The sequence below is a fragment of the Muntiacus reevesi genome, chromosome 11, assembly GCF_963930625.1.
Source record: "Muntiacus reevesi chromosome 11, mMunRee1.1, whole genome shotgun sequence".
NCBI classification, from domain to species: domain Eukaryota; kingdom Metazoa; phylum Chordata; class Mammalia; order Artiodactyla; family Cervidae; genus Muntiacus; species Muntiacus reevesi.
In genome coordinates, this window is record NC_089259.1 from 37,134,940 (window position 1) to 38,145,485 (window position 1,010,546).

The 1,010,546-nt window shown below is 35.9% G+C and overlaps 2 protein-coding genes and 2 non-coding genes across 4 annotated transcripts in view; 2 read left to right on the top strand and 2 right to left on the bottom strand.

Moving 5' to 3' along the window:
- Positions 1 to 46, top strand: part of LOC136144225 (uncharacterized) — a 3,628-nt gene extending 3,582 nt beyond the window's left edge. The window contains exon 2 of the mRNA XM_065901938.1: positions 1 to 46. This exon is cut by the window's left edge and continues 177 nt beyond it. The gene's annotated coding sequence lies outside the window, so the exon portion shown is untranslated.
- Positions 47 to 129,844: 129,798 nt separating this feature from the next.
- Positions 129,845 to 812,621, bottom strand: LOC136144132 (protocadherin-9-like). The gene is made up of 4 exons (XM_065901801.1): positions 812,613 to 812,621; positions 811,716 to 811,817; positions 517,783 to 517,984; positions 129,845 to 130,262 (listed from the first exon to the last, which is right to left on the bottom strand). Exons 1-4 carry the CDS (start codon positions 812,619 to 812,621, stop codon positions 129,889 to 129,891), a joined length of 687 nt encoding a protein of 228 aa, XP_065757873.1. The 3' UTR covers positions 129,845 to 129,888.
- On the top strand, positions 647,564 to 647,696 carry LOC136144548 (small nucleolar RNA SNORA42/SNORA80 family). Its single transcript, XR_010658576.1, has one exon. It is a non-coding gene; the product is annotated as a small nucleolar RNA SNORA42/SNORA80 family (small nucleolar RNA).
- A 10,007-nt stretch (positions 812,622 to 822,628) lies between the features above and the next one.
- TRNAW-CCA (transfer RNA tryptophan (anticodon CCA)) lies at positions 822,629 to 822,700 on the bottom strand. Its single transcript has one exon. It is a non-coding gene; the product is annotated as a tRNA-Trp (tRNA).
- Between the last annotated feature and the right edge of the window lie 187,846 nt (positions 822,701 to 1,010,546).

Sequence of the window (1,010,546 nt, forward strand, 5' to 3'; positions counted from 1 at the left end):
CAGGAGCGACCAGTCATAACCCCCATCAACCTGCTAAGATCACCTGGAAACTCAGCGACGGGCAAACTCATGAGCTGCTCAATGAGACATCAGGAATCCACTCTCCGAACACCTGGTGGCCGGACCTGAACTTCGACCTCTCAAGCCTCTTCGCAAAGCAGGACGGTCTCTATGATAAGTATTATAAGGATGGGATAAAAAACCATAGGTTGGGGTTCTGGGCTTGCCCGGGCTATGTAAGAAATAACTGGAAAACCTGTGGTGGCATAGAAAGCTATTATTGCAGGAGCTGGAGTTGTGTGACCTCTTGTGATGGACCCCAGAGGTGGGATGTCGGAAACAGAGATCTAGTTAGCTTCACCTTCAAGGACCGTAGACACCATGGCCCTCAGGTACGAGTACAATTTAACCAGGAACGGGCGAAAAAAGAAAACCACTGGACCTCAGGACTGACTTGGGGTTTTCAGCTTCATGTAAATTGGCCCGGCCCCTACCCAGGCGAGCTTTTGATCATTAAACAGGTTATTGAGCCAGTGCAGGTACATAGTTTAGGTCCCAATCTGATCAAAACGTTACAGGGGCACAAGGCGACCCCCAAGCCAACTACCTTCAGACCAAGCTCGCCGGGAACATTTAACATCTCCTCTACTCCGAGCCTTAGAGGCAAATTGACAGAGACCCCTGGCCCTCTGGCTGTTACCATTAGCTCAACAATTCAGGACCCCCTATGGGCCTTAGTGAATGCAGCCTTTACGGTCTTAAACCATACCAACCCTAACGCGACCCAGTCCTGTTGGCTTTGTTATAATCTTCACCCACCCTTTTATGAGGCTATAGGCCTCAATGTCTCTTACCACTTGTCTTCAGGCCAGAACCCGCCCCAATGCCGATGGGAAGAACGCAAGGTTGGCCTCACAATGAATGAAGTTTGGGGACAGGGACTCTGTTTGGGCACAGTGCCACGTGATAAAACTCCCCTCTGTGCCCGGACTATCAGTAACCTACGCTTACATGGCAAAAATTGGATTGTGCCAGAGGCTGGGGGTTGGTGGATTTGTTCACATACTGGGCTAACCCCATGTTTAAATGTGAAGGTTTTTAACCAGAATCAAGAATTCTGTGTCCTGGTTGCTGTAATGCCAAAAATCTTATACCACTCTGAAGAGGTTATGTACTCACATTGGGACCAGGAATTGCTAAGACAAAAGAGAGAGCCAATCAGTGCGATTACCATGGCAGCCTTGTTCAGTCTTGGGCTGGCAGGAGCAGGGACAGGAATAGCTTCACTGTCTCTGCAAGGCCAAGGGTTTTCCTCCCTACGAGCCGCCATAGATGAAGATATAGCTCGCATAGAAAAATCAATCAGCCACTTAGAGAAGTCTCTGACTTCATTGTCTGAAGTGGTCTTGCAGAATAGGAGAGGATTAGACTTAATTTTTCTCCAACAGGGTGGGGTCTGCGCGGCTCTGGGAGAAGAATGTTGTTTCTATGCAGACCATACAGGAGTGGTAAGAGAATCTATGGCAAAAGTGAGAGAAGGGCTGGCGCAACGTAAGAGGGAACGAGAGGCCCAACAGGGATGGTTTGAGTCTTGGTTTCAACGCTCCCCCTGGCTGACCACCTTAGTTTCCACCCTCCTGGGGCCACTTATAGTGCTATTATTAACACTTACATTTGGCCCTTGTATTTTAAACCGGCTAATGTCATTTATTAAAGAACGTCTCAATACAATTCAGATTATGGTATTAAGGCAGCAATATCAGATGGTAGCCCAGGATGAAGAGAAAGATTCCTCTATAGGAACAAGAAGACAGGGGGGAATGTGAGGCTGCCAGGGTTAATTCCATGACAGGCAGCCTGGACCTAAGTTTTAGCTTTCCCCGAAATGGTAAGATTCCCCACCCCCATCAGGTAACCTGAAGCCAGCCAATCAATATGCGCCCAGTAAGAGACAAAGGGGAAAGCTGAAAAGCCCGCGAAAGCCCAGGTTTGAGAAAGCCCGCGAAAGCCCAGGTTTGAAAAAGCCCGCGAAAGTCTGTACCAATAGAATTGCTTTGTAAACATGTAACCAATCCGCTTAAGCCAGCTACTAATTGATTATGCATGTCTTATAAATTTCTGTAACAGCTTGGGCTCAGGGCTTTTCTGACCCTGCACCACTGTGATGGCGGAGGCAGAAGGCCCTGGCTCGAGTCAGTAATAAACTTCCCTTTTTTTGCGAGTTGCATTGCCTTGGAAGCCTTCTCTCTTCCCGCTCGGGGATTCGGACATCGGGCATAACAACCTCTTTCCCCTTTATTTTAAATAAGTGGACAGATTTTTTGTTGCTTTTTGTTCACTTTTGTCCATCTTGTAACAAAGCTAACATATTCTTTTTTTCTAAATGATATACAGTTTAATGGTCTCGACTCCATCATTAGATCACACACTTAAATTAGCTTTGGCTTCCCCATACTTTTAAAATTTGTACTAAGAATCTTCATCTAGATGCATGATATAAATCAATTATTTCCTAAAATCCTGCCTTCTGCTGTGTATTAACTTCATTTAAAAAGTTTAGTGTCACTGGAAAAGCATACTTTTATTTCAGAATACACACTACATATTCAAAAATTATCACAAGGCAGTTTTATATTTTTTGAATTTAAAGCCTCATAAGAATAGTTAGTGTGGATGGTGATTGTAGGCCACGAAATTAGAAGACAATTGCTTCTTGGAAGGAATGCTATGACAAACCTAGAGAGTGTATTAAAAATAAAAGACATCACTTTACTGACAAAGATCTGTATAGTCAAGGCTATGGTCTTTCCAATAGTCATGTGCAGATGTTAGTTGGGCCACAGAGAAGGCAGAGTGCTGAAGAATTGATGCTTTTCAACTGTGGTGCTGGAGAAGACTTGGATCAAACCAGTCAATCCTAAACAAAATCCACCCTGAAAACTCACTGGAAGAACTGATGCTGAAACTCAAATGCTTTGGCCACATGATGTGAAGAGTTGACTCATTGGAAAATAACCTAATGTTGGTAAAGGCTGAGGACAAAGGAGGAGAAGAGGGCAACACAAGATGAGATGATTGGATGGCATCAGCAATTCCATGGACATCAACTTAGGCAAACTCCCAGAGATGGTAAGGGATAGGGAATCCTGGTATGCTTCCTTCCACGGAGTCACATATGGCACAACTTGGTGACTGAACAGCAACAATAGCAAAATCATTTTGTATTTTTATACTTAGGATTTTGCTTTTATTTTGAATATCTATTCTGCCAGGGCAAAGTTCCCATTGAATCCCATGCACTGATCATCTTAGCGGATTTGCTTATGAAACAAATTCAGACTATGCAGTGAAATATACAGTGAATATGGTGAGGTTGTGGAGATAGTGGAATATACAGTGGAGAATAAACAGTGGAGATAGCTGCAATAGTGGAGAATATAGAGTGGAGATAGTGGAATACACAATGGAGATACTGGGGAGAAAGAAAGGCAGAGAAACCAGAGATCAAATTGCCAACATCTGTTGGATCATAGAAAAAGCAAGAAAGTTCCAGAAAAACATTTACGTCTGCTTTATTGATTATACCAAAGCCTTTGACTGTGTCAATCACAACAAACTATGGAAAATTCTTCAAAAGATGGGAATACCAGATCACCTAATCTGCCTCCTGAGAAATCTGCATGCAGGTCAAGAAACAAGTTAGAACTGAACGTGGAACAACAGACTGGTTCCAAATTGGGAAAGGAGTATCTCAAGACTGTACATTGTCACTCCGCTTATTTAACTTATATGCAAATTATATCATTTGAAATGCTTGGCTGGATGAAGCACAAGGTAGAATCAAGATTATGCTGGGAGAAATATCAATGACCTCAGATATGCAGATGACACCACCCTTAAGGCAGAAAATGAAGAGGAACTAAAGAGCCTTTGGTGAAAGAGGACAGTGAAAAAGATGGCTTAAAACTCAACATTCAAAAAACTAAGATCATGGTATCTGCTCCCTTCACTCCATGCCAAATAAATGGGGAAACAATGAAAACAGTGATAGACGTTATTTTCCCAGGCTCCAATATCACCACAGATGGTGACTGTCACCTTGAAATTAAAAGACATTTTCTCCTTGGAAGAAAAGCTATGACCAGCCTAGACAACATATTCAAAAGCAGAGCCAACAAAGGTCTGTCTAGACAAAACTATGATTTTACCAGTAGTCATGTATGGATGTGAGAGTTGGACCATAAAGAAAGTTGAGCACCAAAGAATTGATGCTTTTGAACTGTGGTGTTGGAGAAGACTCTTGAGAGTCCCTTGTACTGCAAGGAGATCAAACCAATCAGTCCTAAAGGAAATCAGTCCTGAATATTCATTGGAAGGACTGATGCTGAAGCTGAAGCTCCAATACTTTGGCCACCTGATGCAAAGAACTGATTTATTGGAAAAGATCCTGATGCTGGGAAAGGTTGAAGGCTGGAGGAGAAGTGGAAGACAGAGGATGAGATGGTTGGATGGCATCACCAACTTGAGGGACATGAGCTTGAGTTAGCTCCAGAAGTTGGTGATGCAAAGGGAAGCCTGGCATGCTGCAGTCCATGGGAACACAAAGAGTCAGACACAACTGAGTGACTGTACTGAAGTGAGGTTAGTTTTACTCTGGATTTATCATGTCATTTTTTTTTGGCAATTGCAAATTTTTTCATTGCCAAATCTACAAACATGTTAATTTGGCTAAGTTTTTGAATGTAAATAAATTGTTAATGCATATCTATATTTATTAAAATTATTTTCCATATCTAAATTTCTTTTTCCTATTGTTTTGTTAATGATGAGACAATCTTTTGAGAAGCATACTGAAGAAATAGTTTTCCAAAACTGGTATATTCCAAATAAATGGTCACCTATTAAATATGTTCTTGTGAAAAATCAAAATGGCCTCCTTTAGAGTTGATGGGAGTAAAGGAGAGTTCACTAAAGTTTTGTGTTCCAGGAAAGAAAAACAGGTATTTTAAAAATTGCATACATCAGAATGACCTGGGATGTTATTAGTACATCAAAATTTTAAAAAGATAAATTGGTAGATTTATTTAAAATGTTCTAAGGTAAACTATAAAATGTACTAAAATCTTTAACCTTTAAATAAACACTAGTAGTTATGAAGGAAAATATTCATACTCGTAATTATATACTCATTATTTTTGTTCTCAAAATCCTTCAAGCTTTCCTGCCATCAGGAATTTCTCACTGGCCAACATTTGTACTATTGACCCCTCTGCTTGCTTTCATATTGGTTTCCTTCTTCCTCCTCTGATAGTTTCTCTCCATCATCTCCATCCTCCTCACCATCCAGCCATACTGTCTAATAGCTCTCCACACGTACATTCAAAGACATTGCTGTCAATATATTACTTCCTCAACAGATCAGCTCATCTAACTCTCCTTTTGGCTCCTGCCAGTTACAAAACATGTCAAATGGCTGTAACTTTAAAGCCAAACTCTCTATGTAAGGTTTTCCATATAGTAAGAAAATGTCTGTGTCCAGATTTTGCTTAGGAAAAAAAAAAAATTACCTGGTTCCAGTAATAGTAAAAATTATTTGGTCATGAGTCAGAATTTTAAAAGTATTCCAGATCAATGATGAATTTAAATCATTGGTCTGGAAGAAGTTTCTCAAGTATTAAAAAGTGTAATTTACCTTGATATTTGGTACTGTACTAGTCAGGGTTTTTGATTGCAAACAATAAGAACCCACCTTTAGCTAATTTAAGAGGAAAGTGGATTAATTAAATTGATATCAAAAAGGTCATACAGTCTGTGAGTGGCTGAAAAACTATGGTGATACATAAACTTACTGCAGAAAAAGTTCTGTGTATATTTTTTCTATGCCTCTATAATGCTAGGAGGGATTGGGGGCAGGAGGAGAAGGGGATGACAGAGGATGAGATGGCTGGATAGCATCACCGACTTGATGGACTTGAGTTTGAGTAAACTCCGGGAGTTGGTGATGGACAGGGAGACCTGGCATGCTGCAATTCATGGGGTCGCAAAGAGTTGGACACGACTGAGTGACTGAACTGACTGCCTGAACTGAAGGAATGCCTGCTGAACTGTTAATAAACCTCATTGGAAGGTGTGTCTCTAGCAAAACTCCTTGGAGGTTAAAGACCTCATCCCAGCACCCTGCTCCTCCTACAGAAGCCACCTGCTGGGACTTTAGCAAAATACACCAAGAAGACTCTCAGTAAAATGCCAGTGAGACTTGCTGGCTGGTGATTATTACTGTGTTTTCCATAAAATGATAGCTCGGAAACTGCTCCTTCAGGTGCTGGAAATATGCCGGAGGGTGAGAGTCACTAGAGGCTTCCCAGGTGTCTCAGTGGTTAAAGAATCTACCTGCCAATGTGGCAGACACAGGAGACATGGGTTCAATCCCTGGGTCAGGAAGATCCCCTGGACTAGGAAATGGCAACTCACTTCAGTACATTTGACTGGGAAATCCCATGAACAGAAGAGCCTGGTGGGCTATTCCATGGAGTCACAAAGAGTCAAACATAACTGAATGTCTAAGAATGCACACAGAAGAGCCACTGAACCTTATTCATAACACAGGAAGAATTTTGATGTTTGACTCTAGCTGTGTGTCTAGTGGCATCCACAGAGAAGATAAAGCAACCTTGTGGTGTCTTCAAAGAGTTAGATTATCACAGTGTTTACAAACACAGGGCAGCTATTCACCTTTGACCCAAGTAGAAAACCTTCTTCCATCTGCAAGGGAAGCTCAGATTTACTTGTGAGCTTGATGTAGACATTGCATCTGTGTTCAAACCAATGTTTTCAGTTCTAAGATTGGTTCCCATTGTGAACTCAAGTGATGTTATTTACCACTTTGCACAATTGGTGTGTTTGATTCTCAAGCAATATCAGCTCTATGGCTAAAATAAATGAGATTTTATGAAGGCTTTCATAAAAGTTCTTTGATTTTCAGACCATGAGTTGAACCGAGGGTTAAAGGACATGAGCTTGTCATTTATTTTTTTTAAATGCTCCAGTACACTTGGCAGCCTCCTCTCATAGCACAATTCTTATATGTACCATGATTGTTTAACGGTCCAATGCAGCAGCCATTTAGGCTCCTAAGGCATGTGCTTCAGTTGGCACTTCATCAGAATCAACTATAGGTGGTAGCTTGATTAATAGTGATACAACTCCTTGCCTTGAATTATTAGCATCCTGTGTCCCAGTGGTCAGGATATCAGCACTGTACATGCCCATGAATAGAACCAAACCAATCCCTGATTCTCATCTTTAAAGGTTACCTCCAGGGCCACTTCCAGTACTAATTCTGCATTATTCAGGACCCAGTTAAGAAGTAGAATCATTTCAGTAACTGGCACAGGGTAAATGCAATATAAATAATGATAACTAACTAAAGATGATTGCTAAATAAAAAATAACTTTAAAAATATACAGGGATAACAAAGGCAAAGAGCAGGTACTACATCAAAGATCAAGGGAGGGTATGCAAGGAGGAAAGAAAGAACTGGAAGAACTATCCTCTGCCACTCCAACCCAGGATAAAATTCTTGGACTTTGTTTGTGAAAATGTGGTCCCACTGGATAACAAAGTTTGCAAAGGTATAGCAGATAAGAGCTGCTCAGCAGATGGCTGCCAACCAGGATGCCAGTTATCCCAACTGACAAGCAGAAAACTCCCACTGGACATAGGGTTACCAGATAACATAGAGAATGCTGAGTAAAATCTAAATATCAGATAGATAATAAGTAAAAGGTTAGTATAAGTATATCTCAATTATTGTAAAAATAGTGTTGAACTGAAATTCCAATTTTACTAGATGTCTTGTGTTTTATTTGCTAAATATAGCAATCCTACTCTGCAGTGATGTGAAACTAGCTGGAAAGCATGCACCACTGGGTCCCCCACATACTATTAGCAGGAAAGCTGACTGTTGGGATAAGGGTGAATCTTGCTGAAGGTGCATCCCCAACAGGTGTTTGTCAAGTCACTGACCAACAGAGTAAAAAAGAAAAAAAACTACCAGAACCAAGAAGAAAACCTCCTTTACTTTTCACTCCAGATTCCTTTTAATGTCATCTGGGGATAAACATTGTATCAGATATCAAAGAAACAATGCCTTGGGGTGGAGCAATACCAGTTGCACAAGACAAGGCAATAAAGAGTGGATTTAGAGCTGGAAAAAAAAAGTCACTAATCATCATGTAAAGTATTAACTGTGATATCTTTACAAATACGATTTGGTATCTCATTTGAACAAAATTATACAAACAACTATATTTAAAACTGCTTAAATCATCAGTTCTATATTTGTGTATTGATTTTGAATCATTAGCATTTGTTTTCTACTCAAGGTTTTAAACACATTATAATGTGATACCTTTATAATATCTGTCTGAAAATTTATTTCAGTGAAACTTTTAGTTGGTGGCTACCGTCATTAATGATAAGGAACAAATCAAAGACCTATATAATGAATCATTTATTCCTAACTTCATAATTCATTGCTGTAGTTATACATAAAAGTGGTCAAATTTAGAAGTTGATAGGCTGGATAAATGAACTAAACATAGTGTTTCTCTGAATATATGAGTGCTTTTTTTTTTCCCTTATACTAACGACATTTTGCAATGATGAAGTTTTACTAAACTGCTATTAGATGCATTTTTCTGGTGTAGAAAAATAGCAACTGCTAATTTTGGTTGGATAGAAAGGCCTGCAATTATATTCTCTTCTACCAGAAAAGCTAGTGAAGATTTCCATATTGTAGAGTGATTTATAATAACTTAGTTTTGGGGAATCTATGTTTCTAACCTATTGTATAGTTCTACTATTTAAGGACATAATTAAGACATTTTTCATCCACATCAGGTAAAATGTGAAGTATCTGAGGATTTTATTTCATTAAACTTTGAAATGAACTTATGAAATAAGTGAATTTGAATTTCATTTTTCAATGGTTAGGTAAAAAATTCAAGTCCTAAATATCCTTTCGCATAAATGTTCAAAAGAGGTTATTTAAAAGCCATTGCCAAGTATATCAGAATGGAAATACTGACAGATTAAATATAAAGAAGAAGCTATAAACTAAATTGGTGAGAAAAAATAGAGACTGCAGTTGTTTGAAAAGGTTATGGATTGGGGTTCGGTGTTGCAGTCTCAGTGACAAAAAATTTTTACTTTTCTCAACCATACAATAGGTAAGGCGTGGTCATTATATGGTGGGTAACTGAAAATCAGAACAATTAGAGGATCACTTCATCACTTAATTCAACATTTAAAGGACTGAAAAGTGAAAGTGAAGTCGCTCTGTTGTGTCCGACTCTGCAATCCTGTGGATTGTAGCCTACCAGGCTCCTCCGTCCATGGGATTTTCCAGGCAAGAGTACTGGAGTGGGTTGCCATTTCCTTCTCTGGGGATCGAACCTGGGTCTCCTGCATTGCAGACAGATGATTTACCATCTGAGCCACCGGGAAAGCCCTATCATTTAAAAGTTGACTTAGAAAAAAACCTGATCTTTGGCAGCTAGAAAATGAGGGAGATTATCTCTTTTTCTTGGCATTAACATGTAAATTAAAAGTTTTCCCTGAGAACTAATAAATAGGTGTATCCTTATGTGAGTGACTATTTCATCTCTTGCATAATCTACAAACGGCAAAGCCAACAAATTAATATAAAAGTGATGTCCAGTGGGGTCAAAAGTGACAGAATCATGAAAAAAGTATTATGGATAAACAGCATTTAAGTCAGAGTATAGAGAATTTCCACAAAGTCTCACTGAATGTGAACACACAAACCAAAATAACTATAATATTTGTACGATCTTTTAAGAGCAAGAATTTTCAGGCAAAGTAGGTTTGTATGCAGTGAAACAATTATATACAGACTTTAAAATAATGAATATTAAATATGAAAAAAACAGAATTAATAAATAGGACCAAAAATCAACAAAATTGAACTTCTGTCAGTGCTATATATACACCAAAATTCCCCACTAACCCTTAATGGATTGATCAAGTAGCAAAGAGCCTATTAAACATGACTAAATAGAGAATTAATTAAGTAGAAGATATAACTATAGAAAATTATAGAAAATAAAAACATATCCAAAGAGATAGAAAACACGAAAGACACAATATATATATACCTAATATAAGTTCAAAAAGGAGAGACCAAAAAAGTAAGAAAGTAAAATTTTGAGTCCATTAATTTGGGAATAAGCATATTTTCAAGCCTACACAAAACATTTATAAGTGTTAAGAAATAATAATATACTTACTAAATGTAACAAAAATGACTCTCAATGAATGACAAAGAACCAGTATAATTCAGAGCATGTCCCCAAATCACATTACAAATATTATATTTACATATTGAAAGGTAGCTTTAAAAAGTGTCACATGCATTGAAAATTTTAAATGGATATATAAATAGCTTATATGTAAAACTCTGTCTTAATAGATAAACATTAGAACCAATGTGTAGCCAAAATTACATACCAGAATTTGTTTGATAAAGCTATTTAGAGGAGACTTCTCCCCCCGCATAAGCTTACATTAGGGGAAAGATGACTATGAGTTATAGAGGATAGAGTACAACATGAGAAGACAGAAAATGAACTGAAGAATTATCTTAAGATAATAATTGATGAAGATAAAACCACAAGAGAAAGCAAAAACATACAATTTTGTACCAATAAAACTAAAGTCTTACTTTTAACAAGACTTAAAACATGCATAAACAAATAAACAAAAAGGATAAAATTCACAAATATCAATGTGAGATTTTGGAATTTAAAAATGCACATATTCTTATATTTTAATATCTGAAATCAAGATATATTACAATTAATAATATTTCAAAGTTTAATTGATGTTTATTTTTTATTTAAAAATATGCAAATTTGTGGTTCATCTTTAAGTTACTAAATAAAGTGTCATTTTAACAAAGTACAGTGAGAAATTTTATGTCAGTAAGTTTGAAAACTAAGACAAAATTGATTTATAAAAACAAATCAACACAATTAACATAAAAATAGAGAAATTAGAGAGAGATAAAAATTCCTTAGCCTGGGTTTCCTTAGAACCAGACATAAGTCTTGTATGTGATACTTATGTGAAAATGTGGTTCCATGGAGCAGAACAGGACAGGTGCAATGAAATTGAAAAAGAGGTACAGCCAACTTAAGAGTTAATCAGCTCTAGGTAAATACTGCTGGATCTGAGAGCATGCATCACAGAGCTCTTCACCCAGGGGAAGGGAGGGGGAGTACATACCCATCTGTTCTCATTGGTCAACTGTAGCCAAGAGTCATTAATTTCTTTGTCCTTTCCATTTGTGCATGAATGATTGAAGACAGATTCTGAAGATGGCAGAAAATGAAAGGTACCTGGAGTGATCTGAGGTGCTGGGTTACCCAATTATCTCTGCACAAAGAAAGTAAACATCACATATAGTGCTCACTGTAGCACTGATAAGGTTGATGTTGTGTTTCAAAATAATCAAAGTATATGTTGGAGACTAATTACTTGTTAGTTGTTTTATTTCCTATTATATTCTCCTATTCTGTGGGGTTGTCTTTTCACCTTGCTTATAATTTCCTTTGTTGTACAAAAGCTTTTAAGTTTAATTAGGTCCTATTTGTTTACTTTTGTTTTTATTTCCATTACTCTAGAAGATGTGTCATAGAGGAACTTGCTGTGATTTATTTCAGAGTGTCCTGTCTGTTTTTCTCTAAGAATTTTATAGTTTTGTGTCTTACATGTAGATCTTTAATCCATTTTGAGTTTATTTTTGTGTACACTGTTAGAAAGTATTCTAATTTCATTCTTTTACAAGTAGTTTACCAGTGTTCCCAGCACATTTATTGAAGAGACTGTCTTTTTTCCATTGTATATATTTGCCTCCTTTATCAAAGTTAAAGCATCTGTAGGGGCATGGATTTATCTTTGGGCTTTCTATTTTCTTCAGTTTCTGTTTTTGTGCCAGTACCATACTGTCTTGATGACTGTAACTTTGTAGTGTAGACTGAAGTCAAGAAGGTTGATTCCTCCAGTTCCATCCTTCTTTCTCAAGATTGCTTCAGCTTTTCAGGGTCTTTTCTTTTTCCATACAAATTGTGAAATGATTTGTTTTAGTCCTGAAAAAAAAAACTGTTGGTAGTTTGATAGGGATTGTATTGAATCTATAGATTGCTTTGAGTAATGTAGTCATTTTCACTATATTGATTCTTCCAATCCAAGAACATGGTGTATCTTGCCAACTGTCTGTGTCATCTTTAATTTCTTTAATCAGTGTTTTATAGTTTCTTGCATATAGGATTTTGTCTATTTAGGTGAAAAGTATTTTATTCCTTTTTTTTTATTTTGCAATGGTGAATGGGATAGTTTCCTTGATTTCCCTTTCTGATTTTTCATTATTTAGTGGATAGGATTGCAAGGGATTTCTGTGTATTAATTTTATATCCTGCAACATTATTAAATTCATTGATTAGTTCCAGTAGTGTCCTGACAGCATCTTTAGAGTTTTCTGTGTAGAGAATCATGTCATTTGCAAAGAGTGAGAATTTTACTTCTTATTTTCAACCTGGATTCCTTTTATTTTGTTATCTACCTTGATTGCTGTGGCTAGGATTTTGAAAACTATGTTCAATAATAAAGATGAGAATGGGCATTCTTGTCTTATTCCTGATTGTAGAAGAAATGGTTTCAGATTTTCACCACTGAAGATAATATTTGCTGTATGTGTGTTATATATGGCCTTTATTATGTTTTAGTATGTTACTTCTATGCTTACTTTCTGGACAAGCAGCTCATGCTGCTCAAAAACAGAAAAGCAAACAACCCAATCAAAAAGTGGGCAGAAGACCTAAACAGATATTTCTCCAAATAAGGCATACAGATAGATAATAAACACATAAAAAGATGCTCAACATCTCTCATTATTAGAGAAATGCAGATCAAAAGCACAACAAGGTATCATCTCACATGGTCAGAACAGCCAGTATCAAAAAGTTTAAAAATAAAAAATGCTAAAGAGGCTGTGGAGGAAAGGAAACCCCCTAGCACTATTGGTGGAAATGAAAACTGATGCAACCACTATGGCAAACAGTATGGAGATTCCTTTAAAAGCTAGGAATAAAACTACCATGTGGCCCAGCAATTCAACCTCTGGGCATAATACCTTGAGGAAACCAGAACTGAAAAAGACACATGTACTTCAACATTCACTGCAGCACTATTTACAATAACTAGGACACGGAATCAATTTAAATGTTCATTGGCATGAGTGGATAAGGAAGTTGTGGCACACATACACAATGGAATATTACTCAACTAAAAAAAGGAAAGCATTTGAATCAATTCTACTGAGGTTAATGAGCCTAGAGCTTATTATACAAGTGAAGTAAATCAGAAAGAAAAAAAAAAATAATGTACATTATTGCTTGCATATGGAACATAGAGAGATGGCACTGACAATCCTATGGGCATAGCAGCAAAGGAAATGTAGACACAAAAGACAGACTTTTGGACATAGTGGGAGGAGAAGAGGGTGAGAGGATTTGAGAGAATAGCATTGAAACATATGCATTACCACATATAAAATAGCTAGCGGGAGTTTGCTGTATTCTCCAGTGAACCCAAAGTCATGCTCTGTGACAACTGGGAGGGATGGTGTGGGCAAGGAGGTGGCAGGGGTTTTAAGAGGGAGGGGACATCTGTATACCTATGGCAAATTCATGTTCAGCTCAGTTCACTTCAGTTGCTCAGTTTTGTCCGACTCTTTGTGACTGCATGAATCGCAGCATGCCAGGCCTCCCTGTCCATCACAAACTCCCAGAGTTTACTCAAACTCATGTCCATTGGGTCAGAGATGCCATCCAGCCATCTCATCCTCTGTCATCCCCTTCTCCGCCTGCCCCCAGTCCCCTCCCAGCATCAGGCTCTTTTCCAATGAGTCAACTCTTCACATGTGGTGGCCAAAGTATTGGAGTTTCAGCTTCAGCATCAGTCCTTCCAATGAACATCCAGGGCTGATCTCCTTTAGGATGAACTGGTTGGATCTCCTTACAGTCCAAGGGACTCTCAAGAGTCTTCTGAACAAGAGTTCAAAAGCATCAATTTTTTGGCGTTCAGCTTTCTTCACAATTCAACTCTCACATCCATACATGACCACTGTAAAAACCATAGACAGACCTTTGTTGGCAAAGTAATGTCTCTGCTTTTTAATATGCTATCTAGGTTGGTCATAACTTTCCTTCCAAGGAGTAAATGGCTTTAATTTCATGGCTGCAATCACCATCTTCAGTGATTTTGGAGCCCCCCAAAATAAAATCTGACACTGTTTCCACTGTTTCCCCATCTATTTGCCATGAAGTGATGGGACCAGATGCCATGATCTTAGTTTTCTGAATGTTGAGCTTTAAGCCTACTTTTAATCTCTCCTCTTTCATTTTCATCAAGAGGCTTTTTAGTTCCTCTTCACTTTTTGCCATAAGGGTGGTGTCATCTGCATATTTGAGTTTATTGATATTTCTCCTGGCAATCTTGATTCCAGCTTGTGCTTCTTCCAGCCCAGCGTTTCTCATGATGTACTCTGCATATAAGTTAAATAGGCAGGGTGACAATATCAAAAGCATCAATTTTTGGGTGCTCAGCACAGTCCAACTCTCACATCCACACATGACCACTGGAAAAACCATAGCCTTGAAAAGATGTATCTTTTTGTTGGCAAAGTAATGTCTCAGTTAATGTATGGCACCATCACAATATTGTAATTATCCTCCAATTAAAATAAGCAAGTATTTGTCTATAAAAGAAAATAACCAAAGTAAGCAGTTATAAATCTACCAAACAAAACAAGCCCAGATAAAGTGTGACAAATATTCCCAATTTCATGTAATTTATTCCAAAATACAGAAAACTCATATCATGAATCCAAAGCATTGTGATAACAAAAACTGACAAGAATACAAGAAGAAACAATTACATGCAATCTCAAAATATAGATGCAAAATCCTAATTACAATGCTAACAAGTTCAATCCATCAGTTTTATATTCATAAAACAAAGCACCTTCAATAATAATTTTGATTTATTCCAGGAATATATGTATAATTAACATTAAAAACAAGAACCATGTGATTTGTTACTTTTTCAAAGAGATACACGGGGGAGGGGGGGCCGGAGGGAACCGCCCTTTCTGCCTCTGGACATTATCATATGAGGCTGTGACATTTGGAATCGCTGCAAGTATCTCTGACCGTGAGCAGAAAGCCAAGAAGATCCCAGAAAGGCTGGATCCCCCACGACTCCATTCAGTTGCAGCAGTTACTACCCTACCTTTACAATGTTTATGATTAGAGATAAAATGTGTGCTTATTCAAGGTGAAAAAATAGCCCTCAGAATGGGAAAAAATAATAGCAAACGAAGCAACAAAGGATTAATCTCAAAAATATACAACAACTCCTGTAGCTCAATTCCAGAAAAATAAATGACCCAATGAAAAAATAGACCAAAGAACTAAACAGACATTTCTCCAAAGAAGACATACAGATGGCTAACAAACACATGAAAAGATGGTCAACGTCACTCATTATCAGAGAAATGCAAATCAAAATCACAATGAGGTACCATTACACGCCAGTCAGGATGGCTGCTTTCCAAAAGTCTACAAGCAATAAATGCTGGACAGGGTGTGGAGAAAAGGGAACCCTCTTACACTGTTGGTGGGAATGCAAACTAGTACAGCCACTATGGAGAACACTGTGGAGATTCCTTAAAAAACTGGAAATAGAACTGCCATATGACCCAGCAATCCCACTCCTGGGCATACACACCAAGGAAACCAGGTCTGAAAGAGACACGTGCACTCCAGTGTTCGTCACAGCACTGTTTATAATAGCAAGGACATAGAAGCAAACTAGATTCCCATAAGCAGATGAATGGATAAGGAAGTTGTGGTACATAAACACTATGGAATATTACTCAGCCATTAAAAAGAATTCATTTGAATCAGTTCTAATGAGATGGATGAAACTGGAGCCCATTATACAGAGTGAAGTAAGCCAGAAAGATAAAGACCAATACAGTATACTAATGCATGTATATGGAATTTAGAAAGATGGTAATGATAATCCTATATGCAAAACAGTAAAAGAGACACAGATGAACAGAACAGACATTTAGACTCTGTAGGAGAAGGCGAGGGTGGGATGATTTGAGAGAACAGCATCGAAACATGTATATTACCTAGGGTGAAACAGATCACCAGCCCAGGTTGGATCCATGAGAAAAGTCCTCGGGGCTGGTGCACTGGGAAGACCCAGAGGGATGGGGTGGGGAGGGAGGTGGGAGGGGAGATCGGGATGGGGAATACATGTAAATCAATGGCTGATTCATGTCAGTGTATGGCAAAAACCACTAAAATATTGTAAAGTAATTAGCCTCCAACTAATAAAAATAAATGGAAAAAAAATTTTTTTAAAGTGTGCTTATTGACTAGATCAAAGTAAAACAAAAAACAATCCCCCAAATTTATGTGCATTATTGTTGCTGTTGTTCAGTCATCCAGTGGTGTTCAAATCTTTGTGACCCTATGGATGCAACACGTTAGGCCTCCCTGCCCCTCACCTTCTTCCAATGTTTGCCCAAGTTCACCTCCACTGTTTCAGTGATGCTATGCAACAATTTCACCATCTGATGCCCTCTTCTCCTTCTGCCCTCAGTCTTTCCTGGCATCAGGGATTTACCCAAAGAATCAGTTCTTTGCATCAGATGACCAAAATACTGGAGTTTCAACTTCAGCATCAGTCCTTTCAATGAGTATTCAGTGTAGATTTCTCTTAAGATTGACTGACTTGATCTCCTTGCTGTCCAAGAGACTCTCAAGAGTCTTCTCCAGCACCACAATTAGAAGGCATTAATTTTTTATTGCTCCACCTTCTTTACAGTCCAGCTCTCACAACCGTACATGACCACTAGGAAGACCATAGCTTTGTCTATATGGATCTTTGTTGTCAGAGTAATGTCTCTGCTTGTCAACACACTATCTAGGTTTATCAAAGTTTTCCTGCCAAGAAGCAAACATCTTCTGATTTCATGGCTACAGTCACTGTCCACAGTGATTTTAGAGCTGAAGAAGAGGAAATCTGTCACTACTTCCACATTTTCCCATCTAATTGCAGTGAAGTAATGGTCCAGATTGGGCCAGATCGGAGAAGGCAATGGTACCCCACTCCAGTGCCCTTGCCTGGAAAATCCCAAGGACGGAGGAGGCTGGTGGGCTGCAGTCCATGGGGTCGCCAAGAGTCGGACACGACTGAGCGACTTCACTTTCACTTTTCACTTTCATGCATTGGAGAAGGAAATGGCAACCCACTCCAGTGTTCTTGCCTGGAGAATCCCAGGGACGGGGGACCCTGGTAGGCTGCCGTCTATGGGGATCGCACAGAGTTGGACACAACTGAAGCGACTTAGCAGCAGCAGCAGCAAAAGCAATGGGTCAGATGCCATGATCTTAGCTTTTTTTTTTTTTTTTTTTTTTTAATATTTAATTTTAAGCCTGCTCTTTCACTTCTTCAACCTCAAGAGGTTCTTTAGTTCCTCTTGGCTTTCTGCTATTAGAATAGTATTATTACTATATGTTCATTTTATTAACAAGTTAAGACATTTTTAAAGTATGATCATTGCAATTGAAGCAGTTTTCAAACAATGACACTTCTATATCTGAAATAAGAAGAAAAACTGACTTCGCTGATTACTGTAGTAAGGAATATCTAAGCTAATCAGTCACAGTCTCCCAGAACAGAGTAGAATGCTAAACATACAGAGAGTGTCTAGGAATCAGAGGAATTCTAGTGTTAGTCTTCTTCAGAGATGAGCATGGTGGATGTCATCATTTGATTACTCTTATTGATTGATTGACTCTTACGAGTGATTTTATTTGAGTAAATCTTCCCCTGATTGTCTGACTTGCAGTAGAAAATGATAGAGAGATTGGTAGGTCTGTAAATGTATGCTCACTTAGGCACATTGTGATAGAACAAAGAGTTAAATCCAATTCTGGTGTCTACAAAACAACATATATTTTCTTAAATTTGTGAAAATATTAAACCATGTAATAGCGTTTGTGACAAAAAGATTGCTAAATCTTAATAGCATGGAATTTTCTTAACTGGCTAAGTGGTAACTACAAAAGAAACACCTATCAAAAGAAGTGCATATAGTGATGAAATAAGAGGCACATTCCCTTAAGGAGCAAAACAAAGATGTCCATTATCCCCACTAATTTTCAGCCTTTTACTGGTGGTGCTAGCCTGCACAAAATGACAAGAAAATGAAACTATGATAATATGACAGGATGAAAATGGCATGAAAATAAACAAATGTATATATGTATATGTATATAAACACACACACATATTTGGGGCTGGGGCTTCCCACGTGATACTAGTGGTAAAGAACCTGCCTGTCAATTCAGGAGACATAAAAGATGCGGGTTTGATTCCTGGGTTGGGAAGATCCCCTGGAGAAGGGCATAACAAACCACTCCAGTATTCTTGCCTGGAGAATCCCAGGGACAGTGAAAACTGCTGGCTACTGGGTTGTAAAGTCCGTTGGGTTACAAAGAGTAGGACTTAGCATGCACATGCATGCTTGCGTGCGCACACACACACACACACACACACACACACACACACACACACACACATTTTTAAAATCCAAAATTCTACAAAGATTGTAAGAGTAAGTTTACTGTACAGAAGCCAATTAAATTGTAGACATAAGCAAAAACAGTAGAAAATAGTTTAAAAATATTTTTATAAGGGTAATAAAAATATCTAGAATATATTTTAGAATTCCACTTAGGAATCTAGAGAATTCTGTGATGTTATGCCATTTCCCCAAATTTGGGAGTAAGGAAGAAGCCCAGAGCAGGAGTTAGACATCCCACATTCCATTCTCCCCCACCCTCACTTCAGCTGTTACCAATAGAGGGTAAGAGACAGTTGTGAAACTTGGAGTATAAGATTGCTCTGATCCTATTTATGAAAAAGTCACGCTAGAGTCCCCAAGCCCAGGAACGCACATGCTCCTAGAAAAATCTCTGTATGCACGGACACTATAGATTTGTACCTTAAAATCATCAAGATTCATCAAGAACAGAATATTTGATATCTTAAGATTCTGTTACTTACTATAAGAATTGCAAGAGTCCCAGACAATTACCACAAATTAACTGTTCTTAATTTCTTTCCATCTCCTACCTATCTCCTATTTCTGCAACCTTGTGTGCATTTTTTTTTTTTTGGAATTTATTATAAAATGTTAAGATTCTCATATATCCTCAACCTTTTCTCTAGTCCTTACTTTCAGCTTCTCAGTCTAACAGAAACCTAGAATTTCTCTTTCTCCTTGCGGTTCTTATATGTGCACTTTTCAAATGGAAAGTTTAAAACATCTCCACTAGTATGCTATTTACGGCTTTGGAAATATTTCTGCAGGTGTTTCTGGAGGTCTACAATAGATATACCTTTCCCATTATGGGTTAGTGCTTGCTTTGTGTATTGCCAAATGACAAGGACAGAATTACTTTAAACACAATTTACTATGAGATAGTTTCCTAGACCACATTAGTGATGTAAATTTGGGGTTGTACATTGTTGACAGAGATGACTAAGATTTTCTGACAATCATCTTAAAATTGGTAATAGGTGGTCTGATCAGTATCATCTTGTTTTGAGTACAGTTAAACTTCAGTTCCAATGGTGGTATGCTCCCATTGTTTTTTGCTGTTGTTGTTGTTTATTTACTTTATTGAAGTATAGTTGCTTTACAATATTTCTGCTAATTTCTGCCATACAACAAAGTGATTCAGTTTTGCATATGCATGTATTTGTTTTCATATTCTTTTTCATTGAGGTTTATCACAGAATATTGAATATAATTCCCTGTGCTCTAAAGTAGGACCTTGTTGTTTATCCATCCTATATATTATACTTTATATCTGCTAATCCCATACTCCTAATCCTTCCCTCCTTCACTCCCCCATCCCACCACTGGCAACCACCAGTCTGTTCTCTATCATGAGGGGTCTGTTTCTGTATCTTAGATTAGGTATTTGTGTCATATTTTAGATTCCACATGTAAGTGGTCTCAGGTGGTATTTCTCTTTCTCTTTCTGTCCAGTCATATTTTTAAATCTTTGTATTTTAAGTTACATAATCACAAACAGAGTTTACAAGCCTGGATCAATTGGTGTTTACTTCTGTTTAGGTTCTATCTCTTTCCTGACTCATCTTTCAATGTCTTGAACAATAAGTAAATATTTAATTTGAATGCTTACATTTCAAAAAGAAAAACTATTAAAGAGTGGGACAGTTCTTTCCATATCCATATCAAACATCAGGTGTTGGTTGATGCATTGATTCAGATGACTTTCTGTTCCCATTGTTTTGAGACCAATTCTCAGAGTTGTGGAAGATTATGTCATGACTAGAGTCTGGCTATCATAGAGTTAACTCTTTCCACATGGTAGGAGTTTCAGAATCTATAAAACAGTTCAGAGGGTATGGTTCAGAATATTATCTATGGCCACTGATATATAAACCTAAAGGACCAAATTTTATTTAATGAGTAAACTATTGTTATTTGATTTTGTTTGTCTATTTTCCTTTGCTTCTGCATGTTATCACTTTTATGATTTAATTTTTTCTTTGACCAAAATTTTTCTGCAGACAAAAATCAGACTGAGGACCTGGAAGGTGGAAGTGTCTGTCCTGGGAAGGCCTCATAGAATCCTGCTCCATTTCAAAACTAGGGTTAGAGTCCTCTCTATTGTCAATGAAATTGTTGAAAGAGAGAAGAAAAAATGAGTTCTCTAAATTCCCTCCCTCTCTCTTTCTTCTTCTCCATCTATATAAATATATTTTTATAAATTCAGATAAATGTATTTATCCATAAAAAAGCTGTACACATATTTCTTGTATAACGTGTGAATGAGCATGCATATATTATATAATTGGTTATATAAGTGCATACATGAATCAGTTATATATTGCTATATAACAAAACACAGCAAAATCTAGTGTATTAAAATTATAAGCAACTACTATTGAAACTATGTTTATAAATCAGCCAGACAACTTGACTGATGTAGTGCAGGCTTGGCTGATTTTGTCTGGTATTGCTTCTGCCATCAGCTAGGAGTTCACTGGGAGGCTCACTGATCTGATGATTAACTGACAGTCCTCAGGTGTGCCTGGCGTGATTCATATGTTTTTAATCATTCAGGAGGTTAGAATGGACCTGACCACATGCTACTGTCAGGGTTGCAAAACAAAGAAGGAATCTGCAAAGCCACTCAATGCCTAGACTTGGACCTAGCACAAGATCACTCTCTACACACTTATTTATTTATTTATTGTAAAAAGCAAAGATGAAGTTTGTCCCAAATGGGGACATGGGGATATAGATTCCCTTTTGTTGAGAGGAGCAGCAAAGTGACACTGCAAAGTGTATGGACATAAGAAAGATTAACAAATTGATGTCATTTTGTAATCAATCTACCTCAGTGTGAATTATATATACAATGTTCATAATTATATGTATTTATGAAGTTTTGAATAAGCTCTTTTAACTCTTTCAGTTTTTAAATATAGGTATAATTGATACAAAATATTATATTAGTTTCTGGCATACAATATAATGATCTAACATTTGCATATTGTGAAATGATCAGTAAAATGTCTAGTTAACATCCACTATATTCCTTATTTAAAAATATTTTTCTTGTGATAAGAACTTTTAAGACTCTCTTAATAACTTCAAATATCTAATGCAGTATTATGAACATAGTCACCATGCTATACATTGTACACCTACAACATATTTTATAACTGAACGTCTGTATCGTTTTACCTCCACTGACTTCACCCATCATATACCCACCTCTGGTTACCACCAATCTGTTCTCTGTATCTATGAACTTCGATTTGTTTTTTTTTGGGGGGGGGGGTGTGGGAGTGGAGGGAGTGTTGTTTTTTTAGATTTTACATATAAGTGAGATAATTTGGCATTTGCCTCTCTCTGTCTGACTAATTGACTTATTTCACTTAGCATAATGCCCTTGAGGTCCATTCAGGTTTTCTCAAATTGGCAAGATTTTCTTCCTTTTATGGTTGTATAATATTTCACTATATACGTGTACACCACATTTTATTCATTCATTCATCTATGGATAACTGAGGAGATTCTTTTACTGAACTGCATGTAAGTCTGTGCACAAAGACCCACAATAACTACTACTCCATGAATGATGATGGTGTTACTGAAGTGTGAGAAATATAATGAAAAAATTCACTTGTCTAGATATCCCTAGATAGGCCAATTATTATTCTAGAATACAGAATTTGGAATCTATTTCTTTTCTATATTTCTATGCCAGTGATGACCACTGTCTCATATTTTAATGATTCATTCTTCTATTCATTCATTTCACAAGGAGTTTCTTGGTGCTTACTATGTCCCAAGAACAGCATTGTATGCAAGCAACAAAGAAAACTAAGTGTGATGGTTAAGAAAAAAAAAAAAAAAAAAAAGACTTCAAAGAAAAAGAGGAAATATAATCAATAAAAATGGACATATTTTTGATATACATTTAGCAATGTGTTTGTTTTTAAAATCAAATTTACTTATTTGCCCAATATTTTATCATACTGTCTATGGATAGGTATAGATTCATATAGACAGATAGATAGATAGATTTATAGACATGAAACATTTTACTACTGTAGTCATCAAAGCATATTTAATGTTAGTAAAATTAGCTAATATCTTCAGTTTAGTTCAGTTCAGTCATTCAGTCATGTCTGACTCTTTGCAACCCCAGGAACTGCAGCACACCAGGCCTCCCTGTCCATCACCAACTCCTGCAGTTCACCCAACCCCGTGTCCATCGAGTTGGTGATGCCATCCAACCATCTCAACCTCTGTCGTCCCCTTCTTCTCCTGCCCTCAATCTTTCCCAGCATCAGGGTCTCTCTCTCTCTCTCTCTATATATATATATATATATATATATATGTATATATATATATATATATATCCAGAATCAAAGTCTAGAAGATAAATACACAAATAAAGAACAATTATGAGATTAAAAAACGCTTGCTCCTTGGAAGAAAAGCAGTGACAAACCTAGACAAGCAGAGAAATTACTGACAAAGCTCTGTCAAAGCTATAGTTTTTCCATGTGTATGGATTGACTATACATATAGTCTATGCTATATATATGACTATATATATATATACATGACTATACATATAGTCATGTATGGATGTGAGAGTTGGACCATAAAGAAAGCTGAGGTCTGAAGTATTGATCCTTTTGAATTGTGATGTTGGAGAAGACTCTTGAGAGTCCTTTGGATTGCAAGGAGATCAAACCAGTCAATCCTAAAGGAAATCAGTCCTGAATATTCATTGGAAAGACTGATGCTGCAGCTAAAGCTTCAATACTTTCACTGCCTGTTACAAAGAACTGACTAATTGGAAAAGATCCTGATGCTGAAAAAGACTGAGGATAGGAGGAGAAGAAGACAACAGAAGATGAGATGGTTTATGGCATCACTGACTCCATGGACATGAGTTTGAACAAGATCCAGGAGTTGGTGATGGACAGAGAAGCCTGTCATGCTGCAGTCCATTGGGTCACAAAGAGTCGGACAAGACTGAGCGACTGAACTGAACTGAACTGAACTGAAATAACAGCATAGCTTCTTCTATGAACTGAAAGCAAGGCTGAGGAAGAAAAAGCTGCTCCAACAGATTCCAAAGACCCTGTGCTGGCTTTCATGCTGACACAGTCCAAACATCTGTGCCAGGTTGACTTTTTGTCCTTAAAGAGGTACCTATTGATACTGATATGATGTTTTTTCAAGAAAAAGAGGAGATATAAATAGCAGTGTGCTTTGGAGGCTGGGAGGAAGTGGGTGGTTGATAGACTGACATTGGTGTTGCCAGGTAAGTTCTGGGATTAAGTCTAGCTCACATGTACTTTTCCCATGCCTCTTCTTTTTCCTGTTTTTCCTTCTTCTCTGTTTCGGGTATTCTGAATATACCCAGGAATGCCATTCTCCTATACCTTCCAGGTATACATACATACTTGATAAACATACATACATGATGCATACATGATAAACATGAAAAACATAATAAACATGACAAACATGATAAACATGATACATACATGATAAACAGTAATTTTACCATAAAAAGGTTCTGCATACATTTTCAGCTACTGGGTTACTTTTCATTTCTTTTTCTCTTCAGTTCAGTAGTTCAGTCATGTCCGACTCTTTGCAACATCATGAACTGCAGCACGTCAAGTCTCCCTATCCATCACCAACTCCCAGAGTCCACACAAACCCATACCATTGAGTCGGCGATGCCATCCACTCATCTTATCCTCTGTCGTTTCCTTCTCCTCCTGCCCTCGATCTTTCTTACCATCAGTGTTTCTTCAAATGACCCAGCCCTTCACATCAGGTGGCCAAAGTGTTGGAGTTTCAGCTTGAACATCAGTCCTTTCAATAAACAACCAGGACTGAACTCCTTTAGGATGAACTGGCTGGATCTCCTTGCAGTCCAATGGACTCTCAAGAGTCTTCTCCAACACCACAGTTCAAAAGCATCAATTTTTCGTGCCCAGCTTTCTTCACAGTCCAACTCTCACATCCACATATGACCACTGGAAAAACCATAATCTTGACTAGATGAACCTTTCTTGGCAAAGTAATGTCTCTGCTTTTTCATAAGCTGTCTAGGTTGGTCATAAGTTTCCTTCCAAGGAGTAAGCATCTTGTAATTTCATGGCTGCAATCACCATCTGCAGAGATTTAGGAGCCCAAGAAAATAAAGTCAGTCAATGTTTCCACCGTTTCCCCATCAATTTGCCATGAAGTGATGACATTGGACGCCATGATGTTAGTTTTCTGAATGTTGAGCTTTAAGCCAACTTTTTCACTGTCCTCTTTCACTTTCATCAAGAGACTCTTTAGTTCTTCTTCACTTTTTGCCATGAGTGCTGTCATCTGCATGTCTGAGGTTATTGATATTGCTCCCAGAAGTCTTGATTCCAGCTTGTGCTTCCACCAGTCCAACATTTCTCATGATGTACTCTGCATATAAGTTAAATAAGCAGGGTGACAATATACAGCCTTGATGTACTCCTTTTCCTGTTTGGAGCCAGTCTGTTGTTCCATGTCTAGTTCTAACTGTTGCCTCCTGACCTGCATACAGGTTTCTCAAGAGGCAGGTCAGGTGGTCTGGTATTCCCATCTCTTTAAGAATTTTCCACAGCTTATTGCGATCTGCATAGTCAAAGGCTTTGGCATAGTCAATAAAGCAGAAATAGATGTTTTTCTGGAACTCTGTTGGTTTTTCAATGATCCAGTGAATGTTGGCAATTTGATCTCTGGTTCCTCTGCCTTTTCTAAAACCAGCTTGAACATCTGGAAGTTCACAGTTCACGTATTGCTCAAGCCTTGCTTGGAGAATTTTGAGGTTAATTTACTAGCGTGTGAGATGAGTGCAGTTGTGCAGTAGTTTGAGCATTCTTTCACATTGTCTTTCTTTGGGATTAGAATGAAAACCGACCTTTTCCAGTCCTGTGGCCACTGCTGAGTTTTCCAAATTTGCTGGTATGTTGAGTGTAGCACTTTCACAGCATCATCTTTCAAGATTTGAAATAGCTCAACTGGAATTCCATCACCTCCACTAGCTTTGTTCGTAGTGATGCTTTCTAATGCCCACTTGACTTCACATTCCAGGATGTCTGGCTCTAGGTGAGTGTGAGTGTTCACACCATCATGATTATCTGGGTCGTGAAGATCTTTTTTGAACAGTTCTTCTGTGTATTCTTGCCACCTCTTCTTAATATCTTCTGCTTCTGTTAGGTTCATCCCATTTCTGTCCTTTATTGTGCCCATATTTGTGTGAAATGTTCCCTTGGTATCTCTAATTTTCCTGAAGAGATCTCTGGTCTTTTCCATTCTCTTGTTTTCCTCTATTTCTTTGCATTGGTCACTGAGGAAGGCTTTCTTATCTCTCCTTGCTATTCTTTGTAACTCTGCATTCAAATTGGTATCTCTCTCCTTTTCTCCTTTGCTTTTCGCTTCTCTTCTTTTCACAGCTATTTGTAAGGCCTCCTCAGACATCCATTTTGCTTTTTTTGCATTTCTTTTTCTTGGGAATTGTCTTTATTCCTGTCTCCTGTACAATGTCACAAACCTCCATCCATAGTTCATCGGGCACTCTGTCTATCAGATCTAGTCCTTTAAATCTATTTATTTTTAGACAAAATATATTTTAAAAGTGTTTGCATATTTGCATAACTTTTGTATACTTTGCCTCCCTAACTAGATATGTCTACCATATCTCATCCTTTAAATCATTTCTTTTTAGACAAAATATATTTGAAGGGTGTTTGTATATCTGCATAACTTTTGGATACTTTGCCTCCCTAACTAGATTCCAATACCTAGACATAGGACAGAAAAATAAACAAAGCACTGCAAAAGCAAATATCTCAAAGGAAGTTTCAAAGATATTTAACATTTTAATGTAAATTATATACTGTGTTTGTGTATACCTTTATAGGGTATACATCCCCAGTATGTGGAGAACTCATACAAACTTTTGTTTTTTCATAAAGATATGCCTATTTACAATATAAAATGACTATATAGTTTTGTAAGTTTTTATTTTGTTGCTCTCAGGAATTGCATAGGGTGAGGGAGCAAAGCACTTATCCAGAACTTATTATGTGCCACACATTTTGTTTTCCACTTTAGAAGTGCTATTTCAGTTAATAATAATAGTAATCCTATTGTAGTAAACCTAGAAATTGTCCCTAAGAGAGAATGTGAAACTTCCTGATCACAAAGGTAAAAAGAAGCAAGGCCAAGATTTAAACCCAGGGTTTTTTTGTTTGTTTGTTTGTTTCTTTTGTTTTTTTAATAACTCTAACATCTGGATGTTTTTCATTTTATTATGATTCTTCCAAACATTTTTTTTTCTTTTTTTTAACTAAAACATTTATTGTAGAGTGATGTATTGACACCATCATACTCTAAGGAGAGATTTGTAAGTCATTTTATTTCTGAAACAAGTAGTTCTTTTCTTGAGAAGTCACAAGATGCTTATGTTGAAGGGGAGGGATAAAAGTCAGACTTCAAATTATTCATATTTTTCTATGTCAAGGAATAAAGGGGGAAACTAATTCTATCACAACAACTCTGTCAAATTAATTCTTGTATATATTAAATCACTCAAAATGAATAAATCTCCTTCACTGTTGATTATTTTATAAAATATATAAAAGTCCTAAATGTGAAACAATTATGAGAAGTTTGGGCATCATATTAAAGTCAAAAGGTTTACAACTCTAAAATCATTTTATTCAAATATGGATTTTATATGGCTCAGACATTATTATTCTATCTTCTAAAAAAGTAAGAAAATTTCTGTAACGAGACGAGAAAGTATGGTTGCCAAAAAATGATACTAATTTTAAAAGCAACAATAAGGAAAGAACACAATAAAAGGATTTGACCAAAAAACAAAGAAAAATTTAAGTTGTATTAATATTAGTATTAGTATTAGTATTGTATTAGTATTCCTAGTATAGCATTGATTTACTCTCTCTCTCTCAAGGTCAGCTCATTAGCTATTCCAGACTTTTACTGGACTACTGCATTCCTCCATCTCCCCCATTCCCTTTTATGTCCAGCTGTTAATCTTCCTTTGCCTAAACCTTCATGGAATAAGTAGAGACAGTTTGGTAGAGAACTCACTCAATTTTCTGTATCACTACTTACTTCCTTGTGTACACACAAACATACACACACACACATCCTCACATCTTTAATCCTCACATCCTTTAATCGGAAAAAGAAGTATCTTTCCATATGGACCACTAAGAAAGCTAAAACATCCCTATCTTTAATATCTTTAATCCCAAAGTCAATCCCCCTATTTCTGCTGTGACTCTTTTTAATCATAATTAAAGATATGCTCTAGGAGAACCTCTCAAAAAAAATTTAAAGCCTCCCAAAATCCACAGTCACACACACACACACACACAAAAAGACAACTAAATGAATTAAAACCATTGTCCTTGATTTGAGTCATTATCTTCCTTTCACCTTAGTCCTGGGAATAAGCTAGCAAGAAATCTGTTCACATTTCTCCTTTTTTAGTGCTCCTTTTTCACTGCCCTCTTCTTCCTTCATCTGTCATTCTATAAATCTGTCCTAGGAATGTATTATCAGCTCTACCAGATGTTGAGAAGGCACAGACAACTAGTTCCGTGGTGTCAAGAATTTGGCTCACCTATAATGTAATAGAAAGAGAGCAAAAAATGTAAGCAAGTGGGTGTCATCTGGGAAAGATGAGAAAGCAGTATTCCATGTCAGTGGTTCAAAAAATAAAAAGGAAAATGGACCTTGAAAAGTCAGAAGATATTTACTTCTTGAAAAGGATGAACACATACAGCAGAAGAGAAGTTCAAGCAGGATAAGAGGTAAAGATAAAATTAATGATTTTTGAGTGGATTGGGGATATTTAGAGATCTTCGAACAGCTATAAATGGCAACATAATGGAATATAAGCATTAGAGATGGGAAGAAGTATACGAGATAAAGCTAAAGAGGTGAACAGATTAGAACTTAAAGGATTTTCTTTACCATGTGAGTTTAGAATATATCAAAAGGAAACAAGGAAAGAAGAGTAAAAATCTTTTTTTCAGTAAATTTTGCTGTGTAACAAGCCAACTCAACACTTAGTGAGTATAAAACAATAAATGCTTAACATTTCTCAGATTTTCTGTGTCAGTTATACAGTTCTGATCTGCTCTAATTCAACTGATCAATGGGGCCAAGTAGCAGTTCAGCTGAGGTTGCATGGCCTGTGATCGCCTAACTCATATTTTTGATAGTAGGCTTGATATCAGCTACAGTAATAGAATGACTTGACTATGTGTCTCTTGCCATAGCTATCCATAGCTGGATAGCCCAAGCTTTTTCCATGATAGAAATCTCAGAGTAGCAAAAGAAGGCAAACCCCAAAGAAAAAAAAGCATGTTTAAGTGTCTGGTTATGTTACAGTGACATCATCTCACTAGTCAAACAAATTCACATAGCTAAAATCAGAATATATATGGGAAGTAATCACCCAAGAACATGTATAAAAAACTAGTGGCATAATTATGACCATTTATTAAAAACAAACTAGCAGAGCAAGGAACCAGACTTCTATAGCACAGAATGCCATGTGCTATTTAGGAATATTTTATTACTATTTGATTGACCAGAATCACAATATATACTAGCCCTTGTCTTCTGAAGGCATATTATCTGCCCTTAACAGTTGTGGAGTAGAGGTCAGAATGCAAATGAATATGTCTAAATATTTAAAAGTTATAAATTAAGCTGCTGCTGCTGCTTCAGTCATAGCTGACTCTGTGAGACCCTGTGGATTGCAGCCTGACAGTCTCCTCTGTCCATGGAATTTTCCAGGCAAGAATTTTCCTCGGCAAAATCGATATGGAGAAGAGAAATTTTCATGACCTGTAAATGAACTTAGAATCATCTGGGCAGGGCATATGGAGTGCAGGCAGGACACACTCTAGAAGTTAGGGCATGACCCCTGACCCATGCAGACTTCCTGCCCCTTGAATAAGAGTAGCTGCAAACAATAGGACTATGACAGGTAGCCTCTTGTTTTGTATGCTGGTGGTTGTTCTAGGTGAGAGATACAAATAATTTTAAATTCTATTTTTGCCATCATGAAAACTGAACTCAAAGCCAACAACATTGACTGGGGCTCATTGATGAATTTCTCTGTGAAAAGCTGTTTGAGGACATGTACATGACATAGACAGGACATGACCATTCACTTCGGCCTCCTTTCCTTTACACCTATTAAACCACCATGGTCTTGCTTTTGTAGCAGCTCAGCTATTAATCTAGCATCAGTGAATTTTTCATTGCCTAAATCAAGAGATATTTCTCAGAACTTACCTCACCAGCAATAACAGTGTTTCTGGTGGCCTGCTAATAAATTAGATTTGCCTGTTTTTTGTAAGAGTAGACACATGATGCAAACTGGCCAGTTGACCTATTTTATTCTCTTGGGAGAGTGATGTGACCCAAGCAGAGCCAATCAGGGCCCTTTTCCAGAATTTATATGGATGCTGGGGGAGAGAAAGTCATATTCTTCCTCTCCTACTCTGGAATAAAAGATGAACTTGGAACTGTCTGGAAGATTAAAAAAGAATTGAGAGAGAGGGGGGAAGCAGAGAAATAAACAGAGAAAGTAATTCCTAATAATGTCTTAAAACCCTGGAGACAGCCATGACTGTCAGCCATCACCTAGACATTCCAAGAATAGGAAAGGATAAACTCACTTATCCAGATATTAATTTATTTAAATGGTTTGAGTTAGGTTTATGTCATTCAAAGCAAAAATTTTCTGTCATGTGGTGGTATATGGCATTGTTGAATATCCCCTCTGTTTTTAATTCTTCTTTTTATAATTTTCCAAGAAATGTCTCTCTAGTTGTCCCTACCACATTTTTAATACTAAATTTATCTGATTTTTTTCTCTATCTGTTCCTTGAATGTGGATATATCTCAGCACTTATTGTTTTCATTCTATAGACTATCTCTGGATAAAATACCAACATCCATTTTCTATTCCCCTTTTGTATCATTAATGGTCAAGCCATGTCTTTAAATATAGAAAGCAGATAAGAATTCACAGTATATTTTCGTGCTTTAGTTTAGGAATGTCTTTCACTACCCATTCCTCAACTTCCCTTCCTTTATCCATATACTACTATACATGACTTAACAGTTTGAGCCTGGCTTCATACCTTAACTCTTTGTTTTTAGTCTCTCTTTTTGTTCTTTCACTACAACCATTCTTATTAATCCTAATGGAGATAATCTGATTTTCAAAAACATTCCTCAGATCATTTTTTAGTATTGCCAGGTGATACATAAAAACCTTACTTCTAGGAGAACAAGATCGATCACCTAGGTCAGTGGTTCTCAACATTTAGCATGCATCCAAGTCTCTTGGAGACCTTGCTAACACACAGAATACTCGTCCCCACTCCCAGAGTTTTTGACTCAGTAGGTCTGGGGTGGGACCTGAAAATATGAATTTCTGGAAAGTTCACAAGAAATACTGACCCTGGTGGTGTGGGCCATAGGAATAATTCTGATCTAGACCATATTGTTTGCTATTCTCACTATTGCAAACCATTGTATTATGCATTCTTCTTGAGTGTGGGAGGAGCCAATGACTTATGTCTAATCAATAGAACACCCCCACAACAATATTATGAGTCATATAATTTAGCTGACAGGAAACAGACAAATTCTCCTGTGGCCTTGAGGAAACAAGCAGCTATATTATGATTGTGGACTCCTTGTACAGAAGCATATAAGGGTGACCTCCAAGAACTCAAGGCAGCCGAGCAGACAAACAGTCATTCATCCACAAGGAAACAAGTTCTGTCAACAACCTAAATGAATTTGTAAGGGGATTTTTTTCTCCAACTGAGTATCCATGTGAAAACAGTGCAGCTGTCTCTTCCTTGTAGCTTGTGAATCCTTAAGGAGGGGACCTAAATAAGCCGTGTCTGGACCCCTGACCCACAGAAACTGAGATTACAAATGTTTGTGGTCTGAAGCTGCTATGTTTGTGATAATTTGACTACAGAACCCTCTAAAAAATATTATTCTTGATATCGACCTCTCCAAAGCTTACGAGATACAATTTAAACACCTTAGCAGGGCTTTATAAGGCTTCTTGTGAAAGATGTCCTACTTCCTTCTGTCCTGGCAATACTCAAAATCTTGCACCTCCTGCTTAGTACTAAGAGATTAAAATTCCCTCCTTTAACCTGGAAGCATGCTGTAATAGATATACATCAGAACTTCAGATAATTTTTTTCACTTTATCTCATTTTATACTCTCTTCTATTCTCTTCAAAATTTACTTTTGATGTTGTCATCTTCCATAAGCCTTCTGTGACACCACTGAACTCCTGAGCCTAATTATAGTCCTTGCCTCTAAACACCATGTGTTTACCTTTAATTTTCCAGTTATAATATTGTCTTTTAAGTTAGCTTGCTTTTTCATCTCCTCCAGTACATCTCAGCAACTTGAAAGCAAGAGGTCCCTTTAGTTTGTCTGTATCCCATAAGCCTAGTGAGTTGTACCCATTCAGTTGTTCAAACAAGAGCAATGATTTGTAAGAAAATCACATGCATTTTTAAGATGATAATTATTTATTAAGATGCCATTAATGCAAATGCTAGAATTCTTGATAAAGGAAAAAATATATAACATGGAATAAATAATATCTGAAATCATGATGTGAAATAAAGCTTAATAGGAGGTCTTTGTCTAGTCATGGCAGACAGGCCAAGCACTGAGTTATGTTTATATTTTCCAGGCTCTCCATGATGCCATTTTATAATATGCTGTTTCACACTGAGCTATTGCCACACATTTAAGTTCTATATAGTTCTACATGGATAGTCTCTTTGAATGAATCAACTGTTGTTATCACTTTTGATGGAAGATATTTAATTATTAAGTAAATAGATAATTATATAGTTTATAATAATACAATTTCAAGTGTGCTACACAGTGAACACATCATAGGGTTTTCAAAAGCCAGTGGTCTATTACACTTTCTATCTCTTTATAAAGAAATTTCGTTCCTTCATAGCTTTCAGATTTATAGTGAGAGCCTTCCTATGAGGAAAGCTTTTCATTCTAGCTCTATTGCTCTTCTCTTTAAGAAGCATATTCTCCTTATGGTTATCATTCAATGTAGAAATCATATTGAAATCTTTCTCTTTTTCTTTCTGTTTTGCTAGACCACGTTGCTGTGTTAGTGGTTCAATCATATCTGACTCTATAAGACTGAATAGACTCTAGAGCCTGCCAGGCTCCTCTGTTCATGTGATTTTCCAGGCAAGAATACCGGGGTGGGTTGCCATTTCCTTCTCTATGGGAATCTTCCCAACCCAGGGATTGAACTTGGGTCTCCCGCATTGTGGGCAGTTTCTTTACCATTTGAACCACCAGGAAGCTGGCCATACTAGACCATAATGAAAGGTCACATTCCTGTAGTAGTCTTAGTAAATATTATTTGTAATACATAAACAGTTGCACAGGAATTATAATAAACAGGTACAGTTCCATAAAGTGATATAAATAAATATATTATTCTCAACAAGTCAAATCTATATTTTTTAGGTAAGAAAACAGTAAAAATCCATACTTTCTGTGTGGATAGAATCTACTGGCCTTCCAAACTTAATAACTCAGAAAGTGACTATATTTGAGATAGGGATTTAAATCATTAAAGTAGATCTTAGTCTAATCTGACTAGTGTCCTTGTTAGAAGAGGAGACTAGGACAGACAGAGAGGCACCAATGAGGCATGTATACACAGTACAGGCCTTGTGGGGGCACCCTCAAAAGGTGACCTTCTGTAGGCCAACAGAGAGCTCTCAGGAGAAACCAAATTGTCTAGCACGCTGATCTTGAACATTTAGACTGCTGAACTGTAAAAACATAAATTTCTGTTGTTCAAGCTACCCACTCTGCATTATTTTGCTATGGCAGCCCTTGCTGGCTAACACATTCCAAACTAATGCATACCAAGGAGACAATGACAACAATCTTAAAACAGAAAAAAAAAAAAAAAAAAAAGAACAACAATAAAACCCCAGCACGTTTTTCACCTTTTAAAAAATGAAAGAAAAAAATAACTGTTGATGCTATATTTTTTCAGGAAAAGTTTTATAAATAGTGCATAAGTTAGACCTATCCTTAATAGTGTTAATGCTGTTTCCTCTCCCTCCACCCTCTACCCTCTCTCATTTTACCTTAACACAAATCTACTCTGTCCTCTGTCTTACAGAATCATCACCCTGAGTATATTACATAAAAATTAGGGAAAATGATAACTGTATTTAATATATCTCTAAAGTATTTAGCAATAACATATGACAGTGAGGGAAGGATATCCATTTTAAAGTCTATGCCAGAATACTGAAGCAAAAATACTGTATAAGGTGCAAAGGTTTGCAAATTTCTTTATTAAATATCATTATAAAGACACCTTGATATTTGGTCCTTATGGTTAAATGATGAGCTCCAAGTTAAGAAATGTTGAAGTATTTTATGTCTCATACACATGTATGTACTTCAACAGCTAAAAGCTTTCTTTATCTTCCAACCTGTGTTATAACTGGCACTACTTAATCAATGGAAAATGAAAAACACATACTTCTAGGTATTGCTACTGAATGTATTTTCCAAGCTTGATGGTTTAATTTGTAAATGTGTAATTATTATTCAGATAAGCAAAAAATATATTGTAGTCTATTAATACACTGCAAACCTAAAGCCCTTTGTTAAACTCTTTATTTCATTATGAATGAAAAAAATCATTGGTTTTTTTTTTTAATTCTTGATATGAAGGAACAGTATTTTATGATCCTTAAAATGTAACAAGACACCTGTTGTATACAAAATTTAATTCCACTAGTCATGTATCATTTTTTAAGGTCCTTAGGCTACTATGGTAGCAGATATTGTATCTTGAAGTAATTGAGCAATATACCAGCTGACAAGCTAACTGAAAATTGAAAGACAATTTTCAATACTATGCTCCAACTAAATGCCAATTTAGAAATGATATTTAACTTCTGGATTCTGTTTTCACTTCTAAAATTACATTCCAAAGTTTAATAGTAGAATGGAATTTTCTGTAAGTTTCACATTCTCAGGTTGAGACTTAGGTAAAATTTGTTCCAAAAGAATGGACACTGTTACTTAAAATGCAAAAATCATTTTTAAATCCATACACAGACATTACAATTTTGAGGTAAGAAAAATTTTGGAACACTGAACTTACCAGTCATCAGGGTAAATAGGAACAGATGAGATGAAAAGAAAAAAAGAACACAACTTCTACTGCTAAGGAAGGATGACCTGTACTTAACTATACAGAACCCTAAGTGATTCATTTAACATGTATGGAAATCTATCTATCTCTCACTTGCTATGCTCCCTGCTAGAGAATGCTGAGACTCAGGCATTAACATCAAAGATTTCATAAGCAATTGGGGAAGGAATAGAGGAAACTATGGCTCCCCAATGAAGTAACATATAGGCAAAGGGTGCAATTGAAGGTATTAGGAAAAATCTATTCCCATGAAAGTACATAGTTGAGAGGGGTAAGTCTTGATTTCTTGCAAGAGGTGACATGTAATAAGCTTTAAAAATGAGTAGAAAGCTAACTAGGCAAAGAATCATGTATAAAGACACGGAAGCTTACATACCATGGTCTGATAATCAGAATGCCCAACGTGGAGAGATAAATAGTCAACAGGAGAAATCATTCAGGTGTTTATTTGTGAAACCTACAGGAAATCACCAAATGGTAGGTAATTTATGGTCAGGTATTATTGCTCAGTTTGCAACCATGCAACCAGGATGCAACTTCCTATAATAAGGAAGTTCTACATTCAAATAGTGATTGAAACAGTCCTTTCTGTTTGGGGATACTTATAAAATGGTAATAATAAAGTCTACGTAGTAGCTTCATTGTGATAAAAAATCAAATCAGGAAGAGAACAAGGTGGCAGAGGGGTAACTCGATGTGAAATACATCTTTCTCCATGGATACATCAGATACACACCTTTAGACACAGAAGAGCTTCCAGAACACCCTCTGAGAGTGGGCAGCAGTACCTGATCACTGGAAAAGAATATATAGAACCACACAAAACTTGGTAGGACATAGGAAGCAGAGAGAAAAAGAGGAGAGTTAGTAAAACTGGACCTGCCCTTGGTGGGTGGGGGAAATGGAGCAGGGGTCTGATCCCTACCATCAGGGCAATTCTTTGGGACAGAGGAGAAACATTTGAAGCTGAGAGTGAAGCAGCTGATGTGTGACAATCTAAATGGAATGAAAATCACACAGACAATCCTTGCTGCAGCCATATGTACTCTGGACATGGACACAGGTCCCCTAGAAGGCATGGCAGCTAGGAGCTGGAGCATAGCGATTGTGGAGCAATCCCAGGGTGAAGTCTGCTGTTGACTATGGAGACATGGCCCAAGGAGACCTGAGGGAGAAGACTGTAGTAGGAAATGCCTGTGGAGGAAAACCAGGCAGCCATGGAGGCAAGGCAATACTGAAGAGTCATATGTAAGGGCAGAGCCATCAATGTAGCCTCTCTCCTCACACTGTCAGCACTGGCAACTGAACAATAGAGGCTGGTCCTTTAAAGTACCTGATGTGCCAAACAACAGAGAAGAATCCCAGCCAGGGGAGCCCCTTAAGTGCCTGAATGGGTGGAACAACAGAGAAAGACAAGTCAAAGAGACCTTCTGATCACCAGCTGACAGAGGTTAGAAAAACTCTGATTGGGCCACAGCTCCTGTGGCTGAGGCTGTCAGTGTCCCTACACACTTGGCACCTCCAGGGTTCCTGGGACCCAACTAGCTGCCCCACGTTCATGCTCAATCCTCACTGGGGCAGAGCTGCCACAGGCCAGAAAAAGCCCTAATAACACCATATCTCCTGTGACAGTAGTGCCAGCACTCTTGTGTAGCCAGCATTGCCAGGGTCCCCATGATCCAAGCTACTGCACCACCTTCATGCATGATCCCTGCTGGGACAGAGCTACCAGATGCTACAAAAAGTCCTGCATCCATACATGTGGGGTCACTTTGATTGATCATGTCTGACTCTTTGCAACCCTGTGGACTGTGGCCTGCCAGGTTTCTCTGTCCATGAGATTCTCCAGGAAAGAATACAGGATTGGGTTGCCATGACCTTCTAGAGTACCATATTTCCTGCTTCCCTAGCTGCCAGCTCTCCTGAGTACCTGGTGATGCCAGGGCCCCTGTGAGCCAAGCAGCTGCACCACCTCCACATCTGGTCCTCACTGGGGCAGACCTGCGTCTTCCACAGCAGCCTCAGGAACAAAACCTATGGATGACTCACATGCAGAGATAGAGATAAAACTATAATTGAAACCCATAGGCAGTGTGGCTAAGGAAGAGGACCCAAAACCTTCCCACCAGCTGAACAAGCTGCATATTAAATCCACACTATCAACTAGGCAGACTCTGCCTATTGAATATATAAAAGGAGAGTTCCCATAAAAGAAAATGAGCTAGTTCTGACAGCTGTGGACACTGGAGGCAAGAATACACAGGAGCAGGACCAGATAAGAGTTTGAGCTGTCCCCACAGCAGGTCCAAAGACCAGCACAGTGTTGGAGGGCATCCTAGAAAAGCAAGGTGGACTGTGACACCCTGGAGGGAAAGGACACTGACAGCAGAGAGTCAAGAAAAACATTTATTATTTTTACATTTTGACATGTTCTGAAGTTGCTTATGGATTTTTCTTTCTTTCTTTTTTTCCTTTCCCTCCCCCCACCTCTGTTGTTGTAGTTGCTGGTTTTATTAATATTACTAAATCTATTTAAGCTTTTGAGAATTTTTTAAAATCACACACTCTATTTCTTTCATGTCCTTTTGTGGTTCTGTGGGGTTTTCCTATTTTTTTTTTCTTTTAATTTCAATTTTAGTATTTTTTATTTTAATTAATTTTCTACATTCATTCTTTTGTGTGCTTTTCCTAGTGCTCTTTTTGCATTGCAGTTAATCTTTAATATACATAAATCTTTTTTATCTACCTCTATTTCATATTGCATTTTTATTCTTCCCCTCTTTCTTTCCTTTTGTCAATTTCTTTTCACTGTGTTTTTTGGTTTGCTTTCTTTTCATTGCTTTACTCCCCAGTTGGTACCTTGCTTTAGTTTTGCTTCCCAGGTTGTATTTTAGTTAGCTTTGTTTTTAACTGGTGGATATCATTTTTTGTTTCCTTTGTTTGTTGGGTCAACCTATTGTACTTTATTGTTGTTGATCTGTTTTGGTTTTGCTTATGGATATATATATATATAAATATATATATATATATATATATATATATATATATTCCTTTATTTTAGTTATTATTTGACTGCTTTTGTAATAGCCGTTTGCCTGGGGTATGGTTTTTGCTTCTTATTTTTGGTATTTATTTCAATCCCATTTAATGCCATTACAAGCCACCTGTGGACCCTCCATTTCTGAGCCAGAGATCAATTCCTGAGCCTTTGGAGTGGGAGTGTTGACTCCAAGACCCCAGACCACCAGAGAACTCCTAACCCCAGGGAGTATTAATTAGTGAGCACTCCCACAAGGGCAACCACTTGTATACAAAACCAGACATCACCCAACTACCAGCAACATCTGTGCAGGATACCTCATCCAAACAACAAAAATAAAAACCCAGTCATCAACAGACAGGATTAACACCTCACAACACTGCCCAGCAGAGGAAAAAAGAGAAAAAGAAGAAAAACTCAATTCCTTCCACCAGAACACAAGCACAAGTCACACACTTCATGAAGATTACACATATCACTAGACAAACCTTATGAGGGCTGAAACCAAAAGGAAGAAAGAATTCAACCTTGAAGCCCGGGAAAGGAAAGATCAAACACAATAGATAAAATTTAAAAAGCAACTTAAAAAATTTTAAAAAAAAATTTTAAAAAGCAAATGCAGAGAAATACTGTGCACATGAAGGAACAACCTTGAAACATATAAGTTCCAACTAAATGAAGAGGAAATAGGCAAATTATCTGAAAAAAGCATTCAGAATAATGATAGTAAGTATGATCTGAAACTGAAAAAAGAATGTAGAAAGTGAAAGAATCAGATAACAAAGACCTTGAAGAAAGAAAGAATAAACAAATAGAGACAAAAAACACAATTACTGAAATTAAAAATACTCTAGAAAGAATCAATAGCAGAATACCTGAAACCGAACAGATAAGTGATCTTAAAGATAAAATGGTGGAAAGAAATGCTGAAGAATAGGATAAAGTAAAAAGAATGAAAATCACTGAGGATAGTTTCAGAGACCTCCAGGACAACATTAAATGCGCCAAAATTCAGATTATAGGAGTTCCAGAAGAAGAAGAGAAAAAGAAAGGCACTGAGAAAATTTTTGAAGAGATTATAGTTGCAAATTTCCCCAATATGGGAAAAGAACTAGCCAATCAAGTCCAAGAAGCACAAAGAGTACCATACAGGATAAAACCAAAGAGAAACATGCCAATACACATACTAATCAAAGTAACAAAAACTAAACAAAAAGGAAGAAATTAAAAGCAGCAAAGGCAAAGCAACATACAAGGGGAAACCCATATGCTTAACAGCTCATCTCTCAGCAGAAACTCTGCAGGCCAGAAGGAAAGACAGGATATATTTAAAGTACAGAAAGGGAAAAATCTACATCCAAAATTAGTCTATCCTGCAAGGATCTCATTCAAAATTGATGGAGAAATCAAGAGCTTTACATACAAGCAAAAGTTAAGAGAATTTAGTGTCACCAAACCAATTTTACATCAAATGTTAAAAGGACTTATATAGTTAGGAAATACAAGAGAAAAAAAAGGCCTACAAAAACAAACCCCAAGCAGTTAAGAAAATGACAATAGGCATATATATATTATATTATATTACTTTAAATGTAAATGGATTAAATGTTCCAACCAAAAATCACAGACTGGCTGAATGGATACAAAAACAAGATCCATATATATATATCCTGTGTACAAGAAACCCACTTCAGACTTAAAGACACATCTAAAAACTAGGCAAAAACAACACACAAAAAAAGGAAACTTACAGGCTGATAACACTGATGAACATAGATGTGAAAATCCTCAACAAAATTCTAGCAAACAAAATTCAACAACACATTAAAAAACTCATACCCTAAGATCAAGTTGGGTTTACCCTAGGAATGCAAGGATTCTTCAACATACACAAATTGGTCAATGTGATACACCATATTAACAAATTGAAAGATAAAATCCATATGATAATTTCAATAGACAGAGAAAAAAGCCTTTGACAAAATTCAGCACCCATTTATGATTCCAACTCTTCAAAAGATGGGCATAGAAAGAACCTATCTCAATATAGTAAAGGCTATATATGATATGCCCTCAGCAAACATTATCCTTAATGGTGAAAAACTGAAAGGATTACCTCTGAAATCAAGAACAAGACAAGGATGCCCACTCTCACCACTACTATTCAACACAGTATTGGAAGTGCTAGCTGTGGCAATCAGAGAAGAAAAAGAAATAAAAGGAATCCAGATCAGAAAAGAAGATGTGAAATTCTCTTATTTGCAGATGGCATACTACTATAAACAGAAAACCCTGTACTATCAAACAATTAATAGGTCTAATCAGTGAATTCAGCAAAATTGCAGGATACAAAATCAATACACAAAAATCACTTGCATTTCTAATTTCTATATACTAACAATGAAAAATCAGAAAGAGAAATTAACGAATCAATCCCATTCACTGCCAGGAAGCATTTAACAGGAGGCTTCCTGTGTGGTGTTTTGGATCTGTCAGGAATCCTTTGGTCCTTATTAATTCCTGAATACTCAGGAATTAAGAGGAGAAGCACGCCTTTCTTGGGGCTGAGGTATCCAGGCATTTCCTTTGTTAGTTTCTCATTATGGTGATAAGTACTCTCTTCTCTCTTTAATAGGGATCATCTTGTGTTTTGTAAGTTTGAATTTTAATCTTTATCTTTGCTGAGAATAATTACCTTGTAAGACAGTATATATGTCTACACCATGTTGACTAAAACACCTTTGCTCCATCAGAGCTTTGGTTCCTGTGTGTGTCTTTCTTTCTTTCTTTCTCTTCCTCTCTTTATCTCTCTATTTCTGGCTGATTCCCTGGAATGTAAAAGCCGGCTGTGTAACCCAGGGAATATTACCCTCTTTCCTTCTTTCACTTTCTCACTGTTGACTCTGGACCACCAGGTTCCGGTCCATTAAAGGACTAACCATTCACCATTTCAACAAAAAGAATAAAATATCTAGAAATAAACTTACCTAAGGAGACAAAAGAATTGGCTACAGAAAGTTATAAGACACTGATGAAAGAAATCAAAGATGACATAAACAGATGGAGAGATATTACATGTTACTGGGTAGGAAGAATTAATATTGTGAAAATGACTATATCACCAAATGCAATCTACAGATTCAATCTGATTCCTATCAAATTACCAATGGCGTTTTTCACAGAACTAGAACAAAAAAATTCCACGATTCATATGGGAACACAAAAGACCCCAAATAACCAAAGCAATCTTAAGAACAAAGAATGGAACTGGGAGAAATCAACCTTCCTGACTTCAGTCTACACTACAAAGCTACAGTCATCAGGACAATAAGGTACTGGCATAAAAACAGAAATATAGGCCAATGGAACGAGATAGAAAGCACAGAATAAATTCACACACCTCTAGTTACCTTATTTTTGACAAAGGAGGCAAGAATATATTATGGGGCCAATACAACCACTTCAGTGAGTGTCGGGAAACTTGAAGAGTTTCTTGTAAAAGAATGAAATAAGAACACTTTCTAACACCATTCACAAAGATAAACTTAAAATGGATTAAAGACCTAAATGTAAGGTCAGAAACTATAAAACTCTTAGAGGAAACATAAGCAGAGCACTTGACTTAAAGCAAAGCAAGATCTTCTATGATCCACCTAATAGAGTAAAGGAAATAAAAGCAAAAATAAGCAAGTGGGACCTAATTAAACATAAAACCTTTTACAAAGCAAAGGAAGCCATAAAAGGGGATAGAAAAGACAACCTTCAGGATAAGAGAAAATAATAGCAAATGACAATGACAAAGGATTAATTTCCAAAATATGCAAGCAGCTCATACAAATCAATACCAGAAAGACAAGCAACTCAATCAAAAAGCAGGTAGAAATCCTAAACAAACATTTCTACAAAGACATATAGATGGTTAACAAACACATAAAAAGAAACTCAATATCACTCATTGTTCAGTTCAGTTCAGTCACTCAGTCGTGTCCGACTGCTTGCGATCCCATGGACTGTAGCACACCAGGCTTCCCTGTCCATCAACAACACCCAGAGCCTACTCAACCTTGAGCCCTTCACATCGGTGATGCCATCCAACCATCTCATCCTCTGTCATCCCCTGTTCCTCCTGCCTTCAATCTTTTCCATCATCAGGTTCTTTTCCAATGAGTCTGTTTTTTTGCATCAGGTGGCCAAAGCATTGGAGTTTCAGGTTCAACAGTTCTTCCAATGAACAGTCACGACTGGTTTCCTGTAGGATTGACTGGTTGGATCTCCTTGCTGTCCAAGGGATGCTCAAGAGTTTTCTCCAACACCACAGTTCAAAAGCATCATTTTTTGGCACTTAGATTTCTTATTAGTCCAACTCTCACATCCATATATGACTACTGGAAAAATCATAGCTTTGACTAGATGGACCTATGTTGGCAAATTAATGTCTCTGTTTTTTAATATGCTGTCTGGTTTGGTCATAACTTTTCTTCCAAGAAGCAAGCGTCTTTTAATTTTATGGCTGCAGTCACCACCTGCAGTGATTTTGGAGTGAAGTCCAAGAAAGTAAAGTCTGTCACAATTTCCATTGTTTCCCCACCTATTTGCCATGAAGTGATGGGGCCAGATGCGTTGATCTTAGTTTCCTGAATGTTGAGTTTTAAGCCAACTTTTTCACTCTCTTCTTTCATTTTCATTAAGAGACTCTTTAGTTCTTCTTCACTTTCTGCCATAAGGGTGGTGTCATCTGTGTATATAAGGTTATTGATACTTCTCCCAGCAATCTTGATTCCATCTGTGCTTCATCCAGTCCAGAATTTCACGTGATATATCTGAATATAAGCAGGGTGACAATATACAGCCTTAACATACTCCTTTTCCAATTTGGAACCAGTCTGTTGTTCCATGTCCAGTTCTAACTGTTGCTTCTTGGCCTCCATACAGATTTCTTAGGAAGCAGGTCAGGTGGTCTGGTATTCCCATCTCTTGAAGAGTTTTCCTCTGTTTTGATCTACTCAGTCAAAGTCTTTGGTGTAGTCAATAAAGCAAAAGTAGTTACTTTTCTGGAAGGCTCTTGTTTTTGATGATACAGCCACACAAGAATAGTCTCTACAGACGGGCATCACCAGATGGTCAATATTGAAATCCTATTGGCTATATTTTTTTTGCAGTCAAAGATGGAGAAGCTCTATACAGTCAGTAAAAACAATACAAGGAGCAGACTATGGTTCAGATCATGAACTCCTTACTGCCAAATTCAGACTTAAATTGATGAAAGTAGGGAAAACCACTAGACCATTCAAGTATGACCTAAATCAAATCCCTTATGTTTATGCAGTGGGATTGACAAAAGATTCAAGAGATTAGATCTGACAGACAGAGTACCTGAAGAACAACATATGGAGGCCGTGGTCAAGACCATCTCCAAGAGAAAGAAAGGTAAAAAAAGGCAAAATCATTGTTTGACAAGGCCTTACAAATAGCTGAGAAAATAAGCGAAGCTAAAGGCAAAGAAGAAGGAAATATATATATATTAATTATTAATATTATATTATTATATATATTATATAATGTATTAATATAATTATATATATTAATATAAATTATATATATATATCTCCATTTGAATTAAGAGTTCCAAAGAATACCAACATCCTTCAATAAAAAATAATTTTAAAAAAGCCTTCCACAGTGATCAATGCAAAGAAATAGAGGAAGACAATAGAGTGGGAAAGACTAGAGATCTCTTCAAGAAAATTAGAGATATCAAAGGAATATTTCATGCAAAGATGAGCACAATAGAGGACAGAAATGGTATGGGCCTAACAGAAGCAGAAGATATTAAGGAGAGATGGCAAGAATACACAGAAGAACTACACAAAAAAGGTCTTTGTGACCCAGATAATCAGGATGGTATGATCACTTACCTAGAATCAGACATCCTGGCATGCAATTTCAAGTTGGCCTTAGGAAGCATCACTATGAACACTATGAAAGCTAGAGGAGGTGATGGAATTCCAGTTGAGCTATTTCCAAGCCTTAAAGTTGATGCTGTGAAAGTGCTGCACTCAATATGCCAACAAATTTGGAAAGCTCAGCGGTGGCCAAAGACTGAAAAAAGTCAGTTTTCATTCCAATCCCAAAGAAAGGCAATGACAAATAATGTTCACTCATTACTAGAGAAACAAAAATCAAAACTACAATGAAGTATCACCTCACAGCAGTCAGAAAGGTCATCAAAAAGTCTACAAGCAATAAATGGTGAAGAGGGTATTGAGAAAAGGGAATCCTCTTGCACTGCTGGTGGGAATGTAAACTTATACAGCCACTATGTAAGACAGTATGGTGATCCTTAAGAAAACTAGGAATAAAATCACCATATTACCCATCAATCCCACTCCTAGGCATATACTCTGAGGAAAGCACATGTACCCCAATGTTGGAAAAGACACATGTATCCCAATGTTCATTGCAGCACTATTTACAATAACTGGAACATGGAAGCACCCTAGATATACATCAACAAATGAGTGGGTAAAGAAGCTGTGGTACATATATACAAAGGAACATTATTCAGCCATTAAAAAGAATGCATTTGAGTCAGTTCTAATGAGGTGAATGAACCTAGATCCTATTATATAGAGTAAAGTAAGTCAGAAAGAAAAAAATAAGCATCATATATTATTGCACATATATGGAATATAGAAAGATGGTACTGATAAAATTATACGCAGAGAAGCAATGGAGACATAGGCATAGAGAACAGACTTATTGACATGGGGTTAGGCAGAAAGCAGAGGGTGAGATATATAGAGAGGGTAGCAAGGAAACTTAAATTGTCATATGTAAAATAGATAGCCAATGGGAATTTGCTGTATGACTCAAGGAAACCAAACAGGGGCTCTGTAACAACCTAGAGGGGTGGTGGGAAAGGGAGGGAGATGGGAGGGAGTTTCAAGAGAGAGGGAGCATATGTATACCTAGGGCTGATTCCTGTTGATATATGATGAAAATCAACAAAATTCTGCAAAGCACTTATCCTTTAATTAAAAAAAAAATAAAATTTGTAAAAATTATTAAATAAAAATTATTTAAAAAATCAAATCCAGTTACACAGATATAGTGGGCAGAATTTTGTATTCTCATGAAGTTCATTTTTGAAGACCTAACCCTCTGTGTGGCTCAATTTAGAAATGGGGCTTTAAAGAAGCTAATTAAGTTTAAATGCCATCTTAAGAGGACAGCCCTCATCTGATAGGTTTAGTGTTTTAGGAGAAGAGACACCTTAGAGTTATTTCCTTTATCCAAGTGCACACCAAAAAAAGGTCACATGAGAACACAGAGAAGCCAGTTGTCTCCAAGGCAGGAAAAGAGCCATTACCAGAAACTGACTAGGCCAAAACCTTGATATCGGACTGAGAAATCTAAAAAAACAAAACAAAACAAAAAAAACTGTTGCTTAAGTCACATACTTGATGGCATTTTGCTATAGTAGCCCAAAGACATTAATATCATAGGTAAAAGACAAGTCACTGGGGCTGGTACATGGCAAGAACTCAGTAAATGGAATCAATACCTAGGATAACATAATTCAATTTTCTCTGTAGAAAGAAAATGCTAAAATGAAGATGGAGAATTATTCAGAAAGGGAAAAAGCAAGAGGTGACAAGAAAACTTAGTGACTGCCGATGTTGCCCAGATGAGAATTAAAGCTATGGATAGAAGGGTGAGGGTCAGGGGTGAGAGTGAGAGAGAGAGAGAGAGAGAGAGAGATTTGAGAACTATTAAGAAGCAGAGGCTTTCAAATCTGATGACCAGTTACATGTAAGAAATGAGAAAGTAAAGTAAAAGATAGTTTCTAGGTGTGTGTGCGTACTTAGTCTATCAGTTGTGTCTGACTCTTTGCAACCTCATGGACTGTAGCCCACCATGCTTCTCTGTCCATGGAATTTCCCAGGCAAGAATATTGGAGTGGGTAGCCATTTCGTTCTCCAGGGAATCTTCCTGACCCGGGGATCAAACCCAGGTCTCCTGCATCGCAAGTAGATTCTTTATGACCTGAGACATGAGGGAAACCCAGGTGTGTACAAGTGCTATTAATTCAGGGAATATTGAAGGAAGCAATTATGGAAGAAAAGTTTGAGCTTTGGGATAAATTATTGATCTTAGAACTAAATGACATTTTCTCCAGTATCCAGAAAAAAAAATGGTTAGAGGTCCCATCTCATATAAAAAATTATAAAAGTAAAAAGCCTTCCCCAAATTTGTTGTGGCTTCCAGTGGGGTTAACTTTCACATTTATGTTTTTCTCCAAACTTTACCTTCAAATATATACATGTATGTTTGTGTGGGTTTTAAAAACATTTAATATGAAGAAGGCCCTCTTAAATTTTAAGTGCACAATATATTGTTAACTATAGGCAAAAGCCACGTAAAAGCTGTGTAAGTATACTGACATGACCTTTTTTGGAAAATCATGCAGCATTGTTTTCATCATATTCTATTCTCTAAACAAGTTACCAAGCCCATTTCATTGTCAAAGGAAATGAAATTAGACTCCTTCTTGAGAGGTGTGATAGGCTACACACCTTCCCCTCCTCCGAAAGTGTTCATTTCCTAATCTCAGAAACATATGTATAGTTTACCTTATATGACAAAAGAGACTTTGTAGATATTATTAAGCATCTGTAAAATGAAAGATTATCCTCGATTATCCAGGTGTGATCAGCATAATCAGAAAAGTTCTTATAAGACCAAACAGAAGGGTAAGAATCAGAGAAGCAGTTATGATGACCAAAAAAAAAAAAAAAAAACAAAAGCAGAGATCACAATGAGGCAGAACCACAAGTGAAGCCAAGGTAGGCTCTGGCAACTAAAAAGGCAATTCAGAAAACTGAAATCCTTCTTGGAAGGTCAATCTACTTTGGATTCATGACCTGTAGAACTATAAGATCATCCGCAAGAAAATGAAATGCAAAGAGGCAAAGTGGTTGTTTGAGAAGACCTTACAAAGAGCTGTGAAAAGAAAAGAAGTGAAAAGCAACAGAGGAAAGGAAAGATTGCCCATTTGAATACAGAGTTCCAAAGAATAGCAAGAAAGCCTTCATCAGCAGTCAATGCAAAGAAATAGAGGAAGACAATAGAGTGGGAAAGACTAGAGATCTCTTCAAGAAAATTAGAGATACCAAGGGAACATTTCATGCAAAAGATGAGCACAGTAAAGGACAGAAATATTATGGACCTAACAGAAGCAGATGATATTAAGGAGAGATGGCAAGAATACACAGAAGAACTATACAAAAAATATCTTCATGACCCAGATAACCATGATGGTTTGATCACTCACCTAGAGCCAGACATTTTGGAATGTGAAGTCAAGTGGACCTTAGAAAGCATCACTTCAAACAAAGCTAGTGGAGGTGATGGAATTCCAGCTGAGCTATTTCAAATCCTGAAAGATGATGTTGTGAAAATGCTGCACTCAATATGCCAACAAATTTGGAAAACTCATCAGTGGTCAAAGACTGGAAAAGGTCAGTTTCCATTTCAATCCCAAAGAAAGGCAATGCTAAAAAATGCTCAGACTACCACACAATTGCACTCATATCACAGGCTAGCAAGGTAATGCTGAAAATTCTCCAAGCCAGGCTTTAACAGTACATGAACCATGAACTTCCAGATGTTCAAGCTGGATTTAGAAAAGGCAGAGGAACCAGAAATAAATTGCTGACATCTGTTGAATCACCAAAAAAGCAAGAGAGTTTCAGAAAAACATCTACTTCTGTTTTATTGACTATGCCAAAGCCCTTAACTATGTGGATCAAAACAAACTGTGGAAAATTCTTAAAGAGATGGGAATACCAGACCACCTGCCCTGCATCTTGAGAAATCTGTATGCAGATCAGGAAGCAACAGTTAGAATTGGATATGGAGCAACAGACTGGTTCCAAGTCAAGAAAGTAGTACATCAAGTCTGTATATTGTCACCCTGCTTATATAACTTATATGCAGAGCACATCATGTGAAATTCTGGACTGGATAAAGCACAAGCTGGAATCAAGATTGCTGGGAGAAATGTCAATAAACTCAGATAAGCAGATGACACCACCCTTATGGTAGAAAGCAAAGGAAAACTAAAGAGTCTCTTGATGAAAGTGAAAGAGGAGAGTGAAAAAGTTGGTTTAAAATTCAACACTCAAGAAACTAAGATCTTGACATCCAGTCCCATGGCAAATAGATGGGGAAACAATGGAAATTGTGACAGACTTTATTTGTGGGGGGGAGCTCCAAAATCACTGCAGGTGGTGACTGCAGTCATGAAATTAAAAGGTGCTTGCTCCTCAGAAGAAAAGTTATGACCAGCCTAGACAGCGTGTTAAAAAGCAGAGACATTACTTTGCAACAAAGGTCCATCTAGTAAAAGCTGTGGATTTTCCAGTAGTCATGTATGGATGTAAGAGTTGTAAAGAAAGCTGAGCACCTAAGACTTGATGCTTTTGAACTGTGGTGTTGGAGAAAATTCTTGGGTGTCCCTTGTACAGCAAGGAGATCCAATCAGTCCATCTTAAAGGAAATCAATCCTGATTATTTATTGGAAGTACTGATGCTGAAGTTGAAACTCCAATACTTTGGCCACCTGATGAAGAACTGACTCACCTGTAAAAACCCTGATGCTGGGAAATATTGAAGGCAGGAGGAGAAAGGGACAACAGAGGATGAGATGGTTGGATGATGCGGGGAGCGGCTTGAAAGAGCTGACTCTGGGAGCTGCCTTGATTGATTATCAAGGGTCTGTTCAAGGACATAGCTCTCTGTCCCGCCACCCCTCTCCTGGAACCCAAAGTTAATCAGAACACTAGTAAGCCTTGAATGCACACATGATGCAGATAGATAAGCCTTTCACGACCACCCTTAAGATAAACGGGATGCCCTTCTTAACCCTTGACGTTATCAGAGAGTTCTGGTGATTGTTATCTCAAAGTGATGTTTTATGGAAAAATATTTTCTCTTCTTAAGATTCTCTTCTTGGTTTAGTATAAATGTAACCCTGAGAAATAAAGAATGATCGCTGACTGCAGCGATCCTCTTGACCCCATCTGTTCTGTGTCTTTATTTCTTAGCCTAAAGGAACACGCCGTGTTGCTCGCTGAAATCTCCCGGCTGGTCCGGCAAGTGGCGCCCAACGGACATGAGTTTGATTAAGCTCCAGGAGTTGTTGAGGGACAGGGAAGCCTCATATGCTGCAGTCTATGGGATCATAAAGAATCGACCATGGCTGAGCAACTGAACTGACTGACTGAGATCTATAAGACAATAAATTTGTGTGGTTTTAAGCCATTAACTTTGTGGTAATTTGTCATGTGGCAATAATCAGAAACTAATAAAAGAATACCAAAGAATTTGTGAGCATGTTAAAATTATCATAGCATCTTTGATTTGCTGAGAGACTCTAATGAGTTCATTAAATCCCTGTATATATACCTTCCATGAGCTAGCATTGAGTTAGATACTAAGGATATTATGATTTTGTTTCCCTAGTTTGCTCACAGATAGTATTTATGGAAAGACTTTGTAGAACTCTAAATGGCAGTATAACTGTAACATATTATGAGTCACTTGTGAAGTTTAGTATGCAAACCAACCATTCTTGAATTTACTATATCATATATCAGAATCAATATTTGAGCAGATGGGAATTATGCATACTTCTTGAGTATATTAGAAACAAATACAGGCAATAATTTAAAAATTAAATGTCAGTTGTATTTGTAATAGATATTTACCATGTCTCAAAGTAAGAAAACCTGTTAGAACTGGAAGGTTGTTGCTGAACGATAAGATGCAGGATTCTTGACCTCCGGAGGAAATGAATTCAATCCGGGGCCAGAGGCGAGGCTGGATCGCTCAGAGCTTTTGTGTAATAAAGTTTTATTAAAGTATAAAGGAGATAGAGAAAGCTTCTGACATAGGCATCAGAAGGGGGCAAAAGAGTACCCCCTTTGCTAGTGTTAGCAATGGAGTTATATACTCTTCAATGAATCCAAAGAATGTCTGGAGGTTGTAAAGACCTCACCAGACCTACTCCCATAATTTACATTTTAAGATAACAGAGTTGGTCAGAAGGTTTAATCCAAAGATTGTCCTCAGGCAGGATACATCCTTGTAAAGACCAGACCTACTCCCATAATTTATGTTTTAAAATAACAGAATTAGCTAGAGGGTTTAATCCAAAGACTGTCCTCAGACAGGAAACATTATTGTTATATAGTCACTCACAATCTGTTAATGAAAAGAAAGGAATGTCGTAAAATTTAGAATGGTACCAGATAATTCATCCCTGTCCATAAAACGATTGACTTGAATCTTGTAGAAGGGCAGATTACCAACAAATACTTTCATTTACATAGATTAGGGGAACAATACCTGAGTAAGTAGGTTGGGCCATTTGGCGGAACCAACTTGAAGATAAGAGTCTGGGGTACATTAACATAGCTTAACACAACATTTCCATAAGAAAAAGAAATGTATCGGTTAACTCAAGGTTTGAGAGTACTTAGCTTCAGGTGAAACCAGGTGTCATGACAACACAGCATTTTAAGAGAAATTTCCTTTTAAATTTGTATAGAGAAGAAAAAATATTGCTGGTTTGTTTCCTTCTGCCGCTTAAGAGAGATAAAAATGTCTGGCACTTGCAGCCTCTTTCCTCCGTTTGTTTGAAGACCCCTGACCTTCCTGCCTGTTACCCCCTCAGAACAAGTACACTGTGATCAATCTCAGAGCAAAAGCTCTGTTAATGAGCCTCCAATATGCAAGGGATATCCCCTAAAAGTGAAAGGTTGGGTTAGTTCATTATCTCACTGAACTTTTAACTCAGGCCACTAGCAAGATAGCCAACTGTGACTTAGACACATATTCAGTAGAAACTAGATAGAGTTTGCTAATTTAGTTTGTACAGCTCACTAAACTGATTCCATTGAGTGACAACTTTTGGTCACTATAGATAGAAATATGAATACAAACTTGACACCAAGAATAAAAAAAGAACTTTTTGACCTACAATGCTCGCCAAGAAGAGCAATGAGAAATACAAAATTACTTGAACTGAAGTACCTATTTTTGCTGTTATTTAGGTCTAAGAAATGCAAACAAAAATCTAATGTATGATAACTACAGCTTTAGAGAACCACAGCTACCTTAATTCTTGAAGAAAGTTGACCATTCAAAGGATAACTAACTTAATGATTAAAAGTTAAAAAAATAAAAATAAAAAAAGAAGCATCAAGTTATCAAGAAAACTTAAAGAAGTGATATTCAGAACCCTGCCTTTGAGTGTCTGGGGGAGACTCTTTCCACAGGCACAGCTGCTGGCAGCTGGCCAGCATCTCAGGCAGGCAGCTGGTAGGGGAGGGGTGAGCTCTGCCAGCTGGCACTAAAAAACTAAAATTAAGGAAAAATAAACAACCTGAGGCTCACATGCATAATAATCAAGCCTTGATTCCTGGTGTCTGCCCTTCTTCTTCGGTTTTCAGGGAAGCCTCGCACTGAGGCAGCTCCTCCCTCTCCATCCCAGAGTCCCCATGCTACTCTTCTCTGTTTGGGTTTCCTTGTTTGGAGGTTTCTGTGCTCATTCACTCAAGCCACATTTCTTGAAATATAGGGTGTGCCAAACAATGCGCTAAGGGCTGAGGATGAATATATAAGTTATACTGGTTATGATCTGATTTTAAAAGATTTATAAATCACTGCAGAAAATGGGAGAACCATAGAATTTACAAAAAAAAAAGACAGCTCCAATGAGATGATGAAAGCAATAGTAATATAGGAATAGAAGACTCACTAAGACTTTCTTAGCTGAAAAACCCAAATAATCTCTTCAAGAGGAAAGAAACTGAAGAAATGAATAAAGATAGAAAATGGAAATGAAAATTCAGCTTGTGAATGTAACATTATGGTATATCCCGACCTGCCTATAACAAAGAGACCAAAAATTATAGAAGCTTTAAAATATCCTTTCTCCCTCTTTTAGTGCTTCATAAGGATGGCAGCATTGCCATTCTCAATGTGTGTATGTGTGCTAAGTCACTTCAGTCGTGTCCAACTCTGTGCAACCCTATATACTGTAGCCCACCAAGCTCCTCTGTCCATGGGATTCTCAAGGCAAGAATACTGGAGTGGGTTGCTGTGCCCTTCTCCAGGAAATTCTCCCAACCCAGGGAAAGAAACTGCATCTCTTATGTCTTCGGCATTGGCAGGCGGGTTCTTTACCACTATCACCACATGGGATGCCCCACCATTCTCAATACACAAATTCAATTTCTAGATCTGAAGAAGATACTCCAATGTCTGTTATCAGGTCTATATCTCAAGGAGAGGGAAGAAAGGGCAAAATCCCTTTTTAAGAGGACAACGTAGAGGTGGTTCACATAACCTCCATTCACAGCAAACTCCAAGTGAGGCTGAGAAGTGTAGTAATTGCTGGCTAACCTTGTGCTCACCTAAAACTCAGGAGTTCTTTTATAAATGGAAAGAGAGAATTAACATTGGTAGAAAACTTGCCCCAGTCAAAATAAAGAGCAAATTCATATGAGCATAGTTCTAATTGCTAATACATAATTAGTTTTGTGACTTTGTCCTTAAATTATTTCATCGAAGATTTACATTCACTGGGCTATCACCAGGACTAGAATATAAATCATTTAATAAGCAAATATATAATACTTTAAAGATAAGTTAGGAACAAGACATTGTGGGAAGTACCAATGTGATAAAATATGCTTAGGTGTATGACAATAAAAGTGAAATTTTAAAATAGCATCATGAGAAATGGAAAGAGACACGCACACATTATTAAAGCCAATAGTGGAGTAGGTTGGTCATCAGACTTCTTGACAGATGCAGGATCCTCTTTGTAAAAGAGCCTCAATAGTCATAAAACTTTTCTTCTCTCAAGTCAAGAAATCTCCACTGAAAATAAGTTTGCTCAACCTGAATTTTATCCCATCTCTCTATCTAGCCATCAGATCCCGATCTATGTGAGCTTCAAGGTAATACATTACCGCTCTGCTGCTGCGCTGCTGAGTCACTTCAGTCCTGTCCGACTCTGTGCGACCCCATAGACGGCAGTCCACCAGGCTCCCCCGTCCCTGGGTTTCTCCAGGCAAGGACACTGGAGTGGGTTGCCATTTCCTTCTCCAAGGCTTGAAAGTGAAAAGTGAAGGTGAAGTCATTCAGTCTTGTCCGACTCTTAGCGACCCCATGGACTGCAGCCTACCAGGCTCCTCTGTCCATGGGATTTTCTAGGCAAGAGAGTACTGGAGTGAGGTTGCCATTTCCTTCTCCAGAACTGCTCTGCTAGTCACTGTATATTCTATGCAGTCACATTCCATGCATAATGAAGATGCCAGTGAATTACAAAGGTTATATCAACTCAAACAGGAATACAAATGCTGTCTCAGGGCAATTGATGGTACATATTTTTAAAAAGTAAGAAAAATAGATTTTTAGGTCAATTCATACGTCTTTAGGGAAAATTATGCCACTTAAAGCCATTTTGAAAAGAGAAAAACTTTCATCCTAATCGTTTTAAAGATTCCTTCCTCTTCCATACATTTATTTTTCATACACATATACATATAGCAAATGGTGGTATTGATAATTAAAAAAAATATCCTAGAACTTTTTTAGGTACAGATATTTTCTTTTAAAATATTTCTTTATTTATTACTGATTGCCTATTGTGTGCAAGGCACTTTGCTAGACACTGGGATACAAACTTGGGTAAGTCATTTATTTTAATTAGGATAATTTTGCTGTAAGGATAAAACATCCATCAGAAATAGATCTAATTAAGAAAGTGTGTTGTTAAAGGTAATAAGGAGAAGTCCATATAAATTTAAGGACTCAGTGTTGACAAGGCTGGATCTTACCTTGAGGAAGGCTGCCAGACTCAAGAAAGCCCTAGAAGCCTAAGCAACATTTGTGGACTTTCAGTGTCCTGCCTGTAACTGTGACTCAGCTATATAACAGAAATCTGTACTTGATTTTGTTTATTTGTAATTGCTTTTTTTTGTTTCTTTTCCATTTGTCAAATCCTTTCTAATATTCTTAGTTCAAATTGCCACAAAGAGGAATCTGATTTATACAAAATTTTTGTCAGGCCATCTACAATTCTCACATACCTGCCCTTACTTTTGTATTCTCCCATTTGTGATCAACAGAGAGAGACCAAGACTGATGGGGCCACAAAATAGAGAATCTCTCTTTTGAGACAGAAAGGCATGGGGAAATCAAAAAGGCAAGGGTTATGAATTCATGAAATAAGTTTGTAAGCTGTAATAAATTGCAAACTGACAAAATATATAGTAAACATAGCTATTATCATTTATATAGTATTTTATAAAATGTGTTGCTTTTGTTGTTCAACCACTAAGTCATATCTGACTATTTGCAATCCCACGGAAAGGAGCACACCAGACTTTTCTGTCCTCCACTATTTCCCACAAGAATTTGTGCAAATTCTTGTCCATTGACTCTGTCATACTATCTAACCATCTTCCTCTCTGTTTTTCCTTTCTCTTCCTGCTTCATTCTTTCCCAGCATCAGGGCCTTTTCCAATATGCCAGCTGTCTGCATCAGATGGTCAAACTACTGGAGCCTTCTTTATGGTCCAAATCTTACATCTGTACTTAACTACTGGAAAAACTGGTGCTTTGACTATATGGACCTTTGTCAGCAAAATTATGTCTCTGCTTTTTAATACAATGTCCAGGTTTGTCATAGCTATTCTTCCAAGAAGCAAGAATATTTTAATTTTGTGGCTACAGTCAACATCCACAGTGATTTTGGAGCCCAAGAAAATAAAATCTGTCACTGCTTTCATTTTATCCCTATTTGCCATAAAGTGATGGGACCAGTTGACATGATCTTCTTTTGTTTTTGTTTTGTTTTGTTTTTATCTTGAGTTTCAAGACAACTTTTTGACTCTCCTCTTTCTTCTTCATTAAAAGGTTCTTTAGTTCTTCTTCCATTTCTACCATCAGAGTGGTATCATCTGCATATCCGAGATTGTTGATATTTCTCCTGGCAATCTTGATTAAGGCTGTGGTTCAGCCAACCCAGCATTTCACATGATGTACTCTGTATATAAGTTAAATTAACAGGGTGACAATACACAGCCTGATCATACTCTTTTCTCAAGGAACCACTCAGTTGTTCCATTTCTGGTTCTAATTTATTCTTCTTAACCCACATACAGGTTTCTCAAGAGAGAGGTAAGGTGGTCTGGTACTCGTATTTTCCACAGTTTTCTGTGACCCACACAAAGATTTTAGCTTAGTCAATGAAACAGAGTAGACTTTTTTTTTTTTTTTTTTTCTGGCATTCACTTGCTTTCTCCGTGAACCAATGAACATTGGCCATTTGATCTCTGGCTCTTCTGGCTTTTCTAGACTCAGCTTATACATCTGAAAGTTCTCAATTCACATACTGCTAAACTTCTGAAGCTAGCTCAAAGGAACATAACCTTGCTAGTAGGTGAAATGAGTGCAACTGTATCAGCTTCAACATTCTTTCACATTGCTCTTCTCTGGGATTGGAATAAGAACTGACCATTTCTAGTCCTCTGGCAGCTGTTCAGTTTTCCAAATTTGTTGACATATTGAATGCAGCACTTTAATGGCATCATATTTTAGGATTTGAAATAGCTCAGCTGGAATTACACCACCTCCAATAGTTTCGTAGTGATGCTTCCTAAGGCCCAATTGATTCACATTCCAAGGATGTCTAGCTCTAGGTGAGTGTCCGCACTGTCTGATAATTTGGTCATTCATCGTGATTGCATTTTTGTGCTTATCCAAGTAACACTACCTTTCTTATCTGAGTCATTAAGAACTTTTTTGTATAGGTCTTCTGTATATTCTTGCTACATCTTCTTAATCTCTTCTACTTCAGTTAGGTCCTTAGTGTCCCTGTCCTTTTTGGTGCCCATCCATGCATAAAATGTTCTCTTGGTATCTCTAAGTTTTCTGAAGAAATCTCGTCTTTGTCATTCTGTTGTTTTACTGTATTTCTTTTCAATGTTCATTTAAGAAAGTCTTCTTTTCTCTCCATGATATATTCCAAAACTTTGCTTTCAGTTGTGTGTATCTTTTCTTTTCTCCCTTGACTTTTGCTTTCTTCTTTCCTCAGCAGTTTGTAAAGCTTCCTCAGACCAGCGTTTTCCTGGTGTTCATTTTTTCTTTTCCTTGGGATGGCTTTGGTCTTTGCCTCCTGTACAATGTTGTGAACCTCTGTCCGTAGCTCTTCAGGCACTCTGTTTATGAGATCTAATCCATTGAATCTATTCATCACTTCCACTGTATAATCAAATCAAAGTTTGATTTCAGTCAAACTTGAATGACCTTTTTGTACTGTTCATGGAGTTCTCAAGGCAAGAATACTGAAGTGATTTGCCATTCCCTTCTCCAGTGGACAACGTTTTGTCAGAACTCTCCACCATGGCCCATCCATCTAGAGTGGCCCTACATGGCATGACTCATAGTTTCATTGAGCTAGACAATGCTGTGGTCCCTGTGACCAGTTTGGCTAGTTTTCTGTGACTGTGGTTATCATTTTTCTGCCCTTTGATGAATAAGTATAAAAGGCTTCCTGATGGGTTAGACTGACTGTTGGGGAAACTGGGACTTGTTCTGATGGGCGGAGCCATGCTCAGCAAATCTTTAATTTAATTTTCTGAACAACGTTGCATCAGAACCTGGAATGTTGGGTCTATGAATCCAGGTAAATTGGAAGTGGTCAAACAGGAAATGGCAAGAGTGAACATTGACATTTTAGGAATCAGTGAACTAAAATGGACTGGAATGGGTAAATTTAATTCAGATGACCACTATATCTGCTATTGTGGGCAAGAATCCCTTAGAAGAAATGGAGTAGCCCTCATGGTCAGCAAAAGATTCTGAAATGCAGTACTTGGGGGCAATCTCAAAAATGACTGAACAATTTCTGTTCATTTCCAAGGCAAATCAGTCAATATCACAGTCATCCAAGTCAATGCCCCAACCAGTAATGCTGAAGAAGCTGAAGTTGAATGTTTCTATGAAGACCTTCAAGACATTCTAGAACTAATACAAAAAAAAAAAAAAAAAATGTGCTTTTCATCATAGGGGAATGGAATGCAAAAGCAGGAAGTCAAGAGATACCTGGAGGAACAGGCAAATTTGTCCTTGGAGTACAAAATGAAGCAGGGCAAAGGCTAATAGAGTTTTGCCAAGAGAATGCACTGGTAATAGCAAGCACCCTCTTCCAACAACACAAGAGACAACTCTACATGTGGACATCATCAGATGGTCAACACTGAAATCAGATTGATTATATTCTTTGCCTCCATTCTTTGAAAGATGGAGAAGCTCTATACAGTCAGCAAAAACATGACCAGGAGCTAACTGTGGCTCAGATCATGAACTCCTTATTGCCAAATTTAGATTTAAATTGAAGAAATCAGGGAAATCCACTAGACCATCAGGTATGAAATGACCTAAATCAAATCCCTTATTATACAGTGGAAGTGGCAAAGAGATTCAAGGGATTAGATCTGTTAGACAGAGTGCCTGAAGAACTATGGAGAGAGGTTAGTGGCATTGTACAGGAGGTAGTCATCAAGACCATCCCCCCCAAAAAAGAAATGCACAAAGCAAACTGGTTGTCTGAGGAGACCTTAAAAATAGCTGAGAAAATAAGAGAAGGGAAAGGCAAAGGAGAAAAAGAAAGATATACCCATCTTAAGGCAGAGTTCCAAAGAACAGCAAGGAGAGATAAGAAAACCTTCCATGGTGCTCAATGCAAATAAATAAATAAATAAAGGAAAGCAATAGAATGGGAAAGACTAGAGATCTCTTCAAGAAAATTAAAGATATCAAGGGGTCATTTCATGCTAAGATGGGCACAATAAAGGACAGAAATGGTATAAATCTAACAAAAGCAGAAGATATCATGAAAAGGTGGCAAGAATACATAGAAGAACTATACAGAAAAGATCTTCATGACCCAGACAACTGTGAGGGTGTGGTCACTTCCCTAGAACCAGACATCATGGAGTTTGAAGTCAAATGGGCCTTAGAAATCATCACTATGAACAAAGCTATTGGAGGTGATGGAATTCCAGTGAGGTATTTCAAGTCCTAAAAGATGATGCTGTTAAAGTGATTCACTTTCAGTAGAAATGCATCATCTAGGAATGCAACTAACTTTTTCATTTAGGCAAACTTGCTTACTGTGTGTGTATTTGTTTGAGAAAATTACCAGGACTTATCCATAAATATAGAAAATCATGTCACTAATAGCCAAGCTAATCACAGACTTTAAATCACCAGATAAAAGAACCCATTTAGGTCTACTTTTTGTAGCAATTCCATTCTGGTGTCTCTATATACAGATGTGAGAATCTCATGTATTTCATCTTGAATTCTAGTAAATGCATATCTAAGTATTTACTATTTAAAAATGTATGTTATTTTTATTACAGATTACTCTTATTTCATATATCCTTTATATTAAAGTTATAACAACTTTGAAATGATGTTTTAAACTGTTAAAAGCTTGGATATCTCTCTTGTTTACTTAACAATGACAAGGCCAGACACAGACCCTCTAATTCCCGTTCTTAACCTCATAAATCAATAACTTGCCCACTGTCCCTGTTAATCAATCAGAACAAATACTTGTTAAGCCCCTCTGCTTCCCCAGGAGGAACTCTGAATTAGCTTCAGGCAGAACCAGCAAACAGCCCATCCTTGGTAGATTCAGGTCTTATTGCAAAATGTTTTCTGGTCTACTAGTCTGTAATGCTGGGGTTTCCCAGGTGGCACTAGTGATAAAGAACCAGCCTTCAATATAGGAGACACAAGAGATGCAGGTTTTCTCTCTGTGTTTGGAAGATCCCCTGGATGAGAGCATGGCAACTCATTCCAGTATTTTTGCTTGGAGAATCCCATGGACAGAGGAGCGTGGTGGACCACAGCCCATGGGGTTGCAAATAGTTGGACATGACTGAAGCAACTTAGCTTGTATGCATGCATCCTATAATGCCAGCCTTTCAATCTTCACCACACAGAGTCCTTGGTAGCCTTAATTATGTTAGTCCCTCAGTCATGTCTGACTCTTTGTGATGCCAGGGACTATAACCCACTAGGCTCCTCTGTCCACAGAATTCTCCAGGGTATACCAGAGTGGGTTTGCCATTTCCTTCTCCAGGGAATCTTCTTGACTCAGGAACTGAACCCGAGTATCCCGCATAGCAGGAAGATTCTTTACCTTCTGAGCCACTATGGTGGACTTGGTTATTCCTCTCTAAACTGGTAAAACACTCTATGCTATAACCTTTCAGATATTTACAGATTTATATTCAGAGACCTCTCTATATTGCAATGCCCTTCCCCACTTAGAAAATCCTTTCTAATGAAGTCTCTCCTTACTAACCCTATATTTGTTTTTTACTTGACATATTGTTCTCTTGGCAAAGTAAGTAAACAAATACAAATTTATTTAAGATCAGCAAAATGCCAGAGAATGTGTTTAAAAGTTTGCTGGAGTTCTTTTCAGAAACTCATACATTGAATTCCTTAGCATTCTTAGACTGCTCTGTCAGTCAAAAGATCGTTGTTTATTTCCTTTGTTTTTTCTTAAATGGCTCACTCTTCTGTGTGTGCAGAGATGGCTAATCCCTGAACAATCAGAGAGGAGGTCTCCCTGGCTGCACCGCCAAGGGTCTGCTCTGTCTTGGTGAGGTCACACCAAAGCCCAGCGAAGGTGGAAGAAAGGATGAATGTCAACAGTAGTGAATGTTAACCAGACTGTGGAAACTGCGGGAAAGATTAAGGCAAGTTTAGATGACCTGTGTGTGCATTTAAGTCATAATGGCCCTTGGCTGCTCATAGTGGCCTTCTTCTTCACAGAGCACTTAGCCAGGCAGCAACTTAACACTGCGGCTGACTTTCCCTCCTCAGTATGGCAGCAGTTTAGGACTGGATTTGGTAAAGAGATAAAAGGTCAACAATTGTTACTACCTAAGAAGTTTTACATGTTTTAATTGACTTGAAGGTGCATCCTTTTTACTAGACCACAAAATACAAAAGTAAGAAGCAGTCATTGTGACTGATACGGAATATCAAAAAAAAAAAAAAAAGCCAAAATTTGATTAGTGTTCTAATAACCAAAAAATGATCCTACATTTAAATCAACCTAGTTTCACATCTAATGCATTATTCAGTCAAGATGAAGAACTGAGGCTGCATGTCTCTTTTTCTAAATATGCAAGATGTTGCTGCTGTCCTACATTCTTCCAATTCCTGAAACACCCGCTGAGGGACAATGGCTGTGTCGCCAGGAGGGGGAGTGAAAGGTTCCCACAGCGGTGCTGCTGCAGCTGTCAGAGGTCAGCAACCATGACCTCTGTACGGGAAGAAAGATAAATGAAAGACAAACTTCATCTTTTAATTAATGAAATGGTAATGCATTTGAAAGTAGAAGGTGACATTTTCTAATTTTAATTTTCAAAAATAAATATTGGTATTCTATATCAGCATAATGACTAATTGAGTCTTCTGGCTTTTGGGGAGAAATACATGTTTCTTCATGAGTACAAAGTCATATGCATTAAAAATTGATATTTATTTGCCTTAAGAAATAAATTCTGTCCTTATTTATATATCTATGAAAACTTCATTCCAGAAATCATAAATTGTAAATGCTTTAATCATAAATTTATTGTTTAATAAAGACAAAAGCTAATGATACTTTTAGCATAATTTAATTTTTACATACTAGCATTCCATTTAAATATTATACATATTTCTTATTCCAGTTTTGTGAAATGATAAAAAGACTATTTTAAAGGGACATGATATTTTATCATTCAAGCATGCTTTTCATGTCAGCATTTCTTTTCATTGTGTCTCTTCTTTATCAAGTTATAAAAATGACTTCCAACTATTTAATTGATATTGTGTTTCTTTTTATCTTTTTTTTACCAGTAACCAGAACTCAGTTGGTACTTCATATATTTTTGTTTGTTTGTTTTTATTTCTAAAAGAGAGAAAAGAGAAATGATAGGGGATGAGAAAGAACACACATGTTCTTTGTGAACAGCCTAAAACTAGGAGATTATTGAGGCCACAGATCCCGCCCCCCATGCCCATCTGTGAACACGGTGAATACCCCCCATTTCTCCTGTGAACATGGTGTCTATCATGAGGCATTAAAGCAGGGAGAAAAGATAACCACAACAATTTTTATTTTTTCCTGACATAGAAGGAGGATATGGTCTGGGACACAGGCCTGAAACAGGCAGAGGTGTCATTAACTAGTGCACAATGGTGACTTGAGTGTGTTTATAGCACCTTTGCCCCAGGGTAATTCCATAGAGAAGAAACAAGTTGCCTTTTAAACGAAATAGAATCAAGCTCCTCTTTAGTAAAAGAGGCTAGCATGTCTCTTGGGGATGCCACTGATTTCAGATCCTATGTACTTTAAATGATCCATTGCAAGACAACATAATGAATAATCATCTTACTTTTTCACTCTTTAAATTTTCTTTTATTATTAAATTGCCCTAGATTCTCAAGCTTCAGTTGTCATATATTTGTTAGGGGTTACCAAAATCATTGGCTATTTTGTCACCCTTATTATTTTCCCTTCATTTCACACTTTTATCTGTTCCATTCTTTACAAATGTGCGTGTGTGTGCATATACACATGTGCAAGCTCAGGTAGATTTCCTTACCAGATGTTTTTAGCAGTGACCCCTAGAAGAATACCTGATCTATTAGTGTGCCATCTTCATATTTCTGAGCAATGTTAATGTAGCTCTAATAAATGTTCCCTAGAATCTCTAGTATAAGAAGTATCACATTTTAAAAACTTTTTGACCCAAATCCTCTACTCACCAATGAAGTCCAACCTTAAATATTTTTCTTGATGCTTTTTTCTTCCCAGAAAGCTGTAGCTGCCACAGGAAACTGAATTCCAACATCTCTTAGCCAATAGCTGTCATTGTTGCTAACGTCCCTTAACCAGGAAAACAGGAACTTTTATGCTTCTCAAGATTAACTTTCTTAGGGTTCAGATTAACAGTGGTATTCCCCATTTACTCCCATCCAAGCACCTCAACACCTAATATACTGATGATGAGTCTGCTGTCCCTCTGCCACTTTGGGAAACTGGCATTCTTTGTTCCTCATCTTGAGGAATCTTATCTCTCCTACACACAAACTTGGGGGTTTCCCTCATAGCTCAGTTAGTAAAGAATCTTTCTGCAATGCAGGAGACCCCAGTTCGATTCCTGGGCTGGGACGATCCACTGGAGAAGGGAAAGGCTATGCACACCAGTATTCTGGCATGGAGAATTCCTTGGGGTTGCAAAGAATCAGACACGACTGAGAGACTTTCACCTCACTTCACTTCACTTCACACACAAACTACCAACCTTTAGCATTTCCTGTTCTAGAGAAAATTTCCAGCTCATCTCCTCAATGGGCTTGGGGTAAAAGCTGCAAAATGATGACCTTAAATCAATCTGCAGAAATGTTTGGTGTGACTTAGACATATTTTGAAAATTGGGTAATTTCTTATCAAAATCTAGATTTCAGGTTGGTAATGAAACACAAAGAAGTTGTTCCAAATTTCTGATAGCAAGTGAATCCACAATTTTAAAATACTATATTTGATTGCAAAAAATCTAAATATAGTAATAGGATAATTTTCACATTGAAGAGTTTATATATTACTCAACAATATATATTTTTCCTTATATGTAAAGGACATTTGATAATGTTACGTCCTTTATGAACACTGCATGATCTGTTTTCATAAGGCAAAGCATCTAAATTTCTTGGGAACAATCCTATACCATTCCGTGTTCAGGTGGTTCTGATGTAATTAAAATATATCTCCTGACTGCAGAGATGGAAAAATGACCAAGATGTGTTAGACAGAGCTAAGGGATATATTAAGGGATCAAAATGTTAAGGGATCTTGGGTGAGGATGATGAAAAAGTAATAAGATTCTTTTTTTTTTTAATTATGGTGCCAGTGAGACTGTTGTAGGAAGGGGGAGGCCGCTTCCCCTAACAAGACTATCCTAGCCCTCTGGAGGTAGCAATGAACAGAGAGTCTGATAAAAATGAAACAAACAAAGAGCAAAGCAGAACCCAGGACAGAGGAAGAATGAGCCCTAACCTACTTTTTGAGGCCCTGTGTTTAGACATATCTGAATCCAGTCTATCTCTTGACATTTTAGATTCGTAAGCCAACACATTCTCTCTCCTGTTTTAGTCACTTTAAGTTAAATTTTCATCACCTGGAATCAACAGTCCTAGCAAGGGAGTCTCTTACATCCACATTCTCCCATCTGTGAACTTTATTGTTCTTCCTTTCTTTCTTCTAAAATATATCTATAATCTTTCACATATACTCCATCACAATTCTACCCTTTTTTAACTTATTGGAGTTAATGTCTTATATGACAAACACTGTTTGTAGCTGTGTGGCAGTATGGACATAGAACCAACATGAGACTCCCATCCTGATACACAAGAAAAAAACAACTTTCTTGCTTTCAAAACCACTGAAGTTAAGACTACCATCAGTAACTTACCAACATGTTTTTGTAATTCAAATTTTGTTGGTGGTCATCTTATGATTCACACAGGTCAAAATTCATGTTACACACTACAAAATTGGATGATAAGTATTTACAATGATTTAAAATAGATACTGCATTTAAAGATTTTGAATCTCTATTCAATGCTTGCAGTAGAGGACTATTTTCTTTTTAACAATCTAAACGTGTTCCAATGGAATACCAGAGAGAAGACAAAATATGGTAACTTAACTTTTATTCCAATCTATTGCAAAGTCCTTCATTTAAAATGGCAGTGAGAGTGTTAATTTGTGAAGTTAGCTGTTTTTCATGAATTAATAGATATTTCACAACAAACAGATTGAAAAGAAAATTTAGAGGACAATAAGATCACATATTAAAGCAAAATCATCCTTCTTTTTCCTGTAATTCAAATTTCCACTCTTGTGGCATTTGACCAGTTTTCATAAAATCTACCCCAGGACTAAAATTATTAGTGAATGGTTGGAAACTGAGGTGAGCAAGCATTTAGCAATTGTTCAGTGGTCTGTAAAATGAATTTCTGATCTCAGTCCAGTCATAAAACCTATCATCACAACTGATGCAAGTCAATGCCTTTTCTATCAGTCTCATCAGGGAAGCCTGGGACTGCCTGAACACAGACACAGAAATGTCTTCTATAGAGCCAAAATCTGTAAGTCAAAATTAAGGATCACTGGTAAGGGAGTTACTGTCTCTGCTTGAATCATTCTGTAGCTAAGTGCAAGGCTTTAAAAGATGAGTCTACTTCCTTTAGGAAGATTTACATTCTGTCTGAAGATAAAGTGGAATAGATACCATGAATATCCTGAATCCAGTAGAGAAGTAATTGAAGATAAGGAAATGCTTTGTCCCTAAAGACAGGAAGGTAGCAGATCACTTAAGGTCCATGTCAGTGCAACAGACATTCTGACTTAGATGTGGAGGGAGATGCAAAGAGTGTCCTTTATATCCAAATAGATCAATGGAATTCAGAGTGCTTTACAGGGACAAAAACTGTACAATATCGAAATTAAATTGTACTTATGCCTCTCTGAAATTACCATATTTTTCTGGAAAAATTCTAGCTGTCCATAGATCTTCTTCAGAAGCCTTACAATAACCTTTTTTTTTAATCAGTCAGTGTCACTTTTTAAAACAATTCTAAACTTCTGGCTTCTTTCATAAATTTGTACTTTTGTTGTTGTTGTTGGGTTAAGTTTAAGTAAGGTATTGCAGAACCAATCAAAAATATTTTAAATAAGCTCAACCACAATCCATTGGCAAATTCAACAGTCCAGCCAGAACTGGTCTTTGCTCCCCTTTTGTATTCCCCGAGAAACTATTGTGGTCTTCTTATATTCTGAATGCACATCTCTTAAGTAGATAGAGATATTAGGCTGCATATAGTGTTTTTAATGGTCTGATCCTAGATAATGTTAAGGTGACATTTTGAAGTCAAAATTCACCTATCTAATTTTCCAGGCTAAAAACAAGTCCTATATAATAGCAAGATCTCAACAACCTAAAAGATTATCAAGTCACCAAATGAAAACAAAGATCAAATCTTCCTGAGTACAGACACCTCCAAATTGAAGGTGAAATTCTCAAATTTGAAACCTTTTTGCTCTCTTTTCTCTTCATAAATCCTCTATGAGTTTTAGGGACTACAGTTTCAAAGTAAAGAAGAGTGATAACATGGGAGAAAATATAATTCTTAATGAAGTTGTAATCTGCATAAACTTTAATGAAGATTTATGTTTGTACTTTATGTATGGTGTAATATATTGATTGTCTTCATGATGCCAGCAGATATCATAAACATGTAAATGTGTCCTTTAGCTTTAGCATGTAAATTTGGCTGGTCTCTTTTCTCTCTAATTTTCATTTGTAGCATTCTGTATAGAATGAGGGTGGAAAGAAGGCCTTGAAATATTAACTGTTTCAGGCAGAAAATATCAAGCTCCTAAACTGTATATGCCACATGATTCTGAATTATTTGATGTTAACTGGGCTCAAGCTAGGAAACACTTTCCCAGAATCCCATACTCAATCAGATTCAAAGTTAGAACTGGCTAAAAGACAAATTGTGAGAGATTTGGAAGATGAAGAAAAGCAAATGCCATCCTCTTAGAAGGTCTTCACAGTCATACATGGTGACAGACCGATGAAGATGTGCCAAAGGGTCCCATCGGGTCCTGCTGTCTTCTGTTTGTCTTGCCAAGTGTTGATCCTGATGATCAAAGTAGCCCCAAGTTTACCAGAAGGCACTAGGCTGTGGGCCCACTTGGGAGTAAGCTATACAGAGGAAACAGCTTCTCCAGAGCCTACAGGTCCCATAATTCTCTTTAAGCATGTTCCTCCTACGGTCTAGCTGTCAGATAGGTTTGGGTTTTCAGAGTCTTCTGCGAGTGCTACTCATCCAGGCACATCAGATTTTATTGATTTTCACTTCTTGGGGGTATTGACTCATTGAAGAATTATAAAATAGATAAAGAGAGTTAGTCTCGTAATTACCAAATTAATTCTCTATGAAGTATTCCATTAAGTAGTTTTAATATTCCATGAATTAGTTTTACTGGTTACATGTAATTAATTGCCATACAGTCCCTGAGTGAGGCCTACACATTTTCTCCAATTTCGACTGCCACCGTCAGAATAGAGTTTATTTTCCAAGTTAGAGAAACAAAAACATTCAGTGAGTAAGGAAGGGACAGAAAAGAATAAATTATGTTGTTTATGCAGCTTCAACATATACTAGACTTGGTGTGAGGAGTGTTATGCTCCCAGACCAACCTCCTGAGAGACGGCCCTAATTATGAGATGTATTTTGGCTCTGTCAGCACCTCAATTCAATGTTTATTGGGTTTCCTTTTTGTTCTCATTTCAGGAATCTCTTAATTGGGCCAAGGTATGTACAAACATTGAGGATCTAACATTCTAACTACATTTTTTTCCTTCCTTTTAATCTGTAGAAGATACAATCACTCATTTTGTAGTTGTTATGTCATACTTTTGCACTTTTTCTGGGCAAGAAAACAAACTCAACAATCAAAACTCATAAAACAAAACAAAAATCATTGTACTTCAGTCATAACCTGTAGGCCAAGAATTCAGGTCCACTTAGCTGGATGATTTTTTTGTTCTAAATGGCACCAGATGTAGTTACTCTTTGGTATTCCATTGGCAGTTGAGCTGGCTTGGAGGATCCAAGATGGTTTCACTCACATTTCTGGAGCCTTGGCATAAGTGGTGGCCCTAAAAGAGATCCCTCACTGAATTCTCAGGGTCTCTCAGGTGGTCTATGCAGCAGGACAGTCAAACTTCTAACATGGAAGCTTAGATCTTCAAGTCTGAGTACTCCAAGAAGTAGAAAGAGGCATACTATAACTTTTGCCATAGTCTTACTGTCAGAGTATTCAGAGAGCTTGCAAAGATTCCAGACTCAGGGATACAGACCCAAAATTTCAATGGATGGAGCATTAAGATTTTTCGGTTATCTTTAATTCACCAAATAACCAAAAATGGATAGGCACAAGATGTTAAAATCTTAATGTGTTAGAATTGAAAGAGCCTTTGATGCTTATTCAATCCTCTTAGTTTTCTTTTCTTTTAATTTCATTAAAAAAATTTTTTTTCCAATGTTGTGTTGGTTTCTGCTATACGACAATGCAAATCAGCCATAGTTATACATATATCTCCTCCCTATTGAGTCTTCCTCCCCTCCCACCACCTCATCCTTCTAGATCATCACAGAGCACCAGACTGGTTTCCTTGTGTTATACAATAACTTCTCACCAGCTATCCATTAAAAAAAAAAAAAAAAGGTACAACTAAGTCCCAGTACCAGTGGTAACAAGAGAATTGCTCAAAATGAAATTTGACCAGATTCATAGCAGAGACTAGAACTCTGAGCTCCTGACAAAGTCTAGTATCCTTTGAACAGAAGCACATTGATAGTAATTATTAGTTTGTGATAATTTTAATATAACTGTTGTTCAAACCTCACAAAGTACAGTCTAGCACAGTTATGAGTATTAATTGGTTATTGCAATAAAACAAGCCTCTGAATATCAGTTTATGATTTGGAAGCAGATTGAAGATTCACTTGGCTTGTCTCCAGGCTCCAGCATAATCACACTTAGTCTTAATCTCACTGTTACTCAGTTTCCTCATCTTCAATAATAAGAAAACTACCATTTAAGTTTTTTGTAAGGATACCATGAGATGATGTATGAAGTATCAGGCATAAATCAGTATTAAGAAACTCTCAGGTATTTTCTTAAGTCTGAGATTGGAAGATAATATGGTTCTTTTACTAAGACATTTATTTTCTTATTCTTATCTTGGTCAGATCATCAGATGAGAGTGAGGTAAAGGAGAGATGCAGGAATATTGAGCAAAGACAAGAAGCTATAAAACTTGTTTTCTCAGAAGGTGAAAAAATATGTAGAATTTCAAAGTCATTGAATGACCCTTTGAAGACTGTGGTAATGAATTTAAAGTGAAACCAGGCAGCCTACAGCAGTCCTCTCTACCTGTGTTCACTTGTTTAAATATAGATGCTGGGGAGACACAAAGTTGAATCAAGCAGAATTGGGGTTTTACAAGGTGTGTATGATACAAGGAGAGGATTAAAATATGTTAAAGTTTTTGCAGGAAAATGATAATAATGCTGGACTTTGGAAACTGAGAAAACACTTTTTTTATTATTTTTCTAATATAATACAGTCATAAAAAAAATTATACTGGTTGCAGAGTTGTAAAAATCTTGGGTAATGCCAAGGTCCAGTCCTGTCAAGGAAAGAAAGATTAAAAAGTGTGAATATGAAAGTTATTAAAGTTGAGGTTAAATATGCTGCTGCTGAGTCATGTGGATGACAGCATTCTAAACATCAGTGAAGACAGGGGTTCAGTTTTGAAGCCTTAGAAGAGGAAGAAAAAGTGATAGACAGTGAAGAAGAATATTAGTCAGAAGAAGGAATGACTGACTAACCTGATGTCATAATCTTCAAAAGATGAGGGCCAGAGTGAAAGAAGAGTTTTATAAAAACTATACCTCAAAGCAAAAAGTAAATGAGCATATTCTCAAGATTCTGACATAAAACAACTAGGGTAGAATTAGCAAGAACATCTAGAGAAGGCTGCAGAGAAGTTGCACCTTTGTTTCAGAATTAGGAAGTATCACTGCCGCTTAAGTCATAGATGATAGAGGAAGCATTCTATCGTCATCATCACCATCATCATTATGGTTGTGCTATTATTACCATAGTCATTATTAGTCTGACCAGAGCCCAGTTGGAAAGATTGAAAGTTAAGGAACAAGCCAGGTAGTTCAGAAGATAAGGGCAAAGAAATGGAATGATAAAAATGAAAAAAAGCTAAGTTGTTTCCTGTGGGTGTTTCCTTACTGTTTAGTGACTGAGAAAAATAGGACTGAGAAGCATGATGGTCTCATTACTTCCAAAGAATGATTCCTACTAGTGCTGATTTGAGTGCATTGTATTTTAGAACAGTGTTTCTCAAAGTATGACGTGATTATGCATCATCTGGTAATCCTATTTAAATATAGGTTCTGACTGATGCCAGAGTTTCTGCTTTTCTAACAAGCTCACAGAAGCTTCTCTCTTTTCATTGCCATCAACCCAATCAATACTGCCTCACATTACAGGCAACAAAAACCAGTGAAAAATCTAAATGAAGAACAATCATTCTTAATTCACTAGGGAACAGAGAAAAAAAATCATAAGTATGAGATTTAAGTGACTTGCAAAAATTTATTTGCAATTTGTTGGCTTAATATTTGTTACATCTATTTACTCTTAATAGCCCCATACCTGGAATACTTTCTAGAAAGTGTGTTAGCAAGAACTTGGTTAAATGAATCAAGCATCTTAGCTCCTTTAAGAAATTCTCAACTTTGGGGTGTAGAGAGAGAAAGTGATGTGAGGAAGGTTAAAGATTACAAGAAAAGCTATATTCCATGAAGTTAGTTAACAAGTAACTTGGCAAAGATTGAGCTAACATAGGCACTACACAATGAAGAAATGGTTTCCTTGTGAGTTGTGGTAATGTGACAGAACCAGAGAAGAGCGCTAATCCTTCCTCTCATTAAAAAGGCCAATCTGAGCATCTTGATATATTTCTAGACATTGATATATTTTTGGACACTCATTCCATTAACGAACGGAAGAAACCAAGTTTAGAAATATAATTCAAAATCTTCTTCAGTTGTTGGGTAAAATGTCTATGAAACTCAAAGAAAAGTTTTATATTGAGAAGTCAATTTCTACTGAATTATTAACCATAAATTAGGTAAAAATCTAAATGTTCTGATTCAAGAGGACTGAAGCAGCAAATCAGGCTTTGTGAGGATTCATGATGATTAACAGTCACAGATGCAACATGTATCCTGACTTGGAATGACTTTAAAAATATCCAAGAAAAGTTAGAAGAAGAAATGTGACATCTAATTGCTCAAGTTTTCTTGGAACTTTCTCATGTAAGCAATCACATCATAAATTTATTTCTTTTGGTCCCCACCTAAGTCTAATCTAAAATATCTCTGCTTAAGTCTCCAATATAAATGAATACACTTAGTTACTATGATTGTATAGTGGCCTCTTAGGGCTTGTAAGGATCCTAGAGCACTATAAGACTTTAGCTCAATGGGATGAAAAAAGAATTTGGTGTGAAGATTGGTGTAATGTTCGGTGGCACTGAAGCAAGCATGTGATCCCAGATGAATGGTAGGCATAAGAATCTATGGCTAGATGGTCTGGGGTTAGGTCCTGAGTCTCATTCTTTCACTGACTGTGTAGATAGCAAGTAATGCAGTAAAGTCTCTGTCCCAACACAGCTCCTGAACTTCTGAGTGCCTCCTAGGTTAGTTGACAGTGACATTTTTCGGGAAAAAGGTATCAATGGAAACTTATTCAGGGATTGGCTGTAGGCATCTAAACCTAGACACTTAGATCCAAATATGTGCAAGAACATATCCTAGGGCCTAGGAACAAAACTGAATAAAATAGTCACTGACCTCCAGGGCTTACATTTATTGTGCTCACATAAAACTAGAGGAAAAATTCCAGTTGTGTTTCTGTATAGTATAAACAGATAAATTAAGAAACAATCCACTGTAAAATTATATTAAAAATAATATAACACATAAGAATAAAGTTAACCAAGGAGATGAAAGAACTATAGACTAAAAACTTAAGATGATGAAAGCTATTTAAAAGGACACAAATAAATTTAAAGATATTTTATGGTCATGGATTGCAAGAATTAATTTTAAGGACACAAATAAATTTAAAGATATTTTATGGTCATGGATTGCAAGAATTAATATTGTGAAACTATCCTCAAAGAAATCTAAGGATTCAATGTGATCCTTTTCAAAATCCCAAAGGTATTTTTAATGGGAATGGAAAAAAAAAAATCTCAAAACATGTATGGAACAACAAAAAACCACAAATAGCCAAAGTAATGTTGAGAAAGAAGAGCAACGCTGCAGGCATTACACTTTCTGTGTATATTACAAAGTATATTACAAAGCAACCATAATCTAAATATTATGATATCAACATAAAGACAGACACATAGATCAATGGAAAATAATAGGGAACCCTGAAATAAACCCATATATCACTCTGCGAACAAAGGGACATATAGTAAAGGTCATGGTTTTCCTGGTGATCATGTTTGGTTGTGAGAGATGGACTGTAAAGAAGGCTGAGCACCAAAGAACTGGTACCTTCAAATTGCGGTGCTAAAGACTCCTGGGAGTCCCTTGGAGAGTAAGGAGACCAAACTAGTCAGTCATAATTGCAATCAATCCTGAAAACTCATTGGAAGAACTGAAGCTAAAGCTGAAACTCCAGAATTTTGGTCACCTGATGCAAACTGGACATGGAACAACAGACTGGTTCCAAATAGGAAAAGGAGTACGTCAAGGCTGTATATCATCACCCTGCTTATTTAACTTATATGCAGAGTACATCATGAGAAACTTTGAACTGGAGGAAGCACAAGCTGGAATCAAGATTGCCAGGAGAAATATCAATAACCTCAGATATGCAGATGACACCACCCTTATGGCAGAAAGTGAAGAGGAACTAAAGAGCCTCTTGATGAAAGTGAAAGAGGAGAGTGAAAAAGTTGGCTTAAAGCTCAACCTTCAGAAAACTAAGATCATGGCATCTGGTCCCATCACCTCATGGCAAATAGATGGGGAAACACTGGAAATAGTGGCTGACTTTATCTTTTTGGGCTCCAAAACCACTGCAGATGGTGACTGCAGCCATGAAATTAAAAGACTCTTACTCCTTGGAAGGAAACTTATGACCAACCTAGACAGCATATTAAAAAACAGAGACATTACTTTGCAAAAAAAGATCCGTCTAGTCAAGGCTATGGTTTTTCCAGTGGTCATGTATGGATGTGAGAGTTGGACAGTGAAGAAAGCTGACTGCAGAAGAATTGATGCTTTTGAACTGTTTTGTTGGAGAAGACTCTTGAGAGTCCCTTGGACTGCAAGGAGATCCAACCAGTCCACCCTAAAGAAGATCAGTCCTAGGTGTTCATTGGAAGGACTGATGTTGAAGCTGGAACTCCAACACTTTGGCTACCTGATGCGAAGAGCTGACTCATTTGAAAAGACCTTGATGCTGGAAACATTGAGGGCAGGAGGAGAAGGAGACGACAGAGGATGAAATGGTTGGATGGCATCACCGACTCAATGGACATGGGTTTGGGTGGACTCCGGGAATTGGTGATGGACAGGGAGGTCTGGCGTGCTGTGGTTCATGGGGTCACAAAGAGTCTCACACTACTGAGCGACTGAACTGAACTGGCCTGAACTGATGCAAACAACTGACTCATTGGAAAAGGCTGATGCTGGGAAAGGTTTAGGGCACAAGGAGAAGAGAGCGTCAGAGGATGAGACAGTTGGATGGTCACTGATGCAATGAACAGAAACTTGGGCAAACTTCGGGAGATGGTGAAGGGCAGGGAGGCCTGATTTGCCACAGTCCACAGGGTCACAAAGAGTAGGACATGACTGGGTGACTGAACAACAACAACAACAACAACAATGATATAATTATACAATTAATTTACAACTCAGGAGTCAAAAATATACAGTGAAGATAGAACAGGCTTTTCAATATTGGGAAAACTGATAGTCACATGCAAAAGAATGAAATTGTATTACAATTTAATTCCATACACAAAAATCAACTCAAAAATGGATTAAAGAATTGAACATAAGACTGGAAATCATAAAACTCCTAGAAGAAAACATGGAGATAAGTCTCCTTGACATTGATCTTGGTAAGAATTTTTTTTGAGGTTTTTTTTGATCTGACATGAAAAGCATAAGAAACAAAAGCAAAAAACAGACAAATGAAACTACAGCAAGCTAAAAAGTTTATGCAAACCAAAGAAAAAATCAAAAAAAAACTGAAAAGGCAAACTATGGAATAAAAGAAAATATTTGCAAATCATATATCTGATAAGGGGCTAATATTTAAAATTTGTAAGTAACTTTATAACTCAATAGAGGAAATAATCCAAATAAATATAAGGAAAGAACAATAGACTTTTTTTTCTTTTCTCACAGGAGACATGCAAATGTCTGAAGGTATAGTTGAAAAACTACTCAGTATCATTAATCATCAGAAAAAAGGCAAATCAAAGACACAATATCACCTCACACCTGCTAGAATAGCTATTGTCAAAGAAGACAAAAGTAAACCATTGATAAGGATATGGAGAAAAGGAAACCCTGATATACTGTTGGTGGAAATGAAAATTGATTCAGCTTTTATAGAAAACAGAATGGAGGATTTGCAAAATAATTAAAATAAGACTACCACATGATCACTTCTTGTTATATATCCAAAGGAATGAAAATCGCTATCTCGAAGAGATATCTACACTCCCATGTTCACTGCAGCATTATTCATAATAGCTAAGATGGAAACAAGCTAAGGTGTCAACAGTTGAATGCATAAAGAAAATGTGATTCACATTTGTGCAAAATAGAATAGTATTCCACCTTAAAAAAATAAAAGAAGAAGGAAGTTCAGACATTTGTGACAACATGGATGACTAGAAGGATATTATGCTAAGTGAAATAAGCCAGACAGAGAAAGACATATGATGTATGATCTCACATACTTGTGGAACCTAAAAAAGTTAAACTCACAGAAACAAAGAATAGAATGGAGGTTATCATAGGCTCGGGGAGTAGGGTGGGGAAATGGGAAGATATTGGTCAAAGTTATTAGTTCAGTTTGGTTCAGTCATTCAGTCGTGTCCGAGACTTTGTGACCCCATGAATCACAGCACGCCAGGCCTCCCTGTCCATCACCAACTCCTGGAGTTTACTCAAACTCAAGTTCATTGAGTCGGTGATGCCATCCAGCCATCTCATCCTCTGTCGTCTCCTTCTCCTCCTGCCCTCATCCCTCCCAGCATCAGGATCTTTTCCAGTGAGTCAGCTCTTCGCATCAGGTGGCCAAAGTATTGGAGTTTCAGCTTCAGCGTCAGTCCTTCCAATGAACACCCAGGGCTGATCTCCTTTAGAATGGATGGATGGATCTCCTTGCAGTCCAAGGAACTCTCAAGAGTCTTCTCCAACACCACAGTTCAAAAGCATCAATTCTTTGGTGCTCAGCTTTCTTCACAGTCCAACTCTCACATCCATACGTGACCATTGGAAAACCATAGCCTTGACTAGACAGACCTTTGTTGGCAAAGTAATGTCTCTGCTTTTTAATATGCTATCAGGTTGGTCATAACTTTCCTTCCAAGGAGTAAGCGTCTTTTAATTTCATGGCAGCAATCACCGTCTGCAGTGATTTTGGAGCCCAAAAAAATAAAGTCTGAGACTGCTTCCACTGTTTCCCCATCTATTTCCCATGAAGTGATGGGACCAGATGTCATGACCTTAGTTTTCTGAAGGTTGAGCTTTAAGTCAACTTTTTCACTCTCCTCTTTCACTTTCATCAAGAGGCTTTTTAGTTCCTCTTCACTTTCTGCCATAGGGGCGGTGTCATCTGCATATCTGAGATTATTGATATTTCTCCTAGCAATCTTGATTCCAGCTTGTGCTTCCTCCAACCCAGCATTTTTCATGATGTACTCTGCATATAAGTTAAATAATCAGGTTGACAATATATAGCCTTGACGTACTCCTTTTCCTATTTGGAACAAGGCTGTTATTCCATGTCCAGTTCTAACTGTTGCTTCCTGACCTGCATATAAGTTTCTCAAGAGGCAGGTCAGGTGGTCTGGTAATCCCATCTCTTTCAGAATTTTCCACAGTTTATTGTGATCCACACAGTCAAAGGCTTTGGCATTGTCAATAAAGCAGAAATAGATGTTTTTCTGGAGCTCTCATGCTTTCTTGATGATGCAGCAGATGTTGGCAATTTGATCTCTGGTTCTTCTGCCTTTTCTAAAACCAGCTTGAACATCTGGAAGTTCACAGTTCATGTATTGCTGAAGACTTGCTTGGAGAATTTTGAGCATTACTTTACTAGTGTGAGAGATGAGTGCAATTGTGTGGTAGTTTGAACATTCTTTGGAATTGCCTTTCTTTGGGATTCAAATGAAAACTAACCTTTTCCAGTCCTGTGGCCACTGCTGAGTTTTCCAAATTTGCTGGCATATGGAGTGCAGCATTTTCACAGCATCAACTTTCAGGATTTGAAATAGCTCAACTGGAATTCCATCACCTCCACTAGCTTTGTGATGCTTTCTAAGGCCCACTTGTCTTCACATTCCAGGATGTCTGGCTATAGGTCAGTGATCTCACCATCATGATGATCTGGGTTGTGAATATCTTTTTGTACAGTTCTTATTTGGGTTCTTGCCACCTCTTCTTAATATCTTCTGCTTCTGTTAGGTCCATACCATTTCTGTCCTATATTGAGCCCATCTTTGCATGAAATGTTCCCTTGGTATCTCTAGTTTTCTTGAAGAGATCTCTAGTCTTTCCCATTCTGTTGTTTTCCTCTATTTCTTTGCATTGATTGCTGAGGAAGGCTTTCTTATCTCTCCTTGCTATTCTTTGGAACTCTGCTTTCAAATGAGAATATCTTTCATTTTCCTCTTTGCTTTTCAGTTCTCTTCTTTTCACAGCTATCTGTAAGGCCTCCTTAGGCAAACATTTTGCCTTTTTGCATCTCTTTTCCATGGGGATGGTCTTGATCCCTGTACAGTGTCATAAACTTCTGTCCATAGTTTATCAGGCACCCTGATGAACTCAGATCTAGTCCCTTAAATCTATTTCTCACTTTCACTGTATAGTCATAAGGGATTTGATGTAGGTCATAACTGAATGGTCTAGTCGTTTTCCCTACTTTCTTCAATTTAAGTCTGAATTTGGCAATAAGGAGTTCATGATCTGAGCCACAGTCAGCTCCCTGTCTTGTTTTTGCTGACTCTATAGAGCTTCTCCATCTTTGGCTGCAAAGAATATTATCAATCTGGTTTCAGTGTTGACCATCTGGTGATGTCCATGTGTAGAGTCTTCTCTTGTGTTGTTGGAAGAGGGTGTTTGCTATGACCAGTGCATTCTCTTGGCAAAACTCTATTAACCTTTGCCCTGCTTTATTCCCTACTCCAAGGCCAAATTTGCCTGTTACTCCAGGTGTTTCTTGACTTCCTACTTTTGCATTCCAGTCCCCTGTAGTGTAAAGGACATCTTTTTTGAGTGTTAGTTCTAAAAGGTCTTGTAGGTTTTCATAGAACCATTCAACTTTAGCTTCTTCAGCATTACTGGTTGGGACATAGTCTTGGATTACCATGATATTGAATGGTTTGAAGAGTATAGACTGAGTCAAAATAAAGTTTCTTATGCTCATAATCTTAATACAAAAGGGAAAAGGAAAAGCAAGAAGAAACTAAAATTCTACCATTTCTCTCATTATATTGTTTCTATTGTTCTGTAAAAAAAAATTCCATAACTTTCGTGGTTTAAAACTGCATTTTTTTTTAAACTTTCACTTCTATAGACTTTTGACATGGATCTTGCTGAGCTAAAATCCCAGTATTGGCAAGGCTGTGTTCCAATTTGGAGGCTGCAGGGAAGAATTCTTTTGTCTCCTTGCTTTTCCATGCTCAACTTTTAGAGACTAAGCATGTTTATTGGCTCAGCCCCCTTCCTTCATCTTTGGAGCCAAAAATGTTTCTTCTTTCTGATCATTCTTCCGTAGACACTTCTACCTCTGAGTGACTGTCACTGGGAAGATGTCTCCACTTTTTAAGGGTCCAGGGCATTTAATTGGACCACCTATATCCGTTCAGTTCAGTCGCTCAGTCGTGTCCGACGCTTTGCGACCCCATGAATTGCAGCACGCCAGGCCTCCCGGTCCATCACCAATTCGCGGAGTCCACCCAAACCCATGTCCATTGAGTCGGTGATGCCATCCAGTCATCTCATCCTCTGTCGTCTTGTTTTCTTCCTGCCCCCAATCCCTTTCAGCATCAGGGTCTTTTCCAATGAGTCAACTCTTCGCATGCGGTGGCCAAAGTATTGGAGTTTCAGTTTCAGCATCAGTCCTTCCATTGAACACCCAGGACTGATCTTTAGGATGGACTGGATAGATCTCCTTGCAGTCCAAGGGACTCTCAACAGTCTTCTCCAATACCTCAGTCCAAAAGCATCAATTCTTCGGTGCTCAGCCTTTAGGGTAATTCCCCTTCTCAAACTCCTTAGTATTATCTCATCTACGGGATCCAGGAATTAGCATGTGGCCATCTTTATGAGGCCATTATTCTACTTGCCGCACTCATTTTATACTTTTCATCTTCTTTTTAAAACTTGATCAGAACCTTGAAACCTCTTCTTAATCACTTCAATCCCTCATTTTTAATGAATAGTTGCAAGCCTCAGCTAAACTGCTGAGGCTTATTCAATTATTATAGCAGGGTTTCATTACAGCCATGTTATAAATATCTCAGACAGTATTTATATATCCATCTATAAAAGCCTGTATTAAACAGCAGGCTTATTTTATCATTTCTCTTTAGGGTGAATCTTAGTTTTACCAGAGTCCTAATGGGTTTCCTCAAACATTCTGTGGATGCTTAACCTCTATTTAAGACAAAAGGAAAAAAAAAAAAAAAAATATATATATATATATATATATTGCTCTAATCTAAAGGAGAATCTGTGACTATAAACAAAATATTGTATCACTGTATATTTCCTTTCTTTATTCTTCTATATCTGAAGAAGCAATAGTTCATTCATAGGAGGTGCCTGGCAGGTGACTAAGGCTTTTGTGAAGGATTGTAGAAGTGAAATCAGTAGCCCCAGAAAACTCAAAGTCATTTGGGTAAGTGAGATATAAAAGAGAGCTTGATATGGACAATGAAAAATTATGTTAATAAATTGATAAACTGTATTTATGTATAATAAACAACATATAATTTGGATGTGGTGTTATTAAGAAATAAATAAAGGGAACACATTAGGTGAAGTGGGGAAGAATGGCATTTCTGTAGATGTTATTTGATCTAAGACCTGAATGAGTAGAAAAACGAACCAGCAAGACACTGCATGCAGAGGGGACATGCAAAAGATCAGGGGACACCTAAAAGATCAGGAACTACATTGGGGTATAATAAAAACTTGTTTAGCTAGAAAAGAGTGAGCAAAGACTGAAATTGGAGAGGGGGTGAAGTGTGAGGTAAGAATAGAAAGGTAGGCATGATTCAAGACATTTAGAACATTATGGTTAGAGAGGATATGCAATCTATTGTTTAAACTGGGACAGTTTTTAGAGTGGAAAGGACATAATCAACACGGCATAAAAAGAGCATGGAGAATAGAAGGCTGGAGCAGTTTAGGACAATCCACATCAATGAAGACTCTCCCAGGTAATTTGAAACACACGGGTTCTTTACTCACCCTAGACCAAGTAAGGGGTTTTAATTTTGTTCTATTGCAATGGGATCTGATGGCTGCTATAAGAAGATGATATGGCTATAATGTGAAGAGTAGATTATGGAAGAGCAAGAAAGGGTGCACGGTAAACAGTGGGGAGATCATTGTAGCAAGCAGGGTAACATTACAGTAGTAGAGATGCTAAAAATGGTTAGATACAAATTGCAATTTGAAGATAGTGATGTCCAGGCTTGAGAGTGTATGTGAGGAAAGAAACAGTGGCTTTTTTCTTAAACAAGTGGGTAAACAATAGTGCCATTATTTGAAATACAGATGACTGCATGCTTCATGCATGCAGATAGAACTCTTATGGGGATTTATATTTTAGAAGGATTTGTATGAAGGAAACACTTAATGTCTTGAGATTGAGTGGCCTTGAATGTAGTGTAGAGGATGATAAGAATGATCTTGTTTAATACCCACAATACTTTTTCTATACGAGTATGAGTACCTCCAGTTTTACAGATGAGGGGCCTGAGGTTTAGAGTAGCTTATTAATTTTCCTGAGGCCTCAGGTTTAATGGACTCTAAGGCCTTCCTATTTTGATTGCATGGAAATGACTCACCAGTGTAATATACATTCCTAAACATCAGTTGAGCCCCTATTCTGTAAGAGGGCCTTCAATTACACCTGACTGTGGGACATGGATCATAATCCCCATTGTACAAATAGGGATGCAGAGGCTCTGAGAGACCACTGTTACATGTCAAACCTAAATCATTGAAAATGTTTGGAATAGGGTTTGAACTCAGGTTCTCCAAGATAGGTCTTCCTGCTTTCGCAGCAAGTCTTCCAGGAGAGTGTGTAGCCATAGTCCTGCTGGGAAGGGAGTGCTGAATAGAAGTTTGGGGACGTGTTTGGTTTTTAACTTCAGCATAATTGCAGTTGCATCAAATAACAAATTATAGTCCTCAAATTTGAAAGCATAAAATTTACACTACAAATCTTGCTTTCAGGGCCTAATTATATATGATGTCAGTTCATAATAACCTAACCTTTCGATTCACCTATTTCCTATTTGACTTCTCATTGTTTAAAATATGATCCCTGTATACCAATCACCTCTTCTTGAGGAAAAAAAATATGTCAAGGTTAATTTCTCTTTTGCTTTGACCTTTGAACTGAATAGAATTTATCTTATTATATCTCAAGCTTGTGGTATCCAGGAACAGTCACTGGCCCATCCCAAATATTCATTTCAACAAATGATAATTTTTGAAAGAATGTAAGTAAGTCTTTTATGGGTCACTTTGTCCCTGTACTATTTTCCTTCTATTTTTCCAGAGTTTTCACTAACCTCATATATTTTTACATCATCTTCAATCTTGTCCATTCATGTCTTCTTATTCTACAAACCAAACTCAGATTTTATTCCACGCTGAAGATATCTCAAACTAAAAAAGTTCCAAAATCACCATGATTGTATTATTGATATACACAGCAGTTTCTTTATCTTTCTGGACTCACAAAGAAGTGGGTATTTCTTATACAGTCTTTAGAAGCAAAATCATAGAAATTTCTAAAGAGCCAAACAAGTTGTCATTATTTTACTACTCTGGGAAAAGAGAGTAGTAAAAATAACATACATTTGTTATTAATACTTATCCATAACAAAGCAAATGATTTGTAATAATCTGCATAATGCCTTCCAGGGATATGATAACTCCCTAGCAGTTCCCTCTCTTTAGCATTATTCTAGAGTAGGTGAAATAGCTTCCCGTTTCTTGCCTTTAGCAGGCATTAATTGAGGAGAGTTTTTATCAGAATGTATAATAGAAATAATTTATATTATTGATCAGTTATTACATGCCAACTATTTTTATAATTAGCATATTATATTATTGAATTGGGCTTCTCAGGTGTCCCAATGGTCAAGAATCTTCCTGCCAATGCAAATGATGCAGGTTTGATACCTGGGTTGGGAAGATATACTGGAATAGGAAATGGCAATCTGATCCAGTATTTTTGCCTGGAAAATTTCATGGACAGAGGATCCTGGCAGGCTACAGTCCATGCGGCTGCAAAGAGTCAGACAGGACTGAGCCACTGTGCACAGTGAATTACACTTATTTAATAATTGTTGTTCAGTTGCTAAGTCTCATCCAACTCTTTGTGACCCCATGGACTGAGTAGGCCAGGTTTCCCTGACCACCCAAGCGTGGTCAAACTAATGTCCATTGAGTCGGTGGTGCCATCCAACCATCTCATCCTCTGACTTCCCCTTCTCCTGCCCTCAATCTTGCCCAGCATCAGAATCTTTTCCAGTGAGTCGTCTCTTTGCATCAAGTGGCCAAAGTACAGGAATTTCAGCTTCAGTATCAGTCTTTCCAATGAGTATTCAGTGTTGATTTCCTTTAGGATTGACTGCTTTGATTTCCTTTCTGTCCAAAGTACTCTCAAGCATCTTCTCCAATACCACAGTCAAAAGCATCAATTCTTAGATGCTCTGCCTTCTTTATAGTCCAACATTATTGTATTATTGAATTGGACTTCTCAGGTGTACCACAGCTAAAGTATCTTCCTGCCAGTGGAAATGATGCAGGTTTGATCCCTGGGTTGGGAAGATACCCTGGAATAAGAAATGGCAACTGCTCCAGTATTTTTGCCTGGAGAATTCCATGGACAGAGGAGCCTGGCAAGCTACAGTCCATGGTGTTGCAAAGAGTCGGGCAGGATTGAGTCACTGAGCACAGTGAATTACACTTATTTAATTGTTGTTCTCTCTCACATCCATACATGACTACTGGAAAAATCATATCCTGTCAGCACTTTGTCAGCAAAGTGATGTCTTTGCTTTTTAGTACACTGTCTAGGTTTGTCATAGCATTCCTGCCAAGAAAAAATAGTCTTCTAATTTCCTGGCTGTTGTCACCATCCACAGTAATTTTAGAGCCCAAGAAGAGGAAATCTCTCACTGCTTCCACATTTTCCCCTTCTATTTGCCATGAAGTTATAGAACAAGTTGTCATTATCTTAGTTGATTTTTTTTAATATTAAGTGTTAAGTTAACTTTTTCATTCTCTTCTTTCACTCTCATTAAGAGGTTTTTAAATTCCTCTTTGCTTTCTACCATTAAAGTGATATCATATGTATATCTGAGTTGGTTGATATTTCTCTCAACAATCTTAATTCTGGCTTGTAACTTATCCAGGCTGGCATTTCCCATGATGTTATCTGCATACAAATTAAATTAAAAAGGTGACAATAAACAGACATGGAGTACTCCTCTCCCAATTTTGAACCAGTAAGTTGTTCCATATAAGCTTCTAACTATTGTTTCTTTACCCACATACAGGTTTCTCAGGAGATCTGGTAATCCCATCTTTTTAAGATTCCACCATTTGTTTTGATCCACACACAATCAAAGGTTTTAGCATAGTCAATGAAACAAAGGTAGAGTTTTCTGGAATTCTCTTGCTTTCTCTATGATACAGCAAATGTTGGCAATTTGATCTCTGGCTCCTCTGCTTTTACTGAATCAAGTTTGTGCATCAGGAAGTTCTCAGTTCATGTACTATTGAAGCCTAGCTTGAAGAATTTTGAGCATTACCTCACTAGCATATGAAATAAGCACAACTGTATTAAAGTTGGAACATTTTTTGGCATTGCTTTTCTTTGGGATTGGTATGAAAACTGACCTTTTCCAATATTGTAGCCAAACTGGTATACTGAGTGCAGCACTTTAACAGCATAATCTTTTAAGATTTGAAATAGCTCATCTGGAATTCCATCACCTCCACTCTCTTTGTCCATAGTAATGCTTCTCAGGGGCTACTTGACTTCACACTCCAGGATGTCTGGCTCTAGGTGAGTGACCACACCATCATGACTAATCTGGGTCATTAAAGTTTTTTTGTTTTGTTTTGTTTTATTTTACTATTCCGTGTACTCTGTGTATTCCTGCTTCATCTTCTTAATCTCTTCTGCCTCTGTTAGGTCCTTGTAATTTCTGTTGTTTATTGTTCCCATTTTTGCATGAAAAGTTCCCTTTTATCTCCTTTTCTTGAAGAGATCTCTAGTCTTTCCCATTCTATTATTTTCCTTTATATCTTTGCGTTGATCACATGAGAAAGTTTTATTATAATCATAGTCTTCAATGGGTATTATAATAGCCCCATTTTATAGGTGGAGAATCTGAGGTACCTATATCTAAGCAAGTCTCCAAAAGTTCCTGAGTAGTTAAAAATGGTAAGAACTAATCCAGTAGCAAAGTAATTAATTACTACTTATGTTTATGTAAATGTGCAGTGGTTAGATCACAAAAAGCCTTGGGATTTTTAAGTTTCTGGTGAAATCTATGGGGGGTGGGCATTGGATAGGGTCCTGTTATTACTTATCTCATAGGACATAGCTATAGATTGTATGTTTCTGTTCCCCAGAAATTCATAAGATGATAATTAACCCCTAACATTATGATATTTAGAGATCAGATCTTTGGCAGTTGATTCGGCCTTGAGGGCAGACCTCTTGAATGTGACTAGTGCCCTTAAAAAAGAGATCCCAGAGCGATCCCTTGCTTCTTCCATCATATGAGGACACTGAGAAATGGTTGTCTGTGAACAAAAAACCAGATCTCATGAGACATCTTATTTTCTGGCTCCTTGATCTTGAACTTCCCATCCTCCAGGACTGTGAAAAACAAATATTAGTTGTTTAAGCAACCTAATCTATGGTACTTTTGTTGTAGCAGCTCAAATGACCTTAGATAGGTACTTTGAGACTCAAATAAAGTGACTTATTTGAAAGTGCATATTAAATAACATAGCATGAATTTTATTGTAATTAGTAGAATTTTAAATAATAGACCCTTTCATAAAAGTCATCCTTATTTTTTGAAATTAAATTATCAAGTTTAGTGTTTTTATTGTACCCAACTTTTCATATAAATTGATTTGAACATTTTGAATAACAAATCACTTGAAGGCATGTATTGTACTTTAAAATAGAATTAGCAATTTCCTATTTCCCCATGAATATCTATCAATTTAGAAAATGTCAAAGATTGAAATAGTTATTAAAACAGAAATAGAAAAATCAAAGCAATAGATAAAAGAAATAAAAAAGTATCTGTAAAAAGAATGTAGTAACTGTTATTATAATACCAAATTTGGTTCTGAACTTTATGACACTGCAGAGATACACTTATGCAATGGAGGAAAGTACGTCAATCATTAAGGGATTAAAAACAGTTTCAAGACACTGAATTGCAAAATAAATTTGTGATATGGAACTTGTTTCATGAATATTTTGTCACTATCTATCATTTTTACTTTAAAAGGTGTCATGTGCAGAGACTCAGTGTTCATAAGCCAGCTGTATGGACCATTATGAGGAATATGCCAGGTAAAAAGACCAAAAGCAAACTTCCTGTGATCTACCTTGATACAGGCTAAAGTTATACTACATAGTATATTGGGAGTAATGTATCCACTAACTACACTACTCACCTCTTACTTCTCTAGTACAGCAGACTTAAAAGCATAATTATGTCCATTTTATAGAAATGAGAGATTTACAGATATTAAGTAGTATGTCCAAATAAGGAAAGAATTGTATCCAGACAAGCCTATCTTCTTATAAAATTTTATTTCCTTCTGAAAATACAGAAGAATTGGTGTATTTGAACCAAGTTTTGGAGCATTTGTATAACTAACTCCACTAGATGGAAAGAGAGGAAACAAGATATTCAGATAAAGAACAGTATTTGCAAAGCCCCCAGAAATGACAGACTGGCCCCTACTCAAGGACCTGCAAACTGTTTGGAGTGAATGAAGTATGATTATATTGGCATTCTGGAATCAAATAATTTAGGAAGTCAGCCATTTTAAAAAATCTAGATTTTATTATGAAAGTCATGAGAAAACACTGACAGATTATGTGGGGAGTGGGAGATAAAAGGCATTAAAATGACTTTTTTTAATGCCAGTAGGATTAATGACCCAGCCAGTTATCATATTCTTTAAATATTTTGTCATCAGAATTCAGAAGTTCAAGTGCAAAAGTAGAGACATTAACTTGTGGAACTGGATAAGTTATTTATAGGCTTGAACAAAGATTACAAAGAATTTTAAGATAACAGCAACAGAACAGATAGAGATGTGAGTCAAGTACATGAGAAGAAAGAAAGAGAAGACAGGACTGGATAATACATTGAAATGTGGTTTAATAAGATTGGTAGCTCTGGATAAGTTGAGAATTGGCATGAGTGAGGTTGAGGAACACCAAACTTAAGAAACATCAAATCTAAAACTCAAACTGTTTCAAAATTGGGAAAGGAGTAAGTCAAAGCTACATATTGTCACACAGCTTATTTAACTTGTATGCAGAGTACATCATGTGAAATGTACTCAAGCTGGAATCAAAAATGCTAGGAGACATATCAATAACCTCAGATATGCAGATGACACCATCCTAATGGCAGAAAGTGAAGAGGAACTTAAGAGTCTCTTGATGAAGGTGAAAGAGGAGAGTGAATAAGCTGGCTTAAAACTCAGCATTCAGAAAACTATGATCATGACGTGCAGTAACATCACTTCATTGCAAATAGATGGGGAAACAATAGAAACTGACAGATTTTATTTTCTTGGGCTCCAAAATAACTGGGGATGGCGACTGCAGCCTCGAAATTAAAAGTGCTTTCTCCTTGGAAGAAAAGCTGTGACCAACCTAGACAGCATACTAAAAACCAGAGATATCACTTTACCAACACAGTCCTTGCAGCAAAAGCTATAGTCATGTACAGATACGAGAATTAACCATAAAGAAGATTGGCCATCAAAGTACTGATACTTTCAAATTGTGATGCTGGAAAAGACTCTTGAAAGTCCATTGGGCAGCAAGGAGATCAATCCAGTCAATCCTGAAAGATCAAGCCTGAATTTTAATTAGAAAGACTGATGCTAAAGTTGAAGCTTCAGTAAGTACTTTGGTCACTTGATGTGACTCATTGGAAAAGACCCTGATGCTGGGATAGATTGAAGGCCCGAGGTGAAGTGAATGACAGAGGATGAGATGATTGGATGGCATCACCGATTCAGTGGTCATGAGTTTTAGCAAATTCTGGGAGATTGTGATGTACAGGGAAGCCTAGAGTTCTACTGTCCATGGGATCACAAAGAGTAAGATATGTTTGAGCAACTGAGCAGCAGCTATTGCATCCCAGTAGGGCAAAGGCGAATAGAGTTTTGCCAAGAGAATGCACTGGTCATAGCAAACACCCTCTTCCAACAACACAAGAGAAGACTCTAAACATGGACATCACCAGATGGTCAACACCAAAATCAGATTGATTATATTCTTTGCAGCCAAAGATGGAAAGCTCTATACAGTCAGCAAAAACAAGACAGGGAGTTGACTGTGGCTCAGATCATGAACTCCTTATTGCCACATTGAGATTAAATAAAAGAAAGTAGGGAAAACCACTAGACCATTCCAGTATGACCTAAATCAAATTCGTTGTGATTGTACAGTGAAAGTGAGAAATAGATTTAAGGGACTAGATCTGATAGACAGAGTGCCTGATGAACTATCTCCATCTCCTGGATGGAGATTTGTGACATGTACGGGAGACAGGAATCAAGACCATCCCCATGGAAAAGAAATGCAAAAAAAGCAAAATGGCTGTCTGAGGAGGCCTTACAAATAGCTGTGAAAAGAAGAGAACTGAAAAGCAAGGGAGAAAATGAAAGATATTCCCATTTGAAAGCAGAGTTCCAAAGAATAGCAAGGAGTGATAAGAAAGCCTTCCTCAGCAATCAATGCAAAGAAATAGAGGAAAACAACAGAATGGGAAAGACTAGAGATCTCTTCAAGAAAACTAGAGATACCAAGGGAACATGTCATACAAAGATGGGTTTGATAAAGGACAGAAATGGTATGAACCTAACAGAAGCAGAAGATATTAAGAAGAGGTGGCAAGAATCCAAAGAAGAACTGTACAAAAAGATCTTCACAACCTAGATCATCATGATGGTGTGATCACTCATCTAGAGCCAACATCCTGGAATGTGAAGACAAGTGGGCCTTAGAAAGCAACACTATGAACAAAGCTAGTGGAGGTGATGGAATTCCAGTTCAACTATTTCAAATCCTGAAAGATGATGCTGTGAAAATGCTGCACTCCATATGCCAGCAAATTTGGAAAACTCAGCAGTGGCCACAGGACTGGAAAAGGTCAGTTTTCATCTGAATCCCAAAGAAAGGCAATTCCAAAGAATGCTCAAACTACTGCACAATTGCACTTATCTCTCACACTAGTAAAGTAATGCTCAAAATTCTCCAAGCCAGGCTTCAGCAATGCTTGAACCATGAACTTCCAGATGTTCAAGCTGGTTTTAGAAAAGACAGAAGAATCAGAGATCAAATTGCTGACATCCGCTGCATCATTGAAAAAGAAAGAGAGTTCCAGAAAAATATCTATTTCTGCTTTATTGACTATGCCAAAGCCTTTACTGTGTGGATCACAATAAACTGTGGAAAATTCTGAAAGAGATGGGAATACCAGACCACCTGACCTGCCTCTTGAGAAACCTATATGCAGGTCAGGAAGCAACAGTTAGAACTGGACATGGAATAACAGATTGGTTCCAAGTAGGAAAAGGAGTACGTCAAGGCTGTATATTGTCACCCTGCTTATTTAACTTCTATGCAGAGTACATCATGAGAAATGTTGAACTGGAGGAAGCACAAACTGGAATCAAGATTGCCGGGAGAAATATCAATAACTTCAGATACACAGATCACACCACCCTTATGGCAGAAAGTGAAGAGGAACTAAAATGCCTCTTGATGAAAGTGAAAGAGGAGAGTGAAAAAGTTGGCTTAAAGCTCAACATTCAGAAAACTAAGATCATGGCATCTGGTCCCATCACTTCATGGGAAATAGATGGAGAAACGGTGGAAACAGTGTCAGACTTTATTTTGGGGGGCTCCAAAATCACTGCAGACGGTGATTGCAGCCATGAAATTAAAAGACGCTTACTCCTTGGAAGGAAAGTTATGACCAACCTAGATAGCATATTAAAAAGCAGAGACATTACTTTGCTAACAAGGTTCTGTCTAGTCAAAGCTATCGTTTTTCCAGTTTTCATGTATGGATGTGAGAGTTGGACTGCGAAGAAAGCTGAGTGCAGAAGAATTGATGCTTTTGAACTGTGGTGTTGGAGAAGACTCTTGAGAGTCCCTTGGACTGCAAGGTGATCCAACCAGTCCATCCTAAAGGAGATCAGTCCTAGGTGTTCATTGGAAGGACTGATGCTGAAACTGAAACTCCAGTACTTTGGCCACCTCATGTGAATAGTTGACTCATTGGGAAAGACCCTGATGCTGGGAGGGATTGAGGGCAGGAGGAGAAGGGGACATCAGAGAATGAAATGGTTGGATGGCATCATCGATTCGATGGACATGAGTTTGAGTAACCTCCGGGAGTTGGTGATGGACAGGGAGGTCTGGCCTGCTGCGATTCATGGGGTCATGAATAATCAGACACAACTGAGTGACTGAAGTGAACTGAATTTCATGGATTTATTTCCAGGTGATAACAAGTTCAAGATTGTATCCATGGAAATGGGGTGTTAATCAATATTATGGTTACCAATGATAACAACAGAAATTGACAAAGTAGACTATGAAAATGTTATTAAGTCCTTTCATGAGTTACAAAGAGAAATCCGACTTTGAATGTGATGAATGCCCAGAACAGAAAAGCAGGGCAAAATTTTCCTAGGGAACCAAAAAGGAGAAAGCAATAACCATACAAAATTTTAATTGAATATGATAAAAGAGAAGATTTGTTACCTTCACAGTCCTTACTTCAAACAAGGTAACATTAACTCTAGTATTAGTGGTATGCATGCTGAAGCATTTAGGGAAAAGTATATATTAAAACACACCAGTCATAAAATGATGGTGAATAGATGGATAAGGTGTGGTTAAGTCAATATAGTAAAATAGTAGTAGCATTAAGGTGATGGTGCTATAGATGTTCACTAAAAATTATTTCATGTTTTCTTCATGCTTGAAAACTTTAGTATAAAATGTTAGGTCATAAGATGAAGTGTGGTGAGGATATCTGTTTTATTGTTGGCTCCACTGTGCACTTAAGATATTGCTTATGTTAGTACATTAGGTTTTAAATTTCCACAGTATTGGAAGAAGTTACAGTTGTTTTGCCAAAACTCTGGATCTTTTCTTTGGTTCAGTTCTTAGCTTCTTTGACTTCAAGCAGTATAGCCTCAGTGTAGACTGCATCGGGTATAACAGCTATAGTGGCACCTTGAGGAGAAGACCTGGCCTTTGACAATGGCTATGATTGCAGATGTAATCATAGCAAACCAGAGTCTGAGAAAATTGACAGGATCCAAGAGGTTAAGGTAAAGAGCACTTTTACTATATGTCTCTGAAGACTCTCATACCTCTTTGGAGGAATCTGACTATAACTAGAACCCCAAGGTTAAGGAAGGAGTCACAGAAATACAGAATGATGATTATAATAATATGTCTTTTTACAAGGCATGTATGCATGTACTCTCAGGATTATGAGATTATACTGACAAGAATACTTATGTGGGTTGCCATTTCCTCCTCCAGGAGATCTTCCCTACCCAGGGATTGAACCCACATCTCCTGTGGCTCCTGCATAGGGAGGCAGATTCTTTACCACAAGCCACCTGGGAAGCCCTAACATGGTATGACTTATGAATAACTTATAGCTTATAATTATCTAAAGTAGCTATGGAATTGGAAATATGTTCACAGTTCTGTTCCTCAAGAGTTTACAGACTGCAACAATATAATATTATCCACCATCAGACTTGAGACTGGTGTAGTTGTTGCTGTTCAGTTGTAAGTTATGTCCAAGTGTGATCCCCTGAACTATAGAACACTAGGCTTCCCTGTCTTCTATCATCTCTTAGAGTTTGCTCAAACTCATGTCCATTGAATCAGTGATGCCATCTAATCATCTCATCCTCTCCTGTCCCCTTCTCCTCCTGCCTTCAGTCTTTCCCAAATCATGGTCTTTTCCAGTGAGTCGGCTCTTCACATCAGGTGGATAAAATATTGAAATTTTAGCTTCAGCAACAGTTCTTCCAATGAATATTCAGAGTTGATTTCCTTTGGGAGTGACTCGTTTGGTTTCCTTGCAGTAAAAGGGACTCTCAAGAGTCTTCTCCAGCACCATAATTGAAAAGCATCTACTCTTCAACATTCAGCATTCTTTATGGCCCAACTCTCACATCTGTACATAACTACTAGAAAAACCACAGCTTTGACTATACAGACATTTGTCAGCAAAGTGATGTCTTTGCTTTTTAATACTCTGTATAGGTTTGTCATACCTTTTCTTCCGAGGAGCAAGCGTCTTTTAATTTCATAAGATGAGACTGGATTAAGCTAAAAGCTAAGGTTAAAGTTGAATAATATGTGAATAGTATGTGGTATGATGGAGAAAGAAGGGAAATTTGAATACAGGGAACTGGATATCAAAAGTCACAGTGCACAGAACTGGAAAAGAGATCAAATGGTCGAGCCTGAATAAGCAGACCAATTTCCCGAGCAGAATAAGAATAGAAATGGCATTTGTCTCTGAGGTTTGATTAAAATCGCCATTTCTTTCTAGACTCTGAACTTCATAAATTGATCATGATGTGTGTTCTCCATCTCCATGTTCATAACACTGATAAAGTATTTTAAGCCAGAGGCAGATTCCCCATGTAGAAAACAAAATCCTTAAGCTGCAGGGTTCCTGTCCTTTTCTTAGGTGATTCCCAAGTCTCTATGAATGCAATAGAGGTAAACATATCTGCCCATTTTTAGATGTGCTCCTTTTCCTGTGATTAGCCATACTGGCTCTGCACCTTTTATAAAGATAAATAAATCAATGTTGCCTTTAGCCTGAAAGATACAGGATAGCCTATTCTCAGGACTCTGAACTTTAAGAGCCATCCACTCATATTGAGATAAAAAGTTATAGAACAGACAATAACATTTGCCTTGTTGAATGCTCACAGGGAAAACGTGACCTGACCTTCGTAAACAGCTGCAAGAATGAAAGATTCCCACACCAAGAATTTTGAAATAATTAGCTAATGCCCTGCCTCCATCTTGTATTCAAAAATATGATGTTGAAACCCTTTGAGGTGTTCAGGGTTTTGGGATGCAAGCAGTCGATCTCCTTGCATGGCTCAGCAATAAACCTTTCTCTGCTCCATACTCTTATATTTTGGTTTGTTTGGCTTCACTCTACATCAGGTACCAGAACTTTCATTCCATAACATGAGGCCCTAGGCAAAGTTTTTTTTTTTTTTTTTAAATAACTTCCTATGTTTTTGTTAAATGTTTGTCACTTTGCAAAATGTTTCATTCTATAGTTTTTATTGAAGATATCCTCCAAAATTATGTAAGCTTCAGTTCAGTTCATTCTGTCAGTTGTATCTGACACTTTGTGACCCCATTGACTGCAGGACATTAGGCTTCCCGGTCCATCACCAACTCCTGGGACTTACTCAAACTCAGATCCACTGAGTTGGTGATGCCATCCAACCATCTCATCTTCTGTTGTCCCCTTCTCCTCCTGCTTGCAATCTTTCCCAGCATCAGTGTCTTTTCAAATGAGTCACTTCTTTGCATCAGGTGGCCAAAGTATTGGAGTTTCAGCTTCAGCATCAGACCTTCCAACGAATATCCAGGACTGACTTCCTTTAAGATGGACTGGTTGCATCTTCTTACTTTCCAAGGGACTCTCAAAAGTCTTCTCTAACACCACAGTTCAAAAGCATCAATTCTCCGGCACTCAGCTTTCTTTATAGTTCAACCCTCAAATCCACACATCGCTACTGGAGAAACCATAGCTTTGAATAGATGGACCTCTGTTGGCAAAGTAATGTCTCTGCTTTTTAATATGCTCTCTAGGTTGGTCATAACTTTTCTTCCAAGGATCTAGCATCTTAATTTCATGGCTGCAGTCACCATCTGCAGTGATTTTGGAGCCCCCCAAAAATAAAATCTGTCACTGTTTGCATTGCTTCCCCATCTATTTGCCATGAAGTGATGGGACCAGATGCCATGATCTTAGTTTCCTGAATGGTGAATTTTAAGCCAACTTTTTCACTCTTGTCTTTCACTTTCATCAAGAAGCTCTTAGATTTCTACAAATCTGACTTCATCATCACCTAAGAAATAATTTAGTTAATATTTATGGCATTAATGAATACATAAAAAGGCATTTAATGATAGAACTTATAAGAAGGATCTTTATAGCTATCTTTAAAACTTAGAGAATGTCTAGAAAGTGTTCAGCATCTTGCATATATTGCAAAGATGCATAAAATATTTTCCTGAAGATAAAATAAAAGCACAAATGAAAATATATATTAATGTTTGGGAAAATTTGTGACAGGAGAGAAAAATACACAAGAAAATAAAAATGGATGTTTTAGAAGTACCCCCAATGTTTATAGCAGCATTATTTACAATAGGCAAGATATGGAAGCAACCTAAGTTTCCATCAACAAATGAATAGATAAAGTATATGTAGTACACACACACACACACACACACACACACACACACACACACACACACACTAGAATACTACTTAGCCATCAAAAGGATGAGATTTTTCTATTTGAAAAGATTGCATCTGAGGGTTTAGCTCTAAGTGAAAGAAGTCAAAGAGAGAAAGACAAGTAGTGTAGGGTATCAGTAATATGTAGTAGCTAAAAATTAACAAAAGCAGATGAATATAACCAAACAGAAACTAGTGGTTATAGTGGGGAGAAGGAAGATGGGAGGGGCAAGCAAAATGTAGGGTATTAAGAGGTATAAACTACTATGAATAAATTAAATAAACTACAAGGATGTAATGTATAGCACAAGAAATATAGCAACATTTTGTAATAACTTTAAATGGAACTTAATCTATAGAAATATTGAATCAGTATGCTATACACCTGAAACTAACATAATATTATAAATCAACTATACCTCAATAAAAATATAAAATAAAGACTATTTTAAGCACCTCATTTCAAAGTATACATATAAAAGCCTGTGTGTGCATTCTTAGTTGCTCAGTTGGGTCCGACTCTTTGCAACCCCATGGACTGTAGCCCACCAGTCTTCTCTGTTCGTGGCATTCTTCAGGCAAGAATACTAGAGTGGGTTGTCATTCCCTTCTCTAGGGGATCTTTCCAATCCAGGGATTGAACCCAGGGCTCCTGTATTGCAGGAAGATACTTTACCATCAGGACCACCAAGGAAGCTCAAAAGTTTGTGTTTTAAATAAATTGAATAAATGAGACTGCAAATATTGAGTTTTTTTCAGCCAAAGATGTGATGAGGCATACATATTTTATTTTCTCTAAATAGCTATCAAGAACAGCCTTAAGCAACTTGTTCTGATTCCAAAACAGCTTATAGAAGAAAGTGGATAGCTACTGATGAAATACTAATACAAGGAATTTCAAAAATACTCTATAAAAAAGAGAATACCATAATTTAATAAGCTAATAAAGTAATCTTGACACCTTTGGAGAAGCTTTTGGACAGACTAGTAGGTATTCTGTAAATGTCTACATAAAACCAAATAAAGAAATTGAGAGATACCATGTTTGATAATTTTCACTAAACAGTCATTTTAATTTTTTTAAAGAAAGAAAAGGACAAGATAGAGTTGTACTCAATCCTATTTGTAGTGTTCCTGTTAAGAGAGCTATGTTTGCCTCTCCTTTAATTTATGTTCTTTTCCCTCTTTAATGAGATCCGCTTTGCAGCCCATAAAATAATTGTTATGGTAAACCGACTTTTTAAAATTAGCTACACACCAGTTGGTCCAGAAACCTATTCCTCTAGATCATTCATGCACAAAATACCTTTGTGTGAAACCCTTTCCAAATGTGTAATGGCTGGACTTCATCCAGAAGTTTGCCTGCAGAGTCTCTCTGTGGAAGCAGCCTTACAATTTCCTTTTCTTGCAAATGTTTGCATGAGATTCTCTGTCACACGAGCATGCTCAGGCTGCTTGTGGAGGACAAGGAATATATATTTATCAGGAGCTCTATTTCCAAAGAACTTGTTTTCTCTAACCTGCAGAGATATTACCTGACCCAAAGTCTGGCAAGAAGGATGAGGAAGTTGTTCAAAGATTCTCACGGAAGCTGGAGGAAGATTTATAAGGAAAGATATAGCCTGTCCTTAGCACAATTAGCTCATTGTTTCATACATTTGCAAATGGTTTATCTTGTTTTAACTCTCACACCATGATTGTGATTCTGCCATAGGGTCCCCTGGTGGAATAAGGCTGACTGTTGGCCCCGTTCTTTATTCAAAGGTGGGAAAGACAGATATCTGTAAGATATAGATACCAAGTGGCACTCAGATAACTTTCAAGTAATGTGGCGATGAAGGGTTGTGATGGAGAAATAGGCTCACTCTCTCCTCACCAGTACTCCTAAATCAAAGATTCTAATATCACTAATTATCAGAGAAATCCAAATCAAAAGTACATTGAAGTGTCACCAGAATGGTCATCAACAATAAGTGCTAGAGAGGGTGTGGAGAAAAAGGAAGCCTCCTTCTACAATGTTGGTGGGAATGTAAATTGGTAGAATGACTATGAAGAACAGTATGGAGGTTCCTCAAAAACTAAATATAGACATGCCATATAACTGAGAAATCCCACTCCTAGGCATATTCAAAGAGAACCATAATTCGAAAGATGCATGCACTTCAAAGTTTACTGGAATACTATTTGCAATAGCTAGGACATGGAAGCAACCTAAATGTACATTGACAGAGGAATGGATAAAGAAAATTAGGTATATATATATATATATATATATATATATATATATATATATATAAAATGAAATATAGCTCAGCCATAAAAAGGGAAAAAATAGTGCCATTTGCAAAGACATGGATGGACCTAGAGTTTTTCATACAGAGTGAAGTAAGTCAGAAACAGAAAAATAAATATTGTATAATATTGCTTATATATGTAAATTTAAAAAATGGTACAATTGAACTGATTCTCAAAGCAGAAATAGAGTCACAGATGTAATGAACAAATTTATGGTTACCAAGGGAGGGAAGAGATGGTGGTATCAGTTGGGAGATTAGGATTGACATAGACACACTGTTTGTGTGTTAGTCTCTCAGTTGTGTCTGACTCTATGTGACCCCATGAATTGTAGCTTGCCAGGCTTCTCTGTTCATGGAGTTCTCCAGGCAAGAATACTGGAGTGTGTTGCCATTCCCTTGTCCAGGGGATCTTCCTGATGAAAGGATCGAACTCAGGTCTCCCACATTGTGGGATTATTCTTTACTGTCTGAGCCGCCCCGGAAGCCCGACATATATATATTGATACACTACCGTATATGAAGTAGATAACCAATAAGACCCTACTGTATAGCACAGGGACCTGTACTCAGTCCTCTGTGGTGACCTAAATGGGAAGTAAATCTTAAAAAGTGATATATATGTATGCATATAAATGATTTACTTTGCTGCATGGCAGAAATTAACACAGCATCGTAAAGCAACCATACTCCAATAAATTTTTTTTAAGATGTTAATGGGGTTGAGTGGGTCCTAATTAGTTAATGATTAATATAAATGTTTTCAAGTATTCCAATTTGTGTTCATGGAAGAAGCCTGAAGATCTGTAAAAGAAATAAGCCTTTGCTTTAGAACAATTTATATCAGTACATTTTGTAACACAAAATATTAACTACAAAAGGGAACCTTAGCATTACTTAGCAAATATTATGAAAGTGAAAGTCACTCAGTTGTGTCTGACTCTGGGATGTCATGGACTATACAGTCCATGGAATTCTCAAGGCCATAATACTGGAGTGGGTAGCCTTTTCCTTCTCTAGGGGATCTTCCCAACATAGGGATTGAACCCAGGTCTCTCACATTTGTAGGCAGATTCTTTATCAGCTGAGCCACAAGGGAAGCCCAAAAGCATAAATGTATACATTTACTTGTATCTACTAGGCAAGATGCATATTAAAAGTATATTGGAAGTATACTGGAAGGACTGATGCTGAAGCTGAAACTCCAATACTTTAACCACCTGATGCAAAGAAATACTCTTTTCCACCTGATGCTGGGAAAGATTGAAGGTGGGAAGAGAAGGGGATGACAGAGGATGAGATGGTTGGATGGCATCACTAACTCTGTGGACATGAGTTTGAGTATGCTCCGGGGGTTGGTGATGGACAGTAAAGCCTAGTGTGCTGCAGTCAATGGGGTCACAAAGAGTCGGACATGATTGAGCGACTGAACTGAGCAGTTATTACCTTATTCTATTGAATCTTTTATTTATTTTCTTTTCTTGAAAGCATGCTAGTTTGCCGTGCAAAAGAAGATTATGAATTCCTCTAACTACACTGACAAATACATTATCTTTAAGTCTATTTTACATTTGGCCTTTGAATTAAGGACATGAATATTTGTTTACTTCATTTTACAAATGTATTAAGAAGCTTCTAAATGACAGTTTTGCTCTGGTTCTAGAAATCTAGTAGTGAACAAACTTGGCATTCAATGGAAGTTATCAGCACGCACGCTTCTTATTTTAAATAAACTTTGTATGTTAACGAACTATGTGCTTAGTCTTTCAGATATGTTTGACATTTTGCGACCCCATGGACTGAAGCCCACCAGGCTCCTCTGATCATGGAGATTCTCCAGGCAAGAATGTTGGAGTGGGTTGCCATACCCTCTTCCATGCCCTAACCCAGGGATCAAACCCAGGTCTCCTGTCCTGTAAGAAGATTCTTTACCATCTGAGCCATGAGGGAAGCCCCTAGAGCTGTATCAATTTGGCAGTTCTTTAGTTTGTATCAATCAAATATTTGAAATTGAGGCTTATCCGCTATCAGTAAAATTGTGTTAGCATGCGTCAACTCAAGGAAAGATGATATGTTATAACTTGTTTTCATTGGGAGATGAAGAGTCAAGTTTTCCAGCTTAGACTTTCCTCTAAAGGAACATTTTAAATTTAATCCAAAGGAAAATTAAACTTTGTTTTCCAGAAGTTTACTTTATGCCTAATTGCAAAGGAGTAAAATGGATAGTGGACAATCCATAAAGAAGAACTGCAAATGAGAGGAGACATGAGGGAAGGTCAGATGGAACATAAGTTGGATCAATACTTGACCTGTAGATTTTTCAAGTGTAGGCAAGCATACAGACAAGGAGAAAATGGCCACAGGAAATAGCAAGTCTTATAACTCAACCAGGCTCTGTCCACTGTCAGAGAACAAGGAACAGAATTTCAATCTACAGACATCCATTAAAATATTGTCATTTGGGGGAGAATAGGGCAGATGGCAAATCCTGAACTCTGGGAGTAAAATGTAGGGCAATAGAGAGAGAGAGAGAGAGAGAGAAAGAGACAGAGAAAGAGGTAAAAGATAGATAGATAAACATATAGTTGAACTAAGCAGATTACAGGTCACAATAGCATCCTGGAAAGTGAGTGAGTGTGTGTGTGTGAGAGAGAGAGAGAGAGAGACAGAGAGAGACAGAGAGAGAGAGAGAGAGAGACAGAGAGAGAGAGAGAGAGTGTGTGTGTGTGTGTGTGTGTGTGTGTGTATTGTGGGAAGGGGCCCAAAGGCAGGACTAAGGTATTCGACGATTCAGGCAAGCAACTACATTCAATATCAGGCTGTATTTTTGCAGGTTAACAAATATGCAGACTTGTAACTATTCACAAATTTTTGTGGCATCTAGACTCCAGACAGCCTCAGTTAATTTAAGATTACAACTGATCTCTAATGATGAAATGATTTATTAAGACATGAGAAGAAAGTAGCAAGGGATAACAAATGGTTTAATCTGAGTCTTTACTAAATACAAGTCGTGCCTTTATAGACAAAACTATATTTATACATGTTACAACATGTACATTTTCAGGAAAAAAAAATATTCTGTGACTATAAAAAGAATTTTTGCCTTCAGAAAATACAGACTAACACACCTTATAACTACCTGGAAATAGTCTTGTTATCAGCAAAGAATATCTAAATCAGTTCATTGTTTTAAGTTTTCAACATGTATGTAATTTAAATATATAGGAAAAAATGTTTGAAAAAGGACATAATACAACTAGGATACATTAAAGTCAAATGATGTCAAAATTTGTATTTTTAACTGTACAGAAATTTTGTTTTATAAAATAGATCACCAGAGAATATAATCATTGAATGACCTGAAATTGTAGTTATGACTTTCTCATAGCTACAAAGACAGATAACAATGGCAGAGGTCAGGCATGAAAAGAAATAGGAAGGTCAACTTTTTCAAAGCCCCAAGAACTTTAGTGAGTCAGGAAGCTCCAATACTGGCAATTCAAGTATTTTGTATTAAACAAAATGAATTGTAGTAAATACTATAGCAAAAGAATAGCAGATACAGTGCATCTTCTGTAATATAGATGACATTTTCATTTCAGTTGTGCGTTTGTATGTGGGTCCCCAATCACAGGATATTTCTTACTGTGGTTTGTAGTGGAAAAAAAGTTGGATATTAACTAGTGTAAAAATGGAAATGGAGAATGGCCCTATCCTTTTGTATAGCTTCTCCTTCAGGCTATATCTTATGATACTTTTCTATAGTCAGATGTTTTGTGAATGTTACTTTTTATCTGATTTCACCTGCATAAAACATTGGGAAATAAATATGAGAAGCAATACATTTTAAAAAATGTGCACCTCTCTAGAGATGATTCTACCAAATAAAACACCCTTTCAAGATTTTACACTTTCTAAAGCTCAAACTTACAGACATTGTGAAAAAAGTTAAAACCTAATGAAAAATCTTGATATTATCAACCAACAGTAATGTTATTGGTTTTCAGTTAATCATGGTTTTCAGTTAAGCCTTAAAATGCCTGACACATATAAACACTCCATCATTACACTTTTAAAACAGCTTTAAAAGAAGAACTGAAATGAGTCAGACTTTTTTTTTTCCTTTATCTGCTTCCGGCAATGAAGGAATTGGCTGTGTCTCGATGCGACATTTGAAATTTCCCTCATTTAAATTGTCCCAACTTCAAAGCACTTGAAATACAAATCCATCTTCCTTTCGCAGACTCAATGTCAAAAAGTTATCAAGGGAACAAAGCCCACCTTCAGCTTAATAAAATGATGCTTTTTTGCAAAAGACATTTCCATTATCTATAGCTAAACTAAACTCTATAAACAATCACCACAATGCTGAATTAAATTATCCTGTGTGTAAAAAAAATGTCAGAAAGTAAGGAATACTAAAAACTCTAAAGAAACATAAAATCAGAAGGCTCAACTCATAGTTAACAATGCAGCCCACAGAACTGTCGAATGGAACCACAAAAGCTGTCAAAAGGACAGAAGAGAGATTGACAATTTCAGCTTCTGTTCTTGTTTTCACAAATCAAAGTATTATTACACGTACTTCATTCATTTGGGGCCTTGCTTTCCCTTTTAGAAAAAATAACTTTGAAAGCTTGCATAATATCTACTTGCAATCTGGGTAAAGGGATCTACTCCATAAAAATTAGTATTTTTAATTCTGGATCGAATATTATCATTAGTTTACATTTAGGAAATCATTTTATTTTCTTAAGATAGGTTGCTGAATTCATAACTGAAAGACTGCATAATGTTGGCCAAATTATCTCAGACTCAGTTTTCTCATAAATAAAAAGGAATGATTGTCCTATTTCACAAGCATGCTGTGAATATTCAATAAATCAGTAGATGTAAACCACTTAATATAGTGTCTGGCTAGGAAATGTTTAATAGTGATTTTTTATTTCCATTATTATTATTAGTTTCACATCCTCACTTCCTAGTGAAATTATGAGACTTAATGAGCTAACACATTTGAACATTGTCTCATTAGGTAAGATGTGTTATGAAAACACTGGAATCCATGAAAACATGGACCACACTTTGCTAAATTTATAAACACTTTTATTGGAAGACTGTAGTATTGGTGATAGCAATAATATTTATTTATAATTCTAGAAGTTAAGCTTACTCATATATATTCTATTACATAAGAACTTTGAGGGAAAATGTGAAAATAAAAGTGTTTCTTCTATATTTTATTCCTCTTCACTTCTTTTGAACTTACTCTAAGATCATAAATACAACTAAAGAAAGGTTTTCCTTTCTGCAGAATTTTTTTTTTTCCCCTGACAGAATAGACAAAAATTCAATTCTCAGTATATGGCCATTTGCCATACTAGGAAGAGGAAGCTGGGACACCCTTCCAGTGCCAACCAAACTCCAACCAGACACACGTGTCCCTTGTAATGGCTTTGTCTTATTCTGATCTACCTATTCACTTACTGACAGAAACTATAGGGTCCTAGGGGAGAGCAGGTCATGAAATGTGTAGTAGGCATTGTAATCACCGAAGGGCAAGGGAACAAAAGAGAGAAAAGTTGTAGAGTGAAAAGAATGTAATCTCACAGCTTTGAATCTGGGTAAAATCCTTGTCTGCTGCTGCTAAGTCGCTTCAGTCGTGTCTGACTCTGTGTGACCCCATAGACGGCAGCCCACCAGGCGTCCCTGTCCCTGGGATTCTCCAGGCAAGAACACTAGAGTGGGTTGTCATTTCCTCCTCCAAAATCCTTGTCTAGGACATTTAAAAGAATCCTGTAAAGTATCTTCCAAAACTAATGTTTTGCATTTAAGTGAGATAACTATAGACCTGAATCCTAACCCTATTATTGTGTCCCTGTGATTGTGTAACGTGTACAATAGTTTCACTATGATTTTTTTAAATTAGCACTTCTGAAAGGCAATTACGGATGGTGAGCCATAACTCAGTAACAAACCAGAAAAGATCTGAAATAGAGCTTATATTATTCAGAGGCCACAGGGGCCACACAGGGAGGTCAAGGCAGAGTGAAAACAGAGAGAGAGACAGGACCTGGAGATATGCCTTTCTTAGTGTCCATGGGTGGAGTGTTTTGGGGTTCCCAGGCTAAGGACAAATGGGTCAGTTCACAACCAAAAGGGCAGAGTTTTGATAAGCTCCACAGGGTCATATCTAAGGAACATACAAAGGGAAGTTCCTGGGAATGTCCAGCAGGAGAGTCTATTGAGGACAAGAACTGTTGGGGAATTTCATAACAGGAATGTACATTTGCTTGTAATACTGTGAGCTCTTCCAGGCCATACCCTTGATGAGGGGGCTAGTGTTGAAATAGGGCAGAGCAAATATGAATTCATATTAGATTGTTACCATGACCTCTTACTTTAATCTTTGTATTCTTTGCTTTTTAATACAAGTTAAGAATGTTACATACAGCCTGAAATATACATGAGAACTCATTTTCAAGGCTCTAACCTCTAAAGGTATATTGCTCTTCCATTCCTATAGAGATAAAAATCTGAGATGGTTAGAGAGCATCACTGGCTCAGTGGACATGAATCGGAGCAACCTCTGGGAGATAGTGAACAATTAGGGAGCCTGGCATGCTGCAGTCCATCAGCGCTGCAGTAAATCAGTCAGACATGATTTAGCAACTGAAAAAACAAGAGATAAAAAGTTTCAGTACAGGGAAGAATATATGTCTTGTTGGAAGTTTATAGGAACAACATGACCTGACCTACACCAAGAAGTCTGCAACAGCCAACCACATGCCCTCCCCTTTTAGTATAAAAGAAGCCTGAATTCTCAGGTAAAATGATTTTTTTGGGAAACTAGTCCATCATCTCCTCAGACTGCATGCTTTCTGAATAAAGCTGTTGTTTCTATGTTCCTTGTGCCAACAACTCATCTCTTTTCTTATTAGCCTGCTGTGCAGCACAAGTGATGCAAACTTTGACTCCATAACAGTTGAAGACCAAACAAAATGGATGCCAAGGCAGTGATACCACGGAATAACAGCTAAACTCTTGACATTTTTAAATGTGTATTTTCCAAATTAATGATAGAAGTACCAGGAGATTTATCATCTTCACTCTAGAGGCATGTAAATATCAATGGAGATTCAAAATGACTAAGTTGTGAATGGTGGAGAGTAAGTTAGAGTTTGAATGTATTTCTTTGAAATTCAAAGCTTGTGCTTTTCTAGTATGTCACACTTTTCTAGTATGTCACACACTTAATATATGCTCATTCAATGAACAGAAAACGTGTTATATTTCCCCAGTGACAATCAGTACAGTTGAGCATGTGAAATTTCTGTTTAGTAATTAGGAGAGCTAGACGAATTCTATGAATTTAACAAATATTGACTGACAATGTGGCAGGCACTATATACAGTAAAAAAGATAAAGGTGTCCAATGTTACTAAGTTGATGGTCGAGAGGAAGATACATAATTTAAAGAAGTATAAAAGATGTTCAGTTATTATTGTTCTATTTTTTTTGTAAGCTACTGAGATTTAAGTGTTACTACTGTGCTGGATGCTTTCATATATTATTTCATCGAATCCCTATATGTAACTTAAATGTTCTATTCCCTTATTTTACAGATGAGGAAACATATATAATTAGTACATGCCTGTGGGCTGGAGGAAGCACAAGCTGGAATCAAGATTGCCGGGAGAAATATCAATAACTTCAGATATGCAGATGACACCACCCTTATGGCAGAAAGTGAAGAAGAACTAAAGAGCCTCTTGATAAAAGTGAAAGAGGAGAGTGAAAAAGTTGACTTAAAGCTCAACCTTCAGAAAAATAAGATCATGGCATGTGATCCCATCACTTCATGGCAAATAGATGGGGAAACAGTGGAAACAGTGGCTGACTTTATTTTTCTGGGCTCCAAAATCACTGCAGGTGGTGATTGCAGCCATGAAATTAAAAGACGCTTACTCCTTGGATGGAAAGCTATGACCACCCTTGACAGCATATTAAAAAGCAGAGACATTACTTCACCAACAAAGGTCCATCTAGTCAAGGCTATGGTTTTTCCAGTGATCTTGTATGAATGTGAGAGTTGGACTATAAAGAAAGCTGATACTACAGGGCTCAGGGCTGGTGCACTAGGATGACCCAGAGGTATGGGATGGGGAGAGAGGTGGAAGGGGTTTCAGGATGGGGAACACATGTAAATCCATGGTTGATTCATGTCAATGTATGGCAAAAATCACTACAATATTGTAAAGTAATTAGCCTCCAACTAATAAAAATAAATTGAAAAAAAAAAAAGAATGGAAATATAAAAATAAACAAATAAAAATTTAAGCAAGGGAAAAAAAAAAAAGAAAGAAAGAAAGCTGAGTGCAGAAGAACTGATGCTTTTGAACTGTGGTGTTGGAGAAGACTCTTGAGTCCCTTGGACGGCAAGGAGATCCAACCAGTCCATCCTAAAGGAGATCAGTCCTGGGTGTTCATTGGAAGGATTGATGTTGAAGCTGAAACTCCAATACTTTGGCCATCTGAAGCAAAGAGCTGACTCATTGGAAAAGACCCTGATGCTGGGAAAGATTGAGGGCAGGAGGAGAAGGGAATGACAGAGGATGAGATGGTTGGATGGCATCACCGACTCAATGAATGTGGGTTTGGGTGGACTCTGTGAGTTGGTGATGGACAGGGGGGCCTGGCGTGCTGTGGTTCATGGGGTCGCAAAGAATCGGACACGATTGAGTGACTGAACTGAACTGAACTGAACTGAACTGTGCCAGTTTGTATTCTTTCCAGGAGTGGGTAAAAATGGCCTATTTCATCATACCCCCTACAATACTATGCAGTTCTCTTAAATAATTGCTAATGTAATGTATTAAAATCCTGAAACTCATTATTTTCAACTTGTGCTTTTACTTTTAATGAAATGGAAATTTGTTGGTATATCAGCAAATATTTTTTAGGCAGCTATTATTAATCAAATACTTTATATGACACAGAAGATAAATAGATAAAGTGATTGAGTTCAAAGATTAGAAAGATTAAAAGAAAAAATGAGTTTGTAAACATATAAATGAAAAGAAATAGACATTGTTTCATGGTTTAGTATCATGCTTTTTATCACAAGGTCACAGTCGATGAATCTCAACAAGAAGGTTGAAGGACAATCAGGATCATTGTTTTATTGTTGCTGTTATTGTTTACATAAGGATTTTAGCTTAATAAAATTAACTATCCTTTTCCTCTGTATATGAGTTTCTACTCAGCTTTTTTCCCTACCATCCTCCAATGGCTTGAAATTTAATATAGGTCCCAATTTAAAATCTAAGAGTGGCTTTCACAGTGTTGTTCCTGACTATATATAGATTTAACAGCTACATCACATCTGAACAAAGAACTGATCCTAAGGACATAGAGTGATTAATGTCTATAATTTATCTGAACAAAAAAGTTGCTACATTGAATATAAAGTTTACATAATGCACTTTCAGAATATATCTACTGTGTTTGCCACAAGGTAGGTCAACAATCTTGTATTTGTAATGTTTCTTAAAGGCTATTAGTTACTCCTGAAAAATCAAATTGGAACTAATACCACATTTCTGGCGGCTTGGCTTTCATTCCATTTTCTTTCAGGCAAATCATACTGGCTTCCTACTCCCTCACTGGACAGCTAGTGTCCTAAGCTAAGATTATCACAGTATGAAAGTCAAATGCAATTAGAGGCATGTAATATTCATTGAACCCATATGGCATATATATTTTTCATACATCTCCCTCTTTGGTTTGAAAAGTTTCATATTTTACTCTATCCCATTGGTCTTGCTTGCCTTGTTTTTAAACTGTACAAACTATCAGAGTTGAAGCTACATTTATTTGTAGATGATGTTAAGGTACATGTAAGCTACATCTATGAAGCTGTTTGTCTATGATAGTTCTTTTTGATGTTCATCAAAGGCATAAGTGACAGTGGTTTAAACCATAGGACACTGATTGTTCACTTACTGGGAAATCTTAAGGTTGGTGGGTACTGGGCTAGTACATAAACAATATGCTCAGAGCTCACTGCATCCAACCAAGGTACTTATTATTATTATTATTATTAAAGAAAAAACAAAACAAAACAAGCTGTCCTTGAGGTTCCCCTAAAGACTTAACTTCCTGAGTCATTGGTTAGAATTTTGTAACATACCTACTTGTATACAAGACTAGCCTCACCTTCAGTAAAATTAAAGAAAATCGGCCTATTCATGAACTTCTCCAGGAGATCTTCCTGACCCAGGGATAGAACCTGGGTTTCCCGCATTGCAGACAGATTCTTTACCATCTGAACCACCAGGGAAGCCCATGAACAAAATCAGGCCATGACAATAAGGAAAAAGTTGGGAAATAATTTTTGTATAAAAATCCAAGAGTATCCCAGAAAAATTATTTTAAAACCACAGTGATCAATTACATCTAATCAGTTCTCAAATCACTAAAAAAAAACAGAAGAAAGCACAGATTCATTGTGACTGAATTGGTCCAGGGCCAAATATTATGAAATTTAAATAAGCCTATCACAAATATTATGCATTAGGCATGTCTTAAAATCAATATTGATCATATTTTATATGTACTCCAATTTAATTCAATTGCTATTATAGAATTATGGTTTGTATCTTTTGTAAGCAAAGAGTTTAAGTTTATTGATCTAGTTCAGCTTCAGTAATAAAAATGGTCATATGTGCAGTCAAATTAACAAAAATATTATAAGAATATATTTCTGCAAAAAAAAAAGAGAAGTTCTTACATCAAGAATTGTTAAGAAGATACTCAGTTTGTTTGAATTTGTGAAAATAAAAGTTAAGTTTTTTGAGAGATAGAAAATCTACCTTTAGAAAACTGAACATATGAAAACTATAAAGCATATCATGTACAGAAAATAACAGGAAAGTTGGTCTGGATCTTGAAAATTTATAATTATGTGCTATTTTAAATGTATTCTTATGGATATAAGTACCAAAGTAATTTAAAACAAAAAATTAAAAATAGACTTTAAAAAATTTTACTTTGTTTCTTTTTAAGTAAAAATATTCAAAATGCTAATATTTTAAATTAATGTCAAAGCATATTTTACTTATGCAGGCTTCATTTCTTTTTTAATTTTATTTTTATTGAAATATAGTTGATTTGTAATATTGTGCCAATCTCTGTTGCACAGCAAATTGACTCAGTTATACACATATTTGAATTATTTTTTTAAATATATGCTTTTTCCATCATGACTTATTACAGGCAATTGGCATAGTTACCTGTGCTATACAGTAGGATCTTGCTATTTACCCATTCTAAACATAATAGTTTGCCTCTGCAAACGACAAACTCCTAGTCTATCCCTCTCCCTCCCCAACCCTTGGTAAGCACAGGTCTGAGCTCTTTGTCTGTGAGTATAATTCTATTTCATAGATAGATTCATTTGTGCCATATTTTAGATTCCACCTACAATTGCTATCATATAGTGTTTGTCTTTCTCTTTCTGGCTTCACTTAATATGAGAATTTCTAGTTGCATCCATGTTCCTGCAAATCACATTATCTTGTCCATTTTTATAATGGAATGTTATTCCATTGTAAATATGTACCACATCTTCTCTATCCATTCATCTGTCGATGGAATTTTGATTGTTTGCATGTCTTGGCTATTGTGAATAGTACTGCTAGGAACATAGGGGTGTATGCATCTTTTTTAATTATAGTTTTTTTCAAGTATTTGACCAAGAATGGGATTTTTGGTTCTTATGGTAATTCTATTTTTACTTTTCTAAGGAACCTCCATGCTCTTTTTCATAGTTTATATACCAACTTACATTCCCACCAACAGTGTAGGAGGGTTTCCTTTTCTCTATAGTCTCTCCAGCATTTGCTATTTCTATAAGCTTTAATGATGGCTTTTCTGACCAGGGTGAGGTCTTTGATTTGCATATCTCTAATAATTAGTGATACTGAACATCTTTTTATGTGCCTACTGGCCATCTGTATGTCTTCTTTACAGAAATACCTATTAATATCTTCTGCCAATTTTTTTATTGAGTTGACTTTATTTTGTTGTTGATCTATATGACTTGTTTGTATATTTTGGAGACTAAGGCTTTGTCAGTCCAATCATTTGCAAATACTGTCTCACATTCTGTAGATTGTCTTTTCTTTTTTGTTTTTTTTGTGGTTTCCTTTGCTGTGCAGAAGCTTGTAAGCTTAATTAGGTCCCATTAGTTTATTTTTGCTTTTATTTCTATTGCTTTAGGAGGCTGATCTAAGAAAACTTTGGTATCTGATCTGATCTAAGAAAACTTTATGTCAGAGAATATTCTGCCTAGGCTCTCTTCTGGTTGTATGGTACCACATCTTATATTTAAGTCTTTAAGCCATTTTGAGTTTATTTTTGTGCATGGTGTGAGGGTGTGATCTAATTTAGCTTATTTTCATGAAGTTTGCTAAAGAAACTTTTTTCCCATTCTATATTCTTGCTTCCTTTGTCAAGATTAATTGATTATAGGCATGTGGGTTTACTTTTGGACTCTATATTCTGTTCCATTGATCTGTTTGTCTGTTTTTGTACCAATATCATGCTGTTTAGATTACTGTAGCTTTGTAGTTCTGTCTGAAGTCTGGGAAAGTTATACCTCCTGCTATTTTTTTTACCCTCAGGTTGTCTTTGGCAATTCTGAGTCTTTGATGAATCCACAAAAATTTTTGGATTATTTGTTCTAGTTCTGTGAAAAATGTTATGGATAATTTGATAGGGACTGTATTAAATGTGGAGTTCCCTTTGTATAGTATTACCATTTTAATTGTATTCATTTTCTTTTTCCAAGAGCATGGGATTTCTATTTCTTTGAATTCTTTTTAATTTCCTTTATTAATGTTTTATAGTTCTCAGCAAATTAGTCTTTCACCTCCTTAGTCAGACTTATTCAAGGTACTTTTTGGTGCAATTTTAAAAGGTTTTTTTTTTTGACATCCCCTTTCTGTTATGTCATTGTTAGTGTAAAGAAATGTAATTGACTTCTGAATTGTAATCTTTTATCTTCATACTTTGCTGAATTCATTTATTAACCAGTAGCTTTTGTGTGGATTCCTTCAGGTTTCCTATATATAGTATCATGTCATCTGCATATAGTGACAATTTCACCTCTCTCCTTACATTTTGAATATATTTTTTTCTTTTCCTGAACTACTTTCTGGGACTAGGACTTCAACACTAAGTTGAACAGAAATAGTAAGAGTGAACATGTCTGTCTCATTCCAGATTTTATCAGGAAAGCTTTCAACTTTTCACCACTGGCTGTGGGTTTGTCATAAATGGTTTTTATTATGTTGAGATATGTTCCCTCTATACTCACTTTAGTAAGAATTTTTATCATGAGGGATATTGAATTTTGTCAAATGCTTTATCTGCATCTGTTGAGATAATTATGTGCATTTTTATTTTTCTTTTGTTTGTGTGATGTATTATATTGATTGATTTGCATATGTTGCACCATCCTTGAAGACTTCATTTCTTAATTTTAACTTAATAAATATGACATATGAAATCTGAGATAACTCTTAAAATGCAGAATTATTCTCAGATACTTACATAGTTAATATGGTTAAGGAGGTAGCGGTACTCTAATAACTGTATATTATTGAACATTTCATTTTAAATATAATAATGTTGATTTAATTATCTTCTATTATTTATGTTTTGTATTTGTTAGGTGGTCAGTAATTACAGATGATCTTTTCAATGTTTTATATGCAATTACACATGACACATAAGATTATATTTTAAAAGAACGGCTGGAGTATAGGTTTCTAAAAATATTAACAGTAATTAACATTTAAATAGTTATCACAGAGATAAGATATATTAATCTTCCCAAAAATAATAAGTTGCACAAACCAAAGTTAACAACTATTTTTGGTTGGTATACCAAAATAAGTTTTCTAATAAAAAAGTGGAAAATATACTTGAACAAAGGTGTGATTAATCAATTCTATTGTTTGTGATTAATCAATTATATTGTTGGGGAAAGGCTTTTTGCCTCAGTTTGTGTAAAGCAAGCATTAAGAACAATGTTCTAATAAATATTTCTCTAAGAGAAAAGACAAGTCTGTTGTGTGAGTGGTAACGATGTCAAATCATGCTCCCAAGAAAAGTGTTTCAGAATTTTTTAGCATCAGAGCTAATGCTTACAGTTTGCTTTCTTTACTATCATTCCACGTATTTCCCTCCAATAGCTACAACTTAACATCACTCCTCTGCCCGCCTCATCTTTATGTCTCATCATGATCCAGGGAGAGCCTGGAGAGTGACATTTCCCTTTGTCCTCATTAGTGCCCCTTAACCCATCTGTCACAGCTCAAAATCCTTAAGTCCTTGCTGCTTTGAATTGTCAAGAAAAATCAGGGTTTGCTACAGATAGTGCTCTCAATCGAGAAAGTTCCATCAGTGGCAACTCACCATCATTTTATATTTTCCTACAAAGTTCAGGTTAAAAAAAGTAGGGAGGGAAGACCTCTGTCAAGATGGTAGAGAGTCATAAGAAAGAGATTGGACCTATTCTGTCTGTTCAAAAACAGTTTTAAAAGAGCTGCTGGTTTGCAATTAAGGCTGTGTTTTGATCTATGTTGTGTCAATAAGCTTTGAAAGTAGGAGACTGTGAAAGAGACAGCCATGTGGTATCCAAGCACTGAATATTAGAGAAAGAGACAGACAAGGTAAAGAGGCTTTTGAAACACCTTTCCTTGATTCAGGTTTCTAACATTTAATATCCAAGCAAACTTTTGGACTGCAAACTTTTAAAAAGTGCATGAGTGCTTGTTTATGTTAATTGATTTACTCTATACTATGCACATAAATCCAGGGCTTACACTCCCCAAGTTATTTATACAAAGCAGATTCTCTTCCTCTAATACCAACATAACATAGCCCAAGTCCCCAGTCCTATTTGATTACAGAAAATGTGTCTTTCATAGATTGACTTTCCTTACTATTTCTGAGAATTCCCAAGGAATACTTCTCTAATATAGCAGATTGATCCTGGTTGCTTCTTGCCATGTCTTCATGCAGTTTCCTTCCAGAGTTCTCTTTGTCTTGCTTTACTGTACCAAATATTACCATTTCTCCAACAAAGAAGTGATTTCATACCTTTTCTTTACAGCACAGCTTGTAGAATGTAATATAAATTTGTTGAAGTTTGATATAATACCAAGAACTATAATGCAAGAAGGTACACCTTAAGAAATGGACAACAGATAATATGGTCTTAGAATCTAGCAGTCTTTTCATTTCTAGTACTATCTATTTTTTGGGAAACATTTTGCCTATGGTCAACTTCTATCTTCATTCTTGGAGGCAAATGCAAATTCCCACTGTCTCTCTTTGTGAGTGTGGTGGAGGAGGAGGTGACAGGAGGCAACTGTGAAGAGAGTGGATAAATACTAGCTATTTCCTTCAGCTATAACTGAGCCTTAATGACTTCTTAATACCTCCATGTGATTTTTCTTCACTGAAACTTCACCACTGGTTCAAGATTGCCTCAAATCTGCATGAGTCTCTGTTGCTCTAACATCAACCTGACCAGAGTAAATGGAGAGGATTTCCCAACACAATTCCAATGTCCAATCTGAAATTCTGAAACTATTTATACATCCCATATCTGCTGTTTTGTCAATTTCAATAATTTTAAAATCCAGATTCATTCCACTTTGAGCAATATGAGGAACTCTTGGTAAATTTAAAAGAGCAGTTTATTTCTACTGCCTAAGCATTACTGCTTCTATATATTGGAGCATTGAGTAAGTGCAAATTACTCTCTCTTCGGGAATATTTTAGTATTTCAAATAAAATGCACCTTTTAAGATTGACTGATAACTCATAATTCAGTATTTAATGCATAAAACTTTGAACAACTGTGTTTGAGTATAGTTTTTTCATCTTCACAGCTCAACCGTTTTATTTTATAGTGCCGTTTAACTATTGCAGCATAATTCTTGAGGAGTTCATATTTGAATTTGAAAATTTGAAATGTTTTAGAATTATTTATACTCTACTACAAAGTTGAACAGGAAGAAATTTTTAAAAAAAGAACTTTGACTAGAAGATTTTTAACTTCAGGTAGGAATAAACTAGTCCAATGTTTGCTTTATTGTCATGTTAAAAAGAAATTCCAATAAATAATTATACTTATAAGAAACAGACTTAACTTTGTAATTTCATTTTCTGCTTTGGGTTATAGGTCTTTATTTTCTACCCATACATTATCCTATACACCCCCCCCATACACATATTTATCATGTTACAAAGTGTTATGGAACTCTAGTTGGAAGAAATGATACTTAAAGATCATTTAATCAAACTCATATCTGATGTATATATTTTTTAAATTCTAGTGAATTGTTGTCATAGCTTGCTACTTCTAGGAAGAATACTTTTATTATATATTTCACATTATACAGTATTTAAATACTTACATAAGTTCTGTATGAGATGCTTATTACACAGGGGTACTGAATCAATCTCTACCTTCAAGTAGTTCTCAGTTAGTGAGAGGGGACAACAAATAAACTGACAATTAGAATTTAAGGTGATAATGCTTAGATAAGGAAGACACCAGAAAAAGTGCAGGAGTGCAACTGGGCAAGGGAAAAGGCAATTGGTTTCTTTATAGCACTTCCTACTAAATGAGTGATCACCTTTGTTTTTAGCTTCTTGTGATAGCTACACCCTGGCAAAGGATTGAAGTCTAAATCAACTCCTATCAGGGAAAAAAAATCTGGTTTATTTTCCCCTGGATAGAAAAGAAGAAAACAAGGAGTAAAAAAAAAAAAAAAAGAAAAAGAAAAAGAAAACAGAAATACAGAGTATATCACAGAAGATGAAAGCCGAACAGTCCTCCTAAATTGGTTTAATACTACGGTTAATACCTCAACGATACCTCTATAATAAGCACTTGGATTGTCTTCCAAGTCCTCTGAAAGGTACCAGTGTGCACCTGCAAGGACTCAAAGCACTTTACTTTTGTAGAGGATCCTACAATTAGACTGTAGTCATGAATTCATTCCGTAACATTTATTGAACTCTTACTACATCACTGAGCCTTTGCTCAGTGAACACAACGTTGAATAACAGACACATAATATTTGTTCTTAAGGAATTTAGAGTTTATTAATGGATGTTTGCATGAGTGTTCAACAGCTCAGTCCTGTCCAGCTCTTTGGGGCCCCACAGACTGTAGCCCAGACTTCCCAAGTGTTTCATTGGTAAAGAACCGCCTGCCATTGCAGGACACACAGGAGATGTGGGTTCAATCCCTGGGCTGGGAAGATCCCCTGGAGAAGAAATTGGCAACCAAATCCAGTATTCTTGTCTGGTAAAATCCCATGGGCAGAGGAGCCTGTTGGACTACAACCCATGGGGTCGCAAAGAGTTGGACACGACTGAGCATTGAGCATGTATGCATGCACTGATTGTAGCCTGCTAGGCTCCTCTGTCCACGGGATTTTCCAGGCAAGAGTACACTGGGGTGAGCTGCCATGCCGTCCTCCATTGGATCTTCTCAACCCAGGGATCCAACCCATATCTCTTATGTCTCATGCATTGGTAGGCAGGTTCTTTCCCTCTATTCCCACTTGGGAAACTCTGCCCCCCCACCCCCAAGATGGATGTGCTGTGTTTAGTGGCTCAGTCGTGTCCGACTCTTTGCAATCCCATGGACTGTAGCCGGCCAAGCTCCTCTGTCCATGGGGATTCTCCAGGGAAGAATACCGGAATGGGTTGCCATGTACTCCTCCAGGGGATCTTCCCAATCCAGGGATCGAACCCAGGTCTCCTGCACCACAGATGGATTATTAACCTTCTGAGCCACAGGGGAAGTCCTGGCTCATACTTGTAAAGATGGATACTACTAAGTCACTTCAGTCATGTCCGACTCTGTGCGACCCCATAGACAGCAGCCCACCAGGCTCTGCCATCCCTGGGATTCTCCAGGCAAGAACACTGGAGTGAGTTACCATTTCCTTCTCCAAAGCATGAAAGTGAAAAGTGAAAGTGAAGTTACTCAGTCGTGTCCAACTCCTTCGAGACCCCATGGACTGCAGCCTACCAGGCTCCTCTGTACATGGGATTTTCCAGGCAAGAGTACTGGAGTGGGGTGCCATTTCTTTCTCCAGCAAAGATGGATATTTGCAAGTAAATAGATGCATTTTCATGAAAATATAGTGTGCTTTTGAAGGAGGAAACAGAACAGGCTCTATCTTGAAAGCAAGACTCCATCTTGGGCCAGACTGTGAACTTTGATCTATATGCCCAATATCTGGAAAACCAGACCCTCAGAAGGAAGAGCACAAGGGTTCTCCATTGCCCAGAAGAATATCCTAATTATCTGTGTAACCGAATAGAATCATAAATTCTATTATGCTTATTGGGGTATGACCACAGGCCTATTGATAATTGTCCACTTTTAACTACCTAGGCTTAAGGCATATGGATCATGTGTTGACTTTGATTGTATCTTTCTTTTTCCTTTGTTCAGACTAGTTTCAGGGAATTTGGGGAGGCAGGTTTGTGCACGTACACTTAGGGTATATTAGGTTTTCACAAAAACTGGTCGGGGTCCTTGGCTAAGAGGAGACTCTGCCTTGGGCCTGCCAGTGTAATAAACGGCACTCCACTATCTGCATTGTCCTTCTGAGTGAGTTTGTTTCCCAGAACCTGTGGCTACAACACTACAACAGGGCGATCATCCAGTTACTTAGAAGCAATTAGAAATGTTTACTAAAGAAGTCGTATTTTAAGTTCCAACCTCAAGAGTTACAAGGCGTCTTAGCTATTATAAGAGAGAGAACAGAAAGAATGTATTAGCAGAGCAAAGAACACGCACAAAGGGTCCAAAGCAAAAAAAAAAAAAAAAGAAAAGAAAAGAAAGAAAGAAAACAGCACAGTGTTTTCAAGGAACTTAAAGGAGTTCAATTTAGCTGGATCATCAAGCAATCTATGTTTTGACATAGCTTGAGAATAGGATGGTCAAGTGGTCAGAAGACAGAGCATTCCGGAGTTTGCAGTCTATTTTAGGACATACGGACTTTTAGACTGACAGTAGTAGAGAAATATTGGACAGTTTTAACTCAGAATGATAGAATGAAATTTCATTTTGGACATAATACACTGGCTACTTGTGGAGAATAGATTTTCAGACTTCAAGTCAAAGAGCAGATAAGTTTATGTTAGAGCTTATGAACACCTCCATGGCACCTGTATCAGCTTCAATTAAAGCACTGACCCAGATTTGCTCGGCACCAATTAACTCCTCAGTGCCCTCAATGGCTTAGTGGTTTAGTGGCTATTGTGGCTTTTATTGGTTTAGTGGAACAGGCTGCCACAGTCCCTCTCAATTGCTAGAGGATCACTGTCCTGGCCTCCTTCCACCCATCCCCTGTGAGGGTTTTCCTGACACCCATAGCAGCTCTGGTGCCCAGGCACACATGAATTCTGGTTTTTTCTTTATTACTAAATGCAGACGTACCCTGCAAACTCGAGCTCTGACTTCTGAACTATGAGAATTGAGTTTGAGAAATTTCTGGGATATTCCATTGGCCAGTTGTTTATGTCGATATGGTATGTAGGAGAAAAAGCTGAACTATATCTGTAGATTTAGGACACTGGGATGAATGAGGTCACCTAGAATATGCAGGGTGAGAGAAGACAGAAACTTTGGGAAAACTAACGCTCAAATTTGGAGAAAGGAAGGAGTAATGCATAGAATGTTAAGAAAACATGCCCTGAGGATACAGGGAAAAAGTCAACAGAGATCTTTGTTTCAAAAAATAAAAGAGTAGAGTCCTCTAAAAAGATGTGAAATGCTGTTAAGAGACTGATGAAGTAAAGCCTGAGAGAAAATTGGGGCAGGAGAGATTTGGAGTGGTTAAAGGTGGAAAAGAGACTGAGGTGTTCATGTATTGGTACACTTTCAAGAAGATCATGAAGTGAATAAAACAGATGAGGCAGTAGAAAAAGTAAATGCAAGAAAGTTGTTCTATTCATTGTTCTTTTGTTTTAAATTAGACACCCTTGACCATTATAAAATGTTATGAAAAAGCATAAGCTTGTGACCAAGTTAAAAAAAAAAAAAGACTGAATTTTCAGAAAACAGAAGAGAGAATCTGAGTTGTTAGCAAATATGATACCCTGTTGTCCACTGACTTGTTTTTATTATTGTTATTGTTATTATTATTATTTGTTTAGAAGCCCATAATGAATTCTAGAGAGAAATTTCCCATGGTATTATAGAATTCAGACCTCCCTTGAGAATTTAGAAGATTTGGCAAATATTGAGTCCATTAATCTGATGGAAATGGCTATTATGGCCAAATAGCTACCACTATCTCTTTCAAAGAAAGAAAGTACAATTTCCAGCTCTTATTTCTCCATACTAAACTAGCTTCTGTAAGTGTTTGAATTTGTGCAAGTTGAACTATGTAATGACAGTCAAATAATTATAGAATATGCCTGAAATAGTTGAAAGATACAGATTCAGAAAAGGCAAAGAATTTTAACAGAAGAGAAGGAAGAAAAGTGAGGAGACATAGTTAAGTTTCTACCTGTTTTGGTAGTTGAGAGAATTCTTGACTAACAGCATCTCTGCTCTCTGTAAGGGGCAAACTTTTCTCAAGAGTAGAGGGAAGTTCATTGAATATAACAGCTAGTATAGTATAGTACAAGAAGGTCTAATGAGGATTGTGCTTTTGATAATCTGTGTAATTAATATATTTTAAATGTATTAAAGTATACTTTGTGATTAGAAAATATTTTGAATGAATTTCTACTATTACTACTACTAACAATAATAAATGCATTTATGAAGCATTTATTGTATTTCAGGTACCACTCTAAGCTCTAAAAATGAACTACCCCATTCAATATTCACAATAAGCCTGTGAAGTGAATATTATTATCTCAATTTTACTTCATTAAAAGATGATTGTGTCAATTACTTATGCCAGGTTTATTCTGTAAAATTAAATTTCTCAATTTGATGAGATGCAGTATCATTATTTCCCTTAAATTTTTCACCCTAAATAGAATTTATGTCAAATATCCTTATTCTTATTTCATTATTAATTTTAATAAATATTGAAATATTATAAGTAACCTCACTGCCAGTAATATTGCTGAAGGCAAGTATTTAATTTTCTACTGTTTAAGTTTAACTTAATTCATGAGCCCCTAACTGAAGCAATCTCTTCTCTAGTGATATTTCATCTCCACTAGATAGTTGAAAGTCATCCCACTAGGAAATGGTCATTTGTGCTAGGTGAACTTCTTTGCTTAGAATTCTGGCATTATATAAGTAATACCAAATTAATACAAAGAATGCCATATGAGCTATTAGTAATAAATACTAGAAATAAAATATGACTGTCTATATAACTATATATATTTATATCTATATTTCTATCTATCTAATACTTATCTATAAGTGTCAAAAAATGCAAAGACTTTCAGGTTAACATTTTTAAAGGAAGTGTGCATACATGTATTCTTTCTCAAGAAGTTTAATACAGTTAGTTTTCTCATACTGATTACTGAGTATGCATAAAGAGACAGGTATTTCCTATGCACCTGATGTTCAATGAGGTATATCATCAATTGTGTCGTGACAAAAAATTAAAGATCAAAATATAGAAGAGAAAGGAAAAGTTACCTAAGCAAGTGACTTAATGGAGCAATGGGTTGTTGAGTGATATTATTAAAATATTATTAATTGAATATTTATATTTAATATTTTATATCACTTGTTATCACACTGTATTATAAAAAGAGTATAGTATAAGATTGTGAACTGTAGAAATTATGTTTAAAACCTATTCTTAGCCTTTCCCAGAGGAAAGAGAAGACTAATGGAGTACTACTGCATGGCGTGACCTTGGCATCATAAGTAAATTATTTTCATATCTGTAATTTGGGATTCTTGTTTGGCAAATAAAGAAGTACTTATCCATTTGGGCAATAAACCAAAATGTATATTTAAGAGCAGTTGATTGAAATTAGTGATGCAGAAAGAGAGGGTATTTATGCTTTGGAGCTTAACATATAGCTTTCTCCATGGTGCTTGGGGAGTCCATTCTCTTCCCTGTTTCAGCATGTAGCTCCCTTTGATGTCAATGGGAGCTGCATTTCCATGACGAGAAGAAAATAGACTTGCTAAAGTTAATTGTCAGACAGATTTTAGTCTCATTTTAATGCCCTATTTATTGGCAATAGAAGCATAATGTGAGGCTCACTTTGTTCCTTACCTGATTTTCCAAGTGGGGAACAGAAGGCAAGTGCTATGTGTATAAAGGTGTGAGCTGTGAATAGATACATCTGGGGCATATGAAAAGCATTCAGCACTTTTATTCAGCAGAAGGGACTTTAACCTGACTTCCCAAGAACATTGTTTCGGCTCTAGTCCCTCTAAACTTGTGTTCCATTTTAGACTGAATTATTCTATCCCAAGTCTGAAGAACATAATTGTTACACGTTTAATAGATGAAATATTTAAGCCAGCATAATTATATTATCCAGTGGGTAAACCAAACTCTAAATGGAAGGGAGAAATTCATTTCAGAACAATTTAAAAAATCAATTTATTGCTGTTGTTTAAAAAAAGAAAATGGCAATTTATCATCCAGTCCCAGAACCAAAAAGTGTCTGCATGTTTCATAAGGAGGTAGTATTGCCTGGTGTGTGACAGCACAGACTGTATGGTCAGACAGGGGACAGGTACTGTTGCTTGGTCACTAGCTGACCTAGTGTAGACTTATCTGAACTCCCTCTACTTCAGTTTCCTCTTCTGTAAAAATGTAATACAAAGTTAAAAAATGTTTTAAAAACAAAATACATGAGAAAGTTAAATAAAAATTAAAAGAATGTAAATCCTTATGCAATTATAATTGCTAATGAATAAATAAGACAATTTTATTGAACAATAGCTATATGCAGCAGGAAAACAAAGGACAGCATGTATCCCCCATATTTGAATTTTATTCTGATGATTGTGTAGACTAGATAGATTTCCCTAGGAAATTATATTCAGTGTCATGATGTGTGCAGTGACCCCAAAAGAGACTGACCCAGACTGGTCTGTGAGTGTCCAGGAGTCTCCAGTGGAGGCATGGGTTGGCGGTGACTTGTTGCAGGGTCAGGGGCACTGAATGGGGACGTGCATGCATTGGACATTTTGAAGGAGGTCACCATTATTTTCATTACCTTCAACATTGTTTGCTCTCAAGTCAAACAACTGGGAGGGAACGCAGCCCCACCCATCAAAAGAAAATTGGATTAAAGATATACTGAACATGGCCCCTTACTCTTCGGAAGAAAAGCTATGACCAACTTAGGCAGCATATTAAAAAGCAGAGACAGTACTTTGCCAACAAATGTCCATCCAGTCAAAGCTATGGTTTTTCTAGTAGTAATGTATGGATGTGAGAGCTGGACTATAAAGAAAGCTGAGCACCAAAAAATTGATGCTTTTGAACTGTGGTGTTGGAGAGGATTCTTGCAGTCCCTTGGACCGCAAGGAGATCCAACCAGTCAATCCTAAAGAAAATCAGTCCTGAATATTCATTGGAAAGACTGATGCTGAAGCTGAAACTCCAGTATCTTGGCCATCTGATGCAAAATACTGACTGCTTGGAAAAGACCCTGATGCTGGGAAAGGCTGAAGACAGAAGGAGAAGGGGACAACAGAGTATGAGACGGTTGGATGGCATCACCAACTAGATGGGCATGAGTTTGAGCAAGCTGGGAGTTGGTGATGGGCATGACCAACTTCCGCTTGGCATGCTGCAGTTCATGGGGTTGCAAAGAGTCAGACACAACTGTGCAACTGAACTGAACTGACTATCACGATGTATATACCAGGGCTCGCTGATCATTACTCTAAAGATCGCTGGGTTCCGGGTAAAGTTTACCTTATTTTCAGTGCTGCTGGGACAATCTCAACCAAAAGTAAGTAAGACCCAATTTTTAAAAATTACTATACATCAACTGGCATATCATGGGGCTTAACGAAATGTCATCTCACCCTTATATATTGAGCAGGAAAGGTTTTAACAATCTTTTGTAACCTTTGCCATATCCAGAGTCGGTGGTTATTTAGAACCTGAACTGAATTTTATGAGGCATGTGTCAGACAAGGGGAAAATGAGAGCATGTTATTGAGGATGGATATGTTTTATTTTATAAGAATCATGGTCTTCTTGGGCTTCACTGGTGGCTCAGGTGGTAGAGAAAGAGCCTTCAGTGTGAGAAACCTGGGTTCCATCACTGGATTGGAAAGATTCCCTGGAGAAGGGAATGGCTATTCACTCCAATATTCTGGCCTGGAGAGTTCCATGGACAGAGGAGCCTGGCAGTTCATGGCACTGCAGAGTCAGACACAACTGAGCAACTTCATTCATTAAAATCTCACTCAAGACATTTCTATCATTACATTGATAATCTGAGGCAGGACTAAGTCTAGGGAAAAAAAAAAAAAAAACACAAAAGAACCTTTTGGCTATGGCAACCTAGGAAATAATACTCTTCTTTTGAAATGCTAGACTTTCCTAAGGGAAGTGGTGATGGGGAACTCAATCATGTGAATGTTCTGGGGAACCGGCAGAGATGACATTATTTTAATGTTTTCCAAAGGGTAGGAAAAGATTGCTTTAAATGTATAAACATTTTAAAATATTATTAAAAGTGAAGGATAAAAGTATATTTTCCATCAAATTTCATATAGTTTATATGGCTATATTCATGATTTACACAAACTATGATTTACAGTGTTAAATATTGAAGAAATAAGCCTGCTCAAAAATATTTCTAATGGTCCATTGGGTGTCAGACTTGGAGAAAATAAAAAGATAGAATGTGATCCACAAAAATTTAAATATATATTTTACTCGTGTTAATGATAAACAGTTCTTTTTTGCTTATCTTGCTTTCACTTCCAATAATCTTAGAGATAAACAAATATATGTCCCATTCCTGGAAAGTATGCAGAATTAGTGAAATTAATTTTTATAAACACAGACACACACAATCCCTTTGTCTCAATTTTTTGTTATTTTTTGTAATTTTATTTTGCTGTGATGTATGAATTTTGGAGAAGGGAAAAAAAAAGTTCAAACCTTGTTTCTGGTAGGAATGAGAAATGCTTTTAAAATGATAACTACTACCACCTTAGTCTTATCAGTATGTCTGATGGCCATAAAAAAGCACATTTTTGGTAGAGTGGACAGTGCTGGGGTAGGCCATGTACAGAGAATGCAGCAGAGCACAAGTGAGGTTTGCTGGGAATTGCAAGTTATGAGGTGCCAAAGAGGAAATAATACCCATAAAGGCAGTGACCACATACCACAGTGAATGGAGTGTAAAGACTTCAAGGAGGACAGAAAGGAAAATGGTTTCCATGAAAAATGAAAAAGATTTGTTAAAGTGAAAATTATTTGCTTCATAAGAATTTTCTTCCAAATTCCTAGAAACATAATTTTGTACTTGAAACATATTGCTAAAAATTTCAGTGTTCACCTGGGGGAAATAGACAAATTCTAATACACAGATAGAAGGGAATAGGAGAGTAAAAAATGTGGAAAGCAGAGTGTTTCAAGTTTCCACAAAATGTATTCCATTTTGCTACAGTTTCCTAACCACATAATCTAAATGGATCCTAGTTAATATTCACTGAGGACCTTGTTATCAATGTGAAAATGGACTGTTGACCAGGAAGATCTTCTCCTTAATACATGTATAGAAGCTGTAGAAATGAAAGAGGCTGAGAGATGAGGTAATAGCTCATTCCTCCATTTACTTATCAAATATATGTGGAGCTTCTGCTTGCTTCCAGACTCCATCCTAAGAGCTGTGGATACATCAGTGAACAAAAGAGTCAAAAAAATTTGCCTTTATGGAGCTTATCTTCTAGACGGGTTGACAGACACTGAATGATAAACATTGGTAAATAAGTAAATTATAGCTATGTTAGAAGGTGGTCAGTGCCATAGGGGAAAAGATAGAGCAGGTTGTAAATGGTATTAGGAGTGCTAAGGCAGTAATTTCAATTTTAGAATGGGATGGTCAGATATGTTAAGTGACAAAAAAGACTTAAACTGTGAAATCATGAAAGGGTTTTTTATGACCACACTGGAGTGAAATTTTCTAGTAATAATAGAAAGAAATCTGGAAAATTCACAAATATGTGAAAATTAAATGAGACACTCTCAAACAACCAATGAGTCAAAGAAGAAATCACCAGAGAAACAAGAAAACAGTTAGGGATGAGTGAAAATGAAACTCCAACATACCAAAACTGATATAATGAAGGGACAACTGTACTCAGAGCAAAACTTATAGCTGTAAACACTTATACTAAAAAAGAAGGAAGATCTGAGGACTGGCTAGTGAGGTAGGAGAAAATCAAAGGGTTGTGATTTCCAGGGAGCCAAGAAAATAAATGTTTTCAGGAGGAAGGAGTGTTCAATTGTGCGTCTATGATTTAAAATGTCAGTGCCCCACCACCAAACCCAAATTTTCAGTTATACTGACACTGTAGATGTCTTGGGGAGTGTGAATTTAATGGCATATGAATGTAAAGTTACCTTAAATATTTTCATGATTTTTTCCTTCTGTAGAAAAAAAGCACCCCACATTTAAAATAATATGGACTCCAACTGCTATGTGACCAGTCAAAAGAAAATAGATGTAATGTCATTAAATATAAAACCAAAATTTGACTGAGTCACCTATAATTTTACTTAGAAACACCTAACCCTGCAGGAAGTCTTGACTGTGTTAAAGATCCAAGGTAAGTATTATTTTTATTGAATATCATTATTCAGGATTATGCCAATGATCCCAAACTAATTATGAATTTGAAAGTAAAAAGAAAGTTCTCAATAGAATGACCAATAATATAATATGCAGCATAGTGACCATAGCTAATAATAATATAATAATGATAATGATATTACATATTTAAAATTTGATAAGAGAGTAAATCCTAAACGTTCTCATCAGAAGGAAAAAAACTGTAACTATGGGTGGTGATGGTTGTTAACTATTTTTATGGTGGTGATCAATTTTCAGAATATACCAATGTTGAATCATTGTATCATATACCTGAAATAATACAGTGTTACATGTCAATTACATTTCAATAAAATAAAATATAATTTTAAAAGTTCTTGAAAAAGAACTGTAAAGATCCAGAAAACACATGATTAAATATAAATAGTACTGTAATATTATTTGAAAAGTCACTGTCATTGAGAATATTTGCAAATATGTGGACTTTATAATACCTGGCATTGAATGAGGCCAATAATAACTTTGTTGAATGTATTTCAATAAGAACACAACCATAGAACTTTAAAAAGAAAATTTGAGGAAAAAGATTAAAGACAGTTTAAAAAGAACTTTTTAGTATAAAGCTTCAAGAGCAATGTGATAGGTTAAGATAACAAAAATGTGGGCAGAACTCATTTCATTGCATGGTGCACTGTTTAAAAGTTCTAAGAAATAAGATTCATTTTTTAAGTAGAAAATATAGACCTTATTTAATATTTGAAATAGATAATAATGGCATCATGGTTATGGACAATTGATATGTTTTAAATACTCATTAATATAAAATGAAAACTGAGTGAACTAAATGTGAATGAAATAACATTATGATAGTCATGCTTTAAATAGTGTATATTTTATAAAAGTATTTTATTACTATGAGATTAATACTAATTTTTTTTCAACAGTGAAAAGCCTGGTTGATGTTTATTAAAATTTAACTGGTAGATGTGATACAGGAAAATAATATATAGAGAAATTATGTGATCAGTTCAGTTCAATTCAGTCGGTCAGTCAAGTCCGACTCTTGGTGATACCATGGACTGCAGCACACCTGGCTTCCCTGTCTCTCGACAACTCCCAGATCTTACTCACACTCATGTTATTTGAGTCAGTGATACCATCCAACCATCTCATCCTCTGTTATCCCCTTCTTCTCTCACCTTCAATCTTTCCCAGCATTAGGGTTTTTTCAAACAAGTCAGTTTTTTGCATCAGGTGGCCAAAGTATTGGAGTTTCAGCTTCAGCAAAAGTCCTTCCAATGAACATTTAAGACTGATTTACTTTAGGATGGACTGGTTGGATCTCTTGCTGTCCAAGGTGCTCTCAAGAGTCTTCTCCAACAACACAGTTCAAAAGCATAAATTATTTGGCACTCAGCTTTCTTTACAGTCCAACTCTCACATCCATACATGACTACTGAAAAGACCATAGTTTTGACTAGACAAATCTTTGTTGGCAAAGTAATTTCTGTTTTCTAATATGCTGTCTAGGTTTGTCATAACTTTTCTTCCAAGGAACAAGTGTTTTTTAATTTCATGGCTGAAGTCACCACCTGCAGTGATTTTGGAGCCTAAGAAAATAAAGTCTGTCACTGTTTCCATTGTTTCCCCATCTATTTGCCATGAAGATATGGGACCAGATGCCATGATGTTAGTTTTCTGAATGTTGAGTTGTAAGCCAGTATTCTCACTCTCCTCTTTCACTTTCATCAAGAAGCTTTTTAGTTTTTCTTCTCTTTCTGCCATAAGTGTGGTGTCACTGGCATATCTGAAGTTATTGAAATTTCACCTGGCAATCTTGATTCCAGCTAGTACTTCATCCAGTCTGACATTTCTCACGATATACTCCGCATATAAATTAAACAAGGAGGGTGACCGTATACAGCCTTGATGTACTCCCTTCCTGATTTGGAACCAGTCTTTTGTTCCAGGTTCAATTCTAACTGTTGCTTCTTGACCTGCATACAGATTTCTTAGGAGGCAGGTTAGTTAGTCTGGTATTGCCAGCTCATGACGAAATGTCCAGAGTTTGTTGTGATCCACACAGTCAAACGCTTTGGCATAGTCAAGCAGAAATAGATGCTTTTCTGGAATTTGCTTGCTTTTTTCAATGATCCAACGGATGTTGGCCATTTGATATCTGGTTCCTCCACCTTTTCCAAATCCAACTTGAACATCTGAAAGTTCATGGTTCATGTACTGTTGAAGCCTGGCTTGGAGAATTTTGGGCATTATTTTGTTAGCTTGTGAGATGAGTGCAATTGTGTGGTAGTTTGAGCATTCTTTGGCATTGCCTTTCTTTGGGATTGGAATGAAAACTGACCTTTTCCAGTCCTGTGGCCACTGCTGAGTTGCTGACATATTGAGTGCAGCACCCTCACAACATCATCTTTTAGGATTTGAAATAGCTCAACTGGAATTCCATCACCTCCACTAGCTTTATTTGAAGTGTTGCTTCCTAAGGGCCACTTGACTTTGCATTCCAGGATGTTTGGTTCTAGGTGAGTGATCACATCATCGTGGTTATCTGGGTCATGAAGATCTTTTTTGTATATCTTCTGTGTTTTCTTGCCACCTCTTCTTAATATCTTCTGCTTCTGTTAGGTCCATACCTATTCTGTCCTTTATCGAGCCCATTTTTGCATGAAATGTTCCCTTGGTATCTCTAATTTTCTTGAAGAGATCTCTAGTCTTTCCCATTCTGTTGTTTTCCTCTATTTCTTTGCATTGATCACTGAGGAAGGTTTGTTTTGTTTTTTGTTTGTTTGTTTGTTTGCTTGTTTTTTTAAATCTCTCCTTGCTATTCTTTGGAACTCCACATTCAGATGAGTATATCTTTCCTTTTCTCATTAGCCTTTTGCTTCTCTTCTTTTTGTAGCTATTTGTAAGGCCTCCTCAGATAACCATTTTGCATTTCTTTTTCCCCAAGGGTGGTATTGGTCACTGCCTCCTGTACAATGTCATGGACCTCCATCCATCATTTATTAGGCACTCTGTCTATCAGATCCAATCCCTTGAATCTATTGTCACTTCCACTGTATAATCGTAAAGGATTTGATTTAGATCATTCCTGAGTGGCCTAGTGGTTTTTCCTATTTTCTTCAATTTTAGTCTGAATTTGGCAATAAGAAGTTCATTATCTCCCAGTCTTGTTTTTGCTGACTGTATAGAACTTTTGCTGACTGTATAGAACTTTTCCATCTTTGGCTGCAAAGAATATAATCAATCCGATTTTGGTATTGATGATCTTGTGATGTCCATGTGTAGTGTCTTCTCTTGTATTGTTGGAAGAGGGTGTTTGCTATGACCAGCATGTTCTCTTTGCAAAACTCTGTTAGCCTTTGCCCTGCTTCATTCTATACTCCAAGGCCAAATTTGCCTGTAACTCCAGGTATCTCTAGACTTCCTACTTTTTCATTCCAGCCACCTATAATGAAAAGGACATCTTTTTTTTGGGTGTTAGTTCTAGAAGGTCTTGTAGGTCTTCATTGACCCTTCACCTTCAGCTTCTTCAGCATTACTGGTCGGGGCATAAACTTGGATTACTGTGGTATTGAATGATTTGCCTTGGAAATGAACAGGGATCATTTTGTTGTTTTTGAGATTTCAACCAAGTATTGCATTTCAGACTCTTTTGTTGACTATGAGGGCTACTCCATTTCTTCTAAGGGATTTTTGCCCACAGTAGTAGATATAAAGGTCATTTGAGTTGAATTCACCCATTCCAGTCTATTTTAGTTCACTGATTCTTAAAATGTCAGTGTTCACCCTTGCCATCTCCTGTTTGACTACTTCCAGTTTGCCTTGATTCATGGACCTAACATTCCAGGTTCCTATGCAATATTGCTCTTTGAAGCATCGGACTTTACTTCCATCACCAGTCACATCCACCACTGGTACTTTTGCTTTGGCTCCATCCCTTCATTCTTTCTGGAGTTATTTCTCCACTGATCTCTAGTAGCATATTGGGCACCTACCAACCTGGGGAGTTCAACTTTCAGTGTCTTATCTTTGTGCCTTTTCATACTGTTCATGGGTTTCCTGAAGGAAAAAATACTGAATTGGTTTGCTGTTCCCTTCTCCAGTGGACCACGTTTTGTCAGAACTCTTCACCATGACCCATCTCTCTTGGGTGGCCCTACAGGGCATGGCTCATGGTTTCATTGAGTTAGACAAGGCTGTGATCCATGTGATCAGGTTGTTTAGTTTTCTGATTGTGGTGTTCAACCTGTCTGTCCTCTAACAGAGAAGTATAAGAGGCTTATGGAAGATTCCTTTTTGGAGAAACCAACTGAGGGGGAAACTGGTTCTTGCCCTGATGGGTGGGGCCATGCTTAGTAAGTCTTTCTTTTTTTTTTTTTTTTAATTTATTTTTTTTTTTTTCAGTGGATTTTGTCATACATTGATATGAATCAGCCATAGAGTTACACGAATTCCCCATCCCGGTCTCCCATCCCACCTCCCTCTCCACCCGATTCCTCTGGATCTTCCCAGCCCAACAGGCTCGAGCACTTGACTCATGCCTCCCACCTGGGCTGGTGATCTGTTTCACCACAGATAATATACATGCTGTTCTTTTGAAACATCCCACCCTCCCCTTCTCCCACAGAAGAAGAGACGCAGAAGTACAGAACAGACTTTTAGTAAGTCTTTCAACCGATTTTCTTTTGAAGGGCAAGGCTCTGTTCCCTCCCTGTTATTTGACCTGAGGCCAAACTATGGTTGAGGTAATGATGATAATTGTGACATCCTTCTAAAGGATCACTATGGAGTCACTCTGCCTTTAAGAACACTGGGAGAATTTGAAAGCAATGTCTTTCAAAACAACCAATGAAGGAGCTTCCTTTAGGGAGAGAAATTCACCTCTATTTAAACAAAGCAGAACAATGAAGCATTTTTAGAATCCCAACACCACTCCTCCTTTTCACAGTTTGGTTTGCCCTCTTTCAAATTAACACCCTGGCATCCACATTAGAATTGAAACTGACAAGGCATCCTTTTCATCCCTGACTGCCAAAACTCCTTACTAATAATAATTAGCCATTCCTGGCTTGTATCCAAGAGAGTTTAATAAATACTAGAATGGCTTCTGGGCCTCAGCTTCATTTCTTACCTCAGCTAAGGAATGATGGGTGGAGGGGAGGGAACACTGCTCTATGGAATAAGATTTGCTGAATAGCATCAGGGCAGCAAAATGACTTTTCAGCTGTCTATTATGAATAATCATTATTCAAATATATATTTTCTGTTAGTGTATGTGTAAAAATGTTCATTCAAACAGATCATATTTAGCTTAATAAAGTTTATTTCTATATCTGTCTTAGAAAATGTGTAGTATATACCATTGGAACTTTTGATAAAAACTTTTTATACATTTCATATGGTGTGCTCTATGAGGAAATGTAACTGGCTTTGATTTCCAGGTAAACATGATTTATAATATTCCACATCTATACAATAAAATAATGTGGGTGATATTTAAGATTAGTCATTATGAATGTATCATTTAGTTAATGAGTAAATACTTCCATTTGGTTTGCAATGTTACCTATCTTAAATATTTACAGAGCATACTGAATGCCTTGATAAGAGCAGGTGTTGCCATGATTATTAGAAGAAATATTGTGGTATGGGGAGTTTCTTTCCAAACATCTGGTTTGGAAGACGGCATTTCTATTCCAGTCTTTTTGGGAAGGAAAATATCAAAGAATAGTTATTTTGGTTTTTCTTGCATTTTACTCTGCAAGGCAGAAGGGAATGACATCTGATTGATAAAAATGGAAGGGGCTATGCAAAGACTTTTTTTTTTTTTTTTTCTGTTTTTTTCAAGAGTAACCTATCTCCAGGAATCATTCATTCTCTGTGTCCTAGGGCCAGGTCTGCTCCATGAAGGAAAGAAGACTGGCACCCCAGAGTACTGGATAAATCTGGAGTATTCAGAGAAGAGGAGTTAGGTTCTCCATACATCCACTGGCCCAAAGAAATATCTTTACCTCTATGTCGCTACCTCCTGAGTCTTATTTTAAAACTCTTCAAAAGATGTAGGGGAAGAGTCAGACCTGTGTATTTGCTCTAAAACTCTGATCTAGCTGCTCTGTGGTGAGTATAAACACATGGCATATGTGTGAGTGTGTCTTATTATCCTTGGCAGTTTCTGGGTCCATTTTGCTAATCTGAAAGAAATATAGATGAAGCTTTGACCCTTGTTTCAAGGTCTTAATTCCTGAATAGTCCACTGCCAGAAATGAAATATTTGGGAGTTTGTTTCATGAAATCTTATTAAAGATACTAAGAGACAAGATGATCACCTCACTAACTAGTGTTACCTGCCCAGTTTCTGACTTGAGATTTCACTTTGATGAAACTTGTATGAAACTTGATTAGAAAATGAACTAACTTTTCTTATGAATTTCATAAGAAAATGATTTAATAGATCATTAGGAGAATTTAACTCTAACTTGGACCATATTTTCAGAACATAAGCATTAAACCCCTAACTAATTTTATAATTAAAAATTTAGTTTTATTAACATATATTTATCTAACAATTAGAGTAGAAATCATCATTTTGGATTTTGAACAAGAATTGACACACTACAGTCAGGAATTCAGAACATTTATTGCAAGAGCTGAATAATTGTAAATAACGTAGAACTGGCAAAGCAGTAACAAGGATAATTGTTTAGATATTTATTCTGTCAAAGTCATCAAACACCCCTCACAAACCGACAAATATGTACTGCAATAAGCAATGCACCCCTACCCATTATTTTCCATTATACTGTGGAAAAAATGTGAATTGCTATTTACAAAGTAATTTTATTTTTGGTAAGAACAAATTATCTATCAGATTAGCAAACCATTTTTTTATTTTTATTTTATTTTATTTTTTTTAACTTTTAAGTTGATGTTGAACCGTGGCATTAAGATAACTTTCACTTCTTTCAGTAAAAACATTTTGTTGCATGCTATTTATTTGTTTAAATCATCTGTCATGCCTTAACAAAAACCTCCTAAGAATGTTCGAATTTGGATTTGTTTGCACGTGCAACTGAGATCTTATTAACATTAGTTGTCACTCTGTTGGTTTGACCTAAGTGACAAGATGCTGGTACCTGCCAGGCATTGACCAACTATGATAACAAACAGTTAAACAGCAATAATTAGAGATTTATCCCTTAATTTCCCCCAACTAGCCTACCTGGAGAATGTTCTGTTACATCATGAAGGCACAACACATTAAATATTTTGTGGCTATGGTCTAACACTTGTGTTACAACAACATTATTATATATGAGGATCAACACAAACTGTCATTTCAACAAAGTTGTAGACACACATTTGCCCAATTGAAACTATTTTGAATATTAATTTTTCTTTAATATATGCTAATTTAATATATTAATTATGCATGAGTGACAAGCACAGGATATTACTTCACTTTCTGAAAGATAACACTTTCCCATTAGTATCTCACTTAATGCTACTAAATAAGTGATTTTGCTTTTGCCTACTTTGCAAATAAGGATGTCAAGAAAATAGGTTCTGAATTTTCAAGCTTTTGCAGAAGTCCTTTTATATATGAAGTTTTCATTTTTTATCTTTATTTTTTAGAATTCCAGCAACATAAGTTATCATAAAAGAAGCAAGATTCCAGAACCTTTTCTTTAAACACAAGTATTTGAGATCTTTTGAACAATGTGTGTCAAGACAGACTACTAACGCAGAAACACCTCACTAAAAGAAACGACAAAAATAACAACAAAGAGGCAAATAAAAAAAGGAAAGAAGCAACCATAAAACACAGAATTATGCTACAACATTTTTAGGTGAACGATATAAGTACACAAAAGTTGTTAATAATAACTTGCTTCTATTTACAAATACTTTAACACTGATTGACTTACAAGTGTCCACTAATGTTGTTAACAGCACAATAGGTTTAATGCTTAGCTTTTTAAGTTTTGTTTGAAGTATAATGTCAAGTATAGCAGTCTCAGCACAGATCAGTGACAAAAAGAACACAATTTTCTAACTGGATATGTCTGTCAGTCACTCTAATCCATGGAACTTCCTTACTCTCCAAATGCATATTCTATTATTCATAGCAGCAGTCCAGGGTCAAAATAAAATGCAATTTAAAAAAAGATATTTGCACAATGGAGATACTTCTGGAAAGTTTAATCAATCCTAGTAAATAAGATCATATGGCTAGTAGAACTATCTTCTCTCTTATGTGATAAAGCAGTGTATCCTCCATGGTGCCAACACAAAATTATGGGTATCCCTGCTCTAAGGGGCATCGTTGTAGAGATCTATTGAATACATAAAGCTCTGACACACACGGTATTAGCATGTCTATTTAGATTAAAGTCCTTAGGTCCCATATGGCCTTTTTCTTTAGAGCTGGTGCTCCTTAGGACTCTCAATAGCACCTCCTGCTTGCTTATAAGACTTCAGATTTGCCAAAGGAATGTCTGTCATGTGGCTGCCATTGTTGAAATGGCCTTCAGTGGAGACATACTGCTTACGGTCATTGAACTGGTTCCTGTTGCTCTCTTCTTTCCAGGCTCTGGTCAAGGTGTGCCCATTCACAAGCTTGTCCTTCTTGATCCATTCTTTTTGGGGTGCAAAGGTTGAGAGAGGAGATTTAGGGTGTTGATATGGGCCCAAGCCAGGAGGCATCCAGCAATTATCAGAGTGACCCAAAACCAAGCACTCTTGAGTGCACATCTCTGTAGCTTCAGCTAATCCTCGGGGGCCCAGAGGCCCATCTGCAGAGGACAAGAGACAGAAAAAATAAGGAAAGAGGGTGGTTAGAGTTTTCATTTTAAATTATATCCTTAGAGAAAAACTGCACTGGTGATCTCTTTTTCTCATGAAAATCGTATTGTTAAGCAATTCATAGATATGATTCCCCATCCTTTTTTTTTTCCCACTTTTTAAATTTTGCAAAAAAAATACTTGCTGAGATAGGTAACTGTTGGTGGCAAATACCTGACTTTCATACACAGACAGCATCAGAATGGACACTGGATGTGAAAAGGGGGGGAAAAAAAAAGTGCTTAAAATGTACCCTTACTGAATTTAAAAGTGCTGGTTTCTGCCATACAACAATGCAAATTAGCCATAATTATACACAGACCCCCTCTCTCCCCTTTGCCCTCTCCCATCCCATCCCTCCAGGCCAACACAGAGTGCAGACTGCAATTCCTGTGCTGCACAGTAGCTTCTCACCAGCTATCCATCTCACATCTGATAGTGTATACATGTTGATGCTACTTTCTCCATCTGTCCCACTCTCTCCCTCCACCACTGTGTCTACTAGTCCATTCTCTAGATTTGCATTTCCATTCCTTCCCTGAAAATAGATTCATCAATACCTTTTTCTAGATCCTTCCCTGAAAATAGGTTCATCAATAACTTTTTCTAGATTCCATATATATGCATTAATACACTATATTTGTTTTTCTCTTTCTGACTTACTTCACTCTGTATAACAGGCTATAGGATCATCTACCTCATTAACCCTGAAATTCATTCTTTTTTATGGCTGAGTAATATCCTATCCTTTTAAGAATTACATAGAAGGAATAAAATTCCTTGTTTTGGAGGTAAGGATTACTCTTTCCCTTAAGCCATTTTATATCTAGAGATATAGACAGATCAAAAAATAAGTAGATATATAGATATGGGTAAACAAATGTATCCATGACATATCATTTCAGATCAACTTTTTCTATGACATATGTATTATTACTGATTTATGTCCTAATTTTCAACAAAAACTCACATTAATTCATGAGAAATAATGAAATTTACAAATTTTATGTACAATGCCATAAGATGTTAATTAAAAACTCCAAGAATACAAAAAGTGTTACTTGAAATATAATATTAAATATAAATACTGTGAATGGTTATACAAAATGATCTTCCATGTAAACATATCTTAATATGAAATTAATTAAAATAACTTTGCAGCATTTTTTTTATTTAAGTAATAATTTTAAAGAATATTTTAAGTAACGTATGCTACTAAAGACACACCTGGTTGGCTTCAAGCATTGTGAAATCCAAATAAATAAAGATCCCATGTGGTTCCTCCCAAGCTTAACCTATTTTCTTGATTTATAAATGTATTAAATAACCCAAATTTCACTAGAGTGAAAGTCTAGTTAGATTGCAAATTGGAACACACAGAGTGTAATATTCAAAGAGAAAAAAGTCATCATAGATATTTCTCTCTCTCTCTCTTTCTTTTTGTCTCTTTTTACCAGAAGGCACTCTGAAACATTTTAACCATGATTTTGAAAGTAAACTATTCTCTGATCATACAAAGAGAAAATCAGTTTTGTACTGAAAAACAGTAAGTGTTAAATGATTAAGGGTCAAATGGTCAAGGGTTAACTTGGGCTTTTTGTTGTCCTGTTTTCTTTCCCTTGATTAAACAGTCAAGTGATAAGTGATAGCTTGAAAATTAGGAATTGATTTTACAAATGAGGTTAAGTATCAGATAGGCAAGAATGCTTGAACAATAAAACATTTTCAAAAGCTGAGAGTAATCAGAATAGAAATGTAGAAGAAAACATGCCTGCAAGTTTGCCTACTCAACAACTAAAAGAGCCAACAATTGGAATGCAGGTCTCTGCTAAAATCCAAGTTAGCATTACTAATATCTTTAAATGCCCAATAATTGTGGAGTATTTATATTAATATCTATTTGTCTTAATAATATTCTTTATTAAGAATATTAATAATATTCTTAATATAAAAAAAAATACTTGCTGAGATAGGTAACTGTTGGTGGCAAATACCTGACTTTCATACACAGACAGCATCAGAATGGACACTGGATGTGAAAAGGGGAAAAAAAAAAAGTGCTTAAAATGTACCCTTACTGAAATTTTAGTCTGTTTTGAAATGTGAAGTCTGCTCTTTAGCATAACAGTAAACTTCTTTCCCATGTGATTCATAGTCCCATCCTATCAAAAGCAAATAGTTTTATTTTTTAAAACATAAGTTCATTACTTAAAACTATTTCTCTCACAAACTTTAAATGATCACTTAATCACTGGGATATTTAATTTAACCTTCTCTGTGAACCTTTCTCTGTCCTCTCAATTTTGCCCACACTTTAAAATTTCAAACTAATTTCTCCCTTATAGGTTCACTTTGGTGTATTCAGTGACTCTGTATCCACAAAACTAACACATTTTGATTTTGTTCAAACTAATCCGTGCCCTTTCCATCAGAATCATAGGCCCAGAAAATGCTGTAGGCTGGCTTGTTTTCATTTAATTACTGACTCTATCAAGGGGCAGTTTGCTTCCCATGTACCACAGCAAGCTTCCCTAACTGTTAATTCATATCTTGTATGCACTGGGAAGATTTCCACAGATCAGTTCAGTTCAGTTCAGTTCAGTCGCTCAGTCGTGTCCAACTCTTTGCAACCCCATGAATCACAGGACATCAGGCTGCCCTGTCCATTACCAACTCCAGGAGTTTACTCAAACTCATGTCCATCGAATCGGTGATGCCATCCAGTCATCTCATCCTCTGTCGTCCCCTTCTCCTCCTGCCCCCAATCCCTCCCAGCATCAGGGTCTTTTCCAATGAGTCAACTCTTCGCATGAGGTGGCCAAAGTATTGGAGTTTCAGCTTCAGCATCAGTCCCTCAAACGAACACCCAGGACTGATCTCCTTTAGGATGGACTGGTTGGATCTCCTTGCAGTCCAAGGGACTCTCAAGAGTCTTCTCCAACACCACAGTTCAAAAGCATCAATTCTTTGGTACTCAGCTTTCTTCACAGTCCAACTCTCACATCCATACATGACCACTGGAAAAACCATAGCCTTGACTAGATGGACCTTTGTTGGCAAAGTAATGTCTCTGCTTTTTAATATGCTGTAAGTGTCTGTTAATTTCATGGCTGCAATCACCATCTGCAGTGATTTTGGAGGCCCCCCCAAAAAAAAAGTCTAACACTGCTTCCACTGTTTCCCCATCTATTTTCCATGAAGTGATGAGACCGGATGCCATGATCTTAGTTTTCTGAATGTTGAGCTTTAAGCCAACATTTTTACTCTCCTCTTTCACTTTCATCAAGAGGCTTTTTAGTTCCTCCTCACTTTCTGCCATAAGGGTGGTGTCATCTGCATATTTGAGATTATTCATATTTCTCCTGGCAATCTAGGTTCCAGCTTGTGCTTCTTCCAGCCCAGTGTTTCTCAAGATGTACTCTGCATATAAGTTAAATAAGCGGGGTGACAATATACAGCCTTGATGTGCTCCTCTCCCTATTTGGAACCAGTCTGTTGTTCCATGTCCAGTTCTAACTGTTGCTTCCTGACCTGCATACAGGTTTCTCAAGAGGCAAGTCAGGTGGTCTGGTATGCCCATCTATTTCAGAATTTTCCACAGTTTATTGTGATCCACACAGTCAAAGGCTTTGGCATAGTCAATAAAGCAGAAATAGATGTTTTTCTGGAATTCGCTTGCTTTTTCGATGATCCAGCAGATGTTGGCAATTTGATCTCTGGTTCTTCTGCCTTTTCTAAAACCAGCTTGAACATCTGGAAGTTCACAGTTCATATATTGTTGAAGCCTGGCTTGGAGAATTTTGAGCATTACCTTTCTAGCATGTGAGATGAGTGCAATTGTGCAGTAGTTTGAGCATTCTTTGGAATTGCTTTTCTTTGGGATTGCCTTTCTAATGCATAACAAATTCCCTAATTGAACCCACTCAACTTTTACATTATGGCATTTTTGTCTTTTGTCTTTAGGGTCTGTACACTCATGAATATACATTTTTATTTTTGTTTTCTCTCAACTAGATTTAAAACCCATTGATTAAAAAAAAAGTAATGATCTGTTTTCTGATTCCTCCTGGTGCTAAACAATAGCAATGATTTATGTACAATGTTAATTGTTAATTAAATTTTTATGAGGTTGAAAATGTTCTGAGAAATTACTAAAGATATCCTCCACTTAAAAGGCAGAATTTAATAATCAGAATATGCTGATTTCACAAATATCATACCAAAAGCTTCCTCAATAACAGATCTCTTTGCCTTAGCAATACTTGTGATAGTTAATGAGTGGATTATTTAACTTCTCTGTTAAATATGTTCACTCCTTTTTAGACCAATAGAGATAATCAATATATAATATATCTTTAGGTCTATCAATCAATTCTTAACTTTTACGATTCCAGAATCACTAGCACATTTTTCTTTTCTTGTTAATAGCTCCAAAGTCGGGGGAGGGGGGAATTATTAGCTACCTTAGAAATATCAATAGCATCAGGATTTTATAGAATACATAAAAAGAGAGAGTATGCAAGATTATTTTTTATATAGTCTTATCCAATATACATTACTATCTTATTAAATTAAAGGTATTACCCAAGAAGTGAGAACACTGTGTGTGTGTGTTGTGTGGACCTGAAACCTTCAGCACTGAGTGACACATTTTAACAAAACAGTGTGCATTATTTTTCAGAACTGATAACACATTTATTCCATAAATATTTACTGAGCATGTACTATATGCTGACACTGTGACAGGCACTGGGAAAATAGAGCAGTTAACAAAGCACATGTCAACACTGTCCGCATGGAACTGTGTGTCTACCCTGGGAAACAAATAATTGCCTTAAAAGCAGCAAACCAAGAGACGAAAAAAGGGTGGGTAGAATTTAAGGAGGCTTCTGTCTTCACAAGGCAACAGGAGTACTGTGTTCCAAGCTATATAATTTCTACATTTTTCTGAAAGTTCTCACAGATAACTGATAATTTTAAGGCATTTACAGTTAACATTTGTGTGTACTATATAAAATCTTTAACTTACAAAAATATTGTTCCATTAAATAGTGTTAATTGCTCTTTGAAAAATGTATGTGTGATTCATTCTTGTAAATAAATTTGAAAGGTTCTGATAAAATCTGTAAATAAATTTACAGAAGTTCTGTAGATTCTTAGGTCAGTCTTTTAGGTATCTGATTGCTTTACAAAATTGAAAGATTCATCAAAAAGTGGGACACAACACAATGATGGCAATTGCATGACAGCCAGGTTTTGTTACCTATAGCCCTAAAAAAGGCCACTAGGCAGGGCCCCACGGAAGGTTGTACCAAGAACAGCATAAAAATAAACTAGAATTGTAGTGGACAGTTTATGTATCACCAACCAGGGTGGGAGGAGCTAGGTTCCGAGCGCCATCTGTGGATTGACTGATTTGAATAATTTTTCAGATTCTAGAGCACAGAGGCTGTCTCAAGTTATCTGACAACCTGACCTAGCAGTTAGGGTGTGTGCTTCATGACCTACAAGTGTGAGAGCTCTAGAAGGGAAGTGGTGGGATATGAATTTGGAAAGTGACCAGCCAGGATCACAGAAATGGGTCCAACCGCCATCTATCTATATAGAGATCTACCTATCTATCTACATACCCTCATTACAACAATTTGCTCATATAATTGAGCTCCATTGTTGGAAAATTTACTTTGCTTATTTTCTGGCAAGTTTCTATTTTAGGACCTGATGTTAAACAAGGAAAATTTTACTCTTTTTATTTTGACCTATGTATAATTTCCAGTGATTGCCCTGGAACACACACACACAATATGGGTTTTATTTTGAGAAGTAGCAATGTGTTCAAGTTCTCTTCCATTAAGTCTGTGTCATGAATTGGTAGAAAAAATAAAAACATTTTTATAATGAATTATTAAAGAGAACACAGTCATTCTACTGATTTCCTAAATATCCTGGTCCTTTAAAAGTTTATAATCTGAAGCATCTTAAACATTAAATCATTTCCAGTTAATTTTTCTCATTTTTAGAACCACTTACTGAATTGTTTTACATTTTTAAAAAGGAGAAAGACATTCTTCATAAAGCATCAATATTTAATGTTGTTATTTTCAAAATGTAATTGAAAATAATTCATGATTCTCCATCAAATATATAGCATTAAAATATGAGGGTTTCTTTGCTAATACTGCAAAACCTATATGCACCAAAATATTATCCTTTATCATTGACATATAATTATTTTTAATGTCATCACTCTAAAAAGTTGTCTTAATTGATGAATAATTGTATTTATTTTTTGTAATTCCCTCAACAAGTGTTTATTGAATATCTAACATGTATCAGAAATGTGCTGGATTCTTAATAAACTTTGAATTTGTGTGTGTGCATGCGTGCGTGTGCATGTATGTGTGCACTACGCTTCCCTACTTCTCCAAATTTTTCATAAATTTTGATGTCCTATTTCTGTCATGTTATACAATATCTACTTAGAATCCAGATCAGGATTTAAAACTGCTTATAAATACTTTCTATAATTTCAGCCTTATACTAATTACTTCCGTTTTATTTTTAAAAAATATTTTTAAAACCCTATCATGATTTTTTTTTTTATCATGATTTTTTTAACACTGAAATATTTATTGATTTGGAGAAAAAAAAATCTAAATTACTTTTCTCCTCTCACAATCTGCAATCTATGAGTTTGGTTATCTTTCTTGGTTTCTGAATGTCTAAAGACACAAATGTTGATAAAACTGTCCAAGCCATCTGTCACTGCATTTAAATGCTGAAAGTGAAAACGAAAGCACATGAAAAGCTACTTGAAAGTCGTCTCAATTAATGTTTATATCAGGTCTCAATGTATTTCCCTCTCCATCTTCACCCAATTCACCTTCCTGCTCAAAACCAAAACAAACAAACAAACAAACAAAAAAACCAACAACCTTTTCTATGATTTAGGCATCAACAGCTGTCATAGAGCTGCTTGAATTGCTGACTTTTAATGTGCAGGTTCAAAATGTGAAACTATCCAATTTAATGGATCTCCAGCTATACTTCAATGGCAGCATACTTGAATGAGCTTTGATCTCATTTTGTTATACCCAGAAGCAGAACTGTTACTTCATTGATTAACTCACTGCTGTAATTAACAAGTGCCTTCTGGCCTGGTGTCCACCTGCTTTTAGACCTGATGATTTGAAACCCTTTATTTCCAAAGATCGAAACTGATAAACTGACATGTAAAAAAATCATGAGAACTTTCACATTTCTCATTAGATTTCAAACTATCTGACAGTTTGGACTTTTACATGAATAAATTTTCCTTAGAATTTTTCCTATTGGGTAAAATAAGACTAAACAGACTGTCAAAATTGAGTTGTAAAATAGATGTCATTTTTATATCATTTTGGTTCAAATTTATCACATCTCACTAAATTTTTGTCTCATTCAAATTTTATTACAGAAAAATACCTCTTTCATGCAAAACATATCTGATTGTCATGTTATAATGGTCTTTTTGTGGTTATGCAAAGCAACTGTTAAGTTCCAGTTTTACTGTATTTTCCTCAGAAAAAGTACCTTAAAAGGTAGCACGAATGTAGTATGCAAAGAGTTGTGCATCACTAAACATCTTAAAGTAGAAGATGCATCCACTGACTTCAACTTGCTGAAGCAGTTTACCTGATCTCTAGGCCCAGTGCTAAAATTCCTTGTTTTAACAAAATTTTTGGTTTTCAGTAGGTTTTTATCCTATTTCTTTGTTTTGTACTAGCTATTGATTTACTGAGAAAAATCTTAATTATACTTGCTCCTTTCCTTACTCAACTCCCTATAAAAAGTTTCAGGGAAACAAAAATTCTCACCTACTACACTTGTAGGTAATTTTAGTATCTCTAAGAGACCAATATAAAAAAACTTAGCATTTTTACTATATCATTTTCACCCTCAGTTTATTTCTGTTGCTGCTGCTGCTGCTAAGTCGCTTCAGTCGTGTCCGACTCTGTGCAACCCCATAGACGGCAGCCCACCAGGCTCCCCCGTCCCTGGGATTCTCCAGGCAAGAATGCTCGAGTGGGTTGCCATTTCCTTCTCCAATACATGAAAGTGAAAGGTGACAGTGAAGTCGCTCAGTCGTGTCCGACTCCTAGCAACCCCATGGACTGCAGCCTACCAGGCTCCTCCATCCATGGGATATTCCTGGCAAGAGTACTGTAGTGGGTTGCCATTGCCTTTTCCTCAGTTTATTTCTAATTCTTTTAAATTTTTGTGAGATAAAATGCAGCAGTGATAACAGTTTCTTATCATGGATTACCCTGACTAGAAAGCTAAGTCACTTGATGGGGCCTCCTATTATATCCACACACTATTGATGAGTTTCAGATAAGAATCAAATTGATTAATTTACTTCCAGTCTAAAAATGGTCAAAGTTAATTTTGAATATGAGAGTTGACATGAAAACTAAGGAAACTGTTCAGCATTGCTCACATTCCCTTTTGTTATATGGTCTCTATTTTAGATCACATCATCCTATATCCAATTGATAATTTAAAATCAATGTTACATGGCAATAGATATGAATTATTACTCTGCTCAGAGAAACAATCAATGGGTACAAATTTCAATCCCATCTAAACTCAGATTTGCATATAAAATAGTATAGAATAGTTATATGGACAGTCTAAATCCAAAAATAAATCTGGCAAACTTGACTATGCCTATGGGAAAAGTATTTTTCATTCATTCACTGAATAATTTTTATTTGATCACATTAGGTTCAAGAGATTCTTGCATAGAATATCTAAATTCAGAGCTAGTTCATAAATCTCAGGTCAGGTGATCATCACAACTCAGGCCAACAGAAATAGATTTGAGCCCCAGTAAAGCAATGAATGGATAGGGAAGACAAACGTGCTGCAGTCCATGGGGTCGCAAAGAGTTAGACAAGAGTGACTTAACTGAACTGAAATCAATGAATTAGTATAAACTTTGTGAAATTAATTTTAGATTCACTATTTCCTAGTTACTCATCTAAAAACTGAGAGCCAAGGATTAAATTTTGATGCATGACATCTACCAGCCTTTTATGCCTTTATTAAATATCACTGTGGTTTGTCATAGATAATCACATTTTCAGTGTTATTTTCATTTTACTAATGAAAAGTCCAAGATAGAGCAAAGAAATTATAAATCAACTGTTTCTGTAGTGTATTACTTACATCATATTAAGTCCTGGAATGTGAAAGTATGATTGGAACAAGCATTTATATTTATTAACCTAAGTAAAAGCTATAATCTAACTTTTAATTTATAGCTCAAATTTAAACTCAAAATTGTGACAGCATCTACAGTCACCTTGAGAAACAAATACAGAAATCTCATACCAGCAGGATGTGACAAAACCTTTGGTTAACAAGTAAACAAGGATTAAATGTTTTACACGTTCTGTTCCTCATACAGATTTTTTTCCCTTGGTCACAGATGAAAAGTCAACATTTGCGGATGGAGTCAGTCCAAATGCAATAACACATGGCCAGCCTGAGCAGCAGATTCTCTGCCAGAGAGGATATTGCTATTTGGACAGACTTTATAGCTCACAAAGAATGGAGAGAGCCTCCTTATAAATCTTTAGCTTTCTACAGCATGGCTTGAATATCAGGTCCCTTTTTTTTTTCTCATCCACTAAACCTAATGGCTGGAAAGAAAATATCTTAGATAATTTTATTGATTCACCATTCACATTAGATGTTGCAATCAATGAAATGACAACAGTCTAAGGTTACTGATTATTTAAATTAACTCAAATTTTTACCCTATTGCATGGTATGCAATAGCTTATTTACATTATTGCAAACTGTATCTTCTTTCTCCTATAGTTCACTATTTTTTTCTCATATTTTATGTCTTTCATTTTACAAAGTTATTCATATACTGATAATTCCTGAATTACTGTTCATTTCTTACAATCTGTATAACTTCTCAAAAAACCACAGTAAATCTTATTTGATATGCTACATGTTTTTAGAAGCAAATCTCAGGTATGAATAAATGAAATAATTCATTACAGATGAATTTCAGGCTGAGATTAAAGTTTTAAAAAGAAGCAATTTATATAATCTTACCACCTCTTAAAAAACTCTCAGGTACTTGTCTGGATCCAGACCAGTATTACATAATACTGTGAAGTAATTTATCTTCACATACTTCCCACCCTTTCATATTTCAGGTGTATTTAATTAGAATAGAAAAACTGGTGAAGTTTGTTTTTATTTCCCCAGTTCTCTGATAATTTTCACCTGGGACCCTTAAATACAGCCCTGTTTCCTCCTGAGTCTCTGGGTAGACATTCTACCTCTCCTGGTCTCCAAAGGGTGTAGAGACTTGTCCTTGGTTATTTTAAGCAATGGGAAATTTGTGAAAAACACTTTGGTAAATTGTTAAACATTTAAAACCTTCACAAATTTTAAATTTTAAAAACCATCTGAAAGATTTTCTTTTTTAAAAAATAGAATAAGCTATCCCATGTGATCTGTAGGGATATGTGTGTGTGTGTTTACACATTGGCTTTACCATAACTTTGAATTAATAGACTGTAGATCAGTACTTCTCAAATGTTAATGTGCATATGAACCACCTGGAGAAAATGTTAAAATGCAGAATCAGATTCAGTAAATCTGGGATCCTGAGTTCTTTCATTTCTAAAGATCTCTCAAATGCTGTTGCTTCATTTCAAGGCCCTCTTTTGGAGATGTAAGCATATTGAGTACTTACCTATCTCCATGGGATACTTTCCCAGTGTTCTACACGATTTAAAGTTCTCAAATATGTGCTTGAATCAGAGTTAGTTGGAGGGCTTATCATATAAATTGCATGATCACAACCAGTAATTTTCATTTTATAAATTTAAGGCAGAGCTTTGAACTTTCTGTTCTAACAAATTCTCTGGAGCTGTTAAACTTTTTCTGATTTCTTCAGGCCATCACTAGCCTCTGTGTTTCAGTTCCATTTGATGACACCGCAGCTTTTTCCAGATCCTGCTCAGTGTTCTTTATCTGCACTTCTAAGTGAAATCACATCATTATACAGTCTTATAAATCATATATATATATATATATATATTAGCGATTCCCCAACTTACATTTTCAGCCCTATTATTCTCCTGTGGCATTATCAACATATCTGACTCATGGCTCCTCAGCATCATTTATATTTCTAAGTGGCATTTCCAATTAATATAATTCTTTCTTTTTTTCCCCCCAAACATACTACTGTTCCTGAAATTACCATTCTTGTGTATGGCACACCAATCACCTGCTTGATCCATTCAGAAACAAAAAAAAAAGAGTCAGCATGTATATTATCTATGGTGAAACGGACCACCAGCCCAGGTGGGATACATGAGTCAGGTGCTCAGGCCTGGTGCACTGGGAGGACCCTAAGGAGTCGGGTGGGGAGGGAGGTGGGAGGGGGGATCGGGATGGGGAATACGTGTAACTATATGGCTGATTCATGTCAATGTATGTCAAAACCCACTGAAATGTTGTAAAGTGATTGGCCTCCAACTAATAAAATAATTAAAAAAAAAAAAAAAAAAAAAAAAAGAGTCAGACTTGGCACCTGATAGACAGAAATCTAAGTTTCTCCAACCTAATTCCTGGGACTAGAAACATACACATATGTATCACACAAATGGTAATGTTAAATTATATGGTTGCTACATACTGAAGGTTTCTGTCTGGCAAATTCATATGTTGAAACCAACGTGATGGTATTTAGAGGAGGGATCTTCGGGAAAGGATCAGGTTTAGATGAAATCATGAGGGTGAAGTCCTTGTGATCAGATTCAGTTCAGTTCAGTTCAATCGCTCAGTCATGTCCAACTCTTTGTGACCCCATGAATTTCAGCACGCCAGGCCTCCCTGTCCATCAACAACTCCCGGAGTTTACTCAGGTCCATTGATCGGTGATGCCATCCAGCCATCTCATCCTCTGTTGTCCCCTTCTCCTCCTGCCCCCAATCCCTCCTAGCACCAGGGACTTTTCCAATGAGTCAACTCTTCGCATGAGGTGGCCAAAGTATTGGAGTTTCAGCTTCGGCAACAGCCCTTCCAATGAACACCCAGGACTGATCTCCTTTAGGATGGACTGGTTGGATCTCCTTGCAGTCCAAGGGACTCTCAAGAGTCTTCTCCAACACCACAGTTCAAAAGCATCAATTCTTTGGTGTTCAGCTTTCTTCACAGTCCAACTCTCACATCCATGTATGACTACTGGAAAAACCATAGCCTTGACTAGATGGACCTTTGTTGGCAAAGTAATGTCTCTGCTTTTTAATATGCTATCTAGGTTGGTCATAACTTTCCTTCCAAGGAGTAAGTGTCCTTTAATTTCATGGCTGCAATCACCATCTGCAGTGATTTTGGAGCCCCCCAAAAAAGTCTGACACTGGGGAAACAGTGGAAACAGTGATCAGATTAGTGCCCTTCTAAAAAGAGACCAGAGAACTAGATCATTTTCTCTCTCTCTCTCTCTCTGTCTCTGACATGTACAGCAAGAAAGGTGCTGTTTGCCAACTAGGAAGGGGGAACTCCTCAGACACCTATTTTGCCTGTACCTTAATCTTAGTCCTCCCAGCCTTCTAAATTATGATAAATAAATGTTCCTTGTTAAAGCCAGTCTATGATATTCTGTTTAAGCAGCTGTTAAAGACAATGGCAAAAAGCGATTTGCAGATATAATAGGACCCTCATCAACAAATAAAGTTGATTTTTAGTTAAGAAACTAAACTATATTTTGGCCTAAAATAATCACCTGAACTCTTGAAAATCAGGGAGATTTCTTTAGCTATTAGGACCCTCATCAACAAATAAAGTTGATTTTTAGTTAAGAAACTAAACTATATTTTGGCCTAAAATAATCACCTGAACTCTTGAAAATCAGGGAGATTTCTTTAGCTATTAACAGAAAGAAACTCAGATTCAAGGCACAAGAAAGACTCATTATGTCACTGGTGTGTTTGAAGATGGAAAGGACCATGAGAAAAGGATTGGAGAGCAGCTTTTAATTGCTGAGAGAAACCCCAGCTGGGCAGTCATCAGAACAACAGGGATCTCAGTCCTACAACCATAGGAACAGGATTCTGCCAACGGTTTGTGTGAGTTAGAAAATTGGATTCTTTCTCAGAGCCTCAAGAGAATAGTCCAGTACAGTTGATACCTTGATTTTGGCCTTATAAGTCCCTCTCTATGGCAAGTCCACTTGGACTCCTGAGATAATAAATGGCTGGAAACTGAGACAATAAATTTTCGTTGCTATAACTAAGTGGTGGGGATTTGCAAATAATAAATAGACTACTAATGTAATGTCTGTCTCTCACTGAAGATACACACAGTCAATCAGCAAGTTCTTCAGGCTACCTCCCTCCCTAAAAACTGACCATCCCAAGTCACTATTATTTCTTAGCTAGATTCCTTTATTTCACTCTGTGACATTCTATGCTCTGATCCTTAATTAGAGCCATGCATATATAGTTATTAGTAAATAGGTAGTATATTCTTATCAGTTTTCTATTGCTGCTACAACAAATTACCACAAACTTTGTGACTTAAAGGAACATTATCTTATAGTTTTGGAGGTCAAAATTCTGAAAATACATTTCACTGGGTTGAAGTCAAGGTGTTAACCAGGCTGCTTCATCCTGAAACTCTGAGGGAAAAATCCATCTCCTTCTTTCTTCAGCTTCTAGATGTTGTCTATATTTATTGGTTTCTGGGTCCTTCTCCATATTCAAAGCACATACTCCAATATCCATTTCTGTTATTATATTATCTTCTCTAAGTCCTCCTGTGCCCCTCTTTTAAGGACCATTATGATTACACCCTGCTTATGTGGCTAATCCAGGATAATCACATCTCAAAATCCTTAATTTAATCACATATTCAAAGTCTCTTTTGTGATGTAAGATAGCACAGTTGCATGTTTGGGGATGAGGATGTGGATATATTTGGATATATTTGGGGGTATTTCAGCCTAACACAGTATTTAATGCAGAACACTTTGGCTTCTAAGGACATCAGAATAAAAGCCAAACTCCTTTCCGTGGCTCAGAGTCCCATACTATCTGGCTGTTGCCCATCTCTCCGATTCATACCAGCATTTCCTCTGCCACTTTCTCTCCTCAACTCCACCTTACTTCCTCTGCTCAGCGATACTAACTCTCTTGCTGTGCCTGAAATACATCAAGACTAATGAGATCTCAGGGCCTTCAGATTTGCTATTATTTGTGTCTGGACTTTCTCACTGGCCTCACTTTATTTAGATGTTTAATCAAATTTGATTTTTCATAGATGCATTTTCTGATCACCTTATAAAAAATAATATCCTTTACTCATCCAGTCTCTACTCCTTAACCCAACTGCATTTTTTCTGAAAAACACTACTTATTACCTGTCACCATGTATTTATTTGTTCACAGTCTAGCTCTAACACTAGAATGGAAACCCCACAAAGCCAGGTAACTTGCTTTTAGATAACTCTGTCCTCAGCACTTTTACAATGGCCTGGCATACTGTAGATAATTACTAGACAGATTTTGAAAGAAAAGAATACATAAAATTTCTTCTGAACCTCAAATCAGTGAACTAATATAAAAGTATATGTAAAACAGTTTGTGACAAGTCATTTAAATCAGAAAAATAGCTAATAATCAAATAGATTTACTTTTACATAGAAACATTGCTAAGAGTACACAGCATAAAATTTCACCAAGATAATATTTGGAATGTCTAAATGGTATTAATATGTGCAAAATTGCTGCACTTCTGTGGCACCTTACTTTGAGTCAATGCAAGTGGAATGCCCCAAAGTGAAGCATAATTAGATTGCTACCTATATCCCACTGAATTGCTTACTCATGTCATAAAATTCATAATTCCTCTCACTGAGCTCTTTAGATGTTTTCTGAAGTCTAGATTCATAGGATACGTAACAGGGCAATTCTCCAAAGCCTGAAGATACCAAAGTAACTTATTAGCAATTATTCAATAGCAGAGTTCCAATGAGATGCAGATAAATATGCAGGATTTCGCCCTTTGTTACAGATATGTTTAGGTAAATGGGAGGGTATTTAGAAAAAAATTAAGTTGATTAGGGATTGTATTAAAATTCTAAAAGTAGCTTAGACTCAATAAATATATGGCTTACAACTATTGAGGGATGAAATTACTTTTCACAAATTTTAGGGGAAAGTGTGATTTTAAAGAGGCTAATGTGCCACATTAGATTACATGTAGAATAGCATGGTGAAATCCATTGCTTAAATTTAGTTGTACATAAAGAAAAGCTATTCTAAAATGAGAAGCATAATGTTATATTTTGAAAGAATTTCCTAAGGGGACTGTTGAAAATGCCATTGCTTCATTATTGAAAATGGTTTGTATAATGGAGTATTGTGGAGAGAAATCTTGCCCTCTTGGGATAATGCATAGGATTACTCATTTCAAACTAAATACATGTTTATCTCTGAATGCACATTGAAGTCCAGAGAAATTACTTCATTAATATAGGTCTTTGAAAGATAGATGTCTCTCTTAAAATAATGAATATAATGTGAATTTTATAACATCTATATAAATTTGTCTGAGATCTCCTGCAGTGTTTTGTTATGCCTATTGCCAATCAGAGATTATAATTTTCTGAGGACAGAAGACAAGCTACAGTTCTTTAGTATTTCACTATTTTACTGGTAGTTGACCATATGTCCCAACTATTCAATACATATAATGTTGCCATACTTATCATCAAAAATATAATTTTGTGATAATTTTATGAGATATGAATCATTTATCATTTTTCTGAAATAGAACAATTTTGTTGCACTATCAATGCCCATTCACATTTAATCAACAATATTCAAAATTTTCTGAAGATTTAGTTGATGTTTGCATGCCAAATTTTAGGAAAACTAGTACTGCTCTCAAAATAAAGCTTTTTCGTGAATGTAAGAAAACAATATAAGGGAGAGGCACTGTCACTAATTTTGTATCTGAGAGACACAGAATAGAATTTTGTATCTGGGAGAAAAATTCATGACAAGAAAATTTGACCTTGTTTTCTGAGAGCTTTTTTTTTTTTTTCCCCCACTCTGGGTTATTTCAATAACTTCTTTGGAGGAGTTATGGATAATCATGTGTGCTTCTTATCTAGATCTGCTATCCCTTTGCAATTAAATATGTATTTTTATTATCTTCCAATCTGTCTCATCAAAATGAGCTGTCTCTTGGGCATAATTGGTGGTTGGCTATTCTGATAAGCTCATTAATCTTACAATGTTATTGACCAAAATGCTAATTGTTATCCTTTGGAAGTATAAAGAATATCTTCACTTCAGTAAGAGCCTTACAGAGCTGCTTCAATCCATACATATGAATGTTTGAAACATGATGGGAGAAGAATGTGATTTTGAGATAGAGGTGGCTTTGAGACATCCATCAAATCACAATGTGAAAGTGTGTTTCCCCATAAGCTGGCATAGCTTGGGTATCTTTCAGTGTCACCAAAGGGATGGCATTCAAAAAGGTTAATTGAAAAATGTTTTGTGAAGGGATTCTGTTTAGTATGGCCTCAGAAAGTAAACTATAAAAAAGTAGTGAGAGAAGCCAAGACCTGAAAATGTAGAAAAATATTACCACTCCCAGACCTAAAGTGATAAGGAAAGGGGCAGGGGCAATATGCCTAGAATTTAAAAATAACTATGGAAAATTTATTCAGGATATCACAAAGTGAATAAGCAAGATAACTTGTAAAATAAGAGCAAATGTTGGAAACTTTTTTTATTTTTGCAAATCACCAGATATAAATCTAGTAAATATCCTTTGAGTTAACCTTCAAAGTGGAATTCAAACTTTAAAGACCTAAGTGATCAAAACACAATTCTGAAATCTTTTATGGTCATCTACCTCTAAGTGAGAAAAGCATGATAAATTTGGAAACTACAGTTTCTACTAACTATTTTAATATGTAAGCCAATTATTAGGATAATGTCAGAATATAATTTAAAAATTCGGAGCAGTCTCGTGAGTTGATGGAAAGATCTAGTAAGAATGAATGGAATATTTCATTGTCTTTTTAATATTTCAGCAAAAATTCCTGAAATGTTACTCTTTATATACTCACCAAGAGCCACATTCTATATATATATATATGCATATATAGATCATTACAAAATAGCTAACCTAGTATAACTTCATTGGAAAGAAAAATTATTAGTAAATTTATAGATCACATGTCTGTGTCTTTTTTACTTTATGCAGTAAAGTACGGTTAAAATACATGATTCCAGTTTAGAATTCTTGAGGTGGGCTCTGTGCCTCAGTCTACCACATCACTAAAATCACAAGACAGCTGACCCTGGCCAAATATTATCAATACTGCTTGGAATGTCAGTTTGTTTCTCTCTAATAGAAATGAACTGCACAGTGAACCTTTACTTTTTAATCTAGATGACAGTCAAAGGTTTTGAGATCTGTGAACCTTTGGCAAGATTTATAATGTTAAGTTGTCATCTAAAACAATTGGTATGGCTTTGGTTCAAAATTAGTCAGTAAGAGTATTTTTTATCTGGCTGAAGTACCCCCAGAATGTTCTCACTGTCAGCATAGAATATAAATAGAACTCTAACAAACAGCATATTTCACAACCATATTATTGCTAATAAATTACTTGTAACTACTACTTGGGGAATGCCTATGTTTATGTATCCATCTATCTATCCATAAGCATGCTATCTTAGTTACACTTACCAAGTTGACAGTCCATTATTTTAGTTAATATAACTGCATTATACAGGTCTTAACTATATTCTCCAAGCCTCTTTTTACTGAAAGATGATATAGACTAAAAATATATTATTGGATTAAACATAATTTAAGATCACAGAGATTTGAGCATCCTCAATTTAAGCAGTGCTACTGAACCAAATGTTTTCCTCTTTCAGAGCATTATTCATTAAATCAAAGACATTGCTAGAGTCTTCCCAGGAGATCCAGTGGTTAAGACACTCTGCTTCCAGTGTAGGGCATTGCAGGTTTTATCCCTGGTGGGGAAACTAAGATCACACATACCTCACCAAAGGAGGGGGTTACAAAAAAATTGCTTCCTCATAATTACTCTTACAGCTCTTAAAATGTATTGTCTTGGCAGTTGAATATGCTATATACACTTTATGCAAAGCTTAAAACATATACCTTGCATTGCTACATGATCATGCCTGATTGGCTCCTGAAGGAAGCTATAAATACATACTGATGATTACAAACTGCTCTTCAAATACTGTGACATCAAGTTGAAGAAAGTCACAACTATAAACTAGGAGACATGTGAGGATCTTCCTCAGCTGCAGGGTCTTAATTTTCAATTAGATTTTTCTGCTTGTGATAAAGTAAAGATTCAGTGATTTAAAAGAAAAAAAAAAAAAACCTGTGTGTTTCAGAGGGTGAAAGAATGATATTCTAATTAATTTTAGAAAGATAACTAGAAATGGCAAATAAGAAATATATTTTTCTTGCATAAAAAACTAGTTATGAAATTGGTATCCAGGTTCATGATCATGGGTGAAGGTCAACATAACACTGTCAATGTGTTTATATTCATATAAATTATTGTTGGTTAATGGTCATCACTGCTATTTTAAAAGGGGCTAATGCTGTTTGAATGTACCTGGCTGGCTGCCAATCCCAGAGCCCTTTGAATCTCTAGGATGGTCAGGTCAACACTATTAGTAAAACTCAAGGTTGTTTTCATTTGTTTGTTTAATTTAAATGGTTACTATAGATACACAGTTTGTGTCTATAAACATATAGAGCATTTACTTTTTGTTAACCTGTTCTCTCTAATTGCTGCATGACAAAAGAAGCAATTTCTATGTGTGTTTTACAAACTCTTCTAAGACTTGAAATTGCTAGCTTTTTCTGTGTTTTTTTTGTTTTTGTTTTTCTTTTAGGCTGCTTAATGCTTCTTCACTGTAGCTCACTGTGGTTCACTTTTCTTCCTTATTACTCTTTCTTTGTTTATTTACTAGCTCACAGTGTCTTTTGCACCTAGCTACAGCACCAGCAGACTAAAAATGTGCTTAGGCTTATGATGTTACTGCCTCATCAACTATTATTAAGTCTAAATAATAAAGGAAACTGATAAAATGACCCAAATTACATTAACAAGGTCATATACTGTATTTTTGGGGAACATGGATGGTGTGACTATTATCATTATTTGGAAGTGATATTAAATTGGTGTCACATTATCTTTGCTATTTTCCTGAAACATATGCTGGATTTTTCTTTTTTCTTTCTTTCTTTCCATGAAGATACATTGCAGAGCCATAGTATTCAAGTACCTAACAAAATGTGCCAAACGCATGGAGAGAAGCCAAGCCATTCCATTCTCTCTGGTTATCTCAATGACATATATAAATTAGCCTTTGATCATTTTGGCTGGGAAGATCAATGCTGATTGTGAAAATGGCCACAACTCAGTGTCTCTATACAGAAACTGTCCGAGTGTTTAAACACATGAATCAAAACTCTGACACAGTCAGATTCAACTTGAGTAGCAGCACTTAGTGAGGTTAGAGATTGAAAGACAAGCTGGATTTGAGGTAAGCTGGCAATTTATTTCTGTTTATGATTTACCACCTTAAGCCAACACATTTTTTTTTTTTTTAAGCCATCTGCTTCCTTCATATCATTAGAGAACAAGGTACAGGCCATATTTCCCATGCTTATTCAACAGCAAATTTGGTGGTGACTGCATGGATGCTGTCCTTACAAATTCAATTTGTTTCAGCTAGGAAAGTGTGCTGTATGAGCGTTGGAAAGGATGTACTTTAGTAACCAATAACATGAAGTTTTCTGAAGTAGATCCAGTGATTTCACAATTATTACTTACTGGACATTTTAATTTCATTTGCATATGCACATATGTTCATTCTTAATTTAGCTAGCTGTATGAAAAAACCCTATGTATTTACAGTCCAAATTAATTACATAATTTATGAGTTGTTAAAACTCCCTGGCTCTTTTTCTTTATTAAAAAAACATTCTTTCCAATATACTTAACAGGAAAACTACTCCAATGTGATTTATATTATGAGTTTCCATTTTGAAAAGCAAACATATAGTTTTAACAGAACTATTAGGTAAGATCAAGATGAAAAGAATTACTGCATTTCCAAACATTAACATATTCAATGTTCTTTCTTGACAAGAATAGCAGTGCAGATGTTAATTATGATATATAGAATGATTCATCGAGACACCTAAAACCTTGATCTTCATGCCCTCCGATTCTCTGTTGGGTATGATGAATAATTTGTACAGGAAAATTAGGAAGTGGTTTTCTAACTGTCATTTTAAATGAAGTCTTCACAACCTTCCATTCAATATCTTCCCAAACCATTTGACTTTATTTCAAAAATTAATATTAGGAAAGTAACTATTATAAAAAATTATTTGAAAGGGAGTGATCAGTGCAAAGAAATAGAGGAAAGCAATAGAATGGGAAAGACTAGAGATCTCTTCAAGAAAATTTGAGATACCAAGGGAACATTTCATGCAAAGATGGTCACAGTAAAGGACAAAAATTGTATGGACCTAACAGAAGTGGAAGAGACTAAGAACAGGTGGAAAGAATACACAGAACTATACAAAAAATATCTTCATGACCCAAATAACCATGATGGTGTGATCACTCATCTAGAGCCAGACATCCTAAGATGCAAAGTTAACTGAGCCATAGGAAACATCACTACGAGCAAAGCTAGTAGAGCTGATGGAGTTCCAGTTGAGCCATTTCAAATCTGAAAAGATGATGATGGGAAAGTGCTGCACTCAATATACTAGCAAATTTGTACAACTCAGCAATGGCCACAGAATTGGAAAGGGTCCGTTTTCATTCCAAACCCAAAGAAGGGCAATGCCAAAGAATGTTCAAACTACAGAACAATTGCACTCCTCTCACATGCTAGCAAAGTGATGCTCAACATTCTCCAAGACAGACTTCAATAGTTTGTGAAGCATCAAGCTGGCTTTAGAAAAGGTAGAGAAACCAGAGATCAAATGCCCAACATCCTCTGGATCATCAAAAAAGCAAGAGACTTCCAGAAAAACATCTATTTCTGCTTTACTGACTATGCCAAAGCCTTCGACTGTGTGGATCACAACAAACCATGAAAAATTCTTCAAGAGATGGGACTACCAGACCACCTGACCTGGCTCTTGAGAAACCTGTATGCAGGTCAAGAAGCAATAGTTAGAACTGGACATGGAACAACAGACTGGTCCCAAGTCAGGAAAGGAGTATGTCAAGACTGTATATTGTCACCCTGTTTATTTAACTTATATGCAGAGTACATCATGTAAAATGCTAGGCTGGATGAAACACAAACTGGATTCAAGATTGCCAGGAGAAATATCAATAACCTCAGATATGTCAGTGACACCACCCTTATGGCAGAAAGTGAAGAGGAACTAAAGAGCCTCTTGATGAAAGTGAAAGAGGAGAATGAAAAAGTTGGCTTAAAACTCAACATTCAGAAAAATAAGATCATGGCATCCAGGCCCATCACTTCATGGCAAATAGATGAGGAAATAGTGACAGATTTTGTTTCGGGGGGCTCCAAAATCACTGCAGATGGGGACTGTAGCCATGAAATTAAAAGATGCTTGCTTCTTGGAAGAAAAGCCATGACCAACCTAGACAGCAAATTAAAAAGCAGAGACAGTACTTTGCCAACAAAGATCTGTCTAGTCAAAGCTATGGTTTTTCCAGTAGTCATGTATAGATGTGAGCGTTCTATCATAAAGAAAGCTGAACATCGAAGAAATGATGCTTTTGAACTGTGGTGTTGGAGAAGACTCTTGAGATCCCCTTGTACTGCAAGGAGATCAAACAAGTCCATCCTAAAGGAAATCAGTCCTAAGTGTTCATTGGAAGGACTGATGGTGAAGGTTAAATTCCAATTCTTTGGCCATCTGATGCAAAGAACTGACTCATTGGAAAAGACCCTGATGCTGGGAAAGATTGAAGGCAGGAGGAGAAGGAGATGGCAGAGGATGAGATTTTTGAATGGCATCACTGACTCGATGGACATGAGTTTGAGCAAGCTCCAGGAATTGGTGATGGACAGGGAAGCCTGGCGTGCTGCAGTCCATGGGGTTTCAAAGTGTCAGGCATGACTGAGCGACTGAACTGAACTGAACTGTACTTTAATGAGCTACTTATTCTTGCATTTGGTGGATTAATTTATTAAGAAACAATTCCTCAACAATGAGTCATTTAGAGGCATTAGCAGAAAACTGAACTGAGTATATGTGTAGAGAAATATTCCAAATCACAATGATATGCAAATGATAAAATTTTAAAAAGCCACTGAATCATTGTGGTTGGTTTTGTTTTAAGGAATTGAAGAGTTTTGTTTCTTGACTTTTCTCATAATTGGAATTATTGATTCTAAAGCACAGATTTTAAAAGTAATGTAAATAAAATATGATTTTTATTTTAAGTGTTTTTATTTGCTCTGTTTGGCTCTAGAACTTATATTTTTGGAAACCATTGTGGCATAGCATCTTAAGTAGATTTTAAAGTGAGTGTTTAAGGCAAAATTCAGATATAACCAGAGCTACTCTTGACATTCACTCAGCATGTCAAGTTGCTCAATTATAAGATACACGAGGGAATGGCAGACAGGCAATCATGTCACCGACAGGAATTTACTCTGGGGTTTCTTCTCACTCTGCCAGGAGGAATGGCTAGCAGAATCACCAGGACTGTTTCAACCCTCTTTCTCTCCTCTCTGTTTCACTATCTTTGTCTAGCTAATGTGTGAAGCTGTATCATTTGCAAGCACATACATATATATGATGGGACTTTGCTCTTTAAAAGAGTGATTACTTTTTGGGTGCAGCTCTGCCCTAGCTCCTACTGCCTTTCTTTTTATTTTTCCTAAAGAAGGACTTGAAAGGAGGAAGAAAGGAGATACCTGAGTAGTTCAATTCACTTCAGTCACTCAGTCATGTCTGACACTTTGCGACCACATGAACCACAGAACGCCAGGCCTCCCTATCCATCACCAACTCCCAGAGTATACCCAAACTCAAGTCCATTGAGTCAGTGATGCCATCCAACCATCTCATCCTCTGTCGTCCCCTTCTCCTCCTGCCCTCAATCTTTCCCAGCATTAGGGTCTTTTCAAAGGAGTCAGCTCTTCGCATCAGGTGGCCAAAGTATTGGAGTTTCAGCTTCAACAATTTGAGCGGAGTACTGTATGTTAGAGATGGGACCTATGACAGACCACATGAAACGTGCGGGGCAGTCCTTTCCTTTGGCCATCTGAGAGAACAGCGCTCGGGCCGACATGTACTGTCTCCTTCCACTGTCCTGTCATGTTCTCCTTTTCACAGGATGGTAAAAGGTGAATATACAAGTGAGTGTTGTTAAGACTAGCTGTTTCAGAAATGTCTGAGAGAGACAGTAGAGAGCACTTCCCTCATTCCCATGATTTTCAGTGTATAAGATGGGCTCAGAGAGGCAAACTGACTTGCCAGTACTCACTCAGCTCCCTTGTATTGGGGCAAGGTTTAGTGTTTCCAATTCCAAAATTGTGTTGCATGCTGCTGTTTCTCTCTTGTTGACAGAGGACATTAATTAATGATGGTAACAATTAGTTAACGATGGTAATTAAAGCAAACATGACCAGAGTGAAATCAAACTTTTGTACCTATTAGCATATTCTAAAGTGCAGATAAAGTCACTGGAAATTCTGTGTAATGAAAACATTGGGAAAAGTAGAGTAATAGACTGGACAAGGATGGCAGGGAAAGAACTAATTGCAAGGTGAAATGTTCTAGAAAGTTTACTTCCTAATCAAATAGAACAAAGTAACTTTATAAGCACAGACATATGATGTCTGTAAAATGAAATTTATTCAGAATACTGAGATTAAAGTCACCAAGTGACTGGAAATGGCAGGTTTAGCGCTGTAGAGTTCTCCCTGTCATCAGTGTTTCTGGGTTGGATATCATAACCTGGGAAATTTCTTTATAGTGAAAATAAGTAAATTTTAACACACATACAAATTTAGAGCTTCTGTTATCGCTCACTCTCATTCTAGGAAATAAGATACCAATATCTCCACTTTGACTAAGTTACCAATTTATGCCTTTAGCATAGTTCACAAAATATCATCTATCTGTATGATATAAACAATATTTTTCACTAGAAATTTACTATATTGCTCACATTTTGGACAACAAGACAGGTAAGTTTGCAACAAGACAGATAAGTTTGGACAAGACAAGTTGTAAGTTTGCAACAAGTTGTAAGTTTGCAACAAGACAAGTAAGTTTGGACAACAAGACAGGTAAGTTTGTAGTGCAAACTTCATTTGTATTTTTATAATATGGTCCCTAGCTACTTTCAGTTTTGTATAAGAAATATGTGTCATTCTATTCCAAGGTTGAATTTTGTGGACTTTGCTGAGAACCATTATTCAGAAAGATAGGCTATAAATACTAGGAATATAAACCTGATTTTCAGGTTCCTGACAGATTGCTTCCCTCCTCCATGGGTTAAGGTTTAAATGCACTTATGACATCTACAGGGCTCATGAGAATTCTTTTTAGCCAATGAGATGGGAAAACAGTTTCCAGAAGCCAAAAATGTTAAGGACAGAGATAACATTTGTGTTGAGTTGAACTATGTCAGTTTATTCCACAATCAGAGCTGACAAAGTTAAATTTCTGATTTTTCTTTTATTGAATAAGTCACCATTTAGAGAAACATCAGCATATCTTCTATTTTCTTACTCCAATTTTCTTAGAAAAATGGCACTTAAGAGTGATCACTGTGTAGAAATACTGTATGTATTTTCTGTAGGGTCCACTATTCTTGTTACATATACTTAATTCAAAAATACATCAGTGGGAGGTCACTCTTACTTTACTCAGAGCTGTTAAAATTAATGCTTTTGGTTACTATTAATTAATACAAGTATTTTCAAAAGATACTGAGAGAAAAGTCACAGAATTAGATTAACTATGTGATCTTATGTCCATGGAGTTGGAATGAATTAGAAAGAAATAGTTCTAAACCAGAGGTTTGTTCTAACTGTAATGAAGTAAAACTGACAGATTATTCCTACCTCTTATTCAGAAATGTGACAGGAACTGTGGCTTATTTGTGTCCTTGCAATATGTCTCAGATACCTTATTCCTCTCATTACTCTATCAAATCTCCATTCAGTTTCTGGTTGTTTCACATTCAGGAAACTCTAACAGCCTTGTTTCTATCAGCCTCAATCTTCGTACATTTTTGGGCTACTCTGCTCTAAATACCATGACAACAAAATTATATTCCTCCAGCATTACTTTGATTACATCTTCATAGGGTTTAAATCAGGGTATGGATGTTTACAAGTTAAACACATAATTATCCATTCTTTTCCACTTCCATGTATGTAACCCCATGGGTGTTCTCTTTGCTTTCTATTCTCTGGTCTCTCATCTTTCCCAATTATAAATCTTTTGAGACTAACACCCATGTCCTCTACATTATGCTATAAATACTGATTGATACCAGGGCAGTTCCATGCACTTTAATTCATAATGACTATACTATGCTCCTGTGGGTGAAATTAATGACATTGGTATCATGAAATTTTATTCAATTTTTATACTTTATAGATACAAATTAATATATTGAATTTAAATAAAAATAAGCTATTAAAATTATGAAACAAATGTTTCCCTTCCCACAGCCAACCTAAGCACATTGCCTTAGTTTAAAACATCACTTGGACAACTACAGTACCTCTAGACTGGACTTTCTGTTTTCACGAAGATTCTTTTCTTCATTGTTTAGTTACCTTTCAAATGATAAAGATACCATTGCATACAAAGCTAGAGAAATGAGCTTAAATACCACCTTAGTGAAGTCTGAAACAGTCACACCAAGTCACCATTTTAAGAATGGAATGTCTGCTTATTTGCTTTGAATGCTAAGAAAAAACCACCACGACAATCCTGAAATCAGATTGAGAGGCTACACTTCTGATAACAGGGGTGCTCTTGGTGTTTGGGCTGACTAAAATCCCTCACGCTGTACAAGAAAGCCTTGGCATTTTATTTTATAGCTGGCAGAATGGAAAATAACAAATAATAAATGTGCTTCTATTTACTTTAGTTTGGGGAAGATTGTCTCTGAGTAGGATTAGGTGTGACCACATGCTACAGGACTTTGAGAAGCAAAGGGAATTAATTTGCCTTGAAATGTGTCCTTCACAGTTTTCCCTTTTTCCTAAATGTAACTTGTCAGTCACTCCTTTGAAAATACTGACCTAGAAATAACCAAAACAATGAAGCACATAAATATGTGAAACATAGTTTAACAAGAGGCAACTTAGTGTGGAGAAAGAGCTCTAAACTCACTTCTGAGCATCAAGGTTCAAATACCTTTGTCATCAAGGATAGTAGACATTGGGGTCTTATCTAACATCTCTGTACAGTAAATTCATCTATAAAATTATAGATAACAATACCTGATTCATTATTATTTTATTGTGAGCATCAAAATCAATTAGATATATTGACTAAGTGACAACTCTGCCAAATGACTATAAAAATGAAGTGAAAGATATATAGCTAATGTATCCAAATTCTTGTATTTTGTTTTCCTAAGCTGTGAAACTTATAATAAACTTACTTTTGTTTATTCCTGTGTCTTTCATCTCTCTAAGACTATTTGTATTTTTCTGCAATCCTCAGAACTGATTTGGCATCATCTAACAAGTAACTAAAAACTTATTAATTAGATGTCGGATGATGCCAAATTAAAGATCAATGTTGAAAATGTAAATAAAATATCACTGTCCCTTCAAAGAGCCCATTAGATATAAAAAATGCATGTAGGATACTTTATAATTAGTTGTTACATGAAATTCATCAATTTGTGTTTAACCTCCTTAGGTTTACTCTCATCAAAGCCAAACATATTTTATTTTTCCAAAACATTTTTAAGCATTGAGCAAAATGCTTTACCAAACTACTAACATTTATTATTTTATCCTATGGTTTTGTAATTACAGAAATGAAACAAAGGATATTTTTTAGAAGTAAGTACTATCAGCTCAGTTCTCTGTGACTCAGTGGGTTAATGCCATTTAAACCCACAAGCACCTTGACAGGATCAGAATAAAAATACTTTGAAAGTAAGAAATACCTTAGAAGTATGACACTACCATTTGTAGTAAGCAAAACAATTGCAAATATAAAACAATAATGCTTCATTTTCAATTACTTTATTTTGTTTTCATATAAAAAACAGAACTTTGACAATATGGGGTTATAATCAAACTTCCATGGGTCTCAGAACCCTCCTGGGCTGCCCTCCATTCCCATTGAGCATCCAGATAACCTGTGTGAGAGTGAACATGTCTGCATGTCTTCAGAGCAGCAGAGTGGTTTATTTTCTTTCCAATTGATCCACGTTAACTGAGAATGGGTTTTCCGCTTGGATTGAGGACAGTCACCGAGTGTGACGAGTCTGACTGACAGCAGCCGCACGAGTAAGCACTTCAGTGTTTCAATATGATTTCCACAGTCAAGATGTGCTTTTTCTCCCTTAGACAAAGATATTGAATTGAGCTTCAAAGGAATAGCAAAGCATATTTTCTTGGAGACTGGCCTTAAAAGTTGAATGTTCTTTTTAGAAACAGAACATAAAGAAGCTATTCTTAAACTTCACTTTGAAAGATGGTTTAATATTTTAATTTGTCAGCTTTTAGTTAATCACTCAAAGACGTCATTTTCTAGTAACACTTCCTTTACCTATCATCTTTTGTCATTTTCAAGAAAATAAGTTTAAACATAGTTCTTTTTTAGAGAGAATTCTATAGTTTTTCTTTATGTTCACTCTTAGGATTAGGAACCTGTAAAGTGATAATTGAAGGAGAGAAAAGATAGTAACTCACATCATACAGTATATATTATTTAACCATGATAGGTTTTCTACCAACTAAATCTTTGTAATTTCAGGGCTTTTGTATTTTCAACTTAGTGTCAAAGCTCTCAGAGTTCCCTATATGACTATGTAACAGTTAGATTCTGAATGCTTAGCAATTATTCTGACTCCTCCTGCAATGTGGAAAAGCTATGTTAAACAGCTTGGAAAAAGAGAAAAAAAGTTATCATCTACTGCTTTTGGGAGTGTGAAGATTCAATTCACATATATAATTTCAAGTGATTATCCCACTTCTGCTCATCACCTTCATCTCCCAGCTCTGTGACCCAAAGGAAGCTATGCTCAATGTTTTTCCAATGCCTTTTTCCTTGAGAGAGTGTAATACACTAAGGAGAAAGTCTCCAGCTGGGGAAGGACACCATGATTCATGATGCTCTCCAATGTCTTTCCCTGTGGCTAACACATGGAATGAGTTTTCAATAAAATGTCCAGGATTGCTTTTTATCCTTCCTCAACCAGATGAAACATTGCTCTTTGTTGCTTGTTTCTTAAGAGGCAGTGTGTGCCTGCTTGTGCACATGTGTGTTGTGTAGGTTGTGTGTGAACATCTGTGTACATAGGAAGACAGAATGGAGAGTATAAAAACAAAGATCTTTCTGAAATGATAGACACAATACCTTAAACATGAATTTTCTTTTCTCAGCTGAGCCACGACCTACTGAAGCAAAACAGTTATTTCTTATTATATGAAATTACTGATTTCTAGGAGAAAAAATACATAACAACAACTGCATTGAAAAACATCTGGTAGCGGTTCTGAATATAAACGTTTTATTAAACACTTAAACTGCATATTTTCAGTGCTAATTAAATGAACTTAACCCAATTAGAGGATTAAAAACACTTTGTAAGTGCTCCATGGCAGGACTGCCTGAGAATCATTACAGTCCCTCACTTCTTCCCCTTACATGCCACTTGCACATGGCATGAATCATGGAAGTCTGTTTAGTGCTTACTTTAATAGTTGCTTCCTGTTTTTCTTTGCTCTTTAAAATCCTCTTGTCCAATGGCTTAGCATTTGTGGCTTATTTGGGATGCTTGCTAATTCACCACGTAATTGCTCAGAGAGACCATTTTCAGAACTGAAAAATAGGATCAGGGAGATCTTCTGCTTCCTGCTGATACAGGGACATATTTAGAAACAGTTGTCTACACAAGTGTCTGCCTCAGCATGTCCTGCAGCAAAATTACGCACCAGAAGCACTTGCCCGTGCTGCATATTTACCATGTTTCAGACACTCGTCCTTTCTGCCAGCACCTACTGTGCTTTCACTATGGCCCACTGGACAGATTTGTTGCCTGTGCTCAGCTTGTTTTTCCACCCTACTCCCTGCTAAGGCAATAGGAGGGAAATGTGATAAGTACAACTGTACCTTAAAGGGAAAAATCAAAGACAAAATTAATTCCAGAAAGTATTCATTAGGACTCTTCTGTTGTAGCTGAGGTAGAGTATAAACCTTAAAAATTTTCAAGCCTTATTTCTCACTTGAGAAAAAGTCCTCCACATATTCATACAATTCTGTATGAAACAAATGCCTGCAGTATGTTATGCATTCAAGAACAAATGGCCTCTATTTATCACATCCAGCCTTAGCATAAGATAGCTTCTGAACTGATTACTGTATTTTAAGCAAAGAGGATACTACTTAGGGAAAAAAAAAAAAGTTAGGCTCACACCTGAATGTTTGGTAATTTGCTGGGAATAAATATGTTATGGGATATTTTACGATAATATCTCACAAAGTACATTTCTCTCTTTTAAAACAAGAAAAATGTAGTTAGAAGGACCCTGACTAGAAATTGGTTGAATTAAGTCCAAGAAAATTATGGACACAAACTTCAAAGGATTCTCAGAACAGAAAGTTGTGTGTGTGCATGTGTCCGTGTGTGTGTTTTCTGGAACATACTCAGTTACTTAAAACAAACATTAATGCTGCATGTAAAATATAGGGTAAATAAGTCTTCATGATTTACAGACTTGGGAGGCTTTGCAAATTAGAGACATCTGATTGTCACTGGAAAAATGTTTAGCCTAAGCAAATCCATTCATTCATTAAAAGGATGAAGTTTGGCCAACACACATTAAAATAGTTTTATGGGAGCCCTGTGGTCTCAAACTACATAAGTGCCAGAAGAAAGATACATGGTTACAATAATTCTCTTTATTTGGTTTAATGTTTACTGGAATTTATCATTAAGCATCTCTACGTGAACGAACAATCATATAAGTGATCCAAAATTCTCTGAAGATGTGATTTTTAAAAATTACTTTAGGTTATTACTTTACTTTAAGTAGCACAAAATGGTATACAAATTTTTATAATTACTGAAAACAATAAAAACAACCCCGGTGACCAAGTCAAATGAGTTGGCAGGAGGTTTATGATTAAGCAGAACTTTAGTGACCCCTTAGCTGTTTCAGGCACTGCTAGGTATAGGGACACAGCTAGAAGCAAGACAGTGTTCCCCCAGGAGGAATGTAGTTTAGTGGCAACAAATGAGTAGGTATGCCAGACTTTCTCTATGTGAGAACTTAGCAGGCGAGTTCCTTGGCAAGAAAGCTAAAGGACCTCACCTGAAAAACAATGTATTTATTTAATTTCCATGTTTTGTTTGGGGAGAGGGCTTTTGTATGCTTTAGGGGAAATGGAGAGAAGATGCAGAAAGGAGGATTTTGTATTGCCTCTCTGGCAGTGCAGTGAAATAACCAAATACTTAAAATAATTACAAATGGTGATAAATGCTATAAAGCTAAGGGAGAGTGTGCAGTGTTCAGGGAGAGAGAATAATAGAGAATCAAAGTTACCAGTAGGTATTTTCTAAAAAGCAAAGAGAAGGCTGCTTTGCTATAAAGCTAAGGGAGAGTGTGCAGTGTTCAGGGAGAGAGAATAATAGAGAATCAAAGTTACCAGTAGGTATTTTCTAAAAAGCAAAGAGAAGGCTGCTTTCAGTGGTCCCACTAAGAAGAGAATTCAAAGGACTCTCCACACCTCCTTGGTTCACCCAAAAGAAAAGTGCCTTCCAAATTGCTGAGGCATTCATGAGTGCTGTTACTCTCCACTTTGAAGTCATACCGCTGTGCCCATTCAGGGTAGACAGAGGGAACCAGAAACAAAAGAAAGATGCAATGTGAGAGGCAGAGCACTCCATGTTCAAGAGACCCTTAATCAATTCTTGACAAGCCACAGCAGCCTGGCCATGACTGTCTCCATTTTGTCAAAAATTAATATTGTCAAGCCCTGTTATTAATATAATCTTCAGAGTTCTATCATCATTCTTGAATTGATAGAATTCACTAGATGTGTACTGATTTAGTATTTTATGTTAATTTATTCACTCAGCAAATACTGATGGTGCAGAACTCAGTGCTGGGTTCTGGGGAATCAAAGGCCTCAGGGGAGCTCACAGTCTCACAGGTGAGGCATACAAGTTGACAGGTAAGGTGACAGATGCTATGACAGAGGCATATTCGTGTACTCTAGGAGCACTGAGGTCTGGCCTCTCTCAGAGGGGGTGGTCAGCTCAAGCTTCCCAGGGGAATTGGCTCCTGGGATCAGTTCTATGGGAAGAGCATTTTGGGGAAGAGGAGACAGAGAGCAAGGGGACAGGACAGCATGTATTAGAAAATCACAACTCTCAGTAACGTGTTTTATATATATATATATATATATATATATGACACATATATATATATGACACACACATATATATATATGACACATATATATATACGACACATATATATATATGTAACACATATATATATGACACATATATATGTCATATATATATATCACTGTATGTGAAAATATATGTACTTATTAACTCTGCTCTTTTACAGAACTAAACAGGGATGTATTTGTCACCCTTCATGGGGATGACAGGCTCATTTCAATGCAGTTCCAGTTTTACTCTTCTAGCATTTATGGCATTATTTGCTCTCTTACATTGATGCTGACAGATGCTTGGTTTATATTTAACCTAAAGGTGGCATTTACAACCACAAAGACTCTTAATTATGATAGAGTTGAAAGCATACAGGATTCTCACTACAAGAAAGACTTTCTTACTAGCACATATTTCCATTTAAAATACCAAATACAAGGCAAACTAACGAAGACAAGCAAAATAAGCATATAGTGTGTATATATTTTCAGGAGTCACAATAGTGTTAATCGTCTCAAAATATTTGTCAAAGGATAAGGTGGAAATTTTATTTTTAACCCTGCCCCAGACATTAACTGCAGGAACCATCAGAAACCTGAAATGTTCTTTTTACACTAATATAGCACTGGGGTAAAAATGATGGACTAGACACCCCCCATGAAGGCTGGACCAGCAGGGGTGCCAGGCTCTTCACATCACAGCCATGAGCAGCATGTCCCCTTGCACTGCTCTTTCTCCTCTGTCTTGAAGTAAACAGTGGGATCCCTGAGGGCCAGATACTTCTGTTGAAGGAGAAAAATTACTCTGGATGGAAAATTTTAAATGGAATGACCCAAGAACAAAGATTGTTATTTTGTTTCTGTCTCTTCTGTAGTTATAAAAACTGTGGCTTTTAAAATGAAAAGAAAAAAACTTAATAAAAGATATTTCCTTCAGAAATAGATTGCTATTTTGTTGTATCTTTGCCTCTAATGCTTAGAGTATGTATTTTAAATATAATTATCATTTAATAGCAAAGTGATTTAAATTCAATTCTGAAAAAGTGGATAAACACTACAATAGTTAATTTTATATATGAATTTGGCTGGATTGTGATACCCAGATATTTGGACAAATACCAGCCTAGATGTAACTGTGAAGATATTTTTAACCAGAGATTTATGTGTAAATTAGTAGATTTTGAGTAAAGCAGATAATCACCATAATGTGGGTTGGCCTCATGCAATCAATTGAAGGCCTTAAGATCTAAATGGTAGATTCCCACCAAGGAAGAAGGAATTCTGCTTCCAGAATGCACCATCATCTCTAGACACCTGGGTGTCTAGCTTGTCATCCTACCCTGAAGATTTTGGAATTAGCTTCCACAGACACATGAACTAATTCCTTAAAATAAATCTGTCTCTGTCTCTCAATCTTTCTCAATATGTATATAATTTAGTTTCTCTAGGGAACCCTGACTAGTGCAAACCCTCATAGCAAGTAAGCCTGCTTTATTAAAAAACAGATGATACTATTCAAACAACTTGTCTTCATGACTTACTTTTGATGTTCACATGGTTGAATCATTATGATAGGGGCACAGTTGCCTATTCTTATAACACATTTTTTTTATTCATGTTTTTTAAAGAACATATAGAGGCACAGCCCTTCGTACTTGAACCAGTAATTATACACTCAAGGGTGTCCCAATTACCTTAGCAACACTCCCAAATAACATTTTAAAGCTTCATAGCACATTTAAAATAATTTCATGAAATGGAGGTTCTCACACACACATACAGACACAATAAACTTCTAAGATATAGATATTTTTACACCTATACAGTAGGTGATCTGTGAGGCTGAGTCTTGCCCAAATCCTTCCAATAGAAGTGGCTTTTAAATCCTTGGCTTTTGCACCACATCACAGTCACCTAAGTCAAAAGCTTGTCCTACAGAAATCCTAAATATTTTGCTTCAGGCTGCTCTTACATGGCAACCCAGCAGGACATAAAAAAGGAAACATAAGGTGGACACCTCACTGCTAACTTCAAAGTACTAAATTTTTGGATCTTAATTCCTCTCTCCTTATTTGACATTTGAGAATTTTCTCATCTCTTACTTATCTCCTCTTAACACAGAGCCTGCTCTGACTCTTTGTAAATGCTTGATCCATTTAATATTTATGCATTTTCTAACTTGTTAGATAATAATGTTAACAACAAAAATAACTGACACCAGCATAAAACAAATTAAATGATAAAAAAAAAAAAAAACTAACATTCTTTGTGAGTACTTGTGTGCCAGGCACCAGGCCAAATATCTGATATGCATTATCTTCTAAAATTCTTAATAACCTTGTGAGACAAATCTTTTGATTATTTTAGCAAGGAAGAAACAGAAAGTCGGGGACATTAATTTGCACAAAATAGCTGAGCTATTAAGGGGCCATTTCAGGATTTAAATCCAGGGTTGTCTGATTTCAAAACATATTTTTGGCCACAGAGGTAGGCAAGATGAAATATTCCCTTACTGTGAAATGTGGTTTGCCCCTGCAACCTTTCTTCTTAGCAGTTTTAATGATCTTTAATAATAAACAAGAGGAACTTGACTCTTCTCTTTGTAACTCAGTAAAATATTAGCAAGAAGTACAAGGGACTTCTGCAGAATTTGAAAACATGGCTTTTGGGTGTCTATGCTGCTGCTGTCAAGTAAGGTTTACTGCATATGAATGGTTCAGCAACGACCTGGCTGTTGGCAGAAACCTGCCAACACTGGAAAATCCTATAAGAATAGATTGCCAAGCTATATCCCCAACATGCCCTTGGCAGTTCTTTCTAAAGTTAGGCAATCATGTGTGGAAATGAGCATGAACGGGAGCATAATACAACATCTTGGAATGTGATTTGGCATGCGATTATTTTGAGGTGAAGAAAATCAGAGGTCAAGCAAACTCTTAAAGAGCCTTTTATCTACTCCCTATCTGCCTGAAAGTATTTGTACAGGGGGCCTGTACCAGTAAGAGAGCTATTACTAGAGATAACTATTTACAGGAGGAAGAATTACGTTCATGGTAATATGAACACTCACTTACCAAACATTTGCTGTTCTTAACTTTTTGTGAATCATCTTCCTCCACTTTGAAATCTCAGACCCATTCCTTCTCCTTAGGTCAGGATGACTACCTGGAAGTCTCAGATTTTCATATAATTCTCATCTGTACGAAATTTGGTTTTCTCCTGTTAATGTGTCTTTAGTTCAGTTCAGTTCAGTCGCTCAGTCGTGTCCGACTCTTTGCGACTCCATGAATCGCAACACGCCAGGCCTCCCTGTCCATCACCAACTCCCGAAGTTTACTCAAACTCATGTCCATCGAGTCGGTGATGCCATCCAGCCATCTCATCCTCTGTTGTCCCCTTCTCCTCCTGCCCCCAATCCCTCCCAACATCAGGGTCTTTTCCAAAGAGTCAACTCTTTGCTTGAGGTGGCCAAAGTATTGGAGTTTCAGCTTCAGCATCTTCCTTCCAATGATCACCCAGGACGGATCTCCTTTAGGATGGACTGGTTGGATCTCCTTGCAGTCCAAGGGCCTCTCAAGAGTCTTATCTAACACCACAGTTCAAAAGCATCAATTCTTCAGCACTCAGCTTTCTTCACAGTCCAACTCTCACATCCATACATGACCACTGGAAAAACCATAGGCTTGACTAGACGGCCTTTGTTGGCAAAGTAATGTCTCTGCTTTTTAATATACTATCTAGGTTGGTCATAACTTTCCTCCCAAAAAGGGTCTTTAATTTCACAGCTGCAATCACCATCTGCAGTGATTTTGGAGCCCAAGAAAATAAAGTCTGAGACTGTTTCCACTGTCTCCTCATCGATTTGCCATGAAGTGATGGGAACAGATGCCATGATCTTAGTTTTCTGAATGTTGATCTTTAAGCCAACTTTTTCACTCTCTTTCACTTTTATCAAGAGGATTTTTAGTTCCTCCTCACTTTCTGCCATGCAGGTGGTGTCATTTGCATATCTGAGGTTATTGATATTTCTCCTGGCAATCTTGATTCCAGCTTGTGCTTCTTCCAGCCCAGCATTTCTTATGATGTACTCTGCATATAAGTCAAATAAGCAGGGTGACAATATACAGCCTTGATGTGCTCCTCTCCCTATTTGGAACCAGTCTGTTGTTCCATGTCCAGTTCTAACTGTTGCTTCCTGACCTGCATACAGATTTCTCAAGAGGCAGGTGAAGTGGTCTGGTATGCCCATCTATTTCAGAATTTTCCACAATTTATTGTGATCCACATAGTCAAAGGCTTTGGCATAGTACATAAAGGAGAAATTGATGTTTTTTTCTGGAACTCTCTTGATTTTTTGATCATCCAGCGGATGTTGGCAATTTGATCTCTGGTTCCTCTGCCTTTTATAAAACCAGCTTGAACATCCAGAAATTCACGGTTCTTGTATTGCTGGAGCGTGACTTGGAGAATTTTGAGCATTACTTTACTAGAGTGTGAGATGAGTGCAATTGTGCAGTAGTTTGAGTATTCCTTGGCATTGCCTTTCTTTGGGGTTGGAATGAAAACTGATCTTTTCCAGTCTTGTGGCCACTGCTGAGTTTTCCAAATTTGGTGACATATTGCGTGCAGCACTTTCACAGCATCATCTTTCAGAATTTGAAATAGCTCAACTGGAATTCCATCACCTCCACTAGCTTTGTGCATAGTGATGCTTTCTAAGGCCCACTTGACTTCACATTCCAGGATGTCTGGCTCTAGGTGAGTGATCACACCATCGTGATTATCTGGGTCGTGAAGATCTTTTTTGGACATTTCTTCTGTATATTCTTTCTATCTCTTCTTAATATCTTCTGCTTCTGTTAGGTTTGTACCATTTCTGTTCTTTATTGAATCCATCTTTGCATGAAATGCTCCCTTGGTATCTCTAATTTTCTTGAAAAGATCTCTAGGGTTTTCCATTCTATTGTTTTCCTCTATTTCTTTGCATTGATCACTGAGGAAGGCTTTCTTATCTCTCCTTCCTATTCTTTGGAACTCTGCATTCAAATGGGAATATCTTTTCTTTTCTCCATTGTTTTTCACTTCTCTTCTTTTCATAGCTATTTGTAAGGCCTCCTCAAACAGCCAGTTTGCTTTTTTGCATTTTTTTTCCATGGGGATGGTCTTGATCCCTGTCTCCTGTACAATGTTATGAACCTCTGTCCGTAGTTCATCAGGCAGTCTGTCTGTCAGATCTAGTCCCTTAAATCTATTTCTCACTTCCACTGTATAATCATAAGGGATTTGATTTAGGTCATACCTGAATGGTCTAGGGATTTTGCCTAGTTTCTTCAATTTAAGTCTGAATTTGGCAATAAGGAATTCATGATCTGAGCCACAGTCAGCTCCTGGTCTTGTTTTTGCTGACTATATAGAGCTTCTCCATTTTTGACTGCAAAGAATATAGTCAGTCTGATTTTGGTGTTGACCATCTGATGATGTCCATGTGTAGAATCTTCTCCTTGTATCTTTTGTCAATTTAATTATTAGTCCAGCCAAAGAACTTAGAGGGGAAGAGGGAAAAGTTTTGCATGAATATAGGCACATGCTAGAAAGTGAACTTTTCCAATGCAAGCAGATCTGAATGGTCTGAGTGTAAGTAGGAATCCACTCCCTACTCAAAGGAGTGAAAGTACTAATTAAGGTCATACTAGCATCATCAATTTAAAGTGTCATTCAAAACAATTCTCTCTCTCTCTCTCTCTCTCTCTCTATATATATATATATATATATATATATATATATATATATATATATATATAAGCAATTAATTTATTCTCTATTTCAGTACCCAACCAAGGGATTCAAATTAACTTATTTTATTACAAAATACACAGTAATATACCAGTTGAGGACACATGTTTTGATTGCTGACACTGGGCTAGGATTTGGTGTCTAGTATAAAATTAAAATCTAATAATGTACCTTCACAGCCTTGAGAAATTTCACAGAAATTGCACCTGGAAAAACAGCATATATTAAAAAACTCTGTTTTTCTTAAGATTAATCTTCCTGTTACAAACCCCAGGGCCAGACCCAAAAGGGAGTATGACTGGGATCATGAAAGCATGGACCTTGGAACACCAGGTGGGTGTTAGGTATGAACACTGCCTAACCACTTGCTGATTGTTCCCAAGACTAGCCCAAAAGGTAACAGCATAGGAGAGTTGGACTATGTCAGTGTCATGTTTTGGGAAAGATAAGACAAAAAAAGATTGTAGTCTGCAATTAGGAATAAAAGCTGGACTTATAGTGGACTTGGCACCTCAATCCAATAGAATCTGCAGGACTCCCACTGGCCTACAAAGTCAAATTCCCTGGGGATTCTCAGTCCCTTTGCTGTATCCCCAGGTTGGGGATTCTGTTGTAGGTCCTACAACTTTCTTAACAGTGGGAGAATTTCTTTGGTATACTTGTTCTGCAGTTTGTGGGTTGTCTGTTTGGCCGCTCTATGATGGGGCTAAAGGCAACCTTCTCCAACAAGGCTTATGCCAAATGCTGGGCTGTTGACCTAATGGTCCAGTAGTGAGCAACAAGAATAAAGACAGAATACAAAATCTGGTGTAATGGGTTAGGGGACCCAAAGCCTTGTCTAGCTCAATGAATCTATGAGCCATGCCATGTTGGGCCACCCAAGATGGATGGGTCATGGTGGAGAGTTCTGACAAAATGTGTTACAATGGAGAAGGAGATGGCAAACCACTTCAGTATTCTTGTCTTGAGAACCCCATAAGCAGTATAAAAAGGCAAAAAGGTATGACACTGAAAGATGAACTCTTCAGGTCAGTAGGTGCCCAATATGTCACTGGAGAAGAGTGGAGAAATAACTTAAGAAAGAATGAAGAGACAGAGCCAAAGTAAAAACAATGACTAGTTGTGGATGTGACTGGTGATAGAAATAAAGTCCAATGTTATAAATAACAACATTGCATAGGAAACAGGAATGTTAGACCCATGAATCAAGGTAAAATGGAGTTAGTCAAACAGGAGATGGCAAGAGTAAAACACGATATTTTAGGAATCAGTGAATTAAAATGGACTGGAATGGGTGAATTTAATTCAGATGACCATTATATCTACTACTGTAGGCAAGAATCTCTTAGAAGAAATAGAATAGCCCTCATAGTCAACAAAAGAGTTCAAAATGCAGTGATTGAGTATAATCTCAAAAACGACAGAATGATCTCTATTCACTTCCAAGGCAAATGACTCAATATCACAGTAATCGAAGTTTATGTCCCAACCACTAATGCCAAAAGAGCTGAAGTTGAATGGTTCTATGATGACCTACAAGATCTTCTAGAACTAACACCAAAAAAAAAAAAAAAAAAAAAAAAAAAGATGTCTTTTTCATCATAGGGGAATGGAATGCAAAAGTAGGAAGTCAAGAGATACCTGGAGTAACAGGCAAATTTGGCCTTGGAGTACGAAATGATGCAGGGAAAAGACTAACAGAATTTTGCCAAGAGAACAAACTGATAATAGCAAATGACAGCTTTCAACAACACAAGATGTGACTCTACACATTGAGATCACCATATGGTCAATGCTGAAATCAGATTGATTGTATTCTTTGCAGCCAGAGATAGAGAAGCTCTATATAGTCAGCAAATACAAGACCAGGAGCTGACTATGGCTCAGATCATGAACTTCTCATTGCAAAATTCAGACTTAAGTTGAAGAAAGAAGGGAAAACAACTAGACCATTCACTTATGACCTAAATCAAACCCCTTAGATTTTACAGTGGAAGTGGCAAACAGATTCAAGGGATTAGATCTGATAGACAGAGTGTCTGAAGAAATATGGACAAAAGTTCATGACATTGTACAGGAGGTGGTGATCAAGACCATTCCCAAGGAAAAGAAATGCAAAAAGGCAAAATGGTTGCCTTAGGACCCTTACAAATCACTGAGAAAAGAAGAGAAAGGAAAGGCAAAGGAGAAAGGGAAAGATACACCCAAAAGAATGCAGAGTTCCAAAGAATAGCAAGGAGAGATAGGAAAGCCTTCCTCAGTGATCAATGAAAAGAAATAGAGGAAAACAATAGATGGGAAAGCCTAGAGAGCTCTTCAAGAAAAGTTGAGATACCAAGGGAACATTTCATGCAAAGATTGCCACAATAAAGGACAGAAACAGTACAAACCTAACAGAAGCAGAAGATACTAAGAACAGGTAGTAAGAATACACAGAACTGTACAAAAAAGGTCTTCAAGACACAGACAAATATGATGGTGTGATCACTCACCTAGAGACAGCCATCCTAAGAGTCTGAAGTCAAGTGGGCCTTAGAAAGCATCACTATGAACAAAGCTAGTGGAGGGGATGGAATTCCAGATGGGTTATTTCAAGTCCTAAATGATGATGCTGTTCAAGTGCTGAACTCAATATGTCAGCAAATTTGGAAAACTCTGCAATGGCCACAAGACTGTCAGTTTTCATTACAATCCCAAAGAAAGGAAATGCCAAAGAATGTTCAAACTACCGCACAATTGCAATCATCTCACATGCTATCAAAGTAATGCTCAAAATTCTCCAACTGAGGCTTCAACAGTGAGTGAACCAATAAATTCCTGATGTTCCATCTGGATTTAGAAAAGGCAGAGGAACCAGAGATCAAATTGCCAACATCCCTTGGATCATAGAAAAACAAGAGAGTTCCAAAGAAACATTTACTTCTGTTTCATTGACTACACCAAAGCCTTTGAATGTGTGGACCAAAAAAACTGCAAAATTCTTCAAGAGATGGAAATACCAGACCGCCTTTCCTGCTTCATGAGAAATCTGTAGGCAGGTCAAGAAGCAACAGTTAGAAATGGACATGGAACAACGCACTGGTTCCAACTTGGAAAAGGAGTACATCAAGACTCTTGAGAGTCCCTTGGACTGCAAAGGGATCAATCCAGTCATTCCTAAAGGAAATCAGTCCTGAGTATTCATTGGAAGGACTGATGCTGAAACTGAAGTTACAATACTTTGGTCACCTGATGGGAAGAACTGATTCACTTGAAATGACCCTCATGCTGGAAAGATGGAAGGCAGGGGAAGGCGAAAACAGGATGAAATGTCTGGATGGCATCTCAAAATCGATGGATATGAGTTTGAGCAAGCTCCAGGAGTTGGTAACTGACAGGAAGGCCTGGCATGCTGCAGTCCATGGAGTCGCAAAGAGTCAGAATCAACTGAGAGACTGAACTGAACTGAATTGAATTGATCACTGAATTAAAATATATAATATAAATTAACAAATATAAAATATAGTAATATAAAATAGTCTATAGTTGTTTTTGAAAAATCCCAAATAAACTTTTATGAGAACTAAATGAAGAAAAAGTTTTAATATTCTTGTACTTTCTGAAAGAAGAGAGTAAATGATTTGTTATTTGGGCACAACTTGGATGAAGTTAAAAGTTCAAATGGATAATTTTCTTAGTTGTAAATGACAAAATGTATGTGGGTAATTTGTAATTCTTAAATATCATCTTTTTTATCTTAATGGAATATGTCAGTATAGATTCTATTTTTAAACTGTTTTGTGAACATCAGCACATAATATTGTCTCTTTTTTCTCATAAGAATCATTTTCTTTCTAATTGTAAATCCTGCAGATCTCTTAGCCACTAAATATAGGCAGTTTGGAGTAAATTGCTATTATTATTAATTATATGGAAACTATCTCAAATTAAAAAAACAAAATAAAATGGGCAGAAATAACAAGTGATAAAATTCACTTTTGCAGCTATAGAAGATACTGTGTAACAAATAGACATTTTTCTTCTTTTTTACCTTTGAAAATATTATTTTCCCTAAAATAACACTTGAAGATATTTGAATGTACGTCAACATTAAATACCAAATAGAGTTGAAGAACCCTGTAGATGAAATCATCATATAAATGTAATAACAATGATATAACATTTGATGTCTTTTCCAATAGTTATCTTAAAGACATTTGACAAAAAAAAAAAAAATATTGACAATGCCATGAGGTCTAATTAAGTTAATAATGATTATGGCTTTATTTTCAGCTTGTATATATTTTAAAACTTAAGATTGTTCTGAAAAATATTTCCTGATATTTGATTAGGTTTATCGAGAGAGATCTAAACACTCAAAAAACGTTAACTATTCTTGGAAAAACTAGGGAATTCCTTTAGAGGGCACAGTATGTTTGTCCAAGCGTTTTCAATCCTAGAAGGCCCTTGGTAACTGAGATATGAGGCCATCAAATCTGGCTTTGGAATGGTCACATCCCTCTTAAAACCAGTAGGCTTCACAGGTGAATTCTACCAAAAATTTAGAGAAGAGCCAACACCTATCTTACTCAAACTCTTCCAGAAAATTCCAAAGGAAGGTATACTCCCAAACTCATTCTATGAGGCCACCTTCACCCTAATACCAAAATCAAACAGGGATGCCACAAACAAAGAAAATTACAGGTCAATATCACTGATGAACATACATGCAAAAATCCTCAACAAAATTATAGCAAACAAAATCCAACAACATATTTAAAAGATTGTACATCATAACCAAGTGGGCTTTATTGCAGGGATGCAAGGATTCTTCAATATTCACAAATCAATCAATGTGATACAGCAGACAAACAAACTATATGATTATCTCAATAGATGCAGAGAAAATCTTTGACAAAATTCAACACTCATTTATGATTAAAAAAAAAAAAAAAAACTCTCCAGAAATCAGGCATAGAAGGAACATACCTCAAGATAATAAAAGCCATATATGATAAACCCATAGCAAACATTATCCTCAATGGCAAAAAATTGAAAGCATTTCCCCTGAAGCCAGCAACAAGGCAAGGATGCCCACTCTCACCACTACTATTCAACATAGTTTTGGAAGTTTTAGCCACAGTGGTCAGAGAAGAAAAATAAATAAAAAGGAATCCAGATTGGAAAAGGAGAAGTAAAACTCTCACTGTTTGCAGATGACATGATCTTCTACATAGAAAACCCTGAAGACACCACCAGAAAATTACTAGAGCTAATCAATGAATATAGTAAAGTTGTAGGATATAAAATTGATACTCCAAAATCTCTTACATTCCTATACACTAACAATGAGGACACAGAAAGAGAAATTAAGGAAACAATCCAGTTCACCATTGCAATGAAAAGAATAAAATACTTAGGAATAAATCTACCTAAAGAAGCAAAAGATCTATATATAGAAAACTATAAAACATAGATGAAAGAAATCAAATACAGAACAAATAGATAGAGAAATATACCATGTTCATGGATCAGAAAAATCAATATAGTGAAAATGAATATACTACACAAAGCAAGCTATAGATTCAATGCAATGTTTATCAAGCTACCAACGGTATTTTTCAGAGAACTAGAACAAATAATCTCACATAAACTAGAACAAATATCTCAAATAATTTGTATGGAAAAAAAAAAAAAAAAAAACCCTCGGATAACCAAAACAATCTTGAGAAAGAAGAATGGAACTGGAGGAATCAACCTGCCTGACTTCAGACTATACTACAAAGCTACAGTCATCAAGACAGTATGGCACTGGCACAAAGACAGAAATATAGATCAATGGAACAAATAGAAAGCCTAGAGATAAATCTATGCACTTATGGACACCTTATCTTTGACAAAGGAGGCAAAAATATACAATGGAGTTAAGACAGTCTCTTTAACAAGTGGTGCTGGGGAAACTGGTCAACCACTTGTAAAAGAAGGAAATTACAACACTTTCTAACACCATACACACAAAAAAAGCTCAAAATGGACTAAAGATCTAAACATAAGACCAGAAACTATAAAACTCCTGGAGGAAAACATAGGCAGAACACTCTCTTACATAGATCGCAGCAAGATCCTCTATGACACACCTCCTAGAGTAATGGAAATAAAAGCAAAAATAAACAAATGGGACCTAATTAAACTTAAAAGATTTGCACAATGAAGGAAGCTATAAGCAAGGTGAAAAGACAGCCTTCAGAGTGGGAGAAAACAATAGCAAATGAAGCAACTGACAAAGAATTAATCTCAAAATTTTACAAACATCTCATGCAGCTCAGTACCAGAAAAGTAAACAACCCAATCAAAAAATGGGCCAAAGAACTAAACAGACATTTCTCCAAAGAAGACATGTGGTTGGCTAAAAAACACATGATAAAATGCTCAACATCACTCATTATCAGAGAAATGCAAATCAATACCTCAATGAGGTACCATCTCACGCTAGTCAGAATGGCTACTATCAAAAGATCTACAAACAATAAGTGTCGGAGAGGGTGCAGAGAAAAGGGAATCCTCTTGCACTGTTTGTGGGAATGCAAACTAGTACAGCCACTATGGAGAACAGAGTGGAGATTCCTTAAAAAACCTGAAAATAGATCTGCCATATGATCCAGCAATCCCGCTGCTGGGCATACATACTGAGGATACCAGAATTGAAAAAGAAATGTGCCCCAAAGTTCATTGCAACAGTGTTTACAATAGCCAGGACATGGAAGCACCTAGATGTCCACTGGCAGATAAGTGGATAAGAAAGCTGTGGTACATATACACAATAGGATATTTCTCAGCTATTAAAAAGAACACATTTGAATCAGTTCTAATGAGGTGGATGAAACTGGAGCTGATTATACAGAGAGAAAGAAATATATTATACAGTTAGAAAGAAAAACACCAGTATATTAATGCAGCTATATGGAATTTAGAAAGATGGTAATGATGACCCTATATGCGAGATAGCAACAGAGACACATTTAAAAAACAGACTTTAGACTCTGTGTGAGAAGGCGATCGTGGAATCATTTGAGAGAACAGCATTGAAACATGTATATTACCAAATATGAAATAGATTAGCAGTCCAAGTTTTATGCATGAAGCAGCGCACTCAAAGCTGGTGCACTGAGACAACCCAGAGGGATGGGGTAGGGAGGGAGGTGGGGGGGTGTTCGGGATGGGGAACACATGTACACCCATGGCTGATTCATGTCAACGTATGGCAAAAACCACCACAATATTGTAAAGTAATTAGCCTCCAATTAAAATAAATTAATTAATTTAAATAAGGAAACCAAACAAAACAAAACTTTGATTCATTTTAAAGCATAAGCTACTGGATTTCAATTCCATGGCTCATCTTTTCAAACTGACTTCACTGGATATAAATTCACCTCGGGGTACATGTGGAAAAAAGCAAACAAATCAAAATGCAGACTCATTGACCTTTAATGTCTGTTTTGTGTGCTTAGTTGCTCAGTCATGTCCGATTCTTTGTGACCTCATGGACTGTAGCCTGCCAGGCTCCTCCGTCCATGGGGATTCTTCAGGGAAGAATCCTGGAATGGTTTCCATACCCTCCTCTAGGGTATCTTCCCAACTCAGGGACTGAACCCAGGTCTCCCACATTGCAGGCAGATTCTTTATCATCTGAGCCACCAGGAAAGCCCTAATGTCTGTTAATGACTAATTTCTGAAGCTAAGCCAAGGATTGCACAGTCACTTAAAGACATTTTAAATTTTTACAAGACTCTTTTGATGTTAAACCTTTCTTGTCTTTGTTTAACTGGAGGATCTTTACAATGTAATGTTGGTTTCTACTGTACAACAACATGAATCAGCTGTAAATATGCATATATCCCCTCCCTCTTGAGCCTTCCTCCAACTCCACCACCATCCCACTCCTCTAGGTCATCAGAGCCCTGAACTGAGCTCCCTGTGCTATACAGTTACTTCTAAGGTAAAGAGAGCCCTTAACTATATGGCCTGACATATAACATAACATAACATACTATATCCTAACAATATATTTAATGTATAATATAATAGTAGACAGTACATTATATCAATATAACAGTGTTCAAGGGCAGTGGATCTCCAATTTATTTGAGAAACATGTAAAGTTAAAAGTAACTTAATTAAATAAATCTCTAGAATGAACTTGAGAGGGAAATCTGTGTTTTTGGTTTTAGAAAATCAATATAGCATTAAGAATATGGCAAAAGAGTTGAATAATGTATCTAATGAGGGTGGGTAAAGGGAATGTTCATAAGTAGTGAGCAATTTTCTCTTCTGCATTGGATTCTGATGGACTTGACTCCAGGCAAACTGTATATTCTATGTGTGAGACTTACGACTTTGGGTAAATTAATTAGGGAGCCAAAAATTGTTTTTAAGTTTGTAAAGTTTGAGATAGTAATGCCTAGTACTGAAAATCATTGTGAAGTTTGTTAAAACACATAAATAAACTCAAGTAGCAAAGTACACAGAACAGAGTAGGTGCCCAATAATATATTTCACTCTTTCTTTTTCCTTCCTTTTTCACTTCCCTGAAATCTATCTTCCTCTAACACTCTATTGAAGGACAAAAATTTAACAATCCTTACTGAATTATATATATATGTGACCACATCTTCAGCATACTGAAAACATTATTTAGCATGAACATTACATAGTGTCACTGATTATTATTGTTTTAACATTTTCTGATAATAATCAAAATGAGAGATTTTACTAATTTTGATATGGCATGAAATGGAGGTACATGCCTCAGTGTTATATACTGGTCATAAAAGGGTCAGGAAATCTTTCCCCAAACTCTTATTCAGAATATTTTGTAAAGATAATTAATGGTGTTCTTAAACAGGAGCACACCTTTTAAAGGACATTATACTTGCTGCAGGTGAGTGCTTTTTCTTCTCAGCATAATTCGCTGTGAAGGATGTGGGGGGTTTCTCTGTGTAGAAATTCTATCTGCCCTCTAGCTAAGTTTGCTTCAGTGGAAATGAGATCCTGACCACTGGGCTGATGGATGTACACATAACTGACTTGCTCAATTCTAATTTAATTCTGGAGATCTATCTCCTTCATGACTTTAATTTTTCTGACATGAAAACATTCTATCTTTTTAGGCTTCCATTGCTTCTGCAGAACAGAAGTATTCTCTTGGTGGAGGGAGGAGAAGCAGTAATGAAGCAGCAATAAACAATTCCGCAAAACCAATTTTCACTTGGCAGAAAAACACGAGAACTCCAAATAGCCATAACTTGCAACAGTGGCAGATCCTTGGCAGAGTATGATTTGAAATTATTAATGAAAACTTTCACCACAAACATGAACATCTTTTAGTTTCAGGAGACTTGAGCTTCTCACATAGGCAATAGTCTTAAAGTGTTATTAGACCAGAAGAGAGAAATAGCTTCCACTCTTAGCATAGCTACAGTATAGCTTTTTTTTTTTTTTTTTTTTACAGTATAGCTTTTATCACCAATGAATTGAAACAGATCAATAAGATATTCCTTTTAATTTTCTACAGTATATAGTAATGAGAACAAAAAGAAGCACAAGAATAATCCTAAAAGAACTCGTTCTGCAACTGTTTATTCCAAGTCAGACATGACTTGAGTCCTCCGACTTTATAGTTCCATTAATAATTAGTTGTGTGTTTTTAATAAGAGAAATATTTCCTAGCCTCTTATGTCACATATATTCTGTTGAAAATTTTTGAGATAATATATCTAGAGTACTAGAGATTCAGATAAGGATGTTGAGCAAATACACCATATTATACAGATTTTTTGCTGTCAAGTGTGTATATTGCTTTATGTTCTAACATTAGGGAGCAAACAAAATACACGCATTAGTTTTCCTCTAATTTTCACCTTTTGAACATTCAATGGTGGTTGACTGAAATAGCAGAATAGAATAAAAAAGTTCTATTATACACCTTGAAGGCACTTTTCAGAAAAGTGAATATTATAGCAATCTGTGGCTTCTTCTACTTCACTTCTTTGGTTTTCTTCAACCCTCTATCATATCAAAAATGCTCTTTATTCATTTTTTTTTTTATTTCTCTCAGCACATAATTTCATTCTCTTTGAAGTTTTCCTCACCACCTCTTAAAAATCTATTGCTCCTTAGGCTCAGTAACCTATTGACATAAACTTCCTCTTTCAAAGTCCCTAGGAAAGGCTACCTGAGGGAAAAGATAAAGAGACACTATTTTAAACTAAAGCTTATCCATTGCTTTCCTCAATTATTAGAAATTATTACAACGAGAAACCAGAATTTCTATTTAGAAATTGCTGCTGCTGCTGCTGCTAAGTCGCTTCAGTCGTGTCCGACTCTGTGAGACCCCATAGACGGCAATGCACCAGGCTCCCCCGTCCCTGGGATTCTCCAGGCAAGAACACTGGAGTGGGTTGCCATTTCCTTCTCCAATGCATGAAAGTGAAAACTGAAAGTGAAGTCGCTCAGTCGTGTCTGACTCCTAGCGACCCCACGGACTGCAGCCTACTAGGCTCCTCCATCCATGGGATTTTCCGGGCAAGAGTACTGGAGTAGGATGCCATTGCCTTCTCCATTTAGAAATTAGTTCAGGGTAATTAAAAATATCCAGTCGTTCAAGCAAATAAATAATGTGATGATACTATATTATTTTTGAATATTTCAAATTAAACTCCTTTTACATGAAACCAAAATTCATTTGGCAAGAATCAGCTAACATTTTAAATGTCCTGAGGATCTTTCTATTTTACTCTCAGCTAGTTTGATCCCAGCAATCTTCTCAGCTAGAAGAAATTTAGAATTGGAAAATATGAAAGATACTGTACTTTTTCTTGAGGTACTAGTTTTCATGGTCACACTTTGCTATTATGTGGCTTGTTTTACCTATCCCAAAACAATGAGCTTAAAAATCAACCTAAATGATATGAGGCAAGGCTAGATTTAGAGCCTGAATGTCAAATCAAACAGTTCCTTCCACATTTTAGCTGCTCCTGTAGAATGGTAACTTCACAATGACAGCTAAACGTCCCCTTAAAACTGTTGTTCAATAAGGATCTGCCAAATATATACCTTTTCATACATGCTGGATTTTGAAAAGGGCTTATTTCTTTAATCTAAACATTTTTCTAAACCATTTACATAGTTAGTTCATTTCATTCTTACATGCACTCTAGTCCCAGGTACAGCTATATCCCCCATTATACAAAGAGGTTAGCTGACATACTCAAGGTCACTTGCTTGTTGATTTGCACAGGTAAATCAACATCGAATCTTCCAAAATCTGAATTACTAGGAAATGTTTTATACTATGTATAGTATATTATGTATAGTGTAGTCTGTATTAATACAAATGTCCCAATATTGAATACTTTTATTTCAAGAGAAATTATTTGTTTAACATAGAGGCCTTTATCTTCATTACCATTCCCTTACATAAAGTGAAAGTGACGTCACTCAGTCGTGTCTGACTCTTTGTGATCCCATGGACTGTAGCCTACCAGGCTCCTCTGTCCATGGGATTTTCCAGGTGAGAGTACTGGAGTGGGCTGCCATTGCCTTCTCCAGGGGATCTTCCCGACCCAGGGATCGAAGACGGGTCTCCTGCGTTGCAGACAGATGCTTTACCGTCTGAGCCACCAGGGAAGCCCCTTACATAAGGGAATCCCTTACATAAAAGCAGATACCAAATCTATATTCTCACAGTAAAACGTATTTTGAAATGATGAAGAATTTGAGTGCATGTTCCAAACAAAATTGTCCTTTATTCATAGGTGACAATGACTTGCTTAAAAAGAAGATAATTAAAGTTTAAACAATGCTCTTATGTTTGGCCCTGTGAAGTGTGAGCAGAAACTGTAGCTGGAGTATCATAACCTAAGAGGTTGTTAGAAATACTGACTCTCAGCCCCACTTCTGAGCTCCTGAATCTTCATCTGCATTTCAGCAAACCTTTGCTGACTCCTATGTACACTGGAGCTTGAGGAGCACTGATCTAATTAATGATTCTGTTGATATTTGGCTGCACAAGTGACCCAGAGAGAAAACAAACATCTTACATCTCTGTGTGTTCTGAGGTGCGGATGGACGCTTGCTCTGAGCTGGTTTGCAGGGAATGACTCCTGTACTAACAGCACAGTACTTTGGTGCAGCCACAGCCATAAATCTCCAGAATGAGGGCATGGTCAGGGCAGCACAGAGGCAGAATTCAGGAGAGCTTGTGGCCCCACCGCGCCCCAGGGAAACATTAATATGCACAGCTGAAGTGTGTGTTTACATACGCTCTGCTCCCAACTGCCTAGGCTGCAAGTGTCTGCTTTGCTTAAATGGAAGTCTCAGTAAAACAAAAAGTGAGAGAGGGGACTCTTATTTCTTCTGCTCTGGGTTGAGTGGGGAGAGCAGGCTCATAGCTAATGTCTTCATTTGTTCAAAGGGAGAAATTAACATCATTTAAAAAAGGCAAGGCATTTTACTAAAACTGTTAACTCTATATCACTGACACTGAAATTAATCTGAACACAAAGATTTTATAAGTGTCCAGAATGTGAAGCCCTCTCTTATCCAAGTTGACTCAATATAACCTATGGATATGTTTGGATTTTAAAAGAAACATCAATTCTGCTTCAAAATTTTAAGCAAAAAACTATTAATATTATATTTTAAGCATACTAAAATTAATAAAATTTATCATTTTATCATAAATTAATAAAGCATGACAATTCCCAAAAGGTTTCTATTGAAGTAGTTAAATACATTTTTAAAACTATGACGATGGAGAAATATAATAATCAAAATAGTTAATATTTATAAAACAATTAATATAAACTGAATGTGACATGTATTAACTCACTGCATAGCAGAATGAAAGTGAAAGTGAAGTCGCTCAGTCGTGTCCGACCCTTTGTGACCCGGTGGACTGTAGCCCACCCGGCTCCTCCGTCCACGGGATTCTCCAGGCAGGAATACTGGAGTGTGTTGCCGTTTCCTTCTCCAGGGTATCTTCCCGACCCAAGGATCAAACCCAGGTCTCCTGTGTTGCAGGCAGACGCAGGCAGAGGCTTTAACCTCTGAGCCACCAGGGAAGCTCGCATAGCAGAATAGATACCATTATTATTCTCCCCTTACAGAAGAAGAAACTAATGCACAGAGATATTAAGTAACTTGTCTGAGGAAACACAGCTAGTAAGTGAGTCAGGATTTAAGCCCTTGTAGTCCACCTCCAGAGCCCATTTAATCTAATATTACACTCTGCTACCCTCTGACTTGTCTATTTTTGATGATCAAGAATCACTTTTCATTCTCACTCCCCAAATAAACAAGCAATGTTTATTAAATGTTTATTTAATAACATAAATAAAAATAATGACTAAACTGCAGATATTCCCGTGAAGGGTAAACTTCAGGAAGAATACCAAAGGACAGGTATATTGATTTTCTAGAAATAACATAATAAATTACCCCAAACTAATGGCTTAACAAAATCTACTTATTATAGTTTTGTAATCAGAAGTCTGGGTACAGAGTGACTTCTGTGGGTCTTTTGCTTAGGGTCTCATAGTCAGAACTGATATGTTAGTATTCCTTTCTGGAGGTTCTGGGGATGAGTGAGCAAGCACACTCAGCTGTTGGCCTACTTCAGTTTCTTGTGACTGTTAAGTGGAGACTCCCTTCCTTGCTGCCTGTCAGCTGGGAGCTCTCTTCAACTGTGTTAAGGTCTCCCAGATTCCTGGGTTCCTCACCCCATGGCCCAGTCAGTATTCAAAGCAGCAGCAATGTATGAGTCCTTCTCCCACTTTAAATCTCCCTGATTTCTACCCTCTATCTTTTGGCTCCAGGCAGAGAAAATTTCCTGCTTTTAAGAGTTTAATGCGAAAAGGTTGGGTCCATTTCCTAGGTAATCCAGGAAAATCTCTACACTTTAAGATACATAACCAAAATCTGCATTTATCTTCATTGCCATATATAATGTGAAAGTGACCTTACATAAAGTGAAAATGATGTCACTCAGTCATGTCTGACTCTTTGTGACCCCATGGACTGTAGCTTATCAGGCTCCTTTGTCCATGGGATTTTCCAGGTGAGAGTACTGGAGTGGGTTGCCATTGCCTTCTCTAGGGGATCTTCCCAACCCAGGATCGAAGACGGGTCTCCTGCGTTGCAGACAGATGCTTTACCGTCTGAGCCACCAGGGAAGCCCCTTACATAAGGGAATCCCTTACATAAAAGCAGATACCAAATCTATATTCTCACAGTAAAACGTATTTTGAAATGATGAAGAATTTGAGTGCATGTTCTAAACAAAATTGTCCTTTATTCATAGGTGACAATGACTTGCTTAAAAAGAATATAATTGACATAAGTAAAATATCATATTCATAAGTCTCGGGGGTTAGGTCAGGATGTCTTGGAGGAGTGGGCATTCTTCCTCTAATACTAGGTCTGAATGGGATGAAGGATAGTAGGGAGCTCAGACAGCCTAATGGGGAGAAGTAAAGCTAAGCTTGGCAATCACTTAATATTGTCTAATGCAATACTCACCTTTTACACATAACCTGTTTTAGGCAAATCTTTGTTTGCAATGAAGGAGGAAACAGACAGAACAGGCTCCATCTTGAAAGCAGGACTCCATCCTGGGCTGGACTGTGGACTTTGAGCTATATGCCCAGTATCTATGGTAACACCATACCAACTGGAAAAACAGGCCCCCAGGATGGAAGAGCCCCAGGGCTCATACCTAGACAATCCTTTGCCTAAAAGAATACCCTAATTATCTGTGTAACTGAATAGAATCATAAATTCTATTATGCGTATTGGGGTATGACCACAGGCCTATTGATAATTGTCCACTGTTAACTACCTAGCCTTAAGGCATACAAAACACAGGTTTAAGGCATAGAGATCATGGATTAACTTTGATTGTATTTTTCTTTTCCTTTGTTCAGACTAGTTTCAGAGAATTTGGGGAAGTGGGTTTGAGCATGTATACTTAGGATATGTTAGGTTTTCACAAAAACTGGTCAGGGTCCCTGGCTAAGAGGAGACTCTGCCTTGGGCCTGCCGGTATAATAAACTGCACTCTACTATCTGCATTTCTGAGTGAGTTTGTTTCCCAGAAAGTGTGGCTACAACAGCTTTATGCAAGAAAATGCCTTAACTAACTTATCAAATACTCATCAAAGAGGGAATTAAAAAAAAAAATCATTTGCCCATTCAATTTAACTAAAAAAAAAAATCTGCTGAAAGTGTAAGTATCCTCATTAGCTTTTGTCCAAAAAAAAAACCTTATAAACTGGATGAGAAAATAAAATATTTTAACTCTTAACCTGATAGGGGTTCAGAAGTATACCATCAAGTAGAGCCAAATCCAAGTTTTGCTAGTATAAATCAGTGAAGAAATTTGAATCTTATCAAAGGAAAATGTACCGACTGTGCTACTCACTGGAGTCTCAAAGTACATGGAGTAATGTGTTTCACTTTGAGTAGAAAAGTAGCATGCATTATAGGAGCAAAATAAAATTTGAAATTCTGCCCTTAAATTCTGTGATGGCTTTATGTTTATAATGTTTTTATTCTTTGGGATATTATGCACCGTCATTACTAATTCTCTAAATACAACAGGTCTGATGCTGCAGTTTTTTGTTTTTCTTTTTTAACTGTCCCATCTGTAAATAACATGCATCTTAATTCCAAACACACATACACATTTCTGGAACAGGAGACTAACACAGGACCACAGACACATGAATGGGATGCTTTGTCTAACTAACACAAAAATGCAAATGAATTGCAGAGAAAGAAAACTGGAATTCAAAGGCTTTCTTGATTGCCTTCTTTAAAATGCCAAGAACTTAAGCTGGCCTTTCTTGTCTTCCACTACATGCATGTGACACTTCAGGAGGTCTTTCTCATTGTACTATAATTCAAGGATTGTTCCAGCTCTGTGCTCCATGCCTTTTTCCAAAGGGCAGCCTGAGATGTATAATTCGGGTAATGAACAGCTGCATAATTTAAGGGTCGAGCTAGTAGGGCACAGTTCCTTATTTGTGTTGCTTTAGCAATTGCCAAGATGTTTCAGGCCTATTTAGGAATATAGTTTTTGACTGCTTTATTTCTCTCCGATGATATATGCTGGGATTTGGTTGTGTTCCAAAAAGTGAATTTTATCAGCAAAAGTACCAGAGCAAGCTTTTCTCTCATTTTACTCCAAAGGGCAACAGCACTGAGCTATAATGAGGTAATTTTTTTTCCAGCCATGCACACTCTGTGTTCTATCATGCAGGGCTGTTTAAACCTGGTCTTGTCCCTTTCCAAAGCCAGATAGACTCAATCACTGAACTATCAAAGGCATTTGCACACTACATCCCTCTCATACAAGGCCAATCTCCTGAAAGCTGAAAAGGGCCTGGCCGTGAGGCCCTTCAGAATGAAGACTGCATGCTGATTAATCAGTTACTTTTTTTATTCCATCTTGGCAAGTATTCCCTGTTTGTAAATAAAAGATTTACCCTGAATTTCCTGTACCCTCGCAGGCAGAAGGCTGATTTGGACCTCAGTCACAGTGCAGGAAGGCTGCCTGCTATCCAATCCACAGACATGTACTATAGCCACTGTCATCAATACTCCTTCAGGTGGCTTGAAGCATATCCTGGGGATGAGCTAATCTGAAAACGATTGTCATTTCATATCATAAAGCAGACCAGGGAGACTCTTTTTTTTTTTTCCTTCCTTCTCTTACTGCAACACTCCCTGTTTGGCGAAAAGATCCTAGTGAGCATTTGCAAAGGCACTGACGTGTAGACCCCACAACAATACGCTTGTAATGGAGAAAGCATCAATAAAACACAATATATTTTTGCAAAAAAAAAAATAAGCTAGTATGCTCTTTCACTCATCAGATGGTAAATAGCTAATGGAAAAGGAATGTGACAGACCACAAGGACTAGAAATTGTCTGCAAACTGGCAGGCTCAGTGATTCGCAGATGACCCAAATAATTTTCAGACAGTTTGACACATCTCTATTTGTCACACTTATACGGGCGAGCCAAATGGCATCCAATTAATATAAAGTATTTTCCTTTTCTTGAAGTAGGAAGAAAATAGCAAGCATTTCTTGACTGCTCTCAAACACTGGCAAGCAGAAAGAATAATAAGCTTCTTATCATCACCCACCTTAGGTTATCTCCCATGAGGAGCACACAACCATTGAGAGGCTAGAGAATTTTGTGCAGACAGAAACGTGTTGACCTTATGCACTGATGTATGAGTTTCAAGAACTTAGACCACATGGTTATTGAAGTAATCTTTTTTTGGCAAAACTCTGGCATTTCCCTCAGTTTTCAAAGCAATGTGAAGAGGCTGATTTTGTGAGAGGTGACACCTTCTGAACCAATACTAGAGGCTGACACTCCTATACTATATAGACCCACTCCCCACAATACAGCAACTATAGTAATGCCTCATGACATGTTCCTGGGGTTGGTGGGGAAGCTTGAGTTTCTGGAAGGGTACTTATGGAAAGGCAGGAATGTCAGTTTTCTTTCCAAAATCCTTTCCTCCATGAGACAGAATACCTGAGCTATGCAGTCCTGAAAGCACTGGCTAGAGGCTTTTGGTTCCAGGTCTAGCTCTGCCTCTACCTGACTGTGCCAAGGATACTGCACTAACACGGCTCCACACACCCTTAAAATGAGGAGTTAACCCAGAGGGATAAAAATGGCTCCTCCCAGTCATAGGAATCTATGAATCACAAGCACCGGAGAAATGTTTGTATTAATTCTAGATGAATGCACAGGAGTCAGAAAGGTTCACAGCAAAAGCAAACGAAGATAGTGAAAAAAGAGATGCTAATTCCCCTCAAATGAAGTCATTTCATTGTATTAAATTTAGGATTATGGGGCATATTAACTCTTTCAAGCCTTGAGAGGTTTTGCATTGAAAGAACATATCTTTATGACTAACAATGTACTAGGTATACTATGTATTACAATTATGTTACAGCAGACTATATAAATTTTATACAGTGATATAAAATGTATCTGCACAGGACATTTAAGAATGCTTCCAAATAAAAATATATTAAAGCTCGCATTGAATTGCAGACCAAGTGCATTTTAATGTATTCATGTTTCTGAATATATGTAATACACGAATAGAATGCAATAGTATTTTGCATTTACATTGTGAATTTTAATAGTTTTAGTGAGTCACTCTATTTAAGATGTAAAAATATCTCTAACAGGTACAACTCCCTTATCAGCTAGTATACCTAAAATGTATAAATGTCTCAGGCCTTAGGCGGTAGTTGAGACAGCAAATTAGAAACCAAAACAAATGTCAAAACAGGCAAAAATAATTGTACCACTCAGAATTATATCACTCTCCAAATAAATACTCAACTTCCAAAATTATCTACAAGTAAAATTCACTTTGTTTTCTTTCTTGTGCCTGTGGACTGTATTCTTCATCCTAGCTGAGACCTGTAGTACCTCAGGCACTTTCTATTCCCTAATTTATTAACTCCTCTCCTGCCCTCACACCCAGCCTCTGCCCCCTGGGCAGCCACTCCAGGTGCTCCTGCAAAGACTTTACGGAGCCTGGCTCTGCTGACCCTCAGCTTTGCCCTTCTTGCTAATCTTCACCCTGAAAAAGCCTCACTGTCTGCTTTTTTTTTTTTTTTTTTTTGCTCTTTTCCTGAGCTGCCAGCTATTGCTGGAACAACTCCGAAACCAGGGTTGACAGGCTCTTCTACAAATCTGTGCTGTTCAACCTCCACCCGACCTCACTGGTGTTCAGCAATCCTTTCATCATTGCCTATGACTCACAGGAGTATTCAACATGGCTGCTTTTCCTCAGGCCTCAGTTTGGGCCAACACCTCAGTCTTGGCAAATGACACCATCTGTTACTTAAACGGGACTGCTGAAGCCCTTGTTTTCTTTAGCTCTTCTCCTTTGTACTCACTCCTTTTCTTCCTTAATCTCACAGAGAAAGAACCTATCCTCTGCTTCACTCTCATCTTTCACCTGTTTTCATTCACCTTTTTTTCTGTCAAATTGCTCTCATCGTGCTGGCTTTTTTATGCACCACTGGATCTTGATCAGTAAATAAACTCTCCCTCCCCATCACAAAGACATGCTTCTGTTCAATTTCCCTGTCTGCAGGTGCCTTCCACTGAACAAATGTACCATAACGGGCCCCTTGTTAAAACACAAGAAACAAAACCCAACAACAAAAACAACACTTTCCTCTAACCTTATTGCTGTATCTCTCCGGGGCTTGTATGGTTGCAATTTATGTTTCTTTTTGCTACCCAGCTCTACTAATGATTAATAGCCTAATGCTTAATAGATTCTACTTCCATATCACCCTTTAAATCCTTGCAATCAGCGCCCTCCCTCTAACTGAAATTATTTTTTCAAGGTCATATTTGACTTCAATGTCAACCAATTACGTTTTACTTCTTGACAGCCCTGTTCTTTTCCTTCTCTCCAGCACTCAGACTTGTAAGCTTACTCTTTATTTGTGCATTAAAAGTTTCAGCCTGAGATTTAAACTTTGTGTACATGTATGATTCATATATAAATGGGATGCCAAAAGTGGTGGTTGCCCAACATATCTGCACATAAGACCTATTTGATAAACAGATTCCCAAGTTCAGACCGTCCTCCTACATCGGAAACTCAGTGGTGCAGCAATTCTGAAGTACTGACAGTTTGTCAAGCATGGATCCACAGACCTACTGGAATGGAGTTTTGCCCCATGATGAGGAAAACACCCCATGAGAAGGTAACTGGCAGAGAATGTTTGCTGGAGGAAGCATGCTGTCGCATACTAGGCTATCAATAAATATTTGCATAAAAATGAATTTATGAAAGCCTGCCTTGATTCCTGGAAGGAAGGAATATTTTAAAGCATAATCCCATGTTTTTCATTTATTTTATCTTCTGCTCAGTTACCATATCTCAGAGATGATAAGTTATTGCTGTTAGATATTTGAGTCCTAAACCAAAAATACTTGTGATCAATGCAGAGCAGGAAAGAGCAGGTTTGCTCCTTCTTTGCATCAGAGTGTGACATTGCACTTTGGAGGAGGCAGAAAATGTGTCATGACTTTGGCAAATCCAGAGCCATTTGCGCAGTGGCAGTGCCTGCAGCGCTGGCAGGGCTCCTAGCATCCAACGTGCTAGGGGCACCGTGTGCCAGCATCTCCCTCACTAGCTGAGGGTACCAGCGGTTTTGGAGCAATAGGAGAGAGCATTGCCTATAGTAGTCCCCAGCAACGGTCATGCCACCTCTACCTGAAGTAGTAAATAGTGGATGGACATTTTGTCAGCTGGATAAACAGAGGTGGGCTAAAGAAGACAAGTGTCAGACATCAGTTGTAAGCTAACAGAATGGAGGCCGTGGAGGCTGCATGTCTTCTAAGGTTGGAAGGGTTAGTACTGGGAACACACAATCCTTGCTAGTGACCTTTTCAGCCACTGATTTCTATAGTCAAAATAAATTCTTGTCTTCAAAAATATGAATATTAAATAGCCTTGGTTCTGTTCGTATTGTTTGCCATGCACCTCTATCTTTGTAAGTATTTTCTATCCTACCCTTAAATGTTAGGCATTCCTGGAGATACTTCCATCGGTTACTTCATACTCTAGGGCTTCCCAGGTGGCTCAGAGGTAAGAGGTTGCCTGCCAGTGCAGGAGATGCAGAAGACTCAGGTTTGGTCTCTGGATCAGGAAGATCCCCTGGTGAAGGAAATGGCAACCCACTCCAATATTCTTGTCTGGAAAATCCCAAGAACAGAGGAGCCTGGAGGGTTACAATCCATGGGGTCGCAAAGAGTCAGGCACAACTGAGCTACTGAGCACACACACACATTACATAGTTTCAAAGTTCCAGCATAATCTCTATTCATATGATAGTCAACCTATAACTCCCAGTCCTGATCTATCTCTGATCTCCAGATTCACATTTCAAGTCAAATATATCTGACTTTGTGTATCACTCATACCATGAATTCAACTTTTCCAAAATAAGTTCATAAGCTTCTGCCCCAAACTTCTTCTTTTTGACTCCCAATATATATTAAAAGTAATATTATTGTTCTATCCATGGAGGCTTGACACCTTTAAGTAATTTCATCCATTTACTCACAGATTTTGACACAGTTGATCATTTCCTCTTTCTTGAAATACTGTATTTTCTCCATTTGGCTCTGAGAAAACACTCTCTTGAAGTTCTCAGACATCACTGCCCACTTCCTTTCCAATTTCTTTGTTACAGCTGCGAAGCATTGGAGCATCAGAAGGCACAGTCCTTAGTCCTCAGACCTCTTCTCTCCCCTACATTGATTGAAGACGGAACCTCCTCTAGTCTCAAGTTTTTTCTTATCTCACTCTTAGTCAAGGAAAAATCAACTCTCTTGGTGTCTCAACACAAAAATCTCCTAGTTATTTCATATCACTATCTTTTACTTCCCCCCACTTTCACTGCACAATCATATACTGCAGATATTCATAAGAAATCCAAAATCTGACATGTCTCACCACTCCTAGCACCCTTGTCAAAACTGCCATGTACTTCCTCCCTAGATTATTGCAGGAACCTTCTAACTGATCTCCCTGCCTCTTGTTTTCCTCTGTCTATTTTTCAAACAGAATCAAAGTGAACCTTTCAATATTTATGTCAGATTATGCCATTTTTTTCCCTTCACAACTCTCCTATAGCTTTCATCTCACTTTAATCACTGTATCATTGAGAATGTCAATGTTACTTGATAGCCTCAGAAATAGATAATATTATAGGCCAAAATGTTGTTTGCCTTCTTATCAAACTTCATGGCTAATGTTTTCTCATTTACATTATTCCAAAGAACACAAGACCAACTGTAATACCCAAGTAGATATACAGTATGACCCACAGGAAAAACATCATACTATTAATAATAATAGAAATTAATAATAACTGTATAAGTAGTAAACATTTATGAAGTACTTATTCTAGACCAGATGCAACATGAAACACTTCACCTGTATTCTCTCATCTAACTCTCTCCCATATAGTCATTAAAGTCATCCTTAATTGGCAGGATAGCCAAGTTTTCACAGATAAGCCCAACCCAGCCAGGACTATCTGGGGTAAATTCATCTAAGGAGTACTAGAAGATAATGGGACTATGTCAGGATAATGAAAAAGTAATTTGACCCACTTTAGATCTTCATGCCAGGAATCTCCTACCACGAATACCAGAAGCTACCAGTCATGAGGCTAATTCTTTCCTTTTTAATAAATTAGCCCTTCATTATGTATCTAGAGTAAGGAATGGGTGAAAGGAGAATGATAGTTCAGTTCAGTTCATTTCAGTCACTCAGTTGTGTCCGACTCTTTGCAACCCCATGGACTGGATTAATAGTTATCTTAAGAACAACACAATATTTTCTTTTATTGGATCAATACTTAGGAAATAATGGAAAATGGGAACAGTATTCTAAAAAGAATTCAAATATTTTCCAGTACCTATTAGGTACCAAGCACCAAGCTAATAGACTTTATATGATTTCACTTAATCTTTGCGATAATCTTGCAAGCATTGTTATCCAGATGTTCAGTGCAGTTAACTTCAGTTGCTCAGTTAAGTCTGACTCTTTGCAATCCCATGGACTGCAGCACGCCAGGCTTCCCTGTTCATCTTCAACACCTGGAGCTTGCTCAAATTTAGATCCATCGAGTCAGTGATGCCATCCAACCATTTCATCCTTTGTCGTCCTCTTCTCCTACTGCCTTCAACCTTTCCCAGCTTCAGCGACTTTTCCAATGAGTCAGACCTTTGCATCAAATGGCCAAAGAATTGGAATTTCAGCTTCAGCATCAGTCCTTCCAATGAGCATTCAGGACTGATTTCCTTCAGGGTTACTGGTTTGATCACCTTGCAGTCCAAGGGACTCTCAAGAGTCTTCTACAACAAAACAGTTCAAAAGCATCAGTTCTTTGGCACTCAGCTTTTTCACAGTCCTACTCTCACATCCATACATAACTACTGGAAAAACCATAGCTTTGACTAGATGGACCTTTGTTGGCAAAGTAATGTCTCTGCTTTTTAATATGCTGTTTAGGTTGGTCATAACTTTCCTTCCAAGGAGTAAGCGTCTTTTAATTTCATGGCTCCAGTCACCACATGCAGTGATTTGGGGGCTCAAGAAAGTAAAGTCTGTCACTGTTTCCATTGTTTCCCCATTTATTTGTCATGAAGTGATGGGACCAGGTGTTATGAGCCCAGTTTTCTGAATGCTGAGTTTTAAACCAACTTTTTCACTCTCCTCTTTCAATTTTATCAAGAGGATCTTTAGTTCTTCACTTTCTGCTGTGAGGCTGGTGTCATCTGCGTATCTGAGGTTAATGATATTTCTTCCGGCAGTCTTCATCCAGCTTGTATTTCATCCAGCCTCACATTTTGCATGATGTACTCTGCATATAAGTCAAATAAGTAGTGTGACAATATACAACCTTGACATACTCCTTTCCTGATTTGTAACCAGTCTGTTGTTCCATGTCCAGTTCTAACTGTTGCTTCTTGACTTGCATATAGATTTCTCCAGAGGCAGGTGAGGTGATCTGCTGTTCCATCTCTTGAAAAATTTTCCTCAGTTTGTTGTAATCCACACAGTCAAAGACTTTGGCATAGTCAATAAAGCAGAAGTAGATGTTTTTCTTAAATCTCTTGATTTTTTAATGATCCAACAGATGTTGGCAATTTGATCTCTGGTTCTTCCACCTTTTCTAAATCTGGCTTGAACATTTGTAAGTTCATGGCTCACAAACTGTTGGAGCCTGACGGAGAATTTTGAGCATTACTTTGCTAGCATGTGAGATGAATGTAATTGTGTGGTAGTTTGCACATTCTTTGGCATTTTCTTTCTTTGGGACTGAACGAAAACTGACCTTTTCTAGTACTGTGGCCACTGCTGAGTTTTCCAAATTTGCTGGCATATTGAGTGCAGCACTTTCACAGCATCATCTTTTAGTATTTAAAAATGCTCAACTAGAATTCCATCAACTCCACTAGCTTTGTTTTGTTTGATGCTTCAGAAGGCCCACTTGACTTCACATTCCAGGATGTCTGGGTCTAGGTGGGTGATCACCTCATCATGGTTATCTGGGTCATGAAGATCTTTTTTATATAGTTCTGTGTTTTCTTGCCACCTCTTCTTGATATCTTCTGCTTCTGTTAGGTCCATACTGTTACACATGAAAAAACTGCATTTTAAGGAGATTAATTCACATGCCCAGGCTCATAAAGCACAAATTCAACTGAATCAATATTACAAGCTATATATTCTCAAAGTTGGTCCACTGTAATTCCTCACTATAACAAATTGGAAAACAAAGTGGTTTCACCTTATGCATTCCTTCTTTCATTTTCTAAAGAACCTCTTAACTTGAATTTTCTGGTAGTCATTTATGGATGTGAGAGTTGGACTATAAAGAAAGCTGAGCGCCAAAGTATTGATGCTTTTGAACTGTGGTGTTGGAGAAGACTCTTGAGAGTCCCTTGGACTGCAAGGAGATCCAGCCAGTCCAACCTAAAGGAGATCAGTCCTGGGTGTTCGTTGGAAATACTGATGTTGAAGCTGAAACTCCAATATTTTGGCCATCTGATGTGAAGAACTGACTCATTGGAAAAGACCCTGATGCTGGGAAGGATTGAAGGCAGGAGGAGAAAGGGACGACAGAGGATGAAATGGTTGGATGGCATCGACAACGTGATAGACAGGAGTTTGAGTAGGCTCTGGGAGTTGTTGATGGACAGGGAGGCCTGGCGTACTGCAGTCCATGGGATTGCAAAGAGTTGGACACAACTGAGTGACTGAACTGAACTGAACTTGCATCACAAATTAATAGATGTTCCAACCAAGGGTACCTCATTTGTCCTTTTGTAAATTATCTTATCCAGAATTTACTTGACATTCTCCATGCTTGTTTTTGTCAGTATTATTTTTTATACCTTATATAACAATATTAGTCTGCTCAAGCTGACATAAAAAATTTTACTGGTTGGCTTACATAACAGAAATTTATTTCTCAGTCATGGAGGCTGAGAAGTCCAAGGTCAAGATGCCAACAAGTAGGTGTCATTCTGAGGCCTCTTCTTGTGTCTTGTAGGCAGTTGCCATTTTCCTGTGTGCTCACAAGGCCTCATTTACGTCTCTTAGGAAGAGAGCAAACTCTCTTGTGTCTCTTCATATAAGGGCACTAATCCTAGCAATCAGTACCCCATGATTATACTTTCAAACCTTAATTACTTATTTAGAGTTTTCATCCTCAAGTACAGCCGTACAGTGGATGAGGGCTTCACATGTGTATTCTGGAGGGACATCAATATTCAATCCATGACAACCCATCTTGTAAGTGTTCCTAGGAGGTTACAACTTCAAGATAAAACTGCTAGTTGACACTGATTAGCATAAACATCTGGCAACTTATAGATGGATCACAATACTATAGAACACTTAAATGGTTTCTTCCATTTTGATCCATCCATTAAATGATAACCATGACCTAATGCATAGTCACGATCAATACAAATGTACCTAGTTGCTGCAAAATAACCTCTCTAACCAGGGAGGGTAATCCTGCATTCTATAGATTTGGAGAGCCAATCAATTAAATGCTGGGAAGGTCAAATACTATTGATTCAAGATTCAATGAATTCCCTTCCTTTACCTTTCACTCTTTTGATTTTTCTTGTGATCTAAGTATGTTTTCCTTAAATGTGTTTTTACAACAGTTATACTTACAAACTGGTACGAAGTGAGTGGTCCTCAAAAAATGTGATTCATTAGCACTAAAATCAATAGGGTTATAAAAACTTGAAGACATGAAAAGATTGAAAAATAAAAATATTGATACCTCAACTTCAAAAGCATGTTTACAAGATAGAATTTAAGAGAAGCTCACTGCTAGCAGGAGCTAGGTAGATCATGCATTTATTTAGAGAAACAATTTTATACAGTGTATCTGTGAATGCTGAAAAAAATACATAAGGATACAGTTAGTGATATGTTTAGGTATTACTCTTCATTCAACACTGATTTTTGACACAATTTCTGATTATTTCTTGAAAGTGCTCTCAGTGCTCACAAGGCAAATTTTAAAATGTATGTCTATGCGTGTGTTATTTTATTTTACTATTTATCCTGAACCAGTTTTGGTTTTACTGACACTTTCCTTTTATCTATACAACTGATAACTTTTCTAGATTTTTGTCTCATAGTCTAAAATCAATTAATATAATGCTTCTTAAACCTCTGTAAAAGCATTAAAAAAATGTCTTTGGTTGTACATGTATACCCATGACTGATTCATGTCAATGTATGGCAAAAGCCTCTACAATATTGTAAAGTAATCAGTCTACAATTAAAATAAATTAATTTAAAAATGTCTTTGGTATATAGAATTGTATTTCAGGGCTCTGTTTGCATTTGAGCCTCAGATATAAGTACATTCCTCTATCTGGGAAAGAACTATTTGCTGCTGCATTTTTATCTAACTGTCTCCAGGAACTAGAAAACAGAGAATTGTAAATATCACATGCTTGGGAAAACTCCATCTGGCACAAATCAGTCACTAGGTGGCTGAATATTGTGAATGGAAATAACTGGCAAGAAGGGAAATCCTCTTGGTAAAAGACAGAGGCACATAAGCACTCGAGGGTAACATGAAAAAAAAACACAATTTGCTTCTGAGAAGATTTGATAATATTTTAGTGGAAACAATACTCCTTTCTCCCCTTTTTACTCTTCCTCTTTATTCATAACCATATATATTTTGAGATTGGTTTGAGGAGGTTTTCTTTTCTTTTTGGTGGTTGGGGGGAGATGGTTCAATTTTTCCAAAGTTAAGTCAGAAACCATAAGATTAAATATTGGGTTCCCTCTGATTCTCCAGGAGTTCTATTCTGTAGTTGGAAGTCTCTTTCACATATTTTTAAAAAGAGAGGCATTCTTTAATTGTTTCAAAAAGGCAGAAATAAAATATGCAGGTACATATTCGAAACCACAGCAACTGACTAAAAATACTAATTATCTTTAATTAGTACTAATACTCACTAATTTTGTCATCTCTAGCTTTTAAGATGAAGATAAGTTGTTTTCTGTTTCCTTGGTGTATTTTGTTCTTCATGAGATAAAGTTATATGTCTATAAGATATTGAGAGTGGTATTTTTAAAATGTAATTTCCTCTATCAGCTTCAAAACTCTTTCTTAGAAAAAAGATAAACTCATCTTTTTTAATGTAATTAAGTAAATCATAGTAGAAATGGGAAAAAAAAGTGTAAAATGAAAAAGAGTTACAATGGCTGAAAAATATGGATTTAAGGAAATCATGCTTACAAAACACAATCAAAAGTTGAAAGGCTTTCATTTCAACAAAGACGATATTGCTGTATAATAAAAACACCTCGTCATCTTTCTATCACCATTAGAGATGACTGCTCCTGTTTCTACATTTTGATGCATTTAAGAGTTTACCTAGAATTTTCAAGTAATCTTGCCTCATTCAATTTTTTTTTTTTTTTTTTCCTGAGCATACCAGACAGAGTTTATTACCACTTTTCTGATCAGAGGTGAATTCATTACATGTCTCGATTCATGCAGGTCAAATCTTAGTATGTATATAAATTGCTATAATGTGTATTCTGATACAGTAAGTCCGTGGTGGGGCTTGAGAGTCTGTATTTAACAAGCTCTCATTGTATCGGTGCTATGGGTCCATTGACCACACTGGAGTGACTAGGCTAGAGCCTAAACTGCAGGTTTGATATTTTCACAGTTCAGTCCATACACACTGGTCATTGATTGACTGCACACAGCACCTAACAATGCAAGCCAAGTGAGTACTGCTTTGTCATCCAGCTGTCTGATGAAGAAACACATTCAGTCAATCCTTATTCACGGATTCTGTATTTGCAAATTTGCCTATTGTACCCCCAGGATTACACAAAATTTCTTTGTAACTACAGACATCAATAACCACACTTTTTCAGTCTGTCATGGACATGTTCACATACAGAGCAGAAGAAAATCCCAGTTGTCTGATATTCACAGAGTAACTTTCTGCCTTCTTGTTTCAGCTCTTATATTGTAAACAAGTATTCTTTACGAGGTCTATTTACTGACATGTTTTGGGGAACGTTTTTATGCTTTTTTTTTTTTTTTGGTGATTTCATTGTTTATAATGACCTTAAGCATAGGGCTGAAGAGTTCTTAAAAGCAAGAGCTGTGATGTGCATTATGGAGAAAGGGCATGTGTTAGGTAAGCTTTGCTCAGGCAAAAGTTATGGTGCTGTTGGCCATGAGTTTGGTGTTAATGAATCAATATATATTAAGTAAGGTGTCTTTAAACAGAAACACACATACAACAAGATTATGCATTGATTGCTTGATGAAAATATTGTGACCAGATGCTCATAGGAACCTAACCCTGTATTCCCCAAGGACCAATGATTCAGTGTTGGCTAATTCAGTGTCCCTAGAGACATCATAGAACAAAAGTGCTACAAATAACAAGAACTGACTATGCTTTCTAAACTATCCTCAGGAGAAAACTTCAGTGGAAATATAGATTCCAAACTGATGTCCCCTCTAACTAAGAATATTCGTTTTTGCATATTCCAAGTCAGTTGATCTTCAAATCAGATATTTTAAAACTATTTTAAGCAGTAAAATTAGTTTATCAAGTGAAAAAAATCATATAGAAACCAACAAATATTACAGTCAATGTGAAATTGTATTAGAATCAGAGAATCTCACACTCTACAAATTAAAATATTTACTAATAAAAACCAGTTAGTCAAAACAAAAGTTAAAGTATTAGAGGGCTGTAATATATTAAGGATTTGAAAATACAGTATGTTTGAACAGTTATTTTAAAAATCATAGTCTTAAAACCATACTAAACATTTCAAATTGAAATGCTAATTAAGGTTTTGCAGAATCCCTGAAGTATCTTTACATCAGTCTTGCATTTTAAAGATGAGCTTAAAAACCACTCTTTCTCTTCAGGTATTTGACAAGGTCATCAGTTTCTATAGTCTACTTCCTCTTCCAATTCCTGTCTTTGAGAAACCCAAATCTGTCGTTTTCAAAGTTTCTACATGTCCCTCATGCAGGTTCGTATCTCTTGCTCTATGATTAATCATGGCCTGTATTTGTCTTTCTAAACAATATATTTTTCTTTTCTTTTTTTTTTTTTGGTCAGGTTTTTTGCTACTCTCCAGCACACCTGGGAAATGAGTTGTTTAAAAGTCAACATTCTATCGAAGATACTAATGTAACTTCTTCACTAAAGGCAAATGAGACAAAATGCAAAAGCAAAGACATGTCAGAACAATAATGGCAATTGTATCAGGTTCAGTTGGATTAATTCAAGACTGTTTTTTAAGAGCAAAGGGACACCCTAGAGGGATAGTCAGCCAAATCAGTTACCCACTGAACAAATAAATGCTAACAACTACTAAGTGAGATAAAGCTTCCTATAAGAATTAAGTAGCTTATCTGATCCTCACAACATTCCTATGATGACAAGACTATAATATGAAGAGACATGCATAGTGCTAGAATAGTTTGATCAAGGCCACTGAGTCAGTACAAGGTAGATCTGGAAAGCAAGCCTGGCATGTATTCAAAGGCCTACTTTCCACTTCTCTGCCCCAGTGTGCAGGGGGGAAAAAAAAATTAGAAAGATTAGTTAGGTCTATTCCCTGCCACGACAGAACTTGGAGATTCTCAGAAGAGAAAAAAAAGGAGCACAAAGTATAGTGAGACAAAACATGATCAAGATTTCAGATAAATTAAGAAAGATAAATTCAGTAGACTCATTCAAATTGTTATAAAGAAGACTGCATAAGCATGGGCTTTGGGAAATGAATGAGATTCCAACAGGTAAAGAAAGAGACTGATTTTATTTTCTTGGGCTCCAAAATCACTTTGAACAGTGACTGCAGGCATATAATTAAAAGTGGAGAACAGAGGAACCTTGAAAGAAAAGCTATGACAAACTTAGACAGCATATTAAAAAGCAGAGACATCACTTTGCCCATGTAGCCAAACTATGGTTTTTCCAGTAGTCATGTATAGAGGTGAGAGTTGGACCATAAAGAAGGCTGAGCACTGGAGAATTGATGCTTTTGAACTGTGGTGTTGGAGAAGACTCTTGAGAGTCCTTTGAACTGCAAGGATAACAAACCAGTCCATCCTAAAGGAAATCAGCCTGAATATTCATTGGAAGGACTGTTGCTGAAGCTGAAGCTCCAATATTTTGGCCGCCTGATGGGAAGAACCGACTCATTGGAAAAGACTCCAATGATGGGAAAGCAAAAGGAGAAGGGGGCGGCAGAGGATGAAATGATTGGATGGCATCATTGACTCAATGGACATGAATCTGAGTAAACTCCAGGAGATAGTGGAAAAGAGAGGAGCCTGATGTGCTGCAATCCATGAACTTGTTAACAGTCACACAAGGCTTAGCAACTGAACAACAACAACAAAGAGAAATGTAAATATAGTTGTTCTATTAAGAGGAGTGGAAAAAAACTGCAATGTATTAATCCTCTCCTGTGGCTCAGCGGTAAAGAATTGGCCTGTAAAGCAGGAGCCATAGGTTTGATCACTCGGTTGGGAAGATCCTATAGAGCAGGGCATGGCAACCCACTCCAGTATTTTTGCTTCGAGAATCCCATGGAGAGAGGAGCCTGGCAGGCTACAGTCCGTAGGATGTCAAAGAGTCGGACAGGACTGAAGTGACTTAGCATGCATGCAGAATACAAAAAGGTAGATGGTTTGAAACAGGACACTGGTGAAATCAGATTTTCTCTCTCTCTCTCTCTCTCTTTTGTTTTTCTTAAGTAAATTTGACTTGTAACATCAGGTAAGTTTAAGATATACAGCCTGTTACTTTGATATATTTATATGTTGTAATATAATTGACCATGTAGCAATATTTATCACATTACATACATATAGTCCAACATTACTCTTTATATTCAGTATACTGTTCAGTGGATTCCTGTGGCTCATTTGCTACTCTATACAAGTTTCTATCCTTAAAAACTTCACTCTAGTCTTTCATGATGCCCATCCACTGGTAATCACCATTTTATTCTCTGTTTTACACTTTGTTTTTTGTTTTTGTTTTTTTAATAATCTCAGGTTTTCTGAAGCAAGGGGTTTCTTCAAGGCAATTTTAGAGAAATAATCCTGGAAAGGCTCATTGTTAGGAAAACTGAAGATTTCTAGGTGAAGACAGAGCATACATTGTCTACTGGGAAAGAGATTAACCATAGATGCCAAAATGAATGAAACAATGCATCAGTTGAGTAAACTGCCAACTTTCAAATCCTTTATAGCCATCCTCAGACTCTTCCTGGAAGAAGGTAAATTATAAACATAGATACATATTTGACAGCACATATTAAAATTCCCAGCTCCTAAATTATAAACAAAAATTCAGCCCCATGGAATAACTTTCTCTCAGATGTCTAGTCCTCACACTAGAAGACCACAAAGAAACTAAGAATAGGAATTATCCTGTGATCAGAGTTTATTAGATCACTGGGGTATACTTTCATTAAAACTCATTTGCATGCTCTCACAATAATTTCTCTACAAAGGAGAAAAATGAAATTTAGGTAACTATAAATCACTTTTGCATTCCACTTACACCTTTGAATATTAGCACAGATGCTCTTCAAATGTAATTTATATCATATACTTTTATGTTATTTCCTAATATCTTTCAATAAGTCTATCAATCAATGCAGAAAGCTCACAAGATTTTAAATTTTATTTTCATAACAAATGGAAAAAAATTTTGTTTGTATTACTAACATAAAATATTCATCAGTGATATACTCTGAGCAATGTAACATAAGTTGCAATTCTAATTAAAATCTGATATGATATAAGCAATATAATTAAATTGCTTACCAAAACTGAGTTTAGGTTGATGATTATACTTTGATGATGATATTTGATATAATTTTGCCATTCCCTAGTACAACATGTGGTAAATTATTAATAATTTTAATTTAAACACAACTACTAATTAGAGGAAAATATCAGTGTTATCAAATGTTAATAGCGTGGTCCTTTTTATATCAGCAGGAAACCTTTGGTAGAATTTTAATTATTTTCTGCAATTTTATTACACCTTTTTAGAAATAAAGTATTTAAAGCATTAGAAAGAATAATTTACCAGATTTTCTACAGCTAATGTTATATAGAAATAAGAATATATATAATACATATATACATACATATGCTTTACCTGTCTATATGTATACAATATTTCACAGCTTGCGTGTTAGAAAAAGATCTTTCATAAATTAAATAAAAATGATTTAAAAAGGAGTTCACTATTCTATACTGAACAACTAGAAAATCTCATTTAAAAATATTAAAATACATGGAAAACTTTTTTTTTTCATGATGCACATTGATGTTTATGAAAGTTGATTTGGATTGAGTTTATTTTTTATAAACTATTACAAAATTGTTGGCAACTGCATTTCAATATTGGTTTAAAACTTGATTGTGCAAGAAAATAAGAGAGCAAATATCTCTTCTACACAAAATAGGGCTTTCCAGACGGCTTGGTGGTAAAGAATCTGCCTGCAATTCAGGAAATGCAGGAGACATAGGTTAGATTCCTGGGTTGGGAAGATCCCCTAGAGGAGGAAATGGCAACCCACTCCAGCATTCTTGCCAGAAAAAAAGCTGATGAGCAGAGGAGACTGGCAGGCTACAGTCCAAAGGGTCACAAATAGACATGACTGAGCAACTGTGCACGCACACTAGAGAAAATAAGTGCATTGGTATAATACAGGAGACTTCCATCTTCAATCTAACCATTAGCCCATTGGTATGTTTGTTTGCCTGTGCTATTTTTCATGTGAGGACAAATGACCTCTGCCAAGGAGATTCGTAAGTAAAAGTCCCTAAAATGTTCACATAAAAATATCACATTCATTTTCAGGGCTTCTTTTTGGCTGCTCTCAAGCATAATCAAACCTGAGGGATATCATAGGAGTAAGAAAAAAATGGTTAAAGGCACACAGTTGGCTTTGAGTGATATAATTTTGCAGTTTCACCATAAAATTAACTACATTTTAGATGCCTGAAGTTTTAATTCAGTAACTAAAAGTGCAAGAAAAACTTTGCATTCCTTATTATGTCAGTTTTCCTCTGAAAGGCATCTAAGCATCCTGAAGGTTTCTTAGTTTGAAGGAATGTCAGCATTTCACAAAAGCTATTGATATTCTTCATTAGCTATAACATAGTTAAAATGTAGCACCTGCAATAAATCAAAGTATTGGAAGATTGCATTAAACTTATGACAGTTACAGAGTTTGGTGTGTGTTGGTTGTTTTTTCCTCCCAGGATTCTAGGGTCATCACTCATAATAGTGAAAAGTATAGCATAAAGGGGAAAAAATTCAGAATGTTCCTAAAAATAAAATAGAAAGCCCTCAGGAGCCCTTTCAGAACAACAATAAAAAGTATTGCTAGCTGTAAAATTTGTAAGCAGGTTCCATCCTGTCGGCACAGAAACAATGAAGATGAATTACATTCCAGCAGAAACACTGGAGCCTGTCTCGTAACAGTGGCAAATCTACTACAGGGAGGACAAAGCATAACTATTTCTTCTGTGTCTTAAGTTGAAGGTGTCAGAACAGGAAGGTATGAATTAAATGGAAACAAAGGACCATGTTTAGAAATTATCTCTTTAACCATTCAGTTCACTCATTTGGCCACTGTTTGGGCTACTCAGTTTTTAGAATCTCTGCATTATTTCTAAGCTCATAAAGACCAATGCATAATCACAGGTGCAAAAGGTCTAAGGATGTCCACTTTTATACACAATAAAAGAATATGAGTTAGGGTGATGGTAGTTATTTATATCTCTTTCAAATATCTGTAGATGTGTTAGAGAAAAAGTTTGAGGTTTGTTTGGCTAGCTTGAAGCAAAGGTGTTTTTGTCTCTGGTAAAAGTACATTTGATCTGCTTGGGGGATGTTGGCAGCTGGTAGGAAATGTAAGAGAGGACCCCATAGAGCCCTGCAGAGCAGATCTGCTACACAGCAACACATCTGCGCGGAAGTAAGAGGCCTGTTTTGCATATGTCCTTGTTTGATGTCCTGGATATTTGTGTCATAGCTGAAAAGACATGCTGCTAAAATGAGAAATATATGGATAGGGGTTGTTTTGAAAAAGCTGATGCCCCACCTTGGTGGCAGGTTGTAAGTTTAATAACAAACTTTCCACATCCTAAACCAAGGTCAGCATATGCAAAATGAAACTCACACCACAGCAGAAATAGGGAGAGTGTTTATTAAACCTTAACTGTGATTCTCAAAGGATGTTTAGGTGTGCAATATGCCTACCGTTTACTGGAACAGCTTGACTTTTAATTTCATTTAAAACTCAGAGGTTTTCTTCCTTAAGTGTTTATGAATGTTAATTAAAAGAGACATCAGATAGTCATCAGATATTTAGAGTTTTTATTTGACAGTATCTGGAAGTTGCTTCCCTTTTATGCTGGTATTCAAATTTTCTACCTATAAGTGATGAATGTGGCTTGAGTTAATTGTACATTAAAAATTGAAATTAATATTAGGTTCTCTGAGAATCACTGAAAATTGCCATAGTACATGTTCCAGGGTTTCAATGATTGATTGCATTAAAGCAGTGGTGGAATTCAAGGTGAATTGAAATAAATGTTAAGTGAAGGTACTTTTAACCTTATCAATACCTTTATAAAACACCATTTTTTTGAGCTGGAGGGACAACTAATGGTAACCAAATCTCAAGCAATTAACCAGCAGTATATATAGTATTTGTTTGAGTACCTAATAATCTCTCAAATCTTTGTTTTTCCCATTTGAGCTAATTTTTGATGGAACACCGTTGAGAACAATAGGTCACTTAGAGCAAATGAAGTAGGTGTTTCTTCAAGTGCTCTCCCATAACCTTGCATTGGGTGGCTGATGAGGTAATCTGCACAATAACATGGCCCTAGTGTGTTTCTATTAAGTCAATGGGGCATTGACTATATAGAAAATGACCACTGGCATCTAAGCAGACTGGGTACACAGGCCCACAAAGACTTTACTCATCCAACAAGAAGGATTCTGCTCTAATCACATAATTATACCCCTTTCCTCTTTCACTCAGCTCAAATTTTGTCTGTTGTCAGTAAAATAAGTATCATTCCAAGTATAAGTCTAATCTAATGGGTTAAAATGCACTGCTGTAATAATTTGTGTAAGTAAGCTCTGTGGATTACATGTGTGTAAATAATTATTAATTCAAATTGATGAACACTTATGCAAATGTATGTAAAACAATATAGAAGAGTTAGTATTCATATGAAACTAGCAATAGGTGAAAATGTGATATAATTAGGTAGTAGTAAATACATTAGTCTTTCCTGTCACTAGTTTTTCTTGTTGAAATAGCATTCTAGGATGTCACTCATTTAACATCTCCAGTGTCAGGAAAATCATAGTAAAAATGAGATTTCAAAACTGAGTTTCTGCAATAATTTTAAATCAAGAAAGGAGCAAAACACAAATATCTATTGCATAAATTCAATTTATTTTATCTATTGATCACCAGGGTATACATTTCAAGGTAAAACAAGGTTTGACCTATAAATTGCTTAAAGTATTGAATTTTTTAAAAGGTATTTGCTCTAGGAGAAATTTATTAAAATGTATGTAGGTTTATGTGCCATGGTAAACTCTACCTCCATAAGTGTTTAAGCAACTATCCAAAATTACATACTTAGCTGCCTAATGCAATAATATTTCTAGGCTTACGTTAAAATTAACATCTTTAAATCTAGAGGAAAAAAAAAACTCAATCTTTCAATTTCAGATTTTTTTAATTGTTAACTTTTTTATTAAATTAGGTAGAGTTTTATATTAAATCCAAGCTCAAGATTTTATATTTATCTTTTTCCTATGATATATTTTTGGGACTTGCTGTAGAAAACTAAATGTCATTAGGATGCACTTTAAAATAAAAAAGGTACTTTAAATGTGATCTGCATTTCTTCTGCTATATTTCAATAAAATTAATGAATAACATTTTCAAATGAATAGTTACTTGTGTGTTTTAACAATAACTTAAAATATCTTTATGAGAAGTATAAACTCAGTCTAACAACTTAAAGCAAGTTATTTCCCAATGATCTGTAAACATAATGGAAATCTATCTTTTAGTCAAGATTGTTGTTTCATAGAATATTCCTGTGTAAGAGAAATATGTCAACAACATCTATGTTAAGCATTAGTCACATTTTGGGCTCTCCCATCAGGGAGCTATCCTCAAAGTCATTACAACATGATGATACCAACAATACACGGACCTGACTGGGATTGTGGTAGTGAAAGTCGTAGAGGAGAATGCTTGATGGTGAAAGCCTCTATTCATTGTGAGAGGTCTCTATTCATGGATGTGTCCTTCTGGACATTTTCTTTTTGCAAAATAAAATGATTAGCATCTTACAGTCTCCCAGAACTGAAAGATATGTATATGCATGTTTCGCTCCCTCTCCTTCTCTCTCAGAGGAGGCGATGGCAACCCACTCCAGTACTCTTGCCTGGAAAATCCCATGGACGGAGGAGCCTGGTGGGCTGCAGTCCATGGGGTCGAGAAGAGTGGGACACGACTGAGCGACTTAACTTTCATGCGTTGGAGAAGGAAATGGCAACCCACTCCAGGGCTCTTGCCTGGAGAATCCCAGAGAGGGTGGAGCCTGGTGGGCTGCCGTCTATGGGGTCGCACAGAGTCGGACATGACTGCATCGACAGCTGCAGCAGCAGCAGCAGCAGTCCTCTCTCTCATTCTTTCTCTGTATGGTTTTGGTCATAAATGTGGCTCAGGGGTGTGCATATATGTATGTTGTGTGTTTGTAATTTTGGAAACTGATCAAGACTAATCAAGGCACAAAATGTAATAAAAAAGACAATCTAATTCCAGTTCTTATGCTAACTATAAGCAATATCCTACACAAGTCTCATATCTTAGTTTGCATTTCTCTTCATACATAGCAAGAGAGAATTAAGCAAAAACCTCTATTTTCTTGTGGCTATCATTGTGACTAAATGACTCAAAACATTTTAGATTTATTTTACCTATTATTTTATCAGAACTTTTGATTTTTCTCATTGGTAATATCAATAATACATTTTCCTGTATCTTTTAAGTGTTGTGGCAAAAAAAAAAAAAGAAAAAGAAAGGCTCAAGGTTTAGACTGACCACCAGAATACCAGCTTAAACATTAGCCAGAAATCAGTTGTGAACAATACATACCACACTTAATAGGCAGAAAAGACAAGATCATTAATTTTAATAAAGGAAATTAAAAAAGGAAGTTTGGTATTAAAATAATACTTTTGGGAGTTCACCCCTAAATGTACACCCTTAGAATTTAAGAGGAAATTATGAAGATTATTTCAAGTCCTCCTTGCTTATTTTATAGATTCAAAATAAATTCCATTGTAAATTCTAAAACCAGAGTTCAATTTTACTGAATTTCATAGGAGAAATATACTTAAATATGAGCAACTATATTGGTATGTGTGAACATATTCTTTTCATGCATAATACATTCTTTTGCCCATGTCAGTGTGTACATATCTCTATGAATACACATTGAGGCTTAGCAAAATGATGTTTAGCCTACTACTTTTGCAGTTTCTAAAGAAATAGTTTGCTGTCTCATTTCTCTTTTTCTTTTGTGAGTATATTATTTAAGTACACATGCATAAAGTGATAAACCACCTTGATCTGCTTGTCTACGCATATACAGATACCTTCAGCCGTGGAACTGCAGGTCCTGAATCTTCCATTGTGTTTGATTCTTTGAGCAATCTAAATCCTCAGCAAGACCTCTATCACCAGAGCTTTAATACTGATAGCAATTGGTAAACATTTAAGATATTTATACTGAAAAAAAGATGGTTTAATTCCAACAGCTGTCTGAAGCATGATCTTACCTAACAGTTTTTTTTTTTTTTTTTTTAGTCTTCTTTGCAGAACTAATATAGCTAGGATAAATGGGAAAATGATTAGGAATATCGCCTTTCTATCTACTGCATTAAATTGCCTAATTTTCTTACAGCTAGAAATTCATTACCAGTGTGCATAGAAAATGGAATGAGATAGAGAGTGAAACCCCACTGCAGATTGAAGAAAAAAATCTTCTCTATATAAGACAGAAAACCTTTGAGAAAGGAAATAGCTAGATACTGCTGCATCCTTCATATATGTAAGTCAGAGATTGATTTTCTTGCATTCTGCAAAGTAGATGCAAAAATTATGCAGAAAACAGGAGAGAACATAATTGTACAACTACCTAGGTGAATTGATGATTCAAGTTGAACAGAGAGACTCTGATGCTAACAGATTCAAAACCAGGGCAAGGCTCAAGAGGTTATTTCTCACAAACTCTTCAGTCACTTTAATTCTATAGCCCTGCATTTCAATAAGGAGAGATGCATTCTCAGGTATGATTTTTATCATGTCTTTCCCTTTTGAAGCACTGGCCCTTCCTTTGTCATAAAAGGAGGTAATACAAATGAACTTAATCTCTTTCATTTTATGCTATATATAATTGAACTAAAAATATATCTGTTTCCTACATGCGTTCAATACCTTCCTTTGCTCTATTTTCTGGCTCATTTCATTGCCAGAGTGAAGCCCTGCAGCAGGCACTGAACAGAACGACAAGGTTCCCTCTTGGAGAAATGTCATCTAAAGACTCTTGTAGTCCAAGTGATGTGCCACCTCTGGAGAGCAGTCGTCTGACAGTTGTTTATGAGTCATCTCAGTGTATTTGAAACACTTGGTTCTCTCCCTTAGACACTTGTCAACATGGGCAGATGATGTTTTAACTGGCACATTGTCACCAGTTCCATCAAATCAGGAGGAACTGAGGAGTTGTGAGAGTTGTGACTTCCAACTCAAGGAAGTATTAGGGTACTAGAAACAGAAACATATTGATTCAAAGCTGGTGCCTTAAAAAAAAATTCCTTTGAATGTGTGACTATTGTGTTATTTGATACTATGATTTTCTTTACTTTGCCTTTCTTGCACACTTGTAGAGATGATTGAGAGACATGGTCTTATTAAATTAAAAAATAGGAAAAAGCAATCAAATGGCATTTTGTAAGTTACTTGAATGGCAGATACAAACTACTGAGATTTCATCTCAAATACCCACTGATTTTTTTCTTTGGATTTTTTTCTTTTTCCTTTGGTAACAAAGTTTGTTTTTCTTTGAGTAATCAGTATCTAGTGCATTCTTGGGAGAAGGCAATGGCACCCCACTCCAGTACTCTTGCCTGGAAAATCCCATGGACGGAGGAGCCTGGTGGGCTGCGGTCCATGGGTCGCTAAGAGTCCGACACGACTGAAAGACTTCACTTTCACTTTTCACTTTCCTGCGCTGGAGAAGGAAATGGCAACCCACTTCTGTGTTCTTGCCTGGAGAATCCCAGGGAAGGGGGAACTTGGTGGGCTTCCGTCCATGGGGTCGCACAGAGTCGGACACGACTGAAGTGACTTAGCAGCAGCAGTGCATTCTTGATATATAACAAGGGTTCAATAAACCTTTATTGAATAATTAATGATTTAACTAATTATTGTGAAGCAAATTAATATGATATATAGAATTCATACAACATATAGGAGTAATATGAAGTTAGCATAAACTATTTTTGCAAATTTTAAAATTATCAATTTGTGATTTATTGTAAAAGTTACCAAATGACTCAAAATGTAGATATAGTGGAAATTTCTATCAAGTCATAATAATGTGAGTGTGTCAGTAGCTCAGTCGTGTCCGACTCTGTAACCACGTGGACTGCAGCCAGTCTCCTCTGTCCATGGAATTCTCCAGGCAAGAATACTGGAGTGGGGGAAAAAAAAGAATACTGGAGTGGGTTGCCATTTCCTTCTCCAGGGAATCGTCCTGGGGATCGAACCCAGGTCTCCCACATTGCAGGCAGATTCTTTACCATCTGAGCCACCAGGGAAACCCCATATTAATGTGAGGATTCACCAAATCAAAATGAGAGGGTAAAATAATAGTAAAGAAAATCTATTATGTCTTCTTTGGGCTTCAGATTGAACCTTTCAATTTCACATGTTAAGACTAAAAAAATCTTTTTTTTATATAAAATGCTATTTTCGTTGTCATAAAGTTGATCTTTGAAGCATTAAAAGTAGATTTCCAGATTATACTATTTCTTTAATTCTATTTGTCACCTAATGCCAGCAAGTTATTTCCATAAGTAAACACATAATCTAAATTTATTTACTAAAGTAAATTTTTCTTAAGAATCTTTGGTATTTTTCTCTTCAATTACAATATATTTCAATTTACCCTGACTCTGACTCCTTCTTTCTATCAAATGATAGCAAAATTAATTTTTCTCTCTTTTAAAACCTCCTAAAACCTTCATTGTGTTTAAAATTAGTCAGAAGCAATGAGATTTCTATTATTGTCTTGATAATTTTTAAAAGTATATTTGTGTGAGTATATCACTTACTTAATTATACTATGTGTCCCTGGAGGGAAGTAGAATCATATTTTTAACAAATTCTCATAAAATCCCATAGGTTTTAGATTAAGTGTGTGTGAAGATCCTAGACACATAGTATCTAAAAATATTAGCTGATGAATATTTAAAAAAATCTCAATAAATAATTGATTTCCTTATAATACAAAATACCTGGACAGCATAGGATGTTTACGTTGCTTCCATGTCCTGGCAATTGTAAATACTACTGCAATGAGCATTGGGGTATTTGTGTCTTTTTGAATCATGATTTTCTCAGGGTATATGCCCAGTAGTGGGATTACTGGGTCATATATTAGTTCTAAATGTCCATCAACCATTGAATGGATAAAAATATGGTACATATATGGGTTTCCCAGGTGGCACTAGTGGTCAAAAGCCTGCCTGTCAATGCAGGGGACTTAAGAGACACAGGTTCGATCCTTGGGTTGGGAAGATCACCTGGAAGAGGTCATGACAACCCACTCCAGTATTTCTGCCAGGAGAATCCAATGGACAGAGGAGCCTGGTGGGCTTTGGTCCATAGGGTTGCAAAGAGTCAAATACAACTGAAGTGAATGAGCACACATGCATGCATGCAGTACACATATACAATGGAATATTAGCCATAAAAAGGAACAATACTGAGTCATTTGTAGAAACATAGATGGACTTTGAGTCTGTCATAGAGAGTGAAATAAATCAAAAAGAGAAAAACAGATATCATATATTAATGTGCACATGTGGAAAATAGAAAAATGGTATAAATGAACCTATTTGCAGGACAGAAATAGAGACACATAGAGACAGTTGGCATTCCTCTTGATTTGAAGCCAGGAAATCAGCTCTCACCTCGAGATGATTTGGGGTACACGGAGCACTTTCTGGTTGCTGCAGTGACCTCAGGATCCCTCTAGACTTGAGACAGTGTTCCTGAGGTTTCTCTGGAGTGCCATCAAGGAAATCAAGGCTCCTTTCAGGTTTGATGGGGAGCACGGAATTGCTCTGCACGCAGTGCAGGGGAATCGGGCCTCATCTCGTGGCGAGGGGGGAGTCTCATGGTTTTTCTCGAGTTGCGGCGGGAACCTGGGGTATATTCTCGAGTTAAGACGGGGATGGCCCTTCCAAACACGGGTGTGTTCAGTGACGTCAGGACTCCTGTCTAGTTGCGAGGGACCCCTCGGGAGTCTCCTCGAGGCTTGAAAGGGCCATAGGAACACCTCTCGAGGTGAGGCGGCAGACCCAGGGTCCCTTTCCTGTTGCCATTGGGATTTTGGGATTCCTGTCCATTTTCCAGAGGAGTCAGGCATCGTCTCCTTTGGAATCATTGAACTCCGTGGACTTGTGGACACAGTGGGGGAAGGAGAAGGTGGAACAAATTGAGAGAGTAGCATTGACATATATACACTACCATGTGTAAAACAGCCTGCTAGTGAAAAGCAGCTATATAACACAGGGAACTCAGCTTGGTGCTCTGTGATGACCTGGAGGAATAGGATTGGGAGCAGTGTGCTCTTACCAAAACACCCACAAACAATGAATGCTGGAGAGGGTGTGGAGAGAAGGAAACCCTTCTACACTGTTGGTGGGAGTGTAAATTGGTAAAGCCACTATGGAAAACATTGTGGTGGTTCCTTAAGAAACTAAAATAGAGCTAACATATGACCCTGAAATCCCACTCCTGGGTATATACATGGAGAAAAACACGATATGAAAGGGAACATGCACTCCAACATTCACTGCAGGACTGTTTACAATAGTCAAGACATGGAAGCAACCTAAATGTCCATCCACAGAGGAATGGATAAAGGAGATGTAGTACATATATACAACGGAGTATTATTCACCCATCAAAAAGAATGAAATAATGCCATATGCAGCAACATGGATGGACCTAACAATTGCATACTGAATGAAGTAGGTCAGACAGAGAAGGAGAAATACTGTATGACATCCCTTATATGTGGAATCTAAAAAGAAGTGTGGTAAACAATTTGCCTGCAGTGCAGGAGACACAGGTTCTATCCCTGGGTCAGGAAGATCCCCTGGAGAAGGAAGTGGCAACCCTCTAAAGTATTCTTGCCTGGGAAATCCCATGGAAAGAGGAGCCTGGTGGGTTATAATCCATGGGGTTACATAAGAGTCAGTCATGACTTAGTGACTAAACAACAACAACAAAAAGAAATGATACAAACGAATTTACTCACAAAACAGAAAGAGACTCACAGACTCACAGAACAAACTTATGTTTGCTGGGGGCTAGAGGTAAGATCCGGAGAAGGCAATGGAACCCCACTCCAGTACTCTTGCCTAGAAAATCCCATGGATGGAGGAGCCTGGTGGGCTATAATCCATGGGGTCGCTGAGAGTCAGACACGACTGAGCGACTTTACTTTCATGTTTCACTTTCATGCAATGGAGAAGGAAATGGCAGCCCACTCCAGTGTTCTTGCCTGGAGAATCCCAGGGACGACGGAGCCTGGTGGGCTGCCGTCTATGGGGTCGCACAGAGTCAGACACAACTGAAGCGACTCAGCAGCAGTAGCAGCAGCAGAGGTAAGATCAGAGGAAGGGATAGTTAGGGAGTTTGGGATGGACATGTACACATTGCTTTATTTAAAATGGGTAACCAAAAGAAGAAGAAGAAGACAAACACTAACTATTTAAAATAAACACATTTAATAACATTTCTTTGTCAACTAAAAGACAGATTATAAATATTGCTTTGGAACTGCCATTAAAGACTGAATCTTAACACTTAGCTGTCACTTTCCAAGGAACCACTTTTTAAAAAGCATTCCTGACAGGAATTTAATTGGAATATAAAATCAAGAATGAAAAATTCTGGGTTAAGTGGGGCAGATGAAAGGAAGAGGTTTCACACAACATTGCAGAAAGAAAGAATATGGAGACCAGGAATTGCTCACTACATAACCTTGAATGTGTGAAGGAAGTTGACCTTCAATAGCCTGAGAAAGGGAAACAAAGGATCTTTCATAAAGAACTTTTATACACTGCTCAGGCAATTGGACTTTATTATGATGATAAGCAGAAGCCATTGAAATATTTTTGAAGAAATGCAATAAAATTTGTTTTAGGATGATAACTCCAGAGCAATGTAGTGTCTTTAAAGAATGGAAGATATCTTCAGGATAGAATGCAAGAAGTGAAATCTATTTTTGCCCAATTTCCACACAAACTTTATCTGTTCTATTAAAACTCCATATCTCTTAAAGTGTAATCAAGATGTCAAGATGCAAACATATTTTTGAAAAACAAATAAAGCATTTGAATTAAGAAATTTAAATGATAAATTATTTGAGGTGAAAATAGAGTAAGTATACAAAATTTAATTTAAAAAGGGAAGAGCAATGGACTCTTTATTGCAAAATCAATGATTAAACTTAACATTTCTAGAATTACTTGAACATTTTCCTGATGTCTTTGTGAACACTACTAAATACATTAAAATTTTAATACAAAAATTAATTTGATAGTATAAAAATTTGTCTTCCTTTCACTAATAGATGTATCCAGAATTATTTTCCAGTATTATCAAAATATGTATCCATATGATTGAATATATTATCAAAGCTAAATTTTAAGATAACCTTTCTCTTTTATCTAGTAGGTGTTTGTTATTTACTTTTAGTGTTAAATATCCATTTATATTTGATTTACTAAAATTGGCAATAATTCTAATTTCATATCACATAAAAATAATAAATCTCATAAATTTCAGAAACAGAATCTGAAAAATAAAACATTAAATATTATGATTTTAAGTTCAATACAAACTGTAATATATATACATATATATGACTGGAGAACAAATGTTAGATTAATTAAACTGCCACATTTGCATGATTAAATTTCTTGTTTTGGCTTTCTTATTAAGAGTAAGAAAACTCAAAAAGATTTTTCTCTGGTTTGGTTGTGTTTACAAGAGTACTTCTACTCATTAGAAATGGCTGCATCTGCAGAGCACAAATGTGTCTTAATTATAGGTTTTTTAGGGTGAACATCTGTGCCCTTTTCTGCAACTATGTAGATACTTTGATGGTTCTCAGAGAATATGTGGTTAAATTTGTACACTGCACTTATTTGCTAATTCACTTTATTTAGTGTAAATCAGGAATACTTAAACGTTCACCTGTATCACTTTAACATGCCACTTTACACTAAACACAGTTTTGTTTAACACATAATTAATTTAAAATATAAAATTAGAATCAGGTAAGGTTTTTATTGGGTTTTGAACTGGTAAGATGGAAATAAAATCACTCTCTTTCCTTTTTCTATTTTTCTTTTAGTAAAATTATAGTTTTCTGAAGTAGAGATCAGAGTTCCCTTTTTTCTCCCACAGTATGATAATAACTTTGACTTTAAAATAATATGTTACCTAGGGAAATAAAGTGATATATATATATATATGCCATATTTATATATATTTTTAAAAGCAAAGTTATTTTATTTTACGTATTTGACTATATAAATAGCTCTAACATGGACAAAACAAGACAGGGAAGCCTTTTAGTCACAGAATATGATTTTAAACACTTAGTATTACCAGTAATTCTTTCTGGAGGAGTGAAGTAAGTATGGAATATGGTCAAGTGGATTGGGAATGATTCAGCAAGAAATACTTTTGATAGAAAGACAGGAAATTGTTGATAGAAAGGCCTTAAAAAATGTCTAATTTTACTACCGTAAGTATGACATTTTGTCAAAAGTATTGAAAATTAACTTTCTTTAGGGTGCAATGGAAGTATCTTCTCTGGAAATAATTCCTTTCATATTTTGGATCAGAATCACTACAGTAAAAAGTATGAGTGAAAGTGAAGTCGCTCAGTCGTGTCTGACTCTTTGCGACCCCATGGACTGCAGCCTACAGGGTTCCTCCTTCCATGGGATTTTCCAGGCAAGAGTACTGGAATGGGCTGCCATTTCCTTCTCCAGATCTTCCCGACCCAGGGAATGAAACCGGGTCTCCCACATTGTAGGCAGACACTTTACCGTCTGAACCACCAGGGAAGCTCATAAAAAGTGTAGCCAAGAACAAATTTGAAATTTTTGCTAGATAGCTAACAGTCTTAACAAGCAAGCATCTGCTGTGACCAGGGTGCTGTGTGTTGTGCTTAGTCATGCCTGATTCTTTATGACCCCATGGACTAGAGCCTGACTGGCACCTCTGTCCATGGGGATTCTCCAGACATGAATACTGGAGTGGGTTGCCATACCCTTCTCCAGGGGATCTTCCCAATCCAGGGACTGAACTCAGGTTGCCCACATTGCAGGCAGATTTTGTTGTTGTTGTTGTTGTTGTTGTTGTTGTTTTTAACTATTTGGGCCAAAGGAGACCCAAGAATACTGGAGTGAGTAGTTTATCCCTTCTCCAGGGGATCTTCCCAACCCAAGAATTAATCTGGGGTCTCCTGCATTACAGGCAGATTCTTTATGTGCTGAGCTACTAAGGAAACATGTCACCAGGATGGCCTGAACATTTCCTCAGCTTGTCTTGATGTTAGACAGAGTTTTCCCAACTCTAGGGCCCTGATCTCCTTTAATCCTTGGAGGAAGATAACTAACTTGGATAAAGGAAAATTAACAAACACAAGTGACCAACCTCTTCCTTAAGGTGCTTTTATTATTAGATCACCCCTCTTTGTTTCAGCAGAGTGAGATCACCTTTCTTTCATATTGCAGTTGTCTTAACTCTTTCCTGTCAAAATAATCTTGAACAAAACCTTCCCTACTATTTTAACAAGTATCGGGTACAATTTTTCTTTTATAACTGTCCCTGTTTTTTTGAATTTATGAATTTAAATCATGTTATTCAGTTATAACTTTGGGACTTCTGGTACAGGTAAATTTATAATATTTTGCTGGATTTATTAGAATATTAAAGGAGTGATAATGACAAAAGTTAGTTGATTATGGCTTAATGAGCTTCGAAGAAAATCATGACTGTTCTTTTTTGATTATAAGACCATCATTCCTTGGGATATGGATTTTGAAAAATAATATTGTAAGTTCAAAAATAGTGCTGCAGTGGTAAAACTGTTCTCTTTACTTGAGAAAAATTTTCACGTGTCATAGTTTTCTAATTTCTTTCAAGTTATTAAAGAAGTATTTTTCCAGAAACATCATGAGGAATGTAAGGGTATTTGTTCAGTGACTTTTCAGCTAATTTGCTATTTCCAAATGATCATTAAGGTTCTATAGAATACTTGGGGCTCACACATTCTTACTATTCAAACATCCATATAATTTATCAAGATACTACTTGACTGTACATCCTATCTGAATAGAAGAAAGTTCAGTTCAGTTCAGTTCAGTTGCTCAGTCATGTCCAACTCTTTGTGACCCCATGAACCACAGCACACCGGGGCTCCCTGTCCATCACCAACCCAGGTAGTTTACCCAAACTCATGTCCATTGAGTCAGTGATGCCATCCAACCACCTCATCCTCTGTTGTCCCCTTCTCCTCCTGCCCTCAATCTTTCCCAGCATCAGGGTCTTTTCAAATGAGTCAGCTCTTCACATCAGGTGGCCAAAGTATTGGAGTTTCAGCTTCAACATCAGTCCTTCCAATGAACACCCAGGACTGATCTCCCTTAGGATGGACTGGTTGGATCTCCTGGCAGTCCAAGGAACCCTCAAGAGTCTTTTCCAACATGACAGTTCAAAAGCATCAATTCTTCAGCATTCAGGTTTCTTCACCATCCAACTCTCACATCCATACATGACTACTGGAAAAACTACAGCCTAGACTAAGATGGACCTTTGTTGACAAAGTAATGTCTCTGCTTTTCAATATGCTGTCTAGGTTGGTCATAACTTTCCTTCCAAGGGGTAAGTGTCTTTTAATTTCATGGCTGCAATCACCGTCTGAAGTGATTTTGGAGTCCCCAAAAATAAAATCAGCCACTATATCCCATCTATTTGCCATGAAGCAATGGGACCGGATACCATGATCTTAGTTTTCTGAATATTGAGCTTTAAGACAACTTTTTCACTCTCCTCCTTCACTTTCATCAAGAGACTTTTTAATTCCTCTTCACTTTCTGCCATAAGGGTGGTATCATCTACATATCTGAAGCTATTGATATTTCTCTCATCAGTCTTGATTCCAGCTTGTGCTTCTGCCAGCTCAGTTGGTCTGCAGTTTTTGTTTGTTTGTTTGTTTCAGTTCATTACAGCTTTGCCCTTTATAGATGGTATGGGTACTGAAACGCATTTTTACATCTGTGTGTGTCTGTTAGTCACCCAGTAGTGTCCAACTCTTTGCAACCCCATGGACTGTAGCCTGCCTGGATTTTCTGTCCATGAAATTCTCTAGGCAAGAATACTGAAGTGGGTTGCCATTCCATTCTCCAAGGAATCTTCTGACCCAGGGATTGAACCCAGGTCTCCTGCAATGCAGGAAGATTCTTTACTGACTGAGTCACTAGGGAAGCCCTATTTTTTCATTTTTTTTTACATCTATTTGACTACCATTAAATTCTATAAAGGATTTTTTCTTCAATTTTTAAATACTCAGGATAAAAATGGATATAACTTGAAACAACTATCAAATAAAAGTAACTCAATTTCATTTTTAAATGAGCTACATTTAAAATTTTCAGGCTAATAAAATAATAAATCATTTTTTAATAGAGGATTCTAATCACCAAATATTCCAGAATCCAGCTGAACTATTTAAAATCCTAAAAGATGTTGCTAAAATAATGCACTCAGTATGGCTACAAATTTGGAAAACTCAGTAATGGGCCCAAGACTGGAAAAGGTCAACTTTCATTCCAATCCTAAAGAAAGGCAGTGCCAAAGAATGTTCAAACTACCATATAACTCATTTCACATGCTAGTAAGGTAATGCTCAAAATCCTTCAAGCTAGGCTTCAGGAGTATGTGAAATGAGAGCTTCCAAATGTACAAGCTAGAAAAGGCAGAGGAACCAGATATCAAGTTGCCAACATTTGTTGGCTCATAGAGAAAGCAAGGGGATTCCAAAGAGACATCTACTTCTGCTTCATTGATAACACTAAAGCCTTTGACTGTGTGGATCACAACAAACTATGGAAAATTCTTATGGAGCTGGGAATACAAGACCACCTTACCTGTCTCCTAGAAACCTGAATGCAGTTCAAGAAGCAACAGTTAGAACCAGACATGGCTTGGTTCCAAACTGGGAAAGGGATATGACAAAGTTGTGTATTGTCATTGTGTTTATTTAACTTATATTCAGAGCACACCATGTGAAATGCCAGGCTGTATGAATCAGAAGCTGGAATCAAGATTGCAGGGAGAAATATCAATAACTTCAGATATGCAGATGATACCACTCTAATGACAAAAACTGAAGAGGAACTAAAGAGCCTCTTGAGGTGAAAGAGGAGAGTGAAAAGCATGCTTAAAACTAAACATTCAAAAAACTATGATAATGGCATACAGTGCCAACACTTCATGGCAAATAGATTGGGAAACAATCTGACAGATTTTATTTTGGGGGGGGGGGGTCTCCAAAATCACTGTGCACAGTGGCTGCAGCCATGAAATTAAAAGATATTTGGTCCTTGGAAGGAAAGCTATGAAAAACCAAGGCAGCACATTGAAAAGAATAATCATCGCTTTGCCAACAAAGGTCCACACAGTCACATTATGGCTTTTCCAGTAGTCATGTATGGATGTAAGAGTAGGACCCTAAAGAAGGCTGAAGAATTGATATTTTCAAATTGTGATGCTGGAGAAGACTCTTGAGAGTCTCTTGGACTGCACAGCAATTAAACCAGTCAATCCTAAAGGAAATCAACCCTAAATAATCATTGCAAGGACTGATACTGAAGAATGTCAATACTTTGGCCACCTGATGTAAAGAGCTGCCTTATTGGAAAAGATGTTGATGTTGGGAAAGATTGAGGACAGGAGGAAAAGTTGGTGGCAGAGGATGAGATGGTTGGATGGCATCACTGACTCAGTGGACATGAATTTGAGCAAACTCCAGGGTTAGTGAAGAACAGGGAAGCCTGGCGTGCTGCAGTCCATGGAATCATAAAGACATACATATGACAGCAACTGAACAACAGTCACCAAATGAAATGCACAGTTCATTAATAAGCAAAATCCTATTGATATTACTAACAAATTTTCCTCAAACATATGTTTCAGAAGAGAAACTTTTCTTTTTGTATTCTTTTTTGTTTCCTCCTCAATGCACAGAAAAGTTGCAAATACTTCACAAAATCATTTATATTTGTGGCTTGAGCCTCAAATGCCAGTCTTATTTGAGCCTGTTCTTACTTTCTTTCTTAGCTTAGCAAAGCTCTCACTGCCTTTAAGAATCTGAAGAAACTGTGTCTGTCCCATTCTACAATATTTATGTTACTTAGGTTGTTGATTCATTCCCTCAAAGCGTACATATTGATTGCTAATTGTGAGAGAAGCACTCATTATGTGCAGGAGAAGACAAAAAGATGACAACAAAAAATACACAATATATGCCTTCAAGCTGTAGTTTGGGAGCTAAATCTTGTATGAAACTTAAGGTACATAACTAACTATTGTAAAAGATAGAAAGTGATAAATGCCATAGAAGAACAATCAATAAAATGCTATCAGCATCCTGGGATTGGAGAAGTTCTATAAAACCCTGAAATCAGGGATGGTTTTAGAATTTTAACTGGGGCTGATGGGTATGAGGGATTTGTATGATAGAGAGAAAGCAAAGTATGTTTAAAACCATTCCAGATGGTGAATAGCATGTAAATAGGCAAGAACTGCAGAAAGTGAAAAATGTATAATATGTGCATGCAATTCCACCTGACTAGAACTCAGCCTTGGTAAATGTAAATAGTGAAAGCTCGGTGGCAAAATTTAAAATTACAGCAAATCTTGAGCACCAGACTAAGCAGATTTGATATTATATAGTGACCAATAAATGAGGATATATTTAAACATCAAACCAAAAAATCACCTACTGTTAAGGAAGATAAAGTAGAAAAATAAAACAAAAGCTAAGAAACAACAGCATCAGAGCTGTTATAAAAAAAACTTTGTGGCAGGAATTAAAAATTATATATATTAGAGGGGGGAAATAACAACTGACAAGACAAACCCCAAGCACATAATTATAATTATCTGTGAATGAGGCAATTTGGTGTGTAAGCATGGATGTGCCAGGATATATAAAATATGTAGATATGTAGAATATGTAAAACATGATTAGTGATTGAATGTGAAGAATAAGGTAGAGAGCAGACAGAGAATCTTAGACAACTCTAAACTTTTGTTCCTAGGAGGTCTTGTACTTTTGATGGCTGGCACAACTGATCAGAAAACAATATCATGGTTCTTCAAAAATGAAGAATAGAACTACCATATAATCTAGCCATATCACTTTTGAGCATATATCCAAAGGAATTGAAAGCAGGCACTCTTAGAGATAAGTGTATGCCCATGTTCACAGCAGTATTATTATTTCAGTAGCCAAATTGTGAAAACAAGCCAAATATTCATTAACAGATGAATGTGTTCATATACAATTGAATCTTACTTAGTCATAAAAAATCTTGCTTAGTCACATACACAAAAAAAAGTCTTTCCTTAATTAGAGGAAATTCTGACATGTAATACAGCATGGGTGAATCTTGAGGACACCATACTAACTGAAAGAAATCAGTCACAAAAATAGAAATACTGTGTGACTTCATTAACAAGGGTGGCTGCTGCTGCTGCTAAGTTGCTTCAGTCATGTTTTCAAGTTTATACTCAGATTTGTAGAGACAGAAAGTAGAATGGTGGTTACCAGGTACTCAGAGGAGAGGAAAAAGGGGAGCTATGTTTTCATAGATATTTGGTTTTGCGAGCTGAAAAAGTTCTGGAGATTGGCTTCACAGCAATATGAGTATACTTCACATTTCTGAACTGTATGCTTAAAAATGTTTATAATGGTGAATTTTATGTTATATGTATTTTATCTCAATTTAATATTTAAAAAGGGAAATCAAAGTAAAAAGAAAAGGGCAAAGAAAGAAAAGAAATACACAACCATACACATATATATTTAATCAGAATTACTTCTTTAAGACAGTGCAGATTGGAAAGAGAACTTCAAAGAGAAATGGTCTTTAAAGATTACCATTATATATTTAAGAGCTATATAACTTTAACAAGGCAGAAACAACTTGGTGTATGTAAAGGCTAGTGGTATACTTTTAACAGAAGATAAAATTCATTATTGGAACTTGCTGAAGAAAGATTTTCAGAGAGTCCCCACTATGGGAGTGTGAGAATCATGTAATAGAATACCTAACTGTCAGTCCTGCTCCTGACACCTTCTATCTATTTATAAAATCTTGGAAATGTCACTTAATGACTTGATTAGACCAGCAAGAATACTAGAATGGGTAGCCATTCCCTTCTCTAGGGGGTTTTCCCAACCCAGGGAGAGAACCCAGGTCTCTTATATTGCAGGCAGATTCTTTAACATCTGAGCCACCAGGGAAGCCCTAATTAAAACACACAATCATAAATAATAACAGTTGCTTATCTCCGGGGATTATTATGAGATTTAAATAATGCATTTATCCATGCTTGGTATACAAGAAAGGTAAGTGTTATAATCATCTGCTGACCTCCTTGATGGGTTTTGTGTAAACAATGAGAGCAATTTCTAGGTTAATTGCCACAGAGAGGGTTGCCAGAGACTGTCAAAAGCAGGCTGAGATCATAATAGCTACAACATCACATAGGGCATCATGGTCAGTGATGAGAACAAACAAAATAATTTAGACTCAGAAGCTTAGACTCGTTTACCAGGTCTGTATGTTTGCATTAATATATTAATAATTTCTTGAAAAAAATCCAGCATTCATTTCCTGCTTTCTACATATTGTTAAAAAGTGTTGATCTTTCACATAAATTCATGCTGTAGCTGTAGAAAGGAAGGAACAGAAATGGGGGACCTTTGTGAATTTGACAGAATATGAAAAGGAGATAGGAAAAATGAAACTTCAAGGAAGAACTAAGAGTGATGGGATGATATTATTTTAGAAATTTGACCAGGGAAATCTCATTCATTTACATTGCAACCCGCAGAAACTGGGGAGAGAGGGAGTAGCAGTTTCCATCGAGGAACTCAGCCCTTTACAAATATTTTATTCAATTTTTACAACAATTCTAAAAGATGGACTTTTATCCTCATTTTTTAGAAAAGGACACTGTATGAAATTTGCCCCAAAGCAACCTAGAAGTAAATGGTGAGTGGGTGGGTTTCCAGTCAATTTTTTCTTTCATTCCTATGACCAGGCATTTTCTATAATACAATCAACCAAAGGTCCACGTTTCAAAATGCACTCAGGCGGTTTACCAGAAAGATCACACCTCAATGACATTTCATCTTCTCCATCTAAACGGTCTCTAACTGGAGGGTATGTTTACAAAATAGAGTATATTACTTTGCTGAACAGTAAAACGTGTTTCTTCCATGAGGACAAGAGGTCACAGTCATTCCGAGTTGAAAAAATGCTCAGAGATCAGCACATCTGAGGTCCTCATTGAGGACAATTAGACCCAGAGAAATGAAAGAATTTGCCAAAGGCCCTCTTCCAGTAAACTGTGCTGCCACTTCAAAGCTGCCAATTTGGGGTAGACTGACTAAAGTTGCTATGTATTGCTTATTAATGTTCTTAAGCCATTCAGGGATTAATAAGACTACTGTCTAATGCATGATTAACTCTATTAACAATGTCTAACTTGTCACTAAATTATAACTGAAATTTCATTGCCAATGGCATAGTTACTTTATTAAAAGTTGTCAGTATTTGCCAGATGGAGCTAGATCATTTTTTTGTAATTCCATATTACTACTCATGTGCCCACTGATAAGTTATATTCTTAACTCTATCAACCAAAATTCTTGGAAGTAACCCCTCACTATTACCTGTAACAAGTAAAAGGTAGATTGGCCTAGCAACTCTGGCACTTTGGGGTTTCTACCCTTGCAGTGAATATGATGTTTTCCTGATTGCTCCTTACTCATTTCATCCTCTTTTCACTGGTACCTAAAACTAGGTTATTGCTTTGTTTTGATCAACATGGTAGGAAAACATAAGCAGTATATTTACTTTTCCATTCTCTTTCATGACAGTTAACACTTGTGTATTTTACTATGATTTTAATAAAAAACATCAGGACAAGAAATAGAACCAAGGTTCTTTAGTACTTGGTGGGTATGACTTACAGGATTTTAAAAGGCTCATCTTGCAGTATTTCTTATCGACTTGTAAGGTGAATATAGCCATGCCAGAAAACACTTGTTAAACTGCATGTAATATTAAGAAAGTAGAGGTAACAGATTGAACTTAGCTTATGGTAATGAAGTCAACGATTAATTAAAATGAAATATGACAAAAAAACATAGTATTTTATAATCTGAAGTTAATAGTTCTGAACCAGAAATATGCCCCTCCTTCATCACCACCTCTACTTCATCACCCACAGCAGAATGAGAATCAAAGTCTTGCATGAGAAACTATTAAAAAAAAAAAAAAATGCTGCAGTTCTCCTCTGTGAGCACTGAGCATTTAATGAGAAACAGATGTTCAACTTACATGCAAAGAAATGAATAAAACATATAAATAAAGGCTGAGCATCCTCATAACTGACTTGCCATGAAGTAAGACCATTCAAAGTTTCCTAATGATAATAATCACACATACAAAAATGCAGAGGAAAAAAAGTTCATGCCCCACATTTACCATCATCTAAATATCAATAGAAGGAACCAAACAAGGTTAATTGAGTCTGAGAACCTAGTATATTAGCCCATAGCCTAATACAGTTACAGTAGGCCCTTGAACAACATGGGGGGTTAGGAATGCTGACCCTCCCCCACTGTGGAAAATCCACATGTGATTTCTGTGGGGCCCTCTTGTCTCGTGTGTCCTTATCCAAGGTTCCTCTGTATCCCTGATTTTGCACCCCAGAATTCTACTGACCTCATGTAGTAGTGTGGTATTTCCTCTTGAAAAAATTGGAATATAAGTGAACCCACAGAGTTAAAGTACAAAGTCCTTCAAGAGTAGCTGTATAGTAGAGGGTCAGTAAAACGGACTGGAAAGGGAAAATTTAATTCAGATGACCATTATATCTACTACTGTGGGCAAGAATCTCTTTGAAGACATGGAGTAGCCCTCATAGTCAACACAGAAATCTGAAAAGCAGTACTTGGGTGCAATCTCAAAAATGACAGAATGATCGCTGTTCGTTTAGAAGCAAATCATTCAATATCATAGTAATCCAAGTCTATGACCCAACCAGTAATGGTGAAGAAGCTGAAGTTGAATAGTTCTATGACCCAACAAGACCTTCTAGAACTAACACCTAAAAAAGATGTCCTTTTCATCATAGGGGACTGAAATGCAAAAGTAGGAAGTCAAGAAATACCTGGAATAACAGGCAAATTTGTCCTTGGAGTACAGAATGAAGCAGGACAAAGGCTAACAGGGTTTTCCCAAGAGAACACAATGATCAGAGCAAACACCCTCTTCCAACAACACAAGAGATGACTCTACACATGGACATCACCAGAAGGTCAATACTGAAATCAGATTGATTATATTCTTTGTAGCAAAGGTGGAGAAGCTCTATACAGTCAGAAAAAAATGAGACTGGGAGTTGACAGTGACTTAGATCATGATCTCCTTATTGCAAAATTCAGACTTAAATTGAAGAAAGTAGGAAAAACCTCTAGACATGACCTATATCAAACTCCTTATGATTATACAGTGTAAGTGATGAATATACAAGAGATTAGATCTGATAGAGTGCCTGAAGAACTATGGACAGAGGTTCATGATGTTGTATAGGAGGCAGTGATCAAGACCGTCCACAAGGGGGAAAAAATGCAAAAAAGCAAAATGGTTGCCTGAGGAATCCTTACAAATAGCTCAGAAAAAGAGAAGTGAAAGGCAAAGGAGAAAAAAAAAAAAAAAGATATACCCATCTGAATGCAAAGTTACAAAGAATAGCAAAGAGAGATAAGAAAGCCTTCCTCAGTGATCAAAATAAAGAATGGGAAAGACTAGAGATGTCTTCAAGAAAATTCAAGATATCAAGGGAACATTTCGTGCTAAGATGGGTAAAATAAAGGACAGAAACAGTATGAACCTAACAGAAGCAGAAGATATTAAGAAGAGATGGCAAGAATACACAGAAGAGCTATACAAAAATGATCTTTATGACCCAGATAACCACGATGGTGTGATCACTCACCTAGAACCAGACATCCTGGAATGTGGAGTCAAGTGGGCCTTAGGAAGCATCACTACAAACAAGTCTAATGGAGGTGATGGAATTCCATTTGAGCTATTTTAAATCCTCAAGGATAATACTGTGAAAGTGCTGCACTTAATATACCAGCAAATTTGGAAATCTCAGGAAATTTGGAAAAGGTCAGTTTTCATTCCAATGCCAAAGACAAGATTGCCAAAGAATGTTCAAACTACTGTGCAATTGCACTCATCTCACATGTTAGCAAAGTAATGCACAAAATTCACCAAGCCAGGCTTCAACATTATGTAAACTGTGAACTTACAAATGTTCAAGCTGGATTTAGAAAAGGTAGAGAAATCAGAGATCAAATTGCCAGCGTCTGTTGGCTCAAAGAAAAAGCAAGAGAATTCCAGAAAACCATCTACTTCTACTTACTGACTATACCAAACTAAGATCATGGCATCCGGTTCCATCACTTCATGGAAAATAGATTGAAAACAGTGGAAACAGTGGTTGACTTTATTTATTATGGGCTCCAAAGTCACTGCAGATGGTGATAGAAGCCATGAAATTAAAAGATGCTTACTCCTTGGAAGGAAAGCTACGACCAACCTAGACAGCATATTGAAAAGCAGAGGCATTACTTTGTCAACAAAAGTCTGTCTAGTCAAGGCTATGGTTTTTCCAGTGGTCATGTATGGATGTGAGAGTTGGACCATAAAGAAAGCTGAGCACCAAAGAATTGATGCTTTTGAACTCTGGTATTGGAGAAGACTTTTGAGAGTCCCTTGGACTGCGAGGAGATCCAACCAGTCCATCCTAAAGGAAATCAGTCCTGAATATTCATTGGAAGGACTGATGCTGAAGCTGAAACTCTAATACTTTGGCCCCCTGATGTGGAGAGCTGACCCACTTAAAAAGACCCTGATTCTGGGAAAGATTGAGGGCAGGAGGAGAAGGGGAAGACAGAGGATGAAGTGGTTGGATGGCATCACCGACTCAATGGGTATGGTTTTGGTGAATTCTAGGAGTTGGTGATGGACAGGGAGGCCTGGCGACCAGCTGTTCATGAGGTCGCAAAGAGTCGGACATGACTGAGTGAATGAATCAAACTGAACTGATTATGCCAAAGCCTTTGACCATGTAGATCACAACAAACAGTGAAAATGTCTTCAAGAAGGGAATGCAGACCACCTCCGTGCCTCATGAGAAATCTGTATGCAGGTCATATAGCAAGAGTTAGAACCAAATATAGAACAACAAACTGATTCCAAATTGGGAAAGGAGTATGTCAAGGCTGTATATTGTCACCTTGCTTATTTAACTTATATTCAGAGTACTTATGCAAAATGCTTGACTGAATGAAGCATAAACTGGAATCAAGATTGCCTGGAGAAATATCAATAACCTCAGATATGCAGATGACACCACCCTATGGCAGAAAGTGAAGAAGAACTAAAAAGCCTCTTGATGAAAGTGAAAGAGGAGAGTGAAAAAGCTGGCTTAAAACTCAACATTCAAATACCTAAAACCATCCAGTCCCATCACTTCATGGCAAATAGATGGGGAAACAATGACAGTGACAGGCTTTATTTTGGGGGGCTCCAAAATCACTGCAGGTGGTGACTGCAGACACGAAATAAGAGACACTTGATCCTTGTAAGGAAAGCTATGACCAACCTAGGCAGCATATTAAAAAGCAGAAAAATTTACTTTGCCTACAAAGGTCTGTTTAGTCAAAGCTATGATTTCTCCATTAGTCATGTATAAATGTGAGATTTAGACCATAAAAAAAAAAAAAAAAAAAGCTGAGTGCAAAAGACATTGGTGTTTTTGAACTGTGTTGTTGAAGACTCTTGAGAGTCCCTTGGACTGCAAGGAGATCCAACCAGTTCATCCTAAAGGAAATCAGTCCTGAATATTCATCAGAAGGATCAATGCTGAAGCTGAAACTCTGATATTTTGGCCACCTGATGCAAAGAAGTAACTCATTGGAAAAGACCCTGAAAATGAGCAAGACTGAAGGCAGGAGGAGAAGGGAATGACAGAGGATAAGATGTTTGGATGGCATCATTGACTCAAAGGACATGAGTTTGAGTAAGCTATGGAAGTTGGTGATGTACAGGGAAGCCAGGCATGCTGCAGTCCATGGTGCTGCAAAGAGTCAAACATGACTGAGAGACTGAACTGAACTGGAACAGATAAAAACAATTCCTCACTGAATGCTGAAGCTAGGATGTAAGTGTTGGGACTGCTCTGGTTTGATAGCTCCTGTATTTTAGTGCTTATCCATCCACTCACCCACTACATGTTAACCAGGTTACTTTTGATTGTTTTCAAATTTGATTTAATATAGTAGTTTATTTTAATTGACTATTTTAATTAATAAAATCTTTTCATTGCAATTATTCTTATAAATATGTAATTAAATATTTTATGCATCATTAAAATTTGAGTGTAAATTAGTGAGTTTTTTTTTTTTTTCATGAAAACTAAGGTCATTTCTCTAAAAGGCAAAATGGAAGCACATTACCCAAACAAAAACAAAACAAAAAGTACTTTTGAATTGTGTGTAGGCATAATGCCATTACTACCTCACAAATAGAAGGGGAAAAGGTGGAAGTAGTGACAGGTTTCATCTTCTTGGATTCCAAAGTCACTGTGGATGATGGCTACAGCCAGGAAACCAGAAGACTGTTGCTTCTTGGCAGGAAAGCAATGACAAACCTAGACAGTGTGTTGAAAAGCAGAGACATTACTCTGCTAACAAAGGCCTGTAAAGTCAAGGTTATGGTCTTCCTGGGGGTCATGTACGGTTGTGAGAGCTGGACCATAAAGAAGGCAGAATGCCAACGAGTAGATGCCTTCGAACTGTGGTGCTGGAAAAGACTCCTGAAAGTCCCTTGGACAGCAACATGATCAAACCAGTCAATCTTAACGGAGATCAACTTTGAATATTCACTGAAAGGACCAATGCTAAAACTGAAGCTCCAGTGTTTTGGTCATCTATTGGGAACAAACAACTCACTGGAAAAGTCCCTGATGCTGGGAAAGATTGAGGGCAGAAGGAGAAGAGGGTGTCAGAGGATGAGATGGCTGAACAGAATCACTGATGCAATGAACATGAACTTGGGCAAACTCTGGGAGGTGGTGAGGAACAGGAAGGCCTGGAATGCTGCAGTCCACGGGGTCGGGTCGCAAAGAGTCAGACACAACTGAGTGGTGGAACAACAACAACAACAAAATGTATGAAAGTTGGAGGGAAAGTCACAAAAATCCAGAAAAATTCTATATCAAAATGCCAGCTGATGAATATACCTCACCATCTGGTTCCACAAGGATTAGATCATTGGCCACTGCAGTCACTGTCTTTTAACACTTTCTTAAAGGAGTTCAGGAAAAGACATGAGTGAGGTACTCTGTACTCTGGAAAAAACTGGCAGAAGAAGCCTTTAGATAGTTAACAGAAGATTTTATGAGCCTGATCTCTTGCATTTTCTCATATCTCAAAAAGCACTGAAATCATTAACAGAGACATCTGCTCATCATGATTAGCAGCAATCTGCCAAAATGTGTACTTGATTGCATGTACCCACTTCACAAAAATCACATATATACTGACTGCCCCCTCACCTCTTTGGAGAAGTTCCTAAGTGCTATGAGGGGCTCTCTTCCTGGCTCTATTCCATATTGGGCTCCAAATAAAACTTTATCCACAGCTATCACATTGTGGTTATTTTTTTTTTCTTTATGTGAGAGATTTCTTTCTTCACATGTATTTTTAAATTCTATAATTTTTTTCTTAAAATATTACAAAAATGGATAAATTATGGTATGCATTAATCAAGAAAGAAAATACAATTTCCTTAAGGAAGCTAACAGAAAAATGGTCCCAGTAGTACATAAGATGGATTGACAAATGGATATATAATTACATGTTTTAAACTAAAATGCTTTTATTATTACTACTTTCATCAACTTATTTAAATAATCAGCCATCTACCAGGGCCAATAATATCAGGTACAAGGCCATCTGTTATATGCAATTATGATGAATAGCAAAACAGTGATATATATCTGTACTGAAAACTAGGAACCAGTTGTATCAAGATCCCATCCCAGAAAGTAATAGGCACAGAGGACGCTATGCTTTGCTCTGGTTATCTTATCACCTGTGAGCAATCACTATAACTGTGAACAAATTATAATTAAGCTTGAATTGTTAGTTTTCTGTGCAATGGACTGAAGCACGACAGTCATGTCATGTTTAGTGGACACCTACTCTGTCCAGCTCACTGTACAATGAGTGTGGTTTTGCTTGTGTGTGTGCTCAGTTGCTCAATATCTGACTCTTTGAGATCATATGGACAGTAACCCACCAGGTTCCTTTGTCTATGGGATTTCCCAGGCAAGAATACTGGAGCATGTTGCCATTTCCTCCTCCAAGGGACCTTCCTGACACAGGAATTGAATCTGCATCTACCGCATCTGCATTGCAGATGATTTCTTTACCACTGAACCACTGGAGAAGCCTGTGGTTTAGTTTAGTGGTTCTCTAATCAGAAGGTTGAGAATCACCTGAGGGGCTTAACATCCAAGACTTCTGAGCCCTGTCACTTAAGATTATGGTTCAAGAGGTCTGGGATAAGGGTGTAGGATTGCATTTTGAATGAGTTCTCTAGTGATACTGGTCTTGCTGGTCCAGGCACCACATTTTAGAAACCACTATTTCAGGATATCAACAAGACAAACAAATTTTACAGTAGAAAATGTTGCAATCTAAAAACTCAGAATGGCTGATATCACATGCAAAAAGCAAAATATATACAAAATTCAATAAATTAACCAATTGGCTGCCACTGATGCATCCCAGAGTTAGCTGAAGTCAACAATATAAGTGTTTTGAAGAAATTAGCCAGAAATTCTTCCTCTTTTCAAGAATAAAGAAGGGTAATTGAGTATTTGTGCTGTGATTAGTCGCTTAGTTGTGTCTGACTCTTTGCAATCTGATGGACTGTAGCCCTCCAGGCTCCTCTGTCCATGGGATTCTCCAGACAAGAATACTGGAGTGGGTTGCCATGCCTTCCTCCAGGAGGAGGAGGATCTTGGGGAACCAGGAAGATCCAGGGGATCTTCCCAACTTAGGGATTGAACCCAGGTCTCCCACATTCAGGCGGATTCTTTACCATCTGAGCCACCAGGGAATCCCTACTGAGTAATTTGTAGGCACAAACAAATGTGATTTAGCATGTGCTAAGAACTATTTTGAAAGCATACTGACAAAATTAGATCTATCTCTTTCTTTTTTTTTTTTTCAGTAATATCTCCAGTTGTGTCACAAGCTGATCCTAAAGGGACAATTCAGTTCATTAGCGTAATAGATTAAAATCTATTCAGAAAACATTTTTCAAATAAATTTAAATTGTGGAGAAAAGGAAAAGTCATTCAGAGAAAGGCTCTAGGTTACATTTTCTATTCCTCGTTAAAGGATTGATTATAGAAATAACTGCTGAAGAGCCCCGAGGATGAAGAGAAGTGCAAACTGTATTTAAATGAAAATAGATGTAATCACATGAACTGTGCTAGAATTATTTTCATTCAACATTTCAAAGATATAATAATTTTTATACCATATTGCCTGAGTCCTGGTTTTTGTGAGAAGTAATCCATCCTGAGCTCATTTTATCATTAACTCCTTAACTGGAGATGGGTAAATGCTTGCCTTGTATCCAAAGCTATGCTCTCTGTAAAAAAGTACTTTGAGATGGAACAGTAAGAAACCTTTGCTTGTGTGTGTGTTTTAATCTATATGCTTTCATACTGGCTCCGTAAGAAAGTGTCATCAAGCCACGGGGTGACATTTTTTAAAAGTTGAATGAGAAACTTGAAAGCAATTATGAAGCTCAGATTTTAGGCCATGCATTAAAGGACTGTAATTTTAGAATGTAACTATGCCTTGCCATAAAAAGGAGGTAAGCTTTTTATACTGAACTCTTTTTATATGTTGCATGTACAAAATGGGCATATTAAAATTACTTCTGAGTGTATGCAAAAAGTAAGCAAGAGCCTTAGGTTTATAAACAGACACAGGAGAAAATGAAATTCTGATGTTACTTTTATTAAATACAAAATAGTATATATTAAAAATCAGCTTTCACTAGAATATTAAGTAGTATAAATGCTATGTTTTCTGGATTTTAATGAGGTTGCTGAATGCAAGTACAGTATGACTTTAAAACTTAATTCATTTTGAGTATATGCTATCCAAAAGAGAAAAATACTATAATGTATAGCATTATTCTAAGCATCATACTCAACAGATGTAATGTCATAGTTCTGTATTTCTCAGATAATTAAAAATTTATCCATTTCCACCTACCACAACCCCAAGTATAGTATATACTTCAAAGAAGTTATGGATCTTCATTTCTTCATAAAAATTGAGACCTACTGAGGTTAGGAAAACTTATTTTGTATTCTCATCTTATCCATTGTTCCTAAATATGTATTTATTAAATATTATTAAAGAGGAAAGATTTAAGAAGACTTATTTTTGTAGCTTTTAGACATTTGCTTATCTGTATGTTAACCACTTGAATGTTTATACATAAAAGGACTAGTCTTAGGATTTATTTTCTCATTCATAGCCTAGAGCCTCAAATGTGACGCTATGAATTTTAAAGGTCTTAAAATAAAGAAAAGATGATAGATCATTTAGTTCTGAGAACCTACAGTTTGCTGCTGAATTAGGAAGATGACAAAAGTTCACCAGGCAAGTCACCTTCCAGCTGTCAATATATGGCCGTTGCCTCTCAAGAGAATCCCTGCAGGAACAGAAACCAAATTTTTCCACTGTATAGGCGATCCCTACCTAATTGTTTAGCAGCAAGAATCCCAACAATCTGTAGAACAGATGTGACTACCTCACTTAACACTAGCAAAGGAAGAAAATAAGGGCAGAAGAGTCATATGCTAAAGGTAAAGATGTGCAGAGAAACTGCTGCCTGCGCACGGATATCAGACCTCTCTCTGACCATCTGTCCCACCACGTGTGCCGCACATCACAGGAGGATGTGGGAGGGGTGGACAGCTGATAAGTTTTTTTCAGGTGGCAAAAGAATGGCTTTCAACATCAGTGTGACCCTAGAGGATAAGGGTTTTTATTAATATTGCAAAGAATGTATTATTAATGTTACTTAAAGGACCAAAGGTTTTAGTATTGCATATTAAAAAAAAAATAAATTAGTGTCATGTCATCCTTTTCTCTCCCTCACTGCATTCTGATGTTCTTTCTTGAGTGGCAAGGAGAGATGCATATTTATAGCTGAAATGCAAGAAAGGCACTGCAGTCTCTGGTGTAAGACACTCGCTCTGCATGCACAAATTAGACCAGGGTGGAGAGGGGCTGCTGCAGGAAATGACAGATCAGGTTCTGAGCCAGGAGTCAATCCTGCTGGCCTACCCTACTGCCATCAGTTCGGAATTCAGCATAATATTTTAGTTTACATTTCACATTGACTTGCCCTTACTCTCAAAGCCTAAATGTTGTGGGATAAGGAAAAGTCTATTTCTGGCACATAACTGGGTGGATAAATCGTTGTTGAATCATACAAAACTAGGTTAGTTTCATTGGTAAAGATGGAGGCCAAATAGAGAGGCAGAATCTGGGGGTAGATAAACTAGACTGTGTTGCCATCAGCTCCGCAGAGCTCAGCTCCCTCGTGGAGAGGACAGGCTGTGTGTAGGTGTGGGGACGACACACTCTGCTGAGTGCCGCAGGAACCTGAAGAAGAAGAGGGTGAGATACAGGGACGGGGCAAGGAGGCAGGGGCGCAGGAAGAGGAAAGAAGGAGGAGAAGAACACGGAAACTAAAGGAAATGGAGAAGAAAATCTACTTGAAGAAATGAAACATGAACAAATAAAAAGCCTAAAATTGTTATCTCTGTGTTACATCTCTGCGAATGTTTGCAAAGCTGACACAGGCAATTAGATCTCCAGACTTACTGTTTATAGAGGAGAAGCCACCTTAATTGTTTAATAAGAAAAGGATTCCAAATGGTTGGAGGAAAGGGCCTGTCTGTGTCTTAAGAAAAAACAATAAGCAAAATACAAAAGTGAGATTGCTGTTTTCCATGGAGAGAATAAGGAAAAAACTTACTGAAGAGGTATCACATTTAGAATATATATGAATTGAGTGAAATCAAAAGTCATCCAAGCACACAGTTGAGATCAGGGATTCATATGCAGTACATAGAAAACAAAGATACATAGTATCTTTGAGGACAAATTGGCTCTTTAGCTACAAACAGTTTAGAAGCAGCCATAAAAATTTTAATCCTGAGAAACATATTTGGGTTTCATGAATGCGAATGGACTTTTGATAAGTGGCTTCCCAATACTAGGGCTTCCCTGGTAGCTCAGCTGGTAGAGAATCTACCTGCAACTCAGGAGATCTGGGCTCAATCCTTGGGTTGGGAAGATCCCCTGGAGAAGGGAATAGCTACCCACTCCAATATTATGGCCTGGAGAATTCCACGGGGTTGCAAAGAGTCAGACATGACTGAGCGACCTTCACTTCACTTCACTTCCCAATACTAGGATAATAAGACAGAGTCAAACTAGATAAAACGATAGCTCTATATTTGGAATTTCAAGACAAAACCTTCAAAACTTTTGTTCTTCCAAATGTCATCTGAAGATATTAAATATCATTTTCCTATTTTATGGATCTCATTAAACTGTACACTGAAGCAACTGTAAACAATCCGAGGAACAAGGGAAGTGATAAGACAAGCAATACAATCTTCATAGTGAATTAACTTTGTAATAAGTATAGTAGGGAGAAAAGATGGAGAGAAGGGATTGTAGTTGTTTTAAGGGAGAAAATCACATTTCCTCCATGGTCTATGAGATGGGATATTATCTGTGTTCCTTTGTGAGATAAAGAAATGAACTCCTGATTCAAGTTGAGAAAGAAATATTCATGTCAACCTTCAATAAAAGAAATTCAAAGAAATGTTTCTACCAGTGCACATAATGCTTGCACAACTGTCTAGTTACCTCGTCTCACACCTGCAGAAAAATATTTTTATTTCTTTGGAAAATAGAACTTTTAAATTATATTTTTAAATACTGATTACAATATTTCTCCTTTTGAAGACCATTGTCTTGGCAACAGCTTCTCTATTGAGTATAGTGTTTTCATTCCTCAACCCAATCAGTTCTTTAACTTCCGTTTTTCAGGGGACAAACTTGCATCTCACAATTCATAAAGGATTAGAACTCAAGGGAAAAAATAGAGATTTAGCATGTGAGAATAAAAGAAGAGAAAATGTATAGCATAAGTACTTGAGCATATATTTCATTGTTTTACAGTGACATAAAATACTTGATTAAAATATATGCTCTCAAATAATAAGAGAAAACTTAAATGTCAAACTTAAAGTCTGTTTTTGAAGCAGATTCTAAACGAGTTCACAATAACTCAAGATAATTTTCTTTTTGTCAGACTTTGTAAGGTTTAGTTTTAGAAATGAAATGAAATGATATAATTATCTTAATAATTTAAAGCTTTTCTCTCTGAAAACACACACAACAAAAAGTCACAAGTCAGAAGTATACCTAAAGGTTCTTAGAAGGCTGTCTCAGAAATGATAAACATAAAGCTAGTCAATTAAGCCATCAAATTCCAAGGCACAACTAAAGGAATTAAACTTTTAACCTAGGCCTTTAATTTAAACTTTTAACCTAGGCCTAGACTTTAATTATGAAATCTCCAGATTTTTTTATTTCTCCTTGGAAAAAAAGTCAAACTGTACAAACCTCCCTGTAAGCATCTTATCTATTAGTAGTTTTAAAATTTTCAAATCCTCATCCAACTCTACTTTAGAATTGCAGTAAATTAGACAGGAGTTTTTAAGTTGTCTCTAAATGGCTATAATTAAACTTTCACTTAAATCTTTGCCATCTATACCAAGGGCAAACTCAATGTGATAAGGGATGCATAACAGTAGAATTATTAAAAGGAAAGAAAAAAGAAAGAAAACCTGTGACTTGGCATAGATTTCTATGTAAAGGGTGCAGGTTTGGCACTCCAATATTTTTCTAAAAACAGTTATATGAAGATCATATTTAACATGTGACGATAAAATAAGAGAAAGTATATAGCATAAGTACTTGAGCGTCTATTTCTTTGCTTTATAGTGACATAAAATATTTGATTAAAATATATGCTCTCAAATTATAAGAGAAAGCTTATTAAATTATTGTCATTAAGGTGAATAAAGGTAAAATATTTCAGCCTTTCTTTTTAAAGTTATACTTAAAAGTGAACTCTTACCGAGGAAATCTATTAATTGCTAATCTTTTCTCTTTTAAATACACTGTGAAAACAAATGTACTTCTTGAAAACAACCCTAATTCAAATCCAGTGTGTACTGACAGGTCAAATTCTTTGAAATTATCTAATTAGAAAGAACAGGCCACGGATCCCATGTGTAAGAAAAGTGATCAGATAAGCCCTAGAAATAAAATATTGACAATGGCAGAAATGGTGGCTACTGACACAATATATTTGCAAAACAAAAATAATAAAAAAGAAAACAATGTACTCTTTGAAACAAAAAAGGAATTATCAATTGCTATTTCTCTAAAAAAAAACTTAAAATAGAAGTAAATATGTATATTTTTGCTGTTTCAATTATGACAATAATTTAATGATTTTTATGAACTTAGTTGGCCATTTAATAAACTATCTTTTTTGAAACAAAACTATTTTCAGAGATGAAATGAACATTTATCAGAAAGCTGCTGTCCATGAATGAGGATCTATGATTTAGGCATCACTAAAAGACAATTTTCAGCTATGATTTAAAGATAACAAAATATCTTTACTTTTTCCTATATGAGGAAAATGTACCTCATCTGTACAAAAGAATAATTTAGTTAACAATCAATGTTATCAGATGTTAATTTCTGTTAATCAACAAAACTGTCAGAACAGAAGGAAAATTACATTCCAAGCATTTATTTGATAAGGAAAATGAGGTTCAATGAACACAAATGGCATACTTCTATGAGTACTTCACTGAAATGTAAGCAGAAGAATCTTTGGGCTCTTAGCTTACTGTTTTATCCACTGCCAGAAGGTTGGTTTAAAAGTACTGTGTCCCTTTGCCTGTCTTCTAAGAAAGCGGGAGTCCTTGGTGTTCACATTTCACTTGAAATGCTCAGAAATACCATATATCTCCTCAGGGGGAGTTCAATGTCATCTTCAAGGATGGCACACATCAAAGTCAATTTACTAATTGGTTTTAGCTGTTTTCCAACAAATATGAATGTTACCTAGTTACTCCAACAGCAATTCTAGGGAAGTCAGTCTGATCACTCAACATCCAGATACCAGCAAAAATAACAAAAATACAGTGTTACCAGGGCTTTCACTAAGAAGGTGCTAATATATATGTCTTATTTGTGCCAGTGTTTCACTTATGACCTAATATCAGTCTTTCCCATTCTGGGAATTTTTAACAATCCCTCTAATATTCCAAATTCTCATTTACTCATGTGCAACCCAATTTTACCATCACTACAAATAGTATAAAAGTTTTCCAAATAAAAATAATTAAAACATAATTTCCTTAGGAAGATGATCTTCTAACAAAGGTTATATATATATATAACCTTTTGATATATAATATCAAAGATACATTTCAACTGAAACATGTTTACATGTTTATTAATCATTTATAGGTGATTAGTGACTATTATCAAATGCACCTGTTTATTTTAAATATGTTTATGTTTTGCAGGATGTGGATTCCACAGAAATTTAAATCACTATATTCAGGAATGTTTGCTAAGTCACTTTAGTTATGTTGAACTCTCTGCAACCCTATGGACTGTAGCAAGCCAGGCTCCTCTGTCCTTGGGATTTTCCAGGCAAGAATACTGTACTGGGTTGCCATTTCCTCATCCAGCATTTCCTCAACTCAGGAACTGACCCACATCCCCTGCATCTCCTGCATTGCAGGTGGATTCTTTACCAGCTGAGCCATACTTCTGATAAAAGTATAAATGATATTTTTTTCAATATGAAACTTATAGAAGTAATCAACACATACATGAAGAATTTTCTATTTGTGTATTCCAACTATGGGCATTATATGTATTAACTTCTGGATTTAATGTATCGATATATTTACTTTGTTTACTAGTTAAGCATACTGTTAAAAACTTTCAAAAATGTACTGTTAACTGTGTACATTTGTTGATAGTGCAAAGAAAGAGAGTTGAACCATATTTTAGAGTAAGAAAACATCAAGATATTTACATTGGGGTATCAGAAAAGGTAAAAAACAACAAATTAAATAAAATACACTGTGTATTATTTCTTTATGCTTATGTCCACCTTGTCCCATTCCCCCAAAATCAGTGCTTCAAAACCACTAATCCAACCACTGACTCAGTATACGTATGTTCCTTTTTCCCCTCGCCCAGCCTAACCAATTATCAGGTAGCAATGATGTGATGGAAATAATCAGATTTAAAATGTTACCCTCAACAGTTTTTCAGAGCATTTGTCTTCTTTGTCTTTATTCTTATAATTTAAATGTATAACTTGTAGCATAGTGGTTATGGATTTTTAGAGGATTCTAAAAAGCAAAATTAAGAAAAAGCAGTCAGATATCATTGCAATAAGGATTAAATGTGTTTGGTTACATTTCAATTTTCACAGTGGTTTCAAATATAACCTGCCTGGTAGGATTTAACAGAAAGCAAAATCAGCTTTAGAACTATAGGGAATAATATGTTAATCTTGAGAGAAAGCGTGGAAGGTCAAAGTCTTTGGTGGCCAGGCACTTAAATGTGTTTAATGTTACAACTATATTTTCTATTTTATTCTAAGAAACTGCATCTGATGAAGAAAGAGAAGGAAAGGTATCTTTAACTAGAGTCAAAAATGTTGGTAAAAATCAGTTTAATTGTCCATAAGATTCTCCACTTACACATGTACAAATTATATATTTTTGAAACAGTGTTGCATATTATCATCATTCCAAAACAGCACTATGCCTGCACTGTTCAAGAAACAATATCTTGCATTTTTTTACTAATATATTTTTTTATTTATTAACTTTATGCTCCTGCTACTAAGCAGCTCCAGTCATGTCTGACTCTTTGTCACCCCATAGACGGCAGCCCACCAGGCTCCCCGTGGCTCGGATTCTCCGGGCAGGAACACTGGAGTGGGTTGCCATTTCCTTCTCTAATGCACGCACGCGTGCAAAGTAGCTTCAGTCGTGTCCGATTCTGTGCGACCCCATGGACAGCAGCCCACCAGGCTCCCCTGTCCAAGGGTTCTCCAGGCAAGAACACAGGGATGGGTTGCCATTTCCTTCTCCATATTAGCATTATAATTTACTGCTATTTTATGGAACTGACATTAAATCTTCATCTCAATAGTAAATCTCATGAAATGTTTCCTCCTCTTTATTACTAAAGGTTGTTTTTTTTTATTATTATTATTTTTTGGAAAGTACTTTTAACTCTTTTGTATTCCCACTTTACTCCATGAGGCCCCTAATATGTAAAGAATATGAGATAGTTTCTGGGGGTGGAATGGTGAAATAAGTTTGAATTGGATGAATGTTTTATACCATCAAAGATTAAAGAACAGTCTTACTAAACTTTAAAACATAATGCTTTATTTTTTTGTTCTTACACAAAATAACCTTACTAATAGTAGTAAAATTATTTGTAATTATTCTTCAATAATATTAACCTTCTATAGATTAATTACACTACAGTCTCTACTTATCAAGTGGATTTCCAGAATTATGATGTCATATGAATAGGCCAGTAGTGATTATCAGAAATGGAAAGCTACTTATTTCCAAATTAATGACAAAATTTACTGGGAATAAAACACCAGAGAGAAAGAGATCTGTCAAACAGGCCAGGTTATTAACCTATCACATTAAATATAAGCTTTGCTACATGACATCACAGTTCCGCTGCTCTTCAAATCAGTTAGTGTTGGCAATATAGTTCACCTGTATTTATATTAATTCTTTGGAGTTTTACTTTCTCCTCATGCCCCAAATCACTCAGTTGTGATTTGCAACCCCATGGACTATACAGTCCATGGAATTCTTCAGGCCAGAATACTGGAGAGGGTACCTTCTCCCTTCTCCAGGGAATCTTTCCAACCCAGGGATCGAAGCCAGGTCTCCTGCATTGCAGGTGGGTTCTTAACCAATTGAGCCACAAGGGAAGCCCAATAATACTAGAGTGGGTAGCCTGTCCCTTCTCCAGCGGATCCTCCAGACTCAGGAATCGAACCAGGGCCTTCTGCATTGCAAGTGGATTATTTACCAACTGAGTCATCAGGGAAGCCCAATAATTCTTAAGAGTTTTACTTTCTCCTCCAACCCAAAATCATAACTTGTCAATTTAATGATTCTGAGACACAAAAAGCAAGTCTGTAGTAAATACTCATTATTGAAATAATTTATATTCTGCACTCTAAGGATTATACTCCATTTTGGAGAAATGGTTTTCATGGACATTCTTCTTTAAAATACAGTCAAACAAATAAGAAACATGGAGACGCAAAGCATTATCTTACTTCTCCTTCCGCCACTCTTCTGGCTGTACACTATTGCCAATTACAAGACTTTCTTCTCCAGCCAACCAGTTAAGCAACAAAAGTCCTCATCTTTTGATTGACTTCTACTTTTCCCTCAAATGTATCTCAAAAGTTATTTTCAGTGTGAATTTCTCATAAAATTACAGAGAGCTCACTGTTTCTCCTTTTGAACTTCCCAGCTAGTTTTCCTGACAAAATCTCTTTTACTGCAATTATTTCTTGACGATTTTTACTGGGAGTAAATGCATCCTTCTGTTTCATTTGTTCTTCTGTCTCCAGAGCCTACTATGTGCCTGATGCATCATTGCATCAATTATTTGAGAATAGAGAACTGAATGAATTTGATAGATATAAATAGGACTGTTTCCCCCAAGCTGATATTGGACAGTTTTTAAAAGTCAGCTGCTATTATCTGCATTCCAGTCAAATCCTCTGGAATACATATCTCAGAAGAGAGTGATATTTGCTAATGTATTTTCAAAGAGGATTTCATTAATTTATAGTTGTCTCAATATATAGTTATCTATGACCACTCAAAGTAAAAATATACTTCCTTTAAATAATTGTGCTTGCCAAGAGAATGAATTCTTCTGGACTAGAATGAATAGGTGACATATCATCTATATTTATGAAAATGTGTGACTGTGTTTACACTCATAGGAGTTATACTCCCTACTCACTGGAATAGAATTAGTCTTTTTTGGATAATGATTTTACCTTCAGTGAACTGATTTTAGCTTTTTCATTTATTGTATTAATATAGATTTCACAGTGACTGTTATCAAGTTTCAAAGATAGCAATATGGTTTTATCAACCATTTTTTTTCTTTATAATTCCCACCACAACCATTTCATTGGATTTTCAGTAACATTTAATGGTATTATATGGTGACTTCAAAGACTTAAAGGTTTTATTTTTGACTCTAAAATGTTTACATAGTTTCCTGTTAAGTTTTTTTTAATAATTAAAACAACAATGTTTGTGCCTTTGATTAAAGTGTTGTGATTTAATATTTACAAAATTGAATATGAAAAAAATGTAAAAGTTCATTGTAATCTGAGGGCAGACATTCCATTTTCTATGTTACTGTTAGTTACACCATTGGGAATCATGAATACTTGTTTCAAAATCCTATTGTGCTCAGTCACTCGGTTACTCGGTTGTGTCTGACTCTCTGCGACCTCATGGACTGTAGCCTACCAGGCTCCTCTGTCCATGGAATCCTTCAGGCAAGAATAGTAGAGTGGGTTGCCACTTCCCACTCCAGGGCAACATCTTGTTAACCAACATCTATTTTCATAAACATGTAATCATGAAAGTTCTTTGGAAAAAAGAGGTCATTCTTCCTAAATATGTAAAGATGTAGCCTCTGAGAGAGTAGAACCTATATGTACATTCAGACCACATTTTTAAGAAATAAAACTAGCAACACCAATATACTCTGTATTAAGTTAGCTATATTTTATAATATTTAAAATTACTCCAAAATAGATTGTGATGTACAATTTTTCCTTAAAATATGTGTGCAAATGTTATGTTCTGCAGTTATTTATTATATTTCTTCTTCACACTCTTAAAACATATGTTTGCAAAATCATCACAGTAACAGAAAGTCATGCAAAAGGAAACTCATATAAAATATTGGATTAAGAATTTATCCACTTCAAACTTTAGCATCTAATTTTGATCCTTATCATGTACTTTAAAGTACTATCTTGGGGCTCGTTCACCATTTTTTATTCTCCAACATCCAGCTTGCTCTCCGTTTCCAAACTCTGTTTTAAAATAATAAGTCCAATGTGAAAGATCTTTGAAAAAATATGACCTTTTTCTTATGACTAGATGCATATAGGAATTGATTCATGAAAAGGGATTTCTAAAAATAAATGAAAAACTGTGCTCTGCCATATGTAAGAATCAAGTTCTGAGGCAAGGTTTAATGGTGAGCATTTGAAACTATAACACATCTCAAAAAATTGTTTCCTTTTCTAAAATTTTCAAAGATATAGTTTTTACAAAATGCCTCTAAGATTTAAAAATGAATTCTGATGGTAAATTCTAAACTCTAAAAATTCATTTAAACAGAATTTTCCTTGGATGAGAAACAGGGTCCAAAAGGAGCTTAAAAATGATATTTATGTGTGTTCTTAGGTGGCTCAAACTTAGCTGGTAAAGAGATTTCAATTCCCTTGACTAGTTAGAGGGACTAAATGTAATATCAGATAAGCAGAGTCATATTGATCTGCTGTTGCTTCCTAGAAGCTAATCTTTCAGTTTCATGCAGACTCAAAAAAGGAGTCTATGACTTTAGTCATGAAAGTTTTTTCCAGATAGCAATCTTTACTTCAACTAAAAAGTATTTTATAAAGCTTTCATTAGCATTTTGTACAGATATACATGTCCTATTTTAATTAAAATGATGTTTCTTAATATTGTCTTTTCTGGAAGAAATGTTGCTCTTTCCCCACACATACATAATATCTTTGCAGAGTCACAGATTTTTTCTTATAGAAAGAATCAGAGACAAAGACAGAGAAATAACTTCAATAACCTTCAATAACCTGACTACATCTCAATATGCTTGTTTAGATCATTTTTCACTGGAAAAAATTAATATTCAGTCAATAAGGCACATATTTATGTTTGTTTCAAAATACAAATACAAAGGAGAATATATTTTCTCAATGTTATATTTGCCTCTCCACTTAAACTCTGGACAGGTGGCAAGCATGGCAGACTAAATTTCAGTTTTGATATGTGGAATCAATTAGGGCCATGGGTCTGTTTTCTGGCTCTCATCTTTTTTTTTTTTAACTCTAACTCCCAAGCAGAAGTCACCCTGTAACATTATAATTAGAGCATATCCTCAGATAAATCTGAATAAATAAGAATTTCTGGGGGAAAGAACAATCAGAAAGCAACAGGACACTTAGCAATTGTCTAAAAGTTTAAGCAAGACCATTCTACCCACACCATTGCTTTCTAGACCAGAACATTTTTATTACTATAAAAATGTCATATCCATATCCTTGGGAAAGGAGGGGTTCCTTGTGATGAGGGTAGAAACTATTACCATGGAGAACTGGGGCTAACTTCCCAAGTCATGAAGACATTGATGCCTTCATTTACCTTTGACTACCTTTTCCTTGTTTTTCCTTTCAAGGCTTCCCACACCATTACTTTAACTAGCATTTATCCCTATTCAATGGAGTCTAGAAAATATCAAGATATTTTTCTTAGCTCTATGCCTTCTGTCCCAATCCAGCACACTGCTGTTAGAAGATCAAATGGGAAAACAACTATAGCTTGGGGTCTAGAGTTCTTTCAGAAAATAAACTCAAATGACATCTTTATATTTTACTAACCCAGTCACTGTAAAGCAGCGTGTAAATATGTTATATTATCAGTATTATCTCTTACTATAGCAGTGATCTGTAATTCATGAATCCTTTTTTACCTTATTTCAGCAAAATGCTATAGTATATAATTGTTACCAGGAAAATGACAAAAAGTAACATCCAATAACAATCAACAGTTTTATGAGCAAGTATTTAGTTACAGTAAGTTATCAGAACCTATTTAAGATTTTAGATCCTGCATATGTACTGTCTACTGACAAGCTATGTAATTATAATACATTCTTCATGTTAATGTCTTGAAGGTTCCTAATGAAAGTTGGACAATGTAACTAAGAGGCTCCAAATACTGTTAAACTCTACAAATGTTCTGTCTGTTTTATCATTTTTCTCAGTGAACAGTTACATTTTTAAGGCACTGAAGTGTCAACATGTGTATCTAATAGAGCCTTGAGCTTCAGTGATTTCATAAAAGAGGAACTTGCCAACAAATTTAGGAAACTCACATTACATATTCAGGTTAGATTCACAAATTCAATGTTGCATGGCAAGAAGTCTATGCTCATTTCTTGGTATCATGAATTGCAATTTTTCCCCCAATTCATAGAACCAAGCCTAAACCTTCACAAATGAATGAACAACTGAAAGGTAGCTCATACCTTTGAAGTCTTAGAGAAGGAATTTATCATGTATTCAGTGTAAAGGGATCAGTTTATATCAGCCATGAAAGCGATCTATGCCCAATCTGCCCTGAAACAGAATCAGGTTGCTCAAAATAAATCTGATGTATAATATACAGTGAAACTACACTGCAGTCTATTTATAAACACCCTCACACATACACACATATATATTAGAGTTTTTTGGTTTACATAGTAACTTCTGAGGAGGAAACAATGTATTAATGGACATATGTAACCTTCAAAAAAACCCACTGCCATGTACAGCTAGGAATTAGAAACAGGTTTTGAATCATTGAGAACAAAGAATTTTACCTTGCTAGTTTGTACAACCTAAGTACTACATATGTTAGGTATCAAGAATAATCTTGTCAAATGCAACTGAGTTGAAATGCTATGATTAAGTAGTCACTGAAGAAAAACATGTTTCCTAAATGTAAACAATAATATTTCAGTTAATATTGAAAAAAATCATTTGTTAAGCCAATTTGGACATATATCTAAGATAACAGTGTTAAATATATATATTTTACTAATAGAATAAAAAGTTGTAATGGGATACAAATATTGTTATTCATGGCATTTTCAAAAACTAGCTATGTCATAATTGTCAAACTATATATTAAGTTAATTTTAGAAATGTTTATATGGTTGGCTGGATATGTAATTCAGATCATGTATTTTGTAATAAACACTGAATGCATTTTTGCACTCATGAATTAAAAGTAATAATTGCATCATGTATTGCTTTCTCTATACAACAAACTCATTATTTCTTAAATTGTTCCTCAAAGTTTGCTTGCAGTGCAATTTTCTGTTATTCCTTAAATTTAAAACGGGGTCACTTGCCTCTGAAACTGAAAATGTTAAACTCTTCAGACCACACAGTGGCTCAGGGATAGGTCAATGGGTTAAACGCGTTTTCCTTGGTAGTCTATATATCTGGGTGTGAATTGCACACTTTCATATATTATGGAGATAAAATTAGTCAACACTACTTCTTGTCCGGCTGTAAAAATTGCTATAATGGTTGCATCTCTTCTGAGCTGCCCACTCACAGAGCTAGAAGGAGGCTTTCTACCTCTACAGACAACATGTTGCTCTTTTCAAATGAGTAGAGTAGGGTAAAAATATGGGCATTATGTCTTTTCCAAGGTAGGACTTTACAAATTCACTAGAAAAGGAATAATTGATTTATCTCTTGTGCAAACAGCATTTATTACATTGATAACTCTTTTTAAACCTGGGTGTTTTTTAGATGCAAATTAAAACACTATCCTACACCTTCACATTTATTGCTTTCTATTTCACCTGGTTGTGTGACCTTGAGCCCAGCTCGTGGAGGGTTTGGATTTCATTGTTTCAAGTATAAATTTCCTTCTAGTCTTAAAATGATATAACTCTTATTTGTTGATTTTAACATTCTAGATCCCAACAATTTTTCTTTCAACTTAATCTGCACACAGGTGATAGAAGATTCAGAATATAATCAGCATTTCATGTCTGCCAGTAGTCGATTGTCCAGTCAGACAAGACAAATAATGATTTATGTTGTATGAATAAGAGGAAAAGTGATGACCTACAAACAGATCTACAGGCACAGAACCCCTGCTAGTTCCATTTTTTGTGAAGAACTGACTTGGCACAGCATCCTCTAAGCCCTACAGGGATAGGAGCTGGCACAGGGGTAGAAGGAGCTATTGTGTGACTGGGGAACAGAAATGCAACAACATTGGAAATAATGCAAAGTATGGACAAGTTGAAAGACATGGGAGATCCATGCCATTGGGGAAGGCTAGCAGGGATCCAAAGTAGTGTAGGGCTAAGACTAGTAATTAACACACAATTAATGCTGAATAATGTTTATTGAAGGAGTGGATAACTTTAAAGATATATCATTTACAAGTCACATAAATCAATAAAACAATTATGTACAAATTATATACCTGCTATGGGTAGGTGGAAGGAGGATGGATCTAGGTTAACTGAAGGTAAGAGTATGTTTCTAGAGATGACTCACGTTGCTTCTCAAATGATGAGTACACTCTATGTTACTGATAGTAGGACTGAGATTCATTTGTCTCTGATGGTTACTGGCTACTTAAGAGTTTTTACTGACTAAGAGAGAGGGAGAGAATGAGACAAAAAATTAATCTCTCAAGTTTGTTAGGGGCTAACTGGTACGAGGCTAAGCACTTCATTATACTGTAGCTGATAAGAGAAATGGATGGGTACAAAACTGAGGGAATAAAACACTATTTCATTTAGTAGAAATGTAGAAGATGACTCATTGGGTAGGAATTTAGTGGCAGGGAGTCCAGTTAGAAAACTACTGTGGTTATCCAAACAGTATGATGAGGATCTGATAACCTAGTAGCAGTGGAGAACCCTCAGATTTTCTGGGTCACTGGCCTAAATGATAAACTGTAAAGTTTACCTTTCATAGCATTTCAGTTAAACACATCTTCTTGGGTGAAGCATAGTGGAAGTTACCTCAATTCAAGAAATGCAAGCAAAAAGATTTCTTTCTGTTAGGATTTTCTCTATCATTTTCAGTAAGTAGCTTTTATTTGCATGGAGCTTACTTACAGTGAGCTACTTGTTTGGTTAGGGATAGGAAGGAGAAGAAAACCTGAGTTAAAGACTGGGGTTAGTAAATTATGCCATATTTTGTGTCCCTTTCCTTTATAGCCAACCACAAGTCACTGAGACATCAAATATAAAAATATAACAACCTACCGCAATATAACCATGTGCCCATGACAGAATCAAATATTCTTATTAATCTGTGGTCTGGACATACTTACATTTGCATTTTATTAGGAAACTGTGGAAAAAGAGACTTTCCAGATTTCCATTGCATTTAAAATATATTAAGGTACTGTCATTTTTATAATGTTAATTGTTCTCTTTATGATTTAATGTTTTATTTAAATATTAAATATTCTAATTAATGTACAAATTTGAGAAATGGGCCAGAAAGAGTGGAATAGATGCCGCTGCTTTGTCAATAAACACCTTCTACTTTTTTAGTAAATAAAAAGGAAAATTATGCTGAGTATAGAACACAGCACAGATAGTTTTAAATAAATGTACCTGTCTGACACGCAGAGGACGAATGGAGACTATTCTATATTGAATAAAAACAAATTATTGGTATGTACATCAATTATTAGATCACAAACACATATATTTAAGTATATATGCCCCTCAAAAAGGGGCAAATTCCCAAAGTGGCAGGATTCAAGGGATTAATATATGCACACTACTATATATATAATAGATAATAAGCAAAGATTTACTGTATAGACCAGGAAACTCTACCTAATATTCTGTAATAATCTATATAGGAAAAAAATTGGCATAAAATAGATACATGTGTATATATAATTGAATCACTTTGCTGTAAATCTGAAATTAGCATAACATTGTAAATCAACTATATTCTTATATAAAACAACAAAAAAATTAAAGGGAACATCTTTGCAATATTTGTCATATACCTCCTATTTTTCTTGTTCATTTGCTTGTACAGTTCTACATCTTGGGAAAGGGAAACATAATAGTCATCCTCCTACATAAGAGGAGCTTCAAATGCCAATTAATAAAACTCTAAACATTAGTGTTGAGTCTCAAGGGATAGGGAAAATGAAGAATAAGTCTGTCTTTCTACTCAATGTACAGTTAATGGATCTTCTTGAGCACTATGGATGTATTCAAGAATCTCATGCTTCCCTAAAAACAGTGATCCCATGAAAAAATAAATATCTATTGAAGTTTCAAAATAAATAGGGTTGAGCTCATACAAGACTCAGAGAATGTATTTATAAGCATTTTGTATCAGCAAAATACTCTCCTTCTGGTTGGTTTCTCTTAAACCAGAAAGTCACATTGCACTTGATAATTATGGTCAAAATACAAGGCAAAAATTTGCACATTCAAAATGCAAAGAAAAAGAGCTTACATTATCTTTTCCACATTTATTTATATTAACTCTAAAGTCTCATTCCATTTTTGCTGTTTATGTATAAAACATTTTAAAATGTCAAGTGAAAAGGACTCTTTAGTATAATCTACTCTAAGTTGTTGTTCAGCCACTAAATTGTGTCCGACTCTATGCAACCGGTATATGCCAGACTCTTCTGTCCTTCGGTCTCTCATGGAGTTTGTTCAGATTCATGCCCATGGAGTTGGTGATGCCATAACCATCTCATCCTCTACTGCTTCCTTCTTCTTTTGCCTTCATTCCTTCCCAGCATTAGGGTCTTTCCCATGAATCAGTTCTTTGCATCAACTGGTCAAACTATTAGATCTTCAGCTTAAGCATCAGACCTTCCAATGAATATTCAGGGTTGATTTCCTTTAGGATGGACTGGTTTGATCTTGCAGTCCAACAGACTCTCAAGAGTCTTTTCAGTACCACTGTTCAATTGAGCATCATCAATTCTTCAGAGCTTAGTGTCCTTTACATTCCAACTCTCACATCTGTACATGACTACTGGAAAAAAGATAGCTTTGCCTATATGGAACTTTATCAGCAAAATATTGCCTCTACTTTTTAATACACTATCTAGATTTGTCATAGTTTTTCTTCCAAGGAGCACAGGTATTTAATTTCATGGCTGAAGTCACTGTCCAGAATGATCTTGGGGCTCAAGAAAAGAAAATCTGTCACTTTTTTTCACCTTTACCCCTTCCACTTGCCATGATCTATGATCTTAGCTTTCTGAACATTGGGATTTATTTTTGAATTAATTTATTTTTCATTGAAGGATAATTGCTTTACAGAATTTGGCTGTTTTCTGTCAGCTTTTTCTCTCTCCTCTTTCACCCTCATCAAGAGAGTCTTTAGTTGTTCTTCTCTTTCTGCCATTAGAATGGAATCATTTGTGTATCTGAGGTTGTTGATATTTCTCCTGGCAATCTTGATTCCAGCTTGTGATTCATCCAGCCTGGCATTTCACTTGATGTAGTCTGTATATAAGTTATATAAGCAGGGTAACAGTATATAACCTTGCCATACTCTTTTTTCCAGTTTTGAACCAGTCGTTTGTTTCATGTCAAGTTCGAACTGTTATTTTTTAATTCATATACAGGTTTCTCAAGAGACAGGTAAGGTGGTCTAGTATTCCCCCTGACTCAAGTATAGATCACAAAATGATAACAAAAAATAAGATCTATTTGCTTGAAGATTTATATCTATCAAAGGAGTCATATACAAACAATAAAATTTGGGGAAATTATGAGAAGCAAAGATGAATTTTACATAGCATGTTTCTAACTAGTTTAAGGGTTTAAGAGTAGTATAACTGAGAAGAGGGGCTAAAGATAGGGAGATTAAGAGTCAGAATTACCAGGAACCTGAGGGATACCAGAATATTAGGGGGGTCATCTGGGGAGACTGATTACATTAATAATTCTGATTGTCACAGAACTCAAATCCCCCTTCATTGATAGCCTTTTTACTAAAATGTAAATTCTTCAAAAACAAAAATTTTTTCTTACTCACATTTTTAAACCCAAGAGTCTAACAGCTCCCAAAGCCATAGAAGTTACTTTAGCATGTCTGATGAACAGGCTTGATAGAATATATTGGGATGGGGAATACATGTAAATCCATGGCTGATTCATGTCAATGTATGACAAAAACCACTACAACATTGTAAAGTAATTAGCCTCCAACTAATAAAAATAAATTAAAAAAAAAAAAGAATATGTGATGAACCCACGCTGGACACTGACTTGGGGCCCATATTACACGAACTGCTAACTGCCACTCACTGTGCCTCTAACACTGACCCCAATGCCACAAATACTCATTAGCAAAGTCATTACAACCTATAGTGTTTGATTCCTATCTTTGGTCACCAATGAATGGTGAGTGAATGAATGAACAAGTGAACAAACAAATAAGATTAGTGAATCTCATTTGTTATTATTTTCTCCCAATCTGAGGGCTGTCTTTTCACCTTACTTATAGTTTCCTTTGTTGTGCAAAAGCTTTTAATTTTCATTAAGTCCCATTTGTTTATTTTTGCTTTTATTTCCAATATTCTGGGAGGTGGGTCATAGAAGATCTTGCTGTGATTTATGTCGGAGAGTGTTTTGCCTATGTTCTCCTCTAGGAGTTTTATAGTTTCTGGTCTTACATTTAGATCTTTAATCCATTTTGAGTTTATTTTTGTGTATGGTGTTAGGAAGTGTTCTAGTTTCATTCTTTTACAAGTGGTTAACCAGTTTTCCCAGCACCACTTGTTAAAGAGATTGTCTTTTTTCCATTGTATATCCTTGCCTCCTTTGTCAAAGATAAGCTGTCCATAGGTTCGTGGATTTATCTCTGGGCTTTCTATTCTGTTCCATTGATCTATATTTCTGTCTTTGTGCCAGTACCATACTGTCTTGATGACTGTGGCTTTGTAGTAGAGTCTGAAGTCAGGCAGGTTGATTCCTCCAGTTCCATTCTTCTTTCTCAAGATTACTTTGGCTATTCGAGGTTTTTTGTATTTCCATACAAATTGTGAAATTATTTGTTCTAATTCTGTGAAAAATACCGTTGGTAGCTTGATAGGGATTGCATTGAATCTATAGATTGCTTTGGGTAGAATAGCCATTTTGACAATATTGATTCTTCCAATCCATGAACACGGTATGTTTCTCCAACAAATGAGGAAACAGACAAAGGATTAATCTCAAAAATATACAAGCAACTCCTGAAGCTCAATTCCAGAAAAATAAACGACCCAATCAAAAAATGGGCCAAAGAACTAAACAGACATTTCTCCAAAGAAGACATACAGATGGCTAACAAACACATGAAAAGATGCTCAACATCACTCATCATCAGAGAAATGCAAATCAAAACCACAATGAGGTACCATTACACGCCAGTCAGGATGGCTGCTATCCAAAAGTCTACAAGCAATAAATGCTGGAGAGGGTGTGGAGAAAAGGGAACCCTCTTACACTGTTGGTGGGAATGCAAACTAGTACAGCCACTATGGAAAACAGTGTGGAGATTTCTTAAAAAACTGGAAATAGAACTGCCATATGACCCAGCAATACCACTTCTGGGCATACACACTGAGGAATCCAGATCTGAAAGAGACACGTGCACCCCAATGTTCATCGCAGCACTGTTTATAATAGCCAGGACATGGAAGCAACCTAGATGCCCATCAGCAGATGAATGGATAAGGAAGCTGTGGTACATATACACCATGGAATATTACTCAGCCGTTAAAAAGAATTCATTTGAATCAGTTCTAATGAGATGGATGAAACTGGAGCCCATTATACAGAGTGAAGTAAGTCAGAAAGATAAAGAACATTACAGTATACTAACACATATATACGGAATTTAGATAGATGGTGGCGATAACCCTATATGCAAAACAGAAAAAGAGACACAGAAATACAGAACAGACTTTTGAACTCTGGGGGAGAACGTGAGGGTGGGATGTTTTGAAAGAACAGCATGTATATTATCTATGGTGAAACGGACCACCAGCCCAGGTGGGATACATGAGTCAGGTGCTCGGGCCTGGTGCACTGGGAGGACCCTGAGGAGTCGGGTGGGGAGGGAGGTGGGAGGGGGGATCGGGATGGGGAATACATGTAACTATATGGCTGATTCATGTCAATGTATGACAAAACCCACTGAAATATTGTAAAGTGATTGGCCTCCAACTAATAAAATAATATTAAAAAAAAAAAAAAAAAAAAAAAAAGTAATTAGCAACTCAGTAAAAAAAAAAAAAAAAAAAAAAGATTAGTGAATCTCAGGAAATCTCTGTTGCAGTGGAAGAAACTCTAGGCGTGGATTTAAGCGTCCGAGTTCAGTTCCTTGCCTTGCTACATGGGCCGTGCTATGCTTAGCTGCTCAGCGGGTCCTACTCTTGGCAAGCCCACGACTGTAGCCCACCAGACGCCTCCGTCCATGGGGATTCTCCAGGCAAAAATACTGGGGTGGGTCGTCATGCCCTCCTCCAGAGGATCGTCCCAACCGAGAGATCGAACCCAGGTTTCCTGCATTGCAGGTGGATTCTTTACCATCTGAGCCACCAGGGAAGTCCTTCTATATACTAAATTCAAATGTGGATAGTAGACCTTAATTTCTATAATTGCTGTGCGTAATAAACAATATACATGAAAACGCTCAAGGGACCTGGCATTTCAGCTGAATAGATGATCACAGATTCTGAATTTGGAAGCTGAAGTCAACAACGGGACATAAATGATATAGGACCAAGCATGAGAAAAATAAATGAGGCAGAAATATAAATACAATGGAAAGGGGAAAATGAGATCGGTGAATCACAGGGAATATATTTCAGTATCATTTTATGATAAGAATTAGCATTTCTGCTTAAAAAGATAAATGTCACTGAAAATAACATGAAAATAGCCATGCAAATGTAGATCTTCTATTTGTCTGATAACAAAACTACACTTCTTTGATGGATCAATAAGTTCTGCTCACTGTCAAAATGTCTGCATATACTTCTGGAATAATAAACATGCTTGATTTAGGAAATGCATACACTCTAAGGAGACATCAGTGGTTTATATTGTGTAATCACTGATGGCAATATATTAAAAAGAATATTTTGTTCTGTTTCTAAACATAATAATAGAAAATCATAAAATAAATTAAAAATATATCTTAAAATATCTTTGCAAAACTGTATTCTATATACTACCTTATTATTATTGACTGGCTAAATAGTTCTATATTAGTTGCTGAACTAATTTTCCTCTCCTCTTAGCATATTCCTATATTTTCCATAGAAGAAGAAGATAACTGGATGACAAGGTTTTCATAGGAAGCCTTCATGAAATTATTGGTGTGAGGTGACTGCTATTGCTGATAGCAAACTTTAAAATAATTATTTCCTTTGTGAAATAATAAGGGGTTTTAAGAAAACCAAAATGAGATATAATCAAATTATAGAAGTAACAACATATATTTAATTTTGTATAATCCTAGTTATCAAAAACTGGAAAACACTCTGACATTTGTTTTATATAACACTGAGGTTCCAAACAATTATCTGATCTGTCCAATATCATACAGTACCTAATATGCAGAGTTAGGATTCACTGCAAAAAAAAGAGGCCACCAGATACCTTACCTCATGCTTTAAAACAGAATCTGGAGTGAAAGATGCAGCAAATACGAAAATAGCTTTGTATTACTAGATGATACACTTAAATTAAGGATACATTTTCAACTAAGAGCAGATAACTTTTGGTTGCTGTTTCTTGAATTAATATTAACAACATTCAATAAATAAATTTAAAAATTCTGCATCTGGAAAGATTAAGACTTAATTTTATAAACAATAGATGGGTTTAGGTTCATATAAGTGAAAAACAGAAAAGACGTGGGAGATTTAGAGGTATTTTAATTAATTGAAAACTTTATCTAGTTAACAAATCTATATCTCCATTAGATTTTTCCCTGCTATGTTTTGATTCTAATAAATATGTACAATTGAGGTATCTTCATTGAATGTGAAGGAAGAAACCAGGAAAAGTTTACAGATCACATTTAAGTGATTTTAATATTGAGTTCTGAAGTTAACATATATAATTTTAAATATAAAAGAAAATAACATTTTGGTCTGTATTAAGAAAGTTCAATAATTAAAACCTATGCATAATTAAAGTACTGCAGTCAATATGCCAACAAATTTGGAAAACTCAGCAGTGACCACAGGATTAGAAAAGGTCAGTTTTCATTCCAATCCCAAAGAAGGGAAATGCCAAAGAATGTTCAAACTACCATACAGTTGCACTCATTTCACATGCTAGCAAGGTATTGCTCAAAAACCTTCAAGCTAGGCTTCAACAGTATGTGAAGCAAGAAATTCCAGATGTGCAAGCTGAATTTAGAGAAGGCAGAGGAACCAGAGATCAAATTGGCAAAATCTGTTGGATCATAGAAAAAGGAGGAGAATTCCAGGAAAACATCTACTGCTTCACTGACTATGCTAAAGCCTTTGATTTGTGTGGATCACACCAAGCTGTGGAAAATTATTAAAGAGATGGGAATACCATATCATCTTACTTGTCTCCTTACAAACATGTATGCAGGTCAAGAAGCAATAGTTAGAACTGGACATGGAGCAAAAGACTGGTTCAAAATTGAGAAAGGAGTAGGTCAAGGCTGTATATTGTCACCCTGCTTATTTAACTTATATGCAGAGTACATCATATGAAATGCCTGGTTGGATAAAGCCACAAGCTGAAATCCAGGTTGCCAGGAGAAATATCAATAACCTCAGATATGCAGATGACACCACTCTTATGGCAGAAAGTGGAGAGGAACTAAAGAGTCTCTTGATAAAGGTGAAAGAAGAGAGTGAAAAATCTGGCTTAAACCTCAACATTCATAAAACTAAGATGATAGCATCTAGTCCCATCACTTCATGGTAAATAGATGGGAAAACAATGGAAACAGTGACATACTTTATTTTCTTGAGCTCCAAAATCACTGAGGATGGAGACTGCAGCCATGAAATTAAAAGACACTTATCCCTTAAAAGAAAAGCTATGGCAAATCTAGACATCTTATTAAAAAGCAGAGATACCACTTTGCTGACAATGGTCCATATAGTCAAAGTTATGGTTTTCCAATAGCCATGTAGGGATGTGAGAGTTGACTATAAAGAAGGCTGAGCACCAAAGAACTGATGCTTTCAACTGTGGTGCTGGAGAAAAATCTTGAGAGTCCCTTGGACTGCAAGATCAAATCAGTTGATTCTAAAGGAAATCAGTGCTCAATATTCATTGAAAGGACTGAATTAATGATGAAGCTTCAATACTTTGGCCACTGATGTGAGAGCCAACTCATTCGAAAAGGCTCTAAATCTGGGAAAGATTGAGGGCAGAAGAATTGTGTAACTGAGGATGAAATGGTTGGATGCATCATCGACTCAGCAGACATTGAGTTTGAGCAAACTCTGGGGACGTAGTGAAGAACAGGGAATCCTTGCATGCTGCCATCCATGGTGTTACGAACAGTTAGACATGATTGAGCAAGTGAATAACATTCATTATTCATGCCAGTCAACATGCTAGACTCTTTGCAAACTCATGTACTGAAGCCCACCAGACTCCTCTGTCCATGGGATTCTCCAAAGAAGAATATTCAAGAGGGTAGCCATTCCCTTCTCCAGGGGATTATCCTAAGCAGGGATCAAACTCAGATTTTCATGCATTGCAGGTGGATTCTTTACCATCTGAGCCACCAGGGAAGCCCGATATTTATTGCAATATTGGTCATTTTTATTATAAATGAAATTATAATTTTTATCTACCAAATACACAACTTATAAAATGAAGAAAATAAATGATACATAGTTCACAGACCACATGCACCTGGACAAAATAATTTTTAATTGCAGGCTGTGAGAATTGTTGATTAAGGGATAAGGCTGCACTGAATCCCACATCTCATTAAGACAGGTTTTTCCTGAGCTCTGCAGTGGGAAAAGCCTGGGATTAGGCACAGCTGTAACCTAATCTGGGTTAAGCACATACAACTTGTTAGACCCTGGATAAGTTACTATGCTTTTCAGAGCCTTACTTTTTTCACTTATAAATATTGGGTATAATAATTGCTATCCTGCAGAGCTATAGTGCTACATTAATGAGCATGCACTTGAACAGCCTTAGAATTGAATCTGGCACCACAGTATTATTTTCTCAGCTGTTTGTAAGGCCTCCTCAGACAACTATTTTGCCTTCTACATTACTTTCTCTTGGGTATGGTTTTGATCACCACCTCCTGTACAGTGTTATGAATCTTTGTCCATAATTCATTAGATCTAAACCCTTGAATCTGTTTGTCACTCCCACTCTATAATCATAACATCTGTTTAGGTCATACCTAAATGGCCTAGTGGTTTTCCCTACTTTTTTCAATTTAAGTCTTCAGTTTAAGAAAGATACACCCATCTGAATGAAGAGTTCTACAGAATAGCAAGGGGCAATAAGAAAGCCTTCCTATGTGATCAATGCAAAGTAAAGAGGTAAACATTACATTCTAATGTAATTACATTTCTCATTCGAAAGACTAGAGATCTCTTAAAAAAATTGGAGACACCAAGGAAAAATTTCATGCAAAGATGGGCACAATTAAGGACAGAAACAGTATAGACCTAACAGAGGCAGAAGATATTAAGAGCTGGAAGGAATACACAGAAGAACTATACAACAAAGATCTTAATGACTCAGATAACCATGAAGATGTGATTACTCAGCTAAAGTCAGACATCCTGGGGTGAGAAGTCAAGTGGGCCTTTGGAAACATCACTATGAACAAAGGTAGTGGATGTGATGGAATTCCAGCTGAGCCATTCCAAATGCTAAAAGATGACGCTGTTAAGTGCTGCACTCAATATTGCAGCAAATTTGGAAAACTCAGCAGTGGCCATAGCATTGGATACTTCAGTTTTCATTCCAATCCCAAAGAAGGGAAATGCCAAATAATGTTCCACCACACAGTTGCACTCATTTCACAAGCTAGCAAGGTAATGCTCAAAACCCTTCAAGCTAGGCTTCAACAGTACGTGAACTGAGAACTTGCAGATGTACAAGCTGGCTTGAGAAAAGGCAAAGGAACCAGAGATCAAATTGCCAAGATCCATTGGGTCATAGAAATAGCAGAATTCCAGAAAAACATCCACTTCTGCTTCATTGACTATACTAAAGCTTTTGACAGTGTGGATCACAACAAACTGTGGAAAATTCTTAAAGAGATGGGAATACCAGACCACAGATCAAATCAGTCAAAACTAAAGGAAGTCAACCCTGAACATTCATTGGAAGGACTGATGCTAAAGCTGAAGCTCCCATATTTTGACAACCTAATGAAAAGAGCCTACTCATTGCAAAAGACTCTGATGCTGGGAAAGACTGAAGGCAGGAGGGAAAGTGAGTGGCAGAGGATTAGGTGGTCGAATGACATCACTGACTCAATGGACATGAGTTTGAGTAAATTCAGGGAGATGGTGAAGGAGAAGGAAACCTGAGGTGCTGAGGTCTATAGGTTTGCAGGGGTGGACATGACTGAGCAACTAAACAAAGCCATAGTGTTAAAAAATTTTTCTCCTGAATAATCAGGATAGGTGTCCTCTTTTCAGTTCAGTTCAGTTCAGCTGCTCAGTCAAGTCCAACTCTTTGTGACCCCACAGACTGCAGCATGCCAGGCTTTCCTGTCCATCACCAACTCCCAGAGATTACTCAAACTCATGTCCATCGCGTCAGTGATGTCATCCAACCATCTCATCCTCTGTTGTCCCCTTCTCCTCCTGCCTTCAACTTTCTCAGCATCAGGGTCTTTTCAAATGAGTCAGCTCATCTCATCAGGTGGCCAAAGTATTGGAGTTTCAGCTTCAGTCCCTCCAATGAACACCAGGACTGATCTCCTTTAGGATGGACTGGTTGGATCTCCTTGCAGTCCAAGGGACTCTCAAGAGTCTTCTCCAACACCACAGTTCAAAAGAATCAATTCTTGGTGCTCAGACTTTGTTATTGTCCAACTTTCACATTCATACATGACCACTGGAAAAAACCATAGCTTTGACTAGATGGACCTTTGTTGGCAAAGTAATGTCTCTGCTTTTTAATATGCTGTCTAGGTTGGTCATAACTTTTCTTCCAGGGGGCAAGCATCTTTTAATTTCATAGCTGCAGTTACCATCTGCAGTAATTTTGGAGGCCCCAAAATAAAGTCTGTCACAGTTTCCGTTGTTTCCCCATCTATTTGCCATGAAGTGATGGGACTGGATGCCATGATCTCAGTTTTCTGAATGTTGAATCTTAAACCAATTGTTTCACTCTCCTCTTTCACTTTCATCAAGAGGCTATTTAGTTCCTCACTTTCTGCCATAAGGGTGGTGTCATCTGCATATCTGAGTTATTCTTATCTTAGTTCATCCAAGGTGGTTTGTACCATTTTCTGTTCTAGAAAGAATCTTCCAAAAGATGTGTTTTATTCCTGAGTTCAGCCTGTATCTTTTTGTCTCTTGCCAGCAGATTAATTTTAATGTCTAAGTGGTTTAAACAGCAGTGAAGATTGCCCACCTTCCCCCAGGCACCCCTCCACTTTTCTTCTTTTTAGCAATGCTTACATAGGACAATGGGCAAAGAAATTTGGTGATATATTGATATTTTCTTGGAATTAGAATGGGAGAACCTGAGTAGGTAAATATGGAAGCACAGGTAATTATTCCCCTAAAGGAGGATGTATACCTAAGACAAACAGTCCTTTTTTATTTTATTTATTTATTTATTTACTTTTTATATCAAGGCTGCTTTATTTTTTTTTCCATTTATTTTTATTCATTGGAGGCTAATTAGTTTACAACATTGCACTGGTTTTTGCCACACATTGACACGAATCAACCATGGATTTACATGTGTTCCCCATCCCAATCCCCCCTCCCACCTCCCTCTCCATCTCATCCCTCTGGGTCTTCCCAGTGCACCAGCCCTGAGCACCTGTCTCATGCATCCAACCTGGGCTGGTGATATGTTTCACCCTTGATAGTATACTTGTTTCCATGCTGTTCTCTCTGAACATCCCACCCTCGCCTTCTCCCACGGAGTCTAAAAGTCTGTTCTATACATCTGTGTCCCTTTTTCTGTTTTGCATATAGGGTTATCATTACCATCTTTTAAAATTCCATATATATGCATTAGTATACTGTATTGGTCTTTATCTTTCTGGCTTACTTCACTCTGTATAATGGGGTCCAGTTTCATCCTGTTATTTTATTTTTTTCAGAGGTATATTTACCAACTTCAGGAAAAGAATTTATTCATATACACAAATAGTGTTATTTTGTTTAGATTAATGAAAAAATAAAAGGTGAGTATTAGACACTGGGTTCTAACTTATTGTCCTACATTTTTATTTTCTGAATTTCCAGTTTAATTTAAAGGAAGAAATCTGGAATTCTTTAAGCAAAGCATGGCCAGAGCTGTCTGCTGTCACTGTCAGTGCTATAACAGTGCATGGGCTGCCACACTGGCTTATAGTCAGCAATGACTTCTGGTCAGTGCAGCCTGTTTCTCACCTGTCACAGCAAGAACTACCTCCTGCCATGGGTCATGTGAACAAAACTAGATTTATACAAAATTTTATTCTATCTTTATGTTTTGACATGAAGTCTATCCACTTTGTTTACGATGGTCAGCTACGTGTACAAGTCTCTTAGGATACAGCTCTGTTAACAATGCCAAGGTGAAACATGTTGATTCAACAGTAAGTATCATTCCCAGGCAAGGAGGTATTATTAGTCAAAGAGTATAAAATATTAAAAATACTTATAGATAAATATTAACAAAATGAGTGTATAAATAACACATCATATCTACACAATACATTTCTAAGGCAGAAATGTATCCTCATTTATCCATAACTAGCAGTTGCTCTCCAATTATGGCTTTCCCTACGGAAAAGAGTCCAACTATGGCCAGATAACTTTATCCATTTCTATTTTCAGAAATAAATAATGAGAATGACAGATACAGTCAAGTTCACATTATTGTTTCCAACAAAATCATATACTACTGAAATGACTGAACTTCTTAGAAATCACTGCCACTTGCTTAGAGAACTGAAATTCCAAGCTCTTCTGCCACATAACAGCAATGGAAACAAGGAACCTCTGTTAGCTGCAAGTCTGCAAACACTTTTTGAGTAGAGAACTGTGGCAATAATGCAATACACATTCATTACCTTGCTTCACCATTGCTAAGTAAAGCCAAACTCAGTAGGTTAATCTAATGGGACTATAATATTACTGAAGTATTTGACAAATCATGATTGAATCTTAAGTAAATTTGTGTGGAAAATGCCAAGTCTTAACAACGACTACATGTCAAATGTAATTTTTCAAAAAGGTGTTTGATTTCAACTGTGTAACTTCTGAATGTAGTTTCAAAGGGAAAAAATCAACAGGTCCCAAAACAATTGGCTCAGTGACTTTAATTGTTTTGTGTTTTAGAAGTTAAGAAGGCCCCACCAGAGACTGATACTGTAATCTAAAAGAATGGAATGAGGATTCTAGTCTTCCTTGAGAACTAGCAGGAAAAAGGACACGGCTTCCTCACACCACTTTAAATGTGCCAGGAAATCAGAAGTGTGTGAAAGCACTTCATTGACCTAAAGCAATGATATGCCTGTGTGGGCGTGTTTCCTATTGGTCTAATCTTAGCACTGCTTGAGTGTTGAAACATACTCACACAAAGGTGCAGAGAAATGCATAGTAATTGCCAAACACATACAATTTATAGAATGAAAACTGACCTCCATTACTGAAATCAGTTCAGACTTTTAATATCATTTAAGGCCCCAGATAATATCTTTCTGAATGCCTTTCAACATGTTTTTACTAGCTAATTCTTACTCTACCTCCCAGATTTGTATCAGTGAGCCTCCGTTCCTGTGTGCTTCCCTCCAGGTCTTGAACTGGTCTTTTTTACCCTCTAGGTTTCTGAGCACCCCATATATGCCCCTATTCTTATCTATTATGGCAAATGATGTTTCCTATTTCACACTAACGATCCCCTCTCTTCCTAACAGAACTAGAATATTTTTCACAATGTCAATGTGCTCAGCCCGGAAGGGGACTAAGAGGTATAAGCCAATTATTCAAATCTTAGTTTTATCACCTGATAGTCACTTTCCAAATTTTGCTTGCCCTAGGGGATGGCCATGTGACACACTCCTGGACAGAGAGTCATTAGGTATGAGAAGTCTGTTGGAAAGTTTCTGAGGAAATATATTCTTCCCATTTTAGAAAATTATTAAATAAATCATATCTTTTTTTTAGACTACTTTCTGCCTTAGAAGACAGAGGTAATATGTGGAACTTGAGTCTAGTGCAGCCATATTGAAACCAACAAGAGGAAAAAAGGGGACAGAGTAGAAACATAGAAAACATTCAGCCTGTGATGACATAATTAAATTGCTATTAAACCAATTCTAAAACATTATAACAAGCACTTTTGTTAAGTAAACAAGAAATGTCTTTATGGTTGAGATAAATCTGGTTTATTTTATTTACATCTTATTTCTTAAATAAGAGAAATACTAAATTTAAAAGCTTGCATAAGAATATGTTCATTAACATATCTAATATCTATGTTATTGTTATTAAAATACACTATTACTGGTTGCATAAAGTACATGTCAGAATAACTTAAAGATTTATATACATCCTCCTAATTTAAGACTTTGAAATTATAATGATTAAAATCTGATTGTTGATTGACCTGGATCTTTGATTTATTAAATCATCTTAATGGATGCAGCAGAGATGCCACTATTAATTTTGCTATAAATTTAAATTCTTATTAATGCTGACATGCCATATAAATGCGTAATATGCTAAACTTAGCTCTACTGAAAAGTTCTGTTTCTCAGCATTTTAAACCAAAATAATGTTGACTGTTAACTTAGTCATGCAAAATGTACTGAACATAATAGTAAGCAATGAAAAATGAAAGCTGTTTATTACATGAATACAATAATGACAGAGATAATAAGCAAAAGTTAACCTACATTATGCTTTTATGTGTTTTAAATCAACTTTCCAAATACAAGTTATTTATTTTTATCAAAATGTGATGGCAGTTGACTAAAATCATATTACTGGTAATACTCTTTAATGAAATAAACACAAATGTCTCTTTCTCTAAACGGTGTTTAACAAACAAATTAAACAGTCCTCAGGCAAAAAAGGCTTCTAGAGCTATATTGGGTGTATTAAAGAATGAAGAAAAATGCTTAAGAAATACTGTTCAATTTTAAGAGACTCTGTCACAGAATGGGCTGATAAAACCACTTCAGCTTAAGATGTACACTTATAATTTCAAGTATGAAAAATAAGCAAAATATATTTGCAAATTTACACCAACTATATATATTTTATAGTTATTGCTGAGACTTGGTAAATGCTACCTGGACTGAACTATAGCAGCGGTTCTGAAATATTTTGGTTTCAGGAGTTCTTTACACCAAAAAAATACTGAGGACCCTAAACAGCTTGCATTTATGTGTGTGATATCTGTTAGTATTTACTATATTAGCATTAAACAGAAAAATTTAAAACACAAGAATGCCAAGCTCACATCCCATTAGTGATCAGAACAATGAAGTTGTTACACATGACACATTCTTTGGCAAACTCTCTACAAATCACAGAATGATGGTATATATGTGGATGTTCGGTCATGTCCAACTCTGTGCGACCCCATGGACTGTAGCCCACCAGGATCCTCTGTCCATGGGATTCTCCGGGCAAGAATACTGGAGTGGGTTGCCATGTGAAAAAGGCAAATAATGTCTCAGTCTTACTGTGAAAACAGTTTTGATCTTCCAGACCCCCAGCTGTTCCCAGACCTTACTTTGACAACTATTGGACCACAGGAGCAGGAGGGAAAACTGGAGTAAGATGACTAGACTCAAGTTGCTGGGAGGGACACTGCTTTTCAAGCAAGTATACTAAGAGAACAATTGATCGGATAAAAAATGATAGAGACATATTCTACCAAAAAGCCTGCAACATGGAAAATGCTTTTTCTAATTTAAGGCTGGCAGTGCTTATGGGTACATTAACTATCATGAAAACTGCTAGACAACTCAGTTATCTAAAAGTAGACTATCTGATAAAATTTAAGACTTGCCTTGAAGTCAAATTTTATCTCACAGAAAGTAGAAATAAATAGAGCACTGCTTACTCTTAGCTTAATTCTGATAAATAGGGAAAAACCTGATGCTTACTTATGTGTGATAGGAATCCTCAAAGCTATGGGCTGCTCATATTCTAAATAATTAAGAAAATAAACTACGGTCAGTTGGGGATTTTAGTTGATCAGAGTCCAACTCTCCTAAGAACAGAAAGGTAGTTTTATTGCCAGTTTTCTTTTTTTTTAAGTAGAATGAGAGAGGGTGTGGGGTAGTGTGTGTGTGCTCAACCATGCCTGACTCTGCAACCCCATGAACTGGAGCCCACAAGGCTCTTCTGTCCATGGAATTTCCAGGCAAGAATGTTGGAGTGGGGTGCTATAGGGGAAGAGCAAATTAGCCAAGATGGTGGTGGTCAGGCTCTCTCACCCCAAGTTTTGTAATCACATGGTTATGTAACAGCTGAAATCACATAGCCCTGCACATGTGTGTTACAATGTACCTGCTTGGCCATGGGCCAGTTTTGTTTTGTAGACATATGTAAGCTCCACCTGAAAAGCCCTTCAGCTATGCTATAGGTATGTTAGGGCTGTATTAAGGTTGTGTTAGGGATGTGTCTACTGGATCAACCACCAGAGGAGAGAATGCAACGTGGCTACTGCTGCCTTGCTGCTGTGCCAGTTAGGAGAAAATAAATGTGTCAGCAGTTCCTACAGGTTCTTGAGTTTTCTTCCAGCTTCCCTGCTTGTGCCTTGACTGACACGGGTTCAGCAAAGAGTGTGCCCAGTGAGGAGCAGTGAGTCAGGTGCATTTCCTCCTCCAAGTGATCTTTGTGACCCAGGCATTGAACCCACATCTCCTGTGTCTCCTGCATCTCCTGCATTGGCAGTGGATTCTTTACCCACTGAGACACCTGGGAAGTCCCTAATAAGGGAGGGAGGAGACACTAAAAATAAAATTTGTACTAGTATAACTGTACAGAAAACTAATGAAGAAGAGGGGACAAAACTCTTAATAATTAAATTCAGAAAGAAACTGATGACCTCAAAAATGTGAGCAAATAAAATTAAATTTAAAAAAAGGTATGAAGCAAGCAAGAAAAGTGGGATTGAAAAGAAAGTAAATGAAATTATGGGTCAGGGCATGAATCATTCAGTTTAAACACATCTCTGAGATGCAGAGTGTAACTGTAAACTTTTTAATTAGCATATGTTGTTTAAATAAGGGTTTTTTTTTTTTTTTTAAACTAAAGTGAAAGTCAAAGCTGCTTGCTTAGTCGTGTCCAACTCTTTGCGACCCCATGGACTATACAGTCCATGGAATTCTCCATGCCAGAATACTGGAGCGGGTAGCCTTTACCTTCTCCAAGGGATCTTCCCAACCCAGGAACCAAACCGGTGTCTCCTGCCTTGCTGGCAGATTCTTTACCAAATGAGTTATCAGGGAAGCCCTGATTGAAGCTAAAGAATCTTTTAATATTTTTACTCACATCTCTCTCTTCAATGGCTTCTTTTCTTGCCTTCCTACTTTGAGTTGATTTAAGTTATTTTATAAGATTAAGATATATTTTCTATCAATTATGAGTTTTATGTGAATTTTAAGATAAATTATTGAACCTTTCCTGTTTATAACCACAATACTCTGTAAAACCAGACTGATATAGTCCACTTCCTTCCACTTTTATAGCTTACATGATGATTAAATATTATAAAAAAAATATTTTAAAAGAAATAAACTATCATAGTATCACAGAAATCTGGTAAAAATGAACAAGAAATTTTCAGAAAATTGACTGATTCTAAAACTCAGTACAATAGGAGGGGAATCATAATAGCTATTTTGTGTCTCATTTCAATTTGCTCTCTCTCTCTCTCTCTCTCTATATATATATATATATAATTTTTTACCTTTCTTCCCCACCCTCAGGTTCAATCGCCTACTGTACACTCTGCTTATCATAACTTCTCTTTATTCCTTTATAAAAAATTTAACCTAGCAGTCAGTTTTTTAAGATGTTGGCTGCAACAAGAAACTGCAGGAAATAACTGGTTGTTGCCATGATAGCGAAATTTGCATTACAGTTTATAAATGCCTTTTCCTTTGCAGAGTTACTTTTCTGGGACTGAACAAACCATTTTACACAGCACATTTCCTCCCAAATGTGTAGTTTCTGTATCTGGGCACTGACCAAAGGATTTGCAGGAGAAAATAAAATGTTTTTATCCACAGATTCCCCTGAATGGAAAATAGATTATTTAAATGTTATAAAGAGAAGGTGCCAGTTACTCATCTCTGTTAGTCTGAAGGAGCAAAGAAAGGTGGAGGTTGTCACTACACAACTGAAGCAGTTGACTGAATACAGACCAAAACTGTGTTAATAATGCAGTGACTTTACTCCAGTCTTAAGCAGAAAACATTTGTGCATCTATATATTGAGGCAGACTGTTTTTCCCTTTTGTGCTCACTATTTTCTTAATCTAACAGAGAATCTAAACATTGGACACATAAATAGAATGATGGTACCTTTTGGTTTCTCCAGGTTGGAGCTAATTTACAAGTGGTAAACCAGAGCAATTATCATTAATGCCCCATTTTACTCCCATGTCACAGACTGGAAGCTAAATTATATGGAAAGTTTACACATATGGGGGTAGATTTGGAACAGAATAAACAAGGGAGGAAGTGATGTTAGAGAGAGATTATTTTAATAGTGGATGGCCAATTTTATGAGAAAGTAGTTGACTGTCTTGCTGCTTCCAGAATGCAGGTTTAGGGACTGGGAAAGGTGTAATTGGTTTCTCTCTCATGTAGGGAAAAAGAGTAAAATGCATGTTCCAGGAAGTGCAAGCCTTGGATTATGGATCAGGTAAATGCAGTGGAAACACATGGGCTTTGACATCAGATGAATGTGGTTCAAGTCCTTTTTCTGACAAGTAGCAGCTGTGAGACTTGGGCGAGTTTTAATTACTCTTGCCTTAAGCCCCAGATTCTTCAACTGTAGAATAGGATGACTACACACACCTTACAGGATTGCTAGGAAGTTTGCAGATGGCATTTGTGACCCATAAAAGTCAATGTACAAACTGTTCCTATAACTATTAGGACTTTAGCATACATCAAATGGTATTAATAACCAATATCGTGTACCTTCTGGCAATCAAATCTTGTCTCAGGCTCCTTACTTTATTTATGTAACCTAAGCTTCGCAAGTGACTATTAATCTGTATTTACCCATGAGAAAACTGTGGCTCAGAGTTTACAACATATCCATCTTCATGGGGCTAGTATTTGGCCAAGTTAGGACTACAGTTTAGGTCAGATTAAATCCAAAGTTATACCCTTAATTCTGAAATTACCTAAAATGTATACTGTCTAAGGAGAACTGTGTGGTTTCATTCATAATTTTATCACCAGTGCCTTGGACAGTACAAAAACAAATCAATAACAAACAGAACAAACAATAACTCTAACCACATAATCATTAATGACAGTAAAACATATAGATATTGTATTTATAATGCCACAAAAATGTATATATTTATATTTTTTCATCTAATAGTGCCATTTTTGTTAAAACACATATGAATTATTTTGCTAAAGTAAAATTTCTATTTTCCTTGATTCAGCAAAATCATATATAGTGGTTTAGAAAGAAACAGCCAAGAGGCAACTAAAGAAAAGCACAGGCCTACCAAAATAGCTTATATGTTACCTCATGAACAGCACACAGACCTTACTTGGAGCTCAAAGATACACTTAAATGCATTTAAGGGTAAGCTTTTCCACTGAAGTAATGCTCTCCTATGAGACTTTCATCATTTCTCCTCAGAGATGAGGAACTTCTCAAAATTTAAAATGTTATAATACTAGAAAGCAATGGGAAAAAAATGCAATAAACATGCTCAAGTGTAAATATATCTGAGGGAAAAAGAAAAAAACAAAAACAACTTCCCAAGAAGAGGCTTAGGAATTCTCCCCAACAGAATCTCTTTCTTCTAATCTCTTGTATGCTAAATACTGCATTCAATAAAGAACCCAGGTCTGGACTCCCTAACAGAGAGCCGTTTTCATCACTGGAACCCCACTCCGTAACGCTGTAGCTGAGGGGGCCAACTGTGGCACCTGCTCTTGGGTAGAATTCATTTTCAAGTAGTCATGCAAGTACATTTTGTTTCTTGATGCTATTGCTATAAATGTGACTTCTGTGTAAGTAAACAATAATTTAGAATATTTCAATAAATACTTTTTTAAATATTTCATTGTGGTATCTTAGACATTCATGGGGATAAATTATTAGAAAAACAAAGCATGGTTATCACTAATTTTAGTACAAAAATTTTATGTTGAGCATTTAATGTAAAGAACTGCAATCCATCAGTTTTGGTAAGTCTGAGATTGCTGACAATTTAAAATAAAACAGAGTACCTTTGTAGCCACTGAAACAAAATGTCCCTCAGATGGCTGTCTTAACCTTCTTAAATTACATGTTCTTGTTTAATAAAATTTTATCTATGTAATCTATCATATTTCAATATTTTAAACATTGATAATGAAGATAAAAGTCAGGTTTGCTAGACCACAGTGAATTGTTTAATTGAGACAGACGATTCAGACTTTAAACAAAGCTCAAGTTGAAAATGTCCAGAACTGAAACAAACCTTTACTGGCAGGGATCAGTTTTGAAAGGCAGAGAAGCAGATAAACTAAGCTATGGCCAGTTATGAATTGTTCACATACCATTTTTTTTTTTTTACAGGTGCTGCAAAACTGAAAACATTGGTAAGCACAGCTGCAAGAACTACTTTGCTGGATACCCATTAGCATAGAGAAGGGATTGAGATAGAGCAGTGGGAAAACACATGGATATGGTTTTGGTTATTATTCTTAAAACTCTGGAAGGAGTGAAACATAATTGTGACTCTTGGTTTTCATTCGCTTTACTGTAGCTAAATAGTAGAACCTACTTTAAACACTTGGATGCAACCTTGTGAATGTCTAATTGCTCTGAGTCTTGAAGAACCACATACAAATGCATACAATTTTCTCCTTTCCCCTCCTCTTCCCTACTGTATTCATTTTCCCTCCTCCTTTTCTTCATTTTCCTTTCTTTTAAATCATAATTACAGAGGTCATGCACACTGAATAGGTTTAAGTTAAATGGTAATAAATAACAAACATTTTCCTGCTTAAATAATACAATTTCTGTTTCAGTTGATGAATGTTAGCCTTTTTCCAGGAAAAAAGAAACAACAACAAAACTGTACTCACATATAAGGAGGAAAATTTTTCTACTTTGAAATTTATAGAAACATATTTAAGAGTTTCTGTGAAGTAAAGCAGACAGTATAGAGATTATGTATATGTAAGGATTAGGTAATATAATGGAAGGAAGACAGAAAAGAATAGGATGGGGTGCAAGAGAGTAAGAGATTAAAATTTGAATGAGTATATGTGTGACTGAGTTGTGTAGAAGCAGAGAGATTTAATGCATGAATACCACACAGATTTTGATAAATGAAGAAAAGAATCCAGGAAGCTAAGAAAATATTCGTAAATATGAGAAAATAAATGCAGGGCTTATAATAAATTTTTTCTATATTCCAAAGAAAAGCATCTTTAACATTATGCTCCCTTCCTATGAACTCCGTGGTCTTTTAAGGACACGAGCTAAGTATTTTCTGTATTTCAAAACCTAGTTTTATGTATCAGATTTAAATATTTAATATTGCATTAATTGCTTTTTCACTTTATTTTCTGTTATTTTGTAATGACCAACTCCATAATGCTAGAAATTATTTTTCACAATTGGGCTTACCTTGAACAGAAAAGCTTCCGACCCTTTCTGCAGCTGAATAAACTCTTCAGCTCCAGAATTTATCTCTTTCCCTAGATGTTCCTTTAATTTGTAGCCAGCACCAAAGCCATTTTTTTCTAAAGTATGCATCCTGAAAATCTCAATCAACTGGATTAAGCAATCCAGGTATTAAAATAACATATAAGTCTAGATCTAGGTTCGCAGGTGATCCATATATTCAAGATCATATAAATTTTTATTGCTGAATCATGAATGTGAAATGAGAAGCAGGACATGGTGGTGACATCTGTGTTCCTATCTAGGGCATTCAGCAACATCAGTGTCTAATAACTTAGTCCCACTGGTCTAAGTACAACTTTCCTGCTTCAAATCCCTGGTAGACAAATATGCCTACTCCATATTCTGAAAAGTTAAACCTGGCAACCCTGTTTTAAGGTTCCCAGTAGCCACCTAACAGCAGTGAGAAGCAGCCGCAGGAAAGAATGAGCTTTGTCTTCCCCTCTCCCAAGCAGATGGTTGGCTAAAACTCGCTTCACAGAGGAAATCAATTTCAGATTTTTAGCTTGGATATCAAGTAATGAACCACGACTGCCAAATATGAGAAAAGTAGTCTCTGCATTGATTTTTATCTGTAATGATAATAATGGAAATATGAAAAATAATACTGTGTTTCTGAAATAATTTATTCTCTTTTATAAAAAGAAAGAAACCTTAGTGGCATTTTAAAAAGTGGCATTTGTAGAAAGGCTATGATGTAGAAATGTGACTGTCCACCTAACTATTAGTATTCTGACATAGTTTTGCAATGCTCAAACCTGTAGCATGTTCATACCTCTTAGAACAGTGCAGAATAGGAAATTATGACAAGCCAGTAAATTTTAGACATAATTACATAAGTAATGCTAAATATTCCTGAGTGGCCACCAGAAATTATATCATGTGCCAATGTCACTTTCTGGTTATTTTGCTTAGTTATTGAGGTTACTTTCAGAGGCAGATATTACTGTTCTAAATGAATGATATCTGGTGTTCCAGAGAAGTGGAAAACCAGAGATCTGGGATCTGGCCAACCACCATAGTTTCACCCAAACCTTATGCTGAGCAGGTCAGCTACTGCAGGACAAAAATACTGCTGATCCTGGGGAGGAAAGGAGTTTAAGTGAGGAACTATCACTCACCAAATGGGGCCCTTCCAAACAGATTATGAGCTGGAATCATGCAATTATTTTTGGCCTACAAGCTGAGTATCAGCTACCATAATGGAAGATAAAAATGCTGATTTTTCCCCCCTAAGGAAGATGAAAGAGTGTTTACTTTTTCCCCTTGCTTTTCAATTGCCGAAGATTTGGAAAAACTTCTAAGAAATGGGCTGTATGAACAGTATAATGGTCTAAAACCCACAAGTTCCAAAAAACAATGAAATATTGAACTCCTAACTGAGTTCTTCAAATTCAACACTTGCGTCTGTTAGTTTAATGGCATTGAATGTGAAAGTTGCTCAGTCGTGTCCGACTCTTTGCTACCCCATGGGCTACACATCCTATGGAATTCTCCAGGCCAGAATACTGGAGTTGGTAGCCTTTCCCTTCTCCAGATTTTCCCAACCCAGGGATTGGCCGAGGTCTCCCACATTGCAGGTGGATTCTTTACCAGCTGAGCCACAAGGGAAGCTCAAGAATACTGGAGTGGGTAGCCTCCTATCCGTTCTCCAGCGGGTCTTTCCAATCCAGGAATCTAATCAGGGTCACCTGCATTTCAGGGGGATTCTTTACCAACTGAGCTATCAGGGAAGCCCAGTTTAAAGGCATTAGGTAAAATTTAACACTGAAATACATACACTACCATGTGTAGAATAGGTAGCCAGTAGGAAGCTGCTGTATAGTTAGGGAGCTCAGTCAGGTACTCTGTGTTGACCTAGAGGAGTGGGATGGGAGTGGGGAGAAGGCTCAAGAGGGAGGGTATATGTGCATACTTATGGCTGATTTATGCTGTTGTGCGGCTGAAACCAATACAACATTGTTAAGCAATTATCCTCCAATTACAAATAAATTTAAAAAATAAGATAAATAAAATTCAGCAGCAGTTTATTTTCCTTTTTGATCCAAAATGTCCAAAACTTACATCAACACTGACGCAATTAGTACTCTGTAGTCATACCGTTAGGAAAAAATATTTTGACCTTCTCAATGACTAGGGAGTCCTACCTGAAGGCTGACATCAGTAGAAATCTTTCCTTAAGTTGGATAAATTGGGTAATCACTTCTTGGTGCAGCAATTTAAAGAAATACATTTATCTTTGTCTAAAATGTTGCAGAAAAATTCCTGAAGTGCTGACAACTGCAATTTTGAAGTTGGCTAACATGCTTGACTTTGATCAATAAAGATAGATATATAGATAGGTAGATAGACAGGTCCTGAAATAAACATTTTGGTATCAGTGAGGAAGAGCAATTCAGTATCTGCATATATAAGAAATCAGCTTCTCCTCTGAAGTATGTCCTAATGTTATTCATATTAGGCCAACCTTTTCTGAATGGTTTTATTTCAAGATGTGGCAATAGGTACCAAATTCCAGTAAAATTCACTAAAATGGGGGGCTGCTCCCATAGAAACATAAATATCACCCTGCAGAGTATTTAAGGTAGTTACTTCTTCTTAAAAGCAATAAACTACTTCCATGATCTACATACCGAGCATAAGACTACACATCAGATAATCTTCTGCTATTAAACTATTCCTGGGAGTTCATAAGTATAGAACTGTCAAGTCCAGTTTGACAGCAAATATAAAAGGTTGGGACCCAGTACAAATTGCATTCAAAACTCAGAGTTGGAGTATCTCATGGGGTGTGGGGGAGCCATCACTAACAGGTCCTTTCCTTATTAGCATAAATGTAAGCCAGGAAGAGCAGAAAGATTTTTTTAATGTGCCTTTCGTTGGAAAGAAAATTTTCTTTATTTTCTTACTACATTTATTGTTGTATTCATGAAGCCGTTCTTTTTCTATGTATAAATTAAATAATCTCATTTAAGTTTAAATATTATTTTATACTCCCTTGGTATTAAAAATAATTGGTATCTAGAATACAAAATTTAGTCAGATAATTGAACTACACTATTAAGTTACATTCTATTTTCCTCAGGCTAGCAACCTTTCCATACCAATCCTGGTGTCCAAACTTGTAGTCACTTTTAGTATTTTAGTGGCTTCCCTTTGGCCCCTGCTCAATTTTTGAGTAAAAATCATCTGGCATGATGTCGACTGAACTGAAAGCTGGATGTGGTAAATTGCCCCAGATGTGTAAAATGTTTTATGGGGAAAGTTGAAGGCACTGCCTGAGTTAAACACACACACACAGGGACTGTGTTCATTATTTGATGCACCTATGCAGGAATGGACAGTTTCAGTGAGCCCTGCAGAGATGTGGATTAACAAGCCTTCTTACTGTTAACAAGCATCATGTGTCTAATTCCAAGTACATTGTTCTGCAAGTTGACACCTATATATTGGACTTAAACTGTCACAAGACAAGGGATCTTACAAGGAAAAAAATGCAAGTACTCAACTCATACCCCATCTTTCACAATCTTTTATCTTTATATATGCCCATTTACTTATGATCACAAGGATATTACTGTTCATTTTAAAACACTTAAATTGTGTTTAAACAAATTGAGAATGAAGTCATTGTAGCTTTTATAGGTTCAGAATTAGTAATATACTTTTCCATGAATATTCATGTACGTATATGCCACAAATTTAATATACAAGCAACTGAAAAGCTGTAGGTATTCCTTTCAAATTAAAGCATCTATTCCAAGAAATCTCAGACTTCTGCCTATGTTTTTTGTTTGAAAAATCGTTATTCAGTGATCTCCCAGGTGGTCCAGTGGTTAGAATTCATAGATTCAGCGCTTTCACTGCTATGACCAAGGTTCAGTCCCTGGTCAGGGAAATAAGATCCCACAAAGCCAACTGGCATGGCCTAACAACAAAAACAACAAGAACAACAAAACTTTGTTCAGAATGAGCTATAATAAATTGAGGAGTAAAAAATAATATTGCTTGTGTATCTAAACTAATTACTGACCTGTGACGTGAGGCAAATCAGCCAAAAAACAAAAAAGTAAAGAGTCCCTCTAAACAGTGTTACCAAACTATTTCCTAAAGCTGTTTTACATGCTCAGTTTCAGATTTTAAACTGGTCCTTTGGCATCTAATCTTAAAATGTTCTTTTTTTTTTTTCCTTTCTTATAATAAAATTCTTATCTAGATTAATAAATAGAAAGGGAGCCTTTCTTCAAACACCTGAAAACTGAATGAAGAAAAATACATTTCTATCCTAAAAAATTAAAAAAAGACTACATTGACAAAAAAATCAAAGACTAAGCATGTGTTTTAAGCAGTTCATTTATTTACAGCTCTTCCCTAGCACTTTAAATTTCACTCTGCAATTTGAAACAGATTTGATCAACTTGCTTTCATGTGTCAGTGTTTTTCAACTGCAGTGAAAATAAACAAAATGAAGTTTGGTTTCCTACAAAATTGTGGAGATGCTGACTTAACTACAACAGTTATTTACTTCGGCATATGTCACACTATACTCTTGTAAAATAAAGTCTTGTCTGGTTATCCAAAGTTTACATGAAACTTGAGCCAGCCTCAGGTTTCTTATATCAATAAAGTCCCTTTTAGGTAGAAAGAAGAGTAGGTCTCTGCACTGGTTCCCTTCTTGCTAGAGAACATTTGGCATGACAAAACAACAAAATTCTGTAAAGCAATTATCCTTCAATAAAAAAACTAATTTATTTTAAAAAATCCATACCAAGAAGGGATATGGATTACTTTATAATTCTGAGGGAGATGTTCTTATTTTGCCTATATGGAAACATACATATATTTGCTTTGCACACTTGAGCTCTGTATGATCTATAAAAGTGGTTAATGTAATCCAGGAGTTAAGCAAGTTTAAAGGTTTAAGCTGTTGCAGGATGCCACTAAATAGGGCCAAAAATTAGGAACATAGATTATTCCTGAGAGATAAGGCTTGCCTATGTGATCAAATTACTAGTACCATTCTTCTCACTATAATTTGTTGTCAGCTTTGAAACTAATATTTCAACATGAAAACTTTTATGTCATAATTTTTATTTTGAACATAAATTTGTCAAAATTTTTATTTTGAACATAAACAAATTTGATTTTCAAAATGGTAAAAATGTTATCAATACATGAACAAAGCCAAATGTATATACATTTTCCTTTGTGATTATATCGGTTCAGTTCAGTTCAGTGGCTCAGTTGTGTCCGACTCTGCAACTCCATGGACTGCAGCACATCAGGCTTCCCTGTCCATCACCAACTCTCACAGCTTACCCAAACTCATGTCCATTGTGTTGGTGATGCCATTCAACCATCCCATCCTCTGTCGTCTCCTGTTCCTCCCACCTTCAGTCTTTCCCAGCATCAGTGTATTTTCCAATGGGTTGGTTCTTCTCATTAGGAGGGCAAAGTATTGGAGTTTCAGCTTCAGCATCAGTCCTTCCAATGAATATACAGGACTGAGTCCAAGGGACTCTCAAGAGTCTTCTCCAAAACCACTGTTCAAAAGCATCAGTTCTTCAGTGCTCAGCTTTCTTTATAGTCCAACTCGCACATCCATACATGACTACTGGAAAAACCATAGCTTTGACTAGATGGATCTTTGTTAGCAAAGTAATGTCTCTGCTATAATATGCTATCTAGGTTGGTCATAGCTTTTCTTCCAAGGAGCAAGTGTCATTTAATTTCATGGCTACAGTCACCATCTGCAGTGATACTGGAGTCCAAAAAAAAAAATGTGTTTTTTATTTTATTTTATTTTTTTATAAATGTCCAAAAACAATGTTTACATTGTTTCCTCATCTATTTGCCATGAAGTGATGGGAATGTATAGACTTATGAAAATAGGACAAAACATGACATCTGAGAGCACAAAATAATACATTGGTTAAAAAAAAACAGCATTGCTCAGAGGAAAATGTATGTAACATCTTAGCCATCTATATACTTAATAGACAAAATTACAATACTAAAAATTAAAAAAAAAACTTGATGAGACTGGGTAGAGCCAAATTTAATATTGGGATTAAATTTTTATAATAAACAAGCTGAATACATTTTGAAAGTTAATAATTTAAAAAGAACTAGCCTTCTGATTAAAGAAATCTTTAAATATCAAACAAAACTCAGATCCCTCTCCAACATTATTCCCAGTTTTCACCACTCACTCCTCTTCTCATTGCTATGCTTTTCTTGTTTAAGTGAAAATAGCTTTCCTATAAACTAAAGACTCTAGTGAGTTTTTATAATAGAAATAGAGTCTGCCAAAATGCCTATCGAAAACCCATCTGTTGCAGAAAACATTTCAAATTCATTGACCACCTACTCCACATTGCCACACTTCCAATTCTGTTCACATTATTAAAAAAAAGAGAGAAAAAAAGAACATCTCTTCTTGGGTAGAATTCACTGCATATCATTTGCAACCACCCACAAATAAGTCCTACAATAAATGGCTAGGCAATATCCATCCAATGCATAACAAGTGTCAGATTGTTTTGCTACAGAATGTTCTATCACTTGCTGACTACTACTATCTTACATTCCCTCTTTCTTGAGAAACCACTTCCCATTTCCCTCCCACCCTCATTCAGCTTTGCAGAAAAAAAGACATATATCTCAGAGGCAGAAAGATAAGAATGCTAAGAATATAGAGACAAAAGGAAAATAAAAGAGATATAAAAGAAGGAAAAATAAGGCAATTGAAAGAAGGATCACTCTTATTCCTCATGTGAGGGAAAGTCGCTTAGTCGTGTCCAACTTTCTGCGACCCCGTGGACTATACAGGCCATGGAATTCTCCAGGCCAGAATACTGGAGTGGGTAACCTTTCCCTTCTCCAGGGGATCTTCCCAACCCAGGGATCGAATCCAGGTCTCCCGCATTGCAGGCAGATTCTTTACCAGCTGAGCCACAAGGAAAGCCCTGGGAAGATTTATATCTCATATTTACATCCTAAAAGTTAAATAATGTAAAAGTAGTATAAATATATGATTTGTTGTCTTAATGTAAGGCAAGATTGTAAATTAATTTGTATAAGATCACAAGGTACTGTTCTTTATATATATATAAAGAGCATGTATATATATGTGTATAAATATATATATATATATATACACACACACATACATGCTGTAAGGATGAACTTCTAAATGGGTATGCTTTTCAGAATATTTTCTAATTGTTGTCAGGATTTGTATTGGTTTCCCTTTGAAATTTGGACTATAGCAAAAATATTAACAGATGTGAAGCCAAAGGAATGTTTCATTGCTAAATTTTAAATGTGTTGCTTAAGTGAATTATAAACTACTTTAATAGATATTGCTGTTGTGTTGGGGTGAAGGGAAGGAATTTTTTTTCTTTTTTTAATGAATAACAGTGTCAGTTGAAATACAACCTTTGAGTGTTTTTTATTTCACAGGTACTCCAAAAGCCAAGTCGAGTGACTGAGAATTCTGAAAACATCTTCAATGGTGTGAGTCAAAGTTGAAAGGAGGTAACATCTGAATACTGTTGGCAATTATGTTTTCTGGGTAGATGTGTATATCACTAGCCCAAAGAAGGAAAGTTCATTAAGAAATAAAACAGAACTTTAAAAAGATCTAAAAAAAAAAAAGAAATCAGAAGAATTTATACAAAATCTACTTCAGGTCAAACCTAGGGCGCCAAAAATCTACCAACAGGGAAGATCGCAAGCTGTATTCCTAAATCAGAGTAAATAATGTTCTAAGACAGAATGCTATCTTCAGAAGTCAGTTACACTGCACATTGGCCTGAATCTGTATTAGTTTACTAAATTTGGCAAACAGACTTTGCAGCAGGGAGTTATTATTGTTGTGTACAGGCAAGCAGAGAAACCTAACAGAAATGTTGCCTGACAGAAGCAATGGGCAATAACAAAGTTGTAAGTTTCATGCTTAGAATTTTATCAGCAGCAATGAATTTGATAGTCTAGCTTCTCCTCTACATTGATAAGAAACCGCTGGGATTACTATACTCAGCTCTGGGTGAGAAAGGGAAAACACAGACAAGACATGAGGAGACACGTTAAGAGAAAACAATCTGAATGGTGTAGAAATTTAGATCAACACCAGAAAGAGGAGATGTGCATCAGGAGAAAAGAAATGTCATCAGATTTTTCAACGGTTATACTGTGAGTGAAATTTTAGAAATTTTCTGTGTGATCCTGAATGGAATAAGTGTGTGATGATAAGATGAAATTTTGTTTTGTTTTTGAAAAAGCAAAACTTTTAATCTCAGCAAGCATAAGAGAATCAAGTTTCTTCAGAGGAAGGATGAGTTCTTTCCCCTGGAGTTATTAAAACATGCTGTAGAAGACCACTGGGTGTAGTATAAAACTAATCTAAAACTCAGGTCACCTGTAGATATGGTCTCCTTTAATCCTGAGACTTTATCATCTAGAAACACAACCATAAAATGCAAACCTAACACAAATTAAATGATAGTTTGTATATCTGATGAAAACAGTGCTTATTCCCATTCACCTGGAAACATTTACAATCATCCTGAAGATGTCCCATTACAACTTTCTTTGTACACTGGCCAAAGGTTTATATTAACAAAACAAACACATTCATATACAAAACATTTTTTGTATACAAAAAAAAAAAAAAAAAATGAGAAAAAAGAAAAAGTTCATTAAGTCATCAGTTTCATCAATTTAATTTTCCTTTGAGTAAGTACCTCTGAAATTTGCAAGAAAGAGTCACAGGACTAAATCTATGTATAATCTGCAAAGTTTGAGTAATACCTGGAAAGATCCTAGTCAGCTTTTAAGTACTTATATTGAAAACTAAAACTAAACAACGAAAGGAACAGCTACTTGGAAATTTCAACAATAATACTTGCAATTAAACCTAAAAGCAATTATGGTACTTGTGTTAGACACAAAAGAATGATGAATACTGCACTGTATTACCTTGTTTGACCACATTCCATTATCAAAAAACACTGATTACTCTTTCTACCTAAAGAGTTTTGTCAAAGACATTACAGATAAAGACTATTAAGGTTTGACAACTTTGGTCACAATCAACTTTGCATTTCCTATGTCTTCTGAAGTTACAATATTTTATTACAATCTCATCATAAACCTTTATGTCCAGTTTTGGGGGAGAAGGGAGAAAATTCATCCCAACAGTTGCAAAGCTTATTCTACTTTAAGAAAATGGAAAAAAAAAAAATCCCAGTGGTTGTACCTTTGTTCTATAAGAGTTCTCTACAAAAAATTCTCCAAAGGCATAGCTTACATTTTGGGGTTGGAATAGGAGCTGGCTAGGTGTATATTCAGGTCAGCAGAGTTATCTATTATCTTTTTGCATTGTATTTGTAAAGGTCAAACATTTTGGGAAATGCTTTTTATACTGAACCATTCTGGTTAGAATTACAGCTATTTTTCATAAATTGAATTAATTTGGACCTTTATGGAAAATTTACTAAATAAAAAAAAGTATTCTAAGAAAAGTCTGGTAAATCTATTCCTCATTGAAGAGACAAGGGTGACATCTGATGTTCATTAAGAATTCTAATCATCAAATTTCATCAGCAAAAGAAATGAAGACATGAAGACATCTATCTAAAATTCAATTAACGAAAGATAAGTTATTGTCTAATTAAAAATATGTTCACCATGATGTAATGGTGTAATGATAGAGGTGATTGGGACTGAGATCCATGACAGGAAAAGGAGAGTTAGGAGTAAAATGTCTTAGTTTTGTACTAAATACTGATTATGGAAAAAAGTGATCAAATTGACCACATGGATGATTTATTCTATTCAATAGTAAAGAAATTACACTTTTATTTTTTAACTCATCACAAAAACGAAAAAGAAAAATCTGCCATAATCAGACAATTGGGATTAAGAAGTATTACTTAATACAGTCCAAAGAGAGCAGTAGGCCCTATGGCTTTATTTATCTTTTCTCAATCTTGGACTATTCAGTAGAATACATGAACCATAAATATAATCTCTGAACTTAAATCACATCTAGAAAAAAAATGTCTACTGAAGCAGTTAATATGTTAAATAGTCTTTTAATTTATTGGAGCATTAATTTTACTCTATTTTCTAGACTATCACTTGACCTTTGAACAGTACAAATTCAGGTTTCTTTTGATACTATTTTTTAAATTGTGGGAAATTGTACTATGTAATGTTAAAAGCTAATTCATAGAAGTCGTTATTTATTATTATTATCAAGAGAAAATATTTGGAAACTAAACACAATGAATTTCTAGATCATGGAAAATCCATCATCTCAAACAAGAAAAAAGATTTTCAGTTAATTGAATTGAAATTGTCTGATATTTATTAAAGGCCAACATACCTCACTAAGGAATTTTCTGCAATTTTATATTACTATCTTAAATATTTACCACATTTAAAGAAATAATGTATATTTTAGTATTAACTATAGCTTTAATATTTATTAAAATGGATATCCTTCTTTTGTGTTATAAATGTACTAATAGAGTTCCACACTTAAAACACTTGTTAAATATAACCAACAACTAGAATATGCTGTCACAGCATCCTATATTAGAATAATCACTGTGTAGTTTATTTTACAAATTTTTATTTTATATATTAAATTTGAAATCAATGAGCTATGTGCTGTCTGGTGACATACAGAAAAACAAATAAAGCAGTAGATTTTTAGTAAGCATCAACATTAGCAGGTTTTACACCATTGCTTTGAAAAAAATAATAAAATATTTTCTACAGTAATGAAAGAAAACTGCCACCTGGGAAGTCTATATTGACAAATAGTAGTCTGCAAACGTAGTGAAATGCAAATCACAGTGGATGTTAATATCCACTTCAGTTAAGGTAAGCATTTTATTTCCAGTCGCCTTATCATTCAAGCAGGGGAAAAAGTATCTCCTACTCAGAGGGTTACTGTAAACATTGAATATACCCCCAACACACACACACACACACACACACAAACACACATTGAATACTTGCTGAATAATTGACTGAATATAAGGGATATGGGGCTTCCAAGGTGACACTAGTGTTAAAGAACCCACCTGCGAATTCAGGACACATAAGGGCCAAAAATTTGATCTCTGGGTCGGGAAGATCCCCTGCAGGAGGACATGGCAACCCACTCCAGTATCCTTGCCTAGAGAATCCCATAGACAGAGGAATTTGGTGGGCTACAGTCCATGGGGTCGCAAGGAGTTGGACATGATTGAAGTGACTTAGCACACATGCACACGTGTCCTAACATTAAATAAATTAAATTTTCTAAAAATAGTGTAAATCTAAACATAAAACCATAAACATTTATGGATTAACAGGTATATTTTCATTATATACAATAGAATCTCAGTCTAAAATAATGTGTTGAAGAGAGGGAAGAGATTTCAGTTTCACTGTAGCCCACACAGTTTTGAAACAGAGCAGGACCCCATGGACCTTGCCTCCTGTATCCTCAGCCTGCCTTTTGTCTGTGGAAAAACTTTAGCCAAAGAATAAGCTTGATCAGAGAAGTGAGAACAAGAAGAAACAAAAGAAAACAGTCAAAGGAGAACAAATAATAATAGTTCAGTCATTAAGCATAGTCAAGGACATTTAGTTCCTTCTCAAGGGCTATAGATCATATTCTGAGCCATACATTGTAAACTATCTTGTAGATGCTGAAACCCCCACCAGAGGGTGGAAGAAGATAGCTACTTGATGACCAGACTATAGCCGTGAAGTATTCTGCCATAATTCTGAGAACTGGCCTCAAGAAACAGAAACAAATCTACCCTGGAACTGAAGATTAACTGTACTTAAAACAATCAAGACCACTGGTGACCAATTTCAAGATGACTATCAGAGTTAATTGAACTGTTTCTGGCATACAACTCCCTCCCTCTGATTATAAAAAGTTTGCCCCGTGATCATCAGGAGGAGAGTCAGGCTTTGGACAGACTACTCTCTTCCTCTGGTTGCTGACATCCAAAATAAAGCAAGCTTTTCTTTCCACCGACCTGGCCTCTTTAATGGCTTTTGAACAGTGAGCAGCCAGACCCTATTTTTGGTTACATTTTTACACTAGTGACCTGAAATAAGAAAGAACATATGCTGTGTCCTTTTTTCTTTGTTGCAAAATATGTTTATACAGTAAGATTCAGTCTGATGAGACCGCAATTTAGCTAAACATAGAATTATACCAAGATTGCAGATAAATAAAACATTTGAAGAATGACATGTCTGAGAAAACTGAAAGAGCCTAATAAAAATATGAATTAGGTGTACCAGGAGAAACAAGTCAACCTCATTTCCAAAGAAAAAACAAGATAAATAAGAGAGGGGGAGAAATTATGCAAGAAGTTAAGATGACCACATGAACAGCAAAATACTCCTGGCATACCTAATTCAGTTTTTTTTTTTTCATTTCCTTTCATTTTTTTTATTTGTTTGTTTTGTATCCACAGTGGGTAAGAAGAATATAACAAAAAAGTTTCCTAATACAGAACATTTTTGCCAGAATAAATATCTTACAAAAGGAGGTTTGCAGGATACAAAACACTGAGCTTGAAAAGTGCAAACTGAAGGGCTCCCTCAGAGGGATCTGCACTTGATCTATAAATATCTTCAAGGTAACCGTGCGACTCTGGGAAGGACATCATTCATAATGTCAAAAGATAGAAGGACACAGAACATTGGCCTACAGCTAAAGAAGAAGAAGAAAAAAAAAAAAGGTTTTGCTGGGTATTTTAAAAGTTCTTAGGACTGAGGTCAACTGGTCTGAACCACTAGCAGACAAGCACACAATGATTATTGCAGTTTATGAACCATGAAGGACCCTTTGTTAAACTTATTAGCATCAGTGGTGAAGATGACAAGTTAGGATCAGAATCATTCTTAGCATTATGGAGTTAATTAAAAGAAATGATGCAAATTCTAGGGAGACCAAGTACATATACCTTCATTGATTCATCCCCTCTTGCCATGAACTAACTGTATAAGGGTCCAAGTAGCCAAAAGACCTCTTTTGTATATAAATGGACTCAAATTCAGACCCTCGGGTCTTTTTGCATTCTTTTTCTAGTTAAAGTTATCTCTCTGTTTTAAAAATAGTTTATTTTCCTTTTTATAAAAGTAACACATACTTATTACAAGTATTTAGAGAAATAAAGTTTACTATTAATTCAATCATACAATAACAGCTACTATAGGCATACTGATTTATATTCACCTTTATCGTTACTAATGGCAAACACACTCATACATTTTTTTTTCTTAAAATGGAATCATGTTGCACACCCCGTTTTAACCTAATTCTTTCAGTTAATAGATCAAGGACATAGTCATAGATAAAGAAAATAATAAATTTGGATCAGAATAAGAATAGGCTAAGCTAAAAGTAGAGCAAGAATAACAGAAACTAGCCGCTTTATCTTCCTCACAGCTGCAGATCTTGGCTCTGGGTAGGCAATGGGGGACAGTGGAGAATGAATTTTTAAAGATGCTGTTACATTCGTCCATTGAGGTAATAACATGGCCTGGTCATTTATTCATTCAGCAAACATGTACTGAGTGACAACCAAGTGTTGGCCCTCAGTTAGTGGCTAAGCCACACCAACACGGTGAAAGATCCTGTTATCAAGAATTTCTTCCTGAGTCCTCACCCTGCTATGGATTCTGGGATGACAGGCAGCATCTTTGATTCATTTTAACACTAACACACAGCAGAGTGTTGAAATGCTGCTAAATGAACTGAACTGAAGGAAGCCACACAAGTAATCATTTGAAATGGAGGGTGGGAAATATGGCAATGGGAGCCAATTCAAAGTGCAGCACAGGCACAGAAGGTCTGGGGAGCAGACAGAAAAGAACCTTCTCTTTCAAAGTTGGAGAGAAATTTGAACTGCTACTTTCCAAATTATAAGGAAATTAGATGTGACAGTTCATACATACACAAATAAATGTGCAAATTTAATGTTTAGCTTTGAAGCATACTGTGGATAATAGCACGTCATTAAAAGCCTTTTAACACTTTATTCTAATAAAATCACAATATCTGTGTATCTTACCAATGATGCCTTCTCAAGAAATATGGTAAAACTGAAAGTTTTAAGTCTGAGGAAATGGGAAGAAAAATTTTTCATTCAGTTCAGATCTGTGTCTAGAACAACTCATAGAGTCCTATTACTACACACTTATTCAAAGGAGCAAATATGAGTTGTTGTTTTTTTTTAATTCAATAAGAAGACAAATCAAAATGTACTATGTATCTATGTGTGAGGAACAATTCAAAATAATCTATATATTAGATCAATTAGTACATCAATGCTATGAAGTAAGTATTACTACCTACATTTTATAAAATAGGAAACTGACACACAGATAGGTTAAATAAAGTGATTGAGATCACAAAGCTAACAAGTGGCAGAGGTGAGACCTAAACTCATGAAATCTGTTTTGATTCTACTATGCTCCAAGGACTTATTTAAACTCCAAACTCTTCAGGATTTATGCTGACCTATCAACAATATAGTTGGAATTGTAAGTCCATAAATGGTATGCATCAATTATCATATTAAAATAATCTTTCTAAGCCTCTTGCCATATTGCTACTCAAACACTAGTTTAACATGGATATACAAGGTTTGATATGTATTGAATAGATTTTTATCAAAATCAGAGTGGACCCAAAAGACTTTCATTTCAGTGTCTTATATTTTAACGAACCCACAAACACATTGTGATGATTTATGGATGTGGGGAGAGGGGAGGAGACGTTGAGATGTATGGAAAGAGTAACATGGAAACTTACAATTACCATGTATAATATAGAAAGCCGATGGGAATTTGCTGTATGGCTCAGGAATCTCAAACAGGGGCTCTGTGTCAACCAGAGGGGTGGGATGGGAAGGGAGATGGGAGGGAGGTTCAAAAGCGGGGGAATATATGTATACCTATGGCTGATTCATGTTGAGGCTTGACAGAAAATAGCAAAATTCTATAAAACAGTTATCCTTCAAGAAAAAATAAATAATTTTTTTAAAAAAGCATTGGTAATATTGAAGGAGGATTTAAAAGAAAATCTCCATAAGAACAAGTTATGTCTCACCATTCTCTCAAAATAAGTGAAAAGACAAGCTAATTTAGTCAATGATCAGATTTCTAACAGCATTGATTTTGATTGCTAACAATGATACTTACTATATTCAATTCAGAAATCCCAAATAGTTTAAGGAAGATGCTTCAAATGGCAATTTTTTTGCTGTTGTTTTTGGCTGTGTTCTTAATGATATCAATGATACAACTTTTTCTTCTGTGTAAAATTTTTTACTTTAAGCAAAAGTTTGTTTATTTAAACATGTTCTTTCTACTATGTGTTAAAGTATAAGAAAACATTAGCAAATTAAGTATATACTTTTTATCCAAATCTTTGCTGCTGCTGCTGCTAAATCGCTTCAGTCGTGTCCAAATCTGTGCGACCCCATATGGCAGTCCACCAGGCCTCTCCATCCCTGGAATTCTCCAGGCAAGAATACTGGAGTGGGTTGCCATTTCCTTTTCCAACCAAATGTTAAAATTAAGGTAAATCTTTGTTGCATAGAACTCTTGAATGAAATGAGAGTGTTATGCTATTGCCCAGTCTAAAATATCCAGTATACATAACAAGCTAACAGGACCAAGAAAATAAGAAACAAGAAGCCTGCATAAAACTGCTTCTGGGAATTTGTAATAACACAATGTGAAATAGTTTACCTGGGGCAAATAGTACATGGATGCATTCAAAGCAATAGTTAATCAGCTATAATTTTTACTGTAAATGTGATAACATGCTTGATGCCCATAGATGAAATTCCTTTTCATGAAAGTATTAGATCACTTTTTTCAATATGCAATGTTTAATAAATTAGATGAATTAATATTTTATTAAAGGCATGCCAAACAGAGATCTCTTAAATACCAGAATGTAGCAGGAAAAGACAAATGCAGACCTACAGGGTAAAGGGTCAAAGAATGTGGTAGGAAAATTGTAATTTTTCATCAATTCTTACAGAAAATCAGGGAAGAAGGAAGCTTCTGTATAGAGGAAAGTACAGTGGGAGGAGAAGAAAAGAGGAGAAATTTCTAGACTGTGTCCTGTCCTTCTCAGGTTTTGGTCTCCTCTTAGGGTTCACAGTCTCTAACTCATTCCTATCCTAGGTGAACAAGGGACTGAAGACATGGGAGAAAGAAAGAAGGCAGAGTAGCCAATGAAGGAAGTTAGAAATTAAAAATGGCATATTTAAAATGAGGAAGAAATGGTGAGTATCATTTAGATTAAGTAGTAATTTACGGCCATACAGGAGTTCACACAGCTTCCAATGTGCTTCAATAAATACCTGGGTATAGAGTGTGCACATCAGGGAAATATGGCTCAATGCCCTGAAGAGGGCAACTAATTTACTGTAAGGAAGTGAATTCTTTACTGAGAAAATCCTATATAGTATAAATTATATAAACAGCAGTCTTCAGTTCAGTTCAGTTCAGTTAGTTGCTCAGTCATGTCCGACTCTTTGCAACCCTGTGAATCACAGCACACCAGGCCTCACTGTCCATCACCAACTCCCCGGAGTTTATGCAAACTCATGTCCACTGAGTCAGGGATGCCATCCAGCCATCTCATCTTCTACCTGCCCCCAGTCCCTCCCAGCATCAGGGTCTTTTCCAATGAGTCAACTCTACACATGAGGTGGCCGAAGGATTGGAGTTTCAGCTTCATCATCAGTCCTGCCAATGAACCCCCAAGACTGACCTCCTTTAGGATGGACTGGTTGGATCTTCTTGCAGTCCAAGGGACTCTCAAGAGTCTTCTCCAACACCACAGTTCAAAAGCATCAATTCTTCAGTGCTCGGCTTTCTTCACAGTCCAACTCTCACATTCATACATGACCACTGGAAAAACTATAGCCTTGACTAGACAGACCTTTGTTGACAAAGTAGTCTCTACTTCTTAATATGCTGTCTAGGTTGGTCATAACGTTCCTTCCAAGGAGTAAGCGTCTTTTAATTTCATGGCTGCAATCACCATCTGCAGTGATTCTGAAGTCCCCCCAAAATAAAGTCTGACACTGTTTCCATGGTTTCCCCATCTATTTGCCATGAAGTGATGGGACCAGATACCATGATCTTAGTTTTCTGAAAGTTGAGCTTTAAGCCAACCTTTTCACTGTCCTCTTTCACTTTCATCAAGAGGCTTTTTGTTCCTCTTCACTTTCTGCCATAAGGGTGGTGTCATCTGGATATCTGCAGTTATTGATATTTCTCCAGGCAATCTTGATTCCAGCTTGTGCTTCTTCCAGCCCAGCGTTTCTCATGATGTACTCTGCATATAAGTTAAATAAGCAGGGTGACAATATACAGCCTTGATGTACTCCTTTTCCTATTTGGAACCAGTCTGTTGTTCCATGTCCAGTTCTAACTGTTGCTTCCTGACCTGCATACAGGTTTCTCAAAAGGTAGATCAGGTGGGCTGGTATTCCCACCTCTTTCAGAATTTTCCACAGTTTATTGTGATCCACACAGTCAAAGGTTTTGACATAGTCCATAAAGCAGAGATAGATATTTATCTGGAACTCTCTTGCTTTTTTAAAGATCCAGCAGATGTTCGCAATTTGATCTCTGGTTCCTCTGCCTTTTCTAAAACCAGCTTGAACATCTGGAAGTTCACAGTTCACGTGTTGCTCAAGCCTGGCTTGGAGAATTTTGAGCATTACTTTACTAGCATGTGAGATGAGTGCAATTGTACGGTAGTTTGATCATTCTTTGGCATTGCCTTTCCTTGGGTTTGTAATGAAACCTGAACTTTTCCAGTCCTGTGGCCACTGCTGAGTTTTCCAAATTTTCTGGCATACTGAGTGCAGCACTTTCACAGCATCATCTTTCAGGATTTGAAATAGCTCAACTGGAATTCCATCACCTCAACTGGCTTTGTTCATAGTGATGCTTCCTAAGGCCCACTTGACTTCACATTTCAGGATGTCTGGCTCTAGGTGAGTACGAGTGATCACACCATCGTGATTATCTGGGTCGTGAAGATCTTTTTTGTTTAGTTCTTCTGTGTATTCTTGCCACCTCTTCTTAATATTGTCTGCTTCTGTTACATCCATACCATTTCTGTCCTTTATCAAGCCCATCTTTGCATGAAATGTTCCTTTGGTATCTCTAATTTTCTTGAAGAGATCTCTAGTCTTTCCCATTCTATTGTTTTCCTCTATTTCTTTGCATTGATCACTGAGGAAAGCTTTTTTTTTTTTTTTTTTTTTTTAATCTCTCCTTGCTATTCTTTGGAACTCTGCATTCAAATGGGAATATCTTTCCTTTTCTCTTAGGGCCAGAGAAATATTAAAATTCTATTGCTCTTATTAATCTGTAAAATGATACTTAAGCAGTTAATTGTTATTTGAAATGATGACAAAACAGCATATATTGTAATCAGTCTAATTCAGTTCAGTTCAGTTCAGTCACTCACTAGTGTCCAACTATTTGTGACCCCATGGACTGCAGCACGCCAGGCTTCCCTGTCCATCACCAACTCCCAGAGCTTACTCAAACTCATGTCCATTGAGGCGGTGATGCCATACAACAGTTCATCCTCTGTTGTCTCCTTCTCTTCCTGCCTTCAATCTTTTCCAACATTAGAGGTTTTCCAAGGCATCAGTTCTTCACATCAGGTGGCCCAAGTATTGGAGTTTCAGGCTCAGCATCAGTCTTCCAATGAATATTCAGGACTGATTCCCTTTAGGATTGAATGGTTTGATCTCCTTGCAATTCAAAGGACTCTCAAGAGTCTTCTCCAACACCACAGTTCAAAAGCATCCATTTTTCAGCACTTAGCTTTCTTCACAGTCCAACTCTCACATCCATACATGACCACTGGAAAAACCATAGCCCTGACTAGATGGACCTTTGTTGGCAAAGTGATGTCTCTGCTTTTTAATATGCTGTCTAGGTTGGTCATGGCTTGTCTTCCAAGGAGCAAGCATCTTTCAATTTCAAGACTTCAGTCATCATCATCAGTAATTTTGTAACCCCCCAAAATAAAGTCTGTCACTGTTTCCATTGTTTCCCCTTCATTTGCCATGAAGTGATGGGGCCCGATGGCATATCTTAGTTTTCTGAATGTTGAGTTTTAAGTCAACTTTTTCACTCTATTCTTTCACCTTCATCAAGAGGCTCTTTACTTCTTATTCGCTTACTGCCATAATCAGTCTACTTTTTAAACATCAATTATAATTCTCATCAACTAAATTACAACAGACTAACTTGCAAACTTGCCAAATGTTAATGAAAAATAAATGATAAACCTAGGTAGCATATTATGACCAACCTAGATAGCATATTAAAAAGCAGAGGCCTTACTTTGCCAACAAAGGTCCATCTAGTTAGGGCTATGGTTTTTCCAGTGGTCGTGTATGTATGTGAGAGTTGAACTGTGAAGAAAGCTGAGCACAAAAGAATTGATGCTTTTGAACTGTAGTGTTAGAGAAGACTCTTGAGAGTCCCTTGACCTGCAAGGAGATTCAACCAGTCCATCCTAAAGGAGGTCAGTCCTGGATATTCACTGGAAGAGCTGATGTTGAAGCTGAAACTCCACTTTGTCCACCTCATGTGAAGAGTTGACTCATTGGAAAAGACCCTGATGCTGGGAAAGATTGAGGGCAGGAAGAGAAGGGGCAACAGAGGATGAGACAGTTGGATGGCATCACCGACTCAATGGACATGGGTTTGGGTAGACTCTGCGAGCTGGTGATGGACAGTTAGGCCTGGTGTGCTGCGGTTCATGGGGTCACAAAGAGTCAGACACGACTGAGTGACTGAACTGAACTGTACTGACATTACTTTTGAAAATTTTACTTGAAACCAGTACAGCAGATGGATAGATATTGTCTATGGTCAAAATGCTATAATTAATTTTCAATACCTAAGAGTAGAATACAATAATGGTGATAAATTTGGATCCATTACAAATTTAATTTAAAGTGTATATAGCAATAGGAATATATAAAATACAAATGACCAAGATAGTCTGTGAAAGTGGCTGGCAATTTCAAACATTGTATCAAAATCTGTAAGGAAGTCAGTTTGATACTAGGTGACATTGGTTCATTTTTAATGACATGTCTTCACGTGAGTCTCTCCAGCTCTCTTTCAACTGACAAATACATGGGACATTTGAACATCTTTAACCATTCTGGATTTTACATAGTAAATACAACATATCAGGTAATTTTCATTCTTATTCTCAGCGGAATTTCAGTATTTAGTAGGTCACTTCAAATGAAATGAAAAGCCACTGTGCCTTTCTTGGGTTGACATTACATGTCACATACTCCTTTGTTTAGTTCTGCTTTTCATGGCTCTAAAGTAAGGTATATTAAAGTGGAGAATTTCTCTGTTTTGTTCACAGTTCCCTCATGAGTAGAAATCAGTGTGTAGCATATGAATAATCTATGCTTGTTGACTCAAAAAAAGAATGAAAAAGGTCAAGAAAACTGTAATGTTGTAGTAAAAAATGTCATCATTAAAAAAAAAATCCCATGATCTTAGACTACATGTAGGTTTAAAATAGCATTCATATAAACTGAAAATAATGCTCATTTTAAAACTGCTTTTTCAACATCAAGTTATAAAAACAAAACCTGTGAACCTCTCCAAGATATGTCATAACACTAAGGAGTCTATGAGTCCTGCTGAAAAGGAGAATGATGTGTAAAGTAACTCAATAATAATGCAAAATACTATAATAGAGTGCGAAAATGTGCTAGAATAGCCCAAGAAAGGGAATATCTAACTGCCTAGAAATCAGAACAGGCTGTGTTGGAAGTGAAATTTGACTTAAGACTGGAAGGATGATTAGAGTGTGGAAATCACAAGTGGAGGTTATTTCAGGGAAAGGATGAAAATGTAAAGGATTTATTATTGAGCTTGGGAAAACTGCTTTTTTTTTTTTCCCTATAAGTTACATTTCAGGATATTTTGGGGGAAATGATAGAATTCAGTCTGGAAAAGTAGCTTTAAAATTAATTATTATTTGTGATTAAAGTATTAAGTAAAGTGAAATTATTTTGGCTGTCTGTAGATAAGCAACTCTCACTATCTAGCTCTTTTGCCTCTTTTAAGTGGAAATATATTTGGAAAAAGATGAACAGGATATATGACTCCTTAAATGCCATGTCCATAGTGGGTATTAGTACATTATCTAGAGCACATGAATTAGTTATTAAATGGAAACTACCAGAGTTTTATCAAAGCTGGTAATTCTATATAAAACGCTTATCATAATATTTGGATTGGTAGTATGCTAATTGCTTTCTTATCACATGAGACAACTTGGTGCATGAAAGTCATTAGTATTTTAAAGCAGTGATAATACTTTAATATATATTAATAACTTTCCTAAGATTAACTCATTTCATGTTCACTCACATGCTAAGGCTTTGATATTATATACAGCAAAGTATTTTCACATAATATTCATTAAAACTTACTTAAGAATGACAAAAATGAAGACTAGAGACACTATATATTGCCTGAGAATAATACTGTCTTTAATAGTGGATGAGAAAATGTTTCTGTTTTAATCATCTTCAGATATTCACAAAAAGTTGAACAGCTAAAAGAGAAATCCTATGTTAGTATCCCATAGCTAAAGGCAGACCAGACTTGAAGATTATAATGGGCTGGGGACAGGAAATGCCTTTATCTAGTGCTCTGAATTTTTAGTATTATCTTGGTAGCTTAGATGTCAGTGATTTTATCTCACTCTTCATCCTAATGGTACACAGGTATTATATTTAGAAGTGTTAGGATGCAAACAAAGCTAGAGCATTATTTTACAAAAGAGTTGATACTTAAAAAAATCATTGCCTAGTAATCATAAGAATAAATCTCATTTTGCTGGATTTTCTCATGCTTTATGGATTTGTATTATTTCAATTTAAATTAAATATTTAGAGGGTGACCATGATCTCTGTAGTTCTGGAAACTTTCAAAAGTTTTAATCTATCTTTGTTTGGCAAAAATAATTTTAGTTTTTCTCTCTTTGCTTCTGAGTTGTCAAATTCTACTTCTCTCTATGTCCTGAACACTTTCTGAACATAGTTTGGTATACTAAATTTACTTTCTGGGGTCATTTCTTCCACATTGAGTTGACTTTGGAAGTCTAAAGTATGACTTAATCTCAATTAAATGTCATAATTGTTGACATAAACATAACAGGATTAAGCTTCATTCTTTTAAATTTCTTAAACTTACATATAACATATGATTGTAATATGCTTTTAATTTATTTTATGTTATTGCAATCTTTTTTAGAGTCAAATTGATAGAAATTTTCATGAGCTATTTTCATTCAGTAGTGTGCTGAACTTTTCTTATGTATTTCTTCCAAACGAACATATTCCCAGAAACCACACATTTATGAATTACAAAAAAGTCATAATAAAAACTTTTTCCTGTCAAATTGAGGTTCAGCTCAGTTCAGTCGCTCAGCTGTGTCTGACTCTTTGTGACCCCATGGACTGCAGCACTCCAGGTTTCCCTGGGTCCATCATCAACTCCTGTAGCTTATTCAAACTCTTGTCCCTCATGTCAGTGATGCCATCCAACCATCTCATCCTCTGTCGTCCCCTTCTCCTCTTGCTTTCAATCTTTCCCAGCATCAGGGTCTTTTCCAGTGAGTAAGTTCTTCATGAGAATAGACAAGAAGTGACTCTCTTTGGTTTGCACAAAGGACTTGTGATCAAATGGATCAGATCCCTATACTCACTTTACTCCACAGTGAAAAAGCTGAAATCTAGACGGTAGTATCACTCTATACATAATTCCTGCATTCTCATCTTGTTGAAAACAATGGTAAAATCACAAACGCCACTTCTAAACTTTTCACATTGTACTTTGAAATAAATAGAAAAAAAAAAATAACGCTTGAGTGGGATTCTTACAAAAATCAGGAAACTTAGTGGCTGAAAGGGTATTTAATAGTTAGCCATCAAGAAAATATAATCAAATTGCAATGAAGTAGCTTACATTTCAACAGAATGGTTGTTTGAAATAACAACAACAACAAAAAAGACTGTAAATACCAACTACTGGAAAAGATGTGGCACACCCAGAAGTCTCATGTACTGTGAGCGGGAGTGTAAATTGGCATAACAATTTTGGAATATTGTTTAGCTTGGCAATATGTGCTAAAACTAGAAAAAAAGAAAAGTATTTTATGCCCCACAAATCTACTCTTATGTCTGTACTTAAAATAATTCCATACATATGTGCACCAAAAGACATACACTAAAAGAGAACTGGAAGGGAGCCCCAGATGGAAGTCTAAAGGTAGGTAATGTTCTGGTTTTTGATCTGGGTTCTGCTTATATGATTTTTTTTTTCTTAATTTATGAAAGTATATTTAGGACATGTATACTTTTATCTAATTCTATGATAGTTCAACAACAACAAAAAAGTTTATTTAAAAATAAGCATCTTGGCCACTCTTTGACCTCAGAGGGAAATCATTTTATCTGAAGTGATTGGGAATTCACATCACATATCATTTAGACACTAGTAAGGGAGTAATGCTAAATAGCTGTTGCATAACTTATTTGAATCAGTAAACAGCTCTTAGACAAAATGGCAGAGACTGGTTAATTATTTACAAAACAATTTTCTTTTTTCTTCTGTGCATGTGTCAAGAAAATAATTCTCGTTCTTTCTTGGTGGATAGCAGGTATGTGACTAATGTGATCAATGGAGTGTATACAGGCATGTCATTCACCACCTGCAGACCCAGTTCATAAACATGCAGCATAAAGTTCCTCCATCTCTCTCTCTCCTTGTCTGGCAGATTCAAAGGATCCAGAGAGGTGGCTAAGACCTAACAAATTGTATAACAACAAAGAACCTCATCTCTGACCTACTCTTGACAGTGATACAAGAAGAAATAAACAGTTCTGTGCTTTGTTACTGAGATTTGCAGTTGTTGTAGCAGCAAGCATACCCTAATACTATCCCTGAAGTCAACCCAGTAAGCAAAGAAAGCTATAACTAGTGAAAGAAGGTGAGAAAGGATAATTCTTCCCAATGTTGAAAAATGTGGTCCAATACACCCCCATTGTGTTTATAATCTGGATAATTTGATCCTAAACAAAGTAAATGGATCTGGTTGAAATCTAAAATCATGGAGAAATATTTGTATAGAAATTCTGTAAAAAGAGTACGGGTTATCATAGGATGCAAAAGTAATTCCTTCCTCAATTTTCATTCTGTACCTTGCCATCATCCTTAGGAAGGTCTCTATTGTTCATTACTAGCCCAGCATCATGTGTTCAATTTCTTTGATTCATTTCCCATAGTTTATTGGAGTTTTATTTGCCACAATCACTTATCTGCATACACTTGGGACAAAATTTATTTTATGTTGTAGGCTTTATTTATCTCACCTATGAAATATGGTTACTAATAATATATTTGTTTAGTTGATTAAAAGATAAATAAATACAGTAAAGTATGTGGCTTCTTGGGCTTCCTAGGTAGAGCAGTGGTTAAGAATCTGCCTGCCAATACAGGAGGCACAGAGACACAGGTTCAATCCCCAGGTCAGGAAGATCCCCTGGAGGAGGAAATGGCAACCCACTCCAAAATTCTTGCCTTAAAAATCCCATGGACAGAGGAACCTAGTGGGCTATAGTCCATGGGGTTGCTAAGAGTTGGACATGACTGAGCACACACACACTCACACACGCTGCTTCTTATGCAGTGAATGGTCAATAAATGGTGGCAACCCAGCTGTTATAAATGGTGTTTTTACTATTATTAGGAGATTCCTGTTAGGGCTTACTTTTAAAAAATAAGGCCCTCTTGTTCATGATACTGTTCATGCAATGTATTCATGGTATTAGGCTTCAAGGGATTCTATAAATTACACAAATTTTTGTATCACATCTGCAAGGAGATCCAACCAGTCGATCCTAAAGATCCTAAAGGCGTTGTGGTGTTGGAGATCCTAAAGGTGTTGTGGTGTTGTGGTGTTGGAGAAGATTCTTGAGAGTCCTTTAGACTGCAAGGAGATCAAACCAGCCAATCTTAAAGGAAATCAACCCTGAATGTTCATTGGAAGGACTGACATTGAAGCTGAAACTCCAATACTTTGGCCACCTGATGCGAAGAGTTGACTCATTTGAAAAAACCTGATGCTGGGAAAGATTGAGGGCAGGAGGAGAAGGGAACGACAGAGGATGAGATGGATGGATGGCATTGCCGACTCAATGGACATGGGTTTGGGTGGACTCCGGAAGTCGGCAATGGACAGGGAGGCCTGGCATGCTGCGGTTCATTGGGTTACAAAGAGTTGGACATGACTGAGCGACTGAACTGAACTGAACTCTTTTAGTTTCTCACTATATTCCCTGAATTTGTCCATAGCTTTTGTGAGATTCACATTTATTTTGTGTTCCTAAAATACTGCCACAGTTCTATGTATTAGAGGAATAAATAAAGGATTAGAAGAAATTATTTTCAGTATTTAATTCCACAGCTCCTTATACACTGTAAATTTATATTTTATCCTTAATTTCTGGAATAAACATTTCTTGAACATATTAAAGTTTGCCTTGAGCTAATCTTGTGTCATAAATGATAAAAAACCTAGGTGTTTTAGGAGAAAAAAACAATAAGTCTTCTTAAATATGTTTCATAATTGAGGCATAGTTCTTTACATTGGATGGAAGATAGAAACTAATTTCTCTCCACATGATGCGAGTTCATCCATCAGACAGTTGGTGTATCCATCAGACAATGTATACAGATGCATTGTTGTATTCTGTATGCTGGCCAACTCAAGCCAGTACAGCAGCAATTGGGTAAATTTTGCAGCTTAATCATAAACGAACATTTCAGATTTTCCCTTATGCCTTTATTTTTTGATCTAGGAGGCATGTATGCCAACTCTGATGTCACTGCCACTTTTATTTATAGAGAAAACTGTCTTAACCATTGCCAAAAGAAATCAGGCCATTGCTTATTTTATTATCAATTTGTGCTTCATGTATGGAAATGATTTTGGCTGCAGACTTCAAAAGTTAAACCAGTTTCTGTAATGAATATTATACATCTATTAATAAAAATATTTTAATGAAACTATGTAATTCTACAGTGAATGTAATATTTTTATATTCTTTGCAATATGATATATGCAGAACAGATATCATTAGTTCCAACTTACAATGAGAAAATAAGTTCAGAAAACTATGAAATCAAATTTAGAGGCACATGGTTAACAATAGGGAGGAATAGGGGCTCTGAGAGACAGGGTCTTCTACAAGCTGGGTAATAAACCCTGTTGCATTTCTTCTTTCACTAAATGCACACGCTTGACAGATGTATCTAACAGCATTGTTTTCAGATGTTTTAAATTTTTTTCTAAGGAGGTCCTCATAGTCTTACTCTTTTGTTCTGTGCTACTTTCCTTCCACGTGTTCTCCTTGTCAGCATATTTCTCAGTGTGTCTAACAGAATTTTACTCATCTTATTTCAAAATATAATTTCATGAAAACATACAGATTTTGCACCACATATATTAGCTGCACATTCACAAGATTAACCACAAGCATAATTAACTTTAAAATGACTCAACTTCCTTCAACCATGATAGTTCTGTCTTTATTGAATTTTAATGTCTTTTATTTTAATCAAACAATATCCCTTCACAGGATATACACTAAGAAATGAGTTTTCCTAAATGAAATTGCTTTTTTATTGCCACTCTACCATACACCCCATTTACATCTCTAGAACATTAAAACCACTTTTTGAATGCGACTTCAACAGCAAGTGAAGTGTGTTATCTTTGTAACAGCTCTGGCGGATGAAACACTCTACGGTGCAAGAAGACGAGCTGCATTAACAAGTCTGAACATCACCAGTGTTTTCACAAATTATCCACCAAAACTAGAGAAAAATGATGTATTCTCAAATCAACGAAAATCCGCGAGACTTTTTTTTTTTTAATTTTTCTTTCTTGAAAGAATAGAGGGAAATTATTAGGACAACCACCTCAAAATAAATTGAAGCAAAAAAAAAAAAAGTTTCATTTTGAATATGTATATTTACAAAGCAATTAAAGTACTAAGTAAATTCTTCCATCGGAAATAATAATTGTTAAAAGATACTTTAAAGTACATGCATAAAGTGTTTTAACCACATTGGTTTGCTTTGTAATTCCTAAACATAAGGAAAAGGTTTCCAAAGTTAATAGACTAACTTTAAAATAATAATGTTTAGAGCTAAACTCATCAATTGGCTGGTTCCTATTACTTTATATTTTTATTAAATATGTTACTTTATATTTTATTAAATTAGTGCTTTTATTTTATGAATTAAGAAAAGAAAAGAGTAATCTTTGGTGAATAATGAAAAACACCACAAATATAACTAAGAAATAGGGTAAAAGCAGTGCATGTTTCTGACATCTCAGCACTACATTTCTTAGCTACTATAGTGTTTCTGGATTTCTATATTATAAATCTTAAAGTCATATCTTTATATATTTTAAGATTATACCTACCTGTCAGATGATGTATACAAATAGGAAATTTGAATCCCATGTCAGAATAATCTAGCTGGATTCCTAATTTAAACTAAATGTTAGGCAAATGTATCTAGTATCAACATAATAACATACATGTTATATTTTCCAACCATATAAAAGAATGGGGGGATTCTACCTTCTGCTTCTACAAAGTTTCTTGTCTTGTTAAAAACCTGTGTCAAAAGTGGTTGTTACCTATAGCAGTTAGCTTGATTCTTCTGTGAGTACCTTGTAATGGCTGCATGAAAAAGTAAAGGAAGGTTAGAGATTGCCACGAAGTTCCTTGGAGAATTGTCAGTGTATATAAATGCACTCTTATAGTAGAATGAGAGAAAAGGGAGACTAAAATAGCATAGTCTGATCATTATATTAATGTTAGGTCAGGTAATAAATTAGTTGGAGGAATGTTCAAAACCCAGTCCTCCTTGCTGATGAGGTCATGGACCAGCATTCTTTTCACTGAAAAAGAATATAATGAAATAATTCTATAATTCTGAACAGATGAACTCTTCCAAAAAATGGAATTAATTATTAATATACATAAAATGAATTAACCATTCAAATTAATAAATTTTAGATTTCAGCCTAATAAGAAATATTCTAATTGTTTAAAGAAGAAATTCACTTTTGTTTGCTGTTTTTCAGTCTAATCTGATCTAAATAATTTTGGTGTGAACTTTAGATATGTTATTAGCATAAAATATTAATTTCATAACAAATGATTAATTTGTTTTTGAAATTGTTTGAACTCTCATATCACATAATAGCATCATAACTTTTTTTCTGTTTTTCTTTTCAGGTTCTTTGGATTTTACCAGTGATGAATGAAATACATATTAAATACACATAATTTACTTTCATGATTAAATTTATTAAGTTAGGAAAATATGTAAGTGGTAGGTCCTAATTTCAGGTATATTTACATTATATTTCCTTTTTCAGTTTACACAGCTGAGGAAATTAACACATTTCATTAAGGCAAGCCCAAATTACATGCCGCAGGTATTAATTCAAACCCTGACTGAATGCCAAAGCAAGAACAAAGTATGAGGTTAACCACACACACCAGAAAACTAAAACAGACAAGAAATACATTAAAGAACATGCAAAGTCAGAGTGGCCAAAATACAATTCAGAAAATATTAGTTTTGTTTTATCTTATCTTTCGTAAAATAAACAGATTTAAGACAAAGCCACAATGAGCACTTCAAAATCAACTCATTCATCCCTTGGCTAACAAGCAGAAACCATTTTTAGTTGGCATTGACGATGGGCCTCAATTGGTCAAAAAGTGTAGCTTTTTAAATACTGGAATAATATTTTTAAAAATGTAACATTTTGCAAGGTTCTAAATTTCCATTGTTCTGAGTGAATTAGTTCTTCTGTTATTCTTACTTTAGCTTCTACATACTCATTATAATTCCAACAAACTAATAAGACAAAGGAGTTTTAAAATGTTCATGATGAATAATGACAAAATGTTAATATAACTAGCAGTGCTGATCTTCATATTTTGTTTTTTTTATTTTTTTTTAGTTTGGAATGTAACTGCAAGCTTGGAGGACACATGGCTTTTGTCACAACTTTACATGACATGAGTTTACATGATGAGTCTTTTAATTAAGAGTTTGTCTTCAGTTCTTGGCAGTATATATTATGTCAACTCTGATTTCACAATTTTTGAATTTTATTTTATTTGGGGGGATTTGCATTTAAATGAGGTAAGAACACTTAAATGAGATCTACCCTCTTAAGGGTCTTTGAAGTACATAATATAGTATAGTAATGTCTAGAAAAATACATAAAGAACATTTTTAAACAGTGCTGTGCCTCTTATCACTAACATTTGAGCATCACCCTCCACATCTCATATGCACACATATGCAAAGGAGAACAATAAGTGTTCACTGTTATCATCTAGTTTCTTGGAAATTATCCTAAACATTATTGCACAAATTTCAAATTTCTGGCACGTTCTTCCTTGTTTAAATTCCAATTTTACAAGGCAATGCCTTGGTTTAAGTCAGCTTTAGAAATTATTTTCCTCCTCTACAAATTCACCTGTTTATCTCTAATCCCTGGGAGTGCAAGGCTGATCCTATAATCTGTTAATATCTGATTTACCAAGAGTCAGTTGTGCCCCACAGAGACTAAGCCATTCTTCCTCTCCAGCACATTAAGAATTAATATTTACCCTTACTGGACCTTTCAGCCTCCACAAGAAACTTGAACAAAAGCTGTGCAAATCCCTAGCCAACATACACTAGGAGGATTAATAATAATTCCTTTTGATAAGAATTACTCGGTTGGCCAGCAATGGTTTCCATGGTAATCAGGTGGTAGACAGGGCTAAGACTGATTTCATCAGTTGTAAGACATCATTAGAATTATCCCACATGTCTAATTATAACTTACCAGGACTGACTTCTACATAGTGTAGCTCAGAGGCACAGAAAATGAAGTTATGAGTTTTAACTATTAGAAAGCTTCCACAGGAAAGAAATTATTTTACTTTCCCCTAATAAGACTTTTTCTGTCCCCCTGCCAAGAATGTTATGCATTAGAAGAAATTAAAAAAAAAAAAAAATTATAAGAAATGGAGTCAGAGTGGTAGAGCTATAATGAGAATTTCATTGAAACTTTGTTGTGCTAATAAAAAATAGTTCATAACCCTAAAGAGTTTAAATTTTTGAAAATATTAGCATATTAGAAAGAATTATAACATCTGTAAAAGTTAACAAACAGAAACCTCAATTAAATAGAGTTGGGAAACCGGAAGGGAGAGCTCTCATACCCTGCAAAGATAGTCCAACCTAACAGGAAAAAGAAACATTTCTCTTCTTTCCTGGCAATAACCCAGCCAATCAAAAGCCGTGGACTCTTTTTACTAGAGCCCTTCCAATGTCCTTTTCAGCTGTATAAAGGCGTTCTCTTTCCCCATCTGTGCTGGGACTTGGATGTGGCTTGTCATGGCTACAGACAGCAAATTTCAATTCCACTGAGTAAAACCATTTCTGCTGGAGAAGTATCAGGCAGTCTATTTGTTTCAGATGAACATAACTCAAACAAGTAAATATTAGAGGAGAAATATGTAAGTTTGGGGGTAGATGCAAGTTCTGTTATTATGTACTTCTGTCTTTGTTGTAGGTAAAAACACCTGCGTCTTTTGATTTTTGAAACAGGAAGTTCATTAGCAAAGCTTTATCCCAGCATCAAGGTGGTAACCTTAGAAAAAGAGTAGCTGAAATTTGATAAGCTTGACAACTCAACACTTAATCTTATATTAAAGACACTCAGCACTTATATTAAAGACAAAATGCACATGTGTAAATTAAACAAAAGAAGACGACAAGGGAAAGTTATGATATAAAATAAGTACTATATCCCAATGTATACAGTAATTCTGTTAAAAATAATTGCTAGTTGAAATTTTGAAGGGTAGGTAGGAAAAAAAGAAAACATAAAATGAGGTACGAAAGCCTAAAAGCAGACACATTACTTTGCCAACGAAGGTCCGTCTAGTCAAGGCTATGGTTTTTCCAGTAGTCATGTATAGATGTGAGAGTTGGACTATAAAGAAAGCTGAGTGCCGAAGAACTGATGCTTTTGACCTGTGGTTTGGAGAAGACTCTTAATAGTCCCTTGGACTGCAAGGAGATTCAACCAGTCCATCCTAAAGGAGATCAATCCTGAATATTCATTGGAAGGACTGATGCTGAAGCTGAAACTCCAATACTTTGGCCACCTGATGCAAAGAACTGACTCATTGGAAAAGACCCTGATGCTGGGAAAGATTGCAGGTGGAAGGAGAAGGGGACAACAGAGGCTGAGATGGTTGAATGTCATCACTGACTCAGTGGACATGAGTTTGAGTAAACTCTGGGAGTCGGTGATAGACAGGGAAACCTGGCGTACTGCAGTCCACGGGGTCGCAAAGAGTTGGACACAACTGAGCAACTGAACTGACTGACTAAAATGAGGGTACACTTGGAAGAAATTAAATTATCAAAAGTCTTTACAAGGACTTAAAACATATATTGGAAGATCCATGCCACATAGGAAAAGGACATTGCTAGTCTCCTATCATGCAGGTTAAAGCAGATTCTATATTTAGGGTGAAACAGGTGAATGCAAATTTTGTCTTGATTCTCCAGGAAAATGACTGAAGATCAAGAAGTATGTTCATATAAAATGAAGCAATGTTTATGATGACTGTCATATCAGAAAGGTTAAAATAATAGTATCAGTTAAATGCTGAAAATTTTTTAATCTAGTAAAACTATGGACCTAAAAACTAGAATTCCTTAATTTTTATTCTAACCTTCTGACATAAAATTATTTTTTAAAAAGTAGACATATAAAGTTTATTTCTAAATCAGTAACATATTTTATAATTAATAGGTGGAAGGAAAGAAAATAAAAGAGCTCCTAAAATACAGCTAGAGATTTGGGCCCTAAAATTAGAAAGTCAACATTTTCCCTAAACGTTATCTTGCATGAAAACTTATCGATAGAAGAATGATCATGCAATTAATTGAAGCACATTTTTCCTTCACTCTGATAGGAAGACCTGTTAACAAAAAAGAGAGATAATGTTTTAAGGAATATAATTGGGAATAATTACCATATATTATGTATCTATGTCAGAAGAATCTGCCCATACTAATGCAACTTTTCTCAATAAATTTACTCATGATTTTTTTTCTTTTTGCAAAATAATAATAATATTCCTTTGTGTGTGACACTTTTATATTTTATTTCCAATTAAATTTATGTGAGAGGGTCAGGACTGAGTTCTTTTTTCTCCATTTGTTTCTTACTACAGTTCTTTATAAATACCAAGTACATGAAGATTACAAGATTCAATCTAGCAAAAACAGAAAGCTAATCTGTTATCGAATTACTTGAAGAAATGAAGTAAAGTGAATAAAATTCATCTTATATTAATAATTTGTAAAAGTTGAGTATTTAGTGGATTAAGTTTAATGTTGCAAGACAAGAAAATATGATTAGATCCTTATCTTGCATGTGTTTTTAGCAAATCACTAATTCATATTTTCATACACTGAAAAAATACTGTTTAGGGAGACTATATTTGACTTATTTCTGTCAGTTTTAGGAAGCTACAAAAATCTTACCTTCTTCTCATATGAACCTAACCATAGTTATTTACATTTTAATCATCTAGTTACCGCACAGCAATTAGGCCCTAATTTGGTAATATTTTGGGTAAATAGACTTTTTTTTTCTCTCCTTAGCCAGTTAAGAAGAAAATCAAAAGCAAGTGGGAAATTTAGTTCCTGGGTCTTTAGATAGGAAACTCTCAGGTCAAAATAGAAATTCAAGTCTAAGAAGATGGTGAATCTGAGATGTGGAAATCTGTACCCTGATTTATGCGTATTTATGGATGACCTAATACCGGAAATTCATACAGTTTTGTAAGAAGCAGATAAAAAAGTGAATTTTTGATGACTCAGACCTTCAGAACTCCAACTACATCCCCAGAGAAAGTCATACACTGTGTGCGGCAGTGAGTGTGTACAACCTCATGCAGGTGCAAGATAAACTGAACGAACGCTGCATTTCACATTGTAAGGGGCAGGCCGTAATTGGACCCTTGCTTTCACCTTTTCACTCCATTGCAAAAAAACACTGCAATACTTTAAAGAAAAGATTAGAGAATTGTAGCTAGGTTAATCCTAGGATTAAAGAGACTGAATTAAGAGGACAGGTTAAAAATCTTATTGTAAAAAGAAAACCTTTGAAATTCCATGCACAGACATATTTGGCAATATGCATAAAAGCACATTCAGCTTTGATAACACTATATCAAATAAACTGAATGAGGGATTTAATTGAGGGTTAATAAAGATAAATTAGACCATATATTAAAAGTATCATATTAATGAAAGGAAAATACTTGAAAATACAGCTAGTTAAGAGGAAAACCCATCGGTTTATTATAGAAAGAACAAAGATATTTCTATTTGCTATTTTTGAGTTTCAAGTAATATTTTCAGACAATCAAGTTAGATTTATTGCAGGAAATTAATTAAGTTATGCTGCAAGATCTTCTTTAAAACATGAAATAATTCCAGCCAAAAATATATCTATCATGGAACATTATCATCCACCTTCTGGTGCTTTTGGTCTTCTTAGCTGTCCAACTGTTTCTTACTTTCAATCAACCTGTTAGTCCCCAGCAGAGGTGAGAAGACTTTAATATATAGAAATTTAATAGTCTGGACAGTCCTCCTAATGTAGCTCAGCAAGAGACTAGGGGATAAAATCATCAGCTCCTTCTAGTGAGCTTACACAATCTTTCATTAAAAACTAACTGGAACCAAAAAAAAGAAAAAAGAAAAAACTGTATCTTATGACACTTTAATACTAAACACACAATTAGCAGCTAGTATTTCAACACGTAACCAAGAAAAGGTTTTTCAGAATGTTTCAGACAAACAGGGAAATTAACAAGAGTAAAACTGAGTATCATTTCATGCTTATCATGTCTTTATCATATAATGACAAGATAAAACTCCAAAGTGATTGTTTCATATTTCTTTTATTATGTCTTCCTGCCTTCTTCCCTCTTGTTTCTTCTGTTTTATTCAGTTAAGAAGATAGAATTTTTCTGAGAGAAAGTAGTGATCTGGACTTGATATTCTGCTCTTAGCTGCCACTCTTAGCTTTAGAACTATGAACTCATCATTTGACCTTTATTTTCTTCCACTGTGTTACAAGTATAATGGAGACTTTGATCCCTCAAATGAATGTTAAGAAAATCATATCTTACAAATAAAGTATAAAGTTAAAGAAAAATTTTATAACTAAATAAATATCAAGAACTATCTGGCAGGGTTTTCCAAATGAGTGAAAAAATGAACATAGGCACTTAAATTTATGCTTAAAGACTTCTTAAAACTTTATGGAACTCATGTACCCCATTTTTACACTAGTGTGTCATCCTACTTATAATATTATTTTAACAAATATAATTATCATGCATCCGTACGTGGTTTTTTAAAGGTTTAAAAAGGTTTCCTGTTTGAATGAATTATATCACTTGTACATAAGTGACATTTGTGACTTCTGAAACATAAAGCAGTTCTATCAACTACATTTTATGAGCTTACACAATAGACAGGGATATTGCTCTGGAAATTGCTATGACAAAATAAAGAAAGGAATTAATGCTTAGGCTTCAATATTTAATCACTCATTTCAAATGAGTTTATTTTTTCAAAGAATAAAGAAAGGACAAAAATTATAGAAAACTAAATTTGATCCAAGAAAGTTTCAGCAGCCACCAGTTGACTTCATTCAAAATATTTCAAAGTTGTTCAAAATCTAGATTGTGTACAACTAGCTAACACCATTGTGAACAAAGTAACTGCCATTTTGTAAAATTTAGCAGACAATATTTCTTGTTGTTTGTTTTAGTTGCTAAGCTGTGTTTGACTCTTTTGTGATCCCATGGATTGTAGCTCTTAGGCTCCTCTGTCCATGGGATTCTCCAGGCAAGAATACTGGAGTGGATTGCCATTTCCTTCTGCAGGGGATCTTCCTGATGCAGGGATTGAACTAGCATCTTCTGAATTGGCAGGCAGATTCTTTACCATTTAGCCACCAGGGAAGCCCCACAACAATATTTAATGGGCATCTATGTTATATATATGCTACTATACAATCTGTCATAAGAGTTAGAGATAAAGAGTCTCTGTTTTCAAAAATGTTTCTATCATTCCCATGAAAATAAGAAAACAAATGGCTAAATAATGGTAATTAATGACAGGGTATTTTCTAGAAAACTATGACTGTAGAGCAATAGTCAAAGGGTATAGAAAGATCTATAATATTTCAATTAGAAGACACTGGGGAACTGCAGAGAGGAGAAAATTAACATATGAAACATAACATGTTTGAATAATTCAAGTAGTGACCAAAGTGGTATTTAAGCAAAGTTGTGACATTGCTGATATCATCAAATGGTAATCTATATTTTGTGTAATTTTATGCCAAAAAGTTGATAGTTCAGTGAAGTATTAAAATTAAAATTTACTCAGGAAACTATTTCTAGAACCAGGTCTATCTTGCACAAAATGAGTGAAAGAAATCAATCTTACAGAATAAAATTTAGGAAACATAAATTTAATTCAGACAACTGTGTATATATTCTATTTTGCAGAATTCTCTTTACAGAATGTGTTTTGACATGATTTACCTAATCTAAATATTGCAAAATAGTAAGCGGGCTCTATTATTTCAGGTTAAATTTCCAAAGCAGGTAACATGGTGCTATTTTAATATAAACCTGAGTGTAAGAATAACTTTGATTAATTTTAATATACTTTTATCTACTTAACTATTATTTTATTAATATTTTAAAGTTACTGTTAATTAATTTAACAAAGTAGAGGTTTAAATAATATTAATATACAGTGATACCAGCAATAGCTTCTACTCACATAGTGCATTTTATATCCAATACACATGTACATTCAAAAAGTTGTTTACAGACAAGGAAACTAAGGTTCAGAAAAGATTAAATCAATTCCCGCAAGTCACAAAGTATTGAATGAGACAAACAAGACTAAAAGCCAAACACTTTGGTATCTATTTATCTGTTGAGTATTCTATTTAAAATTTACATACAAATTTAAAGCATATTATTAACATGTGGAAAATTTATCCACATAAGTTGAAGTTATAAGTTGGAGATCCTATAATACTCTCTTTTTGTTATAGACTAGGAACTTAGAGTTACTTTACAAGCAATTAGAGGTCTAAGATAGCAATGACAATAACTATCTCTGCAATGGTTTTGGTAATATTGATAATATTTCCTTCAACATTTTTGTTTGTTTCTAAGCTTGAGCAAAGGACTATCGTGTCATGAGTTTCCCTAAATATTGAAATATTCTTTTGAGGCTTGATGACTCTTGTGCCTTCAGTAATCAGTGAACATATCACTGTGATGGATAAAAACTCCATCAACTAATAACCCAGAGAAAATAACTGGTATTTTAGCTGACATCAAGACTGCAAAATTAGCATATTGGGGGTTTGGGGTGGGGAGGAAGTGGGAGAAAAGGATGCTTTGTGGGTAAGTGGAAAAGTCATCTTAATTATTCTAATAATGTGGGCCATGAATGACCTTTGAGCCTATAGTAAAGGATATCATTTAAATTGCATTGTATGCTGTGCACCATTGGTCCAGAGCACAGTTTATTTACTACAAGTATCTCTCAAGCAATTTTTTTTTCTTCCAAATTTTCAATTCTGCCAATAATTTGGCATTTCCCAATAGTCCAAACTCAAGATTTTGGATGGGTCCTGACTCTTCCCTCTTCTTCATTGCCATTATAATATGCACATAAATTTCTTGGAGATCCTTTATTTTGAGTTTTTAGGACTTGCCTGAAATGCTACATACTAACTGCCACTCCTTTGGTCATCACTCTAGGCCCAGATTACTGCAGTTGCTGTCATCAAGCCCTTTCCGTCAGCTCAGATTACTAATTCTAAGAGGCCACTCTCCTAAGAGTTCTCAGTGACTTTCCCAAAGCTTTTCAGGTCAGCTGCAGACTCATCTCCCTGACCTCTGAGATAATGCATAAAGAGATGTCACCTTCACACAATGAAATATATTAATATTATGCCACCCAAACACATACTGTTTCAGACAGGACATTTCACTCATAGTTGTTATAACTCCATAGGTACTTATTCATATATGACTTTAGGACATATCTATCCATCCATCCAATCTTCTTATCCATCCATCTGTCCATCCAATCAGTCAACTAGCCAGCCAGTCAGTCAGCCAGCCAAACAGCTCACATTTAAGGAAGAGGTACCTGGCACTCTGCTTAATATTAGAAATACAGAATTATCAAAAGTAATACTTATCAAAAATAATACAGCATTAACTTTTTGTCTTCATGGTGCTCCCAGTCAAATTTTGAGGCAGAAATTACCTAATTGCATGACAGTGTATACTACAGATAAGAAATCTGCTATGGGAGAATTTGAATAGATTTATCTCAGACTGCATAAGTCAGGAAAAGAAGGAGGTAACACCTAAGGTAAATCTTAGAATTTTCTCTCCTCTTACCTATAAGATAAGATCCTGCCCTTAAAAAAAAAAGAAATCTGACTCCACTCCTTCTTTCAAAGAAAATCTCAAGTATAACTTCCTACATAAAGCTGTCCTCAACAAAGTGAGCTGACCTAGAGAGTTACTGTTCCTACTAGCTGTTAAGTGCATTTTCAACATAGCAATTGTCTGTGTCATATTGTTCTCTAATATTTTCTTTTTGCAAGTAAGTCCCCAGAACTATAATCTCTCCCCAGGAAATCACCAGTTTCTTTTGTGGTGGACTACAGTTCTCCTTTGTTCCTCCCAGTGTCTTTTATAAAGATGAATTATTTTTAACTGTGCTAGCATAAACACTCTTGAGGTTAATTAAATCAGCTTCTCATTCCAGTCATCCTCCATTCATTGGAAACACACACAGTGACATTTGTGGAAATGTCATTTTAGAGCCTCCCAGAAGCCATGCTTTTGCATTGAAGGGCCAAGCTGGGTTAAATCAGACTTGTTGTATATATCTCATAAGCAATAATTTGGGAATAAAAAGAAACAAAATAAAATTTTCCATTCCAACTATTTGATTGTCAATAATCAATCCTAAAATACTCATAGCATTATTTTAGAGAAAAATGTTATATTTATCTCTGGAGTAATAGTTATGATTTTTCTATAGTATAGTCAATGTTTTTACATCTAAAGGTATAGCTTTGGAAATAAGGACTTTCCAACATGTTCCCCCCTCCCTTTTTGTACTTTCTGATACAGATAATATCATAATTTCGATCCAAATCAAAATATGTCAACTGGGAAAAATTTCTCTAAATGAAGAACTTCTTTACAATTTCTCCCCCTGCAAAGTGTACACAGTTGAAGGGTTAGCTTTAAAAATATATATATATTCTTTCAGCTACATCAAATTTTATACTTGAGAAAACAAAACATAATAAGCTAAATAAAAGAGAATTTTTAATTAGCACCTGTAATATTTAACATTTCTAGATGTATGGGACAGACAAAAAATAGCTACAATAATTAAAAAAGGTACTAGAAATCTCTCTTTTCTATCTATCCAAAATTTAAATAAAAGTTTAACTCCCCAGTGATGTATGGTGGGCAAAAAAAAAAAAAAGTGGTATTGAGTAAGGAACCATTCTCACCTGCTAGACATTAAGAAGTGTACTTGTGAGGCTTGTGCTCTGTATCCCTTAAAGTTGCATACCTAACGTCACAAAGGTCTTGAAGGGAAGGAGATACAGACTATCTATTATGCTGCAGAAGAGGTAATTTAAAAATAGTCAGGGAATTACTAATACACAATTCTGTATCCATAGAAAGCTTATTTTTTGTGCATTATTTTTGGTTAAACATAGGAAAAGAAAAGAATATAAACTATAAAAATTTAAAAATATAAATTAGTACTAACAGCATATTAGTCAATCTAATTGAAGGTATGGTTGTAACAATGATTAAATTTCTATCTTAATTTGGGAGGAAACTTTGAGGAAGGATGAGAAGCATTTTTTAGTTAGGTAAATATTTTAGGACAACAATTATTTGTGTTGATTCTCTTTGACATTTTAATATCTTTTAGAAATGTTAGTCAGTTTTATTTTCATGTATTTCTGCAGGTATTTAAAAAAGTGAAAGTAAGATCATCACCTAGCTAATTGAATTATAAATTTAAAAGTTCAATTTTAAAATAAACTTATGATTTTTCTATTTATACTTATTTATTTTAGTTATCTTAAGCCTAAGTTATCATTCTTGTTTCCACACTGATCAATATTGACCATACGTTCCTTGCATTTACACTCATATATTTTTCTACTTTAAAATCCAAAGAGAATTGAAAATACAAAATAGAATTGTTTTTGTAAAAATTATATTCTTCCCATAAAAGTGTCTATTTTTTTATCATTCATAGCAGCATTCCCACAGTAGTTTTTAATCATCTGGGGGACAAAAAAAACATAAAATTCTATTGGAAATATTCTTTACTGTTCCAATAACATGCCAGACCCCAAGACAAATTATTATGCTTCAATCTGGCCCAATATAAGATACTTATTGGGCTTTCCTGGTGGCTCAGACGGTAAAGCATCTGTCTGCAATGCAGGAGACCCAGGTTCGATCCCTGGGTCAGAAGATCCCCTGGAGAAGGAAATGGCAGCCCACTCCAGTACTCTTGCCTGGAAAATCCCATGGACGGAGGAGCCTGGCAGTCCTTGGAGTTGCAAAGAGTTGGACATGACTGAGCAGTGCCACTTTCACTTTCACTTTTCTTTCAAGGCACTTATTAGACTCCCAATGCATGTTTTAAGAATGAGAGTTTGAAAAAAAATTAAATAAATAAATTCTGGTTAAGTCCAACTGGATAATGATTCCAAATTGAACTGCTTCCATCCTAAATTGTTCAATGTATCCATTCATATTTACTAATCTATATTTTTAGAATGAAAAGTACGCTAAACTTAATTTATCATATTGCTTCAGTATGATGATTGAGTATCACAAAGTTGAAAAATGATATTTTACATTGTTAATTGCTATTATTCATCTTAAGTGAAAATATCCAGTCAATATAAAAGCTTATGGTAAATTCCCATATGCTAAAAAAAGAAACTGAGAATTCTGCTCTTTGGAATATGGGACTAAAGCTGTTTTCTACAAACAAGAAGCCAGTTACCAATTAGGAAAATGAGAGAATGCAGAAATAGAGGGAAATCAGGCAAGAAACAACAGTGCAGCAATAACACAAAGTCTTAGATCCTCTGCAAGGGATATACAGAACAAGTTAACGCATATCTTTGAGTTCTTCTCAAGAAATGCAAGATGGCAGAGTAGAAGGAAGTGAGCTCATCTTCTGCAAGAATACCAAAATTGCAACTAACTGCCAAATAACCATCCACAGGAGCATATTGGATCCCACCAAAAAAGAACACACCTCATGACCAAGAGCAAAGGAGAAGTCACAACAAGATGGTAAGAGAGGCACAATTGCATTTAAAATCAAACCTCATACCCACCAGAGATGCTTGGAGGGCACAAGCAAGACCTTGTGTGCACCAGGGCTGAAGGAAAGGAGCAGTGACTCCCACAAGAGACAGAACCAGAACTGCCTTTGAGTGTGTGAGTGTCTCCTGCTGAGGCATGGGTCAGCAGTGGGCTGCCTCGGGGACAGAGGCTCTGCAAGTGCAGTCCCGGGAGGCAGAGCGTGTGGCATAAGTCCTCTTGAAGGAGGTCACCATTAGGTCCCCTATAAAACTGCCAGCAAGTGACTCACAAACTGAAAAACTATTATACCAAAGAAGTTCTCACACTTTGGGGAAAGTTCTAGGCCCCATAACAGACTTCCCAACCTGGGGATTGGGCAAGAGGACTGAGTATCTCCAGGGCATCTGAATTTCAAGGTCAGCAAGAATTCATTGCAGAACTTCCACAGGACAGGGGAAGCAGACTCTTGAAGGGCGCAAACAAAACCTTGCATGCATCAGGACCCAGGAGAAAGGAGTAGTGACCCTACAAGAGGCTGAGCCAGATTTACCTGTGTATGCTTGGGAATCTCTGGCAGAGGTGTGGGTCAAGAGTGACAGGTCAACAGTGACCTGCTGTGTGGTCAGGGGCTCTGACTACAAAAGACCTGGGAGACCCAGCATGCAGGCATAAATCCTTTTGAAGACAGTCACCATTACCATTATCCCTACTACAGAGAAAACAGCCCCACCCATCAGCAAAAAATTGGATTAAGACACTGAGCATGGACTTGCCCACCAGAACAATACCCAGTTTCCCACAGCCAGTCCCTACCGTCAGGAAGCTTGTACAAGCCTCTTCTCCTCTTCCATCAGAGGGCAGAGAGAATGAAAAATCACAAACACAGAGAACTAACCAAACAGATTAATGGACCACAAACTTGCTTAACTCAATGAAACTATGAACTATGGTGTGTAGGGCCACCCATAATGGACAGGTCATAATGGAGAGTTCTGACAAAACGTGGTATACTGGAGAAGGGAAAAGAAAACCACTTCAGCATTCTTGCCTTAAGAACCCTATGGACAGTATGAAAAGGCAAAAAGATATGACACTGAAAGATGAACCCTCCCAGGTCGGTAGGTGCCCAACACACTGTTGGAGAAGAGCAGAGAAATAACCCCAGAAAGAATGAAAAAGCTGAGACAAAGTGAAAATAATGCCCAGTTGTGGATATTTCTGGTGATGAAAGTAAAGTCCAATGCTATACAGAATAATTTTGAATAGAAACCTGGAGTGTTAGGTGCATGAATCAAGGTAAATTAGAAGTGTTCAGACAGGAGATGGCAAGAGTGAACATCATCATTTTAGGAATCAGTGAACTAAAATGGACAGGAATGGACAAATTTAATTCAAAGTATGAAGTGAGTGAAACCACTCAGTCGTGTCCAACTCTTTGCGACCCCACGGACTGTAGCCTACCAGGCTCCTCCATCCATGGGATTCTACAGGCAAGAATACTGGAGTGGGTTGCCTTTTTCTTCTCTAGGGGATCTTCCAGATCCAGGGATTGAATCCGGGTCTCCCGCATTGCAGGCAGATGCTTTACTCTTTGACCCACAAGAATCCCTTAGAAGAAATGGAGTAGTCATAATAGTCAACAAAAGACTCAGAAATGCATTACTTGGGTGCAACCTCAAAAATGACAGAATGATCTCTGTTCCTTTCCAAGGCAAATGATCCAATATCACAATAATTCAAGTCTATACCCCAACCACTAATACCAAAGAAGCTGAAATTGAATGGTTCCATGGAAACCTACCAGACTTTCCAGAACTAACACTACAAAAAGATGTCTTTATCATACGTGACTATCATGCGTGACTAGAATGCAAAAGTAGGAAGTCAAAAGATACCTGAAGTAACATGTGAGTTTGACCTTGGAGTACAAAATGAAGCAGGGCAAAAGCTAACAGAGCTTTGCCAAGAGAATGCTCTGGTCATAGCAAACACCCTTTTCAAGCAACACAAGAGACGACTCTACACATGGACATCACCAGATGGTCAATACCGAAATCAGATTGATTATATTCTTTGTAGCTGAAGATAGAGAAGCCATATATAGTCAGCAAAAAAAAAAAAAAAAAACCAAAAAAAAAAAAAAACACAAGACTGGGATGTGACTGTGGCTCAGATCATGAACTTCTTATTGCAAAATTCAGACTTAAATTGAAGAACATAGGGAAAACCACTAGGCAATTCTAGCAGGATCTAAATCAAAACGTTTATGATTATACAGTGGAGGTGACAAATAAATTCAAAGGATTAGATCTGATAGACAGAGTGCCTGATGAACTATGTTTGGAGATTCATAGCATTCTACAGAAAACAGTGATCAAAACCATACCCAAGAAAACAGAAATGCAAAAAGGCAAAATGGTTGTCTGAAGAGGTCTTACAAATAGCTGAGAAAGAAAGAGAGGACAAAGGAAGAAAGAAAGATATACCCATTGAATGCAGAGTTCCAAAAAAATAGCAAGGAGAGATAAGAAAACCTTCCTAAGTGACCAATGCAAAAAAAAAAAAAAAAAAAAAAAGGAGGAAAATAATAGAATGGGAAAGACTAGTGATCTCTTCACAAAAATTACAGATACCAAGGGAACATTTTATGCAAAGATTTGCACAATAAAGGACAGAAACAGTATGGACCTAACAGAAGCAGAAGATATTAAGAAAACATGTCCAGAATACACAGAAGAACTATGCAAAAATGATTTTAATGACCACGATCGTGTGATCACTCATCTAGAGCCAGACATCCTGGACTCTGAAGACAAGTGGGCTTTAGGAAGCCTAACTACAAACAAAGCTAGTGGATGTGATGGATTTCCAGCTGAACTATTTCAAATTCTAAAAGATGATGCTGTTTAAGTGCTATACTCAATATGCCAGCAAATTTGGAAAACTCAGCAGTGGTCACAGGACTGGAAAAGGTCAGTTTTCATTCGAATCCCAAAGAAAGGCAATGCCAAAGAATGATCAAACTACTGCACGATTGCACTCATTTCACAAGCTAGAAAGGTCATGCTCAAAATCCCTTAAGCTAGGCTTCAACAGTACGTGAACCGAGAACATCCAGATGCACAAACTGGATTTAGAAAATGCAGAGAAACCAGACACCAAATTGCCAATATCTATTGGATCACAGGAAAAACTAGATAATTCCAGAATAAAAAATATCTACTTTACTTCAGTGACTACACTAAAGCTTTTGACTGTGTAAGTCAACAAGCTGTGGAAAATTCTTAAAGAGATGGGAATACCAGACCACCTTACCTGCCTCCTGTGGAACCTGTATGAAGATCAAGAAGCAACAGTTAGAAAGGGTCATGAAATAACAGACTGGTTCAAAATTGGGAAAAGAATATGTCAAGGCTGTATATTGTCACCCTGCTTATTTAACTTTTATGCAGAATATAACATGTGAAACTCGGGCTGAATGAAGCACAAGATAGAACCAAGATTGCTGCGACAAATATCAATAACCTTAGATATGTATGTGACACCACTCTTATGACAGAATGCAAAGAGAAATTAAAAAGCCTCTTGATGAAGGTGAAAGAAGATAGAGAAATATCTGGTTTAAAACTCACATTCAAAAAAACGAAGATCATGGCATCTGGTCCCATCACTTTACAGCAAAAGATGGGAAATGATAGGAATAGTGACAGACTTTATTTTCTTGGGCTCCAAAATCACTGTGGACAGTGACTGCAGCCATGGAATTAAAAGATGCTTATTCCTTGGAAGAAAACCTATGATAAAACTAGACAACATATTAAAAAGCAGATATATTACTTTGCCTACAAATGTCAGATTTGTCAAAGTTATGATTTTTCCAGTAGTCATATATGGATATGAGAGTTGGACAGTTAAAAAGACTGAGCCACGAACTGATGCTTTGGAACTGTGGTGTTGTAGGACACTCTTGAGAGTCCCTGGAACAGCAAGGAGATCAAGCTTATCAATCCTAAACGAAATCAACCATGAATATTCACTGTAAGGGCTCATGCTGAAGTTGAAGCTCCAATACTTTGACCACCTGATGCAAGATCTGACTCATTGGAAAAGAGCCGACTCATTGGGAAAGGACCTGATGTGAAAAACTGAAGGCAGGAGGAGTAGGAGAGGACAGAGGTTGAGGTGGTTGGATGGCATCACCGACTTAATGGACATGAGTTTGAGCAAGCTCAGGGGGATGGTGAAAGAGAGGGAAGCCTGGCGTGATGCAGTCCATTGTGTTGCAGAGAATTGGATATGACTAAGCAACTGAACAGCAACAACGACAACAAAAGAAAGAAAGAAAAGAGAGGAAAAAAAGAGAGAGAGAATATTTTCAAAGTTATATCACTCTAATGTAAGAGACAGCCTGGATCCCACATGGAAATTTCAGAGAGATTTTCCCAGGCTGTGGAAATGAATGATCAATGTCGCATGTATATACACATTCAAGTTTCTGTGTTGAGGGCACACTGATTTTCAAATGTCTTTTGAGATCTCTTAACAAAGAGAACTTAGAACTTCTATCAGACAATATTATTGAACATTTATAAATGAACCTATGCCAATATATATGAATAATCTGAAGCGTTAAAAACAAAAAAAGCTTTTATCTGATGATTAAACATAAAAATTATATATATATATATATATATATATTTGGAAAATTCAAGTCAAAAATTTAAAACCCACAGTCTGCTGTTGAAGGACTGAATAAATTTAGAGTTGAAATTGTCTGTTTTGAATTACCTTTTGGTTCAGCTTTACTGAATTAAAACTCAACTCTGAGGTTCATGAGTGCTATGATGAGATGACAGCATCCTGACTCTCAAATTTTCTCAACTTGCTTAATTGTTAGAAATACATTGCAAACTGTTCAGTTGGATGTTTTCCTTTTTTCCTACCAACAGTCACAAACTAATACCTTATTGTGTACTTTGAATAATAGTAAAATTGGAAATAATCTTTCATTTTTGCTATAGAATGATTTTAACTCATTTATGTATTTAGATGTAAAATGCGATGGTTGATTTATGAATATTTTTAAATGATTTCCACAATTTATTTAATTCACATATCCTTCAGCTCCCTTGGTTACCCTTTATATGAGAACACTTTATATCTATTATCTTATCAAATTTTGAAGTATGCAATACACTATTACTAACTATAGTCACCAAGTTCTATATTAGATCTCTAAACTTATTAGTCTTATAACTAAAATATGTATCCTTAGAAAATATCCCTGTTTTTTCCTCATTGGAACATTTGGTAACCACCATTCTTCTCCTTGTTACTAGGAATGTGACTTTTTTTTTTTAAATATGCCAGATATAAATGAGACCACATGACACTTGATTTCTTGTGTCTCACTTGTTTCACTTAGCACAACGGACTCTAGGTTCATCCGTGCTGTTGCAAAGGAGTTCTTTCTTTTAGCTGAATAACATGCCTTTGAATACATATACCATACTTTCTTTATTGACCAATAGCCATTTAGGTTGCTTCCATATCTTTGCCACTGTGAATAATACTGCAAAGAATATGGAAGTACAGATACCTCTTTATGGTAATGGATCTAAACCTAGAAGTGGAATTGTTAGGTTGTATGCAGCTTTAAATTATTAGAACTTAGAGTATGGCCGTTTTTAATTCTTTGAGAAAACTCTATCCTGTTTTCACTAGTAGCTGTACTAACTTACATTCCTACCAACACAAGTGTTCCCTTTTCTCCACATCCTTCAAAAAATTATCTTCTGATTATTTTTGACAAATGCCCTTCTATCCAGTGTGAGGTGATATCTCACTAATTTTGATTTGCATTTCCCTGCTGATTAGTAATACTAAGCACAATTTTATATACCTGTTGACGATTTATATGTCATCCTTGGAAAAATGTCTATTTAGGCTCTTTGCCCATTTTTCAATCTGATTAGGCTACTGAGCTTTATGAGTTCTTTATATATTTCATATATTAACCCCTTATCAGACAAATGATTTGAAAATATTTTCTAACATTCCATGTGCTATCTTTTAGCTTTGTTGATTTTCTGCTGCACTGTCAGGAAGAATTATACTTTGATGTAGTCCAACTTGTTTACCTGTGCTTTTTGTTGCCTATGGTTTTCAGGTCAATTCTAAAAAATCTTTGCCAAGATCAGTGCCAAGATTTCCCCTTGTGTTTCTTTCAGGAGTTTTATGGTTTCAGATCTTACATTTAAGTCTTTAATTTATTTTGTGTTGTTTCTGAAAATGGTATAGGAAAACTTTTTTTTGTGTGTGTGTGGCCATACCATGTGGCATGTGGAAACTTACTTCCATGACCAGGGATAGAACACCTGCTTTCTGCAGGGGAAGCATGGAACTTTAACCACTAGACCACCAGGAAAGCCATATTTTACTCCCTTTGCATGTAAATATGCAGTTTGCCCAACTATTTAATGAAACTATGGAATATGCTAAGTACAGAGTAAAAGATAAAGAATAGGGTAGCTAACACATGTGTACTACCATCAGCTTTGCCAAATCCGATCATTTTGCAGTGTTTGATTGGGATATTATTTAAAGAAATCAAGCATAGTAATTGTGTACCTCTTCCTAATCCTATTTCTTCCCACATTTCCCAGCAGTAATCACTATCTTGAATTTAGTAAATATTATGCCTATTTATGCATTTTGTTTGATACATACTCATAAACAAAAGCAGTAATTTCATATCTTATTATACTGTATTTGAATGTTATGCTTTATGAATGCTTCTTGAGTTTTACTTTCCCAATGAAGTTTATTACTTTGACATCTACCTTCATTAATATAGAATGCTTCAATATGTTCATTTTTAACATAATATGGAATTTCATTGAACACATCTACAGGCTGTTGACAAGCCAAATATCCAGCACTGCTTTTTGAATCCAAGTAGTTAAAGACAGCATTTCCATTTTTAACATAAAATGTGTATTTACATCTACACACAGTTAAGGAAAGCTTCAAATACAAAAGGGTGTTTACAAATAATAATAATAACCTCCCTGAGTTATTTTAGCTTTCTAAATGATATCATATTCATGCCAGTGTTCCCCAAACATTGCTATACATTAAAATAGCCTAGGGAGGTTTTTAAAATCCCAGAGCCTAGCTCAGACATCCCATAATAATTAAATCAGAATGTCTGGAAGTGAGAGCCAGGCATTAATATTTTTAAAAGATCCCCTGGTAATTGCAAAGTGCAGAAAAGTTGGCAACCAACTGAGTTATGCTGAGCCATTTTTTTATATAAAGTATTGAGATTTCAATACGTTCCTTGTAGCCCCAAGCACACTGACTAACTCCCATCACCTTTCTCTACTCTAGGAAACTTTCCCTGAGAAAGTTTTGATTTTTTTTTTTTTGGCTCAATTTCTTTATACCACATGTTATTTCTGAAACTATCTGCTCCAGTTCTGAATGATGTATATTAAATTATTTAACTCATCTCATTCTCAACCTAGCTTTCTGTTGTTTTTAAGTCTCACATATATTTATTTATATTGTTATCAACTGTACATTTCAAGATCCTAAGGATTTCAATACAGGTCAGTGAATTCACTCTGTACAGTACTGAACAAATTGCTACATGCAAAGAGGAAAATCATGCTTTTTTATAAATATGACATCTTACATGAAACAAAAACCATAATTCTAAAGTCTGGTACCAAATCTCTTAAATTATATGTAATATCAAGCTGCTAAATTCTGAAGTTAGGTTGTATTCAACCTTATACCTTATATGCAGTTTATTTAAATTATTTTCTGCCTAACTTATTTCAGATCCCAATTCTATTCATGCTTACTTAAATATAATCACATCTGAATTAAATAAAAATTAAATTCTATTTAGATTTAGAATCAACAACCAATGTTCAATGTAATATTTTGGTTTTTTTACAGACTTATTTCCAATACAGAAAAATCCATGGATTGAATTCAACTTCTTAGGAAACCACAACATCTCCAGATGAAGCAAAAGTATAAACACAATGCATCTTTTTCTGTTAGACAAACGGTGACTTTCAAAGAGCAGAGCTTAATGTGTACAACAATAATGTGACATTCCCCAATTTTTCCCATGAGAAAATATATTGTGATAAAGTTAGCCAAGTCATTTAGCTTAAAAACTAAACAACTATTTCAAATTATATCAACTGAACATCGTTCTCTCCTAAGATCACATTCTGCAGGAGGCGGCAATGTCGAAAAATCTAAAGTTAGTGACAAATATACCATGGACATGAAAGGAAATTAAAGCAACATGCTTTTTGGAAGATGGGTATTTAACTGCAAAAGGACCAAAACATGCTGCTTCTGGCCCTTGAGCATAATAACTGTATTTCAGTGTTGTCTGTTTTCAGGTGAAACCTCAAGAAAACCACTTTCAGGAGCCTGATATCTCAGGTAGAAGATATTATGCCTGCAGTTAGTCGCTGGTGGAGAGGCTGACCCAGAGGGAAAGAATGCAAGCAGCTGAGTCACAGAGGCATGGAAATTCATGCTTCTGCTTCAGGGTTGTTTACAGTGCTGCAGGGGCCAGCTCTGGACCAAGGCTGTCACCTGGTTCAACAATGCAGAGGGATGGAGAACTGACAGCATTTGTGACACAGGGTATCATCTCTGGCTGAATAACAGAAAGATGTTCATTTTTGCCAAGTGGAAGCTATTGATGACAATGATATAAGGTTTTACTTTGAATTAAAAAAAAATTGTGGAGTTTAGTAACTTTTCTGTTTGTGTTAATATATTGGAAGGATGTTCATTGGTGTCAATTTCCAAAGGACTTAAAAATATAAAACCATGAAATAAATGGCAACTATAGTCTGTTCCTTAGAGGGGTGCTAGCAAGGCAGTCAGAAGATTGCCACTTCATATCCAACTTCATTGGTGCTCATTTCCATCCCATTCTTAATGAACTTGAAGGCAAAGTGCATTATCACGCTTAAAGCTATACATTAATGTTAAATACTATAACATCAAGTAAATATCTGTTTATCAAATTGAATTCTACATTTAAAGTTATCTCTGGCCATGCTATGAAAATGAAAGTGAAAATCACACAGTCATGCGTGACTCTTTGTTACCCCACAGACTGTAGCCTGCCGGGCTCCTCTGTCCATGAGATTTTCCAGGCAAGGATACTGGAGTGGGTTGCCAAGAATCCTTTAACATTTATGTAGATTGTGTAAATCATTCACAGCTCACCAAAATATGGTAAGAAGGTGTGCAATTGTACTTTTCATGCATAATATCACTGTCCAAACCTCACTTCCAGTTTACAGCTCCAATCTGTTTATTTAAAAAGCATCTATATTCCAGACAAAAGAGATGAAGGACAGCAACCATAAGAATAGTAACATAAAATGTGTGCTGTTTCATTTGTCAAATCAATAGGGCCATTTTAGTATTTTTATCCTATACTGCTCAATTTTACAGATTTTGTGACAATATTGACTTCCAGCTAGAGATATAAAATATAAATATTGTTATATTGTTTAAACTTAGCATGACAAAAAATCAGTGGCATTAAAAACATAATTCTGAAGTATACTGAACTATAGACTTAAATGATAGGCAAGGGAGACAAGAAAGACAGAGAAACACAGTTTCATAATTTATAAATATAGTACAAATACATAAATGCTGGACTGCTACCTTTTCTAATTTGAAGAGCTTTATCAGCTTGAAGCTACTTTAACAGGAAACAGGAAACCATGGGGGAAATACTACTCTGGCCCAATATGACTTACTTAACAAGAATTTTCTACATGGTGACAGTAGGATGTCAATAACTGTAGAGAGAAACGGTGGTTATTCAGGAAACTCTGCCAAGTGAGGGAAAATTCAAATTTCAAAAGCAGGAACATAACTAAGAGATAACAGAAAATTATAAAAAGCCTGGGACTTTTCTCAGGGGAACCACAAAGCATTGAATGGATGTTATACCAATAGTACTGTGAGATGGTTAAATTTAAACCACCTTCCTGTTTTGAAGGAACTGGGATAAAGAGACTAGGGGTTTTAAGTGACTTTTTTCAAGGTCACATAGATGAGTCAGTGGGAGAGACAGGTGTAACTGCTGAGTGACAAAGACAACAGGAGCTGTAGACTTCCTTCCCGCAACACTACAGAAATGCCAAACTCCTCCAGCATGTGAGGATGGTGACACGAGCCTCATCATTTCAGAATCTCAGCAAAGGTGCAATACAGGAAGCTTTACCTCCCCTGGTTGTTTCTTCATTTAAAAACAAATAATAATATTGATTAGATTATAAAATGAATACAAGAGAAGTTGGCCACAGATTTTTCATATCTGTTCAGACAAATTATTAGATGCTAAAACAAGGAAGGTTAATGCTGGTCAAGAATCTAGACTGTCCACATCCTCTCTTCACCCATCACTGATGAAATCCGCAAGAGACTATTCTCCAAATGCTAAAATAAATTAATCGGGAGTTAGCTCCTAAGATATCACTACCACATTAAACCTTCTTAAAAGATTATGCCTGACTCATATACTGCTTTGATTATTCATTCATGTGGAATTTAAGACTACAAATCACATTTGTTACATTTTAGAAAATTCCCTTTGCATACTTTCAGTTATATCAAAACTAAATAAATCATCTTTAGCCAAAAATACTTTTTAATCTTCAAGTTCCTCTGGGATGCTGTATGTTTCTATTCTTCCCAGACTTCACTGAATTAAAATTAGCCTTTTAAGTTGAGTGCAGAAAAATGTTTAGAAGTAATATTGATGTTAAGAAATAGGTCAGCAAAATAATGATTTTAGTTTAAAAAACTTACACTTTTTTAATGCATACACCTTCCAAGTTATTAAAAAAAAACTGGTAGCCCACATAATTGGTTATTCAAAAAATAATTAATATTATGCTAAAACTAGATTGCAATTTTGCCTTACCTGCAGGAGACATAATGAATGAGACAGAATGAATGAGACATATTACAGCAATATGCACAAAATGTGAAACCTACAATTTAAAAGTTTGTTGTTTTCTATGTCTGTATAGTCCTTTCATTTTTCAGAAGTATTGTATGCAGTGCTTTGAGGATTAGTAAATAGCTGCTTGAGGTACAATATCAGTTGCATTAAGCAACATGTGATTTAAGGTAAATTGTGAAGAAAATATGACAGTAGCAAATGTTAACATTTTAGTTATTGAATAGATAACTAAATTGGACTATAAAGTTAGACAGCTTAACATACAAGTGAACAGAGGTTAATATCAAAATTCACATGTAATCAGAGCCCTTACCCTAAGTATCCTAATCCTTACTCAGGGATCCCATGCAGCACCTATACTTTTTGAGGATATGATGCAATGGTGAGCTGGAGCCAGCTCACAGCTGATTGTTATATATTATGGATTTTGCAAGCCATCATTACCATGAAATCAGCTATGATGTGAGGATCCATACCATGGAAATTGGCCAGTGGTATAAATCATCCCTCTCTCCAGCTCCTTAACTAAGGCAATACTGCAATTATCTACAAAAATCAGTGCAGAAAGCTACAAGGGCAAAAAGTAATAACTAAATCCCAGCTCCAGTTCTTAACATATTTATTTATGTGAAGGAATCGGATTGGAGAAATGAAGCTTAAAAACTGAAACAAGGAAGAGTCAAAGCTAGTTTTGACAGTTAAAACTTTAAAGTTTTGGAGAATGAAAGTGCCATTATCGGAAATATAGAATCAAGGGAGGGCATTCATCTGGAAAGTTTGGCTGGGGCATGCATGAGTTGTTCACTTAAGGATTAAATTCAGTGAATGATCAGCTAAACATGAGAGTTTATTAAATCACCCATGATCACATCTTTGTCTATGACAATAACACACAGAATTTCCTGAGCATTCAAATCAGCTGAGGAACCTAAGAAAATACTGGTATCTGTGTTCTACCCTCAATGTGGCTTAACTGGGTTGGAATGTGGTCTGAGATCTGGAATATTTTAAATATAACAAGTGAAGCTAATGTGAAAGCAAGTTTTGGAAACACTGGTCTATGATTTAAACAATTTGAAACCTTTAAATGCTTAAATTCTTGAAACACAGAGAAGTAAGAGATATCACAAGGTTTATGGCTTTGCAGGTCAGTCCCTCCAAGTGTGCTAGTTACTACGATTACTCAGAACTTAGGGAGAAAAGACTTCTACTGTCTACTGCAGAATAGCGATTCAGGAAAATGAATCTAGAGGATATCTGCTACTACCAAATTTTAACAATCGGTAGTCAGACAATTGTGGAAAAAATGTCAGCTATTTTTTTATTTAAACTGAGATGTGATATCACCAGATGCACAAGACATTGAAAATAAAATTCCTTGTAAATGGTATGATGCATGTCTGGGTCACCAAATATAATACTGTATATATTTACAATTGGGCTTCCTCAGTAGCTCAGTGAGAGAGAATCCCTGTGCCATCAAGAGAGGACACAAGACACAAGAGTTCAATCCCTGGGTCAGAAAGATCCCCTGGAGCAGGGCGTGACAACCCACTCCAGTTTTCTTGCTGGGAAAATCTCATGGACAGAGGAGCCTGGCAGGGTTATGGTCCAGGGGGTCACAAAAGAGTCAGACATGACTTAAAGACTAAACAATAACAATAGCAACATGTTTGAATTTGGGTTAGAAGACTAGTCCCTCTTAAGTGATACTTTGCAAAGAGAACTACCTCTTTAGGCCTGAAAGTGAAAGTCACTCAGTCGTGTCAGACTCTTTGCGACCCCGGGGACTATATAGTCCATGAAATTCTCCAGGCCAGAATACTGGAGTGGGTAGCCTTTCCCTTCTCCAGGGGATCTTCCCAACCCAGGTATCGAACACAGGTCTCCTGCATTGCAGGCAGATTCTTTACCATCTGAGTCACAAGGTAAGTCTTTTAGGCCTAGGCTTTCCATATAGAGAATTCTTTAAGATTATGAACTTGATTCTACCCTTTGAATTCTAGAGAGTGCAAGAATGCTTTTTCTCAGGTGCCAAAGGCTATACCTTCTTTTTCTGAATGGCAGGTAGAATTCCAGACTGTTTAACAAAACATATTATATAAAATTTGAGGGATGGCTGTTCTACCCTGACTGTATTTTGCAACATGCAGGTTTGTGGTGTACCAAACAATAATCAGGGGGAAGGACAGACAAAAGGCAGAAAAGTCAACCAGGAATTTTCAGAATTTAGTGGGAATTTAAGACACACTCTGCGATTCGGAAGATTTGAGCTTGGGATTCTACATTTTCACCAAGTTTCCAAGGGAAGCTGATGTTTTCATTGTATTGATTCCTGCACTTTATTTTGAGTAGCAAGGTGATTAAAACCCAGAATACAATTTGCTGGATCCCTTGGATTCACTCTCTTTACATCCTAACAGTGTTTATAAGATATTGTGCTCAGATGTAGAAATATCATATACAAAACAGAAAATTTTTTTTTCCCTCCCACACCAAAATCATCATAAGTTCCTCAAAGGTGCAATTAGTCATTGTTAGCAAAGAACATTTGATCCGGTATTCGCTTAAACCAGCCGTGAATTTACATATGATTCTGTAATTATTCATTCATACATAAGTACATCTGGGAAAGAAAAAAGGTAAAGCAATCCATCAGCATTAAGAATTTAAATTTAACTGACGCCAGAATTAGAGAGCATATCCATTTTACACGATATACAACAAAGTGATCGAAGGCATTCTTTCTGCTCAAATATTTATTTTGTAAAATAAGAAACCAAAATATTGGAATGCCCTCTCTTTATTAGTATTGACACAGACCAGTAAGCAGATTCAAGTGTTTAAGCCAGGAAGGATCCCTAGTATATAATGCAAATCAGCCGATTAAGACAAGTATAGTCACTGACTTATAAAGCAAAGCAAATGATTAAAAAAGAAAAAAAATCTGTTCCTGCACAGCTTCACAGTGAGATCAATGGTATTCACCTTCCTCTTTCAGTGTAACTGGAATGTCTATCAAAACCAGAAAACGGAAGGCTTCAGAAGCATTATGTAGCTAAAAAAGGAGACTATTTTACCCATTAGTAATAAATGTACCTGCTGAGCAGAACACAGTTATACCTGAAAAGGTTCCACAATTTTCTTTGCTTGGCTCTTCCTGCTATGAGGGAACCAGTGTGCTAAAGAGCATTTTGTGAAAGCAAAAGAGTTTATATAATTGACTTTACTGGAATTAGAAGACAGAATACAGTGTGCTCAACCTGAAGCTGCCTCACTCTATGATGAAGGAAAATTGCACAATTTAATAGCCAGATATAGGGACTGTGCAGTAATAGAAGTAATCAAAAGCTTGGCCATGCTTAAAGGAACAAATCCATTACTTTTCTGTTTACTCGGGAAGGGGGACAGCAAGTGGACTATTTGTAGGAAAGTGCCTGGGCATAGCTTCTGAAGTTGGGCGGCACTCTTAGAAAAGCGAGGATTTAGGAAGGGACAAGTGTAAGTATCCCAATGTTGCTGTGTGTTCTGGACATTTGATTCTTGTGTCCAAAAGTTCTAGCTTCTATTTCATGTGAAATAGGATACATCTAATTAATTGAAGTTAATTTTTCATCTGCTAGTACTTGGCTACGCCAATCTTCACCTTCTTTAGGGATATCATCTTATTCTATTTAACACATATTTTCTATAGAAAGGCAACAACTAAGCCATATTTAGGGGGAAAGCATATTAGCCTTTCTTGAACATCTGGTGTAAAGTGAAGTTTCAGCAGTAGCAATTTATACATCTGCACCAACTTGGGGGAAATGTGACTTGAGTGATTTAATAGCAAGAAGGAGAACTGATTTACACTGCAGCATCAACAAAACAAGAGCCCGTGAAAATCAAAAGTATCAAGATCCTAACCTTGGATGAACTTAACGCAATCTTGATATCACCAGAATTCAAATAATGGAAAACATTTTATAGTAGACTATAATATATTTGAGCAAATTCAGGGATTTGAATATAGAAAAGTGGATGACCATATAATGCACTAGAAATTGTTTAAATCTTGTCACAACATGAATCTAACAGTATTATAATGATTCAGACTAAGTAGTTGATCTTTGGATTACAGCTAAATTGCCAGTTAAACATACATAAAATTAATTTTAGTAAAATATAAGTATATGTGACAGCTCAATTAGTATGATTTATATACTTCAAAATAATTATACTATTAAGGTAGGCAGTACACTGTCTCATTTTATTCACATCAAAAAGCTTTCTCATGCTTTGTTACCTTAAACTAACCACAGCATCCTAGAAGAATGAACACTGAGCTCGGCTCTTTGATAAACTAATATTCAAAATGCTGTTTACTCTCTTTGTGCCTTACTTTGCTCATTTATGAAATTATTATTAAAGATAAACTATTGTCTAAAGCAAAAGAGTTCCAGAAAAACATCTACTACTGTTTATTGATTATGCCAAAGACTTTGACTGTGTAGACCACAACAAACACTGGAAAATTCTTAACGAGATGGGAATACCAGACCACCTGACCTGCCTCTTGAGAAATCTATATGCAGGTCAGGAAGCAACAGTTAGAACTGGACATGGAACAAGAGACTGGTTCCAAATAGGAAAAGGAGTACATCAAGCCTGTATATTGTCATCCTGCTTATATAACTTATATGTAGAGTACATCATGAGAAATGCTGGGCTGGATGAAGCACAAGCTGGAATCAAGATTGTCAGGAGAAATATCAATAACCTCAGATATGCAGATGACACCACTCTTATGGCAAAAAGTAAAGAAAAACTAAACAGCCTCTTGATGAAAGTGAAAGAAGGGACTGAAAAAGTTGGCTTAAAGTTCAGCATTAAGAAAACGAAGATCATGGCATCTGGCCCATTCACTTCATGGCAAGTAGATGGGGAAACAGTGGAAACAGTGGCTGACTTTATTTTCCTGGGCTCCAAAATCACTGCAGATGGTGATTGCAGTCATGAAATTAAAAGACTCTTGCTCCTTGGAAGGAAAGTTATGACCAACCTAGACTGCATATTAAAAGGCAGAGATATTACTTTGTCAACAAAGGTCTGTCTAGTCAAAGCTTTGGTATTTCCCATAGTCATGTGTGGATGTGAGAGTTGGACTATAAAGAAAGCTGAGTGACAAAGAGTTGATGCTTTGAACTGTGGTGTGGAGAAGACTCCTGAGAGTCCCTTGGACTGCAAGGAGATCCAACCAGTCCATCCTAAAGGAAATAAGTCCTGAATATTCATTGAAAGGACTGATGCTGAAGTTGAAACTTCAATACTTGACCACCTGATGCAAAAAACTGACTCATTGGAAAAGACCCTGATGCTGGGAAAGATTGAAGGCAGGAGGAGAAGGGAACAACAGAGGATGAGATGGTTGGATGGCAGCACCAACACAATGGACATGAGTTTGAGTAAACTTCAGGAGTTGTCAATGAACAGAGAGGCCTGGCGTGCTTCAGTCCATAGGGTAGCAAAGAGTTGGACATGACTGAGTGACTGAACTGAACTGAACTGAACTGAAATAATCCCACAGAAATTAGATACCCATGTTTATTTTATTAAAACAGATATACAGACTTTAAGTGAAAGCTCCTCTATATAAGCCAATGAAATGTTTTATTAAATATATTAATGAGATAAATTCAATAACTACTTATTTAAGCTAAAGGAAAAATTACTATTAGAATTTTATGCAGAGTCCTTGAAATTTGCTAAGTAAGAAAAGCTTGTCTTCACCAAATCTTAATGTTCTCAATATGTTCTTCACAAAGCACCAACTTCACCAAGAGAAATAAAGTATGATAATAAAAAATATAGAACCTAGACTCTGGAATTACTTTTTGCAAATATCAACAAATTATTTTTTCTCACAGAAATGCAACTATGTCTTTTGACACAATTTTTAATTCCGTTCAATTCAATAACATTCTTTTTTCTCCATCTACATTCTTCCTCCTCTCCATCCCCTTCTCCACCAAAGAGGAGAGAGAAAAGTATTCATATTAGACATGTTTATCTTCTTGTATTCACTGATGCATTATTGTTTCTAAATCAATAAATCCATTGCTAAATTCCTATGCCCTTCCCATTTCCCACTTCCCCATTTCACCAATCATTCTGCTGTTTTTGCAAGAATCCTTTATCTTGGTTTATGGTATCAGCATTCCCTCAAGCCAGTAAATAAGGAGATAATCTTTCAAGTCTTCTGTTCCCTTAAATATCTGTTGTATCCTCCTTTCCTATAGAGTCTCAGACTGCCTAACGATTTCACAGAATTTACGTGCATTTTCTATTTCCATTGTTTTGGTCGAGGACTCCATACTAAAATGGGCAATGTAGCATCTAAAGATCCCACTTCCAGTGAGTTTATTCTACATCTTACTTCAAGGCTAATCTTTCTAAAAAGATGTCTGATCATCATTACTTGTCCTTTAATGACTTCTAATTAAGTGAAAATTTGGTTTTCAAACTTTCATGTTTGAAGAGAAAATGATTTAATAGACCTGAGGTGATAGGAAACTGTGTTACCATAGTTATCAGGGAATCCTAACACAGGTTCTTGGGAAATACACCCTAGAAGAACATTTTTAGACTTAGAGGTAAACAAATGGATAATATTTAATTGAAATTATTCACAATTTTTTTTTTAAATTTGAATGTCCTTGAGATGACTTGAGAGCACCAATTTCTAGAGAGCACCAATTTTCACAAAAGATCTCTCTTACTTATTCAACACTTGTTACTGGCTTTCTGGATTTGCAGAGGGGCTGATGGTAAAAATATTTAATGGGAGATGCTACTTAACATGGAAGAATTCCTAATCCTATGAAGAAGTGGACTTTTATTTTTAATGTAAGAGGTGATGTTCTAAGGAAGCACTAAGAAACTAATTATGAACATGTAATATGAGAAATCTTCACAAAGGAGACAATGTTTAAGCTCTTTTTCTTTCCTTTTATATGTTTACAAATATTTTAATACATACACATGGTAAAATCAATTCAAACAACATGAAAAAACTAAATTTAACAGAATGGAAAGTGAACGTCTAGTGAGCATACCAGGGTTCCAGTACAAAGTCAACCACTATTCTTGGTTTCTTGTAGCAAGAAACCTATGCATAGTAAATTCTCCAAGTCTATTTACTAGGAATTGTAAACTTCTCCTCCCTTCTCACAATTCCAATAATTCCTTCCAATCATCCTTGGTTTGTTTTTTTCACACACAATCTCCAACCTACTGGCAAATTCTCAATTTTAAAAATCATCTGAGAATTAGTCTACTTCTCAATATATCTACTGGCACCACTCTGGTCCAAGCTATCCTCATCTCATGCACTTCTCTAATGACATGGTCTATTCTTGACACACTAAAAAATTCACCTTTTAAAAATATAAGGCAGATAACTCATTTCTCTGACTCAGTCATGAATCTCTTAGCATTAACAATCTTTATTAACCACTCTCATAATTTATCTTCCCTTACACATCGTGACAATACCTACCCTGCTTGCTGTACTGTGATAATGGTAACACTATCTATTAAATGTCTCTCAAATGCAAGGCACATATATATTTACTTAATGGCCTAATTTATTCATGGATAAAGTATGAATGATAAAATTACTCTTTGTTCAATGGCTGTGTAAATGAAAATTTGTCTTGTGTTAACAATTAGGTTGCACATAGTGTTTCCATATTTAAAGTATTTCACATTGGTAATGAGTTGAATAAAGCTGTGAATATACTCCTTCTACAGAGAAATTTTCTAAGGACTCTTCTATGTATTTTCTAGAGATGCTTAGATACCTGATATTACAAGCATGCCCATACAGATCTAATCATTCTGCACCCAAGGAGACAAGGTTAAGGAATAAAGTTGGACAAAAATATATGCAAGAATATTCTTAAAGCAAAATATTCAACAGGGGTGCTTTCTAAGGAACTCATTTATGAATGGGGGTGTGTATGTGTTTGTGTGTGTGTGTAGGAGGTAGGGATGGTTTATCAGTTCAGTTCAGTTCAGTTCAGTTCAGTCGCTCAGTCGTGTCCGACTCTGCGACCCCATGAATAGCAGCATGCCATGCCTCCCTGTTCATCACAAGCTCCTGGAGTTTACTCAAACTCATGCCCTTCAAGTCAGTGATGCCATCCAGCCATCTCATCCTCTGTTGTCCCCTTCTCCTCCTGCCCCCAATCCCTACCAGCATCAGGGTCTTTTCCAATGAGTCAACTCTTCGCATGAGGTGGCCAAAGTATTGGAGTTTCAGCTTCAGCATCAGTCCTTCCAATGAACACCTAGGACTGATCTCCTTCAGGATGGACTGGTTGGATCTCCTCGCAGTCCAAGGGACTCTCAAGACTCTTCTCCAATACCACAGTTCAAAAGCATCAATTTTTGGCACTCAGCTTTCTTCACAGTCCAACTCTCACATTCATACATGACCACTGGAAAAACCATAGCCTTGACCAGACAGACCTTTGTTGGCAAAGTAATGTCTCTGCTTTTTAGCATGCTATCTAGGTTGGTCATAACTTTCCTTCCAAGTAGTAAGCGTCTTTTAATTTCATGGCTGCAATTACCACCTTCAATGATTTTGGAGTCCCAAAAAATAATGTCTGACACTGTTTCCACTGTTTCCCCATCTATTTCCCATGAGGTGATGGGACCAGATGCCATGATCTTAGTTTTCTGAATGTCAAGCTTTAAGCCAACTTTTTCATTCTCCTCTTTCACTTTAATCAAGAGGCTTTTTAGTTCCTCTTCACCTAAAAAAAGAGTTGGGTCAAAAATATCCCTATTGCCAAGACATTTATGTCTTTCTCATATTGCAGAAAACTCAGCCTCTGTGTACCAGTGCTAAATCAAATGTTAGGGACAGTTTGGGGTGAAGTAGAGGTAGAGAAAGGAATGGCTGACCCACTCCAGTATTCTTGCCTGGAGAATTCCATGAACAGAGGAGACTGGTGGGCTATAGTCCACAGGGTCGCAAAGAGTTGGACAAGACTGAGCATCTAACACTTTCACTTTCACTTTCAGAGGCAGCACAGTGGTAAAGAACTCGCTTACCAATGCAGGAAACACAAGAGACTTGAATTTGATCCCTGGATAGGGAAGATCCCCTGAAGGAGAAAATGGCATGGACATTGTTCTTGCCTGGAAAATTCCATGGACAGGGAAGCCTAGTTGACTACAGATGAAATCGCAAAGAGTCAGACATAATTGAGGGGCTGAGTGCGCGTGTGTGCGCGCGCGCACACACACACACACACACACAGAAAAGAATAGCTTTATTGCTTTGTCAGTCGAACGGGAATACAGTAAGCTCATGCCCCTCAAAACTGTCTCCACCTGGAAGGATTTGGTGAGTTTTTTAGCAATGGTTCAAGATTTGGGTTGCTGTTAAGGATTAGGGTGTGGGCAGGCCCTGTACTCCTTTAATCTGGTCTCGGGTGGTCTGATGAATTTCTGGGATTCCTTTAATCTGGCTTCAGGTGGTCTTCTTGAAGAGCTTCATGAAGCGAAATCACTCAGTCATGTCCGACTCTGCAGACCCCATGGACTGTAACCCACCAGGCTCCTCCATCCATGGGATTCTCCAGGTAAGAATACTGGAGTGGGTTGCCATTACAGTGAAGAATGCTAACGTCCTCCACTTGTTAGGGGTTTTAGTTCTATAAACTTCCCCTGGTGGTTCAGACAGTAAAGAATCTGCCTGCAATGCGGGGCGGGTGGGGGGGGGGGGAGGGGGGTGGAGAGACCTAGGTTTAATCCCTGGGTTGGGAAGATCCCCTGGAGTGAAAGCAAACGCGTTACTTACTCAGTCAAGTCCAACTCTTTGTGATCCCATGAATTGTAGCCCATCAGGCTCCTCTGTCCATGGAAATCTCCAGGCAAGAATACTAGAGTGGGTAACCATATCCTTCTCCAGGGGATCTTCCTGACTCAGGAATCAAACCGGGGTCTCCCGCATTGCAGGCAGACTCTTTACTGACTGAGCCCCTAGGGAAGATGATCCCTGGGTTGGGAAGATCCTCTGGAGTAGGAAATGGCAATCCACTCCAGTATGCTTGCCTGGAGAATTTCATGGACAGAGGAGCCTGGGTAGTTACAGTCCAAGGGGTCACAAAGAGACTGACTAACGCTTTCACTTTCACTTAATTCTATAAAGAGCTCAAAGATGGTGTAGGGCAGGGTGCTGCCTTGAGGATGCACTATTGTTCCTTGGCTGCTTCTCCTTTGTCTCTGCAACCACACCCTCCCTGAATAGCAACTGTTCTAATCTGCCCTTTGTGACTCAGGGAAAGTTATGGAGGCTGGAGTCTATTTCCTACAAACAAGACATGGGGGGCGGAAAGTCTTCTGTGGCCAGGAGCCCCACAAGGTCCTATTCAGTTTTACTTATGTCCCTTATAGCTCAGATGGTAAATCATCTGCCTGCAGTGCAGAAGACACAGGTTCGATACCTGGGTTGGGAAGAACCCCTGGAGAAGGACATGGCAACCCACTCCAGTATTCTTGCCTGGAGAATCCTATGGACAGAGGAGCACGGTGGGCTACAACCCATGGGGTCGCACAGAGTTGGTCACGACTGAGCTATTAACACATTCATGAACATTTTGTCTTCTATATCTGACCCTGATAAAGAAGGTATTTCCGGGATGGAGCACTTGAATCATCCTTCAAAGCTAATGGCAGAGGGCAGATACTATGCAATATGCTGCCTGCCTTTTTTCTAGACTGGGCCCACTTTCTGAAATGGTCTCAGGTGAGTTCCTGAAACCCAATAACTCTACTTTTCCTTTCCTTTTCTCTCTAGTTTGTGTTTGTTTGTTTCATGGGAATGCTTCTATTCTCTATAAGTGATTAGCAAGTACTGATTAATGTCACTTCTATATTAGTATAATTCCTTTCTCAATTAAATGAATATGACAGATCTTCCCTTGCTAGTTTGAATCATGACATTTGTAAGTATGTATATATACATATAAATGAGAAAGAGAAAATAACAAAGAAATCAAATATGAAAAGAAATGGCATGACTTAAGGCACTTTTATACTTAGAATTCTATATCCTTCTGTTGAATTTTAGTACATGTGCATATCCAACACATGGCTTGCCATATTTATCCTGTGCCTACTTCTTAAAATGTAGTCACTTATATAAGATGCATTAACTCAATTCCGTAAGTACATTACCACTAGGCAGTAAAATGCTCTGGAAATCTGAAAGTGTTAATGCATCTTTGAAAAGTGCAATATTCCTGAAGAGTATTTGGTGACTTACAAGAATCTGGGTCATTTTAACTGTGAAAAAACAGCTCACCTAAGCAGGGCCTCACTCTCAATAGCATACACAAACACATTTCTGTGTTTTAGATGAAGTACGACATACTAAAAATGTGAAATATTATAAATATCTAGAGGATTTGCCATGGAAGGAATGTATGTGATTTTGTTACAGATATGAGCTTTTGAAACCAAAAAGAGTTTTGGAAGCTTATGAACAAGAGTTAATATTACGTGGAGACACATGGCTGGATTCAAATCCTACCAGTTCTACTCCTTTTACAACTTGGACAAGCATTTCATCTGAGTAAAAATTTTCACAGCTATGAAATGGAAACTTAAATTTGATCTTTAGGTGATTTAGAAGAATTTTTTTTTTTAATAAATGCATTTGAAGTACATAAAGTACACTGGATAATAAATAGTAAGTACTCAATAAAAGACAGCCTTTATTAATGTCATACAACTGTTAATATCTGGTATGAAGAAATTATACCTGAATACCTGGGAGAAATGATTCCTTATCTTGTAAACCAGACCACTGAAGAACCCTCGCCTAGAGCTTAAAAATATTGCTACATGCACATAAAATCAATCTGTGTTTTCCACTTCACATTTTTAGTTTCAGTTTTAAAAGGACTGATCTGTTTGTACATGCCTTTTTTCAGGGAGAAGGGAGGCAGTGAGAAAAGGTGATTGTTAAATCGTTACCTTGACAACAAAGAGAACCAATTGTGAAATAAGCAAAAAGACATTCTTAGCACTTACTCAGCTCCTACAAGCTAAAAACAGTCAATTCCATTTAATTAATCTTATAGAGTGCTGTTTAAAATATATATATATATATATATATATATATATTACTGCCTCTAAAATTTACTAAAGGAATCTGCAAAAATAAAATCTTGCTATAATTTTAATTCAATCATAATGGATCCAATTTGATCAAATTTTAGATGTGTGTCTTCAATATTACTGAAACATTAATGTATTTTTATTTTAACATTTTAATAGGTAATAATAAAATGTCATATTCTCTTTGCCAAACACTATGTTAAGCAGTTTAGTTATGATGAACACATTTAATATTCATAACAACTTTATGAAAAAGATCTCATTATTACCCTCTTTCACAGGTGACAAAGCCTAGGCCACAGAGGTTAAGTAGCTTGCCCAAATTTACGAAGCAACTAAATGATAGAGTAGGAATTTGAACACTGGTATCTAACACCAGAGTTTACCTTCATAATCACCTTGGTATTACCAGAGGAATATGTAAAATAACAGAAGGAAATACATGCTCAGTCAAAATGTGGGTTATTTTGTGGTTTCCCAAAATTACATTTCTTCATATAACACGTTTACTTATTTAAAATAAGATTATAGTCCATCTTTGTTGAAAAAAAATGAATCTATACTGTAGCAATTGTTTTCTGTTAATTTTCCTATGTTTTCAAGTTACTGACCATGGACATTCCTGGCCAGGTCTCAGTACTGAAAATAATTCTTGAACTCTCATTTTTAATTTTTTTTTTTTTCTGTTTAAAGAATCATCTAATGGAGTTTTATGCTTTAATCATCTCAGTCTTATGATACACTCTTCTCAAACTCAGAAAGCATCCAATGGGAGGAAAGAATCTGAAAATCAAGCATTTATATACTACATATTTTAAAAAATTTATCCTAAATGTTAATAATCCAATTAAATACTGAATCATGCATTATTATGTATTATTGCTTTTGAAACTTTATGATTTTGTTACATTTATTCCATTGAATACTAATATGTGATCAGAAACTTATAAATTATTTTGACTTATTTTATACATTTTTGGCTGTTTTTTTATTTGCAATAGGCACCTGAGGCACTTTCAACTGATGATTGCAGTATCATATATAATGTAAGATATTAAACCATGACAATTTACTCAGACTTTCTTTGGACTTTGTAGAGATGCTAAACCTTATAGAAGAAGTTATACATTTTATGACTATTATCTACATGGCAATTTTTCAAGGTAATGTTGGTGGAGATTTTAATAAAAGACAGAGAAAATGCATAGCAAAAATTGAAAAAAATTAACAGGCAATGGAAACTGAAATATTAACATTTGCCAGTCTTACTTTCAGGGTAATTTTATTTTCGGGGGCTTATTTTCGGAGCTCAGATGGTAAAGCGTCTGCCTACAGTGTGGGAGACCTGGGTTCAATCCCTGGGTCGGGAAGATCTGGAGAAGATCTGAAATGGCAACTCACTCCAGTATTCTTGCCTGGAAAATCCCATGCATGGAGGAGCCTGGTAGTCTACAGTCCATGGGGTCGCAAAGAGTCAGACACGACTCAGTGACTTCACTTCACTTCAGTCTTACTTTCAATAATCTATCTAATATAAATATGAATGATAAATTAATAATGACAGCACTATATTTTTTTTAAATTTCTATTGGCATATATAGAGACATAATCCATTTAGTAATATGTCAGAATTATTACAGTGAATGCATATGGAAACTAAATTTGTATATCTCTGTTAAAATTCTATCAATACTCCTGAATAATACATTTATTAGAATTCATATTACAAGGTAACTAGTAATTTACCACATACGATGTGATAAGTGACAAAAGATGAGCCCTTTAAAATCATTCTGTATGTGTCATTAGCAATTCACTTCACATTCTTACCTATACTAAATATCTTAAACCACTTAACAGAATTCTAAAGAGAGCCCAAGCTTGAGTTATTAATATCTTTATTTAAATGCAGATCTTGACTTTTCCTTGGGGACTAGTAAAGCTTCTTCTATAATGCTGCAAAGAGAAAAGCAAATTTTCATTCACATAATATCCACAGAAGAAACATATCTGGCTTTTTATCTCCTATGAATATGTAGATATCTATGTGTTTGCATAAGTTTGTCATTAACAAATATTTCTATTCATAGCTGTCCTAATAAAAGATAATACATCCTTAATTCTTTAGTCTCAATATGCACATAGCAGTCACAACTTTTAATATACAACAAAAACTTCAAAAATCAAACTAAAATTACCATTTAATTAGCTTTAATATCAACATTTAAGGGAACTGAATGTGACAACACATGTGCTCATTATATCAGTATAAATTAGGCTTAGATAGCCAACAGGATATTTTTATGATCATGACTAAAATTAATCAATCCTGGAGTTTACATCCATTTCCCATTTTGGCTTATCTGCATGGGCAATCCACAGTATGAATCTGGAAACACAGTTCCACAGAACACATAACATAAAGACAGTTTTCAATGAATAAGATGGCTCTTATTTCTACATTTATACAGATACTACTTTGAAGAAGTTATTTCAATGGATAAAATGAGAAAACCACAGAAAGACTGAGACATTCACTTCTACTGTCTAATGTACTAATCTGAAACTGTACACAGTAGACCAAGTGCTGTAATTAATAGTATAAATTATATTAACTAAGCACCCAATAAATATTTGCTGAATTGACATTTAAAAATATATATGAAGTTAATCATTTGGTTAAATGGAGCTCTTCTACTCACAGAAGAAAATACTACATAAACTAACAAAAAATTCATAAAGATTTGGTATAAAATATACCCAAAAGCAAACATAGTAATAATGGGTATTGAGTAGGATTAACACATATAACATAAACTTACTGTATAATATGCAGAAATTTTATTCTAATAAAATTATTTCAGTAACTAGAGCTAAAAGGTAAATGGGGTTGATAATTTTTTGACTCTTATCACTGTGTACCACTGAATCAACATGTGCTTCGTACCTAGGAATGGTCACAACCAATCTTCTATCTTTTTAATTTAAATTAAAAAGAGTTCAAATTCAATAATTCATAATATTTTGTCTCTATGCTTTTATTCTTAGTATCACTGGATTCTGAGGCAGAGCAGAATTTACCTAAAGTTAACTTGAATGAGTTTCATTATCATCCCCCAAAATAATCAATACTGTGTTTACATCCATATTGTTTTCCTATGGGTAAAAGTCATCTTGGGACACTATGTCACAATAGTTATGTAAAAAATATAACCAGCCCAATTAGGTGATGTGTGAAGACTTCCAGACTGGTGCAAGAGATTAATTCTATAAAGAAAAAGGATTACTGAATGTAATGGGATGCTTTTTTCATTATACAAGAGTTATATGCATAGAGTATAAAGAAAAGCATTTGTTGGTGCTTGTGGAGACTATCGAGATACTAGATTAGCAAATATCTGCCAGTTTTGCTGTAAGAGACCATATGTATAAAGCACACTTGTTGGCACATGGGAGATGCACAAAATATGTTAATCACCTTCTTACACTCCTGCTGTCACTGTGACTTGAAAATAGCTTTGCAGAAAATATGCTACTTTGAAAAGATTTTTATTATATTTTACTACACACTATTCAATTCATAAACAATAACTTTTAAAACATCTATATTCTCACACATAAGGTGCCTAAATTAATTCACTCTGAGACCAACAATTTGGAACTATTTTTGCAGCTTTTCTTCCTGAATGGATATCTTTCTTTTTTCAACCACCTTCCTACCCCTCCCTTTTTCTATATTTTCCCATCTTTATTCTTCCTAAGTCCACACAAAGTAGATGAAAGAAAATACAATAAACATGTAATTTGATATGAGTTTCACTAGCAATGTATCCTCAAAATGGCCTCATGTCAGGAGAGAATACTACACAGATGACCAGTGAAGTCCTACAACTGTATACTCAAAGAGGTAGGCTTAAGATTTACTCCGTCACAATTTATTCCAAACATTTGCTCAGTGTGAACATTACTACAGAGCATTAGCCCAAGATGGCCTTTCACTACCCTTTCTCTCTCTGAATTTGAGCTCCCCAGATCACCTCCAAGTCTCCTCCCTAACTGAGCCCCTGTCTTCTGACCCTTCCCTTGTCTTTTGTCTTTTAGTGTTCTTTGAGTTAACTTTGAATTTTTTGCCCTTTTTAGTTTAATGTTGTTTATTCTCTTTTAGCATTCAGCCCTCTTCACTGTAGTTCTGGTTTACTGAGAACTGCGTCCTCTTTCTTTCTTTAAACAACTTCCTAAGGCATTTTCCTAAAACAGCTGCCTGAGAATCTTACCTTGACCTCAGTTATAACATCCACATACCTTTATAAAATAAAAAACTGGTTAATTACTCAAGTTATCCTGATTTAGCTTGGGAGATTGTTTTGTGTTTGTCTATTCTCAGAATATTGTCACCTTTAATCTGAAAGCTCCTCCTAGCAAGAGGAGAGTTCCATTTAAAAAAAAAAAAAAATCACTAAAAAAAATAGCATATAAAATTAATATCAAACAAATTGTTAGGCCTTGTTACACAGATATATATATATATATACACACACACACATATATATATAACATTAATTGTTATCATAGAGCTATTAATAGGGATAATAATAGTATTAATCTGAGTATATAAAATACATTATAGCACCTGGCATAGAGATTTTCTATAACTGTTTAAGTGAAGTGAAAGTGAAAGTTGCTCAGTCATGTCCAACTTTTGGTGCCCATGGACTATAGAGTCCATGGAATTCTCCAGACCAGAATACTGGAGTAAGTAGTCCTTCCCTTCCCCAGGGCATCTTCCAACCCAGGGACTGAATCCAGGTCTCCCACACTGCAGATGGATTCTTTACCAGCTAAGCCACAAGGGAAGCCCATAAATGTTTAGTTATTATTATTGATATAAATTGTATGCAAAGCATACTTGAATCCACATTCCACCAGACAAATATATACATACATATATAAGCATCTGGCTTCCCAGGTGGCACAGTGATAAATAATCCATATGCCAATGCAGAAGACGCAGGAGACATGGGTTCAATCCCTGGGAAGGGAAGATCCCCTGGAGGAGGAAATGGCAACCCATTCCAGTATTCTTGCCTGGAAAATCCCATGGACAGAGGAGCCTGACAGGCTCACACACACACCTGTTAGCATCAGGAAAAATAAACTGAAAAAGAAAAAAAAAAGTATCATACTCTATCCTTTTAAACTGTAAAAAATTGGGTCATTTTACATAAACTCATAATCCTCTATAGCATGATCCTGCACGACCATGAAACTATAAGAGGGATTATTATGAGAGACTATATATATTGTCATTTAAAACATCTGCTTTGTTAAATCAGCTCAAACAGCACAGCACAATGTTGAATTATTCAAAGTTAATTGTACATCTAATTACAAATGTTCTGTTTCTGAAAAAGTAATTGACAATTATAATCTATCTCCTCCTACCCAATCTCTTAAATTAACCAAAATCTAAAATCTCTACTTCGTTAAGCCATTTGAAAGTTATTCACAGTAAAAGTCAGTAATAAAGACACTTAGGAAATATTGGGGGAAAAAAAAACACAAAACATACAAAGAAACACAAACATACACAATAATGCAAGATAAAGAACAAATACAAAGTTTATAAATAAACCCAATGTGTAAACCAAAATCTTAAAACTCTACTGATGTGAACCTTTCATCTACTTGCAGACAGTAAGGGAAAATTATTAGTTTGGAATGTCCTCAGCTGCTAGCAACAGTGACAACAGCTTGAACTGAGGTCTAAGCAGTGAAAACATTAATATCCCACAGAACAAAATTACTGGTGATAGGCAGACAAATGATGGAGCTGTAACTCAAAAATATCTTTGAACTTCTCTAGCAGTCCAGTGGTTAAGACTGCATTCCTAGTGCAGCAGGCATGGGTTCAGTCCCTGGTTGGGTAAAATCCTGAATGCCACATAGACCAAAAAAAAAGACTTCAAAGGCTAGTAGCTTTCTACTTTTTTCTCTGTCATCTTTTGCAGTTGGTCTTTTGACTTAATGTTTGTCATTTTGATCTCCCAATATGGCTACTCCAGCTACAGGAATAACATCTGAAAGCTGGTCCAGGAATAACATCTGACAGTAGTCTCAGTCACTGCTATCCATTGTATGCTTTCCCAGAGAGACCGCCCCAGTAATCTTCCCTTCACTTCTTACTGATAAGAACTGGGTCATTCTACTACCTCTAGTACAGGAAGGCTGAGATATTAAGTACTTGACAAAATGAAATCAAAATATCATGATAGGTTTATATGACTCACAATTTATCACATGATTTGGGGCATATTGTTATTCCAAACAGAGTCATGTCCTGAAAGGAAGGAAGGGATGAATACTGATTGGGCAACTCCAAAGATCTCCAACACTAGTTATTTTTAAAAAAGCAACAGCAGCATTACCATGATAAGATTTACTTTCCCCTTATTTTTCTTCAACTTTTGATCTCTCTAAGCATTAGATTAATTCTAAGAACTCTCCAACTCTCCTGGACAAAAATTATTCTTGGTTAAGAGGAAGTCAATCTAATTATCCAATGTACATCACTGAGGTAAATAATAGTAAATAATTTTGAAACATCTTTTCATGAAGTTAACAGAATGAATGGTTCTGTGATCATTGTAAATGAGAGAAAGACTCTCTCACTTTCAGATGATGGGTGATAGAGAAATTGTTCTTTATGGATTCATGTTACAAGGAGTCTACAATCGATTTGGGAACTGTTAGCTCATCTGAAATGGACAGAAGAGATGTGCAGCTATAACTGAATATTTCCTTTCAAATATTTTTGAATATTTGCTTAGAAGTTGTTATGAGCCTCTCTGATTGCAGATTTGCTCAAAAATCACTCTGCATTATCTCTTTATTACTTAATTGTATTATTGTCTTATAGGAAAAAAATATTCCATGAAAATCACACATGCAACATATGGACAGACAAGGAGAGAGTATCTTTATTTAAAGGGATACTGAGACAGGCCAGAGTCAAATATAACATTATCATAAATTTGTTAATATAGCAATCTCCTGAAATGAGGATGAAGGCAATTCCTCTTACATCACCAACAACATGTAGAAAATATTATCATCAGCCCAGATATACATGGATACATACACACAAAAGGAAGGAAAATCTCATCTTACTAAAAAAAAAAATAAATTTAAAAATTGAACTACGTTTTATTTATGGTTTCCTTTCTTGTGCAAAGAACTTTAAGATTAATGAGGTCCCATATTTTTGTTAGCTTATTTTTATTTATTTATTTATTTATTTTTTATTTTAGGAGGTGAATCAGTAAAGATCTTCTGTGATTTCTGTCAAAGAGGGTTATGCCTATGTTTTCCTGTAAGAGCTTTATAGTGTCCTGTCTTACATTTAGGTCTTTAATCCATTCTGAGTTGTGTGTGTGTGTGTGTGTGTGTGTGTGTGTGTGTGTATGTATGCTGTAAGAGAGTATTTTAATTTCATCCTTTTACATGTAGCTGTACAGTTTTCCCAGCACCACTTATTGAAGAGACTGACTTTTCTCCATTGTATGTTCTTGCCTCATTTGCCATAGATTAGGTGACCATCACTTCATGGGTTTATCTTTAGACTTTCTATTTTCTTTCATTGGTCTATATTTCTGTTTTGTGCTAGTGCATACTGTTTTGATGATTACAGCTTTGTAGTACAGTCTGAAGTCAGAGTTACTCCAGCTCTGTTTTGCTTTAAGATTGCTTTAGCTATTGGTGGTCCATACATTCATGTTTCCATACAAATATAAACAAAACAAAAATACAACCCTCAGAATGGGAGAAAATATTTGCCAACAAAATAACTGACAAGGAATTATTCTTCAAAATATACAAACATCTCATGCAGTTCAATATTTAAAAAAATCCAATCAAAAGTGGACAGAAGATCTAAGCAGACATTTCTCCAAAGAAGAAAAACATATGGCTTAAAAAACACATGAAAACATGTTTATCACTAATTATTAGAGAAATAAAATAAAAAACACAAAAAGGTGTCATTTCACAGTAGTCAGAATGGCCATCATTAAAAAAATCTACAAAAAATAAATGCTAAAGAGGGTATGTATGCAGAAAAGGGAATCCTCTTGCGTTGCTGGTAGGAATATAAAAAGGTACAGCCACTATGCAGAACAGTATGGACGTCCTTTAAAAAACTAAAATAGTGCTATTAAATGATCAAGCAATGCCACTCCTGGACATATACCTCGAATAAAACATAATTCAAAAGATACATGAACCCTCATGTTCTTTACAACACTATTTAAAATAACAAGGCCATGGAAGTAACCTAAATGTCCAACAATACAGGAATCAATGAAGAATATGTGGTACACATATGAAGTGGAATACTACTCAGCCATAAAAAAGGAATGTGATAATGCCATTTGCAGCATCTATGGGCCTAAAAACTGGAATACTGAGTGGAGTAAATCAGACAGAGAAAACCAAATATTATTTGATATCACTCATATGTGGCATCTAAATAAAGGGTACAAGTGAACTTATCTGAAAAACAGAAATAGAGTTACAAATGCAGAAAACACACATTTGGTTACCAAGAAGTAGGGACAAGAAGGGATAATTTTGGAAGATTGGGATTGATATAAACACACTACTATATATATAAAATAGATAACTAACAAGGACCTGCTATATAGCACAAATTACTCAATACTCTGTAGTGGTCTACCTTAGGAAACAATCAGAGAAGAGATTTGTGGACGCAGTGGGCAAGTGGGATGAACTGAGAGTCAGTTCAGTCACTCAGCCATGTCAGACCCTTTGTGACCCCATGGATTACAACACACCAGGCTTCCCTGTCCTTCACCAACTCCCAGAGCTTGCTCAACTCAAGTTCATTACTCGGTGATCCCATTCAACCATCTCATCCTCTGTTGTCCCCTTCTCCTCCTGCCTTCAATCTTTTCCAGCAACAGGGTCTTTCTCAATGAGTCAGTTATTTGCATTAGGTGACCAAAGTGTTGGAGCTTCAGCTCTAGTCCTTCCAATGAATATTCAGGACTGATTTCCTCTAGGACAGACTAGTTTGATCTCCTTGCAGTCCAAGGAACTCTCAAGAATTTTCCTGAACACCACAGTTTAAGAGCATCAATTCTTCTGTGCTCAGCTTTCTTTATAGTCCAACTCTCACACCCATACATGACCCATACATGTGAAAAATCATAGCTTTGATTACACAAACCTTTGTGGGTAAACTAATGTCTCTGCATTTTAATATGTTGTCTAGGTTGGTCATAATTTTCCTTCCAAGGAGCAAGTGTGTTTTAATTTCATGGCTACAGTCCTCATCTGCAGTGATTTTGGAGTCTAAGAAAATAGTCTCTCACTATTTCCATTGTTTCCCCACCTATTTGCCATGAAGTGAATTGACAGAGTAGCAATGAGACTTATAAATTACCCCATGTAAAATCAGATAGATGGTGGAAAATTTACTGTATGACAGAGGAAACTCAAATCTGGTGCTCTCTGATAACCTAGATGGTTGGGGTGGGGTGGGAAGTGAGAGGGAGGTTCAAGAGGGAGAAGACACACATATACCTATGACTACTTCCTGGCAGAAACCAACACAATATTGTAAAGAAATTATTCTCCAGTTAATTTTTTTCAAATATAAAATAAAAATAAAAAAGAGTGGATACATGAATCCACTCTTTTTCATAACTAATTCACCTTGCTGTACATATGAAACTAACATAACATTGTAAATCAACTATATTCCATTGAAAGTTTTAAAAATAACAACAACAACAAAAAATGAACTAGAGTGTGATCCAGAAATCCTGTGTTAGGGTACAGATATGAAGGTAATTCCAAATTGCCCCAAAGAAGAGCAATTCCAAAAAATGTTCAAACTACCACACTACTGGGCCCATTTCACATGCTAACAAGGTAATGCTCAAGATCCTCCAAGCTAGGTTTCAACAGTACAATTAGAAAAGACAGGAACAGGAGATCAAATTGCCAACGCCCATTGGATAATAGAAAAACTAAGGGAATTCCATAAAGACGTCCACTTCTGCTTCATTGACTACACAAAAGCCTTTTTTGCCAAAGGCTTTTTGTGGATCACAAAAAAACTGGAAAATTCTGAAGGAGATGGGAATACCAGTCTGCCTCTTGAGAAACCTATGTGTATGTCAAGAAGAAATATTAAAGAAAAAAAAATGAAGAAGAAGAAATATTTAGGACCACACATGAAACAACGGACTGGTTCCAAATTGGAAAAGGAGTATGTTAAGGTTGTATATTGTCACCCTGCCTATTTAACTTTCATGCAGAGTACATCATGTGAAATGACAGGCTGGATGAAGCACAAGTTGGATTCAAGATTGCCTGGAGAAATTTCAGTAACCTCAAATAAGCAGGTGACACCACTCTAATGGTAGAATATGAAGAGAAACTAAAGAGCCTCTTGATGAATGCGAAAGAGGAGAATGAAAAGGCTGGCTTAAATAAAGCTCAACATTAAAAAAAAAATAAGATCATGGTATCCAGTCTCATAACTTCATGGCAAATAGATGGGGATAAGATGGAAACAGTGACAGGCTATTTTCTTGGGCTCCAAAATCACTGCAGATGGTGACTGCAGCCTTGAAATTAAAAGACGCTTGCTCCTTGTAAGAAAAGCTATGACAAACCTAGACAGCATGTTAAAAAGCAGAGACACCACTTTGCTGACAAAAGTCCTTATAAAAAAATTTTTTTTAATTAAAAAAAAATAAAAGTCCTTATAGTCAAAGCTATGATATTTCCAGTAGTCATGTATGGATGTGAGAGCTGGACCATAAAGAAAACTGAGCATTGAACAATTGATGCTTTCAAATTGTGGTGCTTTCAAATTGAACAGTAAGGAGATCAAGCCAGTCAATCCCAAAAGAAATCATCCCTGAATAGTCACTGAAAGGACTGATGCTGAAGCTGAAGCTCCAATACTTTGGCCACCTGATGCAAAGAGCTGACTCATTAGAAAAGACCTTGATGCTGGGAAAGATTGAAGGCAGAAGGGGAAGGGTATGTCAAGGGATGAGATGGTTGGATGGCATCATTGACTCAATGAATGTTAATTTGAGCAAACACTGGGAGACAGTGAGGAATAGGGAAGCCTGGCATGCTGCAGTCCATGGGGTCGCAAGAAACTGGACCCAACTGAGTGACTGAACAACAAAAGTATCATCACTATCTCGAGGATATATAGGTACCCTCATGTTTATTGCCAAGCTATTCACAACAGTCAAGACATGGAAACAATATAGTGTCTACCAACAGATGAATGGATAAAGAAAGTGTGACATGTGATATTTAAATTGTAATATTAATCATGCATTTAAAAGAAGAGAATTCTGCCATTTATGGCAACATATGTAAAGCTTAAGGGCATCATAGAGAAGAAAGTAAGTCAGAGAGAGAAAGACAAATGATGCATGATGTAGCATATATGTGGAATATAAAAATGTTGAACTCATAAAGCAGAATGGACAATAGTGGCTGTCAGGGGCTGGGTGGAAGAATGAGGAACTGTGAGTCAAAGGGTACAAATTTCAGCAATAAGATGGAGAAGTTGTAGGGGACTAATGTACAGCATGGTGGCTACAGTTAACAACACTAGTTGGTAAACTGAAAAGTTGCTAAGAGAGTAGACTAGGATTTTATTTTACCACCAAAAAGTAACCTTATAGTGGTAATTATTTCACAGTATATATGTATATCAAATCACCATCCCATGCACTATAAACTTAATACCATACATTGATTATATCTCAAAAATGATGGAAAATAATTTCTGATTTGATAAAGTAACTTTGGTGTCTACATTTCTAATAGGAAATGGCATTGTAGTGTACTCTTCTGACTATCTGCTTCATAGTTTACTCTAAATTAAAGGAAGAAGAGTAAATACTAGAAGGCTATATTGCTGGGCAGTCCTCAGGGCTACACATGCAATTTATATGGATTGTATGATTAAATTACTATTCTTTCTTAGCTTTCTTGTCAATAATATTGAGAAGCTCCCATGTAGACAGTTGTATGGAATAGTTATTCAATGCAGGAACATTATAACCGGACAAACATGTGTGCACAGTGAGAACACCATCTTCACATTGAAGAAAGAGTGTTGTGTGAATTGAGACGTTCCTTTGGATTCAGACTCTGCCCATGGGAATATTACTTATCTCCTCTGGGACTTTGTTCCCTTGTTCGTAAAACAAGGATAATTCTGTGAATATTTCATTCATATGTTGTAAAAATCAAGTAGAATAAAACATGTACTAGTGTTTTATAAGTGGAAACAAGTTCTAAAAATGTTCGTTATGTATTGGTTAAAGGATGTATTGGTATACACATGTATGCTTTAAAGTTCTGCTCTTGTATTAAAAATAAACTGTACCTGCAATATGGGTTATTTATGTGTTCACAAAATCAATTTTAAAACACTGATGTCTGTCACTTTTTATCCCATTCTGCAAGAAAGTGACATAGAAAGGTGGATGATAAATTCTAAGGTGTTCAGCCCTGACAGTTAAATAGTAGTCTTGAAAACCTGAAGCGCAGTTTGGGGAAAATTTAAAGCTACTTTTTGTTTTCTGTTCCTTTAAAAAGTAAAAAGTTATACCATAGAAATATGTCTAAAACTGATGGAATAATCTCATCAAACTTAATTCTCTGCATAACTGCTTCATGTATTAGTCATTCTAATATTTATTTTTAAAGACACATGCATTTTTTTATGTTTTTAATTTTTCTCATGCAATAATAACTTTTTGGTGTTAAGAATCATTGCATTTCCAAAATAAAGTGCTCGATGTTTAAAGTAAATTAATAAATGTCTTCATTCAGCAAATATTTCCCGTATATCTACCATGTACATTTATCAGTCAATGAGATTTGAATTCAGATTTAGCAACATCATATAAAATTTGGTCCAGGTTCCCAGGAGTTCATGTATTCCAGGGACATATAGGGATCAAAGCAATGTATGAATATACGTGTGTATGTGATATATATGCATATGAATGTCTGTGTGTGTGTATGTGTGTGTGTGTGTGTGAATCTTAACCTGATAGCCTGGCTAGAGGTTGTTGTTGCTGTTGTTTTAGTTGCCAAGACGTGTCTGACTCTTTGTGAATCCATGGACCATTATCTGCCAGACTCCTCTGTGCATGAGATTTCCCAGGCAAGAATACTACAATGTGTTGCCATTTCCTTTTCCAAGGGATCTTCCCAACTTAGGGATTGAACCTGCACCTCCTGAATTGCAGGTGGATTCTTTAATGCTGAGCCATGAGGGAAGCCCTTGGCTAGAAGTCAACCTCAATCAAAAACAGTTGGCACTGGTGACCTGTTTGTAGCGACACAAACTTATAATGAACCAGTGGATTGTGAGCTAGTCGTGCAATTTCAGAAGTGATCTAGGAAACATAAATGCTATTACCTGTATTTCATTCAAAAAATTCTGTGGAACCATTAATGGTATGAACATAAATATACATTTTTCATAAGAATAGTGGATTTAAAAATTAATTAAAATTTTCTGTTAATCCTTTTAAGGGGGCATTAAATTATATTACTATATTTTAAATATACATATGCAAAAATGTAAAAAATTTAAAAAAATTATATAAATGTACAAAAAAGATCTTCACAACCCAGATAATCATGATGGTATGATCGCTCACATTCACCTAGAGCCAGACATCCTGGAATGTGAAGTCAAGTGGGCCTTAGGAAGCATTACTACGAACAAAGCTAGTGGAGGGATGGAATTCCAGTTAAGCTATTTCAAATCCTGAAAGATGGTGCTGTGAAAGTGCTGCACTCAATACGCCAGCAAACTTGGAAAACTCAGCAGTGGCCACAGGATTGGAAAAGGTCAGTTTTCATTCCAATCCCTAAGAAAGGCAATGCTAAAGAATGCTCAGACTACCACACAATTGCACTCATCTCACACTCTAGTAAAGTAATGCTCAAAATTCTCCAAGCCAGGCTTCAGCATTACGAGAACTGTGAACTTTCAGATGTTCAGGCTGGTTTTAGAAAAGGCAGAGGGACCAGAGATCAAATTGCCAATATCTGCTGGATCATCAAAAAAGCAAGAGAGTTCCAGAAAAACATCTATTTCTGCTTTATGGACTATGACAAAGTCTTTGACTGTGTGGATCATAATAAACTGTGGAAAATTCTGAAAGAGATGGGAAAACCAAACCATCTGACCTGCCTCTTGAGAAACCTGTATACAGGTCAGGAAGCAACAGTTAGAACTGGACATGGAACAACAGACTGATTCCACAAGGAAAAGGAGTATGTCAAGGCTGTGTATTGTCACCATGTTTATTTAACTTATATGCAGAATATATCATGAGAAACGTTGGGGTGGAGAAAGCACAAGCTGAAATAAAGATTACGGAAAGAAATATCAATAGCCTCAGATATGCAAATGATACCACCCTTATGGCAGAAAGTGAAGAGAAACTGAAAAGCCTCTTGATGAAAGTGAAAGAGGAGAGTGAAAAAGTTGACTTAAAGCTCAACATTCAGAAAACTAAGATCATGGCATCTGGTCCCATCACTTCATGGCAAATAGATGGGGAAACAGGGGAAACAGTGGCTGACTGGGCTTCAAAATCACTACAGATGTTGACTGCAGCCATGAAAGTAAAAGATGCTTACTCCTTGGAAGGAAAGTTATGATCAACCTAGACAGCATATTGAAAAGCAGAGACATTACTTTGTCAACAAAGGTCCGTCTAGTCAAGGCTATGTTTTTTCCAGTGGTCATGTATGGATATGAGAGTTGGACTATATAGAAAACTGAGCACCAAAGACTTGATACTTTTGAACTGTGGTGTTAGATAAGATTCTTGAGAGTCCCTTGCACTGCAAGAGATCCAACCTGTCCATCCTAAAGGAAATCAGTTCTGAGCGTTCATTGGAAGGACAGATGTTGAAACTGAAAATCCAATACTTTGGTCAGCTGATGTGAAGAGCTGACTCATTGAAAAAGACTCTGATGCTGGGAAAGACTGAGGGCAGCAGGAGAAGGGGACAACAGAGGATGTGATGGTTGGATGGTATAACCCACTCAATGGACATGGGTTTGGGTGAACTCTGGCATTTGGTGATGGGCAGGGAGGCCTGCTGTGCTGCGGTTCATGGGGTCACAAAGATTAGGACACAACTGAGCCCCTGAACTGAACTGAATCTCTTTTAAGAAAAATAAAATACCTACATAGCATTAAATAAAAATGTATTTCTTTAAACACATAAGACAAAAAAATAAGAGCAGGTTAATTAATGTATTAATTAGTTCCACCAGGTAAGTATAGCAAAATATAAAATATAAATTATGTAAGATTAAAATACGTTTGTATACATTATGCACACAAATACAGTTGCATTTTAATTGCATTGCAAATTCTTTTGTTGGTTATTTCTTAATGGCTTTAAAATTTTAACAAGTTGCTAAGTTTTTAACCTACAAAATCATCATTTGGGAGATATTTTTGTAACTAAATTTAAATGGCATTTATTTTTTGCTCTTTTTAATTAATTGTGACATAATTAACAGACTATACTATACATTAATAAATTACACTACTGTGTGATTTCATTGAAAAGCTATTTTAATATGTCTGCTCGTAAATCGCTCCAAATGACTGAGTGTTTTGCCCTTTGGGGTAAGAAGAACTTACTCCAAAATTCTCTCAGCATATATATATTTGAAATTATATATGTACTATATATATATCCATTTATTCCACTGCAAATCCCTTGATGAAATTCCAGTTTTGTATGCCCTGGGCTTGGTGTAATTTTGTTTATTTTACTGAACACATATGTAGAGACAAAATTAGTGAGAATCCTCATCTAATACCCACCTACATTTATAATTGCTTGAAGTAACCAGTTTCTGTGATGATCAGAACACAAAGAGCTATAGTATTAAAAAAAATCCAGGCTTTATTATCCTCAAACAGGAAAATTATTTCATTTAAAAACTCAGCAACTGAGTAAGCCAGCAACTTCCTGAATCGTGTCTAAACACAGAAACTCAAGCACTTAGTGAAAATATTTCTGAATTTTGTGTCCTTTTTCCTGACTTCTTAACAAGATTATGTTGAATATAATGGTTAAACGAAGGTCATCATTAGGGATCAAAATGCCTGTTCTTTGCTGAAAGAAGCAAAACCAAAAAGGCCTCATGAGTTTTTCAGGGTTTTGACTTTATACCAGAAATCCTGAGTAGTGCTTTTAAACTTAAGTGACTCTTTCTCTGCAAATGTGATGGGTCCTGCAATACCCATTGTGCTGGCACTTTTATTTGGATCTGCTCTAAGAAAATCCCATGGACAGAGGAACCTAGCAGGCTACAGTCCATGGGGTCGCAAAGAGTCGGACAGGAGCGACTTCACTTTCACTCTCACTTAGGGTATTTGCCTGCAGCTAAATTAAAAGACACTTACTCCTTGGAAGGAAAGTTATGGCCAAACTATATAGCATATTAAAAAGCAGAGACATTACTTTGCCAGCAAAGGTCCGTCTAGTCAAGGCTATGGTTTTTCCAGTGGTCATGTATGGATGTGAGACTTGGACTGTGAAGAAAGCTGAGCACCGAAAAATTGATGCTTTTGAACTGTGGTGTTGGAGACGACTCTTGAGAGTCCCTTGGACTGCAAAGAGATCCAGCCAGTCCATCCTGAAGGAGATCAGTCCTGGGTGTTCATTGGAAAGACTGATGCTGAAATTGAAACTCCAACACTTTGGCCACCTCATGCGAAGAGTTGACTCATTGGAAAAGACCCTGATGCTGGGAGGGATTGGGGGCAGGAGGAGAAGGGGGCGACAGAGGATGAGATGGCTGGATGGCGTCACCAACTCGATGGACATGAGTTTGAGTAAACTCCGGGAGTTGGTGATGGACAGGGAGGCCTGGTGTGCTGCAATTCATGGGGTCGCAAAGAGTCGGACACGACTGAGCGACTGAACTGAACTGAACTGAAGCTTTTCTACCCCTAATTTGTTCCTTAATCATCTGTGGATTTTAAAACCACATAACCAAGCTGGCAAGAATATTAGAGCATCCTTTGTGGGTATAGTTCATGACATTTAATACACGTTTTATTTTTGTTGTTTGTTGTTAACATTGGTTGAATAGTTTTTTGTTTATTTATATATTAAAAATATATACTGCCATATGACCCAGCAATACCACTTCTGGGCATACACACTGAGGAATCCAGATCTGAAAGAGACATGTGCACCCCAATGTTCATCACAGCACTGTTTATAATAGCCAGGACATGGAAGCAACCTAGATGCCCATCAGCAGATGAATGGATAAGGAAGCTGTGGTACATATACACCATGGAATATTACTCAGCCATTAAAAAGAACTCATTTGAATCAGTTCTAATGAGATGCATGAAACTGGAGCCCATTATACAGAGTGAAGTAAGCCAGAAAGATAAAGAACATTACAGTATACTAACACATATATATGGAATTTAGAAAGATGGTAACGATAACCCTATATGCAAAACAGAAAAAGAGACACAGAAGTACAGAACAGACTTTTGAACTCTGTGGGAGAAGGTGAGGGTGGGATGTTTCGAAAGAACAGCATGTATATTATCTAGGGTGAAACAGATCACCAGCCCAGGTGGGATGCATGAGACAAGTGCTAGGGCCTGGTGCACAGGGAGGACCCAGAGGGATCGGGTGGAGAGGGAGGTGGGAGGGGGGATCGGGATGGGGAATATGTGTAACTCTATGGCTGATTCATATCAATGTATGACAAAACCCACTGAAAAATAAAAATAAAAAAAATTAAAAAATAAATATGGAAAAAATATATATATAATACACCTATGTCTGTGATTTTTGCTTTTGTCTTTTGGGAAATTTTTTGTCAGCCCGTGATGTTAAACTGGTTTTAATGAATGAGGTGGTGGCCCAAAGGTCTTCCCTGGTAGCTCAGCTGGTAAAGAATCCCCCTGCAATGCAGGAGACCCCGGTTCCATTCCTGGGTTGGGAAGATCCACTGGAGAAGAAATAGGCTACCCACTCTTGCATTCTTGGACTTCCCTGGTCGCTCAATTGGTAAAGAATCTGCCTGTAATGTGGGAGACCTGGATCTGATCCATGGGTTGGGAAGATCCCCTGAAGAATGGAACTTCTACCCACGCCAGTATTCTGGCCTGGAGAATTCCAGGGACTGCATAGTCCATGGGGTTACAAAAAGTCAGACACTACTGAGCAACTTTCACCCCAAAAGTGTTTTAAACAAGAGTGTTTTCAACTCTGAAAAGCTATAATTGTGACAAAGAAAGAGAAATGTGACCCCACATTGGATCTATTCCTTTAACTCTAACCCTTGTGCTCTGCTGCCTAGGCTTAGTCATGCTGGCTCTGTTCCTTTGTGATAGAATGTTGCCTAGAGCCTGAAATATAGATGATAACCCATTCTCAAGACTCTGACCTTTAAATATATAACACTTTTCCATTCACACAGAGATAAAAAGTTATAGAATAGAAAATAGCAGTTGTCTTGTTGGAGATTTATAGGAACATTGTGGCAAGACCTACCTGAATAGCTGCAAGAATAAAGAATGCCTACACCAAGAAATTTGCAACAACCAGCCTCATCACCTCCTCTTTTAGTGTAAAAAAGGCCTGAATTCTAACTCAGGTAGGATAATTCTTTGGAACACTAGTCCACCATCTTCTCAATCTTCTAGCTTTCTTAATAAAGTTGCTATTCCTTGCACCAACAACTCATCTCTTAGTTATTAGTCTATCATGGAGCAATCAGTATAAGCTTAGACTTTGTAATGTAACTTGATTAACTACTTCTTAATAAGTATATCAAAGTACACACAATTCAGGAGAAAAAAAAATCCAGACACAAAGAATTCTGCACAAATCCAGAGCATCTATCATCCCAACAGCTGATCCAAATAATCTCATCGTCCATAGATAGAAGTTTAATAAGTATAAAGTTTATTTCTTTGGTCAGAACTTTTCATGGCTTTTCTCTGCCCAGCATGCATCTCCTGCTTCAGGCTATCCTGCAGAGAATCACAGCTTGTTTGAAAGTGAGCTTCCTTTTTTTTTTTTTAAAAAAAAAGCTAATTAAGCCCTCAAGTTTATAGAAAAGAGATGTTCTCTCACTTTGGGGTATTAGTTTTGCAGACTTCTCTGCTTCTCCTTTATATCTATTTTAAACTGAAGCTAAACCTCCTTAGAACTTTCATTATCCCTAACAAAATAAACATTTCCTTTGCCTTTTCATTTCTTTGTTTCTAAATGCAAACTTTGGACAGAATCCACCTATATGGATTATTTAATTAATTTGTAGCTCTTCTTTTAAGACGGTTAAGGATCATTTGGCTAAAATGAAATTGAGAAATTTAATGAGAAACTGGCTTATATTGAAATTCTCAGGTACATTTTTTCTACCTAGGAGTAAATAAATACGTTTTGGCTGAAGAAATGAGGGTGTGTGTGTGTGTGTGTGTGTGTGTGTGTGTGTGAGGACCCAAATACTTAGTGAGTTAGCAAGAAACTATTATGATTATAGAGAAAGTACAAACACTTTTTCATCTAGTACCAATCAATGTCTCCCAAATGTGCTATACTAGTGAATTAAGTAACATGTTGGTTTCCAAGTTCAGTGCTTGGAAAGCTGATTATTTCTTCTTTAGTTGATAACCTTTCAATAAAGTAAGATAACAAAAGGAATCTGCATTCTTCATAAAGAGCTGATGTTGTTTAGAATTATTCAGTTTAACACATAGATATTTGAAGGCTTAACTCATATTAATATATGGCATCATAGAAATAAAATTACTTCTGTCACGATATCATTTTCTCCGTTAATTTTACCATATGTCTATTTGCCTTATGATGGCATTTTCACATAAGAAAAAGTACAATTTTAATATGGTATTTTCTTGACAACTGCTGATTACTTACCAGCATCCATTCTCCTCCCTTGCCTATACACACATGTTCTAGTCAATGACTTCCCTCTGGAGCCCATGTGCTTTTACTTCAGCTGACTTTACATCACTGGAGTATGTACTGGTAGATTCCATTACATATTTTATAAACTGTCTGTCAAAGTGGTCGATGCAGATACCCCAGACTTAAGTCACATAGGCATGGCATTCTCCTAGCCACAAGTCTGTTTCTCAGATAGGTACATATACCCAAATTGTACCAATGAAATGAGGAACATACATTTCAGAGCTTCTGAGCCAGTATCTCCCATTCTTAAGAAATGATCTTGGTGAGAGATATAGCAGAGGAGACATTCTCTGTCTTGTCTATTGTGGCATCACATAAAATAATTTCATAATATTTATTATTAGCTTCCTTGATTTACAGCTATTTGCTTTCATGATAATACTTCCTGATAAAATAGTAAAGTCCTTGAGTCTAGTGGCCTTGTCTTGTGCATTCACATATTTCTCTATCATCAAATTTTCTCCAATCAATAAAGAGAACATATTAAGCTTCCTGAAGGTAGGGAGGTAGCTTGTAAGCCATTCTATCCTTGTATTAATTAAGTCTTCAACATATAGTTGATCAGAGGTAGGTGGAATAAATGAATGATGAATAGATGGGTGGATGCTTTGCAAATAGCGTTAAAGGAAAACATGATGCTGGGTTGGTGACAATGCAAGCTGTCAAAAAAGACAGATGGCTTTGCTGGCCATGCTATAAATAACCACCAGGTGCCACTCAGAGCCAGTAGAAGCCTCATCGTGTATGACAGTCATTGATCTGCTTCACGGAAAAGAAACAAGCTTTCCTGACACCACTTGAGGAGAAAAGGTGATGTTTCACATTTAAGATTTGAATAATAAGGTCATGATCAGATTAAATAAATTTCGCTCACGAATACATGAAATATACACACATTAATACAGCAAATTAGAGACATTATTGGAAAGAAAAGGTGACTAGGCTGGAGCTAAATGTGATCCTGGAACTCAGCCCTGTTGGATGTTTTGTTAATGAAGTGGCAATCCTGTCTCATTAAAAACATCCTATGAATGAGTTCTCATCACACGTGGGATGACCCTAAACTGCAATCTAGACTAGAATAGTACAGAATAAATAGATAAAATAATAGCCATATTTCATAAGTGATCATAAACTTATGAAAACATATTCTAGAGGTAAGCAAAATATTCAGAGGAAAATTATATATAGGAATTCTTACATTTACATCTTTTTTACAGATGTAGCAAATCTCATATTTGGCATTTGGAGGAAAAATTCAATTATACTTTACATTAGTCAGGCAAATGTATTCCTGGGTTTGAGTACCACCTAGCAAGTCTTCGTTTATAAGACAAAGCAATAGACACACCCCAACGTAAATTTTCAAAGTTGCTGCAGATTGTTCTCTTTGTTTGACTTCTAACAGTCCAATCTTCTATTATGATAACTGTTTGTGTTAATAAATTTAGCATATATCTATACATTATTTGACGTGCTTGAACAAATAACAATAATCCAAATAGTTTCATTTTTAAACAAGCAAAATTGTTGACTTATATTTCATACACCTTTAGGAACTGATTAGCATAGAAGACATTTTAATCCTTAAGCATGAATGATCAAAAAATGTAGCTTAATTCCAGATTTCTCAAATGCAAATAGCCTAGCACATAAGTATTTGCAGTTACCAAGGAACTGCCATAACTAAGGAAAATGCCATAACATATATTTAAAACACTGGTGTATCATAAAAATTATGCACTCACTCAATCAATAGAGTTTTACTAATTTCTTACTTTGTACTAGCCACTGATGTACGCAGTGTGATATATTGGAAGATTTATATAAACAGCTCACTTTCTCATTACACTTGCTTTTCATATATATTCAATTATAGACCACATGATCAAGCTTATAATTATTAATGATAATTGCAATGCTTTAATGTTTTAATAGCATTTTTCAATATAACAGTAATGATTATATGTTGTGCCAATAATAGATAACAAAAGCTGTGATGACTGTGATCACACTGAATTTCATTTTAAGACCTACGAGTCAAAAATAATTGAATGCTAATTTATCAATAAGGAAAGAAATTGTGACAAATAAAAGGAAATGGAATGTACACATTCTGTCCATGAGAAAGCAGACATGTGGAACATCGCTAGAAAATGAGTCTGGGCGGCTAAAGAACAAGGTCAACAGAGCTATTTATGCAGTGAATTTTCCACTCAGAGACTTGCTGGCTTTCAGGACAGCAGACCTTCAGAAAACAGCAAACTCTCAGCTTTCAGGGCATAAAATTGTACTGATAATAATTGTCAAGATACTGAGACAATCCATCACAGCATGAAATGTTAGGAATAGATGATGCTGACATGAACAACAATCCACCAAGCCTGACCAACAATGAAATGCAAATCTAGTGAAGGTAGCTTTGGATTTTGTAAATAAACCATTAAATGATCAAAATAGCCGTCTTGAATTTGCCATGAATTTGAGGAGATAAATAAATCCTTACTGTATATAACATTTACTGAAGTAGATGAAATATGTGTGTGTGTCCTATCCTCTATCTCTCTCTCTTCTGTTTATAGACCTCTATTCCCCGTCTTTTTTTCTGCCAAAAATTGGACAAGAAAATAATTCTGGGTAGTAGGCTTTTAGGTATATGTATATTTAAAATTTATATAAAATGAAATAAAATCATGGAATCATATGCAGATGGATTGACTTGGTTTCTTCGATATATTCCTTACATAAAAAAAAAAAAAGAAAACATTTAATGGCTGACTGTGATTGCTTTAGAGTTAAGAAGATGACTTATACCTAACAACCAAAGATGATGTCTGAATTTTGCTTAGTATTTGGTTAGAAAAAGACAACTCTACAAATATTCTTCTTCAAACAGCTGTAGACATTTCAATATAAATGATAGAAAAGAAATTACAGTAAATTTTGTTAGGTATGATAATGCCACTGGGTTACATAAGTTATATTCACATTTGTAACTATGTACATTGAAGTATGCAAGATGAAATGACCATTATGCTTTGAAGTTCTTCAGTGAAAGAAAAGAAGGAAGGAGTTAAGAAAGAGAGAAAGGAAAGAGGAAAAATATGATAAGATATCAAGTTTTTGTAATTGTTTAATTTAGTATCTATATAAATGGAGGTTTGCTTTACAATTTTTCTCTATGCTTGTAGCTGAAGTTTTTTCCTAATTAAAGAGATAAGAAAAGAAAAGTCGGGCAAAGTTCTAGAGATTCTTGTATTTTCCGTTAGGATCAGATTTCTAACTTGTGTTTGGGCCCAGAACTTCTATTTTAAAAACACTTCAGGTACTTTTAATGCAGGTGGTCGGCAGACGATACTCCGAAAAACAACAGAGAGAATTAGATATGCTCTCTGGAATAAGTCATGTGCGAGAAAGTGTTGAAAGCTGCTGAATACTTTCAGCTCCTCTATTCAAATGCGCCCTCTCTTGGCCACCTGGGAATTGCGAGTTTTGAGTTTTGCCTGTCAATTAGGAAACCCCTTTCATTCAATTAATACTCGCTGAGAAAAATTCTGGGTCCATCGGTAATCAAATTAAAACTTTCTTTCTTGAAATTGAACATTATGAAAATCCAGAGCTGTTTGAGCAATAACTAGAGACTACAGTGATGACTTTTTCCCCCTCATTTGACTGCATTTCCACCTCTCAATGGGCTTTACTGGTGGCTCAGACAAGAAAGAATCTGTCTGCTAATGCAGGAGACCCAGCTTTGATCTCTGGGTCAGGAAGATCCCCTGGAGGAGGAAACGGCAACCCACTCCAGTATTCTTGCCTGGAAGATCCATGAATAGAGGAACCTGGAGGGTTAGGGTCCATGGAGTTGCAAAGAGTCAGACATGACTGAGCAACTAACACACACCACCTTCTCAAACTGTGTATGCCACTCAAGGTTCTGCCCTTGATCTCCGCAGAATCCACTGGCGCTAATCTTTGCTAGTAATTACGAGCACTGCTTTGCAATCAGACTGCCTAGATTCAAATCCTGGTTCTACTATTAATTGTTACTGAGTATTGTTGGCAAATCACTACTTAGCTTCTTCGTGACTCAGTTTCCACTTCTGTAAAATAGAAGCAATAATGATGCCTACCCACACTGTCATGCTGAGGGGATTATATAGTTTATATGCTTAGAGTGCTTAAGATTGTGCGTGACCCACGGTAATAAAGTATTGATATTTATTCTTATCAATCCTTTTGGTACTAACTCTTGAGTATTGACTATATATCTGCAATGCTGTCTTCATTCACCCCCTTGCCTTGGAGAAATAGCAATCTGACTGGTCCATATTCAAAAGAGTGGACTTCTGCTACTCAAAATAGATGACATTTTTGGAAAAAAAGTGTTTGTCTAGTCAACCTAGTGAAACTGCTAATTCCTTTAACCCGTTATTAATCCCTGTCTACTATATTCAAACTGTCTGCATGTAATCTATACTGTTTATCCTAACTTTTTAAAAATGTTCTATTCCCCAAATCACTGAGCACATTTTAATCTAGAAAATAACTGTTCTAGCACTCCATTCTGCCATTCTTTAAATGGTTTTTGCACTGGTATATTCATTTCCTCTTTTCATGGGTGTCGTTAAGTCCCCAGTACAACCTATGACTTTAAATGTAACACATAATAGCCCTCTCAGAGCTACGAATTTATACATATTCACCCAACCAATATTCATTTAATCAACTTGTATGAGTGTAGAATGAATAAATATTCTCTATGTCAGTTGTTTATTGTAAACATCTGTCTTGAGATAGCCTGTACGGGTTTATACATGTTAGTAATTTGGAAACAACACCGAACACAATGTCAATATTCCTCAGTGAGGTAAGATCACAAACTTCTACCAACAATTAGCTACTTAGCTACTTGTTCCTTATTTAACAGTGAACATGACCTCATATCACTATCAATTAAGTTCTTAATCACGCAATCAGTGTTAAGATCAAATATCGACCAGAAAAAAAAAAGAAAAAAGAAATTTCTTTTTTTTTTTTTAATTAAAATCCCAAGGCAGTGTGGGATTGATTACTTTTCTATCATACTCTTGTAAAGCTCTCACATCCATTGCATTATGGGCTGTGATTAGTTGTCTGCCTTTACAAGGCCATATAATTCAGATGTTATCTTTGATTTTCCCATTGCTGACACGTGAAAACCACAAATCAGCCTTTTTTCCAACACTTTTATTTTTGCAATGGAGTTTTAAGTTTCTGCTTATTTTCCATATATATATATATACACACACATATATTATAAACATATCAAGAAATGAGTGGTATTCATAAACTATCTATATTTAATAAGTTATACTTTGCTTTACATTGTGCTGAGCCTTACTTACTATACTTAGTTTGATATAATTTCAGTTGAATTCCTCATTTGCCAAAAAGTCATGTAAATCTGAATTTATACTCTGGAGTCAGACATCTCCCCTTTCCCTTTATTTTAAAGCACTCATGTTTATAATTGAGAGGGATGTTAGAGATCATGTTTCAAATGCTAATACTAAAAGCTAGACATTTAAGACCAAGAAAAGTTGAGGCATTTTTAGCATTACTAGTTGATAGTAATGTGAGTTTGATCCCTGGGTCTGGAAGATCCCCTGGAGAAGGAAATGGCAGCGCACTCCAGTATTCTTGCCTGGAAATCTCATGGACAAAAGAGCCTAACAGGCTACAGTTATGGGGTAGCAAAGAGTCAGACTTGACTAGTGACTAACACACACAGCAGTAGTAAGATAAGTCTGATAACTCAGGTTCTCAGATTTGAACGGAGGTATTCCTTAATATCTTGCTCCCACATCAACTTGCTCCCCAATAGCTAAGGAACTATTCAGAGTGAAGAAAAACTGCTTTAAGCACTCTTACTATTTGGACACTGGTCTCCTTAAGTTCAACCTAGTATCCCAGGTTAATGTCCTTCTTCTCAAGTTGAAAGAACATAGGCAAGAAAGATTGGTTGGGGTAACTCTTTGCATTTACTGCTAACCTACTCACTTCAACACCATCCCTGTGGTCTGAAAAGACACTTACAACTTTTTGGAACTTGTCCCGTCTATATAATATTACAGTATCGTATCTCATTTCCAAATCCCACATATATTCAAATTTTCAAGTAGAACATGCTATAGTTTAAACAAAGACATAGCTCCATGATATTAAATAGATGTACTAACAAAAGTCCCTAGAAACATAAAACAAACAAAAAAGGATAAAATGTAATGTTGATACATTATCCCATACAATGTGAGAATAGGTAGGAACTAAAAGAACGGAGAAGTAGTTGCCCTCTTGCCTTTTGATAAATTAATTCTTATAGCTGAACCTTGAGTTTGGCTCTTAAGTTGGTTGGCAGCTACACCAAAAACTGTTTTCCATCAATAAAATCTAAATACAAGACCTGGACAAGTTTTGGATTTAAACAACTAGGATGTCATTCTTAAATGTCACACGGCAATAGTTCACTTAAAGAACAGCAAACAGAATGAGTGCTAAAGGAACATTTCACTTTTCATCGTTGTTTGCTTATATTCTGATGGATATGTCAGACCCTAAAAGCAAACTGTGGGTGAGAAAGTAAAAATAAAAGCTTATTGATTTGGGAACTTAAAAAATCTTTCTATGTGTTTTATCCTAGTATTACATTTAAAGCATAACACTATTAATACTATAAGTTCAAATGAAAAGAAAGATAAATTTCAGAGGTAAAATAGCAAAAGTAATGTTTATATGATTCATTTATTCTTTCCTTCATATTAGACCAGATTTTTTTTTTTTACTTCAAAAATGCCCATACATGAAAAAATCAAATTATATGATGGATATACTTGAATAATGATGACAGATTATCAGTTCAGTTCAGTTCAGTTGCTCAGTACATCTGACTCTTTGTGACCCCATGAACTGCAATATGCCAGGCTTCCCTGTCCCTCATCAACTTCCAGAGCTTGCTCAAACTCATGTCTATTGGATTGATGATACCACCCAAGCATCTCATCCTCTGTAGTCCCCTTCTCCTCCTGCCTTCAGTATTTCCCATCATCAGGGCCTTTTCCAATGAGTCAGTTCTTCCCATCAGGTGGCCAAAGTACTGGAGTTTCAGCTTCAGCAACAGTCCTTCCAATGAATATTCAGGACTGATTTCCTTTAGGATTGACTGGTTTGATCTCCTTGTAGTCCAGGGGACTCTCAAGAGTCTTCTCCAACACTGCTGTTTTTTAAAAGCATCAATTCTTTGGTGCTAAGCTTTCTTTATGGTCCAACTCTCACATCCATACATGACTACTGGGAAACCATAGCTTTGACCACACTGACCTTTGTCAGCAAAGTAATGTCTCTGCTTTTTAATATCTGTCTAGGTTGGTCAAAGCTTTTCTTCCAAGGAGCAAGCATCTTTTAATTTCATGACTGCAGTCACCATCTACAGTGATTTTGGAGCCCAAGAAAGTAAAGTCCTACAGTGTTTTCATTATTTCCCCTTCTATTTGCCATGAAGTGGTGGGACTGGATGCTGTGATCTTAATTTTCTGAATGTTGAGTTTTAAGCCAGCTTTTTCATTCTCCTCTTTTGCCTTCATCAAGAGGCTCTTTAGTTCCTCTTCAGTTTCTGCCATAAGTGTGGTTCATCTGTATATCTTAGGTTATTGATATTTGTTCTGGTAATCTTGATTCCAGCTTATGCTTCATTCAGCCTGGCATTTTGCCTTATGTACTCTACATATAAGTTAAGTAAGCAGGGTGACAATATACAGCCTTGACATACTCCTTTCCTGATTTGGAACCAGTCTGTTTGTTCCATGTCCAATTCTAACTGTTGCTTCTTGACCTGCATAAAGATTTCTCAGGAGGCAGGTCAGATTGTCTGGTATTCCCATCTCTAAGAATTTTTCATAGTTTGTTGTGATCCACAAAGTCAAAGGCTTTGGCGTAGTTAATAAAGCAGAGGTAGATGTTTTTGTGAAACTCTCTAGCTTTTTTGATGATCCAATGGATGTTGGCAATATGATCTCTGGTTCCTCTGCCTTTTCTAAATCCAGCTTGAGTATCTGGAAGTTTGCAGTTCACATACGGCTGATACCTGGCTTGGAGAATTTTGAGCATTACTTTGCTAGCATGTGAGAGAGTGTAATAGCGTGGTAGTTTGAACATTCAGTGGCATTGCCTTTCTTTGCGATTGGGATGAAAACTGACCTTTTCCAGTCCTGTGGGCTTTATAATACACATTAATTTTTTTTTAATGTGTCCAAAATAGTATCATAGGGTGTAAAGAGCACTGTTATTCCAATTAAATACCTCTGAGATCTGAACATCTTTATGCCTCAGTGAGTTGTGAAGGAGGTAATATCAATGGTGGCATTTATTAAATCCTGAAGAGTCCAGTTCAAACCAAGGAACCCATGGGGGTGGGTAGTGAGTCAGAGCACTTATCAGTCTTTTCTTTTTTTTCTCATTTATTTTTATTAGTTGGAAGCTAATTACTTTACAATATTGTAGTGGGTTTTGTCATACATTGACATGAATCAGCCATGGATTTACATGTATTCCCCATCTCGATCCCCCCTCCCACCTCCCTCTCTACCCGATCCCCCTGGGTCTTCCCAGTGCACCAGGCCCGAGCACGTGTCTCATGCATCCAGCCTGGGCTGGTGATCTGTTTCACCCTAGATAATATACATGTTTCGATGCTGTTCTCTCATTTCTTTTGAAACATACTGAGTGCAACAGCACTGACAGAAATGTTTTAAATATGTGAATATCAGTGTGACACATAAAAGGTCAGTAATCTTATAAAATAATAAAAATTATTAAATGTATGATGAAAAACAGTGACTGCATTGTTACAATAATTGTTATTTTGACTTGTAATTCCTATGAATGCCTCAGAGATTTCCTTTTCTTTAATGTATCAGAGAAAAAAAATTCATAAAAAGGTAAGTTTTTAATGAGGTAATGGACATAAAACATTGAACAGGGTAACTGGTTATCAGGAAGAGACAAACAATTGCTGATTACTGTTATTTTTTTTTGTGCTATCCAAAATTTGAGATGTCAAGATATTTGCATTATGAAAATTACATCCTTTATCATATTTTATCACTTATCAGTTTCCAAAAATTGTTAATTCACTTAAAAGATAGACTATATTATACTCTTGTGTTAAGTTCCCGATGTTTCCCACTTTTGTTTTCTATTGTAAATGAGATGCACTCTTTGTATGACAGGGCGATTTCTTGCTTTTACCTGACTTTCCACATAGCATTTTTTATTTGGTTGTGAAGACAGTAACCAAAAATGTCCTTGACAAAACTGATAACTGAAACACAAGAATTCACATGTCAAGGATTTTATTAGGTTTAGTTAAACTTCTAATAGTGGAATTAATTGATTGGTTTAATGCAAAACATAAGAAATCTCTTGTACACTGTTGGTTAAAGGTAAATTGATACAGTTACTATGAAAAATAATTATGGCAATTCCTTTGAAAATTAAAAGTGGAAGTAGCAGATTAGTCAGTAATCTCACTCCAAGGTTTATAACTGAAAGAAATGAAATCACTATACCAAAGAGATATCTACACCTTTGTGTTCATTGCATCAATGCAGCATTATTTACAATAGCCAGGATGACATGGAAACAGCCTAAGTGTCTATTGATGGAGGGATGGTACAGAAAGCTTGGTATTATACTCTCATGTGATATAGATATATATATAATATACATTTATATGCACATTATATAAGACTTCCCAGGATGTGCAGTGGTAAAGAACTCACCTGCCAAGGCAGGAGATGCAGAAGACACGAGTTTGATCCCTGGGTCAGGAAGAACCCCTGAAGGAGGAAATGGCAATTTGCTTCAGTATTCTTGCCTGGAAAATTTCCTGGACAGAGGAGCCTAGCAGTCCATGGGGTTGCAAAGAGTTGTACACCCACATATTATATACATATGAATATTATTCAGTCATAGAAAAGGAGAAAATCTTGCCATTTGTGACAACATGGATAAACCTTGAGGGCATTAGGCTAAGTGAAATAAGTCACAGAATAACAAATGCTATATAATCTTACTTATATGAGGAATCTGAAAAAAAACTCACAAAAGCAGGACAGATTGGTGAATTTCAGGGGTGGGCCTGGGGTGGGAGAAATGGATGAAGGAAGTCAAAGGGTACAAGCTTCCAGTTAGAGGATGAATACATTTTGCAGATGTAATGTATAGCCTGCTGATTATAGTAAACAATGCATGTGTGTGTGCTAACTTGCTTCAGCCATGTCCAACTCTTTGTGACCCCACGGGCTGTAGCCTGCCAGGCTCCTCTATCTATGGAATTCTCCAGGCAAGAATACTGGAGTGGGTTGCTGTGCCCTCATCTAAGGGATCTTCCAGACACAGGATCAAACTTGAATCTCTTAAGACCCCTGCTTTCGCAAGCAGATTCTTTATTTACCACTGAGCCAACTGGGAAGCCCACAGTAAATGCTGTGCTGCATATATGAAAATTGCTGAGAATAGATTTTAAAAGTTCTCACCAAAAACTTTTGTGACTTAGGTCAACTGGTAAATGTGTTAACTAGCTTTATTGTAATTATTAAGCAATATGCACATGCAGAATCACCACATTGTATACCTTAAACTTATACAATGTTATGTTGATTATATTTGAAGAAAAAAGAAAAAAGAAATCTCAACAGGAGGGCCAAATTTGATAACTGCTAAAAACAAAATATTTTCCAATCTAAAATTTAAAAATGCATGTTCTTAAGAGTATTCAGTACTAGGAGAATTGAAATTAATACTTTTGTTACTTGTCAAGTTTGTGCTTAGCTTTCCTATGAGAGCAACATAGCCTCCTTGACTGGGAGACTCAAGAACTTCAGTGTTTTACATACCATTTCTCCATCAAAGATAAAATAGTCTTAGAAAAAAGTATTCCATCATATAGTGAATCATTAAACATTTTGCTGACTCTAAAATGTCAACTCCATTCTCTTGTGCCATAAAGAATTTCATTAAACAGTATAGAGGGAAAGAACATAGTGATTTTAGGAAATTTTCCTCTCCATTCATTATGAGCTTTATTATTTCTCTCCCACCCCATTTTCTCCCAGCAACTATGAATGATCTCTTACTTATCCAAAAGCTTCTATTGCAATTGCAAGTTTATACATCTAGGCAAAATTTACCTAGGTTGAAAAAGTTACTTTCTCAATAGCAACAATTATCATCCCAGTGAGTTCTACAGTTCAAATATACAAGCATATTAACAAGACAAATGAAGATCCCAAGAAATATTCATCATTATAGTAACGTTGAGTAAATATTCATTGTATAGTATACTGTACTATAATATATTTACTATAACAATGAGTAAATATTCATAGCATAGTAATGATGAGCAAATATTCATCATTTTATGTATCCTAAAGAAAGGAAAATTCAAAAACTCTTCATTCCACCAATCAATAACACATTCACTTTTGAGGACCTCTTAAAGAGGCCTGTGCATTAAGTTGTATGTGAAGGATAAAATAGAGCCTAAGTGATTTTTTAAAATTGACAAAAAGCTGTGTCATCTCACAGAAAGTAATGCAGAGGTACAAAAGCATTTATTAAATCTAAGAACCTCACAGTGACTTCTGGTCTGTGTTGTTTGTTAGGCACCCAGAAGTGATATATAGGCTTAATTAATATATAGGTGAGAGACAGTAGCTTTTTGTAAATTTGTCTAAGGCAAGCTTTGATAGCCTATCTCTGTACCATCAATACCCCAGCTACTGTTCTCATATGGCTATTGAGCACAGCAAATATGCCTAGGGACTAAATTTAACTATCGAAAATTTAAATTTAAAAACTGATGTAAAGTATTTTTCTTTTAAAGAAAATATTGTTTTAGTAAAACTTCAGTTCATGTTAATTGTCACATTGCATAAGATATTACGTTAGTATATGCATACTTTTTACCATTTTTTAAACATAGCTATTAGAAAATTCAGAATTTCTTATTTGGCTCATACACCTATTGCACAGGGCTATTTTATCAGTAGACTATTTATAAAAAGTCTGGCCAATCTTTTATGATCAAATATTTTTCTTAAATTTTATTTTGCTAGAAACCACACATGTGGTTTATTCTTTTTATAAAAAAGGAAACTGTATAAAAATACATTAAAAATAATGATATCTTAAGGTTAGCAATTTTATTTGCTGAAACTTCTGAACAATTTACCCTATGTATCATAAAACAATGTAAAGAATATGGAAGCACATGCTTATGACGAATGTCAAGATACCTAAATAGGACTTAATGAAGAATAAACAAATTTAATAAAATAGAAGTAAATCCATGAGACAATTTGATAAAATATTGGTAAAGTAAAAAATTCCCATTGTAAAATGTCCTTTTAAAAACCAGTCAGTTCCTTCCACAAAAATATTTATTACCTACAATTTGTAATTGCACCGAATCTCACTGTAGTTCAGACGATAAAGAATCTGCCTGCAATGAGGGAGACCAGGTTTGATCCCTGGATCAGGAAGATCACCTGGAGAAAGGAATGGCTACCCACTCCATATCCTTGCCTGGATAAGTCCATGGAAAGAGGATTCTGGTAGGCTACAGTCCATGGGGGTCACAAAGAATCAGACATGACTGAGCAATTAACACAGTTATTTAATCTTTATAAATGCATGCTTATTATCCAATATCTCATAATTCTTAAGGAATGGAATAACTCATTTGCCAAAAGTTTCCAGAACAAATGTTTTAACTTGTGAAGAAACATAAAGATATTATTTTCCAAAACATAGTGTGCATATATCAGTGTTTTCAGGGAAAAGGTTAACAATACATAATTTCCAGAATCCCCATGGGGACTGTTTGATTTAGTAAAAATCTACATTTTACCAAGCACACAAGATGAATTTTTTTTCATGTTAGACCCAAAAGATACTTTAGAAATATTATTTTATGAAAATACTAGTATTTTTTTCTCTTTTACTAATATAGTTCCCCCCTTTTTTAAATTCTTTTAAAGAAAGACTGAAAGGAGATATAGTGATCTAGATAAGGATAATTAGATCCACTAATAATTTATGGGTGATTCTGATAAAAAATTTTATTTATTTGAGCTTCATTTTCCTTATCTTTACAAAATAAATAATAATCTTATCTATCCCACCTTATTTTAATATCCAAATGATCATAAAGTAAAACCCTCTATAAAGTATATTTTCAATTTCTGCTTTTATATTTTCCTTTACTTCTTTCACTCAGATCACATTTACTGACCACCCTTTATGTGGGAAACATAGGCAAGAAATTGTTATACAAAGAGATGAAAAAACAGTGAAGTCAACAGAAGAAACAGATGATGGGTGAGAAATGCTAGATCTGAAGTTTAAAATTCTTACCATTATCCATAAACCCACTAGCCAGAATGATACCTAACTTCAAATACAACTTCACTTCAAGCCACTTTTGCCTTAGCTTAATATTCCTCAAACTGACCTCATCTCTGCTCTTCAAATACCGTTTCTTTCCTGCCTTTACTAGATGAGCCTTAGTATTGTACTTACTGACTCATTTTGCCCTTCAAGTTGCGGATAAATACCACTGTTTTTGTTAACACCTTGGCTAATCCTTCTTTCTAAAATAGTCTGTTAGACCCACTTCTATCTCATGACTAGGGTCATATCCTTCAAAGTATTTTTTATACATGTAATTATCTTTATCTGTTTGTCCAATGCTTTGACCTCCTTATGTGAAGAGCTGAATCATTTGAAAAGACCCTGATGCTGGGAAAGATTGAGGGCAGGAGGAGAAGGGGATGACAGAGGATAAGATGGCTGGATGGCATCACCGACTCAATGGACATGGGTTTGTGTAGACTCCAGCAGTTGGTGATGGACAGGGAGGCCTGGCGTACTGCAGTTCATGGGGTCACAAAGAGTCGGACACGACTGAGAGACTGAACTGAACTGAACTGATCTGTCTATTATTTATATAAGCTTAAATCCCCCTGTGGTCCTGTGCCCATACCTCTCTTTAGTTTCTCCCCTCAAAGATCAAAATATATGTTTCTATCTCTTGAGTGTAGGCTGACCCTATGAGTGAAGCCACCATATACCATCAAGTTCATCTGGCTTCAATGGAATGCAGCCCAGTCTAGACCAGTAGCATACTGCCCAGTCAACTCATGGAATTGTGAAAAAGAATATGGCTAGCCTCTTAAAACCTCTAAGGTTTGTGTGCTTTGTAAGTAATTAATTCACACACCTTCAACAGTTTTGATTTCTCTGAGTATAGAGACTATCAATACTGGTTATCCCTGCGTCCCTCGAGCAAAAGGCTATTTAATATAATGGGTGCTCAATGCATACAAGTGAAAAGGGGTGAATAGATTTAAAAAAAAAAATGGACCAACAAACCTATTAGGAAAGGTAACAGGGACACTTTACACGGGACCTGAGGCTAGGTAAGTAATGCTTATGAGGTGAAACACTCTGTAAACAAATGTCTGTTCCCATGATTATCTGCCCTCAAATAGTCATAACAAATCACTCCCTTTCAATGGCTGCTAATTTATCAGGATCAATTCAAACTTCTTAGCAGAGCAAGCATGATTTTCCAAAAATTAGTGCCTATACTCTGTTCCAGGATTATCTTCAGAAATTCCATCACTACATGTCCTCAATTCTTTCCATATCCACTTATGTACCATTTCCAGACTCACTGTGAGCTTTGAGATTTGATCAGTTCAGTTTAGTCGCTCAGTTGTGTTTGACTCTTTGCAACCCCATCGACTGCAACATGCCAGGCTTTCCTGTCCATCACCAACTCCCAGAGCTTGCTCAAACTCATGTTCATTGAGTCAGTGATGCCATCCAAGCATCTTATCTCCTGTCGTCCTCTTCTCTTCCTGCCTTCAATTTTCCCCAGCATCAGGGTCTTTTCCAATGAGTCATTTCACATCAGGTGGCTAAAGTATTTGAGCTTCAGCTTCAGCATCAGTCCTTCCAATGAATATTCAGGACTGATTTCCTTTAGGATGGATTGGTTGGATCTCCTTGAATTTCAAGGGACTCTCAAAAGTCTTCTCCAACATCACTGGTTTTTTTTTTTTTTTTTTTTTTAAAGCATCAGTTCTTCTGTGCTCAGCTTTATTTATGGTCCAACTCTCACATCCATACATGACTACTGGAAAACCATAGCTTTGACCAGACCAACCTTTGTCAGCAAAGTAATGTCTCTGCTTTTTAATATACTTTCTAGGTTCATTATAGTTTTTCTTCCAGGGAGCAAGTATCTTTTAATTTCATGACTGCAGTCACCATCAGCAGTGATTTTGGAGCCCAGGAAAAGTCTGTCACAGTTTCCATTGTTTCCCCATCTATTTGTCATGAAGTGATGGCACCAGATGCCATGATCTTAGTTTTTTTAATGTTGAGTTTTAAGCCAGCTTTTTGACTCTCCGCTTCTACTTTCATCAAGAGACTCTTTAGTTCCTCTTCATTTTCTGCCATAAGGGTGGTGTCATCTGCATATCTGAGGTTATGGTTATTTCTCCCAGCAATCTTGATTCCAGGTTCTGCTTCATCCAGCCTGGCATTATGTACTCTGCATAAAAGTTAAATAAGCAGGGTGACAGTAAACAGTCTTGATGTACTCTTTTCCCAATTTAACCAGTCTGTTGTTCCATGTCCAGTTCTAACTGTTGCTTCTTGACCTGCATATAGATTTCTCAGGAGGCAGGTAAGGTGGTCTGATATTCCCATCTCTTTAAAAATTTTCCAGTTTGTCATGATTCATACAGTCAAAGGTTTTGGCATAGTCAATAAAGCTAAGTGGATGTTTTTATGGAACTCTCTTGCTTTTTTCTATGATCCAAGGAGATCGATGGGATTGAGATTTGATGCACCTTCCTTAATGCTTTACTTCTCTAGAAGGCCCTTGCTATCTTTCTCAGCCTGGGTTAGCCCGACTCAGTATTCAAAACCTATTTCTATTTTCATCTTTCATGAGATGTGTTTAGTAAAGCAGGAGAGTACGCTACATCCTCATGTAGTTCTTGCACATATGTAGAGTATATCTCCTAACCATGGTCTTATAGTATATCTTTGATGCTTCTTACATTTGTCTTTTGAAATTATGTATTTTTGAGGGCAGACATCACACCTCATTGACTTCCCTTTCTTTAGTAGATAGACATTAAGTATAACCAGTTGTGAAGAGAACAAGTAATGTCTAGAAATATTTGATGGAGACAGATCCAATATTCATATTGTCTTTTGTGAGCCTATATGCAAATTTATATGTGTTTTGTTTATAGATAGAGTGGAACTACCCCGCAAATCAAGAAGCCTGGAAAATTTCTCTGATCCTATTTGCCTAACTTAAAATTTAAAAAGCTGTAAACTCCTGCTATTTCTCATTCTTTCCTCCCACCATGGAAGATGGGCATGATAACAGTCTATTTCAAGGTTCCCTGCAAGCAGAAAAAACATGTCAGAAATAGGAAAATGCTCATGGATCATAATAAGAAAGTAGATCAATTTATAAACATCATTACTAGAAAAAATCAGACTGTTATAGTCATTATTCTTTAACTCAGTAAGTAAAGACACTGAGTGGGCTGGAGTCCCTTCTGTGGTTACTGAGCAGGTTATAGGCCTCAATCTAATGGACAGAGACCATGTCTGTTTTAAGTACTGATTATGGCGCCACACAAAAAGAAAGCTTAATAAATGCTTAATGATGATAAGATACCATCTATTGTAGTTGAAGTTGTTTGACTTTAAAATAAAAGTGCAAGTTAGTTTAAAAATGTAACTTTAAAAAGTGTTCCGTAAAACCACCTTTGTGTTTGTAAATAATGGTCAAAAAGAAGAAACACTTTTTTCAATATCTTTAAATGTCTATGCCATAATTTAAAACACCAGATTAAATGCATGGAAAATTCTTTGTTGTGTAGGAAAACATGGAAGGCTTTAACAAATGATGGACAAGTTCTCATTCTTAGGCATTGCCTATAGCTAGAGACTTGCATATTTTTATTGTTATGATAGTATTGATTGTTAAGTCAACATAAAGCTATCACAAGGGATTGCAAATTTCTATACCAATACTCTATTCTGTAACATTAAAATGTCATTACTGAATCACCAACTTTTTCCCCTGCTGTAATATTATTCTCTGTTGATTGCCTGCCTGAGCTGAAATTTGAAACTGTCACCCTCAGACTTGCAAAAGTGATTCAATTTCACTTATAAGGAAAGTGAAATTAAATATTCATTCATGGGCTGCATTTCAAGTTCAAACTGTCTGAAGCTCCTTAAGGCAAAATGTATTTAAGTTGAAACACATTTTTTTTTCTTCATTTTTATGCAGCAAAAATTCAGAATAGGTATCATGGGTAGACAAATTGCAAAATAATAATTTATTTTGAACTTTACAAGGGGGAGGACTGGGCTTGCCTTCTTTTCTCTGCAACCCCTCTACTGTTTCTGGCTTACCCCATTTATCTCCTTTGTCAGAAAACCTGTGTGCATGTGTTGGTGGGTGTTGTTTATTGTTTGATTTTTTTATGTCATGTTCTAGCATTAATCAAGTTGTAAAGCATCTAAAAATTCAATGAAAGCAAGCTACGTCTGTCTATGTCTGTCACGGAGACAAAGGATTATCCAGAGGTAAGTATGCAGACTAAATGGGCTCAAACCCGGCTCTCCTTTGTCTTACATAGGTGGCTTTCCCTAAGCTTCCTAAAGTTTATGCCTTAGTTTGCCTGTAAGGTTACTGTAAAGGTCAAATAAATGATTTGATATAAAGCATTTGAAATAGTGCTGGGTCACAGTACCTTCTAAATAAATGTCACTCTAAATGAGCATTATCTCTTATCTGGATGCTTTAATAATAGTAATTTGCATTTGAAAAAAATAAACTTGATATTTTAGTTATTTTAGGAACCCCTCGTAACATTGTTTGATTTCATTATCAGAACAAACACATAATATAGCCACAAACAGTAAAAATAGCACATGAAATTGTGTCAGATGCCAAACATTGGCTATTCTACATGCAGTCTGCCTCTGGTGCACCTTTTTATATCATGGGAGCTGGAAAGGTAAAGCCCGACTTTCCAGATGCCTTTGCCACATGGCCTGAGTTAAATTTAGGTTTTCACCAATCAGGTGAATTTTGCTACATTTACCTTCAGAACGAAGTTAAGTAAAGGACAGGCAAGGTGCCATGAAGCAACTTTGCGGGTGTGGATTCTCTCAACACATCTCTCTGTTAGCAACTCAGTGACTTAGTGGTTCTTTACAAAGGCGACAGTAGTTTTCCCATCAACTAAAGAAAAGGCCAAGGACTCTGCAGGTGGAGACCATTATTGGAAGCTGGATGTAGAGCCTGTCCCTCCCTTCATTAATTGAATGTGTAATGTACCTTTCTGTTTAAGTAAATTGAAGGAGTTTTGTTTGCAGATGAACCTTAACTTGTTCAGCCTTGAAGGACTTGGATGGAATTCTTGTCTCTACTTCTTACCAAATGTGTGAATTACAAAGATGATTTTTACTCTAATGTTGTCATCTATAAAATGGAGTCAAAAATACCTAACTTGAATTGGAAAATTAAGGCTAGAGGTATGAAATACCTAGTAAAAGATAAAAAACAGAAGGTCATGTTTAGGGGAAGAACAGGTTCCGTTTGCTAACTGATGGATATAAGTTCTCAAGACTATTTTGTGGTAGATTTGGGACTAGAATCCCCATCTTTAGAAACCTTGCTCTTTCCAGTACACCATTCTGCTTTTCCCAAAAGGAGTAAATATTGCACCAGCTATTCTCTGTTTCCAGGAAGGAACATGGTATTTGATAAGTGGTTTGCTTTTTTTACAATCCATGAAATATCTACAAGACTATGAGTTTTCACACAAAAATGATAAATTTCTAGCTATGACCTTGTAACCCTGACCTGATATAGATAGGTTAATGTTTGGTGTATTTGTTCTACCACAAGTTGTGAACACAGAGCTGTGGCTTCAACTCTACTTAAGTGTTAGATTCATCTGGAAAGATTTCAAAGATTATTAAAGGCCAAACTCCACCCAGCCCAAGTGATTAAGAATTTCTAGAGAGTTACCTTGGTGGCTTATTTTTCAAAGTTCCTCAGGTAATTTAAAAGGGTCATGAACCTTTGGTGTAGAGTGAGAATCTATTATCATCTAAGTGTCGGCATATCTAGAAGTAGCTTCTTTACTCTCCTTTCGGAAAACTCAGGCCATTATTCTGATAAAGAAAGCTTTTGAATCATGGAACAATAAAGGACCTTTAGAGAAAACCAGATCTCACCTCTCATTTTTTCCTAAGAACTGTTTATCTAGGCAAACCATTTATCTAGCACCATCCTGGTCTCTTAGAGTACAAATACATCACTCTGTCCATCTCTGTGGGCTGTGGTTGCCATCATGCTCTGTCCTAAATACTGACTGAAAAGCATGTTTGCCTTCTCTATATACCATATATCTTTCTCTAACAAAACAGTTTATTGCAAAGTGTGCTAGTCAGATGACTTTGTGTTCTTTACTTTGTGTTGCTCACAGATAATCAAGTTTTGAGAGAGTGGACTTGTACTTTGAAATACAAATGTCAAATAAGCACAAATTACGTCCAGAATTTGTAGTCAATTAATCAACATTTCACAAGAACTGTGACCTTCATTAGGCAGGAAATTTTTGCACCCAGTGATATTCACAAAAAGTCCACCTTAAACAATATTATTCAGTATTATTCATCATGTTAAGCTAGTGGATTATCATCTTATTCATTCTTACTTGCACAGTATGGTAACCATGACAAACCAGTCTAGTTTTTGAAAATATGTTTATGTTTGCAATGAAGAAATGGAAGCTACATTTTTTGAGAAACTTTTGGGGAGGCAATACAGATAACTCCTATTTAGAGTCAAACGGACCTTGGTTCCAATCCCAACACGTTTATTAATCTCATAAACTCTTCTCTCATAGGTAAATTATAAAATTGAGAAAGACTTCTCAGGAGACTGTGAGGTTTAAATCAGATAACGAACATAATGGGTTTGAATTCTGCTTTGTACATAAAAAATACCTACAAATGTACCTGTTGAAAAATAGGTATAATATATAATTATATAATATTATATATATTATATAATATATAATATTAGGTGTAAATAATATTATATAATATTAGGTGTAATTATTATATACACCTAATTATACAAACATATTATACATATTATAATATACATAATATATTATACATATAATATACATATAATATACATATTATATTATATACACCTATAATAATAGGTGTAAAATAGTAGAAGCATGTTATAGCAAACAAAAAGAAACTAGTAGAGCCTCAAAATGTTTTATCTACCTATATATACATTGTGTGCATACTCAGTTGTATCTGACTCTTTGCAACCCTGTCGACAGTAGACCTCCAGGCTCCTCTGCCCTTGAGATTCTCCAGGATAGACTGCTGGAGTGGGTTGCCATTTCCTCCTTCAGGGGATCTTCCTGACCTAGGGTTTGAACCTGTGTCTCCTATGTCTCCTGCACTGGCAGGCAAACCTTACACTGAGCCACCTGGGAAGTCTATATGTATACATATGCATGTGCTTAGTCACTTCAGTTGTGTCCAATTCTTTGTAACCCTATGGACTGTAGCTCTTCAGGCTCCTCAATCCATGGGATTCTCCAGGGAAGAGTACTGGAGTGGGTGGTCAGATCCTGCAGGGGATCTTCTTGACCCAGGATCGAATCCAGGTTACACACACACACACACACTGTGACTGAGCTCCAAGTTCTCCTTGGCTTGACTAAATTTTAGGCAGGTTTCTTCCTGACTCTGGGCCTCTGAACTCCCTCTTAGAGTATTTACTTTAGAAAACCTGAAATTGTAATTTTTTTTTTCTTTGATTCTGTGAAATGCTTCCCAGTCTCTTGCCAGTTTTACAGTCTAGTAAGTGTGTTTCTCAAGGACCTGACAACCATCTCTTTGACATGTAAACACTGAAAAAGCTATCACCTTGTGGCAAATAGCAAATTTAGATGACTTAATCAAAGAAACAAAAAAGTTGTAAACTCAGGAATAACTAAATGAACTTGCCATATCCCATTGATCTCCTTACAGTCTTCCAATACTTTTCCATTAGGTCATATCAGTAGTTAAAAATTGCCTTCTGAGAAATCTGTATGCAGGTCAAGAAGCAACAGTTAGAACTGAACATGGAACAGCAGACTGGTTCCAAATCAGGAAAGGAGTACGTCAAGGCTGTATATTGTCACCCTGCTTATTTAACTTACATGCAGAATACATCATGAGAAATGTTGGACTGGATGAAGTGCAAGCTAGAATCAAGATTGCTGGAAGAAATATCAATAACCTCAGATATACAGATGACACCACCCTTTGGCAGAAAGCAAAGAAGAACTAAAGAGCCTCTGGATGAAAGTAAAAGAGAAAAGTGAAAAAGTTGGCTTAAAGCTCAACATTCAGAAAACTAACAACATGGCATCTGGTCCCATCACTTCATGGCAAATAAATGGGGAAACAATGGAATCAGTGACAGACATTACTTTTGGGGGCTCCAAAATCACTGCACGTGGTGACTGCAGCCATGAAATTAAAAGATGCTTGCTCCTTGGAAGAAAAGTTATGACCAACATAGACAGCATATTAAAAAACAGAGACATTACTTTGCCAACAAAGGTCCATTTAGTCAAAGCTGTGGTTTTTCCCATAGTCATGTTATGGATGTGAGAGTTGAACTATAAAGAAAGCTGAGTTTACTTTTGTGTATGGTGTTAGAAAGTGTTCTAGTTTCGTTCTTTTACAAGTGGTTGACCAGTTTTCCCAGCACCACTTGTTAAAGAGGTTGTCTTTTTTCCATTGTATATCCTTGCCTCCTTTGTTGAAGATAAGGTGTCCATAGGTTCGTGGATTTATCTCTGGACTTTCTATTCTGTTCCATTGATCTATATTTCTGTCTTTGTGCCAGTACCATACTGTCTTGATGACTGTGGCTTTGTAGTATAGTCTGAAGTCAGGCAGGTTGATTCCTCCAGTTCCATTTTACTTTCTCAAGATCACTTTGACTATTCGAGGTTTTTTGTATTTCCATAAAATTGTGAAATTATTTGTTCTAGTTCTGTGAAAAATACCGTTGGTAGCTTGATAGGGATTGCACGAACACTTTCTAACACCATACACAAAAATAAACTCAAAATGGATTAGAGATCTAAATGTAAGACCAGAAACTATAAAACTCCTAGAGGAGAACACAGGCAAAACACTCTCCGACATAAATCACAGCAGGATCCTCTATGACCCACCTCCCAGAATATTGGAAATAAAAGCAAAAATAAACAAATGGGACCTAATGAAACTTAAAAGTTTTTGCACAACAAAGGAAACTATAAGCAAGGTGAAAAGACAGCCCTCAGATTGGGAGAAAATAATAGCAAATGAAGCAACAGACAAAAGATTAATCTCAAAAATATACAAGCAACTCCTGCAGCTCAATTCCAGAAAAATAAATGACCCAGTCAAAAAATGGGCCAAAGAACTAAACAGACATTTCTCAAAAGAAGACATACAGATGGCTAACAAACACATGAAAAGATGCTCAGCATCACTCATTATCAGATAAATGCAAATCAAAACCACAATGAGGTACCATTACACACCAGTCAGGATGGCTGCTATCCAAAAGTCTACAAGCAATAAATGCTGGCGAGGGTGTGGAGAAAAGGGAATCCTCTTACACTGTTGGTGGGAATGCAAACTAGTACAGCCACTATGGAGAACAGCGTGGAGATTCCTTAAAAATCTGGAAATAGAACTACCATATGATCCAGCAATATCACTCCTGGGCATACACACCGAGGAATCCAGATCTGAAAGAGACACGTGCACCCCAATGTTCATCGCAGCACTGTTTATGATAGCTAGGACATGGAAGCAACCTAGATGCCCATCAGCAGATGAATGGATAAGGAAGCTGTGGTACATATACACCATGGAATATTACTCAGCCGTTAAAAATAATTCATTTGAATCAGTTCTAATGAGATGGATGAAACTGGAGCCCATTATACAGAGTGAAGTAAGCCAGAAAGATAAAGAACATTACAGCATACTAACACATATATATGGAATTTAGAAAGATAATACCGATAACCCTATATGCAAAACAGAAAAAGAGACAAAGATGTACAGAACAGACTTTTGGACTCTGTGGGAGAAGGTGAGGGTGTGATGTTTTGAAAGAACAGCATCGAAACATGTATATTATCTAGGGTGAAACAGATCACCAGCCCAGGTTGGATGCATGAGACAAGTGCTCGGGCCTGGTGCACTGGGAAGACCCAGAGGAATGGGTGGAGAGGGAGGTGGGAGGGGGGATCGGAAACTCCATGGCTGATTCATGTCAATGTATGACAAAACCCACTACAATACTGTAAAGTAATTAGCCTCCAAATAATAAAAATAAATGAAAAAAAAATTAAAAATTAAAAAAATTTTTTAAAAAAGCTGAGTGCTGAAGAATTGATGCTTTTGAACTGTGGTGCTGGAAAAGACTCTTGAGAATCCCTTGGACTGCTAGGAGATCAAATCAGTCCACTTAAAGGAAATCAGTCCTGAATATTCATTGGAAGGACTGATACTGAAGCTGAAACTCCAATACTTTGGCCACTGATAAGAAGAACTGTCTTATTTACCAGACCCTGATGCTAGGAATGATTCAGGTGGGAGGAGAAGGGGAAAACAGGATGAGATGGTTGGATGGCATTACCATCTCAATGAACATGAGTTTGAGTAAGCTCTGGGAGTCAGTGATGGACAGGGAAGCCTGGCATGCTGCAGTCCACAGGGTCGCAAGAGTCGGACATGACTGAGCTACTGAACTGAACAAACTGAACCATCTATTTTTGTGGTTCATTGTCTCTCCTCTGTTGTAATAATCTTGAAGAAAGTCTTCTAAGCCTGTTAATTTTGGCCAGGGCAACTTTTGCTTTGACAATTCACAGAACCCAGTGACATCATCCTTGAATTTACATTTTACATAAAGATTTGGAAAGAAAGATGTAACTTGATGGAACACTTAAAACATTTTTCTATGAAAATGAACATGTATATACTATGGGCCAGAATTCAACTTTCAAAGGTACTTATAAGGTAAAGAAATTTCAAATGCTTTTCCACATAAAGATTGGTAAATTTGGTCTGAACTTGCAAGACTTGCATGATTTCTGATGTTTGTTCTTTACACCTTGAGCATATTCCAAGAAAAATTTGAAAAGCTTTGTCTTAAGGTATCTATCAAGTTTACAAGTGGTCAAGCCAGGACCCAACATCTATGCTGAATTATAAATTATTAACATACCTCATTATTTATATATCTCCAATAAAAATATTTTTGTTTAGTCAAACTGTTGAGTGTTTTGCATTTTAATATGTCTCATTTTGTTTTTTAATGCATTACCTACTGCTCAGGGATTTACTAATTGTTGTTTTGATTTTCTGTTTCTAAAGCAGCCAAGTCTTGAAGTGTGTACTTTGATTGGAAAAACATATTTTTAACATCTTTACATTCTCTACTTATATAGTACATGTTTGAATTTTTAAGAGAATATTAATAAAATGCTTGCAAAAATAGACCTTTTAGATGATCCCTAAAATTTCTCATTGAAGTACATTAATTTTTTGTTAGCTATAAAAAAGTAGGCAAAATTTGAAAACCAAAAAATTTGTTGTGGTGATGCTTCCTTTGCTCATTAAATAAAACCACTCTTTACATAACTTGCAGGATAAATGGGTGCCAATAGGCCTGAAACTGTGATGAGCTTTGAACGTTCCAGTGCTCCTCAGAATTAATATCCTAAAAGATTCGGATATTAAATTTGTAGCATTAAAATTCCTGAAGTATTTATGCAACACACAGTTACCACAAATTTGAGAATTTCTTTGAATAAATATGAAAATGTTTACATTAATTTTGCATTGCATTTGTTTTTCATTGTATATATAAATAGAGTAGGGCATCCTGTTTAATTTCCTAAATCCCTATAAACTTGAATTTGGAATTTTTCTTCCTCGATTTATTAGCTGCATGCCTTGGGGCATTGTATTTAAATTCCTTTAGTAGTAATTGCCTCAACTCTAAAATGCAGACAAGATCATATACACCTCATTGAATAAATTACATGAGATAATTAATGCAAAGCCCTTGCACAGTGCCTTCCATTTCTAAGTGCTCAGTAAATGGTGGTGGTGGTTGTGGTGGTAAAATTGATGAAGTCATTATAACTGATATGCCTTTATTTAATATAACTGTTTTACCTATGTTTAATACATTTTAAAATCTACTCCATTATAGTAAAAAAAAATGCAGAGACAGGTCTACAATGAAGTTAATGAAGTTTAACTTTCAGGGATTCTCACTTTTACATTTCTCTTCCTAATTAATACTTACTTCCTTAAGTAATGTCTATAGTCTACTTTCATATTCTCTTTTCAAAGAAGGCTTACAATTTTTGCAATATTTAGGCCTGAGTCATGCCTGTCTACTTTTCTAATTAATTTTTAGAGATACATTAAAAATTAACTTATACAACAAAAATGTATATATGGATATATGGCTATCTTAAGAATCATATAAATAGAGTAGGAATGCTTAACAGAAAATAGAGATCAATTTTTAATAAATGGATTGTATCAGTTATAAAGACTTGTTCTATAAAATGCATATCATTTTTAAACTACTTTTTTTTTAAAGTTCCCTTTTAATAGTGAATGGGAATGAATAAAAAAATATTAGAAAAGAATAGGCTCTGAAAGTAAACAGAAATGATTTCAAAGGGAAGGAATGAAGATATTCCACATTCTCTGTAGTCCTGGCTGGAATTCCACAACATCCACAGGTGCTATGTACCAAGGCTTGTCTGTCCCCATCTCTTTATAGTCTTGCCTGTATTATTTTGAGAAATTTTAAAGACAGTACACACACAGAAGAAGATAAACTTCAGATTTAAAAACAAAAATAATAAAAATATTGTTTCATAAAGATATTGCTTAATTGGTGAGAAATTCTCTGAAATTTAAGCTGTACATCTTTCAACTCCAGCAAAAAGACATATTCCTTTATATACTATAAAAACAGGTAAATCTATTTTCTATTCACCTATAAAACAGCAGATGTTCTTCTGTGTCACCTAGAAGATTTTATATGTCAGAGTGAATAACATGTCCCTATTCTTGCATTTTGCCATTATTTTCAGCAACAGCAAGTGATAATTTTTATAAATCCTCTGCCGTAGTTCATGTAATCTTCTTTAAAAATGCAAATCTATTTTTTAAAGCCTCATGTTTTATTATGCCTAAGCTATTTGTATCCTTTCCTTTATATTTCTTTCAAACCACCTGTCCCTAAATATTACACCTTTTACATAATTTCTTCTATCGGCTGGCAAAGTTCCTCTGCCCTTGCTCTCCACTAAAGACAAAAGAAGAGGCACACTGCAGGCCCATCAATCAAAAACAACACAGTCAGCACCAAGTCCAATAATGAAAACCATGATTTCATAAATCATCTTCCACAGGTTGGGGTCATCTTTAAAGAAAAAAAATCTTATCAGGTGAAGCTGAATATTCTCATGGTCTTTCATTCTTCAGTCTTATTTAATGAAAACAATAGAATGGCTGACAGAATACAAATGTGTAACCTTTTTAACTTAAAAAAGAAATGCCCAACTATGCCCTTGAAATAAGCTGAAATCAAGGTATTTTTCCCTCAAACTATTCAACTGTTTTTTTCTTTAACAGTTTGGCAATAAGTTAACTTCATTATTTTTTTTTCTTACTTTTTTCAGATATGTGTGCTTAATTCAATCAAGTGGAGATTAAATTTAAGAACTCTGTTTCAGAAAGCTATTTCCTGGCAGTGACTAGCACTAGCTGCAAAAAGAAAGTTGACATGGCATTTTTGTTTTAACTGAATCAACAACTCTTGTGTAAATTCCGTGCTGAGACCCAGAGCCCCCATCCACATATTAGGATGTAAAATAAGCAGCTTGTAATCACTAAGTGGATTCATTTTGCACAAAGATTTACCTCTTTAAAAATATAAACTATATTTGCAATCCTAGTTAAATAGGTTTGAGTCAAATAAAGTTTGATTGGGCATACATAGTATCATATACTTAACCAAAGTTTTCAAATTGATTTTGCTAAGATATCCCTGCTTGGCATATTCCAAGTCTCTAATATGATTCAATAAAATCTATTTTTTTTTTGGATTTGAATTAGCCACATTTGCTGGGACATCCACCTTGTTCAAAGACCTAGACCCGGTTTGAATAATATAAAATTCACTTAGTAGTGGGATGGAGACATGATGCGGGGGCATGCCCTCATATGTAGACAGAGAGTAGCAGCGTGCCTAAAGAACAAATCGTTTGAGTTTAAAAATTAATGAATGGGAAAATGAAGTAGATACAAAAAGAAGAGAGACATGTAAGATGCCTTGCTGAGTGTAGGTAGGAGATGCCTCAGGCAACACTGTACATTAGCATTTTTTGAAGTATATTAAATAAAATTCAGAAATCTAAAGCAGAAAAAATTTATTCTTCAGGTGTGGTTTTGTGGCTGACGTGAGAAAACCAGCTGATTTCACAAGCTTCCATTGTCTTATTTAGTAAACATTTTGGAAACATCTATTCAGAAGAGGCTGCTATTTACAGGCATTTTGAATTCTTACCAATTTTCTGCCTGCTACATAATGTAAAAGCAATGAATGGCTACACTGCATCGTTCACAGTTTCAACTATATGTGATTATCTGGTCCACTGGGCTCTACTGTAGTGTATTTCTGAAATGAATAGCAGATAAACCCGTAATAGTCATTTCATACAGAGACATTTGTCTCCGTTTAAATTAAGGGCCTAAATATCTACTTATTTCCATTCTGGTTTATAAGTACAGAATCATCATAAAAGCAATATTAGCTCCCTGATTATATCTGGAATTCTGGAAGTGCTGGGCGACAGCTATCAATCTCACTCCTGGTGGTTTAGTATCCCCACTGTAAAATGAATAACACATTTACTGAATAAAGGACAGAAGATTCAGGAAGGATTTGTGGAAAATTTTCCTCGAGATACTGCATTATGTCTTTTTATATAAATAATGTATTTGTGTGTGCCAAGGTACACACTGTATTTGAATAAGAAATCAAAATATAACTGATGTTTGAACAAAATTGACTTTATTATTATTTAACCAATTAGAATCACTAATATGTTTAGCTACTATATTTGAATAACTTCAGCTAAACAAATTCTTTATCATTAAAATATTGTCAAGATAGTATGATTTTTAAATAAAAGTTTTGAAAGAATGAATACATATTAGGCAAAATTTAAAATAAAATAATTATCATATATTTTGGGGGGCAGAATTCATACCTATGTAGAAAAGTTATAAAACCCTACATATGAAAATAATATGTCTGGGAAAGAAGGAGAAAGAATGTAGTATTTGTAATGCTTTATTTTTACATAGAAAAATTAGTAACCAGAAACAAATAAAGTAAAATGTTAATATATGCTGAAAGAGGCAGTGAGTGCATAAGCCTTTCATTTATTTTCTCTATATTGAAAATCTCTCATAATTACAAAAGGAAATCTTGAAAGTATTATTTAACAAAAAACATAAAGGAGTCATAAAATTGACAGAAAATTATGAATCATGTAGAAGTATCCTACACAAATTTTGCATAGATGCCAATTAATTGCCAAATCTTCAACTCTTAGTAAAACAAATTGAGGGTTTTTTTTCTGTAATGATTTTCAAGTTTATAAACAATAAAAACTTCTTTAAGAATACGAAATCAGTAAAAGAAATGACCTTCCGTGTTTATAGGAATTAATTCATATGAACCAACCATGTAGAGTATTCCTTATTGTCATTGATTGAGCCTTAAAATGTTACACTTTTCTGCATTGTTTGTGTGTGTGTGTGTGTGTGTGTGTGTGTGTGTGTGTATTCATACAAAAGAGGATACTACTACATTCCCAAGTTTACAATGGAACATTTTCTTTCCATATCCACAGGCTGTGGCCTTATTGAAAATATTTTTTTTTTTTTTTGCAGAATTTCTTCTGAACATCTTTTGAAATATTTAACTTTTGGAAAAAAAATATTGACCCATATAACATTATTTTCTTTTTAATACTCAGCAATGTGAAAATAGTATAATAATTCAATAAAATTTGATTTTTTTTCAGTGCAATTCAATGAATTTTATATGCATGAACTTTGTAAAGCAAGGGTCTACAAAACACATATGGTATCTAATGGACACACTTTAAAAAATTATTAATATTAAAACAAAGACATGGGTATGATAGCTCAGGATGGCTTAATGTCTAGTAGTCCTTCAAGCAGAGCTAAGAGAACAACTAAAGAATGCTAATTCTATTTATAATAATCCTAGAGAAGATTTGACCTTCTCTTTTTTATTTTTCTATGGAGTCCAGTAAGGTTAAAATTAAGTCAAATGGTATTCCAAGCCTGAGATTTTTACTCTAATATTTATTAATTAAACTTAAAACATTTAACATGTACAAATTAGAAAAGTTCTGGGGGGAAAACATGTTTATGAAGGAAGACTTTGTAGCATGCCTTATCATTTTTCCATTTATTCTTGTGAGCCACACAATATTTTGATTAACCGATCCAGGTATTATTCAGAAACTATCCAATATTTTGTCTTTAGCCATCTGGCTGCACATCTAAAGGTGACTAATTGCACCCTTCTAAAATTATCCATTCTCACATTGTGTGTGTGTATGTGTGTGTTTGTGTATTAGTCTTTTTTCTTATTCAGGACATATTCAAAATTTTCCTCCTTATCAAGGCCTTTAGCAATTATCTCCTTACTCAAGGACCTCTCTTCCCTTAAACTCTTGATGCATCTGTATTGAGTTTCCCATGGCTTTGACTGAAGTTAAATTTTCTTTATTTATTTATTAAATTTTCTTCTTAAATTTTATTTAACAATGCCCTCAAAGTAGTACTTTGCACTGCTTAGGGGACATTTGGACTCTTGATATCTAGTGATTTATTAACCATTGTAGAGCAAGAAATAAAACTATGATATAAACTATATTTCCTCTAAGCTTGATCCTTTTATCTAGTGAGATGACCAGTGAACCAGTGAAATTTCTCAGTCATATCTGCCTCTTTGCCATCCCATGGACTGTAGCCTACCAGGCTCCTTCATCCATGAATTTTCCAGACAAGAGTACTAGAGTGAGTTGCCATTTCCTTCTCCAGGGGATCTTCCCGACCTATGGATGGAACCTAGGTCTCCTACATTGCAGGCAGTTCAGTGCATTGCAGTGCTTTACCGTCTGAGCCACCAGGGAAGCCTATATGGGCTGCAAAACTGTGGTTTAAATATAGCTTCAAGGACTTTATCAATCATTATGCTTTTAGATTTCCCAGTGAAACCAGCTATCTTGGAATTCTCTGTAATTAAAAAAAAAATTGCCATCAAGAGCAATATCCATTGTGTTCTTCAAATACCCTCTTAAAACTGCACATGAAATTTTCCCCACAATTCAACACTTAAGGAAGGAATTAATATGTGTTTCCTAATAAACTGCTATTTTTGTGGTTGTTTAGACTCTAAGTCATGTCTGACTCTGTTGTGACACCTTGGACTATAGCCTGCCAGGCTCTTCTATCTGTGTGATTTCCCTGGCGAGAATATTGAAGTGTGTTACCATTTCCTTTTCCAGGGGATGTTCTTGATTGAACCCATGTCTCCAGCATTGCAGGCAGATTTTTCATGACTGAGCCATGGGAGAAACCCAAATCTACCTGTATCCTTCATTGAAGCCCACGCCTTCCTTTCTCAAGTTCAGTTTGGTTCAGTCACTCAGTCATATCTGACTTTTTGAGACCCCATGAACTGCAGCACACCAGGCTTCCCTGTCCATCACCAACTCCCAGAGTTTACCCAAACTCATGTGCATTGAGTTGGTGATGCCATCAAACCATCTCAGTCTCTGTCCTCACCTTCTCCTCCTGCCTTCAATCTTTCCCGGCATCGGAGTCCTTTCAAATGAGTCAGTTCTTTGCATTAGGTGGCTTCAAAGTATTGGAGCTTCAGCATCAGTCCTTCCAATGAATATTCAGGGCTGATTTCCTTTAGGATGGACTGGTTGGAACTCCTTACTGTCCAGGGACTCTCAAGAGTCTTCCAACACTACAGTTCAAAAGCAACAATTTTTCAGGGTTCAGCTTTCTTTATAGTCCAACTCTCACATCCATAACATGACTATGGGGAAAACCACAGCTTTTACTAGACGGACCTTTATTGGCAAAGTAATGTCTCTGCTTTTTAATATGCTATCTAGCTTGGTCAAAACTTTTCTTCCAAAGAGAAGGCGTCTTTTAATTTCATGGCTGCAATCACCATCTGAAGTGATTTTGAAGCCCAAAAATAAAGTATGACACTGTTTCCACTGTTTCCCCATCTATTTGCCATGAAGTGATGGTCAGATGTCAAGTTGTTAGTTTTCTGAATGTTGAATTTTAAGTCAAATTTTTCACTCTCCTCTTTCACTTTCATCAAGAGGCTCTTTCGCTCTTCTTCACTTTCTGCCAAAGGGTGGTGTCATCTGTATATCTGAGGTTATTGATATTTCTCCTGGCAATCCTGATCCCAGCTTGTGCTTCATCCAGTCCAGCATTTCTCATGATGAACTCTGCATATAAGTTAAATAGCAGAGTGACAATATACAGCCTTGATGTGCTTCTTTTCCTATTTGGAACGAGTCTGTTGTTCCATGTCCAGTTCTAATTATTGTTTCCTGACCTGCATATGGACTTCTCAAGAGGCAGGTCAGGTGGTCTGGTATTCCCATCTCTTCCAGAATATTCCACAGTTTGTTGTGGTCCACACAGTCAAAGTTTTTGGCATAGTCAATACAGCAGAAGTAGATGTTTTACTGGAACTCTCTTGTTTTTTTGATAATACAACAGGTGTTGGCAATTTGATCTCTATTCCTCTTCCTTTTCTAAATCCAGCTTGAACATCTGGAAGTTCATGGTTCACGTAATGCTGAAGCCTGGCTTGGAGAATTTTGAGCATTACTTTACTAGCGTGTGAGATGAGTGCAATTGTGTGGTAGTTTGAGCATTCTTTGGCATTACCTTTCTTTGAGATTGGAATGAAAACTGACCTTTTCCAGTCCTGTGGCCACTGCTGAGTTTTCCAAATTTGCTAGCATATTGAGTTCAGCACATTCACAGCATTATCTTTTAGGATTTGAAATAGCTGATCTGGAATTCCATCATCTCTACTAGCTTTGTTCGTATTGATGCTTCCTAAGACCCCTTGACTTCGCATTCCAGGATATCTGGCTCTGAGTGATCACACCATCATGATTATCTGGGTCGTAATAATCTTTTTTGTATACTTCTTCTGTGTATTCTTACCACTTCTTAACATCTTCTGCTTCTGTTAGGTGCATACAATTTCTGTCCTTTATTGTGCCCATCTTTGCATGAAATATTCCCTTGGTATCTCTAATTTTCTTGAAGAGATCTCTATGCTTTCCCATTCTATTGTTTTCCTCCATTTCTTTCCACTGATCACTGAGGAAGACTTTCTATTCTTTCCTTGCTATTCTTTGGAAATCTGTATTCAAAGGAGTATGTCTTTACTTTTCTCCTTTGCCTATCACTTCTCTTCTATTCACAGCTATTTGTAAGGCCTCCTCAGACAGCCATTTTGCCTTTTAGTATTTTTTTTCCCTTGGGAATGGCTTTGATCCCTGCCTCCTGTACAATGTCACGAACCTCTGTTCATAATTCTTCAGGCACTCTGTCTTTCAGGTCTAATCCCTTGAACCTACTTCTCACTTCCACTGTAGAAGCGCAAGGGATTTGATTTAAGTCATACCTGAATGGTCTAGTGGTTTTCCCTACTTTCTTAAATTTAAGTCTGAATTTGGCAATAGGGGTTAATGATCTGAGCCACAGTCAGCTCCCAGTCTTGTTGGTGCTGACCATATAGAACTTCTCCATCTTTGGCTGCAAAGAATATAATCAATCTGATTTCAGTGTTGACCATCTGGTGATGTCCATGTGTAGAGTCTTCTCTTGTGTTGTTGGAAGAGGGTGCTTGCTATGACCAGTGCATTCTCTTGGCAAAACTCTATTAGCCTTTTCCCTGCTTCATTCTGTACTCCAAGGCCAAATTTGCCTGTTACTCCAGGTATTTCTTGACTTCTTACTTTAGCATTTCAGTCCCCTATAAAAAAGGATATGTTTTTTGGGTGTTAGTTCTAGAAGGTCTTGTAGGTCTTCATAGAACTGTTCAACTTCAACTTCTTCAGCATTACTGGTCAGGGCATAGACTTGGACTACCGTGATATTGAATAGTTTGCCTTGGATACGAACAGAGATCATTCTGTAGTTTTTGAGGTTGCATCGAAGTACTGCAGTTTGGACTCTTGTTGACTATCAGGGATACTCCGTCTCTTCTAAGGGATTTTTGCCCACAGTAGCAGATATAAATGGCCATCTCAGTTAAATTTACCCTTTCCAGTCCATTTTAGTTTGTTGATTTCTAAAATGTAGATGTTCACTCCTGCCATCTCCTGTTTGACCACTTCCAATTTGACTTGATTCATGAACCTAACATTCCAGGTTCCTATTCAGTACTACTCTTTACAGCATGGGACTTTACTTCCATCACCAGTCACATCCACAACTGGATGTTGCTTTTGCTTTGGCTCCAACTCTTCATTCTTTCTGGAGTTATTTCTCCACTGATCTCCAGTAGCATATTGGGCACCTACTGACCTGGGGAGTTTCTCTTTCAGTGTCCTATCTTTTTGCCTTTTCATACTGTTCATGGGGTTCTCAAGGCAAGAATACTGAAGTGGTTTGCCATTCCCTTTTCCAGTGGACCACATTTTGTCAGAACGCTCTACCATGACCCCTCTGTCTTGGGTGGCCCTACATGGCATGGCTTATTGTTTCATTGAGTTAGGCAAGGCTGTGGTCCATGTGATCAGGCTAGTAGACAATGACAGCCACCCAATCCATCGTCCTTCTATTTTAAAACTGGCCTCCAGAAAACCCAGAGCTAATATTTAAACTCACTTTAATAGCTAATCTTACATTTCCCTTCCTGTCATGCTCTCCACATTTCTAATATGTAATTCTTGGATTTTTTTCCCCTTGTAATTATTTTACAACTTAAATTTACTTTACAAGAAAATCATTTGGAAGTAGACATGACAAAAATGAATGGATACATGCATAAATAAATGAATGAACAAATGAATCATTATGTTCCACATTATGGCACCCATTAATTCCAATAAGATAAATTGGCACGTTCTAACCACTCTTGTTTGCCTGTATCATCAAAGCAAGTCACAGTAGGATAATACTTTAAAGTGTTTCAATAGTGAAATTTAAAAACAGTAGCTGATTCTTAACCATAAATTAGAAATCTCTGCTCCCAGATAAGCAAAAGGTTTAAATACTTATTTAACTTAACATAAAGATTATGGAAATATACATTAGTATGTACAAGACTGGACCTTTAATCAGATATTAGAAAGGTACACATTAAGCGATTCAAATTTATGTTAATCTGTTTACCACTTAGGGTTGAGAAGACAGTCATCTCAGAGAAGATATTTGCTTTGTGAGGAAACAGCTGAGTGTTGTACACATTTACAGAGAATACGAATCTATGCAAGTTTGGAGGAAGAGCAATAAAATTTGTGACTTGCCATACTCTAAAATCCTTGGTCTGGATTGCTGTGGGTGTTAGGGTGCAGGGATGGGTAAGAGAATTAGGGGGAAATGAATAATTTTTTAGAAGGAATTTAAATACTTCTAGGATAGGAGAGACCAAAATCCTAACTGATGACTTGAAGCCAGGGCAAATTGCTTTATTAGAGCACAGTAGTTCCAATAGAGGCCCATGGGCACACGGGCAACCAGATCTCTGGAGTAAACTACTATAAATAAGACAAAACTTGTCTGGTGACCCATATCTTACATGAAGTTTTCCCAGGGTTCATAGGGAGTGGCCTATTTCTATGTGTAGTTTGTGTTTGAGGTTGGAAAATTCTGATAATTCAGCTGCTTAGGCTTAGTATTTGCATTCTGGCAAACCTGACTTTGCAAATGAGCTCTGTTTAGTTCAGTTCAGTTCAGTCGCTCAGTCACGTCTAAGTCTTTGTGACCCCAAGGACTACAACAGGTTGGGTTTTCCTGTTCATCACCAACTCCCAGAGCTTGCTCAAACTCACATTCATCGAGTTGGTGATGCCATCCAACCGTCTCATCCTCTGTCATCCCCGCCTCTTCCCGGTTTCAACCTTTCCCAGCATCAGGGTCTTTTCAAATGAGTCAGTTCTTTACATCAGGTGGCCAAAGTATTGGAGTTTCAGCTTCAGTATCAGTCCTTTCAATGAATATTCAGGACTGATTTCCTTTAGGATTGACTGGTTTGATCTCCTTGCATTCTAAGGGACTCTCAAGAGTCTTCTACACCACAGTTCAAACGCATAAATTCTTTGGCGCTTAGCTTTCTTTATAGTTCAACTCTCACATCCATACATGACTACTGGAAAAACCATAGTTTTGACTAGATGGACCTTTGTCAGCAAAGTAATGTCTCTACTTTTTAATATGCTTTCTAGGCTGGTCACAGCTATTCTTCCAAGGAGCAAGCATATTTTAATTTAATGGCTGCAGTCATCATCTGCAGTGATTTTTGAACCCAAGAAAATAAAATCTGTTTTCATTGTTTCACCACCTATTTGCCATGAAGCAATGGGACTGGATTCCACGATCTTGGCTTTTTGAATGTTGAGTTTTAGGCCACCTTTTTCACTCTCCTCTTTCACTTTCATCAAGAGGCTCTTTGATTCTTTGCTTTCTGCCATAAGGGTGGTGTCACTCTGTGAGCTCCGTGAAGGTTGGATTATTTTTGTTATCAGGATTTTGGTATCCTATTATGAAAAATGATAGTAGACTTTTGGATAGCAGCCATCCTGACTGGCGTGTAATGGTACCTCATTGTGGTTTTGATTTGCATTTCTCTGATAATGAGTGATGTTGAGCATCTTTTCATGTGTTTGTTAGCCATCTGTATGTCTTCTTTTGAGAAATGTCTGTTTAGTTCTTTGGCCCATTTTTTGGTTGGGTCATTTATTTTTCTGGAATTGAGCTCCAGGAGTTGCTTGTATATTTTTGAGATTAATCCTTTGTCTGTTTCCTCATTTGCTATTATTTTCTCCCAATCTGAGGGCTGTCTTTTCACCTTACTTATAGTTTCCTTTGTTGTGCTAAAGCTTTTAATTTTCATTAGGTCCCATTTGTTTATTTTTGCTTTTATTTCCAATATTCTGGGAGGTGGGTCATAGAAGATCTTGCTGTGATTTATGTCGGAGAGTGTTTTGCCTATGTTCTCCTCTAGGAGTTTTATAGTTCCTGGTCTTACATTTAGATCAATGCTGGAGAGGGTGTGGAGAAAAGGGAACCCTCTTACACTGTTGGTGGGAATGCAAACTAGTACAGTCACTATGGAAAACAGTGTGGAGATTTCTTAAAAAACTGGAAATAGAACTGCCATATGACACAGCAATACCACTTCTGGGCATAAACACTGAGGAATCCAGATCTGAAAGAGACACGTGCACCCCAGTGTTCATCACAGCACTGTTTATAATAGCCAGGACATGGAAGCAACCTAGATGCCCATCAGCAGATGAATGGATAAGGAAGCTGTGGTACATATACACCATGGAATATTACTCAGCCATTAAAAAGAATTCATTTGAATCAGTTCTAATGAGATGGATGAAACTGGAGCCCATTATACAGAGTTAAGTAAGCCAGAAAGATAAAGAACATTACAGTATACTAACACATATATATGGAATTTAGAAAGATGGCAATGATAACCCTATATGCAAAACAGAAAAAGAGACACAGAAGTACAGAACAGACTTTTGAACTCTGTGGGAGAAGGTGAGGGTGGGATGTTTCGAAAGAACAGCATGTATATTATCTGTGGTGAAACAGACCACCAGCCCAGGTGGGAGGCATGAGTCAAGTGCTCGGCCTGGTGGGCTGGGAAGACCCAGAGGAATCGGGTGGAGAGGGAGGTGGGAGGGGGGACCGGGTTGGGGAATACGTGTAACTCTATGGCTGATTCATATCAATGTATGACAAAACCCACTGGAAAAAAAAAAAAGTGTGATACATGCATATAATGGAATATTATTTGGCAATAAAAAAGAATAAAATACTGATACATTAAAAAAAAGAAAAATGATGGTAACAACAGTGCATTCCTATTGGGTTCTGTAAGGATGAAACAGCTTAATATATGTAAATCTCTAAAAACCTCAGGTATCTTGCAAGTTCTAAATGAGAGATTGCTTATTATTATAGCCAATCAGTATGTTTGGCCATATTTATCAAGAAGGATTTGCCATTAATTGAGGGTTTGTACATAACTGGCCATTGAAAAATGGGCTAAAGTTTTGTGGTGAAAAAATCAACCATCAACAGAAAAGGAGACAGAAGCTCATTTTTATAATGACAGGCTTGTTTCTAATTAACAGTAGGTCCATAAGTAAACCACTTAGAGTTTCTGAGTCTTAATTTCCATATCTGAAAAATAAAAAAATGAGCTAGTCTAGAGAATCCCTATGGTCTTTTGGCCCTAAGATTTTATTAGTTTTTCAATCCTCCTAATGTGTGAGTATCATATTCTGAGTCCTTTGCTAGGTATTATAAGAGGAACAGAAAAAACACAAGCCGGCTCCCTTCCCTAAAGAGGTTGTGATCCCAATATGTCTAAAGAGCCTTTTAATCCACATTTGCACTACACAATAACCTTCTCAATTATATGAGCTTTGTTAAGTATTTTCCTGATTTTGCAGACCAAAGCAGCTTTCAGCCATTGGAAAATGCTGTGCAAAGCCAGGATGGCTAGCATTTACAGATTCTGAGCTTCTCTTTTTGAGTGATCAGTGGCAGTCCTATTAAAATAGAATCTACACTTTCACATTTTACTGACAAGGGATTACACTAAATAAAACGTTTTTGATTGACACATATTTCCTATTACTCAGATTGTCCTTTGCTGCCAAACCAACAATCCAAATAGGTTCACGACAAAAATGTGAGGAGGTCTAGTACTGTCCTGACTATTAAAAATGATGAGAAGTACTATGCCTCCCTCTAGCCTTCCTAATGTCCTTTCTTTATCTTCAACACCATTATTTATTTTTAGCAAATTTTTCCTCTGACTTCTTAAACTGATAACTATAATGTAAGAAACTGTCAGTGATAATGGACTTCTATGAATTTGTATTAAACATATATATAATGATTTATTCTTTTTTACAATTTAATATGGAATTTGTGATTGACCTGAAATTCCTTAGGTCTTTTTTCCTATTAAGAGAAGAAATCAGTAACATGAACTAAGTGCATTTAATTATTTTCAAATAACTATGTGGAAGGTGATACCAGATCAGAAATTGCCGGGTATTATGTACTGGCACATTTTCCCTGCAATAGTCCCACAAACTACCTTGCAGGTCTGAAACAACATAAAAACCTGCCATGCAAAATAGTCTCCCTGGTACTAGCCAAGCTTATTTTTAAGGCTCACTGTCTTTAGAATTGATCTATCAGGTATTCAGTTCTTTAGCTTATCTTTTCCAAAGGCAGAATCCTCAAACCCTGCACATTTGCAAGATGTATTCTTAACTCTGGACTTTTAAAGACTAATAAAATCCACAACAGAAGGCTATGAACCATAAATGGGGTATTTTCCTCATGATAATTGAACTATATGAAGCCTTATTCTTAGATATCCCATATCTTAATCCATACCCAGTTTTAAAAGGGCCTGTTTCCATGACATCAGGAACACCTTGTTGTTCAGGACAGAGGAGAATGAAATGTTGCATGATTAATGACACTATCTAAATACTGGCACAGGCTGGCAAGCTCTTTCAAAGGAGGCGTGTTTGACTGCATTCTGCCCAACACAACAACTCATTAAGCAATATTTTCCCCATTAATGTTTAGTATTAAATACTGAATGAAAAACTAAATATCATGCAAAAAAACAAATTGAAAACTGCACAGTAGGGTTTAGGCGAAGTAGCCAACAGCCTCCCCTTCATTTGGAAGACAGCTTGCATACCTATTCCAGAGATTAATGAGCAATCAGTTCTAAATTAAACCAAGACCAGCATTTAAAGCTTTTTTTCCCCTCTGTTGAAAGCACAGCTATGAGTTACACTAACTGAGATAAAATACAGTATTAGCCTTTCCATGTGTTGTGAAATGTGGTTAGAAACATGAAAGATTGTTTCTGAAACATTTCCTTCAGTTTTTCATCATTTATTTTCCTACACAATTTGAAAGGAAATGGGCCATGATGAGGTCAGTAGTTTCTGCCACATGATGTAGAATCTTGCTCTCTGTCAGTCACTCAAAAAACAGTCACCTCTTTGAAGATGGAATAATAAAACTGCTTTTATGAACATCACAGATCCTATCATAGGTGGCTAACACAGAATTTCAATTCTATATAAACTGTCAAAAGAAACTACCTTTCACTAGGAGCACTGGTACAGTTTTTATGAGAGAAAATACTGCAGAGCCTGTTACATTGCTATGTGTGTTATGGTGAGACATTTGCAAATATAGAGAGACATGGTTTAAACCACGACATAACTGGATCCTTAAAATGCAAAACTAGTCCTAGGGTTTACTGGTGAGGCTTGATTCAAAAAACCCAATATAGGAAACAATTCATAAATTTATCATTTAGAGATTATTAATCCAGATCTCTAATCTTAAGACATCTATGGAAAAACTTGCATAATTGTGTGTGCATGCATATTATTAATACATCATTTTATTTGTGTGTGCACATATATATTTTTTCTGAGATGAATTTTATGATTTAGCTTTAGATACTAAAAGAGAAATTGATATCAAACTTTTAAGAATTCATACATAAGGTGATATTTCTATACTTTGGCTATACATTAAAAATTACCTATGGAAGTTTAGAGATTACCAATATCAGAAACCTGATTAAAATCAATATCAAAGTTGGTTTGAGTTAGAATAGCAAGAGACACAATCAAGGCATGAAAATTTTTTAAACGCCTCAAATCTCCCTCCCATCTCCCTCCCCATCCCACCCCTTTAGGTTGCTACAGAGCCCCTGTTTGAGTATCCTGAGCCATAAAGCAAATTCCCTTTGACTATCTATTTTACATTTGGAGTTTCAAAAGGGAGGGAATATATGTATACCTATGGTTGATTCATATTGGGGTATGACTGAAAAATTCTATAAAGCAAGATGGTCAACACCAAAATCAGATTGATAATATCCTTTGCAGCCAAAGATGGAGAAGCTCTATACAGTCAGCAAAAATAAGACCGGGAGCTGACTGTGGCCCAGATCATGACCTCCTTATTGCCAAATTCAGACTTAAATTGAAGAAAGTGGGGAAAACCACTAGACCATTCAGGTATGACCTAAATCAAATCCCTATGACTATACAGTGGAAGTGAAAAATAGATTTAAGGAACTAGATCTAATAGACAGAGAGCCTGATGAACTACAGACAAAGGTTCGTGACATTGTACAGGAGACAGGGATCAAGACCATCCAGAAGTAAAAGAAATGCAAAAAAGAAAAATGGCTGTCTGAGGAGGTCTTACAAATATCTGTGCAAAGAAGAGACGTGAACAGCAAAGGAGAAAAGGAAAGATATACTGATTTGAATGTAGAGGTCCAAAGAACATCAAGGAGAGATAAGAAAGCCTTCCTCAGTGATCAGTGCAAAGAAACAGAGGAAAACAACAGAATGGGAAAGACTAGAGATCACTTCAAGAAAATTAGAGATACCAAGAGAACATTTCATGCAAAGATGGGCTCGATAAAGGACAGAAATGGTATGGACTTAACAGAAGCAGAAGATATTAAGAACAGATAGCAAAAATACACAGAAGAACTGTACAAAAAAGATCTTCACAACCCAGATAATCACAAAGATGTGATCACTCACACTCACCTAGAGCTGAACATCCTGGAATGTGAAGTCAGGTGGGCCTTAGGAAGCATCACTTCAAACAAAGCTAGTGGAGATGATGGAATTCCAGTTGAGCTATTTCAAATCCTAAAAGGTGATACTGTGAAAGTGCTGCACTCAATATGTCAGCTAATTTGGAGAACGCAGCAGTGGCCACAGGACTGGAAAAGGTCAGTTTTCATTCCAATCTCAATGAAAGGTAATGCCAAAAATGTTCAAACTACCGCACAATTGCACTCATCTCACACACTAGTAAAGTAATGCTCAAAATTCTCCAGCCAGGCTTCAGCAATATGTGAACCATGAATTCCAGATGTTCAAGCTGGTTTTAGACAACAGGAACTGGAGATCAAATTGCCAATATCCACTGGATCATCGAAAAAGCAGGAGATTTCCAGATAAACATCTATTTTTGCTTTATTGACTGTGCCAAAGCCTTTGACTGTGTGGATCACAATAAACTGTGGAAAATTCTGAAAGAGATGGGAATACCAGACCACCTGACCTGCCTTTTGAGAAACTTGTATACAGGTCAGGAAGCAACAGTTAGAACTGGACATGGAACAACAGACTGGTTCCAAATAAGAAAAGGAGTACGTCAAGGTTGTATATTGTCACCCTGCTTATTTAACCTATATGCAGAGTACATCATGAGAAATGCTGGGTTGGAGGAAGCACAAGCTGGAATCAAGTTTGCTGGGAGAAATACCAATTACCTCAGATATGCAGATGATACCACCCTTATGGCAAAAAGTGAAGAAGAACTAAAGAGCCTCTTGATGAAAGTGAAAGAGGAGAGTGAAAAAATTGGGTTAAAGCTCAGGATTCAGAAAACTAAGATCAGGGCATCTGGTCCCATTACTTCATGGCAAATAGATGGGGAAACAGTGGAAACAGTGGCTGACTTTATTTTTCTGGGCTCCAAAATCACTGCAGATGGTGACTGCAGCCATGAAATTAAAAGACGCATGCTCCTTGGAAGGAACGTTATGACCAATCTAAACAGCACATTAAAAAGCAGAGACATTACTTTGACAAAAAACATCCGACTAGTCAATACTATGGTTTTTCCAGTAGTCATGTATGGATGTGAGAGTTGAACTATAAAGGAAGCTGAGCAGAGAATAATTGATGCTTTTGAACTGTGGTGTTGGACAAGACTCTTGAGAGTCCCTTGAACTGCAAGGAGATCCAACCAGTCCATCCTAAAGGAGATCAGTCCTGGGTGTTCATTGGAAGGACTGATGCTGAAGCTGAAACTTTAATATTGGGCACCTGATGCAAAGAACTGACTCACTGGAAAAGGCCCTGATGCTGGGAAAGATTGAGGGCAGGAGGCGAAGGAGACAACAGAGGATGAGTTGTTTGGAAGGCATCAGCGACACAATGGACATGGGTTTGGGTGGACTCGGGGAGTTGGTGACAGACAGGGAGGCCTGGCGTGGTGCCGTTCATGGGGTTGCAAAGTGGCTCAGACATGACTGAGCCACTGAACTGAACTGTACTGAAAAAACAAATAAATGTTAAAAAATAAGCCTCAAATCTTGTGATGACCAATAACCAGAATAAGTGGCACAGACTATATATGCTATTGAAACATGGAAAATGGGAGTGTGCAGTAAATTTATGTGGCCAGAGAAGATCTCCTGGAAGAGGTTTGACTATGACATCAAGTTGAGAATTGAGTAGCTTTCAGAATAGAGGATATGAATTAAGTAACTTCAAAATTGGTTATGAAGAACTTCATAATTATTTAGAAACATAACTATCATATAACCTAAGTATATCAGTAGAAGGTCAAGTTGTAGACCCCCAAAGATACATTCACATACAAATTCCTGGAAATGTGAATGTGATCTCATGTGGGAAAATGGGTCTCGGTAAAAGTAAATAAGTTAAGGAAAATGCCATCATGGATTTTTTGAGTGGGCCCCATATACGGGGAGAATTGTCTTTAGAAAGGACACACAAAGGAGAGACCAAAAGAAAGAAGAGGAAGAGGCAATGTTACTTATGGAAAGTTAGAGCAGTGCAGACACAACCCAGGAACATGTGCCCCAATAGAAACTGGATGATACAAGGAATTGGATGTCCCCTAAGCTCTCTAGGTGGAGCACACAGCCCAGCCAACATCCTAATTTTGTACTTCGGGTCTCCAGAAGTAAGAGAGAGATGTTTCTGATCTTTAAGTCACCAAGCTTGTGGTAATTGTTGTGGCAACTGTCCATGGAATTCTCCAGGAAACAATACTGAAGTGGGTTGCCATTCCCTTCTCCAGGGGATTTTCCTGAATCCAGCATTCAAATCTAGGTCTCCTTCATTGCAGGTCTATTCTTTACTATCTGAACCACCATGGAAGCCCACTGGACACCAGTAAGATATCCTATTCTTTTTAGCTAGTAGATAACCTAATAATCACCACAGTTTAATTCACTTGATTGAAATTGCAATCCTAGAAAAAAGTATACTATGTGCTTCTTGTCGGATGTTTCTTCAAAATGACTTTGAGTCAAGGGTGCTTTTAGGTGAAATGATAGCAATTTTTCAGAGGCGAATCATCAGCATTCTTAAAAGTAAACTCATTCTCTCATTGGTCTTTTCTGTACAATTTTCTTCCTGTGAAATGTCCCATCCTCCTTGTCCATCTCCACTGCCATCATTGCCATAACTTACACTTACATAGCCCCTGCTATATGCCAGTATATTATAGAAGAACATCCTTTTAATACTCAGAGCAGTCTTATGATATAAGCACTATTATAAGGGTGAGGAATGGAAACAGAGCTTGAGATTTATCCAGAAATAAAGTAAAGAAAGAGAACTAGGAAGAGAAAAATAAACTGCTAGTGAAGATGCAGTTTCAGAGAGTGACAATAAATTGTGTGTTCAAGTAAGATATAACATGTGTGTTCAAAGAGCATAGTTCCTTCCCAAGCTGAAGTTCATCTGAACTTAACTTGTACATAAGAGTAATAAGACACGCACAGGAACTCAGTAGCAAGATGCACATAAAGACTACTCTATATTAGTGTCATTGAGGTTAGATTCAGGAAAGAGCAAAGTGAGGGGTGAGAAGAAACTCAATAAGGATGCTCTTATTTTTATTAGTAGTAGTATTGCCATTATCACTTAGAAGATGATTAGATAAAATAAATGCTTGTCTAGAACCACTCTCAAAGCATAGGTTTTTCTGTTGGCACAGAAGGGAAAAAATCTATATATCATAGGAAAAAATTTCCTCACAGTTCTTAGAAATTTCACCTTTTGAAAGATACTCAAATAGAAAATAATTTACCTAATAGAACTGTCAGAAAGTTTTTAATTGAATTATATATGTCAGGCTCAGTTTCTATATCATGAAACCTTCATTGGCATGCTGATAATCAAGCTCAGTACAGACCATTATGAAGTGATGCTAAATACTGATTTATCTGCTTGTTCACTCAGGCCTCAGGTGGAGAAATGAGTGAAGGAAAAAAAATTAGTGAGAATAGCTTTAATGGGTTTGTGTTCTTTTGCCAAGATCAGTTTTCAAGATCTTTCATCACATTCTAATTATATGAATTATTCTATTAAAATCAAAATAAATTGTAAGTAATAAAAATACTCTGAAGGTACTTAATTATGTATGAAAAATCTTCCTAGTTTTATAAACATACAAAATGGCTATTAATTTCCTTTGAAATATGAGGTCCATTTGTACCAGCATCAAAAGTTGTTTATTACCATTCCTTTTGTGCCCATCTTTATTCTGCCACTGAAGACTGGCATTTCAGTTCCGTGAATCTTATGTGTTTTGAACATTCATAAATAATTCCAGAAAAGGTAATTAACATCCTTCAGTTCAAGAATTTCTAAAGAGGATACAGGTAAATCTAACAAATTTCAGACCTGTTAAGAACTCACTTTCTTTTAACTAAAGGGAATTAATGGTAACATTATCATCTGGACTTGCACAACAACCTGGACAAATCTGGAAATGTAGAGCTATTAAAAGGGCAGCGCAAAGGGAGAGAAATAGAAAGAACTTTTGGATGTTAACATTCCTCCAAATGTTAACTCAGACTGTTGAGAAATGCCAAAGGATTAAAATGGTTATATGTGCTTTTTAGCAAAGCAAACACAAGCCGATGCATGGCTTATAATGTTATGTGTTGGAAAATCAGAGTACAAAACATTCATTCTTAAAATAGAGAATATTATTCTTAAACCAAAATGTGTAGCTACCTCCAATATCTTGAAAAAAATTGCCATTTTTTGCTCCTCTTGAAGTGAGTGAGTGTGTGTGTGTGTGTGTGTGTGTGTGTGTGTGTGTGTGTGTACCCACCATGCCCACTTGCATGCCTCAGGAGAGAAATCCCACAACTTCACAAGTTAGTGTCACTACTCATTTGTGGTTCTAACCTCAGTTGCATACTCTTTAGAACTGCTCAGCCCTACTTCTGACTCTCATTCCCCTTCTCTACAGAGGCATTTTAAGACTTCCCCACTCTCTCTCATCCCTCATCTCCACCAATCCCTCTCCCTCCCTCTACAAAGGTCCTGTCAATTCTTGGAGTAAGACATCATTAGCTGGGAATTCCTCTGATCTGCCACCCCTTTACAACCCTCCCTAATTCCTCACTTATCTTTTTCTGCTTTGATATATTTATAAAGAAGATCAACTGGTCTCCTGTTACATCCTAGTCTCTCCATGGGTTCTGCATTTCCTCTTCTTTCTCTGGAACTAAACACTATCAATTGTATGTTGCATGCATGCTCTTGTCTGACTCTTTGGGACTCAATGGACTGTAGCCAGCTAGGTTCCTCCATGCATGGAATTTTCCAGGCAAGAATACTGGAGTGGGTTACAATTTCCTTCTCCAAGGGATCTTTCTGACCCAGGTATGGATCCTGCCCCTCTATGTCTCTTGAACTGGCAGGTGGATTCCTAACCACTGAGCTACCTGGGAAGCCCCAAATGCTATTATGCTATTATGACACCTCATTCAGTCCTGAAGTTTTCCTTCTTTCTGGCATGGCCCCATCAGCATTAACATAGGTCCAAATGGTTTAAATTGTAAAACAAACCAAAACAAAACAACAACAACAAAAAAAAGTCCCTTTAGCTTACTTAGTCTTGCTGCTTTAGGCCAAATTTCTTTAAACACATTTGTCTGCATTGAATCTCTGTGACTCTTTACCACCCATTTACATTTCAAGCTGCTGTAATTTGGCCTCTGCCCGCAACATACATTCAACTGCATCTCATACATCTCCATTTGCTTTTCCAAAAGCCCTTCAAAATTGGCATATCCAAAAGGGAGCTTATTCACTTCTGTCTCAAACTCCTCAACTTTCTCCTTGTTGCCAGGGTTGAGACCATGCATGACCCACACAATTTAATCCTTAGATGTCACCTCCTAAATAGTGTTTAAATCCTTCCGTTTATCTGTATCTTCACTGCACAGCCCTTCCTTTCAAAGCAATTATTTGCACTGTTTAATTTTGTGTCAGTCTGAGTCTCCCAATAAAAGGGGCTATGACAATATTATTCCTTGTATATTCTTAGGGCTGAGCACCAGGCTTAGGCATAATTGGTGCTCAACAAAAATAAATAATAGGTGTGAGTATAAAGTCACCTATCCATTTTTACCAAGAGGGAAAATCTTCTACTAACTGGGGCCTCCTTGTTGCAAGTGCTTTAGAGAAGGAGTAATGCTATTTATTTTAATTATGAACTGAACAAGCACAAAGAAAGAACACCTGAGGTTTGAGTTTCAAATGCTGTGTAAAGTGACTGTGATCCTGTGGTGCTAATAAAAGATAGAAATAAAAGTACTATGCCTTGTACAAATATTTTGATTAACATTTTATCAGAATGAAGATTCCCCAAAAGAGAAGAGTCTGTACAGCTCAAAGTTCAGAAAATTTGACTGAGCTAAAATGCCTAAATATCATGACAGTTTAAAATTCCCTGTATTTTTTAACTTACACAACACTTTAAATCTCTCTGTCTCCATCCCTCCCTGCCCCCATAGTATACAGTTTTACAGTTCCTTCCAGGTCACTGTGGTTTAGTCGCTAAGTCATGTCCCACTCCTGTGACCCCATGGACTGTAGCCTGCCAGGCTCCTCTGTCTATGAGGTTCTCTAGGCAAGAATACTGGTTGGGGTTGCTATTTCCTTCTCTATGGGATCTTCCCAACCCAGGAATCTAACCCTGGTCTCCTGCATTGCAGGCAGATTCTTTAGGAATCGAGTTATAAGGGAAGCCCACTAATATTTGTTAGTCACTAATATCGGGGTCACTAACATTTATTAAATCGGTATAATTTGTTCTTTTATTTTGTAAGTACCTAGAAATAGATCAATTCTTACTGCACTTGGTGGGGGGAGGCATATAAGATACTTCTGATAACCTGGTTTTATCCTTAATATCTGGAACATAGTAAAGACAAATTTTACATGAATGGAAGCTCAAAACAGACTTACCACATCCCCAGCAAAAATATCCCAAAGTGACCTAAATGAGAAATGCTAGTATTACTTTTGTTTTTAACAAAATCTCCATGAACAAGAGAATCTGTCTTTTGGATTAGTTCTAGATAATAAGCCCACATGATTATCTTTGGTGCAAGCAAAATTACATGCAGGTACTGTGAGCATATCACTGAATTCACACAACCACCAAAGTGGTAGAAAAAGCTATTCCATGCTTGGTTGAGCTAAATATGAGCAGGTAGGCCTTGCAGTGGTGATGGGATTTGAATATGAATGTTCTTGGAATTTCTTATTCCTAGCCAGCTTTGTTTTGGGACACTAAAACTATCTAGCAGTAATCCTATACAGAAGCTTTTCAGAATACATTATCAGTCTTACAGGACACTCCTTGGGGAAAACATCAGTTACAGAAAACTTATTTATTTACTTTCAACCATCTCTCTATGTTGTAATCACTCCCAAATTATTGTAAGTAACAGGGTGAAATATAGCTCCTACTTTGTTTTACTCAAGCCATTACACAAAGAAGACAAATTCCAAACCAGCAAATGTTGTCATGCCATTTTTCTTAATTAAAAGGTAAAAAACTCTTTTTGATTCATCACTTTGTATGTTAGATATAAATCTTCCCTACTACTTTGACCTGTAGATGATTGTTTTCTTTTTCTGCATTCATCTCTGCCCCTCTTTTAATTTACATAGAACAGATGATAGTATTCAGTTGCTTATGAGGATGTAGTTTTGATACTCCAAAGTAGAAAGTTCAGTCTTCTGGATTTTCTATTTCATAGACTTGATAATAACCTTTCTGCTGATGAAGTTCCATAAGGTTGAAACTACATAAAGCAAGCTGCTTGGCTTCTTACAGTTTGAATAATACTTTGACACAAAGGCCCAAAAATGAAGAAGGAAGTCAGAGAAAAAAAAAAGTATGAAAAATGTATCAAATATATTAGAGACAAGTTATTAAAGACACTAATTATGTATACATTGATCAAGTGTACAAAGACACTCCTATGTGTTCGTAAAACAATGCTAAAGGGAATTAAATTACAGCAGCTTCATTGAAGAGTTCAAGACTATACCATAGTCTTAAAAATAAAAAGGGATAAAGATGTTATTATGAAATAAAATTTAAAAAAATAAATTATGACACAATAATTAATAACAGTACATTGTTAAAGGCTGATAACCCTGAAAGAATAGCTTTTCTTTTAATTCCTTTCTGCAATTTCACTATGTCTTAGTTGACTAGAATTAGAAAAACAACAGCAGAAATGACAGAGAAAGACAAAGCCTGGTCCTTTTGGAACTGGCTTTATAATTTCTGAAAGATCCACCCCTGGTTTGTTGTCCTGGGCAATGAAAACTCTCAGCAGTTTCCTTCACAGGGGAGTCTTCCATTTCCAACTTAGCATTTCTCCTAGGCCAGACAAGGTCACTCGATTATCCTCTCTTCAGATGCCAGCCCCACAGAAAGAAACTACTCTACTGAGGAAGCGTCTAGTGGTAGTACAATTGTCCAACAGAAACAGAAGTACTGGCATCTTGCTAAAATGTGTTTTCCCAAGCAACCAAAGGGTAATTTTCAGCTGTACAGTATCAACTACTAAACTATACATAATATGTGAGTCAAAAGGAAACAACTCTTCATTCTAAGTTGTTCATGCCTTTGTATTACTCTATATAGTACTGTTTATTTAAGTCAGAGTAATCTATCCATAGAAAAAAATTCATTTAGAAAAGTATTGCCTTAGTAAAGCAATTGCTAGCAAAATTCTCCTAAAGGATGGGCAGGAGGAGTAAAACAATGGTCTTCTTTTTCCATTTAAATAGTGAAACTGTGCTGATTTACAGGGTTTATAAGAGCTGGGAAATTCTTATTTACAATTAAAAACATTTTTTTTTTTATATTTGTCCTAACTGGTACATCATTCTATTACTCACTGGGATAATCAGAAAGTAGAGTTTTCAAAAATGACCTTCTATTACTCAGTTCATTTTCAGATCAGTGGCAAATTCATCTAGAAAACCACTGTTCAACTTGAATGGCACCCTTCTTACCCTTCTCTAACAGTCTTATGGGAATTGATTGCTTCCAGAGTTAAACAGAATATCTCCTTTAATCTCCTCTAACTGCTGTTGACCTATCTCTGCCATCACCTCCCAAGTATATAATAAATCAAGTGCATTTTACATGAAAAATGAAGTAATTACTCAGTGAATCCAATGCCTAATTGCACTTAGAGGCCTCTGGGAGATAAGGGACAAGTCAGTGTCAGATATCAAAAGGCAGGAAGGAAGCTGAAGTTAATAACTCTCAAATACCCACAGGTTGAAAAGGACTTGAAATGCACCATTTCTTCAGACACAAACTGATTCCCCACTTAAGGAAATTGAAAAAATTTAGCTATACACCCACTCTTTACACCAATAATAGTACTGAACTGAGAAAATAGAACCTATTGTACTAAAGTGAAATATTTGAGGGGAAAAGTAACTCCCTTTTATTACTATTTGTATGAAGTTTTTTGAATAATGAAAAGGTTTGTATCTTTTTCTTTATGTTTGCACTTTAGTAGAAACATGTTTGTTAAATAACAGTTTTGAACAAACATGTTTCTACTAATGTGCAAGATGTAATCAAATTTGATTGTCTAGAGAATCTTGACTAAAATCATATTGGAACTGAATAGTATGTAAACTGCTTATTATAAGGAGTCTGCTTTAAAGTATATATATATATATATATATATATATATATATATATATATATTAATAGATAAAAGTACCTGACAGATCAAACTGAATTGCTTTGTGTCCTTCCTCTTATATCTCTTTCATAGGGTATAGTATACACCTGTGATACAAAGTACTGTATATATATCACAGTTACAGATCAAAGATATAAAGCAAGGGTTCTGCCTATAGATCAATACCACATAAACAAAAGACACTATTGCATACTGGAAAAATTATATCACTGTATTTGGGGGGAGAAAAAGAAATTCTCCTTTTCCAGGGAACTTAATATGACTCACAACTTTAATTATAGGAGTAACAGTCATAAAAATACACACAATGGAGTCATACAGTACACCATAAATATATTCATACACTCCTATCTCCCTATGTATGTAGTTAAGTGATATTGCTATTTTGATAAACTTTCAATCACTAACAGTGGAGTTTAGTACAAAAGAACTTCTCTGTTTACACGTTTGAACTTAAGTGCAGGTTTTAATTTTAATTTCTTTTTAGGCTTCTCCTACCCCTTTCTTATACAGTCTAGGGTTTTGAAGGTCTTTTGTCTATGGAAAGAAATTATTAATGTTGTCAGAGCATGAGAAGATACGTGTTTGTGACAAAGATTCCCAGTGGCCAACCTTTCAGACTTCATTACTTTTAGACAATATGTGGCTTATCTCCTGAAACTATCTCGAGTGAGATGAAAATACTGATTTAGTAGCATTTAACTTCTCTGTTATAGCAGTGCTTTGAATATTGGATATCTATAGATTGAAGTAGATTATTTATATTAAAGGAAAGTTACACGACTCAAAATAGCCTGGAATTAAAACTCCCTTCTGGGTCTGCCTCACCATTCTATGCAAAACAAAGAATTCTTTCATCCTAAGGAAAAAAAAAAAAAAAAATGATCATTAAAGTTGATTATGCCCAGCTCCCAGCTGGTCCCAGCCTCTGGTGGATCTTCAGAATACCTTGCTCCAGCAGTTTAAGAGATAATGAATCCTAACAACCTTGGAGAAGAACAGGCCCCCTTAAGACAGTGAAACTGAAGTTGCTCAGTCATGTCCAACTCTTTGGGACCCCATGGACTGTAGCCTACCAGGCTCCTCTGTTCAAGGGATTCTCCAGGCAAGAATACTGGAGTGGGTTGCCATTTCCTTCTCCAGGGGACCTTCCCAAACCAGGGATCAAACCCAGGTCTCCCTCATTGCAGGCAGATGCTTTAACCTCTGAACCACCAGGGAAGCCCTAAGATTTCCACATATATGCCTATATATACTTACTCTTTTCTTGGGTTAGAGCAGTTCAGTTCAGTTCAGTTCAGTTGCTCAGTCGTGTTTGACTCCTTGCACTCCCATGAATCGCAGCACTCCAGGCCTACCTGTCCATCACAAACTCCAGAGTTTACTCAAACACATGTCCATCCAGTCGGTGATGCCATCCAGCCATCTCATCCTCTGTTGGCCCCTTCTCCTCCTGCCCCCAATCTCTCCCAGCATCAGGGTCTTTTCCAGTGAGTCAACTCTTTGCATGAGGTGGCCAAAGTATTGGACTTTCAGCTTCAGCATCAGTCCTTCCAATGAACATCCAGGACTGATCTCCTTCAGGAGAGACTGGTTGGATCTCCTTGCAGTCCAAGGGACTCTCAAGAGGCTTCTCCAACACCACAGTTCAAAACATCAATTTTTCGGCGCTCAGCTTTCTTCACAGTCCAACTCTCACATCCATACATGACCACTGGAAAAACCATAGCCTTAACTAGACGGACCTTTGTTGGCAAAGTAATGTCTCTGCTTTTTAATATGTTATCGAAGTTGGTCATAACATTCCTTCCAAGGAGTAAGCGTCTCTTAATTTCATGTCTGCAATCACCATCTGCAGTGATTTTGGAGCCCAAAAAATAATGTCTGACACTGTTTTCACTGTTTCCCCATCTATTTCCCATTAAGTGATAGGAGCAGATGCCGTGATCTTAGTTTTCTGAATGCTGAGCTTTAAGCCAACTTTTTCACTATCCTCTTTCACTTTCATCAAGAGGCTCTTTAGTTCCTCTTCACTTTCTGCCATAAAGGTGGTGTCATCTGCATATCTGAGACTATTGATATTTCTCCCGACAATCTTGATTCCAGCTTGTGCTTCATCTAGCCCAGCGTTTCTCATGATGTATTCTGCATATAACTTAAATAAACACGGTGACAATATACAGCCTTGACATATTCATTTTCCTATTTGGAACCAGTCTGTTGTTCCATGTCCAGTTCTAACTGTTGCTTCCTGACCTGCACACAGGTTTCTCAAGAGGCAGGTGAGAAGGTCTGTTATGCCCATCTCTTTCAGAATGTTCCACAGTTTATTGTGATCCACACAGTCAAAGGCTTTGGCATAGTCAATAAAGCAGAAATATACGTTTTTCTGAAACTCTCTAGCTTTTTCGATGGTCAGCGAATGTTGGCAATTTGATCTCTGGTTCCTTTGCCTTTTCTAAAACCAGCTTGAACATCTGGAAGTTCACGGTTCACATATTGCTGAAGCCTGGCTTGGAGAATTTTGAGCATTATTTTACTAGCTTGTGAGATGAGTGCAATTGTGCAGTAGTTTGAGCATTCTTTGGAATTGCCTTTCTTTGGGATTGGAATGAAAACTGACCTTTTCCAGTCCTGTGGCCACTGCTGAGTTCTCCAAATTTGCTGGCATATTGAGTGCAGCACTTTCACAGCATCATCCTTTAGGATTTGAAATAGCTGATCTGGAATTCCATCATCTCCACTAGCTTTGTTCGTAGTGATGCTTTCTAAGGCCCACTTGACTTCACATTCCAGGATGTCTGGCTCTAGGTGAGTGCTCACACCATGGTGATTGGTTAGCGCAGCAGCTCACTAATCTGACGACTGCTGCCCCTTCTCGCCTCATTAAAGGTGATCTGTTCTGTAAAAGGCCGGTCTTGTTCTTTTTCTGAACCTTTCCTTCTCTGACTTCCTTACCCTACTTATATAGTCCTATTATTATTTGGGAACTCTTATCCGTGTCATCTATTAAGTATCTCTGTGGTATCTTTTTTTGTTGTTGTTAAGAAAGAGAACTATGCCATTAACAAGAAAAATAAAAAGTAATACATGCTAAATAAATGTCATTTAGAAATTAGGACAATCCTCATTACACTTTAGTAATGCCTATTTTCATGTATATATATGCTGATTCAAAGAAAAGATAAAAATATGGTTAATATTACCAACATGGCTTTTCCCTCCCTTCACCAGCAGATAAACTGATTGTGAGGAAATGAAATGTTTTATCCAGTTAAACAACACAAATACATCCCTTGCTGATGTGGTTGTCATTTTGAGGACTTTGGGGATAACACTGACTTTAATACTTTACTAATTTCTTCTTGTTTGGAAGTATTTGTAGACCTCTCTTTGAAACTTAAACTTCCCACCTGGCACTAGTGGTAAAGAACTGGCCTGCCAATGCAGGAGGAGGTAAGGGATGCTGCAGGTTCAATCCCTTTGTCTGGAAGATCCCCAAGAGAAGGGCCTGGCAATCCACTCCAGTATTCTTGCCTGGAGAATACCATGGACAGGGAAGCTTGGAGGGCTACAGTTCACAGGGTCACAAAAAGTCAGACACTACTGAAGCGACTTAGCATACACACATGCACATGTGAAACTTCTTAACTTCTACCACTTGTTTTTCAGGCTAGAACCAGGCAGGATGCTTGATGTTGAAAAAAGCATTGAAGGTTTTGTTTTTGTTTTAAATCCGTCGTTGTTTTCCCCCTATCCTTATTAACATGATAGTACTGGAATGAAGGAAAAAGGACTTTAAAAATAGCTTTAAATGATTAAAGAGTGTTGGAGGTAAAATAAAATCCCTGTTTTGTTTTAAGCCTACTTTTTTTTTTTTTGTCTTTGCTTCCTTTTGTCTGTTCTCTTTGATCTCTTTTGTCTCTTGCTTCTTTGGTAATATTGGTTCTATCAGACTCAGGTGGTGATAAGAACTCTGGTCTAAAGAACAAAAGACAAATGAGAACTTGCTGATAATAGATAGCTCCACTTTTGCATTTATTTTGAGACTAGGAGGACACTGCACTTTTTTCCTATCAAGTACCAGAAAACAACAGTCTTTATCCCCATTTAATCTCAATGGATTGCTGTGCTGTACTCATTAAAAGTTATATATGGAAAACTGATTAAAAATCATTGTTTTTAATCTGTCAGTTGAAAGCACTGTTACCAACAACAAAGCATAATGTAAAAATAAAAGGCTAGTATATTATAATGTCTCAAGAAGCAATCTTCTTGTTATGGTATGAATCTTTCTCACTCATTAGAGATTCTTTACTATCAAGAATTTGTACTAAAGGAAGAAAAGCCTCATCTACATTTTAACAGCTCCTCTAAGAAACACTGATTATATCTTGAGATGCCTTAGTGGTGGCGGTCCTTCCCCTAAATCTGTAAAACAAGACAGCTTCTGGACAAACAAGAGGAACAGTTCTTTATTTGAGGCTTTAAGTAATATGTACTGTTTATACATTCTAATTAATGAAGCACTACAATAAGGATGCTCATTGAATTTTAAGTTAGATTTTCCTTATGTGATTATTCATGAATGATAACAACAAAGGAACTTAGGCCACAGGCTTACATTAACTGAAATTATCTGAGTTACAATTTCCTCTCTTGAAAAACGAGGAGAATATCTGTAGATACCTAATTACTCTATTTCTTCCAACCTAAGATTCATGTTTACATCATAAACTGGAAATCCTTAAATCAAATCTCAATGCTTAATCATGTCCTATAAATCAGTCAGTATGTAAACTCTTCAAATAGGAATAGGAAAAGATTTACAAATAGATCAGTGAGTTTTAATATTTAAGACACTAAAAATAGATTGTAGATGTAGAAGCAAATTTAAATGTTTTCAAAAATTCTTAGCAACTAGTTTAAATATTATTTTCTATTTCAAATATATAAATATTTAATTGATTTTACTTCCTAACTACTCATTTCCACATCATCAGAATAGTTATTCTCCTTGGTTTTCACTTTTCTTTCTACATGTTATTAGCACTTGGCTCTTACATCATTTGGGGAAGAATATTACACTATTCCAAGCTAAGTGACAACATAAGAACTAATTACAGTTTTGAAAAATGGTTTAATCAAGGGTAAGATATAGTGGCTTGATGAAATGCATAACTCAAAAGCATCTAGGAAGGTGTTAAAAGGTTATCCTATAGTCTTAGCAACACACCCTCCTGTAGGCTGAGGAAACTACTCTGGTGCTCATGTTCCCTGGCACTTTGGCAGTTCTGTGCTGCTGGGATTCAGGGCTTCTGGGCTGATGTTATTTCTGGCAGAGAGGAATAAAACCAGGGCCTTTACTTGAAGCAATGGTGAAAGGGCACCAGCTGTTTCCAGATAATTGTGGATATGTTCCAGACTATTAATCTATTCTTTTTACAATTTTAACTCATTTTCTATTTTCTCATAATGAAGTATTGAACCCCTTTCTACATCTCATGGTTTATACTTTTTAATTAAATATCAAAAATATGTAAAAAATGGTGCATAACTTTAGATACTCATAAATTAGCAATCAAATTCCCTTTATCTTTAAATATAATGACTATTTTGAGAAAATAATTAAGAAATCATTATTCTGTGGATCCTAGGATTGTTTTTTAGATGAATCCAAAGGTATTAGTAAATTGTAGGTAAGTAGTAAGTAGGTAATTGTGGTAAGTAGGTAATCAACTTAGTGGTTAAAGTCAGCAGAAAAGATAGAATATAAAAGTTGCTGGAAACATTATTTAAAGGAAAAAAATCTGCCAACAATATGGTGGACTTGACTTCTTTTATATCTATATCTACATCTATTTACAAATCTTGAAAATACATGTAAGTCTAAAGCCTAAGAGATGGGTAGTGATGGAAAATGTTAGTTTTCATATATTTATATCTCTATAATATTTGGCTTTTTAAAAAGAACCATGGTTCTTTGTAATAAAAAAAAGCTTTTCAAACACTATGTGAAAGCTGAGAATAAATTGACTATCTGCAGTGGTTTGATGATTGAATTGAACATGAACTACAAGGTAGACACTGAGTTAAGTTATAAACTATTTCCTGTTATGATAAAATATATTATGCTTTAAAAATGGTTCTATATAGAGGTCTATAATCTCAGTATACACTTCTAAGTTCTAAGTCTTATATGGAGATTCAGGTAGTAAAGTATTTTAAAAAAAATGAAAAGTGAAGAAATGAAAATAATGAAAAGTATATGGGAGAAAAAAACTGGGAGAATTGTTATAATTACAATAAGAATACTGAATCTATAGATAAAGTTCATAAAATACAAACCATATAGTAATTCTGGTTTTCATTTGCTACCAAAAGACAAATGTTTATCTTATAAAAAGAGAGTGTAACCATATTTCTTTCACTTTTGATGAGTAAACACCATTTTTATCAACATTCCATGAAGATCGTTAAAAAATTTAAAAGAGCATACTATATTGAAAAAAATCCAGATGTTTTCAAAAAATAACTTTAATATCCCTATTGAGTTAACTATAAAATACTGAGATTGTAACAATTTATGCAGAATTATTTAAATGTTTAATAACATGAGTCCTACATTCTTCTATTAGAAAATAAAAATATATTTTTGAAAAAAAAATTTTAAGAAAACAAATGCATCTTTATAGAGCCAGTAAAATATACCATATTAAAATTAAGATGCACCAAAAAAAAGACCTTTCCTGAAAATTTTTCTAAACCTTACTTCACAATTTTCCTATGTATAGCAAGGAATGAGCAATACACTACAATTAAAAAGGAGCAGTAAATTACTTAAAATTTGAGCATTTATATTTTAGTTTTTGCACATTTAAAAAGCAAAATACTTCTAATCTCTTTCACTCTAAAAATATTATATCCCAATTTTACATTCACTGATGAAAACATCTGCTTTTAAGCACTTTTCCCTCATGTCACTGAATTTAAATAGACTAAATGTCATTAGTTATTCACTGCAAGATGAGCTTATTTAACCACAGTATTATTTTAATTTGTTTATGCTGTTAGCTTTAAGAGACATAGCACAGAGATAACTCAACACATATTTTGCCTGACTATCGAACAACTTTATTAATTGACTGTATACTCTAACAACATGTTTGATTAAAATGCAATCAAATATAAAGTTATAGAAACGACATCCAAAAGTTGTTTTATTTAACCAAACTCAGTTTTAGTGTCACTGTTTGATTTGTGGAGTTCTACATGGGTGGAAGTCATAAATCTGGTCTGACTAGACAATGTACCTGAATTTGAAATTTGAAATCTAACTGAAAATAGCGCCATGAAATGATCATCGTGGCAGCATATGCACTGTTCACTTTTAATAATCTTCCTTACTCTTACTTTCAGAATGTTATTTTTATTAAAGTATATTGATGTTTCAACTTCAGACAATAAACTTAATGAATTCAAAACCGAAACTTTACCAATCCCGGTTTCATGATGTCATTTTGTAGTGTCATTCTGATACAACTATAGAATTTAGAAGACTTGGGAATTTTTGGAGAAAAATCAGGAGAATCTGAAATCTCTAGTTTTATAAAAATGAATAGTTTTTTTTAAGAAAAGGATGCCTTAATTAAGCTGTTACTGTTGATTTCTTTTCCTTTCTTCTACCCACTTTCTCTCATAAATGGCCTTAGTAGCATGCATAGCAATATAATGGCCTATAAGTGTCACTACTGGTGACACTTAATGCAGTGTAACTGTCTAATGAATGCAGCATACATCAAGGCTGATTGTCTTTTTGCTACTCTTATAAATGCTGGCAGTATAATATGTTGTTATAGATTCTGAAATTCATAACAAATTAAAAAATAGCTCTTGTCAAGTGTGACAAAAGCTACAGTTATTAATACCTGGCAGGAATATTTTATCATAAAGCTGTGGCTTATTTTTTCCATCAGTTTACTACATAAAAATACACTTGGCCCCAGAGTACAAAATGGCTCTGTAGTAAAGAAGTTTTTATTTCAAATTCTGAATGATGATGCTGTGAAAGTGCTACACTCAATATGCCAGTAAATTTGGAAAACTCAGCAGTGGCCACAGGACTGGAAAAGGTCAGTTTTCATTCCACTCCCAAAGAAAGGCAATGCCAAAGAATGCTCAAACTACCGCACAATTGCACTCATCTCACACGCTAGTAAAGTAATGCTCAAAATTCTCCAAGCCAGGCTTCAGCAATATGTGAACCGTGAACTTCCAGATGTTCAAGCTGGTTTTAGAAAAGGCAGAGGAACCAGAGATCAAATTGCCAACATCTGCTGGATCATCGAAAAAGCAAGAGATCTCCAGAAAAACATCTATTTCTGGTTTACTGACTGTGCCAAAAGCCTTTGACTTTGTGGATCACAATAAACTGTGAAAAATTCTGAAAGAGATGGGCATACCAGACCTTCTGACCTGCCTCTTGAGAAACCTGTATACAAGTCAGGAAGCAACAGTTAGAACTGGACATGGAACAACAGACTGGCTCCAAATAAGAAAAGGAGTACGTCAAAGCTGTATATTATCACCCTGCTTATTTAACTTCTATGCAGAGTACATCATGAGAAATTCTGGACTGGAGGGAGCACAAGTTGGGATTAACATTGCCGGGAGAAATATCAATAACCTCAGATATGCAGATGACACCACCCTTATGGCAGAAAGTGAAGAGGAACTGAAGAGACTCTTGATGAAAGTGAAAGAGGAGAGTAAAAAAGTTGGCTTAAACTCAACATTCAGAAAACTAAGATCATGGCATCCAGTCTCATCACTTCATGGCAAATAAACAGGGAAGCAGTGGAAACAGTGACTGACTTTATTTTTCTGGGCTCCAAAATCACTGCAGATGGTGATTGCAGCCATGAAACTAAAAGACGCTTACTCCTCGGAAGGAAAGTTATGACCAAGCTAGACAGCATGTTAAAAAGCAGAGACATTATTTTGCCAACAAAAGTCTGTCTAGTCAAGGCTATGGTTTTTCCAGTGGTCATGTATGGATGTGAGATTTGGACTATAAAGAAAGCTGAGTGCAGAATTGATGCTTTTGAACTGCAGTGTTGGACAAGCCTCTTGAGAGTCCCTTGGACTGCAAGGAGATCCAGCCAGTCCATCCTAAAGCAGATTAGCCCTGGGTGTTCATTGGAAGGACTGATGTTGAAGCTGAAACTCTAGTACTTTGGCCACCTGATGCGAAGAACTGACTCATTTGAAAAGACCCTGATGCTGGGAAAGATTGAGAGCAGGAAGAGAAAGTGACAACAGGGGATGAGATAGTTGGATGACATCACTGACTCGATGGACATGGGTTTGGGTGAACTCTGGGAGCTAGTGATGGACAGGGAGGCCTGGCATGCTGCGGTTCATGGGGTGGCAAAGAGTTGGACATGACTGAGCAACTGAACTGAACTGAGTAAAGTACTATTGAGTTCTTTGATCCAAATGTTTGATTATTTATGTACATATGTGGCATGAGTGGAAACCAAACCAATGACTCACCAAATTTTTTGACACTCTGATTAGTGAAACGATGGTACCAGAACAATGCTTAAAGTATATTCTTCAGAACTTGAAACATTGAAAAACTGGAATCAGCCTCTTCAATATTTAGTCATGGTTGGCATGATAAACTGTATTTGTCACAATTAAAAATTACAAGCAAGATTAAACATTTCTTGGTATGTTTGACTTCCCTTGCAGCAACTCACCACAAAAATCTGAGTTAAATACAGAATAAGATGTTCATTTTAACTAGCATAAAATTTAAATAAAATAATGACTTAGATATTGTTGCAACCTCTTTACATTTAAAATGCCTGACTATAATCAGTAGTATCCTTGCTGAAATGCTCTTAGAATAACAGGCTCTAAGGTTTGCTATGTATTTTAGCATTTTTTTATACAGACCTCCACTAAATGGCTCAAATGTGAGAAGAGCAATATGCAAGATAAGCCAAGCACTACAGTTTATAGCACTTTGCTTATAACATATTTTATATAATTATATGCCAGAGTTTCATATCAAATTTGACTAATTCAGAGTGTAGCAGATGAACCCTTATTTATTAGGTGTGCCCTTAACCATAGAGAAACAAGGTATTGCAGATGAACAGTGTATCCTAAATTCACATCTCAGAAAACTCTCTTCTCTTCATCTTATTAAAATAATGCTCAGGAGGGCTGTGGTTGAGATTACTTGGGTATCATGCTCTCAATTTTCCCAAGGCAGGTTATGTTATCATTGGTAGCCCCCACTGTCATAGATCTGGATCAGCACTATGAGGGGGCCATTTCTGCCCAGTTTCAAAGTATAAATTAAAAACACCCACTATAATGTATTTTTGAAAAAAAATCTAGTCTTATTTGTAGTAATATCATTGAAATGAGGTAATCAGTTATGAAAAGCTATCTTAAAGCCCACATATACACACACACACACATGCAGATACGCAGAGATATTTATCAGAAAGCAACGTGTCAAGTATTACCTCACTTGATCATCTTCACTACTCCATATAGTTGTAGGAAAAGATTATTTCTATTTTAAAGACTCTAAGTTCTTTGTTAGATGACTTACTCAAGGTTACACATCTTAGGGAAAAAGGCAGCTAAAGCTCAGAGAAAGCTCTTCTGACTCTCACCAGTGCCCCTTCCACTGTACCAGTCAGGGGAGAATGTATTGAAATCAGTAAACAAACAAAGATAATAATAAAGTAATGAATAAATAAAATGCAGGAATTAATGTAATCCTTTAACATAATTTCTTTTATTATAAACATAAAGTTCAGTTTTTGGAAAACGTTTGCTGCGCTCTTATTTTATGACAGGCACTATCTTCTGCATGCTTCCCATATGTTATCACATTCAATCTTTATCTGTCCATGATGAAAAGATAAGACTCACAGAGGAAGCCTCATCTTATTATCAAAATGTCTTCTGCTGCAGGGTAAAAATGAATAAAGCTTTGACATTTTTCTTTTTTTAGACAATGTAAAAACAATTCATAAAGAATAATTGGGGGCATTAGAAATACTTTAGTGAAGTGTGCAAGAGAGTTTTAAATGAATAATTATAACTCCTAAAAATTGGGTATGTAGGAGTTAATATTTTGAAGAGGGTGCACATCAAATAAGCACTTATTTTACGTTATAGGATCATGCTTTCCTATCACAGAAAGTATGAGAAAATACTTATAAATTAAGTCAAAAATCAGTGGGCCTTTAAAAGAAAATATGAAACTGGATAAACCAAGTTAAAATATTAAAACATATTACAGAGTTGCATTCAACTATTGAGTTTCCTATGATGAAGTCAGTACATTTTAGAAGCTAAGACCCCTTATAAATTCTACTTGAACTATTTTATGGATAAAACATAGAATTACTTAAATTGAAATTCTAAATGAATTAGCTTATTTATTTTCAAAACTATTGTTCTGAAAATAGGGATTTTTTTTGATCCAGGGATTGAACCTATGTCTCCTGCATTGCAGGCAAATTCTTTACCATCTGAACCTCCAGAGAAGCCTCATTGTTCTGAAAAATGGACCTTAGTTTTAGAACATATGTAGTTAAGACTATATGGAGGTAATGCTCAATCTTTCTAATTGTCTGCCTAGATGTGAACCAGTGACTGCATTGCACAAAGTGACAGTGAGCGCCCTGGTTATGAGCACCTTGACGCCTTCGGACTCATTTGCCACTTCAGGATACACTGCGCCCAGTGGACGCTAGCACTGACACAGCTCTTCGTAGATACAGGGTCTGGATTGGAGTGAACCCAAAACCTGTCTATATTGCTCAGATTAATTATTTAATTAATACATTATATAATTAGCATTTATATTTTGATATACATAATAAATGGGAAGACAGAGTCAGCTGACATTTTACACAGTGTAAAAGGCCTACTGAGAAGATGACATTTGAAGAGAAAAACCTCAAAGAAATGAAGGAGATTGAAGATACCTGTGTGAAGACTATTCCAGGTAAATTTGCTTTGCATGCTTGAAGAATGAAAGGAAGCCTGCAGTGCTGAACAGAGAGCTATAAGGGAGATGTGTGGGGAGATGAGGTCAAAGAGGGTGGCAGGGGCTAGATGACACAGATCCTTGTAGACTATTGAAAAGTCTTTAGTGTGTACTCTGTAACGATTGACACAGGAGTCATTCAAACAGTTGTCCTAATTAAAATAAATCTTTTAACCAGGGCACATTTGGTCACTGAATAACTGAGTCCCTGAACAGGAAGTTCTCTGGGCTTTGGACAGTCAGTGACCAAAGCGAGCTAAACAGTTTTGCTAAGGGTTCATCTTAAAGCTCTCTATAAAATTTTCATTATACACTAAAAGGGCCTTCTCCAAGTTACTCACTGTCAATTGTTCCTCTGCAAAAACAAATGTGCTTTTCCTTGGAACATTGTATGCTATTTGACAAGGCCACTAGAAAACCAAACAACCAATACAGGCATCCAAGGAGGTAAAAGAAGGTAAAAGATCTTTTTCTCTACACTTGTTATTAGCATTATCTTGGCTATTTTAGTGACAAAAATACTCTTAAAAATATTTCATGTTAATGATATTCAGACAATGTTTCCCTTATATTTTCATTAATTGGCGCCTTGTACTCTTTTCTGCATTTTTTTTTCATAGAGAAGGGAGTGAAAGGTGACGGAATAACAACATATATATATATATATATGTAAAACAAGAAGTCAGAAATGGAGGGAACAGCTACAAAAGCATATATCACTGGAAGGTAGTGATTTAATACTGTTCAATATATTTCCACAAGCAAATATTCAACACTGTCCACAACTAGAAAGTTCAGAGGAATTATTTTCAGCAGAATGTGTCTTTTACCAAATTAGATCCCTGATCTTTTTCTTATGAGATATTAGTCAGGATTCTCCAGAGAAAGAAAACTAATAGAATGTATATATAAATATATGTGCAATTATATATTTAATATATGCATATTACATATACATATATATGTATAGGTAATATAAGTATACAGATATATGTGTGTATTTATATTCACATACAGAGAGAGAAAATAATGGGGAAGAGAGAGAGAGAGAAATTTAGTTTAAGGAATTTGTTCATGCAATTGTGAAAGTTCTCAAATGCAAAATCTACAAACTAATGTGGCAGGCTGGAGACCCAGGGGAGAGCTGCAGTTTGAGTCCAAAGGCTATCTCCTGGCAGAATTCTTTCTTTACTGGAGAAAGTCATTCTTTTCCTCTTAAGGCCTTCAGGTGATTTGATAAGGCCCATCATGATACTGAGAATAACTGCTTTATTTAGTGTTCCCTCATTTAAATATCAAACTAATCTAAACTCATCTAAAAACAACTTTATAGTAACAACTAAAATAATGTTTGATCAAATATCTGGCTTTCATGGCATAGATAAATAGACACATATATTTAACCATCACATGTTGGATGAAGTCCACTAGAGGTGTACAGTGGAGTTTGTTTCTAAGCAGTTTGAGATGTTCATCACAGCAAAATATTTGGAAAGGACTATTCCTCAGTAAGAAGTTTAATTTTCAACACAATATCTCATGATTCTAAAATCATTAAATAAAGTGAAAGCAAAACTTTAAACACTATACATAGTTTATTATATAAATGAAGGCATATTAAAATATTTTACTAGCATACTGCTAATAAGATAAAGAAAAAATCCTTGTTCCCTTTCATCTGAACTTCTCAGACTAGTTCACACCCACTGCCTTCATTTCTTTAACATCACTCAACATCTTAACACAATGTGCTGGAGCCACCGTCACTGAAGTCATCATTGATATCTTCACTGCTAATGGGCATTTTTCATTTTTATAAAATCTACAGCCTTCTTCTTGACATTACCTTCTCAAAGTCTATGATATTCTTCATGGGTTCTTTATTTTCCAGTCATCCCAGGGTTTTGCAGATTCTCTTCTCCCTATACATAACTCTAAGATCAGTATCACTCATTTGGAATGATTTGGGATTTCCTATGATCTGGAAATTTTACTTTTCATCTTCTGAAAAACTCCAGATATCTTACAAGGTAATATCCAACCCCCCTCCCACCTTGACCTCTCTTCTGCTTTGCATGGTGCTTTGAATATCATATTGCATCTCTGGGCAAACTGGGTCATTTCCCTCTTTTCTTTCTCTCTACTTGCTACACACTCGCTATCCATTGGCTGGACATTTTATTCTCACTAATAAAAATTATTCACATGGAATCTTACTAGGCACTCTTCCTAAGAAGTAGACTCCCAAATATGTTATGTCTCTTCTTTGCTCCTTATTAAATGAAACAATGAAACAGAAATTCTGACAGGCCTCAAAAATGGAACTGTGCCTTTTTTGTCTTATATGACATTTCATATATGACATTGCAAAAGCATTATTTAAAAAATGCAGATGCATAAAGATATTCCTTAAATATAAACTGTTTATAATCTAGACAACAAGAGAGCCTAGTAATAAAAAGACCTAATGCTTTGAGATTTTATAAACAAGGACACTATTTTTTAGAATTGATCCATTGATTCATAAATATAAAATAATGGACTAGACTGAATGTATTTTTAATATGAATATAAATTATTCTATGTAAAAGAGGAAATTTAAGTCTGTGTGCAATACAATACTTACTAATATTGTATTAAATTTTAAATACGTTCCCAGATAACTGAAGTTAGATGATAAAAATCTCATAGTTGATTGGGCACTTAAAATTATCAGCTATAATGCATCATTTTATCAGTGGGAAAATTAGTATTTAAAATTGTGATTTCCTCTGACTTTATAAGATCATATGTACTCTGAGTGTCAGCATAAACTGTTTCTGTGCATAAATATTACTAAAGTGGTTTCTAGACCAGCTAAATTGTAATCTTTGTGTAGAGTTTTAAACTATTTATTTTTTGACACACATGCTATAATAGACTTCAAAAATGATCCAGATTATTCATTCTACCCTAGCATTCTTTTTTTTTTTTTTTTTGGCTTTGTGAATTGGAAGCTTGTTCCATCAATAAATAGTCTATTCATGCCTTCTATTTTGATAGGGTTTGTGATTTGCTTTGAGCAACAAAGTTTGGAGTATAAGCAGAATTACACTAGTTCTGAGCTCAAGACTCAGGAGGCCTTTCCCACTGCCACTCTCACCGCTGGTCCTAAGGAGGCCAGGCGAACAAGCCTGAGCTAGCATGTGGGACATTGGGAGATGTTTGATCTAGTTGCTCTTTTACCTTAGCCAAAAGGGAACTCACAACCAGAGAAATGAGCAAGCCCATGTCCCCCAGCCACTTCAATATATGACTGATGCTGAATGCAATCACAGAGCCCAGCCATATTCAGAAGAATCACCCAGGTGAGCTCAGTCCTAGGTGCTGACTCACAGTATCTGAGGCTAACACAGATGACTGTTTTAAATCTGGCAATTTTAGAAGACTTTTTGTATGTTTTGTTTTACATGGTTATCCACAACTAATACATAGGGTATTTATTACAAATACAAAAAGTTTAAATGTTTTTTCCCATGCTGCCTCTCCAAAATCAGTCCTAAGAGATTTTCAAATTGGGACCTAGAGTTTGGAATATAAAGGACTGAGCGCTGAATAGCTTTTGAAATAAAACTGACAAATAATTCTAAACTTTGAAAAAAAAAAAAAGGCTATTTATGTACACCTATAGTTATGAAGGAAATACTGAAAAAAATTGTAGGCTGATTTTACAAATTTAGTAAAATTAGTAGAAAATTAAATTTGATCTTAACCACATATCAAACTGCCAGTTCTATTCATATAAGGTAACTTGTGTTACCTGAACATAATCAGAAAAGTAGTTACTAAGCTTTCTTTACATGGCAACTAAAGTGTAAAGTTATCCTAAAAGTTCTCAAGGCTAATTTTACATTTGAAGCCACCTAGGACACAATTAAAGTTTTATGTACACTTATGCTAACAGTTGTTACAAAATACCTTGAGAACCTAAAGTACTTTTGTTTCCATGTAAGAGTAATGAAAACTCATCCCCAAAAGGGTACCTCAAGTACAAAAGGAACTGAAGATTCCCTTTGGGTGGATTATAAGTGCATCATACCTTAGATACACATAGACCATTAATGGCAATTAACATTCATTTTACATCAGGGATAAGCTAACGGATCATTAAGGGTCATGACTTTGTTCTTAACTATTTGGATTATCATTTTTCTTTAAGTACATGAGTTTGATGCGTCTTTGGTTGCATCATGACTAAATGGCGCAGTTTACCTTAAAAATCCATGTGCTTGAGAGCCTTGGTGGTTTCAGTTCAGCTCAGTCGCTCAGTTGTGTCTGACTGTTTGTGACACCACCGATTGCAACATGCCAGGCTTTGCTGTTCATCACCTACTTCCAGAGCTTGCTCAAACTCATGTCCTTCGAATCAGCGATGCCATCCAACCATCTCATCCTCTGTCATCCCCTTCTTCTCCTGCCTTCAATCCCTCCCAGCATCAGGGTCTTTTCAAATAAGTCAGTTCTTTGCATCAGGTAGCCAAAGTACTGGAGTTTCAGCTTCAGCATCAGTCCTTCCAATGAATATTCATAACTGATTTCGCATAGGATGGACTGGTTAGATCTCCTTGTAGTCCAAGGGACTCTCAAGAGTCTTCTCCAACACCACAGTTCAAAAGCATCAATTCTTCTGTGCTCAGCTTTCTTTATGGTCCAACTGTCACATTCATACATGACTACCAGAAAAACCATAGCTTTGACTAGACGGACCTCTGTCGGCAAAGTAATGTCTCTGCTTTTAATATGCTGTCTAGGTTTGGCATAGCTTTTCTTCCAAAGAGCAAATATCTTTTAATTCCATGGCTGCAGTCACCATCTGCAGTGATTTTGGAGCCCGAGAAAACACTGTCACTGTTTCCATTGGTGGGTTACTGCTACTCTAACGGAAGTAACTTATTGCATATCTCACACAACAGATTAGGTCAGTTAATTCCCTGGGGGGAAAATAAATTGGATAGGGAAAGGAGCTTTGACCAGATCCAAAGACTGCAATTAAATTCAACTGATGTGGTATTTTAAACATATCCCATTGAAAAAGTTTCTGTCTCCTTTGTAAGCATAAATGGAAGCCTAATCCATTCCACTACTTTTTTTTTTTTTTTAATACTATGTAAACTCTGAAGAGAAGTGCCCAGATGAGGCATTCCCTCTATATAAAGAATCCCAAGAATCTCATAGATTGAGCCCAAGTCTTCTAAGATTTCTTTGTAGAAGCTTCATTATTCTTTTCAAAATAACTTAAGGAACGTAGAGAAAGCTCTTATGTCTAATTTTAATGAAAGTGTAATTGTTTCTTAGGGCTGCCATGCTAAATTATCATAAGTGGCTTAGGACCGAAGAAACTAATTTTTTCATTTCTGGAGACATAAAAAATGGTGTGGGTCAACAGAGCCATACTGAGCCTCTGAGGACATGGGAAGATTTTTCCTTGACTCTTACCAATTCGAGTTGCTTCTGGGGTTCCTAGGATTTTGGCACATTAACTCTGATCTCTGTCTCCATATTTATATGGACATTTCCCCTGTGTATTTCTGTGTATTCATATGACCTCCTCCTGTTTCTCTCCCTCTTCTAAGAACATCAGTCATTGTTATTTAGGGCCCACTCTAATCCAATATAATCTTATACCAACCAATTATATCTGCCAAGAAACTATTTCTAAATAAGAACACATTCTCAGGTTCAAAGTGTATATGAATGGGGGGGCAGAATTTCAATCCACTACAAAGTGAGTACTCAATTACAAATAAAGAATTAGGAAAAAGTGCCCATGAATCAAACTGAATGAGAGTATTAGAGGAGCTCAATGGAGTATTTTTTAATCTACAAATTAATTAAAAAACATATATGGAGCATATATGTCCTTCTAGTTTTCAGTTCCTGCAATGTTTGTTCACATTTTAAAGGCTTGAACATGTAGGTACAGTGATTTAAGCAGTATTGAGAAATCTGTAGAAAATAATAGATGTGAAACCTTTAAATGACTTGATGCAAAAGTTTTTGGGTGGTTCAGACTAATAATCATCTTTATTATACACTATCTCATTTACATCTGCTTTATGTTATGCTGTCTCCAAGTCGTGTCCAACACTTTATGACTCCTTTAATGTAGCATGCCAGGCTTCCCTGTCTTTCACTGTCTCTCTGACTTTGCTCAAACATGTCCATTGAGTCAGTGACGCCATCCAATTATCACATTCTCTGTTTCCTCCTTCTCCTCTTGCCCTCAATCTTTTATAGCATCAGGGTTTTTCCAGTGAATCAACTCCTCACATTAGGTGGCCAAAGTATCAGAACTTCAGCTTCAGTATCAGTTCTTACCATAAATATTCAGGGTCCATATCCTTTAGGATTGACTAGTTTGATTTCCTTGCTGTCCAAGGGACTCTCAAGAGGCTTCTCCAGCATCACAGTTCAAAGCATCAATTCTTTGGCACTCAGTTTTCTTTAAGGTCCAGTTCTCACATCCATACATGGCTACTAGAAAAACCATAACTTTAACAATATGGAGCTTTATCAGCAAAGTGATGTCTCTGCTTTTAACTATGTTGTCTAGGTTTGTCATTGCTTTTCTTCCAATGAGTAAGCATCTTTTAATTTCATAACTGCAGTCACTATCCTCAGTGATTTTGGAGCCCAAGAAAACAAAATCTGTCACTGTTTCTGCTTTTCTCCCATCTATTTGCCATGAAGTAATGGGACAGGATGATATGATCTTAGTTTTTTGAATGTTGAGCTTTAAGGCAGCTTTTTCACTCCCTGCTTTCACCTTCATTAAGACACTTTTTAGTTCCTCTTTACTTTCTGCCTTTAAGTGGTTTCATCTGCATATCTGAGATTATTGATCTTTCTCCTGGCAATCTTGATTCCATCTTGTGATTCATTCAACCTGCCATTTCACATGATGTATTCTGCATAAAAGTTAAATAAACAGGGTGACAGTATACACCATTGACATAATCCTTTCCCAATGTTGAACCAGTTCATCGTTCCATGTTCAGTATTTCCTGTCATGCTTACAGATTTCTCAGGAGGCAGGTAAGGTGGTCTAGTAATCCCATTTCTTTAAGAATTTTCCAGTTTGTTGTGCTCCACACAGTCAAAGGCTTTAGCATAGTCAATGAAGTAGATACATTTTTTTTGCAATCTGCTTGCTTTTACTATGATCCAGTGGATGTTGGCAATTTGATCTCTGTTTCCTCTGCCTTTTCTAAATCCAGCTTGTACATTTGAAAGCTCTTGATTCAAGTACTCCTGAAACCAACTGAAGGATTTTGTGCTTAATCTTGCTAGCATGTGAAGTGAGTGCAATTGTGCTGTATTTTGAAAATTCTTTGGCATTACCCTGATTTATGTACTTTAGGGTATTATATGAACAATCAGTATATTTCCATTAATGACACCAGGCAACAAAATCGAATTAGGCTTGACTATCCAATTTTACCAATGAAGAATGTAATGGTTAATTTTATGTGTCACCTTGGCTAAGCTATGACACCCAATCATGCAATGAAATTCTAATCTAGGTATTGTAATGAAGATATTTTACAGATTGTGTTAACATCTCTAATCAACTGATTTTAAGTACAGGAATTTAGAGTAGAGCTTCTCCAGTGGCTCAGTGGTAAGCAATCTGTCTGCATTGCAGGAGACGCAGGAAATGAGGGTTCTATCCTTGGGTCAAGAAGATCCTCTGGAGAAGGGCATGGCAAACCACTCCAGTATTCTTGCCTGGAGTATCCCTTGGACAGAGGAGCCTGGAGGGCTACAGTCCATGGGGTCACAAAGATTCGGACATAACTAAAGTGACTTGGCAAGTACAAAGAAGGTTAACCTAAATGTCATAGATGAAACTCAGTCAATTAGCTAAGGGTCTTAAAAGAAAAAAATTAATGACTCTTGGGGAAGAAGATTTTCTGCCTAAATCTATAAGTGGAGTTCTGCCTGAGTTTCCAGCCTGCCATCCTGCCCTTTGAATTTCAGACTTGCCAGCACCCACAAACATAGGAACCAGTTCCTTAAAATAAATCTTTTTATGTACATGTGTATTTTATATTCACATTAAATTTTAAATATTTTTATTCTATTTGTTCTGTTTCTCTGGAGAACACTTACTGATAAAAAGGGTGATTTACATAGTCATCATTATAGAGAAAATTTATAATATTTATAATTTTCATATCATTATACATATATAAAAAGTTATATGATCATAAATGTAACCCTTAACTTAGGAGAAAGATATATAAAGAAATTATAATTTATCATGATATCTTTATTTTGCAATAATGTTTTCTTTCTTTTATTCCATTTCTACATACTCAGTAATATAATGATATTCTTGATGAAGAGGATTAAATCATTTTAAATCAATTGCACATTAGAATTTGAAAGTTACTGGCATATTCTTTCATATCACCAGAAGGTAGAGTAAAATAATTAAGAGTCTATGTAATTTACCTGGTAACTCAAACATGTCAAATCAGCTCTCTATATACACAGTCTCTACATCTTCAGATTTAATTAACAATGTATAGAAAGTAGTAGAAAAAATTCCAGAAAATTCCAAAAAACAAATTTGAATTTGCTGGGCACCTGCAACTATTTGGATTGTTTTAGTTATCAAAGAGATGATTTAAAGTATAAGGGACAATATGCATAGACTATATACAAACACTACAAGATTTTATATAATGGAGTTGAACATCCATGGATTTTGGAACCAACCTCTCCTAGGGATACCAGGTAGGATGATTGATATGTAATCTGGTCATGTGGTTAAATTTTTCTCAGTTTGACAAATGAATATTTGTATAACAAATTCATTGAATGCATTTTAAGATAATTAAAGAAGAAAAAGAAAAAAAAAGTTGAATTAAAGATATTTATAAAAAGATAACTTTCAACCATGTTTTCTTCTAATTAACCTGTGCACATAGAATATAAAAATGAAACACAGTGAAGTCATGCTACAAGGCCTTTGTCTCTAAGCAAAACTCATCTAGACCCAGGCTACCATCTGTGAGGTGTTTGAGGAATGAGACAGAAGGGGACATAGCCAACTTGCCCTTCCTATCACAGGGGTCCCAACCTCTGGGATCCGTTGCCTGATGATCTGAGATAGGGCTGATGTAAGCACAGAATCTTAGTCACCAGCCTACCAGGGAAGTCCCTTAATAGAAATAAAGTGCATAACAAATGTAATGTGCTTGAATAATCCAGAAACAATCACCCCACCCCCAGTCTGTGGAAAAATTGTGTTTCACAAAACAGGTCCCTAGTGCCAAAAAGGTTGGGGTCTGCGGTCCTATCACGCCCTCATCTACAATCATGTCTTATGGGACCACCACATAACGTGAACATCTCCTACCTTGCCAGAAGTTGGATACATCTAAGTTCAGTATGGGGCTTCGCTGGTAGCTCAGTTGGTAAAGAATATGCCTGCAATGTGGGAGATTTGGGTTTGATCCCTGAGTTGGGAAGATCCCCTGGAGAAGGGAAAGGCTACCCACTCCATATTCTGGCCTGGAGAAATCCATGGACTGTATAGTCAATGGGGTCACAAAGAGTCAGACACGACTGAGTAACTTTCACTTTCAGTTCAGTTTAGCAATGCCTGATCCCACCGTTCAGACCCAGAATTAGAAATGAATGACTACTGAATAGTTTTCTTCCTATTCAGATACAGCATAAATTTGTGTTATACAGGGTTTTGATGACATGTTTTAAATAGCAGCAAGCTCTCATGATCACAGGGACAAGGTGTCTCTGCATTACCAATATTTCCTTGCTGCTGCTGCTGCTGCTGCTAATGCTGCTAAGTCGCTTCAGTCGTGTCCCACTCTGTGCGACCCCATAGACAGCAGCCCATCAGGCTCCTCTGTCCCTGGGATTCCCCAGGCAAGAACATTGGAGTGGGTTCCCATTTCCTTCTCCAATGCATGAAAGTGAAAAGTGAAAGTGAAGTCGCTCAGTCATGTCTGACTCTTAGCGACCCCGTGGACTGCAGCCTACCAGGCTCCTCCATCCATGGGGTTTTTCAGGCAAGAGTACTGGAGTGGGGTGCCATTGCCTTCTCCAAGTATTTCCCTGCTGCTGCTGCTAAGTCGTTTCAGTCGTGTCCGACTCTGTGCGACCCCATAGATGGCAGCCCACTAGGCTCCCCCTGTCCCTGCGATTCTCCAGGCAAGAACACTGGAGTGGGTTAGTATTTTCCTAGTTCCTATTAAATTAGATCCAGAATTCTATCATCAGGAAAAGAAATACTTAATAATGAATGATAATCACACTAATAATATTGACTAAGGGAAATGCCCAGCTCTTACATAAAATTCTAAATTAATCATACACACTCAAACAATTTTAGTAGGGCAGTTTTTCTCAAGGATCACAGCCTCGTCTTGGTGAAGGGACTTGCATAACTTGATGAAGCTATGAGCCATGTCATGCAGGGCCACCAAAGATGGATGGGTCATAGTGGAGAGTTCTGACAAAACATGATCCAATGAAGGAGGAAGTGGCAGTCACTATTAGGACCGCACTATTTTTGTTGCAAGAATCCCATGAACAATATGAAAAGGCAAAAAGATATGGCATGGGAAGATGAACTTCCCAGGTGAGACGAGGTCCAATAGTCTACTGGGGAAGAGAGGAGGGCAATTACTAGTAGTTTCAGAAAGAATAAAGCAACTAGGGCAAAGCAGAAATGATGCCTATTTGTGGATATGTCTGGTGGTGAAAGTAAAGCCTGATGCTACAAACAACAATATTGCATAGCAAGCTGGAACGTTAGGTCCATGATCAAGGTAAATTGAACATGGTCAAGCAAGAGATGGCAAGAGTGACGGTTGACATCTTAGGATTCAGTGAACTGAAATGGACAAAAATGGGCAAATTTAATTTAGATGACCATTATTTCTACTACCCTGGGCAAGAATCCCTTAGAAGAAATGGAGTAGCACTCACATTCAAGAAGAGTCCAAAATGCAGGGTTTGGGTGCAATCTCAAAAATGATAGAATGATCTCAGTTCTTTTCCAAGGCAAACCATTCAACAACACTGCAATCCAAGGCTATGCCCCAACCACTTATTCCAAAGAAGCTTAAATTGACCATTCTATGGAGACCTACAAGACCTTCTGGAACTAATACCAAAAAAAAAAAAAAAAAAAAAATCTCCTTTTCACCACAGGGGATTAGAACACAAAAGTAGGAAGTTAAGAGACACCCAGAATAACAGGCAAGATTGGCCATGGATTAAAACATGAAGGAAGGCAAAGGCTAGCAGAGTTTTGCCAAAAGAACATACTATTAAAAGCAAATACCCTTTTCCAACAACCCAAGAACTGACTCTACACATGGACATCACTAACTGATCAATACTGAAATCAGATTAAATTTGTTCTTTGTAGCCAAAATGGTGAAGCTCTATTCGGTCAGAAAAAACAAGACAGGAAGCTGACTGTGGCTCAAATCATAAGCACCTTATTCCAAAATTCAGACTTAAATTGAAGAAAGTAGGGAAAACCACTATTCAGGTGACCTAAATCAAATCCTTTATGATTATCCAGTTGAGGTAACTAATAGATTTGCAGGATTAGATCTGGTAGAATGACTGACTGAAGAACTATGTACAGGAAGTAGTGACCAAAATCATCCTCAAGAAAAAAAAAAAACTCAAGAAGGCAAAGTGGTTGTTTGAGGAGGCATACAAATAGCTGAAGATGGAAAAGAAGAGAAAGGCAAAGGAGAAAAGGAAAGATATATCCAATTGAATGTAGAGTTCCAAGGAATAGCAAGGAGAGATAAACAAGGATTCTTAAATGAACAACGCAAAGAAATAGAGGAAAACAGCAAAATTGGAAAGACTAGAGATTTCTTCAAGAAAACTGGAGATATCAAGGGAACATTTTATGCAAGGAGGGACATGAAAAAGGACAAAAGTGGTAAGGACAGAAGCAATTAAGAACAGGTGGTGAGAATACAAAGAAGAATGATACAAAATAGCCTTAATGAACCAGAAAACCATTCACCTAGAATGATACTATAGTACTAGAAGGGCTCAACTAGAAGGGGTCCTATAGTACTCACCTAGAAGGGGACATCCTGAAGTGTGAAATCCAGTGAGCCTTAGGAAGCATTACTACAAGCAAAGCTAGTGGCAGTGACAAAATTCCAGCTGAGTTTTTTAAAATCCTAAAGTATGATGCTGTTAAAGTGTTGCACTCAATATGTCACCAAATTTGGAAAACTCAACAATCTCCACAGGACAGGAAAAGATCAATTATCATTCCAATCTCAAAGAAGGGCAATGACAAAGAATGTTCAAGCTACCATACAACTGAGTTTACTTCACATGCTCCAAGGTTATGCACAAAATCCTTCAAGCTAGGCTTCAGCAGTACTTGGTCTGAGAGCTACCAGATATACAATCTGAATTTAGAAAAGGTAGTAGAACCAGAGATCAAATTGTAATCATTGGTTGGAACATGGAGAAAGAAAAAGTGTTCCAGAAAAAAAAAAACATCTATTTCTGCTTCATTGACTATGCTAAAGTCTTTGACTGTGTAGATCATAAAAAACTGGGGAAAAAAAAAAAAAAAAAGGGAAAAAAAAAAACCAAAAAACTGGAAAATTCTTAAAGAGACGGAATACCAGATCACCTTACCTGCCTCCTCAGGACCTCTTAGGGGGTGAAGAAGCAATAGTTGGAATAGGATATGGAACAATGGACTGATTCAAAATTGGGAAAGGAGTACATCAAGGTTGCATACTGTCACCTGACTTGTTTAATTTCTATGCATAGTACATCATGAGAAATGTCAGATTGGATGAACCACAAGCTGGAATCAAGACTGCTGACAGAAATATTAACTTCAGATATGCAGATGATTCCACTTAAATGGCAAAAAGTGAAGAGGAACTAAAGCACCTCTTGATGAGGGTGGAAGAGAGTGGAAACTGGCTTAACATTCAGCATTTAAAAAAATAATATCATGATATCTGGCCCTATCACTTCATGGCAAATAGAAGTGCAGAAAGTGAAAGCAATGGCAGATTATATTTTCTTGGGGTCCCAAATCACTGCAGATAGTGACTACAGCCATGAAATTAAAAGATGCTTGTTTCTTGGTAGGAAAGTTATGTCAAACCTAGACAGTGTATTAAAAAGCAGAGACAACAAAGGTTCATATAGTCAAAGCTATGATTCTTCCAGTAGTCAAGTACATATGTGAAAACTGGACCATAAAGAAGGTTGAGCACTAGAGAATTGATGCTTTTGAACTGTGGTGCTGAAGGAGACTCTTGAGAGCCCCTTGGACTCTCATCAATCCTAAAGGATATCAACACTGAATATTCATTGGAAGGACTGATGCTGAAGCTGAAGCTCCAATACTTTGGTCACTTGATGCAAAGAGTTGACTCTGATCCTCAGAAAGATTGAAAGCAAAAGGAGGAGGGGGTGACAGAGGATGTAATAGATACCATCACTAACTCAAAGCATGTCAATGTGAGCAGAATCTGAGAGATAGTGGAGGACAGAGGAGCCTGGATTGTTATAATCCATACGGTTGCACAGGATTGGACATGACTTAGTGACTGAACAGCAAAGGGCAGTTTTATGCACACACAACTCATATGCTGGTACATACATATGAAAGCACAATTCATTTTTATTTAGGCAGATACACTATTTCCTAGCCAATTTGAATAAAACACAGTTTAGTTTAAACGCAATTGAATATAAAAATGATGTGAGCAATCCTAGATGCTGACTATGGGGTTGCACAAAGTAGGACACAACTGAAGTGACTTAGCAGCAGCAGCAGCAGCAGCAGATGCCATTAAGATTGTGCCAGGCCCCTCTGTCCATGGTATTTTCCAGGCAAGAATACTGGAGTTTGGCCATTTTCTTCTCCACGGGATCTTCGTATTCCAGGGATCAAACCTGCATCTCCTGTTTCTCCTGCATTGCTGAGTCATTGGGAAAGCCATTTTGTTACCCTAAGACTATATAATTATATTGAATAAGAAAAACATGAAGTGTATTAAGTTCTTTTATTTCATTTGCATGTTAATGCTTTCATTTTATTGTTACTTAACATTAAGATAAACAGAACAATAGCCATTTTCATTAAGAAAAATTGAGGCTTGCTTTTCCCTCAGTGAACCAAAAATAGAACACTGTGATATTGATTAATCTATCCCTAGATTTTCATTCTCTGAGTTAAATAAGTATAAAAATATATATCAAAATAGTTAACAAAAATTTCAAGAAATGTAATAAAATCAGTTTTTTTTAAATTAGATGATGGTATATTAGTTTTACTTCTGCATCTAATAATATTGGGCTTCAATAACTGACAAATTATATAGACTTGCTATCCCATAATTACCTTGGTCTTCAACTTAGTTACTCATAGCACCAACTTTACAGAAATAAACTAATTAATACATTTTAAACCAATCAGTTAATATTTGTTATATACACAGCAGCTGCTAAGCAGCACTTTATCTACTGTTGAGATCAAGCTATGGCTTATTATGTTGTCTGGAACTTTGTGGAGCTGAAAATGCTTTAGGAGCATTAATTTTTAATTTGGCAGCATTATATGCCCCAGTGAAAAAGGAAAAAAAAAAAAAAACAGTTTTTTTTACATTTTCCATTTGATAACAATTTTTTTTTTCCTTTGTCTGAATTGACAGAGTCTACTAATCTATTATTGGTAGATTAAGCATAATTAAATTGACTTTCTAGAGATCATTGCTGTTATTTTCCAATGAACCATACAGTAGACTTTCTTATGGGCATAAAGGTGGCTGTATCCTTCAATGCTTCAGTGTTTGTAAGAACCATCCCACAGCCCTCGTATGTTTGTTTGTGACACAATCATTTTTCCTTAATTCTGATAAAAGATAAGGGTGCCTATGGTTTGCTTTCTACAGGTGTTATAAAATGGTAAAAAAAGGACTATTATATTGCTGCTTAAAAATTTGTGAATGGAAATTTTCTTGGAGTTATTGTAATTTTAGAAAACAACTATTTCCCTATCCATATAGTGCAAAATTCTTAAGCATATAATATAGAATGCATATTTTTAAACTATTCAAAAAGTCAAATGCATATTTTGATATACAAAAAATTGTTGAAAATTCTAAAATAAAGCAACTATAAAATGATGACCTTAAGAACATTATAACTTGTAGGAAGCTTTGTGTTCTGTGTGTGTAAGTTCCTGTTTTTCTACTGTCTTAATGTTGAGAACAATTGTATCTTCTTCAGTGTGTAATGAGATGTGGTATACTAGAGTTTAATACTAATGTCTTTTGAAATAGACATTTTTGGTTTTGAAATATTGGAACCTTATAATTCAAAGCCTTATAATTGAAAATTTCTTCTTCATTTTTATTAGTGGACAAAATGTGGTCCACTGGAGAATGGAATGCAAACCACTTCAGTATTCTTGCCTTGAGAACCCCATGAATAATATGAAAAGCAAAAAAGATAAGACACTATAAGATGAACTCTCCAGGCTGGTAGGTACTCAAAATGCTACTGGAGATCAGTGGAGAAATAACTCCAGAAAGAATGAAAGGATGGAGCCAAAGTAAAAACAACACCCAGTTGTGGAGGTGACTGATGATAGAAGCAAAGTCCAATGCTGTAAAGAGCAATACTGCATAGGAGCCTGGAATGTTAGGTCCATGAATCAAGGCAAATTGAAAGTGGTCAAACAGAAGATGCCAAGAGTGAACATCGACATTTTAGGAACTGGTGAACTTAAATGGACTTGAAAGGGTGAATTTAACTTTGATGACCATTGTACCTACTACTGTGGGCAAGAATCCCTTAACGAAAATGAAATAGCCATCATAGTCAACAAATGAGTCCAAAATGCAGTACTTGGATGCAATTTCAAAAACGACAGAATGATCTCTGTTTATTTCCAAGGCAAATCATTCAATATCACGGTAATCCAAGTCTATGACTCAACCAGTAATGCTGAAGAAGCTGAAGTTGAATGGTTCTATGAAGACCTACGAGACCTTCTAGAACTAACACCCAAAAAAAGACATCTTTTTCATTATAGGGGACTGGAATGCAAAAGTAGGAAGTCAAGAAATACCTGGAGTAACAGGCAAATTTGGCCTTGGAGTCCAGAATGAAGCAGGGAAAAGGCTAATAGAGTTTTGCCAAGAGAATGCACTGGTCATAGCAAGCACCCTCTTCCAACAGCACAAGAGAAGACTCTACACATGGACATCACCAGATGGTCAATACTGAAATGAGACTGATTATATTCTTTGCAGCCAAAGATGGAGAAACTCTACACAGTGAGCGAAAAAATACCAGGAGCTGACTGTTGCTCAAATAAGTAATTTGGTTTATTGCCAAATTCAGACTTAAATTGAAGAAAATAGGGAAAATCCCTAGACTATTCAGTTCAGTTTAGTTCAGTTCAGTCGCTCAGTCATGTCCAACTCTTTGTGACCCCATGAACTACAGCACACCAGGCCTCCCTGTTCATTACCAACCTCTAGAATTTACCCAAACTCATGTCCATTGAGTCAGTGATGCAATCCAACCATCCTATCCTCTGTTGTCCCCTTCTCTTCCTGCCCTCAATCTTTCCCAGTATCAGAGTCTTCAGATGAGTCAGCTGTTCGCATCAGGTGGCCAAAGTTTTGGAGTTTCAGCTTCAACATCAGTCTTTCCAATGAACACCCAGGATTGATCTCCTTTAGGATGGGCTGGTTCGATCTCCTTGCAGTCCAAGAGACTGTGTGGATCATAATAAACTGTGGAAAATTCTGAAAAAAAAATGGGACTATCAGACCACCTGACCTGCCTCTTGAGAAACCTGTATGCAGGTCAGGAAGCAACAGTTAGAACTGGACATGGAACAACAGACTGTTCCCAAATAGGGAGAGGAGTACATCAAGGCTGTATATTGTCACCCTTCTTATTTAACTTATATGCAGAGTACATCATGAGAAACACTGGTCTGGAGGTAGCATAAGCTGGAATCAAGATTTCTGGGAGAAATATCAATAACCTGAGATAGGCAGTTGGCCCCACCCTTATGGCAGAAAGCAAAGAAGAACTAAAGAGCCTCTTGATGAAAGTGAAAAGAGGAGAGTGAAAAAGTTGGCTTAAAGCTCAACATTCAGAAAACAAGATCATGGCATCCGGTCCCATCATTTCATGGCAAATAGATGGGGAAATAGTGGAAATGGTGAAAGATTTCTTTTGCAGGGGCTCTTAAATTACAGCAAATGGTGACTGTAGACATGAAATTAAAAGAGGCTTGCTTCTTGGAAGAAAGGTTCTGACCAACCAAGACAGCATATTAAAAAGCAGAGACATTCCTTTGCCAACAAAGATCTGTCTACTCAAGGCTATGGTTTTTCCAGTGGTCATGTATGGATGTGAGAGTTGGACTATAAAGAAACCCGAGTGCATAAGAATTGATGCTTTTGGACTGTGGTGTTGGAGAAGACTCTTGAGAGTCCCTTGGATTGCAAGGAAATCCAACCAGTCCATCCTAAAGGAAATCAGTCCTGGGTGTTCATTGGAAGGACTGATGTTGAAGCTGAAACTCCTTACTTTGGCCACCTCATGTGAATAGCTGACTCATTTGAAAAGACCCTGATATGGGAAAGATTGAGGGCAGGAGGAAAAGGGGATGACAGAGGATGAAATGGTTGGACAGCATCACTGACTCAATGGACCTGAGTTTAAGTAAACTCCGGGAGTTGGTGATGGACAGGGAGGCCTGGCAGGCTGCAGTTCATGGGGTTGAAAAGAGTCGACATGACTGAGCGACTGAAGTGAACTGAACTGAACTGAATGGTTTTCTGAGGTGTAGTTGGTTTACAGTTGGTGTTAGTTTCTACTGAGCAGCAAAGTTAGTCAGTTATACATGTACATATAACCACTACTGTTTTAGATTTCCTTCCCATTTAGATTACCACAGAGCATTGAACAGAGTTCCCTGTGCTGTACAATAGGTTTTTGTTAGTTATCTGTTTACATAATAATAGTGTATATATGTCAATCTCTGTCACCCAGTTCATCCCATCTGCTCTTCCCTTCTTGGTATCAGTAAGTCTGTTCTCTACATCTGTGCCTCTATTTCTGCTTGCAAATAAGTTCACCTTTACCATTTCCCTAGATTCCACATGTAAGTGATATTATACAATATTTCTTTTTCTCTTTCTGATTTACTTAGCTTTGTATAACAATCTCAGGGTCCACCCTCATTCCTCAAACAGCACTATTTCACTACTTTTTATGGCTCAGAAATAGTCCATTGGAGCGGGAAATGGCAACCCACTCTGGTATTCTTGCCTAGACGTGTAACTATATGGCTGATTCATGTCAATGTATGACAAAACCCACTGAAATGTTGTAAAGTGATTGGCCTCCAACTAATAAAATAATATTAAAAAAAAAAAAAAAAAAAAAAAAAAAGAAAATTCCATGGATAGAGGAGTCTGGTGGGCTGCAGTCCAGGGGATCACAAAGAGCTGAATACCACTGAACAACTAAGCATAGCACAGCACAATAGTCTATTATATATATGTACCACATCTTTATTCATTCCTAGTCAATAAACATTTAGGTTGCTTCTATATCCTAGCTATTGTAAACAATGGTGAAATGAACACTGAGATGCATACATTGTTTTTCATTCTGGTTTTCTCCAGATATACACCTTGGAGTGGAATTGCTGAGCCCTGAGGTAGCAAGGAGATCAAATCAATCAGTCAATCCTAAAAGAAATCAACTGGAAAGACTGATTTTGAAGCGGAAGCTCCAACTCTTTAACCACATGATATGAAGAGCTGACTCGTTGGAAAAGACCCTGATACTGGGAAAGATTGAGAGCAGGAGGAGAAGGGGACGACAGAGGATGAGATGGTTGAATGGTATCACTGACTCAATGGACATCAGTTTGAGCAACCTCTGGGAGATGGTCAAAGAGAAAGAATCCTGGCTTGCTGCAGACCATGGGATTGCAAAAAGTCAGACATGACTTAGTGACTAAAAAACAATGGTAGCTCTATTTTAGTTTTTTTAAGGAACCTCCATTCTCTTTTCCATAGTGGCAACAGTGTAGGAGAGTTCCCTTTTCTCCACACCCTGTGAACATTTATTGTTTGAGATTTATTGATGATGGTCACTCTGACTGGTGTGAGGTGATACCTCATTGTAGTTTTGATTTGCATTTCTCTAACAACTAGTGATGTTTGAGCATCTTTCTCATGTGCTTGCTGGTCATCTGTATGTCTTTGATAAATGTCTCCTTAGGCCTTCTATGCATTCAAAACATTCTTCTATTTTTAATAAATCTCTTTTTAAATAATTTTAAAATGTGAGGTCTTTCTTTAAAAAAATTACTTTAATCATTTTGTTTAATTTATAAAACTCTTGCCTTTGGAATTACATCCTGCTGTGATAACAACTATAGTATCTCCTTTAAATGTTTGTATTGAATAATATAGACTTTAATTTTCACAGAAAATTTTTCTAAGGTGATTATAAATAGTGTTCCTAATATTAACAATTTCCCCTTTTATATTTAAAAGTTACTGCTTTTACTGCTTACTGTTGCAAAGTAACCAGAAACTGAAAAGTATCTTTCATTAATTTGATCAACAATGTCACTGACATGTTTTCTATTAAAATAACATATGCTTAGAAATCACGGTCAAACTTTAAAAGGCGTTTTAATTTGCACAGTAAATTCAAGAATAAATATACCACCACATGTGAAAAAAGAGTCAAGGATGTTGGATGATTGGATGTGATGTTGGATGGCATCACAGACTTAATGGATATAAGTTTGAGCAAGCTCCAGGAGATGGTGAAGGACAGGGAAATCTGGTATGCCGCAGTCCATGAGGTTGAAAAGTGTCAGACACAACACAGCAACTGAACAATTTAAAAAAAGCTTTACTTGATTTTAAGTAATCTTCTGGATACACATCAACATTTTTCTCTCTTCAGGATTTAAATGTAAATTTACTATAGCCCGAATGCTTGCTAAGTCTCTTCAGTTGTGTCAGACTCTTTGCGACCCTGTGCACTGGAGCCCTCCAGTCCCCTCTGTCTATAGAATTTTCTGGGCAAGAATCCCAGGGATTGACTCCTGCATTGCAGGCAGATTCTTTACCACCATTTCTTTACCACCTGGGAAGCCCATAAGTGTCTTACTTTTGCATTCCCAGTTATAAGTATTGTTTCTAATACATGGTAGATTTTCAACATTAAATATATTGCTTTTGCTTTTAGCATATTAGTAGTGAAATAAAATAAAAGTGCTAAATAAATTATGTCATGTCCTCAAAATGGAGAGTAAAAGGTGAACAAACCATCAAAAGTGTAGCTTATAATTGGGCAGATGCAATCTAGATAAATGAACTACCGGATTATATTTACAAAAGAGCTTGATTTAAAAAAATAATTCAGCAAAATTAAAAATATATATATGCAAATAGACTTTCTATTTTAGGCATTTCTAGTGCTCCTGAACTGACTGGCATGGACATCTATCCTTTCCCTGAGAAGATCCTTTTTCAGAGCTATGGTAAACCTAAACCAAATTGTGTGCTAAATTTGTGATTTAATTTTAATCAATATACAAGCTAACCATCTCTATATCAATAAATTATTTTCATCATTTCCTAAAATGTTTTCCATAGACTACTAGTTCCATGATATTTATTGATTTTGTTTATTTATTTATTCAACTTTGGAGAAAACAGTAAGTTATCTTTAATCCTCAGCTGACAGAAGGAGACATTTCAGGCTCATGCCACAAAAATTGTGCCCACCTTCCATGAGGAATCTGACTACATAGATTAGGGCTCATAGGGTTTGTATTGAGGAATAAAGGTGTAAGGGCTTTTATTCTTCTTCCTCTTGCATTGTTTACAAAATAGTCACAGGCTGACATCAGGATTGATTGATTTTATACTAGAGTACATGTGTCTATATATATTTACATATCACATTTCCCTCTGGAAAAAATGTAATGTAGATAAGCGTATTAGGATGTCTTCAAGGCACTTGAATAAAAAATTCTACTGAATTTTATTCAGCATAGTATTTTAAAACTTATTCAAGTATTGGTTATGGAATTAAATACATTGTTATAAACCATTGAAATAAATCAACACATGCACACAGGTATATCTGTGTATCAGTGCATATTCAGTTCAGTTCAGTCGCTCAAATAACTGTATACTAATTTAATATGGAGTATACTACATTGGAGTTTCATAGGTGGCTCTAGTGGTAAAAAACCTGCTTGCCAATGCGGGAGATGCAAGTTCTATCCCTGAGTCAGGAAGATTTCCTGGAGATGGAAGTGGCAACCCACTCCAGCATTCTTGCCTGCAGAATCCCATGGACAGAGGAGCCTGGCAGGTTACAGTCCATAGAGTCACAAAGAGCTGGACAAGACTGAAGCGACTTAGCATACCACATCAGAAACATTGGTCCAAAGGGTGCTTTAGTACTAAAGCTCTTAAAGATAGTTGAAAAATCAAATTAAATGTGTAAGAATTTGATGATTAAAGATCTGATCTAGACTTTAAGTATACTTTGGGGATACTTGTAAACCTGATTTTCTTAGTTATATATTGCTGGTTAAAGATAATAATGGATGAGCCTGTGACAAATGCCACTTAAAATTAATGGATATAATATTGTTTATTTGAGATTGAGTATAAAACTATAATAATATTAATTAAAAGAAAAAAGATTTCTAAAAAAATTTTTCCTTCTTTGTTTTTACCATTTTGTAACATTTTTTTAGATTCCACATATAAGTGATATAAAATATTTCCCTTTCTCTTTCTGATTTACTTCACTCAACATGACAATCTCTAGGTACATCCATGTTTCTGTAATCATGGCATTATTTCATTCTTTTTAATGATTGAGTAATATTCCATTGTATATGTGGTTCTTTATCATTCTATCTATAATCATTTAGATTGTTTGCATATCTTGGCTATTGTAGATGATATTGAAATGAACACTAGAGTGCATGTATCTGTTCAGACCATGTTTTTCTCCATGCATATGCCAGAAGTGGGATTGTAGTATCAAATGGTAGCTATATTTTTTAAATAATTTCTTAAGAAACCTCTATACTGTTTTCTATAGTGGATGCACTAACTTATATTCCCACCAGCAATGTAGGAGGGTACCCTTCTTGTCACACCCTCTCCAGCATTTATTATTTGTGAATATGTTGATGCTAGCCATTCTGACTGGTGTGAGGTAATACCTCATTTTAGTTTTGATTTGCATTTCTCTAATAACTAGAAGTGTTGAAACAAATGAACTAATTTACAAAACAGAAACATATGAACATATTTAAAAAACAGAAACTCACTGACAGAGAACAAATTTATGGTTACTGGGAGAAGAGTGAGTGGGAGGGATAGTTAGGGAACTTGGGATTGACATTACACACTGCTGTATTTAAAATGAATAATCAACAATGACTTACTTTATAGCACAGGGAACTCTGATCTGTATCACATAACAACCTAAATGAGAAAAGAATTGGAAAAATAATAGATGCATGTATATGTATAACTGAATCATTTTGCTATACACCTGAAACTAACATAACACTGTTAATCAACTAACCCCCAATATAAAATAAAAATTTTTTAAAAAGCCCACATATGCTTGAGAGATGTGTTCATGTCACTGCATCAGATTTTCCACCACATATGATATAGAATTAAAATATTAAACATTTATTTCTCTTATTAAGATCTTATATTTAAATGTTGAAATTTAAAGAGCTGATTTCTTTTTTAAAATTACATATAGTCTAAATTAGGGAATTCTAAAATAAAATATTACCATACCACTAGTATTTTTCTTATGATAGCATTTTAAATAAAATATTTTCACATCTAAAATAAATAAAACAAATTTTGCCTTTTATAAGTAGCAGAAACAATCGTGTTTGAAAAATAATCTATAATTCAAATTAGTTTGAGGGTAAAGCACAGGGATGAATTCAGTAAAGGAGATTTTGGCTTTTAATTTTGAGTTATTTATACACACAATCTATATTCTTATCTGCTTACCACTGATCAATTTGTTTTTGTATTTTACAATAATTATTGAATAAATGAAGCTGAAGAGGTAAATTCACATAATGAATATCTTGAAAAGCTTATCAAATTCTTAGCAATAGAATTTAAAATTCTATTGGTGTTTTTATATTAAAAACTATAAGTATTATTATTTTACAAAACTTTTCCAAAATGAGTAAGGTTCAGAGACCCGATTTTCTTCAACAATCTTTTTCCCTTGTTCATAGAAACATACATTTTGTTTGGAAACATACATAGTATGTTTCCCAGCTTGACTTTAGACTAAATATTGAGCAATAGATTGTAAGTAGAAGTATCTCTAGGATTTGGTTGGCCTATCCATCATCCCCTCCACCAACCTCCTGCCTGAGTTTTGGAGCTGCTCTCTTGGACCTTGCATTAGACACAATACACAGTGAAGTTTTTAACAAGTACAAATAAGCCTGTTCCTGATGGCACAGAGCCCCATATCAACCCTGAGTTTTTATATAAGTGAAAAATATATTATTATTTTGCTAATGTCACAAGCTATTTTGAGTTTCATGTCAGTTGCAGCTAAACCTCAACTAACAGAATTGTTGGAGGGAAGAGGGATGATGCTGACTAAATGGCCTGGCATTTTTATCAAAGAACAGTCATTCTTTACCTTTTAAGTGATTCAGGAGCACTCTAGAGAGACATTGAATGCTGAATGTTTACAGCATTACAAATGATACTCTAGATTAATATCCCTGATTTCTCTACTGCAACTTGTATGATTAGCCCCTTGACACTATTTTCAATTGAGGGAAACCAAAAGTAATTCATGACATTTTCAGAAATGTGGCTAATCTACTTTCACAAGCTTGTCAGCTGGGGTTTCAAGCTCAGGGTGACTCTGCAGTTAATTTTTTTTTTCTTCTAATTTTCTAAGGGGAGAAGAGTTTTTCTAGTAACAAAACGTTCCCTTTACGTTGGACAAGAGTGCCTTTTCCTTGACTTGATGTATAATCTCCCTAAAATAACCTTGGAACTAAAGATCCCAAAGGGTCGTATCCAATTTAAGCCCTCTCTGCCAAAGGGAGACTAGGTGGTTATTTTTTTACAATGACAGACGTGAAGCACAATGCATCTCACTGCAGAAGAGATAGAAAATATGATTCATAGCCTTCATATGATTCATAGCACTAACAGTTCACCAAAAAAAGAAAATGCACATGGAATTACATGCCCTTTTGCTGCTTCTTGGCTTCCTCTCCACCAGAAAGAATTACAAAGAAAGTGACAACTTAGAGGAAAACTGGGAATGAGGGCATAACAGGAAATTACAGAGTTCGAGAATCCATGTCAAATTTCAGTCACACTCACAGTAACAGTTAGCCAATTTTTAAAAATTTTCCATGTACTTTCTATTTACCAGAGAATATAAACATCAACTTTGATGCTCTACTGATATAGAATGCAGTTCTTAGTAGAGCTGTGTCCAGTAGAAACTAAGTTTGTTAATGTAATCTCCATAACTATGACTGACTATCGGTGTACATTTTTAGATTGGATATTTTTCATTTTCTGCATTGCAAATAATAGAGAAGAGTTCTCCACCTCAGAAGGGATGTAAAATATATATCATATAATACAGAAGAGCAGCTTCAAGGGTCAAATAACCTACAGTTGTTTAATTCAGTTTTGCATGTGAAGAAATAAATGTGGGGATTCTATCCTAATTAAGAAGTATCTGATTTTTCTATCATCTACTGCAGAATGCTAAGTGGAAAATAAACCCATTTATTAACAGACTGAATACAAAGAATTTTAATGCTGATTGTCTTTTTGATGTTGATATCTTCAGTCTGCAGTTCTCTTCTGTCTGACAAAGATGAGGCCATTGGTGCCTTGCTTATTATGGTAGGTTGGCCCTAAACACTTCCCATCCCAATCTGATTTGAAACCCATCTTTGCCTTGATCTCTGACCTCACACAGTCCATGGCAATACAGTGTAGCTCAGTATTATCCATGTCACTCCAAATATCTGATCTAGGTTGAAATTTCCTGATGCTGATTTCTTGGTTCTGAATTAATTCCTCATCTCAGCCTGTATTACCTTGGTGTCTAGTTCTGTGATGAGTTTCACAGACAGTGTCCCTCCGAGTTTCTTTTCTGTGTTCTCCTAGGTTCACTAGTTGCCTCCCTGAAGGTTTATTTCCTACCTCCATTGTCTATTGTTGGGCCACCTTTTTCTCTGGGCAATATAAAACTGCACTTAGGACACTCTCAGCTCAGATGTGCATATTAAGAAACCAACATTAGTATGGTATCATTTTCCCTTAGGTATCAGCTGACAAATTTACTGAGTCCCATGCCATGGCTTGATGACTGTCCCAACTTCCCTTGTGTTATTGAGTTGTTCATCCTTATGTTCAGTTCAGTTCTATAAACAAATGCTGAGAACTTATTGTGCATCAGACACTGGGAATATTAAAATTAATAAGACACTGATTATATCTTTGAGGGAAGATCACAAATATGAAAATAAATACTGTATTCAGTATGTTGATGATAGGACCAGAGATTTAATAATCTGAAATAGCTAAAAAATGAAAGATGAACCCATACTGGCCAAAAGGCTGTCAGTTGTAAAAGAAAATCACTGAATTAACTAGGAAGAAGACTGAGGAGAAGAAACCAACATAACAACAGAATGTTATTTTTGTATCTGTGTTTCCCCAATTTTGCAAACAGTGCTGGAATGCACTATTTACTGAGTGAATTGAACACTGAATGAATGAATAGTGTAAGTTTTGGAATAAGTTAAATTTATGTGAAATTCTCAAATGAAGAAGTTAATGTGAAACTCTCTACATTTCATGATGTAAGTCTATGACTCAAATATTTACACTGTATGTATTAAATTATAGCCTGTAAAGTTGATTTGTTAAGTGGCTTTCAATACTACTTCAACTGGGGCAAAAATTGCCCAGAAAAAGAGAGAACACTCCTGTGGCAAATTGAAGTTTTGATTACTTATGTTGAGATGGTTTGTATGGGGAAAAAAGCAAAACAAAAAAATAACTAATCCTCAACGGAAGCAAGATTCGGGTGAATGCCAGGGGGTACACACAGGTGAATGTTCATTCATTTGGAAATTTAACATGATATCAAGAAGTAGCCCTTACTAATAATAAATTTCTTCTCCATATAAAAAAGTAAATATATACATAATGTAGACCTTTTATTTCCTCTGCAATTTAATAATATGCTCACTTTTACACATTTTAGAATCATTTATATTTCCATATGCTCATATAAATCTAAAGAACTATTTAATCTTATTTTCATAAAGTAATTTTATATACAATGAGTAACTATTGATAGGTGCTATCATTATTCCATTCCATTCACTTAGAGTTTATATGGCTTCTGTGAGGGTTTCTAAGCATTCTCTCTTTTAAATGCTGAAATGGTCTTTGGTTCTAAATCACTCTTTATATCAAAGCTCCTGAGATGCAGAAGTTATGTCAAAAGGACATTTCAGGGAAAAAAATGGTCAGTTCAAGACAGACTTGGGAGAACACATTATTGTTTATAACACTCTGTTCTGTATTTTAGGACCTTAATAACCTTCTAGAGAAGCTGAACCAATTGCTAATCAATAGTAATTATTTCTTTTTCTCACCACCTAGAAGTAACTCCTAAAACTAAGTTTTTAGAAAGCCATACACCTATTTTACAGACATTATAGTTATAACTTGAGTTTTTCTAGGTATGTATAATGTATTTTCTGTTGCAAGTTTATAGTAGGACTATTTTCAGCATTTGAAAGTGAAATTATTTCTTTTGTGAGAAGGTAGCTTTTTAAAAATCATAATTTCAGAATATGAAAGCAATAAAATATTTTTAATCACTTTCAAAACTTTATAGAATAAGAGTGTATAGATACTAAATGGATAGCTACATACATAAATATGCTATTTTTTTCATAAATCAAATGAATTAATAGCTAAAATCCAAGTAGTTTACATCAAAAAAGTAAAACCTGACAAATAAATATTCTGTTGGACATTTCTGCTGGCTTACAGAAAAACTGCTTAGGTGTGAGATTAAATCAAGGGCTTCAAAAAGAAAGAGTGACTGAAGATTAATAAGGAACATCAAGGAAAATCATAACAGCATACTACCAAATTAATGGTGAATAACAGCTTTAAATTAGGTGATGGCCTTAGAAATACACAGTGAATAATATACACAATGTAGAGCAGTTTTCTGTGTCCTTAAAAAAAAAAAAAATGGTTCTATACCTACTCTATGCTAGGCCATATACTTGCACTGGAGATGTAAGAGTTGTTTCTTAGGTACAAAAAGACAGTTTCTCTTGTGTTTCTTATTCGTTTTTATAGATTCTCTGACATAGTTAATGGAATTATTGGGTTATTTATACTAGAAACCTAGATAGCAATTTCAGACTTCTTTTTTTTTTTGTCATTCAAATGCTGGACAAAGTCACACAAAAAAAATTATCTGCCAATTATATTTTTCATTTTTTTCTTACCATTTTTACCTTCCTACTTCAGATTTGCATTATTTCTCTTATTTACCCCTCCTGAAATGATCTGAAGTTCTCTTTGCATGTTAAAGTACTCAATTTATTGAATTCTTAGAACATTTATAATAATCAACTTATATTTAATTTTTCATTTGCACATTGATGTTGTTCATTAAACTGGTAATCTTAGAGGGCAAAGTTCATGACAATCTTTTCTTTAGCCTCTGTCATCTAGAACAATTTATGAGTTGAAGAAAATTAGTTTCAGACTCTTATTCTGAGCATAGGCTGCCAATATTAACCTTTGAATGCAATGTAAAACCATTCTAAATTTGTTCACTGAATCTTACAGAAGCAAGTTAATTAACAAGAGAAAATGTAACATGGAATTTAGAAAAAATCATAGATAATGATGACCTCAATTTGTATTATATGTGTCTGTATGCGTGTATAAGTTATATAATACAAATATATGTATACATTGCTTGTTTCCTGTAGAGCATAACTATAAGATGTGAGCACTGGAAAAAACTAGCTGCAATAATGGAAATAATTGCCACTCAAGTGCTTGCTGGCTTAGTCAATCAGCCATGTCCAACTATTTGAGACCCCATGGAAAATAGCCTGCCAGGTTCCTCTGTCCAGAGAATTTTCCAGGCAAGAATACTGGAGCAAGTTGCCATTTCCTACTCAAGGAATTTCCTACTCAATCCCAACCCAGGGATTGAACCCACGTCTCTTGCATTTCCTGTATTAGCAGGCAGATTCCTCACCACTGCACCACCTGAAAAGCTCTGAGTGGGAGAGGATATAAACTAAATCCAAAGGGTTTACTCTCAAAAAATAGTATGGCAAAGGTTAAATTTTCAAAAATCTTGGACAAACAAAACACTCAAAGACAGTATGTCCTAGGAATATCAGGTAGCATATTTACATCTCAAAGATACAAAGAAAGTCTCCTTCAAGAAGGCCTTTGTTTAAAGTCTGAAAAGACATTTTTACTAAATCAGCTTTTAACTTTAATGTGGCTTGACTGCATATGTATGAAAGATCTCTCTGAATTTTTAGGGTGAAATTTCCTTTAATTTCCAATGAAGCAACCACTTGCAAGTTTTATAGGTACAATTTACCAGCTGGGGTATTGGCAATCTGTTGGTTAGTTTTTCTTTTATTTTGAAGCCTTTGTTTCCCATTTTGAAGTCCATTTGTCAAGATAAAATTGCTAGTGAGGACCCTGTGGTAGGCCAATTTGTACTGCTTGGGAGCTTAACTTTGGTTTTGTCCCAGAGTTTTTTTAGCCCCCTCTTATGTGTCTTGGTTTTCCCAAAGGAGTACAGGTCTCCCATGGGTGCTCAGATCACTGAATGCTCAGTTCTCATGCATGTCCCCAGTTGCACAATTTGTTAATTACATATAGGGACAGCTGCGCTGCATTGAGGTCTTGCCTCCACCACTCCTGCAAGTTTCTCAGTCACCTGAGCAAGCCATTGCCAGTCTAGTGGAGAGAGTTCCTTCTTCAGAGCTCAGAAGCTCTGATTTCTATTTTATTTCGACAAACACTTTTAAGGTAGCCATTCAAGGAAAAAGCGGGAGATCAGTCTTTCCCCCCAATGACTCAGTCCTACCTTCGTGTTTACTGAGTAAAATCTTCCCCAGTCTCCAAACTGAGGGTAAACATTCAGTACCCAAACTGAGTCCTCCGAGGGCCTTAACACGAGGATAGCCTGCTCCATCTCTATACGGAACAACCTAGGTACATTTTCTTGAAACCAAGTTTCAAGGATAACCTCTTCCTCCACCAAATAAAACATATGATCATCAACCAATAATGGAGATCTTAGAACCAGGAGAGACTCAAGCAAATTCATCTGGACTCCCTGAGGAGGCAGATGGGCACAAGGGCCCTCTGCTGGTACTGAGGCTCTGAATCCTCACTGGGTTCAGGTGGAGGAGAGGACTCTGCTCTGGTACCCTATTTATCAGGGTGTAAAAGGTGATTTACTTTTCAGTGGATTATTTTCAAAGAGAAAAAAATAGGTAGTTTTTATTTTCATATATAGAATACATTGTCACATTCAAAAAATAGCAGGAATTCAATCTTCTTCTTCACTGGTACTTAAACATTTCAGAACTTACTTTAAACCAAAATTATATTTTTGGGTAAATTAATGTGGTAGGATCAAAAGCTTTATATACATCATATGCAAATTTCTATTATAACACAAATCTAAATAGTCCTTAGTAGATTCCAAAGTGGGTTTTAATATAAAACTCAAGACTGAGATAATTAGGTGAAAATTACATATAATTCAATGAACACAAAACACATTTTCAAATTCTTTGAAGATATTTGACAACTGAACCTAAGAAAGTACATAAAAAAATCAAGAACTTTTAAGTTTAAAGTGTCTACTTGGAGGAACTGTGTTATAATGTCTTCAGAAACTCTAGAGATGTTCTGACCTTGAATCTTCCCTGGCAAGATGAATCATAGCTAGCACAATTTTTAGTGCTAAAGAACAATTTCACTTTCTTCCAGTTTTTCATTCCATTTTTTCACTGACTGTCATCCTTTACATATAAGGGGCTGAATGGATTATCAAGAAATCCCCAATTTAACATAGAGAAAATAATTGTAATAAATTATGTCTGAAACTATGGCAGTGGGTTTTCATGGTACATCTCAGTGTAGGTAATGGAATTAAGTCTCTAGGAATGAATCTGTCTAAAATTATATTATCCAGGGTTGGCTAGGTTATGATGTGATAACAAATTAATCCTGAAAATCTACTGTTATAACACAGTTAAAAGTTTATTTTTTAGCTGATTTTACATGACCTTCAGAGTTCATTCCATCCAAATGTAGCTGTTCCATCTGGAATATCTGGTCTTCTACTTAACTCAGCTGAAAAAAGGAGACTGGAGAATTAGCTTTTCCTTCACCTGGAAACAATACATCACATTGCAGTGGCCAGAACAAATCAGATGACTTTGCTTAATTGCTAAGGAGTTGGGAAATAAAGGGAAGTGGATGGAATATTTTGGGTGAGAGTTACTCTTCCCTTCAGTAATCAATAGCCTATATGTTGTAAATGATATTGTAATATGCTAATGTAGTCATAGTAGTAAATTATTGTCATGATGCTTACTTGAAGTAAATAATTTAATCATGAACATTTCAAAGTAAAACAGGAAAAAAATCATAAGTTGTAGTTTTACATTGTTTTACTCAAGTCTGTGATTGAAAAACACTCATACTATACTTGTTTGGTCGGGAAAAAAATTATTCTACAATGTTTTCCTGAAATAGAAGAGCATATTATTTAATAGCAAAAAAAGGTAAACATGAAGATCAAAACCCAGAAACCTGTGTGACAGGTAAAACTAGATTGGCAGCTATGCTTTGTTATTTAAAATCAATACTTAAAAGCCTTTCCTTCTTCACAAAGATAAAGGAGTTATCAGAGCTAATGGTTGATGCAAATGTTTAGCAGTTTTAACAGATTACAGGTCAATTTTAATTTTCCTTTACAAATTACAAAGGAGTCCATCAATAAGATTATGGACAAGAGATACCCAAATACTGCTGAGAAAGTAGTCTACCTTTTCAAATTCAAATGGAGAAAAATATAAAGAGAAAAACATTGCAAACAGACAAGGAAAAGAAATGTGGTTTTTGTTAGTATATAAACCATACAACTTACTGATATAATTGCACTTAATGGAAGCTGATAATTGTTTATCAGAAAAATTTTGTAGGATGTTTAGAAGAATTTCCTCGGTTAACCCAAAATTGTGGCACTGCAAATTCTTCACATATACAGACATATTACTAGAAAACAATGCAATAATCAAGGCTTTAAAATATAATACTGTACCCTATTTTATAGATTCATATTTTAGGACTGTTTTATTATTAAGAATATTCCTTTCACAGAAAATTAAAAAACGAGAAAAACACACACTTTTCATGTGATCATAAATATAGAAATCACCTGTACATGATTACAAAATGACTTATTTTATTTTCCTTGTACTGTACAGGAACCATTATTTTCCTCTGTACTAGTTATAATAGAGTTCCTCAATAAATCTGATAAGTATTTTTAAAAACAAAGGGAAAATATAAAGCAAAAAAAAAAAAAAAAATCCCCAAAGTGAAGAGGAAATAATGAACCTCTTGATGAAGGTGAAAGAGGAGAGTGAAAATGCAGGCTTAAAACTCAACATTCAAAAAACTAAGATCATGGCATCTGGTCCCATCACTTCATGACAAAAGATGGGAAAACAATGGAAACAGACTTTATTTTCTGGGGTCACCAAAATCACTGAGAACGGTGATTGCAGACATGAAATTAAAAGACACTTTATTCTTGGAAGAAAAGCTATAACAAACCTGTATAGCTGACAGTGTGTTAAAAAGCAGAGACAATTTTGTCAGCAAAGGTCTATATAGTCAAAGCTATGATTCTTCCAATAGTAATGTATAGATGTAAGAGTTGAACCATAAAGCATCGAAACATGTATATTATCTATGGTGAAACAGATCACCAGCCCAGGTTGGATGCATGAGACAAGTGCTCAGGGCTGGTGCATTGGGAAGACCCAGAGGGATGGGGTAGAGAGGGAGGTGGGAGGAGGGATCGGGATGGGGAATTCATGTAAATCCATGGCTGATTCATGTCAATGTATGACAAAAACCACTACAATATTGTAAAATAATTAGCCTCCAACTAATAAAAATAAATGAGGGGAAAAAAAAGAAGTCTGAGCACAAAAGAATTGATTCTTTTGAACTGTGGTGTCTGAGAAGATTCTTGCGAGTCCCTTGGACAGTAAGGAGATCATACCAGTCAATTCTAAAGGAAATCAGTCCTGAATATTCATTGGAAAGACTGATACTGAAGTTCTAGCACTTTGGCCATCTGATGCAAAGAGCCAACTCCTTGGAAAAGATCCTGATGATGGGAAAGATTGAGGGCAGCAGGAGAAGGGGGCAACAGAGGATGAGATGGTTGGATGACATCACCGACATGATGGACTTGAGTTTGAGTAGGCTCTGGGGGTTGATGATGGACAGGGAGGCCTGGTGTACTGCAGTCCATGGGGTCGCAAAGAGTCAGACGATACTGAGTGACTGAACAACAAGAACAACAAAAGACTTGAAGTAAAGCACATGACCGAGTGACATCTGCATGTTAGGTAGTTAGAATAGGGAAAAGGAGTCCAGAATGGCGGTGGCTAAAAGACCCGGAAGGGAAAAGCCTGTGAAACTAGAACAAAGGAAGGTCTGAGGACCGGAGTGAGAACGAACCTCAGGTCAAACAAACAGCACTCCTGGCCGGCCCAATTTACACAGGACAGGCCCAGGGAGAGAAAAACATATAAAAAGAGGCGCCAAAGCTAGCTCTCTCTCTCTCTCTCTCTCTCTCTCTCTCTCCATTCAAGACCTCTCTCTCCATTCAAGACCTGAGAGCTATAACATGGTCTGTCCAAGACCCAAGAGCTGTAACACGCTGAGGGGGGCTTTAATATCCGTCGCTCCAAATCTTTGTTATGACGAGACAAAGACCGAGGAGCATCCACTCGCCTGACATGCAAATTTGTTAAGAAAAGCACTATCATATATATAAAGACGGGTCTTCCCCATCAGCGGTAAAGAATCTGCCTACAACTTAGGAGCCTCAGGAGACGAGGGTTCAATCTCTGGGTTGGGAAGATCCCCTGGAGGAGGGCATGGCAACCCACTCCAGTGTTCTTGCGGGAAGTCCAATGACAGAGGAGCCTCCAAGCTACAGCAGAGCCCACAGGATTGCAGAGAGTCAGATAGATATGACTGAGACCACTTAGCACACACGCATAAATAAAGATATATGAGGAGTACCAATCCAAACTCCGGTAGAATTATATACAAATGTCAGAAGTATGATTAAATTATGAACCAAAAATGGGAGTTAATGATAATAAGCCAGCTATGCTATAATGCCTTTCACTTTTATTAGTAAATAGCACCATTATTGCATGAAAGTCTCTTTAGGTAAAAAGACTCTGTTTTTGGGAATAATTTTACATACTATTACACAAAGTGTACTTGTACAAAAGCCTTTTATGACATGAAAATTTTAGCATAGTCAAAGAAGAGGTTGAAAGTCCAGTCCTGCAGCTGCCTTGTGGGGAGTGGAGAGGAAGCAATACTACACTGGAGTCCTCTCAACACTTTCTGAAGTCATTTAAGAGGGCCTCTGGTGAGATTCCATTCTCTGCAAAGCACACAGAAAGATGTTTCACAAGGGGAGAGTTAAAGAGTTTTTGAGGAAGAAAATACCCCCAAAGCCCTCTTTGGCACAGACAGGAATAAAAGCTTTCCTTCCCTCCCTGAAAGTTTCAGAAAGTGCCCTATACACAGTCGGTTCCTCTGGAGCAATTGCCAGAGTCAGCGCCTCAAGCAGAGAGGGCAAGGCGCTAACAGCAAAGAAACTCAGTGATGCAAAGTATGGGCTTCATCTGGAAAACGCTGGATTCCCTTCAGACCACTCTGGATGCAGTCAGCTAGAAGCTGAAATTTGGTTCTCCAGATTCCTTAGGGCAAAAGTTCAAATGGCTTATTCTATAAGTTGTTCCTAGGATTGTTTTCAGTTGTAATTAGGGGAACTAAGATTCTGTAAGCTGAATGCAAGACTTTATCAGTGAAGTGAGACATGATTACCTGGTGGTGGTTGCCAGTTCTTAATTTGTGCTTCAGTGAAAAAGCTAACAAGCACAGAGTTCTGAGAACTTGAGAAGCGGGGTCCGAAGGAATCCTTAAAAGGCTAGGTGGGGAAATTTCCCACTTAGTTTCTCTTGTGTGGTGAATTTGAAACTTCGCTTAGCAAAATTTACCTTTGATCGCAACCAGAACTATCAAGAGAGTAAGAATAAACCATCAGACTCTTTTATTGACTAACTTACATCTTGTTAAAACCATTAAAAAAAAAAATTACTGTGTTCACTTTCCTGGTGCCTGGTAATCTTTTGATTTAGAAAACAAAAAAAACTGTGTAAATGAATAAGCTACTAAGAATTCATATTTCTTGAACCTCTTCTTCCCTATGTTCAGGAATTTAACATAATTGACTTTAGACATTATATTAGAGGACACGGTACACTTGCTGTATGACTGATATTTTAGTATAGGTTTAATTTAATTTAATCCTACAAATCTCTTGAAGCAGGCATTATTTCTGTGTAAATATTATGAAACAGTACTTTATAGAATTTAAGTAAATATTTAATAGCAAGTAACTGAAAGGGTGAAGCAGAACTCAGATGGGGAGGAGGTGAATCAGAGGCAAATCTCTTTTAACTTCACCAGAGTACACCTGTCAGACACAGCTAATGAACACCATATTTTCCTATATAAGGGAAGAGCAGAAATTAAAAATTGTAATATTATAAGTATTAAGTTTCTTGTCTAAAAATAATTGTCATTCCTCATGCCTGCTATGTCTTAACCTCTGCTGGACAACCTAAAAATAGACCTTGAGCCAGGAATATTTCCTTACTAAGACATAAAGAACCCTCACAGTCTGTCTTGGGCTTATGCATCCTTTGGAAATATCTTTCCTTGTTTTAAGCTTCATATATGCAGTTGGTTTTCATTCAAGGATTCAACCAACCTCTGATCAAAAAATTTCAAAATAAAAATTCTGGAAAGTTTCATAAAAAACTCAAAACTTGAGTTTGCAGCACTGGCAACTGTTTATATAGCATTTACCTGGTATTTATAATTGTTGCATAGCATTTATGTTGTATTACACATTATAAAGCTTCCTTGGTGACTCGGACAGTAACAAGTATACCTGCAATGCAGGAGACCTGGGTTTGATCCCTGGGTTGGGAAGATCCCCTGGAAGAGGGCAATCCACCCCAGTATTCTTGCCTGGAGAATCCCCATGGACAGAGGAACCTGGTGGGCTACAGTGCATGGGGTCGCAAAGAGTTGGACATGACTGAGTGACTAAGCAGAGCACATCACAGACATTGTAAGTAACCAAGAAATGATTTAATGTGTATCAGAGGACGTGTGTAGGTTACATGTAAATATCATGCCATTCTACATAAGGGACTTGCGAATCCACTGATTTTAGTATCAGAGGGGTCCCCAAATCAATACCCCATGACACCTGATAGCAAGGGACACCTGCCCATTTTCATTCTGTTTGCTAAATACAGCAGTCAGCCCTCAGGCACACCCCTAGCTTTCTATACTTTAGACCCTATAAGGATGAGCTTGGGGTCATTTTACTGTGGTCCCAACAGTGAAGTGGGGTCTCTGCAGCTAAGTTCCTTGCCTGGGTTATGGAGCAGATCTGATGGCAGAGGGATCAGCACGTGGCAAGGGTCTAGATTCCACGCACAATCTCCTATGTTGCTGTGTTCTCAACAACACTGAATCATGCACTGATCTCTTCCCTGGGTGGCACTTACGTGCATTTTAATCTTGACCACACAACCTGGCTTGTAAATTCACAGTGAATGGTGTAACATTCAGCTCTGCATGTCATAGTAAGTAATTATGTGAATTCAAATAAACGGTCTATTAATAAAATTGGCTGCAAGCTACTCTTGGATTGCAGAGTTGAAAAGTTAGACTTAAGACATCTTTGTCTTCAGGCCATAACTTAAAATATCTTTTTGATTTTAGGCCACTTTAACTTCTACTTTATCTAAATTCTGCACTGTCACTGCCTCACTTTTGCTACGGCTCCATCACACCTCTTCTTCACCTTTAGAAATGCGACCCGACCTCAGTCCAAAAGTCATGGACTGTGCAGTTCGGGGACTGTATGAATCAGGTGAAGACTAGTTAGCATTAAGTATATCTAAAAGGGAAAAAGAAGGTATTCTCTGGCTAACCAGTCATCAGGACTCTGTAAACTCATGCTCTCACTGCCAAGGGCCCTGGTTCAGTCCTTGGTTAGGGAATTAAGGTCCTGCAAGCTGCACAAGGCCAAAAAAGGGGGATTATTCAAACACAATAAAATGTAAAATCTGTTGTCACTGATAGCATCATCATTTCTGATATATTTTTTATGAGCCCAGCATGTAGGCTACTCTGTTTTACACATCATTAAACCTTTAAAGAGCTCCTAGCTTTAGATACAAATAGATCTCAGTAAAGTAGCTGTACTAAATGCATGAGTGGACAGAGCAAAGCTGTCTCCCTTACATTAATAGAAGAAGAGCTGTGAAACTGAGATACAGAGACTCATAGAGCCATACCAGATGAGAGGGAATAAAACAACCATCAGAGCATAGTTAAACTCCTTATTTATATTAAAATTTGGTGTGTGTGTATTTATAAATATCTAATTACATATATTGTTATTCTTGTTGTTTTTCAGTCACCAAGTTGTGCCTGACTCTTTGCAACCTGATGAGCTGCAGCAGGACAGGCTTCTCTGTCCTTTACTATCTCCGAGTTTGCTCAAACTTGCCCAATTGAGTCGGTGATGCCATCCAATCATCTCATTCTGTGCAACTTCCTTCTCCTTATGCCTTCAATCTTTCCAAATATCAGTCTTTTCTAGTGAGTTGGCTCTTCACATCAGGTGGTCAATGTATTGCAGCTTCAGCTTCAACAATAGTCCTTTCAATGAATACTCAGGGTTGATTTTCTTCTTTAGGATTGACTGATTTGATTTCCTTGCTGTCCAAGGGACTCTCAAGAGTCTTCTCCAACACCACAGTTCAAAAGCATCAGTTCTTCAATGCTTTACCTTCTTAATGGTCCAGCTGTCACGTCCATACATGTCTACTGGAAAAACCGTAGCTTTGACTATAGGGAACTTCGTCGGCAAAGTGATGTCTCTGCTTTTTAATACACTCTCTAAGTTTGTCATAGCTTTTCTTCCAAGGGGCAATCATCTTTTAATTTCATGGCTGCAGTCACCATCTGCAATGATTTTGGAGCCCGAGAAAATAAAGTCTGTCACTGTTTCCATTGTTTCCCCATCTATTTGCCATGAAATGATGGAACCAGATGCCATGATCTTAATTTTTTTCATTCTGAGTTTCAAGACAGTTTTCTTTCTTTTTTCATTCTCCCGCTTTAACCTCATCAAGAAGTACTTTAGTTGCTCTTCACTTTCTGCCATTAGAGTAATATCATCTGCATATCTGAGGTTGCTGATATTTCTCCTGGCAATCTTGATACCAGTTTGTGATTCATCGAGCTCAGAATTTCACATGATATACTCTGTATAGGAGTTAATTAAGTAGGATGACAATATACAGCCTTGTGATACTATTTTCCCAATACAGAACTAGACAATTATTCCATATCATGTTCTAAATGTTGCTTCTTGACCCACATACAGGTTTCTCAGGAGACAGGTAAGGTGGTCCAGTATTCCTATCTAAGAATTTTCCACAGTTTGTTGTGATCCCCATAGTCAAAGGCTTTAGCATAGTCAATGAAGAAGAAGTAGGTTTTTTCTGGAACTCCCTTGCTTTCTCTATGATCCAATGAAAGTTGGCAATTTGATCTTTGGTTCCTCTGCCTCTTTGAAACCCAGACTGTATATCTGGAAGTTCTTGGTTCATGTACTGCTGAAGCCTAACTTGAAGGATTTTGGTCATCTGAATTAAATCCATTTTAGTTCACTGTTTCCCATGATGTCAGTGTTCAATCTTGCCATCTCCTGCTTGACTAAGTCCAATTTACCTTGATTTATGGACCTAACTTTCCAATGCAATACTGTTCTTTCTGATCACCACCAGACACATCCACATCTGAGTGTCGTTTCTGCTTTGGAGCAGTTGCTTCATCCTTTCTGGAGCTATTAGTAATTGCCTTCTGCTCTTCCCCAGTAGCATACTGGACACTTTCTGATCTGGGGAGCTCATCTTCTGGTGTCATATCTTTTTGTCTTTCCATATTGTCCGTGGGGTTCTCTAGGCATCAATAGTGAAGTTGGCTGCCATTTCCTCCTCCAGTGGCCCATGTTTTGTCAGAATTCTTCACTATGACCCATCTGTCTTGGGTGGACCTGCACAGCATGACTCATAGCTTCACTGAGTTACATGAGCCTATTCACAATGACAAGGCTCTGATCCATGAAGGGGGATATATATATTCTTCACAGACATACACTTACACATATTGCATACAGTAATACCCTAAACAAAATTCAGCTTAACATGTTTTCTCAAAGCTTTCTCTTCTAGTTGAATCTCTCGACTTTTTTGAAGCTCATTTGACATATATGAGTTTTGATGCACACCATTCAGGCCCAAGTATTTAGAAAGTGGAGAGTGGCATCTTGACTTTGATATAAAGTAGTACACTTGTTAATTCTTCCCACCTCTCCCTGTGGAAACCTGTCCCTGTCCTTTTTCCATATACCAGTTTTCTTCACAGCATCATTATCTATCCAGTGGTGGGTCAAAAACCTAGGAGTCATTCTCCCTTCTTACAGATAAACTCCATCTATTGGCATGTCCTATTGACTCTGACTCTAAAATAGACCTTGGGCATCCACTTTGCTTCTATCTCTTCCTTCCTACTACTTTAGCCCAAACTGCCATCTCCTGTCTGGGCCTCACTGTACACACCACACAGGGAGGGGGTATTCTTAAAATCCATCTCTAAATGTGCCAGAGTGATTCATCAACACTACTACAGAGAGCCTGTCATTCAGCTGCTGTAAATTCATATTATCTTCTCCCTGTGCTTAAAATAAAACCTGAACTCTTTTATTTTCTGCACAAGGTTGTGAGTCATCTGTTGCCCATTACCTTCATCAACCACCATGCTCAGCCTCACTCACTAGACTCCACATTCAGTGGTCTTTCTTCTCTTCTTCAAGAGATAAGTCCATTCAATCTTCAACACATTTGCATGGCCCTGTTTTGGAATGCTCTTTGCCAAAACCGTTGTCCTATCCTTGAGATTTTTCAGTTTTCAGGTATGAGCTTAAATGTTACCTTTTAGAGTGTTTCCTTATCTAGCCATGCTAAATTAGCAGACTAACTGCCCATTTACCTTTCTTTTGAATCATATTATCAAGTTTTACTTTTATCAAAACTCATTGCACCTGAAATCTCACCATTTATACATTTTTAAAATTAGTTTTAACCTCCTATACTGCAGCTCCTTTTGTAAAAATCATTGTCTGTCACTGGCCACTGTATCCCTAGGGGCTGAAAGTGCCTGACAGCTGTGCATGCTTAACAAACAATTGCCGGATGACTGAAATGGCTTTGCTGTTGACAATAAACCAGATATATAGAATCTAAAAAGCTGACAGATTGGAAAAAAACAAAGACATTGACATCCTGTTTTAATATTCTTTTGATACTTTCTTATACCCAATGCCTTGAAAAAGATTTTAAACATGATTTTTAAATATGGCAAAAAGACTGATGAACCAGAATGGAAGGGTTACTACATATGATGTCACCAAAATGATAAGTAAGTCTTCTTGAAATGAAAGATATCTTCTAGTTATTTGAATTCTCCTCTCTGAAAATAGAATATTGGAAAAGTATTTCACCCCTTTGCTGAAACACCAACACATTTTACTTTTTCCTCTGATGAATAGTGAGAGAATAGAGAGTTCTCTCTCACAAAGTGACATTTCCCCACATCTTTTATCAAACTCAGAAATGCAAATAAAAATTTAAACTCACTCAGACACATCATAACTATAAAGCTGTTTTTTTTTTTTAATTATGATGTCCTGAGGACTTTTTACATTTTTGTCCATAAATCAGTGGAAATCAATGTCCATAAATCAGTCATCCACATAGATGCAACTTTTTTCCTCTCTAGGAGACATCATGGGGAGAATATTCTTCCCTTAGGAAGTTACATAAATATAATGAAATTAATACACATTCTTTTAAGTGTTTCAGATAAATAAATGCACATGCTGAAGAGCATATACTCACTTATGTTTCACTGGTACTAAAATGCTATATAAATCATTTTTATTGGCAAATTACAACCTCTTGAAATTGTAGCCTCACATTGATTCTAATGCTGATATATGAAGTTTCACTCTTGTATGGAGAAGTTAACAGCATGAAAATAAATAAACAGTGGTGACTGCAGAAAAATAATCATCTGGTTTTGTGATAAAGATTTTTCTTTCATTTTCATGACCAGATATGCCCTAAAGATTCACAGAGTATAAAAAGAAAAGCTCTATGGGAAGCCTAGACAGTGTGGTGAAACAAATTACTGGAATGAACTTTCTCATTCCTGGGTTCACAGAAACTGGGGAGAATGACAGATTTTAACAGAACAGCTATTAGTACTAGTACAGAGAAAGCTTCAAGGTTATCTCCATCTTAGATTTCATGCTTGGCTTTATACTTCTCCTGTAGTTAATGTACTTCAGGCACTTCTATCATTCAACATTTTCATACTCAATTATAAGATTTATTTTTGTGCTAAAAAACATTGTTACGAAAGAAAACACATCTCTTGATAAAACCTACAGCACACCCAGGTTCCTTAATAAAATACATGCACATTCACTTACATTCCTATATATTTGTTTACATTCCTCCTAGAATATTAAACTATCAGAATATTAACATAAAAATGTCAATTTATTCATAATTCTAACATCTAGCCCCACATTACCTTTATTTGAGAGGGATGCTCAACTAACGAAAACGGTGGCAAGGGTCTAAGCCAAAATAAATAGGTCCTCTCCTGCTCTGCCTCAGAGAAGCAATTCTTGATTTGTGTGATAGTTGTTTTGCTGCAGCAGGTAGAAGGCTGGATGGAGTGAGGATAGCAGAGAAGGGAGGAATGTGAAGAGAAAAGAAGAGAGTGTGAAAATCAGGCTTCAAGGTGGGGCTGGACTCTGGAGAAATTCAACATGGTCCAGTGCCCAAAAGGACTTTAAAAACATGTTAGCTTGATGCTTAGTTTGCAGTTATTTGACCTTTGATGTGCTCTTCAGATTCCTCTCCATCTAAGAAAAAAAAAATGTCTACTGCATTGAAAATACTTTTAGGAGCATGTGTTTGTTTTTATAAAAACAAGAGAAAGCAAGAAAGCAAGCAAGGTGAAGATATTTGGGTCATGAGAATAGGGTTAGAGAATGTTGGTCTATTTCCAGAATAAGTATGCAAGCCTCTGGTAAATATCCATAATGTGCAGGGAGGGCTTTGGATTTCCACAAAGTAACCAGGGATATTGGTTCAATTTTACCTCCATATTGAGATGCAAAGCACTTTTAGATGACTTCTGTTTTCTATATATGTGCCTAATCTTATTAAGAAATAGAGGTAAGGTCTGAGTAGATTGTCTTTTCCTTTCTTCACATTAATATCTAGGCAGTGAAGAGGTAAGATAATATATAACACAAAACTCAAAGAAAGTAAAATGACTGTACCAAAATCATTATATCTTTTACATGAACTTATTTTATTAACAGTAATGTTGCTGATTAGGGACTTAATAGTTGATATGTCAAAACAACCTGGCCTGTTAATAGTTGTTCTTAAATATAACTATCTTTCATGTCTTAGATGCCAAGTTAATGACTAGTCTTGACGGTCAACTAGGTCATAATTTAAACATTTAGTTAGAATTTTGTTAGCTTCATATAAAAAAATCATGCTTTGATGCATTCATTTAATTATAGGAGTAAAATATAGTATTTTGCAAGTTAATGGAAACCTTTTTGACATCTCAGAGTTACATAAACCAACTGCAGTTTGCAAACTGTGTAAGGGGATGATAGGATCTTATGTAATCCACTGGGATTATGTGGTAAACACAGGTAAAATAAAAATGGCACATGAATGGAAAAACATAATGAGAGAAATTTCTTTCTTTTTTTTCCTGAAGTTGTAAAAATTTCTTAAACTTCAGTTCTTTATTAGAATTTTGGCCAGTCTTAAGGGAAAAGTCTTTTCAGCTCGGAGATGTTCATTTTAAGTCAATTCTATTCAGCAGGCATTAATACATTGAGCATTTTTCTAGGAAAATACTCTCCTGGGTGCTACACAGGATTTGATAAAACCTACGTCACTTTCTTAAAGGGTTCACTTTCTAGTTAGGAATGAAGAGTTTGCAAGGATGACAGTATCAAACTAAATTTGAATACGTACGTATGGTATGAGATATGCAGTTTTAAGGGTTAACATTGGTTTTTTGAAAGTGGCTCAGTTGGGTCTGACTCTTTGCGACCCCATGGACTATATAGTCCATGGAATTCTCCAGGACAGAATACTGGAGTGGGTACTCTTTCCTTTCTCCAGGGGAACTTTCCCAACCCAGGGATCAAACCCAGGTCTCCAGAGAATTGCAGGCAGATTCTTTACCAGCTGAGCCACAAGGGAAACCCAAGAATACTGAAGTGGGTAGACTATCCTTTTTCCTTCCCGACTTGGGGATCAAACCATAGTTTCCAGCATGGCAGGCAGATTCTTTACCAACTGAGCTATCAGGGAAACCCACTGTTTTCTTTTTTTGTTTTCAAATTGGCTCCTTTTCCCCCTGACATTTGTCTTCTTTCTCTCTTTCCTATCCATTACACCAGAATGTCAATCACTGACTGACCTTCAATTATTCTTTCGATTCCTTTAAATTTTACAACACTGAATAAATCCAGTCTTCAGCTACTAAATCGATAGCCTTGACTCAACAAATGATAATACAATGCAAATGCATGATCCTAACAAAGAAACATACAGACTTCCAAAGCCCTTTCACTTCTATCTTTTGCATAATGGGGCAAAAGGTCACATTTGGAACAATATTTAGGGAGACACAATTCACCACCAATATTAACAACTTAACAGAAAGCTTTCTTTAAAACTGTCCAAAGTACAATTTTAAAATACAAAGCCAACTTTCACTGACATTACAGTCAGTGGCTTTTCTTTTTACCATCAAATCATGTAATGAGGAAGAAATCATCCCTGTAAACGCAGGAAAATTGTAATGTTTAGAGGGCTTCTGCTGTGAAATTTTAATTCTTATTATATAAATCACACACAGTCACATCTATGTCAGACTAGTTTAGAACTACTTTTTATTTAAAAATGTTTCTCTTGTTTATAGCCCACTTCTACTGATTTTAATCCAAAGCCTAAAGACTTACTTAATAAGCAAGCTTACTGTGTATTATTCTGCATGTTATAAACTGAATGTGATCCACCTCCCTTGAAAGTCCATATATTGAAACTCTAATCCCCAATGTGACCATACTTGGACATGGAGCCTGTGGGGATGTAATAAAGTTTAAATGAGGTCATGATGGTGGAACTCTAAACTGAAAGGCCTGATGCCTTTGTAAGAAGAGGCAGAGATACAGGGGGACACAGTTAGGGCACAGGGAGAAGGTAGCCATCTAGAAGAAGACTCACAGAAGAAAAAAACACTCATAGAAATCAAATTGACTAGCACCTTGATCTTAGACTTCTCAGCCTCCAGAACTATGAGAAAATGAATTTCTGTTGTTAAGCTATCCAGTCTACGTTGTTTTGTTACGGCCTTAAAAGCAGACTAAGACACTGCACAATCAAGACCTGAGGATATTTACACACACATACACACACCCACACACAGTGGTTTGTAAGGAACATGTAAAGCATATTAAAAAGCAGGGGCATGAGAAATTCAGGTGTCCCTTTAACATTTAATGGAAGTCAAAGAGGGAAAATGCAAAACATTTTCATAAAACTATATAGGTACATTTGGAGCAACATTCTGAAGGAAAGGAGGGATATTTTTGAGTGGAATGAAAAATTATCAGAAAGCCTGAAAAGGAGATTTCCTCACACTGATTGGACATAAGAGAGATGGATCTTGAAATGCAAACCCTAAGGAAAATGTATCATCAGATATTGGTATATTTGGAGCCTCCTTTAACTGTTTTTTTTTCCTATACGAATGGCTTTTCCAGTAGTCATGTGTGGATGTGAGAGTTGGGCCATAAAGAAGGTTGAGCACTCAAGAATCGATGGTTTTGAACCATGGTATTGGAGAAGACTCTTGAAAGTCCGTTGGACTACAGGGAGATCAAACCTGTCAATCCTAAAGGAAATCAGTCCTGAATATTCATTGGAAGGACTGATACTGAAGCTCCAATACTCTGGCCACCTGATGTGAAGCATCAACTCATTAGAAAAGACCCTGATGCTGGGAAAAATTGAGAGCAGGAGGGGAAGGGGATGACAGAGGGTAAGATGGTTGGATGGCATCATCAACTCAATGGACATGAGTTTGAGCAAGCTCTGGGAGATGATGAAGCCTAGTGGGCTGCAGTCCATGGGGTTGCAAAGAGCTGGAAATGACTGAGAGACTGAACAACAACAAAATGCAGGTAAATAAAATAAATTATAAATTCACCTATAACACTACTAAGAATTAAGCATAATTGTCATTTTGGTGTTTTTCTATATATATAGAATATACAATACATACAATAATGTAGGGTTCTTCCACTTAGATATATCATGAATATTTTTCAATGTCATATATACCATTCTTAACATAAATTTTAAGGTTACTGCAAGTCTACTCCATACTAAAAAATTTGTGTATTCATATCACCATCTGTGGGTTTCTCGGTTGTCTGTTGGTTGAGAATGCTTCTAATTATGAAGAACATTCTGAGAATCTGTAGGTTTATTAGGCAAGAGATGGATGGTCAAAACTTAATTGAAAACAACACCAAATGTTGGTAAGGATGTGTAGGTCGAATCTCACTGGATTTAAAACTGGATTTCCACATCAGACACATTGTTGTAGGAATGTAAAATGACACAGCCAGTCTGGAAAACTAAGAGTTTTCAAGTCTTATAAATTTAAATCTGAAACTACCATAGGACCCAGCGATTGCACTCATGGTCATTTATCCCATAGAAACAGAAGTTTATGTTTACACACAAAAAACCATACACAAAATTTCTGTAGCAACTTTATGTTTAATTGGCACATCTGGAAACATCTCAGATATCCTTCAATGAGTGATAAATTTAACAAACTAATTCTATAATACAATATTGTTGTTGTTCAGAAGCTAAGTCATGTCTCTTTGAAACCCAAAGAACTGCAGCACGCCAGGCTCCTCTATGCTCCACCATATCCTGAAGGTTGCTCGATTTCACGTCCAAAGCGTTGCTGATTCCATCTAACCATCTCATCCTCTGCCACACCCTCTCCTTTTGTCCTCAGTCTTTCCCAGCCTCATTGTCTTTTCCAGTGAGTTGACTGTTCACATCAGGTGGCCAAAGTATTGAAGCTTCAGCTTCAGCATCAGTCTTTCCAATGAATAATCAGGGTCGATTCCTTTTAGGACTGACTAGTTTGATCTCCTTGCAGCTCAAGGGACTCTCAGGAGTTCTCCTGCACCACAGATTTGAGAGCATCAGTTCTTCAGTGCTCAGTCTTCTTTGTTATCAGAAAAACCACAGCTTTGACTGTAAGGATTTTTCAGCAAACTGATGTCTCTGCTTTTTAATATGCTATCTAGTTTGGTCATATCTTTCCTTTCAAGGAGCAAGCATTTTTTAATTTCATAAATGAAATTGCTGTCTGCAGTGATTTTGGAACTCAAGAAAATACAATCTGTCACTGCTTCTACTTTTTCCCCTTGTATTTGCTATGAAGTAATGGGACAGGATGCCATGATCTTAGTTTTTTGAATGCTGAGTTTGAAGCCAGTTTTTTTTAACTCTCCTCTTTCACCCTCATAAAGAGGCTCTTTGGTTCCTCTTCACTTTCTGTCATTAGAGTGGTATCATCTACATATCTGAAGTTATTGATATTTCTATGAGACTCTCACTATGCAACAATCAAAATGAACAAATTAATGACACGCACAACCAGTTGGACAGATATCCAGAAACTTATGTTGAATGAAAAAAGATGATATTAAACATTTAAATATTGTATGATTCCTTTAATATAACATTTATGAAATGGCATAATTTAAGAAATGGAGGGCAGAATAATGGTTAACAAGGGTTAGGGATGGATTGGGGAGGGAAGGAGAGATGGGAAGGAGACTGTAAAAGGGCAATAGGAGAAAATTTGGGGTAGTGGGACCCATTTAGTATCTTGACTGTTGTGGTATATACATGAACATGCCCACAGATAAAATTGTACAGAACCAAATACAGCACACGCATACACATGCACCCACAAATGAGTACCAGTAAGACTGGTGAAAGTTGAATAAGATAGGTGGATTGTATAAATGTCAATATCCTGATTGTGATATTAGACTAGATTTTTTTTTTTTTTTTGGAAAAATGTTAACATTTAGTAAAGAGAGCAAAGTAGATTATGGACCTCTCTTATTTCTTAAAACTGCATGTGAATCTTCAATTACTTTGATAAACATTTCACTTAAAATAAATCTCAAAAGAAGATTCATAGGGAAAACAAAGTAGGGACAAATGAGATTTTAGAAAAGGAAAAATAAGTGTTTAGCTTCAGAAAGTGGTTGCCATTAGTCAATGGATCTTGGAAAAGAATTATAGAAGTTAATGTCTACAGTATACACATGTGACAGTTAGTTACACAACAAAAGACACAACTGAGAAACTAAACACACGTTAGCACACAGAAGACACACTTAAATAAATGACTCTTAAAAATAAAGGAAAATTATATCTAGCATGCATATATTGCAATTTCAGTACTTTTACGACTTAAAATTGTACATCAAAAAAGATAAACTATAAGATAAACTATAATGTGTAATTACCTACATTAACTATTCAATAATGGAAATATGTTATTTTTTATATTATTGGTAGTATTTTTAAAAACTGTAAGTCATTAGAGATTAAAAATCTTACCACAGGTTTAAAGTACATTTCAATAACTTTTTGCATCATCAAAGTACACTAGATGAGGCCTAATAACATTTGCCTTATATTCCCTTTGACAGAATGCTTAGTGTGAGATGCTAAGTTATTCTACCCAAATAGCATACCCACATATTAATATACCAGATACTCTGTTCTAATTCTGGTCCTCCCGAGTATCTATTTTGAAATCTTATGGCTTATTTAAAAAATATGTCAATACATTTAGAAGTCTCTTTATAAGTATAATAAACACATGTAATTCAAAAACATGGACCCTTTGCTTGGTATTTGTAAACCTATCAGAATGCTTGCTCACCTAACTGTACAGGAAAAATTATGATAGCCAGAGACTGAAGGTCAGGCAAAATAGAAGGGCATTATCAAAGCCTTAGCATGAGCTATGTAGACTAAAAATAGCAACTAAATGGCATTGATGTTTTTTTTTCCCCTTGTTGCCATGAGAAATAATTGTCCTCTTCTGCCCTACATATCAGTTGTACTCCTGACTACCATCCTCATTATCACTTGATAGTTCAACTGCTGAAAAAATGCTATTTTTATATAATTATTCTCATTAGCCATTTTTCATAAAAAGCTTGTGAGTGAGACTGATAAATCTATTGCATGTGCAATTACAAATGAGAAATCTCAAAAGAGAATGGGCAAACAATTCTTCTGAGGTCATAAAATAGTCAAATGTTCAAACACATAACTAACATTTTCCCCCCTTTTTCCAGTCTATTTATCTGACACTGTGTTCCTGGCTATCTTGTTTGGGTCTTGGATATGAATACCTGAATTAATAGGTCTGATTGCATATAAAGATCTAAAATTCGCTCTAGTTGTTCTTGTAACAAATTGGTGGTGACATTAACTTTTAAATGCATGTATTTTTGTAGACTGTGTTTCAAAATGGGAAAACTAATAAAATTTGAGTCAAAAGACTTTAAATTTTATTTCAATTTCTGACGGTTTTTGTTCATATAAACGTGTTCATATAAACTTTTTGATCATGTAAATCTCTGAAACCCTCTGAGTCTCCCTTACTTAGGATCCAATTCTATCTGTAGTTTTGTGTGATCCTCCTGGATAGAATTCCCCCTTGTCTTCTGTAAGTTTCTTAAAGGCAAGGATCATATCTTGTTCATCTTATATCACTAGGTTCTAGCACAGTATCTGCCTAACTAGCAACCTGAGATACCAGCTTGAGATAATGCATGCACAGTGCTTATAAACTGAAAATTGATTTGCAGAATTAAACATCTTTATAATTATTGCTATCAAATGGCAGACACATAATAAATGGTATTTAGTTGAGTACTGCTGATTGTATTATGTTTGTGTGTGCAAAATCAACTGAAATGCTATGCAGCAAGTTAGCCAACATTACTTGATTATGGAAACACATGCACTACGGTGGTCTTTTCCCTCATAGGTAATCTCCAGGAAAAAGACCCTGATGCTGGGAAAGATTGAAGAAAAGAAGAGGTAGACAGAGGCTGAGATAATAGGATGGCATCACTGACTCAATGGACATGAGTTTGAGCAAACTCAGAAAGATAGTCAAGGACAGGAAACCCTGGAATGCTGCAGTTCATGGGGTCGCAGGGTTGAACATGACTAAGAGACTGAAAAACAACAATCTCCCTTTAATTTCCTCCTTGGGTTTCTTTCTCTTCACCACTCTAACTTAGCTGAATTTTTCTCTCCTGTTTTTAACTTTAAAATTCTATAAAATTTACAGAATTCCCCTAGTTAATATATATAGTTGATGGACCGGGAGGCTTGACATGCTGCAGTCCATGGGATCGCAAAGAGTCAGACACGGTTGAGTGACTGAACTGAACTGAATATATATAGTTAATATATTATAGATTTATATAACTTATTTATTATACATACATATATACTTAACAAAAAATGTTTTAAAATTCCCCTAGTTAATACCCTAATGGCTCTGTCACTCTGGGCAAAACCACCAAGAAAAACAACACAACTCAATTAGTTCAGCTTTCTGCTTTCTACATGCCTGTACCCAAGCTGCTGATGAAAAATCACATCACATAGTCAGGATGGTTCAGCTATGTATTCGTGACTTTGAACTTGGTGTGAAAGTTGAACGTTGCTCAGCAATAGCTAGACCGGTTCTCCGGTTAATTTGCAATACACTCTCCACATGAACTTTTTCCAACCTATTCCTGTCTCCCCAAACCTGTTCTGCCTTCCTACTTCTAGAGCTTCATTTCTCTTTCTCCCTGTCTTTGCAGAATCAGCCTCAACCCCCCATGCAAATGATCCAGTCCACTAATACAGAAAGAAAACAGAGGTCTTTGGATGAGAATAACCTTAGGTTGATGATATGTAAGCTACCAAAGCATCCTCTTTCCTTGTGTCTTTAAAAATGGAATATCTGTTACTTAGTGTACTATATCCCAATCTTTCCAGCCTTCTCAATATGCTACCTCTGTTAAATTAATCTCTTTTGTTCCTTTAAATTCCTACTCTCTTCAGTTCAGTTCAGTTTCTCAGTCGTGTCTCACTTTTTGCGACCCCATGGACTGCAGCACGCCAGGCTTCCCTTAATCACCAACTCCCAAACTCATGTTCATCAAGTCAGTGATGCCATCCAACCATCTTATCCTCTGTCATCCCCTTCTCCTCCTGCCTTGAATCTTCCCCAGCATCAGGGTCTTTTCCAAGGAGTCAGTTCTTCACATCAAGTGGCCAAATTCAGCTTCAGCATCAGTCCTTCCAATGAATATTCAGAACTGATTTCCTTTAGAATTGACTGGTTTGATCTCCTTGTAGTCAAAGGACTCTCAAGAGTCTTCTCCAACACCACAATTAAAAAGCATTAATTCTTCTGTGCTCAGCTTTTTTTATAGTCCAACTCTCTTATCCATACATGACTATTGGAAAAACCACAACTTTGACCCACTCTTACAGATTTTCAAAATAGATTAAATCATCTTCCCATTCAGATGTAATTTCCACAAGTCAATGTGTCTAGCTACCATTTTTCTTTCTTGTCACCAAATACTACTGAAAAAGTCACAACCGTCATGGTTTCCATCCTGTTATTCTTTCCTCATCAAGAAATACCAGTGTGACTTCACAGAAGTGGGACCCTTGCTGATTCCACTGTAACTAAACTCCTTAGAATAGGGAGTAAGTGTAACCTAGTGTGTGGAAATATTTATATTTGAAATACTTGCATTTTTACGTTTAGCCTTAGCTCTCTCCTGGTTTCTAACATAGAAATGACCAACTGTATTTCTTGCAGTGTCTATATTCCTCCAGTAGTCCCTACTTCAGGAAATGCTACCATAAGCTACCAGTTGCTTGAGTCTGAAATCGGAGTGTCTTTACTGAGATCTCCTCAAATCCTCCTCACATCCAGTCTCTGGAAGAGTATCTCCACTGCTTTTTGAACAGTGTTAAAGTTTCAGATGGTGGTTATAAGCAGATCAAGCAGGAGTGCTTGATCTCCCCTGCACACTACTCTCCTCTTCACAATGAGTATGTTCAAAACCATAGTGCCTTTAATTATTTCCTTAACCATGCCTTCCTCTTAAGTCCCTCCAGGACTTAGTATTCCTTGTTCTCACTCTGGTGTCCTCTTCATCTACCTCTACCTTTTCATTCTTTAGGTATTAGCTAAGATTTCATTTCTTCAGAGCTTTTCCATGACCATTTCCATCCAACTACACCGTTTCTCTTTAATTAGCTCTCAAAACATCCTGTAGTTTTTCTTTATTTAAAATAATGTATTTTATAAATTAATTGATTATGTATGACTTCCTCACCAGACAAATCCAGTAAGAGAAGAAATCATATAAAAATTATAACCAATGCCATTATACTGATGATGTATTATTATACTATTAAAATATAATAGTAACAAATAATATAACTATAGTGTTATAGTATTATATAGACAGTGGCTACTCAGTAAATATATTAATTATATGTTTTTATACTACAGTTAATATGTGTATATAGTACAGAAAGATCACCATATTAAAGTATGCAAGCTAAACACTTTGGACTCCTTTTGACTGAAAAAAAAAAATTTAACTACCAAAAAATATCACTGCAGGTATTTCTTCCTATAAAGAAATTTGAGCACTGAAGCATTGATGCTTTTGAACTGTGGTATTGAAGAAGACTCTTGAGAGTCCCTTGGATTACAGGAGATCAAACTAGTCCCTCCTAAAGGAAATCAGTCCTGAGTATTCATTGGAAGGACTGATGCTGAAGCTGAAACTCCAATACTTTGGCCACCTGATGCGAAGAACTGACTTATTGGAAAAGACCCTGATGCTGGGAAAGATTGAAGGCAGGAGGAAAAGGGGATACAGGGAATAAAATGGTTGGATGGCATCACTAACTCAATGGGCATGCGTTTGAGCAAGCTCTGGGAGTTGGTGATGGACAGGGAAGCCTGGTGTGCTGCAGTCCATGGGGTCGTAAAGAGTTGGACATGACTGAATGACTGAACTGATCACAAAGGAGAAAAAAAGCAAAAGAAAATTCAATAGTCTAAAGCAAGTAGTCTTTACATTTGTAATCAACATGAGGTTTAGAAACTGTTTTGCAAATCCAATCAACTATTTAAATACAAATGTTTATTGCTCTGACAGTTTCATTCCTTTAGAAGTTCAAAGTTAATATGTATTTCAAAAATGTTCATTATAAATGAGGTATGTGGATCTATGTGATTAGATATTTTGTGTTAATACATAGATTTCTTTACATATACACACACACATGATTATGTGTGTATATATGTATATATAGATAGATAGATATAGATATATATTTCTTTTTATAAAGCCCATAACTGTAGCAGTCAAAGTTAAGGTTGTAAACTTAAACCTTTACAGATATTACAGAGCCTGTGAAGGAATCTTGCTTAAGACTGTTAAAGATAGCATTCACAGTTAGAGTCCTAACCCTGGTAGATCATTAAATAAGAAGCTATAATGAGACATTCCCTTCATCCAGCAAATCTGTCTTTTTTATTTATCATGACAGCATCCACAGCACACTGCAAAGTAATCTGTTTTGTTTTGGAATCATAATTACATATTGACAAGGTAAACTGTGAGACCTAAATCAGGGGAATTTAAGCTATTATGGGAGCATTCTTATGGGAAAACCTAAAGGGACATCAATTATTTTGCCACAATCTCACTCCTTTTCAATTTTCCATTCTTGCACGGAATGAAATCCTAGGAGAAAAGAAGCTATAGAAAACCCAGATGCAGTGTTTTGCCATGGGATTAAGAAGTAGCTTCTATGGGTAATTAAAACAAAAGCAAGTATAACCCATCAGTGAGTTTATTTAGGGGAAGACATTTATATCACTGCAGTATAGTTCTGTTTTTAAAATTCATGTAAATTTACCTTAAAGAGCAGCTATATACATATATATGTATATAAAGACACTACAACTGCTTGGATAAAAAATAGCATATAACTTCACAGAACAAGTAACTAACAATCTATTTCACTAAGAGATGAACATATATAAAAATGAATTTCAAAAGTCTTTGCCACTGTTACAAGTGATCAGAATTATTGGTATTGATTTTTCAGTGAATCAGTATGCTAACAAATACACAGCCAAATAAAATTTTAAATATCACATATGCATGCATATGTGCATGCTAAGTCAGTGCAGTTGTGTCTGACTCTTTGCTATCCTAAGGACCTTACCCCCCAGGCTCCTCTGTCCATGGGATTCTCCAGGCAAAAAATACTAGAGTGGGTTGTCTTACCCTACTCCAGGGGATCTTCCCAACCCAGGGATGGAACTGAAGTCTCTTATGTCTCCTGCACTGGCAGGCAGGTTCTTTACCACTAGCTCCACCTAGGAAGCTCATTATCATGTATACACTTTGCCAATTAGTATACAAATCAACATAGATCCTTAAATAAGGGGAAAAAAAAAGTACTTATAATTGATTCATTTTAAGGGTAGACCTATTCCAGGTTTCAGGAATAGGAATTATCAAGTAAATAACAAAAGCAGATACAGATAATGGAAGTATTTCTAAAATTTAAATTTTGCTCCACTAATGATGTTTGGAGATAATATTTATATTATCAAAATCATATAAATTTCAACATTTGGAGAGTAAAATACTTACACTGCCAGAAAACTTAGTATGCTCTGACAACTATTTCAGAAATTTGTCCTTTTCTCTAGTTGATAGCCTTGAAATGCACTGTATGGAATATATACTTCATATCTATATTTTTATTGCTTTTGTATCCTCAAAGAAATTGAAATAGAAGCAGCCCAATTCACTGGTAGGGTTTGCTTTCATATTTTCTTAAGTGGTGCAGTTCCACTTGAGCTGAAGAGCATTAGTTATTGGCTAAAAGAGGGTTTTCAGGGATATGGATTTTAGCACTTTCTTGACTGAGGATTCTGATGCTCAGCAAACTTGGCTAAAACCTGGAAGATGACAGCTGCATGAAAAGTTGAAAAATAGGACACACAACTGTAAGCTCAGCTGATAAACTTCCATCAGAGATTTACTGTTTCTTAAAGTGCTGATGCCAAAGATGGGAAAACTGATCACAAAATAATTTCTAGTGCTCTTCTCTCAACCAGCAGTTACACTGAGATCAAAGTTAATAACTGTCTCTCTATAAAAGATACACTATGTATCTATCAAGAGATGATATACATTACCCAAAGGTTTGATCTCCGGAATATTTTCCTAATGTATTCAATATCCTCCAAGAAGATATTTGAAGCAAGACTAAAAATTAATATTTCTAAAAATCTAGGTAAACTAGAAACATGTACTCTTTTAGATGATCTGTTAAAATGTTCTTCAGCTTCAAGGAAGACATCATTCTACTGGGGTTCCTACCATCTTATTTGAATGCTCTATTTATCTGCTCCAGGAGGAGTAATTGTAGTGAGGCTTTTTGCAGTGAGAGCTGACTTTGAATTGAATGCCAGCAGTGGTCTGACTCTGCACAAATTACTTAAGTTTAATGACTTATCATTTTTTTAATCTTATAAGTGAGGATAATACTTTGCAGAGCAGTGAGAGGATGAAATGTGTGTAGTCTCTGTGCTACAGGGCTTGGGTAAGCGCTCAACACATCTGTTGAGTGGCTATAGGTTTGACTAATGGGAACAGAATAACTAGAAGGCTTGTTTATAATGTAAAAACTAAAACAGGGTTCTCAAATGTTTCCATCTCAGGCAGACATATTTTATGAAAAACAAATATCTAGAACTGGAAGCTATATTGAGTCTCCAGCAGTCCAATGAACACGAAGCATTTATTGAACACCCCATTTCCTGCAAATATTCTTGCTCAAAAACTATGTTGTAAATAACAACAATGATAACCTAATAGTGTTTAACATGAGGTAACATAATAAATTCAGTAAGCATTGAAGGAGGCATTTGAACTCATATGGTTCTCCAATTAGTAGCCATACATTCGTTCCCCTGAATCCTCAGTCAGTCTTAAAACTTTTTTAACCTTTAAGCAGATCTGAGTGCTGTTTATCTGTAAGGCAAGGTAACTTGTAATTCTGTCCTTGATCACCACTTGAGACACTCATTACAGGCCTCTGTTTTCCTGCTAGTGTAGGTCAGAGAGACTTAGTGACCAACCAGTAGGGGTTGTGGCTCCTAGAATAAACTTCCTCCTAGCTTTTTAAAATCATGGAAGCTGTATATATGTTAGAAGCCCCTCCATTTTACAGGTCCATGGTCTCTTAATTGCTTTGTCTGTAGTTTTGGCACATGCATAATAAAAATAGGGAGCTCTTTCATTCAAAATTGATGTTCCTATTAGTTTTATTCTGCAGTAGCCATTAACCACAACTAAAATATAAATATATAAATCATAATAAGTGTTCCATAATGGAGATCGTAAAATCTACTACATAAAACGGCTTCATATAAATATACTGAGGTATATCAGCAGCCAAAATGCTAAACTTCAAGCAGTAAAAATATTACAACAGAGACAAGCAGTTTTAAATCATCACCAAACAAAATATTGCCACATTCATTTACTGAAGGTCAAAAATGTGAATGAGAACACGTTATGACAAATAATAGACCAGTAGTAGAAAAACTAATTCTCTATACAGAAAATTTAGCTATGAATCTGGACATTTGATACTGTGTGAAGTGGAGACAGGTAAGAGAAAGTTATCAATCAACAATGTTGTTAAACTAAAAATCATGATAAAAAGTGGGCTGATTTGTTTACGCCCATCTTATTTCAAAAATGTTTTGAAGCAATTTGACCACTAAATAGTAAAACAAAATAGTGTCTGATACAGAAATATTGAAATATCTCAAATATTTGAAGAGAAAAAAGGTCAGAACAAAGAAAAGTGACAATGGTGAGATTTATTTTATATCTTTAACTATTAACTTAAAAAAAAATCTTTAAGGATCTCTCACTGGAGCACATTAAGTGAACTGATCCTGGAGACAGGTTTTTAAATGCAAGTAATATTTTCAGAGTCAAAATTAGATCTAAATCATAAAATTATTTTGGAAGATGTTAAAATATCTTTCTTGAAAATGAAAATATACTTTAGAATTCTCAAATTTCCAGGGTCAATAGGATCTGTACATCTTGGAAAATCATGGATCTAAGCCTGACAGATTATACTAGTCAGTGTTATATGAAATGAATATTTTGATTAAAAAGTAATAAACAATGTCTATAGTATATGAATATAAACTTTATATTTCTCCACCCCAAGTAACTTCAGCCAAATTTTTCTTTGAGATTACATACTAATTGTAAAAAAACAAGCAAACAAAGAAAAATTTTTTAAAAAATATTTCTCTCATTTTTTTCTAGAATTATTAGCATACATGCTTTTATTTCTTACTATATCACTTTCCCACCAGGCTGCTTGAGACTGAGATGCCATGTAATATTAATTTTTCTATCCTCAGTACATGCCATTCTGCTTGATATCCATGTCAAACAAGTATATGTCTGATACCATCATAGTTTAAGTGTGGAAAAAGGTCATTAAACCTTGATTGAGTGCTAATCATCGTCAAATACCAGGGCATGCAGAGTGGTAGTGGTGGAAAACGACTGCTGAGTGTGGATTTCTTTTGGGGGTAATGAAAATATTCTAAAATTGAGAGTGTTGATTGCATAACTTTGTGAAAACAAAAATCAGGGAAATGTACATTTTAGATGAGTGCATTTTATAGTATACAAATGCTATCTCAATAAAGCTGTTAAAATACAATGTTGTTAAAACAACAACTACCATGTCAGTCTTGACAATTGTTTTCCTATGCATTCACACTGATGTTGAAAACAGCTGAGAAGAATTAGAACAGGACAAGAGAACCTAAGTGGAAATGTAAGAGAATTACGGGGGTGGAAGTTTTCTCAACTGGTAACCAGATATATGATCACAGAAATGGTCAGTGAATGTGACTTCCTGGCTACAGCCCTCATTTCTGTAGATATTCCTACATTTAGAGGCCTTAATTCTTAATTTTAACACCAGTATTCACATTTTTAAAAATTCTGTGAGAGTTATTAAACTTTATCATGAAGAGTTATACTTCCCCTTCGATGCAAATGGAAACCATGAAGTCATAATTTTTGAATTCCAGACAGTGAAAATTTGTAAACATATTATGATTTAGCTTTCTAAAACAAATTTCAAAAGCAAATCAAAGTCTTAAGACTTTAGTGTTACCAACAAGTCAGTATCATTCCATAGGATAAAATAAACATTAAGATAGCAAGCATGAATATCAAGCTAGGCCATATTTTGTTATGTGAAGGTTTTCTGCAATACTGGTTGGTGAATAATAAGGAGATTAGCATTAAGCACACCATCTGTTGCGGGTTTTCTCTCTCAAAGAAGATGCACAGCAAAAGTGAATTCCCTGAAGTACAATGTTATCAGAGAAGCTTTTAATTTTAGCATTTATTCCTACTCCTCAGGACAACAAATTTACACTGGAAGAAAATGGGCAGATAAAAGGCTGGTAAAAGAAAATATATGATTTCAAATGTAAAAACAAAGAAGCTTTCTTTTAGAAGCCAAATCTTTTAATTACTCTAAGATTTCCTCAAAACATTTAGATTTCATCCACAGAAACTGAATTATATCTCATGTGGGCCCAAGAAGTGAAGTGTACCAGGTGCTGCTATGAAAACTAGCTATTCAATGACAGTCTCACAATTTTTCTTCAGCTTCGTTGTGGTTTCAGATGCCTCCTGCTTGAAGCTCTGCCTCAGAGATCTATATAATAATATAAAATTTGCACTGTCCACCAGTTATCCTATTTAGATCTTGAAAAATGTGCTTCATCTCCTCAGCATAACTATTCATACGGATATGCAACACATGAGCAGCTAATCCATTTCTCTTCATGCCCTCTTTCAGTCAGTCTCAAACTTAAATCTTCCTCTTGAAAGCCAATGAGAATCCTTCGCTCCATCAAGTCATTCTGTGTAATGTGTTGAGACCAAAGTGTGTATCATTACACAGCTAACCTACCATAATGAGATGAAAAAAAAAAAAGTGCTCTTATTTTTTAAAAGAAGGGCAAAAATGTGTATTCTGTTCTCTTTTTAAAAATGTAATAATTTGGCTTACCTTTACAATTTCACACCATCACAACCCATATGAGAAGATAAGATCATTTATTTAGATGGTGTCTATTCTAAAAACAATTAGATAAATTAAAAAGTTGAAATTTCAATGGTCATCCTGATATTTCATGTATCTCAAGAAACTATTAATCTCATGCTAAGGATAAAATATTAACTAGTTGATAATTACTAGTTCTAGAGAGCCTTTTTCTTTTAATGTTTCTTAGTGACAGCTAAAAGAAATCCCTTTAAGATATTCAGCACAATTATTTAAAATTGTATTTTATAAACATTTTTAATACCAATAGACTATTAAGTTCAGGGACCTGCAAAACTACTACTTTGTGGTCAAAACTACCTAAGTCCTACTTAAGCTTAAATAGACAACCAGATTTAGCATCATAAATTGATTGTCCTCACTAAGCCCTAGTTCACCACTAGTGCAAGAGTGTGCAGTTGCTCAGTCATATCAGACTCTTGGCGACTCTATGGACTGTAGTCCACTTGGCTCTTCTGTCCATGTGACTCTCCAAGCAAGAATACTGGAGTGGCTAGCCATACCCTCCTCCAGGGGATCCTTCTCACCCAGGGATTAAACCTGTACCTCCTATGTCTCCTGATTACGGGTAGATTCTTTACCCCTGAATCACATGGGAAGCCCTCACCACAAGTGGGATTCATTATAAAATATCTTGGTAGCAGAAGAAATTCACAAGGGCTGAGGCAAGATCTTACTTCCATCCTCATACTCTTCTGAGGACAGGGATCTTCCACTAATTCATGTTAATATTTCTTTACCTCCCCCAAACTATCTCTGTGCTTCAGATTTAAATTGTCTATTTTACTCTCCACTCAAAAAAAGCCTGGGATTATGTTTCTCGTTTAGATCCCTCTTTTTATATGGACACCAACACCAAGCTTTGTGTTCTATAATCCTAGTTTCCATGATGTTGTGCTACTTTATTCTTTTGAAATTTTGACTTTCTCTACTTGAGTTTCATTTGTGTCCTCCACTAAACAAGATCCATACATGGACTTAAGAATAAAATCTATGCAAAATTGTGAATACTTCCATGTATAATTTTCCTTTAGTGGTTCATTTCAGCGTCATGAGTCACTGACAATCTGATTGTCAGAAAAATAAATGCATATGTACCTGTGTATGACTTCTTGATCATTTTTATTTACGTTATAATTATTTTCACCAGATTACCTACTCAATATTTAGGATTAAATTTTTTCAAAAGAATTTATCATCCCATGCTCTATTTAATCATTTTACCCGTTAAGAAAGAAACTGTGCCATTTAAGTAGAAAATACATCATGGAAAAGCCTAAAAGGCTACTTCTTAAAGCAAATCAATAAAATACATACTCAACAGGGTTGATTTTGAATACAGAGCAGATCATGATTTCTAGACTCTCATGAAAGCCCACAAAATCCTAGATTATAATTAAATATTCCTGGACCAAACAGCCTATGTATGTCCATTTTGACTAGCAGGAAACTTAAAAGTAACCATATTACTGACCAAAGTAGAAAATCATTAGATACTATTACCATGCAATCCTTAAATGAGTTACTTCAGGCTCAAATGAATCATTATGATGTTATAATAATTATTTTAGCACCTAAATGTCATATATCAATAGATCATCTCTAATTTCACAAAAACATCCTAAATATTTTTCAGACCTATCTACATTACTTTAAAATTTGTTTATAAAAAGTAACATTAAATTCAGTTCAAGCAGCATTTCTTTAACTCTGCTGCTGCTGCTGCTAAGTCTCTTCAGTCGCTATTTAACTCTAAATACATGTAAATCAGTGTAGTTGATAGATGGGGGAACAAAATACTGCTTTTGACACCTACAAGCTCATAACTGAAGAAAGATGAAGTTTTTAAAATGCTAAAAATGGTAACATTCATCACCTTAAAAATATAGGGGAAACGACTTTATTTCATCTGGAAATGTTAAGAGCATTTCAAAGAGAAGGTAGAGTTTCAATTGAAGATAAATACAACTCTGCTATAATATTTAAAGAAAAGTGGTAAGGTCATTCCAGTTAAAGGAAATAATGTATATGTAGGAATATAATTAGGGAAGCACATAAATTAGAAGATTGGTAGTTTTGAAGGACTGGAATACAAAAGTGCATGTTGTAGGAGTATGTAATTTGAAACATACAAGAAAATAAACTGTCTTTGAACTGATAAAGTTTTGATTATCAGTGAGAATTTGAAACCAATAGGTAGTTTTCTATTATAACTAGTGGGTTTATATCCCTTACATGAATATTAAGTACAAATAATTAAAATTAATTAATTACATCTCCTCTTCTATATACGTATTGGATTCTTATCTCCCCATTCCTGACAGAGCTTCATGAGTAAGTGAGATTCAATAAGGTTGCTTCTTTCCTTATGAATGTTTCAAAATAAAAGGAGTTACTTTAAAGCATATTTATCTATTCATTGAAGAACTTAAAAAGATATTTTCAAAATCATATCCTTTAAAGTACCCCCTACTACTCATTATTTTATCTTAAAAAATAATTGCACTATAATAAAAATAAAGAGCTAGTGATACTGACACTAAGGATGGGACTTGAAAATGACCTTACACATTTTATCAGAAGACCTCAGAAGTGGTCTGTCATGCCACTAACACTTTTTTCCTTTGAAAAGACTAACAATTACCTGGAACTGCACTGTGGTAAGTAGGGTGAACAGATGATCTGAGTACCTGAATATATGACCAACAAATTCAGTTTCAATTTTGACCTAAGACAAAGAGACTGAAAGAGTTCCTCTATTCTTTTGTGGCCAGTACAGTGTTTCAAGCTGAGACCATTAAGTAAGTAATTTATCTTGGGTCAAGTCTATTGGGTTAGCACGCGACACCTTTGTAACGCAAGTTTGTTCTATTTCAAACCACATCAAACGTAGACCTTTTGTAAAAAGTGAGATAAGAGCAAAGGAAAGCATTCACATCTGAGTGTCAGTTCAAACAGTTGTTAAATATACCAGACATAATGCACTGATGACTTTATTTAAATTCTATAATAGACTCAGGGAACAATAAACATAAATGAACTAAAAGTAGGAAAAATATTAGCATAGTGACTGATTAGACTTTAACACCACATTTAAAAGAGAAAGAAAAAGACAGCCATCAGAGAACCAAAGTAAGCAATAATGTATAATAGCCACACAAAGAATCACATCAGCTAAAATGCTGAGATTAAAATTTTAGATTTTTTTAAACTGACACTTATTTTCAGTTCAAGCAAAGAATCACTATGACACTGTCTGTGTGTTTAATACAAACAGATGTAAATATGCAGCCTAGACTGTGAGTCATTTGACAGATCAGCTGAAGTTTGGCTGGGCTCAGCTGGAAGGCTGGAAAGGTTGTGGCCCTCTCCCTCCAGGAAGCTAACCCAAGCTTTACATGGAAATCTCAGGGATCCCAGCAGCAAGACAGCAAGCTCCAATTTGCCTACACTTTGCCATCTCTTAATGGGTATAATGGGACTTAAGAAAAAAAAATCTATCTTAAAATTATTACATAATGCTCAGGGCTAGAAATTTTAGATTGCAAATCTGGAAATAAATTCAAAGTTCCTACTTAACATAATCTGCTATTTCCAAAAACATATTGCAAAAGAAAATATCATCATATTATCAACATTTTTACAGTAAACTGATCGTATTGATTGAACCATATGATTATTAAATTTCTAACCAGATAAATGTTATTTATTGAAAAATAGAAAATAAATGTTATTGCTCAGTATATAGTATAAATCAAGATAAATTACAAATATACAAATGACAAAATGAGCAACAAATTAAATTTAAAAGTGATTTTAGATAACATCTACACTGACTACCAACTTTTGAGTTATTCTTTAAGGAAAATCCAAAAGTAGTGTTGAGTTAGCGAGCACTAACTCGCCTCAGCAAGCCTGACTATGAAATCAACAGCATTACTACACACTTCCAGCTGAGAGCACATTGATGTCTTCTCCCAGAGTTCTGAATTCTTTTATTTCTCAGAATTAGCAGATAGATGGCTTAGTACTATATGAAAGTAGCTTCCAGAAAATGTAGTCCTGCGTGTGTATGCGGTATTCCAGTTTTTAACATAGTCAGAGACAAAGTTTCTGAATTAGATCTTAGGTGATCCCTTCTCCTGTGAAAGCATGTTTCAGCAATGCAGTAGAAGTTACCTTGCAATATCATTAAAAGGAATAAAAAAAAAGTTCTCAGAGATTTTAAATCATACATAAACTGACTTCCAAACTGAATAAAACACTGACAAAGCAATCAAGAATGCTGAACAATTGGAGTATAATATTCTTGAATTTTTATCTTTACTGGCTCTTCTGTTTTTGATCGAATGCCGTTGAGTTATCCAGTCACGTCTGGACAGTCCCATCCCCCCTTTCCTCTCCTATTCACTCCTTTCCTCTTTCTTCTATCACAACTATCTGGTTCTCTCATACTATAGGATACTGAGCAAAAGAAGGAAAGAAATGGTCAAAACCTCTTCACTTTTTTTTTAACAATAACTTAAAAAAAAAAATCATATCTTGCTTGACAGAATTTCCCTATGGCATTGGGCCACCTTCATGTAGCCATCTATAATTTTTCTTCTGCTTCAAACAATCTCCCACATGCCATTCTTGTTAATGACTGAGATACCCCTTGATGGTGCTTAACATTTAATAGTGCCGGAGCTCCACATTTGCCCAAACAACCTTTTCCATTTACCTTACCTCAAAGGCCTTCTAATTTTTCTTCAGAGACAGAAATCCTTTAAGCCCATTGTATCCTTAGGCTACAAATTTACTGAGATTTAGGTTTCCAATAAGAGCATTGAGATGAATGCCACCATCTCATTTATGAATCAATTTTTGCCCATCGGCTTTTTACTGTTATTACTTTTTATTTTATTTCCCACTCAAAGGAAAGAGCCTTTATTACGTGTGCATGGGTGTGTATACATACTCATGTTCCATATGTTTACTAAACTGTTGAAAATTTAAAGAAAATGAAAGTCTATGCACTTGAGAATTTCTAAATAAGCTCCTTGCCTTAAAATCTGTCATATCTTCTCCTTCATTTCTATGTTCACAAGAGAAAGATATACAGGATAAAATTCCTGAGGATTATATTTCAAATTGATTAAACAAGCTCTTTCCTTCAATATAATTCATGGAAACTCAATACAGCTGACAGCATAATATATTTTATATAATTGTGTGGTTTGAGGTTCTAATGTACACAGTACCTGGATGATGAAATAATAGAAAAACCCTATTTTTTAAAAGGAAAATTACAAATCTATTGCTATAAGAACTTTTTAACTTTCCATTGTTTCACAAAAAAAGAACAGGAACAAAGTTTGACTTTTAAATTACTTAATGATCAATACTTCTGAATGGTTTTCCCATACTTCTTTTCTTGTTTTGGTTCTTTTTTAATGTGGCTGTTATATAAATGTTCACTTTTGCCTAAATCAAGAACTGCTCTAGTAGTTGGCTATCTCACACCAGTTCCAAAAAAAGGCCTGAATATGTCCTAATCTTACATCCAAATAATTGAAGAATTAGTCCATGGCTTTATACATAAAGATATAGTATATATGTACCTTTCCTTTAAATCTTACATTTACAGGTTGGGTAGAACCAATGTACTTGAAATAAAGCAATAAACTGACAAACTCTGTAAGGTATAACAAAATGTATGGTGAAATCACAACTATTAAAAAATTAATTTTAAAGTATTAATAGCTGTGCAGAATAGTCGTTTATAATAGCATGATTTGAGAGCTTGTATTCAACTGATTCCTAGGAGTGCAAAGATCCTGGGGGTCCCTTGGGAGGTAGGCTTCATTGTGATATGGAGCTGGGGTGGTTCTGAGGATGACAATAGACTGGGCTCCTTTTCGCTTTTCCTGTCTTCAACTACAGTAACTGGTTTATATTACAAGTCACTCTGCCCATGATTGAAAAGTTTTATAATTGGAGAAATTAAAAGTATGAGAATACATATTATAGTCCAATCAAATAACCTTACATCTGGGGAGACTATGTGACTGCAGTAATTTCACATAGTTATTTAAGAAAGCAGAAGCAAATATATTACGTCATGTCAATAAATGTTTGTCATGACTTACAGACCAGCTAAAAGCAGAATTTGATTGATTTTTCCACATTAAAATGTTTCATCAAATGGGAAAAATAGAGAGAACTCTAAAAAAATAAATTTGCAACTATTTTCTGTAGAAGTTATATAAATTCATTTTGCATTGCTTAAGGTTTTTTATTTTTATATACTTATATAAATTATATTATTTAAATGGCCCAGCAAAATTTGGTTATACTTGTATTCCATAGTGATTATTTAATCATATGTGATAATGTTCAAATTTGAGGCTAAGAAAAGAAATTCTTGGAATTTTTAAAATGTTAATATGACTATTATCCCTAATAAATTTTCTAAAGATATATTTAAGTAAACAGTAATGAAAAAGAATTTAGAAGTACCAAAGATATCTTGCTCTCAAAATTCGTTGTGTGAACTTTTTTAAACCATAAAACTTCTAAATGTACAAAAATTAACAATAGTGCCATAGCTATTTTAAACCTCTTATCCTTATTCTAAACATCAGAGATGAAACTGCTCTATAACACAAGGAGTTCAACTTGGCGTTGTATGATGACCCTGAAAGGTGGGATATGTGTGGGGTGGGAAAAAGGCTCAAGGGAGAGGGAATATATGCATACTTATAATTGATTCACATTGCTGTAGAGCAGAAACTAACAATATTGCAAAGGAATTATTCTCAAATTAAAAATAAATTTAAAAAAAGAAACAAAAAACTAAAAAAGTAACCATCAGAAAACGTTGATGCATATGAGTAATCCAGCTCTCAGTACTGTTGAAAAACCTGTGTAGACAGCAAGAGAGAAAAGCAAAAAAAAAAAAATTTCCTTGAAGTTGTTTTAGTCACTGAGATGTGTCCAACTCTTTCATAATCCTATGGACTGTAGCCCACCAGGCTCCTCTATCCATGAGTTTTCCCAGACAAAAATACTGGAGTGGGTTGTCATTTCCTTCTGTAAGGGAATCTTCCCAACCCAGGATCGAACCTGTGTCTCCTTCACTGGCATGGGATTCTTTATCACTGAGCCACCAGGGAAGCCCTTTCTTAAAGTTACTTTTTAAAAAGCCCATATAATAGACATGAGACAAAGTCTTGTTCAGGATTATCTAAATTCATGCTAAATCATGCATTGGTTGACTGTTTAATCAAGTGAAAATTAGATTCAGAGTATGAAATAATAAAGCTCTGGGGACAACAAATGCACATGTTGTTTAGCAGAGAATGAAGACACTTTTAAGGAAATCTAAATCTAATCTGCCTCAACCATTTTCCGAAAATTACTGGAAATTGCCAATTGAAATACAAAACTATTCAGTGAAAGCTGTTCTTAGTGTTTGATTTTGTTATTTGCTGTACAGCCACAGTTTAGGTTGAAAATACTCTTTCTTAAAATTTGCTTTTCTCATTCGTACTCAGCAATGCCACACCTAAATCTAAAAGTTGAAGTATACTTCTATCTCTCTAGATTAAAATATTCTATTTCCTTTACAAATAGCTCTATATTTTGATTTATTTCCTTTTATTTATGTATTATGTTTTTCATTAAATATAATAAAATGTGTAATCTAATGTAAGGCTATACTTTTTAATACGTATATTCAAATTAATCCCAAAATATGTATTGTGTTCTGTCAAGCCAAGATTTTTTAAAATACAAAATTATATTAAAGTTATAGGCAATTTTATATTTGATGGTAAAAAATACTGTGTACCTCAGTTTCTCTTTAGTATCTAATACTACAAGTTAGTGTTAATATATAATAAAAGAAAATTTGTTTTCTATATTTATCTAAGATAAAAATATTCTATAGAAATGTATCAGTGGCCCACAGGGGGCATTACCATCAATATATCATCCATTTATCTGTTTCCTAATATATGATATTAGATTTTGTTATTTTTTTTTGTACTTGAAATAAGGCAACAGTCTGTCATCTGTTGGTTTATCTGGAATATCACATATTTTATGTAGCTCTTGATATGTCAATATTTTGTGGCAACATATTTGGCTTAACATATTTTTCTTGTTTAAATTAAGATTTTTAACATGCATCTATCATAAGATGAGTCATGTTAAAATATTTTGTGAAAATTAAGCCAATATGAGCCAAACTTTTATTCACAAATAGTAACTATTTAAAAAAAGAAAAGAAAAAAGAAAACTCAAAACAAAATCTCACTTTTGGAGTCTTGTCAAGTAGTTTGATCAACAAATACAGAAAGAAGCCAAATAAAAAAGAAATCAATTAGTATTTAACAAGTAATGATCAGCTATGATTTAAGCTTCAAGGGAAGAAGAACTGATGCAGACAGAATTACAATAGATCTAGAACATATTTTAATTTGTAATTATCTAACAACAATGAATTTTAATGAGGCCAAAAAAGATTCAGAGTGGTTACAGGCTTTATAATACTGAAACAGTGTAGAATTCTGATGATAGAGTTATCTTAATGCAACATTTTAGAGGGTGAGACTCAAAGTTGGAGGAAAACAAGATGATAATTTAAAACACTAAAGAAAAACATATATACTATTTTCAATATTAAATAGCAACCTTAAAAAAAAGTGTATTCTTAGGACAATCTTGATAGAAAAGTATGTACTGAAAACATGACAATAGAGGTCAGTCATATGATGACTTATAGATTATCCAGAGAGACTTTCAGAGAGTATAAATTTGATGTGAGTCTCTTTTTAGCAGTATCTCTCAATACATGGAGTACAAATAAGCACAAGATAGAGACTTTTTCTTTATACCCTGGATGTGATTGGACTAAACTCACCTTTAAAGAAAGGTATGCTTCATGTCTAACAAGACACAAAAAGAGCAGAACGCAATTTCAGTTAACTAGAATGTTTGGTATGAATCATTATAGTGGCTCTAATGAACTTATTAACTCAGTTCAGTGTTAAGCTTTCAATAAGAAAGTGAAACTGATCAGCACCCTGCAGGCCCTCTTGGGTGCAAAAACCCTTCCATGTTCTGTTTCCTTTAGGTGGGATAAGAAGACTTTGGCCTCTTAGGCCTTCCCTGATTCCAAAGAGCAAGCTCAAGCAGTTAATAAGACAATAGACTCACAGGACTCGTAGCTCCTCCTGAAGGGGTATAGATCTGATAAGTATCTTTGTGTTGTTCTGCAGAAACTAACCAACCCCCCAACTCAGGTGGAGGTTGGTGGCTACCTGTTGATGGTGACTGTACTTAAATTCCAGACTAGCTGGAACCAGAATCTGAGTTTCCTAGAACATCACCTCACCAGCAAGCAATCAGAAGAAAGTCACACATCCTGCAAACTTCACCCCAAATTATGACTGTAAAACGTTACTCCCCCCAAAACACTGGGCAGTTTTGATTTTTTCAGAATGAACTGCCAGTTCTCCTTGCATGGCCCTGTGAAAATTATTACTCCAAATCTGAAGGTCTGCTTGGCCTTACATACAGGTCATGGAAAATGCATATAGCAACAGAAAGTGAAAGAAAGGCAGTGTGGGAAATGGAAAGGAAGGAAGAAGGAAGGAAGCATTTAAAATGTTCAATATAATGTTTCTTGACTCATATTTAAAAGATAATTTTTAGTTCTAAACTCAATGCAGTGCCATTGAAATATATCAGTGGTTCAAGATATTGAAAGCTAAAGAAATTAGCACTGAATCTATGCTGATTTCATAAACAAAGAGTACTTTTGAAAAAATGCAATTTTCCTTTGTTTTTTGTAATTTTCTTCTTTCTGCTAAAGTCAAACGTAGGAAAGAAATTTTGGCGAATTAAGGATTTTATATTGTCTTACTCCAGTTGCATATATTCTTGCTGTAACCAGTCTGTTTGAATATTTTCTCATTTTGTGTTTCTTGGCAGTTGTGAGACAAATACAGCTTAATTTCCATAATATCATTTAAGGGAAATGACTAAGAAAAATTTCAAAAGAAATGGAACAAAGAGATAAAAAGGAATAAAATAAGTTGATTACTGAAGTTAATTATTGAAGGGTTAGGGCTACTTTATGTAAAAATGGTTGCTTAGAAAATGACACAGGTGGACAGATATAAAAATTAATGTAATCAGTTCAGTATCTCAGCTGTGACTCTTTGAGACCCCATGGACTGCAACACATCAGGATTCCCTGTCCATCACCAACTCCAAGAGTTTGCTCAAAATCTTGTCCATTGAATTGGTGATGTAATCCAGCCATCTCATTCTCTGTCATCCCCTTCTCCTCTTGCCTTCAATCTTTCCCATCATCAGGGCCTTTTCGTTTGAGTCAGTTCTTCACATCAGATGGCCAAGGCATTGAAACTTCAGTTTCAGTCCTTCCAATGAATATTTAGGACTGATTTCCTTTAGGATTGACTGGTTGGATCTTCTTGCAGTCCAAGAGGCTCTCAAGAGTCTTCTCCAACACCACAGTTCAAAAGTATCAATTATTCAGTGCTCAGTCTTCTTTATGGTCCAACTCACATCCATACTTGACTCCTGGAAAAACCATAGCTTTGAATATATGGACCTTTGTTGGTAATGCCTCTGCTTTTTAGTATGCTATCTAGGTATGTCATAACTTTCCTTCCAAGGAGCAAGCGTCTTTTAATTTCATGGGTGCAGTCACCATCTGCAGTGATTTTGGAGCCCAAGAAAGTAAGGTCTGTCACTATTTCTGTTGTTTCCCCATCTATTTGCCATGAAGTTTTGGGACCAATTGCCATGATCTTAGTTTTTTGAATGTTGAATTCCCACCAAAAAGAGATACAGTACATCGAAGGGCAAAGGAGAAGATTCTGCAAGACTGTAGGAGGGACAAAATCACATTTAGAATTAAACCCCATACCTGCCAGAGGTGCTCAGAGGGTTCAAACAAAACCTTGTGTACACCAGGACCGAGAGACTCCACAGGGACTGAGACAGACCTGTGTTTGAGTCTCCTGCAGAGGTACGGGTCAGCAGCAGCCTGCCACAGGGGCAGGGGTTCTGGGTGCAGCTTGATTATAGAACTTACACAGGGCTGCGGAAATAGACTCTTGAAAGGCACAAACAAAATCTTGTGTGCACCAGAACCCAGGAGAAAGGAGCAGTGACCGCACAAGAGACTGACTCAGACTTGTCTGTGAGTGTCCAGGAGCCTCTGATGGAGGCATGGGTTGGCAGTGGCCTGCTGCAGGTTTGGGAGCACTGAATGCAGCAATGCATACATGGGGCCTTTTGAAGGAGGTCGTCATTATTATCTTCATTACCTCCACCATAGTTTGGTCTCAGGTCAAACAACAGAGAGGGAACTCAACCCCGCCCATCAACAGAAAGTTGGATTAAAGATTTAAGTTTCATTAGGTCCCACTTGTTTAGTTTTGCTTTTATTTCCAATATTCTGGGAGGTGGGTCATAGAGGACCCTGCTGAGATTTATGTCGGAGAGTGTTTTGCCTATGTTCTCCTCTAGGAGTTTTATAGTTTCCGGTCTTACATTTAGATCTTTAATCCATTTTGAGTTTATTTTTGTGTATGGTGTTAGAAAGTGTTCCAGTTTCATTCTTTTACAAGTGGTTGACCAGTTTTCCCAGCACCACTTGTTAAAGAGGTTGTCTTTTTTCCATTGTATATCCTTGCCTCCTTTGTCAAAGATAAGGTGTCCATCGCTTCGTGGATTTATCTCTGGGCTTTCTATTCTGTTCCATTGATCTATATTTCTGTCTTTGTGCCAGTACCATACTGTCTTGATGACTGTGGCTTTGTAGTAGAGTCTGAAGTCAGGCAGGTTGATTCCTCCAGTTCCATTCTTCTTTCTCAACATTACTTTGGCTATTCGTGGTTTTCTGTATTTCCATACAAATTGTGAAATTATTTGTTCTAGTTCTGTGAAAAATACCGTTGGTAGCTTGATAGGGATTGCATTGAATCTATAGATTGCTTTGGGTAGAATAGCCATTTTGACAATATTGATTCTTCCAATCCATGAACAACGGTATGTTTCTCCATCTGTTTGTGTCCTCTTTGATTTCTTTCATCAGTGTTTTATAGTTTTCTATGTACAGGTCTTTTGTTTCTTTAGGTAGATATACCCTAACCCTAACTTAAAAGCTTCTGCACTACAAAGGAAACTATAAGTAAGGTGAAAAGACAGCCCTCAGATTGGGAGAAAATAATAGCAAATGAAGAAACAGACAAAGGATTAATCTCAAAAATATACAAGCAACTCCTGAAGCTCAATTCCAGAAAAATAAATGACCCAATCAAAAAATGGGCCAAAGAACTAAACAGACATTTCTCCAAAGAAGACATACAGATGGCCAACAAACACATGAAAAGATGTTCAACATCACTCATTATTAGAGAAATGCAAATCAAAACCACAATGAGGTACCATTACACGCCAGTCAGGATGGCTGCTATCCAAAAGTCTACAAGCAATAAATGCTGGAGAGGGTGTGGAGAAAAGGGAACCCTCTTACACTGTTGGTGGGAATGCAAACTAGTACAGCCACTATGGAAAACAGTGTGGAGATTTCTTAAAAAACTGGAAATAGAACTGCCATATGACCCAGCAATACCACTCCTGGGCATACACACTGAGGAAACCAGATCTGAAAGAGACACGTGCACCCCAATGTTCATCGCAGCACTATTTATAATAGCCAGGACATGGAAGCAGCCTAGATGCCCATCAGCAGATGAATGGATAAGGAAGCTGTGGTACATATACACCATGTAATATTACTCAGCCATTAAAAAGAATTCATTTGAATCAGTTCTAATGAGATGGATGAAACTGGAGCCCATTATACAGAGTGAAGTAAGACAGAATGATAAAGAACATTACAGTGTACTAATACATATATATGGAATTTAGAAAGATGGTAATGATAACCCTATATGCAAAACAGAAAAAGAGACACAGAAGTACAGAACAGACTTTTGAACTCTGTGGGAGAAGGTGAGGGTGGGATGCTTCAAAAGAACAGCATGTATATTATCTATGGTGAAACAGATCACTAGCCCAGGTGAGATGCATGAGACGAGTGCTCAGGCCTGGTGCACTGGGAGGACCCAGAGGAGTTGGGTGGAGAGGGAGGTGGGAGGGGGGATCGGGATGGGGAATACATGTAACTCTATGGCTGATTCATGTCAATGTATGACAAAACCCACTGAAATGTTGTGAAGTAATTGGCCCCCAACTAATAAAATAAAATTGAAAAAAAAAAAAAAAAAAAAGAAAGATTTACTGAGCATGGTCCCACCCATCAGAACAAGATCCAGTTTCCCCCACAGTCAGTCTCTCCCATCAGGAAGCTTCCATAAGCCTCGTATCCTAACCCATCAGAGGGCAGACAGAATGAAAACTACAATCACAGAAAACTAATCAAACTGATCACGTGGACCACAGTCTTGTGTAACTCAGCGAAACTATGAAACAATGAAACCATGCCATATAGGGCCACCCAAAATGGACGGGTCATGGTGGAGAGTTCTGACAAAATGTGGTCCACTGACGGGAATGGCAAACCACTTCAGTATTCTTGCCTTGAGAATCCCATGAACAGTATGGAAAAAAAAAACTAATGTAATAGAGAAGACAAATTAAAATGAAGACAGGAAAAGTTAACATGTACATGTATTTAGTTTCCTATTGTTTTACTACAAATTGAACATTCTTTAAACATCTATTTTACACTGTGCCTTAAAGTTAAAGGTGACAGTAGGAACAATAAAGGTTTTTTGACAATACTGTAAGGTCTTTTGACAATACTTTTGACAATACAGAACACAGTGGACCATGAATCCTCAAATCTACATCAATAGTTCTGATTTAAGATTAGAAGAAAATCCTAAATCCAAATTTAAGATTTAAATTTAGATCTTATCTAAATTTGGAATTGTTTATCAAGAGCTGTTAAGACTGCATGATACATTTTTGGTATCTCACATGCTTTGGCATGGGCTTCCCAAGTGGCGCTAGTGGTAAAGAATCTGCCTGCCACTACAGGAGACATAAGAGATGCGGGTTTGATCCCTGGGTCAGGAAGATCCCCTGGAGGAGGGCATGGAAACCCACTCCAGTATTCTCACCTGGAGAACCTCATGGACAGAAGAGCCTGGAGGGCTACGGTCCATAGGGTCACAAAGAGTCAGACACAGTTGAAGCAACCTAGCATGCATGCATACTTTGGTATACATTGGATATCTTCTGGTATCTTGATAAGAGTAGTGTTTATATGCACCCAATGTGTTTGCACATAGAGCCTTGTGATAGAGGATCATTTTCCTTAAAACATTTCTACTTTTCATTGTAAAATGTAATTTTAATGGTGTTAATTAACCAGGACAGATTTTAATGTTAATGTAGCATAAAGAAATTCTAATGATACCCTGGAAGACAAGGAATGTAATGTTAATGTATGAAGTTATTTAAAAAAAAAGTGCCAGAAAGACGATATGAGATATGTCAACAATGAATTGGCATTTGCCAAGAGCATTTGCCAGTGACTGAACAGCAACTACATGGGCATTTGCCACCTGCCTGAGCTGCTACAGCTGCTGACCTTCAACACCTTCTGAAGGGCATTCAGGGTGGAGAGTGAGGCAATCTGTGCTTCAGAGAAACTGCTGAAACAGGTCTTTAGATGGGTAGGTATTGTCAGGAACTGATTTCATGATCCCAATCCTTGCATCGTCCCATACCTAGAAAATAACTAAATACCTTCAAGGTTTTCTCCTCATGACTTGCAGAAAACCTTTTGTGAAATGAGTGCTTGATTCCAACTACTCCCCCTTCACCGAAACCACATATATACTGACCTCCCCCTGCCTCTTTGGAGCAGCCTCTCAGAGCTATCTGAGGTGCTGTCTCTTGGGCTGCAATCCTCATTTTGCCCCAAATAAAACTTAACTTACAGCTCTCATGTTGTGCATCTCTTTAGATGACAGATAGAATTCTTATACATTGTTGTTCTTGCTCAGTTGCCAAGTACTGTCTGACTCTTTGCAACACCATGGACTGTAGCATGACAGGCTTCCCTGTTCTTCACTGTCTCCTGGAGTTTGCTCAAATTCATGTCCATTGAGTTGGTGATGCTATCTAACCATCTCATTCTCTGTAGCCCTTTTCTCCTTTTGCCTTCAATTTTTCCTAGCATCAGAGTCTTTTCCAATGAGTCAGCTCTTCACATCAGATGGCCAAAATATGGGAGCTTCAGCATCAGTCCTTCCAATGGATATTCAGGGTTGATTTTCTTTAGGATTTACTGGTTTGATCTCCTTGCTGTCCAAGGGACTCTCAAGAGTCTTCTGTAGCACTACAGTTTGAAAGCATCAATTCTTTGGTGCTCAGCCTTCTTTATTGTCCATCTCTCACATCCATATGTGACTACTGGAAAAACCATAGGTTTGACTATATGGACATTTGCCAGCAAAGTGATATCTTTGCTTTTTAATATGCTGTCTAGGTTTATCATAGCTTTCCTTCCAAAAAGCAAATGGCTTTTAATTTCTCTGTCTGCTGTGATTTGGGAGCCCAAGAAATTTAAATATGCCACTGCTTCCACTTTTTCCCCTTCTATTTGGCATGAAGTGATACGACTGGACACCATGATCTTAGTTTTTTGAATCCTGAGTTTTAAGCCAGCTTTTTCACTCTCCTCTTTCACCCTCGTTAAAGGCTGTTTAGTTCCTCTTCACTTTCTTCCATTAGAGTGGTATCATCTGCATATCTGAGGTTGATATTTCTGTCAGAAATCTTGACTCCAGCTTGTGATTCTTCCAGTCTGGTATTTCACATGATGTACTCTGCATAAGTTAAATGAACAAGATGATAATATGCAGTCTATCTTATTCCTTTCCCAATTTTGAACCAATCCATTGTTCCACAGCCAGTTCTAAATGTTGCTTCTTGACCTACATATAGGTTTCTCAGGAGACAGGCAAGGTGGTCTGGTATTTCCATTTCTTTAAGAATTTTCCACAGTGTGTTGTGATTCACACGTCAAAGCCTTTCATATTGTCAAAGAAGCAGAAGTAGATGTTTTCCAGGAATTCTCTTGCTTTCTTTATGATCCAACAAATGCTGGCAATTTGATCTCTCGTTCTTCTGCCTTTTCTAAACCTAACTTGTACATCTGGAACTTCTTAGTCCATGTACTTCTGAAGCCTACCTTGAAGGATTTTGAGCATTACCTTTTTAGCATGTGAAATGAGAACAATTTTATGGTAGTTTGAACATTCTTTGGTGCTGCCTTTCTTTGGAATTGGAATGAAAACTGACTTTTTCCAGTCCTATGGCTACTGCTAAGTTTTCAAAATCCACTGACATACTGTGTGCAGCACTTTAACAGCATCATCTTTTAAGATTTTTAATAGCTCAGCTGGAATTCTATCACCTCCTGTAACTTGTTCATAGTGTAGCTTCCTGAGGCCCACTTGACTTCACACTCTAGGTTGTCTGGCTCTAAGTGAGTGATCACACCATTGGGTTATCCCTGTCATTAAGACCTTTTTTTGTACAGTTCTTCTGTGTATTATTGCCACCTCTTCTTAATCTCTTATTAGGCTTATTATGTGCCTTATTAGGCTCTTACTGTTTCTGTCCTTTATCATGTCTATCTTTTCATGAAAAGTTCTCCTGACATCTCCAATTTTCTTTGAGAGATCTCTAGCCTTTCCTGTTTTATCATCTTCTTGTTAATGGTATATATGTACATGAGCAACTTCACTTTCACCTTTCACTTTCTTGCATTGGAGAAGGAAATGGCAACCCATTCCAGTGTTCTTGTCTGGAGAATCTCAGGGACGGGGGAGCCTGGTGGGCTGCCGTCTATGGGGTCGCACAGAGTCGGACACGACTGAAGCGACTTAGCAGCAGCAACAGCATATACATTATATTATGCAGATTTCCCCCTTCAAAAATGGTTCTGATGTGGATCCACAGATCAAAAACAACAAATAAAAATGGTGCTATATTTGTAATAGACATTGTCATATCAAATTCATATTATTATGTACATATTAAAAATCACTTTAAACAATGAAGATATATTAAAATACGTAGTAGCTTTCCTACAAGAGAACTCATTTGCCAGTGATTATATATCCCCCAACAATTATCTAACACCCAAAAGCATTAGTGAATAATTTAATGTAAATAACCATGGCTGGTGTTCTTTTGCAGTAGGGATTGGAACATATTTTTGTTTTAAATTCTAAGTTTTCATTTGAAAACAGAGGAGTAAAAATACTCTTTCCAGGGATGAAATGGACATGTAATCTGTTAAACTCGTGAAAGGTAGAACTTTGGGTTGTCACTCATTTACCCCTGCATATCTCCCATCTACACATGAATTATATATGTTAATAAACTATTGTTTGTTTTCATCTTGGTAACCTGACTTTTACTATAGTGTTCCCAGCCAAGAACTCAGGCGGGAAGAAGATTATTTTTTCTTTCATATACTTAAAGTAAATCATTTAGAAATCACACCAAATTCTTCTATGCATCAGTATATCACCCATCAGGGTTTGGAGTATGGAGGAATTAATGTTATTATAAGAATTAATGTTATACATGTGTGTGTATGGGCACATGCACGTGTATGTGTGTATAAGCATTTTTATACTATAGTTTAAGCAGGATTTTTTAAATTATTTTTTAAAGATAATGGAGTTTGGAGCAATGGATGGAATGACATTACTGAAGCAACTATTCTTTATTAATGTAACATATTGGTGGTACTACACAACATATTCATTTGGAAATGGGGCTTTGTTAAATTTAAGCTAATTTATAAGTGGTGCATCAAGGCAAAATATTTTCTGAAATCAGAATAATATGCCTCAGAAATGTGTGATATGAAGGAAGAGAGAAAAATATGCTCACAATATTCTCAGGAAAACAGTATTTTACTTAGCAAGTCACAACATTTGAGTATAATTTTCTGAATCAAAGACAAGAAGCCAAAAACCTCTGATCCTCATCCTCTGAAAACGGATCCAGTTGAAAATTTATATGAAAGGAATGTGCAACTATCACTCTAAAGACTTAATTTAAGAAAAATAGATAAAGTTATTAGGGGAACATTATTGATGTACAAAGATTATAATTGGTTAACAAACGAAATTAAAGAAATTATAGACTGTTTCAGATTAAATAAAGACACAGTTTTGAAAGAATAAGGACAAATGAAAATTTAAAATTAAGAGGCCAACTCTCTCTAGAAAATAAGGGAAGAGATGCCCCTACTCTCCTTTTGCTTAGAGCATTTACTTTATAAAACTTAAAACTGTAAGTACTTTCTCTTTTGTTTGATCTGTTTAAAGGTTTTTGAAAACCAGATAGGCTTTAAGACCCAGGAATGAATTTCTCAGCAACCTGAGAGCCATCTCTTTGAAATGTACATTTCAGTCCCCTTAGGAGGGGAGGAGCTTAACTTCAGAGGGTTGCAGAGCTATCTCCTGTCATAAAGATAAGTTTGTTTTCCCTCTTGGTTAAGATGGTCACTCCAATTATCATGTAAAGTTACATTCAACTGTGTATGACAAATGGTGTTCTCATCTGAGGGCTGATTTTTGCTTACCATGAAAACATGTCTGCAATTAGTTGTATCTGCTTGGCTATATAATGGGATGACCCGCCTTTCTGTTTGCAGTTTCTCTGTTGAATGCTTACGATGTTCATCACATTCTGATTTAATGCTTATTCAATAATGAAAGTGTTTTGCTTGTTTGCTACATTTGTGCAGAGGATTTCTGGGTTAGGAGAAGATTTTGTTTTTAATTATAATTCCACAGTAATAGGAAAATAAATCAGAAACAGAAAATCAAGATATTCTCATCAGAAATACAGTATATGTCCTTTTTATCATTAGTAGCATAAATTAGAATAAATTTAGGAACAATCATTGATAATCATATTTCTAAATACAGTATGCTAACATCTAGGAATTGTTCCTTCTTTGTGTAAAAATAAATATAAATGCTGCAAAGTTCATCAGGTTCTTCTCCCAGCACATGAACGCTATTGAAATAAACTAAACAAAAAAGACTGTGACCTTACATGATAAAAGTAAACTTTGACATAATCCTCTAGCAGACTAGAATTTTTTAAAAATGCTTTGGTTTAAACAGTGTACTAAACGCACAAGGTCACAGACTGAACTGGCAAACATTAAAAAATAGTTATTTTTAAACAATGATAAAATGTAACAATATATGCAATAATGTATTACAAAGCACATATATAATGTATCAAAGTCACATTGCTTTAATTCAATGATGAAGATAACTCAGAAATGCAAATTTTAATTTCATATTGTGTAGATTCCTTTTACTTCACACATATGAATATGATTTTTATCAAAAAAATAATTTTTGTCTTAGCCTCTTTTATGTCACATGACTAAACAATCAACAGAAATATTTGCAATCTATGTGGTAGAACTCTGACATACACTACTTAATATTAATATTTCATTACTTTACCAGAAAAAAGTATTTTTACTTTGATTAATTTTTCCCAAGTGAACATTATTATAAAACATAATTTTAAAAAGATGTTTTAAAATATGAGTAGAATTTACATTGTAGAGAAACATGGCTATGCAAAAGACACTAATTTTTGTTGTTGCTGTTTTTTCTTAGTTACTTTAAAATTAAATAGAATATTAAATGTTAAGAATATATGGAAACAATACACAAGTTGAAAGAACATTGTTTGAATACTGTAATGATTTATATTCAACATTATGCTCAAGACATTAATGTGTATTTATCTTTTTTAAACTAAATGAACTATTTGAGCCAGAAAGGTTAAAAATGGCTTGGGGAACAGCCATGCTAAGTAATGTTTTAGGGCCTTGATTTATGCAACAAGTTCAGTTTAATAATGAGTGAACCTGCTAATCAGTGCCCACAGATATTAGATAATAAATTCAACAGGGCCAAATGGATATTTTCAGCATAGCAACTACTGGCTTAATGATTTAATTAATCTAAACATGCAAAATTTTGTGCTTGCTTAAATTTGTTTAGCACATGACACATTAATGGAGATTAAAAACTAGGGATGTACTCATAAATTTAAAGTGTGTTTTAGGGGAAAAGTGACAATTACCAGTCTTACATAAATGCCTCATAAGAACCACATCAGGAACTGGAGAGAATGAGTTCATATATTTGGTCTTGTAATTATTTACCTTATATTGCTAAATTGAAAAAGCTTTGATTAGCATGGTGTATCTATAAAATTGCTCTATAGGAAAGACAGTGATAATCAAAGTAGGATATAATTAGGAGAATGCTGGCTTTCTGCAGAGCTTCCCTGTTGTAACAATTACATCAAGTGAGCAATTTAAAATCATGTAATTTATTTTTCTCCTTGCATCTAAGAGGAAACATATAATGATTTCTTTAATAGGAACCATAGTATTGAACACTTAAAGTGTTTTAATGTTTAAGTTGTTTTACTATGTAGTGATATTGTATGTCTTTTCCATTTAGCATGATTTTAATTAACTTCATAACATAAATTGGGCTTTATATTTTTCTACTTGATATAGCTATGAATTACAGTTGCATGATCGCACTTTAGAAACAAAATTTTTTTATCTTCTGGGAATTCAGTATGTATTTATTCTGACTGAGGAGATAAAAAAATCCTAAATTTTAAATTCCCTTTGCAGGAATATTTAAAATACCTAAGGTTTTAATCTGTCACTAAGTGGATTAGTTTTAATAGTGGTTATGAACTATTAGAAGTTATTAAATGAAACATGAATATAGTGTTTATGTTTGCAACTGATTTTACTTCTTGAATTTAATTATATTATACATCATTAATTAATAACTTTAAATCTTGTACTATCATTTTAATTATGTTAATGCTATCAATCCAATTACATGAATGCTTTATATATAACAGAGAGGAGAAATGTCAGAAATAAACTTTTAGTACTCCAGTGTCTTCTCTGATAGATTTTTGTCCCTAATATAATTTTCTTAACATTTTACTAGAAGAGGATTTCAGCATTGAGTTTCAATTTCAGTGTTTAACAATGATAAGCCTCTTGACTGTTACAGTATTACACTTGCAAATGCCCCATTACCTCAATTATAACACTTTTTTCAGATTGAGACCATTTCTCATTTATATTTCCTTTCCCAGTTACATATAAACTCTCAGTAAATTTTAAATCAATAAAAGTACGAATGAATGAGTGGAATATGCATTCCAGTTATGTAATTAAATAGTTCTCCCGCATCTAACTACTTTCAATGAGTTTATTAGACCAATAGACTAAGGAAGAACTATTAAATGTACTGTATATGCTTCCAAAATTATTTGGATTCCAAAATGTATAAAGATTCATGGTGAGACAATTCAGACAAAATTGTAGACTGTCTACAGACTCTATATTTTCTAGCAGTTGATATTATTGATTTTCTACTGTTTTTTTTTCTACAAAACCATAAAATATCATATTTTATTCTGCTGATGTTATTTCTGAGGACTAGTTTTCCTATATCACTAATAAACTGACAAAAGATAAATACAAACTAAAAGCAGTTCAAGCAATTCTGTAATTACATCTTTTTCTTCTAACATTTTATGTAAGTACATGATAAAATACTTAATTGTCCTATACTAACAACTAGGAGTTGAGCCTGTTTCATATTCTGTGCAAGTAGAGCATTATATTGTCGTATCTGTTTTGTGCTTTATTTTATGAACCATAATTATGGATATTGGTACAGACATTGGCATCATAGTTTCTGCTTGAACTCTTTCTTATGTATTCAAAAAATATATGTATAATAACATTTTAGACAAACAAATAAAAAGTGTGCTTTTTAAAACAACATAAATTTATAGCACATTGTAATTTTTTTTCCTTGATTTATTCATTTAGACTGAAGTTACATACAAGTCCCAGAGAAGACTCAAAATTACTTGAAAACACTTAACCTTAAGTTTTTTTTTTTTAATGTTTCTTTTTTAATTACTGTAGCATTCTGAGGGGTGAAGGAAGGCAGGAAGGAGAGAAGAACTAAGTGTGAGAGAGACAAAGAGAGACAATGAGAGTGAGAGACCATATAATTCCATTTCCAATCATTTTCATAAACAAATATATTTCCCAGAATCACTTCTGTGATTCATTTGCACACTTCTATAAGAAATCATATTATAAGAAAATATTGTTTTCTATTTACACTGTCTTAAAATTAGGTTACAATATTTTATTCATAAGATATATGTGTCATGTTGAGGATCATATTCTTTAGATTAGAGTCCTTGATTGAATCTAATGATCTCTACATTTTATTCCCAACTGATAAAGACTTTAGGGAAGTATTCCTTATAAAATATATTGCTGGCTTTTGTCTGTTTTTGAAAAATAAGTACTTAATTTCTCTGTGCCCTGTGCATATCTTCTTAAAATGCATTTAAGAATATACTAACATACACTGCTGAAGAAGGTAATGGCAACTCACTCCAATACTCTTGTCTGGAGAATCCCATGGAGAGGAGCCTGGAATGCTGCAGTCCATGGGGTCACAGTCATACACTACTGAGCATGCACACACACCACATACACTTCTTCCTAAGGAGAATATTTACTAGAGAATGATATTGGCTATTTCCATACAGTACACATACAACTAGTTTATTAGTTAATTTCATCAAAACCTATAAGTTTCACTATAATTGTCTTAATTGTAATACTGAATCTTCTCTCATGACTCTAGTCATTCAGTTCAGTCGCTAAGTCTTATCCTACTGTTTGCAGCCCCATGGACTGCAGCACACCAGGCCTCCCTGTCCATGACCATCTCCCAGAGTTTACTCAAACTTATGTTCATTGAGTCAGATTTATGTCCATTGATGCCATCCAGTCATCTTATCCTCTGCCGTCCCCTTATCCTCCTGCCTTCAACCTTTCCCAACATCAGGGTCTTTTCAAATGAGTCAGTTCTTCACATCTGGTGGCCAAAGAATTGGAATTTCAGCTTCAGCATCAGTCCTTCCAATAAACACTTAGGACTGATTTCCTTTAGGATTGACTGGTTGGATTCCCTTGTTGTCCAAGGGACTCTCAAGAGACTTCTCCAACACCACAGTTCAAAAGCATCAATAATTCTGTGCTCAGCTTGCTTTATAGTCCAACTCTCACATCCATACATGACTACTGGAAAAACCATAGCTTTGACTAGACAGACCTTTGTAGGAAAAGTCATGTCTCTGTTTTTTAATATGCTGTCTAGGTTGGTCATAACTTTCCCTCCAAGGAGCAAGTGTTTTTTAATTTCATGGCTGCAATCACCATCTGCAGTGATTTTGGAGCCCCCCCAAAATAAAGTCTGTCACTGTTTCCATTGTTTCCCATCTATTTGCCATGAGGTATCATTCATGTTGCTGTTGCCATTAGTATCACAATAAAATAAAATCAAATACTTTAACATATGGAGCATGTTATTTGTACTGATATTTTCTCAGAAGGTTTTTTACCAGGTAGAAATATTCTAAGATTATACTCAAGAAAATAAGTCATAGGTATTTAATAAAGAAAAGCAGAGCTAAAAAGCTTAAGGCTTATACTTACCTCAGGGCTAGTTACGATTATGCACAGATTGACTATTAAGCATGTAGAAATCAAATAGAGTTTATAGAGCTTAGCTAATTTATAGAGGAGATTAGTGGCCTTTTAACTTGAAGAATGTGGGTGTGATAACCATAAAAATGGCCCTAACTTTTTCATTTAAGTTAATTTGAATTTAACAAGGTATAATTCCTTGGGTGGGCTTCCTTGGTAGCTCAGTTGTTAAAGAATCCACCTGCAATGCAGGAGACCCCATTTCGATTCCTGGGTCAGGAAGATCCCCTGGCATCTTCCAAAATTCTAAATATCCTTGCTTATATTGTAAGAGAGAGATTTGTTTCCATCCACAAAGTACAGGGATCTCTTAGGTCATTAAAAATTATTTCAATGTATTCAGTGTACATCCAGAAAATTCCATAGAAATATATGAGTTTGCATTTACAAATTAGACCCTGATATTCATACATTGAGCATTAAAAGACTGAGCTTTAATTAATATATTTTCATTGATTCAATGTGTTTTATTCCATACTGTAATATTTCTTTTTACAGTATACTATTCTAAAAAACAATTTAAATGTGTATGTGAGAAGTTATGTATTTATTTTTATTAATTCATTGTGATGATCAACAAATACTTATTTTTATTCCATCTATAGCTTCTGTTCTGCTCTGCAATGCTTAGTCACTCAGTCGTGTCCAACTCTTTGAGACCCCATAGCCTGTAGACTCCCAGATTGCTCTGTCTATAGGGGTTCTCAACACAAGAATACTGGAGTGGGTTGGCTTGCCCTCCTCCAAGGCATCTTCCCAAGCCAGGGATTGGACTGGTTTCTCCTGAATTGCAGGCAGATTATTTACTGTCTCAGCCACCAGGGAATACCAAGAATACTGGAGTGGGTAGCCTATCACTTCTGCAGGGGGTCGTCCCAGCCCGGGATTGAACCTGCATTGCAGGCTGATTCTTTACCACCTGAGTTACCTGAGAAGCCCATATTTTCTGTTATGTGATAAGTGAAAGTCACTCAGTCGTGTCCAATTCTCTGGGACCTATGGACTATACAGTCCATGGAATTCTCCAAGCCAGAATACTGGAGTGGGTAGCTTTTCCTTTCTCCAAGGGATCTTTCCAAACTAGGGATCGAACCCATGTCTCCCACATTGCAGGCGGATTCTTTACCTGCTGAGCCGCAAGGTTACCTAAATGTAAGAAAGAAATGTCTATGACTTCAGATAAATTCTTGTCTATTACTAATTATATGCCTATTTCCATCAAAATTTAGCATAACTCTCTTAATTAATATAAATCTAAAGATGTGTTAATGACCAGATAAGAAATTGACTGTGTGGATCACAACAAACTGCGGAAAATTCTTCAAGAGGTGGGAATACCAGACCACCTGACCTGCCTCCTGAGAAATCTGTATGCAGGTCAAGAAGCAACAGTTAGAACTGGACATGGAACAACAGGCTGGTTCCAAATAGGGAAAGGAGTATGTCAAGGCTATATACTGTCACCCTGCTTATTTAATTTATATGCAGAGTACATGATGAGAAATGCTGGACTGGATGAAGCACAAGCTGGAATCAAGATTGCTGGGAGAAATATCAATAACTTTAGATATGCAGATGACACCACACTTATGGCAGAAAGCAAAGAAGAACTAAAGAGCCTCTTGATGAAAGTGGAAGAGGAGAGTGGGAAAAGTTGGCTTGAAACTCAACATTCAGAAAACTAAGATCATGACATCTGGTCCCATCACTTTATGGGGAATAGATGGGGAAACAGTGGAAACAGTGACAGACTTTATTTTTGGGAGGGGCTCCAAAATCACTGCAGATGGTGACTGCAGACATGAAATTAAAAGATGCTTGCTCCTTTGAAGGAAAATTATGACCAACCTAGACAGCATATTAAAAAGCAGAGACATTACTTTGCCAACAAAGGTTCATCTAGTCAAGGCTGTGGTTTTTCCAGTAGTCATGTATGGATGTGAGATTTGGACTATAAAGAAAGCTGAGCACCAAAGAATTGATGCTGTTCAACTGTGGTGTTGGAGAAGACTCTTTAGAGTCCCTTGGACAGCAAGGAGATCCAACCAGTCCATCCTAAAGGAAATCAGTCCTGAATATTCACTGGAAGGACTGATGCTGAGGCTGAAACTCTAATACTTTGACCACCTGATGATAAGTTCTGATTCATTTGAAAAGGCCCTGATGCTGGGAAAGGTTGAAGGCAGAAGGATAAGGGGATGACAGAGGATCAGATGACTGGATGTCATCACTGATTCAATGGACATGAATTTGAGTAAGCTCTGGGGGTTGGTGATGGACAGGGAAGACTGGCGTGCTACAGTCCATGGGGTCACAAAGAGTAGGACATGACTGAGAGACTGAACTGAACTGACCCAAAAACACTGACACAGTGTTTAAAAAAAAACAAACTGTTAACAAGGGCTATTTTCCTCAAAAAGAAGTAAAAATAGGCAATATAAAATTAAAATATATAGAAAAATAGAACACATAATAAATTTCTTCTCAATTCCATCATTCAAGGGAAACATACATTAGTATACGTTTTTCAACTGCTTTTCTATGCTGCACAGTTTTTTTCAATGATATCTCTGCTGATTGATAACAATTGCATTACCTTCGAGAGTATCTTCTCTTATTTTAATACTTGTTTCTAAGTAGTGCTGTAAAGTTCCATAACTAGATTAGGTTGTCACATACTGATGAAACCATGAAACATTTACTAGGTTTCTGGGATTTGTCCGAAAATGAGGCATTCAGAATGCTTCAGCTTTAAAGCATATTTCAAAATACTATTACCTCTGAAATTTCCTATATTAGAGCAATACCATTACTTCCTGGAATACTTATTGCATTTCAAATTTATCTTCCATGGAAATTCACCAAAACTAGTGCACACACATATGTATATGAACTGGTTTGTCAATTTGTACAGTCTTTTAAAAATATTTGACAAAATGCTTAGCAAAAATGATATCTATACCAGAACTAACCCAAGATATACTATCCCAAGACAAAGTCACTAGATTTATACAAAAGTTAATATCTAAATCAAAGCCCTTGTATATGTTTCCTTTGATATTTTGCAGTGTTGAATACAAAGGCTAAGAGTTAAGGTTCTGAAAGGAAAGACAAAAGAAGAAGACAAAGGATAAGACATTAAAGGACGATTTGTGACTTTTAGTAGCAGCTCTTACAAATATTGAACTGTAGGCTTAATAACAAAGCCTCATCTATATTTAAAACTTATTGTCTGCTTGGCTCCTGCTCTGTCCTGTTCAGCCTTCAGCTAAACAGTAAATGAAGTGTCCACATGACAGACTATTCAGCAGAACTGACTCTCTGATTATTTATTTAGCAGTTTTATTTATTTATCAGTTTTGCCAGATAAATAAACATGTTTTCCATACATTATCTTAATAGACTTAGATAATGCAAAAGCAATATTATACAGTGTCATGTGTGGCCCAAATGATTTCGGTTTCTCTTCTATAATTTCCAGTGTTGGATAGAAGTATTCATTTATCATGTGCCAGTGCCATTTTTTTTCCCCCAAGGGTAACACTGGCTGAGTTCAGTTTTTCAAATACAATTCATTATTCTGGATAATAGGGGCATCCACCTTCTTGAGGGTCTGCCAAGCTTTGCAGTATCTAAAATGCAGTTTGGGGGAGTGAAGAGGAAATCAAAGGGCTGCCTTCAGCATTCATGCAGCTCTTCAAGTTGTAAGCAGCCCTTTCGTCTACGAAGGATAGATAAAGCACAGAGCTTGCAGAGAAACAAAACTCACCTGTACACATTTTTTCCCACACGAAATCAGAATTAGGAGGACAAGCAGTGAAAATAAATAATCGATTCACTGCCTCTAGCATAGAGTCATTGCTACAATTTTTGTATTGTCTATCAGTGGTAAGGAAAATGTATACATTTCCCCCCTGAATATATGATGAATACCTAATGTGAGTATAACAGCAATGAACATTTTTCATATTCATTCATCCATTTCTTCAACGCATATTTGTTGCATATTTCTTGTGTGGTAGGCATTGTTTTAGGCACTGGAGATAAAACACTAAACAAAACTTCTCTAAAGCTTCCATTTAAATTGCGGAAACTCCTAAATATGCTATAGGGCAACAAGTGAAGTCGTTCAGTCGTGTCCAACTCTTTGCGACCCCATGGGCTGTAACCTGTTAGGCTCCTCCAACCATGGGATTTTCCAGGCAAGAATACTGGAGTGGGTTGCCATTTCCTTCTTCAGAGGATCTTCCCGATCCAGGGATCGAACCCTGGTCCCCTGCACCGCAGGCAGACTCCTTACAGTCTGAGCCACCAGGGGGAAGCGCTTGGCAAAATATGCTGAAGGGAATAGTACTGCAATTCTGGAGTGAAGTCCACTTGCTTCTTAGGAAGACTGGATGAATTAGTAGGTCTTTTTAATGCTTTTATTGTAATGATAGCCCAGATCTGTATGCAGTATCATTAATCACAGAAAGGCATAATCAATATTTTTTATTAGGTGTAAGTTTGCCAGATAAAATACAGGATATCTAGTTAAATTTGAATTTCAGGTAGACATAAATATTCCTTTAGTATGAGCATGTCCCAGATCATTCAGGGTATATGTAAAAGGTATTCATCATTTATCTGCAATTCAAATGTAACTGGATCCTGTATTTTTATTTCCAACCTAATGGGGTGGCATTTGCTTCTTTTAAGTAGGTCATACTAGCCCAAGTAGCAGCATGTCTCTTTTATTTGAAGCTTGAGAATTCATACCAAAATTATCTAAACATTGCTTAAACAGAAGTTAAAAAGGAATGAGAGCCATTGTATTAATGTTTCTGCACATTTACATTAAAATAATTTGCTATACTAAAATTGTGATGATTCTTTTGTGTTGTGTGATATGAAAGACAAACTATTCTAATTAATGATCAGTCTGAAATTGCAGATCCTACTCATAATCAAAAGAGTTCAAAATTGAGTGATTTTCAATGGATCTCTTAAAACACTAAATATCCTCACTGAAACACTATTAATTTTAAAATATTTAGATTAACATCAAATATTAGTTAGTGGTGAAAGTTAAATTCATGACCCTGTCCTCTACTCATTAGTATTGTGACTTTCAGACAACAATTCATGTATGTAAGCCTGTTTGTTTGTTTGTGGATATATTCAAGATAGATTGATTTCAGTCATGAAAATAACTTGTATCAGTGCCTAACACATTCTGGGTTTCCAGATGACTCAGCAGCAAGGAACCCACCTGCAATGCAGGAGAGGTGGGTTCAGATCTCCTGGAGAAGAAAATGGCAATCCACTCCAGTATCTTGCCTGGAAAACTCTGTGGACAGAGAAGCCTGGCGGGCTACAGATTGTGTCATCCCAAAGAGCTGGAAATGACTGAGCAATTGAGCATGCACACTAGCACATTTTAAGTACTCAGTAAATGGTAAATATTTTTAAAGTTCAGACTGTGTTACAAATTATGTAGTGTCTCCTACTTTTCTTTCATAAAGCATGTGGTAGTAATTATAGTTTTTGGAAGAAAAAATTATGAGGCCCTTAAGAATTAAACTACTCATACGAGAGGCAAAATAAAGCCACCTTAGGCATAAAATACTGCATTTTACCAAAGTAATTCCTAATTTTTGTGCTGTCCTAATTAATTACATCACTTATACAAAGACGCTGGGTCAACATTTATATACCTAAAGATCAGCGACCTCACAGAACTAGTAAATCAATCTCAAATTTTACATGATTCAATTGATTTATGGGCAAATAGTTGCAAAATCTAAACATGTTTTGAAGGAATACAATCAAATAGTTAGCTACTGTAAAGCAGCAACATTTTCAAACTTGTGTGTGTGTGTGTGTGTGTGTGTGTGTGTGTGTGTGCGCACATAGTGTGTAGTTTCCTCAGTTTTGTCCAGCTCTTTGTGACCCCATGAACTGTAACCCACCAGGCTCCCCCGTCCATGGGAAGCTCCAGGCAAGAATACTGGAATGGGTTGCCAGTCTCTTCTCCACAAACTAGCATACACCTAAGTAATAATCAAAATGACTGAGGAAATTTTTCAGTAAAGGAATTGGTCACTTGTGGGAGTATTTAATAATTTATTTAATTATTATTATGTGATTACATATTTTATACATAATTATCTTTTGCATAGAAAACATGAATAAATTAAAAATTACTTAGCAAACAAAAGCTAATAAAATACAGCACATTTTAAGATGCTTTTTCAAACATCCTTCAATGTAGTGAGCATTCAGAAAATTTTCCAGATGTCTGAATAAATAAATTAAAAAATGAAAACTTTAGAATAAATGAAAGAATTTAAAAAATAAATGAAAACATTTGAATAAGAAAATGACTCAATAAAAGGAGTGTGCAAAGAAGAAGTTTGCTTCTGTGTGACCATCTGGGTAGGAAGGTGTTTCATAACTGGTGTTTTTTGGCATATTTGTCCCCTCTAGGTAGAGATAAAGATACATATAAAAGTTGATAAAATATTTCAGTATAACTGTAACTGAGATGTCTATGATACTGATTATAAAGAGTTTATAGAGTATCATTAGGTTTAAGACTAAACTTTTAATGCATTGTATAATTTCCTTAAGCTGCTCTTACTGCCTAGGGAAACATTCTGACATCCAAAACTTTAAGGAGACCATAGGCTTTTAAATAAGTATAAAATCCCACATATTTATAATCACACACATTTTAAAATAAAACAATCAGATTAAGTATTAAAAATGTATCTTCATTTTGTTTTACTGGTACAAAGAGATAGCATTATACTTAATGTTTTGTTCCAGTTTTTTCAAATAATAAGACAAGTCACATCATTCCTACAAACCTCCAGTTCCCCAAAGTAATTGTGCTACGAAAGAGGCAATGGGAATAGACAGACTTTAACTTCACCTAAAGTCTAATAGAAGACAGCTCTGCCCTCAGACCCAGAATCAAACTGAGGGACTCTTTAGCATGCTGCTCCATCTGACTTCCCCCATCATCAATAGGACAAAATAAGAAGTAGCCATTCCTAAGATAGTTGGGAAATAGATTTAAAATATTTTGGATTAAAATCAGTATCTTGAAAATTGTGAGATGAGGAAAATGCAATAAGGACATTCAATAAGGAAAAGATGAAGGAACTGATCTCTGTAGAATATAACCTTGAATTTTAGCAAAGGAATTGATTAAGGGACCCTTCAAGGTCTCCCTTACTCTCTGCTTTTCATTCCAGAGACCCCAGCTTGCTGCATCCCACGTAAGATCTCTGAGTTTGCATCAGCACAACTGTGAATCTGTGATGAGCTGTGGAGGGTGAGCACACTACAGCTAATGTGAGAGAGGAAGGGGAGGCTTAGCCACGGAGAAAAGAAACACTTTATTTCAGGTGCCCATGCAATTCAGTGAAAATGAGAAAGTCAATGCCAGGTAGGCTCTCTAACCATGAATCAGTACTGTCTGCCTGCAGTTCATGTGAGGCCAAATAAACAAGCAATTCAGAGGTATAAGGAAAATAGAAAAACAGGCCAAATGAAATAGAAAACCTGATTTCTATATCAAAGGCATTTTGAGTACAATATATAAAGTAAATTACTAAAAATATATATTTTGTTAACTTGAAAATATTACATATTATAAAAAGGAAGCTTTTATTGTCATTGTTGTTATTGTCATTGTATCTTGACAGTAATTTTTTCTACAGGTTACTATTACTAAAACTCAGATGTCTATTAGGGTACTATGAATGAGTAATTTATGAATTTTTATCATGTAAAGATAAACATAATAAAAGATAATGGTGGGCTTTTAGTTTTAAAGACTCTGTGAAAGTATATACTTTCTAAATACATACGGCAGATTATTTTTAGTAGCTGACCATTTGAGAATTTTAAGGCTTCCCTGGTGGCTCAAAGCCCTTCATTCAATACCACCTAAACTATTATAATCGTGCATATTGCTTTTCCTCTGATTTCATATTTGGAAAAAAAAATCATTAAAAGTAACTCTTCTTGAGAACTAGAAAGTAAATAAAAATGTCAGAACAGTCAAAATATATGTCCCTATGTTCTTTAAAACACACTAGCACATCATTCATGGAAATATCCCGCAGGTTTTTCCTCATTTACTTAATCAAATTGTCTCTGCAGTTTACCAACTCAAATTTGATTAGAAGCATCACATTGGAAGGACGAGATGTGAGAACACTGATACAACAAGAAGAGATAGCATTCCTTACTTATAGCAACACTGACATTTTTCAGCTATTATTTGTCAGACTTTATTCAGGACACTTTGCCTACATCATTTTTTATATTTCTAACATCCCCTCTTTAAGGTAATTATATTATTATCATAAAGAATCAGCACACATGTGAAAGAGAGACAGAGGGGTACTTAGGAGACACAGAGTTGACAAGTAGAAAATACAGGGCCAGTGTCAACCTCGATTTACCTTACTTTATAGCAGGCATTCCCATGGCCCTGCACATCATGAAATACCTTCACATCATCTACACCTTTCAGGACAATGGCAGAACTAAAGAACTAAAGCTCTCTGACTGTGCTAGCATCACATAAAATTGGGAGACTATAGGCTAATTTCCCTTCTCACTTTCTGATGCTGCTTGTCACTTAGGTGAGGATTTTACTGCACTTGGAGTATTGGTATTTCTGGCTCGAAATACCCGAACTTCTTATTTTAAACCATAATCTCTTACTGTACAATAGTTCTGACTTAGGAGAGATTACTGAAGAGTTACTGTGAGATAGTCTATAGCTATTTCTTAAGGAGCTTAAACCAGAACTCAACATCCTCTTCTGAATGAAGATTCCTCTTTGATTTCATTAAAAAAAATATATTTCCCTAACAAAAAGAGGCCTTGAGGAAATATTCCAATAAGGTACCACGTTTCCTGTGATAGGATGCTACCTTTCCTGAGCCCAGGCTGGTTTTGTTGGAACTCTATATCTATTTTTGGTCCCTACACATATTCTCACAACTGTCATTTTATGTTCAGACTATGACTGCATCTTTAAAAACAAAATATAATGTAATCACCTCCTTGACTAAAGAAACTATTTTTTCATTTCTGGAATATTTTAAAAGCTAGTTCAAGTTTTATTATTTTATTCCTAATGTAAAAGGTTTTTTTTTTGTTTGAATGTTCAGGAATGATTAAATACCTGTTAATGTCAAAACACAAAAACGTGGGGGGAAAAGAATCAATGAAACCAGCGCCTGCAGTTAGGAAGTTTATGGTTTAATTCTTTCCTTCTAATGAGCATTTAAATCAAGATTGTTATTATGTTATTTTTAACTGTGCTTTTAATTTGCAGAGATTAACTGGCAAATTTGCCCAAGTACAGTGTATTGCCTGTTTGTAGATCTGAGAGTGAGGTTATTACTAATAACAAAGAAATAGAGTTTTCTGGCCAATTAGTAGGAATAGACCTGTAACAGCTCAAAATTCATAATAAGATTTAGTTCCAGGAATCTGGAACATAATAAGATTTTCATTAATATCCCTCATATATAACTACATGTAACCAGCTAAACCTATTTGTGGATGCTTGCATGATCCTATAGAAGTGCCAAATTCTCTCCATTCAAAAGCTCTTTTAGACTAAATCTATGTAATACTTCAAATAACTGGTGCTAAAATTTTAAAAACAAAATTTGACTGCCTATGCAAGTAGAATGAAATGTAGAGCTAAAATATTATCTTGATACACTAAAAAAAGCAACACCCATCTTTCCTCAACTAGCCAGGAGGAAACTTGAATTTAGGAAGGATAAATCTCAGATTTCTTTCCTTGTATACCAATTATAGGGACAGAATTGAAGCCAAAGAGTTGCTCAAGTAACTTTAGTTTGACTTAATTCTTACAATAATGCTACCATAGCTCACAATAATACTAACATAGCATAACATAACTAACAGACTCACGGTGAACCTAGAACTGTTCTGAGTCACTTGCATTAGCCTGAAATTCTGTACAAGTCTATGAGTTACACGTCTTATGCTCACCCTCTTCTGCAGATGAGGCCATTGGACCAGAGTAATCCGCCCAAGGTCATGAAGCTTGACAAACCGAAGAGGCATTTATTTGTACTCAGTCTGATGGTACTCCACACACTTCCTCTCAGCATCTTATCTGAGAAGTCTTAAAAAAATGTACTTATGTATTCTAGGTGGATATCTTTAATAAGATATGCAAAAAAGCCTTAAAATTTCAGAAACAAATTGAAACTCTGTCTCTTCTGCTTTCCTCCTCTCTCCCTCTCTTTATCTCCTACCCATGTTGACATAATTTTCCTTCAAAGCAATCAGATCCCCCAAATTATAGATTAGGTCCTGAAAGCAAATAAAGTATGTAAAAATCAATGAACACATAAAGAATCATAAAATATGTTGTATCAAACAGACTTTGAACAACAACAACAAAAAAATCATGCATCAAAATCTTTAACCAGAATTTCTGTTTGCAGCAATCAGGGAAAGACCAACATAAAGGTCATCATTCAGTGGTGGAGTGATGCATTTATATTGTTGAATATAAGCACAGACTGAGCCTCTAACATTGTGATTATTTTCTGGACCTGGTGATTGTTTTCTGGGTGCAATGAACTGTTGCTTTTTTTAAAAGTAAAGAAATAACATCTCTACCTGGGGACGTATCACAGATCTAACTCTAACATGTGTTGTGCTCTGCTTGGTCACTTAGTCCTACTCTTTGAGACCCCAAGGACTGTAGCCCACCAGGCTCCTCCTTCAGTAGACTTCTCCAGGCAAGAATACTGGAGTGGGTAGCCATGCCTTCCACCAGGGGATCCTCCTCACCTAAGGATTGAACCTGTGCCCACTACACCTCCTGCATTTCAGGTGGATTTTTTTACCACTGAGTCACCAGGGAAGCCCAACTCTAAGGTTGACTAATCATTGCTCCCAATTTGAACTGTAATTAGATGCATGCCATCAGTAAACTTCCTTATAATACTTAAATTATATGATTTAATTCTTTCAATACTATTTTATTAAATCATTATATTTTGAGCATAGTTGTCAGATTCAGAAAAAATAAAATGCAGAGTGGATGCTTAAATCAGTATAAGTATGTCCCAAATATTGCAAGAAACTGCAATATAATAATATTTGGGATACACTTAGACTGAAAAAATTTATTGTTCATATGAAATTCAAATTTAACTGACTATCCTGTAGTTTATCTGGAAACTTGAGAGTTATCAAAATCTGGGCATCCATGTATTTCTCAGTCACACTAAGCAGAATAATTTTCAATCCAAACAGAAACATGTGTCAAAGCAGTGATAAGGTTAATTTGGGACATTTGAGACAAGTATCTGTGGTTTCTTCAAAAATTTCAGGTCATTTTAAAACCCTAGACAGTTTTTTCTCTAATTTGTCTTTCTATATCAGGATAAAATAAAAGACACTAGTTTGATTTTGAGTATATATATATTTTAAAACTGGTAATTTATTTCCATGTTTTTCTTAAGAGATGGCTTTAAAATAGTTCTAACAGTTACTGAAACCAGTAACTCCTTATTTTTAGATATAGCTACTGATTTGCTTATACTGATCTAACCCTTACAATATTCAAATTACTATAGATAACTGATATAGGAAGAATTTATATATATATATATATATATATATATATATATTTTTTTTTTTCCCCTCTAAGGCAGACCACAATTCAGAGTTAACTAATCCCATTCCTCTTTACCCACCCTTAGGCAATAGCAGCCCACTCCAGTACTCTTGCCTGGAAAACCCCATGGATGGAGGAGCCTGGTAGGCTGCAGTCCATGGGGTCGCTAAGAGTCCGACACGCCTGAGCGACTTCACTTTCACTTTTCACTTTCATGCATTGGGGAAGGAAACTGCAACCCACTCCAGGGTTCTTGCCTGGAGAATCCCAGGGACAGGGGAGCCTGGCGGGCTGCCGTCTATGCAGTCGCACAGAGTCGGAAACGACTGAAGCGACTTAGCAGCAGCAGCAGCAGCAGCAGAATCACAAGGCAGCAGGCAGCGATGGAAATATAGTTCCTCTCAGTACAGGAATGAAAGCTGACATTACCCTTGCTTTACACTAGGAGGCGTATTGTTCCTACAGATTTTTCTGCTACAGCACAGAACATACTATCTCAGGGACTCCTACAAGCTCAAATGCAAAAGAATATTACTAACAACTTTTAAATATTTATAATAAATGAGCATTCAAAGCTAATTCTTTTTGGGATTAAAGTCACACTTGAAACTGATGAGATCTAAAACTTGCCAGCAGAGAAACCTTGTGTTCCTGCTGGTTTTACAGCCATCTTCTGACTACTTTAAGTAATAAGACATAAAATCAGCTCATTGCAATCCTCTTAAAAATGAAATAGTAATAAAACAAAAGTACATTGTGAATAATTAATATTATAATAAATACTTTAAAGTCACAAAGTGAACATAATTTATTTAAAGTGAAATAATGAATAAACGAGCATAAATACATACTTTATTATAAGTTTATCAGTCTTTAGCAAACAGTGATGTTTTGGAACTGCCCATCAAATATGATAAGTATGAAAAAAGTCACATGAAAAGAATTTAAGATATCAAGTATTCAGAATTTGAAACCCTTTTTTAGAATATTTATCCTCTGGGGTATAACAATGATTTTGCATTTTAAAACTCAACATTAAGTAATTTTGAAAACTTAATGGACAACTTTTGCTAAATATTTAAGATACATGTTTTGATTTACCTACATATTAACATTTGCACTCTCTATTGCTAATAACAACAATACAATATTAAAGATACCTGTAAATCAAACCTGTATCATACACCAACAGACCTGTGGACCCAAGATCAATGAGTTAGATACTCTGAATCCACAGTCTGTGCTCTTAATAACAGCTCCAGATTGCCTCCCCAAAGAAGCCAACACTAACTGTGTATAGGACTCAAACCTCCCCAAAGCTTTCAAATATCTTTTTTACTTTACCCTATTTTCTCTCTCTCTCTTTCTCTCTCACTTTTTTAATACCCTTTGCCCTCACTCCACTCTACTCTCATCTTTGCCTGCCCTAAGTGTTAAGATGTGTCATAATTTCCTTCTTGGATTCCTTGTCCATTCTCATAATTCCCATGCTGCTGCTAAGTCACTTCAGTTGTGTCCAACTCTGTGTGACCCCATAGATGTCAGCCCATCAGGCTCCCCCGTCTCTGGGATTCTCCAGGCAAGACTCCCCAAATGTCATTCGCCTTCTACATTGTCATTTTCCAATTTCCAACTCCTAGTTATTCTAGTTCCTAAAAAACGTCGTATGCCTTGAAAATGTTTATTTATTCATTTATTTATTTTTTAAGAATTGTCTCCTGGGACTTCCTTGGTTGTCTAGTGGTTAGGGGTCCACCTGCTGGTGCAGGGGACATGGGCTAGATCCCTGGTCCTGGAAGGCCCCATGTGCCTCGTGGAAACTAAGCTCCTGCACCATAGCTACTGAAGCCGACAAGTCTAAAACCCGAGCTCCACTTAAGAGAAACCACAGTAAGCCCCCACACCACAGCTAAACAGTATCACCTGCTTGCCACAACTAGAGAAAGCCCCTGTGCAGCAACAAAGACCCAGGGAAGCCAAAAATAACTTTAAAAATGGTTTCCTGAATTTTTATCTCATATTCTCTAATTTATTTGTGTAGTTTTCTAATAAGTCTAGTGAACTAAAATCTTGGACTACCAAGTCTTTCTGTTCTCTTTTTGGCTATATTCAATTAGAACGTATCATATCCTCCCCATCATTCAAAATCTGATCCCAACCTATATCTCAGTTTAGGCTCATTTCTTAGCACAGACTGGAGCAGTTGAATATCAACCACTTGTTGAGTATCTATGTTTCAAACACTGTGCTAAGTGATTATTGATATCAAATAATTGTAGTTTTTTGTAACAATAGTCTCAAAGATACTGATAACCCCATTTTGAAAGTTAGGAACCTGAGAGCATGTGGTGGAGCTAAGCATAACTAGCTTGTGCGACAAAAATACTGAACTATTCACTGCCTACCCAACCTCCCTTGACAATTCACAGTCCCAGGAAACCTGCACGGCCCAGCAGGTGCTCACATACACACACATACACAGGGGCACACACACATATTTTATTTACTTAATTTCTGTTCATCCAGTGTCACTTGTTTAAAGTATCACTTTGTAGAACTTTTTAGTGATTTCTTATTCAAAACATTCTATTCTAAACCCCACTTTAGGGACTTCCCTGGTGGTCCAGAAGTTGAGAGTCCACTTTTCAATTCAGGGAACACAGGTTCAACCCCTGGTAGGGGAACTAAGATTCAATATGCCTTGGGGCAACTAAGCCCATGAGTCACAACTAGAGAGGAGCCCATAGGCTGCAAGGAATGATCCAGCAAGATGTAACAAAGATCCCATGTGTCACAACTAAGACGCAACAAGGCCAAATAAATAAATAAATGCATTAAAAAAAAAACACACCTGCTTTACACTTATAATTGGCATTTCTTCTAGTTCACTAATGTTATTGGTATCCAGTATCTTCTTTCCTACAAAAATCAATATATTTTTTTTATCTCCTTTTTATGGTCAATAAAATGTTTATAGCCTGCCTCTGAGAGAAAATAAATTGCAAAACAATTTCAGGAACTTCACAAATTTCCACAAACCTCCTCATGCCCTCTCTGACCAAGGAACTTAGATTAGAACTTTTTTTCTCACAGTCTAGTATCTCAATTTGTTTAAGTTTAGGAAAACTTGGTTTTAATGTCTGTCTCCAGAATCTAGTACCTGGCACATAGTAGCCTCTGTATGAGTGTCTACAGAACAAATAAATGAATGAATCATGGAAAAACTGTGTGAACAAAGGATCTTAAATGACAGCTCTTAAGTTGTAAATTATAACAGAATTACTAAGTCTTATATATAAATAGTGGCAGAAATACCCTAAAGAGGCTGCTCAGGATTCTGACTCCTGGTGTTCATGACTATGTGTATATCCTTCCTTGAGTGTGAGCAGGACCTGAGACTTGCCTATGACCAACAGTATAAGGCAACAGTGATGAAATGTCACTCCCGTGAATGTGTTAAGCTAAATAAGAACGTGTGTTGCTATAAACTCACTCTAGAGACTGTCTCTCTAATGGCTCTTGAAGAAATAAGAAGTCATGTTGAGAGGCATGTGTGGCTAACATTTGAGGGTTGCCGCTAAGGCTGAGAGCAGTCTCCAGTAGACAGCCAGCAAAATGCTGGGGTTCTCAGTCCTAAACCTGCAAGGAAACAAATTCTGCTAACATTCTGAGAGGGTTTCCCAGGTGGCTTAGGTGTAAAGAATCCACCAGATAATGCAGGAGATGTGGGTTTGATACCTGGGTAGGGAAGACCCCCTGGAGTAGGAAATAGCAGCCCACTCAAGTATTCTTGCCAGAGAAATCCTATGGAAAGAGGAACCTGGCAGGCTACAGTCCATTGAGTAGCAAAAAGGGCTGGAGAGGACTTAGCAACTAACCAACAAAAACAACCATCTGAAAAATCTAGGAAGCAAATTCTTCTACAGTTTTGCCTGCAGATGAGAATACAACCTGATTGACACATTGATTACAGGCATTTGAGATCCTGAGTAGAGGACTCATCCAAGTCATGTTCAGACACCTGACTTAAAGAAATTGTGAAATTATGAATGTGTGTTGTTTTAAGGCACAAGATGGAGGCAATTAGCAATAGAATATATATGTGTATATATATATATATATATATATATACATATATATATACACACACACACACAAGAGAAGGGTAGATGTTTATTTGATTTGTAATCTAGATGATTTAATCTAGAAAATGTTCTAACCTCTCAGATTTTAAGGGGAAAATAGTGACAAATAAATTCCTAAATTTATTTAGAAAAATAAATTTAATAAAGCTATAAAGAAGCATAAATAAGCCTATATAGCATAAAGAAAATCCAATTTTGTTCTGTTGCTTTTTTTCCTCTTAAAGTACAGTATGATTGATTATCTTTTCTCTATACCATTTTCTGAGGAACTCTAGATTCATTAACTCAGGGACCAGTATTATTGGATTATCATGAATTGATTACAAAAATACCATGGGGAAGTGAACACAGCAAGTGACAAAACAAAACCTCTGAACAATTTTCTTTGGATCAATAAAATTAGTTCAACACAGTATATGTTTAAAAATAATAAATACAGCTCACAAAATTATTTTTATAAAATACTGCTCCCAGAAGATCAAATTCATGTTTAATTCCCAAAGCTTGTTATGGTTAGCGATCTTTTTCTTGCCTATTAGAATTAGCACAATGTCTTAAGACTGAAATTTGATAGCATCATTACGTTTTTTCTGAACTTTTCTGGAATATTTCAAAACTTCATTAAGCTTATTTTTTCTTCTCCAAAATGACAGCCTGTATTTCATGCCCAATCACTTTAAATTCTCAATTTTTCTAAGCATGTATCTCCTATAACTTTAAGGATGACAGGAAAATAATATTTTTAATACAATTTTTACCTGATGAAAAAGATACTCTAAGAATGAGTATCTCAGTTCTGCATTGCATGCTTTCCATGGAAATTACAAATAAAAATATAATTATGACTACATTATTAAAATTGTGGAAAATATAGACCATTAAAAAGAAATCAATACTCCAAACTGAAGACAACACACACAGTTAACATGATGTGGTACTTCCTAGTTTTTTTTCTGCTTATTTGTTTTTATCTTGATAAAACACTTAATTTGTCTGACTATATTTTCATGTGTTTGTGAACTATTGATTATTTTTTTAGTCAACAAATATACATTACTGTGTCCTATTATATGTCAGGAACTATTATGCAAGGAGAATAGGAAGGTGAGCAAAAAGTCTTTAGGGATTGATGGGAAAAACAGTTGCTAATAACTAATCACACAGATTCTCTTTAAGGTAAAGGTTTAAGGACAACGATAAAGAAAAATTGTCTCAATGAAAAGAGCACTAAATAACAGTCTGAACATATGAGTTCTAGTCTTGACTCACAAGCTATGCAACTTAAACCAATCACTTCCCTTTTTATTCCTCTGTAGAGAATGATTTATACTGTATGATCTGTTGGGTCCTATTAAGATTTAAATTTTCATTAGCAATGCCAAATAATCCTTGACACAGTAGTTCTTTCACAAGTTGTACATCTTAGAATTCATATTATTCATTTCTCAAACTTCTTAAAAAATGAGATCCATGCCCCCAAATTTAAAACTCAATGTCAGTAATGACTATCTTGTGTTACACACTCTCTTAACATGTGCATATTGCAGGTGGTTTCTCTGAATAATAAAAGCATAACCTGAGAAGTCAGGTAAATTTGCAAAGTTTTTTGTTGTTCAGTCACTCAGTCATGTCCAACTCTTTGCCACCCCATGGACTGCAGTATGCCAGACTTCCCTGTTCTTCACCATCTCCTGGAACTTGCTCAAATTCATGTTTATTGAGTTGGCGATGCCATCAAACCATCCTGTCCTCTGTCATCCCCTTCTCCTCCTGCCTTCTGTCTTTCCCAGCATCAGGGTCTTTCCCAATGAGTCAGCTCTTCACGTCAGGTGGCCACAGTATTGGAGCTTCAGCTTCAGCATCAGTCCTTTCAATGAATATTCAGGACTGATCTCCTTTAGGATGGACTGGTTGGATCTCCTTGCTCTCCAAAGGACTCTAAAGAGTCTTCTCCAACACGACAGTTCAAAAGCATCAATTCTTCAGCACTCAGCCTTCTTTTTGGTCTAACTCTCAAACCCATGCATGACTACTGGAAAAACCATAGCTTTGACTATACGAACCTTTGTCGGCAAAACAGTGTCTCCGCTTTTTAATATGTTGTGTAGGTTTGTCATAGTTTTTCTTCCAAGGAGCAAGCATCTTCTAGTTTCATGGCTGCATTCACCATCTGCAGTGATTTTTGAGTCCAAGAAAATAAAGTCTGTCGCTGTTTCCATTGTTTCCCAATCTAATTGCAAAGTAGTTTTAGAAAAATTTTTCTGAAATTCAGTTGTGGTTCAGATGGTAAAGAATCTGCCTGCAATGAAGGAGACCTGGATTCCATCCCTGGGTCGGGAAAATCCTCTGGATAAGGGAATGGCTACCCACTCTAGTACTCTTGCCTGGGAAATTCATGGACAGAGGAACCTGGCACAAAGAGTCAGACATGGCTGAGTGACTAACACTTTCATAATACTATCTAACTTGCAATATTGGTGTAGAATCATAAATAACACATTAAAACATTTATTATTATTCCTGATTCATAAGTAAACCTCAATAAATATTACCCATTAATATCACCAACCATCAAAAGTATTCTTAGTGAGAAATCCACCAGTTTATTAATACACAATCCAGGTAGAAGTAGAAACATATGACAGACAGAGCTTTAAAAACATAAACACAATTTGAAATTTTGTATGTGATTAAATAGAAGAAGATCTTTTATATTAGCATTTAAAAGAAACACCAGGTAAAAAATATAACTCTTTTCATGTTTCTCAATGGGACTTAATTCTGGATTAGTGATAATAAGCTGCTTCTGATCTGATCACATAGTTGTTTTGGTTTCTTTTTAACTTAGTGAAATTCTTTCATAATTCTAGTTACATGTGCTAAAAATTAAAATCTTCGATTGAAAATCACCCTACTATTTTCATAAATTAATGGTTTTATTGAATTTTACATGGAGTGCATGATCACATTAATAAGTTAACTTTTTGGGGAAATATGATTTATTCTGCTATTTGCAAGTAAGATGAATCTTTTTATGCAGAAAAGCTGACAAAACTTAGTGCAAGAAATACTGCATGTGTGTGTGCCCTTGTGGGCCAGTCGGCTAAGTATGCTCTAGGATTCAGAAGTGACTAGAACATAGAGACATCAGCTATTTGGTTGCTAGATATTTATATAAAAGTCTAAATGTATACTAAATGGGCTTTCCAAGTGGCTCAGTGGTAAAGAATCTAATTTCTAAATAGGAGACAGGGGTTTGATTCCTGGGTTGGGAAGATCACTTGGAGAAGGAAATGGCAACCCATTTCAGTATTCTTGCCTGGGAAATCCCATGGACAGAGGAGCATGGAGGGCTACAGTCCATGGGGACACCAAAGAGTTAGACATGATAGTGACTAAACTACAACAAAGATATATTAAACCTTAGGTTTCCAAAGACTCCTCCACATGATACCATTTGTATTAATTTCTTTAAAAAAAGTCTATAATGAGAAATTTACCATGAAATTGTACTAAATTTTAATTACTTTTATTGAGAATCATTATATTTGAAAAACTAAGAATATATATCAATACAATAATAACTACAGATAGTACAAATTCATATGGATATTGCATGATCACTATAAAATTATTACTCTTGTGAAAGTGAAAGTCACTCAGTTATGTCTGACTCTTTGCAACCCCATGGACTATGGAGTCCATGGAATTCTCCAGGCCAGAATACTGGAGTGGGTAGCCTTTCTCTTCTCCAGGGGATCTTCCCAACCTAGGGATCAAACCAGGGTCTCCTGCATTGCAGGCAGATTCTTTACCAACTGAGTTTTGAGGGAAGCCCTTCTTGAAGAGAAGACTCTTCAAGAGGCAGACAGAAAATGTCACTGAAGGAAAAGGAAACAATTTATATCTACAAAGCAAGATTAATGCCGGTGAAGATTATTGCTTCAATTATCCTGTATCTCATGCCACAAATTTTTCAAAGTTAATTACAAACCATGACCGCAGATTTTATATAATATATCACAACGCTATCCCAATATGAATCACTGTTTAGTTATGAATCTCTTAATGTTTCTAGACTGGTCTAATGAATTCTTCTCCAGACATTTACAAATGAGATTAAAATTAAAGTCCCTGTAAGTGTCAAAGTGTTTCCCTGGTAATTCAGCTAGTAAAGAATCCACCTGCAAGGTAGGAGATCCGGAAAGAAGTGTTAGCCACCCGGGGCCCTCTGAGTGCCTCCTCTTCCCCTATCTGACACCTTCTTCTCAGTGGTGAATACAGATGTGTTCTCCATCAAGGAGCACTGGTGGTTTAACACATTTCGCTGACCATGATTCTCCTGAGTGAAGTAACTGTGTTGAGTTGAATGTTGGAGTATGCAAGGGTGTGTCTTCCCTACGGTCTTTTTTTTTCCATGTGACCAGATTGGTTAAAACCTCTGAAGAATTCTTGAGCAAACCTGAAAGGATTTCCCCCTACCACCTCAAGCTTTAGAATCTCTCATATCTTCTCTTATTTGGTAGCTCAGCCAGTGCTATTTCCCAGGTTTAAGAAAATAAACATATTGGATAAAGTCCTGGCTTAGGGCAGCTTAGTTTAACTATATTGCTGTATACATTTTTAAAAACTTTACTTCTGTAAAATAACTGGTGAACTATATAGACAAGTCCTATTTGTGTCAGTATGCTTAAAATGGATTTTTTCCTGTCTCAGTTTTGGAGGAGGCCCAAAGACCAGAGGAGTCAATCACTGCCACATGCAGAAGAGGTGGTCAAGAACCAGTTTCAGGACCTTTGCCTTAATAGCAATAAAAGATGCTTTAAAATTGGAGAAGAGGAAGTTGCAGAGTAGGAAATCGTTTGAGAAAGAACTGTCCTACATTTCCAACCTCTTTACACAATCCAGGAAAAGCTGAGTCCACAGAACCACTTAGGTTAATGGTCCTTAGACTAATCAGAACCAAGAGTTCTAAGGAGAATATTTAATCAGGTCCCCCAAATGCTGTGAGAGGACTGGTTGCCTCTTTGAGGATCCCTGACCTTCTGGATATGTGAAGTCAAAAATGCACTTATGTTTTCCTTATTAGACCGAGATATGGGGCAGGAAAGACTGAGGACCAGAGCTGGCTTGGAATTTAGATTTTCCTAAAAGATGGGCTAAGAAAAACTTAAGCAGAAAGAAGATGCAATTGTAATTGTATATGCCAATGAGAAGAGAACTACCTACCAGAAAAACCTGCCGAGACTGGGGCACCCTTTAGAAGGGGGCATATGTACAAAAGATACCCATCACTTCCCTGGAATCAAGGAATCAGTTTAAATTTCTAGTAGGCGGAGAACACTAATGCTGGGTTAGCACAATAGGATTAGTTAAGAAAGCCCTTTCATGCTTTTTACTTTCTCTTGGTATTTCTGCTTCAACCATAGAATTGCCGAAGTCACTATAATATCTAAAGAAATCAGAAGAGTAGCTAGAACATTATAGAAAAGTTATCCTAACCCCATTTGCACTATAGACAATTCAGAAGCAGGTCAAGATGGAGTTAGAAAAAATTTTCAATTCAAATCAAACAGAAATCATGGTTGTTACTTTGAGCTAGACATAACAATGATTAAATTGGACTTCTAATTTTTTCAATTAAAGTGAACTAGGTAGTGATTTTTAAAGAGAAACAAAAAATTAGCATGACCAAAAAAGGTATAGCATTTGCCCCTGATGGTTTTGAAAGGCTGAAGAAGTACCCTCACAGGGCTTACCTGGAATAAGCAATGATTTCTAACATGGGGTGTAAGTCTGTGCAGAATAAAAGATTTTGCCAGTCCCATCCCACTCATTTCACTCTTTCAGTGTACTGACTAAAAAATCATCCAAAATTAATATTGGTAAAAAATACAAAATAAAACCCTCACATCACTATCACTACTCTTCATACTTGTTTCAATCACCATATAAAGTCCTTATTAAATAGAATTCCACAGGACACTTTTTTCTTTTCCATCATTGACTATGTCCACTTAACTATGTTGTATCAATTCTAAACTGTAAAAAAGTCTTCCTATTTTAATATCCTTGACATGTAGATGTCATGCACAAAAATGGCTTCTTGCAATTATATCTGCAGCATTTTTTTCTTTTATTTTTCATGATTCATAAACTAAAGATGCACCATGGAATTTAGCAGCCGATATGTCAAGCACGTTAGATTTATTTCAAAAAATATTAAAACAACAATAAAGGCAGCAAAAAATGACTGAATGTCCATTTACTTGCTCTCCAGGACTACCGTTAAAATTCAAGGGCACAGCAGAAAACCAGAAAATCTACAAGCAAAGTTTTTAAGGGGACTCACCAGAGTTGGGGTCAGAGTTGCCATCTGCTTCGGTCCTCTTGTCCGGAGAGGCCTGGTCATAGAATTCGTCCTGTGGCTGAACCAGAGGAAGAGGGTGTGAGATCAGGGTTCCACTACCCACCGGCTCGTGGTCTCCTAGACCACTGTCACTGCAGCTTTCCTGGGAGCCGTCGGGGAGGTGAAAGGTAACCCGGCGCTGCGACTACAAAGAAGACCACAGGACACGCCATTAACATCCTTCCTGGAGGACACGGGGATGGAACGCAAAGCAAAGCAACTTTAATACACAGTACAATGCCCAGGCAAAGTAAAAAATACTTGGAACACATCTGGGAACAAACATCTATTATTTATCATTTACTATGACATATCCAACTTGCAAAATACAAGAAAGAATTTCAATTTTGTATAATTTAAGAGAAGAAAAAAAAAAGCTAATGGTAAACCATTGAAATTTGTAGAAATATGAATATAATGCTAGTGGTCAAAGCTATACAAAAGTTAAATAAGTAGAAATACACAAATGTTTGTTCCATAGATCTGAATAAATACATAGACAATGAAATACGGTGTTCCATTTCTTGTGGATAACCAAGTATTGTGTTTATTTGAGGGTTTAAAGGTAGTTTTTGCAATGAAGTCATTATTGTCCACTGGCCTTGATTTTTTTTACCAGTCATTGGTTATAGAATATCCCTACTGAAAGGTGTTTGGAATATTACTTTGGCATCTATTTGCCAAAGTTACTTGAATAAATTTTAGTGCTTTAGTAAGATAAAATTGTGCCTTTCAGCAGATATCACTGCTAGTTCTCTTGGTATATGTTCTTCTAGCTGCTGCAATGTATGAGACAGGAGACTATTTATAGCTGTGTGGGGTGGAGTTTTATGCCTGACAGAATTATGTGAGAGTAGTAAATTTATGCTTTACCTCTGACTAAACCTAATTTTCACTCTACTTTGATAACCAAAAAAAACAAAAAAACATATGACTAACCTATCTACTTTGATAAACAAAAAAACCAAAAAAACATATGACTAACCTATCTACTTTGATAAACAAAAAAACCAAAAAAAATATGACAAATTTTGCTCAGAATTAATAACATTATGAATATATAATTATTTATAAATAAATAATATGGAGATATAATGTATGGCATAATCATTTTGTCATACTCAAAATTTGTGCTTTTTAAGAGACAACTTATAAATTACATCCATTTCAAAGAAAATGAATAAATTTAGAGACAAAATATTATAGGTAGAAATACTGCTGCTCTATAAAAGTAGTTTTTATAGACTGACAATAGAACATGGCCTATTTTCTGTGAGTCACTAGTTCAAATCCAGTTGAGAGTCATAATTGAAAAGAGCTGATACCACTGTATTGTTGTTCAATCACCTGTGTGAAATGATTTAAAACTTTAGTACATTTTTAATGAACTGATGTTACCATCACATAAACGATAATCATAAATGGTCCTAATTGAGTCTATTGTAGGACACTTAAGCTTCAAGCGCAACTATCTCCCTACCATTGTTCCTTCCTCAGTAGATTTTGAAATGTGCCTAGAGAGTGCTACACCATATTAAGCAAAATTTGAATTTTAATATCTAATTAATGTCTGAAATACATTTCTACTTTTATAGGGAAGACTATGCTACTGATTTTATTTATTAGAGTGTTTGTTCTCCCACGTGAACTTAACTCTTGAGGGAAAAGCAATAACGCCAATATCTTCCATTTCTGTTGCAGTATTCACTTAAATCATTACGTGCCTGTGCGTGTGTGTTCAATTGTGTCCTACACTTTGTGGTGTGATGGACTGTAGTCTCCCAGGCTCCTCTGTCCATGGTATTATTTAGGCAAGAATATTGGAGTGGGTTGCCATTTCCTTCTCCAGGAGCATATTAAGTGAATCCTTTTGTAATGAACACAGTACTAAGGACAATGAGCAGCTGCACATGATACATAATTGCCAATATTGCTTTTAAAGTGACAGACTGCTAAAATTTCCATAGTTTGAGTAATTAAAGTATCTTTGATGTGTCTCTAGATGACTCCCTCTTAGTGATAGCTCAGAGAAGTAAAAAGAAGTCAAAACACAAGAGAAAGACAATGGAACAATTTGACTGATTCTGTAACTTTCATAAAACATTTTGGGAAGACACACATAAGCTATTTTAAAATATTTGTTTCATAGATGAAGGGAAAAGGAAAATTAATACCTGTGATATTCTTCTAAGCATAATGTTGCTTTAATTACTATAGTTTCCCACCCCCCCAGGAAATGCCCTAGTCCACAACATCAGCTGTATCTAAATCCATCAGTTCTCAGAGTGAAGTCATTAGAGCTAGTATTTATTGAGCACCTACTTGTATAGAGACTGGTACTATAATTACACTGAGAATAAAAAGGAAAATATTTTTTTAAACTATTTCAAATACAACATATTAAATTCCATCTGATACACACTATACTATGATATTTCTTTACCACTTTATAAGTGAGAATAAGAGATATAAATCTAGTGTAATTTATTTGCACTAAGACCCTGTAAATTAGAGTAATATAATGTTTAAACTACTGCGGCTTACAGAAATATTTCCTAATTAATTTGACTCAAAGATGTTTAAGTCTTAATTGGCAAAATTGTGCACAATTTATCAGTCTAATGGGAGGTAGGGGTGGTGATGCATGTGGACTAAGAATTGCAACATGGATATGATAGCAGGAAGCAAATTGATCAAGTAAATCAATCTTTAACTTATCATCATAATGATTGATGCAAGTGAAATAATGTTTGGCTTATCAAGGTAGATAAAAGGAGAATGTTTGAATAAACTGAAATGAAGGAAAATTAGGATACATTCTGCAATAAGAAACAGGAGTTATAGGTGTCATGAAAGACTACAGTACTTATTCCGGTTTTGCCCAAGAGCACCAGATGAGGAGTCAGAACCAGACCTCCTGCCTGGAAGTGTTTGCCCTGTAGAGCCTGGTCCTGGGCAATGACACCATTTCTTTGAAGGAGTTCTTAGCCTTGTAAAATGGATGGAGCAGTGCCTTCAGCAGTGGATGTTGTAAGGTACAAATAGATAAAATAAGAAGTGTTCTTGTTATATAATACGTGACACATGGTAGGTACTCAATAAAAGGTAGCTGTGAAAGTGAAAGTCGCTCAGTCGTGTCTGACTGTTTGCGACCCCATGGACTGTCCATGAAATTCTCCAGGCCAGAATACTGAAATGAATAGCCTTTCCCTTCTCCAGGGGATCTTCCCAACCCAGGGATGGAACCCAGGTCTCCCATATTGCAGGTGGATTCTTTACCAGCTGAGCCACAAGGGAAGCCCCAATTCTTGAAATTCATATCTACACATTCTCTTTTAATCTCTGGGGTATCAATGCTTAGCAATTATAGAGATGTAATACTTTCACCCACGAAAAAGTGTTGTTCTTTGGGAAGAGAACTGCACTCTTGGCATGCCTCACATCATGCCTGTAGGTATGTCAGCCCAGAATCTTTTGAGTGGAAGCTGCTCTGGGATAAGAGTGAGCAATGAAGATCAACAGTTTAGAACACATGGTTTTTTTGCAAAGAAAGTGAAAGTTTTCCCACTGTTCTTTCAAGAAACTTGTAATTGTTTGTATATTTAAAGAAAGAAAGAAAGAACTTTTTACTTGTAGCCTCTGGGAATTTTGATTTTGGGTTATCGCCATGGAAATGTGCCCCAATTTGGGATATAAATATAGTCAAACCCTGCCTGACTGAATTGGGACACACATGCTATCATGAGACTACTTCAGACTTTCCAAAGCCTGGACACTTATATTTTGCTTTCCTGAATCTATTTCTTACCATTTCCATTTTCTCTCAAGGGAAACATTATTATTATTTTTGCTAAGTCTGGTTGATGGTTTGAGTGTCACATTTATGTACCTAATTTATCACTGACAAAGTTAGCTCCAGGTCCCAGGCTGGCTAGAGAAAAAATAAGATGGGAACAATAATTACTAAGGCTGATCATTGTTATTTTATCTTTGGACTGCTGGTATGGTTTCTGACCACATTAAGCTTCCATCAGAGACCCTGTACTCTATGTCAGAATAAAGGGCCATCCATACAAATACAGAAATATCCTGTATCTTGCAGGTTGGAAGGTATCACACTGGTTAGATTTGAGAAACATTACCAAGTACTTTTACAATACTTTTTCTTATAGGTTAGTGTGAAGGAGAGCAGAAATTTAAGATGCCCTGAGAAGATACACATGTTTCTGTGTTGGGTGCTGTTTTTTAAGATTCACTGAGAGAATGAATCACCTAAGAATACCAATCATTGCTTTAATGCTTCTCTTATGTGTCTTACTGGTACAGGATATTATTAACCAATAAATGACTCACATTCAAGCCTACAATCCCAGTCCCATTAATTTAGAGAGATTCTCATGCACAAAGATTTGCTAGGAAGGTACTTTGTGCCTTTGTTAACAGCAAAACGGTAGAAAAAGGTGAAATATCTAGTAAGTAACTTAAATATATGATAGCATATAACCAAATCATTCATAATATTTAAAATTTTGTTAATGTTGGCTTAAAACTCAACATTCAGAAAACTAAGATCATGGCATTCAGTCCCATCACTTCATGGCAAATAGATGGGGAAATAATGGAAACAGTGAGAGAGTTTATATTTTTTGGGGGGGAGGTGGGGGCTCCAAAATCACTGCAGATGGTGACTGCAGCCATGATTAAAAGATGCTTGCTCCTTGGAAGAAAAGTTATGACCAACCTAGACAGCATATTAGAAAGCAGAGACATTATTTTGCTAACAAAAGCCCAGTCCATCTAGTCAAAGCTATGGTTTTTCCAGTAGTCATGTATGGATGTCAGAGTTGGACCATAAAGAAAGCTGAGCACTGAAGAATTGATACTTTTGAACTGTGGTGTTGGAGAAGACTCTTGAGAGTTCCAATCAAACCAGTCCATCCTAAAGGAAACCAGTCCTGAATATTCATTGGAAGGACTGATGCTGAAGCTGAAACTCCAATCATTTGGCCAACTGATGCAAAGAACTGACTCATTTGGAAAGATCCTGATACTGGGAAAGATGGAAGGCGGAAGGAGAAGGGGATGACAGAGGATGAGGTGGTTGGATGGCATCACCAGCTCCAGAGTTGGTGATGGACAAGGAAGTCTGGCATGCTGCAGTCCACAGGGTCACAAAGAGTCAGACATGACTGAGTGACTGAACTGAACTGATAATCTATTGTTAACTGTAAAAATCAGGTTAGCAAATATTTTACTGAGTTGAATTGATTTTTTTTTTTTTTTTTAATGCCTTGGGTTATACCATTTGTGCTTCCCTAGTGGAATCCTAGTAGGATCCACCTGAAATACAGGAGACCTCCTGCAATGCAGGAGACTCAGGTTCAGTCCATGGATTGGGAAGATCTCCTGGAGAAGGGAATGACAATCCACTCCAGTATTCTGGCCTGGGAAATACCATGGACAAAGAAGCCTGGTGGTCTACAGTCTGTGGGGTTGCAAAAGTCAGACAAAATTTAGCAACTAGACCACCACCTAATGTGTTTTGAGGTGTGAATATGTGTAAGCTAATATATGATTTCATACATTAAGTATTTAAATTTGTATTGTTTGGTTATGGAGTTATGATATTTCAAATTTTTATTATTTTGACTATACTAAAGTTGTCACACGTTTAGTTCAGTTCAGTTGCTCAGTTGTGTCCAATTCGTTGCTACCCCAATGAACTGCAGCATGCCAGGCTTCCCTGTCCATCACCAACTCTTGGAGCTTACTCAAACCCATATCTATTGAGTCAGTGATGCCATCCAACCATCTCATCCTCTGTCATCCCCTTCTCCTCCTGCCCTCAATCTTTCCCAGCATCAGGGTCTTTTCCAATGAGTCAGTTCTTTGCATCAGGTGGCCAAAGTATTGGAGCGTCATACATCATATTCATTAATTATACTATATTCATAGTACCATACATTATATTTACAATATTAGAACATATGATATTTTTAAGTATTTTTCCTCACCACTTAGAGCAAAATAGAACTTAGTCCAAGAGAAAGGGAGCATCTGACAGACAGTAGTTGGGCTTTCTCTTGATCTCAAATATCAAACAAATCTTCTATCACTGTGCAGCTACCCTAACTTCCATTTTTAGCTACTTTACCTAATTTTTAAATATTGCAATTAAAGATCCTTGCCTTTTCTTCCCATCACAAGATAATACGAATATAGACTAAGCCAATTATTACAAGACAAATAAGTGAATTTACTAGTTAATGGGTGACATTTAAAATAATTATATTTTTGAAAATTATAAATTATTTGGAAGTAGAGAAAAGTGCCATAGAATTATTTAAATATGGTTAAATCCATAGAAAAATTTTAAAATACTTTTACAAATAAATATTTCTTATTTTGACTTAGTTCTCTTAATCACATTTTTTAAAGTCACATTTAGTCTTCCCTGGTGGCTCACAGGAATCACATTTTAAAAAACTATATAAAGTCTCTAACTAGTACACACACACATATATGCTCACAAATACATCAGCCAGAAATGATAAAGTAAAAAACAAAGTGTTAAATTTTCATATCTGAACTTGTTTTTGCTTTATTTCAGCATTAAATCCAATGAATATAGGCTTTTTTACTTGAAATAATATTTTCGTATATATTTTGTCTCAAGTAGCAAAGAAAATCATACCAAAATGGTTAAAATAACTCTGGAGATTGTAAACTGCATTTGAATTGAAATATTTCTTATAAACATTAATTAGAAACATTTTATCCTTTCTTATTTATAAGAGAAGATATTTTCAGTTAAAATTTAAAAGTAATAAAAAAAGTAATAGTTAAGAGTATAATCTTAGGTTGCAAGCTATGGAAAGAAGAATTTTTAAATGCCAAATAACACACTTTCAGCTAAAACCACTGATTCAATTCAGTAGCAAGTTCCTCAATAGCTTCTTGCCATCTAAAATCAATGAGTACTCTTCCTCTTAATAAAATCCTGAGTCAAGTAAAACTCATAGAGGTTTAGAGGGTAAATTAAATGCAACCCAGAAAGCAATTTGTGGTTACAGTTTAATTTGCTATTACTCAACACTCTCAGGCTTGACTAGAAACTAATATTACTACACATATGTTCTTCCCCATTCATGTTTGAGCACTCTCATCAAGAAACTAAGACTCTAAGAAACAGTTTCGCAGGACTGAATTAATACAGAACTTTTCAACTGGTGATAAATGAAATAATTCTGAGTACAGAATTAGTTTATAATGAGTTATTTTATTATTTGTTACTGGTAAATTGAGTTAATCTCCTATCCTTTTGATTGGAAATACTTATGCTAAAAAGTTTCTACTATTGTAGGATGTTAAATCTGGAAATCATCTAGGGATTTTCTAGTCTCTTTGAATTTGCTACGTTTATTTCAAATGAGTAAGTGAGGTAAAGGGATTTGTCTCTGTAGGTTTCAATAGGAACTTATGTAGGTTTCATTTTTTGATTTCCAACAAAAAGGACTATTCATTTATCCCTTCATAAATAATTTTTGCGAACCTATTTTTATAATTCATTAAAGAAACCTCAACTAAAACTGAAAGTAGGGCAGGCCTGTAGGAGAGGCTGTCACACTCATAGTCAATTACTCCAAAGTGACCCCTGTTGACATCTCCCAGTAGAAGTTGTCTCCTACTTTGCTATCTGGGAAGTTGAAAATTTGTCTAGTGCACTGAAAAGACCCAGAGGGATGGGATGGGGAGGGAGGTGGGAGGGGGGATCGGGATGGGGAACACATGTAAATCCATGGCTGATTCATGTCAATGTATGGCAAAATAACACTACAATACTGTAAAGTAATTAGCCTCCAACTAATAAAAATAAATGGGAAAAAAAAAAAAAAAAAGGAAACGTCTCTGTCTCTTTAATAGCCCAGCCAATCAGAGAGGATAGCAGCCCAACCAATGAGAACTTTCATACTTTGAATTCACAGCTTCTTCCATTAGACTCTCATTATTACAGTTCCTCCCAATTCTGCCCCTTTCCTGAAACACCTCTCCCTTTCCTTGTTCTCTGGATTTGCCTATGAGCCACCATAGTTCACATAACTTGAATTGTAATTCTCATGGCTATGTCTGTATAAACTCACTTAAGCTGGTAGAATAGCTGGTTATTATATTATTGAAGTTCAGGTACTATCTGCTAGACGCCATCGTATTAATACCTGCTAAGAATATGATGGTGAACAAGACAAAAACTGTATCACACAGTTTCTTAAAAAGTAGAATTTTATTAAGTTATTCCTTAGTAGTTCTGAGCATGCTTTCAATCAGCACCTGTGCTACCTATTTTATAACTTGATTTCATTCATATTTTGCAAACTATGCAGATTTAAGCAAGGTCAGTGCATGAATAGACATTCACTATATTAACTATATTCACTATAGTTAATATTAACAATATAATTGACATTAGCTATATTTACTCTATTTTTTTCTCCTTGGGTTATGCCATCTTTGTCCATCCTCCAAAGATGCTTTTCTGTGAGGAAAGTTCTCTGTCTCCCAAGAAAGAAATTTGCAGGGAGTATTGCCCTGTTTTAAAAGTAGCCAAATGAAACATTGTACCAATGAACTAGCTGTCAGTATTTCCTTCTTTTCTTTTTAATGTTTACATTTCAAAATATTTGGAGACAAATAAGAAGGCTAAGTTTATGTTAGAGAAAGATGTATTTGTATAATAACTTCACTGACCTAGGTGATGGATGTAAAGTTATCAGGATCTTTAGAACAAAATTTTTGATTCCTAGTGGTATCAATGCTATATAAAACAAGACTAGGGTGCAGATGATACCTGTCCATATAAAGCTGAATAGCATTTTCAGGGGAAATGGGGAATGCTCATCTATACTATATTCATCTTCCTGTTAACCAGTTTGATACCTGCTGCTAAGCGACTGCTTCATTTCAGGACAGAGTTGTGGGCTTTTGTTCTAATTTCAGTACTCAACTGCACAATAGTGTAGGAAGCTTGTTTCAGTTTCTATATGTGTGGAGAATCTCGCAGTAACTTAAACTTAGCCTGCTTCCTTGACTTTGTAAATGTCTTACTGTGAAATGACTTCCTTAAATTAAAAACTTAGGCTTTTTGTACTTTGTAAGTAAAGTGCTGTGAATACCTCATAGGACTTCATATGTTTGGAAGACGTGTGTAATGACGCATAATGAAATTTTTAATATAATTTTATTTTTATTTCCTTTTGATCTCAGTATGATCGGTGAGAAAGTTAGGTAGCATTTCTCTTCACATTCAAGAACAACTGATAGCTTTAAAGAACTTGAGAGAAAACTATATTCTTTGTACTGTTTTGGGGTATAACTTTGGTGCTTGAATTTAAATATCAGAACCAAACATAAGACAGGCATTTCCTCCCTTAATCATTTCCCGCTGTGGGACGTCAGAGAAAGGGAATAGGGTTAGAATCAACTTTCCTCCTTGGTTTGGTGGCATCCCCCTATTGGTTTGGTGGCAACACCCTACTCTTAAATTCCCTCTAGGGTCCAAAGCAAGCAGAGAGGTTAAGAATTGTTGGCATTGTTAGTTATTTTGCTCCTCATATTCTTATTTGGTTCCTACTATCAGAAACACCCTCAACCTGTTTCTTACAGTTAAATGTTGCCCAGTAGGAATGCAGTGCTTTATCTGAGCATACAAAATATAGAATGACTAGAGTAAACAGGAGCAACTGCTCCTTAATCTACAAGCAGAATTCTTGCATCTATAAATTATATGTACAGAAATAGAGAAGAAACAACTCAGCAAGAGGCCTTTCCAATTTAGTCTTCTAGTATAAACAAATCCATGTGACGCAGGCAGTTACCCTTATCATATTTATGGAATCTGCATACATGATAGTCATAGCACTTTAATTAGAAACTCCACTAAGTTATCACTGTGGTTAAGTAAAATTACAGAACTCACTGATACAGTATGTGGTCTTTTACCTTAAGTGATCCTTCTTTGGATAACAAAAAATCATTAAAAAATATGTATCAGATCTATCAGTGTAGTTAATATAAATAGTCTAATTTGGTGTTTAGCTTTGAGGAATTTTTCTCAGGTAATTTTAACAGAAGCAACAAAAAGAGGTAATGAGCATCTCCCTAGCATTCCCTTCTGTTAGTAGTTCTCCATACAAAATAAAAGTTATAAAGCAACAAATAGGACATATTTTCTTCAAGAATGTTGTATTTTTCAAAAAAGCACTCCCTAAATGTATATTATATTATATTTATTATTAGGCTTCCCTGGTAGCTCAGACAGTGAAGAATCTGCCTGCAACGCAGGAGACTTGGATTCAATCCCTGGGTTGGGAAGATCCCTTGGAGAAGGAAATGTCAACCCACTCCAATATTCTTACCTAGAAAATTCCAGGTAAGGTAACTCTGGAGGAACCTGACCAGTTACAGTTCAAGGAGTCCCAAAGAGTTGGACACAATTGAGCAATTAACACTCATACAAACTCACATTAGATTGTATAACTTCAAACAGTGGGTACTTGGGTCATAAAAATTTGAACATGCACACACACACTTTAAACTTCCCTTGTGTATTGCTGAACAAGCACGCACAAGATCATAATTACCCAGTAAGAGTGAAAGCTGGTAATCCCAAGGTTTTACAGGACAAATCATGTTATTTCAAGTCAAAGAAAAATATGCAGATAGAGAAGTAGAGGCAGCAAGAAACAACCTGTATAATTTCTCCAGGAAATACTATTACTGTACAATGAAATTTTTTTGAAAGTCCTTCTGAAGTTCACTAATTTGCACCTAAAAAGTGGTATGATCTGTCTCAATGGACCTTGTGTCAAACTCTGCAGTTTCATTTTATTTATTTAGCTTTTTGTGTAATGTTTGTAGTATAAAGAAAAGCAGTAAAACTCTTTAGAAGCAGTGAATAGATAAGAAGTTATTTGAACTAGTGCTAACACATATGATGGGTATCTGTCCCTGACGGTCTATGGATTACAAATAATTCTGAGCCATCAATCATATTTTCTGTGGAAGAAAAAAAGCAAAACAAAAATGGTGATGAAAATGATATTTTTAGCCTCTTTCTAGTCTATGATTCATGTGATTTATATATGGAGAGTATCTTATAACTATTAATTAGTATAGGAACCACCAAAAGCATCAGTCATGATAAAGAACTCAATCCTCATAGGCAGGTTAATTGGGGGACTAATCTGCATAGGGAAGGTAGATAGGGGGACAAAGTCTGCTGAATGCAAGTATAGGTCCAAGTCACACTTTGAGGACATAGAAGTGTGTATTCACAGGCACAGGACGTGACCCTGATATTGATGAACTATTGAATTCTTTTTTCTAGGTTCTGCTATAAACTTGACCCAACTTGAGAAATGTTTTATCAGAATGGGAAAGACTGAAGCTGAGCAGATAGGGAAGAAGCTATCTTTGGTCACAAAAAAAAAAAAAAAAATCACACAAAAAAGAAACAGGAATCCCTGGAATTTCATCTGAAACCTTGGACTCGGTAAATCATCTCACAGGCAGTAGTTTGATAGGATGATTTATTGGTATAGGATGATTAGCTATCCTCTAAAAAACAATGTCTGTATTAGTTATCAAATTTGGATTGATTGCTAGGAACTTCATTTATCCTTTATAATTGTATGGTGTTAAAGGCACATTCTGATAGAAAAGCATTTTCTTATTTTGTCATCTTTTAGTTCTCTCAAAGCACGTCAGTGAAAATATTGTTTGCAATTGAAAATGTTTGATTAGGAATGTGTGAAACTTAAGTCATAATTCTTTTTCTCAGAATAAGTTAGGGAGAAAATGAGGAGACTTTAAAAATATATCTGCAGCATATACATAAACTGTATATGCGTATTTATATATAGATGATGTAAAACTTATGCACAAATTCCAACACAGGCTGACACGCTGACGTGTCTTAGCATGTGAAATTTTCCTATTCTTATACAAGGAAATTGTCAAATATATCCAAGATCTTTGTTATATTTATCAATGTTGAAAATGAAATATAAATTTTATTAATTGTATCTTAGAAAACCTGAATTAATTTAGATATAACAAGTTGCATTCCAAAGAGTTTCTTCTGTCTTATATTTCATGCCATATATACAGCTTTGACCAGTGATGAAAATTAATTGAATAGCAATGATATTTCATTGAGTGTAGAATTCACCATATAAAGCTATGATTATAAGATGTAAAAAAAAACATATTTTAGATAAGCAGAAATTGTATAAAACATTTATTTAATTATTTTATGGAGGAGATACTTCATAATCTAGAGTAATGCCACTGTATTTTTAGATTTTGGATTTTGTATTTCTTGAATTGTTTTGAGACAATTATAATGCAGAGTCTCAAGGTACCAACTGTTTGCCTTTTATGATCTGACTTTACTTTTTAAGACTTCCCTGGTGGCTCAGATGGTGGAGTATCTGCCTACAATGCAGGAAACCTGAGTTCAATCCCTGGTCAGGAAGATCTCCTGAAGAAGGAAATGGCAACCCACTCCAGTACTCTTGCCTGGAAAATCCCTTGGATGGAAGAGCCTGGTAGGCTACAGTCCATGGGGTCACAAAGAGTCGGACAGGACTGAGTGACTTCACTTCACTTTCAGTTTTGGAAACAACTGAAAGCTATCTGTAATGATGAACAGTAGCATTTTACAAAAAAAGGAGAGATACAAAATAACACAGAACATTTTCTTCAGTGGCTTCAGTTCAGTTCAGTTCAGTTCAGTTGCTCAGCTGTGTCCGACTCTTTGCGACCCCATGGACTGCAGCACGCCAGGCCTCCCTGTCCATTGCCAACTCCTGGAGTTTACTCAAACTCATGTCCGTTGAGCTGGTGATGCCTTCAGTGGCTTAGAAACCAGCTTTTAAGACAATCACAAGAGGGGACTTCCAAAATATTTTGAGACATGATGATATTCAATGAAGGAGCAGAAGAGAGTCAATTTGAAGGACAGCACTCTAAGTGGGCTTCCGTGGAGGCTCGAGTTTGATCCCTGAGTCAGAAATATTCCCTGGAGAAGGGGATGGCATCCCATTCCAGTGTTATTGCCTGGAGAATTCCTTGGACAGAGGAGCCTGGTAGCAGCTGTGTAGTTCATGGGGTCACAAAGAATCAGTGTGAGCAACTAACACACACTTTTCTAACTACATGACAAGTTATTAGCTAAAAGTCATTCTTGGCTCTATTCTTGGCTTCGATGCAGGAATGTCCTTTTTGGATCTAAATTTAGAAAGAATAGTGCTGGTAGTCTGGTATGAGAGACGAGATGAATGGTCATGGTCTTAAAAAAGCAGCTTTGAATGACAGAAATCTGAGAAAAACCTGATGAAGCAAGCTTGCTACCCATGCACTGAGCAGTAACATTTGGATATGGAAATCATATCAAAGTATTTTTGAGAGTATTAATAAGCATTATTCAGTAGAGTGTAACACAGTAATGTCCTGATTAACTGGAGGAAAATGTTTTAATTTTCTTTGCTTTGACAAAATATAATATGTAACTACCTACTGTACTCTGCCAGAATCAGAGCCCTTATAATGATCTTAAGAAAACAGAGAAACTAACCCAGTTGGAATAAACATGAGTAAGACTTTATATCTCTTTTCTCCTGGGTAGAGCGGCCTTTGTTCTGAACATTCAAAGTAGCTGGACTTCATTTTTTTCTAAAATCTACCTATTATTGCAGACAGTCACTGTGACTTTGAGTCTGATATTTGAAACAAAAATCACTCCCACATCTCAGTGATAATCACTACTTGCCCTGTGGCTCTTAGTTTTTCCTTTGAAAACATTACCGAGTCACCAATCTCTGTTATTTGTTCACTGGGGCTTATTCGCTTCTCTGAATACAAATACAGAATTCAAACAGCTGTCAAAAACTTCTGTATGTCAAAAGTTTCTGTAGATTTAGGTAGCATCTATATAATAATGAGCTATATTCAGAACAATGTAGTTACCTTCAAAGAGCACTCCAATATTATGTTTCAAATGTGGACACAGCATTCCAGAAAGTAACAGCTCAAAAACTAGCAATATTTTTGGAAGATTTAAAATCACCTGACACTAAGACCCAGCATGTGTACCCAGAAATTCCTTCTGTTTTGTCTGGGACAGGGACTGAAAGATAGTCTCAGGATGAAACATTTACAAAATTTTCCACACCAGAGGTAACTTATTATATGACACAATTTGGCCTATGCATTAAAAAACATTAAGGCACCCTGCAATTTGAGAAAAAGAAATAATCACATTTCCTAAAGTTTATATTTAGGATCTCAGTAGTCAAAAATATATTGTCCTATGTACACAATGTTAAAAAATGGTTGGCAAATTGCGAGTCCAGAATAAATTATTTTCAGTGAAATTATTCTTGTGAACAAATGCTAAAATGAATGAAAGTACAGAATCTTTATTTATGATTTAAAAAGGATCACTCAGACTACTTACCTAAATGAAATGGGAGAATGCAATTAAATATTTGAATGAAAACTTGCTCTATCTTGAAGATATAAAAAGATTAGAACACTAAGATCTGACACTAATGTAAAATGCAGGCTTCAGTTAATAATAATGTATCAATAATATTTATTGTAAGATGTATCAAAGTTTTAATAGGATAACCTTTTCAGGAGAAGAGTATATATGGAAAGTTTATAATTTGTGCGCAATTTTTGTGGAAACCAAAAACTACTTTTAAAAATAAAGTATATATATTTTTTTTAAAGTATATTTTTTAAAAAATACAAGGATTAAACAAGAAAGATTGGAAGAAAAGACTTTACTAGTGAAAGTGAAGGGAATTCAGGTTATTTTCATGGAGTTTAAAAGATGATGGTGCTGTTTTGCATATTGAATTTTACTGCTATAGAGTTTAGTGTGTGTGATATGGGTACTCATTTATTACCACTGTTATTTTAGCCTGAGTGATCCTTTTTAAGTCATAAATAAAGATTCTATACTTTCATAATTATACGCATTTCAAAAAATAATATTTCTGTATGTGTAATTTTGTGATTTTTGCCACAATTATCCTTGGTTCCTTTTTCAAATTTTTGAAATAGTATAAACTTTAATAGATTCTCCAATAAGTAGACACTTTAATTTATATTTTACAATGATATAAGCCAATTTTGACACTTTAGGGACATATTTCAGATAGTTAACTTCATGAAGATGAAATGAAATGTTCTTCATATCACAAAATAATTCTGATTTAGTTTATGTCTTAACCTGACAGATGGAAGAAGATAGATGATGGTACTTTGGGAATTAAGGAATTAGTTTCCTGGAATAGATCATAGCGCTTACTGTCTATAGAAAGCATCTTATCTTAGGTTTCACAGACTGACAAGCACAAGGAGAATGTGGTTCAGATATCTTGTTTGATCACTAACTTTTCAGAGACATGAAAATCTAGATTTTCATTGAAACTGCAGTGTGGATGATAACTGATCAAATCAATTTTAGTTCCTGGGAAACTCTGATAGAAAAAAGCCCTTTTTTGTGCAGGGCAACATCATTTGACTCTCAAACAAACTTAATCTCTGCTTATGTTTGTAGAGCAATATTGTTAGTACTATAATAGTGATGGAAGAAGTTAAAAATGAACAGCTTGAGACTTAAATCTATTTTAGTAATATATGTTGAAAAATCTTACCAAGTATTCTGTTCACTAAATTCGTTATAAAGTTTCAAACTACATGCAAGAGATGTCTACATTAACGGGATAGACTAAAAGGAAAGCTATAAAAATTTTTGAGCCCCCATAAAATGAACCTATCTGAAATTACACCATCAAAGAACTTGAAAGTATGGAGAATGCATGCTATTATAGAATGGTTTAAGCCTCAAAAAATTCCCTAGCACTCTTTATTCAGCCATGTAACAAAAACTGTTAACCACCCACTTTCTATTAGGTACTCTTAAATATTGATGGAACTTTTTCAGTCAAGAATGGCACAGTCTCTCCACTCATAAGACTTACAATCTAAAAAATGAAATAGATGAGTAAATTATTACAAATGGGTTAGGTATTACAAAAAAGAAACTCAGGTATAAAAAACATATATAATAGAAGGATCCAACTCAACCAGAGAAGTCTTTTAGTAAGGGCTATGGCAGCCCACGCATAGCTACATGGCAGACCCTGGAAGGCTATGAATCACAATCCCACTAGCTTATAATTCCAGGCAAAAATATGAATTAATAACTCCAGAAGTAGACTCTTGTCTACTTTTCTCTTTTTTTAATTTGGTTGCATAGGGCTTTGGTTTCAGGACACAGGGAACTTTGTTGTGGCATGTAGGATCTAGTTCCTTCACCAGGGATAAAATCCAGGCCCTCTGCATTGGAAGCATGGAGTCTTAACCACTGGACCACCAGGGAATTTCCATTGTCCACCTTTTTATTTTTCTTTTTTTTGCTTTCCCGTGTGGAACTCAAACTCTATATCCCCTAAATAAATGCCATTAAATATTATAGATGCTACTGAAGCCGAGTTACCAATGCTTCTGAAGATCTCTTGATTTTTACTGGTTCCACTGAAATACATAAACCTAAGCATGAGTGTAGTGATGTTTACATTTTTAGGATTTACTCATTAGGTCTCAGTAATTCTGGGTACTTAGTAATGGTATTTTGGTACACTATTGATTGTTTCAGAATTCCTTTAAATATCTGTTCTTTTCAGCTTACTATCAGAAATTGTGATCAAAAATTATACATTAAGAAAATTATGACAAATCAGAACTAAAACTAGAAATTCCTCAAAGTCAGGAACCATACTTTATGTGACTTGATACATTTAGCATCTGTGATAGTCCTAAGCATCTGACAGGCATCTGAAATATGTATTGCATGAAAATATATAACAGCCTACATAATCACAAAACTTTCTTTTCTTTAATGACAGTGTCAAAATAAAAGAACTAGCTTGATAGAGTGTTCTTTTAAACATGAAAGGAAAATACTTATCTGTTGATAATACTGAAAATGTACCTGAGTTGACAGATGAAAACAAAATGATATGTAGATAAGCACAGCATTTTTATTAACTAAAAAAGCATACATCTATGGAAGTGAGATGGACTCTATGGAACTGTTGATTGTTTCAGTGGATTTTTCAACCATTTTCATTCTTAAGGCCATTCAAAAGTTGTATCCTTGCCTCTGTTGTCTTTCTTTAGGAACTGCAAAGGTCTCTGCCATGGATGACTTTTCTCTTATGAAAGAAAATAGAGACTCATAATTAGTCAAAACCAGCAGTTAAGCCCCTCACTAACAAATGATCAGACTCCTGATTACAGGTTAAAAATATCCTAAGGCAGCAAGTAGCTATACAGAATGAAAAACAGAAAAAAGGTAGGGTCTTCCATTGTTTCTTTTCATGTGTAGAAAATATCTTAATAGATATTCTAGGCCATAGAGTTCTAAATCTTTAAGAATATTTTCAGTGTTATGAAATGCCACAGTAAGGCTTTATTAGATAAAATATGCTTCCCATACAACATTCTTAATGTTTCTTCTCTTTTTATAAGAACAATCACTTAAAAATATTTAGTTTGTGTTTTAAATATTATAATACATTTTAAAATATAAGCCATTCTGACTATAATGTAATTTACATAATACATAAGGATATATATTTGTGATAAACATTAAGGTACATAATGCTCAAAAGCAATATAAAATTCCTTAAGTAATCGCTTTAAGATTATTTATTATGAAACCTCTTTCTTAGATTAATAGCTTTTTAGCAATATAAATTGTGACACAGAAGAAATGATGATTTTTGCTGGAATCAAAATTATCCTAACATATTTACTCCTAATAGTGTTTAATTTCATATTGCAATGATTAATTAGAGTGGATGACTTTATTTTCTGCCGTTTTAACTACAAGAAATGATCTCTTCTGTTTTTATCCTATTATAAGGATCATTACAAAAGTGGGAAACAATTAACACCGGGTTTAATGCCTGAGTGCTACAGAGCTGAAGTAATTGCACTCAAGGTCTGCTAACTTTTTAATCAGGCATTTGGTTGCAAGCTGCTTGCAATTGATTCTGAGAACTAATGCTACCTAAGGAGGAAAGCAGGTGTGCCAGGAAAGCAGGCATATTGGCAAAACAAATGAAAGATTTTAAAAGGGGGAAAAAAAAGTAGGAAAACCAAAGGAAATGCTTGTCATCAGGCCACTTATTTGACTCAGCTTGTTACTGAAAAACGACAGTTGTGAGCACAAACATTATGGGGGAGGCCCTACTGACCTACAGCTTTCAAAATATGATACTAATGCTTAGCAATGAAGGCTCAGTCCATTCCAAGTATAGTGAATTGAGTTAATTAAGAGAAAGCTTGAAATTTCCATATTCACGAGAGTTTAAGACACCAACAGAGGTTCCTGGAATTACATTCTAATTAGAAAAGTTCCCTCTGTTTGCATTCAGGCTGCTCTTTGAAAAACAAATGTGGTTAGGTACTTTGTTCTCTCTTAAAAAAAAAAATTCAGGTTTTTTCTGAAAGCTAATGATATCTTCTTTTTCTCTTCTTTAATGTCATTCACCTACTGTGAAGGTGACTCCTTTTAGGCAAGGTGCACACATAACAAGGTGTGTGCATCCCTTAGGAGTACTGAAAGTTGGGGTATTCAAAAGATCCTCTCCTCTTTTGAAAGGGTTAATGAAAGGGTTAATGAAAAGTGAAGGTGAAAGTGTTAGTCACTCAGTTCAGTTCAGTTCAGTTGCTCAGTAGTGTCGGACTCTTTGCGACCCCATGAACCGCAGCACACCAGGCCTCCCTTGTCCATCGCCAACTGCCGGAGTCCACCCAAACCCATGTCCATTGTGTCAGTGATACCATCCAACCATCTCATCCTCTGTCGTCCCCTTCTTCTCCTGCCTTCAATCTTTCCAGCATTAGGGTCTTTTCAAATGAGTCAGCTCTTCGCATCAGGTGGCCCAAAGTATCGGAGTTTCAGCTTCAGCATCAGTCCTTCCAGTGAACACCCAGGACCAATCTCTTTTAGGATGGACTGGTTGGATCTCCAGTCGTGTCCAGCTCTTATGATCCCAGAGGCAGCACGCCAGGCACCTCTGTCCGTAGGATTTTCCAGGCAAGAATGCTGAAGTGGGTTGCCATTCCCTTCTCCAGGGTATCTTAACTCATTTAATACTATTGTAAAAGTGCTTTCCACTAATAGGACAATAGGCTGATAAGAAGCAGATGAATTCTTATAAAACTCCAAGTTTGAACATTTTTACGATAGTTAGGTACACCAAAGATCTCCATTTGCGCAGAGAAAGGAAAACAAATGACAGATTTAGCCATTTTGAATTCCAGGACAGAGTTATTGTTTTCTTGAATTCCCCAAAGGAAGTAAGAACATTTAAATGTTTAGAATATAAAGAACTACTTCTTGCCCCAGAAAAGCAAATCAGAATAGAAATAAGAAAAAGAGACAACAGAAAGGAGTTTTCTAAAGCAAAGTCCTATGTGCATTTTAATTACACTTGTGTGCTGGGCCACCAGGCAATCAGCATTAGAATTCGTTAGGATGCCTCAGAACCCAGAATAAAGTACACCGAAATCAATGGATCTAACACGTGATAGCCATTGACATGAGTTTCTATTCCAGCTCCAAATAAGTTAGGGAAGGCGCAGCTCAGTTTGTGTGGATCATTTTAGCTTCCAAGAAGCTCTGGCTCAGCTTCTCCCACTGTAAGAAGCGGGCACTGAATCACTGCGGCTTCTGTCGTTTCTAGGTGAAGGGCTAATACGGGTAACCAGAAGGCACCTGGCCTCAGTCCATCTGAACATAAAGTCCTGTAATCATATGGGACTCCCACATGGCTATGATCCCAAGAAGCTCAGGAAGGATGCCAAGTTAGAGGAGAATAAAGAGACTGGCAGGCAAAGGAGCCCCTTGGTGGCCCAGATTGACACAAAGATGGCTTTTGCCAGATTAAAAACTATACACTTTCTGACTCCAAATGTGACTTTAAACAAAATCCTCACTCTCGGCGCAGCATTTTATAGCAATTTGAAGTTCATATTGATGTAATCCTTTGGTATTCCGTAGGCCTGAATGATGTGTATGTGTGTTATTTTTGTATATTACAAATTTTGTATATTACCAAAAATAACATTCCATGTATTCCATGTATTATATTCCATGTAATTACATGTGTATTACATTCCAAGAATTCATGGAAATCCATTCCATAATAGTTCTTCCTGCAAGTGGAGCAGAGATAGGCATCCCCGAACTAGGCACACTTGTGAGTGTGAAGTTGCACCGTTTTCTGGGAAACAAACTCACTCAGAAGGACAGTGCAGGTAGTGGAGTGCAGTTTACTACACCGGCGGGCCCAAGGCAGAGTCTCTTCTTAGCTAAGGACCCTGACTGACTTTTGTGAAAACCTTATATACCTTAAGTTTACTGCTCAAGCCTACATCCCCAAATTCCTTAAACCTAGCCTGGAAAGTGTTAAAGGGAGATACAATCAGGTTACAGCCATGATTCATAGTCAGAAGGGTCAGCTGGTTAGACGTTGTAGCCTTCAACGATGGGTGCCATAAAGATTACAAAGATGAGTGACTACATAGGAACTATTACGTTCTTTTTGGCGATGGGAAATCCTGGTATGGAATCTGGTGTTTGTCAGTCCAGGAGGCCAGTTCGGCTGTAGGTACGTTATCCCCATTGCTACCAGGCACATAGACCAAAGTTCATTGAAAGCGCAAGATGGAGTTTCCTTCCTTTTCAAGATGGAGTCGGCTTGGCCTGTTCCTTTCCTCTCTCAGCACCACTCTTACGGATTACCCTATCTGTTGTGATATTATTAGCATAATGTTAGTCTTCCAGTGCCTCCACCTCGAAGAATTCTATTAGAGACTCCTTGCCTTTGCTAGACATTGATTCCTTGCATCTTTTGTGTTGAGTGACTTGCGTTTCCTGAAGTAACTTAGTATGATCAAATTTGTTTGGAGAAATAACATTATTGGATAAATTGGTTGACTGATGCCAGTGTCACTCAATGTATTTAGAGATAAAACTTTTCCCACTTAAAAATAATAAATGCAATAAGAAGAAGCACTATTAATTTGAGTTGTATTTAATATTCAAGTATTTCTTGTACCTATTCTAATTTCTCAAGTAGAAAAAAAAATGCATCTTTGCTTAAGAGGTACTTATAGTTTTTAAAGCTGTTTATTAATTTGTTCCAGACCATTGCTTAAGCTATAGGACAAACAGTTTTTAATGGTAATGTTTAGTCATGATCCTTTGTTGGTTAATTTACTTTTTTATTTCCACGTCTTTCCTCAATACACACATGAATGTGTATACATATAGTTATTATCAATTTCACCTCTGTTTCTGTACTGTAAGCATGAATTACTTTCAAATTTGAAATGCCTAAATTATTATGCCCAATGAACACAATTTAAACACTCATTTGTTTATTCACAATGCTTTCTTAAAAATGTATACATGAATTCTAGATTCAGGATGTCTCATGTAATCAGTGCTCTAAGAAAGTATTATGTTGTAATTTAATTGTCAGCATTACTTTCTTAACTGTAAATAAAATAATGGTTCTCTGTGCTTTTCAATCTATGGTCTCTCAAATTTGGGCTCTCAGTATTTCTCTCAGAAATACTGTTAGCAGCCAGGAGAAGGAAAAAATGGAACTAATACTCTTTGAGGATTTATTGTTTACTGGTTGGTATATTAGGAACTTTATATTAAAATGAATGTGAAAGTGTTAGTCATTTAGTCATGTCCAACTCTTTGCTACCCTATGGACTGTAGCCTTCCAGGCTCCTCTGTCCATGGAATTCTCCAGAATTCCAATAATATTGGAGTGGGTTGCCATTCCCTTTTTAGGGGATCTTCCTGACCCAGGAATCCAACCCTGGTCTCCTGCATTACCATCTGAACCACCAAACAAAGACTTAAAAATTAACATCCTTTTTTTGCATAAGAGGAAAGAGACAAAGAGCTTCAGTGATTAACTTGTTCTAGGACATACTTTTAACATGTAAGGGCCAACCCCCTTGCTTGTTGTTCTTTGTTTATACTTTCTCCACTTGCACAAAGAAAGCAAAACACACAAACACACACACACACACACACCAAATTATCCCCAATGATCAGAAGAGAGACTCAAATTTTTAAAAATGACAAAAAATATAAAAATGATCAATGCAATGATAAATTGTCTACACTTCCACTAGTTTCTGAGCATCTTGTTTGTTTTGCATGTGTGAGCGTTCACTCACTTCAGTTGTGTCTGACTGTTTGCAACCCTATGGATTGTAGCCTGCCAGGCTCCTCAGTCCACGGGATTCTCCAGGCAAGAATACTCGAGTATGTTGCCATTTCCTCCTCCAAGCCCTGTTTCTTTTACTGTCAAATATATCCCTATTCTTACTGAGATTAAAGTTCGATAAATAATGACTGAATCACAGTTTCAAAGGCATATTTTGTGCATATACTCATCATTCAGGAAGAGATCTAACATCATCAGACTTATTAGACTCAATTATACATTTAAAGTTTACATTCTGGGGGAGGACCACTGTGCCAAGTTATAGCATGAGTTATAGAAAAATAAGTACAGTAGAACAGGTCTTGGGACATGTGAAACCAGATACAGTTTAATGTGGTTTATCCCTTCATTTAGGGTATATATTTTGTGTGTTTAGCAGAAGCAACAGCAAAAAGAATGTCTGCTTTGTCTTCAGCAGTTTTTTTTTTTTCTTTTTTCTCCCATTTTAAAGCACAGATATCCTGCTAAAATTTCCCTGGCTTTAAAAACATTTATTTCCTATTATTACTTCCGAACAGTCACCTGCTCTTCCACTAGCAGCTCTTTTCAGGCCTTAGTCTCTTCCTTCTCTATTTCTTTTTCTCTTCCAATTTGATGCTTTTAAGGAATCATTAAAAACTGTGATCTGACTTTTGCCTTGAAGGAGCCCTGATTAGGGGATATGGTTTGTGTTTTACTTTATTTTTACCTTAGGATTGGTAAATGGGCAAGGACCAGAAAAAGTGACATACGACAAGTTTATAGAGTTGATGATGGTCTGTTTAAGGTGTCATTGCTCTGCTGGTGCTAAAACAAAACTATTAACTGATGGAGGATTTTAAGTTATACTGCTGGAGAAATGGAAAGTATTACATCCAACATTCAGAGCCAGATGAATGCCTGAAATTCTACTCTCTGTCTCTCACACACATTTTTCTTGGTGAGTCAAAGATGATCGCACACCACCATGCAGTCAAGCTAGTCATAATTTGATGGTATGTGTAATATTAAAGAAAAATACTGGAGGAAGAGACTCTCCATTTTCCTAAGGGTTTCTTGGGAAAGTGGAACTATTTCTTCTATCTCAAATGCCTTCAGTACCAGCTTTCTTTCACATGGAGAAGGAAGAACTGTCTTGGCTACTTGCATTAGATAGAGGTGAAGCCATTATGTTTTCACTCTTTTCTACTTTGAGGTTCCTTTGTTGCTATCACTGGCATTATTAATCAATCATTCCATTAGCTGAATAGTAAGGCTGCATTTAGATAAAATTGCCTGATAATATGAAAGAAGTGTGTTCAAATATTGGTTACTTGTTGGTTGTTTTGTTTGCAAATATTTTCTCCCATCTTGGGGGTTGTCTTTTCAGTTTGTTTATGGTTTCTTTTGCTGTACGAAAGCTTTTAAGTGTAATTGGTCCCATTTGTTTATTTTTGTTTTTATTTTCATTACTCTAGGAGGTGGGTCAAAAAGTTCTCCCTGCAATTTACGTTAAAGAGTGTTCTGCCTATGATTTCCTCTAAGAGTTTTATAGTGTCTGGCCTTATATTTAGGTCTTTAATCCATTTTGAGTTTGCTTTTGTGTATGGTATTAGGTATTGTTCTAATTTCATTCTTTTACAAGTAGCTGTCCAGTTTTCCCAGCATCATTTATTGAAGAAACTATCTTTTCTCCATTGTATATTCTTACCTCCTTTGTCATAGACTAGGCAACCATAGATGCATGGGTTTATCTCTGAGCTTTCTATGCCAGTTTTCTATCAATATTCCATTGATCTATATTTCTGTTTTTGTGCCAGTACCATGCTGTCTTGATTACTATAGTTTTATAGTACAGCCTAAAATCAGAGAGCCTGATTCCTGTAGCTCCAGTTTTCTTTCTCAAGATTGTTTTGGCTATTCAAGGCCTTTTTTGTTTCCATACAAATTATGCAATTTTTATTCTAATTCTGTGAAAAATGTCATTAGCAATTTGATAGGGGTCACATTGAATCTGGAGATTGTTTTGTGTATATAGTTATTTTCACATTATTGATTCTTCCAATCCAAGAACATGATATGTCTCTCTGTCTGTCTTTGTCATCTTTGATTTCTTTCATCGGTATTCTATAGTCTCTAAAATATACAAACAACTCATGCTGTTTAATATTTAAAAAATAAACAACCTAGTTAAAAAGTGGGTGGAAGATCTAAATAGACATTTCTCCAAGGATGACATGCAAATGGCCAACAAGCACATGAAAAGATACTCAACATCACTAATTATTAGAGAAATGCAAATCAAAACTACAGTGAGGTATCATGTGAAACTGGTCAGAATGGCCATCATCACAGAAATCTACAAACAGTAAATGCTGGAGAGGATGTGGACAAAAGGGAATGCTCCTGCACTGATGGTGGGAAGGGAAATTGGTACTGCCACTATGGAGAATAGTATGAGCATAGATAAAGATGATGAGGTACATAAATACAGTGGGAAGTCAGTCATTAAAATGGAATGGAATAATGCCATTTGCAGTTAATGTGGATGGACCTAGAGATTGTCATACTGAGTGAAGTAAGTCAGACAGAGAAAATTAAATACCGTGTAATATCGCTTATATGTGGGTCTTCCCAGAGGGTGCTAGTGTTAAAGAATCTGCTTGTCAATGCAGGAGACATAAGAGATACAGGGTCAGTCCCTGGATCAGGAAGATTCCTTGGAGGAGGGCATGTGAACCCACTCCAGTATTCTTGCTTGGAGAATCCCATGGACAGAGGCCTGCTGGGCTATGATCCAATAGGCTTGAAAGGGTCAGATACGATTGAAGTGACTTAGCACAGCACGGCATATCACTTATATGTGGAATCTAGAAAAATGCCACAGATGAACTTATTCACAAAGCAGAAACAGAAACACAGATGTAGAGAACAAACTTATAGATACAAAAGTGGGGAGAAAGCGATGAATTGGGACACTGGTGTTGACATATATATATATATACACACACACCACTTGTTTAAAATAGATAACTAACAAGAACCTAAAAGAAAAGAAAAGAAAGGAATATACAAACAAGGAGGACATCCAGAAGAAAAATTATATGACTTGTATACCAATGTCCAAACAATTTTACATAGTAAACATTTTAAAGAAGCCATGTAACTGAAAAGTCTTAAAATAAGAAACTATCTAAAGGGAGAAAAATTATTACTAAAGTATTTAACTGCTTATGGTGACAAATCTACTCAGATATCTGACTTCAAATGACCAATAAATTCACATGTAATGCTTTTTTGAAATAAATGACAAAAAGTTTGGTTGTAAGGTTTTTCTTTCTTATTCAATTTCTATTACCAATAGTAGTTTTAAGGTTGTGTAGTACAAATATTTTAGTGAAGGTTTCTAGAAATATACCTAGTCATTTATTAATCATATTTTATTATTGCTTATTATGTTTATAATTAAAATTTAAAGCAATTCATAGAAGTATTAAAGTAATTCTTGAAAATGGAACTGAGGATAGCAGTAAAAAAATCAAAATTTAACAAGCTGGTATTCATAAACAAAACTGAAAAATCAAGTTAATGTATGAATCGACTTTTTATGACGACTTGGCAATATGTTGGTTTAGCTATAGCTGTAAATGTGCCACCATTTCCTATAGCCTTTGATAGGAAATAAAAATTAAGAACTAAGAACTTAAAAATGAATCTTATTTCTTGAAGAAAGTTTTAACTGAGCATTTCCCTTTCCTTGACTGAAACTGCAGAATTGAGATAACTCTGAAACCTGACACTTTGATATGAGTTCTAGCGCCAGGAGCATGAGTGTCCTTCACTTTGATCTTTACTTCCAGTAACTAACTTTAAGTGACACTTATTTCCCCTCACCAGCTCTTCCCCAAAGCTCCCTGTCTTTCACTAGTTGTGAATGAGGACTCTGACTGATGGCATCACATATCTGCTGAGTAACAATTTGTTTTGAATGTGTAGTTTCAGGATCTTTTACTAATTAAAATTGCTTTACCACTGAGAAGTCTCCTGAGGTTTACCCTTGTTTATCTGGGTTAGACTATGAAATTATCCTTGAGCCAACCCTAGGATCATAATTTGTTGCTAATTCAAATGAAAAAGTTGGAAATAAATTGATAAAATTGGCCTCAATTTTATCCACAAACACAATTAGCTTCATCATAAACCAAATAAATACATGCACAGATACACAAACTGATGCCTGAAGGCAAACTGTCTCTGTGGGCCAGTGGAGCTATATGACTAACTTGCAGATATGCTATTTATAGAGAGAAGAGTAGACTTTGGGCAAACTAAATTTTCTGGTCGATTTATAATTATAACCATATAGCTCTAAAGTTCCAATAGCATAGCTCTTTGGCATGAACATGTACACCCTTTAGGGTATAATCACTCAAAACCAACCAGTAAAATATCTCAGGCTTCCTTTCTCACATTAAGTTAATGCTATGATAGCATGTTGATAAATTATTGTTCATATGTGTGCTTTGTGAGTGTCTGTGTTTGGGGAGAGGGGTAGAATAAGACTGGGAAGACTTCTAGAAACTTTGATTCTTTCAGTGTAGTCAGAAACTTTGAGACCAAATATCAAGTATATGAAAGATGAGATCCAATCGAACTAGTAAAATAAATGATTTAAGGCAGCAATATGGAAAACAGGACTTAAATGTCAATGAATGAAACAGGTCTTCTAGTTTACATAGATTGTCCAGGATATTTTGTATTCAGTATTCAGCAAAGGTCCTGGCATGCAGTAGACCCTCAGACATGTGCAAGAGGGTAAGTGCTAAAGGATGGATGGGCAGATGAAGGATCAGGGTGTGAAGGAAGAAGTTGGTATAGGGCTCTGGTCTGTCTCCAACTCAATCTAAGTCAAGGAGAAATAATGGAAGGCAACGAAGTAAAAACTACATAATTCAGTTTTGAAACATGGTGTGTTATGCAAGAATTAAGGAAAACTAGTGACTAAGATTTTGCAATTAATTTTGAATTAAAACACTTCTAGCTTAGATTTCAAGTTGTCCTATTGTTTTCTATAACTATAGAATATTGAGTTCACTTATAATTAAAACAATAAGTATTGATGTTACATATTTATTGAGACATAATTAAATATCTTTTTCCCTCAACTTCTTGAGAAACTAGTCCCCACTGGGGAATCATAACAGCCTTATCCTAAATGATGTAAAAGGAAGGAAACAGATACACAAGTAAATTGTCCTAGTCTTGGTTAGATTTTAGATATTTACTGGCTTGTGATATTTCATAAATTTTGGTGGATTTCTCATTTATGTTACTTAGGAGATTGATATCTTGGGATTTTAAAATTAAAACATGTATTTATCCAAAGCAAAAACAGAAACCAAAAGGTAAACAAAGCAACAGCAAAGGAAAAAAAAAAAAGCAACAGAAAACTCTTTAACCATTGCTATTATTCTGTAGCTTTAAGGGCAGAAATATCCTTCCAAATGTCAAGGAAAGAAATCTGGGTAGAACCTGACAGCATGAGAGAAAAATGCTGCTGAATTAGCACTCTCTGAGAGGGCCTTGGGGAATAGAGCATATATTATCATCTTTGATAGTCAGTGACAAAAAGAAATTTGAGAAATGAAGATGAAAGCTTTCATAGATATGCAAGTATATTTACTAAAATATAAAAATGGCCTATATCCTAAAATACATAAATTATTTGTAAGAGAATAAATGGTAATATATAGGAATTTATCTGTAAACACCTTGGCATCACTGACCTATAAATTATTACTGTATTTTCTGACACATGAATTGAATGTGTAGACAGAATCCAGACATGAAAATCAGTTAGTTTTTAAGTGTTTGCCCTAATAACTTGTCTTTTTCAAATATTAGGTTCGCCCTGGTTTATTCTGTAATTCATTATTTCCTATTGTGAATTAGAGATATGCACAAGCCTTGAAGTTTCCAGAGAATCCTTTGTGGTATTGCCCGATCTAAAACAAGGCATATGTTAAAGCTTCCTGCACAAGGCCAGACTCTGGTCATGCTCTGCACCGCATGGTGCTCATTCGAGTGAAGAGCCATCTTTGAACACAATTGGAGCTTCTTGCTTAGCTGAGCACCATGGAGCTTGGAGCAAGATAAAAAAAGAATCACAGACTTTCAACTGTAATTCTGCTAGCAGGACACACTAAATCCATCCAACTGGACCATTCTGGGATAACTTCACTTGCCTCTTCACTACATAGAAAATACAATCTAGTCTAATGGGCCAACAGTAATTTCCATTAAAAATGAGAAAATTGTTTCTAAACATGATCAAGATTTTTTTGTTGAAATTCTCTCCTGAATAATTTGTCCATATGCATACATAATTCTGCCGTTTACAGTCTGTACAATTTTATCTGTGTTGGCATAAGGATAAATAAGAAATTCATTTTATGGTGAAGCCACGAAAATAACTTATAGCAATTTCATCAGGTCACCAGTGTCCATGGGCGTTTGTTATGACTTCTTGGAAAACTGAAGGTTGAGTCCTACAACCAGTAATTTTCAGGTTCCTTCTTAAATAGGTTCTTACTACTTTTCTTTTTTTCAAAATAAATATTCAAACATCTCACCTAATGCTTACTGAGTGAGAAAGAAATTGACAAGTTTTTCAAGTGATTCTGATATGCAATTAAGTTTGGGGACCACTGCTCTAGATGATATTATGACTCCTAAAAATTCCCATAAAGTTCAAGAAAGTTCCCATAACATTTAAATTCTAAAAGGACAAATCTGGCATATTATTCTTGAAACTATGATCTATATTCCCCATGGAAAATAGTATACTTAAAGAGGCAGGCATGGGTACAAACACTTCAGCTTTCTCGTGTGCACACTATCCAATGTGTCTCCTATCCACCATTTCTTCTATATCCTTACTTTCACTACCTGTTCTAAACATGTACACTTTTTACACTGTTTTATAAAATCTTGGAGTATTTATAAAGCTTCCTCCTATCCCTGCCACCCCAGTCCTGGTCTCTCTGTCTCCTAAAATGTAAAAAAAAAGAAAAACAAAAGCCAAAAACAAAAACTTCCTAAGTTATAAGTAAAATAAACAATGTCTGCAATTAAAGTGAGTCTTCCCACACAAGCTTCCAAGTCCTTAGTGGAAAACTCCAGCCAACCAGTCCATTTTGTTTGCCTATGTATTAGTTTCCTGAACCAACATTATCTTTCTGCCCAAATAGAAAGCTAATTACTTCCCTAATGATGTTTCATACTTTACCATTTCTGTTTTTTTTTTTCTTCCCCCTTACTGTTCTCTGGTCAGATTAGGTCCACTTACATTGTACAACTTTCTGCCCAAGTCCTGCTAGCTCATTAAGATCCTTATCAAATTCTACCTCTACAAAGAAGACTTCCTCGATGTCCCCAGTGCACATCATTTCTGCCATTTAAGAACTCTTTTTGTTCCGTTGTGGCTATTGTTATTTTTTAATGTGCCTCTGGGACACTTGGCACATTCTGATGATTATTTAAGTGGTTATGTTATGTCTAGTATTGTACTTTACATGTGCTTTCCCCTTGTACATGTTCAGTATAATTTTAAATTGAATCATTGATAGAAATCCATTTAAGGTAACACTTGTACCATTCACAGAGGAGTAAATGCACGCTGGCGGGATTGATTTACTCATGGCTTTGAGAGATATTAGATTAGGTTAGGGAAGTATTCCCTACTAGGGATGAGTAATGAAGTGCTGTTTCAAAGCCATTCACTAAAGAAGGACATGGACTACACCCAAATAACATCCAATAATCAAGCTGAGGTTTTCTCCTTTAGGTCCGTATTTGGAACCTTGGGTCTAGACCTTGGATTCCAATGTGTAGAACCAAGGAAGTTATGGTCAAATTAGAGGCCTGAAGCAAGTGTACAAATAAGGCTACGACTGAATCCAAAGCTAAGTACTGAGTGCTGGGCTATGTGTGAGTGCAGAAGCTGTGACCAGAAGCCAGGCTGAGTCAAAATCAAGGGCTGATAGTCATGGCAACGGGGGCTCATCCAAGCGTCAGAGCAGGAAAAGGGAGCAGGTCAAAGGTGGAACAGGCTGTGGGTCAGGGCAGAGAGGTGCGGGCCAGGGAACCAGAGGAGGATGGAGCCAGGGAACATTCTCCACTGCACAGGCTGCAAGGGAAGTTCCCAGCCGAGTGCAGATGGGATTCTGCTGGATACCTGTTCAAGGGTCCAGCTGGCTCAGCGTCCCATTTGCTCCTCATGCCCAGATTCTTCCAACTGGCCTCTGATAGTCTAAGTTTTCTATCTTTTGAAAGCTCTCAAAGCAGCCTCATAAAGCTATTTTGCCAGAAGCTCTGTAAGGTGACCCCATTTGTAGAAAATGCCAGAAGTAAGTTAAAAGATAGGTTTTTCTTTTTAAACTACCTAGAAAAATGTAATATGTCTTTCTGTAATATAATGAAAGAATTCAAGAATTCTCACCATGCTAGCCAGGCAGATTCCAGACTGAGCTTCCTGGAAAATTAGTCTGCAGTGTGTCAGATTCTCCAGAAAAACACCAATTTATCTATTACTATTAATAATGGTGATCAGTTTCCTATTGAAAATAGACTGCATTGTGAAAGTCGGAGATTTTCACCTTGCATTAGTTGCTTCCTAGTAATGATTACAATTTACTGATGCTTGCTTTGATTTGCTCTGTTGCAAGTATTAGCAAAAATATTTGAATAATGAAATATTAGTTTTATTTTTTACATAAACCTGTAGGATGGATTGTTATTACCATCTTCCTTTGTATACCTGTGAACCAAATAAGAAGAAATGGAATACAAAGAAAAGAAAGAAACTGTAATGCTGGCCTCAGACTCAAAATATAAATCATCTATTTAGCACATCAAGCTTTAGAAATAGTAGGGGAGACTCTCAGCACATTTTATCTATAAAAGTCAGCAGAGTAAGCTGAGGAAAGAAAGGGTAAGAAAAAATCTGGCAAAATGGATCTAATCGTTGACAGGCACAAGATGCTGGTGATGATTTTGTAATGAAGAAGGGGAGGAGGGTGGATGAGGAGGAAGGGAGGAAATTGGGAGCATGGTTTCTTGTGAGTGTTCTTTACAAACTGTAAAACACTCACAATGCAACAGTTTAGTTATTCCCAAATATTGAATGTTTTATAAAATGTCCATAACAGTTGAAGTGTAAATATACTGAAATAAAATTTTGCTTTACAAAATGCTCTTAAATTTTGTTTCTTTGTTCTTTTCTCAGTATCTTTTGATAAGCTAATGAAATCTCTCCAGCAAATTGCAAACCCAGTGCTTTACTGGAGTTTACAGGAATCAACTCTGAAGTTTGGAATATACGTCCATGGATTCAGTGGAGTTATGGATCTTAGGTTAGGGACTCCAAATTTATAATATTTTATCACTTCATAGTTTTTATCTTCATTTTGAATTATGAAAGTCTAAGGTCTGTCTGCCCCTACAGATGGGCAAGTTCCAGTTTGTTTTTGTTGCTATAGAGGGTCACCATTATGTCCTCCTAACTACTTTATTGCTAATGAATATTCCTGACAAATAGAATCCAGTGCATTATATATTGTTACATGTTACCAATATAATTTGAAGGCAAGATGTATTTAACTTCACAACTAAATTAATCTTAATAAGTGTCTGTCTATGTAGTATTAACTAAATATTGGGAAAAACCTGCAAATGTGGTCATGATACATAGTTTTAAATAACCGTAGTTTAAGCTTGTTCTAAAGATTTATAGCCAATAACAAATACAAAGACTTATGTATTTCTTTGTACATCTAATTTTACAGTGGAATAAGCACAATGAATAAAATCCACTGAATGATTTGAAACAATATGAGTTTCAGGAGGTTGGAAATTAAATTGCTTATTTGTTTCTCTGTCTCTGTAGATTCTGGAGTTATAATTTCCAGCAGCCCATATTCAGTAAGGCAGATTAGGGTGATTTTTTTTTTTTTCTGCTTCTTCTTTTAGAATAATTTGAAAAGGAGAGTGATAACTAAATAACCAGATCATTGGCAACCCTGTTATACAACTAAAAGCACAATATTTTTGGTGGCTTATGTGGAGACATTTTTTTCTGAGTTTATCTAACCACTTTTTCCTCTCATCTCTTATCCTCTTCCAAATTCTACATGTTTTCCTTGTGCTTTTTCATCCCATATACTTGGTGGCAGTTGACCCACAACTGCTCTATGTCAAAGAACCTTAAATCCAGAAACAATGGTATTTCTTTGATTTCTGTCATCCAAGGTACACCCATTCTCTTAAAAACCTGCAATGTAAGTAGCCTATTTGTTTGATTTAGGTAATTATTAGTGAGATAGGAATTTCTTGGTGAAATGTAAATGGTGTTATGGAGCAGTAATGGAAAAAAGCTCTAAAAGAATTTCCAGAGCATCTGTCTTCCACCTCATTATTGAAAATTACTTCTTTTCTGAAGAATCATTCTCTTTCCCTCCTTTCTTTTCAAAAATATTTCTTGAGCATCTACTCATTGTCAATGAAGAAACACTTTTTTCTCGGATTTTTAAAAAGTCTAATGTATTTAACAGATTTTAGCCTTATGGTTTCATATTTGTTTTCAGTAAATTCTGCCTCACTCATTTCATATCACTGTTTAATAATCATTAGGTAACTTCTTCACTCATGACTTTTGGTAATGATTGATTGATTTCCTTTTATTTATATGATTTTGTGTCATTGAATATATTTCAGTTGTTTTGTACCCAACAGTAAGAAAATTGAATATCTACTTGTACATGTATCCATCTAAGGCAACATCATGGACTTTGTTTTTAGTATTTCATCATGGGAGATAAAATTTAGTTAGTGAGTGGCCTGAAAAATAAAGAATAAAACATAAAGATAGCATTGCCAGTTTCAGCATTCCCATCTCTCTGTATCTATTTGTTCTTTAAAAAAGTATCCAGCAGTAAATTTGCCACCTCTACAAACAAGAATAAAAACTCTGGTTGTTTTCACTCTGAAATTGAACCAGTTTCTCAGCCATTGTGTTTTATGTCTGAATTGTCTAACTTAAATTGCATGTCCTTGGGGCAGAAAGGCCTTCTTTTTTTCTTCCTCTTTTTCTTTATTCTTCCTTTTTTTCCCCCACAGAGCCAAGTATGCTGTCACTGTTCTACAAAACAGTAAATAATGAAGCCAATTGAAGACGTGTGAATTGTGCCAGGTTGACAGAAATGGAACCCATGTTCTTAGAGGTGTTATAGCAGTATTTCCTAACAAGCAGGCTGAACCACTATCCAACACCTCAGAACCAAAATAGTGATAGAGGATAAGAAAGTGGGAGGAAGGCAAAAATCCAAAAAACCACAAGGTATAAGAAAATCTGTATTTTGAGTGAATTATCAGCTGCTTGAGCTGACACCCTTCATGAAATGAGCAAAGATAATAAAATGTCTTTTAACCATCAGGCATATTTCATACAAGTCACTCTTCTTTAACATATATTGAAAACAACAACAACAAAAATCTACCTCAAAAGTTTTTGCTCATACGTGTAATGTATCAGTGAGAACACTAAACATGGAGAATCATATTTATTAAAGAGTTTTCACTTGGTATCTCCTAAAAACAACCAGACTGCACCTCCACTGAGAGGATTTCCTTGACTACATCTAAAGCAGCCTCACCCTCAAATTCTCCCTACCATCACTCTCCCACTATCTCATATTATTTTCCTTCTACAACACATCCTTTTTTGAAATGATTTATTTAGCATACTTTTTAAAAAATCTGTCACATTATTGGAGTATAAATTCCATGAGAAGATTGACTTGATTGATTTTGTTTAACAAGTGCCTCTCAGAATGTTGGATTATGGGATGATTCAAATATTTTTTGAAAGATAAATTCAGCATCAAAATAAAATAATTTAAGTGATCAATTTACTTGACTTAACTAATTCTTAATGAGATATTTTTACAAAAGTTATGGCACATTGTAGGTATTCATTAAAAGTATGTTGAAAGAAGAAAAGAATGAAGATTTAAGATAGAAAGTTACATGAAAATCATTATCTTAATTATTGGTTGGAATCCAAAAGTTTAGCTGCAGCATCTTTTAAAATATGGAAACATTACCAATTTGGTCACATGAATTATGTTTAATATATGGTAGAGAGACAATAGGTCCTCAGTTAAGTGGGAAGAATGAGAAATGTATAAGGAAAGATTGAAATTATACGACACTAACTAAACATGAAATATATTCTATCTAATTTTTGGCAGCTTCCCTTCAATCATATATATCAAATATCAATCACTATCATTATTTCTGGAAAATCTTGATTATATAATTAATTTATTTATTTTCCATAGATGACAATTAAAATTGTGTCCACCATCCCCAGTAGAAATTCTAATCTACGGTACCTGTGAATATGACATTATTTAGAAGTAGAATCTTCCCTTGCAGATGATCAAGTTAGGACCATGTCATCAGTGTGGGCCCTAATCTAATCTGACTGTGATCTTATGAAAAGGGGAGATTCGGACACAGAATCAGGCACATACATAGAGAAACACACAAAGGGAAACCTATATGTGGGCACAGGGAGAACACCAGATACAAGTCAAGGAACTCATGGGGCTACCAGAAGCTCGGAAAGGTTAGAACAGAGTATCCTTCAGAGATCTCAGGGAACACTAATTCTGCAGACAGCTTGATGTCCAACTTCTAGCTTCCAGAACTAGGGACAACACATTTCAGTTTTGGTTCTGAGTTTCAGTAGCCCTAGCAAACTAATATATCATACATATCAACTTTAAAGATTGGCATCACTACGTAGGCATATTACCTACATATTTAGATATTGGCTCAATTAACTTATTATGCTATACTATAGTCATTAGAATAAATTATGTAACTACAATGAATTTACTACTTTAGCTAATTATTACACAATTAGAATTAATTTGTCTCTGTCATTCTCTTATTTTCTTGATAAAAATTAGTTTAGGGTATCCTTCAATTTTTTCTTTTTTTTTTGCCACATCATGTGGCATGTGGGATCAAACCTGTACTCTCTGAGTAGAAGCATGATCTTAGCCAGCAGATGCCTAGAGAAGTATTTGTTTATAGTATCTTTCTGCTGTTATCGATATATTTTGGGAATTATATAAGGCCTAAAATTAGGAGATATTACTTTGAACTTTACTTATCGAGTGCACAAAATTAAATATTAATACATTTTTGAATAAAATATGGGGAGTTAATTTATAATTTTTGGATCCTTTTCAAAGTATTAAGTAACAGATTTTTCAACCATTAAACAAGACATTTAATGTAAAGAATATAAAACATTTTCAAAATCCTTGGAGCTAGTTTTATGAGTATGATTGACAAATCTTTGCATATAGTCATAGAAAATAAATATTCTAAAAATGTCTTTTCTGATACAGTTATCAAAAGAATTATTACAGTTTGTTTTAACCTTAAAAATGGACATTCTGCTTGACTCTATAGTATAAAATAGGAAGAAATATCTATCAACAATTTATATTTTTAATACTTATGCATGTAGAAAGAATTTCCATTTTATGTCATATTGATTTAAAAAATGATTGAATGTAGATCAAAAATCAGTAGTAAAGTTTAATACTAATATGAATGGACCCTGTGGGCAAACAATTATGTTAGCTTGTGTTATACTCTGAAATTGTATTATACAACCTATAAAAAATATCCTTTGATGTTTTCCTCCTAGAAACTATAAAGTTGAATATAGAAATTTTAGATTAAATATCCAAGTTAGCAAATAATGCAATTAAAGATAAGGATTAGAATTAAGTGATGATTATATTCCCTTGTATTTATTGAAAAAGTCTGCACTATAAATGTGTATATGTGAGTTAAAATCAATTATCTGCTATGATAAACATGTCTTTCATGTGATTCATTTAATTTAATTAATATTTATTTCACTTCACTAAGTTTCCTTAAAATTACATAGAAAACTTCAACAAACTAATTTTATATGTAAAAATATGAAAACCTATATTGAATTTAGATGTAAAAGTATAGTGGCTAATGCTTCCTGTAGAATAAGCAAAAATGCCATTAAATTACATCTTCCATTGCATTTAGTTTTAAATCATCCCTGAAAATATTTTAACCTGTGTCATAATTTGTTTTCACTTACTCTTATAATCTTAATTTTTGTGAGATTTGTTAAATGCTACTGGAAAACTAGGTAGGATTTTGTGGAGATAAGAAGTTTAAACTCGTGATAACAGATTCCTTATCTATAAAAATAAGCTGAAGATTTTAAGATAAAAGCATGTGCATTTTGTACAACTTTTATCTTTCAATTTTCTAAGCTAAAGAGTAAAATTCAATAAATGTAAATAACAAAGATCTACATATTCTTTTCCAAAGCCTGTTGCTTCTGTCTTTGCCTATGGATTGATTTTTATCCAAGAGTTCTTTTTTGAAATCATAAATATCACTTTTGTGCAATTTGACCAATCTTTTAAGTAGGCAAAATAAATGGAAGTATATCTGGCTTCTGGAGTTATAAATTTATTATTGATACATTTTACAGAGAATGTGCTGGTAATTGTTCCATGAATTATTGCATGTTTCTGGTTATAACTGTTGCTCTAGCTCCTGAAAAGTAGAATAGTCAAAAATATTCATTTCAGATCAAGATCTGTGTTTAGGACCTATATTTAGACAGAGGATCAAATCTTTGATTCACATATTTGGAGTTACTAACCCCTGGAAAAGTCCATGGACAGTGAAGCCTGGAGGGCTATAGTTCAGGGAGTTGCAAAGAGTTGGACATAACAGTGTGCGAGTGTGTGTGCACACACACACACATACACACACACACACAAACACACACACACAAACACACACACACACACACACACATGCATCCCTATCAAGGGGACAAGTGACTTCACAAAATTGAGTTCTGGTGTCTCCTCTAAAGAGATCATTATGCTTTGTCTTTATGTTATGGGATCTCTAACAAGTACCCAAAATGTGTTACTTCCCTTCATGGTGGTGGTTTAGTTGCTAATCATGCTGACTCTTGCGATCCTTTGGACCTGTCAGGCTCCTCTGTCCATGGGATTCTCCAGGCAAGAATACTGGAGTGGGTTGCCATTTCCTTCTCCAGGGGATCTTCAAAACCCAGGAATCGAACCCAGGTCTCCTGCATTGCAGACAGATGATTTACCAACAGAGCTATGAGGGAAGACTCTACCTTCATCCTTCTTCAGAACAGGAAGAAGAGGTGGCAGGATGAATAGCTTTTGATTGTAGCGCTGTCAACAAGAAGATCTCTCTCTTGTACATGTCACGTTAGCACTCTGTGTCAGGTTTAACTTAGATCTTTCGCATATATTCTGTAATTGTCTTTCATCTCTACTTTTATCTTTCTCGTCTATATTCAAGTATGACACAAATACTTTGAAACAGGCAATTTGCTCAATTCCTCTCCACTCCACAACCTTGTGTATGTAACAACTCAATACCACATCTAACCTATTTCAGTATCACAGACATGTGATTTTGTTAAGGGGCATCTATCATTTGTCAATCTCCATGCTATTTATTTAATATATTATATTTTGTTTCGATCTTCACAGCATGATCATTCACAATTTCAGTAATTTCATTTTATGTGGGTTAGCTTGGCACATTAAGTGAACTCTGACTTTAGCACTGGGGAAAAAAAAATAGTGAGAAACTATTTGCTTTTTCACGGAATAACTCATCTTTTATAAGAGCAATTGTAATCATCACAGTCTAATGAAAACTTCATGTGACACTAGTAACCAATCCAAATATATTGGGTCAAACTTATATATTAACTATATTTAATTAGTGTCAAAATATCATTGAAGCATTGCAGAGATATTAAAGAAAAAATAAATACACCTGCACAACAATAGGGCCCATAATTCTCTGTGACTTAAAACACAGGCTTAGAACTTTAAAAGTGTAGAGAGGTTATAAATATGTTAGAAGTCATATGATATGTTATTGGCAAAACTAAGATTTTTACCAAATTTGGTTATTTTGAACATCAAGGCTCTTTTGATTTATTGTGTTATTCCTTTAAGAGCAACTTATTGCTATTGAAATAAAGGATTCATAATGTGCAGCTATCATTTACCTATCTCTTGATGAGTCTAAAACATAGCTAGGAAAAACAATTCTGCCTTGAAATGGGTCTCATTCTATAACTGGTTGCATGCATATTTTGCAGTACAGGTCATGCATCTCTTAATTATGAGGATCATAAAACTATAGACACTCAGATGCAGAAGCATAATTTCTGGTAAAATATTCCTTTTAGTTAGCAATCTTAACATCATTTATCCAATTGTTTTCCTTTATACCATTAAAATATGAATGTCTATTTACATGTCAATATTGATTTGTTTTCCAACAACTCAAAGTAGGTATGTGGGTTAAAACTTAGAGCAAAAAAAAAAAAAAAACTTAGAGCAAACTTAAGAAGATATAGATAATGATACAGGCCTGTCTTGGAGGTTAATGGATTGATCATGGCTGCAAAATCATTAAAAAGTGTTCAACCTTCAAGGTATTCTTCTCCTTAACTTCTTTATATAACAATTTAGAAAACCATAAACACGATGCCCAGATAATATTTTAAGGAAACAGAATTTTTTAAAATGCTGTGTAATCAATGTGAAATTTTTTTATAAGTACCACGAAATGAGAACAAATGCTTGTCTAGGTTAACTTATAAAAAAATTGTCAGCAGTGTTTTCATTATTTTTTAAAGTTATGTATATATCAATTTCATTTTTAAACCCTAGTGTATATGCTGGTTTATAATGTATACGAACATATATTAAAGTTTTTAAATTAAATATAAATCATACACCAAGTTGGAGATGTTTTAAAAATATGTGTTAGTTATCAATAATATTCTGCTTTAATAATATTTGAATTTATTTAAAAATGTTTGTTTTGTATATGAATATTTGTTTAAAAATAATTCAGCTTTTTAAAAAAATTTCCCTTTTTAAATGTAACTAAACAATCAGGAAGAGAATATTCTAAAGAGATGTTTATCATATTACTATAATTTATTCCTTCAATTTTGAAAATTTATGACTGATTATTTTGTAAAGTTGGTATGTTAGAGTAATCATTCTCCTTTCCACCTATTTTTGGTGTTATTGTACAAATATTGATCTTAGTTTATTCTCTAGATTCCCTTTATCCTTACTTTATTTTTCACTAAAGTTTTATTTTTAAAGTACATTAAAATTGTAACAAATATTACACTCTATTTTTGTCATGATAAATTGTATGCTTTGAAATGTATAGATAAATTAATGCAATTAAAGAAATTAGTTTCAGAAACACATAGAGTATAGCATTTAGAGCTCATCTCCTTTTCTCTAACCATGTGAAACTTGTCACAATAATACTAAATTAAAATGCATGAACCCAAACTAGAAACAAGCTTTCTTTGTATTACAGAAGAGAGCCAGTGAAATTCTTAGCATACATTATGTTATGAAATATTAATTTTAAAGTTTAGAAATGAAGTTTCAGAGTGATTGAGTTATTTGTGTGTGTGTGTGTGTGTGTGTGTGTGTGTGTGTGCGCGCGCATGTGTGTGTGAGTTGCTCAGTCATGCCAAATTCTTTGCAACCCCATGGACTGCAGCCCACCAGACTCCTCTGCCCATGGGATTTTCCAGGCAAGGATACTGGAGTTATTTAATAACAGTTAATGTACATAGCAGTTATTATGGGCCAGTTATTGTTCTAAGCATACCTCATGTATTCAATAATTTGTTTATGTGCAAAGCCAAATAGATATTAATCAGCAAAGCCAATATTGGAAACCAAGTTTGTCAATATAAAGCACATGCTCTGCACATTATAAGCATTTAATATGGAAAAAGTATTTTCTTATGAAGAAAATAAGAGAAATAATTAAATTAGGAATAAAAAAATGTTTGTCCTTTATATTTTTCACTCAGTTGTTGAGGGCCGAAAGTTAGAAATCAGACTTGTAAACATATAAATGTAAGCATAATTGTAAATATAAATATATACATATGTGTGCAGAGGTAGTTAGAGAAGAATTTCTTTAGGAACTGCAAATTATCTGAATCTATGTGGGTTCTGTAGATCTTCCCTGGTGGCTCAGACATTAAAGAATCTGCTTGTGATGCAGGAGACCCCAGTTTGGTTCCTGGTCTAGGAAGATACCCTGGAAAAGAATGGCTACCCACTCTAGTATCTTTGCCTGGGAAATCCCATGGACAGAGGAGCCTGGGATGCTACAGTTCATGGGTCTCCAGGAATTGGACATGACTGAGCAACTAATACTGAACACCAATCAAAAAATTTACAGGCCACAACTTGAGTACAGTAGAATAGTCTCTCCAGACTGGCTCCCAGTGAACTGATTAATGTTCTTTGAATAGTGCTAATACTTTTTGTAAACCATATGGACTGATGCCCAGAGCAGTGTGGAGACCCAAAGCTAACAGAACACTCTGGAGAGGTTTGCCTATGCACACAAATTTCTGCTGGTGGATGAAGTGCTTACCAACACTAAGTTGTTTTTGTTCCCGATCTTTTAATTTTACTAATAATTTTATCATTACTACTACTTATTGCTATCAATTAATTAGCTTTTATGAAATAATACAAACTTGCAGTGAAATATAAGTACCAGATAAAGAAAATTATTTCTATGGAGACTACGTCCTTGGGAAAATCCTGATCAGGCTGCTAAAAATGTTGTTGAGATTGATATGAGTAATTGCAAAAAAAGTAGAGAGATATTCAAAGAACCTCTAAGAATTCTCAGATTCCCCAAAATAAATCTAGAATTCATAGTTAATGCATTTCTTTGGTTGTTTTTGCAAGAAAAAAAGAGCATAGCTCAACTAAACACTCAAAGAAGGGCTGGTCTCTATATTACATGTTCCAAGGTAAATAGCTATTTTAAAGTACCTATTTATTACATTTAACCTACCTAAAATGATCATTTAGGATGAGTGGTTATATCATATAACCAAATACATAATATATATTTTCAAACAAAACTTTGTTACGCTAATTATCCTCCTATTTCCTTTTCCTCATCATTTAAATCTATTTATTGTCAAGTCATCGAACATTTTGTACACATAATTCACATTGTGGAAAATAATTTTATCTTTTAAAAAGTTTAGTTTGGTCTTTTAATAATTTCTTACTAATTGTAGGAATTCATAAAATAGTGCTCATTGTCCCATAGTACAAATGCCGTCATTATTATAATGTCAGCTCAGCAGAATTAGAACTTTGAAAAGGTTGAGTTCAAATGCATTTTACTCTTTGTAATAACACATGCATTCACCAGAACTAGCATGCACAAGCAAAAATGCACTGAATCCAATAACAGGCTTTTTGAAGCTTTAGGCTAAAGATTACAATATCCTCCCAACTCAACATAACCTTCTCATGTGTGTTTAATTTTTTGTTCCAAATTATTATTGCATTTTTTGAAAGATGAAGAAAAATTTGAATTGAAATTAATGTATCTGAAATGCTCATTTTTGTATGAATATAGCAATATTAATGTTACAGTAATTTAATTTGAAAAGCAAATCCCCAGTAGATTATTAAATGTTATCTAAGAACATAGAGTTGTAATTGCTTTCAGTGATATAATATGCATATATTTCCAATGCTGAAAAGAACAATTTCTATAATTTTTATATGGAAATGCTTTGGAAAATTACTTCACCTGATACATAGAAAGGTCTTGAATGCATCTTTAATTAGGTGATCTTTTGAAAATTCTATTTAAATAAAGGCAGATGATTCATGGGATAAACCATCAAATTAAGTTTCTTTTTTTAACGTCTTAATACTACTGAAGAATTCTGATAATCTGAGTTTTCTTTTTTTTTTTTCTTTCTTCTCATTTCTTCTAGGAAAAACCAACACATTGTTTAAGGGTTTAGATTCACAGTTTCAACCCTCAGATCTCTTTGGCAAATACTTTTGGAGGTTCCGTTATGTCTGAGACACTTTGGAAGCTAATATCAGCATGGATGAGGCATGTGTACTCTCATTGAGGAGCTTTTCTGTTTTCCACTGCACCACCTTGGACTTGTGTAAGACTGAGCCAAGTCACAGAGAAACAGAAACAATAAACAGATATTTAGACCTGATTCAGTGTTTTCTCAGATTGTAATTAATGACCATCCTATTTATGGGTAATTTAGAAAGTTTATTTTCATTGATAAGAGACAGAGATTAATGAAATCTTGCTAGTTTAGAATGCAGTCAATCAATCAATCAACTAATTTTGCAGCCCATTATATTTAATGCATGTTTTATTCTCTAGATAACCCATGCAGTTTTATTTGAGTAAGTATGTTTCATATTTCTTAGTACTTTGAATTTAAAGACAATCCTTATATTCATTCACTGTGTAAGGTTATTTATTTTCTAGGCATTTGTTTCTTCACAGAGTCTTTTGGGACAAGTTAGAGTTTTTTTTAGGTCTTACTTTCATCCGTGAATTACTGCCATAAAATAAAATTGCATTGTCATTTATAATTTCCCATTTTGATTAATCACATTTCAAAAGCTCTGTAGATTTCTAAATGAACCCAGGGGCTACTACCAATGAGAACTGCTAGACAGTGCACAGAATCAAAATAAAGTCCTCCAAACACAAATAAAACCACAAGCCACACAATTCAAGAGAATAGGATGAACTGAAATGCAATGCTTTGTAAATATTCTCACAGCCAAATATAACAACAAATGAGAAAATAGCAAAATTAACATACTAAGATAAATATTACACATATATGCATAACTATGCATTGATATAAGACAAAATAGGTACTACAGATTAACACTTTCTTGCTAATTTTAATGCTTCGTTGCAGTGTATTTCTATATTTTTATCCAAACTATTTGCATCTGAGAAAAGCTGTGATTATTAAATTCTCACATCTTTGTGCCTGTTTTTATTGAAAATATGTTGAGGTAAAGTTTTGTTTTTCATTCATTTTGTTTGTCAAAAAATAAAAAGGCATAGATAGGGTGGTGGAATCAGCTAATGGATTGTGTAACTGTTAAAGAAATGGCTGAAAGTCTTATACTGCTTTTAGACTTCACTTTAAATAAAAAGACAGGTATTCAAAAAAATATCTTGACTACATGGCTTACAGAAGGACTGTAGCTCCCCATGACCACAGATAGACGGGCCCTGACTTCTTTATAAGTCAATGCAAATAGAAATCATGTACGTATTCAAATTCTACATCTAGTCATTTCATCAACATGGACTGCTGCCGTCACCACAGAAATGTACAGCAAATGTCGAACATATCTTAGGCTCACACGCCCTGGAAAATCTTGTCACAGTAGTTTTGCCATTACAAGTACACTACGTACATATTTGACTAAATAAACCACTGCACACTTCAGTATTTTTTCTCCATTTTCTATGGCATATTGCTAATAAAGGATTCCAGCTTTTGGACTTTTCATTGTGAACAAGGGCGTTTTACATGATAGCAAGAGTGTTCATTAGTACTTAGAAGGAAATCTGCTGCTAAATATTGATTCACGTTGGAAATTTACCTTGACCTAATTCAGTCTTTTGGTCACACAACCCTGATCAGGCAAATTACTCTTCTAAAATTATACAATGGTTTTTCTTTTGGGACATATTCCAAACCGCTTAACAGGACTTATGTGGGCTCCTCTATCTCTGAGCTACTTCAGTTTTAGCATCGCCCACAGGCTTCTTCCTTGCTAAACCTCAGCTTTCTGGATTCTGTTCATTTAAGTGAACATGCCACGATTCCTGTGACTTCTGGGACTTAGATAGATGTGAAGTGTCTTTGCTTAGAACACTCTCTTCTATGACCTTGCCTCTCTGCTTTCTATTTATAAACCAGATATCTAATTAAAAGTCACCTTTCAGGGGTTCCTCTGCTATATGCTCTCCAAGCTCTGTGCTCCTTCCTTCCTCCCCACATCCTTGCTGCAGGTAAAAGTTTGATATCCCTTTTCATCTGGATCGCATTCCCTACAACAGCACATTTACTACTTTGTTCCACAAGAAGTACAATGCTTGGCACATAGTAGGCACTTCAAAACTACCTGAGATGCTTTATTGAAATTAAAGGTATGTTTATCAGATATTGTACATATCAGCATAGATATACACAGAGAACAGTTAGGGGATTTTATTTGTTTCGGTTTGCATGATGCTGCTGTCTTGCCAGCTCTCTCTTTGTGTAACTAGAGGGCCTAGGAAAAGTTTACTCATGACTCAAAATTCATGCAGCTAAATCAATATTTCTTAGTCTTTTCCCCATTATCACAAGACTAGTATTGCTATTTAGATTTTTTTTTCCATATTGCTTTCATCCTGTGAAATTTTAGTACCACATATAGATCTTTCTGTATTGTGACTCTTTGGAGGGATCATAACCATTATAACATTTAAGTGTTTTGCCCTCGATCATGTATTTTCATCCCTTGGGGTAGCATTGTCCTTGATGATAATGTATAATCTGGCTTTATGTCTGTATCTACTATCTATCTATCATCTACCTATTTATCTATCTTTTTATCTGGAGAGAAAAAGGAGGAAGAAGAGAGGGAACATACTCATCTGAGCACTCTTTGATGTATTGCTTCAGCTGCTCTTTGCAGAATCTTTTCTTGTTTCTAGCCCAGTCTCAGAGTTTGGGGCTGCTCAGAGGCTTTGCACAAAAGGAGCATCTTCCTTTCTGATTGCTGTGTTGGTCTCCTGTCTATTGCATTCTTTACTGGGTGTTAACAAAACATTAATTTGCATGGAAATGCTAAAGTCAGAATGTATTGTAATTTTAGAATTTTATATTTACCATAATTATAATTTTGTTCATGTCAGTTTCCAAATGAAATGTTTTATGTGTTCCCAACTGAAATTAATTTTCTTTATCTAATTACTTTCAAAGCTTTATCAGAGTTGAAGCTTTGAAAACTATTGGTGGCATTAAGATCTGTTCAGCTTCCACAGGCAACTTGAAAAATAACTCTCTACGGGCAAACATCTCAGGTGCAGGGAAAACCATGGTCTTACATGAGCAGCTGCAGAGAGTATGGAATTGCAGCTCTATTTCTTGCTCTCCTTGGCTTTTATTAGTCCACAGAGTGGTTAGAGAAAATGGCAGGGGTTTGCTGGGGATATTTTACAATGCCCATAGGGACTACCATCTTGCTAAATTTACTTGCAGGGGCAGTTGTCATTTAAATACAATGTTACAACCTGTTATGACACAGAAGGTGGGGGGCTTATAAGCATCAAATGAAGGAAACTTCAAAGGTGATGACAAGTCTGAAGGACACTTTCCACTTGTCTTTTCTTTTCCCTTTGCCCCTCAGGCACTTAACAAACTATCTGCCTAACACCAGTTTAGTCCAGACACACTGTCAATTTACATGGTTTAACTGACAAGTCATGCTTGTCACCAGCCATTAGTTGTTGCTCTCAATGGAGTCCTCCGATACCTCATTGGCTTCAAAGACAATCAAGCATTAGATACAGCAAAATTGAGAGACATTTCCAAATGTTCCCAACCCCCCAACCCACACCAAATGCTAAACCACAGGTGTTATAATATCTCATTTCACTACTGACATGAACCCTCTACATCAATCCGACGGGTTCATTTATAGCCTATGTGTTGACATTAACGGCTGGCACTCACTATGTTGGCAGGCAGTGTATTTAAGTGCTTCCCTTCATTTATCCTCACACCAACCATAAGAGAGAGGCATTATTATCCCTTTGTTTTTACAGAAGAGGGAACAGACTAAGAAGAAAAAAGAACTTGCATTACAGTAAGCAGTCAGAAAATAGTAGATCACAGGCTTAAAGTCTGAGGGTATGCAAAGAGAGACCATGGCTTAATCTTCACTCTGAAATGATAAATATTGTAACACAAAGCCCATTGTCTTTTCTTCTTATCATATTACCCAAATTTTAGCCATCCTTTGAATCCAGACCCAAACCCCCATAATTCTATTTGGTAGACATGCATATGATTCATTTATAAAATAATGACTTCAATAATAAAATGACTTTAAAATCATCCTATATAAGATTATTTAACTTTATAAGATTCTGTGTTTTAAATAGATCAGAGGGTTTTATATCAGATTTAAATAGAGGATTTTAAATTCAGTTCAGTTCAGCCACTCAGTCGTGTCCAACTCTTTGCGACACCATGGACTGTGACATGCCAGGCCTCCCTGTCCATCACCAACTCCTGGAGTTTTTCAACTCAAGTTCATTGAGTTGGTGATGCCATCCAACCATCTCATCCTCTGTCATCCCCTTCTCCTCCCACCTTCAATCATTCCCAGGATCAGGGTTTTTTTGTCAGTTCTTCACATCAGGTGGCCAAAGTATTGGAGTTTCAGCTTTAACATCAGTCCTTCCAATGAACACCCAGGACTGATCTCCTTTAGGATGGACTGGTTGGATCTCCTTGCAGTCCAAGGGACTCTCAAGAGTATTCTCCAATACCACAGTTCAAAAGCATCAATTTTTCGGTGCTCAGCTTTCTTTAAAGTTCAACTCTGACATCCATACATGACTGTTGGAAAAACCATAGCTTTGACTAGATGGACTTTGTTGACAAAGTAATGTCTCTGCGTTTTAACATGCTGTCTAGATTGATCATAGCTTTTCTTCCAAGGAGTGTCTTTTAATTTCATGGCTGCAGTCACCATCCGCAGTGATTTTTGGAGACCCCAAGATAAAGTCTCTCCCTGTTTCCCCATCTATTTGCCGTGAAGTGATGGGACCAGATGCCATGATCTTAGTTTTCTGAATGTTGAGCTTTAAGCCAATTTTTTCAGTTTCATCAGGAGCATTTTAAGGAGAGGCACTGTTTCTGATAGTTTTAGTTCTGATATTCTTTCTGATACTTCTAGCACAATGCCTCCTACATGGTATGAAACTGTTAATAAAAAAAAAAAAAAAGCTTTGATTTAACCATAACTGGGGTGAAAAAAAAAAAAAAAAAGGACAGCTTACTGCAGTCTTTGGCCACCTGATTCCAAGAGCTGATTCATTGGAAAAGACCTTGAGGCTGAGAAAGATTGAAGACAAAAAGAGAAGGAGGCAGCAGAAGACAAGATGGATGTGATGGTTAGATAGCATCACTGACTCAATGGATATGAATTTGAGCAAACTCCAGGAGATAGTGAAGGACAGAGGAGCCTGGTCTGCTGCAGTCTACAGGGTTGCAAAGAGTCAGACACAATTTAGCCACTGAATGACAAGAACTACTTTGTCTTTTACTTGTCAATTAAGAGTCATATTTTAATTACAATTATGCCCACTTTTATTACATATAACTAGCCATTTATCTTTTTTAACCTACCTATTGCTGTAATGCTATTTGTCAATACATAAACAAATACTTGAAATTATTTGTACAAATTAGAGAATCTTTGGAAAGCTCCTAATTAGTTTAAGTCAAATCTGAAGGGCAAGCCTGCAGATACATAAGAAGCAACAAGAGTCGCCTGCAGCAGCCAAGTACTTTTATTGACCTAGTAAACTATGTGGTCTTACTTACTTGCTCCCAAGTACACAAAGTTATTACTGCATTTGACCCTCAGAAGTATGCCTATTCGTTTCTCTCTTATTTTCCACATAGAAAAATACACATATACATGTGAATGCAGATCAAGATACAAAGTAGAGCACTGTTGTGAAAATTATGATTCTTTAAAAAGAAATAGTAGTGACGCTATAACAGAAATAATGGGAAATCAGATTTTTAGATATTTATGGCAACCTAAAAGCACAATAGGCAAGTTACAGGCTTGAAGTTGGAAGATATGCTTTCATTTAAATGATGGCAATCTTTGACAAATAATTTAGCTTTCTCAACTTAGTGTCTCATTTATAAATTTAGTTAAAATATATCCTTCATACAAATCATTTAAGCATTTATATTCATAATAATTGTTACTAGAAATAGTACCATGATTATGGTTATCTTACCACTACAAACTGTCACTTTTTCAAGGTAGTTTTTGAAAAATTATCATGAAGAAATAAATCATAACTACAAATTATTCACCTGAATTATCCATAGCTACTCATTCATGTTACATAGTGATATACATTCTTTCATTATTTACTTTTGTCATTGATTGACATTTTAAGAAGTAACTAAATTATTTATTTCAAGGGAAACTCTTGAAATTGGAAGTTTACAACTTCTTTATACAAATTTGAAAGAAGAATTGAATGATAAGCATTGTCTGTGAACTCCTGTTTTATTCATAGAGATGGTATTATATTTTGTGATTGAGTGTGAAGTTATGGATTGAATAACCATGATCCTCACTAAAAATCCATATAAAAGGAAGAGGAATGGATGCTTTTCACACTCTGTAACATATAGTTTCCACCTTATGTGAATATAGTCCTATTAAAATTATGTCATTGATTATATAAATTTAAAGAAAGTAATTATTTTTCATTTTATACTAAGAAAAGAAAATTTATTCATTCTGATAGTACTATGAGAGCTTGAAGTATACTTTGCTTATCAATAGAAATTTATTTCATTTCTTTTTGAAATTCAATTAGCATTTTCTTCCAGCAAACTCATTCTAGTCTTCTAAATCAATAATAAAAATTAAATAACTGTTAGATGACTGACTTATTTAATACGTTAAGGGCACACCATCAATTCAGCACTATTTTAAATTACTTGGAGATATTCAAGTTACTTGGCATATTCAACCCATAGGCTCAGTAAAATGTTTGTAATTAAGAGATCAAATTAATCCTAATATTTCCATAAGCAGCAGAAAATCATAGGACAGACTAACTATCATACATTCATTGTATCTACTATAACTGTGTGAATAAGGGTGCAAGTTACTCATGTAACCATTTGTTACCTTTCACCACTTATTCATATTTGCTAGTGAGTGATCTGTTAAGGGTCAAACTCAGAATTTGAACAGAGGCATCATTCTTTCCTTCAGAGGCAACATTCAAAGTAGCGTATAGGTCTAACAAAATGGGAATCACACAGTTTAGAAAAATTCCCAGAAAAATACATTGTCAAAATTTTAATTATGTCTAAATTTAAATCCAAGGAGATTGAATATAAACAAATGGAACTTTTATAAAAGACTATTCAGAACAAAATGCCTGACTCTTAACTGCTCCCGAAGAAAGACATGTGGAGATTCCACAAGAAACTGAATCAGATACAGTTTGGGAAGCTGCAAAAAACTGCAGGTGCCCCGTAAGATATAGAGTTATTCTTGCATAGCAATCACAAACTCCACTAAACAGTTTTTAAAAATGGTCAGACTGAAGAATGTAGTTAATTCAAACTCAGAAATGCTATGAAAGAGGTAATTGGAAAATCCATGAATTATCCTTAGAGCTGTTTGCAGTAAGAAATTCCTATCTCCAGATCTGAAAATGTAAAGCAATCATTTTATAAAATTTTCTTTCATGGATGCCTATTTCTTCATTATTTTGTTTCGCATAATCCTCCCTTTGTTGTGCTATGCGTTAACAGTGGTTTTTTTTTTTTTTTTTTTCATAAATCCATTTCTTGGGTCCTTCTTTCTTTCCTATGCCTTTACACGTTCTCAGGCTTTCAGTTCAGTCGCTCAGTCGTGTCCGACTCTTTGCAACCCCTTGGGCCACAGCACACCAGGCCTCCCTGGCCATCACCAACTCTGGGAGTTTACCCAAACTCATGTCCATTGAGTCAGTGATGCCATCCAGCCATCTCATCCTCTGTCATCCCCTCCTCCTGCCTTCAATCTTTCCCAGCATCAGAGTCTTTTCAAATGAATCAACTCTTCAAAACAGGTGGCCAAAATATTGGAGTTTCAACTTCAGCATCAGTCCTTCCAATGAACACTCAGGACTGATCTCCTTTAAGATGGATTGGTTGGATCTCCTTGCAGTCCAAGGGACTCTCAAGAGTCTTCTCCAACACCACAGTTCAAAAGAATCAATTCTTCGGTGCTCAGCTTTCTTTATGGTCCAACTCTCACATCCATACATGACCATTGCAAAAACCAGAGACTTGACTAGATGGAAGTTTGTTGGCAAAGTGATGTCTCTGCTTTTTAATATGCTGTCTAGGTTGGCATAACTTTCCTTCCAAGGGTTAAGCATCTTTTAATTTTAATAGCTGCAATCACCATCTGCAGTGATTTTGGAGCTCCCCAAAATAAAGTCTCTCAGTTTCCACTGTTTCCCCATCTATTTGCCATGAAGTGATGGGACCAGATGCCATGATCTTAGTTCCCTGCATGTTGAGTTTTAACCCAACTTTTTCACTCTCCTCTTTCACTTTCAAGAGGCTCTTTAGTTCTTCTTCACTTTCTGCCATCAGGGTGGTGTCATCTGCATATCTGAGGTTATTGATATTTCTCCCAGCTATCTTGATTCCAGTTCATGCTTTATCTAGCCCAGCATTTTTCATGATGTACTCTGCATATAAGTTAAATAAGCAGAATGATAATATACATCTACTTTAAGCTCAATCACCACTCTTCGTACGTTTCTCCTAATTCTATACACCCTGTTTTGACTTTTTTTTTCAAGTTCTATACTTGAATTTTCAGTTTGGACATCCACTAGTATGTATTCTACTGGATTCTAGGACTTTAGTGCAATACATGTACAACAAATATGGTTTGAATGATTTAATAGGCACACAAACCCAAACAAAATCATGTACAGTTTTGCCCCCTTCTCTTTAATTTTGGTTACTTAACGCCCCCCCCCATCAGTCTTGCCCCCATAACTACTGACAAAGTCTATTTGAATACCTATTCTGAAATGAGGTTGCAAAGCGTCCTTGACTGTTCCCTTTCATATCCTTTGTTAAGAGCAGGAAAACTACTCTCTTCAATGAAGGATTTGAACTTTGCACCCTAGAACCTATAATATAGGCCGTGGAGCAGGAAAAATTTCAAAAATCCTTTATTTTAATTCTTAGCTTATGTTGTGAAATTAAGTATTACTCTTTTCTGCCTGGGAAATGTTGCCTATGGTTTTCTCTCTCCCTAATAACTTTAAATCTGTACTTCTCAATATGTTACCCAAATCCCAAGCCTCTCTTTCAAATACCACCTTGTTTAGGAAGGCTTCTCTACATATTCATCTGTGTATACTATTCTCTTCTCTTCTTATTTTCCTCTTTGAGGACATTTATCATAGTCTGCTTTCTTTTAAAACTATGTACTTACTTAACATGCCCAACTCACTAGATTTTGCCTTATTTTTCTGTCACAAATGCCTAACCTTTGTTCCATTTCCCTGATGTAATCTTTGCTTTGTAATAATTCAACAAACTATCTAGATCATCATATACTCCATCTGTTAATCGTTTATGTAGACTGATCTGGGTCATCAGTTTTCCTCAGTTTTTTCACTGATGAATGGAGACCATGTGTATAGGTGTCTTAAGTAAAAGAACTTTTCCACTTTTTAAAGAGCATTTAAGTACAGATGTGCACAAAGTGTTGATAACTTTTCAGCACGAAAGTAAAAGTGAAAGGCTTATATTAACTTGAAACTAAAAATTGATAAACACACATGTATATATATATGAGCATTGAAGCCAAAAGAAGTATATGAGAGTTATCTTCCTTTGTTATATGGTTTTAAATCAATTGTTTCACCAATAATGCACTTGTCCCTAATCTCATTCAGTCTTCTCTGTTCCAGAAACCACTATATGAAAGTCATTATACTGTGGAAAATTAATGCTTAATAACAATAAACATAGTCACCTTACATTTTTTTAGTTCTTGCATATTTTCAAAGCATTTTCTCAGCCATTACCTTATTTTAGCCTCATAACAACCCTGTTGTTATATACATGGCACACGTAGTAGCAAATTCATTGTTATTACATGCATATTTTTGGCATCCTATTGTTAATGTGATACATTATAAAAATATTATTTCAAAAAATTTATTTACTCAGGAAAAAACTATGGACTTTTTAAAATTAAGGAAAGATTAATTTAAATACCAATAGATTAAATACATAGGTGTTCTCGAAGAGAGTGATTATGCTTTGAAATATAGGATACTAAATGAAATATATGTATCTAGCCTCATATATGCTATTCTTATAAATGCTTCTGGTATTTTTGCAATTTCAAAGACTGAGTTTGATTTTAATTTATAATGTGAACCCTATCTCCTCAGGGAATCTAGCACCTTTATAGGTTACTAAAAAAGACTTATACAGCCCTCTAGTGTTCCAAAGCTGGAGACCCCTAATAGAAAATACATTCAAGCATGGCTAAATTCATCCCCTCACCCACCTGCTTTAAAGTGGAATCACAGCTGACAGGACCACTGCTCAGAGCGCATATTATTTAAACTCTTTAAAATTATAGCATTGGCAGTGGGAATTGAACTGTTCTCACTCATATCACTGGGGAAAGAGCGCTGAGTACATGACAGCTTAGAAAGTGCCTTTATGGAAGAAAGTGTTCAGATAAATCAATTTTCTGCAGGAAAAAAATGGAAAAAATTAATTTGCTGTGTACTTATTTAAGCAGCTGACTAAAGAGTTTATTATGCTTGAATGCAGGCCTTCAGCAATAGTTATTGCTCCCTTCTCCTCTCTCCCTCTCTCCCAATGAATTCCCATTGACAGAGCCTACAGCTAACCTCTCAGAAATCGTATAAAACCTGACATTGCTAAAAAATTAGCCTCAAAAAGGTGTCTTCGGGTGTTGCCTTTCAAATCAAATCAAATTTTAATAGACAAACTGCGAGCTGAGAGCTCATTCTTTATAACTTGATTACCAAGCCAGATTCACAAGCTGTCCCTGGTCTGCAGATGGAGCTATTGACAAAATAGTCCTATCCACTTGAGAAAAGCAGGGCTCAGACTTGGGTTTTACTGAATATTTATTTCTCTCTCTCTCTCTGTTTTTTGAGGGCTCAAGGAATGTCTCAAGGAGAACTCAATATGTCTCGAGGAATATCCTTAATATTATATTTTCAAGTAAGAGAAATCTATCATTTGAAAATTAAGAAGAGCTTCAAAATCTGATGAGTGTTATCTATTTTCATTATAAAATTGTACAATATAATACTACATAAACAAAAACAGATATATGCCAGTGAAAAGTGGTTAAAATACATAAATAGACTGTGTAATATAAGAAGCAATAGTATAGAAATTGACTTTATGTATTACTCCTTTCTAAACAGGAATTTTGAACATGATATGCTAAGTTCCTTAACATTTAGTATATAAACAATACTTTCTATGACAGAATATGTTTTTTTTTCATGTTTAATTATCTATGATCACAATACAAGGGATAAGTGATATAGTTAAGAAAATCTACATGTAGAATAGATGGATATAGGTCTAATAAGTTGGGAGGAACTTTAGTGATAATCCAGACAATATTTGATAGATTTTAAGAGTTAGAAAGGACTGCAGTTATCACTTGTTTATTCTTTCAACAAATATAAAGGGCTACATTTGGTTGATATTAAAATTAAAGCATAATCCAATTCATCTGCTCTCAAGACACTTACAATCAAGACACACAATAGACACATCAAAGTCTTTAGGTCAGTGTAAAGAACCACAGAAAGAGGGGGAAATTCTAGTTTCCCAGTACTGTGGTGTATCAGAAAAGGTAATTTTAAAAAGCCACTTAACTGAAGTTGTAAGGTTTTCTAGGAAAATATCCCTTCCTAGGCGGCACTAGTTGTAAAGAGCCCACCTGCCAGTGCAGGAGACATAAGAGACCTAGGCTTGATCCCTGGGTCAGGAAGATCCCCTGGAGAAGGGCATGGCAACCCACTCCAGGATTCCTGCCTGAAGAATCCCATGGACAGAGGACCTGGTGGGTTACAGTTCATGGGGTTGCAAAGAGTCTGATGTGACTGAAGCGACTTAGCCCTGGCACAGCACAGCAGGAAAATAACATCATTTTATAGAACAGAAACTGAGTTGGCAAAAATCATGGCTGATAGTTGTCAAGATAACAGTCAGAAAGAGCTTTCCTTATTTTTTTATTTTCACAGAAAAACACATTTGTAGATGAAGAATATATTAATTTCTACTCAGACTGAAGGTACAGCGCCTTTGTGAATAGTGTAACTAGATGCTACAGTGAAAGCAAGACATCTGTCCTCAACCATGAACCTCATGAACTGTATCAGGAATCTCATGGAAGCGGTCCTAAGATACACTGCACTAGGATTTTTTTAATTAAAAAATATTTTAATGTTTCAAACCATTTATTTTAAAATAAATATAAATTTTCAACTGCTGTCAGCTTCTGGTGACATAGCTGGAATAACAGAGCACTGAATTCCAATCACTGTGAGTACCCTAGTTGTTCTATAAAATAATGTCTGGTCAAGTGGATTGTCAAAGCATCTGTCCTCTTGTGTTTTGTTTCTGTAGGAATGAAAAAAGGAAAAACTTTTTCTGATGTTTGCTGCTTATTTTAATTTTTAATGTGATAACCAGTAGAAACTACTTAAACAGAGATGCTTTTGCATCTGAAAATTACTATAATATCTGCCTTTATATATCTCAGAGGAAAAATAAATGTAATCACTATAATCACATTGGGGAAATAAACCCACATATTCTATACTCATTGAAATTAGAATTCTTTAGAAGGGAACTAGAACAAGAGAAAGAAGACGTGTATTATATTTATAAAATATCTGTTGAAAGCCATAAATACTAAAAATATGATAATGATATTTTCAAATTGCATATTGAAGTCATAATATTTGAAATAATGGTCGGCATCTTTATTTCTTATCTACAAATAGAGGTTTATTATACTTAATTTTATTGAAAATATGACAGATTTCATAAAAAGAAAGAAGAGTTTTCACTGGCAGGAGTAGGGTAGGGGAAAGAAAGAATGCTATGTCATCTGCTTAAACCTGAATTTTAAAAATTCCACATTCATTCATCCAAAGACCTGGCTAGGCTATCTTGAGCCATGGAACACTGGAGTTCTGAATTTCTATTTTAAACTTTACACATAATGGTAGTTTCCATATGTTGTTTAATCACTAACTTATGTCCTACTCTTTGCAACCCCATGTACTCTAGCCCACCAGGTTCCTCTGTCTATGGAATATACTGGAGTGGGTTGTACAATGGAGTGGGTTGCCAGGCAGTATACTGGAGTGGGTTGCCATTTTCTTCTCCAGTGAATCTTCCCCACCCAAGGATCAAACCCACATCTCCTGCATTGGCAGGCAGATTCTTTATCACTGAGCCATCAGGGAAGCCCCAGTTCCCATATTTTGTTGTTTAGTCGCTAATTCATGTCCTACTCTTTGCAAACCCATGAACTGTGGATAGCCAGGCTCCTCTGTCCATGAGATTTTCTAGGCAAGAATACTGAAGTGGGTTGTAATTTCCTACTCCAAGGGATCTTCCTGATCCAGGGATCGAACCCAATCTCTTGTGTCTCCTGCATTGGTATGGAGTAATTTGTAAACTTTCAATTCATAGTCTAGGTTACAAATTTGAATGTGTCATCAGTAATCCTTGAAAAAAACTTAAAACTTTAGCTTTTATTGTCAATGTGTAACAAGTTAGAATTCAGAAAGAAAACATTCCCTTAGTCATAATATACAACTATTTTTAGAAAAAACAATATATTTCCATTCTACTAGTGTTGATTAAAGTTTATATACTAGGTATTGATTATACTAGGTATCTCATATTCTGAGATTTAATTGGTATTCTCTAAGATATTTGGTTACAATTCTAATGCAGTCAATATATTTGAGAACATCCACAGAAACCCATTCTATTCCATAACCATTCATTTTTACATTATATTCTCATCCAAAATAAGATATCATACTTTATACAAATGCCTTTAGTTATAGTATAATTTTACAACTTAGATATTGTGTGTGTGTTAGTCACTTAGTTGTATCTGACTCTTTGCAAGTCCATAGACTGTAGCCTATCAGGCTCCTCTTGTCCATGGAATTCTCTAGGCAAGAATACTGGTGTGGGTTGCCATTCCCTTCTCAGGGATTATTCCCTACCCAGGGATTGAACAGGGGTTTCTTGCCTTGCAGGTATATTCTTTACCATTTGAGCCACCAGGGAAGACCAAATTTAGATATTACAGACCTTTATATTGCTACATTTAGAGCTACATTTAATTTTTGTTGTAAAATATTCCAATCACTGCATTATTTAGAGACATACTGACAAAACAACTACATACAAATTCTAATCAAGGAGAATAGCATTGTATACTAATCTATCACTAGGAAGTTATTAACATGATATCATACTGGGCATACTAGATGATATAAACAAGAAAACAATGGCTTGAGGAGAATGGTACAAACATGCTTACAATTCAAAGAACTAAATATAAAACAATGAATAATATATTGGTGGTTGCCAACAACACCTACTGAAAATTCAAAAGAAATCAGATTCTTTACCGTCGAGTAATTTAAGTTTTAGAGAAGATTCAGGGTACTGTTTTAACAAGTACATTTATCTAGATAGCAGGAGACATGTATTCCAATTCCAGTTCTACCATTAAGCATGGCTTCTTGTTAGAATGTTTTTCTGATTACGAACATTAATTTCCTCATCTGCAATTGAAGTAGCAACACGTTGCTGCTCATATCATGGAGCTGTGGTATTATGCTTATTTTAGTAAAGTTTGAATAGTTTTAAATTTGCCAAGTCTAATTCAAACACATATTGATCACAAAGCATTTCTTAGACTGGGCTATCTTTTTCAGTAAGTTTTTTATATTATGCTAACAAAAAATATTCATCCAAGATTCTTACAGAACCCACAGATAAGAATAGAAAGTAAAAGGGATTTGTAAGAAGCTACGTATCATTGTGACTTCAGCATAGTGACTATCAAAATTACTTAGTGGTGAAATATTTATTTCATAATTCGTGATTTTTAAATTAAAAATGTCAGGATGTTTACTGATGCTGCTTTTTATGGACAATTTGCCAATTGTTTATATAACCAAATGCCCTAGAATTGGTTAGCTATTTTCTCAGTAACAAAACTTTTTTGATATGCTTTATGTGTTTCCAAATTGCATGTAAAATGGATCAAATTGTGTCCTAAACAGAAGTATGTAATATATCTATGCACAAATCACAAATATGTTATTTGATGGGTCTGGTTAGTTAGTCCTTGTATGAGCAACATCAGGTAGAAGTAGTGGCCATGAGATTCATCTTGCATCTTTAGGACACCTTTGCAGGACAAATAGCAGTATCCCCATCAACAGTTTTAGAAGAGAGAGCAGAGCATGTTGACATGGCTCCAGTCACATGTTACCTCACATACTGTGAAATACACAATATATTTTTCAAAAATAAAGTGAGAAATGTGCAGATATGATGGCTGGAGATTATAGGACACTCCCACTGGTACATTTCAGCTGAGAAATTAGTCAATTTCCTATTGTTTTCAAAATGTTTTTGCATCATTGGTTGAAATATTTTGTAACTGCAAGAAGTCATCTATGGGTGACATTGCAACTCAAAGCTGAAAGGATCTTATCTGAATTTCTATAACGGATGTTGGTAATAAACTTTTGTATATAATATGATTTCAGAAATGCATTACCAGAGCATAAACACCTTGTTAATAGCATCAGCCTAAGGGGCTGTCAAATGATCAGCACAAACCAAAATATCAGAAAACAACTGTGTGGGTTATAGGCAAGTTAATTTATAAGGTCAGCTAAGGGAAAGACTTCACATAATTGAACTTGCATTTACTCCTCAGAATAATATTTTGGTTAATACTGATTGCATAAAGGACACCCTTAGGTAATATGAGACATTAATTTGTGGTTACGCTCACACTAACGTACTAGTAGTTTTAAAAAAAGGCCTATGTAGAGAAAAATGTCATAAAAATTTGTGATTGCTAAATGATAACTATTTAAAAGTGTTACAGAGGTATATGAATGAAAGCAAATAGCCAAATATAGTTTATATCATAGATTTTTAAAGATTCCCTATTTTAAAAATCTTTTTCATTCATCTTAGTATATCTAACAATTTAGACAATATCAGGCACACTGTAAGAGGGAAATATTTGTTGTATTAAATATATGAGTGTTTTGTAAAGAATACACATTTATCATTTATATAAATATTTTAATTGCTAATTATGCTATATTAATCCCAGTTTTAAATTAGGAATCAAAATATGTGGATTCTGGTTTCTGTTACTAAATCTGAGACTTCAGTCTTATAACCCATTTTAAATCTAGGTTCTTCTAGCAATATATTCAGTGAAATCTGGGTCTAATGTCAAACAGCTGTATCCCTAAGCTTGAGATGTTTAAAAATGAATCTCAGTATCAGTGACTCATATGATGTGACTATAACTTGAACACATATAACACAGTCATGCTTTCTCTTTCAGTAATTATTTTAAGTACTTTAAGTAGTAGTGAAAGTGTTAGTCACTCAGTCTTGTCTGGCTTTTTGTGACCCCAGGGACGGTAGCCTGCCAGGCTTCTTTGTCCATGGGATTCTCCAGGCAAAGAATACTGGAATGAGTATTCCCTTATCCAGGGGCTCTTCATTAATGGTAATTTGCTGTGCTAGAGATAAATGTTAACAGTCTGTCATCACACTGTAAGAGAGGTTTTGAAACCAGCACTGGATACTGCACTGGTTATTAAGCATTTGTTTTTCAATCCAAACTTACCCCTTGAGTGGAGTCTTCATGATACAGAGGCTGAACTCTGCAAATTGCATTTCTTTTTCGCCAACTGGTGCCCTGCTAGGTTCTGCCAGCTTGTGATACTTAGCTAACTGGACAGGGGAAGGCATTGTTTTGTTTATCTGCTGCCAGGTTAGTGCATTTCGCTGGGAGTGCCCAATGAAGATATCTCATTTGTCAAAGATCGGGAGAGAAGGTCTTTGTCAGTTTCTGATAGCATCACCCAAGCAATGGTATATTATCCAAGTTGTGGCAACTGGTTCCAACTGCAGTTCAATTCAGGCTCTAGCTTTTTTCCACACTCCAAACACATCATGCCTCAGAAGACATACCATTGGTGCCACCGCTTCAGAATTCCATTTTCATGAGGTCCCTCCTCTGAGCCACTGGGGTTTGATCTCTGTCTATGGAACTTGATGGATAAACTCATGAGAGACCCCTACCTCAAATACTGGGTCCAGGCATGACAGGGTGCCTCCTCCAGGCTTCTAGTCTAGTTTCTGAATACCTTTCTCTCTTTGCTTAACAGTCGTGAGGATGGCAACTCTTTATAGCAGTCACTAGTTCAATGTTCCCTCAGAGTTTATACACTGTCATTTTAGTCTTTCTGTGTCTCTTTAACCATTCGCCTGTGTTAAAAAATCTCAGGTAAAGTCACCATCATAGTTTCTGCTTTCCTAACTGGGTCCCAACAGACACAGTTACTATTTTGGGTAAGTTTTAACTCCAAAACATATTTTATTATTGATGACTGTATTATAAATACAAAACTATACATATCAGTTTTAATGTCTCTAACTGGGCTTGAATATGAGATTAAATAGAGTTCACATGTTACTGTAAGTATGAGATAATTTTATTTACTATTATAATGTTATGGTCACTTCAGTATTTTCAACAAATGGTTAAATAATCAATATTATAATAATGTTTTGAGAACACATATTAAAAAGCAATTAGAACTTAATTTTCTTTTCATTGTCATGCATTATCATTGCATTTTTCATGACTCAGAAAATATGGACTTGATGAATAAATACAATAGATTTAGTTCGTTACCCATCTGCTTTTAAAAAATCTTTATTATATTGAAAATTGTATAAGCTCATAAATTATGTTTGCATGGTGATTAAAAATCAGGACATTATGCACTGATTAAAATTCAGTGGTAATTAGAATTATGCTACAGGTGATATGTGAATCTGATGGATTTTTACAAAATCATTTATCTGAGACATTAGAACAATGATAAAAAGAGAAATGATACTCAATTGTACTAAATGATTACTGAAACTTCATTTATGCTACAATTCAGTATTTCACAATAATTGATGTACTTTTCTGATAATTCAATATTTGTTACAAAAAGATAACTGAAATACTAATCTGCTTTTTCTTTATGCAAATTTCTCTTTTAGAAATGACATAAGGTAACCATCTTAACATAATTTCTGTATTTATAATAGTGCCAGATGAAATAAATCTTCTATAACCTTACTGTAAAGCAGTATTCCTTTTTCATTCACTGGGTCTTCTAATGTAATTATATTTTAGTTTATATCTACATAAACCATCACTCTTGTTGGACAATGTAACAGCAAAACTGATCTAGGAAGATATATTGAATAATTACTATGAAACTCAATTTATATGCCATCAAATATTTGTAGTTTTTTTTTTTTTACTTCTGAGACCAAATGATCTACTAGAAATCTCCATTTCTGACTTTGAAAGAGAAAATGTACCATTCATCCAGACAGGAATAGATCTGTCAGCCTAAGAGCTACCAGTTAGCCTAGCTCTGACAATGGAAGGCAGAGACTAATGATTCTTAGGCTCAATAAAAACTGTAATAAGGAAACACACACAATTGGAAGCTAGGTTTGGTCTTTGGCAAATCTGTTTACATCAAACTTCTTTGGGTCTCAGATTTTTCCTTTGTAGAACAAAGGTTGAATCATGGATCTGAAGTTGTTGCACAGATGGACTTTCAGAACCAACAGAGCAGAGATTGACCCTTGTATCTATTGATGCTAATCATTAGCTGGGCGGCTTTCAGGAACCTATTCAATCACCTTGAGTGCCAATCATCTTCATCAATGAAATAGGTATTGCAAGTTCCATTCAGTAATAGTTACACAGGTCCAGTCACACACAGGCCCTCTACAATCTAAAAATTTTTCTAGCTCTAAAATTCTATAACCACTAAAGGTTTTAAATAATTTCTTTTCTATAAAGTAGGTTGTCTTCTGATTACTGTGTATGTTCCCCATATCTGACTTTTTGTGACACCATGAACTGTATGTAGCCCACTAGGCTGTTCTGTCCATGGAATTTTCCAGGCAAGAATACTGGAGTAGATTGCCATTTCTTACTCCAAGGGATCTTTCCAACCCAAGGAGGGAATCTGCATCTCTTAAGTCTCATACATTGGCCAGCAGATTCTTTACCCCTGCCTCACCTGAATCATATTTTTCCTCTAAGGTTTTGAAAGTCCCTTATGTATTTATCTTTTTAAAATACATTTATTAAACAAGAGAAAATCAGAAGTTGTAATCTATGTTCCTGGAAATGACAAATAATAAATTTAAAACATATTAGTAGTCCTCATGTATGACTTTATAAAATCTCTTTATGAAATTTACAGAAACAAACAAACACATAAGGAAAAGAAATGCAGTTCAATAGCAAACCTCTTTGTTGCCCACCATTTAAACCAATAACATAGGGGAGAATGGCAACAGGAGATAAGTTATGTTTATGATTGAAGCATCATGTATAGAACAATGTAATGCATATTCCATGTCCCTCTGATAATATTTAGAAGAATTAAAGTCAGACATAAAGGTCATTCTTAGTTTAAGATTTCTTTAAAACAAGATTTCTCAGCAGGGGTGTGACAGACATTCTGGACCAGATGACACTTTGCTAATGAGGTTAAGGTGCTTCCCTGTATATTGTGGGCTATTGAGCAACATCCTAGATTCTGTCCACTAGAAGCCAGTTAGACATTCACCCCAAACTGTGACAATTAAGAAAATGTTTCTATAGTACACAGTTCCTCAGAAAACAAAACTTAGAATTACAGAATTCAACGATTCCACTTTTGGATATACACCCAAAAAAACTGAAAGCAGAGACTCAAGAAAATATTTATATACCAATGTGCACAGCAACATTATCCACGATAGCCAAAAGGTGGAAGCAATCCATATGCCCAATTGTGGTATGCACATACAATGGAATGTAATCCAGCCCGAGAAAAAAGAATAAAATTCCGATGCAGGCTACAACATGATTGGGACTTGAATGCATTATGGGACATGACAGAGGACAAATGTCAAAACAAACAAATAAGTATTGTATGATTCCACTGGTATGAGATACCTAGAGCAGTCAAATTCATATAGACAAAAAAGAGAATAGTGGTTGCCAAGGTCTGAGGAGAGGAAGGTATGGGAAGTTACTGTTAAATGAGTACGAAGTTTCAGCTCAGTAAGATGAAAAAATTCTGGAGATGGATATGGTGATGGTTGCACAATAAGGTGAATATACTTAATGACTCTGAACTGTACACTGAAAAATGCTTCAAGCGATAAATTTTATGTTATGTACGTTTTGCCACATGAAAAAAAATATCTCTAGTCACTACCAAATGAACTCTGGGTGTTGAGGGGAGGGGACAAAAATCACCCATGATTGAGGACCACTGCTTTAAATATAGTGTGCATTTACTTTTTTTTTTTTAAGCAATCACTTTATTTCACACAGTGCTAGTGTCTTTGTTTCACATTCCAAACTCTTCTCTTATAAAGAAAAACATCTTCTCATTTTTTTAACTGATTGGTACCACTTTTTTTGATAAGAAATGATTTCCATTTTAAAATGAGTTTTGGATTTCCCTGGTGACACAGTGGCTAAGAATCTGCCTGCTAAGGCAGGGAACAAGGTTTCAATCCCTGGTCGGGGAAGATCCCACATGCTGAGGAACAGCTAGGCCTGTGTACCACAACTACCGAGGCTGTGAGCTGCAGCCGCTGAAGACGGCATGCCTAGAGTCTGTGCTCCCAACAAGAGGCCACTGCAATGAGAAGAACACCAGCGCCCTGCAATGAAGAGCAACCTTCTCTTGCTGCAGTTAGTGAGGCCCATGCAAAGCAGTGAAGACCCAGCACAACCAAAAACAGAGTAATTAAATAAAATGAGTTTTAAAGTACTGCAACAGAAAATAATTGTTCATGACTAGCAGATACACAGGAAACCATGAAACACACTGGCTGAATGGCACATCTGGGATGTAGTAGGTTGAATGGTAGTCCCCAAAGTATAGATTAATGTCTTAATTTCCAAAACCTGTGAATGTGAACTTATTCACAAGAAAGGGTCTTTTGCAGAGGTAACTAAGGTAAGGATGGTTAGATGAGGTCATCCTGAATTATCCAGGGTGGCCCTAAATACAGTGACAAGTATGTCTATAAATTGCACAGAGAGGAGGCTTTAGTAAAGAGAGAAGGCCATTGGAAGATAGAAACTAAGATTGACGTGGATGCCAACCCAATCCAAGGAAAACCAAATTGCTGCAGACACCAAAACTAGGAGAGAAACATGCGGGAAGGAGTGGGGAGGTTCTGCCTAGTGCTTTTTGAGAAAGTGTGGCACTGAAGACACCTTGATTTTGAACTTCTTACCTCAGAATTGCAACAGAATAAAATTCCTATCACTTAAGTCATCCAGCTTTTGGTAATTTATTATGTCAGCCACAGAAAACCAATACAAAGGGCAGCTAAAATTTATGACTAGAAATACTGTACTTACTCTTCTCCAGGGTTCCCTGGTGGCTCAGATGGCAAAGAATCTGTCTGCAATGCAGGAGACCTGGGTTTGGTCCCTGGGTCGGGAAAAATCCCCTGGAGAAGGGAATGGCCACCCACTCTGGTACTCTCGCCTAGAGAATCCATGAACAGAGGAGTCTGGCGGGCTACAGTCCATAAGGTGGTAAAGAGTCAAACACGACTGAGCGACTAATACACACTGTTCTCTAAAATAGGATTTAAAAAATTATATTTCAAACCTGATGTTGTGAGAGGTTATGTTAGGTTTATACATTTATTTTTTTAAAGAATACTTCTATATATTGTGTCTATTTTTACCTAACAAAGGATCATACAGCTTTGTCTATAAGTGTCTAAGCATCTTCATTTGCAGCTCTCAGAAAATGTAAAACAAGGTGTCTACTCCTTTTGTTTGATGTTCAGGCCGTTTGACTGTGACACAGGGAGCTAGTTAATATGCACTTTCTGTGGCAGACCCCAGCACCTGTATTGCAGGTGCTAATCAAAGTGCGCCTTCGCAGGGTGAAAGAATGGCTATTTGTAATGCAATAATTAGGCTGGGCGGAAAGGCCTGTAAAGTAAATCAATCTAGTCTGCTCTGGAGATCTGACTCCATTCTCTGGGCAGATTGTTAACATAATGAGACAGCAGGCTACAAGAGGTCCTGTGGAAAAGACCCGTGTCGTCTCTCTCCCTTCTTTCTTTAATTTTACAAGGCTTCTTTGGACATAATTGCAATGAAAACTAATATAAACCGCTGATAAAACCTGGGACGCTACGCTTTTCAAAAGGTTATGAAAAGGGTGAGCTGGAACGCAGTAACAGTCTGAACCTATTATTCACAACTTTCAGAGTTGTCTCACCGCAAGCTCCCTGAAGAGCATGAGAATTCCCAGTAAGTAATTACAGTTGAGGGAAAAACAGGGAAGAACATTCAAAGGACAGCTTGAAATACTGGGTTGATTAATCTGAAGTTCAACAAAAGGAAACAAATTAAGTGTTCTTTGTAAATCAGGAGGAGACTTTCAAAAGCAAGCTTATTTGTTCCGTGCTGAATTGGCAAAACGTGCTGAACTATCCCAACAATGAGGCTGTTTTCTTATATACTGCAAGATTCTCATGCGGTCCTTTTAAAATGCATGCCATTGGAAAGATGTCTCACATATTAATAAGTTATTTTCTATCTTTTTTCATGCTTTGAAATCCTCTTTCTTTAAATCTACGAGGTACATATTTCTGTTTTCTTTTCATAAGCATGAGGAATTAAACTAGACTCCCTTTTATCTCTACTTATATATTTAAAATTTTTCATTGAACTGCATTTTCAAGTTAGTTGATGTCTGCAATAAATAAATATACACTCTAATTAAAAGTAAAAATCAAAGATGCTTGCATTCCATTACTCACATAAAAATGACACATTTATTTAAAAACTTCAGATATCTTACAATGAGAAATGCTCAGGCTTGGGCAGTCATACTTTTCTAGATAGAACTGTGCACCGTGCTTTCTGCTCAGGGTTTTGCATCCTAGCTATTGTGAACAACAATACTGTATCTCTATTTTTCTATTTCTGTCTCTGTATCTCTGTGTGTCTGTATGTATACTTACACATAGGTATATCTGTATATTTGTGTATATATTTCACATTTTGTTAATGCTCAACAGACAAAAGTTGATATTATCTCAACACAAGTTGGAGAACCACAAAATACTTAATTAATGTGATTGTCTTTTTGTTTGGCTTGGCTATTTATTTAACAATAACAAAACAATTTCTTAGGCTTTAGTAAGCTGAATTTCACTCCTCTGATATTCTGTCTTCATGTATAATAATAATTAAAAATATAGGAAAGAAAATAAGAGGAGTTTTCATTCAATGCTGGTTAAATATATGCCCAACACGATGCATGTTTTCTAATTTAATCTTGATTGTGTCCATTCCTATGATGCAGCTGTTATTGTTTTCTTTTTACAAGTGAAGAATCTGAAGCCTAACAAAATGGGTAACTTGCCCAAAGTCAGGACTCTGGGAAAAGCACAGGTCCCCAGGGCTGACGCTGAAGCACACATTTTTACCTGTGAAGCAGTTCTTCCCAGAAAGCATGTTCATTTTTACTCTCACTTAAACATTTATTATGTTTCATTTTCAAAGAGCAACATAAGCAACACTGGCTCAAATAAAGTTTAATGATATAAAGTTAAATTTTCATGATTTGCTTGAATAAGTATTCCCTTGAAGAGATGAATTCATATTAAAAAACCACTTTGCAAAAGAGAATGTCCAAGAATTATAAAGCACTAGCAGCAGCAGATGCAGCTAAGTCGCTTCAGTCGTGTTCGACTCTGTGTGACCCCAGAGACAGCAGCCCACCAGGCTCCTCCATCCCTGGGATTCTCCAGGCAAAAATACTGGAGTGGGTTGCCATTTCTTTCTCCAATGCAGGCATGCATGCTAAGCTGCTTCAGTAGTGTCAGACTCTGTATGACCCCATGGACAGCAGCCCACCAATTTCCTCCGTCCACAGGATTCTCCAGGCAAGAATACTGGAGTAGGGAACCCGCACTAAAGATAGTTAAAATTATATCTTAGCACTAAAATTTCTATCGGTAAGTGTATTTAAAAGGAAACAAACTAGCCTTTCGAAACAAATTTTTAGTTTTAGAAAATAGGCATACTAATGTACTGTGAATAAAGAATTTATAAATCAAAACATTCAAACTGATATTAATAAGGTTTCCAGTTTGCAAGGACAAAACATAGACCTGGATTGCATGTCATGTGAATTTCATTTGCATGTTTCTACCTCTAATATCACCAGTATCATAAGAGAATAATATTTCACGTTATTTTCTATGCGAAAAATAAAATGCCATTATATAAGATGTATGTAAATGTATATATAAGTGGGGATATGCGTATATACACTTTCATATATACATCTACACATATATAGATATATTTACATGTATGTGTACATTTATGAATGTGAGCAGTGTTTTTTGCCCCTCAGGAGAAGTTTAGAATAAACAATGAAATTACATATTGAATACAAATTAAACAGCTATATTTGCTACTAAAAATGTTCTAAAATAAATACTAGTATAGTTTTGCTAGTATTTTACTATTTCTCTTTACTACTATCATGTAATGCATTGGATTAATGATTGAATTTTTTATTTAAATGTCCATAATTCTATTCAGCATTACACTTGACCCAGTTCCTTCCTTCTAGGAATCACCCTTCCTTCTAGGAATCGCCCTTCCTTCTTTCTTGCTCATACAAGCAATACCACAAATAATTCTCTGGCTTTGACTCTGCATTAGCATAATGGATTATATTGCTTTGTTTATATAATTAATTGTGCAATGTGTCAGGATTTTTTAATAATTGGCCTAATGAACAAAACCCTCAAACGATCATATTCAACTCTGTCGGCATGGTCCACTTTCATTTTCAGGAAAAAAAGGTGGGGTTAAGAACTCATTTGTTTTCTATATAGATTTGATACAAGAATTGAAATCAAGAAAGGATTTTCCATTTGGCAAAATCTCTGTGACCATAATTGTTTTTCACTGATACTTATTCAGGCCATAAAAAATAAAAAGTGATGAAATTAAGCATATCTTCTCTGATTATGGCAACCCACTCCAGTGTTCTTGTCTGGAGAATCCCAGGGATGGGGAATCCTGGTGGGCGGATGTCTATGGGGTCACACAGAGTCGGACATGACTAAAGCGACTTAGCAGCAGCAGCAGCAGCTCTGATTATATTTTCCTTTAACAATACTGAAAAAGGTTCATTACACTTAGAATATCATGGTGCACTGTCTAAAAATCAGTTTCTGTAAAGATTTACTTTTGTATATTCAAGAATGTAAGACTCATTCAGAAACAAAACATTGAAAGATCCTTAACCTTGAATAAAACAGTGATCTTGTCCATTAAATGAAATTTGATGTGCTCAATTATGAATGAAATAAAATTACCATACATTTAGAAAAAAATTAAATTCAATTTTGTAACATCCCTTCATTGTAGTTAAAGCATAAAGCCTGTGTCTTATATGTGACAGGCAGTTTAGTTGCCTGAGGCTGAGCTGATATGAGCCATAAGACTGGGCATTTCTTAGGGCTGTTTTCTTTCTGTAACATTTCTGCCTTACACAGATAATTCATGTTTTATTAAGAGCCTAAATAAAAGTGAATTTAGTTGGATTTTTTCTTTTTTAAAATGTAAAACATGACAATAAGGTAAGCCCTGTGGCACTTGAGAAAACTAAAGTTAATGAGAAAGGCACCTGGGAAGAGGAGAGAAAATTTCCAATTTATTTACAAATTACAAAAAAATTATTATAATAGAAAAAGACAGAATGATGAAAATGGAATGACATCATGAAAGGAAGAAACTGGTAAGTGTAACCTTATCCAGGGAACATAAACTCACATTTCCATTATAGGATGTAGGTTTATGGAAACATGTTCTAGACAAATAATTTTCTAGATGCTTATTTAGAAAATGCAAGTAGCTCTATGCTATGCAGTAGACCTTTATGACTTATTCATCTTTATTACTGAAACTTTGACCCTTTGAGTAACATAGATTGTGGTGATGGTTTCACTGCTGTCCACTTATCTCCAAGTTGATCTAATGGAATACATTAAGTATGTGAGGCTTTTTGTAGGTCAATTATACCTCAAGAAAGGGGTTTAAAAAAAGAAAAGAAAATGTAAATGATGCTAGGCTTTAGTATGCTCACTTTTGTTCTAGTTAGAATCCTTTAAAATATACTTTTTCCTCATTTGGGTAAATATTATGTTGGATTTGAAGTATTAGTGCACTAAAACATATTTCCAACACTAAAAACACTTTAATATTCTTATATAGTGTATAAAAATCTGTGTTCATGAATGTTTAAATATAAAAATGTAGGTAAATTTGCACATTTTATTTATGACTTTTAAAATCCCATTAAACCTGGGGCTATAAAATATATACCTTTTCTCTAGTAAACAAAACAATTATCCTCGAAATGGTTACAAAGGGTTAAATTTATAGTGATGCTTTATACAATAAAGCTTTTATGGAATAGATAACTCAATTTCTTCTAACTCAATTCCTTTTTTCATGAAACTATCTAAGATTTCTTGGGACACTTTTGTATCATAGAAATATACATAACGCATGTGTATACCAGGACATCATTTTCTAAAATGAAGAACATGGCAAAATATGTAGTGTATAAACTGCTGCTATTGTAATAATGTTTATAGGAGACATGAGAAAGATTGTTCTCAATGCCGGCATTAATCAAAGGTGGATGGTAGCACATTTCTCCAAGCTTAACTATATGTTGATTCAGCATGTTTGTTGCTTATGTAGACTTCCGCCTAAATTATACAGTTCACTAGAGGAAAACAATAAATTGCCCAGTCCCCCATCTCACCTAAATAAAGTTCACCTCATCTATTTTAGAAGAAGCAGCTTGAAAGTGCCTGTGAATTGGGGTAATATATGGCATTTTTTCATAAATAAATTTATATTCTATATATATTAAAAATTTGCAAACAAACCTCTTTTGTATACAGTATATAATGAAAAAAACTCTAATGTGTGATTTTCACTCCTCTCTACCCACATTCAGAAATGTAGAATTAGAAAATAAATACACATGCTAATGATTAAGAAAATAATATATCATAAGACAGGATTATAAACTAAAACTTAACTGAAAATTTAATTAAATAACCATACTGTTGTTGTTAAGTCACTAAGTCGTGTTCGACTTTTTGCAATCCTATGGACTGCAGCACTGCCAGGTCCCTCTGTTGCTGCTGTTGCTTCTGCTAAATCGCTTCATTCGTGCCGGACTTTGTGCTACCCCATTAATGGCAGCCCACCAAGCTCCCCCTATCCTTGGGATTCTCCAGGCAAGAACACTCAAGTGGGTTGCCATTTCCTTCTCCAATGTATGAAAGTGAAAGTGAAGTCGCTCAGTTGCCCGACTATTAGCGACCCCATGGACTGCAGCATACCAGTTTCATCCACCCATGGGACTTCCCAGGCAAGAGTACTGAGTTAGTTGCCATTGCCTTCTCCGCCAGGTCCCTCTGTCCTCTGCTAATTCCCAGAGTTTGTTCAAATTCATGTGCACTGAGTTGGTAATGCTATCTAGCCATCTCACCGTCTACCGCCCCCTTCTCGTTTTGCCTTCAATCTTTCCTGGCATCAAGCTTTTTTACAGTGTGTTGGCTCTCTGCATCAGGTGTCCAAAGTATCGAAACTTTAGCTTTAGCAACAGTTCTTTCAATGAACTTTCAGGGTGGATTTTACTGAGGATTGACTGGTTTGATCTCCTTCAGTCCAAATAACCATAAAAATAATCATAAACATTAAAAGATTATAAGAAACTTAATTCCACAAGTGATAAATATATTTGATTATTCACTATTAAAAAAACTCTTCATCTCATGCTGTTTTTCCTTGATACCATAGGCATTTGATTTTAGACAATTTCCTTTGAATTTTTTCATTAGCTATTGAACACAACTCAAGTACCCGTAATAAAATACTTTGATTAGGAGAAAATAAAAGCATATTTTGGGCAAAAAGACAATGAAAAGTATTCAAATTAAGCATTATAGTAAATATACACTCTTCATGCCAAAGCATGAAGAGTGTATATTTGAACAGGAGAAATACTCTTTAGAAGAAACGATTTCATAGAAATTCTTAGAAATCTGAGAGTTAAAGTAATGTGAAACTCCGGAGCGTTAACATTGACAGCTTTAACACCCTCAGGCATAACTGGTTATGTTGAGTGGTAGAGATACAAAGATATTAGGGTAGGTTTAGTGACCCTTTCTTCAAAGTTTTTATGAACTCAGTCTAATCTTCCTTTAAATTCATAATCCATCACTTACTAGATATAAATATTTGGACAAGTTCCTTAATATTTTTGAAACTATTTATTCAGTAATACAAAGTAAAGAAATACTTGGGGCCCAGGATTTTGTTAGGATTGAATCAAATGTGATATGTGAATGATCAGTGAAATGGCTGATATATACTACCTGCTTGACAAATACTAAATGCTACTGGATATTATAGTGGTGGTGACAGTAATATTTTACTAGGTGTTATATAAAAATTCAATTATCAAATAGTTCACGGAAGCTGCCTGTCAAGTAAAACAATGGTTTATGGGGAGCATCTATCTCAGTGAAGGAGTCTCTTATATTTTTGTGCAATGTGGACATCAGTCCTTGGTTGTCAGTTCTCAGCATCTCTAGGAAGACAGATGAAGAATCATAGAACTGAGGTTAAAGCTTTGGGTAAGGACAATTTAGAATAAATAATATTTCAAATTAATATGTGTTGAGTAAATTTCCCCTGACAAAATATCTTAAATTTTACCAATCTTTCTCCTCAAATATGGACTATTCTATTCATGTGAAAAAGGTGAACTTAGGGTGATAGTATTTGGTCTTCAATTCAAACATGTAGCAAATAACATGATCTAGGAAACTAGCCATCTTGACATTTAAGACAGAGTCAGGTTGATAATTTCCACTATTTTTGCCATTTTGAACATCTTTGACTGGCTTTCTAAATATAAATATTTGTATTCTTGACTCATGGTGTTGAATGAGAAGATAATCTGATGATGAGGTACTTAGGGAAGCTAAGTGACAGATCTAAAAAACAATATATATATAGTAGCTATTAAGCTACAGTAACCCTCAGAGGCTGGTTATTTAAAATGAACTTATCTTAGGCAGCACTTAATTCATTCCACACTTCTGAGAAATACTTTTAATTTTTGTTAGCACCAATCAACATAGGGAGATATGAGATGACATATACTCCCTTACTAAATTCAGATAATAAACACATATTAATTAACTCATCAATGTAAACAACCCATAGAGATTATCAACATTTTAAGGGTGACAAATTAACATCAATGGAAGACAAACATTATTCCTTTGTTTCAGTTCAGTTCAGTTGTCAGTCGTGTCTCACTCTTTGTGACCCCATGGGTGGCAGCACGCCAGGCCTCCCTGTCCATTACAAACTCTCAGAGCTTGCTCAAACTCATGTCCATCGAGCCAGTGATGTCATCCAACCATCTCATCTTCTGTTGTCCCCTTTTTCTCCTGCCTTCAATCTTTCCCAGCATCAGGGTCCTTTACAAGGAGTTAGTTCTTTGCATCAGGTGGCCAAAGTATTAGAGTTTCAGCTTCAGAATCAGTCCTTGCAATGAAAATTCAGGACTGATTTTCCTTTAGGATTGACTGGTTTGATCTCCTTGCAGTTCAAGGGACTCACAGGAGTCTTCTCCAACACCACAGTTCAAAAGCATCAGTTCTTTGGTGCTCAGCTTTCTTTATACTCCAACTCTCACATGCATGCATGCCTAATGGAAAAACAATAGCTTTGACTAGATGGACCTTTGTTGCAAAAGAATGTTGGCAAAAAATCTCTGCTTTTCAGTATGCTGTCTAGGTTGGTCATAGCTTTTCCTCCAAGGAACAAGCGTCTTTTAATTTCATGCTGCAGTCACCATCTGCAGTGATTCTGGACCTCCAATAAATGAAGTCTCTCACTGTTTCCATTGTTTCCCATTTATTTGCTATGAAGTGATGGGACTGGATGCCATGATCTTAGTTTTCTGAGTGTTGAGTTTTAAGCCAACTTTTTCACTCTCTTCTTTCACTTTCATCAAGAGGCTCCTTAGTTTTTCTTCACTTCCTGTCATAAGGGTGGTGTCATCTGCATATCTGAGGTTATTGATATTTCTCCTAATAATCATGATTCCAGCTTATGTTTTATCCAATCCGGCAATTCACATGATGTACTCTGAATATAAGTTAAATAAGCAGGGTGGCAGTATACAGCCTTGACGTAATTCTTTCCTAATTTGGAACCAGTCTGTTGTTCCAAGTCCGGTTCTTTTTTTTTTTTTTTTATTTTTTTTAATTTTATTTTATTAGTTGGAGGCCAATTATTTCACAACATTTCAGTGGGTTTTGTCATACATTGACACGAATCAGCCATTGAGTTACACGTATTCCCCATCCCGATCCCCCCTCCCACCTCCCTCTCCACCCGACTCCCCTGGGTCCTCCCAGTGCACCAGGCCTGAGCACTCGTCTCATGCATCCCACCTGGGCTAGTGATCTGATTCACCATAGATAATATACATGCTGTTCTTTTGAAACATCCCACCCTCACCTTCTCCCACGGAGTTCAAAAGTCTGTTCTGTACTTCTGTGTTTCTTTTTCTGTTTTGCATATAGGGTTATCGTTACCATCTTTCTAAATTCCGTATATATGTGTTAGTATGCTGTAATGTTCTTTATCTTTCTGGCTTACTTCACTCTGTATAATGGGCTCCAGTTTCGTCCATCTCATTAGAACTGATTCAAATGAATTCTTTTTAATGGCTGAGTAATATTCCATGGTGTATATGTACCACAGCTTCCTTATCCATTCATCTGCGGATGGGCATCTAGGCTGCTTCCATAGGCAAAACACTCTCTGACATAAATCTCAGCAGGATCCTCTATGACCCACCTCCCAGAATATTGGAAATAAAAGCAAAACTAAACAAATGGGACCTAATGAAACTTAAAAGCTTTTGCACTACAAAGGAAACTATAAGTAAGGTGAAAAGACAGCCCTCAGATTGGGAGAAAATAATAGCAAATGAAGAAACAGACAAAGGATTAATCTCAAAAATATACAAGCAACTCCTGAAGCTCAATTCCAGAAAAATAAATGACCCAATCAAAAAATGGGCCAAAGAACTAAACAGACATTTCTCCAAAGAAGACATACAGATGGCTAACAAACACACGAAAAGATGCTCAACATCACTCATTATTAGAGAAATGCAAATCAAAACCACAATGAGATACCATTACACGCCAGTCAGGATGGCTGCTATCCAAGTCCGGTTCTAACTGTTGTTTCTTGACCTTCATACAGATTTCTCAGGAGGTAGGTAAGGTGGTCTGGTATTCCCCTCTCTTGAAGAATTTTCCACAATTTGTTTTGTTCCACACCATCAAGGGCTTTTGTGTAGTCAATAAAGCATAAGTAGATGTTTTTCTGAAACTCCCTTGCTTTTTTGATGATCCATAGGATGTTGGCAATTTGATCTCTGGTTCCTCTGCCTTTTCTGAAGCCGGCTTGAACATCTGAAGGTTCACAGTTCATGTACTGTAGAAACCTGGCTTGGAAAATTTTGAGCATTACTTTACTAGCATGTGAGATGAGTGCAATTGTGCAGTACTTTGAACATTCGTTGGCATTGCCTTTCTTTGGGATTGGAATGAAAACTGACATTTTCCAGTCCTGTAACCACTGCTGAGTTTTCCAGATTTGCTGGCATATTGAGTGCAGCACTTTCACAGCATCATCTTTTAGGATTTGAAATAGCTTAACTGGAATTCCATCACCTCCACTATCTTTGTTCACAGTGATGCTTCCTAAGGCCCACCTGACTTCACATTCCAGGATGTCTGGCTCTAGGTGAGTGATTACACCATTGTGGTTATCTGGGTCATGAAGATTTTTTTGGATAGTTATTCTATTTATTCCTGCCACCTCTTCTTAATATCTTCTGCTTTTGTTAGGTTCATACCATTTCTGTCCTTTATTGTGCCCATCTTTGCATGAAGTGTTCCCTTGGTTCCTTTGCTTAGGTCACTGACTTATCTTTTGTATACAAGGGGATGATGGGCAGGATTTTATCTAATCATCATCAGTTAGCATTTATTGAATGCTTCATGAATATATCACTCTATTGATTTTCCAAGGAATGTAAGAACAATTTACAAGTTGAAATATGTATGATTTGATATGCTCTGCTTGACATGCGATGATAAGCATTTTTTTTTTGTTTTTCCTAGGAAATTATTCTACTTCATTACAACAAAGTTCTTGACACCAATCTTCCCAAAAATTACAGTAGAATCTTATTATTCTGTGTTTTCTTGTTTATTTCCAAGGAAATATTCAAATTAAACACAGGGAAGCCTCTTTGTTTTTATTCTTTTAGACATAAAAATGTACACAGTAATTCAGCTCCAAGATATTTTTCTTTTTGTTTGGTCTAGTTTGAAACAGCTAGGCAACCACTGCAGCTATACAAGATGTTAGTTTAAATATTATTCCCACAAGCATAGTATTGTGTTCAGGAGAATTAATAGAAAGGTGTGAAAAACTATACATCGATAAGTAGTTGTCTCTTCATAACAACAGAGCAAGTCAATTTTCCAGCTTGAGAATGTAAGAAAGAACTGTGGAATGTACACTGTCACAGAGTTATTTTCTGCATCAGAAACACAGAGATATTGAAAATATATGACTTCTCGGTGGAAGTATATAACCCAAATAACAGCCACTGCTTTTGGTGAGGGCAGAATAAACTTTGCAATTAAACCACAGATACAGTAGCTCAAAAGTAGATTGTTGGTAAAACAATCCCTGGTTTAAAAAAACAACACTCAAGGGAAAAATTCATAACCCTCAGCTGCTATTTTGATAGAGATCACTCATTCTGCCCCCAACCAGATTTTTCAGAGTTTTGGTTTAGGGAAATGATTATACCACCCAAAGGTGTCATAGCAGTTATAGTGTGCTCTGATATAACTTTGGGAAACATGCCATTTCTAAGTAAATCCTTGATTTTGGGACAAGATCAGAATTGAGATTGAAAGCTTTAGCCATAAGATAGTCTTCAGGCTTTTTCATTTGTAGGATATAGTGAGATGCGCTGGTACAAAACATGACTTGACAATTGATTTACTGCACAACTTCCTGAAAGGAGGTTTTTCCAATTCACTAGAAAAAGAGCATAATATTTTCTCTATTGCTATTACTATTTCCAAATTTAGGGAACCATGACACTGTGAAAGGCAGTAATAGACTGTACATTGAAACTGATCATTTTACTCTAAACTGTATTTATAAATATAATCACAGTGTTATTTTAAAATATGTTCTGTAGTTCCAATAATAACTAAACATGATTTTAGCACAGAAAAGTATTATTTAGAATTCAGAAACATTTATTTGTTTCTGTTTCCAAGTTCCATTTATCCAGGGCAGGATGCAGGATATGATATGCTCTGTAGACCCTTTGAAATTATCTTGTCATATTTTCTAAAGCCAAATTTTATTTCAAGTCCTCTTCTCTAAGTAAGCATATGAGTTAACATACATTAAATAGGAACTGATCAGCAAACTAAGAGTAAGCTGCTTTACTAACAAAACTAAACAAGCATTCACTCTCTGGTGCCTGAAAATTTCACTATCAAACACAGTTTTAAATCAAGACACTGGTTTCGAACTTTGATATTAAAAGGAATATCTGCAACATAGGAGTAACATGTGAAACATCATTGACAGTGACTAATTCAATAGCTCTTTTATTTATTTATTTATTTATTTTTTCAATAGTTCTTTTAGTAAGGAGCTCAAGGGCTGTGATGGAGAACATGCATATTTTGATGGAATGATAGAAGATGCAGAACAGAAAGCATATTATTAGCAGAATCATGGTGGACATAAATTTGAGATATCTCTTCATCTAAGGACACTTAGGTACTTTAGAAGGATGAAGTAGATGATTTGGGAGGTCAAAGAAAAGTATCAAAAGTATCAATGTATGGCAAAACCAATACAATATTATAAAGTAAAATTAATTAATTAATTAATTAAAAAAAGAAAAGTATCAGTGTATTCATTATATTGTCTAAGGTTAATTCTGACCAAGGATTTGGATTGAGTGAACAGATGTGAGAGATGGACCACAAAGAAGGCTGAGCATAAAAGAACTGATGCTTTCAAACTATGGCGCCAGAAAAGACTCTTGAGAGTCCGTTGGACAGCAAGGAGATTAAACCAGTCCATCCTAAGGGAAATCAACCCTGATTAGTCATTGGAAGGACTGATGCGGAACCTGAAGCTCTACACTTGGTCACTTGACGTAAAGAGCTGACTCTTGGAAAAGATCCTGATGCTGGGAAAGATTGAGGGTAGGAGAAGAAAGGGGTGACAGAGGATAGGTTGAATGGATGGCACTACTGACTCAGTGAACATGAGTTTGAGCAAACTCTGGAAAATAGTGAAGGGCAGGGAATCCTGGCATGCTGTACTCTACGGGATGACAAAGAATTGGACACGACTTAGTGATTGTGCAAATTCAAATTTTAAATTAAATAAATTTTATCAATGTGATCTTAAAAAATCAATGGATTTTTCTCTTCTTTTAAATCTGGGAGTTAAAAATTATGTAGTAGTTAGTCCTTAAGACAATTTAATGAAGGCAATTGCCACTTGACTTGGCATTATACACATTTACTTCATGGTCAGGGGATGAGATGTGTGGAATTAAATTTGTCTCATGCAATATATAACATGAACTAGAATACTCTTTCTTACTAAAGATTAATATTTAGCTTTTATGCACATTTTTACTAGTATGTTTTAAATATTTCATTATCACTGCTATGATGTAACCATTGATTTGATTTGATTTTGAACTCCAGAAGAAAACAGAATGCGTTGTTCTATCTTGCTATCATGAACAATAATTCCTAGGCTTTCAACTTTTTAAAGAAAAAAAACACACAGGATGACAAAAGAGCAATGTTGTATGCTACATACAAGGTTTGCTTTTACTATAAAAGATGCACGTTTTCAATCTGGGCAGCCTTTATACCCTTCCTGTATTTCTGTATTTCAGTAACTCTAAGAAATGAGTATATAGAGAGATGTTAATGCAAGCCTAATTATTAACTTTCTATTGAGGCTGTAATAAATTTCTACAAATCTAGCAGTTTAAAACAATCTACTTTTATTGCCTTACATTTCTGTAGGTCAGAAATCTGACCCAGTTCTCACTGGGCTATTATTTAGATATGGCAGGGTTACATTCCTGTTGAGTCTCTGTTGAGAATAAATTCCTCTCCTTTTCCATTTTCTAAGGGATGCCTGCATTCCTTAGTTCATGGCTGTCTTCATTTTCAATGTGAGTAATGTGCACATCATTGACATTCTTCCATAGTCACATATAATCTGTCTCTCTTCCACTTTTAAGGACATTGTGATTATATTGAGCCCACTCTGCTAATCCAAGATATCCATCTGTCTCACATTCTTTATTCACATCTCCAAGTTTAATTTATCACATAAGATGATATATTTGCAGGTTCTAGGGATCAGGACGGGCTTCCCTGGTGCCTTAGACAGTAAAGGATTTGCCTGCAATGCCAGAGACCTGGGTTTGATCCCTGGGCTGGAAAGATCCCCTGGAGGAGCACATGGCAACTGAAGCCAGTATTCTTGCCTGGAGAATCCCCGTGGGCATAGGAGCCCGGTAGGCTACAGTTCCTAGTGTCACAAAGAGTCAGACATGACTTAGCGACTAAGCACATAGCCCAAGGATCAGGACAGAGAGCTCTGGTTGAAGAGGGTCTTATTTTTCTAGGACACAAAAATATGAAATATTATTTAAATTCACATTAAACTGGAAACTACCTAACAACAGAGAATTGATTAAAAACATGTTGCAACATCACATACTTGTCACAAAGAATAAGGGAGCTGCATTCAGAGTAGCAGTGTTCTTGCCTGGAGCATTCCATGGATGGAGGAGCCTGGTGAGCTCTAGCCCATAGGGTCCCAAAGAGTCAGACAGGACTGAGCGACTCAGCACACAGGCAGGCATACCTAGTAGCATGCCATGTGCCTGCTCAGTCCTATCCAACGGTTTTGAGACCCCCATGGACTGGAGCCCCTCAGGATCCATTGTCCATGGAATTTTTCAAGCAAGAGTACTGGAGTGGGTTGCTATTTCCTCCTCCAGGGATCTTCCTGACCCAGGGCTCAAACCCTCATCTCCTGTGTCTCCTGCATTGAGGGACAGGTTCTTTACCTGCTGAACCAGCGGGGAAGATGCATGATAGCATGGAAATATGATAAAATATATATAATACAAAGTAAGATGTCCTCAAGTATGTTTGTTTAAGAACATTGGGTCTATGTATCTGATTCATCATGTTCAGATACAAGTTAATATATTGACTTTTTTTTATAGAAAGCTATCTACACATATTGAGGAGGAAGAAGAAAATTTCCAAACAAGCTAATTTGAAGTATAGCAACCAATGTATCATAGTTTATTTCTATTATAGATCACATGGAGCTTGTGATGTTGTCAGTGTATGTTTTCAGCCTCATTTTTGAGCATCAAGTTCCAAAATAAAGAAGAACCTCAGCAGTATTTTACTTAAGAAAGGTAATTTAATGCTCATGTTTCACAGGACAGATAATAAAATTCAAGACAGGTAGGCACTGGGTTTTGTCCATAATTTGTGAAATAATGAAAACTGGAGTGAAAATTATTTTTGAAACATGTTCATTCTTTACCACAAATTACTTATTCCTCATATAACCATAGTCACATTATCTGAATCATTTATACTCTTAGCCTTGAGCATTTTGGCATCAACTGTAGGCTCAGTGTTTCAGAGAACATCTGGTGCAATCTTACCTGATTTTTTAGCCCTTGTTGGCTTCTGCTCTGGACAGCAATTTATTGCTGAGAGCTTATTCAAACTCACGAATAGCAACCTTATTTTTTTTTTTTTTTTACTTTTTATCTCTCTTTTTCATTATGATCCTTCTTCATGGTTTTTAAAGCAAGAGTTCTACTAAAATCCACATGAATCTGAATTTTTGATAATTGTATAGATAGATATTGGGGAAATTTTAAAAGGAATATTTTATTTTGTGAGGCTCTGCACTAAATTTAAAGTTAAGTCAAGTATTCTTTTTCATATTTCTGCATTTTTAGTAGTATTTTTATTTTGGCTTTGCTTTACCATAGGCACAGTGAATATCATTAAAATTATATGATGTAATGTCTTTTCCAGATTATTACAAATAAATAAAAGGTTTGTTATTCCATAAACTGATAGTCAAGAGAAATAGAATTAAACAGAAAACCCTAGCATTTATTCACTTTATACTCAGCTTAGATATGACAGAGTCATTTTAAAAATGCTTGTTATAACTCAAGTCTGAATTTAGCATTTTGATATTCCACTTACACACAAATATTATGATTTTCATTCAGTGAAACACAAGAATAAATGTAACGGACACAAGGAAATGAAAAATGAATACATTTGAATGCAGAAGAAACTTCTATTACAATTTTAAAATAGGATTTTCTCTTAAGGGGAATATGGACACTGCCAAGCTTTGAAGACAGAAATCATCTGGATAACCTTTTCAATTGTTCTAAACTGGCAATCTTACCTTCAGATGACTGTCTAAATATTTTTTCCTAATCCTGTTAATTCTGAAAGTAGAATGTGAAGCTATTTATGTTACATATACTTCATTTATTTTATGGTATACTATAACAAAATTGTACCCTTTGAATTGGCATGTTCTTCATAAACTAGAAAGACTTATTATATCAATATACACATATAAATATGTATACAGCCAATGGTCATCTTCAACTGTTGGTGACAAATTCTAAACAATTAAATTCATTTTGGATGAGAAATTACTTGCAAAATAAGTATACAATTAAAATATCACTTTAGATTATCCAAACAACTCGAGTTCAGGTTTTGTTTCTCAATAAGTGTTTCTGTTTGTTATTGTTTTCAGTGAATGTATTAGCAGTGCAATATCAGTATGTTACCAAATGGCACATCTTTTTAGACTGTACTAGTCCTTTTCTTGAAATGAATTGGTGCTTCCAGAAAACCTCACAATAGCCTGAGTTTATTTCTGGTTCAGAAAGGGAGGTATGCACCTAAAATATGGTGACTTTTTCAAGATGTCCTCCATAATCACTTCCCGCAAACACTAAAGTTGTTGCCTATTCTTTAAACTATATAGCTTTTAATAAATGTCTTCTGTTATATGCAATAATTATGCCTTATATTGTCATTCATATTGTTCCACATAAATGTGTTTACTTTCTTAGGAAAAAAGTAAATAATAAATTTCAGCTTTAAAAGGAAAACATAAACCATTCACAAATACTGAATATGAACTCAACTGTTTAATAAAATCATATTACACAGTCTCAGAAGTGGTCTTAATAATTTGTTTTCAATGAGCAGAGGTTTTCTACATTCAATCATTTTACCTAATACCTACTATCTGTTAATAATATAGGGAGGCCAGTGCTATCCATGAATGAAAAAGACAAGTCATGTGCCACTTTTCTAAGTTACTTTAATAATATATTAAATCAAAATATATTTCTAAAGCTATCTCCCTTGAGAAATTATTCCTATTGTAAATATTAAGTTGTCCTGCTAATCTATGTAAAATAGAAGTTACTTAACTCAGAAGACAATAAAATTGAATTAAATATTACAGAAAAATGTCAATTCCCTTCCGGATTTTGAAGGCTGCATCACAGCCTCCTTTGTCTAATCAGTAGAACAGAAACTAAACACAGCATGAAAATTAATTACATAAACATGAATTAAATACTAAATTAATATTATATATCTTTAACTCTTTCTGGAAAAATGTTTCTATTCATTGAGATAAAAGTTGCAAGATGTTAGTTAATAAAATTATTACTATGAAGAGATCCAACTATGAATCCCTATTTATATATGGTTAAGTAAATTATACCTTAGGTTACCATTTTGGGTTAATAAAAATGGTTCATAATCAGGAGCAGTAGAAATTAACTTTTTAAACCTTGGATTTAATTTCAATAGGTTATTTCCCCATTCAGTATTACTGAATGAAAAAAAAAATGGCACTTGGTCTATTTTTTAAGATAATTTGTTTTCAAGTTGCCCTAGTCATTGTATGTTTCTTTATCATTAATAACCTAGTCATTGTATGTTTCTTTATCATTAATATCCTAGAAACACTTAGATCATTCTAACTTCAGAAGGGAAATGATGAAGGTCAAGAAGAGATGAATGATGGCATTTGTTCTTCTAATAGGACATCTTTTACATCATATGGTTATGTTTTTAAGATATATGTTACTAACATTGGAAAAAATCATGGATTTTCACATAATAAAGGTCTTCATGCACCCAAAAATAGAAATATATGTTAATAAAAGATCCAAACAGTATTTCTCATGTTCCTAATGGAGAGCACATAACATGGATTTGGCTGCTTCTAAAGGCAGAGAGTTGTGCTGGCAAGCCTAAAGAAGGCATTATACTGAGTTTCATAAAATAAGAAGCATTGTAGTCAATGGACACAGACTTAGCTGTCTGATAAGTTTATAAATACGATCAACAGATCAAGAAGATCACAAACATTAGCTGCCAGTTGTAAACTGTTTTCAAATAAGCTTGCTTTATGCGCTCTCCGTATTTCAAAAATAAATGCTGAAAAAAGTCAGATACAGACTACCTGCCACAATAAAACTCTACCAGCCATTCCTCTCGGGATCTCTTAACTTTATCCTTTCCACTTCAATCTCCTCAGTGCTTCTCTCTCTCTATCCCAATAATCTAGTAAAGCATTAGCATTATCAGGAAAGAGTAACAGAAAGAATAAAGGATAATTAAAAGGAGAGGTTTTGTTTTGTTTTGTTTCATGATGAATAATGTGAACTATGGAGAAAGAAATGGAAACCCAGCTCTCACTCTTTCCTTGCCATTATGTGAGTTCAAGTTACTTGTCTAAAACTTCTGAGCTTCAGTTTCCTCATCATTTCACAGAGTTGTTGTGGAGGGTAAAAATAGCATATATTATCTTTCACAGATCCATTTTAATGATGGTAGGCATGGCTCCATTCTCTAACCAGTGGGTTCTACCTCAGTATAACAAATACAACACTTGCACCTTCAGTTAACCTGGGTGATGGTTAACAGGTTAACCTGTTGTATGGTTATACTTAATTTTATTTTTTTGAGAACACAAGAGATCTCCATTATCAGTTATTTATTGAGCATCAATTATGTGCCTTATTCTGGCCATAGAGAAGTGAAAGTCACTCAGTCGTGTCCAACTATTTGCGACCCCAGGAACTCTACAGTCCATGGAATTCTCCAGGCCAGAATACTGGAGTGGGTAGCCTTTCCCTTCTCCAGGGGATCTTCCCAATCCAGAGTTCAAACCCATGTCTCCCTCATTGCAGGCGGATTCTTTACCAGCTGAGCCACAAGGGAAGCCCAGCTACGGAGAAACAGCAGTTAAAACTCTGACACAACTTGCCCTTACGTCTTTTATTTTCTACTGGGAAAGAGAGACAATACACATAATAAATAAGTAAAAATAGGTAAATATCACACATCATTAGGAAAAATAAAGCAAAAGATAGAAATAATAAGCATTTGCTTCAGGTTTTGAAATTTTGTATTGAGTGCCAAGGGAAAGTCTCACTGAGGTAACGTTAGTAAAGACTCAAATGAATCTGTGACTAAATGAATGAATGAGTTCATGACCAAGCCTAGGAACCTATTATTCACTCACTGCATTCACTCTCACAAGAAAAAAATTATTTTGTGTTGTAAACAGTCAACTTAAAAAAAAAAAAAGTGAAAGCAAACAAATATAACAGAGGTATACTTGCTGTTGGAACTATTTCAACTACTTGTTGCTGGAACTATTCCAAGTTCCATTTGGCCATAGTAAGCGTGTCATGATGCTTGAACATGTTTAAATTTTTTGATGGTAAGATATGTCGTGCCTTTTCTATTAATTATTTATCTTCTATAACTACTACAAACCTGAAGAACTACATGAAAACCAAAAATGAAGTATTCCAAAAGTAATAAATTTGATTGTTTTCTACAAAAAATAAGGGTTGATAATGGTCTACTGTCTTCTATTCTCTTATTGCTTGTGCAACCAAAGATAATAGGACAAGATTCCATCTTGTATAACTGTGTCTCATTAAGTGTTTTGGATTATTTCAGAAAAAAATATACTAGTAACATGAAATTAACTTATCCTGACACTTAATTGAAATAAATGATCAAATTTTACAGAAAGAATGCTTATTATTGGAAATAGGTAATATTATTTTTGTGTGATAACCAGGGAAAGGTTCTTATTAAATTTGATTTCTTCATTATTATGTTTCCTATTCTTTAATATCGCATTTTCTTTCCTTTACTGCTTTTATATTTTCTTTTCTGATGTCATTGTTGCTCAATACTTTTGTAAGAAATTTATGGTCATTATTCAGATTAGCTAAAAAAAGGTTAAGGATGCGGAGCTAACATTATGTTTGTGCTCAGTCACATCCGACTCTTTGTGGACCCATGGTCTGTAGCCCTCCAGGCTCCATGGAATTTTCCAGGCAAGAATACTAGAGAGGGGTGATTTTTCCCACTCCTGACCCAGGGGGGCCTTCCTGACCCAGGTACTGAGCTCATGTCTCTTGTATCTGATGCAGAAACTTTACCACTAGCACCACTTGGGAAACCTACTATCATTATAAGCCATGTGTAAATTCTGATGTTGGAATATTTGGATCATTCTTTCAGATTATTTCTGAAACAGTTTTAAATATTTCTGATAAAGCTATATGTATGTGTATATCCTTTATGTAGCTAATCATAACTATAAATGAGTATCGTCATCCCTTGGTATCTGTGGGAAACTGGTTTCAGGAGGCCCCGCTAATACCAAAATCCACATATGCTTGAGTGCTTTATATAAAATGGCTTAGTATAATGAACAGATTTGGTCTTCCATATCTTCAGGGTAAAGGCTGACTGCAGACCCCTTCAAAGACTGTTGATCTGTGTGCCCTCAGTATTAACAGTGGTATGGAGAAAGGTATGCACCTCTCCATTCTACCCAGTTCACACCAATCCAGTCTCCAGATGTTTGTTCAAATGTCCTTCCCTAATAGGGACTCCCTCTCTTCCCTGAAGTTTTGATCTGGTTCCCATATTACATTGTTCTCAGAAAGATGTGCTATGTTACTCTAAATTATGGACTAGAAAGGGGACAGGGACTTTGTTGGTGATGCTGAGGTTAAGACTCCACTCTTACTGCAAGGGCCAAGGGTTCAATTCCTGGTTGAGAAGTTTTGCATGTCCCATGGAGCAGCCAAAAATAAACAAATAAATACAAAAAATAAAATGTCAATTCTTTAGGGGAAAAAAAAGAACAAATAGTAAATGTATTATCGCTAAGTCCACAAATATGAACTTTTACAAACAAGAGGAAAAGAAATAGTGTATGTTATCTTGATATCTCCACTGCTTAATACAGAATTCAATTCTGATGAGGAACAAACAGATGATACAATATGTGCTTATAAGAATGTATAGATTTAAAATTACTAAATAATTCTGTTGAAATAAAAATGGATTTCACTTTTCTTTTCTTATCTTAAATTCCTTCCTTTCCTTTTGTGTACATAGTTGTGTTTTGATGTCTACAACCAACTAATAGTGCCAATCAAGTTGCAGAAGGGTAAATTAAATCTGTGTGATAAGAGGTTTGGGGAACTTATTTAAACCCTTATAGCCCACAATATCTTTATATAATGCGAGGACATAGAGAGTGAACCTGTAAATTATTTTTGTTCTTGATCCTTTGAATCCTACTTATTGCCTGTACATGATCAGTTACTTTGATTCTTGATTCATCATCCTATAATTTATTGTGAATGTTATAAAATTAATGTATTTTTTAAGGTTAATTCAGATTCTTAGGTAATGGATGGCTAAGTATGCTATATAATATAAATAAAATTATTAATTTATATTAGGAATGTTGGATGTTGGACATAAAGGAAAGGATATTGCTTACTAATACTATATTTTTAAAAAATGTTATTTAATAGGCACAACAAGAGTTTCACACACAACAGCGCAATAAGTAATGGAAATGAAAACCTTAATAAATCAATAAATAAATGGTACATGACTAGATTTCTTCCTATCTATCTCTCATCTGTCTTGTCTGGCTTACCTAGGTGTTCAAACAACCTGTTTCTGTTTTAATCACATTATCACTTAGATTGAGATTACATTAAGTGGATATGCACTGAAGGTTATAATAAGTATAAGATTTTGCATTTCATGCAGCTTGAATTATTTAATTAAGATAATGTAAAAACAAAAGCAACCACTTTTATTCTGTTTTCTTTGAAAGTTAAATAGCACTATCTTTTCCTGAGAATCAAGGAAACATCAGAATTTCAAATTTTTAAAACTACTTACAGTTAACTCGTTACTATACTCCCCATCCATTAACACACTGATTTAGCGTAACTAAGTTAGATATGGACTTCCCTCCTAGCTCAGCGGGTAAAGAATCCGCCTGTGATGCAGGAAACCCCAGTTTGATTCCTGGGTTGAAAAGATCTCCTGGAGAAGGGATAAGGTACCCACTCTAGTATTCTTGGGCTTCCCTGGTGGTTCAATAGGTAAAGAAGCCACCTGCAATGTGGGAGACCTGGGTTTGATCCTTGGGTTGATAAGATCTCCTGGAAAAGGGCGTGGCAACTCACTCCAGTATTCCAGCCTGGAGAATTCCCATGGGCAGACGAGCCTGAAGGACTAAGCACAGAGCACACATCCGATACAAGCATTTGATTCTGACTTAGTTCAAAAGCACTGCTTCTACTGGAAGGAGCAAGAAAAATAATTTATTTATATCTTAAAGAATCAATTGGGTATCAGGACAGAAAAATCAGTATCTTTGGAACAGAGAGCAGCAAATGCATGCTTAACTTGCTCTTGTCACAGTAAGCACAATTCTTTCAGATCAATTATTTCTGATCTTTCAGAAGATCAGTTTGTCGACATCTTCTTATTTCTCAAGATTGGCAGATAACTCTTGAATTCCAGTTCTTCTAATATGCATATGGCCAAAATTCCAAGTTACTTCTTATTAAACAGCCTCTATTATTTGTATTCTCTGCTATCTTAAATATATTTTTCCTTTCAAATCCAGAATGTTATACTCCTTTACCAAAGTGATCAATACTTTTCTTCTCAAAGTTATAGGTTTTGTTGATGCTTCACTAAGTGTGGCTTTACTTGGGTTTCAAGACATATGACTTAAAAATGAGGTGATTAGTAAGAAGAACATACAGTAATGAGCCATTTGTTTATCTAAAAATAAGAGGATGCATAATTTATTAGTCAACACGTTGTATTTATAGGGTGGTTGAGCCATATGTAGCTTATAATTGGATTTCAACTCAATAAATTAACTCAGTACTTTACATGGCGCTGCAAGATACTATAGTGCAGATGATATACTTATCTAATCCATCACTGAGACTGTCTTTGGTGTAATGTGTTTCTCCCCAACATTCCACTTCCTTGTAATAAAAATCTAGTCTTTATTCAATTCCTCTGAGTATAAAGATGTCAATAAATAATGCACAGACAAGTGTGACAATAAACAGATACTAGGAAGCAATAGATCAATATATATGTGCATTAGTGTCTGTATTTCAGAGGTGTTTAAGTTAAAGAAACTTTCCATTTCATTTCCATTCCAAGTTAAGAATGTATGCCTTGGCTTTTTGTGCTGTCAATATCTTCTGCTTTCATAGATGCTCTAGTATAAAGGAGTGCTTGGAACCTTGAAAATATTTCATAAAGCAAAATACAGATAGTTGATTATTCCTATCTGCAATAGTTGTAGAAATTGCCCTAAGAATTAGAACCATTGTGTATTGTATAAAACAGGATTAATAAATAACATACTTGATCCTATCAGAAGAAATCAAAACAGTAGCTGCAGTATTGAGAATAAGGTATGTCTCTGATTTCTAATTGCTGTTTTTCCAGTTTTGAACGATGAGCTCTTAATTTACTTTGAGAAAACATTTTTTTTGTCTGGAATATTAGTAAAATCTCTGCTGATATAAAAAATACTACAGAAAAAGAGCTGTGCTTGCTCAGTGAAAGCAGAATTTGGATTACTTACTCAACATGCAACTTGTCTACCAAATAACTTCAGAGAGATAATTAATAAATACTTGAGCTTTTATTATAAAATTAATGTATATTATCAGCAGGCCTATTTATTGATTTATCATAAGAAGTACAGAAGAGACCCAAAGGACTTGTATTATTTTGTCTTTTTATCTTCTTCCTGTAAACAGAAGATGGGGGTACAGATGTTTACAGAGAAGGGGAGTGGAAAAGTTTGGGTGAGGATTAGCTTAAACTTGTCTTTAAAAGTGAGGAAACAGATACTGATAAGACTCCAAAATGACCAGGTGGATCCATCTCACAATATAGGCATTTTTGCTGACAAAACTCATATTTTCAATGCTATTATCTATGATTCTTCTCCTTGGCATTTCTTGGCCGGATAATGTCAATGTTTATCTCAGGGATTCTCCTGGTAATACAGCTTTCTGGCTGACCCACTCCTTATATTGACACTTTCCTATTTTATGTTTGTCTATCCATTCAATCCACTTCCCCAGTGGTAGGGTAGGCTTGAAGCTAAAGAAGCCTAAGTTCCTCACTGAATTACTCTCTTCCACAGTCTGAGAGAAACCAGAAAAATTGTTTATGTAGTAATAACCTAACTCTTCTCCTAGTTCTGACTCATTATGGTTAAATATAGTTTCCCTAGTCTGTCATGTCATGATGATTTTTTATATGTATATCTGAAATTGCCATTTAAATTTCATAAAAGTATTATATATATTTTTAAATTTTAACTTCTTATGATAAACTTAAAGGTGTTTTCCATTTACTTACACCGTGTATCAACTTTAAAAATAAAATGAAGCTAAAATTAAAGTAGTGTAAGATATGTCTGGCATAGGAATACAATTTGCTTAAGAGTTTTGTCAGTATCAAATGATAAGCTATCTGCTGTTTAAATAGCCCTAATATTTATTTACAGGCCATTTTAACATGCCCTGCCTGCAAAGTTTTGTTTGTTTGTTTGTTTGTTTTTTTGCCTGCAAAGTTTTATAATCAGCTTGTACTGGTCTTTGTGTCATTCTTCTATCTCAACTTCTTAAATATTCTTTATTGTGATATTTTCTAAGCAAGTATTTATGCCAATATTAGTGCCTATTTTTCCTATATCTGATTCTCAGAATAAAACTTCCTAAATGTCTCATTTGCGCATACTGGGATGTCCAACAGAGTTTATAAGTAAGTAGTCTGTTTGTTTGTATTGTCCTAGGCTTCTCAAATAATGCAAGTGAAGTAGCTCAGTCATGTCCCACTCTTTGTGACCCCACGGATTACAGCTTACCAGCTTACCTCCATCCATAAGATTTTCCAGGCAAGAGTACTGGAGTGGGTTGCCATTTCCTTTTCCAAATAATGCAAAGCAGAGATATTTTTTATATTCCCAACAGCAGTCAAAAAAAAAAAAAAAAAAAAAAAACTGGATTATTGCAACACAAATCATTGTTTTTTCAGAGCTTAAAAACTGCAATAACTATATGTGATTGTTCACATATAGTGAAAAAAAAAAAGCTGAAGAGCACATCAATTAGATTTGGATGACAGTACAGTGATGGGATCACAGAGAATAAGATGGGTGGATGGTATCACTGATTCAATCGACATGAGTTTGAGCAAACTCCAGGAGATTATGAAGGACAGAAAAGCCTTGAGTGCTGCAGTCCATAGGGTCACAAAGAGTTGGACACAGCTGAGTGACTGAACAACAACAACAGTGATGAAAGGGCTTCCCAGGTGGTGCTAGTGGTAAATAACACAGATGCCAATGCAGGAGATGTAAGAGACTCTGATTCGATCCCTGGATTGGGAAGATAACCTGGAAGAAGAAATGGCAACCACTCTAGTATTCTTGCCTGGAGAATCCAATGGACAGAGGAGACTGGCGGGCTACAGTACATAGGGTCTCAAAGAGTCAGACACGATTGAGCATGCATGAAAGGAAGAGAGAGGAAAAAAAGTCTTACCAGTTTTCTCATTTCAAATGTGTTCAGGGTCAAAACATCTTGGAAATAAATATTTTATTTGTATTCTGTGGATAAGTAAATTGGAGCTGAGAAATTTAGCAACAGTTGAAGTTGAGTATGAGGGCTAGGATTCATGTTTAGCTAATTTACCTTAATATCTATTCAAACTACAAGGAAATGTACTGTGTTCTACACACATACATATGTGTATCTTCCCTGGTGGCTGAGATGGTAAAGAATCCACCTACAATATGGGAGACCTGGGTTGGGAAGATCCTCTGGAGGAGGGCATGGCAATCCACTTCAATATTCTTGCCTGGAGAATCCTCATGAACAGAGGAGACTGGTGGGTTGGCATCCATTGGTTGCAAAGAATCAGACATGTCTGAACGATTAAGCACACACTGTGTAAAACACTTTATGAAGTGTTTTCATATGTGCTCTGTTATTTATGCCTCATAAGGATTTTGTTGGGCCAAATTTTTGTAGGTGTGCAAATTGGGGTTCAGTGGGGTCAAGCACATTTAAAAAATTCTGATAGCCTGCTGAGGTGGAGCTTTAATCTTTGGGCTCCAGATATAGTTGAATCTGATACCATAATCCACTGTACCATACGACTAGAAAAATGATTCATGTTCATGTATTTATCTTCAAAATATGAATAAATGAGTCAAAAGATAAAACATATTTTTCTATTATCATTTGTTTTTAAATTTCTAAGTGTTAAAAGGCAAAAGAAGACATAAAAACTATTGCCAGAGGATAATTTCTGGAAAGCTTATGATTAAGTTGTCAAGAGAATTATAAGCAATTGTAGAGGGAAAACCACAAATGGTTTTGATGATTCAAACTTTAAAATGAGACAAAAAAATGTTGGTCAAGAGTGTCCTATGGTGATGAAAAAAGTGAAAGTGAAAGTCATTCAGGTGTGTCTGACTCTTTGCAACCCCATAAATGGAATTCTCTAGGCCAAACTACTGGATATTATTTTAGAGAAACTCTAAGTCTATGGGTGGTTGATAAAGAAGGCTGTTGAATCATTTCCTGTTTGCATATTTTGTTTTTAATCTAAATGTACAAAATTAAGTTAATACAACTTTTTATTTCTTACTTTCAAGCAGTAACCTGTTATACAATGTAGATTTCAATAATAAAATCTTCAAAAGTGACAGAAGAAAGGGTGGTTTAATAGGCTGAAGTTTTGTCCTAGAGAAAGCTATACCAGGGCTTCCATCCCAGCTCTGCTACTCTGTAGCTAAATGGCCTTCGTGGAGTCTCTAGTATCTCTCATCTCCATAAAATGCTAATATTATGGATTAAATATAAAATGAACCATGATTGGCACTCAATATAAGCTGATGATGGTAATGAAGAAGATAGTTAAACATTTTTATCACTTTTGTCTAAATAAATAATTTGAAGAAGATTTTAAGATCTTTCTTGAAATAACTATAGTGAAGTTGCTTGACATCAGAAAGCAAAGAGCATAATAACTTAGAGATGATTAAAAATCTTTTCCTATGCAACTATGGTGAAGCTGTTCAGTCAGAATGTAATTAGCAACAAAGGGAAGAAGACTGATGAAAGCACAAATAGTTTAAGTAAACTCAAGTATGGCTGTTCAAATATAATAAGGTATCTGTGGACCTACAGCTATAACTTAACCTTCTTCTCAGTTGTTCCCAAATTTAAAGTTATCCCCTGCTCACAAAGCCACCATGTCCAAGTTATTAGGAGATGTGATGCAGAAATGAGAAGAATCAATATGAAATTGTTGTTAAATGTCTTTAGTTGAAGACTGTTTCTTAGATTTCATTTTAAAAGTATTTATATTAGACAACATGAAAATACAGGAAATAAATCATTTATTTAAAAAAATACCAGCAGCATTTTAAAAATTGAGATTACACAAATACTCTTTCCAAGAGTCATTAGAATTCTAACTAAATGCCATATATGTATTTTAAATGCTACACAAATTTCTGCCTCAAATTTCAAGTTTAGGGGACATATCTGTAAGGAGACTAAAATATTAAATACATTCAGCAGAATAATTTATTTTATTTTCATATACCAACCATAAACTGTGTGGATCACAATAAACTGTGGAAAATTCTGAAAAAGATGGGAATACCAGACCACCTGACCTGCCTTTTGAGAAACCTGTCTGCAGGTCAAGAAGCAACAGTTAGAACTGGACAGGTAACAACAGACTGGTTCCAAATAGGAAAAGGAGTATGTCAAGGCTGTATATTGCCACCCTGCTTATTTAACTTATATGCAGAGTACATCATGAGAAATGCTGGGCTGGAAGAAGCACAAGCTGGAATCAAGATTGCTGGGAGAAATATCAACAACATCAGATATGCGTATGATACCACCCTTAAGACAGAAAGTGAAGAGGAATTAAAATGCCTCTTGATGGAAGTGAAAGAGGAGAGTGAAAAAGTTGGCTTAAAGCTCAACATTCAGAAAACTAAGATCATGGCATCTGGTCCCATCACTTCATGGCAAATAGATGGGGAAACAGTGGAAACAGTGGCTGACTGTTTCTTTGGGCTCCAAAATCACTGCAGATGGTGACTGCAGCCATGAAATAAAAAGACACTTACTCCTTGGAAGGAAAGTTATGACCAACCTAGACAGCATATTAAAAAACAGAGGCCTTACTTTGTCAACAAAGGTCCGTCTAGACAAGGCTATGGTTTTTCCAGTGGTCTTGTATGGATGTGAGAGTTGGACTATAAAGAAAGCTGAGCGCCAAAGAATTGATGTTTTTGAACTATGGTGTTGGAGAAGACTCTTTAGAGTCCCTTGAACAGCAAGGAGATAAAACCAGTCAATCCTAAAGGAAGTCAGTCCTGAATATTCACTGGAAGGACTGATGCTGAAGCTGAATCTCCGATACTTTGGCCAACTTATGCTAAGTACTGACTCATTGGAAAAAGACCCTGATGCTGGGAAAGATTGAAGGCAGGAAAAGGGGATGACAGAGGATGAGATGGTTGGATGGCATCACCAACTTGATGGACATGAGTTTGAGCAAGCCCGAGGAGTTGATGATTGATAGGGAAGCCTGATGTGCTGCAGTCCCTAGAGTCACAAAGAGTCAGACATGACTGAGAAACTTAACTGAACTGAATTAAAGAATATAATAACAATTTAACACTTATATATTCTGTGCCCCAAAATCCAAGTGGAATTATGAGGGTACATAGGAACAATTTTGTAGGGTGAAATAAGATAAATGGCAATAAGTGAATGAATGCAACTACCTTGAATGCAACTGCATCACATACATTATAGTAATTTTCATACACATACAAAAAATACATTTATTGCAAAAGGTTTCTATGTTATGGGATTGTAGTGTTAGTATTAATTTAATAATACATGCTTTGTATAAGAAAGTGTAACTGCTTTTAATGAAGTATGTCTGAAACCATCCTACTGTTATATGGGGTATGCTTATTGTATTTTGCTAACTTCAGAATAAATACAATGCAATGTAGAGAAACAATGTAAGAAAGTTATGTTTCCCAAAGTTGAGTTTTAAAATACCAAGTCTCACAAGATGTACACTGAAATCAAATGAAAAGTACCCTAGAATTTCACATATATTGGAAATTCAGCATATTACATATTCTTCTCCTTCATAATGCACTTTAGCATGTTAAAGTCTCTGTGACCACAGTAAAGTTATTTATTTTTCTTTCTTTAATTCAGTGCATTTTTAAAATCATTTAAGGAATGTAGAATATGCTTTGGGAATTGCTGATATAAACTATAAACTCTCTCTGAGAATATTTATATTGGGTCTTAGATAGTTTAGCTTTTTTTCTTATTAAGACATAACAGAACTTATGTTCCCCCACTACTATATGCTAAATCAGATAAAAATATGTTGAATTTATAGAGCAATTCATATTTTTAAAATGCAATGCATTTCAACTGGCAATATTCTCCTAAAGTATTAGCAGCAACTCCAAATCTGAACTCAGGAAATCTCATGCCAAGGCTGGATCTCCGATACCCAGTATCATTCACACCTAGTTGGTAAGTAAACCCTCCAATATTTTTTCTGACACGGTTGACGTCTGTGTCTTTCTTTATGGCTTTGCATGGTCTTCTCTTACAGTGCTATTCTTATGGTACTTCAAGTACTAGGAATACCTCATCCATCCCCAAACCTCCAACAATGTGAACCTCCAGTTTATAACCTCCTATGGTTTCTAATTATTTTTCTAGGAAATAAATTTAAGAACACAGACACAAAAGGGGCTTCCTAGTCCATTTCCTCCTATCGGGTATCATTTATCTTCAGTCATTATTCAAATATACTTGCTCTAAGGAAGACTTAATACTCTCCTTAATTTCTGCAGCATTTAGGGTGACCTAGATAATCATGGACATTTGCCAGAACTGTCATCCACGTGTGAATGGCTTCATAATATTAAAGGGTAAATGCTGCTTGCATTTCCTTATCCCTGAGGCTATATATCAGGTACATGAATACACCAAATTAGGATGTTCTCTACAATGATTATATAATCAGAATATGATGCATTTTATGCTTTGTTTAGGCAATAATAATAGTTAGTGTTTATTGGTCATCTTATTTATTGTGGTAGTACTATTATCTCCATTTTACAAATAAAAACACTCAATCTCAAAGATTGAGCATATTGCTCCAAATTGAATAATTTGTAAGTGTTGGAAGCCATGATTAATTGTACTGTGTCACTCTTTCCTCTACTCCAGCAATTACTAATTAGACACTTTGGGTTTAGGTAGGCCAAGCAGCGGCCTTCCTTTGAAAATTCTCCCATGGGAAAGATTCCCATCTCAATGTCTTCTGATCTTTTGAACCTATGATTAGTGAGGTAGCCACTTCCTTCCCTGTGGAGAAAGACAAGTGGAAGAAAAAAGAATAAAGTAAATTTAATATATGTACTGCCAAAGTGAGCACTGAATAAAGTAAATTTAATGAAAAATAATGAAGGAATTTTATTTCTGAATCTTGCAAAGTTTTAATGGTACCCATTGTTTTGCAAGACATATCTGTATATTCTCATAAGAAATCCTTTCACCATTTTATTTTTGGCTTAAGTATTTTGGCATTGCTTCTATTACATGCAACCAACCATTCCTAACTAAATGCAGTCGGCCTGTTTCTTGTCCCTTGTATGTGGCCTTCACTTTAAGTCTCCTTCCTTTGTTTCTTATTCCAAAAAAAAAAAAAAAAAGAAAAAAGAAAAAAAGGCTAAAAAGCCCTTTCTGGATTTCTGTAAAGGCGAAGGAACAACATGTAATACCTGATGAAAAAGGAATCATCTATGATGAAATGCATAATCATTTCTAATAAGGAAATGGCATTAGGTGTTGCAAATTCAGGGGGAGAAGGTTAAGAAAAATTATACTAAAGGGTTCTGTGTGTTTAGTCTAGTTCTGTGAAAATGAGAGCTCAGTGTTCTATTTAAAAATTCAATTGCTAACAAAGTCAAGTAGTTAAGCAACGTATTGACTGTGGTTGAAGGTAGGGAGCTGGCTTGGAAGCAGATGGCCTGGGGAAGGAAGGAGCTGGGCATAATCATAAATCATAACAGAAGAAGACAAAGGACAAGGAAGTCAGGCAAGGAGGCTAAAAGAAGCCGGATAACAAAAGGCCCAAGCAGAAGCAAAAGAGAAAGGGGTAAAAGGAAGGGCATAGTAATAAAGGCAGGCTTGGGATGCCAACATGATGCAGACTGCCCAGAATTCTAATGAGAAGCTGTGGCGCTGGAGGAGCCACACAACACTTGGACCATTTTTAAATGCAGCATTGTGCTGGAGGGCTGGTGGTTCGTCTCACCCCACAGAGGGCCTTTAAAATTTAAAGTACATGACTGTGCTTAATTGGAAGTCACTCCTGAAAAGAAGGCCACTGGTTTGGGGAAGTAAAATCTGACAACAGAACCCAGTGAAAAAAGGAAATAGATGAAAATCAAAAGTGGGCAAAGTGACATTAATGGCAAAGCTAATCAATGAAGAGGTTGACAGCATCTAGAATTTTTTTTTTTCCCTTTAGAAAACCTCCTGATTTTTTTCAAAGGACCTGACTCTTAGCTAAGATACCTCCATATAACAATCTTATAGCTAGGATTTACACACAATCGTTTTGATTATTTTTTTCTATAGGTATTATTTAACAAGGCCACGACAGCGTTTAAGTTGGCTGTGTCCTTGCAGAGGCATTTTAAACTTGAATCAGAAGCACCATGGAAAACTTACAGAAGCATAGAGCTTGAAATTGCTCCTTTAAGTCATGAAAAGAATTACCCTGACTCATCCAATGTTGTGACAAATACTCCTACACACAGTGACATGGATGCAGATCTTTATATTTCCGCATTTATTTTTTTCTGCCTACATTTACTCCCATGGTCATCTTACCTCGTTGAGAGATTGAATACATAAATAGACAACAGGCAGACCAATACAACAGAACTTTGACCCAGAGGAGGTGTCCAGGAAGCCAAACTACAGCCTCTGCAGCAATTGTGCCAAAAAGGGCAGGACCCTGTCAACACATTCTTGACACTGTCCCCTCCTTTCCAACTTAAGATGTAACAGAGAAAACCAAATAACCTTCTTGAACCCTTCATATAAAAAGTCCCACTTCAGTTAGCCAGCTTCCACTTCCCTATTTCAACAGCTTCCAAACAGAAGACTACTGAAATCTTTTTATCCTAACTGTACAGTTGTTCCACTCCTCTTAAGTCAGCCAAAATTAAGGGATAGTGACAGTGTCCCTTGATATAATAAGCTTTGAATTAATAACCTCTCTTTGTTTTTGTTTGGGTGATCTTTGTATATTTCCACAAATTGTTGTGATTAAAATATTGACTCCTAGTGTATCTTCTAGCTCAGAATGCCTCCTAAATGTCTGGCTTCTCCACAATATCTATATGTAGAATTTTAATTAGCTTGGTAACTTAACATGCACAAAAATACCTGTTCCCCCTCAATACCTTCTAAGTGTTCAATCATTCTAATTTCTTAAATCTGATATCTTGACATAACTCTTGATTTGTCTCATTCTCACATGTTCTGCACCTAATTCAACAGCAAACTCTGTTGACTCAACCTTAAAAAGATATCCAGAATTTTATTAAATTGCACTATTTTGCCAGTACCTACTTGGCTGATTGCCCAAGCTATCATTGTCTCTCATCCAGATAACTGTAATAGCCTTTTAATTGGTTTCCCTGCTTCTACCCTTGACCTTCTGTTTCCTGTAAAAACCACATCTAAAATAATCCTTTTAAAGTGTCAATCAATTTGGCACTTCTCCACTTCCCATCTCACTCAGAATGAAAGTCAAAATTTGAAAATTTTCCGTAAGGTCCTTTCATGATCTGGTCACCAATAGTCTCTTCCCGCTAGTTACCTCACAGCTACGGCTGTTGGAACTGTGATTTCTACTTTTTCAAAAGCTGGGCAGTGATCTTTGATAGAGTCTGGTTAAAAACATTAAGTGATATATTTGAAAGAGAGTATAATGATAAATCTCATACAAATATAAAGTAAATGTGTCAGATAATGTGTTCACTAGGTTAATTAGTGAGAGAACCAATAAGATGTTACAACTTGCTCAAAAGAGATTCTAAAGTGCAAGGATATACATATATATATATATATATATATATATATATACACATACACATTAATGGGTTCTGAAATAAATTTATAAATAGGTACAGAACAAAACTATCCACAGTTAATAGGGCAATAATCAATGGCATTTCATAGGAACAATGAATGTTTTTATATATAAGGATTATTTCTATGATTCTTACTTTTCTACAACATCCAGAGTTCTAAAATAGCCCAGTAAAATGAAAGATAGAGATAGTAAATGATCTAGATAAGTGAGCTGGGTAGAACATCTCCTAATTCCAAATTATTATTATTTAATTTAAAGATGTTTCCAAAAATTTCCAGGCAACAGGGAAACAGAATCAGAGAGACATAGAGGAAAAAAAAGAAGTAGGAGAAGAAGGGGTAGGGGGTAGGAGAAGAAGAAGAGAAAGGAGGAGAAGAGGGAAGTGAAGGAAAGTAAAAGGAAAGAAAGGGTGAGGAGGGGAAAGATAAGGAGTGGATATGTGTGCATAATCGGAGAGTGGTTGTATTTTCTTTCTGAAATTTTTGAAAAATAGGTAACATGGAAGGATCACACAAGTTGAAATCGAAGCTGTAAATGAAACGATGCATTGTGAAAATCCAGAAAATTGACTAAGGGTGCTAGTAAAGAGGAAGCAGAGCTGAGCCAGAACTTTCCTTGTGGCTCAGCTGGTAAAGAATCTTCCAGCAATCTTCCCCTGGGTGGGGGAAGATTCCCAGGAGAAGTGAAAGGCTACCCACTCCAGAATTCTGGCCTGCAGAATTCCATTGACTGTATGTATAGTCCATGGGGTCTCAAAGAGTGGAACACAACTGAGCAACTGTCACTTTCATTTTATCAGAGCTGAGCCAAGGGAGGCTTGACAAAGGCTTTAAGTTGGTGAAAACTGCATGGTGAAAAGTAATGGACAATGCATTTAGATGGTAAAAGGAGCATATAAATACAGTGGGTACATAAAATGGAGAAGTAAATGAACATCTTTAAAGCATAAAATTAAGTGAAGATCCAAACCTCTGTTTCCTTGAAGTACATTTGCATTACTGAGTCTCACATGGTTATGAAAGTTTACTCCTATCTCCATGAAGCTCAGCTTTTCAAGGGCTTTGGTGGAATTTCTACTCTACTTATTCTCCAGATTACCTCAAAATAATCTCACAACACCTGAGGTAGCTTTTGAATTAGTTATCTTTCCCTTCCTGCTCACCAAAGACCCCCAGTATAGCACTATTTGTCATATACATGCTGATATCTGGTTTTTAGCACAATTCCTGAAGTGCAGCATGTGTTAAATAAATGTTTGGAGAACTAAGCCTGACTTGTACAGTTTTAGACAAGTTTCTCAAAGTTAGCAAATCTGGCTTTTAGGGACTGCTGTGTATCTCAAATATGTTCACTAATAAAAAGAAGCTACTACTGAAGCATCAGTCTACTTGCTCTCGTTTCTTATATACACTTAAATATTTTCATTCCTTTCAAAATCCAAAATGCTTAATAACATAATCATTTGCACATTACATTTACAACTTCTTTCAAATATGGTAAAAAGGAGGAAGAAATGGCAACCCACGCCAGTATTCTTGCTTGGAGAATCCCAAGGACAGAGGAGCCTGGTGGGCTACAGTCCATGGGATCACAAAGAGTTGGACACAACTGAGCAAGTGAGCAAAAGAGGATAGCTTAGTGTTTTTAATGTATTTGCCAAATAATGAAATGTAAACCTCTATTATTCATTGTCTACCTTTTCCTCTAGGCTCTATTTCTCAAAAAACAAAAATAAAATTATGAACAGTTTTGCTAAAACTATTAAACTAATGGAGGAAAAAATTTCCACTAGAATGTGCTATAGGATATTGAATTTTTAACCATGAAAAAGAAAATTCAATAAAAATAGATAATACTTTTGTAGGTGAAATTTCCTCTCTGTGTATTTATGTGCATTCTTGTATGTGTGTCCATGTGTGTGTGTGTAAACAGATAGAGATATAGATAGGATAGGAAAAACTAAAGTATTCCTCTCCCCTCTGTCCTCTACCTCAGCCTTTCTTTAACCTTTTAAATTTTTCTTCTGAAAATGAGGCTTGATATGAAAATTAATGTAAACTGGGTACATTCTTATGTTTCACTTTTCCAGTGGAGAACTATTATTGGAGAACATTACTTTATAATTGAATTTAAAGAATTTTAAGGCCTACATTATATAAGAGACTATAAAACCACTATCAATTTTTTTCACCCACTTCCAGAAAAGTAGTAGTGAAAAACAACTCATTATTTTGACAGACAGGCCTTTTATTTACTAACAACTATACTTGTAAATTTATGTTATACCTTAATTCAAAATATACCTCTCCATACTTCCTACTTGGTTATTCAGAATAATAAAAAATGAACACATTTCCTTTTCTCACATGACAAATCCTTAGAGTTAAAGAGAATTATTATACTCTTCCTAAAGCAACTCATTTCATTTAACCATCCTTCTTTTTATGACATACATGTAATTTACTATTTTAATTATATGGCTTGATAACCCTAATTCTTTAGCATTACTTTCAATCTGGGTCAACAATGATATACCACTCAACTCCCTAGTACACTGATGTCTCCAAGTTGCTCTTTGTTTCTAATGTATATTTTCATCTCTGTGAGGCCTATAAAATATCTGATAGTGATAGTTTAGTTGCGAAGCCATTTCCAACTCTTGTTACTCCACAGACTGTAGCCCGCCAGGCTCCTCTGTCCATGGGATTTCCCAGGCAAGAGTACTGGAGAGGTTGCCATTTCTTTCTCTAAGGGATCTTCCAGACCCAAAAATTGAACCCGTGTCTCCTGCATTGGCAGGCAGATTCTTTTTTTTTTTTTTTTTAATTTATTTTTATTAGTTAGAGGCGAATTACTTTACAATATTGTAGTGGGTTTTGTCATACACTGACATGAATCAGCCATGGATTTATATGTATTCTCCATCCCGATCCCCCCTCCCACCTCCCTCTCTACCCAATCCCTCTGTGTCTTCCCAGTGCACCAGGCCCGAGCACGCGAGAGAACAGCATCGAAACACGTATATTATCTATAGTGAAACATGCAGATTCTTTACCATTGAGCCAACAGAGAAGTCTCATGTTGTAGGGATATATGTCTTCATGATCTCTCCAATTTATATCCTAGAATCTGCATAGTTATTAAAGCAGTGGACACAAAATATGCATATATTTATTCAAAGAATGAATAAATGTAACTCCATAGAGGAATAGTGTTATTAAATGTGATTCAGTAAAAATCTTTAGGTTTAGAAAATAATCTTTCTAAGAAAATGACTGATTGTTTCTCAAATCTATGGAAGAAGAAATAATAGCAATTAGCAATTAGAGGGGAAAAATCCCTCATTAGAAGATTAATTAATTTCCAATGAAAAGCTTTAGATAGGGAAATGACCTACTAAGAAAGCTTATGGAATTTCTTCTGCATAAGCATTATAGTTATATATAGGATTGGAATTGAATTAAGACAGTTTATAACCAATTTGTATTTGATTACAGTTCTAGCAAAAACAGAGAAGATAGCTTTATAGGGTTATTTTTAGCCTTTAGATTTTGAATCCATTTTCTTTATTTATGATTATGAAACTCTTGAATTACATGCTCAGATGATACTGCATATTGTTTCATTAGCCTAATAAAACTTTGTGTTTCTTATGAAATAGAAATGTAAATTATCTGTACAATATTAAGTTTATAAATGTGCTTTCTAAGCCATGACATGATGAATTATAGTCCCAGTGAACATTCATAGAAGCTTTAGCATGGAAAGGGAAAGGAAATTCACTTTGAATTGAATTGTGATAAACATATCTCATAAGTGAATCAAGTTTCAATAATTCACAAGAAGTAAAAGCCAAAGTAAGTCAAAGGAGATATATTATAAATGCCTTAGCCCAAACCCAAAGTAGTAATATCATAATATTAAATTATGGTTTATTTATCAACAGATTTCTTTTCCATGCTTTTCTGAAAAGCACAATTTAAAATATTTTGTATCAATGTTAAATAAAATTTCATATTTTATATTATTATAAATAGATTCTGCTATATTTCTTTGACACTGCTTTATTATTGCTTTATGCACTGAAAGAATGTCACCATGGGCTTTCCTGGTTGCTCATATAGTAGAAAAAATCTGCCTGCAATGTGGGAGACCTGGGTTAGATTCCTGGGGTGGGAAGATCCCCTGGAGAAGGAAATGGCAGTCCACCCTATAAAGCCATCTTCTCTGTTTTTGCTAGAACTGTAATCAAATACAGATTCCATGAACAGAGGAGCCTGGTGGGCTACAGTCCATGGGGTCACTACTAGTCAGACACAACTGAGTGACAAACACTTTCACTTTCCTTTCAAGAATGTCACCATATCTGGAAGGGAAAGGCACTAGTATATTTTGCTTTGAGAAGTCAAAATATATTTGGAAATTTTTTTTTCTTATTTATTCTCTTTCTTACACCCAACATAAACTTTTGATTTCAAGATAAAATGCAATAGTTAGTGTTTCAAGAAATAGTATTTTAAAAAGTCAACTTCCTATTATCATCTATTATATAAGATTTGCTGTCTACTTTGCTCAGGCATAAATAATATCTAGATGTATTCATATGGATCAACTTTGGAAGATAATTTAAAATTACTAAGTTATCAGCATGTATTTGAGGTAAGAGACAAAATTTCACCATCCCAAAGTGAAAGTAAAGTAACATTTAAAAATTATTTTTCAAAGTCATTAAAACCAATTTCTGAAACCTTAATACCTACCAGATAGCTTCATGGTTTTGTTTCCTTTTCAAACATAAGTAAAAATTTATGTTTTATTTCTGCTAAATTGTTGATATGTACAATCTGTGTTCATTGAAGACTAAATCCTTGAATTTAGAACAGGTTTATTCGAAAACTGGTATTTTTGTTTCGGTAGGGATAAATATATGAGCATTAGCCTGTTAAGATTTTTAACTGATTCACAACTTCAAAATCTTCTAAGAAATGTGATCTAAGAGAGAAAATTTATGAAAGTATTGATTGTTGGTATTTTACCTACTTTGTTCTTGTAGCTCCCTTTACCTGAACATGAGCAGATGTGATAATTACTATCTCTGATAATGAAATAGAAACTTGCAATTTAAGCACCAGTTCATTTCAGTCACTTAGCTGTGTCCGACTCTTCGCAACCCCATGAATCGCAGCACGCCAGGTCTCCCTGTCCATCAACAACTCCCGGAGTTTACTCAAACTCAAGTTCATCAAGTCGGTGATGCCATCCAACTGTCTCATCCTCTGTTGTCCCCTTATCCTTCTGCCCCCAAACTCTCCCAGCATCAGGGTCTTTTCCAATGAGTCAACTCTTCGCATGAGGTGGCCAAAGTATTGGAGTTTCAACTTCAGCATCAGTCCTTCCAATGAACACCCTGGACTGATCTCTTTTAGGATGGACTGGTTGGATCTCCTTGATATGTATATATTTTGGGCTTCCCTCTAGGCTCAGACAGTAAAGAATCTACCTGCAATGCAGGAGACCGTTGATCCCTTGGATCAAGAAGATACCCTGGAGAAATGAATGGTTACCCATACCAGTATTCTGGCCTGGAGAATTCCATGGACAGAGGAGCCTGGTGGGCTACCATCCATGGGGTCACAAATTATATATTTTACTAAAATTACATATTTTACAGTTAAATATTTTAACACAATTAGGTGTTGGTTACACCACTGAGAAAACAAACAAAACTATAGGCCTTGATGTAGAACATGATCACCATACAGATTAGTGACCTAGTTCAATGGCTTTGAATCTAACCTTGAAAATCCTCTGCATATAATTTTATAAGCTTAGTCATCAGGGAGTGTTTTCATTTACATAATTATCCTATTGAGGATATTTCCTTCTCTTACAATGTCCCTTTAACTATGACATCAATAGGTTAGAAACTTAGAACTCCTCCTTACAATTCTGTAGAGAGTAGCCACAAATTATTCCTTTCACATTTTTAAATTTAAGAAGTGCTACTCAATCACCTTTAGTTAATTGTTTAGATCACCTTCCTCTATAGTAATCAGTTTTGATGGATGCATTTATTAATTTTGTAACTAAAGTATACAGTCTACAAACCTGGTGCCAATAATTCAATCCCCAAATGGGTAAGTGCAATATATTGAATATGTGACCATGCTCTACAAATTAACAATCAATGGAAATAGTTCTATTTCCCATTCTGATCATAATAGATTTCTTTGGAAAATCTTAAAGTATATTATGTTTTAGTCTTTATAAGTATTTAGTAGTTTGAACATTAATTATATATATATATATATATATATATATATATATATATATATAGCATAAAAGTAGCCTTTATAGCATTAGCACTCTGAAGGTCATTCAGCTATCAGTTCAACTCACAGGATATTTTAAAATTATGAACATCATTGAAAGACTGACTATCGGAGATTATGCTCTGCAAATTAGCAACATTTTATCTTTACATTCATTTATTACATTATTTTATTAATCACTTTACTTATTCTTATAAAATAACCTTGGCCACCTAATGTGAATAGTTGATCTCATTGGAAAAGACCCAGATGCTTGGAAAGATTGAAGGCTGAAGGAGAAGGGGGCAACAGAGTAGGAGATGATTGAATGACATCATCGACACAATGGGCATGAATTTGAGCACACTCTGGGAGACAGTGAAAGGCTGTGAATCCTGGCTTCATTCCATGGGGTTTCAAAGACTTAGACATAACTTAGCAACTGAACAACAACAGTATAAAATAACAGTTCAGCAAAAATGAAATTAACAAAACTTTTTGTACAGTCCAGACAATATAACTGTGTGGTATATAATATGGCCTTGCCGAAAGAGAGAACTACGCCAAAGCCTTCGACTGTGAATAACAATAAACTGTGGAAAATTCTGAAAAAGATGGGAATACCAGACCACCTGACCTGCCTCTTGAGAAACCTGTATGCAGGTCAGGAAGCAACAGATAGAACTGGACATGGAACAACAGACTGGTTTCAAATAGGAAAAGGAATAGTCAAGGCTGTATATTGCCACCCTGCTTATTTAACTTATATGCAGAGTACATCATGAGAAATGCTGGGCTGGAAGAAGCACAAGCTGGAATCAAGATTGCTGGGAGAAATATCAACAACATCAGATATGCGTATGATACCACCCTTAAGGCAGAAAGTGAAGAGGAATTAAAATGCCTCTTGATGGAAGTGAAAGAGGAGAGTGAAAAAGTTGGCTTAAAGCTCAACATTCAGAAAACTAAGATCATGGCATCTGGTTCCATCACCTTATGGGAAATAGATGGGGAGACAGTGGAAACAGTGTCAGACATTATTTTTGGGGGCTCCAAAATCATTGCAGATGGTGATTGCAGTCATGAAATTAAAAAACACTTACTAAAAAAAAAATAAATAAATAAAAGACACTTACTCCTTGGAAGGAAAGTTATGACCAACCTAGATACCATATTAAAAAACAGAGATATTACTTTGACAACAAAGGTCCATCTAGTCAAGGCTATGGTTTTTCTAGTGGTCATGTATGGATGTGAGAGTTAGACTGTGAAGAAAGCTGAGCGCTGAAAAATTGATGCTCTTTTACTATGGTATTGGAGAAGACTTGAGAGTCCCTTGGACTGCAAGGAGATCCAACCAGTCCATCCTAAAGGAGATAAGTCCTGGGTGTTCATTGGAAAGACTGATGCTGAAGCTAAAACTCCAATACTTTAGCCACTTTATGCGAAGAGTTGACTCATTGGAAAAGACCCTGATGCTGGGAGGGATTGGGGGCAGGAGGAGAAGGGGACGACAGAGGATGAGATGGCTGGATGGCATCACCAACTTGATGGGCATGAGTTTGAGTAAACTCCAGGAGTTGGTGATGGACAGGGAGGTCTGGCATGCTGCGATTCATGGGGTCGCAAAGAGTTGGACACGACTGAGAGATTGAACTGAACTGAAAGAGAGATTTGGCCTTTTCCCTTGGCTTCTGGGAGGTGATCCAGGTCATACCTGATAAGAATGACTGTACATAGGGCAAGGGCTGACTCCACCAGATTTTATGTTACTTCTGGCCATACCCCAATATTCTAAATGAGTGGGCTGGCCATGCTGGAATGAACAACCATGTCATTCAGGGTAGACTGAGTTCAACCACGTGGGCAGTCAAATAAGCAGGCCTATGTATTGGGCCCACAGGCAAAACTCTGGATATGAGAGCCCTGTGAGCTTCCCAGGTTGGCAATACTCTCTATGTAGTGTCATATATCAGTGACAGGAGGATAAATATAATACATGAAAGGACACTGGAAACTTTGCATTTGAAACTTTCCCAGACTCAGCACTCTGGCCTCTTTATTTGGCTGATTTTATTTTATTTTATTTGGCTGATATCCTTCCCTATAAAAAACTGTAACCATAAATATAATAACTTTCATTGAATTACACAGTTTCTCCAATGAATTAATGTACCTGAGAGTATATACTCAAATTTATGAGTGGAAGCAGTCTATGACTGTGCCTTCAGTCTTTGAAGTTGGGCAGTTGCCAATCTTCTAACATGCTAGTAGTCTATACTAGACATCAATATTAAATAATATCTATCACTGCTTTGTTGCAAAATTTTTAAAAATCATTAAAATATGTATCTGGTAAAAAGAAGCTCAGTGTGCTGAGTGCTAACTCTAAGCTAAGTACTGTGCATGAATAAATGCTTGGTATTTGTCTGTGAAATATCTATTATTATGTCCATTTTCAAAGAGGAAGTGAAGAAAATAACTTGTCTAATATTTAGCAAGTAATCTGTAGAAAATCCAGAACTCATAGCCAGCTCCATTTCAAATCCCACACTGAGAAAGACTACCAAATGCTGTTTCTTTCTTGCTAACACAGCTTTTAAATCTATTTTGAACCTGAGCTGATTAAGACCGAAATATCTTAAAGCTAAGAGTGTATGTAATTTTAATTAACATGATTAGCTAAAACACAAGGAATAGCTTGTCTAATCACATGAATACAGTTCTGGACATTTTCTGTGAACCCAAAATATCTTATTAATAGCAGGTAGTGTTCTGTGAAAAATCATATCTACAACAAATTGTGCTTCTGACTTCTCAAAGGTTCAAGAGTATCAGCTAATTAGGGCAGCTGTAAAATCTCAGGCAGCTTCTACTACTTTCATTTGACACAACATGCTGTCAAGATGCTCCAAAATATAATGTTAAGTTTAATTATCAAATACTTGCAAAAACTTATGTAACTAAGCCTCAACCATTAGGATAGGGGAGGTTTCAAACCATTAAAATAGGGAGAGGTTTATGAGAAATCAGAAAATGTCTTATAAATTATATATTGATTATGCTTTGTGCACAAGACTAGATCATACCGTATACAATCGCATACATTTAGATGTGTATATAATTATACATGTACAGAAACATATTCAGGCAAACTAATTTGAATAGAATCACAAACATTCTAGAGCAGGCAAATATGTGGAATATATAGAAATCTACAGTTGAAAAAAATAATGGATTTTGAGCCAGAATTTCATGAATTTGAGTCTGAGGTTTTTACTCTTGCCTCTTCATGCAGCAATTGCAAAGTTTAAATGAGGTGTAATAGATTTTAAAATATTTAGTATATATGCTGAAGCATTATACTCAAAAAGTTGAGTATATTAAATATTTTATCTAGATATTTTATATTATTAATAATTAAATTTAATGTTAGTATTAATCAAACTTAATATGCTATTATAATTTAATATATTTAGAATGTTTATTTCCCTAAAGCCCAAACTTTGGGCTTTGTTATGGGATGAATTTTATTCCTCCATAATTTGCATGTTGAAGCTCTAAGGCCCAGAAGATGACTGCATTTGAAAATAAGAGGTGTTTAAGTTAAAATGATTACTGTTAGGGTGGACCCTATTCCAGGGTCATGGGTGTCCTTACAGGAAGAGGAAATTTGGACATCCAGAGATATGGGGATGTGGGGCCACAAGAAAGACCTCCTGAGAACACAACCAGAGGCAACATTCCAAGCCAAGGAAAGAGGCCTCAGGAGAAATCAAACCTGCCAGAACTATTAGAAAATAAATTTCTGGTATGTTAGTCAACTGTCTTATTTTGTGTTTTGTTGTGGTGGTATTTTTCTATGGCAGCCATAGCAAAAAAAAAAAAAAAAAAGTCTTATAATTTAAAAACAAAATAGGTTTTAGGGTAGCAATTAATTGAGAGTATAAATGTTGGCTCAGACTTTGAAAATAGATAGCTAGTACAAAAGATTTTAATGCACCCAAGCATGAGTCACATAGTAAGAGTTTGAAAGGTTTGTTCTCTTTACCTCAAAGATGCTTAGGAAAATTTCAATTCTACTTGTGCTCATGGAGTTCCCATTTCTGGACACTTACACTTCCTTCACATCTATCTGAATCCAATCTGTCATGCAGAGACTAGCTATATCCTTAAAAATGTATAACTAATGACACAACCCCCCAGAGGTCTTTCTCCTGAATTGACCCTTAAAAGCTGCTACCTTTTTTATATGGTAACATTTCAGGATCATTTGTCTTACTTATAAAGCAATAAAAATGTAATTTTCTGAGAGAAAAAGCACTGGAGCCTATATATTTTTCTCACATAAGACTCAGAATAGTGTTTTGTACAAAATTCCTACTGACTTAATCAATAATTTTAATAAAATATTAACAACTGAAAGGTATAAAATATTTTTAGTTTTTATTCATAAACCAAAAAAACAGTAGTTTTATAGAAATTACACTCAGAAATTTAAATATATATATATACTTATCTGTTCTTTGCTTATTACTCTTTGCCATAGAAAAACACACATTTGCTTGCATTTGGTTTTCTCTGGTTTTCTATTATGATTCATAATAATTCAAAATGGATAAATTTAGCCTGGACACAGTTGTCTCTTAAAGAATAGCTTTTCTGTTCTCAAACTGAGATATACACACTCCTTTGTAATCAATGTCACAAGTTCATGGATTCTGCAAAATTCACATCTATAAATACCATCTTAAACATGTCTATCTTAGAACAATTAACAGGGTTTTTTCTTGGGGATCACTAGTTACTTTTAGGAAAGATATGCATGGGAATGTTTAAGGCCTAATTTAAGGGCAATGCACTCATTTCTTGAGAAGGATCTATACATTAAGTATATTAAGGCTACATGACGGTGCAGAAATAACTTGGAAGAACAGCCAGAAATTTTCAAAGTCATAATAAGATTTCTCTTAGATTTAAGCAATGGCAACCCACTCTAGTACTCTTGCCTGGAAAATACCATGGATGGAGGAGCCTGGTAGGCTGCGGTCCATGGGGTGACGAAGAGTCGGACAGGACTGATCGACTTCACTTTCTCTTTTCATTTTCATGCATTGGAGAAGGAAATGTCAACCCACTCCAGTATTCTTGCCTGGAGAGTCCCAGGGACAGCGGAGCCTGGTTGGCTGCCGTCTGTGGGGTCACACACAATCGGACACGACTGAAGTGACTTAACTTAGCTTAGGATTAAGCAATTTAACAGACACAATTTTATCATGCTTCATTTCATTGTTGTATTTTATCTTATTTTTATTAATTTTTAAATAGTTTTATAATTTAAAAAATCTGTAAGGAGAGAAACAAAAAAAATAAATAAATGGGGTCATGAAATTAGAATCATAGTTGTCCCAGAAGAAGACAAAAAGAAAATACTTGTACTTGAGGAGATAGCAGTTGAAAACTTCCCTAAAATGGAGAAATAACTAGCCACCCAAGTTTGAGAAACCCAGAGAGTCTCAAACAGGATAAACTCAAGGCAAAACATGCCAAGACACTTATCAATCACACTAACAAAGATCAAACACAAACAGAAAATATTGAAAGCAGCAAGGGAAAAGCAACAAATAACACACAGGGGATCCCCATAAGGTAACAGCTGATTTTTCAATAGAAACTCTTCAGGCCAGAAGAGAATGGCAGGACATATTTAAAGTGATGAAAAAGAAAAACCTACAACCAAGATCACTCTATTCAGCAAGGATCTCATTCAGACATGAAGGAGAAATCAAGTTTTATAGACAAGCAAAAGCTGAGAGAATACAGCACCACCAAATAAATGCTTAAGGATCTTCTCTAGACAAGAAACACAGAAACAGTTTATAAAAACGAACCCAAAACAACAATGTAAATGGTAATACGATCATACTTGTCAATAATTACCTTAAATGTAAATGGGTTAAATGCTCCAACCAAAAGATAAAGACTGGCCAAATGGATACAAAAACAGGGCCCCTAAATATGCCGTCTACAAGAGGCCCACCTCAAACCTAGGGACACATACAGACTGAAAGTGAAGGGCTGGAAAACGGTATTTCATACAAACAGAGACCATAAGAAAGCAGGAGTAGCAATATTCATATCAAATAAAATAGACTTTGAAATAAAGACCATGATAAGAGACATAGAAGGACACTACACATAATCAAAGGATTAGTCCAAGAAGAAGACATTACAATTATAAATATATATGCACCCAACACAGTAACACCTCAATATGCAAGGCATATGTTAACAAGTATGAAAAGGGAAATTAACAATACACAACAGAGGATGAGATGGTTGGATGGCATCACCGACTCAATGGACATAAGTTTGAGTAAGCTCCAGGAGTTGGTGATGGACAGGGAAGCCTCATGTGCTGCAGTCCATGGGGCCTCAAAGAGTTGGACATGACTTAGTGACTGAACTGGACTGAATACCATACTCATATTTATGGATAGATCAACAAAACAGAAAATTAGCAAGAAACACAAGATTTAAATGATAACAATGAACCAGTTAGACCTAATTGATATCTATAAGGCATTTTACCCCCAAACAATGGATTTCACATTTTTCTTAAGTGCACACAGAACATTCACCAGGATATATCACATCCTAGGCCATAAATCTAGCCTTGATAAATTAAAAAGAAAAAAAGAGAGAGAGATCATGTCAAGCATCTTTTCTGATCACAATGCAGTGAGATTAGATGTCAACCAAAAGGGGGGAGAAATAAACTATTAAAAATACAAACATATGGGGGATAAACAACACACTTCTGAATAACCAGCAAATCATGGAAGAAATCAAAAAGGAAATAAAAATATGCACAGAAGCAAATGAAAATGAAAACATGACAGCCACAAACCAACGGGATTCAGTAAAAGCAATGCTAACAGGGAGGTTCATAGCAATACAAGCCTACCTCAAGAAACAAGAGAAATATCAAAACAACAACCTAAGTTTACACCTAAAGCAACTAGAAAAGGAGGAAAAGAAGAACCCCAAAGTTAGTAAAAAGAAACAAATCATAAAAATCAGAGTAGAAATAATTGAAAAGGAAATGAAGGAGACTACAGTAAAAATCAACAAAACTAAATGCTGGTTTTTTGAGAAGATAAATAAAACATACAAACCGTTAGCCAGAATCGTCAAGAAAAAAAGGGAGAAGAATCAAATCAATAATATTAGAAATAAAAATGGAGAGGTCACAACAGACAACACAGAAATACAAAAGATCATAAGAGACTATTATGAGCAATTATATCAATAAAATAGACACCTTGGAAGAAATGGACAAATTCTTAGAAATCATATAACCTTCCAAAACTGAACTAGTAAGAAAGAGAAAATCTTAATAGATTCATAACAAAAATGGAAGTCAAAACTGTAATAAAACATCTTCCAACAAACAAAAGCCTAGGACCAGTTGGCTTCAAAGGTGATTTCTACCAAAAATTTAGAGACGAGCTAACACCTATCCTACTCAAACTCTTCCAGAAAATTGTAGAGGAAGATAAACTCCCAAACTCATTCTATGAGGCCACCATCACCCTAACATCAAAACCAGACAAAGATGCCACAAGAAAAGAAAACTACAGGCCAATATCACTGATGAACATAGATGCAAAAGTCCTCAACAAAATTCTAGCAAACAGAATCCGACAACATATTAAAAAGATTATACATCATGACCAGGTAGGCTTTATCCAAGGAATGCAAGGATTCTTCAATATTTGAAAATCAATCAATGTGATACACCACATTAACAAAGTGAAAGAAAAAAACCATATGATTATCTCAATAGATGCAGAGAAAGCCTTTGACAAAATTCAACACCAATTTAAACTCTTCAGAAACCAGGCATAGAAGGAATATACCTCAACATAATTAAAGCCATATATGATTAACCCACAGCATACATTATCTTAACTGGCAAAAACTTGAAAGCATTTCTTCTAAAATCAGGAAAAAAACAAGGGTGGCCACCACTGTTCAACACAGTTTTGAAGTCCTAGTCACAGCAACCAGAGAAGAAAAAGAAATAAAAATAATCCCGATTGGAAAAGAAGAAGTAAAACTCTCACTGTTTGCAGATGACATGATCCTCTACATTGAAAACTCTAAAGACATCACCAGAAAACTACTAGAGGTAATCAATGAATATAGTATAAGTTACAGCATATAAAATTAATACATAGAAATCCCTTGCATTCCTATACACTAACAATGAGAAAATAGAAAGGTAAATTAAGGAAACAGTCCCATTTACCCTTGCAATGAAAAGAATAAAATACTTAGGAATAAATTTAGCTAAAGAAACAAAAAGCCTATATATAGAAAACTATAAAATAATGATGAAAGAAATCAAAGATAACACAAATAGATGGAGAAATATGCCATGTTCATGGATTAGAAGAACCAATATAGTGAAAATGAGTATACTACCCAGGGCAATCTATAGATTCAGCATAACCCCTATCAAGCTACCAACTGTATTTTTCACAGAACTAGAACAAAGAATTTCACAATTTGTATGGAAACACAAAAAACCTCTAATAGCCAAAGCAATCTTGAGTGGAACTGAAGGAATCAACCTTCATGACTTCAGACTATACACAAATCCACAGTCATCAAGACACTATAGAATTGGCACAAAGACAGACATATAGATCAATGGGATGAAATAGAAAAGCCCAAAGATAAATCCACGCATCTATGGACACCTTGTGTCTTCCCTGGTGACTCAGACGGTAAAGGGTCTGCCTACAATGCAGGAGACCTGGGTTCAACCTCTGAGGGAAGAAGATCTCCTGGAGAAGGAAATGGCAACCCACTCCAGTATTTTTGCCTGGAAAATCCCATGGATGGAAGAGCCTTGTAGACCACAGTCCGTGGGATCACAAAGAGTCAGACACAACTGAGCGACTTCACTATGGACACCTTATCTTGACAAAGAAGGCAAAAGCAAACAATGGAGAAAAGACAATCACTTAACAAGTGGTGCTGGGAAAACTGGTCAACCACCTGTAAAAGAATGAAACTAGAACACTTTCTAATACTATACACACACACACACACACACACACACACACACACACACAAACTCAAAATAGATTAAAGATCTAAAGGGAAGACCAGAAACTATAAAACTCTTAGAGGAAAACATAGGCAGAACACTTTCGGACATAAACCACAGCAAAATCCTCTATGACTCACCTCCCAGAGTAATAGAAATAAAAACAAAAATAAACAAAAGGGGCCTAATTAAACATAAAGGCTTTTGCACAATGAAGGAAATTATAAGCAAGATGAAAAGTCAGCCTTCAGAATGGGAGAAAGTAATAGCAAATGAAGCAACTGACAAAGAATTAATCTCCAAAATATATAAGCAGCTCATGAAAATCAATAACAGAAAAATAAATTACCCAATCAAAAAGTGGGCCAAAGCACTAAACAGACATTTCTCCAAAGAAGACATATAGATGGCTAACAAACACAGGAAAAGATCTTCAACATCCCTCATTATCAGAGAAATGCAAATCAAAACCACAATGAGGTATCAACTCTCACCAGTCAAAATGGCTGCCATCAAATATTCTACAAACAGTAAATGCTGTAGAGGGTGTGGAGAAAAGGGAATCCTCTTACACTGTTGGTGGAAATGCAAACTAGTACAGCCACTATGGAGAACAGTGTGGAGATTCCTTAAAAAACTGGAGATAAAACTGCCCTGTGACTCAGCAATCCCACTGCTGGGCATATGCACAGAGGCAACCAGAATTGAAAGAGACACATGTGCCCCAAAGTTCATTGCAGCACTGTTTACAATAACTAGGACATGGAAGCAACCTAGATGTACAAAGGCAGATGAATGGATAAGGAAGTTGTGGTACATAAACACAATGGAATATCATTCAGCTATAAAAAATAAAGCATCTGAGTCAGTTCTAATGGGGTGGATTAAACTAGAGCCTATTATACAAAGTGAAGTAAGTCAGAGAAATACCAATACAGTATATTAAAGCATATATATGGAATCTAGAAAGATGGTAACTATGACCCTATATGCAAGACAACAAAAAAAAGCACAGATGTAAAGAAAAAATTTTGAACTCTGTGAGAGAAGGTGAGGGTGGGATAATTTGAGAGAACAGCATTGAAACATGTGCATTACTATGTGTAAAATAGATGACCAGTGTAAGTTCGATGCATGGAGGGCACTCAAAGCTGGTGCTCTGTGAAAACCCATAGGGATGGGATGGGAGGGAGGTCCAGGATGGGGGGACACATGTACACTGCTGGCTGATTCATGCCAATGTATGGCAAAAAACTACCACAATATTGTAAAGTAATTAGCCTCCAGTTAAAATAAATAAATAAATTGTAAAACAAAAACAAAAACATTGTGTCTGCCATTAATGTGACTTCAAGTCAGCTGGGCAAATAAACATGTCCATAAGAAGGCTTCCCTGATAACTCAGTTGGTAAAGAATCTGCCTGCAATGCAGAAGACCCTGTTGGATTCCTGTTTTGGGAAGATCTGCTGCAGAAGGGATAGGCTACCCACTCCAGTATTCTTGGGCTTCCCTTGTGGCTAGCTGGTAAAGAATCTGCCTGCAATTCAGGAGACCTGGGTTCAATTCCTGGGCTAGGAAGATTCCCTGGAGAAGGGAAAGGTTACCTTCTCCAGTATTCTGACCTGGGAAACACCCTGACTGAGAAACTTTCACTGTCACTTTTCACAAGAAACAAACAGAGACCAAAAAAAAAAAAAAAAAAGTATGAGAAAAAGGAAATGAGGATAGACATTTTCTATATTTGACTTAAATGTCCTAAACTATGAATATGGACTTTAAAGCATGACTCTGAAATAGAAATTAATCAGGATTACCAGTGAATCACTATATTTAGAGAAGCTCACGACTAAATAAAAGGCATGCAACAAATCTACTGAACATAATAATTGTGTTAGACTTCCAACATCCATAACGCATAGCACATGTTCACACAGGATTTACTACTAAAACTTAATTACACATAAAGTCAAGTGTGTCATCCTTTTACTTTATATAGTAAACAGATGCTGTATAGCAGAATTAACCTTTATCATACTATCCCCCCATATCCCTTATTATCTGCAACCTAAATACAAGGAAGAAACTCAGATATAAAGAATCATATTCTGTTCAATATGTTATTCTTCCAAGGTAAATATAGACAGACTTTTAGACTTAAAGGAAATAAAGCTTCTAGTCCCAGTTGAACCAGTGTCGTGTTGACTTTTATAAATCTGATGTCTCAAACTTATATTAGTTTTGGCATTTTCTAGCTACTACCTCACTTACAGAAATAAAATGAGGTTGCTTGTAAATATCTTGTAGAGAAAAGGTTTTGATTTCTTTTCACTTTTTCTTTTATTTTTTACCTTCAGCTATATACAGTGAATATATATACTCAACAGCCAGACTGTCTGAATTCAAATTCAGGCTCCATGATTTATAAGATATATTACTTTAAGTAATTGACTTATTTCTGTGTCTTAGTTTTCCTCATTTGGAGAATGGTAATAATAATACCTAATCCATAAGGACATGTTACCCAAGAAGGTTAACAAATTTTCAGTGATTAGACCAAGGCTTTGCATTTAATGAGGGTTAAATAACTGTTAATTGTTATTACTCTTGATGCTGATAAGTGTCATGATTTCTCATTCATTTAAAAATTTTATAATTTTTAAGCATATATCTGAAGAAATCCATAACAGAAAGAAAGCCCCTCCTCTCAAGTTCTTAATTCTCAATTTCTTTCTTAAATTAAATTGATCATAGACAAGCAAAAGGAACACCTTCACAAAATATGACCCGAGTAATAGGCTTTATTTAACAAAGAGTAAATTGCTCCTGAGCAGATTTCCTAACATGACTTGAGAGATCAGCCAAGCAGGAGTGAGCTGGTTCCAACACCTCAGTACAATGCTAATGACTTTTTCATGTTGAATTAATAGGATTGAAATATTTGTGATTTCAGCAGCTGTTGGGAACAGTGGGAGAGCTTCCACCAACACACTGACAGCCTTGTGCCCTCACATGGCTGTGTTTAGATAAAACAGGAATGCTAACAGTCTATGGTAAGTTAATCTTAAATTAATAATAATTATTTCCCCCAAGGCAGATATCTAACATCTCCTCCATCCCTTGGAGAAATTGTATGTAATTTTTATGTGTGCATGAAAGGGTAATTTTTTGTGCACATAAAGTAAAATTTGTGTTTCAAAGCAGGTGAGTGGCTAGTGTGTAGTTGTCTATTAATTATCACAGCAAGAAATGATTAAGATTTGCCAATATGGAGAACATTTTTACTTTGCTCAGCACATTACTACCCTGTTAGATCCTTTCACTGGCTCCCAATTACCTCCTCTTTATAAAATTTAAATGCTTTTTTTCTATACCTTTATTGATCTTTTCTCCTCGTGGAAATACTACTGATTCATTCCTGCCATTTTTCCCAACACAATGATATATTCAGTTGAATCATTTTTTTCTTACTTCACTCTGTCTCCATTCATTTGGCCTTATGAGTATCTTTTACATATCTCTCATTTGTCTATTCTTTTAACTTAAAATTATGAAGAATGTAATGAGAATGTTTGTATTGTACTCTGCTTATTAACACTTAACTATATGGCAATGTTAATAGGAGGAATAAAAAGAAAGTTCAAATATGGATGCAAACTTTAATTTTTGGAATAATAATTAATAAATAAATAATAAACAGAATAAGGAGACATAGGGATGACAGAAAAGGAATAAGAAAGGGATTTGTGCCATCTAGTAAAATGTCTCCAAAGCAAACAGGCGCAGAAACTCACCCAAAATTTCTAAAATGAAATTCTGAAAATATGAATATAAATATATTAATTCATATCAAATATAAGTAGGGTCATTTTCCTAAAAGTTATTATTTCATCTATTCTTCTTTTAATAAGGCCATTTGGCATAAAACTTCTTTAAAAATAAATAGCAATATTTTCACTCCAGAAAGGCAAATTAAAATGTGTATAACCAAAACCACATTAATTTTTTTAAATTACTTTGGTAAAAGGTGATTTATGTTTTAGAGAACCAGTATTAGAAGAAACAAATATTATGATGTTTGACAGTTTATATAATAAGTGCTTAGAATTACTAAATATTGTCCCTCCTCCCCAACTTACATAGTTCGGTAGAATACTTGCTCATTTCCCTCCTAAATATCAAAGTGTAAAAATAATATTATAAAAATGTCATGCAGAACCATGTTTTTATGCTGAAAAATAGGATGCCTAAATCTGTCATATATATGACATAACCCTAATGCTTTTCATTAGAGTATTTTTATTGTGATCATATGTGTCTTTTGTTCAAACTGCACCCTGGAGAGAAAAAGATGATTCATCAGTGCTAGATATACTTATGAGAGAATATATTAAACTGGAAATGAAGCTTTTGACAAAAAAATTGAGAATTTAATTGTTTAGTAGTGTCTTTTTCCCCAGTGTATGTGTTTGTATATATGTATAATCTAAATGAAATATCTTAAAGGTATAATTTACAGGCATTTACACACACAGACACATACAATGAAGCACATGTATAAATGTGTAATTTCCATATTATAATGGAAGACAAGATTTTTCTGCTTCATAAAAATATGAAGATAATCACTAATTGTGGTGTCTAACCTCTAAAACTGCACTGTCAGACATTGTTCTTTATGCAGTAATTAGAAAGAGACCATAGCATTGATACTGTGAACTTTTCAATGTAGTTCAGGAAATAGTGTGATAAAACCAGTTAAAACAAAAACATTTAAGAAGGTAAGGAAACTATTAAAGCCAGTTCATTAGACCTTCATATTTTGGTTTCTTTCATATTGAACATGCACATCCAAGCAGAAAAACTTGAATTGCTGATCTATGCCAAATTGTGAATTTATATTTTAGAGGAAGGTTAGCTTTAGAGTGCTGATTATACATAGATAAGGCTTATCCTAATGATTTAAACAGTTGTTAGGAATTATAGAAATCTAAACCAAAAACAATACATGGATTCTTTTAGAATTAGGTTTCATTATTGTTTTGACACCTTTAATGAGATCAATTTTATTTTGTGCATGTCTCAATTGGTTTATGCTGTTGTCAAAAGTCAAATTCATCCCTGAAGCTGTTGAATGCACAGTAGTTAAGCGAGGTTCAGAACTTTCTCCAGTTCTGAAACTACCCAGACTGTTCAAGTATCTCTAAGATAATTTTCTAGAAGAGGAAACCAATGATAAAAATTGTACTACTGCTGATGAAATGCTAGACTCTCATTAACAGTCATCATTATTAAACCATAGAGGATGGGCACCCACTTAAACTCAGGTAGATGAGCCCCTCATCTAGATAATTGACTCTTTAGCAGCACACAGAATTTCATCTTCTAACTGCCCTTATCTACAAATAATATGATATGAGTGTGGGGAGCATTCTAGTGACATCTGCAGTATATAACAAATATACCTGTTTTAAGTTCTGCAGGTATTTTGACAATCAACAGCTGTGATGCTAGGATGATCAAATCCACCTGCACCCTCCTGCACCCACCCCAGGAATAATAACAACAAATACTACAACATAATCAACAATCATCTATGAAGCACTTACCATCTGTCAATTATATGTTTTTATCCTTAGAAAACCACTATTACATAAACATTACAATTTGATTTTGCACATGAGAAAACTGTAATTTAGGTGCCAAGGATATAATCATATTAAGAAAGGTTGGTACCATTGCAATTCAATTTAACTCCAGAATCAGTCATCTTAAACACAGTACAATACTATCTTTCCCATTTCAATACCAGAATTTAGAAGATGTCTCTAACATATTTTAAGGTGAATATGCACAATTCCTAAACTCAGGGTTCATGTCTGTACTAGAAGTTGGCCACTTATCCCTTACCATACATGCCTCTAGGTTGCAAGCCATCCTCTGGTTTAAGTCATGCTTTAGGAACATAATGAACTGGGAAATAAATCTACTCGAGAATCACAGACACCAGACACTGACCCATCACTTCCATGTTAGTTCTAGATTCTACAACAAAAATGCCCTGCCAGAGTAAGCACAAAACAGTGTCAGTACAATGAAAATCATTTTGTCAATCTCTGTCTCTCTGTGTGTGCATATATATATATATATATATATATATATATATATATATATATATATATATGCACTATATACACAATGGTCTATGTGGGAGATTATGTTGTCCTGATATAAGGAAATGGCAAGAAGGATGGAGGCAATTAGGAAGTAAATAGAGAATGCTTAAGAACAGATCAAAAGTAGCCGTTGATCAGGGAGAAACAGAAGATGCGTCTGAGGCTAATCTGGTAAATTTTATTGTTCTGTGTTGTTGTTTAGTCACTAAGTCATATCCGACTCTTTGTAGCCCTCCAGGCTCCTCGGTCCATGGGACTTCCCGGGCAAGAATACTGGAGTGGGTTGGCATTTCCTTTTCCAGGGCATCTTCCCAACCCAAGGATTGAACCTGTGTCTCCTGCATTGGCAGGAGGATTGTTTACCACTGAGCCCTCGGGGAAGCCCAGATAAGATAAATCAGGACTGGCTATATAATTTCTGGATCCCGTTGCAGAATATGGGGCCCTTTGTTCAAAAGTATTATGAATTCCAAGAAGGCAACAGCTGAGCATTAAATCAAGCATAGAGTCCCTCCGCAGGTGGGGTTCTGGGCAACCGCCTGGATCACACACCCATGAAAGCAGTCCTGGACAAACTCATCAGTTTGTCGGAACATAAAATGGTGATACAAAAGAAAAGTTGAAAATGTTAATCAACATTTTAAATAAATTACACACTAAAAGATAAGATAAACAAGAGAGAATCTCTTACATGGCCTCCTCTTCTGTCCCCAGGCGGACTGCTTTCAGCTGTCTTTCCTAACAAACTTTGCCTCTTACCCAAGGACTGGACAGACCTCCCCACCAAGGCTTGGCTCTGTGGGAAAGAGAAAGAGCACACCACTGCACTGAGATCCCTGCAACTGTTTTGTGCCTTCACAATCGAAAACCCGTGTGTGCATGTGTGTGTAAGGAGGATAGGAAGAGGCTGTCACTGTCTTGCCTTCTTCTTCAGCCTGGTATTCTCCAATACCTCCCTTGTTCTGGTGTGGCTGAGGTTACCCCTCACAACACTGCACCAAGCATGGTATTGCTGGTGAGCCAGGGACAACTTCTAGTCTTCTAGAGCCAGTGTAAAGCATTCATATGCATGTTGCCCTACTCTGAATCCTATCCTTGGGGTTGACATCTATCAGAGATTACACAAAGTGGGTGGGGAAGCTTTCTTAGCCTTGCAGATAAGTGCAATATTCACAGTCCAGGAGTTGAGACACAATGTTATGTATATCTTTTCCTCAGTCTATAGTCAAAATCAAAGCACATTCCCTTTTCAATAGGGTAAGGCTGTGCTATCCTTTCAGAGAACAGATAGCTTTTAAACACCTAGTATGTGTCTTATTTTACTGTGGGTGTGTGCAAATGGAGCAGAGGGCACGGGAAGGTAGGACCTGTGCTGTGGGAGTAGAAGTGGGGACTTTCTGCCAGAGGGCTTAACTCCGCAAGCTCGCATTAGGGGGATAAACGTGGCCTATTGCCCTGTCACTGCTAATGGAAGGCCTGGAGGGGCAGAGAAAGCATCTCCTCATTGTGTAAAAGAGGCCTCAACTAGGAAGTGCTTTCTGCTTCTCTCTACACCCTCCATCACTGAAGCTGCCTTTGTTTTCATGACAATAAAGTGCCATATCTCCCATCCCCCCAAATCCATCACTGTAAAAAGAAAGAAAAGAGAAATCATAAAAGCATAAATTAGAATGCCAAAGAACATCTACTATAACAAAAGATGACAAATATAATCAGCTGAAATTAATCCATTAAAACAAAAAGTTTATCTTTAGTTTTTTTTTTAATCTAAATATGTTTTACTCAATATAAACATAAGGAGGCTCAGAAATTAAATTTCAGAATAAATATGAAAATGAAATGAGCATAATTATATCTGTAAAGATTAGCAAAAGGAAGCAGGGGTGTCTGTAGTATTAATAACAAACTAACATTGGAAGCTTTGGAGGCTGGATGATGTGTTTTACATCTAAGTGTATTGTATAGCATTTGTATTGAATGAGTACTCATTCATGAAGAAAAACAGGAACTAGCTGAAACACAAGGAACGCTTCAATTCTGCATAAAACACCAGTTTATAACAGCGAACAATAGACCAGGCATTCTAATCCTTTTCCTTTATGTTTTTACTAAGTTCTCTCCTCTGCCTTTTAACATTCCCACCCCTTCTTCAAGGACTGAAGTTTTCCTTAGCATCTATATTTCATAATAACATAGGTACCTTGCAAGTTCTGAAGTAGAGCAAATAGACTGGCAATTAATCAAATATACTTTATTTCATTTTATAGACACATGAAAAGGAATGGCGTTTTGCCCCCTGGCACAATTCTTCTATCTCCTGTTACTGTTTGGATCTCCCAATGACTTCAAAGAGAAATTTTCTCTGGGAGAAGTGAGCAAGGTTTGTAATATATAAATCTAAGTTTTTAAATGTCAAGGCATAAAGTAACAAAGATTCACTTTTTTAAACTATTAAAAAAGGACAACAAAACTAACTTAAAAAATCCTTCCATTATTAAAATCTCTTGCCCTTACTGTTAAAAACAAAATCTCACTAAGTGCAGACACCAGTAATGTATGATTTGTACAGTTCTATGGTAACTTAACAATTCTGGAGTATTGTAGCAATCTCTCAAAAGCAAGCAACTGAAATGTCATTCATTCTAAAGCAGCGCTGTACTGTCTTCAACATAATCATGGACATATTCCTGCACTGCCCGGTATGGTAGCCACCAGCTTTTTGTGCCTATTTAACAGTTGATTTATTGCAAGTACAACTGAGGAAACAAAAGTTTGATTTATTCAGCTAATTTGAATTATTTTAACTAATTTGCATTTTAAAAGCCACATGTGTACATTGGCCACCACCGCTCTACTCTTGCTTTCACTCTTGCAGTTGGTGATCTGTTGGTAGGTGTGCAGTGAACAGGGGACCTTAGAACTTATGGTCTGGTGCTGGTGACAATGAACACTAAAGAAATCAACAAAGAAATCTCGAATGAGAGTTGATAAGAAGAAAAACATGATACAGATTCATATCTGTATTCCCAAATATTCTTTAGTTGGTTCTCAGTACAATTTTGTTAGAAGAATGCTTCGCTTAAAATAAAAATTAATGGGAAGATGTCATCCAATTAAGAAAACTGGCTCAGAGGACCCTGACTGGAGGGTGAGCAGAGCCATCTGTCTGTTCCATTCTCTCTGCTTCACTTGTGCTGACAATATTCCCACTCTCAAATCAACTCTACATATTAAAATTTTAATTCATTGACCCAAAGCTCAACACTGCTTAACCATTCTAAATAAATGATACTATCCTCGTGCTTTAAGCAGTGTGGCAAAAAAGCACAAAATATGCCATAATTTGTTTGGATATAAGACGTCCAGGCAATCAAAACTGCCAAAAACACACATGGGGACAAATTAAAATTGTGAACAAAAATTTTCATGTTTTTGTTAGTTTTAGAAATTCACTAATTATTATTTTTTTTCTTCAAATTTCCAATATTATGCAGTTGCCCTCTGTTTCTTCCTGAACTTCTCTTTCTTCATTGAGCAGTTTTCTGACTTTTCCATCATGCTCTTTGCTGGAAGAGTTGTATGGATGTGTGTGGGTGAGCAGACCTCGCTGTGGCAGGGAAGAGGTCAACTCACTTCTGAAGCAAATCTTGTAGTCCAAGCTTTCAATACACATTTATGAAAAGAAAAATATGCCATTCTATACTTAACTTGGAGAAGGAAATGGCAACTCACTCCAGTACTCTTGCCTGGAAAATCCCATGGACAGAGGAGCCTGGTAGGCTACAGTCCATGGGGTCGCTAAGAGTCGGACATGACTGAGTGACTTCACTTTCATGCATCGAATAAGGTAATGGCAATCCACTCCAGTGTTCTTGCCTGGAGACTCTCAGGGACGGGGAGCCTGGTGGGCTGCCGTCTATTGGGTCGCACAGAGTCGGATATGACTGAAGCGACTTAGCAGCAGCAGCAGCAGCATACTTAATCTATACATGCTATAGGAATCCCAAATCCTTGAGAATTCCTAAGGAAGCAAGATGCTGGTGCCTAATTATGTAATAAATGCATTAACCAGATGAAACTGATATAAGTAAAAATGTATCAATAATTTATTTTAAAAACTAAAATGAATAGCTCTTTCTAGATTAAAACCATAGATCATGTTGGTAATTCATTGCCTTATTTTTTTTGTGAGAAGTACTAACCAAGAAAGTACTTGGTGCTAGAGAAGACTCTTGAGAGTCCCTTGGACAGCAAGGTGAGCAGACCCGTCAATCCTAAAGGAAACCAAACTTCATTGGAAGCATGGATGATGAAGCTGAAGTTCCATTACATTGGCCACCTGATACAAAGAGTTGACTCATTGGAAATGACCCTGATGCTGGGAAATATTGAGGGCAAGAGGAGAAGGAAGTGACAGAGACTGAGATGGTTGTATGGCATCATCAACTCGATGGACATGAATTTGAGAAAACTGCAAGAGATAGTGAAGGACAGGGAAGCCAGGCTGCAGTTCATGGAGTTGCAAAGAGTCAGGCAAGATTGAAGTGACTTAGCATGTATGCACACATGCTGAAATTTATATACAATAAATATATATGTAAAATTTATTTCATATGAAGAAACTTTATCAGTGATGAATGAATTGCATGCATTGTTACAAAGTGGAAGGTATTTGCAAGAAATCACTTATCTCAAGCTTGCAATGTGCTTTGGGGATGTTTAGCTGTTTTTCCTTCTATGAGAAGTTAATATTCAAATAATCTCTAATGAAACTCTAATGTTAAAATTTTAAAATACTTTAATTGAAGGACCAAACATTTGCTGATGCCAGAGTAGTAACATAAAGTTTCATATTTTATAATTATGAGAGTTGAATAAAATCATTTTTATCCTAATAATCTTAAGAGGCAGATATTATCCCATTCATATAGAGAAGGAAATTAGCACCTACACATATTTACTAGATTAACTATACCACAGAGATAGCAGACTATAAATACTTTTTAGAGCTAGGACTGTCCTATTCTTTAATGAACCTACAGTACTTAGTTAAGAGACTGACTGACATATTGTAAGTATGCAGTATATGTCTGTTCAGTTGAAATAATGTATTGGAGTTGGGAATAAAAGAATTTTGGGCATTAAAACTCATCTTTCCACTGTATTGTATAACACTTTGCTAAATAAAGGGATAAGTATTTTTGTCACAAAAAATAGGTGTCCACTGCTTTGCAGATCCCTCTTGCTTAACTTTCTTTAATGTGAAAAAACATTTTTGATTTTCTGAATCCATAGTAAGTATATTCTAAAAGAACTATAAAACCAACTTAAATCAGGGGGTCTAAAGTATTGGAGAATGCAAGAGAGGAATCTTATAAATCTATCACCTGAGGAAATAAAAAGTATATGCCCTAGATTTGGAAACGTCCAGGAAAATAAGGATGAACAAAAAAGTAAAAGAGCACAAGGGGAAAATTACAATTAATGAGAAATCAACACATACAGGGCAATTCTCCAGGGCTTTGTTCCAGTGACTATGGAACAGGAGACCTCTGCACTTGAGTGGCTCTCTGTACATGTCAAAATCTTTTGCACCCCTTGAAGTTCTCAGCAGGGTACCTTATTAACAACAAGTGCTGAGTATATTTGGTCATATCTTGATTAATACCATAGAGCTGCAGAAGGCCAGAGTAAACAGCTGTATTACTCAAGGGAGTGAAGATATGGCTGAAATTAAGGTAGCCTAAAATTAGACTTAGACCTACATACTCATAATTAAATGCCTATTGTGGGTGAAGCAGTATATTAAATTCTTAAAAAGAAACAATTTGTCAGTTCAGAATTAGTATATCTAAAAATGATGAGGAATATAAGTAAGATGAATATGAACATGTTTGCCAAATTGTAGCATATTAGAGCAATGAACAATCAAGTATATTATGAAGAAGATTAAGATAAATGGATATTTTTGTCATCCATGAGTTACCTTATTAAAGTGTCTGTCATACAAGATTATAAAGTCTGAACAATACAAATAATTTTAGGAATTCTATTGGATGATTCACCAGTGTTCATTATTAAAGATAACAGAAAGATAAAAGATCCATAACCTCATACATTACTATCAAGGAGGTCAACAGATATTTTGCAGAAGTATCTTTGATGCATAGCAGAATGAACCATATCAGCTGCACATAATGGGACTGTTAGTTCCAATTCCTTTGTTTTTAAGATTCATTTTTAAACCTCATCAGTTCGGTTCAGTTCAGTTGCTCAATCGTGTCCGACTCTTTGTGACCCCATGGACTGCAGAATGCCAGGCTTCCCTGTCCATCACCAACTCTTGGAGCTTGCTCAAATTCATGTCCATCAAGTCAGTGATGCTCTTCAACCATCTCATCCTCTGCTGTCCCCTTTTCCTCCTGTCTTCAATCTTTCCCAGCATCAGGGTCTGTTCAAATGAGTCAGTTTGTCACATCAGGTGGCCAAAGTATTGCAGTTTTAGCTTTAGCATCAGAACTTCCAATGAATATTCAGGACTGATTTTCTTTAGGATTGACTGGTTTGATCTCCTTGCAGTCCAAGGGACTCTCAAGAGTCTTCTCCATTCCACTGTTTAAGAGCATCAATTCTCTGGCATTCAGCTTTCTTTATAGTCCAACTCTCACATCCATACAAGACTACTGGAAAAACCATAGCCTGATACTCTTGTTCAAAAATCATATTTTTCTCTACGTCAAAGGGATCAAGGTGGATCTTGGAAATTGTACAAGTTCTGTTCTCTGCTTATTTGATAATAATAAAGTTGTAGCTGGCAATTATTGCCCATCTAAGGCCATATTTTTCACCACTTCTTCAGCTGTGTATGGTCACTTTTTTGATTTACAAACCAATTTGCATGTTAGATTCAAAATTCCTCCTCTCTGCCTTTTCCAGTGTGACATTGGTAAGCATCAGTTGATGATGCTGGAGCTGCCCTTACTGTGGGTCATTGAATAACTTCATAGAGAACACCGTTGGTTGACCTGGAATAGTTAATTTAGCCTATGAAAGTAAAATTATTTTACTTTATTCTTATTGTATCCCATAAGTCAAGGAATTATTTTTTTAGGTCTTGCTAAAAGCTTACTTTAAATTAATGATTACAATAATATAGTTTTGAGAGTTTAGGTCCAGGTTTCCTTAAATGATCATTTTTGGTTGTTTTATTCATTAAATAAATTTCTATGTGTCCTCATTTTTAAAAAATGAAAAAAAAGTTGCTAGAAGCTGTAAATGATGGAAATCAGACTAGAGAGTTTACCTTTGAGGATACAGGGCTAGAATTCAAATGTGCCTTGCCTTAGTTACTCAATCGAGTCCAACTCTGTCACTGGATGGACTGTAGCCCACCAGGATCCTTCTGTCCATGGGGATTCTCCAGGCAAGAACACTAGAGTGGGTTGCCATGCTGTCCTTCAGGTGATCTTCCCAACCCAGGGATCAAATCCATAACTCCCACATTGCAGGTGGATTCTTTTACTGCCTGAGGCAGCAGGGACCCCAAGAATACTGGAGTGGGTAGCCTATCCCTTCTCCAGGGGATCTTCCCTATCCAGCAATTGAACCAGGTTCTCTTGTACTGCAGGCAAATTCTTTACCTGCTGAGTTACCAGGGAAGCCCAAACACAGGTAAAACTGGAAAATAATATACAACTCAGGAAAGTCAACATACAAACAACAAGCTGTATTTCACAATTAGCAGTTGCATTGAAAGATAAAATCAGAACCAAATAAAAGGTGATATTTCATAGCAAGAATGTGAAATATGGAACCACAAAGGAAAAGAAAGTGAAGTTGGATTAGGATAAGGATGATTCCACTGAGGCCAATAGAATTTTTCATTCCAAATTTAAAATAGAGCTGATATAGCCAAATAAGTGTACCTTTGACCCTATCTCCTATTTTTTTAAAGAGATACCCAAAGAGAATTTCAAAAGAGAGTGTATTGTTGATCCTGTTCACAGCACCAATTGTCTTGCTGTTCACACTGTTTGCTAAACCCAGGGTAGGCAAGGTGAGAGCTAAGAAGTTTGAAGCAGATGTGAGGAGCCATGGGAGCTGCAGACATGTTTATTCTCTCCTTGCTGGCATGGCAGCTATAACACAACCTCATTCCTGGCTGAAGCAACATCGTAGGAGAAGCCACAACATAACCATAATATAGCCATAACATATCCTCATATACAACATAATTATTATGTTTCTCCAATGTAGCCCCAGTGCAGCAGCAGCCAGGGCTTTCATGGTGAAGCTTATATAGGCATACCACACAAAGTAACTCATGACCAAACAGGTATCTCATGACACACATGCCTAGTGCTATAAATGATCTCAGTTGTTAATAGTCATTATTTACAAAATGTGGGAGAGAGAGCTTGACCACAGAATCTTGGCTAATTTGCTCTCTCCCCATGGAGAGGAAGAAGAAATTATGCTATCGCACTAAGTAGAGAGGGATGAGAAGGAATTTTTATTAGAAGTGTGATTTAATAGGAGTGGTGAGATACAGTCAAGGTCAATGGCAGAGACCCCATGCAGAAGACAATCACAAGACTCAGTCTGTGCTTCCAACAAGTCCTGGGCCAAGGCCGTCTGGCCTAAATCCCAAACTTAGTTTAATGGTATGTCTGAAGAATTTAATCTCTTTAATAGTGAAAACTGGACAATTGCATATAGGGTCTTTTATATTTCCTAAACAGGTGAAATATGACAATGTCTCCAAAGTGAAAATAAAAATCTAATGATCAATTATACACACAAACATACACATGCATGTGTACAACAAAAAGCAAACAGAAGCTCTTCAATCTCATTCTGTCTTTAGAGAATGTTTTATTTCAGTTAAAGTCAAGGTCAATTAAAACATAAGGTCCCGGCAATAAGCAGCTCGTGGCTCAGACAGAAGTTAACTCAATTCAGTTACTTTGGGTTATAGTTATTAGCATTTACACATAAAACTTTCCATACAGATTATATGAGATGTTCCAACTCTAGACCTTAAAACAACTATAGATCATGAAGTTACATCTCCATTAGACTAAAGGTTAAATGGTTTGAAGAAAGGAATAGGATTTCCCATAACACAATGTAATTTTATAATTTAGCTTTAAAAAATCTGTTTTCCAAAACAAAAAAGAAAAAATGAGAGAAAGGAACAACACAATTATTCTATGTCCTCTAACACAGATCTGTACAATGGAGTTCAAAGTCATGTCCAGGGCAAGTTCAATAGCACAGAAGGCTGCAGTTAATCATTTCAGCTTTACCAGCGTGGCACACAGTGATTTCTGAGCAAGTAAAGGAGAGATTGATGCTACTCAAAATTCTATTACAGCTTTGTGTCATTGTTAATGATGTCCATTAAGAAAACCCTGATTTATTGATATTTTCCATATATACATAAATATTTATGGCTTCCCAGATGGCACTAGTGGTAAAGAACCCAGCTGCCAATGCATGACATGTAAGAGACATGAGTTTGATCCCGGGGTCGGGAAGATTCCCTGGAAAAGAGCATGGCAACCCACTCTAGTATTCTTGGAGAACCCCATGGACAGAGTAGGTGGGCCTGAAGGTGGGCTAGAATCCATCGGGTCACAAAAAGTCAGACACAACTGAAGCGACTTAGCATGCATGCATGCATTCGAGAAGGAAATGGCATCCCACTCCAGTATTCTTGCCTGGAAAATCCCAGAGGCAGAGGGACCTGATAGGCTTCCCTCTATGGGGTTGCACGGAGTTGGACATAATTGAGGCGACTTAGCAGCAGTATATATATATATATATAAAACTTATCACTGTCAACTAATGTTATAACTGAGTTTTGTCAAGAGAACACACCTGCCAACACCTTTTCCCAAAAACACAAGAGACAGCTCTACACATGGACTACCGAATGGTCAATACTAATTTCAGATTGAATGTATTCTTTGCAGTCAAAGATGGAGAAACTCTATACAGACAGCAAAAACAGGACCTGGGGTTGACTGCGACTCAGATCAACAGCTCCTTATTCTAGCATTTAGGCTTAAATTGAAGAGAATATGGAAAATGACTAGACCATTCAGGTATGACTTAAATTGAATTCCTTATGATTACAAGTGGAGATGAAAAATAGACTCAAAGGATTAGATTTGGTAGACAGACTACCTGAAGAACTGTGGAGAGAGCTTCTTAACATTTTGCAGGAAGTAGTGACCAAAACCATCCCAAAGAAAAAGAACTGTAAGAAGGCAAAGTGGTTGTCTGAGGAGGCTTTATAAATAGCTGAGGAAAGAAGAGAAGAAAAAAGCAAGAGAGAAAGGAAAAGATATACAAAGTGGATGCAGAGTTCCAAAGAAGAGCAAGGAAAGATAAGAAGACCTTCTTAAGTGAACAATGTAAAGAAATAGAGGAAAACAATGCATGGGTTTGGATTTATGGCAGGCTCGTCCCCCTGGGCCTCTCATAGTGTCCCATGCCAGAGCAAACTCGGCCCTGAACCATTGCCTGGCCTCTGCCAGTAGGCTGCAGGCACTGAAGCGGGTTGCACAGTGGGGAAAAAAAAAAAAAAGAAATAGAGGAAAACAACAGAACGGGAAAGACTAGAGATCTCCTCAAGAAAACTGGAGATATCAAGGGAACATTTCAAGCAAGGATGGGCATGATAAAGGACAGAAACAGTAAAGACATAACAGAGGCAAAAGAGATTAAGAAGAGGTTGTAAGAATACACAAAAGAACATTGCAAAAATGGTCTTAATGACAGGGATAATCATGATGGTGTGGTCACTCACCCAGAGTCAGGAATCCTAGCATGTGAAGTCAAATGGACCTCAGGAAATATTACTACATACAAAATTAGTGGAGGTAATGGAATTCCAGCTGAACCATTTCAAATCCTAAAAGATGATGCTGTAAAAGTGCTGGGCTCAATATATCAGCAAATTTGGAAAATATAGCAGTGACCACAGGACTGGAAAGGTCAGTTGTCTCTCCAATCCCAAAGAAAGCCAGTGTCAAAAATATTCAAATTACCATAAAATTGCACTCATTTCACATGCTGATAAGGTTAAGCACAAAATCCTTTAAGTCAGGCTTCAGCACTATGTAAACTGAGAATTCCATATATTTAAGTTGAGTTTAGAAAAGGCAGAGGAACCAGAGATTAAGTTGCCAACTTTCCCCAGATCATAAAGAAAGGAAGAGAATTCCAGAAAAGCACCTACTTCTGCTTCATTGACTACAGTAACAACAAACTGTGGAAAATTCTTAGAGATGGGAAAGCCAGACCACCCTACCTGTCTCCGAAGAACAGTTGGAATCTTACATGGAAAAAGTGACTGGTTCAAAACTGGGAAAGCAGTATATCAAGGCTGTATATCATCATCCTCTTTACTTAACTTATATGCAGAGTACATCAAGCAAAGTGCTGGGTTGGATGAGTTCACAAGCTGGAGTCAAGATTGCTGGGGGAAATATTAACAACCTCAGATATGCAAATGATGCCATTCTCATGGCAGAAAGTGAAGAGGAACTAAAGAACCTCTTGATGAGGGTGAAAGAGAATGAAAAAGCTGGTTTAAAACTCAACATTCAAAAAACTAAGATCATGGTATCCGATCCCATCAATAGAAGGCTGAAAAGTGGAAGTAGTGACAGATTTTATTTTCTTGGACTCCAAAAACACTGTGGACAGTGGCTGCAGCCAGGAAATTAAAAGACTTTTGCTCTTTGGAAGGAAAGTTATGACAAACCTAATTAGCGTATTAAAAAGCAAAGGCAACACTTTGTTGACAAAGGTTCATATTGTCAAAGCTATGGCTTTCCCAGTAGTCATGAAGAGACATGAGAATGAGACCATAAAGAATGCCAAGCCCCAAAACAGTATACCAACGCATATATACGGAATTTAAAAAGATGGTAATGATAACCCTGTATGCGAGACAGCAAGAGAGACACAGATGTATTGAACAGTCTTTTGGACTCTGTGGGAGAGGGCGAGGGTGGGATGATATGTGAGAATGACATTGAAACATGTAAATTATCATATGTGAAACGAATCGCCAGTCCAGGTTAGATGCATGATATAGAATGCTCGTGGTTGGTGCACTGGGATGACCCAGAGGGATGGGATATGGAGGGAGGTGGGAGGGGGTTTCAGGATGGGGGACACATGTACATCCATGGTGGATTCAAGTCAATGTATGGCAAAACCAATACAATGTTGTAAAGTAAAATAAATAAATTAATTAATTTAAAACAATTTTTAAAAAAAGGAATGCTGAACCCCAAGTAATTGATATTTTCAAATGAGGGTACAGAAGACTCTTGAGAGTTCCTTGGACAGCAAGGAAATCAAATCAGTCAACTCTAAAGGAAATCAACCCTGAATATTCATTGGAAGGACTGATGCTGAAGTTGAAGCGCCAGTCCTCTGGCCACCTGATGAGAAGAGCTGACTTATTGAAAAAGACCCTGATGTTGGGAAAGATTTAAAGCAAAAGGACAAGAGGGTGGCTGAAGATGATATGGTTAGATGGCATCACAGATTCAATGGACATGAGTTTGAGCAAACTCTGAGAGACAGTGAAGAACAGGGAAGCCTGGCATTCTGCAGTCCATGGGGTTGCAAGGAGTTAGACATGACTTAGAACTCAAAAACAAGAGCAAGCCTTGAAATAGCACAAAAATATTCTCCTTATTGCTACACAGAACATATCCATTAGTTTAAAAATGTATGCATAGAGGACAAACACATGTGTTTAAAATAATTATCTTTATAATTTAAGAAACTTTGGGGGGAAAAAAAGTTGGGATTTTTTTTTTCCATATAACTTTTCCTTGTGGATCCTAAATTTGTGAATGTTTACTTTGGGGTATTTTTTGTATATGAAAACTCTTCATGTTAATAATCTTGGAATAGACTATTGAATAAAACTATCTTATGCAGAAAGTTGATTTATTGAGAACAGAGGCATCCAGTGATGAATGACTTGTTAGAAATAATAAAGCACCGTAGATGGGGTATGGGGAATCCCGGGTGGTGCTAGTGTTAAAGAATCTGCCCACCAACGCAGGTAGACTTAAGAGACGTGAGTTCAGTCCCTGGGTTGGGAAGATCCCCTGGAGGAGGGCACTGCAACCCACTCCAGGATTCTTGCCTGGTAAATCCCATGGACAAAGGTGACTGGTGGGCTATGGTCCACTGGATAGGAAAGAGTTGGACATGACTGAAGTGACTTAGCACACACACATAAACATAACAGAAGCAGAAAATATTAAGAAGAGGTGGCAAGAATACATAGAAGAACTGTACAAAAAAGACCTTCATGACCCAGATAACCACAATGGTGTGATCACTCATCTAGAGCCAGACATCCTAGAATGCAAAGTCAAGTGGGCCTTAGAATAACTACAAACAAAGCTAGTGGTAGTGATGGAATTCTAGTTGAGCTATTCCAAATCCTAAAAGGAGATTCTGTGAAAGTGCTACACTCAACATGTCAGCAAATTTGGAAAACAGTAGTGGTCACAGGACTGGAAAAGGTCAGTTGTCATTCCAATTCCAAACAAAGGCAATGCCAAAGAATTCTCAAGCTACTGCACAATTGCACTCATCTTTGCTAGCAAAGTAATATTAGCTCAAAATTCTCCAAGCCAGGCTTCAACAGTATGTGAACTGTGAACTTCCAGATGTTCAAGAAAAAACAGAGAAACCAGAGATCAAATTGCCAACATCTTTTGGATCACTGAAAAAATGAGAGAGTTCCAGAAAAACATCTGCTTCTGCTTTATTGACTACACCAAAGCCTTTGACTGTATGGATCACAATAAACTGTGGAAAATTCTTAAAGAGATGGGAATATCAGACCACCTTACTTGTCTCCTGAGAACTCTGTATGGAGGTCAAGAAGCACCAGTTAGAACCAGACATGGAACAACAGACTGGTTCCAAATCAGGAAAGGGGTACGTCAAGGCTGTATATTGTTACCCTGCTTGTTTAACTTGTACGCAGAATGCATCATGAGAAATGCTGGACTGGATGAAGCACAAGCTAGAATCAAGATTGCCAGGAGAAATATCAATAACCTCAGATATGCAGATGACACCACCCTTATGGCAGAAAGAGAACAAGGACTAAAGCACCTCTTGATGAAAGTGAAAGAGGAGAGTGGAAAAGTTGGCTTAAAACTCAACATTCAGAAAACTAAATGCTCAGAATGCTCAGGTTTAATTTAGAAAACAGCCACAATCTGGGTAGCAGCGAAGAATTAAATCAAGACCCATGACCATACCCCATGTACTGTGATCGGTTAGTTCATTAAAAATAATAAAATAGCAGCAATTCTACTCGCTTGACATAAACTGGTGAGACGTTTCAGGTTGTGATGCATCAAGAGAAAGAATTTACTATTAGAGAGGGGACGAAGGAAAAAGAGAGGAAAGAGAAGAGGAGAGGAAATGACAGAAGGGAGAACTGGAGTTCAGAAAACCATGGAGGAGTTTACAAGTGGTGACATCTCAATGATGGGTAGAAATTGTGCCATAATCAGCTGCTGTGGCAGTTGTTGAAAGTGTCCATAAAAAGACAGTTATCTGACCATGATCCTGCCAAGGTAGGAAGCTGGTGCTTAGCAAAGGGAGGTGCTGGAGACTCTCTCGAACAAATATAAATGTACACACAAATATAAATGTACCTAATCATTTCCAGACATAACTGAGAATTAGAAGAAGAAGTAACATAACCCAAGATCACAACCTAGATATGCCAAAACACATTTCTTATGAACAATTTTTTAAATTGGACTGTGGAGATAATTCTAATAGCCATCTACAGATCTGAATTTGGGAAATATAGTTCAGAGAGTAGAATAATGAGAAAAATAAGAAAAAATATGTGAAGGAGGAGGAAGAGAAGAAAAAGGCAGAGTTGATTAGGGCAGAGGAAAGGGGAGCCAGAAGGGGGAGAAGAGAGAGGAAAAGGGGAGAACAATAAACCTAGAAAATAGATTGCTCTTGATAGCATTAAATATTCTAACATTCTAACTCCCTTGTGTTCGGGAAATTCAGTTATTGAGATAGATGAGTCATCAGTGCTGCTAGATGTTTAAAGTTTCCTATGGAAAACAGTAAACCCAATATAAATGGAGATTTTAGTTTCCTCAAGAAATATGACTCACACTGGTATCAGCTATTGTAACATAGTGTAAGAGTACCACCTGGGGTTTTATTCAGTAAGCTTTTTGAACATCTGATGTAGTTGTCATTTGATTTTTCGGTGGGATTCTATAAGCAAAAGTAGGGGAATAACACTGCTTTCAAGCAAGTTAAGGGGTAAAACCAAGACCAGTGGTTTGAATGTTAAGAAATAAATTGACTTCTAAGTCAGATCTAGAGTCTAAAAACCTAGCTGAAGTAGAAACCTATTGAAAGAAAGATTGTGACAATTTGAAGAGGTATGGTTGACAAAGCAGCCAAGGAAAAGGAGTCACTGAAATATTCACTGGCAGTGACTTACAGATACTGTACTGGGGAGGTGATATCCATAAGACCAAAGGCAAGGTTGTGTAGGGAAACTGCAGATGTGAAAATTGAAAGCAAATTTTAGCCTAAGTTTTTATTTAGATCCTACTGCTGGGCTCCTTGATCACTAGTCACTAAACAGTATCCTGGCAATTTACTTTCCATGCAGTTTCCCATCTAAGAAAAATTGAGTCAAGATAGTGTGAATTTTGTCCGACAATGTTTTTTCAAATATTTTTCATTTAAACTTAAACACTGGAGATTCGGGTTCTTTTCTGTTAGCTCATGCCAGCTGCAGACTAAAATTCATACCCACCTTAAAAGTGATATATCCACTGATCCTTTTGAACTTTTAAAAAAAAGTGCCTAGTAGGTTCTTTTCAGGAAAGGAGTTGGTTACATTGACCAGATTGACAACAAAGGGCCAGAGTCTGTGTGACCTCTTTCTAATAATATTCACTAGAGGGTGGAATACAGGATAAAGTAATTCTGTTGAATGATGCTCAATATAGCTGTTTTGTTTTGTTTTGTTTTCTTCTTTTTCTTCTTCTTTTTCTGAAGTACTAAGGGAATGTCAATAGTAATCAGTCTTGTTGATGGCACAGTCCCTCTGCATAGATATTGAAAGTGATCCTTCTTTCACTTCTCTTAAAGAAAGACTATAAACATTTGTTGAAAGCTTTGTAAATCCATCAGACATTTACAAAAGAGCTGGAATTGCAGGGATTGTTAAGGCTGAGGACTACATCTCCTCAGTCTAGTAGAGTGGACAGACTTGAAAAGTAGAAATAGCAACAGAGTGTGATTGTTGATACCAGGAAAGAATATACACATGTGCTAAATTGCTTTAGTCATGTATGATTCTTTGTGGCCCTATGTACAATATAGCCTGCGAGGCTCCTCTGCCCATGGGTTTCTCCAGGCAAGAATACTGGAGTGGTTTGCCATTCCCTACTCTTATCTTACTGACACAGGAATCCAACCCAGGTCTTACATTGCAGACAGAAAGGAATATATGGGTCGACAAATCAACTTTTCAGTGGTAAAGACTAGAATTAAGAAAGTTCTGGTGTCAAGGTTTACCTTTCTAGAAGTTCCTAGTCAAGAACATTCAATGTTAGCATAAATCTAATATTTATAGATGTTTTGTGTATTTAATACTTTTATAGTTCATTGTTATCCTGGAAGATATTACATGTGTAAATATTTTCCTAATGGCACTGGTAGGTACAACTAAAGACACAAATAATTAAAGAAATTGAATTAAGTTTATATCTTGTGTGGTTAGCCAGATTTTCCAAACAGAAGTTTAAATTTATGTTTATTTATATAAGGCTCAGCATACATAACAAAGTTTTGAGGCAATTAAATCTTCATGAAACCTAATTTCCTAAATTCCTGTAATGTCAACTGTTTTCACCATCAAATGGTTTGGTTTCCTCTTCTTCAGGAAAAACACCCTATGCCAGTGAATAGGATATGCAGGATGTGACAAAGGAAATTTTACTCCTATAAAGTTGTATCAATTCTGGATCTAACAGAAAATTTTACTCATACATAAAACAATAATTTTAACAGCATAGACAGTTGCCTGGAAAGAATATGATTTTCAATTTTAATCTGTAATTTCAAAGAGGTTTTTATTTATATTTATTATGAACTCTGAAAAGAATGCAAGAGTATATCACCTACCACAAAGCAAATATAAAGGAAACCCCTTGCTGACAAAGCAACCTTTTATCCTTTATATTTTATCTGTGGCCTAGAGGAGATTTAACAGGCAAAATGTCACTGCAGATCAAATGTCTCCTTTCTAAAGCTCATTTTATTATATCTTAATTTAAAACGTAAATTAATGTCCTTAAACATAATAAAGTTAACAGGTAAATCAGATAGGAAAAAAAAAAAAAAAAAAAAAAACACTTCCAAACTCTGTTAATTCTTTGTCACTTTTCAGGGAGATAATGCAAAAAGATCAATGGGATATAATGAGAAAAATGTTAAACTTAATATATGCAAGGTATGCCTCATCTCACTTTGTACATATTTGTACTTAATTTTCATAGAGAAGGACTTGCATTTATATCTCTACTCAGAAGCAGATCTGGTTAAAAATATCATCTTTATTAAATCTGAATTACCCATCAAACAAACAAGTACATTTCAAAGAAGTATCCCCACCTTGCAGGGCTCCAGTAAAGGAAATAATAAAGTGAAATATGAAAATAAAAGATTGTTCTTTAAGAGGAAGAGGTCTAATTAAAAGAAGGCCCTAACAACTCCATGGATTAATTGGGAGCCAACTGAGATAATTAGACCTATGGGACCATGATCACACCCATCATAAACTGCTTTTTTCACAAGTATAGGTTAAGTGCTTCATGCTTTAATTGGGTGTAGCACTATAATGAAAGAAGAGATAATATAGAAAAAATAACATTTAGAAAGCAGTCTCCTGAAGTTCTTTGGCATCATTAACAGCTATATTTTTTTCTAAGTTGCAATTCTCTACGTTTCATGGAACCACTTTGATAACAGTGTGGTTACAAGTCTATCAACCAAAATATACTTATGCTATTAAAAGTTGACCTACAGACCACATGCAGTTGCTTTGCAGTTAGAAATTCAGCAAGATCACATCACCCTGTGACTGAAGTTAAAATGTGCTGCTTTTTTTGAAGATGATATCCTTAAGTGGTCACTGCAACAAACACTGGCTTTCAATTAGATGATCTTCCAGGAAACAGAATCACAGAACTTTAAAGCCTCAAGCAGTGTCATTAACCAGCTATTTGGTCAAACTACCTCTTTTTACAATCGAAAGCATGAGGAAAAGTGGTGAAAGTTCTAGAAAAAGTCTAGGTCTTTATTGGGGCCCTAAGAAAAGCAATCCCAAAGAATGCTCAAACTACCACACAATTGCACTCATCTCACATGCTAGTAAAGTAATGCTCAAAATTCTCCAAGCCAGGCTTCAGCGATACATGAACCGTGAATTTCCAGATGTTCAAGCTGGATTTAGAAAAGGCAGAGGAACCAGAAATCAAATTGCCAATATCTGCTGGATCATCGAAAAAGTAAGAGAGTTCCAGAAAAACATCTATTTCTGCTTTATTGACTACGCCAAAGCCTTCAACTGTGTGGATCACAATAAACTGTGGAAATTTCTGAAAAAGATGGGAATACCAGACCTCCTGACCTGCCTTCCTGTATGCAGGTCAGAAAGCAACAGTTAGAACTGGACATGGAACAACAGACTGGTTCCAAATAGGAAAAGGAGTACGTCAAGGCTGTATATTATCACCCTGCTTATTTAACTTATATGCAGAGTACATAAGGAGAAACGCTGGACTGGAAGAAGCACAAGCTGGAATCAAGATTGCTGAGAGAAATATCAATAACCTCAGATATGCAGATGACACCAGCCTTATGGCAGAAAGTGAAGAGGAACTAAAAAGTCTCTTGATGGAAGTGAAAGAGGAGAGTGAAAAAGTTGGCTTAAAGCTCAGCATTAAGAAAACTAAGATCATGGCATCTGACCCCATCACCTCATGGGAAATAGATGGGGAGACAGTGGAAACAGTATCAGACTTTATTTTTGGGGCTCCCAAATCACTGCAGATGGTGACTGCAGCCATGAAATTAAAAGACGCTTATTCCTTGGAAGGAAAGTTATAACCAACTTAGATAGCATATTAAAAAGCAGAGACATCAGGGCTGGTGCACTGGGAAGGCCCAGAGGGATCAAGTGGAGAGGGAGGTGGAAGGAGGGACCGGGATGGGGAATACATGTAAATCCATGGCTGATTCATGTCAATGTATGGCATAAACCACTACAATATTGTAAAGTAATTAGCCTCCACCTAATAAAAATAAACGAAAAAAAAAAAAAAAAGGAAGAAAAAAGAAAAGCAGAGACATTACTTTGCCAACAAAGGTCCATCTGGTCAAGGCTATGGTTTTTCCAGTGGTCCTGTATGGCTGTGCGAGTTGGACTGTGAAGAAAGCTGAGTGCCGAAGAATTGATGCTTTTGAACTGTGGTGTTGGAGAAGACTCTTGAGAGTCCCTTGGACTGCAAGGAGGTCCAACCAGCCCATCCTGAAGGAGATCAGTCCTGGCTGTTCATTGCAAGGACTGATGCTGAAGCTGAAACTCCAGTACTTTGGCCACCTGATGTGAAGAGTTGACTCATTGGAAAAGACCCTGATGCTGGGAGGGATTGGGGGCAGGAGGAGAAGGGGACGACAGAGGATGAGATGGCTGGATGGCATCACCGACTCGATGGGCATGAGTTTGAGTAAGCTCTGGGAGTTGGTGATGGACAGGGAGGCCAGGTGTGCTGCGATTCATGGGGTCGCAAGGAGTCGAACACGACTGAGTGACTGAACTGAACTGAAGAGGTATAAGGGATAATTTGGTGGCTGGGGGGTATTTCTTTCTGAAAATAAATGACTGAGAAATCAGTACTCATTTAGATACATCTCAAGACCTTGTGAGTCTATGTTTTAAAAGCAAATCTTTATTAAGTGAAATATGGAGGTGGTAAATTGAGAATCATTCCACTTGCACTAGGAAATGAGATTGCTTGTACTGTTCAATAGTGAAAAGTTATCCAATTTTGTTAAATGAAGCAGCAGAAGCAATATTTAATACTTACAATAGACAGAAAAAGTATTACTCATATCCCCTAAGTAAACATGTAAGTCAGCTTAAAGAACTGGAGGATCTTCTGCTTTAAGCTTTAGAATCTTTAGCTTTAGGCAGTGTGACCAAGCATCTTTGATCAAGCTGTCATTTCTCAAGAAGACTAATTTATAATGGTGTTTTAACATTTCCCTTTCTCTACATGCTTTGAACCTAGGAGGCTATAGAGTCAATAGTATAGAGAGTCTCAACAGAACCCTCCTGCCTTCTGTCTAAGCTGGATTCAGTCAAGGGGACGTCAGTAGAAGAAGGACAGTGAGCAAACAAATAAGTCTGGGTATATATTCCCAGGGATCTCTCATCAAAAGACTGCCCTTCAGTCACCATGTCCCTCCAGCTTCTGCAGAGAGCCTCTCATTATAACAATATCTCTACCCTAACTTGATGAATTTTCCTTCTTTGTACCTTCAGGCATAAATCTACACTTTACCCCCTTAAGTCTCTTACACCCTAAAGCCAAAGAAACTTTTCAAAAATAAAAGTATGGTCATTGATAAATCCGAAATTCTTTACCTGAATCATGAAACACAGTAGGTTCAGGCTGACTCCCCAACACCTGAATTCAGGCTGCCACCCTGCCACCACCTTCACCTGAATTACCTCCTAATTAACTTTTGTGTAAAAGTCCTCAGTCGTGTCCAACTCTTTGCAACCCCATGGACTATACAGTCCATTAAATTCTCCAGGCCAAAAAAAAGTGGGTAGCCTTTCCCTTCTCCAGGGGATCTTTCTAACCCAGGGATTGAACCCAGGTCTCCAGCTTTGCAGGCAGATTCTTTACGAGCTAAGTCACAAAGGAAGCCCACTTAACTTTTAGTACCACCCTATATGTCACTTTCTATCTAGGTTTGCTTCTCTACCGTATTCCTATATGTCTTCATGGCAGTCATCTGAGTTTTCATTATTTGTTCAACTTAGTTTTTGGTTTACAGGAGAATGTGAAACATTTTCTTCTTCTTCCTTTCTCTCTTCATCTCTTCCTTCCATCCTTCCTCCCCTCCTTCCTGTCTTCAGTCTTTATTATTCAGTCTTTCTGATTTTTGGTTTGTTTTTTCATAAATATTTAGCAAGAGCTCACCATGGTCCCTGATCTCCTGGATATTACATTTTGACAGGGAAGGTGGATATTAAGCCATTAACTGCAATACCAATCTTTTAATTATAATGATGGTAAGTGATAGAAGGAAAAGATTCGAGGTCATATACCATCTTCATTGCATCAATACCAGAACCAACAACAGAAACTAACAGATAATAGACCTGCAATGAGCAAAGAGACAGTATACAGCTTTGATAAAAACAAATACAGAAACAAACAAACAAAAACCCTATTGATTGTGCTGTCCACTATAATTGGATTCGGATTTTAGTTGTTGTTCATTTGCTCAGTCATGTCTGACTCGCTGTGATCCCTTGGAGTGCAGCACTCCAGGCTTCCCTGTGTCACCATCTCCCAGAGCTTGCTCAAACTCATGTCCATTGAGTTGGTGCTGCCATCCAACCATCTCATCCTCTGCCATCCCCCTTTTCTTCTGCCCTCAATCTTTCCCAGCACCAGGGTCTTTTCCAGTGAGTCAGTTCTTCGCATCTGGTGGCCAAAGTATTGGAGTTTCAGCTTCAGCATCAGTCCCTCAAATAAATATTCAAGATTGATTTCCTTTATAATTGACTGGTTTGATGTCCTTGCAGTTTTTAAGGGACTCTAAAGAGTCTTCTCCTGCACCACAGTTCAAAAACATCAATTCTTGGGCATTCAGCCTTCTTTATGATCCAAATTTCACATCCATACACGACTACTGGAAAAACCACAGCTTTGACTAGATGGACTTTTGTCAGCAAAGTAATGTCTCTGCTTTTTAATATCCTGTGTAGGTTTGTCAGAGCTTTTCATCCAAGGAGCAAGCGTTAATTCATGGTGGCAGCCGCCATCTGTAGCAATTTTGGAGCCCCCAAAATAAAGTCTACCACTGTTTCCACTGTTTACCCATTGATTTGCCATAAAGTGATGGAACTGGATGCCATAACAGTTTTTTGAATGTTGAGTTTTAAGCCGGCTTTTTCACTCCCCTCTTCCACCTTCATCAAGAGGCTCATTAGTTCCTCTTAGGTTTCTACTTTAGGGTGGTGTCATTTGCATATCTGAGGTTATCAATATTGCTCCTGTCAATCTCCTTATTGCAAAATTGAAACTTAAATTGAAGAAAGCAGGTAAACCACTAAGCCATTCAGGTGTGACCTAAATCTAATCCCTTATGATTATACAGTGGAAATGGCAAACACATTCGAAGGCTTAGATTTGATCCACAGAGTGTGAGAAGAACTACGGACAGAGGTTTGTAACATTGTACAGGAGATGTTGATAAAATTCATCCCCAAGGAAAATAGATGCAAAAGGCAAAATGGTTGTCTAAGACGGTCTTTCAAAAGCTGAGAAAAGCTGAGGAAGGAAGAGAAGTGAAAGGCAAAGGAGGAAAGGAAAGATATACTCATCTGAATGCAAAGTTCCAAATAGCAAGGGAAGATAAGAAAAACTAAAGTGAACAAAGCAAAGAAATAGAGGAAAATAATAGAATGGGAAAGACTAGAGAACACTTCAAGAAAATCAGAAATACTAAGGGAACATGTCATGCAAAGACAGGCACAATAAAGACCAAAAAGGTATGGGCCTAGCAGAAGCAGAAGATATTAAGAAGAGGCTGCAAGTATACACAGAAGAACTGTACAAAGAAGATCTTAATAGCCCCGATAACTATGGTGCTGTGATCACTCACCTAGAGCCAGAAATCTTTGAGTGTGAAGTGAAGTGGGCTTTAGGAAGCATCACTATGAACAAATCTAGTGGCGGTGATAGAATTCCAGCTGAGCTACATCAAACCACAAAAGATGATGCTGTTAAATTGCTGCACTCAATTCACCAGCAAACTTGGAAAACTCAGCAGTGACCACAGGACTGGAAAAGGTCAGTTTTCATTCCAATCCTAAAGAAGGGCAATGCCCAAGAATGTTCAGACAACCTCACAGTTGTACTCATTACACATACTAGCAAAGTAATGCTCAAAATTCTCCAAGCTAGGCTTTAAGAGTATTCTAATTTTTATTACCTATGACCACTAGGCAAATTTATCTAACTTCCTAATTCTCAGGTTCCTAATTACAAGTCAGGCTTACAAAAAATTTCCTCTGGCATTACCCTAATTGTTAAATGAGGAAAAGTTACATAAATCACTGAGAAGAGAATCTGATAGACAGGCAGAGCTAGTATTCTGGCAGTAATTCTAAAAAAGCAAAGACTAATATCTTGGACTATGTATATAGAGTTGTATGAAAAGGAAGAGCAATAAGTTCAAACATATTCCATGTTTTTCTATTTTTAGCAGACTGTCACAATTTAAATTAACCATAATTAAAACCTAAAAAAAAAAAATGAAACAATTGTACAGGGAACTATATTCAATATACTGCAATAAAACATGATGGAAAAGAATATTAATACACACACACACACACACACATTGTCGATATAATGGTCATCTGAGTTAAATTCACCCATTCCAGTCCATTTAAGTTCGCTGATTCCTAAATGTCAACGTTTACTCTTGCCATCTCCTGTTTGACTACTTCCATTTTGCCTTGATTCATGGACCTAACTTTCCAGGTTCCTATGCAATATTGCTCTTTACAGCATCAGACCTTGCTTCCATCACCAGTCACATCCACAACTGGGTGTTGCTTTTGCTTTGGCTCCATGTCTTCGTTCTTTCTGGAGTTATTCATCCACTGATCTCCAGTAGCATATTGGGCACCTAGCAACCTGGGAAGTTCATCTTTTTCAGTGGTCTGTATTCTTGTCTTTTCATACTATTCATGGGGTTCTCAAGGCAAGAATACTGAAGTGGTTTGCAACTTCAAGGAGAATAGCAAGGAGAGATAAGAAAGCCTTCCTCAGTGATCAGTGCAAATAAATAGAGAAAACCAATAGAATGGGAAAGACTAGAGATTTTTTCAGAAAATTACAGGTACCAAGAGAACATTTCATGCAAAGATGGGCTCAATAGGAGGCAGAAATGGTATGGAACTAACAGAAGCAGAAGATATTAAGAAGAGGTGGCAGGGATACACAGAAAAACTGTACAAAAAGATCTTCATGACACAGATCATCAAGGTGGTGTGATCACTCACCTAGAGCCAGACATCCTGGAATGTGAAGTCAAGTGGACCTTAGAGAGCATCATTATGAACAAAGCTAGTGGAGATGATGGAATTCCAGTTGAGCTATTTCAAATCCTAAAAGGTGGTGCTATGAAAGCATTGCACTCAACATGCCAGAAAATTTGGAAAACTCAGCCATGGCTACGGGTTTAAAAAAGGTCAGTTTTTATTCCAATACCAAATAAAGGCAATGCCAAAGAATGCTCAAACTACCACACAATTGTACTAATCTCACATGCTAGTAAAGTAATGTACAAAATTCTCCAAGCCAGGCTTCAACAATACGTGAACTGTGAAGTTCCAGATGTTCAAGCTGGTTTTAGAAAAGGCAGAGGAAACAGAGATTAAATTGCCAACATCCTTTGGATCATCAAAAAAGCAAGAGAGTTCCAGAAAAACATCTATTTCTGCTTTATTGAATATGCCAAGCCTTTCACTGTGTGGATCACATAAACTGTGGAAAATTCTTCAAGAGATGGGAATATCATACCACCTGACCTGCCTCTTGATAAATCGGTATGAAAGTCAAGAAGAAACAGTTAAAACTGGACATGGAACAACAGACTGTTTCCATATAGGAAAAGGAGTACATCAAGGCTGTATATTGTCACCATGTTTATTGAACTTATATGTAGAGTACATCATGAGAAACACTGGGCTGGAAGAAGCACAAGCTGGAATCAAGATTGCTGAGAGAAATATAAATAACCTCAGATATGCAAATGACTCCACCCTTATGTCAGAAAGTGAAGAGGAACTAAAGAGCCTCTTGATGAAAGTGAAAAAGGAGAGTGAAAAAGTTGACTCAATAGTCAGAAAACAAAGATCATGGCATCTGGTCCCATCACTTCATGGCAGATAGATGGAGAAACAGTGGAAACAGTGACAGACTTTAATTTTGGGAGCTCCAAAATCACTGCAGATGGTGACTGCAACCATGAAATTAAAAAACACTTACTCCTTGGAAGAAAAGTTATGACCAACCTAGACAGGATATTAAAAAGCAGAGACATTACTTTGCCAACAAAGATCTGTCTAGCCAAGGCGATGGTTTTTCCAGTAGTCATGTATGGATGTGAGAGATAGACTGTAAAGAAAGTTGAGTGCCAGAGAATTTATGTTTTTGACCTGTTGTGTTGGAGAAGACTCTTAAGAGTCCTTTGGACTGCAAGGAGATCCAACCAGTCCTTCCTAAAGAAATCAGTCCTGAATATTCATTGGAAGGACTGATGTTGAAGCTGAAACCCCAATACTTTGGTCACCTGATGTGAAGAGCTGACTCATTTGAAAAGACCCTGATGCTGGGAAAAATTGAAGCTGGGAGTAGAAGGGGATGACAGAGGATGAGATGGTTGGATGGCATCACCAGCTCAATGGGCATGATTTTCAGTAAACTCTGGAAGTTGGTGATGGACAGGGAGACCTGGCGGTGCCACACTCCATGGGGTTGCAGAGTTGGACACGACTGAGTGACTGAACTGAACTGATATATATATATATATATACCCAAATATAACTAACTCTCTCTCTCTATATATATATGTATATATATATGTATATGTATATATACACACACACACATACATATATATGAAAGTGAAAGTCACTCAGCCCTGTCTGACTCTTTGTGATTCCATGGACTATGGAATTCTCCAGGCCAGAATACTACAGTGGGTAGCCTTTCCCTTCTCCAGGGGATCTTCTCAACTCAAGGGATTGAACCCATTTCTCCCGCTTTGCAGGCAGATTCTTTACCAGTTGAGCTACAAGGGAAACCCATGGGCTTCCCTTGTACATGTATACATATATAATATAAATCAATTACTTTGCTGTACAGAAAAAATTAACACAACATTATAGATCAACCATGCTTCAATAAAAAGGAATTATATGCTGACTTGTTTGTATTTTCTATGAATGAAATCTATATTTCAATATAATTATTGTGATATAATTAACAGATTTCAATTAAAATGTTTTTGTCATTAAAAAACATAAAACAAGTGAATTTTTAGAGCAAGACATAAGGTAGCCAACATTGTGACATAAGGAACTAGGAAAAGTAGTATATTCATTTCAGAAATATAGCTTTATGTGTAAGAAGGCACCTGGCAATGCAATAAAACAGCTTTATTAATACAGGATCTTTTGTGCATAAATATGATTAGATCTGTTCTAGCTATCATCCTCCTTGCCTCAAGAAAGCTGCAATAGAAGAAATAACAGTTCTATACTTTCCTGAAATCCCCATCCTTTGCGGCCTCTGATGAGGGCTCATTTGTATTTCAGAATGAAGTCATATTTTATTTTTTCAGTGCCATGTCTTGTTTACATGCAAGTCTTCATTTTCTAACTTTTCTTCCTTCATTTATAAAATCATTTTGGGAAGTTTTTCTATGTGTGGTAAACTGCAAGCAAATAAAAGATGTATATTATTTTGTATTATAGACTTGATTTACACAAAATTTCCCTGAAAAAATTTACCCTATCGGAAATATTTTTGTCTTTTAATTTTCTCTATTTATAGTATATAAATTAAGATACAAATAACTTATAATGTGTTGTTAATCTTGATTTATATAATGTTATTTATAAATTTTCACAAAAGAACAGTCATCATAGGTGTATAGAACATTTTAATCTAATAAGAATAAAACCATGAAAATGTCAAACTTAGTTTTGTCAAATTAGAAACACTATGTTTTTATGGTTTACTCTCAGCCAACAAAAGTCTGTCTAGTCAAGGCTATGGTTTTTCCAGTGGTCCTGTATGGATGTGAGAGTTGGACTGTGAAGAAAGCTGAGCACCCAAGAATTGATGCTTTTGAACTGTGGAGTTGGAGAAGACTCTTGAGAGCCCCTTGGACTGCAAAGAGATCCAACCAGTCCATCCTAAAGGAGATCTGTCCTGGGTGTTCATTGGAAGGAGTGATGCTGAAGCTGAAACTCCAATACTTTGGCCACCTCATGCGAAGAGTTAACTTATTGGAAAAGACCCTGATCCTGGGAGGGATCGGGGGCAGGAGGAGAAGGGGACGACAGAGGATGAGATGCCTGGATGGCATCACTGACTCGATGGACATGAGTTTGAGTAAACTGGGGGAATTGGTTATGGACAGGGGGGCCTGGTGTGCTGCGATTCATGGGGTCGCAAAGAATCAGACACAACTGAGCGACTGAACTGAACCCAAATATCTCAGTACTATAAACCATACCAATACCATAGGACTATCAATATTTGTCCCTGCATATAGTCATTTCTCCACTATCTATGCATAGATTCATTCTGTTTGGTGCAAAGTAAGTCAGAAAAAAAGTTTCACAAAATTAGTTTCCATCATTTAAATTTAGCTGAATATAAAAGAATGCCAGCAAACCTCTTAAGTTTAGCTTGATTAGACATGAACTGAATAATTAAACTAAATATATAAGTTGTAGATTTTCACTTTTGTGGTAATATGAACTGTCCATTGAGTCACATGGCTGATTTGAAGTGACCCAGCCAGTGTATCATCCACATATGACTATACCCATCACATCAAATATAAAAGCAGAAGAAAATAACATACTTAGCCATATTACTTTGTGCTTTCAAAAAAGACTTTCTTCAGTGTTGAAAATGTTCTATAGCTGTGCTCTCTAAAATGGTACCCTCTAGCCACATGTGGCTATTGATCACTTGAAATGTACCTACTGTGACTAAGGGACTGGATGTTTTATTGCATTGAATTTTAATCAATTTAAACTAAATAGTTAAATACAGCTAATAGCTACCATACTGGATGCCAGAGGATGGTCTGAATAATTGCTATTTTACTTAATTCTGCAATTTCTTAAATTAACATTTTCATCTAGAAACAAGACAAATATCTCCTAAATATATTCATAATAATCTGCTTCAAGGTACAGAATATGACTCTTCCTGAGTCTCTTTAGTTATATTCATGAGAGATTAAAGATCACAGAAGACAGACTTGCTATTATGAGAGGCCATGTCTGACTCATCCAATCTTTACCTAGGGGAATAAAGAGCCACCTTGCAAACCTCATGTGATTGCACCGTCCCTACGTGAATCACCGTCTGCTTCTGTGATGAGAGGAAGAAAGCAACTCCTAAACAGATGGTGTATCACTGTGCAGAAGAAAGGGCGGAGGGTGGAGGGAGGATGATGGAATCGACATTTTTTTTCCCTCTCATCTACTGGATACTAGATTTGTACTCTAGGAGGAATTCATCAGCAAATTTTAAAAGATACTTCACATATTTCCAAAGCATATAAAATTGGTGATTGAGGACAACATGCCAAACATAATGCACTGTGCTTTTATTTTAGTCTCACTTGTTCTATAAAAGAAACCTTTGTATTTATTGTGCTTCATCAAGGTTCCAACACTTGGGCATTGTTCATCCCTAGAGTTTTCATACTGGTCCCTCGAGGTAATTTACAATACTCTAAATGACGTATTGTTGTTACCACCTAAGCATTAAAGTGGCTGACAGTCAAGTGAAATCCGTACTCAGTGGGCAGTAATTCTATTGTGTATAATTACAATTACCCATGCCCTTCTAACTTTTAGCCAATGTTCATATTCACTCAACTTCAATCAGACAGCTTTGTTTTATCCACTTATGTTTGGATTAGTTGGCTCCCTGTGTAAAATTTCCATTTTACCATCACTAGCTTGTTACCCATCCACCTGATTTAATTTAGATACAATTTTCTAAGTATATAACATTGTAATCCTTTATAATTATCATATTCTATCTCCAAGATGACTTTTTCTATTCATATTTTTATGATGATTATCACTAAAACGTTATAAAAGAAAGAACCTTTTACCTGAGAAGCTTTGCTTCATAGATTATGAACTAACATAGTATATTTTTTAAAAGATGGTATACCACGTGTTTACTTTTTAAAAAATATAACCAGGACACACTTGTAGTAAAATTAATCCCTTTATACTTTTATATGCCTAATGTTGCTGTCATATTTTAGTGCAATGTCCATAAATTTATTATCCCAGAATTGGACCCTTTTGAGAGTGAAACAAAGCTCTGTTAATAATTAAGCTGGGTCTGCAGGTGTAAATGGGGTCTGTCCCAGGCACAGTGACCCTGGATTTACAGATAATTGGATATATGACATGGGTTCTGCTTCAGATGAAGACAGACCCCTGAAGATAAATTTCCTAAGGTGAGGCCTATGCAATAGGCGTGTTGATTATCCTTCCATATTGAAGACCCCTTATGTAATAGGCGTGTTGATTATCCTACTGTATTGACGACCCCTTGATGCTAATTCTCTATGTCAATTCTTGTGGCACACTCTTGTTTGTTAGGAATTCTCTATTTACCTTACCTTATTCTCCAAAATGTTACTATCAAGCCCCATTTCAAAATTCTGTAATTCTTCAAGCTCCTATTCAATAGTCATTTATATATTGAATATTTGTGTTCCCTCCAAATTCCTATGGTGAACCCTAAGCCCCAGTGAGATGCTATTTGGAGGTGGGGACTTTGAAAGGTGATTAGGTCATAAGAATGAACTCTTTGCTAAGGGGGATCAGTGCCGTTATAAAGAGACTCTAATGAGACCCTCCCTCAGCCCTTCTACCATGTGAAGACAGTGAAAAATCTGAAGTCTATGAACTAGGGGATGGGCTTTCACCAGACGCTGAATCTTCTGGAGACTTGATCTTGACTTCCCAGGCTCTAGACCTGTGAAAAATAACTGTTTGCTGTTTATATGCTGCCTAGGCTATGATGGCTTTCCTGGTGGCTCAGATGGTAAAGATCTGCCTGCAATGTGGGAGACCCGAGTTCGATCCCTGGGTTGGGAAGATCTCCTGGAGAAGGAAATGGCAACCCACTCCAGTACTCTTGCTTGGAAAATCCCACAGATGGAGGAGCCTGGTAGGCTACAGTTCATGGGGTCACAAAGAGTTGGACATGACTGAACGACTTCACTTTGACCTTTCAGTATGGTAGCTCTTTTTATAGTGGCTCAAACAGACTAAGTCATATCCGCCCCCCCCTCCCCGAATCACCTCCAGTAAACTACTGTGAAAATATTACTTTTGGTTTACAGATTTAGTCTGTAAACTTTACCTCTGATGCTATGGTATGTTCCTTCACATTGCAGATAACTGTTTACACATCATTCCTCCAAGATGGCAAGAGAACTGCCTGTTTTATGTTTGATTTGCTATGATGCCTGTCAAGGTATACTTCCACATAGTATTTATAGAGTTTGCTAAATAAATTACTTAAAAAAATAAGTGAGAAAGGTAGTAATTACACTACAGTTATGTTATATCATTAAATCCAGTTGTTGCCTATCATGTAACTGGATCTATTATGAATGCAATGGTTGTTTGAGAAGGTCTTACAAATACCTGAGAGAAGAAGAGAAAGCAAAGGAGAAAAGGAAAGGTACACCCATCTGAATGCAGAGTTCCAAAGAATAGCAAAGAAAGACAAAAAAGTCTTTTTTACTTGAACAATGAAAAGAAATAGAGGAAAACAATAGGAAGGGAAAAACTAGAGTTTTCTTCAAGAAAATTAGAGACACCAAGGGAAAGTGTTATCAAAGATAGGTACGGTAAAGGACAGAAATGGTATGAACCTAACAGAAGCAGAAGATATTAAGAAGAGGTAGCAAGAATACACAGAAGAACCATACAAAAAACATCTTAGTGACTCAAATAATCACAGTGGTGTGATCATTCACTTGGAGCCAGATATCCTGGAGTGCAAAGTTACATTGACCTTAGGAAGCATCACTACAAAGTTAGTAGAGGTGATGGAATTCTAGTTGAGCTATTTCAAATCATAAAAGATGATGCCATTAAAGTGTTACACTCAATATGCTAGCAAATTTGGAAAACTCAGTAGTGGCCACCGGACAAGAAAAAGTCAGTTGTCATTCCAGTCCCAAAGAAGGGCAATGCCAAACAATGTTCAAACTACTACACGATTGCACTCACTTCACATGCTAGCAAAGTAATTCTCAAAATCCCTAGTCTTCAACAGTTTATGAACCAAGAATTCCAGATGTACAAGGTGAATTTAGAAAAGGCAGAGGAACCAGAGATTAAATTGCAAACATCCACTGGATCATAGAAAAAGCTAGAGAACTCCAGGAAAATATCTACTTCTGCTTCATTGTCTATGCTTAAGCCTTTGTGTAGATCACAACAAATTGTGGAAAATTCTTAAAGAGAAGGGAATACTAGAGCACCTTACTTTCCTCCTAAGAAATCTGCACTTGTGTCAAGAAGCAACAATAACCCTCCTACTATTTTTCAAGCACAGAAGGTGTATCATGACTTTAGGAATTGGAATGCTCCCATTCTTGGGATCTTCACTGAAGAGCTATTTTCTCAATGACATTCAAGACCATTCTATTTCAAATTGGTTCTCCACCCTACTCCTTAGTCAACATCCTTGCCTTATAATTCTCCAAAATGCTTATGAATCTCTAGCATGATATACACAATATATTAAAAGTATAATAATATATTATTTATTTTTTCGGTCACCCCTACAACAGAATGTAAGTCCTAGGAAAACAAATGATTTTTTCTTGGCTCAGTGCTTCAAACAGTTCCTAGAACAATAGAACAACAGTATCTACCACATAATAATTGTTCAATATTTATCTTTTACTGACCAAATGAATTAAAATGTTGTTTTATTTCTTACAATAACACATGCCATTTAAAAGACCAACAAAACCTATTGAGGTGATGGACTAAAACTGCAACTGTGGATATTTAGGCTAAAGAATGGAAGAGGGCTAAGCATTTCAAAGGAGTTTGTATGAGGCAGCCAATATTAAGTAGCATAAAACTGGCTGGAATTTCCTCAGGATATGTCTTTGACTATAAAGGAATCATGAGAAGAAATCTCCTTTTTCTAATTGAGTCAAGTTATCACATTTACTTTAAGTATTATTTGACTTTATTTAAATTAGAATTAAACTAACAAATACACAGAAAATGACTTTTGTTCTATGAGCTCCATGCATATTAGTAAGTCTCCATTCTGCTCTTCATGGCAACTACTCTTGGGTTCACCTCTTCCAGGGCAAAGTGAAAAAATGGATTTAATCCAACTTTTAATCAGCTGTACAGATGGGTTTATTTCATGAATACACTATGCTGCACAGATGGAAGTTCCTGAATGCCTGACAAGGTGTTAAAACTGTTACTGATATTACAAAGGAATTAAAAATCAGCATAGGAAATTATAATAAGTAGGGGCTTGGTCTCTGAAGAGTACATTAGCTCAGCACTTATATTTTGTCCTTGGCAGGAAAAGAAAATATATTTGGGATGAAAAAAATTTAAGTACACCTTAGACTTGTGTGATGACTTTTATGTGAAACACTTTGTGGCCATGTAAGGACGTAGTAACGTAAGTAGCATGTTAAACTGGTAGAACACATGAATTCCTGTACTTTAAAAAAGCATTTTAGGGGATTAGATTTTTAAATTCCATCATATCTGGAATATAATTTGAAAGTAATACTTCAATGATGGAACTGGTACATAAGTTATGAGCTTATTTTAGTTACACATTATGCTATTTTTATAAAATAAATTACATTATCAGCAGTTTAATATGAAATGGGTGCATCTAAGTGCTCAAGCAACCAATAGCTTCAAGGCATTCTGCAAATTTGCCCCAAAATCCTGTAGGTCTCTAATATGAGTTTATTTTCTTCATGGAAAATAACTAGTGAAGAGATGTTTCCATTCTTCTGTTCAAGTAAAACTCAGTATAGTAAACTGTTTGGAGTCCAAATTTGGTGTTTAAATTTTTTTTGCAATTTTCTGTGCATTAACATCTTGCAGTACATTACATCTTGCATTCTTAACATTCTGTCTTGCCTTAGCCCCTAACTCCTCCCACTCCCACTCCTTCTCCTTTACCAACCACATGTGTTGTTAGGAGCTTATCCTCATCCTATCTACCAAACAGAAAATTCCTACCTCCTATTAATTAGGAATTAGGAAGAATTTTAAAGGCATAGATAATATCCTAGTCTAATGAAATAACTCAAAAAACATGGAGAGTTTAGGAGAGATGGCTGTTAGCAGACTGATTTCCTTATTTGGGGAGGTTGGGCATACTGCAGGCTAATGATGCTTTTAATTATGGTCATCTCTAGAACCAGGCTATTCAATATGGTAGCCAGTCACCACATGTGGCTATTTGAGCACTCGAAATGTGACTAGTCAAAAAAGAGATGTGCTTAAAATGTAAAGTATTTATTACATTCCAAAATAATGTATATTAATATCTTAATTTCATTTTGATTCCATTTCAAAGTGATAATATTTTAGACATATGGGGTTAAATGAAATATACTGTTAAAATTGGTTATTCAGTTAAAGGATTAAAATGGATTCCCCTCACTTTTCTTTCTACAATTGCTACCAGGAAAAAAAAAAAAAAAGGCCATGCTTCACAGAATGTGGGATCTTAGTTCCCTGACCAGGGTTTGAATTATGTCCCCCATAATTGAAGTGCAGTCTCTTTCCAGGGAATCCCTAAAAATTTTTAATTTATGTATCTGGCTTGACTTTAAGGCTCATATCATATTTCAATTTGACAGTGTTTGCCTAAAATTTATTTAGACAGAATATCTCAAATAAAGAAGTGTGTCCTGAAAGAGGTAATGACACTTAACTTGAGTCAGAGAAGCAAGCTTCCTTTTCTGTCAAATGGTAATGGATATTATTAATATTTCTAAATTAATGATCCACTATACAACTATGGCTCATTTAATATAAATTAATCTAAATACTTTCACATTTAAATGTTTCAGTTTTGTCCTTCCCATTACAAGAATATAAACTTTTTCTACAGCATCAGGGCTGGTCCAGGACCAGAATTTAACAGCATCACAGGCCATTTTACTCTGAAGGGACAACATACATGGTTTGAATCAATGAATGGGTTTCTATTTCATTCTATATGCAGCCTCTGGCTTTTTTCTCTAACCTCTGTTTTTCTGACTCCCTCTCTCTTTTATTTCTTGTGCCTCTCAACTTTGGCCATTACATGGACCCAGAGGGTTGTCCTCCATTCTTTCTCAGCATGTGATTTTTTTTTTCGCTTTGATCCCCAGTGTTCTCAGTCAATTCCCTCTTTATTTCATAGTTCTCATTCCCTAGAGAGGGAATCAGATCGCCTTGTTCTGATCGAACATCCTGTCATGCTTTGCCATAGTTCATAGGTGACTGACTAGCCTCTGCGTGCTGCAACCATCAGGGAACCAGGTCATCTGGTGAAAAAATCAAAGACATCAGATTATACCTTTGCCCAGAATGTGAGCAGGATAGTTCCCTTCAAAAGTGCCATGCTAGGGCAGGTGTATCACAAACAATGTCATGCACAATGGAAGAAATGAAATAAACCTAATTGAAAGTAATGAATACCTCCTTCTGTAAACATCAGAAAATTTGATGCTAACCAAGAGCATGCAGAAACTTTAATGGTTTTAATTTTGTATGACTTTATCTCATTGAAAACTATTTAAAAGACAAACAGTACAAAAATACACATACTACTGAATAAAGAAGTCAAATGAAGAAGATTGTATTTCTACACTCTTAGCAGTGAACAAAGTCTCCATGTGACACTGTACACTCTTTCTCCTAAAAATGACCATTCCTACGATCCCCATATACTTTCTGATTTGCATTAGATATAACTCAATATTATTAAAATACCTCAGTATTACCAAACTGTATGCAATTGCATATTTATTCCTCTTAATTTCATTTCTCATGATTGCTATATAATTGAATATGATTTAATTTCATCTAAGCACTGAAATAGAATAAATCTCCAATTTCAAAATAGTAAGATGGATTATGTAACTGAGAATAACTTCATAAACAGTTTAGATTAAACAGAAGTTTCATTAACAGAAGGATAGTGGTATCAGGAGCATGTGTAGCAGACATTTAATCATGCAGAAAAAGCTGATGATAGCCTGTCTTTATGGCCATTCTTCTCTTCCACCTTAGTAATAGTACTGTAGTGTTTAGCTAGCATATTGCCACCATGCATGGAAGACTAAGCCAGCCTGTACCCCCTACATCTAGGAATCACCAGGTGCCCACATTCGAGCCAATAGGTTTCAGCAGAAACATTGTCTGTATCAGGGGCATTTGTAAAAAGGATTAGGCTCACCCACTTTCCTTCCTCTGTGCTTCTGACTGTTGGAATGAAGGAATACAGTCTAGACTTTTAACAACCTCCTAGGACCTAGTGTGAGTTTGAGAACAGCATTTATTTGACAAGATGCTGTGGCGGGTCTCTGAGCGCAGTGTGAAGTGATCCAGGCACATGGAATAACTCATCTTCAGGCCTAATTTATGTTCAGATAAATAAAACCATATATTTTAAGTGACTCTCAGTTTGGGTTTCTCTATTATATGCAGTTGAATCTAACCCTTACTGATAGAGTATCACAAACTTTGAAGTCATGTTCTTGTTTTAACTTATACAGGCATTTCTACCAAGACTTGAAAACACAGAACTCTGGTGGGTTTCCCTTGTGGCTCAGCTGGTAAAGAATCGGCCCACAAGGCAGAAGACGTGGGTTCAATCCCTGGGTTGGGAAGATCCCCTGGAGAAGGGAAAGGCTACCCACTCCAGTATTCTGGCCTGGAGAAATCCATGGATTGTATAGTCCATGGGGTCACAAAGAGTCTGCCACAGCTGAGAGACATTCACTTCAGTTACATTAATATCTCCATAAGTATACATTTAGAAATGTTGCATTCAGCTGAATATATACTTTATCAATGCAAAACATTTAGACTGAGAATAGTGTCTTTATATAAAATGATCATTTAAAACATATTCCTGAAGTTCATACATTTTAATATTATTTCTAAAAGGAGAATCATACTCAATTATAATACTTACACTTTCATAAACTGTATGTAACTTCTAAAGTAATAAACATCTATCTTAATAATTTTGTAAACTTCAAAGTTGTCTGTTGCAAATTATCTTTCCGCTTTCTCTCATTTTTGAAATTCTACTTTAGTGTTCCCACGATTATTAAAAGCTGTAATTCTAAGACACATTAAAATACCAATTTTTTGTAATTTTTCTTTTAAAAAATTATATGACAATAACCACATTTTTACATATGCTTTATTCACTTAACATGAAAACGGTATCCTTAGCCATGACATTAAATATTCTCCAAGGTGAGTAAATAAACTTCCATCTAGAGTTAAACCATGTTTTATCTATCCATCATCAGATATTATAGATTTGTTTAAGTCTTTATTATAATAAGCCATGATAACAAATTAATAGATCTTTGTCTGCATCATCAATTATGTGTTTGGAAAACTGGTGAGTGCAATTATGAGTCAAAAGATATGAGCAATTTTTTTCATTTATTTTTATTAGTTGGAGGCTAATTACTTTACAATATTGTAGTGGTTCTTGCCATACATTGACAAGAATCAGCCATACATTGACATGAATCAGCCTACATGAGCATTTTTAATACTACTGATGAATATTTTAAAATTGATCTCTTGAAAAAATGCACCATTTTAGTCTCCTTCATTGAGTGTATGTTCAAATAATTCAATTTATTTTTTTATTTTAATGATGAAAATTTTTTACTAAATTTTCAGTTTTAATTAATATATTTCTCTTGCTCTTTAGCATGAGAGAACTAGAGTTTTACAGGAGGCACTTACTTCCAAAAGTACATATCTGTCATGGTAAGAATGGTGTCATTGGTTTTAGCCTGTTTCAGAAAATTTCTTTCTATTGATAAGTGACAGTATATGACATTTTTACAAGTCCATCATTCTGTTCTACCACCTGTTTTTCTGTAATCCAATACAAAGATGTCAGCAAAATGGGAATATTAATTCACTATGTCACCATTTTCCTGATTTGAGGAACGTGACTGAACAGGCCATGTGTGGGTTATCCCACATCCTGACTTTCACTCACTGAGTAGGTGTTGAGGTTTTGTGATTTCTAACCAAAAAAAAGAAAAAAGAATATTTACTACTTGAGGCTGTCATCTATCTAACTCGTAAGACTCAAGGAAGATAGCAATGATAATCTTTGGAGTTTTAGAAATAATAGTGACATAAATATAATATTGTTAAAACACAACTAGGTAAAAATCTTGACCACAGATCATCACACAGGTATTATATTATTACTTCATGTATGTTATCTCATTGAATCTCTTAGTTCCTTATGAAATAAACTTTGAATGTCTATGTTTATGCTGTTCTGAGAGCTTAATCAAAGCTTTCCTGGTCACACAACTAATTAGCATCCCTGGTAAGTTAGTTGAATAGTCAATATCAATTTCATTCTCTTTCTTTTCATTATAGAACCCTGTTATTTTTTTGAGGTATGTTCCTCTGCTACATAATGCCATATGCATCTAGGACAGCTGGGCATAATGCCAAGCTCAAGAAAGTAAATCCTCATGAGAACCAGCCTTGTGATATTTCTCTGATGAAAGATTAGACACATTATGTAAACTGGTCCAATAAAATCAAAAGAGAAGTCCTATACTCCATACTAGGGGAAGAGGTTTACTTTTAAAGTCTCCTACATGTGAATAAAAACTGTCCAAATTGCCATTTGCATCCATCTTGGAACCATGTAACACTGATCCTAGATGACAGGAAACTTCTTGATTTCTCAGTGACATTATTGAGTTGTTGATCTGATTGCATCCAGATACTTAGGTGAAATATAAATTTTCCTATTTTTCAAAAAGTTTAAATCATGTTTATTTTACTTGTCATCTAAATCATTCACTTTATTCTTCTGGCCTATTAAAGGTAACAATCAACCTCTTTCAATTGCCCTATCCTTTTCAGAAGGTAGGCTTGCTTATTTCGGGAAAATCCCATTTGGATAAACATGTGATTTAAAGGTAGCAAAAAGCTTAATGGCTTAAACTGGAAATCCTGACTATTAAGACAAACAGTAAAGAAACGCTAAAGTTATTCATATTTGAGAAAATTTAACCTTGACCCAAATTAAAAAAAAGAAAAGATAAAGACCTTAGCATGCATATTAAGGAGAAAAAAAAGTCACAACCAATGGTGAGTTATAAGAGATCTCTAAGCAACATACTGAAAAATATAAAGAAGATATCACATACGATGGTGACAGATTCTCAAAGCATATCATATTTATCCAACTTCCTAAGCAATTTTATCAAAATCATAAAGATTCTAGTCAGTAATCCTTACTTAAAAATTTATGTGGGAGGTAGAATAAATTATAGACATTGATATTGATATTATAGACGTGATATTCTGCCACAAAACCATATCAGGTTTGTTCAAAAGTGTGTGTGTGTGTGTGTGTGTGTGTGTGTGTGTGTGTGTGAATCATATGACTTTCAGCTACATGCAGTAATGTTTGATATAATTCCTATCACTTTAGGTAGTACCTTGACATACAAGGTTGGAACATCACACACTCAGTACAGAACACAGAACATTTTGACTACATTATTAATGTTTTAATAGTATTTTAATAATACAGTGAAGAAGCTTAAAAGGTAAATGTTGAGAAGACATAAATTTGTTTTGCTGCTTTATTTTAGTTATTAACGAACAATGCTTTTGAACTGTAACCCAGTGCTTTTCAAATCTAACCTGGCCTTTAGAACCACCTGGAGAGATCTTTTTCTCTAATCATTTATGGACCCAGTGCTATAACTCTTATTGTCATGAGGAATAAATGCCTTCTACAAAACAAATGCACCATAATAAAATATTTGATAAGAAAATCATAGTATTAGTTGCTCAGCTCTGTCCAACTCTTTGTGATCCCTTGGACTGTAGCCTGCCAGGTTCCTCTGTCCAGGGGATTCTCCAGACAAGAATATTGGAGTGGGTTGCCATTGTCTTCTTCAGGGGATCTTCCTGATCCAGGGATCTAACTGGGTCTCCAGCCCTGCAGGCAGATCATTTACCTTTTGAGCCATCAAAGAAGCCCCATAAGAAAATATGTCAGAGAATTTAACTTACCTTGTTTTTTTTTTTTAAAAAAAAGAGGGATTCCTGAAAATTTAAAGATACAGAACTTGGAAACATGCAATCTCATTTTTCCCCCCTTTGGCTTATTTTTGAAGCAATCAGGGAGATAGTGTGAGCACAAGGCACCTAGACTTGGGTTTAAAGCTCTGTTCATGTCACTGTTTGGCAACCTTCGGAAAGTTATACAAGTTATTGGATTGTTACCTTCTTCATCTGTAACATGGTAATAACGACACAACACATCTGCAGGGTAGTGACTGTTAAGTGGAGGATCTGTAAAGACATTTAATGATGCCTAACAAACTCAACCTCTCCCTACTGTTTTAACATGAAGTTTTGGAATTGCTTGTCTCACTGACTTCCACTCTGAATTTCAGGTTGAAATTTCAGTCTAGCATCTCCCAGTGTACAAAGAGAAGCAATATCTTTTTCTTCCTGGGTTTCAAGTCAATATCTTAAAGGCTCAAGGGGAAAATCAAACAGAATAAAGCAAAAAATCCCAGTGAACTAAATTCGTCCTACAACTGTCCTCACAGCAGTCTCATTGTGTGAAATCAGTGGTTAGTCCCCTGCTGTTTCCCCTATGTCTTCCCTCTTTTCTGGTAACACAAGACACAAACAGAGCTTCCTGAAGATTTCCATCCTGACAGGCACATCTAGAATTTGCTTAATTCTCTACTGATCTTTTAAAAATCTTTCTGCTCTTCTTCCCCTTCTGGTCCTTATCACGAAGTCTTAGCAATCCTAAACACCCAAGCAACAATTACAATGACCAACACCTTGCATTCATGGGTGCTTTTCATGCACCAGAGTCTGAAGGGAGACACTTACAGATGCTGCCCCATCCAACCTTCCCAAGTTCTCTGTGGATCATAGGTAATTCAGAGTCTGAGGAGCTTGCCCAAGTTTAGCTGGGTGACATCTGGCAGAACTGAGCAGGGTGTAAATGTCTATCTGACTCCGTAGCCCAGACTCTTAACCAGCACTCTTTCATCTCAAAGCAATCTCCTACATGGCCTAGAGTTCCTAATTAGCCAGGCTATTAACAATTGCAAGAATTTCTATAACTCATGCCGGCTGTTTGAGGGCATAGTGAAATGATTCTTTCCTTGGCAATTTGGGCAAATTTAAATTTTCCCTTCCAGCTTATCAAAATAGTCTCCATGTTGTAAAGCACCAAGCCACCCTCAATGATTTTTTTTTTCCCCCACTTGGAAAGTTTTTTGGTCTCTACTTACAGAGCAAGTGAAGTTACATTTGGACTTCAAAATGAAGTACTTATGTTTTTCTGAGCTTGTATTTTCCATTTAGAAAGCAAAATTTAAGACTGCAACTTCCCACAAGTACTCTATATCTCACTTTCCTGCCATACTAACCACCCTACCAGTTAACATCTTCTAATACACCATTTAACTTACTTGTCTCTTTTGCTTAGGCTTCCATTGTGGCTCAGACAGTAAAGAATCTGCCTGCAATGCAGGCGACCTGGGTTCGATCCCTGGGCCACGAAAATCCGCTGGAGAAGGAGTGGCAACCCACTCCAATATTTTTGCCTGGAGAATTCCATGGACAGAGGCTACAGTCCATGGAGTCCCAGAGCTGAACACTTCTGAGCCACTAACGCTTCTGCTCACTAGCTGCTTTCCTCATAGAATGCAATCTCCATGCAAACAGAAGTTATGCCAATGCTGTTTGTAGCTATATTCTCCATATCTAGAATGATAGCTCACATATAATAGCTGTTCAATGAATAATTACCAGATTAATGAGTAAGCAAAAGTTACAATGGACAGATGTGTCTATTGTTTAGTAAAGCTGCTTTTTCCTTTTATTTATTTATTTTTTTGAGAAATGTTACAATCTACAATACATTATTAACCAAGATTATTTCCAGGGCATTCATCTCATAGTATAATAGTTGGTTTCTAGCAAGTCAACAACAAAGACCTTTAAGGAAGGCTAAAATGCTTTTAAAGTGATTTTACCGATTTTTGTCTCACAGTAAATAAGAATTTCATTGAAGTCTCACGCAGATGACTTGGCATTGTCAGACTTTGTAAACTATTTCCAAATTTGATAGATGTAAAATTGTACCTTTTCACTGCGGTTACACTGGCATTTTCCTGGTAATAATAATACGGGAAATCATTTCATATAGATATGAGCTTCTATTTTTTTCTCTTTGCAAATTCATTTTTTAATTTTTTCTGATGGATTATTTTTTTCTTGGTTCAGAAGAGTCCATGATATCATTCATAGGGTAAATAAGTGGCAAATATCTTCCAGTGAATAGTTTGATTTTTTTTTTTTTTATTTTATGGTGACTTCTTACAGAGAGGTACTTAATAATTGTAGTTTAAGTTATTAATCTTTTCTGCATGATTTATGATTTTTATCTGTTATAAGAAATTCCTGTAGAGATACAGTTCTATATTGACCTCTAAAAAGTTTATAGCATTAGTTTTACATTATATATTCAGTTATTTAATGCATCTGGGACTGATTTTTATGTATGGTGTGAGGCAGGGACATATTTAATGTTTTTATTCAAATGAATAACCAACTCTTCCATAAACAACTATTGAAAATTCAACTCTTCACCCAATTTTATGCAATGACAACTCTTACATATCAAATATCCTTATTTTTTCAAATGCAGAATCTTCTACATAATTTCTATATAATTTCAAACAATATTCCTTAAGGAATCCTTAACCATATTTTTAATCTGTAAAGCTTTGTATAGGATTAAAGAAGAAATCTCATGTCACTCAGGAATTTAATAACCTAAGCTGCTTTTAAAATTGTATTTTCCCTTAGCCCATTAATGTAGGCTTTCTTTGAGAGTTAAATTTCGATAAATAATCAATCAAAAATAATGTGGAAAAGTTAATACTGAAATGTAAGACAATTTCTAAACAGGCAACTTACAATTACTATGCAAAATCTCTAGCTCCAAGCCTGTGGCAAGGCAGATTCTGTTGTGTTAGCTATCACCTTTCACCACACACTGGATTTACTGCAAAATTAGGTGGAGTGACTTCAATTTCTATTGCAGCTCTGTTAATCTGCAATAATGTGAGAGCAAGATTTTGTACATAAACATATCAAGAAATTAATACATTTTACATAAGTACAGAAAAATGAAGACTAATGAGTCATAACACAGAGGATTTAATGTTTGATGATTATTTTGCTTTGAATTTGTGATAAAATAGTCAATATATTATTATAACTTGGGAAGTGTTTTACAAAAATAAGTATATGTTAAAAAGAAAGCTCATTATTATGCTGTGTTGGTAAATCCTTCATTTAAGTGATTTTAGGCTTTGGAAATATTAAAATGACTGCTGGTTTGCAAAAAATATTAAAATAACTGCTGGTTTGCAAAAAATTTGAGATTCACATAGACACATACAACATTTTGTTCTAATAACTTTCTAAACATACATGAACTACACTCTCTTTACACCTGGTCTACCATGTGGACTTTCCTACAGTATAAATAAAGTGTATCAATTACTACCGAATATATTGAATTATCAGTTCAGTTCAGTTCAGTCACTTAGTCGTGTCTGACTCTTTGCGACCCCATAGACTGCAGAACGCCAAACCTCCCTGTCCATCACCAACTCCCAGAGCTTACTCAAACTGATGTCCATTGAGTCGGTGATGCCATCCAACAGTCTCATTCTCTGTCATCCCCTTCTCCTCCTGTCTTCAATCTTTCCAGCATCAGGGTCTTTTCAAATGAGTCAGAACTTCACATCAGGTGACCAAAGTATTGGAGTTTCAGCTTCAACATCAGTCCTTCCAATGAATATTCAGGACTGATTTCTTTAGGATGAACTGGCTGGATCTCCATGAGGTCCAAGGGACTCTCAAGAGTCTTCTGCAACACCACAGTTCAATAGCATCTGTTTTTCGATGCTCAGCTTTCTTTATAGTCCAACTCTCACATCCTTACATGAATGCCTACTGGAAAAACCATAGCCTTGAGTAGATGGACCTTTGCTGGCAAAGTAATGCCTGTGCTTTTTAATATGCTGCCTACGTTGGTCATAACTTTTCTTCCAAGGAGTAAGTGTCTTTTAATTTCATGGCTGCAGTCACCATCTGCAGTGATTTTGGAGCTGCCGAAAATAAAGCCTGTCACTGTTTCCCCATCTATTTGCCATGAAGTGATGGGACCAGATGCCATGATCTTAGTTTTGTGAATGTTGAGCTTTAAGCCAACTTTTTCACTCTCCCCTTTCTCTTTCATCAGGAGTCTCTTTAATTCTTCACTTTCTGTCATAAAGATGGTGTCATCTGCATATCTGAGGTTCCTGATATTTCTCACAGCAATTTTGATTCCAACTTGTGCTTCATCCAGTCCAGCATTTCTCATGATGTACTCTGCATATAAGTTAAATAAACATGGTGACAATATACAGCCTTGTTATACTCCTTTTCCTATGTGGAACCAGTCTGTTGTTCCATGTCCAGTTCTGACTGTTGCTTCATGACTTGCGTACAGATTTCTCAATTGGCAGGTCAGATGATCTGATATTCCCATTTCTTTAAGAATTTTCCACAGTTTGTGGTGATCCACACAGTCAAAGGCTTTGGCATAGTCAATAAAGCAGAAAGAGATGTTTTTCTGGAACTCTCTTTTTCAGTAATCCAACAGATGTTGTCAATTTGATCTCTGTTTCTTCTGCCTTTCCTAAAACCATCTTGAACATCTGGACATTCACAGTTCATGTACTGTTGAAGCATGGTTTGGAGAATTGTGAGCATTACTTTACTAATGTGTGAGATGAGTGGAATTGTGCAGTAGTTTGAGGATTCTTTGGCATTACCTTTCTTTGGGATTGGAATGAAAAGTGATTTTTTCCAGTCCTGTGGCCGCTGCTGAATTTTCCAAATTTGCTGGAAATATTGAATTATGCTCCCCCCTACCAAATCTTTGTTTTACTGACCCGAAGTCAATATACTTATCCTAAGACTCTTAAAGGCTTGTGTTATAAATTTTACAATGGAAATCAATAATTTCCTGATTAGAATGCTTAATTTGACCCACCAAGATGCTTTAAAAGTTTCATTTCACAAAACTTGAAAGGTCTATTAAGATATATTCATCTGGTTTTATGTGATACAGCCATTGAAAATATTTTTCTTATTGATACGTCTATCAACTTCAGCATTTATTCTAGAGTCACATGAAAAATTCCTCAGAGTATGAAACTCACCATATTAGTGTATAAAACTGAATAAATTATTACAAAGACATATCAGTCAAATGTTATATGAATATAAGCATTTATCAAATATATACCACATGAGAACATTAATTCTATGCAGTTAGTAGAAGAAAGCAGGCTATATGCTTGAGTTTTATTATAAAAGTCAAGTTCATAAAAATAGTTGTATTACTAGAGTACATCATGAGAAATGCTGGGCTGGAGGAAGCACAAGCTGGAATCAATATTGCTGGGAGAAATATCTATAACCTCAGATATGCAGATGACACCACTCTTATGGCAGAAAGTGAGGAAGAACTAAAGAGCCTCTTGATGAAAGTGAAAGAGGAGAGTGAAGAAGTTGGCTTAAAGCTCAACATTCAGAAAACTAAGATCATGACACCTGGTCCCATCACATTATGGCAGATGGATGGGGCAACAGTGGAAACAGTGGCTGACTTTATTTTTCTGGGCTCCAAAATCACGGCAGATGGTGATTGCAGCCATGAAATTAAAAGATGCTTACTCCTTGGAAGAAAAGCTATGACCAACCTAGATAGCATATTAAAAAGCAGAGACATTTCTTTGCCAACAAAGTTCCGTCTAGTCAAGGCTATGTGTTCTCCAGTGCTCATGTATGGATGTGAGAGTTGGACTATAAAGACAGCTGAGCACTGAAAAACTGATGCTATTGAACTGTGGTGTTGGAGAAGACTCTTGAGAGTCCCTTGGACTGCAAGGAGGTCCAACCAGTCCATCCTACAGGGATCAGTCCTGAATATTCATTGGAAGGAGTGATGTTGAAGCTGAAACTCCAATACTTTGGCCACCTGATGGTAAGAGTTGACTCATTTGAAAAGACCCTGGTGCTGGGAAAGACTGATGGCAGGAGGAGAAGGGGACGACAGAGGATGAGATGGTTGAATGGCACCATTGACTCGATGGACATTGGTTTGGGTGGACTCTGGGAGTTGGTGATGGACAGGAGGCCTGGCAAGCTGCACTTCATGGGGTTGCAAAGGGTTGGACATGACTGAGTGACTAAACTGAACTGATATGTTACCTTTGAAAACCTGATCATTAAGTTGACTTTACATGTTTGAGCATATCACAGGAGATGTGTAACATACATGTCATGCATATATTTATTAATATATATGTACCTGCACAGATATACATAGGTCATATATCTGTACTGTATATATTTGAGATATACATATATTCATGTTATGTATAACATGTAAACACATTATAAAGTGAATTTTGTGATTAGGATTTTTGTTCATTCTTGTATTCATTCATATATTTGTAGACAGGGTAGGATGATAAAGCAAGTCAAACAATTAAAATACTCTGAATTATTACATATAGTGTTTTTATCTAAATTGTTAAATAGAATCTCTCAAACTTTTTCTTTGGGTATTACTTTATGAAGACTTAAGATGCACTGAATACAATTAAACTGTAATCCAAGGTTAAATACAATTTAATGACAATAATTTAATTCCAAAATAAAAGTTATTATAGGTGAGACTCCGGAGTTTCTTAACATGTGATTTTAATATATTGCACTAAATTTTCTAACACAACTCAGAGGAACCAATATTTACATTAGATGGAGTATTCATCTAAAAACTGACATAATCTGAAAGAATTTAGGTATAATTTCCATTATGAATCAAAGTCAGCGATATTTTTCCCTTAGTTGATTGGGTTTCATTATTATGGGATCATCTGTAAAGCAAAGAAAATAAATGAACAAAACATAAAAATTGCTTTTTGCTACTAATTCAACAATTTCACAATCCTGCACATGGGACAATATAAAGAATAGGCAACATAGTACTTGATAAGGTACAATGATGTGACAGTCAACACATGGAACCTGGGCCTACAGTTAGGTTATCTGCCAGGCACTCATTTTCAGAGAACTTGGACTTTGTTGATTTTTCATTAACCCTGTTTGTATGCATGCTTCAACCCTCCCTTGGTATACATTACCTATGATCTTTCACCAAATACAAGACTTATTCCGAGTGTATGTGTGCTAAGTCACTTCAATCTTGTCCAACTCTTTGCTACACTAAGAACCTTCGCCTGCCAGGCTCCTCTGTCCGTGGGATTCTCCAGGCAAGAATACTGGAGTGGGTTGTCAAGCCCTCCCCCAGGGAATCTTCCCAACCCAGTGACTGAACCCGTGTCTCTTATGTCTCTTGAATTGGCAGGAGGATTCTTTACCACTGGCAACACCTGGGAAGCCGAAGAATGGGTAGTCAATGCATCTGCTGAAGATGGATGGAAAGAGATGATTTCTTTTAAGAAAATACAGTCTAGTATAATAGAGATAGAAAATAATTTAGTGTTACTCTAGATGAGTCATTGACTTTACAGTTGAGGAAAAGTAGGGTTCAAGGTGTAGTTCAGTCTAAATACCACTACTACATCAACTTCAGTGGTACCATTCACTTGCATCACTACTGCCCTGTAATATATTTGAACAACCCTCATGTCGCCTTTCAACATTTGTAATGTCTTTATGTATTAATCACTAGTGCCAAGACACTTAGTTGGAGTATTATGAAAGAATTTATTGTTCTATCACATTTGTGTATCTTTGTAGAGAAATATATGACTACATCATTTAAAATTCAAAAGAAGAAAAAAGTGGTACGAGGAGTTGGCTATTAGGACCTAATTTCTTTCAGAAAGAATTATGCTGAAAACTTTAGCATCTGTTGTACTTGATTATTGAAGCTTTATTTTCTTCGGCTTCCAAAAAATGCTGCTACCATTCAAGCTAGTAGATTAAATGTTATTAGCTTTAAAACCTTTTAAAACAAGTAATCAGTTGAAGTGATAATGGAATTTAAAGTAAGTACATTCATTAAATTGGTTTTTACACGATTGTGGTTTCCCTATTGGCCACATGAATCTCTATACCTGACATTGCTAATTATAATAAATAGTATATGTATATGTGATTAACTTCACACTACACTTAAAGCAGACATAAAGGTAATTGAAGAACTCTACTGTCATGTATCATTCTAGCAAAGAAAATCTGGTTTTGCTAATTTATTTGTCTTACACATAAAAAATTGAGAGTTTTTAACAAATTCAATGAACCCATTAAAATCAGAAATTTAGACTGCAAGTGATTACTAATTTGCTATTAGATGAAGGCAAAGAGATTCATTAGGAAGGAGAGAAGGAAGGAGGGGTAAGGCAGCTAGGAAAGAAGGAAGAGGGGAAGGGAGAGAAGGAATACTGATAGGAAAGATTCAAGAGCAATCTTCCATATTAATATGTACCAATTTAGTTTTTCAGTTACTTAGGCTTGAAGAATTGGCTCCATTCTTACACATGGCTAGAGGCATAGTTTCAATACTTCTTTTTTGTGTCAAGACACCTGTCTTTTTACTTCAGTGCCAGAAGGGTTTAGCATCTTGTCACTGAAGCAACACAGCCTGCACATTTATAGGTGTCACTCACTCTACCATCTGTTCCTTAGGATAACAGCCACCATTATCAACCAACCTTCACCTGAGGCTTTAACAATCTCTGTGGATTAAAGTTCAGATCTACAAGGAAGAATGGCTTGCAGTAATATTGCCATTCAACTTTGCTTGACCTTAACTTTCCTGCTGTCAATACTACATTGCAGCCGGTTAACTGGTTTTTTCATCCTGTTTGTCTTGCCCTGTACACTCCTTGATTAAGTAATGGAACCATGTAAAAGCCTTCTCACTTTTATTAGCATTTTTGGTCATTTTTTCTGCTTTCAGTTCACTAAAACACTCAAGGCTATAGCTATAATATTTGTAATACGTAAATTTAAATGAATGAATCCTAATTAAATTTCACTTCTAGGATCACTAATCAGATAGCTTCACAAATGGAACTGACTAACCCCCACCCACACACACACACACAAATTGAAATAAGAGGAAAACGGGGGGTATTATACTAAAGTTGGCCAATCCAAGATAAGCAAGTTTATTAAGAGCTTATTTAATACAACATGAGCTATTTTTCCTGTGTAATCTAAAATAAATAATATTGCATATAGATATATTTATTTTAAACTGATTAACAAATGTTTGTTGCTAACATTTTCATGAAAGGCATCACCTGACAAATGATTTATAAATACCAAATGGTCAATATGTAGCTGTAGCAAAATGTCACAAATTCTTTCTTCATTTACTCTATTTCTTTACTGGTGATATGTAGTATTTCCAGATTATGAGTGGTATTTTTATGCCCCCTGGATTTTTATGGCTGTCATTATTTCTATATATGGCATTCCTCCACATTCAAATGATAGGGAAAAGGAAGTGGGTTCTGTTTATTCATTGCCAATCAAGCTAATAAAAATGTTTTGCAAGATGGTAAAACATGATAATGCTGTCAATTGAAAGCAGCTCATTACAAGAAGGAACGTTTGTGCTCATCTTGTTCTCCACTGAACTTTTACTGTGGCTATAAAACAGCATCTCTTTGTTACTGCAAACAGTGAATTCTGCTCCATCCTTTTGCTGTCCCCACTGATTTGTTCGTGTGCTTGTTCACTGCTTTTGGAAGGATTCAGCTCTTCTCTCCTCTGGGAAGCAGTAACTGTAGTCCAGGAATGTTCTAGGATGGCAGTCTGAATGCTCTCTTCTCCATTTTACAGGCAATATTAACCTGTAAATATTAACCTGTAAATCATTGTTAACCAATGATTTATTCAACAAAAATAATTTAGGCTTTCACTGCAATATGATATTGGCATGATGAGTTGGCTTGGTCCTTTGGGGGGAATTTTCTACCAGTTACTACTAGCCTTTGGCTTATGGGACACTTCTGGCTTTTCTCTGCAGTTGATTGGCACTTAGGTGTAATGACCACTCCTGATCTATTTGCATATGTGTGAAGGATATTTATTTCCTCAGCCAGCTCCACTATTACATAGCATGATGGTACTTTTGCAACGTGCATAGAAGCTAGAGAAAAATGATGTTGCAGCCCCTTGTCTGTAAAGCACATGCAGCCACCATGAAACAACATGATAACAGCAGTATAACGTTCACATTATTGCAGTAGTCTTGCTTGTAACCATTAGTCTCTTTTCTTCAATTAGTAACAGTCACTTAAACTGTCTACCAGTCTACCGCTGATAGTGCAGCTTCCTCAAATAACTCTGCCTCTCTGGTTTGAAAATTAAGTATGTATAATCATTTTTCAGTTCTGGATGATACTGAGGAAAGAAAATCATAATTCAGTGCTCCCCATAGGAAATATACATAAATAATGAACTGAACAAACATCAAGATTTAGAGTATTTTTCAGAATACAATTTTGCTCTAGGGAACTAATTCATTCAACAAGGATTTATTGAACTTCTACCACAGACTGTAGAAATGATGAATAGAACAGTTCTTGCCTTCAAGAAGCACAAAGTCTAGGGAGACAGATATGTAAGGACATAATTATGCTATATTTGTATTATTGCTATACTAAAAGGCATTGGGAGTGTATTAATGATTAAAGACGGAAAAAATAAGAAGGGAGAAATAGGGGCATACTGGGTAAAGTGATAACAAGGAAGGAAAGTTTAATTTGTATAGCAGAGAAAGATTTTAAAAGGTGGGAAGTGGGGAAAATTCTATTCAAAAGTAGAAGAGGTGTAAATGCATAAACTATGGAATAATATGACTTACTAAAGGAATTGCAAGAAATAAAGCTAATTCATATATTCAAATAGAGAGAAAAAAACCAGGGATGTAAAGAAAGAGATGATCCAGGGGATAGTTCTATGCCATGTAAAGTAAAAAGATTCTATCTCATAGAAGACAGAGATCTGTTGATTGGGATTTAGCTTTCAAAATAAGCACTATATTACTTTTTTTCTAGTACTCTAAGCCTTGTATTGGTTTAAAGACTATTTAATCAACCCTTGTGGGAAAGTAGAAGGAAGAAGCAATTAAAAATGCAAGATGATAATGATGCATATTTATTTAATATTAATTTTACCCCATAATCCCAATGTACATAAGTTTCAAATTAGACTTCAGCTCTCTACCACAGTGATATGGTTCTCTGAATTATAAATGTTCATCTTTGGCTGCTTCAAATTTGTTGGAGAATAAGGTTATTGCAAAGTATAAAGTATTAATCCTCTAGTAAGAAACTCTTTAAGTAAACCACCTATGTAAATCTTAATCTTCAAAACAGCTTTTCGTTAATAGTAAATGAAGACATCACCAGATCACTGCACATGTTGATCACACAGCTATGATTATTTCTTGTAAATAACATTGAACCTGCACTATAGGACATATCTTTTTTTCATGTATAACATATTTCCCCACAATATAATTAAGAGCAAGCACATTAAAATAAACACATAAACTGGATTTCTTAAAATAAGGGGCACCATTGTACATAGTATAGAGTAGCATTGTACATAGATGGTTGGGTGGCATCACTGACTTGATGGACATGAGTTTGAGCAAGCTCTGGGAGTTGGTGATGGACAGGGAAGCCTGCCGTGCTGCAGTCCATGGGGTCGCAAAAATTTGGACATGACTGAGCGACTAAACTGAACTGAACTGAACTGATTGTACCCAGAGTAGAACAGAGGTCTGTGATGTTTGAATATCCTTTCCCAGTTTAGCTGGAACTTTTCTTTCTAGCCTCATCTGTTGATCTTACCTCATCTTAACATGGTCTTATCATTACCTACACATAGAGAGCAAACAATTTTTTTTTAATGGAATAAAGGGAAGGAGGGGAAGAGAAAGGAAAAATAGACGGGGAAATGAGAGAAGTGGGGGAGAGAGAAGAGGATGAAAAGGCCAGAGAAAAAGAAAAGGAAGAGAAGGCGATAAGGAAGTCATTTTTGGGAGTTTAAATAGAATCAGTGTTTTTTATTTTTTTCTTGTTTTCCAAAGGTATTATGTATGTGTGGTGCCCTGAATGAGAGGGGAATTTGAAGAAAAATGGATACATGGGTATGCATGTCTAGGTCCCTACGTTGTTCATCTGAATCTGTCACAACATTGTTTGCTAATCAGCTATACCCTGATACAAAATAAAAGCAAAAAAAAATAAAAGTCTACACCCTCAAAAATAAATATATTAGCCACTAAATTCTGTACTAACACAGATATAATCCTGTGAAATGTATAGCCATCTCTTCAATATATCAGTTCTAAATACAACTTAACCATATTCTACCAATTTTTGAATGCTAAATATACTAAGAGATTGATTTAAAAGTTAAAAATCTCTTTTCATGGCTAGCAATTCTCTAGAACCATCTTCTCTTCAGTTCATCTTTCTTTTTCTCTGGAGTATAAGCATTTCCGTTAGCAGGCATAAGTGTCCAAAAGACTCATGTCACAGAGAAGAGAGTCCAGTTCTTCTATCAAAATTACATAGAGTAAAGATGGTTCTCTCTGGGTTTGTGTAAAAGTGAACATAGTTGAAATGACCTCTTGGTGGTGATCTTGAAGGAGGTATTTGTCTAACTGAATCTCACCCAGGGGGAATGCTGAGCACAGACCCCAGACTTCAGAGCTGCTTCACTCATTCTCTTCAACACTTTTCCAAGAGTAAATACATTAATATTTTCTTCCCAAAAAAGGTGATTATAATCAGAAATTACTGGTATAGTATGAGGTATGAAGTTGCAAAGAAATGACTCTAAATGATTTTAATTATTTGGCTATATAATCTTCCTTGAAGTTTTTATTGAATTATTTATAATAATTTATAAACTATCTATAAATTTATTATATTTATTATAAAGTTATAATAATTTATTGAATTGTTTGGCTATATAATCTTTATTCCTATTTTTCCCAGGTGGATATTTTACCATAGTTTGTCTTATACATTTCACAGTCATATTTTACCATATTAAACTCCTTTCTTATCTCCACTCTCTGTTTACAATCTTATACCATTGTTTTATTAAACCCATGGTGGCTCGAGTGGTGAAGAACCCACCTGCCAATGCAGGAGATGTAACAGACTCTGATTCAATCCCTGGATCGGGAAGATCTTCTGGAGAAGGGCACGACAATCCACTCCAGTATTCATGCCTGGAGAATCTTATGGACAGAGGAGCCTGGCAGACTATGGTCCATAAGATCGCAGAGAGTTGGACACGACTGAAGTAACTTAGCATGCACTGTTGTTATCTTAGTTGGAAAGTATGAAAGATAGTTTATATAATCGACGATTGAGGAGGGAATCACATTGACTGAATAAGGAGAGGCAGTCAGACAGTTGTGAAAACTATCATCCCATAGACCATGCCAAGGATAGATGGTTGTCAAAGTGGAGATTGTACACTATTGAAGTCACTCAAAAAAAACTCTTGTTGCATTTCAAACCAAATCCACAGTGAGATACTATCTCACATCTGTTAGGATGGCTTTAGCCAAAAGACTAGAGATAACAAATGGACTAGAAATAACAAGTAGACTCCTTTCACATTGTTGTTAGGAATGTACCTTGGTGCAGCCATTATGGAAAACTGTATGGAGTTTCTTCAAAAGTGAAAACTAGAACTACCATATGATCTAGCAATTTCACTCAGGGTATATTAAAGGAATTAAAATTATAATCTAAAAGAGATATCTGCACCAACATGTTCATTGCAGCATTATTTACAATAGCCAAGGTATGGAAACAGCCTAAATATCCATTGACTAATGAATGAATAAAGAAAATGTGGCATGTATATCATATTGATGAATATGTATGTACATTTATATCTATATCCATATGTATGGTAAGATATTATTCAGCCTAGGAAAGATGAAAAACTTTCCATCTGCAACAACATGGATGGACCTGAAAGGAATTTTACCAAGTGGCATAAATTATGCTAGGAAATTCAATATTGTATGATCTCACTCATGTGGAATATAAAAAAAATTGAAATCATAGAATCAGAGAGAAGATTGATGGTTGTTAGAGTCTGGAAGGTGTGGGAAATGAGGAGAGGTTTGTAACACGACATACGCTTTCAGTTACAAGATGGGTAAATTCTAGTGATCTAACTATACCTGTCTGTAGAAGTGGAAGTGAAAGTGTTAGTCAGTCAGTCCTGTCCGACTCTTTGTGACCCCATGGACTGTAGCCAGCAGGCTCCTCTCTCCATGGGGATTCCCAATCAAGAACACTAGAGTGGGTTGCCATTTCCTTTTCCAATCTATCTATAGTATGGTGACTATGGTTGATCAGACTATATGTATAATTTAAATCTACTAAGAGAGTCGATCTTAGGTGTTCTCATTAAAAAAAGGGGGTAACTGTGAGATTATGAATGTGTTAATTAACTGCATTGTGGAATCATTAAACAATGTATATGTATATCAAATCATCACATTGCACACTTTAAGTCTATTATAATTATTTGTTAATTATACCTCAATAAATCTTGGGGGAATATTGATGCATTGAAGGAATATCATCATTAACATCACCACAATGAGTCACCTATCAGCATGTGTTGAATTTACTAGCAAGGCATTCAATATATAATAAAATTAGTTTTCACCAATTGATAGTAACATGCAATAAGTATCTGCTATGATATATAAATACCAGTATTTATTTCACATATAATTTACTCTCAGGGAATAAGAAATCCTATACATTGTCTATGTCTATTTGACCTTCAGTACAACCATTGATAGGGCTTCCCTGGTGGCTCAGCAGTAAAGAATCCATCTGCAATGCAGAAGCTACAGGACACACAGGTTCTGTCCCTGGGTCAGGAAGATCTCCTGGAGGAGGGTATGGCAATCCACTCCAGTACTCTTGCCTGGAGAATCCCATGGACAGAGGAGACTGGCGAGCTATAGTCCATAGGGTCGCACAGAATTGGACATGAATGAAGCGACTTCGCACACACGCATTCGGGCATGCACAACCACTGGTATGTAAAAACAATCAGTGATTTTAAACTATCTCTCCTAACTTTCATTAAAACTCTACCTTCTTTCAAATGTCAATTTAAAGTATCAGAAACTAAGTCAAAAATGAAACATGTTTTGAGTCTGCTTGTGTAGACATTTAGCAATATGGGTGATGGCTTTAAAAGTGTAACCTGTTAGAACATTTTGTTAGCTCAACCATGTAAATCTATACTGAGTCTGATCATGTTCCATCACTTCTACACCATTTTGGCCCTAAGCAACTAGATTGAAACAGGAACTTTCAACTTGTTTTGTTGCTTCCCTTCTAGCTATCTAAATCTGTTTTCTGTACAGAAGCCAGAATTATCTTTTAAAATAATAATCCATAGCATTTGACATCATACCTCAAATTCTCCATTGATTTCTCATAATATTTTAATAAAATCCATACTGTGTTCCTGGGTCACTGAAGTTCAGAACATCATCCAGCTGTCGGAATCTCTCTGGCCTCACTACACTCAACCCTACCTTTCTTTTTCACTCTATAATTCCAACCTCATTTTCCCCCAGGAGTCTATTCCTTCTTCCTTGGAATACTTTACTTCATAAATAAAGCTAAGAGAATACCATCACATTTCATTCATGTCTTCATTTAACTAAGTAGTTTCTAACCACTGAAATTACACTGTAACTCTTCCCTTCTCCACAGTCAACTGCTTTTCACTGCTTTTTTTTTTTTCCTTAATGTTACCTAAAAATATTGTATGCATGTATTTATTTACTTGTTTAGCATTAGCCTCCAACACTATTGTATCAGAACTAAGACTACAAGCCTTTGTCTCACTCACCAATGAATTTTCAGTGCCTGGATGGAACGAGTTGTAGATACCCCTTCACATACATGTATATCAAATGAATAAGTGATAATACAATACCTTGATAATCTCAAACTTTTGAGAATAAGTTTAAGTCAGTAAGATACATTAATTGTATATAAATTTTGGTTAATGTCCTGGCACATTCAAATCTAAGGAGAAAATGTTAGTAAAAATTAAACTTTGCAATATAGGTCAAACTGTTCTTTGTATTAACCAACCTCACTATTCCTCATTTTCCAAACTTAAAATGGGGAAAGTAATGATACCTACTTCCTAGTGTGGCTGTAAAAGTTAAATGAGCTAATACTTAGAATAGTGCCTGGCATATCAAAAGCACTCTTATTATTACTACTATTATTAATTGAATAATAACTACTATTATTAATTAAATGAATACATTTGCAGCATTTCCATTCCAAATAGATCCTTGTAAACTCAAAATATGTAGTCTCAAAGCTCCAGAAGACAGAAACATGTCTGAATGTTTCCCCCATAGCTCACTATTTGCCTGAAAAACAGGAAACTTGGCTACATTAATGAACATGATTAAAAACAAGCTGAGCTCTTTGCACAATAGTATATTCAAATATCTAGAACTGTGTGTAGCTAAGTAGCAACAAGGGAAAAAAAAAGTGCAATGACCTCAATTTCTTTTTTCATGTGTATCCTAGGACGAAAGTATAGACATTGTCAAGGTCACAGAATCAAATGCTCATTGGGACTGATTAATAAAATTATACTTACTGATATTTGCACTGTAACAAATTTCCATCTTAAAGCAAAATGAAGTTTACATATTGCTGCAGGCATTGTGCAAATTAGAACTTCATTGAATATTAATAAATTACTTTTTGCAGCCAATTGTTATGCAAATTACCAGAGTGTCAGAATTTATCATTTTGTTTGGTTGAGGATTAAGGGAAAGTATGCTTCTAAAAATCAAGCAGATACAAACTAATATATGAATTCAAGCAAGAAAATGTTATATAATTCCTAAATGTTCAGAATTGCCATAACCATTTTTGGTTATTTTTAAAAATATTAACACAATGCATATGTTCTTCAAATTGCAGAAAGCTTAAGATATATTGTTAAGCAAGTAGAGAATGGCCCTGGGGATTTTTGAAATTCTTTTGAACATTTAAAACATAAAATTCATATAGTCCACTTCTTTAGAAATTATTTAAATGTTACTGTGTTAACTTTAGAAAACAGTTTACTTAAACAGAGTATGTGCTTAGTTACTCAGTAGTGTCTGACTCTCTGTGACCTCATGGACTGTAGTCCACCAGGCTCCTCTGTCCGTGAGATTCTCCAGGCAAGAATACTGGAGTGGGTTGCCATGCCCTCCTCCAGGGGATCTTCCCAACCCAGGGATCGAACCCAGGTGTCCTGCTTTGCAGGTGTATTCTTTACCTTCTGAGCCATCAGGAAACATATTTCCAAAGAATTCACCAGACCCCAAATAATTGTTTTGAAATATATATATTCATTTATAACTATTGAATCTTCAATTTTCGTAAAATGGGGACAAGCTGATATTTTTTACAAGACTTTCTGGGAGAAAATTTAACAAAATGGCAATAATACTCCTAATCAAGTCAAGAATGCACAGACTTCATTAATCAGTTTTTTTTTTCCCTTGGAATTATTATTTGTTTCAATCTGCTCTTAAAAATTAAATCTAGTTAATATTTATCAAAGCCTCAAAAATAAAGTTTTATTAACTGATTTAAGTCTTCAAAGATGACTGATTGTTAAAGAAAAAAAGTCTTACTGACTCCTGCTAAAGATATTAATGTAGACTTTATTCAGGACGATCTGCATAGAAAGAGTTGCTATTGTTAGTCATTCAGTTGTGTCTGACTCTTTGTGACAACATGGACTGTAGCCTTCCAGGTTCCTCTGTCCATGGGATTCTCCAGGCAAGAATACTGGAGTGGGTTGCCATTTCCTTCTCCAGGAGATCTTCCTGAACTAGGGATCGAACCCTGGTTTCCTGCATTGCAGACATAGAAAGAGGGGCCACTGCAATGGAAATTTCCCAGTGGGGAGAGAGATCAGGGTCAACTCTGATTACAGACTGGGCAAATGGGAAGTTTTAGCCAAGAAGCAGAGTAGGTGGGTCAGTGGGTGAAATATCAAATTAGAGAAAACGTTAGGAATAACTGAGGGTTCTGATAAAATCCATCTAAAAGGCTTCTTGGTGAAGATAGGCCAGGGTGATTGGGCATCCTCTGGGGGATGGTGGAGGTGGAAGAACCTGAGCAGATACTAGGGTGATCAGATATGGAGAATGAGGGGTTCTGGGTAAATCGACTTAGCATGACTTTTGTTAAAACTAGGTTTTTAAAGTAAGTGCAGAGAGGAGCCCAGGAGAAGGTTTAGGAACCTTCTAAAGTTTTGTCAAGCAAAGAATCTTTGTCAAGACAACATTCTCAAAATGGTGAGTCCTTTTTATCATACTTCCCCTGCAATGTAAATATACTATGAATAGGGTCTGGCATACAGTAGGCTATATTCATGTAAGATATTCAAAAGAATGAAATTTTTTATTAATAAAGAGTAGTATAATTTTTTTCTTAATAAATAAAATTTCAGATTATTCACATATTTTGCCTTAGGAATATTATGAGATCAATTATGTAATATGTGTTATTAAAATGAAATATTGTGTACCTTCTACTTCTTGAAGGCAATGGAGAACCTCACTCAACTGAAAAAAAATATGGCTATCCGTTTCATTGGTTATTCAATCTGTTATAGAGAATGTCCATTTCTTCTTGTTGTAAAGTTTAAAATGAACTTTTTCCCTTTACATGAGTCATTAAACTTGAAAAATCTTATCCAAATGATAGAACTTATTAATATGTGATTTACAAAATAATTTGTTTATTTCTGTAGCATCTCAAAATTACTTAGACAAAACATCTTATATAACCATTTTTTATCATTCTCCTTTCATTTAATTAGTTTCAATTATTTCAAAGTAAGGAGAGATTTGCTAATTAAGCCAATTGATGAGGGATCATCAGCACTCTAATGGTACTAAGAGATTATCTTTCCTTCCAAATTCAACCCAGTATTGAGGGACTCTGAGTTGTCTTTAATTTAGTAGTCAAGTCATAAAGTGCAGAAGATGTTACTAGTTTAATGACACACTTCTAGAGTTCGAGGTATGGACATGTGGTTTTGCAAATGGGATCAACTCTGAGTACACACTAGAGTCAAGATTGAATTTCAATACCATGAAACAAATGGTGTAATTAATTATGATGTCACCCTCTCCAGAGGGAGCATCCTGTCCCTAGAGGTACAAGACTAATGTGTGTTGTTTTTAGCCCTATGCCATAAAAACAAGCATTCTTTTTTCTCTTCTTTGCTTTCTATGAACATGCAATTCCCAATGCAATAAACAGCCAGAATAAAAAGCTATCAAATTCACGGCTGAAAAATGCATTGCTGCTGAGGAAACCCATGCAGTAATGACAAGGTCAAAAGGTAACATTTAAGAGTTGAATGAAACAGGTGCCAACTTTCAACTACCTCTAATTTCAAATGCAGTGATTTCATAACATTCTTGATACAAAACCTCAGTGACCCTCACTGCATATTTAACCTCTATTATTGAGTCCCCCGGTGGATCAGCATTAAAGAATTTGACTGCAATGCAGGAGACACAGAAGATATTAATCCAATATTAATATGAATTAATGCTATTCATTATTAAGATAGTAACCCAATCCAATCCCTAGATTGGGAAGATACCATGAAGAAGGAAATGGCAACCCACTCCAGTATTCTTGCCTGGAAAGCCCCATGGACAGAAGAGCCTGGCAGGGTCCCAAAGAGTCAGGACACGACTAAAGCAACTGAGCACATTGAGGATCCAGGAGAGCCCACGCACCTGCTACAGAGCCTCCCATCAGCACCACATCTCCTGCAGCATCTCTGAAAGCACAAACCACACGTCCATGCAAGCAATCCCCTTGTTTTGACTGCCTTCAAGACTAGCTCAGCAGGTTCTTATTTTCTTTTCCCTTGCCTCTCCTTTACTCTAGGGTGTTTCAAATTTCATCATAATAATGATTCAGTTCATGTGCATATAGCAAACAGATTTAGAGATTACTCAGTGTGAAAATGGGTGGATAATGTTACCGATAACTTGACTTATAAGAAGGAACTGCCAGCTACATTTCCCTGCTTAATAAAGTAGTTTAAACAGTATCTGGAAACATGTGGCACATTACTGTGCTGGCTTATGCAATAATCCACAAAATGTGAAGGTGCTTTTCATCTGAGATAGGCATGCTGTTAAGTGGTCTGTATGATTAGCCTCATGTAACAACCAGTTGTCTCTAACTCTCTGGGTGCCAGGGGCTACTTGAGTAACTCAGCCTTGAGCTTGACAGAAACTGCTGAGTGACCACAATGCGATTTTGATACAGGCAGCTGTTTTCCGAGTTAGTATCAGTGAAATCCTGTTGCAAGAGCAGCATCTGAGAATCTAACTCTCCCAATCAGGAGCCTTACTATCCAACTAAAAGTTATGCATCTAAATCTCCCTTCCCTCCTAAGACGTCACTGTTTACTACATTGTAGTATTTTGGACAAACACGCTAGAATAATTCAACTCTGGACTAAGAGTTTCAGCATTTCACTTTACTAAAAATTCATAAATATTTAATCCTAAGAATGGAGTCCCATAGCCACCATGCCATGTCAAGAGCAGAAGAGACAGGTACTTGGCATAAACAAAATGAATAGATAAGTTTCATGACATTTTTCATGACTCCTAAATTGCTTAACTTTTTAAGATAAAATCTGAATTAATTTTGCAAAATTTCTTGGTTAGCATGGAGATGAAGAGTGTAAATGATAGCCAAGGGTGTAATGGTTTTGTAAACACCACAGGACAGTTTCCAGTTGTCTTTTACCTCTTACAATCAAGAGTTGAAGAGGAAGCAGTATTCATAAACAAGCATACTAATACATTTATTAATAAATAGAAAACCACATTTGCTCTATTACTATTTTTAAAAATCTGTTGTTACATAATGAGAATTATTCTTTTAAGAGTTCTAAGTTCTTATTCATAGCTCATACATGTTTCCTAAATGGAAATTATTTTTCTTTTTCCAGAAAGTTGGGAGTTTAGTTGATACATTTTAAATTTCCCCAGAAGTGTGAAAAAAAAAAAAAAAAAACAGTTATGAAGATCTGAAGTTCAACTTCAGAAAGTTGGGAGGGATTTCTTATACATCCTATAGGCAGTATGAGAAAATATCAAATTGTTCAACTTCAAATACTTTGAGAATGAAACAATATTAATTATTGTTAATAATTAGAGGACAATAGCAGCATGGCCTTGGACAAATTAAGGTGTATTTGTCTACTTATGTTTCAAGGGACCCTGAAATTCTTAATTCTATGACATAATACAACATTAATTTTGTTCAGTTTACATAAAGTGAATAGTAGTAAGGTTTAAAAATTAAATTTCGCAGTGTTTCCTAAATTATACACGCTACAGAAATCCTATAATATATATAGTAGGTCAATGAGAATATCCTTATGTCCTAACTGCAAACATAGTAGTTAATCTTAATGGCAAACTTATTCAGGAAACTCAGTAGGCATGGGCCCAAACAATAATTTAAGACTTGAATCCCTTTTGGAGTTGTGGTTCCCCAACCTTTTTGGCACCTGGGACCAATTTCGTGGAAGACAAATTTTTCACAGACTGAAGGGAGGAGGGGTCAATGGTTAGGAGGGTAACTCAAGCAATGGGGAACGGCAGATGAAGCTTCATTTGAGTAGCCCACCACTCATCTCCTACTGTGTGACTTGGTTCCTAACAGGCCTCAGACCAGACCAGTACTGGTCCATGGTGGGGGTTTGGGGACCCCTGTTTTAGAGAGTCCAGGGTGACAACTCTGTACCTGCAGAGATTTTCAATAAAAGTGCAACTTTTAAAGTAAAATAAGTAAAAACAAGGTTTCATGTTGCTCTGTAAAGTTAAAACATGGATTTATTTTTTATTGCTGGAATGAGATGAATATTGATGTATTTTCAACACCTTATATTGCTCAATGCAGACATCAAGATCTGTTAAATAACAGGCACAAAGTCACCCAATGAGGAGCTGCCCACTGGGACTATAACCTAACATCTCCTCTGCTGTATATCTTATGAAAGAAAACAAAACAAAAGCAGTTCATGGGTTTGTTAATGTAAAAGATAGTCAATATTCCAATCCCCTCATATTTCCTCAGATTAAGATGATACTATGCTTTTCTCCTTATTTATTTTGCTACAATATTTTTATCTACTCTAGATAAAATTCAATTGTATTTGAGGTTTGGCAGACTGCCCTTTTGGCTTAACAGAGTTGATAAAAGGTTGCCAAATACCACAGTAGTTCATATTTATTTTCTGTTTTATGACATTTTTCCCCCAAACTCTGAATTCTTTTCCTTAGCAAACCATCAATCAATTCTAGAAAAACATGACTTATTCCATGGGCTGCCAACATGACTCTATCTGCTGACAGCATGTCTTTTATGTACGTAAAATATATTTTTTAATAGTTCAAATCTGGGGTGAAGGCTTGTCAAATTTTAGAATCTTGTGTATATACCTGTGTGCAAATAGGTCTTTATCTATCTAAATACACACACATAGATATGTGTTATGTATAAACATTCCTGTTAAAAATATTTATGTTAAAAATTATTTAAAATCCCAAACATGATTCAATTTAATCTTTCCTTTTTGAGGCCTGGCATTGTGGGCAGTTCAGTGTTATCAGATGATTAGTAATTTTGGAGCTCTGATAATACAGAATAGCCCCAGGTAGTATGATCTCATGTGGACTAACTCAAAGTTTAGAAGATGTTTTAAGTATATATAACCACCTCTTGCAAAAAAATATTTTTCCAAGTCAATATCCAAGCTAAATCATATTGTTAGTTATTACGTTGAAACAGGACCATCTGTTGAATACTTTTGCCCTGCGTAATCTTGGCTATGTAAGATTACCTTTCTCAGAGTTGTTATGGAAGCAAATAGCTAGACATCTAGTCTACAAACAGTTCCTTCCATCTATACTCATTAGCAAAATTTAATAACTAGTATAAGGCTCAGACAGTAAAGAATCCACCTGCCAATGCAGGAGACTCAGGAGGCCTGAGTTTGATCCCTGAGTCAGAAAGATCCCCTGGAGGTGGAAATGGCAACCCACTCTAGTACTCTTCCCTGGAGAATCCCATGGACAGAGGAGCCTGGTGGGCTGCAGTCCATGGGGTCACAAAGAGTTGGACAAAACTGAGCAACTGAGCACAAGGATTAGGAAGACTTGCTGGGTTTGTAGTCTGACTCTGCTGTTTGCCCTTCTTGCTATGCAATCTTAAGCGAATCACCTTTCCTCCTTAAGTGCTATATATAAACTTGTGATAATAATGATATAAGGTTGGGATAAAATTGAGACAATGTGTCCTGCTGTGCAAATGAGCACAGAGCTTAGTATAGTGTCTCCATTCAAGCCTTCATCAGTCAATCCACTTAATTTTCAACTATTGACAACTAATTATCAGCAATTATTATGCATTTTGCAAAAGTAAAACAGGGAAGCAATCTGTATCCATTGTTCTGTCTCTCATGATGCCTTTCTTTCTACCTCAAATGCTGTACTATACCATGCTCTGTCGTGTCCAATTTTTTGTGACCCTATGGACAGTAACCTGAAAGGCTCCTCTGTACATATAATTTCCCAGGCAGGAGTACTGGAGTGGGTTGCCATTTTCTATTCCAATACCTCAAACACCTACAAACTAAATGAAGAAAGTATCATAGTAAGCACTTTATTCTCCTTTTCCTTTAGCAATGCACATATAAACTCCACTAACATACTCAAATCTCAAGTTCAGTTCATAATTGAATCCCAGATTTATAGAATATTTTTAACTGTATAAAATTAGACTATCTGCAACCATCTTTCTCCCGTAATGAGTAATTACTTTACATCAAAGATTTAAAAGCTGTAGTTGTATTATCCTCCCATCATCCTTACTTCATCAAAAATAAATAAATAAATAAATATTGTAGAATGATATTTAAGAACTAGGTCCTGGGATCAAAAATCCTTCTGTATTCATCTGTCCTTTAACAGGTGTGTGAGTCACTTGAATTCTTAAGCTTTAATTCTTGTCTCTGAAATCGAATAATAACTAGTGTTTTAAGAAACTTTAAATGAGAAAATGTATGGAAAGAGCTTTACACAATGCACAGTATAAAAAACACTAAATATCTGTGATTACTATTAACATAATAGTGAATGTTTTGAAAACTTCATATGGACTTGGGCCATCCTCTTAATCACTCTACTTTTTAAATGCTTCAAGTTGAAAAGTTAGAAAATTATGATGCTCTTGTCTATCTCATTGTTTAAATAAAAATAAATATTGTAGAGCAATATTAATGAGATAGGACCTAGGTTCAGAAGAATTCATAATTATAACAGTGTTTTTTTTTAACTTTTTGAACTCTTTTATAGTAAAAATGTAAAAGGAGGAGATAGATAGCATTCCGGTTGGGTTTTGTTTTCTAGATATATCCTGGGAGGGCTGTATGTGGGAGAAGAGCAGTGAATGTGGTGGGAACAGACTGGGGAAAGCTTCAGAGTCATTGCTACAGTGTACCAGACTAAAAGACAAACTTTCACAACCTCATCTTGGTAGTTTCCTCCCAAATTTGCATCCAGAGTTATGCCAGGGCCAGACCTGAAGCAGCGACTGGACTTCACTCTCAAATAAAGCGAATATGTACAAGTATCATATGCCACAAGTCCACACTACTGAACAAAGCAAGTTTTGGCAAATGTAAGGACATGGATTATATACAGATGTTTCAATTTCTTTCTCTCTGATAATGAAGAAAGACAGAATAGCTGAAATTTGATTATTATCATTTCCGTAGTGAGATGATATATCATCAGTACGTATAAATGATGTAGACTAGATAAAAGCCAGTATAGGCAATGAACTTACTATTTATAGGAAATAACAGATGTATAAATTTTATATTTATAAAAGATATTTTAAGGGAGATAGTTCAGTTACTCAGGTGTGTCTGACTCTTTTCGACCTTATGGACTGCAGCACACCAGGCTGCCCTATCCATCACCAACTCCCAGAGCTTGCTCAAACTCATGTTCATTGGTAGTAATAAAGCAGTTTAACATCAGATTACTTTACTGCTAAGATTTTAAAAAACAGAATTAACTAAATGTTAACAGATTTGAGAGCATGTAATGTGATCCAGTTTCTGATTCTAATCTGTTAACTCTTTTAAACCCAACCTGATTGAATTCAAGTTTACTGAAAATATTTCTGTTCCTGCTTCCATATAAAGCATTAGTAGGTTAATTGACCACAGAGGTGATATAGACTATCAGCCTTAGTGAATGCAGATTAGTCATGACTACTGTTGGTCCTGTTTCTTAAATACTCTAAGACAGTTGCATCATTAAAATCTGAAAGCTTATTTATTAGACATGTAGAATCTCAGGACCTAACAAAGAATTACTGAATGCAGATTTGTATTTTAACAAGCACTCCAAGAGATTTATGTACACATTAGGCACACTAAAGATACTTAAAAATTTTAAGGAAATCACTTCTTTTTTTCTTAAAGGAGAACCTAGAGACTAGACACAAAAATGACTGAGTACGGAGTACAATGAAAGCATGTTAAAGTTAACAGAAAAAATTTAACTTTACTATAGCAGAAAACAAGCAAATGGTCATGATCACAAAATTTTTATGAAATCTTTTTTAATACTATTTTTCAATAAATAACAATGCTTAAATTATTAACAAACCTGTGGACAAATAGAAAAAAGAATTAGCAAATTCTAGAAAACCACTAAATATAGTAGCAAGGTTATCTATCTGTAAGGTTCAATATTATCATTAAGCTTTTTGTGTCTGTATCTAGCACAGACTTGTGATTATAACAATTTAGCCAATCTGTACATACTTCCCAGTTCAGTGACTTCTAATTTCAGTTCATTTCTTTGTTTACACTTATGTTCTGGATGTATTTACAAGCTCATGAAAGCACAGACTATGTTTAACTAGCTTTTATAATTCTTGTATCTATGTAAGTTCTTGCCAAAAAGAGAGAGAGAGAGAGAGAGAGAGAGAGAGAGAGAGAGAGAGAGAGATGCTTAATGAATATCTACTAAGTGTCATTGAAAATATATTCCACAAAGTCAACATAAACAGAAGTTTTCATAAATTATATAAGAAAGGCCCACACTTTCACATTGCCCATAATGACCAGAGAAAGTAATGTTATTGATAATAATAATTTTATATATTACTGAAGAAATACAAGATACTGCAATTTAAAAAAATCATGAAATTCAAAAAGGAAGAAAATTAGTCATAAAGAAGGATGTGAGTGGAAAATGCAAACCAAAAATTACTATATATTGTGGAATTATGCTTCATTGCTATGTTTCTTAGTATCAGAAAGCAATGCAGACAAAATTTATTGGCATTAATATTTTATAAAGCTTGTCTAACTCAAGGAAACTATGAGTCATGCCATGTAGGGCCACCCAAGATGGACACATCATGGTGGAGAGTTCTGACAAAACATGATCCACTGGAGAGTAGAGTGAATCCACATGATCCACTGGAATGGCTAACCACTTCAGTATTTTTGCTTTGAGAACCCCATGAATAGTATGAAAAGGCAAAAAGATACGACACTGAAAGATGAACTCCCCAGGTCAGTAGGTGCCCAATATCCTACTGGAGAACAGTGGAGAAATACTCCAGAGAGAATGAAGAGATGGAGAAAAAGCAAAAACAATGCCCAGTTGTGGATGTGACTGGTGATGGAAGTAAAGCCTGAGCTGTAAACAATAATATTGCATAGGAAAATGGAATGTTAGGTCTATGAATAAAGGCAAATTGGAAGTAGTCAAACAGGAGATGGCAAGAGTGAACATCAACATTTTAGAAATCAGTGAACCAAAATGGACTAGAATGGGTGAATTTAACTCAGATTATATTATATCTACTTACTGTGGGCAAGAATATCTTAGAAGAAATGGTGTAGCCCTCATAGTCAACAAAAGAGTCCAAAATGCAGTTCTTGGGTGCATTCTCATAAATGACAGAATGATCTGTTTGTTTCCAAGGCAAACCATTAAATATCACAGTAATCCAAGTCTATGCCCTGACCAGTGATGCTGAAGAAGCTGAACGGTTCTATGAAGACCTAGAAGACCCCAGAAATAACACCTAGAAAAAGATGTCCTTTTCATTATAGGGGACTGGAAAGCAAAAGTAGGAAGTCAAGAAACACCTCGAGTAAAAGGCGAATTTGGCCTTGGAGTATGGAATGAAGCAGAGCAAAGGCTAAGAGACTTTTGCCAAAAGAATACACTGGTCATAGAAAACACCATCTTCCAACAACACAGGAGAGGACTCTATGCATGGATGTCACCAGATGGCCAATACAAAATCAAATTGATTTTAATCTTTGCAGTCAAAGATGGAGAAGTTCTATACAGTCAGCAAAAATAAGACCGGGAGCTGACTGTGGCTCAGATCGTGAGCTCTATATTACAAAATTCAGAATTAAATTGAAGAAAGTATGGAAAGCCATTAGAACATCCAGGTAAGACCTAAATCAAATCCCTTACAATTATACAGTGGAAGTGCCAAATAGATTCAAAGATTTAGATCTGATAGACAGACTGCCTGAAGAACTATGGATGGAGGTTCATGACACTGTACAGGAGGCAGCGATCAAGACTAAACAAGGCCAAAAGGTTGTCTGAGGAGGCCTTACAAATAGCTGTGAAAAGAAGAAAAGCTAAAGGCATAGGAGAAAAGGAAAGATAGATCCATCTGAATGCAGAGTTCCAAAGAATAGCAAGGGGAGATAAGAAAGCCTTCCTCAGTGAGCAATGCAAAGAAGTAGAGGAAAACAAGAAAACGGGAAAGACTAGAGATCGCTTCAAGAAAATTAGAGATACCAAGGGAACATTTCATACAAAGATGGGCTCAATAAAGGACAGAAATGATATGGACCTAACAGAAGCAGAAGATATTAAGAAGAAGTGGCAAGAATACACAGAAGAATTATGCATAAAGATCTTCATGACCCAGATAACCATGATGGTGTGATCACTTACCGAGAGCCACAAATCCTGGAATGTGAAGTCAAGTACATCTTAGGAGGTGTCACTACAAACGAAGCTAGTGGAGGTGATGGAATTCCAGTTGAGCTATTTCAAATCCTAAAAGATGATGCTGTGAAAGTGCTGCACTCAATATGCCAACAAATTTGAAAAACTCAGCAGTGGCCACAGGACTGGAAAAGTTCAGTTTTCATTCCAATCCCAAAGAAAGGAAATGCCAAAGAATGTTCAAACTGCCATACAACTACATTCATCTCACACATTAGCAAAGTAATGCTCAAAATTCTCCAAGCCAGACTTCAACAGAATGTGAACTATGAGCTTCCAGATGTTCAAGCAGAATTTTGAAAAAGCAGAAGAATCAGAGATCAAACTGCCAACATCTATTGAATCATGGAAAAAGAAACAGAATTCCAGAAAAACATACAGTTCTGCTTTATTGACTATGCCAAAGTCTTTGACTGTGTGGATTACAACAAACTGTGGAAAATTCTTCAAGAGAAGGGAATACCAGACCACCTAACCTGCCTCCTGGAAATTTGTATGCAGGTCAAGAAGCAACAGTTAGAACTGGGCATGGAAAAAAAAGACTGGTTTCAAATAGGGAAAGGAGTATGTCAAGGCTGTATATTGTCACTCTGAATTTTTAACTTATATGCAGAGTACATAATGCAAAATGCTGGGCTGGATGAAGCACAAGGTTTCTAGGAGAATTATCAGTAACCTCAAATATGCAGATGACACCTCCCTTATGACAATGCAAAGAAGAACTAAAGAGCCTCTTGATGAAAGTGAAAGAGGAGGCTTAAAACACAAAGTTGGCTTAAAACACAACATTTAGAAATCTAAGATCAGGGCACCTGGTTCCATCACTTCATGGCAAATAGAAGGGGAAACATTGGAAACAGTGAGAGATTTTATTTTCTTGGGCTCCAAAATCACTGCAGATAGTGACTACAACCATGAAATTAAAAGATGTTTGCTCCTTGGAAGAAAAGCTATGACAAACATAGTTAGCATATTAAAAAGCATAGACATTAATTTTCCAACAATGGTCCATCTTGTGAAAGCTATATTTTTTCCAGTAGTCATGTATGGATGTGAGAGTTGGATTATAAAGAAAACTGAGCACCAAAGAATTGATGCTTTTGAACTGTGGTGTTGGAGAAGACTCTTGAGAGTCCCTTGGTCTACAAGGAGACCCAACCAGTCCATCCTAAAGGAAATTAGTCCTGAACATTCACTGGAAGGACTGGTTCTGAAGCTGAAATTCCAATACTTTGGTCACCTGATGCCAAGAACTGACTCATTGGAAAAGACCCTGATGCTGGGAAAGATTGAAGGCAGGAGGAAAAGTGAATGACAGAGGATGAGGTGGTTGAATGGCATCACCGACTCTATGGACATGAGTTTGAGTTCAGCTCTGAGTTTGAGCAAGTTTGAATTTTAGGAAGCTCTGAGAGTTGGTGATGGACAGGGAAGCCTGGTGTGCTGCAGTCCATGGGGTCACAAAGAGTTGGATATGACTGAGCGACTGAACTGAAATATACTGATTTTATAAGCCCACAAAATGGCAATATTTTTTTCTGTTAATTTTACAGTTTAATTTGTAGGTAAAAAATAATCCATACGGAAGTGTCAGAAAATTCACAGTCCAAAAAAAAGCACTAAAATTTAAGTTTACTTTTATCATTTATCAGTTATGTGACAATGGATAAGTTATTTAACTTTCAGAGTCTCATTTTCCTCATCTGTTAAAAGAGTAGATAAGAAAATGATTTAAATTAACTTATTTACAAAACAGAAATAGACTCATAGACATAGATAGCAATCTTATGGTTACCAAAGCAGAAAGGGAGGGGAGATTAAATTGGGAATTTGGGGTGAGCAAATATGCATCACTACGGTGAATGAAGCACAAGCTGGAATCAAGATTGCCAGGAAAAATATTAATAACTTCAGATATGCAGATGACACTACCCTAATGGCAACACATGAAGAGGAACTAAAGGGCCTCTTGATGAAATGAAAGAGAAGAGTGAAAAATCTGGCTTAAAACTCAATCTTCAAAAAACAATGATCATGGTATCTGGTCCCCTCACTTCATGGCAATAGATGGGAAAAAAAAAATGGAAATAGTGACAGACTTTATTTTCTTGGGCTCCAAAATCACTGCAGATGGTGACTGCAGCCATGAAATTAAAAGACACTTGTTCCTTGGAGGAAAGGCTATGACAAACCTAGACAGTATATTAAATAGCAGAGACATTACTTTGCTGACAAAGGTCTGTCTAGTCAAAGCTATGGTTTTTCCAGTAGCCATGTACAGATGTGTGAGTTGAATCATAAAGAAGGCTGAGCACCCAAGAATTGATGCTTTCGAACTTTGGTGCTGGAGAAGACTCTTGAGAGTCCCTTGGATAGCAAGGAAATCAAACCAGTCAATCCTAAAGGAAATCAACCATGAATATTCATTGGAAAACCTGATTCTGAAGCTCATGCTCCTAGTCTTTGGCCACCTGATGTGAAGAGTTGGCTCATTGGGAAAGACCCTAATGTTTGGAAAGATTGAGATTAGGAAGAGAATCAGATGACAGAGGATGAGATGGTTGGATGTCTTCATGGACATAAGTCTGAGCAAACTCTGGGAGACAGTGAAGGACAGAGAAGCCTGGTGTGCTAAGGTCTATGGGATCACAAAGAGTTAGACATGACTTAGCAACTGAACAAAAAAGGTATAAAATAGATAAGCAATGAAGACTTATACACCTGAAATATTATAAATTAACTATTCTTCAGTATAAAATAATAATTAAGAAATATGAGAGTATTAGCTTACAGAAAAAAAAAAGTAGATAAGAATATGTAGTATTGTAAGAGATATAATGAAAGTAAAGTACCTGAGCAGGCAGCTGCTTAGAGGTAGCTATGGTTATTTATACCAGCTTATATAGATAAGAATGAGCACTTAAGTGTAAATTAAATCTCTAACACTAATACAAAATACTTCTATCTTCTTAAGATAATTTAATAACTTTCTGCAGCACTGTATCTAAAAGACACCAAAGAGATTTGAAGAATCTTATAACTAACTGCCAAAGAGAAAAACATTTTCAAGTAGCAAATATCATTTTGGTGAAATCCTTCAAGTTTAAGAAAAATAATCATTTTATGGAGGCTAAATAAGACCTTTTCTATGACATTGTCAATAACATCACATGGTATATATTATCAGTTTTTTATATATGAGGAAACTGAACAAATATATAATTCCATTTCAGTTAATACAAGTATATTTTTATCTCATCCTACCTATCATTGGTTATCATTGTAACTAACAGTGATAATGAAATAAAGCTCCTTTTAAAAGCACCTTTTGGGAATTGATTGCAATTACATTGAACATTATTTTAGAACAGGCATTCTGGGGACAAAAAGAAGTCATGTCTACTACAAATTTTGTCCCAAATCTGTTTACAAATGAAATTTTATTTTAGTTAGTTAAAGAAACAAAACATTAAAGCAGTTAACTTCTAGATATTATGAATGCTGATTTCAATTATTAATTTTTAGTCTCTTGGGCCTTTTGTCCACCAGAGAGGAAAACAGTGGAAAGATGTATTCTTGCTATTTTACAAAGAAATTCTAATTGACACTGGCACCAAAGCAGTTGTATTGAAGAATCTGCTAATGAGGCCCCCATGGTCCTGAATCAAGCACCTTCCTGTGTACCAGGTGTGTGATTGTCAAAGATTTTGTAATCATGAGGGGAGTAACTAATAAAGCTATTTTAAGGAATGCTCTCATTCAGCTTCCCTGGTAATTTTTCCCTATGCTTAAAATATTTCATCAAACTAATAGATTCAAAATATTTTTGCTCACTGGCAGTCAACTCCAATATTATTCAGATGACTCCCTCACTTTCATTCTTTCTTTTCCTTTGTTACAAAGTTTATAGCCCAAAATATTTTTGTAATATTTAGAGAATATTACTTAGAGAAAATCACAAAATGTAAAGAATGTTTTAATAAGATGGCTTATTAATTGAGCCACTTCTTTCAATATATTCTAGGGGTAGAACTTTCAGGATAAGCATAATCCTGTAAGGATTAGACAAAAGCTGGAGGAAAGAGATGCAAAATGTATAAGGTGATGAAACAAAATGTGGAAATAAAAATCCCAAAGACAACTATACAATAAGTGTTATAAGAATTGGTTGTGCTAAACTGGGCATCTTAAAAATAAACAAACAAAAAAACAAAAACAGAGAAAGAAAAAGAAAACAGAAGGTTTAGCCACCACTCCAACCAAATCCTGTTGGTCAAGGGACTCTAATATTTAAGTGACATATTAAAGACACTGATAAATCACTATGTCAAACACTCAGATTACTGTACTCTGATGATATCCTGGAAGAAATGACTTGCATATAAAATGTATCTGATCTGTCTAGGAGCAACTCATTTCCTATTCAGATTTCACAGCCTAAGGCACTGATGGAGCCTGGGTGGGTTTTAAAGTAGTATGTGAAAGGAAGAAAGAGCAAGGGAATACCATAAAACAGAATAGCACAGAGCACCATGTCTCACTGTGGATTGTTATTTCCATGAGCACTAACAATTTAAAAAGGGACTAATCTTAGGACTGATGACCTCAGTTTAGTTGTTACAGAATTGAAAATAATATATGCAAAAATAATTAAGAGCAGATTTATCACTTCCATTATTTTTCCTTTGGCTTAAATCTCCCCATAGTCTCCCGTAAAGGCAAAGTGGTACTTATAGTTCCAGTGGCAACCATCACACAGGTCAGTTGTTTCTATACTATCCCAAATCCCCAATTAATTATATTCACACTTGCCAGTTGCTCCAGCCTAAATGAGGTTAGGCAATCAACAGGCAATCGAGTAATCTCTTACACCCAGTAAATACAAATTGTTCACATAGAGCTATTCACTTTCCCTTTCTCTACCAGGAGTTTGATGGATGGAGTCAGCAATGGTTTTGAAGGCTGATTTTTTATTAGCACCAACTTTTTCACTTGTGGAGAAATGAGAAGATTGCTACTATGGCTGATCCATGTGGTATTAATAGAACAGAGATGATTGCCTCAGGCATTCTGACTCTCAGAACGCCTAAGGCAATTCCTAAAGCAATAAAAACAGTATCTAATTTGACCATAATCAAAGGAGGCAGGCATTAAGTAATATAGATTTATTCTATTGTTTAACCAAATGTGAGAAAAAAAAAAAAGAAATTTTAGCCAAACAACTCTTGGTGCATAGTTGGTACTCAATAAATATTTGTTGAATGTGTAAATGAATGGAAAACTAAGGAAGGAAGAAGTTTGGAAGAAAATGAAGGAAAGGAAGGAGGGAAAAGATAAATATCAAAATAAATATAATTTACCTATCCGGCTTCCCTGGTGGCTTAGTAGTAAAGAACACTATGCTACAGCAGGAGACATGCGTTTGATCCCTGGGTCAGGAAGATCCCCTGGAGAAGGAAATGGCAACCCACTGCAGTATTCTTGCCTGGAGAATCCCATGCACAGAGGAATCTGGTTGGTTACCGTCCATGGGATGGCAAAGAGTTGGACAAAACGGAGCAAACAAACACAGCACAGCACGGTGAAATTCAGACCCCCAATATCCTAGCCTCTTTAAAGCAATGTCCTAAATAAAAAATCAGAGACAAAGTTAAAAAATAGAAAAGGTTTGTTACTACCAGAATATAAGCTTTTAAAATACGAGTAAGAAGAAGGAAACAAGTGACAAGCAAGCTACCAGAAGCCTAATTCTAATTGGTAAAACATAGTCACATTAATGTGTAAATGTAGCCCTGAAGTAAAACATAGGGATGCTACCAGAATGTTCAACTTATCAATGGATCGGGGGAAAATATAGACATTGAGGCTATTACCTTCTAGAGAGTCAACACATAGGGTATTATGGAGGAATAAGGCACCTTTTAGTTAGTAAAATATGCTGCAAAATGATAAAAGTAGTACCCTTCAAATAGGTCTATTCAGAATTTACTTAATAACTTAGAACTGTAAACAATCACATTTAAGCCAAACAAGTGTGATTCCATTTTAGCTTTTTTCTTTTCCATTCATAATTTTCTCTAACAGTAATTTATTGAGCTGTTATTAGCCAATGATTGTTACAAGATGCACAAATTCTAATTTCAGTCTTCTTAGATATTCATTAAATATAACTTATTAAATGTCTATGCTATTACTTTACAGGATTATATTTGCATAAAAACAAATGCTTAGCAAATTAGGTAGTAATGTAAGCTTTTTAGTTACCCATGCCTGAAACAAGACTGATTTGATGCACAGGAAAAAAAAAAAAATGTCTGATTACAAATATCCATATATCCCTTAATGGACTCCCAATGAAACAACCAGCTTCAAATGCCCTGATTCTATTAGTTAAACTAAAAACAAATATTATATTGAGATTGTATCCTCATGCAATAACGTGATTCTAAGATGAATGCAATTATTTTCCATGATATCATTTCAAAGTTTGGGGAAAAGTTTATTGAATACAGCTATTCATTATGATAGGTGATTTCCATGTATCATGTTCCCAAAGCAAATCTATAAATTAGGGATTGTAATTCTTTCTCACAAAGTGGAAAATTAAGATGTAAAGAAATTGTGTAACCACTCCAAATTCATGTAACTCTTAGGTGTGCAGAATGGAGAATGTATGTCTAAGGACAGAATGCACACTCTTTTAGCCACCAGGCTCTGGTCCTAGGTAAGATGGCAAATGTGTCTACAAAATCAACAAATCGAAATTAAACTGGTCCTAGATCAGTAGGATTATGATGAAGTGATAATATAAGCAGAGTTAGAACCCAAGTCAGAGATATGCACACAATTTCTCTCTTGTCTCCCAAACACATACTATACACATACTCACAATCACAGTATTTTAAATTGACTCCCTTTCCTTTATCCAACTTAAGTTGGTATTAATATTCTTTCCTGTTTCTGTACAGACTGAAGATAGTAGGAGGTGAACTTTCTCTATAGATATCCAAAATGTTTGGTGTATTTTTACAAATGTTTTCAACCTGGTAGATAAAGAAACATACATTATTTTTGAAACAAGCTTTAGGTTTGTGAGTTTTGGTGTGTTCATGTTTTTATTGAGTATAAACTCACTTGACTGTATAGTAATTACCATTTACATTGTTAACATGTTGAGATCACAGAATTTTAGAGGTTTATTAACTCCTTAAATGATGATTGTTGCCTATACCTCCTTGTTCTTCCTAAATTTGAGTTAGGAAAAGACAGTCTGTAGAAAAGAAATTCTCTAAAGTAACTGATTTGCTTAGCAATTTTAATTTGTATAAAATATATTTCTCCCTCACACATCTGTCTCCATGTCTCTCTCACATCTGTCTATCTGCTTGATGCATATTGCTGAACATAATCCAACCATTGAACCATTTGCAAGAATCCACAATGAACAGAACCTAAGTGCATATTAAATACATTTAATTCGCATTTTCTAGTTTAGTTCTCATTTTAATAAATAATCATTGTAATATTGTAGTAGTATTGATATTTTTGAGAGAAAATACTTAATTTCATACAAGTGAAATTATGCATTTAGCATTTTTTTCCATATTAAATAAATAAATAATAGACTCCAAAATTCCTTTTTCAACATTCTGGAGAACTGTTTCACTGGGGACCAAAATAAATATATCCAAATAAATCACTGATGCTGGATATAAAATACACAGACCTTTGTTTTCTAAGGGACAGAGTCTCAATTTTGTTTCTTCATTGGTAACATTTCAATTTGAGACTAGATTTCCATTAGGGAGTTCTGAAATATTGACTGGTTTCAGTGTACTACTGAGATGGAACAGTCTTCATAAATTCAGGCATATGACTATGCCCTTTTTTCCTAGCGATGGACAGATTCACTAGCTAGTCAAATAACAAAACACATATTTTAATGAAAATGTGCCAAATAAACAAAAAAACTGAGCTTAGAATATATCAAATCAAGGGCCTACTGTGTAAGTCAGGGAACTCATAGAACTATGCTCAATATATTTAATTTTTGTAATAATCTATAAGAGAAAATAATCGGAAAAATAATATCTCTGTATATATTTGTATATATATATATACGTATATACATATATGTATATCACTATGTTATATATGTGAAACTAACACAACATTCTAAATTAAGTATACTTCAAGTTAAAAAAAATAAAGAATATATCAAATCAACGGTCTAATTAATAATTCATACTACTTTTCTTCCATGTTGCAAACACAAAGCCAGAACCATAAACAGAAAGCATAAGAATCAGTATTCCCTGTCAAGAAAATGTGATGATTTATTTCAGATGCAAAGCCAAAGCATTTAAAATAAAGCTTAAAATAGATGTCAATATCTATGATTACAACAAAGTGCCCTACAAAGAAGGGGTTCGTTAAGGGCGGCCAAAATCAACAGATGTGTGTGCCAGCTCATCACTTCCTCCAGTTGAGCACAAGAAAGATAAAGTGTTTGGCTATGGCATCCATATATTAAATAAATATAAGAGAATACTATTTGAACCTCTTGCTGCCAAATTTTACTGGATCCTTGGGTCTTAACAGAGCTGCCTCCTAAAATCTTTCTTCCTTTTCTTTTTCCTTTTTCTTTATTTCTTCCTTCCATCCTTCCTTCCTTCCTTTCTTTTCTTTCTTTCTTTCCCCTTCATAAATCTTTCCATTTGCTTCCTCTGAAAGTAGTTGATGAGGAGAAAAAACAAAATTTCAGAAGATGTTTTAAAGCTTGACTCTTTCTTAATTAAAACAAATAATGTTGAAAGGACTGGAGGGGAAAAGCTCAGAATCTAAGTATGTACCCATACTGTAGTTCAAAATGGTTTTAAGGTTAATGACTATTACTATGAAAATAAATATGGAGATTTCTTTTTTATTGGAACCTATTAGATTGAAGGACACCTCTAGTTAGACTTTCAGTAAATCCCCAAAAATATGTTAGAAAGAATAACTGTTGAATCTTTGAAAAATTTGCTTTGCAATTTCTTTTCATTCTAATTCATTAGAGAGAGCAAACACAAGTTTCAATAGAAAAATGCACTATGGTTCTTTTAAATAAACAAAAATAATGGTTATATGTTAATCTTCATTTATAGTAATACAAAGTAAGTAAATTTTTGTATTTGGAGAAGAAAATGACTGGAAAATCTCATGGACACAAGAGCCTGGTGGATACATTCCATGGGGCCACAAAAGAGTCAGACATGACTTAGTGACTAAACAGTTTTTAGGATAAGTAGGAATATTGTGAGTAATCAGCAAATGGTAAAGTTCATCTTAATCCAAGAGGTATTTTGTAGACATTTAAGTTAAAATTGTTATTGGCTCTCCCAAAGAAAATAAATTTAGTCATAAAAATGAAGCAAAAAACATCATCCACATTATGAGTTGTTCCTAGGGTGCTAGTTAAGCCAAGGAAACCTAGATAACTTTTTTGTCCCTATAAATGCTCCGCTTGTCTTAGAGGAGATGTGTTCTACCTAGTGAAAGATTTTCCAAATACCAAGCCAACTCCGGGCTTTTTCACCCAAACCAATTGACTATGTGGCCACATTAAATCAGATATTTTCTATTTTTCTTTTCCTTTTTCTTTATTCTTATCCTATAAAAACTTTCTGGTGTCCATACCATTTTGCAATTCTCTCAAAGGAGTCTACTCAGCAATCAAATTTGTTTCAGTTCAGTTCAATTCAGTTCAGTTCAGTCGCTCTGTCATGTCTGGCTCTTTGTAACACCATAATCCACAACATGCCCGGCCTCCCTGTCCATCACCAACTCATGGAGTTTACCCAAACCCATGTCCATTGAGTCAGTGATGCCATCCAACCATCTCACCCACTGTTGTCCCCTTCTCCTCCTGTCTTCAATCTTTCCCAGCATTCAGGGTCTTTTCAAATGAGTCAGAACTTTGCATCAGGTGGCCAAAGTATTGGAGTTTCAGCTTCAATATCAGTTCTTCCAATGAACACTCAGGATTGATCTCCTTTAGGATGGACTGGTTGATCTCCTCGCAGTCCAAGGGGCTCTCAAGAGTCTTCTCCAGCACTACAGGTCAAAAGCATCAATTCTTCAGTGCTCAGCTTTCTTATAGTCCAACTCTGACATCCATACCTGACAGTGGAAAAACCATAGCCTTGACCAGACAGAACTTTGTTGGCAAAGTAATGTCTGCTTTTTTTTTTTTTTTTTAAGTTGGAGGCTAATTATTTTACAATATTGTAGTGGGTTTTGTCATACATTGACATGAATCATCCATGGAGTTACATGTATTCCCCATCCCGATCCCCCATGTCTGCTTTATAATATGCTGTCTAGGTTGGTCATAACTTTCCTTCCAAGGAGTAAGCGTCTTTTAATTTCATGGTTCCAATTACCATCTGCAGTGATTTTGAAGCCCAGAAAAATAAAGTCTCTCACTGTTTCCCATGTATTTGCCATGAACTGATGGGACTGGATGCCATGATCTTAGTTTTCTGAATGTTGAGCTTTAAGCCAACTTTTTCACTCTCCTCTTTCATTTTCCTCAAGAGGCTCTTTAGTTCTTCTTCACTTACTGCCATAAGGGTGGTGTCATTGGCATAGCTGAGGTTATTGATATTTCTCCTGGCAATCTTGATTTCAACTTGTGCTTTCTCCAGCCAAGCATTTCTCATGATGTACTCTGCATAAAAGTTAAAAAAGTAGGCTAACAATATACAGCCTAGAAGTACTCCTTTTCCTATTTGGAACCAGTCCGTTGTTCCATGTCCAGTTCTAACTGTTGCTTCCTGACCTGCATGCAGGTTTCTCAAGAGGCAGGTCAGGTGGTCTGGTAGTCCCCTCTTTTTCAGAATTTTCCACAGTTTATTGTGATCCACAGAGTCGAAGGCTTTGGCACAGTCAATAAAGCAGAAATGTTTTTCTGGAACTCTCTTGCTTTTTCAATGATACACCGGATGTTGGTATTTTGATACTTGGTTCCTCTGCCTTTTCTAAAACCAGCTTGAACATCTGAAAGTTCATGGTTCACGTAATGCTGAAGCCTGGCTTGGAGAATTCTGAGCATTACTTTACTAGTATGTGAGATGAGTGTAGTTGTGCAGTAGTTTGAGCATTTTTTGGCATTGCCTTTCTTTGAGATTGGAATGAAAACTGACCATTTCCAGTCCTGTGGCCACTGCTGAGTTTTCCAAATTTGTTGACATATTGAGTGCAGCACTTTCACAGCATCATCTTTTAGGATTTGAAATAGCTCCACTGGAATTCCATCACCTCCACTAGCTTTATTTGCAATGATGCTTCCTAAGGCCCACTTAACTTCGAATTCCAGGATGTCTGACTCTAGTTGAGTGATCATGCCATCGTGTTTATCTGGGTCATGAAGATCTTTTTTGTACAGTTCTGTGTCTTCTTGCCACCTCTTCTTAATATCTTCTGCTTCTGTTAAGTCCATACCATTTCTGTCTTTTATTGAGCCCATCTTTGCATGAAATGCTCCCTTGGGTGAAAAAAAGGGAACCTCTAAAAAAATCTCTAAGAACCTTTGAGAAAATCTCTAATTTTCTTGAAGAGATTTCTAGTATTTCCCATTCTATTGTTTTCCTCTATTTCTTTGCACTGATCACTGAGGAAGGCTTTCTTATCTCTCCTTGCTCTTCTTTGGAACTCTGCATTCAAATGGGTATATCTTTCCTTTTCTCATTTACCTTTAGCTTCTCTTCTTTTCACAGCTACTTGTAAGGTCTCTTCAGACAGCTGTTTTGCCTTTTTTGCATTTCTTTTTCTTGGGGATGGTCTTAATACCTGTCTCCTGTACAATGTCATGAACCTCTGTCCATAGTTCATCAGGCTCTCTGTCTATCAGATCTAGTCCCTTATATCTATTTCTCCCTTCCACTGTATAATCATAAGGGATTTCACTTAGGTCATACCTGAATGGTCTAGTGGTTTCCCCTACTTTCTTCAGTTTAAGTATGAATTTGGCAATAATGAGTTCATGATCTGAGCCATAGTCAGCTCCCGGTCTTGTTTTTGCCGCTTCTCCGTCTTTGGGTGCAAAGAATATAGTCAGTCTGATTTCAGTGTTGGCTATCTGGTGATGTCCATGTGTAGAGTCTTTCTTATGTTGTTGGAATTTGTTTGCACCCCTTAAATTGTCTCTTTTAATCTATCTTTAACATATTTAATTTATTATTTGTTCTACTTTTTGTAGAATTTTTGTCGATATTCCTAGCTTTCCAGTCCCTGTTCAACTCATTGATTATCAAAAGGATTCCTCCTTTGATATAACTAATCTATTCATAAACTATCAAAATCACATTTTGATTATAATGTAAGTTCAACTTGAATGATACGTTTTTACTTATTTACATTTTGCAAGTCTTTTATATTTCTAGTGACCTTGACTTCTTTGTTGTACAACTCTAAGTTATCTTATGTTCAGCCGAAAGCAATATTTTCCACTAGGTAAATAAGTACAATCATGTTTTCCCACTCATATCTGTCTTAAATCTCTGGATTAGGAAAAGAACAAAAATGAAGATACTTCAGAGTATCAGAAAGACATAGGCAACAAGAAGAAAATTGAATCACAGAAATATAGCAGCTATTCCTTTTTTGAACCTTACAGAGTAATGGGGTTTATATAAACATAAGCTAAATGGACCATTGTATATCCTTCTGAGACTTTCTATAAGCCACACTCATAAGAGTCATACTTCAGTAGCAATGGCACAGCATATCTTCTACCAAGTACTTAGTCAGTTTTCAAAGAAAAATGCAGTATTTTAAATGCATCCTTAAGAGAACAAGCCAGAATATTTATTTTCTGGGAGAAATAAATTTAGAATGGTAAATTATACAGGGGTATTTTTATTAAGTCATCCTAATTTCATAGCAGTTCTACAAACTCTGTGACCAGAATCCCCAACTTAAAAATAAAACATCTGTTAATTGTATCTGTATGAAATTGTTATCCTTATGTGAGGACACTTGTGGTGTATTGAATTCCCAATGTGCCTTAATACCAAAACTGGAAATAATTAGGAGCATGTTGGAAGATTTAGCTGGGAAATATGCTAATTTGACTTAGAGACAGTTTTTTTTTTCCTCCTGTACATTTGTTTTTGTAGTTTTCTTATTGACTTCTATATGATTTTATGTCAACTGACTATTTGTAAAATTGCAGTATGGATGAACTCTGATTTTACAAAATGTTGATAGCTGTTTCCTTTGTTACTGAACTTTGCGCTTCAACCTATATCAATGTTTTAAGATGTCAATGTAAAGCAGCGTGGTTTAATTCAATAGTCCGTTGTTTTCTCGTTCTTTTTTAAATTTTATTGAGGAATAATTGACAAGTATAATTGCATATGTTTCAAGTGTACAGTGTGATGATTTGATATACACAGTGTAATATGATTACCAAGATCAATATAATTACATAGTGGTCAACTCATGTAGTAGACATAGGTAATTTGTTTGTGTGTGGTAAGATCTACTTTCAGTAACTCTCAGGTGTACAAGACTTTTACTAGCTAGAGTCACATGAGATCCTCAGAACTTACACTACTTAGAGCTAAAATTTGTACCCTTTGACTTACATCACCCTGTTTTCCCTCTCTCTAGCCTTTGAGTGAAGTGAAGTGAAGTAATTTTTACTCAGTCATTTCCGACTCTTTGCTACCCATGGCTATACAATCCATGGAATTCTCCAGGCCAGCATACTGGAATGGGTAACCTTTTCCTTCTCCGGGGGATATTCCCAACCCAGGGATTGAACCCAGGTCTTCCACATTGCCACTGTTTCATTGTTCCTATTTTTCTGTTTTAATTTTTTTATAGTGTATTCATGCTTTATAATTCACTAGGTATTTATTCCATTTGGTACTTTTTAAATTCCTTGGAAAATATCTGTGTGAAGCAGAGCCCTAAAGAGGAAGAGCTAACAAGTTGGGGAATCTGTTTATATGAAGCTGGCTTTTTTTTTTTTTTTTTAAGATTCCACATGTAAATGATAATACCACATAGTATTTGTCTTCCTTTTTCTGGCTTATTTTGCTTACCATATTGCCCTTCAGATACTAACTATATAAAGAAGTTGGCTATACACACACACACACATACCTAAGCATTAAGATTTTCTATTTCCACACATATACTTTTTTATAAGACTTACTAATTTCATGGATTTAGTCATATCTTGGCATGAAGATCTTGAGTATTTAGCATGCTCAATAATCACAATTATCCATGATTGTTAGAGAATGGGCATCTCTGACTAAATTATTAATAGTTAGAAGTTAAAATGCCCAGGTTCATGGATTACCAATACTCAAAGATTTAGAACCTGCATCCCAAAAGGCATATCCTACTTTCAACTTCTTGACAAGCTTCTGAGATTAGTCTGGATTATAGTATTACACAATACTCTAGATTTTTTAAATTGCTTAACACTTCCTATTTGTTTTCATTATTGCTCTAAAATGGATATGTATTAAAGACAATTGAATTTCCCTAATTCTGAATGAATATGTGCTTCCAAAGACATACCACATAGATATTGCTAACATATTTGTGTATATTGTGAAATTTCAACATGAATTCCAAATAGCTTATGTTATTAGAGAGTGTAATACATGATTATCTGGACATTTAGTAAGGCAAATATAAAATATGAAAAATATGTAATATTGTTGAGAAATAGACTTGATTTCTATCTCATATTCTCCATTAGATGATAAATTTAACAGGACTAAAAACTACACACATTAAGGAATTTGAGACTATTTTTATATGTGTTGTTGTGCAAGAGTGCTCAGTTGTCTGACTCTTTGCAACCCCATGGACTGTAACTTGCAAGTCTCCTCTACCCATGAATTTTCCAGGCCAGAATACTGAAGTGGATTGCCATTTCCCTTCCCTCGGGGATTTCTTCCTGACCCAGGGATTGAACCCACATCTCCTGCATTATCAGCCAAATTCTTTACCATTTCTATGTTAAGCAGAAAAAAAAAAGTAATTATACTTGAAATATGTATTTATATGTTTTTAGTTTTCCTTAAGCAATAAAGTATAAAAATTAAGTCATTTTGATGATCACAGTATTTTCATATATCTGATAAAGACAGCATATCGAGTCATATCCCACTAAAAATGAAGAAGCAGTAAATATGCATATGCACGTATTTTACAGAAAGTATAAAGTATTATGTATAAAAATAATTTCTTCAAAATATCTCATTAGTTTTACATAGATTATAATAAGTAAATCATGACTGTATAGGAAAAAACATAATTTAAATACTTAAAGGAGGGATTTTATATTATAGAATGAAAATATTAATTTAGTAAATTGCTTCCTTATATTAAATAGTTAACCAAATGTTTGTTTTTTTTAATAATGAATTTCCACAAGATAACTTCAGTCAGTTCAGTTTAGTCATTAATAGTGTCCGACTCTGCGACTCCATGGACTGCAGCACGCCAGACTTCCCTGTCCATCACCAACACCCTGAGCTTGCTCAAACTCATATCCATTGAGTCAGTGATGCCATCCAACCATCTCATCCTCTGTCGTCCCCTTCTCCTTCTGCCCACAATCTTTCCCAGCATCAGGATCTTTTCCAATGAGTCACTTCTTCATATCAGGTGGCCAAAGTGTTGGAGTTTCAGGTTCAGCATCAATCCTTCCAATGAATATTCAGAACTGATTTCCTTTAGGATGGACTGGTTGGATCTCCTTGCAGTCCAAGGGACTCTCAAGAGTCTTCTCCAACACCACAATTCAAAACCATCAATTTTTTGTTGCTCAGCTTTCTACATAGTCCAACTCTCATATCCGTACATGACTACTGGAAACCCCATAGCTTTCACAAGATGGACCTTTACTAGCAAAGTAATGTCTCTGCTTTTTAATATGCTGTCAAGGTTGGTCATAGTTTTTCTCCAAGGAGCAAGTGTCTTTTAAATTCATGGCTGCAGGCACCATCTGCAATGATTTTGAAGCCCCCCTCAAAAATAAAGACTGTCACTGTTTCCAGTGTTTCCCCATCTATTTTCCATGAAGTGATGGGGCCCAGATGCAAGATAACTTAACAAAATTTTAATTGCAAATTATAGTGTATTGATCCTTCAGGAACACAGTCTGGTTACTGAGGTATGCTAAAACATCAACGTGTTCTCAAAGCATGTTTTGGTTCATTTCAGCAATTGGCTTTAATGTTAAATATTCTAAATAGTTTAAGACAATGCTCATAAAATTGCCTACGATATTTGTGGTAAACTTTAGTTTCAGAGCATTAAAAGGCTTGCTTTAATGAACAAAACTGATATTCTGACACTATATTATATCGGTTTTAAAAAATATCAGGTTTTCTGATTTCCTTTTGTGATGTACATGTCATCTAATCTGTTCATTCAGTCAACCTAAATTTATAAAAGGTAACATTTATAAAGCATTATTCTTAAGAATGTACTGTGTATACTGCAAAGATGAATGAAGCCTGAACAAATTTTTTTCACAGTTGTTTCAGTTTGTAAAAACACAACTGTTTTTTTACAGTTGTTTCATATCCCAAATTTCCATTCATATAAATTTACTAAACAGTCAAAATTAATTCAATTTGGACCATTTTTATACCAAGAATTTTACTCATTAAGACAAAGATAAAATCTCTCTTAAATCTGTTAAATCTATTTAACCATTTGAAGCTGGTTCTTTGGTATTACTTTAATATACTAAAACATTTTCAACAAAACTTATAAATTTATTGTTATTGACTTACAAAGATACCTTGGGAAATGTGTTTAATCCTGCATTCAATCACTTGAAATGATATGTATATAATTAAACATTCAAAAGTAGTAAGTCCAAATGGTTATAGCATTGTTATATTCAGTTTTCCAGTTCAACAATGTGATCAAGGTGAAAGAAGGAGCATATTCCAGAAATATCCCAAGTAAAGGTCTAAAATCTGTTTACAACTTTACACCAGATAAGAGGATAGGATTTTGTCACTGTCTTTGCTTCTCAAAGAAAATATTTTAAGCTGTCAGATGTGTGAAATGCCAGCATGGTCAATGAATTAAGAATAGAGGCGAAACTATGCAAAAATAAAATATTTTAGTTAATTGAATGTATTTATGTCCATATTGCTAAAGTCAATAATACATCATTCTTTGATTTTGGCTTTCCTGGTAGCTCAACTGGTAAAGAATTTGCCTGTAATACAGGAGACCCTAGATCTTCCCTGGTCTGGAATATCCCCTGGAGAAGGGATAGGCTACCCACTCCAGTATTCTTGGGCTTCCCTGCTGGCTCAATAGTTTAAAAATCCACCTTCAATGTGGGAGACCTGGGTTCTATCCCTGGGTTGAGAAGGTCCCCTGAAAATGGGCATGGCAATGCATTCTTGCCTGGAGAATCCCCATGGACAGAGGAACCTGGTGGGCTGCAGTCCATGGGGTCCTAAAGAGTCAGACACAACTGAGCAACTTAGCAGTTATAAATTTAGTAGCGTTTTTAATCATTGGAAGAAAAAAGTGGCCTGGAATGCTTTCTTTCCATTTGGCTTGTTTCTGAACAACACAGGGAACAAATGTACTCCCTTCCTTTAGACTCATTGTGTGCTTTTTTTCTTACCATATTGAATGAGCATTTAGGATTGATCTAAACATGCTAAACTTAATTATATTTACACTCAACTCTGAATACAATTGGAAGGGATTTTTTAAAGCTTAAGGCAAGTTCACTAAGTCATCTGTTTAGTAAAATCAAAAGTCTCCAAAATAAGGAAAACAGTTGTGTTTCAAAACATAGTCAACATGATGAAATTCTTGTTTTTTTCACGTATCCAAGGAACTATTTCATATGAATGCAGTGATTCAAAAATTTGGCTGGTTGACAAAGAGTTTGATAAAAATAAATTGTGCCAAAAGAAATTACAAAGGACATGCCACTCCAGAAGAAAATCCATTTTATTCTAAAAAATAAATACTATAGTACTTTTGTATATATTGATTATAATCACTCATTTGGTGAGGTTTCAATATTTATTTTTAAAGAAATGATAAGCAAAAAGCATTGCATATATTAAAAAAGCATTGCATATATATTATAGGTATTTCAAATTGAATTAAAATCTAGAGATTTCTTATGGATTTTTCTCTAAAACTACCCCAAAATGATTACATTTAACATTCCAGAATCATTTTTAGGAAGATAGATAGCTAGCCTTTTAAGGCCCATACTGTATAACATATTCAAGGACTTATTCCCTGTGCTTAAATTCCCATGTTATCATTGAATGTATTCCAACAGGGCACAATATCAAGGAAAAATAATAATTAATAGCATTTTTTAAGTATATTCCTCTCCAGAATTCCTTGAAAAAAAAAAAGTGCAAATAAGGTCTTTCTGGGTTTGTTTCTTCTTTACTTGTGGCTATGTATATATGTATATGCACGTTAGTAAAGGTCATGGTATCATGATTAAAGTTATTTTCCTTAGAAAAAAGAGGTAATAATAAAGACTGTAGGTTTTAAAGTTAGACATATCTGAGATGAAATCTCAATCTACCACTTTTAGCTCTGTGATCTTAAACATAACAGACATGAGTCTCAGTTTACTCATTAGTGTAATTGAAATAATATATTGTTTATCAACAGATGACTGTGTTTTTGTCAACATAGTTAATCTAAGGAATGCATCACTAAACAAGATAAGACCCTGACTTATGATGGCACAGCCCACCAGACAATGAACAAATAAAATAACATAAGAGCTGTATGGGCTGCAAAGGAAGTGATAAAAGTCAAAAACAGATGAGAAGAAGGAAAGATTTTAAAAATATGGACACAAAGAAGATCTTTTTGAGGAAATGTCTTTTGAACAGACTCTTAATGATAAGAGGCCATATCCTGGGCAGAAGGAACAACAAGCAAAACCACTTCAGAGGCTATAAAAAGGTGACTTAATAAGCCAGCTTTAGTTTCAGCAGATTCAAGGGTGTGGTAAGTTGAAGCCTGATCCCCAAAACAACTCTGTGTTGGTTGTGACCACTAAGTTTGTGGTCATTTGTTAGAGCAGTGATGGGAAGCTAATTCAGAGGGAAATGGTTTAAAAAAAATGAGTTCAGAGTGATAGGCAGGGCAAGAATCAATTGAGGTACTATGGAAGGATAATAGTGAAAGCAAGACTGCCAGAAGCTTCTCTCAATACTCTAAGCATCAGATGGGAGTGAAATGGACTTGGGTTCCTGGAGGTAATTGAAGTGCAGAAAAGACTCATGTCTGGGCTTCATTTCAAACCAGGTGTTGACAGAACTTGTGTGGAGTGCATAAAGCTGTCCAAAACCTGGAGCAACTGGGTGATTATACACCATTTATGAAAACTAGCTAAACCTATATAACGTTGGTAGGGGATGGTAGAAAGGGAAGCAAGAGTTCATATCTTGATCATGTTTTATTATAAGCAGTGAGTTGTTTTAAATGTGAACTAGTGTGTAACAAAGAGATTCTTCTGAAGAAAATGACGAGGGACAATGAGAGTTAGTCCCTCAAGTCCCCAACCAAGACAGGAGAGTTATAAGATATCAAAAGACAAAAGATAAGAAGGCCCTCTCTACCCCCAAGTATCACATATGTTCTTGATATATAACAATTAAGCAATAAAACTGCCCTTTATTCTTTTTTATTTTATGACTAATGTAAAAATAGATTTTATCTTCTTTCTCTATCCATATTCTTTACAGATAAAATTACAGATGTATCACCTAGAGATTAAATTCAAGCCAACATCTGAACTAACATCTGAGGAAAATACTGGAAGACAGAAAAAAAACCAGAATACTAAGTTTAAAACATGAAAGTACTAATAATGAATTTATAGGGCTTATGTAAGGATAAATGAAACATAACAGAAAATATGTAACTTCATAGAATAGAGAGGTAAATCAAGGCCCAGTTTGGGGTTTCAAAGTTCTAAGTGATAGCCAGTTTTATCCTGAAGGCAATACAACTCAAGAATTCCTTTGATGTAATCTTTTCAGGAAAGAAATATAAACATGGCATAACCAAAAGAAATCCCCTAAAAATATTAACATTACTGAAAACAGTACCAAATACTGAGCTTACCACCAGTTATTAAAATAAGATACTCTCTCTACAAATATGTATATCTCTATTAATTACTCTATTTAATTCACTTTTTAAGATAAAACTATAGACATTAATAAACAATAGTACACTTCATTAATCTTCTAAGAAAGTCACTGTTTTTTAAAAGTTCATCAGATAGTATACAGTATTTTAGAACAGTAGGAATAAACTAAAATAATTTAAATGTCTATAAATCACCAACTAGTCTTAGTAAATACTAACAGGATATATGAAGCAAAAATGACAATGCAGGGAGTCAGGAAGAAGATACAGAATAACAAAATCATTTTTTAAATAAATTTGAATAAATTATTAAATATATCCTGGTGATCCACAGTGATTGCTCCTTAAATTTCATTATAAACCACACATAGAAATATTAGTGATAATTTGGGGAGAGCAAAACATATTCTTTTATCATCTACATAAGTCAAATTAAGAAGTATACCTTCTACAACATCCATATTTGATAAGGTTGTTTTTTCTCTATTAGATATTATAAGCAGCCAACCAAACTAGCAATGGCATTATTAAAAATGAAAGACAATTAAAAGTGACATTCAAAATGTAATATAATATAAGATTTTATTTATATAAAATTCTGGAAAAAACAAAAATATGGGACAGAATACTTTAGAGGTTTCTATGGGCAGAAACTGGGGGAGGGGTTGACAGTAATGTTTCAGGAGGGAATTGTTAGGGATAATGGAAAATTTTCATATCTTGATTGTGATAGTAGATACATGACTGTATCCATTTGTCAAACACACAACAAATGCACATTGAAAAGGGTGAATTTTACTGTTGGAAATTTTAGTGTCAGTTAACCTGACAAAATGAAAGGGGAAGCAAAAGCTTTTTTAGAATCTTAAAAAATCAAGACTTCGTTGTAGAAGTCTGGGTTCTATGAGCTATTTCAAAACCACAGTTTACAGTTGATTTTAACATATCAAATCTTTATTCAGAAACCTAAAGTTTATATTTAAAAAAATAACTCACTTACATTCAACCCTAAGGCTAAAACATATAAAAATTACATAGAAGAACTTGTTTCAATGTTTTATTACCTTTGGTTTTGAGTTTATTGAGAGGAAAATGAAAATCAACAACAACAAATTGGCTAAGCCAAGTTTTTGATTTTGCAAAGACATCAGTAAAACTTTAATGTAAACAAAGAGCACATCTTAATATAAGAGCAAAATATGCAAGATTAGCTTTGCTTCTTAGTGAATAGCACCACATACTTAAGATACAATTTTTAAAAAAGAATATAAGACTAGAGATATGAAGGGAAATGAACACTGGTTGCTCGAACAAGAGACTTTATAGATTGACCGAAGTTTGACTTGATTTTTAAAAGGTTAGAGGCTACTTTATTTTAGACAATCTGTCTGCTTTATTCTGTGTCTTTATCACACGTTGTCCAAAAACAAGCAGGCTACACTAAATATATTTCCATGAACATCATCTCAGAATCTTTAAAGTTAAGTGTTAAATATACTTCAATTAAATGCAGCAAGAACTAAATGCAAAATATTAATACATGAATATCCATAAATATATATGGTATATAAATTGATGGTATTGATTATAATTGTATTATGAAAAAGACCAAGAGAAAATGAGTTATGAACCTTTGAATATTTAAATTAAGGCCTTATATTCTAGGTGTATGTGTCAATACAGTAAAATTATTATATCATTTCTATGAAATTTAAAATGCAGGCATTTTAGATATTTCAATTTATATATGGCCAATAAATGCATAAATCAACACAGGATACTTTTAAAAAAGAATTATTTTTCATAGTTGCATAATTTTTTTCTGTTTTTCTAGGAAGAGGAGAGGAAATGAGCTAAAGGTGATTAGTATATGTATACAATAGAGCTAGATAATATTTTTTATTAAGCTTCAAGTTTTCCAATTGTCTGTTTCACAAGCAGTGCCTGGGGCAAAGTACCAAAATAAAAATATTAATAGAAAACACATAAAACAGAAACAGCTGCAGCTATTGAAAAAGTAAGGTCCCCTAAGGGTAGGTCGGTCGATCCACAAAGATATCAGCTTCTTTTACGCTTCAAACACGTACTACTATGCTAAAGAGGAATACAGGTTATAGACGGTCCAGATCTCTAAAAATAAACTCACTCTACAAACAAGCATATACATTCTTGACTAATAAAGTCTCTTTCTCTTAAACAATCCTTGGTGCATACCACGTTGTTGACCCAAAATGTGTATTATTATTTATATTGACTATTGTGTAGCATTCTGCATTTTAAAAACACACCTACAACCTCTTTTTGTTTCAAACGAAAGGGCTTTTTAAAATTGACAGTATAAGGTATGATGTGTGGCTTCAGGACACCAATCTTTCATAGACATTGAGCTGCACTAAGCAAGCATCATTTTCCCTGTCTTTTATATTCCAGGGTGTTACAAGAGGATTCCGAAATGATACCAGCTGTGACAAGCATACTAATTCTTTTGCACTACTCATGTTTGTTAACTGACATGATGAAATGATCTCTGAGGCAGGGAGATAGAACTGATATGGGAGCAGAAATAAAACCTAGATGTCACACTGGCGTCGTATCAAAGCTGAGGACATTTAAACAGCAGGACAGTCTAATCTTCAGTTAACCTCTATTTGATTTTCACAAAGAGGATTCTATCTGAAGCATCAAATTAAATCTGAGACTGAGAAATGGGCCTGTATATTAAGATGTGTCCAAATTAATTGTTGCTGTGATGAGTGTCTGGCTTTCAGCCTCTGATGTGGGCAAGTCACTTTATTAGTACTGAGGTTACAGTGGTGGGGGAAATTTAAGCACGGATTTTACCCTCGCATAAGAAACTGACTCTCAGCGCCTGGACAACATTGCTAAGAGAATGAGATGCCTGGCAACTGAATAGTAAAATAAAAACTTCAGTGGCTAAAGAGAAGCTTGAAAAAAGTCCACACAATTCATTGTATGCTTCCTTTCTTTAAGGTAAAAAATTATGGCAACATATTTCAAATACATCCATTTTCTTTTCACACAGTTGCTTAAATGTGTTATTGGATTCAGGCCAAAGTAAAGGAGGCCACGACAATTTTCACAGAGTTAAAGGATGATAGTAACTGATTAGCTTCCTCCAAAAGAAAATTCTCTTTGACATAAAAACAGTACATAAAGTGTACATGAGCACAACTGGCTAAGCACGCAATCCAACCCAAGATACAGAAACATTTTCCTTTAAGAGTATAAATAAAAATTGTATTGTCTGATTACACTCAACAGAACTAGAACTTATAGCAAACTTATAACATAGACAATTGTAAATAGAGTTGAGTTAATTTAAAGGTGATTAATAACTAAAACCAAATTAGAAAGTTCTTGGATTCAGTGAACTATCTAAACCATCTTGCAGAGATTTCAACACTTTAATTCAGTATACCATAGTTTTTCTAAGTTTTATGTAGCAGTAACAAATTATAATTGCTAATCATTTATAGACATTTAGGCAAAATCAAATTTATAGAAAATCTGTATATTTTATAGAAATATTTTTCACATATATTTTATGTGTGTATATTGAGAATGCACATACATGAATGAATATCTATAGATATGAGTAATAGCTTTCCATTTATCAATATTTCTCTATTTTTCTACACATGGGATGATCCCATTTGGTCAAGTTTAGATTATAATGCCTGTCTTTTCCAAATGTTCAATCAAATCAAATTAAAAAGTGTATGTTTCCATGGATGAAGTCTTATAAAATAGCTTAAGTCAAATGGATGCTAAATGTTTGTTTATTCCTGGCCCCTTTTCTAAGGTCTTTAAGCCACTGGGATGATATATTAATATTATACTAATCATGCAGAGCACTGAATTTATTTCTAAGGGCACCAGCATCCTTCTTCTGCTCTCTATACTGTTGATGGAACCAACATGCTCCAAGTCATTCTGGCTTAGACTCTTAACACCCTGCTCCTTCACATCATAAAAGATTTAGTTAATAAGTCTTTTTGTATCTCAAAGTATTCCTTTCTTTTCATTCTCATTGCCCCTTTTTAAAATGAAACTTTTTAGAATGTAGTCTCCCCCATGTGTCACTAGTGGTAAAGAAGTTGCCTGCCAATGCAGGAGATGCAAGTTCGATCCCCGTGTGGGGAAGATCTTCCTGAACGAGGGCATGGCAAACCACTCCAGTATTCTTGCCTGGAGAATCCCATTGACAGAGATAATCCCAGTCTGGAGGGTCACAAACAGCTGGACAATAATAAAGTGACTTAGCACGTATGCATGCTCCCAGTCAATCAGTCTTTCCACTTCCAGGGTGAGAAGTAAAATATTTCCTGCCATTATCAATAAACAAGGATGCCACAGTCATCAGTGATTGCAGCTCTCCAATGTGAGCTGGTAAGCCATAAGGGCATTCAGGAAGGAGCAGAATACCTGGAATCTAACAGCCATCAGACTATAGCCACTCCTCACTAAACACAAACACACACACACACACACACACACACACACACACACACACACACACAGTGAGACCGAGACCACCGAGACCAAGGGAGCTCAGGTATGGAAAACATAGGATACTGACCCAAGATAACTAAGATGCATATGAAGAGATTGATTTCAGTGAGCCCAGACTCTTGCATCTTCCTATACATGGAAAAGTGCTAAATTTCTTAACTTAGGATATCTGGTTTTCTTTAATTAACAATAATCTTTTGATGTGAAGACTGTGTGCCCTTTGTCTCAAAGCTTCATATGATCTGGCTCCTCCCCATGTCTCCTTTTTGAGATGCTGTTTCCCAGGCTTTTTGAGATGCTGTTTCCTAAAAACTCCCACAAAATAAAACACAACTCTCTTCTTTTAGGTTGTGAATATTTTTTAAGTCAACACCTACAATCCTATACATTAACACCAAGCAAACATACCCAAAAGAAAACCCTGATGCTCTCTACTTCACTCTACCATCTTTACTTGTTTTAGGAAATATGTCCTTTTTTCCTTCTTTCTAACAAAATTCAACTGCAACTTTCCACTGGAGCCAGGTCTTGTTTTGTTGATACTAATTATTTTGCCTTTCTCCTTCCTTTGCTTATATTTCTATAGGTGTAAATTCTGCTTGTTGGTATCATCATAAATACAACCTCCTTCATAAAAAGTCTTCACTGATCCTCTCTCTGGGGATTGAAATCTCATCTTTCTCACTTATTCTGTTCATCTTTTTGGCCAGTATTAAGTCATAATTTTTCTTTATCCACTGTGTACCTGTTCTTCCAGTTTAGGAAATTTAACTTAAATATTAGTTTGGGGGTAGAGACTATTTCTCATCTTTGTATTTCTCAAAATTCTTGAAAGATTATTTTAACTAGATCACATGATTAATTATTTTTAATAGGTGAATAATTGAATAGTTTGTGATGGTTACATATTCTATTTTTACCTTTAGTTTTGAATTTACGTTTGCAATTTCTTATAGAAAAGAGGTCCCAATTTTTTGAGTGAAATGGTATAAATACTGTTTGTGGAGTTGGCTATTATAAGCATATCACTATTGACTTTCAAGAAAAGATCTTTTCAGGAAAAGACTCTCATGCTGGGAAAGATTAAAGGCAAATGGAGAAAGAGGTGGCAGAGGATGAGATAGTTAGATAGCATCACCAACTCAGTGGAGATGAATTTTAGCTAACTCCAGGAAATAGTGGAGGACAGAATAGGCTGGCGTGCTGCAGTTCAAGGGTTGCCAAGAGTCAGACACAACTTAGTGAATGAACAACAACAGCAACAAATCAGTTTTCAAATTAAAACTGCACAGAGATGAAACCATTTTCACAAATTTGAAATTTGAATAAGTTCTTCTTTGGTTTCTGTAGAATGTGGATAGAAGTGATAGAATTGACTTATTCACTTTGTGTTGCTTGTATTGCTGGCAATTAGCATATAAATACTTAAGTTCAATAAAACTGCTGCCACAGGATCTGTTCCTATGGAAGAAAAATTGGTAGAGTGAAAAACCACAACTTGTAAATTCATTCCTTTGCAATCGTGTTGCATTCCTTACATAAACATGGTCTTTGTACTCTTGTGTGCCCTCAATGTGTTTTCCAATTCATGTCTTAAATATTATTTCCATGTGCTTAATCAACTTTCTAAGTGCTTACATACTGTTTGTTAGATCCATACATGTTATATAGCTCTCAAATTTCAGTAAATACTGCTAAATTTTGTAGAAGACAAGAAAAGCAGTAAATTCTCTCAAACTCTGTAGGTGTTTGCTTTTTACAGGAAGTACAAAAACATCATGATGTGGTGTTGCTCATATATGTAACTATCTTCCAGTAACCGGTTGTCATAAGATGCCACGCATGTTGGGGAATCTAACAGCTAACTTCCTGATGTCTTTTGGCTATAGTGCTCTTTGGAAAGAAATATAATAAAGAGGTAGACAAAATGTGTAACCCTTATTTAAATGCCACTAATATTTAAATATACCTGTAAGTGAAGCTTCCTACTGTTCCATTTAACACTCCAGCAAGAGGCTAATGAACTGTGGAGTGCTTTCTGCCTCTCTTCTTAATCTGGATGCTATGTTTTAATAGGATGAGCTCTTTGAAGTTAAGAGGAAAGCACTCTTTAAGTTGAGGTCAGAACATAACTGTATCTGACTTTAAACTGAGACAGAATAACAAAAATTGGGTGCAGAACGACGGCGCCACAATTATTACAGAAGTGTTTTGACATGTGTGGTGTTAATTGGACTCTGATTCTGTCTTGAAACTCAAGTCCAGGGGCTGAGCATTTTAAGTCCTGAGGACTGACTACCAAAGTGACACAGTTGCTAAAGACAGTCGCCTGCTAGGCCTGATTCCAATGGGAAACAATTTCCTCTGGCAGCTTTTGAAGTTTGTTTTTATAGGAAATTGCCTCTTGGAGCATACAAAGCTAATTCATTCCCAGAGCTTCCCTGAACACCCAGCTGGGGCTCCCCTGTGGACTCAGCATCTTGTTGACATAATCGGGCTCGGCTCTTGGCAAAGCTCCAGCTGTTTGTGCGGAGCCAGTCAGATTAGGCTGAAAGCCTCTAAATCTTCCAAAGTGTCCCCAGGAAGAGAATATAAAATGGTTATGGTGATGTGGCAAGACCCAGGGAACATAGCAAAGTCGTGACATTTGTATTTGGATCTGTCACTGTGATTCAATAATACAGAATTTGCTAGTGAATTCAGCAGAGGTCATGACACAAAAGTGATGGATTATTCGCAGTTCTCTTCTTCCCGCTGAATCTGTGTAATATGCTGGGTTAACTTTTCTTTGGAGATTTGTTATGAAGCTACAAAGCCTGTTCTCCCCCTAACCTCCAGACTACCACAACAAATGTATGTATAATATATATAATATTTACTTTGGAATACCATAAGCATTTGCATAATGAATTTAAAATAAATGAACTTTATTTCTTTTGCACCAGAAATAGTAGAAGATAGCTATATATTGTAAATTTGAAAGGAAAGATTATCATTAATTTCACTACCTTCCTCTTCTCAATTCATCTAATTCATAATAAAGAAGATTTTTAAAGATAAAAACATGTGAGTTATTTACTCATATTATAAAAAGCAAGCAAAAAAAAAAAAAACTTGGATATAACCCTGGACATCTAATTTGAGATAAAAGTTGGAAATCAAAAGCAATATCAATTTGAAATATAAAAGAACCAACATTTCTCTTTCCAGGTGTGAGAAATACTAAAGTTTGAGCATAAAAGTAATGTTAAATGAGTTGAAACATCAGAAACAAAGAAAATAGCAGCTGTGTACAGAATAGACGGGAATAGAAGTGAGAGAACATTTAGTCACATGGGGAAACAGAGTTAAAAGAAACTGTGCATTTGTCTGAATTTTTGATATTGTCCATGGCAGTGAATACTGAAGTTCAAAATGAAAAACCATGGCTCCTGTGTCTTTGGCCTCTCTTTCTTGGCTCTACATTTCTTAGTAGTAAAGGTGAATGAAAATCTGATAATATACCTTGTTTATAATAGTGTAGTTAAATTTGAGGACAGGGGTATCAATATTTTTTAATGTAAATTTTAAAAATCGTTCTTTTTTCACATTACTTTCATACCTAAATATTATTATCATATGATTTTTTAAAAAAATATTGTATGCTATTCCTTCTGTTTGGAAGATCATCTTGATACCTACTTTTGTCTACATATCAAACTTTATAACCTTCTTAGTAATTCCATTTTTAGTTTTCTCCCTTTACTATGTCTTCATCTGAACCCCGTACTTATAGGAAGAGAAGTTAACTCAACCTCCTGTTGTACCTCCTTCAGCACTTATTTTACTAACTGGTAATTTTTGCTTGTATATCTGTCTTATCTAAGAAAAGTTGAGCTCTGTGGGATTGGAAACATCATTTTCCTCCCACTTTCACCTTATTCATGTCAGTTTCTGGTCCTCTGTGATTCTGAGTAAATGTTTCTGAATGAACCCATCATTGTCCTGCCTTGTTTCTGGCTTCCTGTTCGCTGGGACTGGTAGGGTCATATTGCCCTGGTGTGAATTCTGGATCCTTGATGGACTACCTATGCAACCTTGGACAAGTCACTTTTCTGGTCACAATATTTCACTGATAGATATTCTGCTTCATGTAGTGGATGGGTAGCTGTATTACTGTATTAAAACTGCTTGCAAAAGCATCCAGCACATAATAAAGCCCAAGTCAGTGTTGTCCAGCAGCGTCATCCTCACCATCACCTGTGTGGAATCTAGTGGGCATCTCCTTGGCACTTGTACATATGGGTGGAATTGCTAGGTCAGGGGATATACCAGAATGATGAAGGTCAGCAGTCTCGGTATTGGTTTTGAAATACTATTAGGTGCCACATTTTTTTTTCTGCGTTAGTTCCAAAATCTCCCTAAAACAAGTGCTCTTTCTTATTCTTTAGTTTTGTATTTAGCAAATATTCACTCAGCACTTTCCACATGCCAGGTACTTTTCTAAATGCTTTATAAGTATTTACTCCCCTAATCCTCATGAACTAGTGTACATGAATTAATGGTTTCATTTTACAGAAGAGAAAAGTGAGGGACAGAGAAGTTAACAGAGGCACAAAGTAAGGCAAAGACAAGTGGCTCTAAAGATCATGCTTAGAATAACTACGTATTTCTGACTCTCGCTGATCTGGGCTCCCTATAGACACCCTTCTATTTTTAAGCCTATTCTGCCTCTTTTTCCTTTGTTTCTCACTGTTATTTATTTATTTATTTATTATTGAAGGATAATTGCTGTACAGAATTCTGCTGTTTTCTGTCAAACCTCAACATGAATCAGCCATAGGTATACAGACGTCCCCTCCCTTTTGAATCTCCCCCCCATGTCCCTCCCCATCCCACCCCTCTAGGCTGATACAGAGCCTCTGTTTGAGTTTCCTGAGCCAAACAGCAGATTCCCATTGGCTATCTATTTTACACATGGTAATGTAAGTCTCCATGTTACTCTTTCCATACATCTCACCCTCTCTTTCCCTCTCCCCATGTCTATACATTTGTTCTTTATGTCTGTTTCTCCATTGTTGCCCTGTAAATAAATTCTTCAGTACCATTTTTCTAGATTCCATATATATGTGCTAGAATACAGTATTTATCTTTCTCTCTCTGATTTACTTCACTCTGTATAACAAGTTCTAGGTTAATCCACCTCATTAGAACAGACTCAAATGCATTCCTTTTTATGGCTGAATGATATTCCATTGTGTATGGACATGGAACAACAGACTGGTTCCAAAAAGGAAAAGGAGTATATCAAGGCTGTATATTGTCACCCTGCTTATTTAACTTTTATGCAGGGTACATCATGAGAAATGCTGGGCTGGAGGAACAAAAGCTGGAATCAAGATTTCTGGAAGAAATATCAATAACCTCAGATATGCAGATGACACCACCCTTATGGCAGAAAGTGAAGAAGAACTAAAGAGCTTCTTGATGAAAGTGAAAGAGGAGAGTGAAATAGTTGGCTTAAAGCTCAACATTCAGAAAACAAAGATCATGGCATCTGGTCCCATCACTTCATGGCAAACAGATGGGCAAAAAGTGGAAACAGTGGCTGAATTTATTTTTGGGGAGCTTTAAAATCACTGCAGATGGTGAGTGCAGCCATGAAATTAAAAGATGCTTACTCCTTTGAAGTAAAGTTATGATGAACCTAGATAGCATATTAAAAAGCTGAGGCGTTACTTTGCCAACAAAGGTCCATCTAGTCAAGGCTATGGTTTATCCAGTAGTCATGTATGGATGTGATAGTTAGACTATAAAGAAAGCTGAGGACCGAAGAATTGATGCTTTGGAACTGTGGTGTTGGAGAAGACTCTTGAGAGTCCCTTGAATTGCAAGGAGATCCAATCAGTCCATCCTAAAAGAGATCAGTCCTGGGTGTTCATTGGAAAGATTGATGTTGAAGCTGAACCTTCAATACTTTGGCCACCCAATGCGAGTGCTGACTCATTGGAAAAGACCCTGATGCTGGGAGGGATTGAGGGCAGGAGGAGAAGGGGATGACAGAGGATGAGATGGTTGGATGGCATCGACCGATGGACATGGGTTTGGGTGGACTCCAGGAGTTGGTGATGGACAGGGCGGCCTGGCGTGCTGCAGTTCATGTAAAGAGTCAGACACGACTGAAGGACTGAACTGAACTGAATTGATATATATCACAACTTCTTTATCCATTCATCTGTTGTTTCTCTTCTTGATTCCTGTTCTGTTTCCTTTCTCCAAATCAAGCAGTGGAGAGGGAAGGAGGAGAACAAAACTAGGTAGTAAACAAAAACTTTTCTCTTTTCTGTGCTGTGCTTCAAAGTTTTCCCTGCTCCACTGACTACTGAAAATATGAACAAAATATTTCATGTTTCAATTCTTTATGCTTAAATGACTTTCTCTATAAATCACAATCTTCCAAGGTATCTTTGTGTAACTATAAGGTTTGGTAATATTTTCATCAAATAAGCTTCAGGAGGATAAAAGCAATCCCTAGGCAACAGCTATAGTTATACTACAAGACTGCCAAATACATACCCATAGGAGTTAACACCAAGAGCTTCTTCCTATCTTGTTTTAATCAAAGAGTGCCAGAAAATGCAATAGTGATAGGGAGATGAAACTGAATACCAAGGAAAAATTAAGCATCAAAAATTAAAATTAAAGCATAAAAAATTTAAACTAAAGTTAATCCACTATGCCAAATTTTCCAGTTTTGTACTCATTACCACTACTTCCAGATCTCTAAATATATATTCATGTTACAGAACATATATTTCATTCCATATTATATATATATATATTTAATTTTTCACTTCTCTTTAGATAGATCTCAACAACTCACTGGAGTCTAACAAGAAAGTTATTTCTCTTTTCTCCTTTAAAGGCCTTCTCTAGGAAGATTTCAAACCTCTGAATTATCTAGGCTAGTAAAATCTACTCCACAGTGTCGTGCAGCTTCAAATTTATGTTTATAAGAGTATTTTCTTTAATTTGCTTTACAAAAATATTCATTTAAAAAAAAAATGTTCATTGTTGGTGTGTTGATGGTTTGGAAAGAGTAATTCTGAATTTATCACAAATAAGTCCCTTGTACATATTCATACATAGTTTAAGAATAATGTAAAATTAAGCCAGGCTTTTAACAGAGATAACTTGCTCTGATATTAATAGCTAAAATATACTTGATGTGTTTTATAACCTTTGTTCTACTTCATTAAAATTGAACCAATATTAACACAATTTCTCATGCTAATATGAAAAACTGTAGTACATAAAAACCCTAGTGAATGTTTGCATTTTAATATTACAATTGAAATAAAATGCATGAGTTTATATCCATGTCTTAGTACAAACATAGCTAAATGTAAGTGCCAAGTTTCTATTCTTTTTTCACTTAAAAGGAAAACATGAGTACTAGAATTATTTAGAGCAACTCATTTTTCTGTTGTGTTTATAATTTATGATGCACTAATCTCTAGTAACAGGCATTTATTCAAAAGGCAGAAGTGATCACTTTAAAAATAATGCCATTTATTTGAATAATTCAATACCAAAAAAAGGCACTACAAATAAATTTTGATCTGAAGCAAGAAAGCTAACCTTTTTCTAATGATTATACAATCTGTGATTTTTAAACTCGAAAATATAATATGAGCTTTTAATCATTTTGCTAATACATTGTATATAAACAACTATTTCAAAGAAAGGATGGTATTAGCATTTTGTATAATATTCTATTATTAATTTCTCAATATATTTGCATTTAAAAAGACCTCTTATTAAAGATTCTAAAATGCAATATTTAAGCTTATTTAAAATATGTAACTTGTTATTAAACAAATCACTTTTTAACGTTTAGATCTAATCTCACTTCTCTCCAGATTTCGCCTTCTAAATAATCATTTTTATACTGCATCTAGATATCTCATCAGAACTTCCGAGATGTTATGTGCTTAACTTCTTTACCTCAAAATCTATTTTTTCTCTTGCATCCCCGCCTCCCAACTTTTTACCAGTATTAGGGCAGTTCCCAGTCAGTCAGGGAACAAATATCTGGTCCATTTCCCATGTTTTTCTCTCCTGCACATTTCAGAGAGTGTTGTGCCAATTACACTATGAAATATATCCCTACATAATGCGTACTCCCTGGGCTTTCCCCATGTCTCAGCAGTAAAAAACCCACCTGCAATGCAGAAGCTGTAGGAGCTGCAAGATCCCTGGGTCAGGAAGACCCTCTGGAGGAGGGCATGGCAACCCACTCCAGTATTTGTGCCTGGAGAATCTCATGGACAGAGGAGTCTGGCAGGCTACAGTCCAGAGGGTCGCAAAGAGTGGGACACAACTGAAGTGACCTAGCACACACACCCTCAGTGGGTACTCCCTAAGTCCTCTGTTAAATTCTGATGTACTGCTTTACCTCTCTATCCTTAAATCCACCAATTCTCATATCATCAATCACTTCTCAAAAATACCTTTCTTATACAATCATCATTCAGTTTTCTGCCCCAGTTAGCCTATTACCCCTTCAAGTTTCTACTGTGACTCATAGCTCTGAGTTGAATTCTAAGACCTATGATTGCACCCCAGCACGTCCTTAAATACATGTCAATTATTTCCCCTCCCATCCTGGTACTCACATTCTCAGACACTGGCTGAGATTCTCTTCAAAACTGAAAAGAATACTTGAAATAGGAAGTATCCATTAAGTTTCCTGATTCACCACTATGCAATCATTTTACTTCTCTATTTTTCCTACTGGATTTGACTTTATTAGGTACTTACCTAAAAAGTCTTGGTGCAATGGACATTGCAATTAGACACTTCATTCCATCTGAATGGATGCTGTCATCCTGAGATGTGGTCAATTTTCTAAGAATCTCTCCTGTTCAGCCCAGGCCTGTCTCTTACTAGACTTGTCAAGCCACTGAGGGCCCAACATACCCAGAAAAACCTTATCAGTATAGAGAACATCCAGGACCACCTATTGAAAATATAATATACCCAATAATATGGAATCACTCATTCAAGGTCTTTTTATTATGCTGCAAAGGTAATATTTCTTTTTAAGTAAAGGCTCTGACTGTTGAATTACAGATGTAATTATAGTTAGAATTAATTGATTTGGAATGTTCACTTATACCATTTGCAAGTAGCTTTTCTTTGAGAAATATAGTTAACCAATTCAAATATCTCTTGATGTATTCATAGACATAGATATATTCACATAAGGTTAATTGCTGTATTTAAAACTGGTAACCAACCTTGACAAAAGCATACAGAGAACTCTATTTGTTAACTAATCTACATTACACTGTGAAGGACTTACTCAAGATAGAGAATCATGAAAGAAGGCTAAAGAAGGCTCAACATAAAGGCAACAAATATGGTGATTTTATATTGATTTGTACAGCAACCAAGCACTTGCAAGGCAGAGAAAACCACAAAATGGTGAGAGAATTGAATTGTGATATAGGAGTAGATCTTATTTCACTCTAGTAGGGCAGTTTTTCCATATGCCACTTTGAGTGGTTCTGTTGTACATCTGTTGCGTGACAAACGTAAAATGGTTGGGTTCACTATCAATTACAGGCTGGAACAAGTGAGATTTCAATTACAACAGGAGAGCAAAACAGCTGAGAAATCCCCAAGGGGGGTGGTGCAGGAACCAAGGGGGGAGGCAGGCATCACAATGGTATGCTGCACACTACTAATTAGAAAGAAATGAAGTCAAGTTAAAAGAAAATATACCCCTAAGATGCTCTGTCTCGTAGAGACCATTTGGATACTGAAAACAGTACTTCAGTGACTTGTCTCTGTCTGAATTCTCATGCAATTGTTGCCTCATGAGCAGCTTAAGTGAAAACTCTAGCATAAAAATATCTTATGTTTTTAAGACAACTTATTTTTAAAAATCCAACATGATTAATTCTAGGCATTTAGATCATATTCGTTTATTTTTAAAAGACAGGGTATCTTTAAGAGGTAGCAAAGTAAAAGAAATGAAGAAAATTATGATAATGAGTTTCACAAAAGCCTGCAGCTTCCTAAATGAGGAAAGCATAAATATAGGCACATGTAAAAGTCTTCTTAACAAACATCTTAGTCTCAGAAAAAAAGCAGGGATCTTTCTACTATGTACTCTGCATGACAATTATATGAATTTTTCCCTATATGCCTGTTCTCTTATGTTCAATTAAATGAACTAAAAGCAGTACAAATTAAAACAACATAATATGCTATTGAAAATATTTTTTTTTCCTAAAGTAGTTAGAATCTACCAATATGCATAAGAATTAGCCACAGGGGGTGGTGCTAGTGGTAAAGAAAGCCCCTGCCAATGTAGGGGACATGAGACTCGGTTTGGGTTCCTGGGTTGGGAAGATCCCCTGGAGGAGGGCATGGCAACCCAAGCCAGTATTCTTGCCTAGAGAACCCCACTGGACAGAGGAGCCTGGCAGGTGAAGGCCCATAGGGTAGCAATGAGCTGGACATGACTAAAACAACTTAGCATGCATGCATGCACGTCTGTACAATAGCACATTTTCTTTGTAGTTTTCATAATCAATACATTTCATAACATTAATGAAAACAACAATAATAACTTTAGAGCCTTCTCTGGTGTCTCAGATGGTAAAGAACCTGTCTGCAATGCAGGAGACCTGGGTTCAATCCATACATTGGGAAGATCCCCTGGAGATGAGAATGGCTACCCACTCCAGTATTCTTGCCTGGAGAATTCCATGCACAGAGGAGCCTGGCAAGCTGTATAGTCCGTGGGGTTGCAAAGAGTTAGAAACAAATGAGCGGCTACCACTTTCACATGTTTGAATTACCTGATCTATAACCCACCTCACCCACTCTCTTTGAGAATCCACATATCAGTGTTTAAGAAAATAATGATAGCAATGATTATTATTATATTATAAATACTAATGGAGACATTCCTGTAGCTCACACAAACCTGCTATCATAGTTCAAGGGGCTCACTATAGATTTGAAATTTTATTTGGAATTCTCCCCAATTTGTCATATTTTTCTTAAGAGGAATTTATATGGGAAGACATAAAATCATTGCATTAGATCAAATAAAAGATAAATAGGGGCTCATTTAGGACACTGTAGAGAAAACAGCAAAATTCTGAAGGTACAAATTACAGTTACTAAAGAACAATGAAAGTGAGGGTAAGGAGAAGGGGAACCTAGGATTATTGATATTCTTAGCTCTCCACAAGGAGTGGAGAAGGCCGGAGGGAAATTAGATAGGAATATTTTCATGCACAAATGTGATATTTTAATAACATCAAAGGTAGCTTACTTCATAGTTTAAATTTATGTTTTATCTTATTTTTTTTCTATATGGTATGATAATTTTTTGAAAATCAATAAATCTTCATATAATCCCTGTTATGTCTGAGGGCAGTATCTCTTACAAATTACTTTATCAATGACCTGAGTCTTATTTGAAGCATTATCCTGGGAAAGAAAACTTATTTCACCATAACTTCTCCTAATGTGTACACAGTAAATTAATTCTAAAGTGATTCAAATCCTAGTTCTTTAAACAACCTGCATTTCACAGGGAAGAGCAATTCTAGACCCTTTCCCTCTGCCCATTTTTTTTTCCCCAATAACTTTTTCAGCCTTTAAAAACACTCTAAAGGAACAGTATGGTCCTGTGGAGGCTCTGATCTAAACCCCTAGATTGTTATTGATATTTTCCTCAAATTATAGAAATAAGGAAACTTCATCTCTTTTCTCAATTGATAAGTGATAAAACAACTTCCAATCTGAGCATAAAACAACAAAATAGAATCAATTTTGTATATAGATATGTTTAGGGAATGATATTACCCATTTATTAAACCTAATGTTTGGGGAATAAGAATGTAATATTATCTCCCAACATTTGGGTTATGGAATTGAAATATTATAAAATGGCTATAAGCATTTTGTAAAGAGAAAAAAGTACAGATTTGATGTTGGTGGAGGAGATAATTTTCTTTTCAGGTCTGGTATTGTGAGATGTCTCCCTAACTCAGATGCATGGGGAGAAATCAGTCAGTGCCTCAAAATTAAATTCAGAAACATGCCTGGCCTCTATGGAAACCGTGAAGGAAGTACTCTGTTTGACAGGCAAGAGCAAAATCACAGCTGCTGAGATTGTATGTAGCCAAGTGCCACTTCACTCTTGATCTATGTTAAGCCGAATGAAGGAAGGAAATCAATTACCATCCACAGTGAACTTCAGGTAGACCCCGCTTTGAGATGCCAGCTACATGCAGGTGTGTGCCCTCAGCAAAGATGATTCTGACTAAGTCTTCATCATGTGGGAATGTTACAGCATTTGCTGTTTTGAGATTTTAAGTGGTTGTGTTTTAAATGTAGACAGAGACAGATGGAGAAACCCAAATATTATAAACCTACTAACATCACCAACAAAAATATCCTGATCTAGTTGAACTTCTTCAAAGATACCACTCATGCACACAAACATAATAATCTCTGGTGAACATACTAGTATATAGATATATTAAAATCTCAGAGACTACATGTTTTGCATAATTATCATTGATTTTAGACTAGAATGTACATTTGTTGTTGTTGTTGTTGACAGTGTCCCAAAGTTGCTTTGGACACACTTCTTCCTCACTTTCCATCCCTGATTCTGAGACCAGAGGCAAGGACTCTTCAAGAGAGTAACTCTATTTTCCAGACACAGTTACTTGTTCAGGAATGGAATCATGTCTCAGTTTTCCCAGATGAGACAGTGTGACTTCCAGGTCTAACAAGGGAACTCCTGGACAAGACTGTGTGCTGAAATCACAGGAGCTGGGCCTGCTACTGTGGTTATAAATAAGTCTGTCAGTGGGATAGCACAGAGGAAAAGGATGATGATATGGTAGCTAATGGTACTGCTTGGGTTTCAAAATAAGGTACAAACAAATTACAAAGCAAAAAATGCCATAATAAATGACCTCTGTGAGGATAGTGTGCATATATGTGCATTTGTGGCTTAAATTGCTAATCTCATTTCCGTGATCCCAGCACATGGCAGAAATATGACAGAATACACATAAAATGCACATTGGTCTACTTCCAATAAATTTTTAAGATCATCTACTGACAGAGTTGACAAAAGACACTAATGGGTCATGTGAGTGTATATGTATGCGTGTGTATGTATGTGTATAACAATCTATACTTTCCTTATCATAGCTTTCATTCTGGTTAACTTAGAAAAAGCTCATGAATATCCATGCTACTATTTAATTCTGTGTTTAATTATCTTTTACAGATTCCTCACTACCAATATTATATATGTTTGGTTTCTAGTTTAAATCAGTTTTAAAGATATAAGACTGATGAAAATCCTCCAAACACTCAAAAGTCTATAAAAGACAACATAAGCTAAGTAACATATCAATCAAGAGTGTTCATCCTGAGGAAATTCTTTGTGGAATAAAAATTTCTAAAGATCTTATTTTATGCAAAAGACTGTTGCTATTACTAGGGAATAGATATGTTGTCCTGCCACATATATCCATACATTTGAAAAATTTGATCAAAAAAGGGAAGGGGAATACAAATAGGATTTACAAAGCATTTCTCATATTTTTATAGGTTTTTATGTAGTTTGTTAATTAAAAAATGCCTGCTCCTTGGAAGAAAAGCTATGACTAACTTAGACAGCGTATTAAAAAGCAGAGACATTATTTTGCTGACAAAGGTCTATCTAGTCAAAACTATGGTTTTTCCAGCAGTCATGTATGGATCTGAGAGTTGGACCATAAAGAAAGTTGAGTGCCAAAGAATCGATGCTTTTGAACTGTGGTGATGGAGAAGACTCTTGAGAGTCCCTTGAACTGCAAGGAGATACAAACAGTCCATCCTAAAGGAAATCAGTACTGAATATTCATCAGAAGGACTGATGCTGAAGCTGAAACTCTGATACTTTGGCCACCTGATGCAAAGAACTGACTCATTAGAAAAGATTCTGATACTGGGAAAGATTGAAGGCAGGAGGAGAAGAGGATGAGATGGCTTGATGGCATCACCAACTCTATGGACATGAGTTTGAGCAAGCTCAAGGAGTTGGTGATGGACAGGGAAACCTGGTTGCTGCAGTCCAGGGAGTCACAAACAGTCAGACACAATTGACCGACTGAACTGAACTGAAGTAGTTTATTTAAAGTGGGATGTTTCAAAAGAACAGCATGTATATTACCTATGGTGAAACAGATCACCAGCCCAGGTGGGATGCATGAGACAAGTGCTCGGGCCTGGTGCACTGGGAGGACCCAGAGGAATCGGGTGGAGAGGGAGGTGGGAGGGGGGATCGGGATGGGGAATACGTGTAACTCTATGGCTGATTCATATCAATGTATGACAAAACCCACTGAAATGTTGTGAAGTAATTAGCCTCCAACTAATAAAAAAAATAAAGAAAGAAAGAAAAAAATAAATAAAAAATAAAAAAAGAAAAAATAATAAAGATTTTCATTCTAGAACAGTTATATAATAAAAAGAGAAAACTTCTAACCTATGAATATCTATTTGCTGTGAACTGTGGAATAATTTTTGCAAAACGAGTATTTCGTTTTGCAATTCAATGTGTGGTTTAAATGTCTTAACAATTAAAAAAAAATAACAGTGCATAAATGGCCAGTTTGCATGTGTCAGCACACTATATAATATAAAAACACACCCAGGGACCTTTCAAGACACAGATTAAGCTGCTAAATATGTGTTTAGATACATCTTAAAATGGAGATCAGTACAGTGATAGCTAATATCTCCATCTGTATATTTAGAGAGCTTAAAACATGGATTATTGACAAGATGGACCATAATACATCCTCTGTGGCCATTACAGTAGAGTATGTAAACACATATATAGATAATGCAGGGGGAGGAACAAAAATCACCTTGTATACAAGCAATGAATTAAAGCTTCCTGGGAGCAGAGTACAGGAACTGGATATATGTTTAGAAAATAATTTGTAGAGAACTAGGAGAAACGTTGGAGACAGCAATGACACCCCCTCCAGTACTCTTGCCTGGAAAATCCCATGGATGGAGGAGCCTGGTAGGCTGCAGTCCATCGGGTCGCTACGGGTTGGACACGACTGAGAGACTTCACTTTCACTTTTCACTTTCATGCATTGGAGAAGGAAATGGCAACCCACTCCAGGGTTCTTGCCTTGAGAATCCCAGGTACGGGGGAGCCTGGTGGGCTGCCGTCTATGGGGTTGCGCAGAGTTGGACATGACTGAAGCAACTTAGCAGCAGCAGCAGGAGAAACGTATCATTATGTATGTAAATATCTTTCCATAGGAAAACTTAATTTTTTGTCCTCTAAATATAAGAAAATCTCAAATTTGGATAACTGTCAGTTAGCGTATTTTGTTGAATAATTAAGCAGATTGCAATCTTGGTCTTCCCCAGTGGCTCAGCAGTAGAGTTCACCTGCAATGCAAAAGTCTCAGGAGACACAGATTCAATCTCTAAGTTGGGAGTATCCCCTGGAGAAGGAAATAGCAACCCAGTCCAGCATTCTGACCTGGAGAATCCCATGCACAGAGGAACCTGGCGGGCTAGTCTATGGGGTCACAAAGAGTAGAGCAAAACTGAAGCAACTTAGCCACACCCAGGCTTATAGAATAACAGAGTATATACATAACGTTTCCACTAATGTATTGAAACTGTTACTTTTATAATTCAACTAAAATAGTTGAAATAGAAAACAATCCTATCACTTAACATAATACAGGTATTTCCTTGCATTTTATTTTTATAATGATTATTCATTTTGGTAGTCCTGCAAGAGTTGGTGAGCTCCTATGCTTTCTTTTCTTTTTTGTCTTATTTTCTTCTCTTTTGTTTCTTTGCACATTTCAAATTATTGAGCACTAAACTCAGATACAGTACATTTACATCAACTATTAACATTAACATCAACTATTAACACATATTAACATATGTGAAAAAATGTATACATATTACTGAGATGGAAGCAGAGTTTTTAAACATAAAATTATCAAAAATGTTTAAAATTTATTTTCCTTTTCCTAAACTTTTGGTGTAAGTACTAAAATAAGAGATGCAAAAGAATTCCAAAAAAGCATCTACTTCTGCTTCATTGACTATGCTAAAGCCTTTGACTGTGTGGATCACAATAAACTGTGGAAAATTCTTAAAAGAGATGGGAATACCGACCACCTTACCTTCATACTGAGAAACCTGTATGCAGGTCAAGCGGTAATGTTAGAACCAAACATGGAAAACTGACTGGTTCAAAATTGAGTAAGAATTATGTCAAGGCTGTATATTGTCACTCTTCGTATTTAACTTATAAACAGAGTACATCATGTGAAATACCGGGCTGGGTGAAGCACAAGCTGGAACCAAGATTGCCAAGGAGAATTAGCAACAATCTCAGATATGCAGATGACACCACCCTAATGGCAGAAAGGGAAGAGGAACCTAATAGCCCATTGGTGAGGGTGAAAAAGGAAAGTGAAAAAACTGGCTTAAAACTCAACATTCAAAAAACTAAGATCATGGGATCTAGTCCCATCATTTCATGGTAAACAGATGGGGAAATGGAAACAGTGACAGACTTCCTTTTCTTGAGCTCCAAAATCACTGTAGATGGTGACTATAGCCATGAAATTAAAAGACACTTGCTCCTTGAAAGGAATGGTATGACAAACCTAGACAGTGTATTAAAAAGCAGAGATATCACTTAGCTGACAAAGGTCCATCTAGTTAAAACTAGGTTTTTCCAGTAGTCATCTATGGATATGAGAGTTGGGCCATTAAGAAGGCAGAGCACTGAAGAAGTGATGCCTTCAAGTTGTGGTGCTAGGGAAGACTCGAGAGTCCCTTGGACAGCTAGGAGATCAAGCCAATCAATCCTAAAGGAAATCAAACCTGAGCATTCATTGGAAGGACTGATGCTGAAGCTGAAGTCGATACTTTGGCCACCTGATGTGAAGAGCCAACTCATTGGAAAAGACCCTGATGCCGGGAAAGATCAAGGGCATGAAGAGAAGGAGGCAACAGAGGATGAGATGTTTGCATGACATCATTGACTCAATGGACATGAGTTTGAACAAACTATGGAAAATAATGAAGGACAAGGAAGCCTGGCGTACTGCAGTTCATGGGGTCACAAAGAGTCGGACATGACTGAGCGACTGAACAACACGGATTGAAAAAGTAGAGGTTCTTTCTCTAAGTGTCCCACCAGTCTCTTTTCTTCACACACACACACACACACACACACACATTTTCCAGATGCTTCCTGACAAATAAGATAAAAAGGGCAGATTATAAAATTCCAATGAATCATTTTTCCCATTTCTTTTGAACATATAAAGAAACGAATATTAAAAACTACTTTTATAGGTCTAAATGAAACATTTTTTAAGTTTAATACACTGATACACTTAAACTTTAAGAAAGTTTAAGTCTTTCCCACTTTTAGAAGGGATTGTTTTGATGTTGTCTCCAGAAACAAGGTTTATATAAAAGTATTTTTGTACACAAAAATATTCCTCTAAAGAATTCATGTTTTTTATAATGAAACTGATTCCATAATAGTTTCACTTTCCACTATAATTATAAGCTATTTTAAGCAACAAATTTACAATCTTATGCCTACAGATTTTTATAAAGTATATTTCTATTTATATGTATTTAATTCAATTTTGTGTGTGTCAAAGAGAGAGAGATAGTGTTTTTTTTTTTTTTTTTTTTTTTTTTTTTGGTTTGATTCTTCCAGCATCTCTGATATCTTACCACCCATAGTTAACCATATCTCAAAATCACCTATAACTATTTTGGCATATCAACAAATTTCAGTATCAAAATGCAAGTAATATTTGAATGAAAAGATATGTCAGTTTTAGTGTAAAGAATGTTTCCCTTTTAATTTGGATATATTGTAATTTTATATTAAAATCAATAATTTAATTTTAAAATGTATATATCGAATAATGAAACACTTATAATTTAAAAATGGCTAACATATTTTTTAAATTTTATAATTAAATTTTTCAACTCTGTGTTTCTGAAAACTGCCCAAAGATCATTAAGTGCTCAAGCACATTTTATTGCTGTTCTATATGAACAAAGGAAAAAATAATGCCTATTTTTTTTTCCTGAGGCATAATTAATTAAACATTTACCCTTAAAAAACAATAACAACAGAACTTAGGATGTAAAATCTAAGTTAATTTAATGTGGGAGTATTAATAAATGTCCATGCTTTGTCACTAAAAGATGATGCTGTGAAAGTGCTGCACTCAATGCCAGCAAATTTGGAAAACTCAGCCATGGCCACAGGACTCGAAAAGGTCAGTTTTCATTTCATTCCCAAAGAAAGGGAATGCCAAAGAATGCTCAAACTGTACTCATCTCACATGCTAGTAATGTTGAAAATTCTCCAAGCCAGGCTTCAACAGTATGTGAACAGTGAACTTCCACATGTTCAAGTTGGTTTTAGAAAAAGCAGAGGAACCAGAGATCAAATTGCCAAATCTGTTCCATTATCAAAAACACAAGAGTTCCAGAAAAACATCTATTTCTGCTTTATTGACTATACCAAAGCATTTGGCTGTGTGGATCACCACAAATTGTGGAAAATTCTGAAAGAGATGGGAATACCAGACCACCTGACCTACCTCTTGAGAAGTCTGTATGCTCTTGAGAAATCTGTATGCAGGTCAGGAAGCAACAGTTAAAACTGGACATGGAACAACAGTCTGGTTCCAAATAGGAAAACGATTATGTCAAGGCTGTATATTGTTACCCTGCTTATTTAACTTATATGAAGAGTACATCATGAGAAATGCTGACCTGGATGAAGCACAAGGGGGAAGCAAGATTGCCGGGAGAAATATCAGTAACCTCAGAAATGCAGATGACACCACCCTTATGGCAGAAAATGAAGAACTAAAGAGCCTCTTGAAGAAAGAGAAAGAGGAGAGTGAAAAAGTTGGCTTAAAGCTCAACATTCAGAAAATAAGATCATGGCATCTGGTCCTATCACTTCATGGCAAATAGATGGGAAAACAGTGACAGACTTTATTTTTGAGGGTTCCAAAATCACTGCAGATGGTGACTGCAACCATCAAATTAAAAGATGTTTATACCTTGGAAGAAAAGTTATAACCAACCTAAACAGCATATTAAAAAGCAAAGACATTTCTTGCCAACAAATTTCCATCTAGTCAAGGCTATGATTTTTCCAGTAGTCATGTATGGATGTGAGAGTTGGAAGATAAAGAAAGCTGAGCACCAAAGAATTGATGCTTTTGAACTGTGGTTTTGGAGAAGACTCTTGAGAGTCCCTTGGACTGCAGGGAGATCCAACCAGTCCATGCTAAAGAAATCAGTCCTGAATATCCATTGGAAGGACTGATGTTGAAACTGAAACTCCAATAGTTTGGCCACTTGATGAGAAGAACTGACTAATTTGAAAATACCCTGATGCTGAGAAAGATTGAAGGAGGAGAAGGGGATGACAGAGGATGAGATGTTTGGATGGCATCACCAATTCAGTGGACATGAGTTTGAGTAAACTCCGGGGGCTGCTGATGGACAGGGAGACCTGGTGTGCTGCGGTCCATGGGGTTACAGAGTCAGGCATGACTGAGTGACTGAAGTGAGCTGAACTGATGCTCTGTCACTAACTACTAAATATAAATTACACTTTATTGTGTAAATCTTTTCATAATTATACAGTTTAGATAACTGTTCACACTTGGACACATAATTTCTAGATTATATGAGAGGAATGCATATTAATTTTTCTCTCAGTTTCATAATCAGCTTACAGTAACTTTTACTACCGAATGTCCTTCCACATGTAATAATCTATGAGTTGGAAGTTAGCATTTTTATTATACTATTCATTTGTAGCTACTTTCATCATCTGTTCAAATAATACTATTTGGATATGCAAGATTGTTCATTTTTTTTCTATGATAATACTTTGTTAATATATTATGATTTGTCCACTGACACCAAATAAGATATAGGAATACAGTGACATTCAACTGTCTAGTGCACTGTGACAGCGTACTTCATATTGGCAATGTCTGGCAGGGAGAGTGGCTTTGTTAAATATAGCTTTGATGACAGGCATTTTCATGTACACTGACTTTGATAAATGATTTTTCACTTGGTTAATATATATGTCAGGGCTCTCCTGGTGGCTTAGACAGTAAAGAATCCACCTGCAATGCAGGAGACCCAGGTCTGATCCACTGGTTGGGAAGATCCCCTAGAGAAGAGAATGGCTACCCACTCCTGTTTTGAAGAATTCCACGGACAGAAGAGCCTGGCAGCCTACAGTCCATAAGGTCACAAAAGTTGGACATGACTGAGTCACGAAGCACAGTGTATATATGTATCTGTCCTAGGGGATTTATATAAACTTGGGCAAACTTCGGGAGCAAGTGAGAGACAGACAGGCCCGGCGTGCTGCAATCCATGAGGTCACAAAGAGCTGGACTTGACTGGGAGACTTAAAAACAATAGCAAATATATATACATATATATATATAATTATATAAATATATATATAAAGACATGTAGGGGTGGTATCATATATAGACAGATAGATGATAATAAAGACAATAGAGATAGGGATTGCAAGGCTTAGCAGCAAGGTCCTTTAGGTATGATTGAACTAGAGAGCCAAGCTACTTAAGGTAGTGGATTCTGAGAGTCCATTATCTATGTCTAGCCTCAGGGAACAGCATGTAATTGAGTCTTTGGGAGGAGGCAAAGCAACAGGAATCAGAGCTATGTAATTATGACCAGAACTCAGTCAATGAGAAATGAGTTTGAAAGAAGTCTCTGGTAGCATAAGGGGCCATCAGGTGAAGCTGCTTTTATGGTCCACCAGAGACAAAGTTCACAGAGACTGCTGTGAAGTGCTGCTGACCATCCACCTTGCTGCCACATTAGCATCAAGAAAATGTCAGGATATGCGCATACCTGGGCACATCCTTTCTCCTTCAGCATTGAGTCACTAATCTGGGAAGAGAGGATCAGCCTCTAAATGATCACTTACCCTCCTGGAGGTCCTTCTTTCTAGAGATAGCTATTCTTTCCATTTACCACCCACCAAGAAAAGATAATAACTCTTGTAGCACTAAATGTGGCAGTAGAGCTGGAAGTGCAGAAGTCATGACTGATATTTCAAGAATGTGAGTGATATCACCAAAGAAATAAATTTTTTTGCTGGTAAGGTGAAGCTATCAATATTTGAACATAAGTTAAAATAGCAAAGTGAAGGATGAAGATACAAACAGCAAGAGATTGTTATTATTTCCTTTGTTCAGGAAATTACTTAAAATAAGTTAAAATAAATCATTTTAAAAACCCCGAAGCTTAATTTATGTTTAACTCAAAAGATTCTTTTCCCTTAAGTGAAATTATATATCAACATATTTGTTGATTTTTCCATTGGTAATGATTGCACATTCTTATATGATTGTACTTTGAGCTGAAATCTTAGAAACTTTTAGTTCAAACAAGGGAGTCATCTTTAACATGAAATTCTTCTGTTTGAAAATATGCTCAGTTTTTCCTTCAGATAATTTATGTGGGTCTCTGTGTTCTTCTTAAGTTACATCACAGTGCTGAATGCTTTGAAACACTGTACCTATTGATAAACCAGTCTTTTCTGAACTTAAATTTTGGACTTCCTTGAGGAAATTCTGACTCTACCAACTTGCATGTTTTCAAAGAAATGCCAAATTAAACCAATAGAAATCTAGTTTAGGTTCTTATAACACCTTTTAAATATGAGGCACTGTCCCTACTTTCAAAGAACTTAAAAATACAAAGTGTAACAAAGGATAGGAAAGCATTTGAGAAACTCTTCTGAAATACACGCTGCCCTTAGACAACTTTGCTTTGAAATCTGCCACAAAAGCTTTAGTGTCTAGAAATATTTCAACCTATTAGTGAAAAAAAAAAAAGCTCCTCTGAATAGATTGCAAAATTTCCAACTGTATCTTAAAGAATTACAAACCCTTTAAAACAGAAATCATAAATTTGTCAACAAAGGACCTATTTAACATGTAACAATAAGTTTATAGAAGATAAACTGCTATATTGTTATATTTCTCAACAAATAAATCCCTTATGAAGAGTGATTTTTAAAAGACAACTAAAATATTTAAATTATATGTCCATATAAAAATGAAAAAGCCAAATTGCATGCATCCTTTGGAAGTATGTGTGGTTTCATCTTTAGATGTTTAGGTTCCGGTGATGGACTGAGTTATGTCTACCACTGGCACCTGTCCACAAGCACACACATTTTACTAACTGTGTGACATTGAACAAACTACCTAACTTTTTGAGACTTGCACTTTTAGACTACAAATGGATTAATTGTTGCTGTTCAGTTGCTCAGTCATATCCGACTTTTTGCAACTCCATCAACTGCAGCACACAAGGCTTCCCTGTCCTTCATCATCACCAGGACCTTGCTCAAACTCAAGTCCATTGAATTAGTGATGCCACCCAACCGTCTCTTCCTTGTCCCCTTCTCCTGCCTTCAATCTTTCCCAGATCTAGGTCTTTTCTAATGAGGAGGCTCTTCGCATCAGGTGGCTAAAGTATTGGAGCTTCAGTTTCAAGATTCAGCCCTTCTAATGAATATTCAGGATTGATTTCCTTTAGGATTAACTGGTTTGATCTCCTTGCCGTCCAAGGGACTCTCAAGCATATTATCCAACACCACAGTTGAAAAGCATCAATTCTTTGGTGCTCAGCTTTCTTATAGTCCAACTCTCACATCTATACATGACTACCAGAAAAACCATAGCTTTGACTAGATGGACCTTTGTTGGCAAAGTAATGTCTCTGATTTTATAACATGCTGTCTAGGTTTGTCATAGCTTTTCTTCCAAGAAACAAGAGTAATTTAATTTCATGGTTGCAGTCACCATCTGCAGTGATTTTGGAGCCCCCCAAAATAAAATCTCTCACTGTTTCCATTGTTTCCCCTTCTATTTACCATGAAGTGATGGGATTGGATTCTATGATGGTTTTTTGAATACTGAATTTTAAGCCAGCTTTTTCACTCTCCTCTTTCCCCTCCATCAAGAGGCTCTTTAGTTCTTCTTTGCTTTCTGCCATGAGGGTGGTGTCATCTCCATGTCTGAGGTTATTGATATTTCTCCCGGCAACCTTGATTCTAGTTTGTGCTTCATTCACCCCACATTTTACATGATGTACTCTGCATATAACTTAAATAAGCAGGGTGACAGCTTACAGCTTTGACGTACTCCTTTCCTGATTTGGAACCAGTCTGTTGTTCTATGTCCGGTTCTAACTGTTGTTTCTCGACCTGCATACAGGTTTAACAGGAGGCAGATAAGGTGGTCTGGTATTTCTATCTCTTGAAGAATTTTCCACAGTTTGTTGTGATCCACAGGGTCAAAAGCTTTAGTATAGTCAATGAAGCAGATGTTTTTCTGGAATTCTTTTGCTTTTTCTATGATCCAGAGGATGCTGGCAATTTGATCTCTGCCTTTTCTAAATCCAGCTTGAACTCCTGGAATTTCTCAGTTCACATACTTTTGAAGCTTGGCTTGGAGAATTTTAAGAACCTCTTTGCTAGCATGTGAAATGAGTGCAATGGTGAGTTAGCTTGAACATTCTTTGGCATTGCCTTTCTTTGGAATTGGAACGAAAACTGATCTTTTCCAGTCCTGTGGCCACTGCTGAGTTTTCCATATTTGTTGGATCAATAGATCATATTAATTTTTTTCAAATTTTCAGAACAACCAAATGAAAAAATCTTAAAGTCCTATCCTAGTTTGCATTTTTACACTTATCGTAGAAGAAATTACTACAGACTAGGCAACTTAATGAGGCTTCCCAGGTGGTTCAGTGGGTAAAGAACCCACCTGCCAATGCAGGAGACATAAGAGACGTGGGTTTGATCCCTGGGTGGGAAAGATTCCCTGGAGGAGGGCATGGTCACCCATGCCAGCATTCATGTCTGGAGAATCCCATGGACAGAAAAGTCTGATGAGCTACAGGCAATGGGGTCACAAAGCATCAGACAGGACACAACTGAAGCACGCATGTACACAGGCAGCTTAACAATAGAAAATTATTTTGGAGATTTAATTATTTTAGAGATTGCAAAGTATAAGCTCAAGGTACTAGCTTATTCAGTTTCTGGTGAAATTTTTACCTCTGGTTTGCATATGGCCTCCTTCTTCTCCTTGTGTCTGTCATATAGCTTTTCCATGGTTCATGGCAGAAAGAGGGAGAGTAGGCTATGGTCTTTCTTCTGCTTCTTACAAAGGCACTAATCCTATTGGACCAGGGCCCTACACTTGTAACCTCATTCAGCCTCAATTCCTTCCATAAAAGCCCTGCTGCTGCTGCTTCTGTTGCTAAGTCGCTTTAATCATGTCTGACTATTTGTGATGATATGGGCTGTCGCCTGCCAGGTGCCTCTGTCCATGGGATTTTTCCAGGCAAAACTACTGAAGTGGGTTGCCTTGCCCTCCTCCAGAGGATCTTCCTGACCCAGGGGTTGAAACTGCATCTCTTATGTCTCCTGCATTGGCAAGTAGTTTCTTTACCAATAGCATTTTCTGGAAAGCCCCATAAAGGCCCTATGTCCAAATAAAATCATATTGAGGATTAGGACAAAATATGAATTTTGAAGGGACACAGTGCATCAGCAATCCTTAATCATTGGCAAATGGTAGCTATGTGTATGGCTAATATAATTGTAATAATGATGATGACGGCTGCTCACCTAACAAAAATGAGACTTTCTGCTGGAAAGTTTCACTCGGCTATGGACTTGGTAGACAGAAAGTAATAAGTATTCCTTTCCCTCTCAGTCTGTTGAAATAGACACTGCCAATCATCGTCCCTTAATCTTAATTACTATGTTCATTTTCTGCTTAACTCCAGTTAATTTGGTATTTGATCACCAAATTACTAGTGGGGAGGGAAAAGGAGAAAGCGTGAATAGGAAAGATCACTATAGATAATATTTTATTTTCCTCTCTTGATCACTGTGACTGAGAAGTAACTTCTCTCAGGCTAGACTCTCAATTCTCCTTTCCAAAAGATGGCAACATTGTTATCAGCAATGTCCTATTCCTAATTGTGTAAACAAATGTTCTGTACTACTTATTCCTAACCTTTATTTACTTTTCTAACAGTTTTAAATAAAGACCCTTTGGTAGCCTGCATGCATACAAGAATTTCATTTTCTTTTAAGCAACAAGTCACAGCAGTTAAGAGGGTTACCATACATCACCTCTAGAAGGACTACCTGGGAGACATGTTAAAAATGCAGATTACTGAACTTCATTGCAGAGCTCTTTGATCAGACTACCTGGAGGTGAGATCCCATGAATGTATATTAAAAAAAAAAAAAAATGAAGCATGGAGCTCAAAACTGGTGCTCTGAGACAACCCAAAGGGATGGGATGGGGAGGGAGATGGGAGGGGGGTTCAGGATGGTGGGACACGTGTAAACCCATGGCTGATGCATGTCAATGTATGGCATAACTGCCACAATATTGTAACTAGCCTCCAATTAAAATAAATAAATTAATTTTTAAAAGAAACCAAAAATTATAAAATAAAAAAATTCCTTAAGGGATTTTTATTTATAGTAAAATTAGGGAGACATAGCAATCGTGGAAGAAGAGAGAGAGAGTAGAAGATGGAAAGGGATGAGGAAGGTACAGACTGTTTTCAATAGCTTAATTGTTTCATTATTAATGCTAAGTATCAAAGAACACATCAATTATTTGTGAATTTTAATCCGAGACAAGAATATAAATGAAAATCTGTAGAATTATCTTACTTAGGGCAGTAAAGAGGTAAGAAAAACTGGTCAGAAGCAGCAGAGTTTATGTAAAAAAGTTTACCAGTCAAAATCTGAGACTAGTAGTGGTAAAAAGAGATACTACTTAAATAGGAAGATGTCCTGGCACTAGAAGGTCTGTCTGTGAAAAAGATGTTAGAAAGACTAGAAGTCCTGCTCTCCTTCCTTACTTTCAACTACTTTGTTCTTCCTAAACATCTGATCTCTGTCTGTTTCCTTCTCTTCAAACTCCCCAAGACAAAAGTTCTGAAGTTCTTTCTAACTTTCTCAGACCTCTAACAATGCTTTTGATGTAGGGGAATCTGTATACTTGCTATTTATTAAGTAAATATGAGTCCCTAACCTACCTGTACTGTATATAGTCCATTAATTGCATTTTCCAGGGAACCATTGTTATAGAAGGTGGTTGCAAAAATCCTATTGTTATTTTATTTTATTTTTTTGGCTAGTCCAGTTTCACTATGGGATAAAAAGGCTTGGATGGGCTATCCTACCACATAATCCACTATATTTAAACACTGTACTTCTGAATGACTCACAAATGAATGCTGGGAATATGACTCACCCATGAATTATTTTGAATTGGAAAACATAGACAGAAAAATATAAAATTACTTAGATGGAGAAAAATATGGCTACACAAAGTATGCAAAGAGGGAAGTGTCATTTTACATTTCAATAGCATGTTCAAAGGTAAGAAGTAAAGCCTTGTACTTGAGACTCAAAGATCAAAAGAAACACTAAAATATAGCATGCTATTCTTTTACCACTAATGTTGCTCTATTATGAAAAATTGAATATCATCTTGCTTATAATGAGAAGAATAACATATGGTTAATAGCTTCTAGTCTCTGGAATCAAACAGGCTGGTTTGAATCCTGGCTAGTCAGCTACTAGCTGTGTGATTTGACCTCATTTCTTTAGTAGTATAGTCATAATTGTTAAATGAACATGAAATGCTTTGTATAATGCATGACCTTACATTTACTCAATTAAAATTATTATCACTAATCTCTGTACTACTGCTATCATAGTACAAGTATAAAAACTTTTCAAAAATGCAGATTAATTTATTGATGCAATCAATCCTCATCATTCATGGATTTCATATTCATCAATTTTCCTGTTTGCTAAAATGTGTTTATAAATTGTCCTCAAGTCAATAATCACAAATCTTTTGTGGTCTTTCATGGACATGCTCAGAGCTTAAAAAAATTGGTTTTCCCAGTGCACATGTTTCTGGGGAGGTTGAATAGGGTAACACTCTGTCTTCCTGATTCAGCTTACACATTGCAAACAAGCATCCTTTGCAGTCTATTTAGCATAATGATCCTTTTTTTTTTTTGCATCTTTGTGCTTTTTGTTAGTAGTTTTGCTGTTTAAAATGGACCCCACATAGAATGCTGAAGTGCTGTCTAGTGATGATCCCAAGCATAGAAAGACTGTGATGTGTCTTACAGAGAAGATGTATTATAGATAAGCTTTGTTCAGGCCTAAGTTTTTCTGGCTGTAAATTCAATGTTAATGAATCAACAATATGTATTAAATAAGGTTCTTTAAACAGAAACATACATAAAACAAGGTTATGTATTGATACATTAAAATGTGTGGTCAGAGGCTCCCAGGGACCTAGGAAATCCTGTATTTCCCCTAGAAGCAATGGTTCCGTATTCACAAATTCAGTGTTTGAGGCAATTTTAGAGAACATAACTGCTGTCAATAATGAAAAGCCAAATTTATTCCTTTCTAAATGAAAATATAAAGTTTGAAAATTTAGGAAACTAAATTCTTCTTTCTTGTACTTTATAGGTGACAAAGTGCAAAAGGAGTAACAGTAGGTTTGGATTCATGCCTCTAATACTAATGGAAAGATGACTAGTCTGTGCCCTGGGATCATGTCCTTTTGATTCTATTTTTTTGTGCAATAGTGAGGACTTGGTCCATAATAGAAAAGTCATTCCTTTCATTCACCAAAAAATGATAACATGTGATAAGATGGGAAATCATTTCTAACGTACAGACTTTTGCCTTACAACTAGGATGTCAGAAATGAATAATGGATCAGGGATCACTGCGTTGTAACTATGTTTGATTGATTGTTTTCCTAATATGGGCTGAGTGCTGACAAAGTGCAAAGCTCCCAGTCTGCTGTGGTGGGACCACTGTTGTTAAACAGTAAAATTATGTTTTGTAGACTCCACTCATTTCCTGAGATTGCTAAACTATAAAAAGCTTTCAATTGACACAGGTCCAAAATAACAGCTATCGTTTATTGAACCATTATTCCAGATATAAATTATCTGTATATATGTATAAGTATATATAATAGGGACTTCCCAGGTGACTCAGTGATAAAGAATCCACCTGTAATGCAGGAGACATGGGAGATATAGGTTCGATCCCTGACTTGGGAAGGTTCTGTGGAGGAGGAATTGGCAACCCATTCCATTATGCTTGCTGGACCATGCCATGGACAGAGGAGTCTGGTGGGCTACAGTACATGGGGTTGTGAAGAGTCAGACATGACTGAGCACACACACATACATGTATATATATAACAGATATAGCCAATTCTATTGTGACTTTATGCATTTAGAGTTATTACTGTTATTTCAGCTTACTGACAAAAAAAAAAAAGAAAAACAAAGCTTGGGAAAGTTAAATAACTTGTACAATGTATGTGATTAATGGATAATCTGGGAATTCAAACCTTTGGTTAATGTATTAATACTTGTCTACTGCTCTTTCTGTACTCTTTACCCAGAATTAAATATTTTGTGTTTTTAAATATGTATAAACATAAATATACACATATGCCCTATCTAGTCCTGCAGAGGTGAGATAATTTTTATGGGTCAGATTGATTGAGAGGGTGAAACATTAAAAATTGTATAAGTTGTTCTAAAGATAAAAGATAAAATCATAAATCTCAAATCAGTGATGAGAATTGTTCCACTTTCTACAGAGATGTAAATGGGAAAAGATGGATCATTTGTGTGTATAATACTAGAGTTAGGGGATTTGGGCTTAATAAATGCTGTTTACTTTCAAATTCAATGATATGTTCTTCAATCCTTTGACTTTTCAGAATAACAAATAATTTACTAACTCCAATAATATGTATAGATAGAATCATAAAAAGAATGATACAGTTTTAGTAACTTCTAACACACTGAAGCAGGTTTGACAGATAATAGATTAGTTTAAATTAAATGTTTCATCACCATTTTAGAGATTGTAAAGAAGAATAAAATACACTGCACATCAGGGGAAATGGACAAAATTTGGAGGTAATCTCTTTTTAACATGAAAGCCATGGGAGCTCAAATGCATTTAAGACATCTAGTTTTAGAGAATAAATATGAAACAGTATGGTAATTAGTTTCTCTGATCACCTGAAAATAGGTTATCAACCACAATAAATAGTTTCTTTTGAAAATAATATTTCTGTGACTGGAAAGTATTTTCTGATACCTGTAGCAATAAAGGTAGAATAACAGTTTCCCTGTGTTTCTTTAGAGGTAGGATAATATGCACATTCTCACATTGCTCTTTCTCTGGAATATCATCATCTCCCTTAAATATTTAATAAGAGGGCTATCATCCCATTCCTTTGATTCTGCAGCATTGCCACAGGCATCCAAATTAGTAGATGATATAAACTGGAGATTGGGTTATGGGAATGGGATGCCCACTTTAAATATGGATATTTAGTGAATATCTTGACATACGCATCAGCAATATTTATGTCACAGGTGTGTTATTCATCACCCGCTCTCCTCTAAACTTTTGTGTTCCAACCCAAAAGGTATTTCTACAATCACATCTTCACTTAAAAGCCAGGTTCAACACACTCTTAGCTTGAAGAGGAAGGAATTACCATGGGATGAAGGAGTACATAACATGGAAGATTTCTTTTTTCATTGAAAAGTAATAAAACTTTTCCTTTTAAAAACTTCTCATAATTGAATGTAAGAGATTGAGTAGTCCCTATGTAAACATTTAACCTCTTCAGTTTTCAGCCTTTTCATTTTAAAGTAATTCTATAATATTTTAGTCTTGGAGCTTCCCAGGTGGTGCAGGTTACAATGCAGGAGATACAGAACATGCAAGAGACTCAGGCTCAATTCCTGGGTTGGCAAGATCCCCTGGAGGAGGAAATGGCTATTTGCTCCAGTTCTTGCCTGCAGAATCCCATGGACAGAATCCCATGGACAGAAGGCTATATAGTCTATGGGGTCATAAATAATAGGACACTGACTAAGCGACTGAGCACAGCATACGTTAGCCTTACAAAACTGTTTTTTACTTTAAACCTCTATTTTTTCAAGAATTTAATCATACCAATTAAGTTCTTCTAGCACAAATACTAAATTCTCAACATCTTAAATTCTGAGATCTCAGAGTGATGATTATATTTTATAGCAAAGAGGTTAGAGGTTATTAAGAGACTTGTACCTTATGATAAATCCACAATCTGTGTTTGACTTCTGAAGTTCAAATGACTCCTTCGCCTTGGAACAAAGAAGTATTATTCCACTGGCAAATTTGATTTACTGAAATCTCTTACAAAAATAAATGAGCAGTCATGATTTTTTTTTTCTGTTTTATCAATTAGCAATAGATTTGTAAGGAGTTAAGAATGGAAGAGATGAGGAAAAAGGATGTTAAGTAATGAGAAAGTAGTCTGTGTAAGAGCAGTTGCCTTACCTGTACATTGCAGATAATTTTTTTCTGGTCAAAGCAGCAACTTGTGGAGGTAACTCAGTTGTTCAGTCGTATCTGCTTAGTCATGTTCAATTCTTTGCAACCCCATGGACTGTAGCCTGCGGGGCTCCTCTGTCCATGGAATTTTCCAGGCAAGAATACTGGAGTGGGTTGCCATTCCCTTCTCCAGGGGATCTTCCTGACCCAGGGATTGAACCTGGGTCTCCTGCACTGCAGGAGGATTCATTACCATCTGAGTCATCAACAAATATAGACCTTTATTTATATTGGTGTACTTACACCCTAATATATAGGTCATGAATCAGGAGTTTAGATATATACCTTCTCCACTTTAATCTGTATGTTTATTTCTCCTTGTCTTCCTCCTCTTTCTTTGCTTACTTTTATAACCATCAATTCCAACTAGTTAAATGATTTCAGATCCTTTTGGTTTAGTCACTAAGTGATGGCTGACACTTTTGTGACCCCATGGACTATTGCCCACCAGGCTCCTCCATCCATGGAATTTTCCAAGCAGGAATACGGAGTGGGCTACCATTTCCTTCTCCAAGGACATAATATTTTTTGAATATAAAAATAAATACAGTAAACATTAAAGCTTCATAGATCATTTTCTTTTGTGGTTATATCTTTAGAAATATGATTCACACACACACTCCTTTCCAAACTCAGATACAGACTGGAAATGTCTGCCTTACCCACAACTATAGCCCCAGAACCTCAAATAGAGTGACAAAAATAAAACCAGGCTCTCAGTTAAAGAGCTGCTTATCCCTTATCTCATACATAATAACCCAATAAACTCCTTACCATCAAAATCCTAGGATGATCAGAATGTATGTAATCTTTCTTTCAGTCCAATTAGTCAATTCTCCTTTCAAATATCCTTATTGGGATGAATAGCACGATTATGTTAGTAAGTCACCTCTGCTTTCTTTGCAAATTTAAACTAGGTAAGTTTATCTGTTTTTTTCATTTTCTTTGTTTTCTCTTTTGGCCCCTAGAGGAGATTGTATTTGAGACTGTATGGCCTTAATTAATCAGCTCCATGTACCTGAACAAATAATAGGACAGTTACTTTCAAACATTTGCTAAAGTGATATTTTTTCCTAGAAATCAAAATTGATTCTTATAAAATGTGCTTAAAATACTTTTCTGCCTTTTTGGTTGCAGGTAAAATGTCCAAATCCCTTAACGTGACATAGAGTTTGTCTGTGACCTGTTTACTCATACTTACAAATCCATCTTTTGCCTTGTTCACCCTGACACCACTGGGTCCAGTCACACTGACTTGCTTATATTTATATTAAGGTGCTGGCACATACTTTTCCCTCTGTTCTGGAATGCTCTTCTTCTTTTCCTTTTTTCTGACTCCTCTTCTATATTTTAAGCATCATCTCAAATTTCAACACACTTCTGAATTACTTCTCTGCCCTGCTACCTTTAGGTTACCAGTCTCCTCAAGGCAGGGTTTTCCAAGTTTTTCTAGATGTTCCCAGAGCTCTGTGATATCTTCTGTTCTCAGATTCTCTGATGCTGTAATTATCAGTTTTTTGTTTGTTTGCTTGTTTGTTTACCTGACTCCTTGATTAGGTGACAACCCTATTGACTTCATTGATGTCTGTGGCCCAGAGCTTAGGAGACTGTCTGGCTCAGAATGGACACAACGCCTCGCTAGACCTTTCCCATTCTCTTTCCTTCTCTCTCCAATATAAATTTTGTTGTATACATAATCATATATAGTTTATTTAGTATTTGATTGTAACTACTAGTGGAAATGAGTTTTGGAGAGTCTACTACTCAGTGCTGTGAATATCAGATACCTGAAAATTTTTTTCAGAAGAAAAACATTAGTTTATGACTATCAATATCACCCTTCTGAATGTATGAGCTTCATAAATCATGATATTTATGAAAAACAACAAAGGGCTGCTTTGCTAGTTGATGCATTTGAAAATAGAAAATACAAATAAAACTCTTCCTTATTCAAATTACTAATTAGATACTAATTAGATATCCATACTCTAGTTCTATTTCATTTATCAGAGTCAGACACTCATTTCTATCCCACTGCTGTTAGCATTTCCTTTCTGGTATGGTAAATAGGAACTCTGATCATTTTTTTACTAGACATTTCTTCATACTAATTTCTCTCAATGTCTGCATTTAAACAAGAAGAGATTTTGAAGTGTCAGCACTTAACTAGCATTATATATAGCTTAGAACAAAATTTGGGTTTCCCTAGTGGCTCAGACGGTTCCCTAGACGTCTTACCTAGACGGCTCAGAACAAAACTTAAGGGTAGAATTTAGATTAAGTAGATTAGTTAGTTTTAGGTAATAGCTCATAAAAACCATACTGGCATTTTTTCAACTGAGGTAAAATTGGTATAAGATTATATACATTTCAGGTGTAAACATTATAGTTGGGTATCTGTACACAATACAAAGTGATCACCAAAATAATTTTAGTTATCATCCATCACCATACAATTTATCCCCATATCACACTCCTCTCAAATATTCTCTTTTCTAGTAACCACTAATTTTTTCCCTATATCTATGAGTTTATGTTTTTTTGTTTGTTTATTTTGTTTTTAAACTCCACATATAGATGAAATCATAGTGTATTTGTCTTTCTTTCTTTGAATTTTTCACTTAGAATAATACTCGCAAGACCCAAATATATTGTCACAAATGGCAAAATTTCCTTCTTTTTATGGCTGAGTAGTAAACCACTGTGACTATATATCACATCTTCTTTATCCATTCATCCATCAATGAATACTTAAGTTGTTTCCAACTATCTCAAAGTTTTATAGTCAGTCTTTAAATGTTCTCAGGAAGAGAAAGTCTGTGTATGTTTTCAGGCACAAAAATCATTTAAGTGCTAGTTTAGAGCAGATATTTGGTAGTTAAACTGGTATATAATATAATTTCTGATGAAATAACACAAAGCAGTCAAATAAAGTAATTTCTTCTTCTGTTAATCGCTAACCTGATTGTGAAGGCATTACTAAAACACAATTTCAAAATTATTCTGAAAAAATAAGGTATAAGAATAACTATATAATCCAAGAAGAAAGTACTTAGAGTAATACATTCTGGTGTTATTGTCAGATAATTGCTGATTGCTTTGTAGCCCTTTGGCTTTAAGGAAATACAATCTTACTAATAAAACATGTTGCTTTATTATAACTTAAAGATGCACAAGCTCATTTTAATATATTGGATCTTCACATTTTAAAATACCAACATCTATAGCCTAGTTTTATTACGACCCAATGCATTCTTGGTCTTCAGTCTATTTCTGTAAAAAGTAGATTGAATTAAGTGCATATGGAAATCAAGAGTTGGCCAATCATTTAATATTATGCAAATGACAGGAAAAAGAGAGTGCTGAGGTTCCCAAAGCAAAGAATTTCTATTTCCCAACAATGTCAAGGTCTAAACCAATCTAAAACTGTAAGTCCCAAGTGGTACCTATCTTTGGCAAGAGATCAAAAAATAGAAATTTTTCACAGCTAACCTGCAGCTACATCCATGAACCCACTGTCCATAAGAGCTCACTCCATTAAAAAGCATAGAGTGGACAGCGGCCCCTGGTGCAATGCCACTTCTGTGGGCCATTGGACTGGGAAAGGCTGCTGCCTTTGGATCACAGTTCAGCTAGCTGGTGAGCAGAGTTGATACTGGCTTCTAAACCAAGTTTTGCTGAAAACTAACATGAGGCAGTGCGGAAAGCTCTTGTCAGTGTTACTGTACTTGATCTGAAAAAACTTGGAAAAATTCACATTCTAAAGCTGTCAGCTTGCAAACTTTCAACAAAAAGAAAAGCCTCACTTTAAGAACATAAACAAGGACAGAGAAGATCTCACTATCTAAAGATATCAGCATGCAAGAACCACTCTGGCAGCTTGAACAGGCAAGGCAGTGGCAAACCTCTGCCCCTCAGTGAGAGAAAGCCTAGCTTGGGGACTCCTGGCCCTGTCTTCTTCCTGCTAAGCACTTTACCTATGATTGCAATGACATGCTTTTCAAAAGACTGCAGCAGAGGGCTGTCTCTTTAGAAGCAACATCAGTCCCTCTAAAAGAAGCAGTTTGGCGTTTCCAGGGGAAAGGTCATTTCTCTACACTTCTGAAGAGGCTAGGTAACAATAACAGAAATAATATCAGGCATAAAAAGCTACATTTTCCTGGACCCCTAAAGGAAATCATGACACAACTATGAAGGTGGTTTTATGAGCCAAAACACTAATTTATCCCACTTTAGTGCATTGACGTTCCTCTTCTGTGAACTGGCATCCCAGCTGGGAAAAGAAATGTTTACTGAGACTGGCTGAATTTTATTTACAGGTCTCTCGGACTCCTCCTAAGGTTCAAAGAAGAGATATCTCCAATGTTGGTGAGATATGGGGTGGTGTGAAAATTACCCAGATGTACTTGAAAGATAGCACTCTTGTGACCTAAAGAAGGATAATATTCAGTTAAGTGCGGCACTTTGAGTTCCTCCAGCATAAATATCAGTACCAAGGCAATCACATGAAGGGCCCTTGGGATACTGGGGTGATAAATCAGAACTTGGAAGGAAGCCTCTAAAATTACCCTGATTGCAGTGTCTAAGGAACAATTTTTGAGCCCTCTATTAGAAACTTTTCCCATCAGAAAGCAGAGAAATATTTTGTCACACATTATCTAAAAGACCTGCATTGTTACAGACATTCCTATTCAATTATTTATATACACTATTTCTGGTAAATCTCATCTGATTCTCTCTCCTTTCTAAATGTCATGAGTTCTACTCTCTCGCTGGAACTAATGTTAACATTTGAAAGGGGGAAAGGTTGTACTTAAGTTTAATAGATTTCTTATTTAATAATGTAGTCGATAAAGTCTGCCACTTAATCAGTCAAAGGCTATTCCACTCTGGACATGGAATGCCTCTAGTGAGCATGTTGTTTCCATTACATACAATTCACTCATTATTTTCAACTTTTAGAAAAATAGCTTAATATTTCCAGAGCTTTACTTATCTATAAATAAGGTGGCATTGCTTTTAAATAAATGAAATAGTACTGACGTTATACTTTATACACTATCATTAACAAAATCACAGAAGAGGGAGCGAAATTCAAATCTATATGGGATTTGCAGGATTTAAAGTACTTAGTGGAAAATTTAAAAAAAAAAATCATTGTAATCTTTTATATTATTTCCTTTCTCTCTGGTGACAAAGATTTTTTGCTTAATCAACTTTATGCAGTTTCCTGAGCCTTTTCCTAGACTCATCTGTGCACTCTCTTGTAAAATCCAGTTTTAACCAAAACCCTGCTAAGTCAGTTTAACCACAATCCCTCACTCTCCATATATGATCACCCTGGTTATCTAATCAGCTTACTCCTCCTCCACCATCCCCCTTATCACCTGATGCCTAAATGCCCTGGCTTGTCTTCAGCAAGAATCCTGTTGGGATGGTCTAGCCAGAGCACTTCTTACTCCTGACATCTTCTCTTGAGTAATATTCCATTTACTGACCTTGATCCTGGACAAAAATGCCTGCTTGCCCATGCTGTATGTGGAGTTCAGCACAGACTCACCCTCACTGTAAAATCTCACTGCCCTGGTCCCTATACCTTTACTACGGGCCCAAATAATGCCTACATTAATATCTTTAACAAATGTCATTGAAGTTTTTTCTTTAACACCTGTGATTTCTCATTTTATTCTAGGTGGAGTGCAAAACTGAAGACAAAAAGAGAATTCTATGACCGATGATGAACTCTAACACATCCATGCAATTTGTTTTGTATTCAGCTTTACAACACTATGCCATCATTAGTGGCAACAGTATTACTCTAAACAGTATTAACAGCATTACTTTATTGCCTTTATATTAGCTTTGCAGCCATTTAAATAATACGTTCTTAAACCTCAATTACTAATACCCACAATCTTTAGAGAAAAGGATAGTGAATGCCTAAGCATTTCTTTCATATCTTGTAAGTCTATTAGCTCAAAAGGGAGTGTATTTAAAAAGAATTGCTTTGAAAACCTGATTTTAAGCTAAGAAAGAGTTTATTCAGTTACATGTGTTTATGATGAAGAGATGTAGGGTTGTAAAGCACACAGGTATAGTGATTTTGAGGGTAAAAAAATCTTTCTAACTCTTCCTATTATAGACAAACAAAAAACTTACTTTCCCTACATTGTTGCCTATTTTGAAACTTCTATATTCTTCCTCTTTTTGGAGAACCTGTATCCAAAAGCCTATTAAATATAGCTCTTTCCTTAAAACTTAATATTGAGATGTGTCTTGCTAGTTTTTATTCAATACTAAGAATAAAATTGTTTATTCTTTTTTATTAATGGCTTTAAACTGTCTGAAATGTAAACTGTTAAGAAAATTAAGTCCATTCTTTGTTTCCCTCATTCATTAAAACTGAGGGCTTCCCTTCTCAAAATATCTCTGAGGATGCTCCAGACTGGGTTGATTCATTTGCATGCAGAGTAACTTCCCTGCCTATAGCTTTCCTTGCATTTGTCACTCTGTATTATAATGATCTTCCCATAATTTTTATTCCCAGTTACTCTGTAAGTCTTTTAAAGTCAGTAATTTTTAATGTAAAAGATGAAATAATTTGCAAACAGAAATTGTTACCATACTGTGTGACATGAACAATCTAGATTCATGTAGTGAGCCCAACTCCATCAGGAAAGAATCTCCATATGACTTACTTCATTGCTGCAGCCAACGATGTCAATTAATACATATTTGATACGCTATTTTTTTCATCTTCCTGCATACCTTAATGATGGCATGAAAAAATATTTTGAGAAATAATTATGAAAGAAAAACTGGACATTGAGAAAATGAATTTTTTTAGACATTGGAGTAAAAATTACTTTTTAGTCGGGGCTTCCCTGGTGGCTCAGACTAAGAATCTGCCTGCAATGTGAGAGATCAAGATTGGATCCCTGGATTGGGAAGATCCCCTAGAGGAGGAAATGGCAACCCACTTCAGTATTCTTGCCTGGAGAATTCCAGGACAGAAGAGCCTGATAGACTATAGTCTGTGGGATTGCAGAGTCAGATACGGTTGAGAGACTAGCACTTTCACTTTTGCCTTTAGCAGCCCAACACAAGTAAGAAACTCTTTTCTGTATAATAATTATTCTATCTTAATAGTAGGCTATTGAAAGCCACATTTTCAAAGTCACAATATCCTATTTCTATAAAAGTGGTTGGTGTCATTCAAATATGCAAATACTCCTGCTGAGAGGTTAATTTAGCTGTCTCAAAAGGCTAGAGTAAGGTTGAAAAAAACAAATAAAAAGCAGGATCTAAAAGAGACTGCTTAGGGTTTATTATGCCTCTGTCCTCTCTGATCATGTAACCTCTGGAAAGTTATTTAACGTTCCTAGGTTTTGGTTTGCTCATCTGTAAAACAGTGGTAAAATAATAGCCACCACTGAATTGGATTTTGAAGATTAACTAAGATAATGCAGAGGAAAAACACTTAGTATATTGCCTAATAAATAATAAATGATCATTGAGACAAATCCCAGGAAATTAACTCAATGATTTTAGGTTTTCCAAAATAAAATTATGGTTAAGCACATTCTGAAATAGAATTATTATTCTATTCTATATTATTATTCTACTAGTATCAGGATAATATCTAATGCTAATAATAATAATAATGTCAACATATGAATTACTTGACATGCAAAATTTCCAGGTAAATTAGCACTATAGAACATTTTAGGAGGTTATAATATTTTAAAAAAAGGACTTGATAGTATTATAGGAGATGATAGTGCAAATATTATGTACAGTATCTCTCATTCTCTTTGTAACAAAGGGAACATTTTCAAGGTTCTTTGGTTACTGAGCCATTTAGATTCTAAAGCTCGCTCCATGCCCCTCTTTCCCCTCAAAAAAGGAAAGTAGAGAGACAGAAAGCAGACATTAAGTGTTTTGAAACAAGAACAACTTTACAACTTTATTCTAATATCTGTGTAATTTTCTTTTTCATTATTCTCATAATTGAAGCCATTTAATTTTAAAAGGAATTACAGATGACTCACTTTCAGTATCTCAACATATCACTACCAAAGAACATTTAAGATGTATTTGGACATTTAATATATTACTTCATTTATATTTAACCCCATCCAAAATGTGAGGGAACTTTTTCAGAGTAGGCAGAGCTCATGTTTGCCTGCCCATAACTTTCTCAGGCATTGCTCTCTCCTAATAGTCAGGAGGCTTCTTTAGCATTTTGCAGGGGACTAGACTGCAGCGTTTGATTCTGTTTCATAAGTTAAACTGTGAGTATTAATCAGATTTGAGAGTGCTTTTATTTTGTGTGCCATCTTAAAAATGCTAATAAACTTGAAAGCTGACCAACTGCCTAAAATATACCAAAAATGAACAGTTACTAAACAAAACTGCTAAGGAAGAAAACCCCGCGCATACTCTCAATCACTTTGTCACGGTAGAGAGTTGGAGGAAAGACAAGAGTTACAGAACAAAAACAAATGCAAGGGGAAGGGATGAGCCAAGATCTTTAAAAAACAACAACAACAACAAATCCTTCTGATTGAATTTTGCAGATGCTTTAAAAACTAAATGTATCTCTAAAACAGACTCTTCATATATTGTTTTATTTTCCTAAAAAAATTGCCTAAATAGTTTCAGAAAATGACATAGGACTTTAAAGTTAATTTTACAATATAGTTAAAATAATTTACCGTTAAGTAAGTTATAGGCAAAATATACTTGTTAATGGGACTTCAGGTACACGGGTACTTTTGCCTCACAAAAGAATAGTAATAATATACTAATCAAGCATTCAATCCTAGAACAATGTATTACCATGTTATTCTGTATGTAGTCAAATTTTTCTTTACAATTTTAAACAAATTTTTCTTTGCATGTTGTTATTCCAAGTTGCAATGATTTTGCTCCCAAAAATGACTCAGTAATTTTGATTAATTAGAACTCACTGGAAAAAAAAAAAAAGTGATGTTGTCTGATTCTTATTAGCTTTTCTTCTAATGGGGCAGTTTTTTACATATTTTACTTTTGATAGTTGTATAGTTGATTTACAACATTATGTTAGCCTCAGGTGTGAGTAAAGTGATTCAGTTATACATATACATATATTCATTCTCTTTCAGATTCTTTTCCATCATAGATTATCACAGAATATTGAGTACAATTTCCTGTACTATACAGTAGGCACTTGTTGGTTATCTATCTCATGTATAGTAGTGTGAGTGTGTGTTCATCCCAAGATTCTGACTTATTCTTCCCCCATATTTCTCCTTTGGTAACAGTAAGTTTGATTTTGATTTCTGTAAGTCTACTTGCTTTGTAAATAAATTCATTTGTGTCTTATTTATTTATTTGATGTGGACCATTTTTAAAGTCTTTATTGAATTCGTTACCATATTGTTTCTGTTGTTCTTCTATGTTCTGGTTTTGTGGCTGTGAGCCATGTGGGATCTTAGATCCCCGACCAAGGATCAAACCCACATTTCCTGCGTTGGAAGGGGAAATCTCAATCACTGGACCACCAGGGAAATCCCCATTTGAATCTTAAAAAAAAAAAAAAACGATTCCACATATGAGTGATATCATATGACATTTATTTATCTTTCTCTGTCTGACTTACTTTACTTAGTATGCTAATCTCTACATCCACCCATGCTGCAGCAAATGTTATTATTTCATTCTTTTTTATGGTTCAATACTATTCTTTTGTATATATGCACTACATCTTCTTTATCAATTCCTCTGTCTATGGACGTTATGTATCTTCCATATTGGCTATTGTAAACAATGCTGCAAAGAATTTTGAGGTGCATGTAATTTTTCAAATCATGGTTTTCTCCAGATATAAGCCCAAAAGTGGGATTTCTAGATGATATAGTAGTTTTATTTTTAGTTTTCTAAGGAGCCTCCATACTTTTCCTCATAGTGGCTATGCCAAATTACATCCCCACCATCCCTGTAGTATGGTTCCCTTTTCTCCACACCTTCTCTAGCATGTACTCTTTGTAGGCATTTTGAAGATGGTCATTCTGTCTGGTGTGAGGTGATAACACATTGTAGCTTTGATTTGCATTTTTCTGATAATTAGTGATGTTGAACACATTTTCATGTGGTTTTTGATCATCTGTATGCCTTCCTTGGAGAAAGGTCTATTTAGATCTTCACTCATTTTCTGTTTGGGTTGTTTTCTTTATACGTATATATATGTGTATGTATATGTATATATGTGTATATATATACATATATAAAGCTGCATGAACTATTTGTATATTTTGGAGATTAGTACTTTATGGATCTCTTCCTTTGCAAAGATTTTCTCCCATTTCTCTGTGGGTTGTCTTTTGCTTATGGTTTTCTTTTCTCTGCAGACACTTTTAAGTAAGCCCCATTTGTTTATTCTTGTTTTTATTTTCACTACACTAGGAGGTGAATCAAAAAATATATTGCTGCATTTATGGATGGTTGGATGTAAAACAATAAAATTAGAACATTCTCTAATACTATACACAAAAAGATAAAAGTAAAAATGGATCAAAGACCTAAATGTAAGGCTGGACATGATAAAACTCTTTGAGGAAAGCATAGACAAAACATTCTTTGATATAAATCACAGCAATATCTTTTTTGATCCACCTCCTAGATCATGAAAATAAAAACAAAAATAAACAATAGGGGCAGTTTTAATTTTTTGACTTTTTTCTATGCCAGAAGCACTAGCCTATATAAATTAAATAATTTTCAGTGTGTCTGTGGCAGGACATATCACAAAGTACATTCCCTATTGCTTAGAGATACCCAATGAACATTGCAGAAAAGGATGTGGTCTGTGTTGAGAGTGCCCATTTATTTCTCAAGTTACTTATAAACTTTAAATTATGGCAGTTGATCCAGAACTCTTATGCAGTGTTTGGGCTTTTAAAACATAATCTTTGAAATGTAACCCTGGTCTGTTTTCAAACAATGATTTTGAATCAGAAATGTATGCAGTCTATGCAGAATTAAAGGTTACCCCTAATTTTTTTCAAGTTCATTAACTTAATACAAATTTTCATTAAAAGTGGGACTTTAATTATACCTTTCCATTACCAAATTAAAAAACACCAAAGATAGGCTATGTTGAGTAGATCACTTTGCTACGAAAGGAAGAAAGAGAAGAGCACTGAAGGAAGAAAAGAAAAGGAATGTTGTTAAATGAGAATATGTTTCTGGTTAATCATTTGCCCTACAACTAACACTTTTAGAAAGAGATATAATTTTGGGGGGAGAGGGGAACTTCCTCACATGTGGGTGGATACCATCATTTCACTGTAGACTTACACTAAATTTTTGACATTTTGAAATCTAAAAAGTCTAAGGCAAAAAATTATTCTAAGACAAATGTATATTAGTATAAAAACTCCCCAAACTGGATCTGTATGGTTCCTAACCTATTTATGGTAATGAACAAATCAGAGCTCTTGTGCTGCATCATTTTGTATTCTATATTAAATAGGGCTGGACTGCTACATCGGTTTTGCTTTCTGAGCCTTTTATTCTTGAACTCACCCCAGAGAAAAGAGCATACCAGAAAATAAGTGATCATTTTTTTTTTTTTTATTAGTAGTTCTCTCTCAGACCCTGAGGATCCATTGCGAAATAAGTGTTACTAACAGTTGGTCTTCATGTAAGTTAAAATCCCATTAAACTATTTCCCAATTTCTATTGAGGCAATACCTAATGATTATTAATGTTCTTCCTGGTGCTGTTTATGGATGCAGAACTAAGGAAGAATTTGTCTCGACAAGAGAAAGTAAGACTGTAGAATGATATTTGGGTATCTAAATATCTAAAATACCTAATTGCTTATCTCTAAATAATATTTTTTCCCCTTTAAAGAGACTGCAGAGTCCAATGCTAAGTTACTGAACCTCATATGATTTGATATTTTTATATGAATCATAAAATGCAAAAGACAATGCAGAGGTATGGAGTGGCTATGAGAAGATCTGCAATTATGCAAAAAGCCGAGAAACATGCAGTACGTAGAATAACTGAAAGTTGAGAAGGAAAAATAATTTGTTAAGCCATGCCATTAAAACGTATAACCAAAATGTATTAGCATGAAAAGTATATAAAACTATTGTCCTTATTTGATTACTTGAATTTTGTTATTGCCAAAAAGTAAGCCTTTCAAAATCATTTATAAAAATAAACCTGTAGGGGTCAAGTAAAGAACATTGAGATAAACATTTTCTGACTCTACCAAGTATTATCATTTTTTGAAAAAAATAAATATGAGCTTTTATTTTTTGCATTTTTACTTTTCAAATCAAGTATTTAAAGTTTGCAGTTACTTTTGTAATTTTCTGAATAAATAATGTGGATTTCAATTAATTTGATTATGATTAATTAAAAGTTTACTTTATAGTACGTATTCACATAAACACAATTGGTAGGTTGCTAAAATACATGATGTTATTTAAATAATAGATTAGCTAAAGTTAATATCACTCTCAAAATAGCTTTCCTAGGCTGATTTACTGTCATAATACAAATGCCAAAATGTAATGAGTGATTCAAATTTCAGGGATACAATATGACATCTGACAGTTAATAATGGGTTCCTGAAAGTGCTGCTAAAATGTAATATGCAGTACAAATTTAGCATGGCTAAACTCAATATTAGTCTATGAAGATAACAGTATGACTGGGCAAATTAGGTAATTTTACCATGACAAAATACTATAATTAGTTTTATAATTACATTTATTTACATGGTGAATTTCGATAATACTAACTCATTTTCAAGTCATCATTAAATTTTTATAGAAGATAACATACAATTATATGTAATACTATAATCATTTAAAATTGTTGGCTGTGGTTTTCATATTGTCTTACAGAAAAAATATACCCAAATATACCAGTTTATCTTCCTTTTATATATTTTAATACATATTTGAAGAATACCAACAATCTGAAGGAAAAACATAATTGAGAATTATAGAAGTAAAAATGTGTTGAGTGATTTTCTGTCATGGTGTAAGGAGAGACTATCACAGACATGAACCCAGAGTGAATCAGTTCAGTTCAGTTCAGTTGCTCAGTCGTGTCCAACTCTTTGCAATCCCATGAACCACATCATGCAAGGCCTCCCTGTCCATCACGAACTCCCAGAGTTTACCCAAATTCATGTCCATTGAGTCGGTGATGCCGTCTAAGCATCTCATCCTCTTTTGTCCCCTTCTCCTCCTACCTTCAATCTTTCCTAATATCAGGGCCTTTTCAAATGAGTCAGTTCTTCACATCAGGTGGCCAAAATATTGGAGTTTCAGCTTCAACATCAGTCCGTCCAATGAACACCCAGGACTGATCTCCTTTATGATGGACTGGTTGGATGTCCTTGCAGTCCAAGGAACTTTCAAGAGTCTTCTCCAACACCACAGTTCAAAAGCATCAACTCTTCTGCACTCAGCTTTCTTTATAGTCCAACTCTCAAATCCATACATGACCACTGGAAAAACCATACCCTTGACTAGACAGACCTTTGTTTACAAAGTAATGTCTCTGCTTTTGAATATGCTGTCTAGGTTGGTCATAACTTTCTTTCCAAAGAGTAAGTATCTTATAATTTCATGGCTGCAATCACCATCTGCAGTGATTTTGCAGCCCCCCAAAATAAAGTCAGCCACTGTTTCCGCCTGTTTCCCCATCTATGTGCCATGAAGTGATGTGACCGGATGCCATGATCTTAGTTTTCTAAATGCTGAGTTTTAAGCCAGCTTTTTCACTCTCCTCTTTCACTTTCAGCAAGAGGCCCTTTAGATCTTTTTCCCTTTCTGCATTAAGGGTGGTGTCATCTGCATATCTGAGGTTATTGATATTTCTCCTGGTGATCTTGATTCTAGTTTGTGTTTCATCCAACCTACTGTTTCTAATGATGCACTCTGCATATAAGTTAAATAAGCAGGGTGACAATATACAGCTTTGACGTACTTCTTTTCCTATTTGGAGCCAGTCTGTTGTTCCATGTCCAGTTCTAACTGTTGCTTCCTGACCTGTATATAGGTTTCTCTAGAGGCAGATTATGTGGTCTGGTACTCCCATCTTTTTCAGAATTTTCCATAGTTTATTGTGATCCACAAGGTCAAAAGTTCTGAATAGTCAGTAAAGCAGGAATAGATGTTTTTCTGGAACTCTCTTGCTTTTTATGATCCAGCAAATGTTGGCAATTTGATCGCTGGTTCCTCTGCCTTTTCTATAACCAGCTTGAATATCTGGAAGTTCACAGTTCACATACTGTTGAAGTCTGGCTTGGAGAATTTTGAACTAATATTACTTTGCTAGCATGTGAGATGAGTGAAATTGTGAAGTAGTTTGAGCATTCTTTAGCATTGCCTTTCTTTGGGATTGGAATGAAAACTGACCTTTTCCAGCCCTGTGGCCACTGCTGAATTTTCCAAATTTGCTGACATATTGAGTGCAGCACTTTCACAGCATCATCTTTTAGGATTTGAAATAGCTCAACTGGAATTCCATCACCTCCATTAGCTTTGTTTGTAGTGATGCTTCCTAAGGCCCACTTGACTTCATATTCCAGGATGTCTGGCTCTAGGTGATTGATCACACCATCATGATTATCTGGGTCATGAAGATCTTTTTTGTATAGTTCTTCTGTGTATTCTTGCCACCTCTTCTTAATATCTTCTGCTTCTGTTAGGTCCATACCATTTCTGTCCTTTATTGAGCCCATTTTTGCATGAAATATTCCCTTGGTACCTCTAATTTTCTTAAAGATATGTCTAGTCTTTCCTATTCTATTTTTTTCCTCTATTTCTTTGCATTGATCACTGAGGAAGGCTTTCTTATCTCTCCTTGCTATTCTTTGGAACTCTGCATTCAAATGGGTATATCTTTCGTTTTCTGCTTTGCCCTTCACTTTTCTTTTCACAGCTATTTGTAAGATCTCCTCAGACAGCTATTTTGCTTTTTTGCATTTCTTTTTCTTGGGAATGGTCTTGATCCCTGTCTCCTATACAATGTCAGGAATCTCTGTCCATAGTTTATCAGGCACTCTGTCTATCAGATCTAGTCCCTTAAATCTATTTCTCACTTCTACTGCATAAGGAGTTTGATTTAGGTCATACCTGAATAGTCTAGTAATTTCCCCCATTTTCTTCTATTTAAGTCTGAATTTGGCAATAAGGAGTTCGTGATCTGAGCCACAATCAGCTCCCAGTCTTGATTTTGCTCACAATATAGAGCTTTTCCATCTTTGGCTAAAGAATATAATTGATCTGATTTTGGTGTTGACCATCTGGTGATGTCCATGTGTAGAGCTTTCTCTTGTGTTGTTGGAACAGGGTGTTTGCTATAACCAGAGTGAATAAGGACCAAAAATTATGTTGAACATTTGAAATCTGCTTCTGAAATGAACTTGCTGTTATGTGCAATGATTAGGGGACATATGGTACAAGAGTATGGCAGGAGTTGATTGACTCCGGGTTCACTTCAAGAAGAAGTTGGAAAAAATAAAGCTTATATCTGATTAAATGAACAGGTATTTATTAGATAATGGCTCAGTGGTAAACAATCTGCCTGTAATGTAAGAGATGCAGGTTCAATTCCTGAGTCAGGAATTCATTGACTTCACTTAAGTCACTTCAAGTGACTTAAGTTCACTTCAAGAAGAAGTTGGAAAATATAAAGCTTATATCTGATTAAGTGAACAGGTATTTATTAGATAATGGCTCAGTGGTAAACAATCTGCCTGTAATGTATGAGAGGCAGGTTCAATTCCTGAGTCAGGAAGATCCCCTGAGGAAGGAAATGGCAATCCACTCCAGTATGCTTGCCTGGGAATTTCCATGGACAGAGGAACCAAGTGGGCTACAATCCATGGGGTCACAAAAATGTCATAAACATGACTTAGCAACTAAATAATAGTGAAAACACATTTATTAGATGCCTCTGATATGCCAGGAACCATGCTAAGGGTTATAGCATTTAAAAGCACAAGGAAAATATGATTCTTTTGAAGAACTTATATGCTAGAATTATAAATACATATTAAAGTTTTTACTAAAGTTATGTGTATGTATGTATATATACATACATGCATTCATATAGATTCACACAACAATGTTTTTCTGTGAGAATAAAATGTGTAATCAAATAGGCCTGGCTCAACTAACTACGCAGTAAAAGTTTGATTCAATCAAACTACATATTTTCATGCTTGAGTTTACTTGAAAGTAACCATATATCCTGTGCCTTTTCCAGGTCTGACCTACAATTGACAGTCATGGTCCAAGGCTGCCCGTAATTAGATGTCATTCATCATATTTTCAACTCTGTTATTGAAGATGTAATATTTGAAGAGGTGATTTTAACATGACAAATTAATGCTGAATTTCATAACTAAATGTAGCAACAAAATGAGAAGTTTTTATGGTGTTCTTGTCTTAGCTGAGCCTTGATAATCATCATTGTCTTGACTAATATTTGCTGAAGACTTATAATTGACCAGATGCTGAATACATTATTTGTTTAATTTTTGCAATCTTTCAAGTAAGAAAAAAAAGAAAAAAAAAAAAACAACCCTGAAGTGTAGAGAGGTCAAATTACCTGAAGTTTTACTGATAGAAAGCAATACAGATGGGATTTGAACACAAATTTCCTGGACTGTAAATGTTAGAATTTTCTATTTTCATTCTATCTACCTTCCCATCTATCTTTGTTCCTCCAATGCTGTGTTCTAATAGAAATATTTGAACAGTGACTCCCTGGTAGCTGAGATGGTAAAGCATCTGCCTGAAATGTGGGAGACCTAGGTTCACTCCCTGGATCGGGAAGATCCCCTGGAGAAGGAAACGGCAACCCACTCCAGTACTCTTGCCTGGAAAACTCCATGGATGGAGGAGCCTGGTGGGCTATGGTGCATGGAGTCGCAAAGAGTCAGACACAACTGGGCAACTTCATTGGATACTGTCACAGAAAACTGAAGATTTTTTTCTGCACCCCTTTCAATTGAACTTTTATATAAGACCTGCTATATTTTTGATTGATTTTTTTTGCTGGTCAAGTATTTGTTCATTTCACCTGAATTTGTGAAACCTTGTTAAGCATCCACACCAAAAACACACACAAACAAACTTACACACAATTTTGTCTTTTTTTTTTTTTTTTCTTTGCTACTTTTTCTTTAGTACTTGTAAGACTGGAGATATGACTACGGATTCAAAAATATTTGCAGGGATGAAAAGAAGGAAGAGAAGAGAAAGGAAGGCTGGGTCTTTATGGAGGAACTGAACTCCAACTAAAATACAATTCTTTCTGATTCCTCTCTGAGCACAGAGGATAGAAAAAATAAAATGATTATGCTGGTCTAGCTTCATTTGTCACCCTGGTTTTCGCTGCTTTGTCATTCTGGTCTTTACTGCTTTGGAACTAGATTTGTATGATAGTCTTCTAATTCATCTTTTTGAATAAGGATCAGATATGCTTTAATTCAGGGTCCCTTGTGTCTCAGCTGGTAAGGAATCTGCCTGCAACACAGAAGACCTGAGTTTGATCCCTGGGCCCTGGGTTGGGAAGATGCCCTAGTGAAGGGAAGGGCTTTAATTCATCTACCCATACTGCTGTCAAGGTTGTCTTTTACCATAACTGTATGCCCATGTCACTCTGATTGTAAATTTCTTATTATTTATCTTGATCATATCTTGATCTTCCCTAGCATAACTTTTGAGACCTACTTCCTGGCACTCACACAAAATCAAACTTTTTTTAAGTCAATGCTATTTCATCACTCTCTCTTTTTCTCCCAAAGTTCTATTATCTTTGTCTGAAATATGCTGCTCTACCTTCACTTCACGGCAAACCTCTCATTTTTGCAAATTCCAGACACAAGTCAAAATTTACCCTCATTTAATGGCTTCCCCAAACCCTCCAATCAGAATGAGTGACTTTTTTTCCCCATACCTACCTCCAATGTATTCCTAAAGCTGTTTAGATTATTTTAACAAATCTACTTGTTAAAATAGTCTACTACTACTGGATTTCAAATTTTTGCAGAACTGTCTTAATGCCAGATATTGAGGATTCTCAGTAAAGGGTATAGGACAGAAATATAAGTCAAATCTGAGGAAAGTGTCAAAATTGATGGCGTTGCTGATCTGTTGCAAATCTTTGATCCCAAGTGAGTAAAATATGCTTTTTGTTATGTGCTACAGCTATTTTAGTACCAGATCTACACAAGCATAAATATAGTTAATTTGTTCATTTCTTTAGTGAATCAATTAATTTATACAGAAACATAAGATTCTATTTCTTTTTTTTCCTTATTTGAATCAAATTCTCTGGGAGTCAACTTGAAAATCTTTGAAATTAAATAGATATGTTCAAATATATCAGCCAATGTTACTTTCTTTTCTTTCTAGTTACCACTTGCTTAATGAATGTGCTCTTATGATGTCAGAAATATTTTTTGCAACAATATGTTAAACCCTGTGAAGTAGGTGAAAAGACGAACACAATTGAGAGACTTTAAATTTAAGTAAGAGATAGATCATGCCATTTTTCACGCTATTTTTTACGGATAACTGAAAGAAGGAGGTAATTTCTCACTTTTAACATTATGAGTTCAAAACTTGAGTTATAACGTCTAACATCTTAATGTGTCTATAGATACATTCTTAAAAGTTACCATCGAATATACGCAATAATATAAAGCATTTCCTTTTTCTTCATTATTCCTAAAAAAAATTACCTTGATCTTAATGTCTTAAGAAAGAGATGAAGTCAACCTAACTGGCATCTGAATAGGATAATTCTGTAAACCACTTCATGAGTCAAAATACTTGTTACATTATTATGGCTTACTATGAAATGCCACCGTAGCATTCATAAAACATTTGTAAAAGTAAGGAGAAATTCCATTTTTATATATTTAAAATATACATGGTATTTTTTCTTTCACTAATTCATTTTACAGTTTAAATACAAAGTCTCAAGCATTTAAAATGGAAGGATTAGTGATTACCAAACAGTTTAATTATACAATTAATATGAGAAATGCATTTCTGGAGACAAGAAGTTCATTACAATCTGTTCTACTGTAGGACATTTATCCTTGCTATAATTTTCATTTTAATGTGGCAGGCTTTTCTCCTAATCCCCATGCATTGGTCCTATTGAATGCCATAGATTTGCTTCAGTCCATTTCCTCACAAATAGTCTCTTTAATATTTAAAGATAATGGAGAATAGGGATAAATTAGAAGTTTGGGATTAGTAGATACAAAATAAAATTAAAGATATCTAGAACATGCACAGTTCCCTTCCCCATCTCCTCCCCCAGCTTCCCAAATCTTGTTTTCCAAATAGATCCATTACTGATTGACAAAGAGATGATGTCCAGATTGCCACCATCTGGCAATACAAAGCCTACCTCCTTTGTATATACTCCTCTCTAGCAACACATTCTGAAAAGTTTGCTACTCAGAATTGGTTATAAAATCTAGATGTGGTTTGACCAGTCCCATATAAAGTCAAGGGCTTCCTAGGTGGCGTAAGTGGCCAAGAATCCGCCTGCCAATGAAGGAGACACAAGAGATGTGGGTTTGATCCCTCAGTAGGGAAGATGCCCTGGAGAAAGAAGTGTCAAACCACTCTAGTATTCCTTGCCTATAAATTCCATGGACAGAGGAGGCTGGTGGGACATAGTCCATGAGGTTCCATGAACATGCTAAACTCAAATCATTAAATTCATTAATATATATCCATCTGTTTTAATCTGGCTTAAAAATATCATTCTTTTAAGTAGCAATCTAAATCTCCTAGATTAAATGAATCATGATCAATTTTACACTCCAGATCTTATAATTTGATTCACTGCAAAGGTAGGTAAAACATATTTTTAATCATATTTCTCTTTAATTCTGACACATATGTACTTCTAACACAGATCATAAATAAAGCTGTTAAATTTGACTTTGTTATTCAAGTCCTTTAGAGATTTTCTTTATCTTGATTCTGTCATCTACTTTGTAGACTTTACTTCCTATAGCATGAAGATATGATAAACATACTTTCTGGTTCTCTATCAAAGTTAATAATAAAGTCAGGCTAGAGTAGAATAGGATCCCAAACAGCACTTTGTCACAATATATAAATCATATGTTATGCAAATGTATATAACATGTTTATAACAATATATAGAACTCCAGCTTAAAGAACTATCACATTGAGATCACCATAATATTGTGCAGTTGTCAGAAATAAAGGAGATAAATGAGGGTGACTAGAGAAATGTTTGATTTAGAATAGGTATTCAGTAAGATATACTTGGTATGATTCTTTTGGAGCTAAAACACTAAATAAGACTCATTTCACTATCTAGTGATTCATTTAATTGGGCATCTGGAGGTTTGAAGACTTGTCTAAACATCAAATCCATAGGAAATTGTTGAAATATTTCAAACTTAAAAGTTTATTGATTTTTTTTAAAGACTGCAGATGAGGAAGATAATATATTATATGTGCAAAAGAGTGCCCAGGTGTTTGTGTGTGTGTGGTAGAGAAGAGGGGTAAGAGAGGGGTGGGGAATATCTATCAGGACAGCCTAACTCTAATTTCTTTTGGAGAAATAATGCTTCAAAAACTCATGAAATCGAAAATTTAGCTTCAAGCCACTAGCTAACATCTATTGTACCACCTACAGGGGCAGTACCAACATCTCCCCTAAAGGAGCTAGACTTGATTATAAAATTTTCTCGAATATGATGCCAGCGGCATTCAAACAGCAAGATGACTTTGATAATTCAAGTAGTATAATTCAAACACATGGCTCGTGAATGAGGGATTACAGTATCACAACCCACTGTGTAAAAATCTGGTTACAGGGCTCTGAGTGTGTGTGAAAAATTAATTTCATATTAGGTATAGATCCACATGCATCTTCTAACAAATTATTTGGAATATTCAAGCGTATGTTCTGTTTTTCTTCCTATGGGTGGCAGTAGGAAATGGTGCACCCTCCTGCTTAGTAAACATCAACACGTTTGGATTCTCAGAGTGCACATGATGTCAGATACACACAGCATACAAAGCAAGGGGGGGAGGCTGCTGAAAGCATTTTCCTGCTTTTCTATACTAGAGAGTGTGGGCAGTTTCCATCTCGTGTCTATTTCAGTCAAAAGAACTTCACTCTGTATTTTAAAATGTCAACCAGGGATATGTTTCCACTTACCATAAGAATCACATTTAACCTGTCTTATCTATAGAACCCCAGAGATTTGTTAGCTACATCCTAAAAACTACTCTTGTGCCCAGTATATTTATAATTTACTGTTAACAACTTACAGCTATGTTTAGTAATTCTAAGGGACCAGTGGGCCCTTCCATATTGTTTACACTGGAATGTATGGATTATTACAGTTAGTGAAACAGTTTGTAGGATGTGGAACATATATTCTGCCCCTAAATACTGCCAATGCATGTCATGTGTCAGGCAAAGTTCCAGGTTCTAAAGTCTTACCTGTCATTTGGAAAATAGCCAGTTCTATTTGTTATAAAGAGATCAGTTTGGATTTTAAATTTAGATATTGTTGACCACTGAAACAGTTTATCAAGGCATTAAATATCACTGTAAATTCTGCCTCCCTGTCTCATCATCATTGTGAATGATAATGAATTGATTAATGCCTTGGGGGAATTATCACAGTGTTCAGTAGTTGATAAAGTTATTCACTAAAATATTGCCAGGACTTACTTAAACCAATGACTAGAACTGATTAGACTTTGCACTGTGAATTACAGTGAAGGTTATGCATCAAGAAACACAGAGGAAGGAAATAAAAAATATATTACTCAATTATTGTGCATCTGTCTCTCAGTGTAAAATAAGAGCATGACTACAGAAGATCAGATTCAGTTACTGCTGATTAAGAAAGAAAGCACAGCATAAAAATTTGTCTGAGAAGGAATGAAGAAAAAAAATCACGAAACATCAAATTTTATATTGCTAATTCAAATATGGTTTCTTATCTCTAATTCAAATGCACTTCTCTGTTCTTCAGCCTGTCAGCAAATGAACTTAATCTGTAAAGGAATGACTTAGAAGAAATCTCAGTTTCTTCAGTATTTGATATGCCTTGATTTTTGTTTTTGTTTTATGGATTTGGACATCAGTGATCATTTTAAGTTACAGAGTGTATATGCTAATTAGTAGTCAAACTAAAATGGATAATAAAGAGATATTTTTAACAATGTTAGAGAAATTATTTTTGAAATCGGTGGAGAAGAGAGACTTCTAAAGATTAAAATGTTTTTAAATGTCACCAGGCAAAACATGACTCTAAAGTAAAAGAAAAATTTGACAGTTTCACATATTCTATTTTTATAAATATGATATTTTTATTTTTCTTAAAGTTATATATCTTTGAGACACTGTGTTGCAATTCAGACAGTTCTTATTACTTGATACTGAATCTATCTTAGATATAGTAATGGTTTTATGATCTAAATATGAAAATAATATAACAAAATTAAATAAGGCAATGTTAAGGAAAGCTCCTAACAATACTCAATGCTCAGTTAATTTAAGCCAAATTAAAAACTGAAAAAAAACCGCATTGTTTGAAAGACAGAATATGTCTTTTTGAACATAAAAAAAAAGCTCTCTGTTAAAAAATAACACTGTATTCTCTAAATTATGGCACTAGAATACAAAGCAAAATTTAAAGAAATATTAGTCTAAGTACTATTGGGTTATTATCTCTTGCACTTAAAATTCTGCAAGTTTCCCAAAGTGGTTTTAAACGCCAAGGAAAATTTAAAATCAGAAGTGGTCAAAGAACTACAGATATGAGCTTATAAGCCTTGGAGTCATCAACTTTAGTTAATAGGTTTTTAGGGGTTTCCTTTGGGTAAACTGCCTACATTCTGCTCATTCCAAATTTCGGAAGGCATTCATATCATTTTCACTCCAGTTTCTCCCTCAAGGCAGCCTCCACCTAGTTTTATATGTAAAGCAACAATTTAGTCACGGATCAACATCTTCATTGGGCTGCATCTTTCAAGTACATGATGTTTGATGTTCATGAAGGAAAAAAGACTATTTTACAACTCTTTTAGAATCTACATTTTTAAATTTCTTTCTGGTGAGCAGCTCCTGTGAATTGAAGTATCTTATCTGGGACTAAATTCTAAACTTGGCAAGAATAGAAAACACTTCTATATTTCAATGACTCCCACAAGCCCTTGGACCTTAATAGGTGCTTAAATTAATTTTTAACTTGCTAATGGAAGATCAATTATTACGACAAACTTAATCTAGTACTCTCTTTTCCTTGACTAGTAATTTGAAATCAGTCTTCATTCCAAAGGATTTTAAAATATCTTCAGAAATATCTTTACAGATAATGACAAATACAAAGATAAGGACTATGTTCTAAAGTGAAGAAAAGAAGAGGCAGAGAGTAAAAACTGGATAAGAGTAAGAGTGATCAAATTAACAAAGAGGGTAAACATAAGAGCAATGTACTATTAAAAGAAAAGAAAAATCTTTTCATATTTGAACTTTGAAAGGCTAATTTTACTTTATAAAGTGTGATGTTGGGTACCATATGGAGAGACAAAGTAAATAAATAAACTTTCATATTGATGGTCCTAAGATTGCTAGAAGAAATATCAATAACCTCAGATAAGCAGATGACATCACCCTTATGTCAGAAAGTGAAGAGAAACTAAAGAGCCTCTTGATGAAATTGAAAGAGGAGACTGAAAAAGCTGTCTTAAAACTCAACACTCAAAAAACTAAGATCACAGCATCTGGTCCCATCACTTATGGCAAATAGATGGGGAAACATTGGAAACAGTGACAGACTTTATTTTCTTGTATTCCAAAATCACTGCACATGGTGACTGCAGCCATGAAATTAAAAGACACTTTTTCCTTGGAAAAATAGCTATGACAAACCTAGAGAACGTATTAAAAAGCAAAGACATTACTTTACCACAAAAGGTCCGTGTAGTCAAAGCTATGGTATTATCACATGTATAGATGTGAGAGTTGAACCATAAAGAAGGCTGAGCACCGCAGAACTGATGCTTTTGAACTGTGGTGTTGAAGACTCTTGAGAGTCTCCTGGACTGCAAAGAGATCAAACCAGTCAATACTAAAGGAAATAAATCTTGAATACTCATTGGAAGGGCTGATGCTGAACCTGAAGCTCCAATATTTTGGCCACCTCATGCGAGGAGCCAGCTCATTAGAAAAGACCCTAATTTTGAGAAAGATTAAAGGCAGGAGGAGAAGGGAACAACAGAGGAATAGATGGTTGGATGGCATCACCAATTTAATGGACATGACTTTGAGCAAGTTCCAGGAGATGGTGAAGGACAGGGAAACGTGGCTTGTTGCAGTTCATGGAGTCACAAAGCATCAGAAATGACTGAGTGACTGAAAAACAGTAGCAGCAGCAATAAAACTGAAATGGGGAAGAGTTGGCAAGCTATGTCGGCAAGCTATCCATTTTCCAACTTAAATCAAATCATAAGAAGGAAAATCTATTTGTAAACAGAGATATTTACAATGAGAATCATTGGAAACTTGAACTTAAGAGGGAAACTTGTTGCTTTTAAAGTAATAAAACAGAGATCAGAAGATGAAGAACAGAGTACAGAAAAAGCAAGAAACCCAGAAGGATGACTTCAGTGATTTTGTATGTTTTTTTCTTAATGGAGGTTCAGTTTTAAATTAGACAGAGTGTCATGTGCCCAGAAGACCATTAACCAGGGAATGTGTGTATGAGTGTGGGGACCTAAGGCTATGATGCACTGCCATTTAGTGTAGCAGGGGGGTCATCATGGGAAAAAGAGGAAGACTGTTGTTGCTGAAAAGCTTTGGAAAAGACAATCACTTTGGAAAACAGATTTTAAGCAGATTTTCTGTGATCTAATTTCAAGAGTAGAGGACACTGATTTATTCTCCAATCAAATTTTAAAAAAAGTCTAATGTAAAATTAATGGTTATACTGCTCCTATACTGAATTTTACCATGCTGAATAGTAGGATGTCAAAACACTAGTGGAGGCATTCTCTAGGGTGGTGGAAAAATAAACAAGTACAAATCTTAAGCTAATTGTACAGCTGGCTACATAATTGCTTTGGCAACAGTCATAGACCAGCCTTTACTCTAAAATAAATTTGTATGTTGAAAATAAATGCCTAAAAATGAAATAACCCAGCAGAAGGAACAAGCTAGGATCTGGTGGTTGGCTACCAAATATCTTTTTTTTTTCTTCCTTTGTGAGATAGCCACACTCACACACCTCTACAGATGGTATTAGCTTTGGAAAATAAGCTAATACACCTGCAAATATAAAATGGCAAATTAAAATTAATTGAGTGTACATAACATGAATATGTAAGAAGTTCATTTTCCACCTTACTCACTTTAAAAATAACCTGAACAAAAGGTATCTTTGACAAAAAGATGGCTTTACACATTTGCCCAGAGCTACAGATAGAAGGAAACATGAGAGGAAGTCTAAAATGCATTTGTGAGATAACACATCAAACATCTAATTGAATAATGAAATTATTCAAATTTTATTTGCAATAGGTTGCATAATTACTAATACCATAAAATTAAAAGGCATCATAGGAAATGAAATAAGACATTCTTTAGAATTTACTGACATTCAGATAACTTAAGTGACTTGTTTCAAAGACAAAATTTAAAAATGTAGTTTAGTGAAAATGAATGCAAACAAATCCTAGAGCCAAAGGACAAAAAAAAAAAAAAAAAAAAAAAAAAAAAAAAAATGCTCCAGGATACAGGATGAGTGAAAGTAGATGTTATTATTGAAAGAAAAAAATCTCTCAACCCAATGCAGAGTGGCAGTTAATAGAACAAACAAAAGCTTAGCTGTATTGTACAATTAAAGTGCTACAAATCAAAGAAAGTAGTATAATGATAAAACACTGGTTGGATTCATAGTACTTACTACATGACTAGTAATTTGTTAGGATGCTATAGACAGGCCATTCCTTTTAATGTCCATGAGACACCAAGCGTGGATGCCTAAAAAGCCCCTGGGTACAATCATTCTATGAAATTCAAACATCAGACATCATTATTTATGATAGCAACAACTCCAGAATAAAAGTAAATTGATGAGGTATGAGACATTTGCCTTTCAAATGGGATGGTCCACTCTTAGTAACTGAAAACTGGACACATTTCAAATTATCTCAGTGTCTGTCTGCCTTTGCCATACAAGAAAAAGCAGTCCCCAGCTGCAATATGAGAATTACTGACGTAGTATGTATTTAATTTCCATAATATATAAAAAATAGTTATTGGAAAATAAAATCTTGGGATACAGGTGGTTATTTTCCTTAATATATCATAATACATAATTCAGTGAATTATTTACTGCTTATGGATTCCTGATGACATTGAGTTTGATATAGTGGTGACAATTACAGATCCTGAAGCCACAATTCAGAAACCAGAAGTAAGCCTGATTCAGTGACCTTTGATAAATTACTAAATCTTTCTACACCTTAGTAGTCTCTTCTGTAAAATATAAGAGATTGTAATATTTTAGGGTTTTAAGTGAAATAATTACTAACTACTTCAGACATGCCTGACAAGAATCCTTGTCAGCTAACAGAAGTGAGGTCATTTATGTAATATCTATTTAAATCAACTAACAGCTACTAGGGGAATATTGTAATTTGCAATTTTTATTTGTGATTAGGCATTTGAAATGCCAGTAAGAAGTACATCACAATATATATTTCAAAGCATGTTACTTTTAGATATTTTGCAAAATAAAATAATAGATATCTAAAAATGGATTCTTGCATAGGCACTGGGAAATAATATGTTTTCAAGCATTCTAGCCCTAACACTTCAAGATTATTCCCATGCCTACTATAAATACTTTTATTTTGCATATTCTTAAATTTGTAACCACAGAACTGGGGTTGGGTTGAAAGAAAAACCTGTGTATGTGAAATATGGGGAGGGAAATGCTGCCAGCATTAGAGTTGGGTAAAAACTCTACCCAGCATGGTAGTTGGGTAGTTTTATAGCTTTAGCTAAGATAACCTTAAGCTATGCTTTCAAAATTCATGTCCTGTTCTTAATTTAGTTCTTGTCATATAATATATTAAATCTATTAAACCTGTATGTATCACAATCCACTTTTAAAAGCAAATTTATACTTCTTTAAAACATAACTTACTGCCATATTACTTATTTGGACTCGAAAACTAAGTCACCAAATTCAAAAGCAAATAGTTTTCTGTCTCTATGGAACGTTGGCTTCTCAGATATTCTCTTGGTGGCAATATAATTTTTCTGAAACTAACATTTATCTCATGTGCAGGAAAGAAATTTTACTTAACATTTTAAGAAATCTAAAAATAGTCTACTTTTCTCTAAATTGAAAATCTTGGTTGTCATGAAATGCATTATATTTCCTAGTGGATTTTTTCTCCACAAACCAAATGTTTCTGTCATGTCAGAATCTTGCCTGTTCTCAAATACCAGGTGAATGGTGCAACAAAATTTGATGGTGCAGTTTCCAGATCATCTCAAGGAGTCCTCTCTATCTTTCCAAATTTGTCACATTCATTAAGGCCTGGCCCTGCTTTCCTCTACTGAAGAGAAGTGACATGCATGTCTGTTTCTGTGCTCTAAACTTTTGCATTTACATTTTAATCCCACATAATATGGCATATAAATTCCCTAGAAATGTTATGTATGTAGTAGGTAAGATTTTTTTCAGTGAGACTAGCACTTGATAAATATTTGTTCCATTTGTATTCCCTCAAAACATATCCACAAAGCTGGTTTAAATAAAAGACATTGGCAACTACTCTTTCACCATGACACTAATGAATGGAAAAAATGTCCAGTGATGGGAGGACCTCATTCAAAAATAAATAAAAATCATAAAACAAAATTGTGTTCATCAAAATGTCTGACAGAATATGTTCTATCTGCTTACAGTATCCTAATTAAAGATAATTAACATTGGCCACATGAAGTTCTCAAAGTTTCTTCATTCTTATGATGTCAGTTTACAAACAGTTTGCAAACTAACAACGACCTCAGATTATCTAGAGACTGATTTCCAACCTCCTTATCATGATATCAGTGTTCTTCAGTATCTAGGTAATATTAAACTCTTTTCCCCAGTTTCCTCATCTTTTTTTTTTCTAAGCATAGTGCATATAGCCAGTTGAGCAGAGCTCCTCGCTATCCCCAGTAGCTCTAGACAGAACTTCAGTTGATGCTGTACCCTCTGCCTTGAAAGCCCTTTATGTACATCTGCATCATCCCTAAGAGATCCATATGATGCCACCTGCCATAGGATAGATCAGCTATTCCAAGAGCTGAAAATGATCCTTTATTCCCCTGTAAAAGTTGAACACAGAATCAGCTGCTTACAGACTTACACTGTATTTTACTCATCTTATGATGTCACAGGTATATTGTCAGATGTATAATCAGTGTTAATGAGAGTTTGTGTACTCGTTTGCTGAAAGAGTGTTTTCCAGTCTCAAGCACATAATGAATCTTAAATGCCTCTTCCTTTCATCCTCCAACAAAATAGGCACATTTTACTTACAGACAGAGGATATACTAACTCAGCCTTTCCCAAACTGTTTTCCATGAGACACTAGTCATATCATTTCAGTTCAGTTCAGTCACTCAGTCATTTCTGACTCTTTGTGACCCCATGGACTGCAGTACGCCAGGCTTCCCTGTCCATCACCAACTCCCGGAGCTTGCTCAAACACATGTCTGTCGAGTCAGTGATGCCATCCAATGATCTCAACCTCTGTCATCCCCTTCTCCTCCTGCTTTCAATCTTACCCAGCATCAGGGTCTTTTCCAATGAGTCAGTTCTTCATATCAGGTGGCCAAAGTGTTAGAGTTTCAGCTTCAGCATGAGTCTATCCAATGAATATTCAGGAGTAATTTCTTTTACTCTTGACTGATTGGATCTCATTGCAATCCAAGAGACTCTCAAGAGTCTTTTCTTACACCACAGTTCAAAAGCATCAATTCTTTGGTGCTCAGCTTTCTTTATAGTCCAACTCTCACATCCATACATGACTATTGGAAAAACCATAGCTTTGACTAAATGGACCTTTATTGGAAAAGTAATGTCTCTGTTTTTTAATATGGTATTTAGGTTGGTCATAACTTTTCTCCAAGAGATCTTCAAGATCAAGAGATTCCCATCTTCAAGAGATGGGAATACCAGACCACCTTACCTGCCTCTTGAGAAATCTATAGGAAGGTTAAGAAGCAACAGTTAGAACTGGACATGAAACAACAGACTGGTTCCAAATAGGGAAAGGAGTACGTCAAGGCTGTACATTATCACCCTGCTTATTTAACTTATATGCAGAGTACATAATGAGAAATGCAGGGCTGGATGAAGCACAGGCTGGAATCAAGATTTCCAGGAGAAACATCAATAACTTCAGATATGCAGATGATACCACCCTTATGGCAAAAAGCAAAGAAGAACTAAAGAGTCTCTTGATGCAATTGAAAGAAGAGAATGAAAAAATTGGCTTAAAACTCAACATTCAGAAAACTAAGATCACGTCATCTTGTCTCATCACTTCATGGCAAATAGATTGGGAAACAATGGAAACAGTGACAGACTTTATATTTTGGGTCGCCAAAATCACTGCAGATGGTGACTGAAGCCAGGAAATTAAAAGACACTTGCTCCTTAGAAGAAAAGTCTTATCAGATGCCCCCTGAAAAAAAGGTATTGTCATATGGCAGAGTAAGGAACGAAAGAAACTTTTAAAGGGGTAACAAAGTTCTCCAGGAAAGAAGACTTTATTACACCAACAGTTTTATTTGCTTGTTTTATTGTTGCTGCTTTTCTCTAGAACAACATCTCTGGGGTAATAGTTTGGGAAGTGATTTTCCAGCTTCTGTAGAAGGCTAGCTCCTTCTGTAACACAACTGCATGCTTATACTTTAATCCATGGTTTTGCTCCTAATTGACCACCTACTGAACTCCTAATCATCACTCAATATAGGTCTTAAATATCACCCTCTTTTGGGTTTTTTATTTGGCCTCTATCAGAATTTAATTGCTTCCTTTGTGTTCTCACAGAACCTACAAAACAGTAGTCATCACAAGATTGCTCCTTATTTTATGCTTGTCCCTGATTCTTAATTTATGCAAGTGCAATGTCCTGCACTCACCTGGTAATCTAAATTGTTTGCAACATGCAAAAGAATGAAAGTAGACCACTATTTTACAATACACACAGAAAGCAATTCAAAGGGATTAAACACTTGAATATAAGACCTGAAGTCATTAAAATTCTAGAAGAAAACACAGGTAGTATGCTCTTTGACAATTGTCTTAGCAATATATTTTTGGATATGTCTGCTAAGGAAAGGTAAGTGAAAGCAAAAATAAATGGGACTACATCACACTAAAATGTTTTTGCAAAGAAAAGTGAAGTGAAAGTGAAAGTCCCTCAGTCGTGTCTGACTCTTTGCGACCCTGTGGACTATAGAATCCTTGGAATTCTCCAGGCTAGAATACTGGAGTGGGTAGTCTTTCTCTTCTCCAGGGACCCAACCCAGGGATTGAACCCAGGTCTCCCGCATTGCAGGTGGATTCTTTACCAACTGAGCTACCAGGGAAGCCCATAGCAAAGGAATTCCATCAACAAAATAAAAAGATAACCTACCAAATGATAGAAAATATTTGTAAATCAAATATATAAGGGAGTAATACCCCAGAAGTATAAAGAACAATTATAAACCAAACACCAGAAATGCAAACAACCCAATTAAAAAACTGGCAGAGGATCTGAATATACAGAAGACATACTGATGGTCAACAGGCACTTGAAAGAATGTCCAACATCACTAATTATTAGGGGAATGCTAATTAAAACCACTATAAGATATCATCTCACATCCATTAGAATGGTTATTACCAAAAAGGCAAGGAATAACAGGTGTTGGAGAAGATGTGGAGAAAATAGAACTTTTATACCCTACTGGTAAGAATGTAAATTGGTGTAACCCCTATGGAAAACAATATAGAGATTACTCAAAACATTAAGAATAGAACTATGATATTATCCAGCAATTCCACTTCTGGGTATTTATCCAAATAACATTAAAACAATAATGTGAAAAGACATATGCACCCTTATGCTCACTGCAGCATTATTTACAGTAGCCAAGATAGAGACATCATCTAAGTGCCCATCAATGGCTAAAGGGTAAAGAAGATGAAAGAAAGTGTTAATCATTCAGTTGTGTCCAACACTCTGTGATCCCTTTGACTATAGCCCTCCAGGGTCCTCTGTCCATTGAATTCTCCAGGCAAGATACTGGAGTGGGTTGCCATTTCCTTCTCCACAGGATCTTTCTGACCCAGGGAATGAATCTGAGTCTCCTGCATTGCAGATGGAGCTTTTATTGTCTGAGTCACCAAGGAAGCCCCAGAGAAGATGAGGCATTTATATACTGGAATTGTATTTAGCCATAAAACAAAAATGAAATCTTGCCCCTTCTGATAGTATGGATGGACTTTCAGTGTGTTATACTAATTTAAATAAGTCAAATGAAGAAAGGCAAATATTGTATGATTTCACTCATATGTGGAATGTAAAAATTAAAAAAACAAAACAAACACACAGATACAGAGAACAGAGTAGTGGTTACCAGAGGGGATGGGGTGGGGGAAGACAAAAGGAGTAAAGGGGATCAAACATGTAATGCTAGACAAAACTAAACATTTGGTGGGGAGAGAGATGTATTGTATAACAGAAGATAAAATATAATGTTGTGCACATGAAACATATAATATAAAACAATGTTACCACACACACAAAAAAATGTTTGCCGTGTTGAAAGAATCTTGAGGGTAACTCTGATTTTCTGCGGCTGTGTATTGGGAGAATGGCTCAGTGGCTGTGTTGTGTTTAGTCGCTCAGTAGTGGCCGGCTCTTTGCAAGTGCATGGACTGTAGCCCCCCAGGCTCCCCTGTCCATGGGGACCTTCCAGGCAAGAATACTGGGGTGGGTTGCGATGCCCTCCTCCAGGGGAACCTTCCCAACCCAGGGTTCAAACTGAGGTCTGCACATTGCAGGCGGATTCTTTACCATCTGAGCCACCAGGGTTAGTGGCAGTTATGCTCATTTGGAAGTAGAAAAAAGCAAAAGGAAATAGAGCCTAAGAAAGGATCCCAGAGTTAAACTGGCTTTCCCTCATTATAATATTTTTATTATGCTACATTCTATTGGTAGTTGCCCAGACCATGTGCATAATAAATACTTCAGTAGATTGATCAGGTTTACAATGTTTTCCAGTCACCTGATAGAAAGGATTCCTTTGAAGAAGGGGAGAAAAAATAAAGGAGTTCTGCCACATCCATATAGTTGATAAAACTGTTCTTTCTCCATTCCCTTGTTTTTCATCTCTCAAAACATTACTATCTGAAAGGAACAAAATTATTTTGTGATAAGTTTTGTGAATTTAAAAAAATGACAGGTTACATGCTGTTTCTCTCAAAAACATTTTTTAAAACATTTATATCCTTGCACTCTGTTGCTGCCTCTCTCAATAAATCTTTAGTGTCAGAAGATTATTTCTGGTTTACAAATTCGTATCAGCAATGCAACTGATTTAAATCTATCCCTTCTACCACTTTTCAGCCTATGGGCTAGCATCAGGTATGAAAATATCTCTCTTCTGATAGTACCTTCCCTGCACCACAGTGTACCCTACTTTTTCCATCCTTTGCCCCTCACTCTGCTATTTCATTTGTCTACACTGTACTCTTCCCACAATAGTCTTTCCTGACTAGCGCTCTGGTCTCCTGACAGCATATTTTACTATTTTCTGATGCTATACTCAACTCCCACGTCTCCCTTGAGCCATTCTTTGAAATATCAGCCTCAGTTTATTTCACCCTCCACCCATCTTCCACTATATGTGCCCCATCAGAGCAGAGAGTTCAAACCAGGTTGCAGTATGTATGTGTAGGATATATCTCAACTCCTAGAAAACTTGGATATTGAATTAAGAACTGGCTAAAATGTCTGTCCTCAAAGTGCTTAGGAAAATATCTACATATTGTAGGCAAGCAGTATGCTAACAGACATATGTTAAATTGAACATTTAAAAATATGCTTAATTAACTAGACTTCTCTGAAGCAAATGCATTCTCTCACTTTTGAGCCATGACATTTTATAACAGCAATTTATGTTACATAATATTTATAAGAATATGCTTTCATTAAGGTCCAAGATGTTTCTTTTATTGGATATCATTTTAAAATATGAAGTTCCCGGGATCAACATTTAATGGAAAAGAAACTGGCAAGAAAGGAGAGAGAGTTCAATTAAAAATAGAGATCATGCATTTATATTGCCAAACCAGTCAATATTCCAATTCACTAGCTGATATTACTGAACCCTAAGATGCTTTTAGTTATATCAAGGCCTTTTAGTCCCCTCATTGGTGAGAATAGTTCATTGCTCTTCTACAATTAATTTGAAGCATACAGGAAAAAAATGAAGGAATTGTAATAGCATAATCTGTTATAGCTTGTGACAGCAAAAGGAGATTTCTGCTGGGCTTTGAGCACCATGGACCCAGAAATAGCTTATACTTCTTTTTCATAAGTCTTCTTTATCTAAGAGCTCATTTTTATGTAAGGACATCCTGCTGGCCCTTTTCGATTTCTTCCATATGTTCTATGTTCTACTATTCTAGGATTCTCTTGGTATTATATCACACACCATTTTTTTTCTTGGTGAAGTCCTTCAGCAGGGAAAACTTGGACATGGACTGATTTTCACATCACTTTGAAATGTTCAGCACAAACTTAAATATAAAGATCAAACCTGGTCTTCTTACTATCTCTGTTCTGTTGATTCATTTGTTTTTGCTGGACCATTAACCTTATGAGAGGGACTAGTATGTTCAGTTCTGTGTTTTTTAAAGTACAAAGATGCCACTGAGCAAAATCTCTGATCTGTGGTTTTCAGAGCATGCCTGAGCAATGTCCCAAAGTTTTTTCTCTCGCTGAGTGTTTACCAAGGAGGAGGGGAAAACTGGATGAGAGGAAAGCGCCTCCCCCACTTGTGCATCCAACCTCCAGCGCAAAACATAAGTGGAATGAAAATCAGAGAGAGGTCTGGGAGAATGCACCCAGAACCACATACATGTTCCCCAGTGTCCACAGCTGCAACCTCCACTCTGAACCTCCAGGGTCTTGATTCTAAGTGGCTGTGAAAAGCCTCTGAGGGGTCTGTGTTAGTGAGAGACCGTGAAAGCTGCCATCCCCAGCTGAGTGCGTCTCTGTTCACATTGGGCTTATGCCCAGTTTGAACAGAGAATCAGTTTACTTCCCTTGTTTCTAAGGGCACATTTCTCTATACTTCCTCATGTGCAGGAGTGAACTGGAAACAATAATATTCATTTATAAAATAAATCAGAGTGTTAATTATTATAAAAGAATGTTTGTAAATACCTAAAGAGCACTGCGATATGGAAGTGTATGGGTATCTGAAGAGCCATGCATTCTGGCCTCTTCTTAAGAAAGTGCATATTTATTAGAAAGTATTTAACATTTAGGAGCTACAATCTTTAAATTCTATAGTGACACTTAGTATCTGGATATTCTCCGGTTTATGCATCCTGAGATACATATAGCCCTGTGATAGTATTGCTATCTTTACTCAGTGTAATCTTAAGGTAATTGAATATCCTGTGCTTCTGTTATTTCTTCTATCCTGTGTGCTATCTTCCTCTTTCTTTCTAACTCACCCAACAAATATAGTAATACATGCACAAACACACATACATACACATGCACACACACACACACACACACACACACACACACACACACACACCATAATTCTGAACAATTCCTTAAATTATTCCAGAAATTTTTCTAGGCAATGCTTTGTTTTCGGAATTTGTTGCTTTGGAACTCCAGCACCAAATTCACAACCTGGACCACGCCGTGTATTAGTGGATGTCTGGGCAGACATCCAATAAGGCTGAGTAGCTCCATATCATTAGTGGGATGATGGTGTTTCAGCTCCTCTTCCTTTCATTCTTCTTTAGTTTACTATCAGCACCACTGAGCTTAATGAACCAAACTGCCTGCTCATGCTTTAAAAACACAGAAGCACATTCTGCCACAGGAAAAAAAAATGCTATGTTCTACTTTCTATAGCAAGGAGATCCGACCTGTCAATCCTAAAGGAAATCAGTCCTGAATATTCATTAGAAGGACTGATGCTGAAGCTGAAACTCCAATACTTTGTCCACCTGATGTGAAGAACTGACCAATTGGAAAAGACCCTGATTCTGGGAAAGATTGAAGGTGGGAGGAGAAGGGCATGACAAAGAGGATGAGATGGTTGGATGGCATCACTGATGCAATGGACATGAGTTTGAGTAGGCCCCAGGAGTTAGTAATGGACAGGGAAGCCTGGTGTGCTGCAGTCTATGGGGCTGTAAAGAGTGGGACAGGACTGAGCGACAGAACTGAACTGAATTATCTATAGCAGACACTTTAAAACACATAAAGTAGGAAAGAAAGTATGAGAACATTTGTATAATGAGGAGATGTTAATAAAACCATTTGAAATATTCAAATATAGAATGTACTAATTTGTAAACTGTGGAGTGCCTTCACAATTAGCATACATTCATCATAATATATAATCATTGATTAATATTAGTACTAGCTACTGTAATACTTTGGTACTAGTTATATTAATATTAATATACTCATTACTAATAAACTGTCAGTGGTGACCATTGTGTAAAATGATATTAAAGAATATTACCTAGATTTTGCATTTGAATCATTATTTCACATTTTCTCTGGTATTTTAAGTAGACACTGCCTTAGAAGTAAAAGGATACTTATACTGCTAAAACTACTAAAATCCCTAATCATAAAATCAAAAGGTTCTTTTTAAATACAAGAATGTGTAAAGTTTTTATTATAGTGGACCTAAAAGTCCTAATACTGCTTTTAAATAAAGGAGTGATTATACACCTCAGGTGGCTAAAGTGATACATAAATGATACGGGAGGTACTCTGAAATTTGGCCCCATGTTTTGTGGCATTGAAGTCACTCTCATGTAAAATTGCAATGATATGGTTTTACTGAACTGTTTGCAAACATTTCTGGCTGTTAAAATAATTCATTTTGCTCACTTGCCTCTCTGTGAGAGGAAGGTGCAAGAAAAGCTACCCAGGGTTGTCATTCTCAACAACTGTGTGTTCACCTAATTCAGCTCTGCTGCACACACCAGAAATGGGCAGTTGAATCACAAGTGATTTTTGAAGAGAGAGACAGGCCTTGGAAGACCATGGGTGTTTGATAGCAGCCACGACAAAGGAACCACAAGTCAGGTTCAGAGGGAGAAGGCGGAGAATGGGAAAGATAAAATGAAACTGTCTGGCAATCTTACTTCATTCTTGAAGTAAACTTATTTTTCTCTCCATTTCCTTAACAAGAAATGCACTACATGGTGTTTATGAGTTTTTTTTCCAACATTTAGAACCTCTTAAAAGCAGTCAGGGCTCCTCCTTATGAAAGCTGTGACTTTCCCACAATAATTTTCTGTAATTGTGCCAAAGAGCTAAAAATAAAAATTACATAAGAAGTTTTGCCACAGTGAGAATCACAAGCTCAGTTTCAGAACTGAGTCATCATCTTCACGTTTCAGGAGGATAGATCCAGGTTAGAAAATTCGCTGATTGCCTTGATCCTGCCTGTGCTGGTTGAAATATAGTCTACGGTATGGCTATCAATAACTGCTAGGAACTCTGGCCATAATCGAGTAGAAAGCTGTGAAGTACTATTGTATTGAGAAAGTAAATGCAGTGAGAACCGTAACAGGCTGAGGTTTATTGAGAAAGTCCTGATTACTGTGCAGGCTGAGTACCTCTGATCCGGGCCAAGGCTGCACAAAGCAGTTACAGAATTTATCGACTCTTATTTAAACTAAATGTATATGTGGTTCTCTCCATTTTATTTCTCTTCATCATGCAGCAGAACACAATTTTTTGGTTTATCAGTAAACTTCTGTCTCTCCCATCCTTTAAGCCATTTGTCACACTTCTCAAGGTCACCAGGGAGCCTCGTAAAAGAAATATTTGTGTTGATTGATTGTTTCTGTAATGCTTCGCCTACTGGTGCTACTAAACGAGCCTTTTGTGTTTTCAATGAAGTAACTAAAGAATAGGGAGAGGGACTAGAGAATTCTGTTAACAAGATACACATGGCATGCTATTCCCTAGAGATTCTGGGTCCCTGCATCCCCAGGCCCTTGTCCTTTATACCCTGATGAAAATGAGAACTTTGCCCTCTAAACACCACTACAAGGACAGTAGATACCCTCTGATTCTGGAATTAAAGCATTCAGAAGCATCTGTTGCTGTCATAGTTGTTTAGTCAATAGGTCATATTTGATTCTTTACAACCCCATGGACTGCAACATGACAAGCTCCTCTGATTCCACTATCTCCCAGAGTTTGCTCAAATTTACGTCCACTGAGTCGATGATGGAGAAGGCAATGGCAACCCACTCCAGTACTCTTGCCTGGAAAATCCCATGGATGGAGGAGCCTGGTAGGCTACAGTCCACTGCGTTGCTAAGAGTCGGACACGACTGAGCGACTTCACTTTCACTTTTCACTTTCATGCATTGGAGAAGGAGATGGCAACCCACTCCAGTGTTCTTGCCTTGAGAATCCCAGGGATGGAGGAGCCTGGTGGGCTGCCATCTATGGGGTCGCACAGAGTTGGACACGACTGAAGTGACTTGGCAGCAGCAGCAGGGCATGTATGGATGTGAGATTTGGATTATAAAGAAAGCTGAGCACTGAAGAATTGATGTTTTTGAACTGTGGTGATGGAGAAGACTCTTGAGAGTCCCTTGGACTGCAAGGAGATCCAATCAGTCAATTCTAAAGGAAATCAGTCCTGAATATTCATTTGAAGGACTGATGTTGAAGCTGAAACTACAATGCTTTCGCCACCTGATGTGAAGAACTGACTAATTTGAAAAGACCCTAACGCTGGGAAAGATTGAAGGTGGGAGGAGAAGGGGATGACAGAGGGTGAGATGGTTGGATGACATCACCGACTCAGTGGACCTGTGTTTGAGTAAACTCCGGGAGTTGGTGATGGACAGGGAGGCCTGGTGTGCTGCAGTGCATGGGGGTCACATGACTGAGTGACTGAGCTGAACTGATTGATCATATCCGCACATGACTACAGGAAAAGCCATAGCTTTGACCACAGGGACCTTTGTTGGCAAGTAATGTCTCTGCTTTTCAATACGCTATCTAGCTTTGTCATGCTTTTCTTTCAGGAGCCAACATAGAAGAAACTCTCTTCTTTTTCTTACACTATACTTCTGCATTCTGAGAAAGAAACAAAGTTCAGTCCTGAGATAATTTTTACCACAATTATGTACGTCAGTTGTTGAAAGAATGGGACAATTACTTCAATTCTATGAAGCTAGAATAATGTGTGTGGAATAACGTCTGGATAGACCAGTGTATTCATTTTATTCAAGTATATTCCTCTAGGTGTCAGCTCTTTGCATTTCTTAACAGTTTAGAAAACTGAAAGATATGCAAGCAAACATTTTGTCTATAGCTGCTATGCTTTGTATGTATGTTTTGCTATCTCTGTTTTGTGTTTCTGAGCAAAGACATGATACCATGAATATAAGAAGTTTGATTTGGTTTAGTTGCTAAGTTGTGTCTGAGTCTTGTGACCCCATGAACTGTAACCTGCCACGCTTCTCTGTCCATGAGATTTTCCAGGCAAGAATACTGGAGTTGGTTGCCATTTCCTTCTCCATAATAATTTTACTAAGTATTATTTAATTAATGAGAGATGTTAGATGATCCATACAAAAAAGAGAAAAGAATCCATTCCCTGTGATGTTATAATCTCTGTTTTCCCTTTATGTATGACATCATGAATTTACCTTTCTCAATCCACATCAATAATGACATTTCCCACTGCTGTATTTTTTTTTTAATTTCAGGTTTATTGAGCACACAGTCAATTTGCATATGAAGAAATGAGCCCTTTTAGGAGTAGAACTCTATGAGTTTGGACAAATTCACACAGTCATGGATACCCTTACATTCCTCTCAGCTTAACTAACTTTTAGACAGATTGTTTTCTACCTCTAGGTTCTGACCTCCCTTTTCCTAGAGCATATACTTAACAGACCGTGTTTTGAAAAGGCAGAGGAATCAGAGATCAAATTGCCAACAACAGTTGGATTATCAAAAAAACCAAAAGAGCTCCAGTAAAACATCTATTCTGCTCTATTGACTATGCCGAAGCCTTTGACTGTGTGGATCACAATAAACTGTGGAAAATTCTGAAGGAGATGGGAATACCAGACCACCTGGTCTGCCTCTTGAGAAACCTGTATGCAGATCAGGAAGCAACAGTTAGAACTGGACATGAAACAACAGACTGGTTCCAAATAGGAAAAGGAGTACATTAAGGCTGTATATTGTCACCCTGCTTATTTAACTTATATGCAGAGTACATGATGAGAAATGCTGGACTGGAGGAAGCACAAGTTGGAGTCAAGATTGCCGGGAGAAATATCAATAACCTCCGATAAACATATGACACCACCCTTATGCCATAAAGTGAAGAGGAACTAAAGAGACTCTTGATGAAGGTGAAAGAGGAGAGTGAAAAAATTTGCTTAAAACTCAACATTCAGAAAACTAAGATCATGACATCCAGTCTCATCAATTCATGACAAATAGATGGGGAAACAATGGAAACAGTGACAGACTTCTTTTTTCCTTGGACTCCAAAATCACTGCAGATGGTGAATGGAGTCATGAAATTAAAAGACACTTGCTCCTTGGAAGAAAAGATATGACAAACCTAGGCAACATACTAAAAAGCAGAGACATCCTTTTGCTGACAAATGTCCATCTAGTCAAAGATATGGTTTTTCCGGTAGCCATGTAAGGATGTGAGAGCAGGACTATAAAGAAAGCTGAGCGCCGAAGAATTGATGCTTTTGAACTGTGGTGTTGGAGAAGACTCTTGAGAGTCCCTTGGACTGCAAGGAGATTAAACTAATTAATTATTTCAACATATTGGTGAGTTGAGACTTTACTTACTTGTAAAATAGAAGCTAAGGACATAATTTTATTTTATTTTTATTTTTTAAAAATTATTAGCAGAATTGGAAAAAAAAGACATCACACTTCTGATAAGACACAAGCATCTCCTTAAAAAAAAAAAGACACATTGGAATGAGCAATAATCATAAACACAGTAAAAAAAAACCTCAGTAATATACCCTTCAAGATTTTGTTTTTGAATGGATGTTCATTTGAAAAATATGTTAGACATATTTCACTAAAGATTTTTGTCTAAAAACCAAGACAGAATAAGATTTCCTAAAAAGAATTCTTACATTTTTGATAACAAGTGTGAAAACAATACACACATCCAGGCACACTTTTGACATCACATTTTTTGTTTTATATGCGTATTGTTTAAAAAAATGGAAGTATTAAATTTCAAGAGGGTCGATTTTAACATCAGAAAATCAATTTGAGCATATAGTATCATTTATGGTTTAAACCAGTGTTTATCAAAATGAGTTACATGAAAAATAATATTGATAGCTTTCTTTAAGTATGATTTTATAGTCAAATTATTTTAGCAGTGAACAGGTTAAATAAATATAAATAGATTCATTTAGTTTAATTTGGTTAAGTGCATTTATGCATTAATCCTACTATAAATCACAAAAGAAGTTATTGAAAGGGGAACTTTTTAAACTCATTCATCTTACCCATTCTTTTTACAAGGGACATTTAATAAGACAATGATCCAAGAGACACACATCAATATATTCTGACCTAAGATTGGGATTTGGGAGAGACAGACAATGAGGTGAAAAAATGTTGGATTATTCAATGAGTCTGGGTGCTGACCTCAAATGTGGATTGGCCAGATATCCAATCTTTGTCAGAAGCATTAGAGCAGTGGATAAGAGAACAACCCATAGATCTAGAGTCTTGATTCATTGACAAAGATCCTATGTCTGGGGAAGACTGAAGCCAGAAGGAGAAGAGGGTGACAGAGGATGAGATGTTTGGATGGTATCACTGACTCAATGGATATGAATTTGGGCAAACTCCAGGAGATGGTGAGGGACTGGGAAGCCTAGTGTGCTGCAGTCCATGGGCTCACAAAACGTGGTACAAAACTTGGCAACTGAACAGCTTAGCCTTTTAGGCTTCTCAGGTGGCGCTAGTGGTAAAGAACCTGTCTGCCCATGCAGGAGACCTAAGAGATGTGGGTTTGAACTCTAGGCCAGGAAGGTCCCCTGGAGGAGGACATGGCAACCACTCCAGTATTCTGGCCTGGAGAATCCCATGGACAGAGGAGCCTGGCAGGCTACAGTCCCTGGGGCCCAAAGAGCTGGAAATGACTCTGCAACTAATAGTTTCACTTCCTAGAATATAATATTAATATTTATAAAATATAAATATATAAATCCTTTGAAAACATCAAAAAATTCATTTTGAGTTAGAAATATCTTTATCATAATTTATTAAACTTACATCATGATTTAGAGCATATTTGCAAACCCTATAATGTATACATACAATTAAGCTTGTTTTAAAAAAAATATTAGCCATCTTTTACAAAAATCATTATTCTAGTGGATGTATGGAAATTAGAATGAGGTTTATATAATATGAAATGCTTTTATGAAAAATATTTATGTAATTAGTTGATGTGCACTTCTAAAAATAGATATTTTGACTATTAGATTTCCAAATCCTTGCAAGAGTAGTTGAAAAGTGATTTCACAATTCATAATCAATAGTGAATGAAATAAATTTTATTCACTATTAATTCAATATAAGTACTCTTTTCTAAAAAGAAGCTATTACTTAGTTTTCTATCATTTTCATTTATATTCTCCACTCTCATATGTTTGCTCTACTATTACTCCTCTCCATGTGTCTTTAATATCCTGAGATACTTAACATCCCAATTAATTATTTATAGTCATGTACTCTATAGGAGTTAAATACGGGGTTTCTGGCAGGCATAAGCATCCAGAGATATGCAGAGCCTTCTGACAACTCCATGTATCCCTATTACTCCTAGAAGCAAATGGTGAGCTGAGTAATCACAAGAACATAGAACTTCAGCGGATTTACAATGGACTGTAAGACAGCTGTATCTTTCTCTCATTCCCACAGTCTGATGTCATTTATTGTCATTTTACATGTGGTTCCCAGTCTGATCCAACTGATGTTGAGTTATACCTTTTATATTGTACATTTTGGTTGTTTTGTTATATCTTCAGGCCCCTTCAGTGGAAAGCCACTATGGCTGTCATTTGTCTGAAAGGCTCTTCCCCTCTCTCTTTGTAGCTCCGTTCTCTCCATGAACAGCTGCTCCACAGCTGTCATTCTGAATGGAAAAGATGCCTGGCCGATACACCTAGGCCTGCGGCACACAGAGTGTCTTCAAACAACTAATTAACGGGAGCTGGGCCACAGCAAGGTTTACTGCTGTCCGTCAAGCCTGCGACCACTGCTGCCACCATCAGCAAATCTGTCAAATGCAGCTCTTCCTGTGAATAAAGCCGAGCCCACTTCTCTGGTGAAGAAGGAATTTGGCAGAATGTATTTAATACAAAATAAAAGAAAGTGATATTTATCCTTTATACAGGGTTAAGTTATTGAAAAACATATTGAGCTGGTGGAAAATTTGATAACTGATTTATACCTGTTACTGGAATACAAGGAACCCAGCTGAAAATGTCTCCATAAATTTCCAGTGGAGAAAATTTATAAGGCCACCTACAGTGTTCAAGTATATTTAGTTAGCCTTTGGAATATACTAATAATAAGGGGCTATTAATTATTGCATATAAAATCTGATTTACATGCCCATATATAAATGCAACCCTACGTCAGATTTATTATATATCATAATTACACATATACATTCAGCTATTGTCTACATACAGATATTACACATAAACTATGTTTAAAAAATCCAGATCTCTAAGAATATATGTAAATATACATATACAGTTTCAAAATAAAGTCTCTAGCAGTTTTAAAGCCAATTATTTTGAAAATACACTGAGAAATAATATATAGCCATTATTGTTCTTATTAATTAAAAATATACATTGATAATACACTGATTAAGAATGTGAAGTTTGGTAACTACCATCCTCCTGAATTTCAAACCAGGATGAGGTCTTAATAGTGGAGTCAGGAAAATAAAAGAACTAATCAGTGGAACTTTTCTCAAACTTTTTTTGTCTTCTAACATTGGCCCTTCACATGCAGACTGCTTAAGAAATGTTTTCATTTTTCTACCACCACACATTATACTATTCCTGCTCATTCACCTGGCAGACTCCCTCAAGTATTATGTTAATGCTATATTTTTCATCTACTAGTTTAAATTGCTCCTGCTACATGATTTCTTTAATCTTGAATATATTTAGTATTGCTTATAATTCATGGTAACTTACTGAATACAAATATTTTCCCTAGCCTGTAATGTATAAGACACAAAGAATCATGTTCGTGTGCTCAACATAACTCTGTCTTTGTTATTTTTGCTAGATAAATACTTTGGAAGTAAAAAGAGAGGGAAGAAGAGAAGGAGGGAGACAAAGAAAAAGGAAAGAAGGAAAGGTTAATTTATGACTCATGGATTGGTTTCATCATGATTATGGAAAAGACCTACAAGGGGAAGATGAATAATTTGTTTCTTCTTCAAAGAATAATCTCAATATTATGCTTGTGGACACAAAAAGAAGGAATGTCTATTTCTCAGGGAATGCATTCATGGCCTCATTTAAAAAATTAAATCAATCCACATTAGAATGCACAGATAAGTAGTACAGGTTTGGTCAATTATGTGTGTTATTGTATTTACCTATATCTCTGCTGCTGCTGCTATTGTATTTACCTGTATCTCTAATGCCTCTTAAAGTTTTTCAAGCATAAATTTAATAGTGAGAAATAAAAACAGTTCACATTTTGCAGAAAATATTATTATACACAGACATTAAAGATAAATGCATACAGTGTCTATATACTACTGTACCATACATTCTTTGAATTCTTGGTGAAGTGAAGTGAAAGTCAGTTATGTCTGATTCTTTGTGACCTCCAGGCCAGAATAATGGAGTGGGTTAGCCTTTCCTTCTCCAGGGGATCTTCCCAACCCAAAGATCAAATCCACGTCTCCCACATTGCAGACAGATTCTTTACCAGGTGAGCCACAAGGGAAACCCAAGAGTACTGGAATGGGTAGCTTATCTCTTCTCCAGTGGATCTTCCCAACCCAGGAAATGAACCAGGGTCTCCTGCATTGCAGGCAGATTCTTTACCAACTGAGCTAATAGAGAAATCCCTGAATTCTTGGTAATTTGTTTCAAATCTATATATGCTTAGTTAGAAGCTAATGAGGGCTTAATATTTTTAATGAATTATTTAAGTAAAATTTAATCTATATGATATAAATTGCCTATGATGGATACATACACGGCAGAGTTTCCCATCAGTCATTATGTGCATGTGTGCTAAGTCACTTCAATCTTGTCTGACTCTGTGACCCTATGGGCTGTAGCCTTTTGGGTTCCTCTGTCCATGGGATTCTCCAGTCATTACAAAGATCCTGAATAATGTTTAGAATGGTGGTCAGTAATGATCCCATAATTTTCTAGGAATTTTTTGCAAGGTCAATCTCATATGAAATGGCATGTAGAAAACTTTGACCTTTCTCGGTTGGACACGTGAGAACTGAACTCTGACAGTGATCCATGATGTGTAATTTTTTATTGCTTTGCTCTAGTGCAGATTTAGATTCTTCGTGAGAAAAGGAAGAAAAAAGGACTATGTCCTTCTTTAGTGAGTGGCCTAGACTTGCCATTCAGCAAGCTTTCTGTACGAGTTGTGAGATATGCAAAGCTTCATAGTAAGTGACGGAGTGTAATATACTTTTTACTATATTACATTATTTACTACATTATTTTACTATATTACATTATTACATTATAGTATTTACTATATTACTAAGTGCAATATAGTTTTTCATCATTTTTATTAACAGCATTTTGGAAAGCAATTCTATATGTTACTAAATATATCATTTTTTTTTACTATTAAGAATCATTTCTAAAATACATATGTATGTAGTGTGTGGATGCATGTATGCATATATGTGTGTGTGTGGATGTGTGTGTACGTGTGTGTGTGTGGATGCATGTAAGTGTCTATACGTGCTTCCCAGGTTGCACTAGTAGTAAAGAACCCACCTGCCAATGCATGAAACAAAAGTAATGTGAGCTCCATCACTGGGTCAGGAAGATCCCCTGAATGAGGGCATGGCAACCGACTCCAGTATTCTTACCTGGAGAATCCACATGGACAGGGGAGTCTGACAGACAACAGTCCATAGGGTCACAAAGAGTCAGACACAACTGAAGCAACTTAGCATATATGCACACGTGTATATATATATCATGTATGCACCTTCAAATATTTTCTAGTTTTTGGATTTTAGGATAAGCTGTTCTTACAAAGAAATAAAAGTAAACCGGCTTGTGAATTTAGTACAACTAGTGAAACTCTATTAGTTGCAATATTCTTTGCTACTTACAAATATTACAGCATTAAAAAATTACTAAATGGTACCTATTATTTTCATTTAAAAGCTAATATCAACTACAATACCTATTCTAAGTACTAGACACAATTATTGGAAAGTAAATGTGCTTGGTAACACGACTATATAATACACCAGCAGTAGAAAAATGCAAGTTCATAGTTTAAAAGATGCTTGCTCCTTGGAAGGAAAGCTATGAGAAACCTAGATAGCAACTTAAAAAGCAAAGGCAGCACTTTGATGACAAAGGGACATATAGTCAAAGCTATGGTTTTTCCAGTAGTCATATACAGATGTGAGAGTTGGACCATAAAGAAGGCTGAGCTCCGAAGAGCTGATGTTTTTGAACTGCGGTGTTGGAGAAGACTCTTGACAGTCCCTTGGACTGCAAGGAGATTAAACCAGTCAGTCCTAAAGGAAATCAGCCCTGAATGTTCACTGGAAGGACTAATGTTGAAGCTCCAACACTTTAGCCACCTGATGAGAAAAGCCAACTCAATAGAAAAGACCCTGATGCTGGGAAAGATTGAAGGCAAAAGGAGAAGGGGCAGCAGAGGATGAGGTAGTTAAATAGCATCACAGACTCAATGGACATGGTTTTGAGCAAACTCCAAGATATAGTGGAGGACACTGGAGCTTGGCATACTTCAGTCCATGGGGCCGCAAAGAGTCAGACACGACTGAACAACAACAGTAAAGATTAATATTCACTTATTAAATATTACTTAACTAAATTCAGACTATTAAGTTAATAGTCTAAACCTAGTAAGTTAGTTGAATAAGGTTAATTGCGTTAGGTACAAAAAGAGAAAAAGAAAGAAAAGAGCAAGATCTAGACAGCATATTAAAAAGCAGAGACATTACTTTGTCAATAAAGGTCTGTCTAGTCAAGGCTATGGTTTTTCCAGTGGTCATGTATGGATGTGAGAGTTGGACTATAAAGAAAGCTGAGCGCCGAAGAATTGATGCTTTTGAACTGTGGTGTTGGAGAAGACTCTTAGAGTCCTTTGGACTGCAAGGAGATCCAATCAGTCCATCTTGAAGGAGATCAGTCCTGGTTGTTCATTGAAAGGACTGATGTTGAAGCTGAAATTCCAATATTTTGGCCACCTGATGTGAAGAACTACCTCATTTGAAAAGACCCTGATGCTGGGAAAGATTGAGGGCCGGAGGAGAAAGGATGACAGAGGATGAGATGGTTGGATGGCATCACCAACTCAATGGACATGATTTTGGGACAACTCTGTGTGTTGGTGATGGACAGGGAGGCCTGGTGTGCTGCAGTCCATGGGGTGGCAAAGAGTTGGATATGACTGAGCGATTTAACTGAATTGAACTGGAGGAATACTGTCCTAAGGCTATGAATGTGAAATGTAAGATGTGGTAATAGTTTAATATATTGTAGTTCTCTTACCACATGCTCCACTCACTCTCTGTTTGATGTTTTGTTTTTAAATTTTTCCATCAAATCACACACTGGATTGTTTGTGAAACCAATCATATATAACTTCTATGAACTTCTGAATCCAGCAAAACTTGTGTTATAAATTTACCTAAAGGGTCAAAAATATTTCCCTTATCAAGATGGTTTTCCCAATCTTGGTCTATAGATTTATAGCAGTGGTCCATCCTGGGATATCTTAATCAACCATCTGCACCCATGAATTTCACACTTGTGATAGCTGCCACATTTCTAAAGTCTGGCAGCTAAAGTTCACACATTTTAAAACTCTTCCACCAATCTTCCTAACTCTTAGAGCTAAGATTTTCATCTGACATTGATTTTTGGATTTCTTTGCTACAAGAGAAAAAAGTCTTATCTCAAAAATTCATACACTGAACACTAGACCATTTTGTAAAAATACTTTAGCTCAAGCATCAAAAACAGTGACAGGGAGCAGCTACTCATACTGAGATGCACTCTTGTGTGAATTCCAATAACTATGAGACATTTTCCTACAGATTGTAGGGTATAGACCCTGAGAGCTCTATCTGTTTATGTTTAATGCAGTTTACTGGGGAAAGGGAATTGAGTATAATAAAGGGAAATAGCAATAAAATTTATAGATCAAAGATGCTTTGCAAGGGTAATATGCATTTATGGCATGAAAACAAGGTACACTTTTTTTTTTTTTTTTGGCTTCTATTTTAACCATTATGGTGCTCTGTGTTTAAGATGACAGGGGCTTGACAAGAAGATAAAACTTAAACATGACAGTTAGTTTAAATTCCACACCTTTCTTGAAATATAATGTTGGAACTATTTTCTTTGACACTTGGCTTGGGAAAATTTTATGCAGCTTGAAGATAGCTACTAGATCACTCCAGGATCAGAAAATCTGGATCTAATTCTAGTGCTTATCTCTAGCTAGTTCTGTGACCCAGGGCAAGCTATTCCATCTTTCTAGTCTTCAAATTATGCTTCAGTAACATGAATACATAAATGTGATGGTTCTTAACAGTCATTTTCTTTTTATTTTCTTAGACACTATCACAGGGTAATTACCTTGAAGTTCCTAAAATCTTTCTGGTCTGGTTTACTGCATTTTCACTAATTACTATTTGTGTGATTTTGAGAAAAATTACATAACCTCTGTGTGGCTTAGTGGCCACATCTGTAAAAAGGTAATGATAATAATAGAACCTACCTGGGATTGTTGTCAGGATTAAATGAACTATATCTTAATAATTCTAATATGAAAATTTCCTGTATTTCAATATATATATATATATAAAGGAGGACACACATTAAAAAATCATAAATTAAAATTCATTAGCATTTAATTAATAGTCATTTTTCCCTAGTGGTACATCAGAGCATGTTTTATACTCAGAAATAGATGAAATTTTGTAATACACATGGAATGCTTAGAATAAAGCTTGGAATAAAAATTGCCCAATAGCTGATATTAAAATTTCTCTGTACATAATAATTGTTATATCTAAATTAAGAAGGATAATTTAAGTGTGATTAAAATCTTGCTAGTCATATCAGCCTTGGTTTTATTTTGTATCTAATGTCATAGTATAAATTTAATAATTTAATCCAGATTAATAAACATGGATTGACATAAACTATTACTTTGTACTTGAATGAGCAGATATGATACAAATTTTTACCTGAATGAGTAGATATGATACAAATGAGTAGATGTGACACATTTTTATGATAAGAAGAGCAAATATGCCATTTTTTACTTAAGTAAGTTGATTAAGAAGGGAAAATATAAATTTTTAGGAAATTGAAAATTAAGAATATACTTATGCTTACATAAGCTTAGCTCAGTATTCAATATGAAGAAAAATAACAGTATAGTGCATACACCAACTTTGTACATCATAATTGCCTTTAGTTATAAACCCTCAGCTTTGATTTTTGGAGTCATAATATAAAGCTACATCATAATTCTGAGTTTCATTTTTTCTTGGCAATGTTCCTTAGAAATTTAGTCAAATAAACTCTATATAAACTGTGTTCCTGCGATTTAGAATGTATAAAATATCCAGGAAAGAAAAAACAAATCTTGTTCATAGAAAATTATTTTAATTATAGCTCATTTATTTTCAACACAAAAGAAAAGTGTTCAATTAATGATTTCTCTGTTTCACTTTCTTGGGAAATCCTAGAGGTCTCTGGGGGATATGGGTTCTTTACTCAAAAAATGCAGAAATGAAAATGATATAAAAATGAATATAATTCTTAGGAATTTAAAATTGGATTTTGATGGGTTTAAATATCTGAATTAAAGATTTACATGAATGCTTATGAATGAAACATTTCTTCTTCAATAGAGTAATTGAGCTATTATTGGATGATATAAGAGTGAGTAATGGCACAAACCCCGGTGTTCTAGACCCATAACACATAGTGATGAGGAACAATCAAAGGGCTAAAAATTGCAGTTCTCTCAACTGTCAAATGATTAAGATTTTGGAGAAAGAAAGATAAAGAAAGTAAAAGAAAAATGGGAAGAAGACTATATTCTGTAGTTTAGAAGAATGTTGCTAAATATATCTACACAAATAAAAAGAAAAATACATGGAGGAAGAATTAGAGGATAAGCTTCTCCAAATGTCACTTTGTCCACCTCAGTTAATGGTATGTCCAAAAAGAAGTTGCTTGTTCAATCAAATTTATATTAAACAAAGTAGTTTCTCTGAACTACATTATACCTGGGACTTTGACAATGATATATCCCTTCAGTTGGCAAAAACGTTGTACTACTAACAATAATTAAAACATTTTCAATACATTTAAGGGAATAGAGGAAACAACAACAGCAACAACAAAATCTATCTTCAGTGAGAAAATATGATAAACACAAACACACCAAAACACACATATATTTATACCAATATATATGATCTATCAACCCATCATCTTTTACATCTATGATAGGGGAAAATAGGTGAAACAAATATGTGTGCATTAATATTAAGGTCAACTATTAAAGGGCTTCCCTGGTGGCTCAGAGGTTAAAGCGTCTGCCTGCAATGCAGGAGACTCGGGTTCGATCCCTGAGTTGGGAAGATCTCCTGGAGAAGGAAGTGGTAACCCACTCCAGTATTCTTGCCTGGAGAATCCCATGGACGGAGGAGCCTGGTAGGCTACAGTCCATGGGGTCTCAAAGAATAGAGGAAAAAAAACAAAATCCATCTTCAGGGAGAAAATATGATAAACACAAACACACCAGAACACATATATTTACACCAATACATATGATCTATTAACCCATCATCTTTTACATCTATGATAGGGGAAAATAGGTGAAAGAAATATGTGTGCATTAATGCTAAAGTCAACTATTAAAACACAAATCATTAAAAATGTGGAACTTTTATTGTACATGTGAACATACTTAGCATTATTAAACTATATACTTAAAATGATTAAAATAGTAAATGTCTTGCTATGTGTTTTATATCACAATTTTTAATGAAAAATAATATACTTGCACATTCAGCCATACTAGAATAATTGATACTTAATAGCTCTCTCAAAATTAAAAATAAATAAATAAATAAAAGAATATTATACAATAAACACATTAAGAGAAAAAAGAAAAAAATGATTATTTGTATTTTTAATTCAAATATACAGGAAAATAAAGGATCAAGCTGAGAAAAAGTCGTTAAAAAAATAAAAGATTAATGAAAACTCCAATTTAACCTCTTCTTATTAAGTACCATTGCCTTCCTTGAGTATAGCAGGTAAAGCAAATCAATCTTTCAACAAATGGATGTGGGCATTTTTTGCTCAACTAATAAAAATGAATTAAAAACATTTAAAAAGAAAGTTGTTCATTACTTTCTCCAAAAATTGCTAAAAAGCAACACTTTACAGTCAATGACAAGAGCACTATATTTTATAGTTCGACCGTTACCAGAAGAGAAAAAGGTTATTCTTTCCTTTTGTTCTAACAGTTTATTTTAAATTGTTTTTAAAAGATGCTAATATAAAAATGTGACCAGAAAAGGTCACCAAAAACATATTTATAAGTTAACTTAGAGTATTTAAAATCACTAGGAAAATGTAAATTGCTCAGTACCAACATGATCTCCATAGAATTATGGCATACCTCGTAATGGCCTTCTTCATTCTCCTGAATATGGAAACCCGCAGAGCTGGGACATTTCTGAGGAGTGACAGGAATATTGTCACTTTTGTTGTGTGAGTTACACTGAAAGAGATTACCAAATAATTGTGACAAGCTATTCCATATTAAGAGTGTCTATTGAGAGACATGTTTGTTTGCTAAGCTTCTAATGAAGGAGGTCCTTGTCAGGGGACCTTCAAGTCAATCAGGGATCTTCCTCAAGTACATGCATTCATATTGAGCCTTTACCAAAAAGGTAAAAAATGACTCCAGGATAAACAAATTGTGTTTTCACTGAAACTAAAGAAATCTAAGATGTAGTTATTTTACTCTTTCTATTGCAATATTTACTTATACTTACTATTTTAGTAGCTAAAACTTGTATGATGTCATTCTTTGAATGAGGTATTATTCAAATGTCTGATATATATCACATATTATTAAACTGTGACATAGATATTATTATCCTCAGTTACAGATGAGAGAAATGAGGTGTAAAAATATTTTTTTTTCACAAAGTTGAGCTAGTACTCAGCTTTCTAGGATCATTCCTCATAACTTATCTATCATATCTATATCCTTTATAGATTATATATTTGAAATAGCCAAAACTGAAAAATTAAAAGTTAAAGGACTTAAAGTATTATTTCACTTTTTTATGTAGCAAATGCAAAATATTTTTTAAAACATGTTGACTAAAATAATTCACCTATAAATGGATATGAATTTTAAAACAAGATATCATAGAATGACTTGGCTTTTCTCCATGAAAATATTAAAATGATTATTTACTTTATTCCTCTAAAAGTTGTATTGTGTGAAAACAAAATATAACTTACTTTCTATTATCCTTGCCTCCTTCTTTCCTAAATCTCTTACTAGTTTCATGGCTGCTTGATCATTTATTAAACATAATACTGGGTTTCTAAGTTTTCCACTTTGATAAAAAACATTGTAGTGCCTCCCCAAAAGGCTCATCATTGACATATAACCTTTCCTCTCCCATAAGACTACAAAGGTATGCACAGATTTTTATAAGTAGGAAAGATAATATTTTTCAAGGTAGAATGCCACTGTTTTGGTTCACTAGTGAAATTTTACTTTCCCCATCCCAAAGAACAAACTTAGAAAATTACTCTCAAACACATTTTCAAAAGCAAGTGTGTTTTAGAGCGTAGTATAATCAAGATCAGTATATTTTAATCTCAAAACCATAAATATATTTTATATATTTATGCATATTTTAAAATACTCACATTACATGTTTTAAAGCTTAAATGCTTTTATTTTAAACTCAGAGAAAGGGCAAATATTCTGAAAATATTTGCAATATAGCAGAGTATGAAAGCATGACTCTGAAACCCAAGCCTATATTAGAAAACTTTGTCATGAAAAAGAATCTATGCCTGTCCTCTCTACAATAAAATCATTTCAACCCTGTTTAAACCCTACCTCCTCTAGGAACTTGTTTTGGGTAATAAATCATGGTTGCATTTAACCTCTGTTTGTAATCTGAGTGATTTAGGTGTAATTTGTAAAATGCTGGTCTGCCAGTATTCATTCTTAGAATGTGCCTAGTTTGTCTAAACAACTTCACTGTTAATTATGAAGGCTACTCTTTAGTATCTCTCCACAATGACTTCTTCAGCTTTCAAAAAAGTTTAGGTTTTAAAACAGTTATCTTCATCTGTGATGGTCTTAGACATTTTAGTCTCTCAATTCATGTCCCTTACTTTTCCTCATATCTATTCATGCTGATTAATCTTTTTAAAACCTCTCATGTATTATGCAGTTTTTCTCCTTAGAAACATTTCCACAATTCCTGTGGCCCAGGAGTGGTTCTCATCCTGCCTGTATGTTAGAAGCACCCAGAGAGCTTTAAAAAGTGTCGCTGACTGAGCCCCACCTCACACCAGATAAATTAAAGCTAAGCCAAAACTATTTTTGAAATACCCAGGTAATTCTTGTGTGCAGCCAAGAGTTTAGAATCCCTGGGTTAAGGTTTTCATTTCTTTTCTGGCCTCAGGACACTATAGGGAATTTTACCCTCACTCTTCTTTCAATCTGATCTCTTGTTAATCCTTTTCCTTATTTAACTCATTGTGGATTAGGTGATTTTTTTTTTCATGGATGGATCACAGCGCCTCTAAAATTGGAAAAAAATCCTATGTTTGCGTAATACTTTATTCCTTTACATATAAGATTTTATGTATTATCCACAAGAAACCTCTGCAGAGAGAGGCAGACAATGTAATCCTACCTTAACAGATGGGGAGTGCAGAGGTTCAGACAGATTCAAAGTCCTCTGTGCAAGGATTTGACCAGTGAAATCACTCCTATGTAAAAAGACTTGGGCTATGGCTACCCTGACATTTCTCCCTTAAGGGATTCATTGATTTGCTTATTCATTCACATCTCCTATTCTATTTGTTCATTTGTTTGATCATCAGATATTTGCTGAGTGAATGCTTTGATTCAGGATTTTAGTGTTTCACCAAGGTAAGGCATTTTATATCTGCAATGGTCTCACACTAGCAGTGAAGTCATAATTGGAAACAAAGAACCATCATGATATGCATAAGTTGCTAAGGGACAAAGAAAAGAGAACTGTGAGACTCCAACGAGTCTAGTCTTGAAAAATGTGCTGTTGAGGGAATCATGGCCAGTACACTTAGGATAGAGCAATCAGTATAGGCAAAGGCTAGAGATATGAATTCCCCAGACTTGCCTATGAGCTGCAAGTAGTTCAGTATGCTTTAACCATGAGTTGTGTGAGCTATGCCATGAGGATAGGGGCAGGTGTTATTAGTGCATGAAATTTAATGGTTAGGCAAATGATGAGAAGTTACAGAATTGGACTTAATATGAGAGATGACACCCAAATAATGGAATGGTACTTTTATACAGTGGGTGCCAAAGGTGAGATTTTATCTTCAATCCTTCTCTACTTCCCTAAGGTAGTAATACGATATAAGCAAAACGAATGCATTTGCAATATAACTTACAATCTTGTAAGTCCTTCCACCTAAACAAGATTTTACCACTATCCCTTTCTTGTGTCTAATTCTTTAGCAGCCTCTTCTAAACAGAGGCATTAACAGAACAGTTAATGACATCCAAGGAAAAGTTTAATTCACTGTTATTTCATCACTTTTTAAACTTTTGAGAGTTATGAGTCCTCTAAGGATTACAAATCTATGAATCAGAGTGAAAATGAAAGCAAAAATAACACTGTAAAGAATATTTTGAAAGGCAATATTATTAATAGCCCAAACATTAAGGAAACACATTCTTAAGGGAAAAACAATTTAATTGCTATATATTCTTCCTGACAAGTTTCTATTTCAAAGACAGTTGCAGCTGAAAATAGAAGGTTTATTATAAAAGTCTTGAGATTTCATCAACTAAAATTTTTCCATTTTCCAAATTTGATATGAATAACTATAAAATGAGTTATGGTCAAGACAGATTTGCTAAATCAGATTAAATATTGAGGGATTCATATATATATCATACTTAAGAGAGCTAGAGTTCTCTAACAACAATCATATTAAATGGAGATCAATGTAAATACATTTATTTTATACTTTCAATTCTATTTGGTATTTTCCATTTAATAGTCTCTATTTTATTTTGTGTCTAACTCTTCCTTCAAACACTTGTCATAGTTCCTGGGAAATTGTCATTCACTATCAATAGAAATACCTACACAAATCTGGCTCATAATGAGGAATATTAGTTTTTTCATTTTTGATACAAATTCCTAAGGAAGTACTTCATAGTCAAAATATCAAGAGGAAAACTACAGCAGAAACAAAACCAACAAAAGTTTTATGAAAAATTTCATAACCATTAAGTTCAACACTGCTGTTTTCTTTGCTACAAAGGGGATTCTTTACATTTTTCCACCCAACTCCATAGTAGTAGCAATATGCCTTATTCTTTTACTCCTCCTACCTTCTTATGAATTCGAGGTTGTTTGCCAAAAATCAATTGTGCTATTATAAAATCTGTGCAGTCATTATACAGGCAGCCACCTTGCATTTTTATGCTATAGGTCTCATTAAATAACAATTCCTTTTGTTAAAGCTTCCCACAGAAACTATTATTCCTACTCATTTTAAGAAACTAGAGATTGCTTTCATGAAGAATTAGTAAACATCCTTCAATGTTTAATACAAAAGTTCTAAACATCAGTAAAAGATTCACATTTGCAGAAATGAATCTTAAGACTTGTCTGCACTTGGTATCTTCAACCTCTCTACCCTCTCTACCCATTCTTTGCAGAGCCCACATGTGTCAAGTTTTTAACACCGCTTATAGTAACTGAAGGGCAATTCACAGCCCTCTTCTCACTTGACACAACCCATAACTGCTTCCTTCCAGATGCATTTGTGTCACTCGCCCTGAAAGGGCCCACGAACTCCTGGGTGTCCTTTTATCGGTCATGCTTTCCTTCTGAAATCATGTAACTGTTTATGTTGGTATTGTCATTGCTAAAACTGAAAAGTTCAGAGAAAATGAAGCTTACTTCCTTAGGAAGTACATTTTCTGAAGGCATTCTCCTCTGGTTCCCAATTCTAAAATACTTTCTCAAACAGACACATGAACCATTTACTATTTGTAAACAGACAAAGGAAGGGCTTTAAAAATGTTCCTAAACATGCTTACAGCAAACCAGACATTTTTATGAGTATTTCAGGAAATTGGTAAAGTTTATATTTTAAGAGATCCATAGCATATGCTCCGATTTCTGAAAATTTGTTCTAATCACTGAATGTCCTGAAACTTAACTGTCTCAAATCAGGAAACCTTGAGCTTGTATTTCCTGTTTCTCCCTAATATCTTCTATGAATCCTTCTTTATTAGCTTATTGTCCTGTCATTATTAAATGTGCTTGGGAAACAAAGCTAAAATACTCATCAAGGTGTGTTAACACATAGGTATTTGCCTTGTGTAATGCATATTTTGATTTAAAATGAAAATGCAGTATAATAAATTTTAAAGTCAAACACCACATAAATGGTATTTAGTTTTAAAATCACAGAAATACAGATGGCTAGAATATATATCAGTATAGAGATTACTTATGTAGAATGAGGAAAAATGATGAACCATAAAAGGATCCAACGGCTTCCCAAGTGGTGCTTGTGGTAAAGAACTTGCCTAGCAATTCAGGAGAGGTGAGAGACACGGGTTTGATCCTTGGGTCAGGAAGATCCCCTGGAAGAAGGCATGACAACCCACTGCAGTATTCTTGCCTGGAGAATCCCATGGACAGAGGAGTATGGTAGACTGAAGTCCATAGGGTGGCAAAGAGTCAGACATAACTGAACCAACTGAGCATGCATGCAGACAAACAGATGCAGAAAGGAATATCACCTGCATCAGTAGTGTAAAGGCATCTCCTTGTTTATTGTGTTTAAAAAAAAATGCTTTGCCCCTCTTCTTTTCCTTAAAAAAAAAGTATTTTTCTTAAAAAAATTGGAGACAGAAATATCATAAAATATTAACATATGGTAATTCTGGGTACTAGGGACATAGGTATTCTCCTTATTTCTCTTTACTTTTTCTAAGTTTTTCAAATACCTGAAAATGAGTCAGTACATAGAAAAAGAATTAGCATGGCTTAGTTAAAAATCTGTTCCATCCACCTCAACAAAATTGTAGATAATGGTTATAAAAGGGCTTTGTAATCTGTAAAATCTTGAAATAATTCATTTTCAGAAGTAAATTTACTATGTGGGAGATAAATCTCTTCAGATCTGACTCAGGATCAATCTTCTCCTTTTCAGTATAAAATGTCTTTCTAAAGCCAGGTAAGTAACATGCTGGTTTTCTTCCTAGGGTACTGTCTCTGAATATGTTTTGTTTTCTTTCTCTTCACAAGGGAAAAAGATCCTCCTGTTGACAATTTGCTACAATGCCTGCAGCATTATGAGGTATTTTATAAGTATTTTAAGTGAAAATTTTAAGTGAAATGAAAGAATAAATGAAAAAGTGCAAGACTTTTTACAGAGACATAGTCACCTAGATTATTTTGGCTTCTAACTCCCTGGGTAATAATTTCTTTGTAGCTGTTTTCTTTTTCCTATTATTCTTTTGTCCCCAGCAGACAAATTTGTTGCAAAATTAGTATTCCCCAAACCTACATTTTGTGTTGTAAATGCTAAGGCAAAAATATAGTAAGTTTGTCTCATAGATTGAGAGTACCTGTAGTAAAAACAATAAAAAAATCAATGAAGTTAGTCATCATGCTTTGTTTCTCCAACTGGACCTTTAGTAATTCGTGAAGTGCAATGAAGTGAAGTGAAAGTCCTTCAGTCGTGTCTGACTCTTTGTGACCCCGTGAACTATATAGTCCATGGAATTCTCCAGACCAGAATACTGGAGTGGGCAGCCATTTCCTTCTCCAGGAGATCTTCCCAACCAGGGATCAACCCAGGTCTCCTGCATTGCAGACACATTCTTTACAGCTGAACCACAAGGGAAGCCCTCAGTAATTCATGGCAGGAAGCAATTTCTTCACAATAATATGTCACATAAGTGGATACATTTGAATTGATCCACCACGTATATGAACAAATTAGCTCCTGTTCAACTTCTTGGCCCTGCACAATTTGCCTACCCAGGAGACTTTGCCCACCCAGTCTTGGTTCTTCCAGGGCATCAGACACCCCCAGGTTATGCAAGTTGACTGGGATCTACTTCAAAACTACCTGAACTGGCCAATAGCCCTCTGCTTTGTGTAAATTCCCCTCCACTCTTCTCACAGTCCCCATCCTGTATCTCCTTTCAGTTTGGAGATAGCCTTTCTTCTCCTTTCTTGAGGTCCCAAGGTACATCCTCCCCTTTCATCCTTAATAGCACTTGCCTTCTCCTCTGTCCCAACAAGCATTTCCATTTTTTGTCCAGGCTTACAGAGGCTAGCCAGATGGAGGCAGTCACTGTTGCTCAATGAACAGGGAGAAGTTGACTGCTCCATGTGGAATTTATGAGAAAACAAAGCCTGATTTTATATAGCCTTTTGGCATAGGCCATTAAATAGACCAGATGGCTTCCCTCAATTATAGTTTCCTGTAATAAGTGATATTAACAGACAAAAATAAGTATTTCTTATTGTGCACTTTGCTATGCAAGCAGGTTACTTTAAAAATATTAGTATAATATTTACCTCTAACTACTATTATTACAATACACTAAATGGAGCCAATTTATTCTGAAGCAGTTAAAATATAGGAATATTTTATAAAAGATCTTAACAAATGTAAGTTAAGAAGAGGATTGGAAAAATAAGAATGTGGAATTAATGTTTGATGAAATTCAGTAAGTAATTCAAGTTAAAGTATCAGATGAAACTTTTTCTCCCTTTGTTTAGGAATTCTTCATAAGCCTTTTCAAAATTTAAGGAACTCTATCATAGACTGACAGACATTTTTCAAACAATTGTAACAATTTAATAAAAAAGTATAGGTGAGAAGTATCATAACCAAGAAGTAACTTTCTCCCAATGTGTTATTGCTTAAGTGGGATTTGAAAGCAATATATCGGTATAATTTATCTTTGGTTACTATAAAGATTTAGCAACTCTGTATATTGTTCATTTCCTGAGGATACCTGAAAATTGCATACTTTCCTTCTAGGTAATGACTTTCAAGGCTTTTTTAAATGCACAATTGACAAATGCAGAACTTGAGATAGAGATAAGTATATATTCCCAAAAGAATCATGAAGTTTATGAAGGGACTACAATAAGCTGAATTTTATCTTCTTTTCTCTACATAATATTTAATACATAATACTTAATGAAGTTTGGAATAAAAGGAAAATAATTTTATAGTCCTATAGAAGTTTTGGTAATTTAGTTAAAAATTAAGCAATAGCATCCTATGTCAAAATTATGCAGCAGCTTTCCTCTAAACGTGTAACAGCAGAGCAAACTTCTGTGAACTGAACATCGAGTGTGCCAGGGTGCTGGCTGCATGAGTGTGAACTCAATTTTGCTAAATAAATAAATACATACATGAATAAGGTCATATATTTCCTCACATCCAGTTATAAATTGTTTTATGAGCAATTACTACTAAGTTCTCTAACATAATATAGATAAACTGGATACAGTTGTAGGTCATTATTCACCAAGGAACAGCAGTGCAAAACTACCTTTATGAGGACCACAAATCGTAGCTGCCTTCTGCACATTACAACATTTTCTTTAAGTGGTTCATGGATGTTATGTAGAGTTTTATGTACCCCTGTTGACCCAGTTGCTATGGGCATGCATAGAAATAAAAACCATCAGAAAGTACACTTCAAATACTAATATTCTATGCTTTATAATTTCTCCATCAGTTTCTTCCTTGTATTATTACCTACTATAAAGCCATTTCACAAGAGCAGTAAGACATTGAAAGATTTTAAATTACAAAAGGACTGCATGTTATGTTGCTTGAGCAAAGCCTCATTAATGCCAGTCAGCATTGCATACTGCAAATTAATTCTGCATTTTAAATAAATGGAACCCTTTACAGCTCCAGACACTTAGGAAGAGAGGTTAACTTCTGTCTAAACATATTCTAAGGAATACAATAACAGACATTTTCAGTACCAGGATCAGTCAAGATTATTCATACTATATTTTTTATTCCAGAAAATTGTTTTATAGTTTATAAAATTTATTTTTTTCATTTTTGCTATAAAATCCCTTATAATGTTTCATATATTTATAATTTAATTTTATTTATAGTTTGAAGGGAAACAAAACTAAAATTGTCTCAACACAAGAAAAATAGAGTGAGTAAAAATAGTTTTAATATTTCAAATACAGTGGGAGAGGTCCATTTTAGGAATATTCATTGGGAATTTGAAAGTGATCTTTCTGTTATATTTCTGGCCAGAATTGAAAGCTTCAGGGAAGGAAAATGATGAGTTTCATTTTCACTCTTAGGTAATTAATGTCCACGAAAGTCAATGCATTTTTTTTTAATTGGTTAATATTTCCAGGGAACTCTAAAAGAGTATAAAATACAAAGGACAGAAATAGTAAGGAAATAACAGAAGCAGAAGAAATTAAGAATAGTTGTCAAGAATATACAGAAGAGCTGTGCAAAAAACGTCTTAATGACACAGATAAGTATGATGGTGTGGTCACTCACCTAGAGTGGAACAACCTGGAGTGTGAAGTCAAGTGGACCTTAAGAAGCAATGTTAGGAACAAAGCTAGTGGAGATGACCAAATTACAGCTGAGCTATTTCAAATCCTAAAAGATGATTCTGTTAAAGTGTTGCACTCAATAAGTCAACAAATTTGGAACACTCAGCAAAGGTCATAGGACTGAAAAACATTGCTTTTCATTCCAATTCCAAAGACTGTTCCAAAGAATGTTCCAAATACCATATGACTGCACTCATTTCATATACTAAAAAGGTTATGCAGAAAATCCATCAAGTGAGGCTCCAGCAGTATGTGAACCTAGAATTTCCAGATGTACAAGCTGGGTTTAGAAAATGCAGAGGAACCAGAGATCAAATTGTGAACATTTGCTGGATCTTGGAGTTTCTCCAAGGAGTTCCAGAAAAACATCTGCTCCATTAACTACATTAAAGCTTCTGACTGTGTGGCTCACGACAAACTGTGGAAAATTCTCAGAGATGAGATTATCAAGCCACCTTACCTGTCTCCTGAGAAACCTGTATGCAGGTTGAGAAGCAACATTTAGAACTGGATATGAAGCAACGGACTGGTTCAAAACTGGGAAAGGAGTATGATTAGGCTGTGTGATGTCACCCTTCTTATTTAACATATGCAGAGTACCTCCTGTGAAATGCTTAGCTGGATAAACACAAGCTGGAATCAAGATTGCTAGGAGAAATATCAACAACCTCAGAAATGCAGATGACACCACCCTTATGGCAGAAAGTGAAGAAGAAATAAAGAGCCTCTTGATGAAAGAGAAAGAGGAGAGTGAAAAAGTTGGCTTAAAGCTCAACATTCAGAAAACTAAGATCATGGCATCCAGTCCCATCAGTTCATGGCAAACAGATGGGGAAACAGTGGAAACAGTGGCAAGGAGATCCAACCAGTCAATCCTAAAGGAAATCAGTCATGCATATTCATGGAGGGCCTGGTGCTGAAGCTGAAACTCCAATACTTTGGTCCCCTGATGCAAAGAGCCGACTCACTGAAAAAGACCCTGATGCTGGGAAAGATTGAAGGCAAAAGAACAAGGGGGTGAAAGAGGATGAAATGGTTAGATGGCATCATTGATTCGATGGACGTGAATTTAAGCCAACTCCCCAGGAGTTAGAGGATGACAGGGAAGCCTGACATGCTGCAGTCCATGAAGTTACAGAGTCTGACAGGACTTAGTGACTGAACTCACTTATTAGTGAATACTAGCATTAGTTTATAACATGTGCAACTTACTGGCATTGGAACACACAAAAACCTTATACAAATCTAAGTAATAAGTGAGTTCAGGGATATAGCTGTTAGGGCAAGTTTGTATGCCTGAAACACTGAGGTCAAACAAACTGAAATGTCAGAATTGGAGCAGAGAAGAGTATATTGCAGGGCCATGTAAGGGTAGCTCATCCTCTAAAAATCCCAAACTCCATGACGAGTTTAGGCAAATCATTTTTAAAAGCCAGATGAGGGAGGGGAGATCACAGGGTATGTGGTCAGTTTATACACAATCCTCTGATTGGCTGATGGTGAGGTAACAGGGCTGTGTCACAGGGGTTAGCATTATCAATCCTTCCCATGAAAGTGAAGTTTCTCAGTCGTATCCGACTCTTTGCGACCCCATGGACTGTAGCCTCCCAGTTTCCTCCATCCAAGGGATTTTCCAGGCAAGAATACTGGAGTGGGTTGCCATTTTGTTCTCCAGGAGATCTTCCCAACCCAGGGATTGAACCTGGGTCTCCCGCATTGGAGGCAGACGCTTTACCGTCTGAGCCACCAGGGAAGGTCTATCAGTCCTTAAGCTCCAGAAAGCCTGGGGTTATGTGCTCATGGCCATGAAGTACTTAACAACTTCCCTCATTTGGTGAGGGGTCTTTACATCTGTTAGAAAAAAAAAAAAAAAAAAAAAACTTAAGAAATGTGCATTGAATACTGTTATCTAGGTAGCAGAGAGGAGCTAAAGCAGAGGATATGGAGAAAGACTTGTCCCAGGAAGGCCCCAAAAGGTCCTGCTCAGTTACACTTTGATGGGCTTTCCACCTAGTAAACATTCTCCTTCTATAGAGAATCAGCAACTTGTGAATTGGACTTACATGTACCATGCCTATGATTTCCATGTTTCATATAAGTAACTCATATTTTTATGTATATTATTTCATATATTTATATATAAAAGGGTATATATTTTATACACAAAACTGCTTTTATTAATATCACATCAAGTACTAACTTTATAATAAAAGATTTCACCTGGTGTGATATAAATAATATATAAATATTTATAAATTTTAGATGTTCTGTAAACAAAGCAAATATACTATACTAAATTGGTATTATAGCATGAAAGCATTAGTTGCTCAGTCGAGTCTGACTCTTTGCCACCTTAAGGACTGTAGCCTGCCAGTCTCCTCTGTCCATGGAATTTTCCAGGCAAGGATAGTGGAGTGTATTGCTATTTCCTTCTTCAGGGGATCTTCCCAACTCAGGGATTAAACCTCGGTCTCCTGCACTGCAGGCAGAGTCTTTATTGTCTGAGCCACCAGGGAAGCCTAAAATTAGTATATATAATGTTTAACACAAACGCACCCTAAAATTTAGGGTGAAATATTTCTAAAACATAAGTGTACTTAGAATGATAACTATATGTTGAAATTGTCATGATAATTTTTTCTAAAAAATCTGAATATACTTTCCAGTATACTGAAAGTATACTGAATATACTTTCCAGTAGTACAACTGTGTTCTCATATCACTATCACAAAAATGCTTTCCCAAAATAAATCTTTAACATAATATTAACTTTAGCTATCTGCATGCCAGTTTTTCACAACAGTCTGAGAGCCAACCTTCAGTCAAAGAAATCAGGTAATAAATTCAGAGATTCAAATCTAGAGTGCTTTAACATAAATTCAAAACTCAAGGCTGTGCCAGTTATTTGAATATTCTTTCAAGGCAAATTCTTAAATAAGTTCAGTGGTTTATTAGACTTCTCTTACTGGAAAGTTTTCTAAAACAGACCCCGAAGCTGCAACCTATGTTTTTAATAGTATAAGGAGAGAGAGAGAGAAAGAAAAAAAGCACTTTGTTTTTTGTAGTCTGTACACTGAGAGAAAACAAACACTATTCCTTGCAAACATAATTTTAAGATGTGTTTTTTTAATTTCAGTGTTTTAAATTGTATTTTAAATTAACTTATGCAAATTGTACATTATCTAAATTTGAATGGAAATTTATAACTTTTAGAGCAATGATTTAGAGTATTTTTTTAAAAAAAAAGATATTTCATAATGTACTGGAAAGTGTCAGTTGGCATTGGAGACCTTGAACTTGACCCTCAGCTTTATTACCATCTGACTGTCATTTCATGGCGTCCTTATAATTGTCTGTAAAATGGGACGTTTATATTAGAGAATCTCCTCCTCCAACTAGCCAGTTCGAAATGCAATATGAATGTGAGATATTATCAGATGTTACCACAAAACTTAAGGTAGGGGTTGTTTTTCTGAATATTATTCTCTAAATTTCAGTTCAGTTCAGTCGCTCAGTCGTATCCGACTCTTTGCGACCCCATGAATCATAGCACGCCAGGCCTCCCTGTCCATCAATAGCTCCCGGAGTTTACTCAAACTCATGCCCATCGAGTCGGTGATGCCATCCAGCCATCTCATCCTCTGTCGTCCCCTTCTCCTCCTGCGCCCAATCCCTCCCAGCATCAGGGTCTTTTCCAATGAGTCAACTCTTCACATGAGGTGGACAAAGTACTGGAGTTTCAGCTTCAGCATCAGTCTTTCCAATGAACACCCAGGACTGATTTCCTTTAGGATGGATTGGTTGGATCTCCTTGCAGTCCAAGGGACTCTCAAAAGTCTTCTCCAACAACATAGTTCAAAAGCATCAATTTTTCGGCGCTCAGTTCTCTAAGTTTAAATGTTCATAAAATAGTGTGAATAACTTGATAAACTGCAAGAAAGCTGAGACTTTCCCACTGACTTTGTTACATTTGTTCTTAACTTGCTAATATCTTCAAAAATTAACACACAGAAATCACTTGCATTCCTATACACTAACAATGAGAAAACAGAAAGAGAAATTAAGGAAACAATACCAGTCACCACTGCAACAAAAAGAATGAAATACTTAGGAGTATATCTACCTAAAGAAACAAAAGACCTACACATAGAAAACTATAAAACACTGATGAAAGAAATCAAAGGGGACACAAATAGATGGAGAAATATACTGTGTTCATGGATTGGAAGAATCAATATTGTCAAAATGGCTATACTACCCAAAGCAATCTATAGATTCAATGCAATCCCTATCAAGCTACCAACAGTATTTTTCACAGAACTAGAACAAATAATTTCACAATTTGTATGGAAATACAAAAAACATCGAATAGCCAAAGTAATCTTGAGAAAGAAGAATGGAACTGGAGGAATCAACCTGCCTGACTTCAGACTCTACTACAAAGCCACAGTCATCAAGACAGTATGGTACTGGCACAAAGACAGAAATATAGATCAATGGAACAGAATAGAAAGCCCAGAGATAAACCCATGAACCTATGGACACTTTATCTTCAACAAAGGAGACAAGGATATACAATGGAAAAAAGACAACCTCTTTAACAAGTGTTGCTGAGAAAACTGGTCAACCACTTGTAAAAGAATGAAACTAGAACACTTTCTAACACCATACACAAAAATAAACTCAAAATGGATTAAAGATCTAAATGTAAGACCAGAAACTATAAAACTCCTAGAGGAGAACATAGGCAAAACACTCTCCGACATAAATCACAGCAGGATCCTCTATGACCCACCTCTCAGAATATTGGAAATAAAAGCAAAAATAAACAAATGGGACCTAATGAAACTTAAAAGCTTTTGCACAACAATGGAAACTATAAGCAAGGTGAAAAGACAGCCCTCAGATTGGGAGAGAATAATAGCAAACGGAGCAACAGACAAAGGATAAACCTCAAAAATATACAAGCAACTCCTGAAGCTCAATTCCAGAAAAATAAATGACCCAATCAAAAAATGGGCCAAAGAACTAAACAGACATTTCTCCAAAGAAGACATACAGATGGCTAATAAACACATGAAAAGATGCTCAACATCACTCATTATCAGAGAAATGCCAATCAAAACCACAATGAGGTACCATTACATGCCAGTCAGAATGGCTGCTATCCAAAAGTCTACAAGCAATTAATGCTGGAGAGGGTGTGGGGAAAAAGAACCCTCTTACACTGTTGGTGGGAATGCAAACTAGTACAGCCACTATGGAGAACAGTGTGGCGATTTCTTAAAAACCTGGAATAGAACTGCCATATGACCCAGCAATACCACTTCTGGGCATACACACCGAGGAAACTAGATCTGAAAGAGACATGTGCACCCTAATGTTCATTACAGCACTGTTTATAATAGCCAGGACATGGAAGCAGCCTAGATGCCCATCAGCAGATGAATGGATAAGGAAGCTGTGGTACATATACACCGTGGAATATTACTCAGCCGTTAAAAAGAATTCATTTGAATCAGTTCTAATGAGATGGATGAAACTGGAGCCCATTATACAGAATGAGGTAAGCCAGAAAGATAAAGACCATTACAGTATACTAACACATATATATGGAATTTAGAAAGATGGTAATGATAACCCTATATACAAAACAGAAAAAGAGACACAGATGTACAGAACACACTTTTGAACTCTGTGGGAGAAGGCGAGGGTGGGATGTTTCGAGAGAACAGCATCGAATCATGTATATTATCTATAGCGAAACAGATCACCAGCCCAGGCTGGATACGTGAGACAAGTGCTCGGGCCTGGTGCACTGGGAAGACCCAGAGGGGTAGAGAGGGAGGTGGGAGGGGGGATCGGGATGGGGAATACATCTAAATCCATGGCTGATTCATGTCAATGTATGATAAAACCCACTGCAATGTTGTGAAGTAATTAGCCTCCAACTAATAAAAATAAATTAAAAAAAAAAATGCATGTAACTTTTATTAAAGCCCAAAGTAAAAATTTTAATCTCCTGTTTCATATACATCTTATCTTTTTATTCAGAAGGAAGAAAAGCAGCACTACCAAAGTCCTGATGTTTACTGGCTATGCATTCACGTTCTTTTCAGAAAAAGAGCCGGTGTATCCAGTACCTTTTGAGATAGTTGAGTATTTGAGCCCAAATGGGCTTCCCAGATAGCTCAGTTGGTAATGAATCCACCTGCAATATAGGAGAACCAAGTTTGATTCCTGGGTCAGGAAGATCCGCTGGAGAAGGGATGGGCTATCCATTCCGGTATACTTGGGCTTCTCTTGTGGCTCAGCTGGTAAAGAATCTGTCTGCAATGCAGGAGACCTGGGTTTGACCTGGGTTGGGAAGGTCCCCTGGAAAAGAGAAAGGCTACCCACTCCAGTATCCTGGCCTGGAGAATCCCATGGACTTTATAGTCTATGGGGTCCCAAAGAGCTGGACACAAATGAGTGACTTTCACTTTCAAAGAAACTAATCACAGTGATGTTGGCTAGAAACTCTTCAGCAAATGTGGAATCTATCTAGCTGTGAAGGTTTAAAAGGTTAGAGTCTTTTTTTTTTTTTTTTTTAGTCTATCTTTAAAATTGAAGCTCTATGCCTTTTAAGGGAAAAAATCAAGTCACATGAGAAACATGCTCACTTTCAAGATCTTAAAAATGGTTCTTCTTACAGGTTTGGGACAAGTATCTCCGAGGTGATGTATTTTAACAAAACAAGGAAATAGCTGTACGTGAGTCACAGCTATTTATAGAGTTAATCTTTTGAATTACCTTCTTTATCTCCAAGCTCCCAACTAATATAACTTCAACAAAACTACTGTACTGGTTATTTTTTAATCCTCAGGTCATGTAACTGTAACAGATAGATAATTCTCTAAAACACTAACCCCTCTCTGATTTTTTCTTATGAGATTGTCCCGCTGGTGATGAGAGGTATGAAAATGAACCAGAAATAGATTATAGAATCATATACCAAAAAAATTAAAAGAAAACTATTTTGAAAATATATGTTAATAAATATAAAGCATAACTGGAAAACATTTATTTCCTGAGGAAGAAAATTTGACTTTCTCTCCAAAAAGGATATCAAATGCTATATCTCTTGTGAAGATTCTTCCTAATAAAAGCACTTATTAGCATCAACAAATAGTTCTTAATAACCTCCTCTGTGCCAAATACTTTTTAATGATTTGGTTTAAAAGAATAGGAATAAGAAATAATTCCAATCCTCAAAAACTTGTCAGTATATTAAACGTGGTCATTTTTATGAAGCTTCCACATCTCCTAGATATATTTGGTAACAAACATAAATATCTCAAAATAAAGGGAACCAAAAGAATAAAATCTGAAGAGAATAAGATTAAATAGTGGCATTTTTACATTGTGGGTTTTATATATATAGTGTTCTTCAGAAGAATACAGAATTATATCTTTTTCTAAAAGATCAATATATTTCAGTCCTATAATGATTCTGAAATAAATACATTTAGTCCAAGTAAATAAGGTTTAATGCTTAAGTTTGTGACAGTTTTTACGAAATGGAAATGGAGAGGGCCAATATTTAAAGTGATCAAACAGTTATGTAGAGAACATTTTATAAAACGTTTCATATAAGTAATACCAATAACAGAAATCCACTTTTATATCAAGATAATACATGATTTAAGGAAAATAATTTTAGTAAAAGAAAAGATATACAGAATTTCTAATTGTTACATCAATGTGAAATTCAACACCTTTGAAATATGACTCTGTGATTTTGTAGTAACATTCTTACAATTTCAAGCACTTTAACAAATATTTCTTTTTATTAAACCTTACCTGGTAAGAATTTGATAAGAATGAATAGACTTTTTTTACTCTCCTTCAATTAAAGAAAAAAAAAAAAAAAAAAAAAAAAACACTGTCATTCTATTTGCATAATATATTTTTCTAACCATTTGAATCACCAGGGACCTAATATAGGCAAGGAAAGAGATCATCAACACTAATTTGGGTTGACTTTCATGAGTCACTTTGGAAAGATGTCTAAACTAATTCTATAATTCACAATGTTCTGCAATAATCCAGACAACTATGGGACACTTTAAGAAACAAAATATAACTTTTCTCCAGCATATATACAGTATGAGATGGTGGTGTATGTGTATCTGTGTGTGTGCACAGATGAGTGTGTGTGTGCAGAGAAGTAGAAGGAAGCAGCCAGATAAGGTAGCTACCTTCTTTAGAGATTCAACATCAAAGGAAACAGGAAATCAGAGTAAATAGGATTCATACTCCTGACAGTGAGCTCAGTAGCTCTGAATCCCTCTTTGCCTTTCTTTCAGCCTTTACTCTTTTTAAGTTCTGTTAGGTCTCTTTTTCATTTCCCTCTGTGGCACTGAAACTCTTTCAAGAGCTTGGGATCTGAGCTTTAAAATTGTACTTGCAATTTAGGATTTGTAGCAATTCCTTTCCCTTTGGGTGACTTCAGCATCTGATAGATTCATTGAATTTTAGAGTTTAAAGAGACACTAGAGATTCTTTTCTTAACCTCTATTATTGGTGAAGAAATTAAGACAGAAAGACTGGCTGACCAAAAATAAAGCATTTAGAAGCCAATGGATGATGTATTATATTTTATTTGTATGATGCAGGGTAGAAATTATCTTAACTCATGTTAATCTACTTCAACGAAAAAATCAATCATATTTTCAATCCCATATTTTAAAGGATAAGTTTACAGACTTTAAAAGGACCTTTGAACTTAGCTCATTAAAATTCTCATAAATTGCCCAGATTACTCCCAGGTAAAAGGTTAATAACAAAGACCCGACAATAGACTGGATTTAGAGCATGTAGTTCATTCAATTCAGATGGTCATTCAATTTAACAGGAAAAAAGAAATGCTTTTCCCTGGAAGGAACTTATAACCAAATTTTAAGAAACCATCTGCTTAATTAATATACCCAAATATATTCATAAAATACACCTTTCTCTTTTCATCTGGAAAAACGCCATGCTCTAAATCTGGGATGTTGAAAGGGCCAATCAGATATTCTGAAACATGAGCTACAAAAGGAGAGTCTGCTAAGTTTAAGACCAAATACTACGATAAATGTGTTTGAATATGGCCAAAAGTGAAGGCCTAACTATTGCAACTGTATATGTAATTTATCAACACAGCTTAGACCCTTTTGTGTTAATGGTTGATTGTGAGCAAGGCTTGACTGAACTTTACCAACTGGTATTTTGTGCTTTTAAGCTAATTGACATTGTACATATCATCTCAAAGTACAAAACATTTTTACCAATCGTATTGCCTAGTGAGCTCTCTAAAGCATGGAGAAGTACATAACTCTGTACACAGTCTTATTAAAAAATTGATATAATGCAAGAAGGGAAGTTTGCTTGAGAAAGGAAAACCCATACACACACATATACCTAATAAAGGGCACATTCAGCAAATATTTACAAACTTTTAAATAAGCTACTGAATGCACACATGAAAGATAACAAGACCTTGTTTTCTGTAGCTTATTAAACTGAAACTTTTTGCAAATGAAATATCCTTTGAAAAATAAGTCACCACCTCCTTTCTTTTGCTTCAATTGTCTGCTTCATATATTGAGCAACAACTAATGAAACATACCCTTCACTTGCTTAAACCTTGATCCACTCATTTGAAGTCAAGTTAGACAAGGCAACAAGTTTTGCTCAATTTATTCTTCATAAATAAACAAGAGTGTGCTTTAAAACGAACTACCATGAAACTGGGTCTTTGGGAACGTATAGCATGTAAAAATTGTGCATCTTTGCCTTACATAATTTCTTTAGTGCCTGATATTAAGGGTCAAAATTGCCCTTTCAGTTATGTCAACATTTCAACACACTCAGTCAAATGACTCACCAGACTCTAGAAACATGTTGTATTTTAAAACCTTTTTGAAACATAATCACTAATGAGCTATTTGATTATCATAATTAGAAACAGTAATCGCTACAGTCTTGATGAAAATTAAGACATTATCTCAAGAGGACTCTGGTCAAATAAATGTGTTGACATGCTATTTGTTTTTATGATAGTTATTCATTGTGATTCAGTATAAAATGAATTTATGTAAAAGAGTGACAGATCCTTGGTATGAGAATTCAATACAAACAGAAAGTATGTAAGACAGAATCAAGCAGAATATCCCTTTGAATTTCTTTACAAAATAAAAATACATAAATAGTCCCTAACTAAAATGCCACCATACAATTTCTGTCCTTTATTGAGCCAATCTTTCCATGAAATATTTCATTGGTATCTCTAATTTTCTTGAAGAGATATCTAGTCTTTCCATTAAATTGTTTTCCTCTATTTCTTTGCATTGATCACTGAGGAATGCCTTCTTATATCTCCCTGCTATTCTTTGAAATTCAGCATTCAAATGGGTATATCTTTTCTTTTCTCCTTTGCTTTTCACTTCTCTTCTTTTCACAGCTATTTGTAAGGCCTCCTTAGGCAGCCATTTTGCTTTTTTGCATTTCTCTCCCTTGGGGATGGTCTTGATCCCTGTCTCCTGTACAATGTCATGAACCTCTGTCCATAGTTCATCAGGCACTCTATCAGATCTAGTCCCTTGAATCTATTTCTCACCTCCACTGTATAATCGTAAGGGATTTGATTTATGTCATACCTGAATGGTCAAGTGGTTTTCCCTACTTTCTTCAATTTAAGTCTGAATTTGGCAATAGGAGTTAATGATCTGAGCCACAGTCAGCTCCCACTGTTGTTTTTGCTGACTGTATAGAGCTTCTCCATATTTGTCTGCAAAGAATATAATCAACCTGATTTTGGTATTGAGCATCTGGTGATGTCCATGTGTAGAGTCTTCTCTTGTTCTCTTGTGTTGTTGGAAGAGGGTGTTTGCTATGAGCAGTGTGTTCTGTTGGCAAAACTCTGTTAGCCTTTGCCCTGCTCATTTGGTACTCCAAAGCCAAATTTGCTTGTTACTCCAGGTATATCTTGACTTCCTACTTTTGCATTCCATTCCCCTATAATGAAGAGGACGTCTTTTTGGGCTATTAGTTCTAGAAGGTCTTGTAGGTCTTCTTCATAGAGCCATTCAACTTCATCTTCTTCAGCATTACTGGTCAGGGCATAGACTTGGATTATTGTGATATTGAATGGTTTGCCTTGGAAATGAACAGAGATCATTCTGTCATTTTTGAGAGTGCATCCAAGTACTGCATTTCATACTATTTTGGTGATATGATGGCTACTCCACTTCTTCTAAGGGATTCCTGCCCACAGTAGTAGATATAATGGTCATCTGAGCAAAATTCACCCATTTCAGTCGCTTCATTCTTTCTGGAGTTATTTCTCCACTGATCTCCAGAAGCATATTTTGTACCTACTGATCTGGGGAGTTCATCTTTCTGGGGAGTACTATCTTTTTGCCTTTCCATACTGTTCATGGGGTTCTCAAGGCAAAAATACTGAAGTGGTTTCCCATTCCCTTCTCCAGTGGATCACATTTTGTCAGAACTCTCCACCATGACCAGTCCGTTATGGATGACCCTACATGTCATGGCTCATAGTTTCATTGAGTTAGACAAGTCTGTGTTCCATGCAATCAGATTGGTTAGTTTTCTGTAACTATGGTTTTCTGTCTGTTTGCCCTCTGATGGAGAAGGATAAGAGGCTTATGGAAGTTTCCTGATGGGAGAGACTGAGGGGGAAACTGGGTCTTGTTCTGATGGGCTGACCGTGCTCAGTAAATCTTTAATCTAGCTTTCTGTTGATGGGTGGAGCTGTGTTCCCTCCCTGCTATTTATCTGGGGCCAAACTATGGTGGAGGTAATGAAGATAACGGGGACCTCCTTCAAAAGATCGCATGCATGTACTGCTACACTCACTGCCCCCAACCTTGCAGCAGGTCACCTCTACCCATGCCTCTGCTTTAGACTCCTGGACACTCCTGGGCAAGTCTGGGTCAGTCTCTTGTGGGGTCACTGCTCCTTTCTCCTGGGTCCTGGTGCATGCAAGGTATTGTGTGTGCCCTCCAAGAGTCAATTTCCCAGTCCTGTGTAAGTTTTGCCAGCTCTGTGGTGAGGTTAATAATGGCGACCTGTCCAAGAGGGCTAATGCCATACCTATGTTTCCTGCACCCAGAGCCCCCGTCCCTGTGGCAGTCCACTGCTGACCCGTACCTCCACAGGCGATGCTCACAGGTCTGTCTCAGTCTCTGTGGGGTCCCTGGGTCCTGGTGTGTACCATGTCTGTTTGGGCCCTCTGAGCATCTCTGGCAGGAATGGGGTTTGATTGTAAAAGGAAATTTGTCCCTCCTACCATCTTGTTGGTGCTTCTCCTTTGCCCCTGGGTGTAGCATATCTCCTCACAAAATGGTATGGACAGAATGGACAGATGAACAGATGGACAGATCCATCTGTTAGTATGGATTTAACAGAAGTAGAAGATATGAAGAAGAGGTGGCAAGAATACACAGAAGTATGATACAAAAAAGATAATCACAATGGTGTGATCAGCAACCTAGAGCCAGACAGCCAGACATCCTAGAATGTGAAGTCAAGTGGGCCTTAGGAAGAATCACTACAAACAAAGCTAGAGGAGGTGATGGAATCCTACTTGAGCTATTTCTAATCCTAAAAGATGATGCTGTGAAAGTGCTCCACTCAATATGCCAGCAAATCTGGAAAACTCAGCAGTGACCACAGTACTGGAAAAGGTCCGTTTTTGTTTGAATCCCAAAGAAAGGCAATGCTAAAGAATGTTCAAACTACTGCACAACTACACTCATCTCACACACTAGCAAAGTAATGTTCAAAATTCTCAAAGCCAGGCTTCAACAGTACATGAACAATTAACTTTCAGATGTTCAAGCTGGATTTAGAAAGGCAGAGGAACCAGAGATCAAATTCTCAACATCTGTCAGATTATCAAAAGAGCAAGAGAGTTCTAAAAAATAAACATCTATTTCTGCTTTACTGATTATGCCAAAGCCTTTGACTGTGTGGATAACAACAAACCCTGGAAAATTCTTTGAGATGGGAATACTAGACCACCTGACCTGCCTCTTGACAAATTTGTATCCAGGTCAGGAAGCAACAGTTAGAACTGGACATGGAATAAAATACTGGTTCCAAATAGGGAAAGGAGTATGTCAAGGCTGTATATTGTCACCCTGATTATTTAACATATATGCAGAGTACATCATGAGAAACACTGAGCTGGATAAAGCACAAACTAGAATCGAGATTGCCAGGGGAAATATCAATAACCTCATATATGCAGATGACACCACTCTTATGGCAGAAAATGAAGAAGAAAAAAGAGCCTCTTGATGAAAGTGAAAGAGGAGAGTGAAAAAGTTGGCTTAAAGCTCAACATTCAGAAAGTTAAGATCATGGCAATTGATCTCATCATTTCATGGCAAGTAGATGGGGAAACAGTGGAAATAGTGATAGATTTTAATTTTAGGGGCTCCAAAATCACTGCAGATGGTAACTGCAGCCTTGAAATTGACACTTACTCCTTGGAAGAAAAGGTATGACCAAACTAGACAGCATACTAAAAAGTAGAGATATACTTTGCCAACAAAAGTCCATCTAGTCAGGGCTATGGTTTTTCCAGTAGTCATGTATGGATGTGAGAGTTGGACCATAAAGAAGGCTGAGAGCCAAAGAATTAATGCTTTGAACTGAGGTCTTGGAAAAGACTCTTGAGAGTCCCTTGGACTGCAAGGATATCCAACCAGTCCATTCTAAAGGAAATCAGTCCTGAATATTCATTGGAAGGACTGATGTTGAAACTGAAACTCCACTATTTGGCCACCTGATGCGAAGAATTGACTCATTTGGTAAGACCCTGATGCTGAGAAAGATTGAAGGCAGGAGTAGAAGGGGACGACAGAGGATGAGATAATTAGATGGTATCACCGACTCAATGAACATGAATTTGAGTAAGGTCCGCGAGTTGGTGATGGATAGGGAGTCCTGGTGTGCTGCAGTCCATGGGGTTGCAAAGAGTCAGACATAAATGAGTAACTGAACTGAACTGAATCAAATGGATACCCAGATATTTGTATATTATTATTATAAAACCACTAAATTCTCCCAACATCCTCAATAAGCAATGCATTTAAATCTAAATAATCATTTAAGTTTTGCCGCTTCTAAGATATTTATAAGATTTTTCTTTTTTTTTATCACAGTAAAATTAATTTTTCTATATTGTATTGTTACTGATATTTTCAACCCTCTATTTTTCACCTATTATTCTCATAGTGCACTTAGGAAAGATTATTCTTTCGAATTGCTTTTTCAATTTTCTTACTTCTCAATTATTCCTCAGCTTCCTTAACACTTGACTATATTTACTTTTGGAAAATCATTCCCTGATTTCTTTTCCTTTTTGACCACAATGGTAATCTCTCTCCTCCTCAGTAATTCTCTTCATTTCAGTATCCTGACTCTTCCTTTCTATTTGGATGCATCCTACATAATGGCATTTCTAAAGTCTGTACTTGTGGGTAGCTTCTCACCATTTTTTATTTCTCAGAGAATCTTCTTGTCATCCTATACATTTCATTCATGTCATCCTATACATTTAATTATCCCTTATACACCTATAAGTGATGGCATCTAGATTTACTGCCTTATAAGAGAACTTATTGTTTTTCAATACTTCATTCTGCAATTTTAAATGTTTGCTAATATTTCATCTAAGATTTCTTCACACATCTTAAAATCAACCCACTAGCTTAGACCTCCCTATATTTTCCTTTCACATCCATAGCAAAGTTAACTCTTAACATTCATTTATCTGTAGAATAATTATGTATTTTGTGTCTATTTTCCCTTTGATGTCCTAGTACTGTGCAGAGTGTCTAGAATACAGTAGGTTCTTAAGACTAATTATTTATTTTGAGTAAAATATTTGGTGTAATTTCAAATTCTTTATATGGTTCATATATTCATATATTCCATATATGGTTATGGAGCCATATATTACATGGGAATTCATAGAACCCCACATATTGCTACAGCTAATTAGAATCATGGAATATTATTTCATTCACACATGTTGCATACAAGCATAGTCTCCAGCATATCCCAGTGTAAAGAAAGCACTGTTATCACTGTAAAACCAAGAGCAAGTGATTGTGTCCCCATGGGTATATTACCTCTTCTTGCCTGTCAGGGTAGGTAGTTAGGAGGCTTAAATGTGATAGCTAAGTATAAAAGAATTTCAGAAGTATGAGGGGCTGTCCAAAGTCAGGTTGTATTAATATCAACATTTTAAATTATTTGTAACATGGTCCTATTATTTCATATTAAGTTTTAAAACTAGAATGGTATTTGTTTTTTAAAACAACAAACTAGGCTAATGTTTTTTAACAATTATTTGACTTCTTAAACATATTCTGATAATATGTTTAACTGATAATATGTTAGCTCCCTAGAACAACCTAAATAACATGCTGTCTTTGACCCTTACTACACTGTTCCAAGTATAATCACTGGCAGACTATTATTCAGAAGGTCATACACTTGATATCTAAACACTATGTGTATTTACTTATTTATTGTTTGCCTTTATAATGACTTAACGAACGCACATATTTAAAGATGTGTACTTTTCAGTTTTGCTCAGTGATGGTAGGGATGCACAGTCATTTTCCCCTGTATTTCAAACAAAATATGCAGAACAAGAATGGAAGGAAATAGATCCAAGTGGATTTGATCGCCAGGAAAATACAGGAAAAAATTAACTGTAGTTTTATTGTTACTAATCCTCAAGACTCTTATCACAACTTTCTGAAAATTCCTGAGTGCTAGCATTAATCTCCTTGAAAGGGAGACACTCAATTTACAGTGTATTTTGCATGTCCCTAAACAAGTCTTGAATGATGAATTTCACTGTCTGACTGAGGTGGTTTACCTCAGCACATAATTTCTTATATTAATAACCTTCCCCATAGGAGCTGAATGACCTTCTATAAATACAATCCCTCATTCAATCAAAAAATTAAAACCTGTAACCACCTCACAATTCATCATCTTTTTTACAGGCAATTGTTGAAGCAGAAACAAAACACAAATCCCCAATCCTCAACCCATGTAATATAAAATCACGCAGCCTTCTGCACTTATTTACCATGGATATATTGAAAATTACATAGCCTTTTGTGTTTCAAATCAATTCTATTGAGTGAATTTCTGTTTACAGTAAGCCACAGTTTTCAGAGCAAAATAAGAGCTCCTTTTCCAAAATCAATGGCATCCTAAAACAATAGCTTCCTGAATGTGTATATATTTTCAAGCAGTTTTTAAAAAAAATGCACCTTTACATGACTGCCTCAGCAATTATGGTAAATTTAGATTATAGGGTTATTCTTAGAATCTGTGAGACCTTTATTTACATAAAACTATCAGAGAATGAATTTTAGAGTTCAGTAATGGAGGCTTTCTCTTTGGATAAGATTGATTAAATTTTGTACTGAATTTTACTCTGCATTAAAACCCTAAAAAAAATATACCCAACAAACTAAGGTTCTTAATTCAGCTTGAAAAGATCTCTACCTGAAAAGCAATCCTAGAGTAGATTGTAGGACTGGAAATTCTGTGTCAGAAAATCTCTGGTAAACCAGAAAATGCCAGTTAAAAGGCTTCAGATAATTGCTACACTTTCAAAATGAATAAATTTAGAATATTGAATAGTATTTTAAAATTCAATATTCTTAACTACTTCTCATTATAGTAACTATGGAAGCAGAGATTATATTTCTATAAGAAATGGAATGTTTTTAAAGACAAAATCGGAGTTCAATTAGGAATAGCTCCCTTTATAAGGCAGGCATCTCAGTTACCTTGAGCAGCTTCTGACGGCTTATCCAGTTGATAAAGTTGCAGTGAAGGATTATATTTACTGCATTTGGTCCTGTCACATTATGTAAGCAGTCTTAGTTTTACCAAAACTACATAAAGACAGAACCATCCATGGATGATCTAACAAAGCTAGAAAATTGTCACACACACATTTCACAAACATGTTTTGCATAAAGCAGAAGCAAAGCAACTGTAATAATTGGAAAATACTTGACAGTCTTCAGTTTTACAGGTTAGTTTTCCCTCTGAGGATACCACCAACCAAAATTTATCCCTCTTCCACTCTCCTTGGAAAAAGGATAACACTACATAGTGTCTCTCTTTCAGAATTTCAGACCCTTAAGGGAAGACAACAGGTACAAAATGTACTTTATTGAAAAGTAGGTTATTATGTGAATGCTTCCTGTTTTTGAGAGCAGTGGAACGGAGCTGAGTGATCACAAAAGTTCAGGGGAAATATTTAAGGCAGTATTAATAGCTATAGTTCTAACAGTAATTTAAAGTGTCCTGAAATTTACTCAGTTATTGATAACAGTTTTCACAAACTAACAGATTTATAGAACTTTAAGGCCAAGATGTTGCCACATAAATATCAGTATTAATGAGAAAATGAGACATTTGTGTAAACTTTATAAATGTTTCATAAACTTTGTTGACTATTCCTTGAGAGGACTTGCTTCTTGGGTTAAATTGCATCACATATAAAGAATATCAATATTTGTTTTCTTTTCATGGAGAAAGACACTTCTTTGTCTTCAGTACTGATAAGGCAATTGTTCAGAAGTTAAATGTGATGCAAATATATAATTTATTGAAAATATCATTTTACTATTTAACCTAAATGTTTTAGAATAGATAAAATATATATCTAGCTGCAAAAGTCAAGTGCCATGTTTGGAATAAAAAAAAAAAAATAAATTGATCAGTTACTTTTTTGTCAACTCCAGAACTATCAATACTTCTCTGCCTCCTTTTAACAAAGACTTGTATCCCCCTCCTAACTCTAGAAATAGAGAAAGATAGTACATTTGAGTTGCTGTTTAATGAGGAGGAGAGCAGACTCAATGAGAGCTAATAGGTATTTTCTATCTTCAAATTTTCATGATTCTATATAGGAGATGTGTAGGGAGGAGGAAGATAATAGGAGAAACAAATCTAGCAATTTTCATAGAAGTTCCTATGTTCACATCCTCACTGAATTTTTGGATTGAATAACTTTGTTGGTGGACAAACACTGTCTCACCTCATGCTTGGAAAGTTCTGAATGTAAATGTCTGTCAAAGATACAATGATTTATAATGCAATCTATTCCAATTGCTAGGGCTGCTGATAACTCTAATTTGCCATTCTTGTATGAGATATGAGGAACCTGACAGTTTTACAGGTTAGTTTTCCCTCTAGTGATATCGCCCAACAAAATACATCCCTCTTCCATTCTCCATGGGAAAAGGATAACACTACCAAGACTAGCTATTATTGAAATGGTCTTGTTTTACTAATTCACTTATTTTTTCATCTTATAAAATCTCTCATTATGTGGTTAAATGTTTAGAAGTAAATAGAACTAGAGTGTATGTTTATCACTTTTTATCTGTACATTAATGAATATCCTCCTGGCATCATTATAGTATGAAGGAGCTGAGAGCATTTATGTTCAAGTTCAGAAACTAAGGATGTAACATAGTTAATGTATCATGATTCTGATAACTAAAAAATATGCACAATTCTAAAAGTTTAAGTCACTGGTGAATACATAAATTATTGTACATGCATTATCTAAAGAGCAGAGAGTTACATCATTAATATAATTTCTTCAAATTCATAGAATTAATATTTAAGGCATGCTACACCTGACTACTACACATAAGCAGTTGCATAATTGGCACATACTTGACAGCTAATTATATGTACCAAATCCTGACTATGAAGAATAAATGAAATGAGGAAAATATAGCACATCCTTCAGTTGGGTACATAATTATATGTAAAGTGTTCCACAACAGAGTTACTTCTGAAAACTGTTTGCAAATATTTCTATTTTGTAAATTGAATAAAAACCTTATTTTAACCAAGGTAATCAACATGTCTAGTTCTATATGATTGGAGCTATTTTAATATCCAAATTAAAAGCAAAAGCTTATGATTATAGATCATATTGATAATTGTCCGCCAAATACAGTTTTAAGTAATTCAAATGCATATTCTTCATTTTAATCTTCATAACCACTCAATATGATATATGCAATCTACATTCCCATTTTATTAGGTAAGAAAACTGAGGCATAGAGCAATTAAACAATATTGTCACAAAGCTAATTGGTTAAAAAAACTCAAATGTGAGTTCTATGGAATGACTATATGTCTCAAATATCTGCAATAACACTGTTATATTACTATTTTCTTATTATGTGTGAAGTGAATTCCAGCAATCATCAAAAATGTACTAATATATCTCCACAATTCTTTCCAATTTACTAGTTATAGCATATTTCATGAAATTGTTGTCTGTTTAGTGTTTAAATGCAATATTTATCATAGAGATAAAATGTAATAACTTTGTGTTTTAAAAAAGTTTATAGATACAGGATCTTCCTGGCTTATGTAGACCCTGCAATGAGTTTTCAACCTTAGGTCAGATTTCAAAAGCACACAGTCATATTGGCACAGAAAAGTGACATTAAAGAAATGGAGAGACCATCTCTTCAAATCCAGTAGTCTAACAGAGAGTCATTTTTTTTTCCTTCTTCCAGACAGCCATTCTTAAAGTTTAGTTTATCCTGAAGATATTTGACCAATGTTTATTTAGTCTTTAATATTCAACACTGGTTTTCAGCTTGCATTATTTAAAAACCTTCTGGAGATCCCTTTGGGAGAGAACTCAATTGTGGTCACCAACCTATGAACTGGTGATGTTGTTTTAATCACTAAGTTATGTCTGACACTTTTGTGACCTCAGGGGCAGTAGCCTGCCAGGCTCCTCTGTACATGGGGTTTTCCAGGCGAGAATACCATAGTGGTTTGCCATTTCCTTCCACAGGGGATCTTCCTGATCCAAGGATAGAACCCTCATCCCCTGCTTGGAAGGTGGATTCTTTACCACTGAACCACCTGAGAAACCATCAGTTTATCCCAGAGTATGCATCATTTAAGAATGACTTTACTTTATAAGCCACTCTTCGTAGCTCTCATTGAACCAAATTACTAGAGTTAAATTTTAATATACATTTTATCTAAAATATAGAGTAAGATTGATGTTTTTTTACATTTTAATGCAACACTGCTTTGAATACAATAAAGTCTTCCTTTCAAAGTATTGTCTCCACCATTTTATTATTTGTAAATATATTACACAGGTAACCACATACTTTATGTGAAGAGAAAAATGTAAAAACCACAGTGTCTGCATTTTGTACACATTCTCAATCAACTCTGTTTTATAATTAGGTCTGAACACAAAATAAGAGTTTTGAGTAATGCTTCTAAAAATGAGATTCTATCAGTGTCTGGGCTTTCCAGGGGGCTCTGGTGGTAAAGAACCTGCCTGCAAATGCAGGAAACAAGATCTAGCAGAATCGATAGCTGGGTCGGGAAGATCCCCTGGAGAAGGGAACAGCAACCCACTCAAGTGTTCTTGTCTGGATAATCCCATGGACAGAGGATCCTGGAGGGCTATAGTCCACGGGGTCGCAAAGAGTGGGACACAACTGAAGCGACTTAGCATGCACGCATACACACACACACACACACACACACACACACCCCGTATTTAGGTGTATGGGGGGAGCTCTTCATTTAAAGAAAATCTATAAGAAATGTCATCATGTACTAATTAAAAACAAACAACAGTATAATCTAGAAATGTGTATAATCACTCAAACATTTTGAAAAAATTTTATGGATACATATGTGAGAAGTATGCATATATGAGTATGCATGCGTGCCTGCTAAGTCGCTTCAGTCGTGTACAACTCTTTGCGACTGTTTGACTGTAACCCGCCAGGCTCCTCTGTCCATGGGGTTCTCCAGGCAAGAATACTAGAGTAGGTTGCCATGCCCTCCTCCAGGACATATTTCCCACCCAGGGATTGAACCCACCCATCACTTAGGTCGCCTGCAATGGCAGTCAAAATCTTTACCACTAGGGCCACCTAGGATGGAGAAGGAAATGGCAACCCACTCCAGTATTCTTGCCTAGAGAGTCCTCTGGATAGAGGAGTCTGGTGGGCTGCCGTCCATGGGGTCGCACACAGTCGGACACGACTGAGCAACATAGCAGCAGCAGGGCCACATGGGAAGTCTATATATGAGTATACATACACACGTTAACTATGCACATAGGCAGAAATTAATAAAATGAATATCTACAGATGTGGTAATTGTTAGAATTGCCACTGCTCAGCGTTAGAGTGTTCAGAATTATGAGTTGGCTGGTGTAGCTGTATTATTATGTAAGAACGTAGGGATGTGGATTAGTAGAACGCAGTTGCCCAGAGAGCAAACCAGCATGCTAGGTTATAGCACATAACCCTTTAATACTTCTCAAAACTGACAAAATCGCATGAACATGTAAATAAGATGAATGAAAGGCACACATATAAACACATATTTTGTAAAAAACAAAAACAAAACATTAAAATTACAGCAAATGATCTGAGATTGTGATATAAGAAATAGGAAGAAAATAAAAAAGAAAACTAAAAGGTGTAAATGGCTACAAATAAGGTTTATTCTATCAATTTGATTCAACTATCAATATGTTTTATCTTAAATAATTTTAAATGGACTAAAAAGTAGTGTTATGTTGAGAAGCGTTCATTCAGAATATTAAAATGTGATTTCTAAATAATCTTTGTGTAAGTCATTTTATTTAACAAAAATAATTTGCCTCCAATGTTGAACATAACTCTCTTTCGTATGTTGAGTCCTAAAAGCCTTCATTTGCACTGTATCTTTCTAATGCATCTATACTATGCACCTCATAAAATGTTTTTCCTAATATGTAATCATTTAATATTTTGAGAATTTTGGATGTGTTTTTGTAGTTTTACATGTAGGGGCCACAATGCAGAGATCTGATTTAATTAAGTCATAGTGGATTCTAAAATTTGTTATCCCCTTTATATCTTTATCTTCACATCCTTGTTCATTACAGAATTGGAGGTTTGACATGACTATGTACTCATCAGTTGTTAATTGTTGACTCTAGTTAACCTTGTTAAGTTGATTTTTAATGTTATTTCCTTATTCTTATTACATAGTCAATGCCTCTTTCATTAAAAGCAAACTGACTGCTTTTATATTTTTAATATTTAAGAAAGTTTAAATAGTTTCTTTATCAAATTATTTGCAACATATATTACAATATTATTTAATAAAATAGACAATTGCATAAAATATTTATCTTAACAATTTTCTATGATAATTCTCAAAATATATCTTTGCTTCTAAATAGGGTAATTTAATTCCATTTATTCCTCGCAGGGTTTCACTTACTTACCAACTACACATAATCATCTGAATGATCTGAATGCAGCAATGGTACATCCTGCATTACATTATGTTACCAAATATAATTTTGCTTATCAAAGCTGATTTTCCCAGATAAATGTCATTAATTGACCTAATGAACTTCCCTAGGAAGCCAGTCCCTTCATATAGCTTCAGCATCACATATGGCTCCATCTTGTCTGAAGAGTGGGGCAGTGCTGCTCCTCAACTGATCTCCCCTGGCCACAATCTCTGCTTCCCTTCCTCAACAACTGTATAGTATTTGTGAAAAAAATCATAATAATAATCACTCTTTCTATGTCATATCAAACATCATGAAAATAGCCCTCAGAGTGTCTCCAGTAATTGTGTGGACAGGAACCCCTTCACTTCCCCCCTTGCATCTCCCCCCATATTCATAATTCATACAATAACCAGGCTCTCAATCCAAACTTCTTATTTTTGTCTAATTAATATCACATCACTCTAATTGGGTTTTCCACTTGTAAACTGCATGGATTAAGATTTGTATTGCTATGTTAATTAGCTTTAGGTACTAAGGATGATCTCTACAACCAAGAACTAGAATTACCATTGTGGAATTTCACTATAACAACATTGGATGAATAAGTCTTTCCTGGAGACCATCCAAGCAAATTTAATTATTGAGGTGCTTAAAAGATCATGTTATAAGACAGTTTCACCGCCAAGGCAGTCAGTTACATAGCATAGGCACTCAGACAGCATTACAAAGAAGTTTCAGTGTATTCATGAGCATTTATCAAGTACCTACACACGCCACATACGACAATTTGTTGTGCTAAGTGCTTAGGGATAGGGTCTTTATTTTACATGAGCTAACAATTTTTGAAGAGTGGCAGACACAAAGACTCAGGAAAACACAATGTAAAGAGCTTCTTAAAAGGTCACACAAGCTACTTAAGTAGAGTAACAGGACTAGATTAGGAAAATGTTTTTGAGTAAAATTAGGATGGCCTTTCTAAGGTGAGATTCCTGGGTGTCACTGTTCTCCCTTGACTCTCAGAGGTTTACTTTTGAAAGGAAAAGAATAAAGTCTCCATCTGGTGAAATTAACATTTCACAAGAGTTGAATTGATTAAGGCTCACCTTAGTGCCCTCACTAACTTAATTACCTCCTTAAAGACTCTGTCTCAAATATTGTCATCTTCTGATCTAATAGGGTTAGGGCTTCAACATATATATTTTGAGGGTGAACAGCACAAAACAGTGACATAAATAGGGAATGCACATTTATTAGTAAGAAACTAAAAATAAGTAACCATGGTGATGTTTGATATAAACCAACACAATACTGCAAAGCAATTATCCTTCAATTAAAAAGATACATTAAAAAAATAAAAATAAGTAGCCAAAATAATCATCATCAATTATTATTTTTTATTTAAATCTAAATAGCCTAAACTGTGGGCTTCCCAGGTGGTGCTAGTGGTAAAGAACCCACCTGCCAATGAAGGAGACAAAAGAGACACAGGTTCAATTCCTGGGTCAGGAAGATATCCACTCTAGGATTCTTGCCTGGAGAATCTCATGAACAGCGGAGCCTGGTGGACTACAGTTTAGGGTTTGCAAAAAGTCGGACATGACTGAAGTGACTTAGCATGCACGCATGCCCCCTAATTTGCACCCTACCACATAAAAGCAGGAGAAGGAAAACATTAGGAAAGATAAGCACTATTACAGTATTTATTCCCTCTGCTTATGATCATATGGAAAGAACATTTAGACTGGAAGTAGTGAGCCTTCGGCTCCTTCTCAGTTTGCTACAATTTACTGTGCTGCCTTGGCAGGTGAGTTCTTAGGGTATCAATTATCTCATTTTTAAAATATAAAACTTGAAGGGGAAGTGCTCTGAAATGTCATCTTAAGGGAGACTTTGGTGGCCTTTATTTCAACAGGATGGTGATATCTTGGTGATGATGAAGATGGTGGTAACTGATAACATGTTTCTAGGACAAGGTTCAGACACTCTAGCTCTTCTGTACAGAATTTCATTATTTTAAAAAAATATACGCAGTGAAAAAGTGAAATAAATGATTCCTACTTTTATGATATGGAAATGGAAGCTCAGAATACTAAAGAAATCTAAAGCCATATAGTCAGGGAAGACATGGCTATGTATTTATATAGTTCATGATCTTTTCGCATCAGATTGAAACAGCTTTACAGTTTCACAGTCGTGTGTGTGTGCTCAGTTGTGTATGACTCTGTGACCCCATGGACTGTAGCCCTCCAGGCATCAACCTGTGACTCTGGAGTCTCCTGGAGTGGCAGGCAGATTCTTCACCATTAGCAGCACCTGGAAAGTGCAGTTATATAAACTGTAAAAAAAAAAAAAAAACCTCTTCACTCCCTCTTCTATGCTTAAAAGTATTTTTTTGGACAGAGAATAATTTCCATATTGAATACACAAGTTATAGGACTTAATTCTGATATTTTTGATATTTTACCTTTAAGCAAATTACTTTTAAACCAAGGAATAATGCTTTTTTTCCCCTCATAATATTTTACACAAAAATCTTTAAAACTTGTTTATCAAATTTTGGTTACAAAATATTTTGGCCAAACTTCATAGAGTAAATTATTATTTTTTCAAACAATATTTACTACATATACTACATTAGCATTTTTTCACATTAGTAGTCACGTCCTTTGTTAAGCTTAGTCACCCAATCATGTCCGCCTCTTTGCCATCCCATGGACTGTAGACCTCCAGGCTCCTCTGTCCACAGGGATTTTCCAGGCAAGAATACTGGAGTGGGTAGCCTTTCCCTTCTCCAGGGGATCTTCCCAACCCAGGGATTGAACCCAGGTCTCTCGCATTGCAGGCAGATTCTTTACCATCTGAGCCACCCTGGAAGCCTTATTTTTACAATTAAATTACATAACTCATATTTGAGCTTGTTAGAATGGGTCCATTAGTGTACTGTATATTTTTATATTATCTAGTCTTCACAATAAGGGACATATTGAGACATAGAGGGATAACGGGGCAACACATTTTTACATTAAGTGCATGCATGCTCAGTTGTTTCAATACTAGCTCTTTGCAACCCCATGTACTGTAGTGGCTCTTCATGACCCCATGGACTGTAGTCCTCCAGGGTCCTCTGTCCAAGGGATTTTCCAGACAAAAATACTGGAGTATGCTGCCATGCCCTCCTCTAACGGGATCTTCTGGACCTAGGGATCGAATCCATGACTCTTACCTCTCCTGCATTGGCAGTTAGGTTCTTTACCACTGGACTTCCCTTGTGGCTCAGCTGGTAAAGAATCTACCTGCAATGCGGGAGACCTGGGTTCGATCCCTGGGCTGGGAAGATCCCCTGGAGAAGGGAAAGGTTACCCACTCCAGTAATCTGGCCTAGAGAATTCCATGGATTGTATAGTCCATGGGGTCACAAAGAGTCGGGCACAGCTGAGCTACTTTCACTTCCACTCACACTTCTTTACCACTAGCGCTGCCTGGGAGGCCCCTTTCACGTTGTGTATCATGCAAAAATCTTTGTAACTCCTGTTAGTGAAATAAAAAGAAAACTGAAAATTGTATTGTGCCCCACCCTGTTAAGTAATGTACAATCTGATCTTTTGATAAAGTATGGCTTATATTCTCACACTATGAATTGGTGATCACCTGGTTCAACTGAGAAATTTGTTTCTGATGATCTGTGTTAATAAGAAACCAATATTCACCTTATCAGTTGTAGACATGGTCTTTTTACTTGAACTGGATTCCTGTGCCGTGCTCCGGCTCTGCACAGTTTGGAGAGCACTATATCAAACCAATGGCTTATGCACTTTTATTTTACCTAAAAGTAACATCACTTAGTATTCTGCCCTCATTCCAAGGATGCAGTCATTCAATCTTGTAACACCATTTGTGACCTTAAAGATCATTTTGAGTAGTTTTCACAAAATGACCAAAATTTATTTCCTCCTTTGTACCTGTTATAAAATCTCTCCCAAGATGAGTAATTTTGATCTAGTACTTTCCTATGCCCTGTCAGTGACAGCAGCAGCAAAAACTTCAATGAAAGCATATTTACAGGTGGAGAAGGAAACCAGGGGAGGACCCTGCTTGGTTTTAAGTTTCAGGGCTTTGTTCTCAATCCTCATAGCCTTGATCTGTAAATTTAGACTATATAGTATAAAAACTGTTGAAGAAGTAGGAGCATGAAAATCTTGTGAAGCCATTTTTAAAAGATTACTTCATCTGACTACACATATATTATAGGGATTATGGGCAACTGTCCAGCTGTCATTCATATATTAATTCCACGTTCATTAGTTCCCTTGGATGGCAGGGAAGAAGGTGGGGCCAAGTCCATAGACATGCAAATATATGTTTTGCACATATTAATGACAGTTAATATATGACAAAGTCAAGCAATGGCTTATTGCTTCGAAATGTTTTCTGCTTTGATGTATTTATTAGACTTCCATATCTTTCCCCACACCAAAATTAAAAAAAAAAGAAAAGAAATGAAAAGCACATTGAGAAGCCAAATAAGTTTCCTCTTTATGACAATGACCTCCGTATAAGAAGCACACGTACAAGTGGTAAGAGGAAATGTGATTAAACTGTCTACTAGAAACCTTTTAAGGTTCTCATAAAAATTGGATGTGCAGGAAATACTTGGACAATGCATTAAGTGGCAGCGCACACTGAATGTGCTCAGGGTTTTAAAATTTTCAAAAAGGAAACCTATCTCCTCTGCCCGCATCAACTAATATTTCCCAGCCCTGTTATGTTGACTGCAGCTCACTGAACTCCCATCTCACCTTTCTTATTTCAAAGAAGGAATCAGCTTCGAGCTTTGTAAAAAATTACATTAGTTATGAATAGAATGTTACATATTTAAATTTTCTCTCTGTTTAATCCCAATTATAAATGTTGTTTTGTCTTTTCTTCACTTATTTAATACACAAAGATGAGCTAACCACATTGTAGTAAAAAATAGAAGATACAAAAATATTCTGGGAATCTATGGGGTCTACATAACAAAAGAATATTAAGAACAAGAAATAATAAGAATCCAGTCTCTTAGCATTTCATTCTATTTGGTTTATAAATACATTGCTGAGGCGTCTTCAGGAAAAATAAATCCCTGTGGCCAATCAGAGGGATTCTGTTGTATCTTGAGGAAAGGATAAATGGATATGCTTGATGTAGAAGAAAAATGTAATCTATTTAATTTTATTCTGAAGTTAATGATGGGGTGGGGACAAGTGCACATACACACACGCACCAACACACACAAGGAAATCAAAGAGAATACTCTCACTCATTTGATTTCTAATGCATTGTATTTCCAGGGATTTCAAGAGTAGGAGGCTGACACGAGTCTTCTGCTCTGTGGTATTAATATATTCTAGAATGGAGAAGTTTCCTTTGTGAAGTCCTGAACACCTGATATCATGAGTCATTGATTCCATTAAGTAATTATACTCTGAATAAATGCTCTTATTTATTTCAACTCTTATGAAGATTTTCCAGAAGTAACAGAATATGCTCACCAGCATCTCCCTTCTCTCAAATGTCTGAATATGTAGCCAAGAACTTTGGGGCAACAAGAAGAATCTGTATTTGCAGTGACTGAGAATGTAAGAGTGTTAGGGTGTGTGTGTGTATGTGTATGATCATGGATGTATGTATCTGCATCTTTCTGTTTGAATGAAACTAGAAATAAAGCATATGGGAGACTAGTGAAGGAGAGTCAGTAGTCAACTAGAAACAAATATTAGTCCTCCATATCAGAACAAGAAGAAAATTGTAGAGTCTCTCTTCTAGAGACTTCAAATAATAATTTATGACCTCTCATTCTCGAAAGAGTACCAGAGCACATTTGATGCACAGGATGCAGAAGCCTTTAGTAAAATTCTTGACTCTGCCACTTGCTAGCTATTTAATATTAACAGAAATTCACTTAGCTTTTTGTGTCTCAGTTTCTTCCTCCATATAATATTAGGTAGCTAAGAACAGCCTTTACTGTCTTTCATTCCTAAGTCATTTTAAAGAAATTAACTTTGGAAATTCTTCATTCTTCTTTGATTTCACACTGATTTCTAAAATAGTTATGCTATAACTATTAACTCAAATGAATATTTCAAAAGCACATTAGCAAAACAAAACTAAAAATTTACTTCTCTAAGGAAATAATTTCTAGAGTAGTATATCTCAGGGCTTCCCAGGCGGCGCTAGTGGTAAAGAGTGCAACTGCCAATGCAGGAGCTGCTAGAAATGTGGGTTTGATCCCTGAGTCGGGAAAATCCCTTGAAGGAGGTCATAGCAGCCCACTCCAGCATTCTTGCCTAGAGAATCCCGTGGGCAGAGGAGCCTGGCAGGCTACAGTCCATAGAGTCTCAGGAGTCAGACATGCTGAAGTGACTTGGCACACAAGCATGCAATCCCAATTAAATGCCCTCTTCACTCCCACTCATAGGAATTCACAGCATTCACTCTGGAAAGTTAAAATAAAAAAATTTACTTTTTTTCTAACTAGCCTCAGATGTGGTAAATATCTTCATTATTTTTGTTTTAGAATAGACCTAAGATTTTTAAGTTATATATTGCAAATTCAGAATATGCTAAAATTACAGTAATGTAACTGAGGGGGAAATGTCTACAAATCCATTTCTGGAATATCTAGTAATGTGTCAAAATTTAGAAAATAGCCAGTTGCCTAGAAATAGTACAGTTTTTACATTGATATTAAGCATATTTCATTATGCATTATATATTAACTTAGAAATAGTTGAAATAATTCTTTATTGAGTTACCAGGAAACTTCTTTAAGCTGTATGAAAGACTTATTTAAATAATATAACAAAATGTTTAGAAATTGTATCTTTATATTTTGCCAGTCAGAGAACTACAAAACAACTCAACTTCCTAGTAAACTAACACAATATTTTGTCCTGTCCCTTACGGCATGAGGTATGTGTGATTGTTTGCTATATTTAAGTCTTTCTTTTTTCAGAAAACAAATGTTCTCTTTCTATAAAAGACTTTTTCCTTAATAATCTGTGATCTAAAGTGCCTTTCATCTATGACATCAGTATATTTTCAGCATTGTCAATAAAAAGAGTATTAAAGAATCCATTTAAGGAAAATAAATTTCTCAGTTTCTCAGCTGAATAAGGTAGCAATTGTTTTGTATAACTCAACAGGAAAGATTAAGCTGACTTGTCAACAGTATATATTATCATGTTGTAGGTGGCTTTCTCTCATAATCCAAATAATACAGCCAAATTTGGTGCCCACTGAGAGAAACGCTTTCAAGATTTGGGACTGCTACAATAGTAAAGTAGATTTATTAGACCTCAGTATCTAAATTGGGAATAAGAATCCCCTAGTTGGTTCATAGATTAGATTTATAAAGGCACTTTACTCAACCCAGGATAAGAGATATTTGCAATTGTTACTTCCCTGTCAAGACAAAATGTTCAATTCTCCTGTTTAGATCTTCAACAATTTGAACATCAGGCAAACAAGGCAGAAAAGTGTCACCAATCAAATCTTAGAATCCTGGGAACTGCAATGACTTCTGTAAACATTAGTTTAAAATTTCTGTTAATTTGCATCAGCTCTAATTAAACAGCTCAAAACATAACATTCATTTTTATTTGAAGCATCCAATAATTTTATAAAAATACAAGCTAGAGAAAAATATTAGGGCAAAAGAAACACTGGGTTTCCCCTGAACTAAGAAAACGTGAAGATCTATCCACTTGAAATATAATCACTCTGACCAAACTAATCAATTTTAAAATGCAGAAATTATAAAAATATAAATCATGGTTGGCAAACAAATACACTCAAAATACCTAAAGCTTGCCTGCTCATTACCTGCCTTGCTATTGTTGTCCAACAATTGAACTCAACATTGACCCAGCTGAACGACTTTATCATATGACACTGTAGCTATTTCACTAAGTTCACTGCTACACAATTGTCCTCACCAATCTATATCATCTAGGAAAAATGGAAAAGCTTGATGAGGCATAAGAGCAAAAAGCAGATAAAGCAAAATGAATAGCTGTATGCTGAGGAGATTTTAGTGAATATTTTCATGTTGATAACTTAAAAAAAAAATATTTGTGCCCTATTTTCATGTGTATGGCCTTTTTACATATTGGTAGTTCATTCAATCATTTTTTTTTTTTTTTCTGATTGAACAGTTAAGGTTTGCACAGTGAGACCACAGTTGAACTTGGTGGACTCTTTGCTTCTCTAGGGCTTCCCAGATGGCTCAGTGGTAAAGAATCCACCTGCCGATGCAGGAGACTTGAGTTTGCTCCCTGAGTGTGAAAGATTCGCTGAAGGAGGAAATGGCTTCCCCAGTTATACTTCAGTAAGTTGTGCATTGTACAAATAGAAACACAGCGACAGATGGTACGAACAAAATGAAATAAATTTTGTCAAGGTGAATGGTTCCTATTAACTCCTGTGAAATAGTGGAAGACAAAATATTGTGGATAATTATTGCATAAGTTATTCACCTAGAGGTACATTGTTTTGATTATAATGTAGACCTTAACAGAGAAAAAGTAGAAAAAATAAGAGTATTTAACTAAAAATAAAGAAAACAAAACTAAATGTTATGATTTCAAAAATAATCCCAGTGCTTTCAATGTTATATAACAGTCCTTTGAAGGATCATGAAAAGTTATACTTTGTAATGTTAATAATGAATAGGCATTTCATCTGTTTTCTCCTAAGAGTCTTATACAGGTTATTATTTGAGGTGTTTGCAAACACAATCTTATTTGGAATATATTTTAGAGCATATGTATATCATAGCTTATCATCAGGGATCCATGGATTCTAATGTTAACCATTTTCCAACTTGACAACATAACATATATAGCACTTTTCTGAGCTTCAGGGTTTTTTTTTTTTTTCTGCTTTCAATGAAAAATATGGATCTAAAAACTAGGTGTGAGTAGATAATAAAAATTCTTTCAAAAGAGTTTTCATTTTTTTAAAAAAGCGTATTTAACCAGATATGTTGGAGAAGAAATTCAAGACAGTTATGCAATCATGTTCAATGATAAAATTAAAATTTAGAAGAAATATAGGCGAGTGGAAACCATAGGTGGGAAACTAAAGTAACATATGTGCTTGGAGAAGAAATCTCGATACATAAATGTAGAGGACCTGAATTAATACCTGACTCTTTCATTATCTGTCCACTAAATAAATGAGAAAGATATACCAATAATATAATAATAGAAACAACAATGTCTTTGGATTCCAAGACACACAAGTTTGAATTGCAATGTTTTACTAGTTAATACCAAATCTCAAAGTGAGATTAATTTACACTTTTTATATTTAAATAATTTGAAACTGAAACACACAGACATTACACATCATGAATAAAAAATGCTGATATTAGACTATTGAAGCTCTCTTTATAGGTGGTGCATAGTATATAGTCAGATAAAAATTTTATATTTAGAGCTGTGAATCAACATATTTGGTGAGTGGAAGAGATCTTTCAGTATTGTTTCCCTTTCATTTTCAATTCAATTTAGACCTATTTGAAGATTTAAACATTCTTTGAAAATATTTTTCATTGCATTTTGTTATTTTAAAAATAATCATGCTTTTTGATGAAGCATAATAAAGTTGGTAAAAATGGAAAATAAGCATGCTTGTAAGAAAGGCTGAAAGGGACAAACAAGTGATTACAATTTAACTTACATTTCAGTCTGCATAGAGTTTAAATGCTATGTGTAAAAGTTTTAATTTCATTTTTCTTTCAATTTGGTTGCCATTTTTAATTCATTGGTCCTCACAGCCAGTATCAATTTAAAGTCACTCATTCAAAAGTTTTTAACACTTAGTTTTAAAATGCATCATGAGGACTTCACTGGTGGTCCAGTGCTTTGCGAAGCAAGGGACACCAGTTCGATCCCTAGTCCAGGAAGATCCCACAAGACTCAAAACAACTAAGCCCTTGTGCTGTAGAGCCTGCAAGCCAGTTACTGCGCCCACGGGCAGCCACTACTGAAGCAAACAGGTACCTACAGCCTATGCTCCACAAGCAGAGAAGCCACCACAGTGAGAAGCCTGGGTACCACAGCGAGCTAGCCCCTGCTCTCCACAACTAGACAAAGTCTGTGTGTAGCAACCAAGACCCAGCACAGCCAAAAATAAATAAATTAATGAATATATCTTCAAGAAAAGATAAAATGTCTCATGCAATAAGAACTATCTTAGTTGAATTTCTAGCCACAAATACCCCTACACTCAAATCTCTTATTGTTGCTTAAAAAACACCATATTGTACGTAATTCTTTCAGAAAGCCAACAAGGATTTTCTGTATTTATAAAGATCAACTTGATGTGATGATAAAACGATGTTAAAGAACATCTTATGAAATTTCTGATTATTCTAGTAACTTGTTAATCATTTTCATTAAGAGGTTCAAATACATTTGTAGAGTCTATATCTCACGTTCAACTTTTGCATATTAAAGAAGACCAAAAACCTTAATGAATAAAAAGTTAAATTCTGTATATTAAATGGCTAAGTACCAAAACTTCTCTATTTACATATCTAAATTAAGATTTTCTGTGGGATATTGTTTAAAATTACCAAGATAATAAAAATTTTCATATTCTATGCAAGAGTATATATCAGAGAAAGAAGTACAAAGGGCAAAAAGAAAACAAATAGCAAAATAATTTTAGTCATAAATTTCTGTCATGTTTATTAATTTTCATCTTAATGAAAATGTAATAATACACACATCACTGGGTAAATATTTTCATGCACTGATTTCCTTTATTTCTTAGGATCCAGAAGCTTGTAGGAAAAATCTGACCAAATTATAGAAAAATATTTTCATCTTGTAGGGTAATTTTATAGAGCATATACTTAACCAAGCAGTGAAAAAACTGTGTCAAAATTCAAAGTAAAATACAATGTTACTTTTCAGAATTCCTGGCTATGAAATTGATATTTTAAATGTTTAAGTATATAATTGTGAATGTCCTATTCTATGTGTGAATGAGTAGTTTTAACTGGAAGATGTGTGTGTATGTGTGTGTGCGCGCACACGTGCGTATGTGTGCATTCACGTGGGTAGTCACTCAGTCGTATCCAACTTCTTGTGACCCTTTGGACTGAAACCCACCAGGCTCCTCTGTCTATCAGATTCTCCAGGCAAGTATACTGGAGTGTGTTCCCATGACCTCCTCTGAGGGATCTTGCCAACCCAGGTATCGAACCTACATCTCTTGTGTCTCCTTCATTGGCAGGTGGGTTCTTTTATGTCTAGTGCCTCCTGGGAAGCCCCATTACTGGAAGATAGAATATAGTAACTTACAGATGTATACTAAAAATTCTAAAGAAATTAAAAAAAAAATACAAAACAGAGTGCTATAATTAATTATCTAAAGATGGACATAAAATAAAATCATAAAAATTACTCAATCCAAAATAAATCTGAAAAAGGGAAAATAAACATATGGTAAAAATAAATAAGGAGTCATAAGATGATAGATTTAAACCTAACACTATAACATATCTCAATAGGTGTACATGATCTCTACATTGCAATAAAAAGACAGATTATCATAATAAAAAACAATCAAAATATGGGTGGAAGACCTGAATAGGCATTTTTCCGAAGAAGACATATATGGCCAAGAGGCACATCAAAATATGCCCAACATCACTAATTGTTAGAGAAATACAGGTCAAAAGTACAGTGTAGTATCACCTCACACCAGTCAGAATGGCCATCATCAAAACATTTACAAACCGTAAGTGCTGAAGAGAATGTGGAGAAAAGCCGATCCTCTTGCACTGTTGGTGGGAATGTAAACTGATACAGTCACTATGGAGAACAGTATGGAGTTGCCTTAAAAAACGAAAAATAGAACTACCATATGACCCAACAATCCCACTCCTGGGCACGTATCCTGAGAAAACCATTATCCAGAAAGACACATGCACTGCAGTGTGATTTGCGGCTCTGTTTACAATAGACAGGACATAGAAACTACCTGACTGTCCATCAACAGATGAATGGATAAAGCAGATGCTGTACATGTATATGATGGAACATTATTCAGCCATAGAAAGGGGAAAAATGGATTACTTGTAGAGACATGGATGGATTGAGAGTTTGTCACACAATGAAGTCAGAAAGAGGAAAACAAATATCATACATTAATGCATATATGTGGAATCTAGAAAAATGATACAGATAAACTTATTTCTGATACAGATCAACCTCTGAGTAGAAACACAGAGGTAGAGAATGGACATGTGGTGGGATGAATTGGAAGATCAAGATTGACTGTAGTTCAACAGTTTCCTCTGTCCATGGAATTCTCCAGGCAAGAATACCATAGTGTGTAGTGTAGCCATTCTGTTCTCCAAGGGATCTTCCTGACCCAGGGATTGAACCTGGGTCTCCTGCATTTCAAGCAGACTCTTTACCATCTGAGTCACTAGGAAAGCCCATATATACGCTACCATGAGTAAAATAGATAACTACTGAGAACCTTCTATACAGCTCAAGGAACTCAGTTCAGCGCTCTGCAATGACGTAGATGGGTGGGATGGGGAAGGGTGAGAGGGAGGTCCGAGAGAGAGGAGATATCCATATAGCTGATTTGCTTCATTTTGCAGTAGAAATTAACACAACATTGTAAGGCTCCATTAAAAAAAAAAAAAAAAAGTTGCATTTTATGGTGCATTTAGCACATATAGATTCTGGCATTCTCTGTGCTTGGGCCTTGAATATTCTGTCAACTGACATGAAATTTCCCTGAAGTAATTTCACGTTAAAAAATGTATGAAAAAATAGTACCAACTTTTCTGCAGAGTATTATGTTTTTGTGAGATATGAACTAAAAAATCTATTTCACTTGCAATATAGATACCACTGACAGAGTGTGGAAATGGTATTTGATATGAAAAGAAAGCAATACTTAATTATGCTGTCTGCAGGATATATACTTTAAATATAAAGACACATGTTGCTTAAAAGAGAAAATTAAATGTCTAGAACAATTCAGAAGAAATATAGATTGGGTGTGCTTACAAAAGAAAAGTAGATTTCAGAACAAAAATATTCCCAGGAATAAGGAGGACCACCTCATAATGATGCATTAATTAAGAAAACAAAATAGTCCGAAACATTTGTACATCAACTGACAGTTTCAAAAAACATAAAATGAAAACAAAAAGAACTTCAAGTAAACAAAACCAATACTGCTATAGAAGACTTTAACAACATAATCAACTAACAATCTAATAAACATTAAGGAAAATCTTACCTAACAATAGCAGAATATACATTTTTTTCAAATGTATCTGGAACATGTACAAAAAAGTATAATATTCTGAGGCAGAAGTCTCAAATTTAAGAGAATTCAACTCATATAAAGTACACTCTCTAAACATAATGAAATTAAACTAGAAATTAACACCAGAGACACCTCTAGAAAATCTACAAATATTTATAAACTATATACCATATTTCAATATAACACTGGTAAAGAAGAATCAAATATAAAATTAGAAATTGTTTTTAATTTAATGAAAATTCAAAAATGTATCAAATTATGGAATGCCACAAAAGTAGTACTTTTAGAGGCATTTGTAATAGTGCATCTCTGTGTTAGTAATAATAAAGTCTCAAACCAAGGACTATAGTTACCTCATCAACAAGCTGGAAAAGAAAAAGTAAACCTAAAAATTCATTTAAAAAAGGAAATTACATAGATCTAAAGTAAATAATTTAAACAGAAATCAGAGAAACTATAGACAAAATCAAGGAAATCAAGATTTGGTTCACCTAGATGGATAAAATTGAGAAACTCTTTGCCAGCTTGAGGAAGAAAAGCAAAAGTGAGAAGAAATAATTTACTAATATCAGAAATGAGAAATGATATCTCTGCAGATTCTACTGCTGTCTAAAAGATACTAAGGAAATATTATGAAAAATATCACACCAATAAATTCAAATTTAGTTTTGCCAACACTTTAAAGAGTAAGTAATGTGAATTTTATGAAAACTCTTACTGCAAATTGAAAAAGAAGAAATATTTTTAACTTAAACTGTGAGGCAAAAATTGGTCTGATACAATAAAAAACAAAAAACCAATTACAACTTCCCTGCTGGCTCTGTGGTAAAGAATCAGGTTTGATCTCTGGTCCAGAAATATCTCACATGCCATGGAGCAACTTAGCCCATGTGCCACAACTATTGAGGCTGTGCTCTAGAACCCGGGAGCTGCAAATATTGAGGCCATGTACCACAGCTATCGAAGCCTGCTTGCCCTAGAGCTCTTGCTCTGCAAAAAGAAGCCACAATGAGAAGCCTGTGCACCACAACTACAGAGTAACTCCTGCTTGCCACAACTACAGAAAAGCCTGTGCAGCAATGAACACCCAGCATAATCAAAAATAAATAAATTAATATTTTTAAAAAGTTAAAAAGATAAGAACAACTAAAATCCAATATTCCCAATGAATATAGATGCAAAAGTTCCAAACAAAATTACAGCTATTGGAATCCACTATTGCATTAAAAGGATAATAGATCATGACTGTGATAGTTTTATGCGTTAACTTGACTTGGTCATGTGGGTGCTCAGTTATTTGGTCAAACAGTATTCTGGCTGTGAGAGTGAGTTTAGATTAGATTAACACTTAAGCCAGTAGACTGAGTAAAGCATATTGCACTTCCCAATATGACTGAGCCTCATTTAATCAGTTGAAAGCGTAAATAAAGCACAACAGCTGACCTTTCGCTTAGTCTAAGAGAGAATTAGAGGATTCTTGTTGTCTGATGCTCTCTGATCTGAAACATGGGCTTTCCCCCTGCTTTTGGACTCAAAATTATCAGTGTTTCCTAATTCTTCATTCACCTACACTTTGGACTGAAACTAGAGCAGCGGTCTCCTGGATGGCCAAGTAACTTATTTGTTCTGTAGATCTTGGGATTGCCAGCATGCAAGATTGTGTAGAAGCCAATTTCTTACAATAAATCACCTAATATAGAGAATCCTATTGGTTCTGTTTGTTTTTGTGGGTTTTGTTTTCTGAGAACCCTACCTAATACAAAAATTAAATGCAGATTATCCCATGAATTTCCAGATTTTTAAGCTGGTTTTAGAAAAGGCAGAGGAACCAGAGATCAAATTGACAACATCCGCTGGATCATTGAAAAAGCAAGAGATGTGCAGAAAAACATCTATTTCTGCTTTACTGACTATGCCAAAGCCTTTGACTGTGTGAATCACAATAAACTGTGGGAAATTCTAAAAGAGATGGGAATACCAGACCATCTGACTCGCCTCTTGAGAAACCTGTACGCAGGTCAGGATGCAACAGTTAGAATTGGACATGGACCAACTGACTGGTTCCACGTAGGAAAAGGAGTACATAAGACTGTATATTGTCACTCTGCTTATTTAACTTATATGCAGAGTACATCATGAGAAACGCTGGGCCGGAGGAGGCACAGGTTGGAATCAAATTATCGGGAGAAAAATCAATAACCTCAGATATACTGATGGCACCACCCTTATGGCAGAAAGTGAAGAAGAACTGAAGAGCCTCTTGATGAAAGTGAAAGAGGAGAGTGAAAACGTTGGCTTAAAGCTCAACCTTCAGAAAACTAAGATCATGGCATCTGGTCCCATCACTTCATGGCAAATAGATGGGGAAACAGTGGAAACAGTGTCAGTCTTTATTTTGGAGGGGGCCCAAAATCACTACAGATGATGACTGCAGCCATGAAATTAAAAGATGCTTACTCCTTGGAAGGAAAGTTATGACCAACCTAGACAGCATATTAAAAAGCAGAGACATTAGTTTGCCAACAAAAGTTTGTGTAGTCAAGGCTATGGTTTTTCCAATGGTCATGTATGGATGTGAGAGTTGAACTATAAAGAAAGCTGAGTGCTGAAAAATTGATGCTTTTGAACTGTGGTGCTGGAGAAGACTCTTGAGAGTCCCTTGGGCCACAAGGAAATTCAACCAATCCATCTTAAAGATCAGTCCTGGGTGTTCATTGGAAGGACAGATGCTGAAGCTGAAACTCCAATACTTTGGCCACCTGATGAGAAGAACTGACTCATTTGAAAAGCCCCTGATGCTGGGAAAGACTGAGGGCAGGAGGAGAAGGGGACAACAGAGGATGAGATGGTTGGATGGCATCACCAACTCCATGGACATTGGCTTGGGTAGACTCTGGGAGTTGGTGATGGACAGGGAGGCCTGACGGGCTGCGGGTCATGGGGTCGCAGAGTTGGACACGACTGAGCAACTGAACTGCACCGAACTATCCCATATATCCAAGTAGGATGCTGGTTAAACATTGAAAAATCAACCAGTTTAATGACTTCTTGACTTTTCACCTAAGGTTAAGTACAACAGTCAATCATTTTAATTCATTATTTTAACCAAACAGACACACCTACATACAAACAAATATTAAGTCCAACATGAATTACTGATAAAAAAGCAAACAGACTGACATTATACTTACTGATGAAAGGCTAAATGTTTCCTCTTAAGTTCATAAAAATGTGAGAATGTCCAGTGTTACCATTTTTATTTAATATAGTGGAGAATCCTTCCAGGGCAACAAGGCAAGAAAAGGCAATTTAAAGCGTTCAGTTTGAAGAAGGTTTGAAGATGTAATGCTCTACATATTCATAAATGACATAATTGTCTAGGAAGAAAATTTAATAGAATAATCCAAAAAGCTACTAGAACTGACTTGCAAGTTTGACAAGGTAGTAGGATATAAGATACACAAGATTCAACTATATTTCTCTACACTGGTAACTGTGCTTCCCAGGTGGTGCTACTGGTACAGAACCTGCCTGCCAATGAGACAAGGGTTTGTGGGTTCTATCCCTGCTTCAGGAAGCTCCCCTGGAGCAGGGAATGGCTACCCACTCCAGTATTCCTGCCTAGAGAATCTCATGGACAGAGGCACCTGGGGATCTACATGTCAAAGAGTTGGTCATGACTGAAATGGCTTAGTATGCCTGCACACACATACAGGTAACCAGCTATTGACAATGACATTTTAAATGAAAAGCAGTGTTAGTCACTCAGTCGTGTCCAACACTTTGTGACCCCATGAACTGTAGCCCATCAGGTCCTCTGTCCTTGGAATTTTTATGCAGAAATACTAGAGTGGGTTGCCATTTACTCCTGCAGGGGATTTTCCTGACCAACGAGAGAACCTGGGTATCCTGTACTGAAAGCAGATTTTTTACCTCTGAGCCACCAGGGAAGACCCATTATTATCTAAAAGAACATTTAAAAATATTTATGGAAAAAACTGACAAAATATATGTAAAATTTGTACATTGAAAAATGAAAAGCCTTACTGAGAAAAGTAAAGAACACCCAAGTAAATGGAAAAATACATTATATTTATTGTTTGAATGACTCAATATTCTAAATAAGTCAATTATTTTCAAATTGATCTGTATATATAATGCAATCCTTAACAAATTCCTTCAGCATTCTTTGAAGAAATTGACAAGACGATTCTGGAATTCATGAAAATGCAAAGGAAATAGAATAGTATAAACAATTTTGGAAAAAAAGAACACAGTTGGAAGGCTAGTATATCTGATTTTAAGATTTATTATAAAGGTATGGAAAGATCCCCTGGAGAAGGAGAAGGCTACCCACTCCAGTATTCTGGCCTAGAGAATTTCATGGACTGTATAGATCATGGGATCGCAAAGTTGGACACTACTTAGCCACGTTTGAGGGCTTCCCTGATAGCTCAGTTGGTAAAAAATCTGCCTGCAATGAGGGAGACCTGGGTTCGATCCCTGGGTTGGGAAGATCCCTTGGAGAAGGGAGAGGCTACCCACTCCACTATTCTGACCTAGAGAATTCCATGGAATATATAGGCCATAGTGTCATGTCCAAAACCTGTGAGATTGGCATTAATAGACCAATGGAACAAAATAGAGTCAAGAAGTAGACCTACATATATATAGACAGCAAATTAAAAAAAAAAATGTGAAGATAATTTAGAAGGAAAAAATTATCTTTTCAGCAAATGGTGCTGAAATAGTTGTATATTCATATGCATAGAAGAATCTCAATTCTTATTTAGCATCAGATACAAAAATTCATGTTTCATATTTTGTGAACTTAAAAATACAATCTAAAATATACAATACCTAAAAGAAAACTGGAGATGAGCTTTGCAACATCAATTGTGTGATCCACTAACTAAAAGACAATATACACACGAACTTCAAAGGAGGGAATGCTAAAAAGAGCATTCCATTACTTCATTCTTGAGAAAGTCCTATCTACATACTAAACATTGAGACATGGATTCAGAACGGACTTTGCTTGTCCTTTTCTACATAAATCCCGGCTCTTGTTAATGTGCTGGGCTGTCTCACGGAAGAGTCCGACTCTTTGTGATCCCATGAACTATGGCCCTCCAGGGTCCTCTGTCCATGGCGATTCTCCAGTCAAGAATACTGGAGTGGGTGGCCATGCCCTTCTCCAGGGGATTTTCTCAACCCAGGGATCAAATCCAGGTCTCAGACCCAGTTCTCCCATATTGCAGGCAGATTCTTTACCATCTGAGCCACAGCGAAGCCCAAGCATTAGGAGTATGTAATCTGTCCCTTCTCAATGGAATCTTCCCAACCAGGAATCAAACTGAGGTCTCCTGCGTTGCAGAGGGATTCCTTACCAGCTGAACGATACTTAGGTTTAAAGACTACCAGGTTTGTTATTAAAATACGTTTGTCTTAATTTCCTAACTGATAATATGTGGCTAAAGTTATTCTTATGTGAAAGTTGTATTTAATAAGCAAACATGTTTACTTAAAAATTGCCTCACTTCAGGTATTCAATAAATATTATACTACCAAAACTTCTTTAACTGATTATTTTTATTTTTGAGTTTAAAAAATCAGTGACAAATATTGTCATTTGTATATGATATATAGTACATCACCCATATAGTCACTCAGAATAATTTAACATAATTTGTACTTCTTGGTAGTAACAGTGCCTGTGACGGAGGCAACCTGGGTAACATATGTCCCTGAATCAATCTGTAATTATTTGAAGTAATATCATTTTTTTTTTAAATCAATAGATTAGAGAGACAGCTACTATCATGGTTGCATTTCATCCAATGACAAATCATCCATGTTTCAGTTACTAGCAAAAGATAAGGGAAAAAAAATCCAGATTCTTAAAAAGAATTTTCAAAGAAAATTTACTAAATCATTGGGCTGATTTTGCAATAGAGATCTCACATATTCATCCAGAGGAATAAAAGTAAGCAAATTTTGAGGTGCTTTTCATTATAAGAAACAAATATCTTTGAAATACCTGAATCATAGAAATTTACAGAAGTAAGGAAGTTTTGTTACCAATAAATCAGAATACCAAGGATTCTATTTAATGTAATTGGTGGCGGTGGTGGTTTAGTCACTAAGTCGTTTCTGACTCTTGCAACCCCATGGACTCTACTCTGCCAGGCTTCTCTGTCCATGAAATTTTCCAGGCAAAAACACTGGAGTAGATTACCATTTGGATTAAGAAATGTTGGTTATCAGAATCTCCATAAAACCTGGTTATCTTATAATAAAACAAATGAAAGATTTAAGAAGTGAGGAGTTATAGAAGCTTTACTTGGAAATATAACCCAGATTTTTTATTATTCATATGAATCTTATTTATAAAATATTAATAATCTACAAAAAAATGTGATAAGATAAATACATAGATAACCTGAACATAGACCAGATGATATAAAATATCTATCCATAAAAAAGGGGGAATCAGAAAGAAAGATAATGTATAAAGCCAAGGTATATTTCATAAAATTTAATCTGCATTTGAACCAATAATAAAATTGAAATTGGCAAAGATCGTGTCTCAAAGGAGAAAAAAAGCTGTAAAATGGTATCATCTGAAATCAAAACCATAATTATAGAAATTATAAAACCATAATTATAGAAATTATAAACAAATTACTTTGCTGAGATATGGACAATTTGAAATCTAAACTTTAGACACTCAACCTCCTAGCACATTAGTCTTGAGTCTGTTCATATAATAATATAGACTTTTGGGGGGAATTTTCAGGCATCTTTTAAAGCCATGCTAAAGTCTTAAAACATAATTTTTCTATTCCAAATTATAGTAAGGCTTATAGACATTGTATATATGCCTTGTGATATATTGTTTGTCATTATCTCTGATATATTTTTACTCTGACTACTTTGTCAAGAACAAAATCTCCAATTATAACATTTTTAAGGAAAATATGTCTTTATGACAGTTTACCTTAAGTAGTAGTTTCCAAGATACATTCTGATAAAGGGGATTTTTTATATTGAGAGATCATGTAAAGAAATTTTGACATTTCAATATACAAAACAGCAAGTGTAAATATGGGTAAATATGTGCAATATATTAATTATTGTCATTTTATAACAGCTCATGATATATCCAATATCATAAATTATAACTTTAAAGTATTGTCCTCATTAGTAATGCATAATTCAACAAATTGGACAAATTCCAACAAATATGCAGCATCAGTGCGGCATTACTTTCAATCCCTGAACATCCATCTGTGATATGTTATGCTTCAAATCAACAGTGTCTCTGATTTTTACTCAACAAACTTACATCTTCTGATGCCCCTCTCCTCTAAATGAATACGAGAGTTGAGATTGCATGAGCATGCAATTCACTCCATACAGTAATGTTATCTAATTCAGTTTTGAAAACTTTCATCTGACAATTCCTTCACCATTCTGAGATAATGAGGTATTGCAACATTTTTTTAGGAAGCACTCTGAGTGACCTTATCGGCCAAGCCATATTTTAAGTCCACACCATATGCTCTATCTATCTAGCTTATGCAGTCAGATGTGCATTTCAAGACTATGGGAGGAGGATGAAGAAATGGAAGAAGGACCATGCCTCAACCACCAAGCCCCTGAGATCAAGGAAATATTTTAGAGGCCTGAGATGTTGCCTCTTCCTTAGCAAACTGGACATACCCTTCCCAAGTTTCTTTGAAATCATTCATACTGTTTCAGTAGGGACATTTAATCATTTAGAATTGCACAATTTCTGAGCTGAAAGAAAGCTAGTGAAGAACTAATATGAAATCTGAATTTCTTAATTTAAATGATGGAATTGGTTTTCTGGTTTAATTCTTGAGTGACTTGATCCAAGTATCTGAACAGCCCTAGAGAACCTGGCCTCTGAGGTGATGGATTAATTATGCTGGAGAGCAAACTTTGAAGAACAGAGACGTGCTAGTAATTTCATAGACTTCCCTGCTTGGCACTGATATATTGTTTCCATTATTATATCAAATTTACAAACAGAAAGAAAAAAAAAAAACTCTTAAAAGGTCTGAATTTTTCCTACCTGTTAACTTAATTTGAGAAGCACACCTCTTTTACATCAAACAATATACTAAACTAGTACTGATTTATATTAGAACTGGTACTGACAATATTCCTTCAAAAGAATTTGCAAACTGAATAACTCATAAGTCAGATTGTTACCTTTGCATTTCAAATGGTTTGTACTGCATAATGGTATGTTTTTGCTACTTTTCTAGTCAACTCCATCCTTTACCTATTCCCCATTCCCCACCGTGCCCTTGTGGGATTTATTACAGGGTCTCTATTGGTCATAGACAGAGTTGTATATTTGAAATGGATCAATAGAAGAAAATTAATGAAGATTATTCTGGTGTTCTAACCTAAACTGTCTAGATACATAATAAAGGATTGTAGAGATCATAAAGAACTGACATTTCTCTGCTCCATCACTGTCAGTAATTTCCCTAGTGACGATTCTTGTTCCATGAAAATTTCAGTTTACTTAACTTAAAAATTTTGAAATTACATGAAAATTACCTCCATTAGATTCAAATACCATTACTCTAAGGTTTTGAAAACTTTTTTTGAAATTGACTATAGGCTTGTCACGTCATAACTATCTCTGGAGACTCCTAGAGATTGATATAGATCTCTATACTCAAAGGACCTGTGTACTTATCCATATCTATCACTAAGCTTTGTATTAAAAGTGACTTTTGGTATATATGTATATATTTTTCTAACTACTAATATAAGATATGTGGAGACTTTAATCAATTACTGTGTGTGGGTAGGGGAAGGAGGAAAAAGAGACTCCTTATTTGAATGGCACTATGTGGGCCAGAAAATCTGCTTCAGATGATGTAAAAATGTGAATCCCAGAGACTAAGGAATTGGATGTGAGTCTTTGTTTTCCTGAACAGAAACTGCAGGACCTGGATTTGTCTTTTGAAAACTCAGTGATTCATTCTTCTCACAGGCAGACTAGATAATAATAATGATTCTGTGACTACATCTTAGGGCTATTGTGAGAAACTATTAAAATAATGGCTATTAAATCACTTTGAAAATTATTAAACATGTTTAAAATAGTACTTATTATAAATAATTCAAGAGCTGCTCAAAACCACAGTATTTTTCAACAACTGAGCCACTATATTTCTTACACAAAATATGTATCAATGTGTATTCTATATTCCTCCATAAGTCTTCCTTCAATGCAACTACCTCCTTAATTTTAAAACATATGGAAAATTTAGGGATCTCATCTTATCATAAAGATATAAAATGTTAAGTAAAGATTATTAAATGATTAGAGTGGTGAGCATCTGAGTACAAATTAGATGCTCCTGAAACATTTGTATAATTAGATCAGTAATTAGGAGCATGAGTGAATATGTATAATACATCAACTTATTGACATTATATTACAGTGCATAATATATTCAATGTTATGGCATCATGAGTTTAATGTATTCACATTGAAAATAAAAAGAATAATATATCATTACATTTATGACACAATATACTTTTAATATGCTGCCTTAAGAATACTTGGCAAAGTCAGGAAACCTGTGAAAAAGGTGCACACTGTGGTACTGAGTATTTAACAGCAATAATGATGGAAAAGAAAACATAAAAAGGCCTTAAATATATAATCCTAAATTATAAAATCTAATGAAAGCTAGGCAATCAAGGAGTCACTGGCCTTCTCAAACCTATAAAGTCTTTATGGATTTTATGGCAAAATATCTCTTCTATTTCTGACTTTACCACAAATTCTATTTTTTAGAAATAATTCCAAATGAAATTTTAGTAGCTCAAGGGGATAATATGTAGTTAATATGAATCTTCTAAGAAAAGCTCCAAAAATGTGCACTTTTCTGAAAAATGAAGCCACCATATGCCTTGCACAAAATATATGTTAAAAAAACAGTGCTGTATTTTTGCCATGCATTTTTCATCCTTATTACAAATAGCTTCCTTAATTTTTAAAGAAGATTTAGTTAAGATGTCACATTTTAGCATAAGGACATGCAATGTTAATCAAGTAATATTGACTAGGTTGATTTTAGGGCATATAATTCAAATGTGAGCTTCCCTGGTGGCTCAGTGGTAAAGAATCTTCCTGCCAATGCAGCAGACAGGGTTTGATCCTAGGTTGGGAAGATGCCCTGGAGAAGGAAATGGCAACTCACTCCAGTATTCTTACCTGGGAAATCCCATGGACAGAGGAGACTAGCAGGCTACAGCCCATGAGATCGTGAAACAGTCGGACACGACTTAGCAACTAAACAATAGCAACAACAGTTTAACTGTACTCGATTACAAGCTTGCCTTGCGTGAAGCATCTCTTTGGCAGTCAGCTGATTGGCATGGCAGCAGGGAAGTGTACAAATGCCAGAATATTCAAGGTCAAACAACTCATCTGAATTTTCATTTTGTTTACATCAATCTCTGATATCTTACAATAAGAGGTAAAGTAAGAACCTATTCTAAAGTATGTTCACAAAGTATTACCTTACTTATCTGTCAAAACAGCCATTTTACAGATAAGGAAACCAAAAGTCAGAGGCAATAGTTGCTAGTATAAACTTCACTGTAAAAAAAAAATAAACTTTAGTTTAAAAGTGAACTGATAAACATGTTCTCCTCCAAAAAGTATTCCCAAATATGAGTGTTATGGCAGGCATGCAGATTAATGCAGTACAAAGCAGCATATAATTGTCATAGGAAATATGAAGATAAATCCTTAAATAGTTTAAAGAACAAAATATTGATGCAATTAATTTTTTTTTCCAAATTTTTAATTGGAGGAAAATTGGTTTACAGTGTTGTGTTGGCTTCTGCTGTACCAGAAGGCTGACGTAATTAAAGGTACTCTTTAGCAAGGTAAATCTGTCTTAAGTAGTTGGAGGACTGAACACGAAACACTGGGTAAAGAGAAAAGTCCTGGAGTTACTAGAACAATCTAAACCCACTCCAGTATTCTTCCCAGGCAAGAATACTGGAGTGGGTTGCCATTTCCTTCTCCAAGGGATCTTTCCGATCCAGGGATAGAACCCATGTCTCCTGTATTGGCTGGTGGGTTCATTACCACTGAGCCACCTGGAAGGCCTCTAAACTAGAGGGAAGTAAAATATAGTAGGGGTTTTTTTTAATGGGGAAAATCTACTACAGTAATAGAATTGACAATAACAGCAATGAACAAATATGGAACTCTGGAGGCTAAAGGACTTTTCAAACACTTTTACAAGTCGAAATTGTATGATTCAGAGAATAGTGATGACACTGACATAAACAGGATTCTGGAGAAATACTTTCTGGAGGAGAACATGTTTATAAGTTCACTTTTAAACTAGAGTAGAAATGTAATGAACTGTTGTTGATGAATGTTTGACCAGTAAATCTAAATAACAGTTAAGGACTTCTGAAAAAGAAAATCAGTTGTTACAAGAGCTATCATAATGACATCTTGCCCTTTTACTCCTCAAAATTATTCATGCCTGCTTTTGGAAGGAGGTTGGAATGCAGAATTTGTATTAATATTTAGAATCCTTGTTTGTATGCCTCTTGGTTTCATTCTTGAATATGTATAGTGGTGCAGAAAAATAAATTATGATACTAAATAGCTTGTATTTCGGAGAAGGCAATGGCACCCCACTCCGGTACTCTTGCCTGGAGAATCCCATGGGCTAAGGAGCCTAGTAGGCTGCAGTCCATGGGGTCGCTAAGAGTCAGACATGACTGAGCAACTTCACTTTCACTTTTCACTTTCATGCATTGGAGAAGAAAATGGAACCCCACTCCAGTATTCTTGCCTGGAGAATTCCAGGGACAGGGAGCCTGGTGGGCTGCCATCTATGGGGTCGCACAGAGTCAGACACGACTGAAGCGACTTAGCAGCAGCAGCAGCAGCTTATATTTAATTGCAAGCTCCATAATACAAAATCATCCTCAGAATCTTTGGAAAAGTGAATAATGTAAAGCAGGAAATGGGTAAATACCCAATACTTTTAAACAAATATTAAAATGACTGGCAAATGTTAACATTTGGTCAAGAAAGAATAGTGTACTCAGTTAAATACCAGGATATCAATTAACTGACCAAATGAAGGCCAAGGTTTTCAACTTGTTTCCCCAACTTCCCTCACTTCAAGAATATGTTTGAAATCCTCTTTTAATTTTCTTCCATTTTTAATGCATTATCATCACACTTAATTACTAAACCTTTTTGAAAATTATTCAGCATTTTAGGTTTGAAACTACCCAGTAGGGTGTCTATTTTTGCTTATAAAATTACCATGTGAGTGCACCCAATTTAATCTAGTATATATGCTAAATCAGTGTTTAAAAGAAAAAAAAACTTTTTCTTAATCTTTTCAGTTCTTTCAGTTGATAAAACAAGTAGGCGTACTAGCTTGACTAAATATGCTTTAAAGAGAGAGTTCTGCAGGTGAAGTGACAAAAGCTTGCTGGGTGTTTTATTATACATTCTTCTCTTTGTATCTTAGAGGACTCTAACATTTATACAAAATGGTATTTCCCTTTTAGGTGTGCATCATAACACATTGAAGGAAAGATGGCATTTCCAGACAAGTCTTTCATCCTGTGACAGCTGAATTATTCTCTTCCAAATATGCTAAAACAACAGATTTTCATTTTGTTCAAGGCCTTACATCATCATTAAAAAGGCTTTTAGAATTTGTTCCAGTCATCAAAACCGCGGAACTAGGAGAGAAAATAAACACTGAGGTACCAATATCACACCATCTCTGAGACAGGATTCAAACCTTTGAAAAAGCATGTGCAATTACAGAAAACCTTCTCACTGTAAACAGCAAAGCCAAGGTCTTACAAATAAATGGAGTAGGCAGCTTATGGGATGTGATTAGAGGGGCAAGCCAGATGCTCCTATCTAAAAATATCTCTCCCCATATCTCTCCCGCCTGTTACCTTTAGAATTTATTCCTCTGCATCTTGGAGGCTTTTTTGATCAGTAAGAGACCCCCATTAAAATATAAATACCCCAGGAGATGCAGAGCCTTAATCTTTTATCAACTATCATCTTAGTGGACTAGTGGAATGAAACAAGAAATAGAATAGAGCTGTGGAAAAAACGAGTAGAGAAACACGATAAAGGGAAAGGGATACTGGCAGGAGAGAGAAAACCCTGAAATAGGAACGTCTATATTTCACGATTTTGCCTGTCATGAGTTCTGAATAAACTGGGTTTTATGTGAAAGAAAGAAAAACATGCAGAATTATTCAAATAACGTTTAACAATTTATATTTAATAGAAAAATCCAGTAGTTAGAAGACACGTCTTTGGATCTTAATAGGTTCTCTTTCCTGTGTCTGTGTCATCATATAGCAGTGGAGTAAAATTTGAAAGGAGATTCAAGTCCAGGTTTTGTAACTTGATAACTGTGAGAGTCATGTAGGATTCTTTTGAAAATGTGACATAATTTATGTAGAATATCTAAGGTTGTGGGACATAGTAGTTTCACAGTAAAGGATATGTGTCTGAAATATTTTTATCTGATATACTATTACTTAAATTAACATATCAGTTTCTATTCTGGGAAAATATTATTTTCTCTTGGTAACTTAAGTCATATATATTTGGTTAAAGATGATTGTCTTCTTAATGTTAAATTTTCTTAGGTGGAAGAATTTTAAAATATAAAACAGGGGACCATAGGTATGTATACACAGAAAATACTTTCCTAGAAAATATCTACTCAGCACTGCCAGGACCTTGACAAGGAAAATAAACATTCAAGACACGTGATCATGTGGACTTTTTTAAGTGATTACAACTATGTGAAGGGCTTAAAATTTTGTACTTAACAACAAACAGCTCCGCTTCTCCAAACTATCTATCCATCCATCTGTCATATGGCACTGGACAGGTTTTCCCATTGTGTATTTATTTTTTCTCATTACTAAGGACAGCTGGTTGAATGTGAGTTTTTATCAGATATACTTAACTCTTAGCTTGTAAGAAAGAAAGATACTGAATTTTATCATTTAATTAATTTTTCTCTACATTTTCTGGGTGAAATGTCTTCCAGTCTGGCCCATTTCTTGGTTATCAGTAAAGCTATAGAACATAGTGCAGTCAGCTCTTTCATTTCTCCTCAAAGGCTTGAGTCCAATAGGTTATTAATCAATGCTTGACTGTAATGAAGCATTGGGGTTTGAGTATTAATTTATTCCCCTCTCCCTCTGTCTCTTTTCTGCTTTTCAGTGCACTAGGCATATGTACCATTTGCTCATGGCTATGGCAAATGGTATCACAAATGAGGTAAATATATATTGGGACACATCCAAGTGCAGGTCTCCAAAAGCAGCCTGCATTGAAAGGTGCCTGGAAAGATGAGCAGACTCAACTACAGGAAGGTTTTCTTCTACATTAGGGAGAGGGACTGCTGACACAACTGGACTTATAACTTCAAATGAGAAGAAGCAGCAGTCACAAGTGAAAATGTCATCAAAGATCCTGTTTCCACAGAAGCAGCCTGGGTGCTCACGTTAAATGCTGGGGGCGAACAGCAAAGACAAGGGCAAAGATGAGTGTGTCTGAGCCAAATGACTTCCCTCTGCGGTGCCTTTCTAAGAGTCAGTATCCTTAATGACTCAATGTGGAAATACCAAACTAGGGCTCCCAACAGAAACAGACAGAATTGATGATGTTATCTAGATTTTCCTCATTGAATTTTCAGTAGCATTTAGAGAGGAGTTTGGGATTGCGCTTTTCTGATAACAACCTTAATTTCCTCATTCCCTTTTTATTTGTAGATACAGTTTCTATCTCGTAAGTGCCTGCAGGGATCTATCTGTTTAAAAGAAAATTTCAAAGGAGAAGGTGAATTTGTATGTTAATCCTCTCCCTATAAAATAAATATGGGATGTGTTGCAATTATTTCTTTCATCTGTTGCTAGAGATGACTTTAACCTAAGTAGAGGTGAACATCTGTACTAAGGTAAGCGAGCTGGCTCTGAATTTTGCAGCATCCTCTAAACTCACATCCCTACAGATGAACGTCTCACATGGTTGTGCACAGACCAGTTTTCTTCACGAAATAGCAGGGTGCTGACCATGCACTCTAGGATACAAACGCTTCTCCAGCCAAAGCACAATAGATTGCGGAAGGCCCCTTGGTTGGTAACTGATACAAATTCTGCTTCCCCATATTTATTGAGTGATAGTCAACTTCCTGTATCTACAACAACGCTGTCCTAATTATTCAAGCTGACATTTCTCACTGCAATGTTATTTGACAGCCTCACAGACGTGTTTAAAAAGAAATTAGTGTAAGTAAATGGTCTATTCCAAGTGGAGGAAAGTTCCTAGTATATCACAGGTGCTCTAGAAATGTGCTGCTGCTTCTTATTTGTGGTTGGTGTTCTTGTAGTCAATTTTCTGATTCCTCTCATCCAATATAAAAGCATTCTTGTTAGAGTCTAATAGTTTACCTACAGGGTAAATAATAATTAAAACCCAAGAAATGTAAAGTATGCAACATAAGTTCATAGCTATAAGGGATAATAGTTATGTGCTATAACCTTCTTTTTTATCTTGGCTATTCATCCCTCCCCCTGGTTTGAAAACAGGAAGTGCCAAAACAGGTCACCAGATTTATAATTTTTGAGAAAAAAAAAGTTAAAACTGGAATGCATAGCACTAGATCTTACAAAAGATTGCTAGTTAACAATAACAATTGAAAGGTGAGAATACATATATTTTTAAATTATACCTTAAAATGCTAACATTGAAGCCATATGCCATAATATTGCAGTGATTCACTGTGTGCTCTCTCAAATAAAGTACCTAGTAGGATTTGTTCATCTCTTTGTCCCCAGTGCCTACAATTACTATAACATGGCACAGCTCAAAAAATACTTGCTGTATCAATGACTGAATATTCCATCACATTTCTGAACCACAAGGTTGCTGCAAAATTTATATCTTGTATACACATACTCATGAACTTGCTCTCAAAATTTCTTAGCAAATATCCTAGAGAACATATTATTGTTGCAAAAATATTACACACATTATTTCTAACAGCACCAGAGTCTGTCCTTTTATTTCTGCTTTTTTTTTTCCTCATCACAAGTCAATCCTCTACCTTGCACCCATTAATTATTTGGGGGGATATTATTATTACAAACTTGTAACACCTCATTTTACCATTTCTACTCCCTCATCAACAATTCCAATGGGCAATATATGTTTGAAATCATTTTCTTCACAGTAATCTTATCTAGTGTATCTACTGTATGTATTTTATCCTTAGGTTTAGAATTCTACTGGGAGTTTACATTAAATAGAGAATAAGGGAACTGCATCATGGAAAATCAAGAAAAACACACTCTATTTCCTGCAGAGATACTTGAGCCATAATAGTCATCTTCGTGTTTCCCCTTTGCTTCCAACAGGGACATATTGCTTCTTTAGCTCTCAGCAAACCACCTGGTATTTCAGGTCCATGTTACAAACTTTTATGATGGCACAATTCGGTCAGGTCACATTTTCAAGTGAAGAAATCTCTGCATCGACAGTCTAGAAGAGTAGGGTTTGAAAGTAGAATTTGCCAAGCATCTGAAGATGTTGCAACCATGAAATAACACAATTTTTTGCTTTTATTAATGTCTTGACTACTTCTAGGCCATGTCTTATGACACTATGACACTTACGACCCTCTCTCTATGTATATGTAAGTGTACTGTTTATACATGTATAATCCTATATGTACATGATTGTGCATATATATACATGTGCATGCATATTATGCATGTATATTATACATAAATATACATGCATATTGTACACATACACACATGCATATAAATATATACATATATTACCTTATATATAATCTTGGACTGCAAGGATATCCAACCAGTCCATCCTAAAGGAAATCAGTCCTGAATATTCGTTGGAAGGAATGATGTTGAAGCTGAAACTCCAATACTTCGGCCACCTGATGTGAAGAACTGACTCATCTGAAAAGACCCTGATGCTGGGAAAGATTGAGGGTGGGAAGAGAAGGGGACGCAGAGAATCAGATGGTTGGATGCCATCACTAACTCAATGGGCATGAGTTTCAGTAAACTCCGGGAGTTGGTGATGGACAGGGAGGCCTGGCATGCTGCAGTCCATTGGGTGGCAAAGAGTTGGACACGACTGAGCAATTGAACTGAACTGAACCGAACTGATAATCTTACAACTACAACAACCCTGCAAGATGAAAACTATTTTCTCCACTTTATTCATAAAATTAGCGTTTAGAAAGATTACATCCTTTGTGCAAGACCACCTAACTAGTAATTGGAGAAATGGATTCAAATTGAGGTCAACTATTCTACACCCATTGCATTGCCTCCTACAAATTTTTGACCAAAATATTAGACAACTGAAGCAGAAGGAAAGAGCAGTTTCTGGGTTGTTACAAGAGAAACGTTAGTTTGAATGACCACTATGACACATCGAAGGTGGTGGTGTGTATTAGCAAAGGGAACTTGGGCTCCTCTCCAGTGTCTTTTTGTTGAAACTTCTGAGTAGATTACTGCAGATCTCAGCTGATGGCCCCTTCCCATGCTCAGCATAAAAAGTGTAATCTCATAACAGTGCCCTATCTCACAGACCAAAGACAGTTGTATTAGGAACCTCCTTCCCAAACTCCCTCTCCCTCAAATCAAACACCTTAAATCACAATTCAGACCACCATCCATCCTTTCTTTATCTTGGCATTGACTGTCAATGATCTAATCACTTCCAAGTTTCTTCCCAAGTTAAAAATTATGTAACAAGTTAGAATTCAGAGAGAATTAAATGTTCACTAGTACCATATGCAGAGATAGTAAACTTAATGAGTTATCTCTATCATTAAAAAGAATAGTTAATAGAATATTATTCAGATAGACATAAACAGTTGCAATCTGCCATCCAAACAATGCCTCTTTGGAGCAGCAAAAATTTCATCTTGGCACACCCCTTTCTTTTAATTGATGTGTAATTGACATATAACAAAGTTTCAGGCATACAGCATAATGACTCAATGTATGTATATATTGTAGTTATCACCACATGCAGTTACAATTGTTTTTCTTCTGATGTACTTTCCTAGTAACATTCAAATACACAGTATAGTATTATTAACTACAGTAGACATGCTGTACATTACATTTTTAGGACTTATTTAATTTTTAAATGGATATTTGCAACTTTAATTACCAAATGCCCCCCTTTTAAGATTCATTAAGTATCATGCTTGTTTGAACATGAGGTAATTTTTTTTTTCCCTAAGACTGCCCCTCACAACAAAGGAGTCAGACTGTGCTGGGCCTCTTTAGCATTCTTTAATGTTAAAAGTTCTGTTTGAAGAAGACACATCAGCCTTTGAGAGCTTGAATCAATTTTTGTTTTGAATGCCTACAGAAGTCAACCATTAAAAAGAATAGTAAACTACTTTAACACAGTTTAATAATGAGTCCAGACATGAATTAAAATTTGCAAGTATTCTATAACTTTGTAATGACATATTTTAAAGACCACTTCAAAAACTCAGTACAGAAATGTGTTTGCTGTGGCAATGAAAAATATACACCTAAGCAATGAATGAGAAACTAATTGTTCTCTTGTTATGCAAATATAGGAGTGCAAGGACTGGATTTTGTTACTCTGCTCACTGAATCATCCCTCTTACCTACAACAGTCTTTGATTGCCAGGCTAAAATGCATTTGCTAGCTAAAGAAAAAATGAATGTATGGTTAATCGTAGCCTGAAAGAAAAATTTCTAGTGAAAACTTTAACTTCAAAAAATAAAATATTTCGAATAACTTAAAAATGGTAATGACTTGTTAGATGGCATGCAAATAGCATTAGTGATAACTGAGACACTGACAGTGATATGGCTTAAATTAAGTTTGAAATATTTTTGATGCAATGTGATATTGAAAAACTGATAGCTGTTATTTAAATTTGACAAATACAAATTTGACTATTTCTTATATCCCTAGATGATTATATATTTAGATAAGTCACTGTTTTTCTGGGAGAATGGGGATTATTTTTATCTGGGGTAGCATTATATTTCGGGTTTTGAGGAATCTGAAGCTTTGGCTTTCAAGTTGGTGTCTATTTAGACTAAAACAGTTGTATTTCCGGAGAGGATACTCATAAGGCATGATTTTGATTCACCCTAATATGTACTATTGAATATGTGACACCCAAAATTTAATGTAACAGTGCTTTGTAGTTTGATACAGAATAGAGTGAAGTTTTTATCTCCCTTATTTTGGAAGCTGTGTGCTGACTAAAGTAGCTTAAAATTGCATTTTCACTTTGGCAGTCACATCACACTATTGACTAATATTCAGACTTCCTGCAACTAAAATCCCAACATCTTTCTGACATGTGCTGATAAGCCTCATAATCCTCCAACCATACTTTAGCTTTAGCTGCACTGAACTCTATTTTTACCCTTACTTTTGTCCAACTTACAAGATAGCCTTCTAACAGCATACTACACCTCCAAATTTCCCATAATCTGCAAATGCGATGCCTGTTATGAACCTATGACCCTACTGAACTTTTTGATAGAGAAAGCAAATGAAGATGCATTGGCGAGGTGTCATGAAGTTAAACACAGATCCTCTACCTAAGAGATATCGATCAGTAAATGTTAAATACTTCAGTAAAGTTGCTATGGACTGAAATGTGTCCCCCCACCAGAGACAATTTATACTGAAGCTGAAGCTAGTATGATGGTATTCAGAGATGAGGTCTTTGGGAAATAATTGGTTCCAGTGAGTCATGAGGTTGAGGCCTCATAGTGGAATTCAGTTCAGTTCAGCTCAGTCATGTCTGACTCTTTGTGACCCCATGAATCACAGCACACCAGGACTCCCTGTCCATCACCAACTCCTGGAGTTTACTCAAACTCATGTCCATCGAGTCGGTGATGCCATCCAGCCATCTCATCTTCTGTCATCCCCTTCTCCTCCTGCCCCCAATCAGGGTCTTTTCCAGTGAGTCAACTCTTCGCATGAGGTGGCCAGAATATTGGAGGTTCAGCTTCAGCATCAGTCCTTCCAATGAACACCCAGGACTGATCTCCTTTAGGATGGACTGGTTGGATCTCCTTGCAGTCCAAGGGACTCTCAAGAGTCTTCTCGAACACCATAGCTCAAAAGCATCAATTTTTTGGCACTTAGCTTTCCTCGCAGTCCAACTCACATCCATACATGACCACTGGAAAAAACCAAAGCCTTGACCATATGGACCTCTGTTGGCAAAGTAATGTCTCTGCGTTTTAATATGCTATCTAGTTTGGTCATAACTTTCCTCCCAAGGAGCAAGCATCTTTTAATTTCATGGCTGCAGTGATTTTGGAACCCAAAAAAATAAAGTCTGACACTGTTTCCACTGTCTCCCCATCCATTTGCCATGAAGTGATGGGACCAGATGCCGTGATCTTAGTTTTCTGAATGTGGGATTAGTGTCTTACAGGAAACACCAGAGAGCTTTCTGTCTCTCTGCTCCTGCTATGTGAGAACAAAACAAGAAGAGAGCCATCAGCAAGGCAGGGAGAAAGTCTTTACCAGAACCACACTGTGCTAGTACCCTGGGCTTGGACTTCCAAGCCTCCAGAATTGTAAGAAAATAAATTTCTTCTGTTTAAGTCACCTGGTTGGTGTTTTGTTTGTTTGCTTGTTTTTTGTTTTGGTGGCCTAAGCTGACTAATACAAACTAAAATTTAAAGGGATTTCCATGTAAACTTGAGAAAAGCTATCACATTTTGGGTGTTGAGTTAATATAAGATTTGCAAGAATAAGATAATGGAAGCATCTAACTGGAAAATTTTGGCTCTAAAACAAGGAGAGATATGTTTAGAAGAGGAAGAATTATACATGACAGTACATTCATGTTAAGAGATCTCTCCACGTTTGAAGGCAGAAGAACTGAAATTAATGAAAACACTAAAACTGAACATGATGGAGAGAGGATAAGAGAGCAATGGTTGAAGTGAAAGCTGATGATGGAAAGAATAATTCTGGAGCAAGGAAACTGGAGTGCTTCAGGTGTTAGAGCTATGAGTTAGATTGAGTAAGAACAATTCTGGAATTCTGTGACTAATTTCACAGATTGTAAACAGTAAGATCAAAGAAAGTCAGAATTAGCAACATTGATAAAGTACTTTTCCCCATGTTATTCCTGGATTGCAAGGGACTAAAAATAAATAGCATGGAGAAAGGCAAGGATCAGTAACATGAATTTAACTGATCTTAATTTTAAAAATATGTACTATATAGCAGTCAATATCTAAGGTCCCATATAGACTTTCTCTTATAATACAAAACCACAAGGGAAAAAAAAAAACCCTTTCCATTCATTTGTTCCTCTTATAAGTGCAACTAGGACATGTTATTCATTGATGTATTTTTTTTAAGTTTTTTGTTCTTTTTTTTTTTTTTTTCATGAAATTGAACTAGATCTTTTCAGAGCATTTCTATGTTAGGCACAGAGCTTTGCTGTTTTTTAAACAAAGTTAAACATAAATAGGAGCTTTCCCCTTTTCCATTGAAGTGTCACTCAGCAAAGTACCCACGCTAGAGAGGAGGTGGTTCTCTTTACAGAGATTCATCCTGCTGTGTTTTATACTTAGATTTTTTTTTCAGAAGTGAAACTATTTAAATTTACCAACTTATTTTTTCATCTAGCTTTTCTTTGAAAACTTGCTGTTATTTCTATCTTTACAATCTTTATCATTTATTTCATTGAGTTTTAAATGATCACTTACAAATGTTCCAATTCATGGCAAGATGATACATACTTAAGGGAATATGTGGGTTAGTATAATTTTAGAAAACAGATTTGCATCCTGAAGTATACAAAAATTTCAGGAGATATTCAAATGATATTTCTAAAAGAACACAACAAAAAAATCTATTTGAATATAGTATTCTTCACATACATTGGGGTAAGTGTAAGAGCTTCCAGAATCAGGGATAAAGCCATATAGCATGTGTTATGAATTAGTATAATTTTCAAAATTTTAAAAATAGAAAACAGCAGTGTATATTACTCTATAAAAGTATTTGATAACTATAAACTACCAACGAGGTCATTGTCTCAATAAGAAAAAATATTCTCAATATATTTGGCCAACTGTGAACCATCCATAATAAAAACATCAATTAATAAATAACTTAGGTAAGAAGAGATATTTTTTGGCCAAAGAACCAGAACTAAAATAATTGATTACCCTTTTCTTTAAATTACCCAGTCTCAATCAATGAAATAGATATCCACAGACTTTCAAAAATTCTTGAGACTATATTTCAAAAGTTTTTCAAGATATCTGAATTCATTTAACTTACTGAGGAGATTTATGTCATTTCCTTAGTGACTCAGTACTCTGGAACAGCATCTAGTTTATCAGAATATTCATTAGGGAGTGATTTTGACACAAGAAGCTTCCAAGGTGGCACAGTGGTAAAGAAGCTGCCTGCCACATGAGAGACATAAGAGGCGTGAGTTCAGTTCCTGAGTTAAGAAGATCCCCTGGAGGAGGAAATGGCTATGCACTCCAGTGTTCTTTCCCGGAAAATTCCATGGACAGAGATGCACGGCGGGCTATAGCCCATGGGATTGCAAAGACAGTTGGGCCGTATTGAGCAGCTGAGCATGAGCACCTTGACACTAAGAAGCATAAAGCAAAAAATTCCAAAGAATTATCTGGAAGTTTTGTTTGTAAATGGTTTATTGCCAATAAAAGGGAGTATACTTTTTCAACTGAACTGAAATCAAAACACCTCTACTGATTTCATGTTCTCTTAAAAACATATTTAATCATAATCAGAGCTTTTGGTCATCAGTCAAAATTAGGTGTTAGTGATCTGTAAAAATGTTACAGAAGCAGCTTAAAAGAAAATAATCACTAAAATAATTTTTAAGTGACATATATAATTAAATATTCCAAGCAATGCCATATCATTGTACCCCTTGTGAATTAGAGTTTCTTGTTGACTACTATCAAAGTTATTCAACAAGATTTATTTTATGTACTTTCTTTCCCCATTAATTCTGAAAATCTTACAAAGTATTTGTGATAGGAATTCAGTCTCTCCAAACATATCAAAAGACTACAGTAGGTTCATGGAAGGAGATGGTCTCCTGTTAATTAAATACTGCCCAAGAAATAATTAAGATTATTCTCACAATTTTACTTCTTCGGATTTAATATAAAGTTAAGTTTATAAATAATTTTCTTTAGAAGCTGTTATATTCTAGCCATTGATGTTGCAATGATTACTTTAACAAGATAAAATTGGAGAGTTAAGAAAATAGAAAGCAGCAGCATTCGTTACAGTTTTAATGTACCATACAGAATGAAGAAAATATTTTTCAAGGAGAAATAGGATCACTAATCAATTTTTAATGATGATGTTCAATTAACTTATGAAACTTCAAAACAATGTTGATTAATTTCTCAAATTATTAAAAAATATGTATTTATCCATATCTGGCTTGGTTTCTACTGTATAGGCTATCAATTGGTAAAATAAGCAAACAATACATGATTTATTTATTGGTCATGCAAACACTAGCAGTTGTGAAAAATCCATATAAATGGATGGAGATATATATTTAAATATTTATATATATTTAAAACTTCTGAATGCCTTCTATTTATTTTTTCCTCAACTGATTTGCACAGACAATACCGTGACCATAATACCTATAGTACAAAAATTCTACCACTTCTATTTTTCTTTAAACAATCATACAATTTAAAATGGGCTTAAAAAGAAACCTTGTGTAAAATTTAAAGCATATGTTCAAATATTCCACTGGCGTATCATTTTAAAGGGTATTATAAAAGCAAGCAGAGAGCTCATTGTTTATTTATGTAAAATGGGGATTATATCCCTGAAATAAGGTCCACTAGACTTTGCTCAAAATGATGGCAAGAAATCAGTCACTTTAGTTTCAGTGTTGCTCTCAGAGAACAGGTTGCCTGATGCTAAATTGTCATTGAGTGAACTGACAAAGTAAGTGAAATTCTTCACAGGGTTCTCAAAGGAAAAAATATAAGTCTGTATTCTTTTCCACATTTAATAAACATTGAAGTTAAACTTATGTAATTTAAATGTTTAGCAAGTGTAAGGCTTCACAGTCTAAAATATCAGGTATTTCTACTTGGATAGAATTGAATCAATTGAATAAAGTAGCATTAGAATTTTTTTGTTTATCAATGCATAGATGTATTTGGTTAATAAAAGTTGTAAGACATAACCACTTAGTAATGTATTAGATAAAACTGGCTCTGTTGGAGAAAGAGATAATGAAAAGGACCTTTGATGAATAAAGCCTTGTTATGAACTCACCTAGAGTTCTAATATTCTAAATTAAGACATGTGCAACACTCTTATGTGGGTACCAAGCCGGTTCAGTCAAATCTGACTGTGTGTGACCCTAAAGACTGTAGCCCACCAGGTTTCTCAATCCATGGGATTCTACAGCAAGAATACTGGAGTGGTTTGCTGTGCCCTTCTCCATGGGACTTTCCCAATTCAGGGACTGAACCCCTGTCTCACTTCTCCCTGCATTGATAGGCAGGTTCTAGATTAGCATTAAAGTTGACAGGTACCATAAGTAATTGTCTTTAAGTATCTGAGAAAAGTGGCAAAACTGGATGTGAGTCAAACAGTTTCTTAAGTACTACAAATACAACCAAGGAAAAAAATACCTCATCAATTATATCTCTTCTTTTATATACATCATTGAAAAATTAAAGCAAAAATCAAATATTGGATTGTTGTGCTAAGAGGAAATTCCAATTTCTGGAAGAGTAAAATGCCATTTGAATTCCCACATTGCACCTTATCTTTAAGTATATATTTTTTTAATCTCCATGTCATATTGCCACTAGGTTTGGTGTTCCTCTCATTAAAAGGATATTCAGATGTTGTTGTTGTTCAGTCACTAAATCATGTCTGGCTCTTTGCGACCCCATGAACTGCAGCATGTCATGTCCTTCACTATCTCTCTCCCAGTAGATGTGTTTAAATCCAGTGAGAATCAAAGTAGGGTTAAGAAATTCACTACTTAGATACTCTTAATGATTCCCATATTAAGTGTACTAATTTGATAAAACTTTGTTTTTAAGACTGGTGCCAGCACTTGAAAAAATGTTTTTCTAATATGCAGACTTGATGTGATAAAAGTGTTCAAATAATCTTAAAAGCACATTTGTTGGTCAAAGATGACAAAGATGGGGTAGCATCTCCATGTGAAATCTCTAAATGTTCATTATCCTTCTTTGGGTAAGTCAAGAAAAACACAAATGAATGAATCGATATATAATGGACATATGGATTTGTTTTGTCAATCTAGAAGTAGAGTTTTATATGTTCCTGATCTTTCATAGAGTAATAATTTTGAGTCAGGCAACATTTTTTGGAAACAAATATAGCCTGTTAGATACTCTTTTAAAGAAAGTTTATGTTCCTGTTGTGTGTTAAATAACACACTAAATTTATAGTGATATGAATATTAAAACTACTAGTAATATTATGTATAGTTTCCAGATTTAATAATGAAAACAATAATACATTGTCTTATGGATTGAAAATGTTTGTTTTATAACTGCATGGAGTGAATAAATAGGACAAAGTCAGTTGCTGCTTACGTTCAGAAAACCAGTGGTAACATGGATATTATTGGCAAAAGGGTAAGTATTAAACAGACATGAAGTGAAATCTTTTTCTCTGTCATTTTCTGGGGAATACAGCACTATCTGCTGCATTGAAAGATTAGTCTTAAATGGAATACTTCTCACTGTGGTTATATCTGCTGCTTCCTCTGAGGCAAGGCTAGGAAAACCAGATAAAACAGACAAAAATAATCTACTGATATTAGTAAACACGTGGAAGGAAAATGAATTGTGGTGACTACATGCTTTAACAATGGCTCTGTCAAATTTTCTGCTTCAACTCTCTTACTTAAAAGTAAGTCAAAGAAAGACAAATGTGGCATCACTTATATGCGGAATCAAAAAAAAGGGTACAGATGAACTTATTTACAAAACAAGTGTAAAATCACAGATGTAGAAAACAAACTATGGTTATGAGGGGATAAGGTGAGGGGAGGGATAGATTGGGAGACTGGGATTGACATATATACACTACTATAGATAAAATAGATAGCTAATAAAAACCTGTTGTATAGCAAAGTGAAATTGGAATTGATATATACACTATTATAGATAAAATAGATAACTAATAAGAATCTGCTGTGTAGGAAAGGGAACTCTACTCTGTAATGGCCTATATGGGGAAACAGTCTTAAAGAAAAAAGAATGAATTCATGTATGTGCATATAAATATACAAATATATATATTTGATTTGATATATGATATATATATATATATTTGATTGATATATATATATATTTGATTCACTCTGCTGTATACCTGAAACTAAAACTACATTGTAAATCAACTATACTTCAGTAACAATTTTTAAAGAGAGCTGTTAAATAAAACAAAAAAAATTATATTAAATGATTAAGACATTGCAGACCTGTAGTGTGCTTTTTTTTATGGTTCACTCTATTGTAATGAGATGCTTTCTTGGGACAAATATCAAAAAAAAAGAAAGTTCTTCAGAATTTGAATGTATCTTAAATTAAGGAATCTTTCCTTTTAATCTCTTGAGTCCTTTCCTAGCAAAATTACTACTCGGTTTCAGAATGATACATGTCATTTCCAAACTATTCCTTCAATTATCTGGAATTAGCTTCTTATGCAAATATTCTTTTGAAGTAAAAATATATGCTAAAGGTTAATTGGTATTGTAATTTTTTTGCAGTGTGAGATCTAGGCCATGTGTAAAATCAAGGGCATTATAGAACTATATATCTTGTATCTATCTAATGATTGCCAGTTGAACATCTAAAACTATTAAAGATGTATTTTTTTTCATTTGCTAGAGGTGATGCATCAAGTAAAGGAAAAAAGTAAGTTTCTGCACAGTTTGAAAAAAAATTAATATTTATTTTTAGAAATAAAAGACAAAAAAGATTTAAAGTTTTTCATACACTGTAGATGTCCTTACATGAAGAAGGTAAATAAATATACTCATTTATGATGCTGTGCAAGGCATCAAATAAAGACTCCAGCTTAACCATTACTGGGCATTCTTAATTCTACTTTAATCAATATGCTGAAACTGGGAACTGCTATTATGTAAAATCTTCCTTAACCACTCCAGCCAGTTTAGCCTCTTACTGAACTATTTCAGTAGCTTATTCTTTTAAAGAGCATATTCAAAATAATCTCATGATGTCAAAATATACAGTGACCATCTCTACATCTGTTCTCATCTCCTTCCCTCAGGCATTTCCCTTCCCCCCAGGTTTTTCCCTTGATTTAACCAATTTTCATCTTTCCTCGCTAGCATTTCTGCAACACTTTTTCTCACCACTCCATATGCTTAGGAAGCCTTCCAGATTACACTCATCAAACTATTGCAGCCTCCTCCATATAGCCTCAAAAAGCAAGCTTCTCAGCCAAACATTCCAGTCATGACCTTTTACAAATCTCTATTTCTTCTATCTATGTTTAATTGTCTATTTCTTTTTCTCCCTCGGGGCCATCACACCTTATATCAGAAATTTATTATTAATCGATCACAAAAGGTTTCATAATTTATTTATTATAAAGCTTATGAATGAATGATTATTTTTAATCACAGCAACTCATTATGCCCTAATAACATAGTGAAGGTGATAACACTATTACCATATTAATAGAATGATCTCTGAATATTTTTAAAGTCAGCTATAGTTGTTCCACTAAGGAGAAGATAAAATATGTGAAAACATATGTGTAAATCCTTATGTGAAATGTGTTTTAGATTTAGATACAATTCTTTAAAACATATAAATCAATCTCAAATTATAAAGTAAGGAGAAGAAGCCAGAAATTCAAGGTCAAAAAGTACTTTACATATTCGTGAATTGAATTTAGGTCACCTAAATCTTTTTGAAATTGTTCTCATTATGAACTTATGCCATGAACTAGGAATTAGCTCAATTGTATGCCATATTTTAAAAGTATTTGTCATATACTCATGTAGTCCTTATTTCTTCACATGAAGATGGCATTAAGCATAGAAGGTCTGTTTTTTCCCCCTGTGTGTAGTTCAACACACACAAGCCCTGGGGCAAGACTTTTATATGTCTAACTTCAGTTTTCTCATTTAACAGAGACGGTAATGGTTTCCCTGCTTACCCCACTTGTTTAAGATGTTTCAAGTATCAAATGGGATAACATAAAAACATCTTTATAAAAACTAAAAAATTAAACCAATAATAAGATATCATAGCTCACCTCTTAGAATGGCCCAAATCTAACATAGAAGATTGGCAAGGTTGTGGAACAAGAGAGACTTTTATTCATTGCTGGTGGGACTGCAAAAATGGTACAGCCACTTTGGAAGACAGTTTGGCTGTTTCTTAAAAGGCTCAATATACTCTCACCATGAGATTCAGCTATTAGCATTTGCCCAAAGAAGCTGGAAACACATGTCCTCACAAAAACCTCCTGAAGATTTTTATGGTAGCTTTACTAGCAATTGCCAAAACTTGGAAGCAAGATGTCCTTCAGTAGGAACTGAACTAAGATGTCCTTCAGTAGGTGAATGGGTAAATAAATTGCTATATCCAGACATCAGAATATTATTCAGAACTAAAACCAAGTGAACTGTCATGCTATGAAGAGACATGGAGGAAACTTAAATGCATATTACCAAGTGAAAGTAGCCCGCCTGAAGAACCACATGGTAAATGATTCCAACTAGATGATGTTTGAGTAAAGGAAAACTATGGATACAGTAAGAAGATCAGTGGTTGCCAGAGGCTGGAAGTTGGGCAGTTGGATGGGATGAATAGGTAGAGCACAGAGGACTTTTAGAGAGGTAGAAATACTTCATGTGATACTATCTATAATGATGGGCACGTCTTATACTGTTGTCCAAACCCACAGAATGTACAACCCCAGGAATGAACCATAATGTAAACTATGTCCTTTGGGTGATTAAGATGTATCAATGTTTATTCATCACTTGCAGCAAATGTACCCCTTTGGTAGGGAACATTGATAATAGGTGAAGCTATGTGTGTGGAGGGGTGGGGTATATGGGTAATCTCTGTATCTTCACCTCAGCATGAGCTTAAAATTGCTCGATTTAAAAATAAATAAATAAAATTTTTCACCTGCATAAGAAACAAGTGAGGAAAGATCTCAATGACCCAAATGACCACCATGGTGTGATCACTCATCTAGAATCAGACGCCCTGGATTACAAAGACATGTGGGCCTTAGGAAGAATCACTATGGACAAAGCTAATGTGGGTGATAGAATTCCAGCTGAACTATTTCAAGTCCTAAAAGATGATGATGTTAAAGTGCTGCACTCAATATGCCAGTAAATTTGTCCTTCAGTTGTTGTTGTTGTTGTTATTGTTTTTAATTTATTTAATATATTGAAGGATACTTGCTTTACAGAATTCTGCTGTTTTCTGTCAAACCTCAGCATGAATTTGGAAAACTCAGCAGTGGCCACAGGACTGGAAAAGGTCAATTTTCATTCCAATCCCAAAGAAAGGCAATGCCAAAGAATGTTCAAACTACCACACAATTGTACTCATCTCACAGGCTAGTAAAGTAATGGTCAAAATTCTCCAAACTAGCCTTCAACAGTATGTGAACTGAGAACTTTCAGATGTTCAAGCTGGATTGAGAAAAGGCAGAGGAACCAGAGATCAAATTGCCAACATCAGAAGCTAAGATAAATGCAGTATCATCTCAAAGCAGTAAAGAAATTAAAATATTTCTTAAACTCAAGTTTGTTCTAAATGTCTATGAGTCTACGATATTTAGATGACAGCATAAGCTGCCTTCATAGTGAGGTGGACACTATTCACAAGGATTTTAGTACACTATGTCTTTTGCTGCAGAGTTGTGAGAACAAAGCCATGTTCATAAATTCAGTGACATAGTCAATGGAATGTTCACAAATGAACTCTGGTGAAGAGGTGAAGGAATGGCAAACAGTGTGAATATGAAAGGAAAGCCGGAATGTTTTCTGTTCTGAGTTGTTAGTTACTTAGAATCAGAAAATGTCGGCAAATAAAATGCAAAGGCATAAAGCCAAATGAATAAACTAAAAGTGGCCCAGAGCCTGACCCCCAATATATGACAAAGTAAATATATCCAATGCAAACCTCACTGCCTAACTTACAGACCTAGCTTATTGAAAGGAAAGGAACAAGGCAGGAAGGTTATCTCAAGAGCTTTTGATCTGACATTAGCAAAGTGAGGTTTAAAGTTTAAAGTATACTATAAATTCTCAAAGATGAGACAGATTCCGAGATATGTTAATTGAATACACAAGTTATACTCAAATAGTAATGTGAATTTAAGCTCTCATAATACTAAAGAAAACAAAGATAATTTATTATTATATATGTATGCTTATTAATTGATAGATGGGATTGTTTTTAGTGATATCAAGTTAATCCAGGTGTTTGAAGCTGCGTTGTCCAATATTGCTGCTAGCAATAGGTGTCTATTTAAATTTAATATACCTTAAACAACATTAAAAAATGACTTCCTCACTCACCCTAGTCACACTTACAGTGCTCAGAACCATATGTGTCTATTGTATAGGTTAGCTAAGGTAGAAAACATTTTCTTTTTTGAACAGCACTGCTTTAGTGTAACATAGTTTTCCCAAATATTGAGGCACAACTTCATGTTTCACAATTGATAGGGCCATCCAAACTCAGAGATAAGCTCAATATATAGTATAATAATAGCAAATGCAATATAAAAACAATACACATACAAATAAAATATAGCAACTTCTTTATAATAAATGCTATCAAAACTAAATCTAAATGTTTTGATATCAAAGAATTAATTTGATCATTTTATTTTTAACCTGTTAGACTTTATTTCAGACTTACATATTTACAGGCTAATGGGAGGTCATGGGGTAGGTTGGGTGCCCCTTACATCCTGGGACACTGGCATATGTTGCTGTTTTTAAGACTCGTGCCATTTACTAGTCTCTGTTCATTATCTTTGTAACCCTGGTATCCAGCAGGCATTCAGTACATAGTTGTGAAGTGAGGGAGATTCTCATCCAGTTCTAACAGGAAATCAGTCAGCATCTGCTTTAACACTTATACTGGCAAGAGATTTGCCACCTCATAAGAGAAAGCATTCCATTTTTAACAACTTAGTTTGAAAGAAGTGTCTTCATTACAAGAAAATCCAAATTTACCTGCTTATATAACTCCCATTAATCCTACATTTTATCAGATAAAGTTTGAAAGAAGTTTCTTTCTTTTTCCAAGTATTTCCTTTGAAATACTTGCAGCTGACTGCCACACTTAACCTACCAACCCTCCTCATAAGGTATTATTTCCAGATATTTCTTGGTTCTTTTCTAACTTTGCCTCTCTCAGAGAGCAATGTCCAGAACAACGTATTAACCACCAAGTGTTCTGATCAGCTCAGACGACTGTGGGGATTTCTCCCACAGTTCTGTACAGTGTACTTCTATTCAGGAAGCCCAAGGTTCCATTAGCTTTTCTTGGCATTCTCATGACAAGATGACTCATAGTCCACTTACAATCAGCTAGGAGTTCCTGTCTTTAAGATGAGATGTCAAATCATGACTCCTTCGTCCTTGGTTCTTCTAGACGATTTCTTGTGTTTAAGAGGAAGGCCTTATTTCACGTTGTTAACTTAAGCATGCTGTTTCCATTAAGTCAAGATTTTCTAAGCTTTGATTGTGTCAATCATCTAATCCATTAGCTATCAATTCACATTTATGTTGAGTGCAAATATGATAAGTATAACCTCTATGTGTACATCAAAGTCATTGACAAAAATCATATCAGGGTAAATGCCCATATCATAACACCAGAGACTTCTTTCTAATATGATATTCACATCTACCATTTTTGATCACTTATGATAGTTTAACAAGCACACGTATATAACTCATAATAGTTCTTTAATATACTATCTCTGTTTTATAGAGGAAAAATAGAAAATGTGAATGATTTCCTCAAAAGGAAACTGTGCCAGAGCTGAAATTCCAACTGGGATCTTTTCACTTTAAGTCTGCCTTTTATCACAAGGCATTCATTCCCCTCAAGTATAGCTGGATTCCCTCAGACCATAATACCTGGAACGTGATTACCTCTTCTTGTCCCTAAAATATATCTAATAAAGACTGTTGAAGCCATGCTGACATCACCAGTTTATTTCTATAGCATTCCAGTAAGCTGCCAACCTACTTCTTCAAAATTAAAAATGAAATCTTTTTGGCATACTTGCTTTTGTATGTATTTCTAAGTGACTGCATTTCTTTTCCTAATATTTTGTAACATACTCAATTTTCCATTACATACTTTTCTATGGAGTGTCAAATCCACCATTTAAGCTTTTTTGAGTTTTAAACCTCCCCTACAACCCAAATCAAATGATATATGAAGTCACTTTTCATTGCCAACATTGTACTGCTAGCTTATAAAGTAGTAATAAATTGAAGTCACTAGAATCTGGGGCCTATAACTATGTTCATAGAGTAATCCTGTCAGGTAAAAGAGTACTTTATCTTCAGCTTCAGTAGTGTGATTGAGAAAACTAAATATGACTCCTTGGACCATAATTTTCTACATAGTACCAGACTGTGAACATTAGTTAAATACCCTCTGTTTCAAACTTTTTTTTGTTAAATAACGAGTATTTTTTTTAATTAAATTTTATTTTATTAATTGGAGGCCAATTACTTCACAACATTTCAGTGGGTTTTGTCATACATTGACACGAATCAGCCATAGAGTTACACATATTCCCCATCCCGATCCCCCCTCCCACCTCCCTCTCCACCCGACTCCTCAGGGTCCTCCCAGTGCACCAGGCTCGAGCACTTGACTCATGCATCCCACCTGGGCTGGTGATCTGTTTCACCACAGATAATATACATGCTGTTCTTTCGAAACATCCCACCCTCACCTTCTCCCACAGAGTTCAAAAGTGTGTTCTGTACTTCTGTGTCTCTTTCTCTGTTTTGCATATAGGGTTATCATTAACATCTTTCTAAATTCCATATATATGTGTTAGTATGCTCTAATCTTGTTTATGTTTCTGGCTTACTTCACTCTGTATAATGGGCTCCAGTTTCATCCATCTCATTAGAACTGATTCAAATGAATTATTTTTAACAGCTGAGTAATATTCCATGGTGTATATGTACCACAGCTTCCTTATCCATTCATCTGCTGATGGGCATCTAGGCTGCTTCCATGTCCTGGCTATTATAAACATCCTGCGATGAACATTGGGGTGCACGTGTCTCTTTCAGATCTGGTTTCCTCAGTGTGTATGCCCAGAACTGGGATTTCTGGGTCATATGGCAGTTCTATTTCCAGTTTTTTAAGGGATCTCCACACTGTTTTCCATAGTGGCTGTACTAGTTTGCATTCCCAACAACAGTGTAAGAGGGTTCCCTTTTCTCCACACCCTCTCCAGCATTTATTGCTTGTAGACTTTTGGATAGCAGCCATCCTGACTGGCGTGTAATGGTACCTCATTGTGGTTTTGATTTGCATTTCTCTAATAATGAGTGATGTGGAGCATCTTTTCATGTGTTTGTTAGCCATCTGTATGTCTTCTTTGGAAAAATGTCTGTTTAGTTCTTTGGCCCATTTTTTGATTGGGTCATTTATTTTTCTGGAATTGAGCTTCAGGAGTTGCTTGTATATTTTTGAGATTAATCCTTTGTCTGTTTCTTCATTTGCTATTATTTTCTCCCAATCTGAGGGCTGTCTTTTCACCTTACTTATAGTTTCCTTTGTAGTGCAGAAGCTTTTAAGTTTCATTAGGTCCCATTTGTTTAGTTTTGCTGATTAATTTACTTTCTAGCAGTTGTTGCCAAAAAGTCTTAGAAATATTTGTGTTTTGACCTAAAGTGACTAACATGATATTTTTAATCAAAATTCTATTTTCACAGATATACACAGCATCAATTATTAAAAAAAAAAAAAAGTCTATTCTAAGCATCAACTATTAGATTGTGCTTCTTATATAATTATGAAATGGGACATGTACATATTCTTGAGGCATAATTAGCTATACTTTCTCTTTTTAAGACCAAAAGTTAATTGAAAGTGTCTCTTGGGGAAAAAACAGGCCTTAAGATAATCATACTGATGGCAACTATATTTTAGGTCTTGGTTATGTGTCCAAAGTATGTGCATATATGTGCACTGTTAAGGTGTCTTTCTAGATCCAATTCTCCCTTTTTGCTTTTCTGCAATTATAATTACGTACTCTTTAAAAGAAAAGGAAATAGAAAAGCAAACCTGCTTTAGACAGTCTTGCAAAGAAAAACTAGATTATCTCACACCTATAGAAGTTGTTCCAGGTCGATGATTCATGAAACTCTGATTAGAATTTCAGAACATCTAGATGCATAAAAACTAGAGGTGGTGTGATGATTATTACTCTCACATAATTTTCACTGCAGAAGAATCTAAAACATAATCTGTTGAAATGTGCAGTCTATCTGAAGTTTCTTGCATGCTGAGAATATCAAGCATGTGACGCATTTCTTTGATAGACCTAGGAAAAAAGTAGGGAGTTAAAACAGACTGAGCCACATTTTTCACACATGTCTAGCTTTCTTCTCCTGACTTCTCAGTCTGGGTCCCTTTTGATTCACTAGACTGATCCTAACATTTCCAGAGGATAATTAATAGGACTGTTTCAGACAGTGATGTTTCTGTTATTCTTCACCCCTCTTCTCCATTGTGCTTCAAGTCTTGGAGTGTGTCTGTTTATCAAAAAAATTAAAAAAAAAAAAGGAGGTGGCAGTCTATATTGAATTCTTCTGTCTAAGCAATAATAATCAGTGTCAGAATTACCACCTCCTCCATCTGATTGTTTGACTGTCTTATCTATGCAGAGCATCACACAGTCCTGTCAGTCTTAGATATTGATCAAAGTGGGTCAAGTTGTCCAGATCTTTGACCATGCATGAGATCAGATTTCTAATCATAGCCCTGTGGATTTGAAGTGCTTTTGGATGATTCTATGTGTTTTAGAATCTCCCTCCTTTTGAATGTGAAATTGTCATCTAACACTGAAGCATGATTCACTAGTCCTCAGCACAGAGAACTGTCAGGATTCTTTCAGAGATTATAATCATGTATATCACAAAGGATACACGATTCTGTTATTCATATGTGTAATCATCCATAGACTGACTAGAAATAACAGTGATCTTATTATGCAAACAGCAGTCCATAATATGCAAATGAATATAAACAAAAGCAAACACAAACCTCCAGAATAATGTTTACTGATGTGTCCTTAAAAATCCCTTTTTTAAAGCTACATTTTTTCTGTCTTCTCATAAACGTTGACTAAGACAATAAATGAATGCACAGAAAAGTTTATGCTTTCTTTTGCATTTTTGAAAAGGGACCTCAATATAATCTTATTCAGATTATTTGATTTATATTCTCCCCAGGACATCACTGCCTCCTGGCATCATTATATGCTTGTGTAAGGTTTATATGGTGTCTCTTTTAATTGCTTAAACTAATCTATTCAAGGACTGAAATCTAATGCACACTGGAACAGGCAGCCCATAAATTCCATCCTTCAGATGTGTCCTTGAACATGTGTTTGTCTTGATGAAGAGCAGAAACAAAATAGGAATAACAAAATATGAGAAAAAGTGTTTTCAAATAATATATCCAAAAGAACTTCAAAGGCCAAAAGATATTTTAGTTAAAAGGAATAAAAATAAACTGTTCCTTACCCATTCATGTTTCATAAAGAATCATTCTAATTACATTACATTTGAGACTTCAGGCTACTCTTAAACAATAGTGTGCTATACAAAAGATGATATTGGATCATTAAACATGATCTTAAGACAACTGATGTAATATAACTTTTATTTTAAGTATATGACCGCAACTGAGTGCAAACATTCTTAACATCTAGGAAGAAAACTAAATTATGATGCATATTTATTTTCTAATCTTGCTTATGCTGATCCACATGATGATTATGGAGAGGTCCACCTGAGTATATTGCCAACAGACACACACACACACACACACACACACACACACACACCCCTTGCAATGCAAGAAGTCAAATTATTTGCATAAGGTTAGGGGCTCCCCAGGTGGCACTATTGGTAAAGAACCACCCTGCCAGTGCAGGAGAATTAAGAGATGTCGGTTTGATTCCTGGGTTGGAAAGATCCCCTGGAGGAGGGCTCAGCAACCAAGACCAGTATTCTTGCCTGGAGAAATACCATGGATGAAGGAGCCTGGTGGGTTATAGTCCCTAGGGTTACAAAGAGTTGGATAGCAATTTAGCACACATGCACACAGACTGAAGAGACTTACACACACACACACACACACACACACACACACACACACACACACACACAGAGTTAATTCTTAGAATTGCTAAAATGTGTCCAAAATCTCGATTCTCTTCCATCTTAAACAGGCTGGTCATGTTTCCCTGCTAAATACATAAGAATCATCACAGACCAAAAGACTGGTAGGAGAATGAGAGCCAATTGCTATAAAACCAGAAAAAAATAACAAATTTTTCCAAAGTACTGTCCACATACAATGCCTATTTTTTTTGTGGGTCTTTGTTTACCTTTTACTGTAACCTTGCATTAGATCCTGAAGGCGAACATGGAAATGGCTTATGTCACTCAAATTAAATTTTTGCAGCCTTTCCTCTGCTTAAGAAATTATTGCTGCTACTCTCTGCATCAGGCATATGTGCAATACTTAGGTTTCCTCAATATTCTACAGCGTAGTTTGCAACGAGTCCTAAAATCACTTTGTGGCCTAGTTGTTGAGAAACACAGCTATTTCCAAAAATATCCTTCTGAAATCCTGGTTCACTGTCTCATTTATTTTTCACAAGAATGTTTTGACATCATTCTGATCTCCATTACATTGATATAGAAATTCAAAATCTGGTTTTAGCAAACAAAATGCCTCAAGATCAGCATGAGTCACTGGTAGTTATAAAAGACACTTAAGCTTTATGACTCATTCTTGTCCTTGCCATCCTTTCTTTAAAACAGTAAAATTAGACAAGAAAATAAAGCTCATTAGAAGATTGGTCACTATCTTTTCTTTGTCCACACTTTATATAAAAACGTTCACCCAGCATCTGGTGAGAAAACAAATGGCCTTGGAGAACTTCCCTATTGTTCATGTAGTATGTCCATCTCCTTACCAACTAATATGCTCTCTAACACTACTGGCTGTAACCACCCCCTTAAACTGCTCTTTTCTTCCTTTGAATTCAGGTCCTTGTTCAGTGAACTGTGGTAACATCAGGGGAATCAGCCTTTTGGGTAGCTCCATGTTTTGTGCTTTCTTGTGGCTTCCCCATGGCATAATAATCCTTGCATCCATCTCTATTTCTAATTACCTTCACTCATTTACTAAAAACTATAGTATTTTTTAAATTCTCCTTAGGTCTTTTACAAATTTAAAGGTTTATCTTTAATTTTTTACCCCTTCTTATGAAGAAAGCTGAGGGCCGAAAAATTGATGCTTTTGAACTGTGGTGTTGGAGAAAACTCTTGAGAGTCCCTTGGACTGCAAGGAGATCCAACCAGTCCATCCTAAAGGAGATCAGCCCTGGGTGTTTATTGGAAGGACTAATGCTGAAGCTGAAACTCCAATACTTTGGCCTCCTCATGTGAAGAGTTGACTCATTGGAAAAGACCCTGATGCTGGAAGGGATTGGGGGCAGGAGGAGAAGGGGACAATAGAGGATGAGATGACTGGATGGCATCACCGACTCGATGGGCATGAGTTTGAGTAAACTCCGGGAGTTGGTGATGGACAGGGAGGCCTGGTGTGCTGCGATTCACGGGGTCTCAAAGAATCGTACACAACTGAGCGACTGAACTGAACTGAACTTGATGATGTAAGCTTGTTACAAGCAAGAACAAAAGCAAGCTTCCAAGTAGCAAGAGACCACATCATGACTATTTTATTTAAAAAATTGCTCATGAGATTGGCATATGTTCCACAGTCAGCTACAAAAAAGAGAAACTACTTTAGAGGCATAAGGTGGAGCAGTGGAAGAAGTGGTCAGACAGATTGGAGGTCCTCACAGGGGAATGAGGTGACAGGATGGTTATCTAGAGCAGTGGTTTCAAACTACTTTGATCATATATCTCACAGTTTAAAAAATAACAGACAATGCAATATTTGATTTTAAATATATTTTACCTATTCATTTTTTGATCATCAGTTAATTTAGAAAATATAATGTATTTGATATAAAGCTTATCCTATGAATAGATATGTCATTTTCTTGATATTTGCTGCATCTACTTTTATGTTCAATTGGCAGGTTTGTACTTGGTCCATTTGAAAGTGGACACATGAGGATTGCTGACCATGTGTATGTGCATGCTAAGTCACTTCAGTCATGTCCAACTCTTTGGGACTCTACTGACTGTAGTCCACCAAGGATACAGGGATGTAGCCCATGGGATTCTCCAGGCAAGAATACTGGAGTGGGTTGCCGCGCCTTTCTCCAGGGGATCGTCCCTGATCCAGGGATGGAACCTTTGTCTTCTGCACTGACAGGCAGGTTCTTTCCCACTAGCGCCACCTAGGAAGCCTGAGGATTACTTTAACTGTAAGAGAATAATATGACTATTATTCTATGGAACAGAAGTGTGGAAACTAGTGCATGATACATTACAGTGAATTCAAATGTGTGATTAAAGAGACTACTGCTGATTTTTCCACGTTACGGTTCTCCTCCTTTTCCTCAGCTTGCCTCAAAAAGGTGAATATGACCACAGTGACCTTGGTGATGTGGGTGTGATTGGTGAGTGGAATCTCAATCCATACATTAAATTTTAGAAGATTAAACTTTATTTTCTTCGAGAAAAAATAAACTTTGATTCTAATACTTTTCCCACACTATAATTCGTCATTTCAACTACCCTTGGGTGACTGTGCTTCCCACTTTGGAGACTACTGATATACAGGCACAGCTATGGGGGATGATAAAGAAAACCTTATTTCTAGTTTCCTTAAGCCAGCCCCACTCTCTTCCTCTGTGTCTACTCACAACCCCTTACACAAGGCCATCCTGACGCCTGCCTTTTTCAACTTCCTACTCTAACCTCCAGGCTTGAGATGAGGGAGGCTTGACTCATCTGTGCAGACATTAAATTAGAGAAGAAACAGGGAAATTATCATCCAGAATGAAGGGAAAAACAGTCTTGGCATCCCATTTGAACTCTGAAAGCATTTTTCCACATAACAGTAATACATTTGTAACATTCTGTAAGCCTTTTTCTTTAGATAATTTATGCACAAATTGTTTGTGGGCCAGCCTATTCACCTAACTTCTTAAAATACATTGTTTCAGTAGTAAAATGGCTTTCTAATTTTAAATAATTGACCTTAACAACACATTTTGGAAACAAAATCCATTCATAAATGACAAATTGCACATGTAGAGATTTTTCAGCTCTTATGCCATCTAGAGTCTGAAGGACTTCTAAAGTGAAATTTTACATTGTGAGGTTTAATTATGAGTGACTGAACACACAGCGCAGGGTGAACTATTCACCTTATCTGCAACAGTGTTGTGACATAACCTGGTTTAAATAAGACAGTTTTAACCACATAGTAGTTAAATGGCTTTTTATATGACACTAATAAAAGCCTGTCTGATGTTAGATATGGTTAGGCTTTTACTCTTTTGTTTATTTTGAGAATATTAATCATTGTACTAAACTAATAAAAGAAAATTGTGGGTTTAAAATTTCCATTATAAAGTCGGTATCTTTTTCCATGAACCAGCATGATCAATCTCACTCTATCCTCATGGAGTTTATAATGAGCAAAAGAAGCATGAGATAAGTGAGGCTACAGAAAGCAGGGTATGAATTACCTCAAATTACTGAACCATAGCCATCAGAATTATTTCTGATACCATGAAGCTTTCTTGGTTGAAGAGATATAAATAAAATATAAATTTGGGGGAGAGAGAGAAACAGACAATCCATTCTAATGTCAAATTACCTCAATATAATTTTTTAGGGTAAGAATTAACAATAACTGCTGGTGCTGACTCAATATTCATTGTTAGACATAGTGTATGCTAACACACTACAGTAACATCTGACTCTTTGTGACCCTATGGACTGTAACCCACTAGGCTTCCCCATCCATGGGATTATCCAGGCATGAATACTGGAGCGGTCTGCTATTGCCCCCTCCAAAGGATCATCCCTGACCCAGTGGTCAAATCCATGTCTCCTGCACTGGCAGGAGGGTTGTTCACCACGAGTGCTACCTGTGTGGAGTTAGGAAAAATTATCTTATTCTGTGGATAGGAAAACAAAAGCTCAGATACGTTAAGTAGCTTGCCCAGGGATATGTAGCAAGCTGAGCATGTTTCAACTATGTTGATATGGGAAAACTATTGTTTAGGAAACTGAAAGCTATTTCTGAGAAGTGGGAACAATTTTAGTCAATGCTGAACGTTTTACTTAGAACAATGATAAAGGTGGAAAGTACGTAGGTGAAAGAAGGGACAAAGAAATTAAAGAATCACTCAACAGGCACTTCTACACTTATTAATGTTCTCATTCAGCAAACCTTTATCAAATTCACACTATGTGCCAGGAACTGAAACAAAAATGATGTACTTGACCTTGTGGGGATCCTCGTAGAGGAAAGGAAATAGAAATAATTACAATAAGCCATGGTAAGAGGAAATGTATTTATATACCAAGTACTATGATATCATCTCCCTCCAAAAGCAACTTTACGGTGTATAAAAAGTAGTATATTTCTAAGTGAAATTGTGTGGAAGAGCAATTCAGTCATCAGTGAGATATAGTTAATCACATGAATTAGTCTCTAAGAGGTGAGTTTTTGCTACATTTTTTAAAAAAGAATGAGCATTTGAGATTGTAAGAGAAAAAGGAAGTGTTGAGGGGAAAAAAAAAAACATTTCTTTTAAAAGATAGGGCATTCACTAAGTGAAACAGGAGATATTCTACTTGCTTTTGGGGGAAATATGTAAAGTGACTATTACCCACTGTCTATGTCAATCAATCTATTGCATATTTTTCAATCTTAAAATCCACCTACTAGAAAATTGTATTTCAGTTATAAGCAATTGTTTTTTCCTTTTCAAAAATTTTAAACATTGGAAGAAAGCATGTTGACTATTCATCTTAAAGCATTAGCATGCTTAAAGAAATGTGTAGATGAATATATACTCATTTATAGAATGGTCAATGTAAAGAACATACAAACTAGACATGCATTTAGAGTTCCACTCTGTGGCTCTTCTATGGGTCTAATTTGAGAAAGCCTTTATAGGCCCTTTGGCTAAAACATTTCCCTCTATGAAATCTCTCAGTGCCAGAAATATTACCAGCAAAATAATTCCTTGAGTTTCAAATGATTTCTGATTTCACAAATAAACTGTAGACTCCCCCAGCCAAGAAACACACCTTTTTCCCATGTATACAGAATTTTACTGGAGATGGCAATTAAATAAACCCAACAAACCTCAAGACCAATATGGACAATAGGAATCAATATTTTAGGCAAGGCTAAGTTTGGGGGCAAATTCCAACCTTAAGGGGTAGCCCAAAACAATACAAACTGTCATTTTTCATTTGTATGACCTTTATCCATTCCAAGAGATTACATTCTTATCTGTAGTCAAATAAGAGAAGCAGAACAAATATGGTGCTCTGAAGAGAGTTTATTTTACCTTTGTTTCTAACTGTAGATCTAACTCACTGCCTTTTTTTTTTTCCCTTGAAATTCTTGAAGATAAAGAAAAAAATCTAAAATAAGACTTCTCCTTTGGAAATTTGAAATTCAGTTTTCATTTTTGCTTTCCATTTAAATACTTCCCAAATTCTGAAAAGCAGACATTGGCCCCCAAACTCCATTGATCCAAACAGGTAATTTGCCATGTTTAAATTATTTGGTGGGGGGGGGTATCATTTTCCTTTATTCATTGGAAACTATGATAGACTAGGAGTGTGTCATTTTATTTCTGATTCTATTAATAAGTTTCTGAGATCATTATACTTCCCCTTAGGCAACAATTAATACTTCATTTCTTCTTAAATAGTATACCTCTCTGTATATCTCCATAGTATATATTAGCTATATACTTGACAAACTGGAGGATCTTGTCTCATTTTCATAGGAGGAAGGAAAATCTGGCTTGCTTGGTGTTGAGAGTACAGTCATGACAGCCTATATGCCAATTTCACAAGCCCTACAGCCTGAGTCATAGGCTCTACTTTGAACGTCAGCATATGGCTGGAGAATCATACCAGCAGGAAAGCGTGGCGGTGCCCAGATCACAGCTGCAAGCACACAAATAAAGTTTTAATGCTGGTATCCATATCCCTCTTTCTCATCAACAACAAAAAGGATGACTACTTAAGATTCTGTTGTCTTAAAGGCTTTATTAAGTTATTGCTCAAGGTAGAAAAGGGATATTATTGTCTACATATGTTTGCCAGAATCATGCAGCTTCTCTATTCTGGCTTTCCTAGCAGGTGTCTCTTTAAGTACTTATTCTAAATGGAACACAACTGGGAGACATCAGAAAGGGCCCTGTTGACAACTGTCATAGCAGGTTCCAGCTTGACTGGTAAGCGAGCAGAAGGTCTCTCTCTAGAGTACTTCAGATCATCCTAATAGCAGCATCATTTCCACCAGGAAACCAGCTTCTACCAGAAAGGAGTGCTGGGAAATAGTACTTCTGGTGAAATCTGATTTCCTTATTGGAAATGGGCCATGCCACCAGATTTCCTACAGAAAACATCTATGGTGAAATTTTAAAAATCCTGATTTTAAAGGCAAAATTGCAGTTTTTGAAGAAAGCACATAATCCAGATAGATGCCAATAATGTTAAGTAAAGATATGCTAAATTAATCTTTGTTCATTCCTGTTGAACCTTTAATGTAATCTAAATATTTTCATAACAAAAATAGAATGAAAACCTCAAGCTGTCCAACTTTTTTATTAAACTAACATATTAAAGACTAAGCTATCAAATATAAGGATGATGATTTAGGTGTATACATTCAAACATTTGACATTTTAAGTTTTTGTCTTTTATTATTATTTTCATTAGTTTTGAATTTCTGCTGTTGCTGTTATCAACCACAGAGAAAGGGAACTTATTTTCAGGTTCTGAAATATGAGTCAATTTAAATAATCTTCAGGTAAAGCTGGTAAGATATTTTGGTAAGGTTTCTCTGCAAATCAACAATGAGGGAAAAAAATATGGATTTTCTTCATACTCGGGATTATCCATCTGCAAAATAAAAGCTACTGTAATATCTGAATGATTACAAGAAAATAGATAACATTACCTACCATATTATATTACAAATTTCTGAAAGGCATCTATTATTTATAAAGCAAATTTTATCATGAAATATTAGCATATGTTCCATTTAAAATTTTCCACATATGTATAAAAGTGAATCATAGATAAGACACCCATACATATATAACTGTTTTCTTAATTTAAGCTATTATTTTAGATGAGGATATATATGTAAGGCTTTTTAAGCTCTAACGGCCAAAACACCATATATATTTGTATTTATAAAAGTTGTGTAAAATTATATTTTACTTTTATAGTAAAATTACATTTTACTCAACATCCATATTTGGTTAGCAAAGAATGACCTTTGCTTGGTTGGTTTTGGCTGTTTGCTACATGTTGCAAATGTTGAATTGATATTAAATGTCCTAATCAGGGCAAAGAGATTGAAATCTACTAAAAAATAAAACTACAAACCTTGGAAATTTTACTGTCTGTAAAATTTCTGTTCATTCATTCGCTCAGTCAGTGTCCAACTCTTTGCGACCTCATGGACTGCAGCATGCCAGGATTCCCTGTCCAACACCAACTCCCAGAGCTTTCTCAAACTCATGTTCGGTGATGCCATCCAATCATCTCATGCTCTGTCGTCCACTTCTTGCTTCTTCAATCTTTCCCACAATCAGGGTCTTTTCAAATGAGTCAGCTCTTCACATCAGGTGGCCAAAGTATTGGAGTTTCAGCTTCAACATCAGTCCTTCCAATGAACACGCAGGACAGATCTCCTTTAGGATGGACTGGTTGGATCTCCTTGCAGTCCAAGGGACTCTCAAGAGTCTTCTCCAACACCACAGTTCAAAAGCATCAATTCGTCAGTGCTCAACTTTCTTTATAGTCCAACTCACATCCATACATGACTACTGAAAAACCATAGCTTTGAGTAGACGGACCTTTGTTTGCAAAGTAATGTCTCTACTTTTTAATACGCTATATAGTATGGTCACAGCTTTTCTTCCAAGGAGCAAGTGTCTTTTAATTTCATGGCTGCAGTCACTATCTGAGGTGATTGTGGGGCCACCAAAAATAAAGTTTCTCACTGTTTCCATTTTTCCTCATATCTTTGCCATGAAGTGATGACACCAGACTCCATTATCTCAGTTTTAAGCCAACTTTTTCACTCTTCTCTTTCACTTTCATCAAGAGGCTCTTTAGTTTTTCTTTGTTTTCTGGTATAAGTGTGCTGTCATCTGCATATCTGAGGTTATTGATATTTATCCCAACAATCTTGTATCCAGCTTGTGCTTCATCCAGTCCAGCATTTCTCATGATGTACTCTGCATAAAAGTTAAATATGCAGGGTGACAATATACAGCCTTGACATAGTCCTTGCCCAGTTTAGAAGCAATCTGTTGTTCCATGTCCATTTCTAACTGTTGCTTCTTCACCTGCATACAGATTTCTCAGGAGGCAGTTCAGGTGGTCTGGTATTCCAATCATTTTAAGAATTTTCCACAGTTTGTGGTGATCCACACTGTCAAAGGCTTTGGCATAGTCAATAAAACTGAAGTAGACCTTTTTCTGGAACTCTCTCACTTTTTCAATGATCCAACAGATGTTGGTAATTTGATCTCTCCTTCCGCTGACACCTAAATCCAGCTTGAACATTTGGAAGTTCATAGTTCACGTACTGCTGAAGCCTGGCTTGGAGAATTTTGAGCATTACTTTACTAACATATGAGATGAGTGCAATTATGCAGTAGTTTGAGCATTCTTTGGCATTGCCTTTCTTTGGGATTGGAATGAAAACTGACATTTTCCAGTCCTGTGGCCACTGCTGAGTTTTCCAAATTTGCTGACATATTGAGTGCAGCACTTTCACAGCATCATCTTCCAGGATTTGAAATAGCTCAACTGGAATTCCATCACCTCCACTAGCTTTGTTCATATTGATGCTTCTTAAGGCCCACTTGACTTTACATTCCAGGATGTCTGGCTCTAGGTTGGTGATCACACCATAATGATTATCTGGGTCAAGAAGATCTTTTCTGTATTGTTCTTCAGTGTATTGTTGCCACCTCTTCTTAATATCTTCTGCTTCTGTTAGGTTCATACCATTTCTGTCTTTATTGAGCCCATCTTTTCATGAAATGTTCCCTTGGTATCTTAATTTTGTTGAAGAAATATATAGTCTTTCTCATTCTATTGTTTTCCTCTATTGCTCTGCACTGATCACTGAGGAAGGCTTTCTTATCTATCCTTGATACTTTTTGGAACTCTGAATTCAAATGGATGTATCTTTCCTTTTCTCCTTTGCCTTTTGCCTCTATTCTTTTTACAGCTATTTTTAAGGCCTCCTCAGACAACCATTTTGCCTTCCTGCATTTCTTTTTCTTGGGGATGGTCTTGATCCCTGCCTCCTGTACAATGTCACAACCTCCATCCATAGTTCTTCAGGCACTCTGTACATAAGATCTTATCCCTTGAATCAATTTTTCACTTCCACTGTATAATTGTAAGGGATATGATTTAGGCCATACCTGAGTGGTCTAGTGGTTTTCCCTAATTTCTTCAATTTAAGACTGAATTTGGCAATAAGGAGTTCATGATCTGAGCCACAGTCTGCTCCCCCACCCCCCCCCCACCTTTTTTTCTTTTTTTGCTGACAGTATACAGCTTCTCCATCTTTGGCTGGAAAGAATACAATCAATTTGATTTTGCTAGTGACCATCTAGTGATGTCCATGTGCAGAGTCTTCTCTTGTGTTGTTGGAAGAGGGTGTTTGCTATGACCAGTGCCTTCTCTTGGCAAAACTCTGTTAGCCTTTGCCATGCTTCATTCTGTACTCCAAGGCCAAGTTTGCCTGTTATTCCAGGTGTTTCTTGACTTCCTACTTTTGCATCCCAGTCCCCTGTAATGAAAAGGACATCTTTTTTGGGTGTTAGCTCTATAAGGTCATGTAGGTTTTCATAGAACTGATCAACTTCAGCTTCTTCAGCATTACTGGTCAGGGCACAGACTTGGATTACTGTGATACTGAATGGTTTGCCTTGGAAATGAACAGAGATCATTCTGTCATTTTCAAGTACTGCATTTTGAACACTTTTGTTGCCTAGGATGACTACTCCATTTCTTCTAAGGGATTCTTGCCCACATTAGTAGATATAATTGTCATCTGAGTTAAATTCATCCATTCCAGTCCATTTTAGTTCACTGATTCCTAAAATGTCAATGTTCACTCTTGTCATTTCCTGTTTGACCACTTTCAATTTGCCTTGATTCATGGACCTAACATTCTGGGTTCCTATGCAATATTGCTCTTTACAGCATCGGACTTGACTTCCAACACCAGTCATATCCACAGCTGGGTGTTGTTTTTGATTTGCCTCCATCTCTTCATTTTTTCTGAAGTTATTTTCCCACTGATCTCGAGTAGCATATTAGCATATTGGGTACCTACCGACCTGGGCAGTTCATCTTTCAGTGTCCTATCTTTTTGCCTTTTCATACTGCTCATGGAATTCTGAAGGCAAGAATACTGAAGTGGTTTGTCAATCCCTTCACCAGCGGACCACGTTTGGTCAGAACTCTCCACCATGACCCGTCCGTCTTGCGGGGCCCTACATGGCACGGCTCATAGTTTCACTGAGTTAGACAAAGCTGTGGTCCATGTCATCAGACTGGTTAGTTTGCTGTGGTTGTGGTTTTCATTCTGTCTGCTTCTGATGGAGAAAGAGAAGAGGCTTATGGAAGCTTCCTGATGGGAGAGACTGACTGAGGGGGAAACTGGGTCTTGTTCTAATGGTTGGGGCCATGTTCAGGAAGTCTTTAATTGAATTTTTCTGTTGATGGGTGGGGCAGTGTTCTCTCACTGTTATTTGACCTGAGACCAAACTGTGGTGGAGGTAAGGGGGATAATGACAGCCTCCTTCAAGAAAATTCCATGTATTCACTGCTGCATTCAGTGTCCCCAAACCTGCAGGAGGCCCCCGCCAACCCATGCCTCCGCTGGAGACTTCTGGACACTCATGAGCAAGTCTGGCTCAGTCTTGTGGAGTTTCACTGCTCCTTTCAATCTATAGACTTATAATCTATGTAAAAATGGACCTTGGGTAAATTTTCTTAGCATCATGTCCTTTTCTGACTTATGTAACATAATTCCTCTGTGTGGATTCCAGTGAAAAAGTAAGACTTCACACCGCAATTAAATCATTGAGAAAATAAAAACTATTTGACAGAAACCTTCTCGTATTGTATCCAAGAAATCTCTATGTTTACATGGGTTTTAAGTCTCTTTTCCATCATCTAGCTCATTAATAATGGTGGATATATCTTCTTTACTATCAAAACTGATATAACAATCTTTTTGAAACCAAGTCCCACCTCCAAGCCTTCTTAAACACTTCTTTCTTCTGAATCTTAAGCATGCTTCTCTTAATCATTATTTTAACATCATACAGATATTCCATAATGACTCTCATTTTAAAACAGACACAACCAATGGTTGTATTTAAAACAGACACAACCAAAACATTTCCATCAAATTATTTTCTCCTTTTTTTTTTTCTCTCAATCATGTTCAAAGGTCTTGCAAGAATCACTTGTTATTCTAACTAGATTCCCACCCTTATAATGACAAAAACTACATATCTGAGACTACCAACAATCTCCATGTCTTTCAAATCAGATGGGTACATTTCAGGGCTCCTTTCACACAATTAATCATAATATACTTGAATCTCTACCATCACCTTCCCTTCCCGCTCCCCTCACTTTCTCTCTCTCTCTCTCTCTTTTTTTTTTTTTTTTTGTTTTTTACACTCACCACCTACTAGTTATTTTCTCCTACCCCTCGACATGGCTCAGGTCCAATCTCTGGGTCCAGCACATGCCCTGGAGGAGGAAATGGCAACCCACTCCAGTACTCTTGCTTGGAAAATTTCATGGACAGAGGAGCCTGGTAGGCTACGGTCCATGGAGTCACAAAGAGTCAGAATCAACTGAGCGACTTCTCTTTCTTTTCTTTCTTTCAACCTGTCTCTCTTTGATTTTCTTTCCTATCTCATTTGTTTGTTTGTTTGTTTGTTTTTTCTATTAACTACTGACTACTGAAGACTTCTCAGCTCAACTTGGAGTACTTCTTTCACTTTTCCCAAAAGGTGTTATCTTCTATTCATGTCTCTTTAGCACCACTTATTTGACAGGATATCCACATTAATATAAACCTTAGATATAATACTGCATCACAACATTATATATATTATAGTGTGTGTATATATATACACACACACATACATATAGATTTAACTCTCTCTCTCTCTATATATATATATCAGTTCAGTCACTCAGTCATGTCCAACAATTTGAGACCCCACGGACTGTAGCATGCCGGGCTCCCCTGTCCATCACCAACTCCCGGAGTTCACTCAAACTCATGCCCATTGAGTCGGTGATGCCGTACAACTGTCTCATCCTCTATCATCCCCTTCTCCGGCCACCTTCAATCTTTCCCAGCATCAGGGTCTTTTCAAATGAGTCAGCTCTTCACATCAGGCAGCCAAAGTATTGGAGTTTCAGCTTCAACATCAGTCCTTCCAACGAATATTCAGGACTGATCCCTTTAGGATGGACTGGTTGGATGTCCTTGCTGTCTAAGGGATGCTCAAGAGTCTTCTCCAACATCACAGTTAAAAAGGATCAATTCTTCAGTGCTCAGCTTTCTTTATAATCCAACTCTCACATCCATACATGACTACTGGAAAAACCATAGCTTTTACTAGGTAGATCTTTGTTGCCAAAGTAATGTCAGTGCTTTTTTTTTTTTTTTTTTTTTTTAGTTAGAGGCTAATTACTTCACAACATTTCAGTGGGTTTTGTCATACATTGACATGAATCAGCCATAGAGTTACACGTATTCCACATCCCGATCCCCCCTCCCACCTCCCTCTCCACCCGACTCCTCTGGGTCCTCCCAATGCACCAGGCCCGAGCACTTGACTCATGCCTCCCACCTGGGCTGGTGATCTGTTTCACCATAGATAATATACATGCTGTTCTTTTGAAACATCCCACCCTCACCTTCTCCCACAGAGTTCAAAAGTCTGTTCTGTACTTCTGTGTCTCTTTTTCTGTTTTACATATAGGGTTATCGCTACCATCTTTCTAAATTCCATATATATGTGTTAGTATGCTCTAATGTTCTTTATCTTTCTGGCTTACTTCACTCTGTATAATGGGCTCCAGTTTCATCCATCTCATTAGAACTGATTCAAATGAATTCTTTTTAACGGCTGAGTAATATTCCATGGTGTATATGTACCACAGCTTCCTTATCCGTTCATCTGCTGATGGGCATCTAGGTTGCTTCCATGTTCTGGCTATTATAAACAGTGCTGCAATGAACATTGGGGTGCACGTGTCTCTTTCAGATCTGGTTTCCTCAGTGTGTATGCCCAGAAGAGGTATTGCTGGATCATATGCTATCTAGTTGGTCATAACTTTTCTTCCAAGGAGTAAGTGTCTTTTAATTTTATAGCTACAATCACCATCTGCAGTGATTTCGGAGACCAAAAAATAAAGTCTGCCACTGTTTCCACTGTTTCCCCATCTATTTGCCCTGAAGTGCTGGGACCAGATTCCATGATCTTTGTTTTCTGAACGTTGAGCTTTAAGCCAACATTTTCACTCTCCTCTTTCTCTTTCATCAAAAGGCTCTAGACTTCTTCTACACTTTCTGCATTAAGGGTGGTGTCATCTGCATATCTGAGGTTATTGATTTTTCTCCTTGCAATCTTGATTCCAGCTTGTGCTTCATCCAGCCCAGTATTTCTCATGATGTACTCTGCGTATAATTTAAATAAGTAGGGTGACAATATACAGCCTTGATGTATTCTTTTTCCTATTTGGAACCAGTCTGTTATTCCATGTCCAGTTCTAACTGTTGCTTCCTGACCTGCATACAGGTTTCTTAAGAGGCAGATCAGGTGGTCTGGTGTTCCCATCTCTTTCAGAATTTTTCACAGTTTATTGTGATTCACATAGTCAAAGACTTTGACTTTGTATGTATGTGTATTCTGGAAGAGGGCATGGCAACCCACTCCAGTATTCCTGCCTGGGAAAATCCCCATGGACAGAGAAGCCTGAAGGGCAACAGTCCTTAGGGTCAAAAAGAGTCAGACACGACTGAAGTGACAACACAAACACACATATATGTATGTGTGTGTGTGTGTGGGGGGGGTGTCCCTAGTGGCTCAAACAGTAAAGAATCTGCCTTCAGTGCAGGAGTCCCAAGTTCAGTCCCAGGGTTGGGAAGATTCCCTGGAAAAGGGCATGGAAACCCAGTCCGTGATTCTTGCTTGAAGAATTATGGACAGATGAGCCTGTCCATGGGATCACAAAGAGTTGGATATGACTGAGTGACTCACACTTTCACTTTCACATATATATATATACACTTACAAACATGCATCTTTACATTTATCATCTGCTTGTCTTAACTGCCTTTCCTTCTAACAATGTATTTTTAGATCATTTTTCCATCTCAAGAAATTGCAATGCTATTGATTCAGTTGCCCATGTTGCCAAACTGGGAGGCATTCTTACATCATCATCTCTCTCACCAGCCTCCCCTAATTAATCAAGAAGTGATCTTAGTCACATCACACATACACACACACATACACCCTCCATCTCCACAATCCAAGTTCAAGTTCACCTCATATAAAACCATCAGGCTAATCCTATAAAAGTATAAGAGGATCATACAATTTATATGAAAGATTTTTAATTTAAAATAAAGATTTATTACCCTGGCCAACATATTTTTATGAAGTTTAACCGTTTCAGTTACTGTCCTGTGTTCTTGAATTTTCTATTAGTCTTCTATCTATAGAACTTTTTTCTCCTATAAAACAACTTTTCTGATTTGCTCTAAATGAAGTTCCATTATCCTTTCTCATCCCCTCTATTTTTCCATCACAACCTTATCATAATCTGTCATCATATACTCTTTGTGTCCCCACTTACTTCAAACTTTATCAATCAGTAAATTCTAAGAATAATAAAAATCATTTTTATGCATATTTATGTGAAGTTATACTTCCTTTAAATTTATATCCTGTACCCTACTTAATACTTGGCACTCAGTAGGTATTTAATACATGTTTGCCAAATAAACAAATATTTTAGCAAAGCCCTTTCAGCAGTAAGGACCATTAGGGTGAAATTCAGTATAAACCTGGAACAAAATAAACAAATAAGGCATAAAAACACAAATGTGAATTCCAAGCTGTTTCATAAGCTATATTGGTTCCATCATAGTCAGCCTTTCTACCATGCTTATTAAAGTAAGCTCCATGTGTTTTGCTGTTAACAGTCTATTTTAAACATGTGCAATGTGCTAGGTGTTATATCTATTAACAGGATATAGCAGAATATATAAAGTACTGACCTTAAGATATTTTCAGAATAGAGTAAAATAAGACTAAGACATAAAAAAAGATTAAAATCATAAGTTATACACAAATATATATTTGAGAAAAATTTACTTTCCCTTTATCATTATTCTAATTACTTACTTTAAAAACTGATCCATTCCAACTTATTGATTTCTTATCTCTTATTAAAAATCCTATTAATTCTACAATTTCTTATAGGGAACTGGGATGCAAAAGTAGGAAGTCAAGATATATCTGGAGTAACAGGCAAATTTGGCCTTGGAATATGGAATGAAGCAGGGCAAAGGCTAACAGAGTTTTGCCAGGAGAACAAACTGGTCATAGCAAGCACCTTCTTCCAACAACACAAGAGAAGACTCTCTACATATGGACATCACCAGATGGTCAACACCAAAATCAGATTGATTATATTCTTTATAGCCAAGGATGGAGAAGTTCTATACAGTCAGGAAAAATAAGACCGGGAGCTGACTGTGGCTCAGATCATGAACTCCTTATTGCCAAATTCAGACTTAAATTGAAGAAAGTAGGGAAAACCACTAGACAATTGAGGTATGCCCTAAATTAAATCCCTTAGGATCAAATCCCTTGTATTATACAGTGGAAGTGAGAAATAGAATTAAGGAACTAGATCTGATAGAGTCCTTAATGTACTATGGACAGAGGTTCGTGACACTGTACAGGAGACATGAATCAAGAAAATCCCCAAGAAAAAGAAATGCAAAAAAACAAAATGGCTGTTCGAGGAGCCTTACAAATAGCTGTGAAGAGAAGTGAAAAGCAAAGGAGAAAAGGAAAGATACACCCATTTGAATGCAGAGTTTCAGAGAACAGTAAAGAGAGATAAGAAAGCCTTCCTCAGTGATCAGTGCAAAAAAATAGAGGCAAACAATACAATGGGAAAGACTAGTGATCCATTAAAGAATATTAGAGATACCATGGGAATATTTCATGCAAAGATGGGCTCAATAAGGGACAGAAATGATATGGACCTAACAGAAGCAGAAGAGATTAAGAAGAGGCGGGAAGAATACACAGAAGAACTGTGCAACAAAATTCTTCACAATCCAGATAATCACAATACTGTGATCACTCACCTAGAGCAAGACATCTTGGAATGTGACGTCAAGTGGGCCTTAGGAAGCACCACTATGAGCAAAGCTAGTGGATGTGGTGGAATTCCAGTTGAGCTATTTCAAATCTTAAAAGGTAATGCTGTGAAAGTGCTGCACTCAATATGGCAGCAAATTTGGAAAACTCAAAAGTGGCCACAGGACTGGAAAACGTCAGGTTTCATTCCAATCCCAAAGAAAGACAAAGTCAAAGAATGCTCAAACTACCACACAAAAGCACTCATCTCACACACTAATAAAGTAATTTTCAAATGCCCCCAAGCCAGGCTTTAGCAATATGTGAACCGTGAACTTCCAGATGTTCAAGCTGGTTTTACAAAAGGCAGAGGAATCAGAGATCAAATTGTCAACATCTACTGGATCATCGGAAAAGCAAGAGAGTTCCAGAAAAACATCTATTTCTGCATTATTGACTATGCCAAAGCCTTTAACTGTGTAGATCACAGTAAACTGTGGAAAATTCTGAAAGAGATGGGAATACCAGACCACCTGACCTGCCTCTTGAGAAACCTGTATGCAGGTCAGGAAGGAACAGTTAGAACTGGACATGGAACAACAGATTGGTTCCAAATAAGAAAAGGAGTATGTCAAAGCTGTATGTTGTCACCCTGCTTATTTAACATATATGGACAGTACATCATAAGAAATGCTAGGCTGGATGAAGCACAAGATCAAATGAAGATTGCAGGGAAAAAAATCAATAACCTCAGATATGCAGATGACACCACCCTTATGGCAGAAAGTGAAGAAGTACTAAAGATTCTCTTAATGAAAGTGATAGAGAAGAGTGAAAAAGTTGACTTAAAGCTCAACATTCAGAAAACTAAGATCATGGCATCCGGTCCCATCACTTCATTGGAAATAGATGGGGAAACAGTGGAAACAGTGGCAGACTTTATTTTTGGGGGCTCCAAAATCACGGCAGATGGTGATTGCAGCCATGAAATTAAAAGACACTTACTCCCTGGAAGGAAAGTTATGACCAACTTAGACAGCATATTAAAAAAAGCAGAGACATTACTTTGCCAACAAAGGTCTGTCTAGTCAAGGTTATTGTTTTCCCAGTAGTCATGTATGGATGTAAGAGTTGGACTATAAAGAAAGCTGAGTTCCAAAGAATTGATGTTTTTGAACCGTGGTGTTGGAGAAGACTCTTGAGAGTCCTTAGGACAGCAAGAAGATCCAACCAATTCATCCTAAAGGATATCAGTCCTGAATATTCATTGGAAGGACTGATTGAAGCTGAAACTCCTATACTTTGAGCACCTGATGTGAAGAGCTGACTCATTGGAAAAGACCCTGATGCTGGGAAAGATTGAATGCAGGAGGAGAAGGGGACAACAGAGGATGAGATGGTTCGATGGCATCACCGACTCAATGGGCATGAGTTTGAGTAAACTCCAGGAGTTGGTGATGGACAGGGAGCCCTGGCATGCTGTGGTCCATGGGGTGGCAAAGAGTTGGACATGACTGAGTGCCTTTACTGAAGTGAACTGACAAATAGAAAAAAAAAAAAAAATCCCTGGTTTTGATTTTTAAATAAAATTCCTGGTATTCTCTAAATTACAGCTTTGTACTTACTGAAAGCAATATGTGTCCATCTAGTTTCTTGATTTGTCATTATGCTAATTTATGATATAGATTATATAATTTAGATAAGATTCATAAAGGAAAATTTGCCCAATAGTAACCTATTTCCCAGTAATAATAAGAAATTCCTCATATTAACTCCTTTAAAAGACATATTTTCCCATAAAGTGTGCTCCCAAAATACACCAAAAATCCAGAAATACACAAGGTATAGAAAAGTAGACATGAGTATTAGGATATAAAAGCACATTATAATTCAATATTTAGTCATAAATATAAGATTAAAGTATATATCTCTTTTCTACTCTGGTTGCTGCTGCTGCTAAGTCGCTTCAGTCGTGTCCGACTCTGTGCGACCCCATAGACGGCAGCCCACCAGACTCCGCTGTCCCTGGGATTCTCCAGGCAAGAACACTGGAGTGGGTTGCCATTTCCTTCTCCAATGCATGAAAGTGAAAAGTGAAACTGAAGTCGCTCAGTCGTGTCCGACTCTTCGCGACCCCACGGACTGCAGCCCACCAGGCTCCTCTGTCCATGGGGTTTTCCAGGCAAGAGTACTGGAGTGGGTTTCCATTGCCTTCTCCCCTACTCTGGTTAACTTGATTAAATATATGAAAGCTGTCTTCCAGGCATGTCTGTGCCCAAGGTCTCTTGGAAGGAGAACCAGACTGTCTACTCATCGTCTATCTACTCCTCAGAAATGTCTTAGATTATCTTTACCACCTCTATCACAACTGGTCTGCTCTGAGCACCACTCCACCAAACCCTGACTTGTAAAGAAACAGTGATTCTGTAGGCTTTAAGCAGAAAATCTGAAAAAAAAAAAAAAAAAAAAAATTTGAAATTCTGCAATGTCCCTCACAGTATTTCTTTCTTAATTTGAAACAAAAAGTACTCTATAAGCTGGTTTTTATTAATAAAAATGTTAACTGCTGATCTTCATGTGCATTTAGATACGTTCCATTGAATGTTCGATTTTTTGAAAAGTGAAATTTTCATTGAGACTTTAAAAAGTTGATACAGTTAACAGAGGATAAAAAGTAGCTTATTGGGAAAAAAAGAGACAAACTTATTCATGTTTATCAATTAAAAGTTCTCTAAAATTTCTGAAAAAGGAGTCGTTCACCCGGGGGGGGGGGGGGGTCCCACTCAATGCAGAAGCGTGTAGTTGAAAACAAATGATTTTACTGGTTTTTTCAGCTCTTTTTCATCAACTTTAGGTTCATGGAGATATTTTGTGCATGAAACTAGTCAAGTAAGGTAAATTCAACCTTTTTCCTTTCTTGCATACAGCAAATCATATGGGAACTTTATACTCGTCTTTTGCTTTCCTGAAGTGAGTAGTTCTCTTTCACATAATTGCTTTTAAATTAGATGGTATGAAGATCATAACTTTGAAGTCAGGTAGGTATGACTTTACAACTTCTTGGTAAAATTTACCAGTTTCCTCAGTTTTAAAATGGCAGCAATATCTACCTAATGGGCTGTTGAAAGGTTTAAGTCAGATCTTAGATGCTCTCAAAAATTATTCACTCGTTTATCCAGGATTTACTGCATAGTAGTCATTATGCTGTTTCTGTCTCTTATTTTCAGTTTTTTACATGGATAAATGGTCCTAATGCCTAAGTAGAAGAATGTACATCTGTTCACAACATCTAGCATGCTTCAATTTCTTTATTGATATTCAAGAGCGATTTCCAAAATGGGTGTTATCAGACTTTTTTTTTAGCCAGTGGGTACTTGCAACTTTGTAGTACATGACCAACTATACTTCATAGATATTGACAGATTGCTGTGGTTGTGTGTGTCTACATGTAAATATAAAATGCTAGTTTTATTATATGAACAATTTCTCTAATACTACATCCAGTTCTGACCTCTACCTGTGACAGTCAATGGATGTGAAGAAAATGATGACCAACAAAATCACTACACAGCGAAACACTTCAGTCACTACTGGCATTTCAATTGCCTGAGAGATCATCTGAGCATGTGGATAACATATTTGAAGACCAGAAATAGAGTTTTTCAAATTTAGAACACATTTCCTTCAATTTCAGTTAAAATAATTCTTGTCAAAAATTCCTGTTACTTAAAAATTATTTTATTTGGTAAGAGATCGGGGGTAATACACACACACACGCACACACATATATGTATATATATATATACATAGTTATTTGTGCAAAACTATGCCTATGTCTATCTACAAAGTGGTGGGGAAGATTCTCCCTCTCTCTATCTATCTATCAAGGCACATTTCATTCAAGGATGGGGACAATAAAGGACAGAAATGGTAAGTACTGAATAGAAGTGGGAGAGATTAAGAAGATGTGACAAGAATATATAGAAGTATACAAGAAAAGTCTTAATGACTCAGATAATCACAATAGTGTGATCACTTACCTAGAGCTGGACATCTTGGAGTGTGAAGTCAGTGTGCCTTAGCAAGCATTACCACAGATAAAGCTAGGGGAGGTTATGGAATTCCAGCTGAGCTGTTTAAAATCTTAAAAGATGAAGCTGTTAAAGTGTTGCACTCAGTATGTCAGCAAATTTTCAAAACTCAGTAGTGGTCACAAGAACTGAAAAAGGTCAGTTTTCATTCCAATCTCAAAGAAGAGCAATACCAAAAAAGTTCAAAACTACCATCCAACTGCACTCATTTCACATGCTAACAAGGTTGTGCTCAACATCCTTCAAGCAAGGCTTCAACAGTATGTGAACCGAGAACTTCCAGATGTACAACTGGCTTTAGAAGAAGCAAAGGAACCAAAGATCAAATTGCCAACATTGGTTGGATCTTGAAAAAGCAAGGAAGTTCCAGAAAAACATCTACTTCTGCTTCATTGGCTATACCAAAGTCTTTGTGTGGATCACAACAAATCTCAAAAGTCCTAAAGAGATGGGAGTATCAGACCATTTTACCTGTCTCCCAAGAAACCTGTATGTGGGTCAAGAAACAACAATTAGAACAACAGGTTGGTTCAAAATTGGGAAGGAATACAGCAAAGTCATACGTTGTCACTCTGCTTATTTAACTTATACCTAGAGTACATCATGGCAAATGCCAGGCTGGATGAACTACAAGCTAGAATCAGATTGCTGGAAGAAAAGTCAACAACCTCAGATATGCAGATGATACCACTCTAATGGCAGAAAGTGAAGAGGAACTAAAATGCCTCTTGATGAGGGTGAAAGAAGAGAGAGAAAAAACTGGATTGAAATTCACCATAAAAAAAAAACCTAATACCGTGGCATCTGCTCCAAACACTTCATGAAAAATAGAAGGAAAGAGAGTGGAAATAGTGACAGATTTTATTTTCTTGGGCTCCAAAATCACTGTGAATGGTGACTGCAGCCATGAAATTAAGCACACTCATTGGAAGGGAAGCTATGACAAACCTAGATAGAATATTAAAAAACAGAGACATCACTTTGCCAACAAAGGTCCACATAGTGAAAGCTATGGTTTTTCCAGGAGTCATGTACAGATGTGAGAGTTGGACCACAAAGAAGACTGAGCACTGAAGAATTCATGCTTTTGAATTGCGCTGGAGAAAACTCTTGAGAGTCCCTTGGACTACAAGGAGATCAAACCAGTCAATCCTAAAGGTTTTCAACCCCGAATACTCACTGGAAGGACTGATGCTGAAGCTCCAATGCAATGGGTACCTGATGCAAAGGACTGACTCTTTGGAAAGGATCCTGATGCAGGGAAAGATTGAAGGCAAAAGGAGAAAGGAGTGGTAGAAGATGAAAAGTTTAGATGTCTTCAGCAACTCAATGGACATGAATTTGAGCAAACTCTGAAAGATAGTGGAGGACAGAGAAACCTGGCATGTGGCAGTCCATGATGTCGCAAAGAGTTGGACACGACTTACTAACTGAAAAATGATGACGGCAACATCTATCTATCTACCTATCTCTCTATCTATCTCCCACTCCTTCCAGTATTAATTGCATGTTTGTAATTACAACCCTGAAGTGAGAGAAGAAGTATCTATTGCCTGGGCAGGCAGGAGCATCCTGGTTTTTTCCTCCCCTTGCCTCTGGTTCAAGGAGTGTATGTTCTGAGATAAATTAGATCATAGACTTAAATAACATAGTTGGCTTAAATAACATAGTCAGATAATTTTATGAGTACATCTTTGGGATAGTGAAGACAGAAAATATGACATCTTATTTCTAGTAACATAGTTTTAAGCACAATTTCGATATGATATGTCATATATTGCTTAATTTTGGTTATATTTGCAGTTATATATTTTGTTTAACATTGTGTTATTTAACTACATGCAAAAATAATTTGTTTCATCATTAGAAAGTTCGCAATTGCCTTAATTTTACTGTGCTTTAAGAAAGCAACCAATTTAAACCAATGAGAACAATCCGAATTGATAAGAAATTTGCCTTGTATAGAGTCTACTGATTTGCTTTATTTTTTAAGAAAATGCTTCTCCAAAAAGCAAATGTTTACTAAAATAAACAATTCTGTCTTTGTACTATAATTAAATCTGCACTCCCCCTGGTCAATATGCCCTTCACCAGGCCAGTTAACTGTAGGAGAAATTGACAGGTACATGATAAGAGGCCACACCATGGTTGCAACCTTGGGCTGTCTAGTCAAACAGAGGCAGATATAGGTATAACCTCTGCCTCTGCCACTTTAGCATGAGGAGATTTACTTAACCTCTCAAAGCCCCAAAGGTTAATGTCTAAATTGAGGGTAAAGACAGTTTCTACTTCAAAGAATTGTTGTAAGAATTAGGTGATTTAATACAGGTAATTGCTAAAACAGGAGCTGGTACCTTGAAAAAATATTTGCATGTGAAACATAAAGCACACTTCCCATAGCCTTTTCTCTAACACAGACGCCCAGATAGTCCTTTTAGAATATGTCAGACCATGTCATCTGTATGTGCAATGGTCTGCACTATCTTCTCTTCTCAGAAAAAATCTAAGGTTGGAATATGGATATTTTACAAGGCTGTCCATGATCAGTGCCTCCTGACTCTGACCTCAACTTTCTCACTCTTTCCCTAATTATCTCACTCCTTGTTCCTGAAATAAACCAAGTGAGTTCCTGATTTGGACCACTGCACTATCTTTCCTCCCAAACCATGAACATTTCTACCAGTTCTCCAGCCACCTCTCTCCATGAGTTTGGTATCTTCTTGGCTGACTTCTTCTTTATTCCACATCTCTGTTCAAATTTAATTCATGACACTTCTTTACTCTCCTAATTCACATCTGTACCCACTAGGTTGGCCTTTATCCACTTTTCCTGGTTTGTTTATTTATTTTTATGGCACTTAAAAATGTTTGAAATGTTATTCGCTTGTTTATTTCTTTATTGTTTGTCTCTATCTAATAGAATGTAAGATCAGAGAGGAAAGGGATATTTTTCCCTTTGTTCACATTGCTTTTGGACAGTATACTGCATATAGAGAGATTTATTAAATATTTTCTAGGTTAATAAACCTAGTCGGCATTATTAAGGTTTTAGAATTCCTAATGCCATCAGTTAACTATACAGGCTCAAAAATAGAATGTGACAGATGTCCTCAGACAAAATACATTATTTGTTTATATTTGTAGAATCTCCATGAAAAAGCACACTTCTTATAGGCTTGTATTCAATATTCTATAGTGTCAATATTCAACATTCTATAGTGTTAATGTTACTGAAATTGTAGATGCATGAAATAGTTTATAGAATTAATACATTCTATATAAACTAGCTTAAAGTTAATGTGAAACATTCTGTGAATATTGACGTTCATACAAATGTGAAAACAATCATTAAAATTTTAAAACATAAAAATGCTGTTGAGTAATTAGAAAACAAAATATAAGTGTCACTCTTCATTGATAAAATTAGTATAATATAGCATTGATGGTAATTGAAGAACTTTTAAAAATATAATGTATGAAACAAATTATATATTGCAATCAAAAACAACAAAAAGTAATTTCCTACATTCGTTTTCATTATAAAAACACTCTTTTTTTTGTTTCGCATTTCATTAGTGAGATAAATTATAACATTTAGTATTTTTGTAAATCACATGTTATCAGAGTTATGACCACTCCTGGCCTTAAAAGTGGCCTCCAGTTGCTTTACAAATCCATATTATCATACTCCTTTCATGGTGGTTGGTTTAAGGGTAGATGCATGCGTGCATGCTAAGTCGTTTCAGTCATGTCGTTTCAGGCTCCTCTGTCCTTGGGATTCTCCAGGCAAGAATACTGGAGTAGGTTGCCATTCCCTTCTCCAGGGTATCTTCCCAACCCAGGAATATGTAAGTGTAAGTGTAAGCCAATCCACACATGATACCCATATACACCAGTGACTATTTCAGGGTGAACAAATGAACTTAAGTGGTCTAATCAGTAAAGAGGTGTAAGACTTGGGTTTGACATTCTAGGGAGCATGATGTATGTGAAGTCAAGAATTATTAGCACTTTTACTTCCATGACAGAAACCAGCCACAGGATATGTGTGTGTGTTAGTCGCTCAGAACTGTCCGACTGTTTGTGACCCGATGGAGTGTAGCACACCAGATTCCTCTGTCCATGGAATTCTACAGACAAGCATAATGGAATGGTTGGCCATTTCCTTCTCCAGGGGCTCTTCCCAACCCAGGGACTGAACCTGGGTCTCCTGCATTGCAGGCGGATTCTTTACCATCTGAGCCGCCAGGAAAGTTCAGCCACAGCATATATTAAGACAAAGCAAAGATGAACCAAGGAAATGGCAGAAATGTGAAGCAGAATTCTTGATCAAACTGTAGCTATAGCCTGTTCATCCTAGCCTTTCAGATTGGAGATCTGAAATATTTTTTGTTCATTTAGGACAGTCTTGTTTTTATTTTTTTTTACTGCTGGCAGCCAAAAGCATCCACCATGTTACTGTGACCTCCTGTGTGTTTCCAAAAACATGTAAATTAAGAAGTTGCTGCAGAACTGCATGCTAACTTGTAAAGGTTTCCTGCCAGAATTGACAGTGCCTTCCTATAACAGACAGAGACATATAAAGTAACATCTCCGCATTTCTTCCTATGAAGAATATATTACATTAAAATCATCTTTAAGTAATGGAGGGAGAAAGATATTCCATTGCTTTTAGTGAAACATTTTCTAATTCCTATGAATTATTCTTTTCCTTAGGTACTAAAAATTCTGCTCAAAATTGTCTTTAAATTTAAAGGAAAAAAAAAGTCATTTTAAGAATAAAGTTTGCAGATTTTTTACATTAATAAAATGCTTTGTTCCCCTTCACTATCCAGCAGAGTTGGATAACTTAAAAGTTCACTTTTAATATATGAAAAACATACTGAGTGTGTGAGAGGTTAGGTGTTTGTGAAAGAAAAAAAAAAAAAAAGGAAAGGGAAGATAGGTAATTAGCCAAATATAAATAGTTTATAGATTATTCACTGCTTTACTATATCCTTCTTTTGAGAAGGTAATTGGGAACTGATTGCATTCTCAGAATTACTAGAGATGCAGCAGATGGCTTTAAAAATATTCTCAAATTAAAACGAGTGTAGCATGTGCTCCGGCAACAGAAATCATAAAACTTTATGCGTTCACTCTTGTTTTTGCTGATGTAACCTAATGTAAATAAGAATTACATTTTATTGAAAAACTACTTCTTGCCAAAGTTCTCATCCTCAACACCATATTAAAGTACCAACTAAATAAACAAGGGACAACTGCTCATAATTGTAGATATTCTGCTATAAACCATAGATTCTTTTAGTTCAGTTCAGTTCAGTCCTTCAGTCGTGTCTGACTCTTTGTGACCCCATGAACCGCAGCACGCCAGGCCTCCCTGTCCATCACCAACTCCCGAAGTCCACCCAAACCCATGTCCATTGAGTCGGTGATGCCATCCAACCATCTCATCCTCTGTTGTCCCCTTCTCCTCCTGCCCTCAATCTTTCCCAGCATCAGGGTCTTTTCCAATGAGTCAACTCTTCGCATCAGGTGGCCAAAGTGTTGGACTTTCAGCTTCAACATGAGTCCTTCCAATGAACACCAGGACTAATCTTCTTTAGCATGGACTGGTTGGATCTCCTTGCAGTCCAAGGGACTCTCAAGAGTCTTTCCCAACACCACAGTTCAAAAACATCAATTCTTTGGCACTCAGCTTTCTTTATAGTCCAACTCTCACATCCATACATGACTACTGGAAAAACCATAGCGTTGACTAGACAGACTTTTGTTGACAAAGTAATGTCTCTGCTTTTTAATATGCTATCTAGATTGGTCATAACTTTCCATGCAAGGAGTAAGTGTCTTTTAATTTCATGGCTACAAGCACCATCTGCAGTGATTTTGGAGCCCCAAAAAATAGACCGCCACTGTTTCCCCATCTATTTGCCATGAAGTGATGGGACCAGATGTCATGATCTTAGTTTTCTGAAGGTTGAACTTTAAGCCAACTTTTTCACTTTCCTCTTTCACTTTCATCAAGAGGCTCTTCAGTTCCTCTTCACTTTCTGCCACAAGGGTCGTGTCATCTGCATATCTGAGGTTATAGATATTTCTCCCAGCAATCTTGATTCCAGCTTGTGCTTCATCCAGCCCTGTGTTTCTCATGATGTACTCTGCATATAAGTTAAATAAGCAGAGTGACAATATACAGCCTTGACGTACTCCTTTTTCTATTTGGAACCAGTCTGTTGTTCCATGTCCAGATCTAACTGTTGCTGCTTGACCTGCATACTGATTTCTCAAGAGGCTGGTCAGGTGGTCTGGTGTTCCCATCTCTTTCAAAATTGTCCACAGTTTATTGTGATCCACGCAGTCAAAGGCTTCGGCATAGTCCATACAACATAAATAGATGTTTTTCTGGAACTCTCTTGCTTTTTCGAAGAACCAGCAGATGTAGGCAATTTGATCTCTGGTTCCTCTGCTTTTACTAAAACCACCTTGAACATCTGGAAGTTCACAGTTCATGTATTGCTGAAGCCTGGCTTGGATAATTTTGAGCAATAGATACTTTATATACATTTATTCTATGCAAATAAATATTCATACTAGGTAACAATAAAAATTTCATGAAGACAGATGTAAATACAATTGCAAGTTTATCAAATATTAACCTAGGGTTTAGAAAACTCCTTCACCAGCTGTGATTCCACTTATTTTAATATTGAATACAAAGAATGTATTCACTTTTTATTTATTTTTAACTGATCGGAATATTATTTTTCATCTTTTTTAGAGTTGCTTTAAGGATTAGGCAAGTTAGACAATTAATTACTCACGAAAACTGTTGTATGCTTTTAAGATATTTATAATCTACTTTTCAAACCAGCATCATTTTTTCCATCTCTTCAGTGTTTTCACAGCAAAGATTCATATGTGATACAGCAGGAAGTTACACATTGACAGGAGCACTCAAGAAAATTTCGTTTTTGAGCCTTTCTTGCTTGATTACCTAGAAAAATTGCTGAAACAATCTAGCCTTTGGTTTTTTCATCTGTAAAAAGGGAGAGGATAAAAGCTAAGACTTTTTTTTAACTAGTTCTAAACTAGAACCATCCATTGGTTGGACTCAAAAGAGTAAATGATAGAAATAAAATTTGCTTATAGTGAATTATGAAGGGCATAGTTTAATTATTATTGAATTCGAGTAACAAAATTATTTCTACCAAAAAATTGAAATGTTTTCCTTTTAGCAAAACAGCAATTGCTACATTATTTCATGAGGTATCATAGTGCTATATGTTTCATTAATTTCAGTTACTACAATTTTAGTAATTTCCTATACTATTACCAAAGGTTGATTTGAAAAGTCTACCTTTCATCCCACTCCTCCTGTTCCAGTTCTGTTGGTATCTGTTTGTTCTTCCAACTTGGCAGGAGAGTCCCAACCTCAGATTACTTGTACTCCTTAATTTTGTCTGGGGCATGCCTGCTAAGTCACTTCAGTCGTGTCTGACTCTAGAACCCAATGGACTATAGGTCATCAGGTGCTTCTATCCATGAGGATTCTCTAGGCAAGAACACGGGAGGAGATTGCCATGCCATGCCATGCCCAGGGGATCTTCCTGATCCAGGGATTGAACCTGTGTCTCTTATGTCTCCTGCCTTGGCAGACAGGTACTTCACCACTAGCACCACCTGGGAAGCCCCCATTTTTCCCTGGAAACTTTACCAAATCATCACTTGCCTAGATCATTCAGATCTCAGCTCAATTTTCATACTACATTGTGTCTCTAAGTGTATCTTTTGTGTAGTGCTCATTAAAACAATATGAAATAATTTTGTGTGTCTGCTTACTTGTTTTTTTCTTTATCTTCACAAGAATATGTGTATATATACCTTCTGTTTCTTTTTGCTACAGTGCAAGGTCAGCTCCTGGCAATAAAACCTATCACTGTGGAAAGAAAATAAAACTGCATTTGAAAGTAAAAGTGTCAGTCACTCCCAACTCTTTGTGACCCCATGGACTGTAGCTCACCAGGCTCCTCTGTACATTGAATTCTCCAGGCAAGAATATTGGAGCGGGCTGCCAATACCTTCTCCAGGGGATCGTCCCAGTCAAGGAATCAAACCCAGGTCTCCTGCATTGCAGACAGATTCTTTACCATCTGAGCCACCAAAAAAGCCCTAAAAGTGCATTTAGGCATTTCTAACATATAAAAAACAAAATTATTTTTAAAATAATATAAAGTTAATTCACTCATAGGCAATGAGTGATAATGAAATTACATATTTAAATTGTTTTCATAATTTGTCTTGTGAACAAGTAGCTTGCCTAGTAAAATGTGTTATATATATATATATATATATATATATATATAGTTAAATCTCATGCATGTGTTTTTTCTTTTGTAGCTTATTTGAAATTCCAGGCATTAACAAGAACAAAGTTGTCTTCTTTTTTATCCTTGGATTGTATCAAAGTTCACAAGCTATAGTTCCTTTTTGATTTCAACCAGGCATCAGCATAGCTTATTTGCATGACTGATTATAAAATATACTTATTCATTTAATGATGCTCAGCTGCTTCACTGTTCAAGCTCTGTAATAAGAACTGAGAAGTGACTGACTGATAATGGCTTATCATCTCTCTAATATAAAAACATGTAAATTAGTAAAATAGACATTTAGTTGTGTTTGTGGGTGTATTCATATGTTGGAGGTAGGTGTATTATGCTCTTCCATTTCAGTGCATTGCTGCACACTCTTATACAATCCAGGAGGGAAAAATATGTGTGGACAAGCATAGTCAATCCTACCCATAAATCCTCATCTGGCCAACAACCACTATACCCATTTGCTTAGCCATGAAAATGACCAAAAGGATCATATATTCACATCAATAAGGTCTCTTCATCACATCAACCAAAACAGGAACATAAGAGCTGCTTGCATTTTCTTTGACACCTTATGAATAAAGTATCATGACCAAACAAATGCAAATGAATAAATTATTTTTCATTCAGGGCAAAAAGTTCAGGATGACCTTATAACTAACTTTAAGATGTGTTATTGGAAATAAATGAAGTCCAAATGCTAGATAGGCCCTTTACACAACTGATGGGAGAGTATTGACTTTTAACTATTTATTTTATGCTAGGAATTTAAATTAATATATTATTAAAATTTCTATAGTGAAACTTCATAATAAATTTTAGGGGTGTTTAAACTGCATGATTTTAGTGTTCAAAATAAACATGAAAACAATCATATAATTGGATAACAAAAAACGTGTATTTGAAGACCAAGAGATGATCTCATTACCAAATATGAATGTTTATATAATAAGCGGTGTGTGTATATCTATATCTATAACAATGTAAATATATCTATTTTGGGTACAAAAATTGATGGAATAATTTACATTAAACTACTATCAGAGTCTATCTCCACAAATGGCATTGGGGAGTGAAGAGATTTTGATCTTTAGTTTTGACACTTCAGTTTTATGAGATTTATTATAACGAATGTACATTGCTTTGCAATTAAAAAAAATAGAAAGGACCTATGATATATACTTTGCAATTTCCATTTTATTCTTTCAATGTGTGTTTTGTAATATGTATACAATAATCCCCCATCTCGTTTCAGGGATTTCAGTTACCCATGGTCAACCTCACTCTGAAAATATTAAATGAAAAATCCCAGATATAAACAATTCATAAGTTTCAAATTGTATGCTGTTCCGAGTAGTGAGATGAAATCTCACACTGACCAGCTCCATCCCAGAAGTAAATCATCTCTTTGTCCATTGTATCCTGCCCATTAATCTCTTAGTAATGGTATTGATTATCAGATCCACTGTGGCATATCACAGTGTTTGTGTTCAAGTCACTATTATTTACATTTTATATATATTTAATAATGGTCCCAAAGTGCAAGAATAGTAATGCCAGCAATTCGAATAGGCCAAAGAGAAGCTGTAGAATGCTTCTTTTAAGTGAAATGATGAAAGTTCTTGACTTAAGAAAAAAAAAAAAAGCATGCTGAGGTTGCTAAGATCTATAGTAAATCTTCTATTTGCTAAATTGTGAAGAAGGAAAAATACATTTGTGCTAATTTTCTCATCTTACCTCAAGCTAAAAAATCGTGGTCACAGTGTGTGAATGGGCTTAATAAAAACAGAAAAGTCAGTAAATTTTTTTAAATAAGATACTTTGAGAGAGAGAGAAAGAGACCACATTCATATGGCTTTTAGTATAATATACTATTATAATAGTTCTAATTATTAGTTATCATTGTTAGTTCTTACTGTACCTAATATATAAATTAATATTTATCATAGGTTTATATGTATAAGAAAAAACAAAGCATATACCGTGTTCTCTACTAGCTGTAGTTTCCAGCATCCACTGGGAATCTTGGAAGGTAGCCCCATGGATAAGGGGAGATTATGGTATTTCTGAGTGTCTCAGAAATATTTGAACTAAAGTTCTTTTAAATACTCCAAGGCTGTGTTGGTATTTTTCTGCAGCATGCATGTGAAAAGCCTACAGAGCCCAGCTCCCACGCCTGTTTATAAACACTCAGAGGACCCTGGTGTGAGCAGTGGCATCATTACATTGCTATTTAATAGCACATGCTGTTGATACATTAATTGCTTTATTGACTATTTTAAAAGTTTATGACCTCATCTACATTCCAATTTGACCTTGTTTTGCACTTTTCTAGTGAATCACCACTTTCAACAACCTACATAATGTGAATTATACCAATAAATTTACAAAATGAAAAAAGAGTCAGATGATATGCAACTCATTATTTTTTTAATCAACTAAATCACTGGTAGGCAGGATTTATATTGCAAAGAACTGCATAATCACAAAACTGTGATGCTGTAGTCTCATGACTAAGAAAGATGCCCCACTTTTTTAAAGTATAATTTTCTTTTAAATAATAATTACCAGATGACTGAGTTGGGCAATATACTCATGGTTTAAAGCAAGAGACTGGCTCTAAAACTTAAACTTTAACTAGAGATTTTGCTTGAAAACATCAAATGAATTAAGAATGTGCTCCCTGATACCAAAAATATCTATTCAAAAAATATTCTTAATGAAATTGTCATTGGTAAAGTCTGAGTAGAAACCTAATGCTTCCCAACAAATGAGAGCTGATTGGGAAACTCAAAGAAGTTAATCAAAGCCATAAAAATATGGTTGTGATGCAAGATGAAAAATAAAATTCTGTATTTCAAAGGTGGTCTGATATATATAAAATCAGACAATAAAATCTTGTGTAAAGCAGTTTTGGCAGTTGGCTCATTCCCATTTCACTCTCAAAATGGAATTTTTTTTTTTAAAGAGCCCTCACACAGTTTCTCCCCTGCTAGGCACCAAATGGTAAGCTTGTGAATTCTGTGTCCTAAAAAAGAGGTAAGACAAGGTGTTACATTCCGTGACAGAAAAGATGACACAGACTTTGGGGATATTTATTGAATCTTCATTATTGGAGAGTATTGTTCTGTACAGTGCTCTGAGTGCATAAAAACGGTTTAGCAAAGAGAACACACACAATATTTCCCATGTGAAATGTAAATGAAGGAACTCCGCAAGAATACAAATGAAAGAATGAGAGAAGAATTAGTGGAAATGATAATTTCAGCGCTAGATGCAATAGGGGCAATTATCTAGTCCTTCTTCTTTTTACAGATGAGGAAATGAATGCCCAGAATCATTAGATGGCTCATGCACAGCTTCAGTATTAGTGGGAGTGCAAGGGAGATCTAAACCTAAGAGGTCTTGTAACTACTCATCCAGAGCTTTGTTACTGATTGCAATTGCAGAGAAGACTATGGGGAGTAATTCAGGGCAAATAAATGGTGTGCAAACCTGCTGACACTAAAAAGGTGCTCATATGCAGTAGACTTCATTGGAGCACAGCATACACAACACATACCAAGCAACTGTGAAGCTGCTAAGGAGAAAGGTAAGTTTTACAGAAGGAATTTTTGAGGGGCAAAAATTAAAGATCTGCCTTGTTTCCCAGCCATGGTGAATAAGTATTGGTGTAAATGTCCTATATGTTGCAAATAGTCTATATGTTTCAATGGACTAACTGTGATCCTAATTGAAATTACATGAAGCCACTAGAGTGTGGAATATTTTAAAATTCATATTCTGATTAATTTATGAATATCACTTGTTAAAGTTGAAATGTTTTCCATACCTGATCCACCACTTTCCCAAATGTCCTTATGAACTAAGAGTCACATGACAATAGAAGACAAGGTCCTTAATATAGAGACTATAGCCATTAAATAGGCTACAATTTAATTTCATCTTTTCAATGACTTGCTTCCTATCATCTTACAAATACAGTTATTTAAGAAACAGACCAAAATTTATTTCTCAACTAATTTTATCAAGCAATGAATACCACTTCCTGACTGTAGAAATGGCACTTTGTGAAATTACTCCATGCTCCTGAGCCTTTATTCACTCAACCCCTTTACCAGAAAGACTTTCATCTCACCTTCAGCTCTAAATCACTTTACTCATGAATAATGGACTAACAATCCTGTGTACTTGTGAATTATTTTAGATATCTAAATTATTGTTAAAATTTACATTCCTACTTCATGTGACACTGTGTCTAATTGACTATTCACTTGATATAGCAGCCACTTCCTCAGACTTTCACAGAATATTAAAGAACAGGGTAAGCCATTAACACAATGGGGACATAAAAAATTGAACGAGGAGGAATTCTTCAGAATGGGAGCATTTTCACCTGCATCGTGCAACAATTCAAAATGACTATCTTGCTAGATGCCGAGGCCATTTCCTTAGTAGAAACAAATGAAGTGCTCTACAGTAGCATATTTCAAAAACTGATGAAAAATAAGTTTTTGAGACACAGGATAATAAATGTATCACTATCAGCAGCTGTTTTAGCTAAAAAAGTTATTTTTAATTGAAGAAAAGGTGTTTTGTTAAGTTTTTGTTTGTTTTTCCTTGCTTTTCTGTTCAGCTCGGTTCAGTCACTCAGTCGTGTCTGACTCACTGCAACCCCATGGACTGCAGCACACCAGGACTCCCTGTCCATCACCAACTCCCGGAGCTTGCTCAAACTCATGTCCTTCGAGTCGGTGATGCCATCCAACCATCTCATCTTCTGTTTTCTCCTTCTCCTCCCGCCCTTTTCTGTTAGTGTTTGCTTAAAAGACTTTGATAATAGTCCAATGAATGGGGTTATTAATTTAAATGTTAAATTGAATGAGGTTTAAAATAATAATCATGTATATCCTTGTATCTTGAGAGGTGAAACAGGGTAAAGTTTTAAAACCCAGTTTTTAAATGCTTATAAGCAGTAGACTCCATACATAAAGTATGCCTGGATTGGTGAAAACTTGCATGACAGCATCTGACAGCCCACTATCTCCCTCTCCTTTGACACAGTTAAGCAAATATAAGAACCAAGTCAGTACCAAACACAGATTCAGTAGCAAATAAAACTGATATTAATTCTCATTTATATTCAAAGAAAAGTAACATTTCTGAAGAGTGTGTATGTCTCCACACTTGATATCTAACAAAATACTAAGATCCGCGCCTATTTATAGTCGATATTTTCATATCTGTTAGGTTAATATACTTTTCATCTTCCACTCTTACTCATCCTAATTATGATTTTTTTTAATTTTTCATAGCAAAGAAGTAATTTTTATAGTCAAGAATAAATTCACTACAGAGAATATCCAAAAAATAGGTTCTGGCATTTATCTCGCATAAGGTTTGCTTCTTCTTATTGATTAATGTTAAATCTTTCTTTCCCGAAAACCCACCTGAAAATATTTTCAATATTAATGTTCCTTTTTAGGACATCCCTAGCTCCAGTCTGACAGTTATAAATATCACCTGGACAAGAGTTCTTAATATATTTCCTATTCCTTTTTCTGTGAGTCAGTGCTTTGAACCTGTCTATGGTCCATAACTTATCTGCATACGTGACAACATCACGTTGGAGCTACAACTTATCAGCAGGTATAAACTTAATCTTGCAAGACCAATCCATTCATATCTTAAAATTATCAAGAGAAGGATGAGGCACAATTTTTCCCATTGCAGTGGACAAGAACAAGGCGAAATGTGAAATATCAGATAATGTATTTCAAAACGAAAGTGTACCCGTACCAAAAGAATACTCTTGAGGAAGAAATACATATATAACAATCATGAAAGGCTTTATAATAAAACTACTTCCTCTAGTTAAACACATTTTTAAAAATGCATACTTTTGATTTACTCTTCTTTAATAAACTTAGCATCTGTTATTATTTCAGTTGCCTCAAATTTAATTTACTCATTGTAATTTCACTTGACTAGCTGCTTTTCACTTCATCAACATTTTCACCTGAACTCAAGTCTGGGATACAATTTCAAATGAAGATTAACAATGAGGTTGACTTGAAAACAATCAAAAGAACAAAAACTCAAAACTAAAACCAAAATAAATTATTTCAGAAGTAAAGTAAAGCACATTTTGACAAAGAAAATAAAATATTTTTCCTAAGGGAAAATGATAGTGTTTTGATGAAGGACTGTAATAAGGCTCACTAGCATAAATATAAATAGAAATGACAAAGAAGCAAAGTCAAAATTAATTGGGGCACAATCCTTAATTATGAGAAATTTCATATCTTAACATACCAGAAGTTGATATATGATTATGATAAAGTATATACATATTTTTAAATTTTACTGAAGCATAGTTGATTCACAATGCTGTGTTAATTTCTGCTGTACAACAAAGACTCAGTTATACATATACATATGTGTATATATGTGTATACATACATACATACATACATATATGTGTATCCATATACTCTTTTCATTTTTTTTATTTTGGTTTATAAAAGGATATTGAATATAGCTTCCTATGCTATACAGTATGGCCTTGCTGTTTATTTAGCCTATATATGATAAACATCACTTCCAATTTTAAGGAAGTTTAAAGTCTCCATTTGCCAGAATAAGCTTTGTTTTTCTCTGAACACTTAAAAGAGCCACAAACTCTAGATTTCTAGAAATATATATTAAAACAGTGACCAGTGAGCTCTACATATATATTTTGTGATTTTGATTAATCAAAGTGTAGATTATAACCTGAGATTCAGGAGAAGATAGGAGGTTAATATCCCCAAAGGAAAATACATGCTTTGACTGTCTAATGACACATTCAGTCATCAATTATTTTCTGAACATATACTGTGTTTTACATAGTGTATGAGGATTTGGGGTACAAGGTTGGAAAGACACTTGTAGCTGCCTCAACAGCAGTCAGAGAACTAACTTGACACTGCTGAAACCACCCCACCGGTGGAGTGAGGCAGCTTGACAAGCATATGAGGCAAGCAGAGAGGTTACTTGTTTCCTTAGCAGCACACCAGCCTAACTGCCAGAGGAGGCACTGGCAGCCCACTCCAGTACTCTTGCCTGGAGAATCCCATGGACGGAGGAGCCTGGTGGGCTGCAGTCCACGGGGTCACTAAGAGTCGGGCACGACTGAGCGACTCCACTGTGACTTTTCACTTTCATGCATTGGAGAAGCAAATGGCAACCCACTCCAGTGTTCTTGCCTGGAGGATCCCAGGGACGGGGGAGCCTGGTGGGCTGCCGTCTATGGGGTCGCACAGAGTCGGACACGACTGAACCGACTTTGCAGCAGCAGCAGCAGCCTAACTACATCTAAGTACTTTCCTTTTCTTTGATTCTTGCACCTTTTTTGTGATATTAGTTCATTTATTAGTTAATATATCATCACACTCCTGTTAGAAGAAGAGCTCTTTAAATATCACAGCCAGTATATGTTTCCATTCACACCCCCGTGACATTCTCAGTTGGATATAACACGTGGTACAAAAACTTTGGCTAATTAATGGCTTATTCCAGACATAAAGACTTGGATGATTTTGAATTAGTCAAAACAACAGGCTGAATTGACAAAAACGCATACCCCAGAAGACAGAACAATAGGGAAAATAGGCCAATGAATGTGATAATCAAGAAACTCTTAGGGCCAAGGTATACCGTCATTCTTGCCTCTCAGTTGACTTTATGAGGAAGTAAATCAGAAATATAGAGTAAAAGTCTCTGATCATTCAGTAGTTTTGACTCAACACAAGTCCAGAATGGACTTCACTGAAGTGTAAAACAGCAGCAAAGGAGAAAACATATCTGCCATTGAAAGAAGTGTCTACCTATGTCGACTATAAAGAAAACGTTTTACATTAAACTTTAGACACTAAAGTTTAGATTTCCCCTGAAATGAACTCAAATAGGGACATCAGATAATTTTCAGTCTTCATGAAATACCTTTCTCTGTATTGCTTACACTAGATATTATCAAGTAGAGAGAGATTCCAAAAGTTCCTATTAAAAATATTCAATCAGTGTTAACCATGTTGCATAATACATAGTAGCCATCTATGAAACATCTATTGAAAAAAATGAAAGAATGAATGTATAATGATGGGGAAATGATTACCCAAGGAAATAGATTTGTTTATTCTCCTTTTTTTTTTTTTACCAGATACTTACTTTGTATGCTAAATGCAGAAAAATAAGACCACGACAATATTTCTAACTTTCTATAAATAAACATTTGCAGGTAGTGTTCTCAGCTAAATCTCACTTGAAGAAAGATTTAAGTTAGATGAATTTCTTATTTTTACAGGCTTTTTTCCAAAATAATTTGAGGCATGGCTATCAAGTAAGAGTAGCTATTTCAGAAAGTAAAATTGTTAGTACAATGATGAGAGACATTATTTAAAAGAGGGTAGCTCCTCTGCTTTTTACCAAAATTTTCTAACTTAACCCTCAGTGGTAGGATGCTGGGGGACTGAATAGTAGACCTCTTCACTCGTACAATGACTGATATGGAAAGTGATTCTCAGGGTTGGAACTACTGTCATACTTCTGTCCTTTCTCACACTTTGGGTTGAAATGGAGACAGACATTAGAAAGCAGAGAGGCAGGAGGAAGGAATCAGCCAGTAAATAAGTTGTAAGGTAACCTGCTTAGAACTCTGATTTTATATTTTTTAAATTATATTGATATATATTATGATTACATGTAAAACATTTCCATAATCTGAAACAAAAAAAGATAACGATTCTCTAATCATTTAGTTACATAAAGTCCCCTTAGAAGTTAGGGGCAAATGGGTTGGTTGGCTGTTTTTTCCAATGGTCTATGACACTGGTACCAGCCAAGAACCAGTTGGGAGGGGAAAAGAGCACATTAGTTGTTTTGACATTTAAAAAAAAAAAGTTAATCAGATTTTGGAGAGCTAAAGAGTCAAATTTTAAAAATGAGAAGAAAAAAAGAAAAGATAATAAAAAAGACACAGAGATTACATAGCTGAGAGTGACTGTGAGGAGGAGCAAACACCTATGTAGCTTGGGACACCAGAGAAGAACTTGGGGTTAGACATAGAAGCCTGGCAGACGGCCCCCAGAACTGGGCTTCAGACTTCAGAAGAAAGGACACTGCTTGGCTGCTCCAAAGGCGTGCAAAGAGACTGACTCTAGGACGCTGAACCAAAGAGAAAAAAGAACAAAAGGTCTGCAACCAGAAGAGGACTGGGGTTGCTGCCAGGACGAACTGCCCTTGCTGGGGTACAATGAAAGAAGAGCCGGCAAGAGCAGTTTCCTCCGCAGCCAGGAGCCTCTCTCTAGCGCACCCTGCTGGCCAAGCCGAAAGGCAGCTGGCAGAGCCCCACCCCGGAATCACAAAGCTGGCCTGGAGCTGGAAGATAACAGCTTAATAAGCAGCACAAAGTTTAATCAGGGAAATTAGGGTGTGATAACTGATATGACTCCTTTCATTTTAAACCATGGTATTATTTCTGTGGAATGACTTGATCTGAGATCTTGAATCCAAAAATAGCACTGAGCCTGTCTAGTGGCTTAGTAGTGGAGGACTTCTGAGAGCAAGAGAAAAGATGAATACCTTCAAAGCACAGTTTTGTCATCTGATCTCCCTTTTTGAGTCTCCTTTGAAAGAATCACTTCCTGGGTGATTCAATAATATTGTCTGCAAAACTGTACTGACTTTATACCTTACTCTACAGTGTATATAAATATAGGCTAGAACCACATAGAGCCTGGCTATATTTAGTATACCCCATTTGTCATGTGAGAGTTAATTTGTACATTCATCTTTTAAAACTAATAATGAATTTCTAAAACCTTTTAAACGGGCTTAAGTTTTGTAATCCATTTATTGAACATGCCTGCAATGAAAAATTAATTATTAAACAAGTGCCTTGGGAAGGCATCAGCGGCCTTGTCACCCACACACTAGATTGATAACATGTCAGTTTTCAGACCAGGGAGGGTGCTGACAACTTTCAAATTTAAACCTGGAAGGGTAATGCTAAGCATGTCATGGCATAAGTCACATTTTTAATTTATTTTGTATTAAATGTTAGATAGAATAAATTCATCCATGCCTCTCAAACCTCACCTGATTAAATGAGCTGGCACCTTTTCAAATGTAGAGCATGGTTACAGCTTCTCAAGGGCATCAGAAACACTGGAGCATAAGACAACGGCAAATACAAAAGGCAAAAGAGGTGGACAGTGATGTATGCGCAAGCACCACAGGCGAAGTGAGGTTTTTGAAAATGCTGAGGCTAACAAAACAAGGGCAGCTCATTCCCCCAAATGGTAAATGCACCTGCAGGCAGAGGCTCTGCTTGAGTGCTAGAGCGTCAATGTGTCCACCATGAAAGTTGGGGGAAGAAAAACAACAACTAAGAAAAGACCAGCTGTAATCAATTTTCAAACCCTAAGTTCTGGGGTTGAGCAGTTAGGAGAATTCTTCAATGGGGTTGGGTTAAGAAGTTAGGAGATTTATCAATGCTTGGGTCAGTTCTGTCCTTTAATTTGAAGATGGTTTTCTGTGACTCTAAAGGAGAAAAGAACATCTGTTATATTATGTGTTAATGCAGCTTCTTGAACTCTTCTCCTTCCAGGCAGAGCTCAGTCTCATTCTAGAAAATGATTGAAAATAGTTTATATCAAACATGTTTAACCAGGTCAGAGAAAACAGATCATCCAGATTGTTGCTATCTAAAAATGCTCTGATGTACAGAATGCAAATTAAAAGAGACTGAATGAACTAAACGGTGGTTACTGAGACCTCTCAGACAATTATTATTGTGCCACAATAGGTGAAAAAAGATAAAGATCACAGGTTATTACTTCACAATGTATAATCCTCACATTCATTTTCAGTAAATAATTATTTCCTATTTACTGGGCTAGTGGGTTAAAATCTGTAGAGGATACAAATATGTGTACAATACTGCCTGGACTCACAGAGCTTTTTATTTAAAAAGAAAATATTGCTAAGTAGAACATTAAGTCCTTTCTGAGAGGGACAAGAAAAGTGCAATATAAACCAGAGCTTGGGTCCACAGAGCAAATTCACCAAGAGAGTGTCTTATAAGCTGGACATTGTACTGAATGTTACTATGTTCCAGGCAGTTGGGGTACATGGGTGAATGATCACAGAGCTCTGCCCATGAGAGAGCTTATGTTTTAGTGAGAACAAATGATTCACCATGGTCATAATAAAAATAAGTAAGTTATATGGCAAGTTACATAAAAGATCTTACAAAGATCCAGTACAAAATTGAAAATTACCTAGCTTTTTAACTTGGGTCAAAGTGGAGAGAAAAAGAGAAGGAAAATTACCAATATAAATGGAGCTGTGCTTTGAAGTAATGGTTGAATTAGATTAGATGTGGAAGAGACTAGAGCTGATTAATAGGCTCATAAATTTTCACTGCAATAGATAACAGACATAGTCTTGGATTATGATATTGAAACTTGAAAATTGGATATCCATAAGAAATGTACCCATTCACTCATGAAAACCAACCAAAGAGTTGTATTAAAGTTCAACTCAAAACAAAGACAACATAAAAACCGAAGACTTCAATCAATCATCACTGATTGTAATATAAACCAAGAACAGTCATGAACATCTTATAAAAGCTCAGAGTCCTCTGCCATCTACATTAACTTCCTTTTCTTCCTTTAACTGTAACCATTTCCCCAAGCCACCATGCTTTAGAACACCGTGCTGTCCAAAATCCAGTTTGGATTTTGGACCTCTGCCCCGGTTTAGCCTATAGTGTTTATTTCTTGGCATTCAACCTGTCGAACTCCTACTTATCCATCAAGGCCAAGTTCATATGTCATTTATCTTTAAATTCAATTAATTTTGTCTGAGATGTAAAGCAAGGTTGAGATACAGGTTTCAGAGTCAGCAGCAAACAGTAGAAATGCTGCAAATTGATGAAAGTAGCAAAGGAAAAATATGGGGAAAAAAAATGTGAACAAAGGTGACCAAACTGATTTATGCTTCTAAAGTACTTGCTATCTCCACAAGTTTCTTTTACATTCTTTGAACTTTTAAATGAAATAAACTTACTTCTAAAGGAATAAGTAATTTGCTATCATTTCCATTCTTCAATCATATTTCTGAGAGAATAAATTTCACAAGAAACAGAATCAAATTCTCTTTGTACAGAAGGAAATGAATAACATTCTTAATTTTTATCCATGCTAAAAAGTGGATTTGAGACTTAATTCATGACCACTTGATTTTATTCACAGTGTTTATAAATAGTTTTAAGCTAGGAAACAAATATCCCAGACATGTCTAAAGTTGAAAATATTAAATTTCTGATACTTTTAAAGTGATAAAAAATATTTATATAAAATATTTACTGATATTATTGATTTGCATTTAGTGAGTACTTATATAACCTTGTCATGTTTCTAAGTACTTAATAGCCTTTACTCACAAATGATAGGCAAAGAGTAGCTTTTATAATTGCCCACATTTTACAAAATATTAAACTAAGATTTAGGCAAAACATTTGCCTGGAAGTCACTTAGGTAGTAAGTTCAACACACAACTAAGTGTGTCTCAAATAACCTTATTTTTCAACTATAGAGCTGATATGCTTTTTTTTTGTCATCACCATACTCAAAAAAGTGGGAGATTTGATTCTTGAACTAAGATTCAAATGCGCGACTATTGTGCTTCTATTGATTACATTGGTTAGAACAAAACAACAAAATAATTTCCAAGCTGTGTAAACCACTGAAAATTCATGTCACAAAATTTTAAGCACTGTGTCCTTGAAAGTTATTTCACCAGACATCAAAGAACAAATAGAAGCTGTGGTGTGCTGCTGGTAACCCACATTTTAGTTTGCTTCTTACTGTGAACAAAAACAAGGGTAGAGAAATCCCAAAATGGGAAAAGTCATGCCTTGTTCCCTGGTTGGCATGGTCTGAGAATGCTCTTGGTGCAGCATCCTAAGTACCTAGGAGAGAATGTCAATCCCCTTGGTTTAATTAGGACCAGAGTTGTTTGGCTGTGACTGAAAGGCAGGGAGAAGGCGACACGGGATCTAAGAAGTAGAAGCAATAGACGGGGCTCTGTACTCCTAGTGGGACAGAGGGGATAGGAGAGTCCCTCTTGGTAATAGTGAATCCCAGATACCCCACTCAAGAGGTGACTCTTAGAGGCAACTAAGAGCCATTCCAAAAACATGGATGCTTTTGCCATTTAAGCTTTTTAAGTTTTTAGCTTCCTACCCTCCTAGTTTTAATTTCTGTTAGCACAGGTGACTACTCTGCAGGAAGCTTGTACAAATTCAATTATTGTCAGGAAGATTTTTCAGCTTACTTATTATGCTTCTAGGTTCCTGTACAAACTTAATGTATGTTTCTCCTGTATTATATCATTTGTAATATAAATATTTATTATTTGAAATAATGCTAAGAAATTGTTCTCATTGTCCCCAGAAAAAGAACCAAAACAGTAGACCAGCTAATGTCTCTATTTTCAGAATTCTTTGAAGTAAATATTTGTAAAACACTAAAAAATATTTAGTTTTGTGTAAAACCACACTCTATTAACCACTGAAATATGGACAACATAGCAATAATTAAGAGAAGTACTTATTTTCAAATCTAATTTGCTTCATCAATAAACTCACACTACAAGATCATTTTTAAGATTTTTAACTTGTCTATAATAAATTTATAAACTGTTCAATATCTTTTTAGTTTAACTCAAATAAAAAGATACAATAAAGTCCTCAAAATTTCTGTCAAAATGTATACCATCTAGATATGTGCATGAAATAATATTTTATACTAAGTTAGAATGGCAATCAAATATGTTCAAGACTGAATTTTTCAGTGTATTGAGTCACCCCTAAATGTCATTGTTTTGTTTTTGAAAGGAATTTAACAATTAGCCATGAATCTAAGATATCTAGTTTTTCAATTTATTATTCTTTTTCCTCCTTTTGAGAAAATAACTACCATTTTTTAAAAATTAATTTACTTTTTATTGAAGGATAATTGCTTTACAGAATTTTGCTGTTTTCTGTTAAACCTTAACATGAATCAGCCATAGGTACACATGTATCCCCTCCCTTCTGAAGAGACCAATGATTATCTCTGGTTTCCAAATGGGACTAATGATGTGTTAAGTTTATTTACTCATAACTTACACAGAAACAAAGTTAGCTTTCCTAGAAGAGAGTTTAGTCTTCTATGAAATGCCCTTTTTCTATCCAGTTTCCATTGACTGTACTTTTAATTATTACGTTTATTGTGCTCTTTTTGTTTCTGATGGAAAATATCTTGAATGATACTAGAAAGTGATACATTGATCAGTCATATACTTATCAATCTATCTTGTTCTCTTTAGGCACCTATCTCTGGGCCTTTCTGTAGTTCCTGTATAAACCTGAAGCCTGTTTTTTTGTTTAGTTGGGTGGTTTTGGTTTTTTGATTGTTGTTTTACTATTAAATGTAACAACAATGTTTAGACAGAGAAGTTTTTAATAATCACACATAATTTATGAAATCCCCTTGTATTTTAGTACGCTTTATCTGGACTTGTTTTTTGTAGTTCCCAAATCTGTTTGGTTAATTTATGGAGGATTCTGACAGTGATAAGTGAACATGATTTAGAAATTTACTTAGAAAGCAAATATATTCTTGAAATATTGCTATATTTTAAAAGCAACTTTACAAGTAATTTTTTGTAACAAAAATATCTGATTCCTAAAAACTCACTATTCCAAAAACTTTCAAATTCTGGTCCCTTATACTGAGCTTTGAACAACAGTTTAAATTTAAGAAATAGGGAGTAAGGAACAGATTGGATTCATATATTTTCTCATTCTACAGTAGTTTATTACTAATATATGTTATCATCATATTATTTTAGGGAACTATAATAACCAAAGTTTACTTTCACAGTTTAATATTTTATTCTGTCTGAGCATATCTACACAAGATCTTTCTTTTTCATCATAAGCAACCCTCCCCTACCACCGGCCAGTGGATATACATATAATTTTAGATAGGCCTGATGTTACTAGACTTGGAAGAGACTTAAGAACATCACATCCAGTTATTTAAATGAAGGTTAAGAGGGAACCAATATAGTATGAAGCAGAGACTTTCATTACATCGTATACTGCCAAAGAGTCTGTCCCAGATGCAAAATTAGTCATGATACACTCTTAAGATATTTCACTCTTTAGTCTATCCATTATAACTACAAAATTAAATAACACTTTATGGGAAGTATTTTAATGATTGCTACCCATTATGAGAGAATAGCATAGGAAGAAAGAGCCTTTATTTTTAAAAAAATTATCTCTTTAAAAAGCATAATATCTGTCATGAGTTCTCTATCCGACTGGTCTCGAGGGAAGGCAGATGGATGTGCCTGTTCCCACGTGCAGGGGAGATCTCACAGACTTAACCGAGCCTCTGATAAATCTTCTCTGTAGTCCCATTAGTTTTGATGAAGTTCTTTGAGAAACTGAGAAGAGAAAAATGCCTTTGAAAAATGCCCCTATTCTGCAGTGTGGTGTTATCAGGGCCCTGATTTATTCCATAGAAAGGAGTAGGTCACATAGGAAAAAATTAACTTTTTTTCCTTTGATATAATTTATTTGCTGAGTGCAAACATATGGTTAAAAGCCACACTGTAGATTAAAAACCTTTTCATGATACATTAATTTAAAAATAATCACACAAAATATGAGTTTCTTAAAAAAGAAATAATTATCTTGCTATTTGTTATGAGCATATCATTACAAAGAACAAATTTTAAAAGAAGTATGCTTGCTGGGAAAACTGGTCAACCACTTGTAAAAGAATGAAACTAGAACACTTCCTAACACCATACACAAAAATAAACTCAAAATGGATTAAAGATCTAAATGTAAGACCAGAAACTATAAAACTCCTAGAGGAGAACATAAGCAAAACACTCTCCGACATAAATCACAGCAAGATCTTCTATGACCCACCTCCCAGAATATTGGAAATAAAAGCAAAAATAAACAAATGGGACCTAATGAAAATTAAAAGCTTTTGCACAACAAAGGAAACTATAAGTAAGGTGAAAAGACAGCCCTCAGATTGGGAGAAAATCATAACAAATGAGGAAACAGACAAAGGATTAATCTCAAAAATATACAAGCAACTCCTGAAGCTCAATTCCAGAAAAATAAACGACCCAATCAAAAAATGGGCCAAAGAACTAAACAGACATTTCTCCAAAGAAGACATACAGATGGCTAACAAACACATGAAAAGATGCTCAACATCACTCATCATCAGAGAAATGCAAATCAAAACCACAATGAGGTACCATTACTCGCCAGTCAGGATGGCTGCTATCCAAAAGTCTACAAGCAATAAATGCTGGAGAGGGTGTGGAGAAAAGGGAACCCTCTTATACTGTTGGTGGGAATGCAAACTAGTACAGCCACTATGGAAAACAGTGTGGAGATTTCTTAAAAAACTGGAAATAGAACTGCCATATGACCCAGCAATACCGCTTCTGGGCATACACACTGAGGAATCCAGATCTGAAAGAGACACGTGCACCCCAATGTTCATCGCAGCACTGTTTATAATAGCCAGGACATGGAAGCAACCTAGATGCTCATCAGCAGATGAATGGATAAGGAAGCTGTGGTACATATACACCATGGAATATTACTCAGCCGTTAAAAAGAATTCATTTGAATCAGTTCTAATGAGATGGATAAACTGGAGCCCATTATACAGAGTGAAGTAAGCCAGAAAGATAAAGAACATTACAGTATACTGACACATATATACGGAATTTAGATAGATGGTAGCGATAACCCTATATGCAAAACAGAAAAAGAGACACAGAAGTACAGAACAGACTTTTGAACTCTGGGGGAGAACGTGAGGGTGGGATGTTTTGAAAGAACAGCATGTATATTATCTATGGTGAAACAGACCACCAGCCCAGGTGGGATGCATGAGTCAAGTGCTCGGGCCTGGTGCACTGGGAGGACCCAGAGGAGTCGGGTGGAGAGGGAGGTGGGAGGGGGGATCGGGATGGGGAATACGTGTAACTATATGGCTGATTCATGTCAATGTATGACAAAACCCACTGAAATGTTGTGAAGTGATTGGCCTCCAACTAATAAAATAATATTAAAAAAAAAAAAAAAAAAGAAGTATGCTTAAAATATGTTTGGTAGTGAGCAGTAGATTGCAGGCTTCTATGGAGTCCAGATTGGAATCCAGTTTCTCTCACTTGGTCAATACGTGATTTGGGAGATGTTTCTTGAATTATTTGTGCTTGAATTTCATTAACGTAAAGAGGTGAGAGGTAAAATATTACATTTATGGGATTTGGGGAATGATTAAAGCCCTTGTTTTTCCTGACATATAATAAGAGAGATAACAGATAAATTCTCTAGCTGTTATTATTAGCACTGGTGAATAAATCAAATCACTTATTTCTAACTGTGAATGTTAACATCTATTTTTTTTTAAGTGCATTTTGAGTTGGTCATCTAGCAATAAATATCATTCTCCAAATTATTTGTGGAGTTTTCTTCCTCATTTCTGCAATTAGCAGATACTAAAGAAGGATCTCTTTAGAAAGAGGTGGACACAGGAGGTAAAGATTGAGCAGTGTTTCCTGTTCAAAAACTTCACATAGGAGATTGGAGGAAATTTGGAAAACTAAAGCAAGCAGAGTCACAGATATCTCAGCTTGTAGGAACATCCCTTGGCTTTCTCTGCTGAGTCACAGCCTCAAAACTAAGATCTCCATGGAAAAGTGGCAGGAAGAGACGCAGGAGGGGACACTGATTTGGTGAAATGCGGAGACTTTCTTTTGTTATTTGAGTTTGCTTTAAATCCGTGGTTCCCCCTGTGACGGTTTGGGTAACCGAGCTCGATTACCCACAGCTGTGCTGTGTTGGGCTTAGTCGCTCAGTCGTGTCCAACTCTGTGACCCCGTGAACTGTAGCCCGCCAGGCTCCTCTGTCCAGGGGGATTCTCCAGGCAAGAATACTGGAGTGGGTTGTCATACCCTCCTCCAGGGGATCTTCCCAACCAGGGGTCAAACCCAGGTTTCCCGCACTGCAGGTAGATTCTTTACCTTCTGAGCCACCAGGAAGCCCAAGAATACTGGAGTGGGTAGCCTATCCCTTCTCCAGGGGAACTTCCTGACCCAGGAATTGAACGGGGGTCTCCTGGGTTTCAGGCTGATTCTTTACCAGCTGAGCTACCAGGGAAGGCCCTTGGTTAGAATTAAACCTAGGTGAAAACAAGGCTAGATGGGCTTTTCGGTCAACTCTATCTGTACCATTTATTACTGGGTCTTCAAACTACCTTTTCCCTGCTTCCTCTTTAAACCTTGAAGTAATCCTTTCATTTTCCTCAAACATTCCATGCCTGCTTCCCAGAAGATCTGGTTGGCATCTCAGAAGACCACCCCAGAAGATCTGGGCTGACATCCCAGAAGATCCAATGGATCATTTTGTTTCCTTGCCTAAAAACTCCTTTTTAGGCAATCATATTAAACTATGGTAGTATCAATGTATACATTTAAGACATCTTCTGGAGGCAATATGTGCATTTCTAATTTTCAAACACTAGGAATTAATTTAGCTAGGTAGTACATGATGATTGCACTCCATCAATGAACACAAAGGATGAAGAAGGCATTTCAATGTCTTCTGCTTACTTCACAGATATTTAGTCCTACCCTTTATCCAGAATGATTTTATGTAAGGATCAGATGATAAATCTTAAAAAAAAAAAAAAAAAAAAAACACTGCAGCATACATTAAATAATTGGATTAAATTGAATGTTATGGGGAGAAATATAATAGTACCTTAAGTCTAAGAACTCAGAGAATGGGATCTATTTGAAGCATGGAGGATTGACTGTAGCAGGATGTCAGAAAATCAGAATAGAAACAGAGTGTATGTCTTTGGTAATTCAGGTCCTTGATTCTGAATTCTGTCCGAAATTATCAGAATTACCTGGGAAACTTGTTAAAAATACCAATTCCCAAGCCTCAGCCCCTAAAGATTTGGTTGATAAGATCTGGAAATAAGTATTTTTAGCCACATCCCTGGTGGTTTTATATAGTCCCTTCCACACTGATCCTTGGACCATCATTTGGAACTCAATAACCTACAAGAGGGAAGATCAGTGAAAGGATATATTTTAAAACATTCTATTTTTTTAGCTTTATAAATGGATTAAGGTCATTCATTCTAAAAGCATCTCTTTGGGACCATTAATTTGGATGTTATTTTCAGCTATTTAACTCTTATTATGTGGTATACATTATTAATACTAAATTCAATATTTAATTATTAAAGAATATATAGCATATAGTATTATATAACATAGGGTTTCCCTGGTGGCCCAGAGGATAAAGAATCTGACTGCTCCGCAGGAGACTCAGGTTCTGTCCCTGGGTTGGAAGGGATCCCCTGGAGAAGGGAGTGGTTACCCATTCCCGTATTCTTGCCTGGAGAATTCCATGCATAATTTTCTCTTATTTGACCCCTATTATGTGAGATTGTTGGATGGCATCACTGATGCAATGGACATGAACTTGGGCAAATTTTGAGAGATGGTGAAGGAAAGGGAGACTTGGCGTGCTGCAGTCCATGGGGTTGCAAAGAGTCAAACACAACTGGGTGGCTGAATGACATGTGTTATATGCTTCCTAGGTGGCTCAGTGATAACTAATTTGCCTGCCAGTGCAGGAGACATGGGAGACATGGGTTGGATCCCTGAGTCGGGAAGATCTCCAGAGGAGGAAATGGCAACCCACTCCAGTGTTCTTCCCTAGAAAATCCCATGGACAGAGGAACTTGGCGGGCTACAGTCCATGGGGTTGCAGAGAATAGGACATGACTATGCATGCAAGCATGTCAAGTGGTATATCTTATTAATACTAAATATAATCTTTTATTAAATGAAATATAGCATATAATATTATATAATATACATTATAAGTATATAGATATTCAAACTTCAACAATACTTCCAATATGTGAATATATTACATGAAAATATTTCAGAGAATATCAAAATTTATTCTAAAATCTTTTCTTCTGGAAAAATTCCCAAGTTTTATAACCATAGAAAGAGCTATTCTCTAAAACTTTTTATAGCAGCAATATCTATGACAAGAGTTGGAATGGCTAGCTATATTTCAGAACATCAATTCAATGTTATTACATTGAGCATTGTGCCACCATTATAGTAATATTAGTAAAAATATGAAGCCTTTGGAAATATATGATATAATTTTAAGCTAAAAATAATGAATAGGTTCTACCCATCAAGATAATAAATCTGTAAATACATTTATGTCTGAACACAGACATAAAGGAAAAGTAAGAGTTCAATTACTCAGGGTAAAATAATGAAATTAGGTGAATTAGAATAGCTTTTAAAACATTGTTTATATTTAATATATCAAATTAGAATATGTGTTAACAAATGATTTTTAAATTTTATGTATATAAACATTACTTTTGACTTTGAAATTATTACCAGCTATTAGCGTTTACAGCATAATTGCCCTCACTCATTGCCCTCTCCTTGAATTTCCTGAGTAGTTGTGAACATAGAATAGAGACAGAGCGTAATAAATAACTTCTATTCACTTGTTAAGGAAAAAGTTACTAAGCATATACTAAGTTCAGGGCATGCAGTGGAATTTGAATGAGAGTCCTCCTCTGTACATGCAGGTGATAGCAACAATGTTTCCATGTTCCTCATTTTATCTAATGCAGTTTGTGTGACCAAACCTCAGGACCTATACACCTCTGAGTGTGTGGCTTGAACCTATGACTAACATTTGTATCCAGGTGTCTTTCCTAATGTATATAATAGCCAATTTGAGAGTGGTTGGGCAGTCATGAGTATATCAGCTTTATACCGTTAAAGACATAGACTGCAATTACATCACTGCTTTGAAAACAGCTGGTTAAATGAAAAATGCTTGTGGTCTCATGAGATTGCACACAAAGAGAAGGCTTCTAATCAAAGCTTATTTCACCATTTTTATTGGCATCCATCAAAAGGTACAACTATATTTATTATGTATATACTGCAAAGTACAAATAAAATAGGCACATTTTATTAAAGTCAGAACAATTCCCAATCAGCACTAGATATAGCATGTTGATTGGTATTAAGAGAATGAAACAGAACCATAATAACTTGGAACAAAATAATGAAAAGTACTCAACAAATCCTTTGTTTCTCTTTATATTCTCCATAGCAGTTATAATTGCTAGGGTCTATTCAAAGTTACTGGAAAGTAAAAGGCACTATAACCAATAGTGGAATTTCTTTTAAGTACTAGCTACCCACTGAGAAAAGGACTGTATCACATTTCTTTTCTATGTAAACAATTTGAGAAAGAAGAAATCAGCTAGTGCACAATCTATAAAATTGTTAGTTTATTTTTTGGGGTGGGGTGGGGAGGGTGTATAATTACATATTGCTTTGTATTATATTGCCATCCAGGAAATATGCTAACACTGTAATTTCAGTCCTTGCAACTAACTCCAATCCCTTTTACCCCACTGGTTACCACATTTTGGTACCCCAGAGTCAGCATGCTCAAGCCAGAATTTTTTTTTTTTAAAGATGATGAAGGTCATTTTCCTTTTCTGGGCTTCCCTCTTCTCAACTCAAAAGCAAGGATAAAATAAAATTAAAAAAAAAAAAAAAGCAAGGATAATAATGCTGGCTCTACTTACACATTACAATTGCTAAAAGAATAAAAATTTATATTTTATATATATATATATATGACAATATAAGTTCTGGAAAAAGAAAATCCAGGTAATGTAACTGTTATTTCATTTGACTTGTAAATAATGAAAGGGAAAAACAACAAAAATCTGTGCTGTTTTAGAACCTCAAGCTTCATTTTTCCAGTGCCTCTGAGGGGTTCTTGCTAGCTCATCTTTAGATTTGCCTCCCTCTGCCCAGTCTACACAGAGCATAAACTCCTGTCTGGTTTGAGTGGAGAGATCATAGGAAACTGAAGAGGCTCAGCCCCTGCCTTCATCTAGTCTTGCATCTTGAGGTCACTTGCTACAGCCCAAGTCGTGAAGACCTGCCTTCACCCCTCCTTGGAACCTCAGATTTAGGAGGATGTCAGCCTTGAATGAGTCCCACTGTCAAACTCAGCTTCCAGGGGACACATCCAGGAGGACAGGATTGAAAAGAATTTATAATGTGCACTGAACATGTCTTAGTCTGGGTCTCTAGAATTAAAATAGAATTTTCTATACCTTCTCCTGTGTATCAGTTAGATCTTCTCCTTCCAGCAAACCACCTTTCCTCACTTCATTGTCTTTTTCCAAAGCAACCCAGACACCTGGACTCATCCTGAAATCAATCTCCATTTCACTCAAAATGCAGCAATCAAGTCACATCAATATCCCTTTTCTTATATATCTTCTTATATCTACCAGTGTAATACGATCATCACTTGCCCACCTGCCTCTCATCTAGTCAATGTTGAATTTATGTAATGTGCCTGAAGCCCTCTCCTTCAGAGCATGCTGCTACCTATTCCATCTTCATTATAGGCAACTCAGTGCCTATCTTTCAAAATGGTGAATTCTTAAACTTTGGTATGCACTGTAATCACCAGGAGGGCATGTTAAAATACAGATGGTTAGCCTCAAAGTCTGAACTAAAAGGTCCAGGGTTGGACCCTAGAATTTGTCTTTCAAACAAGGTCCTATCTGAGGCTACTGTGGTGCTGGTACTGGAAATATACTTTGAGAGATATTGTTCTAACTTGAGAGTTCTAAACTCCTCTCCCAAGATTTCAGAGCTGTCCATAACTCGGGCCACCCTACTTATTTCATCACATTTGGTGAATACTTCTCTTGTCAGATAGATGTGGATTTACAATTAAGGTAGACATCAGCTTCAAGGCCTCTCATTTGCACAGGTCTCCTTGAGGGCCTAGTAATTAACATATTCTTTTGTTTAAAGAAAGCCCTAAAAGATATGTTTCAAGTCACACAAAGTCTAGGTCTCTCTTAATATACATCAGGGTTTTTCATTGACTTTTGAGCATGCTAAATTTCTTTTCATTTCTGTGCTCTGTCTGATCTATTTTCCAGAGTTAGTAAGTCCTCAAGGCTTTGTTCTGCTTTTGTTTCTCTCTAACAGCAAACTGCACCCATCCTTGACTACCAAGACCACTTCTTTATTTACTAGACTAATCTAACTCTTGTTTTACCATCTGTCAACTGCTTTGTGTTGCTATTTGTTCTTTATATGTGCTTCTCTCTAGAGAGAATAAGTGTAAAATTCTTTTGGAAATTACTTTGCCAAGCTATACATCTAGCAATTGGTGTTAGGGAAATATAAAAAATATGTTAATCAAATTAATTAAAGTAACTATAACAATAGCAGCTGATATTGGGTTGGCCAAAATGTTTGTTCAGTTGTTTTTTTTTTTTTTTTTTCCTGTAAGCAAGCTCTAGTAGCACTTAATTTTCTTTAACTTCATTCAAAACAATTTTTTTAGATTATATTGCGACAAATGTGGTTTGCAAAGTTTCATGCTGGGGATTTCTTACTGAAAGATGTTCCATGGTCCAGGTTGACTAGTTGAAGTTGATATCTATCAAATCCAGACATTAATTGAAAACAGTCAACTTCATCAAAATATCCAAACCAAGTGTTGAAAATCATTTGCACTAGCTTGGTTACATCAATCACTTTGATGTTTGGGTTGCATGTAAGTTGACCTAAAAATCATATTCTTCTCATCAAATTATGATGAGTGATGAAAAGTGGATAAGATGCAATCATGTGGAAGAGAAGATTGTGGGCAGGGCAAAATGAACCACCACCAACCACACCAAAGGCCAGTCTTCCTCCAAAGAAGGTGATGTTACGTGGATTGGAAGGCAGTTCCCTATTATGAGCTCCTTCAGGAAAACCAAAGGATTAACTCAAACAAATATTTCTCCCAGTTAGACCAACTAAAACATGCACTAGATGAGAAGCATCCAGAATTAGTCAATAGAAAATGCATAATCTTTCATCAGGATAATGCAAGGCCACATGTTTCTTTGATGATCAGGCAAAAGTCATGACAGCTTGGCTGGGAAATTCTGATTCATCCACTGTATTCACCAGACATTGCAGTTTCATGTTTCCATTTATTTTTGCCTTTACAAAATTCTTTTAATGGAAAAATTTTCAGTTCCCTGGACAACTGTAAAAGGCACTGGGAACAGTTCTTTGCTCAAAGAGATAAAAGTTTTGGGATGCTGGCATTATGAATTTGCCTGAAAAATGGCAGTAGTTTGAGGAACAAAATGATGAATATATTTTTCAATAAAGTTCTTGGTGAAAATAAAAAAAATGTGTCACTTATTTTTGCTTAAAAATCAAAGGATCTTTTTGGACAACCCAAATATTTACTGAAGACTTACTAGCCGGCGAGCACTGTGCTAAGGGCTTTATACATGTTATTTTATTCTAATCTCAACTTCTCCTTAAACTGAGCCACAATTATTGGTGCATCAATTGTTGTTGTTTTAAGATAAAACTGAGGCATAGAAAGTTTAAATAATTTCCTCAAAGTCCCTCAGCTAATACAGGATTTAAATTCCAAGCTATATGATTCCAAAACCTTAACTCCTAATCAGTTTAACCAAACCGGAAGTTGTAATCTATTACTTTGAGACACAGTGAGTGTGGAGGGGCCCTTTCAGCCATTATTCTCCCTTTGTTGCCTACAAAGCCTGCAAGGCTGACCTCACATGAGCCACAGTACAAGAGCACCGTGGCAAAGGGCACTGTGCCAGCTCTGAGCAGGACAGGTACCCTGGGAGCCTGGAGACTGACATTGAAGCGTGTCAGAAAATGTCATTTTTTATAGCTTCCAGACTGATGAAATACTAGTTAACTGATTGCAAAGATTGCTATTACTATGATGAGTGTCCTATTAGAATTCAATAATAACAGATTGTGCTGATCTGTTTGCAATATTCTTTCCCTTAGAAGTATATGCACCAGCCAATATGTGACAACTCTTGATTCACTCGGAGAGTCTCTATCCACAGTAACATAGTGAACATTAACTATCTCCTATCCAGTGAAGAAAAAGAAACGCAAAAAATCAAATGACTGTCTGAGAAGGCCTTACAAATAGCTGTGAAAAGAAGAGAAGCAAAAAGCGAAGGACAAAAGGAAAGATATACCCATCTGAATGTAGAGTTCCAGAGAACAGCAAGGAGAGATAAGAAAGCCTTCCTCAGTGATCAGTGCAAAGTAATAGAGGAAAATAATAGAATGAGAAAAACTAGAGATCTCTTCAAGAAAATTAGAGGTACCAAGGGAACATTTCATGCAAAAATGGGCACAATAAAGCAGAAATGGTATGGACCTAACAGAAGCAGAAGATATTAAGAAGAGGTAACAAGAATACACTGCAGAACTGTACAAAATAGATCTTCACAGCCCAGATAATCACAATGGTGTGATCACCAACCTAGAGTCAGATATCCTGGAATGTGAAGCCAAGCGGGTTTTAGGAAGCATTACTATGAACAAAGCTAGTAGAGGTGATGGAATTACAGTTGAGCTATTTCAAAACCTAAGTGCTGTGAAAGTGCTGCACTTAACATGCCAGCAAATTTGGAAAACTCAGTAGTGGCCACAGGACTGGGAAAGGTCAGTTTTCATTTCAATCCCTAAGAAAAACAATCCCAAAGAATGCTCAAACTACTGCACAACTGCATTCATCTCACACGCTAGCAAAGTAATGCTCAAATTTCTCCAAGTCGGGCTTCAACAATACATGAACATGAATTCCAGATGTTCATGCTGGTTTTAGAAAAGGCAGAGGAACCAGAGATCAAATTGCCAACATCCGCTAGATCATCGAAAAAGCAAAAGAGTTCCAGAAAAACATCTATTTCTGCTTTATGGACTATGCCAAAGCCTTTGACTGTGTGGATCACAATAAACTGTGAAAAATTTGAAGGAGATAGGAATGCCAGACCATCTGACTTGCCTCTTGAGAAATCTGTATGCAGGTCAAGAAGCAACAGTTAGAAGTGGACATAGAACAGACTGGTTCCAAATAGGAAAATGAGTACGTCAAAGCTGTATATTGTCACCCTGCTTATTTAACTTATATGCAGAGTACATCATGAGAAATGCTGGGCTGGATGAAGCACAATTAGAATCAAGATTGCTGGGAGAAATATCAATAACCTCAGATATATCAATAACCTCAGACACCACCCTTATGTCAGAAAGTGAAGAACTAAAGAGCCTCTTGATGAAAGTGAAAGAGGCGAGTGAAAAAGTTGGCTCAACCTTCAGAAAACAAAGATCATGGCATCCCGGCCATCACTTCATGGCATATAGGTGGGGAAACAGTGACAAATTTTATTTTGCGGGTCTCTAAAATCACTGCAGATGTTGACTGCAGCCATGAAATTAAAAAGTGCTTAGTCCTGGAAAGGAAAGTTATGACCAACATAGACTGCATATTAAAAAACAGAGACGTTACTTTGTCAACAAAGGTCTGTCTAGTCAAGGCTATGGTTTTTCCAGTAGTAATGTATGGAATTGAGAGTTGGATTATAAAGAAAGCTGAGTGCCAAAGAATTGATGCTTTTGAACCGTGGTGTTGGAGAAGACTCTTGAGAGTCCCTTGGACTGGAAGGAGATCTAATCAGTCCATCCTAGAGGAAATCAGTCCTGAATATTCATTGGAAGGACTGATGTTGAAGCTGAAACTCCAATACTTTGGCCACCTGATGAGAAGAACTGACTCATTTGAAAAGACCCTGATGTCGGGAAAGATTGAAGGCAGGAGGAGAAGGGGATGACAGGATCACGTGGTTGGAGGGCATCATCGAGCCAATAGACATGAGTTTGAGTAAGCTCCAGGAGTTGGTGATGGACAGGGAGGCCTGGCGTGCTGCAGTCCATGGGGTCGCAAAGAGTCAGACAGGACTGAGTGACTGAACTGAACTGATCTGATCCAGTGAACATTAATATTTCTACTGGACATTATATCAGTTTAAAGAAAAGTAATTTGAACTCAGATAAGTTGTCTTTGGCAGGAGGCAGACACTAGTGGGTAAAGTTATTCATGGGGCTATTTGACTTACATTTTTCTGAACCAGAAAGATGAAATATTTAGTTCTTAATCCATGTCAGTTACCTTTCTATGGATTCAAAAAGCAGTTCACAGACATTGTGATATTCATCATAATATTCATGCGACCTAGAAAGAGGTGACTAACACAATTCCACAACATGTAGGCAAAAACAATTTCCGACTCAACACATTGCCACATCATTGTCTTATATCATTTTTATTGCTCATTTTATGCTATGATAGAATAATGTCAAATGTTTACTTATACAATTGTTTTGCACAGTACTTATTGGGCATATGCTGTATCCAATGTAACCACAATGAAACAGAAAGATCTGCATCCATATATTATATTTGTAGTCTTAGGTCTACTAGATGAAAATACTGTTAAAAATTTAATTCAGAATTTTATCATCTATCATTTTTTAATTCACCTTACATAAGAGGGATACTAAAATACTCCTAGTTTACTAAAATAAAAATATTTTATTCTATCCTTATCTTGGAAATGGAAGTTTTCCTAAAATGCTTCACATTAGATTCTTGTTAAATTAATACCTTAGAACACTACTAATGTGCATTTTTGTTTACTGATAATTAAATGCCTTGAAGTGAAGTGAAGTCGCTCAGTCATGTCTGACTCTTTGCGACTCCATGGACTGTAGCCTACCAGGCTCCTCCATCCATGGGATTTTTCAGGCAAGAGTACTGGAGTGGGTTGCCATTTCCTTCTCCAAATTAAATTAAATGCCTTGCATGCATGTTAAGTCATTTCAGCCATATCCGACTCTTTGCAACCCCATGGACTATAGCCTGCCCGATCCTCAGTCTGTGGGTTTCTCCAAGTAAGAAAACTGGAGTGGGTTGTCGTTCCCTCCTCCAGGGAATCTTCCTGATGCAGGGATCGAACCTGTGTCACCCAGTTAAATGCCTTATGCATCACCAACCCATCACAGAAGAGACTGTCCCCATATAAAACATTACTCAGATACTAGGAAGTATCTGAGATACTTTTCGATCAGAGAAGCCCCTAAAAGAGCAACCAAATGAAAGTTACATAGAAAAGTAGAAGTGTTAACAGATTTAAGAAGCCACTTAGAGCCATGCTAGATGATTGGAGAGCTGAATGCTTTTGGCTAGTCTTCATGAAATTATCCTACAAAAGTATTTTGCTCTTGATAGAAGTGCTCACATTTAGATCACCATTCCTGGCAAATATGATTTGGTGGATACTAATATCAGCAAACTACTACTCTAAGATAATAATAAAGTTCCAAGTTTTGAATTTATCTTTCTTTTACTCGTGAAAAACAGCATGACAACTTTTCTTTACAACTTTATGAAGAGAACATATTTCAGTTCAATTATCAACTAAACCATGAAATAGAATATAAACAAGACATTGCTTTGGGTAGAACATTTTATGTTGAGCAGTAAGTCTCTTCCTTCCTTCCTTTCTTCCTCTCTTCCATCTTTCTTTTTGAAATTTTGAAATCATCTTATTGCTTATACAGTTTTTTAAAAACACTAAATCATATAAAGAAGTTGTGGTACATATACACAATGGCATATTACTCCGCCATAAAAAAGAATGCATTTGAGTCAATTCTAATGAGGTGGATGAAGCTAGAGCCTATTATACAGAGTGAAGTAAGTCAGAAAGAGAAGATAAATAATGTATACTAACACATATATTCAGAATCTAAAAAAATGGTATTGAAAAATTTATTTGCAGGGCAGCAATGGAGAATCAGACATAGAAAATAGACTTATGGACATGGGAAGAAGGGAGGAGAGGATGAGATGTATGGAAAGAGTAACATAGAAACTTACATTACCATGTGTAAAATAGATAGCCAACAGGAATTTGCTGTATTTCTCAGAAAACCCAAACAGGGGCTCTGTATCAACCTACAGGGGTGAGTTGGGGAGGCAGAAGGGAGGGAGGCTCAAAAGGGAGGGGATATATGTATACCTATGGCTGATTCATGTTGAGGTTTGACAGAAAACAAAATTCTGTAAAGCAATTATCCTTCTATTAAAAAATAATTTAAAAGATAAAAAAATAAAAACACTAAATCTTTAAATAATCGATTTAACAGATTCTTTGAAAAGTGACTCCATTGGTAATTGTTGAACAGAATATTAAGCTAAAAAAATTAATTTAATCCTTTTCTAAGGTTATAAAGTGCATTATTACTCAGTATAAATATTATCAAATGAATATTGAAAGCCATTAACAAGGTGTAATTCATACATAGAATGAATATAGCACCTGGCTCTATTAGAGCTCAGTTACTCTTATCTCTCTAGTAGTATTTTTAATAATAGTTGTGTGATTGATGTCTATGAGATTGAGTAAAATTTAAACTATAGTCACATGAGTAAAACAAGGTTTAAATATCTGGTAGCATGTTTGTATGTGTGTGCATGTGTGTTCCTGAGAGAAAGAAAAAGAATGAGAATAAAACACATTCTATAATGAAATACATTCTTTTTCAAGGTACAACAAGCAAGTTATTACCAACAGTATTTAATTACTTTTTCTAATTTATCAGTGATGGAAGAAGGAAAGAAAAAGCAAAACAAACTGGGACCTCAAAATTTCTCCTGCTGAATGAACACTGATAAGAAAATTCTGAATCATTGTTTCACCCAGTTTATACTATTTATGGACTAATGAGCAGAAAGACTACAAATGAATTGAATGGTTAATGAATCACATTGTTTTCCACCTTATGAACAGCAAAGACAGCCTCTGATTCATCCACCTCCTACCCCCATCACTGTGATGCTGTTACACTCTGCTCCTCCAACCAACTAAATCAAATGGTTAACACTGAAGCACTCAATAATTGACAAATATTTCCTATTTTGTGTACAGAAAGATTAGAGTCACACTGTTCAGAAAATTCTAAAGTGTTATTATATCATGAAAGGCCCAGAAGATCAATTGTAGAGGACCTAGGTGTAAATTGGCTGCCATTAGACAAAATGGCAAAAAGCGCACACTTCCCAGACCTGGAGGAGATAATTAGGTCCAATTACTAGGTGAAGTCACTGTATTCATTTAAAAACCAGACAGTGAGTCAAAGAGTGTGTGTGTGTGTGTGTGTGTTTATGCCATAAAAAAAATGTGGCATAACAAAATTATAGCTATGATCACATAGGTATTCTTCTTTATTAATAAGAAAAGTGATATATGACCACTATAAAAAATTAGCATATCCAGGTGAATATATTGGAAAAGCACAAATCACCCATGAAACCACCACTCAGAAATAACCAATATGAAAATTATATTATAGTTTCTTCTAGGATTTTTCCTAAACATATGCTTGTAAAACACACAGACACATACACAGATGCACACACATTTCTCTCTGCTAAAATATGGATCATTTTTTTCTATTTGTTTAGTGAACTACAACATAAGCATTTTTTTCCAATAGCATTAAATGCTAAGTAAAAAAAAAAAAAAATCACAATTTCATTGTATGGATGTACCATACATATATATGCAATCATTTATCTACCTGTGATAACCTCTATAGACAATTCTTTCTCCACATCTCTGATTTTTTTCATTGATATAAACTCCTGGAAGTAGATTAAAGTTTTGATTTTATATACTATAACAAAACATATTTTAAATATATATCCTTGAAACCCTGTGTTGATCACAAAGTCTATTAATTATGCCTAGACTGATCCTGCTCACTTATAAATCTCTCAACTGTTAGAATCACTCATCCCTGATCAGTTGTCCTTGGATGAGTTCTACTCATAGTTGATGAATAAAGAAAAAATTAAGAGATTAAATAGGAGAATAAAATGTTCAGCAAGAAAGTAATTTTGAATTGGATAAAAATTGGTTTAGCATAAGACTATTGATGTTATATATGATAAAAGCTAAGGTGGTCAAGAGAGAAAGGTCCATGAGACTGGAATATAGACAGGAGGATAAAGGTTGCCATTGTCAGGAGGGCATCCCCTGGATCCCATGCTCCTGTTCTCATTCTCAGTATGCAGCTAATGCTAAGGCCAACAGCCCATTTCAACTCTGCTGACTTGCTCCTCATGAACAGTTCTGTATTTTTTATACTTGAAGCCTTAAAACACAGATTAAAGATGAGATTTTCCTTGTCAAATGAAAAAACATTTGAGCAGAATCTCACAATTTCTTTTGCTTTCTTTGAACCTTAGCAAGTTACTCTTTCTCAACAATAGAAGGACTGCTTTCTATAGCTTCCAACATACAAATGTTGCTAGAATATTATCCTCAGCCAGGTATTCTGGGCCTGGCTAATAAAACTAGTAAAACTGATGCTCCTTGTGAAAACAAAGAAGTGGCAGTTTGTAGGGGTAAGGACAGCCACCGGCACCTCATGCACAGTCTCAGGCTGCACCTTTAATATCTCTTTTCTTGTAAAATGTCCTCTCTAGGCTGACTGTGTCCTCTAGAACATTTATTTTCTTGTTAAGAAAATAATGGATATCCTCAATCTTTTCCCTAGGAATGTTCTCTGTATCACTCTACTTATCTGACATCTGAATTTCCTTTGAAAATATCACTGTCTTTATCTCACTATTACCAGGCATCTATTCAGTTTCCTTCCCATTTCTTTTAACAAAGTTTTAAGTTTAAGCACCCTACTCAAAGTACCAATTCTCAGCCCCCATACACAAAGTCAACACTTCAGCAGGTCATCTATTTCTGTACCACTACCAGCCAACTCCTTTATAGCCTCTTGTGAAAAAGTGGCTCAATCAGTTTTGAACTGTTTTTGATTGTACTCTTTTCCCACTGGTAGCTTTCCTCTATGAATGCTGTATTCTCCCTCCTGAAATTCATTGCCTCCATCCACTGTTTCTTTACTTGTAAATGCTTTAAGCCATCCTTCATTGAAACTTATGAGCCTAGTTTCTCTTTAAGAAGCAGTCCTATAACTCCTATCTTTAGTTGCCACATTTCTTGAATTAACTGGATAGCTTTATCCTTCCTTTACTATAATATAGTCTTTGCCTCCCATCCTATAATGAATCTGTAATTGTCAATTCCTAAAATCAATTGATGATCTTAAAAAATGAGTTTTGGCCTCCATCAACTTCCCTTGACATCACTGAATTATTTAACAATGGGATACTCTTTATTTGTTGATATTTTCTTCCAGAGCTTCCATGGCATTATTTACTTCTGGCTTTTCATTTACAACTTTTTTTCTGATATATATACATGGGCACCTCTTTTGTGAATAACCCCTTAAATGTTACTTGGCTTTGGTCTTCACTCTCTTGTATTTTCTCTCCCCCTATTCTCTTTGGACAGGGACCCTGGCCTCCATGTCTCTACTGTTCTCTAAACATAGGCATCTGTCAAAACTACAGATGTTTTGGTTGATATTAAAAATGTAACCTGAATTTTAAGTGAAAATTGGAATATGGATACAGAAGAATATTCAACCTAATTTAGAAAAATCATACTCTGTTATTCCTTCACTTCATTTAGCCTTGCTTCCCCTCTTTACTTCTGATTTTTGGTTAATGATATCACCACCCACCCTGTTATTCAACTTAGAAATCATCAAATCCTACTTGAATTATTCTTCTCTATTGCTATTTTTCTCTACAACTCATTTCTAATCTGCTTGTCTCACCACCATCACAGTTGCATAATTTAATGCATCACAATTGTAATTGCATCACAAATGCACAATTTAATCACAGACCAGATTAAATACTTTGATCAGGCTCAAGAGGCTTAAAATGTTTGATGAGTCTGCTTAAAGAATTCAATCTACATGTACTACTCAAATCCTTCACATTTTGGTCCCAAATTCTTTTTCTACTCTCAGTTCTTGAAAACTTCCTTCTATTCCACCTAAGCAAAATGAATCTCTATTTCATCTATGCTCCATTGGCACATTGTTCATGGCAGTAAGTACTGCTGTAAGTACAGCTCTCAACCCTTTCTGTTCTTTCAAGTTCTAACCATGTCTGTTCTTCTAGTTAGAAGTTCCTGAAAAGCAGCAACCGTATCATTCATCTCTGTAACTCCCACACCAGCATAACTCCTTGTAAGTATTTCTGGCTTAAGAAATGCTTTTAAAAAATATTTTTAATGTTTTAAGTCATTCTGATATCTACAAGAGTATGCTGCCTTTTGCTATGCTAAGTCACTCACTGGTTTCTGACCCTTTGTGACCCCATGGACTGTAGGCTTCTCTGTCCATGGGGATTCTCTAGGCAAGAATGCTGGAGTGAGTTGTCATGGCCCCCTCCAGGGAATCTTCCCAACCCAAGGATCGAACCCAGGTCTCCCATATTTCAGGCAGACTCTTTACTGTCTAAGCCATCAGAGAAGCCCTGAAAGTGAAAGGGAAAGTCTCTCAATCATGTCCAATTCTTTGTGACCCCCATGGACTATACAGTCCCGGGAATTCTCCAGGCCAGAACACTGGAATGGGTACCCTTCCCCTTCTCCAGGGGATCTTCCCAACCCAGGGATCAAACCCAGGTCTCCCACATTACAGGCAGATTCTTTATCAACTAAGCTATCAGTGAAGCCCTATGCTGCCTTAAATGATGTTAATTCAATAACAAAACATGCTTTGGTATAGCTTTAAGCTTATGGAAATTTAGTTCATGTCTTTTCTTCAGAAGAATGCCAAGAATGTTCTTGAGTATCTGCATGACTTTTTACAATATGCCCCAGGATATTAAGTGAAAAGTCTGAATATATCTCCATGGTAAAGATAAAGAAAATAAGGCTAATGGAGGTTACCTTACTTATCATTGTCACAAAACCAGTGGGTGATACAGTAAGGATTAAAAAGTCTTACTTTGAATTACCATTCATTAGCATATTCACTCCATGAAGCAATCATTCAATAGTAACTTACCGTCTCTTTATGAGGACAAATGAGATAATGTCTGTAAGACAATTTAAACTACTCAGGAAAAGCAAGCTATATAATTTAAGAGATGAATTTGATAAATTGGATTCACAAATAAGAAGATTGGCTCAAAGCCTCCATGAGAGGAAGTTATTGTGTCATTTTCCCAATCATCTTGCCAATTTACCTCAAGCTTTATAATCCTAGAAGTCTTCTCTAGAGCTTAGCAAATGAACTTCTTCTAAATGAGTTTTGGTCTCAACTCAGTAAATTTTATTTGTACTTTCCCCATATTCTCTCCAATAGTTCACTGACCCATTACATCACCAAAGCTACTATGCATCCCAGCTAGAATACAAGCACATTTGACTTGTTTCATGGCTAATGCTTTAGCAATTGTCTTAGTATAACAATATTGATTTGATATAAAAGCATTTTCTCTTTCATATTATTACATTTATGCATGGGTTCTACATGAGAATTCACCATATAAGCCTCCAAGAGTGTACTTCTTGAACCACAGAGGTTTTTTCAGTAATAGCACCTACTACCTAAGACCCAAGGGCACCCATTAAGTGCTCAATGATATTTCCTACAAGACTTTATTTTTGTCCTCTGAGAGTATTTCTAGCACTCTCAGAAGGACAATGCAATCAATGAAACCTTCAACAGTTCTGAATTTAACAATCTGAATGCTACTGAAATAGCCATAGTATATGAAGAAGAAGCTGCTGATACATGGGCAAATGTGAATCAGGAGCGAGCCAGACAAAGCTGGCCATATCCTGTCTTCCACTGTTTAGAAAAATAGAATGATTTTATTTAGGGCAGAACCGTGATCTGTTGAACAGAAATAGAGTAGGATTCAATTTTATTTCATAAGCAAAGCCTGCTCCAATAAAAGTGGCTCTGTATAAACCAAAAACGCAATTTAAACAGCATTTTAGATATCTCAATGTTCATTCAGCTTTACTATAAATGAAGTTTCACTTTAAGTGAATTACACTGTCACTTTTGAGTAAGTAAATCTTGCTCTCTAAGAAATTTACAGACATCGATATTTCCTTACGGTGAAAAAGGCAGATGCATACCAGCAGATAGTCACCATGAGGGGAAAGGAGAGGCACCCGTCTGTTACTGTGTATGTGTCCATGGGATCATGGACAGGTTTACTGAGGAGAGAGTTCTATTTTTACATTTTATATCAATTCTGAAGGGGAATTTTGAAGGATAATTCATAGCTAAATCATTTTTACTGAATTGGTGTTTTTAGAATTTAAATTTGTCCCACATGTAAAATAATGACTGCCTTTAACAACTTTTCACAAAACAAGAATTAGAAAATCTTTAGGAACTTAAGAAATTCTTGCTGTGAACCGTCTATGAGTAATTAAAATTATACTACAAATGAGCTTATCAGTAAGAGTAGGGGCACTAATGTTAAAAGATTTTGCTGTGCACAGAGAAAATTACAGACCCAACAGCCTCAGGCTGTTACTCCAGAAAGTGTATATTAATTTAGTACTAGTGGTGTAGATGAGAGAAAATTCCAACTTCAAAGACCCACAGATATACAACTCAACTCATTTTAAGAATATTTCAATCCAGACATGTTTATATACTTTCCTTTGATTAACAGTAATCCAACTCTTTGTTACCCTGTTTTTTTGTGTTTTACCAAATTTTGTTTGATTTGAAACAATTCACCTGTAATGAGACACAATATTTTTTTGTGTGTCGTCATACTGTAAATATTGCCTTGTGGTAGTCAAAATGGCCAAGAGATCCATTCAGCAAACATAAACTAATCGATAATTAGGTGCAAATTATGTTTGAAACTAGAAAATAAATGTTGATAAATAACACCTACAGAGTTTCAAATGAACCTTCAATTTATAGTTAGAAAAAGAGTCATAAATGGGTAAAATTAATTAAAAATGAGAGATTCATACTGCACTTTAAGAGGAGCATAAATAAATAAGATATGTGACATGGCAATAAATGGGATGGCCAAATAATGAGTTACTTAATTGAGCATATTCTCCCATGAGATTCCCCAGTGAATTGATAATCTAGGATTCACCCTATGTCAACAGTAGCAAGTTTATGTCCCCTCATTTGATCCCTCTTATTGATTGGGGTGGCTTTCAGAAGTGTTTTATTGAGCTACAACTAGGTTTAGTTAGAATGATTACTCTGATTGTTTAGCACTGTGAGTACAAGGTGAGAAGAGATGCAATTCATGGTTTAACTTGTCATCTCTCTTCTAGACTCTTCCTTCTAGACTCTCCATACATTTTCAAGCTCCAGACACAGTCTTCTTTCCTAAATACCTTAGCCCTCTCTCATCCCTTACTTCAGTATTGTAATGCCCCCTCTTCACTGATGGCTCAGGTGGTAAAGAATCTACCCGCAATGAGAGAGACCCTGATTGAATCCCTGGGTTGAGAAGATCCCCTGGAGAAGGGTAATGGCAACCCACTCCAATATTCTTGCCTGGGAAATCCCATGGACAGAAGAGCCTGGCAGGCTTCAGTCCATGGGGTTGTGGAGTCAAATACAACTGAGTGCCAAACACTAGTCTTTGTGCCTCTCAACTCAATAATGCATCCTGATAATTTAATTTTCTTTCTGAAATTTAAATATGACCATGTCTTCCCCTGCGCCTAACTTGAAACCATTATAAAGTTTGAACTTTATTTGGCAAGTAGAACATTCCTGACCTCATGGCTTCACAAATATCATGCCAACCATCCTCATCTACCTTGCTTGTTTCTCACTTTTCCTTTAAGCAGTCCTAAGTTGAGCACTGCTCCTTGAACATCCTCATTTTTTGTGGCATATGTTTTATCCTTTTCTTAAAATGCCCTCCCTCACAAAGTTCACATGAGAATTCTCTCTTCTTGAAAATGTCAGTTCAAATTGACGACTGTGAGAGCTTTCCTAGCATCTTCCTTCGAGTAGTAGGTCCTTTCTTTTCATTATGTATACATTTCTATTGTAGTGTTTGCCTTTTATGGATCTCCCACAAGACTGTAAGCTCATGACAGAAGGCTCTTGTATTCTTTCATGGGTGTGTTCCCAGGGCCAGAAAATCACCATGGCCGGAGGACGTATTCAGTGAATGCTTCAGGAGAAGAAGGATAACTGCAAGCTACAGCAGACGAGAGAAGAGTTAGAGAAGGCAGAGAAACAGTATCTGGAGGGCAGTGAGGAAGCTGACAGAGAAGCCTGGACGGAACCGAGCAAAACTTCAGAGTCAACAAGGGGAAGTACCAGGGACGAAGACAAACTGTTTTGTCCATGTACCAGTTAACTGAGAAAGACAAGTGCCTAGATAGGTATGGTAGCTGGATAAGGTGGCTTTTATCTAATAATTTCTTATTAGAAGTCTCTCTAAATCATTTACAAGTTAAGAATTCGCTAGCTATGAACTCATTTTATAAGTTCGAGTGAAAATATTTTTTATCAGTTTTATACAAATAAGCCTTTGAGTCTATTATATTTTACATTTCAGAATGCACATGTATTAAGTTATGCTGTGTTTTTTTAATCTGTGTGTAGCGTATGTTTCTTTTTTCTAAAAGTCAAGCACTGCTTATAGGCAGAATCCATCTGTGAAAAAATACAGAAAAACAACCAAAAGCTTTTATTTGGTTGTGTGATATTCACTTATCCCAGTTTGACTATGTTATGTCATGTGTGTCTAATGTCAGTGCATCCAGCCACCTGCCTTCCCACCAGCCACTGACAAGCTGAAGTTAAATAGGAGTGAAGTACATTGACAGACAAAATTATTTTTGGATTCACTGCTCAAGTAAAGCTTTGTTGAATCCATAGCAACCCAAGCATTATCTATATCTGCCTAGATTACTAAAATAACCCATTACATTACAAAATATGGATCAGAAGGGTTGATACTCCAGAAAAAGTATACCCACATTGGGAGCTGAAATGCAGATAATCACCTCTTCCCAGACTGACTGCAAAGCAATGACAAAAATCAGGAACAGACTGTCCATCAAGAAAGCAGCTGGAAAAATCAAAACAGCAAAATATGTAGTTGGCATGTTGCTTTTATACACTAGCCAAATCCCCACAGGTTAAAAATGCCATGTAGATTTCAGTCAATAAACAAATATCTGACAAGAGGTCAAATAAATCAGTCTAGCCTGTTTTAATATATCATATGTAGAGTAATGGGAATAGAATCATCATAACACTAGTAGCAATGTGCTTGATTTCAAATGGACTGTGTATCTGGCATCTGCTAACCTGAATCATATGGGACTTTGGAAAAATGTTATTTGGTGTATGGAATGCTTTGAGGCCATAAAATCTGAATATATGAAATTTCCATCTTCAGTTAAAACACCAGTGAAGATGAGTCAAAGAAAACTGAGGTAAAACTAGAACGTTCAACCAAAGTATACAGTTAAGTGTGAATGTCTTCATTATATAAATATCTGTATATTAATTTGGCATTTCTATTCTTTTTTTTTCCTTTGCCTACATGAAATAAAAGAAACCTATTCCTCTATCAAAGTTTGTCTCCCTTTCCAATCATTGTCATTCAAAGTACAATTCACTCATATGGTATCCAGTGTAGTCCTGGTCAAGCTTCAAACTCAAGATGCCAAGTGGCAACTGCTTAAGATACACTGCTATATCATATAGCTACTAGCAGACAAGGAAGAATATTTTGTCTACCTATAAGCCCTCTTTAGAAGATAAAGTGGATTTCTGCAGAAACCACTCAGAGTTTTATTTCTTTCACCTAGCACAGTGCCTGAGTAGCAGACACTCAATAAATATTTAATAAATGAATATAACAGGAAAAAGTAATCATTAAATACTTGAATGTGTACTTACTGACAAGTAGTCTAGCTTTATTTTATTCAAGTACCCATAAAAGTTTTTGATACTAGAAAAGTATCATTGAAATAAATCACATATTTTCTCCATTTATTTCTCTGAGTTAAAAAAATTTATACACTACTATGTATGTACAAAAAATATGGAGGTGGCACTTTTTATAGTAATTATGATGTCATTTTCAAACAAAATTTTTTCTTTCTTTCAATATACATGCATGAAATATATCACTTGCATTTTTGTTAATATTCACAATGTGGAAAGTTAGAAAAAAGTATTTATGAATTAATTAATTCATATATATTATGACCTAAAAATGAAAATATTTTTTTCATTTCATAAAATTGCTCCAGCCTCCAAGTGCTAGAATGGACAAGGGTGTCTAACTATGGACCTGAATCAGAGCTTAGGAAGACTAGGGTATTCCACCCCACACTCTGCCCCCTCCATCGTGAAAATTTGTGAAATAACTTTGCTACCTTTCTCCTTAGCCAGGAAATATGCATGACTTCCAAGAACACCTGTTTAACTCAACCTGCTACATCGAGCATTGCAAATAACCAAAATGTGATTTCTTTACTTTCTTGCAGGAAACAGTATCTTACTCTTCCAGTGTTCAGTCACATTTAATAAAGATGAATCTTTCCAACAATTCAACACCCTTGGCTCTTTTTAAAACAAGGAGACAGAATTTTCTGAGATATTCTTTAAATTTACAAACCATGGTGTTCTTTCCATTAGTGATAGAAAAGAATATTGCTTGCCAATCAGACATCAAACGCTTCTTTCCTCCGCTGAGGCTTCAGGAATGGGGTGCAATTATTGTTGAAAGGGAAATGGATTATTTAAGATTGGCTGCTTCATTGCCCTGATACTGACAGGGTCTGCAGGTGTACACAGTTTTGCCCACTGATACAAATTGAATCTGAAAATAGCAATTTATTCACCAAATCAAGCCAATCACTGCAGTGCAGTTTTGTCTTTTGGCTCTTATTTCCAACCAACCACTCTTAGCCACTTTGCAACTTCTGTTTTACAGTGAACATTTCTGTTTTAGGACGGGGACTAGGGGAGCTCTCAGGAAAAGCCTTTCTTTCAGCCTTTTGAGCTTTTATTTTAGAAGACTGTTTATAATTGTACTACTTAATCTAGACAAAATTGATCAACACCTGTTCCAAATTGGTACTCCAGTCCCACTATCCTTTTTCTCTTCACCAATTGCCATTTGCTTTCCTTTACCCATAAAAAAGCAATCATATTAGCATCCTTTGTAACACAATTTCAAAAGGCACACCAGAAATTCTACAGTAAAACTGCATCTTCTATATGCTAACATAATCAACTTCCAGGAAATAGGAAAGAACATAAAGACATATTTGAAGTGATTTTTTTTTTTTAATTTTAACAGTTACTTGAAGTAACACCTACTATCCAAGTCAAGAATTTGAAACAAGCAAAGGAAAGATAGTTTGCCTGAGGGGAAGCAAACAGACCAAAGAACTCTCAATTTGGATCAAAGAGTGGATAGCTAAATGGACCCTCTCAAAGATCTGAATCAACACATATCCCTGGCACTTTGCCAGGCTTTTCAAATCTCTTGGATGGAGAGGAACTCACAATGTCTAAGCACAGGTTGTTGTCATGGCTACCAGCAGCAAAAAAGGGGGGTGAAAAATTAACTTAAGAAGGAAGTTGGGAAACATTTAAAAACAAGCTGGATTGGAAAGAATGTATATTTAAGTGCAATTTTTAGGCAAAGCCTATATCTTTATATAGACTCAGAAAGATTATAAACAAATAAAATAATTTAAATTATGTCAGTAACAGACAACTGTGTTTTAAGGATGGCCCATATTATGAGGATCTCTATCTGGAGAAGAAAAAAAAAAAAAGCAAAAGAAGATGAGGAGGAAGAGAAGTGTCAGGAAAACAGAAGCTCTGGTTGCCATAAATGTTTTCTTGGCCCTTCAGAAAAACAAAATCTGAATACAACTCTTAGTCCATGTACTACTCTAAATTCTTTATCAGGAAATCAGCAGAATGTGATTTTTGTATTTTACCTTTAATCAGTGTATTTTAATGTAAAGGGATGTTGGGAAAACATTGAATTGTTTAAATCAAGCGATATAGAACTTTATAGTCTGGTGAAAAATAGTTAACTTTAGCAAAGATTGATCAAAAACAGATGATTAATTACTAAAGAGCAAAAGTTTCTATTAGAATAGGCTAACTCTCAGAGTCCTCAGTGGCAATTGGTCAGACTTTCTTTGTTTAGGAGTACAGCACTCCATGGGAAGTGGTGTACTAGAGCCGTTAAAAACATATTAAATATTCAGGAATTTTGTAAGCCAGTGACTAAACACAATCATTACTTAAAATTAATGTAGAAGAACTTATGATTTAGTAAAGTGTACTAAAATCACTGTGCTGCTACCTTTAACTCTTGTCGATGTTCTCGAGGTTCTCTTTGCTCTAAGTGTATGGTGCAGATAGTAGGTGATGGCACAATATATGGTCATCCCTATTCAACCCCATGCTCTGTAATGTCCTGTCGGTAAATTAAAGGACTTAACCATAGAAATTAGTAAACATGGAGGGCTTGATTGTCTTGTTGATTATCTAGACTTAAGAGAGTGATGCAGAAAGTATTATTAATACAGAATAAACTTAAAATCTGCCATATCTATAGCCATTACTAGCACATAGCAAAAAAATGATGAAATGCTCTTCCAAAATTTGAAAGCTGATTAAACAAATAAATGCTTACATTGTTGATGAATGAGGAAAGTTCTGAGATGTGTCCTACTTCTGTTTTGTCTATTAACATAAATGAAAATATCAGCAACATACATGTTGCAAGTATAGTCATTTGTCATTTGCCAATTAAATAAAAATATCCTGTAAGATTCAGTTGGTTATATGAAATATAATATGGAATAAGTTATTTGTAAATTGTGAGCTATACATTCTTTTTATCAGTAAAATATCTAGTAAATATATGTGCATATATACTAGAGAAGTTATTGTTTACTGTGGTGCTGTATTCTATTTTCTTCTAAATGGACAAGTGAAAATGGTTTAGTATGCTTTATCTTAACCCTCCTGTGTAAAGCCAAGCCATCTGTTATAGGTCATTACTAGAATATTGGACAAATATAGTCAAAGGTCCAAATCAAGTCATTTCAAAAATAATTCATGAAAAATTAATATGAATGTTTCCTTGCTCTTCATTAAATATTCAAAAATCTCTATTGTTTTTGAGGGAAGCCCTCTTGTTTTATTTTTTTTTTCTCCACAGGAACTCATTCAAAGGGTCATAATTATGATTTTGCCATTGGCATCAAAAATTAACTAAAATATTCTCTTTGGAAAAAGTCATGTTGGAGCATGAACTTAATGTTGACTTATTTAATTTCCATGTGTTGAATGTGCACTATGTAATAAGTTAAAAGCAAGTCCATGTCCAAAACAGTAGACTGTGGAAAGTATTGCTGAGGAAAGATGGGAGGGCATGGTTACAAAGGCTTGAGGGAACTTCTGCTTGTGTTTATTGTTGTTCAGTTGCTCAGTCGTGTCTGACTATTTGCGATCCCATGGACTGCAACATGCCAGGCTTCCCTGTCCTTCACCATCTCCTGGAGCTTGCTCAAACTCATGTCCATTGACTCAGTGATGCCATCCAACCATCTCATGATCTGTCATCCCCTTTTCCTCCTGCCTTCAATCTTTCCCAATATCAGGGTCTATTCTAATGAGTCCACTCTTCACATCAGGTAGCCAAAGTATTGGGGCTTCAGCTTCAGCATCAGTACTTCCAATGGATATTCAGGATTGATTTCCTCTAGGATTGACTGGTTTGATCTCCTTGCAGTCTAAGGTACTCTCAAGAGTCTTCTCCAACACCATGGTTCCAAAGTATCAATTCCTCGGCACTCAAGCTTTCAACACACACATGCTTACATGGCCACTGGAAAAACCATAGCATTGACTATACGGACTTTTGTTAGCAAGGTAATATCTCTGTTTTTCAATACGCTGTCTAGGTTTTTGAGAGCTTTTCTTCCAAGAAGCAAAAGTCTTTCAATTTCATGGCTACAGTCACCATCCAAAATCAGGCAGTGATTTTGGAGCCCAAGAAAATAAAATCTGTCACTGTTTCCATTGTTTTCCTATCTATATGCCATGAAATGATGGGACCAGATGCCAAGATCTTTATTTTTTGAATGTTGAGGTTTCAGCCAGCTTTTCCACTCTCCTATTTCACTTTCATCAAGAGGCTCTTTATTTCCTCTTCACCTTTGGCCACTAGGGTGATTTTGTCTGCATATCTGAGGTTATTGATATTTCTCCCAGCATTCTTAATTCAGCTTGTGCTTCATGAAGTCCAGCATTTTGCATAATATACTCTGCATATAACTTAAATAAACAGTGTGACAATATGCAACCTTGATATACTCCTTTCCCAATTTTGAACCAGTCAATTGTTCCATGACTGGTTCTAATTGTTGCTTCTTGAGCTGCATATAGATTTCAAAGGAGGCAGGTAATGTGGTCTGGTATTCCCACCACTTTAAAAATTATCCACAGTTTGTTGTGATCCACATAGTCAAGGACTTCAGTGTAGTCAATGAAGCATAAGCAAATGTTTTTTTTTTTTTCTGGAATTCTCTTGCTTTCTTGATTATCCAATGGATGTTGGCAATCTGATCTCTGGTTCCTCTGCCTTTTCTAAATCCAGCTTGAACATCTGGAAGTTCTTGATTCACATACTGTTGAAGCCTAGCTTGGAGAATTATGAGCATTATTTTATTAGCATGTGACATGAGTACAATTGTGCTGTAGTTTGAACATTCTTTAGCATTGCCCTTCTTTGGGATTAGAATGAAAACCGACCTTCTCCAGTCCTGTGGCCACTGCTCAGCTTTCCAAATTTGCTGGCATATTGAGTGCAGCACTTTAACAGCATCATCTTTTAGGATTTGAACTACCTCAACTAGAATTTCATTACCCCCATTAGCTTTATTTGTAACAATGCTTCCTAAGGCCCACTTGATGTCTGGCTCTAGGTGAGTGATCACAGTATCGTGGTTATCTGGGTCATTAAGACCTTTTTTATATAGTTCTTCTGTGTATTCTTGCCACCTCTTATTAATATCTTCTGCTTCCTAGACCCATACTGTTTCTGTCCTTTATTGGTCTCTCTTTGCATGAAATGTTCCCTCAGTGTCTCTAATTTTCTTCAGGAAATCGCTAGTCTTTTCCATTCTACTCTTTTCCTCTATTTTTTTGCATTGTTCACTTAGGCAGGCTTCCTTATGTCTCCTTGCTATTCTTTGAAACTCTGCATTCAGATTGGTATATCTTTCCTTTTCTTCTTTGTCTTTCACTTCTCTTTTCTCAGTTATTCATAAGGCCCCCTTAGATAACCATTTTGCCTTTTTGCATTTCTTTTTCTTAGGGATGGTTTTTATCACTGCTTCCTGGACAATATTACAAACCTCCATTCATAGTTCTTCAGTAGCTGTCTATCAGACTGAATCCCTTGAATCTATATGACCATAGGTTCAATAAATCCAGACATCAAGTGAGCCATAGGACACATTGCTTACATAATCATAAGGAATTTGATTTAGACCTTAATGGCCTAATGGTTTTCCCTACTTTCTTCAATTCAAGTCTGAATTATGCAATAAGGAGTTCATGATTTGAGCCACAGTCAGCTACCAGTCTTGTTTTTGTGGACTGTATAGAGCTTCTTTAGCTGCAAAGAATGCAATCAATCTGATTTAAGTATTGACCATCTGGTGATGTCCAAGTGTAGAGTCATTTCTTATGTTGTTAAAAGAAAAAGGATGTTTGCTATTCCCAGGGTGTTTGCATTCTCTTCACAAAATTCTGTTAGTCTTTGCTCTGCTTTATTTTGTACTTCAAGGCCAAACTTGCTGGTTACTCAAGGTATCTCATGACTTCCTACTTTGGCATTCCTACTTTATAATGGGCAGGAATGGGCAAATTTAATTCAGATGACCATTATATCTACTACTGTAGACAAGAATCTCTGAGAAGAAAGGGAGTAGCTCTCATTTTCAATGAAAGAGTCCGAAATGCCGTACTTGGGTGCAATCTCAAAAATGACAGGATGTTCTCTGTTTCCAAGGAAAATCATTCAGTATCACAGTAATCCAAGTTTATGCCCCAACCACTAATGCCAAAGAAGCTGAAATTGAACAGTTCTTTGAAGACCTACCAGACCTTCTACAACTAACACCAAAAAAAGATGCCATTTTCATCATAGTGGACTGGAATGCAAAAGTTGGTGTTTGAAGGATACACTATATGACTGTGGTGATGGCTTCATAGGCATACCCACATTTCACAACCTATCAAATTGTATTTTAAATATGTGCATCTTATTCCCTTCAATTTTACCTCAATAAATCCATTTTGCAAGTCTCTAGAAGGATAGTTTAAAGAATATGCATATATATATGTGTGTGTGTGTGCTTTTACTGCATATGTGTATATATAATACTTTAATATAATGCTCTAACATTGTACAGTCCTATAATATTATACTATATAGCATTGTACTATATAGCATTACACATAGTAATTACATAGTAATCACTGTGTAGCTGATTTTCTGCCTACTTTTTAAAATTTTTTATGCTAACTTCTTTTTTAAAAAGTAACATTTCATTTTATGATAAAGCTATGAATTTTAAGGCAAGAAAAACACTAAATACGTAGAATGAATTCTTTTTTTTTCTTTTTTTACACAACAATGGCTATCTATTTACATATTATCTATAGTTGCCTTTGCACAGGAACAGCAGAGCTGAGTAGTTGAGACAGATTATATGACTCTTTATGGAAAAATGTTTGTTGTCCTGTGAGCTAGATCAAGGGTTAGGATATTATCAGTTTTAAAGAGGCTCTCTTGTCCCCTCTCCCAGTTATAACAACCTATCACACCACTTTTCCTGCGTTCTAACATCGTAAATTACTTTTGCCTTCTCTTAAATCTCTATGGAAATGGAACCGTACAATAAACTTTTCTGGTAGCTGGCTTCTTTTATTCAGTTTCATATTTATAAGATTCTTTCCTGTTTCTACAGGTAGTAGAACTTTATTTTTCTTTCTGCAGTGAATTACTAGAATGTGTGTGTGGAGCAAATGATGCAACAGGTGAATTTGTCTTGAATACCCACCTCCATCTTTTCTTTAATCATATGTGGCTTTTCGGTTTTCATTTCCACTCCCAGAAACTTTCCATTTTTCTCCCCTCCCCCCACCAACCCCTCAATCTTCTTGCATAACATGAAACATGCTTCTTGGCACTGCTAAGATCCTAGATGCTTGCACTTAAAAAAAAAAAAACCCCAAAAAATGGATAGTTTTTGTTCATCGTGGATTTTTTGCATTATTTTTATTATTATTATTACTATGATTTGGCCATGCCCTGTAGCATGCAAGATCTTAGCTCCCCCATCAGGGATCTGTTGAACCAGTACCCCCTACAGGGGAAGCATAGAGTATCAATTGCTGGATCCCCAGGGAAGTCCCCTAGATGGATGGTTGCATCTTGATAAGCAAAGCACTATATACATAGAACAAATTTGTTGTTAAAGTGTGAAATTTAGAGAAAAAGATAAAGGTGTTTAATCAGTCAAAGTTAGTTAACTCAAGACTTATAAGACTATAAATTCCCTTTCTTATACTTTCATTCTTAATACATTTTTCTTCTAAATGTCTTAATAGTACCTGTTACTTATCTACATTGAAAAAACATGTGTCATTTTAATGCCTATTTACAATACACACACCCTGATGCCTTATAATAAATGACATCTTAATTTTAATGGCCTGTAAATTTAAGTGAGGACTAGATGTATTTTGGCATCTTCAAGGAGTTTTATTCTTTCTTTAGGTAAGAGTTCAACTTAGAGTTGAATTATATCAGAGAGATAATTCTTGCAAAATCATGCTGACCTGAAATCAAATTAGCTTCTAAAAATAGCTTATGTGAATTCTGTAATTTTAAATAAATCTGTTAATTTATTTTTATCAATTTCTTATTTACTTAAATATTTTGACTTAAACTCTGATTATGCAAAAAACAAGTGAAAAAGTGATCTGCTGTCATGGAACTCATAATATCAAGGCAAGACATGAAATTATAGTTTTGCTAAAATACTTATTGTTGAAATTTTTGTTGTTAGGAAAGAAGAACAGAAAGAGAGGAGAATTATATCTTCTTCCGATTTGTCCTGAGATGAAATTTATATGTGAAAAGATATTCAAGATAAGAAGCAAGAGAAAAATATAATGACTTCTTAAAAAGGATGTAAATGCAGTCTTCTGCAAATTTTCACTCTTTTAATTATGTACTTCTTGAAAATATCCTGTGTAGACTCTCATGGAGGCCTGTCCACAACCACGAAGAATTATCTATTTTCAAGATTTGCTGTCTTTCTACCCCTTCTGAAAAAGTGCTTCAGTGGTTAACCTCTTCATTCAAAAACTAATATATCCCAATGTTCCCTGGAAAGCAACTCCTTTATTGGCATAATTCCCTGCATGTGTTTTAAGAGCCTTGACTAAGTTATTTTGCCTTTTAGTTTGCAGTGTGCTTTTGAATGATCAATATGCATTATGGAACTATGCTTATTCATCATATTTTCGAAACAGGAAAGCACATTGCAATTCTGGTGAGAACATTTAAGCATAAATAATAATACTCACCTAATGCAACCTCTCATTACTCTTCATTTTTCAACCTCCAAACTCAAAGACTTTCAGTTTGTTTTTCTATTTTTTTTCATTCTTTCCAGGTAAATTTCTCAATTTAATAAATAATAATTGGAAACAAATCATAACCATTTATCTTCCTGTTAAAATCATCGAAAAAATGAGCAGAAGCATTGGAACTCCAACTTTGCAATTTTTCAGCCAGCCACTTTTTTTTGCTGGCTTAGTGATCCTATTATCTGAAAGAGACTATACATTGATTGCCTGAGTGGAAGTGTCCCAGGCATACCCTGCACTGGACCTGTCACTTTAGACCAATAGCAGAACATCTTCCATGAGCACAAATGGGCAAAATGGAAGACAAAAAATTGTTCCCCTAATTGAGAATGCTCCGAAGGGCCCCTAGGACTGAACCTTGTTTCCCAGAGTAGATCATTTCAACTGAGACTGAGGATACTTCTGCCAGAATCTAGGTGTCTTCTGCCCAAAATACTTTTTATGAAAAGATTAGTTTGCTCTCCATATTTCCTGAGCCTTTACCCTGAAGGTTAAAGGTCTCTACCTCCATACATTAAAGTTGACCCCCCCTTTCTTTCCCCATTGCTAATTAAAGTTGCTATCTGACTTAGAAAGCAAATTTTTTAAATTTTGATGATAAAAAGTAGCAGATATAAGAAAATCTAATAATCCAAAACTCCTAAAGTAAGTTTACTTATTTTGTATTTAAACAAGTCACTCACAGTAAACCCTTCAAGCTCCTAGTAACACTTATACAGAAAACTTAAATAACTAGCCCTAAAACTACATGCTATGATTTCAAAATTGACATTTTGAGAGTAGAATAAAGGAAAATAATTACTGTTTCACACTAATTTTGTATTCAAAGCATAAACAAGTTAAAAAAAAAGGAAACTTATGGAAAACTTTGAGAGAGCTGCAATATTGCCTCTATTTTTTTTTTCAGCCATTAACTACTTTGAAAACAGGTGTTAAGAAAACAGCCAATAATGACACCACAGTATGATCTAAAGTTGGAAACATCCATAATTTGTGTAATTAGCAAACTGATAAAAAACAAGTTATTTCAGAAAATTAAAATATATGTATATATCAGTTCACTTCAGTTCAGTCACTCAGTCCTGTCCTACTCTTTGCGACCCCATAAACCACAGCATGCCAGGACTCCCTGTCCATCACCAACTCCTGGAGGCCAGCCAAACCCATGCCCATTGAATCGGTGATGTCATCCAACCATCTCATGCTCTGTCATCCCCTTCTCTTCCTGCCCTCAATCTTTCCCAGCATCAGGGTCTTTTCAAATGAGTCAGCTTTAGCATCAGGTGGCCAAAGTATTAGAGTTTCAGCTTCAATAGCAGTCCTTCCAATGAACACCCAGGACTGATCTCCTTTAGGGTGGACTGGTTGGATCATGCTGCAGTCCAAGGGACTCTCAAGAGTCTTCTCCAACACCACAGTTCAAAAGCATCAGTTCTTCGGTGCTCAACTTTCTTTATAGCCCAACTCTCACATCCATACATGACTACTGGAAAAACCATAGCCTCGACTAGACAGACTTTTGTTGACAAAGTAATGTCTCTGCTTTTTAATATGCTAAGTTGGTCATAACTTTCCTTCCAGGGAGTAAGTGTCTTTTAATTTCATGGCTGCAATCACCATCTGCAGTGATTTAGGAGCCCCCCCCCCCAAAAAAAAACAGTCAGCCACTGTTTCCACTGTTTACCCATCTATACACCATGAAGTGATGGGACCAGATGCCATGACCTTAGTTTTCTGAATGTTGAGCTTTAAGTCAACTTTTTCACTCTCCTCTTTCACTTTCATGAAAAGCCTCTTTAGTTCTTCTTCACTGTCTGCCATAAGGGTGGTGTCATCTGCATATCTGAGGTTATTGATATTTCTCCCATCAAACTTGAATCCAGCTTGTGCTCCTTCAAGCCCAGTGTTTCTCATTATGTATTCTGCATATAAGTTAAATAAGCAGGGTGACAATATACAGCTTTGACATACTCATTTTCCTATTTGGAACCAGTCTGTTGTTCCATGTCCAGTTCTAACTGTTGCTTCCTGACCTGCATACAGGTTTCTCAAGAGGCAGGTCAGGTGGTCTGGTGTTCCCATCTCTTTCAAAATTGTCCACAGTTTATTGTGATCCATGCAGTCAAAGGCTTCGTCATAGTCCATAAAACATAAATAGATGTTTTTCTGGAATTCTCTTGCTTTTTTGAAGAACCAGCGGATGTTGGCAATTTGATCTCTGGTTGCTGTCTTTTCTAAAACCAACTTGAACGTCTGGAAGTTCACAGTTCATGTATTGTTGAAGCCTGGCTTGGAGAATTTTGAGCATTACTTTACTAGCGTGTGAGATGCGTGCAATTGTGCAGTAGTTTGAGCATTCTTTGGCATTGCCTATCTTTGGGATTGGAATGAAAACTGACCTTTTCCAGTCCTGTGGCCACTGTTGAGTTTTCCAAATTTGCTGGCATGCTGACTGCAGCACTTTCACAGCATCATCTTTCAGGATTTGAAATACCTCAACTGGAATTCCATCACATCCACTAGCTTTGTTTGAAGTGATGCTTCCTAAGGCCCACCTGACTTCACATTCCAGAACGTCTGGCTCTAAGTGAGTGTTCACACCATCGTGATTATCTGGGTCATGAAGATCTATTTTGTACAGTTCTTTTGTGTATTCTTTCCACCTCTTCTTAATATCTTCTGCTTCTGCTTTCTGTCCTTTATTGTGCCCACCTTTGCATGAAATGTTCCTTTGGTATCTCTAATTTTCTTGATGAGATCTCTAGTCTTTCCCATTCTATTGGTTTCCTCTATTTATTTGCACTGATCGCTGAGGAAAGCTTTCTTATCACTCCTTGCTATCCTTTGGAACTCTGCATTCTTTGCTTTTCACTTCTCTTCTTTTCCCAGATATTTGTAAGGACTTCTCAGACAGTCATTTTGCTTTTTTGCATTTCTTTTTCTTGGGGATGGTCTTGATCCCTCTCTCCTCTACAATGTCATGAACCTTCATCCATAATTCATCAGGCACTGTGTCTATCAGATCTAGTCCCTTAAATCTATTGTTAACTTCCACTGTATAATTGTAAGGGAGTTGATTTGAGTCATACCTGAATGGTCTAGTGGTTTTCCCTACTTTCTTCAATTTAAGTCTGAATTTGCCAATAAGGGGTTCATGATCTGAGCCACAGTCAGTTCCCGGTTTTTTTGTTTGTTTGTTTTTGTTGACTATGCAGAACTTCTCCATCTTTAGCTGCAAAGAAAATAATCAATCTGATTTCAGTGTTGGCCATCTGGTGATGTCCATGTGTAGAACCTTCTCTTGTGTTGTTGGGAGAGGGTGTTTGCTATGACCACTGCTTTCCTTTGGCAAAACTCTATTAGCTTTTGCCATGCTTCATGCTGTACTCCAAGGCCAAATTTTCCTGTTACTCCAGGTGTTTCTTGACTTCCTACTTTTGCATTCCAGTCCCCTATGATGAAAAGGACGTCTTTTTTTGGTGTTAGTTTTAAAAGGTCTGGTAAGTCTTCATAGAACCGTTCAACCTCAGCTTCTGTGTTACTGGTTGGGGCATAGACTTGGATTACCGTGATACTGAATGGTTTGCCTTGGAAGCAAACAGAGATCATTCTGTCATTTTTGAGATTGCATCCAACGACTGCATTTCGGACTCTTTTGTTGACTATGATGGCTACTCCATTTCTTCTAAGGGATTCCTGCCCATAGTAGTAGATATAATGGTCATCTAAGTTATATTCACCCATTCCAGTCCATTTTAGTTTGCTGATTCCTAGAATGGTGACGTTCACTCTTGCCATCTCCTGTTTGACCACTTCCAAGTTGCCTTGATTCATGGACTTAACATTGCAGTTTCCTATGCAATATTGCTCTTTCCAGCATCGGACCTTGCCTCTATCACCAGTCACAACCACAATGCGGTGCTGTTTTCGCTTTGGCTCCGTCCCTTCATTCTTTCTGGAGTTGTTTCTGCACTCTTCTCCAGGAGCGTGTTGGGCACCTACTGACCTGGGGAGTTCCTCTTTCAGTGTCCTATCCTTTTGGCTTTTCTGAAGTTAGAAATTATCCATATTTTCTGCACTTACAGTAATAGTTTTTCTAGAGTTTTAACTCTTTTCTGACCTGTGAAAGCAAGTAATACTTGTACCCTCCAAAATACCTTGTTATTCTATGCTTAAATATAATTTGTAAAATATTAGATTTTTAATTGAGTATTTACAAATTTCATTTATATTATTTATATCTGAACTATTTGCCTTGCTAGTATACTTTATTGAGCATTAACAATGTTTATATTGTTGCTGATTTATTGTTACAGAGTTAAGAGAAGCTACTTTTGGAAACTTTGCTTTTCAAAGAGACACAACTCTTCTAGTCTTTTACTGAGATGTCATATCATCTTGTAGAAACTTGCCAGTGATAAATGGGGGAAAAATAATTTCAAAACAAGCACTCACAAAAGTTTTAATAAGAAAAGCAATTCTACAGAGAGCACAGTGTACTTGTGTTGGCAAGAATTTTGCAGTTAGCCATTGGGCTTCCCGTGGAAGTTGTTAGAAAAACCAGCACTGATAGATTGTAGATGTGAAAGCAATTGCGAGATGGTTTTTAAAATTAAACTGCCAGTTTTAATAAGAAACATATAAGAAGTAAACATTTACAATGTAGAGAAGTATAAAATTGCTTGTATGCATGCAACAATTCTGTTGAATATTAAAAAAGAAAATGGCCTCCTTTGCCCTAAGATTTAAATTTAAAACTAGGAAGTTATTACATGCTTTTTTTTAAACACAATTTTAATGAGACTCATTATAAGACTATTTGGACAAATGTCCATGCTATTTTTTTTTTAGTTTGAGTTAAAACTGTGGAAGCATAAGTACCATTAGTTATATTGCATAAAGGGTGCCCAGTTTAAGAATTAATTGTTAATACATATAAGAGGATTGATGCTGTTCCAGGCAAGTTGCTGAGTTACAGTTTGAAGAGCTTGCCTTCTAAGTACAGCAACCTGTACTGTTTTGAAGCAATCAAATCAGTTATTACTTGTAGATCTACCAGAATGGTTTCTATAGATTGCAAAATCTGAGTCACAGAATTCTAGCATTGGCCCATGTTTTTAGTCTGTTTGGTAAGTTCCCTTCTAAATTGTTTGCAAACATTTTTAAATAGATCTGGAGAAATCCTTGGAATACAACCTGGACACCCTACCTTGACTTTCTGTCCACTTTTTTTTTTTTTCTTCATCCTTCTACATAAATGTACAAGTAAGGAGGCTGTAATGGTCACCTTCATACCAATGAGAATTAAAATGTCTCTTTTTGTTGTGAATCTTTGTTATAGTATATCTATATTTTTATTTAGTTTTGAAGCAGGATAATGAAATATTTTCCACATGAAAGCTATGGGTGACTGCAATGAAAAATTAATGTTCATGTAAATGATAGCACCATATAAGCAATGGAAAGGTAATAATAAAGAGAGAGGGCAGTAAATGGAACTAACTCAATGTTTAGGAAGTGTTTTTTCAAATATAAAGAGGGGCTTAGTTCAACTGTCACAGATAAGACACTAAAAGACTGAAAGAAAAAAAAAAAGGAAAATTAATAGGAAAAAATATTGCTATTCAAGCTGTGAGAAGATAGATGTTGGGGTTATACATAAGGGTTTGCTAATGAGGATGTATGATTTTAAAATGTCTTTCTGCCTGGAACAAGTGTATGAGGCCATGGAAATCAGTGCTGTGGCAGGCATCTTGTGATACAGAAGAGAGGACAAGAGAATTTTGAAATGTCTACCCTTCACATCACTGAGTCACTGATCCTTGGAACTGAATCCCTCTCTGATTTCTGTGATATGAGGTTATTAAATGTCTTTATTGCTTAAGGAATATGTGATTGAGTTTTCTTATACTGAAAATCATTCCCAGTCTGTGAAACAAGACATTCAATATCTTTAGAACACTAAATGTGCATTTCAATTCACTGATGATAAACAAAACAATAAATGAGACATCTATTCATTGAAGACAGTAAGGATTAGATAGAAATTTAGACTCAATTTGTTTTTATAAGAAACCACTACTACAACTTACAAATTTGAAAAGGGTGGTGTCTTATTTTAATTTTCATAAATAAAATGGGCTGTGATATACAATTAAACACGTTGCCTATTATTTGAACTGTAAATAATAGCATCAGTTCAGTTCAGTTCAGTCGCTCAGTTGTGTCCGACTCTTTGCGACCCCTTGAATCACAGCACATCAGGCCTCCCTGTCCATCACCAACTCCCAGAGTTTACTCAAACTCATGTCCACCAAGTTGGTGATGCCATCCAGCCATCTCATCTTCTGTTGTCCCCTTCTCCTCCTGCCCCCAATCCCTCCCAGCATCAGGGTCTTTTCCAGTGAGTCAACTCTTTGCATGAGGTGGCCAAAGTATTGAAGTTTCAGCTTTAGCATCAGTCCTTCCAATGAACACCCAGGACTGATCTCCTTTAGGATGGACTGGTTGGATCTCCTTGCAGTCCAAGGGACTCTCAAGAGTCTTCTCCAACATCACAGTTCAAAAACATCAATTTTTTGGTGCTCAGCTTTCTTCACAGTCCAACTCTCACATCCATACATGACCACTGGAAAATCCATAGCCTTGACTAGACGGACCTTTGTTGGCAAAGTAATGTCTCTGCTTTTTAATGTGCTATCTAGGTTGGTCATAACTTTCCTTCCAAGGAGTAAATGTCTTTTAATTTCATGGCTGCAATTTCATGGCTGCAATCATCTGCAGTGATTTTGAAGCTCCCCAAAAATAAAGTCTGACACTGTTTCTACCGTTTCCCCATCTATTTCCCATGAAGTGATGGGACCAGATGCATACATATCTAGTAATCTGAGGTCAATCCATTACATTTTCAGTATACTGATCCTGCCTATGACAGCTGGAACTTTACATGAAACAAGTGGTTATTTCAAATTTGGGAAAGGAGTACAACCAGGTTGTATATTGTCATCTTGCTTATTTAACACATAGGCAGAGGACATCGTGTGAATGCCTGGCTAGATGAATCACAAAATGTCGTCAAGATTGCCAGGAGAAATATCAACAGCCTCAGATATGCAGATGATACCACTCTAATGGCAGAAAACAAAGAGGAACTAAAAAGCTTCTTGATGAAAGTGAAAGAGGAGAGTGAAAAAGCTGGCTTAAAACTTAACATTCAAAAAATCACAATCATGGTATCCAGTCCCATCACTTCATGGCAAATAGATGGGGAAAAAGTTGAAGCAGTGACAGATTCTATTTCCCTGGACTTCAAAATCACAGCAGGTGGTAACTGAAGTCACTTGTCCTTGAAAAGCTATGACAAGCCTATCAGTGTACTAAAAAGCAAAGACATCACTTTACTTTTTTTTCCCTATATAGTCAAAGCTATGGTTTTTCCAGTAGTCATGTATGGATGTGAGAGTTGAACCAGAAAGAAGGCTGAGTGCCAAAGACTTGATGCTTTTGAACTGTGGTGTTGAAGAAGACTCTTGAGAGTCCCTTGGATTGCAAAGAGATCAAACCAGTCAATCCTAAAGGAAATCAACCCTAAATGCTCGTTGGAAGGACTGATGCTGAAGCTGAAGCACCAATATTTTGTCACCTGATGCGAAGAGCTGACTCATTGGAAAAGACCTTGATGCTGGGAAAGATTGAAGGCAAAAGGAGAAGAAGGCAGCAGAGGATGAAGTGCTTAGATAGCATTACCAATTCAATGGATATGAACCGGAGCAAACTCTGGGAGATAGTGAAGGACCGGGAAGCCTGGCGTGCTGCCATCCATGGGGTCATAAGGAGTCAGACATGACTTAGCAACTGAACCACAGCAGCAGTAATATGACATTCATACCAAAATCTTCATTATTGGTGAAATGAGATTTTACTAATGATTTCTAACTTGCTCAGTTAAAGAAATAGAAATAAAAGCACAAACCAATGGACACTATAAAATACATACCTGTGTTCTACCTGGGCTACCGGGTGTTACCCATAGATATATGGTAGAACCAACTCTGAGGAAATAAATATAGCAAGCTTTTTCTCCTGAAAAATATACTGTGACATAGTTTAGGTCTAAATCATACCAGAATATTCTTCCACTTCTTAAATATGTTTTTCTGTTCAAAACAGTTTAAACTATTCAAAGTACAATTTAATGCATGTAATTTCAGGGATATCTCATTGCTGAAAGTTTAGACAATTTGTTTTACTGTCTTAGTCAATCTTAGAATAATATTTCATTCCTACAGAAAGGAATTATATGACTACATAATGAATATAGTGGCCTTGAAATACTGCAATCTGTTGGTTGTGTATAAAATACATTTGCATATGTGTATATTCCTTTCCCCTGGTGACTCAGATGGTAAAGAATCTGCCTGCAGTGCAGGAGACCCTAGTTCAATCCTTGGGTCAGGAAGATCCCCTAGCAAAGGGAATGGCAACCCACTACAGTATCCTTGCTTGGAGAACTCCATGGACAGAGGAGTCTTGTGGGCCATAATCCGTGGGGTCAGAAAGAGTTGGACATGATTGAGCGACTGACATGCACACATACACATATACATATTTATGTGTCTGTACATGCATATCTTACAATGCTTAAAGAGAAAAAGTGCAGGTTCAATGATTATCAAATAATTTGTTCATTTCTTCATGACATTTTTGAAGCTCCAAGCTGAAAACTATGCTCAGTTGTTTGTTGAGCTGTTGTGTCTGAATACATACCTCACATACATACCTCACATACAACACATACCTCACACCAGAGGTATGCCATGGAATACAGTGGCAGGCAGGTATGTACAGTCCAAAGTGTTCATGTCATGTAGAGTGTCTATTTCCAAAATGTCCAACCAAGGTTTATTCTGATATGAATGTGCTAACACATATTTATATGTATATAATTAATAGATATAATCCCTACTTCAGTTTTCCATTGTATTTATTCATTTATTCTATGAGCTGAATTATGCTCATAGAATTAATATACAGTTTCCAATTTCTTAAGTGAACACTTGGAACTATTCACTACAACCTCATGCCTCTCTTAATTTTTGAATCTTTTAAAAAGAAACTTAGAAATTGGACTTCAAAATAAGGAAAGACTTCTTCACATAAATATGTAAGACAACATCCTATAACTAAAACTAGATGTTAAAATTATATTATGAAAATTAAATTATATATTAATTTTTGGTTTGTTAACGAAAAAAAATAGATGGTAATTATAAAAAGGTGCCTAAGGTAAATTTGAGCATGTATTAATTAACATTGCTTGAAGTCAAGAAATCTCCCTAACAAATTTGTCTCCATAATTTCAAAAGACTGAAGAGGAAAAGATATATCAGAGCAAATTTGTAACTACTCCTCCAGCTCTACTGAGTCAGGTTAGCAAGGTTGAGAGCTGTTGTCTTACATATCCATGCATGCGTGCTCAGTTGCATGTCAGTCGTGTCCAACTCTGAGACCCTAAGGACTCAAGCTCCCACCCCACTGGTTCCTCTGTCCATGGGATTCTCCAGGCAAGAATACTGGAGTGGGTTGCCATGTCCTCCTCCAGGGGATCCTCCCAACCCAAGAATCAAACCCACATCTCCCGCATCTTCTGCATTACAGGCAGATTCTTTACCCATCAAGCCACTTGGGAAGCTCTATATACGTACAAAATAATACAAATATTAGGAATTTAGCACACAATCAAATATTTATTCTTGGCTGATTTTCTCATCTGCTTAAAATTTATTTGACCACATTCTGATTTTAACCTTGAAAACCTATAGAAATAAACCATTAAACTGTTTCAAACAATAAAATGTTAAAATATGACAAATTAGAACAACTCATACATTTTCAAAGCTCTGATAGATTTTCAAAGTGATTACTCATACTATTTATGGAAATTGAAAAAGCACAATTAGGAAAGTCACTATCTATTCTAAATAGGAAAAGGAAAAACATAAATGCCACACCTCACAATAAACAAAATGTATTCAGACACAATAGTTAAGGAAGACTATTTTGGAGGGGAATGCATGTGACTTTCACAAAAATGTTGTAGGTATTGCGAGGTTGATTTTGCTCCACTGTTTCATATTTTATCTGCCTTCCTTTTTCATATTTTATCATATTCACTGATCATATTCAAATATCTAAGCTAAATTCCAATTCCCCAAATCAAGGGTCCAGCCATTCAAATCTTTATTTCTACTTAAAGCATTAAACCCACTAATCTCTCAATCTTTTGATAAGTCAACACTGTAATCAATAATGTGCTGCCTTTAGATCTCAGGGGCCTCCTGATTAACACCAGCTTTCTAAGAGAAAGCTATAAAAATCATATTGTTGCAACTGCATCAAACTGTTATGCAACTTTGGGAAACTGAGACATTCAAGGGAAATGTGAAAATGAACAGTAGAGATAAATGTCAATTTCAGAGGTTTCTGACATTTTGTTTTATTTAAATTAAAGGCAATGTTATTTTTGTTCCTTCCTGCTCTAAACATGTTGCTTTTCTCTTTTAGGAGATTCCGATAAAATGTGTGATCATCCCTTGCCAATATTTTCAATTCCTCTTCTGTGCAGACAGCAGGGTTTATGTGATAAAATTTTAATGACCGTGGACCTGCATAACAATGTGAGACACACCAGCACATTTTCAATAAGGCTATGCATTTGTTATAACTGGCATTGGGTGGGATTCTGTAAGCGGAAACCGCCGTGGCTTGAGAAGGAGGCTCAGTGGTGTTAGAAGCTGCTCTGGATAAAGCACCATTATAATGCAGCGGTGGTGGGATGCAATGGGGATTTATGAATTACTGCCAAGGAAACTAAATTACCGGCTGTAAATTAAAACTGAGGTTTAACATATACCCGGCACAGTCTGGAGGATCTAGTTTTCAGATTACCTCCACAGACTTGGTTAACAGCAGCTGTAGAATACTCCTTAAATCCTGATACATCCCCTTCAACTTTCCACAAAATCCTACACTATTTTCTGGTTGCCTAAGGGGGAAAAGTCTAAGTCACTAATGAGAGGTTTTAGATTTCTGTTTAACTCCTTTCAAATTCAGGTTAAACAGTGTTGAAAATGGGGGGGGGGGGGCGGGAAATGTTCACTTTATCGATGTTAAATAATAAAATGGGTTGCACAAAACAGTTTTGGGGTTTGGCTTCTTGATTTGTGTGTTTATATATGTATATATGCTTAACCTTGAGCCTGAGAATATTTACACTTTCAACAGGTTTACTGTAGGTATTCCATGGACAGATACAAAAATCCACTATACATATTGGGTTTTAAAAATGTTATTTAAAGATTCTTTGCTGTTGTTGTTGTTGTTCTTGATAACTACGGCCATTTTAATGAAATTTTATGACCCCAGTATAAACACAAAATCTGAAGGCTTCATTCAAAATCCGCATGTACATCTTACAGAAATGACCAGGTTTCTGTTGTATGTTTTGTTGCATAAATCTGATGCTAGGAGAGTTCTTTCTGTGAGAACCGCACTGCAGCTTTCACATGACAGAATTATTTTGAAAGTTCTCCTCTGGCACCAAGCATACTGTCACAGAGAATAGAAATGAGAGATGGAAACTCTCAGATGGGTCATGGCTCAGGACTGTTCCAATTCATAAATGAAAATTTATTACAGCTATTCTTCAGTATGGTAGAAAGATAAAATTAACTGGAACTTCTTCTGATAAAAAAGACCAGTTTGTGAATGTGGGGGCAGAATTTCTTTACCTCCACAAACCTTAAGTCTTGGCCAATGGAGAAATGTCTTTCGAGCAATAATAATATCAGAATATTGGCAGATAGAGTAATTTTTTGGTAATAAAAATAATAAAAAGATTATTGTAATGGAAATAAAAAGATGGTGGTGGTGAGGAGGCTGGGGGAAAGACTGTTATGTAAATATTAGAATATGGATGTGAGATAGTATAGTAAAAAAGGAAGGATAACTAGAAGCTTAACATTAAGATATAAATAACAGTTTATATGGAAATGATTAAAACAGCTGTTAAACCAGAAATCATAAATGCTTTAAAATAAGTTGTACAAATTCCACTTGAAATCAAGAACTCACTTAGAATCCTAGGAAATTTCCTCGGATATTGGCTGCCAGTATAGGAAAATTTTTGGTGGTTTAAATTGTAAAATGAATCAAATTTTAATTCAAGATGATTTTTTTTGGAGTGAAAATACTGTAACAGTACTTGCTTTATGAAAAGTAACATATTTCAGACATTTTCCAGAGATATTTTTCAGAGATATTATAGATCTGAGAAAATCTTTAAGAATAAAATGATTAGAAACGTAATTACTGGAGATAAGTATAGCAATTTAAATGCACATGTATATATGTTTAGGATTTTTGAAAAATGCAATCTGGTATGATATTTATAGTATTATTTTTAATATAATTGATCATAAGGTAATAACATAGCAGATTGCTGTATGCTGTAGCAATCATATAGATTTGTAGCAAACATACAGATGCCCCAAATCTAACTTAATTAGATTTGAACCAAATTATTCAATTTGTTGATGAATTTACAAATCTAATACTTAAGAACATCTAGTCAATAAACCTATTCTTTTCCATGTAGTAAAACACTTAAGCAGTAATAATCACATTAATATGACTTATTTATAAAAATAAACATTGAGATCATACTGCACACCTGGAAATACATGTTTTTCAATAACCAGTGGTTTATGCAGTTTTTAATCTAAGTTAAACACAGAGAGGGCAGGGTAAAAGCACTGATGGTATTTAATGTTCTTAATCCATTTTACTGCTAAAAGGTTGACTTTTGGGGGGAACAATAAAATTTCATCTATGCAAATAAAAAAGTTATAGTTTGATTAAATGATTAACTATCAAAGGCATAAAAATACTTACTTTTATTTCAGAAGGAAAATTCTACTCCTCCAAGACTTAAAAATTTAAATAGCCTATATTCACTCTGAGTATTTGTCTCCATTATAATTGTTAATTTTGAATGATGTATGAAACATTGATAGAAATTATATCTTAAGTGAAAATGAGATTTTATCAGTATACCTTATGTATTTAAATACAGAACACCAAATGAATATGCTAATGTTTGGAGTATACCAAGCAGGATAGGGAATTTGTTTATTTTGTCTTCCCAGGGTCCCTTTACCCTTCAAGGAAACCCCCTCCCCAACAATCAGTCCAAGGATGTCAGATAGAGCTGACCACAAACACATCCCTTCCTTCTGCAAATGTGGACAAATGATGTACGCCTGGCCATTCACAGTATTTGATCTACTATCACACTGACTAGTTAAGATTTGAGCATCTGATTCAAGCCATGGTAATGAAATTCTCCTTCCAGACTCTTGCTGGAACATCAAAGATAGAATAACCAAAACTTAGGAAATGTTTAGCTAAGTGCCCTACCTTATTCTAGATACTGCCTGTAGCTGCTCATGTATTCCTCCTCATAACCTCACTTTTAATGAGCAGATAGGGCATAGAGATGACCAAAGAACCTTAGTGACAAGAGTCTTCCTAGAAAGAAAGCCTCAATAGAGCAGAGTTGATTTAGAAGTGGGAAATTAAAAGGAGAACCCAGGTACTGACATCATTATTAGAACAACAGGGCACAGCTGAGCCTCAGGTCAATGCAGCCAATGCCTGAACTTTTCAATACTATCAGCCAATATGCTCTCCTTTGTGTTTAAAAAGCAAAGTTAGGATCGGGATGGGGAATACGTGTAACTCTGTGGCTGATTCATGTCAATGTATGACAAAACCCACTGAAATGTTGTGAAGTAATTAGCCTCCAACTAATAAAATAAAATTTAAAAAAAAAAAAGCAAAGTTAGATACTGTACCATAGAGTGAGAAAAATCTTATTGACAAAGTAGGATGATGTACTACTTTTAAATTTTTATCTCATTTAATTATCATATTTATATTTATTTTCATGTTCTATATGCAATTCAATAGATATGAAATTTCTAGACAAAATGGCCTGCTCTGCTTGTTATCCTCTATAGATATATAAATAGACAGACAGACAGATTGTGAAACAGGGGACTTAGAATTTGAATCTCAAATGAAGGGCAGTTTGCTTATTGGAAAGATAGAAATAAAAGGTCTTTGTTTTCTCTCCCTCTCTTCTTATAAATTTTACTACCTTTTCCAAGACTGGATTGCTATAAGAATCTATGAACAGGTACCACAGGAATGTGGCAGAAAGAAACACTCACCAACAGCTGTATCTGCACCATTATGCGTTCAGCGCCCCCTGTCATTAGGCAAGATGATGTGACTAGTTCTGTCCACTGAACTGTGATCAAAATGAAGTGTGTCACTTTTATGCTTGACTACAGAAAAAAACATGCACAATTCTGCATTCCCTTTCTATGTTGTTGCTTTAGCAAAGACTTCATGTTTCCGGAGGTGTATCTCCAGGATGGGATCATGTTGTTAGCCTGGATCTCTGAGTGACTGTGTGAAGTGAAAGTGTTCTGTCATGCATGGGTTTGTAGCACAAAAAAGAAGTGAAGTTTTATGATGTAGTGTCTGAGATCTTGGAATTTGGGGAGGGATGGAGCTGTTTTGTTTTACTACAGTATGACCTAATCTTTCCTGATAATTGCAATATTTTTGGGTGTGTGTGTGTGTGTGTGTGTGTGTGTGTGTGTGTGCCAGAAAAAAAGCTATAAAAGAGAGTATCCTGAGCTCACCCTGTCTCTATCATCTCCCTTTAAGACAAATAGAATATACACTCTTTTAACGTCAAGTAATTAGATGTACTGTTAATGCTGTTGTTTAGTCACTAAGTTGTGTTCCAACTCTTTGTGACCCCATGTAGCCTGCCAGGCTCCTTCTGTCCTTGGGATTTCTCAGGCAAGAATACTAGAGTGGGTTGCCATTTCCTTCTCCAGGGGATCTTCCTGACTCAGGGATCAAAACCACGTCTCCTCCATTGGCAGGTGGGTTTTTTACCCCTGAGCCACCAGAGAAGAGCTAATTAATATATAATCTTAGTTTAAAAATGTGTTTTCAATTGTTTTCCTGATTAGTGACCTAAATCTTAAGACAAATCAACATTATCTCCTGTTATTAAATACATTCCAGAGCATAAAAACAACAGAAAACTACAAAGCAGCATCAAATGTCTCAGTGGAAAACAAAATAAAATGATGAAAGCACATATAAAACAGTCAGGTGTCACAAGAATAACTGCAAGCAGAAACAATTAACTCTCTGAAATTTTGCTTTTTAAAAAGCTGACGTCATGAACAGTCTTCAGTCTTTACATTAGCAATTGTCTTTCTCACTATTCATTCCCAAACAGACACTGGTTGTCCACTATGTGCCAGGCACAATGGAAGTATCAGAAATACATGACAAAAGTGCTTAGATCCAAGAGTTCAGAGTTCAGCAGAGAAACTAACAGAAAAGTAAACTATTAGAATGTGCCATGTTGTTTTCTAAAGGAGGTATGGCATGACCTTGCAGGAGCCCTGTGAAGAAAGACCCAATGCTCCTAAAGAGTGTTGGGATAGAAATTATATTAAAGGTTTTCCCTGACAATCTTTGTGGATGTAAGAGCTTGCCATATGCAAATATTAATTACAGTAAGTACATGAAAGGAGATGAATTTAAACAACCATCAGATTGTGAGAATAATAAGTCATGTATACATAATTTTAAGAAACAATATAATTGGGACACAGAATTCATATAAAAATCAACTAAGCCATAATCAAATGGAAAAGAAAACACCTTAAATGCCATGCAAAAGTTTTGGGACTTTATGCTCGAAAGATAGGACATTACTTACAAATTTTAGGCTGGAAGAGGACATGCCAAATTTTAGTTTAGAAAGCTCTTTCTGGAAGTAACTTGGAGATTGAATTTCTGGGAGAAGAGATAGAAGGCTGAGAGAGTGTTTGGCATCTATTGCAGAAATCCTTATAAAGAATGATTAAGGATTGAAGTAAGCTCATTGAAATAGCCACAGGAGTGCTGTATGAACTTAAGTGATACATGGAATTTTAAACTGATAAGTCTTAGTGACCCAGCAATTCCACTCCTGAGTATATCTCTGAAAAAAAAACAAAAAAGCAAAAAAAAAAAAAAAAATACACTAATTTGAAAAGATACAGGCACCTGATGTTCATAGCAGCATTATTATAATTGCCAAGATATGAAAGAAACCTAAGTGTCCATCAATAAATGAATGGATAAAGAAGATGTGGTGTATATATATATATATATAAATGTATATATGTATATATACACACACACACACACATATATATGTATATTGTGTGCAGAGCTTCCCAGGTGGTGCAGTGATAAAAAATCCACCTGCAAATGCAGGAGATGCAAGAGATGTGGATTCAATCCCTGGGTCAGAAAGATTCCCTGGAGTAGGAAATGGCATAAAAAAGAACGTTGCCATTTGTAACAATACAGAAGGTCTTAGAGGACATTATGTTAAGTGACATTAAGTCAGATAAAGGCAAATACAATATCACTTATACACAGACTCTGAAAACAAATTAGTGAATTAGTGAATATAACTAAAAAGATGTAGACTCACAGATATAGAGAACAATTAACCATTTATAGTAATTCCCCGTGGGAGGGTGCAATACAGGGGTGAGGAATTAGTAGAAACTACTATGTACAAAATAAATAAGCTACAAGGATAGGGATCTCTTGCATAACATGGGAAATGGAGCCAATAATTTACAATAACTACAAATGGAGTTACAAATGGAGTCAGAGCAAGTGTCAGAATTAGTTGGTGTATTGGTTTAAAAATGCTGTAGATTACAAGTTCCTTTATCCCTATGCGTGCTGCAAATGTGTGTGTGTGTGAGTCCCTCAGTTGTGTCCGACTCTTTGCGACCCTGTGGACTGTAGCCTGCCAGGCTTCTCCGCCCATGGGATTCTCCAGGCAAGAATACTGGAGTGGACTGCCAATTCCTTCTCCAATGCTGCAACTGCTTCATCATAAATCTGCTATCTCTGATGGTCATGGGACGAATCCCAGGACAATAGTCATGACTGTGTGTTGTAGCTTTATTCATGTCCTATAGGAGACTTGTGCTGGTCTTCTACCCTGTTTTAAATGAATGGAAACTTCAGGCAGTCTAAAGCAAACCTCTCATCAAATTAAGCTGGGTTAGACTAATCCACTCCTAATCTAGGCAAGAGGACTGGTATTAACAAAATTAGTTCACTGAAACAAATTCCAACCCTGGGGCAGGGGTCAGGACAAAGGAAGAAATGCATACACAATCAGGGTGATGTTGGAAATGAGGGGTAAAGTCACAGACACTAAGCAGGCAACCAAAAACATCCACTAAGCTCAAGAAAAAATGGGGCTAATTTCTGAAACTCCTTTATCCTGAAGATGGGCTAAGAAGGGCAGAAAATGGAAGAAAGCAAGGTCTTTTTGAAATGAAAGACTTAAAATATCCTTTACTTCAGAAAATAGTAAGAAATATAACCCTATGACAATATTCCATTACTAGTGTGGCTAGAAGAAAGGGATCAAAATTCCCATCACATTTTGTATGGCTAACAAAAGGAGATCCCAAATGCCAATTCCACAAGGAATTCTCAGGGTCTCTCGAAAGTATTCACTGTGTGTTTTTTACACATATGAAAACTTGTGTTTGTGCACAATTTATGCACACACACGTACAAAGTACAATAACTTGCTCATTTCTTTGTTCCCAAGAGAATTATGCCCTAAGCTTGCTTCAGGCCATCCCTTTTAAAACAAGTCTAATTCTTTCAATAGAGTATAGTAAGTGGAATAGCAGATGTTAAAGTATACCCTGGGATCTTCCAAAGTCTGCTGACTTTACACTACAGTTCCAGAGACAGGCAAAGCCTGTGACTAAATCTTACGGAACATTAATAATTCAAGAAAATGAGCAAATTCATGGAGGTGGTGGAGGAGTCCCTTAAGGACATGAATGTCAGTTTGTATCAGGGCTTCAGAGAAGAAGGAGGAGCTACTCTCAATGAAATAATAGGGAGGGAATGGAGAAGAAACTTACAGACATGACCTCTCAAATCTTCAGCAAAGTTACTAAAAATATCAAGCCCTTGTTGCAGTTTTTTTTTTTAATGAAAAATTGACAACACTGAATCAGATATCCTGCCAAATATAGTGTGATTATAGTAGAGATTGTACACACATAGAGGGCAGAAATGGAGCAGATGATGGAAATACAGCCCCAGGGAATTCACAAATTGTGAGGATAGATTGAGACATTCACAGGATATAAGGAATTATGGAGACAGGACCAAGTTTACTCAGATCTCTGCGAGTTGAGGGGCAGCATGGGGAAGACTCAGCAGGCATCTGGGTAAAATAACATTTGGAAACAGCTTTTTCTCTACATCCTTATCACTTCATTGTCCAGTGGATGCCTGACACAAACAATGTTCTCACCTGAGTTTGACTTGTTCTACAATGTAACTCAAATATCCCTTTCCAATTTTATTCCTCATTACCCCATATACAAATGCTGGGTTCAAGCCAAAACTGGGTAGTTCAAGCCAAAATAGTCTAGGATGCTTTAATACTCATCTCTTTTCATCTCAGTCTGCCTAGCTGACTATACCTGGTCCTTAGTCAATCACAGACTTTATCTCTTTCTCCACCCTCCATCTCTGCTTTACATCATTTGTTTTCTTTCTTGTTTGATAATACAATGACTCTGCCCAGAAAGAAAATTAACAAAAAGGCTGTGCTGTGATTAAAAAACACAATGTTTCAAGTGACCTTAAAAGCTACTTAACTCTGAATTTTTGGATGTTCTATTTAGCCATGGGATTGAAAAACCCAACTGGAAACCTTGGCTTCAGTAAGTAAATATTTTTATATCTTTGTCATCCCTACTACTAAAATGTAATTGGATATGATAACATACTTCAGTGTTCCTTTTCAAAAAGAATACATCTTTAGCCTCATTTTTGCTGTCCAGAGCACTGAGGAAAGAAACTTTCTATCGATTTCTGATAGTTGTCCTCTCTTGATGATTTTTGGTATTTTGTCTTTGTTTTGTTTTCTTCTTATTCTTCTTCATTTCTTATTTTTTCTTTATTATCTCTCCTCTTCTTGAATGATACTGATGATTTAATGGCCAAAGATGGAAAGGAAAAGGGAGAGTGTTTATCTAAATGTAACTTATCCACCTCAGATATAAACTCGAAACATCTCAAACTTAGTTTATACTAGTAGGAGGTTTTCATCTGAACAGTGCATGCTATTATTCACATTGTTATATATTAGAAATAAAATCCCCTGAGAATATAATTTTTATAAGATAATGTACTATCTTAGCTATGTGAGCTCCACTAGCAGTTATAAAAATGCTGCCAAGATTGCACTCCAGCAATTAGTTCTCATTGTGGACTGCTAATGGATTTTATATTCACATTTAAGATATAGACCCTAAGATGTTTTCAAAAAACAACTCTTAATCTATTTTCTAAACAGGTAGAGACAGACTAACACTTCTTGGTTAGTCAAACAAACCTTTTTTGTTTTGTAGAACTGATGAAACTTGGAAATATATTAATAGTTGTATCACAAGAGCAAATACAAACACATAACAAGCATAGCTTTTTAAAAGACAAGTTTAAGTTGACAATGATCAATGTGAGGATCAGTATTTTGGCAAACCCTGTGGCTTCACTGTATGTTTTTAGTGTCTGATGGATGAGAATCTATGATATTTTCACTTATTTTATCACTAAGAAGAATCTATTGAGGGAATACTTCCCTGTGCCTGAGTGAGTCACTTGAGCTACAAAAATCAAATTAAAATGGTAATGGTCTATGATAACACAGGAAAAGTATACCAAAAATATTTTACTATAACATATTACAACAATACAGAAGACATTAAGGAAGCCCTCCTTATCCTGATGAAGAGAAATATGTTCCTATTCTTATTTGATGAAATAAAAACCTTAAAACAATTAGAATTGAGGAACATAAAAGGCCGATCAAACCTAACAAATCTTTCTAAAGCATCTAAAATGTCAATAAAACCATCTCGATCATACAAAAGAGTTGGACTCATGAACAAATCATTTGAGTATAATCTAGTAAATGTTACGAAAGGACATTTCAAATAACGCAACGCATGTAACGTACTTATCATCATTCCTGCACAGTGAGCACATGCTACATATGGGCTGTAATATGTATGCAACATACAAAGTGCTAATGGGGAATGAAGCAGAGGCATTTAAACAAAGCTAACGATATTCTTTTGGTTTCATAACTAAAGGCAAAACCAGCTGGAATCCAGGTTTCTTAACCCACTCCGATGGTTTTTGCAAAAGGCCACAGTGCTCACAGGTTCCATTGAGATGAAACCTTTGAGCTGAACAGTAAGCAGCACCTGCTGAAGTGCATTTGCCTTTCCACTCCCTCTTCCAACCCCACCAAAGTAGAAACAAAACATTTCAAAATATTCAAGTTATGCATTTCTAATTATAGCCTTAGCCAAAATGACATATTCAGTAGAAAAGAGTGGCATGTTCATTTTGATTTCATGTATATAAATAAACCACACAACACTTTAAAGGTTAAGTTATGTAAAATATATAGCTACATACAAAGAGCTCTCCCTCCTTCTGTTCAATGGAAATTGACATCCCGAAAGTCTCTACGAGTCTTCTTTTACCTTCCTACCCTTGCTGGTCACCAATTTTAGTTCACAATTTCATCATGGGAAGTATTTAATATAGTTTCACAAACAGATATAGGATGGAGCGAGCATTATATCTTTAAGTAAAATTAAACATATTAGTGAAAATGTACAATGCTTTTCCAAGTCAAACAGCATCTAACAGCACGCCACCAAGCTCTTATTCTTTAATGTATGCCTACTTACACTGAAAGCCAACTCTCCTGACTTTAAAAATATCATGCATAGTGAGATGAAAATGCTAATGCCAGATTGGAAGATTGACTTAAGACCCTTCATGGATTCATCCAAAAGCACTGTAGAACATATTACCAGTTTTCTACCAACAGAAGTATGGTACAATTTATGAACAGGATTTCTTTGATAAATCAACTCAAAGGGATTGATTACTTAAATGACTGTTTCTGATATGGCTTTTCTTTTCAGTAATAGAAAAATAACTTTCATATTACTTCTGTCATTTTTTGTGTTGCCTCTCCTTTACCCATGATCATTGACCTCATAAACTTATGTTTCTGAGGATATGAATAGGGAAATTGCTCCCTAAAAAAGATCTTGACCAGTAATTTATTTCAAAAAGGATATAAACACTCGCTCCTTTTGAGCCTAAGATGAGAGCTCTTCCGTCATAGTCTGGTGACTGAGAACAGCACGAGAACCAGTGTTTAATGGCCTGACTGGGTGTGTTTTTCCCCTTCCATAAATCCATTCCTCTCCCAAGTGGTTCACAAAGACTGCATTTTTCCAGGAAGGCACAGTAAATTTTATATATGTGCCATAAGTGGCTCTGAAGACAAGCCCGTGCCCATATGCTCAGGGCCCGAAGCACCATCGACAGGAGCAAAGGGGGATGAGGCCGTGCTTATAACAGCAGAGCGTGCTGCTTGTCCCTTCTGTTTCCCTGTGCTTGAGCAGTGACTCAGGCATTCACTCCCACACAAATGTATATTCTCCCAGAGAAGCCAAAAAAAAAAAAAGAAAGAAATCAAACTGCCTTAGAGAAAAAAAACATAATGGTAAATGGGTGGGTGGGAGATAGAACAAATCTGTGACCTGTCTTCCCCTTGGGCCTGCAAACTCCAAGGCTATTTTATCTCTAATTAAAAGCTCAGTAAAGGCTGAACTTCTGATTGTGGGCAGTTTGGAGGCAGGGACTCTATAACTCACAGGTATGTCTTTTTCAGGGTCTCCCACAGTTTTTGCACACAGTAGGTGTTCATAATTATATCTCTAGAATTGAATCTGCTGCTGGGATAGTTTTGTTACCCTGACAGGCAAACACGAGCCCATTTCAGTTTGAATTAAAAGCAAAACCATCCAAAAACTTAAAACTGAAACACCTGCAGGGTTTGCAGTAGCAACACGTGCTTAAAACCTTAGGAGACCAAAAACTTTAGTCATTCTTGAAAGGTAAATCATTTTTTAGATGTAAGTGAATTGTAATCAGATGTTTCTAATAGTCTAAAATTAAAACTGGTCTGTTCTCTGTAACTTTTAGCTTTCCTTGATTGGTACTTCTTGACCTAATGGAAGATGACTTTCTTTGCTATTATGCTTTCTATGTTTAGTAAAACATGGGCATAAATGTAAAAATTTGGACGATAAATTATTATTGGGTGAGCCTTGCACATTGATTTAAAAAGGATCTGAAGCATATCATATACATGGTCCTAATGAGCTGTCTTACAGGCACATGCTAGGGAATGATGTTGCTCACAGAAGGCCTGTTGATTGGGGAAATCATCTACTGTTTTGTATTTCATATGTGAACATTTAGCACATTAGGGATAAAACATTCTTCTAAACATTTCAGAAAAGCAATCAAATTCCCATTCCTGGCAATGAACAGAGTTGTCTCAAGAGACAGATTATTGTAGCTCCCTCTTCATATCAGGTGGAGCAGAAGCCCTGAGGCACATGTATACATATCAAGAACTTATTAACACCTTTTATAAGAATTTTTGCCTGTGGATGACTATAAAGAAACCATGTGCTTTTCAACAAAGCACCAAGTACTTACTGGTAAATGGCTGAGTATCCCCACCTTTTCTTTAGGAGCTATTTCAAAGGAGATATTTATTTACCTTTCCAGCCCACGAAATAATTGCAAATTTGAGAAACTCTTGTGTATTAGCAGTTTAAGAAATTTAACAGGTCTGTAGGAAATTATGTTCAAAAAAACACAAAATATATAAACACAAATACTGTTTTCTACTACATTCTGAAGTATCACATGCAGGCCCCAAGTTCTGCAGATAGACAGAAACAAGATATCCAACAGTTACTGTTTGTTTTTCTCCTTGCTTTCAGAGAACAACGAATTCAGAATGAACAATAGCAAATTCAGAGGGAATCACAGAGAATAAAAACGTTATCTAGTTGACCTTAAATGTTTCTCACAAGACGTTTTTTAGTTTCTTCTGAATCCCAGGCTGATGCTATGTGGAGTGCACAGTATGGAACAAAATAATGAAATACTTTGGTTTTAAAAATGAAAACATAGCATTTTCTTCACTAGAGATTTGCTCTGTTCTGGTAGATTTCCCATCCTAATTTTGGTTGCAAGAGATACTTCATGATCTGATAGCATTTATTCTGAAGTGTCCCTTATATATGTTTAAGCACTTCACTGTTCTTTGGATCTAATCTGTTTGACTGCTCCACACACCCCTGACCAGGGAGGGGAAAAAATTCAGCTTCACCATAATGAAAATTGGCGATTCCACCTACTTAGTTCCTACCATATTGGTACTTTATATTGACAAATTTCTACTGTTCTAACAATGAATCTCTTTCAATGTGATCTCTACTGGGTATTCATAAGAAGCACTAATAATTATGTTCTTGGCAAGCTCATGAAAATGAAACCTACGCAAGTAAAAGAGAGTGGAACTCAGTTTATAGTGAAGTTATCACAGGCTTACTCATCTATAAGGAGTATTCAGCTACATATTGTTATTGTACAAAGCACTTCTAAAACACGCTGTCATTTGGCTCAAACTTAATGGGCGCTTAGGACTGGTATTTTAATGATTGGAACAGTGACTCTGTCTAGCGAAAGATATGAAACTAATGAAACTGGCAAGTTGTCTTCTTTAAGCCAGCAAATTCTCTGCTCTAAAAATCATGTCTGTCTGACAAGCAGGAGAATGTGTCTCACAGCAGATCCTAAAGCATTTACATTCTCTCAGATTTCCATATTTCATATTGCTTCTTTTTCCCTAGATACAAAACAACAAGTATTGATTCAATATCACTCTGCTGTCTATTTTAATTGAAATCTTCAGCATATATAAACATGTCAAGAGTCAGAAATAAAAAATACAGCTAAAATTTCAGCAGGCAATAGATATAGATCTTTGGGGGATTAGAAATCTTATTCCTTCACTTGGTTTTTGAATTGTTTTAATGGCCACAAATGAAGATGCAGTAGCACTAGGAATCAATGGGATTTCCTTACAGCACAGATTAAGTAGAGAATATTATAAAATTCCTTATTTAAGGAAGATTCTTTATTTAACTTGCTCTAAAATAATTACCCACCATACTGACCTTGGCAATGAAAATGTCTATCTATTCTTACAGCCTATGGGGTAAGCCATTTTCTCTCCAGAGCTGCTTGTGAAATGCAAACACATTCATAAAAGGAAAGAAAACATTGTTAGTTTGAAATTAGCATTGGCTTGCCACCTCTCCTCTCTCACCTTTCTGGGAGATGGACCTGGAGTAAGGCTGGTGTTTCTTAATTAGGGGTAAAAAGCAGAAGGTACAATGAAAAGATCAATCAACACAGGGGTTGATTAGCAAACAGTGAAGGACCAATAAGGAAAGACCTAGAAAAGCTTGTCATTTTTCACAGCTGGTTGGCAGAAACCATCCTGCCTTTCACTCTCTCTCTCTCATTTCCCTAATGTACCTTGAGCTATCAAATTATGTGTTAGGTCACATCTTTGGTAGGCAGGATGATAGATTATGGGCTTCACTCGTGACTCAGAGGTAAAGACTCCACCTGCTTTGCAGGAGATGCAGGTTCAATTCCTGGTTTGAGAAAATCCCCAGGAAAGAGGGAATGGCAACCCCCTCCAGTATTCTTGCCTGAAAATTCCCATGGACAGAGAAGCCTGTCAGGCTACAGTCCGTAGGATCTCAAAGAGTCAGTCGCGACTGAGCACGGGGCACATGATAGATTATACAACTAAGCCAATCAGAGGTGAATAACGTCTAAGTTGTGGGAAATAAATGTTCCAGGCACTGTGTTAGATATCATTTGCTACATCTCAGCAAGCCCATGTGTTACAGATGGGGAAATAAAACTTGGAGAAATCAAGTGGCATACATAAAGTCACTCAGCTATAAGTGATAAGGTTAGAATTAGGCTCTCATACTTCTGACTTCAAATGCAATCTGCCAAAGAATTATTTGGTGTGATTATATGCTGGGAATTATCAGCGAGCATCCAGCTTGATGAAAGGAAGCATAGAGGTTGATAAAACGTAAGGCAAGGGGAGAGGGGAAGGAGAACACCTTGAGAAATGGCATCGAATTGGGAGTAGAAGTTAGCTCTTTAAGAAGAGGTTAGGGAAAAGATAAGGAAGATAGCCAGCAGGGGAAATGCATGCCCTCCGGCTAAGAGGGAAAAGAGGCTGACAGGCTCCAGGAATTAAAAGAAATGAGGTGCAGAGGTCAGTGCTCAGATCACTTTGCAAGCCCTGTTAAGGATTTGGGAGGTTATCTGAAGGATAACTAACAATCCGTGGAAAGTTTTACTTTCCAGGTTCATATATATATATATATATATATAAGATCACACTAGCTGCAGCTTTAAAACAAAATGAACAAAAGTACAAAATCATCCATTAGGTTAAAAGTGGATACAAAAAGACCAGGTAGGTAAATACACAATGGGAGATATTAATATAAATTATATTTAATTATACATTTGGTTATAATATATATATTGCAAATACACAAATTCAAGGGATATGGATGAAACAAGAAGAACTGAGCCTTGTAACTTGTTTGTGTAAGTGGAGGGTTGGTAATCAAGGTGCTTTCACAGTTTCTGGTTGAAGAAATGGCTCTGCCATCTACCCATACAAGCTCACAGCAGAGCAGTCCATTGCCCTGTTTTAGACAGGAGGGGTTTCAAGTGCTGCAGATTTTCATCTGGTGCTGACCATATTATTGTTGTTGCTGGTTGTTGTTCAGTCACTAAATTGTGTCTGCTCTTTGTGACCTGATGGACTGCAGCTTGCCATGCTTCCCTGTCCTTCACTATCTCCTGTAGTTTGCTCAAACTCATGTCCATCAAATCAGTGATGCCACCCAACCATCTTCATCCTCTGTTGCTCCCTTCTCCTCCTGCCTTCAATCTGACTATATGGACAATAACAAGTAAGCAGTTCTACCTGAAAGGGAGCAGTCTTACCTAGAGAGGAAGCCCATAGTCTGGGAGAAAGTAGAGAGCTCAAGGAAGCGGAATGCCCTGTTCCAGAGAAGCCAGGAGAAACAGGAGAGCAGATCTCAAAGAGAGGACATACAAAATCTTATGTTACAGCACAATTTATAAGTGAAAGAAAATATGAATTTCAATGTTCTTGTAGGTGATTAGACGTGTTTTATTTAAAATGGGGGAAAGAAAGAAATTTGTGGTAAAGCGTTGTCCAAAAATAAGTGCCATATACATATCTATAACTGCAGTTTTGTTCTCTCCTTCAGGAACCTCAGAATGAAAAAGAGGAACAGAAGGGTAAGGAAGCCACAAATAGCACACAAGAAACTAGAAATAGCAAGGTGTTATAGAATGAGAGAAATAAAATGTCGTGCTCTGGGATGGGAAATTTTGGTTAACAGCATAAAATAAGATAAAAGATATTAGAAAGGGGGCCAAGACTAAAATGTATAAATCACTATAGCTTGCTCTCTTTTACGTGCTTCTGTCTCTTTTCCTCCTTCTGTCTCTGTCTTTCTCACACACAAAGACACTCACTCACTCACACACACACACACACACACACACACATCTTTATTCTCCAGATCATAACCTCCCTCAAAACAATGACTTCATACTGAATTTATCACCTCCATATTTATGCACCAAAGAAAAATATAATCTATGAAATAATGCAAACCTCCTTTATGATTCACAAAGTTAAATAATGCATGAAATGTGTGATTTGCCTTTTAGGCCAATTTGTCATTTACTTAAGATATCTTGATAATTCATGACACATTTAAGTTTAGAATTTCAATATTTATCAGATTCATGTTCAGAGTAAGTTCTGCGATTACTTGAGAAAAATCTAATAGTTAATGAGAACTTACTATATACCAAATATTTTGTAAACAATTTGCAACTATTAACTCATTAGAGCCTCATAGAAACCCAATTAGCTAGAGATTATTACACTAGAGAGTATAATCTAAGATGTTTTAAAGTTATAAAACTGCTGACCCACCAGTTCAGCAGAAGAAACAAGCAATTGATTCCCCTACTCACCCACAAACTCACTTTGGGTAAGGGGTGGGGGGAAAACCTTACTGTAACAGAGATATAGGTAAAATAAAAGGAAAAATAGGATGAGAAGGGGCAAAATATTAATGTTTTCTTTTTAGTCTTTCTGACTATGTATTTAGAATCACTTCAAAATAGTGGTTCACTTTAATTGAAGACATAATTTAGATAATCAAGTAATATATTAGGAAAAAATCTGCTATTTTTAGATTATTTTATTTTTGTTTTCATAGATTTTATTTTGCAAATGAACTTATAAATGCATTCTAGTATGCACACATGCACAATCGCATTTGCTTATCATGGTGGGGAATATGTGAACTTTTACATACAGTGATCCAAGTGATGGATTCATTACTGTCAGTTCTGCTGCATGTTCTAATTTTGTCTAAAAATAACTCATCTAAGAGATCTCAACTAACTTGCAACTTTGGAGGTTAAATAAATTAGTGTTAGCAAAACTTCAGAGTTTTTCTAGCTATCATTTTCTAATGCATATATGATGGCTATGTGTGTGTTTTGACAAAGTCATGTGAATATTCAACACTTCAGAGGAGAAAAGAAGTAAAACTTTACCATATTCTAATCTTAAGAGTCAAAGCTATGGTTTTTCTAGTAGTCATGTACGGATGTGAGAGTTGGACGAAAAAGAAGGCTGAGGGTCGAAGAATTGATGTTTTTGAATTAGAGTACTGGAGAAGACTTTTGAGAGTGCCTTCGACTACAAGGAGATCAAACCAGTCAATTCTAAAGAAAATCAACCCTGAATATTCATTGGAAGGACTGCTGCTGAAGCTGAGGCTCCAATACATTGAACATCTGATGTGAAAAGCCAACTTATTGGAAAAGACCCTGACGCTGGGGAAGACTGAAGACAAAAGAAGAGGGCAGCAGAGAAGGAGATGGCTAGATAGCATAACTGACTCAATGGACATGAATTTGAACAAACTCCAGGAGATAGTGAAGGACAGTGAAGCCTGGTGTGCTTCAGTCCATGGAATCGCAAAGACTCAGACACGGCTTAGCAACTGAACTGTAATAATAACAATGCTAAGAAACTTACAATCAAAACAGCTTGCAGGGTGAAAGCTAGAAATAAATGCACTAAATTCACCCAGAGGAAAAAATCACAATCCTTATTGCTGGGAGCATTTACGTCCCAACATCTGTCATATTGCTCAGCACTGGCACATATATTCAGTAGAATGTTTTTTTTAATGAATGTTTTACACTGGTAATTGCATAAATTTGTTTGCTTGAGCCACTGTATGATACACGGTATATTTGTTGAGACCATTAGAGAGACTGTATGATTCTAAAAGTAACTCGAGGAGCTGAATTCTTACTTAAAGTTCTCACCATTGCATTAATTCTACTATTAAATTTTATTTCCCTTTAGTGGACTATGCTTCATTATTTTTGCTTAAAAGTTTCTACCCTACCTGGGGTTTTTTCTCTTTGAGTAAAATATTACACTTACTAAAAATTATTCTCTTTTTCCCTGAGGCTTTTGATGGTAGTACATATATTACATTTGTTGAAACATTAAATATGAGTAATAGTTGCTACAGGAAATATAGGTGAAAATAAACTCTGAGAAGTTCCAAAGAGTTTATAACTGAAATATGTTTTTTTTTTTTTTTTCCTGATAATTCTGGTACATTTGTTGAGATTTTAAGATAAATACATGTATACCTGAACAGTGTGAGCAGAATCAATAGTCATCCAGCTCATACTCACTGAGTGTCTTTAAATGCATAGTACTCCTCCTAGGATTTTTCCTTAGATTCAAATGGAACTATGTATTTTAGACCTCTGTAGGAGGGCAGGGTTATGGGGGTAGATATTATAGTCTGAGAAAAATGCTATCTAAAGAAACAGGGCAAGCAGCACAGAACAAATAGAGTGTTTTCACAAACAACATGCACAAATTTATTAAAATGGAATCTTAAAACAGAGTGCTATTATTTTAAAAGGAGAAGCTGCAGGATACTAGAATATTTAAAGAAGTCTTATCAATTCTCATAAGGTGGTTAATGTACTAAATGAGGCCAGGGATGCAATTTACTTATTTAAGAGACAAGTACTTATTTGTTTAGAAGAATGGATGGCACTTAAGAAATATCACTAAGAGCCTAATTAACAAAAATGTGATTATTTCTCGAACTGATCACTACATCTATTCTAGTTAGTTAGCTGACCAGATACTATCTATCTATGTATCTCTATGTCTATTTTTGTATCACTGGTTTTATTTGATTTCCTGCTCCCAATAAGATGCATAGTCAATAATTAATTATATTCACTAAAGGAGGGGACAGAGGTTCAATATTACAGATGATAAAGAAGTTTTCTTGGTAGAAATGTGTCTCAGGAGATGCATTTAAAGAAGACCCCTAGCCTCCCTTAGAGTTCTTTGCTCTCAAGGGGAAAGCAAAGTGTAAAATTAGGAGCCCATGTTCTGGAGTGAGAATCACGACTATATTAATGTGTAAACCTCGACTAATTAACCTCTCCAACCATTCTTTTCCTCCTCTGTTAAGTGAGGGGAAAATGACACCTTAGTAATAGGAGTGTTGTGAGGATGATATGGGAGCCTATATACAAATATTTAACATAAAGCCTTGTATTCAACGTGTCAGTGTTTTGCTTTATCATCACCACCACCACCATCATCCTCCTCACCCACTACACAATCACAAAGGCAGAGAGGACAGAGTCAGCCTAAACTTTTAAGTCAGCACTGATGATGAATTTTAAACATGCATATTTTAAATTATGCACTATTCTATATACTGATATAGCGTGCAAGAAAAGTGTTCAAAGATAACAAATCTTTATTCTGTAACTATATTACTAATCTATGTTTCTTGTACTCTTGGATACATAACCATATAGATACTTATTTAAAAAGATAAAACTCATCACCATGAAATGAGTGCTATTGTTCAGTCGCTCAGTCGTGTCCAACTCTCTGAGACCCCGTGGACTGCAGCACGCCAGGCTTCACTGTCCTTAACTATCTCCCAGAGTTTGCTCAAACTCATGTCCATTTAGTCAGTGATGCCATCCAACCATCTTATCTTCTGTCATCCCCTTCTCCTCCTACCTTCAATCTTTCCCAGCATCAGGGTCTAATAAGTCAGCTCTTCTCATCAGGTGACCAAAGTACTCGAATTTCAGCTTCAGCATCAGCCCTTCCAATGAACATTCAGGGTTGATTTCCTTTAAGACTGGCTGGTTTGATCTCCTTGCAGTCTAAAGGACTCTCGAGTATTTTCTCCAACACCACAGTTCAAAAGCATCAGTTCTTCAGTGCTCAGCCGTCTTTATGGTCCAGCTCTCACACCCATACATGACTATTGGAAAAACAATAACTTTGACTATATGGACCTTTGTCAGCAAAGTAATGTCTCTACTTTTTAATATGCTGCCTAGGTTTGTCATGGCTTTTCTTCCAAGGAGCAAGTGTCTTTTAATTTCATGGCTGCAGTCACCATCTGCAGTGATTTTAGAGTCCAAGTATATAAAGTCTGTCACTGTTTCCATTGTTTCTCCATCTATTTACCACAAAGTGATGTGACCAGATGACATGATCTTTGTTTCTTGAATGTTGAGTTTTAAGTCAGCTTTTCCACTCTCGTCTTTCACTTTCATCAAAAGGTTCTTTTGTTCCTCTTCACTTTCTGCCACTGGGGTGGTGTCATCTGCATATCTGAGGCTATTGATATATGAAATGAGAATTCTTAGCTAAAAACCATTTCTGGTTGAGAATCGGCCTCTTTGAAAATGAGTGGTCCTCACAGCTATTTGATGTGTCTTCTTGAAGTTGAGAAAGCTACACTGTAAATGTTGATACATGTTCTCCAGACTGAAATCCGTGACTCAATTATGTAATTTTCTTAGAATAGTGACTGCTTTACTACTGGGCTTCCCTGATGGCTCAGAGGGCAAAGCCTCTGCCTTCAATGCGGGAGACCCGGGTCTGATCCCTGGGTTGGGAAGATCCCCTGGAGAAGGAAATGGCAACCCACTCTGGTACTCTTGCCTGGAAAATCCCATGGACAGAGAAGCCTGGTAGGCTACAGTCTATGGGGTCGCAAAGAGTTGGACATGACTGAGTGACTTCACTTTCTTTCATTACTGAAAGCTTTCCTTGTGGCTCAGCTAGTAAAGAATCTGCCTACAATGAGGGAGACCTGGTTCGATCACTGAGTTGGGAAGATTCCCTGGAGAAGGAAAAGGCTACCCACTCCAGTATTCTGGCCTGCAGAATTCCATGAACTGAATAGTCCATGGGGTCACAAAGAGTCAGAAATGACTGAGGGGCCTTCACTTTCATTACTGAAAAGATTCTGGAGACAGCATGAATCTGATTGACTGCAGGTTAGGAGAGAGGTGCTAAAGATGTCTCAGTATTCACAGGGAAGCAAGACCTTTAGTCTTGGTGAACATTGGTCCCCTGACATAGCTCCTTAGTTAGTTAGTTTAGTCGTTCAATTGTGTCCAACTCTTTGCAACCCTATGGGCTGCAGCACGTCAGACCTCCCTGTCCATCACCAACTCCCAGAGTTTACCCAAACTCCTGTCCATTGAGTTGGTGATGCCATCCAGCCATCTCATCCTCCGTCATCCCCTTTTCCTCCTGCCTTCAACCTTTCCCAGCATCTGGGTCTTTTCTAATGAGTTAGCTCTTCACATCAGGTGGCCAAAGTACTGGAGTTTCAGCTTGAACATCAGTCCTTCCAATGAACACTCAGGATTGATCTCCTTTAGGATGGACTGGTTGATCTCCTCGCAGTCCAAGGGACTCTTAAGAGTCTTCTCCAACACCACAGTTCAAGAGCATCAATTCTTCAGTGCTCAGCTTACTTTATTGTCCAACTCTCACATCCATACAGGACTACTGGGAAAACCATAGCCTTGACTAGACAGACCTTTGTTGGCAAAGTAATATCTCTGCTTTTTAATGTGTTGTCTAGGTTGGTAATAGCTTTTCTCCAAGAAACAAGCATCTTTTAATTTCATGACTGCAGTCACTGTCTGCAGTGATTTTAGAGCCCCCCAAAATAAAGTCTGCCATTGTTCCCACTGTTTCCCCATCTATTTACCATGAAGTGATGGGATTGGATGTCAAGATCTTAGTTTTCTGAATGTTAATCCTTAAGCCAACTTTTTCACTCTCCTCTTTCACCTTTATCAAGAGGCTCTTTAGTTCTTCTTCACTTTCTGCCATAAGGGTCATGTCATCTGCATATCTGAGGTTATTGATATTTCTCCCAGCCACCTTCATTCCAGCTTGTGCTTCATACAGCCCAGCATTTTTCAAGATGAATTCTGCATATAAGTTAAATAAGCAGGGTGACAATATACAGGTGACAATATACAGGGTGACAATATACAGGTCCACGTCCAGTTCTAACTGTTGCATCCTTACCTGCATACAGATTTCTCAAGAGGCAGGTCAGGTGGTGTGGTATTCCTATCTTTTTAATAATTTTTCACAGTTTGTGGTGATCCTCAGTCAAAGTCTTTAGCATAGTCAATAAAGCAGAAATAGATACTTTTTTGGAACTCTCTTGCTTTTTCAACATGGCTCCTTAGAAATAACCAAATGTGTTGTGTGGGACCATGACAAGTAACTGTCTCTACTTTTCCAGAAATCAGTGTCATTGACATAGTGTTTGGCAACTTTTGTCCTCAGAGCTATAGCATACAGAACACAGGTTTAACCACAAAACAATAGCTAAAATTTATCTATCAGTTATTAGAAAGCAATTAGATGTCACACACTTTTCAAAGAACATCATGCATGTTAAATAAGTGTCATAGAAGCTCCATGAGTTTTATTACTATTATCTGTATATATTATAAACTTGAAGATTAGCAAGATTAAATATGTTGTGCAACACTTTATAGGAATATAATTTAAAACCACTAGAATTTAAAGTCAATTTAGAGACTGTCATAGAGGATCTTACTTATAAAGCAGAAATAAGCACAGAGGTACAGATGGATACCAAGGGGGAAAAGGAGATGGGATGAACTGGACGATTGGAACTGACATATATACACTATTAATAGTATATACAAATAATAATTAATGAAAACCTAGTGTTTAGCACAGGGAACTCAGTGCTTTGTGGTGACCTAGATGGGAAGAAAATCTGAAAAAGAGGGGATATATGTATATGGATAGGTGATTCACATTCCTGTACAGTAGAAACTAGTAAAACATTGTAAAGTAACTATACTTCAATAAAAATTTTAAAAAATAGAAAATAAAGTATATTGGACATCAGATTCCAGTTATTTTGAACTTGTATTTGCTGGAGGATGCAATTTCATGTGCTTTACGAGGTTATACTCTCTCCTTCATTTATAAAATGGATAATACCAGCAGCAACATGGACTTGAATCATTAAATGGCATTGCCATCTCAAGATACTCATGATACAGTGGGAGCTCATAGATACTGTCTCTCCATCTTGGTCAAAGGCTTACTTTCCACTCATTAGATATCACCATTTGCTTCCTAATGAATAAGTGTCTCTACCTTATTAAGCAAACAATTACTAACCCACATTGGCTCCTAAGATGATCCTGGTCCTCTAGGAACTCACTGTATATGGAAATCATATTCAATATATCTCTATAGAACATGCATTTCAAATGTTGGAGTATAGGTGAAATATATTTGTTCTGTACCTAAACAACCAAAATGTCCCAATATTTAAAAATGACTAATTGCATGTAACAATCTGAATTTTTTTTGTTCTTTTGAAAAATTCTATTTCAGGCAACACTGAATTATATGATTACATGATAACAATTGATGAACATTGGGGAGCAGCAGCTATACTTTTTACATATGCCAGGTGTTTTGGGGTAAAGGTAGATGGACCCCCATATACCTATTTCTCTTTATATTACTTGTCTTCAAAACTGTGTTCCCAACCTTTGTAGAAGTCTTTAGTTTCCACAGAATCAGGGAAGGTTGATGCAGTGTCTACTTAAGTTTGTATTCACTATGTGGTTATTGAATAAATGAGTAAGTGAATGACAGAAATCTAAAGGGAAGCACAGTAGTTTTTTAATTAACCGCTCTTAGATTCAAACCAATTTATTATCCATTGGCAACAGTCTAAGGGAAAAGCTGGGAGGATATGAAATTCTCAGCATGACAACACTTGGAAATAATCAAAATGTGCATCTTACAGGTCATAGGCCATCAGCACCAGAGTTTGTCATCAAAAGCAAACTTTTATCTACTCTAGACCTATTAGCCATGTATTTGCTGTGTCTGAAAGATTTTAGCACATTCCCAGCACTAAATTAAGCTTATTTTGGTGCCCTTTCCTAAATGATTATAGGAAAAATAGACACACAAAAAAAATACAATGAGATAGCATTACTTTTGTGGAAAGAGAGAGAAAAAGAAAATTGAGTATACCCAGAAATAATAAAGATGGACTTTGAATTCAGAAAGATTTGAATCTAAATCCTGGTTCTACCAATGACTACCAGTTTAGCCATGGCCAAATTACTAATTGTCTTGAACATTTTGTTTCTTTTCCTCTAAAGATGAAGTTGATACTTAGCATTTACATTAGCCCTGAGCATAAATAGTATTGCCACCCCAAAAAGATCAATCATTATACCTAACAGATAACAACCTCATGAATAAAATGTGTTCTTTTTCCCTTTCCCCCTTCTTACTTACAATTTCATGAAATTTTTTTTTTTTTGACGCAGTATTATTCTCTGAAAATCTATAATTATGAACATGCAAATAAAACTCACATAATTGATTTTATTTACATAGTTCCAATCTTTATCTGATTTTATTAGTAGCAGGTTTAATGGTAACTTTTAAAATCATAAGGAAACATTTCTCAATCCTTATGTTTTACATTATACAATACCATATGTATCTTCTTTTTACATCAAAGCATTGTGAAATAATAACATATTAATGGAAAAGAGATGTTTTTATGTCTTCATAATTTTTATTCCTCTCATGTTTTATGTAAATATAATGTATGTTTTCAATATTCACATATAACTGTGTGTCTGTGTGTCTGTATATACACACATACTCACATATGAGCAAAAACATCATCAAAATGAAATTTTGCATTTAAACAAGAGCCACACAACCAGTAACTTAGCTTCCCTGATGGATATGATTGAATGTTCCTTATCTTACTATAGTGACCACATGTTCTCCAGTGCCAAGTGTGCAAGTACCAGCAGTGAATTTAAACCCAATGTCATTTTAAGTTTCTGTTGTACTCAGCATGATCTTCATTTTTCACTGCATTGCTCTCATCAAGACCACAGTCCCATCTAGGACATCACTACCGATAAGCCAGGAGCTATAATTGAGCTTATAACTACATATACTTTCCTCCCACAGCAGAATTATTACTATAAATGAGAACAAACAGATTTTTATGCTTTGCAAAATATGGGTAATCTTAAATAGCAATAAGAGCTTGCCTATGATTCATGTCAAATATTAAGATGTTATTGGCTCACCTCGACTGAGTGACAACTGAACTGAACTGATCCACAAAGAGAAACAAACAATTGTATTAATAGTTCTGTATATATTAGCACACCTCTGAAAGAGCTTCTAGCTAGAGATGAAGGCGTCACCTGATACACAATGCCCACATCCTGAAGTTAACTGGATACAGCCCACTGCAAATATGGGCTTCCCCAGTGGCTCAGATGGTAAAGAATCAGCTTGCAATGCAGGAGACCTGGGTCTGATGCCTGGGTTGCAGGAGATCCCCTGGAGCAGGGCGTGGCAACCCACTCCAGTATTCTTGACTGGAGAATCCCCATGGACAGAGAAGCCTGGCAGGCAACTGTCCATGGGGTCACAAAGAGTTAGATATGACACTAGGACACTAAGACACTAAGACAGCACAGCGCCTCTTTCAAATCTATGTCAGCTTGCAAATATTGGTTTTCAGATTTATTCTTTTTTAAAGGAAGCGTGACTTTAAACAGCACTGAGTGAAAAGTGGCTAAGGGGTATTTTAGTAGATGACCACAGCAGAAGTGAGAGTATTCTGTGAACTTCTAACTGCATGCTGTTTTCTTCTTCCTCTCTGTACACAGCTCTCCTCTGGGAAGGACCGAGTTCTCCCAGGGTCGTTCTGGCACCCTGCACCAAAGGTTCAGGCTCAGCTCTGCCCTCTCCTCCTTCTGCCTTTCTCGGTTATTCTGAAATAACAAATATGGCTGCACTATTGTCCAGGTGTAACTCTCTGCTACCTAGAAACTCTTCTGTTCATGTATGCAATAGATATTTACTGCCTATTGTGTGCTGGCATCTTTCTAGGTACAAAACAAAGTTCAGGACCTTATATTTCAATGGGGATAAAGAAAAAAATCAATTTTTTTGATTAAAAAAATTGGAATAAAATTTTACCATGCTGTCAAGTAATTGCAAGTATAATAAAGAAAAGTACAGTGGATTGTGGAATGCAACATGTTGTAGATGGTGATTGTAGACAAAGTGGTCAGTCAAGGAGGGCCAGTGACATCTGAGAGGGACCGATTGACCAGAACAAGTATAGTCTTCGGGCTCCCTTGGGAAGAGGACCCAGGCTCACGAAATATTCATTCACGACAGTAATAAAGCTACAATCTTTGCCTCATCAAACACAGTAACAGATAAAGCTTAACAGAAGAAACAATTTTGCATAAGAAATTTATTTCTATTGATAGTATTGCACTGATTTTTCTAATTAAGTTATTTTCCGATTTTATAGAAATTGACTTTGAACTTATCAGTTGCTCAGAGGTCTTCACTGCTTTAAGGATGTATACAACACCAACATTTTGGGTTAATCTATGTATATTCTTAGGTATGTGCTTTTTAAATTCTGGGATGAGGGGCCGCTACTTTAATTATATGTTCAATAAGTATAAAAAGTTCTGTTTTCAAAGAGGATAAATGGTATTCATTGAGTGCCAGCTTCGTAACAGGGGTTGTGGCTCACCTGGGTGTGAGTTCTAATTGTGCAACTCACTAACTATGTGCCTTAGGAACGCCATAGTCTGGATTTGCAATCCGAAAAATTCATATATTGAAATCTTAATCCCCAAAGGTGATGGTAGGAGGTAGGGTTTTTGGAGGTGATGAGATCATGACGATAGAACTCTCATGAAAGAGATTAGTGATCTTATAAAATAGACCCACAAAACAGCTAAACCCCTTCTCCCCATGTAAAAATATAATGAAAAGTCTGTGACCTGGAAGAGGACAGTCACCTGACCATGCTTCACCCTGATCTTGGACTTCCAGACTCCAGCATTTTGAGCAACACATTTCTTCTGTTTCTAAGCCACCTAGTCTGTGATATATTTTTAATTATTTTTAATTGGCCGGTATTGTTTTACATTATTCTGTTGGCCCTGGCCTCTGCCATATATCAACATGAATCAGCCATAGGTGTACACATGGCCCTTCCCTCCTGAATCCCCTCTCATCTGCCACCCCATCCCACCCCTCTAGGTTGCAGCACTTTTTACAATACCTGGGACATGGAAGCAACCTAGATGTTCACTGGCAGATGAATGGATACAGAAATTATGGTACATATACAAAATGATTATTACTCAGCTATTAAAAAAAAGGACACATTCAAGTCAGTCCTAATGACATGGATGAACCTAGAGCATATTAGGCTCAGAGTGAAGTCTGGTATTTTATTATAGCCTCCTACAACCAGGGCAGGTTACTCATGACACTTGACCTCCACTATTCTAGGTCCTAATGAGAGACAAACTTCCTCACCATTTTACTGGAAGGATTTTGGAAGGTCAGATACACAACGTGCCTGAGCCCTGCTTGGCAACAAAGGAGACGAGAGATGCTGGGGGTTCCCCTTGCTTCATTCCATACAGTTTTCACAATTGCTAAATGTATCCAAGAAGAAAAGAAGTCCTGAAAATTAGGTAACTTCCCCAAGCTCTCACAGCAGAAGTGGAGGGCTCAACTTCACATCTAGGACCTTTATATCCACAAACACCTATCTTGTTTCTTATTGCTGTTTCTTTCTTTTCTCCTGCTATGTCATTTCACAAATTGTAAATGCTTTCAATTCTTTTTTCTCACCTGTTTGCCATATTTAATCATTCTCTAAGACTTGGGCATAACTTTTGTTTTCTTTTGAAATGACTCTGTTAACAATATTCCCATTTCCATTCTCACTACCCGCACCACATTCTGACAATTATCAACATATAATAGAAACATGATGACATTCAGATCAGCCTTTTTGACTTCTATTTCCTCCTTTCTCCCCAAATTAGTTTCTTTGAGTCACTTTGAGAGCAAAATTCACTGACTTAAAATCAAGTAGAGCATCAAAATAATATAGACCAATAATATTCCCCAGACAGTGTGAAGTGGATTTTCCTTCCACAATTCCTCAGAGATCAGAAAATAGGAACCTTTGGTGATATCTCCAAAGCTAGTCAAAGCTATGGCTTTTCCAGTAATCACGTATGGATGTGAGAGCAGGACCATAAAGAATGCTGAGCACCGAAGAACTGATGCTTTTGAACTGAGGTGTTGGAGGAGATTCTTGAGAATCTCTTGGACTGCAAGGAGATCCAACCACTCAGTCCTAAAGGAAATCAATCCTGAATACTCATTGGAGGGACTGATGCTGAAGCTGAACCTCCAATACTTTGGCCACCTGATGCAAAGAACAGACTCACTGGAAAAGACCCTAATCCTGGGAAAGATTTATGGCAGAAGGTGAAGGGGACAACAGAGTATGAGATGGTTGGATGGTATCACCGACTCGATGGACATGAGTTTGAGTAAGCTCTGGGAGTTGGTGATGGGCAGGGAAGCCTGGCGTCCTGCAGTCCATGGTGTCACAATGAGTCTGACACAACCGAGTGACTGAACTGACTGTGATGTCTCCTCTATAAAGGTTTCCTTTAAAATCATTTAAACTAAAGAGCTCCTGCATAAAATCTTTGAGGAGGAAGTAAGGACACCTTTTATGGTAAATAAAATCTAGTTTGTCCCGTTTTATTATTAGTATCAGTAATAATAATATTATTATCATTATAGAACAAAGTGAAGCTTGTCTTGAATAGCTGATAACTCAAATTACTTCCTGAAGTTTAATCATTGTTTTTGTACTCATGTGAAGTTAGATTACATCAGGTAAAATAAGAAAAAAATGTTTGATGTATTGTATAGTAATAGCAAAAGTAGAAACAGTGTTAAAGCTCCTGCTTCAGAGTGACCTTTCTCTCCTTATCTTTTCCATTGTCTCCATGTCCCCAGGGTAAGGAATCCAGAGGTGTTGCCTGAGATCAATTTCAGGGGTTATCAACAAATGTAAAATTTTTTTTTTTTGGTCATTTGACAGCTTCCACTAGAACCTTGCAGATCAGTCATGGAGACCTCAAAGGAATGGAAAAACTAATCCCTGTTGAACTGCAAAGTCTTTGAGAGAAGGGAGGATGCATTAATCTCATCTCTCTATATATAGCCAGCACAGGTATAAAGTAATTGCTATATTTGTATCCAAAGAAACAGTGGTTTGAAAACTGGCAAGTAACATATTTGAAATGACATCATGACTGATGAAGAAAAGATTGGTTAAAAATACATGCTACCTTTTTTTCAATTTACTTTTTTGTTATTTTTTTGTCTTTTAGAAACTTTCTAATGAAACCATCTGAAAAGCAAATCATTTAACTTTCTCATTTCTCTTCATGTCGCTTCCCTCTAGACAAACTCCCAGGAAGAGACGCACTTTTTTTTTTTTTAACTGCATTATAGACGTGTTCTCAGTGGGTTTACAGATAAAGAGAAACAACCTCCCTACTGCCTTACATTTTCTAAATTTTCAGGTAATTATCTGAAACAGACCTGGTAAGTGCAGAATTTGCTTACTTGAGTCTGTCTTTTGGGCAGAATCCAAAAGCAAAGGAACCAAATCAATTTCTGCCAACGAGTGCCTGAAAAGCTCCAGCTAAATGAACTGATGTAATCTCCGCGCGGGATTCGCAGGCGGTAATGGTGGGGGAATTTTCATTACTCGGGATTCTGGAGGAGAAGGAGATGGAGTGAAGCAGCCCAGCAGCTCAGCTGGTGGAAGTCAAAGACTGCTGATAAGACAGAGGCC

Bases quoted from the DNA above. Each gene is read 5' to 3' on its own strand.
- LOC136144132 (XM_065901801.1), bottom strand. The intron at 517,985-811,715 runs GTATGCCATAAT...TCTTCTTTGTAG, and splicing joins ATGAAGAAGGCCATTACGAG to TCGCAGCGCCGGGTTACCTT. The intron at 130,263-517,782 runs GTGAGTCCCCTT...TGTCCTCTGCAG, and splicing joins CAACTCTGACCCCAACTCTG to ATGGGCCTCTGGGCCCCCGA.